The 1,153,433-nt window shown below is 38.8% G+C and overlaps 1 protein-coding gene and 1 long non-coding RNA gene across 6 annotated transcripts; one reads left to right on the forward strand and one right to left on the reverse strand.

Annotated features, from left to right (window-relative positions):
- Positions 1-54,886: 54,886 nt before the first annotated feature.
- Positions 54,887-69,651, reverse strand: LOC148216524 (uncharacterized). The gene is made up of 3 exons (XR_015795226.1): positions 69,542-69,651; positions 68,267-69,358; positions 54,887-58,467 (listed from the first exon to the last, which is right to left on the reverse strand). It is a non-coding gene; the product is annotated as an uncharacterized LOC148216524 (long non-coding RNA).
- Positions 69,652-69,773: 122 nt separating this feature from the next.
- On the forward strand, positions 69,774-974,023 carry ERBB4 (erb-b2 receptor tyrosine kinase 4). Of its 5 annotated transcripts, XR_015795175.1 has the most exons (30): positions 69,774-70,493; positions 441,755-441,906; positions 582,871-583,057; positions 668,409-668,543; positions 712,350-712,415; positions 725,200-725,318; positions 729,008-729,149; positions 737,301-737,414; positions 742,006-742,132; positions 746,792-746,865; positions 748,954-749,044; positions 755,352-755,551; positions 765,825-765,957; positions 770,853-770,946; positions 771,562-771,716; positions 778,976-779,020; positions 779,145-779,219; positions 795,573-795,705; positions 801,346-801,468; positions 801,867-801,965; positions 831,737-831,922; positions 916,560-916,715; positions 918,817-918,892; positions 926,198-926,344; positions 929,572-929,669; positions 931,800-931,970; positions 954,505-954,552; positions 957,695-957,992; positions 960,467-962,325; positions 963,242-974,023. XR_015795175.1 is itself a non-coding variant. In XM_088135586.1 (29 exons), the coding sequence occupies exons 1-29, from the start codon at positions 70,412-70,414 to the stop codon at positions 960,910-960,912; spliced, it is 3,972 nt and encodes a 1,323-aa protein (XP_087991712.1). In that variant the 5' UTR covers positions 69,774-70,411; the 3' UTR covers positions 960,913-974,023. The 5 variants fall into 5 exon arrangements, 4 of the variants coding, with proteins under 4 accessions (XP_087991712.1, XP_087991714.1, XP_087991713.1 ...); XM_088135586.1 differs by having other exon boundaries at positions 960,467-974,023; XM_088135588.1 differs by lacking the exon at positions 954,505-954,552 and having other exon boundaries at positions 960,467-974,023.
- The last annotated feature ends 179,410 nt before the right edge of the window (positions 974,024-1,153,433 follow it).

The following is a 1,153,433-nucleotide window of genomic DNA, read 5'->3' on the forward strand; positions in this document are numbered from 1 at the left end:
TTCTACCTAAAGTTTAAAGGGCATTTCATTTTGGGTGTCATGGAGAGAAGAGTTCTGAGGGCTATGATTATGTAGAACAACCTCAGTTGAAATGGCAAAAAAGACTTCACATTTCAAGATTTTTCCAGGAACTCCCATCCATCTTCTGTTCTTTTAGCTTCTCCTGCCATGGATTTCTTCTCATCATTGCTCTGATTTTATTAGCAGGTACTGTTTTGAAGTCTAAGACACATGTTTCACTTTGTTCAGTTTTACTTTTCCTTAAAATCAAGAATCCCTGCACTATTTGGGTCACTTCCTCCAAGGTGCTGACGACTTCCATTTCCTCTTTTTTTCCGTTCCTTGTTTATTTTTCTAACTCAGTATTTCTTTTAGTTTCTATCTTGCTTTATTGTTTCTTTAACAAAAAAAATAAAGAACCATGGTTGAAGGTCGCATTATAAGATGTTTCCAATATCCAATGAGAAAATTGAAATATAAAATGTGTGCTTTATCTTTCCTGCCACACATGCTCTACTTCATATATCCCAATGGCCTTCGAAGTCAGGGTATATACTCTTTTATGTCAGCTATGGGCTGAGGATGGATGTGCCCAGGCAGACATTCAACTGATGCAGGTTCCCTAATCAGTTGATAGAGTTGTCCCCAAGGACTATAGACCTGAAGCATCTCTCCATGAGATAATGCTTCCCCAAAATTCGGGCAGAAATTCCACAGGCCAGCCATAATCTCCCCCAAGGTTATAGCCCACACTTTCCCATCTTGCCTCTTGGACTCAGGATTCCTCCTTTTTTCTCCTTTTGCTTGGCACCACATTTAGGGCATGTATATTGAGGGAGGGAGTGATGTCATGACCCACATGATGCCATTGTGGCTCCCACAAGATGCACATAATTGAATCCTACCTCACCCTTCATTCTCTTGCTTGGCACTCTTTTCTTCGGTCCTAACTCTAGGACAAGAGGTCAACTGGGCTTGGGAGAAAAGTGACAGAACAGATGGAAGTAAACAGAATGGCAAAATGTTCCCCTGAACACATTTTATTCTAAACTGTAATCCTTCCCTTTTTAAATGTTAGTGGAGTAGATGCATAAATAGATGCTACCACATCTGCTGTCAAACAAGTGTCTAAATATAGCCTTCATTCTGAGGCAGACATGTTAGGGATCTTTGACCCTGGCAGTAGCTCATCTTGGCAATGTTAACCAGTAACACTTGTAGAGTGGTTTCTTTCAAAGGATAATAGGTTTATTGAGCAGGCACACATAAATTCAACACACAAAATATTTCTTTTATGGAGAAGTAAAAAATAAGTCTAGGAAGAAACCAATCAATTCACCTATAGCATTCCCAAGTGAAGGTACCACTCCTGAGAAGGCCTGCTCACAAAGAACAAGTCAGTACTCCAGGCACACATAGGATCTTAAGTATCTGCCAGGTGTCCCAGTCCCAAGTTGTTAGATCTCACAGGTAAAACCCTGATCCTGGCTTAGTAGCCAATGAACAGCCAGTGCAGTTTCTTCAGTAATGGGATAACATGACAGCCAGTGCCCCACTCAGCAACCAGGCCACCATATTCTGCACCAGGCCCTGCTTTCAAACCAAAAAGGCAGCCTCACACAGAAAGTTTCTAGAGCATGATCCCCCTTTGATTGGCTGTCCCTGTCCAGACAAGGTCGTAATAGGAATATTAGCTAAAGCTAGTAATAGACCTTTCTAGTCAGAGGAGTCACTTTGACCTCTACAATAATCTTGAAATTACATGGTTGTTTTTAATGAATGTAACCACAGTCAGAATAAGAAAGTCTTGAATACCTCCAACAAAGTTTCTGTCTTCAGAACAATTTCAGTTTTATCAGCTTTCATCTGCTCCATCATCGCATCCAGATACAGATTTAGAATGTGCAGTTTGTTGTGATTAAGACTCTATGGAGAAGTAGTTGAGTATCATTAGCATATTGACACCTCCCAGCTCCAGAACTCCTGATGACCTCTCCCAATAGTTTTATAGAGATCTTAAATGATATTAGGGAAAAATGTATTTATTTATTCATTCATTTAATCATTCATTTATTAACTTTGTACGCACCAAATCATTCCAGCTTCTAGTGGCTTATCACAAAATAAAATACAATTTATTTATTTAATTTTATTTATTTATTTATTAAATTTCTCTCCGCCCATCTCCCCCCATTGGGGAACTCTGGGCAGCTCACACAAAGCATTAAAACAATAAATATATATAAATACATAAAACATAAGAAATTTATACAAAACATTACCAAAAAGAAGGGAAAAGTCCAAGAAGATGATGGTTCTGGAGCTGAAGACAGCAAGCCTCTATGGGGCTAGCCATCCCCACGCTTGATGTATTCCCTCCCCACCTGAGGCCAAGTGGCAGAACCAGGTCTTCAAAGCCCTCCAGAAGGCCAGGAGTGAGGGGGCCAATCTCACCTCTGGGGGCAGAATATTCCAAAGAGCAGGGGCTATAGCAGAGAAGGCCCATCTTCTGGACCCTGCTAATCAGAGTTCTTTTACTAAGGGGGTCTGAAGCATGCCCTCTCTGTGTGATCAGGTGGGATGGGTTGAAGTCATGGGGAAGAGGCGGTCCCTTATGTAACCTGGTCCCATGCCATGTAGGGCTTTAAAGGTGATAACCAACACCTTGAATTGGACCTGGAAGCAGACTGATACCCAATGCAGCTCGCGGAGCAATGGCGTTATGTGGGGCCTTCTTGGGGCTCCCAAAATAGCCCACACGGCTGTATTCTGGATCAGTTGTAGCTTCTGGATACTCTTCAAGGGTAGCCCCATGTAGAGTGCATTGCAGTAGTCTATATGGGAGATAACAAGGGCACGAGTGACTGTTCGAAGGGCATCCCGATCCAGGAAAGGGCATTTAAAACATTTAAAACATTTACCATGGGAAAACAAAAAACAAAAACATTTATTGTACTGCATAACCTCCATGATAAAATAGAAAAAAATAATAAACATTTTCTCCACAACCCACAAAACACCGAAGGAAAAGTCACCATTAGACAGTGGAGAAAGGAAGAAAGTTATTATTACCTTTATGATAATCTAGTTGTTTAAGTAATTGTGTCAAATTTGTGTTTTTGATTGGATTATTGACCCATCTCAGATCTCCATACTGATCATTTGGTGATTTCCTTTGGACATTCTTTTGATGTCATAATACAACAATTGAACATTCCACAAACATGGGTGCTAAAGATGAAGGGAATCCTGCAGTATTATATGGGTTTTCTTCTGCCATTATATTGTTTCCCTCTTATTCTAGGGAGCTAGGTCAGGGCAACATTTAACTGATCTTCAAGGAAAGAAGATAAGGATGCTGAGACAAAGCCCAGTACCAAGAGAACATATGGTAGACGTTGTTGTTGTAGCTGTGGACAACTACACACTCAGTCTACCCATCAAAATTATGGGATATACATTCATGGACAAGGACCTAACACCCACCTAAACCACTGTCCCACACAGTTCTCACCAAAGCAGGACTGCGTGGACAAATGCCATCCTTGGGAATGCTGACCTGGAATTTCCATTACACAGTTCCAGAAGACAAAGCATGAAGCCAGAAGCCCTCATGCCCTCACAGATCTTTCAAAAGGGATACCTTTCAGGGCTGCTGCTGCTGCAAAGCATCTCACCACCGATATTGGCCTTCCTTAAATGCAGCCCTCCCAGAGAGTCAGATAGTGGCTAGGTGGGCAAGTATTCCCAGGAGGGGGCCTTTAACTGGTTCATCACTGACAACTAATAAGACTTCCTCCTAATCCATTCAGGCTGCTGTCAAGGAGCAGAAAGTGATTGGTATACTTAAACTTGCAAAGAAATTGATCCCACCTGCTCCTCTGGTATCTTTGCTGGTACAGTTCCTTTTCGCTGGTGCAGGGAGCCCACATCTACCTTAAGTTCAGCCCTCTGAAAGAGTCAGCTACTGGCTGAATGGCAAATATTCCCATGCAAAGCTCAACTGTTTCAAGTTTGCTGACTTTTTCTGACCTTCAATTTTTAACCTTCCTTGGAATTGTTTGTAACTTTTTTTTTTAATATACCCTTTTTAAGGAACTCTTAGGGGCATCTACAGGGAAGAGCAAAAAGCCAAGTTGGTGGGTGTAATCAAGTCCCATTCCTCTGTACATGTACACATAGAAAGAAGTGGGGCTTCAGTTACTTGGTTACCCACCATCTCAGCCTTCCCCCCAGCAGCAAATGCCCCTCAGAATACCCACCAATCTTGACCTTCTTTTTCAACTAGCTTCATCTTCCATGGGATTTCCTTTAATCTTGCTGTGAGTTTATTAAAATCCAATTTTTAAAGTCCATTTCACTACACATTTAAGTTTTATCTTCTCTCTAAGGTTACATCATAATTTCCTTCCTTCCATTATCTGCTAGGTGACTTTCATCTGACTCAGTTTCCACCAAGGAGCCTAAAGTAGAAAACAACTTGATGCCCATCCCATCTTGTGTTATAGATGAGCTGGAATCTCATTCAACACTTGCAATGGGATAATGTCCTCTACCACACCTGATATAGCAAATTAAATTAATTTAAGGGTAAAATAAACTGTGAGCCATGCAGAACTCTGTCATCCACAAAAGGAACAGCAGGGAAATCCAGACAGAACAGCCAAAAGCTTGACGTCCCTGCTGTCTTTGGCTGCCTGACGCCAGTATTTCATTAGAGGCAAACTGGAACCTTCCTGTATGAATTTGATCTCAGATGGATATATCTATATCTGTATCTGTATCTGTATCTGTATCTACATCTAATGTTAATCTGTTATTGCAATAAACAAATGATTTATTATTGCAATAAACAAATTTTTAAATAATAATTTTTATTGAAGTTTACAAATACAAGCATAAAAAATGAATACAAACTAAGAATATAAAAAGTAAAAAAAAACAAACTGCAGAAAAAAAGAAAAAATAATAAAAAAAGAAAAAAGATATATAAAGAAATGATTTTCCCCTCCTTCAAGGCAAGTTGAACTTTAGTAACTTATCACCTTCTCTGACATTTCAACAAAAGATCTCTTCTTCCCATATCTCAGCACTTATCAATAAACACATTATAAAGCCTCATCATTCAGTCCTGATCAGCCAAAGAAATAACATACACATGTTAACCTTAATCAAATAAATCAGTTTTATATTCCTTTCCTTTCAACATAGTAACTTCTCATTTTCTCTAAAAATACAACAAAAAAATCTCTTCTTCCCATATCTTATCTCTTATTTATAAACAAATCTTTAAAGCTTCATCATTCAGTCCTAGTAAAAAAAGCCGATTAAGAGCTACCAGAAACAACATAGTCTAACCTTGATCAAATAAACCCACTTTGTATTTCTTCCATTTATGTTTAAAAATCTTAATCTTTAATCCCTTCAAATAGTGTCCCACAAGTTTTCTTATCATTTTCTCTTTGTCTCCTCTCAGAAATGCCTTCAGAAGTTTAACACTTCTCTGTAAATATAAGATAAGAAAGCTTTCCAAGTCACTCTTCTGATTTATTATTTGTATGTCCCTTTTAATTATTAAGACATCAGCCAGTTTCATTTGTAAATCCAGTGTAACATCGTTTTCCATATCATTCTCATAGCCTCACATTTTAAATCCATTTTCAGATCCACATTCAAATCAGCCTCAGTCTCTGTTTTATCCAGTAAAATCTGCTCCTCTTCCATAACTTCTTTTGAATCCATTTTTATAATAGCAAATATTCATAAGAGTAATTTCTGAGTGCATTGTTCCCAAATATTCTTGAATTCTTCAGTTTCAAAATCTTCATATGTATTTTTTATAAAATTTTAAACAACCCACAGGAAGTATTCTTGTAATTAATTTCAAAAGCTTATTTCAAGTCCATCAGGCCCTTTAATCCATTTATAACTTCCCAAAACCAAAACCAACATTCTAGCCACTCTTTTTGCTGTTTACTAAAAAAAAAAAAAAAGAAATTAAAATCCTTAAAGTTGCATAAAACTTCTTTCATCAAGGATAGAAGGAAACTCATCCGGTGTAATTAAACTTGCCCTTTTGAAGGTTCTCAGCATCCAAAAAGCCATTAACAAGCAATTTCCTATAAGGTTTAAGAAAGGAAGTGGGTGAACCCAGTGTCCTTTTGAAGGTGCCAAACTGCAGCTTAGGCAAGATGACTTTCCCCTGGCTCCCAGACCTCTAAAACCTGCCGGAGACTGCTATCTTATGATCTCCTCATGGGGAGCCTCTGTATGGAGCACTTGTGGGAGATCCTGGTCCCCTCCTTGCTCTGCAGAGGAATTCCGAGGAGCCAATCCATTCACCAGCTCCTCTTTCCACCATGGTCATCTTCAGTCCACCATTGCTTCCCTGGGATCCATTTGTGTATTTATATATATAAATACACACACACACACACACACACACAATTAACCATTAAAAAGTGTACTCTTAACATTATTTTTAAAGAACAACTCATGTAGAATTAGGAAAAAATAAAATGATAATTACTAAATGTTCCAGCAAAGTGCCATAAAGACAGATATATGAAGTAAATAGATAATGATATAATTCTTTGGGCAATATGTTTCCTTTTTAGCTCAAAACTGACTTACAAGATTAATGATGTATTTTAAAGATAGAATAGATTACTTTGAGGATTCCTGTCCTAAATGGGTCATGGCATATGTCCTGGCACATGTTCCTTTCATTTATGTGACATTTATATGGCATTTATGTGGCATTGAACAAATATTTAACTTTTAGAAAGGAATCCTATTTTGACCTAATTATTTTGACAATTTAGCAATTTTTCAGGCTGGCGGGGACCCTGAATATTCACTTAGTTTGCCACGCTCCCTAAAATGGTCTCTAGGAATGTATCTAGTATCTAACTGTTTATTGATCATGATTTCTGAAAATGGCTGAATTTTACAATAGGACAGAAATAATTATAATTACCAGCCAACTCTGAACTGCAGTCACTATTTGTGATGAAATATCCCTTGCAGGTGATATGAACCATCCTGAATATCTGAAAACCTGCTGCGTAGACCTATCCTTGATTCTAGGAGTTTTAAAATGTTGTGGGTTTTGTTTTTAAAAACGCTATTCTAGTCATGATTGCCAGTTTACTGGAATAAAATGGTCTAGCTTGTGATTGTGCTAAATGAAAATACGAAAATACCAGCCAGTTAAACTCAAGCAGGGCCAAAATCCTCCACTGTCACCCTGCCATCATTTGCAGAAACTTCTAAAGAAAGGCTGAATTAATTCCCAGACCTTGGTGGGAGGCGTGGGCTTACCTTTAAGATGGAAGTAGCCAAGCTGACCTATACTCACAAAGCCTTTCTGAGGGAAACAACAACCACAACCGCCTTTCCTATCATTAGGAACAGTGGCTCACCCACCTTTAAGAAGCTAGCAGTCTTCTCTTTAATTTGGAAAGCAAATGTTGCTAAGTTATGGTACAGCAGCAGTGAATCCCAAGGAAGTTGGTGAGGAGTCAGAGAGGAGGAAGATAATTCTCTGTAGCTGATGGATGAAATGGCAGGAAATCCTCTTTTTTTCTGATTTAAAAAAAAAAGATGCAACAAACATAAACAAAAGTTTCATTCACCTATCCATTCGAGCCAAATCCACCCAGTTGCAGTCATACCAACCTGCAGACCAAGGTAGATTTATTTTCACATATACAAATGTTTTTTTTAAAAAACTAACAAATAGTCTAGCCTGAAAAATGTCATCTGAACACGCTTCTGATATATATTCTTGATGATATAAGTCTTGTAGGGCTCTACAGGTATCTGAATCTCCCGAACAAATGAACAACAAAACTCTGAGAATTTGCCCCTATCCAATGAGTATCAGAAACAACTTGGAAGTTAGGCAAGCATAAAAAAAGGAGTTGGTAGCAGTACTTGCTAACTAGGTTAAATCTAATGCTGATCCAAACCATTCTCCTTAGTTTGTGCCATTCATTCAGGTGAAACAAAGGATTCACGAGATGGGTATTCATGGAGCTAGGAGCAAGGTAAGTCAGCGAAACTTTTTAAGATGCCAGTGGGTTTTTCCTATGGCTTCTTTATATTACTCTCTGAACACACTTGTTTGCAGTGGCATGGGGTCATTCTAATCTGCTGTATTTTCCTGAAGAAAATGATCATTTGACCATGAAACTTCACACACTCAGTTGATCCTTTGTGAAAGACACTACATAGCAGGATGGAGGACAATCATGTTGTTGCAGACTGTGTGGGGAACATGTAAGGAAAAGAAAGTAACATTCATTTGCCAGTTCAAAAGCCCATGCAATCTTTTTTTCCCCACACTTTTTTTTTTTGATATACTCTTGTTATAGGTTACAAATTCCAGTTTCTATAAATACAAAATCATGGGTGTTCCTGGTTTGAATTATATAGTAAACTAAGCCTTTGGCTTCAGAGCTGTGTGTGAAGGGGACGAGGGCAGGAGGAATCAAGTGAGCACGTGCCCATAGCCAGGTACTTTGACTTAGCATGTTATGGAAGAACAGCCAGTATGTGCAAGTTTTATATAAGGCTTTACCTACTCACGCTTAGGGCTAAAATATGGATATGTGGCTATGTTGGTAGCCCTGTCCTCACACTTCTGCACCTTCTATCTGGGAATTTAGAAAAACATATCTTCACTGAATGTTCCTTTCTGGTAGAATATCCCTTAAAGCTGTGAATCTGAATTCTTAGCTACAGGGTAACACCTGTAATAAAGCAGTTATTCTAAACAATTAAATTTCTCTGAGTGTTAACAGTGTGAACAAAATTTAATACAACAGTTTGGTTTGTATGCATGGTTTGGTAGCTCTGCTCAGAAATAACATTTGTTTCATTATGACATTCAAATCTTTAATGATATTAATCACACTCCATTTTTTAAAGTTGAAATTTAGATAGTTAGAAATTTAGACTGAAGAAAGATTTATTTCCATAGAAAGAAATGTGCTGTCTTTGTGTCAGTAGGTAATACACAGGTACCTTAAGAGAGAAAATAATAACACAATCTGCTGATAAGTGTTAGAATCCAACATTCCTCTTTTATCAGTACATTACAAGGTGTGGATATTAGACACAACATGGAAATGGAATGTTCAGATTGGATGTAACATAACAGTCTAAGAAAAACCCAAAAGTGATAATGTTTACATGTGCCAACATGTGGCTTTTAAAGGATTTTTTAAAAATTTGCTATCTGCTAGAGGAAAGTATTTCTTATCTGGATGTCTCTATCATAGCTGGAATTTTACTATTCAGAGGATCCCAAAGCACAACATCAGATCATTTGTGGGAAGCCTAATGGTTACACCTCTGGGGGTAAACTAGAGAGAAATGAGCAACTGTCTGGCTTGTAGGGGAATTGAAGTCTATGGTCTACAGAAAAGTTCAGAGATCTCAGGTTTATTCTTTCTTGTCAATAGTTAAAAAGAGTTGAGGTTGTTGGGCAAGAAGAACTTTTGCCTTAAAATATGAAAAGGATGTGGCAATAAGCAGACCAAGGGCCTTACCTAATATATGTGGATGGGAAAGGCAGAGACCCCCCCCCCCCAAAAAAAGTTTTTCTTGGATGATATCATATCTCCATTGCATTTGAAAGATACCAATTATTCTAAGAATTGAGGCTTGAAAAATGAGAATTATATAACTACTGGAAACTACCTGATCTGCTTGCTGATATGTCTTGCTTGCCAATATTTGAATTTAAGGCTTTTTTATTTGCTTTTGTTTTTTTGACAAAGGAGCAATGAAAAATACTTCCTAGGGACAAGCTCCAATTTTTGGTCTTGTTTATAACAGAATTTTTAAGGTCCCCTCCGCTTTCCACTGCCCTTCTTTTGATTATTAGCTTTGAGGGTACATTAAAAAAATAAAGATGCCCTTAAGTTAAGGTTGACTCCTTGTAGCTGCATCCATGCAATTTTCTTTGCCATTGCCTTCTTCTAAGAAATTTTTCAACTTCCTGGTTGAGCCTACAACTCTGGAATTCCTGGGCAAGCAAATACCCACCAACTTCTGAGATCAGCCAAGGTCAGCTAGATGCTGCCACCTGCTGAGGTGACGTGGGACTGCACTGCAATCCAGGTTCAAAGGGGAGAAGGTATTCAGGGTGTGAGTGGGTGAACATAGCACACTTGTCAGCCCCTCCTTCAATCAAATGTGCCAAGGAAAAGATACAGCATCTTTAAGGAATTGTTCACAGGTGCAGTGGACACACCCTTGCACACTCTGAATCAGAAATCCAGAGCACTGCACAGCCCTACATTGGATTTTATGTGTATAACTTTTCTGTTAATTAGTTAGAATATACTAAACTAAAATATATTTTTTTAAAAATTATAATCATAACTTTCTTTACAAGATAATATGCCACAATATCTCTTCACCCTATCCAACATAGATTGGTGGGATACCTTCATGTCTGTATCAGTTCTGTTGTCTAAAACAGAAATAATGACTCTGAAATTGTTTAATACTGTACTATTATCTGTTAGCATAGTCATGCTAAAAGAACTACTTTATTGTGACTGTAGTGAAAAAGCAGGAATATTTAGTATTGGTAGCAGGAGTATTTAGCTGCTGAGGTTTGCCTAAAGAATCACTTAGAGAGTATATGGTGGAAGGTTCAAGTCAGAGACTTTTTTGTGTATAAATTAGTTGTATTGTTTTGTGCACTGCCAGATATTGGGAAAATGAATGCCATGCTGGCTTCCTTTGAGACACCATACTCATAGTGTGCAGCTGTTACTTATGCACCCCAGTTCTATGAGGCGTTCTTTTTCTTCTTTGGTCTGTGACTTTGGTCATTGCCTTCTCCTGCTTTTTAAAAAAAATTTCAATCTAGGTTGTAGCCCAGGTATTCTCTGGGGGCCTCCTATCTAAGCCAATTCTACAGAGATCTGCCAGATTCTACCTCTTGCTGATACACTCATACTGTATGTATGTATACATATGCAATCCCTTTCAAACAGAGAGCGTCCAGATGTGCAAAGGCCCATCTACTCATGACATGTCTATCAGAACACATTCAGGTTTGGACTCTGTTGAGAAGCAAATGCATTTCATGTTCAATTCAACAGGCGAAGGGCAGACACTCATGCTATCCTTCTCCATCATAAACGTTCTTGCAGATGTTTTTGTTGTTAAGGCTTTCATGGATAAATGAGCAGAGATATGACATTTTGATTTAATTAATTTAGATGCAAAAAGAATTTAACATTGGACATGAATTATCAGCTAATACTTCTTAAAAAGTAGTGCTTCAAAAGGAAACCTTGAAAACCACATGTGAATAATATGACACTTGCTCCCTCTTATGGCAAAAAATATTAATGATGAAACTTGGGGAAAAAGAATATTTGCCATTTAACAACAGCATGATTTATTTCCTGTTTCCCAGCACATCAAATGTAATATGTGATCTTTTAAAATCTACATTCTCATTTGATTGGCTCTCATATTTTATGGAAGATGTCCACTTTTTAAATATTTTTTTCAGATAATGTCTCAAATAAATAAATTTAATAATTTTTTGGATAAATAAAATAAATAAAAATGTTAAATAGATAATACCTCAAAAAATTCCAAAATATTTTCAGCTCTGCTGTAGGAATGCCCTTATATCCAGTACTATTTTACTCATATAGGCTATAATAACAGAATCTTGAAAGCCTGACTTTATTAATCCTTGCCTTCCTCTTCTACCAAAGACAGTCAAAGTGGGGAATCTTGATTTTTTTTTTTCTCATGCCTTCTTGTTTTCTGGGCTAAGTTCATGTTGGCCTAATGGTTGCCTCATACCTTCTTCAAGGCCATCTCTGCATTGCTCTACTACTCTACAAGACGTTGGCATATGATGGAGCTATGCATGTGCCCATGGCTGATTTGTTCTTGCCGAAGGTGAAGTAGTTATGGGTGAGTACAAAGTCACACAACCTGGTGACAAGGCACAATGTACTGACATCACTGATGATGTTCTTGATTGCTTGAAGTTCATGAGAGATGCTGGTATAGAGTGCCTCAACACGCATGGTGGCTAAAATGGTTGTGTTAGAGAGATTGCCAATGAGGTTCTGCTTTCTTAGGAACTCTGTGGTGTCTGTTATGTAGCTGGAAATCTGGTGGCATAAGGTCTGAGTACAGAGTCCTTGAAACCTAATACTCTAGTTGTGATGCTTCTGAAGCTTAAGACAATGGGATGGCCTGAGTGGTCAGGTATGTGTATTGGGGAAGTAGGTAGAAGATGCCTTACATGGCCCCTGACACCTCTCCATCTAGATACTGTACAGTCTTGTATGTCCTTAGGAAATTTCATAGTTCTTTCTGATAAGTTACTGTGGGATCTGAGGATAGAAATTGGTAGAATGTAGTGTTAGAGAGTTGTGTCTTGGCTTCCTTGACATAATCCATCTTATTCATAATGACAACTGTTTTTATAGGGATATTATTAAATTTACCATTAGATTTAAATTACAAAATATTGATTCCCAGCTCAGCCAATCCAAACTTCACTTTTCTTCTAGCCTAATTCCAAAATCTCAGGCCACTGTCAAATAATACTTAGAACTGATTTTTCTCACCTTGGAAGAAAAAAAAAATTCTAATGTATGTCAATATTCTTTTGAGGATTGTTGCTGAATAGCTGCACACATGAACGATGTGATAATAAATATAATGATTATTGTTATTAATATTATTACTTCTTAAATTCTGATATGTCTTGACACACTGCTGAATCTGACTTTTTAATGGACAGAGTTACTCTCCAGGGCTTCAATAGTGCATCTTTAAGCAAGCCTTCACAACTGCAGGAGCACTTTGATCACCTATGGAGGTATGTTGATCAAAGTGTTGGACTAGGACCAGGGGGACTGTGTTCAAGTCTACTTTCTGCCATGAGGCTCACTAGGTGCCCATGAGCCACTTAGCTCTACCTCCCCCACAGAGTTGTGGTTCGACAGTGCTATGAATGCCATCTTGAGCTTCTGGAGGAAAGGTAGAATATTACTCAAACTTCAATCAATCAATCAATCAATGTGGCAGAATTCCAGACTAGTCTGTTTGCAAACTTTCTTTCTTTAATTAAAACTGAATCTGTTGCTTTCATTTACATTATATTTTTCCACTGGGTAAAGAAGTCTATTAATAGTTGAATAGGAAATGCAGAGTATAAACTAATGTATCTAATTTACCCAACATGTTTATTACTTTTGTCACAATGTGTTTTGCCTTCCCTGAGAAAATGTCTAGAGAGGTCTACAGAATTACTTGTGTCAGCTGAGGAAAAGGGGTAATCATTCATCAGCCACCTGGTAGCAGGACTTCTTTTTAATTAGTCAAGTTGTGCCATAAAGGGGAGGTGTGTGAATAACTGAGTGGAAAGGGAACAACACTGCACACAGGATCAGCAACGCACAATGAAATTATCAGTCTAATGAGCCATGAAATGATGATCCATTCAGTTGCATAGGAAGTTAATAGCAGCCCACATTATTAGGCTCAGACATGGCTGACTGAACTTTCTCAGAAGAGCTGAGAAAGTAACAGGGAGGAATTTGGTTTTCTTATAGCTGCCTCCATTATCCAGCGGCAGAGAAATGTTCTCCTTTTTGCCACCTCCTCATGTTTGGAAGTCTCTCTTCTTATTCCCCTCCACTTTTCCTTCTGACTCATTGTGCCTGTCTCTTTGCACACATATGTATTAGTGCCTGTATTCCTGCACTTGTGCCTCTGTATCTCTGCCCCTCTCTATGTGTCAGAGAGAGGAAATATAGAAAGAGGCAGAGAATTGGGTCACTACCCATATTTTTTGGATTGGCTGCATCATCATGGCAAACCATTTGTAAAAAGACCAGCCACTTCCCAACAAAATGGCTAGGCTCATTGTGGCAAAAGCAGAATTTGTTTGAACAGGAGGAGTTTAAATTGTTACACATTTATTTATAAATCCCACTGCAACCACCTCAGAATTTAGAGTTCATATATAAAGATTTGATCTTTTCTGTTTTCTTCCATCATATCACAAATATTGCAAGAAGAAGATTATATTATGTCTACCATATACGGAAAAAACCAATCAAACCTTTATTTAACAATAGCAGCTTATGAACAGATAGGTTATCATCTATTTCTCTTTAAAGTGGTAATCAACAAAAGTACTACTTCATGTTTATTTACAGAGTGATTCCTTAACTTGTCTCAAGGTTATCAAGATGTTGTTTGCCTTTTAAGATACATTTTGCTCCTTTCCATTCCTTTCTTTTTTACTCTAACTTTGCTTCTCTTCTCTCCTTTTCCTCTCCCACCTCTATGGTCTCTTAGTTTTCCAGCTGCTTTCCAGAGAGGGAGAGAGAGAGTTAACCCTTTGCTTGCATTTTAATCAAACAATAAAATCCCTGTTCATCATGCCCATAGACATTCCCCAGTGGGGGAAAATGTGGGAACTAGCACTCTTGAATTCATCCTGCTCCACGCAGGGAAGCCTAGCTGCCTGTTTCATCGTGCTTGGTTGTTGAAGAAAGGCTGGGGAAGAAGGAAGCGCTTTGCTTGAGACCTTGTCAGCCAGTCTGTTGAATCAGATGAGGATGAGATGGAGATTACCACCTGTGACATTCTGCAAATGCTTCTTCTTACATTCCCCTTCCAGTTAACAGTTCTATCTGTGTAATTTCATCCTCAGTGTTCTCTATCAGTGGGAAAGAATAGTTGTATTGTAAATACAATAAATTTTATTACAATCTAAATATTGTAAATACAATAGGTAATTGATAAATATATTGTAAATAACAATCTATTTAATTGTGAACAAAATATGATACTTCTGAAGAGGAGCAAGAGGGCCACAAGCCTGCCTGCATCATATGCTAAATTCTTCAGTCTTACCTGATCCACCTTCTAAAAAAACCAAAAACCAAAAACAAAACCCTTTTTAAGGTGCTATCCACATGTATGTTTGCAAAAGTACTGTTTTTACACATATGAGTATGGAACCAGAGATTTAAAATGAGCAACACAGGGTCTAAGGAATTCTTGGATACATACATAGTACACGTTTCTTTTCTCCTACCTGACTTTTCAATTCACAGCCTTGTTGGAATTTTAGAAATTCTAAACCCATCCTAAGGCTGCTATTTTATATTTTATCTCCAAGCAAATTTACTTAAAAGAGTTCAAGGACAGGTCTTCTGCAGAGTCTGAATTAGGACTCTTTGGACTACCAGTTCTCAAGGTCCACAAAAATATGACATATTTGCATAATAATTTAAACAACATTTTCAGTCCCTGGATCCAACAACCTCAGCCTGGTTGTTTTTTACTGTTCCATGTTTTCAATCATGTGTAATGCTCTTCTTCAAAAAAAAACAAAAAACCTTTATTCTTTTATAACACATAATACAAACACAGTTCCTAAGTGGCCACCTGAAGCAGCCTAGAAAACTGAAAAGCCAGGGCAAGGACGATTTTGGACAAAAACAGAGAAAGCAGTAGTATAAGTCATATTTATTGATATGCTACAGCACTATACAAATACCTCCAAATCTCAAAATAATTTTAAAAATCAGTATTTATAAAAAACAACATTTGATGTTTTGTCCTGCAGTGCCAAAACATATTTCTATTCAGAGTGGATGGTTTTTTAGTAAAATGGGAATGTTTAGCAAATATGTGTGGAAACTGTTACAAAAGGAGTCTCTAAAGTTGTATTGTAGGAAGAGGATCCCTTTCAATGCACCTACCTCAGCCTTGTAATTAAGTCTTCAGACCTTAGAAGTCAGCAAAAATATTTAGTTGCCTGACCCTTATTTATTTACTTATTCATGGTTAGATCATCATTCATCAACAAGAATTGATAAAGTTTAACGAATTCAACAGATTAATAGAATAATCTGAGAGATATTACTGTATGGATGTTTGCAAAGAATAAATTATGAAATAATATTTTATGTTGAACTAGTTGAAGATGTTCAGTTATAATTGATGCATAGTAATTAAATGTGTAGTAAGAGTTTTTAGAACACTCTCTTATCCACTCACCAGGAAAATCAAGGGTGAAATCCTCTTCTGGCTGTATTGGCATATATCTTCATAACAAATCCAATTAACAGGTCTATGTTGTGAAGTGTAGAAATGACAGCAATAGAGTTTCAACTCATACAATGAAGTCTGAAGGAGACATGCAATCCATTACTTTGCATAAAGTTCAGCATTTCCTTTGTTTTATGTCTGTTTGGCCACTTGAGTTTAATACATATTCTGGATGACTAATAACTGTAAACAAATTGCCAAGAAGTTCTTCCAGCATTCTCCTTTTGTTTGAAACACACCTCACAGCATTCATTTTCTGTTCCAGAAGTGAAGCAACAGCCTTCAGCTCTCTCAGACTTAGAACTGTTGATTTCAAAAGTTCTAATGGGATTTTACTGTGTTCCTTTATAGGGAACAGTTAATTAAATATTATGCAGCAATCTGGATTTGAAGGGCAGAATGAAAATGCTCCTTGAAAAAGCTTCATCTTTTCCTGGGCTCTGCCACTTGATTCCACAAAAAGATGTGGCTGATTTAAAGAGGTGCTGATAGGTGAGGCATGTGTACCTACACACACTCCAGATCTCCTTTTCCTTTTCATAGTGAAATCACTGCATAACCATAAGTGCCGTTAAATAGATGAGGACTGTCCTATCTCAGAGTTTACTTATAATAGCTAAAAGGCATTACAGTATAATAAAATCTGGCCCAGTGGCTCTCTGATATCTGCATCTGAGGATAGAATTGTGAGAGGCACGTCTTTAATTTCAGTTTGCACTAAAGACTCCAGTAAGGAGTGTATTTTAAGAGGTACTTGGACTGGCACTAAACGTGGATGGAGATAAGCCTCTGAAAATGGATCTGAATCTGGCCCAGAAGGCACTGACTGTCCAAGAGGCTGAGACAGACCAACATCTTTGCTGACATGAGCTGGAGGATAGTTGAAGCTTGGACTTTTCCTCTTCTTGAAGCCTCCTCAGGAGTGGATGGCTCCAGCTTTTGTAGATGCCAAGGCTTTGGCAATTTTTGATCTTCCACTTCCCTGTTTGATTTTCCCTATTCCTGTTACACTCCTGCTACTTCTTTGCCACTTGGATGATTCCTAAGAGCTTTGTGTTCCCATCTCTTTTTTTGGGTCAAGAACGTCTTGTTCTTTGGCTGTAGCTCCTCTGGTTTTACTGGTAGAGCTTTCTTCTGTCCATTTTTTTCCAGGTGTTCACAACACCCAGGTCCTAACCCAGTAAAAACTTGGGAAAATTGTGTAAGGACTCGGCCCGCCAAAATGTGCTGTTCTCTTTAATGACCCCCCCCCTTCCCCCAGGCTGCAGGAGTTTCTGCTCCATACCACACTTTCATTTGGGAGGGTGGTGGAGAAGGTGCTGCAGAGCCTGCTTGAGGAGGAACGGCAGAGATGCAATTCTCCCCAATCTGGCAGAGGGTGCGGGAGAGACAGTCCACAGGAGCAGTATTCCGCTAAGCCGGGGATGCGTTAACGGGAGGGGAGGGGAGGGGGCTTCTCCTCCTCCTCCTCCCCCCCCCTTTCGTCATGCTGCAGCTCGGCCCGGCGCGTGGCAGCGTTGTGGGATTCCGAGTTCCGCCCTCGCCCTCTGCTGCCACCGGTTCGTTTCCCGCGATTGGTTTGCGAACGCCCTTCCCTTTCTCGCACCCGACAGTGTGTCGCCACGCTCGACCCCGCCTTCTGGCGCGGAAGAGTCTCGCACCTCCCAGGTACTGGCAAGGAATGTCAATTCCAGGGCTTTCCCAGTTTTTCCTCCCTTGAGCCGCCGTCTGGAGATTGCCATGGTTACCTGCACGCTGTGTAACCATGAGATCGCCATGGAAACCAGGGAGGACGCGCATTTGCTTTGCACTGGGCGTAATTTTGCCTCGCACCCGTTGGCTCTCGAGTCACGCGGGCTTTAAGGTACCGCAAAATCGTCCGAAGCGCTCACTTTCTCGGGAGGGCCTGATAAGGACGCCCCGCCCCGGTCTCCCCTCCCGCCCTCTTCGCCAATTGCCACGCGCAGGGCAAGCTCGGTTTTTCCTCTTCGCTCTTGGTGGCGGAGCGACGGGCGGGCAGGACGCCCCGGGCAGCGTGCAGGGCTTGACTGACCTGGCTGTCTGCGGCGAGTGGGTGAAGGGGGCCTGAGCGCCCCGAAGAGTTTAGCGCTGGGACCGGGGGACGCGCCCGGATTCATCTCGAGCGATCCCCCGAAGGGCGTAGGCGCGTGGAGGCATTTCTTGGCCGCCTGCTCTCCCGCCCCGGCCAGGCACAGGGTCAGGACCGGGCTGACAAGGCGGGGACGCTCTGGGGACTTGAAAATGCGGCGGAGCCCGCCGGACTTTCCCAGGCGCCTAGGGCTTGAGCTCAGGGAAGAGGAAAGGTTTTAGTTGTTTGTTTACTTGTTTTGCTTTCCGAGCAGTGTCTCCGTTTCGTTTCGGCTATTCAGGATGTGCTAGATTTGTTTTCTTGCGAGGAGTCAGTAGGGAATTAAGCCATTGTTGAACTTTACAATCTGAATACTCCTGATGTAGGTCCAATATAACACAAAATATAACATAAAATATAATATAAATTATTGTAAATATTATGAAAATATAATACAGAATGCAGGTTCAAGCGTGACTGAAGTGTAGATTGCAGATCATCAACTGGTTTAGCCCAAATGAATAAAAGGTTCACTTCTGGTCGGACTGGAACATTTTGAATCTTCACATGGATCAAAGTGTTCCTTGACTTGCGTTAAGTTCAATACCATAAACATTAATGTTAGAAAAGTGTACAGTCTGTGCTAAATTTATATAAAGAAGGGAATGTATAGTTTCATATATTGAAATAGGGAAGAATATTTGTATTAGTTATTAATGTGTTGCTATGCTGCCAGATTCTGAGTCTTTAATAGTTTATAGTTATCCCTCTCAAAGCTAAAATTCTAGGATGCAACTGCCTGTCCATAGCACTTTCAGGAGACACATTTTTCTCCATGTTAAAGATGAGAAAAAAATGGTTTGTCAGAGATTGCTTAGAGAGAGCCTGAACTCAAGTTTTCAGAGTTCTAGCTTGTGATCTTCTTTTCTAAGTGCCACGTTACAGTAACTAAATAGTACAGGTGCTCTTTAGACAGAATGTTATTTAACAAAAGCCCATCTTGGTCATCCTGTGCATGATGCTGCTGTGTAAAATTATGTAAAGCATTTCTATACTCCTACTATAATATAGTCCAGTACTTGCAGGTCCCTCTTTCCAAACAGTAGGTATTGAGCTTAACCTGGTAAGGAGACAACACATCCTGTAAAGCAGTGTTTCTCAACGTTGGCCGCTTGAAGATGTGTGGACTTCAACTCCCAGAATTCCCCAGCCAGCATGCAAGGTTGAGAAACACTGCTGTAGAGCATAGCATCTATCCACTAGGGTGGTAACATGAAATCCCAAGGATCTAGTTCACATTCAGCATCTTATATAACTTATATGGTCCATGAGGTCATATAAAGAAAGAAGGATCTGCTTTGGAATCCTGCAGGAGTCCACCAACTCCAATTTTGCAAGACATCCCAGAAGCTGTATAAAACTTTGTTTGTTCATTTTGCTGAAGAAAGAGGAGCAGCAACTATTTTTTATAGCTTTCTCATTTTGTCTTGCTTTTTCGTTTTTGTTCTTCTGTTTCTTTTTAAGGCAGTTTAGACAGTGTGGTGATTAAAATATAAGCAAATAGAAAATAAATTTATGGGAAGTTTGAGATCAACATTCTGGCAGATGAATTAATAAACTTTGTTTTACCCACATTCAACTGTCAGAATAACATGGGTGTTGATCTTACATTCAGCCCTCTCCAAAATATTTTTACTGTTAGAAGCTTGCCAGTTACTTTCCTAGCTATTCATGTACTTTTATGATGTGTGAACTACAGATATTGTTTTTGGACCTTGTTGATATAAACATGCAATATGTATGCTAGAAAAACAAATGCTGTATTCCTTTTTAAAAAAGGAATTTTAATCAAAAGAAGTTTAATCTTTCTCAGTGTTTTATTTTTATCTTTCTGTTTGTGTGTTTCTGTTTGTGTTCTTGGAATAATACCTTCAGCTCCAGCAGAAAGGGAATTAGAAACAGGGTAGATTTCCTCAGTATGTTTTAAGGCATAAGTCAAAGACAACCAAATCTTTCCTTTGAACATTCTTCCCTGACTCATCCAACCTCTGCTGACTCAAGATCTACAGTAATGTGTTTGAAAGAAAAATAATGAATATCCAACATTTGCAACATGCCTACTATGCATCTTTTGGGGAAAGTAGACCAGAAAATTGGATTTCCTTTGATTCTTTGCCAACCTTTGCTTAACAAAATGCTGCATGATTAGTTAATTGTAACAGATTATTTTACTATATCATTACCAACTGCATTTAAAGTGCAAAGGCCCTTGACATGTTTCTCTGGTGGTCATCTTTAGCTTTAATTTAAAAAATGAGCATAGTGTATCTTTACCATTTTCTGTGCCAGCTGTGGATCTATATTCGGCTATACTTATCTTTGGAGGAGTGATATAATCATCAATGTTTCTATTACAGTTATGTTTTACAGTTTCTTTCCTCATGGTCCCTGCCATACCACTAAGTATGTTTAATTCCACTTATTTGAAAACCACCTTTCTTTTACCGTGAATGTCAGAAATTTCTAAAGTAGTGCTATCCAGGAGTGCTGGACTATAATTTCAAAACCCCTAGGCAGCAGAGAAATTTTAATCTATCACATTTGGGGGGCACCACAGTGAGGAAGACTGGTATATATAGCTTTTTAAATAAATATTTTCTTTAAACTGATCAGGCAAAATATTCCTTGTCATGAGGCCTATATTCATTGTTATTCCCTAATCACTCAGAATGATCAAGTTGAGTATTCTTTATTAGTAATGTAACAGGTTCAAAAAACAAAGAAAAGAAATGAGAATCCATCAGGAATCTAGTCCAAAATCAGTCGGGATTCATTGTTTTTGGTGAATCAGAGTTGCTGTTTAACATGTTTTCATAAATTATTGTCGTTAAACAAAAGATAACATTGAATTGAAATATATTTTAATCACATAAAGTAATCATTTCTTCCACCATAATTTCATGTAATTAAGCAGTAATTCCTCTTGATAGAAACTTTAGTGGATAAAAAATAAGTCATATAATGATTTTAAAATATTGAAAGAAGGAACTAAAATTTATTTTCTTGATACAAAAGCTAAAACAAGGAGGGTGGTATAATTATGAAAACACTTTATTAGAAAGCTTAATCATGACCTAGTGTTTATATTATTTGACAATTAAATAGATTTTGCCTTAGGTGATCTGAAATATGTAATTTTTAAAAGTCTTATTTCCTTTATAGAATTGAAAGGGCATAGACAATTATTCAACATAGCATAAGAATAGAAGCTATTAAAAGCCTTTTTAAAATTTGATAGGTGCTTCTATCTTTATATCAAAGAGTACTTTGATAATTTAAGTGATATCTGTTTTGTATGCAGCCAAATGCAGGTTTTACTCAGAATTAAGTTTCTCTGAGGTTAGTAGTATTTACTCCCTGGTAAATATGTATAGGTTTTCAACTTAAGTCTGTATGTTCATCTAATAACTCTATTAACTCATTCCATAGAGTCATGTAGACACTGACATGCAAATAGAAGAAATGAATGGAAGATGCTTAATGGATTTAGTACTTCTACCTTGAAGCAATCAGATACTTGTCAACATAGTCATTGCAAAGGATCATGAAAAAGTCCCAGATTGACTGTGTCTGCTCTGGACCAGGGACAGGTATGATGCTCCGCAACAGACAACTGGCAACCAAATGCAGGACTTTTAAAAACAGTTATGCAGAGAGTGTTCATTCAAGTGAATGTTGCTCTGATCCAGCAATACTTTTTTCTTTGCTATGTTTTTAAATTCATTTTTGTTAAAGAAGATACAGCATACGCAAGATATCATTGTACAGGCCAAACAAGTAAAACATACATTAAAACATAAAACCACATAACTGTTATTTACAACATAACATTATTCTGGTTAAGGAGATCAGTTACATTTCCCAGGCCCTCTTACATGCTTTTAATATTAACATTTTATCTTCGTGATAATTCACATATTCTGGAAACATCTTCCACCCCTTCCTGAAATGGTTTTGAATCTTCAGCATCAGATCATGGCCTGATTTTAAATGTTATTTTTCCAAGAAAAGCTACCAACCATATCAGTATACTATATATCTAAAGAAATATCCTCTAACCTCTTACAACTTTGGAAAACACTGTTCTTACTGCTGAAAATAAATATGATTCAGTGATTTATTTGTGAAAATGATAGATAAGATTTTATTATGGTCAAAGACCAAAAGGAAAAAAACAGCAGTAAAACATTCCATAACCATTAGGAGATACAGTTCACAACAGGGTGGAGTTAACACAAGGACTGTATAACAAAGCTTGGCAACATTTCAAGACACAGAATAGGCTAAATCAGTAAAATACGTCAGCCTGCTCTGGGAATTTGGAGATGAGAGGGAGATCAACGGCAAAGGGGTGTCCCTGTAGAACTGGCAGGAGAAGAAAGGCTGGGCTGTCGTTCCTATTGCATCTGCCCCACCGGGGCGCCACCGTTTAGCAAAGAGGGTTTCCTGTACCTCCCTCCCGACGCTGCTGTAGGGAGAGTCTTGGAATGAGACAAGGATTAAGCTCTTCTGAATTTCAGAAAGGTGATCTGATCCAGATAACTGGCTGATTTGAATTGGAAACTGGTCCTTAGTGAAGAGGTCACAGGGTCAAGCTGCATAATCCAGTTGCCTTCTACGTCTAGAATCCTTTGCTTCAAAATTGAGTTGCCTTGCTCTAATCCCAATTGCAAAAGACCAGCTGAAGAAAAGCCATAAAAATATAATTTCCAGGTGGAGTCAGAATTGTCTACTATAGTTATAGGGGGCAATCCAGTTGGACTATATAATAATTTCAATCAAAGATAATCAAAACTCAGCTTCAACTCTAGTGACAGAAGCACCTTATTTCAAATGCAGTGAAGGACCTGGAAAATAATTCTCAAGAATTTGGATTGGACTTTCTCTAATGTTGCCAACTTGCTATATGGCACTAATTGAGCCCCATTCAATAACTGGGCATAAGCCTTAGCTGTAAATAACTTAATAGCAGCAGGAATGAACTGCGTGCCTGGATTAAAATAGAAGGCTTGGATAGCTGAGGCTGATGTTTGTGCCCTTTGGGATACATTGTCCTGATGAGCATTTCAGGTTCCAGTGGCTTGAAAAAACATCTCTAAGTATTTAAAGGTTTTGGTGACGTATTGCCAGCTCTGTGACTTGGGATGTTTGGAAAATACAAGGATCTTGGACTTGCAGTGATTTATGACTAGGTCCTTGTTATTACAATGAAGTAAAACAACATGCAAGGCTCTTCTAAAGCTGACAAGAGTCAAGGACAAAACTACATCATCAGCATAAATTAATATGCCATTTGGCCAGGTTAGGAGAATGGAAATCTAGGCTGCTTAAGGGATTTATCCAAAAAATAGTGCTAGAGTTAACATACTATTATGTATGACTTTCACTCTTGTATCTTCATACATTTTAAATATTAGTAGGAGCAGATGTTTGTCAATTATGGAGTCTAAATTTGCGCCACAGTTTAGTTGAATGCGAACTTGAATGCAAATAAAACTCCAAATAGAGATGAATCACATCTGAAGAAATACTTTTCTGCCAGATGCTGGAGAACTATAACATGGTCTAATGTAAATCTGTCTGACCTGTCCTGTTTCTCAGGATCTATTCAGATTTAAGCCAATCTAGGAATTTAATATGTTTGGCATACATTTTACTAATTTGGCTGTACTGTAGGGCAGAATTGGCAGGTTCTTATCTTTTGCTTCTCTTATACAGTACAGTGGTACCTCAGGTTACGAATGCCTCTGCTAACGAACTTTTTGGGTTGCGACCAGCTCCGGCCACAAAAATTTACCTTGGGTTACGAACCGGATCCGCAGCCATTTTCCGCCGTGACACGTGGTCCACGGCCATTTTCCCACCCGTTCCACGTGGTCCGTGGCCGTTTTTCCGCCCTGCTGCGTGGTCCGCGGCTGTTTTTCCACCCTGCCGCGTGGTTCGCGGCCATTTTTCTGCCCTGGTGCGTGGTCCGCGGCTGTTTTTCTGCCCTGCTGCGTGGTCTGCGGCCGTTTTTCCACCCCTGACGTGTGGTCCGTGGACGCCGGAACTGATTAACGGTAATTACATTGAACCTTATGGGGAAATTTCCTTCGGGTTGTGACCAAATCAGGTTGCGTCCAGAGTCACGGAATGGATTAAGATCGTAACCCGAGGTACCACTGTAGATTGGAATTATAGTATCCTATCATAGGGTCTTGGTGGAATTGTCTATGGCTGTGAATAAGGAAACTAGAACAGATGCAGACCAGTTCGCATTGCCATTTATAATTTCATAAGTAATATAATCTGATCAGAAGTGGAGTTTTCTTTACATAGTCTGAAAAATTGGTTCAGACCTCTCCTGGCCTCTTGACAATCATAATTGAACCAGGCTTGAGACTTACAGGTAAATCTCCTGATAATATGCAGATGAGAGCCAGTTTGATGTAGTGGTTAAGGCATCAGGCTAGAAACCAGGAGCCTGTGAGTTCCAAAGCCAGCTGGGTGATCTTGGGCCAGTCACTTTCTCTGAGCCCTAGGAAGGAGGCAGTGGCAAACTATTTCTGAAAAACCTTGCCAAGAAAACTGCAGAGACTTGTCCAGGCAGTCTCCGAGAATCTGACACAATTGAACGGATTAAAAACAATGCAGATGTGAGATAGTTACTGTGGTTTGGAGGAGTTTGGTCAGTTTATTATAATTGTTCAAAACAGCATCATCAATAGTATCTCCTACACTTGCTACATGGAGTAGATTGGATGGCTCTGATAAAATAAATTTAGCAATCTTACCCTCAAGCTGAGAGGACCATTTAATGTCAGTAGGGCAAACTTCATCTCTTGCTATGGAAATATGACAAGATGGTAGAAGAAACCTATCAAAGAGACCAGTCTTTTTAGTAATGTTTTAAATTAAGGTTTTATGTGTTTATATATTTTATGTTCTAATGTTTATTGTGAATCGCCCAGAGTTCCCCCATTGGGGGGAGATGGGCGGTTGAAAAATTTAATAAATAAATAAATAAATAAATATTCATAATTCATCATCTAGAAAAGAAAAAAAAGAAAAAACAAATTTAAGTAAAGCAGTGATAGCTACTGTTGGAAGTAACAAGTCAAAATAAATATAATGTGCAATGCTTTTGAAATGGATTAAGCCATGTCACTTTTTGCCATTACATCACATAGTGTTTGTTTATGCCTTTTCTATTGTAATATTGACTGAGGTTCTGAGGAATGGAAATAGGAAGAGTTGTCCTTGTGAAGCATTTGGAGAGCAGGTGAAAGGAGAACCAAATTGAACAACCTTGGCTGCTTGATGATTCAGTTCTGAAATATATTAAGAATGCTACGTAGCCTGATTTTATAAACATTTAGTAGCAAAACAGTCCCATTAAATTTACTTTGGTTATTCTCAAGTAAGTCTGTATAAGATTGAAGCTCAGCTGTAGCAATCCATTCTTCCTTGATGCTTGAAAATGGCCAAATAGAAAATCTGTCTCTTCATTCACTGCCTGCTTGGAAAGTGAGGAGCACCTATATGGGTTTGCGGTGGTTATTTAAATTAACCATGGTTTTAATTAATCTTAATCCTAGCTGAAGATATGTGAAACTAAATTCCCATAAGGAATTGCTTGTTAACGTTTTTGAAGTCTAAACACTCTGCTTATTCTGTAGGAAATTAGTCAGTGAGGATACTGGCTATATAATAAAGTCCCTAATTTAAAATCAGGAGAAGCCATTCAAGAAACATAGGGCAGATCATAATTTGAACCATGTATGAATGTGTCCCATTGATTCATTAATATATATTGTATGTGTTTGGGGCAAAGCTTTATAAATACTACAAATTTTTATGACAATATAAGAGCATGTGAATTCCTGATAGCTCAGACAGAGTTGAAATTAGCAGCCCTGCCATTTATTTTGTACCTGTCTGAAAGTTGAAACTTTTGGTCTTATGCTTGTCTGAGTTTGAGATAGCAATGGACTTCTAGTCCCAATGGACTTTTATCACCATCAAAATATAGCTGATGCACAAGGAATAAAACTCAGTAACATGAAATATTGATATGATTTCATAATACTGTAAGAAATGAGTAACTTTTAACATTTTCCTTATATTCCAAGCTTTAAAACAAAACAAAACAGACCTTATGCATTCTATGTGAAACTCTTCTCAATATGTCTAGAGATACATATTCTTTTCATAGAGAAGATGGTCCCACTTTTCTAACAGAGTCTCAGGATATATCACAAAACTGGAAGGATACTATAGGCTGTCTGTCAAGGATAAGGAAAAACTAGATGTCAGAAGCAATCCTGGAAACCACCCAGGGAAAGAGTTTTTAAGTTCTGAAAACAGATAGAAATGGATCAGAAGTGGACATAAATGGGAAGCCTTCCTTTCTATCCAATAGGGTCTGATGACCAACCTGAGCAGGAACAGTAAAGACAGGCCAGGAATATTTCACTGCCAGGCCCACTCAAAAATTCAGGGAGGCCCAGAAAATACCTAATTTGTCCTGCTTTTAGATTTCCTATGCTTCTTTGTCCTATATAGCTGATCTGGTTATTACTTAGCTGTGGTGGCTAATTAGAGAAGAAGTATTATTAGGCCTTATCTCATTGCCATTAAATATAATATTTGCAGCATATGGATTTGTCCATTGAAGCTTGATGTTGGATTTGAATAGCTAGCTTTCTTGTGTGATGAATGCTTACTTATTTGACTGGATTTTAATATGGGAGAAACTTAATAAGAAACTTTGTTCATTTGAGATGAACATTATGACCTGAGACCAACCAAAAACAACAACAGACACCACTACCCCTGCAAGTCCAGGCAAGTGCTTAGTAGACAATTAACTATCCCATGATCACAAGTACAGAAGTAATCATTTCCCAGTTCAACCAGGAACAATTTTCTTTAAATTCTACTTGAGGTTTACTTCCTTTCTCTGCTTCTTCTTACGATAGTCTTTAATGATGGCTTTCTAGAGAAGAAAAACATTGTCCCACCGTCTTGATTACTCTCTCTGTAGCCACACTGCTATACATATGGGCCAGTTTAATCTACCTCTATCTTTTGACACTTAGTAGCAAAATCTCCTACATGTGCTAAGTTTTAGTTACCACATTCTGTAGAGCAATCACATCATATTCATCATATAATAAGCCATTTTCTAATCAGAGGTATTTATCCTGTTCTTTATCTTGAAAGAAAGAGCAATTTTCTTGACTTTGGGCCACATTTTAATTTAGGAGAAAGCCTTGCAGGATCACAGAGGATGTGACCAGTGATGCTATAATATTTGAAAAGCTAGGGAAGAGATGAAATGGGTGCCTCTAAGAGGTTTAAAGACATCTAATTTACCCCTTAAAATCCCTCCCCATCCCATGCAAAAGATATGGGCCATTATAGGTTGAAATGCCCACACTGATTCGTGGGTGCCTTTTATCATCCCTGTCTACCTTCTGTGACAGAAATAGTATTGCAACATTTATTCACTCTGATAGTCTCCTATTTGGATTATTCTGATGCAATATATACGGGGTTGCTATTGCAAATGCTTCAAGAACCAACTAATCTAAAGGGGGCTGTCAGACTTTAATTCTGGTCTATGTAGTCACATCTCAGTCCTTTTGCCATCTGAACTGACTGCCAGTCTGTTGTTCTTACTGCTGCAGGCTGTTACTTCTGTCCCACCTTGCCTATTTCTAGTAGATAAAAAAGGACACTGTAATTCAGGTAAGGATAAGTCACAAGCAGTCCAATTCAAATGGAAAATCAGTTGTGTTGTTAACATTGCATGGCACTCACAAAGCTATCTCAGTGAAGCAACAATCAGGAAGTGCACTCTTGGCTTCCCAAACAAGTTGCACATTTAAATGTATTCAGTGAATAGATGCAGCTCCCTAAAGCGCACCCATATGCTGGGGCAACCCTGTATCTGAAGTAGACCCCTTTACATTCTTAAAAATTATTGAGGACTCCAAAGAGTTTTTGTTTACTGTATTAGAAATTGAAACAGTATTTTAAAAAATATTTATTAATTCAATTAAAAATAATAATAAAGCCATTACATGCTAACAAACAACATTTTAATGACAAATAACTATGTTTAAAAAGTGAGAAGAGTGGTTTGATAGAAGACAGTTGTATCCTGAAATCTACTTCTGCATCCAGTCTATTGCAGTATGGTTTTTTGGTTGAAGTGTATGAAGAAAATCCAGCCTCACCTATAGTTGGAAAAGGGAGGAGTACTTTAACAGCCTTTTCAGACGTCTCGGGATATTCTTTGATGCTACACCAAAACTAAACAAGGGATAGTTTCTTAAAAGTTAGTTGCAATGTGGAATCTGAAACCATATCAATGAACTTTTGCTACTCTGTTACATTAAAATCCAGTGGCCATCTTGCACTTTGAATTTTACCCATCCATGATTTTGTAACATTGATCATTTAGAAAATATTGGTTCACTGACTTATGCAGCTCTTCCAAATGTTGACACATTTCATTATACAATATCAGAAAAATCACATTTGTTAATATCACCACCAATCTCGTCAGAAAAGTCTTTAAGCTCACAGTGGTGGATACAAGTATCAAATGAAAATTCTAATTTTCATTTGAAAGCTCAAATTTTACCATTGGCAACAAATACTGTGAGTTGTTTTCCTAGAAGTGACAGCCTTTTTTCATGCATTTTCGAGAAAACCTCTGCCAGATACCCTAGTTCGAATAACTGTAGTTTGTCTGCAAGGTGTTCTTTCAAATAAAAATGGTATTCTATGAAAAAAGCAGCTAGTTCAGCTCAGAACTCAAACAATCCCACCACTTTTCCTCGAGACAACCATCGTAGTTCAGTACACAGCAGAAGTGCTTTAAATGTACTCCCCATTTCATCACACAGAATATTAAAAAGACCCATACTCAAGGGTCAATACAGCCATGCTTCCTTTCACTGACTTTTCATTTAACAGGCATTCCACAATGTTAACTGTACAAGGCTCTCAGCTATTGTGTCCTTCTCCAGCCAATGCAGTATGTGGTTTTTTCATTTTTAGTTTAAAAAGCTGTAACCAGCCATTTTTGGCTTTTAAAGAGCTCATTGCATTTACATTTAAAATACAATTTTCTTTCTTTAAACTCTGAATGATTGGTCTCAAAATGATGCCACAACTTAACACAGCAGCTTAATACTATTTGAAAATGTTCTGTTGCATAAGACACAATAAGGTAAATTATTAACATCTAGAAAGCTGAGGGAAAGATAGCTTTCATCATATGTTCATTTCTTATTTAGTGTTTCACCCAGTTTCTTTAGAGTAGATTCCTCACTTCCATGAGTCAGATAACTCTCAGTTTCATCTTTTTCAGCATCTTTAGATGTAGACAATGCAGCTGTGGGTTGAGAAAAGAATCTTCCAATCTCACTTTTTTAAGCCAACACTCCATCCTTAAATATAAGAAAATATATTATAATTTTTTCTTTTAGAATAAAATATTATTAAATTCTAAAATAATAAGTTTTAGATAAAATTTTTAAAAATTAGAAAAGTTTTTTTTAAAAAATAAAATATTATTGCAAAATAAGGTAAGACAACAAAGTGTATTTGTGTTTCCACACAGGTGCAAGGAAACTTTGGAATTTCAAAATAATGATTTACTGGACAATAATAAATTTACAGAGATTATAGTAGGTATAACTGAAGATAGCTAGTAACAGCACAGTAGAAGTGCTGAGACCAAACTGAGTTAAACTCTGAAAATGCACATATTTATACTCCAAACCTAATAGCTTAGAAAAATCTTGAAAAAACAAGAATGCACAAGCACAGATTCCATTAGCTGTCAGCATGATGATGTCATCACACATGATGTAGCCTCTGGAAAACTTCACTGTACATTTGTGAGAGAATGAGAGTGAGAAAGGCAACTAATGTCTTAGTATTATCATGAAAATAATTTTGACCTCACAGATCCCCTGAAATGGTCTTAGATGGACCACACTTTGAGAACTGCTGATGTAGACAAATAATTCCATGGAGTCATCTGTCTCTGGAATCCTTAATTTCCACTAATTCTTGTTCAAGATAGTTTTTATTTCATCTATTCCATTTCCCAATTGTCAAGATACCAGCTTTGTTAGAGATGCCTTCTGGAATTACCAGTCATTACCAGTATTACCAGTCATCATCTTTCCTGATCTGCTTCTCAGAGAAGAATGTTAACAAAAACAGAAAAGAATTTTATATTAGAAATGTACAACTTTTAATGAGGAATAGATAAGAGACAACAGTGAACACAGTGTAAGAGAGATCAGCTAAGCAGTTGCATCAGAGATTATACATCTGAATAAACATCAGGGGTTGGTACACAGTGCCTAAGCACTCAAGTGTTCCTGGGTCTATGTGGCATTCATGATAAAAAAAATCATGAGGGCATAATGTGCAGGTGCAAAGTTTGATGACAATGGCTGTGACTGATCTGCATGAATTTCTCATGAATCCAGTAGCAGCTGTTCCTCAGCTTCTTGTAGAACTCTGTGTCAGACTCCTGCCCCAAATTGCTCATCAAGCTTTGGTCTATGATAACTGTGTAATTAAAGCAGATGAGTGTCAAGGGATTACAGAAATGATATCAATAATTTGAAGCTGCTTATATTTATGGGGGAAGAGTGGAGATGATAACTGATGCAAACAACCACTGTGGACTGCAAGATTCTCAAGCTTTAGATGTTTATGTTCATAAACATTAAATTGGCTTATAGATGATGATTAGTAGATGGAAAGGGTTCCTTACTCTTCATTTCCCTTCCAATTTTTATGATGATAGTCCCCAAGAATGTCACCAAAGGAATATTCTTGGAATCTGCATGGTTTTCCAAGTACCTGATTTAATATCACCTGATAAGCTGTTCCAGTCAATTATTTTGGCTGCCTTAATGGCAGATCTATAGTAAAGATAAAGTTTCCTTTGAGGTCTGACTGTACTCCTGGTGACTTAATAGATGTGTCCATACGGTGTTCTTGGCAACAATATGAAGGTGATATGCCATTGCTTCCTTCTAGGATGTTTCTACCTTCCCTCAGTAGTTTCCTATCTGGGTACTATGCAGGCCTGGCCCTGCTTTTTAGCCCAGATTCTTAGCAGAATCAGCCAGATATTGCCACTTGCTGGGACATTATGAATCCCTACAAGCCTCCAGCAACCATTAGAGGGCTGAATTTAAATGTGACAAGGGGCTGCTGTCTCTGGGATGCAATCCATGGGGTTCCGTCGCTGTGGTCTCACTTCTGAGTATTGCAAGATACATTTGAAGTAGAGGATTGTTAGATCAGTAGCATATAAGCATGTAGCTTCTTTTTGGCTAGGAGCACTGAGTTTGAACTGTTGACGTACTGAACCTGTGATCCTGTTCCAAGTTGCTAAATAAATCAGCTATATGCCTATATTGTGTTAACTTGGCAACCTTGACTCTGTTGCAAAGCAAATAGACTGTGTGATATAGTAACTAAGTGGGAAAATGAGATTCACACCTCTACTTGATCATGGAGCTTGTTGGGAGAATATATATATATATTCCAATACTTTCCTATTTACAGGCTATTTTATATGCAAGATGATATTATGCTTTCCATTTATAATTATAAATCCAGGGAGGAACAAAGTAAATATCTAGATTACCAGTCAATTATCTAGATTATCAGTCAGTTACCTTACCTTCATAGTACAAAGTACTGAAAGGATATGCATTCACTGAATCATTGCAACACTGCAAAATACAGTTATTGGAATTAAAATATGAACAGCATTTAAATATTTGTAGTCCACCCCAATCCTAATGGACTTTGGTGGGTGAACCACAGTGTGCACACATAAACACACACCTGCTTCTTCTATTGTGTTAGTGTTCAGTGGGCCTAAGAAGAAGAATTGTTTGTTCTTTTCTGAAAGTAGGTGAAAACAATAGTTGCAAAAATTTTGTAGGTAACAGACCTATAATCAGGCCAACTCTTCATCAGAGGTAGAAAAGGACATTAAGTAACTATAAACTTCCAGTGCAATAAAATCCACAATTCAAGAATGATTTTATCATTCTTTATCATTCACTTTATTTTTCCTAACTTTGTGGGTAATCTTCAAATTCATCTATAGGCTAAAATATGTATTTTGAGAAAAACGAAAATTAAATAAGAAAAACAAGCCAACCAACAAACGCTGTGATCTGGATCTGAATGGTCTTTAGATGTAGTGTTGATAGCTTCCTGGAAAAAAATAGAAAGAGAGGGCTGAATTATTTGAGCTTCAAGTTGAATTCCTTTGGGCACTTTTATTCACTCATAAAAAGAAAGGTTGTAGAATAGCTATGAATTTATGTCACTGAGAACTTTTCCTTTTTATAAACCATGTTTATAACAATGTTCTATCACAATTACTTTTGAAATGACCCTGCTGATCATTTTGTTATAGTAACATTCGATTAGAGCTGGAGGATCAATCTAGAATTGAAAGAATGAGTGATAAAGATATATATAGCTAAGAAGTGATCTGAATGTCCAAACTGAGCCATAATTGACACCACCAGTCTTTGATTCACTTACTTAATGGCAAATGCACATTCCTACTCCTAAGCATTTTTTATGCCTCTTTCGTCAGTTAATCTACTCTTGTTTATCCCATCTGCTTCTGCTTTAACATCATGTTTTCCTTTTTCTGAAGGTCTGTATCTCCTTCATTGCCTGATCCTAAACAAACAGGAATCATATGACATCTTTAAGCAGCTGAAAATGAGAGACAACTTTCTTGCCTAGTTGGATATACGGTCACAGCCAAATTATCATGCTTAGCAGAACAGTGCAAAATATCTCCACTGTCACTGTAACCATAATGAACATAGACTAAGGCCATTTATTTTAAACTCTTCCCTTGGCTTAACAAATCTCAGGTTTATTTTAAGCCAATTTCTTATCCAAGAAGGTCTGCAGTGAAAAGGGCATAGATGGAATGTGTGCAATGTGTTATTGGTCATGTGATCAGCAATGTTTGTAGAAGTTAATAATATTGATTCTGCACAAGACTCCATTAACATGCTAAGCACCACATTCTATACAGGACTTCTAGTAACAGCCAACAGGCTAACTGAGAACATTTCCTAAGCACAAAGACGTACGAGCTGAGTTTCTGGGGGAAAAATGGTGCATCCCTGCTATAAAAGCAGGGAGGACATTTGAATCATATGCAACAAAGGGATGTTGATTGTTCATCACTCCTCATGCCAACAGTTGATCATCCCAAAAGTCCAATGGCATTTGGAGGGCAGAATGAAGCTTGCTTTTGACAGATGGCTTTGTCTCCGTCTTATAAACTTTCTTCTCCGTTTGTTAAATAAATGTAATGATAATTCAGAATTCACAGAGGCACTGTAAAAAAGTCATCCTGATTTTCTCTATAACATTTAATTGTAACTGTAATTTAATCAATATAGATATGAAGATGTGCAGAAAATAAAATCCTTTAAGCTATCGTTTCAAAAGAGGATTGGTAAGCAAACTGCTAGAGAAGGAAAAAGGGGAATAAACCTGGGAGGGTATTATTAAATCAAGTCTTTGTTCTCCATTGTTCCTGTATTTCAGTGAATTGCTGCCTGATATTTTCATTGGCATTTTTTATACACACCCATGTATTTAGCAGGTAAGTCCAGGGTATTCAGTGTCTCTGTCCAGGTTTCTGTGACTGAGTCCTGTCAATATCAGTTATTGAACTGCAAACTTTTTCCACCGGTGGTTTTGCAGGTAAGTTCCATTATTTTCCTCATAAAATATATACCTACTTCATATAGCAGAGGCAAACCTTTCTATGTTGATTATGGTGTTTAGTATATAACCCACTAGAGGCCACTGGTGTATTGCATTAGAAACTGGGAAGTTTCAGCAGATTCTTCTAGATCAGCGAGGAACCAATTCATCTACCTCAATGAAACACTACAAGCAAAGCCCTTTGTTAAAAACCAAACAAAATTGCTGCTGCTGTTTTTAAAAATTGACAATATTCACCAATGATTTCACTGAAATCATCTTCTTGTTTTTTTACAGTAAGTAGACAGGGAGAACTGCTGTATCTTCTCACTAGAAAACCTTCAGTGACAGCCAGACCAAGAACTTAAGAATGAAAGTTAAAAGTTATTTTCAGGAAATTAGTGTCTGGAAGCAGTAACAAGAATTGCACCAGTAACTGTGAGGGGGGAGTATAAATTAGGTTCTTCAAGGTAGTCTTTAATCTGTCAGTCAGCTGTATGAAGACATGCCAATAGAGATGGAGAGGGCACACAACCCTTTCTTTTTTGTGTTGATTTCTTGCTTCACTGCAGAAGTGAAACAGACTGAAAGAGACAGCTAAACAGTGGGATAGATAAAGTCTTTAACTAAATGAACATACAACTGGAAAAAGAATTTGTATGTACAGTACATCATATAGTTTAATTTAAGAACAAGAGCTTCGTACAGGAGTATAGTTGGGGTTATTGCTTCTCAATATGGCCAAGAAGACTGCTGAGGACAGGGGTTCTGCAATCATCAAAGGAAAAAGACAGAAGAGAGGGGGTGGATAGGTGGAAAATGGGAGACTGTTGAAAATATAGCAGGAAAAAAGGACTTATAAAGCACCTTGCTACCAGATCTTGGGTACTAATCTTCTATTAGGGAATGTTGATGAAGCTACTGTCCACTGCATTTCACTTGTAATTACAGTGATCAGTGCAAGAATTGCATTTACTTCACAGCTGGATTGAGTCTCTAGGAGGCTGTAGAGTTAAGTTGACCATTTCAGGTTTTCTTGTTGTAGACTGGGAATGTTCTGAAGCTACCTTTGTTAATCGTGCTTTTCTTTATTGGTCTGGGCTCCTTTTGCAGTCAATCTGAGATAAAGTGTTAAAAGTTTATGAAACTGACCTGTCTCGGTGCTGTTCTGAACTGCTCTGTATCCACTGGAATCCATGCTCTTACTATAAATGATCAGTGTTCTCAGCAGCTGAAGGGAAGCATCCTCTTAAAATAAATTCTTTTACAGTCTTTTACAAATTCATGCCAAAAAAACCCAAAAAACAAAACCCAACATGCCTGTGCAAGGTGACAGTACAGCATGTACAACAATTGTATTTCAGTGTAATTTTAAAAATGAGAAAATTTAGCATGGTCAGATTACTGGTCCTTTCTGAAATATAAACATGGTGAAGCTCAGTAGTATCCAATCTTTTTGTGGTTGAGAGTCCACACTAAGAGCTACTCTCCAAAATGTAAGTACAGCCAGGATTTTAAAAAATGAGAAGAACCAGGACAAAAACTGAAGTTGATTTAAATTAATTAATTAAATACCATGAATAATTATGATGGTTCTTGTTTATCTTCTTTTAATATTAAATTCCCTCATAAGAATAATGGAATTTAACATAAAATTTAAGAAGTCTGATCTTAAAACATGGGTGAGATTTGAAGGAGCAAGCATTTGAAAGAGTAGTAATGAAAAATAAAATTAGCATACAGAAGATAGAAGATTGGAATTTGAAGAAATAAACTAAATTTAGAGAAACACGGAAGGGTTACTCTCTTTAATCACATTGTTCAGGTTATAATTTGAACTTTTACTGGAGAAGCGTATAGTTCCTTATTGTTAACTAGGATTATAAGAAGCTTCAATTTGATTATTTGAAACTGATTCATTCAAATCTCTGTATCAAACCAGAAAGTCCAATCATTGGATTGGATGCTTCCAAACCACCCTGAAGATTCAGAGGTGCTTTTGCACAGAGATTATCACAAAGAGCTGGTTTCTTAAAGTGTGCCTATAGCAGTTAATATTCCACTGTTTCAATTTTTTTTAGTCATAACTAACTTTTATTGTATTGAACTATATATGCACACAATCATACATGTATTTACAGTTGAAAGAAAATACATTTTCGTGATATGTTTTTAAAGAGAGAGAGAGAGGCCATAAGGTCCAGGCTTGACATTTACATATTTTTAAAATGATATAAATGGTTGGCTTAGACTCTAAGAGCTAATCTTTCTATCAATGCGATATCATCATCATCATCATCCCCATTCCATATCACAAACTGCTTTTTGCTTATGCGGCATAAAGGTGAGAACAGGAGCTGCTATTTGTGAAGCAAAAAAAATCCCATTTCAGCATACAAGAACTAACTGCATGGATTCTGGTTCACATCCTTGTTTGCATATGGAACACTTTATTTTTTCTTCTTCAGAATCAACAGATCCACAATAAAAAGCAAAAGCGGGAAATTCTAGAGAAAGATGAATTTCCATGATGCACACAACTTAGGTTATTTGCTTGTTCATTTTTTAGAAATGGAAGCTATAGCCTCATTAGTTATATTTCCTCAAAGTTCATAAATATTTCTGTCTCACTCAAGACAGACGGAATTTCACTTTCCATGAAAGCTCCACAATGATCCCGTTATTAAAAAGCGAGAGAAAGATTTATCGCCAAGTCAGAGCTGTTCAGGCATGTAGTAGTTTCCCCCATCTATTAAGTCAGTACATGTAAATGGCCTTTCATTCTATCTGTAGTTCAGATTAAATTGTTTATTAGAATTTTTGTGCATTATTAAAAAAGAAAGGATATTGTAGACCTTTTATTTTAAAGATTACAGCAATAAAAATTTAGATGGTTCAAATTTATCAAGTGTATTGCACAAGGCAGTCACTGCTATTTTTTTTAATACCTCTAAGAGATTCACTAGATTTTTGTACTCATCATAAATAGAGTGTTTCCAAGATGTTGCAGTGAAAGGGGAAGACAGAATGTGTGTGTGTGTGTGTGTGTGTGTGTGTGTGTGTATCAGCCAATTGCTGAAACATGTCATGGAAGTCTTTAAACAGAATTTAAGTACCAAATGAGTACTGAAATCCTCTATATCAGTGTTTCTCAACCTCAGGAATTTTAAGATGTGTGGACTTCAACTCCCAGAATTCCCCAGCCAGCCACTGCTCTATATGAATACTTACAAATTTTATTTTATGTTTTCAGTATTTGCCAAGATGAAAGAAAAGGGTAAACATGTTGACCAAGATACAGAGATATCAAAACTTTTTCTGAATGCAGTTCTACTGGAGCTGTGGGAAGGCTCACCTATAAATTCCGCTCCCTTCAGTCCCTTCATAGGTGCTAGTTTCTAGTTCCTGGATTATTCCTGTTGCCCCTTCTGAATGTGAGATTTGCCCCGTTCGACAGAGAAACTCTCGTGACACGTGTGGTTCACAAAGAAGGTTTACTCATGCGTAACGTAGTAGTCACAAGCAAAGCCAGGACTGGCTTGGTACAATTGCATCACTTGTTATATTCCCCCCTTCCCGCGCTTTTTCCCGCCTCGTGATCGCGTTGCGGCTGTGGGCTATTAGGCCCCCCAATGTCCCCCCTGATCGTTCATGATGGCAGGGTCGGTCAGAGTCCATTGTCCTTGATTGCCAGTCCCCCTCCGGCTGGGTTGGCCCCTCCCTGCTACGTGCAGACCCGCGGGTTCTGTGCTGCGTTACGATCTTGTTTCGCTGCCCTGCGGCCCCGTTCCTTGCTTGCTCGCGCCGTTATCAGTTCGTAATTAAAAGCTTCCGCTGCGGTTTTCCTGTTTAGCTGGCCGCAGGTGGCTCGTTAATTAGCGGCGCTTTCGGTTCCTCTTTTCCCCGCTAGCTACCGCCGGTGGATTCCGCGTGGTCTGGTTGCGAGCTTCCCTGCAGCCCCGTGCTTCCCTGAAACCTCGTGCTGACCGAACCTGACATGCCGCCCCCCTGACGACAACTCCCCCCCCTCGGTCCTATTTCGGCTTCCCGGGGTATTTACTGTAAAAGTCCCGCACTAGGTCCGGCGCCCTTATGTGGGTTTTACTCACCCATTCGCTGTGGGACTTGGGGAAATGTTCCCATTGCACTAGGAGCTGGGTCTGCCCCTTGTGCCTCCGGGCGTCCAGTATCCGGTTGATTTCGAAATGCTGCTCCCCCCCGACCATGATGGGTGGTGGTACTCCCTCCGCCTTGTGCCAGGCGTTCCCCGGCTGGTGCAACTTTAGCAGGCTGCAATGGAACACCGGGTGGATCTTCCTGAGGCTTTTCGGGAGCGTCAGCCTGACGGTCACCGGATTGATGATCTCCGAAATGGGGAACGGCCCCACAAACCTCGGGCTGAGTTTTTTCGATGCCTGGTGCGTCTTTAGGTTTTTGGTTGACAGATACACCTGGTCCCCCACTTTCCACTTTTCCTCGGGGAGCCTCTTGCGGTCCGCGTGCTTCTTGTAGTCGGCTTTGGCTCTTTGCAATGCCGCGTGCGCCGCTCGCCGGGTCGCGTCGATTTGGGCGAACCAGGCGTCCAGGGAGTTGATCTGGGATTCTGGCTGAGGCAGCTCCGGCATGGGGACGAATTCTCTCCCGGTGGCTACTTTGAACGGAGAGAACCCGGTGCTCTTGTGGACGGCGTTGTTGTATGCCACCTCCGCGAATGGTAGTAGCTCCGCCCAATCGTCCTGTTGGTGCCCCACGTAGCAGCGCAGGTACTGTTCGAGCCCCCCGTTCAGGCGTTCCGTGGCTCCGTCCGTCTGCGGGTGCGCCGCGGAGGATAGGGCTTGTTTCGTCCCCACCCGCTTCAGGAACTCCCGCCAGAACCGCGCGATGAAGTTGCCGCCCCTATCGCTGACGATACGTCGAGGTGCGCCGTGGAGTCGGTAGACATGTTGCACGAACAGTTTCGCCAGCCCCTCGGCCGTGGGGACTCGCCGGCACGCTACAAAGTGCGCTTGTTTGGAGAATAAGTCCGTGACCACCCAAATGGCGGTCTTCCCCTTACTCTCCGGGAGCTCCACTATGAAGTCCATGGCGACCTCTTGCCAAGGGCCGTCGGGTTCCGCTACCGGCTGGAGTAGGCCTCTAGGTTTGCCTTTGGCTCCTTTCGCTGTTGCGCACACCGGGCAACCCCCCGAGTACGCCTCCACGTCCTTCCGGAGCGTGGGCCACCAAAACTGCCGCCGGATTAAGTGGAGTGTCTTTACGAAGCCGTAATGCCCCGCGCTCCGGCTGTCGTGGGCTCTCTCCATGACCTCCCGTCGGCAACCCTCGGGCACGTACAGCTTTCCTTCGTGCCACCACAACCCCTCTTGGCCGGTTAGTGCCTCTCGGTTCTGCTTGAGCCAACCGTCCCGCTCCGCTGCCTCCGCGAACCCTTGCCTTACTTCAGACGCCACGTCCCGTCGCTCCCCCTTGGTCTGGCTTCGGGTCACCGCCTTTGCAGCCAGCCTGCTGGCGGGGATGACGGAGTCCACGATCTCCTCCCGTAGGCTGGCGTGTTGGGGCATGCGAGACAGTCCATCCGCTAAGAAGTTGCGCTTCCCGGGGATGTGTTTCAGTGTGAACCTGAACCTCCCGAAGTATTGGGACCACCGTGCCTGTTTGGGGGATAGCTTACGCGGGGTCTTCAGGGCCTCGAGGTTCTTATGGTCCGTCCACACCTCGAACGGTTCAGTTGCCCCCTCCAGTAGATGCCTCCACGTGGCCAGCGCCCACTTGACCGCGTACGCCTCTTTCTCCCACACCATCCACCTCCTCTCCGTCTCGGTGAATTTGCGGGAGGCGTAGGCGCACGGGTGGATGGCCCCTCCGGGCTGGGTTGGAGCAGGACTGCTCCCGTTGCCACGTCTGATGCATCCACTTGGATTATAAACCGCCGGTCTGGGTCGGGATGGCGCAGGATCGGCTCCGCGGTGAACCGCTGTTTTAGTTCCTCAAACGCCCCCTGGCATTCTGCAGTCCACGCGAGTGCCATGCTGGGCTTGTGTGGTTTCCCAGTGCCCTTGGTTTTTAGCAGGTCGGTTAGGGGAAGGGCGATTTGGGCGAAGTTCGGGATGAACTGACGATAGAAGTTCGCAAACCCTAGGAAGCTTTGGAGTTGCCTCCGGGTTCGCGGCGCTTCCCAGCCCAGGACATCCCTTACTTTCGCCGGGTCCATCTCAATTCCCCGGCTGGATATTCGGTAGCTGAGGTAGTCTAGTTGCTCTCGATGGAACTCGCATTTCGAGAGCTTTGCGTACAGCTGTGCCTTCAGCAGTCTCTGGAGCACCGTGCGCACCAGGCTCACGTGCTCCGCCAGGGTCTCGGTGTAGATGAGGATGTCGTCCAGGTAGACCAGGACGCCCCGGTAGAGTAGGTCGTGCAGCACCTCATTAATTAGCTGCATAAATACCCCCGGGGCCCCTTTTAATCCGAACGGCATCACGGAAAACTGGTAGCTTCCGAGCGGGGTGTTGAACGCCGTCTTCCACTCATCTTTTGCGCGGATCCTAACTCTGAAGTAGGCTTCGCGCAAGTCCAGTTTTGTGAACACCCTCCCCTTCGACAGATGCGACATCAAGTCCTTCATCAGGGGAGGGGGTATTTGTACTCCGTGCTGATTGCGTTCAGCCCCCGGTAGTCTACGCACATACGGAGCGAGCCGTCCTTCTTCTCCCGGAATAACACCGGGGCCGCTAATGGTGACTTCGCGGGTTGGATGAATCCCCGTGCTAGGTTCTTGTCTATGAACTCGCGCAGGGCTCCCATCTCCCTCCTCGACAGGGAGTACATTTTTGGCTTAGGCAGGGTCGCTCCTGGCTCTAGCTCGATGGCGCAATCACTGGGCCGGTGTGGTGGGAGCTGGTCAGACTCCTTCTCCCCGAACGCTGCCGCCAGGTCTCGATACTGCCTCAGGATTCCGCCGCCCGTCGGGGGTTCCCCGGGTCCGGCCCCTCGCTTTGCGGTTGCCTCGCCAGTCGCCGCTGCCTCCCCTCGCCTCGGGATCGTGGCGGTTCTCCGGGGTCCCGGCGCTGCTGCTGCTGCTGCTGCTGTTGCTGTTGCCGCCCGGGTCTCGGGCCCCATCTGCTCTCGCCCCGTCTCCCGGTGTCCCGGACCCTCCGCTTGTCCGCCGGTGGTTGCGGCTGCCTCCGTCTCCACGGCTCGGTCCCCTCTGCTCTCGCCCCTCGCCGGTCTGTCGACCCCGAACCGCACTGCCTCCGCCGTCCAATCGACTCGTGGGTTCCGCCGCCGCAGCCACGCCAAGCCGAGTACCACCGCGTAGTCGGCCACCGGGACCACCACGAACCTCAGTTCTTCCCGGTGACTCCCGATCGTCATCTGGACCGGCTCGGTGTAATACTGAGCTGGCCCCCCCCCTGCCAGCGTGCCATCTAACTGGCTGAATGAAATGGGCTCCCGGAGGCGCCTCAGCTGTAGCCCGAGCCCCGAGACCACCGCTGGGTGCATCAAGCAGTGGGTGCAGCCCGAGTCCAGTAGCGCCCGTAGCTGCGCCTCCCCTCCGGATCTCACACCCCGGACGTGTATCCTCACCCGGAACGGTGGGCAGTCCTCGTCTCCTATTGGGTCCGCGCGCCTCGACTCCCCTGCTCGCACTGGGACGCCGTTCAGTGCGAGCGCGCCTCGTTTCCCGCCGGCCCCGAGTCCTCTCCGGAGGATGCTGTCTCCGGGGTCGACCACCCCCCGCGTCCTTTCTCGGTCACCGCCGCCACTGCCCCCTTCCGCGGTCGGTCACCGGTCCTTTTCCCGTTCGCACGCGGGGTTTTGACTTCGGGCCGCGGTGGGGCGCCTTCCCGCTCCGTCGGGCACTGCGCCGCTCGGTGGCCTCTGCCTCCGCATCGGAAGCACAGATTCGGGGCTCTGGTCGCCTCTCGCCTCCCGGTGGACTGCCGTCGACCGCTCCGTCTCTCCTCGGGGGTCCTCTCCCTCAGCCGGTCCCTCGTCTGGTCCCGTCGTCTTGTGCTCTGTTGGATCTGCCGCCACGCCGATTCCGCCGTTCCGGCCAGCCAGATCCAATCCTTCACTGTGGCCGGGTCGTCCCGCCCCAGTGCCCGTTCCAGGATCTCTGGGTTGAGTCCCCCCTTAAAATACTTCACCTTCAGGGACTCCGGCCAGTCCGCGAGCTTCTCGGCCAACCTCCGGAACTCCAGGGCATATTCCGATACCGATTTGCCCCGCTGCCTGAATTGTAGGATGTCGTCCTCCGCCCGCTTGGCGCTCAATGTGTCCTCGAATCTGTCCCGGAGCGCCTGCATGAAGTCCGGGAAACTCCGTAGTTCCGCCGCGTTGGCATCGTACAGCCCGATCACCCAGCTGGCGGCTTGGCCATCTAGCAGCTCGGCCACGTAGGATACCCTGTCCTCGTCTCTGGCGAATAGGTGACCACCCCTCTGCATGAACCCCCTGACGTGCGTCAGAAAGTGCGGCAGCTGTTCGGGGTCCCCTGAGAACTTCCCAGTGATACCTCGAAGTCTCAGGGCGTCTGCTGCCCGTTGGTCCTCCGACCGGGGCGCCGTGGGTGGTGCCGGCGGGGGTGTCGGACCGCCCCCCCTGTCGCTCGCCTCCTCGTTCACCGCCGGTGGCCCCACTCTCTGTAGTAGGGTCTGGAGCATCGCCTCCACGGCGTCTAGGCGTCGCTCGACTCTCTCCTCTAGTCGGGCGAATTTCTCGCTCCACTCACGGTTCCGGAACCCCGAACCCCGGGTCATCGTAACGCCCGAATCGTCTGGTCCTTGATTCACGCCCATCGACCACCGCTCGGATGGAGTGCGCCCGGCCCTGGCCGCTGCCCCGTCGCTCCCGGGCGGCTCCGACCGCCCTTCCGCGAGCCTGGATCCCTCGCGCTCCAGCTGACCCACGGATTCCTCGTCGCTGGTCATGCCTGTATTGAGAAAGAAAACGCTCCTCGGTGGTACCGGGTAGCGCTGACGGTGAGTCCTGGCTTTATGTGAGATTTGCCCCGTTCGACAGAGAAACTCTCGTGACACGTGTGGTTCACAAAGAAGGTTTACTCATGCGTAACGTAGTAGTCACAAGCAAAGCCAGGACTGGCTTGGTACAATTGCATCACTTGTTATATTCCCCCTTCCCGCGCTTTTTCCCGCCTCGTGATCGCGTTGCGGCTGTGGGCTATTAGGCCCCCAATGTCCCCCCTGATCGTTCATGATGGCAGGGTCGGTCAGAGTCCATTGTCCTTGATTGCCAGTCCCCCTCCGGCTGGGTTGGCCCCTCCCTGCTACGTGCAGACCCGCGGGTTCTGTGCTGCGTTACGATCTTGTTTCGCTGCCCTGCGGCCCCGTTCCTTGCTTGCTCGCGCCGTTATCAGTTCGTAATTAAAAGCTTCCGCTGCGGTTTTCCTGTTTAGCTGGCCGCAGGTGGCTCGTTAATTAGCGGTGCTTTCGGTTCCTCTTTTCCCCGCTAGCTACCGCCGGTGGATTCCGCGTGGTCTGGTTGCGAGCTTCCCTGCAGCCCCGTGCTTCCCTGAAACCTCGTGCTGACCGAACCTGACACTGAACATGTGCTGGGTTTTCTGGCTCCTTCTTAAAATATGGTGCCCACAACTGTCTGACCAAAACAAAATAACGTGAAACCCTTCCACCCTCTGATTTGAAATCAAAGCAAGAGGCCACCTTTCTCTTTACAAGGAGTTCTCATCACAGCAGCCTTGAAGACCAACACCTCCTAATCTTGTGCATTCTTATCTCTCCTGCAGGAGCTCCTTTAACTACAGCAGCAGCCCAAAGCAATTACATCCAATAATGCCAATGGATATTTAAAATATAGCAGGGCAAAATGCTTTAGGAAGATAAAGCCTAAAGGCCCAAGTTCAGTCTCTAGTTAAAGGGATGGGCTGAGGTTTCTGCCTAATACCTTGGACAGCCTCAGCCAATGAGAGACATGGAAGATCATACTGAATTCATAGATCAAAGTATGATTTGAGGACAACTGCCTGTGTATGAAAATCAACTGTATTTCAGGAACATGTTAATATCCACAGTAGGCTTTGCCATGCCCAGCTGTGAAAAAGGAAACTAACAATCCACATGTATTTGCTAAAATCTCTACCAAACAAAGGCAATCGTCTGTAGATTTGATTGTGTTATCAGTGCACAGCATATATGAGTGTGCATGCATAAGCATTTTTAATGCTTTGTAGAACTCAGCTGCTTTTGGCAGGCCTCGAAAGAACACACACCTCCACTGCTTTGTTCCAGCTACTTTGTCTCTGTTATTGTTGACCGCTGCAGTGTTAGCATGTCTAGGAAAGTTCTCTCACCTCTTCATGGAGAATTTGGATAATATGTGCACTTGAAACGATATACTGTACATTTTGTTTTGAGCTTAGAACAAAACAGCTCAATTCAAAACATTCTATTAGAACTATTCAAGTTGGTTTTGTTTTAATGGAACAAAACTCAAAATGACTCAAGTGTTCTCAAAACTTAACATTTAATAGTTCTGGACACAGGAAGCATTAAGAACTTGAGTAAGTCTTTTTGTTCTTTACCTCAGAGCCACAAAAATAAGTGAGTAGCAGTCCATGTTAATTGCTACTGGCCAGTCAGGTTACAGAAAAATTATCCAACTCTTGATTTTTAAAACATTTTTGAGAATACAGTGGTACCTCGGGATACGAACTGAATCCGTTCCGTGACTCTGGGCGTATCCCGAGTTGATCGTAACCTGATGCAAATTTCCCCATAGGGTTCAATGTAAATCCGGTTAATCTGTTCCGCCCTCCGAATTTGGTCGCACCCCGAAGCAAATTTTCCTATAAGGTTCAATGTAATTACTGCTAATCTGTTCTGGCATCCGCGGACCACGCATCAGGGGTGGGAAAATGGCCGGGCGCCATGCAGCGGGGCAGGAAAATGGCCGCGGACTATGTGTCAGGGGCGGAAAAATGGCCACGGACCACATGTCAGGGCGGAAAAATGGCCGCGGACCACGTGTCAGGGTTGAAAAATGACCATACCCCGAGGCGGAGTTCGCACATCAAGGTAAATTTTTGCGGCCGGAGCTAGTCGTAACCCGAAAAGTTCATTAACAGAGGCGTTCGTAACCCGAGGTACCACTGTATTTAAAACAAAGGTGTTGTGAAAAGCCAGACTGCTTTGACAATACCACAGCCTCCATGCTATCCTTTCTTGCCAGACAGGCTCAGACATTCATAGATCTTGAATCCACATCTTCACGAGGAGAGAAGCTCTTTCTAGCACTTATCCTCACCCCCTCATTTCTCAGATAAAGACAAATACAGAAATTGGGAACCAAGGCTGAGGGGAGCAGTGGGCTTCATCCTGTCTGCCCAACAGCCTCAGAATTCACTGTGACTGGAATCTCCAGGGTTGTGAGGGGAAGTTGGGGGTTAATTGAGAGAAAGCAAATTTTGATTCAGGAAAAGTTATTTTTTAAAAAGATAGGTAAAAACCTTTTGTTAAAAATATTGTGTAAAATAAATTTTTGAGTATGTTTGCTATGTCTGATCTTTTGTCTCTGATATTTGTTTCCTCTGTACAAGATCAGTAATTGTATCTTTCATGTAACTTGGAACCTTTTTACAGCAGAGCTGCCTCTAAATTAGAGGCAGACCAGCATAATTTCTTTGGATTTTTTATGGGAAATCCTTTTATGTCATGTCCTCTGTTTTGAATAGCTCTATATTTTTATCTCCTTTGCCACTGAATAGCTTTGCATATGACTACATTAAGCTAAAATGGGATTTTTGCATTCTCCTTTTTGCATTTTTTTTTTTTAACTTTGATTTTATATACCTGTTATAAGATTTGTCTGTATCCCATGGGGTAGGAAGAAGAAAACTGAATTCACCTAGCCACATATCTCAATGCTACAGGGCCAGGAAGTGGCATTATAGAATTTATTTCATTTTCCCCTCATTTTTTCCTCTTGATTTGTGACAAATTAATTTACTTAATGTATGTATTGTCGAAGGCTTTCACGGCCAGCATACGATGGCTGGTGTGGGTCTTCCGGGCTGTGTGGCTGTGTTCTGGAAGTTTTGTTTCCTAACGTTTCGCCAGCACCTGTGACCGGCATCTTCAGAGTGCAGGAGCACAGACAGGAGCAGTTCTGGGCACAGAGAGAACTGCTCCTGTCTGTGTTCCTGCACTCTGAAGATGCTGGTCACAGGTGCTGGCGAAACGTTAGGAAACAAAACTTCCAGAACACGGCCACACAGCCCGGAAGACCTACACCAGCCATAATTTATTTAACTTTGTCACACAGTAAGGCTGGGAAGAGGATGCCAGGTGAGATGCCCCCATGGAAGATAGGTGATGAGAGCAGTAAGTATTGCTACACCAAAGAAGGAGGTACAGCTAGGGATTGCTGCCTCAGAAGAGTGTTGAGAGAGGAAGTTTAAGATCTCCAGCTTATGAGTTTAGTCATGCCACTACAGAAGTCCTATAGAAAATAAAGGGAGCACAACTCAGCTTTCATTCACAGTAAAAATTAAATAAGATTAGAATCATTTGAGAATTCTTACTTAAACTGTGAAGCTTTTTCAGTTCTTATCTAAACTTGGTGAGGCTGAGCAAACAAACTGACAGAACCAAAATGGTAAGTTTAAAACATTTCTTTCAATTAACATCACTCTTAAAGATACATAAATAAAGCAAGCAGGTACAGGTTAAACTTCTTTATCTATGAGAGGTTGTTTAAAAATGATAATAATACAATAATAATAAAAAATCGTCCACTTGGCCAATTTTTATGGAGGCTCTGCAACCTCACCTACTTACCAAGATCAAGTAACTTATTTGGCATGCTTTTATATGGAGTGTTCTTGTTTTTTGTTTGTTTTGACTCTTGTAGTTTGTCTTGCTGTTGGGCAAGAACATTTTATGGATCCTTGTCAGAATTTTATCAAACTAGTATGCTGAAACCAAACTTCTTACATCAGAGCCTTACTATAGGAAGAGGCTTTATAAGATCTATCTATAAAATGAAGGTATTAATACTGATTAAGATTGCTTATAAAACACTGCTTCAGCTCAGGCAACGTTGTCTGCTCCAGTTTTGCCTGTAGTACCAATTACTTTGGCTGATTGTATACCTCCATCAACATTGGTGTCAACATCCTCAGCACTGAAAACAAAGACCCAACCTTCTTTTTACACATAAGGAAGAATACCACTAACACCTGGGACTTCCACCTTGTAAGAAAAATAAGACATTTAAACATGGGATTGAAATTCTACTGGTCATTCAGTCTGCATATGTTAAAGTATTGCACTCTGTATCTTTTTCCTAAACCTCCACTTCCATTATTGGAGGTACAATCACTTCCTGTAATTTCTCCAAGCAAAGCCTAGCCTGTTAGCATGGCTTCAGAGAAGCTCACCCTACGATCACCAGATGCATATGTAGGATGCACAGGGAGTAAAGGAAGAAGAACAGAATGCTTCCCTGTAATTATGGTTCTTTGACTGGTCATCTATACATACTGTAGATTCAGCTCAACCTGTAGGTGCTGGCTGTAAGGTTTGCCCCGTTCGACAGAGAAACTCTCGTGACACGTGTGGTTCACAAAGAAGGTTTACTCATGCGTAACGTAGTAGTCACAAGCAAAGCCAGGACTGGCTTGGTACAATTGCATCACTTGTTATATTCCCCCCTTCCCGCGCTTTTTTCCCGCCCCGCGATCACGTTGCAGCTGCGGATTATTGGCCCCAATAATCCCCCTTGATTGTTCATGATGGCAGGATCGGTCAGGGTCCATTGTCCTTGATTGCCAGTCCCCCTCCGGCTGGGTTGGTTCCTCCCCATTACGTGCAAGCCCGCGGGTTCTGTGCTGCGTCGCGATCTTGTTTCGCTGCCTGCGGCCCCGTTCATTGCTGGCTCGCGCCGTTATCAGTTTATAGTTAAAAGCTTCCGCTGCGGGTTTCCTGTTTGGCTGGGCGCAGGTGGCCCGTTAATTAGCGGCGCTTTCAGTTCCTCTTTTCCCCGCTAGCTACCGCCGGTGGATTCCGCGTGGTCTGGCTGCGAGCTTCCCTGAAGCCCCGTGCTTCCCTGAAGCCCCGTGCTGACCGAACCTGACATACCGCCCCCCTGAAGACAATTCCCCCCCCCGGCTCTATTTCGGCTTCCCGGGGTATTTTTTGTAAAAGTCCCGCACTAGGTCCGGTGCCCTTATGTGGGTTTTACTCACCCATTCGCTGTGGGACTTGGGAAAATGTTTCCATTGCACTAGGAGCTGGGTCTGCCCCTTGTGCCTCCGGGCGTCCAGTATCTGGTTGATCTCGAAATGCTGCTCCCCCCCGACCATGATGGGTGGTGGCACTCCCTCTGTCTTGTGCCAGGCGTTCCCCGGCTGGTGCAGCTTTAGCAGGCTGCAATGGAACACCGGGTGGATCTTCCCGAGGCTTTTCGGGAGCGTCAGCCTGACGGTTACTGGATTGATGACCTCTGCAATGGGGAACGGCCCCACAAACCTCGGGCTGAGTTTTTTCGATGCCTGGTGCGTCTTTAGGTTTTTGGTTGACAGATACACCTGGTCCCCCACTTTCCACTGCTCCTCGGGGAGCCTCTTGCGGTCCGCGTGTTTCTTGTAGTCGGCTTTGGCTCTTTGCAATGCCGCGGGCGCCGCTCGCCGGGTCGCGTCGATTTGGGCGAACCAGGCGTCCAGGGAGTTGATCTGGGATTCCGGCTGAGGCAACTCCGGCATGGGGACGAAGTCTCTCCCGGTGGCTACTTTGAACGGAGAGAACCCGGTACTCTTGTGGACGGCGTTGTTGTATGCCACTTCCGCGAATGGTAGTAGCTCCGCTCAATCGTCCTGTTGGTGCCCCACGTAGCAGCGCAGGTACTGTTCGAGCCCCCCGTTCAGGCGTTCCGTGGTTCCGTCCGTCTGCGGATGCGCCGCGGAAGAAAGGGCTTGTTTCGTCCCCACCCGCTTCAGGAACTCCCTCCAGAACCGCGCGATGAAGTTGCCGCCCCGATCGCTGACGACCCGTCGGGGCGCGCCGTGGAGCCGGTAAACATGTTGCACGAACAGTCTCGCCAACCCCTCTGCCGTGGGGACTCGCCGGCACGCTACAAAGTGCGCTTGTTTAGAGAATAAGTCCGTAACCACCCAAATGGCGGTCTTCCCCTTACTCTCCAGGAGCTCTACTATGAAGTCCATGGCGACCTCTTGCCATGGGCCGTCGGGTTCCGCTACCGACTGGAGTAGCCCTCTAGGTTTGCCTTTGGCCCCTTTCGCCGTCGCGCACACCGGGCAACCCCCCGAGTACGCCTCCACGTCCTTACGGAGCGTGGGCCACCAAAACTGCCGCCGGATTAAGTGGAGCGTCTTTACGAAGCCGTAATGCCCCGCGCTCCGGCTGTCGTGGGCTCTTTCCATGACCTCCCGTCGGCAACCCTCGGGCACGTACAGCTTTCCTTCGTGCCACCACAACCCCTCTTGGCTGGTTAGCGCCTCTCGGTTCTGCTTGAGCCAAGCGTCCCGCTCCGCCGCCTCCGCGAACCCTTGCCTTACTTCAGGCGCCGCGTCCCGTCGCTCCCCCTTGGTCTGGCTTCGGGTCACCGCCTTTGCAGCCAGTCTGCTGGCAGGGATGATGGAGTCCACGATCTCCTCCCGTAGGCTGGCGTGCTGGGGCATGCGAGACAGTCCATCTGCTAGGAAGTTGCGCTTCCCGGGGATGTGTTTTAGTGTGAACCTGAACCTCCCGAAGTATTGGGACCACCGCGCCTGTTTGGGGGATAGCTTACGCGGGGTCTTCAGGGCCTCGAGGTTCTTATGGTCCGTCCACACCTCGAACGGTTCAGCTGCCCCCTCCAGTAGATGCCTCCACGTGGCCAGTGCCCACTTGACTGCGTACGCCTCTTTCTCCCACACCATCCACCTCCTCTCCGTCTCGGTGAATTTGCGGGAGGCGTAGGCGCATGGGTGGATGGCCCCCTCCGGGCTGGGATGGAGCAGGACTGCCCCCGTTGCCACGTCTGACGCATCTACTTGGATTATAAACCACCGATCCGGGTCGGGATGGCGCAGGATCGGCTCCGCTGTGAACCGCCGTTTTAGCTCCTCAAACGCCCCCTGGCATTCTGCAGTCCACGCAAGTGCCATGCTGGGCTTGGGGGGTTTCCCAGTGCCCTTGGTCTTTAGCAGGTCGGTTAGGGGAAGGGCGATTTGGGCGAAGTTCAGGATAAACTGTCTATAGAAGTTCGCAAACCCTAGGAAGCTTTGGAGTTGCCTCCGGGTTCGTGGCGCTTCCCAGCCTAGGACATCCTTTACTTTCGCCGGGTCCATCTCAATTCCCCGGCTGGATATTCGGTAGCCGAGGTAGTCTAGTTGCTCTCGATGGAACTCGCATTTCGATAGCTTCGCGTACAGCTGTGCCTTCAGCAGTCTCTGGAGCACCGTGCGCACCAGGCTCACGTGCTCCACCAGGGTTTCGGTGTAGATGAGGATGTCGTCCAGGTAGACCAGGACGCCCCGGTAGAGTAGGTCGTGCAGCACCTCATTTATTAGCTGCATAAATAGCCCCGGGGCCCCTTTTAATCCGAACGGCATCACGGAAAACTGGTAGCTTCCGAGCGGCGTGTTGAACGCCGTCTTCCACTCATCTTTTGCGCGGATCCTGACTCTGAAGTAAGCTTCGTGCAAGTCCAGTTTTGTGAACACCCTCCCCTTAGACAGATGCGACATCAAGTCCTTCATCAGGGGGAGGGGGTATTTGTACTCCGTGCTGATTGCGTTCAGCCCCCGGTAGTCCACGCACATTCAGAGCGAGCCATCCTTCTTCTCCCGGAATAGTACCGGGGCCGCTAATGGTGACTTCGCGGGTTGGATGAACCCCCGCGCTAGGTTCTTGTCTATGAACTCCCGCAGAGCCCCCATCTCTCTCCTTGACAGGGAGTACATTTTCGGCTTAGGCAGGGTTGCCCCTGGCTCTAACTCGATGGCGCAATCACTGGGCCGGTGTGGTGGGAGCTGGTCGGACTCCTTCTCCCCGAACGCTGCCGCCAGGTCTCGATACTGCCTCGGGATTCCGCCGCCCGTCGTGGGTTCCCCGGGCCCGGCCTCTCTCTTTGCGGTTGTCTCGCCAGTCGCCGCTGCCTCCCCACGCCTCGGGATCGTTGTGGGTCTCCGGGGTCCCGGCGCTGCTGCTGCTGCTGTTGCCAGCCGGGTCTCAGGCTCCGTCTGCTCTCGCCCCGTCTCCCGGTGTCCCGGACCCTCCACTTGCCCGTCTGTGGTTGCTGCCGCACCCGTCTCCACGGCTCGGTCCCCTCTGCTCTCGCACTTCGCCGGTCTGTCGACCCCGAACCGCACTGCCTCCGCCGTCCAGTTGACCCGTGGGTTCCGTCGCCGCAGCCACGCCAAGCCGAGTACCACCACATAGTCGGCCACCGGGACCACCACAAATCTCAGTTCTTCCCGGTGACTCCCGGTCGTCATCTGGACCGGCTCGGTGTAATACTGAGCTGGCCCCCCCTTGCCAGCGTGCCGTCTAGCTGGCTGAATGCAATGGGCTCCCGGAGGCGCCTCAGCTGTAGTCCGAGCCCCGAGACCACAGCTGGGTGCATCAAGCAGTGGGTGCAGCCTGAATCCAGTAGCGCCCGTAGCTGTGCCTCCCCTCCGGATCTCACCCCCCGGATGTGTATTCTCACCCGGAACGGAGGGCAGTCCTCATCTATTGGGTCCGCGCGCCTCGACTCCCCTGCTCGCACTGGGACGCCGTTCAGTGCGAGCGCGCCTCGTTTCCCGCCGGCTCCGAGTCCTCTCCGGAGGACGCCGTCTCCGGGGTCGACCACCCCCCGCGTCCTTTCTCGGTCACCGCCGCCACTGCCCCCTTCCGCGGTCGGTCGCCGGCCCTTTTCCCGGTCGCACGCGGGGGCTTGACTTCAGGCCGTGGTGAGGCTTCTTCCCGCTCCGTCGGGCACTGCACCGCTCGGTGGCCTCTGCCTCCGCACCGGAAGCACAGGTTCGGGGCTCTGGTCGCCTCTCGCACCCCGGTGGACTGCCGCCGACTGCTCCGCCTTTCCTCGGGGGTTCTCTCCCTCGGCTGGTCCCTCGGCTGGTCCCGTCGCCTCGCGCTCTGTTGGATCTGCCGCCATGCCGATTCCGCCGTTCCGGCCAGCCAGATCCAATCTTTCACTGTGGACGGGTCGTCCCGCCCCAGTGCCCGCTCCAGGATCTCTGGATTGAGCCTCCTCTCAAAATACTTCACCCTCAGGGACTCCGGCCAGTCCGTGAGCTTCTCTGCCAACCTCCGGAACTCCAGGGCGTACTCTGATACCGACTTGCCCCGCTGTCTGAACTGCAGGATGTCGTCCTCCGCCCGCTTGGCGCTCAATGTGTCCTCAAATCTGTCCCGGAGCGCCTGCATGAAGTCCGGGAAACTCCGTAGTTCCGCCGTGTTGGCATCGTATAGTCCGATCACCCAGCTAGCTGCTTGACCATCTAGCAGCTTGGCCACGTAGGATACTCTATCCTCGTCCCTAGCGAATAGGTGACCACCCCTCTGCATGAACCCCCTAACGTGCGTCAAAAAGTGCGGCAGCTGTTCAGGGTCCCCTGAGAACTTCCCAATGATACCTCGAAGTCTCAGGGCGTCTGCCGCCCATCGGTCCACCGACCGGGGCATCGTGGGCGGTGCCAGCTGAGGTGCCGGACCACCACCCCTGTTGCTCGCCCCCTCGCTCACCGCCGGTGGTCCCACTCTCTGTAGCAGGGTCTGGAGCATCGCCTCCATGGCGTCTAGGCGCCGCTCGACTCTCTCCTCTAGTCGGGCGAACTTCTCGTCCCACTCGCGGTTCCGGGACCCTGAACCTCGGGTCATCGTGACGCCTGAACCGTCTGGCCCTTGGTTCACGCCCATCGACCACCACTCGGCTGGAGGGCGCCCGGTCCTGGCCGCTGTCCCGTCGCTCCCGGGTGGCTCTGACCGTCCCTCCTCGAGCCTGGGTTCCTCGTGCTCCAGCTGACCCACTGATTCCTCGTCGCTGGTCATGCCTGTATTGGAAAAGGAAACGCTCCTCGGTGGTACCGGGTAGCACTAACGGTGAGTCCTGGCTTTATGTAAGGTTTGCCCCGTTCGACAGAGAAACTCTCGTGACACGTGTGGTTCACAAAGAAGGTTTACTCATGCGTAACGTAGTAGTCACAAGCAAAGCCAGGACTGGCTTGGTACAATTGCATCACTTGTTATATTCCCCCATTCCCACGCTTTTTTCCCGCCCCGCGATCACGTTGCAGCTGCGGATTATTGGCCCCAATAATCCCCCTTGATTGTTCATGATGGCAGGATCGGTCAGGGTCCATTGTCCTTGATTGCCAGTCCCCCTCCGGCTGGGTTGGTTCCTCCCCATTACGTGCAAGCCCGCGGGTTCTGTGCTGCGTCGCGATCTTGTTTCGCTGCCTGCGGCCCCGTTCATTGCTGGCTCGCGCCGTTATCAGTTTATAGTTAAAAGCTTTCGCTGCGGTTTTCCTGTTTGGCTGGGCGCAGGTGGCCCGTTAATTAGTGGCGCTTTCAGTTCCTCTTTTCCCCGCTAGCTACCGCCGGTGGATTCCGCGTGGTCTGGCTGCGAGCTTCCCTGAAGCCCCGTGCTGACCGAACCTGACACTGGCTTCAGGGAACTGAGATGAACTAAAGACAGTTCTCCTGAGCATGATTTTTTCTAGGCCCACTAAAAACACTAAAAAATGAGCTCTACAATGTTCCAAAGAAGGCTGGGCAGGAAAACTCCCTATCATACTTACAATTAAGCCATCGGCAATGGTGTTGGGGGGGCAAGGGGGGGGCAGAACAATGGAAGCAGCATCACAGTGCAAGCCCAGCCGTTTGGGTACATGCGTAACTTGCACTTATGTATGCAGTGATGTTTTCATCATTCTGACAAAACCAAGAAACTCCTGCATACACCTACAGCAACCTGTTCTTGCTTCTAGATTCTATTTTCATTGCCTTCACTTTAGTTGCTGATGTGTATTGCAAAGCGATTAAATTGCTAACTGGGATGCATTTAGCATTCATAAAATATTTCTATTTATGTCAAATGGGAGGCAAATAAAAGGTGAATGTTATAATACATGATTCAAAGTTAAGACATGTTGATTATCTCTCACACTCTGGGAAAAGCAACTGAGTTTATTTTGGGGATAGATGTTCTTTCCCCAGGGATAAGATATAGATTTCAGACTATTCATTCACAATACTTTCCCCTCCCATTTGGCTAATTTAGAAAGGAGGAGGCTGAAGGAAAACCATGTTTTTGGTAAAACTGCCATAAAAAGCATGGAACAGAGGAAATGTCAGTGATGGTGAGTGAACTGTAAAGAGGCATAGCTTGTTAGTTGTGGCAGGGCTTGTTAAAAATGAAAATGTAAGCATGATGTTTCCACCTAAAATACAGTAGTGCAAGTCCAAAATTGCCATGAAAATAATGATGCTGTTAATACTTTCCTTAGAAAAGTTCATTTATTTATTTGTTTGTTTGTTATTAAATTTGTATGCCGCCCATCTCCCCCCAATGGGTGACTCTGGAAGCTCACAGTTAAAATCAAAAACCTCATCAATAATGAAAAGACTTCTGTTTTTTAAAAAAAAGGTTACAAGTTGAAACAAATGGTGATCTCACACATGCTTCAATTTATATATTTATTATTTATATAAATAAAATAAATATATAGAAAATACAATCGTTTATGTATTTACATTTATTATATATTTATATTTAAAGAAACATAGGAAGAGATCTCATACTGCTAGTGGAATTCTATCCATGTTTAGCTCAAAAGTGAGTTCCATAAACAAGTAGCCAGAGGTGTGCAGCATGGATCAGACCATTGGGCCATCCAGCTCAATCTGTCTGCTCTAAATAAACAGCAGCTCCAAGGCTCTCCCACGGGGCCATCAGACATAGAGACCTGCACTTCTGAGAGAGGAAGATCTCACTTTCTGTTTGCATTGGCTGTTCGATGCTTACATTTCTAGAAGTCTGGGAGGGAGCAATAATGTCACTTTTTGAAGAGGAATAACCTTCCATTTTGTCATTTATACAGTTTCATAGGAAAGAAACTCGTCAAACTGCCAGGAAGCTTGTTACAACTTTGAAAGCTAATACTACCATGTTCTTGTTCTTGACAACACTTTTTAACCTCGAGAGCAGACCTACTAGAAATTGTTAACCACAAAGGTTTATCTGTTTCCATAAAACCAGTTCAAAATGACAAAATCAAAGTAAACTTTTGGATAACTCCTGTGATTGACCCACCTGTCTAGTCACATATGGAAAAATTAACTGTATCCAACACATAGCAGTAGTTAGCATGAAAGAGATATATTTTATAAATATTGAATGAGTTCACTCCTAGGACACTTGTACTGAAACATAAATAAATCAACATAATCATGACTGAGGTTTCTGTCTGGAGGGGGGAATGAATGTGAGTCCCAGGTTGCCTATTAAGGTTTGTTTGGATTTTAATTGGACGTGTTTACACTGTTCTGTATTTGTTTGTTTGTTTGTTTGTTATGCCCTGCCCAGAGTCTCAACTTTCAAGTTGGACAGCTGTATGAATTCTTTAAATAAATAAATAATCAAGTTATGTACATTTACTCCATATGTATAGCTCCAATCAATTTTTTAGGAACAGCCACTATTGAATTTTTCAGTCACATATATTACTTTTTTTTTTTTTTTTTACTGTCAGTAGAAGGAACCTTTTAAGAAAACATTGAAAAGGGCTTTTGGGTCAAATCCATTAATTCTATTAATCAATGTAATACCTTTCGTTTTACACTTTGCTGCAAAATACATATTTGTTTATAGAAACTACCTTAGAACAGCAGAACCATTCTCCCTTCTTTCCCACAGTTTATGCAAGAGGAACTTTCTATAGTATTCATGATTCATTCGTAACATTAATTAACAATAAATATTAATTTTTAAAAATTCCTTAAAAACCACAGTTAGAATTATAGAATTGTGGAGATGGAAGCAATCCCAAAGATTTCCTGGTTCAGTTATCAGCTATTTGCAGGAAAACTAAACCATCCTCGAGATGTGTTGGTCCAGACTTGTCCAAAAACTTTCAGAGATGGAGAGCTGCAGAGAGGCTATTCCATTGCTATACGGATCTTACCATCAGGAAGTTTTTCCTTATATTTACACCTTCAGCATCTCAAGGCTATCAAAACGGACAAAATGGCAGATATACAAGCATTGTGATGTGAGCCCTGCTCCTTTTGCACATGTATGCATCTCAGTGCTGCATCCACCATTTTGCCTGTTTTCACATAAGTGCGTGTGCATGCACACACACGCGCACACACACGCACACACACGCACACACACTGCAGATGCCAATGATTTAAGCAAAAGCTAGGAAACTCTAACTTATACCCATTATTTCTGGGCCTAGTTTTTGGGACAATGGAGAATAGTCCCTAGCTTTCTTCCCTATGACACTCTTTTAAGCACCTGAACACTGACATTATGTTTTCCCACAGTCTTTTTATCTCCTCACTGATTATCCCAAGTTATTTCAGCCTGTCTTCATCAGGCACATCCTCAAGTAGAGGGGAATAAAGACTTCATGTATCTTTGATATGGTGCTTCTTCTCATGCTGCCTAGAATTGCATGAGCCCTTCCAGCAGCTGTCTCAGACTGTTGGCTCATGTTCACCTAATTTCTTCTCCCAACTAGTACTTCCAAGCCATGAATCCCCAATTTAGTATGAGTGCTCTACATTTTTCCTTCCTAAGTGTAATACCTTTTCCAGAGAAAGGGGTGGGGGGCAGAAATAATGGCAGAGTATCCCTATTTATTTATTTATTTATTTATTTATTTATTTATTTATTTAAGAAGCTGTCCAGTTCCTAAAGAGTGGCTTATAATTTAAAAAGTAAGACCAATACAATAAAAGAAAAAGAATACATAAACAGCCTGAAGACGCACATAAATTAAAAACTCATCCCACAGGCTCAACTGTTAACCTGCTTTGACACCTGAGGGAGTAGCCAGATCTCCAATAACTTCCTGAAAGTCATTAAGGTGGGAGCCATCCAGATCTCTGGGGGGATATCATTCCAGAGGGCAGGCACTACAACAGAAGGCATGCTTCTTGAGTCCCACTAGATGACACTGCTTCATCTATGGGACCTGAAGCATTTGGGAGAAAACCCTATCCCATTCTTTCACAGTGAATTTCTTTGCCTCAAAGAAAAAAAAAATGAGTATTTCATGACAGTTCCATTACAAAGCATAAGCTTCCACTCCAAGATAAAAATGTTAGGCAACCAACTAATTAATCATCTTTGGATGAGAAGATCAAATTAAAGCACTTGCTACATAGTATATTGAAAAAAGACTCCAGATTTCTGTCCCATTGCTTTGGATTCTGACAATGCTTGGACAGAGGTCAGAGATTCCTGTATTTCAGAGTGCAGGCAGCCATACTATTTACTTGGAACCAACAGCATTAACCGTTTTGCCCTTGAGCCTTGAATGAGCCCAAGAAACCCTGTTTTATTTGAATTTGGAATAAGACCAGCTTTGTCTAAAGAACTTCCCTGCTATTGCTCCTTTTCCATCTTGAACTCTTTACAGTTTAGCTAAGCCTGGAGGGCAAGTACCCAAGGCTGCATAACAGTATTTTAATCTAGCATAATTAATAAATACACCTCAAAATGCAGTGATCCTATACCAATAATTAATTAGCTGGATGCATTTGCAACTACTTGAACTTAGAATCGGATAAACTGGAGTTTGTATTATTATTATTTCAACAAATAATAACAAATTATTTCAAATAATTATTATTTCAACAAATGATTACTATTAATATGAGTAAATCTATCTATGTAACTCCTACAAAAACTTCATGCACAAAACCATTATTTAAATAAATTGTTGTTGTTTTTGAAATTTCTTAGATTTTTCTGCCAAACAGGGTTCTCCAAATCTACAACAAGTATTGAAATCCAAAAAGGTCAATCTACGTGAGCCTTCTTCAAAGACTCTAGTTCTTCTGCTCATCTCCATTATGCATTCATTTTTCAGGAAATTGGAGGGTAAGTGAATGTTCCCTAATTCTTATTTGCTTCTTATGAGCTAGTAGAGAAGGGAAGGGGTGAAGAGTGAGCAATTGGCTCTCATGAGGAAGGGCAGTATAGACCTGCTACTGCATGTCTACATATTCACTGTAGTGGGTTTCCCACAAAAGTGTAGACCACAGCAGCTCTTTGACTATGGCAGCTCTTGATATCTTCCCTATTTTACCAGTTAAAAAAAGTTGGTTGATGTGATTGAATAGGATCTGAAAGTTGTTCCAGATAGGCTTGGTGATTCCATACTTGGTGATTGGCCCAGTCCAGTACAACTAGCAAAACCAAAAAAAGACAGCCATTAGTTATGTTCTATGACCCATCAGTGTTATAGTTCTTCAGGCACACATGATTACCAAGCCCCTGGGAACTGAGTTCAGCTTTAGTTTCTTTTCTAAATCTAGGTGTGCATTTGTACAAAATACAATTTAAGACCCTCTTCATATGTGTCATTTTTCCTATATGAATATAATATATATGCTTTTATGCATGAATCATTTATTATATTTTGTAACACAGCATAGTGTCATCTTTCATCATTTCATATACCATGTGCTATATACTTCTGAAACCTGCTCTTTCTAGGATATTCAGTAATTGTAAGAAAATACTATCTGTACAGATGAAGAATGAGTTTAACAAGACAGTTTCCTTGGGTGTTATACTAATAGTACTCCTGTCCACACATAGGCACCAAGAACTGAGCTCAGCTCAAGGGAGTCAGTACTTTTCCCTTCACATTTGCAGGAGGGAATTTCATATATAGGTCAAGGAACAGAATGTTGTTCCTTGAATTGCCAGTTCATTTCAGGATAAGAATCCTTTTTGTCACATATTAAAACTCTTGTGGTTGTTTTTGTTCTACAACAGACAATGAATCAACAAGGAGGCTAACAACAGATTACAATGGAACTAATGTTGATACCAGAAAAATGGGCATAAATTAATTAATTGGTGAATAGATTATTTTACAATCCACTTGTGGTCCCACTTTGTTCTGCCACTTGTGTTATGATATCATTTCAAGGCCCAACAAATGCAGCTGATGCCCATAGAGCCTTTATTGTGCATTGTAATTACAGAAAAATGACATTTGTGAACATTAAAGTCAGTAAACAGGCTTTCTCCTATGTTTTCTGAAACCCCAAAATCAGTAACACTAAACATTTTTATGTTGCCTTATATCCAAAGATTTTCCAGATGATTTACAAAAGAAGCAATGAATGAAAAAGACAGTAACTGTCTAATGAAGACACTAATTATTTAATAAAGCAAAATTAAAGTTGTTGAAAATTATCCAGAATGTTACAAAACATAACTGGCAAAGATGCTATTTCAAGCAGGACAATGGCTGCTGCAGAATTTGCTTAGTTCTTACTTAATCATCAAAACCACTGTGCAAATCCCACTGATTAGAGGAATGGCAAGCAACCCAGTGCTCTTCAGATACATTGTTTTAAAAATCTTAATCACCCCCAGAATTACTGGATTTAAAGGAGTTGCAGTCCATATCAACTATGGTCCAGAGATGTTATAGGCAACCTGAGAATGTGAGAAGGTGCAAGAGCAATGAAGAATCAAGGGTTAGGTTGTGGTTAGGGATTGCTGTGTTCCATAGACTTCTTCTAAAAACCCTTTTCTAGTGATACAGAAATTCCCCATAACCCTGAGAACCAGGAAGGCTGGAATTTTTAAAGATTATTTTCTTCCCAAATGCAACAGATTTGTGTCATCCCTAGGAGGGGAACACAATGGATATATCACTAGATGTCTAAATCCTAATAGAAAGGTAGTGAAAAATATGTGTCTGTTGCAAGAAATGAATTTTTGCTGAAAGAAGCAAAAACAACTATTTGTAAGTGTTAAATGCAAGTGAGAGCTAAGTCAGAAGAAAAATAAAAGTAAGCTGAATGGAACAGGAATGGAGTACTTAAGAAGTATGGCAACAAAATGAGAATAGATAGGGACAAGAATGAATGGATGCTGTATGAATGTGAACTGAATAAAGTTAGTGACTAGTATGAAAGATATATGTTGAGATAGTTTGATCATACTGAAAAAAGGAATGAGGACTGAATTGTAAAGCAAATACAGTACATGAAGGAAAGGTGCATTGATTGAAAAGAGGAAGAAAGAAAAAAAATGTAGTTAGACTTAATTAGATCCTGAAAAAAGAAATATAAGTTTAAAAAGTAAAAAGTTATTATAAAGCAGTGTATAGATATTGTGGAAAGAAGGATCATTTGCAAGAATAAAAAGATATAGAAGACGTGTAGTGCCTGGTGCTGGTGTAAACTTATTTTTACTATGTTTCCTTTCCTTTTTATAATGTTATGCATTTACATTCTTTGGCTTATTTCTCAGTACTTTCCTCTGCCTACAAAGTTAGGGCTACTACAGCTGGGCTGCAAAAATCAGGATAAGCACTCAGTAATAGCAAAGCAATACAGAAAACATCTACATCTTATTGCCATGTAGTAGTTATCTAGGTTTTTGCAGTCCAGATATGGTAGCTGTATATTAGGAAGCCTATAACCTGTGACTAGGGCAACGATTTCCAACATTTTGCACTGGTGAGGTCACTTGGAATATTGATAGAGATTTATGTCACAAAAAAGGCTGCCATGGTTAAGTGTGATAATCACAAAACATCTCTTTACTTAATCTCCCCCAGGATGTTCTCTAGCACTTTAGCTTATCTTTGGTTTTGGGGGAAGTGGGTAGACACACTTACAAAGAACTGGCCTGGCCTGATTCCATAGAGGCTTCCTTGTGTTTGAAAAACAGATGCAACTTTCTAATCTTCTTTCTAACTAGTCAAGAAGCAGTAGGGAGTCCAACTGTCCATGAGTCAGCCAAAATAAAAATGGAAATCCTGATACCAGCAGGGTCAGGGTAACTAGCTCTGGGTTGAAGGAGTCAGCCCTAGAGTACAAGGTAAGGTTCCAGCACCTGGTGACAAAAGCATACAAGGTGGAAATGTTCCCAGGACTAGAAGCAGGATGGGAAGAGTATTGACGTTTTTGAACTTTGGGGTTGGAGAAGACTCCGGAGAAGACCATGGATAGCCAAGAAAACAAACCCATGGATCATCAAACAAATCAACCCAGAGTTCTCATTTGAGGCAGGCTCAAATTATTCTACTGTGGACACATTCTGCGAAGACCCAGCTCTCTGGAAAAAACTCTAATGCTGGGAAAGGTGGAAGAAAAGAGAAGAAGAGCAGCAGCTCTTCCAGCAGCAAGGTGATGGACTCAGTTACAGTGGCGATGGGTGCACTGTTGGAAGACTTGAAAGACCAGATTAGGAATAGATCGTCATGGAGAAAATCTATCTATGTGGTTGCTAAGAATTGACAATAACTTGATGGCACATAGTCTATTTTCTGGTAGTGACCTTCATTTCTGAAAGTGTAAGCCTTCACATAGTTGAGTAGCATCAGTTTGGTCTAGAATATGATTCTGTTCAGGGGCACTACTTATTATTTATTAGATTTCTACTCCCAATTATTCCTAAGGCTTTTAGTTTTCTGAATGAAATTAAATATGTTATTATTTTCTTGTAGGGAAGGTGATTTAGACTCTGAGCATTTATCATTTCTGATGGCAAATGAGAATCTGCAAGTTAGACTTAGTTTCTCACTTGAGTATGCTAATTTTCTGCATGGGAAGAATGCCCCTACAACAACGAGGAAAGATTCTGATATGCAGCTTCCTCCCTTGAAGTGATACAATCAAGGCAAAACTTCAGTTCAGTCCTTCTAGGGAGTTTAAACTGTATCAGAAATAAAGCTAGAAAGGTGACAATTTGTGGGGCAGGGCAGGAAGATAGTAAAGAAGATTTTTACAGAAATAAAAGATAAATATGAAAAAATATAAAGGAAAATTAAGAAAAAGACAGAAGATAAAATAAAAAGTGTGGAAAGCAATACAGGCAGAAAAAGAAAAAAGAAAAAAAATTAAAGAAGTAACCTCCGATCTTCTTTACAGCAGTTATAAACACACTTAGTATCACTCCTCCCTCTCTAAAATTACATTACATAGTTCCCTTCTATCCTATATTCAACTCTTTTTAATCAACAAATACAAAAATCAGCATTTCATTTTTTCCATTTTCAGCAAATAGTCCATAAAAGGTTTCCAGCCTTTTAAGAAAGTACTTATTGTTTTATCCCTAATCAAACAGGTCGATTTTGCCATTTCTGTGAATTCCGCCATCTTCACAGTCCAACCCTCCACTGTGGGTGTTTCAGTATTTCTCCACCATTGTGCATATAATGGTCTTGCTGCAGTTACCTTATACAAAACTAATCTTCCATGAGTCTTTGCTAATTGACTATCCATAAGTTCCAGTAAAAAAAGTTCTGGTTTCATCTGAATATTGATCTTTAACATTCTTTGCATCATTGTATGTATTTGTATCCAATATTTTTTAGCTTTTTCACAAGTCCAGGATGCATGGTAAGAAGTCCCTTCATGTTTTTCACATTGCCAGCATTGACTGGAAATACTTTTATACATCTTGGCTAATTTCTCTGGTGTCATGTATCAATGGTACATCATTTTATAAAAATTCTCTCTTAAATTATAACACAATGTGAATTTCAATCCTTTTAACCACATTCTCTCCCATTGATTCAGGTAGGTAGTAAAATATTGAGCTTGACTTGGTGAATACATGGACATGTCCATATTGTTTTCACAACAGTACAGATTTCTGGGATTAAATAAATTTATTTTTTAATTTCCCAAGTTAGCCAACTGCCCTAGGACTTCTTGGTGGCATAGTGACTAGTACCAGTCAGGTCCAACCCTCCTTCTTTTCTTCAGCATCCACTAAGATTGCCTTAGTGGAGCAACCTGCTTTTCTTCTCTTGCCTAGGAATCTTTTCTAGGCTGCTTCTGAAAAGAAGACCATAGTGGGGATGATTAGCATTTAAATTAATTCACTCTTTTAAGAAAGTGAGGCAGCTTCAACTTTCTCTTTCCTTTCAGATCCAGTGACACCAAACACAGTTTGTCTTTGAAGACAAAAGATGAAGAACTTGCATGACACATTATGATATAAACCAGTGGCACATGCTAGTTTCTTGACTATACTTCTAAGAACAGATGACAAGGCTGCTGCTTCACACTCCTCTTGGTTGCCATAATTGTCCCCTCTTTACCACCACTGACATATGTTAGGCTGCCACGGGACGATGATAGGTAGCATGCAGCTAAGTGCAGGAATGTCTTATTCTTTACAGCTCTGTTTCTGCAAATCTGGTTAATTCTTTACAACTAAAATTGTTGTGATTTGGGGAAGGGGGAGGGTAAATGAACTGTAATTATGTTTTGTAATCTTGAAATACAGCTTTTGCATTGGGATATACAACATAAGATAGCACCAAGCTTAATTGAAAAAGAGGTAATAAAAAGACTACAAAATTGAAGATACTGGTCTGCATGAAGAAAATATCCCAACTTCTATTTGATGTCCTCTGCATGAAAAATTCTCTCTCTGTGGGTAAAGCATGTCATAGGTAATGGTATCATCATCATCATCACCACCACCACCACAGCTGGAGTAGTGGACTGGACTCAAGCAGAACTAGAAGCCCTGGATAGAAAGACCAGAAAATAATGACAATGAATCATGTCCTTCATCCACAGAGTGATGTTGACAGGCTCCACTTACCAAAGAGCATAGGTGGGCGTGGAATGTTGCAAGTACACCAGACAGTTGAAGAAGACAAAAGGACATTGGAAGAATATCTGAAGGACAGGGAAGAAGATGCGCTGAAGCTAGTATACCATGAAGGCTTACTGAATACTGAAGAGACCAAACTGCCCTACAAGAAAGACCAAATGAAGAATAGAAAAGAGACATGGCAAGGCAAAGTATTACATGGCCAGTACACACACACGCACACACGTGTGCACACACACACACACACAAACTAGCAGGCAAAGCAGATAACAACAAGACCTGGCAATGGCTAACAGCAGGAAAGTTGAAGAAAGAGACAGAGGGGCTAATTCTGGCTGCACAAGACCAAGCTTTAACAACAAATGCGTACAAAGCCAGAATTGAGAAGACAGCAGTAGAGAGAAAATGCTGCCTCTGCAAAGAAGCTGAAGAAACAGTGGAGCACCTAGTTAGCTGCTGCAAGAAGATCGCACAGACTGACTACAAACAACGGCATGACAAAGTAGCAACAATGGAACATTGGAATATCTGCAAGAAATACCATTTGCCTGCAACCAAGAACTGGTGGGACCTCAAAGCAGATAAAGTAATTGTAAATGAAGAAGCTAAGGTGCTCTGGGACTTTAGAATTCATACAGACAAGCACCTGCCACACAACACCCCAGGCTTAACAATTGTTGATAAGAAAGATAAAAAAAGTCTGGATAGTGGACACTGCAATCCCTGGAGACAGAATAGAAGAGAGAAAACTGGAGAAAATCACAAGATACGAAGACTTGCAAATAGAAATAGAACAACTGTGGCAAAAGGAAGCAAAGGTAGTACCAATAGTTATAGGCACCTTGGGTGCAATCCCAAAACATCCGCAGCACTACTTGAAGACCATCGGCATTGACAAAATCACCATCAGTCAATTGCAAAAGGCAGCTTTACTTGGAACAGCTTACACCTTGCGACGATACCTCTAACACCATCAGACAACAACATCTGCTTAACCTGGGTCCTTGGGAAGGACTTGATAGGTGGACAAAAATGCCACATCCAGTCTAAATATCTGGCTGACTGTGCAACCAACAGTAGTAATAATAATAATCTGTCCAACTCTCAATGACTCTGGGCAGCTCACAAGTAAAAACATTACATTTAAAACAAGAAAAGAATACCATAAGAGACAAAAATGAAGAATAGAAGATGGCAAGGATGAGAAAAAAGTTTTTAAAATATAATTTTGAAATGCAGACTCAGTGCTTCAAAAAGGACTTACTGCTAATAGCAAATTGTTTAAGATTAGCTGTATTAAGCTGAGGCACCGGTGAAATTGAATATTTTAACTGGTGAAGTTGTGGCACTGGGTGCTTTTTTTCCAGTGAATGAGGAAGGTTGCTGAGCTCTCAGTGGTTTGAGTCAAGGGTGGGAAAAGGTGTAAAGAGGGAAGGGCAATCTATGGTCTCAGTGCACATACAGCTCTCGTTCCCCTTTTGCCGTGTTTAATGCACTTCCTAGGGACATTTCCCAGGACATTGGAGGATGGTGACCTAGTGGTTCTCCAATCACAAGACAGTACTCTCTTTAGCTTTTGGAAAGATTTCTCATCTGCATCCCCAAAGCAATTCAGGAGGAAAATGGAGGACAAACTTTCAGACTTGAGGCTTTATATAAGACAGTTTCCACAATGTATATCTTTGCCAAATACTAATAAAGAACACGTAGAGTAACCGTATAAAATAGTTATCATGCTTGATGTTGCAGACATTACTGTCTTTCCTTGAAGCACGTCAGAGGCTCTGCGGTTTGTTGGGCAGCTGTTCTAATAAGCCGAGCTACAGAGCAGTCCTCTGCAGCAGGTCACTCGTCAAGTTTTGCTGCACTTCACCTTGCTCCATTCTGGGGAGTTGCTCAGGATACATTTCCCAGAAGACAGTCAGGTTCCTATAGCAAGTGTTTGTCCTGGCTCTTGTCTTCCTTTCTCTGAAAGTCTCTGGGTTATCAACACTGTTCCTCATGCCTCTATGCACTCATTGTAGTGTTAATTAGTTTGCAATAAAGTTGAATTCAGGGAAGGCTCTCACAGTAGCTTGCATGTGTTTGAATTCTGTTTTGGATAACTTTCAGTAGTGAACAATTACAGGCAAAAAAAGGCTTGTTCCCTAGGAAAGATGTAAAGAAACCAGACAGATTTTGATTAGTGTCACAGTGAACAGCTCAAAACAAAATTAGTGGAATGTACTGCTTTGCTCTAACAGATTTATTTCAGATCTTCACATTATGTTATCGGACATATTTAAGAGGCCTCAACGCACAAAGAGCGTGCCCTTTGTCCTTGCCACAATCTAAGTATAGTATAGAATATGTCCATAAAATTTATTATTCACATTATAAACTGAAGTCATAACTAATAGAAAGAAAATCATTAAAAATGTGAAGGAGAGTTCTTATGTGTTCATCACATTATTTTGTGATATTCTGTACAAACCCATTTTCCTATTCAGTGTTTCTAGGAGTGATCTTTCTGAGCTCCCTGTAGCTCTGTCCATTCTTCAAAATTATTTCCAGCCACGTTCTCTTTTCCATCCACCATTAATCCCTTTAACGTGCCCATACATTTTCTTCTGTTACTATACAATTTCTTGCCAATAAATTCCTAATTTTCCAGCCCATCCAGGATAAAGCATGAAAACTGAACAAGCTGGTGAAAAATAAATTGATATGCCTAATTTGTGTTCGTATGCAGAATTCATTTATATAACAGATGCAAGTAGTACTAACCTTTTATTCCTAAAGAGAAATTACCAAAAAAAAAAAAGTACTTAATTCAACTGGATTCAAATGATTTCAGGAAGGATACTGTTCAGTAAGCATGCATCAGAACTTACAACTGGATATGGATGCTGGTCTGAGCAGTCTAGCCTACAAACATTGTTTGGGAAATATCTTGTATTCATCATCTAGGCCATCACAATATCTCCTGGGGAATTAATCAATGACCCTCTGAGACTGTAAAGAGATCATGAACTGTGTAATAAAGGTCATGGTCTCCTTTCCGTCTTTCATCATGATTCATGGATCCAATTTCTATGATTTACTAAATTGCTGCAGTAGCCACTAAAAATTCTCCATTCTGTCTCAGTCCCAGCATAGGTGCAAGTTGGCTCCCGGTGTCTGCAACTGCCCGTCTTCCAAATAGTTTGAGCTTAGAAGACAGTATTGTGTGTGTGCCTGTGGGTTCATGGTATGGTATTTATAGTTCAAAACATATGGAGGGGACGAGGTTGCTTGTGTGTACTCTTGGCAGAGGGGCAGAGCAAACATGGGAACTAATCACATCATCCAGGATAATGCTCCTGTGTATTGTAACTTGTGAAAAGTGTGGAGAAATTGTTTGATGATTAATATGGGGGAAATGCTAAAGGAAAAGGCTTATTCATAGACACACAGATACATGTCAAGTGCATCACTATTATGCTGATTCCTTCCTTCCCAAAAGCAGACATAGGGATCATTTTACTTTAATTCTCATAACAATTCTGTGAGGAAAATTAAAGACATGGAAAGAGAATGAGAGGCCTAAGGTTAGCCAGTGAATATCATGGCTCAGCAATACATTTGAGTGCCTCTGACTCAACCCCATGCTACCTGTTCAACACATGAGAGCACCTTATATTTTTAAGAGTTCCTGCAGATCAGCTGCAAAAATAGAAATGAATCCTAGTCAGTCCTAATGCTTCTGTGTTACAATTTCAGGATGCATCAAGACAAATGCTTCCAATTTTTCACACCTATGTGATTGAGTTTGTTTTCTGAATCCTGCATTTCCATATAATTATTGTCTTATAGATTTACTTTTATTTAAAAATTGCCATCAAAGGGGACTATAAGGAATTTACCACCTAGGAAAAGAGACAAGGGAGATAACAAACAAAATAGAAGGAAATTGAGGAAATTACAATAATTATTTAATTACTTTACTATAGTGTGAAAGTTTGTTCTTATCATTAAGACAAGTGGGAAAACCCATTAGACTGATCAAAGATGACAGAGCTGGATGCATTTCTAGTGGACAAATGCAACCTGTTCTTTTCTTCTCTGGAATAAAAGGTGCATTAAAACAAGACGATTAGGAATGATTATGAATTTATTTCCGTCTTTTCTCCATATTTCCAAATTGCCTTGTTTACAGCAGGACCCCAACACCTGAGGAATATGTCAGCCCTCCAGTTTAATTTCAGCTGTGCACCTGCCCAATTTGCAGCAGTTTTAATTTCCTTTGTGTCCTTTTGATTCAAAGAATTTCAGTGCAAAAAGGAACCTTAGCACTCCTAAGGTTGTGCTCAGAAGCTGGTGGTGCTGCTCGTGCTAGGCTATGTTTCATCAATGATCACTTACCTTATACCCCTCAGTGAAAACAGAAGGAAAGTGCAAAGATAAGAACAGAATGGAAGTAAATAGAAGCAGTCAAATGTTCATTTGAATTGTGGAAATTATGTGAAACCAAGATATAGGTGGAGCGGAATGCAAACAGGTACTGCAAACCAGCCACCTGTTTTGGTACTATGCCGTATTCATCCATTTCAGGCACTGTGAGAACACAACCAACGTGGAACCAGTCTTAAAAGATTCACAACATCCCAGTTAACTATATCATACATGACAGGGAGATTCTATGTTCTTCTAAAGATTTAAAAGAAAGGAAAACAAGCAAATGTCAGGGTGGTTTCAAAGACCCAGTCTATGCACCACTTGTTTAATTTGTATTACTAATAAAAATAAACATCGGCATGGTTTTAGTTCTTAATAATTTCCACGGAAGCGCAAGCACGAACCTTTCCATCTTCTTTGAATCCTGCACGCTCCCCCCACCTCCCAAACGGCACATCCTACAAGGAAGACTTTTCCTATCTGGAGCCTTTAGTCTGCTTGAAGGCTGTCCGTTCACCAGGCCGAACGTTTTGGCGTGTAAAGAGAAAGTTTTTACAAGAATCGTCGCCCGGTAAATTGCAGCATCGAATCTTTGGGACTGCCAGGTTTCTAAAATCGGTCGCCGCGACAAAAGTCAGCCGCTGGCAGGGGGGCAGGAGAGACCGCTGCCACTCGCCCTTCCCCCGACTGTACTTGCGCTGCGTCCAAGGACTGACACTCTCCCATGAAAGCCTTCGCGATACTCTGTTGGCCGCGTCTGGCTTCGCTTCTCTTTCCTGCCGGCGAAACAGAACTAAGACTTGGCTTAGCGTACTTTAACTTTCACGCCTTTCGCTATTTGCCCCCACTGTTCGGGACAGATCCAAGTCATGGGAAGCTGCGCCTTCCGTAGAGAAGAAAACAGACTGCCAGATGAAGATGGAAGTCTATCTCACGCCGCTCGCTCGCTCCCTCGCTCGCGCTCTCTCTTTTCCAGTTAGCCGAACGCCGAAGATGCGATCCTATCGGCCATCTAGCGAACTTTTCTTCCCAATGAACATAGATAGGATCGGACTGCACCTAGCGTTAGGGACGGGAATGGGAAACAGATTGTTACAATAGAGGGAGCCTGCTTGGATTTGGAATCCCGGCGGAGCAAATAAATCTGCAAGAAAACGTGTTAAGCGAGAAAGAGAGCGCGCACAAGACACAAAACCGTTTTCCTCCCCTGCCTGCTCTGAAAAGGCACATTGTTGCGCTTACTGGCAGCGGCTGCCTTTGCATCGCTCCATGGTAACCTGCGGGCAGCAGCCGCGCGCCCCGACGAATGCACGCGCCCGGCTCCAGTGACAGGTGTTTCCCGGGTATTTTGGTGGCGCGGGGGAGGGGGGAGGAGGAGAACGGCTGATCCCAGCACGCCGGGCGGGGAGGCGGGCAGAGGGCGTGGCTTCCTCAGTTAAGCAGCAAAGAAGGGGCGGGGTTAGGACTGAGTTGATCCAACCTATCGTCTCCTCCTCCTCCTCCTCCCCCCTCTGTGTTGGGGGGCGGGGGGGGGCGGCTTGGTTTGTTAATCGGTGAAGCCGCCGGAGCTCCGGGAGTCAATGGAAGTGACGCTCCAGGTTTTCCTACCTCAGCAGCCGCTGCAACCGAGGGGAAGAAGCGAAGGGAAAGCGGGAGAGGGGAACGTCAACTAACGCCCCCGCACGGATTCCTCTGTCCCCCCTTCCCTTGAAACACCGGGGGGACAAGGAGGGTGAAGGAAGGGATAAAAGCCAGCCGGCTCCAAAGGGAAATTGCGGGAACGCAGACGGATTTTGCTCGGGGAACTGCGGGGCAGCAACTTTTGGGCGTCCTTGGATTGTGGCTCGGGAGAAACTTCCTCGGCGCCCCCTCAGTCCTCGGGGCCGAGCGCCGGAGCCAGACCCGCCTGTTCACACCTTGGGGGGAAAGGGAGCGGACCGCCGGCTGGGGCCGTCCCGGCGCGGGAGAGCGGAGTCGCGAGGGCCATGCGATCGCTGAGACCCCGCAGCTGAGGAGGAGACGGTCCTCATCCTTTCGGGGCTTCTCCCACGCCGCCGCCGCTGCCGCCGCACAGTAGTACTACTGATACATATATATTTACAATAAACAAGCATGAAGCCGGTACGAAGACTCCTTTCCTGCGTGAGCCTCCTTGCCGTCACCGGGACCTTCTGTCTCAGCGCTGCCCAGTCAGGTGCGGTCCAGTTCCCTCACTTACCATCTTCCTTCCTTCCTTCCTTCCTTCCTTCCTTCCTTCCTTCCTTCCTTCCTTCCTTCCTTCCTTCCTTCCTTCCTTCCTTCCTTCCTTCCTTCCTTCCTTCCTTCCTTCCTTCCTTCCTTCCTTCCTTCCTTCCTTTTCTTTTTCTTTTTCTTTTTTCCCCTCCTCTTTTCTTGGGAAGGGTGGCGGGAGGCTGCGGTTTTCCGGCGTTCCTCCACGCAGAGTGCTGGCTTCTTTATTCTGCGAGAAAGAGACCCCCGGACAAGACTGACAGTGGGGAGAGGGGCAGCTGAACGGCTTGACTTGCCCTTTATGTCCAGGGTAACCTGGCTACCTCGGGGCCGTTCGGTGCGTGGCGCGCTCAGAAGTTGTTGGCGTTATTGAACGAGGGAAAGAAAGTCCCGGGAGCTGCGGTTCTTTTGTAGGGCATCGCTGGCGTGAGTCTCGAGGTGTGCGTTTCGCGGCGGAGGCGGTCGCTGGCCTCCCGTCCTCTCGGCCCCTGTGGCCCAGACCCAAGCCGGGCGTGCCTGGCTCTTGCTGTCCTGAGTGGGAAGTGCCGAGGCGTGAGGAGAGCTTGGGATTGAGGTGACAGGTGGGAGGAACGGAAGGGAAGAGAGAGACGAGGCGCGTTAGGGCACGATCCCAGCTCCATTGATTGCGGGAGACTTGGGCATCTGCCCAAATCTTCTCCCACCGGAGCAGCGGAAATTGCAAGTGCTTAACTTTAGGGATCGCGCCCGAAGTCTCCTGCTTTGGTTGACAAACCCCGCCATTGAATACAAATGTGGAATTTTCTCGCGCGGTTGTCCCCCTCCCCCCCTTCCCACTTGTCACTGAAACAGGAGAGTCTTTCTCCTTTTGTGCTGAACGGGCGACGGCGGCGAGAAAGATCGAGAGTGGCTCGTTCTCCTCCCTTGATTCTGAATAAATCCGCCGGCTCCCCTTTGGGGTGGCTAGTTCTTGCTGGCTACTTCTCTCATAGACTCAAGGGCCAGCTGGGGAGGGTAGGTGGTGAAAGGTGTCCTGAGCGCATAATGCAAGGGCGAGTGCTCAGATGTGGTTTCGGGGGAATCCGGGTGGCTGAAGGTGGGTTCTAACTCTTAGGAATTCTCCTGCTGGGACTAGTCGGGACGTTTTCCTTCCCAGTCTGATCCTAACCAGGCTTTCATAGAAATAATAGGACCGGTTGATTTCACTGGGATCTCCTTCCCTGTAAGGAGGCAGTTTTAACCGATGGCCTCGACGGAGCCCCAAAGGAATCTAGGGCTCCGGGCATCATGGCTTCAGCGTACATGCAAAGCCATGTAAAAGCACATTTTCTCCATTCCTGGCCTGAGTGTTCTGTATGGCTTGTGGTTGAAGGCACTCCTCTGTCTTCCAGTCTTGTTGTGCTATTACTTTTGCCTCCAATTGGATATAGGATACTGTCCCCTCTCCTGTTTCCATCTTGGCTTTGTTTTTGCCTCTTTTTATTCTCTACTCCTTCTTTTGGGGGCCAGAAGCATTGCTGGCTCCCCTGCCCCTACAACTGTTGGGCTAACAGTGAATGGGCATTTCAGAAAAAGCTTATTTGATGTTGTATATTTTGGCCAAAGCAATCCTGGAATTAATTTGAACTTACTGGAGGTAGCAGGGCTTGTGTTGTCTAAATAATTTTTACTAACTATTTATGAACATTTTTGCCCAAAGTGTGTAGCCTCATGATTTTGTGGTGCTATCATAAATGTTTTGGTGATCAGTTGGCTTATGTTTTAGACAGAGAAGTAACATTTGGACTAAACACTGAAATATATGGACATCTCTGCTAAGAAAAGTTCTATATGTGTTTATGTGTGTGTGTGAGAGAGAATGCATAAGGGGTGAGAGGAGGAGAAGACTATGTGACTACGAATATGGGCATTGTACACACTTCCAGGCTGCATCAAATTCTTATTGTGCTAGATGAAACAAACAAAAACAAATTGTTGGAGTGTGTGTATATGTGCCTTGAGCAGAACAAATGAAAAACAGCATCACTTACATATTTCGTAAGTTCTCTTGTACGTGCCCCACTGAAATGAGAAGTACTCTTACATTTCCCCTACATTTCAGCTGCTCTTTTACAAAAGACTTTCATAGTGGATTGAGCCCTTCATACCCAGAACCCACATAGGGACCATAGCTGTTTCACTTGGGCTGTCTGTGAAAGACTAATCTTCTGGCAGATCTATGCAAGGAGTTTCTCTCCCCCCCCCCCCCCTTCAGCCAGTGGCAGTTCAGAAGAGTTTGTTTTGGTCCAAATGAGAAATTAAGTGTGGATAAGTAAACTGAGCTGCCAGAGGGCGACAAGATGTTGAGTGAATTGCTTTTAGATGAAACAAATTAAGGAAACGAGGGAAGACAATCTGCTTCTTGCATTATTAGACACAGCTTACAGTTGGTGGGGAGGGGAAAGTTGCATATTTTTGAAATGTTAATTTCTGAAGAAATGGGAGAATGCACCTTATTTACTGCTCTATGTGAATCTCATAGAAGAACAATCTGTTTTTTGTTCTGGTACAGTAGGAAAAACAATTAAGGAAACACTTTTTGTTCTGAGTATAGTCCTCCAAAGAAAACAGAAAACATTATCCATATAATTGTTCCTTTTATTGCTTGACTTATGTGTGGACAACCCAGACCCTTTGAGGTTTTATTGAAAAGGAAGAATCTTCTTGAGATGTTGTGTTATTGTCAGTCTGGTTCAGAAAGTATTTACATGGATTACTTAAATATGAATAGTTGTTTACATTTCTCGCTCCAGAGAATTAGAGAAGCAAATAACTGAAGAAAGAAAACATGTTATACTGGGCCAGAAATTAGTGGTGTCAAAATCTTGCCTACTTCAAAATCAGGTTCGATGAATCCCATGAAAGATATGATATTACCTTTTTGGGATTTAAATATAATTTCATCTGATTTAATGGGAGTAGCATGTTATAGCCTGATAAACATATAGCCAAATCTTACGTAATATATCTTCATAAATCCTTTTCATCTGGGTAAACTGAGCAAAAAGATAAGAGGACAGATTTTGTTTATATCTAAGATTCCCATCATTTGATTCTTCTCTGTAGCACCATCCTTTTAAATTAGCACCATCTTGACTTCCTACATACAAAAACATACAAAAACATGTAGTTGGAGGTTGGTTAGATTTGACCAGACATTCACGTCCGTGCATATTATATTGCACTCTTTAATTTGGATCTCTGTTAAGGCATTCAAGCAAGCCACTTTTCCCTTTCATTTTTAAGGTGTCACCAAACATTGTTGAGGAAACTGAGATAAAACTGGGAGTCTGACTGCATATGAGCCAGCTAATGATATTGGAACTGAGAACAAAAAATAGATTGAGTAAAAACTCTATTTACATGTAAAGCATTATGTTGGCAACAAAGTGACAAGTTGATCTGATCCCACATTTAAAAGATTTCCTATTTTATATTTACTTGTACTGTAGTTCTCAAGATCTTGGATTGTATTTGGTCCATTGTACCAAACCAACCAACCAACCAACCTATGATTTACATATCTATTATATACATATATAATATATATATAATATATAATATATATATTATATATATACATACATACATATATATATATATATATATATATATATACACATATATATTATATACATATCTATGATTTACAATCTATTACATTTGCCAAATGATCTAATAAGATTTAAACCTGATTTAGTTAAAGATAAATGTGTGAACTCTAATAAATTTTCATACACAATGATATTAAAAAGTTTGGCAAATGCAAGCTTTTTAAAATTACATACTGTATACTGTGGCTTATCGTTCTATTTGTATAGGACCAAGCTCCCTGATATATATATATATAGAGAGAGAGAGAGAGAGAAGCAGAATATTCTATCTTAAAATAATTGTTTTAGGAAAATTCTTTCAGGCTTGTACTATTTTCCTCTTTAAAATGATATTGGCTGTTTGCTTTTTATTTCTTGAATTGTATTTTGGTCCCTTGTCTATTTTTAAATTGCTGCTTCCTTTGTATTGCCTTCTGTTGCGTTTTTCTATTGGTAGTTCCAGGATATTAATAATTCTACTTATTTTTACGCAAGCTTTTCTTCTCTGTTAGCCATAGCTGAAATATCATTTCTTATTCTGTCTGTTTTTTTTATCCCCCTTTGTTCTCTTCTTGCCAGCTAGCCTCCCTTCCCCTTCCCCTTACTGACTCGATATTTCTTTGCTGTTTTATTACTTTCTTTCTCCTTAGTCTTTCCCTGCCACATCCCCCTGTTATTACTTCGGTACTTACCGTTGTTTTTACCATGGCTAGAGTTAATCACCGCAATCCATAGCCCATTAAAGCAGAGTACTTGCACTTAAATAGTGCAGCCCTGTTTATTTAGAAGTCATCCCGATGGACGTAAGAACTTCGGAGTCAGCGGGTGTGTTACTGTGCTATACATTCACAATTTGAAAAGATTCTAAGAAAACCCAAATGGGTGTGGCTCACTGGGGTCCACTGATGTCTGTCTAACCTAAAGCCTTTAGGATTCACAGCACTAGCCCCACTGACCGTATCATTTTAAGCCTAAGCCTTACAGTTTAACTTGATTGTGGATTACTGCCTGAGCCACTTTCTGTTCAACCCTGCCTGATGGAGCTGGCTGAATGGACAATCACTGTTCTACCGCCCAGATTTATTCCTGAAAGAAAAAAACATGGCACTGATCCAAGGTCAGCTGCTCTTTTCAAACACTGGCTCCCGAGGCTGAATTGGTCCTTAAAGGAATGCTTATCCATCCCTCGGGTACCATCTCTTACAGTGGAAAAGGAAGAAAGCAGCTCTCTAATGGAAGAGTAAAACAAGGATTGTTTTAATTGTTAACATCTCCTAGTCCATTGTTGACTTATTATCTCATGATGGATATATTCCCTGAAGAGTTCAGTGCATTGTGCTGCAATCCACAACATGCTTTCCTCTGTGCGGCTTCTTATGCAGCTTCATGTATTTCAGTGAGAATTTAGTAAAGTGCTCCCAGGGGGGTGGCTGAGAGCCTCAGGGCTCAATCCACCACATGGATTGAGATTGCGAATATGTGTCTCTTAACACGTTTAAGAGAAACCTGCATAGTGCATAGCCATTCATAGTGCAATAGAGTCAGTACCTGTTGAATTAGACATTTGTTTCAGATGCAGTAACCAAGGAGCTCTGAACTAAAAATCAGTAAGCCTGTTTGTGAATAAACATAATCATCATTATTAGCCACTTATGTACAGTACTCTGATGAGTGGAATCTGGCATGCATGCATGAATGAATGGATAAATGAATTCAATAATGAATTATTATTTGCCCAGGGTAAATTGATAATTACAGTGGTACCTCGGGATACGAACTTAATCCGTTCCGTGACTCTGGGCGTATCCCGAGTTGGTCGTAACCCGATGCAAATTTCCCCATAGGGTTCAATGTAAATCCGGTTAATCCGTTCCGCCCTCCGAATTTGGTCGCACCCCAAAGCAAATTTTCCCATAAGGTTCAATGTAATTACCGTTAATCCATTCTGGCGTCTGCGGACCACGCGTCAGGGGCGGGAAAACGGCCGGGCGCCGCGCAGCAGGGCAGGAAAACGGCCGGGCGCTGCGTGGCGGGAAAATGGCTGCGGACTACATGTCAGGGGTGGAAAAATGGCCGCGGACCACGTGTCAGGGGCGGAAAAACGGCCGCGGACCATGTGTCAGGGTGGAAAAATGACCGTACCCCGAGGTGGAGTTCGCACATTGAGGTAAATTTTTGCGGCCGGAGCTGGTTGTAACCTGAAAAGTTCGTTAGTAGAGGAGTTCGTATCCCGAGGTACCACTGTATAAGACTATACTGAAGGAACCATTACTCCACATTTGACCCATTGCTCACTCATGTTCTTCCTGTGAAACTACTGCAGTTTTCCATGGGCATTTGGGGCAGAGGAAAGACTTTGACTTTCTTATACAATAACTAAGAATCAAGCCTTATGCATCAATATGCCATACTCTGCATAGGACCAGACTTCATAGATATCAATAATAGTGTCAGGTAACGTATAAGCATTGCTGTACTTTGTGTATGATTCACTGGAAAGTTTTCCAGTACAATACACATTGAAATTAATAGAAGCTTTGCAAGAATATAGAGATTGTGTACATGACACAGCCATTCCCTCTTCCAATTAATTGATTCACTTGCAGCACACAATGTCAGATGGCTTGATCAGTCGTCTGGCAGCCAAGTTTTAGCCTTCCCAGCTGCTGCAAAGGAGGCTGAGAAACTATTATTTCCCATGTCATAATATCCATCTCACTTGTTCACCTTCTACTTCTTCAGTTTGGACAGGCTTGGTAGCTTGGATGGGATCCATGGGATCCATACAGGATCCAAGTATTCCTGTCCATTTCTGACCCCCCTCTCTGAGGCCATGGGAATGTGTGTGAAACCAAAAGTCTTGAGAAACTTGAGTACCTAATGATATCCCATTTGATGAGGCCTCTCTGTGGCTTCATCTTGATGTCAGATGGGATAATGAATCCTCCAGGAAGGGTTTGTACAAGATGGGTAGATTGCTAGTTGACCAGAAGGAGGTAGTTTGGACCCAGGCTTATTTGGGGTTAATTTTGAACCCCTTTGGATTAATTGTTAGGGTAACCTAACTCAGTTTTGGAGTTTGCATGACATCCTTACTCCCTTTCTGTGACCCATTTAAGTATGTCAGGCAAAAAGGCCTCTGAGTATTGGGCAGAATTGTTAAATTAATGTGGAAAAATGCCCAAGATTGCTCATATACTGTACCTCTAACTGCAGTCTGATGAAGCTTTTCAGATTGCAGTGCTAAGTAAGTTCCCTGCTAATGTTTGCACATCAAGCAGTTGCTAAGATCGGCTGCAGTGGTGATCACTTGAAAAGTTGGCAATACTAAACAAATCTCCCAAAGGATTGCAGCCTTTGTTTAGTTTTGAACAAAGCATTACAAGAATGACTAGCTTGTATGAGAAAACTCTGAACTGTTTTTGTACGTATCAAGAACAGTTAATTGCATTATTCTACCCTTGAAGCTCAGCAAGAAAAGAAACTCATGTATATGTAAGAATGATTCAGAAATTTTCCTCATCTGAATTTCTTCCCAAATTGTTAAATTCTAAACCATCTGGAGTTATTTCCACAATGGAACAAATGGATTAGTGATACGTTATTCTTTTATTTATTGCTAAATTTGAGCATAGCCATGCATCCATACAATTTTCTGCAGATCTCAATTCCTTTGTTTATATTACCCATCCATGTGATACAATGATGTAGTCATGCATAAAATTTTGATTTGTTTTATGCATGATTGCATCAAGATTCTTTTGGTGCAGTGTGATAGCAGGAAGCATTGTGAAGCAAATTTAATTTGAATGCACATGTGGTTGTATCAAGATCCTTTTTATCTGGTGTTTTACAGCAACATATAATGGTAAACAATGGTACATTTGTGCATTGATACAACCCTGAAAGAAATGAAGAATTTTGATGCAACCATGATTACATGGTTTCCCTATAGTATTTTATCAATGCACCCATCCATGCACATCTTAAATACAGAGGGAAAATCTGTACGTGAATTTAAGACTATAGCAAATTGTACATGTCCCAGATCTATAGTTCATAAAGAAATACTAGTTATTTACTTCATAATGCTAACTAAAAAATCTTGTTCGTATTTAACTACTTCTAGTTAAGCTAGAATATAGGAAGTGAAATAGAAGCCTGGGAATAGACTTGGGGAAATCTTTAGTGTGTATGTGTGGTGGCCTTTAATTGAAAGTTGTCATTATAGGCAAAATCCATTCCATTCTTGCCTGGAAGTAATTTGGCATGACACCTTTTCTTTAAATGGATGAAGGTTTAATTTATTTCATGAAAATGGTACCACTTTTTTCCACTTAATGCAATTTTCAGATGTTATAGTAAACAGAAGTTCCTGTTCCTTTCACAAAAAGACCAAGAAACATAATGAAATTTTGTCCAGTTATTAATAAAAAGCTTAATTATGCTAGGGGCAGGTTACTTGCAGCCCCTCAATAGTTTTTTCCAGCCCTTGAAACCACTCTTGACTGTGTTGCTAAAAACTGGCAGTGAACTATTGAGAATTAGTAGCATGATTTCCCACTATTTTTATGTTATTTTAATATAGATAACCTTTTAATTTGCTTCCCAAAAATCCTGTGGAAAAAACCTGAAAAATTCAGTTGTGTCACATTTGTAGTTTGGGGAAAAAAGTGGGAGGGAAAGAAGTGATTTTTCAGTTACTGATAGCTTGCTTGCCTTCCCCTAAAATATTTTAAGTGGTTTCATATCATGAAATGAACCGCTTTTGCAAGTAATAAGTAATTCCACTATGACTTACCTATTTTCATTGAATGGGCATTGCTACGGTATCAGTACAGCTTATTTTGAGTAAAGTAATTAGATGGCACTTGATCAATTATTGCTTATGCCACATTTGGTATGGTAGTAAAAGGTCAAAGACCCCTCTTCCTCTTTTCTTTAGTCCTTGTTTCAGCTGTTCTGTATTTTTATTTGAAACTGGAGCTATTTCTTCCTGGGAAATAGTGAGTATTCTGATACAACAAAGTGAATTTGGTCTTTGTTGTCACTTTGCATTGGTATATTTGTCCTTTTTTTAGCCCCCTCCTTTTTTTTTTTTTTTTTGGTAAAGAAGCCTTGTGAAAAACTGCTATTAGCAAAGATTTTTATAAAAGTTATCCTATCCCCTGCTTTGGTTGAGCCTTATCATTTTAAATACAAGCACTGTAGAACTGTTAGATAATTAAAGCAAAATCAACTCTCCTCAGTTCTGAATATCCAGCTTTTCTGTCAAACTGAATGTAGTTAAAACATATGCATTCTCTTTGCACCCATAACAATGGGTGTATTTAATCTGATATATTGTATTAGCCTGTATTTTATTTCTGTTTTTTTAAAAAATCAGGTGGGGTTTCTTATGTTGCAGTTTGAGAAACTTTTCTGGGTCAGGCTAATGTTTCTTACTTGGTACAGTTTAAAAATGGATCTCACGTGCCTTTGTGTTAATTTCATAAAAAGCTTCAGGTCAAAATCTTTATAGAACAATATTCAAAATATGACTGTTCTGAATGCTCCTTTACTAAATATAAACACTTACTTTTGAATTGTTAGAGAAGTTTGCAATAGTGAGCAATTGTATTCTGTCAAGCATTGGCATTTATTTTTAAGTCCTAAAAAAGTAAAACTTGCTGATTTTAAGAGGGAATGTTAAATGGGATAATGGTTTATGGGACACTCATTCATTTAAAAACATTTTAAATTCTTTTATATCAATCAAGCTTTTTTGTCACACAGTTGTTTGGATAAATATGAGGTAATTGAGCTATTGATATACTTAGATCTCATTGAAACAAATGGGATTTGAACACAGTGCTGTTTCATTGGGCTTTATATGGTATAACTTGGCATCAAGAGTAGATAATTTAGAATTCAGGGTTTAGGACTTCAGAGAAAAACGATACAGAAAACAAAACAATTGTGGCTTGGATATTTTTCACTTTTTTGGCTCAAGTTGCACAGAACTTTTGTAGGGCAGAAATCTGTAAGACAAAACAAAGGATGCCACTTTGTTTGCTAACAAACATTGATTGGTTTTCCAAAGTACAAATGGGTTGTGAAACAAAAAGTAAAGTATTCTGGTGTCCCAGCCTATACAGGTAGTCCTCGTTTAACGACCACTCGTTCAGTGATCATTTGAAGTTATGGCGCTGAATGAGTGGTACTTGCGACGGGTCATTGAAGTTCCAGCTGTCCCAGCACCCCTGCCATCATGTGATTGCGATCTGGGCGCTTGGCAACCAGCTTGCACTTACGATGATTGCAGCAAGCTGCAGTCACATGATTGCCATTTACCATCATCCCTGCCAGCTTCCCACAAGCAGGGAAGGTGGCAAGTCGCTGCGTTAAGTCACTTGTGCCCTCCCCGCTCAGCAGCAGCCACCCCTGGCCCTGCTGTGCTCATGCCGCACCTCATGGGCCACTCATGCACCCTTCCTTGCCTGGCAATAGCCACCCCTGCCCCGCCATGCTCGCACCATGCCTCACAAACCACTTGGGTACCCTTCCTCACCCGGCAACAACTGTTGCCAAATCCACTGCACTCGTGTCATGCCTTAACTGCCTGCCAGCCTGCGTGCAAGCCACCTGGGACTCGCTTAATGACCTGCAGTCCTCACTTAACGACAGTAATGGGGAGTGCCAGGATTGTCATCACTAAGCGATGTGGTCACATGATGTAGCACTTTATGACTGCATCACTTAGCCACAGAAATTCCAATCCCAATTACCGTTAACTGAGGACTAGTTAACATTTATTATTAGAGCAATCAACAATACAGGCAAAGAAAATGGAAATGCAATAAAAACATTCCTCCCCCGCGTAAGTCAATTCTCCGAGGCAAAAATATCGCTATCTGACGGTCATGCAGAAGTAGTTGCTGCCAAAGGCAGGTCATAGGTTGTAGATGACTACTATGCAGTCCACTAATGGCCAGTCTTTATGCCTCTGGTGTGCAAGTCATAGCATCTGAGCGAGCCATTGATGGTAAGTAACCTATAATAGGAGTCTTGTAGTACTGTTCAAGTCTCATAAGGGAAGGTAGACTAATATGGGGGTGAAGCATATTGTTTTCTTTCCTGCTCATAGTGATTTTATTGCTGCACAATATGTAAGGATTGAGTGTGGAAAGTAGGAAAAATTAAGGTTGTAATTTTCCTATTCTTTCTACCTCAAAAACAACAACACATGCATACACAAAAACAAACTAAAAACCTACAGAGCACAGGGGGGATGTTCTTTTAAAATCATATTGCACATATTTACGCTTCTCCATTTATTTGATATAGGTGTTAGTAGTGTGAGGAGGCCATACTTGTTCAATATTCAGCTTTTCAACTACAGACTCAACTCATAGACTCTTTTAAAAGACCAATTTATTTAGATATAAAATGTGATCTGAAGGCCACTTTGAACTTTTGGGTGGTGTACTTACAGCTGAATTCCAATTAATTAATTAATTAATTAATTACATTTAATATTATTTCCTGTATATTTTTTAATTTTCCCATTCTGTTGCATGTAACATTACAATTTGTGCCAACTTTTTGGCAGGGCCACATCTGGTATTTGGGTGTATCTGGGTGTATAGTACATGGCCCTGCTGGAACTCAAGTTGTAGATTTCTGCTCTAAGTCTCTTTTTGCATGCTCTCCCAGACTGGAGTGAAACCTGCCCAGAGAAGACAATGTAAAAAATTACCATTTCAGAGAAGGGGTAATTAAAGACCACTGTGCACCCCCCCCCGCCACAATAGCAACTAATTTGATAATCAGTGTGAATGCAGAATGTCTCTCAAGTCTATGAAATTATTGACAGAAGTTCTTTTGTCAGTTACCATAGAAGCTTTTTTCCTGCAAATCTGGACAATGTGTAACCTCCCACCTGTAACATAATCTTTTTGATAAACTCAAAGTAGCCTAGCAAAACTATGCAGTTTACATTTACCTTTAAAAAACTAAACATGTAATATAAGCACATAGCTGAGTCTCTCCAAAAATACATTATTTTTTTAAAAATCCAACCAAAAAATAACAGCATCTTTTCATGCATGGCTCTTAACCAGGCAAGCCGAAAACAGCCGTAATAAGAAAACCTTGCTACCATTTCAGATATGAACCTTTTATCTAATAACAGAAAAAAATACATTTTATGCAAATGCATACTTGCAGATTTTGTGCAGAATGCAGAATTCAACTTTTAAGCCTGATACTGTATGCTAATCATATAGAAATATAGGCTGCAGGAAACATTTTCTCCAGAGAGCATTTCCTGGATATTTCACTCAACAAACATTATTTCTTGCATATCCAAAATGCATAAAATACAGCAAGCTTTTTCTGTCTAGTAACTGAAGACAACTTCACTGCATCCTGATGAAGAGTTAATTGTTCAGTAAAAAGTTTGTTGTTGCCTGTGGACAAGTGCCTGCTCAGATTCATTTTATACAGACAGAATTGCCACTAGCTGTTAACTTGGATTACTGATCTGTAAGGAGTGTTATAACCGAGAGTAAGAATTCAAGAGGTAGAGAATTTTAATATGAAGGACATAAGACAGGGAGTATTTAAAATAAATCTTGGGTGTTGAAGATAAATATGTTATCAAAAGATCAACAATTACACAGTGTTTGTAGGAAACAGCAGGAACAACTTAATCTATAAAGATTAATTCCTTGAGGAGGGTGATACATTTAAATCCCTTGTGCTGAAAAGGTTGGATTGCACCTCATATGAAGTGTGACCCTTGAAAGCTGTGCGCTCCAATCCTCTGAATGCTTCCTAAGAAGTAAATCCCCTTGAAATTTGCTTTCATGTAGCTGTGATCAGGCTTGCAGCTTGAATCTGGCAAGTGGTCATAATGTCCTCCAGAACTGGAATTAAAGCCAACTGGGATGGGAAGATTTGTAATAGAGACTTGTAGTACAGAAAGGCAAACTGTACTGGATTGGAGTGCCTCACCTCAGTTGTAGATTCGGCCCAGAACATTGACATTCCATAGCCAACAGGAGGCCATCAATAAAGGGGTGAGTTTGTGTTTGTCAGGTGTGGTGAGGAGACCATGGAAGATCAAGGACTGTAAAATATTGAATTTGTTTATATCTGCACTGGAGGTGGGTGAATATCATCTTTCCTGACCTATTGTACCTTTATTTCATATCATTTTGTGAATTCCACACAAAAAAGCCTGCACTGTGATTATTTTTGAGCACATTTTTCATACTATATAGAATGTTCTATGCACTTTCCTAGAGAGCATACTTTTTGCAAGTGATTTTCCAAATAAAATGCATGTTTGTACATACTTTCTTTTAATATATACATTTTGTGTATCTTTTTCCAAAGATCCACATGTTTGTACATATTTTTGAGTTATGAACTTACCAAAACTGATTTTTTAGTGCACAAATTGTATTCTACAATTGGAAAGTTCTAACTGGATAGTTGGAATAAAAAGGGCTATAGTTAAAATAATTATTTTAAGGGAAGTCAAAATTGTGTCCATAACAGGGTCTATTCCAAAGAAAGCCTCTTGCTGGACTGGAGTATAGGGTGTATAATTTTCCTTTTCCCAACTATACATAAATACTTGGACTTGCCCCCAAAATACACCTGGCAAGGAGATTAATTTCTAGGGACTCTTGCTGCTCTATGGAACAGATAAAAGTAGAGGTGTTGATATGGCTAACCATAATGGTTTCTTTAGATTTTTTTCCTGGCTACTTTCTGTGTAAATATGTTTAAAGCTGAATAAATAGATATTAAGGTTTGAAGTAAGTAACACAGTTCAGCTAGTTACAAATCTGAAAGGATAAAACCTCTTCAGTGGAGTATACATTTTCTTATACATGGATTTAAACATGTCTAGGAGAGTTCAAACGACACATTACATGAACAGATTTTCTCTCTTTAGATAAGAAGTGTTAGCCTCTTTAGGACTTTTTTTTAAATTATAGATCTGTTCAATACACAGTATTATGCAAATTGTATGGTTGAAAAATATCTCAAAAGCTCTTTAGGTCAGCTCCCTGGTAATGTAAAAAAATCTGTTTATCATGACTCTTTTATGGCAAAATCTCCAAATAATATAGTTGGCAGGATTTTTTAGAGTCTTTGAAACTGTCAGCATGGCCTTGTTATGCTGTTTTATATATTCTGCCCATATTATTGTTTCATCCCCTGCAAAGATCGAAACATTGATTCATGGGATCATATCCTGCTGTACTGTAATTTTTACCAAAACACATGCAATGAGTTACTAACACCTCTTCTTAGCCTATTTCCAGTTTGGACAGATGAATTCTATGTGCAGTTTCTTTTGGCAGATAAAAATCCCAAGATAACTCTTGCTGTTGCAAAGTTTACATTTGTAGCCTGTAGAATTCATGTGTTGTTGATAGCAAAGTAGGCCATGCACAACTTTAGGGGTTTTTATAATGCCTTTTTACCACCTATGTCACATGGTACTTCGTGTTACACACTGGCTTTTTAAAAAATGAAATCTAGGTCAGTGACCCGTAGTAAAGTTTGACTTGATATATCATCACTGGACTAAGGAAGCCAAAGGGGTGTGTCTACAGTTAGTGCTACTTTATGCTACTACTGTGATGATGATGATGATGATGATGATGATGATGATGATGATGATGGAGAAGAAGGAGAAGAAGGGATAATTGTTGCTTTACTGTGATGGAACGTATCTACGAGGAGGAGAGTGATGTGGGAGATCAAGGCTATCAGGAGGGAGGGGGTGCATTCCAGAAGGGGAAAGGAGATAAGAGACAATGCAGTCATCAAGGGGAGTGTGGGAAGCAAAAGAGGTTCAGGATAGCCACTCCCTAGAATCTCCCAGGGTATATCCACTAGTTGCTGTAGTATAGATTTACTTTGGCAAGATTCTGTCTATAAGGTGTAAGCAAATAAAGGAACTATGCTCGACTGGACTGTTCCACCATTGTTCTTGGGCTGGGCCTGACACTTACTGTTATAAGAGTTAAAACTAATTACAGGTAATCCTTCAGTTACGATTGCAGTTGTGACTGGGATTGCCAACACTAAGTGATGTGGTTGTAAAGCATGACATCACATGACCGCATCACTTAGTGACGCCAATCCAGGCAGTCTTGGTTGTCGTAACCCAAGACACAAGGATTGTTAACCGGGAAGCAGAGGGAGTCCCAGGTAAGGAATGCGGGGATGCCGTAGGGGGGTGGGGGAAGCCCTGAGAGGCCCAGCATAGGCCACACATGACTTGGGGGAGGGGGTGTTGTGGTGTGGCATGAGCTCAGGAAAGCCAGGGAAAGAGGGCATGGGGTGCTTGCATGTGCAGAGAGGCTGGGGAAAGAGGGCATGGGGTGCATGTGTGTGTGTGTGTGCAAGTGCAGGGAGGCTGGGGAAAGAGGGTACGGGGTGCATGCCAGCAAGTGAAGGGGGGAAGAAGGGCATGGTGCATGTGAGTGAAGAAAGGCTGGGGGTGGGGGTAGGGGAGACTTACCTGAGCAACTTGTGACCTTCCTTACCGGCTTCCCCATAGACTTTGTGGGAAGCTGGCAGGGAAGGTCGCAAATGGCGATCATGTTACCACAGGATACAGCAACCAGTCATAAATGCGAGCTAGTTGCCAAGTGCCAAAATTTTGTTCACATGACAATGGGGGTGCTGCAACGGCCGGAACTTTGAGGACTGGTCATAAATCCTTTCATTCAGCACTGTTGTAACTTTGAATGGTAACTGAATGAATGGTCATAACTTGAGGAGTACCTGTAATTCTTTTTTGGTCCATTACTTTTAGCACCTTTTCAATCATCTTCCTTCCATTTCATAAAAGGAAAGTGTTTTTTAAATGTTCAGAGAAAATCTTGTAGATATTGTGCACAATTCTTTCATTTATCTTAGTAATAGGATGGCAAAGAGGTATATGTATCTTTTCTTTGACAAAAACAAAACAAAACAAAAAATTTCTGCAGACTTCACAACTTTAATTATATCCACTGTGGAATACCTATCCTTTAGCTCATGATACAAAAATCAGATCTATGTACGCAAGTCAAAAGATATCATTTTGGTGCACAATAAATTTCTGTACTTTGCCTGGAATGTTGGTTCTTTTAATTATTGTTGGATTTCATTGCCTTGATTCTAATGTGTTCATGATGTGGTTTTACTTATGAATTTACCTGAGTAATTCACATTTTTAGGATTATTCTTTATTTAGAGGATTATGCATTGTGCACTACATTTTTTTTTCTAGAAGAGGGGAAGGGGAGGAAGACAGGGAAGGCTATTATTGATAGTTCAGTTATTTTTTAATTTTTAAAAGATCTTGAAGGATTTATTTTGCATGTAACTGAGGAAGACTCAGTAGTACAAACATTGAAAAATTGCTGTTCCATGTGTTGTTGGACTACAACTCCCATAATCCATTATCATTAGCCAGTACAGGTAGTCTTTGACTTACGACCAGAATTGGGACTGGAATTTCCATTGCTAAACAATACGGTCATTAGGCAAAACATCATGTGACTGCACTGCTTAGGAATAGCAGTTCCGATAGTCCCAGTTGTAGTTGTTAGGCCAGGACAGTGTTGTTGTTAGGCTGGGACCTCACACTTCTCCTGCCCTGCCATCCTCACCTCCCCCAACCTGCCTATCTCCCCCCCATCTCTGTCCTTCTGGCTGCCCTGTACTCTGCTGCCCCCCCGCCTCCCCCTGCTGCCTGCAGCTGACCTTCATGTCTTTGTCCTCCTGCTGCTGGCCCTGGATCCAGGCGCTGGGCAAGGGTGCAGCCCTGGGATGCATGCGGTGAGCATGGCAGGGCAGTAGAGCCTTCTCTGCTGAACGGAGCTTGCCAGGCCCGAAGCTGATCAGAACCATAATCCAGCAACATCTGGAAGAATATCACTTCTTTTGTAGCATATATATTTTGCCACAGAAGCGTGTAACTCCGTATAGTAAATTGTTACAATTTAGAGAATCATATTGGGCATCTGTGATCTCTGCTGAACCTGCAGAAGGTCTCAGTCAGGCTATTACTTTGGCCCAACTTAATGGTGTAGTAAGAGTTAAAGAAAAGTAGTTTGTGGATTGCTCTCAGAGCTGGTATATCCTTTAAATGGATAGAACTCACTAAATCTTCATTGGTTCCTGGTCCTTTAGTTTTGCCTTTGAATGGGTCAAGCTATAAAAGCTTGCTTCATAAAATAAGAATATACTTTCCATGCGGGCCAGAATCCAGTTCCAAAAGGAATTTGGGACATGTTTTGATGTACACTCTCAGTTTGTACTGATCTAGAAAGTATTTAGATTTACATCCTGCTATTCCTTCAGGATTTTAAGGCAAATACATAGCATTCTGTCCTTTAGTTTTTCCCTGCAACAACACCTGCATGAGGTAGGTTGGTCTGAGAGAGAATAACTGGCCCAAGGTCATCCAGTGGGCTTCCATGACTGCAAATGGACTAGAATCTGAATTTCCTAAGTCCTAGTCCAACATCCTAACCACTATACCACACAGTTCCATCTACCTGCCTGCACCCATTTATCAAACTGATTTGATCATAGGAATCATAAAGCTGGAAAGGATCCTTTAGACCACTGAGTCCATCCCCATGCTCAGTGTAGATATCAAAATGAAAGCTTTCCAGTCAAATGGCTGTCAGGCCTCCACATGAGTACAGTATATCTAATGAAAGGGGAGTGCTGCTTCTCTGGGTGATTGGTTCCAGTGTTGACCTGCTCTTACTATCAGCAATTTCTCACGTTCCATCACAATTTGCCTCCTTGTAACTTAAATCCATTATTCCATGCTCTAAATGTAAAAAGTGAGGTCTTCTTTTATGTCACATCCTTTTAAGTATTTGAAGAGTGTTACCATATTTCCCCCCTTAGTTGTGTTTTTTCAAAGCTCAACAGACCTGCTCCTTCAGTCTCTCTTCATAAGACTTAGTTTTTATTTTTCTGATCATCCTTGTTGCTCTTCTCTGAAACTTTTCTAGTTTGTCCGAATCATTAGAGTATGCCCCCAGAACTGGACATAATACTTGAGAAGGACCTAGCCAAAGTAAAATAAAGTGGACAACTAATTCCCATGATTTGGAAATGATAGTTACAGTACATTGATGTAGCCTGACACTGTTTCTTTTACAGCCACATCACACCCTTGGTCCATATTCAGTTTACTGCTTTTCCAACATCTTTTTCACAGGTGCCAGGCATTCCCATTGGTTTCTGAATAAGAGACAGGTGAGGACTAAAGTGTATGTTTAGTATGTTTTCAGAAGTGCAGATTTTCCCTCTTGCTTCTCAAAATGTTAATTATCAGTAAATGACAACCGTCATCAAGTTTCTGACATTTACTATAATGTATTAAATTTTTAAAGTATCTCAAGAAGGTCCTAAATGGCTGATCTAATAATAGTCTCATTTGCAACAGATGAATGTATATTTAAAAATTAACTATCCAAGTAATGAAAGAAAATGGTTTAAAAAGCTGAACAAATAGTTTCACAATGAATCGTGTGAGAATTTGTACAATGATGATGATAGATTCTTATGCCAGGTGTTAATGTATTTGATGTGTTTGGATTTAATAACCAAAGGAACAATGCAGCAGTTCTTTGAGGACTTCACTGTCATGGTTCATGAGGCCTTACTAAGGGATCACTCAGCTCCCCTACAAGGATGACTGTTATGTCTGGTCTGGGTTTTTCTGTACATTTGGTGCTAGACCCATCCGCTGGCAGGATCACAGAGAAGTAATCTCAGAGACTTTCAGAAACCTCATCTCACTGCCAACATCAGTATCTGTAAAAACTTTTCACTCCAAAATAATCCTTTTGGCTCAGCCTTTTTAAAACCTATAAAAAGGATGGTAAGTCAGTAGGTAAGAGTATTCTTCCTTGACAGTTCAAATGATACATTGTTCCTATAAAGGCAAAGGAACTAGGCTGTTTTTGAACGGAAAAACTGGAGCATAACCCAAGTTATATTCCTTTATGTAGGTAAGTATTGCCAGCCTTTATATTAGGTACTATTAAGTGTTTTTACTGTTAGCTTTGTTATTGCTCCATTCCTTTTAAGTGAATAAGTCGCATTGGCTTATGGAAATTTGCAGTATCTTTATATTTGAATAAAAGATATTCCATCAGTCAAAGGTCTTCTCTTTTTATTCTAACAGTACATTGGAAATACATTAGAAAAGGAGTTGGAACTTAGTCCATATGTTTGTCTGGCAGCAGGATAACACTTGGAAAACAGAACAGAATAGGGCCACATTTGGAGTGGCAGGAGAAACCAGCAGAAGAAATACGGAAATGAACCGGATCAGACCACAGGCTGCAGAGAAAAAAATTCTGAAAATTTTACTCCAGCATCACTATGAAAGGGGCAGTTGGACAACATCTTGGAATGTTGGTGGCTTTTCCCTCCCTGCCTCCCTGCCATGTGATTCAGAACAGAGAGTATATAGCTCACTTTGTGCTTCCCTATGCACACATTCCTGCAGGCATATGGCCACTGATGGTAAAGAGTTTGGGGAGGAATTTAAGAAGTCATGCTCTGCATGCTTTATCTACCTTGCTTAAATATTGAAGTATATGTACTGTTTGTCTGTTAGGACTTAATGAACCAGCTGTTTCTTTGGTCAGGGTCTTAAATGGTTATAGTGAGCCTTTTGCTTCCAGTTGATATTTGATGCTGAGCCTTTAACTGTAAATACAGGCAGTCCTTGCTTAATGACCACAATAGGGACCAGAAAATTTGTTGTTAAGAGGTGCAGTCATTAAATGAGGCATCATGTGACTGCATGTGATTTTATGACATTTTTTGCAGTGGTCGTTAAGTGAATCACTGCAGTCATTAAGTGAATCACATGATTGTTAAGCAAATCATGTGGTCGTTAAGAGAATCATGTGGTTCCCCATTGATTTTGGTTGCTGGAAGCCAGCTGGGAATGTTGCAAATGGTGATCACATGACCCTTGGGACACTGCAACCATCATAAGTGTGAGCTGGTTGCCAAATGCCCAGATCATGATCACATGACTGTGGGGGTGCTGCAACATCTTTAAGTGCAAGGATCAGTCGTAAATAGCTCTTCAGCACCATCATAACTTCGAACAGTCACTAAATGAATGGTTGTTAAGTGAGGACTACCTGTATTAGGGACTAATGACTTCTGTACTTCCTGCACGTATTCAAATATTAATAAATTAAGCTCAAGATAGACAGTTGTTTTTTTTTAAACACATTTTCCACAAGGTAGAGCCATCATTTTTCCAACTGCTCTTCCCTTGTTTGGTATCCACCACACCCACTTGCTCTCTCTCTGTATTGCATTAGTAGCGATATAGTTGCTTCCTGGAATCTAGAATCATAGAATGTAGGGATTGGAAGGGGTTATGGAGATAACATAACCCACCTGGTAGAAGAATCCATTAGTACAGCTTCCCCAACAGACGGCCATCAGCAAAGAAGCATTCATCGCTTTCCAAAGCAGTCTACTCCATTCTTGAACAGCTTTTACTGTAAGGAATTTTTTCCTGGTGCCCAACCAAAACCTACTTCCTCGTAACCTTGTTTTTTGTCTGGCCTTCTGGAATAATTCTGTCCTGTCATCTACATGACAGCCCTTCTATCCACAGAAGGAGGCATTTACTGATATTATTGATATTACAGCCACTAATTTCTGGCCCCATTCTTAGAGGATCTTTAATATTTCAAATGTTATAGTGTTTTGTGTCATTTTGTAAATCCCAGTCTGAATCAGAACCAAAGGCAGGTGGTTTTTTTTTTTCTTTTTGCCTGGAATCTTTAGTCCCCTCTAGTGTCCAATTTAAATCGCAAGGTCTCTAATCTCTGTTATGACTTACAGTAGGCAAAATCATTTTAGTTCCCATGAAAAGCTGTTTATTTTATATAGGTAGTTCCAAAATCTAGTAAAAGTTTCAATATTCCAATTTGTCTGGACCGTTAATTTGTTTATAATTTTCTTGGTTCAAAATCTTATTTAGTTTTTTGCCATTTATTTCAAATTCTTTAAGTTCTTAAACTTATAGTTAATTTTTCTTTTATTCAGAAATAGATAGATAAAAGGTGGCTTTTCAAACTTGTCATTCTGAAGATTTCTAATAGCTTAAGATAGTTAAATAGGCAATTTCTGAAAGTTTATTAGAAGCGAGGTTAGTGAACTTAGTGTCCTTTAAAAGACTTCGCTGCAGTTGTGAGTTTGATGGTTGATCCCTTTGTCTCCTGGCAATCAAACCCACAGGAAACCACTGTCCTGTGGTCCCCTCGTGAGGAGCAACCATTTGGAGATGTGGGTGATCTCCCATCTTCTCCTTGTCCGGAGAGGTTCCGAAGAACTGGTCTACTCATCAGTTCTTCAGTCTTTGCTGTAGTTGTTGTCTCTGCTCTCCACGGAGACATGTTTAGCTTGCCATGCCTCCACTGGAAGTCTAGAACACCCTTTGGTATGCCTCTTCAACTTTCCTCCAGTTAGATCCAGAGCCGTTGAAATATACTGGTCAGATACAAAAGTTCAATTGCCTGGATCCATCTAATTTCGACATAATCCATCCCAGGACTAGATCAATTCATTCCTCCTCTCTTGCTAAGCCTGTGAACTAAGGGGCATGCTGTTTTGTAGTGGAAATAAATGAAGCAACACATACAGGTCCAAACACAACTATTTATGAACAAGTTAAGACTGCTGATAAAATTCCACCCAATAGCTACAGCTCTTTCACAAATACACGAGCTGCAGTAGGCCAAAATGTATTACTAACACACAGGTCCCTCAAAGATAAATAACAGATAGGTAGTTCTGCTGAAAGTAAATCATAAATACATACATTTTATTATATCTTTTAATGACCACATTTTCTTATTCTCATATAAATACAGAGTTTTTAAAAAAATGTCTCTCATATAGAGGTTAAAATAAAACTTTTATTTTGAATTAGAGATTTGGCAATGAGTGTGTATATCAAATTAGTAACCTTTTCTTATTGCTAATATCATTTTTCTACAACTATTATCCTTTCTAATGTACTAAGTGTGCTAACAAAATACTTGCCATTAACTCTGAAGCACAAATGGTTGGTTGGTTGAGATGGTGTTTGGTGTTATTAACAAAATATGGAGGATGTTGTTGCACATCCTGCATAGGATGACAAAATAATATATGTGACTGCTTAACTTCTTAATATATGCATTTACTTCATGGTTGTTTCCTGAATTAGCACACTATGAGCAAGATAAATTGATACCAACAGAATGATAGATGCAGATTATTTTATTTAGCAAATTGAGATCTGGTATCTTTATTTCAAGCTTTGCTAGAAGTGGACTCAGTTGTGGGTTGCAGGCAATATGCACATGAAATACCTATGGGATGAATTCTGGCAACCGTCTGCAAATCTAATTCACGAGAACTAGCAGCAATAACAGCGTTAATATTCCATGTGCAGAAATGTACTGATTTTTAGACACTCATGTAATAATGAAATAATGATGTCTTTTGAGTCCTGTAAATTCTTAGAAGGAAGCAGTCTTCTAAGTAGTTGGTGCATATTTATTTTAAAGTTTTTTGTAAGCTGCACAATTTTGATGGGGGAATGACATTCTGTGATGGAAGTCTCATAACCATCCCTGGCCAGATCAATAATACTTATTACTGTCTTTACAAATGAACTTTTTTTTTTTCTGCCGACCTTTCAGTTCTCCTGAGGTTTTGTTTGAATGAAACCCAGCTTTAGTTAAATCATCAAGGCATTTTACTTTTTCTAAAATTTTTGACCATTTTTCTCAATGCCTTAAACATTTTGCAGCCTCTTAGCACAAGAAGTTCAATTTGGGTTGGCTGTGGGGAAGGGGGGTAGGTTTGTTAATATACTCCAAAACTGAGAGAACTGGTCCATTTTGTTAACTGTGCAAGTGTTAGTTTTAACCCCAAACAGGCCTAGTCTTGCTTGGAGTTAAACTAATTTACCCCAGTTGACCAACTCCACCATCTTGTCCAAACTCCCTATCTCAGTTAATATTCCTCCTGACGTCTGCAGCTGAGTAGTCTCTTGTTAGTCAACCCTGGGGAACCCCTTTGATTACTAGGATCTCCAGGAGATGAAGTGACTGAAGAGACACCCACAGTGCCAGTTGAGAAGGATGAGGAGTGAATCTGACCAAGCATGGGTATGAGCTCATGTCTGAGCCTATACCTTGGCAATAAGGATGGCAAAGCATGTTCATTTATCTACTCTTACCGTGTCAGTGTGTTGACATCCAGTGCCTTTGTATAAGGCTGAACATTTCTTGCTAGGAAACATTGAGTAGGAAGAACTGTCATCTGGCTGCTCGACCAATTAGTGCAACATTTTGCTGATAACATTTCTCAGATTTGCTGTAATCTTGATTTTTCAAGGCAGAATCTGATGTGGTGCTTGAAGCAATGTCTTATAATGTTATCTGGGATTGTATTCAGTTCACAGACTGATGAAGTGGAGAGGATGCTCTTTTAGGATGAATTCTGCCAGCAGAAGGCTTGATTCATGTCCCCCTGGGTCCTTCAAGGAGCCAGAGGAAAGTGATAAGTTGGATCCAGGTAATAATCAATGCTTTGTTAGGAGAAGGGATGTTCTCACCAGCCTTGAAAGAGGTGGCCGTGATCTCCTCTCCTAGAAGCCATCTGTGGACCTGACAATTTTGGAAAAATATCACCCAGTCTCCAACCTTTCCTTTCCTGACATATTAGCTACAAAGTCCTTGTGCCAGCTAATGCAAAACAGAAATACTTGCAAGTTTGTAAGGTCTTATTGCTGTGTTGTTTCATGTTGAAAGTTGTTATCAACTTTCTGATAAAAGCCAGGATTTAGGTGAGTAATTAGCCAGAGAGCACTTAAACCTTAGAAAGTTCAAAGAGTCTATAACTTGCATTGTAACTTGAGCTTTAGCAATCTGCTGCCAGAAGAATGGCAGAGGCAAAAGTGTTGTCTGTAACAGTCCAGTATTTGAATGCCAGAGAATTTCCAAGCCAGTCCAAATGTCAAGCTTAGGGTCCAAATGTAGCGTAAGGAGTAAGAGCAACAGGTCTAGAGTCAGAGAGTTGTTTACAGCAGAGGGGAAGAGTCTGGAGGCTGCTTTATTTATCCTCAAGTGCTCTTATGGTTTGATTTAGGGACATTGCTACCTTCTCCTCTCAAGGAGACAAGCTGATTGCTTTTGCTTGGCCCACCATAGCTAGCTGCCAGCATGTTCTTAGTGCCCTGCCAGAATCTGGCCCCACATTATCTGAATTAGGCCCTATCTGCTCAGATGATCAACAGATGACAACTATACTGTCATCTACTGGTCATCTGGACTTTTGCAGTCTAGATATATTATGCCTACTGCAGCTGCAATATAATACAGCAAGAAGGATTATCCACAGATCCTAAAGTGACTCTCACTTACCCACCCCAGATAAACCTCTACATATTTGTAAAACTTACAGACTTCTCCTATGAGAATGGAAGTTTGGAACAGACGAGTCTTTAGTTATACCCAATTTATATTCTCAAATGTGTTAATGAGGAAATTCTGCCATTGTAGGGACAAGGATTGGGCAAGACCATAGCCAACAAGGCCCAAACAGGCTCTAACCCTCTGTTTTGCCTTCTGAAGTCCATGACCTTGGATCTTATAGGCTTAATGCAGACCTTTCCTCTAGAAACCATCAGAAAGCAAAAAGCCAAGCCCCTACTGAGAATTTCCTGTTGATCATTTGCCTAGTTTTTAATAGGACTTGGGGAGAACATAAAACTGAGCATTTTTATATGGGAGCAGAGAGTACATTCCAGGTCATATAGGGCAGGGGTGGACAACATATTTGATTCAGAAGGCTTAATGTGCTGGAGCCACACATTATATATTTGTTATATTTATATTATGCTTTTTTCTCTGCAAGATAAAGGCAGTTTATTTCAAGGTCTTGGAGGTAGGTTTGGCTGAGAGTCACTTGTTCAAAGTCACCCAGTAAACTCTGTGGTTAAGAGGAGATTTGACCCTGACTATAGATATATATGCTATTCATGCAGACCTACACACAAATATAGCATAAGGCTACTGGAAGTTGGGAAATACTGTCCCTGTTCTCTCAGCAGTTCTGCTGCTAGTGACAATGGAAAAGCAGTGATCTGCAGCAGGATCATGGTGTGGTTCCTAGTTCCCTGCTGCAGTTAGTAATAGGAAAACAGCCATATGTTACCTGCTGTTCAGCTGGGTGGTGGGGAAATGTGCATGTAGGCTGCAATTTGCCAAACTGTTATTTAGGGCTTTAAAATATGAGTCAAATGCTTTGTACCTAGATATTCACTCTACCTAGTTCATTAAATTGTTATGACCATGTATCAACCAGTACTCTCATGGGCAATGTACAAGTCAAGATAAACAAATCATTAAATGAGGAGCTAATGAAATATCTAAGGAAAATGTTGTGCTCCATGCAGTTAGTATCAGGCAAGAATCTCATCTGTATTTCCTGAGCTTCACAAAACACCTCTAGTTTATTTGAATAGCAACTTTTTTTGGTTTAAAACCTATACCACCAACAACAAAACTTTATTTCAGTCATAAACCAACATAAAATACAAACAAGGAAGATTACATCCTTTTCAATAATTCTACTGAAACTTATAAAAAATAACTAAAACCTAGGATTGGTAATATAATACTAAAAAATTAAAATACTAAGATGTATTTATTTAATTGATTGATTGATTGATTGATCGACTGATCGATCTCTGCCCATCTCCCTCTAATGGGGGACTCTGGGTGGCTCACAAAATCCGTTAAAACAATAAATATATCCAAAATTACATAAAACATGAAAACTATACAAAGTGTTACCAAAAAAGAAAAAGTCCAAGAGGCTGATGATTACCAGAGCTGCAGACGACAGGCCTCCAAGGGGATAGCCATCCCCATACTTGGTGTCTTCCCTCCCCACCCCAGGCCAAGTGTCTTCAGATCTCTCTGGAAGGCCAGAAATGAAGGGGCCAATCTCAACTCTGGGGGCAAGATATTCCAAAGGGTGGGGGCTAATATTAATACTGAGACTATAGACTAAATGTGAGAGGGGAGGGCTCTGAAGGCCATAAAAAGGATGTAAAACTCGAGAAAGATAAATAAAAATAAAAGAGGGTTCTCAGTCAGTTTACCTATGTCCAGTACCCTTAATTATCTATTTGCAGATTTTAATTGCTGCCAGGCAAAATCTATCTACATTGTATATAATAAATGGTTCTTTATCTGAGAGAAGAAAATCAAGAAGAAAACTTTCATTATGAACTTTAATATGGCTCAATAAAGGAAGAATGAAAGTTTCTCAACTACATTGGTAACAGGGGCAGTGTAATACACATGGGGACTTTGGTAAATCTCCCATTAAGACCTGTGGTCAGTAAAACTTCAAGGCTGGCTTTGAGAAAGCCTCTTGACTATGCAAGGGAAGCTAAAGGAATTAAATATCTGCCTGGTTCCCATCTGGAGTAAGTTGTATGAGCTGTACCATGGGCTAGAATGTGGCTGACCTCATTCTGGAATTCATTGTCTAGGACCCTTTCTCTAATGATTCTTTTAGCTTGTGTATATCCCAAAAGAATCAGTTGCTCAAGTCATCAGGTACATTTCCCCAGTATTACTTTTGCCATGAAGATTGAAATTGGTCTGTCAGAAAAAAACAGGATGGGAAAAAGTGCCATTTGAGCCAGTACGTGAGCATTAACAGCCCTGCTCCCACCTCCACTTTTTGTTGCCCTGCTTCCCTTCTCAGCATCACATTATACATATAGGTGCTTGAAGAAGCGTTTGCAAAAAAATCATTTGTATGGCTTGAAATAATTTATAGTGAGGAAATGGTCCCAACTGAGCACCATAGAGCATTTGGGCCAAGGGTTTTGCTGTAAAAGTTTCAGAGCTGGTTGTATGCATTCGGCCTTTGTCCGAAAAAAAAAAAAAAATCATAATAGCTACTTGTCCTCCTTTGTGCTTGTGAAGCAGCAGGAGCACTACCTCCAAGAACTTGAAGCTTTTAATCTGCTCAATTTCCTTCTCTTCAATGGTCCATTTAAATATTTTGGGTTTCTTGGCAAAAACCACCACTTTGTTTTTCTGGTCATTGATTACCAGTAAGTGCTCTCAGCAAAAATGGGTAAAAAAAAAGAAAAGGGCTCATCTAAGTTCTACTGGTGTTTGTAAAAGGATATCTGCATCATCAGCATATAAAAGAAGTGGAACATCCACCCCAGCCATCTTGGGAGGATGGAAGCTTGGGTTGGATAACCTCTACCAGACATCAGGATTGTGGTCATTTTTAATTTCATTGACAAAAGCCAGAGCAAATGCTGTTTGTAGTGGTAGTTGAATTTGGCAAGGTCAGGTTGGACATTTCACTTTATTCACAATTGCCACCCAGGGACTGATCTGACAATATCAAGAATTATAGTTACCCTCCTATTTTAAGAACATTCAAAGCACAATTTCAAACCAGTGCCAAAATAGTGTTGGGCTTTCCCCCCAAAGCAGGATCGACGAATTAACTAAAAACACACTTAGAAATTATGTTTAGTCCATCTGATGAAAAATACAGAAACCAGTGGTTTCTGTAGTGAATGAGATACTTTCAAAACTATCTACTGTTTTATTCTGTGAATATGATTTTCATCACAATTTACATTATTAACCACCAAGCACTGATCAAGTAATTATTCTTTCAAGTATTCCCATACACATAAATCTAAAAAGAGCCTGTGTCAGCAGTTCTAACTTGTGCATGTTCAAAATACTTAATTTTCAAACTCTTCAGAAGAATCCCACAATAGCACCTTATTCAAAGATTCTAATTATATGAAAACAGACACAGTTGATATTAATTCTGCAGGGGAAAATTATTTAAAAGATATTGCTAGCAGAGATTTAAATTTATATTTTCTTAACCTTTGCTTTATCCCCAACTTGGGAGGTTAAGGAATTTATTGATTTCATGATGGGAAAAAAGGCAAGATATAATTGGCAGGTACTGAACAATCAAGGAGTGTCCACACATTTATGTATTACAAACTTAACTCATTTTGAATTATATATTGTGACTACAGTGAGAAAGAGGTAAGACATACTAAGTTGGATCAATAAGAGCCACAACTTTATTAACTTACAACAAATTGATCTGCAATGTAAATATTTGTGTGGGCATCGCTGTGTTATCCAATTATTATTATCAGCTTAAATCAACCAACTGTAAAATGAATGCCTCTTCGTTGAGGGTTATGGCCCATAATCTACCACACTGGTCCAGTACCGGTTGGTAGATAGATGTCTACTAACTGCTAGAGCTGAGAGAGAGAGCCCAATGTTTTGCTATATAGGTTTCTAGGATTTTTTTTTTGAACAACAAGGTATAAATTTAATAAAAAAATAACAGAGTTGAAAATAACTCCAGTGGAAGAAATGCTTCCACAAATGTTATTGTTGCCAGTCTCTCTAAAATATGTAGATGCAGAGAAATACTGGGTGTGTTCAGGGATACATTTTCAGCTCATGTGGGAAAATAGTAATTCCTGTAGGGTTTGGCCACTCTAAGCTACTGAATGCTTTGAATCTGTTTCAGAATCTCCTCTAATACACAGGAATGGCATGCCATCATTCAGTTATAGCAACTCATGCTTGTCAGCATAGATAATGCTGATATAGATTTATATAGTAGGCACATGCTAAAGTTTCTGCACTAAAGATAGAAATAGTTCTCTAAGATAAAAAAAATTGAAAATGACTGTACCGATAGAATACCCTACTGTAGATGGTCACACAAGTCTCATGATGGTGTCCAGATGGAATAGGCTTTGCTTTTGTTTTCCTTTACACTCAAAAGTTTTGAAATTCACTACCTTTCAGTAAAGAATTGCCTTTGTTTAGCCAGTATTATATTCAGTGCCTTTTGACCTGCCCTCTATCATTAAATTCTGGACAGGAAAAAAAATATTAATGCTTGCACATAATCTGAAAATTAAATATGTCAACAAAAATCACAGCTACCTCTCTGGGCCATATTCTAAAGGACTTCTGAATATACTGCTGACTTTGATGGTAATTTACTTGCCTGAAGAATAAAGTGGTCAGATCCATGAGAGGCAAGGTATCCTTTATGCTGTCATTGTCGTCACATTCCATAGTATTTAGGGAAAAACAATATTTAATGCTTTTAATCAGTGTAACTCTGTGAATCATGTAAAGGCTTGCAATTATATATTGTAACTACAGACACACAGTGTTTGGTGTAATGGGTAAGGCATCAAGCTAGAAAGACCATGAGTTCTAGTCCTACCTTGGGCACGAAGGTGGGTGATCTTGGGCCAGTCAGTCTCTCTCAGCCCTAGGAAGCAGGAAAGGGCAAGCCACTTCCGAAAAACCTTGCTAAGAAAACTACAGGGACTTGTTAAGACTGACTCAAAGGCATGCATGCACACAGACGCACACACATAAACACACATACTACATATACGTACATATATACTGACTGTTACCCAGTTTGGGTTGGTAAACTAGCTGTGACCCTTTCTGAAGCAGGAGGCCCTGCCACGGGTTACTAATGTCCTTAAGGAGCATGAAGAATTGACCACTTTATGCTACTTTTAATTATGTTTGTCACTTTAACTGGTTGTTTTTATGGCATTTTAATGGTAGTTTTGATATTTCAAATGAGCTGCCTGGAGTCTGCGGAAATGGACAAGCATGGGATATAAGTTATATACATAAATAAATGTAAGTAAATGTATTTTAAGTAAACTTTCTTTCCAGTTGAGCTTGAGATCTCATGGATGTGTTCAAGTATTTTTCTCAGTAGCAGTACAGAGATCTGCTGTTGCTGCCTTTTGGGATGTTTTTTGACTCCCAAGTCTGGCCTATGGGCCTAAGATTTCCTGGTGGCCTCCTATACAAATACTAAGTAAGACTGACCCTGCTTACTTCTGAGCCCAGAGAAGGTTAGCTAATGTTGCCACCTGCTGAGAAAGAGGGGCTATTTCTGTATTTCTACAGAATAGGAAGGGCGTGTGATCCCTCCAGTTCTTAACTCCAAAGTTAGCAAGCTTGTTGATACCTGCCCTCCTGTATGTGAATGACAGCCTGTGACTTTATAAAGCCCACTGCTTGCCAGAAGATTGCTGTTAGTATACATCAGACTTCCTGTTGGTTGGGAATTGGGGGAGGTTTTGTTTTTTCATCTTTCTCTATTTAAAACAGAGATACATTTCCAAAAAAGATAGTATCTACAGATGGACAGATCATTACTAAATGCACAATATAACGTTAATAAGAGATACCAAGCAGACTATGTTGAGTTGTTTTCATGATGTTTTTTTTAAAAAAGAGATATGAATGATAAACATAGCAAAATCTCCACTATATTATCACTATTTATAATTATTAAAACTAGAAGAAAAAGAAAAAAAGGAGAAAAAATCTAAAAACAATATATATAAATATTTAATTCCTGACTTTTCCTTTCTTTGTTCTCCAACTGATTTACAGTGTCTATTGGTACTGTATAAACTTTAGAAACTATACTCTAAACATTTGAATTTACTTTGCTGCGTAATGTGTAATATACTGTATAGAAGCCATTCTTGCTTGAATTTAATTAAACTTCTACTACTGTATGTATATATGTATACTGTTTCTTTTGCCATTATTGCACAGTCTCCGCGTTTAAGTTCCCAATCAGATATGTCTTTTTTCCAGTGTTGTGCAAAGTTTGTCCTTGCAGCTGTAAGATTGAATTTTACATATTTTTATTGATATGTTCTGGAATTATACTTAGTATAAATTCTGGTTTCATTTCAAATCCGATCCCTAAGATTCTCTGTATAGTGCTGGGTATGTCTTTCCACATTTTGCCGGGGGTGGGGGGGCGGGGTTTACATGACCACCACATAGAGTAGAATGTTTCTTCTGTCTTTTGGCATTTCCAGCATTTATTACCACATGATTTATCTATTTTGACAATTATTGATGGACTTGTTTGTAAAACATTTTATACTAGTTCTCTCTCAAACGATAGCTTGGGTTACATTTTATAGACTTGTTCCGCAGTTCTTGGGAATTGGAGGAGTTGTGACCCCCAACACATCTGGAAGATGCCGGGTTGCAGAGGCATCCACAGGATCCTATAAAATCTATTCACCAAAATGCTTCACAATCCCATTCATACATATGTATGACATCACAAAACACATACCAAAAGGGCAGAGCAATATATCATACTGGTGCAACTGTGCTTTTGTCATTTGTCGCCCTTGTTGAAGCCACTGGTTGTCATTCTACCTGGAAATTCCGGGAGCTGTCTATTCTCTATTCCCACAATTACTTTACAGTACAGTACATCTTTCAAAGGATTTGCACAATCCAACTGTTTATGGCCCACAGCCAGCAGTGAAACCATCAAAAGAATGTAACTGCATACAGTAGTTGTTCTCTCTCTCCAAGGTCTTTTGGGCAATAATATGAGAAACCAAAATACCAAGTTTTACTACAAGGTAGGTAACAGAATAAAAGCCTTGGTTGTTTCTAGCACTTAAGAGCCATATGATTCAGGCATCTCCCTTACTGACATGGGATATTGCCAGACCCACTTGGTAGACCAGATCAGAAAATCAACTCCACGTTAACACTAGAACTACACTTTATCATCATGATTTACTTCACTAATTTATAACACTTTTCAAAGAAATATCCATGTAAATATGATGCCCAGAGGAATCCACAAATCCAGGACTTTTGTCAAAATGATGAAAGCATTGTGCCATCACAGTTCTCTGCCCCTTTGTATGGGTGCCATGAAGTACTTTCACACACAACAGTCATATTTATTTGTTTTAATCTGATTTGATGATTTTGGTGGCTAAGTTGCTGGGATAGAAATTAAATAGATAAATAATACATGGATCATTCCAATTTTGAGGAGAAATTCTAGCTAGAACTCTAGAATATCTAGTAGGACTTGGAAGCAAAACATAATGGGGAAATATCTAAAGAACCCACTGTTCTGTACCATCATAATAAATGGACATCATATGTAATGTGATAATACATACAGCATTTATGATTTGTTGTTTCTATATAGTACCACCAGTGTGCTTGTGCTTTTCAGGATATAGACGTTTATTTATTATTAAATTTATTTATTAAATTTCTCCCCTGCCCATCTCCCCACAATGGGGAACTCTGGGTGACTCACACAGAACATTAAAACCATAAATATATATAAACACATAAAACATCAATTGGAAAACATTTCTAAAAAAGGGAAAGGAGAGTCCAAGAAAATGAAAAATCTGGGGCTGAAGACAGGAGGCCTCTATGGGGTTAGCCATCCCCATGCTTGAGGTTTAACATACTGTTTAGATTTTACAGATTTGAACAGAACTTGACCAGGACTACCAGGCAACACAATGAAATAAAATGTTCTGCTCTACAGTATTCCTCTAGCCTGACATATGGAACTGTATTTAACCAACACATTCCTTTTACATTTGTCACTCTGGCTCAGCCTACTCCCATATAACAGGGGAAAAAAAGCAAACCTAGAATAATTTTGGTTGGATCTATTTTTATGCTGCATGTCTTTAAATGTACAGGTAGTCCTTCACTGAAAATTCATCATTAAGTGGTGTGGTCACGTGAGTAAGCGAGGCATCACATGACCACATCCAACTTTGCGATGTCGTTAAGCTAATCACTGTGGTCATTAAATTAATCATGTGGTCATTAAGTGAATCACATCATTAAGTGAATCAAGCGGTTCCTCATTGATTCTACTTGTCAGAAGCCGGTTGGGAAGGTCACAGATGGTGATCACATGACCCCAGGATGCTGCAACCATCGCAAATACATGCCGGTTGCCAAGCACCCAAATTTTGATCATGTGATCGTAGGGATGCTGCAACAGTCGTAAATGCAAGGACTGGTCGTAAGTCACTTTTTTCGGCTCCATCATAACTTTGAACGATTGCTAAATAAATGGTTGTAAGTGGAAGACTACCTGTGGTATATTTTGTGCAATTCTAGTTTCAAACAGTTTATTTACCTGCTAGCCATGTTATTCAATGCAGATTATGGATTAAGAAAAACAGCAAAACCTTCCAACCTAGACTTAGAAAATTTGGAATACTGTAATAACTGAATATGCTTTTCAGAGCATGTATTCATACTATCACTTACCTTCGCTGTCACCACCTTTCCCAGCAGGATTAGTTCAAACTGTCTTCTCTGTCCCTTACTGAAAGTGGCCTTTCAGATCAGTGGCGTGGACCTGTCAGATACAGGACTAGAGTTGTGGCTGTGCAACTTCTAAACCACACTTATAGATTGACTGAAGCAACAGTAGGTTTGACAGGAGCTAATTTGCTCACATGGCCACATCATAGCATTTAGAGTTGGCATAGAAGCATTGTTGTAGGAGCAGGACAAAATCTTAGTATCAAAAATATCAGGTTTTTTTCTCTCCATTTCTGTAGGTAGGGGCAAACTGGCTGCCCCCCCCTTCCCTCGTTTTGTTAGATTGTAAACTTGTGTTGTCTGCAGCTGAGATATTCTGAGTTGTCTGTTTCTGGCAGCTTTAGAAGAGGAAGAGGACATATGCCAAAATACATAGACAGTTCAGGGAGAAGCCCAAGTTGATTTTTCCCTCTCCGCCCAAAGTAAAGTGCTATGTAGGAATAGGGAAAAAGAAGAATGATAAGGATCATGCATATACTTAAAGTTATATGCATTTAAATTAAGATTCCTGAATCATGTGTCTTAAAATGCACACAGTGGAGTGAAGAGATACAAGTGTTTATTAAATTGAGTAATTGGGATAACCTACACAGAAATCATGTATATTGGTTTAATCTCACTTCTCCAGGGAGATCAGTTCTCTCCTATTAGCTAATTATATCTCATTACTGCAAAGTATGTACCTTTTATAAAATCAGGTGATTGTATTTTTTAACATATATTCGTGGGTATATTTTTCTTCTAAGTAAATCCTAAGGCCCGGATGTTTTCTGCACATTCCTCGTTCAGTTCTTAGAAGCCTGACTTGGGACTTTTGTTTACTAATAGCTAAAAATATTCCAATAATAGCTTAGCATTTGCTGCAGTATCCATTGGGTCACAGTGACTAAACTCTGTCATTGGTTTTGCCTGAGAAAGACAAATGCCAGCTGTCATATTGCTTTAGCATCGGGTTACATTTAAATGTAGCACTTAGTTTATTTTTAGTGGCTGGGTGTGTAGATTTCTCCTGGTGTATATTTTGTCTGCTTCCTAGTGTACTCTATTTTAAAACTTAAGCACAATTGCTATCATGTGCAAAATTTACTTATCTATCTTGTAAGAGTTCAGGGTGTAAGAATGTGGTTGTACTTTATACAATCTTCCATTTGGTCTGAGTTATACTGTACATGATTATTTGATTCAAGTATCTGCCTATATTTATAATATCCTTACATGAATAAGAGAGTCAGACTACTTTGCAAGCCGGTATGAAGTTTATCCTGAATAGCCATTATGTACAGCTTGCAACCCTTAAGATAAACCTGGTGATTTTTCAGTGCCTTTAACAGGACCTGGATTAGAGTCCAAATAACAGACTGACAAGTTCTCTGGTAAACTGGTTGAAAATAAGAACTGCACAATGTTATTATCCCTTACTGCTTTACCTTTTCAAACCGAAATAACCCTTTTCTTCTTATTTTTCCTTTTAAAGACAATGATCAAAAATCACTTGCAAGTTCCGACTAATATTGGGGAAAATTGTTTAGTTTGTGTCTGAATGCAAGTCTATACTGTGCACTTAGAAAATTCTCAAGTGCAGTAAATTAAATTTGACCAATTCACAAAAATGAGAAACTGAAAAAATTGCGAAAAACAATAGAATTGCAGTCATGAGAATCTGAAATAAATAACCATTGATATATTCACCAATACCTAATTTTGACATCAAAAAGTAACAACTGTGGAGTCTTTGGTGCTCTCTGAGCTTGGTTGTGTGCTTGCACATGTTTCATTACCCAACTAGATAATATCATTAGTGCAGGTTTGCTCCCTGTTTATATACAGTAGCTTGCCCTGCTAGTGTTGGTGGGGATGTGGCTTTCTCCTTTGTAGTTCCTTGATTAGGGTATTGTTTTCTGCTTGATTGTTTGTCTGGTGTTAATCCCTGCTTATCTGGGTGTAGGCTGCTGGAGAGGATGTGTTTTGGTCTTTTTGTTTCCTTCTTAGCTTTTTTGTTATTTCTTTTGAATGGTGTGTAAATGTGGTTTATCTTTGTGTGTCTATTGATGGCTGATTTGTCTGAATGCTACGTTTCCAGGAATTCCCTAGTGTTTTTGGATTTAGCTTGTTCTAGGATGTTCACAGTTTCCCAGTTGAAAGTATGGTTAAGCCTGTCATGTGTATTGAAATTAAGGAGTTTTCATCATGTCTTCTGATTGCTAGTTGGTGTTCATGGATGCACTCTGTTAGTCTTCTGCCTGTCTGTCCTACATAGTGGCTGTTACAGTCCTTACACTGTATGATGTAGATGATTCCTGTTTTTTCTTCTTGGGCTACTGGGTCTTTTGGCTTACTTAAGATGTTTTGGAGGGCTTTAGTTGGTTTGTGTGCTACAGTGATGCCATGTGGTTGTAATAATCTGTTGATTGTTTCTGAGATGTTTTTGATGTATGGTAGTCTTATCCTTTTCATAGCTTGTGTTGGCTGTGCTATAGTGGGTTAAGCAGCCAGGCACTTTTTGATAAAGTTGCGTGGGTATCTATTTTGTTGGAGGATATATAGGTGGTCTGATTTCTTTTTTTGTGTTCTGGGTTACTGCAGTGTGTTTGTGCTTATCTGAATAATGTTCTTACACAGCTCCTCTTGTAGGAGGTTGGGTTGTTATTTTGGTAATGGAGCACTTAGTTAGTGTGGGTTGTTTTTCGATAGATTTGCATTTCTAATTTGCTGTCATTTCCTCTGCCAATGAGGATATCCAAGAAGGGTAGTGTGTTGTTTTCTTCTTCCCTTGTGAATTTTATTTGTTTGAATATGTTGTTGATTGTTTCCTATGTCTTCTCTAGTTGTTCCTTTTTTAGTATGACGAAGGTGTCGTCTACATACCATATCCGTACTTTTGGTTGTATGTGTGGGAGTGCTATAGTTTCTAGATGCTGCATTACTGCATATGCATACTATACATGGATCTGGTACCAAAGACTCCACAGTTCGACCCTGAGCTACATATGTTATCTTCTATTGGAATAACAACTGTGCTTAATTTTATATAGATATTAAAAACATATTGGCGAAATCATTATCCTGATCCAACTGATGGATTCCACCACTTAGTCTTTTTCATGACACAGAACCTGCTTGTGCTTCTAGTAGATATGATTAGTATGTATCCATCCATCTTTGCATAATTTGCAATACTCCTCTCCACATTGTCCAGGACCTAATAAAGCTGAATCCCAGATTGTGTGCATAGCTATGTTTGTATTTTGGCAAACGTAAATGCATCTTCCCTTCAGATTTCCAGCAGAATGCATGGAGGACAAGGAGAGAAAGTGTTAAAGCGATGTACATGGGCCTTCCCCTACCCACTTGGAGCATTCTACATATTCAGCTGAACTCCTGAGCATGGCAAATGGTGTACAAAATGTTTCAAATTTTATCTCAGAATAGAGTTAATGGCTGAAATGGGTTGTTTTGGCCTTACCAGAAGTGTCCCAGTGGTGTCCTAACCACATTGAAAGTGTTCCAAACTGGAAACAGCCTTCTGGTATTGTTATTATTAGCAGAATTTATATGGCCACCCAACTTGGACATAACACTTGGTGATGTACAATGCATCAAAATCAAAGCAAAATTAACAACAGCAATAACAATTAATTTATTGATTAGTCATTTGACCATATCAAGAAACCACAATCAATACTAAGAAACAGGTAGAATGTATTCATATTATACTATCACCCCTGCGATCAACCTCTGTTCTAGGTGATCCATCCTATTCTGGATGGTCTTTGATATAAAAGACACAGTCCACTTAGTAATATGTGAGTTTGTTCCCTGCAAGAAGTACAGTTTATTTTGAATGTCCCAGTATGCCTTAGATTTTAAGAGAGGATCTAGGCTATCAGTTCTTGCTACAAAGTATAATTTATAATCAGACAGGATATGGGCAATGTCATAAACAGCTGGAGTACCTTGTATGTACAATCTTTCCGCAAAAAATCTCCATGAAACCTCCTGCACCTTACCATAGAATTGGGTGGTTCAAACTGTGCTCTAGAGAAAGCTCTTCTAAGGTGCTAGGGCATGTAAATTGTTAAATACTTTTCTACCTGGAAAATCAATTTATATTGTGCCTGCCTCTTCAAGGACTTAGCATATTTAAGAGATGCTGTGTTGCCTTGGGCAGCAACATCCAGGACACTTTTTTGAAACTTTTCTTGGCCTTCAGGTCTGTTTGAACAGAGAGTTGAATACATTGTGAAATGTATTTGTAATTTGAATAGCCCAAGTTCAAAAGGACTTGTAGCAAAATGAACAAATACAATTAAATCCATGTCCAAACAGTAGCAGAAAAAGTCAGGTAAGGATGGAACAGCTGTTTTGAGTTTGAAATGGGATGTTCTGAGTGTAAAAAAAATTGAATTGAAAATATTTTGCATACCATTCATTTAAAACAAAACTCTTTCTCTGCTTTGTTTATTTGGTTGAAACAGGGTTTCCAGACAGCCAGGAATTAAATAGTGAGCTTGCCATATGCTTGTCTTCTGTACCAGTCTTTAAAAAGCAAGAGCAAAACAATTTTCCATATACTGTGTCCAGCAAAGCTGAGGTCTTGTTGGGAATGGGCTATGTATTCTATCCTTGTAGAATAAAATATTTGGCATTCAGGGGGATGATTTTGTACTTATAAGACAGGTTCATTGTAATTTAGTATTACTTAACATTCACTTAAAATCTATTGTCAGATATTTTGCTGATTTATTTTGTCTAATTATTTTGTTAAAGATGATGCTATTTTGGGCTTGTTATCAAAACACTGCTTAAACCACAGAAAGTGGTTAAAATGGTTCTGAAGAATTTTTTTTTTTAATTACTAGCATACCTAGTTTGATAATAATTTTGCCTAAGTTCTCATGCACATCTGGAAAAAATGCCCCAGTGATGACACAAAGAATGCTTACAGATAGTTCTTAAGTGGCCTTCCATCCATGCAAGTCTTACAAGAATAAAAATCTAGTCAGTAGGTAGCATACAACTTTTTGCAAATGAAGAAGTTGTAAGGAAAGAAAGATGGAAAATCATAATGTCCATTTACATGCAGAATCAAGCAGTGCTTCAGATATCCCAGCAGCAAGCCTTTGAGGTCAAATCCATCACTTTGAGCTGATCACAGATATGCATGAGTGCTGTTGGTAAAGCACAAGCACAATTTAAGGTTAATATGCAGTGTAAAATATTATCTTTGGAGCTCTGTGACTACTAAAGGCACCTAAAGGTATTAATTAGGGATTATTACAGGTAGTGCACCACCCAATGGACCAGTCTTTATTGGACTGAGTTCAGTGTATTGGTCATCATTCATGAAGTTGCTGGGAGTGGGGTGGTGTACAATCATCATCATCATCATCATCATCATCATCATCATCATCATCATCAAGAATGTAGAAAGCATTGCTACTGAAGCACAAAGTGGTATTAATTGATGTCATGCTCATTATAGAGAGTTTTGTTTTGTCCATGCCCTAACTCAATGTTGTCTTCACCAATTCACTGTTGTATATTAATTAATGTTCAACTAGTGCTCAAGCAGGATGCTCAGTGGGAGGATTTCTGAAAGTGCATGAAACCAGTTATGACTAAAGCCGTTGTGATGAATACCAAACAAATTTAGAACAATGTGACACAGTCCAAATATTGTCTGAGTCATTATCCATTATAATCACACTTTTCAATATATTTGAAAGTGTATGCTATTTAACACCTAAAATGGATTTTATCCTCAAGTGTATATTTTTTGTACACTGACAATTCTACATGTGAATACAGCTTAATTGCCTGTCTCTTTCACTGTAATGAAATGTACAAGTAAGAAGCAGTCGTGAAGCTAATGTAAACAGTTTATAATCGAAATGCTGTAATTGTAGGTAGTCTTATGAAAGTGTCAAGTGATTAATAAAGGAGCTCTGATACAGTATCTGTGACATGACAAGGTAACAAAGGAAAGGGAAATTAATGAAAATATTCTTGCTTCAGAGTAATTTTAATTGTAAGTTCAAAGCATCAGTCTGTGAGGCAAAAAGATGTTAATCCAAAGCAATAAACAGTTTTAATCATTATTAGTTATTTTAAGGTGATATTTTGTGTATAGTTGACTTTAAAGGATTTAGTCCTGTGAACAATTTCTATACCCAGATAGTGCTAAAAATGGGTTACTGCTACCTAATGAATTAGTAGAATTTTTTATATGAATTTGAGGTTTTATGGCAGTAGAATAACCAGCATTATACTCTACCACTAGAACGGGCAGTCTAAAGTACCTGAATTGCATATGGGCCCCACCATCTTTTTTGTATTCTCTAGAACTACTTCTGATCCTAATTACTGAAGACTGGTACTGTAGCATTTAAAAAAAAAAATTGAGGTGGAATTCATATGAAAACCATAGTGTGAACCCTAAAATACATTGAATATAGTTAAAAGTACATTTTTGAGGCAGAATGGTTGAATTCTATGCTATATCTTCTGTGGAGGTATACTTAGCCATGTGAACTTTGTATGCAGCCTGAAATTGTAGAACCCAGAAACAGGTTTTGAGCACCTGAGTAAGAAGAAAGGTTCTTTGTAGGCTGAATGAAATCAGTGAAAAACCAGCCTTTTCTGATTGCCAGCAAATTATTCTTGGTTGCCACAGGCAGCCGGTCAGCTGTTGTACAAGCTTAATCTGAATGCAAGTATGGATAGCTTGCATTCCAGAGACTGAACTTATGAGTGCATTGTTCAGATATTATTGATTTCAAAGCAATGCATGTACAGAGTGTTTTGTGAATTTCATTCTTTTTTATATATAATGTTTATTCAGAGTTTTCATAAAGATAAAAGACAAATATGAAAGTATAGAAAGAAGAAAAAGAAAGAAAAAAAGAGGAAAGTTCAGAAAGTGGTAAAGTAAAGAAAAAAGAAAAAAAGGATAAAGAAACAATAAGAAAAAAGAAGCGACTTTTGACCTTCTTTTCAGCTGTTACAAACAAATTCATTATCCCTCCTCCCTCTTTGATATTACAAAAATCCCTTCAGCCCTTTATTCAATCCTTTTTCAACCATCAAATCCAGAAATCATCATTTCACTTTTTTTCCATTTTCAGCAAAAAGTCCATAAAAGGTTTCCAGTCTTTTATAAAAGTACTTATTGTTTTGTTCCTGACCAAACAGGTCAGTTTTGCCATTTATGCCATCTTTACAATCCAGTCCTCCATTGTGGGTGTTTTGTATTTCTCCATCATTGGCATATATAATACTCTTGCTGTGGTTACCACATACACAACCAATTTTCTGTGAGCCTTTTCTAATTGGCTATCCATATGTCTCAATAGAAAAAGTTTTGGTTTCTTCTCAATGTTAACCTTTAGCTTTCTTTGTATTATCATGTGTATTTGTATCCAATTTTTAAAAACTTTTTAGCAAGTCCACCATGCATGGTAAATTGTCCCTTCATGTTTTTCACATTTCCAACATTGACTAGAAGTACCTTCATACGTCTTAGATAATTTTTCTGGTGTCATATACCAATGGTACATCATTTTATAAAAATTCTCTTACATTATAACACAATGTGAAATTCAATCCATTTACTCACATTCTTTCCCATTGTTCCATCTGTATATTATGATCAAAATTCTTAGCCCATTTTATCGTGCAGTCCTTAACTTGTTCCTCTTCCGTTTCAAATTTCAACAAAAGTTTATACATTTTTGCAATCACATGTTCATCATCATTCATGTTCAGATTCTGTCTTATGTTTATTACCTTTTTAATCTGTATTAAATCTTTCTCTTAATTGTGTGTATGAAAACCATTGAAAACTAAATACCTCTGCAGACAGTTGTTCTCTTGACTTCATCTTAAGTTGTCCACCTTCCTGTATTAATAGATCTTGGTATGTTAACCATTTCTCTTTGCCTGCTATTTCTTTTCTATAATATGCTTCCTGTGCTGAGAACAGTAAGGGTATTTTCGGGCACAGCCTAGGTTTGTATTTATTGAATATCCTTAATATGGCACTTCTCACATAATGATTTTTAAAATGTACATTAACTCTAATTTTATTGTGCCTTAAAAATCCATGCCACCCAAATCTCAGGTTGCACTCTTATAATTCTAACATTCATTTATTTCTCAACAAAACCCACTCTTTCATCCTAACCAGACAGCAGGCTGCAAAATATAATTTGAAATCAGGCAATCCTAATCCTCTTCTTTCTTTTCCATCTTGAAGAATTTTATATTTAACCCTTGGTTTCTTACCCTGCCATATAAATTTAGATATGTCTTTTTGCCATTGTTTAAAAGGTGCATCATTTTTCAAAACAGGTATTACTTGAAATAAAAACATCGTTCTAAGTAATACATTCATTTTTACCACAGAAATTCTTCCAAACAATAATTCTAATTTTTCCCTTAACACATTTTTCTTAATTTCATTCCATACCTTGACATAATTATTTTGAAATAACATACAATTCATATTAGTGATAATAATACCCAAGTATTTTACTTTTTTCTCAATCTGAAAACCAGTTTTTACAATCAATTCTTTTTGATCTTCCATCCTCATATTTTTGTTAGCATCTTTGTATTTTTCCTTATTAATTTTAAATCCAGCTAACACACCAAATTCCTTTAACTTTTTCATTAATATATATTTTCCTTTCATAGGATTTTCCAGAATTAAAACCAAATTGTCTGCTAATGCCCTTAATTTATATACTTCTTTTTTTCACCTATAGTCCAGCTATTCTCTTATCTTGTCTTATATCTCTATTCAGAACTTCAAGAGCCAGAATGAACAACAGTGGTGAAAGTGGGCATCCTTGTCTTGTCCATTTTTGTATTTCACAGGGTTTTGTCAATTCCCCATAAACTATAATTTGTGCCGTTTGTGTGGTATGTATCAATTTTACCCATTTAATAAAATTTTCTCCAAATTCCATATTTTCCAAAATTTTAAACACCTAAGTCCAGTTCAAATTATGAAATGATTTCTCTGCATCAAGAAAGATGAACATGGCTTGTTTTTCATTATGATCTTCCAAATATTCTAATATATTAAGAATATTTCTGATACTATTAACTGACTTTTAGGCAAAACAAAAACAAAAACCCAAAAAATTGATTTTCATATATAAACTCTTACAAGATATTTTTCATCCTTCCAGCTAATACCATAGTAAATATTTTATAATCATTGTTCAGTAATGATATTGGCTGCTAATTTTTTGCTAAAGTCAGGTCTTGACCTTCTTTATGAATTAATGTTATATTTGCACCTGTCCAACGTTCTGGTATCCTCCCTTTTTCCAAAATGGAATTCATCTTTTTTTAAAGAGATTATAACAGTTCATCTTCAAAATATTTATAACAGAAGGCTGGCAATTCATCTGGACCAGGAGCTTTCCCTATTTTAGTGTTTTTTATAGCCTTACTGACTTCCCTTATAGGTCCATTCATCATCTGCTTTTGTTTATCCATTATCTTTGACAAATTTCCATATTAGGCATTTAAAATCCGTATTTATGTTGTAAGCTTAGAAAAGTCAATGCCTGTGGTGCCTAACGTTGCATTCTCTTCCCTGCTGTTTTCTCCTGCAGCTCCCAGCGCTCTACTCGTGGGTCACTTGCAGGGTCCCTCTGGATCCAGTCAGCTTCCTCTCTAGGAGCTGCCCTCCAGAGCTCAAGTGGGCTATCTGTGAATTTCATTCTTAAGTGTAGCTTGAGATGGTTTAGAAATGTTTATCAGAATCCATCTACAGATGTTGGATTTTCTAAAATCAGCTTGAACATCTGGCATTTTCCTTTCCATGTACAGTTCTAATTGATGTTGGATGATCCCTAAGCATTATTTTGCTGGCCTGTGAAATTAAGGATATTGTATGATTGTTTGCACATTCTATTAAATTTCCTTTCTTTGGTATTGGTATGTACTGTAGACTAACCTCTTCTAATCTGTTAGCAGGTACACTGAAGACTTGGGGGAAGGTTTGTAGCATTTGTCGTATTGCTGCAGTTTCCCCTCCGTTAGTGGATAGGGCAACTTCAGATTTTCCTGGGCCATTTCATTCCATCAGTCTGGTTGAAAATCTCTCCCAAGTGTATACCAAAGGTACACTTTCTGAAAGCAAATCCTCCCAAGTTTTGAAAATGTTGTGTTAAAGTAGCAAAGATAGTGCCTTTAGACTATGCTGCTAAAGGTCACACAGAACCTCATGTTTTTCACAGCATGACAGAACAAGGTATTTATTTTTGTTCCTGTCAATTCTATGAATTCCAGAATGATGAAATAATATAGAATATGCTGCTTTTTAAAAAGGATCTGCACTTATTTATTGTTATTGTTGGCATCCTATAAATATTTATTTTATTGTAGCCAAAGAACCCCCTGCAAAAACTCCACAAATGCCAAACAGTATTTTATGGTGGTATATGGTAAACAATAGGTGGCTATAATAAACTGCATTTCTCCAATCTGCGACTGGTGTGTGTGTCTCTGTAATTGAAATGCCAACACCTGGGCTATCTCAGAGCAGAGTTTGGTTCTTAGTCACATAAATGAATGTTCACTCTTGCAGAATCAGAGTTCATTATCTTGGTGAATCTGAGTTTGCTGTAGAGGCTCTGTTGTTTCTCTTTATGTACTTCACGCAAAACATGGTCTGATGCCTAACAAAAATTAATACTACTGCAGAGAATATTTTAAACTAGAAAATCTATACAGCTTTATAGAATTAATATAACTGGGTGGTAAAGAAATAATGTACAGATACAGGTAGTCCTTGCTTAACAACCATTCATTTTATGATGGTTCAAAGTTACGACAGCCTTAGCAAAAATTGCTTTACGACCTGTACTTGCACTTATGACTGTCACAAACCGTCACACTACTCCCCATGGTCACATGTTTGTGATTTGTGACCTTTTATACGATGGTCGTTAATCAAATCACATGGTCGTTAAGCAAATCATGTGGTCATTAAGTGGATTCTGGCAAAAAATGTCCATGGGGAAGCTGGATTAGCTTAATGACCATGTGATTTGCTTAACGACCATCATAAAAATGATCATAAATGGTCATATGATTGCCATTTATGACCTTCCCTGCTGGCTTCCCACAAGCAAAATCAATGGGGAAGCCAGCAAGGAAGGTTGCAAGTCACTCCTGTAAGTTGCTCACACTCCTATGGCTTTTTCTCCTAAGGAGCCCAGCTACGGAGCATGAGATCCCAGGGATCTCATGCTCAGTAGCATGTGTGCTCTGGCAGCACCCTCCTGCTTGCAGTGGCCACCTGAACACCCCCACCCTACAACACTCACCCTTGGCCCCACTGTGCTTGTGTGGCACTGCAGCAGCCACCTTGCACACCCTCCCTCACCTGGCAGCAGCCACCTCTGGCCCCGCCACGCTTCTGCCATGCCACAACAACCACTTACCTGCCTGCTGGCCTGCTTGCGAGCTGCCTGGGACTTGCAACTTCCTGCCAGCTTACCCATTGACTTTGCTTGTTGAAAGCCGGCAGGAAGTTGCAAGGAGATCCTTGCTTAATGACCCATGATCCTTGCTTAATGATGGCATTGGGGACTGCCAGGATTGCCATTGCTAAGTGAAGTGGTCACATGACATCTCACTTTATGACTGCAACTGGTCCCAATTACCATTGTTAAGTGAGGATTACCTATAAAGAAATACATGTTTGAAAGACTTCGATGGTGATAATATTAAATATAATTTTTTAAATATAATTAATTATATTAATTAACATTAATATATTTAATGGTATAAAAGAAAGAAAAATAATGATTTGGATTTTATTCTGAACTTTTTGTTTTTGATGAATCTTTGCTCTTTTTTTCCAGTCCAGTTTTTTAGTATGATTCAAGCATGCCTTCAGTGACCCATATAAAGATTTGCCCAATTCCTTTAATCCCTATCCATTTCTTTGGGGTAGATAAATCACTGAGAAACCCTAAATTCATCAGAGTTAACATAATAACTGGTTCAAATAAGGAAGTCATAAAGACATATTATTTTCTGCTTATTCTGCCCACTCTATTATTTAATGTACACATTTTTTCTTAGAATGCAAACAGTTGTGATACTGTATTACATTTCTATAGTTGATATGTTATTGAGTGTGAATAAAGATCTGAGACTTTGGTTACAACCTCAGTCACTGTCAAGATTTACCTAAAAACCTGTAGCAGGTTATAAAACAAAAGAAAACAAATAGTTTTATGGTGATCACACAGCAATCAGAACACAGTAACACATACAGTACTTGCCTTGTGCTCTTGTGAAACTTGTAAATAGCAAATATATTGGATATTTTATTTTTTACAACTGTCATTATTTTTTCTATTAGTCAAATTAGATGACTTGCTCATCCACCAGCCTAACTTTAATTTACTGTTACATATTTTTATCCATTCATTTCAATACATACTGTATCTCTTCACACTAGAAGATAACCAAGGTTTGGTTTTTTTTAAGGCTTCAAAAATTAATATTTATGACTGAATCTTGTTAATTATGAAGAAATTGATATGTTAGTAGCTCTCCCAATAGAAAGTTTCATCCTAACTGAAAATGTAAAGGGATTCTCATATGACAAGAAGTATTCAAACTTTGTTTTGAGTTGTGAACATATTCCTGAATTGCAAGGGTACAGAACTCCCTCCAGAACTGTAATCAAATTACCCATAAAAGTTCTCCTTAATACTTTAGCATTCTCATTTTCCACAGCTTTACAATCTTGGGGAGTGACTCCATGGACAGACAATAATTTCTTCTGCAGTCCATTGTTCTTCAGTCATGAAGTAATAAAAACTGCTTGTTTCTACTCCTCTCCTCACCTGAAAAGCTTCAAACTGCAGGGTGATCTTTTTTCTACTACTCTTTCAATGTATGGTAAATGTTTATCAAAAGGAAGGATTCCTGATATTCCTGTACAACTGATGGTTGTTTGCATTAGAGATCAGTGTGGTGATGCTGAGAAAGATATTCTTGTAAGCTACGGGACTTTATGGGTAGATTAATCTTTTAAGAAGTAGCTTATTTTTCCTGCTATTTTTGCTTTGTTTTCAGATTTCATACTTCCAAAAATAGTTGATTTTTGAAAGATTTAGATCCATACAGATTTTTGTTCTGCTTCTTTAGATAAGGTTCTGGCTTGAGTCTCCAACTGAACCTTGAGTTTGAATGTCTGGTTAGCAATTTTCCCCCTCCCCCTCATCACACACAGTTACTGACAAGCAATTCTTAATAATATTCTTATTAAGAAACAGTATACCAAGAGCTTAGTAGCATATAGACAAAATCAAAAAGATATCATGGGCTTTTAAATTCCCCATTTTGTTGATGTATATCACACATTTCTCTCCATTCATTTGGATATGCAATTAAAGTTATTTAAAGTTGATTAGGAGTTAGAAAGGAGTCAAAGAATAAGGGTTTCCTTGCATAACCTGCAGAAATTTGTTCACAGGCCTCAGTGCATGTTGCTTCAGTAAAGAGAAGCAGCAGTTTGGGTGTGTTGATTTCAGAAAGCAAAATTGGCTTGGATTTGGTCAGTACTTGTATGGGAGATCACTCAGAAGTACTAGGTTAGGAGGAAGAAACGGCGGACTGAAGACAGTTCCACAAAAAGTGGAGCCAATGACTGCAGCAGAATGAAGAGCCAGCAAGCAGACCAGCTCTTCGTAATTCCTCTCCAGACAAGAAGAGGACTTGAGATCACTCACAAATGTTCCAGACAATTGCTTCTCCCTGTCTCCAATAGGTTTAGAGTTCTGGGAGATGAGGGAATAGCCATCTTGCTGAAACTGCAGTCAGCACCTTCAAAAGGACACTGGGTTCACATGCTTCCTTTTCCAATCACTTTAGGAAATTGCTTGTTAACTGCTTTTCAGCTATTTGACACCTTTGAATCGACAAATTTGACAGCACCAGGTGAGTTTCCTTCAATCCTTAATGAAAGAAAATATTAATTACAAGTTTAAGAACTTTAAAAAAATTTTTTTTCTAATAAACATCAAAACGGTGATTAAAAATTTGATTTTAGAAAGTTACAAATGGTCCAGATAAATTTGAAATAAGATTTTGGAATTAATTATAAAGAATCCTTCCTGTGGGAAAATGTTTTTGTTTTGAATTTTAAAAAAAAATAATAATAAGATTTTAAAAATTGGACACTAGAGGGAACTAAAGATTACAATTAAAGGAGAAGAACACATAAACTTGACTTACAATTACAGAATGAAGCCAAATATTCTAACATTGGACATATTGAAGGATATTTTTGAACAATGGACTCAGAAATTACTTTTAATAGTGTCAACAGTTATATCTGCTTCTATGGAGAGACTGTGTCTAAAAGATGTTATGGAAGAGGAACAGGTTCTACCTAACAAGATTGAGACTAAGTTGAAAGCGGCTTTACAAATGACAGGCTACAAGAATGACATGGAAAAAAAGTGTTATACTGGACATACAAAAGAAACTGTCTGATGTCTTAATAATTAAAAGGGATATACAAACAATAACCAAGAGAGTGACCTGGATAATTTTCCTATATTGGATTTAAGTTTTGAAGAATCTTGTGAGAAAGGACAAAAAAATAAATAAATCAAGTTCTATGACATTATTTGAATGGAGTAAAGATTAAGGTGGTTAGAAGTAAAAGGAAGGAATATAAAGTTAGTTTATTTGATCAAGGTTAAAATACATATATTATCTCTGGTAACCCTTAATGGACTTTTGCTGACACCAGGAGACTAGGACTGAAATGATGAGGCTTTATGGATTTGTTTATAGATAAGAGATGAGATATGGGAAGAAGGGATCATTTGTTGTATTTTGAGAGAAGGTGATGAGCTATTAAAATTGTTTATATTTGTGATAAAGGTGGGAAGTCATTTCTTTATATATTTCTTTTCTTTTACTTTATCATATTTTCTTTCTATTTCTATTTTTCTTTTTCTTTCTTTTCTGCACCTTTTTCTTTTTTTTCTTTTTTTCAGTTTGTATTAGTTTTTACTGTTGTAATTATAATCTTTAATAAAATTACTATATAAAAAAAGAAAACATATTTGGGTGGGATTCAGGTTTGTAATGGCTGTTTATCTCATTATTGCATTTACAGTCCATCAAAGCAGTGCTCTGGGAATATCCTTTTTAGCAATGGAACTGAGAAATAGTGACTGGCACAAAACATCGCTAAGTCAGGACTTGAATTTAAGTTTTCTTGGTCTCTATCCAACATCATGAGCACTCCAACAACCATCACAAGAAGTCATAATTTGTTTATGTTAGGTATGTTAAGTATGTACGTTATGCTAGATGTTATGTAAACTCAACTTTTGAGTTTTGCATTTAACCAATTATGGTTTATCCATCAATCTATGAATAAACACAATTTATACAATGTATGAATCAAACAGCTATTTCTTCCATCCCTTTCCCCTTTCTGTTTTCTAATTTCTCCTCTTCTTTTGTTTTCCTTGTGCATTTAAATTGCTTGCCATGGTGAAAGCAAACACTATTTTTGAGGTGGAGATAGCCAGTATTACTAGCTCTGCTTATTTCTTAATTACTCATTCTGGATGCTATTTTTTATGTCTATCACATAGAAGCTCTCAGAGCTGTTGACAAAGACCACAGTAGAGATGTGGGAGCCATTTCTGGGTGGCAAACATTGGAAGACTCTTGAGTAGAAACATTCAGAAAAGTTAAGGAAGGAGTATGGTCATAGCAAGTCTACAGCTTCCTCTTTCTCAGCAGCAAACCAGCTGCATCTAGGAAGTATAAAAGATGAAAAGCAAGGTAAATATTTGTACAGAATATATCTGAATTATAATCCCTTTCACATGAATAATATGATAGTTGAATAATGGTGATCTTGAGTATGGCAAGGACAAATCAGTATGGATTTAAGGAAACTTAAATTGTTGACTGTTTTGTATTTTGTATTTTTATTGTTATTACTCTTTTCATATTGTGAGCTGCTGATAGTCTGTATGATTGTGGCAGAATATAAATGTGATATAAAAATACAAATAAACTGACTATAGCTAAGGGAAAAAAAAGGAAGTACTGGGTTAGGCTGGAAAGTCATAACAAAAGCAGCAAAATCTTAGAAGAAGGCAATGGCAAGACAGTTCTGTATCGTTGCGAAGAAAACTTTATGGCTGGGTCCAAGACGTCACCAGGTGTTGAGCTTCTCAAAGGGGATTTTACTATTTTTATAAAATGTGAGTTGCAGTTGACTCTAACACCTGTAGCAGATTTCAGTAGGGAGGCACCAGCTATGGTTGGCATAAGGTTCTGCAGTTCCAAGGCAAAACATATCCAGGCTGCTTGGCTATACAGTAGTGACTTCAGCCAAGAAAGTTAACAGCATAATTTATTCTGTAGTTTAATCTTACCCAGTTATTGCATACCGTCCCTTTAGTGGCGGTTGGCAACTCAGTGCCCTTAGTGCCACTAAACAGGGCCTGCTGATCTCCATTGTTTTAATTAATTCAAAAATATTAACAGTAGCCAACATTTGTGACATAATGTGATGGTACAGTCTCATGAAAGGTTGGCAGTTCTGTTCTGCAGCAAAACTTAGCAGTTCCCAGTGACCTGTGTTTGTCATAAAAACATTCTAGTACATATAAGCCCTGCAGTAAAATATCTAATACACTGTTTATTTTTCACTCCATAAAGCAAAAGTATATTGCTCAGTTTTAACCTCTCCCTGAACAGATCGTCACTCCCCCATCTCCAAGTGCTACTTGTGCTTTGGGTGGGGGCAAGTAACTTTTTTGTGCAGAGAGACTAACATTTTAAATCAATATTTCTCAATGGCTAAAGGTCACAGCAGTGTGTCAGTGACATATCAGTATCACTGAATGTGGAGAGGGAGACAGAACATTTTGGCCCCTTTAATCATTCATTGAGGCCTGACTTAAATAGTTTTAAACTATTTTAATCATGTATTGAGGTCTGACTTGAATAATTTAAAAAAATAAAGCTAAAAGGTTTACTTCTTTTGCCAACCCCCAACAAAAAACAAAACAAAATAAAAATCAACCACTGCCATTACTTGACAATTTACTATAATTGGTACAATTCTGAGTAGTTCTTACGATCACAAAAAAGAGGCTTGGGGCCACATGCAGCCTTTGTCCACATTTGGCGTAGAGTACTTTTATTTACTTAGGATTGCCAGATGTGAGCTGCAAAGATCCAGACAACCATTAAATGGCAGCATGGCATTGTCTGTGTCTCTTTGCTGCCATCCAGATTTCTGCAGCCTAGATCTAGTAGAGCTACTTTACTGAGAGTGACCAGAAAGGTGCTGAACTGTCCCAAACAGCCATTTTTATTAAAAAAAAATAGTTGTGGTGTCCAAAGGCATTTGTGGGAGTGAAGTTGGTGCTGGAGGCGATGCTTTGCTTTGCAACACACTGACTTGCTGGTTGACTAAAAAATAAAAAGCCAGTGGAGGATAGAGTCCGGAAGGCATTAAGGAACTGTTCATTTAAGTTGCAAATTCCATCAAAGTATGTCCGAAAACAGCTCAGTTAAATGCAACCAAGTTCTAAAGTAAGATAAAGAGAGAGTGTGTGTAATCTTTGGAACAGTGCCCCCCCGAAATAATTTGTTTTTATATTCTTTCACCGTGGATGCTTTATTGTACTTTTATTCCATTATTTTTTGATCGCAGCAGAACAAATATCAGATCAGTTGATAAAGTGGTGTAGCCAAAAAAAAATTGCACCAATTTCAGTAACATTTGGCAGAAAGAAAATAAGAAATAGTAAGCCAAAGAAATAAAAATTTGAGATAGGAAAAGAAATAGAGCTACCTGTAGTTTACAAAAACAATATTCATTTTGCTTCTCTGTACCTTTATACCTTTGCACTTTACCTTGGGTTTCACTTCTCTAGTTTCTTTTATTTATTTCCTTTTCTTCTATATCCATTCTTCCCAAGATAAACCACTAATACTAGCCAATAGTAATCTCTCCCACTTTCAAAATTTCTTATCACCTTCACTAATTCTCTGTCTCCCATCATAAGCAATTAAGTCAATCATGCATTTAGATTTATACTTACTCTTTTCAATATGATAGACTTAAGCTTAAACCACACATCTGAAAAAAGGTACCCTTTTCTAAGCAGATGTTCACAAAAGAATTACTGTTCTCATTCATGCTTATATCACAGAATAGCCTAATCACTTTGTCTCTACTCTCTTGTGTCACCATGCAATTATTACCAACCTATGAATTCCTGCTTCCATATATATCCACAACAACTTAGATGACACAATTATGTACTTTTGACTAGTTGACACAATTACATACTTGGTCAAGGCTTTTACCACTTCTCAGTAATATAGAAGTCCTACATACAGTGTTGTAGACTACGTTGCCAGCCTTAGCCATATCTTGGCCACATGCAGCATTCCCCGCTAACCACAAAAGCCAGTTTTACCCCAAGCTTGCTGACACTATTCTGTGCAAGCTAGCAATTCTGATGTAGAGACTACCATGATACTTGCATTTCACCAGTTTAGAGGAACATATGATGTACTGATACAAACTCAGGATATAGCAGACTTGATCTTTTCATGAAGTATATTTGTACATTCCATTCTATTATTCTGTAAAACTGAAAAGCTGCATTAATTTGTTCTGTTCCCATGAATGATGAAGAAAGCTTTGTTTAAGCAAATCTGGCTTGGACTGGATTAGATAATTTGTGATTTAGTTCAGAGTAAACTGGGCTGTTTTCAGAACTCCAGATCACCTCCTTCACTTTAATCCTGTAGTTTTGCAGACTCTTGCAACCCAGTAGTCCCAAAAGTTTTTCTGTCCTGATGATTGTCCAATTTTCTTACAGTAATACTTGCCTCTGCCATTTGGTGGCATTTTTTCTATATAGCAACAAATAATACATTCTTATTCATTTATATTTTGACAAATACTTGAGAACTTTTCATTAGCAAATACTTATCTCTGAAGGAATGTTATTTTCTGTAATTAGAAATCAGTATATTTGTCATTAACTACATTTTAATGTATAAAGGGAGCCTTTTGGGAGTTTCCCTTAATTTTATTTTTCATTGTGGGATAGTATTTTGTGGGATAGTAGTTCCAGAAAATGGAACTATCACAAAATCAACAAATAAAGCAAAAATCATCTGAGTCAGTAAAAGAAGCTTAAACATGCAAATACACATATTACGCACTTGCCTTTTGGTGTGAAGAATGTCTACCACCAAAGGGCATATTGGAAATAGACCCCAGTTCACAACAATCTATGCCACAACTGCTTTCCTGGCGTTTAAAGTATCTCTGATGGATTATTTTAGCTATAAACTAAAATAATAAGATGATTATGGATGGATTTATACAAATATATTTTCATTCAGAGCTTAGTTTTTAGAAGTAAGATCTTACTAAAGATTCACCTTGTTTAATTGCTGGCAAACGGAATACTTCTCAGTATAGGAAACTGCCTGAGTAAATGTATCAGACATCTGATTTTCTCAGAGTATTTGGTTTGATCTACCACTGCCTTCTTGGATTATGATGTCATTGCACATCTTTTCAGTAGTCACATACTTTAATATTTCATCCCAACTATTTAAAAGTCAGAGAACTCAACTCATTTGTGCAGATGGATGAACTTTTTCTTGGTCAAATAATTATCTATCTAGTTTTCAGTTACCAGTTTAAAAAAACCAAAACCTCAGACAGCACATGGAAGCTCATATTGAGGATATGGTGCACAAACTGGAATGCTAAAATTATGCAAGTTATGCGTTAAACACCTCAGTTGTGGGTGGAATACCAGAGAAAGGAAGCACCATGATAGAGAACAAATGCTCTTCATACCAAGGAGATCTTGCATAAATGCAGCTTTGCAGTTACAAAATATGAATATTTTTAAACATCTGTGGGCCAAGACCCATAACCCAAATAGTCCATGCACACACACATATCTGAGATCACTAACTGTCCTTTGCTTCTTAGTAAGCATGGCTAGAATAGTGCTAGATTAAAATATGTCACTGCCCACTAAAGGCTATTGAGCAGCCAAAGGAGAGAACAACTTTCTTTAGGTCCTCTATGTTTAGAACTAAGAGGGTCATTAGATGTAATGGTGGCCCATTGCAATGGGCTGGTTTGTTTTATCTTGGCATGGTCACCTTAGGAAATATATCCATTAGGAATTGATGGAATTCCTACTTGGTATTACATGTAATTTCTTTAATCTTAATTCAGCCAAATTTGCTGCAACAAAACTTCCATGCTTTGTATTATCAAAGGCTAATATTAAAAATCTTTGTGTGAATTTTTTTAGTTTACAAAAAAGTCATGATCATATTTCCTAAAGGCAAAAGAGATTTCCAAAAATTTGGAATTTTAATTTTCCTTCATTTTATTTTAAATATCAAGAGCTTTAAATCATTTGTTTTAAGCAATTATTGCATAAATGATAACCCTAACTAGTAAATAAAATGGACTGCACAAGTGTGCTTGTTTTCAGTGATCTGGCTCTAGGTTCCCCTAATTTATGACAAGACAGTTGGTAACCACAGCATAGTTCTCCTTGCTTACAATTCTCAAGGACCTGATGTCCTGTAACAAATGATTCTGGTAACTCAATTATGTCCATTGGATTGACAGGGCAATTGTCACAAATTTAAAATACACAATACCTGACTATGCTACCACTACTGTTTACTGCCCATACTGTCCCCTACCATCCCAACACCAGAGAAAGAAGGAAAACCAAAGAACTTGGAAGATGCAAAGCATCTTGCTATTCAGGAAACCCCATTGGCTTGGGTTGGCTCTTCTCACAATATTATTATTCCATATTGTCCAGGCAGTGGAAAACTATAAAAAGTAGTAAATGTTACAACCCTTTTTTTCATTTAAAATCCTGTGAACTCACAGTATTCTGATGCTTTCTGATGCATTGGAATAGCCAAGTCCATGGAAGCCCTTATATATTTTTATTTTACTAAGCAATATTCTGTTTTCTCTATGATAAACCTTGATAGACTGATAATGTAGTCTGAAACATAGCTATCACATTGAACTAATATAGATCTATAAATAATCAACAATGATGGTTGTGCATTATAATGTTGATTTAAATCTTGTTCCATAGTTTCCTTTTTTTTTTTTTTTTAGCAAACTTCACATATCTTTATGACAACATATGAAAATGTTCACAAAGGGATGAATTCTCAGTACTTAGGCAAGAGGGCTAACTCTTCATTTTGTTAGAATGTACATCCCATAAAATAAGACAATTAAAAAAAATTTTTTTTTCTGTGCTCAGTCATTACTGACTCTGCAGTGACTGCTTGGACAAGTCCTTGCAGTTTTCAAGGCAAGTGTTTCGGAAGTGGTTTGCCAGAGCCTCCTTCCCAGAGCAGAGCCCAGCTGGCGCGCGCAGGAGGCGGGGTTTCTGTTGCTTCGCGCCCTTTTCGGGTGAGCGTGGTTTCGCGTTTTACCGGCAACTGCTCCTGGCTCCTTTTTTCCAAGGTGCCGCCAGCATTTTTCCTCCCACCGGAGTGAGAGTACCCATTTATCTACTCACGTGAGTTTTCGACCTTTTGGGTTGACAGGAACTGGGGAGGAAACAGGAGCTCACCCTGTTTAACGCGAAGGTTGGACTCGAACCGCCGAAGGGTCAGCCATTTCTGGCCGGCAACTTTCAGCGTCATTAAGCCGCTGCGCCACCGCGTCCCCCAAATAAGACAATGCAAAGGAACAAAATCAAAATTTGGATATTAAACCAAACGTGGATCTTTTTCCTCTGCATTGCAATAGCTATTTGACTGCAAAGGAGCATGAACCTAGATGCCTTAGCAAAGTCTTCCAAGAGAATGAGGCAGTGAAAATTAGAGCTGTTCTATGAACGTTTCCATACCTTCCCCCCAGTACCCCCACCAAAATAATTTTTACAGGAAAAAATTATTTATTTTATTGGAACTTAGATGTTGCTCAAATCAAACAGAACTCTATATGTTGTGTACAAGACTAGTTAAGTTAACCTGCAGTGACATATCAACCAACTATGATTTTATACTGGCATTTTACAAAAATGGATTAGAAGTAATGTGACAGGATTCTATTCATTATTACCTATAAATATTTGTGTGGCAAAAACTCAATAGTACAATGTCATATCTTTAAAATATGGGAACTTTCAAGAGATAAATATCTTCAGTCTGGGACAGAAATAAAAGTGTTCTTGACTTATTCAGAGTTGAGTAAATAGAAACCTGATAGATGACTTGCACAGTCTCCCATGTTTTGCCCAACTGCATTGTTGTAGGCCATTTTCATGACTTTTTATATCTTCTTGTAAACCCTCTAAATGACAGTTAATGAAGTTACTCTATTCATGCTGTAGTGTGGAAAAATGCAGTTAATTTTCACAGTAAAAATATGTTTCTGATGATATTTAATTTATTGATATTGTGGAATTAGCAAGGCATTCATTACACTTTAAATAAACTCTTAAATCACATGTACTGAACGACACTATATATCGAAAGACATAGAGTGACATTTGCATATACATGGATACAACCTGAATTAATGAACACATGAGCCCCACCCACAACATCCTCCAGTGCCCCAGTGGACATGGATCTAGTTAGATCTTGGAATTCGTAACATGAATATAAAAAAAAAAAACCCCTGTAATTGCCTTCTTTGATTTATTTTGGTTTCCTGCAATGAGAAACTTGATGTGGTCATTTCCCATTATGGCAGCTCTATATGTTAATGTAACCAAATGCAATAATGGTATGTCTTTTAGTTCTTTGAGCTAACATACAAAGATCTAGATTGCAAGCCTAAAATCAGGGATGTTGGGGAGGGGGCAGGATGAATTTCTACCTAGGAAACTGTATCTACATGTAAATAGCAAGAAGCCTTCCTTTGTCCTAGTTGTCTAGTTCCTCAAACTAATATGTGAAAGTCGATCTCCCACTTGGTAAGCTGGTCATCATTGCCACCTTTAGGGTGTTAGTCATTGTGTTACCCTAAAGCTGGAAGATATTGTACTTATTCTGTACCATTATTCCATCCTGATCATGTTGTTTCCAGAAAATAATAATGAATCTCATGGCCTTTGCTGACAGAGGTTTATGGATTATGAGTAGACTGGGGAAGGCTGCAATATTATTTCTTTGGCATTTATCTTTTATACAGGCAGATACACATACACGTCTGCATAGACATACATGTTATTTCAAATTACTTTGCACCTGTCCTTAGAAGAAAGGGAGATTTATTCAATAAGGAAAATAACTAGTTTTAACAATTTCTAGACCCCCTGTTTTCTGTATATTTTATTACATTTGAATATATTATTTCTATAGAATGATCTGTCCATATATTGTGTTTATCTACATAGGTCTTTCTGAAGCTAAAAGATACCACCTAAAAATCCACTATTCATGGTCTGTGGAAATTATTGGCATAATGTTGTTTGGAGCATAATCATATTTATCTCTGAGTTTAAATTAATTAAGTAAAACAATTTACAGATGCCTATGTTTGTATTCAGTTGCATCCCTTTGAAACAGCTGAAGCTTCTGTGATTCAGCAGAGACTTTTCTGCCTGTGAAGAGGTCAGAGAAAGAGATCATTGTTGCAACTGTTCCCTGCCTTCTGTAGCCCACTTGCCACTTCTTATGACAGGGGTACAACCTGGGAGCTTCCAGCACCATCACTTTTGCATCCTCCACAGAGTGAGTGAGGTTTGGATCTTGGTTTTCATTTTTTAAAAATTTGCAGCGTTTTAAAGGGCAGAGGTGTAAAGCACTTGTTTGCTCCTTAAAGTTCTCAGTCCCCACATCAATAGGTCTTGGGCCCACCCATTTTTGGAATACCACCCAATGCAATTCTTTAGGCCAACAGAAGTTCCATACTACAGTCTTATGCTTTATAAAAAATCACTTCCTCCAACCTTCTGGAAGAAATTTGGGAAAAGGAGTTCACAAGTTCATAAGAAGGGGAAAATCAGCTCAAATCACTTTGTGTTTCTGTCATGGGAACCTCCACTCGATCAAAATATTTTCTGTCAACAGAAGTAATACAATTAGGTATAACCCACAGTATTTACTGGAAAAGCTAGTTAATATCATTTTGGCTGAAATTGCCTGTCTCACTGGAGGCATACCATGAATTCACCCATATTTTCCTGAACTGTTGGCACCCTTATTCTAATGGAAACCTACATCAGTTTAATGTTTAATTGGCTTGAGGCCACAGCTGTATTTGGGATTAAATGATCCCAGCACTATTTAAATGAAGGATCTGAGCTCTAAATAACATAATTTCTGTTTTAACAAAGCCTATTCCAAGTATCTTTAAATGCAAACATTTCCATAGTAAAGAAAAAACACAACAAATGTTGGAAACTGGATGCTGAATGGTTTAATTCTATATGTTTACTCAAAAATATCTTACATGATATTCACTTGGATTTACCTCCACATGCATATATAGTATTGTTTTCTTTAAAAATTGCCTCATGTTTAAAAGCTCATTATGTTTTAAAACTGAGTACCATTTCATCACGCTCATAACTGAATGAACTGGATCTTGCACTCATTTAAGCCATACTCTATATTATGAGGAAAGTAAAGAGGAATATAGGTAGTCCTTGACTTATGACCATTAGTTTAATGACCATTCGAAGTTAACGACAGTGCTGAAATGAGTGACTTACAACCGGTCCTTGTACATATGACTGTTACAGCATCCCTGTGGTCACGTGATCAAAATTCGGGCACTTGGCAACCGGCATGTATTTACAACAGTTGCAGCATCCCGGGGTCATGTGATCAGCATTTGCAGCATTCCTGGGGGGTTCTGACAAGCAAAGTCAGTGGGGGAAGCTGGATATGCTTAATAACCATAGCAAAAAAGGTTGTAAAATTGGGCATGACTCACTTGATAACCGCATCCTTAGCGACAGAAATTCTGGTCCCAATTGTGGTCGTAAGCTGAGGACTACCTGTATGTTTCCCCTCTTACTTACCCACCGCCATTGTTATTCCCATTGCTTTGTACACATGAAAAATAATTGTCAATAGATACCTCAAGCAGTGGCTAAAGGAAGGTGGGGAAAGGAAGGTGCTGGGAAGAAAGAGGGACAACTCTCATCAGAACAACAAAAATGTTCAGGATTCCAGTTCCAGGACCTTTCTGGAAAGATGCAGCCAAACTTCTGAGCCACAATATCTTTGTTTCATGCTTGAAACAAAACATGTTTTCCATGTTGTGTACTTCTACTGAGACTGTAGACTGTGAGGGACCTATGAAGGACCTATTCCAGGTTTCTAGAGGAAGGTGGTCAGGTTGGGCATTTGTGCATAGAAGGATGGGGCAGTGACATTTTTCTTCCAGATAGTCATTTTGATGGTTTCTCGATCACTGCATCTTTTGACAGTAGCCCTGATGTTTCAGAACTGATCACAACCTTTCATCAGAGTCCAGCATGACCTATTAAAGATTTCTAGTACTTCTATATACAGTAATCTAGCCACCAATTCAAAAGACTACAATTGCAGGGATCACAAGGATCACTCTGAGTCAAGAATAGATTCATTGATCACTGAATCTGCTATTCTCTCTCTTTTGTGGCTTCTTATAGCTTCCCTACAAAGAGATTTAACATAAGGAAGCACCAAATTTTAAAAATTTCCCTCTGCTTGATGCTGTTTTTTGTAAAACAGCATTGCTCTGGAAAGAAAAATCAGATACAAAATTTCACAAATATTTTTTAAAATATGACATATTAGAGCTGTCTTCCTCATCTTGAATAAATATTGCCCAGTTTATTTCAAATTCATTCCAAATCACTGCATAATCCTAAATTTTAACATTGGCAGTATTAATGGAAATGCATATGATCTACTTTGGCAACAAATTGCTGTTATGCTAATGATATATCTGTATGATCTGCTTTGTATGATGAGTGCATTTAAAAATGAAGGGGACACTTACATACAGTACTTTCCTCATGGTCTGCATCACATATAAATTAGGCTTTGACATCGCTTTTTGTGCCCAAGGAGGAGAGCACACTTTCAATAGAGTTTCTGGAATCATTCAGTAGAAAATTACTGTGGGAAGTGAGGGGTTTATATGAGGTCTCAAAGAATTACAACAAGAAAATTCTTTTTTGAAAATAAAATATATGTATCAGTTTATTAATGCTTCAGGCAGCAAAACTACAATTGTTAGAGTAGATTTCAAGACCTTTTTTATGCACATATTAAAAAAGGTGGTGTTTATACTGATGATGGAAAATGCCCATCTCAGTTGCATTAGCAACCAGCTGAGTATAAAGAGCATAAAATACAAAACCAAAATGGTCTTTTTCCATGTCCTCCCACTTGTACAGTCTCTGGCTTTACAGCTGCTAATATTTTATAAGCATCAATCCTTTCTTTAGGTAAATTCCACCATGGTGCTAAATAAGAGCAAAGCGTTTCTTTTCTATGGTATAATTTTATTTGGAAGTCAGAAATAAAGCTGAGCTGCAGTAAGCACTGGGCTAGAGCATCTTTATTTCACAGGCCAGTGAGTCAGTGCCCTTCTTCGCCCATTCTGTGTCTCCTGTTAAATGAAATAAAGCAGACCATGCAGTATTGGCCATGATAGCAAGTATCCTTTTATCTGGAGTTTTTCTTTGCTCTGTGGTTTTCATAGCAAACTTCACTAGATAGTTTCTGTTTTCCAAATAACTGGTATACATGTCATTCCATGTGTAAAGAGTTGTTGTTAGGCATTCTCTAGGGAGAATTTGTGTCCATTTTTTTTTTAAATTTAAAAAATGTTTTTCTGAGTTCTATAGCCTGGAAATGTAAAAGAGCAGCCATTTTGAATTCCCTATATGGGGAGAGAAAGTTGTAAGGTACCTTCCTGTCTTGTTATGGACTTCAAAGCAGCAGTTTTTTAAAGTTGTCCATTAATCCAGTTGGCTTTGTAGCCTGTAAAAATGAGATAGAATACAGGTAGTCCTCGCTTACTGCCTGCTCATTCAGCGACCATTCAAAGTGAGGATGGCGCTGAAAGAGGAGTTTTACAATCGGTCCTCTAATTTGCAGCCATTTCAATGTCCCTGCAATTATGTGATTGTGATTTGGGTGCTTGGCAACCAATGTGCATTTACAACAGTTGCAGCATCCCGCAGTCCCATGATTGCCATTTGCGACCTTCACAGCCAGCTTCCAACAAGCAAAGTCAATGGGGAAGCCAGCAGGAAGTCACAAGTTGTGGTCACATGACATTGCACATAAGAACCACAGTGATTCACTTAATGATTGCAGCGGGAACTGACATTGTAAGTTGGGCGCAGTCACATAATGTTTCATTTTATGATCGTATTGCTTAGCAACTGAAGTCAGTAAATGAGGACTACCTTTATGAAAATGACATTGATGTTTCTGACTCTCAGATGAAACAGAAATTTAACAGATACTAAATGATTTATGGAACAACCTAATTGGAAAACATTGACTTGGGTTTTTGTTTGTTTGTTTGGTTGGTTATTGCTGGTGTTTTATATGGTATGTTCGCCACCCAGATTTTCATCAGGTAGATGTGCAGCCTTACAAATCATAAATAAATGATAAATAAATAAAACCTGCAGTTTAGGTGCTGCTGCTTTTTTGTCCAATATACTAATGTAAAATAGAATTTTCACATTGTGTTGCAATGAAAAGCAAATACAGAAATTGATTTGGTGCTGGACCAGACGTGAGGATCCAACTAAGCCAGCATTACTTCTAATATTAAGTAGATTTGTGATCATCAGAGGTGAAAACACTAATCTCATTAAAGATGTTTTGTGAGAATAAATGGGCAATTAACACACAGTACTTCTTTAACGTAGGGGATTAAAATGCTTTTGTAAGGTAAAGTGTTTGCAAGACCATTTGAACATTATCAACTATCAGTTTTCACTGATTTGAATTTCAGCTCTCTGATAGGAGATCTCTCTTATCAAATGTATTCAGTATGAAAATCTTTTTACTTTAAACTAGTATGTATGCGTTCTGTCAATATGGTTGAAGTTTGAAGTGTTAATGGCCAAATAAGTTTGGAAAATACTGCTATACAACACAGATTCTTAAACTATGGGATGGAAGCAGCTTGGGGACAGGGGTCACTTAAAAAGAAATCTCAGGCATGATAACAGAATTTGGACTTTCGACTATTACTTTTCTTACCACAAGGAATCTTTAGCACAAGGATTCCATGAACCATCAACAATATTATATTCTTTAAATTATTATTTACATTAGGGAAATAAGTGTTCTTTTGATCCCTTTTCTTGGAAATACTGTACTAATATAAGTGGGATGGGGGGTGACTAAATTTGAAGTATAAATAAATAAAAAATAAAATCTCAGCCTGCATGGCATGTACAGTTTATCTATAATCTTTGAAATGTCTGTAGAAATGTTAGTGAAATTCATAGAAAACTGGGCATGGAGGTCGTTCTGTCTGGCTCAATGAGTCTGGTCCCCAATAACTGTAGAAACCCAAATTAAAGATCCCTGCCTAGCCTCCACTTGAACAATATTCAAGCTCAGTATTTTTATCTGTTATTTTATATTTCTAGCTTTTCAAAATGGAAATGTTTTTATTAGGTGGTAAGAAAAATACTAAACATGACTGATCTACCTGTAGTACTAATAAAAGTTTGCAGCCTGCTATTTGTGCAAGACAGGGGGTTGCTATAAAAATATGCTATAAACCTATCAATTGAAAGTAAATGTAGGATGAGAAATAAGAGTGGCTATCTCCTAAATAAAATCCAGGTTTCAGGAATTATGCAGAAGTAAGCAAATTCATCCTTGTTTCTGTTAAAAATATGGTTTCCAGTTAGATTATTTAGTTACTTCCAGTTAAACAGTTTTATTTCATAAAGTTGTAAGATGCTATCATTTTTTTTTGGTACATAGATTAAAATTTAATTAGTAGAAATGATACATATATTTCTTACCCAGTCTTAACCCTAATGAAATATTTAGCTTCATTTATGGGAGGAGTGGTTCACAAATTCATTTATTATTTTAGGGTTAGGGTTAGGGTTAGACTGTGGTATCTCAAAGTTTGAGAACCCATGCTGTAAGTAATAACATCATTGAGCAAACCTAATCTTTAAAAAAATGATAAAGCTAAATAAAGAATTTTGAATGTCATTGTGGGAAGAATAAACTTAAAACAACATCAGTAAGAACAACAGACTTGGAACTTACTTACAGAAGTAATATCCCAAAACAAGTAATTATACTTTCACTTCAGAGCTTCCTCATTAACACAGATGGACCAGAGAATGAATGTTCTCCCATTTATTTATTGAAAAGAGGGTTTCTATCCAAAGCAAAGATCTGGGGCATCTGGGAAGTCTGTAAAGGCTAGAAGGAAAGAGGAATGTGTTACATACTCAGATTCTTAAACTCCTGCAATGAGCACTTCCACGGTAATATTGCTTGCTAGTCTGGCTGATTCAGTCTTTTCATCCAGGTTGTCAAAAGGGGACATGCTAAAAGAGGAAAGGAGATACAGGTGCACTTGTGCATTATCCATGCTCAGTAAGGATTGGATCAAGCTTAACCTTACTGATAGCGGAACCATCTGAATACACAGAATGATTGCCATCTACTCAGCCCTAATTCCTTGGCTGCTAATAAATGTGAATGTACTCATCTTAATTTCACATTTATTTCTTAATTTCTTGATGACGTGTAAATGTGACTCCTACATACAAAACAAGGATTCTGCTCAACAACTTGACACCAGAAGGCTACATTGATCAGAGGGAGAATAAATAAGTGATCCAATTTTGGGAGATTCTTTATGGAGTTTAATGCTTAAAAGAAGCAGATGAACATTTTAGTGCTTGAAGTTCTTCTCCATCCCCAGTAAATGGAAAGGAAAGGAGACTTGGAATCCTCATTCTCCTGTTCTCAAATCAGAATAGCTGAGTGACAAGCAATTTGGCCTATCTATATGACCATATTGTTTTCCTACAATAATTAGCCTGGTCCTTACTGTGCTGATGAAGAAACAGATGCACTGAGCTGCAAATTACCTTCATCTCTCCTCTGAACAAAAAAGACACAGCGTTTAATTGACTCATTTGATCTCTGGCAATTCAAAGCAAGTAAAGTGGAAATATTTAAAAGTGGCACTTCACTTTGGAAAACAGGAGGGGGAAACCTAATTTTATTTACACGTGGTGGAAGTATATGTGTAACAGCAAAATATGAAGCCTCGGTTTGAACTCACGGTTCCAGTTCCCTCCATCCAATTCAATAGAGCAAAGTCATGTCTCCTCGGTGTGCCTTTGAGAAGTATTTGGAATCACTGTTGTTACTGAGTAGTTCTCTGTGAGCCATGCAACATTAACAAGGTTTTAGTCATTAAGCAGAAGCTGACAGCCTGTTGTTCAGGTACAGAAGTAGCTCTAATTCTATCTTTTTCAGCATCTCCTCAAGCTTGCTTAGTTTGACTTGTTCCCATTTGAAGTCTGTATTTGTTAACAGCAACATTATTTATTTTGATCTTTCAAAGCCAGCCTTTTTTCACTGATCATATCAAAATGAAAGAAGGTGAGGCACTGGTTGAAATGTAGTTGCTTGTTTTGCATTTCCATGTAACTTACAAAAAGGAATTTGTCTGTCTCAGCTATGGTAATTGCACTTTGCAGTTTTGCACATTGCTATTTTGTGTGTATGCTTCCGCTTTAGCGTACAGAGGAATCACAAGTGCACTTGCACCAGATTACACTTCATGAAACTGCCCATAGTTTTAGGGTCATTTCAGGCAACATAGCCTTGTGAAAACTACTAAATATAATTTTGATGCAGCAGTGAGGACTTCAGTCCTATTTTGAGCCCCCACCTCATTGCTAACCTTCCCTCACTGTGGATTAATTTGATGGCTCCTTAGAAGTAATCATTAATTTTCCAGCTGTGCTCCAGATATGATAAAACAGGTCCTAGAGATTTGTTTGTTTGTTTATTTGATTTCTACAGCCACCCATCTCAGCAAGTACTGCACTTTGAAGGGGAGTGTGGGAAGTTTTAAATGGTGGCTTGTCCCCGTTTATCTGATGCAAGTAGGAGGAGGCACAAGGAATATTTTTGCCTAAAAGAAAAAAACTTGAAAATTATGGTGACATAATGCAGTTTTGAGGTAATTAAACATTGAATGTATTTTTGAATGTGATTAAATGTTTGGCCTTATTCTTTTTTTTTTTAAACATTTTTTAATAACATACATCCAGATGATTGGCCGTTTTTCACCCATTTCATTTTTCTGTTCAGGCTCTCCTACCACCAGATATATCATGAACTATAGTATTGAAATACATTTTTGTTTTGAGCTTTGGTTTTTCCCAGCCTAACAATAACATTCCTGAGATGGTCTGGGTTCCTAGTTTTACCCCTCTTTAGATTGTTTCTGAAAGCTCAAAAAGTATAGGGTTTTAAAGTAAAATTATTTTTTACACTGAAGGAGGTTTCAGTCCTGTTTTCCAAGTGTCATTGGTAATATAGAAATTTATCTTTCAATCTACAATAAAATTTGAATTTTCAGATTATTTATTTTTGTATTTAATTTTAAATCTGTCTGTATTCCTAAGAATTCTGGATGATATCTCTTGTCCTGCACCTCTGCATTTTACCCCCTAACATCTCTGTTTGATTTAGAAGGCTCTAATCAATTATTCTATAGAGAGCCAATTTGGTGTAATGGTTAAGGCATCAGGCTACAAACTGGGAGACAGTGAGTTATAATCCTGGGATAGGTGCAAAGCCATCTGGGTGTCCTTGGGCCAATTTCTCTTTCTCTGCCCTGGGAACTGACTTGAAGGCATCCCCCCCCCCAATATAAACTATACAGCCAGTTTGGTCTAGTGGTTAAGGCACCAGGCTAGAAATCAAGAGACTGTGATTTCTAGTCCTATCTTGGGCATGAAAGCAGGCTGGGTGACTTTGGGCCAGTCGCTCAGTCTCAGGCCAACCCACCTCACAGGGTTGTCATTGTGGGGAAAATAAGAGGAGGAAGGAGCATTAGGTATGTTCACTGCCTTGAGTTATTTATAAAAATAATAAAGGTGGATAAAAAAATCTAAAAATAATAAATACAGACAATAAGCTGCTGTCTTATAGAGCACTGTTCATTTTTCCAGGCCTAGAAAATTGCTAAAATGTTGATATGGAATATAACATTTATGATAGAGAGAGAGAGAATATGTGTGTGTGTGCATAGTTCAGACAACAATTGTATACCTATTTATATCTGTTTAAGTTATCACTAGAGAAACTAATTCATAGCTTGATATGCGAACTGATGTGCAACCTCGCTGATATTTAAGACCAATAAAGTGCATCAGAAGACACATCTGAATCTGCTTGTGAGGGAAAATAATAGCAGCATCCAATTTCAGTTCTGCATCTGAATGAGCACCCCGTATAAGTCAAAGGAAAATGTCCCCTGGGAAGTACAGGCTTATATCACCTGGTTGTGTGTCATCTGACTACCTGAATTATACTTGCCATTCCTAAAATACTCAAAGATATTCATAATATTCTAGAGAGTTTCCAGGGATAAAACGGAGAAAACAAAGGCATAAGATATTCACTTCTGGATTAATGGTGATGATAGAAGAACACACAGGCGGGTACTGTGACTACATACTGTGTTCCCCATCAAGGATTACCTCAAGTGCTTTTGTAAGAACTGGTCCGTTAATCGCTTAAGCTCAAGCTCAAGCTCTTGTATGTTTGAAATTGCATGGGTACACTAAAAACCCTCGTGTTCTGGACCGTGGGCATGCATAAAAAATCAATACGAGCGTGGTGGCATCACCAAAATTGCGTTAGCTAGATTCAGTACCTGGGCAAGCTAACCAAGCTCGTTGCTCAGCCTCCATTGAAACATGCCTTCCACACAGGTCTGCGCAACAGAAGCTTCAATCACTCTACAGAAATCTGCATGGCCGGTAGGACAGCGCTGCTGTAGAATACCTTGTGCCATATTTTTGGTTTTAGGAAATGCAAGTACCCATTTTTTGTGCCTTTGGGTCAGTCTCGGTCCCTGCAGTTTTCTTGCCAAGGTTTTTAGAAAAGGTTTGCCCTTCCCAGAGCTGAGAGTGACCGGCACAAAGTCACCCAGATGGCATCACGTCTAAGGCAGGACTAGAACTCATAGCCTCCCGGTTTGACTACTAAACCAGACTGACTCTCAAGTACACTTTGCAATCCTATTTTCGAACCTATCTGAGTAGCAGCAACTGCTTCAGAATTTTCAAAACAGCCAAAGCAATTAGGGAATCATAGAACAGATGTGCTGAAAAGTACCTTATAGGTTATCAAGTCTAACTTCCTGCTCAGGGACTTACTAAACCAATACAGGCGGATATGTGTAGCTCAGAGTTGAACTGTGGAGTCAAGAACCAAGCTCAGAGAACCCCAAGGACCCCACTTACTAAACCATCTGGTGATGGTGGACATTCAGTCTCCCTCTGAAAACTTTCAGTGAGAGGGAGTTTACCATTGTTCTAGGCAGACTTTTTGAGTGCTTGAGAGCTATCACCATCCCAAAATTACTTCAAAGGTTGGATCTAGACACAACTTTTCAAATTTACTTTGTTCAGTGTTGCTGCCTTCAGAGATTTCACTTAGAAAAACTGCCCTGAATTCACAGAAAGGAATCTAAGGCACTGGTTAATTCAATATTGGTTGTAAAACTATATTTAAACTATATCTGAATAAGCACGCATATTCATGCAAGAATGCCAGGATCATGTGGGATAAAGTGAATTCTGCTCTTTTTTTTCATGAAATATTGCACAGCGGAGAAATCCTAAAGTTCTTGCCAGCTAACCACTTGTCCTGGGTCCTGAAAGTCCTGTTTCTTTAATACTTTTTACTTTTTATTTTATGTGATGGGCTGAGGAGGCAAAAGTTGGGTTGATTCTTGCTTCTGAGAAAAGCTTTCTAAGAATGAGTTCTCGCTGAGATGATGAACCTGAATCTGGGGCAGTCTACTTCACAGCAGATGGAGGCTTATGCTCATGACCTTTTTCTTTTCCTCAGAAAATAGTTAAAAATAAACTACCTCATCAGGGAAGCATTATTTATTCCAAAGCACCCCAAAGTACATTTTCCACAATCAATATGCACAAACAAAAAGAGGTTAAGTAGTTGCTTAATAATGTAACAAAGCCACGGAGGGGGAAAAACACTGTAAAAAGCGATTAGTCTGAATATAATAATTAAGCATTTCAAAACATTGCTAAGAGGATCGGATTTAAGGCACAAGAGCTGAATGGTTATTAGTTTCAGACTTCAAGGGGTTCCTGATATTACCTCATGCATACCTAATCCTTCAAGCATTGCTTCAGCTAGACTGAGGAGTCATTTCAGTATTCTGCTGCCTTAGGTGTTGATGGCGGATAGACAAGGATTTATGTGCACGCAACACCACTGGGTCAGAGCAGACTTGGAAATTAATTGTTTTTCCACAGATTAGTTTTGAATTTCAATTGCCCTTATTTTTATTCCTCCTTTTTCTCTTCCTCAATATTTAGTCAAGGTAACTGAGATTAAATTTACCCATTTCTTTGTGTTTATCATTGACAGGCCTTAATAAGTTTTCAGTTCAAAAGCATGCCACATGTGGAAATTGTAATAAGATTCCATTTTATTTATAGTATTGCATAATAAAATGTTAATTAACTTGCATTAAGGTTACAGACCTTTACCTATTTATCTGGGAGTGATAATTGTTTGAGTAAATATGAAAGAATTTCACTTGGAGATTCCATACTACGTTTATGATCACAACCAGCCAATAGATTTTGTTTTGGAAGAGTGATGATTCAAATATGGGAATGAAAATGATATATTGTTTTCCAATACTAATATTAAAATGGTTGCTCATCTTCAAGCTCCATTTCCCCTAAACTAATAAAACTAGAAGTGATAAATGCATTAACGCTTTTTATCACATTGAGTGCTTTATTGTTCTTCTCTTGATCTTTTTAAACTATCAGGCAGTTTTGTGGCTGGTTAGGGACTTGGAGAAGATTTTCCATTAATCAGTCCTTGATGCTGGAGTTCCTTGTCAAACTATCCCTTGGAACCCACAAGAATATGTCTGATAGAGGGAGGAGGATGTTTGCATGCCTATGAGGGCAATAATGACTAAACGGAACTTTTCATGTCAATACATGGCAAAGGAAACTACAGTCGTTGGTGCTTTGGCATATATAACTGCAGTAGATGTTTATCAAATTCCCATTAATTACATAGGGCTAAACCTGTACTTCACAATAAACTTGGTAAATGTATTTCTTTAGAACCCAGTATGTAGTTATTCTTGTTCTAGCACAGTAGTTGGTCTTGAGTTCCCTAGGATCTCCTAATAGGATCTCATCATCTCCTCTCCTCTCTCCTCCATGAAGAGCCTGACATTACTGCTTGCATTAAGAAGCCAATATCCTTGTAGCTATGACATGTGAATACATGCATAGGAACTTTAAAGGACAGTAGCTTTATGGAGCTTTAAGGATGGAGAACTTTGCTCAGGCTCCCTTTCTTTCACCCAATAGCAGGAAAAGGTTCCTTAAAGGGGCAGTACAATTCAGAATCACAGTATTGTACATATTCAAGCAATCCAATTCTTCCCCTCTTTTGGTAATGATACACAAAGCCACGGCCTCATGTAGCTGCTTTTCTCTCTCTCTTCTTGGTTGTTGCCTTCTTGAACCTCCTTCTTGGGGCCATAATCCTCCACAGCCACCATGAACTGGGCACTCCTTGCTAGTGAAATTTCTCTGCCTCTTATTTAGTTTGGCCAAGTCTGCCAATCAGCCCAAATCCCTTTGAATCTCCAAGCAGCCCTCTTCTCTCTTATCTACAGGGAGGCATTCTAATGAGCACAGTGCTGTCTAAATAAAAACCTGGCACTTTTCCTCTTACTCGCTTTGTGTGAGATGGGTAGCTATATAAATGTGACATATAAGTAAATAAAATAAATAATACTCATGAATAGTCTGTTTTTCTCTTACTTTAAAGCTTTAACTCTTCCTTCCTTTATCTCCTTAACTGCCTCTTATGTGTCCCTTCAAGTCAATTCTGACTCCTGGCAACTTCATGGACAAGTCATGGCAACATTTTTCAGAAATGGCTTGCCCTTGCCTGCTTCCTAGGGCTGAGAAAGAGCGACTGGTGCAAGATTACCAGATGGCTTTGTGCCTGAGGCAGAACTGAAACTCACAATCTCCTGATTTCTAGTCCAGTGCCTTTAACCTTTACACCAAACTAGTACTCTGAAGTTGTCCTTTACTGTTGCCTATTTCCTTTTCCTGGCCATGGCCCTCAGGCTAACCTCTCCTTCTCTCCTTTCTCCCTGTGTGTGTGTATCGGCCTGGATCAAAACTGTGTTACATATTATTATTATTACACATTATTTCCGAAAATGCATACATTAAGCAGTGGAGTTGCCATGGAACTGTATTCTGCACTTTGTTCATACAGTCTTCTATTCAATTTACATTTTTATAGAAATGGGTTTTCAGTTTATGGGAGAATTTGAAGGGAAGGACCCATGAAATAAACTTGGCAGTACTGCTTTAGGAATGTACATCTTTAATTTGAGGGAGGATCTGAGTTTATTTAAATACTACAGAGGGTATTTTCCCAAAGAAATGCATTTTTCTGAACCACACTATAGATCTGGGGATTCCATCAAACAAGCTGCAGAATGACATAGGATCTGGCCCTCAAAGCAGATTAGCATTCTCTAAACAGCTATAGTAGCTTCCCTCCATTAAAAAAAAAAAAAAAAGTGCTTAAAAATATAAAACTAGAACCTAATTTAAATAGTAGGATCAGGAAAGTTGCCCTGGTTTCTGGTTAGATTTTGAAACTAGCTTATATCTTTTTCATGTGGTGAACATTTTATGGCTGGCAATTGTATGATTTCATTGGCCTAGAGTCTATAGAAACTAGGGATACTGGATTTGTCTGCAAACATCTGGATGGCCATCTCTTTGCTGACATCTTATGGTTCCCTGAATTTTTGCAGTCTAGATCTAGTAGCATTAATAGAAACTTCATACCTTTGCTTTCTATGCTTTCTCAACTATTTCTTAAACAGCTAACAGTGGGTCATTGTATTTCAACAGAGGTAATGTAAGTTGCTATCCATAGTTTGGTTGCTAAATAAGAAAGACTGAGAAAATAGCATACTGTATAAACAAGTTGACTAATGAGCATGGGCATTAGATCCTCAATTGAACATATTTTGGAGTGCAAGTTGTAGGGTATTTGCTTACTAGCCTTCTCTGAGTTTGATGTCCATAGCTTAGCAAGAAAGTTTTGCATAAAAAAAGGGCTCTTTTCTCACTGTTGTTATTTGGTCCCACTAAAGTTTCTAATCGCCACAGGCTGATTTCCAGGTCAATTAACTCCTTATTTACAGTGCCATTCCCATTGGATTAAAACAACAACAAAAACTGGATATAACAGCTCAGTCAAAATTTTGCTATTCCTTGCTTCTTTCTTTCTTTCTTTCTTTTTTTTGTATATAATTTTTATTAAGAATTTTGATAATAATAGTAAAATCTAATACAAACTGAACTTAAAGAAAGAAAAGAAAATGGAGTTAAAAGTGCAAGGAAAAAGAAAGAAAAAAAGAAAGAAAAAGAGAAAAGTAAGGATATAATATAAGAATATAATAAAGAAAAGGAAAACAAATATATAAATAAATGATCTTCATCACAACCAGTATAAACAAATTTAGTTTGCTCTTCACCCTCTCTAAAGTTACAAACATTTATCTCTTCATCCCATATCTCATCTCTTATCTATAAACAAATCCATAAAACATTATATTTTCAGTCCTGGTGTCAGTTGAAAGTTTGTAAAGGATTGTCAGAAGTAACAACGTATCTTGTTTTAACCTTGATCAAATAAAGCAACTTTATATTCCTTCCTTTTACTTCTAACAGTCTTAATCTTTAGTTCATTCAAATATTTGAATTTCTCTTTGGATTTGATTTCTCTTCATTTATTCTTTTTCCCATTGCACAGAATTCTTCAAGACTTTAACAAGCCTCTTTCGTAAATCCAGTAGGAAAAAATTATCCAGGTCACTCTCTTGGTTTGTCATTTACATTTCCCTTTTAAATTTTAAAGCCTCAGCCAATTTCTTTTGTAGATCCAGTGAAAATCCCTTTTCTAAGCTATTCCTTCTTTCTTAACTAATTGTTTTCTTATTAACATTGGTATCAAATGTTGTTAATATTCATTCTCATTCAAGTGCATCAGAAGTTCTTATCAGGATAATAGAGTGAGAAATCAGAATGAATTATTTAATGTGGTGTAATATAAGTTTTAAGTAATGAGTTATTTTGTGTTTATTTAGCTGTAGCATTATGCTATCTCAGGAATCCCCAACTTTTTTGGGCTTGTTGAACACCTTTGGAACTGTAAATGTTGTAGAAATTTTCACAAAAGAACTGCTGGGGGAACTTGCCAATTAACAAGATGGCTACCAAAGGGGACAGAAATAATTGCAAAAAATTGCAAAATTGAAAATTACTTTTGTATTACTTTACCCCTGCTTTGCAGGATACTTCTTACTCTTTACTTACCTTTGTTCATCTTCTTGGCAAGAAATGGGCTGCAGCTACACTTCATATGTATATGTATATGTTAATAAACTCTATAGATCTATTTGGGGTCCAGTGGAATTTATTAAAAAAAAAAAGGTGGGATACAAGCAAAATAAATAAATAAATAAATAAATAAATATCATTAGAATTTTCTTTTGCAGCAAGCAAATGTTTTGATTAAAACAATTCTTTTTAAAATGTAAACAAATTGGGGCAGAGAACTTTACAGGCATCAAGAAAGGTGTCTTTGGCATTCCAGTATCTACATCTAGTGAAAACTACACTTTTCTGTGTGTGTCTCTCTCTCAACAGAAAAACAAATTGAGTTTATTATTTAACTGGGCTTTTGGCTTAGAAGTTTTAATTATTTTAAATAAAGATTTTTTTTAAATAAAGATTTTGAGAATATACTGTAAAACCATGCTGGATAAGGTCAAAGGCCTATCTAATCCAACCTGCTGTTCCCCTAGTGGCTGACAAGATGCCTATCCAGTATGGGAAAGCTGCAGATAGGAGATGTAAGTTGAAGCAATTTAGTTCCAGGAAATGCATCTTTCCCCCTACGACCAACTTACCATCTTGTTGGACTAGCTTTTGTTAAAATCTTGTATTTCAGAATTCAGTGGAAAGAGAAAAAAAAAGAACAGATGGTAATACTTTGCAACAGTGCTTTCTGGAATCATGGGTTGTTGAATCCAGTAGTGTTATACAAAACACTTGGCTTTTTTACAGAAATCCTATTTCCATCCATGTGCAAATTTTGATTCTGCTTGCATAAAAGCTTCTACTTTTTCCATTGCACAAAGAGGAATGAAAAAGAATTATTTCCGTCTAAATGCTTTCCAATAGGAAAACACAGAAAAGCACTTGCCTGGTACTATCTACAGCATTTGCCAATTTAAAGAAGACTTTTTTGGGTTTATTTACATAAACTGCTCTGGGAGATATGTTAAAGTTTAGGCTATATATCCTTTAATAAAGAAATGAATGTATAGTATAGATTACATAGCCCCTGTAAGATCATGGATGGACAACCTTTTCAATCCATAATTATATAGGCTATTAGAAGGAAGGGTTTATAGAAACATATCCCCATGCATTTCACACACATGTACAGTACATCTTTTCCCTCTTCCTGATGCCAAATAACACAGTGCTGATTTTTTGCTTTCCTTTGGCAGCAATAAGCCAGCAGTTTGATCCCTACCAGTAAGCTTGTCAATTTTCTTTGATTATTATTAATGGCATCACAGAATCACCAATTTATTTCATGTAAGCAAAAGTGGGCAGAGATCTTTGTGATTCCAGGGGCCACACTTTTTGTGGCCCATGGATTTTAGGTTACCTTCGTATAGCTAGTGGTGGATCACTGTTCTTGAATCAGGATAAGACAGCTTCATACCCTTTCTTGGATGGATTGTGACACATTTGTCTTCTTAACAGCTCGATCCTTGATTATATATATATATATATATATATATATATATATATATATATTCAGCTTCATATATATTTATGTGCCTCATGTGTTTGCATTGTATGCTTGAAACGAAAAAGTGCTTTAAATTTAAATTTAGAGAGAGTGTACATACTTCAAGATCTTTCAAAGATTCAGTACTCTAAAAACTGAAGACCTGCATTAATGTCTTTGTTCTGATCTTCTTAGGTTCAGATTTGACCTCATTTTTTGTGAAAATTATCGGTGCCTTTCTCCCAAATAAGTGCAATAGGTTTATAAAGCACAGTGGTATTTATATATAAGTCAGTAGTTGTCTTTGCTCCATAATATATCTAGAGAACAATAATCAAGCAAGGGCATAATTCCGTGCTAATTAATGCTGGATATCCTTCTCATATTACTCTGTGTCACTAATTCAGCTGAGCTATTTTTCTCTTATGCATATCTTTGACAGTTTTGTCTATTTTTTTATCCAGGGATAGCATAACCAGTTTTCAAGTAGCTAGCTTTGAATCCTGCCCTTCCAACAGGTCTCCTTAGTTTTAGCAGGCAGGGGAAAAAAACCCAACCTTTTAAAAAATCTTAGTCTTTTCTTTTTCTCTCCCCGACCCCCAAGACCAAATATCTAGTCCTTATGGGTGTGGAGAAATATTTGCACCTTTCAACTTAAGGTTAAATTAAAGATGTAAATTTCCATCCTTTGGAGGGATCGGTTCGATTTAAATTTAAACTTCGATATACTGATTCTTCTAATCTTTACAGGATCTTAGTCTACCTTTCAAGTAATGTTATATTCAGCAAAACATAAATGAGTTTGCAGAATAATTAGTTAGGAATGGTGCAGCAATTGTACAGCTATTCCTAATTACCAGAAACAGATACTTCTCCAAACTAAAATGTCTACTTTCCATCCTCCTTCCCATAACACTACATCCAAATCATAAACTGGCTAATAAGTTAGTTGCAGACGTATTTTAATAAAGATTATTAACTATATTGTGAGTTCCAAAACTTCATCCTAACCAAAGAGTTGGGTAGACAAAGAACTAAGATTTGGCATAACAACAAATGGAAACTTGAACACAGTTACATATGGGAAATATTGCAGTGTCTCTTAGGATTCAGAGGCCAAGTTGTTCTCAGGTAGGTCTCGAGTTGTCTTCCCTTGTTTCCATTTGCACCCAACCATGGTACAAAGTTGCCCTTTATTCTGCCATGTCTACCTGATGCTGTTTTATCTCATCCTTGTCCCATGAGTAAGGTAGTGTTTTTCCCTGTAAGCCAGCAGTAACATCTGGCAATTGCAAGGATGTGTAAAAACTGATATACTTTGCTGATTAGAGTCCCATCAGCATGGTCAGGTGACGTGTGTGGCTGGTAGGAAGAAGCTAGCACTACTGGCTACTTCAAACTGGTGCAGGCATAACCCTTTCCTGTTTTAATAGCGGTGAGTGCTATACGTTCCTTGGCAGCAAGCCAGCAGTCACAAGATAAGCAGCAATAATCAACTATATGCAGACGGAAAGCTTCAAATGCCTAGTCATTTATAATTTGGAGTCTTCTGGTAATGATTGAGACTAAGGGACAAGCAAGACAAAGTGGTCATAGGACAGCTCAAATGTCCAGTGCACAGTTCACAAGACACAAAGCAGGCACAGAGCGGAAATCACAAAGGACACTAGGAATGGGCAAGGAGCTCACTTTTATTGGTTAGGCTGGCTCTGTCCCCCAGACATTGGCAGATTAAAACACTAGCTACAGCATAAACTGAAAAAGTCTGAAAAGCCCTTGATTATTTTGAAGGCAGCAGAAATGTTTTTGGGAATAGGGAATTTGTTTACCAAAAATATTTATAAACTTTCAAAGCTTAGTCTAGAGCTCCTGAGTTGGAATGTGGATAATTTGATGGCTCATGGTCAAAAACTAAAATATTTTGTGGATGATTTGGAGCTGTTAATTTGATTTGTGTTCAAAAGACATTCATTGTGTTGACACACAGCAGATCATATTGTTCAGCTGGAAACTGAAATTCAGAAAACTTTGCATGGTAAAGATTTTATGGTAGCTATGTTTTGGGATATTGAAAAAGCATATGATATATTATGGAAGTTTGGTTTGGTTTGTCAGTCAATCCAGCTGGATTTGCAGGTAGAATATTATGGTGGCTTCAGGATTTCTTAATTAGGAGATCACCACTAGTTTGAATGAGCAGTACATTAACTGAACCACAATCAGCAGTGAAAGGAATCTCCCTGGGATTGTCCATCCTTTTTAATATTATGATAAATTATTAGCTTTTGATTCTTCCACAGAAATAGAAGTAAGTCTATATGCAGCTGATTGTGCTCTATGGGTTAGGAGTAGAAAAATGAACAAAGCTGTGGGATAACTGAGAAAAAAGCTTTAATTAAATTGGAAGAATGGGGAGACTCATTGACTTTCTGGTTTCTTTGACTAAGACAATGAGTGTATTTTGCTTATATAGAGGAAATGCCCAGGGGGGTTAAATTTGAATTTTTATAATGAGTGGGTCAAATTGGCATTCAGCTTTATGTTTTGGGGTATGGGTTTTTTGGTTCAAAACTGACCTGGAAGCATATATTTGGTTAATAGGTATAAGCCTGATGTGAAGCTGTTCCTTCTTATCTCAAGTAATACTTGGGAGTCTGATAGGGAACCATTTAAGCTTTTAATAGGCCTGTGGTAGAATATCAAGGAATTTTAAAAAGGGAAAAATATTTGAAGTGTCAGTGAAAATATTTATTTTCATGTCATTCTCAATCAACTCAACCTAATTCATGTCACTGCTGTTAAGGGAGAAAAATGAAAACACATATCTATGTAAACCTCACTGAACTCTTGGAGAAAGATACAATATATATTTTGCAAATCAAATCAGAGTCTGACTGATTTCTGATAAAATCCTTATGTTTTCAAAAAAATAATAAAATTTAAACATAAAACTCTCCAAATGGAAGACAAAATGAAATGAACACTGTATTGTTCATTCTACAACAAATTAAAAGTAAATATATTTTTAAAAGATACTAACTTATGGTACTTATATTTTTCTTTAAAATACTGAAATAAAAGCTAATGTCCTAGAAGTAATTCAAATACCATTTGCACTAATGAGAAATATCTACTTGAGAAGAACAATTAAATAAAATCCTTATTTAAAAACAAATTGGTAGCTCATATTCTTGGGTTACTTTTTTTTACTTTATGCACATTAATGTTTTCATAGTTTTGTAGCTAATCCCTCATAAACAGGCAGAGTTTTTTTTTTAATTACTGAAAGCAGAGATTTAGGTGATACTAATACTGATAATGGATATGTTCATGTGGATCCAGAACAGGAATTAGAAGAACAATTAAGGAATATTAACAATTTTAGATAAGGATCTCTATAAATTTCATTATGAACAAAAATAATTCAAACATAAGAAAATTGTATAAGATTAAATTACAATAACCACAAATTATATCCATAGTTAACCTGAAAACAAACAACATGTTTCTATTTTCACAAGTTTTTACACTAACTTGGCTACCACAAAATGTGCATTTACAGTAGATAATATCAGTGATAATGATGGCACAGACTTAAATAAATCAAATACTGTGCCTTTTTTTGTATAAACTAAAGGATGTTCACAAATACACTCTTCATTCAAAAGGATGTGTATATCCAACAAAGGGAAGAATATATTGAGGATATCAAAAGGAGAAAATTTAGTAGTCAGTTTGTCAATAAAATTTTGTCAGTACATCTAAACTTCAGATATTAAGATGCAAATCTTCCCTGTTAAAGGATGAATACAGACTTGCCTTGGTCAGGGTGAGCAACTGAACAGAAAATCCACAAGACAAAGAAAATGCAAAAGAGATGTTCCAGACACAACATAAGATGGCACTGGTCTGCTACAGATTTGTTCTTTAAACTTGCTTTAAAGAGATTGAGGTGGAATTTAACTTGTTACTTCAGAATATAAGGTTCTACAGAAATATTATAACTTCATGAATATACAGTTCTCTCCCTGGTACAGAGATATAAAAGATGGAAAGCTTAAGCACAACACAATAAAACAAGGATTCCTAGCTGTCTGAATTATTCCTGGGTTTTCCATTTCCTGGAGATTTCAGTAATCCTGAGGCTGCTGGGTTGACAAATAGAATTCCAATCCTTTTCCCAGCCTTATATCCAACTTATCCTTCCAACTTCTCCTCCAGTTCTGCCTTCTGAGTTCTCCCTTGGTTTTAAAAAGAACTCACACTTCTATTTCCAAGAGGGAGGGTCTAGAATAACTCTCTGTGTCTATGGGACAAACAGCCTCTCTCTCTTGCTCTCTCTTTTTGTGATGCTGATTCTATGATTCTTTGTGCCTGTCTAGCAAGTAAATTGGCTACCTGGGCATATCAGCTTGTAGCCTGGCATTTACAACACCTTCATTTTGATATACAATCCATATGTAACAGAATATTGCAAGGTAAGGCTATAGAAGTGATATCTCATACCTTGAACAAACAAGAACATAAACACACACCCAAACTTCTCCCATTCTTTTTTATTGGGGGGAGGGGTGTCATCCTTGGGTGAAGTTATATTGTTGAACAATTATTTTAGTTTTCAAAATAAACACTACTGGCAAATCAGCAGGGTAGCGATTGTACCAGGGTTCTGAAAGCAGCTTAGTGGTGGAACTATATGGATGGGGAGGGCCAATTGAGCAGGGGGCAGCCACTGCTAGAGGGTCTTTGCACGTGCACGGGTCCATCTTGTGTGCCAGTTGTGCTCACTTTTGGATTGGATGGTCCTCCTCATGGTAACTCACAGCTTAGTCACCTGCCATTCAGGAAGGTTCTGTTTAGGCCTTGGGTACATGGCATGTTAATTGTTATAATTTCTTTTTAATTGTTTTGTGTGCTTTGTTGGTTTTTGGTTTTAACTATCAGTTGTCTAGAGTTGCCCTAGTGAGATGGGCAGCCATATCAATTGTTTAATTAATAATAAATTTGTCATTTGGTAAGGCAATTATGAAAAATTTACAGAGGTTTCATACATGACTGAGCACATGGACATCAATATGCTAATTGATATATGGTATGGATGAGAATCAATTTTTTTTTTTTGATTTAACATTAAGGTTAATAACTACTTAAAGAAAATTTTATATAGAAAGCCTTCAGATAGAAACTCTATAATCAAATATAATTCTCATGAAAGGCAGGTTAGAAATGATGAACCATTAGGACAGTTTTTAAACACTTAACAAAACCTTGTAAGATACAGAAAGGGACTTGACAAGGATGCCCCTTGTCACCATTGCTATTTATTTCAGCTTTGGAAGTATTGAATAGAGGTAATAAGGCAAGATGAGAGGGTTGCTGGAGTGAAGATTAAAAGAGAAACTTATAAATTATGGGTGTTTGCTGATGACCTGGTAATAATTTTGGAAGAATAGAAATATTAATGAAAAAGCTAACTGACTTTGGGGAATTGATGATGATGATGATGATGATGATGTTCAATCATGTCCGATTCTTGGTGATTCTATGGACCAGTTCTCTCCACATTTTCCAATCTCGTACAGTTTCTTTTAGTTGTTTTATGCTTGGGCTGGCGTTGGCTTTGATGGTGTCTAGCCACCGTGTTTTTTGGCAGCCTCATTTCCTTTTACCCCTTTTATTTTGAGGTATTAGCTGGCTTCAAAATTAATAAAAGATGAAGATATTAACAAAGAATATGAACATCAAAAAGCAAATGGAATTGATGGGAAAAACTAGTTTTAAGATTGAGAAAAAAAGTGAAATATTTGGATATCACTATGACTAATATGAATTGTATGTTATGCCAAAATATTTATGTTAAGACATGGAATGAAATTACAAAGGACATGTTAAGAAGGGAGAAATCACAGTTGTCATTGTTGGGGAGAATTTGTGTGATGAAAATGCCTGTTTTGCCAAGGATTATGTTTTTGTTTCAAACAATATCTATTTTGACAACTGATGTACCATTTAAATAATGGCAGAAAGATATACCTAAGTTTGTATGGCAAGGGAAAAAACGAAGAGTTAAATCTAAAATACTTCAAGATGCAAAGGAATAAGGAAGATTGGGACTGCCTGATTTGAAATTGTATTTTGCAGCCTGCTGCTTAGTTTGGATGAAACAGTGGGTGTTGCTGAGAAATAAAAGAATTTTAGAATTAGAAGATCACAATCTGAGGTTCAGATGGCATGGTTTTCTATGGTATGATAAAGTTAAGGTTAATGTAGATTTTAAGAATCATTATATTAGAAGTGCCATTTTGAGAATGGAACAGATATAAAGCCAGACTGTTTCCTAAAATGCCTTTATGGGTCATTTCACAGGAAAGAAACAGTTGGTAAATAAAAATGGTTAACTTATTGAGAGTTGTTAGAACAGGAACATGCAGAATATAAAATGAAATCAAAAGAGCAATTGGCTGCACAGGGATTTAGTTTACAATGGTTTTCATATGCACAGAGAAAGATTTAAGGTAGATAATAGGAGATTTGGAATTGAGCAGCAGAAGACAGAATTTGAAATTGAATTAAGTACAGATGATGAACATGTAATTGATAAAATGTATAAACTTGTATTGAAATTTGAAACAGAAGAAGAACAAGTGAAAGAGTGTATAATAAAATGGGCTAAGAACTTTGGATACAATATACTGATGGAACAGTGGGAAAATATGTGGTTAAAGGGATTGAAATTTACATTGTTATAATCTAAAAAAGAATTTTTATAAAATTATGTACCATTGGTATATGACTCCAGAAAAATTGTCTAGAATGTATAAAGGTACTTTGAAATTATGCTGGAAATGTGGACAAAATGAAGGGACATTTTATCATGCTTAATGGACTTGTCAGAAATTTCTGGATTCAAATACATATGATACAAAGTATTTTAAAAATCAACAGTTAACTGAAACCAGAACTTTTCTTGCTGGATTAATTGGCAGTCAGTTAGAAAAGAGCTATTGAAATTCATTTTTACATATGATTACTGCTGCAAGACTATTATATATGCAAACATGATAAGACTCTGAAATACCCACAACGGAGGAATAGTTGGTGAAGATGATAGAACTAGTAGAGATGGCAAAATTAATTTCTTTGATTAGAGAAAGATCAACGACTACGTTTATCAGCGACTCAAAACCCCTTATGGACTTTTTGCTGAAAAAAGGGAAAATAAACTTGTGATTTATCGGTTTGAAGATTAGAAGGGTAGCTGATAGAAAAAAGAAAATTAAGATGTAACTTTAGAGAGAGAGTCACATGATCAAAATTCAGGCATTTGGCAACTGGCATGCATTTACGATGGTTTTAGTATCCCAGGGTCACATGATTGCCATTTGCAGCCTTCCCAGCTGGTTTCCAACAAGCAAAATCAATGTGGGAAGCTGGATTCACTTAATAACCATGTGGTTTGCTTAATAACCACATGATTCACTTAACAACCTCGGTAATTCACTTAACAATCAGGGCAAAAAAGGTCATAAAATCGGGCATGGTCACGTGATGCCGTACTTAGCAACCGCATTGTTTAGTGACCAAAGTTCCAGTCCCAACTGTGGCCCTAAGTAGAGGGCTACCTGTAAAAAAAGGACAGGTTTTAAATCCCACTGTTCTTTGGAGTCATATCTCCAATTTCAGTTGAAGATTTTAAAGCAGAAGTTATTAAGTAGAGGATATCCAATGCCATTTTTCATTAATCTTGAAAAAGGACAACAATTATCACATAAAGAACTCCTTATTAGTCAAGAACATAAAGTGAGAGATTGCATCCTTTGCATTTTGACATTTAATCACACCACAATTGCATTGAAGTCTAGTATAAAGTGATACTGAGGACTGCTTAAAAATATACCATGATACAAAACTCTCCCATATTTCTTATACAGGAAAACCAAAATTCTGAAAGATATACTATTTAGAGGCAAGTTATTTCACACTGTAGAATTGGACTATTACAGGATCCGTATTATAGGAGCCTTTGCTCAACTATGTGTTGTGCACCAGTTATGCCTTTTTCTGGATCAGGAGTCCCTTCTGTCAGTCACTCAGGCCCTAGTCATCTCCCATATAGACTATTGCAATGCGCTGTACATGGGGCTACCCTTGAAGAGTATCGGGAAGCTTCAGCTGGTTCAAAATGCAGCCACGCCGGCAATTTTAGGTGTCCCAAGGATGGCACATGTTACACCTTTGCTACGTGAGTTGCATTGGGTCCCAGTCTGCTTCTGGGTCCAATTCAAGGTGTTGGTTATCACCTTTAAAGCCCTACATGGCATGGTACCGGGTTACCTGAGGGACCGTCTCACCCCCATTATATCTACCCGTCCCACCAGGTCAGGCAGGGAGGGTATGCTGCGGATCCCGTCGAAAGAATGTCAACTGGCGGGGTCCAGAAAGAGAGCCTTCTCTGCTGTGGCCCCCGCCCTATGGAATACTCTCCCCCCAGAGGTGAGGCAGGCCCCAACTCTCTTGTCCTTCCGGAAAGCAGTCAAGACCTGGCTCTGCCAACTGGCATGGGGCACAAAAAAGGGAAACCAACCCTGGGGGTGGCTGGCACCTTGAAGATGCTCCCATATGTTAACATCTTACTGACCATCAACATCTTGGAAGATATTACTTGTGTATGTGTTTGGTTTTATTCTATTTTTTACTGTATTTTATATTGTTTTATTGTATTTTAATATTTATTGCTGTTTTATTGTGAACCGGCCAGAGTCACTTTTTGTGAGATGGGTGGTATCTAAATTTGAAATATAAATAAATAAATAAATCCTCCCATCCACTCCCAGTGTTATATATTGCAAATACACACAGAGAATAACTTCCTTTACCAGTCCTGTAGATAGATGGAGTTATTTCTTAAAAGTGTGAATGTTGCTTATGCTTTATTTATTTATTTATTTATTTATACATACATACATACATACATACATACATACACACACACCACCTCAATCACCAAAGTAACTCTAAGCAGCTACAGTGCCCTTGACCATTACAGCCCTTTAAAGTTAAAACTGGAGAAATAAATAAAACAGACCCTATAATTAAACACTTTGATTCCCAAGAGACAAAATGAAGATACCCTATACTTACCATTGATTTGATTCTCACAGGCCACCATTTCTTTTCCTTTTCCTTTCCTCCCTCCAACCCCCCCCCCTTCTTATTTCTACAAGAACATTACATTACATCAACGAAGGAGCTTAACTCATTATTTTGTTGAGACTGATACATTAAGTTCTTTTTCCTTTAAGAACAGAGCAACGCTGTGTCACAGACTAAAACTTCATTACCTTTACAAGTTAAAACAGCTGCTCTTTTTCTTAGTAAATTTGCTAGTGACTTCAGTGGGATATGGTTTAACCAGTTTAGCTGGGTAAGAGTAATATAATGTTTTCTAAATATATCTTTTTGCTTTCAGTAATTAAATATTTAAATGTTTATAAGGGATTAGTAGTTATTTCTCATTAGTGCACAAATGTTATTTGTATTGGTTCTAGGACATTAATCTTTGTTTTAATACTTTAAAGAAAAACCATAATTTAGTATCTTTTAAAATACATTTATTGTTAGTTTGTGTAGACTGAATAGTACAGTGTTCATCTCATTTTCTTTTTTATGTAAACATTTTACACTGTTTGTTTCATATTTATGTGTCCTTGATAAAGCAGTTCAGCAGAAATATCTCCTGCTTTTGTATGATAAAATATCTTCACTGGCACTTGGAATAGTTTTCTTTCTGTCATTCCTTCATTTTCAGTGTTAAACCAATTGTGGTGGAATGTGGATGTTAAGCAGATATATTGGCTTCATTGGTTATCTAGACTGGATATTATCACAATGAAGGTTCTTACAATGGCTTGTGACCCCTTTATTACCATCCCATGCAGTGTTAGGCAGGGAGTTAAAGGAGAATGCCCTGCACCGAGAGGGAAACTTGTTTGATTTGTCTTTCCAGGGCAAAATGAGGTATAGTGTAATCAGGAAAGTTAGCAATAGATGTACATGCAGATTGTTGGGAATGTAATGTCTCTGAAAGAAGCCTTGCTACATGTGGTTCCCATTCAGGAAGGATCCCTTCTTGATTTAGTGTAACTAGGAGAGGCATGCAGCTTCCTTATAGAAAGGCAGCTTTCTTTCCTGCATGGATATGGATACCAGTGTTGCTTAGGAATTGTATGGAAGACAAGAAGGCATCTCTGGCTTTTACAATCTAAAATTGAAGCTCTTGAATATTTATCTGACTACTGGATAAATACTGGAAGTATACTGTTTATTGTATACTGATGATGTAAGGGATGCTGTGTTTGGGAAGGTGAGTGCAGTTGACATAATTAATGTAAGGTTTGTTAGCTTTGGAATGTATTAGGGTTTCCTAGTTACCCTAGAAACTTTCTTTCTACACTTTCTGGCAGACCTCCTATTGCATCTCTGACTTGAGTGCTCAAATTTCTTTAAGAATGGTGCTCAGTGACAGTGTGATTTGAAAGATTACTTTGAGCTCTTGTGGATATTTACATCAGGCTCTGGGATTTGCAATTTATTGTGATGAGCTGAATTTATAGGTTATTTCATTAAGTGGCAATAATAGGACCTATATTAACCTTGCTTTGCCATTATCCCTGAAAAGAAGATAGTTTTGGAATTAGCTAGTGTTTTACTTCTGGACTTTGTAGGGTTTGAATTAGTAGTTCAGGCTTTGCCCAAAGCCTAATGTGGGTTGTCTTTGTTTTTTAAGCTTTCAGAAGATGAGCTTGTTGTTCCCTGCATGAGATGACCCCTGAGCTGCTTCTTGGCATTGCCTGTGTTTCCTGGCATGACGGAGCCCCCAATGCAGGATGTTAGCGTATATTCAGAATACACTGATAGCACTACATGAACAAATTGATCTATTAGTATTATTGTCTTACAATCTCCAATGCGGTGATTTTAACTCTTCGTTGTTTATGGTGGTACAATAAGTTACAGAGACCATCAGAATACAGCAATAAGATGGTAATCCAATATTTAGACATTTATTTTTCCTCAGTCTTGTCTTTGCAACTTTTTAGTATCTGCTTAATTTGGAAGGAGTTAGGTAAAATTCTCAAATATCTCCCTCCCTATTAAAGATTTCCATTCAATGCTAGACATGATTCTGTATTCAGAAGAACTTCAATTATTCCTGGGTAATGAGGGAAAGAGAACACCAGACAGTGATTGGCATAAGTCAGGGTGAACAGATAGTATTATTACAGCAAAGCCAAGAAAGTTTTGTGGCATTTGTTACTGAGCAAATGTACAAGTGTTGAAACTCATTTAATCAGTTGTATGTACCATGCCTAAATTTTGGAATGGGCTTTCTTTAGAGAATCTGTAAGCAACTTTTTCATGACAGGGGACAACGCTTTTTGGGATGACCAGAAGCCATAGGATTTGGGGTGATGGTGGTAAGTGAAGGGGCCCTGGTTTAGCTGAGAATTTTTCTTGGATGTTGTGGTGTTTCTGTGTTTTTTAAACTCTGAGGTTAAGCCTATTTTGGGGCCTGTGCTATGTTTTTTAGTGTTTCTGTTCTCAAAATGGTAGGAAACTATGCCACTAATTTTCAACTGTTAAGGTCAGACTTGTCTCTAGAGCAGTGTTTCTCAACCTTGGCAACTTTAAGATGTGTGGACTTCAACTCCCAGAATTCCCAGCCAGTGTTGCATGCTGGCTGGGGAATTCTGGGAGTTGAAGTCCACACATCTTAAAGTTGCCAAGGTTGAGAAACACTGCTCTAGATGATGGCAAAAAGGGTTCAGAGACCATATGCAACCCTGCTGCTTCCACTTCTCCACCCCTGCTTTAGAGCTATGATTGGATCACATTTTCTTGGCCCTTAGATCTGGTAATTAAAATACCAATCACTTCAAATGATAGTTAATGTTTTTCTTTCTGTAGTTCATAATCTCTTTAATAGTTTTATTATTTTGGTTTAGATTTCATGACCACTGCCTTGGTAGCTTTTAATTAATTATTGTAATACATAATTAATTTAATTAATAATGGTGGTAGCACCTAGCCAACTCGGCTGAGCTTGAAAAGTTAACCAAGTTGATAAGCATCTGTATTGGACTCCCATATCTTCAAATTTGGCAGAAATGTCACAGACATACGACATGGCGTAGTTTGATAAAAATCTATTGCATCTACTTTAAACAATTGATTGCTCTCTATCAACATGAAATACAGATCTTCTTATACCCATAGTGATTAATTACAGTGGTTCTTTTACCCCATTTCCAACAGTTTAATGGGTATAGGTAGTCCTCAGTTTCAACTGCAATTGGGACCAGCAACTCTGTCGCTAAGTTTGCTAAGTGCGACATCACATGACTGCACTGACTTATGACATCAGTTCTGGCTATGGTCATTAAGCAAATCACTGCAGGTTGTTAAGCACGATGTCATGTGACCATGACTTGCGACTTCCTGCTGGCTTCCCTCTTGACTTTGCTTGTCAGAAGCCAATTGTGAGCAAATGTGAGCAATCACATGACTGTGGGACACTGCAACCATTGTAAGTGTGTGCCGATTGCCAAGTGTCCAAATTGTAATCTTGTGACTACAGGGACACTGTGACTGTTGTAAATGCATGCCAGTTGCCAAGCACCTGAATTGTGATCGTGACTGGGGGACACTGCGGCGGCTGCAACTTTGAGGACCAGTCATCTTGTTTTTCAGCGCTGTTGTAAGTTTGAACAGTCACTGAATGCGCAGTCAATAAGTGAGGACTACCTGTATTTAATCTGGTATTTCAGCCTTGGAGCTAGACTTCTGGTTGTTACTATAACTAGCACTTCTGTCCTGAAAAGCTCTTAGCATAACTCTCGCAACCTGTATGCAAGACTGCCAGGAAATTCCAAGGCTCTATGCATCCCAGAAGGTGGCAGTGGCAAACTTAATTGTTGCTAAAAAAAATAATGTGGATATGTCACTTCAGCTAAACACAGAGTAGAGGAAAGTAAACCCTGGGAAAGAATAAGAAATACAGATAGTCCTTGGTTAACTACAGTAATTGGGACTGGGAACTTCATTGCTAAGCGATGTGGTCATAAAGCGCATCACCATGTGACTGCGCCGACTTATGATGGCAGTTCCAGTTGTGGTCATTAGCTGAATCCCGCACAGTTGTTAGGCATGACATCATGTGATCACCATTTGTGACCTCCTGCCGGTTTCCCCATTGACTTTGCTTGTCAGAAGCTGGCAGTGAAGATCACAAAGGTAAATTATGTGACTGTGGGATGCTGCAACAGTCATAATTGCGAGCCAGTTGCCAAGTGCCCAAATCACAATCACATGACTATTGGGACACTGTGATGGCTGCAACTTTGAGGACTGGCTATAAGTCTCCTTCAGTGCCGTCATAACTTTGAATGGACACTGTACAAATGGTCATTAACTGAGGATTATCAATTGTCAATTCATATTTTTATGCAATATTATATCCATATGCAGGACATTTTTCCTTAAGTGAGCATTCAGATTGTGAATGCCTCCACCAAGAGATTTGTGGAGAACTCTGGGAAATTGAGTCAAATCACCATTGTTTGCCCCAGTCATCTTGGGGAGGGCGAAGAAATCTTTGGGATACTCTTAGATTTTTCATTTATTCAACATCACTGTTACCCAGTCCCCCATCCTAAGCAAATGTATTCTAATGTTTTGTAAACTGTTTCAGTTAGCTGACCAACTTATTTTATGGAAAAGGCTATTGGGTTAATTTCTTATATTCCTGTCTCATACCTGACAGTCAGGACCACCACATTCAGGAAGGAGCATCATTGTTTTGTTTATTTATTTAGATTTAGAGGCTGCCTGACTCTAGATGACTTTGGGTAGCTAAGAATTAAAATGGAAAGAAGCATAAAACTAAGGAAAAAAGGAATCATGCACGCCAGGAAATATGTGATATAACAAAAGCAGCTGACAAGGATGTAACACCCACTCTAGTCCCAGGCCTGGGAAAACAGCCAGGCTTCAGAGACTTTCGGAATGTCATCAGAGTGGAAGTGGTATGGATCTCTGGGGGGACGGTGTTCCAGAGGACAGGTGTGCCCTTTGCACAAAATCACTCAACCTGTTTGTCTGAAAATTTGCCCCAGATATTCTTCACTAGAGAGGCCCTCTTCACTGCTGTCCCAAAACAAAAATGGCAGATACTTTAAAAAAAATTGTATTAAGAAAACATACCTTGCAAACCTCTGCTCAGTTTTTTATGTCAACAGCATGTATTATTTGTTTTTCTTTAATCTTTGCTGTTAGTATTTTGGCTTCCATCACTTCAATTAGCTGTTAATTTTATACTGTTTTATATCATGTGAACACTGTTGCTTCTCTCAGATGAAACTTCAGCTTTTCTGTCATTTGGATCCCATTGTTTTAAAAACTCCACTGTTTTTTTCTAAATGCAAAATTGTTACAGATAGTTCTTGAGTTTCAACCACTCATTCAGTGACCGTTCAAAATTATGACAGTGGTGAATGAGGGGGACCTATGACCAGTCCACAAAGTTGCCGCTGTCACAGTGAGCCGCGGTCACATGATTGCCATTTGCGACCTTCAAGCAAAGTCAGTGGGGAAGCTGGCAGAGAAGGTTGCAATTCACTCCCGTAAGTCTCTCCCACCGCTTTTTCTCCTAAGGAGCCCCACTATGGAGTATGAGATCCCAGGGATCTCGTACACCATAGCATCCCCCCACTGGCGCTTTGTAGCATAAGCCCACCTGCAGCCCTTGCTGGCCTACCTGTGCCCCTCGCCAGCCCGCCTGTGGTCCCCAGTATCTGCCTGAGGCCCTTACTGGCCCGTGCTCCCCAGGTAAGGAGCATGGGTGCAGGCAGCCCTCATGCACCCATGCTCCTGACCTGGGACTCCCACCTCTTCCCACTTAAGGACCCATGTGGTCTCTGTTACAATAGCAACCAAGACTACTGAAATTGGTATTGCAAAGTGATGTGGTCATGTGATGTTGCACTTTATGACCGCATTCCAGTCCCAACTGCTGTTGTAACCTGAGGACTACTGGTAGATGGACAAAAATGTTGATTCAACATACGCCTCAAGTTTTCTGTAGTAAATCTTTTTTTTAATTGGTCTTGACACTTTATAAAAGAAGTGTGGCACATAACCCAGCTTCAAACATTGTCTGCTTTTATTGCACACAACAGCTCTTGTAGCCACAGAATTAATTTTTCAAGACTTATTCTGTTATCTAGTTGCTGCTTAGATTTGCCATTTGGTGGAAAATGGGCATATGTTGAAATGGTGAGGGCAGTTCTTTTCCTGGTCCATTCTTTCTTTTCATAGAGTTTAGCCCTTTATTTGTATTTGAAATGGGATTTTAATATTTTGCCTGATGTGCGTTGTTGGGTGTTCAAAGAAGCCTAACTTAAATTCCATTTATTTTAATAGGACTACTCTGAGTACGAGCAAATATTATGATTTTTAATATGCTGTGTATGTTAAATGTTAATATATATATACACTATTATAAGCCTGATATAAGGATTTTTTCCTTAAGGGATTATTCAACAATAACATATTAGACTAACATAATAAGTATGCTCCCTTTTTCTTCTTCTTCCTCCTCCTCCTCCTCCTTTTTTTCCCTCAAAGTTTGGATGAGCTGTTGCATACACTGTAGATGTATCATATTCACAAATGAATTATGTTTACTTGTAGTCTTGCCCTCTCATCAACAAAAGAAAAAGTGTTCTGAAAACAAATTAAAATTTCAAATATTTTTAATGGCAAGATTCTGTAATAATCCAGCAAGAAGATGGATTAGACTAATAATTATCATATTTAATGGATTAAAGATCACAGTAGGATACTGGCTGCCTTGGGAGTTCATTTACAGTTCTGATCTGCCAAAGACAATAAACTCATGTCACAATGCTTGCTGTAAAATGCCTGCTAAACTTGACATATCACAGTGAAGTTCAGAGAAATGTATTTGTTCTGTGTTATTTCTCAATAAAATTTTGTAAAACTTTCCTGTCTTTTCTTTTCTTGGTGGCACTATTCAAATCGTGCAAGGTCCATGGGGAAAAATTACTTTTAAATTTGATCATTTCAGCATCTATTTCTTCTCTATAAGCTGAAATTTAGCACTGTGATTAGAATGACCTTTGTCATTTCCCTGTGTTATATACTACAATGCTGGAGTAAGACATTCTGAAGGGGAAGATGTGTTATATTAAAGTGGATTCCTTTAATATAAATTAATATGACTACATTGTCTTCAAGACAAAAGGAGAAAATAAGATGGTTCTTAGCTAGATTAAATAAGTGTTGGCATTGTATTTTGAAATGTTTAAAAATGTCAATTTATGCTGCTTGACTGATGGAGAGAACTGGGAATATGGCATCTGCAACATGTACATGTCAATCATGCAATGGGCTTTTGTTAGCAGGCCTGAGAGACTATTCTGCTGGCAGCTGACCTGCCTATATGACATCAGGACTATTGGAGCATCTGATTAGAATGGTAATGGAGCATGTCTTAATAATAGCCCCACCTCTGCTTCTGTGCACCTGCTGTTAACATGGGTGCATTCAGTAGATGTGGGATCAAGGCAGGAAGGAGAAGGATTAGCAGGAGCAGTGGAATAAGCAATTTAGAAAGGAAACTGTGTCAACGCTTGAAAGGAGGAAAGCTAATATTCTTGGGCTTGGCAGTTCTCGCTCTCGCTCAGATCTTTGTAAACTCAACAACAGTTATCCCACACCTAAGGGCTTATTCCCATTCCCTAGTTGCCTCACCACCAGAAGAGGCAGCCATCTGTTTCTGGAGGGCAGAAATGGACCTTACCCTCTATTAGTCACCTTCTAAGTGACCTCAGTGAATTTCTCTGCTGTACCTCCAAAGTATACGTTTCCCAATTAGGTCACCTGGAGTGTTTCTGCCTGTTTGGGCTAGTGTGCTTTAGCACTTTATAAACTTTGTTTATTCATCTTCATATGGCTGCCCATCTCGCAAAACGTGATTCTGGACAACATACAGTAAAAAACTATAAAACAGTAATATAAAAAAAACGGTCTACAATTAAAATTGTTGGCTACTTGTAGAGGAAGGAAGGAGACTGCCCCTTTAGCTAAGTCAATTCTTATCATGCATCCTAATGTTTCCCCCCTCCCTCCCTGTAGCAACAGAATAATTCACAACTCAGTTACTCAGAGTAAGTCTGTAACAATCATATCCAGTATGAATTCCAAAATTCAAAGATCAGTATCTGGAGGAATTTTAAAAGATTGATGCGATCCATTGCATTAGTATAATGACAGAATATTCTGGAACTACTCTGGAGAAAAGACCCATAAGTGCCCCTTGTGATTTACAAACTTTTTCCTAGCTTTGAAGATCCTATCAACTTTGGCATACAGATCCATTCAAACTTGGCATGCAGTTCTGCCCAAGTTATGACTTTTGCATCAGCATGAGATATATGAACTGGCCTCTGCCTTGAGTGAACGGAGTGGAGGAGAGTTGCAGAGGACAGGAGCGTTCACAAATCCTTGGAAAGGGCATAGGAGGTGGTCGGAATAATGCTAGCCTTGTTCTGTAAAGATTATGTTTGGCTGCATTCAACCCATTTGCCATCAAATATATTGCGATTCAGATAGCATTTACTTCGTGGCCTCTAGATAGAAATGAATAGAAAGCAAGTCTGGAATAGCTTTATTCTGCTATATGCTAAGTCTGGCAAGCATAGGCCTAAACTAGACTATTAGGCAGCTATTTCTGGATGTCCCAGACTAAGGAAAGCGATAATAATTAATAGAGATTGGTGATAAGCTTGCATTTTTCTTATTGAATCACCAGATGAGTGTTTAACTTCATCTTTTTATTTAAATGTAATTAAATATTTCTAAACTATGCACCCATTCCATAACATCCCAGAATTTGCTGCATTTTAAATGTAGCTTTGGTACAGATACTGTACTTGACAATAGAAAAAAAACCCCATTTTTAGCTAAAAATGCAAATAGGCTTTAAGGAAATACTTTTTTTGTCCTAAGTTTTTTTGCTATTAGTTATGTTTCATTCATACTATTTTGAGGCAGAACTGAAAAATATAATGGATTAATTTCTAAAATCTTAGTTGCAGTGGGATTCCCAATGAATTACCATGGATGACAAACAAGAAAAACTGTGATTTGGGATCCTTGGGTAACATTGCACTGACTTTGGGTTACACAGCCAGTTGGAACCTCTTTGACTACAGAAGAGGTTATTATTTGCAGAATATGTATGGAATAATAGGAGTAATAGTAAATGTAGTTGGTGCTACTTATATAATTTTATTTATTTGATTTTTTCCCATGCCACAATCAAGCATTACAATCTTAATAAAATGTGTACAATATAAATATTTTTTACAACAATAAATCATTGAAGCATAGATAAAATAATAAAACAACTAATCAAAAAACAATAAAAATTAAAAGCAACATCTGCAACTCAAATTTCCTCTTAAATAGTTCTGTTTTATTATTTGCTATAAATACTTATGTAAGAGCTCATTAATTCTACATACTTATTAATTATCAGCAATTTGATGGATGTGAATGGCATATATATCCATCAGTGGCAGCATTCCATTAAGAAAAATAAAAATTGTTGATAACATTACTCTTATTAGCCTGGTATATTAAGTATATTTCCTGGATGTAAAGGATGCTATTCCTAAACTATCTGTTATATTGATTTAAAATGCACTCTTGTACATACGGAATTTAAACATATAAGCCTTGCTGAAAATTGGAATCTTTTCCCAAAATTTCTACTTATCACTGAAATTGGAAACACTACAGTTGTAGACTATTAAATGGGCCTAAATACTAGGCAGGCTTTAATTTTAAATTTTGTTACCATTATACCAGAAATCAAGTATAAATGTTTATAAAACCTTTAAAAATGTTTAGCAGTCTTCTATATAAGCAAAATTACCAGTGGTTGCAGATGATCTTTCTGTCCTGTGATGGTGACTTCCTTACGGAGTATTGTTGTTAAGTAGCAACATTTTGCCAAGGAATAAGTGACTTTAGGATTTCTGTCAACTAAAAGATAATTTACTTCTAATAATAATAATAATAAAGATAATAATAATGTAATTATTTATAATTTTTATAATTATTTTTATTTATTATTTTTATTATTATATTTATAATTATAAAGATGATGATGATAATAATAATAATAATCCTTCAATGCAGTCAGGGAAATACTTTAATAATAGTTGAAGCAGCCATCATAAGCTGCTAGGAATGCTTATTATTTATACGGAGGTTGGCACTATTAGTGTACTCTCCCTTCTCTAATTTCTTGGGCTCAAAGACAGTGACTGGTGAGCTTCCATGACCAAGGGCAGCCTTGATCCTCAGTCCTAGTCCAAATGTTATATCACACTTGTGTAGTAGCACACAAAAAATATTCCTGACATCCAACCACATTGTTATACAAGACAAGATGCTAAACAAGTTAAATCAAAAGTTTCCTTTGATTGATTGGCTAGAAAACTGACCCAGTCAATTCACCCATGCCCTTTACCAACAACATATCTAAGGCAACAAATTTGTTTAGATCCTTGTGGTGTGCAGATACTGGAGCATTTGACTCTAAGAAGCTCTGATGTGTGCATTTTATATTTATCACAGGCAGGTGAAAATCGTAACAGGCAAAATTATTTTCATGCAGTGTGGCAAGAGGGCTGGAGTCTTTTTAAATCTGTGAATAGTCGTTCAATTCTTGGCATTCTGGGCTTTCCCTGCTCGTTATTTTGGCTCCCCAGCTTCTCCTAGGATGCAGCACAGAATGTAATGCTGACTGTTTTTGTACAAACACAGGCTGCTCCTGGGGTGGGTGGGGGAAGGAGAGGATGAAAGCTAGAAAGTTAATATCTTTTTATGCATTACAAAGCACAGCCAAGGTTTGCATTCTGTTCTCCAGCTTGGTGCATCAGGCAGGCTGAGTGGAGATTATGCTGAGTACTTGATAGTCTGTGCTAATTTCTTCGAGTGTTTGGCTGCATATTCTCTGTGTATTTGCAGCCTCCTGCACTTTAGTTGGCTCCATACCACCTGAGTGCTCTTTGCAGGGAGGGAGGAAGCAGAGCAGAATCCCCAAAAGCCTTGCTTAATTTAGCTTTCTGCTTTCCTTCCAGCTAGAATTATTTCTTCCTGTTGCTCCTGCTACTTGCAGGTGATCCTGTTCAATCATTTTTGTCACTGTCTTCAACAGTTATTAACTGATGCTTTCACAGACAAATTTAAATTAAATTTGAAAACAACACTAACAGTGAGAACTCTTAACTGGAAAATAGGCTGGTAGTGTGGAGACTACATAGTTAATGGGTATGAACAGATTTTACAATTTCATAGAGTCTTTGTGGAATCAGAAAAATTGTCAATAATTCTTGGCAATTTATCCAGCATTTTATAAACAGTCTTCAAAAGAAAGAAGAAGGCAGGCGGTAGGCTGAGAAGAAAATCTGAATAATTTATCAGAGGTTGACTTGCAGTATGAGGAATTTCCTGCTCTACATATTGGATTATTTGCAGTTGATCTATAATGATGTCACTGAGGACAAATAAAGCTAACTCAGAGTGAAGATAAGTCAGGCATAGCTATTTAAAAGTTTCCATATCTGAATTAGTTTATATACCAATTCCTGATTGGAATCAGTGCATTCAAATGTAATTCTTTCTTCTCAGCATTTGGATTTTAGATTTTATAGTTTAATTTGAGGTTTTTTTCACATTCACAAAGATAGCATTTTTCTTCATTCTGTATATTTTGGCTGTGTTGATTGCTGTGTGATTGGCTCTATTTATTATATTGCTGGTTTTATTCTTCTGTTATGTCCAAATATATTAATATAATGCTGAATCAAAATGGAATTATTGTAGTTTCACAAATATGTTTTTGCTTTTTAAAGCTTGCCTTGTCCTCCCCTCTCCCCAACCAAGGACAACTTTAAAAGCCAAGGAAAGAATTATCAAACATTTCTGGGCTTTTACAAAACCTAAGTGATTGGACACGGTTTTTGACAGTTTATGTAGCCGTTTATGTAACAAATGCCTAAAACTATCTAGAACAGGGAAATTGCACAGTGATGCCTTATTTATTGACTGCAACATCTGTATTTAGCTATATGGTAGATTGAGATCACCATATTCACTAAGCTTTTGGCATATTGTTTTTTTTTTTTTTTTAACTTTCAGGTTAAAAGGCGATATAATAATTGTGAAAAATGCCTTTCTACAGTTTATCATTTCCCTAGTTTTAAGGATAGGGAAAGAGTTATACATATGTTATAGTATAACTATGTGTTATACTTATCTTAGATATACAGAGAGGAAAAGTGTGAGAATTTTCTGACTCCCTCATTTACCTTGGGGCTTGGGGGATAGATACATTTAGCTATTCAGCTAGCAAGAGCTGAACTATAGTCAACGTGGACAGCAGAGAGCAGGACAATGATCACTATTTCTTTGCTCCTGGGAAGAAGCTCCACACAAAACAACGGTGATTAGACTCCAGCACTAGGGATCAGTTACTGTAGCTCTGCAATCAAATAACAATACCTTATGTGAATTGATTTGATTATGTGCCGTCAAGTTAGTGTTGACTCTTAGTGACCACGTAGATAGATTTTCTCCAGGGGGATCTGTCCCCAGCCTGGTTTTCCAACTCTGTACCCATTGCCACTGTAACTGAGTCTGTTCACCTTGCTGCTGGTTGTCCTCTTCTTCTCTTTCCTTCTACTTTTCCCAGCATTATAAACTTCTCCAGAGAGCTAGAATTTTGTATAATGTATCCAAAATATGATAAATTCAGCCTGGTCATTTCTACCTCAAGTGAGAATTCTGGGTTGATTTTTTTTGATGATTCATTTGTTTTCTTGGCTATCCATGGTATTCTCAGGAATCTTCACCAACACCAAAGATCAAAAGTGTAAAGCAGTGTTTCTCAACCTTGGCAACTTTAAGATAGGTGGACTTCAACTCCCAGAATTCCCCAGCCAGCCATGCTGGCTGGGGAATTCTGGGAGTTGAAGTCCACCTATCTTAAAGTTGCTAAGGTTGAGAAACACTGGTGTAAAGTATAGTGTATTTCTTGATTGTTGGTTCCTTTTTTGCTGATGGTTGATCCTAGAAGGCATAAGCTATCCACCATTTCAATATCTTCGTTGCCAATTCTAAGGCTGGCTGCTGTATCTGTCATGTGAGGTTGGTCTTTATATTTAAGGTTAATCTCATTTTTTTTTCACTAACTTCGATTACTTGAGTTTGCAGATCATTTGCATTTTCAGCTGTCAGAGTGGTGTCATCAGGATGGCACAGTTTGTTGATATTTCCTCCTTCAGTTTTAAAACCAGATTAATTTTTCAGTCCAGCTTTCTTCAATATACAGTATATTCTGCATTTAGGTTGAATAAATAAGGGGAGGATATACAACCTTGTCTCATTCTTTTGCCAGTTTGGAGCCAGTCTGTTTCACCATGTTTTTTCTGTATTGTGGTTTCCTGAACTGTGTATGGATTTTACACGAAGGCAATCCCAATGTTCTGAGATTCTCATTTTTCTGATGACATTCTACAGTTTGACATGGTTGATACAATCAAAGGCCTTTCTATGATCAGTGAAGCACATACACTATTTAATTCTTTCTCAGTTATGATGTGTACATTAGTAATAATGTCTTGTGTTCCTTGGCCTTTTCTAAAGCCAGCTTGAACATCTGGCATCTCCTTTCCATGTAGGCCCTAAACTGTGTTGGATGATCCTAGGCATTATTTTGTAAGTATGTGAAATTAAGGATATTATATGATCGTTTGCACAGTCTGCTAGTCTCCTTTGTTTGGTATTGGTATGTAGATTGACCTCATCCAATCTGTTGGCCACTGTTTATTCTCCAGGTTTGCTGTCATAGCTTGTTTAGAATCTTTACTGATTCTTTTACTGCTTGCCATGTTTACGTAGATATTCTAACTTGGTAATGACTGGTGTGCTGATCTCTAATGTTAGAGTTTCTTGTAAGTAGCATATATCTTCTAAAGTATCTTGGATTTTAACATCTCTGCTGTACAGCATTTCAGTGTACACCTATCTTTGTTTGTCCTTCTTTAAAACAGTTATCATTTATCCATTGATGTCTTTTAGCATGCCAATTCAAGATTAGAACTCCTTCCTAGTTCAGAGATCTTTTGGAAGACTTTCTTTGTTTTTCTGTATCTGTTTCCATCTTTGATGTCTTTACAGATGTTGTTGTAATCCTGCTTCTTGTCTCTTCTAACAGCTCTTGAAATTCTTTGTTGAGCTCCTTTCTAAGATCTTTGTCCTTTTTGGATTCTCTTCTTTTCTTGGCAATTTCCACTGACATCCAGTTTGCTTTCTTCTGTTTCTTGATCTTTGGCAGTCTATTTCCACATTCATTATCAACAATTTCTTTGATTTTATTCCACAGTTTCTCCAGTTCCCTATTAATGAGGTTCTTTATTAGGACTTTAAATCAATTCATGATGTTCTCCTTGAAAATGGTGGGTATATGCTTAAGATCATACCATAGAAACTGCATGACTTTCTCCTCCCGCTTTAGCTTAACTTAGAAATTGTACATGAGCAGTTTATTATCTGTTCCACATTCAGCCTCTGACCATGTCTTTGATGTTATAACTGAACTCTTCTACCTCCTTGCACCAATAATATAGTCAATTTGTTTTATGTATACTCCATCTAGTATACAGGCATCATTTTGATTGTTTGACGACACTATTAGCTATGAAGAAATCATTGGAGTGGCAAAAATTGATAAGTGGTCCTCCTGCTTTATTTTGGTTTCCTATGCTATCCAATCCAACTACGTTTTCTTCCTTAATATTTCCAACTTTGGTATTTCAGTCTTGGATATCACAAGCAGTACATCTTGCTTGCATGTTCTGTCAGTTTTAAATTGAACTTGATCATAAACCTCATCAACTTCCTCTTCTTCCAGATTGGTGGTTGAAGCATAAACTTGGATAATCATCATATTAAAGAGTTGTCCATGAAGTTTGATTGATATTATTTGGTCAATGATTGCATTGTAGCTAAGTATTGTTCCTGCTATACCCTTCCTAACTATGAAAGCAACAGTGTTCCTTCTTTGTTTTTGATATGCTAAGTCATAAACTCTGTGATCTTCTTACTGAAAGGGTCCATTTTTAGGCCATCATAATTCCCCGATGCCTAAGATGTTAATCAGTCAATTCATTATATCTTTCACTGTGTTGCACTTTCCCATATTAATGCTTCTTGTATTCCATATTCCAACTGTAATTCTTTCTTTGCCGCTTCAGATTTGAGTGCTGTCTGACTTGATTGCACCCATCAACCAGCACTCCCCTCTCAGTCATTTTATATTTTCTGTCCATGTGGTTTTCTTGGTAAAATACAGGAGTGATTTACCATTGGCTTTTCCAATGTAGTATGAATTGATGCCTTTGCCACCTTCCTTTATCACTGCTGCCCAGTATAGGTGCCTGCTTGCTGTAGCTGGGCATCTGGGATGACCTTCCTGCCTTGGGTTGCTTAGGTTTTTGCCCAACTACCACCTTGCCCAACTTTTTGATGCTGGGGAGATACTGGAAATACTTTTGCTAATTGAACCCAACTCACTTTTTAAAAAATTCTCTCCAGAAACTTAACTTCAGAAGAATTTTAAAGATAAGCTGTGTAACCCCAATGCCAGTGACACAAGGGTTTATATGTAATTTTTTTTTTTTTTTTTGTCTGCGCTCAGTCATTGCTGACCCTGCAGTGACTGCTTGGAGGAGTCCTTGCAGTTTTCAAGGCAATTGTTTCAGAAGTGGTTTGCCAGAGCCTCCTTCCTAGAGCAGAGCCCAGCTGGCAAGCGCAGGAGGCGGGGTTTCCGTTGCTTCGTGCCCTTTTCGGGCGCGCACAGTTTTTCACGCTTACTGGCAACTGCTCCCAAATCCTTTTTGCAAGGCGCCGCCAGCATTTTTCCTCCCACCGGAGTGAGAGTCCCCATTTATCTACTCACGTAAGTTTTCGAACTGTTGGGTTGACAGGAACTAGGGAGGAAACAGGAGCTCACCCTGTTTAACGCGAAGGCTGGACTCGAACTGCTGAAGCGTCGACCATTTCTGGCCGGCAACTTTCAGCGTCATTAAGCCGCTGCGCCACCGCGTCCCCCTTATATGTAATATATAATCCAATATTTTCTTTATACAAAAATGTGTAACATGTAAAGACAAGACTGTTTCATTAGTTTCTCAGAGTCTCCCAGGAGTTAATAACAGTTGTCCTTGCACTGTAGATGGTGAATTACTTCCACAGTAATGAGGGGAAGCTAAAATGAACGATCCCTTGGTGAGCATGACACATACAATCTAAAAGTGGTTCTCTTGGAGGTCTTTCAAGAAAAAAAAAATGTATTGACCACTTCTGCTTTCATTGATGTTTAATGAACTCAGATGCACAGCATGAAAATAGAATTCAATAATGTATAATGATGGCTTCTTTTAAGGGGGAAAAAACTTAATTGGATTCTTATCAGGTAATCTCTCAATGAGACAGCATAGCTGCTAATTATGGTTATTGATGACATTTGGATTTATTGAAGTCACCGCCTCCTTTCAGTAAATATGTATGTGCTCTCTCTCTCTCACACACACACAGCACTCAAATGAAATGAAGTGGGGGGAATGTAAGTTATTTAACACTCAACAGAGTGCTGTCAGAACAAAAGTGTACCTACTAAAATATTAGAGTTATATTATAGGTCACACTCAGAGCATAGGACCAGTAAATTCCAAGAAGTAAATTCTGATTAATCCAGAGCTAAAAATGCAAATAAAAGAGTTGTGCTTGCAGTTTATTACGTTTTGCAGTGTGTGTGTGTTGGGGGGGAGGGGCGGGAGGATAGCAGTAGATCAGGTTCATTATACATACTTTTAGTTGGGGTTCTCTGGCTTAGTGGGCTCAATGCCAAAGTAGAGATCAGTAGTTTCACCTTGTGTTCCAGTGAGAATTCCTCAGTGTAGTGGTTCTGAAGCGGAGATTGCCTTGCAGTAGTTATACTCTGTGTGGATCATCCACTCAAGCTATAAATACTGCAAGGCAATCTTCCCTTTTGCAAAAATCATTATCTCTACTTTAGTAAAGATCTCACTAAGCCTGGAGAACTCCAACTAAATGTATGTATAACTTATTAACTGTTAAAGAGGTATTAGGCAAAGTATTTCATTAATATGTCTGTTTATACTTCTTTACTCTGTGGATCACTACTGTTACCTTCACTCTCTCCCACTCATTCGCACCCCAGTGTTGAATATAATTCTAGAGGGAAGGGGGCTATGTGAAAAAGCTTTTGCTATCACCAAATTACCCCATGTCTGCTTTTCCTAATGCTGTTGCTTAATTTTTATATGCATTAACATAAGTATGATTTAAATTTAAAATTTAAAATCAGGTCAATATATTTGGGGGTTATCTATGAACTCACTTTCAATTTAAAATAGGACCCAGGGCAACGCAAAGCATTTGTACAAGGCGTTTTACAACATATGGGAATATAAACAAAGCCCCTCTCTTTGAATCATTAAAGCAACTACATCTTTTTTTCAAAGCTTGTGTAGCTGCTTCAGAAACTTCTGACTGAATTGCTTCACTTCTGTATGCTATGGGCATATAGAACAATTTTATTTTGTTTATATTGGAAAAAATGGACAGTGCAGACTCACCATCCTCAGGCTGGTTTTTCTTAAGCTGGGCTGAAAATTTATGTCAAGTTTTATTCAAACAGGTAGGCAGATGGGAAACTGCAAACTGAACTTTTTCCCAAAACATGAGTGATTGATAAAAGTTGGAGAACTATTTAGCTAGAGATGGAAGCACTGTGTTTGCTTAAACTAATGAAGTGGCTTAGATTGTATCTCTGTGTGTATGTGAATGCTTAGCAGTGTATATAAATGGGGAAAGCCTAGGATCTTCAGCCCTAGGATCATGGAATACAGTGGTACCTCTAGTTATGAACTTAATCCGTTCCGTGACTCTGGTTGCAACTCGAGTTAGTCTCAAGTCGAGGTAAAGTTTCCCATAAGGTTCAATGTAAATCCGGTTAATCCGTTCCGCCCTCCGAATTTGGTCGCACCATGAGGCAAATTTCCCCATAAGGTTCAATGTAAATATGGCTAATCCGCCCTCCAAATTTGGTCGTACCCCGAGGTAAATTTCCCCCATAAGGTTCAATGTAAATATGGCTAAACGGTTCTGAAAGATATACATTTTATTTTTAAACCTCAAAAACCTTCCAAACGCCACAAAACACACCACAAGCCTCACCGAACGTCTCCTTGCTACCGCAATCTCGCCCACAGGAAGCTGTGACCGCGTGGCAGCAGGGAAAATGGCCACGGATCCGGTTCGTAAGAGGCGAGTTTGTAAGTAGAGGTAAATTTTTGGGGCCGGAGCTGGTCGTATCTCGAAAATTTCGTAAGTAGGGGCGTTCGTAAGTGGAGGTACCACTGTATATGAGTTGAAAGGGATTTTGCAGTCAACTAGCCCAATCACTTACTCAGTGCAAAACTTTACTAAATCATCCCCAACAGGTGCCCATCTAGCCCCCATTCAAAAACCTGCAAGAGGGGGAGCCTACCATTGTTCTAAGCAGACTGTTCTGCTGCTTAAAAATTCTCACTATCAAGAATTTTCTTCCCACATTCAGTCTGATCTCCTTGGTTTTGATTTTAATTTGTTGGCCCTCATCTTGCTCTTGGTTTCAGGAAGAAATACTGCCTCTTGCATGTGAAAGCTTTTTAGATATTCTAGATCTCTATCACACCTCCCCTTAGTCCTTCCTTTTAAAGCTAAACATGCCTAGTTCTAACTATACCTCATACAGCGTGATTTCCAAATCCTGTATCAGCCTGGTAATTCTTCACTGAACCCACTCTAGCTTCTCTATGTCTCTTCTAAAACGTATTGTCCTGAACTGGTCACTGTACTCTAAGTATAGGCTAACCAGTATATAGTGCAGTCAGACTTCTACCTCCTGTGATCTGTTAATGCAGCCTAGGATTGCACTGAATATTGTGGCTGCCATATCGTGCTGCTTGCTCATGTTTAGTTAGTGGCTCACTAGTACTCCTTGAATCTTTTCACATGCTCTGGTACCAAACCAATTCTCCCTTATTTTAATCCTCCCTCCCTCCCTCCCTCCTTCCCTCCCTCCTTCCTTCTTCCTGGCTGCCCATCTCACTACTGTGACTCTGGGTAGTTAACAGTACATAAAATCAAAAAACAGCAACCCAACTAATTAGAACCAATTTCTTATACAAATGCAGGATCTTATACTTGTCACAGCTGAATATCATCCTGTGGAAATGGCTAAATGTTCAAGGCTGTCAGGGTCATTTTGAACTATGCTGTGATCTCTAAAGTATTAGCTATTCCCTCCAGCTTTTTGTTAGTGTTAATTTGATAAGCATTCCTTCTGTTACATCTTCTGGGTCATTAAAAAAGCTGTTGCATGATACTAGCCTGAAGTTGGAGACCAGGGAAACCTCATTCAATACTTCCCTCCAGGCTGATACAGATCCATTTACAAACATCCTTTGAGTGGGACTGTTCAAGCAGTTGCAAATCCTTTGGATCATGCAGAATCTCACCCATCTAAAGGAGTCCTTAGGAGATGGTAGCAATATAGAAATCTAATAAGTAAATAAATTAGGATATTATAAAAGAGTTTGTCAAATGCTTTGTTAAAATCAAAGTATGCTATATAGTCAGCATTCCATTGGTCTAAAAAACTAGTGACCCTGTCATCATAATTGATAAGCGTACCCTGACATGACTTGTTGTTGACAAACCTATGCTGGGTCCTGGCAATTATGGCATTCTTTTCTATGTGCCTACAGATAAGTTACTTAATAATCTGTTTTAATACATTGCCCAGTATAGATTTATAGCGAATATGTATGTAGTCCTGGGTTCTTCCTTCACCTCTGTTTGAAAATAAGGACTGTGTTTGTTGTTGTACATTCTTTCAACACCTCACCATTTCTTTAGGGCTCATTAAAGATAACAGTTACCTATTCTGAGACTTTCTGCACCCTGGAAAATATTTTTTCTCAAATTCACTTAAGGTAATAGGATGGGTTTTGCTATATCAATCCAGCCCTTTATCTCAAATGTTAGGAGAGACTTTTCCCCTCTTCTGGGAGAAAATAGAGACAATGAAGTTGTTAGGAAACTCCAATTTCACTGTATTTTCCCAGCTTCACAAGAAATCAAAGGCCTTTTTTCTGAAACATATTCCCTCCCTCCAAAAAAAACCCCTCTTATAATTTGGATTCCTTGAAGGCTCATCCATTCTGCGCTTTGACCTTCTTGACTGTATCCTTATAGGCCTAAGCTACTACTTTGTGCTCCTTAATTATTAGTCTTCATTTCTTATCCATCTTGTTTTTACTCCTCTGTTTGTCAGCAACCCCTTCATGGATCACTGCCTTGTCGTGGCGAAGGGGCTTGCGTAACTCAGTGAAGCCATGAGCTATACCGTGCAGGGCCACCCAAGACGGACAGGTCATGACAGAGAGTTCTGACAAAATGTGGTCCACTGGAGAAGGAAATGGCAACCCACTCCAGTATCCTTGCCAAGAAAACCCCATGGACAATGTTAAAAGGCTAAAAGATATGACGCCGGAAGATGAGCCCCTCAGGTCGGAAGGTGTCCAATATGCTACTGGGGAAGAGCGGAGGGCAATTCCAAGTAGCTCCAGAAAGAGTGAAGCGGCTGGGCCAAAGCCGAAAGGACGTTCAGCTGTGGATGTATCTGGAAGCGAAAAGAAGGTCCGATGCTGCAAAGAACAATATTGTATAGGTACCTGGAATGTAAGATCTATGAACCAAGGCAAGCTGGATGTGGTCAAGCATGAGATGACAAGACTGAACATCGACATCTTGGGAATCAGCGAACTGAAATGGACGGGAATGGGTGAATTTAATTCGGGTGACCATTATATCTACTACTGTGGGCAAGAAACCCTTAGAAGAAATGGAGTTGCAATCATAGTCAATAAGAGAGTGGGAAAGGCAGTAATGGGGTACAACCTCAAAAACGACAGAATGATCTCAGTGCGTATCCAAGGCAAACCATTCAATATCACAGTCATCCAAGTCTATGCCCCAACCACTGATGCTGAAGAAGCTGAGGTTGACCGCTTCTATGAAGACCTACAACATCTTCTAGAACTAGCACCAAAAAGATGTCCTTTTCATCATAGGGGATTGGAATGCTAAAGTAGGAAGTCAAGGAGTAATCGGAATAACAGGCAAGTTTGGCCTTGGAGTACAAAATGAAGCAGGGCAAAGGCTAATAGAGTTCTGTCAAGAGAACAAGCTAGTCATAGCAAACACTCTTTTCCAACAACACAAGAGACGACTCTACACATGGACATCACCAGATGGTCAATACCGAAACCAGATTGATTACATACTTTGCAGCCAAAGATGGAGAAGCTCTATACAGACAGCAAAAACAAGACCAGGAGCTGACTGTGGCTCAGATCATGAGCTTCTTACTGCAAAATTTAGGCTTAAATTGAAGAATGTAGGGAAAACCACTAGACCACTCAGGTATGACTTAGATCATATTCCTTGTGAGTACACAGTGAAGGTGATGAATAGATTTAGAGGATTAGATTTGGTAGACAGAGTGCCTGAAGAACTATGGACGGAGGTCCGTAACATTGTACAGGAGGCAGCAACTAAAACCATCCCAAAGAAAAAGAAATGCAAGAAAGCAAAATGGCTGTCTGATGAGGCTTTACAAATAGCTGTGGAAAGAAGGAATGCGAAAAGCAAGGGTGAAAGGGAAAGATATAAGCAACTGAATGCAGATTTCCAGAGAATAGCAAGGAGAGATAAGAAAGCCTTCTTAAATGAACAATGCAAAGAAATTGAGGAAAACAATAGAATGGGGAAGACTAGAGATCTCTTCAAGAAAATTGGAGATATGAAAGGAACGTTTAGTGCAAAGATGGGCATGATAAAGGACAAAAAAGGCAGGGACCTAACAGAAGCAGAAGAGATTAAGAAGAGGTGGCAAGAATACACAGAAGAACTATACAAGAAAGATCTTAATGTCCCTGATGTCCACGCTGGTGTGATCGCTGACCTTGAGCCAGACATCCTAGAGAGTGAAGTCAAGTGGGCCTTAGGAAGCATTGCTAACAACAAAGCTAGTGGAGATGACAGTATTCCAGCTGAGTTATTTAAAATACTAAAAGACGATGGTGTTAAAGTGCTGCACTCAATATGCCAGCAAGTTTGGAAAACGCAACAGTGGCCACGGGATTGGAAAAGGTCAGTTTACGTTCCAATTCCAAAGAAGGGCAATGCCAAAGAATGCTCAAACTATCGCACAATTGCACTCATTTCACATGCTAGCAAGGTTATGCTCAAAATCCTACAAGCTAGGCTTCAGCAATACATGAACCGAGAACTACCGGATGTACAAGCTGGGTTTCGAAGAGGCAGAGGAACTAGAGATCAAATCGCCAACATTCGCTGGATCATGGAGAAAGCACGAGAGTTCCAGAAAAATATCTACTTCTGCTTCATTGACTATGCAAAAGCCTTTGATTGTGTGGATCACAACAAACTGTGGCAAATTCTTAAAGAGATGGGAGTACCAGACCACCTTACCTGTCTCCTGAGAAATCTGTATGCAGGCCAAGAAGCAACAGTTAGAACCAGTCACGGAACAACCGATTGGTTCAAAATAGGGAAAGGTGTACGACAAGGCTGTATACTGTCACCCTGCTTATTTAACCTATATGCAGAGTACATCATGAGAAATGCCAGGCTGGAAGAATCACAAGCCGGAATTAAGATTGCAGGGAGAATCATCAACAACCTCAGATATGCAGACGATACCACCCTAATGGCAGAAAGTGAAGAAGAACTAAAGAGCCTCTTGATGAGGGTGAAAGAGGAGAGTGCGAAAGCTGGTTTGAAACTCAACATTAAAAAAACTAAGATCATGGCATCTGGACCCATCAATTCCTGGCAAATAGAAGGGGTAGAAATGGAAGCAGTAACAGACTTCATTTATTTGGGCTCCAAGATCACCGCAGATGGAGACTGCAGCCATGAAATTAAAAGACGCTTGCTCCTTGGGAGGAAAGCTATGGCAAGCCTAGATAGCATATTAAAAAGCAGAGACGTCACCTTGCCGACAAAGATCCGCATAGTCAAAGCTATGGTTTTTCCAGTAGTAATGTATGGCTGTGAGAGCTGGACCATAAAGAAGGCGGAGCGCCGAAGAATTGATGCCTTTGAACTGTGGTGCTGGAGAAGACTCTTGAGAGTCCCCTGGACTGCTAGGAGGTCAAACCAGTCAATCTTAAAGGAAATCAACCATGATTGCTCATTGGAAGGATCGATAATGAAGCTCAAGCTCAGATACTTTGGTCACCTAATGCGAAGAGAGGACTCTTTGGAAAAGACCCTGATGCTGGGAAAGATTGAAGGCAAAAGGAGAAGAGGACGGCAGAGGATGAGATGGTTAGATAGCATCACTGAAGCAATGAGCATGAAACTGAGCAAACTCAGGGAGGCAGTGAAGGACCGGAAGGCCTGGCGCAGTATGGTTCATGGGGTCACGGAGAGTCGGACACGACTTAACGACTAAACAACAACAACAAATTGTCAGCAAGGTCACTATCCTATATGATAGCCTCAAAATGTTTTTTTCCATTTTTCCTTTGAGCCTGTGTGTTCAGTATTTTCTTTTTCAGGATCTCCCATCCTGCTTTGACTTACTTTATTTTATTTATTTTTTTCAATTTAGAGGCTGCCCAACTCCATAAGAGTTTGTGTGGTTTATAGTGTTAAAAACAGTAAACAATAACAAAAAGTAATGGGCTCTCCACATCTGGAAAAAACAAATACTTAATTTAGTAGGCTTGGCACCTACCCTAACCCAAGGCCTGGGGGGAACAGCCATGTTTTTGAGGGCTCCTTGAACATCATCAGTGTGAGAGCCATATGAATATCTGGGAGGATGCTGTTCCAGAGGCAACGGCCGCAACAGGGAAGGCACACTTCCTAGGTCCCAATAGGTGACATTGTTTGATCATAGGGACTTTGAGTGCACCACTCTGCCTGATGCACAGGGCCAGCAGAAACTATCGGAGAGAGGTGATCCCTCAAACAGCCAGGTTCTATGCCATGCAGGGCTTTCTAAGTGGTAGCCAGTGCCTTGAATTCCACCTGGAAGCAACTAGTGCAGCTGTCAGAAGGCAAGCCAAGGCATGCCTATTAATAGTCCACATCACCATATTCTGGACCACGTATAGGTTTTAAGTGGTCTTCAAGGGCTGCCCTATGTAGAGTGCATTGCAATAGTCCACTTGTGAGGTGACTAAGGTATGAGTGACCATCAAGATGTGTTTATGCTACCTACCTTTCACCTGAGTTCATTAAAATTCTGCCTTCCTAAATCCAAGCTATGTGATTGACTTCTCCCTATTTTTCCTCCCCCATCTATCTTGAACTCTAATGTGACATTGCTTTTCCCTGACCAATTCCTCTCTGTTGGTCAAGATTAGGTCCATGATAACTGACACACCATGTTTCTTTTTCTACCTTCTGAAAAATGAAATTGTCAGCCGCAGAGATAAAAAAAATCTCTTGGATGTTCCACTCCTACCTGAGTTAATTTTCCAGTAGATATCAGAGTAGTTGAAGTCTCCCATTATCAGTATAGTATGCCCTTTTGAGAATCTGATGAGTTGATTTAAAAAGGAATTGTCTATATCTTCTATCTGGATAGGCAGTTCCAATAAATTTTCATAATGGTATCACTTTTGTCTTTATTCCTTTTAATTTTATCCAGGACATTTACATTTGGGGCATGATTTTCTTCACAAGCATATGGCTACTCTACAAAGTTATTCTGTCTCCCTTTTGGTTGGGTCTGTGTGAGAAATAACTTCACGTTTTGTGCTCCAGCCAAGGCTCTTAATGCCCAGCTCTTTTCTGCTGATCTGTACCTGAGTCCACAACTTCCTTCCTCTCCCCGCTTTGTTTTAGTTTTTAACACCCCTGCTCTTGTGAGGTACATGTAGTGCTGATGTCGACCAGAGGCTAACGTTCCAAATCTTTCTTGAAGACAACATCTTTTTAGCCAATTGCCCATCTTACTGCCACCCTTCCTTTTGGATATTAGTTTGGGATTTCCCAGCTTCAAAAAGTGCTGGCCTTGGCATACAGCAAGCTGGAGTGGAATTCATTGTCATATTTTTTTCTTCAAAAGTCCTTGCAGAAGTTAAAGGATTTGTACATGTTCTCTGCCACACTTTCTCATTCTGGGGACTCTAGATAAATTGGATGACAGTTCTCATAATTCCCATCTAATGTTAAAATGTTATGAACTGGGAAGTCTTTAACTTGTAAATGAGCTTCCAAATCACTTGCAGTTCCGTGGGATCCAAACTTTCCATCCATGTAGTTCAATGAGGAGGAGAGGAAGGGGAAACAGGAAGGAGTGTCCCTTGCTAGGTTTTACAATAACTTTGTAGTCTCATGGATCCCTGACATGCGCTTCTGTATACAGCTTATTCAGCATTATCTCTGGAAGACTTATGAATGTAAAAGAAAAAGGCACCTCCGTGAACTTCCTTTCATAGAGTTTTCTTGGCAGCTGTATAGAAGCCATTTGCCACTGCTTTCTTTGGGATTTTTCCCCCCAATATAGCCTACAGCCATGAGATGTCCTGGCAGCCTTCCACTGAAGGATTAACAAGGTCCAATCCTACTTAGCTTTCTGGGTGCTATGACCTAACTGAGTACTTATGAATACAAATTCCCTTAATTTAAAATATATGAGATTGTAAAATGGGAAGATTATTTTGTGTGCAAAATAAAACAGGAAGGTTTCTGTAACTCTTGATACCTCTGTATGTGAGGGTGAGATCACAAGTATTGTATTCTATTGGCAATAATTTCTATTTCTCTAGCATAGCCTTCTTCAGCTCAGGGCCCTGTGTATGTACTGCACTTCACCTCCCATTATTCCCATGTGGCTGGAGATGATGAGACTTGAAATCCCACAAATCTGGAGGGAGCTAAAATGAGGAAGGCAGCTTTAGCAAACAGAGTTATCATTAAGCTAGTAGGTGTGTTTTATTCTCATAGAGCTGGCCTCTAGCTACTTTTCCAAACCAGTCCAGCTGAGATGCTTCTCATCAGATCAATCTATTTTTACATCTATTTGATTGTATAATTCTTCTGGGGGGGGGGGAAGAGTGAAGCTGGGAAACAGATGATCTAAATCACAAATACACATTTCCAATCACATCTAGAAGCTTTTGTGTCTCAGTCTGTGTCCCCTTTGACACTATCTGGTGAGAATTACACAACTTTCTTAATTTGCTTGGAACTACAAACAATGCTGCATTTTTCTTCCTATAGGCTTATTTTCCGTATATGGGGAAAAATTCTGATAAAATCTTATCAATGCTACCACAAGCAATATTTGAAGCAAAAGACACTGCAGTAAATCCTGCTTATTGTTGGAAGTCCACGTTCAGTGAAGCTAGAAATGCCAATCCATATGTGGATCTTTATCTTCTGTTTTTGCAGAAACTTGCAGATGCTGGAAGAAATCTCTCTCTCTCTCTCTTTTTTATAATAATCACTTAATGTTTGCATTTTTTTAATGGAATATCACTAAAGAGTAACCTGAGATGATATTCTTATCAATCCAAGAGAATAGGTGAAGAAAGGGAAAGTCTTGTTTAGTGCATCTGAAGACAAAAGTACCATTTCAGCTCAGGTAGTCTAGCTTGCTAGAGCATCTTTTAGTAAAGTCAAGGAAACTTGCCAAGAAGTCTCAGGATCTCTTGCAACAATTTGCTTCCCACCCCCAGAGTGAAGAGGTATATCTTCCCAGAAGGGGACTGGTTGGATCCTTTCTGGCAAAGAACTGAAGGGATGGCTGAGAAAACAGTGCACCATTGTGCAGCCCCTTTAAAGGCAGGATGCTGGGAGATCTCGACATGAGCCTTAATCCTCCATTCAGCTGGGCCCATCTTGCTATCCCTCCAGCAGCTCCTTCATTTCAACATGACAGATAAATAGGTGTGAGTAGGAGAAGGGGGCCCCACATGGGAAGGTAGAGGGTATAAAAGTTGAAGGGCTGTTTCAGCATTCACTGATGGTCTTGCATTCATGTCAGCATGACAAATGCAGGTTCCATTGTAGTGTCTTTGCAGTCGTTGCATTGGGCTAATGCAGCAGAGAGTAGATGGCAAGAAACACAAAGAAAAGTATTATACAAGTTTAAGTTTGTGGAATGGCCTTTTTGTCTTCATGCAGAATTGGAAATAAAAGCACTTTGAAGCATAAATAGGTTCTTTGTAGCACTTAGGCTTCATATATAGATGTGCTCAGAATATTACGCTAGGGATTCCAAGGATTTTTTGTAATGCTTAAATGGTGGGGAGGGAGTCTTGTACATCTAAGGAATGACTGAAAGGGGGCACGCCTCTGTAGATGAAGCCAGAAGGCCTGAGCTGCAGGAAGGAGATGCTTAACATCCCTTTCTATTTCAAAAACCAGCCCATAGAATTATGCTATGTGACTCAGTACTAAAGATCATAAAATGTGTTTCTGTTGATGTGTTTTTAGTGGTAGCAAGTTTAAATGGGACCATCAACTATGGAAGAAATTGGAGAGAGGGAAAGCATTCATGCTACCAAGCTTATTTTTGAGGAAATGGAAAGGGAGATCATCTCAATTTATTATCTAAAATATTTTGAGTATTAGAGTCTCCCTCAGGAGTGCTTCATGTATTTCAAATGGAAGTCCATTTTAATCCCTCTGAAACAACTTAATCATCGCTCCCTGAAGAAAAGCTTGTATTATTTGAAATGCTTGTTTAAAAATTGGCTTCAGTACACTTCTGTGGTTTTTCCCCCTTTTGTTCCCACATGTGCCCTTCTTTCCAAAGGATGATACTTGTAGAGAATCAGGGAGATGACCTCGAGGGAAACAGGCAAGAACTGTTATGTAAGTAAAGAGGACTGAAACATTCTTCGAGTCCTGGGCAGCAAGATAATATTCAGAAGCAACTCAGAGAAAAGCCTGATATAAGAGGGAGAGTAGGTAAAGCATATGGGCTTGCAAGATTCTGCTATTATAGCCTATCTCAGTAAAGTTTAGTTCTAATCTTCCTGTGGAGTCTGTTTCCTGGTCTGGTCTATCCTGAAGGAGTGACAGTTACCACCTCTTCTCCTCATCTTCTTGTGAAACAGGCAGAATTCAGAGTTCCACTACAGTTCTATTCCAAGACATAATGGTATTATAATCTACTCCAAGACTGAAGTATCTATGCCACTATGCAGGGTCATGTAATGCTACGCTGGTCTATCTGCCCATTGGAAGAAACTTTCCTTCCCATGTCTCCTGTCTCAGACCACATTATAGTCATTGTTTTGGCCAACTTGTATCCATTCAGCAGCCCCATTCATGAGATTATTTCAGCCAAAAATGCCAAGCAGGGTAAAACTTTAGAGTCAGCATTGAACTATGTTTAAGCAGATAGATATATACTCATATTTCCTTTGGAAACACTTGCTTTTTATTGTGCTCAAGAGTATCTTGAAACTCTTTTCTTCTCACTTACTGTAATTTTGCAACAGAAGATAAACTGAAGTTGCAGATTTTTTTTCCAAGTACCTTCAGTGGATCATTACAATCTTTCTGAAAATAAAGTAGGCAGTTATGATGCAAGGATATCTCACATTCCTACTTTCTTTATATTTATGTGTGTTCTGATAAACTCTTTCACATTTTTCTGATTGCAGAAAATATCCATATGCGTTGGGGGACTGAATTGTTTTGATTTTAAAAGTGAAAGCAGAGGCACTGATTTTCTGCCTGAGGAGAATTTCATTCTCTAAGGGGGATCAGTATAGAACACAGTTACTAGTTCATACTATATTATTCTGACAAATATCTTTTGGACAAACTTTGCAGCATGTTAATAATGCTGCAAGTCTTCTTGATACACTCCATCTCAAAATAAATCTTCAGAGCTAAATTTGTCAAAAGAAAATACTCTGTAAATTTCTGGAATCAGTGTGATTTTTGGGGTTGTTGTTTCAAAATATTTCTATTGTTTCTAGATAATAAACTCATCAAGCAGCCAATATTTGGCAGGATCATAAAAGTCTTCCTCCTCCAGTCCAGATTCTGAAATGGAATAAGATTCTGAGCAAAGCAGATTTTTTTTGTTTTTAAATTCACCAATGCACTAGTTGGGACTGGCTGAACTTTAGAGCTGGATCTGCAAAACATTCCCAGTATACATTAACTCAAATAGCTTTTCTCTGGAGTTGCTGTTACCATCTTCTCATCCAAAATGTGTTCTTTGTGGTGTTGTCTATGCACATGCAAATCTGGAGCTGGCTGATGGAGTCTTCAGAAAATAGCAGGGCACAGAGAGTAGGAGTCACTCACTAAGTTTACCATTCTTACTGCCCCCCCCCTCCCCGCCCTGGTTTGAGTGTTCTATGAAGGTACTTTTACAGTAAGAAAAAGCAAAGAAATGTCCAGTGTTCTCTATACAAATGCACACATGGACCATGAAATGTTCCACTTTTTTTGTCTGCGTTTACCATCTTCCCGATAGACTGGCATGTAAATGCTTTCAGAGGAAGACTGGTTTTTGCAACAATTTAGCAAAGCTACAGAGAAGCCTAAGATGCTTTCTTTTCTCTATTGTACCAGATCAACGTTGTTGATGGGTTATTGTACTGAGCTAGATTTTTATACCCTAGAAAAGCCAAAAAAGACCTCTCTTCTGCATGATGTGGATATCAACTTTCCTTGTACAGTGTGTTTCCAGTAGCAGAAGGCCAATAAACATGTTGGTAAAACAGGCATTCCTCAGCTTCTCTGATCATAACACAGCTGGGGGGCAATGTGTTTGTATGCCTGTGTATGAGACAGAATGAGAGAGAGAGCGCGCTTGTGGTAAGCAGTCCTTCCAATTGAAACTTATCTGCCCATAAAAATGTGATGGTCCCCTAAGCATATATGTTGTTTGTTGCTGGGATGCAAGGAAGAAAATAAATATTTCATTTTCCATAGTTTTGGACTTTGCAACAGATTAACAATTGGCTGCAGCTTGCATTGCACAATAAGTGGGCTACATCTCTTTAATAGGCATAGGATATTCTGTGTGACTGTAGGGCTCTATGTTTTAAAATTTATGTTTGTGTATTCAGGTATTGAAGCAGTTGAAGTTTTATATTGAAACAATACAACTATTGCATCAGCTTCAAAGTCAGATGTTAAGTTCCACAAGGCCTGCCTAACTTCCAGCAACCAGCATATTTCTTGAAATACACCCATAGAAATAAGGGGAAAAACAAGAAATGGTGCCATGCATTTGGACAACACAGAAATAATCAGTATCCAGAACTAATCTGACGGATTGCAAGAAGAGGGCAAATAAAGTATTTGGAGCAATAATGCTTTCTTTAAGCACCATTGTTTTAGATATGGTGTGGATTAGATTGAAAAATAAAATAAAGCATTAGCAACAGTTCCAGGAGTCAGAAGGGACTTATGTACACTTGATAGATAGATTGTTGGTTCAGAAAGAATTTATACTTATCCTAAAGTGCAAAAGCAAGTTTGCAACTATCTATATAAATGAGTCTATCCATCTTGGTTTTTCTTTTTCAGCACTTGTTCCAGGCCTGTCCCATATAAAGTTGTTATTTTTAAAGTGTGCACAATAGGCATTTGTTTTGTTTTGTTTTGTTTTATTTCTTTAATTTCTGGGCCATCCACTCTGCTAAGCAGCTCTGGAAGGCTTACAAAGGGTTAAAAATATCAAAACAAAAAAATAACACATCAGTAAAAATGCCGCGCTAGAGCCAGACAAAATCCAGTTGCACACACTTAGACTGGTTCACACAACATGCTGGCCCAGCACCTGTGGGAAGGAGCAAATGTTCCAGGCCTTCCTTTTAAAGGCTGGCAGGGTTGGGGCCATCCAGATCTCGGGGGTGAGGTGGGGTGGGGATGCTGTTCTACAAGGCAGATGTGGCAGCAGGCAAGGTACATGTATCAATGTGCACATTTTTGTATATACAGTACATTATATAATGCATACCTTTTTGCAGCTCATTTTCCTTAGTCTTATTGTAAAATGGGTATTTTTATGCACATTTTCCCATAAATACGCTTTTAATATGCATGTTTTGATCGGCCTTGCCATGTTCAGAAGGTGTGAGTATCAACTGTGGTTCAGTGTTTATGTTAATCTAGGAAGTATAAATAAGTACATTTACATTAAAGTGAAATCCAAACAGATTTTTCACCCCTCCTTAGCTATGTATTTAGATTACGTCTCTTCTTAGGGAGAAGCCAGAATATCAGGGCTCAGCAGCTTGCAGTTATCAGGAGCAGAGCGGCTGCTTTTCAGTGGAGTCTGAAAGGTGCCCAATGTTTGTTTGTTTGTTTGATAAAGTTGTTATTTGCATGTTATATTATTTACAGGCATTATTGAGATAAAATACACATTCTCCTTTTTCACTGATTAAACACAATAACGAAGTGCTTAGATGAGCTGAATTATAGCGTATTCCAAAGATACACAGCATCCAGTGGGATCAGCTTCTATGACCCTGAACTGAAATTTTAAAAAGTACTTCCATGACAAAGATAACGAGTTAATTATTCATATTAGTTTATCCGTTACATTATTTCTGTAGGTTGGAATGCTTAGGCATATTATAGTTTCAGTTTTAAGATAGGTGGGAATCCCCATCTAGTTTATGAACTTTACATTTTACCATTCATATTTTATGGAAGAATGGTGCAACATTGCTTCCTGTTATACACAGCATGTTGCATACAGTTTGAGTTTGTTTTCCTTGTTCCCTTTGTGAGAAGCAGAATTTAGAATTATCTCATTAATTTGGCAATTCTGTTCTGAAATTTTCTTCGTATGAAAGTCAGAATCAATAAGGAATTACAAGTGGACACATCACCAGCAGGATAACAAGTCTGCTGCAGATGAAGTTCTGCTACTTGTAATTCCTTATTGGTTAGATATTACCACTATGGCAAACCAAGTTCTTTGAAGGCAGGCAGGGGTCAAAGATACTAATGTTTTATTAAACTGTATCCCAAAATCCTGGAATCTTTTAATCTATGGATAATTTAGGATATGATAAGCTTGGAGTGTTAAGAAAATAATGATTATATACTCCTGGAAGAATGCTTTATCCCAGACTCTGAAAGTTATCCTAATAAAATTTGCAGACTCTCAGACTTTGAATTAGTTTCATTTTGAATGAGGGGCAAGACTGGACAATACGATTCTCTATTGACTAGTTTAAATTCATGGTTCAGAAATTGAATTATAACAATGATGTTGCATAAAATTACAATTTCAGTAGTGTACTCCCCCATATATGAATATACATGCACATACATGTGCATGATATATATTATTATCAGCACAAATCAAGCCACTACAGGATGAAGATCTTTTCATTGAAGGTTATAGACTGTAATCTACCACACTAGCCTAGTGCAGGTTAATAGACAGATATTTTCCAACTTCCCAGTCTAGGGCCAAGGGAGATTGCCTGGCCCAAAGTCATCCAACTGGTTTCTGTGCCTTCTTTACATGGTCTTTTCTATAGAATTAGGTATAATTTAAGTGCAGGGGGTTGAGCATTCACTTTTTAAAATTGTTTGTTTTTTTACTGATTTTTGTCTTTTTTCCCCTAGCTGGTTTAGTATAGGGTTCCCCCCCCACCTTTTCTTTTTTCTTTTATCACTTTATATCTCTTTTTATTTAAAAGGTTATGTTTCTTTTAAAAGTAGATAGTTTTTTACAGAATAGTAACCAAGTTATGTTGGTACTTAGTTTATATATAATATTACTAAATTGTAATGTTCTTAAAGTTTAATGCAATTATGTTTTTTTAAAAAAGAAACCTGCTGGGGTATTGGAAAGGGGGAAATCTTTCCTGGTTCCCTTCCCCTGTGCTGCTCCCAGGATTTCCCTCCCCACCTGCCCTGGAGGATTGGTGAAGCCTTTGGGACAGGGAAGGAGGTGGTTCTGCAGGCTGCAGAAGGGAAGCGGGGGGGGGGTCAATGAAGATGGACTCCTCATCTCTCAGAGAAGGCAGCCACTGGTGCAAAAGAAATCGATTCAGGACATACACTGGAAGCCTACAAAAAACTGTGTATATTTCATTCTGGACATTCGGAAATGGCTTTATTCATATTTCAGAGTTGCAAGGGGCAATGGGCCATCAAGTCCAACCCCAGTTCAGGAATTCAAATTCTAGCAGTCCCGGGAGATGGCTGTCTAGCCTCTCTTTGACCACATACAAAGGAGGGGAGCCGCACACCCCGTTTTTTGACTAACTCTTTTTGCTGTGTGGTGGAAAAACTCATCTGTTGGAGAATATCCACAGTTATTTTGTTAAAGCTAGGAAGTTACAGTGAGTCACTGGGGCCCTGCTGTCAAGAGTGAAGAGCCTGATCATCAGAGTTTTATAGAGGGACACAGAGATGGACAAGAACTGTTTTATGACTATTAAGGGTTATAGACGGGGGTACACAGCAATTTGAGCTCCTTTGTGTCTGGGAAGAGAATACTTTGTAATGCAGTGTACTTAGCCTCTGAAAAAAGTGACTGACAGTCACGCTGATGATTATTCTAACAGTTCGGCCTTGCATCCCACCAGGTGGGAACAATTGTAAACACACCCATTGTCAGTATCCTTGAGAATGCTGCACATGAAGACATATAGTTTATGAATCAAAGACCAGTCACTGATGTAACAAAGATTACAATTCCAGAAGGATATATGTCATGAGGGAGTGGTCATGGTATACATATGAAGAGATTGTTAGCAATTAAGTTTATTATGGTTGGATACATTGACCATATGTTAAACAGAGACGGGGTATTCAGGGTTAGGTTTAGGGATCATTAGGGGTATAGGTATAGGAGCACATGAAGGCATATGGAACAATAAAAATTCCTTGCACAACTGATAGGAAGTTTTTTCTAACATTTAATCTAAATCTGCATTCCTGTAACTTAAATCCATTATTCCATGTCCTGTAGCCTAGAAGAAGAGTTTACAGGCTTTGACCATGTGATATCCATTTAGGGGTTTGAGGGGTTGCTATCATATTCCCCTCTCCATTGTCTTGCCTCAAGGCTAGATATACTCATTCATTCCATCTTTCTTCACAGATCTGAATTTCTAGTCTGCCGATCACCTTAACTGCCTTTCCCTGGCCCTTAAAGTCCTGTGTCTAGAAGTAGACATTCTATCACAGTAGTGAAGATGGAGTTTAACCAAAGATTAGTATCTGTCATTTGTAATTATACTTCTGCTGAGGCAGCCAAAATTGTATTTGTCTTTCTTGCAGCCAAATCACTCTGCTGGCTCATATCAAGTTTTCAGTCAACTACAAGATCTTTTTCACAAGCGCCATTACAAGCCAGGTGGTCCCCTCCCTATATGTATGCATTTGATATTTGTTTCCTAAGTGAAGAACTTTGAGTGACTATTTTAAATTTCATTCTGTTACTTTCAGAATGTTTCTTTAACTCAGGACTGCAAACCAATCTGGGGGGTTGCACTTGTTCCCAGTCTACCTGGTTGCTGGCAATTTTCACCAAACTGCTAGCACTGAACTGTGCAGGGTTGTGCATGTGATCTAGGTGCTGGAGCACTCCTTTGTACTTGGAGCAACAGCGCTTGCAAGAGACCCAACCCACTCCAGTCTGTTAGTTATGCTGGGTCCAGTGCTTGTGAGAGTTGGTTCTCAGGCTGCTAAGGAGTTTAGTAGCCATTTCCATAACACCAGATGCAATCAGCTGCCCACCAAAGAGACCAGACATCTTTTATATCAAAAGGGTGCAAGAAAAAGAACCAAAACGTTCCTACTCAAATTTGACTATACATAAGTTTTTCATTTGAAATAAAATACTTGATTTTTTTTATGTTGTTACCTTATTTTTCTTATTAATACATCTTACAAATCAGAGTGCTGAGAAATTTGTTCTTGGGATGAACCACTTCCAGTCCAGGCTGTTATCAGAGAAGCCTGACAGCACTGTATTTGCTCCAGGCAGCTTGGACCCTGCACCTCTTCTACTTCTTGCAGGAGGATTACACATTGCAATGGGAGGCAAGCACTCTCAGGTTGCCTGGAGCAGGGATATGCATTCAGAGCCCAGGACCCAGTGTGGTATCTCCTAGAAAGAAGCCCAGGAAGAGCTACCCATAGAAGAAACTCTGCAAATTAGGTGATACGCAGGGGTAGGTTGGGGCTGAGAGCATAAAGGCCCTTGAAGGAGATCCTCTGACCCCAGAAGTGAATTCTAACAGTGATCTGACTTTGGATTTGTAAGCCTAACTGCCAGTTTATTGCTGCCAGAGTCTCAGCCCTGTTTGAGCACAGTCTGATTCAGGGAGTGGGGTGAGCTGTCATATAAATTAATTACTTTAAGAGTCATGGCACCAGAAAGTTTGAAACCCCTGCTCTAATCTACTGTATCAAAATCATTTTGAATATTAATTCTATTTTCAATGGCATTAGTTATCTCACCCAGTTTTGTGCCACCTGTGAAATTGATAAGCAATTTCTTCATCTCTTCATTGAAATCCATTATGAAAATATTGAAGTATAGAAGTATATTCCTTGTTGCATCCTCACTGATATTCCTCTCCAATTTGATGAAGAATCCTTGATAAAGCATCAAGACCTCATCTATTTTCCCAGGATTCTCTTCCTTGTGTGCTGGTGATACAGTATTGCCACTTGGAAATTTTGTTCAATTTCACCTGTTCTGGGACCATTGTTTACATTAGCAAACACCGTCTGAATGCACATGATGCAGTCCCGATGAAGCTAAGAAGTTCTGTTAGTGCCCAAAGGGGAAACAATGTGATAACCTCTCACAATTTGCTTGGAGATTATGTATGTAATGAAATCAGTGTTGAAACTGCACTTGCAGATTGGTTGATCCCTCTATTCTGAAGGGAGCACACTAAGAACACTAATAAGTCTAAAAGGGCTTTTGCAGAAAACAAAGAGAACCAAGCCAAGCAAAGATAAGGAATGAAAGTTTGTTTGGTTGAGTGGTCTGGTTATATGGCTGATAAGCAATCAGCTGGAGTTTCATCAAAGGCAAGTTGCTTTGGGCACATGGTCTGCTGAGCAGTGGCTTAAACCTTGTTTAACAGTCCAGGTGAGAAAATATTAGATGAGAATGGCTCTTGGTTTCTGTACTGCCATACCTTATGAAAGTTTTAGATATACAACCATTATGATATGAATCTTCCTCAAAGACTTTCCTGACAGATTTTTGAATCTTCAGACTTAACTAAGATTTTTTCTACTTCTTTGGAAAAATCAAAGTGTTGGTTCTATATAATGTTAAATTAATTGATTAGATTAGCATTCTGTCTTTATTTCTGAAAAGACTGTTTATTACGTATCATAAAAATGAAATGCAGAACAGGTTAATAAAGGCACAATTTAAAGCATAGGTAAAATGCAAAAAATGTGAAAAACTATAACAATACCTGTTTCATTTTCTGTAGCGTGTGTATATAAAAGCTGATTGCAGCTACCCTTCCTTTAATGATTGCTACCCTTCTCTTTCTTAGTTTGTTGTTGGTTGTCTTAGCTACATGGACATGAAATGGGCATGCCATGTATCCATAATTACATACCCCACATTCAGTATGCCATTAGCTCCAGTGACTGATATTGTCAGATTTCCTGATGCTTCAGTCCTGAAACTCATGAGATCATCCTGGAAGGAAGAGATTGAATGAGACCTATTGGGCCAAGTCTTATTTTATCCCTGTTTCATGACGCTGTGGAAAGCAGAAACAAGTGAATTGGGACTTGCATCCGGGCTTTGTTATTCAAGGAGCCCAATATTGTCTTTCACTTACAAGGACTATAGTCTCATTCCATATATACAATCTCATGGGACAAACAAGGGTATTTTAATTCTGAAATATACACATTGTAGCATTCTGAAATTATATCGTGATCCTTAAGTATCTCTTGCTATTTTGACTGATGTATAATCTAGCCTCAAGGAAACTTCTTTAAAACTTCCAGATTATTTTGCAATTTGTTAATTGTAACAGGTTGATATTTTGTATTATTGTTGATATTTTGATATGATAGTAATGATGGATCAAGATAGACATGTTTATATAGATTAAACAATTCACTTTAAGTTTTATTTTTTTTCTGGCTTTTCTATTGCAAATAATAAATGATCTTTCTAAAGGTAATTTCTTTTTCATGATCACACAACAGAATAAGTCAAAATCATAGCTAGGCCTTTTTAATAAATTAATTGTGTTTCTTAGTCATCCATAACTCGAGATCTCTCAGTGACAATGAAAACAGTTTAAAAATATATAATCACAGAGTATACAATTAATTTAAGAGAGTTTGAACATGTTTTTTTGTGTGTGTGTGTGTGTGCATGTGCACATGCATGTGTGTTATGTAATTTGGAATTAATATCTGGTGGAAACAAGACCTACAATACTTGCCTCTTTAGATACATTCTCAAACTGTAGGGAAAACATCACTAGAGAAATTTCAAAGAATGTATGCTTTCCTGAAAGTGATCTGATGTAACCAAATTCATTTCTGTCCATTTGCGCCATGAATTCTGTTCACTTAATCATATTCCTCTAGCAGAAGAAAGCAACTAGAAGGGATAAAAATTTGAAAGGTGGAGTATACTTTCCAGAGCTGACTTGTCATTCCATGAACTCTTTGCAGAGATATAGTAGCCAATACTTTTCAGTTCACGTTCGTTATTAGTTCTGAACCCAAAAGTCATCACACCATTTTAACTGCTAAGCCTGGAAAATAATCCGATTGCTTGTTGTGTAGCCAAACGTCTGAGAGGCAAGAGCAATGCGTTTGCACTCTGGGACCATTGATGTTTCTTTTTCAGTTATAATCAACTAGGTACATTTTATATATTATTAGAAAATTAGCCTTAGCAATCCTTATTTTATGTAAAAAAGGAGGCAATTGAAGAGTGCAGTGATACTACATCACTAGAAATGAGAGTATATTTATTTATCTGTATGTACAGTAAAACCTTGATTTGCGAATATTCGTTCCAGAAACATGCTTGTAATCCAAAGCACTTGTATATCAAAGTGAATTTCCCCATAAGAAATAATGGAAAGTCAGATGATTCGTTCCACAACCCAAAAATATTAATATAAAAATGATTACAATACTGTAATATAATACAAAATAATAAAGAAAATACAAAATATAAAGAAAAATAAAACAAATTAACCTGCACTTACCTTTGAAAACCTTCGTGGCTGGTGTGAGGGAGACAAGAGAGAGGAGCGTTATTGTGTAGGATGACTTCCACTATCACTAGCATGGGAGATGATCACCCACAATCCCGCAGCGAGAGAGAGAAGAACCATTGGCTCAGTTGTGATCATGTGACATTTGGCATCACGTTCTACTCGTATTGCAAGACATCGCTCGATTATCAAGTTAAAATTTATTAGAAATGTTTGCTCGTCTTGCAGAACACTCGCAGGTTAAGTTATTCGCAATCCAAGGTTTTACTGTATGTATGTATGTATGTATGTATGTATGTCACATTTATATAGCCACCCACCTCACGCAAGCAAACTTTATATTGGTAGGTCATGTATTTTGTATGTGTAAAGAAGAGACTTAGGGACTGAAGTCTCTAACATTCAGCCCAACATTAGACTATCACTTGTTTTTCAGCTGCAATGAAACTGGAAACTACACTTAAACTAGAGGGCATTCAGAGTATTTTCTCAAGAATTAGCACATTGTATGGTAAGGCGGGTCACCTAACTTTGGGCTGAACATACAAAATAATAAGAAGAAATGTGAGAATAGGCCCCACTGTACAATGTTGTTCATGAGAAAGAGTGAGGAACCAGCTGGCTGCTCGTTAAGGCAAAAAACCTGTCCCCAAATCTTTCTTCATAAATTTGAGGGGGAAAGCACTGATACAAATTAAAAACAAAGATGTTTATTTAAACTCTGATTTTGATTTGTGCCCTTACTTTTTCACAACAACAAGGGTGCAGATTGTAAACTGGGAAGAATAATACTGTATTTGAACGCTTTCATTCCCATTCCTCCCGTGGCATATAAAATTTCTGTTTCAAAGTTATATAAGCATACAGTAATTATGATTATTAGGGTTGACTCTAAGCAACTCAAACAATAAAATGCATTAGCTGCAGTGTTTGAATCAATATTGGAACCTGTGGTTGTTTCTCTCAACAGACGCAGCAACGTCTAATTAAGGCGGCGGCTATCACTGGAAAGGAGATTTGCTCTGTTCTACTCCTCTCTCTCCGGGGGGCTTTGGCTAGTGTACCAGGTCTGAGTAAAATTGTGCTTACAGGCAATAATTTGTATTATTTTAGGGAAATCAGGATGTAAAAAAGTATAAAACCCTTAATATCAGTATAAATGTCAAGACTGGACATTACTCAATTCTTGTGATGACTTATTAAAAGTGGAATGCTATTCTACCTCTTGTGATCTAGAAACTTGCTTTAACTACAGCTTTCAACATGGGTCATACTTTTAATATAACCTATTACTTGCTCTTTTTTTAAAGGCAGCTAGATGTAAAAAAGGGATTTTTAATAGCAGGGTTAGTCCTACTCTGGGGTATTTGCATCATAGTTAGATGCAGAAAGGGATGTCTGAATATGCACTGAGCTTTCTTAAGATATTGACCCTAGCTCTCAGGAGCCTGGAGAAAGGCTGTTCTGTTACAGCAGGAAAATATTTGCAATCAGTGTTGTTTATTTGAAATATAGAAAAAGAATTTGATGAACACACATTGCCAGATGATGCCCTGTTAAAAGTATGGGATAATTTAGTGCTGGGCAGAGAAATTCTCTTACAATTTTTTCTCTACAGTTCTCCTTTGAGATGTTAAGATTCAAGCAGTCTCAGTTCAAATCTCATTGCTTCCATGGACTTAACTGGTAACTGTAGCGAAATTGCAGTCTTGATTTCAAATGTTAATTTATCAAATGGGGTGATGATACCAGCCTACTTCACAGGTCTTCTGAAAGGATCACTAGGATGAGGTTTATGGACCATTCTAATTATTTATATCCATATTTACATCAGGTCAATTTCCTTCCCTATGAAAAACACCCATGGTACTCCTTTGCAATCAGCTGGTACAGTAGCTAACTGCAGAAGCCAACTCTGACTATTAATATTGTATGCTCTTCTACATTTCATGACACATTCATGTTACATTTCTTTTCAGGAAAGAGGTAGCACCTTGTAGTTAAAGGATTTGATAGAATGCCATTCACTATCCAGACCCTACAAATGCTACTTAATTAATTCAAATTAAAATGACCCTACATACAGTAGGGAGGGTCCTATTGGATTGGTCCACCCCAGGTGCCTAATGAATCTTGATGGTTTTCATAGGGTGCTAAGGAGTTTCCCAAGGATCTGGTGGAGAATTTGGCCCAGAGCCTGGTTGCCTACTGGAATCAGTGGGCAATCATGGCATTGGATTGAATGGCACTGCAGCAACCTCTCTCCTCTGGCAGATCCACTGTGTCTCCTTGCTAATCTGAAGAACTCAGGGAGATGAAGTGGCAGAGAAGATGTGTAGAGTGTCATTGGAGGAAGACCTATCTTGAATGTGACTGGACATTGGGAAGAAATAATGTTTTAACCTATACAATCTTGCTACAGGCAGCAAAAAGGAAAAACTTTGCTGCTCTTATTAAGTCTGATGAATGCTGCCTTTTTAAGGTGATTTGTTTCCTCCTAAGGAAGGAGGATCACCAAGAACACTTGAAGGGCTATTGGGAAGAATTCTTGTGGCATTCAGCAGGTGACACCTCCCAGATCTGAGCTGAGTTGGACTCTAACTGGTTTGAGTCTCTGAGTCCTGAGGAAGCTGATAAGGCTCTCTATAGTGTCAGCTCTGACACTTCTCAACTGGATCCCTATCCCTTGTGGCTGGCTAAGCTCTCCCACAATGTGACAGGTGGCTGAATCCAAGGAGTGGCCAGTGCTTCTTTGGATGGGTGGATATTTCCATCTCCTCTGAAAGAGGCCATGGTGTGCCCCCTGCTCAGGAAGCTATTCCTTGATCCAACTATTTTGGACAACTTTAGACCAGTTTCTGACCTCCCCTTCTAGAGGAAGGTGATAGAGAAAGTGGTGGTACTGCAACTTTAAAGGATCCTAGAAGCAGTAGTTATGGCGCCATGGCAGTCAGATTTCAGACCAGGATTCAGCAAGGAAATTGCATTGGTTGTACTTGTTGGTGACCTTTGGAAAGACTGGGACCAGGGGAGTGCAACCCTCCCAGTCCTTCTTAGTGGCTTTTCATACCATTCACTATGATGTTCTTCTGGACCCATTCTGAGGGATTGGATTAGGTGGCACCGTTCTTCAGTGTTTCTCCTCTTTCTTAAGGGATCAATTTCAGTTGGGGGAGATGATGATGATTACCCAGTTATATATCTCAGCCCAGTACCAAATAAGTGATGAAATAGAAATGGTAACCTAGTGTCTTGAAGCTTTCAGAGTCTGGATGGGGAAGAACAGACTCAGATTAAATCTCTCAGAGTGGTTTTGGGTCAGTGGGCCAAATGATTCCAGGGTAGTTGTATTCCTCCCTCAGAGGTAGTCAATGTAGAGGTCTTCCTGGATTCACATCTCCTGCTCAAGCAGTAATTGATAGCTGTGGCCAAGAAGGCTTTTGCACATGTACATATTGTCAGGTTCGGTCAGCACGGGGCTTCAGGGAAGGTCGCAGCCAGACCACGCGGAATCCACCGGCGGTAGCTAGCGGGGAAAAGAGGAACTGAAAGCGCCACTAATTAACGGGCCACCTGCGCCCAGCCAAACAGGAAAACCACAGCGGCAGCTTTTAACTATAAACTGATAACGGCGCGAGCCAGCAATGAACGGGGCCTCAGGCAGCGAAACAAGATCGCAACGCAGCACAGAACCCGCGGGCTTGCACGTAACGGGGAGGAACCAACCCAGCCGGAGGGGGACTGGCAATCAAGGACAATAGACCCTGACCGATCCTGCCATCATGAACAATCAAGGGGGATTATTGGGGGCCCATAATCCGCAGCTGCAACGTGATCGCGGGGCGGGAAAAAAGCGCGGGAAGGGGGGAATATAACAAGTGATGCAATTGTACCAAGCCAGTCCTGGCTTTGCTTGTGACTACTACGTTACGCATGAGTAAACCTTCTTTGTGAACCACACGTGTCACGAGAGTTTCTCTGTCGAACGGGGCAAACCTCACACATATTGTCCACTAGTTATGGCCATTTCTGGATCAGAAGGCTTCATTCACAGCTGCTCATACCCTAATCACCTCCCATTTGGATTTCTGTATTATGCACTACATAGGACTGCCTTTGGAAAGCATTTGGAAACTACCAACTGGTACAAAATATAATGGCCTGGGCGTTTAGTGGGTGTTTTTGTTCTACTGAGGTAACCTCAATTCTTCAAGAGCTTCATTGACTGCCAGTTGTAATTCAAGGTGCTGATTGTCACCTTTAAGGCCATACATGGTTCTGGATCTGCTTATCTGTTGAACCGCCTTCTCTCATACTTGTTAGATTGAATGGGTTCAGCTCTCTCTAGATCCCGTATCTCTGGGAATTCCTTCTAGCACCTAGGAAATAGGCATTTCCTGTTGGTGCTCCCATGCTTTGGAACTCTCTCTGGAGATCTGGTCTAGCTTTTCTCTCCTGGGTTTCAAGGGGGCAATTAAGTCCTGATTTTTCCACTTAGCCCAGAAAGCTAATGCTTTGAATGTTGGGACGCATTAGTGGACACATGGCTTTGTTTGTTTTTTTAATCCCTTATGAAACTGTTGAGATGATGATGATTTCAGTGGGTTTATCTATTTTTATTGAGGTTCCCCCCCCCCCCCAATGATGTTAGTCACTCAGAGCTTTTGGGAATGAGTGGCATTACTAATAAAGAAAATAAATATATAAATGAAAATAAAATGAAATTTGATAATGTTGTAAGAAGCATTATTCCCTGTCTGGTAAATCTGTTGCTTTTTCCAAAATATTTACCGAAGAAAGATCAATGAGGCCCTAATGGAATCATAAACAATATTTTGTATTGATGGTCTCCAAAGAATATCATACTTCTTTAGAGAACCTTCTGTTTAACAGACCACCTCTGTGGGAAACAGTAACATGCCATGGAAATCCTTTTAAAGGTCACCATGTTTCCACAAAGAACTCTTACATTTTTGTTCAGAATCATTCTGCTTCCCACGCAGCTTTCCTACACGCTCTAGTGAACTGGCTCGTAAGAGATGCCTGAGCAAACCGCTGCTCTTCCCCCACACATTTGCTTTCTCCATCTCTGCCTCCTGTGGCATGGCTGTTGCTCCTCAATAGTCTCTTGTGCTGATCTAACCCATCTTCTACCTGTAAGAGGAGGAAAAGAGAAATATATAGGCCCAAGAGGGAGGAGGGAGGTAAGGGGAGTTAATACATATATATTGTGGTTACACCAACAAACTCATACATTCTTTCTGGATGTTTTGGACAAGCATATATTTTTTATTAGGGGATAGATTTGTGTTCAGATCTGTCATCTGATAATCTAAAAATAAAATTAGAATAACAATTAAAATTGTTATTGATAGCTTTAATGGTATTCTGAAAGAACATATGCAACTTCTAGCTTTCTGTAGCTTCTGACACTGTTGACCATAGGATTATTTTGAAGCACTTAAGAGAGTTGGGGATGGAAGGACTTGTGGTGCTTTCACACCTATCTTTCTAGATGCTGTCAGAAGGTGGTATTGGGAGAGTTCTGCTTCTCCCTTTGGAATTGTGCGTGGAAGTCCCTCAAAGTTCTACCTTATCTCTCATGTTACTTAACATTTATATGATGCTGCTAGGAAGGAACAGGTGTGGGTTCAGAACAAATTCACAACACTGATACTGTATGTTGATAATATCTAGCTGCATTTCTTTTCTCTGAGCTCAGAGTGGATGTTTTGAGAGCCTCTACATGTGTCCAGGTTGCAAGGTATTGGATGTGTGTAGAGAGTAAGGAGCATAACCCTGATAGAGATACACAGGAACCATTGCCTTGGCAGAAAGGGCTGAATCATTTTTAAAGTCCAGAACTAGATAGCATTTGGAAGTGGCTAGTGAAGACACCTCCCTAATTCACTGAACTATAAGGAGGAGGAGGAGGTTCAGCACAATCAAATTTGTAAGATTCTATTATTATAGCCAATCTCAATAAAAGTAATTTTAGCCTTTCTGTGGAATTGATTTCCTAGTCTGGTCTACCTAGTGGGGCTGACAACGTGGAAGAACAAACTTAACCTAAATCTGAACAAGGCAATGCTGTGGCTGACTTCATGGAACTGGACTTCAGGGTTTAGGAAATAGGATCTGGGTGGAATTATACTTCTGTTTAAGAATCCAATTTGCAGTATGATGGTTCTCTTGCATCTGGTATTGCTGATGGATTGTCACTTTACACTATAGTGGTGGGGTAAAGTTGCTTTTACAGTATTAGCTTGACTGATAAATCTACGGAGCCCATTACTGGCACCTGGTAGTAGTAACACATGTGGAGTTCAAAGTTGGATTACTATAATGTATTCTTTGTGGGATGATGCTTGAAGGGAGTCTGTAAACTGCAATTGGCAAGAGGTGTCATATCAACACTATTGAAATAGCTGCACTATGTAGTAATTGATTTCTAGGTTCAATTCATAGTGTTACCTATATTATATAAAGCCTTCCACCCCTTGTGTTCAGATTATTTGTAGGTTCACTTACACCCATACAATCTGTGCTGCCCTTATAGGTCTTCCATAGTGTACATTTGCAGATCCTACCAGAAACATACGTCACTCGAACAGCCATTTTTACTTTTCTCTGGGCTTGCCTAGATTATGGAACTTTTTGCCACAGGAGCTGAGGCAGACATCCTTCTTGTTTCAATTTAAGATGATGCTTAAACCAGGCAAAGATATGTTACCCTTTGAATATAAGTGATTAGGAAATTTTGACTATAAATTGCTTCAAGAAAACTCTGTGGAAGTTAAACGATTATGTAGGATTAAGAATATTGATGAACTTTCAGAAGTGTATTCAGGCTTGTGTTCCATTAATAGCAATAAATAGCACATTAAATTTGGACTAATATTTGGACATGCATTTTGATGTATCTTCAATATGTGTTCAGGATTCCTAAAAATAAGGACATTTAAGGTTCCTGCAGTTTCTGGAGAACTCTGCAAGTCCATGGGACAGAAGAATGGAAAATTCTGCAGAAATAAAATGGCTAGCTTTTTACTCGTCACTTTAGCAATATATCTGTGAGATGGAGAGAAAGAAAAATCAGAGTAATAGCTAGAAAAGAACTGAGCTGGCATGAGAACTTCTGTGATTTTTACTGTCTAGAGAACTATTTATGCTTGTTATGTGCTGATGATAACTTATTTTAAATGCAAAACTTATGTTATGTCTGCTTGGCATTTGCAAGTCTATGCTAATTTCCCTCTTCCTCTCTTCACTGTTGAAACAAAATCACCTTGCTGGGAAGATAATAATATTTTGTAAATTGTGTTTCAATAAGTTAATAGAAATGCTTTGGAGATATATAAATCTACTCACATACAGAGAGTCTAAACATCCTAAAATACTTTCTCAAATTAGGTCTGAGATGAGTTTGACTTTAATTATGTCAGATATAGGAATTGCTTTTAGAGCAGAAATCCAAATACATATCCTACATACCTCACCGCTAAGGGTTTGGGGGGGGGGGGGCGGAAGCTTAGAAGAGAGTTTCCAAATGTGTGAAGCTACTCCCATCACTAAGGAGGTATCGTTGCCAGATGTCTGTCTGAGGGTTCTGTATAGAAGAACACAGAGCCGTTGAAATTCCCTCTTGACAAATTACATGGGACAGGCATCTCCTCTCAACTGTCATGATGATGCTGGGAATTAGCATCATGGGAATTATAGCCCCGGCCTCATCTAAAATGATAGCCTTGGTGCTCAGAGATAATCCTGTTAAAATGAGTGAGTGGAATTCTTTGGTTCATAAAATTCTGTTCTATTCAATTGGCTGAAACTTGGTAGAGATCCAAAGAAGATGCTGACATTGGCCATATATGGCCTTTTAGAATAAGAAACTACCCTTCTTGCTCCATTTCTCCACTCATGCTTTTTCTTGTAGCTGCTGGAAAGTTAGCAAGACAATGCACAGTTCAGCTCACTGCAATGTTGGGCTCAAAAAAGCAGCAGAACTCATGGGAATTATTTAAGGGAGGAACTTTCAGTCACCTTCTCCAGGTCTCCACATGTACAAGAGAGTTAATAAGCTATAAAATAATTGCATAGCTAAGGTCTTTGTATATCATAACACACTTTAATAGCTTTTTATATTAATAGCATTGACATTTAAGCATAATATAAACATCTACTCCCACATTCTTCCTCAAAGCAAAGGGGAAATGGATATAGTAGTTTGAATCTCCTAGGTAGTTTGGCTGTCCTGGGACATTTTCTTTGGAAGTACCTTCTGATTAGGCCTTAACATAAATACTTAAAGGCTTACATTTCAAATGTTGACTTTCATATAACCTTTATGAATATAAATATGTACTCATAAATTCAATACAGAGGGGGCACATCGAAAGTGAAAGGTCTGTTGTATACTTAATGAGAAGGGGAAAATGTGAGGTGAATAAATGACCTTGTTTTCCTTCTGTTTGATGCTTTGTAATTTCCATGTCCCAGTGCCAGATATATCATGAAACCCTATGGTAAATTTCATTATTTAATGAAGGACTGCTAGGTGTCAGGGCTAGCTTGATTTTTAAGTTCCTTAATGAGATACATACTGCCACAGAATCTTTACTGGATTTTTTTAATTGAATAAAAACAACCCTGAGTGAAATCCAACACAAATATAAGTGGAGTTGCCTTGTGTTTGCCCACAGGAAAATATTCTAGAGATTTCCTCAATTTTCAGAGAGTATTTTGAAGGTACAGAGTCACAGCAAAGGATGCAGGAAGTATTTATCTTTAATCTGCTGACAGAAGCAGCTCCATCAGCAGGAAAAAGTAACTATACAGAGCAGGTCTGATCTGGCTCCATTGGCACACTACTTTGGAATGATTAGTAACATTGGTAACAACTACAATTTCACCTTTTTAATATATGTTACACCAAACTGTGAGATTGATCACTATTATTATCTACAAAAAAGTAGTTTCTAAGGCTAGCGAATGAATGTTCTGCCTAGTCTTAGGTAAATAACTCCTTACTGTATTCCAATAAAAATAGATATTGCTGCAGGAGCTAATTAAGCAAAAGTTTCCTTGTTACTGCTACCTTCATCACTTTAGGGAATACAGTGAGTAGCAACTATGATGTCCATTTTAGTCTTGCAACTGTTTAGTTGGTTTCACTTCTTAATAAGAAAAGGAAACGGCCCTATACCACTTCAGATTCAGAATATTGGCAGTAGGTCTATATAGAGATGCCAGAGGTTTTAACCAGGAATGAGACTGTATTGCATATTAATAACATATGGCTGTATTTGGTCTATTGAAGAAAATGTGACAACTTATTAATGAATAAATTAAATTTTCCATAGCTTTTCCATTGTCGGTAGGACTGCAGCAGTTGAACAATCAAATAGTTTGGTCTCAAACCAATGATAACAGTAAAAGGGTTTGGAGTCAGATTTAGCAGTTGGAAAGGAAGCCACTTTACCTTGGACTGACCATGATTCATTTTAAAATCTCAGTCAAAATTTCAGAAGATCTGAGTCTCCATATGTCCCATTGATGATCACTAGAAGCAAAAAAAAAAAAAAAGTTATAACTTTCTCTGTTTGACTAAAACTGAATGCAAAATTTAGAAGTGGTAATACCTTATGATGCATATTAGATTCCAGATAAATAGATTTAAGGAGTTTAGGCTGGGTCCCCTTTAAAATTAAATTTGTTAACATATATTTTTAAGGGAAAAATCTTCTTTTGTTTTAAAGAAATAATTGTTATGACTATTGTGTACAGTCTAGAAATGTTTTAGCTTAAAATCTAACAAAAATTCAGATATGTAGATGTAATAGTTTTTGTAGGATGGGCGTCTTCACATTGGAGAAATGTATGAAAATGTTTTGTGTGATAGATCTGTAAGCTAGGATCCTGCAACCTTTCAAAGTCTGGATGCAGAGAGTAAAGAATAGAGCTGTGGAACACTTTAGATTCAATCTTCAAAAATGCTTAAATTCAAAAAATAGAACAGAGATAAATTATTGATTAGAAAAAAGAAATGGATTAGCAGAAGCAAAACACCTAACATTTTCTAAGTACTCATTCAGTGCTACATCTTCTCAAGCCCTGCAGATGCCACAAAGCTTAGTAAAGACTCCTTTTCCTAGATAAAGTACCCAGCAAAGGGAGCTGAACACTGGAATGCTCTTTTGAAACATTTCAATATCCTTTTCCAATCACCATGATTAAGGAACCCTGGTAAAGCTACTCCCTGTGATTAGGAACTAAATATGTCAGTCACAAAATTATACTTCCTCTACTACCTACATTATTTCCCCATTCTTGGAGAACGTGGTGAAATGTTTTTGTTTATAGACACACTAACTATATTTCAGTTTTTAACTACTAAGGATTTTTTACTTGGGTTGTTTCAGAGGATCTCTGTCTCAGTTTGGACAGCTCACAGATCTGTCTACATCAACCCTGATTTAGTTCTGGATTTGAGACTTATTTGAATAAACAACACACCTCTACTTACTAAATCATAAGGTTCACCTTAATACTTTTTCTACAATATCTTCCAACCAGGAATTTCCAGAATCGTAAAGTAGATGACAAAGTATTACAGAAAGTGTATTTGGGTACAATCAATTAGAGTTGAGCCACATAATCAGGGATAAATAGTATACGGTGGTTGATTTTGAGCAGTCGTCATGCTGGGGAAGACAAAAAACTCCATGTGTGATTGTCCTCATATTTATTTGTAAAGATGGCAGTGATTTTTACAGCTACAGTCAATAACATAATATACCATTAGCTGCATTTAGAATGAAAGTATTTAAGCATGCATGTGTGCTCAGCAGAAAAGGTGTAAAGAGAGTTGTATATTTATTATCAAAGTTGAATTGATACTTCCTCATGTTGGATTCGAAACACTTCACTAATTTGTATTTTTATGTGAAACCTTGAAGTGCTTGGCTTTGATTTCAACTTTGAAGAAATGCACTTTAATACAGCTCTGTGAGGTGAGATAAAGCAACTTGCTCTTCTGAGTCGAGGCACTACCTTGGAAGTGGATCACTCCAGCAATGGGAATTGAGGTGGCTTCCTTAAGTGGAATGGCAAATTGCTTTGCATGGTCTAGAAATTTGGACATTCTTTCTCAATACATATTTAAGTTTGCTGATAATGATGTCTCTTGAACTACTTTATGTAACTCAACATTTTAAATATTTTATTTGCCAGAGTCATGATCTTCAAGACTATGAAATTTACAGATTTTATATCATTCCTAGCAGGAATAGCAGTTCCTATTTATAAGGCAATTTTCTGCTCCATATCAATCAGAATGACACCCAGTCAGCAAATTGGTATGAATTTAAGTTTAATGATCCACAAATAGCTGTTAATTTTAGTTATTACTTCCAAATTTATTTAGCTAATAGCTCATTTTTTTAAAAAAAAGTAAGGCATTAGATTCCTGTTCATATAGGTGAGTGCTTAACTGACAATGAAACCCTTTATATGTTAAAAGTATTCGGCATCTACTCTCAAGTAAATGGATACAAGATTATAGCCTCAAATTACATAAATAAGACAATTCAGATTTAGAATCAAAGAAGTATAGAATTGGGAGGAGCCATTTAGGCCATTGAATCCAAACTCTGCTCCTTGTAGAAATCCAAATTAAAAGTGTCTCTATCTGCATGAACTTTCAAAGGAGGGCTTCACTTTGAGGAAGTTTCAGGCAAATTACTCTCTTTATGCTTCTTGGCAAATCAATAGTGGTTCCCTCTAATTCTAAAGCAAGCCTGCACAATGTATGAGCCACCACATATGACCCATGGGTCATACAACAGCAATGTTGTTGCTGCTATTTGGGTTTTCACAGTCACTTCTGCCCTGAAAGACATGCTGCTGAGGGCCTCAAACGCCTTCAAGCCTCACGGATGCTGCCAGCTGTGTCACTGCTATAATGCTGCCAGCTGTGGAATGGTTGATCAGTTTGCCAGTTCTGCCTTTGTGGCCTGCAATTGTTTTTAAGGTATTGATCTTGCCCCTCTACGAGATGTGCAGGCCTGATCTAAAGCAAAGTGATATGGTTGCTTTGTTGCAGTCTGCTTTGGAGCTCCCTCAGTCTTTTCCCACTGACCTTGTACTACAAAAAGAAAGTGACTGCAAGGCATCATCTTTGGTGATTGATGCGGAAGAAGCTTGACAGGAGCCTTCTCCAGGAGTGCTGGCCGAGAGGTCTCCCAGGCTGAATTATTCTGTTGCAGAAGGATCTTGAAGTATGCACTAGAACTGTCAGCCTGAAGCCTCTTTGGTGCTCCAAGACGATACATGTGAATTGTAATGTGTGTTTTGAAACTGTTCATGATCTTGAATTGCAACAGGCTGATATTGCCCCAAATCATTTAAATTTAAAATATAAAATCAGCATTTTAGATTAAATTGGAAATGTATTAGTAACCACTGAAGTATGGGTGTCATATGCATTAAATTAACAATCATGAGATAAGGGATTGATTTTTTTTAATTCAATGAATAGTTAATTAGTTAAGGAGAGGAAAGCAGAGAATAACTAGACAGCCCTTGCAGGAGATATGTAAGAACCAGAGTTTCTCAAATATCTATGCTTTTTAGTAATGATCTGGAATTCTGCAGGAGGCACCTGCAGAATTATTCATTGTTCTAGAAACAATTAAGAATTCCCTAATAATTGCAGTGAGCCAGAATGGGCCAAAAACTATAAAATTAGAACAAAATACTTCTAATTTTAGATATTCACTGATGAACTGTATCATTTTCAGTAATAAAATTACTGGTGCAAGGTATAAATTGGTAACCTAAACAAAAAATATCTGGTGGATTAAAAATTTGGAGATGGTTTCAGGGACTAAACTAAAAATATCTAAGGAGTTAATGCAATTGAGTTCAGCAAGGAAGAGTAGTAAAAGCTTCTTTAGGCCACGCTTAGTTCCTGATGCCATCATGGCCATGTAGTTTTCTTGGCAGCATTTTATTTTATTTTATTTTATTTTTTTACTTCCCAGTCTGGGTTACAGTTTTGAAGTCTTCCATTCCGAATACAAATTTAAACACAGATGTTATTTTAGTCATTGACAATATATACAAAACGAAAGTAAATCAATATACAGTGGTACCTCGGTTCACGAACTTAATTCGTTCCACGATTCTGGTCGTGAACTGAATTGGTCGTGAACCGAATCAAATTTCCCCATAAGGTTCAGTGTAAATAAGGTTAATCCGTTCTGACCCCTACGAATGTGGTTGCCAACCGATTTTGGTTGCCAACCGAATCAAATTTCCCCATAAGGTTCAATGTAAATACGGTTAATCCGTTCTGAACCATATGTATTTTTTTTTAAACCACAAAAATATGAAACAAAGTACAGTACAGTATGAAGAGAGAGAACACTAACCTTGCTTGAGGCGACTTCTGGCGTGGAGGACAGGAAGGCGGCTGGGGAGGTGGTTATTGTTTGGAGGAAGAGTCCCCCTCCAAAAGGACATCGGGGATATCTCCTTCAGGGGTGTCCTCTCTTCTTTGTCTCTTAGCTGCAGGCTCAGTTTTGGCGAAAAATCTGTCTAATGTCACTTGTTTTTTCCTGCGCTGCATAACCCTCCAGAAATGAGAGACCACGTTATCGTTCATCAGATTCAACACTCTGTTCGTTACAGTTATGTTGGGGTGGTGCTTCTCAAAGAAATCCTGGCACTCATTCCATTTTTCCAGAATGGATTTTATCACATCACTGCTAACCTCCTCCCTGTCTTCCTCTTCCTCAGTGGAATGCTCCTCAACAAGCGCTTTCTGCTGCTCACTCTGGAGTTCAGCAAGTTCTTCCATGGTCAGCTCCTCCTTATGGTCCTCAACAAGCTGCTCTATGTCTGCACCATCGACATCCAGACCCATACTCTTGCACATGGACACAATCTCCTCCACTACCTCTGCATCAGACCCTTCAAAGTCACATTCAGTGACACATTCTGGCCACAGTTTTCTCCAGGCTGAGTTTAAGGTCCGGTATGTGATATCTTCCCAGGCTTTGTCAATGAGGTTGATGCAGTGGAGGACATTGAAATGTTTCTTCCAGAATTCTTTCAGAGTCAAGGACGTCTCTTCAGTGACATTAAAACACCTGGTGAAGAGCGTCTTTGTGTACAGCTTCTTGAAGTTGCAGATCAAGCTGAAGAAGAGATGTCATGTTGGGGGGGAGGAACTTGACCTTTATGAAGTCATATTCAGTGTCCATATCATCCACCAAGGCTGGAGGGTGTGCCGGGACATTGTCCATCAGAAGAAGGCACCTTTCAAGCAGCTGGTTGTCAGAAAGATATTTTTTAACGGTGGGTGCGAACACCTTGTGCAGCCATTCCATGAACAATTGCCTTGTGACTCAAGCTTTCACATTGGCCCTCCACTTGACAGGCAGTCTGGCCTTGTTCACATTGTGTTCCTTGAATGCATGAGGGGTCTGGGAATGGTACACCAGTAGTGGCTTAATCTTCAGCTCGCCGCTTGAGTTCGCAGACAGCAAAAGGGTCAATCTTTCCTTCATGGGCTTGTGCCCCGGCAGTGCCTTTTCCTCCTGCGTGATGTAGGTTCTGTTCAGCATCTTCTTCCAGAAGAGCCCTGTTTCATCGCAGTTGAACAGTTGTTGAGCAACATATCCTTCCGCCTTCATGAATTCCGCGAATTCTTTCTTGTAGGCTTCTGCAGCAGCCTTGTCAGAACTGGAAGCCTCACCATGTCTTGTCACACTGTGGATGCCACTTCTCTTGCGGAATTCATCAAACCAGCCTCTATTGGCTTTAAATTCTTCACTTGTTGCGCTTATAGAGGGGTTTTTTTGCAGTAAATCACTGTGCAATTTCCTGGCTTTTTCACAGATCATACCTTCACTAACGCACCTGCCAGCTGTTTCTCATTCAACCACACTAACAAAAGTTTTTCCACCTCTTCCAGCACTTGTGTCCTCTGCTTGGTTAACATCGTTACTCCTTTTGCCACATCAGCTCCTTTGATGGCATCTTTATTCTTCAAAATAGTCAAGATTGTCGACTTCGCCATCTTGTACTCCGAGGCCAGATCAGTCACACGAATACCATGCTCATGCTTTTCTACGATTTCCTTCTTCAATTCAATGGTTATTTTCTTCAAAACCTTATGCTTACCATTCTTGCTCTGCACTTTCTTTGGAGCCATGCTAAAAAGCACACCAAAAAGCTCCACAGCCAGTGTCTGTCTGCGACCGCGATCTCACCTACAGGAAGCCACAACCACGTGTCAGAGCAGGGAAGATGGCCATGTCACCCGATGCGGAATTTGCGAATGGAAGCAAAATTTTGCAAACGCTGCTGTTCGTGAACCGAATTGTTCGTGAACAGAAGCGTTCATGAACCGAGGTATTACTGTACTAGACATCAATAGCAATGGAATATATGAGCTAACTTCAAATTATACTGTTAGCGACCAATACCCCTTGAGTGTGGCATGAATTCCAGAGAAAGGTAGCAATATTCAAGGTGATTTCATCATGTTGGTCAGACAAAAATAAGCTACATAAAATGTGTCAGGCCAACCTGGATATCTCATTAGAGAGGGGGACATATACTCTAGGTCATATCCTTATAGTAGTTGCAGTACAGTAGAATATGGGCCATTGTTTCCCTTGCCTGAGAGCCGCAGGGACATGGTGTCTATGAAAACAGTATTTTCCTTGGGGACTGCCGAATAGAGGTTGTTGAAATGTCACTTCGTCGTGTAACATTTTGGCACAGTGAATTGATTTAAATACTAGTTTGCCTTTGGCTGTAAATCTGTGTGCCTAAACAGTGTGATCTTGTTATCCTGCTCCAATTAGATTGATGATCTCTGTTGAAGATCCTCCATCTAAGGTCCTGGTTAGCAGAATTGCAAATCACTATGGCTACAGCATCTGCAGAGAAATCATACTGGAGCAGTTTCTTCTCTGGCGTGAACCTCCAAAATGAGGATAATTTATATTCCAAAACCAGGTGGGCTAAACCCTGAAAAATAAAAATGAATTTTAGGGAAAGGTAAAAAAATTATTACCCATTGACTGAGCTTAACATTATTTAGTCCTGATTCAATGCATTTGTGACAAAACTGATTCCAGATAGGTTTTTTCATACATATGGAGCCAACTATGCTGTATATACCAATTGGCCACAAGGTTTGGTCAACCTTAACTGCTACAGGCATAAATTGAGGACCTCTTTCCATTCATAAAATTAAAAGAATTTTCAAAGATGCCCTTTGGTTGCTTTTCAACTAATTAATTCACATTACTAGGAACTCCTAATATTTAATAAGTACAAATTGACTTAGCATTGGGTTGTTTATAGATTAAAGTACAGTAGTGTCCTGCTTTGCTGGTCTGATAAATGGAGAGTTAATACTCTCTGTAGGATTTTGGAGAAAATGGGGGAGGGGCACATTTGCCCCCTAACTAATTTCCTCCCATTCCATTATCATTTACATTTCAATCATTATGATAAAATTGTTTAGTACGAATTGAAAACCAGAGGATTTTATAAAGATAGTGATTTAATTGTACAATAGTTGGCAAAAATAGAATCATTGAATCATTATTGGAAAGGGCTTGGAAATCATCTGATCCAACCACCTGTTCCATGCGGGAATCCACTATACTACTGTGTCTCGTTCCCAATAGATGGTTATCCAGCCTCAGTTTAAACACCCCTAGTGAGAAACTAGTGCTTCCAAAGAAAGTTTATTCCATCTCTGAACAGTTCCTACAATTAGGAAATGTTGCATGATGTCCAAATGAGATCTTCTTCCAAGTAATCCATTGTTTCTTGTCCTGTCTTCTGAAACAACTCTGCCTCATCTTCTACATGATAGCTCTTCAGATATTTGAAGAAGACAGCTATTATATTTGTCTATAGTCATGTCCTCTCTGGGCTAACCATACCCAATGGCTCCAAGCATTCCTCATTATTGTTTTCTTCCAGGTTTCTTATAATTTTTGTTGCTGTCCTCTGCGCATGCACCAGTTTGTCATCCTTCCTAAAATGCAGTGTCCAGAACTGGATTTTTTTGGATGTAGTATTTTAAGTGTGGTATGACCAATGCAGAATAGAGAGAAATCTTAATCTTGAAGCTGTTACTTCTATTGGTACAGCCTTTGGTTGGATTTGCTTTTTTTGCAACTGCGTCATACTGTTGGCTCATGTTCAACATGATCCACCAAGATACCCAGATCCTGTTAACTGCTGACCATACAAACAGCCTCAGAATGAATTTTAGGGCTCCATTTCTCATCCCAGCTCCAGATGCTATGTGTGGGCAATGTAGTGTGCGTTGATAGGAGAAGTGGCCTGAAATGACACATTCCATTGGAACGTATGGTTCCAATTGGTTCCGCCAGTTTCCTGTGGGATCACTGGCTTCCATCGCTGGTCCTGGAGTTGTATTCCCATCCTAAAATCCACTTTTGGTTGTGAGAGTGGCAGAACCCTGGCTACTTTTTTATTTAAGTGTTGGCCTACCAGTTTACCTAGAGAATGCAAAGCTCTGAAATTGGCAGGCATATCCCTGGCTTAATACATGTAACTGGAAGTATAAGGAGTTGTGTAGCCTACCTGACAGGGGATTCCCTTCCCAGTGGCCACTGGCTCTTCACTACCTTTCCTCACATTATGTTTGGGTAATTTACGGCTCTCACAATGATCCCCACAGCTAAAATTTTCCTTCAACTCCAGCTCTTCAGCAACACTTATTCAGTGATGGTATCATGGCTACACAAATCTGAATGACCACTAGATGGCAGCAAAGAGATATAAAAACTAGGGATCAACAGCTCAGACCATCTATTGGTGGACACACAATTGCAAGTTAGATTTAGTGACATTCTGGAACGGCCTTCCCAAATTTATTTATTTATTTATTTATTTATTTATTTATTATACGCGCACACACATACACATACACACACATACATACACATACACACACATACACACACACACACACATACATATTATAATATTTAAAATTTACACAAGAGCTCTATGGACTGTCATTGCCCTAGTATATCAGGAGGGGCGCAGTTGAAGAAGGCAGCCCTAGAGGGACAAAAAATCCTCCTTCACCATCCTTGTTAGTTATCCTGAAAATCTTTTTTTAATTAATTTTTATTGAATACTTTTTTACAGGATAAAAACAATACAAACTTAAAAAAAAGAAAGTAGAGAAAAGTGATAAGTAAATAAGAAAAATAAAATAAAAGAGAGAAAAGAAAGAGAAAGAAAAAAAAAGATATAAAGGAAGGGCTTCCAATCTTCTTTACAGCAGTTATAAATGCATTTATATTTTATCCTCTTTTTCTAAGGTTACTTTGTGTTTCCCTACTTTCCGCAGTCTACCCTTTCTAATCATCAAACCCATAAATCCCAAGTTCAGTTTTGCCCATTTTCAGCAAAAAGTCCATAAAGGGTTTCCAGTCACTCACAAATGTAGTTATTGCCTTTTCCCTAATCGAACAAGTCAATTTTACCATCTCTGCAAATTCTGTCATCTTCACCAGCCATTCCTCCATTGTGGGTATTTCAGAGTCTTTCCATCTTTGTGCATATAATAATCTCACAGCAGCTGCCATGTACAAAAACAGTCACCCATAAGTCTTTTCTAGTTGTCTGTCCATTAATCCCAGCAGTTCTTGAGAATCCATTAGATTTCCCTCATAATTTGTAAGGCATATGTCTAATAAGAGCTTACACATTTGCTTAGGATTTTCTACATGGGAGATTATTTATTTAATCAGTTTATATAGCCACTCATCTCTCATGTGACTCTAGGAGGTTTACAGTAAAAATAGATAAAATACATACAATATAAAAAATAAAAAACATAGCAGCCAAGCATCATAAAATAGCCATTAATATACCCAGGAGATGGGCTTTGTCCCACACCCAGGGCCCCAGGCTTGGGAACAAAACGAAGTTTTTAGGGCCTTGTGGAAGGCCAGGGGATAAATATAATCATAACTAGGTTTTTTTTCTTTTAATAAAGTTGAATTAATATTGTTAACTTTCTTGCTATATTAGTAATTAGTGCTTTGGTTATTCTAAATATTTCTTTATATTTTCTTTTATATGAAATTAAGAACAGTTATCCTAATTATTAAAATGATACAAAAATTAAAAACTTTGCGTATTCCAATATGAACTGGCTGCACACACTGATAGTGTCTTGACTTTTGAACCCTAACCTTTATGTAAAGTTTCAATTCTCTTTTTGATTGATGCTGTCCAGATGTTTCATATCAAGCTCATACATATTTCCATTATGTACTTAAAATTAAATGCAGATGGAAATGAGAATTTTAATTACAATTATGTCTGCAGAACTGATTGTTACTTTACCTTTAAATACCTTTTTGAAGTGTCCCCCCCCCCCCCGAAACAGACACTATACAAGTTTATGCAGCAGTGCTGTAATGCAATTGGAAAGTGGGAGGGGTAATGCCAGGAAGAGAAAATTGAATGAAAGATTTCTTTGACCATTGCATGTTTAGCTCCAGTAGTTAAATGTCACTATAGAATTTGAACTCAGAGAAATGCTAGCAATTCATTTGGAAGTAGGAGACATCAGAGCAAACTACTCCAACCTTTTTGTCACTTTGCAATCAAATTGTGGAGTTATTCTTCCCTGGAACAATCCTATTACCACACTACCTTCAGAGAGAGAGAGAGGGTTGAAATAAAGAATAACTTGGAGCCTTTGGTGTAAACCCTTAGAAAGATTCCACAGCATTTTCAGGACAGTCAACTTGTCTAATGTCTTTGCTGGGAATGTGAACACTGGAGAAGCATTTTGAGGTATTACAATAACATTGTAACTCACCCTGTCAGCAAATCATGTGCCTAACTCCTTTTTTTTTTTTTTTTTTGTGAAGTTGTGCTTTAGGAAAAGGATTGGCAGCTTCTGTGATCATTATGGAGATTGTGGCTTCTGAAACGTGCTGCAGATTATTAGTTTTATAAAGAGTCTATATCTAAGCTTGATATGAGACTACAAGAAGAAAAACAAAAGAAAAAAGAGATGAAAGCTAGCTTCTTATCCAAAAAGGAAAAAAAAGGCTAAACATCCAAATAGGTTCAGTATGAAATCTTGCCTAGAGTGCTCAAAGTTCTCTTTAAGGATCATGAAACAAATACATTTCTTGTAGTATCTAAGATCTAATTTTTGCAGTTCATAAGGTTATCCATGAGAAACCCTAGAACCAAAACTAGAGTGTAAGAAGGGACAGCGGAAAGTGTTTGCCAAATCAAGCTATGATAATATTAAGACCTGAATGGCTTTCTTGTTTTGCTTGATGGGCATGAGGGATCAACCATCCTTCTGGATGGGTTGACCAAATGAACTGGAATTTAGAATCACTTTGCCTCTCTCTTTCAAGCATCAGAGCATTTCTGAAAGGTATGGGAAGTCCTTTGGTTAATTGCTAAATGATGTGATCCAATTTCGATTTCCTTTTTGGTCAGTGCGACTTATTTGTAGTCAGATCTCATAATCTGTTTTGCATAATGGTTCAGCTGTACTGTACTGGGAATTTTCTGGCCAGATTTAAGTCCATCTCCATTTTGAAATTAATTATGAGCTGTAGCTGTCTCATGCCTGAAAATTCAACACTTGAAACAGTTTTTCATGAGACAGGTTGATAATAGGACAACCTGGTGCAAACTCATAGAGTTCATAATAAGTATATCAAGAAAGCTGACAGTTTGAAAAGAGCACCTTTGCAGTATAAAGTCAATTTGATGCTGCAGTATCTGACATTAGTATAATGTGAGGGTGGTAGTAGTGCAGATCTCAGGCTGTCACTTTTCTCTGTGTTGTTTCTCCCTTAGCAGCAATCATAGTCTGTGAATGTCTTAAGCATGTGACTCTTGAAAAGTAGGCAGCAACATCTTGAAGGATCAAGGCCAGGGGAGGCTTTGAGTTTGTTGTAATCTTAGTTTTAAAACATTGCAAACAAGTAGAGTCAACTATATTCTCCCAGAAATGGTCTTACTGGTATTAGACTTCGTACCACTTTTGAAATGAGGAAATCCAGCAGGCAGCTTTGATCAGTGATGAATGTCAGCTAGGATTAATCTTTTTTCAGCAGTGAAGTTCACATAGATTAACCTATTCATTTGAAAAGATGAATTGCAACTGAGTGTGGGCCTTGCATGTAGGCAGTATTTATAATAAAAAATTAAAGCAGAGGTTGAAAATATTTTAAAAGATGATACAACATATGAGATGGAAGGTAAAAATAAAAGTGTGGTACCATTATTAATGAACTCTATACATATTCTAAAGATCAGTGTAAAATGTCTGCATTGGACACCTTTTTTAAAATAGTTTTTTCCCATACAAACTATGACATTACATGTACCCACACTTTAATTTTTTATAGGCTGATATTAATTAATAATGGTGAGTCAGGTGCATGAAGGAATTAATGTTTTAATCTGACTATTCTGGTCATGTATGATTTGCTTCTTTTGTTTGCTTCACATCCAGGTACAACAGAAAACAGTTGGATATGCCAGGGCATCTTGCTCTGGTCAATGCAGGGCTCTCTTCTATGGACATTCAAGGCCCAGCAAGATACCAGTGTCTGTTAGCTCATTTGGGTTCAGGATAGGTAGGCTCTATGAAGCATTTGTTTTATGTAGGGTAAAGTTTCCTTCAAGTTAAGCTTGACTTCTGCAACTTCTTAGCAGTCATAGGAATGCAGTTTGTGGTTGCCTTCTTTCAGAATCTTTTTCTGACTCCCCGAGCTAGCCTATAGCTTTATAACCTTCCTGGCATTTCATTTAAGTAGTAACCAGGCCCAACTCTGTGGAATGTCTAAGCCTGGGCAAAGTCAGCCAGGTGCTTCCACCTGCTGTGACTGTCCATTATATAGCCAAGAGTAATAACAATAACTCAACACCACATGTTTAGGCCAGTTTGAATCCAGGATTGAAGCCTATGTTCCAGAGCATGGTGTTTCCTTCAGCCTTCTCCCCTACAAAGTCTTCTGCTTCTAGTCCTAGGAGATGAAAATTGATCCTTCATCTTGGGTAGGACAAAAGATATCTGACAGTAAAAGGGTCAAATGTTTTAGGTAAGATTGGTTCTCCTGTTGATTTTCTACCTGGATTACCTGAATAATGAATGTGGACTTTGTATAGGCAGTTAGTTTCAGCTTTCTGGTCCTTCAGTTCATTTTTGTCTTCCTCCGTGCTCTAGATTATTGATATCCAAGTGATATAACTGGAAAAAACAAGACTACCTTGATAGAAATTAATTTGTTGGTTTTTATCCTTGGTATGCAAGGGTGAACATGCATGATGGTATAAGCAATACAGGAGAGCATCTAGATTTATACAGCCATGTGATTATTGCTTGTTTGCAATCTCCTGATTATAGAAATGTATAGGTGAAGAAAAGAATAAAAAAACAGACCACTCTGTCAACCTTTTCTGTGTGATTCCAGAGCTTCCTTATTTTTTGGCTTTGTGCAAGTTGATGTAAGGTTGCCTTACCTATACTGAATCTCAGTTAATACATGGGTCAGCTCTCTGTAACAACTGACATCCAGTTAATTATTCTGCCATAAAAATCATTATTGCAAAGTATTTGCATATATTGAAAAGACAGATGGCAGTTTTCTAGTGGCCGAGTTAGGAGTTTGATGTTTAGAATAATTAATCTGTATGGAAAGCGGTCAGACGCTCCATAATCAGATGGTGGAATTAAAGCCAAAAGCAAAAGTATGATTAATTTGAATGGAGCTTGATTACAATCTACGTTTCTTGATATTAAAAATCAATTGACATCCGTTTATATAGCACTAAACATAGTTATTTATCTAAATATTTTAGTCAATTTTTTTTGCCTCAAGAAATCTGCATAAATACTTTTATGGATGTGTACTAGCATTTATGTATAGATGTTTAATCTGCATCTTCTCGAGCTTTTCAAAAACAGTGGCAATGTTTAAATTGATAATTTGGATTGATGGCATATCTCTACACATACTAGCTATTCCCTGTAGCTAGCTCAGAAATTAGCCAATGGAAAGAGCACATCTGTTCTCTTGTAATGCCTGCAAATACCTACTTTGGAACAATTGTGTTCATAGCATAACAATTAACTGGCCCCTGTCAGTCACTTTATATTGCCACCTATTTATCTAAGAAATTGATTTTTAAAACATTCTTTTTGAAAATAAGAACTTTAGTCCTTGGATTTTTCTTTCATATTGACTTCTTGTAATTTCTTAAATCATCAGTAAATATTTGTTATTCTTGATTTAATAACAATTTAAGAAACAGTAACCAATGGGTGAAAAAAAATCCATGGAGTTATTATGAGCAATAGAGAGTCAAAATTAGAAGATTTTGATATTCCAGTTTATTTATGAGTTGGATTATTTTTCCAATTCCCCCTCCTCCTTATTATTATTATTATTATTATTATTATTATTATTATATTAACTATATGCACATAGACTAATTAAAAGGACAGTCAACTTAGTGGATTTTAAAAATCTGATTGGCTAATTAATTGTTTCACAATAAGCATTACAGTTTCTCATGTAGAGCAATACATTTAACTCTGAATAACAGACAAATCCGAAGTCTTAAATAATGTGCTACTTTTTAATGCAAACTATGTCCACAAATGTAAGGGTTAGGGTTTCTTAAACTGATCATATGTGCAAATCTAGTCAGTGATGGCTTATTCTTAGAATTTCCAGCCTTTTTACAATCTTGGAAAAAATATCAAAGGAATTATTTTTAAATTTTGATGAAAGCTTTATTATTAATATTAAATTTATTATGGCTGCCCACTCAAATAAATTCTAGGTGGCTTACAAAATCCAAATACACAGTTAAAACCATTAAATACATAAAACAAAACATGACAGCCCACACTAAAAACAACCGTAATAATAAAAACATGACAGGGCCCGCATAAACACATTAACCCCAGGCCTGGGAACAGAGCCAGGTTTTAAGGGCCTTCTGGAACCCCAGGAGAGTGGACGCTATACATATCTCTGGGGGGATGCTGCTCCAGAGGACAAGGACAGCAACAGAGAAGGCTTCTTTGGTCCCGCAATATGACAACTTTTAATGGAGGGGACTTGGTTTTCTCCAGTCAACCATTCTCTTCCAGTCAGGTCTAACAAAACTCATTCTAATCACTTTTAAATTTTCATTATGTCATGACCATGACTAATGTATATATATTTGTACTGCACTACAGAAATGTATTGTACTACCATCTAAATGAATCTCTCATCAAATTCTAGCATGACTTCAGCAATTTCCACCCCACCATCCCTTTCAGCCTAGACCTATCGACAGAACAATCTACTGCCTTTATGTCACCCTAAAACTATACAAAGGACACATAAACATATAGGAAACCTACTAATTGCTGTGTATACTTACATGCTTTCAACTTCCACCCACAACCCCCCTTCCCCAAACCTGTCACCTATAGTGAGGCTCTAGAATACAACCACATTTGTTCTGACCTTTTTTTCCCCATTGTTTTTATTGAACTGTGATTAACAAATAATATCAGGTAACTACATTAACATAAATCCAAGATGCATAGAGGAAAAAAAAGATATAGAAAATACAAAAAAAAGTCATCTACAATGTAAATAAAGAGACAGGTACTATATACTAACCATATATGTATATAAATTCACCATATATGAAAAGTATACCAATAGACGTAAACCATAAAATCTATCCACATTTGATTAAATTGTGGACCTGCCTCTGATGTCTCATTATTTAAACCTTGTCTCTGATTTTTTCTAATGTGGCAATTGAAGAGGCCTTGTTAATCCACATCTCAATCGTTATGTTATCTAGAGTTTTCCAATGTTGGGCAATTATTATTTTGGCTGCTAAAATTAAATAGATAATAAGTTCTTTATTTTTAAGCATGAAGTTTGGTCCTGTAAATAAAAGCAGTAAGCCTAACTTTGGAGAGCATTCAATTCTTTGTTTAGTGACAGGACTTATCTCTCCAAAAATTCTACACCCAAAGGGTGTATCGCATGACCACCACAAATGAAAAAATGACCTTTTTTGGGGACAACCTCTCCAACATTTGGAAGAATAATTTCGATATATATGTGCTAATCTAACTGGAGTCAAGTACCAGTGATGTATAATCTTCCACTGCAGTTCTTGCACTGAAGCTGAGGTGAATCCACCCATTTCCATAATTACTGCCAATTTGTTTCCTATATGGAATTACCAAGATCAATATCTCAAACTTCCTTTAAGGGGTGGATCCATAGGGGTGGATCTCCTGTTTCTAATTGCAGTAATAACCTATAAATTTTTGAGATTGTTCCTTTTGGTTGTTCTAAACAGTGAAATATAAAATTCTCGAAATTGGTATAATGTCGTGTTGCAACATAGCCTTGTTCTGACCTCTGCTTGATAGAGATGCTCAACTGATGGGATTAAACCAGGCATTCAGGAGACTCCCCATCCAACCAGATCCATAGACAAATCAATAGAGAGAAATCAATTCCCAGGGAAGACCTATTAAAAGACAGACCATAGAAACACAACAACAGAACACCTATGGTTGTTCTCCTCACAGCTCAAACTAGTCAAATGCATTATTAATAAGCTACAGCCCATACTGGGCAATAACATGGTATCTTCTCAGGCACTGAGTAGCAGGCCCATACTTACATATAGACAACAACCCAACCTGAAGCAGTTTCTCACAAACAACAAGAAACAACAGGACAATGAGCCAGTATGAGAATTGGACCCTGCAACAAGCCCACATGTCTACTTTACCCCCAGATCTAGATCAACAGCACCGTCACAGGCCCCAACAAGTACACATCCAAGATTAGATGTGCCTTCACATGCTGTTCCTGTAATGTGATACAGGCAGTCCCCGGGTTAGGAACGAGTTCCATTCTTTAGCCTGTCTTTAATTCGAATTTGTAGGTAAGTCAGAACTCATATTTACGAATGGGCTGCCTATTACTAAAAATGGCAGACAGCATTCTCCTTCCTCGAGCCAACGAACCATTGAAGCCGTGCAATGTTTTCATGAACTGCTGAAAACAGGCTGTATATTAAAAATGCACGGCTTCAGTGGTTTGTTGACTCAAGGAAGGAGAACGGCATCTGCCATTTTTAGTAATAGACAGTCCATTCGTAAGTATGAATTGTCCGTAAGTCAGAGATTCTTAACCCAGGAACTGTCTGTATATGCTATCCTCTGTCAGCAATGCCTCTACATAACAAATAGAATAAACTTTGTGCCAAAGAATTAATGGACATAAATTTGATATCAGGATTCAAAACAAGGACAAAGTAATATCAAAACATTTCAACCTTCAGAACACTCTACAGCAGACCTCAAAGGACTGTTTTGGAAAAACTGGGCTTTAACAACACCATTGAGCAAGAGATTGTTGAACTCACATACATCAAAAAGTTTCAGAAATCTCAGCAAGTCTCAACAAACAATGGTTTTTAAACATATTACAATGATTAATTGATAAGGTATTTGTAATCTGTCTCACATGTTACCTGCATTTGGATAATCAACCTGTCATCTCCTCCCGTCTCTCCTCCAACTCTCCCTAATTTAAATCTTACAACAGTCTAGCCATTTTGTGTATCTGATGAAGTGAACTCCAGCTCAAAAAGATTATGACTTTTAATAACGTGTTGATCAGAAAACCAGATTCCTTCTGATATTTTGCCACCATAAAGTAACACAGCACTCCTACAATGAATACAGTACTACATATCATAGTTTGCATTCTAAAGCAGTATAAATTACATCCCATAGGACCACCATCAACATCTTCGTATTAGATCTTTCAGTCTACTCTGGCATGGCTTATTTGCTCTTGGAATAAGTATATTAATTTTCCATGGTTACATATAGCTGTCTTTTCTGCCATTTCTGCAATAAGTTCTTTAAAAATACCATAACAGAAAGAGGGGAAGAGATGTACTGAGAAGTTGAAATCTTAATCTTAATTTTGTCTTAACCTTTAAAAAAATTAAATTACTTGGAAAAGAAATGTCACCAATCATGTACCTGTGCACATTGTCTCTAGTAAATGCACATATAAGCAGAATGAATGTCTGTGTTATAATGTTCATTAAAGCATGAAAATATATTTTAAAAAAACCAAAATAATTCTTTGCACCAAATGAGAACATTTTTGAAATTTTCTTTTAAGCAGGGTGCATTACTAGAAGTTAAAACAAATGATTTATCTATTTTAGATAAATTCTATTAATCTAAAATGTGTATTAATTTTTTTGAACTACACAGCTATATTTTGGGGTTTCACTATTATGACGTACATATAGAACCTGATCTTACAGAAGAATCCAGCATATGAGCAGACAGGTCAAGTTGCTGATGGCAGCTTGTGAAGCAATTCAGTCAGGATCTCCAATAAATTGCTTCGATAATCAGTGGGTAAGGAAGTAGATACAAGTTAGAGTGCTCTATCAAGTATGGTTACCTGATCCTAATTCCTATTTCAAAGCAGGCCAGGCTGTGTTTGTTAAAATTTTCATTTTAGAAGACTGGGATTCCTCAGAAATCCTCCTGTCCTCCAACTACTGTCAGTGCCTTCTGTAAAAAGTTGTCTTTTCCTAGGTTCTCATGGTTGCTGTATGACACCCCCCCACACACCAAAACCCATGTTTGAGATAAGGTGCTGACAGCATGTCCATTCCCACTTCAAGCCATCTTGTTGCACTGTGCTGGTGCCTTCTTACCTCACACTTGTATTTTCCTGTGATCGCTACCATGAGAAACCAGGAAAAGAAGTAGATTTCTTTAAGGTTGTGCCAACAGTGTAGCATTTGTCTCACAGCCGATCTGAATAGTCTTTTCTGCTTTGGATCCGAAGTGCTGCACATCTCAGTATTATAGACAAAGGGGATTATGCGATTGCTTAATCCAAATTTGGTATCCATAACATCTGTTATGAAAACTGTGCTATGAAGGAAATAGCTCTATTTTAAGAAGGTATCATGAATTTAAAAGTAATTTAAATACTCATTCTTGTGATAATCTTCAATAAATATTGGATAAGTAACATGAACAAAGAGAGCCAGTTTGGTGTAGTGGTTAAGGCACCAGGCTAGAAACCAGGAGACTCTGAGTTCCAGTCCTGTCTGAGGCATAAAGCCATATAATATAATAACCAATTTAATGAAAATTATGTCAAAAGAAAAGTCAGCTATTAATAACAATTTGGTGTAGCGATTAAGGCACCAGGCTAGCAACCGGGAGACGGTGAGTTCTAGTCCCACCTCAGGCACAAAGCCAGCTGGGTGACCTTGGGCCAGTCACTCTCTCTCAGCTCTAGGAAGCAGGCAAGGGCAAAGACTTCTGAAAATGTTGCCAAGAAAACTGCAGGGACTTGTCCAGGCAGTTGCCAAGAATCAAAAACTGACTTTAAGGCACACATGTACATACATATAACATGAACAAGCTATTCTTATTAAATACAGAAGAATATACTATACTTAAGAAGGGATGAATTTGTCAATTTAGGCTGTTTCTAACTATAATTTCCAAATCATAGCAGCAGGGCCACCCATGGGAAGGGAGGGTGACAACAGCATCAAAATGGCGAGTGTTACGGGGGTGATAGAAGCCCCATCCCTTTTCACATGTGTGTTGCATGTGTTGCATGTTTGATCAGCTGGTCATGCTCACCATATTGACATTGTTGACTCTACCCCTCCAAGATGACCCTGACTAGAAACAATTATTCCACCTTACTCTGTTTTGTCAGATTACACCTCATACTTTGTCGAGTCCTGGGTATCACACCTTAAGAAAGATTCAGACATATTGAAACAAGTTCCAGGAAGGGCAGCAAAGATGATCAGATTAAAAACAGCCCTATGAAAAAAGATTGAAGAGACTGAGTTTGTTTAGCCTTGTGAAAAGCTGACTGAGTAGGAATATGATCACACTCTTTCAATATCTTATCATACTGGATGTCATATAGAAGGTCAGTGCCCTTTCCAACTATGTTTCGCATTCTCCCTACTTTATATTGATTTTATCTCATTTCTATATCAGTTTGTGATTATTTTAACTCTACTTGTAAATTCACCTATATGTCCCAATATATGAAGTTTAGCATATAATTATGGCTAATATGCACTTATTTGTAACACGTTTTGTATGTTATTTTAATAAATACAAATTTTGTGCTCACTTTAATGGATGTATTTTATTTTGAAAACTGTGTTGCAAAATTCAAAAAAGTATGGCTATTGAAATTTAAGAACAGTTCTTTTTGGTGAGTGAAGCTTTGGTGCATTACAATGAGATCTTGGGAAAACTGTAAAGTGCTGTATTTATATCAGTTAAGTGAGAGAATACATTGATAGATATGGTAGATAGCTTTTTTTAAAAAACAACTTTAAAAAAATGCATTAAATAATACTTATATCACTCTTTACTAGGACAGCTTGACTTCATTACATTATATCCAATTAAGTCATTGCTATTAATAATTTTTAAGAAAGACAAGGAAAAAATTAAGAATGCATATGATTTTCTCTTGAAACTATACATCTATAAATGTATTATATATCAGTGTTTCCTAAGCTGGGTAATATCCAGATGTGTGCACTTCAACCCCCAGAATAGCCAGGAATTGCCATGCTGGCGTGGGAGTTGCCCAGGTTGGAAAATACTGCTATATATTGTTGCTGTGTTATCAAACACTCTTATCTAACCCAACATTTCAAATTGGGTTTAATTTAAATGTTTTTATGGAATTCAAATCTTTGTACTAGTTTTTTTTTTTTACTTATGAAATTTTAGTCGTTATAAATTATTGAGGAAAGTTCTTTTCTGTAGATAAAATCTTACAGAGTGAGCAAATTGTGGCATATATCAAACTGAAAACAATGCACTTATATGGAGGGGGAAAGGCCCAGCTTCATTAAAGTCAAAGATATTCTTAGTAATGTCTGATTTTTTTACAATCAGCTTCTTTACTTAGAACCATTAGGCTATTTTACAGTTGCTTTCATAATTTCTATGCTATGAAAAAAAATTAATAAGGTTTTTTTTCATGCACATATTTTCAAAATGTTGTAATGCACAGAGAATTGCATTATCTTAATGTCAACCCTGGTATTTTGCCTTATATACCAGCAAGGAAGAAGTGTAAGTTGCAATCCCTGAGCAAGTTTAAATAGTAGTTTTGTTTGAATAAGACATTAGCAAATAGGTAAATGTCCCCAGTAATACTGACTTTAATCTGAATATCAGTTTAAAGTTCATCTTTGAGGCTTGATAACCCTTGCAGCACTGGCTGAGTTCTTTCAGCAACAGTATATGAAGAACCAATGTATGCCTGAGCCCTGCTATTTAAGAGTCTGTCTTTCTTGTCTTCTGTTTGAGAAAGTGATGGTGAATGGAAAGTTTGTTGGCGTGCCCGAAATGTGAAGCAGACATGAAAGGTAGAGCAGTGTGCAAGCTGTGGCAGGGAGGTCTATTGAGAGTCTGCTCACAGCTCAGTGCTGGCGGCCCTGGCCTTCCTCTCTTGGAGGAAGCTGCTTGGCATTCTTTGCCCTTGGTTTAAAAAAAGAAAGCTAAACATTTAATTTCCTGTAATAAACTGAAATGATGTGCTATGATGTTAGCTGCCTTATTTATAATATTTTAAGGCAAATAAATATGATAGTTGGAAATTAATGTATTGGAAGGAAATCTGCCTTTCTTTATGTAATATCCTCCCCTTCCTTGGTTTCTTTTGCTTTGAAAAAGCTGTCCTTTCTGAAATAGCTTCAGGTTTTCATTCAGTAGATGTGATTTATCTGTTTATTTGCTTATTAGAATCAGATATTGACTTCTCAAACATCCTCAACGGCTGGGTTAAAATACGTTTCCCCATCTGCTGGTCCACGTGTTGTAGGTATTGGAATGTAAGGCTATGTGTGCCTTACAGAGCCTGAGCAGGTCTGGTTTGAATTCTACCTTTGAAAGTGAGAATGGGGTAGATGCTGTAGGCCCACAGAAGGTAGAAGGAGAATCAGCAAGTGATAGTGAGATATCTTGTCAACAAGGACATTTGGACTTTCCTCAAGGAGCAGTGCCACTACTCATAAGGAAAAGCAAACAAGCTGATGATTCATGAGCAAAGGACAGGAAGAAAGAGCCCCTACTAACTGTTTCTGTTCATGGAAAGGAAAAGCTGTGAAGAGAAGAACAAAAAGAACTTATCCACACCGTCCTCTCTTCTATTCCAACTGAGGTTTCAGCAGCTCCCAATGGGATTCATATACAGGTAGTTCCCGGGTTAAGAATGCCCAGTTTAAAGATGACCCATAGTTAAGAATGAACAGCCTTTTGTTCATTCGAACAAAATTCGAATGAAATACACAATGATTCGAGTTAAACACACACTGGTTTGAGTTAATTACATAATACTACTTATACAGTATTATATGATAATACTGTTCTGGCTTACATACAAATTCAACTTAAGGACAGACCTTGGGAACGGAACTCGTTCTTAAACTGGGGACTACTTGTACTCATGTACTCATATACAAATACTCATAGTAGCTAGCTCTACCACTCCTCCCTCTTGCCTTGTAGAAAGAACAGAATGTAATAGTACATCCTGTTCATACATGATGATCTTCATATAGCAACTGGGACTTACTGTGGCTATGGTGAACGTAACTTGTAATTTCTTCATAGATTCTTCATAATATTACTTGCAACTCAACAATTCTCCTTATTTCTCTCCAAATATATGCTATTAATATATCTTCCCCAGATGGTCTAACTTGACTTCCACTCATATAAATTCCAAATGTGTACATTGGGCAGTTGGAATAGGGAGACAGAATTCATGTGGCTCTGCCACAATATGAGCAGGCAGTTTTTTTCCCACTACTTGTAAATAATTTTCTACTTTCAGGAAATCATGAGACCTATGAACATTTGCTCTACTTAAGATGGGCTTTCTCTCTCTCACCCTCCTTCCCTCACTTCCGGGGATGAATTCCATGTCATTTCATCTTGAAGAAGTGGTCACTGTGTAAGGGTTGAAATTATGTATAGATACTGACTGTAGCTGCCTCTTACTCATTTTCAGCAACTGCTTCCATGGAGTCTAGTTTCACCTTGGCTTGATTCTGTCCTGTGCTCAGTTTGAAGAGTCAAGATTTGAAAGCAGTCAAGATTTGTCCTATATTTATAGTTTTCATAAAAAGAAAATGTAAATGGCTTGTGACATGCTGCACATCAAACTGAGAATATATAAATCACACCTACCTCACCCCATCACCACCTTCTCAACTTTTATCGATCTGCTCTGTGTGTGGTATTTTGAGAGTAGTTAAAACAAGTAGTTATAGTATATACTAATTTTAACACTTTTATGTAATACCCCTTCTTGGAAATTGCTTAGTGAGTTGCTAGTTCTGCCACACAAATGATTAATGATGATAATTTAGTTCTGAATGAGTTTATGTATCTATGTAAACATTTTGCTCAGTGGTTAGAAGGCAGAGAAGTTCTATTCTCTTTTTGATCTCTACATGATTTTTTATTATTCTGATGCTACTTGACTTAATTCAGTCTTCATGGAATCATTTCTGTGAATACAGGCTATCTAGAATAAAGTGCTACTTGTGTTTTGAATGATAGTTAGATCTTTCTAAGATAAACATATGTTAAGAAAGAGATTTTTGTGTTGTGTGTGCTTTGAGTCAGTTTTTGACTACTGGCAAATGCCTGGACTGGTCCCTGCAGTTTTCTTGGCAAGGTTTTTCAAAAGTGGTTTGCCCTTGGCTCCTTCCTAGGGCTGAGAGAGAATGACTGGCCTGAGCCCATATCTTGTCAATGAAGCAACAGTATGTACAGTATATACGACTGTGCTAATAATTGGTGTGTGGCTCTGAAGTCTTTCTTAGCTGCTGCACAGACATATACAGAAAAGCAGCAGGTTCCTTATCAGCTATGAAGGTAATGTGAACAACAGCTAGCATTCTTAAACCTCTTTTCTCAAAGACAAAAGGGAATAATTAAGCCAAACATTTTCAATTCTGTGTACATTTCTATGTCATTCCTAGTAATGGGAATTACTTAGGAGTTCTTAGTTCAGCAGTTCTTAGGAGACTGCTCTTGCAAGTGATGATGGGAGCTATAGTCAAACAGCATCCAAAGTTGGGAGTAACATCAGTTATTGATGTGCACCATTTCATTCCTGTGCTTCTGATTAAAGAAACTAAGTGTGCTTTCCTAACTAGGATGCTGGACTTATAATGTAGACCTGGGTTACAATTCCTGCTTGGTCCCTAGGGCCAGCTTTCAGACTACCCTATATCATAAGGTTGTTTTGAGGGTGATAAAAGGAAGTGTTAGGGAAGAAATCAAGTATGTTTTATGGAGCTCCTTCATTGAAGAATAATCTGTGGGCCGTAATTTTAGCTTTTTTCAAACATTCCGTTCTCACAATTGTAATATGTAGTCTGAAGTGGATCTCCTGCCATATAATTGTATTGTATGTATAAACCATCATATTGTATGTATGAGGTATTGAGGGAAGTGAAAAGAACCTGGAAAAACCTATTAAGGGTCAAAGAAGAAACCTTATTAATCTCTTCTTTGAATCCTGTGCTTAGGATTTCCTTTTATATTAAAAAGCTATTTGATTAAGAATAAATTGGCAGGTGTGTTTTGTAAAAAAAATAAATTTATTTCACTGAAAGAATCCCTGAAGATACAAATAGCTTCTTTAGTGATTTTAAATTTCCAATTTTTAAATTTGGAAATACCATAGACTAAATATTACCATATACCATGCTACAATTCTAATTTGCACTGAAGATCAATTATTTAATATTATTTTAATAAAACAGGAAGAACATCACAAAATTCAGAGGTGATTTAATATCATATCTAGTTTGATTCCAAGTATTACATATTCACTAATAAGAAGAAGACAGTGAATACATTCAGTAGGAACAAGAGCTGATGTGTTGGCTAGACTAAAAGACCCTTTAACATATGAAGTAAAAATTACCTAGCCATTTTATATGGGGTAGTAATTGTCACTATAATTTTCAGAATTTTATGTTAACTGTTCCTGAAAGCATTTGCCCTTAAAGTAGTTTATCAACATGTTAATCATGGAAAATATCTCTTAAAAGACCTTTTAGTAAAATTCATAGAATACAGGGCAAACAGTATTCTGCTGATAAAACATTTTGCATTTTATATTATTTCCCATTTGTTTTCTTGCACTACAGCATAGGCCAAGAAAGGGTAAACTGCAGCCAATGGACTGCCCTCGATATATCGTTCCCAGAGTAGGCAAGCGAAAGCTTTCATTTTGGGGATTTTAAGGGCAAAGTGGATTACATGCTTTAGAAGCTTAACCTTTGGGGGATCTTTAAGGGGCAGACTGGAGACTCTGAAACACTTGAAACATTAATTTTGCCTCTTCATAACTCCAAACTTCCCCAAATGCAAAGAGTAATCATACAGCAAATAAATAAATTTCCAAAGATTTCAGAATTTCCTTGAGGTCTTCAGGGAGAGCAGAAAATCATACTGCAGTCCCCATAGTGCCCTGTGTTGAAAAGTGTTGCCAGCTGTTGGTACCTGCAGATGAAGTCTCATTTTAAGTAGAAGGCTGGAGCACTTTGTGTTTGGTGGGAAGGGGGAGTGAGTCCAGCCTCACACATAAATCACTCCATTATTTTTAGGGGGGAAACTTAAATGGTCCTAGCAATTTCATTTTTTGTTAGGTGGAAGGAAATTTGAAAGAAATTTGTGCATGCTAAATAGTGCCAGATTTCATAGAAACTTGTACAGGGCTTCTGAAGCGACGTACCTTGAAATTTTTTCCCTAAGTGCCTGTATTTGCTGGGACAACTGTATCCCTGTGAACTATGAAGCGTGCCAAATGTTAGAGAAATAATTGAAAGGGATTTAAACTATATTCCCATAATTACCCATACGTTTTTAGATTTGAGAGGGGATCTAATTTCATTTCAGGCAGATTGGCTGATAGATTTTTATATAAAAGGAAGGGGTTGTGGAAAGGAATAATGTGCCCCCTTTCAAAATGTAGTTGACTTGATAGTCAGAGGCTGAGAAGAATTTTAAGATATCTATTTGTTCACTTTTTTTTTAATAAAATAAAAACAAATCCTCCACAAGGCAGGTAAGGAAGATAGGTAATATAACTAGAAATGTACTAATAACTAGAAATATAACTAGAAATGTTTTAAGGATGAAGTAACGTTTTTCCCCCATTCAAGATATGTGATAGGACATCCAATAGTAACCTGATTGCAAGGATCACTCTGACTGGAGGGTAGCTCTGTCAGTCATTGAATCCAAGACCAGGCTCATTTAATTGTAACATTAAATGGGATATTTACACAAAAAAGTGATTTATTGCATGAAAATTATGTGTAAGTTATGGAACCTCGTCTCAAGGAAAGTATGGTTCTTTGAAACAACAATTGAAGACAAACCTGTTTACCTTGAATGATAACTACTCCAAGGTTAGACTTTCTTTTAGATTTTTTTATGAATATTGTTTTAAAATGTAGATTAGTGTTTTTATCATTAATGGTCTTATTGTCTTATTGAAGACTGTTTTATTTTCCTTTTATATACTGCTCTGGGTGCCTCTGGGAAGAAGTATGGCATAAAATAAAATTATTAAAAAGAAAACAAGGAACAAGATATTCTGAATCTTAATTATGCTTTGGGCAATTTTGTTAAAACAAAAGTAATCTGTAGGGATGCATGCTTATTGTCACTCTAACATCAGACATTTGTTTTCTTGCGCTTGAAAACAATCCATTTCTACGTTATCTAACAGCTTCAAAATCACATCTGAATGCGATTATTTCCGCATAAGTGTTTACACATTCTAATGGAAGTCCCAAATATCTTGAAGTACAATTGGGCTTCAGCATGGGTGCAGATGACCTCAGATCTCTTCCCAGAGAAGCTGTGCATAACTTGCTCCTGTTTTTGGCTTTTGTAGGAAAGGAAATCAGCAAATGACACTTGGAGAAACGGAGCCAAATCTATCACCATAGGGATGGCGACTAGCTTTCCCTTCCAAGAAGCATAAACGGGATGCTTGCACATCTGCTCTGCCTTTTCTTTAATTGGTTGCTCAACTTGCATAGAACATGTAGTTTGTGTGTAGCCATGATATGTGACAGGCCAATCAGATTCTGACTCCTTATATGTAATTCCACAATCATTCTAATATGCTAAATTCATACAGTAATCCATAAATATATATAATTAAACTCTGTAGTATATTATTTTTATTTCTTTTTAATATAATAATTTATGTGTTGCAAGCACACTGAGCAGAAGTGAAGAACAGGCAAAGGAAGACAATATTAAAACAATAGTGGATGAAGTTTTACTGCCTCATTTTAAAAGGAGCTTAGATCTGTTTGGATGTGTTAGTTACTGACATATTGTATCAAGAACAAAAGACTTAAACAGCCGTTTTATGTAGAGTTTATTTGCACTTAGTAAATTATTTATACTAATGTGGGTTTAGACATTCTCAAAAGAGTACTTATGTTTTTTTCCCCTTGTTCTCTCTTAATTGTTTGCAAATAAAGTGAATCATGATGGTACTGCACTATATAGAATATCACCCCAGTTTTTCCTGAGAGCAGTAGAGTATTTTGATGAGGTGTTCTGCTTAATAGAAGCTAGTTAAGTCAGAACTCTAGTAAGTAATAAGGATGAATAAGTTTGTCAGTTTTGGATTTCTCATGTTTACAATTTTTTTTACATATATCTCATCCTCTTTCTATATCAGATTGCAATTCTTCTAAAATTCTTTCAAAAATTCCAAATGAAAAATAATATAAAATTTACATGCATATTCCCTAATTTATGTTTTCTATATATATACTTTGGCTATTATATGCACCAGTAGTTTTCTTTAATGTAATGCAAATGTTCTACTAATAAATGCATATGTTTGCATATTTCTCCAATATAGGCATTCTAATAATTTTTTAAAACAGCTGTGTATCATATCTGTTTTGTATGAAATTGTAAGCCAAAGACTAGAGTAGCTGGAACTTACCATTTCTTTACCAGCTAAAATGTATTCATTGTAGCTGAGGGGGCAGGGAACAGATGAAGTTTTGAGACAGAGATCGATGGTGCACACCAAGGTTTGTAATGATGCAAATTGCAGCTTGTGGCTACCAGCAGTGAACACTAACTGGGGGCTCTTACTTTCCCCCTTCCTGCCCTGCCACTATGGCATAGCAGTGGTCACAGAGGACGGAATAACTTGGTTGGGAAAAACAGATGCTGCTCTCTGTATATCTTGAGACCTGATGCGACTTGTACAGGCCCTATGACCACATGCACTGTGGCAGCATCTGAACAACTCAGAATGCAATTTCATACCTTCCAGTTAAGGCATTCATAGGCTCAGACTGGTCAGTGCAGAGCTAATATTCTGGTTCTCTTGTTACAACACAAAAAGGAGGCTTGATGAATTTGGGACTTGACTTCCTATATAAAATTATGTTGTCTACAACTTTTAAGATTATCTGCAGGTCAGAACTGATCTCTCAGTCAAATTTCACACATTTCAGAATGTTACAACTCAGTTTTCAATGATACAAAACACAATTAGATACTATTTTGAGGCAGAATACACATGTATGCATTTTGAGAGCATATTTTTTTTAAAAAAATACAGATTAATATAGAAACGTAGCAGAATGATCACTACAGAAATGTGAAAGATATAGATTAGGAAGTAATATACCCTTTCTTCCAACACTATATGTCTTCTATAGGCTTATGTGTGTATTTCATAGATTCATATGGTTGAAAGGGACTTTTTACACCATTATATCCAACCCCCTACTCAGTGCAAGAATCCAAATTAAAGCATCTCTAGCTCTCTAGCTCCACTTCACATCCAGTGAAATTGTTGAACGGTTCTTACTCTTATGAAGTTTGTTCACTATATAATTGGAATCTGCCTTTCTGTAGATTAAATCCATTATTACATACCTTTCCCTCTAGAATGAAAGGAGAAAGCTAAAACCTGTTCTCTATGTGACATTATTTTAGGTATTTGAAGAGTGCATATCTATCCCCTTTAGTCTTCTCAAGGGTAAGCGATCTTGGTTATTTCAGTCACTCTTCACTGGATTTAGTTTCTATCCCCTTGTTCTTTTTCTTGCTTTGCTCTAAATTTATTCCAGTTACTATGAATTCGTCTTGTGTCCCAGAACTGGATCTAGTATTTGGGCTGGGTCTGAATCATGCAGAATACAGTACAAAATTTATTCCCCATGATTTTGAAGTGATATTTCTGTTAATTCAGTAAAAATTTACACTTACCATTTTCTGCAACTACATTGCAATCCTATTCAGTTAAAAAAAAATCCAGTATTTCCAAGCCAGGTAGTCTCCATTTTGTACCCATGTGTTTGGTTCCCCCTGACATAATTTTCATATTCCTCTATTGTATTTCATTCTGTTACTCTCAGTCCATTTTTTAAATTTTTGTCCCAGTCATTTAAACACATTCTTAGTTAAGTATTTCCTGACCCTACTTCTGTCATCTCAAAATTCAATCCTGTCCCTTCATCTTAATCCACACAGTTACCAGGAAAACTACATACCTTCTTTTCAAACAAGACTGAGCCAAAATAAGAGTAGAGTTGTTTCATCTTTTCTTTGATGCTTGTTACTTGTTGTTTTCATTGAACACCTGATATTGTGATTCTTTTTTGTTACTTTTATTTTGAAAATATCTGAAGAATATTTGTGGTTTTTTTGTGGTTCCTTCACTAACCTCAACTCATTCTGAGCTCTAGCTTTTCTGATGTCATCTCTATGAATGTTATATTCATGAGTAACATCCCACTAAATCTCCAATATATCTATTAAATTATATTTGCCTTCCAGTATTAATTTTCAAGCTCATTTTGTTTATCTTTAGATATTCTGAGCATTTGCATATAGACAATGAGTACAGACTTTATGAGCCAATATTCTTCCTGATTTTGAATGATTTAATAGGAACCATTAAAACAACACTCCCAAATCCTACTGCAGGGCACAGATTTTTATCTCAGGTTTGTACTTCAAGGTTTTTGGCTGTACCCACCATATGATTCAGTCCTCCAGATAAAGTTCAGCATGATTTTTCCAAACACATTTTACCAATCCTTCTGAGGTGCAACTCATTTCTTACTCATTGTCTATAGCTACAAACATCAGAATTGTGCAGGTAGTGGTTTTCTCTGTGATGCTTTGTGGATATGAAAGTTGTACTTTGAATAAGGAGGATAGAAAGAGTATTGATGATTTTGAATTTTGGTATTGGGGAAGACTCCTGAGAATACTATGGAAAACAAACAAATGGATCTTGAACAAATCAACCCAGAGTTCTCACTTGAGGCACAAATGACCAGACTCAAATTTTCATTCTTCAGACACATTATGCAGAGAGTAGTCAATAATGCTGGAAAAGGTGAAGGGAAAGAGAAAGTGAAAAAGAAGATGACCAGCTGTAAGATGGATGGACTCAATTATAGCAGCAATGGCTGTATTGTTGGAAGGCTTGAAAGACCAGGTTGGGGACAGACCCTCCTGGAGAAAATCTCGTTTGGTCACACTGATTCAGTGGCACATAATCAGTCAAAAGGGGCAGAAAAACTGGGCAGTGACAGCAGCAGTGATGGTAAAAAAAAGGTCAATGACATCTTTATCAATGAGTCTATGGGAAGGAAGCTTGCAGAATACTAGAGGTATGATGGTAGAAGGACAGTTATATGTACCCTATGACAGCAACATATCAATATTTGCACAAATGCACATTCCATCCATGGACACTTCTCTAAAATTCTCTTTTCCATGAGAAAAAAAACCATTCTAAAGCAAATTCTCAAACTGAATGAGAACCAATAGGAGAAAATACAAGGCTGTTTCTTTGGCTGGCATTAGTAGATGCAGCCCTGGGAAATATAAGTATGAAACCATTTAACAATTCAGCTCATGGATATTAGCAAACTGATAATCAAAGGGACAAAATAAGGTTATATTACAGCTGAGAGTGTACTGAGAGTGCAGTATATTACTGCACGTGTTGAGTTACTATATTATGATGTGTACTTTTATATTTAAAACTGCTTTTTCATAGGCAAAACTTCCTATGATGTATTAATTTATAGCAGCCCCTGCATGGCAAAATCATTATATCATATTTCATTGTCTTCTGTTATTTTGCACACTTGGGAATATCATCTCAATATATTTATAATTACGTTGAACTGCATCTACGAGGAATCAATCTTCAAATTATCACATACACCTGATCATGTGAGGAATGATGTATGATGTGAAGAAATAATGTTAGTCTGGTGCTAATTTCTTCTCCTTTTCAGATGTAATAGTGTATTGGCAGGCACCCCAGAGTTAATTAATCTTCAGCTGTACACAGAGTGTATAATGCCAGCACTGGTCTGGAGAGCCAAAGACATGATTTCTTCTAATTATAGTAATTTTTAATAGCCAAGTTGTGAAATCTCACCCGTTTTATGAAAAGCTGAAATATCAGTAGAATGTTTTTGTGTGCAAGGCATTTTTAGATTTGAATTCTAATGATCTTATCTAGTTCCTACCGATATTCTTCCAGAGTAATCATGCAAGTGATTATCCTGGTTGGAAAGAAGTCAGAGCTCAGTGGTGCATTCACATTTGCATGCATGTGCTTTCACGTTCACATTCTGTTCCTTGAATCTCTACTTAAAAGTTGCTTGGATAGAAAGACTGGAAAAGGTATTTATCTGAAAACCTGGAAAGCTGATGCCGCACGGAGTCATTGATATTGGACTGGGTGGATCAGTGCCTGATAAGATAAAAGGCAAAGTCTTATATAATACTTCACTGAAACTTTTCTGAGCTCAGCTGAAAAATAGAAGCAAGAAAGTCTTCAAATTTGATTATGATTGTTCCATTTTATCTTTCACTGGACAGAGAACTGATTCTACAAAGAGGTTCATGGCCTTGTATGGCAACAAACATATCTTAGAATTTCCATTCTGCTCACAGAATGGGAGAGCCTCATCAAGGCCAACCTCCTGCTCAGTGGAGGAGTCCAAATGAACACATTCCAGACAGATGGCTGTCTAGCTTCCAAAGGAGTTTTCATCATGTCTTCTGACTGCTAGTTGGTGCTCGTGGATGAGCTCTGCTAGTCTTCTGCCTGTCTGTCCTATGTAGTTTGTGCTCACTTGAATAATGTTCTTACACAGCTCCTCTTGTGGGAGGTTGGGTTGTTGCTTTGGTAATGGAGTACTTGATTGGTGTGGGTTGTCTTCCGATGAACTTGGATTTCTAATTTCCTGTTCTTTCCTCTGCTGATGAGGATATCCAGGAAGAGAACGTTATTCAAGCGAGCACAAACGCATTGCAGCAACCCAGAACAGCAGAAAAAAGAAACAGACCACCTATACAACATCTTCCAACAAAATGGATACCCATGCAACTTTATCAAAAAGTGCCCGACCACTCAACCTACTACAACATAACCTACACAAGCTGTGAAAAGGATCACACTGCCATACATCAGAAACGTCTCAGACACCACCAACAGACTATTACAACCATATGGCATCTCTGTAGCACATAAACCAACAAAATCACTCCAAAATACCCTAAGTAAACCAAAAGACCCAGTAGCCCAGGAAGAAAAAGCAGGAGTCATCTACAACATACAATGTAAGGACTGTAACAAGCACTACGTAGGACAGACAGGCAGAAGGCTTGCAGAACGCATCCAGGAGCACCAACTAGAAGTCAGAAGACATGATGAAAACTCCTTAATCTCACCACACATGGACAGACTCAACTGGGAAACTGTCAGCATTTTAGACCAAACTAAATCCAAATATGCAAGAGAATTCTTGGAAGCCTGGTATTCAGACAAGGCACCAATTAACAGACACATAGAGATTAACAGCATCTACATACTATTCAAAAGAGACAAAAGACCAGAAGATCACCTCACCAGCAATCAATCACAGCAATCATCACCAGCAATCATCACCCAGATAAGCAAAGGTTACCACCAGGCACACAATCAAGCAGCAAACACATGCCAATCAACCAGAGGAGCAAAACAAAACCCCCACCCTTACCAGCACTGGCAAGGCAGGCCACAGCACATAATAGAGAGCAAACCCCATCCCATTCTACCACTGAAGATGTTACCTAGCCGGGTAATGAAACGTTTACAAGAAAAGAACCAAGCTCAGAGAACCCCAAGGACTCCACAAACCACTTTTATATTGTTGTCATGAAAACTTCATGGATATGTCCATGGCATCACTAGGAGTCAAACTTGAAGGAGATTGGAGGAGTCAGAATAAAACAGACGGATTTTATAGATATTTGTCCCTGTATATTTAGAATCAGGGATGTGCAAATCAGTGGGTATTCAGTCAGTGTCAGCGCCATATGTATTCATTTGGCATTCTTTTTATTCTAATTTCTGAACATTTCATTAAAAATGCCTAAAATCCACAGTTACTATCATACAAATATTTTTCCAATGTGTATGTATTTTTCTATGCAACATACATGCTTACCCCTTAATACATTTGTCTACTTAATTACCCTATTATAAACCTTATATGCATTTTTATAATATATTTTTCTATGTAGCTTTCTTCATATATTCTTTCTTAATTTAGCCCTAGCATAACATTTTAATGCAATTTTGCCACATATATGCTGATTTTAAAGTAATTTCCCAAGTATATGCTAATTTTTGCACATATTTACAGCCAAGAATTGTGGTTTCATTGTGCTCATTGCTGCCTTCAGTGCTTCAGCAGAATCCACATTAGCAGTTCATAATATCTTGAGTTCAGATTGTGATAGATATGTTTTCATTTATATCCATATTAAAGAACAAACCCCATTGAGTTAAGTTGGCTTACTTTTGAATAGAAATGTACAGGATTTCTCTACTGACATTTTACTTACTGCCTTCAGACTGTGCTTAATTCTGTTTCTTCTGCCTCACCTATGGCATTTGGTAACTCATTTCAATTCAGGTTGATTATGTACTGTCAATGTAGGAAGAGACCCATGTTTGTCTATGGTGGCAAAGAATCAGAAGGAATCTGATAGCATCTTTTCTGACTAGCAAATTTTATTAAAAGGCATAAGCTTTCATTCATCTGATGAAGTGAGCTGGAGCCATCTAGTCAGTGCTGACTCTTGGCAACCACATAGATAGACTTTCTTCAGGATGATCTGTTCCCCAACTTGGCTCTTCGCCAGTCTCTCAACAGTGTACCCAATATTGTGGTAATTAAGCCCATTCAGCTTATTGCTGCTCATACTGTTCTCTTTTCTTTCATGTTTTCCAGCATTATGGACTTCTCAAGGGAGGTGAGTTTTTGCATAATGTGTCCAAAATATGATAGTTTGAGCTTGGTCATTTGTGCCTCAAGTGAGAGCTCTGGATTGATTTGTTCAATGATCTATTTGTTTTCTTGGCTATCCATGGTCTTCTCCAGCCCCAGCATTTAAAAACATCAAGACACCATATTTATCATGTCAGCATCCTCCTCTGAATGAAGTTTTGTTTCAGGATATTGTCTAACCTGAACCCAAGTTGCGTTCCCTATTGCCCTCAACCTCCTGCCATTTTTGGCCCCTGAAAGTCTGTCTGAATCACTGTGCTCTCCTGAACAATGGCATGGAGAAGTTGTATGATAATAAGAATTTTTCTTTTTGAAGTTCTGTAAATTATTTTAGAATCCAAATGATTATCTTGACATTGCAAGGCAATGTTTTGCCATATGTATAGAGATAATATTTTCACCAATCTTATCTGTGTAAAGTAAAATAAGATATTTGTTATATGACATTATGAAATTGCATATGCAATTTATCCTGCACAGGGATTATCTTTGCATTAAAAAGCTATAACTAAGTCTTTAGTGAAAATATCATTTGCACCTATGAAAATAGAGTTTGTTTATTTATTTATTTATTTAATTTATGTGCCACCCATCTTCCCCAAATACTGTACTTTCCCCTGGATATGTGTCAGATCATGCATGGGTATCAATTTCTATTCTTCCAAAAACTCAACCTTGTGTTCAGGAAGTAGCTAACAGCAGAAATGTCAAAAACTTAATAATGCTAGATACGTTTACACAATACCTTTCTCTGCTCTGAACAGTACTGGCTTGCATCTCGCCACCTTAACCCTTACATCATGAAAGCAGTACTCTGTGAAACATTGTAAAATCTACCAAGAAGGATATAATGAATCTTTTATTAGAGGAGAGATTGTATACTGGTAGACCATCCTATAAAGGTTAGTTATTTTTCCACCATTCTTAATTGTTAAGTCCTTAACATGTGCTTGCTATAGGAATCAGACTAAGAAAATTGGGAGGCCCAATTCAAAAAACAAAATGGCACTGTAACTAAAGGATGCCCTTTTATTCTAAAGAAAGCTTGTTGTATTAGTTTCTTGCCATTAGGCCTTTTTTATCTCGCTGAAGTCAATTTTGCCCAGAATCAAAGGTTTATGTTTGTATCCTTCAATTTTTTACAACTAGAAATCATGTAATTTTGAGATGAAATAACAGAGGCAATTTTCTTTGGGAGCTAAAAAAAGCAGGTAGGGAAATTTGGGATTATTGCCTTAAAAATCTCTGGTCTATCCTTTACCAATATATTAGATATATTCTTGCCATTTAAAAGTAGTCATTCCTTTATGGCTATGGTTTTCTGGAAATAATAGTAAATTAGCACTTTTTCTTTTGATTGAAAGAAAGGTACTATCATTGCCTTTATAAAGTAGAAAAACGGTTTGCATTTGTTTAATGTTTTCAGTTTCACCATTGGCTTACTTGTTCACCTTTTCTGCTACTGAATGGTTAATTTTTTTCATTGTTGCATTATGCCCAAATAATACATCTCTCACAAGGCCATTTGTTTACAATGAAAAGGCAACTTTGGGTAGTTTGCAGAAATATTTTCAGTTTTATCAAGCTGGGCACCATATCATTCGTAAGATGCAGTAGAATCTCTTTGTTGGACTGATACCCTCCCAGGTGGCATACATAGCACTCCCTCTTCCAGTTTTCACCACCACAGCCCTGTGAGGTTGAGCTGAGAGTTAGGGACTGGCATCCAGTCACCCAGAGAGCTTCTGTGGCAGAGGGTAGACTAGAACACAAACCTTCCCCAGTCATACTCCAAAATGTTAGCTACTGTACTAAACTGATGCTCTTATATATGTATGCTAGTGTGTGTGTGTGTGTGTGTGTTACTAAAGCTTTGCTGTTTTTTTTAGCAAAGCTTTGCAGCAAATCAAATTATGGGGTGAAGATGAATGAGAAATTACAGTAAATGAAATACAAAATGAAATAGAAACTTAATGGGACACCAGTATATAGCTTTTGTATTTGGGAAACTGCACTGTTGATCTGTCATGTTTTTTGTCTCACTTAGTGAATCTTAGTACCATCTAAAGCTGTAGAATGGAAATGAGTAGGTTGCTTTTCAGTATTTTACTGCAGTTTAGCTGCCAACAATAAACATGAAAACAGTGGGTTGCTCCTAATGTGGGTGACAACCTATTAGCGTTAAATGCAGAAAAATGTGAAAAAAGAAGAGTCTGGCCTGAAATATTTGACCATAACTGAAAAGTCAAAGAATCAGCCACTCACGTTTTAAGAAAGTATTTGGCTTCTTCCTTGAGCCATGTTTTTAGGCACCAAAACTGAGCTGCAGCAGAATAAATGCATTCAGTCTTAGAAAAAATAAAAATAGAATAATGATTTTTGTATATTTATAAGTGTTTGTGTTAAAACATCTCTTTACTGTTAAAATATTTTTAAAAGAGAGCAACATTATTAGAAGAAAAATGAAAGTACAGATTGTATTTGGAGAAGTGTATGGGAAAGCATACCTAAAGTCTATTCAATTCAGTTTAGCAAAAAACTTCAGATGGGTGTAAGAGGAAAGGAATACAGATAACAGAGAATCTAAGAGTAGATATAGTTTATAAAATGGAGGAAACTCTTAAGATGAACAAAATTCTGAAAGAAAGTAAGGACTTGTTTAGAGATGTAAATTATACATACTGTACCTCTCAAGACATTCCGTTTCAAAGGTAGAATCAGTACTGTATAGCTTTTCTGGTTTTGGGGGAAAGAGTGGTCTCCAGGCCTGTTTCCAAATGTAGTTAGGGTTACATGCCTGAAATCTCACAGGAAAGGTTTGCTTCTGATCCACCCAGCAGGTAAAAATGATAAGGTCTATTAATCATACAGATTGGCTATAGAACCTGAAAGAAATTAAAGTTGGCAGAAAGAGTCCTATTCACAGTCAAGCCCAAACCCAGAAGTACAGAGTTCAAATTTCTATTGCTAGAAAATAAATATTGGTAGATTGGTAAAATTTATACTGTATAGGACTGTAGGAATTAGCCAGTATTTAAATTAGAAGACAAAAGCCTATTGTTATGTTATTCTTATTCAAGAGTGAGAAAATGGTATTTTCGGCATCTGATGGGAGATAAATCATAAGGTTTTCATTCCTGTTTGAACCATCCTAGCCATTACAACTTTAAAAAGTGCATATACCAAATGTACATTCTGCTTCAGCCAGAATAAATGCCATGTGTGCAAAATTATACATTAAAAATCAATTTGAATTTTATTTGTACAAAAATCTTCAGGGTACAGATTTACTTGAAATTATTTCTCACCTGCTGCAGAAATGAGGTGGAATTATTTTATGCTTTAAAAACTTATAAATGTTACACAAAATAAAGCAGACCTCTTTCAGTCTCTACTATTCACATTTCAGATCTTATAAGCAATTCACCCAATTCACTTTTAAAAAACAAGAATATTTGCTTGACAATCCTTCTTGCCTGGCTTTTCTTACTTTATTTATAAAATTTGTTATACCACCAACTACTGAAGTCTCTCAGTAGTTTACAATATAAACGTAAGTATTTTGAAATGAAATTAAAGTTAATATATTTTAGGAGATTATAATGAGTATTTTATTATATATAAAAATATATAAACCTGAACATACAATGTAATAAAAAACTAATGGATACTCCATTTGAAAAGTGCAGAGTCATACGAAGCTTAGCACTTTCCTAAAACTACTTTTGATATTTGTTGCAAATAACATAGTCAAAACACGTAGTGCTAAGATGGAATCATTCTTTAAAGCATACACTTCATGTAATGTAATGTAGTTGAACCCTTGGGCAAAGGGAAGGCAACAGAATTGTGTGGAATGTTACAAAAGGGGTGTAATGAGTTTGTAGCAGCAGTAGCAACAAGATGGCTACAAAGATGATTGTATTCACCTTTTTACAAGCTGGCAAGAATCATTCAGTGAAATGGCATTCAAATATGATGGAACCAAGGAAGGAAGATTAATGGTTTTCATGTCTCTTGTTCCAACGTTTTCCTACTCTGCCTGATCATTTTGACTTATGAACTTGACTTAGAGGATGTCTACTAATGCTAGAATGAGCAGAGCTGCAGTTTGCACATCCCCCCCAACACATGCACATACATACATTCATACATGCATTAGTAGACATCCTTTCATTAGTGGTACCCAGTGAGAACTTTTGCAGAGTAGGTATGTCCCAGTTCTACAGGTAGAGATCTGCAGCCAACATCAACTTAGTTGCACAGGACCCTGTTCCTCTTCTGAATCTGCTTGCCTGTTGTCATATACATCCTTTCCTTTGGTGACTGGCTGGGGGAGGGAGGGGAATCTACTTCAGGTATTATGTCTAGAAAACCCATTCCATTTTTCATTCTATTCCATTCCAGGTTTCAATAGAGGTGAATATGTGTAGCTCAGGGTTGAACTGTGAAGTCCTTGGGGTTCTCTGAGCTTGGTTCTTTTCTTGCAAACGTTTCATTACCCAGCTAGGTAACATCTTCAGTGCTAAAATAGGATGGAGTTTGCTCTCTATTTATGTGCTGTGGCCTGCCTTGCCAGTGCTGGTAAGGGTGGGGGTTTTGTTTTGCTCCTCTGGTAGTTCTTTGATTGGCATGTGTTTGCTGCTTGATTGTGTGCCTGGTGGTAACCTTTGCTTATCTGGGTGATGATTGCTGGTGATTGCTTGCTGGTGAGGCTGTTAATTGCTGCCTTGTCTGAATACCAGGCTTCCAAGAATTCTCTTGCATATTTGGATTTAGCTTGGTTTAAAATGCTGACAGTTTCCCAGTTAAATCTATGGTTGAGTCTGTCCATGTGTGGTGAGATTAAGGAGTTTTCATCATGTCTTCTGACTGCTAGTTGGTGCTCCTGGATGTGTTCTGCAAGCCTTCTGCCTGTCTGTCCTACGTAGTGCTTGTTACAGTCCTTACATTGTATGTTGTAGATGACTCCTGCTTTTTCTTCCTGGGCTACTGGGTCTTTTGGTTTACTTAGGGTATTTTGGAGTGATTTTGTTGGTTTATGTGCTACAGAGATGCCATATGGTTGTAATAGTCCGTTGGTGGTGTCTGAGACGTTTCTGATGTATGGCAGTGTGATCCTTTTCACAGCTTGTGTAGGTTGTGTTGTAGTAGGTTGAGTGGTCAGGCACTTTTTGATAAAATTTGTTATTATAAAAAAGAAACAACTAGAGAAGATACATGAAACCATTAACAGCATCTTCAAAGGAATACAATTCACCAGAGAGAAAGAAAACAACATGCTACCCTTCCTGGATATCCTCAGCAGCAGAGGAAAGAACAGGAAATTAGAAACCCAAGTTCATCAGAAGACAACCCACACCAATCAAGTACTCCACTACCAAAGTAACAACCCAAACTCCCACAAGAGGAGCTGTGTAAGAACATTATTCAAGTGAGCACAAACACATTGCAGCAACCCAGAAGAGCAGAAAAAGGAAAAAGACCACCTATACAACATCTTCCAACAAAATGGATACCTACGTAATTTTATTAAAAAGTGCCCGACCACTCAACCTACTACAACACAACCTACACAAGCTGTGAAAAGGATCACACTGCCATACATCAGAAACGTCTCAGACACCACCAACAGACTATTACAACCACATGGCATCTCTGTAGCACATAAACCAACAAAATCACTCCAAAATACCCTAAGTAAACCAAAAGACCCAGAAGCCCAAGAAGAAAAAGCAGGAGTCATCTACAACATACAGTGTAAGGACTGTAACAAACACTACGTAGGACAGACAGGCAGAAGACTAGCAGAGTGTATCCATGAGCACCAACTAGCAGTCAGAAGACATGATGAAAACTCCTTAATCTCACCACACATGGACAGACTCAACCATAGTTTTAACTGGGAAACTCTCAGCATTTTAGACCAAGCTAAACCCAAAAATGCAAGAGAATTCTTGGAAGCTTGGTATTCAGACAAGGCACCAATTAACAGACACATAGAGATTAACAGCATCTACATACTATTCAAAAGAGACAAAAGACCAGAAGATCACCTCACCAGCAATCAATCACAGCAATCATCACCAGCAGTCATCACCCAGATAAACAAAGGTTACCACCAGGCACACAATCAAGCAGCAAACACATGCCAATCAACCAGAGGAGCAAAACAAAACCCCCACCCTTACCAGCACTGGCAAGGCAGGCCACAGCACATAATAGAGAGCAAACCCCATCCCATTCTACCACTGAAGATGTTATCTAGCCGGGTAATGGAACGTTTGCAAGAAAAGAACCAAGCTCAGAGAACCCCAAGAGAACATTCCAGGTTTGCTGTGTTTTGCTGTGTGGGTGGAAATATCCATTATCTTACTTTTAACTTCAAATATAGGGGCTCTGCAGAATGTTGCAGAATTGGTCCCCCCCCCCTTTTTTTTAATCTCCTCACCCTACACAATATAATCAGGGGCAGCACACAGAGGAACACTAGAGACTGGGGGAATAGCAGCAGGTAGCAAGGGGTGCATCTGTTTGCTCTTTGTACCATAACATGAAGGAGGGAAAGGAAAATAGACCCATATTTCACTATTTCCCCCACATACTCAGATGTCCTTCATTTTTAAAGTCCCAGTACTTTCTGTGTAATTCTGTGCCCTGTCCTTATGACCTTGGGGTTGCTTGCTTCAGCTTGTCTTTCTGATGCAGAACTAAAGCATAAACTTTAAAATGCATGTGTTTTAACCCTTGTATGGCTGGAGCAGAAGTCTCCAACTCAGATTGTCAGGAGTGTAGTTCGTTAGTCTGAGGGTGGAACCCTGAAGCCTGTTTTGTACATTGATACAAAGGTTTCTGATGAGTCAAAGACGAAGACAGTTAAATGCCATTAAATATAGTTTTATTAAATAAATAAACCCAACACATCCTCTGCCTGAAATCCAGATCTAACTAGATTGGCATGCCTCCCAAGTTCCATTTAAATGTCATCTCCTGACAAATGCTTACATGTAGAAACGGGATACAGGTAAGTCCCCAGTTTAAGAACGAGTTCCGTTCCCAAGGTCTGTCCTTAAGTCAAATTTATTGTATAATACTGTATAAGTAGTATTGTGTAATTAACTCGAACCATTGTGTATTTTACTCGAATCACTGGGTACTTAACTCCAATTTTGCTACTGTAGGCTCCGTTCTTAACTATGGGTTGTCTTTAAACTGGGTGTTCTTAATCTGGGGGACTACCTGTATTTACAATGTACTAAACAATGTGCACTTTCTCACTGGTGTACCAGCAAAAATGAGATCAAGGACGTTACATACTTCTTCTAAACATGAATAAATTTTGTTGTACTGTATGGCAATTCCACCTTGTTTTTTCATTATCTTATTGTTCATCACCAATTTTAAGGAAGGTGGTTTGCAAGGGGGGACATTATTTCCTAGGGATTTTTAACTTTTTTTCTGGGGAGAAACATCCTATTCCCAAATGAGGTCTTTTGTGGGCACTGACACCCACACATCCACATGTTCACCTCTTCTTCCTGAAATATAGCTAGTTTGTCTGGATTCCAAGGAAGAAAAATGTCTTTTCTGAGTCCAGTTGCACCACTGTAACATTTCCGCTACCAACAGAAATGGCATCTCAGGTGAGTGAGATTGCAAGTGTTTAGGCACATCTAAGGGCTTGGATTGTTTATGCTCACTTTGTTCAAGGGCTGCTTTGTGCTGCACAGTGATAACAATAGGCTGATTAAGTTGCCCCACACTGATGCTGCAGGAGCAGCAAAAGATGACAACCAGATGTTCTTTGTGCTTTTAAAACTGAGAAAGAAGAAGATCAGTTGTCTTAGGGGCCAGGGAATGCTGATAAATAGGAAAACAATTATATTGGTTTGGATGCATGACAGTAAAAGAGAGAACTAGTTTTCATTTCATTCCAAACCAAATTTAACAATCAGTTCATACCAATTGGACCAAAAAGGTGAGATGACACCTCAGCTATTGCTGACTAAGTGTTGTTCTGGGCTGGCTGTAAAAATTGAGCCATGAGTTTAATATGCCTGGTTTAAAATAACATCAGGCCACATCAAGGTCCCAGTGTTCACAGAAGTCATTACTCCCCATTAAAGAATCAGGGAAGGTTTTTCTCTGTGTTGTTTGCAAGAAAATTGCAACCTGGATTGTAATTTGTGAGGAAAAAGTAGAAGTAGATGTTGTTTATCTCCTTTCCTTTTGCCCCAGTATATATTTACAATTAGGGCAATGCCTCTTCCATTCCTCTCCACTTTCTGTGTTCTTAAACATTCACGCTGGATTCAGAAAGGCACTGCATGACTTCTAAGTGAGTATTGAAGCAGTTGGAAAGACAGGGGAGGGGTGTCTTTACCTGTGTCCTTCTTTCCTTTAAAACACATCTTACACACACTTGCAAATGGTGCAGTCCCTCTTCCACTACTTTCTATTTTCTGTGTTTATAAATACAGAGGATGGATAAGTTTCTCAGCAAGAGTGACTCTATTTAAAGGAGGAAAAAAAAGGTAAAGTCTGTGGACTCTTCCTTAATTCTAAGCAGAATTTGGCCCTCCCCATTTTCCATTTGAAAGCTTCCCTTCTCTTCACAAGTGGGAGGGGAGAGGAATTCTAACAAGAATAGTTAAAGTAAACATGATGTATTAGAACCTAAAATTTCTGCCCACAATCCAATTCAACAGATGCTTGTAGATTCTTGCTTCTGATGGAGTATGCTGTTGCTCAGCACAATTCATGACTCAATTAACTAATTTTATTTTACAGTTTTTATCATTTATTATTGAAAATATTTGATGGCTTGGGACGGCAATGGCTCTCCCAAGGCGGCTTGTGCGTATGTATGAATGTTAATAAAACTAACCTAAAAACAAGCACACTTTACAAGTTAAACACCCATCTAAAATACTAAAATCCCAGGGAAAACCAGGCATTCAGGTGATGGCTTGGATAAATAAGCTTGCCTGAGATTGTGCATCTTAAAAATTAAGCATGAATCGTATGTAGTTTTAAAATCTGATGCCCTAGTTGTTCCAGAGATTAGTATATTGCGTTAGGATAGGACTGTTTTTGCACAATGTGTTGTAAATATTGCTTAGTCCTAATACAATTTTGGCTGGTCTATCCCTGTGGATTTTATTTAATTGTTTTGTATGCCTTGTTAGGGTAAAACATACAGTACGTACAGTTGGTAGATATTTTCTAAAAGCTACCTACTTTTTTTTCAAACTGTTGTTTACTGAGTCCATAAAACCTCAAATGCAACTAATGACCTTCATCAGGTTTCAAATGATTTTGCAAATTAGCTAGTAGCAGTGAGTGTGAATTTCTATGAGAGGTGTTTTGGCACATTGACTTCACACATCATAACAATAAAGTGATGCTTGTATTTGACTTTCTAATCACACCATTTCAGGTTAATTAATAAAATGCATAGCTCTGGGGGTTGCCCTCAGTAGTATATAATTGACTAACAGCTAAGCCATATTTCAAAAGGCTTTGAAAAGTTCAGTGCTTTTGCAGAAGTTTTTGTCTTGTTTTGGTATGTCATTTCCTCTAACTTTTATGCCACTGTTTGAGTGACCAAAGCTTGATATTCTCTCTCTCACTTGCGCTTTAAATTGTTCTGAAACTAGTGTGCTGTTTTATGCTGTTTTATAGATTTCCTCCTGTTACACATAGATTAGGTCATTATATTCCACATTGGGGGCGGCTGGGTGAAGAACTTCTACGTGACATTTAGGTTTCAGGGGAAAAACTGTTTCTGTAGTTGTAAGACTCTGAATGTGCACTGAGGTATGGAAGATTTTTTGGAGAGTCAAAATGCCTCAACCAGGTTGCATACTGGGGGATGTAAAGACAGATTTTTAACATGAATTATCTGATATTTGTAGTTTAGAAAGGTAAAGAGGAAGCTAACTTTTAGCAGTATCATTCGGCATTTAGCAGGTGACGTTTTCATTCTGTTTTACCTTTTACTTTGGAAATTCTCACATTTATAGCCAAGCTAGACAATGTGAAAAATACTGTAGTATTTAGAGTTGTCTTCAAGTTCACTCTGTCACAGAAAGGAGCCATACTCTTTCAGCCTCACCTACGGAATACGGCATCAACAAGGTACTATTCTACTCTCAGAAAGGTCAGTGGTAGAGCACGGACGTGGATGCATAGATTCCCATGTTCCATCCTTGAGGATTCTAATGAAAGGACCTTGGGAAAATAGGCTGGGGAAGATGGAAAAATCCCGCTAGTGAGAATAGACAGTCATGGATTACTTTAGAAGAATTGACCCTTGAATTCTAAATAAGTTATATTAAATGTTCTGTAATGTACAATATGTTTCAACATGTGACATTAGCTGACTGTTTCTGCATTTGCTGAACTAGTCTGACAGAAATAGGCATCTGGGTAATAGGCTCATGCCCTCACGTGCCTTCGGTTTAGTATCTCTTGTGTGGTCCATTTTAAACAAATACCACAGCTTTAGAAAGTTCAAGAGCTGATACAGTGTCAAAAATATTCGACATACTTTGACATTTACCCTGTGGAAGGACTACTGCACAAATGAGCATTTATGCTAATCATATTGACAGTGGGTCCGAACTGACAATTGATGAATGCTCCAAATTTAGCTGTTACAATATATTTGTGCTCTTTACCTTGTATTTGTAGCATAATCTGGGTACAGGACATGATTGATTCCAGATAGCACAAGACAGGAAAAGGCTGTTAAAAAGAACCACATTTTGAAACCTAGACTATGTCACATCTTTCAACTGTATTTCTATATTTTGATTAGTACTCCAGATTCAAAGTTTATTTTGAAAGTAGTAGTTTTGAGGGAAGGAAGGAATCATGTCTTCACCTTCAAATGGTTGTTTTAAACTATGTATTTTTGTTATAAATGTTTTAAGGCACCTTAAATGATATATTTGTTGTAAGCCGCCCAGAGTCCCCCGTTGTGGGGAGATGGGCGGGGACAAGTCAAATAAATAAATAAATAAATAAATAAAATATGCATCGAAAAGCAGGATAGAAATCCAGTAAGTAGGTAGGCAGGTATCTCACCTCTTCTGCTGTAGCTTCATTAGACTTTTTCTTTTTGAGTAAACTTTAAGCCCAATCAACCGACAATCACATACTGAAAGTGATGGCTCTAAGAAATAAATATTATATGCTTGTGTGCCTTTTTTCCTAACAAGGACAAAATCAATTAATTAATTAATTAATTTAATAGACTTGTCCCCGCCCATCTCCCCACAACAGGGGACTCTGGGCGGCTTACAACAAACTAAAATCAGAAATACATAATTAAAAGTTATAAAAACCAGACATTACAAAGATAAAAAGGCTAACAAATCCAAGAGGCCAATAGGGGCCACACCAGGCTGCTAAGGGGCCAGCCAACCCCATTTCTGATATCCTCCCTCCCCGCCCCAAGCCAGATGGCAGAGCCAGGTCTTCAAATCCCTCTGAAAGGCCTGGAGTGAGGGGGCCTGTCTCACCTCCGGGGGCAAGATGTTCCAAAGGGCGGGGGGCTATAGCAGAGAAGGCCAGCCTTCTGGACCCCGCTAATTGAAGTTCTTTTACCACGGGGATCTGGAGCATGCCTTCTCTGTGAGATCGGGTGGGACGGGTTGAACTCGTGGGGGCGAGGCGATCCTTCAGGTAACCTGGCCCATGCTATGTAGGGCTTTAAAGGTGATAACTAACACCTTGAATTGGACCCAGAAGCAAACCAGTACCCAATGCAGCTCATGGAGCAGAGGTGTTATATGGGTCCTTCTTTGCGCCCCAAAAATTGCTCGCACAGCCGCATTCTGGACCAGCTGAAGCTTCCGGATACTCTTCAAGGGTAGCCCCACGTAGAGTGCATTGCAGTAGTCTATCTGGGAGACAACAAGGGCATGAGTGACTATTCGTAGGGCATCCCGATCCAGGAAAGGGCGTAACTGGTGCACAACCCGAAGCTGTGCAAAAGCCCTCCTGGCCACGGCTGCCACCTGCTCTTTGAGCAGGAGCCGTGAGTCCAGGAGGACCCCTAAATTACGCACTGGGTCTGTCTGGGGCAGTGCTACCCCATCCAGGACCAACGATGACAACGTCCCGGATACAGAGGAGCCATTAACCCACAGCCACTCCGTCTTGTCAGGGTTCAGCTGGAGCCTGTTGTTCCCTATCCAGGCCCTCACAGCCTCCAGGCACCGTGAGAGGGCAGTCCCGGCATCACTTACCTCACCAGGGATGGAGATATATAGTTGAGTATCATCAGCATACTGAGGATACCTCATCCCATGATGACGGATGATCTCACCCAGCAGTTTCATATAGATGTTGAAAAGGAGCAGAGAGAGAACCGAACCCTGCGGCACCCCACAAAGGAAGGGCCGAGGATGGGACCTCTCGCTCCCTATCACCACCGATTGGGATTGGCCCCGGAGAAAGGTGAACCAGCACAAAACTCTGCCGCCCACCCCCATATCCTTGAGCCATCCCAATAGGATACTGTAGTTGACGGTATCGAACGCCGCTGAGAGATCAAGGAGAGCAAGGATGGTCGCACTACCACCATCCCGCTCCCGCCAGAGATCATCCATAAGTGCGACCAATGCCATTTCTGTTCCATAGCCGGTCCTGAAACCTGACTGATAAGGGTCCAGATAATCCGTTTCCTCCAGGACCCTTTGGAACTGTGAAGCCACCACTTTCTCAACCACCTTCCCCAAGAAGGGGAGGTGGGAGACTGGACGAAAGTTGTCCAGTACAGTAGGATCCAGGGAGGGCTTCTTGAGGAGGGGGTGCACCAACACCTCTTTAAAGGGCGCTGGGAACACTCCCTCCTGCAAGGATGCATTAACCATCACCTGGATCCAACCACATGTCACCTCCCGAGCTGCTTTCACCAGCCAGGAGGGGCATGGGTCCAGATGACAAGCGGTGGCCCTCACGGTCCGGAGGATCCTGTCCACTTCCTCAGGAACCACAGGATCAAACTGTTCCCAGATAACTAGGTAAGAACGATCCCCTGGTATCTCCTCAGACCCTGCACCACGCTTGGAGTCCAACTTGGAATGAATCCGATTTTATCCTGCAGGTGCTCTGCAAATTCCTCTGTGCGGCCCTGCAAATGAACCACCACATCCCCCTTACCAAGGAGGGACTTGGTGATCCCAAACAGGACCGCCGGGCGGCACTCTGCAGACACAGTAAGGGCGGAGAAGTATTGATGCTTCGCCGCCCTTATCACCACAATGTAGGCCTTAATAGTGGCTCTAACATGTGTTCGGTCGGATTCAGTCCGTGTCTTCCTCCAGCGACGTTCTAGACGTCTCTTAACCCTCTTTAGCACCCTCAACTCCTCCGTAAACCACGGGGAGTGTCGGGGCCAATGTGGCAAGAGAGGTTGCAAAAGCGCGATCCTGTCCAAGGCCCCGGCAGCTTCTCTATTCCAGGCAGCAGCCAGGGCCTCCGCTGGACCGTGCAGCAGGTCCACGGGAATATCCCGCAGCTCCCTCTGAAACCCTGACGGGTCCATCAGGGGGCGGACCAATCGCATTGGTCCTGCCTCCCTGCGGAGGGGGATGGCATAGGAGAAACTCAGGGTCACCAGGACGTGATCTGACCATGACAGCGGGGAAAGCTGTACATCTCCCCTCAGATCACTTTGCCATTGCTCAGACAAGAAAACTAAATCCGGCATGTGGCCACTATCTTGGGTTGGGTCCCACACAATTTGAGACAGGCCCATGGCTGCCATGGTAGCCATGAACTCCCGAGCTGCCTCTGAGGACCGTCCCAGGGATGGCAGGTTGAAGTCCCCCAGAACCATAAGCCTGGGGAACTCCACCGCCAGCCCCGAGATGGCCTCCAGCAGCTCAGGCAGGGAGGCTGCCACGCAGCAGGGAGGCTGGTACAGCAGCAGCACTCCCAACTGTTCGCGGGTGCCCAACCTAAGAAACAGTGTCTCACAGCCAGAAACTTGTGGAGCAATGCCCCTGAAGGCCACTAGAGACTCTCGGATGACAACAGCCACCCCTCCTCCCCTGCCCTGGTATCTCGGCTGGTGCCACACTGTAAACCCAGCTGGGCACATTTCTGAGAGGGGCACCCCCCCTCGGGCCCCAGCCAGGTCTCAGTGATACATGCCAGGTCTGCCCTCTCCTCAGTGATCAAATCACCTATGATGGGGGCCTTGTTTTTAACAGACCTGGCATTAAGCAGCAGCAGCCGGAGGCCAGGGCCCCTATAAACCTGCTGGCCAGGACCTGGGAGTGAGCAAGGAGGGCCGGAACATGCCACCGGTAGCACACACCGGGAGCGTCTTCCCCGAAGATGGCCCGCCCCCCTGCTCCCACCATAACGTCCCCTACCCATCACCACCTCGATAATGTAGCCCCCCCATCATCCCCAGGGGTGCCAGGCCCAAGTACCTCCAATCCCAGGCCCTTGGAGTCCCCAATCTGGGGCAAAGATCCCTCCATCCAATCAAAGATCTACATTCAAAACCAAACACTCCCAGGAGAGGGGAGATCTCGCCCATGCACCAGCTCATGCTCTTGGCGCAGTCTGAGACCCACCCCCCACCCACCTCACACCACAATCACACTCTGCCCCCATGCATGACCTCTCTCACTAGTCGGCAGGGCGGGCATCCCATACACACACTCACACCTCCTGGCTCTCACCCAGCAGGTGGAGCCTCACATCCCCATACGCTCCTAGACTCCCCCCCAGCCTCTCACTACCAGGAGGGAGTCCCAAATACCCACTGGAGGGACCCCACGGCTCTGCACTGGCACTGGGCGGGATTGAATAGGGGTGGCTAGATCCTGGAGCCCCAGTTCACCCCTCTTGAAACAAGAGTCAATTGGGATGCCATCTGGCACCCCCCTTGCTGCCCCACTGTTCCTCCAAACTGAGGGATCTTCCTCCACAGTTGGGCAGCCGCCTTGCATCAGGGCCTGCTGGAATTCACCGCACCGTCCGAGGCTCGTTGGGGCCTGCTGATCCTACTAGGCCTGGAGTCCGTTGGGTCTCCTGGCGTTTGCTGGCGGTCGCCATCTTGGATCCACATATCCAAATGGTCCTTGTCATCTTTCTCTTCCTCTGTGAGTTTCTTCCATAATATTTCTGGATGAGAATTAAACCCAGAAGAATCCCCGTGACCTGCACTAACAGGTACTCTGACTAGAGGAAAGTTCTTCATGGTTGTTCCATGATGGAACAGATTCACTCATGACTAACTATCATTCGCAGACACATACAGTATTTGTCTAACCCACTTTTCAAGAAATCCATGTTGATGGCCATCGGTTCCATAGGCTAATTATATATTCTTTGAAGAAGTATTTTCTTGTATGTGTCCTGAATCTCCCACCATTTAACTTCATGTTAGAAGGAGAAGATGCTTTTTGTATCCATTTTCTCCCCAAAAGATTTATGTTACATATTATTTAATAAGATTAGCTGCTCCCATACTGCCATTATGCCACAGAGGACTGTAGCTTATGTGTAAAAGCATTTGCATACGGTGCCTCTCACCAGGTGTCACAAGATCACCCAACAAATTGTATCTCTCTCTTCTATGGGAAATGGCCTGAGACCCAATCTGCCTCTCAGTAAAATTGCCTGGCTACTATCATTCTAGCTGTACAGCTTAGTAGTGTGGGAGGCCAAGGATATCATCGACCTAAGACAATAGCTTCTGTTCTAGGCAGCAGTGGGAAAGGGCAGCATTTTGGCTATGTAGACCTCAGCAGCAGAGAAGCAAAAAGTCAGTTCAATTTGATGAAAAGCTCTTCTGTTTTAAAGAAAAGTTAACAAGCTCACAGAGTGGATTTGTTCCCACATCAGGAGGGCCATTAACTTAAAGACAATTTTGCTTGGAAAACAAGAGACACATTCATTATTTTGAAGTAATTTACTGGCAGATCTGGGGGTACTGAAAGTAGATAAACAAGGAATGAAATGAAAAAGTGATATTTCATCATGATATTATTTATGTTATTTTACAAATATATACCTCTTTGCACAGAGATTATTCTAATACTATTATTACTGTGAGGGTTTTTTTTAATTAAATTAAAGAATATTGGAATAATGAATATTTTCATGGGATCCCACAGTGCATTATAAAAAATTGTCATTGCAATACAGATTTAATTCTGGTATTTAGAACAGGTTCAGACAGAAACTAAATTATTACAACTGCAGAATAAAATATTGAGGCACCCTATAAAGTCTAATATCAGTTCAGTCCTTCAAGGAAAAAAATAGAGTTCTCCAAATGCTTTCTTTTTCTAAAGAACAATGCAAGGCAGTGAGGGCCAGATAAAGAAATAGGATGGTTTAGGCATGATAAGATTTCTGTGAAAATTGGGATATATGCTTACTCTGGAGAGGTAGTGAGTACAGTGGTTAATTTGTTGGACTTGGATTAGAGGTTCATCTTCCCATCTATCCACTGACTTGACTTTAGGCCAGACAATCTGTCTCAGCTGAATTTATACATAGGATTATTGTGTGGATAAAATGAACAGAGAATCTGTTTAAATTGTCTTCAGAAAGAAAAGGCAATAAATAAACTTTTAAAAGGCAAATTGTTTTACATAGCAATAGATAATCTGTTTCAGTGGGAGGAAAGAAACGCAATAGCTTATTTTCTGTATGCTTGAAGTTAGTATCACAATTTATATGCTTTAATAGTGTGCCATTAATTGGAAAATATTGTAGCTTATTTTCTATATTCTAAATGAATGAATGTTTTTTATACTATTCATTGATTTCTATGCCGTATCATTGTCTCTTCAAATAAAAAAGCTAATCATGAACAAATGTAATAGTGTTTCATTGTTGGTACTTACATTATTTTCACTGTAGCTTTTTATATTAGATTGTTCTGATCAATAAATTCTTAATTTGATACTGAAGAAAATGGCTTCTTTTAAAGGACAGTATCAATACTAGACTATTGTTTAAACTGGGATGTTAAACAAATTTGGATAATAGTCTTTCCTAGGTCTTATCTGCACTGCTAGGTTGCCTCATCATTAGCTGGAGCCAGTTTGGATGGTGGGAATAGAGACCACTACTCTGTGCTCACCCCTCATCCACTATGAAAGTAAACTCCAGGCACATTTTTTGGCTCCATTTTCCTGCTTCTGTCTCCTCAAGCACTGCTTGGCCTCTCACATGGTGGCTGCCATTGTCTTGAATGACTAGTGCTTCCTTTACCTGCAGTTTTCCAATTGCACAGTGGTTATAATCCTTGCCTAGTATATAGAATGTTGTTGATCTGAAACCTGGCAGCAACTTTTTTTTTTAATTACTATGTTTCCTTCCCCAAATTCTTTATTTTCTGTGTTTTTTTAAAAAAATAAGTCAAGTGGCACAACTGTCTCATCACTCCTCCAGTCACTTGAGAGGTAAGTGTTGGGGAAATGAAAAAACAGTGTACTACTTGACTTATTTTTTAAAAAAGTACCCCATGGAAAATAACTTGGAGAAAGAAAAATAGTAATTAAAAAAAATTCTGCTGGATTTCAAACCAGCAAATTATGTATGCTAAGGAAGTGTGATAAACTCTGCACTATTGCAGAACTCCTGTTAAAAGTAGCTCTAGAAGATACTAAGAGACAAACAAGGCATCAGGACAAGAAGTTTTATTTTAAAGTTGGTTGTTGTGCCTGCATATAAGTGCATTTTGATGCTATAACTTTGTATATATGAAGTAATTTAAATTTGTGTGTCATATGTGTGTACCCTTGTGTGTGTACCCTTCTCTCTTTACACACACAAACATAAGTATATGTCTCCAGTAAGACTTGACCACTGGAAGGAAAGCAATCAGCTATTGTGTTTCTGGAATGGAAAGTTGGGAGGCCACAGCAGCAAAAGAACTGCCTGGTGGGAGGACAAGGTAATCTGCAGCACGGGTATCTGCTTTCATCACTGCGTGCAATCTCATGACGCACATACAAAAGGAGTGGGGTGCGTGTAATCATACTGCCTCCCCCCCAGTCCTGCAGATGTTGGTAGCCTATGATCTGGTCTGAAAAATTTACACTGCCAAAGTGTCTCAGTCTGGACAGGGTTTTTTAAAAACTGGTTTAGAGTCAAGCCAGCATGAAACAGAACAAAAGTAGCACAGATATACCCAAAAACACATTTCAGCAGATTTTGCATTCATATATTTATTTCTCCTCTCCTTTCTGCCATTTGAATCACAATCAAATGTGATTGCTAGCAGCAGGAATGGGGAATCTCTCATTGCAAATAAAGTGCTATAGGGGAATTTTCATTGATATGATGGAGTTGGGAAAGATTACAATCTCACTTGTCACTTTTTATCCCCCGTGCTAATCTTGATTACCTACTTATTCCAATAGTGCATAAAATATACATTTAGTATCATATGTGGAATGGGTAGAAAATTTTGTTTGATGTGGTTTCTTTTTCTTTTTGGATAGGAATTTACCAAAATTTTCAGGTGAAGTTGGAATAATTAAACAAATTCAAATGTTCTACCAAAAGGTGAAATAATTGAAGAATTCCTTTAAAAATGTCCATATTTGCTACCAATCTTAAACTGAAACTTGAAACCTGAATGTTCTGTTCTTTTAAAAAATAAAATGGAATAGTAAGTCCCTCTTCAAATGTATCTAGAACATTCTTATTAATTATAGCCAGACAAGGTTAAAATGTGCAGGATAAATTGTAAGCAATTTAATTAAGGATACTTTTTAAATTGCAGCTTTCAGCAAGCCCAACTCATTAACTACAGTTTAATTTTGTATCCCCAAAGTAAATTCTAGAGAATAATTTTTAAATACACAAATAATTCTGTGACAGGTGTTCAAGTAAATGCTATTTTTTTTTACATTTAACATTCCTACAACTGGAAAAAGAGGTTCTAGATATTTTCTTAGAAGGTTGGTAGATACCATACAGGTGAAACTCGAAAAATTAGAATATCGTGCAAATGTTCATTTATGTCAGTAAGGCAACTCAAAAGGTGAAACCAATATATGAGATAGACGCATTACATGCAAAGCGAGATATGTCAAGCCTTACTTTGGTATAAAGTAATCATCGCCATAATCATCACAATTATACCAAAGTAAGGCTTGACATATCTCGCTTTGCATGTAATGCGTCTATCTCATATATTGGTTTCACCTTTTGAGTTGCCTTACTGACATAAATGAACATTTGCACGATATTCTAATTTTTCGAGTTTCACCTGTATGTAGCTGGAAGATCCTGCTGGAGTCAGAAATCACATTGTACGTTGATACAATGATGTGTAGGAAAATGCTGCTATAACACCCTGTAAATCAAATTGAGGTAGGTGTAGAGGAGGCTGAAAACTAGGACTTCTAAAGTTGCTTTCCTTAAAATGTGACCTGTCTGTCATATGCACAAAGCCATAGAGGGAGTTGAGGTGTTTGAAAGTAACTGCTATAAGTGGTGATATCCATCTCCATTCTTCCTTTTTCTTTTCTTATTTTTTTTTAGCAAATAACAGAATTAAAAAATAGACTGTCCCTTCCAATGTTTATTGGCAAAAACACCCACAATTTTTACCATTCAGCCCAGAAAAGTTGGAGACCCCTTATTGGAGAAGCAGTATTTATACCCGCAAAAGGAAAGGTGTGCTATTGTGACTAATTCTTTGTACTCATCTTGCCAGTGGTGAACTCACTGCTGGAAACGGGTGGAGTTAGGGGTCTCCATACAGGTGGCAGGAGCAGTGGTCTCTACTACAGCCTACTTGGAGTACCAATTCTACTTGTCTCTGCTTGGGAGCTAAGCAGAGACTATCAGCACGTCCTCAAACAGTAATTGCTCCTCATTTTATGCTTATGGTACAGTGGCAGTGGCAGGCTAAAAGTGAGATTTTGCTTGATCAAACAGCATCCCTCTTATGTCCCTCCTGTAAAAATTCTAGACATATTAGAGATTTTTAAATGACTGTTTTTACTAAGATTCATAAATATTCATATTGTAGAACTCATGTACATAAAAGTGAAATTACAATTTAACAATTCCCTGAATTTGCTGTTTTACGATGAGTGTAGAAGTACAAAGTCTTTCTTATTTAGAAGCTTTATTATCTAAGACTGACCTTAAACATCAGAAGCAGTTTTCTGTGTTGTTCTAGTTGCTTGTATTGTCATTATACACAAGATACATGATGCCTACAGTGATCCTGAATATTTCTGCAGTGCAGTAAAAATGCGGTCTTAAACATGGAACAAGACAGTATGAATTAAAGCCACTGAGTTGAGCTTGACTTCTGGTAATGTCATCAGTGCAGGTTGTTTTGCAGCATTATAGAAATGGTTTGCGTTGCCTTCTTTTGAATGTATGGCTTGTTCGCTTTTTTAATTTCCTAGTCTAGCCAGCAGCCCTGGAGTTCCCAGGCAGTCTCCCATCTGCCAGGGCCAACTCTTCTTGGCTGCCAAGATCAGCTAAGTTCTGTTTTTGTACTCATTGTGAATTGGACAGCAGAGAAGCAGAGAAGCAAATGGTCAGTTCTGTAAATACTTTTGCAGTCTGCAATGTGATTTCTAAGAAGGTACCCTATCTTTAAAGTACTGCTAACACTTTAGCTGCCCCTTTTGTAAAGGCAGTGTTTGTAAATGCAGACTTTATACTTTTGGAAAAGGAATGATAATTGGGAAGATGGTAGAGGATAAGAGGAGCAGCCAAAAATGCTAGCTTTGCAGTGGTTACTGGGACAAAGCTGAGATAGTGATGTCCTGCATGTTATGTCACTAATTCTCACCTGCCACTAATAATATCATTTTACCCCACAGGATCTTGCTGCTTTCATTACAATGCTGTCACAGTGCAAGCTCTGCTCCTTTTGGGTGTGCATGTGACATCATGATGGCCATAGAAAAGAAATGGGGATTACACTGTAATGCTGCTTGCATCGTGTGACCCCAGTTGCCCTTCCTGTGGCTGCTGCTGTTCTATCCATTCCCTTCGTTTTCTGTCCCCTTCAAGCTGTCTCCCCCTTCCCCTAGCATATAACAAAGCCTATTGTTTTTGTGCCTTAAGCACCTCTTAGCCCCAAAACAGAAAGAGTCCAAAATCTTGGCTCAACCCAAGATGCCCTGGAGTTTCTGAGGGCCACAAATGGAGCAATGAAACATGCCAAATTATGAAACACTAAGTGGCATTGCTTCGTTCATTTGACACAGAATTAAATTTAATCTCCTGGAAATGTCATTGTTTAAGCAAGTATTTGAGGTTAAATCCAAATGTTCATAAAATAGCTAACGTTCATGAAGAATCAGAGAATCTTAGGGCTGGAAAGAGGCCTTTAGATTGTTGTGTCAAATCAGTGCAAAAATCCAAATTGAAGCAAATAAAATAATTAGGAACAGAGAGCCTCCGCTCATACACCTCCTGTGAATGGGTATCCACTGCCTCTCCAACCAGTGGCTCTTTCCTTGATCTGCCCTTATGGTTAGGAATCTTTTCCTAACACTGAACCAGTATTTAATTCCTGTGCTTCAAATCCATTATTCTGTGTCCTCCCATGATTTAGAAACTGCATTTCTGATGATGCAGCCTAAAAGTCAGTTTGTGGTTCTTGTTTCCATGTCATACTTGTGTCTCAATATGTAATCAAACATACTCAGTTTGTAATGAACTGCCATTCTAAGATGCTTTTCATAAGTACTGTTGCCCACTTAACAGGCTTCAGGGTCCAATTCAAAGTGCTGGTTATCATCTGTAAAGCCTTTTATGGCACGACACTGGGGTATATAGGGGACCTCCTTGACTAACATGATCCTGCCTGTCTGGTTTAAACACTGGGAGAGGGCTGCTAAGGATCTCATCCTCATGGGAAATAAAGGAGAAGGACTACAAGGCAATCCTTCTCAGCAAGTCTTTGGACCCCACGATAATTGTAGAATGTCCTTTTTTTTGTTTATTTTCTGTTATCTCAAGTTTTATACTGTTTTTCATACTTGAAGTATGCTAACTTTTGGTTTGCTCATGTATACCACTTAGGGTTGGTCAGATTGGTATTCTATAAATGCAATAAAATGAATGAATACAAACATATACAGTGGTACCTTGGGTTACGAATTTAATCCGTTCTGTGACTCTGGTCGCAACCCGATTTGTTCGCAACCCGAAGCAAATTTTCCCATAAGGTTCAATGTAATTACCGTTAATCCATTCTGGCGTCCGCGGACCACGTGTCAAGGGTGGAAAAACGGCCACGGACCACGCGGCAGGGCGGAAAAACGGCCGCGGACCGCACGGCAGGGTGGAAAAACGGCCGCGGACTGCGTGGCACGGGCGGAAAATGGCCGCGGACCACATGGCATGGGTGGAAAGATGGCCGCGGACCACGTGGCACGGGCGGAAAATGGCCGCGGACCATGTGGCACGGCGGAAAATGGCCGCGGACCATGTGGCACGGCAGAAAATGGCCGCGGATCCGGTTCGTACCCCGAGGCGGAGTTCGCAAACCGAGGTAAATTTTTGCGGCCGGAGCTGGTCACAACCCGAAAAGTTCGTAAGCAGAGGCGTTCGTAACCCGAGGTACCACTGTATATAAACATACACTGTCTTCAATCTGGCAACATGTGTCTTCTTGGAGAAAATTGGAAAGTTGTGCTGCTCTCCATTTGCCATCTTTCACTGAGCAGCTGATACATTGATTATTTTCTCTGGACATCCCTTTTGCTTTGTTGTTCTTAACCATCTCTTTAGCCTTTTTGACTTTTTTTCAGTTCAGTGAATCTATATGTTTTTTTCCTTGGTATATTTTTTTATTTTCTGATTTTCAGTAAATTGCTTATGCAACCACAAGTATCTATGGCAAGTATTTTGATCTCAAGGTGATTCCTAAAATCTTCCAATTATTTCTTAAAGCCTTGTAGAATGAACACTGTCTTAAAAGGTATAGTCAGAAGCTTCCCTTTGCATTTGAGTATAACTGGCCTCAGTCAAAAGACAATGTAATCCTTACAGTATGTCTTACTGTATATTCTAGTTGGATTATGATAAGAGGCTGATGATGCTATCAGTTGTATTCCTACCAGGTATATACCTGACCTATAGTGTCGCTGCCAGATTTTGTTGTGAACTGCAGCAGTTTTCCAGGGGTTCTGAGGTTTCTGCTAAAGCTTTGACAGTTACAAGCTATTAAAGGTAACAGGAATCAAATAAGTACTTGTTTATAACCATGAAAAGAAAAATCTCACAATTTGAGTAGCAACTTGTCTAAATGGCTCACATATTACATAGGCTGACACCTCACTGATCATAATAAAAGCAGTTCCAGAACTCTGTGTCCAAGTGTCTGCTTCCGCACGACAATAATAACCCACTAGTCACAATTAGACATAGTTCTGATTTCACAAATGCTTGAGCGATCATTTTCTTTGATAATTGAGTTCCCTGTAGAATTCCTCTATTCTGATCACCCACTCAGAAAACTAAGCACATTGATTTGAAAAACTGTAGAAGCATGTTCCATATAATGGCAATAGAATAATTGCTAGAAAATATTTTACAACAGATTTATTTTCATCTAATAAAGATTCCCTGATGGTGTACAAGATCTGAATGTTTTCATGTGCCCAATATGTTAAATCTAAAAATAATAATTTAACTTTCCACATGTCTTTATTAATAATTTTGCTTAATGATAATTTGTATCAAATGCAGAATTTTAATTTGCAGACAATATTACAGAGTATTTCCTAGGGCTGTTCATTCAGCTTGGATTAAAAACTGAATTCCAGGGTGAACTGGGATAATTTGGGACAAATGTTCATTACAGATTATAAAGTGAAAAGTGGATAGCTCTAACTCACCCTGTTCCAATTCAGAATTCTCTGCTCTAGATTTCTTAATGCTGTGACCCCTGGGCCAAAAAGTTAAAAAAAAAAAAAAAAAAGTCCCTTGGAGGACGGAGTTCAGTGATCAATAGATTGGTCCTGTCAATAACACCAAACTGTGTCCAGATAGTTTATATTCTCAGCTTAACTCAGTTACTGACTCACATCATCCCTGCTGGAGGTGGATAGGTCACATGGTCAATGTTTGCATTTTACCATTTCTGATAGAAAGTGGCTCACATGATCAAAGAATGCTCTTTGTATAGAAAACTAGATGCCGAAGAGAACACTTCTAACTTTGTCTAAGCTAGTTTGTTATATAGAGGAGCATTCTATCACAAGTTGTTATCTACAATCTCAGGTTTAGGTTTATGATCTTAGTGAATAATGAATAGTGGTGATGGGCATATCTTCTTCCTCTCAGCTGAATCTTTATGGATCTTGGTCTAATCAAGGAGAAAGTTCTGACTCCTAATAATCATATAGTAACTGCCTATGAAGAATACTCTAGTATGGAGCTTAATACATGTCTAGTAATCATAAACTCAGATACAGTGGATTTGCATTTGAATTATTTTCTTGCTGATGTGTGTACTGAGGGTATTGAAGCACCAATGTACAGTGCACTGATATTCTGTGTAAGCCAATGATTCTCAGGCCAAACACAACCATTAAATAAATATGAAACAGATGTCTCCAATTCTCAAGGCTAGGAAAGGACAGCCAAAAGTTCATTGACTTGAAAGGACAGGCGGAAGAGGTTTAGGATTAAACCTTGGGGCTGACACATACATACATACAAACATATGCACTGGGGGTTGGGAAGGTTAATCCTTCAGTAGGCAGATCTTCTGTATACATATGACTTGGTTCTTGTCTGCAGTACAGTAAAACAATTTATCTAGCTGTGTTGAGCCTGTGAAGCTTCCACAGTTATTGAATCCAGGGTTAAATTTTTGGAGAGTTGACATTTATTGCCATGCCAGGGGTGAAAGCTGACAGCCTGTGATTGTTGGAGAAATCATTTAATCAATGTTATATGGGGTATTTTCCCTGTATCAAATTTAGAGCATTGTTTATTCAAGGTTACCCCTGATTGCATATATACTGCTGTTGAATATTTCATATTAACTTTCTATCTCTGAGTTGTTTTGTTCAGGCTGAATTGATACTTGCCAAGCTGATTTAACAAGATTATCTGGACCCTTTGCAGTCAGGATTCAGACCGGGCTATAATACCAAGACACCATTGGTTGCATTAGTGGATGACTTCTGGAGGCTCGAGGTGGGGGTGGTGTGTCTATCCTGGCCCTCCTGTATCTCTCAGTGGCTTTTGATACCATCATGGTTTCCTGCTGGACCAGCTTTGGGGATTGGGAGTGGGGGGCATTGTAACAGAATTTTGCAAGTCTGAAAGTACATCTCTCCTCCCTCACCTTTATAGTCCAAGAAACTAGGGAAGGTCCCTTCTGAGATGTTTGCCATGCTCCCATTGTTTCTGGGAGCTATGCTGCCTTTTATCTGACACTTGTGTAGTCTGCTGCTGTCTCTCCTCCTGTCTCTTAAGGATATTCTCACAGACCATTACACCTCCCAATTGGATTACTGCAGTGTGTTCTACATGGGGATGCCCTTGAAGACCATCTGGGAGCTGCAACTGATCTAGAATGCAGTAGTGTGCACAGTTCTTGGTGCCCTGCAGTTTGCCAAAGTTACACTGCTGTTGTGGGAGCTGTGCTGACTCCCAGTTGCTTTCTGAGTGCAATTCAAGGTGCTGGTTATTACTTTTAAAGCCATAAAGTCGAGTTATTTGGAGGCACACCTTCTCTGTAGCTGCCCCAGCACTTTGGAATAGCTCCCACCTGAGATTCGAGGGGCCCCTATCCCTTTAGCTTTCTGGAAGGCCATGAAGACTTGGCTTTCCCCCCAAACATTGGGCTAGGATGGAGGCTGAGCCCAGGAGGTTGATGGTTGGTTGATCTGGCGCCTGGTGGGAAGGGTTGTTTTGTTTTTATTCTGTTTTATTGGTGGTTATGAGCTGCCTAGGATCATTATGAGAGAGACGAACATATAAGTTCTTTAAGTAAAGTAAATAAATAAATAAAATAAATAATGATCAAATTGAGTACAATGAAAAAGAGCAAGAAGGTACTTGGTATCCAAATTTTAGTGCTCCAAAGAAATATAAGAGGAAGAGGCCTATTTGGTGCTGATAAGTCAGGCACAAGTCAGCTTCTTAGTACAGATAGTCCTTGCTTAGCAACCGCAATTGGGACTGACAACTCTGTCACTAAGTGCTGTGGTCACTAAGTGGAAAAACATGTGACCGCAATGGACTTACAGTGTCCCATTTGGTTATTAAGTGTATCACTGTGATCATTAAGCAAAACGTCACATGACCGCAACTTACAATTTTATTTCTGTGTTCTCCATTAACTCTGCTTGTTGCAAGCTGGTTGGGAAGCACACGAATGGTGTTCATGTGACTACAGGATGCTGCAACAGTTATAATGTGTACTAATTGTGGGGAAAAAACACAACTTTTTGACCAATCCTCGCATTTATGGCTGTCACTGTGGGACATGGCAACAGTCATAAATGCAGAGATTGGTCACAAAGCTGATTTTTTTTTTTTTATAACATAACTTTGAACCTAAACAAGGCAGTTGGTAAGCTAGGACTACCTGTATAACCCAGCCTTCCCCGATGTGGTGTCCTCCAGAGATGTTGGACTGCAAATCTCATTATGTGTACATGGACAATAATTTCGCTGTTTGGGAATGGTATGTATTGTAATACTATACTTTGGAAGGTGGGCATTCTTAAAAACCCACTTCTCCACAAGAGACTAGTTGTCCCTATGACTAATTCAGTCAGTGAAAAGTAAGGAAATGGAGAGAATAACCTGCTAGATATAAATGACTACATTTGATTTGATTAGTTTAGATATTTTATTATTCATTAGAGTGGTTATTGTGGAGCCTATAATACATTTTGGTTGGACTGTGACATACACTACTTGAAGATGCAGAGAAGCCAGAGGAATAAATAGAATAAATACATTTTTGGCACCTAGACTGAACCTGGCTGTTATATTTCCAGACAATGGGTTGGCATAATGCCATCTTATACCAAAACATTAAAATTTTGAAGTCCCCCTTCTCTCTGTTACTCTCTGTATTAGTTTTAATGGTTTGCAGCTCCGGTTGTGCAGCTTGGCCTGACTGTGTCTGTGTCTGTTAAACTTGTATTGTCTTCTCTGCCTCTAAACCTGACCTTATTTGTTTTTACATGAAAGAGAAGGGATAAAACACTTGTGCTCTTTCCATTTCTAATTAAGTGACCTTAGGTACTCCCTCAATTCATCACAATTTAAAAACCCAACAGAATATTATGTTTCCATAGTTTTGTTCATCTTGTGATTTGTGGAAGCAAACCAGGGGCCAGCTTGACAAAGGGACAGGCCTTTTCCTTGGAGGGGGTGGGGATGGGAATGAGGCTCTGGAGGGGCTCTGATTTGGCATTGGTTTATATAGTAGCAAGATCTGGGACTGCAGGGTAAGAAAATACAGTCTGGTCTGTAAATCATATATTTGATCATGCAAAATAGAAAGCAAAGTTGTCCAAGCCACAAGTGTTTATATGTAACTGCTCTCTGTTTTGGGTGGAATATTTTGCATACTGAGGGTTGCTTGTTATTAGGAAAAAGAAAGTGTTAAAATAAATAGCAGAAAAAAAATCATGCAAGTTAAGGTTCAAAAATTAATCTTTTGAATCTGAAGATCAGACCAAGAAATGGCTGCTTTTCTCTCCTCCTCTAGAGCACGGTATCTAGTTATGTCAACTGTCATGTCCATAAAACTGCATTTTCACTTGTGTTTGTGGGTGCCAAAGAAGGCTGTAGCTTTCAGGTTTGAAGGATGTTAAAAGAATATGCCACAGAGGAATCCAGGCTGCCCTCCAAATCCGCTGTGCATTGTCACCTTGCAGATTGCTCTAAATGGGATGTGGGAGATATTGTACGTGGCATATTCCCAATATTTTCATCTGTTTGTTTTAATGAAACCAAGTGAAGTAGAGCAGCTCTGAACCTAATGCAGGAAACAATTAAAACTTTTTAACTATGAGCTGTCCTCTTGAACAAAATTGCCCTCTTAAGCTGTTTTCCCCACTGGGAAAAATATATAAGACTACACATCTTTTCATCTATGGAGAGCAAAACAGCTGGGGAAGGCAGCTTTAGTGGCAAATGATTGGCAGTGAAACCATTAAGCATTATTAAAGGAAAAACAAAACTGTCAGGCAAACAATGTGTCTCCTCCATCTCACTCTTAAGTTCCAATGATTACTACCTCTGAGGATGAGGTATTCAATTAACACATTGTCTACCAGTATTGTGTCACATAAATTCATCCCTGGGCCTTATGGGCTTCAAATGAAGAGAACGCTGTATGCCTCAGCATGCTGCATAGGCTCTCTCTTCTTCCATTTTTACTTTGATTGTTTCTCTCTCTAACCTCCAAGCCTCTTTTTTTTAAATGGAATGTTAGTGAATTTTTAGCATTTTTAATGAAATAACGGAACCTTCTACCGGTGTCTAATTTGCAGACTGAGAGGACCATTTTGGCTGTGGTAGGTTTCTTCCATAGTGACACTTACGAATATATGTCATTAGACACTGAGTTGACCATACATCTGTTACTAGCTGCACTGTCTTCTCTGCCTCCAGACCCGGAGACTGATTTCTACTCGTCCACATTTGTCCAAGGGATGTAACCTCTGATGAGATTGTTAGGAAGTAAACCTTGAGTGCTGCTTGTCATGTAAAGGGTGCTCAGTCTCTGTGTTAATGGGCATCTACTTGAGTTTAGAGTCCTAACCTGGCTTTATACCTTTTTAAAACAAGCAAAGCTGGCATGATAAGAAAGAAAGCTGGCAAACCTGTAAGAATTGTATGTATCCCATGCTTGACATATACGTCTGCTTTGTTTCTGCAGGTTGTGCACACACAGAATTTACAAAATGTCTTATTTTAATACAAGCTTGCACGGCACATTTGAAATTCTGGTGGATCTGACGACTCTAAATTAGTGATGAAAGAATTTTTTCACTGAATAAATAGCCCTTGCTAATCATGAACTTGCTTTTAATGTCCACTACGTCAAATAAGCCTTTTGTTCTCTATGAATCTGCTCAACCACCTTAGTATGCCCTTGTGGGCTTGGTGCTGATTGTATATTCGTTGTTCAGGGTACTGGATTTCTTTGCAAACAGTGCATGTTATTAATATTCCCAAAGAACCTGGGTCAGAAGTTGAATGTCTATTTTCCACTCCAATGAAATTCAAGGAGAAATGTCAAGACATGTGAGAGGCAGGCCTGATTTCCAGCATGTGTCATTAAATGGATATTATATGTGTTGACACAAAGGTTAATCTAAGGATGACTTTATTATTTTTCATGGAAAAAGACACAGGTTTGAAAATCAGAAAATTGTCTTTTCTTTGAAGCTTAGTAGTTTGCAAGTCAGAGTGACAAGTCATATTCTTTTAGAAGCTTGTAGCTGATTAAAAAGAAACTACAACTAGTCACCAGGAGCTTTAAAAAATCTCAGTCCAATTTGTTTGATGTGGGAAAAGGTAATTCATTAAACTTCAGAGGAAGAAGAAACCTGTTCTGGATTAGGAGTGCTGCTGCTTATTATTTGCAAGAAAGGAAGTAATGTTAGAAATTCAGTCATTGTGAAATTATTTATAGGACAAAATTTATAAGATCACTCCACCCACAGTTTGTGACTCTGGGCGGAGTATATTAATTTAATCATAATCATAATCATAATACACCATCAGCATTGACAAAATCACCAGTCAACTGCAAAAGGCAGCTTTACTTGGAACAGCTTATATCCTGCAACAATACCTTTAACACCATCAAGCAACAACATCTGCCTATCCCAGGTCCTTTGGAAGGACTCGATAGGGGGATAAAAATGCCAAATCCTGTCTAAACATCTGGCTGACTGTGTGACCAACAACAATATACAAACCTAATATAACAAAACATGCCCCAAACACACCTGCATATTTCAAACCAATGTCAGGATGAGAATGCAATTGTCTTCCAGGCTTCTAGTGGAATGTAGCTCTTGGTTGGAATTTCGGAACTGGTAACATCCAATTCACATTACTGATTCCATTGATCAGTAGGTTGTCCACTCCATCAAGTTTTTAGAACGGATTAAAAAAATCCAGTACAAATCTATCTGTCTTTTTATTGACTGCTTATTATATGTATATAGTTTTCCCCAATGGGTATAGCTGTTAACATAAATTCCCCTTAAATGTTTTTTAATGCAATATTCCTGATGTCCTTAATGCAGGCTTTTAAGCATAAATTTCCTCCATGTAACTATTACCTTTTGTATTGAATCATAGAAGGTAACAGTTGGAAGAGATCTTAGAAATCATTTAGCCCCACTCTTTCCCCACTACATCCTCCTCAACAGATGATCATCCAGCCTCTGTTTAAATATCATCAGAGAAGGAGAGATACCATCTTTTTGCTTTAGATTTTTTAATCTCACCTTTATTATTTTTATAAATAACTCAAAGCAGTGAACATACTTAAATACTCCTTCCTCCTCCTATTTTCCCCACAACAACTACTCTGTGAGGTGAGTTGGGCTGAGAGAGAGTGATTGGCCCAAAGTCACCCAGCTGGCTTTCCTACTTAAGGCAGGACTAGAACTTACCATTTCCTAGGTTCTAGCCTAGTGCCTTAACCACTAGACGAAACTGGATTTTGGGGCATTCTCTTCCATTGTAGCACAGCTGTTATCAGTAGGAAATGTTCCTGATGTCCAATCAAAATCTACTCCATACTAATTTAAATGCATTGTTTCTGGAACAACTCTGAACAATTGTACCCCATCATCTACATGACAGTTCCTCATATACTTAAAGATGGTATTGTGTCTCTCCGTAGACTTTTCCTCTCGAGGCAGAACATACCTACAAGTTTCAATCATTCTCATAAGCTTTTAATTTCAGGCCTCTTATATTGGTTGTTCTGCTCTGGACATGTTCCAGTTTGTCAGTGACTTTCCTAAAGTGTGATACGCAGAACTGGACTCAATGTACTAGGTGGGCCTGGCCAGTGGAAAATAAAGAATTATTTCTCTTGATTTTGACACTTTACTCCTGTTGACCCAGCCCTACAATTGCATTTGGATTTTTTGCCGCTGCATCTCACTGTTGGCTCATGTTGGCTCATGAGTTTGGGATCCACCAAAATACTCAGATCTTTTTACTTACCTTGGTTTTACACTCCTTTCTTTTGTTACTTGTTCTTATTAGATCAATTTGAACACATTTTCCCTTTGGGAAGACTGAAAGAAAGTAGAAACTGAGCTCTGTCATCTTCCCATTACATCTTACTGTCCACTATCTTCTCCAGTAGCCCACCCTTTCCTTTTTTTCCCTCTTTTACTACTGACATAACCCCAAGACTTTTTTTGTTTAGCTTCCCTGGCAATTTTAAGATTTATTTATTTGTTTATTTTAGTTATACCTGCCCACTCTAGTAGACTCTTTTGTGCTTTAATCTTTTAAACTTAATTTCTGAAGATATTAGCTACTTGCCTATTATGTACATTTTCTGTTTCCTATATTTCTTCCTTTAAATTTATAGCTCAAACACAATCTCCCTTTGCATTTAGAACCCTAAAAACCCAATTTTTTTTCTCATTGGAATGTTGTGTGACTGTACTTCCAGTATCTCAGTTTGCCTAAGCTCTCAAGTCTTTTTCACACCCTTTGACCTGAGGTTTTCTGCTCACGGGATCCCGCATAGTATTTCTGTAAGCTTATTGAAATTTGCGCTGAGGAAATGCTATGTGCGTGTACAACAATGTTCCAGTTTTTCTTTCTGTGTTATCTTGAACCCTTTTACCTCTTCAACCCAGCTTTTACCTACTGGTTAGAATCAGATGTAAGGGAATTGACCCCCATGTTACTTCTTCAACCTTTTGGAAAGTGAAACGGTGAGCAAGATCCTGAAGAGTTTAGGGGCCTTATAGTCATGTCAGAGTTGGTTTTCCAATGTGTGTCTGGGTAGTTGAAATTTCCTATTGTTCTTATGTCTCTGTTCCCTGCATGTTCTGTGATCAGGTCCAGGAGGACATTATCTACATCTTTTGTTTATCTTGGCAGTAATAACACACTCAGAATAATATCTTTGTTTTTGTTTTGTATTTTTTGCATTTGTTCATAAAACATTGATTGAATCTTCCTGCTCAGATTCCTGGATCTCAATACCCATGTGCACTTCCATGAATAAGCTATACCTGCAAGCCGTGCATTCCACTTATGAGTTTTATCTCACCAGGTTTTACAGTTAAATCATATTCGCCTTTCTGCATTAGGACTTTTACTTGTTCTACTTTGTTCCTCATACTCTGTGCATTTGTATAACAACGCTGGGATTCTTTGGTCAGAAATTCTGATCTCCTCCTTCCTGTATTTACATGCTTATTATTGGGTGACTCTACATCCAGCAGATCTCTCCCATTCCTGTTCTCATTACTTGCTGTCATACTATTTTCAGGGTTCCTTTCTCTCTCCCGCAAAGGATTCCCTTCAGTTCAGAGCATAGCAGATACTATTTGCCAGTGTTTTTGCCTACACATGGCAGCAGAAAGGAAATTTAGGCTCCACAAATATGAAGGATACATTTTTGTATATGTCTCATAGACTTTCCCCTGTCTCATAGACTGAGAGCAGCTTACAATTCCTCCAGCAAGTGTAGTACTGGAGCTGCTTGATATAGTTGGCATTAGATTTGTACAGCTCAACTTGGTGCTGTATAGCTCTCATTTTCCATACTGGAAGCATGGCTAGTGATTGGTGCCACATGCTCACTTCTTGGTCGACCTGCAAGCTTCCCTGATCTGACTTCCAGCTTCACGCTCACAATTCATTTCACACAATGCCCTTGAGACTCAGACAGCCTTGATAATTTTTTATGGCCCCTGAACATTTTCTCATTTGCAACTCTTCTAATGTCTTGAGTTATGGAAATCTTTATTTGGAATACAGTAAATCATGCAGAATTAAGGTTTCCATGGTATGAAAAAATTACATTCTATCTTTAATGTATCTTTAAAATTACTTCCTTGTTCTGAAATTTTCCAATGTCTGTGGTTCCAATTTTTTACTTGGCAGAAACCTCCAAGCAATGTATACATTAAGTTTTATTGCTGTTGATTATATACTTTTATTGGTTGCAAGCCTCCCAGAGTTGTTTTAAGATGGGTGGCTATACAAATGCTTTAAATAAATAAAATAATAATTTGTTAAAAATTAGAATGACTTCACAACAAAACAAAACATTTTGTCAGACAACTCAAAACAACACTAAGAATGAATGGACTCTTTGCTGCCTATCTAAAACTCCAAAGGAAAGGACCCAAATTTGCCCTCACATGCGAGTTCCCCAGATGAATGGCTGTGATAGAACCGCCCCATCTTGTGCACCCCCTTATCTAGTCTTGCTAGGGAGACACGTCTTCTGTCCTCTAATGACAAATGTAAATTTAGGGGCAGTCTCATGGGAGGATAAACACTGAGGAGTACTGTACTCAGACTCATAAACCAAGGACTACTAGTAGTCTTTTGTAAATGCTACCCCTGAAGAAGAAATCTTGTTTTTTATTTGCAGCAAAGCTGAGAAATACCAGCATGTGACTAAATCTGGTAAATACTATATTCCCCAGGGAATAACTGGTTGGTTTGGAATTGTAGCAGATTGACCATTATCATATTACTAAAAGTGGTTGCTTTATTATATTGCCACTGGGGAAAGATTGCATGTCTTTGCCATGCTACAAGATGTTCTTATCAAACAGAACCCTGGATACACTGCTGGACTAATTTTCCTAATTGAGAATCCTTAATCATTTTTCTCGTATTTTAAACCTACAGTACTATGTTTCCTACTTATTTTCATGGCTGACTCAAATAACCATAAACAACCTCAAAACTTTTTTTAATGGAGAAAATAAATTACTTTAGATTTTCAACTATCTCGGATTCATTAATTAATATATCCCAAAGTGCCATACTATTGATGTCCCTGTGCATAGTTCTTTACAGCTGTTGGAACGAAAAGGAACAAAAGAATTAATGTTGATGATAATTTAAACTGGCATGCTGAAAAAGAGGGGCAAGAGCAGAAAGATCCCTGGATAAAAAAGATGCAGCCAGAGATTGTAACTAAGTACTTAGAATAAAACATTGACACAGATTTTTTTTCTCCTTTGTCCTTTCTTAAATTTCTGCTGTGACTCTCATTTAATTAGCAATTTGTAGTTTTGCATTGTGTTTTCTGCACAGTATAGCTAAGTAACAGAGATTTTCAAATGTCTGTCAAACTTTACAGACAGATGAAGTGATTAACTTTGTCCATTTATATATTCTAAGTAGAAATATTAACCATTCCCAATAAATAGCTACAGCTTTTGTTCAGGGATATCATTAATGAATGATATAATGAGGATAGCAGGCTGAAAATGGTTTTTGATACATTTGGGTGCAGCATAGTTTCAAAGTCAATAATTTGTTAAAAAGTCTGATAGCTGCACTTCAGGTGAATGCATGTATATTTTGAGAAATATGTTAAAAATATTAATTTAAAATCATTCATGTTGCCTTGCAGGTATTTCTCAAGGTGGTTTATAGCACTGCAAAACTGCATTTAAAAGAAAAATAAAAAACTGGTTTAAATATATCACATATAAATAATAAAAGCACAGAGTTACAGAAACAGATTTGTTGAAAACCTTGAGTAGAAAAGTAAGTTAGCAATATAATAATATATTAAAAGTCCTAGGACAATTAAAATATTTTCCCTGGTAGCAGGAGGATTATCTAGTACAGGGTTTTTCGAGCTGGATTCTATGGAACCAGAAGGTTTTATAAGAATTTGACGGGGTTCCATGAGAGACTAATTGTCCCCCCCCCCGAAATAAAGTTCACTTGAATGCAGCCAATTTTCTATCACTAGAACTTTCCCTCCTGATCATGAGTTCTGGGATTTTTGTTTTTAACTAACAGCCTGAAAAAAGTTTGAAAACCTCTGATCTAATAGATACAAAGTGTGCCTCAGATGAGAAGCCATTCCAGTCATGGAGCTTCCTATGAAATTATTGTATGTGTTATGAAGTACATATGCTTGTACATACAGTCTACTGTATTATGTAAAATATGCCAGATCCAGGGTCAGCATGTCTCTGAACACAGCCACTGAGAAAAGCAGCAGAAGAGGCGTTTGCCCTCCTATCCAGTCTGTGAGCAACAGATAGTAATCTGGCCACTGTCAGGACAGACTGCTAGACAGGAGGGGACCTTGCTCTGATCCACCGACAGGACTCTTCTTGCCTTCCAATAACTGGATATAGGAAGCTGTACATGCTATCCTAGCCGCCCAGAGTCATTGGGAGTCGGGGTGGCATACAAGTTTAATTGATGATGATGATGATGATGAAGATGATGATTACAAGCCTGTACTTTTCAATTTCTGGATTCCTTCTCCTGCCTCAACAACTCTCCATTTTGCTCATTTACGGTTTCTTTCACATGGGGGGTTCTTTTTGGGGAGAAAGGATCCAGCTTTGTTTCAACCCTTGGTGCAAAGCCTTTTGAGGCAGGCGACTTTAGGAAACAGGAATCACTAGGTTTTTTGGAAATATTTTTATTACTAGTTCGGTATTGAAGCAGAATCTTGAAAGCCTATCAAAAGCATTATCCCACTCAACTTTTCTCTAGAGTAATTAAGGCAGAGTTACTGTGTCTTTTTCAAGCTTCCATCCTGCCCTGCCCTGAGGTATCTTTCTGGCAATGGCTGTGTTTCATGTCCTCTGTTCTGAAGGCCTCCATCACGCTTGGTGAAAGTGGCACCATCTAGAAGATTTTGAAGCTACCCTGAGTTCCCCTGCAGGCAGTTAAGGAACTTCTATTTTAACTATTTGGCCTGTGAAAAGATTACTCAGTTCTTCCCATATTATCCAGACCCAAGTCTATATATACCACACTGACTTTTATAAATTACTCCAAATGTGGAAGAACTATTCCACAGTTCACTTTTTTGTAATTTAGCTCTTGAATTAAATTCTCCCTTCCCTAACTGATTTCTGCTCCCTTTGACTGACTTTGACAGAATTAATTCTGATTTGGAAGATTAAATCATCACTGCTGTATTTGTATTAGCAAAACTTAATTTTTAAAATGGTTCTGTCAATTTGTGGAAGCACTTGGAGGGAACATGGCGTGCATGGAGTGCTTTACTGCTAACTTGCATGCTTTTCTATATTTTTGTTTCTGTCATTCTTATTGTTAATATATATATAAATCTTTCACTCTCTTTCTTTCAAATTGTAACTTATCTTTGAGAAAAGAATATGAAGTGAAGTGGAACAGTTTTTCCTGTTCTACATGTCAGTGATTGTGTGTCCATTAAATGCTTAGCTACCAAGTAAGAGAAAATCTTTTCCAGCTTTTGATAACTTGAGAGCTCACATAAATCCTGAAAATAAAAGCCCATTTCCTTCTCATTCAAAAAGCATTGCTTTAAAAATTAAGTTTGTCAATAAACATATGTTCTTAAGTTCACTTTCAAGGAAATGATAAAGTCCAATTGTCTGATTTATACTTATCAATGGACCTGACTCACACAGTTAATTTTGATTTACAGGTATTCTTTCATCCCATGTGAACGCAGAGGTGATGAGAGAACTGTCTGAGCCTCTTTATAAGTCAGTAATCTAATTTTGGCTTCAAATATGGTTACTTCAAAAAGGTGGTATATGTTGGTTGGTTCAGTAAAGCAGGACCTAGGTCCATAGTAAAGTACTTGAATAATGTGTGGCTGACAAAAGTGATTACCAGAAATGGAAAATAATCTTGATACATGGTTGAATTAGTACTTGCTTGGAACAGGAGATCACATGCAAGCTACTTTAGCATGCTGCTAATTCAAATCCTAAAAAGAACTTCATTTGAAATGTATTGTGTGTGTGTGTGTATTTGTGTCAGTACACTGCACCTACCTCCTAGTTGGTAAGGTGTGGGAAACATTATGGCTTGCAGAGTGGTCTCTAGATTAGAGATCCTAGCTTGCTTAGAATAGTGAGAATATGCTAGGTATTGCGGATACCTGGGTATTGTGTGCACTTCTGGTGTACTGGCCAAAATACGTAGAACTGGTATTTAGCCCAAGCCAAGGGATCTAAGAAACTGGTATCCATAACCATGGAGCACGTCAGCTGGGTGTGAAGAGAAAATTGGCACCAAATTGCCAATTCCTTTTGCTCTGGAATATGCCTCATGAAAAATTGGAGGGATGAATTGATCGGGAAAGTTGGATGAAATTGATGAGATCATCAAAAAGAAAAAAGTGAAAAATATTGCCATCCTATTCATACTTCCAGGAAATGAATTTCAGTGAGCTCAGCAGGGCTGATTCCTGAGTGCACAGGACCAGGCTGCTTATCTCTTAGAGATTGTGTATGGAAGGGTGATGATAAAACCATTATTAAAGAAAAATTCCCTTGATTTGCACAAAGTTGGGATCAAGAAAGTGGAGTCTTCTCAACTTTGGCTGCATCTGGAAGATACTGATTATCAAAAGCATTTAAAGTCTTTTGACTTACATGCTAAAGCGATTTTGGATTACAAACTATTAAATTTGCAGCCTCCTTTGTCCGTTGCAGATTCTGTGTTAAGAAATTAGTCTTTATATCAGATGTTCCTTCATGGGATAATCTGTTGACAAAGTGTTTAATGTTTCTGAAATAGTTTGCTGTACCAGTGTTAAAGTATTGGACTAAGACCAGAGAGACCAAGGTTTAAACCCATCCTCGGCCACAGAAACTCACCGAGACTTAGCCCAACTTTCTTCACAGATCTTTATGTCCTAATTTGGAGGAGGGCAACCACTAACCCACTTATGATTCTCAAATTAATTTTTTGTAGCCTCCAGAATCCCTTTGAGCACCAGAATTCAGCAGTCTCTCTCAGAAATTAGTAATACGGGTTTTAGCTATTCTTAGGTTTAGAATAGGGTTGTAACATTTCTTTTTAAAATACTACTTTCCTCTACCCAAAAAAGGTGGGGAGAAAATCCTCTGGAAAAAAATATTTTGTCTGGCATTTTTTCTAATTTAAAACTTTCCCTTTATATCACTGCCCCCCTTGCTGTGACTTCTGCACCCTGAAAAAAATCTCAAGGTTTATGAAAAATTGCCTGCTCCTGGTGTAAGGACTCTGGATTTGATCAAATATAGATCTATTAGCATTGTTACTTAGCTTTTCCATTATTGTTTCAGGAAAGTAAGTACTAGTAATAGTATTCCAGACTATTGTAATCAGGCAAAAATAGATAAATTATTTAACAGAGTTCAATCATACAGGACAATTTCCTAATTAAATTCAAACTACAAAGTAATGGCTGGAGTTTCAGCAGTGAGGTTGAACAATATGATTGATTGCCACTGATATACCTCTCTGTAAAACAGGTTTTATTAAGCAAGAGAATGTGAACATCAGGAAAGCTGTGTTATAAATAATACAAAAATTAGTACAGTATTGCTGCTGTTATTGCTTATTGATCTCACATTTGCTAATAAGGAATCACCATATTCAATTCAAGTTGTACGCCATATTAGTATTTTTGCTACCTAGATAAATGAAAAATATTCCTCACTAGCCACTTATATTTTAGTAACCAGAAAGCAAACTAGTAATCTGTGCAGCCTGGTTATCATTTATCGTCTTAACTATTGCTTTTAAGTACAGGTAGTGTTCGTTTAACAACCACAATAGGGACTGGAAAATTCATCGTTAAGCGAGGTGGTCATTAAGCAAGGCATCATGTGACTGCATCCATAAGTGCGAGCTGGTTGCCAAGCACCTGGATCGCAAGCACATGGCTGCGGGGTCGCTGTGATAGACGTAAGTGCGAGGACCGGTTGTAAGTAGCTCTTTTCAGCGCCATTGTAACTTTGAATGGCTGATAAATGAATGGTTGTTAAGTGAGGACTATCTGTATTGAGTTTCTTTGATACACATTCATTTTTTTATTAAAACTTTTATTAAGATATATAAAAAGTACAGTTAAAATACAAATCAGAAAGTATAGAAAAGAAAGAAAATAGAACTAAAAGAAAAAGACAAACACTGAAATAGTGAAAACTGGTAGAAAAATGAAACAGAAAGTGAATTCCAACTATCTCCAATACAGATATGAGTATAAATTAAAAAAAAGTTAATCTCTTACCACTAATTAATCCAAATTCACATTATTTCTATCAACACAAACCATCTAATCATTAAATCTCACAATCAAAGCTTCATTTTTTCCCAACCCAAGCACATAATCTAGGAAGGGTTGCCATGAGGAGACAAATTTAGAAACAGTATTATCTCTTATTAAAGCTGTTAACTTCACCATTTGAGCCAAGTCATTTGATAACCCATTCTTCCACTGTAGGTATTTGTGAGTCCTTCCATCTTGCGCGTATAAAAGTCTTGCAGCTGTGGTCATATATAGATGCAAAGTTCCATGTTGTTTCTCCAGTCCTTTCTCCATCAAACGCAGTAGGAACAATTCTGGGGTTTTTTTAATGCTCACTTTAAGAATCTTTTGAATAGCAATACATATCTGATCCCAATTTTTTTTGGCCTTTTCACAGATCCACCAAAGATGATAAAAGATTCCTTCACTCTGTGAACATTTCCAACAAACATTTGTTATACATTTTTGATAACATATCAGGAGTTAAATACCAACAATACATCATTGTATAAAAATTTTATTTTAAATTATAATTCAACGTAAATTTCAAACCTTTGTTCCACATATTCTCCCATTGTTCCAACATGATATTGTATCCAAAGTTTTTAACACATTTAATCATACATTCCTTGACTTGTTTATATTCTAGGTTCATCTGTAACAACATCTTATACATTTTAGCAATAACATGTTCATCATTTATACAAAGTTGAATCTCAAAGTAAGATGTTTCATTAACAAATCTATAGTTCTTTTTATCCAACTTAAAACGTTCAAACAATTGCGTATGAGTAAACCAATGACATATAAAACCTTCTGATTCTAACTGTTCTCTTGTTTTAAAACTTGGTTCACCCTCCTCAAAATTTAATAAATCTTTATATTTTAACCACTTCATTTCTCCCGTATTTTCTCTTCTAGTAAATGCTTCCTGAAGTGACAACCACAAAGGTACATTAGGAGACAGTCTTACCTTATATTTGTTCCAAATCCTCAGTAAGGCATTCCTAATATAATGGCTTTTGAAATCCTTATTAACTTTAACTTTATCATACCACAAGTAGGCATGCCACCCGAATCTTAATTCATGACCTTCAAGTTGTAATAATTCTTTATTCTCCAAGGTTATCCACTCCTTCATCCAGAGCAAACAACAAGCATCAAAATACAGTCTTAAATTAGGCAAACCCAAACCTCCTTGTTCCTTGGCATCTTGTAACAATTTATATTTAATTCTTGGTTTTTTGCCTTGCCAAATGAACTTAGATATATCTCTCTGCCACTGTTTAAATGGTAAATCTGTAGTCAAAATCGGTATAGTCTGGAAAAGAAACAACATTCTAGGCAAAACAATAATTTTAATCACTGAGATTCTCCCCATGAGAGACAGTTGTAGTTTTTCTCATCTTACCAAATCTTTTTTCACTTCATTCCAAATTTTGCCATAGTTTTTCTGGAACAACACACTATTTTTAGTTGACAGAATCACCCCCAAATATCTCATCTTTTTTTCAGTCCTGAAACCTGTCTTGCTCATCAGCAGATCTTGATCAGGCAGGGTCATGTTTTTAACTAACATTTTGTTTTTTGTTTATTCACTTTAAAACCCACCAGTGAGGCAAATTCCTTCAACTTCTTCATCAAGTATTCAGATTCCAGAGGGTCTTGTAATATCAAAACTAAATAATCAGCAAAAGCCCTCAATTTAAAAACCTCTTGTTTAATCTTTAAGCCCTTTATTTTTTCATTCCTTCTAATATCTTTGTTAAAAACTTCAAGAACCAAAATAAAGAGCAAATGTGATAATGAGCAACCTTGTTCCTTTTTGTATATGACAAGATTAATTCTTCATTCACAATGATACTAGCCTTCTGAGGCATATAAATTGACTTTATAATATTTTTATATTTTATAAAATATAAAATAAATAATTTATAATATTTTATAATAAAATATTTTATAAAGTACAAAATATTCTTCAAAGTCCATACTTTCCAAAACTTTAAACATAAACATCCAGTTTAAATTGTCAAAGGCTTTCTCTTCATCCAAAAAAATAAGAGCCGTCTGACATTCATTAAGATATTGTAAATATTCTATAATATCCAGCATGACCCTAACATTGTCTCTTAGTTGTCTTTTAGGCAGAAATCCACATTGATCATGATGAATAAATTCCTGCAAGATTTTCTTAACCTTTCTGCCAACATTGAAGCAAATATTTTATAATCATTGTTCAACAATAAAATTGGTCTATAATTCTTAATTAAATGAGGGTCCTGTCCTTTAGGTAAAAGCGCAATGTTGGCTTCCTTCCATGAATCAGGCATTGCCACACCCAACAAAATAGAATTCATCAATCTTTTAAAAGGTAAAAGAATCTCATCTTCAAAACATTTATGATATATTGCAGGTAGTCCATCAGGTCCTGGTGCTTTTCCCAATTTGATTCTCTTTATAGCTTCAGCTATTTCAAAGGTAGTTATAGGACCTTTGAAGTTCAATATTAGCTTCTGTGACTGTGAAAGTTTTGGTAAATTTTGCTTATTCAAATATTCATCAACCTTTTCCAAAGAGATTTCTTGTTTGTTATATAAATTAGAAAAGAAGTTATGAAATGCTTTTTTGATCTTTTCATTGTCTAGTAGTTCCACATTTCCTTCTTGAATTTTAGAAATCATTTTCTTCTCTCTCTCTTTCCTTTATTTGTATGCAAACCATCTTCCTGGTTTATTAGCAAATTCAAAGTGTCTCTGCTTAGCATATCTTAATTTCATTTCAATTTCTTTCACAGTCAACACTGAAATTTGTTGGTGTAGTAACTTAAGTTGATAAACAATATTATTATCAGACGGTTTTTTCTGCAGTTCCTTCTCCTTCAGCTTAATCTGATCTAGGATCATTTGTAATTTTTGTTGAGACTTTTTCTTGAGAATGCAGTTATGATAAATGAAATTTCCCCTCATAACCGCTTTACTGGTATCCCACACTGTTTTTAAATCTACACCTTTATCTAGATTAATCTCAAAAAAATCCTTTAATTTTCTCTTACAGTCCTCCACAACATTTTCTTTTTGCAAAATAGATTCATTCAATCTCCTCCTAAAAGACCTAGTAAATTTCCTAATTATCATGCTTACAGGATTATGATCCAAAAAAGTCTTTGGTAAAATATCCACTGTAGAAATTTTATTTGCCAATCCATTGAGACCTATATCATATCATTTCTTGAAAAAGATTTGTCTCTCTGAATAAAAAGTAAAATCTTTTGCCAGTCCATTTTTATATCTCCATGAATCCACGAATGCCAAATTATCCATTAAATTGAAAAAAGACTTTGATAGTTTTCCTTGCTTAATTTTTATTTGCTTTTCAGATGTTCTATCAATCAATGGTGAAGCAACTCCATTCCAGTCTCCCATCAGACACCAACTTTGGTAGGAGAAAGCTGACAGTTCATTCAAAAGCTGCATAAAAAATTTACTCTTGTCATCATATGAGCATATATGATATATTCCCACAACAATCATTTTAAGTCCATGAATCTCCACTTCAACAACTACATATCTACCATGGTCATCTGTTAACAAGCATGGTTTCAGGTAATTTTTAACATATAATACAATTCTGTTTAATTTCTTCAAATTAGCAGAAACAAATTCTTGTCCCAAATTCTTACTTATCAAATATTTTGTATCTTTCTTCTTTATATGTGTTTCTTGTAAAAAAAATTACATCATATTTCAATTTATTCAGATAGTGAAAAACCTTTTTTCTTTTCTCTGGAGGGTTTGCCCCATTTATATTCCATGTAAGACATTTCAAAGCCATCTTTATGCAGATGATTCACCAGAGTCTTTAGGAATGACAGCTGTCTCTTCCCCATGTGTAACAACATCCATTTGCTTAATTCCAGATGTATCCTGTTCCAAGTTGGTTCAAAATCTACCTAAGAAGTCCTTAGCCTTAGAAATCGAAGTTAATTTAAATCTTTGTTGGCAATAGGAAAAACTTATCCCTTCCAGTTTTTCCCAACAAAAGGGAATTTTATTCTTTTTCAAAACATTTGTCAGAAATGCAAATTCTTTTCTCTTCCTTAAAATCCTTATTGGTATTTCTTTAAGGACCGCTATATCCACATTCTCAATATTAAGTTTAGAGTCAAAATGCGCTTGCAAAATCAAATCCCTTGTTTTCCTCCTAGAAAACTGTACCAACACATCTCTTGGCTTACCATGTACAATTGCATATCTGGAATTTATACGAAAAACTTCTTCTATCTCATCTGACGTTTTATCTTCTTCCCACTCAATTAGTTCCACCAAGGCACATGTAATCATATTTGTTAAGTTTTCTTTTTTAACTTCAGGGATTCCCCTAAACCTTAGACAAAACTCTTTATCTCTCAATTCCAATAATGCAATTTTATCCAGCTTTTTTTCCCTTTCAGTTTCCAACAGATCAACTCTATCATTAAGATTTTTGATCCCTCCTTCCAATTTCTTCTCCATTTTTTCAATTTTTTGGTCAATTTTTTGATCAAGCCTTTTTTCAAGTTCAAGAAACTTCAAGTCAAGTGCTTGAGTAACACTCTGGGTAATCATTTGTGTAGTTTTTAGAGTATATTCTTCACATACCTTTTATCCAGTCAAATTCACCAGAGCCACGCCTTGTTAACTTTCTGGTAGCCATTATCTTTATTTCTATCTCCTCCTCCTCCTCCTCCTCCCCCCTTGCTTAGAAGAAGAGAGAAAAAAGCTTTTTCTTCCTTTCAGTAATCCAATAATCCAAATATAGTACTTTAGCTCCCTCCTGTGGCCCAAAATAATATTCCCCAAAGTCAAATGTAACCAGATATCCACAACTAAGGAGAAAGCAAGGAGGGAGTCTGCAGCCAAACACAGCTTAAGGAAATCTCCAGACCAAAACTTTCCCACAGAGTCTAAAACAGATCACTCTCAATTCCACAAGGAAACACTTATATAAAAATCTTCCTTTTTACAAGCAAGAATAAGATATAAATAAAAAATAGTCTCCTAAAAGTATAAAAAACTTTCTACAGCACTTTAAAACTTCCGGGTTGCATGCTCGTATTTCAATCCTTCAAATCCAGTACAATGCACTTTAGAAGTCCCAAAAAATAATGAAGAGCCAACCAAGAGAAGAAATATTTCTATAGTAGGGATAGCCTCTTTAAATTCTTTGAATAATAAACAACAAAGGTGATTTTAGAAGTGGGGTGGCAGGAAGTAATGTCTCTTTAAGGAGGCTTTAAATGCGGCTCTGGCAAGCTATTCCACCTGCTTCCCAGCTGGTTACTCACCATTCACTCACATCCGATGATCATTTGATAAGCTATAGCCGTCCGGAAGACAAAATTTTGGCTTCAGCAGAGCTTCAGCCGGAATTAACCTTCCGCCATTATTCCTCCACCGGAAATCCTCTTTGATACACTTTCATGATAGTGTAGCACTCCCCCCTCCCAATTATATTATATAGTTAGGATAAAATGATCTTACTGACATGCCTTTATGTTTCTTTAGCTGATTTGTTTCAGATTATTGAAAATGTAACTCTGTTATGAGCTATAATGTTTTTTTTTCAAAATGAAATCTATTAATATAAATTGGTTAAATCAGGAAAAACAAATATCCATTTAGAGAATTTTTAAAGCTGATCAACTGGACTGGAATTTAGGAATTATAGTTTCTGATGATGTTGATTAGTTAGCAGAATGACAAGGCATTTGCCCCAGAGATTCAGCAGAAATTGGTAGATGGGAGGAAAAAACCCTCAGACTGTTGTGGTTAGCCTGGTAAGCAGCATACCTACAGAATGGCTGTGTTTGTACAATATACTGAACCACAAACTACCTGTCTGCTGTTCAGTACATCTCACAGTCTGTTGTGCTGCCCACAAAAAAGATTAATTAAAAACCCTTATGCAGTTTACCATGAATCAATGTTTCATACAAACCCATCCTATTTGAAAATGGAAGCATATTAAAAGATAGTCATTAATTTCATAATTCTGTGTGTTGACATAACCACCACAAATTATAATGGTAAATTTGAGGAGTATTACATTTCCTACATGCAAACATATTAAATCAGTAATTCAGTTTAATCAGGCTGGGGTTAAATAGTATCAAAATACTAATTTATACTGCAATTCACTTAAGTTAATGATTAAGCCTTAATTAAATGAAATATAATCAGCCATTTCTGTTAAGTGATAGTTATCCCAAATCTTTTCCCCCAAACCTCCATTTATGTTTATTTTTGTTAAGTTTCTCTTATATTATCTTACATTAATGACTAAATTACATTGTAGTCAGTTCCAAATGCTGTAGTTGGCCCCAATCTTTGTTTAAAAATATTGGAAGCAGGTAGGGTTAATTATTTACAAATTGTAAATGCAGCAGGTAAACTGTCCAAGTTCATTATTAATCAGAACAATGTGGAGGCATGTACAATTGGATTTGTTTTTGAGTCAAATGTTAAATTTTAAAGTAATAAGCATTAAAAATTGAGCAAAGGTGGAGGAAGAAGCTTATTTGTCTTCACTAATAATTATTCAAAGTTCATCAATATTTTATAGTTGAAGGATTGCCAAGTTATAGCCCAGTGATCAATTTTGTACTTATCTCCTTTGAATGGAAAGACAAGCCATCAATGACTTGTCCTACATTTTCTCCCTTGTTTCTATCATATAATCTCTGATCACAATAACCACTGGAAGAGGGGGAGGATGACTGGAATCATGAAAAGAGCAGGAAAGCCAAGGGCTACCTTTTTCCCCCATGGTTTGAACTTTTCAAGGTACATTGCAACCTGGTAATTCTAAGCATCTAGCCATGGTGGCTTCTGAATAAGGAGGGAGCATTCATCAAGAAATGATGTCAAGGTAAATCTCCCCTTATTTGCATTACCAAAAAATGTCAGCCTGCATAGCTGGCACCTGTAAAAAAGGGGCTAGGCTTTGTGTCGTCTCATATGCCAGCTTCACTTTTTTGATTCCTTGCCCTGGGCATCCCTGAAAGCTGAAAGCAGAAGCATTGTCTTAATCTGAAGTAAGTGCAGCTAGAAAACAGAAACAGTGCAGGAGGTTGGTCTCTTATGATGAAGTTAAATCATGGGCTATTTATTTATTTATTAAATTTGTATACTGCCCATCTCCCTCGGAGGGTGACTCTGGGCGGCTCACAATGAAAGTAAAACCCGAAAACAGTTAAAAATATAAATACCTACATTAATTACTTAAAAAGTCAGACTGTATAAAAAGATCCTATACATAAAAAGTCAAATTTACTACTTCATCTTCATCTTGAAATAAAATATTTGTTTCACAAGTTGTGAAATGCATCCATATCTTGCTTATTTTATTCTGTGCCTTTCCCTGTATCTCAGCGATATCATCGGCTGTTACTGGCCAAGGACAGAGAATGCATTGTAGCCTCAGGATGTGGGCAGAGTTTGCGGCTCATTCCTTATACTGGAGAAGACAGAAATGGGGAAGGGGTGCTGTAGTGCTGGAAGATGAAATGGCCAGTGAAGAAATAATTGAGACTGAAACATTTCAACAACCATTTCATTTGCTGTTCAGTAGTTCAGGGTGAAAGATGGGAGAAAAGTGCTGTATAGAGTCTTCTGTCTTCAAATATTGTTTCATGCTTACAGTCCAGGTGGCTGAGCACAAAAAAGACGACTCTGGGAGAATTGCCTGCACAATCAACCTTGATAGTTTTCATTGCTTAGTCGTTTTCATTTTTTTCTAGGAAGAAAGCCGCTGTGGCTAACTTCCATGATGTACACCATTTGAGTGAGAGGTGTGAAAAACAAGCCAGGAGGAGTATACAACTCAAAACAAACCTATTTACGTAACTCCAAGGCTTTATTTCCCCACAAGAAGACTTTTCATACTGTAACATTAGAGTGTTACTTACACTTGCTTGTTTTCACTTGCTTGCTTTCTTGGCAGAAGCACAAATCTGTATGAACCACCACCCATATTGGGTTCCTTAAGTTACTTATATCACAGAATGCTACTTTGAAATGTCTTTTTAATACATTTCTCTGTATTTTACAAATTGTTTAAATTTGTGCATTAAAATTCATTGCTATGCTTTTACTAATGCACAGTATATTTTATGGATTGGGGATGTCACAGCTGAAATGGACCAGACTCTCATTTCTGCAGTGTATAACAACTGACAAGCTCTGATTATATGATAAACTGTTGTTGAATATTGGTATCCATTGATGCCACTGATAGTTGGGTTCAGCTTCTCTTGAAGTGTCCTTGTGTTTCTAGCATCTCCTCCAGCACTGTCTGTAGATACTTGTGTGTTAGTGAAGTTCAGTACTTTTATTTATAACTGTAATTTCTAGCTTTTCAGAATGAAAGAACTTTTGTTGGGTACTAAGTGAAAAGCTAAGGATGATCGATCTACTATTAGTGCTAATAAATGTAAGCCTAAGTTAAGAAGGTATGATGATTTTTGGTTTCACAGGTGTTTTTATTCTTGGAGAAGAATGGCTTCATTGTGTTACTTGTCAGAAGACACTGTCTGCTGAGAATAGGAAGCCAAAAAATATCTAAAAGTTATGTTAAAAAAAGGTGAGATTCAGTAATTGTTTTATCTGGCATGTAGATTAAACATTAATTATTAAAAGTAAGTGGTTCTTTCTTTCTTTCTTTCTTTCTTTCTTTCTTTCTTTCTTTCTTTCTTTCTTTCTTTCTTTCTTTCTTTTCTTTGAGTCAGTCTTGACTCCTGGCAAATCCAGGCAATTTTCTAAAAATCATTTTTGGAAGTGGTTTACCCTTGCCTTCTTCCTAGGGCTGAGGGGGGAGTGACCCACGGCATGACTAGAACTCACATTTTTCCCAGCATCTTAACCATTAGACCAACTTACTCTCCTTTATTTCCTACCCAACCCTAATTCCAATGAAACACTTTGTTTTATTCATGTGGTTTATACAAATTCATCATTTTAGGGATGATTGTTTCAACATCAATCAGGTTTTCCTCCCTTTTCTAATCCTAATTTGATTAAGAGATATGTAGAAGTCAAAATTCACTATATTGTGGTCTTGAAGGTGGTTTAATAAAGGTTATACTAATTTATATTTGGCTTTTTTCCTAGGAGCAAGGTGTTGTTTTTGTGGTATAGTAAAACTTATTAGATTTACTATTGTTCTTGGATTGGAGGAAATAAAGACAGAAGTTTAACTCTCATTGCATCTTCCCTGTATCACTTGTAGAGCTCATACGTTTGAATACTGTGGCATAACAAAACAATCCAACTTACAAAAATAAATAGCTTAGCACATAAAGATATTAGTCTAGAATTCTGCAGGATTAAATGGAAAAAAAGAATTTCATAAAGAGTATGGGAGCCTTAGAATAAGATTTGGTTGGAAGAATTACAAGAATCTGCAATGGAAGATGGGTGGGTGGGTGGGAGGGTGGAAATGGCAAAAGAAGCAGTGCAATATGGCAATGCAAGTATTGCCCCTTTTCTATATGTGCTGTGTCTCACAGAGTCTTTTATTCAGCGCTGAATACAGCGATCATTACATACTGTCGTATCACGAGCACTTAACTAAGTGTACACCACAACATTGTGATGCTTATTTCATCATTCTGATAAAACTCTTGAATTCTGCAGAAACCTCAGGGATAAATGATGGTTTCAAAGGATTAGAAATGTGGAGGATATACAGCTCATGAACCACATCTCTCTTTTATTGACTCCACCAACACTCTTCAAAGATTCTTACTCAGAGATAAAACTAATAGAAGAGAACAGAATACACCACACTATGATATCAAATCCAGTATCTCTCCCTCCAAAACACTGATTAAAATGCACTTGTACAGATAGTCCTTGACTTATGACCACAATTGGGACTGGAACTTCCATTGATAAGTGAGTCATGTCCAATTTTACAACCTTTTTTGCCATAGTCAGTAAGTGAATCACTGCAGTTGTTAAGCAAATCACATGTTTGTTAAGTGAATCTGGCTTCCCCATTGACTTTGCTTGTCAGAAGCCCCCTGGGAAGGTCAGAAATGATGATCACGTGACCCTGAGATGCTGCAACTGTTGTAAATACATGCCAGTTGCCGAGCACCCAAATTTGGTTCACATGAACACGGGGACACTGCAATGGTCTTAAGTGTAAGGACTGGTCATAAATAACTTTTTTCAGCACTGTTGTAACTTTGAATGGTTGTTAAATGGCCATAAGTCAAGGACTACCTATAATTCACTTGCACAGATCAGAAGGTAGATTACCAGCCTTTCAACTCATTTGCCTCCCCATCTCTTCTTACTCTGGTGTTTTTTTATGTTTGGAAAAATAAAAGCAAAGTTGTGATTCCTTTGCAAGTGGATGGTTTATCTTTCTAAACTTCTCAAAACCACCAGTTATTTAAAGAACCTCAGGATTTGGTCTCATTTCTTTAGAGCAGGGATTCCTAAACTTTTTGCCATCACATCTCCCTTTAGTGTAATCTTAATGTATAGGCCTCCCCTAAAAATCCAAACACCAAAATGGACACAAGTGAGCAATGAAAACAATACAATGAAACTTTGGGAAAGGTAGATTTATTTTAACAATGTACTAAAGGTTCTTCACACCTTCCCAAGGGAGGTATAGCTCACAGTTTGGGAAATCCTGCTTTAGAAGGGACCATTTCAACCTTGGAAAGCCACAAAATCTCTCTAAGATTGCCAATTATATGTGCAATTTAGTCAAATCTGCTGCAGTCCTTTTACTTGTCTCATGGTAAGATTACAGTGAAGAGAACCTTTTAAAATTAGTAAGTCTGAAATGATGTTCTGAAGGATATACATGTATCTACTAGTCTGTCCATTAAGGAAATTAATCAATATTTTGCTCCTGTGAAGCCAAAGCACCCAGCCACAAAGAGTCTGCTATATCTCTACAATTCACTGTCCTGGTTTTGCCTCCTCCTGCTTCCACTGAGAATGGCTAATTCTGCCTCCTCTCACACTTATAGAAGTTTGTCCCGATGTCTTTCTGCCTCCTAGATTTGCTTCCTATCTGTTAAGAAGCATATCTGGTATTGATTTATTTAAGCTGCTATCGTTTCCTCTTCCTCCCTATTAGCTACTGCACTGTAAGCCAGGATTAGGTGATAATTGAGGAAGATTTTTTTAAAATTACATACATATATACATACTGTACATACATACTTGTTTCACATTGTAATATTCAAATATATACAGAAGTGGGGTGCACTGTAATGTGGCGACAGTGGTATGAATGTCATCAGCTAGGTCCCCCTAGATTTTATATTGAATTGAAATATTTATATTCCACTTCTTATTTTAAAAAAATGAAATCAATTTACAGTAGTTCTGTCACACAGGATAAAATAGTCGGAAAACAAAGCAACAGCCGAATAAAATCTCTCTGTTAAAACACTGAACCCATATTAGGTGGAATTAACAGCTGGGGAAGGCCAACATAACATTGCAGACTTTTTAGATGATGTATAAAACACTTCAGCATGAGAGTTGGTAAGCCACAGAAGGGAAGTCATTGTCCAGGACAGGAGTCCTAGCAGATAAAGCTTGACTTCATTACCACCAACTGGCTGTGATATGGAGAACAGGATTGCTCCCAAAGGCTGTTAGTTTCTGGAAGGCTAGTGTAATTGAAGGTGCTCTTTTAGATAACTTGGACCTGAATTGTAAAAGTAAAAATAGTATAAAGTGTGTTTTTGGTGGGTGGGGGAGGTTCCAGATGGATATTTCTTTGCATTTTCTAATAAATGGTCTCTTGCAGTAAACTGTAAGAGTATCTGTAGCAGAGGAACCAATGTTGTGGGTATATGGATCTGAACTTTGCAAAATAAGCAAAATTTAAATTCCAGAAAAATAACAAGTATGCATTTGCTGTTAAAATGTAATTTTGTTGAGCTTCAGGATGTTTGTACTATTCTTGCTAGTCCTGACACAGGTGTTTAATAAATATTGAATACAAAAAGGAGAAATGTGAATTTGATGAAGTTTGCTAGCAATTAGAGCAATTTATTTCACTATTACCATGACAGGCTCTAAGTGGAAATCAGCTATGGATGAAAATGCAGTTTTATTGCCCTGTATTCATGCTGTGTAATTAAATAATGAAATAGAGAGGCATCCTTCTAGCAAGGCAACCATCCATCACATCATCGTCTGTTGAGTGTTTGTGTGTATCTGTGTAGAGAAGGAGAGTGTTTATTACGCCAGAACTCTTCTGCCTTCCTATGTATGCATTTGTATGTGGCATTGGAGTTTGCTGCTCTCTTCCCTGTGCTTCTTACTAGAATTTTATTGAAATTATATTTTTCAACACAAAGTACATTTCTGGGTAATATACATTTCTTCAAAGGAGCCTGTAATATCACGTGTATTCCTGCCTATTCTGCCTTTGAACTGATCACTGCTATACAGAGAGAAAAAGAACCTGGGCCCTGAATTGCCAAATCACTGTTATCTCTTAACCATGGAATAAGCAGAGGTCATGTAAGAAATAGATGGTGTGCACATACAAGGAGCAAATCATAACTAGGAATGTTTATACCCTAGCTGCAATATCTGGTTGGCTCTGTTTTTTTCCTGACAGGCTGCTTTGCTTATTCCATCACACCCGTACCCTCTGCCCCATTAACCATCTGGATGCTTTCTAGTTAAGGCACCAGGTTGCCACCAGCCATTTGTATTTTCTAAACATTATTATATAGAATCAGAAAAAGAATTTTGAAATTCAGCACATAAACAAAGATATGAATAGCTTGTTCAAATTTAGAAAGAAAGGTGACTTCTTCAGACCATTGTTTAATTGATGGAAAATGGATGTTTTACTGTCCAGCCTTCTAGTATTTTTTTCTTTTTCTTTTTCTTTGCAATCATAAAAATGCACTCTCTCCGTTTCTATTGAACTCTTATTTGTTTCCAAACCGATGGAACATAAACATCTATAAAAATTCCAGAACAAAATTAACATTTGAAATAACTTCTAGTTCATAAGGGAGCCAATGTTAAAACATCTACATCACATGAACCAATGTTGTATTTGAATATTCCATGGGCTCCATTCTTGAAGATGCAATACCGGTGGCTTATATCTGAATGTCAGCAAGTATTTTAACTGAAGATATTGCCACTCTGCAGTCTTTGGCAAATTACACTGCAACTAATCAAAGAAACCCCTTCATGGATCACTGCCTTGTCGAGGCGAAGGGGCTTGCGTAACTCAGTGAAGCCATGAGCTATACCGTGCAGGGCCACCCAAGACGGACAGGTCATGACAGAGAGTTCTGACAAAATGTCCACTGGAGAAGGAAATGGCAACCCACTCCAGTATCCTTGCCAAGAAAACCCCATGGACAATGTCAAAAGGCTAAAAGATATGATGCCGGAAGATGAGCCCCTCAGGTCGGAAGGTGTCCAATATGCTACTGGGGAAGAGCGGAGGGCATTTCCAAGTAGCTCCAGAAAGAGTGAAGCGGCTGGGCCAAAGCCGAAAGGACGTTCAGCTGTGGATGTATCTGGAAGCGAAAAGAAGGTCCGATGCTGTAAAGAACAATATTGTATAGGTACCTGGAATGTAAGATCTATGAACCAAGGCAAGCTGGATGTGGTCAAACATGAGATGACAAGATTGAACGTTGACATCTTGGGAATCAGCGAACTGAAATGGACGGGAATGGGTGAATTTAATTCGGGTGACCATTATATCTACTACTGTGGGCAAGAAACCCTTAGAAGAAATGGAGTTGCACTCATAGTGAATAAGAGAGTGGGAAAGGCAGTAATGGGGTACAACCTCAAAAACGACAGAATGATCTCAGTGCGTATCCAAGGCAAACCATTCAATATCACAATCATCCAAGTCTATGCCCCAACCACTGATGCTGAAGAAGCTGAAGTTGTCCGCTTCTATGAAGAACTACAACACCTTCTAGAACTAGCACCAAAAAAAGATGTCCTTTTCATCATAGGGGATTGGAATGCTAAAGTAGGAAATCAAGGAGTAATCGGAATAACAGGCAAATTTGGCCTTGGAATACAAAATGAAGCAGGGCAAAGGCTAATAGAGTTCTGTCAAGAGAACAAGCTAGTCATAGCAAACACTCTTTTCCAACAACTCAAGAGATGACTCTACACATGGACATCACCAGATGGTCAATACCGAAACCAGATTGATTATATACTTTGCAGCCAAAGATGGAGAAGCTCTATACAGACAGCAAAAACAAGACCAGGAGCTGACTGTGGCTCAGATCATGAGCTTCTTACTGCAAAATTTAGGCTTAAATTGAAGAATGTAGGGAAAACCACTAGACCACTCAGGTATGACTTAGATCATATTCCTTGTGAGTACACAGTGAAGATGATGAATAGATTTAGAGGATTAGATTTGGTAGACAGAGTGCCTGAAGAACTATGGACGGAGGTCCGTAACATTATACAGGAGGCAGCAACTAAAACCATCCCAAAGAAAAAGAAATGCAAGAAAGCAAAATGGCTGTCTGATGAGGCTTTACAAATAGCTGTGGAAAGAAGGAATGCGAAAAGCAAGGGTGAAAGGGAAAGATATAAGCAACTGAATGCAGATTTCCAGAGAATAGCAAGGAGAGATAAGAAGGCCTTCTTAAATGAACAATGCAAAGAAATTGAGGAAAACAATAGAATGGGGAAGACTAGAGATCTCTACAAGAAAATTGGAGATATGAAAGGAACGTTTAGTGCAAAGATGGGCATGATAAAGGACAAAAAAGGCAGGGACCTAACAGAAGCAGAAGAGATTAAGAAGAGGTGGCAAGAATACACAGAAGAACTATACAAGAAAGATCTTAATGTCCCTGATGTCCACGCTGGTGTGATCACTGACCTTGAGCCAGACATCCTAGAGAGTGAAGTCAAGTGGGTCTTAGGAAGCATTGCTAACAACAAAGCTAGTGGAGATGACAGTATTCCAGCTGAGTTATTTAAAATACTAAAAGATGATGGTGTTAAAGTGCTGCACTCAATATGCCAGCAAGTTTGGAAAACGCAACAGTGGCCATGGGATTGGAAAAGGTCAGTTTACGTTCCAATTCCAAAGAAGGGCAACACCAAAGAATGCTCAAACTATCGCACAATTGCACTCATTTCACATGCTAGCAAGGTTATGCTCAAAATCCTACAAGCTAGGCTTCAGCAATACATGAACCGAGAACTACCGGATGTACAAGCTGGGTTTCGAAGAGGCAGAGGAACTAGAGATCAAATCGCCAACATTCGCTGGATCATGGAGAAAGCACGAGAGTTCCAGAAAAATATCTACTTCTGCTTCATTGACTATGCAAAAGCCTTTGATTGTGTGGATCACAACAAACTGTGGCAAATTCTTAAAGAGATGGGAATACCAGACCACCTTACCTATCTCCTGAGAAATCTGTATGCGGGCCAAGAAGCAACAGTTAGAACCGGTCATGGAACAACCGATTGGTTCAAAATAGGGAAAGGTGTACGACAAGGCTGTATACTGTCACCCTGCTTATTTAACCTATATGCAGAGTACATCATGAGAAATGCCAGGCTGGAAGAATCACAAGCCGGAATTAAGATTGCAGGGAGAATCATCAACAACCTCAGATATGCGGACGATACCACCCTAATGGCAGAAAGTGAAGAAGAACTAAAGAGCCTCTTGATGAGGGTGAAAGAGGAGAGTGCAAAAGCTGGCTTGAAACTCAACATTAAAAAAACTAAGATCATGGCATCTGGACCCATCAATTCCTGGCAAATAGAAGGGGTAGAAATGGAAGCAGTAACAGACTTCATTTATTTGGGCTCCAAGATCACCGCAGACGGAGACTGCAGCCATGAAATTAAAAGATGCTTGCTCCTTGGGAGGAAAGCTATGGCAAGCCTAGATAGCATATTAAAAAGCAGAGACGTCACCTTGCCGACAAAGATCCGCATAGTCAAAGCTATGGTTTTTCCAGTAGTAATGTATGGCTGCGAGAGCTGGACCATAAAAAAGGCCGAGCGCTGAAGAATTGATGCCTTTGAACTGTGGTGCTGGAGAAGACTCTTGAGAGTCCCCTGGACTGCTAGGAGGTCAAACCAGTCAATCTTAAAGGAAATCAACCCTGATTGCTCATTGGAAGGATCGATAATGAAGCTCAAGCTCAGATACTTTGGCCACCTAATGCGAAGAGAGATCTCTTTGGAGAAGACCCTGATGCTGGGAAAGATTGAAGGCAAAAGGAGAAGAGGACGGCAGAGGATGAGATGGTTAGATAGCATCACTGAAGCAATGAGCATGAAACTGAGCAAACTCAGGGAGGCAGTGAAGGACAGGAAGGCCTGGCGCAATATGGTTCATGGGGTCACGAAGAGTCGGACACGACTTAACGACTAAACAACAACAACAATCAAAGAAAATTGGAGTGGCTGGTCTGACTTTGGAAGGTAGAATATTTTGTTTGTTCTTTTCCAAACATTAGAATTCCCTTCACCTGTTATTAAATCACAGTTACACATTACACACTTTCTTAATTCACATACAATTTTCAAAGTCTAGGTACTATTCTAACAATAGTTAGGGTAGTCAGTTAATCTATATATTTTCTCTGTGGGGTAAAATGATCTATATGTAGTTGCTAAGTGTACACTGCTTAGAGCCCAAACTGAAGTGATGTATAAATTAAATGAATAAATAAATATGCTACTCTAAACTCTGGCATCTGCAGCAAACCTTGATGACCCCAAAACAATGACATGAACTCAATGACTTTATCACACAAATTCTGTCATTCTGTACATGCATCCTGACATAAATCATAGAATTTGAGTGATAACGGCATGCATATTTTGATGGTTGATAATAAATACCATGGTAGTAAACACTAATAATAAATGATGGTAATAAACACTAATACAAGGATCAAAAGTCATTCAGTGAAACTGATTCTTGGTGGTGGTTATTTAAACAAAATATACAAAATTCTTTCTTGCAAACAACATAAGAAATTTGGAATAAAGCAATCTAAAGAAATGCAAGAAAATAAAACAAGGAAAGTAACAGAAATGTGTATACATGCACACCCACACTCACAAAAACACACACCCCTACAAAAAATTAATACTTTAGGTATTGTCCAGTGATCTGAAGGATCTACTTTTTTAGCTTGAAACCAGAGATCCAATTGGCAGATCATTTAGAAATTTGGACTGCATGTGCTAGTTTATATTTCTACTTTTTAAATAAATGTGTAAGTCTTTGATTAATGGTGAAACATTGGAGGTATGAAGTGGGCCAAGTTCTTTTTTACAACATGGACTAGCAATATTGCCCAAGCAGTGGTGAAAACAGAAATCTAAGAAATTTCTAATTTCAAGCACATCTTCCTTTTTAACTCCCTTCCCCAGATTCAGGCAGCATTCTCATGATAGATCTGAGCGACCACAGGGAAGTCTGATTAAGATATACAGACTCTTTTAAATGTGGCAATCTTTTCTACATGGGGTCTGCATAGGAGTTTGGCCTTTTCTGCTGTCACCCATGCCCTGTGGAACATTGTGCCCCCTGAGGTGAGGTTGGCCCCCACGCTTCTGGCCTTCTGGAAGAGCATTAAGACCTGGCTCTGCTGACGAGCTTGGGGATCCAGTGGGGGCTTCCAGCATTGGGGTGGTTGGCACCTTGAGGATGCTCTATCTGCCTTTTAACTATGTAGTCTTTTAATGTGTTTTGTAGTTTTTAAATGTTTTTATCTTTCTTATTTGTGAGCCCTATAGAGTCACTGATAGTGAGATGGGCGGGTGTATAAATTTGATTTATAAACAAACAAATAAATATAAATGATGAATATTCAAAGAGAAACATTAGATGCCATTTAGAGGTCCTTGAATTCCAACAGGTCTAAAAGTCAGGAGGGTGTAGCCAGTTTTCAGCAATGACACATAATTTGTGGCTACACTGCTTACCCCTAGTTCAGCTTTTAATTGTGTCAACTCTTCTTTTTCCATCCCCAAATGCTTTACAGTTTTGTCCATCAAATCTCATTGCACATGGTTGCCTCATGGAATAGCAATGCCAGGGTGGGGAGGGAAATTAGAACTGATGCTGTGTACCAGAAAATTCCTGGGTTTGCAACTGGATCTATATTTTAGTGTATTGATTAATACCCTGATTCATGTGTACATTAGGGCTAGAGTCAAGCTCTTTTTTAAATTTAAAGCAGGGAATTTTAGGATTATTTATGTCAGCTCTTCAAAGGCTAGGCCAGGAAACAGACACCCCAAGAATTACTGGATTCTATTTTATTGTTGTAGGGTATAATAATAGAATGTTGAAAGCCTGCCAGAGTTTCTCTCTCCCCTACTCTTACATCAAAGAGAATCAAGGTGAGGTTATCTTGAGCTCCTTTCTCAAGCCCTCCTCTGTTTCAGGGCAAAGGTGATTTTTTTGTAACCACTCTTGCATCCCTTTTTCAAGGTTATCTCTGTACTCTTCTATATATTGCTTATCAAAAATAGGGGTCACCTTTGGGCGACAATGCTTAGCACACAGATTGGGTGATATTAGTGGGATTACGTTTCAAGTACTTGAGTCCCAAGCCATTATAGCTTTACAGACTGATGTCAACTCCTAGATTTAGATCTGGTAGTTCACGGGCAGCCAATAGAGTACTTTAAGATCAGTGATCCTATGTAGCTACCTCACTTCACAATCCATCAACTGCGCTTTGCATCAACTGGAGCTTTTGGACATCTCCAAGATTAGTCTCTCAATAATTGTGAAGATATTAGTGTATCGATCACTGAAACTATGTGACTGTGGTTGAAGTTTTTTGGCTGGCAGTAAATGATGGGAGATTCAGGACAGATTGTAGAATGTGCTTCTTCACATTAGTAACTGGAGTTGTCTGCAATAAAGATACTTGACTTGGCTTCACATTATTGTATAAAGTATAGTTAAAGTATGGCAGAGATTAGCAACATTCTCCAGATGTTAATGATCTCATGTCTATTTTAACAAATTTTCTGAACTGCCACATTTTTCAAAATGTGGTTCCACCAAAAAACCCTGGCCTGGAAGACTCCTGGACCCAAATGGATGAAAGCAATAAACTTTGAACAGCTTCAGGTTGCTCCCCACTTATTTTTGCTTTTCAGTTTTTCTGGAAAGCTCCTTCCAGGCTTTCCTGGATGTTTTGATTCCCATTTTATTTATAGAGGATTTATAAATCTGTTGTTTCTGTTGCTAGTTACCCTGATAATGCTAACATTGATAAATTAACAATCCTTGCCAGTTGCCTTGTATCTACAATTCTGGTTAACTATTCTCTTTCCGTCCAGAAAGTCAAGAATGTATTATGTGCCTGAGAAATGGCTCAGGAACGGAGCAGAGAGATTTCTGAGTTTGCCTAGCTATCTTTCACTTGCATGCAACTTCAGGCACAAATTATAAACATGCTTTTCCTGATGGTATTTTGTTTCTGTGTTGTAAGGAATGATCACATGTAGTAGGAGGTGGAAGTGGAGAATAAAAGAGCAGTTCTCTTTTTCCAGAATCTGTAGCAAAGCTTATTTATCCCTCCCTCCCTCCCTCCCTCCCTCCATCCATCTTATGTGGCCGCCCATCTCATGAAAAAGTGACTCTGGGTGGCATACAATAAAACTAAAAAGGGGTTAACTTATAAAAAAAACATTCAGAAAAAATTAAGTTGCAAATGCAGTCAGTGCTGTTGGAGTCTGCTGTTTAGTTTTGTTTAGGTAGGCTGAAATCCTGTTACCTTCTTTCCTGGGGTTGTGCAAACAACAATTTATTCCAACATTCGTTAAGGAAAACATGCTTCTTTAGCTATCCAGGAAAAAATAAAAAAAAACAGTGCTGCTCTGTTCTTTGTGGCCAAAATCATCTATATGCTTATCTGATAATCTACTGAGACTCCCTTCTGTGAGTCTCCAGCCCCACCCTTGCTTACCTTTTTCAAGTAATGCTTGGAGAGTTTTATGTAACTGATGTCCTTGCTTATTTTTGGTGTTTATTCTTCTCCTCCCCTCCTCCCAATCCAGTTTAATTTTGGTCCCATCAAAATTGGAATGTAGCCCTTGAAGTCCTGTCCCAAACTGAGCTGTAAGAGCATCTCTGTTCCCTGGTGTAAACTTGTAATGACATACATATAAATAAATAATTATTTTGTTTCCTTGTTAGGTTGGACCTATATGAAGGTGGCCTATTTAGAGCAGAGATGAAAAATGTTGGAGGGACTTGGGACTGGTGATTGCAAATCAACCTCTCAACCCTCTGAAGGGCCAGAGAAGGCTATCTGGTAATGCTGTGACATCACTAGAAGGGGCCTGCCTGAAATGTTTTGGGTCCCTTTTCATTTTTCCAAGATTGGAATGAAAACACTGGCAATTCTCTAGCATCAGATTTTGGCTCAAAAGGGCAAGTGGTGATTAGCTACATTCTCATATAGGCCTGGTATCAGCAAGAATCTGGAAACAGTCAAAACAATCTTAAACTTGATTCAGAAGGTTTGGGAGATGGAAAAGTGGGCTGTCTGGAAATGCCCTATGAGTAGTCTTGTCATTTATGCTTGAAGAATTACTGATTTCTTTTAAAATGAATTGTATGAATTTTGACTGGAGGAAAAAATATGAAAGTACTTGTAAAGCTATATGATTTCATGTTTATTCATCAGCAGTTATTGTTACATTTTATCACTGCAGTGATTATAGCAGTGTTTACTAGATATCAAAATAGCTACTTCATGTTCTTTCTTCATTCATATTCAGATATGTTTTTCATTACAAATCTTAATTATCATATACAGCAGATTCAGAATTCTTATCATGCAAAGAGTAGCAAGTTTAAGATCTTGTGGCTGATGCTTGACTCATTACTTTTGTAAATGAAAACTCAGAATAATATTCAGAATATAGAAAAATGTATTTGCCACATTACAAATACTATTTAAATATCTTTCATTTCTAATTTTTAATAAAAATAAACAGGTATAAGAGATTGATGCTTTATCTCCCTTCTATATGTCATGGTGAGCTGATGTAATAATTCCTTTCTTATGCCACTTTCACGCCAGCTCAGAAGAGGAGAACACTCTCCTCTTAGCTGACAAGTCACTGGCTACCTCTAGAAAGATCACTGTGTTCACTGTTATTGCCATTACTATCAGATGTCATCAAATCTTTATTACAGCCATAAGACCAGCAGTCAGAAATAAAATAAGGAAAAATAGGACCAAACAAAAGAAAATTAATACAGATTTTCCAAACCTGAGGAAAAGTGGATAGTACACAGAATTGGGCAACTGAGAATGATAGATCCAAACCATGGTCAGGCAGGAAAAGGGACACACAAAAGTTATACGCTTAGACAGGAAATTTCTTCAAGATAGGATACATAAATCAGAAGTTCTACAACTGCTATACTTTTTATGTATGCATTTGACTGTATCTTTACAGTGGATTTTTCTGGGGTTTTTTGGTCATGTTTTGTCTGGACTTTGGCTGTAACATTAAATAAGTAAGTAAATAAGTACATGAATGCTTGATTGCTAGCCATTTCTATCTGATACTTAAGTGAGTATTCATGCGCTACTCCTGGCAAGGAGCAAAAATGACACTTGGTTCATGTGGGTGGCAGCCTATATATATTCTGCTCATTGTGGAGCATAACTTGCAACTTGCTCTCAACTCCTGCTGCCAGAGGTATTGCATGAGATTAACAAGGAATGCTTATAAAAGAAAGCACTCTTGTCTTATTCCGTTAGGTCTGAGTAGATGAGGCCGTCACTGGTGAATATGCAGTGGGGAGGGCTTGCTTCATCTGAACTTCAGGCCTTTATTATCACCAACTTGACACTCCCTTTTCCCCCCACAATTCACAAAATCACAGAACTTGCTTGCAGGAACAAGGAAGGCAATAGAGCAGTGGTTCTTAAATTGTTTGACCCAATTACCCCTTTTCCTGGTCTCGGATAATATTAACCCCACCCCACTCCCCAAACCCTCCAGACTCTGTTGTTTTACATAAGCATCTTGGCAGCGGCAGTCCCAGACTATCTTTAAGTCAAAAACAAGCAATTACAAATTGCTCCATTACTCCAGGATATGCCCAAATTACCCCCAGTTTAAGAACCAATGTCGTAGAGACTCTCTAGAAAGGCTCTTGAAGCACATGAAACTTTCTAGGGTCAGATTCTTAAAAATCTTTCTTCAGTCAGATTCTTAAAAATACCTATGATTATTGCTATTGTGCATCACCAATGATATAAAGGGGAGGGGGACCTATTCTGTATTCACACTTCATTTAAAAAGGAAAATGTGGTTAAACAAGTGCTGTTTAGAACAGTATTTTAATGTCTGTTTGCTTCAATTTAAATTGCAAAGGCTTTTTTGAAGCTTAATTTTAATATTTTCAGCTAAATTTCTCTCTCCATTCCCCTTTATTTATGCTGTTATTCTTGGGTGTCTTAGATGCTATACATTTTATTTCCTTTGGATCAAGTGCTGTTTTTTAGTTTTTTTATACCTGGATGACCACATAGAGGTGCTGAGTGCTGTCAGCCAGCTCTTCTGAACCATGACGAACACCTTGTCCCTTGACCGCTGCCTTCATCCAGTTCACAACTCTCCCACCCTGCATCTCTGCCAATACTTTTTCCTATTTGAAGAGATTTCACACTTTGAGGAAAACTTGTTTTGGATTCTGCAAGTTGTCAGGTTTGGGCCACAGTACACACAGAACAGGAAAAGCTCAGGAATCCTGTTCCCTTGGTAGAATTGCCAGCTCTAATTCATCTTGCAGATCAATAGCAGAAACCTCAACACATCTGTTTTTACATTGTGCCTTGCCTATGGAATGGAAGACATCATTTGTTAAAAGGTGCCACCCTTTATAGTTTTACAAATGAAGGTGCCCCTGAAATTCTGATAGTTTTCTCACTGCTGATTGGTTTTATTTCATGGGAGGTTAAAAATAGCTCCAAGGCAAACTGTGTAGAGTATTTGGTACTATATTTGGAGACTTTGTTATTTCAATCACTTTTATTTGTTTTATTTGTTTGTTTTAGATAGTTATTACTCTGAAAAATATTTTGCAGATGAGTTATTGAATGATCACATATTTAAATAATTAGATAGCCATGTACTGTATAAATGCAATTGAATTATTAGAAAATAGAGACCCCACTTGAGCACTGAGGACTTTTGGATCCACAATTTTCTTCAGATAGGAAGATGACAGCAGATGGATTTCATCTGGAAAAAGTCAGCAACCCTCAGCAAAATAGTGATTAAAAAAGCATTACTAGCAGAGCAGCAGTAACAGAAGTATATAGATATTTTTAAAAGTCAACTTCAAATCATTTAAGTATAAATCAGACAAAACAAAATAAAATTTATTAAAATATTTATCAACTGCTGTTTCTAATGTTATTTGCCATTCAAAGTCTTTATGGAGTTGGGCAGCCTTCTGTATTTGATAAATAAATGAGATTTATTTATTGGCTGGTTACATTTGTAAGGCGACCCAACTACATTGTGACTCTGGGCAGCATACAATATTAAAACAATTTAAAAGGGCCACCAAAAGAACAAACAAGTGCGGTAGCACCTTTTCTGACTAATGACTCTTATTAAAAAGCATAGGCGGCTTTTGTGAGCTGTGAGCTTCTAACCAGCTATATTAATAATTTTATATTTTTACATGTTATTGAGATTTGGGGCATTTCTGCCCTCTTTGACATGGATTGCCTTCAAAATAAATGGCCGGGAACCGTTCTGAATCTCTCACATTCAGAATATTTAACTTTTGGCTTAAGACACTCTCTTTCTCACTTGGTCATTTAGAAGCTGCCGAAGGATCTAGTTAATTAACTCCACTATTTGGGCTTTTCACTGCAGTTTGTCTTTTTAAACCATTCCTCAGCAAAACAAAGAATTTAGTTGTGGGGTCTAATGACAAGATTACCCCTGATATGCTATAAGGAAAAATAAAACTGTGTGTGAATATTACCTGAAATGTATCTCTTCCCTTTGCCCTTAAGATTCTTTAATAGGAATGTGCAGGTCTTTGGTGCTTTGATGAAAAATCATGCACAGCAATCCCTCAAAGCTCCCTTGCAAAGCAATCCAGCCCTCCTTGTTTCATGCTGCTCCAAGGTTTCCTCTGTGGCCTCTTCCAGCAATTGCAAGTGCTAAAAAAGCCTGTGATGCTAGGTAGAGCAGCTCATTGAAACAAATTGTGTTATCTCTTCACCTTGATGAGCTCCTGTTTGTGTTTGCAGTGACATCTTCAGTACAACTAAAATGCAGTAGATGCCTTCATCAGTTCTCAATGATAATTTCAGGAAATGTTCATATCAACCCTTATACGGTGACTCAGCCATTATGGCAAAGGCTTTGTAGAAGTATTCCTCATTAACTTGCCATATTTCTTTAACAACCTTTTTTTATTTACCTTTCAGTTAGGAAGAGTAAGGTTATTGGTTGTATCTTCAGAAAAAAAAAATCTGCTTGTCTTTACCAGTTGGATGATGTTTACAGTTAGGATAGCCTTTGGTTGAGTAGCTGTTATAAGCTTTACTTTGTGTCTAATGTTGTTTGGAAAAATGTATGTTTTGTATTTGTTATGGTTAATTGATACGAAATACAGTGATTTTTATCTTTGTTATTTTAGAATAGCAAAAATAGAAACAGAGTTCCTGTTTCATGCAGGAATCCATACTGAAGCATCCTTGATTGTCCAGCTCCTGTTCAACACTACTAGTGAAGAGGAATCCATCAAGTTACTTAATAACTGAGCAACTTAAATCATACAACTATTCTTCTTGCTAGGAATTTTTTCCTTAAATTCAACAAGAATCTTAAATCTGTTTTTCCACATTCCACTCTCTGGAATGATAGAGAACAGGACTTGACCTTCTCTATGAATTCCTTTCAGGTACTTGAAGAGTGCTATCATATCACCCCTCAATCTTCTCTTCTGAAAACTAAAGATTCCCAGATCCTTCAGTCTTTCTTCATAATGCTTTCTAGTCCCCGGTCATCCTTACTGCTCTTCTATGGTTTCAGTTTCTCTGAATTATTTTTGAGGTATGGTGTCTAGAACTGGACATAACACTTGAGGTGGAATCTGACTAATTCAGAATAAATTGAAACATTTATTTCCATTATTCAGAAACTACACTTCTGATGATGCAGCCTAAAATTGAATTTGTTGTTCTTTTGTCCACATTGTACTGCTGGTATATTCAATTTGCAATAAACTACTGTTCTACTATTCTTTTCACAAGTCCTAAGTACTGCCCTCATTTTATACATTTCATTTCTGTTTTCTAAGTTTATAATTTTGTATTGGTCTCTGTTACATCTCAATCTCTTAACTAGTGATCTATGTGTCTGTGTCTGTGTGTGCATGTGCGCACAACATTTCTTGAGGAACAGAAAAAAATAGCACCTTCTTTCTTCTTTTTTAAGTGACATAGTTTTGGATTTGTTTCCCAAAAAAGAATAGATAATCAAAAATGCAGTGATGTGAATTAGTGTGCACATGGGTGTGTGTATATTTAATTGCCATGCAATTCTCCAGCAATTTTGGAGGTAAACTAGTTTAAATGGGAAACATACAAAGAAACTAACTCTTGAGAAAACATATATATTTATTTGCTGGTGCAAAGAATAACCAGTAAGATATAGTCACAAGAGGGCTGTTGAGCACAAGGTCAGAATGTTAGATGAAATTTGTTTATCGACAAACTATCCAGAGATCATGTAGCAGCCCAGCAAACTTGACAAAAGTAATTTTTCTTTTCCTCTTCAAAATGATTATATTTGAACAGAGTTAACAAATTAATCTGTGTTTTGAGCTTACTGGTTGGGAGAACTAATTTGAGGATGTAATAACTACTCTCAACTTGGCGGTAATGAGAAGAATCATATTCTACAGCTGCATTAGTCCAAATGAAACTAAGTGGACCTGCTCTAATGGGTGGTAGATTTGAAAAAAAAATGACATGCATAATATGGTGAAAACTAAAATGTAATCCTTATCTTTGAATTTTCAAATCAGATTGTTAAAGTGGATTATGTAGATTCAATTCAGGTTTCTGAATCAATTCAGAAAAAGTTTGTGCATGAAAAATAGGAGGTATCTTGTTCATTTTAACATTTTGATTACATTTTTAAATTCAGTTTGGAGAATGTATTTAATTGGAAGATACAGTCTTTGAATTGAATCTCAGATTGAATATTTGGACAGCCTTGCTTCTGTGTGCCAAGATATGAGGCATACAATCTCAGTGTTGCCTATTTATGACATTATCATTTCGTATTATTAATATTAAAAACAGTGAGCAAGAGAAAACACATATCCACCTGTAGCACATTTGTAAAGAAGTCCTTATTAATATTCTCTGAGGTATTCAGTATATATGAAGCATTTTTGTTGTATTTTAATAAAGACAAATAAATAAATAAAATAAAATTTATTTTACGAACATTCAAAATTAATTTCATGTTATTCAAAGCAATCCTGTATTTATTCATTAGAACAGAACATTCAAGTTCATTATTCCAAAGGTTGTGTAAATAACTAATACCAATTTCATCAACTTCCTTAAATTTTCTATAAAGGAAGAGTACTGGCTTTGGAGTCACAGGTAATTCATCCAGAATTTGGAGTGCTTCAGAAGCAACAATTAAATCTGGACCAAATAAACAAGTGATAGTCTTTAACAGTCAACTTAGAAGATCTACCAGTTAAAATAGGGACCTCTTACACATTTAGAATTGCTGTTAAACATCAACTCTTCTCACCCAAGCTTTTTGTAAAAGCTGTTTCCCCTTAGGAAGAAAATAAGTCTCCTGAAAAAAAGCAATTTCATTTCCCATATTTTTAAATTCAGCTAAACCTCCTCTAAACTTAATAGGGTTTAATGTTTTATGTTACAAAAGACATTATCATTTGGTATTATTAATATTAAAAACAGTGAGCAAGAAAAAACCACATATCCATGTATGGATTATATCCTAAAAACCAGCCTTCCCCCACAAAAATTAGACACAGTAATAAAAAATAATATTAGAGTGATAAAATAATAAAAATAAAATCTTTAAGTGCCAATTAGTTGTAGTTAAACATTATCTAGCATCATTGCTATCCCATACACAAATTAATAATTTAACTGGATATTTATTATTCTTAATATTATTAAAGTTATATGAACCAGTAGGATAGAAAAAAGGTCAGTTTAACAAAAGCCATCAGTGTTAATAAAGGACAGTTCAAAGAAGAGGGGGAAAAGTGGGGAGAAGAAAGAGTGAGAAAAAAGAGATGATAGTCTGTACATATTTCTTGGAACCAAAGTCATAGAGAAGAAAATATGAATATATAATTAAGAGCCAGAGATAAAGACTCTAGTAGCCTGAATACAAGTAAATATAACAGCAAAACATTAGAAAGAAGGAATATATCCTCTTTGTTCAAGAGGAGCTTAAAAAAGTAACATATTTTTCAGTTCTATAAGTCCATGAAATAATTTGATAACTTCAGAACACTGGTTTGTCAGATCTTGATGAAGTAGTGAAGATTCCCTTCTCAAGTTATATTTCTCATGCTATTAAACATTTATTTGTGTTTATAGTGTTCCTTTATAAGATCAGGGAAAAACATAATAGACTTCATCTCCCCACTTGATTACACATGCAAAATGAGCTATGTTTAAAATTTCATTCCTCATGGAAGCTCACAATTATTAGCCAGGACTTATCAAATGGCACACAGTAAGCCCTCTCAGTATCTATCTGATAATTTTCCAATGAAATCAGTACTTCCCAAATCTTAGCTTTGATAAAGGATCTGGCTGGCTTTTCTCAGCTTCTCTGGAATTCCAGTGACATGTAGATTAGCCTGGTAAGCGTGAGATTCCAAATATATTATTTTATCTTGAGGAGCTTTAACCACCTTTGGGAAGATAGTGATAGATCCACTAACTTTCCATGATAACCCAACTGAGATACTTCATTCTCAGCTACATTTGTTCTATAATATTGTCAGAATCTTTAATAATTTTTATATCTTCTGACATCTTGAGAACAACTATCCCATCTTTCTAAGTAGATGCTGTACTATTGCTTTAACTGAGGGAAGACAGTATCTACTATCATCTTATTAGCATCTTTTTTGAGTGCCTTCATTTTTTTTCCATGGATCAAGATCTTCTGCAGTGGCTCTTGCCTTTGTATTACATGTGCAAAATATTTAACCTTTAGCTTCATTATTAGTGCCTCCAGTGAGCAGCCTGACATAATACATTCTAGTATTGAATTATTTGCTCTTCTTGTGGTCAGTGTATTCTGAACAACTTTTTCTGGCACCACAAAGGCATCAATTTTTCTTTCTTCATCTTTCTGATAGTCCAATCATGTTACAACTGGGAAAATCATAGCCTTGACAATATATATCTTTGTTGTCAGTATGTTTTTGCACTTTAATTTTTTTCTAGATTTATCATAGTCTTTCTCCCAAATAGTGGAATCTCTTTGTTTCATGGCTACAGTCACCTTTCCCATGAATTTTTGAACCTAAGAAGATTGTTACTACAGGTAGTTCTTGTTTAATGACCACTCATTCAGTGACTGTTCGAAGTTTCAGTGGTGCTGAACGAGTAGTATTTATGACCAGTTCTTGAGGTTCCAGCAGTCCCAGCACCCTAGCAGTCACATGATCACGATCTAGGCTCTTGGCAACCGGCTCACATGACAGTTGCAGTGTCCCGCAGTCACATCATCACCATTTGTGACCTTCCTTGTTAGCAAAGCAAAAGGAATGGGGAAGCTGGCAGGGAAGTTTGCAGGCCACTCCAGTAAGTCACTCTGTCACCTGCCTTGTAGTAGCCACTCCTAGCCCTGCCTTGGTCATGCACGCCTCACAAACCACCCATGCACCCTCCTCCACCCAGCAGCAGCCACCCCTGGCCTCGCTACGCTTGCGGTGTGCCTTGCGGGCCACGCGTACGCCTTCCTCCACCCAGCAGCAGCCACTTATCTGTCTGCTGGCCTGCTTGCAAACTGCCTGCAACTTGCTTAATGACCCACGATTCTCACTTAACGATGAATGTTCTTCTTGGAAAAAGTGGTCTTTTTGTTTTATCATGGTGGAACCCAGTTCTTTGACAGTGTAATTGATGAGATCTGAGATAGGAGACCTTGAGAGTACTAATACAGTCAGAGTAAATACAAAGGCAATATTTTTATCTGAGTTGTGAATGTAATGCAAATTAATATGTACATTTATTTGTAAACTGAAATCCAGTGCTTGATGGAAAGTAATAGTTGAAATAAGAGTTTTGATTTTTCATTTTTGTTTTAATAAAGATTGTAAGCCACCTTTTAAAATAGCATGGAAGGAAGGAAACTGCTTGTTAAACCTATGGTTTTGTCAGCTCCAGTTAGTTATTTCTTTTTATAGGTTAGGAGGAAATTACAGAACAAAATGCTCAGAAGTACTGTATGAACACATTTCTCATCGATCTCTAGTGTTTTGATGTTAACGCTAATTTCCTGTTCTTCTGTTCTTCTAAATCCAAGCCTCCTAACTTTTTGGGGGCAAAAGATCCCTAAATGTGCAATTGTAGCTTTTTTCCCTAAGCTGGCCCACTTCTGCTGTTCATCTGAATTTATGAGGGCTACTATATATAGGGAAATATGATTGTGCCAGCTGGTTCCACCCACTGGCTCAGTTTCATACCTTGCCCTGGGAAGTCTACTCCCAATGTCCTTATGGTGCTTTAGGGTATAAGAGGGAGGGGAGGAAAAGCACAATCAAACTTGCAAGATGCTATTACAATAACCTACCTCAATAAAGTATAGTTCAAGTCTTCCTGTCGAATCAGTTTCTGATCTGGTCTAACTCATAGGTTTGTCAAATATAGTGCCATATAGCCTTAAGCAAGTTGTAACTAAAGATAGAATATATGCATGCATGCACACACAAACACACCTGTACAAGCTTGCTTGCTTATTTATTTATTTAATTTGTATGCTGCTCATCTCCCCCAGAGGGTGACTCTGGGCAGCTCACAATTAGAGTAAAACCCACAAACAGTTAAATAAATACCTGCTTTAATTAATTAAAAATGAGGCTATATAAAACAAACCCTATACATAAAAAACTAAAAACATTCAGGATGACAGGGGGTAAAATCAGTTACCCCATGAGCCACTTCCACTGGTGCGAGCCCCCATCCAGCCCCCAGGCTATCTGGCATAACCAAGATTTCATGCTCTTCTTGAAGGCCGTGAGAGTGGGGGCACACCATACCTTGAGTGGTAAGTTGTTCCACAGAATGGGGGCCAGGGCAGAAAAGGCCCTCTTTCTAGATCCCGCCAGTCGAAATTCCTTGACTGCCGGGGTCTGCAACATGCCCCTTCTGCTGGACTGAGCAGGGCAGGCAGATATAACGGGGGTGAGATGGCTCCTCAGATAACCTGGTCCTGTGCCAGAAGGGCTTTAAAGGTGATAACTAACACCTTGAATTGGACCTGGAAGCAAACCAGCAACCAGTGCAGCTTGCATAAGAGTGGTGTTATATGGCCCCCCTGGGGGCATTCAGAACTGTCCATGCCGCTGCATTCTGCACCAGCTGCAGCTTCCAGATACTCTTCAAGGGTAGCCCCATGTACTGCGCATTGCAGTATTCCAACTGGGAGGTGACCAGGGCATGAGTGACTGTGTGGAGGGCCACCCGATCCAGGAAGGGGCATAACTGACGCACAACATGAAGTTGCACAAAGGCCCTCCTAGCCAAAACTGCCACCTGCGCTTTGAACAGGAGTCATGAGTCCAGGAGAACCCCCAGATTATGTACCAAGTCTGTCATCAAGAACCAAAGATTATAAACTGCTAGACCTTGAGTCTCCCCATACCCACAGCCACTCCATCTTACCAGGTTTCAGTTGAAATCTGTTGTCCCCCATCCAGGCCTCTACAGCCTCCAGGCACTGTGAAAGGGTAGCCACAGCATCACTTAGGTCACCCGGGATGGAGATATATAATTTAAGTATCATCAGCATACTGATGATACCTCATCCCATGGTGCCGGTTGATCTCACCCAACGGTTTCATGTAGATGTTAAATAGGAGTGGCAAAAGCACCGAACCCTGAGGCACCCCAGAGAGTAGGGGCCGTGGGTTGGACCTCTCGCTCCCTACCAACACTGATTGGGTTCGGCCTTGGAGAAAGGAGCTGAACCAGCACAGATCTGTGCCACCCAGCCCCAGCTCCTGCAGCCGACCCAAAAGGATATCAAGGTCAATGGTTTTGAAAGCCGCCGAGAGGTCAAGAAGAGCAAGGCTGGATGCACTACCCCCATCCTGCTCTCACCAGAGATCATCTAAAAGTGCAACCAATGCTGTTTCTGTCCCATAACCGGGCCTGAAACCTGACCAATAGGGGTTCAAATAATAATATATTATTGTGGGGAAGGTTAAAAACACAGACTGCCCAAACTAGTTACTCCCCTAGCTAAAATTTCACTGATAACAAGAGGCATAGAAGACAACAGATATTAAACAAGAAGATGGAAAAATCTAAGCTCTAACTGGTTACTGATTTCACAGAGCCCTCATATTTAAACAAATAAAAATTCACTTCTCTGGTCCACCATCCTAAATAAGCAGCATTCTGATTGTCCCTTAGCATCCAGACTCACCAGCATTCCTAGCAACCCCATTTAAATCATTGAATAATGTGGAAGTTCCCAAGAGGAGAAAGCTTCCTTGGATCTTCTGCCATGTGACTCATAGTACAACAAGATCCTTGGCCATTAAGGATTGAGACATATTTTTAATCTGGTAATTAACACACAAAGCATTGAAATTCTTCTTCAAAAGAATAACTGGTAATAAAAATGAAAAGCATGTACAATTAACTCCATTATTCTCATATCATCTATCAGTGCAGTTGCCCAGTGGGGTAGTTTTTCAATTCCATTGTCTTCTTAATGGCTTTTATAGATGCTCTTAGGTTATTTACATATGCTATGACTTCTGTGATGCTTAATAGTACTAATAGATAACCTCTAAGATGATAATATAACCTCGTACTAACCAACCTCACCCTCAAGGGGCTTGAAATCAAGTAGGCATACAGGACATTTAATGTATCAGAGTTTTAATTGGCAATCCACAAGACCTGTTTGTGATTTATAGCTTGATTAGGGGACACATGTTCATGCTCTGCCAACAAAGCTGGCTGAATCTTCAATCCACAGATGGTACATTAGCCTGGACAGATGGCTGCTTCTATCCTGCTGCATTCCCAAACCATCCACTTGACACTAGCGATGACCCAATTCATTGGGTAATAAAGAAAAAAATGCAGTGCTAGTTTGGTCTAACTAAACCTCAAGGCATGTGAAAATAGGAAGGAACCATAACCCTTTTCAAGAGATGACAACATACAATGTTTTTACTTTTTTCAAATGTTACAATACTTTGTCTGAGCTTCAGATGCCTGTCTAGGCTCCCTTGTGAAAAATGCATTGCAACACAGTCTCACACACAATGTGTTGTTATTAATGTTGTTGTTATTCTCCAATTCTCAAACAATATGTTCATGGTGATATCCGTTGTGGCCGTCTGAAAGAAGAAAACAGGCAATAAGAAGATCTCTTTTAATGTATGGGATTATAGTCCTTGCAGGAAAAGTTCAGAGCAACTTCTCTTCAGTGTGAAAACTATACAGCACTCTTAGAAGATCAATTGTGACATTAATTCTGTGAGTAAAGTTTTCACTCCAGGATGTTTTCACTGATGATAATGGCTGCTTCTTAGCTACTAAAAGGATAACCTGAGGGAAATGACTATCACAGAATGTGATTTTTTATTCTTTCCAACACAGTAGAATATTGGAAAGGAATATTGGATTGGAATATGTAAAGGATTCTCTCTGTCCATCTGTCTATCAACAGGCTAATGCTAAAAACAAAATGGAATGGAATCAAATCTGAAGTGGGAGGAGGCGACATTAAGAAAGATTGTAGTGGGGAGTAGCTGGCCCTTCAAATCACAAACCAGCCTTATGTGTCCAGAGGGAGTCACCAGGTGCCTGAGAGCAAATAAAAGAAAAGAAGGGAGGGTTGTCAGGTTTGGGGAAGGGGAGTTTTTTTGGGAGGGAAAAACTTGGCTGAAGTCCTGGATGAGGGGGTTATCTCAGGCAAGTTTGGAAATTGTGTTGTTTGGCTGTAGTTCGAAGTGCATTAGGACTTTTTTTGGGTATTTTCTCTCTTTTTAATAATGGGCTGTGTGTGTGGAGACTTATCTTCTTTTGGTACCCTTTAATAAACTGCAGAGTCCTCGATGCTCTCAGAGCTTGGTTGTTTGCTTGTAGACATTTCATTACCCAACTAGGTAACATCATCAGTGCTCAGTGTTCAACCCTGAGCTACATATATTCTCTTCTGTTGGAACCCTTTAATATAATTGATTCTTGTTTAAATTCTGGAGTTGACCAGTTGCCTTCTGGTACCTGCCTCAGCTTGGCTGAGCTATTGATTCCCCAGACTTTTGTTTGATTTCCTTTCCCTTAGTTTAGCCAAACCTGGGGTGGGGTGAGGATTTTTCCTTCAGTCCTCTCCTGGTTCCTCAGAGGGCTGGTGTGGAAGGGAGAAACTTGTAACGAAGGGGTGGCAGCAGCAAAGGGACCTACTTTTCCAGTCGCTGTTCATCTCCAGGCTCAGGTTACCTCAGAACTGAAGTACCTCAGAGGGAGGGGCTGGTTTGACCCTGAGGGTACCTTCCTTATTACAAAGATCCAGCTTGAAAATGTGCTGGATTCAGGCAGAGATGGCAGAGAAATAAACATCTAGAAAAAAATTCCCAGAGACTTCCTTATGGGAAAGGCAGCTGGACAGTGGCTTGGAATGCTGGTGACACTTTCATTCTAACCCCCTCCCCTCCCTAGGTGCTTTGATTAAGGGATTGGAAATAATTCAGTTGTTGTTGTTGTTATTATAATTGATAACAAAGTTCATAACTATTGTGTAATACAAAGATAAACCAATCCAGGCAAGCTCACCCATCAGTCCTTCTTCCATTTGCCTGGAACTAGGATGAATGTCCTAAGAAAGAAATGGGAAGACACAATTTTAAAATAAAGAGCGGTATGAGTTCCTATTAATCTAAGAGTCATGGGATTACAATAAATAGTGAAGAGTTGCATGGCAGACCTCTGCTGCAAATAAATGTCATTTTACAATTGGTGCTTACAACTGAAACACTTTAGAGCATATACATCACCTAAGGTGAAAAAAAACTAAACTTCATTTTCCAATTCATATTTTTCATGTCTTAAATAGAGAAGTCTAAAGGATGAGCCTAATTAAAATTAAATAGCTGTTCTGTATTACTCAGATGTCTGCAAGGCTATAATTTTATCTTTCTTTTGCCAGATCTCTGATTTAATTTCTAAGAAATCAATAGAAAAGAAAATTTGAAACATATGTTTTATGCTTGGCAATGTTAAAATCATAGTCTTTAGGAGTTGAGAGGACACATGACTTGGTTTTTATCATTATCACAAAGCAATACCACATACAGTATTCATATTTCTCTCAAGTTATCATTTTTACTTGGCAACTATAATTTAACTAGGTGAGCATTTTGCAAATTGTTGGCTGTGAGATGTTCTAGGTTAAAAGCGGTGTGGTGAAATAGGACTTCTCTTAAAAAATGCATATGGTTTTAAGACTGAATTGGCAAGGATTAATGCCCAGGAAAGCTAACAATAAGCACATAGTTTCGAGGCACCTTGAGTACCCATATCTACAAACATGTATGCTAAGAAAGCCAGCCTCCTGTATATCCCTGAAGATTTTTTGGTAACTGAATGTTTAAAGGGAACAATGGAGCATCCCATCTTTAAACGAATTGTGTAAAACAGCTGATATTATGCAGGAATAGATATTTAGAGCAGAAGAAATAATATTTATGCCACTTCTCAATCTAAAAAAGGCCACATTCCAGAAACTTCAGGCTCATTCACAGATCATCCATCTCTGATGTAGATACATGAGAAAAGGGCATGATGCAAAATGAACATAAAGATCCACGTATCCTATTGTCATTATTAGGATGGGCTCAAACTTCCCAGCTTTCAGTTGTTAAAGTTGTAGGAAGCTATTCTGCTTGTTAGCTGCACAGTAAGGGTTGGACTGACAGCCCCATCCATAATTTTTTAAAACAATATCTTCATCTAGCACTACCAAGGCAAAGTATAATGTAGGGGTTTTTTTTTACTAATGTGACCATATCTGTATACAAACAAATGCGTGTATGCACGCGCGCGCGCACACACACACACACACACTGTACCTTCCTTAAGTGAAATCTGGTTCAGTTATATGCCGCAATGCCTAAAGCTGTTTTATTATTAAATTATTATTAAAATAATTATTAAATAATTATTAAAAGCATTAAAGATGTGCTTTTTACCATAGTCCGGTATAGGTGGCTCTTCATATGTTCTCCTATACTGAAAGGTTTTTAACCTTAAAAAAAGGTGAGAGATTGGAAGTGGATCATATGGGTTGAACTTATTTTGGAAGAATCTCATTTATGTTTCATAGGAGGGCCATTCAGAAATTTTACATGTTAAAACTGAATGTGGATGCAGGTCTAAGATATTTTCTTCCTCCAACATTTAATGCCCACCTTTTCCTGAACCTATGTTTGCTGTTTCACAATTGACGCTGCATTTGCCATTTCTGACGCCTTGGTGTGCAGTCTACCAGTGATGATCCTTGCCAGTCAGGGAGTGCCAAGCAAATGGGTTCCCCCCGTTTTGTCTAAATAATAGTGGTTGTCTATCCTAAGCTAACAATAGCTGATGTGCTGCGGACACTTAGAAAAGCCTTTGAAGACTTGGTTTTTTCCCCAGGCACTAGGCCAGGATATTATGTAAGCCCATTTTTAATACTTTGAATGTGACTTGTTTCTGGTGCAATGTGTTTTTTATGATTTCTGTTTGCATTTTGTTTTACACCATTGTGAGAGCCAGTTAGGTCTAGTGGTTAAGGTGCTAGACGAGGAATGGGGAAGAATGAATTGTAGTCTTGCCTTGGCATGAAAGCCAACTGGTTGACTTTGGGCCAAGTCATTTTTTTCTTAGCCATAGAAAGAAGGCAGTGGCAAACCAATTAAAAAAATGTCACCCAGAGTTATATGGCAAGTGGGTGGCCCTACAAATTGAAATAGTAATAATAAGTTACTAAAGCCAACTTTTTAAAAATTGGGACATAAGTACAGAACTATTTGCTATAAATAACTATAGTATGACAAGGCACTCTCTCTGGAACTATGCATTAATACAAATGTATGAAACAACATACAGTATATGCTATTTGGAAAGCTTAGTAGACTTGAACAGCTCATTCTCTTTTGAAATTATTCTATATTTTGCACCAAACTTCAAACTGCATTGTTCCAGGTAGTTGTTATGAACTGGGCCTTATGCTAACTTCTGTAAATAAAGAGGGGTTTGTGTTTATGTGCCACCATCTAGTAGGTACATAGTGCCTGTTTAATGAGATTTACATTCACTCAAACAAAATTAGCTTGGTAAAAGACAATGGAACATGCTCTAATGTAAATGGGATTGACGGCAGAATTAAATGTTTGTGGAAACAGGGCAGCAGATCTATCAAGAGCTAATTAGACTGAGGGTTCAGAGACAGGCTTGGGAGTTAAGTGGGGAAAAATAGCAAGAAAGAGAAGAAGGGTGTCTTCCTGGAAAGAAACCATGAGGATAGATATTTAAATTAGAAGGTGTGACAGGCCTATCCCATGAGAGAATCTTCTAATCTTATCTGAACCTGTTGATTAAAATAAGTTGAGTAGCAACTTTGAATCCTTTCTTCTAAATGCAAATAGCAATTTGCTGGTCAGGAGCATTTTCCCTCCTAAACTTTCTTTGCAGAGTGATTTCGTTTAAAGGGAACTTTACAGAGGTTGGGAAGCTTCTTAGCATATAACAAAGTATATTATCTCAGAATCTGGATTTGGAGGGGGCACTAAAGCCAGATTTTCATATCTAAGTAGTCAGAACAATCAGATTTTTGCAAACCTGAGAATTATGATTCAGCTGCTGAAATGTAGTCCATGAGATGCAGGCAGGAATTGATGGGGTAATGTCATCTTTAGAAGGGAGTCAAACCAAATGCAGCTTCTGGTAGCAGGACGTATTGGAATGGCACTATTTGTGTGCTTGCAACCTTCTCATCTTGCAACTTATTTCTAGAGAACACTTATATGTCAGGCCAGTGCACTGCCATCTTCTTTGCAGGATTTCCAGACTCCTGGACAGATGCAGATTTGTAATGCTTTCGGACTACATTTTTTCCTTACAGGTTATCTGTTCATAGCAACTTACATGTGAATTGATTCAATATCATTACAGAGATGTAATGTAACAAACTGTAACAAATCTTCTATGTTGGCACATGGTTATCTCCCAACTGATTCAGTTGCCTTCGGATGGCTAGGAAGTTTGGTCAGTCAATATCTTAAAAATTTGTTGTTGTTTAGTCGTTAAGTCGTGTCCGACTCTTCGTGACCCCATGAACCATATTGCGCCAGGCCTTCCTGTCCTTCACTGCCTCCCTGAGTTTGCTCAGTTTCATGCTCATTGCTTCAGTGATGCTATCTAACCATCTCATCCTCTGCCGTCCTCTTCTCCTTTTGCCTTCAATCTTTCCCAGCATCAGGGTCTTCTCCAAAGAGATCTCTCTTCGCATTAGGTGACCAAAATATCTGAGCTTGAGCTTCATTATCGATCCTTCCAATGAGCAATCAGGGTTGATTTCCTTTAAGATTGACTGGTTTGACCTCCTAGCAGTCCAGGGGACTCTCAAGAGTCTTCTCCAGCACCACAGTTCAAAGGCATCAATTCTTCGGCGCTCGGCCTTTTTTATGGTCCAGCTCTCACAGCCATACATTACTACTGGAATCTTAAAAATAGTTGTTCCCAGATCAGTACGCAAACAAAAAAATATTGTTATCCTTCAATGTGCCCTTCCCAGAATGTTCTGCTGCAATTCTTTGAACATCATCAACAATAACAATAAAGCAAACACAACAAGAAAAGGTGGCACAAAGCTGCATATATTAGTGGAAGAAAATGTACTTGCAAAATGTGTACATTAAATTAAAATGTATAAAACATCAGGTTTAGAAAACATGCACAAGAAGATATCTACAAATATTCACATATATACTTTGAAAAAGTTATAGCATCAATGTTGAAATGGGACACACTGTATTTAAGATTGAGTCCATGCCTACATGTTGTCCTGCCCTGTCTTTTACCTTATATTGTCATTGTCAGATCTTTGATTTAGTTTCTGCAACTTTTATTTTCTAATCTTATATAGAGTCTATCAGAAAGCAGTAAGAATCTACTTATTTCTTAGTTCGTTCAAGATACTCTTTTTTAAGGCTGAGCCTGATGTGAAAAGCATTTTTTTCTAGGCCCATTGACTTCTTCTCCTGAACAGCCAGTGCAGATGAGGGCAACATAGTGATCCAAATATGTTAATTCTTGATGTATACATAAGGCTGTTTATTTGCTATATAATAAATACACATAAATACTCAGATAATTTAGTATCATATGCTGAATTTTGACCACTATTTAGGCCCCCCAGATTTCAGCAAGAAAAATAAACACCTTTACCCTTTATTTAGTTTAAATTAATTTAAAACCAGACTGCTCACTGGAAGTACTAATAATGAAAGCAAAGCTTAAATATTTTGGATAAGATGCAAAGAAAAGTGTCTCTGGAGAAGACCATGATGCTTGAAAAAGTTAATTCAAAAAGAGGTTGACAAGGTGGTTAGATACTGTCACTGATGATACAAGGAGGAACTGCTGACAAACAATACTGGAGAAATTATGCCCATTGGGTCACTGAGTTAGAAGCAATTGAACAACAATTTAAAAATCCTGGCCTTTTGTTTTCAGCTGTCAACAGTTAGGAAGTACTTTTTACTGCAGAGTACTTTGTAATTAGTAAGATAATCATGATATGCTAAAATGTTTATAAGCTATTCAGGTTCTAAAAATTCTTAATAGAATAATGGGGATTATAATTTATTAGTATTACTATAATGTACGGAGGCTACTAACAGTGGCAATCCATTATGAAACAATCAGTATTTATTATGTGCATCAATTAAGCATTAGTAAAAGTTACTAGGAACATGCTGACACATCATTTGTTGAATCCATAAAATGACTGTTTCCTGGGGGGGGGGGTTGTTGAAAATTAAGTTCAGTTTTGATTTCATCTCAATCTTAGTAAAGTTTTTGCTCTATTGTCTCAGCTTTTAGAATGCAAATACATTATTCTGTTTCAAGAAGATTTAGAAGTAAAAGTTGCATATTTCAAGACGGCTTAATGGAAAAGCATTCCAAATGTCAGAGCTAGTCTTGACTTTAATCAGGAAAACTGAAACGATATGCATGCTTAAGAGTACTTGGAAGCAGAAAGTGAACAACTCCGTTATGGGGATTTTGAAGTTGTCACTGCTTGCTTCCTAATTTTATGGGAAAATCTCAGTTTTCACAATGCTGACTGAACAAAGTTATACAGTTCAACCAAACTTTCAGTTCTAGAATTTGATTCATGGCATATGAATGAATGGAAGATGTAGTAAGCATATCCATGAAATAAATAAACTAAAAATCTTGCAAAATAATAAGAAACTTTATCAGAACATACCAGTAGATCAAGCTACTTAGATCAGTGTGAAAACTTCAGAGGCAGGCTCAGAAAGGAGTTCATAGGGCACTTCAGAAGAACATTCTGAAAAAATAAGTTCCTGCATTATCCACTAATAATATTGTGCATTAGACAGTGTAACAGAGTCTTCTGGGTGGGTAAAAATGGGGGACTGATGTGTCTCCGAACAGTGGAGATGATGTTAAGGTAGAGACCGGTGACTGGGTGGCAAGCCTGGGACAGCAGAGTCTCTCCAGACAATGAGAAGCCAGGAGATTGGCCACATGTGCTCCCAAAGACAGTTCCTCATGAGGACACCTGCAGAACTCTGCAGGCGACTTGTGAGTAAAAGCGCTGGGAGCCGCAGAAGAAATACCGCACTTCCAGCCTCAGTGGAGCCGGTTCACTCAGGACACTGGGTTCACCCAAGTCTCCGCTTTCTAAAGCACATTTGGAATATAACAACTCTAAAAGGTACAGAGGTCTTCTGAGCAGCAGAGCAACTATATCACCTGGTGAGTGATCCTTCAAGCAGGATTAAAGAATAAACCTAAAAGCAAAGAAAGTAATATAAGGTCTTAAAAATAATTAAAAGCAAAAAGCTTGCTAAGAGTATGAACTAAGAAAGTTTAAAATTAATTAAGTGGACAGTTGAATTTTGGAATTATTTACTTTAAAGTACTTTTGAAATAATTAAATAAATAATACATACCTCCATGGGAAAGAGGACTGTTTAGATTTGCCAAAGAAAATGACTCTGTCGAACAAAGAGATAAGGGAAAGTTGCAAAAGATCATCTAACCATAGAACTACAGAATGCTGAATGGGATGCAGAGAAAGGGGAGGAAAAAGCCTCTCTTTTATTTTTACTTCTCCTTTCTGGATTATAAATTAAAGAAAAGAAATGGCTACTATGAGGAAAGTGGTGAAACTTGCTGAAGGGAGGAGAGGATCTTTGACAGAGCAAATGACAGAAAAAGGGATTACGTCAGAGATATTGCAAAGGATATTCAAGGACTTGGGGAAAAATGTGACTGAATCTGTCAAGAGAGATTTGGCTTCGCTGGAAAGGAGGATGGAGGAAAAATGTGCAAACATGGAAGAAAAGATGAAGAAAAAAATTGAAGAACCTGTATTGCAGATGAGTGGGGAGGTTAAACAAACTAAAGGTAAAATGGAAAATTTATCTATTAGGAGAGATTTCATTACAATTGAAGGGAGAATGGAAGAAAGATTTTCAAATATGGAAGAGAAGATGAATAAAAAATTTAAAAATATGCAATACAACTGAGTGAGACAGAAACGTTAAGCCAAGAGATGAAAAAAGATTTAGACAATGTGACACTATTGGATTTAAAAGAGAAAGAATTTTGCTTGAGATTGAGAGTAGCTACAGAACAACCTGGCAAAGATAGTAAGGAGAAGGTTAAAGTCTTGAATGGAAGTAAGAAGACTTGGATGCAGAAGTGGACAAGGTGTACAGAATCAATACAAGAAAAGAACAGTTAAAGAAATGTACCAAGAAATATATTTGTGTACCTTGTTAGGAAGAAGACAAGAGCCCAGGCCCTACGACAATATCTTAACACCAAGTTAAGGATTAATAATGCCAGAATACTGCATAAGAGAAAAGAATATAAAATTGACTTGTTTGATCAGGGATAAGACAATAAGTTCTTTTATAAAATACTGGAAACCCTTTATGGACTTTTTGCTCAAAATGGACAGAAATAAGTTGATGATTTTTGGACTTGTTGATTGAAAAGGGTTGGACATGAGAAGAAGTGAACTATATAATGTAATTTTAAAGGGGAGGAGTGATACTACAGCAGTTTGTAGCTGCTGTAAAGAACTCTTAAAGATATTTCTTTCAATATCTTTTTTCTTCTTTTTATTTTCTGCACTTCGTATATTTCTTTTCTTTCTCAATTTCATTTTCTATATTTTCTTATGTTTATCTTTTACTCATTTAAAAATCTTTAATAAAAATCATATTTTAAAAAACAGTGTAACAGAAAGCTACATTATACAAGATGTAAATTATCAGAGCCTGTTCAGTTGCAACAAGATGGTCCAGATTTGCTGGGCAAGTAGAGCTTAATTTGGTAACACTATATAAAAGTCCTTTTTAGGTATTGTGGAAAAATATGTTTTATTTCAACTTTCCAAGTTGTACTTCCTGAGTCTATACTGTTGTAATTCAAACAAACTCTAGAGAGATAAAAGCAAGATCATTTCCTGTATCAACTCTTAAAAAATGTGTGGGGATGGGTGGATTGGAAATGATATGGAAAATCTTTGAAAGTACTCAACATGGCCACCTTGTACGTTAAGCAAAGTAGGTAGAACCCTATTTGGTCTAGATAACATTTTGTAAAAAAAAATTTTTTAAATCCTCCTTAATACGTGCCAAACCTGAAAAATGTCCCCCCAGATTGGGTGGTAAAAAACATTTGTTAGAATTTGTACATTTATACCTTCAACTCCCATTATATAGCTACCTTCCATTCAGAAAAGAACTTTAGTATTTCTTTTGACCATCCCTGCCCTTTGTAAAACATCCCCCATATGAAAATGCCACAAATATTGCTCATGATAGGAGCCATTTTTTCTGCAAATTTAATCACACTTGTCTCAAAAATTGTGATCAAATATCTTAATGGAATGAAGCTCAAAAATCTCATACTGATTTATTTAAAATGTACTGCATTTCATCTCTGCATTGAGTTTTTTTATATATTTCAACCTGTTTCCAGTGAAAAGCAAAAAATTCATGGGCTTTGTATGAAGCCAAATCGTAATGGAAAATAGCTTGAAAATCACTGCACCAATTTCTGTGCAATTTGGTGTTTCATCTTGCTTCATCCATTCATAACGTTCTGAGGTTTTTGGGGTTTTTTGCAAACATTCTCCCATTCTGATGAACAATGTACACTATTACATTGTAATAGTATTAGCAGAGTGCCTGCCTAAGAAAACTAAATCCAGTGAGTGAAGACTTTTGCAGAGTATACTTTTTTCAGATATAAAATGAGCCCAGGAGAGTTAAAGGAATAGGAAACCCTTTTTGTTTTGTTTTTTTAATCCAACTGTTGAAATAATATATGAAGGTTTGGCCATGATAATTATTAATATTTGAGACAAGTTGAATCTCCCAAGTAATGTACGTTTTTGAGGCTACAGTTATTATTTAAGTCCCATATAGTGTTTCTGTTTGTTGAATAAAAATGGAAGAGGTATCTCTAGTGAATGTCATGTCAGCTAAACAATAATTTTGTACTGGTTAAAACTAAAAAAAAAAAAGAGGACAAGGGATACCTCCATCTCAGGCCTTGGGTAGAAAGAAATCACAGGATTTCCTCAGTATAATTCTTGGGACACTTTGATATAAAACATATGAGGTTGTGAGGGTTCTTTGCTTTCCAAGGACTGGACCCCCCACAGTGTAGCAAATCTCTACACAATGCTTTATTGCAGCGCACACCTTCTCCAACAACAGGCTATTGCTCTGGGTCAACTCCACCCATCTAGGACTTGCAAGTTGCTGTTGCCATGTAAATACATATTTAATACTCAGTCCTTTATACTCAGTCTTTTAAAACTCAGTTCAAACAAGAGGCTCAAAATCTATAAGGTCGCATACAACCTTTGCCTTTTCCCAGAAGTTCTTGCACTAGTTGGGCTGAGGGGCTGCTTCAGTGTGGTTGCTCTTTTTCTGGTTGCTGCCAAGCTCCAGAGCCAGCTCCAAGCTCTGCTCTTAAGCTGTGTGGCTTTTGAGCACTCCAGGTGAGCTCCCAAGCCAAGCTCCGGGCAGGAAACCCACCAGGATATGCTGCTTATCATAGCTGTGGTCCTGGCAGTTGACTGGTAGACCTCTTGCCTGCCTGTAATAACTGTCAATCTCCAGACGTCGCCTCCTGCTTTCCCGCCTGCTCACCATTTTCCTATCTCCTTTTCTCCTACATACCCACCCACACTCTGTCTTAGTGTTTGCTTTTGTAAGCTATGAGCCTGGATGGTGTAAGGCTGCCTCTGGACGTTGGCACGTCCTTGGAAATGCCAGGGTATGGCTCAATTAGACAGGCAGCTGGAATGCCGGCGTAGATGCTTGTGAGTAAATGAATGCATGCAGGAGCCCATCTCTCAGGTTTCTGGGGCTGTAAACTTTTACAACCCTTTGAGAAGAACCATGAGCTGTGCTGAGCCTTGGGTAAGTGGGGTGGGAAGTATTTCTGTAGCTGCTTTTGCCAAGCTCAGACAACAATCCCAGCTTCACTTCCTCACAGGGGTGAGCTCTTTACCCTCCCCCCCCCCCCACACACAAATGACTTGTAATGACCAGAGAAATAGTTATCTATCTGAGAAAGTCTTCTAGCTGGCAGTTTCAGACTTTTATGAATTTGTATAACCCAAGCAGACTTTTTCATTTGCTTCAGTGATAACTTGAAGATACATCCTGCTGTACCATTTACCAGCAGATGTTGCTGTTAAAACATTTAAGGATTGGGCATATCAAGCTCAGAATGTACACTTTTTGTAAAATATTTTTTGAAAACATTTAGAATTGTGTCAGAAAGATCTGGGCATCCACAGGAGGATGTACCAGCTTTATTTACTTGAATATAGAGAATTTTTTCCACCTTGTTTTTGATTGTAATGATTTTTTTTTAAAATAATGAGATTACTATATTTGCTTATGATGCTCATAAGGAGGTGAAGAGATTTTACTTTCATTTTTCTTAATATTAAATTTATACTAAAGACATGAAAATTGTATCACTTAATCTCTTCTAGGTTTAGAACAAGTTTGGATTATTGTGGAATTTAAAATCAAAAGAAAAGCAGCCATTTTCTTTAACTTTTTAAAATTATAAACTTTTTTTTGTACTTTACCTCCTCAATTCAACTTTAGTGGCCAAGGGCACACTTAATACATTTGGAAAGTAGATACCACGGTTTACATGTGGATTGCAGTAGATTTGGAAGGGAAACTGAAACTTTTATTTTCATTTTTTAAAATATTAATGCCTATTTTAGGCTTCTGTTATACTTTTCAATTATTCCCTATCTCAAGGTGGCAGAAAACTGCTATGAGTTTTCAACAGTCATGGCCAGAGGACTTTATAGGGGCACAAAAAAGGGAGATTGAAGGGCCATATGAAGCCCTAGCCCAATGTTTCTCAACCTCAGCAACTTTAATGTGTGTGGACTTCAACTTTCAGAATTGCTCAGCCAGCTGCTGGCTGAGAAATTGTGGGAGTTGAAGTCCACACATCTTAAAGTTGCTAAGGATAAGAAACACTGCCCTGGCCAGTAGGTTGCCATTCCTGATTTAGAACATTGATAATAGCAAGTTCAGTTAGGTAATGGAAAGTCACCTTGAAAAAAAAATATTAATTTTGTTTAAAATATCCCACTGTCTGACAACAGTCCCCAAAGCGCCTTGGAACATTCATCAAATATAATAGAGTCATTAATAACCTGATACTTTAAAATTCAAAACAAGAAGAAAAACACATACAGTTAAAGGAGGAGAAAGTATCTGAAGCGACCCAGAAGAGAACGGGAATGGCTTGAGAACAACAGATACCTTTTATTTATATGTAGAAGTAGCCCAACACAGATTTGCATAGTTTCATCTAGTTGCAGAGTAACCTGGAAGCCAAGTTCACAGTTAATAGCACAGTGCAAATCATTTGACAAATTACAGCATGGAATTCCTTATATTTTTAATTGTTTAGCAAAGCGTCATGTGCAGTTTATAACTCTACCTCTTCATCTCCAACTCTTCAGGTTTCTCATCTCTGAGTATCTTGTTGCAACATCTGGATTTATTTCTACAGAAGCCAGTACAGGATAGAATTCTGGAAACACAACTACAATATATAAAGTTGCTTTGGACTTTGCATGAATATTAGTCAGTTTAGTCCATTTCTGTCCACTCTGGCTTTCCAGGCTCTCAAGCAATGAGGTGGTAGCTCTTTATTACTTATCTACTCCCTTTTTTATTTTATTTTATTTTATTTTATTGTATTGTATTGTATTGTATTGTATTGTATTGTATTGTATTGTATTGTATTGTATTGTATTTATTCATCTTATTTATATAGCCACCTGTCTTACAGAAAAGTGACTCTAGGTGGCCCTTTTAATTGGATACACTGGTTATTGAGTCCTGGGCCATTAATATGTAATATAATGTATTCTTCTAGGGAACAATTTTTAACAAAGTAACAGGAGATGTTAGGAAATATCGTAAAAAACATCATACTGTACCCTGAATGAGTGCCCAGGAAATGACTCCTGTATAGAGTAATATGGATGAGAAATTTGGGGTGGCAACTTTGACATAGCCCGTGAAAGAGCTCTGTGTATCTCTGATCTTGTAAGCAAAACTCTTGGTCTTGTGGCCCCTCAGCCACGTCAAGGACAACTTTTCCTCTGTCCCCCCTTTGGATAGCACTCCCGCCACCCCTTCCCCCTCCAGTGATGGATAACCCTGTCTTATCAAGGTCAGTCAGAAAGGGTCTTTTTACATATCTCATAAATTTGAGCCAGGTGCCACTGATGTGAGATTAATGTAATGGCAGTTCAGCAAGCGCTCAGGCTTGTCTTAATTATGCTAAGGTTGCCGGTTCACTGTTTCTCTTCATCTGTCTTTTGCTTTAGGGAACACTAAACACTCTGTCATTAGATTGTCGGTTCCACAACACTGGCCATTTGCATTTACAAAGTCATCAGCTAGCTTATGATCTAGCTTTTCTAAGAAATTAAATAAATAGAAAAAAACCAAAATGAAATAGGGGCTGGTGAAAAGGAGAGACATGCAGCAATTCATGGGATTTTGAATTTTGCTTGATCCAGAACGAAAACACCTAAAGGTACAATAGTTTTTTTGTTTGTTTGTTTGTTTGTTTTTTCAGCAAATCTCTCTGTATGGCTTCCAGGTTTTTCTGAAGAGTTATAAAATAATGATTACAAATCAGTTTTAGCTTCTTTCCATTGAGAATTGACTGACCATCTTCAATCCTTCTTGTGATATCTCTCTACCAAATTAAGAAGTCGTACATAGAGTGAAGATACTGTAGATGCAACATTTATAAGGAGGTTAGGTCAACCTGGAACACAAGATGAAGTTTCAGAAAAAGATTCTTCAAGTTTACAAGAATGCACTTAGGCAGTTCTATACCTATGAATGCAGTGATACTGATGAACCTGAAATGGATAAATATGCAGATAATATTCTTAAAAATCTAGACATACTGCTAGAAAAAGCGGGATGGATGGGATTTCTTTGGTTGTCTTTGTTTTATTTTGTTTTGGATGAGCACTTTCATGACACTGCAGACTGGAAGGCTAGAAGGAAATTAAAACTACCCTTCTAAATATTCTGTGGCTTCTTTTTTAAGTGTCTGTCATTGAGCATGCATCTGAATATGGATTTCTCAAGCTTGAAACCCTGATTTACAGGTACAGGCTATCAAAATCGGTCCACAATGTTCCATACTTCACTATAATTAAAGGTTACTCTTCTACTCACACTATGGCTAACTGTAGTTAGAACAATTTTGTTTTGAACCACGTTTTGAAATAATTCTTCATGTTGCTAGGTATTTATGAACCGGCAGATTTGCATATATATCCCATTCATCTCACACATGGATCACAATCACTACTCCCTTGTGTGCAGGGCATGTCACACTGCTATGCTTTACTTTATACTTGTAAGAAGGTATCACTGATACAGCTGCAAATACCACACCTCAACAATGTCTGGCTATGCCAGACTCCCATGGGATAATTGCAGTCTAGCTGCAATCCAATACATTATTACTAAGAGATAGGGGAAGAACAGAAACCATTTTTTATTCGGGGGGGGGGGGTAGCATACAATATATGCAAAGACCTTTGAAAAGTAAATCGATCTTTCCACTGGCTTTACCTTGGACTGAATGAGAAGAGCCAGTGATATAACTCCTGTTATCATTCTGTCTTTCTCAGCCCTTCAGTCTGTCTAGAGTTGCTTCATGAAGGATGGCAGAACGGCAGCCACTGTCTGCCAGACAGCCTTGCTCCTGAAAAATGCAACAGGTTTCAGTCTTTTCCAAGTTTGCTAACAAAGACAAATGGTCTGATGAAGAGGTAACTAGAGTAATTGAATTTTCGGTAGTATTCTACAGATAGCTGCTGATTTGTTACAAGATCCTTATACTTAAGATCCCTAGTGAAATTCATCTATTCAGCTCTGTTAAATGGGAAAAGGGGAGAAAACAACAACACATTAATGGTGTAATTTCAGAACAAATTTTCAAAACAGATCTTCATACAGGAAAAAAAAATGCCCTTTATTGCAGTAGTTTAGCACTAGGGAACTTATTTAAAAATGTTCCATTTGCATCAAATTGAATCATTGCCCATATGACTAGTTTTATCTTTTCCCCATCAGGGGCAACTATAGAGATTCTGGGAGAAAATTAGGAGACCTCGCCTCTTTTAGTACTTCCTAACCCCAGTGCTTGTCATCAGATGTGTGGACTTCAGCACATTGACCAATGTTATGGCTTTCTCAGTACTCAGTTGGACCTGCTCCCTGGAGGAAGTATGGCTGCCCTTTCCCCCCACTGTCTAATGTCAGATGGCATCTTAACAGCTGATCCCAGAACAAAACTGCTTTCAAATTAATTACACTAATTTGTGTTAATTATGTTAGCACACACACAACCTACACACACATAGTTATGCAGTATAATACTATATTTAAAAAGAAATGTTTTATTTCTTATACTATATCATTGTGTGCGTAGCTCTGGGCTCCTCAGAAAGGAAGAGCTATGTACAAATACAGTCAGTAGTAGTGCCATAGTAGTAACAACACTACACATTTTCCTCCACAGATGAAGGAGCTGAAAGAGCTGCATAGCAAGGTCTTCCTGCAACCTAGTCACCCTGTGAGCTGTTTTCAACTATGCAACTTAAATCAAGTTTAAAATTCAAATAAAATGAAATGGGAGTCTTTCAAATTTTGTAGAAGGCTGCTCTATATTTTCTCTAATTTGTACAGCTTTCCTCAGAGTGGGCAGCTATTCCACAACTATTTTTTTAAAGCATAAAAGAATCCTGTTTTGGTGTTGCGTGGTGAACTAAGTATTGTTTAGTTGTTGTCTACTCTCTCAGAAGCCCCACTCCAGTTTACAGGGTGGTTTTCAAAAGAGGAGGAGTTACTTTTTCAATTTTTGAAAAAGCCAGTTGTGCTTAGCAGATGCCATGTCCAGATAAGCTCTGGCAAAAATTCAGTGGTTGTTTCCCAAAGAGCCTTTTAAAAGTGCATACACTACGTTTGTTTTTAGGGAAAGCTTTCCATCCCAGTAATGCTTAGTGGGATGAGGTAGAACACCTGTCAAAGTCATGATAATGTACTGAATTGGGAAATGGCTATGATTTGGCTATGCAGTGGACAGTTGTAGAAACTGAATAAACTGCTCGGGGAACAGGTTATTTTGGGATTGTCAAAAATCCAGGGAAACTTAGTGTAGCCTCTTTCGCAGAATGGAAGGAAAAGGTTTTCGGTATACTTGACATTTCTTCATGTTGCTTCATAGTTAAATCTTTAAACAGGGCTTGGTTATGGGCTTACTAGTCCGGTGCGAACAGGATCAAACTGGTCCCAGATAACTCGGCAAAGACGGTCCCCGGGCATCTCCCCAGACCAAGCCTCATGCTTGGCGCCCAAATTAGAACGGATCCGAGCGACTTTATCCTGCGGATGCTCAGAAAATTCCTCAGCACGGCCCTGTAGATGGTTTTCTGAACCCCCTCTCCCCAACAGGGATTGGGTGATTTTAAACAGGGCCGCTAGGCGGCATTCTGCAGATGCAATAAGAGCGGAGAGATACTGATGTTTCGCCGCTCTTACCTCCACAAGGTAGGCCTTAACCGCACCTCTAGGTTGTGTTTGGTTGTGTTTGGTCCTTGTCTTCTTCCAGTGGCGCTCCAGGCATCTCTTAACCCTCTTCAGAACCCTCAGCTCCTCTGTAAACCATGGGGAGCGACGGGCTCGAATGGACAAGAGAGGCTGCACAGGCATGATCCTGTCCAAGACCCCAGCTGCTGCCCTGTTCCAGGCAGCAGCCAGAGCCTCCACCAGACCATGCAGCAAGACCTCGGGGATAACTCCAAGCTCCTTCTGAAACCCTAACGGGTCCATCAGTTGCGGGGGGCAGACCAATCAAATAGGTCCTGCCTCCCTGTGGAGGGGGGCAGCATGCGAGAACCTCAAGGCCACCAGGGCGTGATCTGACCATGACAATGGGGAAGGATGTAACTCTCTCCTCAGGTCCCATTGCCACTGCTCTGACAAGAAAAGTCAGGCCTTTTCAGTTTGAGTTTATTTATGATAAATAACTGTTTTTATGATATTTCAGTGTTATATTTTATTATTACCTGCCTTGAGTGCCCTATGGGCAGTAGAGTGGAATGTAAATAATAAAAAATAATGGATACCATTGACAAAATCTCAATATGTATTCCCCATTGATAATGCCATTTTAAAAATGTATTTATCATTTCTTATTATAATAGCACAGATCAAGGGTATTTGAATTTTTAAACAGCATTAAAGTAATTTAAGTTTAGCAGCTGGAACTCAAAGAGCTATCTTTCTGAAAATTTGGTACTGTGGGTGATTATATGCTTGCTAAATGCACCATTGTGAACTGTTAGATTGCATCAGAGAACTTTTTTTCTTTTCCTACTGCTATTTTTATAAGATGTTTTTACTGTAGCCAGTAGTATGCAAAGCAATTTGCCTGAAGGATTCGATTCTCTGCAAGAGCTCCTTCCATGGGAAATTAAGTAGAGGGCTCTAATGACAAAACTCTCCATACAAAGCCCCCGGGGTTATTGAATGTCCTTCCCTAATATGACACCTGCTTTGCTGTCTCTTAGGTTGCAGGTGAAATACAACTTGTTCTCCCTAACTTTTGATAGAATTGGTCATATATGTGTACTTACAGAGTTGATGTAGTGTCTGGATTTTAGTTTTGATTGTGATGTATTAACTGTTGGAAAAACCATTAGCTTGTAAATCAATCTATCAATCTGTTTAAAGTATATCAGGAGATGGAGTGGCATTGGATGGGCCAAGAATTGAAGTCTGAACAGTGGAAGTCCAGTTCATATACATGAGCAGTAGGGCTGAACATATAAGCCCTTGAGGTTTACCTCATATGGGAAGGCATCTATGCACTGTACAATGGCTTGCTGCTGCAATCTTTTTGCAGCCCCAGATGAATTCTATCAAATCTCCTTGGTGACCAACTGTGTATGGTTCCAGTTGTACTTTTAAAGCAGTCCCTTGCTGCTGTTAAATTTTGGAACCAGGCCAAGGAAGTAGGTAGGGTGAGGTTGGAATAGTTGCAGCATTATAAGTTAAGGGATTTGTAATGCTTAGAAATGTAATGTGCTCACATGCATTGCAGACAGACATACTAAATTAGCTTGCAAATTTGTTTTCATCAGTATATTATCTCATGCGATTCTAAGACCTTCGAGGTAGACCAGACTAGGAAACCAAAGTCATGCAGGCTAATACTACTTTTATTATAAGGTTATAGTAACAACCTTGCAAGTCTGAGTGCGCTTCCCCTCTCCCTCCCTTTATCTTCTTGAGAACTAGGGAGGGTCTTGTCTGAGATGCTTTCTCAGGTTATAGTTCTGTCCTAGACTCAAATTTCTTTTATCTGACCATTGTCTTCGTGGCAGCCGTTATTCCTGTTCCTCAAGGTCATTCCTTCTACCCATTATAGTAATACTTTTCTACATAATACTATGATTAAGAATGGGGATGAATTAGCTTCTGTTTAAACTGAAGTTTTTTTATGAATTTTGGAATGCCAACTAAACAAACCGGTGATATGGCTCTATTGATGCTTAGTCATATATTTATTTCCATGTCTAGATTTTCATTTTTTAAAAGAAAATAAATGTTTATTTCTCCAACCAGTGCCTCTCTTCTACAACTCAGCAGTACCTAATATAACGTTAACCTCTTTGGCTTCCACTGCATATTTTGCCACTTCTAGTTGTGAAAGGAAAGTTGCAGAAGAATTAAAGCTGCCCCTCTTATTAAAGCTTGTGCCTCTGTGTCTTTTTTCTTTCAAAATGAAAGGAATGCGAAGCCTAGGAGTTAAAAGGCAAATCACGGGAAATTGGGGAGAAAAAACCAGTGGCTGAGTCTTCAGAAGGAGATTACTGTTTGTAAAGAAGGTGAAGATTGTATTTAAAAATGAAAATTGCTATGGCAGCAAAAACACACTAGAAGTCTGCTACAACTGATTAGCTTCATAACTTTCTATGTTCCAGTGATTTGTTACTTTAAGATAGAAGCAAAAGGAAATGTTAGTTCAGTTGATGCTGCCACACTTTTGCATTTAATTGCAGAACTGCCATTATTCAATTAGATGTATTAATGTAATTAGTTCTGTGATATAGTCCAATAATGCCTACAAATTAATTAATTACTTAATTAATTAGTATTTATATTACTGTGTACAAACAATACTGTCTCACATACATTATGTAATTGTATTCATTACAACAGTCCTGTAAGGTAGGTCGGTATAAATTTCCACATATACGTTGAAAGAGTTTGGCTGGAGTAAAGTTACCCATTGGCTTGATGTCAGATGCAAAATTCAAAAGACTTCTGTTCTGGTAGTTCCCTCTCTTAGCCAAAAGCATATGTTAGCAAAATGAGAATTGGGTGTGCATCTCTTCCCATGTCTCTAAGGTTTCTCTAGTCTCTTGCTATAGGTTGCACAAATGAAAACCCTGAAACTGGACTATGTATATCTGTTCTTAGTGTTTTTGCAATGTAAGCAAAGTAGGGGGAGGTTGAATTAAATTAAATGGTTCTTTCCAGCTCTATAATTCTGTAATTGTTCTGTAATTGGCAGCCTGTTCTTCCCACTGGATATAGAGCATCCATATACAAGAAGTTTGCACCTGAATCAGCTCCAGACCTGTCCTCATGTTGTACAATATCAGTTTGGGAAACTGAATTAGTTGATTTCTGGCTCTGTTCAGTATATATGAAACCAGAGAAAAGCTGTTGTTTTTATTTTTTTTCTTTGAACTGTTGTGATTGTGCAAAGCTTCCTCAGTGAAGGCACTCTTGCTTCATCCCACTTCCTGGACTCAAGAAAACAATTTCTTCCACTCTGTATCCTCACGGAGCCTCAGCATTCTGTCCCTGGTACCAATTTCTAGAGAGCCCAGTTGTAAACATCATGGCTTGTATCATTCACTATTTCAACCTTCAGGATCTATTTAAATACATTAAGGAGTGGTACATCTATCTTTGTAGCCAAGAAGGTCCCTCACAGCAGATTCTCAGGGCTGGCTGGCTGGTTGGTTTGTTTTGCAAATGACCAAACACATACTGAAAGCAATAGGAGATGATAACAATATATGGTATCTCCCTTTTGTGTGACTTGATGGTGAGGCAGTTTTTGCTGCTATAGGATCAGTGATAACTCAGGATGCGACCCTGATGGAATGCCATTCGTTGATTCTCTGGAAGGAGCATTGATTGGTTCATGTTCTCAGAGTTTCAAGGTCTTTATAAGTAAGGACAGTCATAGCTACTCTTTAAAGTGCTACGTGAAGGATTGGGGATGGAAACAAGGTAGTGTTTAAGGGCTCCTAAATACACAGAGTAAGTAAATTTGAATATTCCCCAGGAAAATAAGCAGCTTCTATTCATTTGGGTATGATGGCTGCAAATGTGCTTTCAATTTTATATGTATTATATCAAGAAATGATAGCTTTATTTTTGAGAATTGCTTGCTCAAGCACTATGTGTGATCACAGTTCTCTTTGACCTCATCTTTGACCATAGACTAAAACAGCTCTAACTAAACCATCTATGTTTTAATTCCTTATTCTATAATGGCTAAATCAGCTGAGTTCTTTTTTTCTCTTTCATGCTAAATTGCTATGTAGTTAGTTTGTCTGTGGCTTAGTGAGTTGAGTGATTCCTGCCACTGTGGTTTGTAAATGGTGGTTTGTAAATACAGTAAAATAAATACAGTACTTTGTGAACCTAATCAATTTTGGTTTAATCAATTTATTTTAGTTAAATGAACTTAATGCAGTGTGTGAACCCAGCTATGGTTTGAGAAAAAAGATTTGCACTTATAATCCAAGCAGTGAAAATTGCACCAACTCATGTTTTAGCTAGTTTCTTTTAAACAAACAAACATCAGGTTCCTAGCTATGACAGCTGTAAATCCTCATTCAATAGCAGGAATATCTGCTGAAGGATGGGAAACACTGGTTTCTAACAATGAAGTAGGAGTGAGAACATTGTGTATTAATTAAATTTTGAGGATCATGAAATCAGACTCAAGTATTTATTAGACACAGGACAGACTAAGCTCCACTCTATTTTTATCTAGAATTAGATTCCATGAATACTGTGTGAACATGTGAACATATGGAGCATAAGTATCAGCTAGCAGGTTATACTTTTTGCACAGTTTCAAACAATAATAAGTTATATACCAGCCAAGATGTATGATAATAAAATGAACTGCTTTCTTCTTCATGAAGTTATTTTAATATAGGCTTTAAAACATAGGCTAGATTTTTAGATGAGTGTGTTTGAGTGTGACTCATAGCATAACACCTTCAATTACAGCAGGAGAGAGAGATCCATCTAACATGTCCTGGGATTAATCAATTCCTGTGTTTCCAACTGAATTGGAAACTAATGCAACCTTAATAGTTTATAAATATATTCATATTTTGTAGGGATCTATCAATCACAGAATAAGCACTTTATTACTTTTCAGGTTAAACTGTGGACAATCCTAATCTCACTCTCTTAGATTTAAGACAAAATTGGAAAGCAAAGCTGTGTTATTGTTTAACCTTTAAAATTATATTGTGGCTAAGCAAACAGCTTTGTACACATAGTACAACACAGTAGTGCACCATCCAATAATTAATCAGATTGGGATACCTTAAAGAGTTGAATATGTTTTTTCGTAGTTCTCTTTAATTTTGTTTCATTTTAAATCTGCAGTGAAAAGTTTATTTCTGCTATTCACTAGGAGATAGAAAAACAAAAGCTAAAATAAACTTCTTGTTATTGAATCTCACCCAAGGAAGAAGCAATGGCTTCTGGTGTGATTATTCAGACATCTGGCTTTCATCCTACGTTGCCCAATCAAACTGAACGGAGTATAATACTTGCCTATTAGGAGCGATCCATTTCTACTCTATGCCAGCATGACCTCTAATGACCTATACATATCTCTGCTTTTCCTAGTAGGCTGAAACTATTTTAAGGATTTTTAAAAAGAAATAATTTAATTACACATTTAAAATGTTTTTTCTCTCTCAAACCACACTTTTCTAAATATATTTTGTTTCAAAATATACTTTAAAAATTGGGGTATCTTTTTTGACCTGAAATCTGCACTGAAGTATTTAGGAAGTGGGACAACAAAGATATGGTCCATACAACAATCTATCCTGCTCAGATCAGGATAGTTGTACCAGAATTAAAAGTATCAAATCCCAGATTTTTTTCCAATGTCCTTGTCTCAGATATCCACAGAAACTCTATCTCAGATATCTTTTTTTAGAACCTGAAAGTGTATGTTGGCTATAGACTGAATATGCTGCCTAGTGCAAGTAGTATCTATTACTTTCATAAATGTATCTCTAAATGCAGAACTGTACATTCAAAACTGCAAGCAAACATTTTAAAAAACCCAATATATTTCCATTTACCATGTTAGCTTTAGCATTTAATGTATTTCTTCCTGTAAGTAATAGATAATGATGCCTGAAGAAATGCAAAATTCTGAGTGATCTGCCTGTACCCAATATAACCTACATTTCTACCTATTATTTTGAGTAGTCTCAGCAAGTAAATCAGATAAGCATAGATGTTCTTGTATTGATGTAAAAACATATATTTTGTGTAGCTAAATTAAACTAAGACAGTAGAAAAATTTTTACTGGTTCTGCAGTTTAGTGGGATTGTGTCAGAGATTTTCCCCCTAAAATCATTCATTCAAGTTTGGTTAGAAATCATAATGTTAATGGCTGCAGCTTCATGCCACAAATAAACACTTTTATCTCTGTGGATGGAAAAGCAGCTTGAGTCATTGGAGGGCCTTTCTGAGTGGGAAAAGACTGTAAATAAATAAAAATAAATAAATAAAATGGTCCTTAATTTCTTTCCACTCTACTAGTCTCCTGTGTGTACTTTTCATTAAGAAATAAATGTAAAACACAAGTATCTGTTTGGTATGTAATTTCAATTACAATTCATTTTAATGGGAATGTTCTCATTTCATACCAGTACGAGGTATAGGATGTCTGAGATCCAGAACCAATGTCATGGGGGCAGTGGAATAGAGCTCACCCACCCCCATTCTTATGCCAGGAGGGAGATATTGGGCCCTTTGTACTAGCTGTTTTTTAAAATGTGGACTATAGGACTAACAGCACAAATCTCCCATTTGCTATAGTCCTCCTTGGCCATTGATTTGTCCCTGTTCTGTCGCTTGTGTTTAGGAACTTTTGCAGGTGGGAGGGGTGGGAGGGGGGAAGCCATTGGAAGAGTTGGAGCTTCTATGAAATCAGTGTGGAACAGCTGCAGTTCTCAGCTTTATTTAATAGAGGAAAGTTTCTAAAATAAAAACAAAAGTGGTGCTGTTTTTTGCAACACAAATAAAATGACCACTGTGTGAAGGACAGGCTAGGCTTTGAATTTAAAGGCAATGTATAGCTCCAATGACTTCTAAGATAAAATAGAACACTAAGTCTGTTTCAGTCCTATTATGCCTAAGAATGGGTGAATAAGGACAGAATCCATTCAACCTGTCTTAAATCTTATTCAAAATTCTAACTTCAACTTGATTTGGAAAAAGTTAAAGGACTTTTAGTTGGAAGTTACAGAGAGGAATCTGATGCTGCTCGTGCAGAAATGGGCTAATCCCTTGCCTGTCCCAACCAGAAGAAAGAAACCTCCTCTGTATAAACCTCATTGTAATGATTACAGACATGGTCTTTTGGGGGTCTCAGGACTGAGGGGACAATCATGGATTGAGCAGACCCCCTCCATACCTATTTTCCTATCATTGTATCATATGTGAGCATCCATTATTTTTGTCCCTTGAGGTCAGTGGTCCAGCAAACAAGACTATAGAGGAAATCCAAGCTATTGAAACATCTCAGTGGGATTTTACTTGAACTGATTAAGGTTATAGCTATGAAGGAAAAGTATTGACCCTTCCAAGTATTTGAAATGATGAGCTATACTTTGAGGCCCAGGATAATTGCCCCTCATTCCTGGAACTATAGTTAGCTTTTTCTTTCTTTTTTTTTTTCTTTCTGTTTTGAGAAGCTTGAAGATGGTGGGGCAGTAGTACCAAATGGGTAGAACTAGATCACAGTTGGAGGGGGGCAGGAGATTCTTTTTTTCCCTCAATTTTTTAAAAAACTAAGTCTATTTCAGGGCCTATATTGTTATTGTTGTTGGTTGCACAGTCAGCCAGATGTTTAGACTGGATTTGGCATTTTTGTCCACCTATCAAGTCCTTCCCAAGGACCCTGGTTAGGCAGATGTTGTTGTCTGATGGTGTTAGAGGTACTGTCGCAGGGTATAAGCTGTTCCAAGTAAAGCTGCCTTTTGCAATTGACTGAGTGTGATTTTATCAATGCCGATGGTGTTCAAATGATACTCCAGAAGTTTTGGGATTGCACCCAAGGTGCCTATTACTATTGGTACTATCTTTGCTTTCTTTTGCCACAGTCATTCTACTTCTATTTGCAGGTCTTTGTATCTTGTGATTTTCTCCAGTTCTTTCTCTTCTATTCTGCTGTCTCCAGATATTGCAATCCAGACTTTCTGTCTTTCTTATCAACAGTTGTTAAATCTTGGGTGTTTTGTGGCAGGTGCTTGTCTGTCTGAATTCTAAAGTCCCAGAGCACTTGAGCTTCTATGACTTTATCTGTTTTGTGGTCCCACCAGTTCTTGCTTGCAGGCAAATGGTATTTCTTGCAGATATTCCAATGCACCATTGCTGCTACTTTGTCATCCCGTTGTTTGTAGTCAGTCTGCGCAATCTTCTTGTAGCAGCTAACTACTACTACTACTACTATTAGTAGTAGTAGTATTAGTATTATATCCCACCTTTTTTATATATATATAACTCAAGGTGGCAAACATACCTAATTCTCCTGCCTCCTATTTTCCCCACAACAACAACCCTGCGAGGTGGGTTGGGCTGAAAACAAGTGACTGGCCCAAGGTCACCCAGCTGGCTTTCCTGCCTAAGGGAGGCCTAGAACTCACTGTCTTCTGGTTTCTAGGCCAGCACCTTCACCATGACACCAAAATTGCAGTTTTTATCACAAAGCATTGTTTAGTCCAATAACAATTAACATGCCTATGGTGATGAAGGGGAGTGTCATTCAGGACAACCTATGTGATAAAAGTTGTCTTTAAAACATCCTAAGGCCTTTGGTTCCATTTACTGCAAAAGACGGAGGGTTTATCTCTGTTTCCATTTTGACAATGACAGGAACTGGGCCACCACAGTTGTCCATGGGGGGAAATCCAAAAAATCAAGATGACTGTCCTTGCATAATAGAAGTCATGCCCCTTTGTATGTGTGTTGCATGTAAAAAAGGGATAAAACTTCAACCACCTTGATTTTTTTCACAGCCCCTCCCCTCCTTCTACAGCCCACCCCCTTTCCATAATTGCTGGAAAGAGGTGGCATGTACAGGCATCTAGAGGGAGCTCATGCCTATCCCCTTCCCTCCCTCTAGATGCCTCTGTATGCCACCTCTTTGCAGCAGTTATGGTTGGAGAGGCTGAGGTCATCTCATGCAATCCTGGGTTGCCCACTCCTGCCTTGGGACTGTGCCATTTCAGACTGCAGGGAGGGAATGGAATGACTGAATGCTCCCTTGTGTTTGAAAAAGTGTAATCATCCGGCACATAGCAAACTACAGTAGTCCTCATTTAGCGACTGCCTCAGACAGTGACCGTTTGCAGTTACGACGGTGATGAAAAAGTAACTTTGTGACCAATCTTCACATTTACAACCATCACAGGTCTGTAAAGCAAAGAAAAACTGAAGTACAATTGTAAGCACAGTCGCTGTTTCACTTAGCGACCACTTCACTTAATGCCTGAGTTGCCAGCCCCAATTGTGGTTGCTAAATGAGGGCTACCTGTAGTATATCCAAAAATAGCCTAGTTATAAGCTTTTTGAAAAATTGGCAAAATATATTTAAATCAAGGAACTGAGATTTCAAGGTAGGGATAGATGTGTTAGCAAAAAAAAATAAAATAAAAATTGTGTCCTTTCCATAATTATTTTTAACTGCAAATTTCCTTGAGCCTTTCACTCTGGTTATATTTTACTTACTTAGATAACCTCAGGATATATCAGCTGAGGAGCTATATCAGGTTGGACTAATATTGTAACAGTTTAGTGGAAATATGCTGTTTTGGCATACTGTAATATGCAACTGCTCAGCTGACACATATTCTCATTCAGGCTAATGATGATTCCTTTGAAGATGTAAGTATGAGTCCTCCAAAAGAACCAGGCTGGTGTAATGGTTAAGGTATTGGACGGGCCCTGGGGAGGCCCAGGTTCTAGGCATTGTTACACCTAGTTCAAATTGACCAAATTGCCAAGAGATTGGCGGGTTACTATATATATTCATCTTCTCCAGCTGCCCGTATCTTCACTTACTCTCTGCCAAATTCTTTTGGGAGAAATGGCAACTGCATATTAGGTACATTATAATAAAGAAAATTGTGACTTTATGAAGAATCAGCATCACAAGACATTCTGAGAAACTACTGTTTACTCTAGAACGTTGCTACCCTGAGGGGTTTAGCTCAAATTGTTGATTCCTCAGAAGAACAGATTGAGCCAGCAAAATTGGTCAGAGAAGAACAGGTGGGAGAAAGTAAACAGCACAGCAAGAAAGAATAAAGTGTTTATTGCCATTTAAGAAATTGCATTAGACATACATACGCTGAGAGCCGAGGAGATTCTCTTTATGCTGTGTTCTGTGCAGGCACAGTTTGTGTTGCAGTGTGCTTTGTGCATTAATCTGTACAGTGTTCATCTAGTTTATTTTAGGAGTGGATCGGTGTGAATTCTAGCCTCCAGGCTCCCAAGCAGCCGCTCAGTAAATACAATAAATAGCAGTTCTTTTAGCCTAGAAGGGTATTTATGAATTTTTTATTGCTGATTTTCTAACATGCCAGCCCAGAAGGGCTTTTCTTTTTTGCTTTGTTCTTTAAATACTTGTAAACAACCGATAGTCATTTCAACAGGTTTGCTAGGGTAGCACAACAATATTGTTTATATGGGCAAGCCTTTCCCTTCAGGACGCACTGTTACACAATTGAGCAAGACCCATTCCATCATGAAGAAGGCCAGCTGGCATTGACTGTGACATACAGACCTGCACATTTATTATAGGTGATCAGCTGACATCATATCCATTTCTATGATCAGGCCAGGAAGAGCAGGGCAGAGGGACAGTGGGGAAAGTCTGAAACAGGAACACACTTGTGTATGTCACTGTAAAATTACAGGGTGGCTCCCTCAATCAATTCCTGTGTCTGGAAATAAAAAGCTGAATAGTGGGCATTAGAGATGCATCCAGTTCTGAGGCCGTATTAAAACTGTAGACATTCTTACGGGTTATAGTAAAATGTGACATGAGCTCCATGTCATGGTATAGCATACACAGCTAAAAATATGCAGCTTTGATGTTTGAAAAGCAAATGGTATTTTTAACTAGAGATGCTGATGAACTTCTCCCACAATTTGAATTTCTTCAGTGTTCAGTGTTTTCTTCAGTGTTCAACTAATTTTCTTCAGTGTTCAACTAATTTTAACTTTGATATCTGAAGTTGGTTCATAGTAATAATAGCACAGTAATAATAATAATAATAATAATAATTATTATTATTATTATTATATAATTTATTCCTGATTCCTAACAATCTGGGAATCTATCATTTGAAAGAGATCACATCTGCCTTTCCTTTTTCAAGATAGTTGGTCCAATGATACACAGTGGCAAACATAAAATGAGTAACAGTCAACTACTCTCTTTTGTTGTTGTTGTTATTAATTATGTTTGTACACTGCTGTAATCTACTTGGACTCCCAGTTTTTAACAGTGAGGGTATATATCAGTTAAATCATTCACAGTAAGAAAATAAATTAGTAAATAATTAAATTACTCAATGAAAAATCAACTAAATGGGAACCTAGGCAATAGCAATATCACAATAATCAGTGCTCAGACACAGATAGGAAAGAGTCTCTGGCAGAGGCCAGTTTTCAGCAGCTTCCAAAAGAATTCAGATTCCTAGGGGAGGCTGTTTCAGGAAAAAGGTGCCACAGTTGAGATCTGGCTGAAGAAGTCAGTCCTGTGTGCCAAACCACACAGGGCATTATAGGTTAAAGCCAGCACACTGAATTGCGTTGGAAATCTCTTGGAAGTCAGTGTAGCAGATTGATGCAGCAAAGATATAGTGTTCCTGGCGTCATGTGCCAGCCAGTAAATAGACCGCTTATACTGCACGAGCTGTAGCTTCCAGATGGACTCAGTAGTCCAACCAAGTAGGGATAAGGGCATGAGTCACTGTGTCAAGCTTCTCCCATTCCATCTAGGGCTGCAACTGATATACCATATAACACTGGGAAGTGGCCCCCTGTCCACAGCCTCTACCTGTCCAACTAGCAATAGCTGTAACTCTAGAAGGACCTTCAAATTGTGGACCTGCTCTTTCATCGGTAGTGCTTCCGTGTCAGGAGACAACACTGGGGCCAACAGAATATGTAGATACAGAAACAGAAATTCAATTTTGCTTGGGTTCAGTTTTATGTATTTCATACCATCTCCAACATTGGAGATTTCTATCATCATATTGATGATAATGTGCCTGAACCTATGGATGATCTCTCCCATCAGCTTCATGTAAATGTTAAAATAGAATCTGTCAGAGTCCATCAAATACTTGGAGAGAGCTATTGGAATGTGTTCCCTCTCCCTACAGAGGTCTCATCTAGTTGGGAAAATGGTCTGACTATAGTAAAATATAATGCCCTCCATGTGTAGTTGACAAAAGAACTGCTTTGAGGCAAAGATGAGATCCAAATTCTGACTGCCTGAGTGTGTCAGGCCAGAAATTACTTGGTACAGGCCCATTGTCACCATGGAGGCCATGAATTGAATTTAGTAAGACCTGGCCCTCATGGCATGGGGATTAAAGTCTCTGAACACTTAACAGACAAGGGGATTCAGCATCAGTTCAGAGACCAAGTCTAGAAGCTCAGTATGGGCTCTGCTGGGCAGCAGTGCAACCAGTACACCAACAGATTCTTAGCTTATCCACATAGCTCAATTTAATATACAGGTATTTCAGGAAAAGAGTCCTGGTCACAGACAAGGTGTCCTTTAAGGTCAACACCACCCCACTTCCTTAGTCTTGGTATTAGACTCTTGAATGACTTAAATGATCCACCACAAGATCATAAATGCCTAAGGCCTTTTTATAGCTTGAGTCTAAGGGCATGAGATATCTGGCCACCTGGTCTGTAAGTTGAGATTATTGGGCCACAATTGGGGATCATAAGCAAATTTGTGATCTCCCTTCTGGAATGAGCAGCTCAGTGTACCTTGGGATATCTCCCTCAACCCATCACCTCTGAGACCTGACAGGTTCTTTCATGCTTATTCTGTGAATCAACTGTGCCTTGCATTCCTTTCTGCCTTCTGATTTAGCCTGGAGAAGTTCTCACATTTGGAGTCTGTGTATCTGCAGTTTGACACAGTCTTCCATTTGTGATGTTTTTCGTATAGATTATCAATTGGCAGAGCATATATACATTTTGACTGAAAAGCAGCACTCAAAATAAACTCCTCATTTGATAATGTACATTGTTTTTGAGCAGTATTAATCAATGTATATGTGTAATCTTTATTTCTTAACAGCTAGGCAAATATCCACAAATGGAAAACTCTATCAGAATGTGTATGTGCAAATTCCTGAGTTAACTTTAGAGATTCTCTCAATTGGAGCTGGAATGCAGACAGAATGGAATGCAAGGAGAAGTCAGCCTAAAGACCCACACAATACACAGCTGCTCATTCCTAGTGCCTGCCATCCTCACAACAAGAAAAGATCCAACCTTCATGTTATTAATTAGAAAAAGGCTGAAGTAAACACAATCTCACTATTAAAAAGAGGCTTCCAATGAGCAAGGATCTTACTTTTTTGTTTTTTTCTTCTTTTTAAAAAATTTTCAGAGTGTCTCTTTTCCTTCAATTATGGTTAAATCTGTCCCTTTTATGCTCACATTTGCATTAAAGGGAGCCAGGTAATGTAGTGTTTCAGGTGTTTGATTGGTGCTAAGGCAGGGGAGAGCCAAGTGCAATTTGCCATACAACAGAACTTTCTGGATATGGCAGTTTCTCACTCTCAGCCAAATCTACCTCACAGAATTATTGTTCTGGAGATAAAAATTAGAGGAGCTCTCCGTGTAGACCATCTTGATCAGATGCGATATAAATACAATAAATAAATAAATAGCAGAAAGGTTAAAAGTTCAACTTGGAAATGTGAAAAGTTCAAGTTGGAAATTTGAAAAGTTCAAATCAGAAAGGTAAAAACCACAATGCGGAGGCAAGGAAGACAGCAATATCCAAGCACCACCAAAGGATAAGACAGGTCCTGAAGAGCCAGTTGACTGGGAAGAACAAGATCCACGCCATAAACACATATGCCCTGCCAGTTATCAGGTACCCTGCCTGTATAGTGAGCTGGCCAAAGGAGGACATAGAGGCTGCTGAAGTGAAGACCCGGAAGCTCCTCACAATGTATGGAGGTTTCCACCCCATGTGCAACACCCAGAGATTGTAAATCAGCTGGAAAGAGGGCGAGTAGGGTCTGGTGAGTGTCAAAGCCCCTGTCCTGGATGAAACCCAGAACATCCAGGAGTACATCAGTAAGATGGCACCCAAAGATAAGCTGCTGAGAGAATGCCTGAGGCAGCAGCAGACATGGGAGGAAGTTCAAGCAGAGGAAGTGTCATGGCAAGACAAGGCCCTGCATGGGATGTACCATCGACAGATAGCTGAGGGAAATCCTAGCAGTGGCTGGAAAGGGCTGGAGTAAAAGACAGCACTGAGACAGTGATCACAGCAGCACAAGAACAGGCACCAAGTACCAAATCCACAGAAGTAGTGATCTACCACACTAGACAGAGCCCAAGGTGCAGAGAGGTCTCAGAGACAGTCCAGCACATAGTGGCAGGGTGTAAGATGCAGGTAGGAACAGCATACACTGAATGGCACAAGTAGCTGGCATTGTGCACAGGAACATCTGCACAGCGTATGGGCAAGACCCCCCCCCCCCAAGTCCAGATGGGAGATTCCACAGAAGGTTGTGGAGAATAGCAGGGCTAAGATCTTGCAGGACTTCCAGATCCAGACCAACAGGCAGGTACTGGCCAATCAACCAGACATCGTGGTAGCAGACAAGGACCAGAAGACAGTGGTGGTGATAGATGTAGCAGTGCCAAGTAACAGCAACATCAGGAAGAAGTATGAGAAGCTGGAGAAGTACCAGGGCCTGAAGGAGGAACTAGGGAGGATGTGGAAAGTAAAGGCCAAAGTGGTGCCAGTGGTGGTAGGAGCACTTGGGGCTGTGACTCCCAAGCTGGGAGAGGGGCTCCAAGAACACCATGAGAGCTCTCTGTGCAGAAGAGTGCAGTGCTAGGAACAGCTAAGATACTGCGCAGAACCCTTAAACTCCCAGGCCTCTGGTAGAGGACCCAAGATTGAGGAAGATACATACCACCCATAGGGGTGAGAGGGTTTTTTTAAAAAAAAATTAAAGCAATATTGGCTTTAATATACAGTTTTTGCATGTGAGTCCCCCCCCCCAATGTATGTATTTTGTGCCTTTTTTGTAGGATGACTGCACCATCAAATGTACAGGAGTGCAAACCTGGAAAGAAAACTGTATTCAGATTTGTTTATTAGTTGAGGAAATGTGTATTAGATCAGTCCTTATTAAAATGGGAACAATATGAATTTCTCCTGCTGTCCTATTATCCTTACAATTTGCTTGCTCTTTCAGTGCACAAAAATAAAAAGAAACGAAGAAGAAAGAAGCCATTTGTCAACAAATGACAATAATATGACTCACAGGCAATATAGTATTCTACTTTTAAACTGTAAATAATGATATCCAGTCTGCCGCTTAATGGTAAAAGTCAGTCTGGTGTTGGTTGTATAATTACAAGTAGTTTAAATGAACATCTCTGAACAATACCAGACTGAGCATGGGAGAGATTACTGCCTGTAGAACCTGCTTCCTGCAGAGAGGTGAGCCATTCTCCATTCTCTGTTTCTCTTTGCACCATAACAATAATCTACTGCCATAAACAAGCAAAACTACATACCAGGCACTGGCCACTATTAAAATTGGGTAACAGACCATAACATCCATAAATGAGGTCTTGCAATATTAACAGTCAACAAGGCATTTGAGCAAATGCTCTTAATTCTGTCAGGGGTGTAAAATCTGCAAAATGAGCACATGTGGTTTTATTCAGAAGTCATAAAAATTTAATTGAAAGTTTATGTTTATTAGCTCATATGTTATGTGAAGAAATGCCCACACACCACAATGGGCAGGAGCTTCATACAAATGGCCAGCCCCAGAGTGGCTTCATGCAGTCTGATGAAATAGGATGGGAAGCAGAATTACAAGTGAACTGTCCTTCCTCTCCTTGCATTTCTGGCATATCATCAAGAAAACTCAACAGAATTTAAATGCACGTATTGTATCTGGTGCTTGTACATTTAAAGTAGACTAAATAGCTTTTCATATTTATTTGTGATCTAGCATATTGATACACTAGAACTAAGTGCTAAGACAACACTCACAACATGTTGAACATTCATTATGTTGGTGTTATTCACCTACTTTTTGTTATTTTGGCTGTTGCCTCTGCTTGTCTTACTTGCATGTTGAATGCAATAGCCTTATGATCCATCTGATCAAAACATTCATATCCTGGCAAGATCCTGGGCACTATTTAGTATTGCATCCATGGTTACAGTCTGCCCTTAGGTAGATGCTCTAAGGGGCAAAATATTTAGTGTAGCTGGAAATAGGGTCTTTTTGTTATATTCAGAACATGCATTTTCTCAATTTATGTGAGATGGATTGAATTCAACCAATATTACTACTGTTTCTTTTCCAGATGCCTCTTTGGTTTCATCAGATCAGTTGAAGTTCTTGACTGTGTTGGAAGGGAAAGGGTTGGGATAGTATATCCTCAGCACTAAATTACACTGGCATAGACACCCACAGTGATTTTGTGGAAAAGTTTGCTTCGGTGTTGAGTTCTAATTTGAGAGATTATGCCCTCTTTGATATCCAGAGCAAACCACTTCTGTTATGGCCTTCTCTGTCCTTCCTACAGAACCTGGATTCCAGAGTAACTATATCTCAGTGGGTTGTCACCATTCCTCCAGCTTTCAGCAGTGCTTGCTAAATCTAGGATCAAGCGTTCCAACTCTGATTTTGGCTGGAGGTGCCTGATACTTGAATTTAACCATTTAGCTCTCCTCCTTGATTTTTTTTAGCCTGGTATATACCTTTGCTCTTGTGACTCTGCAGTTTTCTTGAACAACTATACTTATGTTCTAATTCTACGCCATCCCATTTTGAATAGTCAGAATAATTTTCAGTCTCATCCACTGCGGATGATTTTTCCTGAAGTGGATGCTCCTCACATCCTGTGGCCTTTCCCCCCTAATCAGTTTTAAAATTCCTCTGCAACCTTTTTCTTATTAAGTGCCAGCTTCTGATACCCTCTGGTTAAGATGAAACCCATCACTTTGTGTGTAAATTGTCATGAGATGCATATGAAGTAGGCCAGAGAAAATATCTAAGTTCCTCAGGTTATGCTAGACAATTATAAAGAGGCCCATTTAAATTATTTCAGTCTTTCAAGTATAATGGGAAAGAACAGAATCATAGAATCCCTGAGTTGGAAGACGCTATTTAGGCTACTGAGTCGAACCCCTTGCTCAGTGCAGGAATCCAAATTATCCCAGAAAGATGACTATAAAGCCATGGCTTGAATACATTTAATGAAGGGGGATCCACCAGTTTTCTGGGTGATATGTTCTTACTGTTAAAAAAACAAAAACACCTCCTGACATTCAGCCAGAATCAGGTTGTATGACATCATTTCAGTTAATCGAAGAGTGCTATCATATCTACCCTCAGTCCTCTAAATATGCCAGCTCCTTCAATCTCTCTTCGTAGGACTTATTGTCTAGTCCAGTGTTTCTCAACCGTGGCAACTGTAATATGTGGACTTCAGTTTCAATTTCTCTGAATCCTTCTTAAACTATGGTGCCCAGAACTATGGCAGGGTTTGATCAAAACAGAATGAAGTGAATTATTGCTACTTGTGATTAGAAAATATACGTCTCTTGATGCAGCTCAAAACTGCATTTGACATTTTTGGAGCCATATCACAGTGCTGGTTCATATTCACCTTGCAGACAGCAACTGTTCCAAGATCATTTTCACAAATACCATTACTAAACCAATCCCCCATTCCATACATGTACAGTTGATTTTTATTCCTAAGTAAAAACTTTGCCCTTGCTTCTGTTAAGTTTCATTATGTTGCTTTTAGACCATACCTCTAATGTACTGAGATTGTTTTGTATTTTATTTCTTTCCTCTAGAATATTAGCCATCCCACCCAATTTTGTGCTACTGACATTACCTCCACCATTTCATCCATATCTTCACTAAAAATATTGAAGAGTAAAAGAACTAAGACTATTACTACTACTAAGTTTAATTCTTGTATAATCCTATTCAAAACTGCTTTCCAATTTGATGAACACTCTTTGAGTAACATTTTCAGGCCACCTGTATTCACTTAATTGTCATGCCATCCAGCCAGCATTTAACTAGCTTGCTAATTAGTATGCCATGCCCATTGTCAAATGTTGTGTTGAAGTCAAGACAGAATATGCATACAGCAGTCTTGAAATATACCATGTAAGAAAGCTACATGAGCTAAAAATGAGTTAAGGATAGTGTAGCAAGAATTGTTCTTAATAACTTCAAGCTGACTCCTGGTAATTATCTCATTGTTCTCAAGGTGTTTAAAATTCGATGTTTTTGTATAGCACCTTCAGCTGCTACGTTTCCTTTTATGGAAGTAATACCACCACGTCTTTACTGTACTTATTAAATTACGTTTGCCTTCCAGTAATGAGTTCATGCTCATCTTGTTTATTTTCCATACTGTAAGCCAGGGTTCCTAAAATTTTTGCCATCACACTTCCCTTTAGTGTAATCTTAATGTATAGACTTCCCCTAAAAATCCGAACACCAAAATGAACACAAATGAACGATGAAAACAATACAATGAAACTTTGGAAAATTATTGTAACAATGTAAATAAAAGGTTCTTCCCACCTCCCCTGGACTCTGTCTCCACCTCCCAAAGGGAGGTGCACCTCACAGTTTGGGAAACCCTGCTCTAACCATTAAGGTATAGACAGCGAAGGGATGAACTTGATAAGTCAATGCTCTTTTTGATTTTTCATGAACTAGTTTAAGAAGCCCTATTTAGCAGTACTCCCACTTTCTACAGGAAAACCCATTTTCTGGATCTTCATTTCTGTCCTCTCCAGGATTCAGTTTACAGCTTCCTAATCAAACTTATGGTTTGACCAAATTTTTACCAGTCCTTGTGAGGTATTACTTATCTCGTGCCAATAGCCCATTATTATGTTACTCAGACTCTTCTGTAAGCACCATTTGGGTAGCCAGTTGTTGACTTTCAGGAGTTTCATTTTGCTTTATGGTCCTCTCTCATAGACTAGAAGGATGGATGAGAATACTACCTTGAGCCCCCGGGTCCTGTGTTTTTCAAAGTTCACACTGGTACAGTTCTTTGCAGTATCATTTGTCCCCACGTGTATAGCAGGAAAAGATAATTGTCGCTGGACTTCCTAAGTCTTGGACATTTTCTGATCCTTGGTCCTGGTAGCCAGTATATTTACAGACTGATGGGTCCAGTCACCAGCTACCCTGACATTTCTCTTTATCTTTTTATAGGGCAAAGGGGCATCTTCTGCCTTTCAGGGAACCCCCCATTCTGCAGTGCCTCTTCTCCTTCCCCTGAACACTTAGAGCCTGTTTCATCTTCAGACAGTTTCTGAGGAATAGCAGCATAATGTCTCTTGCTTCCAGTTACTCCTTTCCTCCATGGGGCTTCCCCTTCTATTAGACTGTCTTCCTTAAGAGAGTTCCTTCCACTGTCAATTTTTCTCAAAGAACTTTCTTCCTTTTTGCTGAGAGAGAGAAAGAAAGAGGGCGAGCATACATTACAGACAAGAATAAACTACGGCCCTTTCCCTTGACATGTAATTTTCTATGTGGAAAAAATAATTACTTTAGTATTGAAAAACATCTCATCATGGATGTCTTAATTTGCAGTCCGACGCTGAGAAGTCCTATGGAAAGATGCATTAGTGCATGTTGCATAAATTGATTGGGCAGGGCAATCATTCACAAATGTGATGGAACTTTTTAAGCAACAGTTCTCTTGTTGCTCATTGTCATGATTGTTGTAATTAGGCATGTATGAGAAATTTGTATCTGCGTAAGTAAATTGCATACAACATATAGGTTGGAACTTGAACCCAAACACCTGCATACCATAATGTCTATCTCTGCAAATGTTGCCATATAGTGTGGGACACAATAAATTGTTCATGAAAATGTATGCATTGGGCAAAATATTGACAACAATGACTATAATGGAGCACTGTAATAGAAAAGAAAGTACGAACTAAAGGAAAAGTACATACAAAAAGCTTATAAAACTATATAGAAAAGGCATAGAAATATTTGCACATTTGTTCACATTATCCAGAAAAAGTGTTCCCAAAGTTCGCATGTGTTGAAAACAGAAAATGGGAGCGGGGGGGGGGGGGAACCACCTATTCCTGTGCCAATCTAACGTGTCATCCATGACACAGTTCTGAATAACTTTGGTGATAAGCAGTGTGATAGTATAGAGCTAGCAGTTCACCATATTCATGAAATTGCAATGATTCAAAGCAAGGTTCCAATGCAAAATCCCATTCTTGTAAAAATAACATAATACACAGCACAACCTGTACTTTTTCTTGTCAGAATAGCAAGAGACATGGGGTGAAAAAAAAGTGAGACTCTTCCTGTTCTTTCTCTGCCTTGTATCAAGAGAAGGAACAATTTTATCCTTTGCAAAAGACCGGGTCAGTCATTATAGCTGTGCACAAGCTGTTTTTAAATGAGGAATTAATCCAATTAATTGGACCTCTTATAAAAAAAGCAATTTCCGACTCTGTTCTTTGCCACTGTGATCTTATTAACATAAATTACTCCTTTACTTTGATGTTAACTTCTTTTTCAGTAAAGCTATTCTGTGCCTATATGCAGCTGCATTTCAATTGATTCATTCTATCTGTGTTTATATCATAGATTGATTAGAAAATAAATGGCTCTCATAAATAAAGAAGCTGCCACTTTCCTAAATAAGTAAATAAGCTCAGAACTGAATCCGTTATGTCACTAAGTGCATGATCCAATAGGGCCCTTCAGCAGCAGAGGACTTTTTCTTATCCGTCTTGGAATTGACAAAAAGAGACCATGTTTAGTAGCAGAATTTGCCCTTTTCATACAGCACAGTAATTTATGTAGAGCCTTCACAGCAGTTATAAAATAGGGGAAGATGAACTCCAGAGGCCCACCAAGCAAATAATCATAACAGAATCATGGAATCAGTACAATAAAAATATTACTCCTTTCTCTCCTTAAATGGCACTACCTCAGGACTACATGTGCACTTATTGTGCAGGTGACAGGTTTCTTTGTGGATCTTTCCTGAATTCTTCTATCATGCCCACCAATCTGTTCTTTCCAGGCTCAAGGCTCAAAGAAAATAGACTGCAGGAGAGGTGCTTATTCATTAGGCCTCAGTCACGTTATATTAAGCAGAACCATTTCAGGTAAAGCCCCCTTGAGAGAGGCTGTCAGAACTTAAATAAAGAAATGACAGAAGATTGGAGCTTGCTCTGACAAAGATAGCTGTTGTCTCACCAGCATGCCCAGATATTTGCAGTGTGCTTGGTCTGGGGCTGCTGTTAGTCCTGTCTTTCCTGGGGAACTAGATTCTGGAAGAGCTGTTATTCATTCTATAGCTTCTAAGCCAGGGGTAATCAGCATTCCTGGGTTGACAGGGAATATGGCTGGAGATGTCTTGATGTCACTGGAGTGGGGCAGTTCAGTCCAGCAACAAAATGATTTGAGGTGAAGCTTATGGGGCAAAGTTGTCAATAACTCAGTCTACTGAGACCAGAATCCATGAAATAACTAGCAAACCAAAGCATAATGTAGAATAAGCATATCCATAGTTCTTTCATCTGTTTTTGTCTGAAGCACTGTCAGAAACTGAGAGAGAACTCCTATGGTTTATCTATGAGTAGAACAAGTACAGTATCCACATCCGAAGCCCCTGTTTCATTGACCTTAGTACAGGTAGTCCTTGCTTAACAACCATTCAGTTAGTGACTGTTCAAAGTTACAACAGTGCTGAAAAAAAGTGACTTACAACCGGTCCTCACATGACCACCTGCAGTCATGTGATCACAATTCGGGCAGTTGGCAACGGTAGCACATTTACGACAGTTGCAGTGTCCCACGATCACGTAATCACCATTTGCAACCTTCCCAGCCAGCTTCCAACAAGCAAAGTCAATGGGGAAGCTGGCAGGAGGTTGCAAGTTGTGGTCATATGATGTTTCACTTAATGACCGTGCGTGATTTGCTTAACAACCACAATTGGGGCTGCCCATTGCTAAGTGGGGCAGTCATGTGATATTCCCTTTAATGACTGCTTTTAGTGATGGAGTTGCCGACCCCAATTAGGGTTGTTAAGTGAGGACTACCTGTACTGTTTATCTTGCCTGGCATTACTCACTAGAGTTAACCCCTCTCTGCCCCACCTGAGTTGTCAAGTTCCTTTAGCAGAAATGCTGAGACTGAACATATAGAATGTATATGCTGTAACTTGATTGTTTCCAAGCTGGAATCCAAAATTAGTGATGTTACAGCTTGTGTGCTTTGATAACAGTATAACTTTTCAAAGAATACTGGCTCATTTTCTGTTCTTCCAACATGGTTTGAGAATTCCAGGTCCTCAACCCAAATTCTTCTTTGATGTGATCAAGTGATTCTGTTACTTTTATGTTATGCTGAACCCAGTGCTTCCCAGGTTCCTATTTTCTCCATAAGTAATAATTTCAGGGGCCAACTCCCATCCCCTCAAAGCGCTTTAACCATAAAATAATTCATTTCACAGCCATTTTTTTTAAAATCTGTTTTTGTTTTTTGCTGCAATTGCTTCAGTTACTATAACTAAGCCAACAATGATTGAAAAAAGTCTATTCTGGAAACTACCAAGGATGTTCTTTCTCAAGCTTCCGCCAATCCTTAGAGTACAGTCAGTGAGATGTTCACTCCTAATTTAACCTATGAATGTCATAGAGAATTGGGGCTCAGCTGTGGATAATAGTTTATTTTCAATATTTTAATAATTCATCCTCTGGAATGAATTAAAATATAATTGCATTCAATTAAGAATTTGCCATTTTGTTAACAAACTTTCATGAAAATTAGTAAACAGATACTGTACGATCTGAAGAGAAACCAGAGTATAGTAAAGGAGCTGATTGTGACCATGTTTTCAAGTATTTAAGGTCCCGGGGTAAAGTGAAAAGCCAGGTTTGAGTCGCCACTCAACTTTGGGCCTGTCACTTTGGGGTTCTCCAGTTGCCTGGCCTTATCACTAGAATGGACCAACTACCATTTTTGGAGGGCAGGAACAGATGGTATCACTCTGTACTCATATTCCGCCTGTAGCAAATACACCCTCTGGGCACATTTTCCTGCTGCAGTTTTAAATACTCTTTTTTAAAATATTGTCTTGAGTGCTCCTGACCATTTTGGCTGTGCACTTTACTTACTTACAGACCAACTTCAGAAATTCATTAGCTACTTCATAGAGACAAGAATGCCTCCCTAACTAAGTCAGTGGCTACCACGGTCTCTAATATCTTCTAGAGTTACTTTTACTAGGAATGCTGTAATAGTACAGCGCCTTACAACTAGAAGGTTGCTAGTTCAAATCTTGCCAGAAATGTGAGCTTTTTAAAAATTACTATCTTTCTTTTCTTGAACTACTTATTTTCCCCTGGGCTTTTTATTTAAAAAATAAGACCAATGGTAAACCTTGTCATCTTTCTCCAATGGCTTGAGGGTGATGGGCTTAAAAATAATCTTTTTTTAGAGCTACAATTTCTAAGTAGCTCTAGAAGACATTAGAGATCAACAAGGGAATATGAATATAATGTTTATTTTAAAGCTGGTTGCTGTGCCTGCATTTTGATGTTTTAACTTGGTATATATAAATTCAATTTAAATTTGTACATACAGACATAAAAGTGTATATGTCCATTAAAACCTACCCACTGCTTTCCTGGGACAGGACAGTGGGGAGGGCGCAGCAGCAGGGAACTGACCAATGGGTGAACATGGTAGCCGGCTGTCCAGACTAATACCTTGGAAGCTGTTGTCAAAGTGTCTCAGACTAGACAGGATTTTCTTAAGCTAGTTTAGAGTTGAGTTGGTATGAATACAGGACAGGAACAGCTTAAGAGTGCAACTACCCTCACAGGGGGGAGAGTATTAGAAGGATGGAATGATGGGAGCCCTGCCTGTCCGTCTTGCTATCTTCAGCTCCTAGAGAAAAGAGACAGCAAGGCAACAGATAAATAAAATAACTGTCTCAGAATGACTCTTATTAGTTAAAAGAGAGGTGGCATGGTTTCAATCAAACATATTTGATTGATTGAACCAGATGAGTAGTAGCCAACCTTTTGTACATAGGAAAGCACTTTGGGAGCATTTGTTGAACCAGCATCAATATTCTAGATGGTTTTGATTTATATAATTCTGAATTTAAGCTGGATGGAGGTAAGTTGCGGGGCTGGCTCTAGGCTAAGGCCAAGTAGGTACTGGCCTAGGGGTGCCATTACTTGGGGAGTGCCAAAATTGAAAAGACTTCTGACAAGGCAATAAAAAAGTGAAAAGCAGTAATGGCGCACTCCATGAGTCAGCACACATGCTCTAGGGTTAAATATAATTAAGAAACAACTTAATTGAAAGCACCTTTTTGAAATTCCTAACAAAATCAGAAGATGAGCCAAACCATAGGGGGCACCAGAGTGTGACTTTGCCTAGGGTGCCTAAATGTCTAGAGTCAGCCCTGGTAAGTTGGGTACAGTTACCTATATTTGGAAATATGTTGTTTAGATTATTACATTATGTTGTAGATGGAGTTTTAATCAAGACATCTTTCTTTTGGTTCCAAATCAGTTCTGGTGTCTATGAAATCAGTAAATAATATATGAATAAGTCTTTATTTCATAATATGTGAAAAAAGAAGAATCACACCCTTTCTTACAAGATATATTACTGTAAGTGTAAGAAGACCTAAGCAGGCTTATGTTTTAAGTTCCTTAATTACTGTTAGACTGCTGTAACTAAGCTCTAATTTAGTAGTGCATGTAAGTGTTCAATAATAAATATTTGAGCGAAAGAGAGCAAGATAGACTCATTGGCACTGTTGAACGAAACAGAGGAGGGAAACATAAAATACTGTGGCAGATTAGGTGAAGGGTCTAAGCTTCCAAGGAACATATGAGAGAAGGCTCCATTCTTAAGACACCATGGGGCAGGGGTGGGTGGGTGGATGGGTGGTGAGTTTCATATGAGAAGAAAGACGAGGAGGAGGGTATTCAGTTGTCAGTTATCAGAACTGACAGTTTGATGTGTTCAAGTGTCATTTTCCTTGTCTTAATATTTGCTACCCTCAGCCTAATGCAATCTGATTGTAGTACGGAATGTTGCCATATCTTTCCAAGTCTAGATTTATCCCACGACAGCAAACTGTAGAACCTCAGTAGGCTTATCTTGCATGTAGTAAGGGATGTGTGAGCACAGGCTTTGGTTACTACAAGTGTTTGCAACTTGCTCAGGGTCACCAGGGAAATAGATGACATGCTAAAATGCTGCTGCTAGCTAATTTGGATATTTTAATTGCATTTGATTAACATCATTTGCATATCATTTGCTTGGATATGGTAAATATTAAACTAGAGTTGGCAGATGTGGTCCAGTTTTAAAATAAGTGTCCTGAAAACTGGAAATTATTTAGAGAGGTCATACAAGATCTTGCTAGATTTACTTGGAAATCATGAGAAGCTATAGATTACATACATTTTGACTTTAATTTTGTAACACTTCATAGCATATTTAATCTAATTTCTGTCACCTTGATTTTGGAATTTTAAGGAAAACAATTCTGTTACATTGTGCATATGATTGTGACAGTGCAGACTTTTTTCAGTTTGGTAGTGATTTTCAGCCATTGAGCTGGGATCTCTTAGTGAATTTCTTTATACCTTTAGGAAATATGGACAATGGCATTCAGTGACATCACAGAACACTTGGAATTATATTCTGTGTTCTCCTCAGATCAAATAATTCTCTCTTTCATCTGCATTTGTGGACAAGGTACTAACATTCTCCAATGCATCCCTGACAATCATAAAATTGATCAGTATGCCTGATAAATTTACTTTTATTCAAATTAACTGATATGATAACTATACAAGTGGCTGGTGAAAATGTCCTATTTATATTTGCCTAAAACCTTTCTTCTAAATAAACTCATAAAATGCATTCAAAATGATGATGTCATAATAAGTTGCAGCAGACATTCACGTCCTCACAAACATGCAGGTATAAGTAAAAGTCTGCAAACATAACAACTATTTATTTTGCATGTAGAATATATTGGCTTCCCAGCTACCTAAGACAAGGAGTGTTTCATATTACATGTAGATGATTTCTGGTTCAAATCCATTTCTCCAGAGGGGAAAGACCATCGTGAGAAAACCCAAGTAACCAACTTCAGTGCGTTAGATTGAATTGATGGGGTGGTTCATGTACGGCAGCTCCTGTGCATTTTCTTTGTAAAGAAAGTTTGTCTGAAAAGCTGCATTAACAAGAAACTAAAAGATGAAATTCTAAGAATTTTCCATGTTTAGAATCACAGTACAATGTGCACAGTTGAAACTATGACAAATGCAGATTATATGTGCTCATATAATATGCATTGCTTTGCAAATTCATGTAGTGTTAGAGCAATCATCTGCTTCTGGTGAGGTACGGGATTATCATTCAACAATTTCTGCACTTGTACCTGCAAAACAACTGCTTTGCAATGCTTGATTGGCGGAAGACTGATTGCACCAAAATTTACTGAATCTTGTTTTTAATTTCTGAGCTGGAAGGAAATTTCTGGGGAAAACAACACTCAATATGTAGTATGCCTGATGATAGGCAGATTTGTATATCTTAGTAGGTAATTATCAGTATTGACTGCAGTATTCCTTCAGGCAGTTAGGCAACAGTGCTAACGCCTTGGATCATACCAAGCCTTTGTAACTCAGTCTGAAGGCATGCTAGAGGGAGCTCTCCCGAATGAAACCGCTCTTCAGTGCTAGGGTTACAATGGGAGCCTTTCAAGTTTCTCTTACCTGCTTGCTTCTCTCTGCCAGTAGTTTTGGGCTTCCCCCCCCCCCCCACCATTCCACTGATCTTTCTTGTTATTTACTATTATTCTACAGCTAGAATCCATCCTGTTGTACATTTAGCTGGATGTTTGGCCACTCTGCCACTCTGCAAATAAATATTTTGGCTAGGTAAAGGCAACGTTGTGCTGGAGGGAGCTTGCAAGCGTAGCCATAGGACAGGTCTGTTTTTCTTTTCTGTAGCAATTTAACTTGTTGCATCGTGTGTGTGTGTGTGTGTGTGTGTGTGTTGATGGGTAGCCTCTGTTTGTGTGTGCATGCGTGTTTCTGCTCTCCCCTCATGTGTGTCTGTATATGAGCACTAAGAAGGACCTGGTGGGCTGAATACATTGTGTATTCATATATATGTATGTATATATATGTATAAGGCCAGGAGGAAGGAGGACTTAGAAGTCACTGGCATTCTGAGCTGCTGCCCAACCACATCTCACATAGGAATGCACTGGAGGGGTTTTTTCCCCCCAAATGCTTTTCTTTGCAGTCCCCAGTCTGATCTGACCCTTTCTTAACTCGATATTTTCTTTGGGGGCTTCTGCTCCCATAAAAATTGGTCCCTTTCTGTTCTCTTTTTGAAGAACTAGTCTGCATCTTAAACCCCTTTCTGCAATGTATTTCCAAAGTCCATGGGGTTGGAAATGTCAGAAAACGACAGACACGGGTTCGGTTATCCAGTAGACAGAAGTTTTTATTGGGCACGTTTGCAAAGGTGGGTCCCTCCCGCAGCAATGGAGGAACCCCGAAGCAAGGTCTGACAGGTTTTTATACCCCCTATCTGTCCTCCCCCTCCTGCGAGGGCTTGGCTCACAATCTCACCTTTTTTACTGCCCCGGAGCGCCGCTAATTAACCGCAAAACCGCAGACATTCCACTTTCCGAATCCAATCAGCGCAATACACATTCCAATCCCCACTTGACCCGACAGCCGCCCCCTGCCGTTTCTCTTCACTCTGGTGCGAACGTGCCTCTTGCCTGCAGTCTTTCCTCCCTCCTGCCGTCCCTCTCCACTCTGGTGCGAACGTGCCTTCTGCCCATCCTCCCTCCTGCCGTCCCCCCAAGGCTGCCCCATGGTGCACAGCGCTCTCCCCTAGCAAACATGGTTCGTTTGAGGCCCTCACTTCTCCCTGCCTTCTCACAGAAAGAATAACAAAATGAGGAAGAGGAGATTTAGAACACACGGGATGCAGCACCAGCCCTGCTCTCCAACCAGGTTCCACGTGGAGCCCAAACTGAGCCGTGAGTCAAAGGCCTGAGCAGAGCCCAGACGGTGAGCCGAGGATCCACATGAAAGTGGAGCTCTGGAGGTAGCATGAAAATGCACCCCCCCCCTTCAGTTGAAGTGAGCAAGGCCCTTGTAAACAAATTGGAGCATACAGCTCGATAAGCATGAGAATTGGCCCAGCATCTGCCAAAGTCTGAATTGTATAAATTGCACATCTGACCTTGTTCTCAGGAGTGAGCTATTAATCCTCTTTTGTATCCAGTTTGAATGTAATGTTTCTTCCCACACAGTTTACTGCTTCTGAGATTACCTTCCCAGCACAAGCTGGAACCCTCCTGCAGCAGCTCCTGTGCTGTGAAGATAAAGGAAAAAAAGACCCATGGAGTAATGGGTGCTAGTACACTGGAGTACAAAGTTATACTGTTGCACAAGGGATGTGAAATTCTTCCACACTGCCTTATTTTATTTTGTTTTATTTTGCTCAAGGTAGATTTGACCTGTGCTAAAGAAGCTCTTGTATTTTATGTCTTCCCAGTTTAAAAGTTTTTTTGGGTTGAAGCAAAAATAATAAACTATTATAATGTAATTATATTATACATTATTATAATGTAATAATAATGCATAATGCAATTATAATATAATTTAATAATGTATAATATGATAATAGAGTAAACAGAGTTATGGTGTCCATCTGGTATATTTGATAGTTTAGGTGTGACTGCTGTCTTACTATTATGTAATTTCAAAAGGAAAACTTCCTAGCTCTGTTACTTAAATGAAGCTTCCTTTTGGATGAAGAAATAATTTGGCTTTATACTGAAATATCTGAAAAGTTCTTATACAGGTCCTGACAGTAGCATACTTCTCACTGGGATCAGAATATTAATTTTTAGATTATGCAAGAAGGCAAGCGAAGAAGTGATTTTTACATCAGTTGTGCCAACCTGGTAGATGTGTTGAACTACAAATACCATCATTCTTTAAGCAGCAGAGTGACAACTACTTATGGGACTTTGAAACCCCAATGGCTGTGCTGAATGGGGAATGATAATTCTGGAAGACATCAAGTTGGGGGCAGTTGATATATAGCTCCCTGTCAACTTCGCTGGTGTGGTCTTCACTTGTTATTTCAGTATTGTTTCTAATGGGAAAATAGGGGACCAAATTCTGGGATATTTGTTTGAGATTAATGAAATTAAAGCCTGCCGTTCCAACAAGCAAGTACTGTACTTAGCATAGTAAATATATACCTGTAATAATACTGAAATTATTCACTAGTGTGAATAATTCTCCTTTCCAGCAATAGTCTACTTCAGCACATAGACCCTCCCTCACCTTAAAATGTAGTCCATGCTTTGTTCATAAGAAGGTTAATATATACATACATACACATACACATACACGCATACACATACATACATACATATATATCCATTGAGTCAATCTTGACTGCCAATGATTTCATGCATGTCACATCCATTCTGTTTTCTTGGCAACACTATGAAGTAGTTTGCAATTGCCTTCTTCCAGGATGTTTTTCACTATCCTGTCTCGCTTACCGCCTGGTAGTCCTGGTAGCCTCCCATCCAAATACTAACCAGGCTCAACACTGCTTAGCTTCCAGATCCAGACGAGGTCAACATCATAGAACCTGGAAGGGACCTTGGAGATTATCTAGTCCAACTTCCTGCTCAGTGCAGAAATCTGTTATTACAACACCTGGACCAATAGCCAACCAGTCTCTCCTTAAGTGAAGGAAGTCCACCAGTGATGGAGAGTCTACCATCTCCTGAGGAAGTCTGTTTCATGGTTCAATAGCTCTTACTGTTAGGATTTTTTTTCCTGAGGTCTAACTGAAACCCTTGTAATGTAAACCCATTGTTTCTCATCCTGTCCTGTGGAGCACTTCAGCCGAGTCTTTTACATGAGAGCTCTTCAGGTACTTCATGATGATAGCTGTTTCCCCACAGCCATTATGTGGTTCTACAAATGTTCAGGATGAATGCCATTTCTCAGAAATCAGTAAAATGGTAGATGCTGTACAGATTACCTGTTTCTTTATTACCTATAGTGAAGAATATTTCTATCCTGTGACCAAAAGCTAAAAAACTCTCGCTTAGTGAGGTAACTATGCATGCTTTTTCTGATTGCTCTTTAAATGGTCTTTGCGGGGAAAAGATATATTTTACTTGAATGAGCTACCTGAAATACATTGAAGGAATGTGTTTCAAGCTGTTTGGGATGTTAATTTTGAGAGTATTCATTCAGACACAAACACAAAGGCAACCTTAACATGGAACCTAATGATGTATAATAACTTGTAGATTCAAACCACAGAATAGTTATTTCATTAAAAACACAATTCAGTTCATCCAGATTATGAGTTTTTTTCTTAATTAATAACAGTGCAATTCTACAAATATTAACTTATGAATAAATGTCATAAAACATAATGGCTTTTCTTTCTGAGTAAACATGCTTAGGATTTTCAATTTAGGTAATCCTGCCTTCCCAAAGGTTCAGGGCAAATAATAATCCATAAATTAAATGAAATGTCCGCCTATGTATATCTTGATTAAAAGTCTAGTTGTCCGTTCTGAGTGACGCTGTCACTCTCTGCCTGCTGTTTCAGCCTTTCAAAAATCCATTGGCAAATCCATGGCTTTTATCTTGGTTGCATATTGTTCCTCATTTCCATCACTGGCGTTTATAGCTGCTGAGTTTCATTAGTTGGTTTCTTCTTTCCATTTTGTCCTAGCATGCCTGGTTCTGCATAGCACATAAAAATGTCATTGCTTATAGTCTGCTTTAAATGGACAACGGGGGAAAGTTCAGTGTTCTGCATTAATTGAGAAGTGGGCGAACCAGAAAGGAAAAGCAATATGGAAGTAGTGGTGCATGTAGAAAGAAGCAAGGATAGTCTTCTGATACCATATTAGGAAAATAAAGTCCTCTTGAACCAAGTGGGGTTACTAATTTCTTCTTATAAGTAGTAGTAATAATAGTATTATTAATTTTATTGTTTTATTGTTTTATTTATATTCCCAGTTCTGTTGTTCAAGGAAGCTAAAGATAAAAATTAAATGAAAAACACAATGAAAGCATAATTAGCTATACAATAAACATATTACAGTATAGCAGTAATGCACTACTTTTACCCACATCTAGTTAACTCCATTTGCTGCAAAAAAATATGTTGGAATTTTGTGCAGAGTTTTGAACAAAGAAAGACAGATGCTTAGCAGATGCCATTCAGTGTTCCTATATCATAGCAGAGTCTGTTTTCATGACTCTCAAGAATTTGCTCCTATGGAAATCAGTGTTGAATTTTTTGTTCGTTTAAGTATTTCTCTACTGGCTACCTTTCATGTAAAGCTCAGCAAGTTGGTATGGTTGTCACTTCACCTGATTAAAAAAAGTCATATTTCTATTTTAAGGATTAATAAAATTAGAAAATCACCAATTGGATAAAGCAGAATTTTTACTTCATGTATGTACAGGGATCACTTTTCATCCTTTTTGTATTGTCCAATCATTGGATTTCTGTACTTTGAGTTTTGTTGGCCTGAAGAATTTCTTGAGAGATCAAATTGTCAATGACAACATCATCATGCAAATGCTGCAACTTGTATACTTGTGTTAGACAATGGGATGCAAATATGGAATGGTGGCATTAGTGAGATTATATCATATAACTGGTACATTTTGGTATCATCATATATTGTTGTAGATGCTGCTAAAGCATATGTTTTTCTTTGAGGAATAATTGACAAAGGAAAAAGGGAAAAAGAATAAAGTAAAATAAAACACAAAACTTACAAATAGAGAATTTACAAGCATCATAGAATTAGATTAAATTTTTCAACATTTCATCAGTTGATTATATATTTTGAAGACTACTAGTCATTGTTAAAATCAAAGCAACATATAAACATCAGCAGTAAATCTTAAGATTAAAAGTTACAGTAAATTATATCTAAGCTACTGAAAATCTATTCTGATTAGATCAGATCAAAACTAATCAGATTTAACAGAACTAGAATGTTAGAAGAACCCCAAATTTCAGGTGTGATCCAAGCCCATATTTTGATTATAGTTCAAAAATAATTTTCAAGTTGAGTTAAATTCTGTGCCAGATTTATTTTTCAGATATGAAGTTACTTCAGAGATTGAGGCATACTCCCATAACTGAATTAGCCATTCTTCCACAGAGAGAATTGTACATCCTTTTCAGTAGGAAGTAGAGATTATCCTTGCAGCAGCTACCATGTATGATGTTAGTTCAGTATACTATGCAGAAAAATAATCTTTAAATAAGAAAATAGGTTTGAAAGAAAATTAAACTTTTAGAATTTGTTTCATTCTGGTATATATAAATCATTTTCCAAAATTGTTGAGTTTCACATTACCACCAAATATGAAAAATTGATCCAACCAAGTCATAATGTTTCTAACAAGTTTTAGAGAATGAATTGTTCATTTTAGCAATCAGTACTGGCATTATGAACCACCTGTAAAGCATCTTATACCAGTTTTCTTTTTGTATAATACTCAGAGGAAATTATTCAAGATCTTTTTGATGAATATTGCCATCAGGCAAAGGAGGAAATAAATGCCTCTTTTCTGCCCTACTGTAGTATAGAAAAGAGGACTATTTGGAATGAAAAGAGTGTGGAGTAGGAACATTTGCAAAATGGCTGCTATGGAAGACTTTGTCAGTTCACTAAAAGAGGCCATGGTGAGCATGACTGGTCATAAAAATGTTAATTTATCAGAAGGCAAATTAGTACCTCTAAGAAGCTCTGTAGTGTTACAACGTCCATCTAGATTTTTGCAACACAGGTCTGATAGCCCTACCCAAGAACCTTCACTTATCAATTGTATTTGAAAATAGCAAATTCAGTATAGGCTGCTAGAGATGTCTTGAAAGCAATGACAGCCATATGAAAAGGTATACTGGATCAGAACTCCTTAAAGCAAGGAGCAATGCCAGCCTCTTCAAAAGAAGTGGTGATCAGCCATGCTTCTAAAGAAATGTAATCTACATGCTGGTTCTTAACATTTTTTTCCTGGGCAAGTTGTTTGAGTTCCTGGCACACTGGGATTACATTTCTATTTCAGTTTGGTTTCAGATCTGGTTTTGGAGCATACACTGCCTTAGTTGTTCTGTAAGTACCCTGTGCCAGTAGAGGGACAAGGAGAGTACAGTCTGGTTGGTTTTCTTGGACTTTTGTTTGAGATCATTGACCATGGTACCTTTCTGAGTAGGCTTTCTGAGTTGGGATTTGGGGGGATTTTTACTAGCTCCACCTCTACCAGCGTAGATGATTTAAGAAGCTAGTGTTGTGGCATAGTCCTGTGTCCTTCAAGCTCTTTGTTAGTCCACCCTTGCTATTGTTATCCCCTCCCCCCATGCTATTTTATACCCCTGTGCTATGTAACATACACGAAGCAGAACACCCATACTACACTAACTGTCAGGTATACAGAATTGATAGCTTTCCTCCCTATTTAAATTATTTGTATGTTTATTAATTTTTATTGACTCTCTAATAATTCTGGGAAAGTATCTGTTCATCTTACCATTTGTATTTTTGTTTGCAGCTGTGCATTATGCACAAATAACTTTTACAAACTGCTCTGTAACTGTACTTTAGTTTCTAGAATATATATGTATCTTTGTCAGCATTTCCAATACAAATACTCAAGGACTATACTGCAAATTCAAAGGAGAGGGCATATTGAAAGAAAAACAATTTTCAGTTCCTGTGAGTGGCTCAAAAACACGAAGTTACACATGTGTGCATTGAAATATGAACTAATTTCTCCCTATGTCAGGGATTATTTCTTTGGCTTCAGGATGTGTGGACGCCCACAACAGGCATCTAGGGTTTGTTTTAGAGGGTTGTGAAAAAGGCAGGGCTTGTTTCAGTCTCCACCCCATTCTGAATACAGTTCTCTTCACTATCAAATATCCTGTTGTTTTACCATGTCCACATGTACATACTTAGAAGTAGATTCAACCCTAGATAGATGATTGGCAAAAATAAAATGCACTTATCCCCTTTGTCATTCATTTGAATAACGGGTTTGTGCCTCTAGTTTCATTGTTCCTCTGAGTGGTGTTACTTTGATTTTTTTGAAAGTTTGCATTTTGGACTCTTAATATAAACTCTGGTAGTTCCCCCCCCCTTTTCTTTTCTGAGTGAGACAAAATAATGTGTAATATCCACCAAGAATACATGAGAAACTGTAATGCCTCACAGAATGTCTGGTTTAGTAGCATACAGGTATAGCTGTCAGACAGAAAGTATTAAAGCTGAAGCATGTCCCAAAGGATTATTTTTTCTTACTCATTACAAAAAATTATCTCCATTTAAAAATTAGTAACTAACATACCACAAATGACCACACGTTCATTTGGACACAAAATAATTAAGTTTTTCATGAATACCTAAGATTTCTCAGTTACATTATAATCCAATCAACAGCACATGTTCCATTTTAAATGCAAGGGAGTCTGGAGATTTCAATAGCATACATACTGTCTGTTGCTATTTTTCAGAGAGGCAGATCAGATGAACGTTAGAAAGCTTAATCTTTTGGAGCCCTACAATACCTGATAGTGCTTCAGCTTGACAATTGAGCAGAAATTATCTGTTGTTGGGATTAAAATTGCTTCTGTTCACCTGGAAAAGCAGATATATGAGGGAACTGGTGCTATAGCATGAATTGTATAAATGCAGCACCTACAAGAAATATTGTGTGGGACAGAGGAATGTGACAAAGAGATGGATGATCCTTCGTTTGTTTGCCTTGGATCATCTAGGAATGGTTGGGGATTTCTCACTTCCCTCCCTGAAAAAAGCTCAGGATCCTTTTTCAGAATTAAACAGAGGCCTCTTGGGAAAATTACCTGTATGTCGTCTTGTGGGTAGCCTCCTAACTATGCAGGTTAGTAAAGTAAAAGTAACCTCACTAGCTTGCACAGGAAGACAGAACAACCAAATATTGTATACAAAAGCATCAAAGAAAAAACCCAGAAAGCTACATTTTGCAGGATTCCAGTTCAAGAAGAGGAGTTTCCTAGCCAGCAGGTAGTCTCTTCTCCCAACCTTCAGCCTGGTCCTCTGAAATCTGTCACCATTTGTTTACAGGTAGTCCTTACTTAATGGCCACAATAGAGACCAGGAAATTTGTTGTTAAGCTGGGCAGTTGTTAAATGAGTTGTGCCCAATTTTATGACCTTTTTTGCAGCAGTCATTAAGCAAATCACTGTGGCTGTTAAGCGAATCATGCAGTTGTTAAGCAAATCACACAATTCCCCATTAATTTTGCCTGCTGGAAGCAGGCTGGGAAGGTCGCAAATGGCGATCATGTGACCCTGGGACACTGCAACTGTCGTAAGTGCAAGCTGGTTGCCAAGCACCCAGATCCTGATTACATGACTGCGGGGGTGCTGTGACGGTTGTAAGTGTGAGGACCCGTTGTAAGTCCCTTTGTTTAGCACCATTGCAACTTTGGTCACTAAACGAATGGTTTAGTGAGGACTACCTGTATGTAATTTAACCAAGTTATGCACAGTAGAGTAGCCAGCAGTAATGTTCCTGTGCTCTGATTTCAGCCCGAAGTAGCAAATAATCTGAGATAAAGTTCAAGTGTGCTCTGAGTCAGTCCACAAGAGAGTTTTCTGGGCAATGATTCTGGAGAATCTTGCCACTATTTCTAGTTCTTCAAGATCCATTGTAGGATCAAAGTTCTGCCTATTCTACCACAGCTTAGCTTGAAAAACTACAAGGGTGCATTTTCAGGAGCTGTGTGGATGATATCTTTGGCATTTAATTATTTCATTCAGCAATCACACTGGGATGTGATACTTGGAATTACTGCACCATTTGTATTTTCCCCCAGTTCAGCTATTTTTCTACAAATATTTAACTGAGGAAAAAGAGTAATCCCAAATAGCAAATGGGATCCTTGCTTGATACAGTCAACAGTCTTCCTATCCCACAAGCACCATCTTCGGGTTGTGTGGAAGGGAAAGGTTATGTGTTTCTATCTCACTGAAGCAATCAGCAGCTCAGCAATTCATTAATGCCACTGTTCATTGCCCTTCTTTAACAGCAGCTTTCCTTCCACAGAGACTGCTTTTCACTCCCTACACCACTGGGGTTTAATTTTTTCCCGTACAATCAATTGCTAATACCCAAGCAGTGCATCAAGATTTAATAGCATGTGTATACACACACACACACACACGTACATTTTTCAATCTCTTTTCCCCATCCCTCCTTCTGTCGCTTTGTGCAGTCTGAACAATGTATGCTAATTTTTATTTTTATTATTTGCAACCTTAGGTTTATTGCTTTTACTGCTAGTAACGTATGCCAGTTATTGAGAGTCAGGCAGTCTCTTGACCCTTATAAGATTTAGATTTAAGTTATCCAGTGCTGGATTATACTTTTCTGCTTCTGTCACCAATAAATGATAGCCAAAGGAGACATTAATGGTTGGGAAACCTGAAAGCTCTCAGAGTCACCATTTTATAGCCCTGATTAATCTGAATCAGACTGCCACAAAATTTATATGGATATTTTAAAAGTACTTTTCTGTCAAGAGTGACATTTCTCTTCCCAATCTTTCTAGATATTACATCAGCATTACTAGGTGACATAAGAGATAAATTGAAGAAGATAAACAGAGAAATGACCCAGCCTTTATTTTTAGCACAGGATATTTTTAGTTGTTTACACTGTTATTCTTTAGAGTAAACCAAACAACATGTGTTGGTTTAAGAAACCTCCAAAATACCTGTGATGTCTTTAAAAGGAATAGTAAGAGATTTTCAGTTGCTATCTTTGATATTTCCATTAGCCTGGCTGTTTGTTTTGTAGGATCAGCAGAAGAATTTTAGCATTTCTATATCCCCATTTCATCTGTGAAATGACTATAACCAATGTAGATTAGTATATTCTCATATAGTGACATTTAGAAGCTCATAAATATGAGCAGCAAGCTGCTAGCCTCTTCCACTGTTACTCTCCAGCAGCTGTTATTTGAGTCAGGCTGCTTTTGAGTCGAGAGAGAACAGAGCCTCCAAAACTGGCAGTCAGAGGTAGCCTTATCTTTTATGAATTGGTCTAAATTGGTAGCAGCACAACAGTGAATTCCACAGTTTAATTTGGTGTCACATGGAGAAGAGGAAAATAATTTTTCTACCCATATTGTCTATCCCATGCACATTTTACACATCTCTATCATGTCCCCTCTTAACCACCTTCTTTCTGACGTGAAAGGCCCTGACCGCTGTAATTTATCCCCATTGGGAGCTGGTTTTGCTTCCCTAATCATATTAGGTAATCCTCATTTAGCAACCACAATTGGGACCAGCAACTGGGTTATTAAGCAAAGCCGTTTCTAAGTGAAACCGGGACTGTACTTATGATCTTACTTTGGCTTTCCTTTGCTTTACAGATCAGTGAAGGTTATAAATGCAGAGATTGGTCACAAAGTTACTTTTTCATCACCATTGTAACTATGAATTGTCACTGTACAAGGCAGTTGCTAAATGAGAACTACTTGTAATTATTATTTTCTCATCTTTTCCATATCTAACTATCCTTTTTGAGATTCAGTGGCAAGAACTCTACGTTCCATTTAAAGTGTGATTGCATCAGCAGTGTGTAAGCAATAAATCAAGATAGTGGGCATGTCAGCACCATCAAAGCTCCCCTCTTGACTTTTTTGACACACAGAGATGCCCCTTGGCCATATGCAGGATTGACAGTATGGTTGCAAAATCACTTTCTAACTAGTTATTGTTAGACCTCATTAATATATGTATGGATCTTTTTTAGTGTGTACTGCTTTACCTTTTCTTATACTGGACTGCATTTGCCATTCTGAAGCCTAACCTTGTGAAACCTTGGTATACTCCCTTTGTGATTTTAGGATCTTGAATAATGTGATATCAACCATCTTGGCCACATCACTACTCACTGCTAATTCCAGATTTTAAAAACAGTGTGATAAACTATTTTGTTCAGGACCCGTCATAAGAGTCTTACTCTTATTATTACTTCTTATTACTATTACTATTATTATTATCACTCTTAATATTAAAGAGTGTTTAATAATTTATTAAACACGTATGCCACCTGACTCTCAACAAGTCTGGGCAGCTCACAACAATCAAAGAAATTACAATCAAATCAATAAAAGATAAAGATAAAAGTTGGCAAGCACAATGAAGCACGGGATCTCACTCTTCCTTGCCAAAGGCCTGGGTGAAGAGCTAGGTCTTCACCGCTCTTCTAAATATGCATATCCTCAAAAAATTCTAGAAACTTTGGGAAACATAATTTATATTAGCAGAGGCTACATTTTTAGCCTGTTGAGCACATTGGGAACTTTGGAAGTATTTATTCTTGGAAATAAAGTTTAAGCTTGATTTTGGGGGGTCGGGTGATGTTGGGGCAATGTATCAGTGGGTGTCTCTCACACACACGTGTACATACACAGCGCCTACATGATTTACTTTTGTTGTATAAGTTTCATGATTTTCTTGTTAGAAACTGCTTTTCAGTTTACCCAGAACAGTCTTCCTGGATCCCTTTTAAAAACTGGATATACATTGGCTATTTTCTAATCCTAGGATGGATGCTGATTTTGTAGAAGATCAGCCATTTCATTTGATTTTTTTTAAGTACTCTTGGGTGGATACCATCTGACCTCAGTAATTTGTTCATTTTAGTCATCATCGTCATGTGTGAGTGTGAGTGTGTATATGACTATTTGCCTCAGTTTTTCAGATTTCCCTCTGAGAGATGGTGCTCCATGTGCACCTGCTCTACTTCCTCAGTACTAAAGAGAGATGCAAATTGTTCATTGAGGTTCTCTGAGATTTATCCTCCTGTTCTTGTAGCCTCCTCCTTCCTCCCTGTTCCTGCTTTGACTCTATTTAAAGAGTTTCTACAAATGAGTAGGATTTAATTTGATGGAAAGGATACAATGGAGATATGCCTAAAATATAGCTTATAATACACAGTGGTGTCCACAGCAAACTGCAATAACACCAAAATGGCAATATATGAGCAGTATAAAATATTTTTATTCCTGCTTCTTTTAAAAATAAAAAAAAGCTTATTTCAGTAACAGAAGAATATTATTTTGGTATGAGAGCAAAATAGGTACCTTCAATGGGTACCTTCAATTATTTCAATTTTCCATTTTAAATATGCTTGTAAGATTATGTGTACATTCTGAAATCAGTACTTTCTCCCCATGTGCTACTAAAAATTTTTTTTAAAATGTGGTGACACGTATCTCTTTATAGCTCAAAATAAAACGAAAAGAAACATTTCTCTGCAGATTCAAAATATGCTAGTTTTGTGTTTACAGTCTTCTTCTGATTGTATTAGCAATTGAAAATACTTCTAATATATGGGAAATAAAGAAAAATGAGTCCAATTTTAGAGGTGTAATCCTTATCCTGAAATCAGAGGCATTTATAGAAACTACACATTAAGATGTGCCTTTTTCCTGTTTTGACTTACTGTATGTATTTGTCCTATGCAAGTTCTCTGACCAAAGACAGGGACCAAGTAACCCCAAAATGTTACGAAGCTATAATCCTTAAAATCCCTGCTAAGCAAGTGTCATTTAACACAGTGAGATTTTCTTCTGATTGAGTAATAAGATGCTGGCCTCTCTGCTCCATGACATACTGCGTGCTTGCTTGCTTGCCTGCCTGCCTGCCTGCCTGCCTGCCTTCAGCACAAATAATTATATTTTGTGGAAACTGTTCATATTTTTAGTCCTCCCTCCCACATATACACACAGAGTGGAAGAACCGTAAGAACGAAGGAAATACTTCTGGTTGGTTTGTTTGTTTTTTAATTGAAAAGCACAAGTAATTATATCTCACGGAAACAATTTCTTTGTATCACTTTCACTTTGTCCAATTTTGAATTTAGAAAAAGTCACTCCTGTCAATATTTAAACTGGGATCTGTGGATATGCATTTTTTCTTTACTGTACATTTTTTTTTAGTCTGCAGAAATAGGAAGAGGGAGAGATAAATAGGAAAAGGAAGAGATAAAGCGGTTAAGATGGATCCTGATAGATGTTAATCTTGTCCATGAGACAAGCATTACAACAAGCAATTGAAAGAGGGGGGAATTTGGTTACACATTTCTTCCAGGAACCAGAAGCAGGGAATTTTGAGCTACGTCAAAGGCAAGTCCAAGGGCAAGAATCTTTTAGAGAGCCAAAATCATGGCCTAGCATGGGCGAGGCTACATTTTGAATACTTTATTATTCTGCTATTACATGGACCGATTTTTAAAATAAATATTGATCACAGTATTTCTGGTTCTAATTGCCATCTACATGTATTTTACTCTGCTTGGATCTCTTTTATATATATAATTTTTTATTTTATAATTTATATTTATAATTTTTATTAAAGATTTTTTTTTAAAAGGAGCATAACAACTAATACAAACTAATATAAAGTAAGAAAAAGAAAGGAGAAAGAAATCAAAGGGAAAGCTAAAAGTTCAAGAAAGAAAAAAAAAAGAAAAGAAAAATAGGAAAGAAAGAAAAAAGATACAAAGAAGTATCCAATCTTTGTATCTTCTTCAATCTTCTTTGCAGTTATAAGCACAATTATAAATTTACCTCCTACTCTATGGTTACAACATAACTCTCTTCTTTCTATAACCTATTCTGTCTAATCATCAAAACTATAAATCATAAGTTCATTTTTTTCTGTTTCATGCAAAAAGTTTATAAGGGGTTTCCAGTCAGCAATAAACGTGGATATTGTGTTTTCTCTGACCAAAGAAGTCAATTTAGCCATCCATGACATACTGCTTTTGAAACGAAAGGCAGTTTCTAACATGGCTTGGCATAATCTCCTCCACAAAATAATAAGTTAAACGTTCTACTGTATTAGTCACAAGATTTTGAATAAGCCAAAAATAGTCTTTGGATCTCAGCCCATATGTAGATTAGCACAACTGAAGCTGCAGTCCTGGGTCTGTGATGCATTTTTAAATTACATGCTTAGCTTTTGCTAAGTCTTAGTCTTAGCAACTAGCAAATATCAATTATGGTATGGGAATTTGTGTTACTAGGAACAATTCAGGCATAATCGTGGGACAAGTTGTACATGTGGGTCAGAAATGTTCTGTCACATTATCTTCTGATAACTGTCTCTGGTTAGTCTACAAGGCATACAATCCTCAGCCAGAAGTGCTGCTTTTGCATCAAGTGCAGCCAAGGGCCTTCTCCAAAGCATCAGATGGAAAATATCACAGCCCTTCTTACCAAAAATGCTGTGGCGCATAGTTGAGCCCCATAATTCCCCAAGGCTGTGAGCCAAGTGGCTTAGAAACTGACATTCATAGAGACTTCAGAATAATTTATAATAAATAATGATAGCTGCATATAAAATTTTCTTTTTTTGATAGCATTCAAGAAAATCCATACAGAGAAAGCTAATTAAAAAGACATGTACGGCTGCCTTTCATGGAAAAGATACTGATGCTTTTTCACTGAAGGCAGATTATCTAGGAAAATACAACTTTTGGAATGACTATAACTTTAGACTCTTTAGTTTATGTTTTGGTAAAAGTTTCTTTAAAATTTGTTTTAATTTTGATCTCAAAATCAGAGTGTTTATTGAGTCACTCTCTGCAGATATCAGTTTGGTTGTCAGATCAGAGACACTTTCATATTGGTAAATGTGACAGAAACAATCAGTGCAAAATAGTTCAAACATCTACTTCTGTAAGAGTTCCCATGCTCTCTGTAACTAATATATACTGCCTATAGTATGCACAGTATTCCATTCCATGGAATGTATTCCAGGTACAGGTCCTCCATTCAGGATGTAAAGGCTGAAGGCTGATGAAGCAGGAGCCCCTGATTCTTACTCCAGAGACAGCTGTTTTGTAAACAAGGAATTGATGGCAGAGACCTTCAAGGATGGGAGAAGAGCAGCTAAAAATCCATTAACTCAGACAGGTGAAAGGAAGATGCTCAAGATTTGATCCTTGGGCCTGACATATATACAGACCAGGTTTCTGTGCGCTGCTGGATGCAGAACTTTTGTATATGTATCTGGGTGTGTATGTATGACCTTATCTAATCCGCTTGGGACAGAGCACTTATAGCTGTGCCAGGTATTATTATTACATTTTTATCCTGCCTTTTAAAATATATTTTGGTCAACTCAAGGCAGTGAACATACCTAATACTCCTGCCTCCCATTTTCGCCCAACAACAATCCTGCAAGGTGGGTTGGACTGAGAGAGAGTGACTGGCCCAAAGCCACCCAGCTGGTTTTCCTGCCTAAGGGAGGCCTAGAGCTCACTCTCTCCTGGTTTCTAGGCCAGAACCTTCACCACTACACCAAAGTGGCTCTCTGTATGAAGCATTGACACAGGTGACAGTAGGCACCTTAGCTCTAATCCTACCAAGACTACATGGCTATCAGTATTTGGGCCACATGGTCCCAAAGAATCTCCTTTTAGTCCTGGATGGAAAGCACTTTTCCATTTGGGACTGGTGTGCAACCTATTTTTTGTTTGCTTGTTTTTTGTTTTCCTGAACTCACAGCTCCTGCTCAAAAAGCAGGTAACAGCTGTGGCTAGAAAGCTTCCACACAGGTTTAATTTGTGTGCCAGTTGCATCCATTCCTGGACCGGAAAGCCCCACAGCAGTCACTCATCCCCTGGTCACCTTGCATATGGATGATTGCAATGTGTTCTACATGGGACTGCCTTTAAAGACCGCTCAGAAGCTTCAGCTGGTCTAAAATACAGTGGCATGGATTGGCGTGGTCTGGGTCCTGTTGATCAAACAATGTCATCTGATGGGATCCAGGAAGTGGGCCTTCTCTGTTGCTGCGCCTGCCCCCTGGAGCAGCATTCCACCAGAGATCTTTAGGGCTTCTACCTGGGCTTCCTTTAAGAGGTCATTAAGAGCAAGGCTTTTCCCCCAGGCCTTGGATTAGGGTGAGTGATGAGCTTCCTTTGTGGTTTCTATTTTTTTTAATTGTTGTTGTAAGTTGCCCAGAATTGTCATGGAGTCAAGTGGCCTTATAAATAAAAGTAACATAAAATAATCAAGTGCTATAAAAAAGGAGAGTAGCTGGAGAAGTACATTCCAGGCCTGCCTTCCACCCTACCCTCAACCTTTCTGTGTTGATGAGAAAGGGCTGTTGGAGGACTGTAAGTACGTTCATTTGAATGCAGTTACAATCTCTGCCTTACCAACCATCCTACATGAGTGAGTTGAGCAAGCATGCAGAAGGCTATGGTTGCATGTGTATTCAAAAAATAAACACATACACATCTGTCACTGAAAAAGAAACACTCTCCCATGTGAAAATCATAGAATATGGTTTGCTTGGCTTTTTAAAATAAGAATTCACGCATGTTATTTATAAACAAGTCAACAGAATGCACAGCTGTCCTTCCAGTCTGGAATCAGCTGAGCTCCAAAATGCTGCAGGCCTTCAGGTAGAAGAAAGTGTTTTGACAGCTGGGGATCCCTTTAAGTGCTGAGGAATTCAGCTGGGAGGTTTTGTTGGCAGTGTGTGTAGTCTACCATTGAACAACATTCTCCTGTCATGCACTTGCATCCTGAAAGCCAGTGGGATTTGAGAGGGAGGCAGCACTGTGACAGCAGTGACTTCTTGCAGATGTTGAAAAACATGGAGGAATGCAGTAGGATTCCTTGGACCCCCATACTCCAGACTAATTGGCAAAGTAACAATCTTCCAAATAGTTTTTCAATGGAATCAGCCATTTAAATAGGAATAGTACTCCTGTCTTGGAGTCTGCTGTTAAACTGCTGCAAGATGCAGGATTCCAGTCCCTCTCTTGGTATAGATCATTTCTCAATTCCAAGGGAAAAAAATCCCAAATTGACATGATCAAGAGACTGAAATGGATCCAGAAAAACAGTTTCAACCAAGACTGTCTGGAAGTGGTTGGCCAACATTCTCCAGAGAAACAAGTGCAACCCCCTTTATCTCTCCAGCAACAAACCTCCCATTTTTCTCTGCCACTTTTCTGCCTCATCCAGCTCTCTCTTCTGCATTATATAGTTTTCTCTGTGCATGTCTGTGTAATTATTTTTTAAAAGTTTTTACTCACATATTTCTTTATTTTTAATCTGATATGCAACTGAAACATGTGGCAGTTTGTGGTATATTAAAATTAAGAGTGAAATAATTAAAAATAATTAAAATAATGACTGTTCTTTCAATAACTGATCTTCACTCCACTTTTAAAATATTTTGAAGTGGACCTACCAGTTTTTGCAATGCAGACCCAATATGTTGCTCAAAGGTGGGCCTGACAAAAGTTGTGCGCTCTTCTTCTACAACTTGTCTAGAAATGATGTGGAGCTACAGGTACTTTCATCGTCCGGCTTCGGCTTGTGTTTTTGTTAAGAAGGCCTGATCTCCACCTCTTTTAAAGAGCTTTTGGATTAGATTAGAGAATATTCAACAGTAGATCTTTACTAGGTATTTTGGTGGTGCTATGCAGATGGCAAATAAATTTTGCCCTGCTTCTCTCAGTGCCACAGAAGAGGCTTCATAATGGGGTGTGAGCTGTTTTATACTGTATTAGTAGTGTACTTGCATTGTACTTAGTGATTCATTTGTGTTGTCTGATATATATCAAGAGACTGACTCTTCTGCGAGGGAAGCATAAGCAAATATCTTTATTCTACAAAATAAGCAGGGTATTGAAAGAGGGAAATATCCTAGAGCCTTTTGGAATCCACCAAAATTCATTTTCTTCTAGGTGTACATATTTCAAATAGCAACTTCCACCCTGCTAAAAATCTAAACTTTGGCAAGAAATAATCTAAAGACATAAATAGCAGATTAAAAACCTACTTCTATAAATTAGCATCTGCATGACCAATTAAGAAAAACATATTTGGAATATGTCTAGCCACTGTGATGACATGATAGGATAGCTGTACGGGTTTCATTGTGGCCATGAAGCTACTCCTTAGCCTCCCTAGACTATGATCATCCTTAGCATTAGTTCTAGAACTATTTCCATAAGGGAGACTGAAGAGCAGAAGAAGGAGTAAAACATCAGCAGAATCCCTGATGTGTCCCAAGTATCCAATGGAAGGGATGTCCACTCAAGATTGGTATTTGTAGGCTGTACTTGCATGAGATGCCTACCCAGGGTTAACTGTAAGAAGGAGTGCTGCTCAACAGACTGACACTTTTCCTAAGGAGAATTATTACTCTACCAGAATAGAAAGTCAGTCATATAAATCTATTGTTGCCAAGCTCAGTGATAATAAAGATTGACCAAGACACAGAGACCAAGGAAAAGATGTATGATATAATGAGGATTCACCAAGAACGTATATTGAAAAATGTAGCTCTAAATCCATATACAATATTATTATAACAGCCTTTCTCCCGAAAAGGTGACATGAAAACTTCACAACACACAATACTAGAGCAAGCCTTTTTATTAACTGAGTTGAACTTTAAAAATTATGTTATGACCAAAAATCAATAAAGAGAAACTGATTTAAGTTCATCCAAGTGTGAAGGGGGTTTATTACTAGTGCTACATCACCCTAATGATGTACTCTTAAAAATTTGTTTTTGTGATATATTACATCCATTATTGCTAAAAGGATAAAACCGCAAAGCAATACTGGACATTAATAAATCAATTTAAAGAAGGGGAGGGGAGACAGGGGTAGATTGCCAAGGGATAACAAATTCCATTTGTGGATTTTAACTGTTGTGCAATTCTATAATGTAATGTAAGCTAAACCTTCCTCTAGCTTTTAATGGCTAATGCGTTTTCATTCAGTCACATGTTTGTGGCAACTGTGACGTACTATAATAAATACAGCAAGAACAAATCTTATTTGGAAGACGAGAATAGAGAGTTGGGAAAGAAAGAACACACATTGAATAAAAAGAGCCAAAATAAAAACAAACATTATAGGATGTTCTCTTAATAGATGTTATGCATTTTGGTTGCAGAAGGTCCTATTATGTTGGACCCTTATTAATTTGGTGTGGGTCCCCCATGTTGCTAAGGGATAGGTTAGTTTTAGAGAATAGTAACCTGATTTGTACATGTCATTATACCATGGATTCTTTAACTACTGTTTGTGGAATAAATCACAATAGGCTGGTTTTGAACAATACTCTAAACCAGAAACCTAACGGATCACATAAGGGTTTGGCGTAACGGTTGATAATGAGTTATCCAAGGCCATCTATCGAACACAACACTCTGGCCATTATTTTTGACCCAAACAACATGATTGAACTATGGCTCAGAACAAATCTGGGTATATAAAAGCCTGTTCTGGGTTTCTCCAGACAAACTTTAGAATTGTTCTTTTTGAAAGATCTTCTCAAAGAACTAAAGAGCTATAACTGCTCTTTATGTATATTTGCTACATAGAGAAACAGACTCATCAACTGGAACTATGAAGTCAAAACCAATGATTGTGTATTTTTATTTTAAATCTTCAGTATCTAATAAACAATTAGACCCTGTTGGCCTTCTGTAAGGCCTTGAAAACCTGGTCTGTTTCCCCAAGCTCATCTTATATCCGTTTGTGGATCTTGAATGTGTTTGCAGTTTGGCCTTGGTTGTGTTATACTGAGTTGGCTGGTTCTTTTTTGCTTATTGCTTATTTTATTTTATGCTTTTAATCCTATGTTAACCACTCAGAATCACCTTGTGAGTTGGCTGGCCATATAAATTGTATAAATACATAAATAGTAATTTTTCTCTGCAGATTTGTCATTTAAATGGTAGGACTGTATTTAATTGTTATAATTAAGATCCTCTGCAGATTCACAAGATTCAGTGTCCCAAGATTCATTGGTCCATTGTCATTTTTTGTTGTTCTGTTCTGTTCTGTTCTGTTCTGTTCTGTTCTGTTCTGTTATTTCACTGCATTTCCAGGGATGTATGTGTTAGATCCTTAGGGAGTGATTCAAAGGGGTGTCAAATTAATTTGAATATTTATTGGGTTCATTTCCACAGGTACATATAGCAATCCATGTGCATCACTTTCAGGGTAAGACATATTAATTATCTGCAATCTGGAAATGTACACATTTCTCCATGGTGAAGTTTGTGACCCCCCCCTTTTTTTTTTTCTTCGCTTGTATCACTGAATAGTGAAAAAATAAATTAGTCATCTTGATCAAGAATTTTGTCTCTGGTAATAATTGTTCAGCCTTACATTTATTTTTGAATTCACTGAACAAGTTAGCTATCTGGAATGTTTAGCAGGACTGTCAGAAACCTTGAGGAAACATGCATGAAAAAGTGGCCTTTTCTAGGTGCACTGACTGAGGAGGAAGGCAAAAAAAGAAGGGAATGGGAGATGAACCTTTTTGTTGTTAGAATGTTACTCAGCTGTCTCATGAAAACGCCTTAAGTCTGAGAGATTCTCGCGGCATTAATTGTCAGTTTAACCCTTTAACCTCAATTGTGAGGGTTTTTATCTATAGATGTTGCTAAATGATCTGAAGACAGTGAGGCACTGAAGTACAACTCTGCATTTTAAAGGTTTTAGTGTGTGTTTTTGTTACTTCTATCTGTTAACTAGAACAATAAAAGCTAAAGATCTGGGTTTTGATTTTTAGCAAGATTCCTTTATACAGGGTATATGTCTCTTATAAAAGCTCATTAAACTGAACTTTGCTACATTCCAATTCATTTTAATGGAAGTTACTGTCAACAAGCTCCTCCTGTTGCAATGTTCTCCCATTTGTTCCTTTAAATTAATTAAAATTCAGGAGTTAGCATAAGATAAATGGACCATAATGCACAAAGATATATGCACACAGTCTAAAAACAAGGATTATAGTGCTCTTACTGTTTTGCAATGTGATTGAAGTGCTGTAAAGTCTATGTTCTGTAGATCATTTTCAAATGTAAACATCTTGATTTTTACACACACACACACACACACACACACACACACCAAAAAACCATTTTGGAAGAAATTGCCTTTCAGTGGGATTATTTGTGAGTGACTGAAATTAAATCAGTTTTATTCTGGAGTTTAATACCAGATTTTTTAATAGTGATGCAGAGTGATTTATGAAAAAAACAAAACAAAAAACACCCCGCTGGGCTGTACATTAGTGAATACAGGAGTAACAACCAATGATAAAATATAAACTTTCAGTTAAAAAAAATGGAGCAGAATAAAATATAGATAGAAAGAAGGTCAGATGAGATCTGCCGTTCAAAGTTAGCTGCCAACTAAACATATAGTTCAGATGTATTAGCTGTTATTGTTAGTTTACACCTGGCAGTCAGGAACAGATAACGTAATTACTCCCTCCAGCTTTGAAAACACAAAGGCCATGAGTTCACAAATTCTTTCTTGCCTATAAGGATGCATGAGAAATCTTTGGATTTTGGATTTCCCTTCTCCCCCACAGACCAATATGCACTGTTTTTTTTAAGTACATTGGGAAATACCATGTTAATTCCACAGTAGAATAGGATTGTTTTACAAGCTGATGATAGACAGTACATTTTCAGGAGTCAGTTCCCTCCCATCCATAGGTCTTACTGTACTGCTTGGCTTAATCTACTTGATATGTAGTCCACGAATGAAACCTAGTTTCTAGCTTTGTTGCTCTAAAGGCTGCCATGTTTCTTTATTTTTGCTCTCTAGCAGGCCAAGGAGGCTGTGCGTATTGCCCATGGCAGGAGAGAGGTGGAGGACTAATGGTTTTGTGCTTCCAGGCTGCATATGGAAGCTACCACTCTTGAATGGTCTCTGCATGAAAAAAAACAAATAACTGCGCAAGTAAGAAAATAAGCACATCAAGAAAATTGTTTTCTCCTTGGAGGAATATTTGTTTTTTTGTTTTGTATTGAGCATTACAAAATTTTGATGCAGGATTGCTACTTGACAAACTTCTCCCCTAAGGGCCCGACTGCCTAATTTCCATCTCATTTTTCTATATTTGTAGATTGGACCTGAATAGTAATTAGATAACTTTGGCTGGATTGTATCGTCAGTATGCAAATTAGTGAAAAGTAGCTGGTGGTTCTGAGGTTTCTCAAATTGATTATGAAGCATTTGGAAATTGGAGGAATACATAAAAACAATACTGGTACACCAATTAATTTCTTGGATGTATTTTATAAAAATATTTTAATATTCTACTGAGGGAAATCTTAATGTATTTCAAATACTGAAAAAATACACCCCATTGATTTTTATAAATTTTAAGGTAATATGAGACAAGCTGCATTTTCATTAACGTCTTCCTTTATTCAACAGATTTGTCATAATTAAACATTATGACAAATTAAGACAGATTTATAAGGTAACTTTCCTCTTTGTAACTGTATTATTCTTTCAGTAAGAGTAATACTATTATTTCAGTTCTGCTGCATCTATGAAATAAAATCATGAATTTAATAATCATTATACTTTGGGGGGAGTACTGTTATAGAAATTGAGACTGCCTATTGCTGAGAGTGATTAGCTTATCCACATAGGAAGCTTAACAATTATTTATAGTAATTATTAATAATAATTATGCATTCATGATTGATATGAAAATCATGAATCCCCTTGGCCAATTCCTTAATAGTCATAACATCATACTGAAAATTCTGCTCAAATACTTTAGATTTGATTTTTCTTTTTAAAATGGATTGATTGCAAAAATTACTCATATCATAACATTGTCTTGTAACTAGAACTTTATTATTGCTTAAGCTTTCGTGGATAACAATCCACAGCATCTGATGTATACATTGCACTATTTTTGATGAAACTAGTATTAGCATTCAACTTGTGCGATGAGTTTTTCTTTTCTATCTGCAGGCTTTTGGGCGCTTCCAGGTACCAAGCTGTGGTCTTAATTACATTAATTTGTTTTTCATCTATAGAAGCAGAGAAAAAGATAAGTGTTCATTACAAAATGGACCTAGAATAACTATTCGACCTGGCGATGAGAGACAGTCCCAGCAAACAGTTATATTGACTTTGTTAGATACCTGTTAAAATTGAGGTACAAATGTTTACTACTGTGGTTAGGGTTATATACTGTGGTATATCATATATCATATCATATCATATCATATCATATCATATCATATCATATCCATTCTAATTTTTCTTCCAGTCTATTTTAATTTGGTTTTCTAAGGAAAAGCTCAAAGATACATCTAGCTGGAAAAATACATACTGTCCTAAGATATTTATCCAAGCTAGAAACAGAGGTCAAGCCCATAGCTGTAAGCAGATGTTAAAAAAAATAGCAGGTAATTAATTTAAATTAAAATAATAACAATAAAGGGGGAAAAGGGAATATTTGGAGACTCAAGTGCAATTTCATTCATGTATAGGTTCCTAAGTGCAAATGGAGTGATGCTTTATAACTGAGACTGCCTGCAGTTCTCTGTTGCCCTTTGTTCTTCTCCCTGGCAGGCTGACATTGGTGGGGGTTGAGACCCAGCCTTCTGGATGTATTAGTATTCCAGTTGTGGAAGTTTAAATTGACATTCTTGACCCACTGGTAAAAGCTATACTGTTTCTCCAGATTTTTAGATATTCATGCACTTCTTTCACTTTAGACAGTCCCTGTTTTCATGGAATGTAGGTCATTTATTAGTTTTGTTTCGGTAAGTTGTTAAGATGTATGTAAACTGCCTGAAGCACTCAATAACTGAACACATGATTTAAAATTAGAACAAAAAATGTTTAAAAATGTTTTCTTCTAATTCATTTTAAAAAATGCTATTATAGTGATTCATAAGCTATGCTATGCTTAAAAAGAGGTAAGCAAATGAATACATTTATTAATTTAATGCCTTAGATAAATATGTTGTTAATCTTTATGAATTAGGGTGTGTAAAAGAATTTTAGGAAAGTTGTACCACTTGACTTCTCTGCTTAGTGCAAAGGACACCAGCAATTCTAAGTGTATGGTGAAAGCAAAGACTCTAAACAGATTTCAAAAGTATTTGCTTCGTAATAAGGCAAATATTCATACACTGCCTAAAGCCTGTAATAGATACACACAGAATGTTTCAAATTATTTTTTAGGAATTACCTTTATTTAAATAGACGAAAAGAAATTATGCAGGATATCTACACCAATAAAACTGGATCCATACTTCCATAACAAAAAGATTGACATGCAAATAATAATAAAACAAAATTTAAAACTCTTGTTGGGGAAAAGCGTGCAGAACTAAAAATGTGCCATAAAATCAAACATCTGACATTATAACAGGTGAATATATGTATAGTGAATGTCATAACTTTTATTGATAAGCTGTAGGCAAAGCCTGGACAACTTTTAATATGGTGAAAATTAAACTATAAATAAGCAAGTAAGGAACAAAGCAATCCTAGACTAAACTGAAGTGTTCCCACAAGCCTAAACACAGGTAGTCACAGATTGGCACGATGTATGAGCAAACAGGGAGAGGTAATAGAAGTTTCTTAGTAGAGATTGCTGGAAGAGTTAAAGTGGGAGTCTAACAATTTTTCTCCAAGTCAAGATTTCTACTTGGCTAACTTGAGAAAAGGTCAAATCTGGAAGGTGTCCTAAAGAAGCAAAAATGAAGACAGGAGTCTGTAGTTATGACTTGTAATGTTTTGTAGCAAGTTAGTGTTCCTGCTCAAAAACCACTTAGCATATATTTGCAACAAATGCAAGTTCATAATAGTTGTTATAGAATAACAAAAAATATTTTGCTTTGAACTTATGGTCTGAGTTATCTAGATGATGACTGTTGGCACAGGATTTATTTATTCATATTTATTTATAAGGCTGCTAACTCAGAATGACTCTTGGGGGTAGTCCTTGACTTATGATGGCAATTGGGACTGGAATTTCTGTCACTAAGCCATGCGATCATAAAGTGCGATTGCATTGCTTAGCGATGGCAATCCCTGCAGTCCTGGTTGCCGTTGTTAACTGAATCCCATGGTTGTCAGGCAAGGCAACTTCCTGCTGGCTTCCCACAGTGGGGGAAAGTCCACTGAAGTGGGGAAGCCAGCAGGAAGTTGCAAGTCCAAGGCTGGCAGGCAGGTAAGTGGCGAGTGGGGGAGGGAGTGAGGGGGTACATGGGGGTGCACAAGGGGTGCCGCACAGGTTGGGGAGGGTGTGCAGGGGTGTGAGGTGCGCATGGGTTGGTGAGGGTGTGCAGGGGTGCATGAGAGGTTCCATGTGGGTTGAGGAGGGTGTGTGTGAGATGTGCATGGGCGGTCATGTGCTTGAGGGTGTGTGTGAGATGTGCATGGGGCGCTTGGCAACCAGTTGTAAGTGTGAATGGGTTTCCAAGCACCCAGATTGCAATCACGTGACTGGGGGGGGTGCTGGAATGGCCACAGATTCGAGGACCAGTTGTAAGTCTCCTTTTTCAGCACTGTCATAACATCGAGCAATCGCTGGATGAATGGTTTTAAGTCAAGGACTACCTGTAAGTGAAAAACGCACCCAATTACTATAAAAGTAGAAGAAAGCAATAACCTGGAGGCTAATATACCCAACACATTAATACAATTCCCACAGAAAACGCAGACTCCCCTACCTCACTGCCTGGGGAAAGAGTCAGGTCTTCAAGACCCACTTAAAGGACAGCAGGGTAGGGGCAGATCAAATCTCCAGGGGCACACTAACAGAGACTTGGTGGGATGAATCCCAGGACTGGAATATAATAAGTGAAGTATATCTCTTATTTAAAGAGAAAAGGTAGAAAGAGTCAAAGAATTGTACTGTATGATAAAAATATTCATTCTTACTTAGAAAGCCAAATGAATGAACTAGAAAGCATTGGGCTAAAATAAATAGAAGAACAAATAACAGGAAGATTATTGTTGGTGTCTAATATTATGTGGATAATGCCTTCCAAAATTCAACTGCAGACCTCTTAAAGAAGCATGAACTCATTGTGAGGGGGAGTTTTCATTTCCCCAGCAACTGCTGGAAGACAAAGTCTGCCAAGAGTGTCCAAGAGGGTGGAGGAAGACACAGGGAAACCAGTTACCCTGGACTTGATGCCAATGGATGGGGAAAACATACTAAGGAAATGGAAGTACAGGTAGTCCTCACTTAGCGACCACTCATTCAGTGACTGTTCGAAGTTACAACAGTGCTGAAAAACAAGATGACCAGTCCTCAAAGTTTCAGTCATTACAGCATCCCCGTGGTCACATGATACCAATTCAGGTGCTTGGCAGCCAGTGCTCATATACTGTATGGTGGTTGCAGCATCCTGAGTCACATGATCACCATTTGTGAACTTCACAGCTGGCTTCTGACCAGTAAAGTCAATGGGGAAGCCAGAAAGAATGTTGCAAGTCATGTTCATGTGACATCATGCTTAATGACCCACAATGATTCGTTTAAGCACCACAGCTGGAACTGACATCATAAGTCAGCACAGTCATGTGATGTCATGCTTAATCACCACACCACTTAGTGCCTGAGTTGCCAGTCCCAACTGAGGTCAGTAAGTGAGGACTACCTGTAGCAAGATCATACTGATCATGTATTACAGGAGTTCTTGGTTTTAAGGGAAAGTAAAACTGACTGTTGGACTTCGAGGAAGCAGATTTTAATCAACTCAAAGCAAGGATAACTAGGATTCTGTGACTGGATGGGTAAATGGGAAAAGAAGCTCAAGTTGAGTGGAAATTCTAAAGAAAAAACTCTAAAAGCACAATAGCAAAGACTTCCAGTGAGAAAAAATAATGGAGGACAACAGAAGAATCAGTATGCAGGTAGTCCTTGCTTAATGACCATTCGTTTGGCCACCATTTGAAGTTATGACGGTGCTAAAAAAAATAACTTACGACTGGTCCTCACACTTATGACCATTGCAGTGCCCCCACAGTCACATGATCATGATCCAAGCGTTTGGTAACCAACTCGCACATACAATGGTTGTAGCGTCTCGGGGTCATGTGATCACCATTTGCAACCTTCCCAGCCGGTTTCCAGTAAGCAAAATCAATGGGGAACTGCACAATTTGCTTAATGACTGTGTGATTCGCTTAATGACCTCTGCAAAAAATGTTATAAATATCAGGTGTGGTCATGTGATGTTTCACTTAATGACTGCCCTGCTTAACGATGATAATTTTGATTATTGTGGTCGTTAAGCGAGGACTACCTGTATAATTCTTTTTTTTTACCTAGTGAAAGTCAGTTGAAAAATTAGAGCAACAAATACACATATATATATATTACACTGATGGCCTTTTATTCTCTAAATTGTCATTAAAAAAAACTATTACAAATCTTGATCACTTGGTAAGGCTATAAAAAGTTAATAGCAATTTTATAATTTTATTAGCATTTATGCTGCAAATTCAAGAGTCATTCCAGATCCAGATTTAATGCACCGAAGTACATTTTCTATAACGTATGAATGTAAAAATCAGGGCTTCTTTTCCTCTATTACAGTCTTTTCTATCTCTGTGCAAAAATTGTCTTTCATTTCTCATTTCCTGTATGCTGTATTAATGAACAGAAAAAATAGTTCTGGCAACACAGCTAAATATGTAATAACCTACAGTTCCCAGCAATCTTTAATCTGAAGTACAGATCGGTAAATATCAAATCACTGCTAGAGCTTTTGTCTGACAAAATTGGCATCAGAACACTTATATGTTAGCGATTCAACAATCAGTTTAACCCTGAACAATTACACTTCTTTTCTGAATTTGTTCTTTTCTTTTTTAAAAATAATTGGCAGAGCTCTAGTGGCTTCCAGGAAGTTAAGCCAGGACTTCAGTTTGTATGCTGTTCGTTATTTCTGTCCAATATAAGGAACGGCAGAGCTACACTGTCTAAGAAGATGTCCCCTGGCTTTTGCATACTGTACTGCCGTCGCTTTTCTTACCCTACTTTCCCTTGCCTGCTGGCTCTTGTACCCCCAGGGTTTGCTTTGCCCAGCCCTTGGTTGTCCGGGAGCCAGCTTTTAGACTACTTTATCAGTACAGAAATGTCACTGAGGAGCCAGAATTCCTCCTCTGGACCTTAAAATCTCAGTTGGGAGTTGCATTTAGGAGTATGCAAGTCAGGAGGTTAAAGGCAGTGACATTTAGTGAAGCATGCAGAATGACCGAGTTTGGTCTAATGCATAGAGAGATTTCCAGTGCTACCTGCAGCAGGAAGGTCCTTGCCATTCCTCAGTTAATTCATTGAAAGTATTGAGGGTATTTGCAGGTATTGAGGAAATATCCCCCCCCCAAAAGATAGAACTTTCTAAAATTGCATATTGTATGAAGATTATGGCTAAAGTGGGGTTTCTTTCAATCTCAGAACTTGTAGGTTCCAATGAACTGTCAGGCTAGACAGAAGATGCACAATGCATAATTAACTTACAGTTCAGTTAGAGACGAATTTTAACAGGAATTATCCAAATCCACAAGGGAATGGGACTATAACTTAGATTAGTTTAACAAAACCCATATTTTGAGGGACAGACTGGAAGAAGAGTTTAAAAAATGATGCCTGTGTTTTTAGAACAGAGATTTGTAACTTGTCCTGTCCCCAGTTAAAAACTTTTCTCAAACCTCTCTTCCTTTCAGTGTACCAGGAAGTAGCTAGTACCTCTCCAAAGGGGAGACGTTAAGTTAGGGGAACAATGGCACTTCCTTGAGGAAAAACACCTTGATGGGAAGGAAAAGGAGGGAGACCATTGCATTTAGAGATCAGTAGATTCAACTTCAAATGAGAATGAACCGTGGAATCAATTGCTCCCATCACGGCCTTGGGGATGGGTATCAAGATTGTTTGTGTGTAGCAGGGGGTAAAATATAAGGATATGCATATGTACTGATCTACTGATGTACTGATGTACTGTCACTGCAATCGTGTTGTTGCTTCCTAGTTTTTTTAAAACAGTTCTGTGGGTGACAGTACTTCCTCTGGTGAACAACTTTGTCACCTAACTCATTCTTAGTTCATCCTCCTGTTACTTTATCCTGTTTTTATTCTTCTCCTTTCCCATTCCTCACTTTCACATTATGTACATTATATTACAACTTACCCCTTTATTTAAAGACAACTTTTCATATTGTACTAGTTTTTTTGTAGTTCTCTTCCCTAGTTCACTTATTCTTCCTGCAAATAACTCCTGAGTGAACTTTTTTCCTCTATGTAAAACAAAAAAATGTGTGTGTATGTCTTCTTTCTGTCTTTTGTCTTTGTTTTTATTATTTACCCTACTGCTGCCACCACCCATCCTATTTTGGCATGATACCCACTACTGATACTAATACACTATGTGTTAGCATGTTACTGTAGGTGGTGTCACTGGAAAGACTGAAGATGGAAGGGGGGGGGTGTCAAATGTTGATGGCAACAGATAATTGGGAGTGTTGAGAAGAGCATGGAAGTAGTCTGAGCAAATGGGTGCTATGGTCAAAATACTGTGTAATTCAAGCCCCCTGTATCTGTTTCAACACAGCATGTCACACTATCTCCTGATAAGGTTCTGAAATGTAATCCTATTCTGTTTTTTTAAAAATGCTCATATTAAGTAATGGAAGGCAGAGTGCTATTGCCTGGTTCTTGCATAGCTTTCCTTAGACCTCAGAAGCTCACCAGGTGACCCAGGGTCAATCATTATTTTTCAGTCTCATCTGTTCCATAGGAGTGCTGCGAGGTTACAATGGAGAGGAAATAACTATATACACTGGGGTCTATTGTAAAATAAGCTTCATGGCAAAATGGTGGAATACAATAAAGATTTGATTTGATTATGTGCCGTCAACTCTTACTGACCACATAAATTTTCTTCAAGAGGATCTGTCCCCAACCTGGTCCTTCAGATCTTCCAGTGCTTCCCATTGCTGCTCTAATTGAGTCCATCCACCTTGCTGCTGGTTGTTCTCTTCACTTTCCACCTTTCCCAGCATTATAGAGTTCTCTAGAGACCTAGCTCTTTACATAATGTGTCCGAAGTACAATAACTTGAGCCTGGTCATTTGTGCCTTGAGTGAAAACTCTGGGTTGATTTGTTTGATTAACCATTTATTGTTTTCTTGGCTATCCATGGTATTCTCAGGAGACTTCTCCAGCATCAGAGTTCCAAAGTGTCAATACTCTTTCTCTCCTGCTTCTTCAGAGTCCAACTTCCATTTCCATAGGGAAAACCATTGCCTGTGTAATTCTGATCATCCTGGCATCTGAATTTCCAAAGTCTTCATTACTTCTATCCCAAGTGCTAGTCTGTGGTTTATTTTCTCACTGCTGGCTCCTTTACTGTTGATAGTCAATCCTAAAAGACAGAAGCTGTCCATCAGTTCAATGCTTTGATTGTTAGTTCTAAGGCTGGTTGCTGCACCTTTTGTCATTAAATTTTTCTTCTTTTTATTCAGTCTTACTCCCTTTTCCCCCACTGTGCTCCTTGATTTTTATTACTAGAGCTTGCAGATAATTTGCATTTTCAGCTACCAGAGTACCTGTGTCATCAGCATAGTGTAGGTTGTTGATGTTTCTGCCTCCAGTTTTAAAACTACGCTCATCTTCTTTCAATCTAGTCTCTCTCAATATATATGCATCTAGCTTGAATAAATCAGGGAGAGTATACAGCCTTGTCTTACTCCTTTGCCAGTCTGGAGACAGTCTGTTTCACCATGTTTTATCCATACGTGTGATGGAATGGAATTATGAAGGCCAGACTCAGGGAGAAAAACATTTTCTTTCATCTCCTGAGGCACGTGGGAAAGATAACAGGAAGATTCTTGCTAGAGGTTGTAGCTAATAAACATTGCTGGACTGAATTTACATGGTCTCTTGGAGTTCCTTGGGCTAGGCCTGACATCAATCTTCCCAGACTGAAACCCCAGCTCCCAAGTAATGCCAGCCACAACATTGTGAATTCCTCAGGGAGGTGCCAGTCTCATCCTCACTGGGAAGATTGATGTCAGGCCTAGCACAAGGAACTCCAAGAGACCATGTAAATTCAGTCCAGCAATGTTTATTACCTATAACCTCTAGCAAGAATCTTCCTCTTATCTTTCCCACGTGCCTCAGGAGATGAAAGAAAATGTTTTTCTCCCCGAGTCCGGCCTTCATAATTCCATTCCATCACAATACTGTGGCTTCCTGATCTGGGGACAGCAATGTTACTGTGAGGTCCCAGCCTTCATTCCCTGCTTGTGAGTTTCTTTTTTCATTGGATTTATACCATATTCATATTCTAGGTATTTTTCCCATGTTTTTATTTATCCCATGACCTTTAAGAAGGTGAGTTTCTCCATTACCTCCAGTTGGTCATCACTAGAAGCACCAAGCTGAACATTGTCTGAGCCAAGGTTATCTTGGAAATATTTATGTCCGGAAGACTCAGGAGATTGGTAAGCAATTTCAGTCTTTGCCATAGGAATTTTGTAATGTTAAGGAGCACTGTATGGCATCTGAGAGCATTTCACTCTTCATCAGCCTGTTAAACGATATGTGCTTAGGCTGATCAGCCATGACCATTGTGGTAGTAAATGCAGCTTGAATATCCTTTGATACCTGTGGATAGTAAACACATCCTTAATATATTTGTCAGGATTCAAAAAGCATTGTGACAGCTCTGATGTTTGTTCATAGTGTTAAAAGGGTGTCTCAGATACCATCTTAGAAGAAGTAATCTAAACATTGATTACTATCATGTTGTCTGACCTCCAGGTAGCCTATAGACTTGCCCTCTCATTTGAGAATTACTGAGGTTGAACTCTTACTGAAGGAAAGATTAAGCTCAAATTGTCTCAGGGAAGCAGAATGATAAAGGTTAGGTAAATCTAACAATACTTGAGAAGTGAAAGGAACAAAGAATTATGATTAGTATTTAATTAACATGATGTCTGATATAGCCTTACCTTACATCCCCAGTGCATGACTTTATCAGTGTGTTAAGAATTGTGAACTCTTTGCACGTGGAGGGGTAAGATTGGCTAAAAGAATTATTACATAACTTTGGGAGCATAAATCTATACCTGGTTTGCAGCAGTGGACTGCTGGTACATGTTGTTTATCCACATTTAAATTAGTCCCTAATCTGGACAAATATTCTAAAGTTCTTCTGAATATGATATAAATTTCCAGGTTATTTTTCATTTTAGTTTTACTATCATATTGTCATTATCACTGTTATATATACATTCCATTTCAACAAAGTATAGAAACATACTAACAATAGACAATGCAGTTGTATACATGACCCATTCGAGAAGCAGGGCCAAATAGTGAAGAGTCGGATGCCACCATGAGCTTTTAGGCTTTCCCCGGATGTTCCTCCTTCCTCTTTCATACCTGCATGTCTGATATTGGCAGAGGGGTTGGCACTCTAGTTACAGTAATCCAAAACAAATACAGACTTGTACCTGTAATTGCATTCTCTCTTCAGATGATCACTATGGAGTTATATATAGTTTCCTCTTGAACTCATTGAATCATATAGTTGGAAGGGACCATTTAGGTTGCTTAAGTCCTACTCAAAGTGCAAAAATCCAAAGAGAAGCCTCAGCTTGAACACGCCCAGGCAAGGGGAGAATATTACCTATTACTGCTGGATAATGGGCTCTATCATCTAACTGTCATTTCTGTTAGAAACGCTTCCTAATCTGATTTGTTACCATGTTAAATTTTTATTATGGTCATTGACTGAAAATCAAGTATAATAAATAAAACCCAATAAAACACTCAACCATTTTCATGTTAAGAAAGGTTATTGCTGCAAATGATCATTTTTGTCCTGGGATAGTCACCTGCTCATGGCATATCCATTTTTGCTAAGTAGTAAAAATTTTGACATAGAATAGGTGGCTTTAAGATTTCCATCAGATATAAGGTAGGTTACCTAAAATTCTTCAGCATGCCTAGCAAGGATTTTTAAAATAATGTCTGGAGTAGCCATTGTCTCAAATTGGAATAAAAGATGCAGCTTGAGAAAACCATGCTCCATGGATTCATAGGCATTGCTTTTGCTATACTTTTGCTATAGTGGAAGTTTTGGCAATCTGCTCTCCAGGATGGCTGAAGGGAGAACATTAAAGGGAGCCATGGAAAAGGCCCATCTATAATTGGAGTAAGAGAATAAAAATATTTTGCAGGCATGAGTCTCTAGGATTCCCCTCAGCCATCAGGAGATCTATATCTCCAATCTGTTGCCTAAGTATTTCCTTGGTTTTATCCAAACTCAAAATTAACTGGAACTCTGGAGACCAACCAATTAGATGCATTTTACTTATTATGTGCATCTATCAACAAGATCTAAAATAGTCCTTTGTAATTAGAGAAATCATCCCATTTGAAACCTGGTTAATCTTTTAGCGGTGTAAATAGAATCAGTTGCCAGATCCTGGCCTCCATCCTGGGGAGTCTTACCTCTACTCTTAACACTGCATTGGGCACTCATCTGGGTATCAGAATTTCAAACCCCATGCAGCTGGACAAGACCAAAGAAACAAGAACTACACAGATTTCAGGAAGGTGGGTTCAATGCTAGCATAGGGCAAGTGCAGAATTTTGGAAGGTAATAGGAGTTTCCAAGCCTCATTTATTGTGAGTTCATCAACTGTGAATACTTTGAAATGCTTCTCCCCAGATATGGGATAAGCTGTCAACTGACTCACCTGCTGGTATCTCTTGATTGTTTATATCTGTATTCTTTTCCATTCCTTTTCCAGCACACCCACCTACCCCACTGCAAAACTCTTAAACAGAGATCTGAGACTGCAGTTCTGGGATATTTTTTAATGCAGAATACAACTTCTCCTTCAATTGCAGTATTTCAGCCATGGGAGTCAGCCCTTTACCAGGTCTTTCCCAGCTTCCCATACTCTGGGCATTAATGTACAGTCTAGGCAACAAAGGCCATGAACAGGAACATAGAGAAATACAGAAATTGTCATTCCTCCAGGGATACTGTTGAAAACAAGGTATTTGGGGAGAAATTACAGGAAAAAAATATTTTGAAGAATTTACTCCTGTTTTATTTGACATAAAAGTGTCATTTAATTAGGATATCGTCTACTGTATCCGCAGGGCTTGCAAAAACTGTTCATAGACCCAGCTGCTAGAGTGGCTCCATTTATATTCCCAGCAGGTTCACCTGCTTTCTGCAAATTTTGCACAGTTACACTGCAGGCAGTTCAATACTAGGATTTACTGTCAACAAAAGAAGGGAAGACCTCCTGGTACTTCCTGTCTTTAAACAACTAAAGCTGTCTTGTATTTCTTAAATGATATTGATTCATAAGGCTAATGATAGGCTGGATAAACGTGTTCTTTGTGCTTTCTTGTGGACCGAACGCCCTGGAAAATTACAATTATCTGTATCTAAAATGCTTGAAATCTATTGTATTGCACAAACCTGCTGCTAAGCTCCTGCTACGTGCAAAATAAAGCAACAGAAACACTTGGCTGCCCTCCTGGGTAGAGGATGGGAGGTACTAATAGAAGGCAATGAAGGTGACTAGTGAGCCTGCATAGGAGGTTGTCTGTGGGGTGCTGCACCCCCTGCTCAAGCCATTTGTTGAACGACCTTGTCTGTTACCCGAATGGGCTTTGTGAGGTTTCTCTCCATATTCTTCTTGCGCAGACAAATTAAACATCCAGAGAGCAAGAGGAAAAAAAAGTATCTGAGTGTTGCCATTCAGTTACTTAGGACCGAACTGAGGACTCTATACTAAAAATAATTCCCTATACATATATTAAGTAATGGATGTGATGCGTATCACTTTGTGGGGTCACTTCAGTATTCACAAACAGGCATAACTCCACTTTCCTTTGTGAACAGGCACAGTGCACCCTTGTTCTTTCTATCTCAGTCATTTACTAAATAAATATTGAGAATGGGACTTAGTTGTTTATTGGCGAAACGTCAGGGCTTAAGGAGTGAAAATAAGGATCCATTTCGTGTGTGTGCATGTGTGAGTGCATGTGTGAGTTCAAGGACAGGCTTAAAATCCCTATTTTGTCTCCCTTTGGCAGATCAAATGCTTTTCACTGGCATTTCTAATGATCAAGGTGTATTCTCCTGCCTTCTTCCCTTTAGACTTATCATAGGGAGGAGTCTGTTTGCTAACAGACAGCTCGTTAGGCCAATGTCAAACCTATCATTTTCAGACAATTTTGCTATCACGTACTTCTGAAGTTGGGAATTAGGTAGGGGCATCAGAACTGGGCTGTTCAAAATCTTATGGATGTTATAATTTCAGTTAAATAACTCGATATTTCATGTTTTAAAGCATCTGAACAGTGCAATACAGTTTAGAAATTTGGAGCTAACTGAATTCTTGAATCTTTCAAATTTCTGGTATTTCATATTTCTGGTAGGAAGGTTACTTTTCTATCAGTGTGAGATTCCATAAACCTAAAATTCAGGAATGCCAACATTTTTTGGATTACTTTTTGTGCTACTAATGATTATTTCATTTTTTTTCTGTATGTAAACAAATTCTGTGTACACTGTTGTGAGTGGAAAAGAGCAGATTTGGAAAGAGCTGTTTGACTACACAGTGCATTGCAGTTGTTTTCCAATGATCATATAATTGATTTCCAATGAACATAGCCCTGTGAGATAGACACTTGCATGCTTTTCATACATCATGATGTTAAGAAAGTCCCTCCTCCCCCCAAAAAACCCTCTGTGAGGTGAAAACATATACATTACTTATAGGAAGGATATCAACACAGATCTGGTTCACTCAACTTCACACTAGCCATTTTAAGTCAGGTAGGTAATTCTTATTTCTATTTGGCAATATGGTAATCAGCTAAAATGTTGGATTTTCCTTCACCTTTCTTTGAACACCGTAACCAGACCAATGGGTATAGGGAGCTGTCATGCCCAATGCACAGTTTACCCAAGCTGATCATACCGTATTCTATTCTTGAATATAAGTTGAATAATTGACAATTGATGTCAGGGGGGCTTATAACCCATGTTGTGGCTTTTATTTCGACATGAAGCATTTAGAGGGAGCCTGATCTAATTACCTCATAAAGTAGGAAGACACAGTTGAAAATGAACATAGCAGTAGGTTGCTTAGCGGAGAATACTTTTTTAGACATCTGGGACTTGCTCCCTAAATTGACTTACATTAGTTACAGCTGAAATAGCTCTTTTATGCGACTTACCTCTTGGTCTTTGGAGACAAATGGTTTGCATCTTCTGTTCCCTCTGGATCTACAAAATTCTCACAGCTGCATTATTCCTCACAACAGCAAAAATAAATAAAGTTTAGGAGCAAAATCTTGCTATTTTTGTTGCACACATTTACAAACACTCCCATTTATGAGGTATAAGCTGTGGACTCATCCTCCCACATTTTTATGGACACCCAAAAATACACAAACCAGACACTATATCCAATTGTGTCATTACCAGGGACCCCAACATAAAACTTAACCAAAGAATTCACCAAAAATCTTGAACAACTCATAGATAGAAATGAACATGCTATAAATTCACTATTACAATGCCTTGAGAAAATCAAAGAGTTTAACAAATGAGGAAGATGAAATTATGATCCTATTTTATGTCACAGTACTCCTCACATCCATAGATCCAAAACTTGCAAAAGAATCTATTGAAGCATTATGATACAAGCCATCAAACCTACTCAAGCATACAAAAATTGTAATATCATGGAACTTATAGACCTTTGCCTCACCACTTATTTTCAGTTTGATGGATAGAATACAAACAAATCAAAGGAATCCCTATTGGATCACCCATCTCAGTACTTCTAGAAGGGACAGTCATGCAACATTTGAAGCATTAGCCCTCCCACACATACAACCCAAAATATGGATCTGTTATATGAATAAGACTGTTGTCATAACAGAAAAGGGCAATTAGAGAACACACACAACACAATTACATCTTTAACAGAATCAAATTCACAAGAAAAGAAGAAAATAACAGACTACCCTTCCTACATATTCTCATCAGCAGAGGAAAAAGTGACACATTTCAAGCTCAGGTATATTTAAAAACAATGCAGACAAACCAAATGTTGCACTACCAGAGCAACAATCCATCGGTCCATGAGAAAAGCTGAATAAGAACACTATGCAGATGTGCAAAAACACACTGCGGCACCCCAGAATTCCAAAGGGGGGGAAAAATACCTTCATGGCATCTTTCAATGCAATTGGTAACCATGCAATTTCATTAAAAAGCGCCTTTCCATACAGCCAATCAGAACACAGCCACCACAACCTGTGAAAATAATAATTCTCCCATCATCAAAATGGCTCAGAAACTATCAGCAGATTACTCCAACTGTTCATCACCACATTAGCCTACAAACCAACAAAATCCTTTCACCGTGAGCAAACCGGAAGTTCCAACAAGTAGAGAAGACAGAACAGGACGTATTTACAATATACAAAGACTGGGAAAATCACTATGTAGGAAAAACAGGGAAAAGAACATGAAAATTCTTTAAATTTCACAGCAAATTGACAAATTTAACCACAAATTCAACTGGGAAACCAATCAAACCAAAGCCAAGAATGCAAGAGAATTTTAAAAGCCTGGCATTTCGACAGATCAACCCTTATCTAAAGATATAAACCTGGTCTGCAAACCATTCAAAAAGTGAAGGCCCAAGGAAGAAGCAAACAGCCGGGCACATCCTCTCTAATCACACATCCAGCAATCAGCCCAAAGATAAGGGAGAACCAACACAATACAGTAGACAGAAACAATTTACAATAAAACAGTGCAGCCAACCAAACCAGGCAGACAGATCAGGAGTAGGCACACAAACTACAACAGCCCTGATCTAGAGAGGTAGGAGAAGCTGCCAGACATAAAAAGCTATCAAAGTTCACTGCTTTGTGGTAAAGCAATGACGATGTTGCTTAGTCTGGTAACGAAACGTTTGCAAAAGGAAAACCTAGTTTAGCAAACACCAAGACCTCAGCATTGGCTAGAAGTGGCTACCGTTACAGTAGAGGTATCTTGGCATTTTTTCTCCTCGTTTAAAAGTTTAGCACTTGGAGTTGTACTACATAGTCAGAAACAATATCATCATAATCATATCATAAAACTATTCCATGTGGTGCTTATGTCATAAACAATATATATTTTCATGGACATTTTCTCTTTTCAGAACACTCCATTGTATTTTCAGGATGCCTCTCTCTAAAACTGGATGTGCAGTTTTCCCACTGATTTAATATCAGTGATGCTGTGACTGTGTGTCAATGATGCAGATTCCATGCATAACTGACTCTGTTGCAAACTGGTTTCCTGTTGAAAGTTAAATAGTAATAATGTGTTACAGGTTTTTTGCATCATGTGCATTCAGATACTGTCTTTTTAAAATGGCTCTGCGTAACCCAGTGAAGTATCTGTCACTTGTTAAGAATGCTTATTCGCTATCGAGAATATGTAGATATGCTGTGAGTTAAATTTTACTGATCTCCAACAATAGATGTGGCAGAAATGAAACATAACTTCATGTTTTCAATTTTAATTTTAGACTTCAATTGACATTTGTCCACCAGTTCATTTGTACATTAGAAGAGCTTTCTGAACTGTTTCCTGAGGTAACAGGTTATATCGCAATTACATTTGTATGAAACTGACCCAAGAAATAGATCCACTTCATGGCCACTGCCTGGGAAATGTTGTAGCTTTATACAGACACATTTGCCTTCCCTTGAAGTATCAAAGACAAAATTGTGAACTTGTTCCAAGTTTTGTAATAAATGCATTTCTTTTTGAGGATTCGACTTTGTACCATAAATGCATGTCTTGCTGAGGGAAAGTTTTCAAAGATATAATTTCTTTTGCAGTTTTCATGGGAAAATCCCTTTTAATAAATAGGATTTGCATCTAAAGTAGGATCTGGTGACTCACACTAGTTCTTTACTACTGACACAGCAAATATTCTCTAAAATGTTTTCCATATGCAGTATGTTGCTTCTTTAGACATTAGTTATTTTTCTGTCTCTTAGCTCTAAAAGTGGCTGTCACATCATTCAGAATATATAATTGCAGATGCCTCCCAATTTCATGGTTTCAGTTAAATAATAATTATATAATAATAGAGGAAAGGTTGTATTGGGAAAAAGTTGTTATTTTGTTGTTATTAATGGCAGGACTTTATCTGCTAATCACGTTGATTATATGCTTACCCTAGAAATACCATTGCATTTAATAGGAATGTAGTAAAGATGATGCCACTTTCTTCATTTAGCCCATCAGTGACTACTTTTTCCAGCTGAACTAGAAATAAGGCTATGATTTGGTACACGTCAGTTCCATATACTTTTGGAATATAATGTGTAGGGACTTCATTGCTCTGTTCTGTCAATAGCAAAATATTCTGTGCAGGGATGGTCAGATCTCTTTCCACACCAGAATGATCACAGTCATACAGGGGAATTAATCTTTGGCTCCATGTCCCTATACTGGATCAAATAGAGAGATTCATTTGTGATGCTTTCCTCCATGAAATGAAATCTGTTGAAATTCCAGGATAGATGGAACTTGATCAAGTAATCTTACTCCCTTTTTATTTTTTATTATTTTTTTGTAGCAGTAGCTTTGCTCAATCTAGCTCTAGGCAGATTCAGTGTTTCATTTGAAAATAAGAAATGATTACTGTTTTTGACAGGAAGACCGATGCTTGTTTCATGGTTGGATATTTAAATTTGATTGTGGGAAGGTGTTTTTTTTTTTTTTTTAATCAAGGAGAATAATCTGAAAGCATTTTATTTAGTCAGGGTTTTTTTGAGAACATTTGTATCAAGGCCAGCTCCGACTCTGAGGAGGTCGCTTCAGATGATCCTTTGGAAGAGCAGCCGGCCTCAGAGAGCAATCAGGAGACACCTGGGGGCCGTTTTGGCTGAAGAGGAGGAGGGTCTGATCTAGAACCTCCTCCCAGCCCTCAGGCATGTAGGGCTGTGCAAAGGGCAGAACAGAGGAGGTCTGCGTGGGTCTTTGGGAGGGAGGCAAGGGCATTCCCATAGGTGATAGCTTGCACCTGGTGGGGACTCGCTAGCAAGCCGTGCCTTGCTGGGAACAACCACTGCGGTATCTGGAACTGTCTCTGTTTGCACCCTGGACTCCTGCCTTAGGGAACTCTGTACCTTTGAACCTGGACTGTCTGACACCTACCCATGACATGGAGACCTTTGGACCATGCCCGGATGACACTTCTACCTGCTGCTCTGGACTTTGGCTACTGGAAATTTCTTACAGGCGGTTTCCAAGGGACTGGGGACTGCTCATAACTGTCCATGTGATTACTTGATGGATGGATGGATGGATGGATGGATGGATAGATAGATAGATAGATAGATAGATAGATAGATAGATAGATAGAATATATGCATAGATAGTATGTGTGTCCTTCAATATATAAAAGAAGCAGAGTTTCTGTATATGCAGGAACATTGCCCTGGCTTGCTTCTGCACCTGGAAATGGATTCTAGCTGGTATTTTATTTCTAACTAAAAGATACTGGAGTCCTCGGGAGAAGTCTTTAACTGGATCATTAAATTGGAAGAGGCTATTTTAGTCCATCAAGTCCAATACTCTGTTCAGCGTAGGAATCCAAATTGAAGCACCCCAGTCAGTGGGCTGTTCTGGCCTCTATTTCACACATACGGTACAGGGGAGCCCTCTTCTCTGGATAATAGGATGATCCACTTTTGAACTACTTCTACTATTAGGGGATTTTCCCTTACATTGGAAAAATAGGAATCTGCCTTTTTGTAACTGAAATCCATTATCTTGTGTCCCATACTCTAGAATGATGGAAAGAAAATCTTGGACTTAGTCTGTTTGGCATCCTTTCGGTTACGTAAAGTTTGTGGTCACATTCCCCTTTTCTTCTCTAAGCTAAACATTCCCAGTCCTTAAATATCACTTCATAGGATGGTTTCTGTTCACCAAATTATTATGTTATTATAATTATATCAATTACATAATCAATTAATAAATAATTATATAATGAAAATATAATAATTATAATAATTATGTTTTGGGAATCTATTTTAGTTTGTCTGAGTTCAAGTATGGTGGCCAGGCTAGATAAAATAACCCTAGGTGGTAACCAAATGGTGCAAAACAAGAGAAAGAGATCCTATGATTTCAAATCTCTTGATGTAGTGTAAAATTGCACATATTCATTTTTCAATGAACTACTGTTTCTTAATTTTCTTACATTCTATATCTTTACATTGTCAGAGGAGAGCCATGCTGGTCTATGAAGGCAAAGAATCAGAACTCTGTATGCTGGACTATATAGCTTTTCATCTGAACCCCCATGACTCTTTATATTCTTAAAACATGTTCTGGCCAGCAATCCATTGCCTCAGAAGGTGATCAAGGGTTCCATAATTATATCTATAATAGTGGAGCAACTTACTTAAAAAGAAACTTGCTACCCATATTTATTCCCTGTCCCTTTCCCTGTAATCTTTAACTACTGGGTAATATTGGCTATTATTCAGGATATACTCTCAGCTCAGTTGTGCTGATAATGAGGTCCAACCATTAGGACCAACCAATGTTCCACTGAAGTACCCATGAATACTAAAATATGCTCTGAATTTTTTTTCAGCTCAGGTAAGATTTCTGAGCAAGTAGCCTAGCCTTCTAATGTTTTTCTAGGATTCTTCACCTTTCTGGGAGAGCATCCATCTTGTATATCTCCAGCTGAAGGCTGAAGTGGTACAACCTAGCCCCAGACTGAGCTCTTCCATCTCCATGAAAATTAGACCTTAAGGAAAAGGACCATTTATTGCTTTGTAAATATAAGGAAAGAGAGCTTTTAAAAATGATCCCAGGTTTGGAGCCTCAAACAAGATTTAATAATGATTTTAAGTTTCAATTAGAAATTGAATCCCTTTGCTCTTAAAAATTATGTATTTTCCACAACACTCTTCCCTAGTTCATTAAATCATTAAATGAATTTAGCAGGTATTAGTTTTGAGCTTTATTAATTGTGACTTGTTTTTCATTATGAGATAATTGTCAGTCATAAAACATAAATGTTGCGTATCTGACTGGTGGCAAAAGTTTCCAAGAAGAAGGCAGAGAAAAGGGGCAGAAAGGTCAGTTCCATCAGAAACTTCTCTTATACAGTTCGGTTATACATATTTAAACATTTCAAAAGGGTAACCTTTTTTTTTTTTTTTTTTGCCCACAGTTATTTGTTTAAAACCCTGGATGGAAAAAAGGGCAGGAAATGACAGAAAAACACATCGTATTCCTTCTTTGCTATCCTATGCTGTTGACCTGAAATAACATGGTTTGGACTGTGACAGATGGGATGATGGAAAAAGCTCCTTTGTTCTGGAGTTCATTTCTAACGTGTTTCAGAATCAATCAATTTTAGTAATCCAGTGCTAAAATAACTCCTAAGGCTTGCAAGTGGCACATTGCCAGGAGACTGTGATCCAATGGACAGAGTTTTTGAAAGAGAAATGGGGGCTTAGTTTTGGGTGTGACAGTCAAATTATCATTCTTTGCCTCATCAAGGCATGTTGCAGAACTGTAGAAGGAATGAAGTGTGAACATCCTTGCTCTTCTTGATCTCTCAGCGGCTTTCGATACCGTCAACCACGGTATCCTGTTGGGACAGCTCAGGGAATTGGGGGTGGGCGGCACAGTCTTGTGCTGGTTCGCCTCCTTTCTCCGGGGCCGATCCCAATCAGTGGTGATAGGGAGGGAGAGGTCCCATCCTCGGCCCCTCCTTTGTGGGGTGCCGCAGGGTTCGGTTCTCTCTCCGCTCCTTTTCAACATCTACATGAAACCGCTGGGTGAGATCATCCATCATCATGGGGTGAGTTATCATCAGTATGCTGATGATACGCAGCTATACATCTCCATCCCTGGTGAAGTAAGTGATGCTGTGGCCACCCTTTCGTGGTGCCTGGAGGCTGTAAGGGTCTGGATGGGGAGCAACAGGCTTCGACTGAACCCTGGTAAGACGGAGTGGCTGTGGGTTAATGGTTCCTCTGTATCCAGGATTTTGTCATCTTTGGTGCTGGATGGGGTGGCACTGCCCCAGACAGACCCAGTGCGTAATCTGGGGGTCCTCCTAGACTCACGGCTCCTGCTCGAAGAGCAGGTGGCAGCCGTGGCAAGGAGGGCCTTTGCACAACTTCGGGTTGTGCATCAGTTATGCCCTTTCCTGGATCGGGATGCCCTTCGAACAGTCACTCATGCCCTTGTTATCTCCCAGATAGACTACTGCAATGCGCTGTACATGGGGCTACCCTTGAAGACCCTTGAAGAGTATCCAGAAGCTACAGCTGGTCCAGAATGGAGCCACGTGGGCTATTGTTGGTGCCCCAAGGAGGGCCCATATAATGCCTCTGCTCCGTGAGCTGCATTGGGTGCCAGTTTGCTTCCGGGTCCAATTCAAGGTGTTGGTTATCACCTTTAAAGCCCTACATGGCATGGGACCAGGTTATCTAAGGGACCGCCTCTCCCCTATGACTTCAACCCATCCCACCCGATCACACAGAGAGGGCATGCTTCGGACCCCCTCAGTGAAAGTACTTCATCTGGCGGGGTCCAGAAGGCGGGCCTTCTCTGCAGCAGCCCCTGCTCTTTGGAACATCCTGCCCCTGGAGGTGTGATTAGCCCCCACACTCCTGGCCTTCCATAAGGCTTTGAAGACCTGGTTCTGCTACCTGGCCTGGGGTGGGGTGAGAATACCTCAAGCATGGGGATGGCTAGCCCCAAAGAGGCCTCGGCCTTCAGCCTCAGGTTTTCATCCCCTTGGTCTCTCCTTCTTTTTAGTTATATTTTAATGTATGGTTTTATGTGTTTATATATTTTATGTTCTAATGTTTATTGTGAATTGCCCAGAGTTCCCCCATTGGGGGGACATGGGCGGTTGAAAAATTTAATAAATAAATAAATAAAATAAAATGAGACTAAAAATATACAGAATATGTGGGCATGGAGATACTTAGGAAGGAGAGAGAGAAATAAGGGGGGATGGAAAGATCCTGGTTAACTCATTTTCCTTTCTTCTGTTCAAAATCACCTCTATACTGTTATTATCACTAGCATGATTTTCACTTCTTTGGTCCTTTTCCTGTTGTTTATTGGACTAAAGGACTAAAATAGCACATTGCAGTGATTCTCGACTGTGGTGCTTTTTATTGCCGCTCATGAAGACAAGCTTCAATTTCACCATGAAGAAGTTTCTCATATAAATGGGCAATAGATCAGGCAATCAGATGGAGCTGCAAATGAAGGGTTCAGGTGGGGCATATTGGGTGGAGAAACTTATACCGAAAACTGAGCGCCTGCAGTCATCTGGGATGGGCAAAAATGAAGTCTGCACAAATGGCTAAATCTAGCATGGTGAACTGTAGCTTTCTGCCACAGCCTTTTTAGAATTCAGCTCAGGTCAGTTGTCTTGCCTTCAAATACAATTTCTATTCATTTTGACCTTGCAAATTGAAGTTACATAACTGAAGCAATGCATCAGATTCAAGCACTCACATGGAGCTGAGGGAGCTTCCTATATAGAAAACATACACACCAGCTTAGATTTGGAACCTGGGCAGCATACTGTACTTCACTGTTTCTCTGTATGGGTACTAGTAATGCATGCTACCAATCACATTAAAAATTCCTAAGATATATAAATATCACAAAGCAATCTAAAAATAACTTCTGGAAGGCAGCAACAGCATAACATCTTTTTAAGGTTACTACAAATGCTTGTTGGCATAAAAATGCCTATCACCGTCTTAGACACAGTTATTTGTGACGTGAGCTATAGTAAATCCTTTAATGGACTATTTGAGGGGGAGAGGAGTGTCTGAATGTATGACATTTGTATAATTGTTGTTTTAGCATATTGTTTCATTATATAATGTCAATAATGTAATTAAACAAATGATGTAAAATTGATGCAAATGCCATACATTATGTCAGTTGTTCAGAAAGAATACAGTTCGTAGTTTGGAGATGAATTAAAATTTCACCTGTTGCCTCTGAAGTCCACTGAATGGAGGTATGGAGAATCAAGTGTTTCTATAAAGAATTGCCCTTGAAAACATTTCAACAGGCTCACATTCAGTTGCCAAACATCTGATTGAAGTTGGTTGACTGTATTATCACTTACTAGTGTATTTCTGACCTTCTATTCTGTAATAAAGGTCCATCCATTCATTTTTAAAACATTTTCTTTAGGTAAAAAAAAAAAAAAAAAATCACACATTTCTGACAACTATTCCTTGACATCTGGAATAATATCACATTTTCAATTTCTCAGTATGAGTCTTTTAGCCACCCTCCATGCTTGTATGCAAATATGGACCTGCCACTCAGTGCCTAAGGAAGTACAGTGTCATTGTCCAGTATGGACTCTAGCTTGTTAATCATGTGTTTGAGTGTTTGAGCTGTGAGTGGTTTGAGTTGTGCTATGCAGTATAGCTAAGTCAAAGAATAATGATGAAGATGGCTATAAGAAACGCAGAGGGTGGGAATGTTAATTTACCTTCATTTGCTGTTTGCTGCTTCCATTCCATTCATCTCATGTCCAAAGTTGCTCTGAAAAAAAAAATAGTAAAACACTGTTTATAATGATCATTAAAGATCCAGTTGATAGCAACTGATTTTTTTTTTACTGAAAACCCAATTCCACACTTACTGAAATAAACCAAACATTTAAATAATGATCAAGAAACCAAAATATTGATTAAAAATTCAAATTTTATTTTTTGTTCAGATGCTTACATAATTGAGGATGTTATTTTAGAATTCTTTCTTATCTTAATAAGTAGTACTGATTAAAATATTTTTAGGATTCAGTTTTTTGTTTTCAATAGAAAGAATAGAAAGGGAGCAAAAATTATATAAATGTCTTGCTTGGGCTTTGCCCACATTTGATTTCCTTACGTAATGAAAGCTATATATGGTGGTGCTTGAAAGTTTGGGAACCCTTTTGAATGTTCAATATTTCTGCATAAATATGACCTAAAATGTGATCTGTTTTCATAGTCCTAAAACTATGTCACTTAACGCTATGTCACTTAAATAGTCCCTATAGGAAGCCAATATAAAAGATACTGTGAAATCCTATCTAGACCTTTTCTCATCTTACTCTTTGTTTCCCTCTCTCTCTATAAGCTGTGACTGTACTTCCTTCTGAATTGATATGTTAACATAAATTTTTTTAAAATCCTCATAGAAGAAATATTCCTATTGGAAACTGCAATTTCTTTGGTCCTAGTAATGTAAAAAGTCTCAAAATAGACATAAAAGAGTGAATGGTGAGCAGGAAAGAGAACTTGACAACCAAGTTCCTTTTACTATGATGCTCAGTAAGTCAAGCAGAGGCAAAAACTGAACACAGACAGGTTATAGCAATGGTGTGCTGGTAAATACTTAAGCACTGCCAGCTCCATTGCTGCCACAACCCTGCTCTTGCAAGCCGATATGAGCTGGCTCTGGCATACCATTGGGCTATATTAGAGTAAGTTTTAGGATAGGCATTTACACCCTGAAGCCTGAAGAGCACATAGGGTTCTCAAATACTATGGGTTCAGTCTCCAAAAAGTTGTTAACAAATTGCAATTTTCAGTGTGACAGAAGGATAAAATTTGTGTTTGTGTGTGTGTAAAAATCATATTAGCTGTTTAATTTAAATCTAAATGGGATTAAAATTAAATCAAGTCTACTTTTGATTTGATCCCACCTGCTTTTTGAAGGGCATGCCACTCAGTGTTCAAGTGTGCTCAGACTGAAATGTGTGCATTTCGCCCTAGTATTAGACACACTTCCATCTTTTTTGTAGTTGAAGGAGGGAAGCAGAGTGTGTTAATAAACAAAGAACATATAGTGAATTAAGAAGTTGGTAATATTCACTTACTTAGGAACTGAACTGAAGGAATAGGGGGTAAAAATCCTACCAATGTCCTTGGCAGAACAGGAAAGGTTGAGAAGAGCATATAGTAGCAATCTGCAGAGAGCACAGAATATGAAAGGCCTTTCCTTGGTTTTATCAGTTCCTAAGCAACATATAACCAGAGCTTCTAATAAGGTCTACACCCTGAGTGACCATTGTTATTATACTGAATGGAAATTGACCCCTAGTTTATTCTGTGATGAATTCTCTGACATTGCTATCTCAATAGAAATGTGAAACTTCCATTTGAGATTTATAACAAATGTGAATCTTTTCTTTCATATCCCAAGAAAGTGACACGGAAATTCCACCTATTTGTTATAAAGCAGGCAGAGCAACACCAGGGAGTATAAGACTAGCTTCTACAATCCCAGGTGCAAGCAAGGGAAGGAGAAGAAAGTCCATCCCCTGATGCATTCTGTCACAATGGCATTTGGCAGGTAAAGGGGAAGTTTTGAGAACCAAACATATTCCACTTCAGATGACTCCTAAGAGCCATTTTGTTCTTTTCAACAGAGGGCACCAAAAAAAGACAGAACAAATTGCATTGATCAGAAACCTTCCATCCATTCCATAAAGTGAATTGCTTCTGTGTCCTTGAGGAAACACAGCCCATAAAGTATCACAGATATTTTATATATATATATATATATATATATATATATATATATATATATATCGCCTTCAAGTCAGTGATGACTCCTGGTGACCGCCTGACCGTTTTCTTGGCAAGGTTTTTGGAGAGTGATTTGCCCTTGCCTCCCTCCCAGGGCTTGGAGTGAGGGATTGGCCTAAGGTCACCCAGCTGGCTTTGTGCCTAAGACAGGTCTAGAACACAAAGTCTCCCAGTTTCTAGCCTCCCAGTTTTGGTGCTTTAACCACTACACCAAACCGGCTCTCTTTCTGCAAATTTACCTTGCTGTAAAACTAACTGTGGTTTATAATCCTAACAATATGAGGTTCTTGGAAGAAACAGCTGATAATGATTTAGTCATTTTAGAAACCAGGTGGTGCATTTTGGGCTCATTCCTTGCATTTTTTTTTCTATCAGTACAAAATTATAATTCATGTATACATGGAAATAAAGTAAATTAACATGTCAGTACAGTGGTACCTCGGGATACGAACACTTCTACTAATGAACTTTTTGGGTTACGAACAGCTCCGGCCGCAAAAATTTACCTCAATGTGCGAACTCCACCTCGGGGTACGGTCATTTTTCCGCCCTGACACGTGGTCTGCGGCCATTTTTCCGCCCCTGACACGTGGTCCGCAGCCGTTCTCCCGCCACGCCACGCCGCGCCTGGGCATTCTCCCACTGCGCTGCGCCACGCCGCACCTGGCCTTTCTCCCGCCGCGCCCGGCTGTTCTCCCGCCACGCGGCGCGGCGCCCGGCTGTTCTCCCGCTGCGCTGCGCCACGCTGCACCGCGCCCGGCTGTTCTCCCGCCGCGCCACGCAGCGCCTGGCCTTTTTCCCACCGCGCCGCATGGCGCCCGGCCGTTCTCCCGCCCCTGACGCGTGGTCCATGGACGCCAGAACGGATTAACGGTAATTACATTGAACCTTACCGGTTGCTTCGGGGTGCGACCAACTCGGGATACGCCCAGAGTCACGGAACGCATTAAGTTCGTATCCTGAGGTACCACTGTACATGCAAAGGAATCCCAGAAATTCAAGAAAAAAGGATTGCCTTGCAATTCCTGTAAAAGGCAAACATTTTTTACTTCAATGGATTTGCCTTTTCCTTGTCTTCATTTCTATGCTTTAATTATGATTTACTAATTATGCTGTAGGTGCATTAATGTTTTTAAAGTAAATTTCTCTCTCTGTTGATGGCATGCTAGGCCCACCATCTGAGCCTGTGGTAAAAGACTGTTCACATACTACATGTGGTACCAGGACATTAAGGATTATCTAGAAATAAGCTTCACACAACCAAATCACTTATACATTTTAACATGGAATTTGAAGTAACATGCAACTTGAAAAGAACAACCCCTTGCCTCCTTGCAATTGTTAACTCACCAGTTTCTTTTATGGCCAAACCAGAATATGATCAAAACCTGGAAATATATGTTGTTGCTTGCACTGTTCGTTCAAGGGTCAATATTAATTATTGAAAAGGATGCCAAACATTGAGAGAGAATATCATTTATTGGATAATCTTTGGATGTGAAGAATGCAATCCTAGATGGACTGTAGAATAAGTAGTTTATGGGGCACACTCTAAAGACTTGGTAAAACAAAATTTCAATTTTTATTTCTCCTAGTTTCATCTTTTTCTTAGTTTAAGTTCACTTTATCCAATTATATAACTTTAAAAACAGAAAAAATACTGTATACCTCTCAATGCAACTCTTCTAAGAATTGTATGCAACTTGTATATATTTCTACAAGCATTTTTTCTTTAATGTAATGCATGTTGATGTGATTTTCAGTCACATAATGATTTTTCTATGTACTTTCCCCTAAAAATCCCCTGTCCAGCTGGATTAGTCTGTGAACTGGTTGATAATTTTTTCCTCATCGTCCAAGGTAGCAACAAAGGCCTAATAGACTATGGTTGAGCAAATAGGTCAGAGAGGGTGCTCACCTCTATGTTCTTGTTGTATATGCCTGCACCATACTTCTCCTCTACAATCATGGTCCCTGTTGGCACGTGCATCATGCCACAGCCTGAGAATAATCCAGTTCTCCACAAGGAGAGTTCAGTGGGTTGGCCAAGGTGGGAGGCAGAGGACTTGAGATGGGTTGAGACTGTCTACCTGGAGTCAAATAGGAAGTAGAAAGGGAGGATGGGGTGGGCATTGAGGTGCAGGCCCAGCACGGATGGCTAAGAAAGTGGGGTGTGTTTGTGTGTGCAAGAAAGGATCAATCCTATGCCACTGGGATTTATGTAGAGAGAAGTTACTGGATTCCAGTTCACAAAAATGGACCATGGTATTTCTGTGAACCCAACCAAATGCAATTTATCCAATGTCATTAAAACGTTTGTTGGTATATCCCAATTATTAACAACTTCAATATTTCTCATTTGAAAAGCTAAAGTGATAAATTATCATCAGAACTAGTTAGTGCCTAATTTAGATAATACCCCTTCCTAAAATACACTTTTTGTATGCTTTTTGTCTGCGTTACAAAATTTGGAGAAATATGAAATTCAAAGAATAACTGCATTTTAATTCACATACTGATTCAAATGTTCCACATTAGATGAGGCTAGCATTCAGACATGAAGTGAATGAATTTTCCATGCTCATAGGCTGTCTTTCTTTAGAATTTGAAAGTAGCAAGCTCTTGCCTGGCTGCTGGTATTGACTCAAATAACCTCAACTCCAGTTCTCCCCCTTAGCGAACTAGATGTCAGGAAAAAAAAAAATACTAGTCTGAAGATCTTCCTGACAACCATTTTTATAATACTACAGCAGTATTATCAACATTATTTTGTGTAGAGAATACCATCATGTTATTATCATTAGTGTTATATTGTATGAAGAGTCATCTTGAGTATTAAGAGGTAATATTAGATGCAGACTGAATTTCTGACAGGGAATAAGCTTTAAAGAAGTACAGGGAAGAAAACAGAGCTATGATTTGGGTGAGAGACAGCCTATAATTCCTTTTCTTGAACCTCACTGTTGCTGTCAGTGGCCCCCAGTACTATGCCTCTCATTTCCTTCATGAAGCATCTTTTCAATGATGGTTTTAAAGATTATCAGCTAGTCCAGGTTTTCCAGCTCATCACCCTCCAGGTTCACTTGGCTACAACTTCCAGAAGTCCTAACACACCCAGAAGATACCAAATTGGAGAAGGCTGAGTTAATTTTAATTCTGTATATTTAAACATGTTTATGTGGCATTTTGGCATTGTGAATTGTTCTTATAAGTGGATTATATTTTGAATGTTTTCAGTGACGATTTCATGGGAGCGTAGCCATTTTCACTGATATATAACTCACTGTAATCTGTTTTGTAAGTAGATGGAATTCTGTAAGTACTTCTTTTAGTGAAGTTTGTTTATCTCCACAGTTGTCTAGGAATACATAAAGCTGTCTTATGGTCCTCAAGAGGATACATTCAATCATTGGTACATAATTTCAGTTGCAGATGTTGCCTTTCTTCTTCTAGGAGAGGAGGATCTCTGAACAGTACACCCATGTTTTATTTTACTGTGTAATTATCACTCTCTCTTCATTTCAAAGGCATCTGTTTAACATTTCCTAAGTGCAAAATATCTTTGTATTTAGCATACCTTAAAGTTTCAACATAGTACTGAATCTTTTGATTATGGCCATATTGTTTTACATTTACTTTGTCTGTTGCTTGCCAGCTGGAATGTTCCAGAGATATGCTGTGTTCAGGAATTTTTAAAAATTTCTAGGATTTTGACATAGTATGTAAATTTATGGATTTAAAATGAGCTGTTCTTCAATAATAAAATAAACTATCACTGATAGGTACCAGCCATTTAGAAAATGCAAACTGAACACTGAGATAAAAAGTTCTAAACAGAAATGCCTACATTATTACAAATGTAATAAAAAAGCATCAGATGTGGAAGAAACTATAGTTGCTATATTTCACTATCCTTTCTGAATAATAGCCAGCTTCTCTATTCCTCAGGAAAACACAACTGTGTTTCTGTATATAGAAAGTTCAGGGACTCCTCACTTGTTAGTGCTAATATGGTGGAAAAACCATTCTCCCAAAATGTATCCTATGGAACAATTTAATTATGTGTTTAGTTGTATAAACTGTTTAAGATGTATTTTAATTTACTTGTTAGTTGTCTTGGGCTCCTGTGAGGCAGATAACTGGTTAAAAACGCATTCCTTTATTTAAGGTCAGCCTTGCGTTTCCCACATATGTACAATGTCCATGTATGTAGAAATATGTGATAAATCTTAGTGCTTGTATGTGCAATGAAAAAGACTGATATATAGATTAATAGTAGCTCATAGGAGAAATAGATTTAATTTTTTCAGATGTCTAATACTTTTTACAAGCAACTAGACAGGAAGAAATTTAATAGGTGAAGCTTTATGTGGAAGAAAGAAGAAGAAATTGCTTGCAGTTGGATATACTGCTTTAAAAAAGGAGCAGCTATATAGAATCGAAACGGATATGCCTTTTGGAGAAGTAGGTTTGTTAGAAAATGGGTGTGACCCATGGTAAGGTGAAAGTCTACAAGAGAAACATAAAAACGTGGGTAGCCTTGCTATCTTTCACCTGCAGAAGTAATCTTATTTCAGGATTGTTTGTAAAGTTGAAAAAATAGAAATTATGTAAACAAGAAAAACAAATACAACTGATGCACATATGACCCATGTATTGAAGCCAAGAAGTCCGAATTGCATTTCAGTTAGACTATGCTGCGCTAAGAATGTTGCCAACATTTGCATGAAGCTTGTGCATCAGGCCCAGCATTACTAATCACATTTTTCCTCTGGAAGAAGTAACAGTTCTATTGTAGCCACTCCACATACTTACTGCTACACCAGAGCAGGATATCTATGCAAGCAATTGTATAAACACCAATTGTATAACTATACAAACTTTGCCGCATTCCTTAGATCTGTAACATACCTATGGTATACAGGGTTGAAAAGTCCTTTGGTCAGAGCAAATGCTAATCGTTTATGTTGACACTTTTCAGAAAAAGATAATTGCGTGAAAGGATTGGCTGGCTCTCTTGGGTGAGATGAACGTGAATGCCCAAATTAGGAGTTACTGCAGAAAAGGGACAGCAAGGAGTTCTATGGTACCTGAAGTTGCATGCATTTATTTAGAAGTTATCACAAAGTATGTAGATATATATATGCATCAAGTAACTTTTTTTAAAAAAACTATTTTTTTTACAAAGGGAGGCCAAATGGTCATATTATTTGATCATTATTTGATTCCAGTAAAGTGAAGAGTGCAAATAAATATACTGTAGAAGCCAAGAGAACCCAGTCACTTTAGATGTGAACCGTTGCTGACTGAATTGTTTGACCTAAGGGATTTGTTTCATAGGCACATTTTCTTTTGCTCTCAGTTATATATGTGAGTGTTGCATGGTTTGAGGTCAGAGTGTTGAACCCAGCTATAGTGGTTTGTAAATCATTGTTTCTGTTATGGCTTGGCATGATATCATTGTGACCTGTTTAACACTTTGCAGTTAAAATAATCTCTGGTTTAGCATCCTGTGTGATACAATGTGCCATGTTATATTGACACATATTAGATGACCATTCATCCATTTGCTCTCTCTACCATGATTTGTTGATCATCATGAAGCCTAACCGGGTGTTCTTTTGTTGTTTGATAAAACAGCTGAAATGGATTTTTAGAGGTCTTTAAAGAACTAGTCTTGAGCAACCGAGATCAAACTGGCCTGGGAAAAGTGACATTGCATATCATCACAGGAGTCACATGCCTTTTGCACTGTGTTCTGGCTGATTTAATAGTTGTTTAGCATGATGGCTAAAGAACAAGGAGTGAATGGCTTTCTTATATGTTACTATAATAGGCATACTTCAGTGTTGGGGAGATTTGTATTTTTTTTAAATGATTACAAATGAATAAATATTAGACGACAAAAATAAAAGGCCTGTTGAGTCCATTATGACCCTCTAAAAATAGACAGTTCTGTAATTTCAGACGATTGGATATCTTTGCCTTTCAAAGCATGCCTTAGCAATGTGCCCAAAGTGCTTCAAAGCTGCCACCTTGTTCAGGCTGCAAGGAATCTGTCCAAGTAGTTTCTCTTGCTTGCAAAAATGTATGATGGCTTTTCATTCTCTTTGCTGTCATGTTTTTACCTCTGGGAGATTTTGCAGGGGGTCAGCTGCTGCTTTTCAGAAGTAAAATGCTTCCTCAGAATTGATGTATATTATGTTGACCTCTGTGGGTTCAACCTGAAGCAGGCAGACAGATATTCCTGCACATTTCAGTGTAATACACGTATCTAGGAATCTCATATGACCCTTGTGTCTACCTGAACAAAGGAAGTGACAGAATCGTTTAGCAGTGCAGTTGCTGACATTCACTATGGGACACGCGATCCGCTATAACCTTATGTGGTTCTAAACAAAATTGCTGTCTCCTTCCACAAAATCTCTCCGGAGCAGACTTTCCAGACATGTTTCAGTTTAATTCTTTGCCCTACCTGCAGTGTTCAATCAGTATGAGTACAGCAGGAGTCTATCTAATAGCAGGACTTTACTGAGACAGGCAGTTAATGGGAACAGTAGCAAGCCCTGAGGTATGTTTATACAGTCAGTCTCGCTTCCTCTACTCTGGTGATATATTAACTACTTCAGAAGTTTCCCAGCTGTTTCAGAGGATAAATAATGGCAATGGGAGCCCATATTTAACCTTCACTGTACAGACTGCAGACTTTTTAGTTGTCCCCTTTTATCTCTTTGGCTGACCTGGGAAGGGACTTGAGCCAGGTCTGTGCCTTACCGTTTTCCTTTCTTGAATGGTTCAGGAAGGTCTTTGATGGCAGTGCACGACAATAATTTGCACTTACATGTGCTATATGAACCTCACCTTCTAACAGTTTTAACACACCCAGCCCACAATACAGTTTTCCTATAACTTATTTAAAGTGAATTTGTTAACACACAATTCCAACCCAGAGAGGAAAACAGGGTGTCAAAGCCCATAATTAACTATTGCTGGTAGAAGCAAACAAATAATAGTTTTCATAAGGAAAAATAAAACCCTTCACACAGCAAATAGCAGAATGATAGCCAGTATTGTTAGGCAGTTTAGCTCTAACAATTTTCCTACAGAACGGAAAGCCTATTGTCCTTGGCATCATGTACGTAGTTTTAACAGTTGCAATGTATACTGTGTTCTATAGAAATGTTTGATGCTGCTTGAAGTCCTCTATTGAATTGAACAAAGAATAACATCCATAGGGCCGCAGCTTCTTCATTATGAACTAAGATGCTGGGTGCAGTGCCCTATAGTGACCTTCTTTCTTCCACCCCTCCCTCCACATCCAAACTCTAGAACCTTTAATTGCATTTGAACCCCTGTGCCACAGACTACAGCTTACAACAGTATAAGAGGAAACTCATATATTTCTGAAATACACTGGAAGGAGGTTGGATATTTCAGGGCAGCCACAGTTCAAAACTTACCAGCAAATCAAGCATGAAAAACTTACTGGAATGAAAAAGTTTTGGAATGGCCTTCCTAGTCCCCAGTCCTGAGTATTATTGAAAATCTGGGAGGAGGTACCAAACACACAGTGCATGCGGGGAGGCCTAGGGATTCTCTGAGCTGGAAAGACTTAGCTGGTTACAGGAAATGTTTGGAAGCTGTTGTTTTTGTCAAAGGTGATGTTACAAAGTACTGACTGTTTGGAAGAGTGTCCAGACTTCTGTACCTGCCATATTCATTGTCTATTTATTTTGAATTTGTGAACAATTGCACATAAATAGTATATGTGTAATTTTTAATGTATCATGTGAACTTCTGTTTACTTAGGGATTCGCTGAAACATACAAGTTGACCGGGGTGCCTAAATGTTTGCATGCAACCAGAGATTAAAGCCTTTTTGTTGTGTTATGCTCCTTATGTATTTGAAAAATACCATTATAGTATCCCTCAGTAGTCTGTCAATCTCTCTTTGTAAGTCATTGTTTTTGGTCCTCTGATCATACTTGTTTCCCTTCTTTTCACCAGTTCTAGTTTCTCTGTACTTTTTCTAAATGTGGTGCCTAGAACTGAAACCCGAACTCAAGGTGGGGCTGACTGATGCAGAACAGAATGAAATTGTATTTCCCATAATTTAGAAACAATAGTTTCATTGCTAAAGCTTAAAATTACATTTATCTTTTGAGAAACCACAGCATACCTCTGTGGGGTCAAGTATAGTTCCAAGTTCCTTTTCTCATTTACTCTTGCCCTGTCAGATATTCCCCTGCCTAGCCTACTGATTTACATTGTGTCTATTGTAATTTCATTCAGATATTTTCATTCTACTTCTCTGATCAAGATAATTGTGAATGCTATTACTGTCTTCTAGGGTATTAGCTTTCCAATCCAATATTGTGTCATCTGCAAATCTGATCAGCATTCCATACCCCTCTTTATCTAAGTAGGTAATGACAGTGTTGAAGAATACTGGGCCCAGAACCAAATCCTGTGGAGCTCCATTTGATACCTCAATCATTTTATGAGCGACTGTTAATGTACACTTGAATACAAGTTTCAAGCCAGCTGTAGATCCACTTAATTGTCACCATCTAGCCCATGCTAGGATCCAATTGGTCTTAGTTCCCCGCATCCTTCTTTCTCCCTTTTTTGAACTGCTGTCCTCCAGTCATCTGATATGGCACCCCTTCTGCGGGATTTGGCCAGACCATCAGACAGCTCCTGCAATACCCTAGGATGTAACCCATTTTAGCTTATTCAAGATTCAGCTATTTTTGTACCAGCTATATTTCTGCCAAGCTTCTGCTTGGGAGAAAGCTTGTTTATCCATCTGATTCTTCACAACTGCAGGTGAAAAACATATTTTCTTATCAATAAACACTGAGCTAAAATAAGAGTACAGTGCTTCTGTATTTTCCTTGTTATATGTTACCTGGTTGCCATTGTCACCAAACCATCTGATACTGTTTCTTTTATTTTTGTTTTGAACATACCTAAAGACGCCTTTCTATTGTTCTTTGACACAAACTGTGACTTAGTGAGCAATCCATTGTTATAATAAACTATGGCTTTCATCTTGTTTAATTTTAATTTGATTCATTCTTCTGGAGGCTCCTTGTTTAGTCCTCTTCACCCCATTTTTTTCTATGAAAAATGCTCTCTCCCTTTTTTAAACTTCCGTTCCTTTCTCTAACTACATTCTTTGGAACTTTTTCTCTATATATACGTTATACGCTATCTTTTTCATTTTTGCAGCAATCATTCTTACGTGTATTTTTTCTCATTCACAGCCTCTTTAATTTCATTGTTCCACCAAGCATCTTTTTCCCATTAGCATAACTCCACATACGTCTGTGGCACTTTGTTACTTAATTCTTTTCATTCAGTTCCAATCAGCTTCCACATTTTTTTCCCTAATCCCCACTTTTCATTCATTATGTTGGGAGGTTAGTCTCTGAATACTTTTGTACACAGGATGTGTACTTTCTCTCCTTGCAGTTTTTCTACTTTTACTCTGCATCTCTGCTGAAATGTTCATTCGGATTTCTTTCAACCATTTGAACATTCAGCACCCATCCTCTTCTGAAACAACCAATACTGCTGGAGGCTCCAAAGTTAATATCTCACACAACTTTTGCTAGTTTATGACCTTTTGCAATGAGGACTGCTTGCAACTCCATTCTGCTCTTTCTTTTTTAAATTCAAGCTGCTTACTCTTGAGTTCACATTTTCCAAACTGCAATCTGTTGATGCAACAGAAACTACATTTTTTTTGTAGAAATCAGCAATACTTTAAGCAGCACAGTGGAGCTAATTTTGGTGAGATATTATGATAGTTCTTTTCAAAACAGAAAATAGATTGCTATGGAGTCCTGAACAAATGCAGGAAGCGTCATATTACTTTACTAGTAATTCCATGTATGAAGGGGAGTGAACAAATTGAGACAGAATGTATATGTGTATCAGAATTAACTTCCAAAAGTAACAAACTCACAACTTATCACAGGATGCACTGGCAATTTCATGAAATAATTTTTGACAGTATAATGCAATGAGGGTCTCCCCTGTGGCTCTTCATTGGCCAGTTTTCTTGGGTAGAAAATCTAATCTATTTAGAATTACATTTTGCTGGAAAGTTTCTTAAATGCCAGTGTATTTATATGCCAGAACACACAGGATAGGGTCAGAAGAAAGATTAATCACATACACACACAAACACACGTACACACACTTCTGGGCAGGCTCATGACAAATTAAAATAAAGTAATATAAGCCAATTAAAATGTGTTGCCTGTAAAATAAAGTACTCCATTTATAATATGTACCACCTGCATGTACCAACCACTCTCTCTCAGATAAAAGCTACGTGCAGGAACACATAATCACGTAGATACAAATATTCCCCTTTTAGAGCAAAGGAGAAATAAATGGAATGGAGATTAGTTGAGGGGAAGATGTAAGTGATCAGGGTTGGAAAGAAAGAGGTAAGCCCTATAATCTAAAATGACTCTCCAGCCCCTTTTACAGGTTATTATTGGGAGTGTGGAAAGCCTAACTTTACCATTGGTAAATATGGTGCTTTAAATGTAATATCATGGCATCCTCCCTCCCCCTTTCAGCAGCCCAGGACTGCTTTTCTAGCTGAAGAGAAGTCTGTCTCCTTTCGGCTTATAAGATCTAAACAGAAGGGAAAATTGGGCTCAAAAAAAAAAAAAGGTATCTTATGGTGTACACTGGCCCATGCAAGAATCCTTTCCAAGTGACCAAAATTATTGCCACTAAAAGGATCTTACGCTGGGGAACTGCTGCTTCTGGGCACAGTAGGCACAGAAGACCCTTCAACCAAGGCATTTGGCAAATTGGGTTGTTGCAGAGATCGATGGTGAGATAATACTGCTATGCACATCCCCACTAGTAAAGTTCACAGGTGAGGTTCAAATTCAATCTAGGATCTCCCTAATCTCAGTCTGGCATTCCAGTTACCATAACGTATTGTCTTATGCTGCATTTCTTTGGAATTAGGAAAGGTAACCAAGCAAGGAAAGTAAGAGCAAATGAGGAACAAGTTACAAGGCCAATGCTCATTTTGTTGTTGTTGTTGTTTGTTAGCCTGGATGGGCATGTAGTTTACACCAGATTTTGATTTTTGCAAACATTGCTGGTTTTGCCAGGGATTGGAAAGGAGGCATGTGGTATTCTCACATAAGAGTTTCTCTCTGGCTGTTTATTCCATAGGGCTGTGAGTCTTCTCTTTCAGTTTAGCCTTTCAGTTACATTAGCATTCCAGGCACGCAGTGTGTAACAGATAACTAGTGATTAGCTATCATTTTACATGCCATGTGATTTATTGATTTATTGCTACTAGATTATGTGCTCAGTTGGACCATCAATATTGCTACCAGGATATGATGTATGAATACTGTCTCAATAAATTACAGAGTTTATACTTGGTTCAATTTTATTTTTCAAAATTTGTATAAAAATTTCAGAGAAATATAGCTAAACAAAAATAGAGGAATAAAAGGAATTCTCTCTACCAACTTGTTCCAGCCTCTAAAAACATCCAGCCTCTGCAGTTAGAGCTGAAACAGGCATCAACTCCTTCCACAGCTCTACAAAAATTAGAGCTTTTACCTATTGGTGGAAGATACTTTCAGTGCCCCAGAATAGATTACCAAAAACATACACAACATACAGTGTTCCAACATATGATTGAATTGGACCCTTTAGCTGAGATTTCTAATTCAGACCAAACAGAGACCATGAAATGGGCTTTCTTAGTGGCGCCTAAGCTTTAGCATTTTAGTGTGGTTTGTTGTAGTGGGGTGTCTTTGAATCAAGCGCATAGCTGCCCATAATATCTTTCTTGTGCAATAGGATTCTGGATCAAACCAGTTAGATCTGTGAGCTGATGATTTCTGGAGGGCAATTTATCTGTTCGAAAGTTTTTTTAGCATGGAACACAGATTAGCGTAGCCAACCAGAACAGTGTTAGAACCTTTAGTAGGTGAGAAAATCATCTTTGCCCATGTCTGAGCATGCTCTGAATTCAGAAAAGTAGATAAGATGCTGGTGTTCACTTTAACCCATTTGAGGTGCCTATCTTGCCTCACTTTGAGTTTGGGTAACAGTTTTTTGTCACAGGATGTGCCTAAGCACAAGTTGGAACTGCTGAAGGAATTACCTGCAATTGGTTGGTGGTTACTATCTTCCCTCATATAGACCTGGACATCCAAGAAGAACTCAGTTTTGTTGTTTGAGACACATATGTAATCCAGGGCACTACTGGATTTCCCAGAGTGAAAGGTATATGGGTACAGGAAGTGAGCTCATTTCCTTCTTAAAATAGGAAGGAAGAGGGAGAGCAGTTGGAGGCCTGCAGCATTCCCTTTAGTATCTCCGGAGTGCTAGAGGGTGGTAGATGGTAAGGTAGTCTTCTGGGATAACACCTCGCAGTTGTAGAATCAATGCAGTACCTCCAATTTCCACTTTGTGATGGCTGAGAGATCAAGCAAGAGTGAAGAGGTCACATTCCTGTCTCTTTCCCAAATAAAATAGTCTAACAAAGTTAATTTTGTTCCCAAACCAGAACTAGGTCTGAAACCAGACTAAAATGAATTGTAGAAATTAGTTTCATATATAGTTGAACTACTACCACACTGTTTCAAGATCTCATCACCAAAAGGTTGCTGCAGTGCTGAATATCCCCATAGGTAGATTTGGTAAAATCCACCCTTACCATTTTACTTGCCCAGCTCCTGACGATTCCTATCAAGTTACTACTTCATCCACCCCCAATTCAAGGACACTGCTGAAGGTTCCCATCTATCATGATATGGGACGGGAGGAGTAATAGATGTGGACGTTCTTTGTGGAACAGCTTCATAAGGCTCCCATTCTCTGGCCTTATGAAAGCTTGAAAAGACCTGACTGTTTCAGAAGGCCTTTAGAGACTAACGAAGTCACGGATGGCAAACTTAAGTAATTGCTTTTAACTCATGCTAATGCTTATAACTATAATGTTTTATCATTCATTTATACTGCATTGGTACTATGACTATTGCTCATGTACATTTCTTACAGTCTTTTTTTTACTAAAGTCTTATGTAAATGTTATAAATATAAGTCAATCTGTCACTCCATCAAATCATAGATAAGGAAGCGATACTAACCTGGGCCCAGCAGTGAGGCATGAGATCCAAACAGAATAGGAGTAGGACCAATAGAATAGATAGTTTGTGGTCACCTTTGTCTCTACCCACTCTTCCTCCTCTAATTGGACCATCCTATCAGTGATCATCTATACAGGACTATCCCTATCTCTGTCACTTACTCCTCAGATGCACCTTTAACACGCTTCTTCCAATTATAAAACTCTAATTCATGCAGTTGTAGCAGCCAACTGACCATAAAAAAATCATGCACTGTAATAGTCCCCACCACAGGAACTGCATCTATACCTAGATGCAGCATTAATGCTCACTTCATACTTACTCCTCCCTTACACTCCATAATTCATTATGCAGCCCTGTTGGATTCATACTTCCTCCCTCCAATCAATCATGCCTTTCTGTCAGAAACAATCCCAGTCAATCCCCAAATGTAAGGTGAATGATCCACCACTTTGCTGTAGTCCCTTGGGGCTCCTGTCCTTTGCATCAGCCTGCCCTGAATCCAGATGTCTTGGAAAAAACAGCTAATGACTGGATGCTTAAAATATCAAAAGTAATTGTCTAATAATTATTTAGTTCTATATATTGTTTTGCCCATTCTGTCCTAACATCACGAGAGGATCTGTTAAAAGTTCCAGAAAGAAAGAGAGGCGTATGGGCCAGAAGTTAGGTCTTCTCAGAAATAGCCCTTATACTGCAGAATATGTATTCTCCAGATGGATACTTAATCCCTACCTTCCTCTCATTCCAGATGCCTGAGAATCTTCTTTTTTAATGGCCTTTGGTAGGTTATTGTGAGTGTCAACCTAGTTATTTTCCTTTAATGTGGGTATTATTATTATGTTGTTATTGTTGTGTACCACCCAGAGATTTTGACTGGGATGGTATGCAAGTATTACAAAATACAATAAACAAAGAAGTAAATAAATAATTCACAGGTCCTTGTCCTAGTGCAATTTGCTTGGGTCTCCTGAAAAATAAAAGGAGTCTCATTTATTATCCCCTGGAAAAAAAACAAACCACAAAATAAAATGTTGTATCTGCTTTTTTTTTTTTTTTCCCTCCAGTGGAGAAAGTAGGCCCAAATCTTTTGGACTGTTTACCCTGCCCTTCAACAGGCCCTCAGTGTGGTTTATAAGACACATATGTTTTGGGAAGTCTCTTCGTAAGATGGTGTTTTCCAGATTTACAATACATCTCCCCATTGCCATTCATCCTAGATGGACAGTCCAGGTGGCTTTTGCTGTTGCTTCTTCTTACTACTTGCTCACCCAAATAAATGAATAAGTGATGGAATAAGAAACAGTGGTATCACTTTTCTGCTTGCCTGTTCAGCTGGGAAAAGTTACTATATTTGTATTAACCTGTCCTCCCTAACCTGCATAATTTTGATAAACTGATTTCAGTCACTGCTTGCTTGTCCACCTATTTAGTCAGGAGATCAACATAAATAAAGCAGGAAGATGCCAGCATAGGGGACAGAACAGCTGGGACAGTTCTGAGGGAGCATCATCCCCTAGAAAGCCTAAGAATAGAATGAATCTGTGATGGATTCTCTTTGGGTAGCCTTCTTCTTATTTAAAATAGAACATTCCAATGATATATTGGCCTTCACATTCATCTTAATGAAGTGTTTGGAACAATTTGAATAAACTGTATCTGTTCTGAACAGGCTCCAAGCCATGACCCAAACTGGCCCTATTGTCACTATATTCATATCAGATTATTCTATTCTCCCCCTACCTTCTGACTATTACATCTCAGAACGAAATAATGTAATAAGATATTTTAAGGGCTGTCATGCTTTTATGGCCAGGAAGTATAAGGATTTGACATTCTTACCAGCTTATCCATTTTCTAAGCCTTTATAGTGCATGTTTAAATGAAATCAGAATACTTTCAGATACTTTTGGATAGTCTCCAGCTTTTTCAGAATTATGCCAACATTCAGAGTGCTATAATGATGACCGTGACTATATTTTTGAATGTCTAGAGCAGTGTTTCTCAAACTTGACAACTTTCAGATGTGTGGACTTCAACTCCCAGAATTCCCCAGTCCTGCCTGCCTGCCTATAGTCTTGTCACCCTTCTGTAGGTCTATCAAACATCTCTCCAGAGAAGGAAAACAAAATGCTAGCTCCCCTCCCTCCCATATATTTATTTGCATTTGTCTGGTGTTGAAGCAAACAACAAACAAGCAAAAAGATCCTGGATGTAACAGCTCAATGATGATAGAGCCACATTCAAAAGCCTTTTCAAATGGCTGCAACTATGATAAGCCTGGTACTAAACTTGGAACAGAAGATCTGAGTGATGATGGGGAGAGAATGAGGAACAGCTGTAAAAGTTCATATACAAACACCAAGACATGGTAATTACATAAACAAGATGCAAGATAACTTGGAGGGGGAGTCAGCTGATTGCAGTTGCAGATAGTGTATGTATTAATTTTAGATTGAAACAAAATGCTGAAGCTGAGCAGAGGAGCAGGGAGCAAAATTTGGTAAGAAATTTTTCCCATAGAGAACAAATGGTCTCACAGGCTATAAAAATGCAGCCATGTTATAACAATGTTGGTAGTGTTGTGGACTTCAAAGGAAAAAAAAACAAAAAACAGCTAAGAAAAATGATGAGAGAGGGAGGCCAAACATTAGTATAGGAATGGGAAGGGTTTTGCATTATGAAGACCAACTAAGTTCTAAATTGTTTCTGAGTTGACCCCTTATTTGTCCCCCATCCCTGGTACTGTATCCTGAATGGTTGCCTGAAACAAAACTACATGAGCTAACTACTGAGTAATCCTGTAATCATATAAACTATATCGGTAAGGAAGTAATGGACTTTACCACTGTTACTTCTCTTACAAAAATCCGAAGGAATTCTTACTGTGACTTGCTAGAGGTTCCATTATGCAGTGTTCTACATGCAACAAATTAGTTTCAGTGTTTGGTTGTACTCAGGAGATAGAAGGGGTGCAGGTTTTCAGTTCAGTTTTCCTCCAGGCAGTTAAAGCTGAAAATTAAACCATCTAACATAGGTTATTAGGAAAGCACAGTAGTCACAGTGAAGGGCATGTGGAACCCCAAGTGTTTCCAGAGTTCCCCACCCTTTTCCTGTAGTTTGTGAACTTTTATTCCTTGAATGACTGCTGAAACCTCTGAATGGAGGCAGTGAGGAGAACATTCTGCTGATTATGCAGTGCCCTAGAATCATGCAACCCAACCCTGATAAAGGCTCATTTAGAGGAGGTCTCCGTGAGTTTGCATGAATAGGAGTACGACCTAAATGTTGGAGTGGGACCTATGGATCATTTGGGGTTTGTCTGAGGCAGTGGTTTTCAAACAATCCATCCTATTTGACCTCCTTCTCCTTTTCAAAATGCTACTTACATTTACTGTCATATGTAGGATTGTGTATAATTACAAGGTTGTGCAAATTCAGCCTTTAAGAAGAAAGATGTAACATTTTGCCTACAGATTTGGAAGGAAATATTCCTGCAAGGGAAACAAGCATCATGAGTCCTTGAGAGGTAAAATTTATTAAAAGCTACAGCATTTTATTTTTCCTCTTCCTTGTAGTCAAAAAGCCTGAGTATCCTTGTTGGTACTTTATTTGTGAAGTGTCAGTGGCACTGTTAGTATGTCTGCTACCTATATTTTAAAAAGACAAATTGCATTTGACTGCAATGACACTAATTATGGTAGAGAGGTTCATGCTGAGACCCCCTGCTGGCAGCTTCAGCCAATAAACCATTTGTGATTGACGGGATTTTCTACCATTTTAGACAATTGAAATTTCATGTAACTCTTTTACCCTTCTTCCTGTCCCGACCAAACATTGAGAAGAGAAAATGACACAACTGTGTTAAATCCAAATTACCAATGACAATCAGAACATCGCTTTGCAAAGATCAGCAGGGATTTGGACTATATATCCTAGATATGGGTTACCCAGCCCTGATCAGCCAGTGTATTGTTTCAGGGGAACAATCTTTGCATCTCCTTCCCACCTCCAGGCGTGGCCTCTCTCTCTTTCTCTGCCTATCATAAACACCTACACACACACATTCATGCACGGAGATATACATACATTTGCTATCATATAATGAGGAAAGGAAAGAGCTATTTGTAAGATATATATGCTTTCAGGAGATTTGACCAATATTATTCACTCATAGAAGTAGTTCCAAGTGCATTCCTGTGATATTGGCATCATTTCAATAATTTTATAGTACATTTGAATCATGATGGCACTCATCCGCTCATTTTCCATTAACTTTGCCTAGAAAATTTCTTGCATTTGCACATGGAAGTGAAATGTCAAGCTTCTCCTTCATGCTTGGGGACACTGCCTGAATCATGATGATGGTTTGGATAATTGTTATTAATTAAACCCTTTCTATTAGCCCTGTTTTGGCTATAACGAAGTGCACGTGAATGCACTCAGGCGCTGTGTCTTTTTCATTATGATGAAGGGCAAAACCAGCGAGCCCACTTCCTTGGAAGTTTATTGGGGCCTCATGAGATTTTCATTCCATCATTTCATTGAGTAGCCAGTCTCTTATGACCTGAATATATATAAGTGTGGGGGTGGGGGGGAGCAGAGGTCAGTGGGACAGACATTGCTGCATAGGCTCATTATTGCCAAATTAGATTCACTGACCTTCACCATCATTTACCAGGAACAGCTGACTAGCTTCAAGGACCCTTTGGAATGAGTAAATTCATGTATCGCAGCCCTTGCCACCAATCAGTTTGCACATGCTTTGACATCTCTTTAATATATGCAGGAATGTTTAGTCACAAGTTTTGCTTTAACATAGCAGTGCTCTAAATGGGTCACATTCAGTATGGTGTGTGCATGCGTGCAGTAAGGACTCTTCTAACCCCTGTACTCACATAAAGGCTTTCCAAGTTAAATCATAAGGACCTTTGCACATCTCAGTATATGAAAGCAGCAATGTTTATTGAAAAGGGAGAGGAGAGAATTTGTGCACTTTTGACTTGCTAGAGCAAAATACTCTATAACCCATATATAGTGTAGATAGTTGACAGAAACGCTTTGCCAGGAATAAGTGGAAACTGCATAGCAGGGAACCAAAACTTAGATTCAGCAAACTTGACTAATAGGATACATCATACTAAGCCCTAGTTGCTTAATATAATTTGTTGAATAAGCCATAATTGGCTGGGTTCACACATGTGCTAAACCAAAAGCATATGAACCAACTTATAGCTTACTGTCCTGTGTGAACCTGTATAATCTAGGAACTAGACTGTTAAAGGACATTTGGATCCAGGCTTCTGCTAGCTATACAGTGACACTTGCTGAACAAGGGTTACTCACTTTTCTCACTTTCTGCCTGGTTCACAAGGTTAAAAATAGGAACAAAAGGGTATACCTTAGTAAGACTCCTTAAGCAATTATCAATAACTTTATTACATTTTAAAAGGGAAAGATAAAATCTAAAGAACTAATAATCAAGAAAAAGAATAGAAAAAAGAAAAAACAGAAAAAAAACAGTGCAGAAAGAAAAAGAAGAAAGAAACAGAAATACAAAAAAAAAAGAAATGACTTCTAACTTCTTTTACAGCAGATGTAAGTAAAACTTACATTAAACACTCTAAGATTACAATGTAAGATCCATTTTTTCTATTGTCTAGGACTATTACTAATCATTAAATCCATATATCATGATTTCATTTTTTTCTGTTTCATGCAAAAACTCCAAAAGGGGCTTCCAATTAGCATTAAAATTAGTCAATGTTGTTTCTCTAATCAAACCTGTCAATTTTGCCATCTCAGCCAGCTCCATCAACGTTACCATCCATTCTTCCATTGTAGGTAATGCTGAGTCTTTCCACCTTTGGGCATATAAAAGTCTTGCTGCAGTTATCATATATAAAAGCAAAGTTCCATGAGATTTTTCCAATTATTTATCCATCAACCCCTAAAAGAAATGTCTCTGGTTTCGATTGTATATTGGTCTTTAAAATCTTCTGAATTAATATATGTATTTGAGTCCAACATTTTTTAGCTTTTTTATATGTCCACCAAAGATTATAAAAAGTCCCCTCTTGTTGTTCACATTCCCAACATATATTTGAAGACCCTTTATATATTTTTGACAATTTTTCTGGTGACAAATACCATCGATACATCATTTTATAAAAATTCTCTTTAAGATTATAACATAATGTAAATTTCAACCTTTTCATCCACATATTTTCCCATTGTTCCATTTGTATATTATGTCCCACATTTTAGCCCATTTTATCATACAGTCTTTAACTTGTTCATCTTCTGTTTCAAATCTCAACAAAAGTTTATTCATTTTAGCAATGAGATGTTCATCATTAGTACATAACTCAATTTCAAATTCAGTTTTATCAAGTTCAAAACTAAAAATCCTTTTATCCACCTTAAATCTTTCTACTAATTGTACATGTGAAAACCATTGACACATATATCCTTCTGATATAAAATCTTCTCTTGATTTTATTTTAAATTCTCCCTGGGAGAAATCTAGTACGTCACCATAAGTTAGCCATTTCTGTTCAGTTACCATTTCTCTTCTGTAAAATGCTTCCTGTGGTGATAGCCATAAAGTATTTTTGGACACAATCTGGATTTGTATCTATTCCAAATTCTCAAAATGGCATATCTAATAAAATGATTTCTGAAATCTACATTAACCTTAACTTTGCCATACCATAAATAGCCATGCCACCCAAATCTCCAATCATGCTCTTCTGAGTCCAATAGCCTTCTATTTCTCAGTGTCCCCCACTCTTTCATAGCAATTATCAGGATAAAATAAACCTAACGATATCCTCTAGGTGTCTCAAAATATAAGTATACAAGTATGTACAAATTGCATTCTCAAACATGCTCAGCAGAGAACTCCCAGTGAAATTTGTGAGAGTAAAATATGGAGACAAAAAAAGAGAAGCGATTTATAGACTGATCCTGTCTATGTTTATTTCAAAACTGTATTATTTATTAAAAGTCCCAAAGTGGCTTGCAGATCTAATAAAAATCAGGATAAAAACCTGCACACTGAAAACATTAAAGGGAACTAATGGCTATGGAAGGGCAATCTTAAGAGGTGGATTTTTAAGACATCTACTGTAAAACATATCCGTGATGAGGCCTAAGGTATTGCAAAGGGGAGGTCATTTCACAGGATAGATACCACCATGGAAAAGGTTCTCCACTATGTAGTTATTAAGTAGTAGTTTGCAACACACACACACACACACACACCCCGAAGAGGCTGAGAAAACAGGTGTTCTTGACATAACCTGTTCTAGAATTGTTCCCACTGGGTGTAATAAATGTGTTTCAGCTTACAGTCTTCTCTGAGTCCAAACAAGAGAGATATTGATATAAATATAAAAATATAACAGTCGATATTTACATTGATATAAATATAAATATATAAATAGCAGGGTAAACGTGGCATAGGGCCTGGTTACTCGAGGGATTGTCTGTCTCCCCATAACGCTAGTCCTCCCAGGTAGTACAGACAAGCACAACTATGAATCCCAACTCTATCTTTATTGTAAGGTTACATTGACAGAATCTTGCAAGACTGAAAATATTTTTCCTCTCCTCTCCATTTACTCTTCGGAAAACTAGGGAGGGTCCCTTCTGAGATGCTTCCCATGCCCCCCCGCCCTTCTGTGGACTAAGATATCTTTTACATGATGGTTGTCCAGTCTGCGGCTCTCCCTCCTATCTCCCAAGTTCATTCCCACCTATCATTATGTCATCTCTCAGGACCCTGGAAGTGTGCCTTTTCTGTAGCAGCATGTGCTCCCTGGAACAGGATTCCCCCCAATATCTAGATTGTCTCCGCTCTGCTGCTGTTTAGAAGAGCTGTGAAGACCTGGCTTTTCACCCAGGTCTTCAGTGAGGGAGAGAGAGAGCCCTTGCGTTATCACACTTGGCATCTTTTATCTTTATCTTTTATCTTTTATCGATTTGATTGTAATTTGTTTGACTGTTGTGAGCCATCCAGAGTCATTGAGAGTTGGATGGCATACAAGTTTAATACATTATTATTATGGTTGGTTGCACAGTCAGCCAGATGTTTAAACTGGATTTGGCATTTTTATCCACCTATCATGTCCTTCCCAAGGACCTGGGATAGGCAGATGTTGTTGTTTGATGGTGTTAAAGGTATTGTCACAGAATGTAAACTTTTCCAAGTAAATCTGCCTTTTGCAATTGACTGATGGTGATTTTGTCAATGCCGATGGTCTTCAAATGGTGCTCCAGACGTTTTGAGATTGCACTTAAGGTACCTATAACTATTGGTACTATCTTTGCTTTCTTTTGCCATAGTTGTTCTACTTCTATTTGCAGGACTTTGTATTTTGTGATTTTCTCTAGTTCTTTCTCTTCTAATCTGCTTTCTCCAGGTATTGCAATGTCCACTATCCAGACTTTTTTGTCTTTCTTATCAACAGTTGTTAAGTCTGGGGTGTTGTGTGGCAGGTGCTTGTCTGTTTGAATTCTAAAGTCACAGAGCACTTCTTCTTTTTCTATTACTTTGTCTGTTTTGTGGTCCCACCAATTCTTGCAAATGGTATTTCTTGCAGATATTCCAATGCACCATTGTTGCTACTTTGTCTTGCCATTGTTTGTAGTCAGTCTGTATGACCTTCTTGCAGCAGCTAACTAGGTCATCCACTGTTTCTTCAGCTTCCTTGCAGATGTGGCATTTGCCGTCTGTTGCTGTCTTCTCAATTCTAGCTTTATATGCATTTGTTCTTAAGGCTTGATTTTGTGCAGTCAGAATTAGCCCCTCTGTCTCTTTCTTCAACTTTCCAGCTCAGCCATTGCCAGGTCTTCTTGTTATCTGCTTTGCCTGTTAAGTTTTTGTGTGTGTGTGTGTATTGGCCATGTAATACTTTACCTTGCCATGTCTCTTTTCTATTCTTCATTTGGTCTTTCTTGTAGGGCAGTTTGGTTTCTTTGGTATTCAGTAAACCTTCATAATATACTAGCTTCAGTGCATCTTCTTCCCTGCCTTTCAGATATTCTTCCAATGCCCTTTTTTCTTCTTCAACTGTCTGATGTACTTGTTTTCATGCCCACCTATGCTCCTTGGTAAGTAGAGTCTGTCAACGTTGCTGCGTGGATGAAGGGCATGATTCATTGTCATTATTTTTCTGGTCTTCCTATCCAGGGCTTTTAGTTCAGCTTGAGTCCAGTCCACTATTCTGGCTGTATATCTAATGTCTGGAATTGCCCAGGTGTTAATCACTTTCATGGTATTTCCTCCACTGAGTTTGGACTTTAAGATCTTTTTCACTTTTCTGATGTATTCACTACTAACCTTCTTCTTGACTTCAGTGTGCTTGATGTTGTCAGCTCGAAGGATGCCCTTCATAGGTATTTGTAGTGATCTTCTTCATCCAGACTCTTGATGTTATTTCCATAGGGCATCTTGATTCCTTCAGTTTTCACTATTTTTCCCCTGTTGATGGTCAGGGTGGCACGTTTGTCCAATCCAAACTCCACTGCAATATATTGGCTGTATATCTGGGCAGTGTTGAGCAGTGATTCCAGTTCAGATGGTGTTTTTCCATACAGCTTCAGATCATTCGTGTAAAGGAGGTGGGATAGCCTGGCAGATGTTTTTGATGTTTGATAGTCATGGCCTTTCTTGTTCAGTATTGTTGATAGAGGAATCAATGCAATGACAAACATTCATGGTAATAGTCAGTCTCCTTGAAAGATTCCTCTCTTGATGTTAACCTCCCCCAGTCTATCATCATTGACCAGTGACTGTGTCTTCCACTGAGCCATTGATCTTTGCACAAAGCTTCTGATGTTTCTACTGACTCCTGTTATGTCTAAGCATTTGATTATCCGGTCATGTGGCAGGGAGTCAAATGCCTTCTTGTAATAAATCCAAGCTACATTCAGGTTGTACTTCCTTCTCTTACAGTTTTCCAAAATCATCTTGTCAATAAGGAGCTGATCTTTTGTCCCTCTGCTTCAAGTAGTTTCCTTTCTGCTCAGATGGAAGGAGCTCGTTTTCAACTAGATGCTGTTGGACTGCATCAGCTACCACGCCAGTTAGCAATTTGAAAGTTATTGGCAAGCAGGTAATTGGCCTGTAGTTGTCTGGTGTTGCCCCTTTTGCTACATCTTTCATTATCAGGTAAGTTTTGCCAGATGTTAACCAATCTTCAGTTTCACCTCCTTGCAGTATGCTGTTAAACTGCTTGGCAATGAGTGGGTGCAGACCAGTCAGATGTTTCAACCAAAAACTATGCAGTTCATCTTCACCTGCTGCTGACCAATTCTTGATCTTCCTTGCCCTTTTCTCCACCATTTCTGCTGTTATTACAAGTTCTTTCATTTCAGCTTTTTCTTTTTTTCATTCTTATCCACCTCCTTGGATAAGAATAAAACAGATTGCATTCTTGTTGTATTTCTTTGGGTTGTCCCATAGCTGTACCCAAAACTGCACTGTTTCTTCTTTGTCAGGTGTTGACTGGTTCATTGCAGTCTCTCCATTGATGGACTGGTAGAAACATTTCTGATTTGACTGAAATTGGAGATACTGCCTGTAGTGTGCAGTTTGAGCTTCGTATCTGTTGTTCTTCTTGGCTATGTCTGTTACTTGCTGCTTTATTATTTCCAGTGCTTCCTTGACCTTCCCTGTTTCTAAGTAATATTTCTTGATCAGGCATTCTTTGGTCTTTTTTTCTTTTTCTTTCATCTGTTCTAGCTGGCTTGCATCTGATCTTAGCATGCTGATCTTATTTTCCAACTTGATCTTCCATTTTGGTGGTGCACTGCTTGGCTTTCTTTCTTGTTTGTAGATTTTGCATCCAAGGTATTCCGTTATAACTGCAGCTGTGCTGTACATTAGTTGGTTTATTTCCTGCAGTGAACTGGTGCTTATATTTGATATTACAGCATTGGCATCTTTTAATACTTGTGCTAGCTGTTTCTTTGTAACAAGCTTCAGTGCAGGCAACCTTATTCTGTTATTTTTCTGCTGTTCTAGATGCTCATTTATTCTTCGTTTCAATTTCTCTTGTTTTTTAGTTAGAGGGCTTTTTTCTTTCTGAGGAGAAGGAACAAAACCTATTATTATTATTATTATTGTTGTTATTATTATTATTATTAAGTGTAGTGTAGTGATTTTCAATTATTTCTTAAGAGAATGAGTCTAATTTTATATATTCAATTATTTAATCAATGAAATGATGAATTTTAAATTTTATGATAACTGTAGATTTTCCGTTTATTCACTGATATTTAATTTTCCCTCCACTATGTATTTTTTAATATTTTTTTCTTTTATAAAGTCATTTGTGTAAGGTTTACCCCGTTCATCTCAGAGAAACTCTCGTGACACGTGTGTTCAGCAAAGAAGTTTACTCAAGTGTAACGTAAGTAAGTACAGACAAAGCCAGGGTTGGCTTGGCATAGCTTACATGGTATTTTATAGCTTCCCCATTCCCGCGCTTTACCCGTTGCTTAGTTACAGATGACCCGCAGTAATCCCCCCTCGCCCAAATGGCAGATTCAGTCCGGTGCTTTTGTCTTTCTGATTGCAGTCTATGGGTTGTGCTGTTGTTGCCTTTGTTGGGTTTGCCTGTTTGCACCAAAGCTGGGAATTCTCGATGGTTCCTTGATTGCTTCGCTTCTGAGCCTCTGCGCTTTCCTTTGTCTGCAGTGCTCGAGGGCAGCCGGTGCTGGTGCTGATACAAAGTATCCGCTTGCGGTTTTGAGTTAAGCGTCGTAATCAGTTCGCAGTTTTCACTTCCCCTTTTCCTCAGCTAGCGCCTGGGCAGTGAAATTGACTAGGCGCGGCTGAGCAGCGCTGCGCTGTGTTGTGCCATGCCGGCTGAATCTGACAATTTGTTTGTTCCTTATATGTTTTAAAATAAATAGCAATGTTAAAAAATTCAAACATTAATTAATTTTTTAAAAATTAATTCCAAAAAATCCAGATGTTCAATATGGAGGTTAGTTTTTAGAGTGTTCAAAATGAACATTATCTTTCATTTTAATTAGTAATATGTGGTTAAAATTTACGGGATTGTCTTTAAAACAGATCAAAACTGGTTTGTAGCAATGTTGTCAGTCCAGGTTGACTCTATTCTCTGCTTCTAACTGTATTAACTGTATTATTCTGTTGCCTTTGACTAATTATTTTGCATATTTTAGTCACCTCCATAATACCTTGTCATTTTTTTTAGGGAAGAGAGTGACAGAATAATGTATTGTTCTGGAAGGGAAAGTGGTATCACCATCATCTTCATCATCCTCATCATTTTTGTTGAGCCTGAGGTTTATTGGAGTATAGTCTCTCACCACACTGTGTAATAAACCAATTTGTATAAGAAATGATTGGTTGAAGAATCGACATACTATCAATGATGTTACATGGAAGAGGTTGATGGGACTGGTTGAGAAGTGGGGAAAAATGTAGGCAGAGCTTGAGCTGTATTGATTCTCAGCATTCAGGCTTGGAAGAAGTAGTCAAGTCAAATCAAATCAAATCAAATCAAATCAAAATTCTTTATTGTCAATGACTAGATGTAGAAAGAAGCAGTTATTTTCACTACTATAAGCCAAATACCAGTTTGTTCTCCATGATGTTACTTCATAAAGAACATAGGTATGTAGAGCAGGGGTGTGCAAACTAAGTTTATGGATTAGATGTGAATCTGAAATCTCTTTTGTGAGCCCCAGACTCCTTCAAGATCACATTGCTTGAATTTGGCAGGAAACCACTGAACAATGTTGATATTGATTTCCATTTATTTATTTATTTTTACTCCACTTCAAAAATCAGCTTCCTGTGCAAATTGCAATCTTTGATAATGTAAACTCAATAGATTGCATAAAAACTTGATGGCATTAGTAGTGTAGAAGTTTCCCTTTTTACTACCATGCCATTATCAGTATTTCCCTTTATGCTCAGGGACTAAAGATTTTCCTCTTAGTATGGACATGGAACCTGCATTTCATTTAACTACTTAAATTATAATTGTGCATTTTAAAAATAGAAATGTGCCTTCAAGCTTCTTTCTTTTTCAACATTTAGTTTGAATGTTTAATAAAGGCTTAGAAATTACGAATTCCAGTGGTTAGCACACCTCTTAATTTTTTTTCTGGGCCATAATATTTATTATTTTGTTGCTGTTCTATTACTTTAAAGTTAAGCCCTAAGATTAAACTTCATGCTTTTAATAAAGGGACAGGCAATTTTTGGAGGCTGGTATACACATCTAACTGTATGTATGTATGTAAATGTGTATTTGTTAGATTAGATGCTGCCTGACTCCAAACAACTCTGAGTAGCTCACAATACACCAAACAATATAAAAATAATATAACAGAAACATCAGATTGCAAAACCAGGCTTGGACAAGAAGAGCAAGATGGCAAACACAGTAAACCCCAAAATGTCCCATCAACAACTAATATCCATTGAAGGAAGCACCAGTCATCCTAGTCCAAGGCCTAGGAGAACAGCCAAATCTTTATAGTCCTTCAGAACGCCATCTGGATCTCTGAACTGTATGGGGTTGGCCATAACAAGTAGAACAACCTTGATAAAGGAGGTTCAGCTATAATACATATGTGGGCAAGACCAGGTAATCCAGCATAGTTAGAGTTCTTTCCAACCAGCACTTTTTAAAAATAGACAAAACTATTTAAGCATCACCTCCTCTGTGTTTCCTACCTCAAGTAGTGGGAAGTTGAACCATGGTTTTGGTAATGGCCCTATTGAAATCATTACTATGACTACAAAGATTACCAGAGGGTACAAAAGGATGCATGCAGTTCTGGAGTTGTGCATTGCTACTCCTGTTCTAACAGGATACAGTAGAGAAATCAGAATCCTTCACAGAGTTGTCAGCATACCATTTGGCCTGCATGGTAACCAGATCTTCTGTTTTACCTTTTTGTCTTTTAAATTATGTGAACTCAAAGGCCTAGTTTAGTCTGTTAGTTAGTCGTAGTAGTAGGAGCTTTTTTTTTTTTTAGTAGTAGTAGTAGGAGCTTTCTTTTTTCCTCCAGTGCTTTTCTTTTAGCTTGTTACTCTGTTGATCTTCCTTGAATTCATTAACACTTATATAATCATATAAGACTTCATGTTTTATGACACTATTTTAGGTGAAGAACTTCTGCAATAAATCATGCAAAACAAGATATATGAGCAGGAACATGCAGGGAAATGTCAGAAGGAACAGCATTGGGTTTGATACCTTGTTTCAATCAAATAAAAAACCCAACTTTTATTAATAGCCTAATTAGAACTGTAACTTGTCTATTTTTAATAACATTTGGAACAAAATAACAAGTGTTGGGCTTCCCATAGACTGAGCTTCCTATCTGGTTGACTACAGTAGGAAGAGAAAAGAATGCTAGGCTAGATAGGTTTTGGCCTATCATACCAGTCATCTTGCACAATACGTGAAGCAGAATATCTATTAAAAACCTCAACTAATTTAGTTACCTTGGATTAGGAGACGAGAACTTCCAAGCTGAAATAGAAAGCTTCCCACCAGCCCCTGAAATTCTGATCCGCAGAATTCTTGTTTAGAAGCACCTTCTCACCCTTCCTTTCCTAGCATCTCATTGTTAGGATCAGCGATTGGGGGTGTTAGATTTGTTTTATCATCTCATCGATTCAGCTGAGAACTTTTGTTTAGGATGTTGTAATTTACTTCAGTTGTGAGTAGATGGTGTTTATCAGTATGTGTACACTGTATAGCATACAGTGTTCATCAGTATGTGTATACTGTATAGCAGTTTAATTTAATCTTAGTTAAATCTATGGGGATTGGAAAGAGTATCATCTTCAGCAGTCTCTCCCAGTACACTGGAGGAGTTTTGGAGAAACATTAATGTCAGTCAATTTTAATTTACTTTTTGCTAAGTTAAAACAGAACATTCTCAAGCCTTAAAGGGTTAGGGACTCTTACGCTTAAGCACTTGGTTCATTTGATCCATGGTAGGGACTAGCTATGCCTTTTCTGGTTTTAAGGGTTTCTCTTTCTCCCCCCCCCCCACTTAAATCCTTTTCAGTTCTGCAGTGCAACGTGGGTAGAATATTGGGGCGTGGTACTCTTTAATTAGGGTATTACTCAACCTAATTACCCACAACAGATATTTGTACCTTTTCATTATGTGACCTATGGATTATGTGGCAATTACTAATTGACTCTGGAAGAGGATTATTATGTAATTTGTGGATCTCAGGGTAACACTTTAATTTTATAGCACAACTAACCATACAGAGTTACCCTGTAACTACATAGTAATTGTAGTGCAATCAAATGGTGAATAATTACACGTAATTATATTGATCTGTGCTTGGTGAAATTAAACACTTGATCACTACCATCTCATACTACCACCACCAAAATCATCTGTTTTGCACCAGCTAAAATGGTAATATTATTATTTTTTTCTGTAATTATCAGTGCAATTTTAAAATCCCTGTTGGAGGGAAGGACTGTTCTTGTGACCTACTGAGATTCATATCAGGAGTGCCACTGGTTAGAATTATGGTAAGGCACATATTGACTGGATGGACAATAGTTTCAATATATTTGTGTGCTCTTAATTAAATCACAGTTAAGCCAAATAAATGATTGCAGCATTCAAGCAACTCACTGGACAATGACCACTCCTTCCAATCTCCAGTTCAAAGCCTGTCCCTAAAGAGCTTTGTATTGTTGGGGTTGCTATGGTATTTTTACTCATCTACCAAAGTAATGTGTTTTGCAAGTCCCACAGAAACTTGATCCTCTTCGAGAGTGACAGTTTCACACAGGAACAAAGGTAGAAAAATCCTTCATATTTTGAAACTAGGAAGCATAAGTCAGCAAGGGCTGGAAGTGATTTGGTCCTAGCATCACAACAAATATTATCTAAGTTCCTTTGTGAATTAAATTTACCTTCTATGCACATATATAAATGTAAAATGATCCATTCTCTTTGTTATTATTCATATAGCAGTTTTCTGTACCTAATCTCTGCTTCCCTTCCATCTCACACACTTTTCCTTCTCCCTTTAGAACCCCAAGTTTTATGACAGGTCAAGTAAAAGGTTTTCTACACCAAAGCCAGCTTTATCAATAAATAAAAAGGCAGGGGAAGGAAGAAAGCATTGGCCAGAGTTGAATAATAAACACAAAGGAAAATGATATTCAAAGGAGAATAAAGCTTCGATAAAACAGTAAAAGTGGGCTGGTGCAATTTATCACAAAGGAATAAGGGAATTTGAAGTTTCCAAAAGTGTAATGCATACACAACAGTTGAAAGCGTACAGGACCTCTCCTTCTGTATCTGACAATCCAGTGATGGCATCTTTTGATCAACCTCATGCCTCAGCCATTGATGATTATTGCTTTTTGGATACCATGACTAGACATTGTGCAGGTTTCTGAGAGCAGAAGAAAGGATGAACCTTGCAAAAAGGTTCCCAGCAATATCAGTATTGATTTAGAAATAGTTGTAAAACCCTTTCTGTAATTGTGTAGCCCTCAGAAAGCATGTTTGTTGTTTCCAGATCACAAAGAACTGTGTTTTGGTGCATCTCTACAAGTGAAAAATGTCAGTGATGCTTCAGTTCTATACAGTAACCTCCTTGTAAATTAAAATGCAAATGAATACATTACATTAGAGAACTCCTTGCTCAGAAAAGGTGAGAGCATCTCCCAATGGAACATTTCGGGATCTAGTTGGTAAGATGTTGGCAATGGGCTAAGACTAAGTTTAAATGCACCCTCAGTGATGCTTATTCAGGTGACCAAGAAAAAGGAAGGCAGGTTCCTGCACCTTCAATACAGGCACAACATTTTGTTATGTGTATACCATCACAGAAGCACGAGAAAATTTGCATCCTGAAATGCCATCTCTGGCACACAGGTTCAGATGTGCATGATTGTTCTTGGGTCTAGTTATACTAATTGCTCCATGGTCACCCTAGGAGCAGAGTCCAACCATTTCTTTTGGCAGCTTTAGAAGAGGAGCTCAGCAATTTGGAGCAACTATAGAGGCAGAAACTGATCTGAAAGCTGAGTTGTCTCACTTTAACAAAAATAGTTGAAAGAAGGGAATTTTGCCTTCCCTTTGCTTTTCTGAAAAGCAATCCATGTATCAATGAACAAGCTAAAACAGGCTGTTTTTCCCCTGGCTTTTTGGCACTTCTGAACACAAGCAGCTGATCCCATTCTCATCTAGACTGAACAGAATGGTAGGCGGAATTGCACTGTATGTTAAAAATATCCAAATCCAAATGAAAGAACTTGGCAGTGATTTAGAGAGTTAAAAATAAGCTGAGGAACACTAAAGGAGCACTCTTGTTTTGTCTATTATTACCTGGCCCACCAAAGAGGGGTATGTGAGCCTCCTGAAGTAGACCTTTCAAAGAGAAGGGAAATTGTAGTGACAGGAAATTTTAATTACATTGGTATTTGGGAGGAAAACTCTGCCAAGATGATCTTTCCAGGAAATTCATGACTTGCCTTGTGGAAAACTTTCTCCTTTAGCAGATAGAGGAAGGAGTAAGATAGTGGAAGCAGCAGGAACATTAGGGGAAACTGACTGTGGAATGTTGGAGTTGTTGACCTTCAGGATCAGATAAATTGTGTCCTGGTGTTCCAGCTGATGGCCTGGCAGAATCCTTATGTATGTTCTCTGAGAAAATCTGGAGAAAGTTGTGAAGTACCAAATCACAGAACCAGAGCAGAGCAAATATTATCCCTACCTTCTAAAAGGGAAAAAAGAAAGATCCAGGAAGCTATAGACCAAGCAACAATACCTTGGAAGATTGTAGAACAAATAATAAAACTGATTGATTTGTATGCACCTTGAATACAGTATGGTAATTACCAGAAATCAGTGTCAAGAACAAATCTTGCCCAACTAATCTTACTGCACTATTCGTCCAGTGTAATTTTCTTCACTAATTGTGAGAATGATGTCATGTATAAGACTTTAAGAGGACATTCAAGAAAGTCCGTCACAACATGCTGAGCAGGGAGTGATTTAAATATAGTCTGGATGCAATTAAGAGGATACAGAACTAGTGCAAAAATGGTACTCAAAGAATGCTCATCAATGGTTCTTCATCGAATTGGAGAGAGCATCTATTGGGGTATGCCAAGGTTCAGTCCCAGTTCATATATTCTTTAATATTGTTATTAATAACTTTAATTAGAGGTGGTGGGACAGTTTATCAAATCTGCAGATGACACAAAAATGAAAGTTTAGGGCAGAGGCTGAAACACAATAAAATTTAATAGGCATAAATGCAAAGTTTTTCACAAAGGAAACAAAAATCTGTAGTAAACCAGGTTTTTGGAAAGTAGTTAAGGTTTAAAGGTATTAATGTTTTGTTCAACTGTATCCCTAGAATCTGGAATCTTTCAGTCTAAGAAGAGCTGTGGATATATTGAGCTTGGACTGTTGTAAAAAGTTAATTATATCCTCACAGAAGAATGCTTGTGTCCCAAATTCTAAAAATTAGCTTAATGAAATTTGCCAACTTTAAGCATTCAAAGTAGTTTGTAGCAAAAAAGAGGCAAGATTAGATCATATGATTCTGTATGGTTGAGATTTAATTCATTTTTTAAAAAATTAAACATAACGATAAAATTTAAGAAAGTTCCATACTGTTAATAACTTAATGGGTTTTTTCCTTCTTTAAATTAATTATCTACCTACCTACCTACCTACTGAATTAAATATGATTTAGGACAGTTTTGGGGGAAGTATTGGTTAGTAATTTCAGTTTTTTTTATTGTTGTTTTAAAGATTTCTTTTTGTTTTTGTTTTCTAGAGGCTTTTGTCCTTTCCTCCTTTTCTTCCTTAGGGTAGATTAGTATAGATTTTTGTTTTATTTTTTCACTGAGTAGTTTTTATATAATAGGTTAGAATTAGATTTCTTTTTTAAGCCATAGAAGCTTTTACGTAATAGTAATATAGTTACGTGGCTATTTTTTTTTTAATCCGTTCAGTCGTGTCTGATTCTCGGAGACTGCCTGGAATAGTCTCTGCAGTTTTCTTGGCAAGGCTTTTAGGAAGTGGTTTTCCCTTGCTTCCTTCCTAGAGCTGAGAGAGGGGACTCGCCCAAGATCACCCAGCTGGCTTTGTGCCCAAGATGGGGCTAGAACTCACGGCCTCCCGGTTTCTAGCCTGTGCCTTAACCATTGCACCAAAGTGGTTCTCATGTGGCTATTTAGTATAATACATAATATTACAAACAAATATCTTTTTAAAATAACTGTTGATTGTAATGTTTTTAAAACTTCCTAAGATTAAGAACACTTTGAGAACAGAACTAATGACCCAGGGAGGTGGTGGCCTCCTCCTCAAGGGAGAGGTTTAAGCAGAGGCTACACAGGCCTCTGGAAAGCTTTTGTTTGGATTCCTGCCCTAAGCAAAGGGTTGGATTACATGCCCCCCCTTCCAACTCCATGATTCCATAGGGATCTCGTCTCAAACAACTTGGTGCGTTTGCAATATATTAACTGTATTTTACATTTTACATTGTCGTTTTACAATGATTTTTGTACCTTTTTAGGACGGGGAAGGTAACATTTTTAACTGCATTTCATTTTAAATAAAAGAAAAAGCATACAATATTGGGTTTTCAGAAAGTTTAAAATTGCATTGGCTGGATTGTGAAGTGCTCCAAAACAATTAAGAGTTATGTTGGGAGAAACTCATCTCTGATTTTAATTCAAGCAAAATGGCATGTCAGCAGAAATAGATGTATAATTTTTAAAAAGTAGTTTTTGTCATGAAAATATTGGAAAGTTGTATTCAAAAATATATATTTAGGAGATAGTCACATAGGACAACAAATGCAGAAATAGTTTTATGTTGTTAAAATGTGGAGAATTAGAAGGAATACACTAACTATTGAATACATGTCAATACACTATGAGTGACTAAATTAGTGTACTAAAAGGCAAGTGTGGTGAATCCAAGCAGTGCCTGTCGCGGGACTTGTGAGCACCCGGCCGCAGTGGGATTTCTAGATATAGCTAAGGCGAATGAAAAATACGTTCAATTTCTGTTATGATACAAATGACAAAATCCTGGAATATCTCTCTTTAGACTACAAATACACTTTTTCAGGGGGTGTAGGAATGGCTACATCTTAAAAATACAAAATACATAACTGTAATTCTCAAGCAGAAAAAATGTATAAAAGACTTTTGTTTAAATTTTAGTTGCTGTGCAGTGATAGCTTCCAACATTGGATCATATCCTCAGGTAGTTTGATTCTCAAGTTACAACTTGGTTCTCATTTAAATAATACATGATTAAATTCTGAAAGACCAGGTCACAAAAAAAGGCTGCTGATTATATATTGGAAAATTGGGTGTTATTCTGTATTTGAACTAATACTTGTGCCTATGTTCTAAGCCTAAGTTGCTTTACTCTAAAACCACTCTTCTACCTTTCCACTAAATGGCATTTCAGGCAGATTAGAAAAATGAATGTCGTCGTATTAAGGTTCCATAAACAGACCAGTATAACTTGGTAACAATTCTCCTAAAGCTACAGTCCGGAAGCAGCACACCAAGCAGTATTCAGAATTCAAAGGCCAGGATTCAGAAACACAGTGAGCTTTCACGGTGGAAAGACCACGATACATAACACATATAATCTGAATGGAGGCTGTTTTGAAAGGGGGAAAAAAAGACAAACATGCATGTTAAAATCCTTTTTTCCATTCCTTGTTTGGGAAAACAATGTAGCGTGTTTAGGAATTTTCATTTGCAGTCAGCATGACCAACCTGATAAATCTATGTAGCCAAAGGCCGGGGGGGGGGGGACCCAAACAGGCTGAAACTCTTGAATGTATGTGACTTGTTTAATTAGGAGTCTGATATTCACTTTGGTTACAAGAAGTTTCTGGGACAAATATCACATTTGCCTTAACTAGTTTGTATCCATTTGGAGTGAGATCATGTTGTAGCTCATTGCAGTCAGTTGAGATGAAGTCCCTTAGAGCATGTTGGCACCTACAGTTAAGAAAGCAGCAAAGCCACCATGCCCTGGGGTTTCTTGACAAAACAGCTCTCCATATTACCTGGACAGTAAAGGGATACAAATAAAACTCAAGCCAAGATCATAAATAGAAATCCAGACAAATACCCTTCACATCAGCATTCTTCAATGTGTCATTTTTAACCAACAGCATGGTGGGGTGTTCCCTTCCTTTGCTCCTATGCAAGTGGATCCGGATACACAGCGAGGCCTCAAGGAGAGCCAGATGATAGCACAGATGGCAAATGACAAATCTGGCAAGGTTTGACGGGTGGAAATTGCTTGCTCTAATTGCTTGTCAAGTCCAGTACCTATGTCAGAGTTAAGGACTTAAGCTCAGGGCGAAACAACATTAGAACAAAACAAAGAGAAGGCTGGTGGAGGTTGAGGAGGAGGAGGGAAATAGCTAATTTATCTCCAGCCTAGAGTAGAAAGATGGTTTCAGGAAAGCCTAAAGCAGTTGTAGCTACTTACGTGCATGATGTAGGCCCTGCGGTATAATTTCACAGGGATGCAAAATTTGAACAAAGCAGGATGCTTGAGAGGGTTGATAATTCAGAAAAGGATTTGGTGGCTGAGAAAGAAACCTACTGCAAGATGGTGGAATTATACAAGTCTACTCTAATTCTAATCACAGGATAACACACGCCATATACCATAAATAATGTACTGAACAAAATATTCAAAACCTGAATATTCCTATAATGTTTACTAAGATAAAATTGCTCCCAAAGCTTAAGTGTATAACTCTTGCAAAGCAGGCATAGGAAGAAATATTGTATTATAAGGCATTCATGGCCATCAGGTTTTTTCTTTTCTTTTCTTTTCTTTTCTTTTTCTTTTTCTTTTTCTTTTCTTTTCTTTTTCTTTTTCTTTTTCTTTTTCTTTTTCTTTTTCTTTTTCTTTTTCTTTTTCTTTTTCTTTTCTGTCCAGTTTTTTATTTTCAGTATCATGGCCACAGGCAATTCTTCCTCTCTGAATTGATGAGATGTGTGCCATGTTGGTCTATGATACTTTTTACGGATAGGATACTTTTCCTCTGACTAGTCCAGAACAGTCTGTTTCGACTCTCGATGGCTATTAAAGCTGCCAAGGTAAATGAAATAGCAATCTTTTACCAAAGTCCCCTAATGGTGCCCCAAATTAACCCATATGATTGTGAACTCCCCCCTACCTGATTATTTTTCTTGCTAGTTTACAGGCTGGTGTTAATTCTTATTCTTGCTTTTTGGGGGACTATTGTAAGTCATCTGACAATGCACTTCAGAACTGAGCAACAAATCCCAAAATACCCGTAGTTTTGGCTGGAAGTTGACTGATCGCTTTTCAGGACAAATTTACCATTTGTTGAACGGCCAGGCCACCTTAGGACCAGTGGCCATGAGGTTGATACCCTTCCTCTTAGGTTGCTTCAGCCTAAGAAATACTTTTCTTCACTGTTAAAATGGTTACATCAAGTTTAGACATTTTGTATAAAAGCCCAGGGGCATCAAAAAAAGGCAAGATAATGATTATGACCATGTAAGTATGGTCAGGCTACGACTACCATCTTGACTTTTTTGACTCTCAGCCCTGCAAAAACCCATGGCGACTTTTGTAAAATATCATTTCTGAGACTGTCTCTTCAAAGTAGTTTTTATTTACAGGACAAAAGTCCATCATTAAAGAAAGTTTGTTTGAAAGAGGGTTTTGCATTGTTTAGCTGCTACAGGAAGGGGAGTTTTCAGGGCTTGGGGAGTTATAAATAGATTCCTGAAATCAGTGGGCCTGATTTTGTGAGCAGTGCCTTGGGTATGCACTGTTTGACTGGCAAATCAGTTCCTCAACTAAAAGTCCTGCTATACAAGATCATGCAGAGAAACGCAAATATATTATTTTCTGGAGCCCTATTATCTAGGGCTTCTTTTTTAATTTTTATTTTAAATAGGCTTACAGTCTCACACACAGAGATACCCAGAACACAGCTCCAGGGATTGAAAAAGAAAATTGCAGTTTTAATGTGTTCAGGATAATTCCACAAAGTATGTGGAATTGGAAAGCTATCTTGACTTGGTCAAACTGTGTTCCGGAAAACCCTTTGCAATTACTTATGAAACTCGGTGAGGGATAACTGCACATTAATTGGGTTTGTATAAAGATTGCCTGAGGGTGTTAGTCTATTAAAGCAAAAACAACAAGGCGTGTCAAAGACTAACAAATTTATTAAAGCATAAGCACTTGTGAACAATAGTGAACTGTAGTCCACAAAGGCTTAAAATAAAATAAAGTAGGCAGTCTTTATGGTACCTCAGTTCAAAATTCAAAATGTTTTACGACATACACTTGAAGTTTATTTTATTTAATTTGCTTGTATGCCACCTACATCCAGAGGCTCTGGGCAACTAACAAGGTCAGCATAACATAAAATAATAACCCCCAAACCCCAAGTACCTATAAAAATAACAAGATTAAAAATATTAAAAAGCAGAAAATAGAAATGTCCTGCATCTACAAACTCCGCCTTCAGTTGTAACATACCTTCCTCCTGTGCAAAACAGATCAGGAAGGTCTTCACCATTAACTTAAAGCCCAAGAGTGACAAAGCTGATTGTACCTCTGCCAGGATGGAGTTTGAAAGACTGGAGATGTCTACTCAAAATGCTGGCTTTTGAAGCCCTGTCCCGTGGCAATCCCATAGAGATGAGACGTGGAGTGAGTTGACTCTATGAGATCTGGTTGGATGTGGAGGTGAATACAGGAGAAGGTGGTAAACAAATAAACAGATCTGGAGCCTTTATAAGGCCTTAAAAGTGACAACCAACACCTTGAATTGCACCTAGAAGCTTACTGGCAACCAATGCAACTCCCAAAGTATATGGGGACACATCCATCACTCTGTAGGCTCCCACATTCTGTACCAGCTGTAGCTTCCAAATACTCTTCAAGGGCAGCCCCCTGTAAAGTGCATTACAGTCCTCCACATGGGAGGTGACTAGAGTATGAGCGATGAGGAGCAGGGCCTTCTGGTCCAGAAATGGTTGTGAATGATCCACAAGATGCAGCTGTGCGAAACCAATGACCCACCGTGGATTGAGCAGGGAGACCCTGCTCCAGTGCAATCCAGCTCAGCACACTGAATACTCTTTATTCTGAGTTGTCATGGTGGCCATGGACTCCTGGCCTCTCCAGACCCCTTGCTGAGGGAAGGCAGTTGAAGTCCACCAACACTAAGTGTGGGAACTCTACCGATACCCCAGCAGTTGGGTCATATAGCCCTGGGAGCAAATGGTACATTACAAGCAGCAAGGCCAAGTGACCCCTCAGGCCCAGCTGCACACATAAAGTCTCTTATCTGTTTACCTGCCAGCCATGCTCTGCACCCTTCAACACATTCTAACAGCCATGTTACTGCCAGGCTTCCTCCAAATGCTCCAGTCATCGTGCCATAATGAAAAATAAATAAATTGCCATATTCAGTGGTGCTAGCAAAAAAAGCAGAGAGATCATAGGGAGAAACGGCAAATCAACAGTCTTCTGATATTTTAAAGACTACCAGACTGATTACTGTAGAAATATAGAAGGGCTACAATCCAGTATAATCCCCAAATATTTATGTTCCCTCATAGGGATACTCAACATTTTCCCAGACTAAAAGCCGTCTGGGGTGCATTTGGGACTGCTCTCCAAAAACTAGTGTTTGGGGCCAGGACAAAAATTAGATTTGATTTGACATTTCAATCAATTTAAATTCACAGAGTTAATATGAAAATTCTTCAGTCATATATGAACTACCTTCCCATGTTTGACGCACCTTGGAAACAACTTTTGAAGGTCTTTTCATCTGAAATTTTAGGGGGCCAAATATACCTCTGCTTTATGAAATACTGTAACAAAAAGGAACATGAAGTAATCTGTGATTTAAGCAGATGGACTGTTTGTTAAACATAATCCAGTTAATTTTATGAAGGTAGGAGATCTTCAGCAGAATACCTGATTTCTTATGCAACAGAGGAAGCCTTATAGAGGTTAATATGGTATGGCTAGAATTCCCATTCATTTAGCAGAAAAACTCCTGAAAAGCAAAGAAACAAGGAAGCAAACAAAGTGAATGAGAGGGGTTCTCTCCAGCCATTTTCTGCTGTAAATTTTCTATGGTCAAGAAGCTGTTTATGATATTTACTAATTATATCATTAATATTTACCATTTTACCATTTCAGTACTTTCTAGAATACAAGTAAGTGTGAAGCACACATTATGGCAAGCCATGATCTGGTTTGCTTGGTTTTAGTTTAGTGTATTGTGTAAATTATTGTATAAACACAGCTATTGTGTGCAGTATAGCAACCAACTCTTACAAATTTCCCAGACTGGCCATATTTTTCAAAGTCCCACAGCAGAGGTCTACCCCAGAAAAATCTGAGACTTCAGTTAGCTGAATTTCATAAATATACTTTGAACAGCTTGATTCCTGACTCCTTCTGGGCATGCTCATGTAATGCCCATTTTATCTATTAAAGATTAACCCTTGTTGCTAGAAGCATGATCATATTGCCACCAAAGAAGGGCACAGGCAATGAAATGGCAGTCATACGATATAGCAACAATATACTATGCAACACCTTTACTATTTAGGATCTCAGGAATTTGCTTGTGCAATGATGCAAGAGCTAGAGAAAGAGATTTCTGAGCATACCTAGCTGCCTTGGATAGAGATTTATTCATGCTGTCGTATGAGGCAGAAACTATAAATGTGTTTTTCTTGCAGTGGCAGCTGCTGGCCAACCTTGCCCAGAATTGAGCTGTAAAAGATTTAACACCCAGTGTAAGCATAATTATATCAACATAAGGACATTATTGTTTGGATGTCTTTTTTGATTGCGCCTATATGAAGACCATTCATTTAGAGCTGCATAGATGTTGAAGAGCAGGAAGAAGCTACAAAATGTTGTTGCAGGTTATGTTATGTGATTATCCCTTTTTTGAAATGTGTCTTTAACTTGCTTTCAACTACTGTGTCAGTTCATGGCTATCATGAAGTGTCAATTCCAATTCCCTGCTTAGCTGTTATTCCAGCATTCCCCAAACCGGTGTCTCCTCCATAATATTATGGTGGTTTCTTCTTTATTTCCTTCATCTGCTGCATTTATAAGCAGTCTACACATACTCTCTCTCTGCAGCGTTACTTAACCCAACAACCCTTTTAGATATGTTGAGCTAAGAGGTTGTGCCTGACCTCAAAGTTACCCAGTGACCCTTTCCAGTGGGGACTGATGACGCACGAGATCGCTGCTTTGGTAGAGCGGACATTTCCTTATAATGACAGGGTGGCAAGAGGCTGAGAGGACAGGGAAGTAGGTGTGTGAGAAGAGGGGACAGAGGAAGTGAACACTAGACAACCTGTGACCCATGGGTCATCATTTCAGAGATATTTCCTTACCTAAACAGAGAAACAGAATGACCAAGGGCAAAAAAGCAGTGGGAGTGCGAGCGACTTACAACTTGCTGCCAACTTCCCCATTGACTTTGGTTGTGAGAAGCTGACAGGGAAATCCATCCTTCCTCCCTCCCTCCCTCCCTCCCTCCCCACATATTATATAGGCTTGTGCCATTTGTCTTCCCCTCATGACCCTCAGCAAAGCCCCAGTGAAGCTTCTTCCTTGTCCTCCTCCTCCTCCTCCTCCTCCTCCTCCTCCTCCTCCTCCTCCACCACCACCACCACCACCACCACCACCACCACAGAACTGCCTGTCACTTTGCTGGGGGGAAGTGGAACAAAGGGAGCCATGGACCATGAGGAAAACTGCACCCCTGCTACCCATTCTGGCATGTCCCCAAGGGCCCCCTCCCTTGAGGGAGGAAGAAGGCTCACGCGTTGACCACCAGCACCCCCCCTAGCCAGCCCTACCTCACCAGCAGGCATCTAAGTCACTCCCTCATCCTTCCTTCAACACCACAGCCGTTAAGAGATTTCAGATTTCTGCCTTGTTTCCAAAGCAGCCAATCGCCGCTCACCTGTCGGGCCTTGCTGCCAGCCAATTGGGCGCACGGGACAGAGGGAGGTGGGGAAAAGGTCATGGATAAACCCATGATGATCATGTGACCTGGGCTGACTGTGGCAGTATGGCTGTGCCGCAGTGCTGAAGCAGTCACAAATTTCCCAAATTTCAATCCCATGTAATAATAGGTCCTGGATTTTGGATGCATTCTGTAAGTTAGCCCATTTGAGGTACCTTTGTTCAAAAATTGTTGGTCTATAATGCACTGTTTTGTCCAGTTGAAGGTTACAGACACAATAGTTTTAGTAGTATATAGATGGACAAAGTGAAAAGAGGGAGAAGAAAGGGGTCATTATGGGTATGCATGAACTTGCAATGTATTTTGTATTTTGTGCACAATACAAACATGCTGTGGCTGTAAGTTCTTCTGGACCATTCTAGGCTAGTCACAGTCTGCCCAAATGAACCCTAGAACATTTCGGTGGTTCCAGGATTTGTCTGTGTCAGCTTTCAAGGTAGGCCAGGTCAGAAAGCAGAGTAAAGAAGGGTATAATAACAGAAAACCTGACCAAGATTTTCTCTCCCTCCTCTTAGACCAAGAGAATCAAGGTGGGGCAGTTTTGAGTTTCTTCCTCACTTCCTCCTCCTTTTTAGGGCTAAGCAGGTGTTTAGCTAACAGCAGTGGAATACCTTTTTCAAGGCCACTTCCAGAGGGGGTCTAACAGGTGAGCAGGGTGAGTAAGGAAAAGCTACTGTACCTCACCCCTCTCTCCTCTTCCCTCCTCCAGTGGATGGGCTGTGCAGCATCCTGCCTTCCTTACCACTCAGCCACTGCATATCCAATTCTTCACCCACCCCTCTTTCCAGTACCTTCTCCACAGATGCCTCTGACTTACCTGGCTGGCCCCCCTGCTTCTCCCTTCAGCCACTTCCTTCTGCTTACCTCTCTGCCACCGCACTTGAAAATGGGACATATCTATCTGCCCTGCCCACCATTTCCCTCATATTTCCAGCACCATCCTTTCCCTAACATCAGCTTAACTCCCATTGCTGCCACATACCTTCATTGATGGCTTTGCATTTTCCTTGCTGTCTCCCTCTCACACCTGACCATAGCAGAGTGTTCTGGGTCCATCCTGAACAAAAGATGCTCCCTTTGGTCTGGACACTGACACAATAACACAGACACACAGACACACACACACACACACACTGGTATTGCATGTTCTGTGTACAAGATAGCATGTGCACAGTAATTACTACAGTATATACAAAATAAAAAAGAGACAAAGTTAACTATTTTTCTGGAAATAAGTGTACAGTAGAACAATTAGATGGCATTTCTTAAGCAATGAGAGATATCATAATTTTGACAGACAACTCTTGTGGCATAGCTGCAAATAATTTCTATATTTTAAGATATCCAAGCATTATTCCGGAAGTGATTTTTAAAAAAATCTCTTGCAGTCTTGTGTGATCACCAAATCTCATGATACTTTGTTCATCACATCCCTGAGATAATGTGAGAAATACATAGGTTTGAGACTTTGCAATAATATAAAAAATATTTTAAATGCCTTGTTTGTTTGCTTGCTTTTAGCATTCAGAAGTGATGCTTGTAATTAGCAAGCCAGTTATATTTCAGTCAAAACAGCTTTACTATCAAAAATATTTTGAGTAGAATTCTAATTAATATGGAAGCTTACAGCTTATCATTGGACCTGTTGATTTTGTATTGTGTTGCATCATTGTTTTTAATATTTATTCTAGCAAGGATAGACTTATTATTGAATAGGGTAAGGAGAGTAACTGCTGGTAGCTGATTTAGTAAAATACCCAAATTCCACATTTTTCTGCCCCCTTTTTTTGGAGGGGAGGAGGAGCAGAGGATTGTGATTTCATCCTACCTCCCCCCCAATGTAACTGATTTCAAAATCCATTTTTCCTACCTTCTGCAACTATTCTTAATTCTTTATACAGTATTAGAAAAAATATATTTAGCCAAGCTCAGAAATCTTCTACTGGGAGCAGAAGTGTTTCTGTATTCTTAGATCTATTCTCTGAGGAGGCGATTATTGGATGTATTCTAAGGAAATCTGGTTTGAATTATTTGGAAGTAGGCAATTTACTGGTGATATGGAAAATTTGTATTTCTATATCCTTTACATGGTTACATTTTGTTATACTTTATTCTTGCTACTGTAGCTTTAAAAAGAAAAGCCCCTTCTCAGTTTCCTTTGCTTTACTCATGGCCATGTTGGTTTAGAAAAGGACAAGTCTACTTCCCTATTTTCATCCTTTTTCTTCCCCAACCCTTGAATTTTCCTCCCTGTCTTTCCATTGGTTATTCCAATGCTTCTCCACCACCAAAGAGATTAAGTCTCTCAGATGGAGCTCAGCTAAGATTGACCTTTACTTGACCACAAGCATACGTGTAGACCTCACTTAACAACCATGTGTTCGGTGACCGTTTGAATTTACAACAGTGCTGAACGAAGGGACTTACGACCCGTGCCTGAAGTTACGGCCGTTGCAGTGCCCCTATGGTCACATGATCACAATCTGGGCCCTTGGCAATCGGTTTGCACTTACAACCAATTGCCATGTGCCCCACAACCATGTGATTGCCATTTGCAATCTTCCCCGCTGGCTTCCCCAGAAAGTCAATGGGGAAGCCAGCAGGGAGGGTCGCAAGCCACTGCCGCCTGCCGAGAGGACTCCCTTTTGTTTCTGGAGGCTTTCTTTTGAGGAAATTATAATTATAATTAAATATGGTAAAAAAATTAGAGTGAGAAAACCGCTGTGGACATGAAACATTTTGTATGTGCCTAAATGAATTGGCTGAAATATCTTTTATATACAGTAGGTACCAATTGCCATTTAACTTCAGACAAATTACATGAATTTTGGGACCCACATTTATATTAGGTCTGATTCATCATTCCCATTCTCCCCCCCCCACCTTTTTTTTTACAGTTTGTGCCGGCACTGAGAACAAATTGAGCTCTCTGTCTGACCTTGAGCAACAGTATCGTACATTGCGAAAATACTATGAGAACTGTGAGGTGGTAATGGGCAATCTAGAAATCACCAGCATTGAACATAACCGAGATCTCTCCTTTTTACGGGTAAGTGATGTCTCCATTCCTTTGAAGCACATGTAAGCAGACATTGCTGTTGCACTCATGGTCTGAGTCTTTGGGGAGATTATGGCTTTGGAGAGATTTGTGGATGGTGTGATAGAGTGCTCTTACCAATGGTGCTCTGGTGTTCTGCCATGGTCTCTGCTTAGACTGATCTTGCGTTTTCTATTTTTAATGTAGGCCTCCCGGTTGCTTTAGAGTTGGCTAGCCACTAAATGTTGTAAATAAATAAATATGCCTTGTGGAATTAGCATGGGTAATTTCATCACCAACCGCAAGGATCTGTGGTTAGGAAGCAGAATAAATAGACTTTCCCTATCAAGTGAAGCGCCAGACTGTTTTCCTTTGTTTTCTTAGCAATACTTCAGGGGCTAGATGAAAAAGAATGCCATGGCATGGTAAAAAAAGAAGCTGTTTTATGTATAGAAATTATTGTTGGCTTCCTCAATGTTATATTCTGTTGCTGGTAGTCAGGGCATCTTGGCAGAAAATAAAGAAATGACCAAGTGTCACATGAAAGAGAACTGAAGGCTTATGGTTTTGTTTGCTATACAAAATTAGGGCATCTTAAAGTTTAAAAGTATGTACCATTTTAAAGAATATAAATGTATTTTACTGTACAATTAATTTGGTAGAAGATTATGCTAATTATACATGTCACTGGTGCTTTATCAGTTCAAAACTACTTTATTTAAACTCCAAAGGTTGTTTGTTTTGACATAGTGAATGGATCTGGAGCATGGTTTGGTGGAAGAAAAGAGCTTTGTTCTCCTATAATCTTGCAAAGGGAAAATGGTTGTGACTTTTGTTTCAGCAGAACAAGATGAAACTTTTAGGCAAGCCAGAACTTTATGTGCAGCATTGTAGAGAAACTAGTGCAAGAACTGCTACAAGTGATACTCCTCGTAGATTTGGTATGATTCTGTTATTTTGGATCACAATATGATGAACATATTGTGAAGATAACATCTTCTTTGTGGAACTGTTTTGCCAAATTTCAGTTACGTTGCAGAGATGGGAATGTGCTCAGGGAAAGGTATTCATAAAAAATAATGATGCCTTTTTTAAAAAAAAATGTGATGAAATTTCTTTTATATAGGTACCAATTGCCAGTATTGCTGGCAATTGGTACACAAGGCTGAACTAACTCACTGGCCTTTTCCATGAAAGAGTTTCTGCTAGGCCAGACTAGCTAGTGTGGAAAATTTTAAACTCTTAACCTTTAGCTGAACTCTAGCCAAAGCTGATGTGTAGCCTAGTACTATGCATGCTCAGGAATTTAGGGAATTCCAAGATTACTAATGTGCATGTTTGGTCTAAGCAGTTAAGGAATGAGAGAATAAGTAAGCTGCTAACAATATATGCTAAGGTTCTTGTACTAACCAGTCAGTGTGAAACATATACCTTTACTGTGTACTGTAATGTCTTAATATAAAAGGTTGGCGTCTTGCCTCAAAGAAACATTGTTTGATGAGTTTTCGTGTACTTGACCAGACTCTTCAGACTCTTAATAAAGATTTTTGGAGACTTTTAAGACTGTTCTGACTGAATAGAGGAACGGTCCCAAACCTCATCCCTTAGGTGTCTGAGAAGGCTGCTGAGGTTGCTTCAGGTTTTTTTTTCCTCAACAATTGTGGTGACTCCACTGGGATGACACACTACTTGCTTCCAAGGGGCACCACCTCAGACCAAGACCCTGCCAGCATCAAGGTGAATTCACCTATCTGGGTCTCTTGGTCAGGGAGGTGATTCTGGTGCAGCAGTTAAAGTAGTTGGGGTATTTGTCCATAAGTGTCCAGTGTAGGTAAGTCTGTAAAACTGCATGCAGAGGTTAGCCCATTGAGTGAGAGTGTGAATGCTTTCCCTTTGTGTTTTCCTGCCCTAAACCAGAGCTGAGTTTGGATTGTTCCTCAGCCATCCCCTCTTCTTTGCCTAGGCAAAAGCTGTTGACACATTGAGATAGGAAAGCAAGGGAGGAATACCAGAGTGGCATGTTCATAGGGATTGTGTGAAGGAGCTGTGCATGTGGAAACATGGGCAGGGAATGGATGGTTGAAGATCAGGAAAAATGGGTGGAAGAGCCAGTAAGCCACCCAGAGGATCTCTGTTAGAACAGTTTTTAGAGGCCTGGAGGCAAGGATGGGTGCCAGTTCAGCTGGGGATGAGTAAAAAGTGTACATATATTCTTTGCCATCAAGTTGCAGATAATGAATACTGATTGGAATGGGGAACTTACCAAATTTGTTGGACAAGGAAGCAATTATGGCCCCGTTGAGGACTCAACACATTCCTTATGTGGATGGACAAGGATGTCTCCAGACCCATCAAGTCTGCATCCACCCCCTTTCACTGCAGGGAATAGTGTCCTTTGGCAACAGTCTACCCCTCCTTTCCGCCAAGATGCAGCTGGAGTCATTAGAAAAGTCCGAACCATGATTAGAACTCACAAACCAACCTAGGCAGACATAGGTGAACTCCTGGATGCCTTACTAATTGTCGACGAGAGAGCTAAAGGGTTTGATGCTACTGCCAAGGTAGCATAAGAACAGAAGCGACAGCCATGCCCAAAGAAGACCACCTGTGGAATTATGATGCCCAAGGGGATTATGCACACCATGAACGAAGTATAGAAGGAAAGGCTGCCCCCAAACCAATCAACTGGTCACAATTCCATGCAATTCAGCAGCAGACATGAAAGTTTAGATAAGTTTTATATTAGGCTCCCTAAAGGAGCAAAACAATTCGGTCAACTGGATCCAGAAAATGAGAAATACCTGAGAGTTATAGCGGCTGCCTTTGTTAATCAATCTGCTATAGACATCCGTAATTATTTCCAGCAGTATTGTCCAATTTGGAACAGAAAAAGCATGCCTGAATTGAGAGGGATTGCAGTGTAAGAATGCTGAGGTTGCTCAGGAAGGTTTCTCCAACCCTAGCTCCGTCAGTGCAGAAAACACCTACGATGAGAAACAGGGTAATGGTCAGGTGGCACTGTGGACCAATTTGTACAAGTAATGTTTTTATGCCTTCCCACTATGGTTCTACTATCTAAGATATTACAATTCGGAGACTCAATTGTGGTCTGATCACAGCCCAAATGACAATTCAGAGTAATCATAGAATCATAGAACTTCACTCCCTAGTCACTGATCCACATCATAGGGATTTTTTTTTGTTTGTTTGTTAACAACAGTATAGCTGCCAGGAAACCATTATTTGTAACACAGTGGAACTCCAGAAGAATGTGGTGGATTCAGAATTTTTTCCACAGGTCCAGAGGTACTCTACCTCAGCCACATGACAATATATTCCAAATTGCCTCACTTTACTTTATAATCTGGGCTTGGGTCAAATTTGATTTATACACATAATACACAGGCATACACACACACACATGAGTACTTGGAATTTTCCAGTTGTCCTGACTCAGGCAACATAAAGACAAAGGATAAGAGAAGATGGTGCCAGTGGTAAAAGAATAGGGGTTGATACACAGGTTTATCACTTCTCACTTGTCAAAAGTCATAATGGACCTCCAGAAAAATTAGCAGATGACTAACTTGTACATATATGCTTCTGCATATAGAATGGCTCCCAGACTTGTTTCCAATCAATATAAGGCCTTGAGAGAATTTATTTTTAAAACAGAGTCCTGTGCTGTTCCTTGTAGTTTTAGTAGTCTGAAACAACAAAATACAAAATGCTGAGTATATTTTGAGGTTGTTGAAACTTAAAGAAACAAGAGCAGCAGGTGGCAAATCTACAGATTGTCACTATGTTCTTTTTTAGTAGCAATGGTTCCTAAAGAATTCATCTTTTTGTTTATTTTTACCTGAGATTGCCCCCTCACAGATGTCTCAGCAAAAATTGCATCTCCAGTTAATGTGATAAATTGTATCTATTAGCATATAAAGAAAAACAACCAAAGAAAACACATTCTTGAAGGGAGGGGAAAAATAAGGAAAAGGGAGCACATTTATGGTAATTATTTGATACTCATTAGCTTAAGGATGTCATTGTTTTAAAAAATGCTGCAGTGACCCAATTAAAAAAAAAAAAGATCAAACCAATTGTTACTTTGAACTTGGAAAATTAATCTTATTCTTTCTAGGCTCATGTTCTCCTGGTATGAAATGGGCTCCAGTAACAACTATAGTAAAGTAAAGTCATAAGTATGTACAATGCTTTAGAGCAGTGTTTCTGAAACCCTTTCTCCCAGGACCCCTTCCCACTTTTAAAAATTATGGAGGACCCCAAAAGACCTTTTGTTTATATACTGTATGTTATATTTATTGATACTTACCATATTAAAAATTAAAATGGACACATTTGTAGAATATTTGTTTATTGAATCATGTAAAAATAACAATATTAAAACCATTAGATATTAACATAAAATATTTTTCGTGAAAAAAACCTATATTTTTAACAAATAAAAAATAATAATGAGAAGAGTTACATTATTTTAAATTTTTGTAAATTTACAATATCTTCAGTATCATAAATCTTCAATATCTGGCAAATAATTTTAATTTCATGGACCCCAGAGGTCCTCGGATCACACTTTAAGAAACACTGCTTTAGAGAATGCAACACTGGTTTGCATTCATTTGCTCTGAGGAACTGAATATTAAGTTTGGTGAAGCAACTCAGAGTAATTTCTCTGTGGAAGTGATGTAATCTGCTACACAAAGGGAAGAGGTGACCTGATTCACTTCACTGAAGCAATTTGATTAGCCTCGAGCCTCTTTGGCCCATACTATGAGAGAAGTCTTTTCTCAGCCTTCTCCCAGGCGTCCACTGAGGGCGGCTCCTTTCAGCCTTGTCATGTAGCACAGAAAGGGGTCTAAAGCAGAGCAAGTGAAAGCAACTTGGTTGTTTTAGAAGCAGGAAGACCACAGTGCTTCACAAAATAAGTCCAAGGGGGTACTTTGTTCCTTTGTCAAAGGGAAGTATCCCTTCAAAGCTTTCCAAAGCCTCATTAGATGTAAAAAGGCAAAAGGATAGAAGGAAGATGACAGCAAGGGAAAGATTTTTCATTCAGTTTAGCAATTCAGTAGAGGATGCAACTTAATCAAAGACTCTGTCAGAGGCTTTATAGAAAAAGCAAGTTTTGAACGGAGAAAGTGAGTGTCATCTAGTGTTCCAGGTGGAGCTGTAGGGGTTACAACATGTATTGGCCACCAACATGTTGCCAAATCAATCATATTTTTATTTGCACTCCAAATTTGTCCCTAGGCAAGAATTTCTGTGGGAACAGCCCTTACCTAGTTTGAGCTTCCTTTGGAAGAAGGTTCCTGGAGTCTTGTGATATTGTACAGTATCTTAATTTGTTGACAATTACAGGCCAAGCATTGCAGATACACAGTGTAAAGGACTGTGATTGACAGTGATACCCAACGCCTTTCATCAGATTTCCAAAAAGATGCAGGCCACCCAAAGTGCAAGCTGACTCCCCAAATCTTCTCTGCGCTAATTTTGTATTTGTAGTTGCATTGAGGAGGATTAAGAGTAAGTCAGCTCCTCCAACTGCTTCCTAGTTTTGTGGACTGTTTATCAGTGATTTTCCCAAAATAACATTGCTCTGACTTCTTTGCCACAGACCATTTTCAGTCATTTCCAGTCATTTTCATCAAATTCACTTTTTCCCATTTCATCCCTCCAGTTTTTATGTTATTATAAACATGAACCCTATGCACATCCTTCAAGAGCACAACTTTGTTGGTGGGGAAGAGGAGCATAGCTAACATATATCCCATGGAACCATTTCCCAAAGCAACTTTGGGAAACAGTATATTTGAACTAAAATATAAGAAAATAGAGTGGTACCCTTGGAAAATACTAATTAGAAGGAAAAAGAGGCAAAATTAGTGTGTTTTTCCCCAAAAATAAGAGTCTGACAACCTTATGACAAAGAATAATCAAATGATATTCAGCTGTATAGGTCATGTAATTAATGCCTTTGTTAAGATTTTGTAACTTCATTGATTACCTGCTGTAATGTTCGTTCTCATGAGATGTCATCATGGAATCTTCAGCTGGTACAAAGTATTTTCTTGAAGCCGAGAGGAGCACATTTAACCTTGTTGCAACTGAGGATTTAGTCCAAAAGCTCATTATTTGTCATTTTTCTATGTTCTTTCTGCAATAGAGATACAGTATATGCATTAATTTTCTCAAATGTTAGGCCACACAGTCTTATTCCATGTTAATTGACATAGAGCTGTTAGCATTTTAACTGCCTCTTCTGCAGCTTTAAACAGTTCTGAGACTGTTTCATTTACACCTTTCCTGTTTGATAACTGTTCTGTTGCCTGTCATACCTCATTTTCTAGTGGAGTTGGTTTCTGAATATATTGTCCTTGTACAGTTGTTTGTTATCATATAATCTGATTTTAAAGGATTTCAGTATAGTCTTTCCAACTTTCTTTAACTTAATTTGCCTCTAACAGATATTTTCCATGATTCCTGTGTAAGCTGTACATGTTCTGTGATGTCTTTGACTGTATTCAAAATATCTCTCATTTCCCTTTTCTTGTTACATTCCTTTATTGGTGGACTTCCTTGAATGTGCTCTTTCTCTGTTCTTTCTTGGCTGACCTTGGTTGTCTGCACTCACTTCTCATATATCCTTCTTATTGCTCAAGGCTTTCATCCTCTGTCTTTTCCTGGTTATCATAACAGTTTGTTTTGAAAGCCACTTGCATAATATTCTCTTTACATTTGGGGGAATATTTTTCTGCTTTGAGTTTCACTATCTTTTCCCCCATAGCATTTCAGGTTCATTTTTGCATAATTTGAACATATTAAATCTGTTCCTAACATTCATCTTGTGTTCTTATATGTTTTTTGGTTCATATGGTGCTGTCACAAGCTATTCTCTTTAATTTTTGAAATTTAGCCCAGATATTTGACACCAATATTAATGGTCTGTTCCTCAGTCTATACCTGGAATTGTATTTGCTCACTGGATTAAGTTCCTCCATCTTCTGTTTCCCCTTTTTGTACCCTATTTTGTTGTTGATGTTGTCCATCCAGTGATGTCCATGTGTAGAGCCTGATTGTATGTTGCTTGAAGCAAGTATTGGCATAAAACAGAAAATGCTTTTTGCAAAGCTCTGTTAATCTGTGTTTTGCATTAATATAATAAAATATTGTCCATCCAATATTTGCATTCCAATCACCAATCAATTGTCCTTTCTTGATATTATATATAGCACCTCTTGTAATGTCTTCCACCACTGAGCCTGTAGTAGATTCAAGGGAACACCCTTGACTGTTTTTCTCAGGCTTTTACAATGGAGGGGGCTAGAAAATGGGGAGGAGGTACAGCAGACTGGGTCTTGCTTTTGGACCTTTTGGGAATGTAGAACAGACTGTGTCTGCTAATCATCTGGATAATTTCTAATTTTTTTTTATCATTCTAAGAATGAATTCTAACATTACTTTTCCCTCCAATATCTCCCCCTTGCCTCTCTCAACTTGTTCCCCCTCAACATCCCTTGCTACAGAGTCAGGAGAGAAAGGAAATACATCTACCCGAGAACAGGGTTTTCTGGCAGTCCAATTCCTGGGCTAAGCAGTTCATCCAAATCAGGGCATCCCTCCCAAAAATTCAGAGGTGGTGGTGTGGGATGGGACATGGGAGAGAGTCCACATTGGCTGTATAGGAAAGATAGAAAATGAATGTGTATTTCAGGTTCACAGTCAGGGACTCCCTCTCCCCTCCCCACCCCCCTGGTCCAGAAATCTATTAAGAGGAAGTAGTCGAATTACTGTTCTGGTCTACTCTCAGTAAAAGACTGAATCTGACTGCCTGATCTGAGTAGATCAGGGAGACAGGATCAGGTGAGGACAGACTCAGATAAGGAGGGTCCAGATCCTAGCAAAGCACCTAGTCCCAGAATGCATTGGCAGCTTTGAAGGAGTGAGCAAAGATGATCAGCACAACTAATTCAGAAGCAAGGACCACCCCAATAAATGAGCTGAACCTAGAATAGCCCCCAGGCCCTTGCTCTCCATCAGAAACAATGCTTCAACTCTGGGCCTGTATTCCTGTCATTGTGGCTCTTAGCTCTGCTCTCAGATTTTCGGCTTGACAACTTGGGTTGGCTGTGGAATTTTCTGATCTTTGGATTCTATCTTAACGGACATCTCTTGTTTCTCTGCTGCTGCCTTGCTCCATTTTTCCCAGACCACTGGCTCTCTCCCTTGCAGCTGTACCTCTTGTCTCTTTTGGCTATGAGCCTGGAGTGGACCTCTGTAGACCTCTGGCTATGGATCCCTGAACTGTGCTTCAACCTGAATTGATACCACTGGTGCTGACTACAAGGCAAGATCTCACCCTTACTGTATTCTTCCAGGGACTTGTGCGTGACTGCTCAGTCAAGCATTCTGCCTGTCTTCTTAAATGTTTGGGATACAACTCTATCATTAAGCCAGTTGCAAACTTGCTACTGTGTAATAGCTCAATCTAAAACAGGACAGTTATGTAAAGAATACCCACAATTTATGTTTACTTTGGCACAATCTTTGAATCTCATGAATAACTGTTGCTATTCTAGCAGAGTATTCAATGGCAATCTCATTTTCTGCATCACATTGTCATAGTTGTACAGAGCAGGGTTATTCTCTAAAACTGGAATTATGGATTTGGCAGCTTCATCTGTCAAGAGTTCATGTATAAACCCAACATGAGAATGATCCATAAGAAAGACAGTGTCAAGGATTTCTGTCTTTCTGTCTGTCTTACATTGATTGATGAAAACCTTGAATGTTTTTGGAATTCTACCATGTTTATTAGCCAAGGAGGCAGGAGATCGAAGTAGTGCATTCACTGAAAGCTGGTATTCTAGCAGCAGTGGCAAAGTATCTGTTGTGATTGCATGAGTGAGTTGGTTAATCTGGGCATCCATATATTGCCTATGTGGACAAACCTGATCTTGATCTTTTCAACTGAGTGGATCTGAAGTTACCTGCCTGCTAGATTTTGCCCTTTTCTGAATGTTACAGTACAGTTTGATTGTAGCTGGAGAAGCAACTAATAATCAGGACCTGTGACATTTAATACTGGGGCAAAATGCTTATTATACTATGTATTACAGTAGTTAGTAGTTAGCCACTGTATTTTGTACCACTTGAAGCTTCTGGACATTTTATAAGGATAGGTCTCAGTAGAGTATGTAATAAAAGTTTAAACATTTAAAATTTATAGTTTAAGGCATACACATATTTTGTATCACATGAGAAAACAAAACAGAATAGTGTTATGGGAGAGCATAGGCCAGCAGTAAATTAATTCATTGGTCCAGCCCTTATTGAAAGAAGAAACTTTTTCCTCATGTTCTTATTCATTGCACTTCAGCACTCTTTGCATGTACTGGATATTAATAAGTACTGTTTAAAACTGTTGGGCCTCCTGCACAGCACTGAAAATTTTGGTGCTCTCTCAAGAATCACTCCCCAGGGATTGTCCTTAGTCCGGCAGAATAAGAAATGTCAGGAAGCTGTTTTAGAATTAAATTTTTGCAAAGCAGGTGCTATAGCACTAAAGGTAAAGAAACACAAAAATTGTAGCACCCTTGTTAACATCTGAATGTATATCTTAATGCTTTTTCCTAAAAAATGATAAGCCTTATTTTACTATAAACAGTCTAGTTTATAAAGCACCCAAAGCTTTAGCAGCAAATGCACTTAAATTGAAAATGGATTTATTAGGTTGTAGAGCCAAGTGTATAGCTCCCTTGGAGGCTTGATGGTGAGATATTAAGATTTGGCTTCAGTGATGAGTGTAATGAATTTTAAAAGCTGGTCACAACCTTAATTAGGAATCCAAAAAATAACATTTCATGGTATATATTGATAGAGTTTGCTCAGGGGAATCATAGGGGTCATTAAGCCTTGTTTCTGCATATCCTTCTTCCTGTCTGCTTTTTCAATCCAGGGATTAAATCTTATATCTTTAAGAGTAAAAGAAACAGAATCATAGAGAAAAGCAGATCCATGGGGGTGGCAACCATAATTGAATAGAATAATGTTTTATTCTGCCTTGGATAATTTCTGTCCCTGTCATGTGCGTAGTCTTAAAAAATCAAATTTGCCCCTCTGGATGGCTACTATTCAAAGAGCAGAATCATGTTGCATTGTAATTTATTGATTTTGTGTCTTGGAACAATACCGAAAGAAATAGAAGATAAAGCTTTCAACTGTAAAGGCATCAGGAAAGCACCAGAGGTGGTTGAGAGTAGAAGACTCAGTGAACCGGTTTTTGCTCAACCAGATCAATTTTAAAGCTTTCTGTTGGGGATACCTGCAGGAAAGCTTTGAAAATTTAGAATTTCCAACATAAATGTTAGTATTTTTTTTAAGAATGTCTATCGCAAAAACTTTGTTATACTGCAGTAAAAGTCTCTACAAATATGTAGATACATTTAAACTATGTCTAATCACCACTTTAATTGATTACGAACATTGAACAGCTTAAAGGTTGATGTATTGTTTTGCTATACAATTATTAAAATGGGTAATTTGGGAGTAATGTAAGCATGTGTATAAATGAATTTTTGTGTTGATTTATTAAAAATACATTGCAGAGTAATGTGAATACAGGGCAAAATGGAATTATGGGTGATTTATATCCAGCTAAAGTGAATTACTATTAAATTCAATTGATTTTGATTGGATGAATTTAAGCAACTGTTAACTCTCAGTCCATAGCATTTAAAATGACAAAGATCATGTGAAGCATAGTCCTACTTGAGTTTATTCAGAAACAATATACAGAGATGGGTGGGGGTTATTTATTTATTCGTCAAATTAATATGGCTGCCCATCTGACAAACAAGTGACTCTGGGCAGTGTACAACAAGACTAAAAACAATTAATAATAAAAGACTGTTGTTGTTATTATTATAAACTTTAAAAAACTTTTTAAAAAACCACAAGGCTAAGAGAGAACAGATATTAGGCTAAGAGCAGATGTTAATAACAATGGAGCCACCTCAGTATCTCACCGGTCCCCTGGGGTCCCCAGGCCCAATGGCACAACCAGGTCTTGAGGGACCTCTGGAAAATAAACAGGGATGGAGCCAGCCTCACTTCAGTGGGAAGAATGTTTCATAAAGCAGGCACTATGGCAGAGAAGGCCCACTGCCTAGGACCCGCCAAATGTGGCTCTCTAGCTGACAGGACCTGTAGCATGACCTTTCTGCTGGATCGGCTGGGATGGGCAGATGTAGTCAGGGAGAGGCAGTCCCTCAAATAACCCAGCCCCATGCCATGTAGGGATTTAAAGGTCAAAAACAGCACCTTGAATTGGACCCAGAAACAGACCCGTGACCAGTGCAGCTCACGAAGCAGAGGTGTAACTTGTGTTGTTCACACATACTGCCTGCGCAGCTGAAGTTTCCAGATACTCTTCAAGGGCAGCCCCAGGTAGAGCACATTGCAGTAGTCCAAATGGGAGGTGACCAGGGCACGAGTGACCGTGAGCAGAGCCCCTCAATCTAGGAGCAGGCGCAACTGGTGCCCAATAAAGACCCTCCTAGACACAACTGCCACCTGCTCTTTGAGGACCCCCAGATTGTGCACGGGCCTGTTTGGGGCAGTGCAACCCCATCCAGCACCAGTTCCTAAACGGGATATTAAAAACACAATTGGAAGTAATTCCAGTGAGGAGAAAAAAATTGACTGGGGGAAAAGCCAGGGTGGCCATGCAAACTTTTAACTGAAGATATGAAAACCAGAAAGGACAAGGAAATAGGGCAGGTCACAAAGAATAAGTACAGCGGCTGCTGGATGAAGGAGGCCAAATAGGAACAGGTTAAAAAAAAAGGAAAAAAGGTTGCTACTCAGTTCCAGTTTTGATTTACTCTTTTCCAACAAGAAGATAAATGTGTTTCACCAAGAAATTGTGAAGAGCTGGATGAAGGGATAAGTTAGAAGCTTAAGACTGACAGAAATACGGTCAGGGAATACCTCTTTTAATCTCCAAGGCAGGCGAATTGAATCTTAGAGACTGAAGGAACTAGCTGATCTAAGGCCAAACTCTTACATATTATTTCTGAGAAATCATGGAGAACTGCTGAAATGTCAGATGGGTGGAGGAGAGGAATGTGCAAAAAAGGAAAGAAAGAAGAAGCAGCAAACTACTAGGCCTGGGATTAATGAGTTTGTAGGGGCCCTGATCTGCTTTGTTATGGTTATGATTGTTTTAGTCCAGGCTGCCCGTGGTGTTGTATGTTTTTAACTGTTTTTATTTTTTTGTATTTGTAAGCCACCCAGAGTCTACTGGAGTTGGCAGCTATAAATAATAACAACAACAACAACAACAACAACAACAACAATAATAATAATAGCAGCAGCAGCAGCAGCAATCAGGTTGATATCAATACCTGGGGAAATTCTAGAGCAAATCATAAAGAGATCTATAAGTACCTTGAAAACAATGTGTTAGGTGGAATTGTGGGGGGAAAAAAGCCTGACAAACCTCTCTCATTTTTTTACCTAGACATGTTGATTAGGAAGCTAGTAAAAAGTACGAGCTGAAAGGCATGACAATTAAGTAGTATATAGCTGGCATGAAAATCATAATCAGAGAATGTTCATCAGTGATTTCCAATCAAATTGTAGAGAAATATCAAATGGGATGCCAGTCCTGATTTATCTACTATTCAGTATTTTCATAATTATTTGTATGAAGTGGTGGTGGGAATGCTTATCAGACCTGCAGGTAACACAAAATGGTTTGGGATAATTAATACCCTATTATTCAATTGGGCTGCAGCAAACAAAGTACAGCTGATTTTCAATGCCAAAGACAAGGGATCGTTCCATTCGGCAGCATGGAAATGTGAAACTAATCCAGATTTATGCTTTGCTACAGAAGGCCCAAATTCGCAGCCAGTCCCCATAACTAGGATAGTTATGAACAAATTTCCGCATAGTCAGCACCACCCTATCTTGCCCGGAATTGGAATCCAAATTCCTTTAATCTGTTCCATCCCTAGACCAAGATGGAATTTCCAAAAAGCAAATTGGCCTAAATTTGCTGAAAACCTTGATAAAACTTTACAGGGGATTCCACCAATAAGCCAGAATTATCATAGATACGTGAAGGCAAGAGTCGCCTAGGCGAAAAGATATATCCCTCGAGGATTTAGAACAGAGTATATCCCAGGATGGAATAAAGAGACCAAAGGACTCTATCAGATTTTCCTACAGGGTGGCGACGTGGAGATCGCTGATGATCTCTTATACAGCTTGGACGCAACTTGACGCAAAAAGTGGGCACAATCCACAGAATCATTAAATTTCAGCAAGTCTAGCAGGAAAGCATGGAGCTTATTAAGGAAACTGGGTAGTGCTAGACAACCTGCACAACAAGCATCCAATGTAACTCCAGACCAAATAGCCTCTCGAGTCGTATCTCTCTCCGAAGCTCCAAGGGCGAAAGAACACTCCATCTATATCAAGAAAGCACTCCCAGCTTTTTGGTGGTCAGGAAGAATTTCCCCCGAGTTTTCCTGCCCTTTCTCCACAGAGGAAATCGATACTGCCATTTGCAGTCTGAAATGTGGTAAAGCACCAGGTTTCAATGGTATCCATCCAGAATTCCTGGTAAATTCTGGGAGGCGTACATGAATCTGGATTGGTAAATTCCTCTTGGACATTGTTTCCACCGGATGCCTCCCATTGGAATTCAAAAAAGCTAAAGTAATATCACTTTTAAAACCTGGTAAACTGCAAGATAGAGCAGACAGCTACTGTCCAGTTGCCCTTCTGAGTTCTTTCTACAAACTTTTGGAGAGATTAATTATAAATAGAATAGGCCCTATACTAGACTAACATGTGCCTGTGGAACAAGCTGGCTTCTGAAATAACCGAAGCTGTGTAGACCAGGTGCTAAGTTTAATAGGCTATATTGAAGCGGGATTTCAATGAGGCTTACAAACCACAGCCGTGTTTGTAAATTTGATGGTGACATACGATACAGTTTGGAAGGACAGACTCTTATATAAATTGTACCACATTATCCCCTGTAAAAGTATTCTTCAACTAATTAATATGTTGAGTGACAGATCCTTTCAGATTATAATGGGGGACAACATAAGTAGGGTAAGAAGATTAAATAATGGCCTCCCACAAGGTTCTGTAATGGCAGCTACATTATTTAATTTATACATATCAGATATGCCAGTGACAAGGGGACGCAAATTTGGATACACTGATGATTTGGCCATAGCAGTGTAAGAAAAACACTTGGAGGTGGCAGGCAGCCTCCTCTCAAAAGATCTTAACATCCTGGGAAAAATTTTTACTGATTGGAGGCTTACTCCTAGTGTTAGTAAAACGGTGACTGCGTGTTTCCACCTTAATAATAAACTAGCAGACTTACTTCCCTACAGTCCTTATCCTAAATACCTTGGGGTAACACTGGATCAGACTCTTTCTTATAAGATACCTCTAGAGAACATGGCCGCAAAAATTAATACTAGGAACAATATACTCCAGAAATTAGGTGGAACAAAAAGGGGAGCTTCAGCTGCCACCCTTATGACATCAGCACTAGGGTTGGTCTACTCCACAGCAAAATTCTGTGCCCCTGTAGGGCTTAACAGCTGCCATACTAGCAAGATAGATGCCAGACTTAATGACACCATGAGGATTATAACCGGATGCATTAAAACCACTCCCATCTGTTGGCTTCCTGTTCTGAACCATATAGCACCGCCAGTTTTGCAAAGGTGAGACAATATAGAAAAATCATGAACAACTCACTTCTTCCAGTACATGCTGATCTTCCCTACTTATCACTTGAAAGGCTTAAATCTAGGAAGCCCCCACTGATACTTGCACAACATCTGCATAACAATTTCAACATTGACTCCCAGTGGAAAGTTAAATGGGTCATTGAATGCCCAGATACAGGAAGACATATAGATGACCCTACACAAAAGGTGCCAGGTTTTGATCTGTCTCGCCAGCAATGGGCGACCTTGAACAGGATTCACACCTTACATGGCATCTGCCAGGATTCACTTCATAAATGGGGTATGGCATCATCACCTCAGTGTGACTGTGGGGCTGCATGTCAAACTATAGATCACATTGTGACCAGCTGTAAGCTGAGGGCATATAATGGCCCAATATCTGATTTTTTTAATATATAAATGATGCTGCGCTTCAATGGTTAGATGGCCTAGACATTGGTATTTCAATTTAGATCTTTTTAATATTCATATTTTCAAGTGTTTTTAACTTAGGCTAAATGTTAGTATTTAATGTAAGTCCATGTATGAGATGCCATATGCTAAATAAATAAATAAATAAATAAATACATACATACATACATACATACATACATACATATATACCCTAGAAAGCAGAAATAAAACCCAAATTGAGCTTGTTAGAATGGATACATGATCTCAGAGTAACTGAATGAAATTTAACAGAGACGAATGCAAATGTATTCACTTAGGAAACCAAAATCAGACAGGCAGCTACAGGATGGAGAATGTTCACTGGATGTGTACACGCAGAGACTAAAGAGCTGCCTGCCTGGAATGCTTAATTTAGATTCTTGCTCTGAACAGGGACTTGGTGGCCTAAAGAACCCCTTTCTATTCTATAATTCTATGAGATAATGACACTCCTTCATAAGAGAGTTTAGGATTACAGATTTCCTACTAATATATCAGTGTGAAAAGAAGCCCGATTGAATCCAGTAGGTCTTGCTTTTAAAAAGAGAAGCATAAGACTGTCACGTTGCATTCTTATTCCTACTTATCTGAGAATAAACCTCAAGATGTGGCTTTCTTCTGAAGAAACTTATAGAGAGTATCCTTACGACATATCTTGTTTAAAACAAGCACAGAACACTGCTGAATAACTGAAAGGTTTAGAGTTTGAATCTCTGCTTTCTTAGAAGTTTTGATATGACATCAAATCATCAGCAGCAGCATTCCTATTTTATTTTGCTGTTAGCCATATCTGGTTTTCTGAAAATGCTAGTATCTGTAATTGAGGCCAGGCTGAACTCCATCCATCTTAACAAACCATTAGCTGAAAAGAGCCATCCCGTCAATTAGATCTATTGCTGAATGTCACTTTAGCCTGAGGTTACCACAACTGTGCTCTAGCACTAGATAATGACTCTGTTGATACATATTCCCTTGTTAACTATTCAGTTCAACCCAGAAATAATAGTCAAATCTCAACAGGGCAGCTGCTTTTATACTGAAAATTATCACCTCTTTGTTTCATTAGACTATTTTTAATAGGTCTGGATAAAATTATATCCTGTTCCAATGAGATACCAGTGGAATTATCAGTAGAAAAAAAGATTGATGTATATCAATTTTCAATTTTTTGAAAACCAAAGACTGAAATTCACTGGTAATACAAACTGAGAATTTACTTATGGAAAAGAAATAGAAAATGAATTGAACCTGCATTTTTGTCCCCCTGAGTGACACATTCCAATGGGTAATCTGTGAGTTGCTCCTGCTCTTCCCCCAGTCTCTCCATTTCCCTTTTATCCTACTCATAGAGCTTTGATTTTACTCATCTGCATGAAGTCAGGCTGAGTTTAGGCTCTAGTTTATATGCATAAAACCTGCAGCTTGGTTTATTACTTTCCAAGGTCACCATTATTAATATTGTTAAGTGGAAGCTGCCACAGACATCAAGATATTGGCCAACCCACTAAATCTTTTTGCGGAGTATTCATTTCTATTCCTCTATACTCCTGGTTTTGCATTCTTTCCCCCCTATAAATTAAGATCCAAACTGGATTATGGATACTTCCAATACTCTGGAAATTTGCACTTCTACAAAACTTGAAGCTCTTTCAAGCTTCCAGATTGTTCCCTCTTGTGAATGGATATTTTGACCACATAAAACAAATGTACTCATTATCTTCTAATTGTTTTAAAATAATGTGCTGGAATAAAGATGGCAAGACTCCTCAACATATAAATCAGCCTTGAAATTACATTCAACTTAATCATATTTATTTTAGCCCAGATACGCAAGGGAATTCTAAGCATTCTGTCTAGAACGTCTTTCATCTGTGTCACAACAAGATAAGTTCACATTTACCAGATGAGAAAGGTTCCTGAAAATTCTTATCACAAAATAAATGAAGGAATTTGAATACAGTCTAAAACCTAAATCTTTATACTTTTCTAAATTGTTACAGTGAGCTGGTGGTATCATGTCTGATTACTCCAGTTTATAGAGTTAAGCAGACAGGAACCCAAACTTCCCCATTAATGACATAAAATTAAGAACAGACATTTCTGATCTATTTATAAAACATAAAATTTCAGTGTATAGTAAAATCTCATGCTCTGCCCTCCAACTTTAATTCCATTGGTATTTTGGATTTTTTAATTATACAATAAAGGTTTATTAATGCCAAATTAAAAAGAAAAGGAGAAAGAAACATGAACAAATTGAAAATGCTTTGCTATAAAACTCTAGTGAAATAGGAGACAATAGACATTTCATTCCAACTAGAAAACCATCTTGACCAGGAGTCTTCCGCAACTTCATTGTAATGATAATTTATTGAAGCAATACAGGTAAAGTAAGATTACTGACCTGATCCTGTGACAAATGTGGTAAGCTCATTTTCTACAAAAAGAAATCTATCTTATCTTTGGTTGCTGAAGAATTAGTATTATAAACACTAGAATAAAAAATTTAGAATAAAAGTTAAAAACATTAATTATTAATGAGGCTGGAATCTGGATATATATTCCCATTTATATCTTAATTAATGGTACAACATTATATAGCTTAAGTTGGAAAGCCAATAGCAAGCTTAGATTTATCTCCCTTTTCCCAATATTGTTGCCTTGTAATATAATAAAATGTGTTTTAGAAGCATAAATTTGTTAGTCCTCTTTTATCAACCATGGTTGGGACCGGCAACTCAGTCATTACCCTAAGTGAAACTGTGACTATGCTTATGATTTTACTTTGCTTTACAGACCTGTGAGGTCATAAATGTGAGGATTGGTCATAAAGTTATTTTTTCATCACCATCATAATTGCAAACAGTTGCTAAATAAGGCAGCGGCCAAACAAGGACTACCTGTAGTTTCTATTTCATAGAGAGAAAAGGTCTATCAATCCAGGATGGATGGTATATGTGAAGTGAAAATGCCTATTTACTTTCTCTTCAGACAATGTAACTTTAACTAATTTTGCTTGTTTTTGTAAGAAGTGTATGTAGTAATGTGACCTTGGATAAATGCTTTAGCAATATTCCATACTAAAGACAGTGATGCAACTGAGTCCTGATTAATTCAGAAAAACTGAAAATTTTCTGTTCCATTTTGCTTAACAAAACATTTCAGCATTAATGTTTAAAGACCATTTTGAAAAGCATGCAAAGGTCTTGCCTCACAAGAACTTCTTTCCATATTAACCAGTATGTACTTGATCTCTCAGTGGGCTCATATCCTATTCACAAGGTTTGAAGACACACCCCTATTTTTAGATTATGTGACCTCATAATATATCCTTAGAAGTAGTCTATGTTTGTCCTTAGCTGTTCCAGTTTTAAAGTAGTGTTTTCAGTTTTCTCCCAGCACAAGCTTTGGCATACAATTTATGACATCTCGTTCATCTTGATGAATTCCTGGAAGCTTGGCATTCAGACAAATCAGCCATCAATAGACACATAGTTATAAAACACATTTACACACCGTTCAAAAGAGACAATAGAAAAGCTGCAAAGGAAACAAAAAGACCAGAACGCATCCTCTCCAGCAGCCTACACCCAGATTAACACCAGACAAACAATCCAGCAGCAAACAATACCCTAAGCGAGGAACTACCAAGGAGAAAACCGCACCCCCACCAACACTGGCAGGGCAAGCTACTGTATATAAACAGGCAGCAAATCCCACGTTCACTAGCACTGACAATGTTATCTAGCTGCGTAATGAAAGATCTGCAAGCAAACAACCAAGCTCAGAGAGCACCAGGGACTTCACAGAAATATATCTAATGAATACCTATTGATCTTGAATGAATTCAAATCTTTAGAGCAGTCAGATTGCAACCTAGGGTACTGATGGAACTTGCTGATGGTCTACCGAACCTCTGTTATCTCTGAGATCTTGGTGAATGGGTGAAGTATCAGATGAGTGGAAGAAATCAAATACTATCCCTATTTTTAAAAGGGGGAAAAAGAAATCCCACAACTGGGAAGATTTGTAGAAAAGATAATTAAGCTATTAATCTGTAAACTCTTTAAAATAAATACATTGCAATATTATTAGAAGTCAGCATGGATTTATAAAGAACAAGTCCTGTTATACTGTACTTACTGTACCTCAGTTTTTGATCAGGTACGCTGCCAGATCCTTAGAAAATTGGTTCTGAATATATCTGGATTTTTCAAAAGCATTTGACAATGAAATCCCTCATATTCTGATTAGCAAGCCAGTTAAGTATTAGCTAGATGGCTTGCGTATTATGTTGATCCCACAAAGGCTTAAAAATTATTACTCTAAGAATGCTCATCAACATTAAACATTAAAATAAACAGCTGCTTATCAAACTGGAGTGAGGTATTTATGTGAGTTGTCTTAGAGTTAGTCTTCTCATATAGTGCCTCACTTCCCAAGTTTTGTTATGCGGCAATAGTACTTGATAAAAGATCTTGGAAGAGTACGTTTGGTATAATATTATTGTGAAATATGAGTCAACAGTGTCATAAAGCAGCCAAAAAGGCAAATGCAATTTTAGGTAGCATAAATAAAAGTATAGGTTCCAAATCACAGGAGACAATATTTTCACTCTATTCTATATTCACTGTGTTCCATATCCTCACCTTAAGTATTGTGACTAGGTCTGAGCTCCACAATTTAGGGATTTAGGCAAATTGGAAAAGATGCAAAGAACAGTGAAGATGGTTCAGGAAACAGTCCCCTATATAACTGAGGAAAATGTTAGCAAAACTAACAGGTGTTAGTAAGGGTTTCATAGCCTTCTATGGTTATTTGAAAGGATGTCACACAGATAGTAGAGAACTGATTTTTTTATTACTGAAAGAGAGTGTGTATGATTTTTCCCCTTTATTAAATTGTCAGGTGCATGGTTCTATTTTAGTGTTAACTTTTGGGTGTGTGACTGTACAGTAGATAAACTATAAGAAGGCAGGATCTAGTTGAATGGCAATAATGTTACCTAATTCTGATTCAGATGTGGAACCTATCAGTTTGGGAGGTCATGAGTTCCTTTTTACTGAATGTTTTGAAGCATAAGTAGTTGTTGGATAGCTATCAGTTGGAGATGCTTTAATTAAGATTCCTGCACTGAGCAGATGACTAGACCCAGTGGCCCGAATGGCTCTTCAAATTCAGTGGTTCTAGATGCAAAGAGCTCCTATATTTTTAATAGTACTGCAGGTGGGGCATTTTTGAAGAAGCAGCTTGCAGTACAGAGTCAATAAAGAATGCATCTCCAGATGTCTTCTAGAATGATATGAAAGCTTAGGAAAGATCCCTGTCTTCTGCTGTGCCTGGTCTCCCTAGAAGGCCCCTAGGGCTTCAGATTGGAGAATCAGTTCTGAAATTTATCTAGAATGAGCTTCCTTTGAAAGATGATGTCTAAGCCTTCACAGTTTGTTCCATTTCATGGTAATAGCTTGCTTGCTTAACTATTCATGCTCAAGAGCCCTGCTTTCTAAATTAAAGGCTGATAATGACACAAGATGCGGCCAGCGCGTTCTTCATCAATATATCAATATATCAATGCCTTTTGGTCAAGATGTGGCTGACCTTGGAAACATTGTTGCCCTAATAATGCTGCCCTTCTTACTTACTTTCTGTTCCACAAAGACAATGAGCTGCTTCATCTGGTTTGGCGAGAAGGAGGGTGGAACAGTGGCTCATTTGGGCATATGGAAACCATGGTTTTGATACTAAATCCCTATTCAGCCTATGATCTCTGATGCCATACTCAGAGGTCTACTTTATTCCACTTTATTGCTGGAATGTTGTAAAACAGCTTTGCTATTCCTGTGGTAGCATGTAGCAAAAGCGTTCTCTATAGAATTAATTTAACCAACATTATACTACTGACAAAAGAAAATTATCAGGCATAGTTTTTTTTTTTGTACAATAAAAGTGTTTATCCTGCTTTCATTGATTAACAGCCCTATGGTGAGCTATTTATTTATTACAAGGAGGGTATCCCACATGGGTAGCCTCTGCAACCTCCATTGCAATTTCCAAGGCCTCCCCGAGCTGGGGCTTTTTTTGGAGGTTTTTTTTTTAGGGGGGGAAGGGGGAAGGATTATGGAGTGCCATTTGTTGCCCACAAGAAGGACATATAAGTAAGATATGGCTCTTGTTTGGAGAAAGATGTCCCATCTAGTTTATTACAAGAGATGATAATTTCATTTTGCATATATTTGTATTTCATACTTGGAATTTTCAAAGTGATTGAGCTACTAAATGTTAGTCATTTTTCTTGAGTGTGTGTTTTCTTTCTTTCCCTTTCAAACCATTTCCTAGCCAGAGTGAAAGGAGAAATAAAATAAATTTTAAATGTTAACAGATTCACCAGCTCCCCTCCGTTTTTTAACAGTAGAAAACGTTTCAGTGTCTGTCGATTTCTGTAGGCATGAAATTTTCAGCAAATTACTGTGCCTGTTAAGAGTTCTTTCATGCTGTGGAGGTTTGAAGAATATTCTAAACTCTTGGGCTTGAAAGCATAGTTTAGCCTTAACAAATACATTGTGCAGTCTTAACTGCTTAGAATATAATAGTGTTAAATTATATTTGGAAGGCATTAATTAATCATTTATTGCAATTTCTTGGAAATCAGTGAAATTGTTCCAATAAAATGAATGAGTCCTATCCTTTCTCTCCCTCCTCCTTGAATTTAAACATTTACATTTAAAAGTATAGTTGCCTTCTGATGATCTACAGGGAAATAATGATTTTTTTTTGGAGAGAAGAGCAGATGACAAATCTAAAGCAAGCAGAAGGCATTCTACTTAATTTTAAAATTGTTTACTGATGCCTTTACCCCAGCCAGTGATCAAGGCTAGAGCAGATGTTCCACATGCAGACCATTCCTAATTCTGTCCCTGACATCTCCCATTGAGAAGATCAATCAGGTGATATGAAGAGCTGTTGCTTTTCAGAGAAGGCAATGCTGGGCTAGATGAACAAATGATCTGAAAGGCAGCATCCTATGTTCTCACCCTGCATTGCTAATGATGAAGATCTTGAAGATGTGGGGAAACAATCACTTATCCTGAGGTTCAGTCCATGGACATTACAGATTATGGAGTCTGACTGGATTACCTTTCATTCTGGTATTCAGTCCAAAATTGTCTCATTGCTAATAGCATTGTTTACACATATGATACAACTTCCTTCCCTTAAAGAGGGAAGGAAGCTCCTCCTTCAGATTTTAATGCAGTCCAGCTGCAGTTCTCTGGTATTGCTATTTCTCTGATAAAGAGACTGGGCCAGACCAGTCTCTTTTTTGCATGGAAAAGCTGGATTTATGTGGTTCTTGTTCCTATAACCAGAAAGGAAAAGGATAGATGGGAAGTAGTAATATTTAACAGTAAAATATTAGATCAGTGGCATTTTGCATTTTTCTCTTAGGCTGGCAAAATTGACAGACAAATGTTTATCTAATGTGTGATTTCATGTCAAGAATACTGGGAAAATTTGTATCTGAGCCTTCTTTAAATCTTTAGGTATTTAATGTTTAGCAATTATTTAAAACTTCCTCAAAAGTTCCTCCAGGTGATCAAGGAACATCCTTCATTCCTATTTGCTGTTGGCTTCTTTTAATGCATCACCCTACTTATAAACAACCAAGAACAGGATGGGAAGGAGAGAAATGTACTTGCCTATTTCTTTATGATAGCTGATGAAGACATTGGGTTCAGATGTTACTGAAACTAAGGCTGTCATTATTTGATTCAAAGAATCAGTCCCTAAATCAACTGGCATCCTCAAGCTTTCTAATTATTGGCCTTTTTGTATTTAAGGTGATACTTGTTTATCAAATAGTTAAATATGGGGCACTTTCACATAGTACCTTTGGATTTCTCCAGAATCAGCTCTGGACCTCTGTATTCTCATACAATTATCTATGTTAATTGATTTATTTCTGGCTTACTTGCTGTGTATCTAAAATAATAATATAAAAAAATCTTTCCATTTGCAGTGCTAAAGCCATGCATAGTTTGTAGTGGAAACTCTTGCCTTCCCAGCTATTAGGCCTCCATTGACAGAGCATCTTGTTTATGGTTCCTTAAAAGGGAAAGATGATGTGACACTTCCACTCACAGCAACCACTTATGTTATGCCATGCATACTAGCAGATGAGTTTCCAAATCACAGGAAACAATAACAGAGATGCTCATTCCACTTCAAAACACAGTTGGAATTCATCTCAGCTGTTTGGAATATATGCAAATCCTTACAATTAATTGGCAAGGGTTTAGTCTTCTCTTTGGCAGGGGATGAAGTAATGTGCAGGGCACCATGCTGTTCCGTGGGTGTGTGTATGGTTGACATATTTACAATCTAGATTCTATTTTAAATATCTGGGCCATAAATGATGCTGAATAGAAAATTTCAACTGGGTTTACAGGTCTTACTGTGCTTCAGTCTCAGACCAGTGAACTGTGAAATACCGATCAGTGCAATGGACTAATTTCAAATTAAAAAATATCTGGTTTCGTACACAAGTAGTAAAATATGGTTCATGAAGTCTCTTTCAGGTTTCCATTCAAAACAAGATAAGTATTTTTTTTTTAAAGATAGCTTCACATTAAAGATGGCTTTATACTGAAGAGTGTGCCTTCTATGACACTTCCCTAATCTTTCAATTAGAGTGCTTCTTTCTCTTATTCCTATCCTTGGTTTTTGTATCCTCAGGTAAACTATGCACCCTGCTTGAAGAATGGGAGAGATGAAAAGTTGATAGGACTATAAAATGTGATTAAGTCTGCTTCTGTTTTTAGTAGATAAGCGTGTGAAGAACTCCAATGATCTGATTCTTTCTGAATGAATAGCAACTGCCATTTTTGTACAATACCACAATTCAGTTCTACCTCTTGCAAGTGGTTTACCAAAAAAAAAAAAAAAGGAAGTGTAAATCTTTTCCCATCTAAAATAATACCATAGTCACAATGGAATCAGACTGCAGTTCATGTTCTGCTGGCAATTGTTGACTTTGTAATGAAAGATTCTTTGTTCTCCTCTTGCCCTATTTCTAATGTATGCTACTCCTTTGCAGAAAACTTTGCACAGTTTAGTGACATTGTTTTGCCATTAAACCCAATGAAAATCATTCTGTTTCATGGTGTGAGAATTAAGAGTGTGCTCTTAGTTGAAGCCTGAATTCCAAAGCAGATCAGGGTAATTCAAAATAGATTTTGACTTAAAGCCATCCTCAAATCTCTGAACTTGATTGTTGCTCTGGAATTCTGATATATTGCAAATGGAGGTGCCAGAGCAACTATGCCAAAAGAGATAATGAATAAACATATTTTAGTGCTTGCAGAAAAAAAGAAAAAAACATCATGAGGAGAGGGTGGAGTCAGTAATCAATAAATTTGTCCTCAAATCAGAATGAGCCTTGGGTCACCTATCTAGTTCTTGGATGGCTAACAAAAGTCTGGGGACAGAACTTCTCAGCTATTCATTGAGCATAGGGTCAGCTGGAGAAATGGGGGAAGAGTAAGGCAGAAATGAGTCTCAATGAAACTACAACTCCAAAAGATTATTGGAAGATGGAGGAATGTTACATATATGATCTGAGCAAGTGCTTTGTAGTGATTACAAGGAGTACTCTTTCTGGGTAGTTGTAAGTAATATATACTAAAAATAGAGTAAAGAGATATTACATTTAGTAAAACTATTGGTTCCTTAAAAATCCATTTGTATCATCACCTATTTCCACGTATAAAAAAAATAATTGTAGAATGTTAGAAAATGTAATATTTGCTTAGCTATTGTATAATATCCATTTGACTTATTTCCTCAGTATGTTTGTTTGCATTTATTTATAATCTATGTAAATTGTTTCATGCTGTCACTCTGCATCTTCTTAATGATGTAGTCAACAAATCCTTATATGGTGGTCATAGTGTAAGTTGCTCCACTGAATTTCATTAGCGTATGCCAGGATGGAGAGCTTGTGGTTCTCCAGGTATTGTTGATAATACAGATTCCAGCATCCCCCATCATTGCCCATGCTGGTTGATGTTGCTAAGAGGAGTTGTGGTTCAGAAATATCTTGAGAACTACATTATCTGTTTTCTATTTTCTGCCTTTTCCCACATTTGTTTAAATTAGTAGTAGAACTTCAATCTGTTGTAGGATATAAGCAACATCATCTTCTACATAAATTCTCTGAGATCTATCTGGAGGAAAAACATGACTGTCAGAAGCATTTTATGTCTTGGGGGAGTTTTTAGTATTGCTGAAAATTAAAAGAGGAGGAAAGGTAGTTGAAAAGTGGAACAACAGAATTTAACCTTAGTATGTTTATGAAGACAAGCTTGGCTTGAAGAAGTTTTGTAGTGGCTGATGATTTCAAACCTGTCCAGAAAAGGGCAAGATACCTATAACGCTACACTTCCAAAATAATATTACGATTAAGCTTAATAGCGTCAATAGGCAGTTCAGTTTAAAATGATAGGATTTCATTGGTGCAGTTCTCTCTCCCACCCCTCATAGAGGAGTAATTGACGGATGATGCCTGACAATACTTCAAAACACAAATCAACAGTGCTTTCTCTTTCTCTAAATGAGAGCCAGTCTTAATTTTCATTTGGTAGGGTTTAAGAAATTTAATCTGTTTGCTGGAATGTGTCAGCAACATAGTTGCTTGAAACTCCTATTACGAACAATTAACCAGCAAGGCTCTTGGATCCAGGGGCAGCTTCCATGAGCAAGCAGCAAAGAGCAAGGTCATTTTTGCAGGTTCCCCCCTTTCTCCCTGGCTCTTTCGCAAAGCGACCTTGCAGGGATGGTGGCACAAGGGCTGGCGGCAGGAGAGCAGAGCGGGTGGACTGTCAAGCATTACTTTCCTCTCGCTTTCTGCTGACAGAAACCTTCCATCTGTGCAACCATACAACTGGATGCACTTCAATAAAATCATACTAAAACCAGGGAGGAGTGTGGAAAAGAGAAAATTCATAATAAGGTGTATAGGAAAGGCTGGAGTTATAAATAATTCAGCAGGATCCATTTTGACCCTGACACATTTTTGTCAAAAGATGATACACAACAAAACAAATTGTTTTACTTCTTGAGGGACATTTATTCCATTATACTTTCAAACAATGCCACGATCATATTTGGATTACAGATAATTTGGCTGTGTCTAATGCATTGATTTCCAAGTTGTTGATGGAATAGCAATTGTTTTTTTATTATTTTTATGGAAAAAAACTTCTATGAAGTACTGAGATGTGGGTTTTTTTCTTATATATTACTTATTAAGGGGCTAATTAATGTGTTGCTTTAGATCAAACGTACAATAAACACAACAGTACAGGAAGCTAGAAAACTATCAGACAATATTTGAAAGAACATGAAAGCAGGCTGAGAATCAGGGAAAGAAAAATGTTGAGAAACTGGGACATTTTTTTGGCACATTCAAGCCTTACAGTAATCTGGGAGGTACATATTAAATGATTCCTTTTCAAATTCACACTTCCCAAATCCCCAGGTTTTCCTTGAGACAAAGAAGGGCCACACAGCTTCCGTATTTTCATTACTTGCTCCCCAGCTCTCTTAGCAGCTCTTTGTTCTTTTCCCCAATCCTTTCCATAATGCTAAACACCTTCATTTGTAAAACTGTGCTACAAACTTGAGAACATCTGGGAATATTTCACGTTGAAGAAATTCAAATATTAAAAGGTAAAATTTGAATATCGTGGAAGTCATTGTTTAATGCTGCTGTTTCACTGTATAATTACATGCAATTAGTATTGATAGTGTTATGTTCCCTGCTGAAGTCTTATCTCCTAAATTTACAAGAAGATATAGCAGAATATTTTTCTCATTACTGTCATAATGTGCCAATTGAACTGATTCCTCACACAGACTTGCTCATGCTAGAGAAGAATAATTTATTTAAGTACAAATTGTTTCTTTGTTGCCATATTTAAATGAAGCCTGGAGCAGGCATAATGGATGTGGGAAATATATAGTCCATTAAAGCTCTTTCTGTGACATATGATCAATGAAAACAGTTTTGGACATAGAAAGTAAGATTAACATAAGTCATGCTGTTGTAACAATTGAAATACTTTTCCTGGTCTATTGTCAAACAGACGAGGTATGGGCACTTTAGGAAAGTTTGAATGAAATGAAGTAAAATAACTAAGATTTTTCTGTGAGCAAATGCAATTTCTAAATTTCTGTAGATAGGTGAGTCTAGTGATCCCAGGTTTCTGGTTTCTTATGCCTTTGCTTCTCTAATTTATTGTATTTTCTTTCATGGAGGACACAGATAATATATTTAGAATTAGATTACTTTAGTCCACAATAATCCTGTTACATAAATTAGAGAGACAAGACTGGCTCAACATGACCCTATGAGTTTCATGGACTAATCATATAGTGTTATGGAATAAATTTATTTGGTTCACATTTAGATGCAGTTACCTGATTTTCTGGGTTCATACCAATACTTGAACTGAAACTCAGTAGTCCTTGAAATTCACACTTCTCAATATTCTGTATTACATTCACTACTTTAAAATGCATTTGTAAGGGGAAAATACACAAAAGTACATTAGTGAAACTGCATTGTATTAGGGAAATTTGCTTGCAAAAAAGTACATTAGAGAAACTGGAAACAATGTATATTAAAGGAGATGTGCACAAAAACACATACTGCACAGAGTTTAATGAGAACTTAAAAGACTAATATCAAAGTAATGCAGATGTGGGATGAAGTGGATTTGACAGATTAATAAAAGAGAAAAACTGAGAAAAATCAAATTGACAGATTTGCCCAGGCCCGTTCTAATTTCCAAAAATGCAATGTTACCTGATCACCACATGAGCTCTCCCCTGTTAAATGGACACACCTTCTGTGTGAGTATCTGTTATCCTCTTCCCTCTCCCGAGAAACCCTCTTTGACTTCCTTCCAGATCCAGCTTCACTTGCCACAAGAACCATCAATTTCTCTTGTTCATGCTGAGATGAAATATAGCAATAAATAAAATCTTATGGAACAGTATTGGAGGAATTCATAGAGGCCAGTGCCAAGAATGGTTAGATGAACCAATAACCTAAATACTGCTAAGGTAGATTTGTATGTTCGTGAGAAGTTGCCTCTTTCCCTAACTACCAAGTGGATTATCATAGAAGTGGTCATCGCAACATGTTTTGGGCAATAAGAGGATAAAGTAGATGATTCTTTTTTTCTGTCATAAAGCACAAGCACGCAGCCCAACAACGACCTGATGACACCAGGAATGTGGTGATCCTTGAATTCATAGCTTAAAAGGTCATCACAGAATGTGGCAGCATAGTTTCTAGTGTAAAATCTCTGGTTCTAATCTATAGCAGGGCAAATTCACTGCCTGCTGTGGAATTCTTTGTCCTCAGCCCTTCTTCTAAGACATAAGCAGGGAGAAATGACCAAATCACAGTCAAGTGCATTTGCAACCAAGGCACAATAAATGACTTTCACTCTGCCCTAGACTACATAGAATGATTCCTTTCAAGCCTTTTTCTATTAGTAATTATTGGGCTAGTAGATACTAACAAATTTTTTTCTGTCCTGGCTGATCTGATTTATAAAACAACAACCATGAGCGACTGTAAATCTGGATTAGCTGTAAATCTGGATTAGCTGTCTTTCTGTGCTGTTTTGCTGCTTTCCATGCTCAAGAACTTTGTAATGATAAATTCTAGATTGTTGGTGTATAATTTAAAAGTACATTCCAATAGAGGCGAATATGTGTAGCTCAGGGTTAAACTGTGGAGTCCTTGGGGTTCTCTGAGCTTGGTTCTTTTCTTGCAAATGTTTCATTACCCGGTTAGGTAGCATCTTCAGTGTAAAATGGGTTGGGGTTTGCTCTCTATTTATATACTGGGGCATGCCTTGCTGGTGGTGGGGGGGGGTGGGGGGGTTTTTTTTGCTCCTCTGGCAGTTCCTTGATTAGCATATGTTTACTGCTTGATTGTGTGCCTGGTGGGTAACCTTTGCTTATCTGGGTGATGATTGCCGGTGGGGCGATCTTCTGGTCTTTTGTCTCTTTTGAATAGTATGTAGATGCTGTTAATCTCTATGTGTCTGTTAATTGGTGCCTTGTCTGAATACCAAGCTTCCAAGAATTCTCTTGCATTTTTGGGTTTAGCTTGGTCTAAAATGCTGAGAGTTTCCCAGTTAAAACTATGGTTGAGTCTGTCCATGTGTGGTGAGATTAAGGAGTTTTCATCATGTCTTCTGACTGCTAGTTGGTGCTCATGGATACACTCTGCTAGTCTTCTGCCTGTCTGTCCTACGTAGTGTTTGTTACAGTCCTTACACTGTATGTTGTAGATGACTCCTGTTTTTTCTTCTTGGGATACTGGGTCTTTTGGTTTACTTAAGATGTTTTGGAGTGATTTTGTTGGTTTATGTGCTACAGAGATGCCATGTGGTTGTGAGTTTCCTGTTCTTTCCTCTGCTGATGAGGATATCCAGGAAGGGTAGCGTATTGTTGTTTTCTTCCTCTCTGGTGAATTTTATTCCTTTGAAGATGTTGTTGATGGTTTCATGTGCCTTCTTTAGTTGTTCCTTTTTTATTATAACAAATGTTATAATAACCGGATCCATACTTTAAGTTGTATGTGAGGAAGTGCTATAGCTTCTACGCGTTGCATTACAATCTCTGCTATGAGTCCTGACAGTGGTGATCCCATGGGTGTGCCTCTGATTTGTTGATATATTTGTCCATCAAACTGAAAATAGGTGGTGAGGCAGAGGTTGATGAGGTCCATGATTCTGGGTATTTCGATCTGGGTGTATTTGGTTAGATCAGATGTGTTGTGTAGTATTGCTGATATGGATTCTTTCACTAGTTCTGGGTTTATGGATGTAAAGAGTGCTGTGAGATCAAATGAGACCATAATCTCATCTTCATCTATGTGTACATCTTTGATTTTCTGGAGGCACTGTAGTGAGGAGCTGATAGAATATTCACTGTTCTCTGTGAGGTGACCAAGCTTTTTTGTCAGTTCTTTCATATGTTGTATGTTGGAGTCCCCGGTAAAGATACAATTGGTTGGAGTGATATGTCAGGCTTCTGTAAATTAGAAATGCAAGTTTATCGGAAGACAACCCACACCAATCAACTATTCCATTACCAAGTAACCACCCAAACTCCCACAAGAGGAGCTGTGTAAGAACATTATTCAAGCAAGCACAAACTCATTGCAGCAACCCAGAACAGCAGAAAAAGGAAAAAGACCACCTATACAACATTTTCCAACAAAATGGATATCCATGCAACTTTATCAAAAAGTGCCTGACCACTCAACCTACTACAACACAACCTACACAAGCTGTGAAAAGGATCACACTGCCATACATCAGAAATGTCTCAGAAACCACCAACAGACTATTACAACCACATGGCATCTCTGTAGCACACAAACCAACAAAATCACTCCAAAACATCTTAAGTAAACCAAAAGACCCAGTAGTCCAGGAAGAAAAAAACAGGAGTCATCTACAACATACAGTGTAAGGACTGTAACAAACACTACGTAGGACAGACAGTCAGAAGACTAGCAGAGTGTATCCATGAGCACCAACTAGCAGTCAGAAGACATGATGAAAACTCCTTAATCTCACCACACATGGACAGACTTACCACACACAATCAAGCAGTAAACATATGCTAATCAAGGAACTGCCAGAGGAGCAAAACAAAACCCCCACCAGCACCAGCAGGGCATGCCCCAGTATATAAATAGAGAGCAAACCCCAACCCATTTTACACTGAAGTTGTTACCTAGCCAGGTAATGAAACGTTTCCAAGAAAAGAACCAAGCTCAGAGAACCCCAAGGACCCCACAAAAGTACACTCACATCTTTAAACTGGTCTTTGCAACACTATATTAACAAATCTATGGATATCGAACTAAAATGGAAGAAGAATAAGACCATATCATGAGTAACTGTCCACTTACTTCCAACATACCAGTAGCCAGCTCTTTTTAAATGCTGTTTGGATATACAGCAAATATGAAAACTACTATCTTGGGATCTGTCTAGAGCATAGTATTTTCTTTTGATTTTCTTCTTTAACTAATATTGAGCTGTTGTATCTCATGATCTTGGCAGCTCTGGACCTTCTTTAACAAATAATGTTTGCAGTTTAGCTTCTAATATTAAAGGGGGAGGGCATCTCTCTCTTTTTTTTAAACAAACTTTGATTCTCTCTCTCTGTCTCTCTCTCTCTCTCAAAAGGAAAAAAAGGGCCAAATTCTTTAGACATCACACTTTTTGTTACATTGTCAGGAGATGCCACTATTGACCTTTTAATTGCCAACTTCGTACTAACCAGAAAAACAGCACAGGTGTGAGAGACATTTCCCCAAAGCAGGTGTGACCAACAAGCTCCTGGGAAAGGAGATTTGCTCCCTCCTGGCATCTACTATTCAAGCTTTTGCCAAAATACTTTGCAATTTTAGGTAGTCCAGATTCCTCTTGCTATAATTCAAATGGTTTTAACACTTGATTGGCACTAAATTGATCTATAGTATTAATATCCCTAATTGTACATTTCTTTCCCTTAAAATATTTGCCTACTGTTTTCAGAGTGGGTTTATCTCAAAGTGTAAGTTTGTCATGTGAATAAAGGTCAATGTTATACTTCCATCTGAATATCCTCAAGTGTTCCTTGTTGCATTTCTTCGACCCAGGCCCCTGTCATGACATCAAAGGGGTCCCATTTCTAAATGTGTCACTAGGGCTGAGTTCATTCCTATTGAATATCTTAACATCTGCACAGGGTATTCTTGTGTTGAAATAGCCATGGGTCTCCTTTTCTAACTTCACCAGCAGTGTCATGTGCTTGGGCTGACTAATAGTTGCATATGTGGCATGGATGTCTAGCAAAGAACCTCAGCAGCTTGCTCATGGAATTTCTCTTCCAGTTTCCATATCCTATGAACAGATGGGGCCAAGCATGGGCAGGGCCCACAGCATGTTCCAGTTCAATGTACATATTTCCCAAAAGAACTGGTAGAGGATGTTTCTTTTAAACTTTTGGCTGAGAACTCTGTTGCTTAGGGTGAATAGCCCTTCTTTTTCCCCAGCCTCAGCTATTTTGGAAAGCAAGGTTAGGAAGACATGAAAGTGACACTTTGGAATGGCCTAATCTTTCTTAGAGTCATCTATAAAAGGATATGAAGGGATCACAACAAACTTGCTCTTTTTGAACCAATATGAGGGAGTAGACAGAAGGAAGGAACTAATTGAAGGGAAGGCCCCCATTTTAAAACATCAGATGGAAATAACATAATCAGAGCTTCTAATAAGGCCAAACCAAGATGCTCTTTCCCAATGAGAGGAAGAGATGAGTGAGGGTGTGGAGAAATTCACAGAGAAGGAGAATGGAGAGGGCGGAGAAGGCACATCCTCTTCTGACTTGCATTGCATTGCCATCTCTGCTATGTGAAATATTATCTCTTATATTAATTAGCCTTCTATTTTCCCACTGCTTGCTGTGTCCAAGGTACGCTGTTCTCACTGCTAATGAGATAAAACTTTCATGGCAATTCTCTCCAGGTGACCCAGTCATTCTACAAAGTGCCGAGGGCCACTGAACAAAAATGTAAAATGTATAATTAATGCAATAATTGTATAATTTTATTCTCCTTTTCATCAAAATTGCTGCATGCAGTACATGTATTAAATTATCACTATACTACCATATCCCAATACAGCAGATGAATATGAGCAAGGAAGACCTCAAAAGGCTATCCCCAGTTAAACATTTATTATTTTTTTTGCAAAATAAATACAACCTGTTATATGAATTAGAATGAGAATAACTAAAGGCATTAATTAGGATGACTTTTAAAAGGGAAAATGATTCACTATGTGTTACATCTTACCATATAACATATTTATGTTCTGTACTGTCAAGTAATTTTCATTTTTGTTTACTCTTTACTGTTTTGTCAGTTAAGAAACATACCCTTCGTGTCTCTGCTGATTTTATGTTTCTTGCACTGTTAAATGTGAATTGAACTTCTCTCTCTCTTTCTCCTTCATACACACATAAACCTTTTTGAGATGAGGTATTAACTGACAACATTCCATTGCCTCATTGGGCTCAGCCTCAGTCCAAGAACTCCATTTGGGATGACTGAGTTCTATGTTCACCAGAGGTGGGGAGCTTGGAGCCAGCTGGATGTGGCCAAGCTACAATTCCCAATAGTGTCAGCCAGCATGTCCAATGTTGAGGATAGCTGTTAGTTACCAGTCAGCAACTTTTTGAGGGCTACAAGTTTCCCATCCCTACTGTGTCATCTGCAAATTTGGATCTGTTTATTAAATGTAAGTAAATCATCATGACAAACTGGGCAAGGAAGAAAATCCTACAATAGTGTCAAGATACTGTATTTACTTGAAAGAGAAGATGACCCTGAATCTAACATGATTCTCCCCCAACCTCCAAAGGAAGAGAGAGAGAGAGAGAGAAAGAACTCAATGCCTATCTTCCTTCCTTGTTGATCTAGGTTTGCCAACCAATTCCAGCTGAAATTCATCCTGGAAATTTCCTCCTCCCCAATAAATATATGTATGTGTTCTAGTTACATATGCATGTATATACTTGCCAAAAACAAGACTTCATAAATGGACAGAACCAGGATAAAAAAAATTAATGGTAATTGAATTAATGATTATTTATTAAAAGTAATTGCCTGTAAAATAAGGTACCCTATTTATAAAATTGAATCAACTGTATATGCCAGCTGTTCTCTCTGACATACAAACCATTCTCACACAGTGAAATATATCAGTATACTTTCCCATTCCGCTCCTCCAGAAGAAATAGCCAAAAAAAAAAAAGGGGGTGGGTGGGGATATTATGGGAATGGAATGAGAGGAAGGAGTAACTGCGATGAGAAAGAAAGTAAAAGGGAAAATTAAAGCTGGAAGGAGAGGAGGGAAGACCTGTTTGGTCATTACAAATAAATAAAAAAATCTCTAGATAAACTACCTCTCATAAAGAAAGGCTAATCTTCAAGCTAATCTTTAGAGGCCTCCATAGTTTTCAACAGCAGATGTCTACAGTCATTCACACATTTGGCTTCCTTCTTTTCATAATTTCTTATCTCCAAATATAAGATGACCCCCACAATTCGGATACAGTAGGTAATCTAATTCAACCCCTTGTGCAGTGTAAGAATCCCCTAAACCAGTGTTTCTCAACCTTAGCAAATTTAAGACATATGGACTTCAACTCCCAGAATTCCCCAGCCAGCCATGTCTTCAAGTTGCCAAGGTTGAGAAACCCTGCTCTAAACCATCCTGTCAAGGTAGCTATTGAGCTCCCATTTGAAAACCTTCAGCGAGGGTGAGTCCATCATTGTTGTAGGCAGACTGATTCATTCCTTAACAGCTCTCACCACTAAAAAAAATCCTCCTTTTGTTCAGCTGGTATCTTCTTTCTTTTAATTTCAACCCATTGACTCCTGTCCTGCCCTCAGTTTCAAGAAAGAACACTCCATCCTGTTTTCCACATTATAGCCTTTTAGATATTTATAAGGAGAGATATTTAGGTATTTACTGTCATATCTCTCCTTAGTCTTTCCTTTTGCAGGACAAATGTGCCCAGCTGCTTCTTCACAGGGCATGGTTTCCAGAGCTCTTGGTTTTCTTCCTGGTAGTTCTCCTCCAAACCTGTTCCAGCTTTCCTATTTTTCCTTCAAAATGCAGTCTAAACCAGTATAGAATTCAGTGAAATTATTATCTACTGTGATCTGGCCACAATGTTCCTGTCGATGGAGCCTAACGTTGTGCTTACTTTCTGGCTGCTGTATCATAGGCTTGTCCAACTGCTTGGCCCATTAGTACTCCTAGGTCCTTTTTACATGTACTGCTGCTAAGCCAGGTCTCCTTAAATGTACACCTTTCATTTTTCCTAACTGGATGTTCAAGCTTGTTAAGGTCATTTTAAATTGTGATGCAGTGGTACCTCTAGTTACGAACTTAATCCGTTCCGTGACTCTGGTTGCAGCTCGAGTTGGTCTCAAGTCGAGGTAAAGTTTCCCATAAGTTTCAATGTAAATACGGTTAATCCGTTCCTCTGAATTTGGTCGCACCACGAGGCAAATTTCCCCATAAGGTTCAGTGTAAATATGGCTAATCTGCCCTCCGAATTTGGTTGCACCCCAAGGTAAATTCCCCCCATAAGGTTCAATGTAAATATGGCTAAACAGTTCTGAAACATATGCATTTTATTTTTAAACCTCAAAAACCTTCCAAACGCCACAAAACACACCACAAGCCTCACCGAATGTCTCCTTGCTACCGCGATCTCGCCCACAGGAAGCCGCGACCGCGTGGCAGCAGGGAAAATGGCCGCGGATCCAGTTCGTAAGTAGAGGCAGAGTTCGCAAGTAGAGGTAAATTTTTGGGGCCGGAGCTGGTCGTATCTTGAAAAATTCATAAGGAGGGGCGTTTGTAACTAGAGGTACCACTGTACTTCTAAAGTATCCCCCTGGTGTGGTGTAATTTACAAACCTGATCAGAATCACATTTAATCCATCCTCTACATCATTTTTAAAGATGCTGGATAGCGATGGGCTGACACTTCTTTCCTTGACAGTGCAGAACCATTTGTAAGCACTTGTTACTAGTTATTGAAAGTGTTCTTTGTAGCAAAAATAAAAAGTTCTTTCATGCAACACAATGTTTATTTTGGCTGCAGCCCAAATTCATTGGATGAATGTGCAAGAAAGGTGAGTTTGGGGTGTGTATATGATCTCTTTATCTATTAATCTGTTGTATCAACTTTCCAAGGTGAGCATCAACACAGCAGCAAGTATGACCCAGTCAGCTGAAGTTGAAAACTGGCTGTATTTGTCCATAGCTATACAATATACCAAGTATCATATGATGACGAACAACTAATTTCTGAAGCTAGAGAACAATTGTACTTCTTTATTATTATACTTTTATGGCCACCATGCTACATTTCCTAAATTGATTGTAATCCACAATAATTTATTTCATAATACATCTATTAAACTTAGAAGTGTCAGAACATTTTTTGTTTTATTATGCCAAAACAATTATTAGAAAGTAGGCATGTGGTCATTGTTTAGATGCATGCTGGCTGGGGAATTCTGGGAGCTGAAGTCCACACACCTTAAAAGTTGATAAGGTTGAGAAACCCTGTTTTAGATGAAGTGACATAGGCTGAAGGCAAGAGTACAATAAAATGAGAGTGCGGGTTGCACCACATAGCTGACCTTGGCTGATCTTGAAAAAGCTGAGCTGGGTGGAACTTGGTTAACACATGGTTGGGAGATCACCATGAAATGCCAAGGTTGTGAACTGGAAGCTGAGGAAAACATGCTGGAAGAAGGCAATATTGAAACCTCTTATGTACTGATACCAAGATAACAACATGAAGGTGTTCATCTAGTAACAAGGAGTTGAGCTTGACTTGAAAGAGATTTTACCTTTTTCTTAGTTTAATTATTTTGCTATTCTGGGATTTTAGTATGTTTGTCAATTACGACTAAAACATTTTCACATAAATAAATTCATCTTTTTGCCACACTAGTTAAACTGGCCTCTAACACTTAAATCAGATGTTTAGTTTATCAGTCTGTTACTTAAAGCCTGAAATTATATTACTACAAAACGTTTGAGGTATAGCCAAAGTGGGATTTATCTTTTTGAAAACTGGAAGAAAAAATATTCTACATCAACATCTGTTGTAGTATGCTTGCCTGTAGTTTCAGTATAATTATATGTTGTTGTAGGGCCAGATTATCACTGGATTACAATCCAAATTGCTTGCATATGTGGAGATGGGTCAAAGAATTAAACTGAGTTGAAAACACTATGAGGAATGCAACTTAGAAATAGATAATAGATTCAATTTAGCACTTTTCCCCCTAAACTTTGAACTAATTTGCTTAAACTTCAGTTTTAATATTTATTTCCTTTATTTTTGTTTTAGCATCTTAATTTCCTTTCCTTGTTCTGATGGTGCCTACTAATCCTTCATGCTTTTGCAAAGCTGATTTTTCTCTCTTTCAAATGAATATCATACAAATTAACTGCTGTTTGATTAGCATGCAATTATGATGTGACTCATGACAGTTTAGACAAAGCACCATATCTGCATCTTAAGAGCAAGATAAATGTTTGACTGATAACTTTACAACACTGTAAATATATCATAGCTTATTGGCACTTCTAGATTTGCTAATCTTTTATTAATTTGCCTTCTGTAGTGTTTCAGTAGAGGGATGATGTTTCTACACCTCTGCTTCTCCTTGAGTGAATCAATGTGAAGTAAATGATGTTATGAGTACCACTGTCTTATTAGCTTTGGCATCTCCACTAACTATGGATGCTAATTAATGTATAATGTGACCTGTAGCAAATCATTTGGCTATTTAAAAGGTTGGCTCACTTCCTTCCAAAAGGTAAAAGGAGAAGTTGTGAAACTTCCTGTGGGAAGGCACAGAATGATGAATTTGGAACTGCTTCACAGTGTGACTCAGTAATGGATAAAAAGGCAACTATCTGGAAATTAATGAAATTCTGTTCTCATTTTTGAAAGATGTGTCTGGCAATCTCTTCATACACATTATTATTACTGCATACTCCTAATATCAGCTAAACATTATTTCTTAATAGACAGATTCTCACAAAACACACAAGAATTAAGAGTCTTCTTCTTGTTTGAATAAATAGACAGATAGCCACATTCCTACAGATGAATTGCTTTTGTACATATCTGTTTCTATAATATACTAATACAATGACACTACTGATTTAGGAGTTTGTTGAGGCAGGAGTCTATGTTCTTCAATTTCATAATTTTCCCTCTAGTAAAGAGGGGATTTGAGCGTAGAATTCAGCTTTGTGGGAACCACAGGTTTGGATTATTATATATATATATTTTAATGCCAACATTAGATTCTGACCATAAACAAGAACCATAGAGTAATGACAGATGCCTGTGAAGGCTTATTCTATACATTGAAAAATAGTAGATACCATATACAGCCCTGGATAAGAGCCTTTCAGAATGGCTGGCATACAAGTAAATTAAATAAATATCTCCAAGTCAGCTTCTTACAACCCTATTGGCAGTTTAGCTGAAGTCTTTGGGACCAGGGAGATATTGCAGTGGAGTTTGAACTAGACAAACGTGCCACCCTGACCATCAACAGGGGAAAAATAGTGACAACTGAAGGAATCAAGATGCCCTATGGAAATAACATCAAGAGTCTGGATGAAGAAATCCACTACAAATACCTATGAAGGGCATCCTTCAGGCTGACAACATCAAGCACACTGAAGTCAAGAAGAAGGTTAGTAGTGAATACATCAGAAAAGTGAAAAAGATCTTAAAGTCCAAACTCAGTGGAGGAAATACCATCAAGGCAATTAACACCTGGGCAATTCTAGTCATTAGAATCACAGCCAGAATAGTGGACTGGACTCAAGCAGAATTAGAAGTCCTGGATAGGAAGACCAGAAAAATAATGACAATGAATCATGCCCTTCATCCACGCAGTGATGTTGACAGACTCTACTTACAAGGAGCATTGGTGGGCATGGAATATTGCAGGTACACCAGACAGTTGAAGAAAAGAGCATTGGAAGAATATCTGAAGGACAGGGAAGAAGATGCACTGAAGCTAATATACCATGAAGGTTTACTGAATACTGAAGAGACCAAACTGCCCTACAAGAAAGACCAAATGAAGAATAGAAAAGAGACATGGCAAGGCAAAGTATTACATGGACAGTACACACACACACACACACACACAAACTAGCAGGCAAAGCAAATAACAACAAGACCTGGCAATGGCTAAGAGCAGGAAAGCTGAAGAAAGAGACAGAGGGGCTAATTCTGTTTGCATAAGACCAAGCCTTAAGAACAAAGGCATACAAACCAGAATTGAGAAGACAAATGCCAGCTCTGGAAAGAAGCTGAAAAAACAGTGGACCACCTAGCCAGCTGCTGCAAGAAGATCATACAGACTGACTACAAACAACGGCAAGACAAAGTAGCAACAATGGTGCATTGGAATATCTGAAAAAAATGCCATTTGCCTGCAAGAAAGAACTGGTGAGACCACAAAACCGACAAAGTCATAGAAAATGAAGATGCTAAAGTGCTCTGGGACTTCAGAATTCAGACAGACAAGCACCTGCCACACAACACCCCAGACTTAACAACTGTTTATAAGAAAAAAAAGTCTGGATAGTGGACATTGCAATACCTGGAGACAGCAGAATAGAACAGAAAGAACAGGAGAAAATCAGAAGATACAAAGACCTGCAAATAGAAATAGAATGACTGTGGCAAAAGAAAGCAAAGATAGTACCAATAGTAATTGGTACCTTGGGTGCAATCCCAAGACATCTGGAGCATCACTTGAATACCATGGGCATTGACAAAATCACCATCAGTCAATTGCAAAAGGCAGCTTTACTTGAAACAGTTTATATCTTGCGACAATACCTTTATCACCATCAAACAACAACATCTGCCTATCCCAGGTCCTTGGGAAGGACATGATAGGTGGATAAAAATGCCAAATCCAGTCTAAACATCTGGCTGACTGTGCAACCAACCATAATAATTCAAATATGAGAGAGAGAGAGAGAGAGAGAAGGGGAGATTTGGACCTTTCAGGGTTTCTGTGTCTTGGATAGTCTTTATCAGCTTCTGTTAACCAGCCAAATGAGAACAACATTATGTGACTGCACACATTAACTTATACTGCTGAATGATTTTTCATTTGTGAGATTGCAATATTTTGTTATCACAGCATTTGTTTTACCTTAACAAAAAATATAATTCATTGTTTCCACTCTTAAGCCCACCGTAATATTACAGTACTGTTTTGTGTAGTGCACAGGGTAAAAACATTTTAATTTCAAACTACCCAAAACTGGCTACTTATTGGCTTGCTTGGTCAAGCTATGATTAATGAGCATTGACATTACTGAAACTTAACACTATCTTTTACTGTGTGCAACCATTTCCATCTCCTTTCTCTCTAAACATTTAGCCAAATGTGCCCAATTAGGCTTCAAGCACATGCTGCAAGTCTACAGGGAGGCATTCCTGAGGAATTAAAACAACCAGTGTGCCTGAAGACCACTGCTTTCATTTGGATTCTTACCAGTTTGCCATTGAAAGTCTGCTTGGATCAATAGTTGCTCACTGTAGGGAGTGCTGATACTGGGCCAGAAGAATATACAGAGACAAATGAAAATCAGAGCTAAATATCTGAGTTTTGTAATCTGTATTTCTTTTACTAACTTCTGACTTGTTTCTATAATCAAACAATAAATTGAAGGCAAAAGGAGCTTCCAAAGATGGAAAAAAAAAGAAAACCCTGCAAATATAAAAGGTTCTTTTCTTGCTTCAGTATACCTTTTGATACGTGACCCAAGATTAATGGATCACAATACAGTTATTATTTCATATCCAGTAAGAAGAATTTGGAAATTGTCATGGAAATCCAAAGTTCCTAAAAGGATGGGGGGAGCCAAGATGAAACAGTCTGTCATCACAGTGTTAGAATCAGTGAAGAATTAAAAGCAAATGTCTTCTGTTCAAATAGCATGCAAATAATTGAACAGTAATAAGTGAGACAATAAAATAAGAGTGAAGTAAAACAAGTATTGTTAAGTAAAACAATAACATAAATGAAAAATTTCCAGCTCAGTCTTTGTTTCAGTTACTTCCCCATGGAGGGTAGGAAAGTGCGGTGCTCCAGAAGACAACTGAGCAGATAAATCAGATGCATACTTTGTACAATGTCTAGTAAATTGCTGTGCTGATCAAGGTATGCCAGCAAAGGATGCAGAAGAGGTAGGGAAGAGAGGGATTGAGGTACATCTAAATCCTATCTAGTCCAAAGCTATACCCCAAATACAGCTACAAAGTTAGGCCTGGCTGGCTGCAGTCCTATCTGATTTGCTAACACTTTCAATCCATATGCTCTTGAGCAATGCCAATCCTAAAATTACACTGAGTTGCAGTTCTGCTTCAACTATCCCAATAGCAGTTGAGCTGGCTTTTGGCTATTTTCAAAAGGGGACTGCCCTGTGGTAGATTTAACAAGATTTAGGGAATTTCCTTGTTAAAGTTTTGTATTCCCTCCATTCTTCTAAGGCATAAATCTAGCCCAAGTGTAGGAAGTTGAAATTGGCTTAATTTCATTGGAAATTAAGATTTTAGCAGGTGCTTACTCTCCCACTGAAATAATGGGATTCAGAAACACTTTATGCTTTAAGTCATGTTCTTACACAATTTCAGTCTATGCCTAAAATCAACAGAGCATATGGATACCTTTTTTCTGCTTGTTCTTGGTGAAATGTTGCAAATGTTGTTCTCATTATGCTTTTTGAGAATGCCTTTTAGTGTTTAGTTCATTGTTGTACAAACACATATGCATTACAGTTCAGTTCCATGTCCTAAGGCTCTAGGCATTAAATATCAGTGTCTCTGCTTGGCTACATAGAGGCAAAATGCTTCTATCACTTTTTTCCCTTCCATAAACTCTGCAGAATGTGATGGTGAATATGCTGGCATTACAACTGTAGTATAACTATAATCAGAACTATCACAACATGAAGATTTTATTAGAAAATATGTTTTAGAAAGAAGGAAACTATTGTCATTGATTTTCTTAGAACTTTAAAAGAAGCCCTCCCACAATGGCCAAGATGATGTCAATAGAAAGCCCAGAAGCAGGAGAAGATGATTACATAAAATTACTACTGTGCTGCAGAAGGGATTTCTGGTAGTAAAAATGGGGGATTTTTCAATCTGAAACTACCCAAGACACACATCTTGAACTGATGTGGAAACCAAAACATAGATACCTTTTATATTTGAACTTCCATGAATTTTCCAATTTTTTTTTTATTTTATTTTACATGCAAACATTTGTAGACTACAGGTAGTTCTCAGCTGACAACCGCAATAGGGACTGGAAAATTTGTTGCTAAGCAGTGCGGTCATTAAGCAAGGCATCACGTGACTGCACCCGATTTTACAACATTGTTTGCAGCAGTTTTTAAGTGAATCACCATGGTCATTAAGTAAATCACACACACACGGTTGTTAAGTGAATCATGCTGTTCCCCATTGATTTTGCTTGTTGGAAGCTGGCTGGGGCAACTAATGATAATGTCACCACAAGGATCACTCCAAGGCAGACTTGCCAGTCGCTGTACTCCCTTCCCTAACCAAGTTATTTTATAAGATAAAACACCACGGCTTTTTTTTTTTTTTTTAATGGCTCACAAACAGCTCCTGAGCAACACATTGAAGATGGAATCTCATGGAGAATTCTGTATCAGGCAGAGGGCGAAGTAGAGCCATTCTGCTTGCCTGAAGTGAATTAAAAACTATCCCAAATTATCTGGACCAGCTCTGGGTTTGGGATTAATGGCAAATTGAGATACAGCCCTATCTGACAAATATTATGTTGCTCAGATCATTGTATTCCATGGAATTAAAAAAAAATAGAGAAAAATCAATCTTTAAAAAAAGATTCATTCCAACAGAAATTTTAGTTAAAGAAAGATTGCTCACACCAGTGTTTGCAATCGGTTAGAGAAAAATATATGCATTTTTGCTGTGGCTCTTTATATTTCTGATTACAAATTGATTGTTACCACTTAGAAGGGTCAGGGCCTATAAATTGATGTACTGCTCTTTGGAGGATGAGCCACTTCCTGACCTTTGTGTTTCATCATTATAAACATAGACACAAGCCAAAAAGTGCCAATCTGTATTGCCTGATGCAGCATGCAAAGAACAATTAGATGGCAGCCGATTTCACTAGGAAATTGCCAACCACTACTCTGTTTGCAGAAATCATTAAATAGGGCAGCTGTTTTTTTAAAAAATACTGCTGCTAAAGTGTATATTTAATGCATATAGTGTTTAAAAAAATCTTAAGTATCATCATATTAGAGTTGGGAGGAGAGAAAAAAAGAGATGGATGGAAGGAATTGTGAACAAAACGTTTTACTCTTCATGTTAGGGTAGGGAACCTGCATCCCTTGAGACTCCAAAGCAGGTGAGCCCCAGCCGGAATAAGGCATGAGTGAAAATGACAGGAGTTAGTGAACACCAATTATTTTTGGTCTCTGACCCTAAATCAGTAAAGTAAGCAAGCATATAGCAATACAGAAAGGCACCAATTGCCCATCCCTCTGGTGGATCTGAAGACATTCATAGAGTTGATATCACAGATCTTCAAGATTACAGAAATCATGTCTATAAAAGTTTACTTTTTTCTTTGTGGAAGTGAATACAAGTGATAACCAACATGCATGTTACATGTAACTTCAAGAAGAGATTTTTTTTTTTTTTAAAAGCATCTCCTAAAAAGATGATGTTTTATTCATGAAGGGTAAATATTACTATTTAATATTTTGGTTCTCAATAGAGGCCCTAATCCAGCTGAGCTTCTTTAGAGAAGAAAGTAAAATATTTTTATTTTAAAATATTTTATTTTATTTCTGCATGATATTGGTGCAGTGAAAAGAAGATACTTCTACAAATCTTATGCTATACAATCAGTGCAGTTCCACTGAATATCACAGAAACATCTAAGAACATATATTTAAATTGCATTTCAGAAGTATTTTGGAATTGACATATCCTGGTTCTATGTATCTCCAGATATGAAAATCAGTAGCAAAAGTGGCATGAGAAATAAATGGTGTTGCTCATGCTTCTAACGTTATTGTAATATTCTAAAATATTAGTTTTTTTTTCCCCACCTCAGTTTATCCAGGCTTCTCTCTGCTAACCGAATAGAAAATACTGGCAAGTATGGATTTCCACTGCTAATATTCCCACATTTCTCCAAAACTGCTTCAGAATTGAGAGACTTCCTGAAACAGATTATGTGTGCATAGGGGAGGAGAAAAGGGGAAACCCTCAGTGCATTAGTGCAAATCAAATCACATAATGTTAGATGTAACCCTTTGGCTGGGTCAGAACTAGATAATGTGTAGCTTTTATTCCATCTAATAAAAGGGAATTATTTTTTAAAAATAGAAATCTTTTCCATTTTTCTACTAAAGAGAGAACACAACTGATTGGAACTAATGAGAACAAAATAGGATATTTCTTGTGATGTGGCTTTGGGTATGCAAAATAAAGTTCCTGGGGTTTCTCCCCTACTTTTTTGGAGTGGGACTTGTTTTGTCTGTCCAATGGGGGCAGGAGGGTAAAAATTCAAGTTAAAAATCCCTCAAATGATCATCACCTTTTTCTGTAACCAGTTCCATTATTAAATGAAATGGCTGTTTTTGAAATGAAAATACTAATACTTGAATAAAATTAGAGGCTGTTAAAAACCTATGCACAGAAAAAGCCTTTAAAGTAAATCAGAGAGGAAGGAGAGATAATGGAGCTTAGAAACCAACCTCTTGGCTAAGAGGAACAAGAGCAGTGGAATAATTTAATTGCTCATCAGCTAATTATATGGTATTATAATGTTAATGTGTCTTCATCATGACAATGTAATAGGTATAGATTGAGGCATATGAAAAAGAAAGTGTGGATGCCATAATTATAAGTAAGAGCAGAGCTGTTAGAGTAATTATAATGCTTCATCAGGTAATTAACATATTGTTCAACTTGAGATGAGGAACAAAGAGTGAGAAAGTTAAACATTGAAGGACATGCCTTTGACACTCTAGTGATACCTAAAATTGTTGCAAGGAACGGTGTTTTGCATTGACACTTATTTTTTATTTCTGTTTGATATGGTAGCTTTAAATGAGTGAGGTAATTTTGGAAGTATGTTGTGAAATACGCATATTTCAGACTGTTAGACGTATTGTGAAGGTTGAACAAAAATGTAAGACTCTGTCTTCTGCTGGAGAAGGATGTCCATAATGATTGTAGACAACTTGTGATGATCTCTCGTGCTGTGCTCAGTTTAGGAAAAAACAGAAGTTGAGAGAGTTTCCCTTCCAAAATCTCTGGCAGGCACAGGGAACTTTGGGGAAAAGAGAAGTCAGGGAGTACCACAAACAAATGTGTGTCTAGAGCTCAGCCAAAATGTGCAGATTCCTGAAATTAAGCTAGATTTGTGGAGTAAATTTTGCTGGCTTGAACAAAATAAAATAAATGTATGCACAGAATTATTCCAGAGATATGGAAGACTGCTCCATATTTTCAGAGTTAAAATAATCTGTTAAAATGTATTTGCAAATAGTCAGAAGTTAACATGTGATTAAATTAACTGAAAACATGTGGGAATCAGTCATTCCTAGGTTATACTAGGGCCATTATGTAACCATATCTCAAACAATTCCCAAGATCACTAATTTGGAAAGGTGGGAGGAAGATATCTCCAGTTTAAAACCTTAGACTTCTCACACTGATAAGAAGTCTAACAGCAGTTACCAAACCAAGGGTAAGGATCAGAATCTGAAAAAGAAAAATAAGGTTTTTGAAACATGGTAAACAAGGACATTTCAGTCGTACGATATCTCTTAAGTGTAGTTCCATCTCATATTGTCTAGAGTAGTGCTTCTCAACCTTGGCTGCTAAGATGTGTGGACTTTTAACTCCCAGAATTCCCTAACCAGCCATGCTGGGTGGGGAATTCTGGGAATCAAAGTCTACACATCTTAAACTCTCTAAGGTTGAGAAACCCTGGTCTAGAGTTTCTCACTTGAAAGAAAAGTAATTGCTGGAATTCTTGTGTTGTAACCTAAACCTTAATTCTAAGAAATATTACTAATCAGGGCCCTAAGTTGGGGCATTCTCTCTCTCTCCCTTTTCTTAAAAGATATACTAATATACCAAAGCAAATAATAGATTTCTGTTTTCTTTTTCTTTTTTATTAATCAATGAATAAATATAATATCAGTAAGGGGACAAAGGAATTACTGAAATTGTACAGTTAGTGCTCAGTATATCTTTGATGAGAAGCTAACCATGAAAAGCATTATTTTAACAATATGAGAGCAGATTTGAATCTCTTAAGTGCCAAGATCTCCAATATTTCTTATTTAAAAATACAAATATACAAAAAAGAAAGACAAACTACTAAAAAGATTGTAAATAAACATTAGTTTCTAACTTCCCCCTTGTTGTGTTCTGATTGATATACTGTACAATATTTATAAAAAATTTGTGTATTTCAGTTCCTTAGTTTTTTTCCCCTTAAGAACTAAACTCTAAATACTTACATTTGCTTTGCTGCATAACATATAGTATGTATAGAAGCCATTCTTGCTTAAATTTGGTTAAATTTCTGTTGTCAATATATGCTGTTAATTTGGACATGACTACATATTCTCCAAATTTAAACTCCCAATCTGATACAATTGGTAACATTTTATTTTCCAATGTTTATCCTTTGCAGCCGTGAACATGTATCTTAGTAAATGCTGATATTTTTATTGACATCTCTTGGAATTATGCCTAGTAAAAGTAATTTGCGGTTTCATTTCAGATTTGATTCCTAAAATTCTCTGAATAGTGCTATGTATTTTGTTTTTTGAGTCTACCAGATATGGTAACATGTTCCTTCTGTCTCATGGTGTTTCCAGCCTTTTTTACTCTATGATTTGTCTATCTTGGCAATTATTGACAGGTTTGTATATCATCAATAAAACATTTCATACCAGTTTTCTCTTAAGTTATAACTTGGGGTAGATTTATAGATTTTTTCCACAGTTCATCCCATTGTTGTATTGGAACTGGGTTTTTTCGAAGTTTTGCATCGAGTTTATCATACTTGTTTTTACTTGTTCTGTCTCCGTATCATATCTAAGTAGAAGTTTATATAGGGAGCCTAATAGGTGGTTTTAATTCTGTATGAGCATTTCAAATTCTGTCACTTTTCTTACAAGCCTTCCCTCATTTTTGGGGCTGGTTTTTATTCCTCCTGCAATTTGTAGGTACATCAACCATGGTATATTCCAAACTTTGCCAAGTAGTTCTTGCTGTGAATGGATAAAGAAACAGCTACAGTATAGCAGTGGGAAGAATTATGGACTAAATCTGTAAAATTCACACCAAATTATAACTTAAGAGATAATTAATGCAAAATGTTTTATAGATAGTACACAATTCCATCAATAATATTTAAGATAGACAAATCATATAACAACAAATGTTGGAAATATCATGAAACAGAAGGAATGTTTTATCACATGTGGTGGACATGTAAAAAAAAAAACCCCAAAAGTACTGGAAAGACATACATAGTATAATGCAGAGAATCTTGGAATTTAAATTTGAAATGAAACCACAACTTTTCCTGCTAGGAAAAAATTATCAGAATAATTAGATACATGCTTATAGCAGCGAGAACAAATTTTGCTCAACACTGGAAGAAATACATAATTCCAACAATATGATTGGGAATTTAAACTTGGAGAATACACAGCAATGGCAAAACTAAGCAGTATATGTACACAATAAAAGTTTAACCAAATTTCAGTAAGAACGGTTCCCATACATACAACACAGCATGCAGCATGGCAAATATAATCGGTTGCAGTCTGGCTTCTAAGGGAGCCTAAATGTCTACAAATATTACAAATTAGCAGATGTATAAAAAGGGGGAAGTCAGAAACCCAATAGTTTTTTTAAAAATCCTTTTTCTTTTTTCTTTATTTCTTTTTTGTTAATTAATTCTTGTTAAAATTGCTCTGTTGATCTATTTTTCCTTTTATTAACGTGTGTGTATGTGTGTGTGTGTGTGTATATATATATACGTACACACACACACACACATACATATTAAGTAACAATACAAGGGAGACTTTAATATTAAGTAAACAGCTTGAGTTCAAAACCTCTAGTATATAAATACAGTATATAACAAATATTTTGGTGTGAGTTGTAGTGGTTCTTTTTCAATGTTATACTCAGCTTTGGATGAAAAAGCCAAACAATTTTACGCTTGTAATATTGACACCCTAAATTGTAATTAATGTTGATAGAATATTTTTTCTTTTTGTTCTCTCTTCTCAATATTCTAAGCTATCTAAATCAAAGAATGTTAATAATCTTCAACCATATTACACAAACATCAATATACTGAAACAACTAATAACAATGTATTAATTAAGAGTAATAGCAACATAATAAAAAGAAAAAAAAATTCTCCAGCAGAAAATAAAAAGTAAAACAACAACAACTTGGTATATTCCGACCTTTGCCAAGTAGTTCTTGCTGTATCTTTAGTCTGTCTGAATGGACCATAGCTGCATATGTAATTGCACTTTTCTTACTATAGCTATCTTTGACATGAAAAGCATTTAAAGGAGAGGCTAACAGTGAAATTGTTGGACTTAAACTATTTTTCTTGTCAGGTTTCATACTTTTATCAAGCTTTGTCTTACAATGCATCCTTTAAAATGCATTGTCGTCTTTTGTATCCCTGTACCCTAAGTATCTATGAAGCCGATTAGTTAGACCAGCCCCTTCCAATATTGACATTCCACTCTTTGGGGATTTTATCCATTCTGTCAGCCATGACAAACAGCTTGCTCCATAATATAGTTGGAAGTTTGGAAGAGCGAGACCACATCTGTCTTTTGAGTCTTGTAAAATATTGAGGTTTCCCCCCCTGCTACATATACATTTACTAACAGTTTCTTGCCATTCTCTTAATTTTTTTTCCTGGAATTGTAATTGGTGCCATTTGAAACAAGTAGTTTATCTTTGGTGATACATTCATCTTAATAATCACAATTGATCCTAACCAAGAAAGCTGTATTTTTTCCACTCTTCAAGGTCTCTTTCAATTTCTTTCCATAGTTTGACATAATTGTTTTGATATATGTCTTGATTATTGCCTGTCAAATGCCAACCCAAATATTTCACTGAATCTGATATCTGGCAGCTAGATTCATTCCACAGGAAATCTTCATCGTCTTATAGGAAATTGCATCGTCTTGCAATTATTTTTGTTTTTTGAACATTGATTTTATATCTGGAGAATTCTCTAAAGCACTGGATTATTTTCACTGACTGTTTTTCTTTTTGTACTTTGTGGGTCTGTGATGGTTAATACTGCAAGATCTGTATAACATTTAAGCTTGTACTCCTCTCCATGGATTTTGAAGCCAGAAATTTGTTTGTCACCTCAAACCCTTTCTGCAAATAACTCTAAGGCGATGATAGGTAATAGGAGAGAGAGTGGGCATCCTTACCTAATGTCTTTATTTATTTGAAAATCTGTGGAAACTGCTCCATTGGCCATGATCTTTGCTGTTTGCCATTGATATATAATTTTAACCCAGGCTTTGAACTCTTCTCCAGGATTTGCAGTATTTTGTTCAACACTGCAAGTAAAAATGGCCACTGCAGGTTATCAGAGGCCTTTTCCAGGTCTAGGAAGATTAGGGCTACTTTTTTTTTTTTTGCTGAAGTATTCTGTTGTGTTGATTATAAACCTGTTGTTGTCCTTTATGTTCTTCTTTGGAATATATCCTGTTGCATGATATGTATTAAGAGCTAGGGCATTCTCGAGGGGCAGGGGTGGTCAAAAAAGTCATGATGGTGACAACTGTGAGATCAAAGCCTTGCCCCTTTTGTTTTATGCAGCACCTAAACAACACATGTAAAGGAGGACCTGGGCTTCAATTGAGCAGTTGCAATCGCCATCTTGACTTTTTTGACTCCACTAACCACTTCCATCATGATTATTAGGAGAGAAGTCTGACATTTTATTCTTTGCATTGCATTGGGCAAACAACGTTTGTGTTTGAGGATTCATTCAATGTCTGCAGTAAGAATTCCTGAGTGATAGCTGGAATTGCTTGCCGACTTTAGCTGAGAACTGAAAGAAAATTCAAGGAAACAAAGAAACACAAGTTCTGGGGACTTGTGAGCATGGGTGCAAACCCTGACAAGAAGAGTAGAGCAGGAATGGAGAAAAATGGAGTAGGAATTGAGGCAAGAACCAAGTTGATAATGTAAGGTTTACCCCGTTCGTCTCAGAGAAACCCTCGTGACTGACACGTGTGTTCAGCAAAGAAGTTTACTCAAGCGTAACGTAAGTAAGTACAGACAAAGCCAGGGTTGGCTTGGCATAGCTTACATGGTATTTTATAGCTTCCCCGTTCCTGCGCTTTATCCGTTGCTTAGTTACAGATGACCCGCAGTAATCCCCCCTCGCCCAAATGGCAGATTCAGTCCGGTGCTTTTGTTTTTCTGATTGCAGTCTATGGGTTGTGCTGTTGTTGCCTTTGTTGCGTTTGCCTGTTTGCGTGCAAAGCCGGGAGTTCTCTATTGCTCGTTGATTGCTTCGCTTCCGAGCTTCTGCGCTTTCCTTTGTTTGCAGCGCCCGAGGGAAGCCGCGCTGATACAGAGTATCCGCTTGCGGTTTTGAGTTACCTGTCAGCAATCAGTTCTCAGTTTCACTTCCCCTTTTTCTGTGCTCGCGCCTGGGCGGTGAAATTGACTAGGCGAAGCTGAGCAGCGCGTTCGCCCTGCCCTTCCATGCCGGCTGAATCTGACAGATAATACTTGCTAAGGGACTGGGAGTGTTCTCGCTTTCTCTCTTTCTCTCTCTTTCTCATACCAGGTAATTTTAAATTTCAGAAAAAAATGTGGTTGGGTATTATGGAGAATTTGTAATTTTTTTGTTATATGCACTGAGGCCAGAAGTTTGTTATTGATAGACTCTCTGTTGTTGATGGCTGGGGTGTGTTGGTGAGGGCTTGTGGATAGTTGAGAGAAGGGGTGACAAACTTTCAGATTTGTTTTTTGTTGTGTGTCTGTGTGCTGTGGAGGCTGGCATGGAACAGGGCCTGGGAGTGGCTTCATGGACAGTGGGCTGTCTTGTGGCTTACAGCTCAGGGCAGTGCAGAGAGCAGACTAGGATCTGTGCTCAGACCTGAGTTCAGAGCTAGCGATGCTGCTTCTGCTGCAATGCCCCAGCCGGCCATTTGACAGCACATGGCCTGAGGCTGCAGACAGCGCAGTTCAGAGGCTGAGGAGGTGCCAGTGTGACTTGAATGGCACCTGATGGGAGTGGCAGTGATAGTGGTGTGGCATCTGCTCTGGATGGGCCAGACAGCAGTAGTGGCAGTAATCTGAGGCTGCCCATCTTCAGTATGCCAAATGGTTTGGGCTCCCTGATGGGCTTGTGTGACAGCAGGAGCGGAAGTAGGGCTCAGCTACTGTGTAACCTGCCACACTGTATAGTGGCCATTTGGGTCACTGTCTTTGCTTGGCTCAGCAGCCGTAAGACTTGGGGGAGATTGAAGTCTGCCTTAATTGTGTTGGCTGGTGGCAGCTTTGTGGAGTTTGTGTCAATACCCCTGAAGACTGGAGGGGTAAATGGATTGGAAGCTTGATTATCAATTTGGCCAGTTTGGTGGGGTTGGGCAGATGGGTGGGGTAGGTGGGCACTGTGTTTTTGCCCTACTTGTGAGGTAGAGTGTGTTTTTCTTTCCCTGCTGATAATCTGAAAGAGAGCAAAGAGGCTGGTGGTGGTAGAGTGTGGTTGGTGGGTATATGCTGGGGGAGGCATTGGGCAGGCTGGTTGGCAGGATCTAACATGCTGAGTGCTACACAGAAGCATATGGAGAATTAGGCCTCCTTGCCACTTTAAAGAGTATGTTGCTAGGTTGTTTGAATGAGGCCCTTTAACCTGGGTGATGCAAGGTATGGGTCAGAAGGATGTTATATTGTGGAATAGGGAAAGGGCAGGCAATACATCAGGATTGTGACAGGTGTGGGGAGATATGGTTGGAGACAGAGACAGACCGCTCTCAGGGAAGGACACTATCAGTGTTTCTCGCCAATACCACATTCCACTCTCCTGTGCTCGGCCCCAATGCCTGGTCCTTGGAGTTTTGGCATCCTCGGTTTCTGGCTATTGCTGCTTAATGCAAGGTCACTTTGTAGTAAAGCAGGTAACTAGATGCAAGACCCTGTTTCTGAAGTTGGGTTCTAGGGATCAGATGGGTTTCCTGCTATTGTACCAGGCTCCCTACTACACTGACACTCATTCCTTACCTGAGCTGCTTGATGCTGTGGTTGAGTTGGTGGTAGAGTTCCCCAGACCTAAGGTGCTGGGGACTTAAATCTGCATTTTCTGAGCCTGATAGAAGATCCACGTTAATGGCTTGACTCGCTATAGAGGTCACACACCAGGCTGGTTCTTCAGTGATGACATGATTTGGAGTTGGGGGATGTTACCATCAGTCCCTTGTCATAAACTGATCGCTCCCTGTTAGCCTTGCCAGCTCCTCATTGTAATGAGGAAGAATTTATTGAATCAGTGTGCCCCAGGCACCTGATGGACCCAACAGGGTTTCCAAGGAAACTTAGTTATTCCTGAAGCTCTTTGTAATATGGTTTTACCAAGGCCTAGGTTGTTTCTTAGTATGAACAGACAACAGGGGCCTTGGATCAGATCACATCTGTGCAGGCTCTCTGAGTGCATGGATCTTGGAAGGCCCCCATGTTGTTGGAGAGATAATGACATAAGAGATGCCTAGAGTGCCACTGGAGGAAGACAGAGTGCAAGTCCCACTGAGCACGGGTATGATCTTTTATTAAGGACTACCTTGTAGTGATAAGAGTGGCAACATGTGCCTATTTTCCCGCTCTTATTGCATTCTTGGATAGCCAGCTGGCAGCCCTGCTTAAGGTGACTTGTCCCTATGTGGGTGGGGTGGACTTCAAGGAGCTGTTGCAGGACTTTTGTGAAGAGTTTTTGAGCAATCTGTCAGAAAAAGTTGCTCAGATTTGCATCTGAGTTGGACTCTGACTGTACAGATCCCATGGAGGTGACTGAGGCACAATCTTGCTTGGTTATCTAGGAAGAGTGTGAGCCTCTTAGTCTTGAGGTAATGGACAGGATCTCTGGGGCTATTGATTGCAGCTGGTAATTCATCAGGAACTTGTTTTGGATCCTACTTTATGAATAGTAAATAGAATATTTAAGTGGAATGCCAAGTGGTGTTATAGTATGAACCATTTTGAGCTCGAAACAGTTTCAAATATTCCATGCTTAGAACAAAACACAAGTGTTTCAAATATGGGGCAGAAGCTCACTGTCCTAGTTCCAATACAGAACCAAACACAGCTGTTTACACTGTTCCATGCTGTTCGGTGCTGGTTTTTGTTCTTGCTTTTAGATTCAGTATTAAAGCAATTTAGAAGGGAGAGGAAGAGGAGAAAGGATTCTTAGCTCCCATTTTCTCCCTGTTCTGATTAGGATATTGTTCCCCTCTCATCATAAAGGTGCAGTGAATGAATTCTTCCAGTTAGGTGTGTGGTGTGTTACTGGGTGTGTTGAGCATATTCATTCTCAATGCACACATATACTAAATAAGACATTTTTTTTCTTAATAAAAGTCTTTAAGTCTCTCCCCTCCTTATCTGAGTGCTTAGTTATATATATTTATCCTATTTCCCCAAATCAAAGCACCACTGGAGAGATGGACCAATTAGAGATAGTGGGATAGCCAGAGGGAGAGAAAGATCAGAGACAAAGTCTTTTGGTTAGAGGAGGTGGAGGGTAGTTGCTGCAAGGAAGCTTGGTTTTAGTAATGTGCCTACTCCTCCCATAGCAGCAGTGATGAGAGAAGGCTGCAGTGTTGGAGAGGATGCTCTTTTTGAGCATCAGGAAGCTAGGCATGGCATGGCAAGGCAACCTTACTGTGTGTTTCCTCAACCCCTCAGAGCCTCAAGGCTTGTCATCTGTGGCCCCTGGAACCCCCTCTGAACATACTTACCAAAAATTGATTGCATAGTTTCCCACCAATTTGTGGTGGAAAATACATGAAAACTGTGGCTCTATAAGCCCCAAATATGCTTATCACTGTTGAAAAAACAAGACCACTTACATTCCCTGTAAAACCTGCCCACATGCCACATATGTAATGACCCAACCCCATTTGCAGCCCTTTATCCTACTCTCCCAAAAATGTGCAGTGTAGCCTTTGGCTCATCCCATAGCAAATACAACCAAACATTACTCCAAGTACACAAATATACTTTTCCTATGACTGTGGTGGCAATGAAAAGGACATGCAAGGCTGCTTAAGGCCCATCCTGGGCTGACTCAGTTGACCTCTCCAAAACCTCCTGTGATAGGTTTGCAAAGAATTTGGAGATAAAGTTGTTCATATCACTCCAAATAAGATGCAACAATTCTGGATATATTGTGGAGTTTGTACTGGTCCCATCTAGTCAGAATCATTGGATTAGTTCAATGATTGCAGCCTAAGAAATTGGAGAGTGGGGCCAACTATCTGCTCTGAACTCTTGCTTATGGTGGCTGATAAGTTGCAGCAAGGAGGCTCTAACTAAGTGGTCAGAGATACCACGTTTCATGCCAGAAAGAGAATGAAACAGTAATAGATGTAATAAATGCTGATAGGCCAGAGGTAGACCATCTAGCACCAGTTCCCACCATCCTAACAAATGCCAGATACTAAACATCTGGAATGCACAAGGGTACTTACTCTTGTAATATGTTACCAGTAACAATAATAAATCCATCTGAGATAACATGGATCAGAGAGTTAATGACAGAATAAAAACTAAAGACAGAGGAATGAATTATGTTTGGTAGGCCCAAGAGAAGGAGTTTTGATCTAGGGGCAGCATGCAGGTAATGTAAAATGCTAACTCATATATGAACACCAAGAGCTTTCTAATTATGTGCAAGTCCATCTAAGAGGATCATTCAAATATTTGGGGATTTGATGGGCCATCCAAAAGTGTTGCATTTTGCACAGAGATAGTTTTAACAATTTGTTATTTAGGGAACTACACTGAATATGTTTTGTCTGAAGTGGAGAAGTGAGCAGATGAGCACTGATCAGTCTTTGTGTTATAGTTCCTCTGTTTTAAGGTTCTTTTTTTATCAGGGCTGAACCCAAATTCAGCAGTGAATCAACAATTTGTCAGCTAGTTAGCACATAAATACATGCAGCCATAATTATATACTACCCTTACTGAAGCTTAAAATTGAATGGAAACCCTCTATATTTCACATTTCATCTGCAAAAAAAATTATCTGCAAGGAATGTTGGGTGAATGTGAACATGCACAAATCCTGCGATAACTTCTATTTTATACATATGTTTGCAACAATAAACAAAGTCATATGTTCTGCAGTAGGGAATAAGGGACTTGGGGAGGAAGCTTACTAGTGCCATTCCATTCACGGTCATTGTTTCTCCTGTTCTGAGAGGCAGCTACTGCAGTGGGGCATCTTCCAGCAGATGGCTGAATCAGACGGGGAAAGAGATGCTAAGCAGATACGAAAGAGTTCCTGCTGAAGTTTACTCTAAACACATGGAAGGCAAAAAAGATAGTGACAGCAGGAAGGTGGAACTGGAGGATGATTGTCTTTTATTGATCCACACCTCACCCCAGCATCTCTTCCTTATCCCTTGAAGCAGATTTTTTTTAAATTCAACTTGGGCACTGCCTGACTCCAACCAACTCTGGAAGGTTCACAACATAAAAACAAACAACAAATATACAAAAAGTATATAACAATAGCAATAACAAAATGGCAGAACTGGTCAACATGACAAACATGTCATGCACTCGTAAGGGTTTCCAACTACATTAGCCCAACATCTGGGAGAAGAGCAAGGTCTTTAATGACCTCATTCCAGAGGGCAGGTGCCACAACAGAGAAGGCATGCTTCCAGAGGCCCGATAGATGGTGCTGCTTGGTCGAAGGAACCCGGAGTGCACCAACCTTGTTGGATTGAACTGGCCTGGCTAATATCAGAAATAGGAGATAGGTGGTCACTTTAATATCCAAGGCCCTATGTCATATAGGTCATAACCAGGACATTGAATTGCACCTGGAAGCAAATGGGCAACCAGTGCAGCTAATGAAGTAGGGGTGTCACATGGGCTTACCAAGGCATGCCCATCACTGCCTGTGTTGCTGCATTCTGGAACAGATGAAGCTTCTGGATGGTCTACAAGGGCAGCCAAATGTAGAATGTGTTGCAGTAGTTGAGCTGTGCAATGATTATGGCATGAATACTTGTCTGAATGGCCTTCTGATCTAGGAGAGAGCGCAACCAATGCACATGAAGCTGTGCAAAGGTCTTCTTGGCCACAGCTGCCACATGTGCTTTGAGCAAGAGCTGTGAGTCCAGGAAGATCCACAGAGTGCACATCACTCTTGAATGGGGAAATGCAAGGTTAAAAATGGAATATCCCCAGAATGCTGGAGCAGGGCTAATATTTTTAATTTATGCATGGATTACTGTGGCATGGGTTATTACTGTGAAGATCATGATTAGTCTACGTTTTGAAATACTTCCTGTACTAATGCGTGGATTAGAATGCAGTTATTCTTTGAGTGTTGCCATTCTCTGAAGCTTGTGATGCATTTCGTAACTCCAAACAAAAAAATAAACCCAAGTATCAAAATGCACATGAAATGTTATATCTGATAGACATGCATGAGCATCTTGGGATAAATTATGTCCTCAGTGTGTACTTTAGGATAAAATGCATTTTTAAAACATTCATGCAGTTGGAGTAGATTTTAAACATGCTAAAATTGAAATACACGAATCTGTCCTTTTTTAATCGAACTATTGTCAAACAAAGTGTTAGAGTTGGGGGTCCAGGGTCCTTTATTAGACATTTGTGTATGGTGTGTAAGTGTCTGCAGAAGCGGACATCATTTGAGTGACACTGGCAGGCAGTGGGGCATATCCAAAGCTTGCATATTGTCTGTGCTCTAGATTTAAGAGCACTGGAGTAGGGCAACAGTATGCACAAAATTTAATCTGGCATGTCAGTGTATTGTTTTATATATTTTCTTCCTGTGCTAACAAGACAGAAATGTAGAAGAACAATTTGCTTTGCCTGCGGTTAGTCAAGACTGCATATATCCAGCAGCTTGCTTTTCTCTGCGTATTCCTGTCAGTTGATGTGGGTGTGATAGGACAATTTCAATTTCTAAACTGATTCAGAGCTCTCACACAGGGTTTTAGGTTGCATGATTTTTTGTGCAACTCTCTAGTTCCTGAAGGTGAACTTCTCTGGTAAGAACTATGATCTAATGATACCGTCAGAATCTTTCCCACGCTTTTTTTTTTTTTTAAATGCACCTGGTCAGAATTGCTGGTGGAGTAAAACACTGTGTCTTGAGTGAAAAGGAGAAATGTTGTCACTAGAAGTGTGATATGGAGAAATTTCTTGAGGCAAGCTAACATGAAACTGCTTGTCACTAAAAAGCCAGTCTTAGCAATTTTCATCATGCAGCATGGAAATTAATTAGTCCAATTTTATGGAAATTACTTCATTATAAGTAACTTCAGCTGGTCCATTCATGAAGCAAGTGCTTTAAAAAAATTAAGAGCTATGTAAATTGGTGCCAATTCCCCTTCCACCCCACACATTTTTTTTTTTCTGTCTAAAAAATGGAAGAGCAACAGATGTGCTGTTTGAAAGGGCCAGCACTCTCTGGCTAGGATGGGTGGATAGCTTGGACTCCATTTTGCATTCAGACTTAAATAGCAAAATGAATCATTTTAAGCTGGGTGTTTTTATGATGCTTTCTATTGTGTGTGGTTGATTCATTATCCATTTTGCATCCAATTATCTGGGTTCCCATTGATTTCATTTGGCTGTTGATGACTGGAAAAAGGAAAACCACCATTTGTTGACTAGCCAGTCCGAAAGTTATGGACTTACTAGAGGTGGATAAAACTTCCACTAGAGGCGGATAAAACAAGGCTTTTTGTACCACAGTGGTGCACAGACTCTATATACAGCAGGGATGAGGAATTACACTCAGAAGCTCCTTTAACTCCATGTTGATTGTACAGGTAGTCCTTGCTTAATTACCATAATTGGGACTGGCAATTTCATTGCTAAGCGACACAGTAGTTAAGCAAGACATCACATGACAGCAACTTGTGATTTTAGTGCCAGCTTCTCCATTGATCTGCTTGTTAGAAGCTGGCTGTGAAGTATGCAAATAGTGATCACGTGACTGTGGGACATTGCGATGATCGTAAACATCTGCCAGTTGCAAAGCACCCGAATCATGTTCAAATGACCATGGGGATGCTGCAACGGTCATAAGCTCAAGGTTCAGTCGTAAAGTTACTTTTTTAGCGCTGTTGTAACTTTGAATGGTCACTAAACAGGGCAGTTGTTAAGCAAGGACTACCTGTAATGTTGAAATAGCCTATGTCTATAGGTTCTGCTGCATGTTCAGCATGTGAAGGTTATGGTCATGACACCCACTCCCCTCCCCCATGCATTAATGTTATATAGAATAGTTGTTTGAAAAGCATTAGGAGTACCATGTTGATTTGTCAGAGAACTTTATGGCCATCTCAACACTCCCTTCTTGAAAAAAATTCTAAATGGTACCCAATATGTTAACATATGCCTGTCAATAACAAAGCTGTTGTTTGTATTAACACTCTTACAGTGGCAGCACCTTTATTCAGATGCTTATGGAACCTGAAAAAGGGTGGGCTGCTTTATTGAACAGTAGAGAGGAACAAAGCACCCTTTTCTGAATTATGTCGAAAGCTTCCATAGCCATAGTTTGGGTATCGGTTAACCAGGTATGGGGGAAGAAACTATCAACCTACAAAATATCTTATTCATAATAAACTTGAGTTATATATTAACTGCACAAATATATAAGCAAGGAGGAGTTTTCTGATAGTATATGGATATGGGATCATTTGAGTACAGGTAGTCCTCAAGTTACGAAAGCAGTTGGGACCTGGATTGCTGTTGCTAAGTGACGCAGTTGTAAAGTGCAATGTCACATGATTACATCACTTAGTGACAGCAATCCACGCAGTCCCGGTTGTCATTGTAACCCCAAGATGTGTGGGCTGTTAAATGGGAAGCGGAAGGAGTCCCAGGAAAGATGCGCAGGGGTGCCACAGGTGGTGGGGGAGGCCTGACGCAGGCCGCACATAAGTTGAGAGGGTGCTGCAGTGTGGTGCAAGTGCAGTGAGGCTGGGAAAAGTGTGTGGGTGAGTGTGTGAGAGCTCAGGGAGACTGGGGAAAGAGGGCGCAAGGTGCATGTGTGTGTGTGAGTGCTGGGAGACCCAGAGAAGAAGGTCCATGTGTGAGAGTGCAGGGAAGCCTAGGAAAGGAGGGTGCTGGTGGCTGCATACATGTGTGCAAGTACAGGGAGGCTGGGGAAAGAGAATATGGTGTGTGCTAGCAAGTGAAGGAGGGAAGGAGGGCACAGTGTGTGCAAGCAAAGAAAGGTCGGGGGGGGGAACTTACCTGATTGACTTGTGACCTTCCCTGCCAGCTTCCTCATTGACTTTGCTTGTGGGAAGCTGGCAGAGAAGGTTGGCAATGGTGATCACGTGACTGCAGGATGCTGAAACCAGTCGTAAGTGCCAGCTGATTGCCAAGTGCCTGAATTTTGTTCACATGATCATGGGGGCGCTTCAGTGGCCAGAACTTTGAGGACCAATCATAAGTCCCTTCATGCATTATCATCATAACATTGGACAGTTGCTGAACGAATAGTCGTATCTCGAGGACTATCTGTAAGACCGTCAACAGAAAACGAGAACAGTGTTGTGTCTTCCCCTCTATTAATCTCTTCTTACATATTTTCATAAGTTTTAGATAAGCTCCTCATAGTGGAGTATTCCATGCTCTTCCAGGATGGCTTTTCAGGAATATAGGATTACATTAGGAAGGATAGCTTCACAAGTACTGATGCATGTAGTAATGTTCTTTATATTTTCCCTTGATATTTTGCTTTTATATTTCCATATATTTCCAACTATGAATCTAAGGTTTCAAAACGTGTACCTCTTCAACTGATCTGCAGTAGAGTAAAATTTACTGTTAACTATTTTGAATTTGGGCCTGTAGGTATGTAGATCTATTTACATTGCAATTATGTAAACCAAAGTTGAAGGTTGGAGGGTATGTACATTCAATTGATGAGTATAAGAAATACCTCTATGTTTGCCTTCTTTACGGGTATTGACTGACTTCTAAATGATGCTTTAAACATTGCAGAATCTCACGCTGGGTAACTTGTATCTATCTCCATGGGCACATTACACACATAATCGATTCATAAGCAGAAGGGTGAGAAGAACTTGGATTTGAAGTTATAAATTGGGGATGAGCACACGCATTAAAGTAAACACATCGTTCTCTTGCAAAGGCATTGTTCCCCTAGTACAAATCAGATTGTGCTGTTATTTAGATTTCTGAATTGGTGGCTTCTTTAAAACCAATGCACAGCACTGTGAGATACATTTCTACTAGAATAGGGTATGAACAAATTTTTCCAAAATTTGATCCTATTTTTAGACATTCTACCATTGAAGCATATCATTTAATGTATTCTTACCCGTACAGATTATGAATGTGATTTAATTTATTTGTGCATTTATTGAAAGTAGAATGAAAAGGCTATCTGGATATAATTTGGTACAGCAATCACAACAGGATACCTGTTTGTGCATGTGAATTGTGATTGGAAAAAAGTGGTGAAATAAAAAGTATTGCCAACTGCAGAGTTACTAGTTTATAAATAATTTTATAATTTTCAGTAATTTTCAAATTATTTGGATACTTTAAGGCAAAAATAAAACCAGAATGCAGATCAAATTTACAGATATATAGAATTGGAAATCTGCTCATTTTTAATTTCTATAGAAATGCTAAGATCACCAAAGAGTGATCTCTTGTGCAGGGGGTGCCTGAGAGGTGCTGCATGGGTTGGGGAGGGTTGAAGGTGCATGTGGATGTGCGAGGTTGCGTGGGGTGCATGAGAAGTGCTGTGAGGGTTGGGGAGGGTTGAGGAGAGTGGTGGGGATGCACAAGAGATGCCATGAGGATGCACAAGAAGTGCTATGTGGGTTAGGGAGGGAGCATGAGAGGTGCCACAAGGGCTGGGGAGGGTGCACGGGAGTGCATAAGTGGACAGCGCAGTGAGAGTGCAGAGGGGCTGGGAAAGGGTGCGCAAGTGGGGGAAACTTACCCTAGTGACTTGCAATCTTCCCTGCCAGCTTCCCCTTTGACTTTCTGGGGAAGCTGTCATGGAAAGTTGCAAAAGTGATTTTACCCTTACAGATTATGAATGTGAATGAAAAATGAGCAGATTTTCAGTTCTATAAATCTGTAAATTTGATCTGCATTCTGGTTTTATTTTTGCAAAATGATCACAGGACACTTGGCAACTGGTCATAAGTGTAAATGGATTGCCAAACACCCAGATCGTGATCATGTTACCATGGGGGTGCTGGGGTGGTTGTAACTCTGAGGACTGGTGGCAACTGCCATTCATTCAGTGCCATTGTAACTTTGAACGGTCGCTGAACAAATAGTCATAAGTCAAGGATTACCTGTACAATACTTCTTGCAGCTCCTAGAATCCTGCAAGTTCACGTTACTAAAATTAAATTTTCTCCCTTTACCTGTAAGATCTGTTTTCAAATCACTGGATCTAAAATAATCTCCTAGAGTATGCAAATTTATTGTCACAACTTTTTGTCACTAACTAGGCATATTATATGCTTAACGGTATAAAAGTACATGAGGAAACAAGAAAAAAAAGAGTTTAGAATATTTAGTTCTAGTAGATACTGTAATATAAATATAAATACATTGACTTACTAAATTTGACAACACAATTTTTAAAGATAGTTTATGGAGAAAAATGTCAGAAGAACAATGGATTTTATGATTACAAGGACTACTTTTAAACATTTCGCTGGTTATATAACACAGGGAGTCGATGCCCTGGGGGGTGGTCATAGTTGTTGGGGTTTTTTTCAGGCCAGACTTTTGAGTATTACCAAGTCTACAAACTGCTTTTCCACTTGCTTCCTTTTCTTGGGAGGTGCAACACATCTAAGCTACCAGCAATATTATATTTCATAAATTATTATTTATGTCAAATAATGTTATTTTGAAATGAAGTTTTTATACCCCCATATCTATTGATTTTACAAAATGTTCAAATTTATCTGTTACAATCCATTGTGTCAAAAATGTTGATAAAGTTTTGTAATTTGGGTTTATTAAATCATATTGTATTTTATGGTCTGAGTTTTTAATGCAGTTGAAACAGACAAAACTCTCATTTCTGCACAATTATTGATCATGTATGTACAAACTGTAATTGGATTTTGGCAATCTACTGACAATGATCATCCGAAGTTGGATTTGGCTTTTCTTGGAACTACAGGTAGTCCTTGTTTAGCAACCACAACTGGGACTGGCAACTTGGTTCTTAAGCGAAGCGGTTGCTAAGTGAAACCGCAACTGTACTTATGATCTTATTTCATCTTTCCTTTGCTTTACAGACCTGTGAAGGTCATAAATGTGAGGTTTGGTTGCAAAGTTACTTTCTCATCACTGTCTTAACTGCAAACAGTCGCTGTACGAGGCAGTCGCTAAATGAGGACTACCTGTATGTGTCTGTCTCTGGTGTTTCCACCAGTGTGGTGACTAGTAGCCTATTTGTAAGTAGATGTGTATGTGTTAGTGAAGTTCGGTGTGTTTTTCTCTGTTATTTTGCATTTCTAGCCTTTTAAAATGGGAGCTCTTTTTAGATGGCAAGAAAAAAGCTAAAGATGATCAAACTACAAGTATTGCTGATACAAGTAAGTCTGAAACAAGAAAGCACGATGAAAATGTCATTAGAAGTGTAACTTCAGCGGCACTGAGTCTTTGGCACCTCCCAACCCGCTGACCACAAGGGGCAGTAGGGAGCAGGGAGAAGAAATGGGTTACTCCGTTTCCCTTTTTGGCCTGTGATTCTGGCTGCTCTTTGTCAGGGTCACTTCCTTCTGCCTTTGCTCCCAGGCATGCTCCCTGATTATCCTCCTGGGAGGATGTGGTGTGTATTTCCTTCAGGAATGCGCATGCACATGCAAAAAAGTTGAGAGTAGGAAGCCAAGCAAACTAAAATGAAATCTGGAAACAAGTCATGCAAAACAGTTGTAATTTTTTGGTCATTGTTTAGGTTAACATTTTATTAATGAACGTGTTATATTTCTAGCTCAACCATAATCCCAATGAAATCTTTAGGAAAATCACAGAAATTCTTTTTTTTTTTTTCCATTTTAGCAGGTTGCAGTATCAGTGTTTGAGAACTCTTGACCTCACACAATTTACCCTCGACTCAAATGATATAGTATCGTTTAGTTGTATCGAGCTAGCTTTAGCTTTTGCACTTTGTATTCTTATACTATGTTTTGATTGTGCTTTGAGATTTTGCTATTTTAAGACATTGTGATGTTAATAAATTGCTTGTTAAAAATATTTAAAGCATAACTAAAATTAGAAAAAAATAGAAAATAAAAAAATTCCACTGTTTGCATAGCAATTAGGTTGAGGTTATTATCTTAATATTGAAAAAGCAGTGGCTTTTCCCAAGTCATTAAATGGAAGCAGTGGCTCTTGGCACATAAAATTAAAATAATTTAACAATATTTGATATGTGTCCTTGCACTTAAGTGAGAAATTGATGTTGAATTAAATAGTATTGCTTACTTCCTTCTCTGCAGTGATAAGGCTGTGATCATATGCATCTTTCAAAAACAGGTTAGCTCCAGAGTTTATGTGTTTATTTATTAGAATCCAACCTGAATAACAGCATGAGAATTTTCCCACCCCCACCCAAATCAGCACATTACTCATCAACAGAAGGCAGACAGAGAGAACAGCGTCTTCAGGATAATACCAATGGAGCAATGCCTAAGAATCTCACAAACCAACAACCATGAACAAATATTCCCCAGTGTTATCTACTAGTTGTGACTCTGTAATGACTGAAACAAAAATATTGGAATGGTTATAAGCTATGTTACCTGCAAACTGAAATATACATTGGTTACAACCATTTAAAATGGTTCATGTGCTAATAGTAGCACCAGTAATAGCGCTGGTGAGAATAAATCCTCTTTTTAACTGGGGCCTAATCCTGCACTGATAGGATAAGGGCTTAAGAGCTGGGAGATCTGAGTTCAAAATTTAGCTCATCCTTGGAACCAGTAGGAGACCCTTCATTCATTCAGTCTCCAGTTTTCAGCCCAAACAACTTGCAAACATCAATTTTAAAACAACAAAAGGATCGATAGAAAAATCAATAAAAAACAATAAAAAGCACTATATCCTAGGAAACAGAAATGAAACCTACTCACAAGCACTGAGAATCAAAAATGAAAGTCTTGATAATACTCAGAAATAGATAGAAAGGTGATAGAAAGGTGGAAGAAGCCAATCAGTTTTCATGGGTATGTGCTAATGTTCCACAGGTTGAACTTAGCAATTGTGGAAGCCCCATTCCACCTCACCTCTCCATGTCTATATGTGAATTTGCTGCTGACCTCAGTGAGCAGGCAGGCTCATGGGGGGACATGTCCCTTTTAGACCTATATACCATTCATGAGGGAAAGGATAACAAACGTACTTAAGACAGATCTAGCCTCAGTTTTTAACATTTTAACAAAGATAATTTAGCACTTTCTATTTTTAGGATGCTATGACTGATATGACTGGTTTAGAGAGTAAAGGCAATTGATTATAACCCACAGAATGGTCATACAGATACCATCTTTAGCGGTGAATATGTGTAGCTCAGGGTTGAACTGTGGAGTCCTTGGGGTTCTCTGAGCTTGGTTCTTTTCTTGCAAACGTTTCATTACCCAGCTAGGTAACATCTTCCGTGCTAAAATGGGATGGGGTTTGCTCTCTGTTTCTGTGCTGTGGCCTGCCTTGCCAGTGCTAGTAAGAGTGGGGTTTTGTTTTGCTCCTCTGGTAGTTCTTCAATCAGCATATGTTTGCTGCTTGATTGTGTGCCTGGTGGTAACCTTTGCTTATCTGGGTGATGATTGCTGGTGAGGCAATCTTCTGGTCCTTTGTCTCTTTTGAATAGTATGTAGATGCTGTTAATCTCTATGTGTCTGTTAATTGCTGCCTTGTCTGTGTACCAGGCTTCCAAGAATTCTCTTGCATATTTGGATTTAGCTTGGTTTCCCAGTTAAAACTATGGTTGAGTCTGTCCATGTGTGGTGAGATTAAGGAATTTTCATCATGTCTTCTGACTGCTAGTTGGTGCTCATGGATGCGCTCTGCTAGTCTTCTGCCTGTCTGTCCTACGTAGTGTTTGTTACAGTCCTTACACTGTATGTTGTAGATGACTCCTGCTTTTTCTTCTTGGGCTTCTGGGTCTTTTGGTTTACTTAGGGTATTTTGGAGTGATTTTGTTGGTTTATGTGCTACAGAGATACCATATAGAGATTAACAGCATCTATATACTATTCAAAAGAGACAAAGGACCAGAAGATCGCCTCACCAGCAATCAATCACCAGCAATCAATCACCAGCAATCATCACCCAGATAAGCAAAGGTTACCACCATGCACACAATCAAGCAGCAAACACATGCCAATCAAAGAACTACCAGAGGAGCAAAACAAAACCCCCACCCCCACCAGCACTGGCAGGGCATGCAACAGTATATAAACAGAGAGCAAACCCCATCCCATTTTAGCACTGAAGATGTTACCTAGCCGGGTAATGAAATGTTTGCAAGAAAAGAACCAAGCTCAGAGAACCCCAAGGACTCCACAGATACCATCTTTGAGTTATGATGGCAATTGGGACTGGGATTGCCATTGCTAAGAAATGCAGTTGTAAAGCAAGACATCACATGACCACGCTGCTTAGAGACGGCAATCCTGGTTGCTGTTGTAACCCCGGGACTGTACAGGCTGTTAAGTGGGAGTCCCAGGCAAGGAGAACAGGGGGGTGCACAGGTGCCCTGGGGGGGGAGCGCCTCAGGCAGGTGCTAGGGAGTGTGGGCAGGCTGGCAGGGGCCATGGGTGGGCATTAGAGAGAGTAGACATGTGCTACAGAGTGGGCAGGGGGGTGCTATGGAGTGTATTCCACTGTGGGGCTCCTCGGGAGAAAAAGCAGGAGCTACTTACAGGAATGACTTACAGGAGCAACTTGCAACCTTCCCTGCCATCTTCCCCATTCACTTTGCTTGTGGGAAGCTGGCAGGGAAGGACACAAATGACGATCACATGACCTTGTATTGTAAGTGCAAGCTGGTTGCCAAGCACCCAAATCACGATTGTGTGACTGCGGAGGTACTGCAATGGCCAGAACTTTGAGGACCGATCGTAAGTACCACTTGTTCAGTGCTGTCATAACTTTGAATAATTGCTGTATGAGTATAAACAGAGAAATTGGAACTGGCATTTTAATTTCTCTCTCCCTCTTCTGCCCGCTTCAGGGCTATCTGCAGGCAGGGCAGATTCCCCCCTGATCAACAGTACCAGAATGATAGGCATAAAAGGGTGATAGAAGGCCTGCCCCTTTTAACAGGCGTCACACATATTAGACACATAAAAAAGGGCAGGGCTTTGATCATCCCATGCCATTGCAGTGCTGTTGACCCCCATCCTCACTCCCACAAACGCTCATGCCCTATTTCATTGCATTTTATTTAACAGTGCCATTTTGGTGGTAGGAACAGCTATGAGTGGGATGGATTTTTCTCCCTGCAATACCTAAATCTGCTCCAGTGATTTGGGGGATTTCGAATAAGCATAGATATTTGGAAGGGGAGAATCATGAAGAGAAATCTTACTGCAAAAGAGGAAGACTTTCTGCCTAAAGTTAGATGTAGCCCATTAGTTCCAGCTTGTGTGATCAGGATAATTTGGTTTTGGGAGAAAAGGGAAAACATTCAGTCTGGAATGTCCCCTTAGCCATCTGTGCTTGTTTAGATTATTTTCACCTGCTGTGTCCTGAGGAGGATACAAGCAAGGTATTGTATTTTTTATTATTATCTTTATGGTCTAAGACCAAACAAGTACTCTTCTTCATTATCATCTTCAAACATCTTTTTTGAGACGTTTAAATTGTGTCAGGTTTTTAATTTGTTTCATAACATTTCAAACCACTTTAGAGACCACCACTGATGGAAATATGGAACATCAAAGATTACATTTAATTCATTAATTGTTTGATTATATCCCATCAAGTCAGTGTTGTCTCTTAGTCATCTTTCTCCAGGATGATCGGTCCCCAAGCTGGTCCTTCAGGTCTCCCGCAGGTACAACCATCATTATTGTAATTGAGTCAATTCATTTTATTGCTGATCATCTTCTAATTTTCTTCCACCTTTCCCAACATTATGGACTTCTCAAGGGAGCTGCTCTTTCCATAATGTCCCCAGAATATGATAATTTGCATCAGATCATTTGTGCTTCAAATGAGAATTTAGGGTTGATTTCTTCTTTGTTTTCTTGGCTATCCATGGTATTCTCAGGAGTCTTCTCCATCACCAAAGTTCAAAAGCATCAATACTCTTTCTGTCCTGCTTCTTCAGAGTCCAACTTTGACTCAGTAGAATGTCACAGACAAAAGCACAGCCAGAATACTTCCGATCTTTGTAGGTATAGGCATAGATATTTACTATTCTTAAGTGGCATTGTTGTTGTTGTTTAGTCGTTAAGTCGTGTCCGACTCTCCGTGACCCCATGAACCATACTGCGCCAGGCCTTCCGGTCCTTCACTGCCTCCCTGAGTTTGCTCAGTTTCATGCTCATTGCTTCAGTGATGCTATCTAACCATCTCATCCTCTGCCGTCCTCTTCTCCTTTTGCCTTCAATCTTTCCCAGCATCAGGGTCTTTTCCAAAGAGTCCTCTCTTCGCATTAGGTGACCAAAGTATCTGAGCTTGAGCTTCATTATCGATCCTTCCAATGAGCAATCAGGGTTGATTTCCTTTAAGATTGACTGGTTTGACCTCCTAGCAGTCCAGGGGACTCTCAAGAGTCTTCTCCAGCACCACAGTTCAAAGGCATCAATTCTTCGGCGCTCCGCCTTCTTTATGGTCCAGCTCTCACAGCCATACATTACTACTGGAAAAACCATAGCTTTGACTATGCGGATCTTTGTCGGCAAGGTGACGTCTCTGCTTTTTAATATGCTATCTAGGCTTGCCATAGCTTTCCTCCCAAGGAGCAAGCGTCTTTTAATTTCATGGCTGCAGTCTCCATCTGCGGTGATCTTGGAGCCCAAATAAATGAAGTCTGTTACTGCTTCCATTTCTACCCCTTCTATTTGCCAGGAATTGATGGGTCCAGATGCCATGATCTTAGTTTTTTTAATGTTGAGTTTCAAACCAGCTTTCGCACTCTCCTCTTTCACCCTCATCAAGAGGCTCTTTAGTTCTTCTTCACTTTCTGCCATTAGGGTGGTATCGTCTGCATATCTGAGGTTGTTGATGATTCTCCCTGCAATCTTAATTCCGGCTTGTGATTCTTCCAGCCTGGCATTTCTCATGATGTACTCTGCATATAGGTTAAATAAGCAGGGTGACAGTATACAGCCTTGTCGTACACCTTTCCCTATTTTGAACCAATCGGTTGTTCCGTGACTGGTTCTAACTGTTGCTTCTTGGCCTGCATACAGATTTCTCAGGAGACAGGTAAGGTGGTCTGGTACTCCCATCTCTTTAAGAATTTGCCACAGTTTGTTGTGATCCACACAATCAAAGGCTTTTGCATAGTCAATGAAGCAGAAGTAGATATTTTTCTGGAACTCTCGTGCTTTCTCCATGATCCAGCGAATGTTGGCGATTTGATCTCTAGTTCCTCTGCCTCTTCGAAACCCAGCTTGTACATCCGGTAGTTCTCGGTTCATGTATTGCTGAAGCCTAGCTTGTAGGATTTTGAGCATAACCTTGCTAGCATGTGAAATGAGTGCAATTGTGCGATAGTTTGAGCATTCTTTGGCATTGCCCTTCTTTGGAATTGGAACATAAACTGACCTTTTCCAATCCCGTGGCCACTGTTGCGTTTTCCAAACTTGCTGGCATATTGAGTGCAGCACTTTAACACCATCGTCTTTTAGTATTTTAAATAACTCAGCTGGAATACTGTCATCTCCACTAGCTTTGTTGTTAGCAATGCTTCCTAAGGCCCACTTGACTTCACTCTCTAGGATGTCTGGCTCAAGGTCAGCGATCACACCAGCGTGGACATCAGGGACATTAAGATCTTTCTTGTATAGTTCTTCTGTGTATTCTTGCCACCTCTTCTTAATCTCTTCTGCTTCTGTTAGCTCCCTGCCTTTTTTGTCCTTTATCATGCCCATCTTTGCACTAAACGTTCCTTTCATATCTCCAATTTTCTTGAAGAGATCTCTAGTCTTCCCCATTCTATTGTTTTCCTCAATTTCTTTGCATTGTTCATTTAAGAAGGCCTTCTTATCTCTCCTGGCTATTCTCTGGAAATCTGCATTCAGTTGCTTATATCTTTCCCTTTCACCCTTGCTTTTCGCATTCCTTCTTTCCACAGCTATTTGTAAAGCCTCATCAGACAGCCATTTTGCTTTCTTGCATTTCTTTTCTTTGGGATGGTTTTAGTTGCTGCCTCCTGTACAATGTTACGGACCTCCGTCCATAGTTCTTCAGGCACTCTGTCTACCAAATCTAATCCTCTAAATCTATTCATCACCTTCACTGTGTACTCACAAGGAATATGATCTAAGTCATACCTGAGTGGTCTAGTGGTTTTCCCTACATTCTTCAATTTAAGCCTAAATTTTGCAGTAAGAAGCTCATGATCTGAGCCACAGTCAGCTCCTGGTCTTGTTTTTGCTGTCTGTATAGAGCTTCTCCATCTTTGGCTGCAAAGTATGTAATCAATCTGGTTTCGGTATTGACCATCTGGTGATGTCCATGTGTAGAGTCGTCTCTTGTGTTGTTGGAAAAGAGTGTTTGCTATGACTAGCTTGTTCTCTTGACAGAACTCTATTAGCCTTTGCCCTGCTTCATTTTGTACTCCAAGGCCAAACTTGCCTGTTATTCCGATTACTCCTTGACTTCCTACTTTAGCATTCCAATCCCCTATGATGAAAAGGACATCTTTTTTTGGTGCTAGTTCTAGAAGATGTTGTAGGTCTTCATAGAAGCGGTCAACCTCAGCTTCTTCAGCATCAGTGGTTGGGGCATAGACTTGGATGACTGTGATATTGAATGGTTTGCCTTGGATACGCACTGAGATCATTCTGTCGTTTTTGAGGTTGTACCCCATTACTGCCTTTCCGACTCTCTTATTGACTATGATTGCAACTCCATTTCTTCTAAGGGTTTCTTGCCCACAGTAGTAGATATAATGGTCACCCGAATTAAATTCACCCATTCCCGTCCATTTCAGTTCGCTGATTCCCAAGATGTCGATGTTCAGTCTTGTCATCTCATGCTTGACCACATCCAGCTTGCCTTGGTTCATAGATCTTACATTCCAGGTACCTATACAATATTGTTCTTTGCAGCATCGGACCTTCTTTTCGCTTCCAGATACATCCACAGCTGAACGTCCTTTCGGCTTTGGCCCAGCCGCTTCACTCTTTCTGGAGCTACTTGGAATTGCCCTCCGCTCTTCCCCAGTAGCATATTGGACACCTTCCGACCTGAGGGGCTCATCTTCCGGCGTCATATCTTTTAGCCTTTTAACATTGTCCATGGGGTTTTCTTGGCAAGGATACTGGAGTGGGTTGCCATTTCCTTCTCCAGTGGACCACATTTTGTCAGAACTCTCTGTCATGACCTGTCCGTCTTGGGTGGCCCTGCACGGTATAGCTCATGGCTTCACTGAGTTACGCAAGCCCCTTCGCCACGACAAGGCAGTGATCCTCATCTTAATTCTCTTAACTCTTTTAGAGTAGCTTTAGTTTTTTAAATAAATTTTGGACTAACGTTTAATTTTATATATTACTAGACAACCCATGACCCATTGGGTCATCATTTCAGAGATGTTTCCTTACCTAAATAGAGAAACAGAATGACCAAGGGCAAAAAAGCAGTGGGAGTGGGAGTGACTTGCAACTTGCTGCTGGCTTCCCCATTGACTTTGCTTGTGGGAAGCTGACAGGGAGCATCAGAAATCTTCCTCCCTCCCTTCCTCTCTTTCCACATGTAATATAGGCTTGCACCATTTGCCTCTCCCCTCATGACCCTCTGGAGAGCTCCTGTGAAGCCTCCACTTCAACTGACCTGTGGAATTGCCTGCGACTTTGCTGGGGTGGTAGTGGAACAAAGGGAGCCATGGACCATGAGAAAAAGTGCACTCCTGCTCCCCATTCTGGCATGTCCCCAAGGGCCCCCTCCCTCAAGGGAGGAAGAGGGCTCACCCATTGACCACCGGCATCCCCCAGCCAGCCCTATCTTGCCAATAGGCATCCAGGTCACTCCCTCATCGTTCCCTCAACGTCTACAGCCATTAAGAAATTTCAAATTTCTGCCTCATTTCCAAAGCAGTCAATCACCACTCACCTATCAGTTCTTGCCGCCAGCTGATTGAACACAGTGGACAGAGGGAGATGGGAAAGAGGTTGGAGATACACCCATGACGATCACGTGACCTGGGCTGACCACAGCAGCACAGCAGTGCTGAAAAAGCCACAAATTTCCTAAATTTCAATTCCATGGGTCCCAGATTTTGGACACATTCTGTAAGTTAGCCCATTTGAGGTAACTTGGTTCAAAAATTGTTGCTCTATGACACACCATTTCACCCAGTTGAAGGGTACAGACACGAGAGTTTTAGTAGTATATAGATATGCTACCTACAGTCAGGTCCAGAAATATTGGGACATCGACACAATTCTAACATCTTTGGCTCTATACACCACCACGATGGATTTGGAATGAAACAAACACAATGTGCGTTAACTGCAGACTGTCCGCTTTAATTTGAGGGTATGTACATCCAACTCAGGTGAACGGTGTAGGAATTACAACAGTTTGCATATGTGCCTCCCACTTGGTAAGGGACCAAAAGTAATGGGACAATTGGCTTCTCAGCTGTTCCATGGCCAGGTGTGTGATATCCCCTCAGTACCCCAATTACAATGTGCAGAGAAAAGGCCCAGAGTTCATTTCAAGTGTGCTATTTGCATGTGGAATCTGTTGCTGTCAACTCTCAAGATGAGATCCAAAGAGTGTCACTATCAGTGAAGCAAGCCATCATTAGGCCGAAGAAACAAAACAAACCCATCAGAGAGATAGCAAGAACATTAGGCGTGGCCAAAACAACTGTTTGGAACATTCTCAAAAAGAAGGAACACACTGGCGAGCTCAGCAACACCAAAAGACCCGGGAGACAACGGAAAACAACTGTGGTGGATGATCGAAGAATTCGTTCCCTGGTGAAGAAAACACCCTTCACAACAGTTGGCCAGATCAAGAACACTCTCCAGGAGGTAGGTGTATGTGTGTCAAAGTCAACAATCAAAAGAAGACTTCACCAGAGTGAATACAGAGGGTTCACCACAAGATGTAAACCATTGGTGAGCCTCAAAAACAGGAAGGCCAGATTAGAGTTTGCCAAACAACATCTAAAAAAGCCTTCACAGTTCTGGAACAACATCCTATGGACAGATGAGACCAAGATCAACTTGTACCAGAGTGATGGGAAGAGAAGAGTATGGAGAAGGAAAGGAACTGCTCATGATCCTAAGCATACCACCTCATCAGTGAAGCATGGTGGTGGTAGTGTCATGGCGTGGGCATGTATGGCTGCCAATGGAACTGGTTCTCTTGTATTTATTGATGATGTGACTGCTGACAAAAGCAGCAGGATGAATTCTGCAGTGTTTCGGGCAATATTATCTGCTCACATTCAGCCAAATGCTGCAGAACTCATTGGACGGCGCTTCACAGTACGGATGGACAATGACCCAAAGCATACTGCAAAAGCAACCAAAGAGTTTTTGAAGGGACAGAAGTGGAATGTTATGCAATGTCCAAGTCAATCACCTGACCTGAATCCCATTGAGCATGCATTTCACTTGCTGAAGACAAAACTGAAGGGAAAATGCCCCAAGAACAAGCAGGAACTGAAGACAGTTGCAGTAGAGGCCTGGCAGAGCATCACCAGGGATGAAACCCAGCGTCTGGTGATGTCTATGCGTTCCAGACTTCAGGCTGTGATTGACTGCAATGGATTTGCAACCAAGTATTAAAAAGGGAAAGTTTGATTTATGATTATTATTCTGTCCCATTACTTTTGGTCCCTTACCAAGTGGGAGGCACATATGCAAACTGTTGTAATTCCTACACCGTTCACCTGAGTTGGATGTACATACCCTCAAATTAAAGCGGACAGTCTGCAGTTAAGGCACATTGTGTTTGTTTCATTCCAAATCCATTGTGGTGGTGTATAGAGCCAAAGATGTTAGAATTGTGTCGATGTCCCAATATTTCTGGACCTGACTGTATGTAGGTTCTAGTGTTATATAACATTGCATGATATTCATGTATTGTACTGGTAAATGACTGAAATAAATATTTTATTATTGTCATAGCAGCAAGTATAGGCATATTACAGAATCTTAGTATCTTTTCCAAGGCCTTCATGGCTATCCTATCAAGTGCTAGTCTGCAGCATATTTCTTGACTTTTGGTTCCTTTATTGTTGATAGTTGAGCCTAAAAGGCAGAAGCTGTCCATCATGTCAGTATCTTCATTATTAATTCTAAGGCTGCTTGCTGCACCTGTTGTCATTTGATTTTAATTTAACTTATTCAATTTAGGTGCTGCCCAATTCCAGACAACTCTGGGTGGTTTACAGTATAAGAAACAATAAAATACAACATGAATAATAAAAATAAAGAGCAAGGAAAATAAAGAAGAAAAAGAAGTTGGTAGTCCAGCCAACAACACACACACACACACACACACACACATATACATGCACATACCACAAGGGGCTCTATCCACTCTACTCCAATGCCTGGGAGAACAGCAAGGTCTTTAAAGCCATTCAGAACAGCATCAGGATGGGAGCCACATGGATTTCAAGAGGAACCTCAATGCAGACTGCAGGTGCCACAGCAGAGAAAGCATGCTTCCTGGGTCCCGAAAGTTGACCCTATCGAATTGAAAGGACCCAGAGCACAGCAAGCCTGTCAACTCGTACCAGCCAGGTAGACCATACGGGAAATAGGTGGGTGCCCAAATAACCAGGTCCTATGCCATGAAGGACTTTATAGGTCATAACCAGCACCATGAATCACACCTGGAAGCAAACTGGCAACCAGTGCAGCTCACGGAGGAAAGTGTCACATGGTCATACTGTCGTCTTTATTTTTAATCTTAGCCCCATTTTTTTTCACTGTGGTCCTTGACTTACATTACTAGTGCTTCCAGATCATTTTCATTTTTAGGTATCAGAGTAGTATCAGCAGCATAGTGCAGGTTATTGATGTTTCTTCTTTCAGCATTAAAATCATGCTCATCTTCTCCCAGTCCAGTCTTCCTTAATATAAATTCAACATATCCAGCCTTGTCTCAATTCTTTGCCAGCCTGGAGCCAGTCTGTTTTACCATGACTATCCAGACTATCGCTTCCTGTCCTGTGTATAGTTTTTGCATGAGGACAATGAGATGTTCTGGGATTCCCATTTTCCTAAGGACATTCCACAATTTGACTGTCAACAGAATTGAAGGTCTTTATATAATAAATGAAGCATATATTGATTTATTTTTGGTATTCTTTGGCTTTCTCAATTATCCAGTAATGTATTTTGTTCTTTGGCCTTTTCTAAACCCAGATTAAAGATCTGATATTTCCCTATCCATGTAGGGCATTGGATGATCCTAAGCATTATTTTGCTAGCATCACTTCAAACTGATTTCTGATGTTCTCCTTGAAAATGGTGGGTATTTGCTCAAGATTATATTGTGGAAACTGGTTTGGCTTTGTTCTACTTTAGTTTGATTGGGAACTTGCATTTGAGGAGTTTGTGATCTCTTCCACAATCAGCTCCTGCCCATTCCTCTGATCTGATAACTGAGTCTTCCACTTCCTTGTACCAATAATATAGTCAATTTGATTTCTGTGTGCTCCATCTGGTGACATCCATGTATATAGGCATCAGTTTGGTTGTTTGAAGACTGGGTTACCAATGAAGAAATAATTGAATTGGAGGAAACTAATAAGTTGTTCTCCTGCTTCATTTCTTTTTTCTAGGCCATAACATCCAACTACATTTTCCTTCATACTATTTCCAACTTTGATATTTCAGTCTCCAACCACAAGCAGCAGATCTTGACCATTAAACGTTTTACTGTAATCTCTTCTTCCTCTGCATCAGTGGTTGAAACATAAACTTGGATAACCATTATATTAAAGGATTACCTGCTCATTCCAATTGATATTTTTTTCTGGTCATTGACTGCATTGTACCAAACTCTTCCTAATAACAGAAACTTTAATACATACATAGAAAGTTATAGGGATAGTGTTTTAAATAAGCTATTGAGTTTGGAAAGCGTTAATAAGAATGACTAATTTTAGGAAATACGTAATTAGGATTCTAGAACACTCTTGTTTTTCTAAAGTTGTGAGTTTATTTTATTTTATTTTTTTTGCTTTGGGGTGAAATTTTCTATGGTAGAAAATGTTAGGCCCAATCAAATTATTTTGCTTTCAGTTATAGTCAACAAACCATTTCCTTTTATTTGTAGTTAGTTTTCATTGGTTATTGCACTTCCTTTCCTACAAGTTTTCCTGTGTCAAATATCTTCGCATCTGTTTATCTGAAGGGTACCCCTTGCGTGATTCTGATGAAAAATAGGCAGGGGGCGTATAAACTGAAAAATGAAAATACTTAAATACATTTGTGCATTTAACCTGCAAAAAGCACTTTTGACAATGGGCATGTGTTTATCCTTAATTTCCTTCATAACATTAGCATCAGAAAGCATGTGTCACAGAAAAGGCTGAGACCTGTTTCCTGTCTTCCCAGAGGGCAGGATAAAGAAATAATGGAGTTAAATTACAGGAAGGCAGATTCTGGTGGAATATTAAGAAAATCTTCCCAACAGTAAAAACAGCTCAATGATAGAACCAATTACCTGAAGAGATGTAGGCTCCCTTTCACTAGCTTTGTTCAAGCAGAAGGTGGAAAATAATTTTTTGTCCATGCTTTAATATGAATTCCTATACTGAGCTGGGCTTGGGCTTGGTGGCCTAAATGGCTCCATCCCACTCTATGATTCTATGATTCTGTGATAAAACATGGACATTTAATTAAAGGAAAATATTATTACAATGTTGTTAGGGGGGAAAGCATATTTAGATCCTAGCAACATTAATCATTACAGGCCAGTTTTGCAATTTTATTTTTGAAAAAGATACCAGAGAAAGAGGTGGCCAATTAACTCTAGGCTTTAGTTGTGATCAGTTTAAGGCATGGTCTGCAATGGTGATGCACCTGATTTTGATCCCCTAATATTCATCCACTGCATCTGAACTGGGATTGGAATCACAGGTTTTTTTAACATAGTACCAGATCGATGCAACTATGTGCTCCCAGGAGCCCACATTTTCACACAATGACACAAATGAGACATTTGCCATTTGTGTAATGCTATCCTGATGCATATGACCTCAGTGCCCCCTTTACTCCCCTGCCGATGCCTGTGCATAGGATCAATATTTGCATGGGAGAAATATCTGAGATTTGGATATTGGTGCTTTTTGTATTGTAAAACGTTTTAGGAGATTGTTTTAAACTGAAAAATTGAATAAAAAGCGTTTCCTAAATACACTACTAGATTGGCACATTTTACTCTGGTCTACTTTATTTTCAAGCCATGAGAATGTGGCTGATGGAAATATTTAAAATCCATGAGACCAAAGTCAAGATTGGTTATTGCTCCAGATGTTAGGGTGATTAGCTTGTTCTGAAATATACTTTTTGTTGTTGTTTAGTCATTAAGTCGTGTCCGACTCTTCGTGACCCCATGAACCATATTGTGCCAGGCCTTCCTGTCCTGAAATATACTTTTAATTAACATAATATTGTTCTCTTTTTCTTCTGTATCTTGTCATTCTGCTAAATTTATTTATTTATTTATTAAATTTATATGCCACCCATCTCCCCCAGAGGGCGACTCATAAATCTGAGTGTCAAAGATTCCATTTGAGATCAGAATGCTATGAATGCTGTAACTGCTTGCTGAGTGGCTTATTCTGATCTCTGGAGACCAGCATAATGCATTTGGGATTATTTGTTTTAGTTTAGTTTATTCAGCTGTAGAGAATGTTGCCATAATAGATCTATCACAGCTAACGTATCACAGATATGCCCTTCTCTTAAATATAGCTCATTAGGCATTGAAATTATCAGCTACTAATTAAAAACTATTGAGGCTTTCGTAGGACACATAATGTAGTTTTTTCTGACAAATATGGTACCGGTTAAAGGGAAGGGAGAAATTTTGTTTGGTTTCCATTTATTGGAACATTTAAGTGTTAGTAGCCTAATGCTTCTTATTCAGATTAATATGTATGCCAATTGAAACATGGTTATCTTCTGGTTTGTGTACTTTCTGAGGTTTGCAATGCAGTTTCAGCTCAAAAATTTATAGAAAATGAGTAGGAATTGTTTTATACAAAACTGAGTATATTAGAGAAAGGAGAATATAAAAATGACTATGTGAGAGGAATTATGTACAAAAATAGAATATGACTTATTGTGTTATTTTTAAAACTTGCAAACAGATGCATATATTGGACAAAACAGATGCCAAATCGATATAGAAAAAGACTCATTTGTCCATCCTCAGCACTGATGGAATGGCAGAATAGAAAACCCGCATTTGTTTACTTTAAACACTGAAATTGTCCTTTTGGGCTTGATTAGAAATAGCCAAGAAATCAGAAAATTTGATTGCTCTATTCAGTGTGCTATAGAAGATTAAAAACAGTTGCCACTCTCGTTATTGCGGGATATGGAATTTGCTGGGCTCGATCCAGAGAATGCAGAGAAGAGATCCACATTTTAAGCAACGGTAGTTTTCCACCCCCTGCTCAAATCGCAGAGCAGCCCAAGACCAATCACCAATAGCAGTGTACCTGTAAATTTAAAGGGGCTTCAGAAGCAGATTGGCGTGTAGCTCAGAGGCAGTGTCGGGGAAGCAGAAGCCTGTGGCCTCGATGGATCATAGATTTCAAACTGGATTGCATGCAATTACTCTAATGAGCATTCTTTCCACCTATCGTTTACAGTTGAATTTAGAATTCCCCAAATAATGAGACTGTTAATTAGAAGAGAGACCTGTTGTTTCATCCCACCTCATATTGTGTCCTATTTTTTGAAACCAAGCTGTCTTTCATTAACAGAAATGGAGAGACAATGGCAATATCTATTTTGGAGGGCGGAGGGAGGAATTCTCTGTAAGAAAGGGCTTTTGGTCTCTAACGGGAGTTCCGGTCAGGACAAACCTCATCAAGTTAGCTCAGGCCAAGTCAGATGTCGGAGCAGGCACAGATGATGCCCTTGGAGGAAACAGCAGCAGCTGCTGATTGATGTGGCTGGATTGTTTGGCTACCCAGACATTCCCCCGAGACCAATGTAGCCGTGCATGCTCTTGGTGCTTTTGCAGAAATGTGGAGACAAAGTTTGTATTGCTGCTCCAGAGAAACTTGGAAGCTGCTTTTCATTTCAAAACTTTTCAAATATTCCATGCAGTAGAGCAGTAGTTGCCCAGGCTTTACCAGTCATTTTTGTGCAGTGTAATTTTATAGACATCTTATAGCCCCCTTCCTCAGCCCGGGGCCCTCTGAAGGTGTTGCACCTGAATTCTCAAAACACCCAGCCAGGATCGTCAGATAGGGAGAGGAGCAGTCCTGATAAGGAAAAAAATGGATCTTTTGAAAGGCTGCAAAACCATCCCAAACAGTCCACGTCCTCAGGTCTGGATCAGCAACAGCTGCGAAAGGGAGAGAATGGGGTGTTATCTGTTTGTTTATGTCATTTTATTGAAACTTTTAGACAAGAAGATAAAAACTGACACAAACGAAATAAAAGTAGGGAAAAGAAAGAAAAAAAAATCAGAGAAAAAGCAGAGTGCAAGAAAAGAAAAAAAAAGTTGAAGAAAAATAGAAAAGAAAGAAAAAAAGATATAAAGAAGTGGCTTCCGATATTCTTCACAGCAGTTATAAGTACAAATATATTTTAACCTCTCTCTCTAAAGTTACATCATATTATTCTTCTTTCTATAATTATCCTATCTAATCATCAAACCCGTAAATCATGCTCATTTTTAAAATTTTTATGCAAAAAAAGGTGTTATCTATTTGTTGAATATAGTTTTCAATTCAAAGTTACTTGATAGAAAATAAGAGGAAATAAGCACAATTAAGGCTACAACCATATTCTCACTTATCTAGGAAAATGTCCCATTGAATTAAATGAGGATTGTATCTGAGCAGTTAGATTCAGCATTGTTCTGTAAAAATAACCATATTTTAAATATCTTTCTGACAATATGAGCATGTTACATAAACTTTTTTGCTCAGAATTCCCTAACCACTGGTTATAGTTTTCCCATATTACCAAACATTGCCATCTTAAATTACATATTGAAATGCACATTTAAATCAAAGAGGATAAGTACTTCACTTTTCTCCTGTTTTTACAGATGACTTTTTAAATACACTTTTGTCTTACTTAAGATACCTGTGTTGAGCTCCATCAGTTAAACACTCATTCATTCATTCATTCATTCATTCATTCATTCATTCACTCACTCACTCACTCACTCATTCATTCATTCATTCATTCATTCATTCATTCATTCATTCATTCATATACTGTCTCTCTTCCATTATAGAACTTTATGAAATCTATGATCTTCAGTAGAAAGTTTTGATTTGTTTTTGCAGCTGGGTCAATTTGTCAAAAACAGGTTGGTTGGTTGGTTGGTTGGTTGGTTGGTTGGTTGGTTGGCTGGACAATCTGTTAACTGAACTGTTAGTTTAGACCACAGAAAGGTCTCTTATGACTGAATGCTCCTGCTTATATAGAAAAAAAAAAAGTCCTGTATATAAATAGAAAACATTTTGGTGAGAAAGATTTGACACTAATAATTACACTGACATTCCAGTTTTCTGCATGCGGGTAATTTTAATATGGAGGAGGCCTCAGTGGCAATATAAAGTGGCATTGGGAAGTCGTCAGTCGATCTCCTCATTTAAAAAGACCAACAAAAAACACTGAAATGTATAAGTATGCCAGTGTGACTTTCCCTTAATGTAAATTGAGAGTTTTAGTGGACAACTACCCTTTACTATATTAGACATTAGCCCTTTCAGCCTTCCTGACTTTGCCAAAATCCGTGCAGCAGCTATGAATTTGCTGAGGTCAGAACCAAGAAGCTGTTCTGTTCTGTTTCTGCATGACTCTTTGTGGACCTCTGGTTTCCGTTATTTGACGTGTTTGAGAATATGTTTCCATAATTGAAACAAGTGGAGCTGTAAAATGTTCTCTTCTGAGACTAGTATGGACATGATTTTCTATTTTTCAAGGCGAGAGGAATTTTACACTTGAGTGGCTACACTGTTGTTTTGAACCTGCAGTCAAATTATGGGTTCATGGAGGTCAGATATAGGTTTTCTTTCTGCATCTTTACCTAATGGAGCTGCTATGAGAGATCTAGCTCCAAAAGCTTTCAACAGATGTGGATGGAGTAATATTTATATTCTATAACAGATATGAAAAAAAGTGTTAAAAATCCAATTATGCTTCACTTATCAGCACATCCAGGGCTGAATGCAGGCATGCTTATCACACCAGAATTAAGAAGTTACTGGCTAGGTTCCAAAGAAACTGTGACACTAGTGTTGTGTACTAGGAGTGGCTTTAGGTCAGTTTTCTTGAACTGCATCCTGCTCGGCCAAATGGCACACTGCTCTGGAAACTGAGGAGCTTCAAAGGCAAAGTTTGACCCAAATGGATAATCAATTCAGCTGTTGAAAGGGGGAGAACAGTCAACCTTGTGCCTGCGCAACCTGGATTCTGATGATAGTCGATAACTACCAAATGAAAAGCACTGTACCAACCATACTTTTAATGCCTGGAAGGAAAGGTAATCTCAATTAGAAAAGTGACTTTCTGTTTCCAGCCATGGTCCCCCAAACCATTCAACAAAGCATAATTCAAAGTAGGCATTTACCATTGATTTAATTATTTATTCATATTTCATCTTCTCAGAATATTATTTATACCAAGGCAACTAGGAATTAAAAGAAAAATTATCAAAGAATGAACTTCACACTATACTGGCTTAAAAACAACAATAACTTGAAATCAGTTTGTTAAAGCCAGCCCCTCTTTCTCCTGTTCCTGCCAGATATGTGTCTGACAGTGAAAGGATCCAGGAAAGCTGGATGCAGAGTGGCAGTGGAACAAGTATTCTTTCTGATCCTTTAGCCCTAAACCATTATACAGCTTTGAAGGGCCAATCCAACTTCTGGACCTTGACATTAATGCCAATTACTGAATGCATGTGAAGGCTTTTGAAGGTGCAGGTGTTCAGCTGTTTGAACTTAGTCCCATATCAGCTCATGAAGCCAATAACTGCCAGAGCACCCATCATGCCTATTTAGTACTCAGCGACACATAATGCATCTGTATGTTGAATATGTGTAATCTGCACACACCCCCACACGTTCTTAGGAGGCTCTGCTTTATCTGCTTTGTGATATGTTCATTTACTCTGAAATGTCCTGTTTTCTTCACTGATTCAGAAGACAAACAGAACAATTGTTCTTTGGGTGAGGGGTATATTTTATATGTATGTATGTATGTATGTATGTATGTATGTATGTATGTTACCAGTGGTTAAAACCAACAGCTCTCTGTGGCTGCAGTGTATAAAGCAGTAATCTGGTGGCACTGCAAAATGTCATGCATTTACATGGATATGCAGGAAAAAAACAGATGCACCCCTCTTTGGGTTAGAAATTTCATTGTTAAGGACAAATTGGTCCTCCCACTTTAAATTCAGAATAATTCTGGCAGTTCAGACTAACAACATTTTAATAAGGATTTCCAGCAGGCCAAAATAGGGACAAAATCAATGATTTTCCATGGACAGGGCCAGAAAATAGTTCCTGTTTTTAATAAAATGGACAGCCAGGATGTGTGCTACCTACTCAAATGTGACTCAGTGAAGTTCTGTTTTAAGAAAATTGTCTTTAAATAAAAGGGTCAACCCATCTAGAGCCCAGTCATGAGCATTGTTTATGTGTGTCCTTTGCCAGATGAGTCCCAAAGCCATGGGCAGGGCTAACAGGGGGCATGGTGTCACAGGAGCAGGGCAAATGTGTGTGACCTGCATGCGCTCTTCAAATGGTCTTAACCATAATAAGATCTGTGCTATTCATCTTAGGTTTGCTTCAGTTTAAACAATTGAGTTAGGGCTCTGCAAATATCTTTCTGGTAATATTTGCCTCTGCTGAATAGGAAGCTTGGTATCTGGGAGAAGCATGCATACTTATATCAAAATGTGACTTGAGTAGATATCCCTGTCTGATGAATAATAAGAATTAAAAAATCCATTAGTTTCCCCTAATCCCAGTGATGGCTTCCTAAATGCATTACTTTTGAAGGAGAAGGCAAATTGCTCTTGTACCTGGCATGAGACGCCTTAATAATTCTGGCTAGAAGCAATTTTTATTTATTTCCCTGTAGGTTTTAATAGATGTGCAGTGTTATAACTAGGAACATACTACTCCTTCATCTTGTCAAGCCCTATTTCTCCTTACATCAGCTTGTGGGTGATGGTATTCAGCTGGTTTCTGCCTGCAGAAGGCCAGCAAGACCAAAATGCTTTTCATTTTCCACACTTTTGGCTCAACAACCTAGCTGATTTCCTTATAATGTGGGATTAAGAACCTGACCAGAAGTATAACATTTCAACATTTGTTAGTTGGTACTATCGTGGTGAATATATCAAGGGTACATCAAATCTAATAGTTTGTGATCTGTGCCATTTTTACAACTTTTTTGCAGCCATTCCCTCTGATAGTGTATGTTTGTATATGTATGTCTATGTCTGTGTATTTACACAGATATATGTAATATTATTTCAATTTATATGGCCACCCATCTCAAATTCATGACTCTGGGTAGCTAACAATATTTAGAAACAGCATAAAGCATTAAAAAAAAACACCAGAAAATAATAGCACACATATAAACCACAGCCAGGGTAAAAACAAATGCATCACTAACAAATCAACGTAACCAATGTTCATGTTCAACCACACCTGCTGATCTCCAGGCCTGGTGACAAAAGCAGGTCTTCAAGGCCAGTGTAATCTCTGGGGGAAGGATATTCCAGAAGGCAGGTGCCATGACAGAAAAGGCTCTCTTCCTGGGGCCTGCCAGATGGCACTCCCTAATAGATGGGACGCTAAGCTTGCCTCTTCTGCCAGACTTAATGGAACAGGTAGACATAATTGGGAAGAAGTGGTCCCTCAAATAACCTGGCCCTGTGCTATGAAGAGCTTTACAGGTTACAACCAGCACCGTGAATTGAGCCTGGAAGCATACTGGCAACCAATGCAGCTCGCAGAGTAGAAGTGTAACATGTGCCGACTGAGGAGCATACATGACTGCCCATGCTGGTAGTTCTGTACCAGGTGTAACTTCTGGATGCTCTTCAAAGGCAGCCCTATGTAAAGTGAATTGCAGTAGTCCATTCAGGAGGTAACCAAGGCATGAGTGATTGTGAGCAGGGCCTAGGGCGCCATTGGCGTGATTGGTACACAATACCAAGCTGTGCAAAGACCCTCCTGGCCACAGCTGTCACCTGTTCCTTGAACAGGAGCCCTGAGTCCAGGAGAACCCACAAATTATGCACTGGTTCTATTTGGGGAAGTGCAGCCCCACCTAGAACTAAAGATGGAAAATCCCCAGAACCAGGGGCCCTTAATATCCAAAGCCACTCAGTCTTGCTAGGGTTGAGCTGAAGCCTGTGGTTCCCCATCCAAACCCACACAGCCTCTAGACAGTGAGACAGAACTTTCATGGCATCACTTGGGTGGCCAGGGGTAGAGATGTAAAGAAAATATGATGTATTTTCTTCCATTGCATATTTAAACATATTTGCTTCACACTGGTGAGAATTGTCATAGACAAGTGTAAAAAGGTCAGATTTGTCAGGCACTCCTAGCTGCACCTATGCATTCTAAATTAGGATACTGCTCCAGTGATTGCCATCACAGCTCCTATTATTGGAATAATTTCAGAACAATTTAAGAGTTCTTTCATGTGGGTTGTTCTAAAAATTGGGACAGATTTTCAGTTTAGGGTGGCCAGAACAATACATGTTGAAGCTTTGATATTTGACTGTGTTTTGCCAGAATGTTGCCAGAGTATTTTTGAACCTGTTCGCTTACATGTCCTACTGATTTGCCACACTAAAAACTTCAACATGTACAGTATATTCAGATTTGATCCATAGAGAGTAGCAGCATTTAAAAGTCATAAGAGCATTCCAGTTTGTCCATTCCTCCCTTCCCTTCCCTTCCCTTCCCTTCCCTTCCCTTCCCTTCCCTTCCCTTCCCTTCCCTCTGGTTTTTGGTATGGCAAAAAAAAAAAAAAAAAGTTTCATCCTTTCCTGGTTGTGTCATCTGAGTTAAAGACACTGCTTGTTATTAAACTGTGTTATCAAGCTACTCTGTTTCAATAACATTCAGAAATTGCCTCATCTTTGGAGAATGACTATTTTGAGAACAGCAGTGCATGAAGAAGATCAAGTGAGAAGAAGAGTTGAAACTGGCATGTTATAATGTGAAGGAATTAATTATAATAGAGAGTTACAATGTAGGAAGAGTCACATTAGTCTATGGTAGCCAACAATCAGGAGTACCTTTTCAGACTAAACTATGGTAAGCCAACAATCAGGTAGCACCTTTTCAGACTAACAAATGTTATTAAAGGCATATGTTTTCATAAGCTGCCTTTTAATAAAATTTGTTAGTCTGAAAAGATCTCACCAGACTCCTCCAGATTTTAGATAGATACAAGAGTCATTAGCAGATATAAGTAGTCCTAAAATGTGTGTTAACAGTTGCAGCTAGGAACTTACCAGACAGAGAAACAATCAACATGCAGTTCTTTTTAGGCTTCGCAGACAATTATTTTCCTAATTTAAATTCAGAAGTACTCACAGACTTGCATTTAAAATAAAAACAAATTTGTAAATCATCTTGGAACACAGTCGATGCTTTTATTTGTGGACTGAGGATAAATATCATATAGAAAGAAAGAAAAAGAATCTGGAAGTGTGGACTGGATCTCATATATGGTTTTTATAATCATTTATTTTCCAGTTCTTGTTACATGGTGGTGCAAAATTTGAAGGCGGTGGTGGTGCTGCAGGTGTATTGTAGGGAAGTGAAGTATGATTACTTTAAGTTATTAAATATATACTATATTCCATTATACATATTTGCAAATGCAACTTTAATTTGTACTTTCAGGTCTAATGTGCAGATCTGAAGTAGTTGTTCAGATTATGTACTTATTCATTTTCATCTTCAGTGCTGTGTAAAAAAATGAAGATATTTGAGGAAGTTGTGTACAAAATTGAAAGTAATTGTTTTAGGTTTTTGTTAATTTTCAGAATGATGCATAAAATTAACAGAGTTATGATCACCACAGAATTTATATCACAAACCACTGACCTTCATGCTTAAGGGTTATTATTTGTGAATATGAATTGACTAGAATGTAATTTTTTCTGCTTGTGCAAAGCCTCATTTTCTCATAGAAAGGCTGTTGTGTGAGATGACTCGCCATGAATGCAGAACTATTCTTCCAGTTGACCAAGCTTTAGGATGAGGCTTTATGCACATTTTTTTTCAAGAATTGTGATACTCCACTACAATTTATAAACTAGAGTACTTAACTTCCTTGCTCATCATCCTTCTTGTACCATGATGCAGCTTCTGTGGTCTTTCTGATATTGCTTGCAGCTTGCACAAGAGGTCATAGAATGACTCCTTGTTTGTTTGAAAGTATTTATAAGCTGCCCCAATCCCAAAGGATTCTGGTCGGCATGCAACATAAACACCCACCCCTCCCCAACACATAATAATAAATAAGTAAATCAGAACAAGAGAGCCAGTTTGGTGTAGCAGTTAAGGCATTGGACTAGAAACCAGAAGTCCGTGAGTTCTAGTCCTGCCTCAGGCAAAAGCCAGCTGGGTGACCTTGGGCCAGTCCCTCTCTCCCAGTCCTAGGAAGCAGGCAAGGGCAAGCCCCTTCCGAAAAACCTTGCCAAGAAAACTACAGGGACTAGTCCATGCTGACTCGAAGGCACCAAAAGAAAAAGAAAAAAATATCAGAACAATGACAAAACCAAAAAACAATCACAAAAGGCAAAGATAAACCCCGAGTAATACCCAGGATATAAGAGTTGTAACCTTACACTGCAGCTAGGAGGGAGGTGCCTGTACTTCTGGGGAGAGCACTTCAGAAGGTGAGGGCTATTTCAGAGAAGACCTGCCATCTCACCCCATTCTGGGAACTTTGAAAGGGGAGGAAACTCAGCCGTCTCTATCGTAATGACAGGACCAGATGGCAGATTCCATTCTGGCAAGATGTTACCTGATGCATCTTGGTGGTGTGCCCTTTAAAGCATTAAAGGTTGTGGCCAGCACTTTGAATATGGCCTGGAAGAAGTTTCTGCCTTCATTTGCTTTCTATCCATTCAGTTGTTAATGGGAGACAGTCTAATTTTCTGAAGCAAAAGGAAAAGCAATACACTTGTTTTTGTAATGATCACCCCCAAGGCCAACCTCACTTCAGTGAGTAACTGTCTCCAAGGCAACAGGGCAAGCCACTGTTGTAGCCACCTTTGGGGAAGGTATTTATTTATTTTTGTATTTGAAATTGTTCTGTGTTACCTGCCATGCCATGCATCTCATTTGAAATGCAATAAACCATATAAGGCCATTAGAAAGAAATATGAAAACCTATAAACGAATGCTCCAGAAAAATGGAGCATTACCCTGAAAAGATGTCCAATGCCAAGGTGGATAAAAATGGTTTCAGTGCCTAAACTGAAATAAATTGGTCCATGCTTTATTGCTAGGGTGGGGGTGGGCAGTACATGACCCCAGGGCCACATGTGTCGCTGAGTCCTTCTTTCCAGACGAAAATCTATGACAGAGTTTCCTGCCGTTCTGAGGCAGAAAAGACATGCACATACACACAAATATGAGGATACTAATTTCTCAGGATATAATTATTAGGATTCAAGCCATTATATATCCTCTCTAAAATTCTAAAAGCTGCCTCAGATGCCCCGTCAGCCATCAGAATAGAGTATGAGTTCAGCTGTAAGAACAGTGTGGCAAAACAAAGGTGCGCTAGAATAATAATAAGAATCTCATGCTATTCGGCATCTAATGTGAAATTCAGAAGATAAAAATCACCACCATCACCACCACATTTTGGTTAATACAGAATCTTTTTCAAAATTAATATGATACCAGGTAGATGCTGTACATTTTTTTTCAGCCCTTCTTTTCTTTTTTAAAAGATGATTCATAGCATAGTTACAGGAATAGCTGGGACCTTCAGCAGCAGGATGCCGTAAGCACCAATAGCCAGCGTTGGATATTAGTGAATATTTGAAAGAAATGTTCTTCAGAGGGAATGGACACAGTGAAATCTAATACTCTCATTTATGACTGTTGATGGAACACTCAGGACATTATTAAGCTATTCAGCATAAACTGTGGGAGGTGTTGGTTTTCTGTGGACTTAATTCCACTGATTTGCTTGTTCTCCAGCATTCTATTATTGAGTAATTTGGAGATAATGTGACTTATTGGGAATCAGTGCTCTGTTTTCATGTAATAGCATTGCAGTGGTTGTCCATGAAGAGGAAAAAAAAAATACTTTGACTACTGACACTAAACATTCTCAAAAATCATGGGTTGTGGCCGTCTACCATTTTATTTTCTAAGAATGCTGGTAGCACCTATATGGGGAACAGAAACTTTGTGAGGGTAAAGATGATGTGCTGGAAGTTTGTTTTGCTGTATACCATCTTCCCTTTAAATCCAGTAGATGTCAGGAGACATGTCTGCAAGGATATTGCCATTAGGCGCCTAATTACCAACCTCTGAATCAGAGTGTAACTAATTTATAGCATATTCACTCAAGAGGACAAATCAACAGTATCTCTTTTTTTAACCAAACTGAACCTTGGTTTGTTCACCCTTCTTTGCTTCCTTACCATGCTGAAGCGCTGGTTCCAAATAGTCATAGCCTCCCTTGTATCAGATGAAAATGACAGAAGTTGAGTATCATGCATATATTGCACACATCTCACTGTTTCATGAAGTGTAGCTTTTCCTTTTCTGAGCATATTTTCACTCCCAATTCAGTGCTAGTAGAGGGCCAAACAAGCCTAGATGTTTTCTGCTGTATGGGCTACAGGTTCCCTCTCTTCTTCGTTGCTCTTTTTTGAAAAATGCTATCTCGTATCTTCCAGTATTGTTTATAAAGTGCTAAGTGGTGAAATGCAAAGATCTGCACAAGTGTGCTATACGAGTTGACATTTTGAACCATGCACCAAAGAGAACAAATGATCATTAATTACATTTATTACTTCTCTTTGAACTATAGTTTCAAAGAGAAGTAAGCAATAAGGTTGTGGCTTGTATGTGCAAATCTGCATTGGTTATTTTGTTTCAGTTGCAACTGAATGTGCCTGCTCCCACTACAGTCTTTGGGTTATTGCAATAGCAATTTAGGACCTTCCACCAGAAAGACCTATTTTATTCCAATTAAACTGCCCAGAGTCCATGAGGATTGAGGCAGTAAATAAATTGCACAAAATAAACAGAGTAGTTCAAATATAGCTTCCACTTGCAAAGTGAATAGTGTTAAATTGCAGAATTGAAAATTAAAATACTATGAATTTTAATGTATGAATGTATCCATGCCTGATTATTTTGACTATTGCAAAAGCAATAGTATATGGCATTACCTAAATGGTTTAACCAGAATCAGTTTGCTTAATTAATTTAGGTAAGCCAGCTCAGAATCAATGTCTGGCCACTCTTAAAACTATTTGCATTTAGCCTCTATTGATTCATTAAGGCCTTAAGTGTGAAAAGATCTACTGCTTGCACAATGTCATTCTTGGAGAAGTCATCGTGACTTTTAATAAACACGACCTTATGTTTTGTGGCACCAGTTCAGAAGTATACTTGTAGTCATATATTTTTGGCTGAAATAATATTGGGATATTGAATATTGCAATCTTTTGGGAGGGGGAGGTTTTTGTCCTTAGGAAATGTGAAATAAAGGGGCTTTCATAACCTGGAGGAACATTTCACTTCTTTCTTTCCAAGAGATTCTGCTTTTGTTCAATCAGGGCTTCTTTATGTGGTTGTATGTAATCCCTGGAATTTCCTTTCCATATAATTCTACCTCCAACCACCCTTTTTCCCTATAAAAACATATTTTTAAAGCATTTATGTGAGTTAATTTAAATGCATATTCTTTATCTCTACTGCTGTTGCATTTTTTAAGAAGGAAGATCCTAAGGTGTAACTCAGTATTTTTGATTATCCTGTCAATATGAGACTGAAGGGCATTGTTTTGATACACAATTTTACTCTCTCTCATAATGTGTGGGCATGCATGTGATAGTGCACTCTATCTTATTTACAAAGGATTAACTTGTTTTGTAAAGAGCACAGCGCTTCTTTCCCCCACCTTATCTCTTTGTTGAATGCCTGATTGCTTTCTAAGAGAGCACAGCATTCCCCCACCCCATTTCCTTAGAAGCAATTAGCCAGATGCCTGAAGCCATAAATTAGATCGGTACCAGGCAAAGAAGTTGCAACGAGAGAGGCCCTACATTCCAAAGAAGTTAGGTATTTCCTTGATAACCAGAAGGAAAAAAGTTAAACTTAGATTCACCTCTTTAGGCCCACCTTTACTTTTCCCTGGGTCATCCTAAAATTCCCTTGTATGGATATGAGGGGATGTACTATCTGAAATATCTGAATATGCCTATAAAATCTTTGTTGCTTGCTTTGCAAGGTGTAGTTCTGGGCAACACTCCTTGAGCCATCCAGAAGTTTCCTTGGCCAATAAAACCTCTGTTAATTAAAAGCCTCATCTCAAGTCTTCTTATTTGGCTTTACTGAAACTTGGGAAATAAAAGGTGCCATACAAGACCTTAGTAGTCCACAGGGTATGTTCATGTGGGTTCCATCCACTAGAGAGTGTCACCTGGTAGGACCCAGGACTTTTCTGCTGCTGCAACCACCCTGTGGAACGTCATTCCCCCCAACTTTGCTGGCCCCAACCCTGCTGCCCTTCCAGGAAGGCCTGAGGACCTGGCTTTGCCATCTGGCCTGGGGATCAGAGAGTGGTATGGAGCCCATAAAATGGCTGCATAGTTCTTGAATGGCTGTGTCTCCTGGGGATTGTACTGTATGGCTTTTAATTGTTTTTAACGTTTATATTGTTTGTATGGCTGTTTTATTTTTTTTATTTTTTGGTACAATTTATGTTTTAATTGTAAGCTGCCCAGAGTCATGAATGTGAGATGGGCAGCTATATAAACTGAATGCATGAATGAATAAATAAAACAAATTTAAATATGGGTCATATTAAAATTTTTACATTTTAATAATATATATGAATCACCCTGTATAAAACAGCTTTAAGGTTATAAACAAGTTACATCATTGTCTCTTATTTATTTATGTGTGCTACTGTTTCAGTCATCACAAACCACCACTAGATGATTTACGAATATTAAAATAGCAATAAAATAAAGTTACAATTTAAAACTTCAATGACAAAATTATAACAATAAGAAACATGTACAGATATACATAAGGCCCCTGTGGACCTACAATCAGTCCACAAAAGCCTTCTGGAAAAGCCAGGTTTTTTAACCAGATTCCAGAAGGCCATGTTTTTGCATCTTCCTTAGAGCAGTTTATATTTTGGATATTGCTTCAGTTAAATAAGATTCAGCCAAACATGAGTGAATCAAGATGATTCCCAAAGGAAAAAAAATGGAATTGTATTTTTTTAATTTGGGAGTGGGGGATGATGTTCCATTGATTCCATTATATCAAAAATATTTTGAGTTTATTAAGGAGAACTTAGGCAAGTGAACAGTGAAAGCTGGCAAGACGTGAAAGTACTCAGAGCAGAGTACTTACCAGAATACTAAGGCATGTAAAATGCACACAGTTCAGCATGGGAAAAAGAAACTAGCTCCATGTATATCTGGCCAAAGGATGGTTTGCTGTTTCACATCTTTTGCCTATGGGCACCTATTAAAAGGCAGCAAATGACAGCAGGAGGTAAAAATCCCTGATGCTAAGAGCACTAATTATTGATTGCTATTAATTGTTAATTTAAAATGTATAACCAGTCATTTTAATTTATGAAAATCAATAAAAGGCATTAATTTAGGGCTGTAGCAAAAAAAAAAGCAATGAAATTTAACTTCTCAGTCATATTAGCTATTTTACATAATAGAGCAAGGAGAGTCAAGATAACCCAATTTAGCATATTGTTTTTAAAAGGGAGTTTAAGCTTGAAAATAAATGTGAAAATTATAGCTGGTTAGTTGAACTTCAGGAGATGTTTAATTGATCCAACTCCAGTACGTGTAGTAAGACATTCCTTGGTCAGCCTCTTTCTTCCTGCTTTGTGTCTGGGTCCTGGATTGAGAAATTGGATTTAGTTTTCTGATCTCCAGGTATCTTTGTCTCTTCTTAGGGGTTAGCAGTGCATTTTTAGCATTTTTATAGTTAATCATACATTGTGCAAATAAATGTTTTCTTTTGTCTGACCAGGATTGGCCAGGGAGAAGGGGGTGGGAAAATCTTGTTGTTGTTGTTGTTGTTGAAAGGCAAAGGTTGAATGCTGCATTCAGCCAAGAGTAAGTTGGTTGTTTACTTGGTTTTTCAAGAAAGCCTTTGGGACCTTACATATAGCCACAAGTGCATGTGTTTATGTATGTCTGTATATTTTTCTTAGTATTTGATATTAACTGTTACAATTTTGTTACTGGAGTTTTAAAATATGATTTTATTTTCTTGTTATTTTAATATCTATAAGTCCCATTAGCATCTATAACAATTGAACTAGTAGATAAAGGAAAGGAAAGGAAAGGAAAGGAAAGGAAAGGAAAGGAAAGGAAAGGAAAGGAAAGGAAAGGAAAGGAAAGGAAAGGAAAGGAAAGGAAAGGAAAGGAAAGGAAAAATTCAGAATGTCATGGACTATACAATACATAGTTATTTGCAAAATTGGTCACCTAACTATTTCTGAAAACAAATTCAACATTTCAAACAATATCATTTTAAACACTTCAGTATCTCATAATATCGGAAGGCATTCTTATACTATCTGTTTACCACCAGTACACACCAGCCATGGTTTTAGAGTGTTCCTGGGAGGGCAGAACAAAGAATGATGGGTGTGTATGACAAGAGCATACAGTCCCAGCAGGATCACTCAAGGCATGAAGGTCATCCCAGCTGCCCAGCTAAGGCAAGCAGACACCTCTATTGGACACCCACAGTACTGGAATGTGCTGGAGGTGGTCAGTCACTTTAGTGACAGTGGCAAGGGCATTAATTCACACTGTGCGGGAGAAGGCAATGGAAACCATATGGATAGAAAATGTAAAATGATTGATAATATAGTGCCGGATGATGGGCCCTTCAGGTAGGATGGCATTCAACATGCTACTGAGGAAATGCTGAGGATTTTTCGGAGTACAAATGGTGTTTATGACATGGATAGATTAAAGCCTTTGGGAAGTCTTGTTGCTGATGTTGCTGTACAAAAAAAGAAAAATAGAAGCTGCAAAGACAGAATTACATTAGGAACATGGAACCTAAGAAGCATGAACAGTGGTGATGGGTGCACTGTTAGAAGACCTGAAAGACCAGATTGACCAATCATGGAGAAAATTTATCTGTGTGGTTGCTGAGAGTCGACACTGACTTGATGGCACAGAATCATTTGTTGCATTACCTATTTTATAAAAATGCAGGTCTATGTTTTATATCCACCCCTTAATTAAATTTCCAGATCATTTGGATTTATTTTACATACTGTTCTGTTAGCTGACCAATATGATATTGTTTCTTTGTGGCCAAATTTTGGTTTGCTGTTCATAAAATGCTGAAACCAATCATATTGATTATTTAGTTATTTTGTTCATTTTATCTTATTCTATTTGCCACAGCCAGCCAGCCAGCCAGCTAGTTAATCAGTCAGTCAGTCCATCTATCTGTCCTTTTCATGGTTGGTTATCAGAATTCCACTTAAAGAAGGTAGGACAGTGGATGGACTGATTGACTAGATGTCTGTCTGTCTGTCTAAGGGAATAGGGCTTCAGCCCCACATTTTCTTTTAATCTCAGTTCTGCTTAAAATCTGACTCAGCTATTTAATGGAATGATAGAACTCTAGGATCTTGCATAAGAATTGGGGCTTTAGCAGTGAAAAGACTGCTTAGCTGCAGAGATGGCCAAAGCCTTCAGAATCTCTTGCAGCAAACTTCTGGTTCAGGTTTTGCAAAATATTAGCCTAATTACATGATACTGAGGATTAAAGTCACCATGCATGTACAGTAAGAGTATTTGGAGGAGATCTTTGCAAGTTCAGTTGTGCCTGCTGATGTCCTTTGTTATTAGCTGGAAAATGATTTACCAGTACTTTTTTTAAAAAACAGAGAGAAAATATATATTTAAACAAAAATAAAAGGAGGGTGGAGATTCATTCCATGACAGCTTGGTACCATTTATTAAAACTAATGATGCATTTTCAATCATTATTTCATAGGTGCACAGCTTGTAGTCTAGCCCTGCATGTGACCCTAGATCCTTTTGCCCACCAGCATCAAACAAGCATGTCGCCATCCCTCTCTCTATCTGACCTCTTTGTTTTTGAGACTTGTGTAGATCTGTATATCTTGATGTATGGGAGGGTAAGTGCAGGAGAGATTTTTTTTTAAAAAAATGTTGCTTACACACTTCTTCTTTAGTAAAGCTGGGAATCAACTGAGACAGGAATCACGGTAAGAGTGTGAACATTTCATAGTTTAATAATTAAATACATGAAAAAGAAATACCAATAGTAATAATATTTAATGTAGGTTTCATCCCCACCTACTTCAAAAACCTTTTATGTGGCCTTGATTCCTTTTGCTGTACAGCTCCTGCCCTACTTCAGAGGCTCTCACCCACTGAAACTGTGTATCTTAGCATTACTGTAAGTTACTACTATTATTAACAATAATACATTTCTTTATCCACCCCTTCCCCCTTTCCTCCCATAGTTACAAAGTAACTCAAGGCACAATAAACATGGCTTTACTGCAAGGGAATTAAAACCTCCTTTCTCATTGTATATCTGGGCCCCTTGAATAAGTACATCAGTATTTCAGGGAAATTCAGCCGAGCAGGGATTGGAACCCACACTTGAATCGCCTGGTTGCAGTTGCTTACTGAGTACAGCTAGCTGTAGAAGCTGGAGTTGACTGTGTGTGGTTTTTTTTTTATGGTCTCTGGAGTGCTGTGCCTGGCCTTTCTCTTGCTTGGTCAGGGATGAGGCTTCACTTTCTTTTTCTCCTTCTTTCTTCCTAGTGGTTTGCCAATTCCCTTTCCACCTTTTTCATCTAAGTCAATTTGGATTGGATTTGCCTCTGCTGCAGTTGTATCCACAGTGGGCTTGAGCCAGCCATTCTCTTTAAACCAGTTTTTCTTAGGATTTGTTTTCAAAGTGTCAGATGTATTTTTATTTTATTTTATTGGATTCTGTTGTTAACACTGTCATGCCCTACCATGTCAAAAGCAAAATACAGGAGAAATGAGAACAGCAGATGATGACTAATGGGGAAGTTCAAGTTGAGAAGTGTTTATATTTCATGTCTAATGGCCTCCAGATGGAAATCAGTGCATTCACTGTCCTAGTTAGCCCCAAGATAAGTTATCCACAATCAACAGAGGCATTGGGAATCAATGGCTGTGGGGAAGAAGAGTGGTCCAGAAACATCATTTTTTATAGTCTCTCATCTAACTGATTTCATGATTTTCTCCCTCATTTTTTCTCCTATAGTGTCACTACTGAGGCTTCAGCCAAGTGCAATAATAAGCTGTTCTTGTTAGCATTGCTGCTATCTCCTAATTCTTAATTTTTGAGTCCCACCATCCTAAATGTTGCAATTCACAGTCCAGGTTTATTCACTGCTGAATAAATACCAGTTGTAAGGATCGCTGCATTCAACGCTGAATAAAAACCTCATGAGACACAGGCTCGGACGAAAGTTACTTTACTTGGGTGTAATGCGTAATGGTTACAGACAAAGCCAGGATTGGCTTGGCACATTCCTTACAGTGTTTATATGGGATTTCCCCCCTTGACCCCGCAGTACCCTGGCTTCCGCCCCTGCCCATACTTTGATCGCCCTTCCATCGTCGAGCTCCCCCTCCCTTCTCCTAATGGCAGATTCAGCCTGCTTCCTTTGTCTCGTAATCGCTGTGGTTGTGGAGCTTTTCTTCTGCGGGTAAAACTGGAGGTTTTTAATTGCTTGTTGATCATTGCTGGATTGCCGAGTTCCTTGAATATTGTGGTTGCCGTTGCCTGGGGCATTTGGGGAAGCAGGCTGTGTTACAAGATATCTGTTTCCCCTTTGTTCTCGCCCCAGGTGAATTACCGCCACCCGCCGGCAATTGACTTGCGGTTGCCTGTTTACCTTTTCCAGCCGCTTATGCCTGAGGCGGTGAAACTGACTAGTGGCGGTGAAACTGAAACAACGCTGCTGCTTGGCTGTGCTGGGCTGAATTTGATGCCAGTGAGAACATGGAGGCTCTACTTATTTTTCCTCGTCCCCAAGGGGAGAATCTTTTTTAGACCAAGGATTGTATTTGTTTCCACATATTCTCCATCCCATAAGCCAAAAGCCGAGGTGGCCAAAACCAATGTTTACTCTTTCTTATCTCCTCTTGTCTCTTGTTCTTGCTCTCCCCTTTTTCCCTCCCTTTTTCCCTCTTGTTCTGTCTCCCCTTTACTCCTGCCTAGACACCTTAGGCTTAGACAGTTGACAGACACCTTAGCCCCCACACCCCATCCCCAATATTTTAAAGTCTTCTGTAATCTCCCCACTTTCTCTTTTCTTCTGGGCACAGAGCTTACTAGTCTGCTGGGTAAAAGGGACTTGGGAGAGGGGTGGGTTCTGTGGAAATGATATGAGACCTGATGGGGAAATCTCATGCCTGGATTTAGTTTGTGTGCTAGAGGTTCCTCATCACCATCCTAGGCTGGAGTTTTTCTGTCATAAAACTGATGCAGATGTCTTTTCCAGCATTATTGCAGCCTAAATGTTTAATATCCAATGCCCAAATTCTCCTATCCCAAAGGTCTACTAGTGCTACCAATTCTTCCTGTAACTAAAGAGCAAAAAAAAAAAAAAAGCCTACAGATGTTGCCATATGCATCCCAGTTCTTATTTTGAAAACTTGATGTTAAAGACAGGATTGGATAATCTGGATATAAAAGAAGAGTCCCCATGGTTTGCCTATTGAACAAACAAATATACAGGATCACAAGAGAAAAACATCTAATAATTCTTTATGAGTGCATTTGAACATAAAATTGTAATTTACTAGGTGGGTTTCAGCTCTGTCATCTTCTTCTTTCTTCTCTTTATGCTAGTAGGTGGCAGATGCCATGCCAGGAGTCCTCCTAATTCAGCGATCCAAAGGGCTGAGCAAGGTGTGAGAACTTTGCTGCTTCCATACAAGGCCTCTTTTGTCTGGAACTCAGAATGTGACTGACAGGGAGCTCTGCTGCCTTCTGTATCAGCCCAGCCAGCATTGCCCTGTGGATGGTCCACTCTTGGCACTGGATTATAAAGAATATTCTTCAATATGTCTTCTGAAGTACCTGTAGTTTGTTGGATTGTTTTTCCCTTCCAGCAGTTGCCCAGGAATAATTTCGAAACTCTCTCCCTCATTTGGTAATTACTTAAAGATGGTCATCTTCAGAGAGAGAATTCATAATGAGAGAGGGGAAGAATTTAAACCTAATTATTTCCTATGTGGAAAAAAAGCATGATTTGTAATGACCACTTTGTGAAAATGATCATTTAGCATCTGGCATGCTGGGAGAGTTGTACCATATGCAAGAAATGGTATAGCCTGCATAGCTCCAAGCAATTTCCTTAGAAAGCTTTTGTTCAAGGCAGTGATTTTGCTGATTTCCAACATTGATTTTCTATATTTAGACCATTATAGCTTCTATTTTGGTATCTTAGTTTGGTGTTTTGAAGACATAATCAGCCTCTATTTTTCTCATGGATTGTCCTTGCATCTGTATGAGAAGTTGGACAGCAAGCCTGGGATGAAAAAGACTGTGGATTAAAACTAATTTTAGCAAAGCTTCAGTGCTTATCTTCACTTCATTAATTCTATGAAGTATTCATTTATCTAACAAGTATCTTCACTTGGCCATTAGCTGAGCATCTTAGAGTCTTTGGTAGCAGCATGCACTGAATATAAGATTCAGTCCTGGCCTGATTTGATGCTTCAGAAAGTACCTGGCTGTGACTTAGACTAAATTGAAGGTTGCCGTTTTAACTCAGGCCAAGTCCCAACTGAGAGCTATATCAGTCAGCCAGTCAGAAGACTTATTACCACCTCCTTCCAGAATCTAGGTGGGATACAAATAAGATCAAAGTCCGATACAATAACTATACAATAAAATACAAAATAAGTCCCAAGACAATAATAATGTCATCAGCAATGTAGATCTTACTGTGGCTGTTTAAAAGCCTTCCAGAAGAGCAGGGTTTAACTATTCTCCAGAAGGCTGTAAAACTAGGGCCCATTCTTGCCTTGTGAGGTAAGCTGTCTTACAGGAGGAGAACAGACTTCAAGAACACTGGCTTCCATTTCCCCTCCAGACATACTTTCTGATAGCAGGAAACCTTTAAGAGGGACCCTCTCTTCATCCTTTTCAGATTAGCAGAATTCACCTGGATTGATGGTTTCTAAGACACCCAGTTCCAAGCCACTACATCACCCATTTGTCTCAGGGCAAAGATGAATAACTGAGTATCGTTAGCATATTGATGATACCTCAGCCCATACCAATGGATCACCTCTCCAAGCAACTTCATGTAGATGTTAAATATCTTCTCAATAATCTTTCCCCCAGAGGTTGGATAGAGGATGATAATTGTTCAAAATGATTGGATTTGGGGCATGACTTTTGAAGAAGAGCAGACCACACTTCTTTCAAGGCTGTTGGAAAATTCCACTCCTAAAAGGAGGCATTAATATAGCCCATATTGAACTATCAGTTACTTCCTTGGCCATTTAACTAGTTCAAAAGGGGTGGAGCTCACATCATAGTGCTCTATGTCTAATTTGTAGAGATCCCTAGGTTGAAATCCCTCTGGATAACATTGCTGCTCTGTCACCTCATTGGATTCCACCAATCCAGCATCCAACTAGGAGTGAATATGAACAATCAGAGTCATAAAATGACTAGCCAGATGATTACCCACAGTAAATGGGTCTGCTAGCTCATACTTCCTCAACAGGGCCTGGGCTGTTCTAAATAGTGCAGCTGGCTGGCATTCTGCAAATGCCATAAGGACTGATATTAATTTTGCTTCATTGTCCTTATTGCCACAGAGAAGCTCAAACTTAAATATGTTATTTGTGTCCAGTCCTATCTGTTTCTTGTTTTCTGCCAGAGTCATTCCATATGTCTCTTTATCTGCTTCATTTCCTGAGGCATCTTGGTAAACCATGGATCACTCCACAATCAGCTCAGGAACAATCCTGTCAATCAGCTGGGTCATCTCCATTTTCCAGATTCTAACCAGACCCCCAGCAGAACTGCTGTCCAGGTTTTTGGGAAATTTCCCACACATGGTTTGGAACCTTTGGATCCATCAGGCAGCTACAGTGAGCCACTTTAATAGACCCTATGGTAGCCCCATGGTCATGAAGAAATGATCTGTCAAGGACTGATGAAAATGTTCCCCAAACCATTTCATCTCTTATCAGTTCTGAGGTAAAGGACAGATTTTATCTGTGATAATGTGGGTCAGACCATTGTTGACCTGGGACAATCCCCAGTTGAGGCCATGAATTTCTGTGCCATTTCAGATTCCAGAGAGGAGAACTAAAAAACCATCCAAGATTAATATCTTGCTGAATCTGTAACCACTCCAACCTCTCTCCTCAGGAAGCCATCGCTAGACCCAACTGTTCTGGGCAATTTTTGTCCAGTCTCCAATCTTCCCTTTTTAGGGAAGGTTGTTGAGAAGGTGATGGTATAGCAGCTTTACAGGAACCTGGAGGAAGAGGATTATATGGACCTCTTTTAGTCTGGATTCAGGCCTGGGTATGGGACCAAAAGGGCATTGGTTGCACTTTTGGATGACCTGTGGTGGGAGCAAGATGGGGGTACTGCATCCATCCTTGCTGTTGTTGACCTCTCAATGGCTTTCAGTATCATCAACCATGGTATCCTTATGGATTGGCTCCAGGGATTGAGTGGCACTATACTGTACTAGTTCTGTTCCTTCCCCCAGGGCCTGTTCTAGTCAGTGTTGATCAGGGGGGAAAGGTCCCACCCTCAGCCCCTACTTTGAAGGGTGCCACAGGGTTCGGTACTTTCTTTACTCCTATTTAGCATCTACATGAAGCTGATCGGTGAGGTCATTCATAGCTATGGGATGAGGTACCATCAGTATGCTGATGATACACAGTTTTATATCTCCACCCCAGCCCAACTAAGTGTCAAGTCCACAATGTCCAACTCTCAGTTCTGAAGCATTCTCACACAACCAGTCTTCCTCCCTTGGCGCTGCTCCTTCAGGGCTGCGGCCCCCAGCTCCCCTCGTTGGTTGGGCTCCACCTTTGCAATCCCACGCCCGCCATCCAGAAAGGTCAGAGTCTTTTCCCACCAGCTGATGTGGGGGTCCCACCGTTCCAGCCAGGACATTCCCAGAATGAGTGGGTAACTACCCAGCAGTGCGATCAGGCACTTTAAAGCCTCCCGGTGCGTTCCGACTTTTAACTCAAAAGCCTCGGTATAGTAGCGGACCGCACCTCCCCCCACCGCTGTTCCATCCACTTGCCTGAAGATTATGGGTGTTTTCAGCCGGTGCACTTTCAAATTTAATCCGGTGACAAGCACGGGGCTGATCAAACTCCGGGAGCAACCTGAATCGAGCAATGCTGTGAGCCGGGCCCGACGAGTTAATCGCGGAGCCCGGATCACTACCTCATACGTCATCGGACTCATCCAGATGTCCTCGATCGATTTGCTCTGGATCGGCTGGTCGTGCCTTGGGCTCTCCTCCCTCTTGCCGGTGCTCTCCCCTTCATCCTCGCTGTCTGAGAGGTGCTTTTCCGTGGGGCTTTTTTCAGCCTCTCTTCTTCGCCTCTCTTCTTCACCTCTCGCCGCCGTGCTTTTCCGTGGGGCTTTTATTGGCTTTGCAGGTTTTTCGGCTTTTTTCCCTTTCTTCACCCCAGGGTTGTAGCCTGGGGTTCTGGGGGCAGGCCGCCACGAAGTGCCCCTTCTCGCCGCACGTGAAGCAGGCTTTCCCTGCGGCCTGTGACCTTGCCGAGGGGGTTAACTCCTTCCTTGCCGTTTTCCGCCCTGTTTGCCGTGCGGTGCTAGGGGGCCGCCATCTCGCCTCCGCGCTGTGTGGTTTGGCTCTGGCCAGTTGCGCCTCCAACACGGAGACGTGGGTGATCCAGCCCGCCAAGGTCTCCGGGCACCCTCGCACCACGGCCCTCTTGAAGAGCCGTGGGTCCAACCCCTCCTGGAACAGCTGCACGAGGAACGCTTCTGGCCAGTCGGGCAGCTTTGCCATCAAGCATTTGAACTCCAGTGTGTACTCAGTCACTGAGCGCGGCCCCTGCTTCAGCTCCCGGATTGCCTCCGCTGCGTGCGAGCGGGCACATTGGTCCTCGAATCGGTCCCATAGTGCAGTGATGAAGTGGTCAAAGTCCCCCAGTTCTGGGGCTTCTGCTTCATTCAAGTCGTTCATCCATTCAGCTGTCACGCCTACCAGGAAGCGGGACACATACAGCACCCTCCAGGCATCGCTGGCAAACAGGCACCCGCACATGCCCATGCAGATTCTCACCTGGTTCAGGAAGGCAGGCAGTTGGGCAGGGTCTCCGTCGTACTTTTCTACCAGCCCCCATCTTCGCAACAGGTCCCCTTCCGCCTTTTGAGGTTGTTGGGCGGCTTGCTCCTGGTCCGCTCCCCCGCCGCGTCCTGCAGGGGTTTGGGCCGGGGCCTGATGAGGGAGAAGGGTCAGTGGTTCCAGCGGAGCCATTGGGGAGGGCTGATCGAGCGGCGCCGGCCCCTATAGGGGGTTGGGAGGTTGCACGGAAGGTTGCGCCAGAATCCTCAGCTTATCCAATTCCTTCCTCAGTGCGCGCACTTCGCCTTCCAGCTTCCTCACCCATTGTTCCTCATCCCATGGCATTACCACTTTGGTCGCGGTCCCCATGGCCCTCAACCATTGAGGGCAGGCTGGCACCTCAGGGGGGAAACCCTCCAGCGTCTTCCCAGATGCTCAGGTCTCTCGGTGGGTCCCAGCAGTGGGCCAGTTGTCTCATTGGGGTCTTCGGTCTGGCGCCCGCTAGAGCTTCAGTGTGGGGGATTTGCCATTCCTCCTCTTCTGCTGGTGCCTCTGGTGAACTTTTCTGCAGTTCCTCAGAGGCCATGCTAAGTTGCTGGAAATTCCTCGCAGAGTTTCCTCTCGCGTGAAATCCAGTATCAGGGAGTTTTAGCAAAATGTCAAGTCCACGATGTCCAACTCTCAGTTCTGAAGCATTCTCACACAACCAGTCTTGGTTCAGACAAATACTTCTTTATTAAGGTGTACATGTAGCTTGTAAACAGAACATTGCTAAAACTAACGCCTTGGGTAAACCACCCTCTATTTATCCCCCCTCCCCTTATTGCCTGGCGTCGTGACTCCTCTTCACCTGTTGTTGACCTCTCTCCTTCCTCCCCGAGCTTCTTCCTGGTTCTTTGGGCCCCAGCTGCCTGGCCTGCGATCAAGCCAGTCTAAATTGCCCATATATGGTTAAGCTGCTTCCCAACTCCCCTTACAACCATTAACAGCACCCCCCCCCCTTAGTTACAAGTGGCAGAAAGAAATCAATCCAACTCCCAACTAATGCAATACAATGGAAAACAACAACAGTTGGGTGATGCAGGTTCTGACACTAAGTGATGCCATGGAGGTCCTGTCTTGGTGCCTAGAGGCTGTGGGGTTTGGGATGGGGAACAACAGGCTTCAATTCAACCCTAGCAAGAGTGGCTTTGGGTGTTGGGCCTCCCTGGTTCTGGGGACTTTCCATTTCTTGTTCTGGATGGGGTTGTAGTACCCCAAACAGAACCTGTGGGCAATTTGGGGTTCCTTCTGGACTCATGGCTCCTGTTCAAAAAACAGGTGGCAGCCGTGGCCAGGAGGGCCTTTGTACAACTATGTGCTGTGCACCAGTTGCACCTGTTCCTGGACTGGGAGACTCTGCTCACAGTCACTCATGCTTTTAGTCACCTCTTCCACTATGCTCTACATGTAGCTGCCTTTGAAGAGCATTCAGAAGCAAAATGCGGCCACATGGGCAGTTAGTTATGTGCACCCCACAATTAGTACATGTTACCTGTGCTTTGCAAGCTGCGTTGGTTGCCAGTTTGCTTCCAGGTTTAATTCACAATGCTGGTAATGACCTATAAAGCAATTGCCTCTCCCCAATTATGTCTACCCATCTATCAGGTCCAGCGGGGGGGGGGGAGCGGGCATCCTGCAGGTCCCATCAGCCAAGGAGTGTCGCCTGGTAGGGCCCAGGAAGAGAGCCTTTTCTGCCATGGCACCCACTCTGTGGAGCATCATACCCCCAGAGATCAGATTGGCCCTGACCCTGCTGGTCTTTTGCAAGGCCCTGAAAACATGATTTTGACAATGGATGTGGGGACCCAGGAGCAGGGCAGAGCCAGTGCAGTGGCTTTACTGAGTGCTTGAATGGATGTGATTACCTTGGTTGTGAGTTTTATGTAGTTTATAATTTTTTAATACACTTTTTATATTGTTTTTTCTTGTTTTTAAATTGTTGTATTGTTTGTTTTTTTGTTGTTTTTATATTCATCTCTGTAAGCCACCCAGAGTCATTCATATATACATGTATATCTCATATATATATATATATATATATATATATATATATATATAAATAAATACACACACACGTGTGTGTGTGTGTGTATACTGTATATACACACACATACGCATGCACATACACACATATGAGAGGGGCAGCTATATAAATTGAACAATAAATAAATAACTAAATTCCAGGAGCTTGGGAGTTTGCAGGGAGAGTGGGGGGCTGCCATGTAGCTGACAGGATGGTTCCAATAGCAGCACCCCCAGCTTGTCCCTTGGTCTCAGCCTTGATTAAATCAGTGAAACTGCCATTGCATCCTTCCCAAGAGATCAGAGATAAAACCAAGAACCTTATTTTAATACTAGTGATCACATTACAAGCTCTTTCTCTCCCACTCTTATACATTGCTGAAGTTGTTGCAACCTGCAGAATGCTATATTCATGGACTCCCAACAGTCTGTTCTTCACTATTCAAATGAGAGAGAATTACTGTTTTTCTGATAAAAACGATTCAAAATAATTCTCAGCAGCTGCAGTGTTTAAAATACTGAAAGAGCCATATGTACACTGAAGACTGCATGAAACTCAGCTCGTAGAAATTGAAGAATCTGTGGCCCTCCAAATGTTGCTGGACGACTGATCCCATCATCTCTGACTACTAAGCACACTGTCAGGTGAAGGAGGACTAGGTGTCCAACAATGTTTTGTTGGTCCAGATTGTTCACTGCTGACTTTGAAGTAATGAAATGACAATACTGCAAACAATAATATTACAAGATCTTCCTAAAAGGAAACAGAGGAACAAGAATCTCTCAGAGATGTGGATGTTAGGATAGTGTTGCTAGTTCATAAAGATAATGAGAAAATAGTTTGACCTTAACCAATTGCTGTTGGACATAGAGGAAATAATTGTGAGAAGTACAAAAACCGAGTAGGAACTTTGTTTATTAGGCTGAATTATAGTTTTTTTTTTTTTAATGTTGTCATTTTCAGTTTGCTGGGGCTCAGAACTTACTTTGATCCTGGAAATGAATTGCAGCAAATGTTCTACTTACTCTAATTTTAATTTCCAAATAAAATGTAAATGCCTGAGAAAATTACACTTTGAGAAGTGGCATTTGCCAATTAACAGCATTTCACAAAGATTTTACTTTGCATTTTTAATACACAAAATGTGTGTCCCAAATGATATGATTTGCATTACAAATCAAAGCAACTCCTATGGTGCTTTCGAAGACCAGCAATAGGATAACAAAGCTTTTCATTTCATACAGAATATGTATTTATTTACTCAACAGCCGCCCATTCTGGCTGTTTTTATTTCAATCTTTGGTTTTTCTTTTTTAAAAAATCATTTTTTAAAAACATTTAAAACATTCATTTTTGGAAAAGTAGCTAAATTTTGCAGTTAAACATAATTTATACTATGAGAAGGTAATCTTTTTATATATAATATAAAATAAACAATCTTGGTTTTCTTATACAGTGGACTTCATTATGCAATCAAGGCTTCATTTCTTTGGCAAATTGTAATTAGACTGCAGTTGGAACTTCCTATTAGTAGTAGTAGCAGCAGTAGCAGCATTAACTGAAGGTAAATACTCACCTTCATTAAGTATCAACAGGTTAGTTTCGGATGAAAATAGAAGGCAATGCAGTACATCTGTAGCTACTTCAGAAAGCACAGAAAAAGTGTGAGAAGTAGTGGGGAAAAGAAATTAGAATGCAGAGGATAAATCTAAATATACTTCATAAAACCACCACCATTCATCATACTCTCCATGTCTTTCTATCCTTGCAAGCCATCCTTGCTTCCATTTCTGTGCACCAGTTCAGTCTTGGCCTTTATTCTTTAAACTGCTGGCCTTTTTCCCTTTAAGGATATCATCAGCTCCCTCCAAAACCCACTTTGTCTTGAATCATTCACTCTTTCCATAAATATTTGCTTTGCATTTTGATCTTCACTGATTCTTTTTACATGACAAAATCACCTCAGTGTATCTTTTTGTACTGGGCACTCATGCAGCATTCCCTGCTAACAATAGGGAAGGTTGGGACAACCTTCCCAACAACACCTACCAGTCACTCTTTGGCACATTTTGGCCAGCCTGCCCAAATGCAACAAAACTTCCTCATGAGATGGGCAGTGACCAAATTTGAAAAATAAATAAATAAATAGCCCATTTTCATCTCAAAGATGCTCATGTTAATTTATGCAAGCTAATGTTATGAACAAATTGGTATCACATGGCTTAGGGGCACTACTGAGCACTCTGTATTGTATTGACTATTGCTCTGCCTTAAGAACAAACGTGAAGAATTTGAACATTGGTTCAGGCTTCAGGCAAGACAAGAAAGCTTACATGTCTTTGTTATATAACATGTTCATTTGTATTTAGCTCAGTAAAGGTGACACTGCAATTATCCAAATGTGGGAACTGGGATTATAAACAACATGTGTTTCATAAGTTAGCAGAGAGACCAGAAGGGATGAAATGGGCTGTTTGAGAGAAGCTCTTGGATCTTCTGACAGCATGGACCAAGAAGTAAAGGTAGAACAGAGTCTTATTAGATGCACCAGATGAACTCACGAGCACTGACTAATGCAAGCATAATGGACAATGCGCCTTAAGTTTCTTGACCACATGTGAAGTAGGCAGTGTCAGGTTCGGTCAGCACGGGGCTTCGGGGAAGCTCGTAGCCAGCGAACTCCACCGGCGGTAGCTAGCGAGGAAAAGAGGAACTGAAAGCGCTGCTAATTAACGGGCCACCTGCGCCCAGCCAAACAGGAAAACCGCAGCGGAAGCGTTTAACTATAAACTGATAACGGCGCGAGCCAACAATGAACGGGGCCGCAGGCAGCGAAACAAGATCGCGCGCAGCACAGAACCCTCGGGCTTGCACGTAACGGGGAGGGACCAACCCAAGCCGGGGGGGGACTGCCCATCAAGGACAATGGACCCTGACCGAACCTGCCATCATGGACAATCAAGGGGGATTATTGGGGGGCCAATAATCCGCAGCAGCAACGTGATCGCGGGGCGGAAAAACGCGCGGGAAGGGGGGAATATAACAAGTGATGCAATTGTACCAAGCCAGTCCTGGCTTTGCTTGTGACTACTACGTTACGCATGAGTAAACCTTCTTTGTGAACCACACGTGTCACGAGAGTTTCTCTGTCGAACGGGGCAAATCTCACATAAAGCCAGGACTCACATTGAGTGCTACCCGGTACACACCGAGGAGCGCTCACCTTTCTTTCCCTGCAGCCAAGACCGGAGAGGAATTGATTAACGGCACCAGGAGATGGCAAGCGATGGGGAAACCGCGTGCCAGCTGGGCTACCAGGAGCCCAGATCCGAAGGCGTGATGGCGGGACCAGTCCGGGGCGAATGGCGCACGGACACAGCCAAGAGGGCGCCAGAGGACGGGTGGTCGTTCGGCGGGGGCAGGAGCCCCAACGGGTCGCCAGCATGGGGGGTCGCGACGAGGCCCGAGAGCTTGAGGAACGATTCACCCGACTGGAGGCCAAGATCGAGCAGCGGATGGATGCTGTCCAAGTGATGTTGCAGACCATCTTCCGGCGGGGCAAGGCCCCAGGGGCAGAGTCGCAGGCGAAGAAGGAATCGGGCGATAACGGCAGCAGTGAGGATATGACCTCAAGAAACTGCACGGAGCCTAGACCAGAGGTTGCGCAGATGACTCCAGTCCCTAGCGTGAGGAAGAGGGGACCCACAACCACGGCCAGTTCGCGGGGCGCCAAGCAGGCGCTCAGCAGCGGGACGGAGCCAGAGGGCTTGACGGGACGTGCGGTTCCCGGGAGCAGCGGCGCAGGGTCCGGGAGCCAGGAGCCGGAGGAGAGGCTGGACGGGCTGGAGGGCGACCTCCAGCAGCAGACGACAGCTGTACCGGGCATGCGGGAGGCATGGAGTGGCGGACCCAGGGCCCCGGCTGGGGCAGCCGCAGAGGGCGGCGCGGAGACCAGGCTAGCAGAAGTGGACAGGCTCCACTCAGAGATCCAGGGGGGAGCACCCAGTAGGGACGACCTGGAGGCTCTAGTGAAGTGGAGCTGGCTGGTGGAGACGGCGGGGGATGCCGGAGACCCAGGGAAGCGAGAGGCGCGAGCCCCGATACCAGCCACAGCGGACCAAAGTGAGGCGGCACCGGAGGCGAGGCGCAGGAACCGAAGGCAGAGGATCGAGGTTGGAAACGCCCGGCAGACTGCAGGGACCTGCTACCGGTGTGGAGGCAAGGGGCATCGGATGGTGCAGTGCCCCTCGAGGCAGGGGGTCTTGGCGAGCTGCACAAAGGACGGGGGCCGGCGATTCCCGGCTATAAGGGGCCCCGACCGATCCTGGGAGGAGACAGCAGCTAGTGGAGCGGTGTGCAGCGGAGCCGGCTGGCTCACGAGGAAGCCCGGCTCTGCGAGGAGGGGAGAGCGAGCCAGTGGGAGGCGATGGCCGGCGACGCTGAGGCGCACCCCAGAGCAGCCAACGGAGTGGCAGCATGAGGAAGGGCGGGACAGAAGAAGCTACTCGCCCATGAGGATCAGGGTCCACTTCAAGGGGGTGAGATCAGAAGCAGAGGCGAAAGTCGATGCCTTGCTGGATTCGGGATGCACCCACTGCCTGATCCACCCGGTACTGGCATCCGCGCTGGGGCTCAGCGTGAGGAGACTCAGGAAGCCCCTCGCACTCAGCCAGTTGGATGGATCGACGGCAGGGGGGGAACCGGCGCAGTATCGCACTGAGCCGGTCGGTTTGACAGTGGGGACAAGCCGGGAGGAGCTAGGCTTAGTAGTTGCCCCGGGGGCCGGCCATGCACTAGTGCTGGGGCTGGCATGGCTTACGCGCCAGAACCCGCACATCGATTGGGTGGCCAAGACGGTGCGGTTCGGCGGCACCACCGAGCAGACGGGGTCGAGCTGCGGATGTGGCACGAGAACAGGGGGCCCCACAGAACCCGGCGAGGTGGCGGCTGGGCGACGGCGAGCCGAGGGCCGGCGAGCTGCGGCAGCGGCGGCAATAGAGCCCGGGAAACCAACTGCACACGCGGAGAGGGCGGCGCCGAGGGAGACCGGCAGAGGAGCCGAGGCGGCAAGCGCACGAGAGAGCGTGGCAGCAGAGGCGGTGCGATTCGACGGCACCACCGGGGAAGCCAGGTCGAGCCGCGGAGGCGGCGCGGGAGCTGAGGACTCCACGAAGCTAGGCGAGGTGGTGACTGCGCGACGGAGAGCCGAGGGCCGGCAAGCCGCAGCAGCGACAGCAGCGGGGCCCGGGCGACCAACCGCCCGTCAGGCGAATACGAGGACGGCGCCGAGGGCGACCAACAACCGAGAGGGGTCAGAGACCGCCGAGGTGGCGGTGGCATCGACGACGAAGGGCCCCGCAGCAACGCAGGGGTCGGCTACAGCAGAGACGGTGGCAGCGGGACCCGAGGGCCCCGTGGCAAAGCAGGCGGCGATCACACTGGCATCAAGAGCGGGGGCAGGAGCGGCGCCGGGAGCCGACTGGTCCGCGCCAAGCGTGAGTGAAGCAACCGGCGATAGACCGGGACCTGGCCGCGGCCAGGGCAACCTGGAAGGTTGTAGGACACTGAGGGAGCCGCCGCTCGAATCCAGGGACCCAACGAGGACGACCCAGCTGGAGGCGAAAGGCGGAGCCCAACCCCCAAGGGAGAAGCAGGGGAAGGGAGCCGAGCCGGAGCTGAGGCGGCGCTGTGCAGAGGCGAGCGAGGGAGACCCCTGGTTAGTAAACAACAAGGACTCCCTGACAAAACAAGGGACCTGCTGGGAGCACAAGGGGAAGCTCTACGTTCCAGAAGCTTGCCGGGTGGATGTGCTCCGGAGAGGGCACACCGAGGACACTACGGGACACTGTGGGTTTGTTAGGACTTTCCACCTCCTGCGTGAACAGTTCTGGTGGCCGTCTCTCCGGAGGGATACGAGGGAGTACGTGGCCAGCTGCTCGACGCGCAGCGGCGAAGGAAGGGAAGGAGGGGAAGGAGAACCTTCGGGGACCCATCCTATAAGTGACTTAGCCAAGGAAAGGCACACCGTTATGGCAGATGGGGGGGCAACACCCTAGTAGCCCAATTAAGAGGGGGACTTGTCTTCAGGGGGGCGGTATGTCAGGTTCGGTCAGCACGGGGCTTCGGGGAAGCTCGTAGCCAGCGAACTCCACCGGCGGTAGCTAGCGAGGAAAAGAGGAACTGAAAGCGCCGCTAATTAACGGGCCACCTGCGCCCAGCCAAACAGGAAAACCGCAGCGGAAGCGTTTAACTATAAACTGATAACGGCGCGAGCCAACAATGAACGGGGCCGCAGGCAGCGAAACAAGATCGCGCGCAGCACAGAACCCTCGGGCTTGCACGTAACGGGGAGGGACCAACCCAAGCCGGGGGGGGACTGCCCATCAAGGACAATGGACCCTGACCGAACCTGCCATCATGGACAATCAAGGGGGATTATTGGGGGGGCCAATAATCCGCAGCAGCAACGTGATCGCGGGGCGGAAAAAAGCGCGGGAAGGGGGGAATATAACAAGTGATACCAAGCCAGTCCTGGCTTTGCTTGTGACTACTACGTTACGCATGAGTAAACCTTCTTTGTGAACCACACGTGTCACGAGAGTTTCTCTGTCGAACGGGGCAAATCTCACAGGCAGGACCCCCCAGAATTCTGGAAAGGTAAAAATGGACTATCTGAGGGATATTTAGTTTTTCACTATTGTTGAACTGCTGAATTCAGATTCCTCCCCTCTTATTACCTGATCTGCTTCTGTCATCTTCTGGTTAGATCAGCCCTCTGATTAAAACCTACAAAAAAGTAAAGATTTTACTTTTAGAAATATAAGATCAATTTAGAAATATAAGATCAATTTCTATGCCCAGGAAATGAAACATTTGAATAAGATTTGTGCTATCAAGATGACTAGTTCTCTACTTTTGGGAAAGGGGTTAATTCTCAGAGGTTCTTCAATGCTTTGGATATGGTTCATTTCTGGCCTCTAGATGTCATGCATTGGCATGACTGGCCTTGGCTAGTGGGGTGAAACTTGCTTGAAGAGGAATTCACTGACAAGTTATCAAACCCAGGAATTTGTGACTAAAAGTGATCCATATGAAAAACAGTATCTTCAGTTTGTCAGGCCTCTCTTTTAGAGAACACAGTGCAGAAAGTCAGGCTAAAAGAATCTCCCTTCAGTGCATAAAACTAGAATTTCTACTCTTGAGATGACCTTGCCAGCCAATGTACTGTTGACTGTATTTTATGAGCTAGAAGGTACATGGAGTGTACTGACAAACTCAGAATAATTTTGCATCTCTTATGTATCAAAAAAGGGGAAAAAAGATTTTTCTTCTCATGAGAAATTGACGTTGTGGAATAATGCTTATTTGAAAGTGGCTGGTAATAAATTTTTCAGAATTTTTTTCAGAAAACATGGGCTCATAACAGAATCATTATCCTCAATCAACTATTAAGTAGTGATAGTTTTAGAACTTTTGAAACTCTAGAAAAGGAATATAAGTTATCTTGGAATGCTGAATGACAATACATACAATTAAAAGATTATGTAAACATCAGAGGTTGTAATGTTAGACTTAGGCTTTATGAAAATTAAGCCAGCAATTTTTTATTATCAGAAAGTAAAAAATTTAAAAATAAATTTGGATAATATCCAAGCATTTAGGAATAGGAATATCCTATACATTTTATCCACATTTTAAGGAATAGTAGATACGTTTTTTAGGATTTAAAAATTCAGCTGGTTCAGGAAAATATACTCTAGTATATTTAGTATAGTATAGACCCCTACAAGGAATGTTTAAAGAAGGTTGGCTCTCACTGTTTTTATGTTGGAGGTGTAATAAGTTTGAAGGAACGTTGATACATATGTTATGGACATGTCCATTTCTAATTCCATATCGGTCAGATACGCATGCACATATCAGATTCTTCAAAATCAGTTCAGTGTTAAAGTTGTCAATATTTTGTTAAATTATAATCCCCCAAATCTGGAATCTTTCAAATGATGAAGTTTCAATATATGGTGCGTAGACTGTGGCAAAGGAGGTGATTATGTACTCATGGAAGATTGCCTATATCCCCAACTTTAAATGTTGGCTTAATGACTGTCAACTGTCAACCTTTGAATTAATTTTGTATTGACTGAGAGACAAGACCAGTCCATAAATGTAGGTTAAATTCATTGTTTAAAAATTGAATCACTACTTGGAAAAAAAATAAAGAAAATCATGTGATTTTAGTAGTTGATACCTATCTATGTATGTGTATACCTATCTATCTATTTTTAAATGGGCTTTTATGTATATACATGTGCATATATTTAGGAAAAGAGATTTTAGACATTTAGGTATTTTGCTCTTAGTTTGATTTTTAGTTCAGTGTAGGTTTTTTTTTAACTTTTTGTTTTTTGTTTTCTTTTTGTAGGTCAGTAGAGCATTTCACTTTTTCACTTTTTTCTTTTTTTCACCTATTTTTCATCATTATCTAATTTTATTATAAAATTATTAATTTTACTATAAAATCATTAATTTTATTATACAATATTTTATTAAATTTATTTTTATTAATTTTGTTATAAAATTATTAAAACTAGATGTGATCATGAAACATTCTAGTCAAGCCTATTCCCTGTATGGAGGGTGAATGTCATGTATGATGACTTGTACATGGCATAAATATAAGGGAAAGCATAGTTATAAGAAAAAGCAGGCAAACTGAAACCGTTTGATGACCCTGGAGGGAAGGAGACTTGAGCTGACATAAATAAAATATACATTAAAAGGAGGGAATAACAACAACAACAACAAAATATAAAGACCTGCAAATAGAAGTAGAACGACTATGGCAAAAGAAAGCAAAGATAGTATCAATAGTAATAGGTTCCTTAGGTGCAATCCCAAAACATCTGGAGCATCACTTGAAGACCATTGGCATCTGGGATAGGCAGATCCATTTAAAAATAGATAGGTATACACATACATAGATAGGTATCAACTACTAAAATCACATATTTTCTTTATTTTTTTTCCAAGTAGTGATTCAATTGCAAAAGGAAGCTTTACTTGGAACAACTTACATCCTGCGATGATACCTTTAACACCATCAAACAACAACATCTGCCTATCCCAGGTCCTTGGGAAGGACTTGGTAGGTGGATAAAAATGCCACATCCAGTCTAAACAACTGGCTGACTATGCAACCAACAATAATAACAATATCTGCCTATCCCAGGTCCTTGGGAAGGACTTGATAGGTAGATAAAAATGCCAAATTCAATCTAAACATCTGGCTGACTGCGCGACCAACAATAATAATGGAAATCAAACAGGAGCCTGGAGCAAGAGCCATGAGTCCAGAAGGACCCCCAGATTGCACACCAGCTCTGCCTGAGGCAGTCCGCCCCATCCAGGACCAAAGATGGAAGCTCTTTGGAACCAGGAGGTCCCAAAACCTAAAGCTTCTCAATCTTGCTTGGGTTGAGCTGAAGCTTGTTGCGCCCCATCCAGGCCCCCATAGTCTTCAGGTGCTGAGACATTCTTTTGGCTGGGAGCCCAGTAATGACTCTAGTTGTGCGTGCCAATAAAAGGTACTTTGTTGCATCTATCTCCAAATGCTTTTGTTCCTTATTTAAATGAGCATTTTCTCCACAACACCTGGAGAAACTTGGAAGTTACAACAGTTACAAGCATGTGCATCCAGGAATCATCACGTCCTGAGGCTCCTGACTGCTTCCTTCTCATCCCCATTGTAGAGAAAATGCATAGCCAGCATGCTTTTGGGAACAGCGAAACCGATCTTTTTCTGTAAACTCTGAATCAAAGTAACAAGAGTGCTAGCAAAGAGACCAGGATAGTAGTTTGAAGAGACAAATGGTTACAGACACACACGAGGGGGAAAGAGAGAGAGAGTGGAGAATACAAAATCCTGTAAGTGACTAAGAGCAATCCTGCTTCTACAGAAGAGATTCTTTATTCCAGGGACAGAAAAATAAATGTACAAATCCCCCCCCCCTCCGATCTAGGCACTAAAAGCATTTTGTTCCAGAACAAAATGACATATTGGTGTGTTTTTCAGATGCTGGTGTAAAAATTATGCCTCCATGATAGAAATGATGCCCCTGTAATGTCAGAAGTGTCGCATCATTTAGTCCATCAAGTCCAACACACACACCTGTCCCTGTTCATGTTTGAACATCCCCAGCAGCTGGCCACTGTGTCATTTGCTTTCTGATATTTCTGGTATTTAACCATACTCTTTTCTAAACAACAGTGTATTACAATAGCACACACTTGCAGTGGCAAGGGTTTGATTATAAAAATCATTTTATTTTTGCATATTAGGAAATGAAATGGCCAATCTTGGAGGGAAGGCAAATGAAAATCCCTTTTTTTAGGGATGGTGGAATTTCCTGGTTGAAGCCATTCCTGCTAACACATTGGTAGCAAGGCAAAAAAAGCAGTGGAGGGTATTGCCATTTATCCCCTGCTAGAGAACACTATCACCCATTTCCATCTCCGTCAGCACAGCCTGCCACGAGAGTCATAATTCAACACACCAGGCATTGAAGGATATTGGATCCCAAGCTGCTGCAGTTCAGACACTTTGTCATCATGAGCTTTCAAGAGGGTAAATAAGTTGATTAAAGGAGGAGATTTGTCATGTCAGTGCGTGTTTGTGCGCTCGCACTGCTCTCCTGGAAAGCTCTTTGCTTTCTTTCTTGATTCTTTTTTTTGGTAAAATCATGCTTTAGGGTCTGTTTTCTCAAAACAGTGTTGCACTGCCACATCTGTGGGCCGCAGGGAGATTCTAACAGGCAGGACTTTTAATTTGATCTTTTTAAAATGCAATTTGTAATTGCAGTTTAAAATAGTAGGAAAAATCAACAACGCAAATAGTACAGTAACCCATTATTTGAAATTGATCAGAAATATGCTTAAATGTAATTCTTCTGGCACAGTATTTTTAAACTACCGATCAAAGGTAAAGTCTCATGTGATGAATGTCTTTGTTGTATGTGGTGGTGGTTGTTTTAATTAAAAAAAAAAAGCTTCTGGAAGAGACTGTACAGGCTCAGCAAAAGAGGAGAGAAGATTAAGGTGTGAACATGTCATCTGCCCAGGTCATTTCCATATTCAGCTGATCCAGTTTCGGCAGAGGGTATTCATTCTATGAGTCACAAATGTTATCAGAGCCCTTGGGAATCCACTGGAATCTATGAACTCCCAGGATGGGCCGCTCTGATAAGCCCAAAGAGGAATTGTTTCTGCAAGTTTAAATCTCAGCAGAAAGTGGCCTGAGCATGGCAAGAATATGTGTAAATTCCCCCTCATCTTCAGCTGTAGCTATTTCTACAACTTTAGGCAACATTTGACCCTAAATATTAACATTTAAATTTGGTCTCTGAAATACATCTCTGATAAAGTTGACATTCATATACTTCAGCATTTCAACATTCTTTCTCCAGCTCATTTTCTCAAAAGCCCAAATTCTCAAAAGTGAACTGGGATACATCCACTCAGTTATTTTAATTATGTATATTTTCAATTTATGGGATTTCCTTCTCATATTTTATAGAGGATGCCTTATCCAGTGAGATGCCAATATTTTGCAATCTTTAGGCCAGTCCAATATTTCTTTAAAAAAATAAAGTGGAACAAATTTGTTGTTGCAAAGGTTTTTGAGAACCGTAAACTTCTTTATAAAATGGATGGAATGGGCAGAAGATAATTCTGGCTGTATTTGTGCAAATACACACAGCACACAGGAGGCAGGGGGAATCATTCTGTAAAATGAGATTAAAGCACCTTTGAAGATAGTGATACTATGCATGGCAGAACTGATTCTACCACTTCAGCTCAGTATATTGATGAAAATAATGGTTATCCAACGATTGCCTGTGATAGTGTGCATTGATACCATGTCAAGATTATTCAAAATATTGATTCATTCCTCTGAAGCAGTTTCAAGCACGAATCTCTAAACACACTGACAGAAAGCCATGATCTGACCCAAAGGTATCTTCTCTGACTTGAAGAGTTCTTGAATGTCTCAGGCAATGTCAGCAAAGCATTTTTTTCAACATTGGTATTCAGGAATTGAACATGAACCCTTCTGCATGCAAATCATGTGCTGTACTCAGAAAGCTATGCATAAACGCACATGTAAAGCAATCCTCACCCTGCTTTGTCAGGCTTCATTGAAATAAACCAAACAGTGTGTTTCCTACTGTTGAACCACAACATTATTAATGCCAAAACACATCCAATATACAGTCTGTATAGATGTAATTAATTCCAGATTCATTTTCCTAAAATGAAAGTTTCTGAAGTGAGGAATAAGACTCTTTTTTAAAGATATCCTGCAGTGTAAAAACTGATGGCTTGCCAGCTATGATGAAAAATGTGAACCATTTTCAATTCCATGAACAAATGTGGCAAGAAGCTAATTAATTAAAACTATCGGGAGTTCCTTTGAAACAGCCTGTGATTAAACACAAGGATTTATTATGGAACAATTAGGTAAATTTGGCCTCAGGTATCTTCCTGCTACTCCCCGGGGAGTCAATGATGCAATTCAGGCTTAGAATTATACTTTTATTATAGATTTATCTATTTTAATTGATTCAGCATTAGTCATAAGTCTCATCCAGAACAGCAGAGGCAGAGGACATATTATGTTAATTTGTAGACTTCCCAGGAGTTAACTTTCTCTTCAATAGTTTGCCTCTTCTTCTTAGAATGAAAATGAAATAGGATAACTGAGAGGAGAAGTAATAACTTCCATTTCTTCAATGATCTTAATGTCCAGCTTGAATCTTAAATACAGTCTTAAATATAGCATCCTTAAACTTTAAGGGAAAATACAAAAGAGATTCCTAGAAGTACTACTGTTTCTCATTGGATAGACAATCTGTCCAGTTGCTAGCACAGGAAATGGAAGAATCTGCATGTTGGTTTCTGATGGTTGGAGGTTGAAGCGTTCTGTATGTGAGCATTCCTAAGAATGGGAGTCTACCCTGAACAATGATTGATGAAGCAGGTTTTATAATTATAAAATTTAATTTTAAAAAAGGTTTTATAACTATAATAGAAAGAAGGTTTATTTACAGGAAATATACAGTATCATAAGGGTAGGCAAACCTAGCACTTAGCCAACAACCTCTTACCGGAAGAAGAGTCCAAGAATATGTGTTCTGTGTGTGTATGGCTGGGAAGGAAGGCAGAAGGAAGTATCCCCAGTTAGCAGTTTCTTAGACAAAAAGTGGGCAGAAAAAGGGAACCCAGAGTAAATCCTTAGCTCTCTAGTTATACCCTTCTGATCTCTTGTGGTCACCAGGTGATAAGATCCTGAAGAATCAGTGCCACTGAATTCACACCTCCAAGCAGCCTCAATGCCTAAGAATTTGGAATCTGATGCCATCAACTTGATACGTCTTTCAGGCTCAGCACAAACTGCCAGATTAGGTGTCTTCACTTCTCTTTGGTAGAATCATTAAACTCTACTGAATCTCTACTTTATAATATAAAGGTTCTTAACATTACCTCTGTGCTAGCTGTTTTTCCTTTCAGTAAGACCAATGGAGCTTTGTCTTCTTGGTGAACACTGCAGCAAGGGGTAGCATTTGACATTATTAGAATAATTCCGTAGAGGGACAATAAAATAATGCCTTTATTAGGTCTTAGAGAAGAACAAAATATAAATCAGAGAAATAACTCAATAAATACCTTTCTAAGAAATTCCCAGCATGCTGTCCTGTAATTGGAAATCTTTGCAGTAGGTAATTTGAAGACAGTTGCAGATTGCAGATTTGTTAAATGTGAATTTAAATGTAATAGTTAAACAAAGATATTTGTTTTTCTTTTCTCTCAACCACACATGCCAGTGTGGGATTAAGATTTTGTACTAGAACCAGGGAGATTCAAGCCTGTCCTCAGCCATAGGGGCCTACTGGATGACTTGGGGTGAGCCTAACTTAGTTTACAAAGTCATTGTTACTGGGGAAAACTAGAGGTGGGAGTGCTATGTACCCTACTCTTGAATTCCTGGGAGAAAGGCAGACTATAATTAACAAATACTTTTTTTTTTCCTCTGCTGTACTCTTAATTTTTGTTTTGTTTTGGCTTTTACTGCATATCCAGCTTGACAAAGAGTTCTTGTGATTCAAAAATGTAAAAACTCCTTTTGGGATTCTGATGGATCCACTCAAATGTTTACATGATAAGCTTCTAGTAGATCAACATAGCTGGTTTGGTTGTAGAAATACAGAAAGCTCCCCTGTAATGAATCAGACCACTAGGCATCAGTCTGACTGGCAGCACACCAAGTCTTTCCCTGTTCTCTCTGGAGTCCACTGAATTATGGTCTTTAGATAATGTCTACTGTTTCTTTGATACTCTGGTACTCTGTTTTAGACTACCAGAACACACCATAAATGACAAACAATTATTATACCAGATGTAACGTTTTGTGATGCTATGAAGTTTCACATTAGTATCTGTATCATCACATCACCCAGTGTTCTGCCACAGTATTTAGCTGAGACTATTGTTAGTGTTGAAGGGCATTTCAAATTCTGAAACAGAGTGAGCTGACTGCATTTGACTGAAAATAGTTTTGGTCTATCTTTAAAGATTTTTTATGGGACTTCCAGGGAAGAAATGACCAACTGAAGATGGCTCTGCTAAATCTGGAGCCAACAACCACGGTGGAATGAAGAGCCAGCAAGTAGACCGGCTCTTCATAATTCCTCTCCAGACAAGGAGAGGACTTGAGATCACTCACAAGTGCTCCAAACAGTTGCTCCTCACAAGGAGACCACAAGTCAGCAGTCTCCGGCAGGTTTATTGCTCTGAGAGAGGACAAAATAGCCATCTTGCTGAAACCACAGTCGGCACCTTCAAAAGGACACTGGGTTTTCATACTTCCTTTTCTAATCACTTTCAGAAATTGCTTGTTAACTGCTTTTCACCAATTATGAACCTTTGGATCGACAAGTTTTACAGCACCAGGTGAGTTTCCTTCAATCCTTAGTGAAAGAAGTTTTAAATATAAGTTTAAGGACTTTAAAAAAATCTTTTGGAACAAACAGCAAAAGGGTGATTAGAACTTTGATTTTGGAAAGTTACAAATGAATTAAAGGTCCAGATGGATTTGAAATAAGATTTTGGAATTAATCATAAGAATCCTTCCCATGGGAAAATGCTTTTGTCTTGAATTCTGTTAAAAAAAGAAAAGAAAAGATGAGTCTTTGAAGGTTGGACACAAGAGGAAACCAGAAAGAACTAAAGATTGCAATTAAAGGAGAAGAACACTTAAATTTGACTCACTAATACAGAATGAAGCAAAATATTTTAATATTGGACATATTGAAGGATGTTTTTGAACAATGGACTCAGAAGTTAATTTTAAGGCTCTATAGATAGACTGTGTTTAAAAGATGTTATGAAAGAGGAACACGTTTTACCTGACAAGATTGAGACTGATCTGAAAGTGGATTTAAAAATGACGGGCTACAAGAATGACATGGAAAAAAAATGTTATACTGGATATACAAAAGAAACTGGCTGATGTCTTAATAATAAAAAGGGTTATACAAATAATAAACCATGAGAGTGACCTGAATAATTTTCCTAAATTGGATATACAAAAGAGGCTTGTTAAAGCTTTGAAGAGTTTTGTGAGAAGGGACAAAGAAAAAATGAAATCATTTTTCACCACAAGAAATCACCCAAGATGGCTGCTAAGTGGGGAAGCTTAGGGTGGATGTGATCCTTCATAAGACTTAAGTAGTTTCACACAAACAGTTTATTAAGTGGTAACTTCAAGTATTATAAGGTTTAAACTCTCATCCCACGTTCTTCCTTAAAGCAAATTATTGAAAAGAAGAACTTATAGCATTTTACATAGTGAATTTATCCATCTATCATATTTAAAACCTGAACACTCCTGGGAAACCTATCTGATAGTGGTTTTCAATACAAATCAAGAAACATCAACAATAAAATGCCAACAGTTGCAAAATATAACAGAGCATTAGAATGTGGGATAAAATCTATAAATAACAGCAAGAACCAAATATTTCCAGCATAAAAGTATCAAAATAAGATTGATAAAAACAGATTTTTAGGAGAAGCAGTTTTGAGCATAAAAGCAAATTTGGAGCCTCTTAAAACAAACCAGTCTAAAGTTCTACTGGGAGAGATTTCCATAAAGTTGGTGCTGCCACAGAGAAGGCCTTTACCCTAATCAGTTACAACTAGGCCTCCCTCTACATTTGTCCTTGCGATACATCCTTTAAGGATGATCAGAGCCTCTGGTTTGTAACAAATGGGGGAAGCCTGTTCTTCAGTCATGGATTTATATGATAAATAGGATAGTCATGGATTTATATGATAAATAAGTAACTTGGATTTAATCCTGAAATCTGTGGATATCACCTGCTCCTGCTGGTCAGTGTCTGACAGAAGCCTAGCTGCTGCCTTCTGAAGATGCTGTAATTTCTGAGATTTCTTCCTGTATAGAATGTATTACAATAGTCAAATCAGAAGATAACCAGAACAACAGCTGAGTTAGACCTTACTAGGATGGGATGTAACTGGTAAATTATTCACCACCGGGGTGGGGGTGGGGGACTTCTTCTGCACTGACTTGAGCATTCAAGGGCAGCACAGGAACAAACACCAGAGTCTAAATGTTTTCTTCAAAGGAAAAAAAGTTTAATGCAGGTAAAGTCCCATCCGTACAAATACTGTCTTTCCCAACCACCAACACCTCTGTCTTGTCTGGATTCAGCTTTAGCCCATTATGCCTCATCCATTCCACAATCTGGCCCAAGTAGGAACTCACTAGAACCCGTAATATTCTCTTCCTCTTTCTCTCTCCCCCCCAAAAAAAAAACACTGGGGAGAGAACAGAGCCATGCAGCATCTACTAGCAAAACTACCATCCTAAAGCTAAGAGTGGGACCACAATGAAACTGTGTTCCCAACCCCAATTTTCTAAGGCAAAAGGGGGGGGGATTAAAATTCATCCTAGAAAGTATGTCAAGCCCATTGCTACCTTTCCCTCAACATGGTAGCTGCTCAGTGGAAGAGTAAGTATCTGGCACGTTCTTTTGAGGTGGTGGCTGTGGCTTAGGTGGTGATATCCTCTCAAGAACCGCATGCCATCTGGCCTGTTAAATCTTGGTTGCCAGTACACCATATTTTCTGAGGCTCTTTCCCAGGCAACAGTGCTTAGCCGTGGAGCCAGAACAATTATTGCCCAGCTTATCCACTCATGCTCCAATCCTGGGATCGAGAGAGTTGTTTGGTTTACCTCTACCAGCAGCCACATTTCCTGAAGGAGGCTTTTCTCCCTGTGCTTTTTCCAGCCTGGATACTGCTGCCTCAATATGCATGGAAAAACTGGAGGGTAATGGAGGGAATTTGGCCTTCTTGCATGCCTTCTCTGCTCCTCCTGCATAGCCAGCTGGGAATGAGACACTTTCATTTCCATTTTTGCTTAATAACAATTCTGGACTTTGCCACACTGGAGCAAAGGGGAGGTAATACATGTGAATACAAGGGGTGTTGCATTCATTCCATCTTCAGAACACAATAAAGTATGGGCTGCTGTGTGAAAACAGCTATAATGCTCGGTAAAGATGTATTGAAAAACAAACCAACAAAAAACAAATCTAGGTTTTATAACTATGGTAATTGATTTTATGTAAGGATTTGAACAAAAAAGCGCTGATTTTCCTATTCTGTGTTTTGAGACTATTGCACTCCTGGTCAACGTGGAGAGGGGTATCCAGCTGTTTCTCTGTCCATCTGTCTATCGTCTATGTCTTGTTGCTGTGCGATGATACCATTCCAGACATAGACGTTTCTGGCTTCATACTTCCGTTCATTGGAGAAACCCCTGCAGTAAAAAGTCTCAGTTAATAGTGCAATTACTTTGAAATTGTAACATCAAACTTATCAGTTAGATTTTTACTCTACTAAATTGTCTCAGTGTTGTCAAGGCAGCCATAAATTTTATTAATCACCTTAGAAATAAAAGATTAAATAAGTGAACCATGGTGAAAGACAACTTGCTCTCAAGAAGTGTAAGGACATGGAACATGATGTATGCTCCGATATACATGGCACCATTATTCAAGCCAGTTTCCTTTTATGGGTATCTTCAACAATTTAACTGTGGCTCCCACTAATTTCAAAAGAACAAGATCTGTTAGTCAAGATTCTGCCAGTTATTACTGTGCATGCATTGTGTCAGAAGTTAAAAGGTAGAAACAGTTATGTCTGCTGGATGCAAGTATGTTAAATTTTAAAATTTTAAAAAGAGATGCTAGGTTTTAATGTGTTTAGGATTAACTTTTCCAGCTGAAATTTTCACCCATTTTCAGTTGCGGAAAGATATATATATATATATATATATATATATATATATATATAGAGAGAGAGAGAGAGAGAGAGAGAGAGAGAGAGAGAGAGAGAGAGAGAGAGAGACTTATTCCCTGTTACTATATTTGTGATGTTAAACTCAGTGTATTGACCTTATAAAGCTGTCCAAGTTCATGGGATAGAAAAGAGGAATTCCCTGCCCGTTATGAACAATTAGCAAAAGATGGCCTCAAGGCTTCTCAGAATTATGAGAATCTGAATTATGCACGTGTCATTCTCATAAAATCCAGTGGAAGTTGTGACTTTGCATCCAGATGAATAAATTGTTCCATACTGTGCAGTGGTTTAATTTCGTATTAAATATTCATGGATTGCAAGCCAAAGGAAGAAGAGAAAATATTGTAGTACTGGCAATGTGGGAGGTAAAGCTGTTCTATAAAAAGGGCAACTATCCACCCATAAAAATTCCATCAGTTTAAGAGGTGTAGTTTCTCATGTTCATGCTTTGTCTTGCATTACAAGATCTAGACTGCAAAACCTCAGATGACTGGTAGATGGCAGCAAAGGGTTTTCTGTCAAGGGGTCATCCAGATTTTCTGCTGCCCAGATCTCAATTCCTTATTTTATCATTAGCAAGAATTCTATATCTGCAGTCAAAATATGCAAGGACAGCTGTCACTGACAAGTTGAGGATACTGAAGTAATTTTTTTCAAATGCCTGTCCTTGAAGAGCTCTCCTGTGGGACTGCTGCACAACATATACTGCTAAATCTTCATGCATTATAGATGTGGTATCTAGATACTTAGGACAGGGCATGGCCAATTTCATGAGTTACCATATCCAGAGTTATCTGCAACAAGCCACAATTTCTTCAAAATGAAGATATTTCCTTCATAAGCTGTACCTCTTATGTACTTGCATGTGACATTGAGATGCAAGTACAAAAGGGGTGAAATTTGCATAACACATTTCTCATTTGTTCCTCCTTGCCCTACTCTGCAGATGCCCATGATCATGTCCCAACATGTTATCATGCCTTAGATCAAATGCCCACAACTTGTTACTTGCACAACTCCCATAATTCATAGCTAGTTTGATCAATCTCAGGGTAAGTGTGCATCATTTTAAATCTAGGTCATGTCACTGCCAATGGTTTTCACATAACATGCCATTCCATCAATATTTGTGTTAGCCGTATCATCCTTTTTACTTTTCTTTTCTTTTCTTTTATTTGCCTGAAGCTTTTTAAATTATATGTTACTTTTGGGATGCATCTTTCCAATTACATGCTCTTCTGTATGAATTTTGCACCTACTGAAATCCATGGTGAATATCTTTTACATTCCAGCTCTTCGAAAAATATTGTGTCAGATTCACAGGAACAAAGGAAATTCACATAAAGAATGCTTGCTCATATTATTATCAATTTTAATCATTTAATGAGTTGAGATGCTAATCTGACATCCAATTTAATTGGGGAAAGGGGTAGATAAAGCCAGTCCTTCCCTCTGCACATCATTTTATCTCTGTTTTCAAGCCAAAAGACTAAACTTTATATCCCCAGCAATCTCCTGCATCTAGATTTGCTCTGTTTATTAGGTTATGATGATATTTATAAGTCATCCTTCTTCAAAGGAGATCTGGATAGCTCATACAGTTCCTCATCCTCTGTTTTACTGATGCAACACTTCTGGAAGATAGATTAAGTGTAAGTGTAATAACTAGCCCAAAGTGACCTTCATGACTGAGTGGGGTTTGAAACTGCATCCTCTAAGGTTGCTTCCACTCTCTGACCTCCCCCCACCCGCATTTCACCAGGGATGGAGCTTTTTGAGGTTCTTCATGAGCAGGAAGGGTGGAGTGACTGGGAATGGAAAATTAAGGTGAATGTGTTTCCTTTATGTTCGTGCCACCTCCTCCAACTTGAACCTCTATCAAGACTGAGTACTTCTTAAGAATTGCTAATCCTAAAACTAGACAATTTTAATCCTCTTCCAAATAAGGGAAGGATGCAGAGGAGGATATCAAATGATGAAGGTAGCCCTGCACTGATGCAATGCAAGTTCCACCCCTTTTGTACATGCATTATGATGTCACATGCAGATATGAAAGAGGCGGAACTTGTGTTATGACAGAGCAAGGCTGGTTTCATCATTCTGAAGAGCACAGGATCCTGTGATATTGCTGGAAGATGAAACAGAAGAATGGGGAAAAAAACAACTGTTAACTTTTAGAAGCTGGGGATCAAAATGTTTGCCGTACAAATTTTGGCCTCATCTGAAAATTGACTATTTGGTATACCTCCTGTTGGGTTTTCCACTCATTGCTTGAAGAATTTGCCTTGAATAGATTCCTCCATAAATGATAGGGATATCCTATACTGTAATGTAAGGAGATTACTTCTTTTTTCCCTGGCTGTTATACAGAAATACAGCAAGTTATTCTTCTTTTTAACTTCAATTGAATATTGCCAAAAAGGGAATTTCTGTTTCTTCTGGAGCTACTGGAAGCATAGAATAAATGACAGCTTTATTTTTTATTTCAGCTCCCTAATGATGGAATGGCATAACTGTAGTTGATATGCCAAATTTATCCTGTCCTAGGAACAGAAAAATCTAGCAGCATGATCTGAGTTGTGGTAACTTCCAGATTAGATTACTGCACTGCCTTTCATGTGGTGTTGCCCTTGAAAGCTTTGGGAAATTATAGCTGATTCAGAATGTCTTGGCAGGTTGTTTGTTAGAACATGCTGTCTCTAAACATATTATACTCTGTTCCTTATCCTATCTGGGTGCAGTTCAGAATTTTAACTCAGAAAGCCCTAAATGGTTTGGGACTTTAGTATATTGTTTTGTGTACAAAGAAAGAGAAAGAGAGAGAGAGGGACTGATTTATACCCATTTTAGTTTCAACTTCTGTTGACAGAATGATATATTTCACTGCTTCTAAGGTCTCTATTTAGGATTGCACTTGTTTACATATATTAGAGGACCAGGTGAATCTCCCTTACTAATAACTTGTAGAGAAGGGAGAAGATACACATTTATTTATTATTTGTTGCATTTATATTCTGTCTTTTTTTTTTGAGAGCTCAGGGCAGTCTATATGAGACTGTCCTCATTTAGTCCCCACAATATCAATCCTATGAAGGTAAAAAGAAAATAAATGCTGCAGTTGTGAAATTAATTTTAGAAAGACTCCTAGTTAAAGTAGAATGAAGGAAAAATGGAATAGAGCAGAGTGAATCTGAGAACAACGAGGGAACCAAAACAGAGTTGGGTTTGTCCCTAAGGTAACCAAGAGTTTGTGTACCACGTGTTGTATCTTCAGTTATGTTTAGTTCTATTGAACTTTTTAAAAATAGACCTGATATAAAATTTCAGTGTTTCACATTATCATAAATATTACATTTTACTGAGCAAATGAAACATTTTGTGTTCAGTGTAGGCAAAAACATCCAGGAAATACATGTTTGATTACACTAGAGAGAGAGTGTGTGTACAGCACAATTACTAATCCTCTTGCCAAGAAAATTGATGCAAGTTGCATTTCCTGGACTACTCTGTAGATTGGAATATAGTTATCTTTGAAGTTCTGAACTTCTCTAGATTTTGCCATGCAAGTTTCAACTCAAGAATGGCATGCAAAATATATTAGGGAGACTGCGTATGAAAATAAATATGTTTTTCTCACATTTTTGAATTCATAGAGTAATGTGGAACTGAAACAGAATTGAGGTAGGCTTGAAGTATATGCAGAATGGAACTGGATATGATGTAGAGTTTACTGTGCCCACAGGAGCCCATTCCATAGTTAAGCATGACTAGGGCACACTGGTTTGAGCAGAGAAAACTGCCCCCCAAGTGCCTTGTTTGTTTGTTTTTTTTTTAATGAAAAGCTGTCTTAGAAGCTTACAGTCTGATTGGGACTGGTGACAGGATAACATTTTCCCCCAAAGGCCTTTTCTGCCTTCCCTTCCCAACAATACTATTGAACTGAGTTAAATGGGCAGTTGCTTTTCGGGACAAAAGCTGTTGCTTAGTGTAATGTGTAGGCTGGTCTAAATCAATACTTACACAGCTGAATGAAATTGTGGCATGTACTAGAGGTATTGTAGAGCCAGAAATTGATCTCACTTCCCATTTGGCATCTTAACCAAAAGTCTATCTTTCTTTGATTTATTTTTGTAGGCTCCTGTGGATTTCATGAGAAACTTCGCTTTTATAATTGTCCATTGATCTGTTATTTTAAACAGAAGGCAAAGTCTTCTGTTGTTTGTTACTATTTCATTTGGTTGTTGACAACAAATAGTGAAACAACAAAAACATGATACCTTCATTTGTACCTTGTTGACATTGTTTTATTAATAATCAAATAACATTGATTATAGTTTAGAGCTTTTAAACTTTTCACTATTAGAACTGCTGTGGATGTGGAAATAAAAACAAAATCAGTTTTAACTGACACTTAACAACATGTCAGTTTGTTGTATTTGGGGGTATCCTATTGAAAGGATCTCTAAATATGGTTTAAAACTGCAGCTGAAAGTGGACTGAGCAAGGCAACATATTCTTTAGACAAGTGGTTTAAAGAAAGCTATTTCAACCATGTTTAATTTTCTGGGTTGCTTGCAAATCATGATTTGCCAATAAGCCAAAAGAATCCTCTTTTGATGAAGATCAAATGTTTCCAGTGCTCATGTGTATCAGTGTAAGCATGATGAACATTAAGACCCTGTGTAGTACTGCTGTACACCAGGCAAAAGCAGAGCCATTTATGGGACCTCATGAACTATTTGCTACAAACCAGAAAACGAGGCCAGGCATGCAAACAGGGAGCAGGAAACCACAAGGGGAAGCAAGCCATGCTGAAAGTTTATGATAACCACAGCAAAGCACAAGAGGAAATCATTAATTTATCCAGCACCTAAGCATATTTAATAAATAACAAGTGTCTGAATTTGCCCAGCAACAAGTTTCTGTATAAAACTGAGTGAAGCAAGTAAAGGAATTGAGTTGCTTCTGTGTCTATACCACGCTCCTCCCATTGCCCCTAGCCAGTGTTTTGGCCAAGCCTGTTTTGAGTGGGTTCAGATGAGAAAGTGCATGTGTGAATGTGTATGGAGCTAGCTTTGTTTGACCATATCAGTAAAACTTTATTGATTCAAAGAACCTTCAGCTTATTTTATGGATCTCTGTACCCACAGACAGTGTGAACGCATGTCTTCTCTTGTAACTTTTCATCTGTATACCAGAATTGCCTCCTTCCTCCTCTAGCCACACCCAGATCAAGGGCTAGGAGATATTCAGTGGTCCCTTAAAACTGGAAAGCAAGGAAGAGAGGCTGGGGTACTTGTTTCCTACAGAGCAGTAAGTGAAATGTGTCTGACTATAAACAGGACAGATTCTATAAGGATTCAGATTTCTCTAACATCACATAATCTGATACCTTTGCACATTGTAATTACTCAATTGTAGGGCAATTATCATGGCCCCAATATACCCAAGATGGAGCCACCCTTCCACAAGTGTCATCAGCCTCAGAGGAATCCTGGGGTTTGTAGAACTAAAATATTTCGAGGGAAAATGCAAGACTAGGATGAGTGGGAATATGCCAAATTGTGGAGTCCTTGGGGTTCTCTGAGCTTGGTTGTTTTCTTGCAAACATTTCATTACCTGGCTAGGTAACATTTTCAGTGCTAGAATGGAGTGGGGTTTGCTCTCTGTTTATAGAAAGAATAATTGTTCCATGGTGAAGGTTTGCCTGCATGCAAATTTCTCTCATCTGCATGCTTTCTGAAGCATTTGATGCCCATATGTGGTCAAGGATTCCTCTGAGGCTGATGACACTTGTGGATGGGTGGCTTCATCTTGGGTATATTGGGGCCATGATAATTGCCCTACAGTTGAGTAATTACAATGTGCAACTGAACCCTGATAAGACAGAGTGGCTGTGGATACAGGGAGCCTCAAGATCTAGGAGTTTATTATCTTTGGTTCTTGACGGGGTTGCACTACCCCTGACAGACCTGGTGCGTAATCTGGGGATCCCCTAGACTCATGACCCCTGTTCAAAGAGCAGGTGGCATTCATGGTTAGGAGGGCCTTTGTACAACTTCGTGTTGCGCGTCAGTTATGCCCCTTCCTGGATTGGGAGGCTTTCCACACAGTCACTCATGCCCTGGTCACCTCCCGGTTGGATTATTGCAATACATTCTACATGGGGCTACCCTTGAAGAGTATCCGGAAGCTACAGCTGGTGCAAAATGCAGCAGCTCAGACAGTTCTGAATGCCTCCAGGGGGGCCCATATAACACCTCTGTTACGTGAGCTGCATTGGTTGCCGGTTTGCTTCCGGGTCCAATTCAAGGTGTTGGTTATCATCTTTAAAGCCCTTCATGGCACAGGACCAGGTTATCTGAGGAGCCGTCTTGCCCCCATTATATCAGCCTGCCCCACTCGGTCCGGCAGAAGGGGCATTTTGCAGACCCCACCAGCCAAGGAATTTCAGCTGGCAGGCTCTAGGAAGAGGGCCTTTTCTGCCGTGGCCCCCGCTCTGTGGAACAACTTACCACAGGAGGTATGATGCACCCCCACTGTCATGGCCTTCAGGAAAAGTGTGAAATCTTGGCTATGCCAGATGGCCTGGCTCACACCAGTGGAACTGGTTCATGGGGTAATTGATTCTACCCCCCCACCGTCATCTTGAATGTTTTAGTCTTTTTATGTATATAGTTTTTTATATAGTTTGATTTTTTAACTAAATTAATGTGGATATTTATATTTTTAACTGTTTTTGAAGTTTGATTTTAACTGTGAGCTGCCCAGAGTCACCCTCTGGGGGAGATGGGCGGCATATAAATTTAATATAGATTAAATTAATAAATATGTAGTACCAATAGAAGACTGTCCTCCCCCCACATATATACACACATACACACATACACATACACATACACATATATAAACAACCAAACTCAGAGAAACCCAAGTTCAACCCTGAGCTACATATATTCTCTTCTATTGATATGCCAAATTTTGATGAAGGTAGAGCCACCAGAGTTGTGCTCTAAGATGGGTGGCTATATAAATCTTTTAAATAAATAAAAATAAATAAAATAAATAAATGCTTGGTGGCCACAGAATCCTGATTGTTTTTATGTTAAAAACCAGGGTTTTGATTTGATTTTACTATGTGCCATCAAGCCGTTTTCAACCCCTAGCAACCACATAGATAGATTTTCTTCATGAAAAAAACAAGGAAAATGAGTGGAATTGATTAGCAGGAACAGATCAAAAGGTATTATTTGTATTTATTATTTATACATTTTAATCCAAAAAATATATGCACTCTCTTTGTAACTGAAATGATTGGAAGCATTGAACACCTTCTCCACATGAAAAGACTGGAATGTTTGGGGCTCTTTAATCTGGAGAAAAGGTGACCAGGGAGGACATGATTGAAGTGTATAAAATTGTGCATGGCATGGAGAAAGTGGACAGGGAGAAGGTTGTTTCTTTCCCTCAAAATATTGGGGCCAGGAATCATCTAATGAAGATCATTAGAAGAATATTTAAAACAGACAAAAGGAAACATGTTTTCACATGGTGCATAATTATCTATTACTATTAGATGTGATGATGCTACTAACTTGGGTAGCCTTAAAAGAGGATTGGATACATTCATGGAGACAGGTCTATCAAAGTTGAAATCTCATTGTTACCACTGGCTTGGAGACAGCATGTCCCGAAAAACCAGCAGCAAGGGAACAATAGCAGGAGGGGCTGTGTCTCCAACTCCCTCTTGTGAGGTGCTGTGAGAAGTGAAATGTGGGACTCCAAATACCAGTTGCAGGGGAATAACAGTGGGAGAATGGCAGATCTTGTCTCCTGCTTGCCGCACCTTGGAGGTGTCTGATTGGCCATAGTAGACAAGATCTGTCTTGGCCTGATTCGGCAGGGCTGTCCTTGGGTTGTCATTCAGGCAATTGAAGGAAAAGCTATTGAAGAATGGAAGCAAATGAAGCAGAGTTCTTAGCAAGGTGAAATGGCAAAGAGGAGGCACTGAGTTGGCCATCTTTGGTAGGAGGTTAAGGTAAGATATGGTGTGGCAGTAATGTGTGGAGGAACGTGAAATAATAAATGAAGGGAAATAAAGTAGCATTTTCTTCTTTCCATTAGAGAAACCCCGTAAGAAAAGGTATTATCAGGCATGGTGGTCATTTGTAGTGAGAACTTGTACTGTGTTGTCAGTATACAGAAGAAAGGAGGCAGGAAGAAGGTGGTGGCAAACTCAGTGCAGAGGTTACGCCAAAAATGGCCAGAGGATATGAATTTTCCTTCTAAGAGGGATAAGTTCTGTGTATATCTGCAACGCCTTGCCCTTGCCACACTTCTCCTTCAAGGTGTGGACGCATCACTTTCCCTCTCTAATCTTAAGCCTAACTTGTCACAAAATATTAGCTAATCAAAGTTAATTTGTGGAATGCAGAAGGCTGGATATTGGGATAAGTGAAGTTCATATATAAAATATTCAATTAAATGTCAAGATAGCTAGATATCATGTCTTTTTTTCCCATCTGTTCCTTTGTTTTGTTTTGTTTTGTTTGTGGTTTAAAATAAATAAATCTAACAAGAAAAGTAGCTACCTCTGACTTTGGTTTCTTCAGAGACATCCTCCATCTGTTTTCTGCCTAGTGGCACCTGCTGCCATGCTTTTCTGAATGTCCTATTTCCTTTTGGGAGTGAATTGACATCTTTTCATTGTGGAGTATTTCAACATGTAGCAGCAGTCTTTGTAGTCTTTCTTTTGTAGCCACAGATGCAAGTTGATTTCTGTTCAACACACATAATGCTGGTCATGACTGATGATGATGTAATGCTTGACTTTGAACCTCCATTCCACCATACAAACACCCCCATTAGAAAGCTAAGTCTTGAATAGTTCCCAGTTCTGGAATTTTGTTAAGAGTTATACTGAAATATGATGGATATTGACTATGTTTCCCTTGTTAGGGCACATGAATCACTAAATGATCACTTTTCTTGCTGATTCATGCTGAATTTATGAATTTCCTAAGTTGCTTCCATTAAATAAAATATGAAAGTTATAATTTCACTTTTGGCATATTATAATTTGTGATTGAAGGTTCCAATTTTCAGATTCTAGAATATATTTGAAAAACAAGATAAAGATTAAACATTAATAAATAAACATATTTCTGCTCACTGTCACCTTTACATGCCATACATTGAAAAGTCCATGGAAAACTATTTCTGAATTAATCTGTGATACTTAATTTATATATATATTCCTATCAAAATATGCATTTCAAAGGGTATTTTCCTCTAAACATAAGTAGTTTTGAAACACACTTTAATAACTTTTTAAAGCTGTGAACTGAACAAGAAAACAACAGCTAAATTCTGATCCATATTTTTGCCTCAAAAGTAAGCATGGATATTTAAACCAATAAAGCAGAGTTGGAAATGTGCCACCCCCAGTGGCATCTAAGGAACTCTCCAATTATATCTATTAGCAAAAAAATCACAAGATTGGATGTTCTCATTTGAAATCTCATGAGTACGTGACATTTCACAGTAAAACTGCTAAAACCATGTAAGATTTAGCAATCTCATGATATCTTTGATTATTTTTTATGTTCAATTTCATTTTTAGTTTTAGTGCTGTTGCACAAAGATCACACAATGCTGCCTTGTGTCTGAAAAAGTGTGAAATGGATAGATTTCAATTGATCAGTACTTTCCCACTTGATGGTGTAGGTGAATGTGCAGTTTTGAATCTGGAATACATCAGGCTCCTGGGGCTATTAACTGGTATATTCTAAATATTTCTTGTCCTTCCTGTCCCTTTCCCTGTTTTATCTCAATAAAACAGGGAAAGGGATCCAAGTTAGATGGTGTATAGCAGGGAAAGCTTTGGATAGGATTTTAAAATAGTAGTATTAGGTTAATTAATTGAAATCAATATATGAAACTTAGCATCATTACCTACTGCTTCTTGCTTCCAGAACATAATTCTGCTGTGACAGTCTAAGCCATGACTACCAGAATTTCCCTTTCAGGGTCTAGATTCTAAACTTTCCAACTCTCTGTCCCTTCTACTCATACCTGCTTATTCCCTTCTTTCTCCAGGCTCCATGTGTAATTTTTGCAAATTCTCCTTCTTCCTTCCTTTAGTTCTGTGTCTCTAAGTTATTGTTTCCTACACCTGTGGCCATTTTTAGGCAATTATCCCTGACATCTTACTTTCCTAAGATTGGATGATTCTTCCTAGCATTCTTCCAGATCCTCCAGTAGCATCCTCTCATCATCATAATTTTTAGAGCCCTCTCTCTGAATAGCCTCGACTTCTTAACTCATTCAAATATTGTCTCAGTTGCATCCTATGGGCATCATATCTCTTCATGTCTTCATTTCTGAGGTGCTTTGATCCTTTATCTTTTTAAAAAAGGAATTTAAAAAAATGAGTTGAGAAAACCGATAAAGCATATAAGGTTAAGAATTCAGTCTTGGTCAGTTTTGATGTAAACTGACTGATCTGTACTTCCAGGATTAATGCACAGATTGGAAAGTAATTATCTTATGCATTTCACACTTCTCTGATTTTGGAATGTATTTCTTGGCTCAAGAAAATTAAAAAAAAACATTTAAAAATATTTTTAGGGTAAAATGGATGCAAGCAAACATGATTAAAATGTGTATTTTGTGAAAAAAATAATTAAAATAATTTTAAAAATATATGTAGAGTCTTTAAAAATGTGCATATTAATATATATAGAATGGAAGAGGTTTAATAAATTAAAAAATACAAAATTTACATGAAAGGGAAATAAATTGATCTATTAATAGATGGGTTTCTATTAAGAGTTCCTATTTATTTATAAATATTAGTATTTCTCAGTTGTCTTTCAGCCCAGAAAGGGGGAGGGACAGAGAAACCACATTGCGAAAGAGTAATTTAAAAACTGGAAACAGAACATGGAACAACAAGAACAGCAATAACAACAACAGCAAAAAGACAGAAGCCCCAAAAGGTGATGATCCAATCTCACTGGGGAGAATGGCCACAATCAAGGTACTGTCATGAGGAAGGCCCTATTGTGTGTTCCCAGAAATCCAGGCTACCCTGGCAATAGGTTATACAAGAAAGCCTCCAAAATAAATCTTATACCATGGGCCGCTTTGAATTATACCAAATTAATGAATGCTGTGCTTTTCTGTGTCCGTATTTATTTTACTTTTTTATGGTCAAAACCTAAGGCATACAGGCCAAAAGCAAAACAGCCGATATAAGTTGAATTGGAATAAATAGTTCTGTTCATCAAAAGCATATAAACTCATCTGAAGTGAAAATTGACCTTAGAATGGCAATTAAGAGGGTTTTTTGGATCAGAATCTGGTAATTGCCTCTCTCCTGTCAGGCAATAGAGACATACTGTGTAATGGGCATCCTCAGCAATGGGCTTGGGGGGGGGGGGTTGTCAAAATACCTCAAGATGATGAACATGGCCACATATTTGAAACCCTGCCTCCCTGACCTGTGCCGTGCCCCATACACCCTTCCTGACCCATGCAGCATCTCTCACACACCCCTGCATACCATTCCCAACCTGCACCACACCCCTGCTCGCCCTCCCTAACCCATGCTGCACCCCCATGTGCCCTCTCTGACCTGCACTGCACCTCTTGTGCATGCCCGTGCACCCTTCCTGACCCATGCAGCACCTCTCACACACACCCTTGCGCACCCTCCCCGCACCCCATGCACCCCCTCACTCCCTCCCCCACCTGGCAGCAGCCGTTTACCTGCCTGCTGGCCTGGGACTTGCAATTCCCTCTGGCTTCCTCACTGACTTTGGCTGTGGGAAGCTGGCAGGAAGTTGCCTCACTTAATGACCCACGATCTTTGTTTAACTATGGCAACTGGGACTGCAGGGATTGCCGTTGCTAAGCAATGCGGTTGCACTTTACAACCGCATTGCTTAGTGATGGAAATTCCGGTCCCAATCGTTGTCGTTAAGTCGAGGACTACCTGTATTATGCATTCTCTGGAATGTTCCATTCTCAGGTTTCTATGATTGCAACATTGGCTCCTTTGATTAAAATTTAAATATATTTTTTTCCGTTTCATTATTCTGTCTCTTGCGTATCTTCAGACATGCGCATGTGAGACTAGGCTGAAGCTGCCATAACTAAAGACAAAACAGGCATGCAAGCAGAGAGGACAAAAAGCCAGGAATCTTGCCTAAGAGATCCCTTCCAGGGAGGTAGATAACAAGGAAGCAAATTGTTACGGAAACAAAAGGAAAAAATGTCACCTGAACCAGACAAAGGAACTTGGGCCTGAACACATAGAAAAAACCCCAATCCCAGCTAATCAACAAAGCAAAAGCTTTTGGGGATAAAAAGAGGTCCTAAAGCCCGCCCACTCTTTGAGTTGTCCTGAATCCAGACTTGGCAGCTTCCATCCCTCTAGCTAGTGCCTGGCAGCCTAGTTGAGAAGGACGTGGGTAAGTGTGGATGAGTGTGCGTGTGCGTGTGAGAAAGAGAAAATGTACATTGTAACCGGTAAAGTTTTGCTGTTACTTTAAATTCACTGGGTCTCCATGTATTCCAAAGAACCTGTTGTGTCTCAGTGTTCGGTTGAAAGCCATTTGTGTGGGTCCCTAATTATTTCCCGGCTGCCGCCCAGGGCTGGGTGTCTCGTCTGCTCTAGCCGCACCTATCTGGAAAACCCAAGTAGAAAGCAAGGGGGGCTTATAACATCCGTGTGCCTCCACAGGCTGTGAGCGTGTGAGTGAATGACCATAAGCTGAACCTGGGGGTGCATGTAACACACACAGCTGCATATGCCAGTAAATGTAGGTTTGACTTTATTTTGACATATTAATTGGGAAGATAGCCGTGCATGTGTGTGTGTGTGTGTGAGAGAGAGAGAGAGAGAGAGAACACACAGATTTGTTACATTAGGAAGAATAGATCCAGGTTTTACTGTTTATCGTTTGTTGAGACACAGGGATTTTAGCATAAGTCTAGCATTCTTTCAGACATAATTCAGTGAATAAATTCCACTTTGATCTGCTAACTAACTTTGATGTTCATATACATTAAGTGAATGCTTACAAGATTTCAACAATCCTCCCAAGAATTTAGTGCAGTTTTTAGGATCTATTATGCTCCAGGATTAGTGTGCACAAAGCTTATTAATACTGAGACATGTCTGGCAGTTCCACTTTCTTGAGAGTATTGATACTCATTTGTAGCAGTGGTTTGCATGGCAAGAATCGTTTTGTCATTCCTCTGGCTTAATCTTTCTATTGATTTTTTGCAAGTTTGTAAATAGTCCCTCATGGACTTGCTTGTGGCAGTTAAGCAATACCTGAAAAGGAACAGATAGGGATGGTCTTGTTTGAAGCTGACCAGCAAACCAGAAAACTCCTTGTTCCAAAATCCCGTCTGCCAAGAATTTATGGGGTGATCTCTAGCATCTATTTTTCTTTCACATGTTCCTAGGCATGGCTTCCACAGATTGATAATAAATGAAAGTAAAAAGGTACACTATATTGGGCCCAGAGAGTCAAGGGGCCCAGAGAACCAGGGGGCCTAGTTCAGACAGCGACCCTATTTTCAAGAAATAAAAATAATAAGATTAATTGTAAGTTTGCTGGAAGACTTACATGGAAAGTTCTGTCCTACGTACTAGGGTGTCCATTATGAGATGGTCTGGAATCAGAATCGGAAGCAACACTGTGAAACTTGAGAGGCTGGCCAGCCCTTCCTTAGGCAGAATGAATCTGTGGAGTTAATTCTAAAATCTGTTATTTGAGGGGTAAAGATTTAGGCTTCCCTACGTGACGTGTTCTCTCTAGAACTAAAGGTTCCATAGTCCCTTTTTGTGCATATGGAGAGAGAAGAAGGATAAAGAACCACATTATGAAGGACATTGATCTCAAAGACTGTGGGAAGCTATCCACACAGAGCTTTTCTTCTCTTTCACTCTCAATGTTTGGTCATAAATAAAAACAAATCAGGCAGTGGGAAATACAAGGGGGGCAAAACCAAAGGTACTCAAAGAAGCTAAAGGAAACAGGCAACCAATGCTCCAGTTTCTCACATCAGACAAGGCCTTTCTGTGGTCTGGCTTAGGCAATAGTAGATAGGAAAAAAGCAAGATGGAAATGTGTTTCATATAGAAATGACATTTCTGGCAATCGCAAATGATTTTGAAAAAAATGCTTCTAGACATACGACAAAAAACCCAAAAAAATCAAATAATATCACTGTTACTACCCCCAACCTATTCAAAGGAAGGTTTACAAAAACCAGGAAAGTATAACTTGATACTGATCCATACTTTTTCAAAGACCCAAGATAGAAACTGGTACCAGATTCTGACCCCAAAAATGTTCTGTTTTGCATTCTGTCAATTGAAGAAAAGCAGAAGCTAGAAAAATCTGATCAAATATGATGGGAATAAATTTCCAAAGTTTCTACTCAGATTAAGGCTTCCAATGAAGACTGGTAAGAAATGGGCTTTTTCGGAGCCCTAGCAATAAACTCTGTATTGTTTTCCATGTTGGGAGACACAATCTGCAGCAAAAAGTGCAGGGTAGAGAGAACATGAACATGAAAAGATCACAGAACATAACACGTGCTATGCTGGTACACATGGAGTGAAACAGGAGGTTTGAAGACAAAGATCAACAGAGGAGAGCATGTGTCATTTGCAAGTTCTGGAACTGCATCTGGAGCCTTGGATCTGCCTGCCTGGCCATGCCTCCTTTGCAAGGGCGATGGGTGCATGAGTTGTTGGGAGTCATGGAACTACTGACTGTCAGAAGCTGTGCAATTTCCCTGGTAGTGGGACAGTGCTGACAACTGTGGTGGGTTGGGAGGGATGCATTGCAAGTTTGTGCTTTACCCAAAGAAATTATGCCCATTACAATAGCTTCTTTTAGCTGTTGTATAATCACCGACATCATTCAAAGGGTTTCTGGAAGAAAGCTTTTGTGTATATAGTTGTATGCATACTGGATTACACGTGAGCCAGGATCCTGATAATTCATGTGGTGAATCCTCCAGTGAGGCTCTAATGTCACATCAGATTTGAAGTCTCATATATTATACTAGAAAGGAAGTGACAGTACGGGGCGAAGATACAATGTTCTGTTCTTTTCTTATTATCTTAGTTTCTACTGCTTTTAATGTTGTATGCTGCCCAGAGTCTTATGGAGTTGGGCAGCTCTCTAAATTCAATACATACATACATACATACATACATACATACATACATACACTTGGCATAGTGATTATTTGATGTTTTCTTTGTTTCCTACTGCACTTGTGTCATGTATTCTCCTCCCCCTGAGCTTCTAATATGATTGGCAGTTCTTCTTTAATGATTGATGGGGAGGAACAGGCTCTGCCTGGAATTTTCATTCAAGTATTACATGACTGTTACTGTAAGTATATTTCTTTCTGGGTATCTGGGGAAAGGGCTAGATTTTTGTAGGTGTAATGGTATGTGGGGATGACTTTGGGAACAGGGCCCAGAGACACTGCCTAGGGAGCAGTCAGATAAGAGACAGCGTAGTCCACAACTGGGTATTGGGCAGGTAATAAGCTCAGAAGAGATTCTCCCTAACGGGTGCTGTTCCTCCATGGCTGTTTTGGTGTCTGCTTATTCACTGGCTTCTACAGGCATTTTCTCACACATATCTGAGATCTTATGCAGCCTTTTTACTAATACATGTTTCACCACTAGTGTGAAACAATGTTGGACCAGTCTAAAAAAATGGAGGAATGGAGGAGCAGCAGCAGGAGGACTGTTTTGTAGATCAACAGCAGGCAATCTAATAAGAGCATTTATTTTGTTTTCAGTACGGTTGTTAAACTTGCAACGTGGCTGTAATAGCTTCTGATGAAGGAAGAGTGCCAACTCTCTGATTCTTAGGCTCCCGCTGATCAATAGTTGCTTTTCTCACCCAGCAGGGGGAATGGGAACTCTGTAGGGAAGGAAAATGCAGCCACCAATAGTTGCCCTTAGCTCTGCCCTTAGCAGAGTCTAGCGTGCATCTCACTCATTCATACAAGAACACTTTGGCTGGGCAGGACCTCGTCCCTCAGTGCAACAAAGCACCAACTATGTTCCTAATGTAGTTCCTTGTTCATACAACAACATTTTGGCCGGGAGATGTGGAAAAACTCTCTTTTTAACCTGAAACAGTTACTTTCAGTGTATGCTGCCTTTGCGATAGACTGGGGATGAGATGAAGGTGATATTATGAAGATATAACACGCAGAAACAATTAATGAGACATCTTCATGCTGTGATTAGCAGTACGTGAGGAAGAACCATTAGAGCAAAACAGGTTTTTGGTAGCTAATCAGGGTTTGCTTATCTTTGATATTTAACTGTGTATCTCCAGTCCCAGGGTGGACACTAGCATTCAAAATCAGCAAAAGATAATAAGTTGATCCCAGTTCATGCACTGGTATTAATCACACGTTTACTGATAACACCACCCTCAGCTCTGTTAATCTTACCAGGAGGTCAGTGAAGTCATCTCTCTTCCACCAGGTGTTTACTCATTACTTAGTGTCAGAAATGATTTCCTGTTTATGATTATTTTGTTTACTATTGCATTATTAATTTAATGGCAGTGAATTTTAGTATGTTGTCAAAGAATTGTAGTGCATTTGTGAGATACTATAAAGCTGATCAATGGTTATAAAAGAAGCGTACATAGACTCTATGTAATATGAAGGTAGCGGCAATAAAGTAAGTTGGCCAAACACAATGGGATGGGTTATCTGATGGCAGGCAGATTTTGGGAATCTTCATTTTACTGATAATCTAATTGGCTTGTATACCTGTCTTAGAGCCAGATATTTGCTGCTGCCGGTCAATACAGAGTAAGTTTTGCTCTACTTGCCTTGCTCACGGAACTCTGTACCTTGTGTCAGGATCAATCACTCTGTCCAGCACAAGTATACTGTGTGTAAGGTAGTAACCCAGAGTGTAAAAAGAAAATGAGAGATTGTAAGTGATATGATCAAAAGAACATTTTAAAAAATCCCCAGAGAGCAAATCCAATACATATTTACTCAGAAATAAGTTTCCTCATGTCCAATTATATTTATTCCCCAGAAAGTATTTCAGAATTGTATTCCCTTAAAGAGGGAATGGTATAATACATAAAATAATAACAAGATCTCTGTTGCTCTAACTGCATGTCTAGTTCATGAAGTTCTCAAGCAGGATGGAAGAGTAATACCGTTCTTCTAATGATGTTTGATAGCAACTAGTATTTAAAATATGATTTAACCAATCAAATCATTGAAAGCCCTATTCTCTATGAGTGGGGTTCTCGAACTATGGGTTGCAAACTCCTGGGTTATTGTAAGCAAATTTAAGGGGAGAGTCACACTCATTCCCACTCTACCTGGACAAGCTGCTGTTGGTTTGTCCAGGCAGTGGAAGTGTAGACTGGCAACAGTCCAATCATGCATCTGCAAGTTAGGCTTGTACACCCAAAGCTGGATCATTGTTGGAACTTGCATTACTAAGGGTGACCACAGCATTTATTGTCTCTACCTTCCCAACTCCAGAGGCACCTTCGACTCTTTGCTGCCCACCTGCCAGCAGCACTTGTAAGCAGTCCAGCCTACAGCCCATCTTTTCTCACTCTGCACCCACCAACAGCTGTGGAGGGGAGGACAGCAGAGTGGGCATGGTGAAGTCTATATCTTTTGGGTCTTCCTTGTGGAGCAGGCAGGGGCATGAAGCAGCAGGAGCAGCATCTCCGGCATATTTGGCCAGCAGGAGAATGTGTCTCTCGTTGCAACTGAGAGTAGTATGCCACTCTGCCAAGGCAGTAGGAAGAAGGGTGTTCTCCTGGTGCAGCCTCTACCAGTTGCACATTGCTGTTGGAGCCCTGGGCTCCAAGACAATGAAGTTGAAGGTTTTCTTCTGGGAAAGCTCTTTCTTGCTCCTTTCCCAGGAGTTAAGGCCCTTTGTTAGCATCCCAGTTGTTTTCCCCTAGTCGCTTTCCTATCTGCAACAGTTCTGTGAGGTGAATGAGTGTACTACTGGGTGCCCCAAGGACCCTTGGGACTGTACTGGAATTTGCCAGTCTCCCATCACTGCCACTGGTTGAAAGAACCTAGGGATGCCCACAGCTCTTATTGCCTGGGCTCTGAGCCAGATGTTGCCAGAGAGAGCTCTACTCTATGTCTTCTAGCCTACTAATGCACCTGCACCAGATTCACCAAGCCTTCTGTCTTGGGGTCTGGTTCTGATGTGAGTAGGTTCACTTGCTTGAGGGTGACTGCCAGACAGCAGAGAAGGTTGTCCTGCTGTTCTTGACTCCCACAAAGGGCTTCTGGATACAGGTAGGCCTCCAAAAGCTACCTCTGGGAACAGAAGGAAACTAGCCTATCTTGGCTGCTTCATACCAAATAATGAATGAATTTGTGTGAGATTTCTCCACCTTCCCACCCCAAGAAAAAAATATGTCAGATCACACTATGACAGGGCTCTGTCAGAGTATGATCTAACAATTTCATTCATGGGGAGGGGGGTTCACAACATTTATTTTATAGCCCCTGCTCTATGACATTGTCTAGCATCTTTAAAAGCAAATTTGGGTGCATATTTGATAGTGGAGAATTGAGCAATTTAACTGTGCTTTGAGTAAAAAATTCTTACCTTTTCATTTTGGAATAAAGTTATCTAAATCTGGTTGCACATGAGTGCTTTGTGCATTATTCATGCACATTATATCTGTACTTGAAATTATTCTGCAGATGTTCCCTTGAAGTGGTACCAAAGTGCAAAGTAATGCCACCTATAATTATGTGAGCAATACAAAATGATTTATTAAAAACATACTTCTACCTTTGATTTGGAGCCCTGCTTTGTGTCCTCCCATCATCTGAAGTATATGGGTGACAACATGAGTCACAGCCTTCTCTGAAATGACATTTCTTCCTTGCTTTTAAGTATGAAGTGAATACCACCTTCCACAGTTGACTTTATGAGTAGTTAGCTATTGCTGGACTTTCATACATTTCATCTACTTTTAAATAATGAATAAATAAATGATTTTGGTATGTGGTATAAGACCCCTTGGAAATTGGAAATTGGTGAGTTGGAAATACTTTAGTATACAATCAAATTTGTGTTTATCTTTTGCAGTCTATCAGAGAAGTCACAGGCTATGTCTTGGTAGCTCTGAATCAATTTGAATACCTTCCTCTGGAGAATCTGCGGATCATTCGTGGAACAAAACTGTATGAGGATCGTTCTGCGTTGGCTATCTTCCTCAATTACAAAAAAGACGGGGGCTTTGGACTCAGGCGGCTTGGGCTGAAGAACTTGACTGGTAAGGGAAAGACACAAAGATTCTGAGAGAATTGCTTGATCCTGTTGGCTGGTAGTTTGCAGATCTTAGAAATAATATCAAAGTATTACAATACTTTGATCTACAAATCAAAACAGAAGAGAATAGAACAAACAAACAAGCAAAAACATCAGTTGCTCTCCTTTTGTGCCAAAGCATCTGTTTCTTCAGTAACAGTACCGACAGATTGTAATTTGAGTGGTGTCAGTCAACTGTCTTATATGTATTTATCAGTAGTGAGGAATCTGTGCCACTCTAGAAACTGTCAAACTATGTCTCTAAGCATCTGGGATCATGGACTGTGAATCAGGACTCCTGGAAATGGTAGTTTAATAACATCTGGAGGTTATCAGTTTCCCTTCCCCACATTTGTTACCTTATTTGTTATTACTGATATTGGAAGAAACAACACAGCTGTGAGCAGCTGCAATATCAGCCATGTGCCACATGCTTGGCTTACCTATATTGACACAGCAGTGCCATGGAGCCTCTTATCTAGATCTGTTCTAGATAAATGGTCAATATTTTGGCTCAGTTGGAAATAGATGCCATTAAAGGCATGGAACTTAAACGGAAGTGATTGTGTGTTGGACCAGATTGTCAGACGTCTTAAGTAATCAGTTACCATACACATATACTTCTATGTGGTATCCAGTTTAGTACTTGTGCACAGCTGCTGTGTTCTGCTTATTTGACAGATGGTCTTTAAGACAAATGACAACTTTCAAAGGATAAATATCTTGTATGAGTAATAGGTATCAATGTTAGCTTTCCAACTACAATGAGATTATCATTATCACTCTTTTTGTAATATTGGAATACTTTATGAAAGCTACCACCCAGTTTGGTTTGGAAGACACAAACTAGCAGGGTTGCTTTCTCCTCCTCACTTAGGAACAGTAGCAGGTAATTCAGTGCTGGGGAGGAAGAAGGCACATAGAATAGGGCATTAGATTATCTGAAGAAACATTCTGTACTTTGGACCCCTTGGTGAACTCATCTTTGCAAATTACACTTGTAGGAAGCACTGTAACTCTGTGTCAGACAGTGCAGGTTAAATTGAAAGGCATGGAACCATTTTTAAAATGCAACCCCAAAAGCCATAATTTGATATGACTAGAGATGGACGCACCCACCTACATCTGACCAATGTGCCTTTCTGTTACACCTTGAGGTTCTTAGGCTTTAAATGGCACTCCAGGGAGCTACTAATTAGCTGGGTGACCCAGCTTTACCATTGAAACTAAAATTATCCTAAAAAACTCAGCTAATTGTAAGTGCAATCACATGCTGATTCAGCAGAGCAGAAGAACTGTTAAATATATGAAGGTGGGTGAGGGGTATGGAACATTTGACTTAGCTAGAAAAGGTGCAAAAAGAGGAACTACAAGGATTAGAATGCTAAAGCAGCCTTCTCTATAAGAAAGGACTTTAGCAGTTAGGGTTCTTTAGCGGGGTACAAAGGAGAATAAAGGGGAAATGATAGAAGAGTGCAAAATCATACTAGGCATGGATAAATGAATAGGGGAAAGCTTTCCTCCCTCTTTCATAGTGCTGGAACTCAGGGTCCTCCACTGAATTAACTGTAGGAAGATCCAGGACCAATGGAAGGAAATACTTTTCACACAGTGCATATCAGCAGTTATGGTAATGGCATCCAACTTGGATGCTTTTAAAAGAGAATAGGACAGGTTCATGGACAATCTAGCTACTAATATTAATTGTTGTTTTACTACCTCCTGAATTACAGCCTGCCTGCTTTAGACACTGGTTGCTGGGAAGCAATATTATGCTCCAGTCTAGGCTTGTGAGCAGCCCAAATGGATCCAATTGGCCACTGTGTAACCCAGAATGTTGATCTGAATGGACCTATGGTCTGATACAGAAGGGGTCTTTTTATGTCCTTGTGACTTGAATCACTGGTCACCAGGTCCATAGTTTTGGAGGAAGTAATTATGGCTATAAATTAGGAACTCACCCTGCATCAATCACTATTAGAAGAAAGAAAACAAAACATGGTATCATATGGAATTCATCACATTCTTGACAGCCTATTTAAACTAATCAATAGCATGATAACATGATGTCATTGTGCAGTGAGACCATTCTGATTGCTGAAATTTCCTTTTGATAGTTTTTAACAATATTGGGACTACCTGGATCTAACTGTTGAATGATGTGAGAGGGATTTTGCTTGGCTGATGTCACTTTGGTTAAATTGTCTTATACTTAAATTGTCATTCTCTCTGTTCAATTCCATGTATTTCTAGGGTAGGATTGACTGCAGCTGAGTGAATAAACAGGGAAAAGTTAATAGGAGTTTGGCAGTACAGCTCAACAAAAGCAAGAGATAAGGAAAAGGAGAATGACTAGCAAAGCTGTGTGTTTTAAAGGATTGTGAGGTGTAATGGTCACTTCCTGAATAGTTGCTAATTGCAAGGTGTGTGTCTGAAGAGCTGCTGATTGCACATTATGGGAGACAGAGTCACTGTTTCCTGCTGAGTAAGCAGAGGCTGCTGCAAGCCTATAAGGAACAATATAAATTGCTAGTTTCCAAGAAGCACAGCTGATTAAGCAAACAAACAGAGGGAGCTAATAAGAGATTGGAAAGTTCCCTTTCAACTCGCGAGTTGAGAAGGTAGATTAACTTGAGAGCCTAAAAGAACAGGAAAAAGGATAACTTTCCTATTTGTGATACCATAAAAATTACAGTAGAAGTGAAGATGAATGGATAGGACTCTGAGTTGTGATCTGCAATGCTTGGACATATTTCTATTCCTGCTTTAAGAATCTGGCATATATTTGCAGTAAATGCATATTTGTCCTGGCACTTGAATAAAAAGTCAGAGAAGTAGAGCATTGAATATCCCATGAGATAAGATGGAACTTACTCAGTTTGAGTGAAGGAGATACAACAGCAGGAGCTACAATGAGCAACTCTTCATGAGGAAGAGAACTAAACAAAGTAACAAGTCCACTGAACAAAAGGGAACATCAGAAATAAGAAACATAAAATATAGTTTATACTACTCAAGCTTAGAAACAACTTTAAGGCCTTCACAGGACAAATAATCAGTCTCTAAACCTTCAGAAGAAGGAAAACAGACATTGCTAAACAAGATACAAGAAGATGAACCCTGGAGGGCAGAGGGGATGCAGTTGCTCCCCGCAAGAAGACAGAAGAGTAGAGGCAATTGGTGATTCAGTACCCACATAGCACAGAAACAAATGGGTTCCTACTTGACCCAACAATTTGTGAAGTGTCCTGTATGCTAGGAGCATAGACAGGATTGTGATCAAATTCTTATTCATTCTTGCTAATCCATGTTGGGATAATGATACCATGAAGTGTAGCTACAACCATACCACTTTGAGAAGAAGCCCAAGTACTGAGGATGCAAATGGTCTTCCCATCCATCTCTGTAATTTAGAGAAGTGGAATGGAAAAAGAAAGAAAATACTGAAGGTGAATGACTGGCCATACAAATGGTATCAATAGGAGAAATTGCTTTCTGGGAACATGATCTGAATTATCTGGACAAAGGACTGCTAGAACTTCATCCAGATAGGATGAAGGACTGCATTTCACAAGGAGCAGCAAAAATGAATCTGGCTGAATTTTAATTGGAGCTTAGACAAAACACCTGAAGTAAGGACCTCAGATAAAGAATAGTATAGTATAAAAAGAAGTGAGAATGTTGATATACTTGAGTCTTTTAGATGAATCACTGAAAAATTCAAAAGAACATTGGCTCTTAAAATTCATGACCTTCATTTTCTATATTCTGAAGGTTAGAAGTAAACCACATGAATTTCAATAGGAAGGTAAATATGATTTAATAGGTATAATGGAGATCTGGTGGTATGACTCCCATGACTGGAATATAGCAACTGAAGAATACAGTTTATTCAAAAGGAACAGAAGCAAATAGAAAAGTAAGAGGATTCGCACATATGCTAAAAGTGAATGAACTTGGTGATATAGTAGATAGCATTTGGGTTAAGTGGAAAAAACAATAAAAATAATACTGCTGTCAGAGGCTGTTATCCCCAGCCAAGGAGAAGATGTGGTCATTCTTTCCAAAAGCAAATTGCAGAATAGATAGAATGAGCTGAGGTTCGCAAAGGACAAGAACAACAAAAAGTTCTTTAGATGTGTTCAGAATAAAGGGATTGATTAACAGAGTAAAAGCACAGCTACTTACTTAACTCTTGTTTGGGTTCAGTCTTGAAAAGAGGGCATGTAGTCCAACAGATAACTGTGAACAGCAGGAAGAGACAAGACTGCATCTTGAGACTGATAGAAAACATAGTCAGAGAATATTGTTTTTAATAAGTTAAATCATTAGGGCCCGATAAATTGCCTCTTCAGGGCCAGATAAATTGCCTCTCCAGGGACAGATAGATTGCTTATGGTTTGGCTGAATCTTTACATCTTGGAAAACAGATGAAGATGACTGGAGAAGGATAAATGTCCCGATTAACACAAGGGGGGAAAGGGGGATCCAGAGATACAGGTTGGTCAGAAAGATTATGGAAGAATTGATAAATTTGTAAGTATTGTAAAAACAATATGGTTATAATCAAAATGCAGCATAGACTACTAAAGAACAAATATTGCCAGAAAAACCTTATCCCATGATCTGATTGGATAACTTCCTTAGCAAATTACAGGAATATTGTACACATCCTCATTTTAGCAAAGTATTTAATAAGATATCCGATGCCAACCTGATTAGCAAGCTAATTAGGTGTGGACTACATGGCCTAACAATTAAACGGACTGATAACTTATTTGAAAATCATATTCAAGAATTCTTATCAGTGGTTCTTCATCAAAGTTATGTGTCCTGTATTCTTCCGCATTTACATTAATGATTTGGATAAAGAGGATTAGGAATTCTTATCAGAGTTGCAGATGTCTGAAAACTGGCCAGGTAGCTAGTATCCTACAAGATAGAACTAAAATTCAAAGCAGTCTTGATAGGCTAGAGGAATGGTCTGAAAAGGACATAAGGAAATTTTAAAAAGATAAATGCAAATTCTTCACTTAGGAAACAAAAATCAAATGTATAAGTTGTATAAAATAAATAGAATATATAAATAAAATAGAATATAAAATGTGTAAGTTGGGGAATACTTGACTTGATAATAATCTTTGTGAAAAAGATATTGGAGTAGTCATTGATTGTAAACTGTATGTAAGTCAGTAATGTAAGTGTGATCTGGCTATAAAAAAGGCACCATTTTAGGTTGCATCAGCAGAAGCAAGGTTTCCAAATCAGAGGAAGTAATTATTCCACTCAAGCACTGTGCCCTCTTTCTGGCACCATAATTTAAAAAGAATTCACAGAAAGTAGGAGAGGTTAAGAGAAGGGCAACAAAGATAAAAGGGGACTAGAAACAAATTCCTACAAAGACACACTGAAGGAACAGAAAACGTTAGCCTTGAGAAGAAAAGACTGAGGGACAATATGGTGGCATATCTGAAAGGATGCTGTCACATGGAAGAAAGTGGCAACCTGGTCAGCCTAGACAGCCATCTGTCTGGAATGCTTTTTGCCCTTTCGTTTTTGATCTTTTTAATTTAATTTGTTTGTACTTTGATGGTCTTTATGTACTTGAACTGTTTTATTATGTCCGCTGCCCAGAGTCACTATGTGAGGCAAGTGGCTATACAAAAGTGATAAATAAATTAAATAAAATAGTTTAATTGGGATGCCTGCACTGAGCACATGACAGGACTTAATGGCCAAATAGTGCTATCCTCTTGTATGATTCTGAAAAGCGTCCCTATTTATGAATAGATAAAGAGGTCATTACTGGAAATAATGCGACTGGGCCTTGATTTTTGGATACATTTCTGGTTCCCAAATCATGATAATTCTGAGTTATCTAATAATACAATACTGTTACATTCTTTAAGAATGTTATGTTTATTTTATTTATAAAATTTACAGTCATGGAATAAAATGTCATAAGAAATTAGATAAAACAGATAAAAGAATTGTGGGAATTGTGGACTCAACTAGTCAGACCCAGCATCTTCCAACCCCATTGCTATGGTGCAGAATTCTGCAACTTTCATGGATATTTCTCTAGACTAGTTGCTTATTAGGAAAACCACAATTTCTGATGGGGACCAGCCTGAGCATATACTAATAATTGGGGATGTTATCGCTAGGAACCAGATGTGGTACGGGAGGATCTCTCTCTGACACATACTCGGCATACACAGAGGCATTCTTGTTGTTGTCACCTTTAAGGGTAGGGTGTCAAACTTTGCCAAAGTAAATCCCCTTCCATAGGGGACTGAGAAAATGTTCTAAAGAAATTTGGGAGTAACATATGGGGCCTTGATAAGGGCATTATTGAGCTGAAATGATGTTCTAATTCTATTGCTTTGTAAATTTAAACTAAATCTCTCTGTTTAATTTTGGCAATGCCTTTCTCTAAACCCAGAATGTACATCATGGATTAAGATTGCAGAAGGCCAAATCTGCAGCTACTTAAGTATTTAAGATATTTTCCTTATTAGAATAATGAAATACAAAGGAAAAGGTTCTACAGTAGATAGTGATGTAGAATAAAACAACAACAACTACGGAGCATAAGTAAAAACATTACTGGAAAATTTTCTAGTGACACATTCTCCCCTTCTCTTCCATTTGTTTCCCTGACTGCTCACAACAACCTAGATATTTATACTTTATACTGAACATTAAAGATTATTGCTGTATCTATTTAAGTCCTTTCATCTATTATTTTTTATCCGTCTCAAAACTTTTTTCCTAAAAAACATATTAAAAATATCTTAATTTGCCTTGTTTTGTAAGGTGTAATATAAGGAAGCCATTCCTGCTTAAATTTGGTTAGCCTTCTATTATGGGTAACAAATGAATGGATCATTGAACAAATCAACCCAGAGTTCTCACCCAAGGCACAAATGACCGGGCTCAGATTATCCTCCTTTGGACACATTAGGCAAAGACCTAGCCTCTGGAAAAGGCCCTAATGCTAGGAAATGTGGAAGCAAAGAAAAAGTAGTTGGAGCCAGTTACAGTGGTGATGTGTATAATTTTGGAAGACCTGAAAGACCAGGATAGAGACAGATTGTCATAAGAAAATCTATGTGGTCACTAAGAGTCGAAAACAACTTGATGGCACATAATCAGTCATATATATTATGTATATATATTGTCAATTTTACCATTGCTGCATATTCTACAATTTCGCCTTTCAATGTAATATTGTTGGCAAGGTTCCTCTTTCCAACATTGTGCCAAAGCAACTTTCAGTATATATCATATAAATTATGATATTTTTCATGTATGTTTTCTGGAGCTATGTGTTTCTTCCAAGATGAGAAGAATTTATCAGCCAGGGTGAGCTAAGGTAGGAACTTGCCCTTAAACACCTGTTTTGGCCAAAATTTCAGGCGTCAGTCATGTTTGGACCTCTAGCAAGGCACAGCAAAACTCCAACCAGAGGAAAGAGTTTGCCACTGGCCAAGGTGCAGGACATTGTGGGTGGGAGATCACACAACATGGATCTCAGAAATTTGGACTGGATTGCTTGTAATGCAGATATGCCCTTAGTGCAAAATAGTGTTTATCACCTTGCCTTTGAAGAGCTTGCTGCTGCAATTATTACCCTTATAATAATTCCAGAGCTTGCTGCTGGAATTATTGTCCCTACCAAATTTGATCGTAGCTTTAGTGGCCTTTTGTGCCCATAATAAGAGGTCATAAAATGGATGTTTCCAGGTTGAGGAAGATTAGAAATGAATGCCTAGATGTTTGAAGACACCTGCTCAATTTGGATATCACTGATTTTCCTGGTATGCAAAACATTATTATGGCACTTCCCAAATATACTAACTTAATTTGGAAGTAGTTAATTTTCAGCTTCTCAACCTTTTGGCTAAAATCAAGTGTAGCAATTTTATATAGTCTCATATACTTTCTGAAACTTTTAATAGACAACTTTCTTAGATGTACACTATTCCTACGCAGCTTTACAATTCATTATAAAGTATATAACCTGTGTTCTGATTGATAGATTAATCCAGAAAATATGAACTAGGCCATTTAGTTTAAAAATGCAGGCTACAGTAAATTCTTCAGCATCCTTATAGTTGAATGTGCCTAAAAGAAATATTGCAAGATGGTGTCCCATCTGTACTGCATGTCAGGCAATAAATCATTGATTCCCAAGCACTTAACCCTTATTTCAACTTTTCAGCTTAACTTGGCAGAAGACTCATGGACTTGATTTAGTTAGATTTGAATTTTTAAGGAAGAGGAGAATGAAGCCTTATGTACAATGGTTGATTGCATACTGCAGTGATGTCAGGGACTTTATATATTTTCTCAAAAATGTGAACTCTAGGCAGCTTCTTCCTCCCACCCTTCCAGTTAATGGATACTTGGCATGTTACTTGGTGGCCTTGAGCAGCTGTGATATTATAACTCTAGCTGGGAACTGCTAGTTCTCTCCTGACCAGCTTACACATATATTCCTTTTTTGCAAGCATGCCATTTTGCTGGGGAAAAAATATCTCTGATGGATTTCTTTCATCCTTAATTATTTCTGACTCCTCATACACAGAGGTTTTACATATGTTTTAATATATGATGCCAGCATTTACAATTGTATCACACAAAACAGACGATTCTCTGATTTGTTTAAAATTTCCACTTGAATGTGTGGGATTTATGTGCTGTGACTAAGGTCTCTAATAATTGGGGAAAAATTCCATTGCTCTATTGCTAAGGCAGTAGAAAGTTCTGGACCATCAGCATAAAACCTCTACCAACAGTAAGCCCAAGGATGGGATATGCTGGGGGAGGATGTGGTTCTAGTGCATTAATGCAAATTCAGATTGCAAGTTCCAAAGGTCCTCAGTCCTCCCAGTGGAACCCCAGGATCAACCATTCTGGAACAGGTTTAAGTCATTGTTCCCCATTTGTTTCATTTGGCAAAGGAAGAGCAAGTTCTGCTGGGCAAATAGGCCTTCCCCACTTGCTGTCCCAGCTGTGGGCAAACAGGCCTTTGGAAGGAGCAGGGAATTGGTTACAATTTAGGGTGGCCTTTAAAGACAGCCTTGTATTTTGAATCCATATTACTTGCATGAAATCTGATTGATGGAGGATTTTAAAAATAACATCATTGCATAGGTATCCTGTACAATTTAGTATAAACTCATGGAAGGTCTGTAACTTTTGCTTGGTCACTGAAATACCAGTTAGAAATGTTCTGATTGAGAAAAAGTCTCACATATTAAGTGTTTTTAATATACATATTTATTAAAATGCAAATGGTTAGATGTCCTATCTGTTGCAACAAGGATTTCTGATTTAGGGAGCCCAAAATAATTTTCTAGATTTACAGCCTCTCTTGACCCCAACATGGCTCCCTTTCTGTCTATTTGTCTGTCTTTATAACCATGATGTTGGAACACGTGGAGTGCTGAGCTTTCAGCAGTACATTGGGGTGGGGGTGATATTTGAAATTGGATCTTCTTGTCTTTCTCTCTCCACCGTATGAGACTGAGACCGTAGGATTGCAGCCTTGGTCTGTTGATTAGAATTCATAGGATTATTTGATTAAATAAATATTAACCAGATGATATTCTTACGCTACAGACACAGCAAAAACTCAGTGAAAGTGCAATAAATTAGGCTGCGGCTTTTCTTAGTTGAGTCAGTGTTAGGAGTCTCTAGTGGCATTGCTCAGTGTGTCTTGAAAGCAGTATTTTCAGAATGTGGAAGAGCCTCCTCTGAGTAAAACACTTCCTGAGTCTGATTCCCCTGCTTCCTCATTATAAATGACCTTGTAGAAAACAGAACTGGAGCTGTCTTGGAATAAGGGTGACAGCACAGGACAACATCTCCCCTGCCCTGCTTATGTGGTCTGGTTCTTATTCAAATGATGGAAGATCTCCATTATAATATAACTCACTAATGCCATATTCACTTAGGAGGTGTCCCATATTTTCTTACAAGTAAAGAATATTAAAGCAGAGACCAGTTCCTATAAATTATGCATATGAGAATAAGTAATGCCGCTCAGTTATTGCTAAATCTTATGGGCTTCAAGTTGTAATATCTTTGATTACGCTTCTGTAGAACCATAAATCCTAGCAAAGAGTTTCCTGTTCTAAATAAAGCTGGGCCAAGCCTTGGAGGAACTTCCTCCACACCCTAAATTCTATTAATAGAGACTTGAACTCTCTCTTCTAATTTCCTTAAGGTTGTTTTTCTGGCCTAACAGATTCCCCGCTCCCCTGCCACTTCTCAGGATATTTTAGAATTTTTGTCAGTGACATTTTTCAGTTTAACTTATTGTTCTGAGTTGCCTGAAATACTTTTTCTCCCCTTTCTGTTAGATTCCTCACCATCTGTCTGCAGTGTTCTTACTGTCCAAGCTTCCTGATTTGAGGAAGCTCCAATGGAAAAGTTATCCTGTGACAATTTCAGTTTAATTTCAACTTCAGTTGGAATGCTGGAAGCCAAAGTGACTTCCACAGAGATTAGGGCTACCATACCTGGACTGAATCAATCCAGATGACCAGAAACCTCTGACTCTTTGCTGCCATCTATTGGATATCTGGATTTTTGTAGTCCAAATATGGTAGAGAGACAAGAGACAAATTTATACATGAAAGACCATCTCACATTCAGAAACCTTGATCATTTAAGGAATAATTAGATGCAAACACTCTGCATCCCACCTGAGATTTTAACTGCAATGGCCGCCTTTTATCTTTTAAAATACTTCTGTCAAATTGAACGAAATTAGTGAAAACTTTGGATACATTCTTAATATATACATGCAGTTAAATTAGGGCTGTGCCATGACTAGAACCTGGGAAGAGGGTGCTGTGGAGAACATAGGTGAGATCATGTAGCACCCATTAATAGTTTCTTAAAACTAGTGATCTGAGAATGTGCCACTATCCTTCACAGTTTCAGCATGATCCTGGGAAAATGTGTACAGGTGGTCCTTGCTTCATGACCACAATTGGGACTGGCAACTCTGTCACTAAGTGACACTGTCATTAAGTAAGACATCATGTGCCTATGATGGACTCACGACCTCATTTCCGCCACAGTTATTAAGCAGGATATCACAGGACTGCGACTTGTGATTTCACTGCTGACTGTCAGGTTTAGCCCAAGGAACTCCAAGAGACAATGCAAAATCAGTTCAGCTATGTTTATTAGCTACAACCTTTAGCAAGAATCTTCCCAGACTGAAACTCCAGCTCCCAAACCAGCCAGCCACAACACTGTGAATTCCTCAGGGAGGTGCCAGCCTCATCCTCTTGTAGTTCCCACACTCTTTCGGTGAACTAAGGAAACGCTTATCTCCCTGAGCCTGGCCTTCATAATTCCATTCCATCACACTGACTTCTCCATTGACTCTGTTTGTCAGAAGCTGGCTATGAAGTACACAAATGGCAATCACGTGACTATGGAATGCTGTGACTACGTCCACCAGTTGCAAAGTGTCTGAATCTCAAACATGTGACTGTGGAGACACAACGGTTGTAAGTGCAAGGACCAGTCATAAAGTTACTTTTTCAGTGCCATCGTAACTTCAGACATGATTGCTAAACAGGGCAGTTGTTAAGCGAGGACTACCTGTATTTGGGTAATGTTCTCATTACAAAGGGCAATGCAGAGGTTCAGTTTCTAGCTTCAAGGATGCATCTGTGGCAACCAGACATGCTTGAAGAATATTAGGGTGAGGGAAGCCACGAGTTAGGAATCCAAAGCATTGTTAGACAATCAGGATGGAAGAGCTAACCAAGAGGCAGTAAGAAATGAAGCAGCAGTGAAGAAATGGTACATTCTAGGAAGCTGCTTATGACAATTCAGTTGCCTCATCCCATATGCGTATCCTGCAACCATTAAAGCGTTCTGCACCTTGGAATAAAAGAACTGATTCCATACATCCAAGCATGCCTGAAAAGGCTGTGGCCCCCTGAATTTTTACCAGTGAGGCAAAATAATGAGCTAAAGTTTTGAAAGCAACTGTTGTATCTTAGTGTTCAAACAACCCACACCCATGACCAGGATACACAAAACTTGACTATCTGCCTGGGCTCCATACAGCCGGGCATGACTCTGAAAGTGTGAAAGAGCTGGGAGGGACAGAGAGATATGCGTTTATATGCTTCTAATAAAGGAGATTAGAAATTTAGAGACAGTGGGTTTGGTTTGAATCATTTCCAGAGCAAGGCACACCACCCTTCATTTCTAATTATGGTAGCTGTGTTGTCCAGGAAGGTTTAAAACTGTGCTACTCATTATCAGAGGAGTGGATTTAATAATATGAGCTATGTGCTGTTGGCTCTGGCATCCTATTAATCAGGGTGTTCAGCTTAAGTCTAGGACCTGTCCTCGGCTCAGTCTGTTGTCCAAAGCTTGCAAAAGTGAGATTGTGCCAACAATAATAGAAAGTTCCAAGTGTTTTCTGCTTCAGCCTCTGAAAGATTACAGAACTGCACAGGCGACATATACCTCCAATGTTCAGCAAACAACCCCAGCTCTCCTTAAAAACCTTGATCTCGAGACAGTGTATTTCATGATTAGCATGGGGGGATTATGTTGGTCTTTCTCTCCATCCACCACTTCATCCAATCACTCCAGGACTTCTGTACGACTCTGTTAGTACGTGGGACTTGCTTCTAAGTCAGCATGCCTAGGGAAGCCCTGTTGTCAGATGCACAGAGTGCCTCAGGAATGGATTCATTCTGGCTGTGGGAGAGTAGGAGTTATACTTCAACACATCTGCAGGACATGGATTAGAAAAGCCTAGAATACAGCAGTCGTTTGACTAATGTCAATACATCACATTTCTAAATATGTACATACATATGTGGCTGCAAGTATAATTTTTAGCCAATTTGTGATGCTCCCTTGTTGTCTGTGAAATCATCTCATAAGAAATTGTGTTTGCTGTAGGACTGGGGTTTTGTTTTTGTTTTGCTTTGTGTTTTTGCTAAAATGCCTTTGTTTCACTTCTTGACTACCAGGTGGTCAAATGATTTGTTTTGCCTCCCTGTAGTCATGTGCAACTACTCAGAAGAAAGCTTGACTGGGTAGAGTGGGATTTACTTTTAGGGAATTGGGGAAAGATTGCAATCTCAATATCTTATTAATAAATTAAAGAAGAATATATAACCCTGCTCAGTGATACATTGGGGCTACCAGATCTGGGCTGCAAAAAGCTAGATGAGTAAGAGAGAATTTTCTCAGGGTTCTGTTTGCTTGTCTGTCCATCGAGAAACAGAACAGAACTGGGGTGGAGGGAAAAGCCTTCAAAAAAAAGATTGACTTCAAAACTGGTGTGCAGTGGGGGGGGGGAGTACACAGGAGAACGATTCCCCAGTGCAGCAGATTGGAATGTTGCCCATAGCCCCACTCCCACTTTCTCAGTGGGTGACAACGTAGCATACGCAGCCCACCTTCAATATCCAGATGCACACAAACACACAGAAATGCTTGCCCACACACACACACACAGGCAGCACATATACACCAACCTGACTAGATTCTCACACAAAAGCAGCACAAATACACTCACCCTGATTTGACACCCCACCCCACCCCACATACACACATAAACTCAGTCAGCACATATGCACATAACCTGATTAGATCCTGGGGAGAAAACGTGCACACATCCATGCACAAATATAGACACAACAGTTTTACCGAAGGAAATCCAGGTGCCTCCTATGGCTACCGCTGGAGAGCATTTCTGAAGCCAGGCTCTGCATATTTTTCCTGTGTTGTTAATTAAAGCATTAGGACCATTTGCATGAGGTTGTCATTCAGTGGGAGCTTCATCTTTCCTCAGATGACAACTTCTGTATTAGAAGCCAAACCATATGGAAACCTGGCACAGACTGATGTGTGAAATGGGCCCTCTTCGGGATGCCGTATCACTTCACAGCTTTGAATAATAACGAAAGCATCAAAAGTCAAACTGGAAAGCTCAAAGCTTTTATTGCGCTGGCTCAATGTGTTTTGACAATGGAATTTTTTCTTTCCTAATATTTGCATTCTAGGAAACTAAATAGCAAACCTCTATAATCTTCTATTTAAATAAATAGCCCAGGAATGGGTAGTACTTCAAAACTGGAGTTCAGTTGGCTTAACAATAGTACTTGTGAAAAACATCTTGGAATAATAACTGATTATAGGCTGAATTTGAATGAACAGTGTGATGAGATCGCTCAATTTTAGACAGCATAAAAACTAGTATAGTTTTTAAATCATGGGACATCACCATTCCCCTTTATTTTGCTTTGGTCAGATTCTAGTAGGGATCAGTTCTGAACGCCACACGTTAAGAAGGATTCAGACAAACAGGAAGAATGTTAAGAGAAGGGCAAAAAGGATGAGAAAAAGGGACAAAAAATGAACTTTGTGAAGAGAAATGGAGGAGCTGAGTATCTTTAGCCTTGTGAAGAGGTAACTGGGGACAAGGTTAAGCACTCCGCAAATCCTTCATGGGATATCCCCTAGAAGACAGCCAGACCTGTTCTCTCTTGTTCCAAGTGCAGGACCTAGAATAATGGATTTAAGTTAAGGGAGGCAGATTTTGACTGACGGTCAGAAAAAAAATTCCTAACAGTATGTACAAGATTGAGAGTGGAAAGAGGAGGCTGCTCCCCTTTGTTGGATGCTAGGAATGCTTTAATCTGGACTAGAGCACTAAATAAGGGGTAAATCCAATTCCTAAATGTTCCCCTTTAGTTCTATGAATTCAAGATGTTAACATTTCCTTCTAAACAAATAAAATGTTTATGTTTTGAACTTGCCCTATGCTGCTTGTAAGAAACTTGGATTTTATTTTGTTGCTATTATCCTGAACAATACTTTATGGAGAGAAACTCTAGCAGCGTTGTACCTTTTTGAATGGAGAAAATTATAAACATACTGATATTTAACCGCATTGCTATTTTTCTCTTTTATATAGAAATTTAAAATGCTGCATATAGGAGTTGGTAGCTTAACAACCACTTTGAAGTAGCCTGCATCTTTTCTCCTTGTTGTAAGCCAACAACAAATCATGGTTTAAAATTAGGTTATTATTCTGGCTTATTTGGATGTACTTTATTATAACTTTGGGTTCAGCCATCCCTTGAATAATTACCATGACTAACATGCACATTCAGACAAATATAATTGGTGCACCTGATATTTGCATTAAAATATTATATTTTAATGCAAATATCATATTGATATTTCATTAAAGCATGAACACTTTTCTGACCATAGAAAGTAAGCCTGTTTGGCAAACAAGATTTCAGCATAGTCTTCTCTCTGATGTGCATGACATTCTCCCTATTCTCCCTATTCTCCCAATCTTTAAAGACTGACCCCCCTAATTATTAAACTCTTTATTGTTTTTTATGTGTAACAAGTATTACTTTGAAATTACCTTGTATTGAGGTGCTCTCATTCATGCCAATCATGACGATAAGTAGTAGTATTGTCTCTAAGCTTTGAGCTGAAACTGCCCTTGTGAATTACAGCACTCTTTATTCTTTTTTTATGAATTCAGACTAAGATGTCATCTTGCCGTAAGGTGAAAACAGAAAGGCTGATTGTTTGCCTCCCCCTTGAAATAAAATTATTCAGATAAAAAATCTATCCTTAAAACTTTACAGGTACAGAAAACATGGGATTAGCTTGTGTGTGTGTGTATGCGTTTGGTGGTGGGGAGTTCTAGAAACATCTTTGCATCTGTGGTAGAAATTCGTTTGGGAACAACTGTTGGGTGGTAAGCTTTTAATGAATACAATCAAACATTAGAAAAAAATAGCAAAATATTCCTGTGTCATATAATTTGTAATGTGAAAAGTGATCTTAATAAAGCATAGCAAATTCTTCTAAATTAGAAGGGCATAAAAGAACAACTTGTAGTAAATTACCAAAAAAACTAAAGTGCTAGTGTTTGCACAACACAACAGTAGGTTACATAAATGGCAAACTAATGGGACCCCAACAGAGCAGGTTCATACTTTTAAATATCTTGGGGTGCAGTTCCAGGCTTCCTTATCTTAGAGCATGCATTTCTCTTATCGGGCAAGTGTGGCCCAACATAGCTCCACAGCTGTCTTAAGATTCTTCTGTTCAAAGGGGGCACCTTTTATTCCTGCAGCTTGCAAGGTTTTTCTTGCTAAGGTCATCTTTCAGCTTCTTTATGATGTTCCAGTTTGCACTTTTACAAAGTTTAATATCTTGGAAGCTGTCCAGTCCAAATTTATAAGAGCAATACCTGCAGTTCCAAGATGCAGCAAGAATGCTGTTTTATGGTTAGAGACAGGGTTGGGTTCTGTGGGTGCCAGGGCCTGATTCTATCTCCTTAATTTCTGGTTGAGATTGATTTTTCTTCTGTGAGTCTGGCTCCACTGGTTCTCAAAGACCATTTTAAATCAACCTGGCTAACAAAAGCTAATAGCAAACTCCAGTCCTTAGGACTGTCTTTGGAAAGTCTTTGTCCATTAGGGCTTGAAAATGCCAGGAGTCATCTTAAACAACATATCTGGAATACTGATTTTCAAACCAGTTTAAGCCTAGTATCCAATCCTACAATGTATGGATTCTTGTCAAATGGGCATGTGCCAACCTCTTATCTTTCTAATTCTGAGATTTCGGTGGGCTTTCATCTTGGCCAGGTTGGATGCACTACCCTCTGCAGTTCTGTGGCGACAGTATAAAAACATCCCTTTTCAGCAGAGTTTATGTCCATGTGGAGATGGCTCTGTGGAATCCCTAAGCCAGATGCTCCTTTGCTGCTCTCTCTCTAGGGAATCGCGGAAGATATATATTAATCCCATTTTAAAGAACTACCCTGGTAGAGAGCACAATGTCTATCTGTCACTGCTTCTATCTGACTAGGTTGCCCGATTTTTTGCTATCATTTCTTGTATCTGTCCTACCTACAGTTGACATTTAGCACAAATGGTCATGATTGCCACTGCTATCTGTACAACAATTACTATAATAATGTATTTTATGTAATTTTATTGCATTTTATGTCTTTTTTAAAAAGTTTTATTAATAATAATTACAGGTTTATGCATTTTATTGTTGTGCTCTCTGGCCTAAAGGCTGTAATAAAGGTTTGATTGACTGAGAAGTGTATTGCTTCCATTTAGTGGGCCTGGGTCCCTCTGAATTTGTGCTAAAACACAGAATTTGCATGGGGATATTACTTTAGAGGGAGAAAAGGTATGCAGAGCCTGGAAATGTACTTCAGAGAGAAACTCGAAGACAAGAAATATAAAGCAGATGTCCAAAGTTAAGAATAAATTGAAAGATTTTAAAGATTTATTGCAAGGCAAATATATTTTCCTATGAACGTGAACAGAAAACAGCAGCAATCACTCCTGGGATGCTCAACCAATTAGTGACTAATGTTTCCTCTGTCTCATTTGTATATAAATATTTCTGGGACCAACAACAGCTTTTCCACAGTAAATTAACTTATTGCTTAAGAATATTAGGATGAAGGTGGACGGGGGCGGGGGCGGGGGAGATCAGCAATTCTTTTCTGTTTACCTCTTTGTGATATGAGGAGCGTTCACTGTGTCATGGGGGAGTGTGCCTGGAGGCAGGGGCTGAACGAGCAAAGCAGAACAAGCTGGAGGCCGTTTTATCTGATGTTCTGAAACTGCTCTAGGGGGTGACTTCGCTGAAACTCTTTTCCCCTCTCCAATATGCTAAAACACAAATGCATTCATTTTCTTTTCAATAAAAAGTAAGATAAGCATCTGTCCAGCTAACTAGTATGAAAACCTTTGATTTTCTTTTCATGCTTCTCTGGGGAATGGCTGTTTCTGTCAGTATTATTTATATATTTATTTATTGGGGTAATTTGTATGCCGCCTGCTTGTCAGACTCTACTTGTCAGTTGGAGTTTGTATGTTTAAATATGTATACTCTGACACATAAACACATACAGAGAAAGAGAGAGAGAGTGTGAAAATATTCCTGGCCAGGGGATTTGCTTAAGTAGACTAAACTCAGTACTGAAGTACACTTTTCAAAATAAGTCCAATATTTAGGATCTAGACATACCTGAGTATAGAAGTAATGTTGCCAAGGGCTGTTCAGATCATTGAACGCATCCTGAATCGGAATCTAAACAGGGGATGGATATTTATGAAGGCCAGGACATGAGTTGCTCCACTGCGAGGATGGTGGCATCAGAGGACTGCGGGATATAGTTCATTCTTCTGTTTTGTAGGATATGGCAGGGATGAAAAACTTGGGGAGGAGAAAGAAAAATATATTGGGTGAGGTCCAGTATTGAAGAGAAAGGGCTGCCAGGCCTGCCTAGGAGGAACTAACTAGGACATGGCCAAGTGCCTAGGAGCTGAGCCAGGGAGGAGAATGTTTGTAGCTGGACCTTCCTGAATCCACATCATTCAAAGCAGGTATCAGAGCAAGGTGGCTTCCTCCTACACCTCTGATTTAATATGTATAGCCCTCTGATTTTAATACAAACAGGCTTTTTTAGAAGAGACTGGAGAAATTTTGTTTTGTTTCCTCCGATTTACCTGTTTCTTATTTCACTTGGCACAGTCTTTTTCTCCACTTTCAAACCCTGCCTCCTGATGTTTATGTTCCAACCTGCTTGTTAGTCTTGTCCTGTGAGAATCTTCTCAGGGAAAAAGCTCTGCATGGAGGTATTCGGTTCCTCCTACTGCAGATATGCTGCACAGTTGTGCAGGTTTTCAGGCATTGCTAGAGCAAATCTATTTAGGGACATTTCCCATCTGCTCCCTTTTTTTGTAGTTTTGTGGCTGTGTACAGAAATGTCTGTGGTTTTCTTTGAAAATTCTTACATTACGAAGGTGAGTGTAGTAAAATTAAATTACTTCTGTAAAAAAAATAATGTGATATGCATCAATAATTCTGGAAGTTTCATCATCCTTTGTGTTGACACATAGATAGTAAATGAAGAGAGTCAGATGGGTTAAGAGAATGAATCATAAAATACACCAGAGACATGAGATATAAAAATTATGATGTCATATGTGGGGATTTATTTAAAAAATTTATAAGGCCACCCATCTCCCAAAATCAACTCTGGGAGGCATACAAGCATTAAAAACAACAGTAGCAGTTTAACAGAAACCAAACATCTGAGGCCATAAATACAATCCAACTCATAAAGAATAATATTAACCAACATTAACCAGCAGAGCTCGTCTAACCACACAGCCCAAATGCCTCGGGTGTTGTAAAAATCCAGCATAGATTTCATTAGAGCAATCAAGAGGTGATCCACCAGCACAGATTCCACTGAAGTTTAGCCTGACAGCAGTGACCTGAATGTAATACAGGTAGTCCTCAGGTTACGACAGCAATTGGGATCGGAATTTCCATTGCTAAGCAATGTTGTAAAATGCAATGTCATGTGACCGCATCACTTAGTGACAGCAATCCCAGCACTCCCGGTTGCCATCGTAACCCGGGGACAGTGTGGGTTGTTAAGAGAGCAGGCCGGCAGGCAAGAGCTGTGGGAGGGCCAGCAGGGGCTGTGGTCAGTCGCTACTGAGTGCAGGCGGGTGGGCAGCAGGTGCTGTGGAGTGCGGGTAGGTGGGAAGGGGCTGTGGGCAGGTGCTACAGAGCATGGGCGGGCCAGAGGGAGCTGTGGGTGGGTGCTACTGAGGGTGGGCAGGCTGGTGGGGGCTGTGGATGGGCAGGCACTATGGAGTGTGGGCAGGCTGGCAGAAGTTGCAAGCAGGTGCTACTGAACTTATTATTACATTATTAGCATACCTTCTCAAAGTACAAAAGAATAAAATTAGAAGGGAATTTATAGGTCATATAGTGCAGAATTCACTAAACTACCCCCAATAGGTATCCAATCAACCCTTGTTTGAAAACTTCACTATGAGAAGAGTCTATCACTGTTCCTGGGCAGATTGTTTCATTGCTTTACAGCTCTTATCATCAGGAAATCCTTGTGAAATTGAGTTTGAATATCTTTGCTTTTAATTTTAATGCACTGGTCCTTGAACCGATCTTAATTTCAACAAAGAACAGGTCTACCTCCCCTACCCTGTACATGACAAATACATGTAGACCAATATCTTATTTCCAGATTTCCCTTCTGTTAAGGCAGCTCAAGACTGCATTGGCCTTTTTAGTTTTTGCGTCACATTGTTCACGTTCAGCTGATGGTCACAAGTACTCCTGGATTCTTCTCTCATGTGCTGCTGTCAAGTTAGGTAAACTGAAATTGTACTCACAGACATACTGTTGTCTGTGTTCTGCAAGCTCCTTCACTGGATTCTCCTTGGATTCTCTTCTAGCTGTGTTGTTTGTACACAAAGCAGTCAGTCAGTTTGGTGAGCCTTTGTAATCTTTCCAGCATGCTCTGGATATATGCACAAGGAAAACAGCACTTGTTGGAGTAACTGGTCTGGCTCACAGCTGACAGCTGCTTTTGTCCCTCACAACAGTAAATCTCCCAGGTAGATCACCATTCCTCTTTTCATTCTCAGTGGAGAGCTTGGGTGTATTGATTCCTGTAGAGTAGAAAGTCATTTCTGTCCCTCTGAAGAGATTGGGAGGTGCTTAAAGCTTATGTTCCATGTTCAGATTGGTTGTTCAGGTTCAGTGGCCTGGAACTCTGAGTTCCTTCACTCTTTCTTGATACATATGTTCAAGTACTCACTGCTCCCAGTAGGGTATCTTCTTCCTCTCTAGGGCAATCCTTTTGTTTCCTTTGCTCCTGGACAACTTTCTGGCCCTATCCTTTTCAGCATCCTCATTCTGTTAGCCTTTATGGAAAGCTTTCCATGGAATACCTGTGTGCTCTTTACCATCCCTGATGAGTCTTAAAAGAAGAAAGGCTGGCCCCAATTCTTTCATCTTCTCCTGCAGCAAGGAGTAGGTAGCATACTCTTCTGGGAAGAAAGCAAATATAATACATACCTGGCAGGTCATCACTGGTAACTCCTTCAGCGTCTATCCTTTTGGCAGGAATTGATGCCTGCTTGTTCCTCCCCTACCTCTAGGACCAGATGTAGACATAAGCTAAGCAAGCTACAGCTTAGGGCCTCACAGTCTGCCAGGGGCTCTCAAAATTTAATTTTTTAAATTTGTTACAGTTTTATTATAATTTTACATATGAAAGTCTCCATAAAGTAAGCCTTCCTATATGACTCACATGACCCTCATTGATTGATTAAGGTATGCTTTGTTTCCCATGTATTCACACCTTCTGTTCAAAGAGAGTCCTTCTCCATCCCATCACAGGTATGTTATACATCTTGGTGGCATTCTTGCCAAGTTCAGTTATTATACAGCCTGATTCTCTGTTACCACTTGTGAAATAGAGCTCTATACCTTCCTATAGCTTAGGGCCTTACCATGTCCAAAGCTGGTCCTGCCCACCTTGCTAACCTCCCTGACAAAATTCCGCTGTTTCGGTTTGCTGTTCTGGTTGCTTGCTCTGGTTGCAAGCTCCCAGATGCCTACCCTTTTTCTAAAGAGTGCTGACTGAGACTCTGTTTGAGAAAAAAATGTACAAAAAATACGTATTAGGCAAGTTATGAAAAAAAGTACAGTATGTTAAAACATATGCTAAAACAGTTTATATTAGGGCAAGTTACATACAATAGAATTAAATATTAACATTGAACATGGTCCAGATTGATCCCCATGTCTTTTAGGCCAATTGCAGCAATAGGTTGGATATTTTTTCAGATTTTCCTTATTTAGGAAAATGATGCTGGGGAACATCTTAAAGCTTGAGTTTCTAGAAGAACTTTAGGAATGTATAAAAGCCAACTCATGTAATGTGAGCTCTAAAAATACTCCACATTCTTTCCCATCACAAATTTCAGTCATTTCCTTGGCAAGAAATGCTAGAAATAATGTTTGCAAATACATTTTAAAAAGAATCAAAGGAAAAAATGCATGAAAGTTATTTTTTTCAAACTTACCACACAACCTGCCCTACCTAAAGCCTTTGCCCTTGTTTTTGAAGCACATCTACACACACAAATTTATTCAACAATAGAAGTGTTGAGTTACAGAAAAAGATGCATTTGAATAATGCCCAAGTAGGCCAATCCATAGCTTATGATACTAGTTTTGTGATTTAAGGGAATGTTTTTTGTTGCCCTGATTCTTAGGACAATTATTTGAATATTTAGAATAAGCAGAAATAATATTAAATAATATTGAATATTTAGCCAATTCTCAGCTTAAGATAAAAATTATTTGAAGATTTTGAATTCTGCAAATAAAAAACAACAACAGTTCCTTGAAAACTTTACTGAACTGTACAAAACATTAGAAAAGGTGTTCACAAAATGTATTAATGTGAACAAAACACCTCTGTCTGGATCATTAAAACAGCCATACCCTTTGCAGGCTCACATGACTGCTCTGAAAACTATTCCAGTGGTCTATGGTTGTGTGTAGATGCACAGACACCTTTAATATTTTACCACAAGTAAAGCAAAGTGGCTGTGCAGCACACATCCATGGAGGCAGCGATACAGACCTTGCAAATGACATAGGTGCTTCAAAGAGAGGTGTTTCCTCTTCAGGACACTAGTGTGTTTTGCAAAGCACCTCTTTCAATTATTTTCAGTCCTAAAACTTTTTATTCTGTTGAAACAAAATCGATTCTCAAGAAATTCTCTGAGTAGATAATATCCAAGCAGCTGCACCATTGTTCTAGTGCATAAATAGATTACTTATAATTAGATATATAGTGGTAGAATACAATAGATAACTAATAGAACTATACTGGGAAAAAGTAGTGATCATCACTGTATGCATGCATGTATGTTAACAGATATTATATTATTTATTTAAACTCTTCCAACTTTACTTGGGAGTGATTAGGAAAAAGTCAGTGTCCCCATTCCATTTAACTATTCTTCCATTAAGTATTTATGGTCCATTTTCTGTTCTGCTGGCTTTTGTTTAAAAGTATAAAATAATGCAAATTTAAGTTAGTATTCTTTTATTCATTCAGATTGCTAATGCACACTTGCTCATTGAACGTATTATCATGCTGAAATAAATTCCAATAAATATACTACATCAATGACCTATAAGGTAAACAACAACACAATATACATGAAATGAACGCTGCAGTCATTAGTCCATTGTTGGTCTGAACAAATTTGTAATTAAATAAATTAGTAAATTGAGGCTTCACACACTTTTCTGCCATTTCTCAGATACAATCAGTTCATTTGGAACCACAAAATCGGAGAAAGAAATCAAAGTGGGAATTTGTAAAGATTCTTAATAATAATGTCTATCAAGAAAATATCAGGGGAGAATTAAAAAAAAAATTCCAAAGTTTCAATAGATTATAATAATGGCTTTCCCTGAGCTAGAAGGGTGGGCACCCTGCAACCACTAGGTCATATGTGGCTTCAAGGTGTTTTATTTGTGACGCCTGAGAACCTCTATAATCACAGTTGCCAAAATCATGGGAAATTGCTTCGTACCATTTTGGGGAAGGAAAGCTATAGAGTAAGCCTTAGCCTAATTTTAAAGCCAATCACAGAAAAGTTCCCCTCCCACCCCAAAAGGGAAATGGAATATCCTAATCCTACCTGTGTGGATGATGTGGCCACACACGCTTTGTACTGCCGCTCTGTGAATTTCAGTGTTTGGCTACCCGGAAGCATGGAACACTATCCTGGCCACCAAAAGATCACCCACCTCTAAGCTAAAAAGATTCGGAATGGAAATTCGCTATTTGGCTCCACCAGTATTGAAGCTGGCTTCAAAGTCTTCAAAATTTTGTCTTAGGCACTCATAGGATTTCATTATTGATGCAGTATTTCTGTTAACATTATAAACAGTGCTGTTAAAGCGTGATTCTCATTTTTGCCAGCAGAACTATGTTAATTTGCCCCGATAAATGTCATATTAACACATTATTCCTGCTGGGTGCTGCTCTGGGTGTTGCTAGCTTTTCACTGGGCTGCTGTAACAGCTGTCTCCATAGAAGCCTTGAGCAAGAAATGGCAAAGAGTCAAGCTCTGCATAAACATTTGCCTTTTCTAAGGGTGGGGAGCTAACAGCAAAACATCTGCCAGATATGGCATATTCTTACTCTGCTACTCTGTCCCTAGCTCCTAGACTGTGTATCCTTGGATGATCAATAGGATATTCTAAGTTGCCTGAAAGGAAGATAACCTCTATGAAGATTAGAATGAAAAACCTCATCTGAATCCATTTACTGTATTTTCAACAAAACTAAAACAACCCTTCTATGTTAAGGATGTTATCTGAGAAAAAAAAATCTAATATTCATTTCACCAAATACTGTATAATCTTAATAAATGATTAATTTGTTGATATCCCAATAAAGCCATTGATCTCTTTCTTTCTTTTCTTTTTTAAGTTATGGGATTGTGGTTCACATTATCAGAAATGGTCCATTCTCAATGTGAGCTCTCTGCTTGTAGAATAACTTGGTTATTCATCAGTCATCTTGTAAATTAGCAAGAAATTTACATATCATATCACACATGTAGGTGGAAGGTTTATTGATACCTATCTAATGCCACCTTCAATAAGATATATTGAACTAAGGCCCTTTCTCTCTGGTGATTCCTAGCAACTTTCACAATCATCCAACTGTATTGCACTGTTATGAATACAAATAAATAGCTTTATATTGTCTCAATAAGCAGAATCTGTAACACACTATGATGGCATTACAATGATGATGCAAGCATTACACAAATTATGTACTTGTAAATTATACCATTTGCAAAATGACGTCATGATGCACATTGCATTCTTTGCTCCCTTGGTCCCCCTTGGCCCAACTGAGACCCATGACAATATGACTATGCCAATAAACTTCAAAATATTGAACTGAACCACAATTAGTTTTAAATAGTGATTCATAAATTTGAGCCTATTATGATGTGGAATTGGACAGGCTTAGCATAAAAACCTTGATGGAAGCTTTTCTGTATCTCAAACTTCAAAATATGTTCCATTTTTTACTATACATATGTCAGTGTAGCACGTTTAGTAAGAGATTATTTTTCCATCTCTGGGCCTCACAGTATTGTCCTGATTAGCTACTATGCAAACTAATAGCCTAGATTCAAATTATTGTGTCCAATTATTGTATGGCTTTGGATTCAGGTTTCTGAAGTAATTGGTTTATTTGGCAAATAGTTAAAATAATTGTGAGCGTGGGTGAATGGTAGATGTTTACAGGTCCTTGAGTAACCAGTGGATTAAATTAAGCAACATTTGAGCATGCACAAAGATAGCAGAACTGGCTTACTCATTCTGTGCAGGGACAGAAAAGAAAAACTTAGAACTTAGAAGAACCTGCACATATGGGAATTACAAATATTCTGGATTCCTAGTGTGGACTGATTAATTGCAAGTTTTGTCATAACACCTAATTAACTTTTATAGCACTCTAATCTCTTTCTGCTTCTGGGTAACTTTTGTTTATCAAAGTGCTTTCATAGCAGAATCATTTACAGAGTCTCCCATTGTTTATCCTGTTCCTTTTTTTTAACCTTCAAAAAATTGTTCTGAGTAAAATGATGAGTAGGGTTTTACAGTTGCACATCATCCAACAATTATCCCAGGTCAATTATGCAAGCAAATACAGCATGGCCTCAAAATAACAGAAGGACAAACAAAAGAGAGATCATTTGTGAGTATGGAAAAATGTCTTTGTGTGAAAGTCCTTCTCAGCATTGTTCTTACTTGCCTTCAATAACTTCAGTTTTAGGATTTATTTTAAGTCATATGGAGACACCACTCAGAATTTGTTAAGAAAAGTGATAATGGATCAAGGACATTGGGGAGTTTTGTATGTGACAAATCAATGGCGTTCACTTATTTAACTTTGCAAAGATGGAGAATCTGCCAGACCACCTTTCCATATCTTTCAGAAGCAGCTATACTGTCACCTCTCATATGATTTATAATTAATATACCACAATCTGATGAACACAAGAATCCAGTCTAAAAGTTATATCTCTAGAGGAGGACAGGCCCCTTTTCCACAGCTTCTCCTTAAGAACCAAGAAAGAATGTACACCCTGACTAACCTATGATAAGATAATTTTCAATACAGGGTGAAAAGGTTAAATCACCTCCAATTTTTCAGTTCAGTACATTTATTAATACAGTGTCAAAAAAGATGAAAGATCAGTTGCTTGAAAAGATCAGTTGCTATATATAATAGAAGAAAAACATAGATTTTGCTAATTAAAACTTATCAAAGTTAGCTACCCAAGGAATGGTAGGTAACCTCTGAAGATACTTACAGGTAGTTCCTTGGGGCTCCCAAGCAACATTTGGCCTGCTCATTTTATAAGCTGGTTGAAGGCAAAGCAAGGTTACTCAAGAGGGAGTTTTATAAGGGGATAGAATGGGGAGTACCTTCCAAAGATGGAGAGTGAAGCTGACTGATCAAAATCTTGGATGCCCTGCCCAGGTGTCTTCCAGGTGATACCAACACTACTTGTTCAGCATAAGGCTGTATCATCGGAAAATCACTTTGAAACATAGAAGTTTTGATCTGACTATGCCTGGGTATCTCTTTGTTTAGTGAATGATCTTGCAAGGGGAAGAGAAGAGAAATTATCAGTCTCTGTTGTCAGGCTGGAAGTAATTTTTGTGTCAACTTCTTTTTTCCATCTTTTTTGGGTACTTACTTGCCACTCACCTTTGAAAATCATGTAGATAGCAGCTGGGTGTCATCTGATATTTGAACCCTTTCTTTTTTTACACTTTGCCAATCATGACAAATCTCCCGGTGACTCCTGATACTTCTAAATGGCATTCACCCAGATAAGGCAGACTTTCCAATCATAGGAAGCACGTTCAGCATATCCACATTTTGGATATTGGTGGTGAAAGTGCAAAGACTTAGAAGGCAGCCTGGCAGGTGAGAATATCTCTCCCCATTTTAACTCTGACCTGCCCATTTGAAAACTGCCAGTCTGAAGGGGAATAAGGACTGAGCCTCCACTTGGCATTTTACCCAAATAACTCCCTATCCAAAGTACAAGTTTCAGAAGTGGGGAGGTAGACTGGACATGATTCCCTTTGGCACCTTAAGGTGTGGGCACTGAAAGTGTTGGGTGTTAGCTTTGATGCAGGAAGGTGCTTTTCCAGCATTTAATGGGGCACCTTACACTTCAGGGAGGACTCTGATATATTTTGCCACTTACGAATCCCATTTAATTTTTGTTAAAGTAGTACTCTAAACCCAAAGAGTTTATGTCTCATCTCTTTATTTATTTTGGAAGCAGATACAGTACAAAGCCTTTTGTTGCACTGAAAAGCTTCATGTCGAAAACTAACTGCAGCTTATAAAAAGATGGCTGAACAGCATATGGATCTTTTTTAAAAAAAACCTAATCAACCATCTATGATCTATTGAAAGAGGAAGTCTGGACTAGTCCCAGTGCTTCCTGTTCATTGCCCAGCCTATTGTATATTTCAGCAGTGTCAGAGTTCTTCATGCAGGTGTGCAACTTAATTTGCAATTCTCATCTGTTCTCTCCTCTCTCCCCATTTTTGGTTTACTCCCACCTTGCTTGGATCTCTTCCTGGAAAACAAAACTATAAGCTTATGCGGCAAGAAATGTCATCCTGACATTTTAATTAATGCTACTATCCAAGGGAGTACATGCAGACTACAGGAAAAGATTGTATCCTAGAGTATAGAATTTATGTTCCTTAGCAATTGGGGAAAGCAAGAACCTGTACTGATATTATTTCAAAACTTGATGTTGGATCAGAAATAAGATTTCTCATCTCTTCTATTGCCAATTTCCATTGCATCTTTCCCCAGAACTGCCAACCTGTATCCAAAATCCACCATGTATCCAAGATGTTCACAGGCGTTGTTTATATTAACATCATTAGAAGTCATATTTATAAGAGTTTGCATGCTAAGGAAGACTGATTCACTCTAGGGGGCCAGTTCTCCCCAAAGAAGCTCCTCCTCTGTTAAGAGCTTACAGCTCTCAGCTAAAACCACTCAAACATATTATCAATAAGCTACAGTCTTTCCCTTTCAGTGGCCTTTGGAGGTAGACCCTGACTTGATTATAGACAGCATGCTATCTAAAAGCTGAACTATTACCAGCAATGTCCTGGGGCGAGGGAGAGGGCAACAATGGGGTCCAAATGACAAAAGCAACATTGTGACACAAGCCCAGCCCTGTTTGTATGCCCATTGTGAGGTTGCAAGTTTGTATAATAGAGGTGGAGGTTGCCATGCAATGCCATGTCGTGGCTTTCACCAAAGCAGCAAAGTCCTGCATAGCCCATGCACATAGTCCATAACCTTGGACTATGCTAAACGCACAAACTCAGGAACCAAACCTTGTGATAAATCCAGGATGTTAACTCCATATTGACTCTGGTGGCACTATTTCCAGATCTAATAACATCACTCCCCAAACCAGAGGAAGCTACATTTGCTCACCCTCCAGTGTGGCATGTGCCATCAAGTATCTTTACATGGGTCAGATTGACAAATCTCTAGCCAACAGAAAAATGGACATAAATGGCAATATCCAACAACTGGTGGGGAGCAATTAAGTTCCTCTGGACAGTCTGTATCTGACCTCAGGGTAGTACTTTGAGAAAAGAATATAAAGGCTGATTTGTGTTCACATATAGTTGAAACCAAATTAATTAGAAGATCCCAGAGCCAGCATTCAAGGATTAAATACAGATCAATATTTCTTATCATACTACATGTGTTAACTACTTATTCCGTGTAGTTCCTTGTTTACCTATTCTATGCCACATCTGAAAAATGTCTTTTGCAATTCAGTCCCTCGCCTTTCTTTTCACCATTTTCCTCTCTCCTTTTCTCTGTTCTCTTCTCCAACAACATGAATCTATTTCTTTCTCAGAATGATAAGCTCATGTAATAAAAGATTTATTTATTTTTGAGGTGCCATATGACTTTAGGTTGTTTTTGCTGCAGTAGATGGATACAGTTATTTTGCTGGTAACAAAAATATGTGTAGCTTTTTTAAGAACACCCTCTAAATAATTCTACCTCCCAACTCTAAAATAATTCTATTTCTTTGTTCCTGACCTCTTTCCTTACCACTTCACCTTTTCTTTTCTTTTCTTTACTTTTCTCTTCCCGTCTCATCTCATAGAAGCTTATGTGGTTAGTAGTTAAGAAGTCTTAGTCTTTCCTGTTGCAGTAGTATGTTGCAAATAATTCCTTTTTCTCTTTAAGGGTTTGTTTTCATGGAAATATCTTCCACCCGTGCATATACAGTAAGAAAAAAAAACAGTCCTGGGATTAAGGCTATCTTTCAGTGCCCTGGAACCTCTTCATCTCCTTTTGATACATAAAAGATAAAGGTCACTTCCCCTTTGAGGAAGAGTCTTATTTAAAATCTATATATTAAATCTTAATTTGTGTTAAGCATATTTTAGACAATAAACTCTATCTTTTTTAAATGTACAAGTGCTAATTTTCTTTGCTTGCCTGTATCCTCACCCTTGACCCCAATATATTCGACATTCTGCAGTCCAAAGACACAGTACAGGTAGTCCCTGGGTTAAGAATGCCCAGTTTACAGATGACCCATAGTTGAGAATGGAGCCTATTGTAGCAAAATTCAAGTTAAATACACAGTGATTTGAGTTAAATACACAATGGTTTGAGTTAATTACACAATACTACTTATACAATATTATACAATAATACTGTTCCAGCTTACATACAAATTCAACTTAAGGACAGACCTTGGGAATGGAGCTTGTTCTTAAACTGGGGACTGCCTGCATTATGAAAAAGTGGGGCGGTGGCTATAATCATCAGTTCTGACATCATACAAAAATGCATAATAAACTTGCCTTTCTAATTCTTATTTGTCTACCAATCTCATAATATAGTTTGTCATTCTACCATAAGCTTTATCTCCCTTAATTGTGATTTGGTATGATATTTGAATGGAGGCCAAGAATTTCTTTCTACCATTAAGGGAGGCTTATGTATATAAAATAAATATTTGCTCAGGAAAAAAAAAAAGAATTGAGGATCAAAATGAGATGAACACTGGTGTAGCTTTTCTAAGATGGAATAGAATCAAAGTATCTGTAACCTTGGAATGGCTGCCTAACACTGTTACCACAGACAGATTCATATTCATTTGAAGAGCAAACTGGGATGGGGGTCAATGGCTTGAGGCCTTCATGCCTTACTCAACCCAGATAAGACATCTAGAACCCTGAACAACTGGGAGGGGATGAAGATGCACTTCAGCATTTTGCTGCAGGGTAGACTTCTTATCTATCTTGTAGTGAGAGATGGATGTGGGTATCTTCTAATTTTATGCCAGTGGTAATCATTATTTCTAGGGATTGATCAATTTCTGATTTCTGCTTCTTGCTATTTCAGTGAAAATATATTTAATAATATAATCAGAGAAATGGCGTATTCAAAGAACATCAAGAGCAGTGATTCTCAAACTGTAGTCCATGGACCATTTGGTATTCACAGAAAACCACCAGGGGATCCACCAAAGCCTCTCTGCATTCACCACTGTCAACTGGCCAAGCAAGAATCTGCTTGCTGCCTCAGCTCCCTCCCCATGTTCACCATCACCCAGCTGGTTCATGCAAACCAAGTGGTGGAAGGTTGCATTAGAGCGTACAGGTGACACTACCCATAGTAAAGGGAATACTAAAATCCAGGAAATCAGCAATTAGAGAATAGGACTTGAGTGCAGTTCCTAATTGTGAGTTCATGTGTACTTACAAAGTGCAACTGTGGTCTTGCATAAATAATCCTCAAATATCAGTGCAAGTAGGAAGTATGGGGATGAATATTTATAAAATGCACTGAAGATCCACTTGCCTCATCCCCTTAGTAAACTCAGACTGAAGAACATTGATGACCACCAGTTTTGGGATAAGACTTATTGTTATGTCAAAGGGTACATAAAATAATTCAAGTAGTAAATAAAAACTTAATTTTGGATTTTTCTCAATAAAGATGCCATTTCGATTATTTTCAGTTATCTCTTTTTTAGCTTGCGTGTGTGTTTGTTTTCTGTACAGAGCTTAGCTTAGCTTAGCTTAGTTTAGCAGGGACAGTGTTTTGGGTACAGATATTTATATTTCCCACTTGCTATGTCCTATTATGTGAATGTCTTCAGGGATATATACCACAATTGCCCTTGTAGTTTTAACAGTGATTAGTGAGAACAATTTACCACAAAACAGTAATAGGCAAGCAAGTAATAAAATTTCATCATGGCTGAAAAAGAAATCAGCTTCATAAAACATAGGTGAACTGAAAATCACCCGAGTCCCTTACACTCCAGTTTCATAACCCAATGAAAACATAGCATACGCTTGTAACAGCAAATTTTCATTAATTTTGTATTCTATGTTTTAAAATAATGATAATAATGCTTTGGAATATTAACATAGTACATTTGTTTATTATTAACATTTTGTTTGAAGAGACAACATAAATCCTGGACTGAAGCAAAAGTAAAGCTATTTGAGATAATAAGTTAAATCTGACCAGGAAGAGGTAATTTTGTAATGAATTATGTTGCTTTTTCTGCACATGGAATGTTCTGATTAACAATGCTACATGCCAAATTTTAAGGTGCAACAGTCTTCTCCCTCCCCTCCCCTCCCCTCCCCTCCCCTCCCCTCCCCTTCCCAGCTGTTCATTTTGTATTAAGAAATAGTGTGGTAAAAGACCAGTATACGTTATTTCCATGTATAAAATTAATACTGCACATTGGAAGATGCGCTTCATTCAGAAACTTAGGAAAAAAAGTGTGGAAAATTCTTCAAGCGTGCATAGTCTAAAGCAGGAGTAGAAAGCTTGATATTTTAGATATACAGTCATTTTGTTACCGAAATGGGACTCAAAAATATTTAGTTATCATTATAGCTACCAATAAATCTGAAAGTACTTCTGACTACTTGTGTTTCACTTTAGTAGTTTCTCTTTTAAACTTTATTTTCTCTGGTGGGTTATTAACACTGCCTCTCCTCCCCCTTTGAATCTAGCTGATATGGTGGAGCAGAGTGCACTGTTCCTGAATAATCAGTTACATCATTTCTGAACGTTATGTCTGTGTTGTTTCCCTCTTCTAATCTAGACCCGTGCTGCATGTCTGAGCAACTGTCGTCACATTTCTAAGTAGGAGACGTGGAGACAGCAGGTCCAACATCACTTAAAGAATATCGCTAGTGTTGGGGTGGGAGCAGTAGTGTTCTTTGCTCAGTATTCCTTCCAGAGTGAGAAGCACCTTGCAGTTCTCAGAGGAGAAGGAATGCTGAATTATGATATACATAATGATTCAGTTAAAGCTTATCACAAGCTTTGGATATTATTAGAGGTTGCTGAATTCCTCTTTTTTGCCTCTGAATCATCCATTATAATTTTCTTGATTTGAGAAAATCAGTGACACGGTGGTGCATTGCTAAAAATATTTAGCAGGAAATTGACAACTAAAAGTTGAGCCTTGTTCTGAAAATACTGATCTAAATGGAATTGACGACCAATATTAAAGTAATTCAAGGGAATTTGTAACCTTCCTACATATCATATTGATTACTTTTAAAAGAAAACCTTTTTGGGGAGGTGTTTAACAGAGAACCACAAGTTTTCCTGTGAAATTCATGACCTTATTACACCTAGATGCTGAACTTATAGTGTATTTTAAAACTAAATTAAATAAAAACAAATTGTGGATCATCATCATCATCATCATCATCATTTGTATGCCACCTGACTCTGGGCAGTTTACAAATTGTTATTTATTTAATATGTAACTTAATATGTGATATTAATATGTAACTGATATCAACAACGTGTCAATAATTATTTCTTTTGCAACCAAATTCAGTGAAATGGAATTTGATTTCACCTAATCTGGCAATGATTGTCTTCAATTTGTGCAATTTAAATAGTCTTCTTTCAGCAAAACACATATCTTTTATTTATTTATTCATTTATTTATTTATTTATTTATCATATTTATGCAGCCGCCCATCTCACACAAAGTGACTCTGGGCAGCGTACAACAATTAAAAATGTTGTCTCAGAAATGTATTGTTGAAGGCTTGTCTCAGAAATGTTTGGTAAAGTGAAAGGGCCTTTCTCACTCACTCCATTGTTCCAGTAGAGCATAGCTGTTACTGGTCCTACCATATGGGATGGGCTGCAGAGAATTAGCAGAGGGAAGCAAAGAGGCATAGAATAGTCTGACTCTGTGCTGTCACCTAATTAGAATCTGGATTGTGCAGCACAGATCTAGCAGCCACAGATACTATTTAAGATCAGCCCATCCCATTTGTTTTTCTTGACTTCAATCTGAGCAAGTAATAACTGTTTGTTTGTCTGTCTGTCTGTCTGTCTGTCTGTCTGTCTGTCTGTCTATCTATCTATCTATCTATCTATCTATCTATCTATCTATCTATCTATCTATCTATCTAATTACAAGAATTAGCATCCTGATCTTTATCCCCAAACTTCGAAAGCACCTTGCACGTTACAAGAAGAATAAACAACCTTATTTCTGTTTTTCAGATAATCATGAAACAATTACTGCTCTCAAGCTTTAAAAAAAAGGCACTTAAGGAATAGGAAGTAGAAGGAATGGTGATCTGTTTTCTGGGGCTAAAAAGAAGTTGTGAGCAATATTGGCCTTTGTCTGCCCTTTAGGCTGGTTTTCCCTTCTTGGAGCTCAGACCTGAATAACTGTTTGTGGCTTCCATTTCTTTGGCTAATGGATGAGGCCACATCCTGTGGCTCTGCAGTGTTAAGGCAATTATTGGTAGGACTTAAAAGGGAAGGGAAGGGTTACATTTGTTACCAAGTATTTTATTTTGTATTTAAGTATACTATCATGAAAGTCTTGGTTATAGGATGACTCACAAAAGCTGAAAGAATCAATACATGCAATTATCTAGGAAAGATATTTGGTTTTAGTTTATGCTATGAGGAAGGGTGAAATCTTTCTGTTGACAGCCACTGCCTACCCTCTAAGTAGCTGCAGTCGGGATATTGAAGCACTTCTTTCCAGAAATTACAGGTTCACTTGACCTACTGTACTTACAAATGGTATTTGGTGCTGTCTGAGCTTGGCTGTTTGCTTGCAGACATTTCATTACCCAACTAGGTAACATCAACAGTGCTAGTGAGTGTGGGGTTTGCTCCCTGTTTATATACGGTAGCTTGCCCTGCCAGTGTTGGTGGGGGTGTAGTTTTCTCCTTGGTAGTTCCTTGATTAGGGTATTGTTTTCTACTTGACTGTTTGCCTGGTGTTAATCCCTGCTTATCTAGGTGTTGGCTGCAGGAGAGGATGTGTTCTGGTCTTTTTGTTTCCTTCTTAGCTTTTTTATTGTCTGTTTTGAATGTTGTGTAAGTATTATCTCTATGTGTTTTTTGATGACTTATTTGTCTGAATGCCAAGCTTCCAGGAATTCCCTAGCGTTTTTGGATTTGGCTTGGTCTAGGATGCTCAGTTTCCCAGTTGAAACTGTGATTGAGTCAGTGCCACAACTGAAAAGGTCTTAGACTAGTTATAATTTGCTTCAGTGACCAAAGCTGGAGATCCTCCCTGACTCTCTGAAGTATAAGAGGAAGGAAGGAAAAACAAAATCAAACTTGCAAGATTGTGTTATTATAGCCCACCAATAAAGTATATTTCTGGTCTTCCTGTGGAGTTCATTTTCAGATCTGGTCTTCTTCCTCATGGGACTGACATCTTCCTGGGTCCCACCAGATAGCAGTGCTTAGCAGACAGGACCTGAAGCATATCCACCCTGCTAGCTCTAGAGGTCAAGGCAGAAACAACTGGAGAGAGTCGGTTCACAAATGACTTGTCTCCATGCCATGAAGAGCTTTATAGATAGTAACCAGTGCCTTGAATTGCATCCAAAAGCCTACTGGGAGCCAGTGCAGTTCATGGAGCAGTGATATAACACAAGCATACCAAGGTGTGCCCATAACTGTTGGGGCCACTACATTCTGGACCAGCTGCAGCTCCCGAGTGGTCAGTCTTCAAAGACAGCCCCCTGTAATCCATGCAGGAAGTGACCAAGGCAGGAATGACTGTCTGAACGGCCTCCTGATCCAGGAAAGGGTGCAATTGGCATACAAGGTGAATCTGTGCAAAAGCCCTCCTGGGCTTTGACTGTCACCTGTTCCTCATAGAGGAACCATGGGTCCAGGAGGGCCCCCAAATTGGGTACCAGTTCTGTCTTGGGCAGTGCAGCCCCACTGAAAATTAATGAAGGAAAATCTCCTGATCCAGGAGTCTTTAAAACCCCAAACCACTTGGTTATGCTAGGGTTGAGTTGAAGCCTGTTCTTCCCCATTCAGACCCCCACTGCCTTCAGGCAATAATTACAAGATCAGCATATTGAGAAAAATCAAAGGCCCTTTTATTGGGTGGCAACTGCAATTCATATGTTTAATGCAGAAGAAAGTCTCATTATTTCCATATAATGTTATGCCCAGGCAAATTGACAGCATGATAGTGCAATCCTGGACATGTAATGGTTTTAAAAAATTAAAGCCATAGGTTTTAGGAACAGATCAATATTCATACCCCAGGTTCAAGCCTCTGCACTGTACTAAACAATGGGGATGGAGGGGTGTCATGCAAGCCTACTGGAACTTTTTAAGGGGTAAACATTTTTTGAAGTTTATTTAGGAACAGGAATATCAATCTCCTGGAAGACCCACGTTCGGTTTTCGATGAACGATATTCCCATGCCAAAACCTTCCAAAAAGAAGGAGAAATACACTGCAGGTACCTATTGTCTCACAGCCAGAGTCAACATGTCTGTGGAGGAGCAGAACCAGTGACCTGCCGGTAGGGAGCAGGATAAATGGAGCTGAGCACATCACCTATTCTGAAGTGTCCTCTGAAGGCTTCTCCCCTGGGTTCCTAGAGTGTCTGCACAGGAGGTTTTGTGTTAGGATATGAGGGGAAAAAACATTGTCATGCTAGAACACCTTAATCTGACTTCAGGCTGGCAGTGAGATGGGAGTGATGTTGTAAGGACATATCTTGTAGAAATGGCTGGATGTCTTCATGCTGTGGCAATTGGGACATGTGGATGAGCCCAGAAGAAGAGCACCTGATATTGAGCTTAATGTTTTGGTATATTCCAATAAGATGCAGGAGATCCCATTCACTTTGACTATCTGACTAGAGAAAAGGGAGGGCAGTGAAATGTAACCTCCAAACTCTCCTAAGTGAAAGAGCTGGGTCAGCCAAAGTGACCCAATACTGACTGAGCCTCCTTGCTCTAGCTGTGTAAATTAATGAGGAGATGATGGGAAGTTTTAACATTCTACTGTTGTTTGAGGTGGATTAACATCATGGAAGTCAGAGAATGAAGAAAATAATTAAACAGAACTTTTTTTCCCCTGTTATTTGATGGGGTTCCTATTACGTATTAACAATCCAATTCCCTAATAAATGGGGAATTATGCTACATGGCATTCTTGTATGTACACATGTACACACAATCCTAATGAGCTCCTGTATTTCAAATGGTGTGTATTCATCACCAGGGCTACCATTTGGAGATCACCTGGAATTGTCTCTTTATGTTCACAGCTCTGTTCTGTGAATACCAGAGGGCAACGTGGAATAGTTCCTTCTGCCTAGCATTTTTTGATGTTGCCTCAAGTGGCCACCAGGATTGTTTGGCAGTATTGTGGAGAGAAGCCACCGGGTGCCATTCAGTTTGACTGACATTAGTTCATATTATGCAGAACAGCACCCACATAGAGATTTCAATGACTGCTGTATTATTTCTGAAATATCTGGCAATCTGTATCACACTTTTTATTCTGTTGATTTAGTAGAAGCCAAGAAAATGCCACCCTCCTCTTGCCTAAGAGGAAAGACATATGTCAGCTCAACCAAGTTTCCCAATACAGAATTGCATGTGCGTAAAATTTAACACCCTCTCCTGAGAATTCTGTTGAACCTGGGGTCTTCACTACTGCAGAGAGATGCAAGATGTTAACAATAACTAATGAGCGCAGTACTAATGAATGTTTTGAGAGCAGACTGAGTGTGATGTCTCTGAAGGCATCTTTGGGTGTTCAGGTCTTTGTACTTATTCTTCTAAATGAAGATAAATTCTAATTAAAACTAAGTCATTAATTTAATTTTAGCATTGAGCAGCTACCCATTGTCCTGGATTACTGAAATAGGATGTGTACTTCACACTTGTATTTGTAAACTTATGAGTAAGTTGTTTTGTAAACTTAAGCATATGCTCAAGCTAAGATTAGTTAGTATGCACAGACAACATATTTGCCTTTTTTATATGAATAGCAAGCTTTTATGTTCCTTTTCAGCCTTAAACTATTAAAGCTAATTGAATGGTCAAGAGTACCAAAAGAATAAAAACAAAAATACAAAGCAAAATAATCTCTCTCCCCCTGCCCCCACCCCCCAGACAAAGAGAAAACCCCTTTAAGAATGCATTTTTGTTAGGTCTAGTTCTTACTAGAAGGAATAAATCTGGGCCTGGAAATAATATTAAATTTGACCGTACGCCTTCACTGAAAAATACTCCCAAGAAGACTTTTCCCTGAAATGCTACTTTTCTAATGAAGTTGTTTTCTTGTAAGGATCAGCATTCAAATCAAGGCAACCTGAACTTATATCTCTTTTTGTGAGAAACAAAGCTGCACAAATAATCCTTCTTGGATTTGGAAAGGCAAAGTTTATTTCCAAGCGTTTGCAAAGGCTGATGCTTCTCAGCTAGCAGGCTGCAAGAAGCGCGCCATTAGAGATTTCAGCAAGGTTTTTATGCATCCCTTCCTTTTTGTAAACATTCAGATTCCAAGCCTAATCCCTTTAACCATTAAGTATCAGAAAGCCTTGTTACTAGGAAGTTTTGTTAAAAGGTAATCTTACACTCTTCAATATATGGTAGTAGCTATAACAGAATTTATCAATTCCGTAAGAGGAAGAATTTGGTTATTTAGGAAAGTGCATAGGGCCTATTTTTTAATGTCAAACCAATTACCTTGGTTAAGCTCTGCTGAAAGAGAAAAGAAGGGTCAGATTCTAGCCTGCTAACATAGGACCCCTGGCATTTATGAGAGCTGGGCTGTGAGCCAACCAGGCTTCTTCATAGAACTGTAGAATGCATGTGTTGGAGAAGAGCTTGCAAGTCACCTACTCCACCCAGCTGTTTAATGCAAGAATCTATTCCAGCATCCTGAGAGGGGGCCACTGAAAACCCCCAGCAAGATAGAGCCTGCCACCGTCCTAGTAACATGGGGTGGGAACAACAGATGTCTCTTGGTGGTGGGAGGGATGAGGCTTGCATTGGGCCCTGGGAAATCCTGTAACTGCTGCCAGCAAGAAAAGGGCTAGCTCAGAATGATTGCTATATCTGTAATATGAATCCTGCATGGTCTTACAGTAATTAAATATGGCCTGCTTTTTGAAAAAGAAGTGTTATTTCTGTATTCTTCGCCTGGACTGTACCAAGATGGGAGCAGATTTTTGACTTACCCTTACTTTGCCACATAACTCTTATGTGACCATAGGAATGTGTAGGAATGACTGAGGTTGATTTAGAACACAGTGCATATATGATACATGGATAAAAACAAAAAGTAAATAAACCGTTTATATGTTTTTTCCATTACCTCAGCAAATACATGAGTCGATTAAATCACAAGGCAAAAAGAATCTTTATGAGATATCTTCAAGATTCCTTGAGGGAGAGCAACTTGATTTAATTAGCTGCTGTAAATCCATAACTTGCAGGGAAGGGAGAGAGAGAATTCAAAACTATGCCAAAATCCATATGTACCATTTCTGAAATGAATTTTAGGAACCATTTGAATTAAATAAGAAGAAGACAGCATAGAATATGGGGCAAAATATCAGTCCAAACTATAATAAAAGAATGGTGGAGGACTGTTTCTCCCTAAGGTAGAGCGATCACCGTAGATGTTGAACAGGGAAAGACTGCACTGCAGTTGTGGGCAATTGGAAAATATGATACCAGTTGTTACCGTTGGCTTGGAACATGTCCCCCAAATGGTTGAAAAGTCATGAGTTCTTCTCTCCTAGAGTTCTGCTTATGCCAGAACCCGAGCACTTGTGGAGATAATTTCAGCTGGTAGACTTTTCCTACGGTTTATTTTGAGATTCCAGCGGTTCTTAACTATGTGAGCAGAATACGTGCAGAAACACAGTTAAGTGTTGTGGGCCAATCTAAATGACGGAAGAAAGGATACCCACAGATTGAGAAGATTTGTTAGTATCACATACAGTGAATGTGAGGATTTTTTTCTTCCTTACAGATCTTCTAGCTTTGCTGTCTTTAAAGTGACAACCCCATCCAGAAATAACCACAACAAGAAACCACATAATTCTTGCCAGGATTTCAAATGACAGTAATTTACTCTCTATTACCCACTAGGGCACTCACTTCATCTCCAAAACGAAAAAATGTTTACTATCACAATAAAGTTTTTAAGCAAAAAGAAGCCTGAGAATTTAAGCTCAGAAATTTATACATACAACTGGTTATTGGAATATATATAAAAACAGGTCATTCGGAATTCAAATATAAAAAAAGATATAACAGTTCTAGGAATATAGTAAATAGAGCCCATCCTTTTTTTTTTAACTGTGTGTTCTCAGAGTAAAAATCCGTTTTCATATTGGGGAAGAACATCAAACTGGAGAAGGATAACCTAATGATTTGAGAGCTCAGACGCACCAAAATTCACAGTACTCCTTGGAAGAATTCCCCCCTCTTTTTTCCACTTGTCTCTCAGGGGAGAGGTACTGAGGTATCTGGCACGTCTTAAAAATAATACAAAGGCAAAATGGCAGTAAATCATTGCTTTGCTTTGAACATATCTAAAAAATTATCACAAATGTGTTACATTTGATTAAACATTAAGATGGAGCAATTAAGTTCTTTCAGTCAGATTTGTCACAATGGAATCCTAAAATATTTTTCACCCACAATAATTTCCTAGCCTTCTGAAATTCTGCAAGATATTCCCCTCATGTCTGTTCTCTATGTCATTTAAATTACTTATTTTAAAAAACCATCAAGTATATGTGCATCATTTTTAGAAAGCCCTAACGGTAGAGCAAACCACCCTTCTCATTTGTCAGTGAAGCAGTAAATACATTTTTTAAAAAGTTCATTCAATTCAAAATGAAGCTCTGATTCTGATTCAGAATTGATCATGGAACCTCCCTGCAGACTGTCACTGCTGCTGTTGTTCATTAACAGATTTTGGAAAGATATGTAAGTAACAATTATTTTGTCTTGTTTAAAAGACAGATCAATAAGAAAAAGCAAGTATTTTTGTTTCACTTGATTGTAACATGTGGAATGATACACTTTACTGTAACATACTGTAAATAACAAGAGAGTGAATGAGAGGCAGATGGAGACAGAGAGGCTGACAGTACAGATGCATGCTTACCATTTAAGCTGCTCCTGTCCTGTGCTTGTACTAGCTTGATTCTAAGACAGCTTAAGAAAATCCTGGACAGAGATATTTTATGGATCTTACAAGGCGTTCAGGGCAGGCCACAAGCTACCATGTTCCCCCTTTGGACAATTTACCTGCTGTGCATGCTCCCATCTTTCTCTTGCAGGAAAGTGATGCCTGTCATTTTCATTTCTGTGGATGGTTCATCCTGGACATATATACGTGTGTGTGGGTGTGTGTCTATCTATATCCATCCATCCATCCATCCATCCATCCATCCATCCATCCATCCATCCATCCATCCATCCATCCCACACACAAACGCTTCTGAAATCTTGCTGAGAAAACTGCAGGGATTTGTCCAGGCAGTTGCCAGGAGTTAATCCTGACTTGAAAGCACTGTCTCTCTCTCTCACACACACAGATATACCCCCTCCCTCCTCCATAGAAAGAAAGTAAGAGACGCATCAAAATCCAAAGACAGGCACAAGAGCAAGGAAAAAAAATTCTTCCTTTCCAGCATGTTTCTTATCTTCCTTTGCTATCACTGGTGAAATAACATTTCAGTGAGCATTTTAAAAATTGACAATTCAAAACCTTGCAGACTTTATTTTTTATTTTTTCTTTCCCAACTTCCTCCTTCTCCCTGGCTATTTTTAAAAAATAAGTCTAGGAGTTTCCAGTCAGGTGAAGTAAAAGGTATTACCCCAGCACCCAAAGAGCAAAAATAACCTATGGGCTATCTAAAAGCTGGAGGCGAAACCCATCTATCTCAGGAAAAATGGAAAATTCCTGAACAACAACTACTACTACATATTATTATTTTTTTTAAAAAGGGCAGGATGAAGTAGAAAGCTGGATAAGAAAAATAATCATTTAAAACCAACCAACCAACTATGTTTCAGCTGGGTCTCAAACCACCAATCACTGCATAAAGGAAGACAGAGAACTTAGTGGAGTGCATGATGGGGATTGGGCCAGTTGAGGGGGCGGTCCTTCATGGGCAAAGGAGCCAATGAACTGCAGCGCTGCAGCCTAAATGGACAGGAGCTCTCCACCAGATACAACAGGGAGCAGCATACTTCGGAAGTGGGCAGAGAAACGCGCCCTGGGGTTACTTTGAAGGTCAGTGGGGGATTAATAGAAGGTGACATCATCCATTTCTGCACTCCAGAAATAGTTACCTGCCTGTTCTGGAGCTGGGGCAACTAGGCAGGGTGACTAAGCCCAGAGAGAGGAAAAGGAAGAGAAACTAATTGATTACAGTACATATAGCTGTTCTGGGAATGGGCCTGCAAATTAAATTGTACACTGTATTTTGGATTATGGATAGAAAATCGGCGTTGATTTTTGTAAGTTTCAAAACATTATTTCCAAAGTTGCATGTATATCTAGATTAATATTCATTTGCCCAAGCATGCGAACTTGCATTTACTGTACATACTGTATATATATGTATGAGAAGGTGGGTATACATATGGTAGAGTGTATATCGCACTGGATTAATGGACATAAATTCATTCAATAACATTAACAAAGATTGTATTTGGAAGTTTTATTTTACTTGAAATGTTGGCCGAAGAAAAATGATTGTACCACGCCTGGAGGGATGTTCCTAATAACTGTGATTGAGCCAGCAGAAGGGATGTTTTGCCAAATAAAAAATGAGATTATGAAGCAGATTTTGGAGGTTAAGTGCACGGGCCAAGTTTCAGAGTATGCAGAATAGCTAGATTAAGATCAGTACTACTGCAAAAGGAAGAGGAATAGGCTATGTATCAGAGGAAGGGGAAAGTAAAAGGCCTCCTCTTCCTAGTTTGCTCATAATCATTTCTAGGATTCATTTCCAAAACAACATTCAGAAGGGAATAGCAGTGAAACAGGGCCTCTCCAAACAGCCTGCCACCCCAAGGAAATTAACTAATATGGAGAAGAGACAGTGAAACTGGAAACAGGAATTGAGAAGGTTCGAATGTTAGAAAATGCTTAGTTTGGGGTCCCATGAGGAATGTAGCAAAACACTCCTAGCTTAAAAGCGGCACCCTACAGTGTTTTATCACTCTGCAAAACTCCCTGAACTGCTGAATGGCCAGCAGGGGCAAGATTACATTCATATACATGGTATGGTGTTCCACTAGGTTCCAGTGTTTTGATTCGACAGCCCAAATTCTGCTTTTGTCAGAATGATGCCCTGATTTATAAAGATATTGGTCATGAATGGAATCTTCATTTTAAGTTTTAGCAGAATCAGGGGCAATTAAAAAATACTGTAACACTAATGTGTTTTTCTAACAAGTCTGTACTTGAATTTTATTATTCTGACATTTTTCATCGGAGGGAAAGATTTAAATCTCAGTTGCCAAAATGTATTCAATGGAAATACAAGCAGCTGTGACTGACATTCTGTTTAAAAGCAATTACAAATTACATATCTGTTAGAATGGCAGAAGATTAATTCTTTCTTTCACAAAGTCTATTTTATAATATGATGAAGCCTGGCCAGAAGCACCTGCAGTGTGGATTTAAGGGGAGGGCTGTAGTACCCTCTCTCTGTCTCTGTACTGTGTGTGTGTACAGGATAATTTTAAGAGACTTTCTCTCATTTTTTGCATTAAGGAATGCCTCTTATAAAGGATGGCTTGCGGTAGATTGATAGATGGATAAATAGATAGGCTTGGTATGCATTTATTGTATTTAACTCTTCTTAAGTGCATCATAGTGCAGCCAGACATTTATAGGAATTGGAGAGAAGGGTCACCCAGAAGAAACAAACCTACGGACTCACAAGTGAGGACTTGGAGGAAATCAGAGAGAAAGGAATTTTATAGGGAAACAGTTGTTATTATCACCAAAAAAAGAAATCATAAACTGCATAAAACTACTCCTAATACCTTTACCATTGTTCAATGTACCAACCAGGGAGAAGAAAACCTGTTTGGCCATTGCAACTGAAACAAGTGATAAATTTTGAAAATATATCAGCTGGAGGCACCTCTTCGAAATGCTGAAGCAAATTGTTTTTGTCAGATGTAAAATAACAGCTTACATACCTACTTACAATGTGTAGACATTTTGAAATAATTTAGTGCATCTCTGGTGGGATAGATCAAGCTCTGATCCTTGGGTGAGGGAGATCCCCTAATTTGTGAGTGCTTCAAGCACCAACAAGAAATGAAATGAGTGGATTAAACATGTCAGCCCATTGGAAATCATTATATATTCTCTTTATACAAGAAAGTTTAGCAATTGGCAAAATTGCTTTAGATGGGATGTATAGGGGAGGGGTGAAATCATTCTCCAAGGCCTGCTTGCTTTCATAGGTTTCAGAATATTTCTACTTTTTTCAACAAGTCTCTCCAAAGAAACAAACAAATAAGAATGTGGAAGATGAAAGAAGACAACATGAAATATCTACTGAGTTAAACACAGGCTACAGGCTCCCATGTAGCTTGCACATACATGGATACATCTGTAGTCTCAAGCAGTTAATCTTGGCTGGATGCCACATGTTTTGGAAGTGAGTTTTTTTAGTATATTATGATGAATGGAGAGTTGTATAGAAGCTTCTTGCAGGGCCACCTCCTGGTTTAATGGGGTACTTTCTGTGATGGAACAGAAATAGTGACAGGCTGAACAAAAATGAGGGAAACTTCAGAATGAATTAGACAGAACATAGAGGAAAGCCCCTTCGGAGTACTATTCCATGGTGGCAGAGAAGCAAAATATGCTTACTCTCTTACTACCATTGTATTTGTATCCACTGGACCACACTGTTGTTCTGTACTTTTCAGGTTGCTCGGAAGGAGATGCTGGAGCAGTTGGCAAGAGTTTGCATTGTTCTTTGCAGTTACTTTCATTAGAAGTACTTTGATTCTGACACTGGTGTAGGGCAGGTTAAAATAATATAATTGAGACAACTTGACCCTTTGCTTTGGTTTCTTTTCAGCTTGTGAATTTCAGGGATGTAGAGAGGTGAGGGTTACCACCTGTTTTCTTGATCTTTGTAGCTAATTAAAAGACTGGCTCCATGGTTAAATTATGTAATTAATGCTTTTTATGGAAGGTCTATTTAAAGAAACAGTGATAAGTTGGTTATTAAAACAAACCATCTTTGATTCAGAGATGAGAAATCATCGGTTGACTTCAGATGGACTATTTATGACCAAAATGGTAGAGGAGGTCATGGCCTTACCATTGATGACACATATGCAGGACATTTTTGATTATGAGGACCTACTGGCTCCAGATTGGCTTTTAGATTGAGATTGCACTGATCAACTTGGTGGACAGCAGGAACTGGCAGTGGGGTGTGCTGCACTGCTAGTTTTCTTGGTCTTCTTGGGAGCTGCTGATATCTATCATATGATCCTTCTGGACCACCTGGGAAATAGGGTCTTGGGAGCATTGTTATGTCACAATTCCTTCTATTGGGCTATTTCCAAAAAGTGGTGATATTATTACTTATTATTGTCTATTATTTGATGCCTAGTCTGTCATTTCCCCTAAGATTTCATTTTGTACTCTGTTCTGTTTGATAGTTACATCAAATAACTGGAAGGAGTAATTCAGATCTTTGGAATGAAATGCCACCAGTAAGCTGATGACTTCCTATTTTACAGCTCCTTGCCATATACATAGCTCCAGGGAAACTAGTTTGGTGGGCTGGATAAAGGTGAAAAAATAAAATTAAATTCAGACAAGATAGTAGGCAGAAATTAAGTTTCAACTGTAAAGTTCAGTCTGTAGTAAACAGGATTGTGTTATCTTTGAAAGAGCAGATCCACAGTTTCAAAGGGTTCCTGTTTCTGAATCTTCAGTGGCAAGGAATACATTTGTCCAACTGCATCTACTGTGCCGGCTGTGGAAATTCCTGAGCTGATGGGGCCTAAAAATGATCAGTCGTTCCTTTATATTAGACTGCTGCAATGCGCTCTACATTGGACAACCTTAGAAGAGTGTTCTGAAGTTTCAGCTGATGCAAAATGTAGCACTAGGCTGCTAACCGGTGCATGATACCAGGATCATATTAAGCTCATGTTGTAAGATCTGCAGAGCTTGCCAGTTGCTTATCAATCACAGCTTAAAGTATTGATTTTAACTTTAAATTCCTAATTAAGACCTGATTCATCTGTACTGTTACACATTTATCTGGAAATTAAGAATTGTAGAGGAGGCTCTTCTTAAAAATACCTACACTTTTAGAGGGCTCTTTATCAGCTGAGAGAAGGCATTGCTTCTCAGCTATGGAATGTACATAGCTTCAAGAATTGCTTTTAATCTCTTTCAGTTGCCAAAAAAGGATTTAAGCCTTTCCTCTTCAACCAGGTATTCTGGAATACAGTTTGAGACATTTTAGCAACTTTTATTGTGTTTTAGGAAGTGATTATTGATGAATTGTGAACTGTTTAGTTAATCCCTGAACAAACTCCATAGAAGCAGGAGTGGTTTAGAATAATGGAAATTATATCAACATAGATAAGACAGGAACTGTGGTTTCTAAACCCATTATACCATACTAGCTTCAAGACATTTTATAGGTTATGATGTGCAGATATTAAGCACTGAATTTCCATTTTATTAAAGCACACAAATTCATCTACTTGCTCTAGTTTTTTACTGTGTATGTATAACTTTAATTAAATCACTCCATTTTCACTGTGAAACACAGCTAACTATGTTTTTGATCCATTAATTTTCAGATCCATATTCCTTATTTCATCATACATTCTTTCAAACAGTTACTACAAATAATTTAGGTTCTCAGTCAACAAGACATCATCATCTGCGTACAAATGTACTTGTACAGTCACAGCTCTAACAAACACACCTCTAACATTATTCCAAGCATTCTTTATACATACAAATGTAGTAGAAATGCAGTAAGCAACCACACAGACACCTTAACTTTGTACAGGTAGTCCTCGGGTTATGACCATTCATTCAGTGATCGTTGCAAACTTGTCTGACTTTTACATGGGATCTCTCCCAAACAATCCAATCAAATATAATGCCAGTTATATCTTGGGATTCTTCAGAGCTGAGATACTGGAATGCTTTGAAAATGGTTTGTGATAACTTCAGATAGACTAAAACAGAGCTGCAAGTTTGTTGACTGGGATTGTCCAAGCTAGCTGCTCTATGATGCCAGTCTAGTTTGTCAGCTGTATTGGCTGTCAATCTGTTTCCAGGCTGCTTATTAAAGACCTTAATGGCTTGGGGCCAGTATATCTCAGATGCCTCCTCCTCCTCCTCCTCCTCCTCCTCCTCCTCCTCCTCCTCCTCATACATTTGACTGGGCTTTTTGGTTACCTTGACAAACTTGTCTGTTCTTACAGCACTCTGGCAAACTGGAGGACAGGAAGACTTTTCATGTGTCTAGAGATCCCAGTTTTTTTCTTCTTATTTGAGAGCAACAGCTGGTGAACTTTAATTGCAAAAAGGCAGGTACCTAATCTGTGGTCGTTAGAATTCTTTTGCTCCTAACTGCGGTGAAGCTTATTGCATATGCATTTTTTTCCAGAACAAGAGCAAAACGCCAACCAAAATACATATACCAATAATATATTCCTATGAAAGTCATAAGCATGGAATGAAAGCCACATAAACCAGAGCCACCTCCCCATTCAACAGACAACACATGGTTGAAGAATCATGTTCCACTTCCATGAGAAATTTCCTTTCCTTTCAAGTTTCCTTTCAAGAGCTGGAGTGTACATGGTATTCTGTCCCATGTATTACAGTTTGTTCAAAAAGGTCTTGTTTCTCAGGTAATGTTTCTCTCTATCAGTTCTCTATTCTTTGCAATTTGACAGCAGTGATACAGCTCTGGGCAGGCATTCAGTTGGGGGGAGATGCAAGCTGGGAGGAGAGTTTGCACACTCCTCCGTGTCCCCCAGTCATACATATCTGCTTATGAAAAGTTTTGAGCAGGGAACAGAAGGAATGATTCCATGGAATCACATCATTGAAACATTAATAAATTATTCATGAATAATAATTAAAATATCTTATTAAAATGTACATCTCAGCTGAAAAAGAAATGATCCATAAAGTTTTCTGTGTTTGTATTGTTCATTTCCTCCCAGCAGTGCTCCCCCTCAGCACTGTTCCTCTGATTAACCACACTGGAACAACCAAGGCTGATCCAACTCTACTTTGCTTGATTGCCCAAAACATGGTGCTTTTTTTTTCAGCCTCACTTCCTATCCAGTCAGCTTTACAAAGTTCTCAGGGAGACCTGCAAAACTGTAAAATGTTAACATAAACATCATAATTATTTTCATAAAATCAATATTTATGTTATTACTTACCTAAGCTTCCCACTGACATGCAAAATCCCTGGTTTTTATTGGTAAAAAGGATCAGGCAATAACAGTTTAAACCAAGAAGCAATTGGAGAAATGATTGCTCAGATGTTCTTGGTTGGGATAGCGTTCTTCCTGGTGTCAGGTATTGTATATTGTAGCCCAGCCTTGTCCAACTGGATGGCCTCCAGATGTGCACCATTCATACTTCCAGCTGACATGGCATGCTATATTGGCAAGGGATGATGAAAGTTACATTCCAACACATCTAGGAGATCAGATAGAAGAAGGCTGTGACAATATACGTTCATTTTTATATATAGCTGTTGTAATTAAATGGCAATGTAATGCTTTCAATTTTATTACAGGAACCATTGTATTAAAATGTCTCATTAAAATAAAAATGTTAACAGAACAAAAAAAATTGAGCATTGCAAAATTCATAGGTCACATAAAATATCTATTTAACCATGTGAATCCCTGTTGAAATTCAAAAAGTCTAGATAATATCAGAAGTTGAGGAAACCCTGGGGCAGAGTTATGAAGAGGAAATATTAGTAGTCACCACTACATTGACTCCAGTCAAATATAATAAAAGAAAAAACAATGAAGCAAAATGTAGCTCCCAAGCCCCTTCTTGGAGGCCCCCAATTTTGGTGATGCAACTGCTTAAAACCAGTGTTATTTCTTACCATTTTGAGGCTGGAAATAATTTGAACACAGAACATCTCTGCTGGCTGTATCCAGTAGCCCCACCCACTTTGCACTGTTGCAGTATCGTTTGCACATCTCCAAAGCCAAATTCCCAGTCACTAAAAGGTTTGAACCACCCTTATCTTTGGGCTTTATTTGTGTAAGCAAGCTACTAAGGTAGGAGGTATCACTCTAGTTATCTTTTTTAAAAATAATTTTATTAAAGATTATACAAACTAAAAGAAAGAAATGAGTACAAAGTAAGAGTAAAAAGTGCAAAAGAAAAGAAAAAAAAAGAATAGAAAGAAAGAAAGAAAAAAGAAAGAAAGAAAAGTAAGAATATAATACAGAAGAAGAAATATATTCCAACCATCACAAGTATTTTAGTAACTTTTCACTTCCTCTTAATTTACAACCAATGATCTCTTCATCCCATATCCCATCTCTTATCTATAAACAAATCCATAAAGCATCATCATTTCAGTCTTGGTGTCAGCAAAAGTCCATTAACAGTTGCCAGAAATAACAACATATCTATTTTAACCTTGATCAAATAAACCAACTTTATATTCCTTCCTTTTACTTCTAAAAATCTTAATCTTTAGTCCATTCAAGTAATGTCATAGAACTTGATTTCTTTTCTTTTCTTCCCCTTCTTACAAGATTCATCTAAGGTTTGAGCACCATGGCTATTCCCTTGTCTTCCAGTGCTCAAAACCCACCAGAGACCTCTGTCTTGTGGTCTCCTATAGTCCATTCAAGTAATGTCACAGAACTTGATCTCTTCTCTTCTCTTCTCTTCTCTTCTCTTCTCTTCTCTTCTCTTCTCTTCTCTTCTCTTCTCTTCTCTTCTCTTCTCTTCTCTTCTCTTCTCTTCTCTTCTCTTCTCTTTTGAGGAGCAACTGTCTGGAGCACCTGTGGGCAATCTCCCCTCCTCTTCTTATCCACAGAGGTTTGTAGAGCCAATCTACTCACCGGGTCTTCATTCTTCACTGTGGTTGTTAGCTCCACTTTTCACAGAACCATCTTCAGTCCACCATATCTGTCTCCAGAAGTCCTCCAGTTATCTAAGCCAAACCATTTAGGGCATCAAGAGGAAACCCTGCAGTTTGATAATTGTTTTCACAACAGACTGGAAATATAGCTTCAGTATTAAAACATTAGTCACTGCTCCCAAAATCAACTCTCTGAACCTTAGAGAAATTTAGTGATTTAGTTCCTACTACATAGGCATAAACATTCACACTATCAGTAGTACCAAGCTTACAAGATTAACAAATATTAAGGGAATAATGGAATAAAGAATTGCACATTAGCTTGAAGGAAGAGAATGCTTATTTTACAGTTTTTATATTAAATATGTGATGTATAATATCTATTAAGCTCTCAGTAAGTTTTCTCTCAGAAGAAATTTTCCTAACCTTCAAGTCCAGTTGGTCACTCTTAATCAACAAAATATTTTGAAAGATTACTTGGAAATTCCTTTTCTTTTGAAGTCTTCTTGTGGTGAACTATGTTGCCTGGCTGAAATATTGCCTCTCAAAGTTTGGAGGTTCAGTCTCTTCAGCCTTTTGAGAACAGAGGTTCTCCAAATGGCTTAAGTCAGTAATCAGTAGCTCAGACTTTGACTTACTTGTTTATATTATAAATTCACACAGAGATTATTTTTTTAAAAAAACCTAACAAACAGAAATACATAAAAGAAATGTTTCTTCACAGAAATTCAGTGGAAAGCTATGTACTGAGCTAGCGACTGCCTCATTTAGCAACCATTCACAGTTATAATGGTGATGAAAAAGTAATTTTATGATCGATCCTTGCATTTACGATATTTGCAGGTCTGTAAAGCAAAGGAAAGCTGAAGTAAGGTTGTAAGCAGAGTTGCGGTTTCACTTAACGATAGCTTTGCTTAATGACCAAGTTGCCGGTTCCAATTGTGGTTGCTGAACAAGGACTACCTATAATTTCTGGAGATTCTTCAGATAGCTCTCATAGACAACATTTGTCTGACTTGGAAATAGCTAGGTTATCTTTTTCTAAATGTGGCCATACTTTGGAGTGAGAGTAAAAAGTGCACACTTTTTTTTTTTTTTTTTTTTGGTGCCTTAGAGATCATTTGATTGGTTTTGGCCATGCCTGCCGGTCATAAGAATCACAGCTGCTATCTTGACGTCACTAGAGTGAGTGGAGTTGAAATTTTCAGACTAATTTTGAGGCTTTTAAGGAGCAAAATGAATAAAATAAACAGAATAATCAAGCATACAAAACACAAAGGGCCATCTTAGTCTCTCATGGAAAATAATTTTGTTATGGTTGTTTCTCAGCAACCATGGGATGTTATTTTAGGTTTTGGGGGGTTTATTCATTGAATACAAAAACAAAAAGTAAACAATATAAATTTTAAAGAAAAAAACTTTAAAAAGGAATAAAAATTTACACTACATATAATCACAGATATATATATATATATATATATACTGTATATATATACACACATACATATGTAAAAGTTCTACGTAAGCATTTCAACGAATAGCTGATATATTTCACTATAATAATTCATAGCTAGGAAAAAGAGGAGGAACCCCTGAGTGAAAAGAATGGAACTATAATGTGTGTGTGGGTGTGTAAATAAATAAATAAAACCCGGTTCTAGTTACAGGACTGAAAAAAGTCAATCTCAGTATTACATTGGATTTGAATCATTTATTTAATGTGTTACATAATATTTTGGTTAGATTTCCTTTGACAATGGGTGAAATCCAACATTTTGCAACTGGATGTCAGCTCACACAAGGGTTCTTTCCCAATGACTCTTCCAGGTCTCAATCCCCACAGCCCATATGTTTCCCAGAGAGTTCTACCAACTCTCTAGAGCAGATGAGGCTGTAGTGGAGGGGGTCTATAGAGGGAAAGCAGTTGCCCCTCCCCTTTCCAATGTTGGAAGCTACTGTGGATTTAATCGATGTCATCCATTTATTTATTTATTTAATTTAGTTATCAAATTTATATGGATGCCCATCTCACAAGAAGTGACTCTGGACGCTGTACAGCAAAAAATATAAAAGCAATAAACATGTCAAAAGCAGTCATATTAAAAAGTTTTAAAAAGCATAGAACACACAAGAGATTAGGTCAGCAAGGGAGCCACCTCAAGGTTTCACCAGTCCCCTGAGATCCCCAGACCAGATGACATAGCCAGGTTTTGATGGACTTCCAGAAAATAAGTAGGGATGGAGATGACCTCATACATATGAAACAATTGCTCCTAAAAGACTAAAAATTGGAACCATGTTTTATTCTTAGCTTTTCTTAGCTTTACTCCATAGGGCTGTGTAGTGACAAATCATTGGATTTGGATATGCAAATATATTACACTGTTTCTGAAAACAATTGCCAGAGGAGATCATGCTCGATTCAAAAAGTATTGTAGGCTGAAAAACTAGAATTGGTCCATTTAGGTCTGAAAATATCTAAGGGCTATGTATGGAATGAATGGGAAAATCAGGTTTGTAAGCCAAACTACATATTATGGTGATTAGCCTATGTAGTATAAGGGTTACAGTTCCTCATCAGGAATGGGGAGACCCAAGTTCAATCCCATCTCAACCATGAAGCCTACTAGATGACTATAGGTCATTTAGTATTCTTGGATTTCAGACAAGAATCTTTCCCAACTTTAATTGAAAGTACTAGGGTTTGAACCTGAGGTCTTTGGTATGCAAAATCTATGTGCTATCATTAAACTACAAATGTATGGCATCCAATTATTCTGGATGACACTTTACACTCTTGCCATATTTTGGAATCCATTGAAGAATATTCCAAATGTTTCTATTACAATTGCTCTGTTATCTATAGTCTCCCTAATTTACATTATATACTAAGTTACTTTATATTAAACTCCATTCATATTGTACTTCACTTTTTAGTGGTCAATTTGGGATCAGAATCTTGGCATCCTATTCATATTAGCATTCTCATTAATCTGGTTGTTAATATTCAGTAGTAAGTAATTACTAACCATTTCCAGAAGAGCTACAACTTTAGCAAAATCCAGGACATCAAGAAATTGCTCCTAGGGAAATAAATATGATATGCCTTGCCAAGAGACTTTAATTGTGCCAGCAAGGGCAGCAAAGCCAAAAATTGAAGTTTTAACATGTATCCAGAAACATCTTGCATGTGAGTCATATCTGCTAGACAGATAATATACTATAACTTGACATACAGTGATTACTGTTCTGACTTTTTCCCTCTACTAATATATTTAAAGAGGTAATTTATTTAGTTTATCCATGTCAGATTTTAGATTATAAACATCAAGATGATTTTCAAACAAACTGATCAAAGTAGTAACTTAAACTTCTACAGCACAGACACTCTTTTAGTTCCCAAAAATATGTTTTGAAAAGACTTGAATCAGTTTTAAATTAGTCTGACTTTCAAAATAAGCAGTTGTAAATGAATGAAACCTGGAAAAAATCAGTTGTGCCACAGTAATAAGGTTATATGAATACTTAAAATTACTCATTTTGAGTATAGAGTAAGTAAACACAAATCTTGTTCAGTATTTATTTTATAGCACAAAAGCATTCTTCAGAAATAAAACAGTAAATATATTCAGCAAATTTGAATTCAATGGTTTGTGGGATTGTATAATTCATTCTGCATATATTGATTAATCTACATTAAAACTTCTTCAAAGAATATACTGCCAAGTATTTATTTCCTATCTTCTGATCTCAATCCCGGACAGTCGAATTCAGAATTTTAGTCTTAGACCTTCTCTTGTACCTAAATGTATCTAGTACCAAAACTGGGCTGTTTAGGCCAAAATGGTAGTTTGATTGATTTGTGGCTCTGTTTGTATATTTGGATATCCAGCAACACCTATGTTTTTTACAAGAGCGCAGCAATAACAAATTAATCCATGAGAGTCAAATGGCTATTGTATAAAATCCCTAAGAGCATTGCTGGGCTTTTCTGGAATACCTAAAAAAACTATGTTTAAGAACCACCTAAGAACCCTGAGTTTGAATACTGTTAAAGGCCACTGTTAAAGAATATTTCCTTAAATTGGCCAAATTTCTTACACTGTTGAGTTTTTTTTTTTTTTACCCTGATATGGAGTTGTCTTCTACACCCAGTAGAATCAGTAACCATCTATTTTTGTCAAAATAAATAATCATTTATTTTTGTGAAACAAACTGTTCTTAAGTTGAAGGACTTAAGCACTATAACAAAACTGTACATTAGTGAGAGGCCCAGCAGCTGGGCTTGAGGCTTTGATTTCTAAGAAGCAGGTCTATCCTCCATGATATATAAATGGCATTTGAGAATTTGCAGTTACAAGCAGTTATTCTGCATGAAAGAGAGAATGTAGCAGATCCCAAAGGCAGATCCTCTTACTCTACATATCTACAGTAATAGAATTATTCTTTAAATAATCCCACATTTATGAATGCTATAGTTAAGGAGTCGAGCAAGCTTTAGTGTATGTTCTACATATTGACCTTCATTTTCAAACTGTTGATCAGCTTTTCATCTATGAGTAATCTCTTATATCATAGTGAATTCTGGTATAATCTTGGGGATTTCTATCCCATGGAATTTGCCCATGATCTCTTATCTTTATTTGTGATTTGAGTCTTGCTGTATAAAGACCAGGGGTGTACACTGAGTGGCTAGGAGATGTTGATAAGTAGAGAAAGACAAAAGAAATTGATGGAGGTGAGTTAAGGTGCAATGAATTATGCTTTATTAATGGTTCTAATTCTAGTGATAGCACATGGCACCACTATTTTTACAAATTGCACAACAAAATATATCTAAATTACTTACATCACATGCTAACATCAGTTAATTCAAAAGGGACAGTAATTTATATTTTTTGTGTAAATATTTTCTTAGTATTTATAGTGTTGTTCTCAATCTTGCTTAATATATGCATTTTTGTAGGCATGTTTTAAGACAAGAACTACATAGCAAAATCCAGAGAAATGGGCAATCTGGAAGAAAACCATACTGTAGTCTGGGAAGTGAAAATTGGTTCAGACCTCAAATGTTAAGAATGTTTTGTTTGTTCCGCATCTCTGTTTCTCCTATTTCAAACTGATAGGTTATGTGAACAAATTGACATGACAATTGGCTGGGACCAATTCTGGCTCTTTCCTATTAAAGGAAAGATAATACCCAAACAGTTAGAGGATGATACAGATACAAATACAGTGAAGAGTACATGAAGATATGAACGCACCAATCTCCAAAATGCTATTCAGTGAATAGCTGGCATAGCAATAATGAAAGCAGCAATTTGCTTATAGGACTAACCACTACATAGGTTCACCTGTCTCTGCACTAGAAGACAGAAAACTCTGGAAACAGGGAAAGGGCGGAGGGAATGCAGAACATTGGGGAAGGAAGGGAGGTTGACTCCCATTGTTTGAATGCAGGAGGCAAACAGGCAAAGTAGCTAGGGGTGGAGGAAGCCCTAATGGGTCACTTGAAATAGTGACTTGGTTGCACTTGGCAGGCTGAACACTTTAAATGTGGCTGGCCTATCCAACAAGCACGGTGCTCTCAGATAAGAGTTACCAGATTCCCAGAGACATTCATCAGGAAGAGATGGCTGTTTCCAGGGATTTTGCTTCTCAATTCATTCGTTTTATTTTGGTCTCTGACCAGCTTTACTTTAATAGTTATATGACTGCTCTCACCCAAGATTTTCAGTACATTCCATGACCTCATCCTAAATGTGGTGAAAAGAAATGAACATTCATTTATTTACAAAATCAAGAGATGTTTATAGTTATAGTGAATTCTGTGTTAGGAATTTTATATGAACTATGAAGGGCAGATATTTAAAAAAAACTTCATTTTGTGTAGCAAATGACTTAAAACATGTATTTCTACTGATTACCAGTTTGGATCAATTAATCAGTTTCCATAATTTCCAAACTAGTTTGAAAATCTTGTATTTGTGTAAAACTGTTGTCTGCAGATCAGAAATAAGCTACAGTCTTCCCATGAAGTATTCTTTGTGGCATGAAGGCGTTTTTAGATGTAAGGTTGAAAATGGTGCATATAACATTAGCTTCTTCAAAACAGTTCTAAGTCTGCCAGCCTCAGTCCTTCTTTAATTTGACAAACAAGCATTTTGGACATTTGGATCAGTTTGAAGCTGCTTAGAATGGGCTATGCATGATTCTTCCCCTCAGTTTTTCTTTGCAAAATTCTATTTAAAGATTCAGAATAAAATGTGCAGTTTGTAACTTTTCCAAGTAAAGTTTCATACATCATTTTCTCTGATATATAGCATTTTCTCCCTTTTGGTGTGGCTATTGTTAACTGTTTCAGTGATTTCATACAGGACAGGATAGAAACATGGTAATAAATAGTTAAGTAAGCAAAACACATTTTAAAATAATCCAACATTCAGCTCATAAAAATACTTTTAAAACCTGAAACAAACCACAATGAGGTTGCAAAGCTTACAAAGTAAGCAGTTCTAAATCTTGGCATTGAGATTGTAAGGTTCCCGGCTACCCAGAAAACTTGAAATCAATCAGCAGCACAGAATAAAAGACTTCAAGCAGGGACTTCTCTAAGCAGCGTTTTATTTGGCCAAGCAAAAGTCTGGGTGCTCACACCATGCACCAAGAGAGAGCAGGGTGGCACACCCTTGGAGGCAAAACCACAGCCTTTTATAGTATTTTTAAAAAGGCAGAACTTATTACCATTATAATGAAGATGAGTTTTACAGCCAGTCAAAGAAACTTAAACAGAATACATTCTTTCCTGCCCTTGTTTGCTTACATTAACTCTATTCCCCGCCCTTGTTTGCTTACATTAATTTAAAGGAGTTGCCCCTAACTCTTATACCTTGTCAGTCCCTGCAGACCCTTGTTCTGTGTCCTCCCTCCTTATCAGGCCGCAGACTTAGTCTCTTCAGGAGGAGTTTTCCCTATTATCTGAGCTAGCTTGTCTGTGGTTTAGTTGCTTCCTCTTGCAATTTCACTAAATGCTGTTAGTATTGAAGCTTGGCTATAGAGAACTCTGCGCACACTCTAAAACTATGAAGTTAACATTGCCAATTTAAATATTGCCAATTTAGTTTTTGATCCCTTCAAGATGAAGTCAGTGATGGTGTTGGCCAAACTTTGTATCTTAGGGGTTGCAGACTCAAGAAGGATCCCCTCTTCCTGCAGCATCATTTGTACAGCTCCCAGCATTAGGACGCAGCAAAGCACCCTCCCTCATGCCTTCAGCAAAGCAGGCATTTGCCATACTTCAGCTGTAGAAGAGGCTTTCCACTAAATACTGAAACCCCAAATTTATTTAACTACTGACAATGTGAAATCAGGCTAAACTGATACAGCGCCTAAGAACCATCTAGATAATTATGTTATTTCAATTTTTTTTATTATAGTTGGTTATTGTTGTTTGTAAAATAGTGGTTAATGAGAAAATGGTCTTTGATTGCTGAGCGGCTTCCAATAGTTTTCCGGTGAGTTTTATCTAGAGAGAAATCAGTATGGGTTGATTTTCAGGTCTCTCCAAATGAAGTACCCCTCCTGCTTTGTAGATAGCGTTGGAGTTCCCTTGTTTTTGCTATTTAAAGCAATTACTACAGGATCAGAGGCATGTGAGTTATCCATCCCCCACTTCAGTGAAAGATTTGAAGCATAAACTTATATGAACATTCCTTGCACTCCTTATGAACCACTCTGCTATAGGAGTGCCTATACAGCTTATTTATAATAGCTTCTTTTTTAATATTTGGGCAAGGAGGACATTAGCCTAGGGATCAGATGGTTTACAGAGTGGAAAAATATTGCTTTATAATAAAAGGAGGATATTGAATAAAGCTCAGATTTAATACCCAGCCGCACAGAACACCCTGATGAATGTAATTGCATTTTAAGCATTCTGATTAAATTTTTTTCATCCGTATTGCGTTTGTTTTGCTTGTGAATCTTTTATGGGCAAAAATGTGTCTGGAGATTAAAGGATTAACGAGTTCTTAAGAAGCCCGGGCAGCTTTTAAACTATCTGAATATTCTTACTTAAATTGGGTGGGAACGCTGTGCTAATCTCTTCTGTTATCTAGAGTGTGATACAACTAAAACCAAAATTGTGGGGCGGAGAGAAAGCAGCCTGGAGACAATAGCTGCTACAGGTGGCCAAGGTAAAGAGTTCTCTTTAGATGCAGCCAAGGAAGCCTTGTCAAAAACTGTATTTTTGTGATTTGCTGTATACACGTTTGCGCCTACATACATACAAAACGGCCTCTGAGATTAATGGATAAACCCATAAACCTAGGGAGACAAAGGGCTGGATTTGCATATGCTTAACTGACCTTAAAAGTCTCCAGCAGTCTCTGTTACGTGGATATTACAAGGGAGAAAACTGTACGTTAATATGCTGACCTTTGCAGAAGATCATCAGAATGTTGTCATCATATTGATGTCAATGCTGTGAAATGTATTTATTTGCAAAATAGGATAATGTAGTACTGTGTGATGCTAAAAGGACTGGAACAAAAGTCTTAGTTTATATACACCATCCTGAATGCAACTGAGGCGTTTGTTTCAGATACCTGAGGAAAACTGAGTTAGTGCTCGACCTGCATATAGCAATAAGTGGTGATTTCACCTCACTGTCTGCATATTTCTTTGCAAATCTGCACTGTATCTGTGTTTGCAAAGCAACATTTTTCCAGTGAAGGCTCACTGATTCCCATGAAAAGTCAGTTGAGGTTACAAACAATAGAGCGCCTCAATCTTGTTAATGGCCTGCCTTCAAGTGGGAAAAATTTAAAAAAGGGATGAGAGTTCAGCATTGCAGGACTGCAGAATTCATTCCATATTGCTCGGCCTCCTATCTTTCTATGCTGCCCTCGTCTTTCTGTATCCCATCTAGCATAAAATTAGACTGGCAGCTGCATGGAGTGGACTACAGGTTTGCCAGTATGAAAGTAAACAAATCTTAATTCTTACGATCTTTGGTACAGGTTACCTATAGCTGGATTGTTGTTTTCATTTTCTTGTGAAACTACAGATTACAAATAATTTTCTAGCTATATTGTGAGTTGGGTCCTCAGTAGAGATTAAAATGAATTCTATTTGATGTTCTGGTAGGGGTCAATTTGGGTATTTTTCTTTCAGAAGATCTATAGCAGGACAGATTTAACCCAGAACAAACTCTGTCTTTCATGTGTACTATTTTCACTGAGATTTTTAAAAGTTAAAAATAATAAGAGACCCTCAGCCAACAAACAAAGTTTATAAATTAAATACAGATATGTGCAATATAGGTAGTCCCAGGTTAAGGAAGCCTGCTTTAAGGACAACCCATAGTTAAGAATGGTGCCCATTGTAGAAAATTTTAGTTAAATACACAATGATTTGAGTTAAGTACACAATAGTTCAAGTTCATTACAAAATACCACTCATACAATATTATATGTTACAATAATACTGTTCTGGCTTACCTACAAATTCAAATTAAGGACAGAGTTTGGGAACAGAACTCGTTCTTAAACTGGGGACTACCTGTACCTACCATTCCTTTTCTCCTCCAGTCTAGGCATGTGGAAGGAGTAAGGAAGATGACCCTGTCAGAGATAAGCAGAATCCATTGTCTAGGCGAAGGGGGCTGAAGCATTTCTTAAGTCCACAATGAGGTAACATTCAGAAATGGCTTAGGCAGACACCTCCCTGATTCATGAATTATAACGAGGAGGACGTACAGCACAATCAGACTTGCAAGATTAATGTCAGACCCCCTAAATGAGCTCCACAGGTAGGCTAAAACTACTTTTACTGAGATTGGCTACAATAAGAGAATCTTGCAAACCTGATTGTGAAAAAATGTTTCAGCCTCCTTTGTTCTTGCATATTTCTGTCAAAGTCATATCCTTTATTCTCTACAGATATGGTAGTTGCACCTGTTCCTACCTGGGACACCCTCCAGATAATGCCTTAGTCACCTCACAAGTGGACTATTGCAGTGCACTCTACATGGGGCTGCCCTTGAAGTCCACTCAGAACTTACAGGTAGTCCAAAACATGGTGGTATGGACTGTAATGGGCATGCCTTGGTATGCCTTCTACAAGCTGCAGTAGTTGCTTCCAGGTGGAATTCAAGGCACTGGGTACCACTTAGAAAGCCCCGCATGGCACAGGGCCTGGCTATTTGAGGGACCACCTCTCTCCATTAGTTTCTGCTGGGCCTGTGCAGTCAGGCAGAGTGGTGCACTCAAAGTCCCTATGATCAAACAATGTCATCTATTGGGACCCAGGAAGTGTGCCTTCCCTGTTGCAGCCATTGCCTCTGGAACAGCATCCCCCCAGATATTCATATGGCTCTCACACTGATAATGTTCAAGGAGCCCTCAAAAACATGGCTGTTCCCCCCAGGCCTTGGATTAGGGTAGGTGCCAAGCCCCAGTAGAACTTCATTTGATTAAGTATTTGTTTTTTCCAGACATGAACAATCTATTTTTATTGTTTACAGTTGACTGCTTTTAACATTGTAAACCACGCAGAGTCTTATGGAGTTGGGCAGCCTCTCAACTGCAAAAATAAATAAAATTTTAAAAAAGAAAGGAATTTCATTGCAATAGAATTATTTTTGCTGCTTAAAGTTTCTCACTGCATCTCTCTGTCCTACTGCCCACGTTGTTTAAGAAGGTTAAGGTCTTAGATTATATTGCAATTCTGAGAAGAAAGAACTTGTAAAAACTGACTGCCAGTTTCACTATTATGGCATTGCATGGATTGAGTACCACTCAGATAAATCCTAGTATCAGTGGCTAATTATGATTATTCCATGTTTCATAAAATAATTGGAGGAAGGAGAGCTATGTATGCTACCTTGATTTCCTGAACTAAGAGTGAGATATAGAACTACTGAATATTGATAAAGAATCTTGTAGTCTGTGTATATGTGTGTGTGTGTGTGTGTGTGTATACATATGTATATGCATATGTGTATAAACAAACTATTATGACATAAGCTTTCAAAGACTAGAGTTCTCTTCATTAGATGCCTAAAGTGTCCTCAGTAGCCAAGGATAAAAGAAAGCAAGCTATGAACAGTGAGATCAAATGATGATGAAATTCAGAAAACACTGTCTGTAATTAAAGATTCAGTCAAAGCTTAGATTAATGCAAAATAAGCACCATAACAGCAATAATTTGTGATAATACAGTCATCTTGCCATTGCTAAGGAAATCAACATCTTTAGTGGGATAAGGACCCATTGTTTCCATTCAGGTCCAGACAAATAAAATCAGACTTCATTACTATGTCTAATACTCTAGGCTCACTATAATTTGAACTCCATGAACACAAGTCCTGCTGATAAGTTCAAAGGCACAGGTATTGTATTGGTATGAATGTTTGTTTTTGCCTTCTTGAAGGAAGGGGGTTAGGTTACTTATGCAGTTTTACACAAATGGTAGAAATGAAGATGGGCAAAAACAGCATTACATAACTTAAACTTACAACTGAACAGCCATGATTGCTGCTCAGCTGGATTTATTGAGAAGAAATGTGTGAGATACAGATTTCCTCTTTAACACAATTCATGATCTGCAGAATGGGATGAAGTATAAATATTCCGCTAACATATATAGTGAATAAAATGGGGGCATGCCTGTTTTAATGGACATTCCCGAGAGCTTTATAATAATATAACAGATTTTCTAGCTTGCTAATAAAAATGATCAGGTTATAGTTTCCAGTAGCCATACTCAAATTATGACAATTTTTAAAAAATTTTCTGTACTATAAGTGTAATAATTCCATGGCCACAGAAAATTTGGTTTTAATGTCTCTGTCTTTAGTCTTCCATAAATTGTGTTTTCATTTTTTTATGAATTGATGCATACTTATATTCCAAGAGCTCAGAAATGCAATAGCTCATAAGTAACACAACATTTAAGCTTCTGTTCCAGGCAAACCTTTGTAAACTACTAACCTACAACATAATTTCTGTTCCTGGCAAACCTTTATAAACTACCAAAAATTGAGAACAAAATTAATGTATGCTGAACAACAAATCAGAAATATTGAGAGAATGCCTAGGGAAACAGCTTTTAATTTATTTTACTTCCATCCAGTTCCTTTGATTAGTGTCATGTGTTCATTTTCAGCAGTTTCCTCCATTTTTATATTAGGTAAAAGATGCTTCGTGTTTTTTTAATAAGGTTCAGCTTTTCTTAATGCACAGACAGTAGATGTTTTTTACTTTTAAGTTTTTAAATAGTTTGTGACATGACACAGTTGAAATAAATTAGGTAAAAAGAACTAAATGCAAGTAATAAGTATTTTTAGGAATGAGGTGGGGAAAATAAACAGTAGCCTGCTTTCAGAACTAGACAAGAACATTATAGTTCAGTAAGGACCATCCATCTGAGGTCTAAGAGTAGTCTGTTCCATGTGATTTTAGGTTTAAGTCTGCAAAACTCAAGAACTGTTTATTAAAAGTTATCTTTACTAATAATTGTCCATTGGAGTGATGCAACTGATACAACTGTTTTGGTTGATTTGTTAAGCTTTAGTCTCTCTGTGTACTATATCCATGCTTTTATATTCTATCTGTACTGACCTTCAAGATGTAATTGAAAGTTAAAAAGGTTATTGCTTTGGGCTGATTTGTTGAGCTTAGATATGTGCCTTGTTAAGGCAATAAAAACTTTGACATATAAATCATTTCCAGCAAAGTTTAGATGATGATCGGGGGGAATATTGCTATATTTACCACACCTTGTAGTACCTCTTCTTCTCTGCCTACTCTCTATGGCCAGTTTCTTAGTTTCCATGAGTCTTAGGAAATTGTCAATGAAGAATTTTTAAATTTCAATTTCCTGTTCCATGTACATACTTCTAATTCAAATCTGAGAGAGAGAGAGAGAGAGAGAGAGAGAGAGAGAGAGAGAGAGAGAAAGAAAGAAAGAAAGAAAGAAAGAAAGAAAGAAAGAAAGAAAGAAAGAAAGAAAGAAAGAAAGAAAGAAAGAAAGAATTCTTGCATAGTAAAATATGTGTGACTTGTAACTATTATCTTTAGGTTATTATTCCCTACTAATTCTGTGCAGTAAATGTGAATCACTATGTGTACTGGATAATTGACATCTTTCAAAGATTGTTTCTTCCGTCTTAGTCCCTCTGAAATGTAGTGAAAATTGTGTAGTAACAAATAAATATTTAATTATGCAATATATATGCAGTGAAGGTGGCTTTTTATATCATTTATATTCATTTAGTTATTTATACTGATGTTTTCTAGAGCCAGCATCAAGATAGAAACAAAATGAGTATGTCACCTTGCCATGCTGTTACATTTATATAATTTTCATTTCAGATAATGTAATAAGTGCATTTTGAACTGACAGCATGCATTGTGGAGTTGATTGCTTTAAAGTGTGAAATGTTTCTGTTCAACTTGAGATTATTCACCGTGAAACATCAAAATACTTCCACTTTTTCTTTCATATCTAAAGGAAGGTACTGAGCGATTGCTTTTTCTATAGCATTTATTAGCCTTCCTGTTGGAAAAATGGAAATATAAGTTATAGATTTTATATATAAACCAGAAGAAATATTCAGGGCTGGCTAGACTCACAGTTCAATAGTCTTACTTGTCGTAGGAGTTGGCAAGGTTGTGGTTTCATACTGGAGAGCCTGCGTTCTAACATTTTAGACAGCTTTCATTCTCCCGGCCTTGAAATCAGTGAATTCTGCATAGCAGCATAAATGCAATTAAGGAATGATTTGCTTTCACAAATTATGGACTAACTATCGAGTCCCTTTGATTTTAGCTGGAGGAAAGGGGATTACTGATTTCAAATTTCTTTATCTCATGGCTCTTCTCCATCTTCGTGGAATCCAGAGCTACTTCTGCCTGATCTACCATTTGCTTTATTTTTATAACTCTCAGGTCAGTTTCCTAGCCCCTTCTTTGATCACAAAATACCCCTTTTCACAATCAAGCCACTGATCACACTGTTGTCCCAGACCAAGTGTGGGTCTGGTCCCGGTGTGCTAAATGCCAAAGAAACACGCCGAGGTGGAGATTGAAGTGAAACTTTATTCTGCACAGAAAAAAGGACACAAGGAGATCTCTCTCAAAGCTTGTTTAACCACCTTGTTGTTTGGTGGTCTTTTATAGTTCTTCTACCACAAACCTAACTCACTGTGGTCACAGTTGGACCTTTCCCTTAGATGATGATCTCTAACTGCTGTTTCTGCTACTTCTTATGCAATAGTTAATAATGATCAGCAATATTTGGCATATTTAAGATTACATGAATATTTCTAACACCTCTACTAATCTATATTTACCATATTGCAACAGCAGCTGCTGTTTACTAGCACTGATTCCAACCACAGCTTCCCATTTCATGTTTCCCGCCTACTACCCTTTTGCCTTGTCCCATGACACATTTGGGGTTATCTTCAGCAGGCTTAACTTTTGCACTGCTTTTCTAACTTTTGCCCTCAAGCTTCCAATTCTATCATTGTATTATTTCTATAAGCATCCTTATGAATGTTAGCAATTTGTGGGGTACCTCATTCTTGTTCATCAACACTGAAGCCTTGTTCTAGGCCTGGATAATTATTTCAGGAAATGTACACTGCTCCTTTGATCGTGAGATGCATGTAAAATTGCTGATCACCCACAAGCAGATTTATGATGGTCCTTGTGTTCAAATCCTTCTAAAGCAGGCAGGAATTCTCCCTGACTCCTGAAAATGCAGCTGTTTACTTTCTGATTGTTTGCTGCTCTGCTGCACTAAACGGTAGGTGTGATTTTGAAGTGATGGGATGGTATTTTGTAGTTTTTCAGCATGAGCTGTTCTAATTCTTTAACAACCCCTCATTTTCTGAGAGTTTTAATGCAAGCATGCCTGAAATTAAAATAACTTAAACATTACAAGGAAATGAATTAGAGATTGACAATTACTTCCACTGTCTAACAAAGGCAATGAGTAGGCTCTGCTGCTTTTATTTTATGATGGGCAGTGCTCCATTTCCATCACAGTTGGGCTCTGCCTCTGATCCACTAGGGAATGCTGTCTTCCAGCTGCATGTTCTTCCACGTCAGCTGCATGGCCCCACTGCCACTCCTGAGTCTCCAGCTCTGAGCTTCAGAAAAGCTTGCAACCCTACAGATAATAATCATACCTATAATGTTATTGTCTGGGAATATGCTTTGGTCCCTGAAATTATTCAGTGAAATGAAGGTTTCATCTCACTTTAAAACTTACATTTTCATAGAAAAATATATGCCCCATTACATATAAAAATGTAAAAATAAAATATAAAATATTTTTAAAAATAATTTTCCCTTGACTTTAATCCACAAATATGAAAAATATCCATTGAAAGCCTATCCATTTCCATGTTTTTTTAAAACATATTGGCCACTATGAGATCTTGCATCCCTTTTTTGCAAAGGAAATATTATTTCTAATAGTGTTCATTTGTAACTGCCCTGACAATATCCAATGTTCTCATCATTAATTTTATTGCAGGTTCCTGTACAGTAGGTTTTACTCATTTTCTATATTCAGTAATGTCCTGATGATCATTTCATTTTCTCTTCAAAATACTTGTTATAGAACTAAAGGAATTGTGCTATATTCTAAAAATATTTTTAGAATTGCTTCTTTTCTTGCATAACAATGAAAAACTCCCATTGCCTTTGACAGACATTTTACATAACTATTAACTGAGAATTCACTTCCTTGCAGTGTTTAAGTTACTTTAATTTCATGCATACTTACGTGTTACTACATAGAAAATAATTTTTCTTAAATTGTAGTGGGCTCCATCCACTTCCATCTCTTCCATCACACATTATGCACACACAAGTATAGTACTACACAAATTACTAATTTGCTTTTGATTATATTGAGGGTAAGATTTATTCTAAAATCCACTTGTATTCAATTAGAAGCAACGTTATACAATTTAGTATTCTTGAGATGCCTGGAAATGCATATAACTTTCCAAATAGTGTTTGGAATTTTTTGTTATTCAAGGCAATGTTTTATTTCATCACATTGACAAAGGACCACCAAAAATGAGAACAGAAATTTTTATATTACACACACACACACATTTGCACGTGAGACAGGTGTTTGTGCCTGCACCACCTACTCTCCAAATACTAAATGGGACAGGCAGTTTTTCCCTTCTCATGATTTTTAATCTTTCAACTAGACTTATTTATTTGTTTGTTTATTTATTTATAAAGTTTGTATGCCACTGAATCTTCTAGGCTCATGTCAGCTTTCAACAACAAATTTAAATGCACAACAAATAAGAGTAGACCGCAAGAGGAAACCAATAATATAATAGCTAATAATACAGAAATAATGTCAAAGTAAAGATGGCAAAAAGTGATTCTCTAGAAATCCTCTTGAAAAGTTTGTTTTTTAACACCTTTGGAAGGTTGTTATAGAAGGGGCAGTCTGACTTCAGAGGGAGGCTGTTCCATAATATAGACCTCATGATGCTATGGCCCTGCTGGATTCATCTTCTGATGAGAAGGAGAAAGAAGTGGAGTCAGGGGCTTCTAGGGATAACAGTCCTGGAGGGTTGATTCCAGCACTGTTGGAGCCTGGCTAGGCAGATCCAGCAAGCCCCCAGGACTGCCAGCCTGCACCTCCTGACAGCCTCTCCATCTCTGGGTTCACCCACCCAGCCGCAAGCAGAGCCGTGCCTTAAAGATCCAACAGCAGAGGGCTGAGCTCTGCAGGTCAGAAAGACTGGCCAAGAAGCTGGAAGCAGGAGAGCCTCCAAGGAGTACGGTCCCTCAGCTGTGCATCTGGGAGGTGGATCAGCGTGGCTTATTTATTGGCCTCCCTCCCTGAGAGAAAACCCTGAGAACAACTTTTCCAGCCTGCCCTGTTTTCCTTACTATGCCATGCTTTGAACGCTGGATTCCACCTCACCGTGCCTCTCGTCTTTTCCCTTGGATTTGTTGTTTGTCTGTCAGATTCCTAGTCTTGACGTGTGCCAAGCCTTGACTGTGCTATGTTTGCTGTCTTTAGCTATAGGTAAAAAGGACTCTTTGCTTCTAAAAGTTCTGCCTGAGTTTGCCTATCTCTGGACTGTGGCAGGCAGCCAGCAGTGCCGGCACAGAAAATATGATGGAGAGCCAACACTTTCTGGCCTTGGTCCCCGCCCCCCCACTGAAGTGGGGTACAAACAGTTGTGTGCTAATAAATGTATAACAATTGACTCTGCTGGCTCCATTGCCACCACTGCACCATGAGCCACAGCTGATTGACGTGTTAAGCATCATAGTTCAACTCTGCTCTCAACTGGCTCACAAAATTCCTGAAAATTTAACCATAGACTCTCACAAGCTGGTATGAGCCAGCTCTGGCACATTCCTGGGTACAAACAGCTTCTCCCAGGAGGTCTTCCTCACACAAGTAGAATTTGGTTGGAGTAGGCTGTCCTGGAGGTACCTTGGTACCAAGCCATATAGGACTTCATAAATCCAAATTAGCATTTTATATTACAGTACATTAAGAAACCAACTGGTAGCCAATTCAGGGCCTTCAGATTTTGTGTAATGTGATCATAGCAACTAGCACTAGTCAACAAGTGGGCAACTGTATTTTGGACCAGTTACAATTTTTAAGTGGTTTTCAAAGTCAGCCCTGGGTTGTAGAGGGCCCCTTTATACAGTATCAAGGACAGCCATCTATAAATGTTAAGTAGGGTATGTGGCTACTCTCATTTGGTCTACTACATGCCCACTCTAGTCCTTCCCAGTTGAAGGATCTTCTAGGGAAGCATGAAGTCATTTTCTGGATCTGGTCTATCTCATAGAGCTGACAGGTCTCAGAGAGGGTGTGCACAGGCCACAGGATACAATTTGCACCTGGATTTGGCCATTTGGAAAACTCTAATTCTCTTCAGACCGATTTTGAAGTTGCCTGGTTCAACTCAAGGCCTGAATCTGAATCCCAGGTCAGAAATCCAAATATCTATATCTCCCACTGATTAACAACAGACATAAACGGTTATAATATTTCCCATGTGATAGCCCTGGATAAAACGATCAGAAATAGTGAAATATTATATAACATCAGTGGTTTAGAGGGGAGATGCAAAGGCATTACATTCAAATCTAGGCCATGTCCATGCGGAGAAGGAGCTATTGAAACCCCCAAACATGACTTACTATATTTCTTTTCTTTTTTTTTTATGCTGATACTCATCAGGAGTTGTTAACCCCACATTTAACTAAATTCTGTGGTCATTCTGATCAGTTTTATTTAAAACTCTTACCTACAAATTCCAGTGACTCTTTCTTTAAGCATGACTATTTTTTTTCCTTTATTATATAAGATATGAAGCAGTTTCATGATACGCTTACCTAAGTGAGTAAATAATTGATATTGTTTTTATGTATGCAGTGTGTTTTATGGACTGGTCATTGACTGCAATAAAGAATCTCTCTCTTCCTCTCCAATTAAGGAAGGGAAAAAACAGATGAATCACAAGCCACAGAACAACAACAAAATGCTGTTGGAATGTTATAAACTAAAAAGGATCTTATATGCCATGTCAGAGCAGAACCCCCTCCAAAACAGTCAAGAACATGATCATTTTAAAACTATTTTGTTACAACATACTTTAGAAGCATGCACAAATATCCATTCACATGCACACAGCATGCACACCACAAATGAAGAGTACCGAGAGAGAGAGAGTACCATTCTCTTCCACTGGCCAAGTAGATGAAAGGATGTTGAGATTACAACATGAAATGTTACAATCTCTCAACATGCTTTAATCTTTTATACTATATCCAGGCTGTGGTACCTGTACTGATTCTCACAACAAGTTTTCACACTTCGCTTTAACCTCATTCATTCTTCTTTTGATACGTCAATTCTGTTCTCGAAGAAATAAAGGCTAGTTTATTAGTAGTGGCCATGCAGTTGTGATAGATGTTTTCCTCTAGCTTGTTTCTGCTTATCAGCTCTAAATGTGTCAGTCGATGGTTTTGTCTTTATTCTTCAGCTCTGTTATCTTGTTGTTCCTTTGCTCCCTTTTTCTGGTACTAGAAGGATGCATACTGTATAAGGCATAATTGGACACAGAATATAATGGAAGGATATTGACTGAGGATAGAATAAAGAGGGAAGATATACCTTTCATATCAGGAGCATTCAAGAAAATGCTTTCCAAAGTAGCCAAGTTTTGCCTTGTGCTCAGAAATAACCTCAACAAAATTCATAAAGCATGTGTACTTTGTTTCATACTCAGAACATTGAAACTGGCTGTTTTGAATTCAGGAAGTTTTAGGCTTAATGCACTTTGCACCTCCCTGTTGCATTAACATCTGAGCACAGCTTACTATACAGGCACTGAAGAGTGGATCACATTGAAGTTCCTGCAAATCCTATGAAAACATATCAAACTGCTTCCCCCCCCCCCCCGCAAAATGGCACATGTACAGCTCTTATATGCACAAATAAGACCAAGGGCAGCTTAGTTGGGAGGCTGTCACTCCTTCAACGGTTTGTCAGTGACTCAAATTGACAAGAAGGAAGGAATGAAAAAAAATGACAACAGCCTTCTTTCATTTTTATTTACGGCTATATTTCCCCACAGAGAATTCAATTATAGAACAAATGCAATGTTTCTTGGGGAAACTTAATATCTCACGATTCTCAGAGGAACCAATTTTGAAATAAGGGTATCAAAAGAGGAAAATGAGAATGTAATATCAGATCTTCCAAGTGGCAAATCACAGGACAAATGGTTTCAGTCTAGAAGTTTTACAAGTATTTTTGGAGAGCGCTTGGTTCTTCCAGTGTCTGAGTTCTATTTCCCAGGGCGCAGCATTTTCTTCAGGGTTGCATTAGTAATGTTAATAAAAAAAGAAAATAAGATCATATATAGCTGTGGCTTTAACTGTTAACAAAGAAAAGAAACATAGTTTTTCCAAGTGTGCCTTATTTAATATACTTGCTACTGCAGAGTGACAGTGTAATCACAGCTGCTAGAACATCAGAAATAATTTGCTAAAGCACTGAGGTACAAATGGACTTGCCATTAAAGTATAAATGACAGAGATTCTACAAACTATTCAAATGCATTTGGGATTATTAATCAAATGGGAGATAGCCATTAGCAAATCCCCCCTCCTCCCAAAAAAGAAAAAAGACTGGAGAATATGGCAGGTGAGAAATGAGATAACCTGTGCCAAGATTGCATAAGCACAATTAAGCCAGTGTTGACTGCGTATATTTAAATTAAAAGGATTTTAAAGCAACCCCATTGCTCCTACAAGTATCTGCCAATTCTAGTTGCATTGGGTGTTTGAACTTTGCATCAAGCAAAGCAGGGTGATGGTGAATGTAAAGGCATAATACAGGGTGTTAGGGAATGCACATCTGCCTGCATTCCCCATGTATTGGCATATTTGCCATCCATGCCCTCAGCAGCCCAGCAAGATCATAAATGTCATATCTCAAGGTAGGTATCCAAGAAGATATCCTGAGTGACTTGCTAGAACAATTATTCCTAAATGCATTTGTACAGCTACAGGATGACAACAGACATAATAAACCTTATAATGCATTTGAATTTTAATTGTATTTTTATTTTTCATTTTATTCTGAGCAGCAGAAAGTGAATGAATATGTATGAGAGTTTGAAGATGGCTGAATGAGAGAAAGCTGGTTTCTGGATAGTTTCACTGTTTACTATGGTTATTATAGTACTCGTTACTATGATTAATATAGATTATTTTTAAATAAAGGGTTTCTCTATCGATGGAATGATATATTTTGTTGATTAAAGAAGGGCTTTGCTGGGAACAGGCAGCAGGGAAAGTGTGGTTAGTTGTTCCAGATGTCCCAGGAGAAGAAAAGTGTGCTATTGTGTGGGATGGTCATAGCCCAATATCTGCACACCTGGGATATGTAAGAAAAGGAATACTTGCATTTTTATTGCCTGCACTCTTGTTGATGTGCATGTGTTGTTTTTAGTGGAGATGTTTTGTGAATAATAATTTGATATGTCCTCTGAAAAGGAATTTTTAGTACCTGTGCACCCAGCCAGCATTTTGTGTATCCTCCCAGTGCACATCTCAAGATCCTGTGTGTGGGTTTCCTCATTTACATAGCAACATGCCCAGGTCTGCACTGAGGCATCACTGGGTACCCAGCCCTATGATCTGTCCAACACTAGGATATCTGCTGGTGTTCCAGTTGATTTGGGAGTCACAGCCAACATTTTTAGGTTTCAGATCAGTCCAATTGTGGAGAAGAGAAATGGGGGTTCAAATAATAATTCTTCCCCTTCTCTCCTTTTCCCCCATTGTCAGCCTTACCAGGTAGACTAGACAGGAAACACAACCAGATGAGCTAATTCTACTTTATTGTAAGGCTACATTAACAGAATCTTGCAAGTCTGAAAGTACAATTCTCCCGCTGTCTTCTTTACACAGCAAAAACTTAGGAAGGGTCTCTTCTGAGCCTCTTGCCCCACCCACTATCCAGCTGCAGGCTATGCTGCCTCTTATGTGACCATTCCCTAGGCAGCGTCTCTGGGCCCTGTCTCCCAAGGTCATTCCCACATACCATTATATCCACTGACATTAGGTTCTATGGTGATTGTCTTGTATTAGCCTTTCTCAGATCCCTGACTAGCAATGGGTTGCTGTCAAGTTCAAAAACCTCCTTTCTTGTATCTCTGTCCCAAACGTATCCAAACTTGAATATTGCAGACATGATTTTAAAATGAGTCTTTTTTAGCACACAATCTTTCTGAATGGAAATGGACATTAGCTGTATAAATCTTCCTCTTGTAATATATATATATTATCTGAAAAGACTCATTCTGGAACAATTTATTTCATAACTTTGTTACTTTTTATTCACAACAGTAATGTTGCTTCTATACAGGTAGTCCTTGCTTAATGACCCTAATTTTCATCACTAAGCAAAGTAATCGTTAGGCAACACATCACTTGACTGTGCCACTTAGCAGCAGCAGTTCCAGTAGTCTTGGTTGCGATTCTCCTGCCCTGACATGCTTGTCTTCGCTTCAACTCCCACACTCACCTATCTCCCCCCCATCTCTGCCCTTTTGGCTGCCCTGCACTTCACTGCCACCTACCCCTGCTGCCCCCCCACCGCCTCAGCTGACCTTCGCCATTTTCTTCCTCCTGCCGCTGGTCCAGGATCCAGGCACTGGGTGAGGGCACAATGCTGGGACGTGCGCGACGGAGCCTTGTCTGCCAAAGGGAGCTCGCCAGGCCCAGCTGGGAAGGAGGCAGCAGGACAAAGCCGGCAGAGAATGCAGAGTGGCAGTGCAGATGGCATCCCTGGGTGAAGGTGGTGGCTGTGCAAGACCTCACTGTGCCAGGCCTGGGGACAGCAGGGGTAGGTGGCAGAATATAGGGTGGCCAAAAGGGCAGAGATGGGGGGGTGATAGACAGATGGGGGAAGTTGAAGTGCACACTGTGGTTGCAAATATGGCCAGTTGCCAAGCGCCCAAATTTTGATCATGTGACTGTGGGGAGGCTGCAACAGTCATATCTTCGAGGACCGGTCATAACTACCATTCGTTTAGCACTGTCGTAACTTCAAACAGTCACTGAACGAATGGTCGCTAAGTGAAGACTACATGTAGATAGTTCTAGTGACCATTGACAGTTTGCCTTATATTTTGTTAGATTCTCCTCCTCCTTTTTCTTCTTTTGTAGCATAGTTGAACATATTCACATAAGAAAGGAAAGCTTCTGCATTTTGGCTTTGAATACATTTTGTTTAAGGAGGGTTTTGTTTTTGTTTTTTGCCCTATAGGCATTGTTTACTTTGGAACTATGCATTTGGAGAACTTCCAAAATTCTACTAATTCATACTTCTCTCTAGAGCTTGGAAGTCTAAATTATACTGTATTGTTTCTGAAGTGGAACCAACGCAATGAGAATTCTTCTCTATTCTTCTTGCATTTTAATTTCCAAATTCTTAGAAATCACTGTATATGCATAGCTTGTAACAGCTCTCATTTGCATAGTTTACAACTACCTCTCAGGCCCTTCAAAACATTTGCATCTTTTTCTTATTCTGTATTACACTGCACTGACAAAAATCAGTACACTGGTAAGATAAAGCACCGTATTATTGATGTAATATACCAATACAATACAATACAATACAATACAATACAATACAATACAATACAATACAATACAATACAATACAATACAGTGCCACACAACAGAATAATATTACCTATGCAAAATAACACAAAGAGCCATGAGAAAACAGCATTGCAAAGAAGCAGTCTAGTTGTAATCATTCATACACACAAACACACACACGCTGATAACTAGGAAAGGAGAAAAAATGGAGGAGAAATTTGAATTTGAGAAGCTAGAAGAAAAAATGTGTCTTAGAGCATCCCTTAAAGTATGGAAGACATAGAATCAAGAATATTTGGAGAAAATTAGGTCTAGTTTTAAAAAGCAACTGTAGCCATATAGTATCTCACCTCCGTATGCTGGTCTATGACCATAATAAAGATTTGACTTGATGGGATTTGAAGCCATGTGACCCATTTTTTAAAAAAATCCATGGTCCCACAATACACTGCCTGTGTTTTTATAACATCAAGGCTGAGGAAGAATTCCCGGGAAACTGAAAGCTCACATACACTTTTGTGTACAATTTAAATGGATAGAAGTATAAAATAAAATAGCATATGCTTTTGATATATAGCTGAGCAATAGAGTCCTTTTGACTTCTCGAGGAAAAAAAGAAATTAAAGAAGAATGAGAGCAGTAAAGTACTGTTATATTAATGAAATTAGAATCCCAGAAGATGTAATCTTTTGGACAAGCAAACCTTTGGAACTACGAAGGAGCAAAATTGGAGTAATCATCTCACCCTAACATGCATAGCTATTTCCCATCAAATATCTGATAATCAAAGGCAATTCTGAAAGCAATGAAAGTGGTCCCTGCAACCGTGTGTATGTGTGTGTGTGTGCGCGCGCGCACACGTGCACACACACACACACACACACGGCTGCTTTTAAATCATTTTAATTATTTCTAAAGTGCTGTTCATAAACATCTGCTGGCTTCTAGTGGAGAAATGGGAATCAGTGTGGACTTCAAAATAGCCCAATGTTTTGTAAGGCCACATGAGAAAGGACCAACATAATATGCTAAAGTGAATGCTAGGGAGGAAACTGAAATATTCTTCTCTTGATTGAACTTGTTCCTGATGTGAGCTTCTATAAAATGCTCCAAAGCTCTCTCATCTGTTTCCAGCCTTTTTAGAGTTAAAATCAAAACTATGGTGTAAATGTGTCCATAGTGAGCTAGGCACTGTATGTTCTATACCAAGAAGTCTTTATGAAATCATTCAAGAGATTTGTTCCTTTATCATGGTGCTTCTGAACGTTCTACTGTATCTGTCCCTTGGCTTAATGTCTTACCTTTTGTTCAGTTGCTCTGTAGTATAATAGGATGTTTCTGTGTGCTGCTTGTTTTACCATGATGCTATGGATTGACTGTTCATGCAGCCTATTACCCAGTCTTAGTTTAAATGCAAGATTGTCTTCAGTGATTCTTTTCTAATTAGGGTATCCTATATTTTCTTTTGGGTGGAGGTAAGAAAAGTCAGAGCTATTACTAAGTGTTTGCTACTTGGAAATGACTGCTTAAAATTAGTCTGTCAAAGCCATAATACCAATCTTGTACTTATCTTTCATTCTAACTTATATAGAAGCTTACCTGTTGGGAAACAGATGTCCATTTTCCCGGATGCATGGTTAACTTTAATTGGCATTGATTAAAAAAAAAAATCCCTTCTCACCCCTATGGGTGGTATGTGTCTTCCTCAATCTTGGGTCCTCTACCAGAGGCCTGGGAGTTTGAGGGTTCTATGCAGTATCTTAGCTGTTCCCAGCACTGCACTCTTCTGGACAGAGTGCTCTGATGTTGCTCCTGGGATCTGTTGGAGCCATTCTCCCAGCTTTGGAGTCACAGCCCCGAGTGCTCCTACCACCACTGGGACCACTTTGGCCTTTACTTTCCACATCCTCTCTATTTCCTCCTTCAGGCCTTGGTACTTCTCCAGCTTCTCATACTTCTTCCTGATGTTGCTGTCACTTGGCACTGCTACATCTATCACTACTGCTGTCTTCTGGTCTTTGTCTACTACCACGATGTCTGGTTGACTGGCCAGTACCTGCCTGCCTGTCTGGATCTGGAAGTCCCACAGGACCTTATTGTTAGGATTTTCTCATGGGAAAGGATTCAGCTCGTTATCTCCACCGAAATGTTGTGTCTAGAGAGAGATCATATGACTTGTGTGTTAGCACGTATACTGCTATTTACTGCCACCTATTGGCATGTGTATGCTAGTTACCCAGTGGGGGGGCACATAGTGGCAATATAATGGGAGGCTCATATGCCAAGCCTCTCAGTAGAGTTTCAGTATAGTTTCATCCACCATGTAGTCATTTTTATGGGTTATGTAGTTGTAACTAATAACCAAGTAGTGTACCTCTTCTCTGAGAGTTTTTAGCTAGAGACTTTGTTAAGTTTGTGTTGTTAATAAGTCTTGGATGCTAAAGTACATGAGAAGATGTGTTTTTCCTATATTTTGTATGATATTTGCATTTTATGGAGTTTTGCATTTTCATCAATAAACACCAGTTAGTATATATTTTCTGACTGGATTTCTTTGGGGAACAAGAAATGGACATTGCATTTTGGAAATCCCTCGTGTATTTTTCCTGGGCACACACTTTCCTGGAAGTATTGCTGCACTCTGCACAACAGGAGTACTGCTGCACTCTGCTCAACACTTATCTCTGTTATTCTCCACGATCTTCTGTGGAATCTCCCATCTGGACTTGGGGTCTAGCCCATACACTGTGCAGATGTTCCTGTACACAAGGCTAGCTACTTGGTTGTGCCGTTCAGTGTGTGCCATTCCTGCCTGCATCTTACACCCTGCCACTATGTGTTGGACTGTCTCTGAGGCCTCTTTGCACAATCTGCACCTTGAGTCCTGTCTAGTGTGGTAGACCCCTGCTTCTATGGATCTGCTGCTTAGTGCCTGTTCTTGTGTGTGTGTGTGTGTGTGTGTGTGTGTATACACACACACACACACAGAGTGATATTATAGCAAAAGAAGGAAGAGATGTCACATGCCAACAAAATATAATACTTCCTTACAATTTTATGACAATTTTACCACTTTGAGCATTTGTTTATTAATTTAAATTTAAATTGAATAGTTGCCATTTAAGGTCTAACCCTGTAGTGTTTGTTCAGTGTAGCTTCTCTTTAAACTAGGGATTGGAAACTATGAGCCTTCAGATACTGCTGAATCTGGCACACCTAACCAGCATGGTCAGTGGGGAGAAATCCTGGTAACCTAGTTCAACAAAATCTAGAGGTTCCTCAGTCCATAATAGCATACTAGATAAGGAACTTTCTGTACAATTATTACATGAAAATAATTTCATTTAGACTCAAAAGAGAAAACTGGACTGATTAAGCACCATTTTTGTGATGTTGTAAGTCAGAGAGTTTTTAGAAGAAACATCCGAAGTATTTTTTCTAAAGTTACTATTTCTTCATTGTTTTTTAATGTCAGGTCCTGGCACTTGGATAGATTTATTTCCTTTCTTTCAAGAGAACATTCATCCCACTTGAGATGTTGGCAAGGCAGGAAAGGCAATAGTGGAGAAAGGTGCTGGAGCAAAGAACATATTATCTCAATCAAGGTTACTTCCATAACGTGAATCCAAATAGATCATTTGTATGGAGTTGCAAAATTGGGGTTTCAAAGCCTTGCCTAACGAAGGCATCTGCATTTTTACATCCAGAGGAGCTTTTACAGTCCTATGAGCCTATCTGTCTTTATTAGAAATGGCTTACATTTTCACCAACAATGAAATTTTATTGTCTTTAACAGATGGCTAGAAGTGGACATTTGGAGGGCAATGCCTCTATGAATGGCATTTATGCTTTTTGCCTGGTATTATATTTTCTATTAACATTAGCCTTATACTTTCAAAAATTGGCAGTAGACCAATCAGATGGTGTTCTCCTGATCAGAACTGGAGTTAACTGATGCAATATTCTGATTCACATGTTGAATTTATGTGCCTTATGTTGCAGAGTTATTGCTTCATGTTCTAGTGCATAAGGGAAAAAAAAGATGTATCTACAATAAGATATTAGTGATCAGTTGTGGGCATCTTTCATTTTGGTTATATACTTACCTCAACTTATTTTTAGGGTTGTACAGTGCTTTGGATTGGAAGGGAAAAAGATGCATTTGAGTACAGGAGGGCACATGGGCAGCACCTGTTGGCAGCTCTTTAAATCAAACACACCTTTTCTTGGGATCCTGCAGCAGCTGTGGAGCACAGCCATGCAATCCCAAGGAAAGGTGCAGCTGCTTTAAGAGTTGCTAACCAGATGGTTCAGGTCTGATATTGATTGATCCCAGTTTGGTATGAGCAGTGCAGAGCAGCACAATGCAGCAGCGCAGAGCAGGCAATGGAATTATTGGCAGGAGTTTTTTTCCCTGAGTTCCTGGGAGATCTGTTTTTTGGAGGGGAGGGGAACATCCTCCAGTTGGAACCACTGTCTGTATGAAAGTTTAGGCCTCTCAGTCCAAGTTCTGCAAAAGGCCTCGATGCTGACAGAAAATATGAGGATCCAGCAAGGTTTTTCTTGGATTGAATGCACCTGCCAAAATGAAACAAGGAGGGATTCATTCTGTCAATTTGTATGACAGGACCTGCAGTATTTGTGATAAAATTATAGCTATCACAAGAGTGCATATTGAAGTTATGATTGCGCTTTCACAGTCATTCATCATTTTTCCATGTTAGATCAGTTCATTGCACCTAAGTGATGTTCAGGGAAAGTTGATTAATCATAGCTAAGGCATGAGAATAGTTACAGGGACATGATAACTGCATGTTTATCACTTATAGATGTATAAATCCTTTAAGTAAACTGGTTTTCAACTTTCATGAAGAGATGAATCAGTCAATTGGAAGGCAATTAGTAAAAATTCTAATTTTGTAAACAAAATGAACGCTAGTCTACTTTAATTATTTGTATAAGATTGTATCTCATTAGCTTTTCCTAGGGTTATTTGTGTTTAAATAATAATTATCTGGCTGATGTGTTCATTTTTTTTGACATCATAGACAGAAAGTAGCCCATTTTCTAACCATCATTCTGGAACAGTTAATCACAATAATAGTTTGAGTAAAGTAAGAAACCTAAATACCTTGATTGTTCTGAAGCCCACTGGAATATTTTGGCAAGGGGAAGAATACATTTATGGGGACTAACAGCTATCAAAACTTATGCTGTTTTGTTTTGTTTTTAATCCAAAATGTCCATTATGTTGTAACATTATTCTGACAAAATGGGACTGTGGAGTTTGCCAGAGTAACATGTCTACATCACTATTGAATGTTTGAGAATGAAGAATAGCTTTTTTATGTAAACTACAATCTATGAAGGCAACAGAGATTCCAGAATGCACCGATAGGTACAGCATGCATCCCTCTCCTTTTGGATCCCCTTTTGGATCTGTACTGCTGTTTTTTGATACACTACAATTTCTGATTTGGTCAATTTCATTTTTGCTGTATTATTCATTTTACCATCAATGGTCAGTCCACTGGGCACTCATCAGAAGGAGGAGTGGATGAAACCAATGATCACATTACACCTCCATTTCCAGAAGTATCTTCATCTTCATTTTAGGAAGGGTTCTGTTTCCAGTTTGATTCTGTTTATTATGGCTGGTGTGGGTCTTCCGGGCTGTGTGGCCGTGTTCTGGAAGTTTTGTTTCCTAACGTTTCGCCAGCATCTGTGACCGGCATCTTCAGAGAGCAGGAGCACAGACAGGAGCGGTTCTCTCTGTGCTCCTGCTCTCTGAAGATGCTGGTCACAGATGCTGGCGAAATGTTAGGAAACAAAACTTCCAGAACACGGCCACACAGCCCAGAAGACCCACACCAGCCATCGTATTCCGGCCGTGAAAGCCTTCTGTTTATTATGTTTAGCATAAACATTACTGAAATCATCATCATCATCACCATCACCATCACCATCACCATCACCATCATCCATACACATGAGCCAGAAAACAACATAAAATGGAAACTAGTAAATTTGAATTTCCATTGCAAGGAGAGTGGGGTGTTAAGATACTCTGTGGATCTGTCTGATTTCCATTTAAGGAAGCAACAAGAAATAAAGATAGAATAAACAACAGAACATCACTGTTGGACTTTAACATTCCCCCAGGGAGTTATCTCAGTGGGTTTGCAGACAGGTTATATAATTCTTCATTCAGGCTCCTATGTCTTTTCCTTTACTGAAGAAAGAAAGTTCATAGAAATGTTGGGTTGAAAAAATGGTAAAAATACTTGTAAATACTGTAATTGAAAGAATTACAGTAGATGATAGAGGGATTTTTGGACACGCTTTCCTTTTTTGATAGATGGCTGCATGATTTCCCTAATTTTTTAACAATTATTTTATTCTAGTTCCAGCTTGTCAGTTTGGGGATACCTCAGCTGCCATTACTGTTAGTTCCAAACTTCAGTTCTATGCGTACCTATCTGGGAGTATATCAATAGCTTTTCAAGCCTAATTATAATATTTTTGATGCAGAATATAATGGGTGATTTGGCTCAGCAAATTAGCCATTCTATTATTAGTATTCTGGAGCAAGCTGTCAGCTAATTAGGTTCTCAAAATGTAGAACTGCAGAAGTTGGAGAATAAGTAAGAAAACTGCATAAACATCAGATTTCCTGAAGTTTAATCTGTGAAGGACTTATCTAGCAAATATGCTGGGCTTTTAATTTCTTTTTAAAAAAATATTTTAGTATGTTATAATTTTGGTAACCGCTATGCACAGAAACTCTCTGAACCGTATATGTGTTAAATGCTGTTTAGTGTCAAGAGTTTTCCTGAATGTACTCTGCTAACAATTTTTTTACAATGTTGCCTTTCTCAAAGTTCAATTTTATCTGTCTGACCCCTATTGTTGTGTTAAAACAAGCACATTTTATAGTTAGTTAATTAATTATCCTAATCAACAAGCAGATGTTCTCTCTACTTAGAAGGCAATAGAGATAGGGATGTTATTATTTCATATTTAATTTAAATTCCTGTTCAGTGTAGGGTGCAACTGTTGCAACTCAAGACAATAAAAGAGTATTAATCTTTCTATGGAAGGATGAGCCAAAGGTAGATTTTAGTGCTGTTACCCAGTTCTCCCGAAATGCTTTTCTCCAAAGTGTCAATCTGTAGGTGTACTTTAAGTGTTGTGCTGTGCTTCATCAAAACACTATTTCAAGAGAAGTTAGACAATATGAAGCCTTAAGCAAGAACTGGCCATTCCCATGAATTCCACACTAACTTGGCAACGTCAGTACATACCGATGTATGGATATAGAAAGATTATTATTATCTGAAGCATCACAGATTTCACTTGGTTTACTAAATGTAAGAATTTAAGAACCCTGCTAGATTAGACCAAGAGTTCATTTAATACACCATTTTATTTTTAATTATGGATAGTCAATGTTTCTTGCAAAGCACATAAATCTTCCGCCCCCAGTGTTGCATTGGATCATTGTTGTCCTCTTGCTTTACAGGAAGTGAGAAGGTCATAACAATTTTATTTCCCTTAATATGGAAAGACAGAATAGTAACATAATTTATGCAGCACTGTGTCTGTGTATTGCTTTTAAAAAAAAAGGAACTAACTGTTAAGATACTTTGAAAACAATTGCTTCTGCTAGCATGCCATCTCATATCACAAACATAGGAAGGTCTGCAAACAGGGAAGACAAAATATGTTGAGCTGTGACATAAAGAATGGATTAGAAAGAAAATAAGCAGTAGTGTGAAAACTGTCATGCAGCATTTGCCATAACAAAACGTGGTAATCAGTGATCAGTGACATCTACAGAGCACCCTGTAGATTCAAACTCGCATATCTTTGAAGAGATGAGATGAATTGAGGTCTGCCACAGCAGATGGGAAACACTCCAGGTTAAGATCACAATATTACCTACCAAACAGTATGACAGGGGGTAGGCAATTAAATAACAGTTTTGGTTGTGCTGAGGGAAACTGGAATAGAGGAAGTCATCAAGGAAAATATTATAGGAAATTCAAGGATTTCAATGATTTTGGAAGTAACAAATAGCCAAGTCTTATTAATATAGCTTTAATTCCTTCAAAATCTTCTATGCTCTTGTGATCACAGAGATTCTTTCCCAGACATAGATTTTCTATGCAAATAAGTGGGAGTCTTCCTGTATCTTTAACCAAGTTGTCATCTGGTGGGTCTGAGATCAAAAGAGTATTTTGAATGCAAAGTTTTCAGGCAAATAATCAAATAAAGCATTTATTCCAATGTATTTATCTCTTTCTCTATTTAAACTACATAACACTTGTTAGAATAGATACTGCAAAACTGCACATTTAATGGCTACTTTTTTTTTTTTTTTTAATCCGCACTCAATCATTACCGATTCTGCGGCGACTGCCTGGATGAGTCCCTGCAGTTTTCAAGGCAAGGTGTTTCGGAAGTGGTTTGACATTGCCTCCTTCCTAGAGCAGAGCCCAGATGGCGAGCGCAGGAGGCGGGGTTTCCATTGCTTCCCGCCTTTTTCGGGTGTGCGCGGCTTCTGCGTTACCGGCAACTTGGTCCCATCTCCCATGCAAGCGCTGCCAGCCTTTTTCCTCCCACCGGGGTGAGAGTACCCATTTATCTACTCACGTAAGTTTTTGAGCTGCTGGGTTGGCAGGAGCTGGGGAGGAAGCAGGAGCTCGCTCTGCTGCATAGAGCTGGGCTCGAACCGCTGAAGTGTCAACTATTTCTGGCCGGCAACTTTCAGCGCCATTAAGCCGCTGCGCCACTGCGTCTCCAATGGCTACATTAGAGATTGTTAAAAACACATCAGTTAAAATAAATATAAACTTGGCTACATAATCTTGTGGCAGGAACATAGGCATGTTCTGAAACTTATCTGCTGCTGGAAGTCTAGAAAAAGATATCAGGTAATCTGAATTAAAGGGTGCTTCCAGACTGAGGACTGTTATAGCAATAATCAAAAAGTAGGCAGCAGCTGCTCTATTTTTTCTGTAACCTTTTTTTTCTTATTTGGTGTGTGCCTGTAAAAATCAAGGCTTCATGCTTTAGGAACTTGAGTTTATTGGCTTAAAGGTGCACTGGCAGCAGCAAACTATCATCTGTTTCTGTGTATATGCCATATCTCCCCAACCATTCATAGATACTGTAGTGATCCTGCTGATTTCAGCTGCAGGCCACAAATTGACTCAGGCACTCTCCTACTAGCACAATGCTACATGCTCTGGCCATCTATCAAAGTGTCCTAAATAGAAATAGAACATGCTAACAACTTGCAAATAGAACACACTCTTTTCTACATAAACTGGGCCAACTTTTAACAGAGGAGCCTGTCCTATCTCCAAAAGGCGACTGACCATCTTCACATTGACTTAATTTGTTAGTCCTAAAATTCCAGTGTTGCAGTGGTAGATGTTGTCCCTCTCAGTGGGTGCTATATCACTTCTTGATATGTGCATCTATTTGGAACTTTGTGTAGAGTTCCATCAATGTGAATGAAGAAACAGCCTAGTTTGTAGTTCCTGTTCTCATGGTGCCATTGATACAGGTTGACAATAATTATTTGGGGATTTACACAATTGGATTCAGGCATAGCTTGTTATAAACACAGTATAGTCAATCAGGACTAAAGAAATCAGTGAATTAATGGACAATTACATCTAGGGTGTAGGAATATCTGTCTGCAACAGGACCAAACCTATGCCAACTACTCTGGTAGTCAGTGTGATATGTGATAACCTTTTTTTTGTTTTTTCCTTCCACCTTAGTCTTTTTGGGCCCTACCCTTGCTTACCTTCTTACCTTTGCTTTTTCTGCTAAACACAGGTTCCTGAAATAAAAGAGAATGTGTTGGTTTATTTCTTCATACTTGGTGGGGAGGGGAAGCCAGCAGCAGATGGCTACCAAAGGGCACGGACACCTCACTATTTGGTAATATAAGGCTGTGTTATCTGCTAACTGCTGTGCAGATGCTGTACCTGCCCACAGGTAGACAGGCTTTACGGTGCTAGAAGGCTTCATTAAGTCTGCTAGAAAGAGCTACCACAGCTACATTTTTTAAAATTTGAAGATGTAGGAATTACTGATGGCATCAGAGAGTGCTAAAGGGCAGCAAATGGGAATGTGAATTTCACTATTAAATTTCCTACACTTAATTCCAGTGGTAGGCCAGTGTTTTCAGAACTGTTTTCTTTAATAAGTAGTCCTGCCGAAATTCCCTGTGGCCGTTTGCTGGCAAGAGATGCTTCTTGCTGCGTAGTATCCTCAGAGCCGCTTCTCACGATACAGCTCTAATATCAAAGCAAGTGATGGGTGAATTCCTCTTTGCTCGAGTTGGAACAGGCTTGGAAATAATTAGCTTCCTTGGAAATGAATTGTTAGCAGCAGGTTTCTTTTTGAAAGATCTCTCCTAGATCAAAGCGCCACCCATATGAGTGTTTATGTGCCTTTCATATGCGCATCATAGGGTTCTCTTCCATTATTGCTTGGGGGGTTTTTTTGCTCTGGGCTGCATTCAAGGTGTTGAACTGAAATCCATTTGCCATTTTGGCTTTCTGAAAAGGCTACTTAAATAACATTTCAGTCTGTACTTTATTGAAGGATCTGATTTAGATTATTCAATGAGTGAAAAAGTTACTTTTCTAATGCAGAGGGACAAAGTATTGCTTCAAATTAGGGATGAACATCTGACTCAAAATTACAGGCATTTAGATATTAACCTGCCCCATCACATTATCTGTAAATTACAGTTTTCTTTTTTTAAAAAAAATCTTTTGTCTCTAGAAAGTTAAAATCTTGAAGGAGTACAGCACAACTTCCTAACCAGTATAGAAAAAAAAGTGTGCATATTTCTGCTCCTTTGCAGTTGAACAATAAAAGCCTGTTTTGAAAATATTTTGGAAGAAAGACTCCAGATCAAGTGCTAGAACCTGCCGCTTCCGCTGTACATTAAAAATAAAAAAGAAAAGAAGCTGCTACTTTAAGCAGCAGCACTGTCTTCCTCCCCCCTCAAAGCAAAGTTGAGCTGTTTTAATGGGTAGCACAGAGGAGCTGCACTCATGCAAAGTCCAAAACAGTTCTTTCCAATCATTTATGAAGGTTGCAGGCGCCTGCCATCTAGCCTTTTCCCCCATCTATCACCAGCCATTTTAAAAATGGAGATGTCAAGGCTTGAACCTGAGAGAGTTCTGTGCTATGTGCTATTCACAGTGGCGACTGGGATCCCCTGGAGCTGATGCAGCCCAGGATGATTAAGGATAGGCAAAGCCAAGAGGCTGCAATAGATGGGATCAACAAACTGCAGCTCTAGCTACAGTCCTACTTCCTTCTCAAAAGACTGTAGAACCACTGAAGCAAAATATAATTCTATTACATGTAACCCGACAGAAACTGTGTCTTATTAATAGTAATTCTATCGTGTAGGAGCCAACTTTAGTTAGATATAGCGATGGGTAAATAACACTGGTTTGTGGGGAATTGGATTAATAATTAAGAGCTTTTTCAGTAAGCATTCAAAAATGATTTTTAAAAAAATTCTTAATATTCCTGGTTTATAATTATAATGTTTGGGCACATCATTTTGTTTATGCATAGCAAAATTGAGTTTGTTTTCATGTATTCATCCCTATAGTCTCAGACCGGTTGAGAAGCCATCTAGAAAGTAAATCCCTCTTGAAGAAACACTTGGGAGAAAGGGAACATGTAGTTGCTTTGTGTATTTATGGGGTAGGCATTTGCTTCCAGTTCGTCAGCTTAGAAATGTGCATTTTTGCTTCATTACTATTTGATATATGCAGCACAACTGTAGGTATGCTCATTTAAAAATAAGTCCCTCCAAGCTTGATGGGGCCTTCTTGTCTGTTTAGGTTTTAGCTTTGTCACACTTTCCTTGGAGGAATTTTGTGACTTTAACAGAAGTCCTCCAATTCTAATCCAACAGTTTATAAAAGGGATTTTTACTGGTTAATTCAAGATAATGCGTGTTGTCTGATGATGCAATCCTTAACTGAGATATTTACCTTTTGCTCTTAAGCCTCAGGTATAGTTGAAGGAGATGTGGTATTCCACATATAAATCTGGCACTCTCACAGTAGGTGAGAGATGAAACCACTGAATGCACTGTTGTCACATTCCATTCCACTGATTCTGTGCTTAAGAGGTGGCTTTCTTCCACATCACACCACCTGTGTTCTATACTGCTTGGTTAGATCAAATTATTGTCCAAAATGTGTCTTCTTGTTTGACATCATCTCAAGCTTTGATGCTTCTCCATAAGGACCCCAGGTTCAGTTCTTGGAGGTGGATCTGGTCTTCTAATAACTGTATAGTGGGGAATTGAACCAGGTAATGCTGCCTTAATCAGAGTACTGGAAAAAGAAGGAGGAGGAGGAGGAGGAGGAAAAAGCCGTTGGAGCATGTTTAGTTCTATGAAGACTTGATTCCTTAGGTGAATTACTTCTTGTAAATTGTTAAGGACTTTTCCGTGCTTTCTGCTGATTTTTTACAAAATCATGTCATTTTACTTTTCTTTCACCAAAAGGCTTTAATATATGTTTTCCTTCCCTCCTTCTTTTTGATACAGAAATCTTAAATGGAGGAGTATATGTTGGCCAGAACAGATTTCTGTGCTATGCAGATACTATTCAGTGGGAAGATATTGTCCGTAACCCTTTGGCTTCCAATTTCTCTGTGGTTCCAAAAAACAGTAGTACAGACTGTAAGTATGGGCTTTGTGATCAGTACTATGATTTCGTTAACGTACTAATCTTGGTTTATATCTGTAATGAATTTCTTCTTCTTCTAACAATTCTACTTTAGTTATTTTTATGTGTTTGTATAGCATTTATGTGTTAATTTTCATTGTGACAAGGGCCTTTCCCTGTTTTCACCTAACCATGACATAAACATGCCCTGTGACAATTTTCTGCCATTTTCCTTCATCGTGTCCCCAGCCCATGAGTGCAACAGCCTTAGCCAGCCTTAGCTGTACCACTGTTAAACTGGTATTTCCCCTGTGATTCTGACCATCTCCAGGGGCAGCTTCAAAGAGTATAAAATTTGTTAGGTGCCATTACCTTGGAGGAATGTCAGGTAACTTGAGCACAGAGGCAAGAGAGACAAAATACTATATGTAAGGTTTACCCTGTTAGTCTCAGAGAAACTCTTGTGACACGTGTGTTCAACAAGAGGTTTACTCAAGCATAACGTAAGTAAGTACAGACAAAGCCAGGGTTGGCTTGGCACATCTTACCACGTATTTTATAGCTACCCCATCCCCGCACTTTGCCACGTTGCTTGGTTACTGATTACCCGCAGTAATCCCCCCCCCTTGCCCAAATGGCAGATTCAGTCTGGTGCTTTTGTTTTTCTGATTGCAGTCTATGGGTTGTGCTGTTGTTGCCTTTGTTGCATTTGCCTGTTTGTGTGCAAAGCCAGGAGTTCTCTATTGTTCGTTGACAATATTGTTCGCTTCGCTTCCGAGCTTCTGCGCTTTCCTTTGTTTGCAGCGCCCGAGGGAAACCGCGCTGATACAGAGTATCCGCTTGCGGTTTTGAGTTAAGCGCCGCCACCTGTTGCCAATCAGCAAAGCGTCCGCTTGCGGTTTCACTTCCCCTTTTTCTCTGCTCGCGCCTGGGCGGTGAAATCGACTTAGGCGAAGCTGAGCGGTGCCTTCGCTGTGCCGTGCCGGCTGAATCTGACACTATACAGATTGGCCATGGGGTCAGCCAATTTCATGCCAGTTTAATTCTCTGTCAACTCAAGAATGGGTGGACAGCACTGTAAATCAGGAGTAGGGAGAGACTGTTAGCTGATCCAAATACTTCCATCTGCTTTTGTTTTTAAGATCTTACTTCATTTACATATTAATATCCTTTATCTCTAACAAAAAGCCAAGGGGGTTTTCCATGTAAGATTTAAAGTCCACTTCAAAGTTCCCACTCTTTCAAACTGATAGTAGTAACTGTGGTTAAAATTAGTGCCCGTTAATTGCTTAATAGTAGTCAAGAAAGGAAGAGGAATTTCCTCTAGATATTTCTAGATAAAAATGTACTTCCTTGGACTATTTGTTAAAAAGATGGCTTACATAAATTAAATAAAGGAAGCAATAATAATAATAATAATAATAATAATAATAATGATGTTCTTGATAGGAATATCATTTTCAAAGAGCAGTTCACACATGTATCTTTAATATTTTTTCTTCACTAATCTCTTAAAAACAATAAATGTAGTACAAAGATTAATTTCAATACATTTCAGATACTACAAGAACATGTTCTAAATTAACAGAGAAATTTCCAGGAACACATATGTAGATAAGATACAAAATCATAAGGAAAAAAAATTGGAATTTCTTGAAATTCCTCTTCATTGCTTCTTATAAAAAATGAACTGAAATGAATATTCAAACATTAGAATTTTTTTTTAAACGCACTGCTACAGATCAGTTGTAGATTTATCTTCCAGTCTGTAATAATTATCTTAACTATCTCCACATGTAAAGTGTCCATAATTCTTGGTAAGTTGATAAATTCCATTTAATGAGGATATAGCCTTAAAAAAGATATGCAGAAAAACTAGGCAGTAATAGTTGGGGAATTGTATCAAGGCCAAAAAAAAAAAGCAGGCTCCAACTATATGAATTAATGTTTCCTCAAGAAGGATTGTAACAATTTGTTATTAAATAAGAATATATATAACTTATATGCAAGTGACAGTGGCATAACAGTCTGTTTCTGGTCTTTGACAATTTTATACAAATATTTATTCATAAGACCATTATCTCCAGATTATGCATTATGCTTATTTTTTAAGATGAGAACCACATCAGAAAAAGAGGAGAAATATAACATCTAAATGATCATTTTATTATCATCTATGTATTAGCCAGGTCAATTTGTATGGAATGCACACATTTAAGAAGGCCTCAGTTAACCCTAAATGTCAGAAATAATTGCAACAAAATTCATTGAGAATTTTCTAACTAAATTATATTTTTAAGTATAAATTTTTCAAAGCATTCTATTTTACTGTCCCCCAGAATCTAGACAAATGAATCATGTAAGAATCTGCAAGCCCCCATTTGAAGCAGACCTCTGTAGAATTGCTCTGAAGGATTCATTTATGTATCCAGACCTTTCTTGCTGTTCCCTGTCCTTGTGTAAGTAAGTTCTTGTCTGGACTGACTTGCCTTGATTATATAAACATACAGCACTGAGCAAAAATAAATTTAAAAAAAAAAGCTGCATAATCCATACAGCAAGAATTGCATCTGATAGAGAAAGATGAGAATAGTTCTGACTTTAAGAATTAACATTTCATTTAGTCTGACATGCCTTAGTGGAGCATTGCTATGAGGACAGCAAAGGTTGGTGTGTTATTTTTTGGTGCCTGTGAGTGCAGCTTTCATTATATGGAACTCTAATCTTTTTCTCTTGCTGACAACAGGAGCCAATCTTGTCTTGGGGTTTTCATGATTACAGAAATCATGAAAATCATGCCTACAAACCCCTGCCGAAATGCAAGGTTCTTCTCCAGTCATCAGACTTATATATTCACGAAATGGAAGGATTCACTCAAGGTTTCATCTCCAAACCCCTGTTCTATGCAGAATTTAATTGATTGATTGATTGATTACTCAGGCTGATATGTCACTTTAATCACAATCAATTCCAAGCAGTATATACTCCACTTTGGTAAACAGATTAAAATAATACAATAACAAATACTGTAATAACATAAAGTCATACTATGCTGAGGAATAGCATATCGAAATTATCATGTGATCAATCACTTACTGCAGAGAAGATGTAACAACTCAAATCAATCCCCCAAAACTTCCTGAAATAGCCAGGTCTTGATGCTTCCCTAAACATCATCAGGATTGGTGCTGATCTAATCTGGGGGGCGGGGGTGGGGGGTGGAGAAATGCTACTCCAAAGAAGGGAAGAACAACGGAAACATGACCCTGATGGCAACTCTGACCATCTAAGCCTCTAACCCTTTTAGAGTAGGGAACCAAACTTTAGAATCAGCAGAGATCATTGGATGGGCAGAAATTATTGAGAGTAGGAGTACACCAGGTCCTGAGCCTTGTAGATCTTTAAATGTCGCAACTCATACCTTGAATTTCATTTAAAAGCCAGCTGATGGTGTTATCCAGGCAAAATAAAATGTTCCAGTATGTGCTTGGGCTGCTACATTTCAAACTAAATATACCGTATTTTTCCAACTATAAGACGATACTTTTTTCTAAAATCCTTACCCTAAAAACTGAAGGGCGTCTTATTCAAGGAAGTCAGCCGAGAATCGCGGTTGCAAAACTGCCAAACTTTGTTTCTTCAGAGAGGCTTCTTCCTATTGCTAGCCTCCAATCACAAGTGAAATAGCTTGTCTCCCAAACAGACTTCCTCCAATCACGAGCCTGATGTAACTGACGTCAGCTGATGCTGAAGAAACCAATTAGAGGAAGGCTGTTTGCAGAGACAAGCTATCTGCAGTTTCACTCATGCTTGAATGTAATCAGTTATGCAAAAGAGTCTGGAAATAGAGCTGCAGAGAGATGGTTTGGACCTCCTCCCACCGAGTGTATCAGGTAAATGTTAACTAATTACTAAATAAAAATGTGTTCTGCACTATCTTTAAAATATTGATTTTTTAATTTTGGGTTAGAAAAGTGGGGGTTGTCTTGTACATGGGGGCGTCTTATTGTCGGAAAAATATGGTAACTTCCAGATGGTCTTCAAGGACAGCTCCATGTAGAACATATTGCCATACAGTAGTTCAATCAAGAGGTTACCAATTCAGTTTAATTGAAGCATTTTTGATAAAATGTTTGTCTAGTCTCTCCTGAAGCACATATAGTAAAGAGGAACCTATGACCTTTATAAGTAATTGATAATTCAATATTATCACAAGGAATCTGCCTTTTTGTAACTTAAACTCATTTACATTATAGGAATGTTAAAATAAATACAAAGAAGTGTAAATTAAATTCTCAGCCAGTAATGATTAAGGGCTAGTCATATGCAAATAATTGCAAGATCTAATAAAATAGAAAAAAATAGCTAATTTTTTTTTTAAAAAGTACCAGAGAGCACTAATAATAATGTAAAAGTAAAAGATGGCTTTTACTTTGCCATCTTTCTCCTCCTTTGTTAATAGAAAAGAGATCTTGGCATACTTCTGTGTGATATTCTTGCGGGTCACTCGTTGAAGAATCCTATCATATCTTTCTCAGGGTTAAAATTCCCAACTCCTTCAATAGGATTTAGTCCCTTGATCATTCTCACGGCCTTACTCTCAATCTGTTCCAGTTCACCTGACTCCTTTTTATGATAGGGTTGTGTTGTTCTCAGTCACACAAAATAAAGGGGAATGATTGGTTTCCTTGATTTGGAAATTATACTGCTGTTGATGTAGTCTAAAATTGCACTTCCTTTTTTGCAGCCGCATCATCCTGTTAACTTCTAAAGTTTGTAATCAAATATGGTTCCAAGATCTTTCTCACGAGTATTAGCTAAGCTACATATCTGTGTGAGCAATTTCTGTTTCCTAAATGAAGAACTTTACATGTGCCATTACAATGCATGGATAAAATTTTTAAAATATGACTGAATCATATCTTCCAATCATGGAAGAATTGACATTTCAGAGAATACAGTATATATATAAAAAACTTTTTAAAAAGACTTTATCAAAACATCTGTTCATACTTGAGAAGGTTTTCAAATGTCTGGATCATTTTTAAAAAAGCATTAAAAGCATTCTTCATTACTCAAAGAAACAGAAGTTTCTTGCTGTTACCTGACAGGGATTCAAGGTTTCAGATACATTTTTACTGCTGTTATATTGTGAGGATTTGAGATGGCAAGAGAAAACAATTTAGTGTCCTAAATGATTTTTAGAACACTAAAACTGCAGAACTATTATGGAGTCCCACCATTTAGAGGAGCCTTATGCATATAGGCAGCCTCCATAAAATGAGGTGCCTGCTCCAAATTTTGTACAGAATAAAACATAATTTTAAATAAATGTGCTAATTCACTGACTATGAGCAAATGTAGCTGTATCCTTTGGAGAACTGAAGTCCCCAGCTGAAATCTTGCCTCTGTTTTAAACTTGCAAGGCAATTCTATCTCAGGAGTCTCATTTGAATAACAACACAATGCCATCCAATTTAAGTGGTTGTTATCTGAATTACAGAAATGTAACTGAAGTATTCTGACCACTCTGAATAAGTAGTTATATGATGTTTTTCTTGTTTCTAGTAATGGACAATATGCAGGCTTGGAAGCATGGGCATCCGTAGTATTTGGGAGGATAGGGGAGGCAGAGATGCAGTGTAGAATGTGACTGTAATTTGCATGTGTAGCACAGGCCACTACAGCAAACCTGCCCATTTACATGACTTGTACATGTCTTGGTGACACCATCTTTTCCGTATGCAGCTTCACCTGATTTGTTAGAAAATGAATGCCATGTTGTAGAATGGGAGCACAGGAAAGTGACTTTGTGGTGTCAAAGCCTCTGCCCGTCTGGCGCAATACTCCCTACTCTTCAGGAGTCCATGCAGGAGGTTTAATCTAGAGAGGCCAGGGCCTTTGGAGAGGCCAGAGATTTGTGTGGTCCAGAACCTTACAATGTTCTGGAAATAGTTCTCCCAGGCCTTGGGAGAGGGTGGTTGTGGACCCTTTTTTGGTTTAGCCGAATTGTTTGTTCTGGTTGGCCAGATTCTCTTTTATATGTATTATTTCTTTTCTTTTGCTTCTTTTAAGTCACCCAGAGTTGCCAAGGAATCAGGCAGCCTTGAAATTAGAATGAGTAAACAAACAAACTTAGAACCTTCTGCATGCAAAGCAGAGGCTCTTCCCATGTGTTACAGACCTTCCTTTCATCTTGGAAACTTTGGTGACAGTTGTGTTGCTACTACAATCTACTTGAGTCTTGCTCTCATATTTCCTTAAAATGCCCAAGGAGATAACCAATGCTGGACTACTCTGCATAATTATCATGAACCACTCAGATTTTTTGTCTTGTTTTTGCAACATACATACATATTAGTAATAGGTGTTCTATGCATACATTTGCAGAATAACTTTTTACAATTTTTAAACACTTTTAAACATGTCTGAATTACATATGTTACATACTCTGATGTCACCTCTGCCTTTTGATATTGTTTAGACCCACTATTGTATTATCACAACTCAGCAAAAGTCTGGATTTTTGAGCTGCTTTTTAATAAACTTCAATCACTTCCCTCCAGGGATTTTTTTTTTTTAAAAGCCTCCTTCTCTATATTGTGTTGGTGATCATCAAATCAAAACCTTTACTACAGCCTTTAGACCAGAGAGCACTACAATAAAAATACATAAACCTATAATTAATAAAACTAAAAAGTAGACAAAATACATTAAAAGTACATAAAATAAATTAATAAAGTAACATAAGTACCTACCTGCTCTATTGGGGTGCCATTAATTTGCCATTTATGCATGCTACTGTTGTGTCATGCAAAGACTACCACATTAGATTTTTGATAACTTACTACAAGTTGTTCTTTTAGACAATAGGAAGCCAGTGACCTCAATGCCCTTCTCATTCCCAGAGAATGGAAGAGAGACAAAATTACTACATCATCTGCATATAGCAAGCTGGAATTGGATGATCTGCTAACATTGGAGAGTGATGATTAGAAGATGAGAGAGCCTGAATTATTGAATTAAAGGAAGGAGTCTAGAATGCACCCTTGCCTTATCCCTCTTTTGGTGGAAACAACTCCAGAAAGATTCCCCCAAGGGGAGCATCTGACTCTCAGTGAGGTGTAAGAATAAGGATTCTGGATAAGGAGCAATCTTTTATCTGTTGAGGATCCCTGCAGTTTTTCCCACACCCTCTCCTTTGGAATCAGATCAAAAGCTGATTTGAAATCCACAAAGGCCGCAAAAAGGGTGCCTTTGGGTGGTAAGGTGTATTTTTCAGGTAAGTGGTGCAGGACCAGACAGTGGTCTAAGGTTGAATGGTCCCCTCTAAGTCCTGCCTGTCCCTCAGCAAGAATATTTTCACTTTGGATCCAAACCAATAGTTTTAAGTAAAGATATTTTCCATATAGTTTGCTTATTGTATTAAGCAAACTAATAGATCTGCAATTAGCAGAGTTAAGTCTGTTTCCAGTATTCTTATAAAGAGGGATAACTATGGCCTCATTTCATTCAGATGGAAAATGTGCTGTACTGTTAATATAGGTAAAGGGAGCAGCCAGCACTGGGGCCCACCAATTTTTATTTTCTTTTAGCAACTCTGGGGGAATAAAATCACCTCCAGGAGATTTCCCAGATTTCAATTGTGTGATGAGATCCATAGCCTTGGCTATAAACACAGGAGGCCATTCAGGAGGAGTCACCACTGGATTAGTTCTCGGTTGAAAATGTTCTCAAAGTAATTCTCCAAAATATCTGCAGGTATGTGGCAGATGTAACTCATAGGAGAGCAGGTAACTAGGTGCTAGAACCAAGCAGAGTTCTTAAGCTTAGCTGCTGCAGTTAATCTCCCCAATCCTCTTTCCATACTTGTTCTCTCTTAGACTTTATAAGTGCTTTATGAAACTTCTTATGCTCTCTAAGTGATTGAAAGGAATCTAATGAGTAGTCAGATTGAAAAGTATATACTGTAGTAAGTAGGGCCTTTTTTGCTTTGTAACAATCTGCATCAAACCAAGATTTGGATCTCATATGAAAGGGGCTGGAGCAAATAGATGGTACTCCAGATAGTGGGGCCTGAATAGTGTGGATAATAGATTGATAATGTGATAATACCTATTCAGTGGAGTCTGCTAAACAAATCTGAGAGCAGAATTGAAGGAGGGGTTCTGAATTCAACAGAGGAGACAGTTTTTTGTTTTTGCCAATCTGAAAGATCATTTATTCCAAATATGTCTTGTTATTGTGGCCTCGGAGGGACAGTGAATTACACCTAGGAACTAGTAGCTACTTTAGGATTCAGCTGGAAGATTAATGGGAAATAGTCACTATCTGGGTGTTTTCCAACATAGAGATAGGCTATTAAATGAGCATAAGTACATGGAATCATAATATAATTGACTACACTTGTTCCTATGGAGCCCCAGAAGGTTAGTTCCCCATTTAAGTCTCCCCTAGCAGCGCCATTTAGTATGATCAAATTCAGACTATCTATAAAGTGAGTCAGTTGATTTTCTGGATTGATTTGAAAAATTGATTAGAATTGGATTGATTTTTCAGAACCGAATGAACTATTCAAATTTGACCAGGGCTGGTTTCTATACTTCTACAAAGGACTAGCTTGTTTTTCTAAATGGAGAGGAACTGTACTCTTGTACCATATTTACAGAAGGACAGCATTACATCACTGGTGTATCAGAAGGTATATGCAAAATTGTATGTTTAGTGAGAGAACAATAGAAGATGGGGAAAGTGCAAGAGGGAATGACACATGATACAGAAGAATTATTACCTTCACCTAATAGACTTATTGGATTTCCAAAACCAATTAAGTGGTTTAGTAGCACGTACCCCATTGCAAATCAATGAAATGTGTGATCTTAACTTACTTTCAGTATTTTGATGATCTTGCTCTCAGAGCTTGACTTCCCAATTTCAGCTCCTTCTGGTTTCCCAATCAATAGCTAATGTTGAGACAACTCTATCAAAATTAGTAAGGTAGAATCTCTAGGAGAGTAAATAAGAGTAGATTCTCTGGATCCTGACTATTTGCACTGAAAAGCTAGATGACTGCATATACATATTGCATCTCTATGCTTGGAATTCCAATTAGACTAAATAAAGTCTACTCAAAGAGAACTACAAAGTACCCATTTTATTTATATTATGAGTGTGAAGAGTTTATTCAGAAGCAGATATGGAATACTAGAAATTATCTGACCTGCTCTGAGTCACTCAAGAATAATCTGAACTACTTCAGTCTTTGCATCAAGAAAAGGATATGAGACAGCTATAACATATGTGTGTGTGTGCGCATGTGTGCCTAGATTACTATGAGCAGATGAGACACTCCAAATTTCATAGAAATTATACTATTTTAAAAGAAAACTTTTAAAAATAAATCACTGCTTTGCTTGGGGACAGTAGCCTCTGTTAAGATGAGCATCCTTGGACATTTTCAGAGAGCTTGAGTAGTCTTGTGCAAAGGAGAAGAGTAGTTACAAGGAATAAAAATGTCAGTCCCTGAAAACACCAGAGCTGGTTGTTAAGGGTTAAGTCCAGAAGTTTAAAATACAAGTTTGTTGGCCTTTGAGATAAAACAACTCAGATAAACAAGGCAGGTCACACAGTTCTGCAGATGAGAGACTAGGCAATCATGAGGTGGGCTAAAAGGTAAAACCAAGGATTTTTCTCAACCCTCAATAAGTCCTCACTCCTAAGGTGCTGTGGCTGGGCTGGACTCAGTTCTGCTCTGATCTCCTGGAGCTGCAGAGGGCTGCTGCACCCTTCTGTAGAAAACTGGCAGAACAGGTGAAAGGCTGGATGCTGACATATAGTCTGTTCTATTTGGGAGAATGGTTTGTGATCCCTGTCAGTCAGCTGGAATATAACAGCAATATCTTTCTTCAGACTGGGTGCAGAAAATGAACAGTGATTAATTCCATTTCTTAAAGTTGGTTTCTACCTAGTGTATCATTTCTAATGCAACTCTAAGTGGCAAAAGTACTTAACGAGAAAGTGACTGGTGGAACAGTAGATTGTGAACAGATTTTTATTGCAGTTAGGTTAAATTATATTCTTTTATAAACTGCATTCAATTAACATTTTAATGTGTGCTTTTCTTGGGAATAGAGAGAAGTGTTTCTGTAGGCAGGTGGTCCCTCCATTGACCCAACCAGGTGCCAGCATTCACTGCCAATCAGAGAAACTGTTTTTTCATGAGACAAAGGCATAAAGTATCTTACAACACAGTATTTTATAGGGAAAATTCCTCCATAATATTTTAGGAACTGTGTTTTCTTGGCTGAAAGTGTATCAAGTGAGGGCTGAGTAGAGTTGAATGACTATGCCCCCTCAAGTTGTTAACAACTTTAAAATAGCCACTTATTTGTGTTTCCTGCAATTAAGGAAAAAGAATTGGAACTGTAATTTACTTTAGAGAAATAGCAGTTGAAAGTGGGGAAGAAAGAAAATAATGATGTCAATATTTGCTGTAGTGTCTTTTTAAAAAAAAAAATAAAACATTTATTTTTTCCCTAAGTGCTAAAGATGTGGGGAAAATAAGAGGGAGAAAGTAGATATTTGCAGTATTCAGGGGGTTTAAACATGAAATTTTCTGGTTCTAAGAAAACACTGTAGGCAAGGAACAGCAGGAAAAGGTGAACATAATTCCCACTTCTTTAAAGTGCCATTTAATAATAATAATTATTTATTAAATGTATATGCTGCCCAACTCCCAGTGACTTGGCAGTTTACAATAACACACACACAAAAAAGCACAAGACAGAACAACAATGGCAAAAAACAAACAAACAAACAAACCCAGAAGGGAACAAAAAAGAAGAAAGGGGTGTTAGTCATCTTCAGCAAAGGCTGGACTTGGGTGAAGAGCCAGGTCTTGAAGCCTTTTTATAAATAGCAGTAGGGTGGGAGCCATTTGAATTTTGGGGGGAACCTCATTCCAGAGGGCAGCTGCTGCTACAGAGAAGGTGAATTTCTGGGGTTTCAACATAGAAAATGCTGCCTAAAGAAAGAGTTCAGCATCTGAAACATAGCCTATGATTTCAAGTTTGCCAGTGCAAAAACTCTTCAAGGATTTTCTGAAATCTAACTTATAAGACTAGCAGATTCACCTCTAATTTATTCAGGCTGAGATATGGATTACAAATCAGTTCTTAAGCTGAATAGCTGATGCACATGATCAGCACTGGCCCTGCTGGCTGGACTTGAAGGGAGGCATAGTTTATTAACATCTGGAGGACCACAGGTTCCCAATCCTTGTTGTAATCTCTTATTACAAAGTACACATAACTACCAGTAAAGCAGCACATTTTGTTCCTCATCTCTTTGGTATACATTACAATAAAACCTATGCTTTGACAGCATCCCAGCTGGTGTTTCTTGGCCCTTTAAAGGCAGCAGCCAATGAAATAGAGCAAAGATAGAGAAATTGACTGCTTGTCAGAAGCTGGTTGTGAAGTGTGCAAATGGTGATCACATGACTGTGGGGACACGACGACAGTTGTAAGCCCAAGGATTGGTCATAAAGTTACTTTTTCAGTGCCGTCGTAACTTTGAACGGTCGCTAAACAGAGCAGTTGTTAAGCAAGGGTTATCTGTAGTACTTCTTAAGAGGAAAAACGTCAGGACTGTTTCCTTTCCTACAACACAGTGAAAGAAGTAAAAGGGTAGACAAATAACTTCTCTATGTTTCCATGAATGGATTGCTTTGCTAAAGCAGATCTTCAGAGAGCTATCTTGTCTGAAATTTATTAAGAGAAATAAAAAAAAAACATGGAAAGACCATACCCCCAGAGAAACTATGACTAACTATGCTGATACATTTCTTAAATAAATGAAGATTAAAATCCCCTTCTGCCATTCACTTAACAAATGTCCTTATCATCCCACATGGATTATTGTAGAAGCAACCCATTCATATTCCAGAGAGAAAAATAGGAGAAAGAAAAGTTAAGCCATTGTTTTTATTCTGGGTATTTATTGCCGAGTAAAGTCCCTGATTGGAAAGAAGCAAGTGAAAGTTTCATTTGCAAGTGAAGAGGCAAGTGAAAGTTTCAACTAGCTAACTGATCTACTCCAACTCCAAAAGTTGCTGTGGGAGTTTCCCTCAGCTGCAAAGCCACTGGTTGGGAGAATTCCCTGCCTCTGATAGAGAGGGTTTGATCAGTAGGCCTATAGGAGAGACCTCTCATGAACAACTCTGCTGGCAGAAAAGATTTCCTCATCTGAGATTAGTGATCTTGAAATTAATATCTGTGAAAAACTGATGTTTGGCCTTTTAAAGTATCATGCTGCTGCAACTATATCTGGATTTCATGTGTGATTTCCTGCAAATGACACTTTGCATGTTTTCCCAGGATGTGTCGGGCCTAGCCCAAGGAACTCCAGGAGACCATGCAGAATCAATCCAGCAAGGTTTATTAGCTACAACCCCTTAACAAGAATCTCCCCAGAATGAAACCAGTTCCCAGGCTCAGACAGTTCACACCGATGGAATTTCTTAGGGAGGTGCCAGTCTCCTCCGCTTATCTCTTCCTCGCTCCTCTGGAGATGAGAGTACATTCTTTACTCCCCTCCCACCATTCCAGTCCATCACAGGATGCTTCCTTAGAGAACAATATGAATGTTCCCTAGACTACAGGAGTTGGACCATCAATCTGAAGACAGAGTGAGATGACTCCTCATGCAGCGGTTTTACGTCGGGGTAGTTGAAGGGAAAACGAACTCTCTGCACACACCACATCCTTCAGAATAAAGCTTTCCTTAGGGCATTGGATAGTGTTTTACTTCTCACTGGGCAACCAGAGGTACTAAACAAGGTGCTTGGAACATTGTTATTCTCATTGCAATGACTGTAATGGATCAGTATGATATTGTCAGTTTCCTGGGAGAATAATGAAACTTGGATGATAGAAAAAAGTGAAAATGTATTGTATCTTCTCCAAGAATCACATTTTTGCCAAGTGTGAGAATAACGATGATCACATAGTTAAAAGATATGGTATCATTTTGACACTTTTATTGTTACAGGCAGAGCAATTCAGCCTCATGCAGAAATATAATATAATGAAAACCACTGTCAGTATAACAATTTTAGCATCTTTCTCTCCTGCCCACCAAATCTTTTATTTTAATGCGTCAAACTATGTTTCCCACTCTTCATTTTTCATGAAGTATAAGCTGTGTGCCAAACACAGCTAAATGAAACCTTGATTTACTGTAGAATAATTCAGTTATGCCCATTATTCTTCTTCAGTGTACAATTAGAACAGGAATGTCAAGTCTCATCATTTCCTCATCAATGTACTTTTGATTTTACCTGGCTACTCCTCTGAAACATTTCTTATGATGACTTTCAGGTCCCTTCATATCATTATACACCGTGACAAAGAAAATTCATAGGGCTATAGCCTGGTATTCTCATGCATAATTATCCTCTTGGCAAGGCAACCTTAAGTTTTGATGCATTCATAGGAAAGCACCTGTTCTTTTATTTTGCATTCAGTTCTTGCTGTACATCAATACAAAAAGTTCCATGAGTAAATTTTTTCCCTCAAAAAAAAAAAAAAAATCCTCTGGCCGAAGCTCCCAAATGTACAGCAGCTCTCATTTTGGCTGGAACTCTCCCCCGCCTCTGCCCCCACCCCCGCCCCCCACACCCACCAAATTCAATTTCAGTGACGGGTTTGGGCAAAAGCTGCTGTCAGGAAGTTGCCCAGGGATCATTAACTAATGATATTAGTTAATAAAGGGGAAGTACTCTTAGGAATTGGGAGCAGTGACTGCAGGACCAAGCATCTCAGTAGGACCTCTGCCATTTCTAAAAACTCTCAGATTTATATATTTCCTGTATATATATTCCACATACTTAAAGGTGTTCTAAGGCCACACTCTCCCCCCAAAAGTGCAGTAAATGAAATAAGAATACATTAGGAAGAGCATATAAATGTATAGGGCATATAGCAAACAGACACATAAAAAATTGTTTTAGGTCATACAACTTTTTAAAAGTTCTCTGAAATGACTATACTGAAGAGACCAAGCAAATCTTAATTGGAAGAGAAGTATGGAGTCATCCTCTAGAACCTTCTGGTACAAAATGTTTTATGAGAATTGAAAGCCAAACCATCAAATGCATTAATAATTTGTAGTCCATTTATCTAACCATTTCAGAGCTGAAATATTTTTTTTACAATTTTCCTGAAGGTCGCACATTTCCTATGGCTGGGAAGACTTTTCATGAATATTACAATAACTGTACTTCCTCCACCCCAAACCCACCCTAACTTGCATTAAGGCAAAAATGATTCTGTTTTTGTCAGTAAGACAAAGGCAGAAAGGATTCCTCCTCTTCCAGTGTTTGGACAAAGACTTGTAATGTAATGGGCTGCTTCTTCACTCAGGCAGCAAGATTAAATTATTAGTTATTCTGTTGCTGAAGTTTTCAGCTTGCTGAGGCTTTTCCCTTAACTATTTTTGATAGATACGTTGTTTCTAAAAGATGATCAGTTCTTTTCCTTGGTGGGAGTACAAATCTTTGTTTCTGTCTCTTCTAGTCCTGAAGAAATGACCTTGAACTGCCTAATAAAGAATAGATGCTGAATACTTTTTTTATGTGTATGTAAGCAGATGGGTTTGCATGTGCCTTTTCTTTCTCATCAGGGAAGTGCTGCCTTTTATCAGATGTTGCTAAGCTTCATCAGGAATTCCTCAGATCTAGTCACTGTGATCATATGATCATGTCTCGATGCCCTATTCATGTGTTATAAGTTTACAGCATTGATATATGTTGCCAGCATTGATATTCTTGGCATCAAGTCTTCTCTTGCCAGGTATTCCCCAGTTTATGTAACATGTTTGGCTGTATCAAATAACTCTTTAAAAAACGAACACATTTAAGTCAGATTATTAATTACGTTGCAGTTATGAAGCGTATAAGAATGTGTTTTGTATAGCTCCCCTGAAGTAGGGCTCCTAGGTGTAATTTAAGCTCCTCCTCTCCATGGCAAAAGTGCAAGGGAGATTAACTTTTAACTGACCTACTAGGAGACTGGTCAAGCTGGGCACAGAGAGAACCGCTCCTGTCTGTGCTCCTGCACTCTGAAGATGCCGGTCACAGGTGCTGGCGAAACGTTAGGAAACAAAACTTCCAGAACACGGCCACACAGCCCGGAAGACCCACACCAGCCATCGTATTCCGGCCGTGAAAGCCTTCGACAATACATTGTCTCAGAAGCTTGATCTTAATCCTCAGGTTGCCAGTTGCCTTTTTCTTTTTAATGAAAGTGTTTGAATTCCTTGACTGGATTATTTAATTCTTTGCTTAAAGAAAAACTGGCACTAATCAGAAGTAGTTTTTACTGTAAATGGAAGAGGTTATATCTGTTACAGATAACTTATTTATTATACCAGGTTAGTTTTGGACAGCGTATCGGTTCATGTTTAATTTAGGCAGATCTTAGTACTATTTGATTTGTTCCCGATTTAGAAATGCAGAGATCCTGAGCAATAATGAAAATGGGGCTACCCACCCAACATATTGCTCATGTCGCCTCTTCTAAACAAGGAGTTCCCTGTATCCATCCCACCCGACTATTACTCATCATCTGTACTTCTTACTATTTGTGTAAGTTAGCCTAATTCTTATAACTACCAAACTTACATGTATGTTGTAAAGTAGGGTTGTGCTTCACAAATGTTAAGATGATGATTTGGGGCGGTTTGACCTGTCTCCAGCTCAAAATTCTCTGCAACTTGTCACTGCCGATACATAATTTGGGATCTCAGCCAGCCAGAAAGATAAAGAATTTGCACCACGTACCAGAAGAAAAGTTGCCTTTGGACATTTTTTCATCTTATACCTTATAGTGGAGAGAAAGGGACAGGTTCAGACATTTATTTATTTATTCAATTTGTACGGCCGCCCATCTCACTCAAGCAACTCTGGGTGGTTCACAACAGGTACAAACAACAATCCAATAAAAAAGAGTTAAAAGTCAATATACAGATATATAAAAACATCAATAATCACTTTAAAACAAAAATTAATCGTTTCCTCTTCAAATCAGACTGACCTTCAGTGTTTTGGATAGGTAGCACTATTGGGAGGGATGGAAAAAAAGATAAACATATTATCAGTCCCACTTTATTGTTGCCCAAGTTGGTCATTGTGATGATATCCTCTTTTATGAGCATGCGTTTTACATGTTTTTAAATTCGTCATTCTCATTCCCATTTTCACCTGGCCTGTTTTCACTTTCGTCCTTCAAATTGTTTATTCATTCCATTCCTCTTCTATCTCACCCCTTCTCTTCCTCCCATAACACATTTCAATCTCTTCTTTTTAAAACAAATCATTTGATTTTTCAATTGTTAATCCTCTTCCCTTGTTCAAATTCACATTACATTTGTATGTGTTAGGATAATAATATTACCGCCATGCCTTTCAGGCCCAACTTAGTGGCCTCACATGTGGTATCTTTCTCACATCACTCCCAATATATGCTGGTGCCCTTCAGGAGAGAGGAGATAGAGATACTGGGGGAAAGGCATGCTTTCCTGCTCCTAAAATGAACCGCAGTGATTCCACATGTTGTCACTTGGCTGCGTTATGGCATAGGGGTAAGGTAGAAGGAACGGATGACTTATTCCCATAGTCCTTTAGAGGGAGCAGTGAGTAAAGAGGCAAGAATATCCAAATCACTAGTGCCTTCCTGAATTTTTGCCAAGTCCATCTCAGTATCAAGCATCCCACGTTCAACAGGAGACAGCATTCCTGCAAGCCTGTCAGGCAATGGAGGCAGGGGCATTGTCTGGGAATATTTTGAACAGCAGCAGATCCCAGTTATGCAATCTGTATGCGGTGCACTGCAAAAACAAAGAAGAAAATCAATCACATCAGCCACAGGATGTAGGCAGGTTGTTAACAGTAGCAGCAGTCTGCTCATGAATCTGAACAGCTGATATTGGGCTGCTTTGCTGGGCTACTGCTGCAAGCAATCTGGCAGAGAACAGGATGGGTCCATAAGATGGTGGTCTTCTATACCAGCACAAATTACCACCCTCATTTTTGAATATAAAATATCATAGATATTAGATGATGGTGACACAGTGACTGACACTTTCTAGAGAAAGTATACAGGCACTTTAAAGAGTAATGCTTTAGGAGTGGGAAAAAACTACCTTGCAGCAACATTTCTCCTCTCTTAGATAGTGTCACTCAATTCTACATTTCCAGGGAGCTGTTCTATAGGTCCAGTTGGGGATGATGACAGGCTCCCCTAGGAGATGAGACAGTTCAATAATCATGGCTTTTTATTACAAAAATTACACAAAATCAAGATTTTTCCCTTAAGGCTTTCTTTGCCTAATTTACTTATTACCTGGCTCATACCACTTTGTCTTATTTCCTATAGACTTTTGTGTTATTTTGTTTCTTCATCTTACCACCTTGCACTATGTCTATCCAATAGCTGTCGCCTATCATTTCTACTATACTCTAGGCTCTACCTATAGCTTTTTTTTCCCCCAGCCAACCTGGAGTCAAAACCACTTGCACACCTAGGCAGTTGAATGTGCAGTCCAATGCTTGAGCCAGCAGTTGGCTTGAATGTGGGGGATTCTAGCAGTCTCATTTATGCTGTTCTGTGTCCTAGAGCTCTCTTTCCGAAGCTGCCATTTCTCCGGGTCTTGAGGTCTAGCACTCTTGCCTGTTCTTCCAGCATATTCTGAGTTGACGGTGTCCTGGGTGTCTCTCTTGATTGCCAGCTCTTGGGGTTGTTTTGCAAGGGCTTGGCCAACATCCTCTAGGATGCTTTGCTACTATGGGTGCCCCATCCTCGCCCCCATGTTAGTCTTCACTCTTCCTTCTTTCTTGTCTCCCAGAGTTATCCAGTGCTTCATACTGGCACAGAATTTCTTCAAAGGTAGGGACTGCAAAGGTAAAAGAGGGGAAGGAGGGATGTGGGTGCTGTCCTTTTCCTTCCACAGGCTGCATCAATAATTGTTGCTGCTTCTCTTTCATCTGCTTCACAACAGGGAGTATAATGGTTAAATTGAAAAAAGGAGCCTGCACACAATCACTCTGGAGAATTGCAGTAGGAAGCCGTCCCATGATGGATGATAGATCTTCAGGATCTTTAGCTTTCTCCATAATCTTTCTAGGACTTCTGAGAGGTGATCCACTAATTGAGCAATAGAGGATCAGTGGATCTCATTCAGACTGTGCATTATTAGAAACTTTAGGAATGTTGCACAAATGGTCTGAGTGAGAAATTGATGGGTGAAAAGACAGGGAAGGAAATACAGGAAAAAATGTTGTAGATATGTCATGCCACACTAACGCTCAATATATATAGTTGGTTTATACATTAGATTTATATCTGTTTGCATACAGTATATGCAGCACCCTCTTTTCCAGTTATTGCCAAAACAAGAACCATGGCACACAGATGCCTCATACGCTCCCATGATGTCTCACCTTCTACTCATCTGTAGCCCAAGACACAGGCAGCATCCATTCACATTTAGCCATTCCCACTTTAGAAGTGATGGCCTGTATCTTCTCCCAACCCACATCATGCCATACAAATAATCTACAATAATTCCTCTGTGATACTGGCACTGTAGTCAGGGGTGGGATATGCCTAACTCCTATTGGCCATATTAAGCTGCTGGGGGTGTGCCCCCTCCCCTCTGATTGCTGAGATCCTTCCTTTGTGGCTATTTTGTCTTTGGCTGCAGGAGAAGTTGGTTACTGGGGGGATCCTTTGTTCCTCTAATTTAGGGTGGCCCTAGGCAGGAAAAGGGGTTATTACAGGTTGTCTGGTTGGTGTGCCTTTGCTTTCTGCTAGGAAATTAATGACCAAGCCAAGTTCGCTCCTTAGGCTGCTTTGCACTTTTCAGCTGCAGGATCATAAGTGGGTGAGAGTAGGCAGGCAGGTGAATTGTGGTAAATAGCCTGAGGCCGTAAGACATTGTTCCACTCCAGCCTTTTCAATGTGATGCAACCAATATCTTTTTCTCTTAACAATCCATTTCATACTCTATTTATGAACTCTTTTCAATTTGTCACTGTCGGTTTTAAACTGTGGTGTCCAGAACTGAACATAGATTCCAGGTGGGTTCTGATCAGGGCACAGTAAATTGGAACAATTACTACTATCTGGATTCTAAACTGCTGTTAATGTGCCCCAAGATAACATTAGGATTTTGGCAGCTGTTGATTCCTGTTTAACTTGTGGTTGACAGGGACTTCCAGATCTTTTCCTCAGTATACTACTGCCAAACCAGGTCTTCCCCCATCCTTAGAATATTCCTATCTAGATCCAGAACTTCACAGTTCTCCCTGTTAAATTCCATCCAGTATTAGCCAACTCTCCTAGCTTTGTCATCTGCAAACTCTGTAAGTGTCTCCCAACTCCCTCATCCCAGTCATTAAATTAAAAGGTTGAGCAGTACAGGGCCCAGCTCAGAGTCATGTGGCATTCTACTCAATGCTTCCCTCTAAGCTGAAGAAGAGCCATTAATGAGCACTCTTGGGGTACGGTCATTCAGCCAAGTGTTAGTCCATCTGATAGTAGTATCATTTGGCCCATATCTTAGTATTTTATTAAGGACAGCATCATGAGACACTTGAAGGCATTACTGAAGTCCAGGTATGCTATGTCTAAGGCTGTCCCTGATCTGATAAGCTCCTAACTCTATCAAAGAGGAAGATAAGGCTAGTCTAGCATAATTTCTTTGTGATAAACCCATGCTATTCCCTGTTAATTGTAGCAAACCTATCCAAGTGCTTATAAACATGCTGCTTGATAATCATTTCAAATACATTGCTTGATATAGACATCAAGCTGACAGGTGTGTAGTTTCCCAGGTCCTCCTCTTTTCCCTTTTTGAAAATAGGGACATTTCCTCTCCTCCGGTCTTGTGGGACTTTGCCAGTCCTCCAAGATTACTAAGAAAGGTTTTAATGATCATCTTCACTAGTTCCTTCATTTGGCTCTGGAGACCTGAATTCATTTAAATTAGCAAAGTTCTCTCTCACCTCTTGTTGCCTATCCTGAGTTTCAGGCTCCTTGTTCTTCCAGTTACATCATAATAATCAGCTTGAGCTCCATTTCCCTTCTGAGAGAAGACAGGCACAAAATAGGAGTTAAAAATATCTGCCTTTTCATCATCACCCATTACCAATGCACCACTTTCTCCTCACAATGGACCTATATTCTCTTTGTTTTTCATTTTGTTTCTAATGTACCCAAATAATTATTTTTTGTTGTTTTTGGTATCTCTTGCAAGCCACAAATCATTTCTGAGCTTTAGTCTAGGATTCTTTGGTTACGTGTTTCTCCTCTGATCTCCTGTACATTTCTTATTCATATTCCCTTTTCTCTTCAGCATTTTAGAGAGTTCTGTTTGTATCCACACTGGTCTTGGAATCTAAAAGAATTCCATTCTTGTGGCAACTGTTTGCAATGTATCAAGATATCTTCAGTATCTGATTTTGTAGTATTTCTCTTCCTTCCTGGATACTTTCCTCCTTCGGGATTTCAAGCCATTAGATCTATTTTCCCTCAGAGTTCATCAGATTCTACTCTTCTGAAGTCAAGTATGCAGGTCTGGCTTTTTAAATTTCCTCTTCCTCTGGATACCACAGATTCAAGGATAATGTGATCATTTTCCCACAAGGTACCAGCAACTTTCACTTCCTCCCTGTTGGAGAGGATTAGCTCAAGGATAGTAGATTCCCTTGTTCTTTTTTCCATCTTCTCAAAAATGAAGTTGTCAGTAAGACAGGAAAAGAATTTGTTGGATCTCTTATTCTTGGCAGAGTTAGATTCTCACCGGATGTTAGGATAATTGAAATCATCTGTTATTACTATCCCATACTCTTTGAAAAACTGGTTGACTGACACAAAAGGATCTCATCTGTGTCTTCTGTTTGCCCAGGCAGTCTATAATAAACTCCTGCTATGGTATCACTTTTGTTCTCTCTCCTTTTTTCTTACCCAAAAACTTGAAACAGGATTTCCAGGCTCTGATACATAGGTTCCTAGTTATTCATCCTCGTTATATCTTATTTTGATTGTTATACTCTATTATGGATTAGTGCTGCTTTTCAGGGCTGCTTAGAAACACAGTGGGCATAGAACAAAACATCATTTTCTAGAGCCAAGAGATAGAATCACATATTAACAATTCTAAAATAGGGCACAAGGATACTTAATCATAAGAACCAGTATGGTGTAGTGGTGAAGGTGCTGCCCTAGAAACCAGGAGATGGTGAGTTCTAGGCCTCCCTTAACCATGAAAGCCAGCTGGGTGACTTTGGGCCAGTCACTGGCTCTCAGCCCAACCCACCTCACAGGGTTTTTGTTGTGGGGAAATAGGAAGCAGGAGTATTAGGTATGTTTGCCACCTTGAGCTGATCAAAATATATAAAAGGTGGGATAAAAATATAGTAGTAGTAGTTGTAGTAATAATAATAATAATAATAATAATAATAATAATAATAATAATACTTTTAACACCATCAAACAACATCTGCCTATCCCAGGTCCTTGAGAAGGACTCAGTAGGTGGATAAAAATGCCAAATCCAGTCTAAACATCTGGCTGACTGTGCGACCAACAATAATAGCTATCCTTTAAAGTTTGAAAACAGTGGGATGTGAAGGATCAGATTTCCTTGAACATTCCTGAAAATCATAATAATTTTTCTTGGTATCAGAGAAGTAAAACCAGGGAATTTAAGGCTCTTCATATGTAATATCTACCTGGACTATGCAGTGCTTGAATTTGAAGGACTGCTTTAAGAAGTGCAAGCAGATGGGTTCATGTTCCCATATGCAATGAAGCATCTTTTTTCTTTGAACAACCATAATCCACAACCATAATGTCTACCTTTAAAATTTCCTCTGCGAGAGGGTTGTTGAAGTGATACCCCACTACAGAGCTAAGTGAAGAATGAATCTCTCTCTTTCTCCTTTTTCCTTTATTACTTTTAATGCTGGAATTTTATCTGTTCTCCTGCTTCCTGCAGTATAGCTATTGTCACTAATTGAGTGTGTGTTTATTTATATTCTCTTACATGAGTGAGGATTACTAAAAGGAGAGCACATGTTATAAGCAAGTGAAGGTAGCCAGGTTGGATGGATAGAGGTGAAGAAGAAGAAGAAGAGGGGGAGAGGAGAACGGGGGGAAACAGTAAATACAGAAAAGGGTGAAGAGGAACACAGCAGTTGGAGACCAGTTGTCCCTCTGAGGGTAAAAGGATAAGAAAATATAGACAGGAATTAAAGGTAAAACATTTTCTTTTCTGTCCTTGGTTAACAGGACTAGGAAGGAAAAGAAAAAGCAAGTGACTTTTCAAAGGCTTGCCTGTGATTACAGAATGGGCCCCAGCAGAGAAGAGAAGAAGCCTTGGGCTTAAAAACTAGGTTTCTCTCCTGCATCACCTCACCCATCCCCTCTGCCCAGGAAATTGAACCTTTTAACATCTGCTTAGTTTCTTTTGTTTTAGGCATTCAGACATTGATTTGTTTTAGGAACTCAATTATTTTAGGTCATGTTCCTGTTTACAATGTGTTTATAAGTACAGTGCATTTTGAGTTCTCCTCCTCCTCTTATAGAAGGTAAGAAAAAACCTAGGAGCTCTATTATGGGAGATGTATCCTTCATAAGGGCTTCATAAATAACTAAATAAATAGAGTGTGGAGTGAAGAGCTTTGTTCTTATAAAATAAATTCATTTATTACCTCAATGTGGCCTTTCAGATAAGGCTTTGGCCCTATCTCATGGATTGGATGTGAGGCCTGGTGGCTTGGGCCCTAGCTGATTCCCAGAAGGGGCCTCCAGTCCCTCCCTTCTCAAGTTTGTTGCATTCTTCCCACCAGCAACCACTTTACTCTAGAGCAGTGTTTCTGAACCTTGGCAACTTTAAGATGTGTAGACTTCAACTCCCAGAATACCCTAGCCATGCTGGCTGGGGAATTCTGGGAATTGAAGTCCACACATCTTAAAGTTGCCAAGGTTCAGAAACACTGCTCTAGAGAATTCCCCTCTGCTCCTGATTCACCAGGGAAGAGACAAGTGGCAACTCTCTTCCTTTGGAAGCCCAGCCTCAGTCAGAAAGTGTGTGCTAAAAGCTAGCATGAGCATCAGTGGTCCACTAAGAATGTTAAATCTTTAATGAGTAAAGCAAGGGCAGAGATGGCATGAGTTTATCTTGGCCGCACAGATACACATTTGGAGCTGGGTGGGGACGTCTCCTCTTACCTATTTTCAGCCAGCTTCAGAGAAAAAAACCCAAATAATAAATGCAAAATGGATGGTGGCCACCCCTCTTTTAAAAGCACAACTGAGAGAGGAGACACAACCTTCCAATTAGCTCCACAGACTTTGATTTTCCCTGGTTTCAGTTGTCTCTACCCATTATCTGTATTGACAGGTTGGCTAATTTTCCTTTAAACCTTTCAGTACCTGGACCTGGAATTTCCCTACACAGACTACAGGCACAATTCTTGGATTGGTGCAATGCCCAGCATTCACACATCCTCCTCTTCCTGGGTCAGCTTAGCTGAGGTTCTTCCAGCTCAGTCCTAATGCAGTTCAAATGGCCAAAGCTGGGTTTTGCAATCTTGAGATGGTAGACTTTTCCAAGGCTTCAAAGCTTTTTGCAAGCAGATGGGCTTTTGTTTTTCCTCGTGGCAAAAACACCCACAGTGAGGCCAGGAGAGGTTGGAGTGGTGGCAGACTGCCAATTTCAGTGCTTTCCCCAGTGGTTAGCTGGAGAGACCACTGATGGCCCCAGTGCTTGGTGTTGCAAGGAAGGCTACAGTGAGAATATTTGCATGGCAGTGAAAGTCCTTTTAAAGATTTGGGGAGTGAATCCAGTGGTGATGTAAAAGTCTCCTTCTGGGCATATTTTTATACTTAGAACCTGTTATAAGACAGAAAAGAAACACAGCATATTCCTCAGGTTGTTAGCAGGTCTTCAAGATGTAATCTAAATCACCCAAATAAAACATCTGCATTTGTATAAAAGGAGTTGTTAAAAAATAAAATACATGGTGTTCATTCATCACTTTTTTCCCCTTTGGTCAGAGCATGTTTTCTAAGAATTTAACCTGCTTATTTATTCTAGATTAAATGGAGATGAAGAAGAAATTAAGAAATATAGAACATTCTCCCAGTAGGTAATTAATTTTCAAATCAATAGAAGAGATCTAAAGATTAACATAGGGCTGACAGAAAATGTAAAATGATTTTCACATAACAAAAGAATGTGAAGAGTAAAAGCATGACAATAGGAATTCTTAGACAAGGACACGAAAGGTATAACTGGCTGATAAAGACAGAACAATTCTCCCAGCAATAGAATCTTTAACTTCTACTAATGCCATGCTGGGCTGAATGAATTATATTTTGATTTGGCTATCAAATGTATCATTTTATACATGTACAAGGCTGGAATTTCTTAAGCTACTCATAAAGTAATACAGTGCAAGTTTATTTAAACAAACTCATGCTTAAACATTGAAAAGAAGGTGTCTTAATGTGGAATTGCCAAGCACTGGCTTTGAAGTCTTGTGACCTTGGGTACAAATGGGAGTTTTTTCCCCCCTAAGGTTGAATATATGCTTTTTTCTGTATCCTCAGTATTTCCCAAACAAAGAAAGGTATTGAGAAATTACTTCATTTATTCCTTCAATTCTCAGTTATTTGGCTTTTTCACCTTTAATGCAACATTTTCATCTAATTGGCCATTCCTAGGAAATCCAGGAATTATCCTAAAGGCATCTAGCTCTTTGTTTCATATTTCACAAATCATATAAGATCTTGTATTCTTTCTTACAGACTGTTTGCTTTGTATGCAGGCACACACTTGTACAGAGGATGCTGCTAATAGCTTTCAGTTCACTTGCTTTCTTCTGGTGTCCCTAGTTATTAAAACCTGCAATCTGATACCACCTCCCTCCTTTCACCACTTCGGTTGTCTTACACACAGAAGAGGGATAATTTAACTGTCTGCTTTAGGCGTTAGCTACACTCTTTTAAAAATTAAGCTTCTTTCCCCTCCCCTTCAAATCATTTCAGCATAGAATGGAAATGGGGGGGGGGTTGCCTCTATCAAATGCTAAGATAACTGTCACCTTTGGCAGCAAAATGGAGGCTCTGAGTTTTTCTCTTTCACCTACCAACAACATTTAACATTTAACAAAACCAGAGCATTCTCTGTTTGTAGGGTGTATCTGTAAATAAGTGTGTTTGTCTCCTGCCTTGGGGTAGCAAGCCCCCCAAAGCTGAAAGAGCTTTAAAACTGTACTTCTGAATCAGCAGTTGCACAAGGTCAGCTCTGAGTTTCTTGTTCTAGTTCACAGTGAGAGAAGCCAGAGCCAGCAAATCTCTGAAAAAGAAAGAGAAATTGTCCAAATATAATCACGTTAACTTATCCAATTAAACAATGTTTATACCAATAATCATAGTTGAAATAATTTCCTATGCAGATTTTTATCAACACAACAGGCTGGATGGTGGTGGTAGGATCTAATAAATAAATGAACAGGGCCTGTAGGTCAAGACCTTGTTCATTTATTCCATGGCAATATCACGATCAATGAGAATCTTAAGCTTGGTCATTATCAGCAACTGATCTCTGGTGTCCAGAAATTGTTTCTTGAAAAGCTAGTCTTTTTCTTTAGTGATTCTGGGCTCAAGGCAAACATGTTTAGAATCATATTTGATCTAGAAGATCATTTTTCCAGTCCTTCAGCAGGGAGAGACAAGTTGGCATTTGTTCCAGAGTCTGAGTAGCAGTCAGGGTTGTGCTGATCCTGGTGGGATCAAGTCTTTCTGTGCATGCTCAAACCCCCCCCCCCCGCTTCCCTTTTAATATTACTTTACCTTATCATCTGTAAACCTAATTACAAACTCAAAACCCTGATCAGCATGCATAGGTACTCGTAAATAACACCCACTGAGTTCAGATTGCAACTGGAAATATAAAACTTCTTTCAGTGTCCCACTCTCTGAAGACTCAGTCTCATGGCTGTAATTCAATCAAGAGAGAAAGAATGGTTTCTAAGGATATCTAAATTGTTACATTCAGTAATAAAAGCCTTCACTGTATCTTCCCAGATAATATGTGGATATGTGTGTGTGTGTGTGTGTGTGTGTGTATAAATATATTATATATATTTATATTTATTTATTTATTTTTTTATTTATTTATATATATATATATATATATATATATATATATATATATATAAATAAATAAAATAAAAATAAAAATCTATATGCAAAAGAAAAGGATTCTTGCCTAGATGTGTCCGGGCATCCCTTTTTCTCTATTCTGAGGCGTTCTAATTTTTAGTAGAGAATATTCTGTCCTGGGGTCAGATGCTTTACCATTGAGTTACAGGTCCCTGTTCTAGCATTCCACCTCCCCTCCCCATGTAATATTTTGGAATGGCAGGGTCCAGGTTATGGAACAAGAACTGAGTCAGAACCTGGGACAATCCTACCCTTTTCTTGATGTTTGATATCAAGCAGTGTGCATTGCTTTTGGTACCATACTGCCAATGTAGCTAAATAATTGGTTATTAACAGTTCACAGAGAATGTTGGAAGAATTTATATTTATCTTCCAGAAAAAAAAACAAAAAGAAAAAAACTGGCATTCTCTAAAGTGTTGTAGTAATTTCAATAATAACCAAGAAGAATCTATTGTAGATAAATCCATCATGAAGTAGACATGTAGATCCAGACATATTAGAGTTTAGTTTACTTGCAGGTAGCTTACAGGCATTTCTGAGTTTCAAAGGCAGAATACAGTATGACTTTTGTAGCACATTCTTGTGTTCTTAGAAGTGAGCCCCAGTGAATGCTAAGAAGTAGTTTACATAGGATTATAGTCTTTGTCAGTCCTCATTTTAAAAGTTTTACACTAATTGACAATTCACATGACGAAGAATGATAAAGTGATAACTAAAAAAGCAACCTATGATTCGGAGGTAAATGAACATTTGTGAACATAGTGAATGTTGTAACATAACTCCTTCAGACTCTGGGAACAAAGAAGAAAAAGCGAATTTATTTTCCTGGATGCTGATTCCTCACATGCTGAGACAAAGAGCATATAGATCAACTATCACATTTTCTTTTTTCTTCTTCTCCCCACCCCCAGTGTATTCTTCATTCACTAATGATTAACAGTTGAAGAAATACTTCTTTAAAAAGAAAATTGCTTTGGAGGTTCTGACTGTTATCACATATTGTATGGATGGCCAGGCTCCACTTAATTGCTGGGAGTCAACGTTTGTCTACCCTAATATCAGATGTGATGAATTGTTTGATTTGAGCTTTTTCTCTGTCGTGTGGTTTCCAGTCTTATAGAGAACCAGGTACTACTTATATCAGAGTGACCTTGCAAGTTTCAAAAGGACTTCATCTTAAGAAGTAAAGGAAATGCATAGAGTTTGCTGAAAGGAACTAGATATGGCCATAATTTAATGGACTGTAGCACTGGGGATGGAGAAGGATTGTATATTGTTACCCTTCTGAACGAAGAGATGTTTCATGCATGCAGCACTTAGAAGAAAGCACAGGATGCTGTGATTAAAATTTTATAGAGGATTTATTTATACATATATGTAGGCTAAGTACTGTGATAGAAGTTCTATTCCAACCTATAGTGGTAAGTTACTTATCTACCTCCTTTTAGATTCAGTTTCCAATGCAGGAAGTCACTTGCCTCTTTTTAATTTTCACCCTGTAAAAGGAAAAGGAGCTTATTACTTCCTATATTTTGGGGGACCATCTTAGCTCTACTTGAAAAATAACGCCATGTGGGCTTCTGCCACATCCACATGATACCCCACTGGTATCTACTGAAATCATAGAATCAAGAATTACAACATTGGAAGAAATCATGTTGGCTCCTCATTTTGTAATATGAGGAATCCAAACATAATGAGGTAAAACACAACACAGAAACCCATGGCTTCTTTAGAACAAAGGACATAATCAAATGGGAGCCTTTGAAAGTCTTGAATGCAACTCCCAATACTTACTATATATTTAGATATTTAATATGATGGATGGATTTTTGTTCACATGATGAACAAAAAATTAATCTATGTTTACTATTCTTAATTTTTCAATTAATCTTTAAATTACCTTAATTGTTGTTCCAGTTCATAGTTTTTCATCCAAAAGTCAAGTGTGGCCTTCAGCCTGAAAAAAGATGTACTGTATATGCCTGGTTTACATCATGGTTTTTTGAACAAACCATAATGATCTAGTTCATACACATATCTAAATCATGGATCTTAGTTTAAAAATCAGAACTGCTGGATTCACATACCATAGTAAGCCAAAAGCAAACAAATCACGTTTTGGTTTAGCATATTGTGTGATTGCAAAGAATGTACTTTCTCCCTTCTGGATCTCAGAAGCCAATGACTTGGAAAGATTGACTTTATTTATTTAATTTGATTTCAGTGTTGCCTGACTCCTCAATGACTCTGGGCAACTTACAATGTTTGAGCATAATACGTTAACAATGACTGAAAGGCAGGCTACAAGTAGATTTACCTGATGACCTTGATCAGAAGTGACAGTACGCCTGCCAGTCATAGAAGTTGTATTATGCCGTCTGAAACCTTACTGTGCTTAAAGGCCCAAGCCTTGGTGTTGTCCTGCATTTTGATAAGGCCAATTGACTAATCAGTTACAGTGAATGAATGCATACATATTCTCAAAGTGCTCAAAAGATTATTTGTCTTTACAGGTAAGGTGTATATTCCTCATTCCTCCAGGGTATCGTGGGTGGTATACAAAACTCTACTAATGTAGTTGTGCATCCTCGTATCCAGCAAACCTGGATATTGATCTTGCACAGCTAGTTGAGCGTTGCTAACCTCTACCATAAGAACAGATCAAAGGACTATATAATCCAGAATTCTGATTTTCATAATGATCAACCAAATGCCTTATTGGCAGCCCTCAAATAGGACATAATGATGGATGGATGGATGGATGGATGGATGGATGGATGGATGGATGGATTGATGTGCAATCACATTTTTGACTCATAGCAACCACATAATTTTTTCCATGAAGGACATAATGAGGGCAGTGATATTTTTCAGCAATTTACATTCAAAGGCATTCAGTATCTAATCTGGAAAGTAGAGAGTAGTTGTTGAAAGCATTATTCTCTAGAAATCCTCTTTTTAAAGCCACTTGAATTAGTGGTAATCCATATATCTTCAAATGCAATGGTTTCATGATGTGCTACATGAAGGACTCCTTTTCCTTGGTCTTGAGTGACCATTGTTCTGCTGTATAGGATGACCTGGGTTTACTGTATAGAGGAAGGAACAACTTCTATACTTTCTACACAGCACTGACCACATTCAGTGGTGGTTGAATTCTTTCAGTGTCCTGTGAAGCAAAGCCTAAAATCGCTTGAGGCTGCTTTGCTTCAGATATGGTTAGAAAGTAATCATTTCTGCCTTTTAATGCACTGTTTTGATACACGAATTGAAATAGGTGAAATTACAGTGGAATGATAGTAAATTTTCTACTGTACTCAATAAGTTAGGTCTATATATTAATCAATTTTGGCTTTTTGTAATATTAATATTCAGTTATTTGTTCAATTAATTACATTAATCATTTATTTATTACACTACATAAATGATCACACTAATAATTTATAATTTTATGAAATGCAAACTGCTTCTAAGCAATAGCCCTTGGATTGTTCTGAGAACAAACAAAACATTTGCCATCACTCACACTGCCCAGCGCATACATATGCTGCCGTTCACTTCCATTTGTCTGTTGCTGGTGATGGTTCTATTTGTATTTCAATTTTATTAGTTACTCATTTTTATTTTTGTTTCATCTTTTTTTATTTCTGTATTACCCTCCCTCAGGGCAGTTTATATTAAAAATATATAATTTTAATCCATTAAACTGAAATAACACAGCAAAATGAATTACTTAAAACTACTAAATGTTATACAGTTTCTTCTTGTGTGTCAGTTGTGGCCAATTTGGGAACGGGAGGTTTTGCTGTCATTCTCCCACACCCTTGTCACCTCACAGATTATTGCAGCTCATTCCACATGAGGTTGCCCTTTAAGACCATTTGGAAACTTCAGTTGGTCCAGTATGCAGTGGCCCAAGTAGTTAAGGACATATGTAGGTTTCCCCACGTAACACCATTACTGTGAGAGCTGCATTGGCTGCCAGTTAGCTTCAGGGTGCTGATTATCACAGTTAAAGCCCTGCATGGCTCAGGCTTGGATACCTCCACATTGAATCTATGCATCCGAGGTTTGCTAGGAGTCCTATATCTGAGGGAATGTCATTAGCAGGGACCCCACGCTCAAGCCTTCTCAGGAGCAGTGTTTGGAGCAACCTACCCCCAGATATGTAGACCCCACCCTTCCTACTGTGGCTTTTCAGAAAGATATTTGGGGATGTTTGAAGATCCTGCTATCCCTGAATTGTGAGACATCAAGTTTTTGTTTGTCATTATGTTACTGATTTACTATATTTTTAATTCTTTGTGTTGCTTGTAAGGGTTAGAGACGCTTTGGAAATGGAGCAGCGTGTAAGCTAAACAAACAAAATTATTAATAACCAGGAAAAAATATGGGTCTTTAAGGTTCTTTGAAAAACTTTGAAAGAAAGTATGTCTACAGAGAGTCTGTTCCAGGGGTGACTAAGAAGGCCTGATCTGTACTTGCCACCACATAAACTTATGGCACTCAGACTTGGCCATCTCCTCATTATCTTAATGAGCAGTGTGAACAATAAGGTGTTTGGGCGCAAAAGTAGTGTTTTCCATCTTATGTCAGCAGAAGACATCTCATGACGACATTCTAGGATGCATAAAAGAAGATGTTGGTGATCTGCTTTAATTGATCTGCTTTAATTGACTTGCTGCAAGACTGCCCCTCTTGTCCAAGTGCTACACTCTGCATCCACATGGCCATTTTCACTGTGGCTGTCAGAGGGAGTTGGCAAATTAACTTACTTTAAAAAAAAAAAAAGTTCTGTCCGTAGGTCCCTGGATGATTTCCAGTTCACAGCTCAAGATTAAAGGCTGCACCTTGGGATATTGATGGCTAGCACTATGTGAAATACAAAGCTCACCACAAAGATCTTCCAGATACATTTTCTGGGGCTCCTCCAGCAAAGTACTGAGGCCAGCTAGAGCAAATCTTTGGGGGCAGAATTGGGCCCTGCCAGTTTCATAACAGATAGCAGTCAGATGACAAGGCCAGATGGATTAGTATTGGCTCATAGATGGGAATCCATTTGGAGGCTACTAGGTTGGTGAAGAAGGAATTGGGGGATATCAGGATGAGTGATAGCAGTGGTGGGAGTGAAGCCAGGGCAAGCCAGCCAGTGGCTGCCGAAACATAGAAGGAGTGGTGAAGCCATAGATGGCTTGGCGGGTGCTTCAGTGCAGCACCTCTGAAAAATAAATACTATTTTTGCCATGGGAATATTATCTTCCCAATCATCTAGGAGACACAGATATAAATATTCCTACAGCAGTGGGTAAAGTATTTATTTATTTATTCATTCTTTTTATTTATTTATGTGTGCCACAATCAAGGAGACTCTCAACAATTTATAATATAGCCATAAACGATACAGTAAATCATCCATGGTATAATACATAAAAATAAAAATGACAATGCAAGTAACAAAATAAAACTTCAATAATACAAAATGAAGATAAGTAGTCAGCAGTTAACATATAAACTGTTACAAAATCAATAAAATTGATGGGTAGATTTTATATCCTAAATGTTTTCCAGAATAATTATGTTTTTAATAACTTCCAGAAAACCAACAACATGAAAGTTGATTGAATTCCCGGGGAAGGCTATACCAGAGCAGAGTCACTGTGACAGAAAAGCAACCCCCTGGGTCTCCAAACCCCCAACTTCACAGAAGTGGGTAACCAGTGGAAGTTTCTCTCAGGACATGAGTCAGGATATTTGAAATTAGTCACAGAAGACAGTCCTGCAAGGACTTTGGTGCCAAGCCATGTTAAGCTTTAAAAGTTAAACCAAGCAGTTTAAATAGCACTAGGATACATATGAGGAAGAGTGCAGGCCCCAGAGAACAGGAGAACATGAACTCATGTCTAGCCATACCAGCCAACAACTCGGCTGCTGCATTTTGGATCAATTGAAGCTTCAGGGTGGTCTTTGGGGAAGGGTGGTCTTCAGGGAAGCCCTAGATGAGTGGTGATAAGGGTGCAAGTTACTGTAGTGAGGACTTTGTGCTTCAAGTAAAGCCACAAGTGACATACCAACTGGACCTGAGTGAAACCACCCCCCTCCTCCCCAGGCAGTGATTTCAATCTGCCTATCAAGAAGTGGCCATGAGTTCAGATGGCCATATACCTACTTTTTTAGGGGCAATGCCATCACATCAGGATACAACAATGAAGACATCAAAGAACCTTGATGAAGAAACAGCAAGTCTGTCTTAGGTTCAATTTCAGTTTGTTTCATTCCATCCAGAATCTCTTAATGTCCGGTCTCTTGGTCAAAGCATTGACAGCATTTTCTATGTAACTGGAAAGCATACAAACAATCTGCTTCCTCTGTAGCTTTACTATGATCACAAGTGTTAGAGGGGAGATTAGAGATGATAGTTGATAGTTATCCCATTCAGATGAATCCAAGGAGGAGAAGGCATAGTGCAATCTCCTTCAAGACTGACAGCATCAGGCCCTCCTGAAGAGAGAGATTAACCACCTCCCAGATTCAATCTGTCACACACATAACCTGGACACCTTGAGGAGCCAGGAGTGCCATGGTTCAAGCCCACAAGTGGTTGAAGATAGTAAAAAAACACTTCATCTACTTCTTCAGATTTCTGAGGCCAGAAAGAGTCCCAGATAACATAGCAAGCTGCTGCCATGATCACCTCAGTGGACCCATAAGCAGTCAAATCCTTGGTGAGTCTTGGCAACTTCATCAGCAAGGTGCTACGCTAACCTGCTTCTGCAGCCAGGTAGATCTACTTGTGGCTCCCTCCCCAAGAGAGAGTCAGCTACCCTGAACAAGTTTGCTGGACAACAGCCCACTGCCACAATATGGGAGGAGAAGTAATAACACTTTGCCTTTCTGATCACTGTGGACTTGAGCTTGTGTCCATGCTTTTTGTCTTCATAGAAAGATTTACTTTTCATCTTCCTCTGACAGTGCTCTAAGCATGTCTTTTGTAGCTTCATCTCCCAGGGGTCTTTGGTAAACCAGGGAATCATCTAGGGGGCAGTTGCATCAACACCTTGAGTTGCCTTTTGTTGACTGATGGTTGTCCTGCACAAAAGCTAAAAAATTCCCAAGTGCTGCCAGAAACCATCTGGATCCATAAGATACAGACTAGCTTAATCAGTCCATTTACCTTATGGAGGTCTCAGGTGACATTCAGTCTCACCTGGACTAGGAAATGATCTGACTATGGTAACAAGCAAGTGGAAATGCCCTCCATACCAATCTGAGGGGCCCACCTCAAACTACTTCATCTCCCACACAATATGCCCATCCCATCCCAGCTCTGCCACAAATCCTGCTGGAATCACAGCATCCCTTTGGAGGCAATATATAGATGAAATCACTGAGAGTTTTCCATCTAGACTGGCATGGTTCCAGACCTTCAAATACTAGGCTTCTGAAGGCAATTCTGGGTTCGGACAGGACATTCCAACTGGGCACTGCGGCTCTTGCTTCTCCTAAAATATGCAGACATAATCCCACAGGAGTCATCTAGGTGACAGTTATGCTGACCACCTCCATTTCTGGCTCCATTCCTGACTTCAGCCTGATACTAGAAAAAAATATAAACTAAGAAGTTGGTGGATTAGTTGTTCTTTGTTCCCTCACAATGCTAATGATACACTCCAGAAAGTCCAAATTTGAATTCACCTCCAGTATCTTCAGGTGTCATGGCCACCAGGAGTCTTGAAAATGTCATCTAAGGTATTATTTCTCTAGAGGCTTCCATTCTGACCTTCTGTCCCAGACTTAGCACCACCAGCTGCAGTGCTAAAAATGGTGGCTGCCACATGATCTGGAAGGCTTCCACCATCCAGGTTTGTAGTTTATCTGACCAGTATGTTATTGTCAGCTGCTGCTCACTCTCTTGCCACTTTGGCCTCCAGAAAAACACACTCTGCAAATTAAATGTAAGCAGCCCCCCTCCCAAAATACTAGTTTACTGTAAATGAGGGAGCAGGACAGGGAGTCCCCAAATCCCCCAACATCCCCCCCCCCCCCATTCAGGAGAACGATTGTGGATTGTTTTGCTGCCTGTAGATGACACTAAGCGGGAAGGGGAAGAATGGCAGGAATTCCACCCATAGCTGCCATGAGATTCTCCTGCTTTATAGTCTATGCAGGCAGCATCACAGATAAGATCTGTTGTCAAAGCATGGTAAATGCAGACTGTAGAGGCAGTGCTGTTCATACCAACATATTTTCCTCCTGATTGAAGGATTGGAGGAAAATACGTTACAGTAAACATGAGGAAGAGCCTTGAATAACCCCAGAAACCAAAGAGGCCACTGCAGTTTGAATTAACTGAAGTTTCCAAACCATGTATAAAGACTTTCTTATATAGAGTTCATTGCAGTATCCAGTGCTGGGTTACTAGATAGCTGCTATGAAGACTTTTGACTCCAACCCTGACATGCTGCCTGGGAGTGATGAACATATCGTATTGGATTTACGAAGTCTCTGAAAGAGGAAAAGGGGAAAGTTGCTTCCCTTCCCTTCTCATTGCTTTCTGTTTGATAAGGATTTATATACACTGAGATAATTTCAGATTTATTGCTGTAATTTTCAAAAGGCCATTTTTCAAACAGTAGCTTACAGCTATTTCAGAAGTATTAGAAGAAAGTCAACTGATATATCGAGAGGAAAGCAATAATAGACTGGAATGAAAGTATGTATTCATCTCTTCAAAAATATTCAAATAACTTTATTACAGCCATACAGCCAGAAAACAACAATATAAAAAGTAAGTGAATATTAATACACATATATATCAATTGACAAGTATGTATAAATATAAGATATATAACAAGGAATAAGAATGAAATATAGAATATAAAAGTGAAGGGATAAAAGTACAATAATAATAGAATAAAATAATATAAAATACAAGTAAGTAAATGAATCAGAATCTTCAGCTACAAGTAAGATGAATAGTACATATAAAAACGCAAAACCGGGCATCCTGGGGGGATATACTTGGGTTCTTATCAGATAAGAGGAGTGACAAGAAAAGTAGTGCACTTTGCCCAGAAATGGCCTCAGGATGGGGTGGATGAGAGTCATCTTGGAATCCCTGTAAAGGGAACAACAGAGGAGCATCTGGCTCAAAGATGCTGTTCAGCCATCTCCACACAGGCATAGGCGCTGGTACACTGGAGTATTTTTAATAGCATCTAAAGAGAACTGCTGAGGGCAGTGCATCTAGCCTGGCTAAAGTAAAAGCCCCATGAAATATCAATACTGTAATAGATGATAAATAGGAGAGTGGCACAAATCCTTTTGGAAGAATCCCCCCCAATTATAAGACTAGACACTAGGCTTAGATTAGATTGAAGGTGTGTATCCTAGGTCTGTTGCTTGAAAGTGTGTCTGGCATTTTCAAAGCCATCTCTTCCAACTGTACGTATAGCTTGGCCAGCTCCCAGACGAAAGAAGCCATTGGGTAAGGTTGAACAAATCTGACAGTGTTGTTTTCTTCCATATTTTTATGAAAGCAATGAACTGAATAAAACCCTAACCCTGAATAAAACACCTTGCCTTGTCTTGGATTGGTCCATTACAAATAAATCTAATTAGCTTTCACCCAATGATCTGGATTGCTGACTTTTCTACTTGCTATAAACTGATGATCTTAATGAAGTATTTCTCTCTCAACTCTCCATCTGTAAGAAGTTATGTACTGTAAACCTTATGACCTTATGATTTAAATATACTGAATTAGTTTATTAAAATACTTCAACATTGGATGTATCGAAGGATATTTGTGAACAATGGACCCAGAAGTTAACTTTAAGAGGGTCTGCCATTATAGATAGACTGTGTTTAAAAGATGCTATAGAAGAGGAACAAGTTTTACTGGACAAGATTGAGACTGATTTGAAAGTGGATTTAAAAATGACGGGCCACAAGAATGACATGGAAAAAGATGCTACATTGGATATACAAATGAAACTGGCTGATGTCTTAATAATTAAGAGAGATATACACATACAAATACCTGACAAGATAGTGACTGATTTGAAAGTGGATTTAAAAATGAAAGGCTACAAGAATGACTTGGAAAAAGATGTTACGCTGGACATACAAAAGAAACTGGCTGATGTCTTAATAATTAAAATGGATATACAAATAACAAACCAAGAGAGTGACCTGGATAACTTTCCTATATTGGAATTACAAAAGAAACTTATTAAAGTTTTGGAGGATTTTTTGAGAAGGGACAAAGAAAAAATGAAATAAAAAGAAATCAACTTCTAGGACATTATTTGAAGGGACTAAAGATCAAGATTGGTAAAAGTAAAAGGAAGGAATATAAAATTGGTTAAACAATTTATATTTATGTTAATTTATATTTGTTAATTTATATAATTAACATATCATGGTTAAAATAGATATGTTGTTATCTCTGGTAACCCTTAATGGACTTTTGCTGATGTGGACTGAACAACGAGGCTTTAAGGATTTCTTTGTAGATAAGAGATGAGATATAGGAAGAAAAGATCATTTGTTGTATTTTATGATAAGGTGATAAGTTACTAAAATTGTTGATACTTGTAATGAAGGGGGAAGTCACCTACTTATATATGAGGGGGGACCCAAAAAAACCCAGAATTATCTTTTGGAGGGGGGCTCCTTGTAGTACAAGCTTCCCCCGCTAGGTGAGTGTCCTAGGACCCACCCGCATCAGGGTACCAGCTGGGTTGTTGTGAGAGGCTTCAGAGACTCTTTCAACGCGTTTGCCTATTTCGTGATGGGTGATTCGTGCCTCGCTTGCTCACGCCTGAACAAAGAGACAGTCGCTTGACTGCGTGCCGTGCTTTGAAGGAGCGCTTGGAGGCTGACCCTGATTTTTTTTCGAAAGTCATAATCGGAGATGAATCTTGGTGCCACGCCTACGACTCCGAAACGAAACAGCAATCCAGCCAATGGAAAACTGCCACATCCCCACGACCCAAAAAAGCACAAGTGAAGTCGAACATGAAAACCATGATCATCTGTTTCTTTGAAGTGAGAGGGATTGCGCACTCAGAATTTGTTCCTCCGGGTGAAACGGTCAACCAAAGTTTTTATCGGGAAGTTTTGAGAAGGCTGCATCACGATTTGCGGAAGAAACGTCCTGAGTTGTGGCAAACAGGTGTCTGGTTCTTCCACCATGACAACCCACCTGCACACACCGCGCTGAGTGTTCAGCAGTTTTTGACCAAAAACACCATGACCCTTGTGCCCACCCTCCCTATTCACCCGATCTCGCCCCGTGCAACTTTTTCTTGTTTCCCCGGATGAAAAAAGTCCTCAAAGGGAAACGTTTTGTCGATGTGGAGGAGGTGAAACAGAAAATGGCAGAAGCACTAAAAGACATCAGAATTGATGAGTTCAAAACCTGTTCTGAGCAGTGGAAAAAATGTCTCGATAGGTGTATTGCATCAAACGGAGAGTACTTTGAAGGTGACTGAAGTTTGAACATGTAAAAATAAATACACGATTTTTTAATAAATAAATTCCGGGTTTTTTGGGGGGTCCCCCCTTGTATTTCTTTCCCTTTTCTATACTACATTCTTATTTTTTCTTTCTTTTCTATTTTTCTTTCTTTTCTGCACTTTCTATTTTTTCTTTTTTTCTTTTTTAGTTTGTATTAGTTTTTATCTTTTTAATTGTAATGCTTAATAACATTATTATAAAAACTAGTTTATTTCTTTCCATGCAGTGAAGTGCATCAGTAAAATAAATCACAGGATTGGAATCTGGTCCAATATCTGTGGGATACCTTATTACTAGCAAATAAAGCAAGGCATGTTTTTTTCCAATTTATTTGATATATGACCTTCAAAAAGACTTGTGATAATTTATTTCAAAGTTCCACTGTCTACATTTTCAGCACCTCATTTTGCCTGTGTAACAGTGAAAGGAGAAAACAATGAAGCCGACACTTTCAAGTTCCCAATAAGAAGAAAAGACAGTTGGCAGGCTTCCTCTTGCTCTACAGTTAAATATCTCTATTTAAATGCAAATTATCATCTGACACTATAAAAAAATAACATAACAGGAAGCAGGTAGACATGTCAAAGTCTGTTAAAAATAACTTGTGTTTATTTTCAGGAGGGGAGGATCAATGTGGTGGAATGTTTATTAAGCATAATATCAGCACCAGGCTTTTATCTGGATATGGCAGTTCCATGATGTATTGATTAGCGTATCATTTATGGGCTTTCTGAAATACTATCCATCTCTGTCACTTGGGAACAGAGTGGCAGTATAGGTTGGCTTTCCCAAACCTGGATGTTCCCCAGATACGTGGACTCAGTTTCCCTGAATTCTCAGCAATGGCTTTGCTATCTGGAGCATCTTAGAACTTGATGGCTGACTTGAATGTCTGCAGATCTCTATTTGAGAAAATAAAGAATTCTTTGGAATATTTTCCATATACAGTTCTTTGACAGTTATTGTATCACCAGTTTTCCTTAACAGTCATATAAATCCTGAGGGTTGCGTGAAATTGAAAGCTTGGCTATTTGCTCTTATACTGAAGAACTGAAAACAGGGAGATTTAGTGCCATAGAGAAGATTAACAATTAATAAAATGGCTGGTTTGAATGGAGGGAAATGGGCAATCACAAAGCATCCAGCATGGAGAGAGAAAGTGATAAAAGAAATGTATGAAATTAAGTTTGGGGCATCTGAGCACTAAATGCTGAATCATCTATTTGCACCTGTAAAGCATGCCCAGACAGATTCAGAGAAGTCCTTAAACTGCAGTCATATATGCACACCAGACAAAATATACAGACCACATATAAACACAAAACTCCTCACATCAAAATAAACCACACAAAACAACACACACACACACATACACACACACACAGCCTTAAAAATGCAAGAAAATTCTCTCAAAAACACCAAAGCAAATAAATCTGCTGTCACTCTTCAGGACACCTGATTTGACTGCAATTGTTATTAAATTCTGGGAAGGATTATCTATCATCTATTCTGTCTGTCTGTCTGTCTGTCTATCTCCTTTGGACCACATAAGTCTGGTTTCAGTAAGATATTCTTGAAAACTACATCCAGTTCTGTTGAATAACAACATACAGAGAAAAAGAGAGTAATTTGATTGCTATTGATAGTCAGAGTGGAAATAAGAAGAGTCTGTGCTGAATTCGATTTGATCCCCAAGTCACATTGGCCTCCTGAATCAGTATAAGCAGGAAGTGCTTTCTGAATCACCAGACTGAGATCTGAGCACATCTTTTGGATTAATGAATTGAAAAGATTAATTAGAGCACAGCCCTATCCTAAAATCAGTAGGATTTAATTTTGCCAGAAGCGTGAGACTGTTCAGGTAGTCCTTGATTTATGACCATCCGTTCAGCAACAGTTTGAAATTATGACGGTGGTGAAAAAATGGACTTACATTTGGTCCCCAAAGTTATGGCCATTGCAGTGTCCCCGTGGTCACATGATCAAAATTTGGGTGCTTGACAGCCTGCCCACACTTATGACTGCAGGGGCACTGCAATTCCCCCACCTGCCTATCTACACCCCCCCACACACTTCTTTCCTTTTGATCACCCTGCCTTGCAGGGTGGCAAGCAGCCCCAGAACTGCACAGCTCTGGGGCTGCTTGCTATGTTGTGGCTCAAGGGCTTCTTGGCTGCAAGAAGCCCCAAACCACAGCGCAGCGTGAAGACGCAGCAGATCCTGGAAGCCTCAGCAAGTGCCAGCAAGCATTCATTTGCCCAGCTGTCTTCTCTCCCAGTTTCCTGCACCAAACCTTTGCGCTCAGCCACCGCAGCTGAAGCAGAAGCACCTCGCTGTCTTTGCTGTCTCCTTTTCGGACCCATGGCTGTCACGCTACCCCGGGCACTCCAGCTTCTCCAGTGAAAGCTTCCTACAGGCTACTGAGCCTTTGGAAAGTTGCTCTGCCTTCCGAAAGCTTTGGAAAGCTGCGCTGCCTTTGGAAAGCTTTAGGAAAGCTGCAAAGCTTTCCAAAGGCAGCACAGCTTTCCAAAGGCTCAGGGAGCCACATGTAGGAAGCATTTGCTGGAGAAGCTGGAGTGCCCGGGGTAGCATGGCAGCTGTGGGTCTGAAAAGGAGACAGCAAAGGCAGTGAGGCGCTTCTGCTTCAGCCATGGCAGCTGGGTGCAAAAGGTGAAAGGTCGGTGTGGGGAATGGGAGAAGGCAGCTGGGCGAACGAATGCTTGCTGGCGCTTGCTGGGGCTTTCCGGGTGCCATGCTGCTGGGTGGGCTGGGGTGACTGGGGTTTCCAGGGGCAGCTGTGGCTTTGTGCTGTGCTGTGGCTGTGGGGCTTCTTGGACCCCCAGAATCACAGCATGCCAAGAAGCCCCTGAGCTGCAGCATGGCAAGCAGCCCCAGAGCCATGCAGTTTTGAGGCTGCTTGCTGCCCCTCAATTCAAGCTGCAGGGTGGCAAAAGGGCAGAGATGGGGGGGAGATAGGTTGTGGGGTGAGTTGGAGGCAGACCTTTACCTTACTGAGGCTTGGGGCTGGGAGGGACCAAGCCTGGAATGACTTAGTTTGGGGTGGGTCCTCGGCTAATGACCAATAAAATTCACTTAACAACTTGAACGGGGTGTGCTGGGATTGCAGTTGCTAAGTGATACAGTCACATGACATCCTACATCGCTTAGCAACAGAAATTCTGGCCCCAATTGTGGTCATAAGTTGAGGACTATCTCTGCTTCAGTGGGTAGTACAGTGGTACCTTGGTTCACGAACTTAATTCGTTCCACGACTCTGGTCGCAAACCGAATTGGTCGTGAACCGAATCAAATTTTCCCATAAGGTTCAATGTAAATACGGTTAATCCATTCTGACCCCTACGAATGTGGTCGCCAACCGATTTTGGTTGCCAGCCGAATCAAATTTTCCCATAACGTTCAATGTAAATACGGTTAATCTGTTCTGAACCATATGTATTTTTTTTTTAAACCACAAAAATATGAAACAAAGTACAGTACAGTACAGTATGAAGAGAGAGGACGCTGACCTTGGTCGAGGTGACTTCTGGCATGGAGGACAGGAAGGCGGGTGGGGAGGCAGTTATTGTTTGGAGGGAGAGTCCTCCTCCCTACAGGAAGCCACGACCACGTGTCACAGCAGGGAAAATGGCCATGGATCCTGTTCGTCACCCAATGCGGAGTTCGCAAACGGAAGCAAAATTTTGCGAACGGTGCTGTTCGTGAACCGAATTGTTCGTGAACAGAAGCGTTCGTGAACCGAGGTATTACTGTATTCCCAATGACATTATGTTTCTTTGTTTTTTTAACTGAATATATATATTTGGATCAGGCAAAACTACTTTACCTTGTATATGAGAGAGAATAGTTCCAAACAGAATTTCAAGTCTTTGCAAGTCTTCAGTTACATTTATGCATTTATTCCCAGTGTTTCTTACAAAATGTCTGTATAAGTCTTCACTATCTATTTCCTTACCCTCCCTCATTCCTAATAACATCTTTTCTAAGGCAGTTTGGTGTATCTAGTTTTCTACAGAGATGTTGAATAACAATAGTCATTGTTACAGGTTAAAGTTCTACTACTTGTGCCAGACGATACTCCTTTCCTCTCAACTGGAATGAGCTTGCATGTCAGAACTATAATGGAAGTCCTGATCCCAATAAACAGAAGCCAGGCAATGGCAGAGAACTACATGCTGATATAAGAAAGTGTTCATAATTGCCTTAAATGAACTTTGGAATTGATGTTTTTAATGAGGTGGTTAGCATACATGTGCAACTGTTGTATAACATAATTAGTAAATTCTATCAGTATTATGTAGTTGTCAGAAAGTGATGAAATTTGGTTGAGTATATATTCTCCATGACCTGTTGGCCTCATGGGTATTTAATAAAACATCTTCCTCTACACAGCAGAAATATTTGGTGCTTAGTTGCAGCATTAAGGAGGCTAATTCATAACAAAACACCATTTGAAACATTTAAGCTATCTGACATGTTAAATATTACCATCCTGTGATTCTGCCAAGGAAAGGAAAGGAAGCCAAAGTTTAAAATTCATCTCTGGAAAGCTGGGTCACTTTTTCATTTTATCCCAGAATTCTTGTTTGATCTCCTGGCGAAAAGTTAATGTAATCTTACATCTTGGTGTTTCTTCCTAGAAAATTTGCTTTCTTCATCATTTATGGAACATGAGGTCGCTCAAAAGGAGAGTAGGAAGGAAGTTTATATTCTCTCATTTCTGGAATTCTGTAGAACTGCAGAAGCAAGCCAGTGCAGAGAATTTCTCATGGGGAAGATCAAGTGAAGTTAAACTTAGACAAGTTTAATAAGCAAACATAATTTTTAAGGAGGTAAACAAGTCTGTATAATTTTGCATAGAAATATAGGAATATAATGTTCTCCTCAAATGATAGGCCTTGGACAGGACCAGTTACTTGGTATAACTGCATGAAAAAAAGGAGGACAGAGAATATCAGTCCTTAACAGGAGCTGTAAGAAAGTAGCATTGCCGACAAGATGTCATAGTCTGACCATACAAGCATCCTCCTGTATGGATCAAGCTGTGGTTGGTCTTGTTATCAAACCTTTGATCAGTTCTGTCACAGATGTCTCTCCCCAAGGTTTCTGGCAAAGAGATTCAGATTACATATTAGAATAAGCATCCATTAAGGATGAACAGTTTGACAGTGGAACCAGTCATCCGAAGAGATGGTAGGCTCCTCTTCACTGACTGTATTCAAGCATGGCCCCAACTGCCTAGGATGCTTTAATTTGGGCTCCTGTCCTGAGCAGGTAGTTGGATTCAGTGGCCTGAATGGCCTCTTCCAACACTATGATTCTGCAGTTCCAAGCAACAGAGTAGGCTATACCCTTCCACCAGTTTTATTTCTGAAAAATGACTCTGGAGCTGAGGACTCCAGATGCACTATTGGAAATAAATATCTTGCTTTGGATTGGTGTTTTTTTCCCAGCAATCTGGTCTCCCATTAACATGGTTGTAATTTAAAGAAACCAAACTAAATAAAATAAAATCAGAGAGACATGGTCCCAGGGAGGTGCCAAGGCAGGTGTCTCTAGGCATACTGATGTCCATCATGAAATTTGGATTACCAGGTTTTAGGCTTTTACTTTTTTTTCCTACCTGTTAATGCTTTCTCTCCACATTACCTCCTTTCTTATTGCTTGGCAACCTCACACAAAGATAGAGTTGGGAGAAGAAAATAGTTAGGTATTTAAATTTCTATAGTAGCCATCTAAGACAAAATGGTGCAATCAGGATCCATAGTTTGATCATAAATTACCTTTAATTCATATATATGAAACATGGCAGATTTTCTAAGGAACCCCTTTTCTTGTCTGTCTTAGTAGTGGTAAAACTTAATGATCTCATAAAAATGCCACAGTAGATTACCTTAAAGAGTTGTTTTGGGATGAAGCCTTAAAGGCACTGAAGAAAATAGACTGTGAATCATGTCTTAATTTTGTTTCTACTCTTTCTAAAGGTGGACAGTGTCACAAGTCCTGTGGAAACCGATGCTGGGGACCTTCAGCAGATCAGTGCCAGAGTTGTAAGTATATTTGAATAAGAAAATATTTTAAAGTGAGAAGGAAAAATTAATGCAAACCATCATTCATGCTGTTGACCTATTATCAACATTTTTTTTATCAAATAATTATGTGATGAAAGCTTTTTTTTCCCCACTGACATAACCTTACTATGATATGGAAGTAAGCAGTTCAGTCCTGAAGTAGTAAAACAGACTGTGCCATACATTCACACTTGAACTTTTTTTTTTAATGAAAAAACAATAGAAATAAAAACTATCCCACAGTCTTTCTACCTGATTTTCAAGGAGATTTTTATTTAGGTAAGTATCCATAATGGAATTTCCACCCACCACCTGAAGTCAAACAGCCTACTCAGGAATCATCAGAAATTGTCCACAACTAGAAACTTCAGAGAAAGCAGCAACGTGTCAATGTAATGTATGACGTTTGTGTTGCCCCTAGATATAATCACATTGGCTTTGAAGTCTGCATCATGAAAGCTTCTACACGATGATTGCTCACATATAGGAGTCCATCTTGCTGGAATCACTGTAAAACTCAAATCCTTAGTAACATGAACAACTTGGCATCATTGAGATCTTCATGGTTACAAATACAAATGCTGGAAAATGAAAGGATAAAAGGAGAGATATGGTTGACGTGCATACTAAATGTTTAAAGATTTGGATCCAATATATATGCTGAATGAATGTTGAGCTGAAGAATGTGAAGAAGGAAAGGGGATAAATCTTGGCAGCATAGGCAAAAACTTTGACCCCAACTTTGAATTTTCAGGACAAAAAGAAAAGAGCTTGGCTGGTGAGCCACTGGAATAGTGGCCACAACAACTTGTGACATGCTTAGTAGACATTGATATAATGTAGTTCAATTCATAAGGTGACCCCTGTTTACTATGTTTTCTAGAAAGATTTTGTTTGTGATAATGCAGTTCAGTGCTGAAGAATGAAATTAAATTGTAGTTGTGACAAAATAATGAGTGAAAAAATAATTAACCCAGAGATCTGAATAAAGTGATTGATTTACTCAGTGACCTCTATCAGTCAGGACCTTGAAAAAGATCCTTAAATAAATCACTAGAAATTAATTTTCTGAATTAGTTTATTTTTCAAGCCATCTTGCCACATTCACAAACTTCAAAGAAGACTTTAACTGAAAAAGTCCCAAAATTAATTGACAAATAGTAACAGAAATCAAGAATGATAGAATCCAAGTATTGGAGAATAAACAAACATAATTTTGCTGAAATCAAAACAGCAAGAAAATATTATACAATATTTAATTTATGAAGGATTTACTAAACATATTGATGCAAAGAATTTATAACTTGATTTGCCTTTTAAAAAGGCACAGCTTATAAAATCAGACAAGATATTCCACACTGAAAAGATCCTGTCCCTGGTGGTCATCAAGTTGTCCTCAGAAAGTGGCAGATCAAACAGCCAACCTCACATGATGGGCCAATCAGGTTTATATATGATCAGATATTATTATGGGCCTGGATTATTCAGGCTTTGAAAGTAAAAACAGCACCTTGAATTCTGGCTGAAAGCCAACTGAGGTCCAATGAAATTAACAGGAAAGGTATTATATGTGGCAGAAACATAAATATATCTCAGACCAACTAAAAATAATTTCTAAAGGAATTCCCATCCATGCAAAATGCATGGCCTTTATCTAAATTGGAGATGGTAGTAAAACAAATATTTCTTAAGGGTGGCATATGCCTGCTTGTTATCATAGCCTTCATACAGCTGTTTCATTTGAACACAGTTGTCAGAATGTGTTTCTAGCATCCTGTAATAGTATGTGGGAATGACCTTGGGACAGGAGGAAGAGCTGCAGACTAGACAACTGTCAGATGAGAAGCAGCTAAGCCTGCAGAAGGAAGGGAGGCATGGCAAACATCTCAGAAGGGACCCTCCCTAATTTCATGGATTGTAAAGGCGAGGGGGGAGAGATGTACTTTCAGACTTGCAAGATTCTGTTAGTATAGCCTTACAATAAAGATAGAGCTAATACTTCTGAGTGTGCTTCTTGTCTGAACTACCTCACAAGGCTGACACATCCCTGGTTAGCAGAGGATCTGATGATTTCATTTTCTGTGCTTCTATGCTTCATTGCCCATTAGCATCTTTGGGAAAGCTATATAAATGGTTAGTAAGATGTGGAAAATGGGTTTTTTCCCTCAGGATACCATATGATTTGTTTTTATTTTCTCTGAAATTGTTTGGATTTTGTTTAGTGAAGAAGTATCTGAAATGGAAGCCAATAGTAGCTTTGATCAGTGTGCTCTAAAACAATAAAAATGACCCCCCCCATATATAGTACAATGAATGCTGTTTGACCCACTCTTCATTAATCCATTATTGCCCCCCTGCCATTTAAAGCAACAAATTAGAAATTATATTGGCCCCTTCCTTGTTGGCCTTTCATAGAGCCTTGAAAGCTTGGATTTGTGCCATGAGCCTGGGACCCTGGGGGTGGGATGGAGCCTGTCTCCTTGCTGTGTAGATGATTGGTTAGATTATGCCCTGCTGCTATGTGTTCTGTTTTTATATTGTGTATTTTATGTATTTTATTCCTAGAGTCACGTAAAAGTGAGATGGGCAACTATCTAAATCGAATAAACAAACAAATACATGTCCAGGTGTATATATGAAAGCAACTATGATGCAGAACCAAATCACATGCTTAATGCCTGAAACATTAAGCTATTTTTTAAAAGTTACATCTGCATGTTAATACATTTTCTTTTTTTTAATATAATTTTTATTGAAGATTTTTACATGAATAAAACATAAGAACATATATAAAGGAGAGTTAAGAAAAAGATAAAAAGAAAAGTGTACAAATAAAGAAAGAAGAGAAGAAAAAGATAATTAAAGAAGCAACTTCCAATCTATACACTGCAGTTCCAAACCAGATTATTATCCCTCCTCCCTCTCTAAGATTATCACATAGTTCCTCTCTATCCCATATTCAACCCTTTTAATCCACAAATCCAGAAATCACAATTTCATTTTTTTTCCATTTTCAGCAAAAAATACATAAAAGGTTTCCAATCCTTTACAAAAGTACTTTATCCCTGATCAAACACGTCAATTTTGCCATTTCTGCAAATTCTTCCATCTTCACAATCCATTCCTTCATTGTGGGTATATCAGTATTTCTCCAACATTGTGCATATAATTGTCTTGCTGAAGTTACTGTATATAAAACCAATCTTCCATGAGTCTTTTTTTGGCAGATTTTGTTGCTTTAAATGTTCATCCACTTTTACCAGGGAGATTTCTTGTCCTTTATGAAGTTTTGCATACTGTAGTACTGATGAAATATTCTTTGCATATTTGCATTATCTGTTACCATAGTTTTCCCATTTTGTAATTTTGATATCACTTTCTTCTCCCTTTCTTTTCTTGGTTTATATGCTAGTCATTTCCCTGACTTGTTTGCTAACTCAGAATTCTTCTGTTTTGTGAAGTTCATTTTTATCTCCATTTCTTTAGTTGTTAACATAGAAAGTTGGCATTATAAAAGCTTGATTTGCTGTGAGACATCTTTCCTTCCTGGAGATCTCTTTAACTCCTCCTCTTTCTTTTTTATCTCAATTAAAATCTTTTGCTTCTTCTCATCTTTGTCTTTTCAGCTTCTTTTGGTATATAAGTTGTCCCCTCATAAAGGCTGTACTGGCATCCTATATTGTCCTTATATCAGTGCCTTTATTAAGGTTAATTTCAAAAAATTATTTCAATTTATTTTTTGCAGTCCTCCATTATTGACTCTTTCTGTAACAAAGTTTCATTTAGCCTCCATCTATAAGTTAACTTTTCTCTTGTATATTAAAGTCACTGGGTTATGATCTGAAATAGTCTTTGTCAATATCTCCACTTTAAAAATACATGTAGCAAAACTTTTAGAAATGCAAAACATATCTAGTCTTGAAAATGACATGTGTCTTCCAGAAAAGTATGTAAATTCCCCCAGGAGTTCCCATTTTTATGTTGTGATATATCTATAAGCTCAAAGTTATCCATCATTTCAAAAAATATTTTCAATAATATACCTTGTGTTGATTTAATTCCTTTCTCAGAGGTTCTGTCTTTTTGGGGGCATAGTAATCCATTCCAATCTTCCGAAAAACACCAATTTTCATCTGGTAAGTTTTTCCATAAGTCCCTTGAAAAATATAATTTTATTTTCATTTGGGGCATAGATTCCCAACATCACAGTCTTAGTTTCATTCAAATTGATTTCAGCCCTGACATATCGGCCATCATCATCAGTCATTATCAGTTTTGGTTGTAATTTTGGGTTTATATACAAAATAACTAGTATAATTTTGTATGCATTTTTCTTAGTTAATGCTGTCAAAATCCTGTCCCAAATTTTTACAAAACAGTTTTTTAAAATTTTTGTTCCTTACATGTGTTTCCTGTAAACAAAGTATGTCTTGTTTTAATTTTTTGAAATAATGAAATATGTTCTTTTCTTCTTCTTTTTTGCAGGCATTTGCCCCATTTATATTCCACATTAGGCATTTAAAATCCATAATTATGCTGTAAACTTTAAAAAGTCTATACCTATAGCTTTCAATGTGGTAGTCTCTTCCTCAGTCTCTTGTATTTGTTGTGCCGATCCTTCCTTCTGATGCCCTTGCATATCCTCCAATTCTGCTTTAAACCTTTCAAAGAAGTTTCTCACCTTTTGGACTGAATTAAGTCAGAATCTCTGCTGTTTGAAAGTTAAAATCACTCCTCCCAGTTTATCCCAGCAGAATGGTAACCTCTTCTGTTTCAATTTGTCAGTCAGGAAGGTATATTCCTTTCTCTTATGCAGTATTCTAATAGGTATTTCTTTGAGCAGAATTACTTCTGAATTGTTCTGTACTTAGTATTAAAATATTGTTTTAGAACCTGGCCTCTTGTCTTCTTTGTAGCAAAGTGCACAACTATATCTCTTGATACATTCTTAGTTTTGCATATCTTGTATTCAGTCTATACACTTTATCCACTTCTGCATCCATATCTTCATCCCATTCCAAACATTTTGTTAAAGATTAACAACCCTCTTTCTAATATCTTCACCAGGTTCCTCTGGAACCATTCTCAATCTTAAACAAAACTCTTTCTCTCTTAATTCCAGTAGTGCCAAATTGTCCAAATCTTTTTCTATTTCTGTCTTGTTTTCCATTTTTTCCATTTTTTCTTTAAATTGTTTAATCTCTCCACTCATCTGTATTATAGATTCCTAAAGTTATTTTTTCATCTTTTTTTCTATATTTGCAAGTCTTTCCTCCATTCTCCCTTCTAGTGAAGGTGGATATCTTTTGACTGGTGCAGTTATAGCTGCAGTCACAGACTCAGTCACTGATGCTGTCACTGATGCTGTGACATTCTTCCCCATTTCTTCAAACATCTTTTGTAAAATCTGTAGTGTGATTCCTTTTATTTGTTCTGTAAATGATCCTCTCTTCTCTTTTGTGATTTTTGCTGCTTTTCAAGTAGTAGCCATTTTCTCTTTTAATTTATAATCCAGAAAGAAGTAGAAAATAAAGAGAGGCTTTTTTTTCCTAAGTCCTGAACTCTTTGGTCCCTTTCAGCACTCTGTAGCTCTGTAGTCACATGATCTTTCACAACTTCCAGTTTCCCTTGCTTTGTTTAACAAAGTCAACGAATCATTTTGTTAGCAAGTTTAAACAATCCTCTTTCCCACCAGAGGTATGATTGATTGATTGATTGATTGATTGATTGATTGATTGATTAAATTTGTATGCCACCCATTTCCCCAGAGGGCGACTTATTTATTATTTATTTAATTAATTCAAAAGTACTTTAGGAAACAATATTCCAAATTCAGCTGCCCTCTTAACCCATTTTAAACTTTCTTAGTTCCACTCTTGGCAAACCTTTTGCTTTTAATTCTTTTTAAATCCATATAATTATTTCTTTACTTGTTACTTTAATCCTTCGGATTGGAGGTACACTCACTGGGTGGTTTAGGTGTTCTGCTGGTCTGAAGAACTCTATAACTTTCAAAATTTTTCCCACTCTAACATGCTCTAGAAAGGGGAGTGGGCAAACTCAGTGTCTTTTAAACAGGCTCTGCTTGAGGCTGTGAGCTTGGTCTTTCTTCCTCGGCTTCCGGTGCTCTACCCACAAGTCACCCACAGGGTCCCTCCAGATCCTGTGAGTTTATTTGTGAAGAGCTGCCTTCCAGAGCACATGTGGGTGATCTCATGGCTTCTCCTTTTTTGGAGAAGCTTTGCAGGTCTGGGCTCGCTGCCTGGCTGCCAATCTCCATCTTAGTATCATCCCCACAATGTGAAGGCATGTTAGTCCACCATTTCTCTACCCAGAAGCCCCATGTTAATACATTTTCTAATATCCACATTATTTGGTAGGGAAGGAATAAAGCTGAAGATCTTAATTCCCACATTTCATTTCAAATTACATAGGAAAAATAACAGTTGGATATTGTCCAATTCAGCCTGCTTTCTATACTCTTTTGTGCTGGCTGTTTCTATCACTCTTTCCAAAGCAATCAATTGCATCTTATTTTCTCTCCGATGGTCTACATAAATTTAACATGTAAATTTGTACACTTAAGAAAGCACTTAATAAAGAATTATATGTAGTGTGCATTAGAAAGAAAACATTACTTCTGAATAAAGTGATAAATATTTAACCATCCATTATAAATTAAACTGCTAAAAAAATAAGTAATTAGCATTTTTCTGCAAAGAACTATTTTACATTCAATTCAGCTTATATATCCTTTCTTCCATAAAACTCCATTGTCTTTCTTTTAGAGGGACTAGTAAAAAGACAAAGAGCAATAAATCTAAACTGAAATCAATTGGACTGAGTGAAATTCCAGTGAGAGAAATGAGAAAACATTAAGCACGTATATAACTCTTCCCATTGTGCTGTGTCATATATATGTTTATACCAGCTTTTACCACTCTCATAATGCCTTCCAAAGCAGTTTGTACAAATACATGTACACACACTTTAAAATATCTAATTATGTCTATATGACCTTGAAATAAAAGTCTTCTATCACCAAGATTTTCATGTTGGATAAAGGAAGGACTTCAGAAGTTTTAACAAAATTGCCACCATGAGGTGGGTGTTTTGCGGGGGGGCGGTCCCCCTATAGATCCAGAGAGAATTCATTCTCAAGAGAACATCTTGGGCTCTGCTCCCCATTTCCTTCTTCAATGAGCTCCATCAGTGGTCCAAAAGGGAATGTCCACTCAGGAACTCAAATTAAATCTCCACTATATGGCATTAATTGAATTTACATTTATTTTTTTTCTCCCTAGAGTAATTAAATATGATTTTTCTCATCCAAAGTGACTTCCACTGTAAATATTCTGTTTCTGTATATTGGTAGATTGTAAATTTGAACAAGGATCCTACTGGTCTTAATTTCGTTCCAAAATTCAACTGGAATTTTAGCTTTCATATTGATCACTCAACAGTTTCAAAGGGATCAGTAATGTCTGATGCAAACATCTGAACATTCAAACTTATGGTAGCTGTGGTGTGTCTCAGTCCAACACAAACTATCACAGATCTCATGGAGCTTCCTCTCAACATGAGTGAAACGTCTCAAAGACTTTCCTTACATATGAATATGTTTTGCCAGGGATCAAGGGATTTGTGATAAGTATCATCCTATTCTGCCATGAAAATATGATATGCATGACATTTGTAGACAATAGGTACTCCTATTTAGCCACAAATGAGGCACAATATTTTGCTCAAATACAATACTTTTTGCTGGAAAAAATGACCTACTTATCATTTGAGATGATATTGTGGAAGGATTTGTGAAATTTTTGGAGAAAATTTGGGGATTGAATTCAGTAATAAATTAGGAATACTTCCCAGGCTTAGATTTTAAATTGGAAAATGTTTCAGTACATTTTTAATATTCACCCTTCTCTTTGAGGTGAGTATTATAGATCCCTGAAGTTGGGAACTAACTTGGTGATATCCTTAAGGCTTTGGGGTGCCTTGGGTCTTGGAAATACATAGAATATTTAGTATCCTATCAGTTTCTTTAAAGAAAAGATCATGTGGTTCTGAAGACCCCGAGATAGTTGAAAATTTCTAATCAAACGGATGGATGGATAAATAATATGTGATATGAGAAAATAAAAAGGTTATCCAAGGAAAAAAAATAGTTACATATATTTCCATAAGATAAAGACAGGTACTGGTGAGAAAAAATAAGAAGAAAAGAAAACAGAACCAACATGCCTAGATCAATTATCTGAACCTAGCATTTTAACTAAAGTTCGACATCTTTAATTAAAATCCTTGTATTGCACTAATAACTTTACATGTTCATCTTATTGATTTCAGCTATTTCCCATTTCTCTCCCACTTGATAGATTTATAATTCCATGTAATGGAGAACTAAAGAAAACATTTACAGTGATTAATTACATGCAACTGTGTAACCAAACTAAGTAATCCAACCATTTTCATAAATTTACCTGGAAACCTTAGAAGGCAAACTAAGAGGTATCAATTTCTATTTTCTGTCATTCTCATGGCATTGGAGAACAGACAGATTTAAATACCAAGTAAGTTACTTCAAATAGTTATGACCTGGCCCATCCTGTGCATCAGCAGGGCACATGTGATTGTTGTATGATCATTAATACATAGGGACAGCACATCTAACTTGTAACAGAAAGGTTTCAGGTATGCGCATACATGTCTATGTCTGTGCCTGTGTACATATACATAGAGAGAGAAAGCAATTCTGAGTAATGTGTTATTATGGAGTTGTTGTTGTTATTCTATTATTTCTATTTAGGCACCACCTGGCTTACAACATAACCGATAGAATGAAATATAGTATGAATAAGGAAAAAAAGAAGACGATAAATAAAGAACAAGTAAAAATAGAGAACAAAATGGGGAAACCATCCAAAAATGCAGAAAACCTCTGCAAACACTTTATTTTTGCACTTTAGGCACAGAGTAAACATAAATAGGACCCAGGTAGCAGGAGCAGATCTGAGTGAGCAGTAAGATGTCAAAATACAGAAAGTAGATTTAGCTATCTAAGGAAAAGAAGGATTACTGGAATAGCAGATACTCATTCTATCAAAAACTGGTTGCCCAGGTGCTCCCAGAGAGATGAGAGAAAGCAGGATGTTGAAACGGGCTCACTATGTTTAGCATTACTGTTGCCATTGCTGTCACGGTTCTTAGAGATTAATGAAATAGCTGGGGGAATAGAGATGGACATACATGCCAGCCTTTTTTTATTTGTTCTAGCCAGAAGTAAGTCAACATGTGTAAATCACAGTAGTTAGCCATGCTAATTATCTATCTTAATGTTCTCAAGCACTTCTACAGTGAAAAGAACTCTGCCAATGGATGCCAAGCAGCAAACATTAAATAGGTGGAAGTCTTACAAAGAAGATGAGTGGGAAAAAAAATGATTCTTAGGTGTAGTAATTTTTATCTCAATTTCAAGACACGGGAGAACTTTCTACGGATGTTGTCAGGAAGTGCTAACCAAGTCAAGATGGCGGCCACAATGATGCGATTGAAGCTCTGCCTGGTTTTATGTGCTACGTGTGGCCGCCATTTTGACTGCAGATCCCTCTGGGACTTCCTGTCCTAACCCAATTGTAAATGAACCCCATTGGAACAGAATCCTATTTCTTAATGCAAACCCTTACAGAACAAAAAGGAATGATTCATGTTAGTCCATAAGTACGAACATTAATGTGACGGTTCTAATAAGGATACTCTTTGTTCTCTAATTTTGTAAATCTGACTTCTAAGGATAGCAATGAATAGATTATGCAAAGTATGAAGTTTGACTCTGGTTTTTATTCAAAAGATGCATTTCTGTGAGATGAGTTATTTAAAAGGCCTTGTTGCAGTTAAATGTTATTATGTGTTGTTGTGTATGTCTCTGTCTTCCATTTTTAATATTTAAAATTGTATCAGTGTGAATTTAGCTTTCATGTTTACTTCCCTAATGATATTTGCTCACTGTACCAGTATCTGTACTCCGTACCCCTATATGTCATAAGAGCCAGTTACATCTTTTGAATGTCATAAAACATGTACCCGAAATCTGCTTTTTGGGGATTTTATCTGATGTGAATCAATATCTGGTGTAATGTATTAAACTCTAGTAGCAAGAATGCTGATTTGGTCACAGAAGAGATACAGGGTCTGCCCAGAGGATTTACAGCCTCCTTCCAGCCTTAAACTCGCTGGTCAGAAAGTAAGTTCCACTAAAATCCGTGGGTCATGCTTCCAAACAAATGGGCTTAAAAATGAACACTGATTTTCATATGTCTTGCAACTGAGAGGCAGCAGTGAATAATCCCAAAGAATCTGACCACAGAGAGCTGAACTAAATGGCCTAGCCTTACACCCTGGTTATACCAAATAAAACTCAGAAGCAAGGGGAAGAGGCTAACTAAAACTTTAAACTGAAGTACGGTCAAAATGTGTAAATGATTAGTTGCTTTTTATTTGAGGTTTTTAGGATCATACAGTTCAGGACAAAACTCTAAATGCAGGATAGGGGTCAGAATAAAGAAGCCGCAAGCTTGAATGAGAGAGCACCAAACTACTTGAATGAGATAGCTGACTGATCATCTGAGCCCAGTTCAGGTGTGACTTTTAAAGCCATAAACACTTGAAAGTCCTTATCCTAATCAGTGTTCCATCTACTATCTAATCTAAGATTTGCAGATGGCCCTCTGGAAAGATGGCATACCAAATGGCATACCAATTAAATAAGCCGACTTTTGGAAGCGGGTGAAAGTATTCTTATTACATCAGGTTTTGATAATTTGATCCCCCATCCCGAAGCTGTCTTTATTTCTTTTATTGTGTAAACCAGTTTTAAATTATTTTTTTTTCCTAAACTGGTAAACACTTTGGCAGAGATTCCCTTGAACAAGGTATTCTTGGTAAACAACAGGTGTGTCATTGGGAAGCTATGAGGATGAACCTGATCAGAATTGCTAAGGACATTATTCATCCTAAAAGTGTCTCTAACTTTGCTAGACAAGTGTTTCTGCTAGCAAAAAAAAAAAAAAAAAAATGTAATCCTCAGTAAACTTAAAATTTCTTATTACACATGTTAGAATATTTCTTTGGCAGGTTTTAAAAATGTAATTAATAATTGAAGAATAGATCATTTTGAAACTCACTGCCCCTGAGTTTGCTCAGTTTCATGCTCATTGCTTCAGTGATGCTATCTAACCATCTCATCCTCTGCCATCCCCTTCTCCTTTTGCCTTCAATCTTTCCCAGCATCAGGGTCTTTTCCAAAGAGTCCTCTCTTCGCATTAGGTGACCAAAGTATCTGAGCTTGAGCTTCAGTATCAATCCTTCCAATGAGCAATCAGGGTTGATTTCCTTTAAGATTGACTGGTTTGACCTCCTAGCAGTCCAGGGGACTCTTAAGAACTGTAATTACATATGCAAATATGGTGCATTGAGATTTCAGATATAGATTAAAGACACAGTAAGAATTATCCAAATGAGGGGAGGAATATTGAGATTTTACTATAAGCTACATGGCTGATGTATTTACAAATTGCTGGAAGAATAAAAAGTGATCTTGGGAAAGATGGGCTTTAAGAAAGATGGCAGAATTTGAAACCCTTTTACAGAATGAAGACCATCTATTATGATGTATACATATAAACTGTTATTAGAATATGACACAGAGACATAACAAGCCAAAACTTGTATGATAAAGTGGGTGCAAAATTTTAAAGAAACAATAACAGTACAACAATGGGAAGTATAATGGAAAAAATCAGCAAAATTTACTGCAAGTTATAACCTAAGGAAAAAATGGTATAAAGTGTTTTACAGATGGTACATAACTCTATCAATAACTACAAAAGCAGATAAATCATAAAACAGAACATGTTGGAAATGCCATAAGGAAGGAACATTTTATCATATGTAGTGGTTATGTACAAAAAGTTAAAAGTACTAGAAAGAAGTACATAGCATTATATAAAAATATTCTAAAAATAAAATTTGAACTAAAACCTCAAATGTTTCTACTATGAGTTGTGCCAGAAGATATAAACAAGAAATACCACATTTTTAAAAGATACATGTAGATGACGGCAAGGACAAATCTGGCACAACATTGGAAAAGGGACAATTTACTGCTGGTACCAGGTTGGAAAACCAAATTTGGAGAACGTGCAGCAATAGCAAAACTGATGTTACATATATTCACAACAGAAGCTTAATTAAATTCAAGCAAGAATGGCTCCTGTATATATCATATCTCATACAACAAGGCAAGACATTTAGAGTAGGACTTCTAAGGAGGGGGGAAAAAAGATGAAAGGATCCAAACAAGATGAAGTCAGAAATACTCCCGATATATGTATTCCAATTAATAGTCAGGGTACAATGGGAGATAGATTAGAAGGTATCTAATATCTTCATTACATTATCACAGTATAAACGTAAAGTAAATAAATGCATTTCAATATCATGTTAATGAACTCCCCCATGAACTCCAGTGTTAATGATAAGCAGTTTGGTATGTCTACATTTTCTCCCACTTGAGTTGAAAAGATGTTTGCTTTAGCGCTCACCATTTTTCTGCCAGGTCATCAACTAATTGGTACCTGCAGAAAAGCCCCTCATCAGTTCTTGCTGCCCTGTGTTTCTCAGCCTGAGTTCCACTTGCAGCCTATGCCATGTTTACTGTTTTCCTGTTCTGATCTGTGTGTGCTTCTTTTGCCCTCTCTAGTAACGAAGGTGGTGTGCGCGGAGCAGTGTGATGGCCGATGCTACGGGCGTTCTGTCAGCGAATGCTGTCATCGAGAATGTGCGGGAGGCTGTTCCGGACCCAAAGACACAGACTGCTTTGTAGGTTTCAGATGTCTTTCTTTCATCCTATGTTGCTCATTCTGGTATTTTATTCCAAGACATTTGTAAACATGGTTTGGACTTTAATTATACTGCACTGCATATCTGGTGAAAGATATCCACCAGACAAGTTAGCATTCATATTTTCCCATTACATTCCTGTTACTTATCAACTTATTTCGTCCATTAAAACATTTATGAGATTTGCAACTAGAGATTTGGAGCCATTTATATGCTAATTGGTGAGAATTTCATCTTAAGTGAAAATGCATTATTTACTTGCCTAAAGTTAACAGTTACAGATGTGAGGAATTCATTCAGACCTTTGATTTTAAACAAAACAAAACATACACATAATGCACACATCAGAAAATAACTTCCATCAAGTCTCCATAAGAATAACCCATAACTTCCATTTCTTATTTGGTGGACTGTCTTCTGTCTGAGACAGCTGCTGATTGCAGCCCAAAGATACCAAGAGTGAAGCTCTGCTGTACTTGCATCCATGCTTCAGACCCTTGGGCTCATTAGGGCAAACATTATGTGGTGGGGACAGCAACCCTTTTCTCAAGCTATGAAAAGGATCACACTGCCATACATCAGAAACGTCTCAGAAACCACCAACAGACTATTACAACCACATGGCATCTCTGTAGCACACAAACCAACAAGATCACTCCAAAATATCTTAAGTAAACCAAAAGACCCAGTAGCACAAGAAGAAAAAACAAGTCATCTACAACATACAGTATAAGGACTGTAACAAACACTACGTAGGACACACAGGCAGAAGACTAGCAGAGTGTATCCATGAGCACCAACTAGCAGTCAGAAGACATGAAACTCCTTAATCTCACCACACATGGACAGACTTAACCATAGTTCTAACTGGGAAACTGTCAGCATTTTAGACCAAGCTAAACCCAAAAATGCAAGAGAATTCTTGGAAGCTTGGTATTCAGACAAGGCAGCAAGTAACAGACACATAGAGATAAACAGCATCCACATACTATTCAAAAGAGACAAAAGATCAGAAGATCGCCCCACCACCAATCATCACCCAGATAAGCAAAGGTTACCACCAGGCACACAATCAAGCAGTAAACATATGCTAATCAAGGAACTACCAGAGGAGCAAAACAAAACCCCCACCACCACTGGCAGGGCATGCCCCAGTATATAAATAGAGAGCAAAGCCCAACCCATTTTACACTGAAGATGTTACCTAACCGGGTAATGAAACGTTTCCAAGAAAAGAACCAAGCTCAGAGAACCCCAAGGACTCCACACCTTTTCTCATTTCCCTGGTGGTCATTTAAGAAGACATTTCCTTTTTCAGTCTTCACAAGGAAGTCCTCTGCTGTGAAATGGGGTGTTAGGTATTGAGAGGAAATAAGATGTATGAAATATATGAGAATCCTGCCATTTTATGTTATTGTTGGCCATGTCTTCCTAAAATACATTTTATGTGTGAATTTTTGAGTGAAAAAGGTCATATCCACTTTAGCATTATATTATTTTACTCCTCCTATGGTCAATTTCTTTTGTAGCCCTTAATAAATGCAGCTGCTTTAATTCTATTACAGTTTCATTAAAGAGTATGTTTATGTTTCATTGCAAGAGAGGAGCATTTTACCTGCATAAAATATTCACCACCACCACCACCACTATTTTTGGCAACATTTGGAATTGGAGAACCAATTGAGTACACATTTGAGAAACTGGAATTAGGAACCTCTTAGAGGAGGAAAATAATAGTGTTCCAGAACTAAGTTAAAGTCAAAAATCAAATTCAAATATGGATTTGCAGAAGTATATTTCCGAGCACAGAAGAGCTGGGGCTTGAATTGCAGAGCATAAATTTGGGGATTGTTTTAGCAGATAGCATTCAGGGCAGAATCAAACACTGAAAAACATCAATATTTTTAACTAAGAGCTGCCATTCATTGGCATCACTTTATCCCACAGCTTGAACTTTCTTGTTTCACTCTCCCAACAAATACTTGATTGAAATCAGGACTGAGAAAACATGGAAGAATGAGTAATATGTCACTTTGGTTAGTGTAAGGTTTGTGGCTGGGGTGGTGGTGGTGGTGGTGGAATTTACCATCCCATCCATATACAAAAGGGGTGCATGGATGGGCACACCTTGATTTCAGCCTCAGAAAGACGACTGCCTGAGTGAAGGGAAAGAAACACTGTCTGCCCCAGCCTTGCAGCCTTCACTTTTTTGCTCCAAAGGAATCGAGCTGAACCTGAACGAAAGCACCTAAAATGATGAACCAGAGAAAGTTGAGCTTTTGCCAGCATGTACTTATTTAACATTTTAAAGAAATGTTAAAGCTGTCCTTAAAGGTAAAAACCTTGGCGAAAACCTGAAAGTTAAATGGGATGAGATGGTAGGGGCAAAATGGAAGTTCATCAAGTGGGTGTTGTAAAGTGTTAAAAGTATGCATGTTTTCCCCAAGACAAAGAGTTTCAGGAACTATATAAATTGAATAAATAAAATAAAAATAAACTGATTCAGCATTGTTAGGTCTGTAAAACTATTTGGAGGAAACCCTGAATCCTAATCTTCTCCCAGTGATAGTTCCCTGATCCTGGTTCCGCAGTGCCTTTGCATCTGTATCTATTTTTTCAGGCCAGGAGAGATCCATTTACAGGCATTCTGCTTCCCGCTGGGTTTGACCCAAATAGCCCACCCTTGTGCCTGAACCATTCAGGGATCTGAATCAACAAGTGGAGTTTCTTCTTGAACCCAGAGCAGGCAGATCAATCTACAAAGACCTCAGATGCCACCCTGTTCAGTGTGGTTTTCCTTGTCTCTTGAGCCTGGAAAAGGCAGCAAAGCCACACTTGACAACAGGCAAGAGATAGGTCCTGGGCTGTTGCTAGTTCCTTTGGCCCCAGCTCAGAAGCTGAAGGGGCTCGCAAATATAGGCTCAACTTGCAGACAAGGCTTTGTAGCCATAAACTTAAAAAATACTTAGTTTTTCATTATGCAGTTATTGTGCAATTTGTTGTAATGACACATTTATCTATTATTGTCTCGAAAGACAATAATAGATAAAAATAATGGAATTGCTAGAAAGAAATAGGTGAATTATGTTATGTATTAATTAACAATATTTCAAGAATGAATTAAGAGATGTTCTAACATGGGCTGCTTTCTTTAACTTATAATACACTGCTGTGAAAATTGCTAGATAAGGCACTCATCTGTCTTTCCCTGTGTGCTGGCGGGTATTTGTTTATGTGAGCACTCTTGAAAGCAAAGAAGTGTCTATCTCGGCAGTTTGCTGTTTCAACAGATTTACTCACAAAGAGAATTCTCACAAAGAACAGTGAGAATCAAAATTAAACTGGATCTAAATAGGTTTCCAACTTTTTTTGTGGCTTCATCACAGTTTGACATTTAGTCTTGCTAACTTGTCTCCCATCATAACATTTTTGCTTTTGCCAGATGTTCATCCATCGTCCATCTAAACAGCTTTGACATTTACCTTTTGCATATTAAGTTGATAGAGGTGTTGCTGTCTTCCTTGCCTTCCTTAGAGTTCTTTCTACCTAGAGTTGCTGATAGCCAAACAAGCTTTTCCTACGGTTGTGGTCAGATTTTACTTAGCATGATGTCAGTTCATTAAATGCCAATGAAAACTCTGAGAACAGTGCTATTTCTTCACTTCTAGGCATGTATGAATTTTAATGACAGCGGGGCCTGTGTCACCCAGTGCCCACAGACTTCAGTCTACAATCCTGCCACATTCCAGATGGAAACCAACCGAGATGGCAAATATACTTATGGTGCTTTTTGTGTCAAAAAGTGCCCACGTAAGTTATAGCAGGGATGTTTTTCTCTCAATGAAGCACCATTCTTTTAAAGTTCCATTATCCATACTTAAGAAGACAGCCAGTTTGGTCTAGTGGTTAAGGCTCCAGGCTAGAACCCAGGAGATGGTGAGTTCAGGTCCCGCCTTAGGCATGAAAGCCAGCTGGGTGGTTTTGGGCCAGTCGTTCTCTCTAAGCCCCCGACGTCAGGCTCGGGTGACAAGCCGGTCAGTCAGTTCCTGTCGCAACCAATGGATCAACATTTGGTTGATCCAGAGGGGGGAAAAAAAGCGGACCCTGTACATGCGGGAAAAATGTTCCAATAAAAAAAAAAATCCATACTTAAGAAATCACTGCAACCAAGTTAAATATGAAATTGTAGTATTAGTTCAACCGGTGGTTTTATTTTGAATGTTTAACTTACTCCAATAATAGCATTGTTGGGGGCTGACATTTTAATAAGACCTTTTGCATGAGAACTAGAAATCTGTGTTAAATATTATGGGTTTTATAGTCAAAATTTCAGGTTACTTCCATCCAATAGCTTACAATAACTGCATGACAAAGGTCAAATTTGGAGCAAATTCTAGCATTTTCTTTTCTTTAAAAGGTCTCATTTTTGTTTTCTGTTAAATATAAGTGAAAATTATATTTATGTTTGCCCTTTTCTTGGAATTCAGGAGTGTGATCTGGTAATGTCAGTCATCACAATCTTAACACTGTTCAAGAGCACTCACAATTTCAATGTTAGAATTGTCTACCCCATTCTATATATTGGATATATTCTGGGATTGGGGTGCTCTGAATATGCTGGGAATTGTCCATGGAGAACCTGCAGTTGCACCATAACAGGGATGGATCCCAGATCCTTTGTTTGTGTTCAATTAAGGCTTTGTCTGGGCCAGGAGACAATATTTCTGGAAGTGAGATGCTACAATATGCTAGATTGGAATCAATTTGCCTCCTCAGGGATGAGGAAAACCAATCCAGTAGGGTGAGATAAACCAGAGACTACCCCAAAGGATTTGTTTCAGCCAGAACCTGAAATAGCAAAATCCCAGGCAGGCCCCAAGAGAAATGCAGCCAAGCATTAGCCGAGCAAGGGCATTTGAAGTTGAATGTGAGACACAGAGCATAGTTTTCAGAAACTTGGATTGAATGGCTCCTAAATTAGGGGCATCTGTAACATCCTGAATATCTCACTTTTTACCTTGGCTTGAATTGATGCATTACCTATTATGGAGACTATAGGCAAATATACTAGTCTCCCACACAACAATCGTATGTGCTTCTGTTCAGATACAGAGGTAAAGTCAGTAACCCATGTATTGCTTCATTGCCCATGTAGCATTCCTAAACCCAATTATCAGAAACTTTAGTTTTCTTTCTGATCAAGAAATTACAATCTTCCTTCTGCAAGACCTAACTTGGACAACCGCTTCAAAGGTTCTTGCAGTAGCTATGGCTTGCAGTACCTGGGCGATATCCTCTTCTCGTTATTAATTGTTTCAGAGCTTTTGTTGTTGTTGTTGTTGTTCTGTATTTTAAATTTTATATTTGGGTTTTATTGTTGTTTCTGTATTTTAAATTCTGTATTTTGTTTTATTGGTCTGAGACTTTAAATAAATTCTGAAGAGTATACTCTCAAAAATTCTGAGTATGGTGAGAAGCCCCCCCTTCCTCTTTGATTTTATACATCTTGCTACCTTCTTTTACTGAAAGAACTCAACTGGGATCTAAACATCCTTGTATACTAGATGCAGCCATAGGTAGAAATGTTAACATGTTGGGAAGATCTACTCCAACCAAGGATGAGGCAATCTTTAAATTCCTCTGACCCACAAATTGCTTCTTACCATTCCAAGGTGTCTCTTAACACCATGATTACATTTCAGTTTCTGGAATGTCATATTAAAGAGTGGTAAAAATCAGGAAGTACTTTTGAACGTGAATGGAGTGTATTTCAGTCACCATCACAATACCACTATAGCCTTCTTGGCTAGTATTTAAATTCTGAATGTATAAAAAAGTACTATTTTCAGGCAAAAATGGACTCTGTGGTGAGGAATATCTGGGGCCAATTATAGAAACCTAGGTCAAGGAGTTTTGTACAAAGACTGTTGGCAAAAAACATTGATGTCCTTTGATGAATAAATTGGAGCTGAGGGAGATGAATGAAGGAGAGAGGGAATGAAAAGATGTGTAACAGTTTCAATCACTCACCTTGTCCATGAAAGAAATTCAGCCCTTAAGCCAGTCAGGTTGACAAGATAATCTCAACATTGGTTCTTAGAACTTCTAAGGATGGAAGTTGGAAATTATCTCTCTACAGGTAGTCCTCAAGTTATGACAGCAATTGGGACTGGAATTTCCACTAAGCAATGTGGTCATAAAGTGTGATGTCATGTGACTGCATTGCTTAGTGATGGCAATCCTAGTACTCTCCATTGCTGTCGTTAACCAAATCCCATTGGTCGTTAGCCAAGGACCCACCCTGATCCAAGCCACTCCTGGCTTGGTCCCTCCCAGCCCCAAGTCTCAGTAAGGTAAGGCTGCCTCCTCTGCCTCCTCTTCAACTCTCCCCACCTGCCTATCTCCCCCCCATCTCTGCCCTTTTGGCTGCCTTGCACTCCGCCGCCTCTGTGGGCCTTGCCGCCCTGCGCTTGCTGGCCTTGCCGGCCTTGCCACCCCTGCTAACCTTTGTCATCTTCTTCCTGCCACTGTTGACAAGGCACGCCCGGCCTGGCGTTTCATGAGGTAGCTGCTGGCCATGCCAGGCCTTCTTCCTGAGGCCGCACTCACCCCTCATCCAAATCACGTGCAGCCTTCTCATGAGGTTTTGGAAGACAGGTGCATAAAAGAAGGCCCTAGCTGCGCCTGCACAAAAGAAGGATCCTTCTAGTGGGTTCTTTTGTACTGGTGCAGCTAGGGTCTTTTCTCATATGCCTGCCTTCCAAAACGTTGTGAGAAGGCCACATGCAATTTAGACAAGGGGCAGGTGCAGCCCCGGGAAGAAGGCCTGGGCAGATGCACCTCATCAGCAGCAGGAGGAAGAAGATGGCAAAGGTCAGCTGGGGGTGGCAGGGGCGGCAGGGCCAGTGAGTGCAGAGTGGCAGGGGTGGTGGCAGGCCGGTAAGGGTGGCAGGCTGGCAGGGCCAGTGGAGCACAGGGCAGCCAAAAGGGCAGAGATGGGGGAGGAGATAAGTGGATGGGGGGAATTGAAGCACCCCTGCAGTTGTAAGTGCAGGCAGGCTACCAAGTACCCAAATTTTGATCACATGGGGGTGTTGCAACAGCCATAACTTGGGGACTGGGTGTAACTATCATTTATTCAGCCCTGCTGTAACTTCGAATGGTCTCTGAACGAATGGACGTAACTCAAGGACTACCAGTATTCTGTTTCAAATCTGCTATACTGCCCACCCAAGATGAGGAGCAACTGAGAGCAGCCTAACTTCAAGGGCCACTCTGATGCCAGACACTGACTCTAATACTCTCCTCTCTCATCCAGTGCATGTTAGCCAACTGGCAAGTTCCCAAAGGTAGATAGGCAGGCAGGTAGGTATGTAGGAAGGGGTGTTTGTGTGTGTATCATTCACCATTTTAAGTGTGATGCCTTCATCTCCATCCAGAACATTAAGCCTCTAAGCTACATAGGTATTGTAAGTGAAGCTCTGTGGATAATTTTGAATGACAGCTCAAGTTAGAGACTAAATCCTACCTTAAAGGAATTAAAAGCCACCCCAATTTACCCCATTCAGCTCTGGTTTTGGGGGTGGGGGGTGCCAAGTGGAGCATAGCCTGACTAAATGAGATCAGGCATTGAATTAGAGAGGCTTTCCTGTTTGAAGCTGAGCTTTCTGCCCCTTTAACCAGAAGTGCAGAATTATCCCAGGACGAAGGTCTGTCTGTTGAGTGCTTGTCTGTCATGCAGCAGATACAGTAACAAAGCCTTCTTAAGGGACGGGTAGGTGATGTTGGTTACTCTCTTAGAGAAAGTTGGCAGTAAGAATTGGTGCGGGCTGCAGAATGAGGGGGCAACTTGATCAACCTATTCCTTCTTGCAAATCTCTGAAATGCACACATTCCTGGGCTTTGCTACCAAGCATAACACATTTAAACGACTGAAGTTTTTACTCTGGCTTTCAGCCAAAAGCTATTACTTGCTTCTGTCACAAGCTAAGTATTTTTTTTTAATCTGCTCTGAGGCAATTTCCCAAAGTGTGAATAGCCAGGTGATAATGGCCAGCCTAGACTTGATAAAATGTGTCAGTGAAACTGAACGCTTTGATTAGGCTCAGGCCTCAAAGCTAAAAAAAATGAAAATTTAGGGCAACCTTTCTCAACATTTTCCAACCAAAACATACGTGGGGGAAAAAAGTAGATGTTCTGCACTGTAGGAAGTCACTAGAATTGTACAATATGTGAACTGAGGAAAAGATCCAGCTGCTTTAAGGGTGGCAGGCAGTTGCTACGTTTGCGCTCCTGCACATTCTGAAACATCTTTTGGGCATCAAAACATTGCATAGTCCTAATATATAACGCAATAATAAATGCTTTATTCAGTTGTGGGGAGGAATAATTGGTTCACGTTTGTGGCTAATTTGCAGCAGTTTGATTTTTCACTGTTTTTGAAGAAGTTCAGTAAGCCTTCTAGTAGGCCAAACATTTCAGCCCTACTCATTATATGGCTTCCCCATTGAGGACAAGTGGATCCTAAGAAATTCTGCTTGCCAGAGTAGTTGTTATGTCCAGTGCATTTTAAAAATGACTTTAAAGAAGAAAAAATATTCATGACATTGGATGAAATTACTTCATACAGTCACACTGAGTATAAAGCAAAGTAGATAGAATACCCTGGATGCCTTCTGTGAATGTGGGTGGGAAATTTGAACATTAGCTAGTCTTCACTTACTGCTCATGCTTGTTCTAATGCAATTTCCTGTTGGGCAAATAGTGATCTTCTATTCCAGGGGAAGATCCAGAATGAATTCTTTTTACACTTTAAATAGCCATGTTGCCATCACAATCTTTGGGATTGTTTTTTGCTTCTGCTACTTTCCTTGCTTACTGCGATAAGCATTTTCTCTTTGTTTGCCTTGGATGTATTCATTTAAACTACATTTTTGTTCAACTGTCTCTTTTACCTGCTGTAACAGCCTCCAATTATTCATGCTAAGCGTAATTGATTAACATCATTTCATGGATACAATGCATATCCATTATCATCAGTTTTGGGGTTTTCTGATCTAATTTGTCCAATTCAAGCTGTGTCCAGTTTACTGTACCAGCAGTATATCTGATTACTGGTTCTGTCCATGTATTTATGGCTTTGATTGTGTTTCAGCCATTTAACTTTGAATTTAGAATTTTTATACCTTTAAACTAGTTTTCTTTTAAACTTTATCACGCAAGATGTTATCTCATTCAAGTACTCTAAGATAGTTGTAGCTTTCCTCTATGGACAAAGATTTCATGAAATTCCCATTTTCAAATTGTATCATTTTGTCCAAATGTTCCTTTGTTTTTGCTGAGCGTCACATATTTGTCAAATCCAATTTCCATTTTGAATAGCATCACTGCAGTTCCTTACAGTACTAACTAAGCGTTCAATTTCAGTTTTTGATTTTCTGTATCAAATTATCCATGTATAACAGGTGGGATATTTTTAAACTTTGTTTTGATAGCTCATATCAAAGTTTTGTTTTATTCAGTATATAAGTCAGTTGTGTCATTGAAATGGTATAAACCTATGGAGACAGTAAATTCCCCTTGAAAATTTTGTTTCCTGATGTTTACATTTGCAGTTTATTAACCATTTACCATCACTTGTTTTCTACTGTTTCAAATATTCTAGATGTTTGATCTAATGCCAAATATTTCCAAACTTTTCTGTATCCAACCATGTGGAAGAGAATCAAACAGCTTTTTGTAATTAATCAAAACCATTTATAAGTTGGTTTGTTTTTGGAATATTTTAATATCATTTTATCAAGCAGCAATTGATCTTTTGTTGCTTGTGAATTTTAGCAGTTACCTTTGTTCAGGATGGATACAATGATTTTTCAAAAATATATAACTTGAAATTGCAGTTACTAATATACCAATTAGCAGCTTGAACATTGTTGGCAAGCAAGTGATTGGTTTGTGGTTGCTTCCAACTATACCATTGTCTCTGTCTTTTATTAATAAAATGTTCTACCAGTTGTCATCCATTCTTCAGTGTTTCCAATTTGTAATATTTCATTAAATCAAGTAGTCAGTCTTTCATGGAAAGTCATCAGAAGCTTCAGCCAAAATCAACGTATTTCTTCTTTCTTATACAGTCCAGTTTTTAACCTTCTTTGCTTGCTTTTTAATCATTTCTGATGTGATGGCCATATCATTAATTTTGATTGAGCCAACATTGTTCATAATCTCTTTTATTCATTTTGCATTTTTATTATGATCTTATGGGTTATTCTAGATGGCACTCCAAAATGTTAATATTTCATCTTTATCAGGCCAAGCATCTATGTCTGTAGTATTTCCCAGTAATGCTTTATAAAACAAATGCTTGTTTGTTTGAAGCTGCTGATTTTGTTGAAATTGATTTATTCTATCTTCATATCAATTGTCTTTGAAATAATTATTACTCATTTTAATTCTTCTGAGACAACTTTAATCATCTTAATGCCAAGATTATATCTTTTCTATAAATGCTTCTTGATCTTATTTCAATATTGTTTCCTTCAAATTCTTCAGATTGTTGATGTCAGTTCATAATTTTTTGAACTTTCTTTCCAAATGAATTTTCGGTTTTGGGGATTGATTTTGATGTTTGTTTTTTAAAGCATTGTATCCTAACTCTGAAGTTATCACTGTGGCTGCTGTGCTATAAATTCGTTAATTAGTTTCAGCCACTGTGCTTGTTTCACTATGTTCTGCTACTAAATTTGTGTCTTTCAGCATTTTGATAATTCTTTTCTACTCATCTTTTTCAATGGTAGAAGTTTTTCCTATAGCTCGAGTTATGAAAAGCTATAGTGAAAAGCTTCCACCATGAAAATAGAAAATTATGTCCATGTTTTTTCCTTTCAGTTCAGAGAGCTAATGTTCAACATTCTTTTACTCAATATTTTCATTCATCAGCATTGTTATCTGTCTTGGACATTAATAAAATTTGATAGCATTTGATTTGATTCATTTGATGATCTGCAGTTTCATCTATGTTGTTACCAAAATTATTAGCATTCTCAGATAGTTTTTCCAGTTTTTGCAGTTCAGTATCTGTAAAAGCTTTTGTTCTAAGGATAAATCTTGTTAATTGCTGTTCACAGATTTCTTAATTTGGGTAGATATGGTTCCAAATGTTGAACATCCGCTCTTGTAATCCCCTAGTTCTAGGGTTTGATTAGAAATAGCATTTAATGATTGCTCAATTTTCAAGTAACAATTTCCTTCACTTTGCTGGGTATTCCAGTTGCTTTACAGCATTATTATTATTATTAGTAGTAGTAGTAGTAGTAGTAGTAGTAGTAGTAGCACCACCACCACCACCACCACCACCCATAGGTGCAAAAGATTGCGCACCTCTGAAGCAGTGTGAGTTTATACTTCTGTAGTTGAAAATTAAGCAGTTGGATGGTTGTTAAAATTAGACCAGGTATAACAGCCAGTTTTATGTTTATATTATAGGGGCATTTTGCTTACTAACTGAATAAAATTGTTTCTTTGGATAAATTTTATTTTGATGGTTTCATTTTAAAATTGATTGCCAATATCTTCACTATGGAATATCCTGCTATAGCTTTTATTTTATGTGGTGGTAGCAATTAATAGCTTCTGATGGATATATAACATTTCAGATATATTACAAAATATTAATCTCATTTAGATGGAGTTACAATGTCAATATGTCATGGGAATTGAAAGTTTTAAAGAATGTTAAATTAGCAATAAAGCAGTGGGAATGCAAGAGAATGTGAACTTACATAACATTTCAAAAAAATAAAATAGAGCATCACAGGAAAGAAAGAACATGTCGAATACTAACAAAAATGTAAGTCCTGCCTTTTAGCCCACCCTGTCTCTTTTGAAATGGATGTTGTGGGGCATTCATTATTTGCAACTTTAGACTGATTTCTTTTCATTGTCCACTCCCCCTTTTTTTAGACAACTTTGTGGTTGATATCAGCTCCTGTGTACGTGCCTGTCCAAGTCCCAAGATGGAAGTAGAGGAAAATGGTATTAAGACATGCAAACCATGCACTGACATTTGCCCTAAAGGTAGGCTGCCTTTGATTAAAGATCCTTTGATTAAAGATTCAATATATGGTAGTCTTGCCATTGGAGACCAATCCCAAATCTGAATCAGTTTGATCATCTAAGGGTAACTGGAAATTCTGTGGAAATGTGGTTTCTCTTAGTCCACTGGTCATAGTCTTCAGTAGTTGGGGGTCTTCTGGAACCCTAGCTTCTAAGATGGAGTTGGTGGGGTACAATCTCTGGGTTAAGCCCCCAAGAAGTTGCTGCTTCATACTCCCTTCTCCTTCTGGGGTTTGCAGTGTTCTTTCCCACTTCTCCTTTTCCTCAAGGCCAAGAAAAGGGAATGAAAGCAGCACTGTGTATGCAATATGAAAGTTAGAAGATAGGGAGAGACTTTTTTTAATCAGAAAACAAAGGGCAAGTATGTGACCTAGCTAAACATGGTTTATATCCCATTGTCTGTGAGCCTCATTGTGCACCTGGCAATCAGAAAATTATTTCTGCATAGAGCAGGAGAGATGATGAATGATGATAGCAGAAGTAGTAGTGGGAAGACAATTTAAAGTGTAGAAGGGGAGATGAACTTCTTCTTGCATTCTTGCAGCTCAGAAATTTCTTTTTAAAGCTGACTCCCATATTCTCACACATATTGCAAAGTATATGTGGGAAAAGTTTTTACCGCTTTCCCAAGTTGTGCCTTTCCCCAAAGGGTTCAGCCCTTTTTCCAGGTTATAAATTCCCTTCACCCTTCCAATGGTGCACTTTCAAGGGATTTGGCATCAGGGCCCTATCTGCACACAAGTCTGCCACCATCATCTCTAGTTTAGACATAAAACACTCTGGAATTCCCCTTATAGTTACGGTGACCATATTTTCTTGGAAAAAATAAGGACAAACCTGAAAAAGGGGCAAATCTGAAAGAGGTTCATAAGGATAAAAAAAATTAATTGTTTATGTTTATAACTGCTTTACCAAGGAAAATTCAAGAGCAAAACCAAGGAAAACTTTACAAAAACACATATTCTAATAAAAATATTCAAAATCAAACAGTATATATAAATTTATTTCAAAAAGATGATTCAATTTTCATGAATGTGAAAGAGTTCATTAAATGGTACCATTTGTACAGTAAAAGTTAAATGGCCAAAATAAAGGGCAAAAGTGAGTTTTGAAAAGTAAATAAATCTAAAAGACAGCTTTCTGAAATAAAGGACTGTCCTTTGTAGTAAAGGATGTGTGGCCACTGTAGTTACAGTTCACAATCTCAAGATTCAGAAGCCCCCCCCCCCGCCCCATCACCCAGAATGAAAGTAATTTCTTCAGTAATTCTCTTGCATACGTGTGGGCTTCAAACTGGGTAGTTTCCCGCTTTCAACAAGGAAATTTGAGGAGAATGTGTGGCTAACTCTCCATGGAATCCAAAACACTGCCTAGTTTCAGTCCCAGGCTGGATGAAGAGCTGTACCCCCTTTTAAGGCCATGCAAGTACATTTCCCTTTCACATCTTCCAGTTTTCCCCAGTATGAAGGTTAAGGGGGAAAGGGAGCAGGGCCTGCATATGAGCCCCGTTCTCTGCTAAGTTTGAAGACCTCATGTGTTTAGGCAAGCACAATGAGAGTATTAAGGGAATTTTTAAGCATTTAATCTGAGCTTTAGTTTTCAGAGGCAAGGGAAATATTCTACCATCAACATGCACTCAAATATTTAGTAAAGCTTACTGGAATGGATGATTTCTAATATGTTGCTTGAGAAACATTAACACTTGTTTACTATTTCATCCGGTTTCTACTGAGCTGTGCATCCTAAATCTGTTCAAAGAGAACTATCAACTTTAGTAGAAAGCTACACATGAAAACATTTGATTTATTTAGCTCAGAATTATGGGGATTGAATTTGTTCCTTTGTGTGAGCTGGGTATGTTCTCTGTCCATTATGAGCTTTCCCCTTGGTTAAGATACTTGTTTCAGACCATTTCTATGAGGAGCTATGGTTGCATACAAAACTATAGGTACACCTTGTTAGATTGTATGCTGGCATAATTTGTTCATGGTACAAAATTAAACATGACATTTTCCTACAAATTTGAATGCACAGTTACTGCTGAGATGCTGTTGTTTTCAGATTCAAGAATGCAGTAAATATGGCAGGTGCTGAAATTTGGACTCCCAGTTGATTCATTTGTGAAGTTATTAATAAGACCCCAGAAAGTGATTGATTCATTAGGGCTACAATTAGCCAGACGAAGAAAAATTCACAGGGGAATAAATGTTCTGATCCTTCCAACCTTTCAGATTGTGATTGTTGTTCTGTTTACTTTCAACAACCATTGGCTCCTCTAAGCCTTTGGCTCATCATTTGGAAATAAAGATAATTCACCTTTACAAAACAGGGGAAGGCCTTAAAACATTCTCTAAATGTTTCCACCTAGTAGTTTCAACTATAAGAAATATGGTTAAGAAATGGAAGTTACATGGAAGTCAGGGCAAGATTCAGAAAACTAAAAGAAATCTCTGCTAGAACTCCCTGAAAACTGATCAGATATGCAATGACAGAATCCACAGATCGCCACAAATGACTTGCTGGGAAGTTTAGCTGACAGTGGAGTAAATGACCACGGGTCCGCAGTGCAGTGTTCCTTTTACAAAAATGATTTGCATTGAAGAATTGTCAGAAGGAAACCTTTTCTCTGACCTCATCACAGAACTCCAGAACAAAAATAGAAAGACCCTCAGCTGGCCACAGGAAATTCTTATTTCTGTCCAAATGGGGTATTACAAAAACCTGACAGAAGGGATGCTCAACTTTTGCTCCTGCCATATTACCCCCCCCAACCCACACCCCCTCCCTCCCTTTTCTTTTTGAACCTGTAAATAACTGCACATAAATACTCATGTTAAGTATGCATTCAAATTTGCAGAAATATATTTAACTTTGTACTTTAATTTTGTAAATATATTTAATTTTGCTTAGCTACCATAATTGGGACCGGCAACACTGTTGCTAAGCACTGTGATCGTTAAACGAGATATCACATGACTGCAACTTGCAATTTCACTTCCACGTTCTCCATTAATTCTGCTTTTTGGAAGCTAGTTGTGAAGCTTGCAAATGGTGATCACGTGACCATGGGATGCTGTGACAGTTGTAAATGCACACCAGTTGCGAAGTGTCCAAATGGCAATCATGTGATTGTGGGATACTGTGACGGTTGCACATGCGAGGATTGGTTGCAAAGCTGGTGTTTTTCAACTGTCGTAACTTTGAATGGTCGCTAAATGAGGCAGTTGGTAAGCAAGGACTACCTGTATCATGTACGGTTTGCTTTGCTTTTGTTTACTTTGGGATTCACAGAAACACACAGTGTGACCAAGAGTGCCTAAACTTTATATGCAACTGTACTTCTGTAAGAGGAACAATCAATTTTATGAGCCCTACCTGAAGATATGAAGGATTTGGGCCCTATCACATTCTTTTTAGAGCTATTGGGTCAAAACTTTTTTTTCCCTCTCTCTATGGGGCTAACAGTTGTTCTGAGGAGCAAATCCTTTTTATTGTACAGGGTCACATAATTCATTTGATAAACTTTAAAAAAAGGAATAGGGAGGAAGGTCCCAAGATTTTTAAAATGATTCTAGGTTTTTAGTAAAGAGGTTTGAAGAACTTTAAAGTTTCACCCATGTTAGTTTGTTTGTTTGTTTGTTTTGATTGCATTAATAAAGATATCACCCAGCTTTTTTTTTTTTACAGGATTTTGAACATTAGTACTGTATTGCTCCATTGTGATTCTGAAAAGAGTTGTAGCTAGAAGGGTTCTGTAGTGTATCTCTTTGCTTCATCTTGCATGGTTTGAATCTTTGCATAACATTTCTAGCACTATTACTATAAAAGAGCTCTTTTATAGCAATGCACAGTCATGTGTGCAAGTCAAGGCACTCTGTAGATTGCCTTATAAAGTATTTCCTAACATAATTTGGGTTTATGTTATGCTTATAAGAGCTCAAGGCAAAGTATGGATGAAGTATAGAAGTTTTTTTTTAGATTATTTTTTTAAATGAAAGAAGTAAGAACAAAAGGTGGAGATTTATGTCAGAAGCCACTGAAATATATGACTTTAAAAACCAGTGTGCAATTTTTAAGCTAAGCACATCAGCTTAGAAAAATTAAACATAGCCATTTTCTTGACTTCCAGTACACAGAATAACTTCTTCTCTGATTCCTTTCTCACTATCATCAGCACTTACTACTTCCCAGTTCATAATGTACTTGTACAGCAACTGTCCCAGCTCACTTCTGTAATGTTACCAAATTGCCTTGATCACTCCAGTCAGTAGTGATATAGGTGTCATAAGCTCCTACCTTTGGAACTTTGGTAAGATTTTCTCTCCATTTAAGTGACCTTCTACTAGAAATATAGCTGCACTCATTCTGTGACTGATCCTTATTCTACAATGTGGCTCCATGTTCTCAGTCTTACCTGTAGTAATTACCATATCACCTCTCCCCCTCCACTAATTGCAGTTCAGCCTAGGCTGTTATCCATCTGTGTACTCACTTATATAAAAGAATCCATATATATGATTGCATATTTTTACAAAATTGTTTATTTTTACAGCATGTGATGGCATAGGCACGGGAAGTTTGATGTATGCTCAAACTGTAGATTCCAGTAACATTGATAAATTTATCAACTGCACCAAGATCAATGGGAACCTGATCTTCCTTGTCACTGGAATTCGTGGGTGAGTGCAAAATATGACATGTAACACCAAAGTTAAAACAAAAAACTATGCAGCATTTCTGCCATTCAATGCTGAGATGAAATATTAGGCTAACTTTGTTTCTCCTGGATTCTGGTGAAGTTCCATATCTAGGAGGAGCCATGTAGTGGGTTCATCCCAGCATATCCCAAATTTTAACCATAGAAGTTGATAAGGTATCATCAAAAGGAAACTTTTGACTACCACACCTTGGCATTAAAATAAAGATGCCTCACACGACTGTCATTATTCTGGGTTCTACTGTGGATTTTAAGAGAAGATTGATCAAAACTCTTTCAAAGATTTTGAGCTCAGTTTGAATGAGTCAGTGCTGCTGGAAGAAATGTGCTGACCAGTTTCAAGGAAAGCAGAGAGCCAATCAGAGGCATAGGGAAATGACTACATTTTGAAAACTGAACTGATACCCATTAGAATAAAAGTAAGCTTTAGAATGGGGGCACTGCCTTATGCCAGGCCAGGCAGTTTATCCATTAAATTAAAGATTGTTTGCTAAGATTAGCAAAAAGGTCTTTTACATCAGTCATATACAAGAATTGAAATCGGAACCACCATCCATCCATCTGCCTGTCTGTATGTCTGTCTACTTACCTACCTACCTACTATACCTACCTACCTACCTACAGTATCTACCTAATCTATACGTGGCACAGTCACCCAGACTCTCAGTGGCTCGCAGTAACTAAGACCATAAACAAGCCATTCCAATTAAAACATCCATGACAAAGAAACCCCACGAAACCATGAAAACCTTAACAACCATAGGTTATGGCATGTATTTTCTTGTAATACTATTTAAAGCAAAATTTACTGAGTTTACGGAGTTCACCTCAAGGCTGCAGGAACATGAGTATTATCCAAAAGAAAAGTGCACATTTACTGTACATCATCAGCATAAAAATTGGGCTACATCATGCTTGAGTTTTTGAAGATACTAATTTTAAGGATAATTTTGATGGCAAACAGGCCTTGATATTTCTATATTTGGAGAAAGAATGTGTGAATATTGGATGACTTATATAAATTTATATAAACTTATATAAACTTATATAAATCTCCTCGCTTAAAAAGTGGTATTTCATGTTGAAAACATTTATCCGAAAAAAGTGAATACTGCATGTTAACATGTATGCTGGATTTCCTCAGTTAATACTTTCTGCATATCATCCTGCATCAGGGACCAAGAATCTTTTCAGGAGCTGAAAATAAATAACTTTATTTTAATTAGCTGAAATATCATGAGATCACATTTTAAAAGGCTTCAGTGGTTTGATTGTAGGATTAGAAATGATAATGTTGTGCCATGAGATTTTCGTTATTGTAATTTATATCTGGGGAAATTATAAGTACTTTGGTACTCACTGGCTAAAATGTTGATGACCATTACTTTAGTCAACGTCCCAGAGACTAAGCATCTTAGGACTGGCATGAATGGCACGAGGATACTGTAAGTTGTCTTTATTCAGTTTAATTCATTGCAGTAATTTTGTACATCATTTTTCTCTTCCTCTCTTTCTGGATCAGTAATGCACTTTACTGAAATTTAGCATCCTATGTTGCTATACATAGGATGCTAAATTTAGAAACAAAAGGTGCAGATTTTGCCCTTTAAAATACGGTAATTTTGTTCTACCCATAAAGTAGAAGAACTTTGTTTCAGCTCATATCAGTAATCACAACTCATTTGTTATCTATTTTCCAACAAAGTCCTAAGATGACTGTAGCTATTCTCAGGGATTTCTAATGTTACCTATGCCATGGGCTTAGGTAACCCTAAGCAAAATCACATAATGTTTGCTGTTTTAATCATATTTAATTAGTATGGACACTGGATTAGTATAGCTCAGGCCCAGAAATTCACAAGACAGGAAAAGACATGAAAAAGTAAGACTGCAGCAAAACATTTTTGCATGGTGCCTTACATTATATTTGGAAATTAAAACAATTGAATAGGTTTTCAAATGAATCAGTTCCATTTCAGTCATGCAGTTTGCTGGGTGACTGAAAATCAGAGTCTGTCTATTGACAAACCATAATTTGAGTTCCTAATACATGGAGTGTCTTTATTAAGAAATACAAACTTTGAACTTTACATGCTTGCTTTAAAGCATGTTTTCCTTCCAGATGGCAGTCCTTTCTCAGCAAACTTACACTGAACAAAAACAACATTAAAAATGCAATCTGGATGAAACTGGTTCCATGAAACAGATTCTAAATTGTGAGTGGGAAACCTAAATAATTTTCATTGTGTAATATTTGATTTTAAACACTTGATTTTATTATGAATATTCTATTGCACTCCTTTCAACCTCAGAATAAAACCTGGAAATGATCCCATTTCTCAACTGTGTTCCTGAATTCTTAATGTTAGTTTCTAAGTCATTTTTCCCAGTCTGTCTCCTACACTTATTTTAGGTATTTATAGAGATACACAATTAAATGCATCTCAAATTTTCTTATATATGTTATTTTTCTGTGAATGAAGAATGGCAAAGGTCTCCTTCCAAATGCCAGGGTAGAATGGGGATATTTATTTCAATGCTTTTCTTGTTGAGATACTTATTGTAGTGAAATGTTAAAAAAATAATCTAGTCACCTTTTTTTGAGCAGCTTTCTACAGCTGTCATATCTGGGCTACAAGCTGAAGATGACCACCAGATACAGAATATAATAACCGACAGAGTTTTATAGCTATATATATAACTGGAGATTTGTAGTGTAGATGTTGGTAGCTCTATTTTAGCCATTCATTCATTCATTCATTCATTCATTCATTCATTCATTCATTCATTCCATTAATCTATATTGTCTTCTCATCAGACTTTTATCTCAAGGGCTGCTGAAAGAAATTTGAATTCCTGAAGTATTCAAAACATTACCTGTGCATAATGGTTACGTGAAAGATATTCAGATCCAAATAAGTGGACTGCTTTCAACATTAAGATACTTACTTCAATTCTTTGTCTCCAAATTCTTCCTTGGGTTTGAATTCTAGATTACCTGATATACTTCCTGGATTAATTCTGCTCTACTGTTTCCCAAGTGTATTTTCACCCTCTCTTTCTTACCTTGCACCTCTCCTTGAATCTCAACCTTCAGCCCTCTCCACCACCACCACCCACCCACCCACCCACCCACTTTCTAGTATTTGATGCCAGCAGCACTGAGAGGACTACATTTCCCCTCTTCTAGTACCAGCAGCAAACAAGACCCAGGTGACTTGCTGAATTTAGAGATTAATTCCCCTCTTTTTTCCCTCCTGTCACCTTCATCCATGAAGCTGCAGAGGAGGCTGGTTAGAAGTGGAGATAGGGGTTGATCTCTTGCTTGGAAATCAGGGGTGATAGCATTACAATCCAAACCTAGTAGCAACTCAGTTTTAAAAATGTTAAACATGAAAGTTCACAGATTTTAAGGAAAAGAAAAGCAAGCTTGGTGTCATTTCTATTTTGTTTAGACACGTACAACTGGCATGTATATACTTCCAAAAATGTCAGTTTATATGTCTATTCTTTACTGGCCATCAAGACAGGGTAGCACATAAACACATTGTTGAAATTATGAAGTCTATGCATGCCTGCACATAAGAATCTTGATGTAATTTTATTAAGATTTTAGCCCTGACTGAATCAATGTACCCAGCTGCTAGGGGACACTTATTGGTTTCAGCAGGTATTTAAGAGCAAATTAATTAAATATATCTTTACATGCATTCATTTAAATAAAAATTATTAAAACCACTTGCAGTTTTCAGCATGCTGCAAAAATAGGTTGACTTTTTTTCTAATCAGAAATATTTAACAAATAAGAATTAAACTTTGTGGAACAATACTAAGAGAAACATAAGATTGATTTAAGCTATTCAAAATGTAAATAAAATATAATAACCATGAACATAAATTCTGGCTTCTCAAATAAGCTGTGGTATTTTATGTTCTTTATTAACTCTAATAGATGGAAACATGAGCAGCAAATCCAGTGCTGGCAAGAACAGCATTCATTCTGCCAAGACTCTATAATACACCATTTAGAAACGTAAGATGAACATGATGCCCATATAACCAATTTTAATCTGAGTTGGAAAACAATTCTCATGCTTTTCTGCTCTCCTTCATTCTCTTTCCTCCCACAAAGACAGTTTAAGTCAGCTACTTTTACCACATCATCCACTTATATAAATGCTACCATTCTGATAGGAGAGGACAAAGAAGAAAGGAAGATTTATTCTCTCCCCTGTTCACTAGAATCAAGTATGCATGGAAAACATAATTGTGTGAAGGATTACTGACCCCTGCTATATCCTTTTGGAAGACTGCATTTCCCAGCTATATCTATAACTGGAATATTGGGAGGGCAACTTCTTTTTGCTGCCAGTGGAGCCAGGGACCTCAGTGGATTGGAGGCTTGTGAGCTGCTGAAAGATCTTGGAGACTCACGCAGATTCAGACAGCATTTGGCACCTGCAATTTAAGGTGTGATGGGATTCATAGTAGTTTAAATTGGCAGAGCACTTTCTTCCTGATTAGGAGAGGTAAAGATAAAGATGCCACACAAAATTTGGTGTGAAGCCATCGGCATAATTCCATACTCAAATTACCACAATGTGTCATTCCTATCTTCCAGGGACCCATATCACACAATTGAAGCGATTGACCCGCAGAATTTACATGTCTTCCAAACAGTGAGAGAGATAACAGGTAACCTACATAATTTGAGCAGTCTATGCAGTTGTTTGCTCCCCTTTGTAATGCATGCTTTAAAAAGCTAATATAGCACCATGATGAGAGCATGAAGAAATTCTTGACATATTTTCATTCTTGGCCATGAATTCACAAGATGGCCCTGATAAACGACTGAGCTTTTGGTTCAGTTCTTTCCTCAATTTTTCAATACAGAGATAATACTGTATGCTAATCATTATGTATTGCTAAGTGAAGTGATATATTTGCTTTAGCATTTTAAATCACTATATAAATACAAAATATTAGTATTAATATGACTACTGTCTTCCTTAAATGCAAGGAACCTTCTGAATTTTTAGGATACTGACTATGAACACTTAAGTTTATCACTGTGAAAGATTAATCTGTACCAGTTTATCAGGCTTCAGTAGTTACACCGTTTACCTTACTTAAGATAATTATTTCAACTTAAGATGTGGTCTTTAATATGCATATAAAATTATGTGGCAACTCCTGGCATCATTTTTTAGTTATACTGGTCCATGAGAAGGAAAAAAAATCTAAAGTTATTAAAGAGCTCACACAGAATGGTCAGTCCCCAACTGAATGTTCAGGAAATTGCTCTGGCTTCTATTTGGCACAATAGAAAGGGAAAAAGGCTGAACTATGTTTTTGTGTGTGTGTTAGTGTTATATATATGGAAATTGTGCAGTTAATCCTGTGGACAATGGCTAGTTGTTGAAGGACCTGTGGGTATTTTCCAGGCCTTTTTCTGATACCTCTTTTATTTGTATATATTTATTTAACTGACCATTGAACTATATTTCAAATCTGCCCTGCCATATCAATTCTGAAGTGATTTGAAAGTCAGATTCCTTACCATAGCAATGTGGATTTATCTTGATTTTTGTGACTTGCAGTCAAGATAGCCTCTATAGCCATTATGGCAGTTTCAATTTTATTAATAGAGGTGAGATAAGATTTTTCATACTAGTTTAGCTGGGTTAGCATATCTAGTCTGCAAAACTCTGGGTAATCACTAGGTGTTTGAAATGGTGCCATTAGACGATCCTAGTTTTAGCATTTAATCTGGTGCTGCAAAAATAGCCTTATGACAAGTTGCAAAGTATTAAGTGATGTTTGGAAATTACATCACTTAATACTTTGCAACATGTCATAAAACTATTTTTATTTTATAGCACTTAGTTTTATACTAGCTGAAAATGTTCAAGGTTTTTAGAAATATTTATTGAACAAAATGGCTAATAACCCAGAAGGATAAAAAGGCTTGGGGGGAGGGGGGGAGAAATGGTTGGACTTGAAGTTATATTTGTTACAGTTCATGTTCTTAGATGAACTAAGAGAGCATCTTCAGACATGAGAACTGGGATTTATGAGGTACAGGGTATGGCTGCACTTTGGGGATGTATTATGAAAAACAAGCAATGCTGGGCAGAAGAATTCTAAGGGTGGTTGAAGCGCCGGTTGTGTGATTTCCAGGGCCATAGGTGTGCACACATGCACGTGGTTGGGAATTGGGATTACGTTTAAAACATCAGCTCCAGGCTGGTATAATCCAAGGGTCCAACTCTTGAGTTTCTCCAGAGAATGAGAGGACTAAGGCTGTCTGTACCCCATCACCATTCCAGACCAGATCTAGAATATCCTGTTTTGGGAATTATCTCCCAACTCCAGAGGTGAGGGGTGGGAATTCTTCTGAATTATCCTATTCCATCTCAAGCTCTGGAGTTCATCCAAATCTGATGCTCAGTCCTATCTTCACACTTCAGTTACTACTTCATGTTTCAATTAAAAATTCTTATTTATTTATTAAAGCTTAAGCCATAATACTTATATTAGTCTTTATAAGGTTCAGGACCTTTATTGTTATTTTGTTTTGTTTGATGTTTTTTGGAATAGTTATTTTTCAAACGACTGTTTCCACCATGGGGAACATTTCAGAGAATAACACTGCTCTAAATGTACAGGTTGGGCAGCCCCAATGTTCTCTGCTCTTAATAACACAGATAGTTTTCAAGTATGAAATACTGCCGTAATTGCAGCAAGCACATTTTCTAAAATGTCTGATTTCATCTTCCCTAGGATTCCTGAATATACAATCCTGGCCTGAAAATATGACAGATTTTAGTGTGTTTTCAAATCTGGTAACTATTGGTGGAAGAGCATTATACAGGTAATATATATATATGTGTGTGTGTGTGTATTTCCATTCTTTAGTACTCTCATTTTTAAAAAGTGTTTACAAATTATAATTTACTAGAATAGTATTGAGTTTTCTGATTTAAACTTTTGGTTACATAACTGATCCTTTGATATTAGGCTACCCTAAACAGGGGCCTGGATTTTTCCTCAATTGTAACATAGGGAAAAACTACACTTGAATGTATTTCTATCCTTGACTCCTTCTATTCCATTTATACTCCTTTTTGGTACCTTTCATTGCTTGTCATGTTAATCACATTTAGTGATTACTTGATTATGGGTTTTATAACTGAGGTATCATTTATTTATTTATTTGTAGCAATTTCAGAAATGGCAGCTTTGAGCAGTTGTATGCATACTCCCTAAATAATTGATTAATCATGGTGTTGCTAAAGACTGAAAGGGGAGGCATGTAATGGCGAACTCCATTCCCCAAACCAATTTCTATTGGTTCCCATAATTCCTGGTTCTTCCCAAAACTGCAATTCAGGTCTAACCTCTCTTCCTCCTTCTTTCCCCATCACATCTTTCCCAAATGAGCTGATCTTCTTCTGGTGAAGGAGGGAAAATGAACCATACCAAAGGCTTTGTATGTTTATCTTTATCCAAAAGGGAGTATTCAGAAAGCAGTTTGGAATATGATCTGTAATTGCTAATTCATCACAATAACTACAAAATATTCATGTTCCCAAGTGTATTTTGAACCCATTTTATTTTGGGTTATGCAAAGACAACTGTTTTAATGGTTTGAATTTAAATAAGTAAATTTTACTCAAGTTCCTAATATTAATGTCTGTACAGAAGATCTTCAAAAGAACAATGCAATATAATATTTATCATGAAGTTCAGTATAAACTGATAGATTCTCTCTTAATCTTGAAAACAAAGAAATCTGGACAATCATCCTGGAAATTGCCAGTTTAGGATAAGTGTTTTTCAAGAGAGATGGTGTAAGATGTAAAACTTGGGCTTATATTAGAATTAGAATTGGAGAAGATGGAATTTGCAGAACGCACTTCCGTAATATATTATACAGTGTGGATTTCAATATGCTTTCATTACCAACATTTTTATGGAAGAATGAAAAGTGTCCTTCTACTAGCAAGAGAGACGTAGGGTAAAGATAAACATTAGAATGGTGTCAAAGTAGTCAAAATATGTACTTCAATTTCATCATGTTATAAGATATTTCAGTTTGCTGCTCTACTGTTATTAGTTGTTGCCATTGGTTGCTGTGTAAGTTGACAGTTTTTTGTGTTTTGGAAAATAGGAGAATATTTTGATAGATGATTGAGATGTTTGTACCACATTATAGAGTATGAAACTTATAATAGCTTACATGTTTCATTTTTTCAAAACATGTGCGGATATGAAATCTGACATGGAAAAAGCATTGCTTTAGGGGAAAGAAAATCCCACCAAAACAGAAGGAGCTTGAACCAATGTATCAATATGATGTATATTGTGACCCTATTGGACAAAATATAACTAATCACGTGTAGTAATGTGAACAACAGTGATTACAAGTAGTACTGAACATTTAGACATTTCAATTATAATCTAAAGTTGGGTTTTGATTTTTATCTAGAAGAGCTGGAAAATACTTATTTTTTTATTTTATTTTTTAAAAAGAATCTAGCAAAATGAAAGCCAGAATTTAGATTCACTAATGTTCTACTTGGAAAAATTGCATAGTTATCTCCATTTTACACAGCTTGATGGTTTCCTTGACGTTAAGAAAATGACTGCCCAGAAGGGTAAAACTCATAAGCAAAAAAGAAGGCTATCTACACAGAAATAATAAATTTGCTTCCATTTTTACACAAATAATATGAATGTGGCCTCCGTTGGATAAGGCCCTCTTACATTAAGCAAGACGTTATCATTTCCTCCCTTGATCATGTTAATATCACTTATGCTTTTCATGATGTTTCTTTTCCTTTCCTTATTATTGAAAACAATGGTACAGGAATAATACTATATAATTTGCATGACAATTGCTCAGAATATGGTATAATTCAGTTCTCCCTTCACAATTGTTCTTAGGTTGGTCAGTCACCCTCCTGGCCATCTTCTTATGCATGGTGAGGGTTCCCTATTATTTTTTTCCAAACTACACATTGGTACATGATATGTGAACATGGCCATAACTTAAATTGGGCAAACATGTATATAAAATTCCAATGTGAGTAGTTGGAAATGGAGTATGTACATCCAACATGGATGCCCCTAACCCTAAGTCAAACATGCAACAAATATGCAACAACGGGACAGGAAAGCTGACTTAATTGTCCCTCTGTGCACTGCAAACCCAGTCAGTGTTTCAGATTTCTAACCTATGTTTTCAAACATAAGGTTTGTTATTTAGTTTTGTTAGAACAAGCGTAATACAGTTCAGAGACAGTTTGGTGCAGCGGTTAAAAATGCTGGATTAGAAGCCAGTAGACTATGAGTTCTAGTCCTGACTTAGGCATGAAAGTCAGCTGAGTAACTTGGGCCAGACACTCTCTCAGCCCTAGAGAGAAGGTACTGGCAAGCCACTTCCAAAAATGTTGCCATGAAAATTGCATGGACCTGTTCCTGTAATCACTAAGTCAGAGTTTACTTGATGGACCATAACAATAGCAACAACAGCAATGCAGTTTAGCTTGTTCCCTCTGAGAAATGGCAGAATGAAGATGGCTTCATGAAAAGCAGAGCTGACAACCGTGGCAGAATGAACAGCTGGTGAGTAGAGCGGCTCTTCGATAATTCCTCTCCAGACAAGGAGAGAGCTTGAGATCACCCACAAGTGCTCCAGAAATCTGCTCCTCATGAGGAGACCACAAGACAGCAGTTTCCAGCAAGTTTAGAGCTCTGGGAGATGAGGGAAGAGCCATCTTATTCAAACCGCAGTCGGGGCCTTTGAAAGGACACTAAGTTCACATAGAGTACATCCTTTTCTAATCACTTTTGGAAATTGTTTGTTAACTGCTTTTCATCTATTAGGAACCTTTGGATTGACAGGTTTTATAGCACCAAGTGAGTTTCCTTTAATCCTTGCGAAAGAAGTTTTAAATACAAGTTTAAGGACTTAAAAAACTTTGTTTTGGAATAAACAGCCAAACGTTGATTTTAGAAAGTTACAGATGGACTAAGGGTCCAGATAAATTTGAAATAAGATTTTGGAATTAATTATAAAGAATGTGTCTGTTTTGAATTCTTTAAAAAAAAAAAAAAGATAAGACTTTAAAAATTGGTCACTAGAGGGAACTAGAAGGAACTAAAGATTACAATTAAATGAGAAGAACACTCAAACTCAACTTACAGAATGAAGCAAACTATTTTAACATTGGGCAAATAGAAGACTATTTTTGAACAATTGACCCAGAAGTTAATTTTAAGAATGTCTGCCTCTGTAGATAGACTGTGTTTAAAAGATGTTAACAAGAACAAGTTTTACCTGACAAGATTGAGACTGATTTGAAAGTAGATTTAAAAATGACAGGCTACAAGAGACATGGAAAAAGATGTTACACTGGACATACAAAAGAAACTAGCTGATGTTTTAATAATTAAAAGGGATATAGAAATAACAAACCAAGAGAGTGACTTGGATAATCTTTCTATATTGGGTTTACGAAAGAAGCTTGTTAAAGTTTCAAAGAATTTTGTGAGAAGGGACAAATTAAAAATGAAATTAAAATGAAAAGAAATCAAGTTCTAGGACATTATTTGAAGGGACTAAAAATCAAGATTGTTAGAAGTAAAAGGAAGGAATATAAAGTTGGTTTATTTGATCAAGGTTAAAATAGATACGTTGTTATCTCTGGTAATCCTTAATGGACTTTTGTTGACATCAGGACTGAAATGATGAGGCTTTATGGATTTGTTTATAGATAAGAGATGGGATATGGGAAGAAGAGATCATTTGTTATATTTTAAGAGAAAGTGATAAGTTACTAAAATTGTTTATACTTGTGATGAAGGGGGAAGTCACTTTATATATTTCTTTTTCTTTTTCTTTACTATATTCTTATTTCTCTTTCTTCTTTTCTTGCCTGCACCTTCTATTTTTTTTCTTTTTCTTTTTCTTTTCTTTTTCTTTTTTTAGTCTGTATTAATGGTTATTTTTGTAATTGCAGTCTTTAATAAAATTAGTATTAAAAAAAAAGAATGATCTTAGAAAATTAACAGGGACAAGCTGAATCCGGGGGCGGGGGGGATGTAAAGGCACCTTATAAATCTGAAGTCCAGATTGAGAAACGTCCTGCTTATCGCAGAGCGAGTGGAATTATTTTTAAGGGTAGAAATGGTAGTATTTTGCCTCCTTGTTGTTTAGTCGTTAAGTCGTGTCCGATTCTTCGTGACCCCATGAACCATATTGCGCCAGGCCTTCCTGTCCTTCACTGCCTCCCTGAGTTTGCTCAGTTTCATGCTCATTGCTTCAGTGATGCTATCTAACCATCTCATCCTCTGCCGTCCTCTTCTCCTTTTGCCTTCAATCTTTCCCAGCATCAGGGTCTTCTCCAAAGAGATCTCTCTTCGCATTAGGTGACCAAAATATCTGAGCTTGAGCTTCATTATCGATCCTTCCAATGAGCAATCAGGGTTGATTTCCTTTAAGATTGACTGGTTTGACCTCCTAGCAGTCCAGGGGACTCTCAAGAGACTTCTCCAGCACCACAGTTCAAAGGCATCAATTCTTCGGCGCTCGGCCTTTTTTATGGTCCAGCTCTCACAGCCATACATTACTACTGGAAAAACCATAGCTTTGACTATGCGGATCTTTGTCGGCAAGGTGACGTCTCTGCTTTTTAATATGCTATCTAGGCTTGCCATAGCTTTCCTCCCAAGGAGCAAGCGTCTTTTAATTTCATGGCTGCAGTCTCCGTCTGCGGTGATCTTGGAGCCCAAATAAATGAAGTCTGTTACTGCTTCCATTTCTACCCCTTCTATTTGCCAGGAATTGATGGGTCCAGATGCCATGATCTTAGTTTTTTTAATGTTGAGTTTCAAGCCAGCTTTTGCACTCTCCTCTTTCACCCTCATCAAGAGGCTCTCCTAGGGTCTCCTTTTTGCCATTTTGCCTCCTAGGGTCTTCTTATTCCTCTTGTCACCTAAAAAACCAGTATCAGGACTTTTTAGGCTTTCAAAAATTAGATCCATCCTCTTCTTGTGAACCTGCAACCTCCATTTATGTCACTTGTGGTCCTCCAGCTAGTCAGGAAGGCAAGTTGTGGCTACTAATCCTGGAAAGGTCTACAGCTATGGAAATGATTAGATAACGGAAGAAACTCCATTCTGGTCTTTAAATTGTGCTAAAACTGAAACACTAACCCTTTTGATTTTTAGATGATGTGCTAAAATGTATGTAGGTTGGATGTCTAAATTTTCCATAGTGGGAAACAAAGTATTTTTTGTAACACATTTCACTTTTATTCATTTTTTCATCTTGGAGCACATCTTGGTACAGCCAACCACACTCACAGAGAACCTAAAGACTGTAAGGTTAGCAGTTGCAGGCTTCCTTACCGCACTGTCTTGAGATGCAGTGATAAAATGAAAAGGGCCATTCAAGTCAGAGTAGTAAAGGAGAAACAAAACCAAAAAAGCATTATTGGTTCAGGTCCTATTGGAGATGCTCATCTGTAACACTGGTAACATTGTTGACTACCAGAGAAGCACTCATAATGGTAGAAGTAGTTTACAATCAATTTCATATGGAATCATACGGAAAAGCAATGCATTCTGGTCACCAATAGGTACCCACTGCAGTAATTTAATGATAGTACAGTAATGGCTCTTTTTGGCTCTTCCTCATGATTGTGGCAAAAACTGCAGATTTCACTTCATGTTCTGCATGAACAAGCAGCATGATTCTGAACTTAGTTGTGTTCCTGCACATGCTAGTCCAGGGACAACTCTGTAATTTGAAAAAGCTGTAGCTAATGCTTGCATTAATTAGCTTGCTATATTTTTTAACATTTGAATAAATCAGTCATGCTTGATAATGATGATATTTTTTCAATTATGGTTCAGGGGAAGCATATTTGATTTAGCTCAGACCTCTGGATGGTTGCTTTTTATAAAGCTGCTTCTTGAGCACCTTGAGTATCTGTGACTTTGGGTAGTATTTCCTGCTAGGACTGAAGGGGGTAAAAAATGGAGAGCAGGGACCTAAATTAAACTGCTTTTCCATTCTTTTAGCTCCAGGTTCTTAAAATAACAGGACAAGTTTCCAGTGCACATATGTGCAATGCATTGATTTGCTGTTTCCTTCTTGTTCCTTTTTCCAGTGGTCTTTCTTTGCTTATTCTCAAGCAGCAAGGAATTAGATCTCTCCAGTTCCAGTCCCTGAAGCACATCAGTGCTGGGAACGTCTACATAACCGACAACAGTAACTTGTGCTACTATCATACCATCAACTGGACCAGCCTCTTCAGCTCTCCCAACCAGAAGACCGTCATCCACAGAAATAAGGGGGCTGAGAACTGCAGTAAGTATTGTGGTCATGGTTGATGAACTAAATTTCTCTCTGTGTGTGTGTGGTGTTTAAAATTAGAAAACAGAGATTTGCTACCTTGTGAAACAAGAAATCATCTAGAACACTTGCACAGATGTTCAATATTATATTTGTGGGATGTATTGGAAGTTCCTTAATAAACTTCCTTTTTTAAAAATATTCATGGGGATGAGGACAGTGAAGCCTGGTTTGCTGAATAAATGTTCAATGCTTTGTAAGAGCACTTCCTAAGAACAGGGATTTATATTCCGATCAGCCTTGATTAATAGCTTTCCTGTCCCCTTTGAAAACAGACTTTACCTGAATGCAGAGCAGAGATCTTCCTCTGCCTGGTGGCCACCCGAACTGCTACAGCGCATGTGAAGGAGGATGCTGCATGTATTATGTGGCTCTGAAATCTTTGCCGTCACTTTCACACCGTCACAAAACCTGTTTTGCTCTGTTTTAAATGGGGAGAAGTAAAGAAGGAGGCCTTTTCTCCTAACTCTCTGCCCAGTGCAAATATAATTTCCATTTCCCTAAAAAGTGCCCTGAAAGTATTAAGCATTTTTTCAGGTCCACTCCAAAGACTAAGAAAGTTCTTCCCCGTCTTCACCCATTTGCTCTTACTTCATTTATTTTGGAAGCAGCTGCTCAAAATGATTTACAAAATGCAAAAGAAATAAGTACAATAAAATCTATGAACAGCTAAAGGCAGCAATTAAACACACACTTATACACACAAGGCTAGCCCTTCCTAATAGAGTCAAATCCTCATTTCCAAACAGGACAGATGACAAGTAACGGTGCATAAGCTCTGTGGGGCCACTGACATCTGCAGAGCTACCATGGGGTGAGCCCCTTCCAGTCTTAAAACGCCAGAGGAACACAGCAGCTGATCTCCCCAGAGATCCAGGGGAAGGGTCACAAAGAAAGCAGGTAGGGCTTTCAGAGTGACAATCAGGCCCCTGAACTGTACTCGGAAATGAACTGGTAGCCAGTGTAGCCAATTTTATAAGATTCTGGCCACTCCAAGAAAATGGCTGTGCCCTTAGTGAATAATGCCAGCAATACTACTGCTTGCCAGTTAAGGCTTAAGATTGTCAGTCACTCTGAGCCTGGACTGGGCGGCACAAGAAGCAGTGAGTGACCCGCTACAGGCCTTCTGATGCCAGCCGTGTATATGCATAAGTCCCAGGGAACCCTGCTAGGGCACCTTCAGCCAAGCAGCTGCCTCCACATTCTAGGTGTTAGCACCTGCTATAATTATAGTCTTTGCCACTGAAGGATTAGAAGGGTTATTCATTGTAGCCTCGATGGGATCTACACTGGGGATTCACAGATCCTTTTCTTAAATTAGCTGCCTACTGCTTTGCTGGAAACAGTTGTTCAAAGGGCACAGTATAGGGGTGAATGCTTCAGAGATTTTCACCAGAAATAGAGAGACAACATTTTATTTGCCAGCACATAGATACAATAAGGCCTTATTCTTTTTTTTGATGATATGATCCTCCTCACTGTCCTTTGACCTGCCTCAGATCTGCAATTTCCTCTCTGATTTCTGTGCAGATTCTCTGCCTCTAAGATAATGGCCTGGACAGTTTGGGAGTGGGGATGGGTTAGAAATTTGGAATGTTAATTTCAAGGTACAAGAGAGCAACTTTTTATACACTAAGGATTCTCATCTATGGCAGTTTCCCATTAACATTGCAATAGCATCTTTTGGGCTTAGGGGTGGAGAAAGGGGTTAGTTTCAGGGTCTACAGTTTCCCAACTGTTTGAAACCTTTCATCCCATTTCTGCTTGAGTTTGAAAATCTTTTATTGAAAAGTCAGCATATTTTTGTATTACTGGTTTTGTAGTATACATAACACTGCCCTCCAGTGTTATTTTCGCACCAATCCTGTAAGGCAGATTAGGCAGGGAAATAGTGACCTAGTGACCTCCAGCTTTGGCTGATCTGATCTCCTGAACACTATTTCATCATCAGCGCCATTCCTTACTATGGCCAAGGGCCAGAGATGTTAAACATTGGTAAAGATAGTAAAATAAAATAGAATAAAACATTAGATGACATTGAGGTGGTCAACAAATAAACTGAGTTATAACTATGGGAGACCTTGCATTAGTTAGTGCCTTATTTTCACTGCTGCTGTACAGTATTTTGCTACAATCTGGGTTATAGGGGATTTGAAGTCTTATAAAAGTAAACTCATTTAAAAGTTATCTGTTCTTCTTATTTACATCTGAAGAAGTGGACAGGGTTATCCGTGGAGTAGGCTTTGCCATCTGTGGGCTTGGCCAGTGCTCCTTCTGGCTAGTAAGTGCTACCAGAGAAATGATGAAGAACTGGGAGATGGTGAGTGTGTGGTTGAGAGAGGGGTTGATGAATTTACCTTGAAAGATGATATGGTATGCCTCCTCCTCAAGAAGCCCTCACTCAAGTTATCCATTTTAGATAACTGTTGTCCCTCATCCAACCTCCCCCCTTTTAAGTATGTTTTAGAGGAGGTGGAGGATAGCAACCACAGAAATCATGGATGAAATGGATTATCTGGATCTCTTCTAGTCAGGGTTCAGGTCTGGGCATGGGACATAAACTGTATTGGTTGCACCCAATTCAAGATGTTAGTTATCATGTGCATGTTCCTTTATCTCTTGAGTTTCTTTATATTCGGGAGCATCTATTCCAGGTGGAGTCTGCCCACCCAATACATTTTTGCCAAGAGGGAGCACTGGAGGTTTTTGCCCCCTTGGGGGAGGGGCCTGGATAATGACCTTTTTGGTTACAGCCCCTCACTTTGGGACAGCTTGCCTTCTGAGGTTAGAATGGTCCCTGCTCTGGGTTCACAACCCAGAAGAAACTTCTTTGTTTGTTTTTATTTTTTTTCTTCCGTTGAGCTAGCTATTTTCCCCTGAGCTAGCTATTTTTCCCTGTGGGAGGACATACAGCAGGAGAATTGTCCAATGAGAGGACATGCTATCCTCTGTCTGGACTGAGTATCTTGCAAGCTATTGCAAAACTATCTCAATCCAGAGGGGATTTGTAAATATTATATTACTTACTTCTCCATGAACTGGATGGAAAATTTTATGACACTATCTTCATTCAACTCTAGTTTGATTGAAAATTCCAAGTACTGAATGTGGGAACTGATGTATGCTAAGTGTTTGACCTACCTCTGAACATGCAGTTTTTCCTTGTTACGAATTGTGCAATTCAGTGATCTGAAAAGAAATAACTTGAATTTGTGGAGAAAAAAAAATCCATCAATACTTTTTGCTTCCTTGTTTTAATTAAACTTCAAAGTGCAAAGTTTCCACAGGTGGGCCATTTGGATGTAAATTAATTTTGCAAATCCATACCTTGACCCTATTCTTTTAAAGGAAGAAAATCTGGATAGGGGAATTTCATCATGAATACTCTTTAGCATTTCTTTGGTGTCAACAATATTGTGCATGGGAGACAATACAAAATAAGCTCAGTACTCAGTAGGAAGATTTCTCAATTGGAGGACTCATTAGATGAGTCTAAAGTTAGCTTCCATCAAAGCTTTTCCCAGGTAGTACAAGAAAACTCACAATTACTTGCTGTGTCTAGCTAATAATCTTTTCATGAATTCTCTCTTGATTTATAAATTTGTGTACATATGCTTCATTTTTATGTACTGAAAGAGATGGTCCCAACTCTAAGCAAAATAAACTATGATTCAGAAAAATATGTAGCTTTCTCCTCAACTATTGGGAAAAATATATTAGTGTTAATAGGGACGAATTAAACAGGACCTAAGTGCTTTGTAGTGCTTCATCATTTCTGTTTTGGAGAACCTCAGCATTTTCATAAACACCTTCAGTCAGTTAAATTTATAAATCTTTGCAGCCTAATTGACTGTATTCCTGCTTGTTTAATTAACTGAGTAATATTGTTGTGGAACTTCCTTTAATAAAAGAGACTGACAAGCTAAGCTAAGATTTTTAATGAAATATTATTCACAGGTTTATGTAGGGGTTTTTTGTGTGTGTGTGGTCTTACTTGGGGAAAAAAGTTTCCCTAGTTTAATTTTCAGATGTATTTAAAGAACTTCATAGAAACATTGTAAAAAAGTATATAAGATATTGCTATATGTACAAAACATTTTATAATTTAGGCTATTAAACGATTCTGTGGCAGTAACAACACAATCCAATCAGAGGAAACTGATTTCACTAGGGCTTACTCCTGAGTCTCCAAATAAGAACTTGGATCCTTGAAGTCTACTTGAAATTATTTAGATTGTTGTGGGTATTATCTCACCATTTTTACAAACAATATGTGGCACAATGTTCTCCTAATGTAAGCTAGCTAACAGTGAATGTAAATGGCCTAAGGTTATTTATCTGTGTGGGTGGGGAGTTGCATTTCTGCTTTCCCAAGATACCTAATACAGTCTTCTAAATGTGACAATTTGCTAAATTAGGAGAGAGTTTTTTTCTTAAGCTATACAACCCAAGCCTTATCCACTCTCCTGTTAGGCATTTTCTGCTGTTTTGTGCTTCACTCCCTTGGCTGGAACAGAATTCATTGTGGTGCCCACTTTGAATACAGCAAAGTTTCTGCCCACATCCATTAGAGTAGATGAGAAACATATACTGTATGAAGTATTTAATATTTGTAATGATCCGATCCATATGTGACTCTTTTATGTATGCATGTATGTCTGTGCATATTGCCTCATCTAGCAATCATAGGTGGCTTCATCATAAAACTAGTACACATTATGCAAAGTCATAAACACATCACAAATAAAGACATCAACCAAAAAGTTTCCAATTCCCTAGGTGAGCAATTACATCTTCCACTTCACAGACTCTCTGAAAAAGTACTATCTTCCTAAATGATTGATAGGGAAGAAAGCAGTGAGGCTATTCTAGAGAAAGGGACCTATGGTGAAGAATGCCACCCTGTGCTTCTGCACCCTTAACATCTCACGGGAAATCCACAGCATAACATCTCAGCACATGCATATGGGGTAAGCAAATTCTATCTGGTTCAGATAATGCTGAAGGTACCAAGGATCCAAGCCATAGAAGGCTTTATAGGTAATCACCAGCACCTAGAATTGGACTCCAAATTCTACTGGTAGCAAATTGAGTACCTACAGAATTAATGTTTCTTTGCTATATTAACTTTCACTGGTATACAAGAAGTCAGATGCATTTTGTACTAGTTGTATCTTCCAGGTCACAACTCCATGTAAAGCATATTTCAATTATTAAGTTAATAAGCTGTGTTACAGTTGCCAGAACTTCCTGGCTCAGGAAAGGACTCAACTGGTGTACCACCCAAAGCTAGGGAAAGACCCTTCTGGGCAGGGTCACTACTGTTATTTCCACAGGAGTCATGAATCCAGGAAGACCTCCAGATTGTGGATCTGCTCTCTCTGGAATAGCTCCACTCTATCCCAAGCTAAACATGGAGCCAGACTGTAGCTCTATCTTGCTGGGATTCATCCTAAGCCTATTCTATCTAATCCAATCCCAATAGGCACCAGTTCAAGACTTTCACACATTCCCTATTAGCCCAGGATAGAAATGTATAGCTAGGCATCATCAGTGTACTGATAATCTCTCAACCTCCCCCAGTGATTTTATGTAGATGTTGATCAAAATGAGGGAGAGGGCCCAAGCCCTGAGGTACCCCACATTGGAGTGCCAGGAGCTCCCTCAAATGTTCAGACACAGCCAAGTTTGGAAAAAAAGAAAATCAAAATGCAGAGAGAGAGAGAAAGTGCCTATTTTTAAAATTTACTGATTTTGCACATCCTTGTGCAAATGAGGAAGATCTCAATAAACCAGAAATACTAGCTGGTTTGTTGATTCATCTACAGTATATCTATCAAAAGGAGGAAATAGCTTGTGGTTTTCTATAAGAAATCTGGCCCAGTGGGGATAGTATGGTGACTTGAAATAGATACCTTGCATATAGGAGATAGTTAAGCAGGCACTGTTAAGTGGCTCACCATTAAGATGCTGCTTAGTCAAATGCCAATTCCGCCAAGATAAAGAGGCAAGAAGTGTAGTCCAACCCATCTGGAGGGCTCAGACTAGGGGAAGCTGACGTGCAGAATAAAATGATGAACAAAGTCATAATTAGTAGTAGCCAATGATTTATATGCTAGCCACTTCCCTGGTTTATTTACAAGCTGAATTTTTTTTTGCTTTACATACTTCATTTTTATTTCTATTTGTCTTACTGTTAACATAGATCATCGTCATTGTAAAAGCTTGATTTGTTGAGAAATACTTATCTTCTCTGGAAATTTCTTTAATTCTTCTCTTCTCTTTATTTCATATAAAATGGCTTGTGTTTTCTCTTGACTTTTCTTTTTAAGTTCACTATTATGTTGTATAAAATAAGTTCTAATAAAAGCTTTACTTGCATCCCAAACCATTCTTAAATCAATGCCTTTACCTAAATTAGTAAAAAAAAATCTTTTAATTTCTTTTTACAATCCTCCACTATTGCTTCTTTCTGTAGCAGCATTTTGTTTAGTCTCCATCTAAAAGAATTAGATTTTCTTTTATAAACCAAACTCAGAGGATATAATCAGAAAAAGTATTTGGTTATATCTCTACTTTAGAAACTTTAGTAGCTAAGTTCTTTCAAATCCAAATCATGTCTATTCTTGAAAAGGATCTATGTCTTTCAGAAAAACAAGGCATACTCTCTTGAATTGACATTATTCTGTCTCCATATATCAACTAGCCCTAAATTGTTCATCAAATCAAAGAAAACATTTGGCAATCTGCCTTGAGTGATTTTAATATTTTTCTCAGAAGTTCTGTCCAATTGTGGGGAGATCCCTCCATTGCAATCCCCCATCAAACACCAATTTTCATAAGAGAAACCTATTAATCTCCCCAGAAATAATTTATAAAACAATACTCTGTCTCATTTGGGGCATAAATTCCCCAGTATCAAAGTCAGTGAGTTCACTGATTTGAGGAATGCAATAGCGCATTTTCACTATTTTCTTTAAAATGAGCACATTCAGTTTTTTACTGATTGAGAAGTTACCACATTGCTTCACTGCCCATCTTGCAAGAGGGTGACAGCAGCCGCTTCTGCAAGACGTTTGCTGGGGCAAAGGCAGGCCCTCCTGGGCTTTTGGCCCTCTGGGGAACTGCCTGACTTGCCTTTACGGTATGTTCAATGGATACATTAAATACATTTACCTTAGTCTGAGCCAGCTCTACCATTAGGCAAAGTGAGATGATTGCCTGAGACAGCACACTTTTGATACAATGACTGGACAGCCAGCTGATTTATTCTGTTAATGCTAGATAATAGAGGAGGTGCTAGGAGGATTTTTTGTTACATCTGCCAAAATTGGGTGGATAATATGCACCCAGAGTTAAATGGGGCAGTATTTGCTGCTTTGCCTCAGGCAACAAAATAATCTTAAGCCAGTCCTGACATAAAGTATCAGTGGTTTTGTGACTGATGTTCATCTGATATTATTCTGCCCGCTTACCTCCTTGCCTGATTAGTTCAGCTGATATTATTCTACCCACTTACCTCCTTGCCTGATTAGTTCTCCATTTGACAAGTGGTTGCCAAGCAAATAATCAAGTTTAATTTTGCAAAAGCTTGTCTTAAATCCATGTGCTTCATCTGAAGTGGCTTGTGGAGTAGGGGAGAGGCTGTGAGAATGGATTCTGAAAGCACATTACATTAGTGTAGTATTGCATTCTCAACCTGTAGTTTGCTTTTGTTATGGAGACTAATCAGGAAAAGACAACCTTTTCCCCCAGCAAGTCTTAGAAAACAGTGGGGACTTGTAGGGTGAAGATGATCCTTTTATGCCACTCAACGAGAACCACAAGTTCTTTAGAGACAGCAGGAATAACCTGAGAATTCAAGGAGAAGTCCTGTTTGGAGGCAAGGGACAGAATTTTTTTTTGTTTGTATTGGGGTTTGTTTTTCTTTTTAAAAACCTCAACTCTCCTAGTTCATCTTCAGTGTAAAAACACTACTCTTTGCTCCGTTTGTAGATTTTAAATTCTTTCCAGTGAAATACAGAAAAGCATACCAAGAAGAGTAGATATTGTAAGAGGAGAGCCATGTTAGCCATTAAGTTTATTAAAAAGTCATAATCTTTCATGAGCTATACTGTCGGTATAGCTCACAAAAGCTTGTGTGTTTTAATAAAATGTATTAGTCTGGAAAGGTGCTTACGGGCTTTTTCTGATTTATGAGAAGAGAAGAATATCCTCAGAAAATTGTGGTGATTGTGATCCTGTTTTTCACTTTGAAGATGGGGGAGAATGCTGGGGAGGATCTGGAGCTTGATTGCCTGCAGGACCATGATGCATGAAGTTCTAAGATCAAAGGAGAGGTGTTCCATTCTTTCCTTTGGATACATACTATTTTCTCCGGGATATTGTAAGGACATTGTAGCCTTGGAACTGTGGGAGAAACACTAAGACCTCCTAACCTCCAGATGCAATGTTATTCTCTGGGAAAGAGTAGGCATGCTTGAAAAATGCTCTTCAGCCATAGATGAGGCATGCTCATGGGATCAAAAGAGGCATTTGATGCTGTGCCAGCATCAGAGATCACAGCACAGTGATGAAAGAGCACGTTGAACTCAAGTAGGGCAAGAACAGCTATGTGAAAGTAATAATATGCTCAGGTGCACAATATGCTTGCATGACAGATGCTCAGTATCTTTGTTAATGAAGCACAGTCGGCCATTCCTTCTGGTGGCAGGAATATAGAGTTAAGGCTTCTCAACCAAGAGACATTTTAAACATGCAAAATGGTGTGATGGTCTGTGTTGAATAAGTAGCAACTTGCTACTGAATATTTCATCTTTTTCGAATGTTACTGAAGCATCTGAGTAGAGGAAAGGAATGTGAATGAGGATTTCTTTTCCAGACTAAATTGTAATCTGAATCTGAAAAAAATTGAATCTCACCCCCAATGAGTACTCATATCTCAGCCTGGGAAGTACCCCCCCCCCCCAATCACTTCTTCCTTTGCTTTCTAATTTTGAAGAATGGAAACTTTCTTTCTATATAGATTATTATTACTGTATACCAATAAATAAAATAATCAACAATTATTACCTCAGTGGCGATAAGAGAAGAGGAAGAATTTTGGACACCTTTATAATAATTTAATTCTCTTTTATGACTTTTAGTCTACCAGATTCCATCTGTTTCTTTAGTATTTCCACCTAAAAATTCTTCAGCAATATTTCTGAAACAGCATATGATGCCACTAATACATTCTTATTATCCAGGATGTTACAGTATGTTAATTCCAAGCCTTCTGCTCTCTAGAAATAAATGCTTTAGTTAAAGAAATTAGGAAATAACATTTCAATTAGTAGATCATTTCATGCCATATCAAATTTTAAACCATTTAAAATAATCACAGATTACATATCCCATTAAAAGTAAAACCTACACTGTCTCAGTTTTATAAGTTATCGGTATTAATAAGTAATAATCCTCTGAAGAGGTAGTTTCACATAATCTTTTTCTTGAAACTACTGCTGGTAATACCTACTGCTGAAGAATGGATATTGAAATTAATGGAATTGACCGAGATGGCGAAACTCACCGCTTTGCTCAAAGACAGGGCACTCTCTCACTTTGTCTCTAATTGGAAACCACTCTTAGACTTTTTGCTTGACACACAAAAAAATGCAACTTTGATTTTGAGATTTGCTGATTGATGTTATACTGTACTTATAGAAATATCTTGTACAAAACATATGCATTATCTAAACAGATTAATTTTTAGGAATCTTTCTGAATATTAGATTAAAAACTATTTTTATTACATAAATTTTTAGATATTAGAGTAAGAGGCGAATATATTCTCTATCTATTCCTGTACCAAGGAAAGTAGGAAGCTACTCTTTCTTTCTTATGACCCTCTTCTTCCTCCCCCTCTTTTTTTCTTTTTCCTTTTTTTCCCCCTTTCCTTTTTTCTTGATTTTTCTGTATTTTAACTTTTTTGGGAAACATAATAACATTTATATTAAGAGAAGCTACAACTGATAATAATCCAGTCACCATAAGGAGCACACTTCAGTGCACTGGCCCAAGAGCAACCTTTGTTAAAGCAGGAAGGAATTTCTCCTGTCAGTTCCTCCCATTTTTAATGTATGGATTTAAGTGATGGCGATAGAACTAAGCATTCTAAATTTGGATTTATATCTGCCATTTAGCACACAGTTTATTATAAATGATTGTGCCTGCTTTTATTTTGCAGCTGCAGAAGGGATGATATGCAGCCATTTGTGCTCAAAAAATGGATGCTGGGGGCCAGGGCCAGATCAGTGTTTATCATGTAAACACTTCATCAGAGGAAAAACCTGTGTAAAGTCTTGTCACCTTTATGAAGGGTAAGCCATTTTTCCCTGTAGGTTTTGTGTGTGCCTCTGTATCTGTGTGTGTTCATATAAATATGTTCATACTTTTGAAATTATTAATTTTAATGTTTTAGCAATAGATGTCTAGAAGAAGCCATCTGTCATGCAACAACTGGTAATCATGATTTGTGCTAGTCCAAAGTGTCTTTTATGGAAGAACGATGCAAAATAACCTAGCTAAGACAATTCAATAGCCAAGTCTGTGATTTGAAGAGTTACATATATGATTGTATGTAACTGGACTGGAGCATTGACTGGAGGGGATGGTAAGCTTGGCCACAAGGCAAAACAACTGGTCATTCTTTTGAAAGGGCAATAGTGACAGCAAGCTGGAACAAGGAAAAGGCTTGTCCAGTTGGCTGTGGAAGATTGAAAAGTAGCAACACTGTGTAAAAGGGCTGACTGATAGTTTAGATAAGAAATGTTGTGCAACAGGAGCAGAAGTTTGATATCTGCCAAAAGATATCCCAAACAAAGCCCCATAGAAATGTAAGGAACCAGAGAGGCCATCTAGTTCAGTCTCCTGTTCAGTGCATGTTTCCTTGTTTGTGGGGGGCGGGGGTGAAACATTTCAATCCAGCTTTAAGCCTAATTTGGGCCCACAACAATTTTGTTCACGTTAGTAAACTAGGCTGGGAACTAGGCAGTGGGGATACAGTTCTGCAGGATCTTTAAGGAGCTTTTGGTACCATTGGCTATAATATCCTTCTGGGTAGATTTATAGGAACAGAAGTTTTTTGACCTCTTGTCTATTGTCCTGTGGAATTCTACTGGGTTGAATTCTGTCTCCCTGCCCTGCCCCAAACATACACCAAGGAGTTTACTTACAAAGATTTACTTTGGACGCAGTTACAAGCAAAGGCAGGCAGGACGTGTGTGCAGGTGCATGCATGGAGCAACAAAGACCCAGTCCCTAGAGAGCTGGCTTGGAAAGAGTTCCAAACATCCAGAGTCCAAGGGGGGAAGCAGAAGCATACTCAGACCATGGTCCTCTTGAAAATGTAGTTTTGCAGATTCTTCTTATTCCTTTTGTCCTTGAATTTTTAGCTATTGTTGGTGGCCATGGGCATTTTTACCTAGCTGAGGGCAATTAACCAATGATGTCTAATTCTTGGGAATATAGGTCTGGCTTGTTTTATTCCAGATGGATCATTGCAATGCACTCTACACAGGGCTGCCTTTGAAGAAAATGTGGAAGCTAAAACTGGACCAGAATGCTGCAGCTCATTTATCATATACATTTGTCATATAGATGTCATATACAACTACATATACATATTTCAATTTCTTTCTAGTAGAAATCCAACTGCTGTTAGTGATCTCTGAGTTTAGGGTTAGGTTATGTGAAGACTTCTTCATGCTATTCAAGCCTGTTGATCTACTCAGGTCAACTTCAGAGCCCTCATGTGTGTTCCATTTGTATGGGATTAGAAAGAAGACCTTTTCAATATCTGCATTTAGGCACTGAAATACTCTTTTCTTCTACCTATCTCACTTCCTCACTGACAGTCTTATAGATATTGATAAGATCCTGCCTTTCTAGGACAGTCTTACTGTTTTTATCAGTTTCCGATTTTACCATTTCTTATTCTTCCTGATACGCATGTATGTGTGTGCATTTTTATTTTTTTTTAGGATGTGAAAATGCTGTACTTAACTACTATTTTGGTGTAAGGGCTGGAAGAGAGAGTCTCTACCCAAAAGATATATAAAAGAAATCCAAATTAGTATCTGGTAATCAAAACCAATTTCTTTGAAAGAGCTTTCTTTTCAGAATCTGTAGGAAAAAAAACCTTTTTACAAAATTTTACTAGCTATAATTTTAGCTGGCGTTCCTTCAGATATACAAGAACAGCTCCGCAAACAATAAAAGCCAATTATTGCAGAATAGAATTCCAAACAATCTTAATTTTATACTTCATGATTGTCCTACTTGGTTTTTCCTTTCTACCTCTGGTTCTCCATAAGCCAGGCACTCGCAGTTGCACCGTGGTGGCCACTCTCTTGCTGGTGGGGAGACAGGATGGATGAATGACAAACCATACATTCTTATCATAGTTCTTAAAAACTCTGAAGTGGCATTCCTTTCTGTCGTTCCCCACCTGGAGGATATGGAGTGCTTACCTTTAATAACGCGATAATATCTGTACATTGCAAAAGCCTGAGTAGAGATATTACTGTGTGGTGCCAGTCAGCTGATAGGAATTCTCAGTGGTTGTTTGGAGTGAGGACAAAGCTGGACATCTCTCCCTGACAGTACAAAGCAAAGGGACTGCAGATGGGGACAATGTATAGGTGACAAACCATGTGAAATCAGAAAGACCTGCCATATAGGCAAGCTCTGTAGTGCTGTGGTTCCTGGGAGGAACCAGAAAGTAAAGAAGGGTAGAACCCACTTTCCCTGTTCGGAGGGCAGAAGGGCCACAGACCAAGAGTTATGTGTAAAACCTTTATGTAACCTGAAGCTGAGAGAAACAGTAACTCTGCCAATTTGGAAACAAGTCAGATGTACTCCAAGAAAGCCATGCTGACAAAATGCCAGGTTGAAGTTAAATTACAGCATGGCATTTTGTGAAACCATTGCATGTGAACAAATTATACTTCTGTTAAGAATTTTTCTTTTCCAATAAAATAATGTCATCAGTAGTCAACATCATAACTAATGAAGTTCACAATAGTACCACACAAACAACCACTGCATATACCTTTCCATTTCTGCAGAATAATTGGAAGCAGGGATTTTGGTGATGCCATTATTAAATAACTGAGCATTGGAAATCCTTGCCAATCTACATCAAACTTCGCAGAGAATTATCCATACCTACCAGATACTGCTCAGAGACAAGGTGGCTAAAGTCCATTGATACTCAGGGACGAAAGTAGATAGCTTCCGATTATATACCAACTGCCCTACAGCTTTTAAAGCCAAGGCTGTCTGTCAAATGTTGCTGTCAGACCTGTATCTAGAAAGATTTCAGAGCATTGGAAATAGTTCAGTCAAATGTTTTAAGAACTGCATTTCATGTCCCTGAAATCAGCTATGGCTTCCTTTGCGTGTGAGCTTCTCGTCTTTATTTTTGACTTCAGCAAATCCTTTTGACTGTGCCCCTGCTATTCTTGGAATATTTTCCTCCACCTTCATCCTGAAGGAAACATATTGGAAATGATATTCAAAACTGAGGATTCTCAGAGCAATCTGAGACTAGCCTTGGGTTTTCAAAGGGCTATAGCTAAAGTGGGGCAGCAGGTATTGGATACAGACCACCAAAAAGACTTTAGTATAATCCTGACTGTCTTCTTGAAAGGATCTAGCAGAGGGATCTGACAGCCCTTTATTTAATGATGCCTCTGGATGGCATCAAAGATCATTCTCCTTAGTCATGGGAAATTCAGCAATATACCCAGATCAGAATAGATTTGTCCATGTAAAGTTGAGGAAATAGAGATATCTGGGTCTTGATTATTATGCTGCTCCTTTTATATGGACTTCCTCTTTGACCTAATAATACCCTTTCTAATCAGATATAATAGTAAAATAGAGAATCATTAGGATGTCCTTCTATTATCAGATCAATCCTCAATTAATACACTGAAGTTTGCTAAATCTTCTTCTATCACCATCTCCATATGTGGTCAAATGTCAAATACGTTAGTAATAATTTTAATAATGTAATCTTGATTTCTTTGCCAATACTAGGATATTAATGTAGGATACTGTTTTTAAACCCTGTTGTGCTGAACTTTAATCTTATCTAAATTGGTCTATGGCTCTTTATAAAAACTAATCTATACTAGATGTTCTCCCCACAGTAACAAATTACTTCAATTGCGAAGGCACCAGACCTGAAAGTTGTTATACTTCTTGATCTTTCCATAATGTTGGATTTCTGAGGTCAAGAAAATGTTGGGCTATGTTAGATTCCCTGCCTAGAATTGATTATAGTTCCCATTTTACCAGCAGACTCAGTGGGACAAGTAGTAGGAACTCTAGCATCTCAACTATATGATTCTTTTCATCAGATTGTCTTTAACAACTAGATAGCTAATAGACCACAACAGCTCTGAATGCTGAGTCAGTAGGTTATATGCACGCCTGGTGTTCTGCACAACCTCTGCAATTATTCCCAGGATGAAAGAACAGGAAATGATCATCCAAATGCTGTTCCCACTAATAACACCACTTTAACAGTGATAACTGTTTTAGCTTCCAAATATATGATTTATATGGCTTCAGCTTCCTCATTATTTCTGTGCAAGCAGCATTTTAAGATGTTTTCTTTCTTTCTTTCTTTCTTTCTTTCTTTCTTTCTTTCTTTCTTTCTTTCTTTCTTTCTTTCTTTCTTTCTTTCTTTCTTTCTTTCTTTCTTTCTCAAAGGAATAATTTGTTAGAGGTCTTTCAACTGTACCAAGAAAGTCATCACAGATGTAGTTCCATGAAATAGAAGAAACTGTAGTGGTTAAAATTAGTTCAGAGATGTATAAAATATGTCCCCTTATTTCAAAAGATGTGTTTTTCCATCTCCAGAATATTGCATGTTTGTATAAACAGTATCAAGTATTTTAGTATCCTTGTTTGTAGAAACAGCAAGTAAAACTCAGCAGTGCATTCACATGCAGATTGTATACACTGTTTTCTATAAAATATATAACTCCATTCTGAAATTCTTGGCTAACTTGTGTAAGCATTTGCATGTTCATCCAGGATTTGGGGATGGGGATGGGGAAGCCATTTGAAAATGATCAAAGAGAAGGCATAGTTGGTGGGTTAAGCACCTTTGCTAGCAGAATAACAATAATGTCAGAAACTGAAGTTGCTCCATGATTCTGTCAACCTTCTACTATTTCTAAATTGCTTATTATTTCCCCAGGGAATACAGGGAGTTTGCAAATGGTTCAGTTTGTGTGGAATGTGATCCGCAGTGTGAGAAGATGGATGGAAACAGAGTTACATGTATGGGGCCTGTAAGTACAATTCAGATGTAGCAAGATTATGGCATAGAAATAACTAGTACACACATTCTTTGGAATTCCATAGTCCATGTTGCTACTTCCAAATTGCTAGTTGCAAATTCCAAAATATAAGCTTTTTTTTCCCTTTTATCCTTTCTTCCTTTATAAATTTTATTTATTTGTTAGGTTTATATCACTTTCTTCCCTGATCTCAAGGCAATGTACAATGCACTCTTTCCTCTTAATTTTCCCTGCAATTACAAACTTGTGAGTTCGGTTAGGCTGAGAGAAGATGACTGTCCCAAAGTCACTGTGTAAACTTATTTGGCTCACTGTGCATCTGAGCCTAAGTGTCTCTGGTCCTGGTTCTAACCTTAGTGGCTACACTGTGCTGGAGCTACGCATGTTCCCATGAAGGTTTTGCTGGCCTGCAAAGAAATACAAATATAATCTAATAAAGTATAACCATTATCTCCCTTTGCAAAAGCCCCAACATAAATCTTAAGGCAATGTGAATAGTGCAGCCTGTGTCAAATATTACACCTATCTGAAGTTGCTTCGTAACTCTTGGGGATCTCCAAACTGAGATAGAGATGTGGACATTCTATGGTTCTTCTTTCTGTGTAGGGACCAGATCATTGTACCAAATGCTTCCATTTTAAAGATGGCCCCAACTGTGTTGAAAAATGCCCTGATGGTGTACAAGGGACAAACAGCTTCATATTCAAGTATGCTGATGAGGATCGTGAATGTCATTCTTGTCACCCAAACTGTACCCAAGGGTAAGTTTATACTTACAAATGTTAAAAAAAAATCATTGCTATATGTGATATTTTAAATACATTTTGCTGCACCACTTAATCCCTGATGAATAAAGTGATTTGTCCAGAACCCTGTTTACAGATTGTATTTTTAGCCCCACGTCTTTTAGTATCTCTCTATGGATGGCACAAGCTAAGATGATAATGGACCAATAACTTTATTGCAATACTCTCTCAGGATCTGAGTTACCATGCTCTTAACAGTCTCTTTTCTCTCTTTTGCCCGAATCGGGAAAATGGGCAAAAAACAAAAACAAAGAGTACCTGTGCTAAAAGAAAAAAAAGTAAAATTATGTCTGTATATATAATACTGCATGTAGAGAACATGAGAGGCTACATGTGAGCAGGCATGCTTATAAGTATGTTTGTGTGTGTTTGCCTCAGCATTTGAGAATGCTGCCCTCCCCTTACCGTTCTCATCCTTTTTGTGTTCAGCTGGGAGATATGAAGGTGAGGTAGTCTTGCCTTCACTAGAATGATAGTGCCCCTTTCCATGTGACTCTAATGAAGAAAACTCTTAGATTGCATTAATGGTTGAATTCATGTTTGCTACCTTCAGACCTCTGGCTGAATGCATGGAGTATAGGTAGGGTAAGGTGTGCTGCCTTGCTCTTTACATCAACTTTAAGTGTCTCACATGTGAAGGTGAGGGTTGCAGTTGATCTTTTATCTCTCTGTATCTGTGTAATGTATGTACAAATGATGATAATTTTCTAATAGAATAGAGCAGTGTTTCTCAATCTTGGCAACTTTAAGACATGTGGACTTCAACTCCCAGAATTCTACAGCCAGCATGCTGGCTGGAGAATTCTGGGAGTTGAAGTCCACATGTCTTAAAGTTGCCAAGATTGAGAAACACTGGAATAGAGGATTTTAAAGAGGTAAATGGACTGAATTTCTGTTTTTGCTTATGTTAGCATAAAATGCAATGCAAACCAGGCCTAATTCAGTGTGGCACCAAAGGAAGTCAGCTGGCACAGGGATACCTTCTCTTCCATCCTATTGTATTGTCAAACCTCAAGATTTGGAGGCTGAGGTTAGTGTTAAGAGGGAGAGAAAATTACCCCCCTCTTTTTGCTAATACTAGCAAAACCTCTTAATTGGATTCCACACATCAACTATGATATATAAATAGTAAGTAGAAATTAATCCATAAAAAATAGAAGCTCCAATTTGGAAGGAACCGTTAAACGCATTTCTAGTACTCCAGTCAACTTCCTCTGAATTGGTTTAAAAAGGATTTCTATGAATCTTTCTGACACCTGGATATAAGGTGAGGTCTGATCAAAGCAGAATAGAGTGGAATGATTTCCCATGAATTGGAAATTATATTTCTGTTAATGTAGCCTAAAATAAATGTGTGTGCTTTGGAGCCAGTTCATAGTTTTGGCTCCTATTAAATTTGCAATCAAGTGCTATTCCAAGAACTTTTTAACATGTACTGTTACCAAGTATTCCCAATCCAATAGCTGTGCATTTGATTTTTGTTTCATAAGTGAAAAACTTTGTACTTATCCCTGTTAAATTTAATTCTGTTACCATCAGCCCAGTTTTCCAATATATCATCCACCAGTTTTGTATTACCTACAAATTTGATGAGCATTCCCTCCACCTATTCATCCAAATCATTAATGAAAATGTTGAAGAGTAGATGAACCAGGACTGCTCATTGAAGCACCCCATTCAGTCACTCTTTCCAATTTGAAGAGGAATTATCAATGAATGTTCCATGAGCATAATTTTCAAGCCAGTTTTTAATCCACATAGTTGTGATGCCATCCAATCCACAGTGGATAATAAACATGTCATGGAGTACTTTGTCAAATATTTTGCTGAAGTCCTGAGCAGCCCCAGTCTCAGTGCTGCCCCAGTGGCAAGTTAAAATCCCCAAGGACTGTAAGCTTTGGAACAGCAGTGGCAGCAGCAGCTTCGCTTGCTCCCTTGACAAATTGACAAAATTCATGCAGACCTCTGGTAATTACTACACTGTGTTCAAGGTGCTTCCATATTAGTCTTTTTATTATCCACTCCAGAATCTTCCTAAGTCTGGATGCCAGACTGACGGAGTCTGTAGTTTGCTGAATCTTTATCACTTTTTGAAGATAAGGACAACATTTGCTCTCCTCCAGTCATTTGGCAATTTGTCAGTTCTCCAGAATTATTTGGGGAAAATATATAAGGGTGTAGCCACACCATCAGCCAGTTCTTTCAGTATTTTAGGATGCAATCCATCTGGTCTTAAACTAATTCAAAGTAAAGATAGGGTACATGAACATGGTTAAAAGTCTCAAGGTTCAATGTTTCCCTGTCATCCTGCTCTTCACAGTTTCCTAACAGAACACCTAGGTTTGTTAGACCAGACTGAAAGAAGAAGAGTTTTGATTGTTAGACCAGATTAAAAGAAGAAGAGAAGAGTAAATATTGAGTATCTCTGCCTTTCCTGTGATATTTGCTGTATTAGCATTTTGCTGTTTTCGTTGAGCAGCCAATATATTGATCCTTTTCTTTTCCTTTCCTTCTGAATATATCCCCAAAGCCCTTTTTGCCAATGGTTTCCTGACACCAGCGCTACAGTGTCAGGTGATCTGTCTATGGTCTTCCATCACAACCTGGCACTTCTTCCTTTTCCTGTATGTGGTTTTCAGATCTTCACTAAGCTTTTTATTTAGCCACACTGGTTTTGCTTTCCTTCATTTTTCTGTTCACTAGAATTATTTTCAATTCTGCTTTTAATATCTCCTTTTTAAGAGGTATATTTTCCAAAAAGCTTGAACTTTCTTTATGATTCTCATCAATCCTCTTCTCTAACTTCTCCTACCATGCATTATATTGCTGTGTTTTTTAATTCTCACCCTTTTTTAAAGTCCAAGATACATGTTTGAATATCTTCAGTTTTAGTTTCTCTTAACATCAAGAACTCCAGTGTTACATCGTTACCTTCCCCCAGTTTTCCTACTACTTCTACATGATCAGCTAATTCTAATTCCTACAGTTAGGAAAGTCTAATTAGTGCTGGTTAGAATGTCTTTATAAAGACAATGAAATATCTATACCTGTATTATTTTTTCCTTCAGCTACAGCACCATATTAATTGAATAAAGTGTCACCAAAATAGAAAACCATTATATCTGGCAACCAACATAATCTGCAAAGGTTTTGCTTTTAGGCATCTGTGATTACATTTCCGCTTCAGTTCTTATGATACATGACTTGTGTTTAACACTTTTCTCCTAAATCTATTAAAATGGCTCTTGTTTTCTGTGAATGCCCCTTGTGCGGAAGCATTCCCAATGCTCCTTATGATGAAAGTTGGCACAGATACAGGATCTCATTCATATTTATTTAAGATCCTTCTCCTTGGTTCTGATTACCATGTTTTGGCATTAATGTTCACAGAGCAGATGTCATGAGACACTATTTAAAACAAAGTACCCTTTTCCAGAAGACTTCAATGGAATACATTTCAAAGGATAATGATGATGCTTGAAGAACCAAGCCCTTTTGTAAGAGTACTTTCTGAATGAATCATTTTTTAAAAAACACTACTAGACTTGCTGAATTTGATCCGGGTATCAGCCAAATGTGTTGATTAGAAAATGCCACACAAATAATTCAGTCAGTGTTAGTGTAATGCTTAGAAGTGTGCTTTGATTTCACTGGAAGTCAGAACCTTTCTAAAACAGTCCTGAAAATGACCTGCAAGTTCTGACTATTGTGAATTCTTTTTCAAAGTACAGGTCAAGAAAGCTAGAGGAGTTGTAGTCTCTTGTATTCTCTGGAAGCTTTTCTTCTTTGTAAACACTCTTGTCCATTGTAAACATTTTTTTTAGTTGGGAATCTTCCTTTCTTTAGGGAACCTTAAGCACAAAGCAAAAATAAAAAGTTATCAGAGAAAGAAAACTAGTAACTTGATTTTTACCTCACCACACCTCCTACAAAGTTCTCAACCATCAGAACCTGTTCTGCCATGGTGCACTTGGTATATAAAAATGTCTTCTTCAATTCAAGCTTGACTCCTGGTGATTTCACGGACGTGCCCATGCTGTTATCTTGGCAACAGTACAGAACATAGAGCCAGGTTCTGGAGAAGAGCATTTTCAAATGCAGAGAAGAGTTTTTCTCATTACAATAAGTGAAGCTTAGCATTGCAGCAGCTTAAGTCAGGTGACTTTGAACATTTAATATGGGCCACTTGAGTTACTTTGCAATGAGACTGTTGGGCAATCTCTAACCAAAACCAAGAGACAAACAACAAATTAATTCTGTAAAATAATAATTCATAAGAGGCCTTTATTGTTTTGCTGCTAAAATTAAAGCAGTAAATAATTCAATGAAATGTTGATGTCAACAGCTGTTGCCATTCAAAATGAGACCTTTTGCTGGTTTTGCAGATCTAATTACAACAGAGCTTTTAGGGAAATGAAACTAAGATTGCAAAGACATCCCAGAATTTGTGGTAGAGGTATCTTCTATTTGGCCCTTTAAAATCTGGGTTATATAGTAAAAAAAAAAAAAAAAAAGGATTACTATTGGGAAGAAGAAAAGACATTTCAGAGGGGCTTAATAATGGAAGATAGTTTGTATAGCTCAGATTAAATACTACATTCAACAGAGTCTCATGAAAACTTTACTTATACAGTTTGAAATATAAGGTCCTGAAATGATATTAGTTCTCTTTTTGAACCTTTAAAAATAGCTGAAAATATAGAAATGTAACAATTGGAATTTTTTGCACCCTTCTGTCATTGTAATAGGAGGGGGAAATTCTTTACTTAGTATATGTCTATGTATTGATTGTTAAAGATAGGGGCAATAAAAATACTGGCTTAAACCCATTGGTGAGTTTGAATACAGCTTATACGGTTCAGATAGACAAGGAAGAAAATTGTTCCAGGCAAATATCTTATTCATCAGTACATTGTCCTGTGGCGTCTTTCTGCTGAAATTTCTGGAAGCCGTGGTGAATGAAATGAATGCACCTGGGCAGTGATACATATATACTGTGTGGAACCAAGCCTCTGATGTTTCTCTTACAGACATTTTATTCCGATAGCCCTTCCTAAAAAAATTACACACACATTTTGGAAGGTTGCCAAGCTACCAAGCTATGAAAAAATGAATTTTGTCAATTGTCTCTGCTAAGCACCTACTGTAAAACACCAGCAAAATTGTCTCCTGAAGCAAACAGTTTGGGTTTGGATAAACCAAATGTGATTCCTAATAACTTTCTGATCTTTATATTAGTAAACATGAAACAAACATATTATTTTGCCATTGTTCAAAACAGGCTGGAAGCGTAATTAAAAATTACCTACCTGTATTAATAACAGTAGCTACGCAAAATAAAAGTGTGACTACTCTTTTTTCAGCTATTCTTACAAACACACACACGCTCCTTTAAAATGTGTCAGTCTGTCATTTGGTGATGATGGGGGGACTTTAAGTAGTCATAATGAGTATCTGAGATGTTGGGATTTTTTGTCTTATTCCTCTCCCTGCCAAGACTGTCAGGGATTTAGTGATCTATGACCTGAATAAATTAATTTACTTCCTTTTTATTTTCTAATTTATAATGCTCCTTCATGTTTTTTTAAGAAAAAATGGAAGCAGTGACTGACATGGGGTGTCTGGCTTGATTCAGAATAGGAATGGTGGTAAAAAATCAAAATGCTTCTCTATATAATCTTTAATTCTCTGTAATAGCTTGACTACTGGAATGAAATTGTATTTAAAAAAAAAAACTGTTCAGAAAATGCAGAGTGCCACTACCACATCATTCCCTGCCAGCCCTGCAAAGAGATCTCCAAGTAGATATTTGACCTATAAAAACGGACTGGCAGGCTTGGCACCCGTGCCTTGAATACTCAAGGCAAATGTTTGTTAGGATGCTAGGATTCCCTGAAAACTTAACTGAGAACACTTGCTTTCATCAGGGCATTTTAGATTTCAAGAGAGGGGAAGGAATTCCTGATGACGTTTTTGTGCTGAATGTGATGATGAAGAGGAGTCTGTGTTTCATTCATGCCTTAGTCGCTTCATGTTTGGACTGTTGCAATGTGTCGTACATGGGGCTACCCTTGAAGATCTCTTGGAAGCTACAGCTGGTCCAGCATGCAGCAATGCGGGCAGCGATGGCTGTGGCATGGTATGCATGCGTAACACTGTGGCTCTGTGAACTGCACTGGTTACCAGTTAGCTTCCAGATGCAATTCAAGTTCCTGGTTACTGCAAATAAAGCCCTTCATGGCACAGAACCTGGATCTCTGGTGACTACCTATCTCTGATCATTTCTGCCTGTCCTGTACAATCCAACAGAGTTGGCATGCTCTGCATCCCACTGATTAAACAATGCCAGCTGACGAGGCCCAGGAAATGGGCCTTCTCTGTTTCAGCATCTGCCCTCTGGAACAGCATCCCCTATAGATTCATATGGGCCTTACCTGGACCATGTTGAAAAAGTGTTTAAAAACCTGGCCTTGGGTTAGGGTGAGTGGTGAGCCTCTGATATGGTTTTACATGTTAGTCTGATGGTTTTATTCTTCCTGACACACAGTTTTTCTTTGTTATATTGTTTCTTGCTATTTGTTAATGTTGTATGCTGCACAGAGTACCTAATGCAGTTGGGTAGCCTTCTAAATTTGATCAGTTAATCATTTGGTCAATTAATAAATACACACACTGGATGAACATAATTACTTTTCATCCAGCCCTGACAGAAGCAGAATATTTGAATGGTAGTTATGCCCCTTGAAAGAGAGAAAATGTTAATTGTTGTCTTTTAACCCACAACCCTACTATAGTCACTTATGATTGAATTTATCAGTCTGTTGCATTAAGGAACCATGTAGGTCCTCGCCTTGGCAGGTAAAACTTGTCTCTAGTCATTTTTACGCATATCTGCTATTATCTGTCCTGAGGTAAGTAGCTCAAGAATCACAATACATATCCAGAGTGATTCAGCCTTGCAATTTTACAAACAGCAGAGAATAACACAATGTATTTTGAACTGAAAAACATTTGCAGCAGTGGGTTCATGATGACTGAGTGATGGAATATTGTAATCAACTATTTTGGAGCAAGAGAAAATGGAGGGATGATGACGACGGTGATGATGGTGATGATGATGATGATGATGATGATGATTCTACCTATAAAATGCCTAATGCATGTTTTCTCTGTCTCTCTTCTCCCTTCCCCACCTTCATCTGGATTGGCTGCAGGTGCATAGGCCCACGCCTTGAGGACTGCATTGGTTTCATGGATAGGTACTTGCTGAGCACTTGCTCCTCTTGCCACACCTCACATGTTCCATGTGTGCGCAAAGGTGCTTGTGTGTGCATGGCCCCTGTGAATGGTGAATGATCTTTTCTGTTCTGTAATTGCCTGCAGGTGTAGAGGCCCCACTAGTCATGACTGCATTTACTATCCGTGGACACGCCAGTCCACATTACTACAGCACGCTAGGTAACATCAACCATCCCAACTTTTGGTTCTTTTTTGTTCTTTGTTTGTAAGGAGCAGGAAAATCACATTACCCAGTTTGATGAGTGGGACCCTAGATTTGTATGCGTGAACTCAAGTCCTTTTAGGCTACTTTCTATACAATTCACGCTTACTGAATTAAATGAAATTAAGCATGCATCCTCGAACATAAGATTGCAGTTGCCACATACTTTCGTGATTCTTTTCATATTTGAATATTGAGAATGTACTTTCACTGGAGACTTAAATGGAGGTTGTGTAAGGCAGCCTAGAGTGCTTTAGAGATTCTATAGCCTGTGTAACAAACTACACTACCCTGTATGGGAGGAGGGTGGAACAAATCGTGTTGCAACAGCACCAATATAAATTTACTTATAAGTATTCCTCATGAGAGCCAGTTTGGTGTAGTGGTTAAGGCACCAGGCTAGAAACTGGGAGACGGTGAGTTCTAGTCCTGCCTTAGGCACAAAGCCAACTGGGAGATCTTGGGCCAGTCACTCTCTCTCAGCCCTGGGAAGGAGGCAATGGTAAACCACTTCCAAAAAACCTTGTCAAGAAAACTGCAGGGACTTGTCCAGGTAGTTGCCAGGAGTCAACACTGAGTTGAAGGCACCAAAAAAAAAAAAAAAAAAATATTCCTCACTTCAGGCAAGTCAGTTAATATTATTCTAAAGTAGCAAGTTAAACTGAAAAATGTAATGGATCCTTTCTTGTTATATGTCCCAAACTAATCAAACTGGTTAATATGATTTTCTGCCTCAAATATTCTGCACTAACCTTAAGTCTGTTAAGTTTCCTTTTCTTTAGATCAATAGCACCTTGTAAAATGTAGTACCTAGTTTTTTATCACTTGTATTTAGATATAGTTGTCTCTTACAGAAATAGTTGTTTCTGAAATATTGAAGAATTCAGTTTATTTATCTGATGATTCTTGTAGAGGTGTTTGTTGACTCATACTACAGTGTACAATTTTGAGTAAAAACACAAATGCGCATTCTATAACACATTTTAATCCTGAGGCTAGATTATACATTAACCAAACTATTGTGTATCAGCAGAAAGCCATATATAGTCAGGCATTGTTATAATATATTTATTTCAGCCCAATAACTAACTATTCCTGTGCCTACCCAGAAACTTTGTTCAGCAATACATACATTATAGAAGACTGGGTACAAGATTATTCGATCCAGGAACAGAAACAAACGCATTTCAGCTCTAGGACATTGTTCCATTCAATAGTTTCCCCCGGCACAAATACATAATTATAGCAATTGCTTAGGCTTGCAGATCTCTGCAAAGGAGTACATCCTACCGAACACGTTATGGCTTACTTCTGAGCATAGAATCAGGCTAGGAGCTTACTAAATTGACCAAAAAGTTGATATTTCTGACTGAGAATTAGATTGATGATTTTAGTATCCATATTTAAAAGGAGGATCCCACAAAGTCCTACCCCTATGTTGTCCATAGATAGATAGATAGATAGATAGATAGATAGATAGATAGATAGATAGATAGATAGATAGATAGATATCGCTTGTAAACTCAGAAGAATTGTACACTGATCCATGCTAACATATAGACTTGGAACAGAAGAAGGAGAACATGTAGAGGAATAATCTCCTAATTATCTATCAATACTAAGGAGCCAGATGTGCCCCAGGTTTTGCCAGTAAAGAATTCCCTCTCACAGAACAACTGTCAGAGAATGGGCTCATCAGCTCTAAAACCAGCATGGGAAGCACATGCCAAGAGAAAAGAAGAGAGGAATGGAGGCTGTGCCAGAATTAGTTGGCAATAATTTGGTAGGTTGGCAGATGGCTTCTAGCTTGCTCATTGTTGTGTTCCCCACGTACCTAGCTGTTCCAAGCTTTTGCCATGCACTTATTATGGTCATTTCATGAATGATCATTTTTAACTGTGCTGGGAATGAGCTTTATTATCACTCATTGTTTGAAAAACATGAAAAACTGAGTTGAATGAATACTGTAGCAATGAAGGCTGGGATTTTCAAACAGAATGCCAGCACACAAAAGCATCACATATCTATCCTTCACACTGCACACTATTCTGAATTTTGCAGTCCATGTCTTAGCTCAAAAATGCATACCCAGTCTCTTCTATAGCCCATGCTTGATTTCAAACACATATTCAGCATTTCTTTATCTTATCTGAATTTAATGAAAAGGAGAAATGTAATAGAAGTCACTTCATTTTAGATTACTTTACCTAGAATTCTTTTTGGTAGATGTTAAAGTGGCTCAAAATATAAGTGTAAATGTCATAAGGCAAAGACATTGTTTGCAGAACTACCATCTACAAGTGATAATACAACACTCCCAATCCCAGCTGTAGGTAACTGGTCCTAAATGACATTGTGTTCAGTGATACCGGAAGCAGCTCAAAGATTTGGGATAATTGCCAGGTTCATTCCACCTGTCCTTCTCCCAGTATATATTACCAGTTGGGGCAACCAGAAGACAAACTGAGACAATAAAACTGAACAAAATGGATAGTAATAGTGATTAGGGCTGTGCAGTAATCTGGATTTGAAGGAGAAAAGTAATTTGGAATATGTATGGGTATATACGTACCGGCATCTCCTTGAATCAAATTCATCATTTTCTGGAATTGTGCAGCTCCAGGAAGAATGCTGTTTCCTTAAAGAATTTTAAAGAGGTCTACATGAGCAGCCCTTTTCACTTTTCCCTCTTTTTAATCCAAATCACTCCACAGGTCTAATAATGATTGCTTCCTTAATGTCCAGAAATGAATCAACTCAATATTTCACTCTTAACTCATCAGCCCACTAGCCCCTTGTACAGTGCTGTAAGACAAGGAGAGCAAGAGATGTGGAAACAAGCAGCTTACTAATCTTGATAATGCCAAATATTGGAACCTTTTGCCATAATGGAAGAGCGAGCATGTTGCACCCTACCATAAACCGCCCAAACCAATTAAGTGATGGCAAGCCTAATGATGCCTCATGATTAAAGCCAGAAATTCAGGCAATCTATTTTATACTTTCCACTCTTTCACCTGAGGGAACCAAGGCTTGGTTCTGAAGGGGGAAATATAGTGGAAGAAAGAGAAAAGGAGAAGAGGGGGATACTTCTACTATGTAAGGTTCTCCAATGCAAACCCATAATTTCTCTTCCACCCTCCTCCATGAATGAGGGATGAATATTTAAAGTAAATATACAGTCTCACTTAGTAGTGACTTCATGGGCTGTTTCCTTGGCAACAGGATGGGAGAGGTTGGCCCTTGCCATCTTCCAGAATGATTTTCAACTTCCCAGAATAGCCTTCAGCGCTGGGATTCCCTGGAGACTTCCTAATTTGAGGGCTAATCTGGCTGGTCCTGCTTAGCTTCCATGCCAGCCAGCCCAGGGCGGTCATTGCTGATGCAATGAATATATAAAATGGCTGCCCTATGAGACCATTAGACACTATTCTATCCAGCAGGCACACTCCAAAGTCTATCCCCATTCTGCCACCTGAGATCTTTTGTCACAGTACTCCTTTTGCAACATTTATCTTCTGCTACCTAGGCATGGCTCAGTCCTGTGAAATTTATAGAGGTCATACGTCACCAGTTGCCTTCCTGGTATGTTATAGTAAGCACCTGGAACTTCATTTGTGTACCAGATGAAATATCTTGAGCCAGAAGGTGGTACAGTATTCAAAGCCAAGCAGTCCATCTGAAGAGCTCATTCATGACTGTATTTTGAAAAGAATTGCCAACATTTCAGCTTTCACAGCAAGCATTCAAGGTATAATTAAGAGCAAAAGAATCCATAAAACAAAGGGAACCATTTCTCTTTTTCTGGTAGATAAGCAATCATAATGTGGCAGATGTAATCAGCATAAGGAAACAATGTTTTAATATTTCCTTGTCTAATCAGATGTATGTATTGATTTATACCCTAAATAATGGTCCCCCTTATTTTCACATTTCCCCTTTTAACTAGCAGGAACTAATTAGCCAAGTCTTTCCCACAGAGAAATGGTTGGGTAAAACTGTCTGCAGATATTAATGCTCTTCATCTTTTCTTCCAGTTGAACAAAAGCACATTTCTTCTTTCGCATCACCTTTTACAAATACCAAGCTTTCTTTTTCTGTTGACGGTGTATGTATACAAAAGCTAATTAACAGCAAATCCTTTGTAAAGCAGTGAAACCTTTTCCTCCTTGTGTTTGATAACCCCTTCACAGCAGGATTTCATTATAATTTCACAGTACCTCAGCAACACAGAATACATGATAGGAAAGGGAAACTTGCCGTTAATAAGTTCTGAATGTTTGTAGATGACTTAATTTTTATAGCACTATGCTCTTCTGTGTCGATTACAGTTTTCCATATGTTCAAGTTATTTATAGGATAATTGTACACTATATAATTAAGTGAAAACTACTTAAATAAGGTTTTTTTAAAAATCCGGCACAGAAATAGTTACAGAGGAAAATGTTTCTAAGCTGAAATGAAAAAATTGACTTTTGAGTGGCATAGACACACACTGCAAAACCAGACAAAGTATTTTCCAGTTACTGTACCATAAGATTCTGGCCAAAACAGCCAAGACATCAAGGATTATGGGAACTAATAATTATAGCCCCAATGCAGCCAATCCCAGAAAAACATAATTGAGGAATTAAAATATTTATCATTGAATAGTCCAACCCAACAAAACTGAAACTGTTTTCATCAACTTTGCAGATCCCTCTCTCAGTTTAGATGCCAAATTAATCCTATTGCTCTGAAAAGGTTAAGTATAAATCTTATTGCTACATTTAGGATTTGTTTCATTTTTTTTAAAAAAAATCCCTATGATTTTGAACATTCATTAAACTATTACTTTCAAATTAATATTAGAAAACTGAACTTTTAGAAGTGAATGATAGCAGTACTGACATTATAAAAATAATGTAGGTGTTGCTGTTGAAAAAAATGCTTTATTATTTCCCCGAATATCAGTATCTTTCTTCACAGAGGGATCCATCCCCTGCAAAAGAGAAAAAGAAATAATCTGGGTATTTGGTAGGGGACAGAGTAACTTATTTACTCCATAGACTAGTAGTAGGAACTTTGGTTATTAGATGCTTTGGACTATATTTGTGCTCTAGGCAATACATCCAATTGTCATGGATTATACACATTATAGTCCAAAATATCCAGAGGGCACCAGGTTATCTGCCTCTGGCGCACTGCATACTTCTGTTATGGTACCAAATTTGATTTAAATCTCTGTATCTGTAAGAGTGGATCCTTTTCAAGTTACAAGTTAGCTCTTCTTTTTTCTTTCTTTCTGGTTGTCATAACTATTTTGATGTGGTGGCGGTGGGGAATTTATTTGGAACACTGAGATCTTGTTTATTCTGAGCTTAACTTTTTACAGCTTCATTTAGCTGTAATTACAAACAACACCTGAAAGGAGTGCATCATTAAGAAGAAAGAAACACAAAATCTGCTACTTGGGAATATTCCAAGATTCTCTAGTGCCTCATTAATAACAAAGACCCGAGAACCTCAGTAGATGAACTTACACGCTAAGCCTAAATTTCTGCCACTGTTTGCAGTTTCAACCCAAGGAAGACCACCTGTTCCGAAGAGCCCTACTGTTTATTAAGTTGAGAAACAGAACCTATTTTCTAACATAAATATTAGCTTGCACAAAGTATCTCTTTTACTGTGGGGATAGCTGTCAGTGAACTCTGGATCAGATAGAGTGGCAGATCTAATATACCCAAACCACAGCATGTTTATCTCTGTACAAGAGGTAAACAGATTGTGTGGTTACTTACTTGAGTTCCTTTTAAAGTCAGCAGGGACCACATGTGGTAATGTGATGAAGGCATGCTTCATCTAGCCTGATATTTATGGTCCCAATTTTGAGATCAGAGCATAGTGGAAAAGTTTACATGAGGAGAATTACAGGATAGAAATTTTATCTGCTGTAAGTACAGGTGTATTAGGGTAATACGTAATCATATTAACTGTCATGTAGTTTATTATTATGCAGACACCCATTTCATGCTTATCCCTTCTTTTTCATAGGAAGAATGACTTAAATTGGGTCTATAGGGAACAACTGCATTATGTCTCATGCGGTTGCTCTGGGCATTACTGGATCAGTGCTTTTTTCTTTTCATCAGTTGCAGAGAGAGAGAGAGATTTGGATTGATTAGGTAGGATCCAATAAACTACAGGAAAAGCTCTATCTCTGTTCTTGCCTTCTTTTTCTCGGCTGTCAATTGTCGTCGTGAAAGCTCCAGAAAGTCAGAATGGGAGTTAGGGATCTTAGTAAAGTATGCAGTGAGGCCTGGAGGCTAGAGGAATATGGAACAGCAGCAACAATTAAAAACCACAACAAGAGTAACAAAAAGACAATGGAAAGCTTAAAAAAGAAAAGAAAAGGAAGAGCAGAAAGGATTAGAAGTAATGGCATTGGTACAGGCAGTAGTTTTCTGATAACAAGCTTGATTTACCATTTGTTTTTCCATTTAATCAGAGCAGGAGCATAAAATTTTTTTGGTGGCCAAGAGGCCAGTTACATTTCTGGGTGGCTGAAAGCTAAGAGCGGGTAGGATGCTGAATATGGATTTCCTGAGAGTCTCTTAGCTCGCTCCTCCCTCCCTCCCTTCCATTTTCCCATTAGGTGCTGTCGACAAGAGTGTGACTCATAGTGCTGCCAAATTTTCTTTCCCCTCTGTTATGCAGAAGGGTGTGTGTGGGGGGGGGGTCACCTATCCCTTAATAGATTTACCTTATTCTAAACCTAATACTCCTGAAGCTGACATACATTCTTATCAACATATCACCTTTGGGAGGAATTAGATGTCAAATTCTTAAATTATCTTGCTTGAAGTTCAGTGGAGAATATCCTTTGAATATTTTCTGGTTGTGTGACTCTTCTCCCAATGCTGGTGAATGTTATGTTCAATATCAGCATTTGACATGAAAGGATATTACAGTAGCAGTCAACTTTTGATGATAATGGAGAGCAGGCATACAACTGCATTGAGAATGTTATAGAATCAGACATGAAGCATTATTTGTCTGCATTTGACAAGTGATATTCAACTATAGGCTATGTGAGAAATCTATAATTGGATTTCTTCTTTTACTTTCTTCACTTACAAGAAAGTGTGTCTAGTGTACCTCTGCTGCAAAGGAAAAGGGGTTCTAATTTTTTTGCTTCCCATGGCATCCTAATAGCATCCACTCATAAAAAGAAATATAAACATAGTCTCTTCCTGGACTAGTTCTGAAGGTTGGGAGAGGAGACCACCATTATATAGTGGCTCTCCTTTTTGAGGGGTCAGTTTTAGTGTTGGGGAAAAGAGGTTGAATCTGTAGGAGCTCCATTATGGAGTGCTTCAGGGGTCAGCCCTTTCCCCCTGTTGTTTATGAAACTTAATGAAACTGATGGGAGAGATTTATGCAGCATAGGGTATAGTATCATCAGAATGTAGATGGTACATCAGTTATACATCTCTACCTCTGGCTGAACAGGCAGCATAGTGGAAATCCTGATCTGGTGCCTGGAGGCTGTCAGAGTCTGAATGGGGAAAAACAGACATAGGTTTGGTCTGGAAATGAATAAAATAGAAGACACCAAAGCTTAGTTTTAGCTCAATTCTGGTAAATCCTAGAAAGACGGAGTGACTGTGCATTGAAAGGCCTACCAAATCCAGAAATATTCCATCTTTAACTCTAGATGAGGTTGTGCTCCCTCATATAGAGTTGGCTCTCAATTTGAGGGTTCTCCTGGACTCTTAGTCCCTGCTGGAATATAGATGGAGGCCAAGGCCAGGAGAACCTTTGCACAATTGCATCTTCTGTGGCAATTGTGGCCATTTCTGGATCAGGAACCATTGTGCATGGTCACTCATGCCCTCATCCCCTTGTGGCTGAACTACTGCAGTTGGCTCTACCTGAGGCTTCTGTTGAAAACCATTTGGAAACTTCAGCTGATCCAGCATGCAGCTTCCGGCATAGTAAGGAGCAAATAGAAATTTACCTATGTGACACCACTACTTTAGCTGCCAGTTAGCCTTTGGGTGCAATTCAAGGTGGTGTCATCATTAAAGCCTGTCATGGCTCAGGACCTGGTACCTATATGACTGTCTTCTCCAGGCTCAATTTGCCCAGCCAGTGAGATCAGAAAAAGAGGGATTGCTCACTCCCAGATATCCAGTCCTTCTCCTCCTTATTGGGCTTCTGAAGGGCTGCAAAGACCTGGCTCTTTAGGAGGGCATTTGGGATATGGAGGTTTGCTCTAAGCCTGTGAGATGGCAATGTCATTGTTTTGGGGGTATTTATGTGTTGGGTTTTTAAATTATTATTTTTAACCTTTGTTGTGGCATTTTCTTAAAGCTGCTTACAACCTGTGGGAATTTAGCAGTGCAGGTGGCCATCTTTTAGTGACAGTTCTCAGTTACGACAGTGATGAAAGAGTAACATTGATACTAATCCTTGCATTTACAACCTTCACAGGTCTGTAAAACAAAGGAAAGCTGAAGTAAGATCAAAAGCACAGCTGTGGTTTCACTTAGTGATCGCTTTGCTTAAAGACCAAGTTGCCGGTCCTAATTGTGGTCACTAAACAAAGACTACCTGTATAGAAACCTTAATAAATAAATAGATAACTAGCAGGCATATTATACTGTGGGGAAGAATTAGATCATCCCTACATCATGACTCTGATTCCAAATCTCTTATACTATCCAATTTGTTCTAAGTACAGTCAGAATTTTCTATCATCCAACCAGCTTACAAAATGTTGAAATTACAATTATTACCAAATAAACAATAATGTAAAAACACCATAGTACAAAGCATATTATGAAAGAGCTAAGGAAAACTGCAACAAATGTCAAGGTTGGCCACTATGGACATACAACTCCTGAGATACCAGAAATGTTTGGCAGCTGCTATACAGAAGATATGCAGTACTCAGCATTCAGCAATATCTGACATAAGATATGTAGCAGGATAGGTCAGCTGTTCTCCGACACCTATTGAACATAATAGATCAATTCATTTACAGCAGAACTGTATACTATTTGCATTTACTTAGCTATCCAGAAAGGGTGTTTTGCAAATGTTGATTTGAATTTTAATTCTAAGTACAAGATGGTGAGTTTTGAAATATTGCAAAGAAAATTAGGAGGATCAGAACTATTTTGTCCAAGTATAATTTATGAGTAGAAGATCCTTGTATGAAAACACTCTAATTCCTTGCTTATGCCACTACATTTCAATAAATTGTCCAATCTTCATCTTATTTATGCTTATAAGGGAATTAATTCAGTTGGAAACATTAATTTTTGCATAGGTTTGGTCTGAAAATGAATATAATGGAAGGTGCCAAAGCCTAGTTTCATCCCAATTCTGGTAAATTATTAATGTCTTTTTCTGGAACACAGTTCCAGGAGACATAGTTAGCAAATATTTCTGCTGTAAAATGTTATTTATGTAAAATATTTATCTACTTCCTGTCATGGATTATATGTCCTGGTAATATACAATAATAAACCATATAATAAATATTCATTATAAAACAAACATGGCTTAAACAACCTTATAAATAATCAAGAGTCAATGTTTTCATAAACATAATCAATATATGCTAAAACTAGAACATTTGTATTCAGTGACAAGCAGGTTCTAAAAGGTGGGAGTCACAATGAAAAACACTATAAGGATACAAGAAGATATCTTTACAAATCACAGTATTCTGATCATAAATGCCCACTTTGGAAGTCATTTTGCTGGCACAATATTGGGCAGCCTGTAAGCCTTGTCTAATTTATACCAGACTTTTATTTTATTTCTTCTTCAACAGTCATCTGAGATGTTATAATCCTGCTATTACTTGGGTAGTATTTACACAGATAGAGTACTGTACTTGTACTATACTTGTAATGGTAGCAACTCCCAAAGTCACATCAAAGGATATCAGATATTATAGATTGTTTTTGTGTTTTTGTGTTTGTTTTGCTGCTACCTTGAATTCTTGAACTTTATGAGCCCAGGAATTTATTCTCTCACATACTTAGAAAGTTAGAGGGGCAGCTTGTGTGCAAGTGTAAATACTGGTTCATTCTGGGGGAATTTATTAGAATTCTAACCAACAGTATGCTGGATAGAATTTCCAGAGACTCTGGGGCAGACATAATTTAGGGCTGCTTGAGTGGCCTGTTACATTCTATATTCAAGTAAAATTCAGTATTTGACCGAAACCAAGACAAATATCACAGGTTTAAACATGCATTCACCACCTTAAAACAAAATACAGGTAATGTGTTCAAACTATTTTATCACATTGCAAGTGCTATACTGATCTGCATTCTAGGTGTATCCTGCTACTATCAGATATCAGATCTGCATTAGATGTACAGGGATTTGTTGCTTTTCATTCCTAAATAGAAAAAAAAGTATGACCAACTTATAGTTGATGATTAATTTGACGCTGCTACAGAAAAGTTTTACAAACACAGACCCTTGCATTATAGATTAAATATGCATTTGCTGAATGTACTTTTCTACAAAGGTGAATCAGAGGTGGATTTTCTTGCATATTTTATGTGCATATTGCAATACTGAGGGTTTTTTTTCCCCCTGTAATACCCACTGAAGTTTCTGATTCCCCTCAACTGGCTTAATATAAATCAGATCCAGGCTTAGTCTTACTGAAATAAAATTTAAAGAAGGAGAACTATAGGAACAACTCTGATAGCTCATGTTTTATTTGTAGAATTTTTAGAATGCCTCATTCTAGAGGGTTTTTGTTTTTAATAAAGCAAAGCACAACTGGATTAGAAGAAGAATCCAGAAGATCACAATAGTCCCAGAGTATGAACATGTCTTATCCTAATTTATAACGTTGAGTGGAAAAACAGTATTGACAGGCAACAGAAGAAGACAGTGATCACTTAATATGAGCCTTTGTCTCATATTCAGTACTCCATATTGAATTCCACGAACAGAATACACGCATCCCATAAAAGATAAGAAAATAGGAAGCTGACTATTGCCACATTAGTCCTACCTAATCTGGCTATCAGCAGCCCTCTAAAGCTCTGAGGACTTGCTTACTTCCTGTTGCCTGAAGGCAGGGATTAAAGCCAAACAGTTTTGGTATGAAAAGTGTATAGCCAAGGAGTTATTGCAGTAGCTGGTGAGGGACAGGAACTTCTTTTTCTTTTGCAGGGTAAACTAACTAAGACAGGAAGACCTGCCCTTGTTAGTAACTATTGGGGTATATCTAAGCTGCTATTTATACTGAAGGCACCAGTTTGGCTGCAGCTGACTATATAAATGTAAGAGGGGGCTTCTGTCCAGGCAAAAACAAAAAGCCGAGTGCTTCCACAATGCTGGCTGGGATTCCTCCTGGCCTCAACGTTGCTATCTGATTGGTTCTAACAGAGGTAGGCCATAACCTCAGCCAGATCCTGAATCTAGTTGAACTGCTTTGGACTAAAACCATGCCTGATGGGATGAAAAGGAATCCCTGTAGAGTAATCTCTGCCAAACTGAGTAAAAATCTTCAAACAATGGCCAAAAGAAAAAAGAAAAAATGCCAATATGGGGGGGGAGGGGGGAGGGAGAGGGTCACATCTACCTTCTAATCATAGGGTCTCTCCAGTCATAGTGTGTTTGAGCAAATGGTCATCTGCTTGCAGTAGAGGTGATAATTCCAAAATAAAGAATACTGAATGGCCATTGTAATACATCAGTTAATTACAAATGGTCATAAGAAAGCATTGAAAAATATTTGCTTAAACAGTGTACTTTAGAGTAAATGCTATGTAACTCCATCCAAAAACAAAAAATCCCTTCATTCCCCAAGCAGTTGTCTTGTCTAGTTTTCATTAACTTTGCACACTAATTTCTGTGTTTATTACCCCAAATTTGTAAATGCTCTTTTTACACAACACCTTGCATCTATCTGCCTGATACTTGGTAGGATTATCCTCACAAAAGGAAAGTGTTTACAAATGTCATCTCATTCTATCCAGAAGCAACATAATTACAGCCAGCCTTCCTTCCTTCTCAGTAGGATTTAAAGGAATCTGATTCCCTCAAAAGTGTTTACTGTATTTGCAGACTGTGTCCTATCTTGTTGAAAAAATTCAAAAGCTTTAAAAATTTTTGTTTCACTTGGTTAAATTCCCACAGCATGACATGGTCATTTCTTTTCCATCAATATTGCAGTGCATAATGCATACTTGATTCAGTTCCCCAATTAAATAATACTGGAAGAAAACATCAGATTAATTTTACTCGGCTATTCCTGCTACCTGCTAAATGCCAACCACATCGGAGCTACTGCTGAACAACTAGAATGGATGTCACCATAGCAAACTGACCTCTTGGCATATAGTGTGTTTCTGCACAGTGTGCTACGTGCTTACATTTGCAGAAAGCACATTTTTGTTTAATATACCAAAATAAACAGAGTGAACTACATGCAATATGATTGAAGCATGCCTGGTGCACCCTAACCCAATTTGCAGGGTTTAACAGAGAAGTTTCAGGCAAGAAAAACAATCTGGGGAAAAGTTACAGGTTCAGTCTGCAAATCATCTTTTTTGGGCAGGCAGTCACTAGACTCTTTCTGTCTGGAAAGCAGGTTTTTGTTCATTTTTCTGTCTTTGCCTTTTTTTCTCTAAAAAAAATAAATATAAACAAGATATAAAAAGAATGGCTCTTTCCATTAGACCAGACTTGTTTCACCTGAAAGGCCAGTGTAGAGGATTTAGCTCTTTTTTTTGGACATGGTTAAATCAAGCTAAATTAGACAACCTGATATTTTAAATTAACCACTGTTTCTTTTAACAACATCAGACAAATGTGATAGAAGTCTGTGAAGCTTCATCTGTTAATTTTCCCTATTTTCAGCGCTACTAAATAAAATACTGTACGATTGCATCTACAATTTTTCCTATATAATCTCACCACATTTTAATTATTTCCCTGAAATCTGCATAATGTAAATCAATGATATGCTTGTGTCTGTCACTGATGCCATATGATTCTCCAGTGCAGTTGTTTATCCCAAGGTGTAACAACGTCATCAACTTCTGTCATTCCTGCATTCTATACAGCTGTGGCAGGATGATGTATGCTGATGCTTTTAGGAGGTGAACTAAGATACAACAGTTTTGGGTGGCTGTTTGGTATGCTTCTGGGAAATTCAAATATGAATGAAGCCCCCCCTCCCCCCCAAATTTAAAAGTAACTGCACAGAACATGAGTGCTAGGTGGAGCATCAGATCACAGATTCTTTAGATCCAGTACTTTCCCTCCTACCTGTCAGACTTCATCCAGAGCAATGCTTGAACTAGAAGGTTAACAGAAGAGATTCAGGAACACAGCTCTTGATAAGAGGTTTACTGCAGACATTAGAAAAGCCATTCACTTAAGCCAATAATAGCACATCTGACTGTTCAATTCTCCTATCTCTGTCTCTTACCTGCAGGATGAGAGCCAAACTTTTTTGGTTTGGTGGGAGGAGGGTGACACCTCTGTGTTAGGACAGTAGCAGCAAATCTGGCCTCAGCCTCTGCATTTTTGACTTGCCTAATCTAACCCTTGCACTGTCCTTCTAATTTTTGCCATGGAATTAGGCATGGCATCCTGAGGTTGGGATTTCAGTTCTCAGAAATAGTCTGGCTCTGAGCTGGTGGAAAGGTGAGAGGCAACTGCAACATCAGGTTTCTCCCTCTCTTTGACGGGCAATCTAACTAGCCTATAGCCTTCTGTATGTGAAAGTGTGCATGTGTGTGCATATATGTGCACTCATCCATGTACCATATATAGGAACATTGCTATCATGAACATTCTTAATCTATTCTAGATTAAACCTAATTTTCATTACTATTTAAGAAGTCAACGCTTTTTTCTAATGTATCTTTATAAAGTATTCGCTTTGCAACTCACCTGTACCAAAAGTTTAGAAATAGTATTCTTAATTACTTTTATCCTCCAGTCTTTCTCCAAAGAACTCATCTAATGTTTAGACAGTTTCACATTCTGGCAGCATATTGGGCCAAAACATCTTTGTTTTGGCTATAGGGATCCATCACATACTGGCTTGATTAACATACCAGGTCACACCACAATGTGGTTTGTTTGGTTTTGGGTAGCATGTTCTGCACATTTAGCCATTGTGTTTGTAAATCATGTTTTATAGCACAGTATGATCTGTGAACCCAATCAATTTAGAGTACAGTTTGATCTGTTCAGTGTCAGAAGAAATGCTTAGGATGGACATAGAACCGGATAGGAGAAATCAAATTACTCCATTTTGCCTTAAGGACAAAGAAAGAGCAAGGAAAATATTTGCATTTAACTTTTATAGTCTTCCTTTCATAGTCATAGATTACCTTTGTAGTCTCCGATGATAATGAGAGTGCCATTCTGTTTTAAATATGATAATGTCAGTGTCTTTTGGTGGATATATGTGAACCAAGGTCAGTCACAGCTATTACAATACTGTAGTATATCAGGCAAGGAATGTGTTCATTAACTCATCTTCTGCAGATGGTGTTCAGCATCCAAAGTCATTAAACAGTCTTCATGACACTGGAAAGAATAAATGTTATGGGTCAAGTGTTAGCATCTAGCCCTTGTACAGATAAAGAGCAATCAAGTTAAAATCTTTGCTTTGGCAGCAACTTTTCTTAGTGTTTATGTGTTCAGTTTGTGTGGGCAGATGAAGGACCAAGAATGTTAATGGAGTTAAGTGCAGAAACTGTGAACTATATGGAGACTGTGTTAATATTCACACAGCAGTCAAACTCCTCAAACCTGGCAGTCCAAGTAAGGCTTGAAAAGACAGATCTGATGGGATCCATCCAGAAGAGAGCAGGCTGGCCCAACTTCAGCTCTTTCCTCACCAATCAATAGTACAGTAAGCCTTGAAGAATTTCCTTCCAGAGAAATGGCCCTCGATACAAGAAATGGTTGATGAAGCTAATTAAATTCACTGGCCCTGCTTTCTTCTGTTGCTTCCTTTCACAGGGCTGTGCTGCATTTTTATCTGGCACTTTTTCGGGTTGGGATTTTATAAAGAAAAAATGGTGGCAGGCGTAAAACAGGAGAGTTGGATGGGGCTAGCAGTTTTTTTTTTTTTTAACAAAAGCGTACAAAGTAGATAGTTCAAGGTTTTAAAAAGTCTGGGGTGCTGCTAACAATGAGCCAGCCTGTGGTGGTTTTTCTGTCTTCTTTTTTTCTATGATGCTTGCTGGAATGATCATGAGGTCGTACTGGAAAGGGGCAACATACCTTAATGCACAAACGTGGATTCATTTATTTATTACAAATATTTGCATGCTGCCTACTCAAATGACAGCAGTTACACTGCAACACCCATAAAAACCTATAAACATAAAAATGAAAGCCTCTAAAAAATATCTTTTAAATTCTGTCTTTCATTAAAACTCACTCTCCAAAGGCCCTGTGGAAGAGGGTGTTTTTTCACCTGTTTCCTGAAGGATAAAAGGATGGGGACTGGCCTGACCACAAAGGGCTGACTGAGAGGGCAGCCACTGAGAATGCCACACCCCACCCCGATCTTTCTAGGTGTAGGTATCTGCAGCATCCTTTCCTGGCCAGATTGTGTAAGGTACTGTAGAGAGCACAGAAGATGACCTTAATGGAGATATGCAGGCTCCCTTGCCAAGGCCACAATGGCTAACACATTTTTATAACCCAGAATGTCCCAATGATGTTTGGAAGTGGCTCAGACAGACACCCCTTCCCTGCCCCCAATTCACTGAACTATGAGGAGGAGAAGGAGGTCCAGCACAGACTTGCAAGATTCTGTTTTTATGGCCAGTCTCAATAAGAGTAAGGTTAGCCTTCCTGTGGAGTTGATTTCCTGGTCTGGTCCACCTAGTGGGGCTTACAGGAGGGAAGATTCTGTCTGGAGAAGACGGTCCCCTAGGGAAGAAGGACCCAACCGATATTGGGCTTTGTAGGATTTCTCCATTAAGCATTTTCATGTAAGCCTTTGTTTTTTCATTAAGTTTTTTTTTTTTAAACCATATGTTGGACTGCCTTTTCATCCATCTAGTCCCCTCTTTCTCCCCAAAGCTTGCATGATGGCTGTTGGTTTGTTTGTGTTTCTAAAAACAAACAATCCCGGAACAAATATGGTAAAGAAATCCTTTGTCATACCCTTACTCTGTTTTTGTTTTAGAATGTAGCAAAACTAACAGCACAATTCCATAAATGTCCATGTGTTTCTAAAGTTTAATTTGAACGTATGCACACAATCTTATTCCTGTGATTCAGAGTTATTCTTGGGTCCTGATTTGCAGAACCCCCCTGATTGCTGCCGGAGTGATTGGAGGACTCTTCATCATTGTCATTTTGGGCCTTACATTTGCAGTTTATGTGAGACGTAAGAGCATTAAAAAAAAGAGGGCTTTACGAAGGTTCCTAGAGACTGAGGTAAAGGTTTATTCTTTTTCCTGCAAATATATACCAGATGCCTAAAAAGCACTGCTGTCTTTCTCTGCCTTGATTATTTCATTCTTGTATGTATGCATGCATGTGTTTGTTTGTATATATATGCTACTAAAACTCTCATTGTGTTTAACTGTTTGTCTGTTTGTACCCTTAATTTAGCCCAAACGGTGCATTATACCGCAACAATTTTTAAATCAAGGTACCTAAAATCTGCTATCTTAAAGAATACGTAAAAAATCCAGGACCCATTACTTCTGTGGAGTTGAAATTTCCATGATCTTCAGACCAGTTTTATTTGCAAAGTTGTGGCCATTGTGATAATGATTTCCAGTGCTCCCTGCCAGCTTCCCACAAGCAAAGTCAATGGGGAAGCTGGCAGGAAGTCAGAAATCACTCCCGCTCCTACTGCTTTTTTGCCCGCCCATGGTCATTCTTTTTACCTGTTAGGTAAATAAATATTGACTTATTATTGAAGTTTGTTTGCCACTATAACTATTTTTCTACTTACGATATATACTCTTCTTAGATGATCACAGGACCATCCAGCATTGGGGTAAAAAAAATATGGTCAGCCTAAAATTTAATGTTCATTCTGGTCACATTAGACTGCACTACCTTTCTCTCAAAGGAGGACCCAACAGGTCACAGGGTTGTCAAGTGTGTGTGTGTGTGAAAATCCTTTTGTTCCAAATATCTGTGAAGAAACTAAAGTCTTTACTGCAAAGCAGTAGCAGCACGTTAAGGAATCCATCATTCTTCTGCTTTTGATGCCCAGATGTTACATAAACAGCATGACAATAAGCCATTTGTTGCAGCTTTCAGTTTCTTTGGTCCACTTGCAACTTCAAAAGGCTCAGGGAGAGGCATTCATAGAAAAGTTTAAAACAATATTTAATTGTAACAAGACTTGCGTGTTTTAGGCTGAAGGTACACCTGTATCAGGAGCAAATTTAAAAATTTGCAGAATGTGAACACAATAGAATACATGTCCTGTACATTTTGCCAAAAAGAGCCTGTACGTTGTAAACATATGCATGTTTAAGCATTGCTAAAATAATGTGTGAAAAGGAAGTTTGATGTGATCATACATATGAGTGCCACACATGGGGCTATTTTATTATACAAATAGCACTTCTAACCATCATTAATATGCAGAAGAAAATTCATATAAACTATTTTCAGAATTAATTTTAGATCATATCAAAATGTATCCAGAAAGTGAAAACTAGTATGGAACACACACACAAATTGATTCATTGCTAATACATTTATCATTACACGTTTTCTATTTATTTATTCATTTAGATTTAGATTTATCTATCACAAAGATCAATGGATTCTAGATGGTGTACAAAATTAAAACAGCATTAAAAATGCAACATAAAACCACATACACAAATATAGTTTCGCAATTCTTTTAAAGTGAAAAATTTTGAGCCACTCATCCTTGCAGCTGGACTGAAGGCAAAACTTAAGGCCAAAAATGTCAGTTGTCAAGATCAGAACCTTGGAGGGGAGGGAGGAGTCCCTCACTGCTGAATCTGATCTCATATAGAGCAGTGGGAAGAAATATCATTTGCCTTAATCTTCCCCAAACCTTAAGGCTTGATCTGGAATAAATAAGACATGAGCTGAAATGCAGTACTTAACTCTAGTTTTTGACCTCAAGAGCAGAATGCTGAATCCCACTTTTACAATAGCTACTCCTTGGAAGCCAAGATGGAAAAATGTGAGTTCTGCATCTTGGAAGAGAATGGCCTCGGGAACACATTTGCCGTGTGTTCGGCTACTGCAAAAGGTGTGGCCAGCAAGGTGTGGTAGTTTATGGATGTAAACCATAAATTGGCCGCTATCACTACTTCTAAAATAAATATAGAAAAGATTTAGACTGTGAAAACAGTATTTCAGATTGTGTATATCATCTGTATACAATTTTGCTCCTCCTCACGTTTGTATTTAAAGTTTGACACAGTCATTCTACTACTTGAAAGTTAATTAAGGGAAGTGGTGTGTAAAAATTATTGTGTCAGGTTTACATCCATAGCTTTTTCTCTTTGTTATTTGTTTTTGTTCTCAACTAATAATGTAATTCCCTGCTCCCCATAATTTTGCCTGCACAGCGTAGTCTCCGCTCAACTAATTAAGTTGTCTACAATGTTCATAGAGGCGTGATAATGATGCTCAAAAGGCAGCGCATGGGGCAGTTAGCCCTGCAAACAGACTCTTTGAAACATTGCAGTGGTTTTTTAACCCAATTTGAGTAGGAGTAGTCCTTAATTATTTTCCTTATCCTGAGAAAAGACAGGCTATTTGTCAGTGTTTAGAGGCTAGTCTTTTTCCATTTACTTTTAGAGAAAAATATATTTCCAGTCAAAAGCTGAGTAGAGTTCTAATCAAATGATGTTTTCTGACTCAGTTCCATTTCCATGGGTTGTTGGATAAGGGTGCTACATATCAGAGCCTCATTTATGCCGGAACTCTTGCTCACTGCTACTTGCATAATCCCAGAAACCTCATTTCATATTGAACTCCCTTCCTGCTACCACAAAAAAGAAATCTTTCCTTTCCTTATTACTGTTATTATTATTATAGTATAAAACAATTTTCAAAATAGAATACCTGGTTGAATTTCATTTTAATATGCTGTTTGTTTTTATGGCATTGTTTTATTGTCTTATTTATTAAATTGTAATTATAATGGTAAGCCTTATGGGATAGATATCAATGCTTTTATAAACAGCTATCTATGGAATAAAATATTTCTGTAATACATAAAATGGCATAATAGCAACTAATGTACTTTATCTATTCATGTTTGGCATTTGTATGAGTATAACCAAAGATTTCAAGATGACTTAATGTGCAAGCTACATACTTTTACCAGGTAATATGCCTCAATGAACTCAGTAAACAGACTGAACAGACCAATGCAAGATTCAGACATTTATTATAAAAGACCAAAGAAAGTCGAGATGTTGTATGGGTTCATCTCCAAGCTTGTGCGATAAATGATCTTGGGAAGTTTTCCATGCAAACTCCGAAAATTGTTTCATTTGATGCAGTTTCAGTCAAATCACCCGGATGAAGCAGATTTACAAACAGCACAATGTACAGCAAGCTGGATTGATGCCAAAATGACATGTTAGGCATGCAATGACATAATCATGCAAGTTTTGCCATTAAGTATAGAGTCCTGATGCAAATATGTCACTTACAGCATTTGTGTTATGACATCATCAGGCATGTATCATTATTTCTATCGGCCCCCACCACTTACTTCCTGTGCAGACACCCATGTTTGTAAATCAAAATGAAGATCCACCTCCTTGTAGTGAATGGAAATGAAGTCCTTTCACAAAGCTGTGTTTCAAATTGGATGGTTTTCCTGCTGTGTCTGGGGATGTTATGAAGGATGAACTATTTTGAATCCCCACTTCCATATATGGAGAATGCAGGTGTGGGATGGGGGGTGTAGTTTGCGGTGCTTGTTACTGTTTCCCACTTCAGAAATTATTATATAAATCGGCCTTTGGTAACTTTATTTGAGAGAGCAATGGCCAGATGCAAAACGAAAAACCAAACACAACAATACATCAATAAATGATGGAACACAGATGATGCATATGACAGAATTAATTCCAGAAATAAAAGTTCATATGCCCCACATCAAGCAATAAAAGCAAAAGAGTTTCTATGATCACCCCATGGATACCCCATGGGCAACCGAGAATATTTTTACAGCACTGTTGGTTGATGCATCAGGACATACAGTAACTGATCTGAACCTTCTAGGAGCTCAATAGCCACAATTGAGTGACAACTCCTTCAAAGAAAACAACAAAACTGAGCACAAAAGATCTAAATGAATGAGATGAATTGGTGAGCACGTTCTGAGTGAACATTCAAGTATGTTGATCGTTGTCAGGGTCAGATCTCATCTGAACAGTGATTCATGGAAGTGGTCTTAATAAACATAAGTTAACTTGTCAGCACTGCAGAATTAGTGTTAGCTTAGGAGGAATAGAAGCCTCAGTCAAAATTAAGGAAACTGACATATTTTAAAACAGTGTACATGTTGCAAGAACAGAATAATTCCTACAGTAAAAGAGAAGTGGTGCCTGAAATAGTTTTACCAGTTGCGAAGTCAGTTTTGTTCTGCACAAACATGCTTGTTTCTGTTTGTTCTTTATAAACTGGCAAGCTAACTTAGTTTATTTATAAACTGCTTATCGACCTTCCACTAATTTTTTTAGAGGAAGGGCTAGTCACCCAGCTGACTTCGGCTTGGGGTTATTCTAGGTTCTTCCTAGCCTGATGGGGCATTTGTTCTCTTGTTTCCTATTCAGTTATTAGGATCACATTTCATTAGTTTCTTGGATGAGAAATCTCCAAGTATTTGTATTAAATTCCTTTCTGAGATATCTTGGATTGTTAATATGAGTGAATTACAAGCGTTAGTTTACGCAGAGCCCATTTTTCATATTAATTTATATATTTTTTGCAATGCCAGGTATATTAAGAATGTACTGAGACCCAGTTTGGTCCTAGTTAAGGCACCAGGCTAGAACCTCAGAGTCTGGGAGTTCTAGTCCCACCTCAGGCACGAAGCCAGCTGGGAGACCCTGGGCCAGTCCCTCTCTCTCAGCCCTGGGAAGGAGGCAAGGGCAAGCCCCTTCCGAAAAACCTTGCCAAGAAAATTGCAAGGACTCACCCAGGCAATTGCCAGGAGACAATACGGACTTGAAAACACACACAAACAAACAAAAAACAAAACATGTAAACTATAAAAGGTTTCCTATTAAATGAATACGGTCTCTGTTGACTGTGGGAATTTTAATTTTAAAAATATAAAAAGAAAATACTGCCCAGGTGATTAAATCATGGGACTCAGAATGATACCTTTAAATGTGAGAAAGAAAATCCATTCTCATTCTTAAAATTGACATTCCGTGGAGTGGCTTCATGTGGACAAGGAGTACATCACTGTCAAACATTTTGAAGTCAAATGCCAAAAGTTCACTCAGAGCTATCGTAGTGCAGTGGTTAAGGTTAAGACTAGCATTCAGCCACAGAAGCTCCCTGGGCAACTTTGGATAAATGGCTCTCTCTCAACCAGCCCACCTCACAAGGTAGTTGTTGTGAGGAAAAATTGGAGGAGGGAGTGCTGGGTAAGCTGTCTTGACCTCTGATCAAAGTCGGGTTATAACAAGCAAAGAAACAAATTATCTCACTTTAAATCTTCCTTCTTTATTGTTATTTCTACAGGGCACATATAATCAGAATTAAGCATGTACCAAATCCACTAATTTCTTTGGAAACTTAAAATGATTTGTTTCTTGTTTTGCAGTTAAGACAGTGCAATCCTGTGCCTTCCTCTTTAACAGTAAGTCCGACTGAGTTCAGTGGGGCTTACTTCCTAGTAATTGTATATGGGATGACAGCTTCCATTATCTTAAATTTTGCTGGGTAAATAAGTAAATAATAAAAAAAAGTAAATAAAAGCACAAAGCAACTCAAGTTCAGGGAGCTGTATGAAAGAAAGACAAAATAAAAACAGTGTCTACTCTATAAAAATCCAGCTATGGATAGTACTTTTCATAGCTTCTTGCTCTTCTGTTGTAGCTGGTAGAACCTTTGACGCCCAGCGGCACAGCACCAAATCAGGCACAGCTTCGCATTTTGAAGGAAACTGAGCTAAAGCGTGTCAAGGTTCTTGGATCGGGGGCCTTTGGAACTGTGTATAAGGTATGTTTCCTTGACAGCATTATTTCACTCGTTGTTGCTAGGGACTTCTGGTTATCAGTAGGCCCCTTGAATAGAAGGATATCAACCTTCTTCTTTTCTAAGAAATGTTCAGCTTAGAACCTCCTTCTTTTCTTAGAAATGTTCAACTTACCATAAACCCTCTTGTTTCTTCTCGTAATCAACTGAGCGGCCACTAAGAAGCTAGGAATGGTTGGCAAGAGTTGGAGGACTGAGCGTTGTGCAACCGGCCCTACTGGTGCCTAAACTAGGTTGTACCTTCAAGACTGCTGTCCCACTGCCAGTCTGAAAATGTGCTGGTATGGTCAGATTGTGGTCAAAGAGGTCTATTTTATTATTTCTTGAGACATGCTCTTGTTCACTTTTTCATCACTTTTCAGGGCGTTTGGGTTCCTGAGGGAGAGAGTGTGAAGATTCCTGTAGCAATTAAAATATTGAATGAAACAACTGGTCCAAAGGCTAATGTGGAGTTCATGGATGTAAGTAATAGATGTCCCATTTCAGTGATATGTGTGTATGTTATTGATAATTTAAAGGAGGGGAGGGGAATTATTTGTCTGCTTCTTGCAATTTACAAGCTCTAAACTTCTATATGATGATAAAAGCAACGTTTCCACACCAAAAAACAAAACAAAACCCTGAATAAATTATACATAGACAGCTAGCCAAATACTATGGCATTCTGGATCCAGATTCTGTTGTTTTCTTCTTCTTTTCTTTTTTCTTCATGAAAATATCAATTTCATCTGAATCTGAATCTGAATTTGATGCTGAACTCAGGCCTACCTTTTCAGCATCCTTAAATCACCTGAGGCTCCCACCGCATCTTGCCAACCATTTGTCCAACAGAGGCGCAGCAGAGACATTCCCTGCAGCTGATTGCTTCTTCATTTGAGGATCTGTGCAGTGGAATATTAATTCTAGGGATGCCTGCAGGATGTGTTCAGTCAAGTGAGTAGCTGTGATGGTGCAGCTGAACTTCCACCCATTTTTTAATGTATAAAGCTCTACTTGTTTTTTTTACATGCATCAGCCACAGTTGCACTGTTGTGGCTGCCATCTTGATTTTTTCACCACAGCCCGTGGACACCTCTGATTGCAACAGTACACAAAGAAACACCATCAGAACAAAGCAGGAGCTCTTTGAAATCACACTGCCTTGAGAATGCAATATCCCCTATACATACAAACCACACATTTACAGCCCCTTTATATTTTGTATTTATCAATAAGTATCATTTGTCTTTTGGGAGAAGGTTCACCCCAGCCAGTTGCTAACTCTTCTAGATTGTTTTAAGCACCAATTCAGACTCGGAAACAATTTCCTTCATCGTTATCAGGTTTTCTGTTCTAAAACATTGTGCACCAAACATAATAAAAAGTGGTATACGGTGACACATTTGTCATATTAGTTTATTTTTATTTATTTTATTTATATCCTGTTTTCTCAAAAATATGCTGAAGAAGGGTAAATGTAAGATACAACTAAAATAGCTGTAAGAATAAAAATGTATTTGCCTGCTAGCAGAAAAGAAAAAAAAATGCAGGGAATGATTGATTGATATATTTTCCAATAAACATTGCTGGAAAAAAAGTCACTGTTCCTTCAAAACAATTGGTAAATTTAAAATGTGGCTGTTTTTCTCAGATAGAAAGAACCATGTATTAATGGATGGAAACTTTGAATGCCTTAGAAATGGTAATAACAATCAACATTTATTAGATAGTAAGGATAGTTGGATTGGCTCTGATGAGATTTAACAATTCAGATTGATTTGACTCAAATTTCTGAATCATTGTTTAAAGGCTTTTGAACATGCACAATTGATTTGAAGACATTCAGTTTAATTCAACTTGAATCACTGATCTGATTCAGAAAGTTGATTTGATTCAGAGGTTCAACTGAATCACCTTTCAGACGAATCTCCAAATCACATCTTTGCACAACCCTGTTAGATATTTCCCCAAACATGAGATTATCAAGAACCATTATTAAACCTGATTATTTATCTTTTAAAAAACAATGTATGTGTGGGTTTCCAGTTTACAAACTGAACTATGAAAGTGACTTATAAATGAAACAGTTGAAAATAAGCACACCCAACACAATCAAAATTAATTCTAAGCAACACTACAGGAAAAGAAAAGGATGGGGGGGGGGAAGGGAAAGGAAACCCCAAAAAAGGTAAGCAGTAAATAGGCTTGCTGGAATAAGTATAACCAGCATGTTGCTTTAGGCTTGGATTGGGAGTTTTACTTTGTGTAACAATGGAGTTCACATGTTTCAGAAAATAGATATCCCTGTGATATTCTGCCAGTAATGGGCAGATCTTTTGGACTTTAGTAAGGTAGACTTACTAAATGTATGCTTAAGAATGTTAACTTAGTGGCATTTGCCTGTTTCTGCAACAGAATAAGATTCCATACTGCTGCCACTCATTCTGTGCTCCAGCAGTTCTCCTTTCCTCCTGGACAGAGTAGCCCAGCCACTCTTTTCTGTCTTCTGATAACTTCTAGTTTTGATTACCATGACAAGCTGTAAGTATGGTCTCCATGGGAAGACCTTTTGGAAACATGTTGCTAATTGAGAGTGAATGATGGAAACAGACTTCAAGTAACCCACTTCTGAATGCAGTTCAACATACTGATGCTTGCCTTAAAATTTTAAATAACTTGGAGCCTGATTTCTTGAAGGATTGTCTTCTTGAAAAAGAATCTGCTTACTTTGATGAGAGCTGTGGGGGCCAGGGGGTCATGGGAATGGGGTATCCCTATGCTATAGCTCTTCTGTGATAAAGTTTGCATATTCAATCAGGGCTGTTCCAGTAGCCACTTGACAATCTGTTTGATACAACCTTTTCTTTAAAGATGGACATAGGCATGTATTGGATTGCTTATAATCACAAAAAGAGAGCTCTGCCACAAACAGGCAAAATGAAGCCTGTACTACTGTCATGTTGTCCCTTGGGCAAAAAGCTAGCTTTTGGGGTAAGAATGGCTCTTGACTGCTTTTAAAAATTCTATCTTTGGCCTGTGTGTTTCAGGTAGTTACTAGTCTCGAATTTAAGGAGTGTGTGGCTGCATATTCTTTTTGCCACAAAGATAGATTATTTTGAACTCAGCTGTTGTCTTTTGAAGGTATATGGAATGAGTAAAATGCCATGTGATATGGTGAGTGTTTTATTCTGACTCATGCATAAATGTCTATTTTAGCGTAACCCATTAGAGTGATAGTACAAAAGATATGCAAGTGGAATGCCTGCTTTCTGTGGAAGACCAAGAGATTAGCAGTAGGAGCCTTGGCTTTCTCTTCACTCTCTGAATGATGGCAAAAAGAAAAGGGAAGTGAAGAGTGCTTTTTGTGATCAGTTGTGCCCTTAAATGTTGCACTGCTAGAGGAGAATAGGCCACAGCAATTTGGCAACTCAGCTGTCATTTCAGAGCCCTTGAACACTTTCTAATGTACTCGTAATGACTATAATGACATAATGCACCTTGTAAGTAGATGATGTGGGCAGCCCCTACCTATATTGATCACAACAGGAAACAGGGAAGTGAATAGCGAAGAAAATCCCTATGCTTGAATGGTGACTTTTTCCCCTATTGCAGCAAATTGTCTTTCTCATTTGTCTTTCTCAGAGGTTCTTTTCCTCTCCTTCATCTTTGCTTTGCTTTGCTGATATGATAGAAATCTTATAAGGATTTTATGGAACTGAAATCCATAAAGTCACAAAGTCCCCTGAACCAGACTTATCATTACTCTCAGTTACATGGCCTCCGCTTTGTATGTGTCATGAAAGTGGGTAGGAAACTTGGATAATTTAATTTGCTCCTACTGTAAGTCTACTGCCAGGAAGAAGGCCTGTGTGGATTTTATTTTATTTTATTTTATTTTATTTATTTTATTTATTTTATTTTATTTTATTTTTTTCTCTTTTCTCTTTTCTCTTTTTCCTTCCTTCCTTCCTTCCTTCCTCCCTCCCTCCCTCCCTCCCTCCCTCTCTCTCTCTCCCCCCCCCCATGTCCAAATAACTTGAATAGCCTTGGGTACAATGCATCTTGCCTTGAAGGCATCATTTGTTACTCTTCTTTAGAGGAGAAAAATATCTTGGCCATACCTTGAACACGGAATATCACAGAGCTCAGCTATCTAGCAACTTTTTATCTTAACTGTTCTTCATGGAGAGACTTTGCAAAAAACTCAGCTGAGATTTGAAGCTTGGGCCCTGCAAAAATTGTTAACGTGGTATGTCTTGATGATTAGATTGCAAGAACAAAACAAACCTTTTACAAGCACATTTCTGCTGCTCTGAAATGTAATCAGTTTTATGAAGAACCTGAGTTGTTCGGCAAAATGTGGGTTTAGAAAGAGCTGAGATTTCTTAGTCTTAAAGCTACTTGCAGCTTGCTTTAATTGTTTTAATTGTTTAGGGAAATGATCAAAATGTAGTTAATAGCAAGAGATTACATGTCTAACTTAGGAGAAGGAGAACAGCCCTAAGAACAGTTTTCTCAAACTGAGAGAATCTGCAGTTTTGTCTGTTCAGTTATTTGCATGGTTTTGTTTCTGCAATCTAATCGACAGTGGCAGTGTGGTAAATTGAAGTGCAGGTATTTATAATCCCATCTCCATAGTCACCTCTTCTCCTGTTTATAAGTGTATGTATGTCTATGCGTGTATGTGGGTATTAGATAGTTATCTGTGTGCATATATACACACTGTAACTGTTAGGATTGCCTATACATTAAAGGCTAGTTTATGGACATTTAGTTGGAATACTCCTTGATCAACTGTTATATTTGCTGAATCACATTGGGGCCTAACCTTATCTACAGTACCTCGGGGACTATTATAACGATAAAATATGGGTGCATGCATGGGAAGTATTAATTAGATTTGTACGTTCAGTAGAGGAAGGATGTGATGAAACATTAAAGCAACATGTGGTTCAAAGCCTACCATTCATTACGTTGGGGAGGTACATTTTAATCATTCCTTTAAAAAAAGGTGATGGTATAACAGTAATGCTAAAATGCTATTGTCTAACATACAGACACTTGTATGTGTTAAAAGTCTCTTGTTAGATTAATGCATGGATCTATATCTAGAAAATCCATTTGAGTGCTAGGTAACTCAAATAGCAACACAAATGCCTCTTTATTGTTTCCTTACTTAAATTCTGAATAAATAAAGAGAAAAATAACAATTTCAGTACAATGAATGTAGTGCAAAACCACAGGATCCATGTTAACAAGATAATAGCCTACCAGATAATAAACAATATATATAAAAAGAAAATAAAAAGATTACTTAGACATACCATTGGTCCTCTTTAATCCAGCATTCCCCCAGAAATTCAAAGGGTCTTAGGAAAGCCATGAACACTTGGCTGTTCCAGCAGAACTTGGGAGGCTGAGATGCTGTAATGTTCCCTCTGGTATGGAGTATTTTTTAATGTAGTTAATGTCCCCAGTGTGTATGTGTATGTGTTCCAGGTTTTCACTGTTATATTTTTGTTATTTTTCTTTTTCATCTAATTTACAGATGCCAGATATGTATGCCACTCAAAGTAATTAGCAATTGAAGTGGCATATAAATGCAGTAAATAAAAATAGAGAAAAATAAACATCAGACAATATAGCACACGTGCACAAAGCGTACAGATGTACACAGCAACACTCTTGTATCCCTATCCAAAAATATTCTCATATTCACACACGACAGGAAGGTGACACAGAAAGGCCAACTCAGAAGGGCAAGAAAGGCAGACTGACACGTTAAAGTCAGTGCAGGGAGATTGCTTGAAGAAGTGAAAGAGAAAGGCACCAGGAGCAGGTCTTCTGTACAAGCAAAGGAGTTGTAGTTACTCATCAAGAATAAGGAATCCCCAAACCCTTTGGACTGCAAGAGCTCTTGCTAAGAAAATCTACTGCCCTTCCCTCCCCCCTCCCCCTCCAAAACTACTATAAGAATTGCAGCAAAGACTAGAAGAAACCAGGGAAGTTTGTGCTGAGTTTACACAAAACGTTTGAATTTCTCAGTCAGGACTGCAGAGAACATAAGTAGACAACTGCCCCTAGAGCTGTGTGAGCAATGTAAGGTGAGTTTATTGTTTAACATTTGTGCTATGCTCAATCCTCATTTAATTTGAAAGTAGTTAAGAAAACATTGTCTATGATTTATCATCAAACTAGAGAGTCAACTATACATAGTGGAGAACATTCATGATTAAAATGTAAAATAAATTATTTAGAATATTAGTAAAACAGGGAAATGAAGAGTGACATTTCTCATCAGCCTGCCCCCCATTTCCATCGCAAAATAGCTGGGTAAGTGATCCTGCAGTAGGTAAAGATAACATCTCCTTGGAGTCAAGCTGGACTGCTGGTTACTTCATGGACACATCCATGCTGTTTCCTTGGCAGTGTTGTAGAAATGATCTGTCATTACCTTCTTCCTGGACAGTTATGAATTCCCAGTCTAGCCTACAGCCCTGGTATTCCCTGGTGATTTTATTCCTCTGTACACTTAAATGTTTCATTACCTCTCGAAAATAATTAGGGGCTGCAAGCCTAACTCTGCATACATAGACTTCTTTGGGAGTCCCCAAGCTCATTGATATGAAGACAGTTTGACTGATCTGGTTAGCCAATATTGGGCCAGAAGCTAATAATAGAAGACATTGCTGCTAAGTTTGCTAGGGAAAACTGAAGGTTTGGAGATTGGATTTGAAATAATTCTCCTATACTCACTTGTTTCCTGATAAGAGAGCCTGCAAATTCAGTTGATTTTATAAGTAAAATCCAGGGGCTTCTTGGCTTCTTCCAGGTGTATTGTGGCTCTCTAATATCTCTGGAAAGAGATCTTCCTAACTGGAGAGAATGTTTTGTTTAGTAATATATGAATAAAGAGAGAGAGAAAGAGAGATGTCTGTTGATCTGTCTGTCTGTCTATCTATCTATTTGTACACATACAAACACAAACACATACCCAATCTTGAAATTGATGGAGGAAAAGGTATCATGTACTAACTCCTTGGAGCAATCAATCTCTAAGAACCAAAAACTGGATTATCCATGACATATTCCTACTTTTAGATGGGGTTGGTGATGAGGGTCAAGCCTGTGAGATTTGCCCCGTTCGACAGAGAAACTCTCGTGACACGTGTGGTTCACAAAGAAGGTTTACTCATGCGTAACGTAGTAGTCACAAGCAAAGCCAGGACTGGCTTGGTACAATTGCATCACTTGTTATATTCCCCCCTTCCCGCGCTTTTTTCCCGCCCCGCGATCACGTTGCTGCTGCGGATTATCGGCCCCCCAATAATCCCCCTTGATTGTCCATGATGGCAGGTTCGGTCAGGGTCCATTGTCCTTGATGGGCAGTCCCCCCCCGGCTTGGGTTGGTCCCTCCCCATTACGTGCAAGCCCGCGGGTTCTGTGCTGCGCGCGATCTTGTTTCGCTGCCTGCGGCCCCGTTCATTGTTGGCTCGCGCCGTTATCAGTCTATAGTTAAAGCTTCCGCTGCGGTTTTCCTGTTTGGCTGGGCGCAGGTGGCCCGTTAATTAGCGGCGCTTTCAGTTCCTCTTTCCCTCGCTAGCTGCCGCCGGTGGAGTTCGCTGGCTACGAGCTTCCCCGAAGCCCCGTGCTGACCGAACCTGACAAAGCCCACGATCTAAATTATAGACTTTTCTCAGTACTAAGTCCCAGTCAGCAGATAAGCAGACATATTTTGAACAAATTTCTATTTTAAAACTGTCTCCAAAATGCTTTTCCCAAAGGAAAAAATAACATTGGACTTTGTTCCTAGTCTTAGCAGACCTTGAGACTGTATGGAGTTTGCTAATGCTGAAGCAATGTCTACAGAGGAATAGACCATGCTTTCATTTGGCATGAAAGTGCAAAAATTGAACTATGGGATCTTTAATCCCTCCCCTCAAAAGATCCTATACTTTTTTTTCTATATAGAAACCCATTTTCTTTCCAGATTTATGGAAGGTTGTTGTTTGCTTTACCTGAAAGAATCAGATCTATTCAAAGGTACAGGTGGGGGTGGGGAGGGGGTACCTCGTGAGTATTACTGATATGTGTAAAGTCTCTCAAGCAAGTAAGAGTCACCATTTTTGCTCTTACACCATAGCTTCTGAGGTAGTAGTTTTCTCCTTCCAAAAGGAAATGCTAACTGCAGGTTTTGCTTATATTTTTCACTAATTCTGATTCTTAAAACTACTCTGTAGGTTGAAGCTAAATTTTTCTTGCTTATTCCCTGCAAACTCAGAGTTTGTCTTTTTTTAAAGGTTGCCAAAATATTAAAATACTAATATTAATAAAATGAGAGACATAATTATCAAACAACAGGGTTCCCCTTTTGTAAATAATGAAAGAAGGAAAGAGAAAGGGAAGAAGAGAAAAAAAAGCATTGAGGTTTAAAGCAATATTTGTTATCCAGAACTGTGCAATTAGTACTAATACTTTTTAATAAGAAATTAAAAGTCTGTATCAAAGAACCTCCTATTATTCAGGAATTTTCTCTTCATGCTTCTAGCTTTATTGGCAATTCAAAATAGACATTTTGGCATTTCAACTTCTAAATGGTAATATATATGCCACGCTGTTGTTAATAAATAAGTGTTATGGGATCTGTGTTAATAATACAAGGCATTTCAGTGTGTAGGTAATGTCTTCCAGTAAGAGTTTTGTATGAGTCAAGGTTAGGGGTCAATCAGCACATGTCTGACTGAAGCAGAGCTGGCTAGATATTGAAGCCAATGAAAGAGATGTTGAAGAAGTAGAGCCACATTTGTCCATGGTGGCAAAGAAATCAAAAAGAATCTGGTAACACCTTTTCTAACTAACAAATTTTATTAAAAGGCATAAGCTTTCATAAGCTGCACCTCACTTCATCATATGCGTTGAAGGCTAGACTGATGTAGGATTTAAAGTGGGATGAGAGCAGGGGGGAAGGGACAGTAGGTTGGTTAGGCAGATGCAAATTACATGAGAGGCTAGGAGTACCTTATCAATTAACAATTGTAATGTATGTTACATACATTACTTAATGTATGTAATTATGTTTGTTGAAACCTTCTGAGATTGCCTTTTGATGTATGAGAGTTCAGCAATCTTTCACTCAATGTTGCTGTTAAAGTCTCATTTTTCCAAAACAGTCACTTCAAAATCTGCCATAGAATATCCTAGGAAACTGAAATATTGTTTTGCCCTTGTTTTGACTCTTGATGTCAGATTCATGTATGTCCATTAATTCTTTTGTGTAAATGAGTGTGTCTGTGTTTCCAGCTAAGTAATTTTCTGGGGGGGGGGAACACTTCCCCCCCTAAAAACACTTGAAATATTAGGTTTCTCATATCTGATTGACCACAGTAGCATGATAATATATCTCAGTTCAGTGACTTGGAAGTCAGGAGCCAAACATAGAAGCCATAAAAAAAAAAAAAAAAAGTGTGCCATTAATCATCCCAGTTTCAATGTGCTGAAGAGCCAAGAGTTTAGAAAAGGGGACAGATTAGGTTAAGGACATCAGACAGATTTTTGCTGTTGTAAATTAGATCAAGTGCTAATGCACAGACAGGAGAAAGGTCTTAGGAGATCTGATTCCTCATTCCTTATCATTATGTAAAAACAGACTGAACTTTGAACATTTGTCAGTTCTCATGCTGGACAAATGAACAAACAGAATCACCAGCAGAAGCAGAATCCCCTCACATCCTATTTAATGTACTATGTACTACTGTATTTACAGGCCCTAAACAATGATAACTGAAAATAAAATAGATGAAAAATTCCCAAAGCACTGATTTAGTTAAATGTAAGCCAAAATTGAATCCTTTATTTTCAAGAATATTTAACAATGCTTTTTCTATTCATTTTTTTAAAACCTCTCCTTGCAAAAATATTAACCATAAAAGCCATCTTCAGGCATCCTGATATTCAGAGAGGAAATTCCTTATCTCTCCATGTTTTTGGAAAAGATCTTCAGTGAAGCTCCCTATGACATAGTGTCAGCCCTTCAAGGTAGTCCAGACAAGAAGCAACAACCATGAGTACTAACACTACCTTTATTGATAGGTTACAGTAAGAGAATCTTGCAAATCTGAAAGTACATCTCTCCCCCACTCACCTTTATAGTCCAAGAAACTAGGGAGGGTCCCTTTTGAGACTTTGCCATGCTCCCATTGCTTCTGTGGGCTAAGCTACCTCTTATCTGACCATTGCCTAGTCTAGTCTGTGGCCCCTCCTCCTCCTGTCTCTCAAGGACATTCTCACAGACTGTTATACATAGGAAACACTACTTGCATAATTTGGTTGAGATTATTAGTGACTTACAAAATAGAAAATCTGCATTAAAAATATACTGTATATAATTTGGTCACAGGCCAGTCAGTCAAAAAAGCCTGGGGAAGAAGAGGAAGACAACTACTGTGACAGAAACTATCTTCCCCTACCTCTGATGCTAGTATCCAGGGACATTATTATCAGTAGTGCTCAGAGCCAGGAAAGGCCATACAGTGAGTCATAAATTCCTTCTCTGATTCAACCCAGAAAGTTGTTAAAGAAGATAGAAAAAAATTTAAAGAAAATATTTCAGATGCTTACAGCTGCATTTTAGCTATGTATATCTCAGAAAAACATAGTGATTATATTTACAATTTGGGAAGCAAGAGGTTATCATAAGTTATACTGTATGCTATTAATAGGTATCAGACATGAGGCATGAACCATGAAATAAGTATTAGATTAGGAGTATAAAAGGAAAACTCATGAGGAAGCCATTTCAGCTAATGAAGGGCATCACAGTTGATACTTATGCTAGACCTTCTCAGCAAATACTTCACACGCCAGAGTTGTATGAATACTATGCCATGTAACTCTGATACAATTTTTTGGTCACTTTTAACATGTCATGGAATTGGGTTGCAGTTAAAAAAAAAATTACCTCAGAGAAGATTTGAAAAATAAAAATCTGCTTTTAAGACCCCAGAGACAATTAGGTACAAACTTGCATGTGATGGGGAGCATTGTGCAAGCAGGATTCCAGATGCTATGACAACTGCAATGACATCCAGCAGAAAATAGAATTCCATAGCACAAATAGAATTTACTTTGGGAATAATTCAGAAAAAAGTGCTTCAGAGTGTATGGGAGCATGAAAGCAGCACATATCTGCAACTCTTTCAGTCAGTCAGGGCTTCTTCCAGGTTCATAAGGCAGGCACATGATTCTGGGACATGCCACATGATGGGGAAAAATTCAGCTGCTTTAAAGGGTTGCAGACAAGTGCTGTGTTCAAGCCCCACTGCACTTCAAAGCATCTTTCCTGAATTATTATCCAAAGTGCTATACCGCCTTAATATTGGTTGATTGTATGGTTGACCGATTGGAAGGGCAGATATGCCCTAATCAAAAATTAGGTAACCACATAGAAAGTCACTGCCAGATCATGGATCAAGCAAATAACAAGGACTGAGATTAAAAAGACAGACAAATCAAACTGCCTGAATAAGGGAACTGATCAGGGTCGGGAACCTGCAGTCCATGTCTATGTTAAATTTTTAAATATGCAGTGTAGAGTAGAGCAGTACTACAAATCCTAGGGGACGTTGCAGCAGACAGAAAGGAGAAAGACTGAGAAAAGTTGGGAGAGAGAGATTAAATAGAGAAGTGTGAGAGTCCTATCTTAAAACTTACATCATTAAGGATTCTAAGTTCCAACTTAACTCTGGAGTCTGTGTCAAGAACTCTCTAAGAAAGAATAAAACAACTAATGATGAAGGTGGGATCCTGGAAGATCACATGAACATGCATCATGTCAATTTTGCTGCTCTTCCAGCTGCTGAATATTAATGCAGATGATCTGTTTACGGAGTACAAGGTCTGGCTGGATGCTTTCATATTCTATTAAATTGCTATCAAACTGGACAAGGAAGAAGATACTTTTGAAGGCTGCACTGCTGTATTGCTTAAAGCTCTGGTACAATGGATTCTTTTCCACTTACAAGGATTAAAAGGCAGCTTTTCACAGGTGAAAGCTGCTTTTGTTAAATATTCATTCCACACAGAAATGTTGTAATGGAAGGGTTTAAATATGGACATAGAATATAAGCAAGTAATGAATCTATAACTGCACTTAGGAAATTAGCTAAATCATGTGAGTATGAAGACTTAGAAGCAGAGGAGATCTAGTGGAGAGAAAATGCATTCACAAAACATTGCATGATAAATAACTGCAATAGGAAGATGTGACATTGGATGAAGCATTTACTGTAGCTAGACTATGTGAAAGTGATCAGTAAGAAAGCTGGCTCAAGGCAATATCTCTTTAAATATTTCCATTAATTGTGGAAGTATCAGCAAAAAGTGGTAAAAAGTCCAGCAAAATGTGATCAGAAGGTCTCTGGGGACACTGTTCCAGGATTCAAGTCAGTCACAGTGGAAATTTCTCATTATCACTGTGGATTATTGCACCATTTCAGAGAACAATGTATAAATACTACTGCAAAAAAAAAAAAAATGTTTCTACTGCAAAGAAACTGAATGATCAGCCTGAGTTTGTTCTAAGAAAGCCAGGGATGCATCTTGTTACCAGGACCTAAAACTAACATATCCAAGGAGCAAATGCGTAAGGGTTGTTAGGACAATTGACAAAGAAGATGGTAAAGAAGAAGAATTGTTTCTGTAGATTCTGAAGAAATTGTTGGCCACAAAAAAATAGCTGACACACTGATCAGTTGTTCAGCAGCTAGTGGTGTGGTGGCAATGATGAAGCTGGCAGTGTTGGTGAGACCTGGAGGCATTGGAGGCACTTGGCAGCATGTCCTTTGGGTGAAGGTGGCTGCAAAAAACTAGACATTGGATTTCCTGAATTTTCAAAAAACACCAGCAGGTCACACAAGGCTGCTTGGCAGACCACATGTGGCCACAAGTCTTACGTAGTGCAGGCCTGGAGTATGTTATCAAAGGAGTCACTACTTGGCTGAAAAACTAGCTTTGCCCTCTATATTCTTCAGAAAGAAAGCTCTGTGGATGATATCACGTGCTGATGCTGATGGTCAGAGTCAACTGGGTTAGTTGGAACAGTACAACTTCTTGTTTAAAGGGCTTGGACAAAATACTGAATATTCTCACAGAGTCACAGTGGATGAGCCCATTGCACCTGTTGCATGGCACCTAATACATATATGCCATGGTAGAAGCTGTGAATGCTGCACTAGAGAAAATGTGGGAGAATAGTATTTTAAAATACATGAAGATATTCAACATATAGAGTACCAAAGAAAGATACTAATGAAATCTATCTTTGTACTGATCAGAGGGCATAACAAGGTGTAGTGCAGGACTACCATCCTTTACGAACAACAGGCAACATTTTGATGCAATGCAAGGTGCATGGAGTTTTGCTGACTTAGCTGCTGCCAAGGATTTTTGGCAATTAGAATTGGGTCCAAAATCTCACCATTTGACAACCTTTATGACCGCTGTATTTCTTACAGTTCCCTGTAAATTTTCATTTGGACTCTTACAGTAAGTACCCCTGAGGCTTATCAAAAGGTGATGGACTCTCTCCTGCAGGATCTCCTGGCATTGTGGGGTATATGGATGATGTTGTTATCTACACAGCAACTGTTGAGGAGCTCTATGACTAATGTTACTTTGATCTTGAAGAGATTATTATCTCTTTTATCAGCTGACGAAATTAAACTTGCAAGCCCCAATTTCTGAAAAACTGGATTTGTTTTATCCTTTTTTAGCTACCTTTGGCTGTCTCAATATATTTATTCTTAATTATGCAGAAATTTCAGAACCATTGCACCTGGTGACTTGAAAAGGAGCCACTTGGCACTGGTCTGCACAGCTGAGTCTGCAATTCAACAGCTGAAAGATGGATTAACTAAGAAACTTTCTGTCTTATTTAAAATCTGAGCACATCAACTTTTGTCGTGATTGATGCCAGTCCTGTAGAACTAGGTGCCATCTTGCTACAGATCAGGAAGACAGATCAAAGAAGCCTGTTGCATATGCTAACGATTAACTTTCTTTCTGGAATGGAGGAAATCACAAATTGAGCATGAAACTTTGGGAAGATTGTGGGCTATAGAACATTTTAAGCTTTATCTGTGGTGGACATCTATTTGTGTTGTTGGCAGATCATAAATTACTCATACAAACCCTTCAACAATATAAAAGCTGTACATCTCCATCCTGTCAAATTAAGCAATGTTGTTGATGTCCTATCTCGGTGCCTGGAGGCTGTGGGGGTTTGGATGGGGAACAACAGGCTCTGCTCAACTCCGGCAAGATTGAGTGGCTCTAGGTTTTGGGACCTCCAGGACCCAGAAACCTACCATCTTTGGTGCTGGATGGGGTGACACTGTCCCAAAGAAACTCTGTGCACAATCTGGGAGTCCTTCTGGACTCACGTCTCCTGCTCAATGGGCAGATAGCAGTCGTGGCTAGGAGGGCCTTTGTGTAAGTTAGGGTTGTGCGCCAGTTGCGCCCGTTCCTGGATCTGTAGGCTCTGTTGTCAGTCACTCATGCCCTGGTCATCACCCCTATGGATTAGTGTAATGTGCTCTACATGGGGCTGCCCTTGAAGACCATCTGGAAGCTTCAGGTGGTACAGAATGCTCCGCAAGCTGCATTGGTTGCCAGTTTGCTTCCAGGTTCAATTCATTAGGTATTAGGTAATGACCTATAAAGCTCTACATGGCATGGGACTGGGTTATTTGCAGGACCACGTCTCCCTGGTTACATCTACCCATCCCGTCAGATCTGGCAGAAGGGGCTTGTTATGGGTCCCATCATCTAAGGAGTGTCATCTGATGGGATGCAGGAGGAGAACCGGGGCTGTCAGCGTGACCACCTGTGGTTTAGATCCTTGTCCCTCCTGGTTAATTAAAGCTACCAAGGAGGTGACTTTAGGGTGGGTTTTGGCGGTGGTTAATTCATCCTTGCAGGAGGGGGTGTTTCCGAAGCCTTTTAAGGAGGCTTTGGTCCGCCCCCTCCTCAAGAAACCTTCACTAGATCCCACCCTCCTGGACAATTTTCGTCCAGTCTCCCACCTTCCCTTTTTAGGAAACGTGGTGGAAAAGGTGGTCACGCAGCAGCTTCAGAGGATATTGGAGGAAACGGATTATCTGGACCCCTATCAGTCAGGATTCAGGCCCGGTTATGGGACAGAAACAGCACTGGTCGCACTTTTAGATGATCTCTGGCGAGAGCGGGATGGGGATAGTGCATCCATCCTTGCTCTTCTTGACCTCTCGGCAGCTTTCAATACCATCGACCATGGTATCCTTTTGGGTCGGCTGCAGGAGTTGGGGCTGGGTGGCACAATGTTGCGCTGGTTCAGCTCCTTTCTCCAAGGCCAAATCCAATCGGTGTTGATAGGGAGCGAGAGGTCTAGCCCCCGGCCCTACTTTGTGGGGTGCCACAGGGGTCAGTACTTTCACCGCTCCTATTTAATATCTACATGAAACCCCTGGGTGAGATCATCCGGCACCATGGGGTGAGGTATCATCAGTATGCGGATGATACCCAAATATACATCTCCATCCCAGGTGCCTTAAGTGATGCTGTGATTGCCCTCTCGTGGTGCCTGGAGGCTGTGGGGGCCTGGATGGGGGACAACAGGTTTCAGCTGAACCCTGGTAAGATGGAGTGGCTGTGGATACGGGAAGCCTCAGGATCTAGGAGCTTGTCATCTTTGGTTCTTGATGGGGTTGCACTACCCCAGACAGACCCGGTGGGTAATCTGGGGGTTCTCCTGGACTCACGACTCCTGCTCAAAGAGCAGGTGGCAGTCGTGGCTAGGGGGGCCTTTGCACGACTTCGTGTTGTACGGCAATTACTCCCCTTCCTGGATCAGGAGGGCCTCCGCATGGTCACTCATGCCCTGGTCACCTCCGGGTTGGACTACTGTAATGCGCTCTACATGGGGCTACCCTTAAAGAGTATCCGGAAGCTACAGCTGGTACAGAATGCAGCGGTGCAGACAGTTCTTAATGCCCCTAGGAGGGCACGTATAACACCCCTGTTGCGTGAGCTGCATTGGTTGCCAGTTTGTTTCCGGGTCCAATTCAAGGTGTTGGTAATCACCTTTAAAGCCCTTCATGGCATGGGACCAGGTTATCTGAGGAACTGCCTCGCCCCGGTCATCTCAGCCCACCCCACTCGGTCCAGCAGAAGGGGCAGGTTGCAGACCCCACCCGTCAAGGAATTTCGATTGGTGGGGTCTAGGCAGAGAGCCTTTTCTGCTGTAGCGCCCGCCCTATGGAACATCTTGTCACCTGAGGTGTGGTGTGCCCCCTCCCTCATGGCCTTCAGGAAAGAGATCAAATCCTGGCTCTGCCAGAAGGCCTGGGGGCCAGAGGGGGGCCCGCACCTGTGGAGATGGCTGGTGGGGTGAGGGGTTGTCCCCCCCCCAGCATCTTACAGGTTTTTTAGGGCCAAATTATAGGAGATTTTTAGGTCATTTTTATATATGTTTTTTAACTATTTATATATTATGTCCATGTTTGGAGAATCCTGTGTTTTTTCTTTTTTATTATTGTGAGCCGCCCAGAGTCACCCATTGGGGGAGATGGGCGGCATACAAATTTGAAAATAAATAAAAAAAAAAATAAAACCTGTGGCACCTGCCCTTTGGGACATCATCCCCCTGAGGTTAGACTGGCCCTGACTCTATTGACTCTCCAGAAGGGCCTGAAGACATGGCTTTGCCATCGTGCCTCAGGGTCCAGTGGTGGGATGGAGCCAGAAAAAGGGTTACACTGTTTGTAAGATGGATTGCACTCTCCTGCAGATTTTTAAAAGGGTTTTAATGTGTTTTAATGGTTTTTGTTGTTATTGTTTTGATTATTTGTTTGTATTTGTTTTTTGTGTTTTTACTTTGTGAGCCACCCAGTGTCACTTATGTGAAATGGGCAGCTATACAAATTGAATAAATAAATAAATCAGCCAGCCAGCCAGCGCGGACTAGGTTCTATTCCACCCTAAGCCACAGAAGCTCACAGGTTAACTTTGAGTTATAGTCATTCTGTCTCAAACAAACCTACCTCATAGGGATGCTGTTGTGAGGAAAATAAGAGGATGGAGCACTACATATATCATTTTGAGCTCTTATAAAAAAGGCAGGATGGATGGATGGATGGATGGATGGATGGATGGATGGATGAATGAATGAATGAATGAATGAATGAATGAATGAATGAATGAATGAATGAAGGCACCATTTTGCCATCCAGCCTCTCAGTTGGAAATTGCAACTTTAAGGTTTTTTGTTCAAGCCACTTCTGGAACAAATGGATTGAGCCAATTTCTTATTGTATCTTCCGTGATTCAGGATCAAACTCATTGGTAGAGGAATAAATTGGTTGTTTATGTGTTCTGGATTTTGAGACAATATCAGTAAAAGAATTCTGCCTTGCTTCTCAGCAAAATGCTTTGCTTACAAGATTTTGACATTCAATCCAAGAAATTATTATAGGCAACTCTTGCTCCATTCTAAACATTTAAGGGTGTTGCTGTTGAAATTTCTATACATAATGATTTGAGTGGAGTGCTATACCTGAATCTAAAGCATGAAACGGATTAAAATCAGTTCATGAGATGACACGGTAACTGCTGGATGGAATATTGCTGTAACCAGAGAAAGCAACTCAGTGGGAAAGTCCTGTGGTGGACTTCACCCAGGGGATGACAACTAGAAGCTATGTTTATGTAGTTTGGGGTGGGCTCTTCTGTATATTGTTTATCAGTTTGTTTTGTCTTTGGCCAAAGAGTTGAAGAACCGCTTTATCTAATGTTAGAAGAGTTGGTTTATCATTATTTGTTTCTATGTAACAAAGGAAAGGATGTGGTATAGTACTGTAAGTCAGTCCTAGGAGACACTTCAGTACACAGAAAGAAAGACTCTGACATGGAATGCAATTTAACTTAGAAGCCATTTATGGATTATAACTCTGCACATGGACTGGTACTTCATCCAAAATTTGAGTTTCTCTTAACATAAGGAATCGTGTTATAATAAGGAAGCTTTCAAAAAATATATAGAAACTTTTATTAAGGGTTTATTTAAACTGATGATTCTTATTATACTGGCTACCTTTGCTAATTACTGATGCCAGATTTTAATGATGTTTCAGAGTATTTTACTCAGTATGTAAATCCCCTTTATTTTAATTTTTTTCCTGGGTCTCTTTTCTTTCTTCATGGTTGTGTTATTAAATACTTGTTAAAATGGAAACAAAAAACAAAAAACAAAAAACAAAGAAGAAATACTTAGAGGAAGAGTGGAGAGAAACAAAGTAAGAGTGCTGTATCTAAAAGTGTTGTGTAATTAACAGTTTTTAAGTTATCGCCTATTCCAAAATCTGCATTAAGAACCCTCTACAATACAATATTGTTTGAAAAAAGACATAGCACTCTGATTAATCTTGGGTAGCCATTTTTATCATAAATCAAGCTTCCTCCCCCCCCTTATAATAAAATATAAAGCTGCAATTCAAAATAAAACAAGTGATTCCAGGCCATCGAAAAATAATAGTGGTCCCTTTACCTGAGATTTTGTCTTCACAAAGATAGAAACTAGCTACCAAGGATTTTTGCTTTGTTTCAAAATGCTAGGTATAAAATGGAGAAAGAACGCATTTCTTTCCTAGAAAAAAATGAATCAATGACTCGATAACCTCGGTCTCAGTGTTATCTTACCTGCTTCTTTTATCTTCTTGAGGAAAATGCTGGGATTACTGGGAGATATAATACCAATTTGCTTGTGATAAGAGTGATATTAGCAGTCAATACCACTTTACAACTGGTTCATTAATCAGGTTGCAAAGGCACACCACGTGATGGGGAAATATTGACTGTTTTTTCCGTGGAGAAAACAGAACAGCTGCCTTTGTGCTCAAAGCATGAATTCTCACCAATGATTTTCCTTTAAACTTAAATGAGAATATCCTTTGTGTTTTTATATTGAGTGATTGGAAGACTAAGAACGTTTCAGAAAACTAACTTGCAAAATGTCTAGGTGTTATTCCTGATGAGCTTCACGGTTGTGTGTCTTCCATCACTGAAAGAATATTGTGCATGTAAAAAAGTCTAGTTGATCTTCTTCCTCATCCTCTTCCTCCTTCCTGCTTTACATTTGCAGAACCTATTTTTCTTGTCATTATTCCAAGATAAGCACTTGAAGTCTCCTATTCGTTTTTTCTGTGAGCAAGATCCTGTATACTGATTCCACCTGGTTGGTAAAAACTTAAATGATACATCGTTATGATGTGGAATTATCAGAAGGAGCTAGAAAAGACAAGTGTAAAATACTACTAGTTACTACAAGTAATAACCCTGATGAATTTTGTCTGAAAGATTTACAACTAAACTGATGCAAACTACAAGGTAAAATAAAGAGAGAAGGCAGAGAAAAAAACCCAGTTTTCACAGAATATACTTCCTGAAAAGTTATCCCCAACCAATTTTTTTGTTTATCTTTCATTTAAGAGAATGAAGAATCTATGCAGTCTCAGCGGTCCTTAGAACAGCCCTGTTAGGTGCTTTATGTTTTGTGGCTGAAGCTGAAACAGAATTGCTTATCTAAGATGCCTGAATGTATCTGTGAGCTTAAGAGTCATACTAGAGGTCCTTTTTTCAGGTTCAGCTAGGTGGCTATGAGGCAAAGGGTCCCAACACACTTATCAGCTCTATAAAGAAGGAAGTGCGATTGATCTTTACATTGAAAGGAGTGACAGGAACTCTTCCCTTCTCCCCCTTGTATCCCTATCCCTAGGTTCCGTTGTCCCAAAAACCTTTCTCCACCAGCCTTGGACTAGGGTGAGTCCTTTCCTGAATCACAGAGCTCTGAGAGCAAAGTGGGGAAACTGGTTACGCAGGTTCCCTGATTGAGGTTTTGTATCTTCTATGAAATGGCAGGAGTCAGGATATTTGTGTTACAGGAAGGCAAAGCCCGGTAAGAGCAAACAGTGGAGCCAATTACACCAAAAGGTGTAATTCACCTTTTCACTAGGTAGCTTCAAGCAGTAGCTTCAAGTAGCTTCAAGCATCCACCTCTCTGGGACACGTTGGGATTCCTTCACTGAGCAGGAAGTCCCTTCCAGCTCTTGGATTCTATCTATTTATTCATTGACTTAATACATTTATATGCCACCCCCCCATCTCGACTCTGCGCGACTCACAATGAAAAAAGAAATAAAGGTGAAATAAAAACAACCAATTTTTTTTTTAAAAAAAACAACGTAAATAGCATAACATAGCCACCAAGAACATCCATAACATCCCACATTCAAATTAACTATAAAACAGGCTCACCCACACTGCCAGAGCCCCAGGCTAGATGGCAAAGCCGGGCTTTTCATGCCTTGTGAAAGGCCAGCAGGGTCAGGGCAAGTCTGATCAAAGGGGGGGCGGGGGGGTGTAATCCAGAGGGCAAGCACCAGGACAGATGCTGCATATAGAGGAAGGACGATCTGTCAACAGCAAGCCCGGCTGCCTGATCACTTCCAGTCTGACCCTGAGCCATACTTCAAAAACCAAGGCAATTGATTCTCTCACATCTAGCCTGACCCTATGTTGAATTAGAGTTTGTGTTAGAGCTTTCAGTTCAAAAATGGCACTTTTGAATCTAAAAATAACCTGCAGATAACTAAACACATTTTAACATGTATTTCGCATATGGCTACATCAGCTATAACAGTCAGGTCTAGAGGGATGAGTTCTGCAGGAAGTTTCTCAAACTTAATATGCAAGCAAAAATATGTTGGAGACACATCAATTTGTAACTGCTTCTTCCCAAAGGCACCTCAGATATGCACTATAGACATATTTCTTCGCTGAAGCAATTACAGGTACCATAAAATTAATGAAAAATAATTCTGCCCACTGTAATATCTTTCTCCTAACACACAACCTACAGTTTGGGTTTTCAGAGAATTCCCAGTTTGGTACCGTAAACTTCTTACAGTAAATATTAAAAAAAAAATGTAGTTGGTAGATACAAAGCCAAAGCAGAAAAATACACATTTGAAGAGGTATAAGCTGTTTTCTTTAAATATCAAAAGATTTTAGAATGTACCTTTTCCCTTGACAGTTTATCCGGCGTTCATAGGAAAACCTGAACTAAGTTTGTATGTTTCCCTGACTTAATACAGTGGCTGTGCTGAGTATTTCAGTAAGGCAAGAAGTTCCAACTTGTTTGAACCTGCCCTACCTAAAGGCCCCAGCAGGTGGCACCACCTGGCTGACCCTGGCTGATCTTGAGAAAAATTAAGCAAGGTTAGTAATTTAATTTAATTTAATTTAATTTAATTTAATTTAATTTAATTTAATTTAATTTCTCAATTTTGAGGCTGCCCAACACCACAATAACTCTTACAATTAAAAGAGAATTAAAAAGAAACAACAAATACTAAAAAAAGAGAATGCAACCAACCCCATAACACAGACCACCACCACCCCATACCCAAACCAAAGGGGCTCGACCACCATCCTAACCCAAGGCTTGGAGAACAACCAGTTTTTTTTAATAAATTGTGAAAAATCAGGATGGAACAGTACAGATCTCTGGCAGGATATCATTCCAGAGGGCAGGAATCATTCATTACCAACAAGGCATATTTCTTGAATGCTGCAAGGTGACATTACTTAATCAACAGGACCCAGAGTGTGCCCATTCTAACTGACCCCATCGGATATGCAGAAATATGGAGACAGATGATCCTTAAGTAGCCATGAAAGGCTTTGTAGGTGTAACCAGCACCTTGAATTGCACCTGGAAGCCAACTGGTAGCCAGCACTGCTTGCGAAGCAACGGGGTCATTGCACATACGGAATACATCTATCACTGCCTGTGCTGCTGCTTTCTGACTATCTGAAGAGCCTCCTGTGATGGAGTGTGAGAATGACCTTGGAAGACGGGAAGAGATGCCGCCCAGGGAACAATTAGATAAAAGAGAAAGGAGTCCACAACAGAGTAACAACCAGAGAAAGAAATTTGGAAGGACCCACCCTAACTACTCAGGCTGTAAATAGGGAGGTTGGGAGATTTGTATTTTCAGACTTGCAAGATTCTGTTAACATAGCTTTACAGTAAAGTAGAATTAGCTCATCTTGTCTTGTTTCCTGTCTGGTTTATCTGGGAGGGATGACACCTCCCAATCCAGGAATGGGCATAACTGGTGCACCAGGTGAACCTGTGCAAAGGCCCTCTTGGTGACAGCTACCACCTGCTCTTCAAGCAGGAGCTGTGAGTTCAAGAGGACCCCAGATTGTGCAACAGTCTGATATGGGGAAGTGGAATCCCATTAAAACTAAAGGTGGGATGTCCTCAGAACTGGGCTGGGGGGGGGGGAGGCAAACAAACAAAGCCACTCAATCTTGTTAGGATTGAATGTGTGTCTGTTCCTCCCCATCCAGGCCCACACAGGCTTCAGGCACCGGGTCAGGACTTTGAAAGCATCTCTTGGTTGGCCTGGGGTCAAGATGCATAACTGGGTATCATCAACCTATTGATTATACCTGACCCCAAACTGACAGATGACCTCACCCGATGGCTTCATGTAGATGTTAAAAAAAGAGGGGGGAGAGAGTCATGTTCTGCATCACATCACAAGGGAAGGGCTGCACGTGTGACACCTCAAGATCAAGAAGCATCAAAATGGACGTACCTCTCCCACCCTGGCTCCACCACAGGTCATCAGTCCCTAGAAAGGGAAGGTTGGAGACTGGAAGGATGGTTGGGCCCACTGATGGCCTCTTAAGTAGAGGGCGTACTACAGCCTCCTTCCCTTCCCTTCACCTCCCAAGCAGCCTTAAGCATCCAGGATGGGCCTGGATGTAACAGACTGGCAGTCAGGCTCACAGGTTGGAGGACCCTGTCTACTTCCTCAGGAGCACAGACTTGCTTTAGATAACTCTATAAGGCCATACCTCATGCACCTCATCTAGTGTACAGTCAGAGCCCAACTCTGAGTGGATCTGAATGACTATCTGCTAAATAGCAAGAATATTCCTCATAGTGGCCCTGAAAGTAGTCCTGTGACTCATCTTTCCTCAGCAGATAGGGCCACCTTGAACAGGGCCATCAGGTAGGTATTGGCAGGCCCAATAAGGACAGAAAAATGATGTCATTTTGCCACCCTTATTACAGTGACATAATCCCTAATATTTATTCTTACTCATGTTTGGTTGAATTCACTCTTTGTCTTCCTCCTATGGCGCTCTAGGCATCTCTTCTTGTGTTTCATCTCCTGGAGCTGCTCAGAAAACTAAGGGGCACCCTGAGATTGGCACAAGGGGAGAAGCCACATAGGGGCAATACTTCAGTCACCTGCATAGACCAGGCTGCAATTAGGGCCTCAGCTAAACTGCTTACCAAGTCCTCAGAGAAAACCCGAAGCTCCCTCTGGAACCCAACTGGCTCTATTAGGTGCCTGAGGTGGGCCGATCAAACAGACTGTCTTTCCCTGTGAGTACTTGGATGGGAGAACCTGAGGAAATCCAAAGCTAAAGACTAGACTTTAAAGTTTGGGGAGAGGAAAAACCTCAAAAACATTGAAGAAGGCAGTAACAAACCATTACTGCTTGCCAAGTTAACTTAACCAAGTTAATTATATGGTTGTCCAGGAGTTTACTAACATTCTAATAGAAATAGAAGAATTATGCAGCAATTCTTTAGAAGTCTTATAGAAGTTTCATTAGAAGTATCATCATCATCATCATCATCATCATCATCATCATCATCATCATGTTGAACACACCATAGGGTAGTAATATATATAGAAACACACTCCAAAAGCAGAACAACAGTTTTGTGTGGGGACAAATGCTACCATTAAGTCCCTTTTCCCGTACTGCGCTGCCTTTACGTATCCTCCCTTTTCTTTAGGTCCTGCTTTGCCTATTTTACTGCCCTTACTTCATTTGCTTCCTGGTGTTTGTCGCCTCCGTTTGTTTCTTCAGCTCCCTTACGCTTCTATTCCTTTGTTTGCCTCCTGCTTCTCCTCGTCTGGCTAGGATTCCCAGCAGATCTGTTTCATCACATCTATTTGGCCTATACCTTTCTTAAACTTTCCTCAAGATTGGCAGAAGAATTGGCAGGTCCTTGCGTGTTGCTAAATGAGCAGTTAGCTCAAAAACCACATATAGCAATGCAACATTTTCTTTATATGTTTGGTTGAGAAATGAAGATAGCAATTTTGTGCATGCAAGATTAGCTGATATTTTCTTCTCCAATAAAAGCAAGCTGCTACTGAGAGTTTAATATATTCTCTTTCCTTCATTTCCATAGGAACATGAAAAAAATAGTGAAGTCTTTTAGATTCTGGGATAACAGCTACTGCTGTTGATTTTGGACTATGCCTGCTGCTGCTCCCAATATTCTTTCCCATTGTATGTCTATAGTTGAAGTGATTTGCATGAGGATAAGCAGAATTGAAATCTGAGTGGTGTGGTGGCATATTAAATCAGTATGGTGTTGGCAGTCATTTATTAAAACACACACACACACACACACACACACACACACACACACACCAGAATGAAAAGAGAAAGGCAATCTGATGTAACAGTATCTGCCCAATGTTAGACAATAGCTAAAAGGATATGTAAAGGTATACTTGTTTTTTTTCCAGATCCAATCATGTCATGCATTTCTAGGAACTATTCTAACAGTGTTCTGTGGAGTCCTTGGGGTTCTCTGAGCTTGGTTCTTTTCTTGCAAACGTTTCGTTACCTGACTAGGTAACATCTTCAGTGCACCTAGCCAGGTAATGAAACGTTTGCAAGAAAAGAACCAAGCTCAGAGAACCCCAAGGACTCCACAGTTCAACCCTGAGCTTTGCATATTCGCCTCAATTCAGTGTTCTTACGGAACGCCATATTTACTTTGGTTAAAAAAATAGTAAAATTCTTCAGCAACACCTCATTAATCAAACCCTGAAAGTGGCATCCCCTGATGCTTTGGGCCTGGAATGCTGTCAAGGGGATCTGCAGCATCCCAGACGCAAGGACTGGGATGTTTCAGGGCAACAGCCATTCATATCAAACTCTCAAGACTCCCTGGAAAACTGCGTTAGGAATGCCCAGGGCCGTTTTCCTCTCCATTGTAGAGGCACAAGGGGAAAAAGGCAACCTCAAAAATAGCCCTCCCGGAAGAGCTGTTACTTAACCTTTGGCTGAAAGTTAGAGAATGACAAGGTTCAGGGCTCATGGATGGAAGGTTGTAGGAGTATTCTCCCTCAAAGAAAGAAACCATATTCCAGTTGGTCTACAGGTAGTATACTGGCAATTTAAAACAGAAATGCTCATTCCATTATTGAGGTGCGGTGGGGTGGAAAAAAGAAAAGAGAGAGAGTACCAATCACAAGGTTGTTTTATTTCTATAAAAGGGATAGTACAGGCATGCATTTTTTTCTGGTGGTCTATAATAGTTTTCTAATACTATCATCAAAAAGATGCTAATATTTCTTTTCTCATGTAGGGTTGACCACAGAATGGAATATTAATTTTAACACAGAACAAATGGTTTAAATGGATCTATTATTTGTGCCTCTACTCCTCATCACCCCATTCATTCTTTGCCATTAGTTACACTTAGATCGTAATCTAGCCCTCCAAAACCATGAAAAAAAGCTTTACATAATCTCAAAAAGATTTTAAAAAATAAAAGGTTAAGCCATCTGTTATATCTCCCTCCCTATAATTAGTGTCTTGTTCATCTACTTTTTTATATAAAGCAACTATTATGCAAATATTCAGCAATTTTGTTTCAAATCCTCTTTGTACTTAGATGAGCAATTTTGTTTAATTCAAATTCAACCTGCTGTACCACCTCACCCCATAATTTTTTTCCTGTTTCCTTCCATCTTTCCATCTTGTATTTATGATGGTGGTGATGATGATTATAATTTTGCAGAAAGGGTGGTTATTATGAAATATGTTTGTGCTTAGTGAATCAAGTTTTGAGGTGTTCATATGAAATGAAGTCACAGCACAGTTCCTCTCTTACAGAGGAATCCTCATTTCTACCTCTTTATAGTACAAACATTAGAAATAGTAATTAGTAGACCTGTGTGAATCAAGTCTGATCCTATTCTAATTACTCATTCAATTTGGTTAATCAAGTTGATTTGATTTAGTTTTAACTATGTTTTCTTTTGCTTTTCTTCTTTCACATCTTTAATTTCATTGACTTACTATTTATTGCTACCCTCTCTGGATAATTGGTTTCACTGTCAAACTGTTCTAACTCTTATGATTTTTTTTAACTATCTATTTTAAAATAGATTCAATTGGAATCTATTTTCTTGTAACTTAAATCCACTATGCCATGTCCACTGGAATGAGAGAACAGGTCTCAACTTTTTGTGTGACATCCTTTGAGATGTATAAATAACGTTATCAATCTTTCTTCATAGATCTTAGTTTCTAACCCCCTGTTCATCTTTTTTGCTATTTGCTGGAGCTATTCCAATTTCTCTGAATTCTTTTTAAATTATAATGCCCATAGTAGGATAAAATTCTTTTTTTTATAATAACTTTATTAAATTTTAAAACAGAAAGATAAAACAAGAATAATCAAGAAAAAGAATAGAAGAAAAGAAAGAATAAAGAAAAAGAAGAACAGAAGCGCAGAAAGATAAAGAAACAGAAATACAAAAAAAAAGAGACTTCCGACTTCTTTTACAGCAGTTATAAGTAAAACTTGTACTAAACTCTTACTCTAGCATTATAACTTAACATCCATTTCTTCTATAGTTTGTTAATTTTACTAATCATCAAATCTATATATTATAATTTATAATTTTCTGTTTCCCACAAAAAGTCCAAAAGGGGCTTCCAGTTAGTATTAAAATTAGTGTCTTTCCTACAATCAAAGCTGTCAGTTTCACCATCTCAGCTAGTTCCATCAACTTTACCATCCATTCTTCCACTGTAGGTAGTATCGAGTCTTTCCACCTTTGAGCATATAAAAGTCTTGCTGCAATTATCATATATAAAAACAAAAATCAATGAGATTTTTCCAATTGTTTATCCATCAGCCTCAAAAGAAATGTGTCTGGTGTCTGTTTTATATTAATCTTCAAAATCTTCTGAATTAATATATGTATTTTGTAACGTTCACTGCATTCAGCGCTGAACAGAAACCTCGTGAGGCATAGGCTCGAACGAAAGCTAGTTTATTCAGGCGTAGTGCATAGCAGTTACAGACAAAGCCAGGATTGGCTTGGCACGGTTTCTTACAGCAGTTTTATAGGGTTCCGCCCTTGACCCGTAGTTACCCCTCAGTTCCGCCCCTTGCCCTTGCCCTGGGCTACCCATCTGTCCGTTGCGATCTTCCTTCCCCTCGCCTTGATGGCAGATTCAGCCAGTTTCTATTGTGTTATGATCTTCGTCCTTTGTCTGTCTTGCCCTCGCATTCCTTGAGCCTTTCTCATGTTGAGTTGGTGTGGCTGTTTTAATCTGGTTTTGAATTACCCGCCGATTGCCTCTGGATTGCTGCGCTCCCGGTGTATTGCAAGCCGGAGTTGCCCGGGGCGCCTGGGGAGCCGGCTGTGCTCCAGTGTTGCCACTTCTGATTGGCTCCCTGCTGCGAGTTAACTGCCCACCCCCTGACGGCAGTTAACTTGCAGTTACATTGTTTCCTTGCCCTATTGCCTGAGGCGGTGAAACTGACCAATGGCTCTGCGCTGCAGTATGTGCTTCCTAGGCTGAAGCTGACATATTTGAGTTCAAATTTTTTAGCTTTTTTACATCTCCACCAAAGAGGATAAAAAGTCCCTTCTTGTTGTTCAAATTTACAACATATATTTGAAGTCCCTTTGTACATTTTTGACAATCTTTCTGGTGACAGATACCATTGATGCATAATTTTATAAAATTTCTCTTTTTTATAAAATGTTGTTTTATAAATTTTACATTATAATACAATGTAAATTTCAACCCTTTCATCACAGTAGGATAACATTCTTGAGGTAGGGTCTGACCAGGTAAAATGACAATAAATGATTACTTCCTGTAATTTGAAAATTATACTTTGGCTGATGTAACCTAGAATTAAATTTGCCTTTTTTGTAGTAATATCAGACTGGATACTGGATTCATAATCAACCACTATTCCAATAATTTTTCTTCTTTTTCAAGCCAGGTATTTCCCATCCTACACCTGTGTATTGATTTTTTTTTTCCTAACTGAATATTATATCACATACAGCTTTGGTGAGCATTTCTTCTACCACTTCTTCCCAATCATTAATGAAAATATTGAAAAACAGATGGCCCAGGACTGAGTCTTGTGGCACCCACTTGATCTCTTTCTCAATCTGATAAGCACTCTTTCAGTACAAATTTCAACCTGGCTATATATTTATTTAATTATTATGCCATCTAGCACACACTAGCTAAGCAGCATGCTGTAGAGTACCTTGTCAAATGCTTTGTTGAAATCAAGATATATTAAGTAAGGAGGAAGTTTAAAAGTCTCAAAATAGGAAGTCCTGCTCTCCCATTCTGCTCTTCACACTTTTCTCTTAACCCATGGTTTTTGTTAGAAAAGACTGAACTAAAGTAAGAGTTGGGTAGCTCTGACTTTTATTTGATATCTACTACCATTTTGCCATCTTCATTAGCAGCTTGTATAATTGTTTTCTCCTTTTATTTTGAACACACCTAAAGATGCCCTTTTTGTTACTTTTACTATCCTTTGCTGATCTCAGCTAATTGTAAGCATTTACTTTCCTGACATCATCTGTACAGTCCTGGGCTATCTATCTGTATTTTTGTCCATTTCCTGTATGTGTCCTTTTAAAATCTTCACTAAGCTTTTTGTGCAGCCAGATTGGTTTCGTTTTGATACAGATACAGATATTAACCCTTTGAATCAAATCTTAAAACTGAATATTCACACAACCTGTTAATCAGTGGATCCTAGTGCCAATTTGTAACATTTCCATGCTGCTATACCCGTACCGCAAGATAGTGGCCTGCAGTTCATGAGACATGAGGAACCAGAGTTGTTATCAAGAGCTAGATGCCAAAATGCAGAATATCATGCTAGACAATATCTGTGCCTTGGAGGTGAAGGAACAATAATAGATGAGAAAATTTCTATAAATTCAGTAAAGTTGAATTAAGATGTTATGGGAAACCAATTAATATTGCACATAGTCCTTTCTCCTGCAAGCAGGAAGAAAAATTCCCATAGAGGTAGTTCTTTAAAAGAAGATTAGGTGACTTACCAAAATACTAAAGCATCTGAATTGTGCTTTTAAACTGGGTTGTATCTAGGAGTTTGTACATTTTGATTTCTTGTCAAATGTGTTTTTTGCAAGCGAATAAAAACATGAATAGTACTGAAAGCTGCTTCTTCTGGGACCTTGGAGAGATTACTTTTCTGTGGCCATTCTTGCCCTCTCAGATAGCCCACCTCCACCCACTCCCAAATCATTTAGGAAAGTCCTTAAAATGTAGTTGTTTCAGCAAGCACTGGGGCAGGGTGATTTGTGACCTTGTACTAATATTGGGATTTTGTTCCTTATTCTTGATGGTTCCTTCCCCAATATAGTAATATATTGTTGTTTATTACTTGCTTTATTGTGTTAATATGCTATACACTGCTTAGAGTTGGTTGGAGGATTGAGGCGATTTATACATTCAACAAATAAACAAGGAATAGTTTTGCTGAAATCTGCTTTCTCTGAGAAAGTTCCATTAAAACAGTGTCTATTCAGCAAGGTTTTCTACAAGTACACATGAAGATTTTCTTCTAAAAAATTCTAAGAAAATTGATGGAAGAAATGATATGCAACAGTGGTAGTTTTGGATTTAAACTAATTCACATATCCTTAAATAATGTGAAAAGAATAAACTATTAAAAATCACATTACAAAAACATTAGCAATATAACTCAAAGAAATAGAAATAAAATTAATCATCCATGAAATGATTAAGAGAATAAAAGCTACTAAAATAAGGGCAGCCAAGTATTTCTGGGAACAATATTCCATAATCAGGTTAGCATCAGCAGAATGGATCCTATTATCAGATAGTAAACTGAGCAGTGCTGTATGATGAAGATCTTAAAAGACTCCTGGCTCACAGGAGAGGAAATGGACTTTCCTGAATTTCTTATTTAGCAATTCTGTACTGTACTTAACTGGAAGCACAGAATGTCCTTTGTATGTGAACACTGAGCTTTAATTTTAATTTTTACTTTTTCTTGTAGGAAGCACTTATAATGGCAAGTATGGACCATCCGCATCTGGTTCGATTACTAGGAGTCTGTTTGAGCCCCACAATCCAGCTAGTTACTCAGCTGATGCCCCATGGTTGCTTACTAGACTACGTGCATGAACATAAGGATAACATTGGTTCCCAGGTTTTGCTTAACTGGTGTGTTCAGATAGCCAAGGTAAGTTATTACAGGTGTTACTTATGGGCTGGAACCTGTCAATGATTTTCATTTTATATTTCAAACTTTTTGAGAACTGGGAGTTTTGTTTTGTTTTTTGTTTTTTTCATCATCTCTGTGTAGCATTATATTAATGTATGGATTGCATGACTGGAACTGTAAAGGACAAAGGGAATTTTGCATTCTTTTGCTAAATTTTAATAATTATTTTTTCCTGTGTTGAGTATGATGTCCTGCATTTTTAGTACTGATATTATTTTTCTAAAGCAAAATTTAGAAAAAAGTTATGACTTTTTGAAATTGTCTAACAGATTATAACTTTAAAAAGGAGATAATCTAGATTGTTGGATTATAGAGATGTTTGTGTATGAAAGAGATGGTCGAGTTTTGACAAATTTGACCACACATACTTGAAACTGGTTTAACAATTCGACAGAGGGATCCAGAGGAAATATTATTTTCTATCATAATTTTAAGTGACATACTGCACTTCATGGACTAAAGTGAACGATCATCTTTATCTGATCACATTTTAATTTGCAACTTAACTAATTTATACTAATATGTGAACTGAAATGGTGTTATATTTTAATACTAGTACTTTTCAATGTGCACAGAAATGTTTATGTTAGTAAAAAATTGGAGAAAATTGCTCATATATATTAGGCTGTTTGATTACTGTATATGTGCTATACGTGTTCATGATAAGTTTTCTACTTTTTGCTTTTCTGGATATGAAAATATCTGGCTTGCAAAGGAAATGGTTTATTGCATGTAGGGAAGATTGTAAATTTCAAATGGTCTACAATCAACCAAATTGCTCCTCCCAGACTAATAATTGCAGTTCCCAGTGCAGTTATCCTTGGGCCAAACAATTTAGCTCAAAAAAGTTGCATTTATGGATTTTGTACCAAAATGCCTAAAACAATGCATATTTTCTGGGGAATACATTGTAATATTCAGTCCCCAAATTCTAAAATCAAGTCTGCTTGATGCAAATAGCAAATTAAATAGTAAAACATCTGACTTAGTGCCTCTCAGTGGTGCCCAGAGGATCTTGCCACTTCTGTACATTCCACGTTTCAAGGCATGGTGAAAAGGGGTGTGGCTTGCACTGTAATACTGCGACGCTGCTTTTCTCAGTGGACCCGCTCCCCCTGCCCTTGCATTCTGCTGGTGCCATTGCAGAATATGAGAAGAGTTGTCTAGAATGTCTTCTGGACTAATCGTGTAAGATGGTGCTGAAACCTCAGAAAGTGAGATGTGAATGCCTGTTTATAGGATGTTAATAGCAGTAGCCTTAGAAGTGAATTTCTGCATCCCTTCCTCAGAAATGCTCCCTAGACTCTTCAGTTTGGACATTTTCTGCCAAAAGACTAATACTCTCTTTTGGGTGAAGTGATCAAACAGATGGTAACCAATCAACTTCAATAGTGCTTGGATGAAAGGGATTTTCTGCACTCATTTCCATCTGGCTTCATCCTTGATTGACTTTGTATCTGACCTGTACTGGAAACAAGAAAGGGGAGCATGGCCCTGATGACTTACCTGAATCTCTTGGTTGTTTTGGGTAACATCAATCATCACATTTTCTTACAACAGCCCTGTTAAATGGGATTTTGGCATGTTGTAATACAGTAGTTCCCCTCCTTTATTTTTAATCTACTGTAGGAATTTGTAATTATTATCTACTGTGGGGATTTGTAATTATTATCTTTCAGTTCGATAAGGCTATGATCATAAGGATCACCCACAAGGATCACTCAGAGTTGAAGACAGACCTATTGATCATTGGATCTAATATTTCCCTTCCCTCCTTTCAAAGCTATTTTGCACAAATACTTATAGGTTTTTAAACTGTGTATCTACCATGGCACCATAATCTGGAATGAAGCTCCAGAATAACAAAGTAGGATAGACCTTTAAGAAGGGTTTTGAATTTGTGAGCAAAAATTATCCCAATTTTCTGGTAACATCTCCAGGTAGTTCTTGAGCCAGTCACATAAGCTGTGGTGGAGTGACGGAGTGTGTCAAGACTGTGCATACCATGCAGCTCAATTGAGCCCCTTGGCTTCCCTGGACTTGGTCAGATAAACGCACTGACTGAGCTGGGTATAGTCCCCTTGGCAACTCTAACTCTCTTGGAGAGCTTTTCTGGCTATACTTTCTGGAATTACCCAATGGCTGTGTAGCTTGGCTTGTCACAGTCAACCTTTGCAGCTTTCACATAGTCTACATTTTAACTCTCATCAGTAGCTAGAACCTGGTCATAAAATAGATACCACTAATTTTCATACCATTTAATTGTATAACCAGTTTGAAGTGAAAGTAAAAACTGATGAAAAATGTAGTAAGCCTTGTGGGAATCCAGCTTTTCTGAATTTATCAAGAATATTATTATTTCTATGTATGGAAGCAAAGAAAACGATGCACTTTTGGAGTATGTGACCAAAGTTCCTTTGCCATACTGCACTGGATTTACTCTCAAGTTTAGATTTCCTAAAGCAGTTTGGCAAGATTTATTGCGTCTGTCTAGAAAGCTACTCAGAGCACAATCAAAAATATCCACTGACCCTTTCAGACAGTTATTTGTGTGGCCTGAAGTTGTTTTGGATGTTTGCCTTTTATTAACTGTATCTTTGTCTGCATCAGTTTCTGGTGACAGTTTTCTGTACTGAGGCTGAAGAGAAAGGAACAAAGGGTTCTTTAGTTTTATTGTGAATTTTGTTTTGTGAATGGTTTAAAATGAGGTTACCTCTGCCGTAGCAAGCATCAGCCCTACTGTGTCTGTCGTTGTCTGCTTTTGTGCAGTGTTATTTATTAAAGCTCCTGGTTCAGAGGAAATCATTTGGCATGAAAGTTCCTTTCCAGCCGTCTCAAATTGTGTATGAAAAGCTGCAAATACTGCAAAGGATCTCACTCAGTTTGCCAGGAGTAATCTGCTTGTGACAATATCACTTGGAATGGGGTAGTTGGTTAATATTATTGAAGATTATCCATTTAGGATTCAGATCTTTGCTGTCTTTTTGTACATCAATGGTGTATATGTTTTAAAATCAAAAGAGGAATTGTAATACATTTGCCCTTTCCAGAAGAGTTTTCCTTTCTCAGGAAAGTTTACAAAAAATGCATGTGTTTTTATATGCTGGCAGACTCATAGAGCAACCTATTTTTACCTGTTCTGAAACAAATACCACTGAGTTCTTTGGGCTTACTCTCCAAAGCCAAGATACAGTGGCTTTGATATTTCTGAATGTGTCCTCCACGCTAATTAATCATTAAGCTAGGTACTTCTTTAAAGTACAAGCATTCTACATTTTCTTTAAAATAATTGTTAAGTTTAGGATAGATGCTTATGAGAAAGTCTCCAAATTCTTGGCTTGAAGCATATAACATTACAAAGTTTGCCAAATCCCACAGACATGGACTCTCTCATTGCAGCGAGAAGTTAGATTTCATGCATACCATGTCCTCTGCAGAGTGCTTCATATTCTCAAAAAGGCTGAATTTCATGTGAATGAGATGAAATGATGAAATAAGTTTTTCCTATGCTTCATCATGGCCTACATTGTGATAATTGGAATCTGTTTTTGGAAATTCTGTCTTATCCCAATGATTTATTAGGGCATGGGCAACTGCTTTAAGTATATCTATACTGTATTGAAATAATATTTTGATTCTTTTCTTTCCCAGGAGACTGTCAAGCCACCTCTCATATTTTATAGTCTAATAATTCTGTAACTGTATTATTCTTAATAGTGATAATAATAGCAACAAGAACAAGAAGTCAGAGTGATAAGAAATTTTGCGTATTGGAATGTCAGTCAGATCCTACGGGATATCCTTTTAACATCTTTTGGATCAAAAAGAATTCCAAAATTACATTAACCTTGGCAAAGTGTCACTTGGGAGAGAAAGTACAATACTAGCTTAAAAACATGTGGAATCAATTTTTTCTCAGAAAAAAAATCAGACCATTATTGTTCTGCCTCCAGTGGCACTCACTCCCCCTTAGTTTAAGAGAGAACCACATTTTTTTTTCATTTGCAACTCAAAATGGAGTTGCATCTTTCATGCATCTACTATATAAATCCACTAGTTCATACATTCATGAACTAATTGTGCATGTGCCTTTTTCTCTTGGAGAATGTGGTCCCCCTCATCACCAAATCGACATGAAATGTCAGAATTCTTAAAGAAATCATCTATCTGTAGGACTGACCCAAGGACTATAGGATTATCCCAAGTTACTTGAGTGTTGTGTAGTAGGAGTCAAATATGTGCTTTTCTCCTACTAGATCTCAGCATAGCAATTTGTAGATGATGAGTTGTTCCCAATTTCACTCTACATATTGAAGGTAGTTTTGAGGTGTGAGACATTAAGGACTTGTCATTTTTGCTCGTTCTGGAAGTGGATGAAAACTCAGTGTCATGTTGTTAACTGACTATTGAATGGCTGCTGCTGTACCACATCCATCAAGGGTGAGGATAGCACAAATGTGTGGGATTGATGCTCCTAAAGGATAATCCCAATGGGAAAATAGTTAGCCTTGCATAAATAAATCAACTTTTCGGTTACTATTAGATTACCATATCTCTATGCATGTTAATACTGAGATCAAGATTCTCACCTAGTAGAACTCTTGGGATTCAAGAGGATTTCCATGGTTACACTAGCTTAAAAATCAAGTTCAAGGAACATTATAGCATTTCCCACACCTCTCCTGCGTGAATCAGCAGCCACAGTGATTAGCACAGAGAGAACAAGCCTTCCTAGTTAAAATAGTTTTCTAAGATTAGGGCCATTTGGCTGTATTGTTAGAGAAGTGCCTTTTCCTTTTATTCTCTTTGGCAGAATTTGATTGATAAGCATGCTAGGTAAAAGCAGCTTTCGTTATTTTGAAGCAGCCAGGAGTGAAGGATGGGCAGACTGTGTGTGCAGTAGGAAGAAGCAAGGGTGAGCAGAAAGGTTGAAAGGAGGTGAAGGGATGTAGCTGTGGTTGAAGTTCTTTCTTTATTAAGCAGCCCTGGCTCACAGCTTATGAAAAGCCTGCTGGGGAGTGAACAAAGGATGAGGTTAATGATGGTCATCTATCAGCTGCCCATATTTTAAATTTCAAGATGTCTCTATTCCCAAACTCCATGCCATGACAAGGCTAATTGTATAATTATTATGCTGCACGAACAACATACTTACACTAGCAAAGACCAGGACTAAAAGCTGTTTTGACTGCCACTCCGACAGAGTCCATTTACACAAAGCAGAGTTTACTAATGGGGGTGCTTTCTAAGAAGTATAGCCTATAGCACATGAAACCAAGAACCTGTCAAGCTCTGCAGTTATTTCAAAGTTTGAATTATTGTTTTACTCATGTGTGTGTGTGTGTGTGTTGTGTGTCAAAGTTAAACGACTAAATCCCTGACTCTTCAGAGAACAGATAACGTACCTTACGTACATGTGCATTTGTCTCTGTGCAAATATGCTCCCATAAAAATAATAGAACTGTAAAATGAATGCAATCAAATGAAATGTTCATGTTGTAATATTAGATAAAGAGGAAAGCTCAAGGACTCCTGAAGTTGCTTAGAGTCTGGGTCTGATTAGCCTCTTCAGAAACTAAGATGGAGATCAGATCACGGAGAAACATGGCTCCTATTTGCTTTACCTTATTCTGGAGGCACTGCTCATAAGAAAATGATTCTGTCCAATGTTAAAACTTGGATGGATGGATGCATGCAAGAAATAATTTTCTAGATCCTAGATGATTTAATTATTACGTGAAATCTGTCAAGCTGTCACTGCTATGCTGTGTTTCAGTTTTTTATCACTGGAAACAGTGGCAACAAAACTCCGTGAAGCCCTTAGTTAGAGCTCAATTCATCATCACAGAAGAGCAAGACACATATGAAAAATGACACTTCCCATTTTTCTCCGGAGCATTTTGGTTGTGGGGTGTGGATCAGTCTCACCATTTCTCCCTTTCTCCGAAGTCCTGAGGCTTCCTGCTTGCACTTTTGTGCCCTCCCTCTGCCTCCTTTGCATTAGGCAGGCAACCCACCACCCAGTTCCATCCCAGTCAAACTAGTTGTGGCAAAAAATTCTTATAGACTTATTTATCTTATATTATGTATTTATATTTTAAGGATAAAAATGATAAAACCAATACAATACAAAGAAACAAAAAAGAGAGGTGATGAAGCAGGGGAGCATAAAATAAAAAGAGAATCCCTTTCCCAGCCAAATATCCCTTAAATTTATCTATCTATCTATCTATCTATCTATCTATCTATCTATCTATCTATCTATCTATCTATCTATCTATCTATCTATCTTTCTATCTATCTATCTACCTACCTACCTACCTACCTACCTACCTACCTACCTACCTACCTATGTATTTGATTTATATAGCCACTCATCTCACAGAAGTGACTCTGCATCATTCAGTTAGTATGCTGAGATAAATAATTTCTTGCCTGTTTATGGAAAACAAGAAAGGAAAAGACAGTAGAAGCTTTTCTTCCAAAGGAGTTCAGTAATGGCGAGGCTGCAGCCCGAAATGCTGTGTTCCTGGTGTTCTCCAGCTGCCTGTCAGAGTGGTGGGAAAGAAGGACAAGCCAGATGGGAGAGCCGAAAGAGATCAAGCTCAGTAGGCTTTGGGGAGGAATCTGGCTTCATTTGAGACCTCCCTCCCTGCCCTGCAACTGGAAGAAGGCTTATACCAAAGAGGAGTCAGTGCCCCAGACTATCAGGCCCAATCCATTGCAGAGCTGAGGGACAGCACCTGAACAGGCCAAGCGATTCGAGGACACTAGAAGTTCATCCTTCCTTGTCTCCAAGCAAAAGCATTGCCATAAGGGGGACTAACTTGGTCCCCTGAATCAGTCAGGAAGGAAGCAGCTAACAGATAGGCAGCTATTGTATTGTGCATCTTTTGAAGCCTGCTAGCTTACTTTTTTTTTTTTTTTTTTATCTGCGCTCAGTCATTGCTGACCCTGCAGTGACTGCTTGGACGAGTCCTTGCAGTTTTCAAGGCAACTGTTTTTCGGAAGTGGTTTGCCAGAGCCTCCTTCCTAGGGCAGAGCCCAGCTGGCGAGCGCAGGAGGCGGGGTTTCTGTTGCTTCGCACCCTTTTCGGGCGTGCACAGTTTTTCGCGCTTACCGGCAACTGCTCCCAACTCCTTTTTTGCAAGGCGCCGCCAGCATTTTTCCTCCCACCGGAGTGAGAGTCCCCATTTATCTACTCACGTGAGTTTTCGAACTGTTGGGTTGACAGGAACTGGGGAGGAAACAGGAGCTCACCCTGTTTAACGCGAAGGCTGGACTCGAACCGCTGAAGCGTCGACCATTTCTGGCCAGCAACTTTCAGCGTCATTAAGCCGCTGCGCCACCGCGTCCCCCTTAGCTTACTTTGGACAGTTACATTTGCCAAAGGGCTATATGTATACCTTCGTTTCCATTTTCAAGGTTTCCATTTACATAGCCGCCTTTTGTATTTGCTAAGATGCTTAATAATGCAATATGTGGCAATGTATGGACATTTATAGCACCTCCATAGCATCACTCAGCTATTACTGAAGTGATATAATGCCTGTCCTTATTGCTGTTATTTTGGCATAGTGATGGATAGATAATTCTAGAAGATGCTATAGGTTGCTAGTGGTGAAGTAACTTAAGTAGGATAATGTCTACTATAATTCAATACATTTACTCTATTGTACATTCCTAAATCTAGTACCATGTGTAGCCCTTTATTCTGGCAATCTTGTCACCTCAAGGGGAAAAAATGGGGAAAAGAGAACAAAAATCTTGTTAGATATAATACACAGCCTGTTTTTGCATCAGATGACATCATCCAATTTGTTTACATATTCTCTTCACCCATACAGATGGTCTAGTAGAAATTTAATGTAATATTCTTATCCATTTAATATGTTTAATTTTATATGAGGCAATCATACCATAGGTGTACTTCTAAAGTAGACTGTTTCTTTTTTTTTTTTTAATATTTTTTTTTTTTTACAACAAACACAAAACATACATGAACAAACAAAAACATAAAAAGGCATAAAAAAAGCATCTTCCATTTTATACCGTGTGTCAACCAGTTACCAACTCGTTGGTGCCCCTTTCATAATCTTAAATTCTCATATCATCTATTCAAAATATACTTGTATACTTATCAATTAACAATTATTAATCATTCATAGCTAATCTATAGAATCATTTACTACAAGAAATTTTAACTTTCAATAGGATTAGTAATACATTTTCATCTATCGATTATATGTGTATATATATAATAATTAATATCAAATTTCTATTATAAAATTTCCTAATCCATTACATTACTATATTTTCTCAGTGTCATATAAAATTACTTATCTTCTTACTCTAATTTCAAATCTCAATTTAACTCATCTCTGCACATTCCATAATTTTCAATAACTTCCTCCTGCATAAGTACTTTTTAATTTTTCCAATTCTTAAAAGTTACAGTTCTAACCAGTATCAGTTACAATATCAGTTACAGTTCTAACCGGGTTACAGTTCTAACCAGATTCTTCACTACATGTTTCAACAAAAATGTCTCTAGTTTAAAATCTATATGTTACTATATTCAACCATGCATAAATTTTAGTCTAATCTCTTGAAACATTTACAATCAAATACAATTTTTAACTATATATCTCGGATTTATACTTTATTCCAGCGCTTGCATAATTTTGAGTTCACCCTTTTCATTCAATATCCCAAAATATCTAGCTGTTTATTCCTTTTTCTATATTATTGAATAAAAGAAAGCAATAATAAATGTCCTTTCAAACATTCTGCTTTTTGAAGCTTCTGTCAGTTCCATCATTGTTGTATTCCCCTCGTTTTTTCTTTAAACATCTGAAGTAGTTTCTTTCAATATTGTTTTACTTCTTCTTTTTATGCATTCTCTTAGTACGATTTTCCATTATAATCTTGTATAATCTTTTTCTCACCCTCAGTGCCAAGAACAAGTCTGTCCCTCTTCATTTATCAGTTAATTAACCCTTTTAATTCTCAGTTTATAGGCCTCACAATAATTCTGTTTAATGTTTCTGATTTCTTGTACTATTTCTTCCTTTTCCATTGATCCCGTTTTATGTTTAATTAAGTCCATTTTAGCTTTAATATCTTTTTTCTTTTTTTTTTTTGCGGGAATTTCTGCAGCTCTTCTTCCAGTTTTTTATAGTCATCCTCAATAGTTTAAAGATCTTTTTCTGCATTGTGTTTCTCGTATAGTTTATTATCTTGATAAACCTTCATTGAGTCAAAGGATTCTTTATCTTTGTTCTTGCAAAAATAAGAAGAAGAAAAAAAAAAGCAAGAGGAGAAAAAAAAAAAGAAGAGGAGGGAAAAGACTAAGTCTCTTTAAAAAAAATCCAACTGAGGGGGGAATGGAGAGCAAAGCAGAGCTTCTAGCAGAAAGAAGAGCTACTGCCACTAATCAAGGCTCTTGTGACTAGCTCAAACTTTCCATCTTGATATTTTCAAAATTGCTTTCAACTCCACTTTCTTGTTTATAGTTACAGATGGCACCTGTATACACATGCACATCCCACTATCTTTTTAGAAAGCACAGAGTCCTTGAGCATGCGTCACAATGAAAGGAAAAAAGCACTAAGTCGCGCCTCTAGATGGCAGTGCAACTTTCTTTCATTTACTTTCTCTTAACTCCACTTTCCCCATTTCAAAATCAAAAAGTATAAATTTCTTATAACAATAAAGAAATCTTAGTAAAAAAAAAAGGCTTAGAATAAAGAGTTATTAAGTATTAAAAAAAAAAAAGAGCCAATCCAGTTAAAAATATATTTTTTTAAGAAAAAAACATCTTGCCAATTCCACTAAAAAGGGAAAGTTGAAAAGAAAAAAAAAATTTTTCCCTCCTTTTTTTATAAGGCTCAATCTCACCGCTTAATCCACTTTTCTTCACTTTTAAAAATTTCTTTAAGTTACTTAAGGTGTTCTCTAAGAATAGTTGAATAGTAAAAGTCCATCTCACCCAGTTGACACCCCTCTCTTCCTTCTTCCTTTGGAGCTGTCCCGGCTTTCGCAGCCATTTTGGCTGGCTCTCCTCCGCCGGCTTCAAGAGCTTCTCCCGGGATCAATCTGGGACTTGCGGTATCCCTGAGATCCACGGGACGCGCCCTTTGCGATCGCCATCTCTACGGGACGGCTTAGGTCCATCGGGACCGTCCGGGGAAGGAGATATCGGCTGCGATCCTGGGAGCCCAGGATCGCCCGCCGTATCGCCGCGACGCCAGCTCCGCCCTCCTAAAGTAGACTGTTTCTAAGGTGACATATCTGACAATGATCATGAACCTATTTCACAGGAAGAATAAGTAAATGTATAAAAGAAGATAGGGTCAAGAGAGAATGCCCAAAAGAGCAGGGAATTAACAGATTTTGAAGCCAGTAAAATGTTGAAGACCAGGTTCTCATTCACACTAGGCCACTGTGTCTTTAAGTATGGTTTACTAAATAAACCACAGTTAGTTGGATTCACACACATGATACTAAACCAGGCTTATAAATCAAAATGGCTAGGTTGAAACAACTGAACCCAAACTAAACAAATCACATTATGGTTTAGTGCAATGTGTGCCCAGGGCACTGAGAGAGAGAGAAAAAAGCAGTAACAAGAAAACACAAAGATTAGGGAAGCAGAAAGAATTGCTTCATCAAAAGATGGCAATGACTTTGGACTAATCACAACAGAAATATTAGATTCATACAACATACAAAGGTATCAATGTGACTTGCTTGTTTGTGACTTGGTGAGTTTGTAATTGTGGTTTGTATGCCTCCAGAAAATTTTGACATTCAATAAACCATACTTAAGCAAACCATGGTTTTTGTTTCGGGTGAGCACAGCAATATTTTCAGCATGCTTGGGATTTGGTTGTAAAATAGGACACTTTTGAAGTTAGGAATATAGTGATCAGGTATAGGAGTGCATCTCTTTGGGATTCTGAAAGTTAGAGCTTTCATTCTGTGTATGTGGTGAATGTGCTCTCTTGCTAGGAAATATATTACAAGATGTGAGTGCACTTCTGTTATGTGTCTGTCTTTTCCATCTTTAATAAAAACATGGGGTAATGGGGGTTTGTTTCGCACAATTGTAATGTGTCATTTCATTTGATACATCCCTCTCTGTACAGTCAAATTGAATGATTAAACCACAATGCCACATTGGGATGGGCAACCTGAAGCCTTCTAGATCCTGCTGAGCTACAACTTCCAAAAGCTCTAACTGGCAGAAGCAATGGGAAGGGATGCTGAAAGATCTGCAGGACTAAAAGGTTCTCCATATGCCTGGTCTATGGAGGAATAATAGGACTCTGTTCAAATTCTGAACCTTGGAAGCTAAGTAACCACAGTCTCTTGCAGGATAGTAGTACCCTGTTGCATTTGCTGCCGGAAGTCTGACATGAAGGAAAAGGACTGGAGGAATTCTAGTTCCCATCTCAGGACATTCACTGAAAAGAGAAGTCAGCAATGGTCACTTGCTTTGTAAAAATAAAAGAATGCTACCTAAAACTTTACCTACTTAAACTTATCAGGGACCATAATGTTTAAGGATATTGATGGTAGGGTTCCCTTTATTTTCACTGAATGCTGGAAAATGAATGGGTTTCAGCGGATTGCTGAGTCTTAGGGGAAATCACCCTGGGGTGTAGATTTTGATCTGCCAATGTCTGGCCATATGCTTGTTCAGACAAGTAGCTTAGCAAAATGAATTGGTGTGGGGGGGGGGAGTGGATTTATCATACATGTATGTTAGATTCAAATGATATTTCAAAAGAAAATACAGTTATCCAGTTTTCATCATCACTAAGTAATAGAGAACACTGACTTGATAAATATGCATGTAAAATTGTAACTTAGTGGATTGAATACTGTCATTTCCAATAGAAGCCAAGTGCCTAGTCCCCCTGAGTCTTTTTGAAAGCTACAGCACTCATCAGACTATGTTCCTCTAATTACTACAGCATTATTAATTATGGCTAACACATTGCAAAGAAGGGCAGCCATTATGCCCTTGGAGAGCTGCCACTGAAGCATGGCATCCCATTCATTAAGAACTGTAGGGTGGGATATTTTCCTGTTCACTCTTCTCCATTTTCAAATTTATTTTTCCTCTTGTATGATCTTTGGCTCATTTCACTCAGCCTTTTTGACTTTTTATCTTTCCTTCTGTTTCTTCTACTACATTTCTGCTAGCTAGGCTTGTAGTTTCTTCCCAGATAAGTGCAATTTTCCTTTTTCCTTTGCCATCACCCTTTGCGCTTCTTCTCCTCTCTTCAGTTAGGATGTTTGTTTACTAGGGGTGTGAATTGGATCACCCAGATCAGATTCAAATTCAAGATTTGAGGGTGGCAAGATTCTAGAACTGATTAAATAAAAGATTTAACGATAAGGTATACAGTCAACTGCAACTGCTTCACTATTTTTGGGAGAATGGGATGAAACTAGAGGTCTGGGTAATCCTTAAGAACATGGCTGGACAACCTTTTGAGGACCAGGAATATACTTGACATTTAGTGGCTATCTAATGGCTGCAGTGAGTGGAGTAATGATGCAAAGTAGGTGGAACCAGATCCTTAATTTCTTTTGGGGGATGGTTTGGGGAAGAGTTGGGGTTTTGTATTATAAAGAACAGATGGGGATCCATTCCAGCCAAATAGCTGCAGATGTTGAGTATGAAAAAGCCTGTCTAGCATTTTACACATGTATAAAATCCACAAAAAGCATTGCATAAAATCCTGGGGGGAAAATCCTAAACCATGGATTTCCTGTGGACAATGAGATCTGCTCTATAGTTTCCAACCACACATATGGGAAGGTGTGAATGATGAGAGTAACCTATATATTATGCCTATTTTCGGCCCTATGTCATTTTTTTGCTGCATTTTGCACCTTGAAACGGCAGTAAACCAGGACACCAGTTCTGACATTTGTGGTTTGGGGAATGCAAGAAAGAGGTTTGGGGGACAGGGGCCACATTCTCTGCTTTAGAGGACATTCAACCTGCAAGTTTCAGCCAGAATTTGTGGAGTGGGGAGAATGAAGTTGGAGGGGGAGGGTCTGAAAGTTCTGAAAGACTACAGATAAACAGGACAGAGAGATCAATAGGGACTATACTATACTTTAGGTCAGAAAATAGTTCAAAATCAAGGAAATACAAGAAAGAAAGGAATTTGGAAAGAGGTGGAAGATCACTTACAAAAGAGAAACATCTGAGGGTTTTCCCCCTCTGTCCCTTCTGTCTAAACAAATTCTGGCAGAAGAATGAGAGGCTCAACCCTCTAAGTGCTGTGATGCTATCAGGGAACTTATCACACAAAGTAAAGCCCCCTGCTTTGTTCACATATGGTTGCAACAGTATTTGAGACTCTGTTGAACCCCAAACGTCCATTGAAATGCCACATTACTTGTTTGGCCAAATCTTCTTTAAATCAAATTGTAAATTTCCCACAGCCATATTATATACCAAACTTAATTTTCAATTTCTGCTTAATGCCTTATTTTATAAGAGTTAACACCTAAGATTGCCTTAGTAGAATGAACTGTTTTATTGCTCCTCAGTATGAATCAAAATATTATGCATGTTCAAAGGAACTTTTATTTTTCTGACATTGGTGTTTAAATAAGAATGGAATAAAATTAGGAAACCATAGCAAATGACAAAATCCATTTAAAGGAAACCTAAATTAAAACCTTGCTTGTTCTCAAGACAGATTGGAACTGAATTGATCTTGATTATAGTCAAAGACCAAAGTGCCTTATAAATAAAAGCATCCACGCCATATGACATCTAATGACTAATCAAACTTCAATATGTAATTTTTTTTTTTTTTTGCTTCAGTCAATGGCATTAGAAGATATTATACTATCTTATTAGGTATTAGGTAAAATACCTTATTAGATTATCTTATTAGATATTAAGTAAAAGAAATTTGTGACCATATAAGTCACCTTCTTTTTTGTCAGGCAGCAAAAGACATAATTGTTTATAATAAATACATTTCCCCCCATTGAATGCATAATCAAATGTTTTGTAGTCCATTTTTTAAAAAATTCATTATTAGGAGCTCAAGGAAGCATAGCACTCCCTCCTCCCATCTTTTATCACAACAACCCTGTCAGGTAGGTTGGGCTGTGTGAGAGTGGCCCAGAGTCACAAAGTGGGCTTCCAGGGCTGAAGGTGGATTTGACCCTGGATCTCCCTTCTCCTAGTCCAACACCTTAACCATCATACCACACTGCCTCTTAATGAATCACACTTTTGTATGCCATGTATTGAGACCAAATGAGATTATTCAAATGTTACAGAATTTTCCTTCCACCTACTTTCAATGAGTAACATCACAATGAATTGGCTCCAAGCTGAGTCTCTCTTAACACAGATTACTAAAAGTAATCTGTTCCACTGATCTCTATCCCTAAACATGTTGTTTTTTTTTAAAGTCTGGTTCTAATTTATTAAATTGAACTAACATTCATTTCACACCCCTGATAAAAATAAAACTAGTATCCATTCAGTACAGAACAGACCCAAAGCAATGTTACTGCTGGATATTCAAGTCTCATATATTTGTCTTCATCTTAAGCTCCAAAAACAGTTTAATAGGTAAAAAGCAAAAATTGCCTGGTATAATTTATAGGTGATATTAAACTGATAGAACATTCCCTAATTTCTGATACATTTTCCATAATACTGGGAATTATCCAAGAGTTAGTCCATACTTGTAGAAGTACCTATTAGAATAAGCCTTTTCTCATATTTGTTAATCTACATTGGTAGGAATATCTGGAATATTAACACAAATTGTTATTCTTTTAGTGCTGTAATGCCAAGCCAAGCATACCTCATGAAACCAGTGTGAGGCCAGACAGCATATATGGGAGCTAAAGGTACCAAAATAATATTCAATAAAACACTTTGACTATCATCAAATATACTGAGGCAGTTGGAAAAAAGAAACCCATTAAGTTTTTCTTAGCAGTTCCCAATAGACTGTCTTGGAAAAGTATTATTGAAAACCTCTCCTAAATCAGATTCAAGATATTATAGCAGCTTCTGTGAAGGTCTGTCAGGAATTCCATTATAAACCCATATTTTTCATGTTTATAAGGTAGCTACTCTTTTTTTCTAGACAGTGACTTGGTATAAGAAGTCTTGGTTTGAGGCAATTTTATTTATTATTCAAGACATTTATATGTGAGGGCATTCTGTATTGCTTAACATTAAACTATTATTCTGAATGCCATTGTTTATTGCAGTAATTAAAAAAAATTACAAATATTTTAACATGTTCAAAGCCATATATTTATAATACAATTCCATACCAATAAATATTAAAGCAGAAATGCTTTATATATAAAGCACATATATATTGTACATCTTAAATGTATGATAGTACATATCTAATAATACTTGTATGATAGTACAAGTTGTTATTATTATCAACATCATCATCTTTTGGTTAATAAGTATATACCATTATTTAGACTATTCATAATATTGTGACTGGATACAGAGTGTGTCATTTCTTGATCTGCAAAACTAAAGTTTGTAATATAGGTACAGGACATCAACAGAATTCATTTCAAATGGGTGAAATGATCACTTCCAAGTTTATTTCTGTTTTTTTGTTTTTGCTATATGTGAAAAATTCTGCAATTTTAAATACATGTTGGAAATGGAGGAAAATTATATAATTGATACACTTGATCCCTCACAGGAATATTATTAATATTAACTTATTAACTGTGATAAGTATCTATGGAAAGGGATGGAATTCTATTCTAGCAACTATAAAGCATGAAGGTGACTGGCCTAACTCACTATTTTTCCCACCCATCATAGTTTCAGTGTTTTGCCCGTAGCTAAGACAGATAGGTTTATTGCTTAAAAAGTCAGAAATTCTCTGCTTCCACAGAGTCTGCTGGATTCTGTGTTAGATGTTTAACCTCTAACAGCAAAATCACAGCCATATCTATGCTAAAATGCCTTGAATGCTCTGAAGCAACCAATATCTGTGAAGCTTTGGAAAAGGCAGTTAAATGTTCAGTGTTTCATACAGCTCATGGTCCTATCCATTGTTTTGTTTCCTTCCATTAGTATGGCCTGCTATGTAAACAGGAGCCTTCCTCCAAATGCAGCTTGCTTCTAGATCCCACATTTATAGATTCTTAAAGTTCATTAATTCAATAATAGCCCAAGCATAATAGCTATTGCAATCTTAAACAACAACTGAAAATAGTTTTTCCATAATAATATTTCTTCCAAAGTTCACACTAATCCACTGTTGTTTCCACATACATATCAACGCAACACATACTTAAAGCCCAGATCAAGGTTACCTGTTTAATAATAATAATAATAAGAGGAGAAGAAAGGAGAAGATAAAGTCAGAACCACATGGATCTTGGCACACCTTTGATGTCAAGCCAGCATTTCAGCCCATGGGGTCAGCTGGCAGTCAGGTATCATTAGTCAACACCATCTCCCTCGTTCCCTCTCTGCCATCTGTTTCCATCTACTCTATTTGTGTAAATTAACTCTCAGCATGGAGTCATTCTCACTCTTGTCATGATTCTTCTTCCTGTGTCCTACAGTTTTTCTCCTGGGCCAGGCACAGTGACCTATATTTAAGACAGTTGCCTGAATTCCTCAATGCATTTGTTTTGCCCCTTAGGTATCCTACAGCATCAGCTGCGTTGCACAAGCAACGTGACTGGCTGGAACTGTAAGACAGCAGCAAAGACTTCATTGCTTCTTTATTTTGCTAGTCCAAGTCGGTGTTTTTCCAGCCTGTGGCTGTGTGGCAGCCTCTGACATTTCCTTCCTTCTATTCTCTATGATTCATCCTTCAAAAATACATTGTGTCCTTCTCCGCTCTGAGCCATTCATTCTTCAAAAGTCAATTCAGGAGTGGAGATGCAGCAAGGCACAGGCGGAGCTAGGCTGAAGGGCTCTCCAGCATCCAGACACCTACAGCAAAGCCTGCGCTCACAAGGCAGCTGTGGTTTCTCCAGGGGGACCCAGGCAGTTCTTGGTTATCTGAGTGCGGGAGACTGCTACTTCTGATGTAGCGCCTACTCAGTCCTGAAACGGAGAACTGGTTTTTCCGGAAGGGGCCTCTCAGGGGTAGTTTCCCTCTCTGCTGGGCGTTCAGTAAGAAAAAAGAATCTCCCGCTCTTCACTGTGAATTTTTTTACAGCTTTTAATTACTCATATTGTTGAGAAACAGCAGATGATTAGTATAGCAAAACAAGTACAAGAGGAACTTTAAACACTAAGCTACAATTTTAACTTTTATCAATTTTAGCTTTGCATCAACTTTCCTGCAAACTACTGGGTTGCACACCAGGGACTAGTGATTATTTTCTCTTTAAAAATAAAACCAGAGAGAGTTTAAGTCTCTTTCCTGCCTGCACATTATGATCCTGATTTGAACTGAATCACTGTGCACTTACTCTGGAGAAAACAAAAACAGGAAGTAGAACAGCATGGTAAGCAATGTATATTTTCTAAATTACTTTAACACATATTAATGCTATTTCATGTTCCTGAAGCTATTTTTTTGACTCCTCTTTGCCTGTCTTGCTGTAGTACAAGAATAGGCAGCCTGGTGTCCTCCAGTTGAGATATTTTCAACTACATTATAGCTTTCAGAAACGCTAGCCAAGCTGGAAATATAATCCAAAATGTCTAGAGGGCACAGAGTTCCTAGGTCTGATTTTGCACAACACTATTGCAATATGAGAAGTGAAATGTTTTGAACTACCTATTAAAAAATATAGTCTTGCCTCAGGTGTCAGGACTTTTTCTCTATATTTACATATTAAGTTACATTTCCATAGCTGTTAGAAAGCCCCAGATCTACCCCAGATACATATTCTATGCCTATCATCTTGTACTGGGAAATCATCCTTGCCTGAATATACACCCTAGAAAAGTTGTTTAGTATTTGAATTTTAGAAGGCTGGGGTCAGGCCATAATACAATGATAAACAACATGTTTGCTGTGTAAGAAGTTCACACAAGATTATTCATTTTTTGCCACAAAAATATTGCAGACAGTGCTTAGTTTGTTAACTACTGTGGGCAGTAGATATCTGAACCCTTTCCAAATAGCTTAGCCTATCAATTTCTACCTTCCTGAACTGAGTTCTTTCCAGACATGTCTTATTCTACCACTCTTGCAGTTTGTATCTTACATTCTTAATTAGCATTCCATGATTTAGGCTCTTGGTGTTTTGCTGGAAAAAAAGAGAAATAGAAATGAGAAAGAATAATTCTGAAAAGCATCTTCTTATTTATCACGGTTTGTGCTGACATGCATTACATGGTTCTGCCAGATACATTTGGTTTTGCAGGTAGCTTGGATACACTTCTGGTGTTAACCAAATCATCTTAGAATTATATTCAGAATACAATTTTGTGTCAGGGAGTGTGTACTGAATTTACTCCAGACCAAACTGGGGTGATTTGGAAAAAATGAGTTGTCCAAACACAAATGAAGCTTCTCTAAAAAGGTAAAATTCTAAACTGAACTCTTCGGAAGTCTTGTTAGCAGTTTTAGAGGGATTCAGAGGTAGACCATACGGTATGTCTGCAAAAATGAATACATTTCTCCCCAAGCAATTTATATACTGAAAATACCAAAGAGAAGAGAGTGGGGAGGGAATGGGCTTTTTTTTTGACATAACTTTGGCTTCAAAGACTTTTACTAAAGCTGTTCAATGCCAGAGCTCAGATAACCCATATTCATATGCAAAGGAACTGCAATATTCACAAGTGAGTTTTTCTTTTACCAACTTGGTAATGGCTATAATAATTTATGATGGCAAGAGAAGCTTCTTGGATATGTTATATATCCATGACATTAAGCAGTAACCCAAAGAGCTTCAGTTTCAGTGGATACTGAACAAATGATATATAAAAAAATCTCATTTGTTAGAATAGGGCAACTCTTCTAAAAGGCAGTTTAAGCATCTGTCATTAGGCTCAGTCTAACTTTATTCATCCAGCTTATAGTACCAGAGGACTTATTAGTGAACGTACAGCTTTTTAAGAGCCCATGGGGAATAATATGTCTTTTATAAAAGATTTAAATCTGTACTGTAACTGAAGTTTGATGTGACTTTTTAAATTTATTTTCTATTATTGAGAAGAAGGGGAAAAAACACATAGTACTTTAACAAAAAAGTGAAAGAAATACAACAAAGGGGGAAAAAAACATGTTAATATGTCATTATAACAGTAAACAATTACAATTCTATATATACTTATCTAATGCAAATATTCAAGTACATATATATTTCTAATACATTTATATGACTAACATTTTTTAACCTATTGTATTTTGTATAAATGAATCCCATATTTCATTATACTTGTCCATACAAAGACTACCTCTATAAGCAATCTGCTTGTAAGTAGCAAGCACAATCAGGTCTTCCATCCATTGAATAAATGGGGCCGTACATTTATCTTTCCAATGCTGCAATATCTGTCTTTTGGCCATAGTAAGGGCACAGAGAATCCATTTACATTGTCCGGCTGTTAAGTTCCATGTCTATATACCACTAGGTATATAGTTCAAAAGAATATTATCCTCTGAAAATTTTAGCTTTTGTTGCACAATCATATTTATATAGTCCACTACTTTTTCCCAAAACTTGGTAAGTATAGGACATTGTAGAAATATATGCTTTAAAGAAGCATTATCCTTATTACATCTCCAACAAAATGCAGTTTTTGACAATTCTTTTCTATACAAACGTAATGGAGTCCAATATGTAAATATTATTTTTTGTTTTGTAAGTTGTAATTTGAGGTCCATTGACACTCTTGCTATAGAAGTTTAAACACGCTCACATTGTCTAGACAATATAGGAACCTCTAATTCTTTATTCCACTCATTTCTTAACATCTGAATATTAAATTGATTTATTGATACCAAATATCTATAAAAATTAATAGTAGGGTTGTTTTTTTGTTTTTGTTTTTTTAGTTTTAAAGGATTTAACAAGTTGTTCTAATATCTCAGGTATCTCAGAAGCTGAAAATGTTGCTGGTACAAACAATGTTGTTAACAAACGTTGTAACTGTAAATATTGCCACTGGGTCACATCTGATAGATGATATTTATTTCTTAACACAGAATATGTTAGAAATTCATCTTCAACATCTATTAGTTGGTCCAAAGTCAATATTCCTGCTTCCATCCAATTTTTCCATATCACTATCTTTTCCCCAATTTTTAAAGTTGGGTTTCCCCATAAAGTCAATTTGGCATGGGAAAAAGGATCAAATCTTTTTTTATTAGACATTACATTCCATAGCTTTCTAATTGACGAAATTGTTTCCAGAGATATTAGAATTTTAGTATATTTAGGTCCTAATGCTGTCCATCCAACCAAAGGTGCTATATATGTATATTCCAAAGTTGCCCCAATCAGAAAATTAACACCAATTGTTGGCTTCCAGTATTTAATACTTGACAATAGGTAATATAGCTCCAGATTCAAAAAACCGAGTCTTCCCTCATTAACTGGTAATTGCATTTTCTGTAAAGATATTCTCAGAATTGAAGAACCCCATAGAAATTTTCTGAACAAAGAATTTATTTTCTGAAAATATTTTCCAGATATAAAAACTGGAATTCCTCTCAGGATATAAATTAATCTGGGAATAATATTCATTTTGAGAGTGTTCACTTTTCCCTGAAGGGTTAAGTTTAATTACTCCCATCTATCAATATCTGAAGAAACTTCTCTGTATATTTTATTTATATTACATGTTACTGAGTTATATCCTTTGGTATACACATACTGAGCTATTTAATGGTTTGGTACCAATACAGAATTGATATCCCTATATGAATGGGTAACCAAATTTTCACCTATTGGCATCAATTCCGATTTGGACAGTGAATAGAGTATCCTGCTATTTTACTAAAAGCATCTATCTTTTGCATCAACATTGGAATAGTAGTATGAGATTTAGAAATAAACAAAAGAATATTGTCTGCAAATAAAACCAGTTTGTGTTCAACTGAGTTGTGTACTACTCCGTAGATCTCCCTGTGTTGACTAATAGCACAAGCCAAGGGCAGATATTAAAAAGCAAGGGTGAAAGCAGACATCTTTGTCTAGTTCCTCTAAATACTGGAAAAGTAGGAGAAAACATGCCATTAACCTTTTCTTTAGATGTGGGCAACTCATATAATATCTTAATCCATTTTATGAATTCCAAAGGAAATCCAAATCTATTTAGTATGGCAAACATATACTGTTTATGTATTTTGTCAAAGGCTTTTGCAGCATCTAATGATAAAATTACAAATTGATCTTTATTTTTATTCAAGTCTGTTAGATCTACAATTCACCTAATGTTGTCTGCTGCTTCCTAGTTTTTATAAACCCTGCTTGATCATTCTTAATAACGAATGGTATCAGTTGCTGTAATCTATTTGCTAACACTGCTGTTAAATCATTATGTCGACATTAATCAATGAGATTGGACGATAATTAGCACACTGAGTGTGATCTTTACCTGCTTTTGGTATAACTGTAATATAAGCCTGATTAACTGCCAGTGATAAAAATCCCTTATCAAATATCTTCATACACTAGACAAAGTTTTGGCGCAAAAAGATCTATAAATGTTTTATACCACTTGATAGGGAATCCATCTAATCCTGGTATTTTACCACTTGCCGTTTTTAAAATTATTTGTTTAATCTCTAGCTCAGATAGTGGAGCAAATAAGAGTGGTTTTTGTGTATCATCTAAGTTAATTTTATTTTAAAAGGTCTCTATATCTTCATTCGATACATTCTCTGGTTTACTATATAATTCTATTTATATAGAATATTTTTTTTTAATTGACAGTTTATATCCATTGAAGTTTTATACATTTCATCTCTTTCACCTCTAATAATTGGAATCATTGTCCTATCTTTCTTTTGCTTTAAGCGATTAGCCAAGATCTGACTGGGTCTTTCACCATTCTCCCTGTATCTCTGTCAAACATGTTAGCATAAATTCCGTCTGCTGTGATATTATAGTAGTTAATTCATATTTCTTTTTCTGTATTTCTCTGTACAAAACTGTAGAAGGCCATCTAACCATCTGTGCCCATAAATGTTTCGATTCATCTCTCAAATTATTTTCCCTTTTATTTTTAATCTTATTTTTATATGATGCATAAGCAATAATTCTACCTCAAATGTATACTCAGGTTCCAATATTTCATTGAAATCTCCTATTATCAGTTTATCATAAATACATTCATTCAAGTGTTGAAAACATTCATAAAACATAATAGGAGAATCTATATTTGATCCCTAAACATTAACCATAGTTATTGCAGTCTCTGCTATTTTGGCACACAAAATTAAATAACACCCATTTACATCAGTAATAACTTGTTGTACATCAATGGGGAATCCTTTTCAAACCAGAATGGCCGCACCTTTAGCTGTCGTCAAAGTATCTGTGAGGTAAACCTGTCCCACCCAATCCTTCATCAATAAAGATTTATCCTATTTCATTACATGAGTCTCCTATAGATAAGCAATATCTGCCCTTAATGATTTTAAATATGCTAACATCACATTTTGTTTCTTAGGTTCTTGTAATGCTTTTACTTTAAGACTAACTAACCTTATCCATAAATTTTATTTTGGCCCAGTTATCAGTATTCTTCCAATACCAATTCGTTTTATGACCCGTACCGTTTAACAAATATCTAATAATAAACTTTTCTGTATTTAAATATTTAACATAATTTGTAATATTGCTCACAGACATAGAACCTCCATAAAGCTTCAATTTAGCATTCAAATACCATTCTTTTACATGTATATAGAATCTATACTTGAAAGAGAAAAAAAAGATTATGTGCATAAAAATAAAAGAACAAGCAAGTGACATTATTAAAGAGATTAAAAACAATCCTAAAGAATGAATGTATACTTGACAACTTCCCAAAGGGGATCACATGGAGGTTTCATCTCTCTTCTTACACTGAAGATTACAGAACAGTTTCAAACTTCAAACATTACTAGTTGAAAAAAATGTACTTTGTGTTAAAAATAAGCAGTAGAGTTGGCAGCATGCCCAGACTCTCTATCTTGAAATAACCAAAACATAAACAAAAAGGAGTACAGAAAAAAAAATGCCAGCATGTAGACTTTTAAATTGAGGCTGTTACAGCAGAGTGGTAGGCAAACTCAGTCTTCTCCTGCGACAGATTCCATAGAATGAAACACAGCCAAGCTTGTCCATCTGCAGATTTTAAAGATAGGATAAAAGCCTCACTTGATCAATCTCAACTGGAAAGTCTCTTCCCAAAGAAAGAGGGTTTCTGAAAAAAATTTCCATAAATTCAGCCAGGTTTGATTGATTTGGAGGGCTTTAATACCAATCACACATAGACTTTTCCTACGCAGTTGTGACTCCAAATAAGTAATTTGTTTATCCAAAATATTATGACTGGCTAGAGTTATGGTCTCATGGGCGTTTAAATGATGCTCATAGCGAACCATTTTTTCTTGCATTGATTTTAAATCACATTTAAGCTCTGCCAGATCTTGTTGGATCGGCTTCAAGACTTGTACCTGAGCCAGGATCTCTTTTAATAAAGTAGCAAAAGAATCTTCTTCCACCATCTTGCCTGGTTCAGCAGAGAGTGGTGTAGTTGAAATTGAATCAGCTGTTGAACACTTCGGTCCAGTTGCCATTCCAATAGCTCATTAGAAACAAAATAGTATGTAATAAAAAGTTTTCTTTACCCAATGATTCAAGTCCTTATCCACACAGTCCGATAATACAGAAATTTGAAAGACTTTTATTCAGGAGAGAGACAAAAGATAGGCACTCACCATGGCATCCCAGGCAGGAAGAAGTTTGGTGTGACTTGAATATATGAAGGACATTCAGTTGGGTAGTGGTAGTGGGTATTTGAATCTAGTTATTCCTCGAAGGTTCAGAAAATAACTACTTCCAAACTTGGAGGGGGTTACTATTGCTGAAAGATTACTGGCTAATTAAAGACAAGAAAGTATGCTATTACTGTTTATTTAACATATTTGTATGCTGCCACAATCAAAACCACTCTAGCGGCTCACATAAAAAATACAATACAAAACAAATCCCATTGTTACAGGTGCTCCCAGGTTCGGCTTATGGTCACTCACTCACCCACTCAGCCTGTTGAGGCACACAGATCTTGTAAGCCCCCCTTGCTTCCTGTCTGGGTTTTCCAGATAGGTGCGGCTAGAGCAGACAGACACCCAGCCCTGGACAACAGCCGGGAAATAGTTAGGGACCCACAGAAAGCACTTTCAGCTGAACACTGAGGCTCCACAGATTCCTTGGAATACATGGAGACCCGGTGAGTTTAAAGTAACAGCAAAACTTTACCGGTTACAATGTACATTTTCTCTTTCTCACACGCACACACACACTCATCCACACTTACCCACGTCCTTCTCAACTAGGCTGCCAGGCACTAGCTAGAGGGATGGAACCTGCCAAGTCTGGATCCAAAGACGACTCAAGGAGTGGGCGGGCTTCAGGAACCCTTTTATCCCCAAAAGTCCTTGCCTTGTTGACTCACAGGACTGGCAGCTATTCTTGCCTTGTTAATTTACAAGTATGGTAGCTGTTGATGGGATTGCGGGGGGGGGGGGGTTCCATGTGCTCAGGCCCAACTTCCTATGTTTGGTTCAGGTGACATTTTTTCCTTTGTTTCCTTAATAACTTGTTTCCTTCTTATCTACCACCCAGAAAGGATCTTTTAGACAAGATTTCTGGCTCTTGTCCTCTCTGTCCTCTCTTACATGCCTGTTTCATCTTTAATTATGGCAGCTTCAGTCTAGTTTCAAACCATATTAAAATTAAAAAATACAACACCGGTACAAAAACAGAAAGAGAATAAAAGATGGCAACAACAACTCCAATCAGAGGAAGTCTCTCCGAAAAAGCGCAGCCTTTAGAAACTTCTGGAAAATCAACAAAGAGGGAGCCACTCTGATCTCCACAGGGAAGCTATTCCACAATATCAGTGCTGCAACAGAAAAGTAGCAGCTCCTTGCTTCAGCCCCCTGAACCTCCTGAAAGTGTGGGACTTGCAGCAGTTTCTCCCAGCTAGATCTAGTTGGATGGGTCAAAGTTTGGCCAGAGTAGGTAGTACTGAATGTAGCCAGGTGCCAAGCCATGAACAGTTTCATAGGTCAAAACCAGCTTCTTAAATTGTACCCAGAAACCAGTTTTCAGGGCCTGCAAAATTGATGTTATATGCTCCCAAAGTTGGGAGACCCAAAGTATGCTAGTTGTTGCATTTTGAACCAACCGCATTTTTCTAATATTCTTTAAGGGCAATCCCAATTTAGTGTCGTACAGTAGTCTAGAAGGGTGGCAATAAGGGAATGAGTTATTGTTGTCATGTTCTCCTGCCCCAGGTAAGGTTGTAATTGGCATACCAACCAGATTTGGGCATAAGCCCCTCTGGCCATGGTTTCTATCTGCTGATCCAGCAGGAGCTGTGAGTCCAGAAGGACCTCCAAGTCATGAAACTGCTCCCTGATGGAGAACAGTCAGTAGTTGTCTAATGCCACTGGATCCACAGATAGCTTCTTCAGGAGGGTCAAACTACAGCCTTCTTCAGGGCTGCCAGGAACCACATCCAACAATGAGGCATTGACAATTTCCTAGACCCAAGTGGTGATCATCTCCTCTGTTTCCTGTACAGAAGGGGCAGGAATCCAACTGGTAAGTGGCAGAGAACAACCGAGACAACATCTTATCTACTTCCTTGGAGGTCACAGATCAGGAGTCCCAAATAACAGGGCAACAGGATGTCCCAGTTACCACTAAAGATTATGAATATATGCACACTTTTCTGCAACTCACCTTCACAATCTCTGAAATTTGTTTTTAATTAAACATGGATAAAAGATGTGTTCATAAAAATATTGGTGCCAATTGGAGTTTTTGCCTCATTCTAATGTGATATGAGAGATAGCATTTCTTGTTGAAACAGAAATGAGGCAAGCAAAGATTAAATCTCTCCTTGTTGATCTTTGAGATTGTTTCCAATTTATCTTTTAAATGAGGTAACTTTGATGTCAGAAAAGTTTCTTAATAAGAAATCCAAGATTGATTGCAAATCCTCATGAGAAGTCCATTCAGTCATATATGTTGATTTACTAAGCTAACTCTTGTGGAATGGGTCCAATTGCTTCTTTAGGTGAGCTTAACTGGATTTCAAATGATAAGGCATTCACAGAGTTGTTAATAGACATCTTTAGAGGCCAATTAAGCAATAATATTTTGCAGCTGCACAAAACAAAACCAGCTATTTTGGCCATGAGGATAGCAATCCAAAGCCATATTAGGACAGTATCTTAATTAGGCTAGTGCATATAGCATTCAAGCTGTTAAATTCTTTAAAATTCTTCATCAGGCAAGATGGGAAACAAAGCAAAAAAGAAAGCAGATGAAAAAAGGGTTGTGAGAATTGAAGCCATACATTCTGTGTTTAGTCACAATGTTCAAATGATGTGTGAGACATTCCATGTATTTTCTGAGGATGTACCCTCAGAAAGTGAAATCACAGTTTCAGGTGGTTATATCTCCTTCTCCAGCACAGGACTAAAGAACTAAATGCTGCATTCTTCAAATCAGGCTTGCATTGCACACAGAGAGAACTGGGTTGGCTATGAAAAAAATCCCCAGTGCAGACCCAAGACATTTAGGTGATATTTGTGTTGGTGAGTCAGCATCCTTTAAGGCCTAGCATTCTGGACCTTAGAGATTCATGAGATTGTTTAGGGATAAGTTGTGTGGATTCATACTCTCAAAAGATTAGTAAGTGAATTTAAATCTTTTAGCATTCAGTAAAGGTTTGGGCCAGAAGAAAATGAAAGATAATATTTATCCATCAATATCACGCCTAGGCACAAAGCCATCTGGGTGACCTTGGGCCAGTCACTTTCTCTCAGCCCTAGGAAGGAGGCAGTGGCAAACCACTTCTGAAAATCCTTGCCAAGATAACTGCAGGGACTTGTCTAGGCAGTCTCCAAGAATCGGACACGATTGAACAGATGAAAAAAAATAATAACTTGCACAATTGTGACTTTGTCTTCATATGTAGTTCTCAGGAATGTTTCATATCGCTTTTCTCTTAAAGCTGATAAAGTGCATTTATCTTTATTTAGGTTTATTTATACATATCTAAACTCATAAATACTATGTAAACTGATTATTACAAATGACTCATAAAAACAGATAGAAGTTTTATAAATAAAAATTTCAAGGATACCCGAAAGATAAAATGGAGTCAAAGTTGTATTTCACAGATCTATCCAGAATATAGCAATGTTCTTTTTAAAATTTAATTAATGAAAATTAATTGAAAGTAAGTAGTGGGATTATTAAGCAACAGCACAATATTTGACAATAAGAATTGCATAGAACATAAGGGTATCCAGTGGCCCTCAAAATCTTAAAAATATCACCAAAGCCTCTGGATGTTCAACTTCCTTCATGCATGCTCTGAAACTGATGAAAAATGTAGGTCTACTACCCATCGAAGTAAAAGCAGAGCTTTTTGAAGAGAAGAAAAAACAAATGAGATTAGAGTGCTAATCTGTATTATTACATATTCTTTTTAAAAGAATCCTGTCTTGTCTTGTGATTATATATTGAATCCCCAATTTTTAGGCTAAATGCTGTATAATAATACTAGCTCCAATTTTATTTTTTGCTTGTGTGCAATTATCTTATTCATCAGATAACAAAATTGGAAAATTGTAGTTATCAACTATCCTTTCAAGGTACACAGTATTGGGTTAAAACCTGCATAGTAATTATTATAAATATGAGTGATACTGTAATATGAGAGATAAAGATAAATTCCATCACTATCACATAAACATTTAGATGGAGATCAAAGGAACTACTTTAAGCGTAGAATTTTTGTTTTAAGTGTCACACCAGTTTCATATCCTAAATTGATTTGAGTGTTTCCTTAGTTTCAGAAAGGTTTGACTAATTTTATGGAATTCTTTGCATTGGACCTATAGTCCTTTAATTATTGGGTCAATTTCTGGCAACTCCGACAAAATTATCTTAATTTTGGTTGGATCCAAATTAAATTTATGACATGTGCATAAAACCCATTAGTATTGCTGGGCCTTACATGCAGGCTTTTAAGTCTAAAACTGTAGCCTTCATTTTCGCTGAAATCAGTGAGATTTGAGCTAAGTCATAACTAACATTTCATACTTATTTCAGTGAGATCCGAGCAATACCAGCTTAGCCAAAATCCGTTTCTTCATCTCTAGTAAATTTTGAGAAGAGGTTCTGATGGTGGGTCCCCAATGAGAAAATGTCTGTTTATGTCCTTATCTCAGATGTCAACTGTGAATCGGTAAGGAAGTCCAGTTATAACTGCTTCTCCTTAAACCATTACTACCTTGATTCCAATTTCTTCCTAATATCTCCATATAGAATGCAGAGAGGTGAAAAGACAAATAACACCTGTCACCTAGTGCCAAATTCAGCAGCCAAAAGTATAAGACACTTGGCTATAATATACATTGTGATTCAGGACTGAGGCAGAACATTATTAATTTTTTCCCCCAGAATTTGCAATCTTATTCTGTTGTATTAGGAGGGGGTTTCCCCCAATTTTTATAACATTGCAATTTTCCACTTTTCTATACATGGTTTCCATTATACAAATGTGCTTTCCTTACTATCATTCCAGGATGGGAAACTAAGAAATAAATACAACCTTTTAAACATATTATCCTAAGCTATTATGTTCTCATTCTTGCTAAAATTCCAGTTCAGTTGAATTATTTGGATTCAGTCTCATTTGGCCTCAAGCAAATTGGTTCCTGCATATTACTAACAAATTTGAGGGTTGCTTTTTACTTTTCTGTATGGATATCTTTTTTTTTTTTTTGCATTTCCTTTTTAACATTTAAACATTTGTTTTTAACTGAAATAGTTTCACATTTTATAAGGGAATAGTATGAGTAGCAAATCATGTCAACAATGTTTTCTCACTCAGTGTGGTACTTTCCTTTCTTTCTTTGTAGTTGCCCAGAAATAGCAGATATATATCTTATAACTAACAATTCATTTCTGCCACAAGTGCTACTGATCTTGAACTCTTGACACCTGAACAATGTTTTGCATATAACTTAAGATATTTAAATAAAAGTGTATGATAAGCACACTGATCATAATCTAACATTGGCATAGAGCCTAAGTATTAATTTTGTACTGATTCAAGAAACAAAATACCTCAAATCTTTTCCTAGAAGAAAAGCAAATTTGGGAATGGGTGATTGAGAATGGATAAGACCATGATGTGCTGAACTCTTCCCCGCCACAGCTTCTTCATTCTGTACCATCTACAGCCAAAGCACTCCCAAGTTCCAACAAATATGCATTTGGAAACCTGGTGGTGGAGAGCGGAGGAAAGAAAGCAGTAGCTGGAAATGAGTAGACACTCACTCCTCTCACATACATACAGTAGTTTCTCTGCTCCTGTATTGCATTAGCGCCAAATGTAGCCACTGACTGAATGTAGAAATATGGGGGCTAGTGAATCAGTACTGAACACCTTGATAATCTCTCTGCAGCTCTTCTGACATGCCGTGCTTCACACTGCTGTATATCATCTCACTCTGAAGTATTGACTGGATGACACAGCTCCCTGTTCATTTCATCATTCTACTTAGGAGGCACAATCAGTCTTTGAACAGGGTGCTTAGGCATCAGTGCTTAGATCTTCTTAGATCTGGTCTTCATGGTCCAGTTGCTTTAATCACTTTGTAGCTTCTTTCAGATACAAAACTAAGATGCCACTAAGAAATTAGTTCAGGAACCAAGAATGATAGATTGAGCCAAACTGAGCCATAGCCAGATCATTTAGAAAGTCTGTGATGCATTCTTAGAACTTAACTTTACAAGATAGTATAAAAAGTCAGCTGTCACAGCAAATCTAATTTTAAGATATTAAATACGATGTGACAGTAGGCTATTAGGATAAAAGGTACAGCAGATATAACATTTTTTCCTGATGCATTTTAGCTATGATTGTTTCGGATAGCCAAGGACTAATAAAATCATGGCTGAAGTAATTTGAGGAGACTGCATCCATTACAGCAATTGTGTCTTCAAAATTCATCATTTTTGAGGCAGATTCTTAAAAGATTAGCTAATCATTCCAATAATGCAGTGCATATTCTTTAGAAATTAGGATAAAATAACCTAACATATTGTGGTACACACAGGTTGTAATATATCAGAGGTTTTCTCACTCACATCTTAAAGTAAGCCTTTGCCATAGTTTGTTCATACTTCCTTCTTCAACCTCCCCCCTTATTTCACTTTACCCATAATCCTTGCCTCTGCTCATTCAGGAATGCAGAAGGTCATTAAATTAATATGCTGCGGATGAAATAGGAAGAAAGCAAGCAAGGAGGGAGTTAGTTAAAAAATGGCCAAAGAAAACAAAGAAAGAAGAATGCTCTCACGCACATATAAGAACAATATAAGAATTAGAAACAGATCGTACCTAGCAATTGTGATGCATTCCATTTGTTTTTCACTAGATTTTGATATATATCATTTGTTGCTCAAAGATACATCTGAATTGTCGGGGTGACTATACACTATGATTCCCCGTAGCCTTTATTTCTCACAGTCACTTTTGTGTAAAATGCCAGAAAGTCGGTTCTTTCCCTGCATTAAACAAAGGATTGAAGAAACAAGGTAGACACATAGTCTTGTCTCCATTGTAAATTAGCCGTGGTTTTTTGCACTGAGATTATAAAACACATCAACTAATTAAGAATATGAAGCTGAATATGCATCCAGCAAGTATTCATTATCTATTCTAATTCTGCATTTCTGCATTCATTTGCAGATTTTCAAAAAAAACTGGTGCAAAATGTATTTAAATACAAATTTAAAGGCATTTCTTTGAATATATTTCAAAGTGACAATGAAGTTAAAGTTAAGTGACAATAACAAAGTTTAATGACAATAAACATTTTTTAAAAAACCCTAAAATACCATCTTATTTTTTAATACTAGGGCTATGCAGCTCAGAACTGCTCTGCTTTCCTGATGAATTGAATTGGGGTTGATCCAGCTTGGTCAGACAATCAATCTCAATGACATGCACAGAAGTTGCATTACCAAGCAAAGTAAAATGAAGGAGATGCTCCACTACTTTGCTTTCAGGACTCACGTGGTGGAGCACTTTACTCATATTTCAAGCCCCGTTGAATACATTTTGATATTTTGAACTAATAGTTGTATAGCAAATTGAAATAGCAAATCATTCTGTGTAGTTCAAAATAAATTAAGTTTTAATCAATAAGGTATAGATAAGGTTAGAAGGTATCTAAATGGGCAGAAATGGATAAAAATTATTCAGACATTCCTAAACCTTGGCACATCTACAACATTTAATGCTTAGTATATATTCTGGTAGCTATATTGTAAGCATGTGAGAATGTAAGAAAAGCCAAGCTCTGTTAGGTTATAATTGACCGTGGTAGTTTTGTTGAATGCAGAACAAATCTTTGATATTCAGTTATATGTAGTACAGTACAGAGCAAAAATAAGGTTCACTTCTAGATTTTCTTTTTTATTAATCAGTTTATAATGTAGTATTCTAATTCTCAAAATAATTTATTACAAATTGAACTATTTCTTCATCTATCAAGATGTGTTATGGTTGGCATTGATCAAGATGTGTTATGGTTGGCATTGATTTCTTCTGTATTTAACTTGATATTGAGACCACTGGTCTCTTTAATCAGGGAATCGAAGGACATTCTGGACATAAAGGTGTCTGGAGCTGGACACATTGGCAATTATATAATTTATTGACAATTATGTAACTTTTATACCTACGTCTATTGACACAGCAAACAGTTTGGCAAATTGTCAGGTTATTCAATTAATTGAAGTCTTATATAGTCTTTAATATATTTATGGAAATCTGTGAAAACTGAAGGTTTACTTGGCATTTGAATTCCTTTAAATATCTTGGAATAATTATCCCAGGAAAAATTCTTTATTTATAGATATAAATATTTCAAATTGTTTGGTTAATGTTGATATTCATAGTTAGTTAAAAGTCTGATTGAGTTTACAAGGGAAGGTAAAAATGAATATTTCTTCAACATTGATATATGTACTCAGAGGGGCTCTAAGCACATACCCTGTAAGGTATTTCAAGAAAACTAATAATTCATTAAGAAATTCTTTATAGGTAAATCAAATAACTAAATTGTCTTTATCTAAATCACAGGTATCATATGTTGATGGGGGTTTTAACTTTCCTGACTTTCAGTTTTATCACTACATATACATTTTGACTTCTATTTCTCAGTAAAATCCAGGGGATCAAGTCTAAAAACTATTATGGCCACAGTTAGAAAGGTGCTTGGTTCCTCTTTTAATCACCATTCTACATTATTTCCAACACTAAAGGGTGAAAAGCATATTTGGAACATGTGGGTCAGAAGTATAGTTTTGGTCCTTAGCTGCATGTTAAATTTACCCTTTGGGATAATCCCAGCCTGAAAATGGCAGGTAAATTATAAATTAGGGGTTAGACTAAACTTTTTGGAAAATCAGTGCTCTTATTACATTGGGAATTCAATTATCATATTATGCTCACAGTTTCATGTATAGAAATATTTGGCCTCTGATATAATTGTCAAAAGCACAACAAGAATTAGAGAAATGTGTCATAAACATGGTTGTTTATTTAAGAATGTTTTCCCTATACAAGTATTTATTTGGCCATTATCTAGCTGTTCATTCTACGAACATGTCCTCTATTACTCAGCAGCGCAGCTGATACTTCTAAGAAGCATCAGAAACTTTTGGAAATAGTTTGATACATATTTTTCTATCCAATATGATATTGAAGTAGCTTTGTCATTTAGTACCAATTAATCTCTGTTTATATAATTAAAATAATTTGATGGCCTTAGCATTTTCATTAAGCTTCCCACTTAAAAACTTGCTTGGGGTTACGACGACAACTGGGACTGCATGGATTGCCATCGCTAAGCAATGTGGTCATGTGACATTATGCTTTACAACTACCTCACTTAGCGATGGCAATCCCAGTCCCAATTGCTGCTGTTAACTTGAGGACTACCTGTAATCCTCTTTAATATGACTTTCCCTCTCCTCTTACATAAATGTACATGGTCTCGCTTTCTTGCCTTTCACAGTACAGAACTATGCAGTAGCTTTTCAAGGACATTCAACATAGGAATCACATCCAGAGGGGTATTTGTTCTGTTGTGATGTGTCCTGTAATGTGGGTCTTCTGTACCAGCAAACTACTGCTAAAACTAACTAGAAGGAACCTTGATTTTGATTATTTATTTCTTTATGAAATTTATATTCCACTTATACCTAGATATAAAAGGTCTCATCACTATAGCAGCATTAAAAAGCCATGGACAAGAAATATGTTTGATATTATCTTGCCCCTGTGTCATACACTGTGTTTTTGTGCACAAAACATTTGTAATGTCTGGAGAACAAAGGTAGCATCTGTTTTGCTTTTATTTAGGCAAATTTGCCAATAAACTCATTATAGTAACTGATTTGTTCTCAGCAAAATATCATGTTTACTGGAACTCTGTACATTTAAAACTTAATATGAATACCTTAAATATCCAAAAATATTATATTTACTTACTAAAATGCTTATCTATTTTTATATCTGTGTAAATTCTAAAGCATTTTAATACAGTGCTCTAAAACTATACTGTACATCGATAAAAATCCCAAAATGTTAGTGGCTGAGAAACCTAACTTTAAAAATGGCAGGGCTTAGGAATGACTAACTCACATGGATACTGGAGGCTGCTGTCCAAGCTAAGCTGGTAATAATAGGTACTTCCAGCCATTAGTGATCAACTGAGTGACCAGTGAGAGTGATGGATTCAGGAGTAGTTCAAAGTGAAGAGACCACTGGAGACCACAGAATATTGACTCCCTTCTTGGGCCCAGGAATCACTGGGATTCAGTTCAGCTTGATGGTTTTTATTCACTCCACCTTTGTATTCAAGCAGAAGTCTGTTTTGATTTTGCACTGTGCCTCCTGATTCAAATGTCATAGAGAAAGAGAGCTGGTGTTGTCAGCCTATTGACCACAGATCTCCTAATGGCCACATTCAGCAACTTCACCTAACATTAAATGGCCCTGGGGGCAGGTATTTTGAAACATGTTGAAGCAAGTGGCCCTTGGTGTTATTTTATTAAACTGCCTTCTAGAAAGGAGCAGAATCACTGTAAAGTGCCACCTCTCGATCCATGGAGCCTACCCAGTGGAATAAAAATCCACTGAGAACTCAAGAGTAGCAAAGTTACTGACCTTTTTATATTTTCATGATGTAATTTACTGGGTCAGCTAGTGCTAATTCCATCCTATTTCCAGATCTGAATGTGGAATGAAATGGATCTAGATAAATTGGTATCCTCTAACAACACTGGTATTGGATTGCCACCTCCCTTTCAAGAACTGTTTTCTAAAAGGAGATGCTTACCTCATGCAGTACTTATTGTAGTCTTCTAGTTACAAGAGAGTTCTATAGAAGTGTTCTTGTCACTACTTCTTTAAAGGCAATAGGCACCATCTATGCAGAGAAGGATACATTCACTACATTGATCCATTCAGACAATATTCCTTGGCTAGCTGAAATTACAATGTTCTCTGTGAAAATAGTATTCCGTCACTGAATGTTGAGGACAAGCTAAATTTAAGAACTTAGAAGGTGGGAAAAATATTTTTTTTAAATATTGGATGGCTAAGCCTATTTCTGTTTTTCTTTTACAAGGAAAAAAAGTTTGCTAATCTTTCAATGTTTGCGGGAATCACCTTCAAACTAATAGCTACATTATGACTACTGCTAAAATTATTTTTCTGATTACTATTATGGCAAAAAGCAGCTGCTGATTTGCCCCATTCCAAAGATGAATTATTAATTTTCTGGAGAGTAGGATTCCTCTCCTGATCACCAGAATGAATAACAATTGGCTGGCTTCCAAATACTGGTGAGTCCATAGCTGTGTTATATGCAAAGGGAAGGCTTTCTATTTCTTCATATACTCTCTCGGTCACCACTGTACATTACCATTCATGGTTTTGGTAAATGGTAAGCTGGAAGAATAGAGGGATCACATTTTCCTCCAAAGGAAGCCATGTTAAAGATTGAAAGAGGATAATCTTTGTTATGTATTCGGAGCAGTGCTTTCAAACTCTTTGAACTTTTCCCTCTGAACACAGTCTGAGAACTTCTGGCCTCACTATGAAACAGAATAAAATGTAGTTTGAAAAAAAAAATTGATACATGTTTTTTACATAGAATCTTGCTACGTTCTTTCTCTTTTTGATTACTCCAGCTCTCTATCCTTATAGACTGAGAACACAGCTATAAAAACATACTTTAAAACATAATTTGCACAATATCTTTCTTCACTACTGAAAATATTGTCAGTTGTCTGGGATATGAATTCTATTATTTTAACTCTTGAATAATTTTACTCATTCATACTTTACCTTTTATTCTTCTTTTATTACTTTTCTGAAGTTAAAAACTTTAGATTTTTTACATGATTTCTTCCATAAAATACTTCATCTCAAAATAGTCTGAACTAGTTATAAGCCCCATCAGGTTTCCTTAAATTTCTATGATACTCTGTGCCTCAAAATATAGTAACAATTTCAGATCCAAACTTTCTGCTTGCCCCACTGCAAGTATGGGCTATCCACTTTTTCTTGAGTGTAGGTCAGAGTTGTTCTCCACCCATTTCCAACCCCTCACAAATGTACCCCCTACCTGTGTTTTGAAACTCTGTTTCAAAAGTACTGTTTTCCATCCTGAGCCACCTTAAACTCTTCCCGGTGGATGGTCTGTCATGCTTCATTCCAATCTAGTGACATGCCTAGCTCCAACCAGCTAGCATGCCTGGCACAGCCAGTTTCCTCCAGTAGTTGGTTACTGCCCTGCATAGCCAATTCATCTTGGGCTGCTATGTTTTCAGCTGGTCAGTGGCTTCCTTTTTTTCCCCTTCTAGTTTCCTTCTTCAAGCAGAGATGGTAGACACAAGGTTGAATAAACTGTCTTTACCCATTGTATGGCCCTTGTTCAAACTCTACAACTCTATGGATTAAACATACTATTCATATTAATGTTCAGTCCAAAGGCTGGTTTGACTGGGATTGTGTTGTAACCAAGTGTGAATTGCTGGCACGTTTCTCTTTACATCAAAAAGACTGTCTTCAAGTGTTTCTTGCTAAATTAGTGAGAATGAAGAAACAATATAAAGCACTTCTGAGATCTAAAAATGGGTTGCTTTAAAAGCATTCTGGAGGCAGTTTGTTCTGCAGCCAAGGATAAAAACTACACTGCCTTCTGGCAAATCATAGCAGGCTATCAGAGAATGTTTCCCCCCCTCTATTAGTAAAGTTCTCACAGAGGTGTGGGAAACAGATTTTAAAGTCTTTTACAGCTCTTGTGAGAGAACAGAAATGGGCAAATTGAGAAATTGAAATAAATCATAGAACTTTTCACAAATGGCCCCTGGTATTGGTAACCAGAACAAAAAATCTTACTGATTCCTTGAAGTTAGGTGAGGCTCCTGGTGGTGATTCCATCCCACCTGAGATGCTGAAGGAAAATGCCAACTGGTATGCATCTGTTTTGGCATCTCTTTTTCCCTATATTTATCACAGGGGTTATATTTCCCAGGACTGGGGTACTGCCATTATTGTACCAATATTTGAAAAGTGGGACAGGGGGATCCAGCTAATTTCCACCCTGTAGATTAGCCAAGTATGATTAGCACGCTGTAGATCTACCACTTGAATAGCAAATTACAAGACTGAATCAATACTGGGCAATGAGCAGGTCAGTTTTCATCCCAACTGTTCTACATTAGATCATGTTCTGGTTCTATGGCATCTTATTAAAAATGTAGCTACAAGAACATATTTGCACTTTATATAGCCTTTACAGATCTTAAATCAGCTTTTGTCTCAATTTGAAGAGCAATTATATGGGAGAAATTGAGTAATACAAATATAGAGAAGCATCTCCTGTTTTTAATTCAACAACTCTATAACAACACCATGGTTAGAATTAGGTATAATCCTTTGTTAGACAAGACTATATTTTAGCTCCCACCTTATTTAATGACTAAGTTCCTAGCAGGTAGACTGTTCAAGATTAAACACCCACACACCAAGATTGCAGGAGTGGATATTTTATATATTGTTGATGCAACTATTCTTTTATTAACATCTCTAGAACTTTATTAAGCTCTCAAAGCTTTTACTCATTACTGCTGAGAACACCTTCTAGTAGTCAATGACCAGAAAAGTGGTGTTTTTTGCCAGAAAACCCAAAGATTTAAATGGGCTATTCAGGGGAAGAAACTACAGCACGTTAAGAGTTTCAAATATTTGGAGTCGTGTTCCAGGCCCCAAGTGCCTGGAAGATGCTTATTGATCACATTGCTTAACAAGCACAAAGGAGGGTAGTAGCTCTAAAGACATTTTCTCAGACAAAGGGTAGGAACTGCATTCAAGCAGCACTGAAACTCTTCATCGCAAAACCTATGGCCCAAATACTCTTTGATGCCCAGTTGGGACCATTTACCCAGTCTAAATTAGCTGAGACCATACAAACTAAGCTTTTGCAAACACTTTTCCAAGTACCTAGATACATATCTAACATGACTCTTAGAAAGGAAATAGGGCAACCAAAAGTGGAGGTGAGGATATAGTTGTCAGTTGTCACCTGTTGGCTCAAATACCACTTTTCCCTCTCAGGATTGATTCCATTGCTCCTGGCAAACTAATTTCCATCTTCATGGTAACAAGCAATTTGGGGAAAATGTACTCATTATGGTTTACCACTTGAACAACTGCTTCTCCTGGAATACACTCAACTAAAAAAAATAAAGGCTGCTAGATATCAAACTTCATAAAGAGGTTAGTCATATTCCAGCTCACATTAGATGAGAACCGGGCAAATGCTTAACTACCTTAATCTCTTCTGCCCCCAAAAAGCCTTTTTCAGAATGAAGCGTGATGTTTTACCCTCTTCAGTTCTTAATGGGAGTTTTACCGAAGTCCCCATGTGTGAAAGAACTTGTCCTCGCAGCACAGATCCCAGCAAGACTATCTCGCAGGTGCTTTGCTACTATCCCTATAACCAGGGCAGTTGAGAAATTTTTATTCTTCCTTTATTAACACGCCTCATTTTCTTTTTCATTTATCACATATAACTAGGTTATGGCTAGATTATGTGTTGTAACAATTAACATTCATAAATAGATAATTATGGGGAGAGGGTATCAGCAAACACACTTAAGGTCCTTTTCTTTTAGCCACTATCACAGCTACTGAGACATAGTGTTTTAAGTCAAGGTCAATCCTCTCACCTTTTTGTACTGGCACTGCTGGTGGCCAGCCAACAAGATAGCACGCTACCTACCTGCCACAGTTCAGAGATAGGCAAACTCGGGCAGAACTTTTTGAAGCAAAGAGTCCTTTTTACCTATAGCAAAAGCAGCAAATGTAGCACAGTCAAGGCTTGGCACAAGTCAAGACTAGGAATCTGATAGACAAACAACAGATCCAAGGGAAAAGACGAGAGGCACGGTGAGGTGGAATCCGGAGTTCAAAGCATGGCACAGCAAGGAAAACAGGGCAGAGCTGAGGCTGGAAAACTTGTTCTCAGGATTTTCCCTCAGGGAGGGAGGCAATAAATAAGCCATGCTGATCCACCTCCCAGATGTACAGCTGAGGGACTGTACTCCTTGGATGCTCTCCTGCTTCCAGCTTCTTGGCCAGTCTATCTGACCTGTGGAGCTATTAATATTAAATATTAATATTAATATTAGATAAGTTACTAAAGTTGTTTATACTTGTTATATTTGAAGTTGCTTATACTTTTTTCTTTTTCTCTACACCTTTTACTTTTTTTCTTTATTTTTTACATTCTTCTTAGTTTATATTAGTCTTTTATCTTTGCATTTGTAAACTTTAATAAAAATTATTATTAAAAAAGTATTGATCACTGTCAATGACTGTAATAAATAAATTATTTATTTATTTATTCATTCATTCATTCAAGTTAAGCTAATTATGGCCCGTAATCTTGGCCACATTTCTGCCAGTGCACTTCAACTTCACCAGTGGGCACCTTTTCTTTTATGCCTAGGCTGGGTAAACATGCTCTCCTTTCTTTCCCATCCTGAGTTCAATTTTTCTTTTTCCCATTCCTGTTTTTTTAAAAAGACTTTAAATCACATTGTAGGCACTGTGAAAGGAAACTGTAAACTTCCAATGAATGCTCCTCTTTTGCTACCATGAATCCGAACCATCAGTTCTTCCTTGCTACAAAGCTTCTGTAGACCTAGTGGAAAGTAGTAACCATATGGTCCCTGCACTTTGATCACTGCAGCATTAAAGCACTGATGGTACAGTAAAGAAAAAAGAAAAAAGGGGGCCTGTATTAATGTCACGGGAGGGAACACGAGAAAAGGGTGTGAAGGCATCCATGTGTGCAAACATCTGGAAAAGCAAAGCAAAGGGAACCAGGACTAGTGAGTAAGAAACAGACCCTAAAAGGAGAAGGCAGGCACTGGTAGACCAACCACATAGACACCAGCTAGTGAGGCTTCCCTTCCCTGCATGGATGGGAAGAGCAGGAAGCAGTGGAACAACCAATCAGATCTTGTGGTGGCCATTGTTTGGACTAAGCATCAAACCAGCCCTTTTGCCAAACCACTACAAACCAGACTGGAATTTGTTCAGAACAATTAGGAACAGCACAGGAGATGAGCAACTTAGGCTACACTGTGGAACTGCTCTCAGCGTGATTGTGTATGTAAGTGTGAGAGCTTTAGTTATTGGGATTTTTTTCCACTTATTTTTGATTCAGCAGTGTTAGAATAAGAGGGAAAATAGTATTAGAACACTTGTACAGCTAAGGACATCCTAAGCTTGTCTCACTCATGGGCTAAGGACAAGATGTAGCCAACATCATAGGGAGATTATAATAATAACAATAACAATAATAATAAATTACCAGGACATATTTGTGCCATGTTGATTAGGTACTTGTAAACATCGAAGATGACACCATTCCATAAAAGATGTCATCTTGGATGTTTGGCCTGTGGTCAGTACTACAGTATACAGTGGTACCTCGAGTTACGAATTTAATCCGTTCCGTGACTCTGGTTGCAACTCGAATTGGTCACAACACGAGGCAAATTTTCCCATAAGGTTCAATGTAATTACCGTTAATCCGTTCTGGCGTGGAGGACAGGGAGGCGGCTATTGCTTGGAGGGAGAGTCAGGGGTGGAAAAATGGCCACGGACCACGTGTCAGGGGCGGAAAAATGGCCGCGGACCACGTGTCAGGGGCGGAAAAATGGCCGCGGACCACGTGTCAGGGGCGGAAAATGGCCGCGGACCACGTGTCAGGGGCGGAAAAATGGCCGCGGACCACGTGTCAGGGGCGGAAAATGGCCGCGGACCATGTGTCACGGGAGGGAAAATGGCTGCGGATCCGGTTCGTAACTCGAGGTGGTTCGCAACATGAGGTAAATTTTTGGGGGTGGAGCTGGTCGTAACATGAAAAATTCGTAAGCAGAGGCATTTGTAACTCGAGGTACCACTGTACTATGTACTATTTTAGTTGCTATTTTGTAGGGTTGTATTATCCTTTTCTGTTGGTCATGTAAGGTAAGCAGAACTCTGGATACCATATATCCATTCCTGTTTTATTCTTTTAGGCACACCACAGGGCATAATACAATTTGCATCATTTGAATCATCCAACTATGACATTACCATGACTTTTAACAGATGCCTAGGAGCTGACCTACTCGTAACGTATGTCTCAAGCTAAATTTCTGGGCATTATGCCAGGAACTTGTTCCATTTACAGTACCTGCAGAAGCTTCTTCTTTATTATGAGATAGAGATTCCTTGCAGATACCCACCCCAGTTCATGCCAAGAGTACTGATGAACTCCTACAGAAAGTAGGAGAAGTTTAGAAAAATACAACAAAATTGTTGTTGCAGCCAAGGCCAATCTGTTCTGATAGAAGAGTAAATTCTCAACTCATTTGATAACCTATCATATAGAAAACTAACAATGGCTCTTTTGGCAAATCAGAATAATACAAAAGTCTTGCCTTTTTTCTTTTTCTGATCCAAGTCCATTTCCCCTCAAGAATGGAATTACCAGAAACATGATATTCATAAAATATTTGGCTCTTACTTCTGTTTACAACTCTTCAGCAAAATTTTCTCTGGGTGATAAAATGTCAGCATCTGCCATTCCTACTTGACTAAGAACATCTAGAGCATCAGCTTATTAGGCTCAAGGCAAAGGGCCTCCAGAGGGCATAATGCTTAATGCCCTCAGAGGATCATTGGCATCAGCTGCTTTAAAGGATAATTTGTGATAGAGGATATTTGCAAAGCAGCCACATGGGTTTCACTATGTGCCCTTTTAAAATACTCAAATTCAGGCCTAGATTTATAGTTTAGTAACTGCAAAAAGTAGTTGATCATAACATGAGAAGGACTGAGGGATGTTCTACTTCTTCCTGCTCTTCCAGACTACACAGCATTTCTCCGTAGAGAGAAAAATTGAGGTGCATTCTGCCTTCTCGGCCAAAGATGACGAACCTTCTCCATGTGGTTCAGTTAAAAGAAATCCATAGTAAACACACACACACACACACACACACACACACACTTTCCAAAATGTTGTTTGATGGTTTTTACGCTGAAGAAAAATTTCTCCAATAAATAAAGTCACTTCTAAGGGTGGTGTTTCAGAGGGTTTGGCATCATGCTAAGTACAGTTCCTGAGAAAATCTTACTAAATCTTCGTAAACAAGAAGGCGTGTCCTAAGAGAATCATGACATTACCTTTCTCCTTGACTGATTTTGTCCATAGGATTAGAAAAGCAGCTCCATTTGTGCCCTCTTGAAAGTGAGGAGACAAAAGACAGAATCAGTGAAACTGCACTGCCAGCCCCTTCCAAAGTACGATAGCTAACAGTGATGTGATAATGTTGGTTTCCTTTCATTTGTTAGGAGAGCTGTCAGCACTCTATAAGCGATCACTCAGGATAGGATGGGGGAGTACAAACAGTCCACGCTATTAAAAATGGCCCAGCCCATGTATTATTACTGCGTGTGGTGGGCAGTTGGTTACTTAAGAACGTATACAGTACGTTGTCAATTTCAGTATAAACTGAACTAATGTGCAGTACAGAGAATTATCCTGCCATTTTTGCATGTCTTCAAATTTTGCAATGCAGTTATCAGCTCAAAGAACATACCAAAAATAGTTACAAACAAACATTAGAATAGTACATCCTTACAAATATACACTTTGAGGTAAACTGTAAGGAAAAAACATGCTTGGGGGATTCACTTGTTGGATTGCATCCTACAGCCAAAGTTTAAGTTCCATTAAAATTAAAAAAAAAAAAAAAGACTTCACTTCTGAGTAAGCATCCATAGGATTGCACTACTAGGAATTAATGCTTTGTGACAAAACATTCAAAATGTATATTTACATACCCATTTTGAAGCAGTTTTTGTCCATCACCCACCACCTCAGAAAAATTGAGGAGTAGTACTCGTGGCATCAGTATAGAACAAGCGGCATCAGTCAGTTGAGTGGTGAACTGATGAAAGCCCTGTTGAAAGACAATGTCCCTTAGCTTCACCAAGTAACACACATTTCATCAGACCAAAGCTGAGGGTGATAAGATGGGGAATCAGTCATATCAGCTGCCACCTCTTCCTGAAACCTATCCAGCTGATTTTATTCAAGAACTGTAATTTTATTGGTACCTGAACTAGCTCCCCTCCTCCCTTTTTTGGGGGGTGTTCTTTTTATATTATTTGACGGCTTTTTACTCTTCAGCAACCCATTGAGTGATGTATGAGTGTGATACAGTTTATTACATGTTCTGTTGATTTAGGGAAACATAAGATAAAATAAATAGTGGTACATTTTGTGTGAATACAGATTGATGGTTGCTGAATGCCATTAGAGTGGTACATGTTAGAAATAAAGCATGCATGAGAATAAATGGAATGTTGATTCAGCATTAACAATGGAATAAGACAAGGATGTCTAATCTCCCTCTGGTTAATACATTAATTAATAAATGTATAAGGAAGAGTGAATTGTCAGGTATATGAATGTACCTTTGAATGCAGATGATGCCATGTTATTGACTAAGAATCAAATGATTTACAGCAAATGTTGGATAGATTGTATGATGCAACAAGGAATATGCATCTGAAAATTAATGAATAAAAAAGCAAAATATTTCATTTGACAGGGAAAATGGGTTGCAAAATTGTAGACTGGCAACAAGCTTCAGCAAGTAGCTGAATTTGCATATCTTGATAGAACGTTTGTTAAAGATGGGGAAAGAATAAAAAGAAACATTTTAAGATGTGATGGAAATGCAATTTATGGTCTTTTGTAAGGGAAATGTCATTTGTTGAAAGAAGTGAAAAAGTTGAATGCAGTGGGGTTGGGCAAATAATAAGTGAGCGTAATAAAACAGGAAGAGATGGGGTGAAAAACATGTGGATGCTGAATGAGCAAGGTCTGATTACAGAAGTGAGAGAGAGTCTGAAAAAAGTACATTTACTGTAAGTGGTTTTGTCTTATGGAGAGAATGAATGATGGTTGAGTTGATGAAAAGTGTATGAAACGAGTGAATAGGTTGAGAGGAAGAGGAGAAAGTTGTGGTTTGATAGTGATGATAAAAAGAAGATATATTTTCAGATCCTTATAGCAATATTCAAGGAAAATTAGCTATCTATTTCTTTTGACTGCCACTTAAACTGAATTGCTGAGCCCAGAAATGGTAGCCTTAACAAAGCAAGGTAGTGGGAAAGGAATCCCCCTGTGTGTCCAAGAAGTAAACACAGTGCCTCCTGGGAAAGTCTGCCTGAATCAGGGGGAGTTGGTACAACTGACCTGAATGAAAGAAGCTTGATTTTTCCCCTATCTCTTAACTAAAATTAATTTTTAATATTAGTTAGCTTTTGACCCTCAAAATCAATTTAATTTTGTCAGTTGAGGAAAATCAAAAAACAATTTAAGTGTGAAAGAAACACTGAAACAAAATCTGGATCTGATTCAGGAATGTATTTGAGCTTCAACAATGTTTTCTCAGTGAAATCATTACATTTTTTAATTATAAGTAGCCATACATAAAGATTATTGAATGTCCAGCATGAAGGCCCAATATTCTGAAATCTGGAAGAATGAATATTGACATTATAAAATTCCTTTGTTATATGCTCCTTCCTTCCTTCCTTCCAACCCCCTCCCCCCCCCCAATTATTTGTACTGAAGATTGCCAGCTTGATGCCTCAACTCAGACACTATCCTCTCTTCCTAAATTGATGCTACAAAGCCTTTGTATAGCCTGCATTGCCTTCTGAGAGAGGAGGATGCAAAGGACCTCTTCTTTAAGTACACATTGATGTATTTTCTTTACAGATCCAAGTTTACTCTGATGGGATTAATCAAGAGTTCAAAGTAAGGAATGAGGATCTTAATTAAGAAGGGGCTCTTAATAAGAGATACTGTACAAACCTAGACTTTAACTGTTTTTATAATGCTCTATTTAATTGTGAGGTAGTATGTAACTTTTGTACGCCACTGACCTCTGTGCTCCATTTGTTTAGTTTGCTGTGATCAGCCCAGAGATTTCATGTTGAACAGTTCTGTATTATGGTGAATTTTCAAATATGGGGCTTGCTATCATAACTCAGTGATATTTTTTTTAAAAAAAGAATTGATTATAATATTCATTTCAACTCTGGTTTATGTTTTTTATTATAAACTGTCAAGAGACAGTCAGCATCTTTCAATAACAACATGATTTTCAGAACTATAATTCAAAATATAAATGATAAAAGATGCTACACTTATCAACAAGATGCAACACTAAAATAAATATAAAACAAGGAAGCTGTATAATACCTCAGGAAGTGACAAGGTGGCCAGTCCAGTGCCAGGAACTGCTGCTGTTGGTATTAAGAGAGGAGTTTCTTGCTTCACAAGAGTGCATATAGCGGGATTGTGGAATGTGAGATCTATAAACTGAGGAAAACATGAAATTGCCAAAGTGAAAATTAAGCATACAAATTGCATATCTTAGGAACAAGCAAACATAAATGGTCCAGAATGGGATGAGATGATTACATGAGAATATACAGAGGAATGGGCTGGCACTGATGCATAGTTCAATGAAGTGAAAGGTTTGTTTTCTTCAGCTGAATAATAGATAAAAATGGATATAGTTTAAAATGTTTGATACTGAGTTTAAATACTAATCACTGTTCTAACTATGTGTATTTTGCTCAAAAGGAAATTTGAATATAATTTAAATCTAAATTAGTTATTTTAAGTAAGATAGCTTGAAAAATATTCCAAAGCCCTGAGGTTGTTTGTAAAATGGTAGTTTATCTAGGAATGTAGTGCTGAAAATGAAGAAAGTTAAGGTTACTTCTGGATATACATGGCATAGGTACCTGTTTTGCACATTGTAATTATCCAGCTGCTGAGAATGTTTCCAATTATTGTCAGCCTGTGATGGTATTGGGATGAGATATAGTGAAGTTGGCCTGAAGCTTGTGCAGATATGCTTGCCTGATTGCATTCTTCTTAACAAAACAGAATAGAAATACCTCGTTCAAAATTTGCATTCTAAGAACACTATAGATGAAGATCTTTTTTCAGGTCACTGATACGAGATTTTACTGAGCGTAGATCTCCAGGGGTGTCTGGCAGAGGAAAGGTAACACAACTATCTCCTATCATTTCTTTCTTCTTTTGAAAGGGCATGAAGACTTACAGATGCATCTGAGTTAAAAGGTGGCCTCTCCAGGGTCTAAGGAATCATTGTATGTGCATTAAGATATGCTTGAATCACATCTAGTTTGGGTGAAACTGTTGACAGACTCTACTGCTTGGATCCCAGAGAGAGAACCACCCATTGGTAATCAGCCATAGCATAACCAGTAAAAGTTCTGCAGCACTTAAAAACTGAAATATAAATTGTGGCATCAGCTAAAACAGCAGCATCTAGATAGTACACTGATACAAGCCATTTGGTGACCAACCTATAGTGTAAAAATATTGTGGCTGTATTTAAATTGTACAGGCTGATGCTTTGCACCATGCCAAATTCTTGTTTAATTAAAAATCCTATTGACAACCAAAGTCAGATGGGGCAGGAAGTTTAATAGAAACAAGGGAAATTTATAAAGGCACAATGTTGCCTATCCTTGATGTAAATTTTCATTTTTAATTTTTTTCTAAATGTTATATGAGAAAATGTAAAATAGTCTTGTATACACTGAAATACCAAGGATTAAATTGATACTCATAGATACTCATGATTCAATATTTTTGGGGATGGCAGTAGTGGCAAAATGGTTTTCAGGGGAAGCTTCTTTATCTTTGCAGCCAGCGATTACTTATGGCAAGCGCTCAAGCCAAAAAATCAGTGGAGAGAAGGAGCAGGACTATAGGGACTGAGGCCAGAAGCTTCTAACCCTTGAAAACAGCCCTAATTAATTTCAATTAATTTCAAATCATGGTAGCAATCTACAATTTTATAGTGAAGCCACATGGCAAATTTAAGAAATTGTGCCCTTGGCTTGGCTTCTCCGACTTACAAATCTATTGTGAAATATGCATAGAAATTAAATAATAAATATCTTATTAAACAGCGTGTTATTACTTCATCCCTAAAGAGTTAGAAAACCATCTTCCATGCTCAAAGTGACCTAGTTTCATGACATAACCAAACCTTGAGTCTACTTTATTCTATCTTATTCTATCTTTGAACACCTAAGCTTGACTGAACAGTGATGTTACTGTCACACATGATAGTGAAAGGTCTTTCATTTTTATTAACTCTCTGTCATAGAAATGATCAGAGAAATGAAGGTAAAAGTGGCATATGGTAACAATTTGAAGGGTAAAAAGAAGGAAGCATGTAAGTTGACAGAGGGATGGGAGCAGAAGCTTCCAAATACAGTGTTAAATAAAAAATCAATTGCATTTATTTTTCTCTTGGATATCTCAAAGAAATGAAATGCACTCATTTAGAAAATAGGAGCACAATACTAGGCGCTTATAATAATTGAGTGGGGCTTTACTTTATATTTTGTATATACAAAGACCCACTGTACCTGAATAAAAGTAAAATGTGCTCAGGATTAAAATAAGAATGTTTCTTAATATATCATCCACCCCACCCCACCCCACCCAAACACTTATGTTGTGAAACATAGATGTTCTAAACACAGTGTGTGAGTGGCAAGGCCACATCTCATTCAAAAGGTTAATGAAAACGCTCACCACATTAGACAGGGCAATATTATTCTGCCCTCTTGTGCTCAAGTAAAAACAGTGTTATTTCAGAAGCAATGCCCACATATAGAAACAAAGTCCTGTGAGTACTTCAACCTTCCTATTCTCTGGGGAAGGAGTTTCCCACATTCTATAGCTCAGACTGTGAGCACTCTCTATACAGCATTCCTCTGCAGTTTCACTGCACCAATTTCTGTGGCAGCAGGTGACACTTAAGACAGCATCATGATGCCAACCTGACAAAACCAGAGATCAGTGAAAAAGTTTATCTCCTGAGAATGTATCCTGAGAGCTGCTGATTGCCACTGTGGGTGACTGAATGACTTCTTCAAGCTGAGCAAGCAGAGACTGAAGGAGGAATATAAGGAAACCAAGTACCAGGGAGTCAGTTACTAAGTGAACAAACAGGAATTTACCAGGTGAATTTGGTGAGAGAGTTTGAATTCCTACCAATTTTTTTCATAAGCCAACAGTGTGCAGTTGGCTAACTTGTAATCCTGAGAAAGGAGCAAAAAGAAACCAAAGTGACGATTAATAGGCAGGAGTCTTTAGTCATGACTTGTAATGTTTCTGGCTTGACTTTGTTTCTGCCTGATACATGACTGAAAACAACCTGCTGCATATTTCTTGTCCAAGAACAATCCGAATAATATTTGGAGCAAATGTAAGGTTGCAGTGCTCCTTGTAGAAAAAGGCAAGAGACCTGTGGGCTCACAAGGTTCTTATCCAATCTTCCAATCCATGAAAGAGGACCAGGAAAAAAACTAAAAGCAAATGCTTGCCCAACAAATGGTAAAGGTGGGAGAGCTTTTATTTCTAGGGACATTGTCTGAATTTTCTGGATGATGGACTGTTGATGAGTTGTATATCTTTTAAGACGTGCACTATAGAAGAAAGTTGGAGTGTGGCTATAATGGGTCTCTTAAACCATTCAGTGAAAACTCAGAACATAGCTCATAAATTTCACCACCTTCATTGTCTGTACAGTAATACTAAAAAGTACAGGAAATAAATAAGTTTCAACTTTTATTACAGGAAAGCAAAGGTTATTTAATGGGCATAATGGGGACTAGCTGGGGTGATTCTCATGATTGGAATACAGCGACTGAAGAATACAGCTTGTTCAAAAGGATTTACACAGCAAATTAAAAGTGCCCACACCTCAGAAATTCAAGTGAATGAACTTGGTAATATTGGAGAAAGCATCTGGGGTAAAACAGTGCAAGAATGAATAAAAAGCAGTCTACTGTTACTCACCCAAACAGGAACAAGATGCAGATAATTATTTCCAAAAGCAAATTATAGGCATTTCAAAGAGACGTGGAGTAGTAGCAATAGGAGTAGTAGGGATATCCTGATCTCTACTGGGGAAAAATCTGCCAATCATGATCTTTCCAGGAAATGTTTGACATGTCTTGATGACTGCTTTCTCCTTCAAAAGGTATAAAAGGCACAAGAGGCTCAAATGTCTTCTATTTGATGCTAATCAATAAAGAAAACTTAGCTGAAGAAAGAGAAGAAGCAGAAACATTTAAAAGTGATAACATAATTAGTTTTTGATTTTAACAGAAACTAAACTTTGAACATTTTTTTTTAATCCATTCGGTCGTGTCTGATTTTCAGAGACTGCCTAGGCAAGTCCATGCAGTTTTCTTGGCAAGGTTTTTCAGAAGTGGTTTGCCATTGCCTCCTTCCTAGGGCTGAGAGAAAATGACTGGCCTAAGGTCCCCCAGCTGGCTTTGTGCCTAGGTGGGACTAGAACTCCCAGTCTCCCAGTTTTATAGTTAAACACAAATCTTGGACATTTAAAAAGTAGATTGTATTTAAACTGAGAACAGTTCTAAGTAAGTTTTATGGCAGGAAAAGCTAATGGGAAAAGGAAATAAGGATGGGTGACAATTCCATATATATCATAAAATGTAAATAATTAAATTGAAGAATGAAAAAAAAGGAGAGGAGAAGCTAATGTGGCCATACAAAATGCTGGCTGAAGCAGAAATGGACACACAGGAAATCAAAAAGAAGGTTTGGTCATGAAAGAACACCACATAAATGTAACCAGAAATTATAGAAGTGGTACCAAGACAGCTGAAGCTCAGCATGCAGTGATATTAGTGAATGTTGCTAAAAACAATAAAAATGTTTATTTAGATATGTCCAAAATAAATGGGGAAAGACAGCAGAATGCTAAGGAGTGTGAAAGAAACGACAGCTGCACAATTCCTATTTTGGCTCACCCTTCCATAAGGGTGTATCTGTTCGACCAGGTAAGTGTGAAAAGCACAATGACAAAGTGAACTGAAACCAGAGATAGACTAAAACATGATCAGGGAACATTTATTTACTTTAAATGAGTTTAAATCTCTAGAGCCAGATGAATTGCAAACAAGGATACTGAAGGAATTTGCTAATGGCCTGGCCAAACCTTTATGTATTATCTTGGAGAAATTCTGGAGCGTAGGTGAAGTGCCAGATGACCAGAGGAGAGCAAATGTATCTTGAAAAGGGGGGAAAGGACGAACAGCAATCTACAGGCCAGTCAGCCTGACGTCAGAACCTGGGAAAATCTAAAGGAGGGCATGAAGATTAATCTTTAAGAAAATAATGCAGTTTACTGTCAGAAGCAAGGCTTGTCAAATTAATGTTATTACATTTTTTTGATCAGTAGTGAAGAAAGTACTGCAAAGGTTCCAATCTCTAATCTTTGATAAATAACATTTATCACTGTAATAACATTACAATGATGAAGTGGAATGAACTATCAATTGCCAAAAGAACAGTCTTAGATCTTGAACTGTTTAGCACTTTTATTGATTATTTGAATTAAGATATGGAGGAAGTCTTACTAAATTTGTAGATGACACAAAATCAGGTGGGATATCCCATTTCCAAAGTTTAGCTTTAAGAAAAGAAGATAGCAGTCTTGAATGCTCGGTAAGATAGAAGACAGACCTCTTCTTCACCGTTTGAAATTGCAGGACATGAAGTAATAAGTTTAAGTTGCAGGAAGGTTGATTTCAAGTTAATATTAACAGTAAGAGCAGTTTGATAGTGGAACTAATTACACAGAGAGGATGTGGGCTCTCCTTCAGTGGATGCTTTCAGTGCAGGTTAGACCCCAGGTTAGCCTCAGGGGCTTAAATGGCCCATTCCAGTTCTTTTCTGTCGGATTCTCAGGAGGAATTTGCTTGGCTAAGATTTTTAACCTTCTCCATTCTCCTTTTACTCCTTTCTCAGTTTATACAGAGGCTAAGCATAGTTCCACGTGTTCAGGAAAAGAAACCATTGTTTCCGTAAAGCTCTTACTATAAAACTGTAAGGCCTGCAATCAGTAATCAGCAAGGAGCAGCAGTGTTACCTTAAGCCTGTGGGAATGACAAACCAATAACTGGGGATTTCAAATCTGGGTCTAACATGAAAACTCTTACTTTAAGACAATATGCAATATTTGGTGTGAAGGCAGCACCGAATCTTGTAGTTTCAAGTTATTCCACAATGATGAAGCTAGAAGCAGACAATCGTTTCTTAAACAGTAGTTTGATTACCATAAACACCAGATGATTTGCTCCTAGTTAAGAAGACAGATGTATTATCTTTCAACTGATATGAGAATGTCACAGTTTCAAATAGCCATGTATGTCTAGATCTGCTGATCCTTTCATACTTCTGATTTTTTAAAATAGTCCCAGCTATAAAATACCAAACTGCAAATCCACCTCTGATCTCCCACATGATTGTCAGTCGGTGATTGTCCTGGTGTAGTTCCTTGCTAAATGCAAACAGTCAGTTACATGGATAGTAATTACAGAGAAATTAGAAAGACAGGATGTCATATCAGAGTGGCAATATTTGTTCCTGTTGTAATTTAATGAGAGCTAATATTCACAGCAATGCTCACATACCAAACTTGTAGCTGCAGCTGTCAGCAACTAATGAGTCATTTCCAGGGTGTTTATCCAGCTTTTGCTATTCACTTGTATAATATATACATTGTGTATTCAAGGCTAGTATTCAAAACTACAAAAAATGGGTTTAGGAAGAAACACAGATTTAGAAGATTCACTTTCTGAACAGAAGTATAGTACAAAAGGAGATATGATATGGCCATGTAGCATTCTGGGCCTGTTTTTTTCTCCACCCAAAATTGACCCATACACCTTCCATAAACTAAATGATATGACACAGTTAAATCTTACTAGTATGTTACAGGGTTTTAAAGAACCGGTGCAATAAAAGAAACTGCAAGCATCAGAATGAGTAAGTCACATGTTCAGGAGAACAAAGGAGAAAAAAATAAGTGGTAGGCTGCTGTAGTGATAGAGAATTTTCTGTAGATGAGAAATATTTTCTTATGTGAAAAAAATAAAACAAAGGTTCTCTCACTCTTGATTTTATGGAGTGAAATTTTACTATGTTTGATTGGAATTCGTCTTGGAATTCACTTTTGTGGATGAAAGACAGTACAAAAATATTTCCAAAACACATTAAAATAACCAACAAGTATATGAACGAAGTTTTTAAGTTTGATGGTTCCATGTTATATTCACTGAAGGCAAATCCAGGTTTAAGAAACAGCAAAATATTTCATTTGCATTTTAAAGTGACACAATCCATTTTCTCATCTTAGCATTTCAGTGTCTCATTTCCTAAAATGTACACAAGAACTCAGTTCTATAAATCACTGAGGCATATTCTCTTCCCCCTCCCAACTCATCTTGCATTTAACTTTGAAAATTTATGTTTTTTATTCATTCATATGTTTTTTCATCAGAACACATTTCAATTTTTCATCATTTAAATTCCGCATATATGCTAAAAATGATTTGTCTATAAGTCCAAGCAGGATATAATAATGGATGTTTTATTAAGGACCTGGGAAGAAGCAGTGCATTAGCTGGCAAACAATTTTGTAATTTAATTGACCACCAATAGAATATTTAGGGCCAAAAATGCTGGTAGGACTCAGGAGCAAAAGGTAACATATTTAGAACACTCTCTTTCACTTTTTCCCCCAGAACAACAACCTTGTCAGGTAGGTTGAGCTGAGAGATTGTGACTGGCCCAAAGTCACCTATTGAATTTCCATGGCTGAGGGTGGACTTCAATTTGGATCTCCTTGATCCTGGTTGGGACCATCAGAAATTAATATAAGGATTAAAATAATTAATATACAGCATGGAAATTGGGATTGAGGAATAAAGAGTCCTGACAATGGTGTTAGAAAAACAGGATGATTTATTTTTGGAGATGCCTTGAAGGCTTGTTTCCTACTGATTGGCAGCTTGAAAACAGAAGTCAAAATTGCAGGAAGGAGGGAGAAAAATTTGAGACAGAGTCCAGATACTTTTGGTGTAAAATTGCTAGCCTAAAGAGAATCTTAGCAAGGTTCTGGACCTTATGGGTTTTCAGTATGACATGGCCGGAATAAAATGAAAGAACAAAAGAAAAAATGATGGAAAAATAGAAGTTTTAGCCATTTATCTCAGATGCTATTTTACTAGGGCAAGGAATTTATACATCTCCCAGGACTATAGATTAGTGCCACTGTATTTATTGAAAAGAAGTCTAGGGTTGACCTAGCCTAAGAACAGCTTAGTGATCTGATTAGGCAGGAGAGAATCTTTACGAAGAACGTTTCATGGTTTCTGGGATCTAATTGGTGGTTACTCAGCTTCTGCTGACCTTTGTCAGCCCTTTCCAATACTAGAAGGGAGTGAACAATACATTTTTAAATACAACTCTCAGACTAAAATAAGAGCCTACAGAGAGAAGTCATATCAAGGGGATTCTTTGCAACTTTTGCATTTCTCAGAATACTGTACAGATCAGAACTAAGCTATTCACTAAATTCTCTTAATGTTGAGACACACTTCTATTCAATACTTCTGTTGTAAAACATGCATCTCAAAGATTTTTTTAAAAATATCAGGTTAATGCTCATGTACAACAAAATAGCATCATGGGTGAAATTATGAGAAAGCAATACAACTTTCAGTGGTTAATGCTACCAAAGGTTTATTGTACATCTACCCCAAGATTTATAAAAACTATTTCAATATAATAATTTAATTCAGTTTTAACTGCCCAATTTACTATTGCAAAACATTGGAAAGCTGAAGTACAACTTTAGTTTTGCATCAGTAAATTTTTAGTGTGTGAAATTGCAATGGCTGAAAAGTTAGAACAATAGAAAATGGTCTAGGAGAACCCTTCAGTTAAGGATTGTTTTATGCAAATGTCTCTTGTTTTAGATATTCCCTAATAGATTACTTTTGTCTATACACATTTCTTTGGGGTAGAACTATTGAATATAGTTTAGAATATCCCTATTTCTCTTTAAGATAACTTCTATATCTATGTATCAGTGCCTCCAAATGCATGTTTCCTTTCATTTTTCTTTCTCATCTTTTTTATGTATGTTTTCCATGAAAAAATAAAAAGGATGAAGAAAATCTTGAGATTTTTTCTCTACACAGTGTTTTTGTGTAGCCAGCCACAGAATTGCAAGGTGACATTGTTAAAAGGCACAGGGAGGAATGGATTTCTTAAAACATGGGCCATCCAGGAAACAGTATCTCAGGACCCTGGACATTAGCTGTTCTCTTTTCTTTCTCACTAAGAGAAAACCTCTTGCAGAGTGGGTCTCCTGGGAAAACTGCCTGCAGAAAGAGCATTTGATGACAGATACCCAGGCTGGCTGCTTTTGCCGAGTCTCCTTTCTGTTCCCCCTGCCATTATTTATGCATTTATGGTAGTGATGGAAGAGAAGCAGTGAGTTGGGAAAGGACATTTCCCCTCCAGCTACATTGGGTCTCATTACATGCAGGATCAGGTCTGGGCTCTTCCAGAGTTCTGCACAGTAGTTTCAGCTGAGGATCTCTTGAGAGCTGTCAGCTTTCTCATCTCTGTCAGTCTGGTTGACAGTGCAATACAGGAAGTTAAAAAGCACAGAGATATGCTATTATGCTATATTTTAAGGGGATTTTTACACACACACTCTTCTTTGTACAAGAGAATATTTTCAAGAGAAGAAGAAAGTGCCTTCTTTTCCTCATATGTCTGCAGGATCCAAATTATCCAATGCTTCAGAACAAGAACCATCTCTGTAATAAATCCCCAGCTGGTTATCTCTTGTTCACTAGATACCCTGTATAGAGCCATCCATCTAATATTTTTCCTATCAGTCAATCAATACCCCTGCCCTTATTTTCTATCATACAGCAATTGATATCTTATTACAGGTACATTTGTAACTGCAGATCTATCTGACAGAAAGAGTCAGAATCTATATGAGTTGCTAAGATATTTTTTTCCACCTTCCTTTTCTCTAGCCAAGTAGAAATTCGCCTTTCACAGCAATGAGATGGATTTTCTTGGCAATGGCTTTGCGCACAGGTCGTCCACCAGAACTCTGCTCTGTTTTGTCAAATAAGCTTCACGCTTCAGTTCTCTCTGCCATCCACATCACAGCTGGAACTTATGTACATCCTGGCAACCTTCACTCACATATCGTGGGTTTCTTCTGCTTATAGAGGCAGGCGTTTGATCTTAGCTTCATGAGTACAGATTTCAGTTTCTTTTTCTTTTCTTCCCCCTCCCCCTTCCCCATTTTGTTTATGTTCAAGAGACTTGGCATTTGCAATCCTCTACCAATATTGGCTTCTATCATATTCATGTTGTGTTAATCAGAGGAGGGATTGTTTAAACATTACAATCTGGCTCAACCAGCTTGAGAAGCCTGTAGTAAGAGAAAACTGGCTCCATTTGGCAAGAGAAGGAACAACAGTTCTAGCTAAAGTGCTGGGTATTTTCACTCATAACATGAACAGCCTTTGCAGTGTGGCATTTAGTGTTTGGGTGAACTTTGGCAATAAGCATCAGTGGCAGAAGACAGACTTTATAAAATTGAATGTTTATCTGTGCCCACTTTAGTTTCCTCGACTGCTCTGACCATCTTCAGGGATCTCCGTTCATTTGAAGTAGACCCGGGGGCAACAGGAGCAGGAACTTCTCCCTAATTGTATCCCATTTTGCAATGCTGTCCCCGGTTCACTTAGTGTTGCAGACCTTTAAATCCCCCCCCCCAAGCTTTTAAATATCTGAGTTGTCGTCATCATCATCATCATCATCATCATCACCACCACCACCACCACCACCTTCTCTTTTGGTTTGGTTTATTAATAGTTTTGAAGATTTATCCCTGGGTTCTTTCAGAAGCACTTGAGGACCCAGGAAGTGGAAGGTGCTTCTCTTGGAGAGAGGGAAATCATTCCAGTTAGGCACATGTGAATTTTGGAGCACAGAGCAGTGATAGAGAATGCTCAGTATTTAAACTGCTATCAGGATTGCTGAAACAATCCCACTTTCGCATGTATGTGTGGGCACTGTCTGTTTGTGATTATCACATTAGATTAACTTTCTCTGATGTTGACACCTTTCCTACATGAAAGCACTTTTATTTTAAACAACCTTTTGATGTGTTTGAGTAGAAGAAAAAAAGTGCCTGTCCACAGATCTGAAAAAAGGGATTTTAAATTCTACTTAGATTAACAAGAAATGTACAGCTTGCAGTTCAATCTTAATATTAAACATCTTCTCCTGACAAAGGAAAGCATATTATGTATCACTGCAAAACGGGGCATTATTTTTCTTGGTAACAAAATACTCTTATGTATTTGTGCCCATTATAGACCATCTTTTAATATTTCACAAAAAAGCCCTGGCCCAAAACTTTCCAGAGGGAAGCTATTTTGTTGATCAACAGTAACAACTTATGAGCAAAACCAAAATTGTACGTGAAGGATTGTGCACAAGTTGTTTTAAAGGGCTTTAACATTACTCTCTTCTGTTCTTGTTCTTCTTTGTGGAATAAGCTTAATAACATCAACAGTAATAATGAAAGGAAACAAAACAAATGGCTTAAACATTTTGACCTTTGGTGAATTATGTTACCATTTTCTCATATTACAAGCTTATGTCTGACATAAGGTATCTGAGACGCAACCCTCTCTCCACTGCCTTTTTTCGTTTTCTGTTAAACTATGTTTGAGAGGAAAGAGAAAGAAATTTGCCAAGATGTAGGCACTACAGATGTTGGCATCAATTTACTAGTAGGTAATTTTATAGGGGCCATCGAAGATCATGTTGGTGAGCACAGATGCGTTCCCTGCCTCTCCCCTTCTTTCCTTTGTGCTACCATAGTGAGTAGCAGGGAAGGAGAGGGACCGTAGCAGCAGCAGCACCACCACCGGCCACTGATGCACTCTCCGTTGGCTGCCTTCAAGTTACTCCAGAAGAAATGTAGTAAGAATAGCAGGGTGTTGAGCCTCCTTGTGACTGTGTACTCTCCAGTCTATGGTCTTTGAAAATGTGTGAAGGGAAAGAGTGTTTGGATAGACTCTAAGAAGACTACCACTTTCCAAAGACACCAGTGGCTCATTTCTGCAGTAAAAGCATGGCCTGTCTTTGGATGCACTCAAGGTTTCTTTTAACTCAAGCGATACTGCCCAGAAAACAGAACTATTTCCTGTTTTATGCATATGCATTGCCATGAGTGTCTGCAAGAAGGAACAATGGGACCCTCCACGTGAGCCATTATCTCCAGATTACCAGCTTCCATTTTTTTAAAGAGAGAGAGAGAGTCAAGATGCAGAGCTATAAAGAAAAATGTGTAGCCGCTCTTTTGCCTGTTTTAGCAGAAAATCCTGCTCCTTTTTTCATCTGAATTTTTTTGTTACAGGAATATCAATAAAACACCCTTATAGAGCAATGCTAGGTAGATCTTCAAATGAGTATACTTTTTTCTTTTTCTGCAAAAAAGAAAGATTAAGAAGAACAAAAAAAGAAAATGTAAACTATATCAGTCAAAATGTTAAATTATTACACCTTGCCCAAACAGAATAATATCCATCAGGGTTTTTTTCCCACTGAACTGTGTCCGTTCTTTCTTGCTTTGCCATGTGTTTAGCCAATAAATGAAAAGCTAATAATATTTGATACATATACCATCTAGAAAAAAATTTTTTTTAAAAGAATTCTCTGTTGGGAAGTGACTGTTTCCTTTAAAAACAGTTCAGAAATCCAGGCTTCTGGTGTAGCTGAGATAAGACATTAGTGTGACTACCAATATCAAAAGGTAGGAATAAATATAGGGATTTTAACATTTCTAACTTGGATCCTGTTTTAATAATTGGTGATTTTTATCTGTGTTTAAACATTTAAAGAGCTTTCCTGATAAGGTACCCATATTGCAAATGTATATGCAAGCAAACTTACTAAGGTCTAGAGCAAGTTTTTCTTTCTCTGAATTCCCGTTCAGAAATTAGTTAAGAGTCTGTCGTGAGGGTAGCCAATTTTTCCAGTATTGCCAAGGAATCTTAGGAATGGACTGCAGATCAGTTAGGTGGTATTACTTAACTGAAGAAAACCTGTGTAGGTATTTGTTTATTTATTAGATGTAAATCCTACTTTTCCTTGCAAAACAGCACTCAAGGCAGTTGGCAATTCCTTGCTCTCCCTTTTGACCAACAAGGACAGTTTCTGTCTTATCTACATTAAGTATTAACTTGTTTTCCTTGATCCAGTCCATGATGAAGAAAGCTTGAGCAGCTTTCTTGAATTTCAGCCCTTGAGGATTTTAAACATAAATGGAAAGATCTTATCTGGATCCCAGGTTTACCCACTGGAAAAGGAAGGGACCTCTGTGAACTTCTGTACAGACTGCTAGGCCACCAGAGCTAGCAGAAATGGTAGGCCTGTTCTTAGAGTCTATCAGGTGGTGGTTGTTACTGTTGTTGTTTCAAAATAATAATGAAAAAAGTGGCTCATTAACAATGGGAAAACAAAGTGAGCTTCAACTTCTCGCTAAATGCTTCCCTTGCTTCTGATCCCCAAACCTCCACAACTCCACTTCTGTTCTCTACAGAATAATTATAGGAAGGGCTGTAGCTCAGGGATAGATTCTCTACTTTACTGTATATGCAGAGGGTTCCCGTTTTAATCCCTGGCCTTTCCAGATTAAGCCACAAAAGATTCTAGCATGGAATCCTGAGGAACAGTTGTGAGCTAGATGGACCAGAGGCCGATATGCTAGAAAGTCGTTTTTCATGTTCCTATGTTCTGATAAACTAAGTGAAATTATCAAAGATATGAAAAGGTTGGTTGTCAAAAAATACCCAATAATATGAAACAAATAGACAGATGTATTATTGCACACACTACAGGTACAAATTACAGTCACATTCTACACTGCAGCTTCACCCTGGTCCCAGAAAAGTTCCTCTGGATATTTCTCTCTCTCTCTCTCTCACACACACACACACACAGAGAGAGAGAGAGAGAGAGAGAGAGTGCAGCTAGGGTTATCTTAATAGTCTGCAGGTGGCCTGGTGATAAGATATTGGCAATTGTGAACAGGGTTTTATTTTTCTGCTCCCGAAGAAAAAAAAAGCAATTTTCCTTGTAAGCTTAAGTTTAGCTTGTCAGAGAGTTCTGTGTTGATTTAAGTGCCCTTCCTTGGTGACCTTTATGTCTCTGTGCCTGCAAGATGTGAGACACACTATTGACACAAGCGAAGGCCCCAGCTCCCTGAACTCATATGATATCCCAGATGCTGCCAAGTTTGGCATGTTTGATATTGCATAGAGCCATCCCCCAGACAGAGCAATAGCAGCAAAAAATATTGTGTTGATCTGGAAAGGATTGCTAAGCAGAATGAAAGTCCTAGTTTCAAAGTGCGTGTTGAAGAGGAGGGGAGAAACCCTTGGCTTCCTCCTTTTCCTTCCCTACTGCTGTTGAAGACACATGAATGCAAAAGGTGAAACCAGCGGGCTGATTGTTTTAAGATACATCTTAGGAGAATTCTTCATTTGTAAAAGGTACTCCCGACCTTTACTGAAATAATACAGTCCTTTCGAATTGAGCAGATTCTGTATTAACATTTTGGTGCTCTTCTTGCTTTTGCTTTTGTGTTTTGTGTTTAACTTGAATAGGGAGAGCAGACAGAGAGGCAAGCTTCACAGAAGAATAATTGAAACAGGAGGAAACAGTGAGGAGAAGCCAGCAATAGAAAAAAGCAGAAGTTTCAGATGCTAAATTAGAAACCGATATCTAGTAACCTTGCAAAAGTCATTATATATAGTAAAATCTAATACAAACTAAACTTAAAGAAAAGAGAATAGAGAAAAGGAGTAAAATGTGCAAGGAAAAAGAAAGAAAAAAGTAAGCATATAATAAAGAAAGAGAAAAGAAATATATGAAGTGATTTCCAACCTTCATCACAAGTTTAAACAAATTTAGTAACTCTTCACCCTCTCTAAAGTTACAAACATTTATCTCTTCATCCCATATCCCATCTCTTCTCTATAAACAAATCCATAAAACATGATCTTTTCAGTCCTGGTGTCAGCAGAAAGTCTGAAAAGGATTGCCAGAGGTAACAACATATCTTGTTTTAACCTTGATCAAATAAACCAACTTTATATTCCTTCCTTTTACTTCTAACAGTCTTAATCTTTAGTTCATTCAAATATTGTCTTAGGATTTGATTTCTCTTCATTTCTTCTTTGTCCCATTGCACAGAGTTCTTCAAGGTTTAACAACCCTCTTTTATAAATCCAGTAGGAAAAAAATTATCTAGGTCACTCTCTTGGTTTGTCATTTGTATTTCCTTTTTAAATTTTAAAGCCTCAGCCAATTTCTTTTGTAAATCCAGTGAAACATCCTTTTCTAAGTAATTCTCTTGACCTGTGAGTTGCAAATCCACTTTTGATACCATCTCTATCTTGTCAGCTACATCTTCATTTCTTCAATAACATATTTTGGACATAGTCTATCCATAGAAGCAGACATCATTACTGACATTGTTGATATTGTGGCTACTATTTTCTGATTCCATTCTTCAGAAGACTGCTTCAGTATTTTCAGTCGTATTTTGAATAAACTGGTGTTGATCATTCCAGAAAGTACTCAAAGAAGCAGCATTCCAGTAATGCTGAATTGGGAGGACATTTTTTTTTTATGAAAACAAAAAGCCAAGAACCCCAGCCAATTTACACATATGTTTTCAGAAATGAGTGCAATGTCTCTGTGCCCTAAGTAGACAAAGGAATGTCTACATTACTCAAAATCTAGACACATATCTGCCCTGCAATGTTGGCAATTCAAAAGTTCCCCATATTTTACTAAGTACTCTTCATTCCCCAGGGATTTGAAACCTTTTAAAATATTTCTTTAAATAGGAAGCAATAGAGAAAAATTTAAATAAATAACGTGGTCAAGGATGAAAATAGAGAGCCAGCCTACACACTAATCATTTGTGCAAGTTTTTGTGTGTATTTAGCCTATAATTTTATTCCTATAGTTAATAGTCGTTAAATGAAAGCAGGCTAAATTATAATTTGTCTGAAGGGGATAGCTGAATGAAATCTATAGAAAATGGCTTTTTTTTCCCCAAATGTCAACCTACAAATTTTATTTTTATTTATTTATTTTTAAATCAAATTTATATCACCACCCAACTCCCCCACAAGGAGGGACTCTGGGCGGTTCACAACCAGACAGTTAAAACCAATAAAAACATAAATAGTACAACATAAAATACAATTATTAAATATGATAAAATCCAAGCGATGGTGGTATTGTTGCAGCCTGGGACCAGATAATATTGGTCAGGTAGGACTAGGGAACCAGCCATCCCCAAAACTGACCATTCCCATCCCACCCCATGCATAATAACAAAACCAGGTCTTTAGTTTTTTTCTGAACTCTAAAAGGGAGGGGGCCAACCTCACTTCTGGGGGAAGGGTGTTCCAAAGGGCAGGGGCTGCTGCAGAGAAGGTTCACCTCCTAGACCCCGTCAGATGAAATTCTCTTGCAAACAGGGTCTGTAGCATGCCCTCTCAGCATAACCGGGTGGGACGGGTTGATGTAACGGGGATGAGACGGTCCTTCAGGTACCCTGGACCCATGCCATGTAGGGCTTTAAAGGCAATAACCAACACCTTGAATTGGACCCGGAAGCAAACTGGCATCCAGTGCAGCTCACAGAGCAAAGGTGTTATATGTGATGATCTTGATGCACCTAAAATTGTCCGTGCCACCGCATTCTGGACCAGTTGAAGCTTCCAGATACTCTTCAAGGGTAGCCCCATGTAGAGCGTGTTACAATCGTCTATATGGGAGATGAACAGGGCATGAGTGACTGTTCGAAGGGCCTCTTGGTCCAGGAAGGGCGTAATTGGCGGATAACACCAAGTTGTGCAAAGGCCCTCCTGGCCACGACTGCCACCTGCTCTTCGAGCAGGAGTCGTGAGTCCAGGAGGACCCCCAGGTTATGCACCGGGTCTGTCTGGGGCAGTGCCACCCAATCCAGAACCAAAGATGGCAAATTCCTAGGGAAAGAGGGGCCATTAACCCACAGCCACTCCGTCTTGCCAGGGTTCAGCTGAAGCCTGTTTTTCCCCATCCAGACCTCCACAGCCTCCAGGCACCTGGAAAGGGCAGCCACAGCATCACTTACTTCCCCCGGGATGGAGATGTATAACCGAGTATTATCGGCATGTTGATGATATCTCTTATATAAGTGTAAGGGTTAATTGTGAGAGGAGAGGGGTGATTAAAACTTGATGCTACTTTAATGCCAGATAGATTAAAGTATTTAAAATAAATAATTAAGTATGCTGAATAATGGAATTGAACCTTTCAAGAGTTTATTATTTCTTTCTTTGCTTTAACAATAACAGCATTTGTATATGCAATGGACAGTGTCAATGAGGGTTACATAAAGAAGCTGCTTTCATTCCCTGGATAGCTGAGACTTGCACGATGGCTAAAACACAGTATGATGATTATGTGCCATCATAATTTGGTCTAATATTACTGTCCAGTACAAGCTCAGTGTTTATACCATGGGTTATTCGTGCACATATATGCATGCATGAGAGCCAGTTTGGTGTAGTGGTTAAGGCCCCAGGCTAGAAACCAGGAGGCTGTGAATTCTAGTCCCACCTTATGCACAAAGCCAGCTGGGAGACCTTGGGCCGGTCCCTCTGTTTCAGCCCTAGGAAGCAGGCAAGGGCAAGCCACTTCTGAAAAACCTTGCCAAGAAAACTGCAGGGACCTGTCCAGGCAGTCGCTACGTGTCAGAACTGACTCGAAGGCACCACCACCACCAACAAAAAAATCCATACATACTTCAGTGTCAAATTATGCCTTGCATGTATGGCGGCACAGCAAAATACTGCAGACGTGCAAAAGCTCTCAGTCATCTCAGCAACTAAATATGAACAAATACATGATCTGAGAGTGCCTGCCTTTCTGGGATTCAGCAGGCTTGAATTAGCCTAGATGGGAGGTTTCCTGGGGTGAACATTACTTTGAGTTTCATGATGGATGAAAGGTGACATGTACATGTTTTATATAAGCAAATTAATAACTTTTAAGGAAGCTAAATATGATTTAGACAGTTATCTGAATTATATACCTTTTGGCTGATTATGTGCCATCAAGTCATTTTCAAGTCCTAGCAATCACTTAGATATGCATGTGTATCTCCTTTGGTCTAATTGTTTTATCTCATATTGAAATACTATATTTCATTGTACTGGAAACAGATTTATAATTAAAGTATAAGCCCCATCTATTTGGCATTAGCCAAATTCATGGACATTATGCTTGCTAATAGGCATTAACTAACACAGAAAAATTGAATGACCAAGTTCTGAGGCAATATAAGCCACATCTAGTGAAAGAGGAGAAGTCTTCATGGTGTGTTTGCAAACTTCAGAGAAATATCTGAATGGCCACAGCTGGAAACAAATATTTAACCTGAAGTAGAAAGGACCTTCAACATTTAGGCGTAAAATTGTGTCAATGAGATGTTCAGTCTGTATCCACAGTAATAAACTACCCTTGGGAAGGGGGAGAAATAGCAACTCCCCACACAGATGCATTCATTCATTTGCTCCAGTATGACAGACATCTGTCATGGTTCTTTCTTTTGCTTATCTACAACAATAATTACAAACATGGAAATGAATCCTGGCTTTGGAATAGATTTGTTCCTGGAACTACAGACACAATGAGAATTATTGCTTGTATGAAGAAAGCTTACATCTTCCTTTACAGTTTCTCCTTGCAAATGTGTAATAATACAGCTAAACATAAAAAGCCCAAGCTAGAATTCTCTTCATAATGTTTTTATTGTAATTCTGTTCATTATGTTTTTGACAAGCAGTGCTTATCCTTAGTTCAAAGGTGAGAGGCAAAGCTACCTCATTTGTCCTTTGCTGTGCTGCGTCACACAACATTAGCTTGCTTAAGTCCCCCTTCCCTTTGTTGGCAGCTACTGCTTGCTGCCTGCACCACTCTGGATTTGGATTAGCAAGATCAGGCGAGCCAAGGGCCATGTCCCAGATTTGCAGGATCTTTTCATTCTTCTCACACCCACCCTCTCTGCTGCTCTACCACAAAGAGGTGGTAGAATGTATGGGTGGCACAGGTTTAAGAATCATTTTAAAAAATAAATAGAAGCCTTGCATACAATCTCCTTGAAATGGACAAAGGAAAATGCAGCAAGCATGTAGGCATGGTGCCTGCTTTCTTACTGTGCTAGGCTGTGTGCTTTATCTGCAAAGGTTCTGATACTGAGAAATCAGGATGGCATTGCCTGAAGGCAGCTGAGAGGGGAGGGGAGGACGTGCTCCGTCACCTCAGGAGGTGACGTCTTCTCCTCACTCTTCTCCTTATGGAGAGGAAGCCACTTTAAGCCAGCCACACCGTTTTTAACCAAGTAAGCCAAGGAAGGCTTTCCCATCTACAGCACGGAGCTATGACCCCAAGAGTCTACTATCAGTGGAGTTAAATTAGCTTTCCAAGTTCACATCCAGTACAGACTGTCTGGTATGGCATTCTCTCCTGTTAGTCCTAGGGGAGGAGCATTCATTGTACCTGGTGGCTGATGGATTCTAGCCGGACTCCAGTCTCAATACATTTTGTAAGAGGTTCAGTCATTCGTTTGAGTAACTGATATTGAGTAGCAGCCTCTTGGGCCTGATGCTCTGCTGTAAAGAATAAGTGTGAAGATTTAATTTTATTTCTGGAATGCTAAAGAGATAATGTCTAAAAGCAGGTAGAATTAATTAGCTAGTGGAGAAATTAGATAATGTGTTTACTTTTAATCTTTAATAATTTCAGTAAGTGGCTTTGATGTTTGGAAAATTTAACTAGTCCTGAAATTCTATAACTAAAATTTCAAATAACAACAACAACAACAAAAAGCAACTCAGATCATTTTGAAACTATTGCTTACTTAATTGTATATTGTTCTGTAATGCTGAATTAATACAACCAGGCTTAATAGCAAATGGTTAAGGTGCCAGGAAGTTTGTGTAATCATGGAGATGGTGGGCATGAGAGAGAAATTTGGAAACTTCTTCTAGGTTCCTTAAGCTTTTGTCCTGTGATCTCCATTTCCGCTCTTTCCCCCCAAATCATGGATACTCTGAGTAGGTTTTTTATTAATACGAAATGTTCATTTTTGAAAGCTTTCACAGCAATTAATAAATGCATTTGAACTTTAAGCCATATTTTGACACATAATTATATCTCTTTCCATGATGCCAGCAATGAGCAGCTGTTTCCCATTCTGTTATTTTATTATTTTGTGCATTTACTATACCTCTTCAATTCAACTAGATTTTTTTCCCCTAAATTTGTTTTGGAATTAGCCATACAGTTTGCCACAGCTTTTAGTAGCTTTATTTCATTTGTATTTTTCCCCCTCTGTGTTGCAGATTTGAATGCATCTGCATTAGAAATATGTGGGAGGAAAAATTATTTTGATACAATTATATGTATTATTGTCTTTGGGGAAACAGTGACAGTATGTGCTTTTTCTACTTATCCTATGCTTTAAGACAGGAATGGGTGTAAAGCAAAGGGCAGATTATGATGTACTAGATTTCTGGGCATCTTCTTTTGTGGAGAAAGACTGTGAGCTCATTCTTGGTATTGAAACACAGCCCAGCATAGAACAAGAGAGCCTCCTTACATAATCCTGAATGTCTCTTTTCCAGGTCACTATTTATTTCAGTATTATTTAGATTCTTACTCATTTCATTGTAGTTTGCAGTATAAATATACGGGTCAATCTCTTGCTTTTCATTATAAAATCATCTCTCTGTTGGTCAGGGGACCTCCTGGCTTCCCATGAAGTCAATTAAACACCAAGGAAAATAACATGCATCTCTTCTCCCATTGGGCTCTTTTTGGTTAGAGATGCTACTGTGACATTGCTAAGGGGAAATCCTGTCCTTGAGAAATTGTTGGAGAATTTCTTCTTCCCCTGCAAAAATGCAGAAAAGCCACATATCCAATATACTCTGCCCACACATTTGGTGGCCAATTTTGAAAGGTCATTTGTACCCTGCTCTAATTTTATGCATTCAAGAGAGCCTTCTGCTGTTATAGCTGAATACTGTTTTAGCTATAGTAATAGATTTGGGTGCAAGTTCAAGGAACAAAGGGGCAAGGAACAATATTTCCCTGTGTGAACCTCACCAGAAAGTGTAAGCTCCTATTTTAAAATGTATTAGAATTCTTGGGAGTTGTTACTAGTTTTATATTCTGATTCAGAAGCTAAAGTATGACTAACTATGCCAACAAAAGAGCATTACACAGCTTTGTTTATTCACTTATAAGCCATGAGCCAAATTTCTGTTATCTAAATGAGTGGCATGATTTTCCAGTGTGGCTGCTTTCCACATTCTTTGTTGATTAGAGTGATGAAAATCAAGCTCTATTTAAATACTTACTTCAGCTTGTAAAGACTGCCCTTTATATTCTTTGTATTGGGGTTCTACAAAACACTGAAGTGTGCATTATTAAATCTAATTATTCTTCACCAAAAGCACGAATTACTGGAAAATCTTTTGGACTGAAGTGCCTCATTTATATTATATTGTTTTACTAGACCACCTATTACAGTTACTGGGAAGCATCTCACTGAAGACTACTTTGCAAACACTTGCAAATCAGCGATGAATCACTTGCAAAGCCTGAAAACTCATTGTTTACTCTCGCACCTTCTTTCCTTTATAGCAACACATGATGTGTAGGGAGCTCTCTGGAGCACTGAAAATGTACTTGTGATATAATAGATAAAATGGCCGGGTATGTTACGATGTGTAATGTGAAGTACTTCATGGAGTCAGAAATAAACAGGTGTGAAGGAGTTATATTACGGTCACAGTTTAAGATGAGATCAGAAATGGCTTAAGTGTCTGTCTGGTAAACTCTGTTCATCCATGATGAATTTCCTTGTTGGATATCTGCCCTTTGGTGAGGGTGGGGGGTGGGGATGGCTGGCCACCCAGTGGCCCTGCTTATAGTTGTCAACTCTTCTGTTACGGAAAGAGCAGCCTGGCCTCTGCGACTTGTTGGTAAAATATTTTGTTGATTAAGTTGCTCACATTTGCCATTGTCTTGTCTGAAGTGGTACTTGGAAGTGGTCTTGTCTGAAGTGGTACTTGGACAATGTCTTCCAGTGTTATCTATAACTCCTTTTGGCCTGTGGACTGGGATGAAGTAGATAGGGAGTTCTGTAACATAACCTCTGCTACCTGAGCTTTGGATCCACATTCTCCTGGCTCCTTTAAATGACCAGGTGGGAGAGCATGACAAACTGGGTCTAGGAGGTAGTCAACCCTTCTTTGAGTTAAGAGGTAATGCCAGCTGCATTAAAGGAGATGTGGTATGCTCTTTTCCCAAGATGCTTTTCCAGGTCTCAGATACTGCCCAGGCTCCAGTCTTCCCTTTTTTGGAAGAGTAGCTGAGAGTCAATTATACAGTGTTCTTGAGGAAGCAGATTATTTTAGTCTTAATTCAGACCAGACAGGGAAAAGAAACAGCATTGATATCCTTAGTGGATGAGCTTTGTCATGTCTTGTATACAGGGTGTGTACCTTTTCTGGTCTTATCACACCACTAAGTGATATTCAGTACTGTAACCACTGTACCCTTCTGTACCATCTGTAAGAATTAGGAGTTGGTTTTGCTCTTTCCTGAACAGGCAGTTCCAATCAGGGAGGAGAGGTCAACCCACTGGGCACTTACTGGTGGATGCTCAAGACTCAATTTTCTACCCCTTGCTGAACCAGCTAGGAGAGATCATTGCTCTGTTTGGGATGAGGCAGAACTTCACATCACCACCCCAGGTCACCAAGAGATGCCAAGGAAATGTGGACTTGATGGCTGAAAACTGTTAGGGTCTGATAGGGGCAAACAGGCTAAAACAGAACCCAAGAAAATGAAGAGTTCTCTGCCAGCTCTGATTAGGATGACATTCCCTCTGAAGGACCAATTCTGCAACTCGGGGTTCTGCTTGGACTCATAGCCACTGCTAGAGAAGCAGTTAGAAGTTGGGCGAGGGGACTTTGTCCAGATTCAGCTGCTGTGCCAGTTTCAGCTTTACCTGGAATAGGAGGTCCTGGCAACAGCGACCTATGCATTTATCACCACACAATTGGACTACTACAATGTACATGGACCTCCCTTTGAGGATCACCCAGAAGCTGCAGTTGATGCAAATTGCAGCAATCCACTTGCTGGTTAACGAAAGTCACCCTAACCATGGAATCCCTATGCTGCAGGCCCTCCATTGGTTGCCCATAGGTTTTCAAGTGCAATTTTAACCTATGTAGCTTGGCTCCTACAGGCACTTTCAGGATTGCCTTTTTTGTGTGAAATCAAATTATTAGAAATATATTCTGAGACAAAATCTGTTAATGATCCCCCCTTACCAAGGTTTAAGGGGGCAGGGGTTCCTAGAACATTTTTCCTTTGCCTCCCTTTTTTTTTAATGGACTTGCCTCCCCCAACTTAGGTCAGATCAGCACCATATTCAAATAGCCCAACAAACCACATCATCCTGACAAGAACGGCACAACCCATTTATCTCAGTTGCCTCCTGTAACTTCATTGCTGCCCTGACAATATGGTCTGGGCAGAATTTCTTTACTACCGAAGTTGTTGCAGAGATAAAATCTTGTTGCTTGAGAGGATAAGATAAACAAGATATTCATGCTTGAAATCAGTCGCAGTTTCTAGGTGCTACATTTTCCATCCACTGCTTCTTCTTTGATCATTAATTTTATCAATTGTGTCTGCATTTCTTGGTTTATAATTCTATTTGTTCATATGAGCATGTGCATAACTGGTCAGTATTACTTGTATATGCAGAAAAGAAGAAGAGTAAATATGAACTGGCTTCAAAAGAGGCATAAATAAGCACATCAAATCTGCTTTCAAAAATAGAATTAATTCTAATTTGTGTATTTATTAATTGCATCATAGGTTTTATTATCCACAAAATATTTCAAGGGATATTTTTATTCCTTATAATTAAAACCGTGGGAATGAATGACAAACTAGGGAAGCTCGCTCATCTCCCCCCCCCCATATTATTGTTTTGGATGTGTAAAACTATTAATACTTTATTTCATGGTGAGATTTTATTTCAGAATAAAATATAGAAGTATTATAAAAGCTATGAGGATATGAAATAGGTATGAGCACATAAAATAGACAGTAAAATTCTGCAATATTCAGACAGTATGTCAGCTTTAATAAAACTGCGTAGCTAATGAACATGAAAAGAAAACGCTATCTATCCTTTCAAACAAATGCCTGCTGGCTATAAAATAAGTTTTTAAAAAGCCCTACTAATTTTGACATCTTTAAAGCTCATAGTGTCAGTGACAACCTAAAATAGTGCTGTTGTCTCTTTTGTGATGGCCGCTTGTTGAATTAACAATGTTAAACATTTCAAAGATTCTTTTGCTTCTGACATGGTTGAATCATCCTTATGGTGTGAAATCAAATAGTGTGAAGAACAAATATGGTAAGATAAAATGGATCAGTAGACATTCTCCAATTATATCATAGCGATTCATACCCTGGCCTAGCAGTGCAGATATACCTCATCAGCTTGGACTGCGCTTGGCAGAGGTTCATTCCATATCATTTTTCTTACCGCCATATTCTGATCTAAATCAGCCTATCATAGCTTTTCCCAAAAATGCAAGGTAAGGTCATTTGGGAGAGAGATAAATTGACTGTATTGTAGAATGATAAACAAAGAAAAACAGAAAAATATGGCTACCTAATGAGAATCAGGGATTATTTTTTTTAAATGCACATCTACAACTGAAATAGTTTCAAGATGGTGCCTAAACATATTCTCAGAGTAATCTGCCCAGTCTTCTGGTAGGACCAAGTTCTTCAGCGTGAGGAGAAAGTTGTGTCATGGGTCTTTTACCAGGCAGAAAAACAGAGATCAAAGGTTGGCATGCTGGGCTTATTAAGATGCTCAGGGAGAGTCAATGCATGAACAAGTGTCCTGCGATTGACCCACATTTTTTAATTAACACTCAAAAGCACAAAAGAGGAAATTGTCTTATGAAGGGTTTCCTACCTTGCTTAGGGCTTTGGGGACTTCTGTTCCCTGCAAATAGCAGAGCAAGAGCCAAGAAGGAAATTTTTCAATCTGGCAAGCTTGGAGGAGTAGGGAGAAGTTTTCTTTTACTTTAGTGTAAAAGGTGATTACAGTAAAAGGAGCTGGACTTTAAGCCCTTTCCTCAGGATAAAAATCTGAATTTCACATGTTAGGTGCAGATTTCCTTTCCTACAACTGCTACGGTTAGGAAAAGGTGGTTGCTCCTCTTGAGGTTTGAAACCTAGGCTGTCTCAGAAAAGCAGTACTTCAGAGGAGGTGGGGGAGGCACACTTTCTGCTTTCCACAAGCACCATTTTGCCTCGCCTTGTTGTTTATCTGCTCCCAAGAGTGTTCTAGTTGTCACCCCATTTCACAACAAGCTCACTGGCTCTGTCTGGCCCTTGAAGGGAGGTGGTGGTGGAGGTGGTGGCTTCATAATACATGTTGCAGCTTTTGAACCCTAAGAGGATATGAGGAGTAACTTATGACTTTCTTCTTTGTGACCTATGATGACATAAAAGGACAATACTTGACATAAAATATTTAGGACAATACTTGATAGAGCCTCCATGGACTAGTATGGTCTATCTGATGTCTGTCTGTCTGTCTGTCTGTCTGTCTGTCTGTCTGTCTGTCTGTCTGTCTATCTATCTATCTATCAACAACAACTTTTGGCTCTGGAAGCAATCTGGGCACTGAATAAAGTCCTATGTCAGTGTATAGATTTCCTCTTCCCAGCTTTGCAAGTACTAATAAATTATTAGGAATTAAAAGATACTAAATTCTGTTGCAACTGAAGTATATAATGTTGCATCAATTTGCCTTTACCTAGGCAGGAATGCAATGGACAGTCCAAATTTTGCCTCAGGATTATTTGCACTCACCCCTACCCAGTCATGGTATGGTAGCCTGCAGTCTGGGAGAAAGCCCTCCACCTGGGGGGCATACATTTGCTAACCCCTCTCATCATTTGTCTTCCCAATGATAGGGATTTGTCCTTCCTTAACTTCGTTTCCTACCTGGAAAATTGTCAAAGGGAGGGAGCTGATCTGATGGTTTTCAGTTTGTTTACTACTACAGAGATATTTTATCAGTATGCTGAATTGCCTCTTATTCCTGATAACGTATATCCAAATAGCTAACAAACAATAAGAAGTCCACTCATGTAACATTTGATATAATCCACATATTGGGAATGATTGCAAGGAGCTCCTTCTTAGTTCATGTTAGTGAAATTAGAGTCATTAGAGCAGTCTGAATGAGTATCCCTAGAGCATTTTCCCTCAATTTCATGTTATTCCTCCCAATGCCTTCCAGTTAACTGCTGCTACTACCACTGTACCTAGATATAAATAGACAGTTGAAATAGATTTTTGCAGCCTTCAGACAGGTCAGTTGTTCTCAAATGTTATCTAGTTTTAATAACTTTTTGTTCAGATGGAGATTCAAACAGCCAAACTGCACGTTTTGCATGGCTGCATGTACCCTTGCATTAATTTTTTGGATAAAGGTGTTGCAGGTGAGCTTTGAGAAGATTTATGTTTTAAACACAGTGCAGTGAGATTGTTTTATCTCTTCACTTTCCAGTCGTATCCTGACCAAAATCATCCCAGCTTCATAGCTTGGAGCTTCCAGAGAAACAATATTTTCTTTTAGTAGGAAGGAAAATGGAGAGAAAGAAAACAGCCTCTGTGAAGTGCATGCTGTGTTCATGCTAAGTATATCCAAATGTGGATCTATGATAATATACAAGAATGTATAGTAAAATGAACAGAATGTTAAAAATCTGGAAAGATTAACCACACAAATATTTAAACCACACACACACAAAAAAAGGCGGGGGGGCTGCCAACTTCTGGAAGACAGCCTTGGATTACTATTAGTAATTATCTCACATTTCCATGATAAAAAGAAAATAGGTTTGTTGGGAATGGGTCTTTAAATGTATATGTCTATAGAAACATTATCCTTGACTTCATTGTATATCAAAAAACAAAACATTGATTTTTTGCACAACTGTATATATAGATGCAACAAAAGGGGGGGCTTAAACCCTCAAAATGGTGCTCAAAAATGAAAAACGTACTTGTCCATTATATTTTGCATATAATCATCTTCAGGAGAAAGAAGACATCCTTCCATTCGAAATTTGAGCATGTGGTTTCAATTTCCAGGATGCTGAACTTGTATACTGTGGAAACCTTAGCAGCGTTCCAACTGGTAGAAGGCGAAGGAAATAAAAATTTCCCCTCCTCCTCTCTATATTGCTGCCCCCAAATCATCTAAACAGGAAGTTGTGGAAGACAGGCAGGTGTTGGTGGGCTTGAAGGAGAATTCAGGACAGTGTCTGAACCCACGGATGCCACAGCTGGCCTGAAACTGAATTAAAGTAATCAAAGCTTTTTTTTTTTTTTTACTGTTTTTCCTACTTGGCTCAGCTTGCCAACCCCAGATCCAAAGGGAAGCAAGGGGAATGTGCCCAGTCTAATGTTTAACTAATTAGGAAAGAAGAAGGTAGTCTGCTAGTCAGAGGGAAGGTACCAAAAAACACTAGTAACTAGGAGAAAAAGTGACATTGAACAGAATTTTTAAAGAAGCTAATATTAATCTAAAAGTTTTAGAATATATAGTCTAAATATGATGGAAATAAATTTCTACTGCAGTGAATTTTCCTACCTGAAAATTAACCAAGAAATATTCAGCTTCTTTAATGTAAATACTTATAATACGTTAAAGAATTACATACACACACCCCTTTGAAGAATAACAGTCAGAATCCCAAGAACAATCTGAGTCCTTTGCCTTCCATTATCTCTAGTACCAATATGCCTTAATTGCATTTGTACTACTTCACCACAGTTGAGGAAGGCTGGGCTAGGATCTGTTAATCGGGAGGTTGACTTATTAATGGGCTGCACACTCCATTGATTTTTAATTAATTTGTAAAGAGACACAGAGGATAACCAGTACAGCCTACAGACATCTCAACACTTAACTGTAATCCACATCTCTATTGATCGACTACCTAAGAAGCAGAAGTCATACATTTTAAATACACATCTTGGAGAAAGTGCATGTGCTATACAATGTAGTCCCCCAGTTGTAATTGTATTGGCAAAAAGTCAATGATGAAGCACAGAGGGGAAAGGCAGAGAAGGATGTTAATATTCTGTAGGCTAGTAAGAAGAGCCATTCACATGCGGTTAATATTTTGGGAAAGCCATGTTGTCTCACTTCTCTATAGACTGTAAGCCTGAATCTTTAAAGCAATGCTCCTCCTCTTGTATCTTTTCTTAAAACAAAACAAAAACATAAACACCCCCCCCCCAACTCTAGGATGTTACAGCAGTGTAAAAGTAGCAAAATTATCAGAAAAAATACAGAAATATAAAGAATTCCATAACAGAGAAGAGGCTTGCCATTTTTGTGAATGCATGCTGATCTGCACTTGTTCATTGTTTTGATAACTGCTATTCATTGTATTAGTAGAAGAAATACTCTCACACTAGCTTGCATAGAACAGTGTGAGTATACAGGTAGTCCTCATTTAATGACCATTCACCATTCAGCAAGCATTCAAAATTATGACAGTGCTGAAAAAATGGACTTATGACCTATACCCAAAGTTATGGCTGTTGCAATGCCCCCGTGGTCATGCGATCAAACTTCAGGCAATTGGCAGCCTGCCTGCACTTACAACTGCAGGGGGACTGCAACTCCCCCACCTGCCTATCACCTCTCCATCTATGCCCTTTTGGCTGCCCTGCACAGCAGCACTCATCGGGGGCAGCTCCAGGGCTGGGGCTGAAGTAGAGGCCCGGGGCCTTCAGCAGTCTCAGCCAGCTGCCACTGCTCCCCAGTCCTCTACTTCAACCCCAGCACCACCTCTGCCACTGAGAAATGCTACCTCAAGCCTCACACCATGGTCAGCCATGCCAGCACCATTGCACAAAGCCCCAGTTGTCCCTGCTGCCCTGCACTCCACAGCCTCTGCCGCACCCAGCTGATCTTCACCATTTTCCTCCCACTGCTGACAAGGCATGCCCAGCCTGACCCTACTATATGTGAGGCAGCTGCTGGCCATGCCAGGTCTTCTCCCCGAGGCCAGTCGCACCATTCTCCAAGCCACTCACACTATTCCTTCTCCAAATTATGCGCCCCATTCTCATCCTTTAGAAACCTTCTGGTCTTCCCCAGGTCTTGCAAAAACAGGTGCAGAATTTGGAGAACAGCAGGAGCCCTGTTCTTGCAGTGATTTGGAAGACCTCATTCTCCAAATCACGCACCCCATTCCTTTTCCAAATAACACAATTCTTGGTTAACTATGGCAACCGGGAGTGCCAGGATTGTGGTTGCTAAGCAAACCGGTCACATGATGTCTCACTTTATGACTGAAATTAGCAACAGAAATTCTGGTCCCAATTGTGGTCATAAAGTGAAGAGTAGGCTTCTGTTGGCCTTATGGCATACAGGCCAAAATGTGTCCAAACTGACCTATATTGTCCTTACCAATGCAAGTCTTTTATATGCCCATTTCTCTAGCCTTGTAAGATAATTTTGAATTTTATTTCTGTCTTTTTGGGTATTACCTATCTCACCCAATTTTGTTATATTGGCAAATTTCATAAGCTCTTCATCTAAGTTGTTAATAAAAATACTGAAGAATAGAGAATTCATGCCTGAATCTTGTGATATTCCATTATCTCTCTCCAGTTTGATTAGGAACCATTGATGAGCACATTTGAGTATGATTTTAACGTTTGCCATATATCAACTTAATTGTCACACCATCTAGGCCACACTTAACTAGCTTGCTATTCAGGGTATTATGGAGTACTTTGTCAAAACCTTTGCTTAAATCAAGTTATATTATATCTGCAGCTTTCCTGCAATCTATTAAATAAATTACCCAACAAAAAATGAGATAAGGGTAGTCTGACAAGATTTGCTCTTAACAAATGCATGCTTACTTTTGGTAATTGCTATGTTGTCTTTAAGTTATTTATAAATTGCTCTCATTATGACCTTTCTAGAATCTACCAGTGTATTAGTATGTGATTGATTTGTCTGTAGGTTGCTGGATTGTCTTCTCCCATCCCCACCTTGAAAAGAGAACATTTTCTCTCCTCTAGTCATCCAGCACTTCACCAGTTCTTTTAGCATTTCAAGGTACAATTCATCTGGCCCTAGAGGTTTAAACTCATATTTCTATTAGTTTCAGGCTTCGTTTCTGTCCCTTCATCCTGTTCTTTACAATTTCTAATGAAATATATATTTTTGTTGGACAAGACAAAACAAAAAAATAGGACATAAGTAGTTCTTTCTTTTCTTTATTATCTTCATCAAGCAAATGGTATATTGATTTTTTTTCCTTTTATTTTGAACATATCAAAGAAGCCATTTTTGTTATTCTTAGTACCCTTTGTTAACCTCAGTCAGTCCAAGCTTTTCTTTCCTAACCCAGTTCTACCATTCAGGGCTATTTATCTTACTTTTTCTTTGTGACATGGCCCATTTCCATTTCCTGTATGTGTCCTTTTCAGTTTTCAGATCTTCCGTAAGCCTATTTGTGGCCAAATTGGCTTTTTCTGATTACCTCCATTCTTTTTCCTTGTTGGAGTTCTCCTTTAGGAATTTACACCCAACTTGAGCTTTTCCCATTAATTTTTTCCTGCCATGGAATCCTATTTATTATTGCTGTTGTCAAAATCTACTTTTTTTAAAGTCCAGTACATTTTTGACTATGCACAATTTTAGCTTCTATTAAAATTTTAAAAAAAAATTCCAACATTTCATAGACATTTCCCCTCAATATTCCTTCCTTTTCCAACTAAGTCTTCCCTATTGATTAGCATCAGGTCAAAGATAGCCTCTTATGCCTTCCTCTACTCTCTGAAGAAGAAAGTTGTCAGAAAGACAGATTGGGAATTACCTAGAAGGTCCATGCTTGGCAGAGTTGGTCTCCCAACAGATGTCAGGCTGATTAAAGTCTCCCATCATTATGACTTCATGCCTTTTTGAAAGAGCTGCAGTTGACCTCTGGAAGACATACTATGTGTAAGAGTTACCACATTCAGCGCAGAATGAAACTCTTGCGGAACACAGGTTCAGCCAAAGAAGTTTACCCGGGTGTAATGCAGGTAGACAAAGCCAGGGTTGGTTTGGCGCGGTTACATAGAGCGGTTTTATAGAGTTACCTCCTTGACCCAGAGTTACCCCCTCTTTCCCACCCTTCTCCCCATTGCCTAGGTTACTGGTTTGCCTGGGGTATTTCCCCCTCACCCAAATGGCAGATTCAGCTGTGTTTCTTTGTCTCCCTGATTGCTGTCCTTTGTCTGTGGGGTGGTTGAGTTCGCTGGGCTTTTCTTCTGCAAGCTAAGCCAGGGATCCTTAATTACTCGCCGATTGCTGTGCTTCCGAGCCACTGCGGTTTGCATTGCCTGGGGCGCTTGAGGAAAGCCAGCTTTGTTACAAAGTATCTGCTTCTGCCCTGAGTTAATTGCTGCCACCTGCCGGCAATTAACTTGCAGTTGCCCGACTTCCCCTTTTCCGCTGCCTGCGCCTGAGGTGGTGAAATTGACTAGGAGCAGTGAAACTGAGCAGCGGCGTTCGCTGTGCTGTGCCAGCTGAATCTGACACTATGGCTATTGCAATTGAACACTGGGCTTTTAAAAGAGTATCAGTTTGCTGGTTATCTTACATAAAATTATGATAAAGAAAAATATACTTGGATAATCCCATTTTTGAATGTATATACAGATAGTCCTTGCTTAACAATAGGGACTGGAAAATTTGTTGTTAAGTTGTTAAGCAAGCCATGCCTGATTTTACAACTTTTGCAGCTGTCACTAAGCAAATCACTGCAGCCATTAAGCAAAACATGGGGTCATTAAGTAAATCATGTGGTTCCACATTGATTTTGCTTGCCAAAAGCTGGCTGGGAAGGTTGCAAATGATGATCATGTGACCCTGGGACACTGCAACTGTCATAAGTGCAAGCTGGTTGCCAAGCACCTGGATTGCGATCACATGACCACGGAGGTGCTGTGATGGTTGTAAGTGCAAGGACTGGTGGTAAATCCCTTTGTTCAGCACCATTGTAACTATGAATGGTCACTAAATGAATGGTTGTTAAGTGAGGACTATCTGTAAGTCATTATTAATGTCAGAGTCTGCACACTCAGTCCCAAAGTTCAGTAAATCCTCTGGAGTCCAAAAAGTTCCATTACAGATTTCTTTATTTTAGGAGAAGCGCACAGCATCATAGTTTGTTGAGTCTGCCCCAACATAGCAAAGCCTTGTCTTTTTAAGCCCAACTTCCCCCCCTTCTAGGTTTCTATTCCCACTTGCAGCTCTTCGCGCCTTCCTCCAGTTCTCACACGTCCTGGCCTTGGATGTCTGGCTCAAGATAGAGATAACGGCACCTGGCCTCCTCCTTTCCCCCCTTATGGCAGGTCAAGCAAATGGTTAGAATAACATTCCCAGCATTACACTATTGATCTATGTTTAGCAATTAAAGCAAAAGTATAATTAGTAATTAAAGCATATTAAAACAACTGAAGAATCTGGTTTGCGTAGATCCTGACAATTAAGGATAGAGGAGACCTTCTTAAGTGAATTTAAGAGCTCGTTGAAATGGAAAGAGAATCATTGTTCCCTCAGTTTTGAAACTACAAAACTCATTAAAACTTAGTTGGCCACTAAAACAAATCTTCAATCTTGCTTTGCACTATGTGAGAGTTAGTTCTCATACTGATAAAACAAATATCAGTTACCAAAACAAAAGAGTTTACAAATGAGACAAGCCTCCTCCCCTTTTGCACTAAACAGGTATGAGAAAACAGACATTTTATAGCCTTAACTTGCCTATATATGTTTCTCATTTGAAAGTAAAGGACTCACTAGAATTCTTGTGTTGTAACTTTAAACCTTTCTTATAATAAATATTATCCATCAGAGCTCTTAGATACTTATTCCCGGGTTTAACTGTTTCCAGCCCAGACTGCAAAGAGGGAAGTCTGACATATCAGGATGAGGATGAATGAATACATGGAAGGTAGTAGGCACAAACCAGTTTTGTATTTGCAAATTATTTTTGTTTACTCATAAATGGTATTTAATCCAGGATTAGTCAGAAATAGCTCAAGCTATGGGAGAAGGGAGCATAAAAACATACCTCTTCTCATAAAGACAAAGATGTAGTAATACAATAAAATAATTAACAATCTTACTAATTCCTTTACAAATGTTGCCTTTTGATCATGCCTTGTTTAAATTTTCTTTGTTTGAGTTCCTAGAATTGTCACTCTTATGCTTCCAGGAAGTTCAGGATGCTTCCCAAATGCTAAAAGGGGTAGTTTTTTTCTCTGTAAGTTTGGGCTACAAGGTCTGTGTTGCAAAATCTAGATGAGTACTGCATGGCAGCAAAGAAAAGCCCATCTTCTTGTCTGCTAGCATCAAATAATCATCTGGATTTCTGCAGTTCAGATCTGTTGATGGTCTGTAAGCTACAAATGGAATTTAAGAAACTGTTCACATTTCTGTGTTGCATCCACACAATGGATAGGATATAGCTGACTCAGCTGTCTCACCGCCCCCTTTTTCCTCCTCCTCTTGCCTTTTCCATCTTGGAGCAACCAACTTTCATTCCTTCTTTTCTCCATTCCTTCTTCTCTGGATTATTATTATGTCTATCTGCTTGCTAGATCAACACAAGACAACATTCATCTTTTTTACTTGTGTACTCCCAATAAAAATGCACAGAACTATATTTTAGTGATTACTAATGCTGATTTGTGGGTCTACTGTTCTGAAATTATTTTTATAAATTATTTGTTTAAGGCCTGTAGCACATTGCAGCTAAATTACTTTGGGGTAAACCTGGATGCAAACTGGGCTGAAAATTCCATTAATTTCCCCTGTGAATATGTGTTTCACAGTTTCAACTTAGGCAATTTTTTCCAGGGGAATAGGATGTTCATCAGCATAATTTTTGCTGCTTATGAATAGGCTCATTCTCCTGTGATCATTGCTTACCTTCAGGTAATCATATGGATTCCTGAACAGAATTGGATTACTACATGGTTACTTGGGTTAATAACTGGGTTCACAAACCTATATTATGTAGCCACTTTGGGACTGGGATTTTGCCTTTCATTAAATAAAAGAAGAAAAAGAACCTCCATCAGCATTCAATGTTTCTTTTAACAAAAGAGATACAGGATACAGTCTTCTATTCTAGGGGAAAGCCTCATTACCTCCTCCAAAGTATTGTCCTTCCAAGATTTATTTTACCATTTTAGAAATAATGCCATAGTGTTTATTAATTGTGTGTATTATTTAAAAAGGGGGAAAGGAAAAAGAAGGAAAGAGAAGTACACGAAAAGACTCCCACAGGTTATCAACTGTGCATTTTCATTTCCTAGCTTGCAAAAAGCCATATTACTCTTCCGATTTAGCTCTCCTTCTGAAGAAGGGAAATGATGGCAATTCCTGGGAGGATTAAAAACAGTAAATGGGAGAAAAGAGTCCTTTTCTTTCTTGTCTGCTTCTTGATTCCCCGGCTATTGCAGTGTTTCATTTTTCTCCAAGATCCTGGCAATCCATGTGTGAAGGATGTTATGAGAAGGGAGCATGGAGCAACTTTGTGCTCCTTTTCCACATCAGATGTAGGCTGGGATTTCAACAGGAGTATTTTGATTCTGTTGCTTATGTCAGTGTAAACAGATCAAAATAAAAGAGAAGCTGTGGATTTATCTCCTTAATAGAAGGGTAATGTGAGATGGCGATATATTGGCTGTCCTTGCTATTTAATAGGTTATTTTTTCGTGTGAAGATTCCAATGATACTGCACTACCTCGACATGACTTTTATTACAACTAGTGGTAATGTCTGCTTGACTTTTTAATGTCTTTAGGCTCTGTTTCAAGGAATGATTCGATATTAGAGGATTTCAGCAGCAATTGTCCTTGTAATGATATGCTCAGCAAGGAAAACTTGATAATGATGAGCAATATTATAGTTTGAGCTCATTCTTGTGTGTCAGCTACAAGGCAAGTGGTGAAAAATAGATATATGCTTTTAACTTATATTTTGACCAAAAGGACTCATGATAAATGACAGCACTTAATAGATTGATTGTTGCTACTGCAAGGGAGGAAAGGAAGATAAAGAGATATCAAGAAAAGAACTACCTGCATTAGGCACTACTGTCAATGTGTCTCTGTTGGCAGATAATTCTGGCAAACCCCTACTTTAGCCCCTAGCCATAGTTGAAGATGAATTGGAAGAGGCTATGGGTCATGCCGTGGTTTGCTTTCTCTAGGGATCTTGATGTGAAAGAAAACTTTATCTTTCAAGTAATTTATTCCTCATGGCACATTAGCAGTTTTCCTGGCCTAACACATCTTTTAGGAATTATGTACTCCCCTACTTGTTGCCCTATGAAAAGAGATATAGTGTAAGTTGGAAAATTCATACATTCAAATATAAGCTCTATTAAAGTCCAATATATTTTTATAGCAGCAAGTTAAGTTTGTGCTTTGTCCATCTGTTGAAGTCACTTGTTACCGAACTTATGATTGTTACCAAATCTAAAAATAAACTAATAGGGTAAGTCTTCCACTCTTGAATTCTGCTTAGCAAACAATTTTTTTAGACATTGCAGTCTTGAGAGTGAAAAGGTGACAGTGTTACCATTGCTGAGGTTCTCTTTAGTTTCCCAGTTTACAGATGAACCCTTATTCAAACAGGTTTAAACTAGGATCCACAATGATTGCTCCCTCATGTCATTGCATGTCAGGATGGATGAAGACTTGAACTGGCCCTGCTTTCCACTGTGATTATTTTTTGTTACTGTAGGAATATGGCTTGGAGTTCTTAAGTATTTGTGGGGGTGTATGTATGTAAATTCATTCCATAAAATTCATTGATTGCTTAAGTGGTTATGCTTCTTGTATAGGGAGATGTAATGCCATGTCTATCATACTTGAAATGTCAAATTAAATACCCAAGGCACTTAACCGCAGCATCTTCAGTGAGCAACAGTAGATACTGTAGTTTAACCTTCCTTTTCTGGCTTCTCTTTATTTTGACCAATTTTGTTTGAGTTTTAGTATAAACAGTACTTTTTGTTTATATATTGTGTGTGCTCAGCCACTCTCAAACTTCCTTAATAGGATGCTGAGAAAAATCAATATGTAGTTTACTGTGATGGTTTTTGAGAGGAGATACAATAGTAAAGTGTTTACTATTTGCCATTATCTTGGAAGCGAAGCTAAACTAAACATCTTTAGAGCAAAGAGCTGCAATGTTATATGATGACAGCCCCCAATGAGCTAAGGGGAGCTTCTTGCCTCCAGTAGTGAGTTGGGAGGAATGGTAGACTGCAATATGCTGTTCATCTGACACTGCCAAATTGGAAGGTTACCTGTGAGCTCATGTGCTCCTTTGCCCCCCACCATCAACCCATCCACCCCTACTGTTCAGCCTATCTGTCCTGTTTGTTGATATGCACACCCCTTCTCAATCCCACCCATCTGCATTTGGCTGTAGGCCCATCAGAAAAAGATGCAATGCCTTCTTAAGGCAAAGAAATGGAGAAGTTAATAGGGGCAAAAAATAATGCTGAGTTAGTATTATGCATATTAAACAACAAGAATGGGAGGTGGAAAAGCCCAGTTAAATATTGGTATTCTATTTTGCATGCTCCTGCAATGTCCTTTACTCCAAGACTTTCATTACTAATTCAGCACTTGTTAATTTCCACTGGACTACTTCTGGGTGGATTGTGGCCTAATTAGACTGCAGAGTCTTGACTTATTTGCAGTTCTATCAAGTTAATATTTGGCCCCAGGGGCTATCTAAACCAATCTACTGTTTTATAGCACGTGAGGTGCATATGGATCCCCATCATTTCATCCTCTGTGCGTGTGTGTGTTTTAGAGATTTAGGTTTGATATCAGAAACAGCTAATCCTTCAATTTTCCATATCTCTGCCATTGAACAGCCAGCAGCATTGATTAACAGTTGGCAAGAGAGAATGTGCTTGTTTGTCCAGTTAAAGCCACTTGAAAATAATATTGTGTATTTTTTGTTCAAAGTATTTTTTAACTCTCTTCATGTCAATTAATGTAAAATTCATAGTAATAAATGCAGAAGAGGAGCAGGTTGTGATGATTATTCTGTATTTATTTCAAGAACTTTCATGTAAATTTCTTCTCTAGAACTCCTGGTAAAAAGTTTCTATAGCCATTGTACTTTTTTCCCCTGCAACACAGTTATCTTTTTCTATAGTTTTGCTTCTAGAAATGTTTTTTTTTTTTTAGAAGTAATTTGTGTGAATGTATTACCTTGGTACTTTTATTTTTAAATAGCTTAGTGTAACAGAAATGCTTTATTATGTATTGAGGCATAGCATAAAATAATGTGCTCAAGGTCACAAGGGCAGCAGATGTAGAGTTTTTAAGTATTTACATATATAGGCTCCCATTAAAGCCACAACTTGGCTAAAAACTAAAATGAAAAAAAGACAGACATATTTGGAGGCCTTTTGTGTTAAATATTTGAAGAGTACATTTCTTACAAATGAATTTATTGCCTACATTTACTCCTTTTTTTCCCCCATGGCAGCCTTCCAATGGGGGAGATTGGACTAAGAGATATTCACTGATTCAAGAAGAACTTGGTCCTAATCCATCCCCTTCATCATTGCTCTACGTGGCATCTCTGACTATCACATTGCTGCACTGCTATGATTACTATTCTGAAACTCTAAGACCGAGCCATTATATGCTTTGTTTAGGGTAGCTTTTGTTGTGTGATTGAGTGTGCCTTTTGTTCTGAATACCTTGCCTGTGAGGAATTAGCTTCTTTTAAAAGTAAGTATTTTTTAGTTTTAACTAAAGAGGACATCAGAGCAGTTTAACATTGGAACCAATTATCCTTTCACTGGATTTGCTTAAGTGGGGAGGCTAGCCATCTGTTGGGATGCTTTAATTTGGATTCCTACTTGATGGTCTAGAGGACCCCTTCCAACTCCCCTTGAATTCTGTGCTTCAATAACTCTAAGTAACTTATCAAGAGTGTTTGGATTAGACCAATTGAACATTAAGAATTGGGGAGCTATTTTATGGTGAAGATATCATTCCAAAATTCCATATAGATGTGGATGTACGAGAAGGGGCTCTTCACTGAATTAAGAGAAAAAAGGATCCTATAATCAATAAAAACAGTCTTGTTAGACTACACTAATGGATTGCTAGGTAGCAAATGTTAATTTTTCTGGATAGAGGAAGTTTCTAAACCTACTAGCATTGTGGCTAATTTTGATGATACAAATTAAAGGTTTCTGGTGACGGTCCTCTACCTCCTCCTTTGCTCCCTCTAAAATTAGAAGAATGATTTCCTCTTCTATCCTGTAAGTACCCTGGAAGGCTAATTAGCTCTAAACCTTTGGTGAATCATCCAGAACAAATTGATATGGGCAGAGGGAGGGGGGAAATGATCTGCCCAGTGGCCTTTAGTACTGCAGTATTCTATTTTCTTTTACATACTATGTAATATCTATGTGAAACCACTAAGGAAAGCTGTTTTGAAGCTTGGGCTGCAGTATCAGCAATTCCAGGAAGATTATGGATCTCATAAATAGGTGTTTAGAGGCAGTATTGGGATATTGAGAGTAAAAAAGCTGAAGCTTGGATATGGAAAATGGCTGTTATAACTAGAGGAATTAAATTGGTATTGAATAGGGCTTCATTTTTCCTGAAACACTTTTTCTGAAGGACCAGATTGTAACTTGGAGTCCTTCCGGACTTGTCCTATTTGGATAAACACTGCTGCCAGAAGTTATTTCTATCTGCCTTAGTTGATTCATCAGCTCTGATCTTATCTAGGTCAAATAGATGTGATCTCAATTTTGCATGTTCTAATTACATCTGGAATTGACTATTATAATCTGTACATGGGGCTGCCTTTCAAGATGACTCAGAAATTGCAGAAAATGTAGCTCCTTGTATTTGTGGAGGCAGGTGGGGGGGGGGGGATAATCAGATCATGCTATACTTGTTCTGTATAAAGTGTACTGCTTGTAAGTTTTCTTTTCAGGTGCAATGGTTTATTATTAAAAATGAGTTTAAACAGTTTTTCATCAAGTTTATTTGAAGAATTTCCTACACCCATGTGAATTTGCACATGTTCTAAGACTGTTTCAAGCCCCTGTTCAATAGCACAACACCATAATCAACTGACTTTTCATAATCTAGTGGCTAGACATTAGAAATAGGGCTTTCTTATTGGCAATCTCTGTCTTATTCCCTCCTGAGATATAATGATGATCTAATCTATGGCTGTGTTTAAGAAGGCTTTAAAAGCCTATCTGATCACCGAGACTATATTTTATTATTTCATTAGTTAAGTATGTTAAATAAATAAATAAACAAACTTGAAAAGCGGTGGAAATGAGTTAAGTAAACAAATGGCTGTTTATAAGATAGATATAATACTGCAGAGATAACCATTAGCCGAACATGTTTATACCAAATATATCCTTTTTCATGTTTTTGCTTGTTAGGGAATGATGTACCTGGAAGAGAGGAGACTGGTTCACCGAGATTTGGCAGCACGGAATGTCCTGGTGAAATCTCCAAATCATGTGAAGATCACAGACTTTGGCCTGGCTAGGCTACTGGAAGGTGATGAGAAGGAATATAGTGCTGATGGTGGAAAGGTAGGTTTCTTTAAACTCATAAGTTAGACCAGGGAGTTATATATATTATCCAACATAAAATGGGAAAGGGATCATGTACAGAAAATTTTTTTTTTTAATTTAAGCAGTACATATTTATTGTTTCCATGAACCAGGTTTTCGTGGTTCCCTACATTTATCAAAATTAAAATGCAATTGATCATTGGTGCTAATGTCTATCCACTTTCTTTTACCTGATAATCTATAGAGTTTAATTTATAATTTGTACACACTAGAACTTACCTTAAAAATGTGACTTAAGTAAAGAGTCAGTTTTGTTTCAAAACTCATATACCTCAGTTCCACTAGCAGTTGTGATGGAACGGTTGGTGAAGGCCGCACTCGGGGAGATAAGCATTTCCTTAGCCCCCAGAAAGAGCATGGGAAGGTGAAGAGGATGAGACTGGCACCACCCTAAGGAATTCGCAGTGTTTGCTTGCTGGCTTGGGGAGTTTAGATTCAGTCTGGCGAGATTTCTGTCTTGTAGGTGAAAGCTAATAAATGCTATAGAACTATATCTGTACTGTCTCGTGGAGTTCTTTGGGCTGAACCTGACAGCAGTACTTTTTAGAGAGATAAAAGATTTGTTCCCGCTCCAGGGATGTAATTCCAACTAAGAAGGAGAATGCTGTTTGTATTTCACCATGGTTGTCTTAAAAATCAGGATTCCTAAGATTTGGCATCCACAGTCAATCAAACAGTTCCTCTCTGGCTGGTCGCATTTGATAAACTGAAACAATGCAAAATATCCGGAAGACTTATTTATCCAGGTGTTTGTTAGGAATGAGTGAATGTTCCATCTTACTTTCTCCATTCGGTTCTCTGTTTTATAAATCTGGCAAGTTCATGCCATCATTTTCTTATTTTCTTTTCCTCCCTTTCTTTTTCTCTCTCTCCCTTAAAAGGGCCTCACTTGGCACACATTTATCCCAGGATCTCCTCATATATATTCTTTTAAAATGTACTGTTTTTTCAAAAAGCAAAATATTGATAGCTAAACATATTGATGGCTAAACATATTCTTTAATCAGTAAATTAGCGTGGAGATGTTATTGACTATAGCTATAAACAGAAATCATTATACAAGTTAGCAGTACCTCCTACATACATAAACCTTGCACAAACTAATTTGGAGTTTGAAACACTGTGAAATGAGCATCAGAATGCACATTGAACACATATCTAAATTATGTTCACTTTGCATTCTCATTCTTTCCAGGGCACATTCTGATACATATATGGCCACAGTTCTTGAAAACAAAGATATTTTTCATGTAATTTCCACATCCAAAGTTGGAGCAAAAACCCTGCAACATAAGTAAAGGGCTGGGTTTTGTACATGCTGTTCTCATGATTGCCATCTCCTGCTGTCTGCCAGGGTTTGAAGGTTATTTTTCTGCAACACATACCTCTGTTAGTTTTCTGTGTATATAAAATAAACATATACAAATTGCTCAATAATATAAACCACAGATGTGTGCTTTCTGTTGAAACTTAGAATGCCTTGTCCGTATTAATATTGTCCAAACTCATTTTGTTGGAAGGGTAGCCAAAGTAAGTAGAGATTCCTCAGAATTGCAAAATATATAATTCACATAACTACTCCAAATAATTCCAGTGCTAACCCTGACAAATGCTAGTTTTGATCATTTTTTTAACTTCAGGTTATGCAAACAATATAAAGTTTTTAGCTATATCCATTCACCAAATTTACGGTATTAAGTACACTTGTTCTGTTGTTTTGTACAAATTTGGATTTGAGAACAATGGCTATTAAGTGGATTCTTTGTATTGTCATTTGTGCCACAGGAAATTCAAGGATTCAAAATCCGGCAGAACCTAGGATTCAAATTGAGACGAATCTTTTTTGCAGTTTACAAAATAGCATTTTAAATGTTCCTAGCTCCAGTACATTGAATTCACATGCTCTGAGATGAATCTAATCATAAGTTTTGCAAACTCAAGCAATGCTTTTGAAATGTGAAACTGAAAATCTTGTTTTTCACTTGGATTTGGGAGACATTTAATAAGTAAATATTATGCTTGCTAATTGATTTTATTTTTCCCTCTTTTTTCATTCTAGATGCCAATAAAGTGGATGGCTCTTGAGTGTATACATTACAGGAAATTCACGCATCAGACAGATGTTTGGAGCTATGGTAAAATAAAAACTATATTTAATTATATTCTGAAAATAATAACATTGTATTTATTTATTAATACCCTTTCATCACCCATTCTTTAATAATCGTGTAAAAAAAGAGGTACTCCATTGACTCAACTTGTGAGTTCCAACTTTTCCCATTAAGCATGTCTTAGAGCAGCAGTTCTCCAACATTTTGGTCTCTTTTACATTCTTAAAAATGATTGAGGGCTCCAAAGAGCCTTGGTTTATGTCGGTTGTATCTATCAATATTTAGAAATTAAAACTGAGAAATTTTAAAATATTTATTTGACTTTGTGGACCCTATGAAAGGGTCTTGGGGATCCCCAGGAGTTGCCAGACCACACTTGAAGAACCACTGTCTTGGAGGATGCAGTGAAAGATGTTTTCCTGGGATCTGGATGTGCAGAGAATTGACTTTGAATCTGATTGGCCTGTGCTAGTTTAACACTTTGTTAACCAGACCCATATAACTTTGTTTCCACATAGTGGATGAAGTTTTTAAAATTTTAATTTGTATAGTATTTGTTTTATATGTTAAAATAAATTACATTTCCATGAAGCATCTCTGTTGGCTTGTTGAAAACACTCTTGGGCAGTGTTTTGCCTGATTGTTTTGACAATGAATGTTTTTCTTAATGAGTTCAGAGTATATAGAGATGGCCGTGTATCATAACTTTTAACATTCCTTATATTCAACATTCATATGTTCAAAATATATGAACATTGGGATGATGATGATGATGATGATGATCATACCATCTTACAGGAATAGGGGAATTTTATCCCATAATCAGATAAATAATTTATCATATCATAGAACAAACACAGGGCTGGAGGATTAAGCTGGAAAAACTGACTAACATGGGAATTTCACAAGCAACCTTGCCCTTTGCAAAAAAGGCCAGATGCATCTGAAAACCCCGCGCCTATGGAATTTTGTTAGCGGTATTAATTAGAATATCAAGCTAATTTTATTGGCACCACGCTGGCACCTGGCTGGCTACTTGAGTTGTTTCTAGTGTGATTTATCTGCCCCTTTTGTTAAATAGAATTGAATTTGAAGGAAGCTGTATTGCTCCTGATGCACTGATGCAAAAAGGCTTTATAATATATTTGGCTGTACTCGCTGAAGTCTCATCAGAGAGTTTTATCCAATGTGTTTTTAATCCAATGTGTTTTTATCTAATATTTTATCCAACTGTTTTCCAAAGTAGTTAATTTCATATTCTCTTTAGCTAAGAAAGCTAAACATTGTGGTTTAAATTGCTCATCTACAAAAAACATGCTCTGACCCATATATTACTGCTTCATTTTGCAACATAGCTATGTTCAGTGGTGATGTTTAATTATATTCTGGAAAACTGTCCAACATGAACTTATAATGTGATACAGAAAGTCTGGATTTGTAGCCTCTTCCTATTTATCTTTGCTCAGAAGTAAGTCCCGGTAAGTTCATTAGGACTTACTGTTAGGATGCCTTTATTAAAATGCAGCCTTATTCCTAGTGCCTCCTAAATGAGAAACAGCAAATCTGTTTATTGTTATAACACTGAATGGCTTAATACTACATGGCTGCCACTGTCCTACTTTTAGTATATTGACTGTTAAGTTTATTTCCTCTGTGGGTTTTCAGTGTACATAGAGGGTGTTTTTTTTTTCCTATTTGCTGTAAGGCTTTTTCCTTCTTAATTAAGATAGTAGCTCTTTATCAAATGTTCTTTCTCTGTGTGTATGTGCATGTGCATGTAATTTGTTATGGTAACAGCAAGAGCAAATCAGTCAGTCAATAAAGACATGTAGTCTGATTGTCTTCCATACCACCAGCCGATCCACAGGCCTCCACTGAGGGAGGGGATCAAAACAGTTAAGGTGGGATAATGCAGGTAAAAAAGGGGTGGGGCTTTGATCGTGACTACCATCCTGACCCTCTCCCCCTCCCCATGGACACCCTGAGCTTATTCATTACCTGTTCTTCTAAACCCAGTTTAAAACTCACTTGAGATTCATCTAGGTTGTCTTCATCATTTTCAGCTATATTCCAACATTAAATGCTATTGATATGATCATATTATATGTAGAACTTGCACCTTTCAGCTAATGAATGCTAGTCCTTTCTACCTCATTGCTGGCTGACAGTGAAATTCAGAGAACTACGGTATCACTCAATCAGCACACTTGAAGAGAACCAGTAACACTGGTCAAAAGTCATCTCAGTATCTACGTTCCTGTTTAGTGCCATTGATTTTAATGAAACTTGGAATCTGTAAAATGCTGAACTAGCCAAACCCATAGATGCATTGCTCCACCCAGGGGTTTGTATGTCAAGGAGGTACTATCTTGCTGTGAGAGAAGATTAGGGCAGGTGTGTTGTGTGTGAAGGGGAAATGGTATTTTAAAGCAAGAAAACAGGTAGGCTGATACCACCATGGCTCATATCTACAAGAGTCACTATGAAATGCTTAGTGATGCTGTGCTGGCATGCCAAAGTGTTTCTGATGGGCATTGCACAGGGGGAATGTTGAGGCTTAATGTTGGAAAGATTGCCTAAAACTACTCAACTGGCCTGTAAGTAGACATGGGTCTGGAATAGAAATGTGACTCAGTTGCATGCAGTGGTTAAGGTACTGTGTAATTAAAAAGAAAAAGGAGGCCTTTATCTGGAAGAGCTCTTTGTATCATACTTCCCTACATCAAGAAAGGACATGGGGGATTCTACCATGGAAAAATAGCTCCCCTGATAGTGTGTAAAGAATATCAGCAGCTTAAGTTTGGCTTGTGGATGTATGGGTGTGAAGAAGCAATATATACACATAACACATTTACTTCTTTATTTTATTTTTGAGAATGAAAAAAGGTCTTAATTTTCTTCTTTTGCAAAAATAGATTCTGAATTTAATTTAATTTAATTTAATTTAATTTAGGATCATTTCTATTTCAGTTCTACTCCTGCTTCTTACTGCAAGTTTCTTTATTCGTTTCTGGTTGCTCTTTCTGTGAATCTGATAATGGGAAGGCTCAGGGACTCAGCATAGAATTCCTAAGACTGTTGGCTCAGCAATGTTTATTCCTGCCAAGATATCCAAAGGACTGCCAGTCCAGGACAGGAAGTCAGGAAGCCCCAGGAAAAGGTTTTCACAGAATTAGAAAGGGAAGAAGCAAATCAGCGTTGAGCTTGGATAACAGTGACTCCAGACAGGACAATCACACCCATTTGTCAAAGTGCAATATGTTAAATATGTACTAGCATATGCATTCAAGGGTCCAATCTGGATTGACATCTCAGCAGTAAGAAGGTGAACCTTTACATTTTTCCCCTGCCACGGACTTCATAACATTCCCTGCCCAGAGGACTTTTGAGAAGGGAAAAGGCCAGTGAGATGCTGACCCGTGCACCCAGGAGGATTTGCAGAGTAGGTGCTCCCTTCATACAGCTGTTTCAACAAAATGGACTGTGAGAGGTACTGCAAGTCACCTCCAGCAGAGAGGAAATAGTCTCTCCAAACCTAACCTATTTCTTTTTTTTTTAATATAAATTTTATTATGTTTTCAAAAAAGTTAAAATACAGAAAAATCAAGAAAAAGGAAAAAATAAAAAAAATAGAAAAGAAAGAGTAGCTTCCGACTTTCTGGTACAGATAGAGATGTAGAATATATTCAGCTCGTACTCTAATATCTAAAAGTTTACATAATAAAAAATAGTTTTTAATTTAATATTCAAGAAAATTCCTAAAATCAATCTATTTCAATAATACATATGATTTGTATAAGATATTTCTATAAGAATAACATCAATCATCAAATCCCAGAATCAAAATTGCATTGTTTTGAGTGTCAAGCAAAAATTCTAAGAGTGTTTCCAATTATAAATAAAGCTAGACAGCGCCCTCTCTTTGAGCAAAGCAGTGAGTTTCACCATCTCCACCAGTTCCGTTAATTTCAATATCCATTCTTCAGCTGTAGGTATTTGTAAATCCTTCCATTTGTGTGTGTGTAAAAAGTCTTGCCACAGTTATCATATAAAGAAATAAATTTCCATGTTGTCTTTCCATTTGTTTATCCATCATACCTAAAAGGAAAGTCTCTGGTTTCAATTGCAGGTTTATTTTCAAAATCTTTTGAATCAAAATACATATATTCCAACCTAACTTATTTCTGAGTTATTTTGGCACAATGGAATTAGTGTGTGGTAACTTCACTACCTTCTTCCATTATTAGAAAATACAGGAGCCAGGAGGCTCATGGGTGGGGAGCTAATTGCTAGGTTGTTTTGAAAGCCTTTAATTCTTGTATGAGCCAGTTTGGTGTAGAGGTTAAGGCATCAGGCTAGCAACCTGGAGACCATGATTCTAGTCCCGCCTTGGGCACAAAGCCAGCTGGGTGACCTTGGGCCAGTCACTCTCTCTTAGCCCTAGGAAGGAGGCAAGAGCAAGCCACTTCCAAAAAACCTTGCTAAGAAAACTGCAGGGACTTGTCCAGGCAGTCACCAGGAGTCAAGACTGACTCAGAGGCACACAAACAAACAGATTCTTGTTTAATTATTTTTCCAAATGATGGGTGTTGAGATGCACATTTGGGAACACTTTTAGGAAGGCACTGGAACTCATCCCAGTTCCAATTCTTTCTTAGAAATTCAGAGAGCCTTCAAAGGAGCCAAGCTTACTACTGAAGGCCAGATACAGGTGGCCTGTAACTTTGCCTCATGTTGCAATATTCATCCCTTGAGTGATGTGACTGAACAGGAGGTGGCATTGCCTGGAGCAATACAGAATCAAAGACCCATCAGAAAGGAAAGGAGTTTGGCAAGAGCAGAGAGGAATAAATTTAAAAAAATGATTGCTTTCTCTCCCTAATGTCTTCTCATTAAAAGCTGGCAATGTTTTATCAATATGCAAACTGTCAAAACTTTTTTTTTACTGAAGAGGTAATCCCAAATGGGAAAACCTGAAAAACAAAAATCCATTGTAGTCAATTATGCAGGTATGTGTGCCTTCATACTAAATTCCCAGTGTCTTGTGGGTGGCCCTGTGTCTGTTTCTGTTAAGAATGGAAAGCATGCAAGAAGAAACATGGCATCCTCTCCTTTTTCTCAGTAGGCTCTTCAGTATCCTTTTCCTGCCTGACCTCAGAAAAGGCAGGATGTTCGCTATCCCAGGTCAGCTCCTCCTCACCTCTGTGATTCCTCTGGTTGTGAGAAAGTAGCCTTTTTCCCCTGCCTTTTCCTCTTCTTGACTCTTGCAGTATTCAATATCTCCTGTTCCACCTTCCACACTTCCTACTCGCAGGAAAAGTTCTCTCCCAAAGAGACCTTGGCCTTTTCTTCTTAATAGGCTATCCTTTTCATGCCAGGGATCCATCATGGGAAGCTTTTTCCACCCTCACTCCGCCCAGACTGTTTCCTGATGCTTTTCCTGATGCTTGAGGCTTTTCTTCTCCCCATAGTTCTAGCCTCAGCTCAGCCTGCCTTTGACCTCTTCTCCTAGCTTGCATCTTGTACCTGTATCTTGGGGATGGTATACGGTGGTCCTCAAAGCAAAATGTTGTTAGTAGTTCTAGGGAGAGATGAATAACAAATGTATTACATGCATTTGAACAAATCCTAGTGTGTGTGTGTGTGTGTGTGTGTGTGTGTGTGTGTGTATGTTTATGTATATGTGGTTGTATTGCCTATCCTCCGGAAGCTAGATGTGACAGCTTGCTAGATGTGACAATTTGCAAGATGTGCTTCCTTGCTTGCTGTCGTATTTTAAATTATCTTTAAAAGAAAGCAAAAAAAAAAAAAATGCAGTCTCATTTGTTCTGAATAAATGGGAATGTGGTTAATAACATCTGATGCTCTGAATTAGAGAAGCAATAATTTCAGGTCAACTTTGTTTGCTTATTTACTTATGAAGAGACCAAAAATAGCAGCTATTCCCCCCTCCCTCCCTTTGGCATTTTTAATCACTTTCTCAGCATTCATTCACTTCAAATTATATTTTTCTTGCCTCTGATGATACAGATAGTCCCCAGTTTAAGAACGAGTTCCATTCCCAAGGTCTGTCCTTAAGTCAAATGTGTATGTAAGCCAGAACAGTATTATTGTATAATACTGGATAAGTAATATTGTGTAATGAACTTGAACCATTATGTATTTAACTCAAATCATTGTGTATTTAACTTGAATTTTGCTATAGTAGGCTCTGTCCTTAACTGTGGGTCGTCTGTAACACGGGGACTACCCGTACTTGTACTACCTCCTTCTACATGTCTCAATATATGTTCATAGATTTACAGAGTTTTGTGATGGGAAAATCTGAGTATCCAATTTCTAAGCCTTTGGATTAAATTAGCTGACACTGCATAGATTTTTCCAGCCTTGAACAGGGCAATCCTATCCTACATTATGGAGCATCCTGGTGATGGACCAGTGATAATTCCAAAGCCTGGTGAAAAGATTGATGAAGGGGAAGGGAAGAGCCTCACTTTTCTTTCCCTACTCAACTCTTTCCTGTCTCCCCCCCCCCACTCTGCCCCCCTCCATCTAATACTCCCATAGCACAGACAAATGGGAGAATCTTCTTTTTGAATTAGCTCTGGGGCTGGCATTGCTCATTTGCACATTTACAGGGATAATGGGTGATGGGAGGTTGGGATTACTTGCATCCAGAGCATCCATAGCTTTTCACATGCTTCCCTGTGGCCTTTTTCAACATGAAAGTTCCAGTGTTGGAAAGAAAGAGCCTCAGAAGATTTCCAGGAACCAGAAAGTGTTATCCAAAATTAGTTTTTCCTCCCTGAGATCAAAGCTTTCTCTCAGACCTAGGAAGGAAAGGTCCTTCCAAGGGATCTTAAGATAGCAGCCTTAGATATGTTTCACATATTTTTTTATAGCTTGGTTTTGAAAAGGGCCTTACATTTTCAGGTTAGGATAGATTAAGAACAGATTTTAAAATGTATGGCCTCAGTCCACCATGCAGTTCTGCAATGCTAAAATGCAAACAGGAAGTGCTCAGGAGATTTAAAATATGTGAAATCTCAGTCATTCATATCAGAGAGGGTTGTTCAATAGAAAGGGATGCCAAAGAAAATACTAAGGATGGGTGTAAGAAGTAGGGATACATGAGTGAGGTGGATGCCATGCCATGCATATATGGACACCTATTTTCCATTTTATCTCTTGACCCCATAGAAAAAGTCTGGCTCACATATTTTCAGTAAGAATTGGCACAAATTCCACTACAACATTATAGTCACAGTTAAATGGTTATGTGTTTCAGGTATGCATAAACTACAATGAGAATTCTCCCTTTTGCTTTAGGTGTCACTATTTGGGAGCTTATGACCTTTGGTGGAAAGCCTTATGATGGGATCCCAACAAGAGAAATTCCTGACTTGTTAGAGAAAGGAGAGCGTTTGCCACAGCCTCCTATCTGCACCATTGATGTTTACATGGTAATGGTGAAATGTGAGTAGCTTTAGTTTGATTCTAGCTTTTTGGATGGGTGAGTTTTACTGAAAGGATATTCCCTTGCAGTTGGCTGTCACAAGTCCTCTGTAGTATTGCCTGCCATTTTGAAGCATCATTCAGGCAGTTATGTAAATTATATGCAAATAGCATACATGAACACCTTGAACTGTGTAAAAGAGATGAATCTGACTGAGGGGGCCTTGCGTTAGCTGGATTCTTATTGTTACCAGATAATATACAGTATTGCCATGAAACCTGAAGCACACAAATGACTGTCATTTCTATGACAACTGTTTTATTAGGTGATACTTCATATTTTTCTAGAACACAGGTAATCATATATGAAATGTTGTAAAGAGATTAACATTTTTCCAAATTACAAAATGAAAAAGAAATAAATCCAAGATTTTATTTTTAAAAAGAGAGAGAGATAAATTAATAGAATGAAACAAAATGAGTTTAGGGGAGTAGTTTTCCTATGTAGAACCAGCCATTTATAGATATTGATATTTCACGCTAACTAGAGTGCATTTTTATGAGAACATTAGAATCAAGAAGAATCCAGAGACAAATTATTTTGTTTATGTTTGCATCTGGATTCTCACCCGACACATCCTGCCCCCCCCCAACTGTTAAGTGCTAGAAGATGTAAATCCTGGAGCTCCAGTTTTAATTTTAAAAGAATTAAGAAATACTCTGTGGTCTTTCTGGTTTAATTTAAATGGGATTAACAAACAGCCATTTCTTCCATGTGGCTTGTTGCTGACATGTACAGGTGAAAACATTATCATAAGGTACAAAAAAGATGATCCTACTAATGTTTGAGTTGAGTGGTAGCAGCAGAGCACAGCAATTTGATGGGGAGCATCAATTTCATACTGGTTAAGTGGAAGAAGGAGAAGGAGAAGAAAAAGAATTCCTGATTCTGGTGTTATATACCAGATGATAATCAAACCTTTAGCATGTGAAAGTAAAACAAAGCAAAACCATAACTGAGATTAACCAAAATGACAAAAAATAACATAGTGCAGGGGATGAGGAAGAAGTAAAAAAGTCCAAAATTAATGTCAGATATTTTGGCCATGAGTCAGTCAAAATCATGTTCAATGTAGAAATGGTAAACTGGATCCATTAACTGTGATACCTGATGTTTAATCAACTGTTAGTTTGGGTACTCTTAGAAGCAATATCTCATCTTTTATTCTTGTATCTACTTTGCTCAGAGTAGACTTAAAAACAAGGAATTTAAATGCATGTTTTCAGAAGAGCATCACTTTTTTAGAACTCTAATGTAGGTATGACAATCATAGATTCTTCTTTCCTTTGCACAGCAATTCAGTTGTCATTTAAATGAAGAATTGTAGTGTGGCCTGCCACACTTCAGGCTGCAGCTGGAACTACACATGATTGAAAATTCCTCCACAAAAATTACTATTTGTCCATAGAAAACTTTTATTTAATATACTGGTTTGATAAAATTTCAATAGGCAAGGAAATGTTTTGTACTGAGAATCAGTGATACCTCCTACCTGAACTTTGAAAGTTGAAGGTGATTTAGATCAAGCATGGATTATTCCCGTCAGAACTAGGCCAGAATTCCAAACCATGCACTGGAAATTAAACATTTATTTGAACCTAAGATTTTTATTGTAAGCTGCTTTAGAAATGTGCAATTAAATATATTGATTTATTGATAATAAATAACAAAAATACTAATTCTGAAAATAAATTATCAGGATTTGCCATCATCATTGTTGCATTATTCTTTTGCCTCAGTTTTCTTAATAAAGTTACCTTAATAATTTTTCCTTTATTTAACACAAGAGAGGCACATCCATGTATTAATGAGCAACAGGAAAAATGATCACTTGCTCATTTGATTTGTCCATCTCCCTTCTGGTGGAGTTAATTGCATGATCATGGTTTGGGACCTATGCATCTATTAATCCTGTGTGGAGTCGATCCATATTTCTTCCTATGAACTTTTATACTGGATTGAGTGATCCTATAATATCTGAGAACTTGGATATGATAGTATATTAGAGACAATTCCACAAGTTGTCATCAGTATGAATCAAGCATTCCAACTAAGTCCTAGAGAGTATCTAAACAGAGATGAGGGAGGTTTCAGATAAGCAGATAAGACCCATCGTATTTGGACTTCCTGTTGGATAATGACAGATTCCTAGGAATGTCAATGCTATCTTCATTTAGGCTTGCTGTAAGATAGGCTAGTGCCTGTTGATGAGCAGAATCTACCTATTAGTAATACTTTGTGCCCTTTGGCTTGCAGAGAGAAGTAGGGCAAAGTAGCCATTTCTTATAAGCTTCATAAGAGACAGGAAGAAGAAACTTTCTTTGCATGGCAAATGCTTCCGTAGCAGCCATAGACAACAACCAGGCTGTATATGCACAGATATATTCAGCATTAACAGATACACTGAAATAATGGGGACAGCAGGAAGGGGATCCAGTAAAAAGCCACTCATTGATATTCATGTTGTTATGTTTAACAGCCATCTTTATGGTTGTGAAAAAAAGGGTTATTTTTAAAGATATTTGCTTCTTGAAATATAAAGAAGGTTCTAAAAGATGCACCTGGTTGGGAATATTAGAGAGAACCAAAATCTACACAGCAGCAGGAACTGAACATCCAATTGTAGTGACTCAGACTGGGATACAGAAGTTGGGAGATGGGCATTACAGCTCTCAACCACAAGCAGAGAGAGAAATAAATAAAATGCTTTACAGAACAGATAATTCAGGCAATCACAAATTTCAGGGGCATGCTGATAATGTGTAAAGCACAGTGAACAGTAAAAATGAAAAGAAAAAAAGAATATATGCAAAAAAAAGCACACATTAATTGTAACTCATGCAGTTGTTTATTGCAAGTCAGAATATGTTTAGTTCAGATGGTAGACTTGCAGAGTGTGGTAAAGAATAATAATGTTTAAAAAATTATGGAAGCAGGAAGCCAGTTGAGTGAGCTGAAGTATAAAAATCATGGGAGGATCTAATAGAATCCAAAATTATGTATTGTAAATTTCCACTTATTTCAGTTTCAATAGAAATTTGAGCACATGATCAAACTGGGGGATTTAAAAAAAAACTGTTTAACTTCCAGTGGTCTCCTCATAATTGTTATTTCAATTAACTATTTATGAAAAAAAGACAGTCCTCCAACAAAAACACTTTTTCCCTCTTTCTGCGTATGGCCATAGGCTGGATGATTGATGCTGATAGTCGGCCCAAGTTCAAGGAGCTGGCTGCTGAATTTTCTAGAATGGCTCGAGATCCTCAAAGATATTTGGTCATTCAGGTGAGTGGCCAGAATGCTGCCTCCATCTCCTTCTGTTATTCCTCCTCCTTCCTAACTGATCATGGCTACTTACATACAACCATCTTCTCAGCAGTGAACCTTGACAGGAGTTTTGGGGTAGTTTTGGGGTTTGTTTGTTTGTTTTTTGTTTGTTTTTTAACCTTGAATTTTTGAAATGCCTATGCATCTTCAAAACAATCTCCACAGCTGTTTTGGGTTGCTCATGAGAGTAGCTGGTGTTCCTGAGTCACTGAAAATAGATAAATAGATAAAATAGATAAATTCATATGTTGCTTCTATTCTACTCAGTACAGAATAAAATATACCATTTTGTCTTAAAAGCCCATTGCAAAAAAAATTACCTCAGTAATTCTGCTAATCGTCGATGCTTTCAGAATGTCCTCTATGTACTGTAGGAGACAGCTCAGATCATGGCCTCTGAATGTGCTCATAGCTTTGTGAAGATGGTCCAGATAAGAGGTTGGTCAGTGCAAATGTTACATGTTTATTTGCCTCACCAAGGTTAGCTACAAATAATTATTATATTAGCGAACCTCTGTTTCCCTGCCTCCACTGAAGAGTGGGTTATTTTTCTCCTGTGCTATTTTCATGTTTATGTTATCATTAGGCAGAACAAAGATAGCCCCAAGTTGCAGTAAGATGAAATATTTTAATTCTCACCCAGTCCCTCTTTGTACTTTCATTAGTAGTTCTGAGTGTCAAACAGAGCTGTTTCAAGCTTGGAATACTTTGAGGATCTTTGGATCAGCCTCAGAATACTTCTAGCAAAATGAGACCACTTGTTTCTATCTCAAGATATTTTGAATGTGCAATATTTGTACTCTTCTCATCATTAGCATATGCACTCAAAATGATTTTTTAAATATATCAGACTCTCCTGTAAACATGAACAGCAACAATACAATGAATACTTTCTCCTTTTCCTCAATAGCAAGCTAGCCATTAAAATATAAGTATAAATATAGTTCTGTTCACAAAAGCTTTTTAAATATTCTGGTAATAATGTAGATAAAAGTATATTCTGTTTCCTCCTTTAGAGGCTTTTCTGGTTGATGCTAGTACAGATTGGCTTAAATGAAAACCCTGAATGTCAGTACACTAAATTGTTAAAAATATATCAAGAATAGTTGGTAACTTGAATACCTTCAATTTTGGCCTAGAGTAGCATATACTGCGTGTTTCCCAAAGTTAGCATTTCTGTTCCAGTACCTGAAAAGATAAAGAGGGAGGGCTGGGAACAAGATGATATCAGTGTGACAGATAAAAACAGTTTCAACAATCCTTGAGTTCCCCAAGGAACCACAGAAAAGAAAGTTCAGACAGTCAAAAGCCCACTGCTGGAATAATAGATTTCCAACTTTGCAAACAAAAAAAAAGTGTTCTTTTATTCAAAATTCAGGTGAGAAATCAGATAACTTTTACCTGTTAGCATTATATCCCTTTAAACCAAGAAGCTATGATGAAAGGTTCTAAGGGGAAGAGGAAGCTGCCCTAAATCAGATCAAATTATTTGCCATCTAGCCCAGAGTAGTAAACTGTGAATGGACACTTCCCTCAAAGATTTCAGACAAAGGTTCTCTCCGACATCACTCAGGAGTTTTAACTGGAGATACTAGAGACTGAATCTACAAGGCAGGTTGCCACTACAGAGCAAAGGCGTTTACTTTTCTCTTCCCTTAGGTGGACTTGTACAAGCTACTTAACCTTAGTTCTCTTGATATAGAAAACAAATCCTCATTATGAGGCTGTTATAAGAATTTTGTGGAGTGCAAACAAGCTTTGTTTCTCTATAGCTAGATGTAATATTAACATTAACAATAGTAGTATTTTATGAAAGCAGTAACATCTCAGTAGCTCCTGTGCTGGGATAACCCCTATTACTATTATTGCTAAAAAGTTTCAGAACAAGGCTCTGATTTGGCACTAACATATTCCTAGTATCTAGGGAAGAATATTGTCCAAAAATTGTTTAAAAAAATTTGTGGAAAGAACAAGGAGAAGTATGAAAAAAATATAGCTAATAACACTGATTTCTGTGGCCAAGCAGATAAATTATTGATGTGAACAGAGTAATCATTTTTCATTTTCTATCAATGTGCCATGGTGCAGGGTGATGATCGCATGAAGCTCCCAAGCCCAAATGACAGCAAATTTTTCCAGAATCTGCTGGATGAGGGAGACCTGGAAGACATGATGGATGCTGAAGAATATCTTGTCCCTCAGGCATTTAATATTCCTCCACCCATCTATACATCAAGGACAAGAATTGACTCCAACAGGGTAAGAAAGAGTGGCTTGGCTGAACAAGAAACAAAGGGGCACATGCACATGCATACACACGCACACACGCACACACCCAGATGATTGGCAAAGCAATCTACAGATTAACTATTATATTCTGGCCTTTTCCTGGGCTAAGGAGCTGGGGGTGATGGAAAATGTCAGGTTAAGGAAACAGTTTCATTCAGTCATTCAGGTCTGCATTTGTTTAAAACATGAAGGACAAAAGAATACTCAGCAGTGTATCCAAAATAGATTATGTCATTCAGGCTCCTAAACAGAATTAGCCAGTCTACACGGATCCTGAACTGATGTTGTTGCTTTTCAGGAGGGAAGGGAAGGATCATCATCAAGTGTACCCATATTCTCATTCAGTATACGTGTTAGCAGAATAAATGTTATGCCTGTCTCCTCAGAAGTTCCTGTGATGTTTATTACAAGGGCACTTCAAGCAATTCACATGTATGGGGAGGTACCTTATAGGATTGGTAGTGGATGCAGCTCACATATTTGTGGGGGTACCTTTTACCACCAGATACTGTATACCAGGCAGAATAGTCTGGTGTGAGTGTGGAATGATTCTCTTCTTCATTGGTGAAAGAGAAGTCCTCTCAGCAAAGCAGTTGAATGCTGTATGGAAGAAAGGAAGTTTAAACAGTTAATTTCAAGCCATTAAAAAACAGGATTCTTTATTATGTTCTATTTTCATCAGGAGAAGCAGGAGGATGTAATTATTTATGTCCAAGCTTCAACCCCTTTGCCATTCATTCCTGTGCTTCATCTAAATATATTTCTACTTCTTTCTAGAGTCCATTGTTGACCTTGCAGTTTTTTCTTCTTTCCTTTGTCTGAAGTGACATGTAGAATATAGATTAAAATATATCTATACTCCTTGCTGCTGCTGGGGCCCAAACTAAAACTTAGGAGCAAGATAATGCTTTGGATACATAATCCCCCTTATTTGGATCCCTGGCATTCAAAGTGAAAAAGCTAGCAGGGTTTGAAGAGCCTCCCACCTGAGAACCTTGAGAGACCCCACCAGGCACAACAGAGCACTACTGGAGTAGTGAGAGTTTGGCTCTGGCTAAGTATAAAGCAGCTTCCCATATTCAGAGATGTTCCTTTGCAGAGGAAAACATGTATTAAAACATATTAAACATGAATTAGTTGTTCATTACAGGGCTGAAATAGAACAAGTGAAATGCACTCCAAGCTCAGTCCCTACAATCACTATTCTCTGACATACTGTTTCCTTGGGCTAACTTGAATTTAGACTTGTTTGCTCTAATGAATATGAATATTAAATGGACCTGCTGTAATTGATGGGATTACCATGAATGGGGAATAAATTGAAGCAGCTTAAGCTGTTTGTGTTCATTGTTACTGGGAAATTAAATTTTATAGTAAAGTTTCCATGCTCTTCTATAGAATCTATAGTTGTGAAATCTTTTCTTGGAGATTAATGAAAAAAAGTGGCTTGTCTCATTAAATTGTACATTTATTTGAATGTTTGTACAATAAATTAAAGAAGATAATTCCTTCTTAGTACTAATTTCAGGTTTTTCGAGCCCCTCACATAGGATATTTCAGTGGAGAATTTTCTCATGGAGATTTTAGCTTTCTTGCAAAGTTAGAATATTGCTACTCATGGAGTATAAGTTCCTTGTCCTTAGACATGATATGTTTCTTGTCCTTTGCAGTTATCCCTGTACAATATTCATTGCACGCACACACACACACACACAAATCCTACTCTTTGGTAATAAAGTAAAAAATGGGTTAGGAGGATTTGCTATGAACTATTGTGTTGTTTTCTGTTGCTCAGAAATCGTTTATCATTGTTCTTCATTTTGATTGAACCCATGACACTGTCTATGAAACATCCCAAGTTTAAGCTCCATTTTCTATTTAAAGGGATCTGAGGTAGTTCTAAGCAGGACTGAAGTTTTGGAGACAGTATATATGCTGTAACAGACTGTGCACTTACACATGCACACAGAGGATTGTGGTGTGCTGGCCTCCCTGGCTTTCTCAAATGGAGATCTCTAAGCCCTTCCCCTACAACCTCTGTTATTTCACCTTTACACTAGGGAAAGCCTATTCAGTAGCTGCTCCCATCCACTCTTTTACAGAGAAATTTTCTTCCCCATCTTGACTTGGGAAGAAAAGTGAAGACGACCTCTTGATCTTGGCTTTCTTGGCTTTTCTGTAGACTATCAGAGTGGCCAGGATGTGTGAGAAGTTAAATATCCTGTCAGAATCCAGGTACTAATTTGAGAAGAAGCTACAGGTTGTTTATTAGATAGATTAAGGTTAAGGAATCAATTGAGAGTTGGAGGAAATAGGAAAAAGTGGAAAGAAAAATATGACTCCTTTTTTTTTCAAATATAATTTTTATTAAGAATTTTAATTACAATAGTAAAAACTAATGCAAACTAAGAGAAAGAAGAGAATGGAAAGAAAGAATAAAAAGGATAAGAAAAGAAAAAGAAGGAAAAAAAGAGAATATAATAAAGGAAAATAAAAGATATAAAGAGATGACTTCCAACCTCATCACAAACAAATATAAACAAATTTAATAACTTTTCACCCCCTATAAGGTTAAACAGATACCTCTTTATCTCATATTCCATCCCTTATCTATAAGCAAATCCATAAATCATCAACTTTTCAATACTGGTGTCAGCAAAAAGTTCATAAAGGGTTGCCAGAACATTGCAACAAAATGTCTTATTTTAACCTTGATCAAAGAAACCAATTTTATATTCCTTCCTTTTACTTCTAACAGTCTTAATGTTTAATTCAATCAAATATTGTTGTAGGATTTGATTTCTCTTCAATTCTTCCTTAACCCATCACACAGATTTCTTCAAGGCTTTAACAAGCCTCTTTTGTAGATACAATAAGAAAACATTTTCCAGGTCATTCTCTTGGATTATCATTTGTATTTCTTTTTTAATTTTAAAAACTTCAGCCAGTTTCTTTTGTATATCCAGTAAAGTGTCCTTTTCCAAATCATTCTCTTGGCCTGTCATTTGTAGTTCCACATTCTGTACTTTCTCTATCTCATCAGATAAAATTTGTACCACATCTGTCGTTCCTTCATTAACATCTTTTAGACGTAGTCTATCCATAGAAGCAGACATCATTACTGACGGTGTTGATATTGTAGTTATAACTTCTGGCTCCATTCTTCAAAGATCTCCTTTAATATTTCTGATGTTATAACATTTTGTGTCACTTTGTAAGTCCCAGAACTGACATCAGGCTTTGTATTTTTTTTTCCTTCTCCTTAAAATCTTTAGTCCCCTCTAGTGTCCAGTTTCTAGAATCATTACTTATCTTTTGTTGTGACTTGCAATTTCCAGGATAACCAAAATAAGTCTATTTCCCATAAGAAGTTGTTTATTTTTATAGTTAATTCTAAAATCTTATAGTAAAACTCAATATTCCAAATTTATCTGGCCCCTTAATCTATTTATTACTTTCTTAGATCAAAATCTTAGTTAGCTTTTTGCTGTTTATTTCAAATTCTTTAAATACTTAAGCTTGTAATTAATTTTTCTTTTGTTCAGAGTTGAAGATAAAATCACCTGATGACGACTTTTCAAACCTGTCATTCCGAAGGTCTCTAATAGCTTTAGAATAGTTAATAGGCAATTTCTGAAAGTGTTTAGAAAATGAGGTTTGCGAACGTAGTATCTTTTAATTGTCTCCACTGCGGTTATGAGCAAGATGACTGATCCTGTCGTCTCCCAGCACTCAAACCCATGAAAAACCACTGTCCTGCAGTCTCCTCATAAGGAGCGGCCATCCAGAATACATGTGGGTGTTCCCCCATCCTCTTCTTATCCAGAGAGGTTCCAAGGAACCAGCCTACTCACTGGTTCGTTGGTCTTTGCCACGGTCGTCGGCTCTGCTTTTGCAGAGCTGTCCTCAGTTTGCCATACCTCCACCGTAAATCCCACTGAATCTTAAATACTTTTCTCAGAAGCTGCTCTGGAATACACATCTACAATGCACACACACTGTACAGATAGGGAAAAAAATCAGATTCAGGGTAGAAAGGCATAGCTCAGATAAATCCATAAAATAACCCAAGAAAAGGATCCTAATCCACATCTAGCTGCACTATTCCCTACAATTTACTTCTGATTTTCCAACCATTCTCTAGGTTGGGCAGGTTTCTTATGTGGCTGAAAGATATAGGTAAGGAGGTGCTATTTCCACTTGGGATTGAAATGGCAGAACAATGACACAGTGAAGTTTCCCTCATCCCCTTTTCAAAACCCACCTGAGACAATAATTTTCCTGTTCCTTACTAGTTTTTTTAAAAGATTTATTTTCCTGAGATCTGATAGTCTCCAAGTTGGCAGGTCCAGGTTGAATTTCCTTTAACTTTTGTTTTGTCTGAATTTTTTAGGATTGGATTTGTCCCATCTACTACACAGGTAAATAAGTCACATGGGCAAACAGATGAGGAAATAATCTGACTTGACATAAGGCAGTTTTCTATCATGGTGTTCCTTCTTTTTTTCCCCCATCTCTCCCAGCCCTCCCTTCCTCCCTTCCTCCTTTCTGGCTGGGTAGAATGAGTTTCTACCTAGACAGAAGGAGCATTAGGTCTGAACATAAGTCAAAGACTATGGCTAGCAGTGGTTTGACAAGTTGTCCTCAGTGAAGAAGTTGCATCTGCATTCTTTTTGCAGGTTCTTTATTCAAACAACATGATTTAAAAGAAGCAAAAGAAGTTAGGTTTTGAATATTCATGTAATTATATTCCATGGTTTCCTTGCTAATATTTAGATCTGATCTATATATACAGCAGAAAGAAGGAAGAATGATATGGTAGAATCCAGACAACAGGTGCATATCATATCTGCCCATGTTAACTTTATGCCAATCATCGTATATTTTGAAAGGAATCCTTTTAAAGCAATAAAACTGATGCTGTTTTTAAAGTGTCAGATTCAATCCTGGACAATTTAAAACAGGGTTAGAAAATACTCCTGTCTGAACAAAGGTGAGGTTTTTTGTTATAAAACTAGATGGACTAGTGGTATGACTTGGTATGTGAACACTGTGAACCTAAACAGTTGACTGCAGAAGAATAGAAGACTTTTTTTGTTACTATTTGTATAGTGTGTGTGTGCGCGCGCATGCATGCACCTTCAAGTCAATGTTGATTCCTGGAGACTGCCTTGACAAGTCCCTACAGTTTTCTTGGCAAAGTTTTTCAAAAATGATTTGACATTGCCTCCTTACTAGGGCTAAGAGAGCGTGACTGGCCCAAGGTTACCCAGCTGGCTTTGTGCCTAAGGCAGGACTACAACTCACAGTCTCCTGGTTGCTAGCCTGGTGCCTTAACCACTACATCAAACTGACTGTCTACTATTAGAGTTACTCTACTCTAGTATTACTACCCTACTCTAGTAGCAGTAGTACTATTTGCAGTAGTAATAGATTAAATAATTCCATATACAAGTAATATTCCTGTGTGAACATTGTATTGCACAAGTCATAAACATACACAGTACTGTAGTATTCCTTTCTGGAAAAAATTTGCACAGTCTTAGCAATCAGGTGAGGGAAGAACTATTTAGGTGAACTCTGTGTGTTGTTACTGTTGTTGGTTATAATGATAATCTGTACATAGCTCCAGGAGGGAAAATGCATTTTGCTAAGAGAAGAAGGAGGCTGCCTTCTTCATTCTTTATTATTATTCTTAATGAATAAACAGAAATAACAATTAGAGTTATAAAAGGAAACCAAAGGAATAAGGTTTAGACTTAAAATGGTAATTATTATTTTCTCTCCAAATATTTTTTAATGTATTATTGTAGTAGATTTCCAGATCTACGTTAACTCATCTGAAACAGAAAATTTCATCAAGGCAGCTATTATTTCCTTTCTCAGGCCAAGAATACCCAATTATGGGTTTCTTTACCCCTCACATAATGAAATTGGGAATATTATCATCAACTTTGTATTCAGATGTTTAGGCTGGCTCCTCTTCCCCACTCATTCAAATCTGTCTCCCTCTCTCTTTCTTCCTAAGAACTTCCATCTTGCTTCTGCAATGATTGCTGCTGTAAAAGCTTTGAGAAGATGTGCTCCATTACATTCTCAATGAGGGATGATGGCTTTTGAGAAGCTCAGAATATCCTTTGATTACTGGATAAAGTAGAAGGGGGGGAGCAATGAGAGAAAGGGTGATAGGGAGGGGGCAAGTGAAGCATGTTCATCACATCTTTTTTGTGATTCCCCTTCTCTCTGCTGCTGCTGAGCATGTGGCCTTTTGATTCATTCCCGCTTAAGAAGTATTCCCACTTCAAAGTTCAGAGTGCCAGGCCTCCTGTAATACCATATATTGTTTGGTTTCTTTTTAAATCTCCTGGGCATTTAAAAATGTATATAACAGCCGGACAAGATTGAGACTTTGAAACACTAAACGCTTTTGTTATTTATTTTGTCACCTCAGACCAAAATAAACAGTGTGGCATGGAGAGAGGGGTCAAAAAATGTATGAGATCATGCATACAAAGGAAAACTAGTATTGAGGAAGGAAAGAGGGATTGGAATTGGACAAGGTAAAAGATTGTAGAGGCAACTAGGAATCTACAGTCCTCTCTCTTGATTTTGTCTCATCTACTCAGCCTGCTTGATATGCAAATGCATTACTATAAAGAAAGAATGCTCTAGATACCAGTGGAAAGATATATGAGCTGTTTCATTCTAAGTACCCCACAATCAATTAGAAACAGCATACCCTCTCCAACATGTCACTCTTGAAAGTCAGGCCACCCTTATTTCCTCCATATATTTTGAAGCCAAGGGTCACTGAGCACCTCCACTGCAGTTACTATACAGCGCTAAAGGCATTTTGTTTCCTAGCTTATGATATGCTATCATTCATTTGCTTTGCAGCTGTCCTGGCTACTGAAGGAAGGTGTATCGTTAGAGATTTTAACAATATTGTTTGACAAACAAGAAACTTCAGAAACTTAAGTTTCTATCCTATAAATGAATCGTGATACTGGAAGAGTAGAGGGAGCCAGGGCAGCCCCACATTGGCATAATGTGGTGCAATCCAATGTAGTTTAATAGCAATAACAGCATTGTAAACAAGGCATAATGTAACAGCACTTTCAGTATTACTCATGGCAGATCACTAGCCATCCCATTGAGGCAAGCCAAGGATATCCCTCAGAGTAGTAAAACACAGTCACAGCCTTGACTTTCTAATTACATTTCTCATTCACTCACTGTGCAAGGATTTATGGCAGGATGTGTGATTCTTCATTCCCCATTTTATCTTCCTAAAAGCTAAGAGGCAGTGGCTGTCCAGTGTCACCCAGTAGGCTGTGTGGGGATTTGGACCTTCTTCTTCTTAGTTCTAATTCTGGCACACTGTCTTTCAGTCCATGCACAGCAGTTGCAAAATGTCTCCCTGACCTTGTTCTATTCCTCATACATCCAAAAGCAGCAGCAGAGGAACCCATACCAGCCTCTGTAGTACACAGCCACAACTATAGGAATATTCAGCCAATCAGACTTCCAACAGACAGAGACCCAAATCTTCTCACATCATGGTCTGTAAACAACCATATGCATTTAGTGGAGGAATAACAGACAGCCCCTGTCACCGGTCTCTGGGAAGAAAGCAGTTATGGAAAAGCCCTGCTCAGGAGATAAGAGCTTTCTGCCAAAGGACTAGGTAAAGAGATCACTTGCTCAATAAGAGAAGTCACATTAGCAATCTGATTGGGTGGGGAGAGGTCGAGGCCTGTGATGAAGAAACTTTGATTTAGCCAGTACTAATACCCTGGCTGAGACTGAAAAGGGAGAGGAGATGAAAAAGGAGACAGGAGTGACAAGATATACCTTACGCACCTCACGGTAACTTTGAAATCCTGCATAGGCTTAACCCATACATTGAGTCACAAGAGCCCATACAGCATCTCAAAGGTGACTCACAGATTTAATGCTGGAAGGGATCCCTCTGAAGAACAGATTAAAGAAGAGCTACAGCTACTCAGAGCCTCATTTTGCCATTTTCAGTTAGAGAGTTTAATGCATCAAACAACAGCTCTTTTTGCTACTTGCCTTACTGAGTCATCTCTTAAGATGCCTGTCATCATTGATCTGGAAACATCTGTTATTGAATAGCTTGTTGGGATAATACTTTGTTTGTGCAACTATAATGTTCTGCCAGCATAAATGTAGGCTCCAGTAGTACAAGTATACTCGAGAGTGACCTTACTTTACCTTGGGTCAAATCCACCAAGGGATAGGGTTGCACCCAAAGCTCATCATTGATCTGGATGCATCCATTAAAAAAACAAAACAGGAAGAGAGATACAGGATCAGAGAAGGAAAGAAACTATAATATAAGGAAAGCTTCAGTGTAGTATTCCCCACTGTGATCAGGGTATGACTGTTTCTTTGATAGGAAATATATTTAACGTAATGCATTGCCACCCTGTTGACAGCCAGCAAGAGTGATAAAAGGCTGCTTACAACAGGCCCCTTTGAGCTCCTGTTGCAACTCCCTGAACACTTGCTACTCTAGTCCTACCTCTAGCTAGCATCATCCCTGACATAAAGTTTCTAAAAATGGTGAAAACGTGAAAGTGAGGTCAGCTGAAGATTCACTGCTGATACTTCCCTATGTAAACTAAAGTTCCTTATGTGTAACAAGAGCAGAATGAGGGCTCAAATTGAGGATGAAGACTCTGATGGTCCATTTTCCTGGCACATTCTGCAGTTAATGCTCAGGGAATGGTTGGCTGTGAAGTGTTCCCATTCCTCTATTCCATCTTACTGCTGTCAAGGTAGATTGCTAAGACCCTGCTAGCTGGCTCTCTATTTTTTTTTCCTAGAAAGAATGAAAAACATGCAGGAAAGGTCCTATCCCTTTGCCATATCCATATGCTCTAGTCTAGTTTGCTATGTCTCTCTGAAAATGTCCCTGCCTACTTTGGATGCAAATTGAAATATTCTTGTAGATTCTCCTATGCAAGGCAGCGCCTGTTTTCCCCTTGGTGCCCTTTGGGAAGAGGCTTGTCTTCCCCTGGGGAGTGTCCTTCAATTTGATTTCATTTTGGTTTAGATCTGTTGTAAATACCATCCTGTTCTTTTGAAATATTTGCTCTGAGCTGATGGGACAGCTCTATATTATATTTTCTAGCTGTAACACCACTAGGGTATCTGCAGCATATTATAAAGATCCACTTGCATAAACCAGCTGTCTGTATTCCACACAGACTTTTCCTGAATTTCTTTCAACTTAGGGCAGCAGCTGTGCCATTTTGCAGTGCAGGTAGATGTGGTTTAGGAGGTTTTCCCAAATACTAACACATCCCCTACTGTGTAATTGGTATCTTTGGGTTAGAGCTTAAGTAAAAAGCCTAGCTTGAAAATTCTGAAATGGTTTAGCAGACTCTGTGAGAGCTACTGAGGATCTTTATCATTTGGTACCTAAAGCAATGTAGAGCTTAGAAATCCAACTCCAGATTATGCAGCATTCTGGATAAAACTAATAAAGCTGGGATTTACAAGAAATCAGATTGTGCTTTCAGGAGCCAGTAGGATTTGAACTCTGAAAAGCTTAGGTTTTCTTTCAGAAAGCTTCACATTTTCTCTGATTACTGAAATATGATTTAAAAAAAAAAAACCAGGGATGTTAAACAAACAAACAGATTCCATTAACTTGCAATGTACTTATAAAAAAATCCCACAAGTAAAGTCTGGAGCATTCTGGAAGACAAACGCATGGAGAGATAAGTACAATGGCCAAGAGTCCCTCAGACATTTTTCCATCTCCATTTTTTCAATGTTTATTTTGTTTTTGATAGCTTTTTAGCTGTTTCAATATGTTGATTTACAGGTTGTGTGCCTGATTTATTTCTGCAATATAAAATGCCTTTCTTTGTTAAGTGTCAGTATTTATGGTTTTCACTGTGTGGCTTGATTACTTGTTCTGTTCCTCTTACAGTGACCATCTCAACTTCTTTGATAGTTCTTGGCATCTTTCACCAAACTTTGCTCATTTTAAGCTTTTGCTTTCCTGACACCATCTCCTCAGTTCCAGGCTACCTTTATGTGTGGTTCCTTGGTGATCCTTATATTCAAAATGTGGGGTTTTTTGTTTGTTTTCACATTTTTTTGTAATCACATGGGCTTCTCCATTATTTTCGTGTTTGCAATTGTTTATTTATTTGTTTTTTAAGGAAATCCCATTGATACTGACCTCCATTTCAGCTTATCTTCTCCTGCCATGGGACCTTATTTATCATAGTTCTGAGTTTATTAAATTTTGCTTTTTGAAATACAAGATATGTGTTTGACTATACTCAGTTTAACTGCTCTTAAAATCAAGTACTCCAGCATTAAATGGGAAGTATCCCTCAGTATTGCTAGTAGTCCCATTTCTTCAACTAAGTCGTAAAGCTTTACTCCACTCTCTAAAGAAAATATTGTCAAACAGGCCAGTCAAGAATTTCCTGGAAGGATCATGCTTCACCCAGTTTATTTCTCAACAGACATTAGGGCAATTGAAGGATGATGGTGGTGATGATGATGACGATGATGTCTGAGTGGGCCAAGTGAGTTGGCGTGTACAACCATGTTAGGGATCCTGCTATTTGACAGGGTCTCTGCTTGGGCTTCTGAAATTGGTCTGTGGGCTGACATTGAAGTCTCTTCACCTGGTTGTGTTAGGGACTTCAACCTTCATGCCCTTGGAGCTGGGTCCAGGAAGGCTTAGAAATTTATGGCCTCCTTGGTGACCGTGGATTTTTCCCAAGCATTCTCTGAACTGAGTCACTCAGGCAAACACACATTAAACTTCATCTTTGCCTCAGAGCTCTTGTTTTGTGATCAGGAGATAAAGGACATAATGCTCATCCTTTTGCCATGGTCAGATTTTTTTTCTGATTCAGATTAATTGCCACCTGGGACCTCTGTAGGGAGAATGGTGAAGAAAGATGAAAAGTGAATCTGACCAAGTACAGGTATGAGTTTATGTTCAGGCTTAGAGTGTGGTGTTAAGGAAGGTGAAGTGTATTTTCCCTCCCTTACTGCCCTTGTCCACACGGGGAGAGGCCAAAATGAAGATCTCCTATTTGGCCGCTGTGACCAATCTACATAGCACTTTACCAGTAAAGGTACTTTTGCCAAAGTGTCTAGGGCCACATTATTTGGAGTCCTTATAGCTTGAGAACGCTAAGGAAGTGTTCCCTTAGTCCCTCTAGAATGATATCTACCACCTGTGGGCTAGACGTATTCCCTTCTTGGCTTCTTCAAGAGGGGGTATATTAGTAGCCTGAAAGGAGCTGTGGTGCTCCCCATCCTAAAGAGGCCCTCCCTGGATCCAGTATCTGGGACAACTATTACCTGGTCTCCAACCTTCCCTGTCTAAGAAAGGTTGTTGAGACAGTGGTAGGGGAACAACAACTGAGCGCCTTAGAGGAAGTGGATTATCTGGACTGTTTTTCACTCAGTGTTCAGGCCTGGGCATTCATTGGTCACTCAAGTGGATGATCTCTGTCAAGACTTGGATGGGAGGATTACATCCCTCCTAGTTCTTCTGGGCCCCTTGACCTTTGATAATATTAATCATAGTAGTATAGTGGTAGTATTGTAGTATTTTTATTTGGTGTGCACTTTTATTGAAGCACAGTAGATCAGTTTTCCTCTGACAACATTCCTCCCACAACATGAGATAGGATGGTCTGACAGAGAATGACTGGCCTAAAATCACCAAGTGAGTTTCTGTGGCTGAGGGTGGACCAGAATCTGGGTCTCCATTCTCCTAGTCCAATGCCTTAACCACATAGTTACCACATTGACTCAAAACACTGTACCTAAAACAAAACAAAACACTATAGTGCCCTTATTAGGAGACTTCCCAGTTTGTATGACCTACTTCAATAAATATGTGAATCAATTACCCTGAAGTCCAAAAGTGTAGTACCTGTCAAATATTGGCACTGTACACCTTGGATCCTAAGTTCACCAAACATTTCTTGCCCTTACTCATCTCTGCAGCTATCTCTTTTCTGATGACAGCCAGGAGTCTCTTCTGAACTATACAGGAAAAGGAATAGAAGGAGTAGACCTCTCTGATGAAGGACTGAATAGGAAATAGGAACTCTTAAATTCACTTATTCTAAGATCCAAACAAAGCTGCTTTCATTTTTTTCACAATTTGCCTCCTCTAGCTCCTCCTTGTCACCTTCATCAGGTTTTTCAAAAGGAACATGGCTTGCTTCGCTTAAAGTTACTTTGAATCCAGAATGAAATCTTTACTGCTACTGTTGCTGGATTTTGACACCAGGGTCCATTATTAAAAATTCCAGCAAATACGATAACCAAATGATAATGCTAAATGTTACTCTTACAGATTACACAGCAAGGCCAGGCTGGCTAGGCCTTGCTGTACTTGAAGTTCTGTAATAAAATCAAACCATGGAAACATCTCCTGTGCAAGGGAATCCATTCTTAATGTTAAGAATTCTACCTAATTCATTGTAATTTATTTCCTGCCATTCAAGAAAATCCAGATTTAAAACTCAACTCTTGAATGATTTTGGGTTATTCCCTCTCTCAATCTAAATTCTTCACAGGATTGTCTCAGGAAAGAAGGGGGGAACAACCTGGACCAACATGTGTCAGCTTGACATTATTGGATACCCAGTGTGATTAATAATAAATATATTGATAGCAATCCAGAGGCAGAGACCTGAGAAAATAGGATTTGGTTAGAATACTAGGTAAGTGATGATAGGCCACCAAATGCAGCAATTACACTTGGACTAGGCAGTGTATGAGGATAATAATCCTGGTGCTGTGTCTTCCCCATTTAAATTGCATTCTCACTAATCTGCTGAATAACTGTTATGAGTATGATTTAAATTGGGAAGAATGCATATAACGAGGGTCACTCTCCAACCCTGAACCATGTAATGTTCCCCATTTATATTGTATGTTCCTGTCTCTGCTTAGTAGGTTGCCCTGCTGGGGCCCTTACAAAGTAGTCACAGCATGCCAGGAAAGAAGACAGAAACTTCTTCTACAGTGGACCATAATAGGAGGAATCAAGGGAGATAACACTATCTCTGGGTGGATAAATCCAATAAATAGCATGAGTGTTACCAACCTTTATTAAAATGTCATTAACAGAGAACATACTCCAAAAATGTCTGCCCTTTGCCTTGATTATTTAAAGCAGAGGTACACAATCTCAGGGCAAAGGTCTAGGGCCACTCCAACAAATTTTAATTTTGAGTATGATAGAAGGGGAAGATTATTAACTATATGGCGAGTAATTATATTAACTGTATACAATGTAATTTAAAATCAAGTTAAATCAACCTTAGCCCTGGCAGACTCCCCAAAGGTCAAGGGTGACTTTCAGCCTTTAAAAAGTTGTACAGAAGGTTGATCAGCATGTCCAATAATGAATGCATGTAAAGATGTATGGGATAGAGAATTGCAAAGGCCAACAATGCCTGTAGAATTCTGGTTTAGTAGGAAAGGATGTTACAGACTGAGTGAATTCTTCAGCCATCATTTGTGAGAATAACACATTTCAGTAACTTAGTGCTTTGTCTTTGCTCATTTCAGTACTGCATTTCCTCACATAGTCCCACTGAACTAGTAAAACTTTAACCTTTGCTGAGAAAAAGATACCCCACTCATCTAGTAAGAAATGAGAAAGCAATTGGACAAAGTTTCTAATGAAAAGTGGCACCAATTACACTGAATTCCTTTTCAGATGTGACTGTGTCTCCTGACAGCTCCACAGCAGCTGAACAACAAATGTTTGTACAAAAGTATAAAGCTTGGATTACAAAATTTGCAGGAAGGATGAATAAGAGCTGTGAACATGTGTGTCCTGGAGATTCTCTTGGATCTTATACAAAATGTGTCAAAGGCACTGATCTCCAGCTACCTCAAATAGAGAGGAAAGAACTTTGAAGCTGTATCCTTTGCCTTAGTATCATAGGAAGTTTGTGTAATGATTATGGAGGGGAAACCACCAAGAGAAGTGAGCCCTGAATGATATGAGCAAAATGATACCAGCCAATTCCAAAGTAAAATGGGAAGGCAATGCAGAGAAACAATTCAAGTGGTTCATCAGATACATACTAAAGCACCAAGGTAGATATAGCAATATGTGTGTTAGTTTCCTGTCACTCCACTCTTAGGTTTTCTTCTGCTTAATTTCTGCTACCTCAGCAGCAGCAGCAGCAGCAGCAGCAGCAGCAGCAGCAGCAGCAGCAGCAGCAGCAGCAGCAGCAGCTGCTGCTGCTGCTGCTGCTGCTGCTCCTGGTCCAATTAACATTTCCTTTAATGTTGTAACACATTAATATTATTACTGAATGCAACAAAAGGCAGTTCTTCAGTGTAACTGAGATTCAGGTTGTAGGCATACACTTACATGCTGGTAAGAAGGAAGACTCACAGACATTTATCAATACTGCATAGTGAATAACACCATGAAGCAATTGTATATGACCACTTTAATCATTTTATCCTTGAACTGCATACATCATGTTAACTATGTATGACCTCCAAGATCAAGGGCAATAAAGCTCAGAATATCCATTGGTGAGAAACAGGAGTGAGAAAGGAACTATTACTTTCTTTTAATAACTTTGTTGATTTTTTAAAAAAAAAGAACAGTAAAAACTAACAAGAACTAATATTAAGAAAAAGAAGAAAAGAGAAATTAGAAAAAAAGGATAGTAAAGATCAAGAGTGTAGAAACGAAGAGACAAAAGAAAAAAAATTGACTTCCAACCCTCCTTGCAACAGATATTAAGTAACAATATATATCAAACTCTTGCTCTAAATGTACAACATAGTGTACAACCCATATTATTTCTAATCATCAAATCCGTGCAACATAATTTCATTTTTTTCTGTATCCTGCAAAAAGTCCAAAAAAGGTTTCCAGTTAACATTAAAATTATATAATGTATAATTTCAAATCAAAGCCATAAATTTCACCATCTCAACCAACTCCATCAGCTTCACCATCCATTCTTCCATTGTAGGTAGTATCTTATCTTTCTACCTCTGTGCACATAAAAACATTGCTATTGTTATCATTTATAAGATTCCATAGGTTTTTTCCAACTGTTTATCCATCAAGCCGAAAAGGAAAGTCTCTGGTTTTGATTGAATATTAATCTTTAAAATCTTCTGTATAAAAATATGTATCTCATTCCAATTTTTTTTTCTTTTTAACAAGTCTACCAGAGATGATAAAATGTCCCTTCTTGTTGTTCACATTTCCAATATACATTTGAAGTACCATTGTACATTTTAGAATTTTTCTGGTGACAAGTACCAATGATACATCATTTTATAAAAATTCTGTTTACGGTTATAGCACAATGTGAATTTCAATCCTTTCTGCCACATATTTTCCCATTGTTCCATCTGTATATTATAGCCAATGTTTTTAGCCCATTTTATCATACAGTCCTTGTTTATCTTCTGTCTCTAGTTTCAGTGAAAGTTTATACATCTTTGCAAAAACATGTTCATCATTAGTACATAATTCTGTTTCAAATTCAGTCTTACCGTATTCAAAACCATAAGTCAGAACTATTACCATGTCCTTCCTTCTTGTGTGCTTCTTTTGTTAGTATGTTAGTAGTAGTTAGTATGTCACATCAGTGGACTCTTCATCTTTCTCAAAAAGAGTAGCACCATTTCTGAGAGAAAAAGGCCGAACACACTGTAGTATCTTAAAGACTAGTAAGAGTATTATTACTTTGACTTTTGTAGGCTAGGATCCACTTGATTAGATGCCTTAGCAAGCTGTCTGTTGAAGAACTGCCTTTGTTTTTGAGTGAGTGGTACATTAAAACAGATTGCAGCATTAGAGCTAAATGAATATTCATTTATGTTTGAAGCTTAACAAATTATTGATTTAAATTTGGTCCTTCTTATGTTTACTTATATAGTAGCAGGACTTGGCATGTAAGGTGAAAGGTTAGAGGTCTCAAACATCTTCTCCCCAAATCCGTTTGAGTTAACATACTGTACCTCTACTTTCTGCCTACAGGGCCTGGTATTTTTCACTACTACCACCTATTTTTTAGAGAAAGCCTTGCCTGTTGTCCTGCCCACTAACCAGGTGTGTGAGAGGAATAGGTTCCTACATACTTTGTTACTATTTGGCAAAATAAAAGGGGAAAATAAGAAAAAAATGTTACAGTGATACCTCCTGGCCCGATAGCACTGAGCTGTGTGACTAGGGAAATCAGCCCCTCCTTCTCCTCCTTTGTGGGAGATAACCAATTCTCACAAGAGACAAATAAAATTAAACTTTTCTTTAAAATAGAACAAAGGGAATGTAAAAAAATTCTGTTAAACTTTAAACAATCACATCCAAAACCATCAGTGATAAAGGAAATAAAAATATGGAACTGCTGAAATCAAAGGCAGCATCATTAAAGAAGAACCTTCAGTAGAAAAGTATGAAGGACAAAATAAGACTGCCCAGACCCTAATATGGTGTTGCTTTATTACGCAAACATACCATCACTGAGCTTACATAGAAAAAATAAACACTAGAACCAATAAAGTAGACTTTAAAATACAGGAAAAGAAATTAGTGCCATCCCTAGCTGTTTCTTATTCTTCTAGGGATTAGAAGACCCTGGTACAGATGTTACCTCTTTGCCAAATTGTAACCTGGAAAATCCTTCTTCTTCCAAATTTCAACTTTAATCAGAGTTTGGAGGAGAATCTTAGCTCTCTCTTCCCCAAGCCCAGCTTCAGCATAGACCTCCTTGCTCCCTTGCTCCTCATGTTCTTTTGCAGTTTTTCAAAGATAAAACCTTTTCTTCTCTAGCAGAAGCAGTCTGAGTAAACTGACTTTGTGCGCCACTGTCCTTCAGATGATGTAGATTCCACATCTGAGATGAATGAATGTGGACTGGGTATGCCGGAACCTGACTGGCAAGAAGGGTGTGGTCTTGTGAAAATAGACTGGCTATTCATTAAACCCTGAAATTGGTAGGACTCATACCATTCAAATCAGCAAAGGATCTCAATCAGCAGTGCAAAAATATGGCAACTTAGTGAGCAAGAAATACCTTTGAAAGCTAGAACGTTACCCTTTGTTTTTTACCAATATGCATATTTTATAGTGGGACTTCAGTGTGGCGGTCTGTATTAGGCAAAAGTTGTACATCTATACACATATAACCCAGTTCTGTTTGTCTGTTTTGTTCTGGACCCTTTTGTCCCAGGGAATTTTTTACCTGAGCTCAAAAGATTGACCTTTTATGCGAAACAGAGACACAAAATGTTTTCTTAGTCTGTTTAGTGTGGCAATTGAATAGACTAGTCCAGTGTTTCTTAAAGTGTCTTCCTGGGACCACTGGGCAGCCCCCAAAATTGTCTCAGGGGTCCTTGAAATCAAATTATTTGCCAGCTTATGTTGAAAAATAATACAATATTAAAATCCTATCAAACAATTGTGAGAAGTGGTAGCAGCAGCGAATGCATCAACTTTCATTTTTAACACGGTAAATATCAGTAAATATAACCCATGCAAACAAAAGCTCTTTTGGGGTCCTCCATAATTTTAAAAGTGAGAAAAAATTTTAAGAAACACTGGACTAGAGAAAGAAGTCAACAAATGGAAGCAAAAGCAGAGCACCTAACAGTCATCAAGTCTGTGGTCCTCGTAGGGTCTAGTTGATTTCTCAGCTGAAGAGGAAGAACATTTATGCTACTATTTCATCATCTCTTTGGTTCTAAATCAAGAAATAGAGTTATGGAAATTTCTGGTTTCCTGGTTGCCCATGCCTTTGACTATCCTAGACATTATTACTTACAGAATAAAATAATGATTGATGCAAGCAATGGTAGCTCAATATTAATTCCAGAAAATCAAAAAGAAAGAAGTTTCAGATTATTGGTCAAATGACTGTTGATTGAATAATGTGTATTTCAAGTTGCACTTAAAATCTGATTTAGTAGAGTGGAGAGGAAATAAATATGTTAATAGAATTATAATTTCATATAATGGAAATCTGTAGTTGTGTCAGATCTGCCCCCAGAATTGCTGCTGATTAAATATTAAGGCTGTGCATAAAGACAATGCTGTTTTGTGAACTTTGTAAAGCACAGATAAATTGGAGTACTTTATAATATAACAACATGGACAAGGATTATGGAAATAATTGCTTTGGTGATTATAATAGGAGAATGAGGAAAGCAAACTAAATCTAGTCCCTATATCTAGTCACTAAACTAAGCAAAACTGAGTGGATAGTAAAGCACTTTTAGTAGTGATTTGATAGATCTTTTGCTTTGCTCCTTAAAAAAAAATCCTTTATCACCAGCTGTGCCAAACAATGAAATAACTGTTTTCAGTAATTTGTGAACTCATATACTGCTTCACATGCCCATAGGAATGGATGCATGCACATTTCTTAGTTTTTAGTCCTTCCAAAACATAGATATAATAATAATTCAAGACCCAAGAATTTCTTTCAAACTATTGCCTCAGTCTGGAGCTTCAATGTTCTCCTATTTATATAAAAATAACATTTGATGGATTTTTTCTGTGTTGCTTTCTGCCAGCATATCATTTTCCAACCAATGAAAAACGCACACGTCATCAATAAAGTGAGGGCAGATGGTTTGCATCTTAAACACAAAAAGGTATTTTTGAAGCTTCCAAAATTACAACATTGCTATGTAATTAGAAAGCAATTTAAAGACATTTAAAAAACAATTATATTGCATTTGCATTTCAGCTAATCGGCAGTTCAGCTGTTCCTAGCTTCCTTTTTCTCTTTTTTTCGGGGGTGTGTGTGTAGAGATTGTGACTATTTAATCAATTTAGAGGGCACCCAACTCTGGGAGATTTACAGTTTAAAAAGTAAGAGCAATACCACAAAAGAAAACAATTCATGAGTGGTCCAAAGAAAGACATATTAACAGAAACCCCATCCAACAGGGGCTCAACCATCACCTATCCCCAAGGCCTGAAAAAAAAGACATGTCTTCAGTAGCTTCCTGAATGTCATCATGGTGTCACCATGGTGGGAGCCATGCAGATCTTGGGGGAGGGGGGATATATTATTCTAGAGGTTAGGCACTGCAGCAGAGAAGACATGTTTCTTGGATCCCACTAGATGACACTGCTTAATTGATGGGACTCAAAGTGTGCCTACTCTGTCCGATCTCACCAGATGGACAGAAACAATTGGTGACTGGTCATCTTTCAAATAACCAAGCCCTATGCCATGAAGGGCTTTCTAGGTAATAACCAGCACCTGGAAGCCAGTTGGTAACCATCACATAGACATAATAAAGAATGCCACCGCATTCTCACTATGGTACTTATTATATGACTACTCTGTGCCAAAAAATAAGCATAAAACTAGTTGTGCCCCCCCCCCCAACTGAGAGTCTTGCTTAGTATTTTGTTTTTGATAGTATTTGAGGTTATGTGGATCTTTTTGAAACATTAAATAGCATGTCTGTCAAAGGCTGAAAATCTAGCCATCTCTCTTATTTAGCAGCTCTCCATGCAGAGGCCCGTTTTTGACATGGGAGTGTATTCATATTGCCTGAGATATTATATTTCTATGAGCTTTCCTCTTGCAAGGCTGAAATGGTACCCCATTATTATTACATTAAATGCATCAATGAATGCAGAGTTTCATATACTCCTGAAAGTTTTTCAATCAAGTCCATTGCTTTACTAGTATCATATTCTCTAGGACAGTTAACAACCACAGACTTGCTGATGAATGTATGAAATTAAATGTCCCTGAAGCATCTCTATACTTTATAGGTCTGTCAAAAATTTCAGTATGTGGGTAACTTTGATGTATTGTGCAGATTGTTTATTAATGGATTGGAAAAGATATTGAGATGCATCCTTTATACTTCTTATAAGTCCTTGCAAAAACAATGGCTTAATTCTGTATTTTCTTAGTATATTTCTATATTAATTCCAGTAATACAGTGGTGTCCTAGGAGTTCTCTGAGCTTGGTTGTTTTCTTGCAGACGTTTTATTACCCGTCTAGGTAACATCTCCAGTGCTAGAAGGGAGTGGGGTTTGGTCTCTGCTTATATACAGTAGCTTGCCCCGTCAGTGTTGGTAGGGGAGTTGTTGTTCCCCCAGCCCCTTGATAGTTCCTAGATTAGGCTGTTGTTTATTGCTTGATTGTTCGTCTGATGTTAATCCTGGTGTTAATCCCTGCTTACCTGGGTGTTGATTGCTGGCAAGGAGGTGTTCTGGTCTTTTTGTTTCCTTTTTATTGTCTCTTTTGAATAGTGTGTAAATGTAGTTCATCTCTATGTGCCTGTTGATGACTGACTTGTCTGAATACCAAGCTTCCAGGAATTCCCTTACATTTTTTATTTTTGATTGGTCTAAGATGCTGACAATTTCCCAGCTGAAATTGTGGTTAAGTCTGTCCATGTGTTGTGAGCTTAAGGAGTTTTCATTATGTCTTCTGACTGCTAGTTGTGGTTCATGGATGTGCTCTACTAGTCTTCTGCCTGTCTGTCCTACATAGTGGCTGTTACAGTCCTTACACTGTATGTTGTAGATGACTCCTGTTTTTTCTTCTTGGGCTACTGGGTTTTTTGGTTTACTTAAGATGTTTTGGAGGGCTTTAGTTGGTTTGTGTGCTACAGTGATGTCATGCAGTAATATAATCTAGTAATATAATTCATAAAAATACATAGACCATATTGCAGTACATCCTCAACAATACTATTGGTAGGTATAGAATATTCCTGTTATTCATTTTATACATATATGTTATCAAGAAGGGAAGCTGTGAGACTAACACATCACCTAGTGAGTTGCCATCCAGACATGTCATGATCTAAGAGATGAACTAATGATGGTGACAGTTCTGTATACTTTAACATTGAACTGCCTCAATCATCTATAAAAAAATTATCATTAGGGGTGTGATAGAGTTTTCATTTTGTACATCATTAGTTTTTATCCTGTTTTAAAATGAATGCACAAATGAAGAGTACCGTTCTGGTATACAAGCTCAGCCAAGAAGAAAGGAGTGTGGGAGAGAATCTCCAAAGCTAAACTGGTGACCAAATAGAGGTGCTTCACTGCTGGGCAAACTGAGTTCATCCTGATCAGACATTTTCTCTCCATGATAGCATCTGGCATTTAAGTTCAGGCAAAATTTCTCCACAATGAGACCTTGAATAATAATGTATTTAAACTCACCATAAACTGAGGTAATCAAAGGTTTTTTATAGTCTTCCCTTCCCTTCTCTTAACTTTTCTAAAGAAACAAGCTTCATCAGACTGCATCACAACCAAACGTCCCAAGCTGTTGACTCCTTAATCTACCTCTGACATAATTCAAGAATTATGAATAGGCTAGACTTGACACACAGTTTCAAGTTTTAGTGGCATCATATTTCTTACTCATACATTCCGTTGTTTTTAAAATGCTACCTCTTCTTTTCTATATGATGTAAGTAGTTCTATATTTAAGCACACAGAACTACCATGGTCACATTTATTTGTAGCATTATAGGAAAAACATGCAAGCAGTAGCAAGGAAGAGAGAAAAATGCCCAAGAGAAAAATGAAAATTGCTAAATGATGAGTGCAAACCAAGTGGTCATTTTATTGTGTCTAAATAGGTGTTGACAGATATTAATGTTAGAGCTCTCTTTAATCCTCTGAGCTACTTGCAGCTAAATCCCAATTCTAAATAGAGTCTGCAGCAAAACAAAACTCCATGCCAGAAAGAGAGCTGGAAAAGCCAAAATGGACTCGTGCCATGTTGTGTTTATGCAAATCATACTGCTTTCCAAACTCCTCTTACAAAGAAGCATGCATACAATGCCTCATTCAAGATACTGATATTGTGGGGATATCAGAGAAACAAAAATCTGCATCTATTGCTAGATTTCCTGAAGAAAAACCTAGAAAGAGAAGCAGCATCAGTCAATGGAGACTTACCTTCTGTATTGTTGGGCTATGAGCACATTAATTTTTCAGTCATTGAAAACCTGTCATAGAGTCAGGTATCTGTTTTTATCTGCTGTCTGTTAGCCAGACTACAGAAAATTATCATTGTATAATTATGGTATTATCCAGGTGAAACCTCTGTGTTTTCTTCATTGTTAAGCAATATATCCTTTCCCTTCCTTTTAGACCAGGTGAGTAATACTAGTGCATTCCATTTGAATCTTGATTTTAGAGGGACAGCTGACCTGCTGCATGCTTATCTTTCTCTTGTGCAAAAAAAAAAAATCCTACACCTCTTTTCAGACTTTTCCTAATCATTCTGCAGTCAAATCCTCCACACCTTGAGCTCACACAAAACTGCCTTTGGAAATGTGCTGAGCAAGGAGGGGTGAATTTGGCTGGTGTTTGAATAAATCTCTCTAATTTGTGCATGGTTCTTCCATCAATTCACAGAATTCATATGACTTATTTTCATCCATGTAACTTCTTACTATATTGGTCATTCCATTTTTCTTTCCTATTAGAGTGAAATTGGACACAGCCCTCCTCCTGCCTACACCCCTATGTCAGGAGTAAGTATTTCACAATCAACCTTCATCCTTTAGGATTTGTTTGTCTTTTCAAATGTATCCTACCTTCTTCTTTCTCTTCTCTTCATGAATTCCACCATCCCATCTACTCTCTCATTCCCCAAGGGTAGGTGAGAGCTGATCATATTTTGCTGCTGAGTCCAGCTGAATAATACAAGTTTTGGTAACTCTAACAGAAAATCCTAAGACCTTAAACATGACAGAATCAGAGGTTACTGGTGATTAGTATCTGCCTTAGAATAAGTTCTTACTTTATTTTGCTGGATGGTGTTCTCTGGACAATGTTCAGTTACAACTTAAAGGTAAGGGAGCACTAAAAGTCTATAAGGTCGCTCTTGATTCTAAAAGAAATTGAGAGATTCAAGTGTTATCTTTGGCCTGCATATTTTATGAAGCTAGGATGGATGTGCCTGTTCCAGTTCAGGTTGATTTTATGATGCTGGAATAGCTTTATGTATTAAAGGCACCTTCATAAGTTTAAATCTTCCCTGAAAAGAAGGAACTAGATAATAGAACTGGAGGGACAATTAGCTGTTGTGATACCTGGTAAACCTAGGAAAACAAAAATCTAATAAACAACAACCAAAAATGGTCACAATTAAATTCAGAAGAACTGTGGAGTTGATATAGGTTGTAGGCAAATATAAAAATCAAACCTGAAGGGAAATAATAATTTTAATATGTTTATATGTTTTCAAAGAACAATACACGCATACACACACACACACATCCACATCAAGTGCAGTGTAAGGTTACTGAATGGAAATTAATTATATCTATGGTAATTTCTTTAGAAGATTAGCTCTGAAAGGTTCTACTGCCAGAACATTCTCCTTTCCTCTTATTTTATGAAAAATACTAACCAAGTCAATAAAGTTCATTCCTGGAACAATATAGGAAAATACTTGTTCAATTGTATATTTTTAAATAACTATGTTAAATTCTGTACTCTAAACAATCATCTTATGGTGATATGGAATATATCTTGGGGTCCATTGGATAGTTCAGATCTCCTCTTCAAGAAGAGAGGAAGAGGTCTGCTCTCACAGGTGACCATCTAATCCCAAATCTCCCCCTCCCTCTCCCAGTTCCTACAGGAATCTCTGCAGTTCTTGCCTGCTGACATCAGAACTCCAATGTCATGTGGTACAGAGGAGGACTGGGAGAGATTTGATAGTCTTCAAAGGTTTCAAAACCCCCTCACTCTTTAGTCCTGCTCCTGAAATACGGAGAAATGCATATCAGCTCAAGAACTGGCATACATAATTTCATTATATTATTATTATTACTACTACTACTACTACTACTACTATTATTCTGTTCTGTTCAAGGGTTTTCTCCTTCCAGGAGACTGATGACCATGAGTCTCCACTATGTCTGTCTCTGTGCCATTCTTGCACGTTCTTCATAATTTAGACCAGTCCAGTTAAGTACAAGTAGTCCTCGACTTACAACCATTCATTTAACAACTGTTTGAAGTTATGACAGTGTGAAAAAAGTGACTTACAACCAGTCCTTGCACTTATAACTATCGCAGCATCCCTGTGATCACGTGATCAAAATTTGGGTGCTTGGCAACCAGCATGTATTTACGATGATTGCAGCATCCCGGAGTCATGTGATTGCCATCTGTGACCTTCCCAGGGGGCTTCCGACAAGCAAAGTCATTGAGGAAGCCAGATTCACTTAATAACCATGGTGATTTGCTTAATGATTGCGGCAAAAAAGTCATAAAATTGGCCGCAACTCACTTAATGACTGCATAACTTAGTGATGGAAATTCTGGTCCCAATTGTGGTCATAAGTCGAGTACTATCTGTAGTAACATACATAACTGGATCAGCATACTATTATACAACTATGTTATTGTTGTTAAAACTAATGAAATAATTCAAAGAGGGGGAAAGGACTAGAGTGTTTTTGCCCCAGTTTTTGTCCCAGAGTTTTGTTTGAAGCAAAATTTGGATGCACATATAAAAATGTTTTTGCATATGAAGGATCTGATAATTTAATAGGAAATAAAATGATTCTCAGTGGCTAATATTTACAACAGGTTTATTTGTACCCAGGTAACTGTCCAGTAAGTGGTGGATGAACTTCCAGATACAAAATTATACAAACTTGATACAGTATTGTTATACCAGTTCAGATTGAAAGGCAGAAGGTGTGGGCATCTGGGTGATATATGAGTATCCCTTGCTCTAAAGTCACTTGTACTCTGCTTCCGAATCCCTTCTGCCCACAGTAGTTTCCCCTCTCTCCCCAGATCCCCTACAGAGGATCAGTAGGGTGGGCAAAGCCCTTATCTCTCTGCTGCAGAGGTGACTGAAGGAATCTTTCTGCAGACCAGCTATTCTCCAGAATGAGGACATTTTTTACATAACACTTTGTGTTATGTGAAATTTTGAGGTTTAGCTTGGCAGAAACATCTGAGAAATTCTAGAAATTGCAAAATGAATTGGCTACTACTACTGAAAGTAGCACAATTTCTCAGGCTAGGTTTTGGAGGATGGGAGGTGACTTGCATGCTGCTGACCCTGGAAGTGTGTTGTGCACAGAAGGCAATATATTGAAATGCTAAGGTTAAGAAAAAAGATACAGAAATCACATTGAGATCAGCAGATTTTGGAAAGATGTTAAATCAAATCTGATCCTGATTTATTTATATTTAATGAAGACTTCAGATTTGGCAGTTGTAGATAAAATATTGATGGATTAGGGATGAGCTCTTCTTTGGGTTGGCAGATTATTTGTACCTAATTTGAAATCCAGGCAAAATGCACCAAATTTCAGTTCTTGAACTGTAATATTTGAAAAGTATAAACTAAGCATCTTAAATTACTTTAAGCCAATGTAATTTAAGTTGAATCCAGCAATAAAGCAAGCCTATGCATGTGGAATCCACTCAGTTTCTTTAGCCAATGCTTGTGGAATCAAACAACAAAACAAAAAATCTGTGTAATGTTGACTGGAACAGTTACTGCAAACAACATACTAAAAACAAAAATCCTGCATAGAAAAGTGATATGTTGAGCAAATAACTGAAAACCTTATATGCATGAAACTAAGCTCTAATGTTAATTATGCAGTTTTTCACATTAAAAACCTTCTGTGTTTCTTATAGAATCAGTTTATCTACAGAGATGGAAGTTTGTCTACGGAACGAGGAGTTCCTTTGCCATACCGAACTGCCATACCAGGCATAGCTCCAGAAGCTCCCGTCAGGCAAGGAGCTGCTGAGATCTGTGATGACACTTGCTGCAATGGCACTTTACGGAAACCAGTGGCAAGTCTTTCACAAGATGACAGTCTCACTCAGAGGTATAGCGCTGACCCAACGGTTTTTATCCCAGAGCGAGGGCCAAGAACTGAGCTGGATGAAGAGGGATATATGACTCCAATGCCAGAAAAGTGCAAAACAGGTATATCTCTCACATAGTAATAACCATTTTCCCCCCAGTTTGGAAAAGACTCTGTGATCACTGTTCAAAATCTATTCTGGTTGGAGCTGTATACAGATAAAATGAATCCTAGAAAAGAATGGCTTAGATCAGCTGGCTTTCCTACCTTTATCCCATGCCTTCCTCCAAGCTGATCTGCTAAGTGGCACCATTACAGCTCCATAAGATTTACTAGGATGAAAGACCATTGCAAGGCAGGGAGATGTCATCCTTTCTGTCCAAAGAGCCATTGGTTGCCAGGCTGAGGATTGGACTACACGTGCCTTCATGTGCCAGTTCACCCATTCATACATATAGGCAAGCAAGCAAGCATACAGCAACAATAACAACAACAAACCATCAAGATGCTGTTTGTCACCTTTGAAGCCCTACGGGGCATTGTGCCTGGTTCCTTCTGCAACTACTTATCCCCAGTGGTTTATGTCCCTCCTACCAGAACTTACAGGGTGGGCAGACTCTAGGTCCCCTTGGTGCAGCAGTGCCACCTGGGAGGACTTAGGAAGTGGAAAAAGACCACTCTCTTTGTGACCTATATTCACATGGTTCTTGTTCAGTACTGGGTTGTTTGCATTATTTTCAGTATCAGTCAGACCAATTCAACCTCTAAAGCTAAAGGGTACACCTACTGTACATGCCTGGCTCGTGCAACTAGCATAACAAAAAAGAATCTTGTTTCTCTACATAGGCTTTTAAAGTTAGATGGAAAAGTTTGTAGCACGTCACCCTTTTGGCAGATTATTTGTGGCATTGAGAGGAGGCTGAACCTATCAATTACACTGCAAGCTTAGCTAAAGAAGAGAGGTTACTTTCAGTAAAGGGTTTTTGCTTTTCCCATGATCCAAGTGAACAACATGATCATTGGCTAGGAGGAAACGCATCACTAGCTTCCTGCTGCCATTAATGTACCCAACCATATAATATGGAGAAGAAAACATATCCCTGTTATAGTCATTGTCTCTTCCCAGGAAGAGGTGATCCTGTTTGGCACTGTAAGTAATTAAAACCAATATCATTCATCCTGCAGTCCACGGGCTTTTATGAAACGCACTGGTTCATAGAGAACAACAGCGAATCCTGAAAAATTGATCAGCTCAGGTGACCAGAGCTAAAATACCACACCACTGTTTCCCCACTCTCCACTTTTATGGAATTCCACAAGAATGACTTGACTTCCTTGCATATCTTCTGTTGTTTTTAGTTTAATCTATATGTTTATTGTTAAATGTTGAAGTACAAAGAAAGTTTTAAAAAGCAAGATGGTTTTGGTATTTTGATCTTTTCCATGTTGTTAAAATCAACATTGATGTCCAAGAATGAATCAATTAAGCATTGGTTCAAAACTATTATTTTCTCTCAATCTTGAATATTTTAAAAAATCCTTTCTGTCATCCTCATAGTGTGCTAGACAACATTTTGGATACAATTGCTTTGTTTCCTTAAGAGTTAGTAAGGCAGTGTAAACAAACATTTTTGGCATTATTGATTCTAGTGTATTGGGGCATGTGTGGAAAGCTGTCAGGAGACTGAACTCAGCTCACTTGAAAATGAACATGCAGTCTTACAATCTAGCATCCATAGGGTGCCATTTTTGAGCTACCCTATGGGTAAGGTTGGGTGAAGCTTATTTTAAAAACAGTATCACAGAATAAGAAAGTAATAATTAAAATACTTCTTAGCCTTTTTTTCCAGCAGAAATATTCCATGATTCTGCAAAAGAAATTGAGAAGTTGCCCAATCTTACTTTCCTTTTGATTTAAAGTTGGTAAAATATATAGATTTTCTTGAAGCCAAATTGCATGTTTCTGCAGACCAAGTAATAACAACCCAACTCCTTGATTCCATATTCGCCTATTCCTGTTGAGCAGCTTGTTTTCACTCACATGAAATGTGACAGTTTATCTCAGCTGAAAGTCATGTTAGCAAGAAAGTACCTTATGGTTGTGAAGATGTGGTACACTAAATATAAATATAAAAAACATAGAGGCATACAGTAATGCAACACTGCTGAGAAAACCAGCATTAGATAAAACATGTGCCAAAAATGCTAGGTGCTAGAAGGAGTAGAATATTCCATAGCTGCAGTGCTTGATCAGAGAAGTTTTTAACCTCATGAGAAAAGGTCTCAGAGAAATGCCTCCATTAAGTATGGACAGGCTGACAGGGATGGGCAATTTTGTCCATTTCATTTGGGCTCAGTTCCTACCCTTAAGTTCATTTTAGTCATTTCCATAATCACTTCCAAATTTGTGTTTCAGATGTATGGAGTTTTGTGTGTCTTTCCACTCAGATACACGTTTGTACACATTTTTCCTAGTATATATATTCTTATAAGCCATTTCCCAACTCTATATACTAATGTTATGTTTCCTTAATGTACAGACAGTAGTAGAAATTGTTATTTTAATTTCAGTTAAGATCTCTTTCCTCTTTTCTAGATCACCTGATTCCAGTGGAGGAGAACCCATTTGTTTCTCGGTGGAAGAATGGTGATCTTCAAGCATTGGACAACCCGGATTATCACAACCACCAAACCGGGCAGTCCAAAGCCGAGGATGAATATGTAAATGACCCCTTGTACCTCAACACCTTTGCAAGCACCTTTGAGAATGCAGAGTATCTGAAGAAAAATGGGCTTCCATTGCCAGAAAAGCCCAAGAAGGCATTTGATAACCCAGGTTATTGGAATCACAGCCTGCCTCCACGAAGTACCCTACAGCATCCGGACTACCTGCAGGAATACAGCACAAAATATTTTTACAAACAAAATGGAAGGATCCGGCCCATTGTGGCTGAGAATCCCGAATACCTCTCAGAGTTCTCCCTGAAGCCTGGCATGATGCTGCCCCCGCCACCCTACAGACACCGAAACACCGTAGTGTAATGCCAGGGAGAAATGGGGAATCCATACCAGCACTCTCCTCCTCTCCTTCCTCCTCCCCTCTTTTTTCCTCCCCTCTTTTCTTACTTTATCTTGCCAAATCTTCCCTCCGTTTGATGTCCGCAAAGAGAAGGGACTCATTTAAGTCAGTGGTTCCAGGAATTTAGGAAGAAGCAAAGTCTGGCTTTTCTCCCTTTCCAAGAAGCCCAAGGAAGAAAAGGTCAGACCAGCCAAGGCCTGCTAGGAAGAGCCTGTGGCATGGTTGCCTGCCGTCAGGCTGGTGTTCTGTGTAGCGATCCAGTTCTGGAGCTGCCAAGAAAGTCACCCTGTGTCAGTTTCGGTCAGCAGGAAGGGCCAGAGCCGCTGAAGCATTCCTGCAGAAGCAGGGCGGTTTCAAGAGGGAGGGTAGAAAAAGACAATTTTTATACCATAGGTGATGACCTAATGACTGAGTCTGAAAGGCCAATTTCTTTAACCTTTTTTTTATTCTGCCCCCGAATCAAAATGGCTAATCCAGCTTGCTTCTGGCTAGTTCCTCTCTCTACTTCTGCAGTTGTGAGCTCTTTTCCAAGGCAGAGACCTCATTCCTTCATGTTCTGGTGCACGAAGTTACAGGTGGCTACAAGTCAAAAATGGTATCAGGACACAGATTTAAAATATATATAGGGAAATAAAATAGCTTGGTTTTTTTGAGGGCACAGTGCCAATGAAAATTTATATAAACAGAGCCTCCTGTTCATGTTTTATACACATTGAATGCAACATGTAATAATTCTCCCTTCCATTTCTTTGTCAGCTAAAGCTGAGAGCATTATATAACACTAGAAGGAAGAGTAACACTGGATTTTTAAACACTTTTTTTTAAGGCAGGGTCAGGAGGGAAAATGGAAAAAGAAAAAGTAATGGACAGGTAAAACACACTTGGGAAATCACTGGAAAATTAGTTTGCACTTAAACTTTTCTTTTTCATTCTCTTTTATTTTCTCCTCCGAACTGTATTCTGGAATCTGAATGAAGCAATACGGAAGTGACCAGCAAAATAAAATAATTTAAAATGTAAAATGAATAATAATATAAATATATATATACTATATCCATATATGAAAGATGACTCTGGAATTGCCAAAACAAAGTGAAAATCAACCTTTGGAACTTCATTCACCAGTGCAACAATTATTCACAGGAATAATATTGAAGTACCAACCTTGGATGTTGGCTCTTACAGGAAAAGGAGCACAATATGAAGGGAACCACGGAGGTGAAGGGGGAAGGCACAGAGGACTGACTTGAGCTCACCAGTAAAGACTAATGTGAGACTGTAATTGAGAATTTTTGCTCTAGCACAAAGAAGAAACACTAAACAAGAGTTTAAACAAATTAAGGGTGCTTATGGCTGTTATATTCTCAGCCGAATCTGTAAGTAAACTCCCAGCATTTACCCATTTATTTTTTACCTTTGGCTTCTACATGCTGATTTAAAGAAAAATAGTTGGTTCCTTTCATTGCTGTAATTATTATTATTTAGAATGAAATTGTAGCAGTGAAAGGCACAAGAATAGGGGGGGAAAAAGTCTTCATTGTCCTATCTTAATATATTTGGAATGCAGTTTTAGGAGAAATCAATTATCTTAGTGTATGCAATCTGCTATTTATTAATTTCAAACCAGAGAATAAAGGTAGAAGAACACAGAATCAATATAGAAATAAACTTTGTACAGGTAATTCTCAACTTACAACCATTTGTTTAGTGACTGTTTGAAGTTATGACAGCACTGAAAAAAGTAACTTATGATTGGTCCTCACATTTACGACCATCACAGCATCCCCGCAGTCACATGATCAAAATTTGTGTGCTTGGCAACTGCCATGTATGTATGACAGTTGCAGCGTCCCATGGTCACGTGATCACCATTCGCAACCTTCCCAGCTGGTTTCTGACAAGCAAAATCAATGGGGAACCATGTGATTCACTTAAGGACTGCATGATTCGCTTAACGACTGCTGCAAAAAATGTCGTAAAATCTGATGCGGTCATATAATGCCTCACTTAATGACTGCACCACTTAACAATGAATGTTCTGTTCCCTATTGCAGTCGTAAGTTGAGGACTACCTGTACTTAACTTTTTGAATCGACACAGTTTAAGGAGTGGAACAAGACAAGGATCGTTTTCAGAAATGTAAAGAAGCATGTTAAGAAACACTTGCAAGAGGTAGCCTTTGGGCTTTCTTACTTAACAGCTGATGGAGGTAAAAGCTGATATTTTTAAATAGGAGATCACTTTATTCATTCATTCGATATGCTCTATAATACCATGTCCTCCTGCTTTCAGTATTCAACAAAGAACATAACACATATCTCGTGTGAGTATCAGCAACAACCGAATGATTTTACTGAGGATCAAGGTAGGACGCTGCATGGCACACACCACAAGTATCCAGGGCAGATGTTACAGAGCCAACTGTTATGACACCTATAGCTGTGAGCACAAAGAACCTAAGCAACTAGCAAAGAACCAAACCATGAAATCTTGCAACCCAAAATCCTTTGTCCAATGCAAATCTGGAAAACACATAATATAAAATCTAATTGTTCTTCCCATGATCAACCTAGAATAGTTGCTTGCTGGTATTCTCAAATTAGCAATCTCAGATATTGATGACATTTACAGAAGTATTTGAACTTCTGCTCCCAAAATAAGCTTTCTAACTTTATAAGGAAATTTATTTTTCTTCAGATAAGCAATTTACTTTTCTTCAGATAACAAGGTGCAGCTTGTTGGATACCCTTAGCCCCAAAATTCTCAAACTGAGCTCCACATACTTTTCAGGTATGCATAGAAAAATTATGAAATAGTCAACAATTTCTCTACTTAAGTGAGCACTTGATTGTTCCCCTTTTTTTCCTTCTTCCTATTTAATATGAAAAGAGATTGAGTCTCTTTTGAAGAGAGCCAGATTTTCAGTTAGGCAAACAAAATCATAGCTCTAAAGGCCTGCATTCCTAACTATGATGATACCAAAATGACAAAAAAAAGCATTATGATAACATGATACAACCTCCATTTTTTCCCACATGCGTTGCAGTGTTGTACACAACAACATTGGAGTGGAGTTACATCAGAATGTCACAATACACACTCCATCACATGCCCTATCCCTTGCAGACATCCATGGCTAGCTTCAAACCTTGATTTTAAAAATGTAACACTCCTGCAGCCTTCTAATTCTTCCTTAAAACTTTAATAGTTAACATGATCCTTCCAGGACAATGAGTTTGCTTTTGCAAGTGCTGAAGAAGGAAAGATTGTTAAAATGTAAGTTTTAGATATGGTTTCATTTTAAAAGAGAAAAGAGTACAAGTAGTCTTAAAAATCAGAAATAGTTTGAAAATAATTGCTTTATCTTCTGTAGCTACCTTGTGTCTTCTAGTTGCCTGACTTACGTGTATTATAATCTGCCATAGCCTCATAGCCAATATGTGTATTATTTATTGGCTGAAAGGCACAGTATGGGATCTAGTGTGTAATCTATATATGTTGTAGTCCAGATGCCTAAATCACTGATTCTTCCAGGTTCTTAGGCTGTTAAATCCTACAATCAGCAGCAGCTCCCATTCTTCTCAATAGTTATCACTCCCTCCTACCTATGTACAGAACTTGCCAGCAGGAGCCATGAAACTCTGACCCAAAGATGGCACATTTGTGTCTCCCGCCTACAACTCCTTAAGAGTTGCCTGTGTAAATTCCATCTCTTGATTGTAGAGGAGGGCCTGACAGGTCAGACTCCTCATTCTACTGCAACACTCTTTGGCTGGCTCCAGTGAAGTTCACAAGATCTGGATTTGATTGTAGGCATTATAGTAATGGAGTCGCAGAGCCAGACCCTAGAACCAACTTGTCTTCCATTGCAATACAGGACCTATGTTATTTAGACAAGTTTTTATGAATGGTAGCTTTTTGAATGGAAAGTTTCCTGCTACATTTCATGCAAATGCAGCTCATTATCTATGTGGTTTCTTTTAAACAATGTCACACTTAGTAGTCATGAGGTGGAAATTTTAAAAACTCAGTAATTAAGTAAATAAATCAAACCAATTACGTTGCAAATTACTCCATGCTATAATCAGAACATCATTGGGCCAGTGTTAAGGCATGTTTCTCTCTATGCTTCATCATAAAGACTAGGCAGACTGAGCCTCAACTTCATCATATTAGCTTTATTTCCTCATGTAAAATATTGGACTGCATAATAATAGAACTTCAGTTTTAGACTTATTTTTTCCCCTTAGGATTTCAAAATGAAATTACTTGGATCAGAAAGGCAACATAAAAATTAGTTATTCCAACAAATGGTTAATTCAAAGTCTCATATTTACTGTAGCTGTGAAGCTGTTTGTGGTTATAATGGTCCTTTAAAGTATTGTCCAAGCTATAAAAATTAATATTCCAAATGACAGTGGGAAAAGAATCAATTGAACAATGAACTAAATGTACTACTGGCCAGGGATAATATCCACAAATGTCTCAGTGAAAGATAGTCATGTAATTTACATAATTCTCATTTGTCATATGAGGCATGCAATTAGTGCATAATGCTAATAAGGAAGTCCACTGTACCACAACTTCCTGCTTGTTCAAGATTGGTGTCTAACTTGTTTGACCTCATAACCTCACGTTGCTTGAGACTTGAGACAGTATTTTGATAGCTCAGGCACCTGAAACTTCACTGAAGCTGGTTTTAATTGCTGTTCTGGGAATCCTGTTTTCTCATTGGAAGGAACTGCTGTTTCATCCCACTTCCTCCTAGCTCCTGTTAACAACATAAACATGCAGCACCCACCACCAGCAGCCACATTTCACCTTCCATTGCATTACCAGTAAAGATCTCTGGAAGGAAGAAGGGCTGGTGTGAAGGTCAACCACACTGTGAGGAATCTTACCTTGCTTTGGCAGCAGCAACCCCCAAATTCATCCTTCAGGCTCCAGGAATGAGACCCTGAGCTTCTGTGAAGGAAGCCCGCAGTTGAAACCCTTCTGTCAGAGTGTTACGTCTACCTTGCAGCAGTCAATGGGAACTGACTGAATGAAACAAGGCAGCTTCACAGCCAGGACATTTTTCCTTGTGCCAAAAGTTTGTATATTTTCACAAATGACTGCACATGTGCACACCAGATGCACTGCAGACAAGGTTAGTGGGCTGGGAACTAGCACTATCATTTATCCTTTCTGCACTGAGCAGAAGTGAGAGGATTTTTGTTCCTCTAGGATCTGCATTAGTTCAGGAAGCAGGCCACTTGTGGGATGGCATTTTCTGTGCTCTGCTGTTGATCAGTTAGGGGTGACATGATCGGCTTATGGTTACCTTAGCAAGTTCCCTGCATGTTGGTGCTGAGAGCAAGAAAGGCAATGGCAAATTGCTTTTAGTTGAATAATTGGAAATGGTAGTCATGCAGAAATACCCCAAAATAAAGGCTGCAGTGATTCTCAGCTACAATTCAGCTGCTTGTTGACTTGAGGGGTTTAGCTTACTTATCACTGTAGGTGGCCAAGAATGATTTAAAGGTGATCAGACAAATTCAGCATCTGCCCAGCCATTCTTGCAACAGGACAGTAAATCAAGGGGGCCTTTGGTCTAATCCAGCTCCTCTGATGTATTTTTTGTATTCTGTGAGGAAACTCTAACGAAAGCAATACTTAAATCCTCCCCTTCTTTTTCATGCCATCCATCTGTCAGTGTGTATTATTTGGTGCTTGCAATGCTGCTAGTGCTTCAGAAAGATTTTCTACCATTGGTGGAGGGAGAAATCCCACAGGTATAATTGTATACCCATAGATTATAGAGGCAAATATATGAATACCATTCCATGAATCAAACAGAGACTGACCTAAACCTGGATGATGACTAGAACATTTCACAAGAAAAGGTACCTAGGGGAGCACTAACCCTACTCCTGATACTTGTGCTTTTATATTCAATACCCTGGATTAAATGTTTTAGATCTGCTGGTATAGGCAGTTGGAGAGAAAAGTGTTTCCTCAGACAGAAAGTTAGAGTAATAACTTTTGAGTACCGAAAGTCCTATGGGACTGAATTGAGCCGACGTGCATCAGAGCTCTTCTACAGCCAATAAAAGCAAGCAAAAGCTTTCATTCACAGACAACATGGACTCTCAGCCAGCATGAGACACACCATTGTGAATCAAATGCAATTGATGGGAATATCATTTTTGATCCCAAAAGCCGTCTGCGTGGAATCCTGTGCATACTACCTAGTGTTTGAAACTGAATACTTCCTTTGCAACTAGAACAGATTTTAAAGATCCCTTAGAGTACTGGAGCATCCTGTTGCAAATTAAAAATGGAAGCCTAGTTATATGCTGCGATTTTCTGCATTTAAAAAACCCACAAAGACTCACATTAAAAGAAGATACAAATCATTATTTTCTACCACAGCAGGACTTTCCCCCCTGCATCATTCAATGAATATATATATATATTCATTTCAAGTTCTGGATAACACAGCAATTAAAAGGAAATCAAGTTTCTTCTAAAGTTTAAATTCAAGCTACATCTTAAGATCTTAAGATCCAACTACATAGTATGCCAGAGTTGTGAATTAATCTTCATCCTGTCAGGCTTTTTGTAGAGAACAGCCAGAGCTGTGAAGGGCACTTTATACCATTGTGCTCAATAGTGGAGGGGAAAAAAAAAATCCAAGCAAAGACTATACTGGAAAGTGGCACAGAAGGCAAAATTTGCATTCTGCTAGGAGATGGTATCAGTTCTCATTCCATCCTTCCCCTTCCCCACCCTAAGCCCTATTTGCAAACTTGTCACATACTGTTCCTTTTTCTTTCTGCAAAAGGACCATCCACTTTTGAGTGATGGGAACTTGTCTACTACAAAGTGCAATCTTTTTCTTGGTAGTAACAGTTGTCGTCTTTTGTATATGTACTGTAAATTCCTCTGTAGGAGTAAATCCAAACTTATCCTCTGCTTAGAAAAAGCACTACCAACATGTACTTATGATTGGAAAGAGTCAACTTCAGTCAACCTCCCCCACCCCGCCCAACTTGCAGCATGCTTTGGCTAGGATCGTTGCCAGCCACTGCAATCTGATCTAGAAAATTAATACATATTCTTAGTGCAGCTTAATCTCCATCTCATTTAAAAACATTCCTTGTTTTAATATCCAGCCTATTGTTCATTTAAATACCAAGATATTGAATAGGATTAATTTGCTGGGGCCATGCTGCTTCAAAAGAGTACAAGGGTAAAGGAATCTGTTGGCTTCTGAATCACTGAAGTGAGTTTATCTTCAGAAATGAGGTCCTTTTGTTAGTCACTTCTGCCAGCTGCTTTACAGCACATATTCTGCAATTATAGAAGTTATAGGGACCAATCTTGATCAATTTATCAAAAAGTTATGGTGCCTAGCAATACCTTATCATAATCTTCCGTAATTAATATTTTTGCAGAACCTTCCAAAAGTATTAAATAATTGATGTTTGCTTCAGGCAGCCAAAACATGCAACAATTATTATTTGAAGACAGGGATTTGAATACTGGTACTGTGGCAAATGTTCCAACTCTTGAAAGTCATATGCTCCAGGGAAGAAAGTGTTATCATTATAATAATCTAATTATAACATTTCTCTTTGTTGATAGATTTGCCTATCAAAATTGTAAAGCCAAAGATCTAGCCTATTGCGGTATTTCAGTTTAATCTTTGATCATGCTGGGTCTTGAGAAAGCTTCAGTAGAGGCCAATACAGTTTGGACCAATAGAGAGACAGACTGAAGGCCTCAAAACCATTACAGTGGAGACCCATTGCATATAATCTTCTCTCTGTCTAATTCTTATTTTTTTCATATTGCATTTGATCTTCATGAGAGAATTGCATCCCAACAAGATTTAACATTTTTCTTTCTGAGGTGTTGGAGGGAATATATAATACTATTCCATTCCTGGAATGTTTTATGTACGTGTTTGGATGAAAATTTTGAAACAGTTGCTCCGGTGTTGCTGCTTTGTCTTTTTAATGCTGGCACTCCAAAAGTAATAAACCATTTCCCCTTTGAGAACAAGGTGAATGTTTTATTAGCAGATCTGACCACTGATGTTTCCATACAAGAAGCTAAAGTGCTCAGTTGCAATTGCTATTAGGAACAGTTGGGCTTGAATTTGGTCTTAGGGTTTCTTTTCTTCATCTTTTCATTTTTATGAGTTTTTGCTCATTATATCTATCACCTGGTTAATGTACCTGACTTTCTTCATTTGGCACATGACTATAACTGTGATTATAACATTCCTTATATTGTACAAGGCTGTCTTGAAAACCATGACAGACACTGTCATGAATTAAAGTGAAACACCCCACATGACAGCAACAGCTGACTTGTTTGCACAACGTATTTTTTCATTTGTAAAGTTCTCACACTGCAGAGCTTGAGAGTTCTGATAAGGCAGAATAATTTGGGAATGAAGATATTATCATACTGGCTTAAGTTTTCATTTAGATCTAATTTTCCTTATGCCTTAATTATATACATATTTCTTTATTCTGTGCTATACTGTTAAATTCTATTTTCATATGATACTCTTTCTACCTGAGCAGTAAATTTGTTATGTAAGCAGAAAAATAAGTGGGCTTAGAGTTAGTGGCAGTGTCCTTCAAACAAAGGCATCTTCCAAGGAAATATTTGGATTTTAAAGATTTCCTTGAGGTATGTGATGTCTTTTTTTTTTCCAGCCCACACTTTTATCTTTGTAACATTTGTAATTATCCTTGTAATATTTGTAATATTTGAATTTCCTGGGTTATTTTCAATAACTTAGGTTATAATTTCATATTCTGATTTTTTTAAATTTCAAAATCAGTCTTCTTTAATTTAGCCTCTTCCGTTAAACTTTTACCACATAATATTATTGGTATCAAGCATTACTGTAACAATATGCCTGCCTGCCATGTTTCTATAATAGGTATTAATTTAATTAGGTGGAGTTATTGTTGGAAACAGTTGGTGTTTAATAAGCCTGGGCAGTTGGTATGTTGTAACTGCATTTGAGCTTGCTGTATTTGAGAGCAAGTAAAGGTATTACAGGGTGAATAAAGACAATGTAAATCTTGTCCCTACTCTGTAAACCTTTCAATCAGACAGTGTTACTTAACTGAATCAAACCATTTAGTTGATTGAGAGCATCATTGCTCTGGTGATACCATTTAGAGTTTAAAGGCTATTTTTCTCAATTGTTTTGCTAAACCTTTTATAGAGATGCTGTAAACAAAGTTGCGACATATCCACTTATAAAAATGTAAACTGCAATCCTCCATGGCCAGAGGCAAGAATCCCCCAAGCAAGCTGGCAGAGGTGGTGCATGTAAAAAAGGAGCGAGGTTTCTGCATACAGTCACAGCTGCCACCTGCTCTTTTGTGACACACAACACAAACCCCACAGACCTGTCTGCAAGATGGTGTCTTTTATTTTCCTTCAACCTGCTTGAAGGAAGTTTGTATTTAACTTAAAAAGAAGTGATAGATTTCCATACATTTATTACCTTGTGGAATAATCCTCTAATACTGCACAGAGCAATTGTGTATTTAGTGCTAATTATTACTGACCTTTGTGGAAGCAGTAGGGAGTAGCTGAGTAAGGTTGTTGAAATCATTGTGCACAACCACATCCACCCTTTGAAAAAATGCACTTACACAGGCAATGAACTTGAATCACCGGGGCCTGAGCATGCAAAATGGCTGAGATGCTTAAAGCAGTTCACTTTATATTAAAAGAGAGACATTTTTTCCCCAAATCTGTCCATGAAGGATGACTTTCTTTAACTACAGAAGGCAAGAGCTGTTTACATTCTCATCCAAAGTCTCTGCCAAGAAAACTGATTGAGAATGCATAATATTTATGCAAACTTTGGAGGGGGGGGTCAGTTTCCATTACACTAAAACAGCTGTGAAAAGTTTTGTTTCTTGGTTGGTTGGTTTGTTGCAGGAGTACTGTGTTAGCAGGAATATTGTGGGAGACATTATTAATTAGAGTCAGTAAGAAAAGTTTTAGAAAATTTGAACAGAATCATTAGGTAGGAAGAGCATGAGATAGGAACAAGTAGTCGTACAGCTCTCAGAAGCCATGGGTACTGGACACAACCATCAGTTTGCAGACACTCACGAATTCTTTTCAAATTAATTTGGGGGATAAAACTCTGAAGTTGTCTTTCTTTACTTTATACTTAATAATCATCCTAGGATGTATTCCTAGACTCCCTGTGAGGTATACCTGCAGCCAAAGGCTTTTTCAGATTTTCAGGGATCTCCAACTTTAGAGACAGAAATTGAGTCTCTAATTCTACCCTCCTGCAAAAGTCCTCCCCGATCGCAGACCTCTGAAAACAGAAGAAAGAAAGAAAAAAAAACCAGTTCCCTTCCCCATTATCACAAATATGCTTCCAGTCTTTCAGTGCAGAATTTATGCTAACCCTGTACTGGGTGTTCAAGATTTCCTGCCCGCTGCAAATCATTAAGTCTCTGCTCCTTCACAATCTTTATATGCCTCACTTCAGCCTGGAAGGCTACGGGCATGTCCGAAGCTCCAATGTCAAAGTGCTCTAGATAGGCAGGTAGTTCCCAGTCAGATTCTTAAAACTCCTTAAAAGTCCTGCATCAGATAAAATTCCATGGCTGTGGATTCACAAATAGAAAATGCTGCTTGTAGCAGATCATAATGAAAACAGAAGGAAAGAAACCTAGGGCAACAGATCAGATTCTGGGGCTTTAGCTTATGAAGAGGCTAACTGTACAAAAGGACATGATAGGCACTCACTATTCAGGATAATTGAATGCACTGCAAGATAGACCAGTTGAAATGCACCTTTGGCATATTTGCAAGGAAAAGCACTTTCATTGGGATGAATTTAATAAACTTCATTGAAAAGCAATTCCACTCCACTGACATAAAAGTCAGCTTGGGTTGTGACCTATAAGCACTCCAGAGACTAAAGTATTTTTGGGGGAATACCCACAGTAGTAAACTGTGAATGCTATTTTATAAATGTAGATATGTAATCTGTATTTTGAAGTGAGGTACTATGAAATATGTAGCATAAATTGGTACTGCTGTTAAATGGGTCGATAATAAAACAAGCAGCTGTGCAAAGGACAAGCTAACTTTGAATGCAGGGAAACAAATGGATACCGGGGAGGTAGAAAATTCATAATCCAGTTCACAGATGACTTGGATTTATTTTGATTGCTTTCTGTTGAAATCATTGGCCATGTGGATATGGAGATCTTTTTCTTATGTGGACATGTTCATCTGAAAGTCACTTGGATTGTGCAAAAATTAAAGGAGGCGCAACCTAGATTTTCACAACAGCTTTCTACACATCTTGCAAGTTCTGAAGATTTCTACTGTAGTCATTACAGCTGTCAGTGGAACTAAGTTTGCTTAAATCTAAGTATTATACCATGATTGAATTATGGATCAAGCTCAAAGCCTCTATAATTACTTCTTGATTCATATGCAAAAATACTGATTTATAGATAGACAGATAGGCATAGATATTCTGAACATTTTATTTTTTTAAATTATAATTTCTTTCTGTGCATAGATATGTAAACAAAAATATCTAGGATTCCATTCTTTTCCTCTCCAAGCCTGGATATCTGGCTGCCATTCTAGAAACGGGTTCTAGATCTATGTATTTATTTAAATATGTCAGTGCTATAGCTCTGTAATGACTATCTTGCTACTTTTAGGATGGTAATTGCACTCAGGTTAAAAAGTAGCTTCAAGTACATCACTGCAATTGCTGAAGTGGAAACAAATCTTTGAAAATGCAGTGCATATAGTGTCAAATCAGAGAACCCCTCTGCAGTTCTAATCAAATTCCCCCCTTTTTTGAAATCCTATTTTTGATTTTTTTAAAAAAAAGTATGTGCATATTTTCCTTGTTAAATTATTAAAATTATTAATGCAGCAGACATGAAAACACTCAAATATTTTTATTTGGGGTATTATTTTGGAAGTATGGTTGTGAAAAATACTGGATTATGGCTTTCTTTGTAATGAGTGATACTCTTGGGAGGTGTATGGAGAGGAATAGTGGTATGTTTATGAATTTCTAAACTTCCCATTCATGAATTTCCAAAACTTGCAATTTTGTACTCCTTGCAAACTTAAATGTAGCAATTTCCCCATATTCTGGGTACTGTCATTTAACATGCCAATAAAAAGACCATAATCTTGTGAATCCCTTCCAGGAAAGGCTGATGAAACTGTATTGTGGGTTTTGCATCTTCATTTCATGTGGCACAATGCATTCAAAGTTAGCTGACTTTTTGAAACAAAAATGAAAAAAAAACTACTGTATGTTAATTTGAAAATGTGAATAGTATTTTTATAGCTTGTTAAAGATATGGCTAGTTGCATATGTAAATAAGGTTAATGTAGCTTTTATTTCCCTTTGTGGGCAACATTGCTTGGAACATGATTGTCTAAGGTTGATTTGTATATAAGTGAATGGTCTGTGATTCCCGCCTCTCGCCTTCCCCCTCCCATTTCTCCCCTATTGGTTTATCTCTTTGCAGATCCTGACCGCATTTTGACATTCTGTGTGATTCTGTGTTAGCACTATTGTGGTTTGTTCAACTTCCTGCACTTGCTTACACAGTAGGATATGACAAATTGTGCGTGGTGTACTGTTACTTTAACTTTTAGTTTTTTCATCTTTCAGCTTTGAAGGAATATGCACTGTTAAAAATACACAACTGATTTTTGTTAATATTACTAGGCATCTAAATATGTTAGTATGATTTCTCTTTCATATTGGGTTTTTTGTTTCTTTTTTGGGAAGCTGGGGGAGAAACCAGTGTCTTCTTTTTCTTGATGTGATTACTTCCCTCTCAAGTTCCTTATCAAGGTCCTTTAGGGTAGAGCTTTACCTGTTTGTTAAGGCAAATGTAGACTACAGCCTGCTTTCGCTTCATCTTACACTGATCATCCCAGCTGAACAATTTGAAAACTGTTCTGCTTTTTTGTTACATGAATCTGTCAGAAATATATTTTTAATTTAATATAAATGAAATTCAATAAAATAGAAAACAAAAGGTACATCGCGTGAAGCTTTCCATTTGTCACTAGTACCGGTTGGCTTTCTTAACAACGCTGACTTGAACGCTGTTCCAAATCAAAAGTGAAGAGGGTGGCGATGATTGCTGTCTTGAGGCCATCTCGGAATTTCCCTCAAAGCAAAGGCATGAAAGTGAAGCAATCTGGAGCCTGGGCTGATGCGTATTGCTTGAACTCAAGGCCACTCTGAAATATGAGACCAGGATGTGAGAGCAAGCAGACTGTTATGACCCACACGTCTCCATATTGAAAGAATGACTGGAAACATTTATACAGAATTACAGAAAATGTTGGTGCTAGAAAGCATTTTGATATTAGCTTGGTCAACAACAAAATTCCAAGTACAATCCACATATGTATGATTGATTCCATGGAAATATTCCCAGATAATTTGGTGCAGCTTGCTACAGTCATGTCTCACATGTCTTGTCTTAGTGTATGAATGTAACAAATGACATACATGTTGGGGCACACCGAGCATCGATTTAGGGAAGCGACTGAATTGTACTCTAACTATACTCTACAGAGGAACCCTGAATATTGATTGAGTGGGCATATTTAGAAGAGGATACAAATCAGTAGATTTGGACAGATTATAAACACACCCATATGTAATACAGCTAGCATACAGTAAAAACATTACATTTTGCCTGGACTTGGGGTACAAGATACACCTTCCTAGAGCAAGCATCTCTCTTGCCTTCATGGGTTACAATTCAGGCATGCAGAACACAAGAATACATCTGGACTATGCTGAGTTCCTGCCAGTCATGAGCAGTGAACTGGGCATGCCTAAATAGACCCATAGGGCTTCTTGACACCCGCCTGCATTAGACTGTAGCATGAATTGTGCCATGCATTTAGAAGAGCAAAATAGACACTATCTCCTTTCTGTCACTCAGGACTATTTGGCTCCACTTACTCTGGATATGGTAGAAATCAAAACAGGATTAAGTCCTGTTAATTTTGTGACTAGATAAGATGTAAGATTATATCCATCATGTTCAAAATAACATTTGGATTAATTTCAAATTTCTCATCCAATTCTATTGCTCCTTACATAAACATCTCACATATTTTATGCACACCCCATCTAATTTTTTGTGGTCTGATATGAAATGTTCATTGTTTACAATTAAGTTTATATATAGGCACAACTGCAGGGCTGCCTCTTCCTTTTCTAATAATGTAGGAAGAGCAAGGACACAGCAACGTCCACGGGCATCCACAGGGGGTGTCAAAATCTACAAGTTGGCAATCAAAGCTCCACATCTGCCGTTTTGTCCGTTTGGACACATATTGTGCAGATACTGCTGGCAATTCCACACCCTTGAAGGGCTAGTTTTCAAACCTGGAATTGTTGGGAACTAATCCAGGGAACTAATCCAATTTTATGTTTTACCAATTCTTCTTTTACGATCTACCGGTAGGAAAAGAATGGACTAGAAACAAACAGGGGAAAATTTATTTTTAAGAATAAGAATAATTAAGCTTGTACTTTCCAAATCAACATGAAAACTGGAATGCAGATATACTTTATGGTTCATGCTATATAAGAAAAATCAGGAGGAAAATCTGCTTTCAGACTGAGTATGTAAGATAAAACTTGACAGTGTGCTATAATGGTTACAACGTTGGCCTAGCAGCAGGGAGGCCCAGGTTCTAGTTCACTCTCAGCCATGGAATTTGCCTGGGTGATTTTGGGCCAGTCACTCACTCTCAGCCCAGCCTGCCTCACAGGGTGGTTGTTGTGGGGAAATATATACTATATTGTATATGATTTGTATATTATATATATTTTATGTACCTGGGGTTTTTTCTCTCTCTCTCTCCCCCTAACTATTTAATCTACTACATAATGCATAAAATACTCCTATAGGCTTTATTGGATGGACCAACTAGAAGATCAAAAACCAGGCTGCTACTTGAAAATGAACTATATTTAAGGGAGAGATTGCATTAAAAAATCATGGCCCTGGGCAGTGCATACTTAGCTGAAACAAGCAGTAAATGCAAATAGTAATCTAATCCCAAATCTATCAAAAAACAACCCACACTAACCAAGTGCTCCGTTACCAAAGTAACAACTCAACCTCCCCCAAGAGGAGCTGTGTAAGAACATTATTCAGATGAATACAAACACACTGCAGCAACTCAGAACACCCAAAAAAGGAAACAGATCGCCTATACAACATTTTCCAACAAAATGGATATCCACACAACTATATCAAAAAGTGCCTGATCACTCAATTCACTACAGCACAACCAACACAAGCTATGAAAAGCACTCCATTCACTATAGCATAACACTGCCATACATCAAAAACATCTCAGAAACAACCAACAGACTATTACAACTACATGATATCACCATAGCACACAAACCAACTACAGCCCTCCAAAACATCTTAAGTAAACCAAAAGACCCAGTAGCCCAAGAAGAAAAAACAGCATTCTTCTACAATATACAGTGTAAGGACTGCAACAGCCACTAGGTAGGACAGAAACACAGAAGACTAGCAGAGCGCATCCATGAACCACAACTAGCAGTCAGAAGACACAACGAAAACTCCTTAATCTCACAACACATGGACAGACTCAATTATAGTTTCAACGGAGAAACTGAGCAACCTAGACCAAGCTAAATCCAAAAATGTTAGGGAATTCCTGGAGGCTTGGCATTCAGACAAATCAGCCACCAATAAACACATAAAGATAAATCACATTTACGCACCATTCAAAAGCAACAATAAAAAAGCTAAGAAGGAAACAAAAAGAGCAGAACACATCCTCTCCAGCAGCCAACACCAAGATTAGCAGGGATTAGCACCCGACAAACAATCAAGTAGAAAACAATATCCTAATGAAGGAACTACCAAGGAGAAAACCACATCCCCACCATCACTGGCAGGGCAAGCTACTGTATATAAACAGGGCACAAACCCCACACTCACTCACACTGATATTACCTAGCTGGGTAATGAAACATCTCAACCAAACTCAGAGAGTACCAGGGACTCCACAACTCAGTTGCTTCCAGCTACAGTGGCATAATTTACAATACTATGCAATTCAAATAGCATAAGTCCATTGTTTTCTAGCCCAATTGTTTCCAGGCTACAAATTACATTATTAGCAAATTGGCAATATACGTATATCTTAGTGGCATAAATAGTATATCACAATGCATATCAGTTTGAACTGCTATGCTAATCTGAAGAATGAAAAAAATAAAATCTTCCTATAATATGCACACATCAGATTCTGAATTAAACACATACCTTTTTATTGCCTCTTCCCACTTGATCATATTTCTCTTGGATGGTCTCCTAAATAATCAGTTACTTGCCTGTAACATGTTCACAAATCCAGGAGGGTGGTGCATCCACATTGCTTCAGCAGGATAAAATAGCATCTGCTTCTCTAAAAACCTTGAGAAAGAACCTGGGAAGAAGTTAAAACAGACTGAATCATGTCTAGTTTGACAAGTGATCTACCATAGTTGTTAGATTAGCAGGTCAGTGAGCTCTGACCTTTTTAAAAGGATTACTATAATTCAGCAGCTACAGACAGGTTTCCATTCATGTTTCTTTACACAATCTTACATTTGGAACCCAAACAATGTCATTGGGAGTATATTATAATCCAGTAGTGAACTCTCATCCTATCTGCTAGCCTTCCCTCTTCAAATTTTAAACTGTCTCTTAATACATGTTCACTAAGAGATCTTTAAACGATGGTCCAAAGTGTGTTTAGTTCATTGAACCAAATTGCTACACATAGAATTCTCCTTTCCTATTAAAGGAGTTTTTACTGACATGCATAAAGCACATTAAATCAAAGTATTCAAGTAATTTCTTTGGGCTGGAAAAATACAGCTAATTTGAATAATTTTAGCTGAGGAAAATTAGTCAATTTAAAATAACAAGTAAATGGAAAGAGAAAAATAGGAAACAAAAAGACAAATGTGCATATACAGTACATACACACACACACACTCATACACACACATACAGGGATTGAAATGAAAGTGTGGGGAGGCTCCTAGAGTTGAGAAATCCTCCTGAAGTCAGAAGGAAGGTTTCAGGACATGGAAAGGGAGGTAGATTGGTGGATCTAGCCAAGAAAACACTACAGTGGATTCAGGCTAGATGATTCTGTCTTTCCTTGGATGGACCATGCAGTTATAACTGCCTTTGTACTATAGACCTTGAGAAACCTCCATTCAAATCAATTTTAATGACCGTACTGACTTCCTCATCCAAGAAGCATGGTAGCTTAGCCTTTTGGAGCTGGAAACAACAATGGATACAATTGAGAAAAACCAGGAACCCTTGACTCAGATCTATGGGGGCCTTATCTCAATTAGGCTACCAAGATTTCTACACAAGCAGCAATCCAGGACATCTCTCTTTCCCTCTCTCTCTCTTTAGACGTACCTCTCTCTGGGTTTCTTTGAAAAGACTAGGTAAAAAGTCCAGAGATTTCAGGCTCTGTTCCATTCACTTCTCCTTGGCTAGGAAAGTAGATTTATCCTAAATAAGTGGGGAGGAATGCCAAATTGCTAGTCTTGGGAACTAGCCATAAAGGAAACACAAATCTTGATTGGCTTTAGCCCACCAAAATCAAGAGTCATCCTGGAAGGAGTAATAACATTGTAGGAGAAGCAGAAAGACTATTCTTCAAAAGTACTTGACTTCAGCATGAGTGACTCTTCACCTGGGAAACACACTCTGGACTGGATTAGCATATGACCAGCAGAACTGATAAGGCTGATCTAATCAGTTTCCCTGGAGCTATACTTGTCACACAGATGCCTTTAGCAACGCACACAAGTTTGCTTTTCCCCACTGCCCAAAGGGAATGGCCCTGAAAATCTTTGGCCAGGGACCACACGTGCGTGACCGTGGAATAGCCTCAAGTCACCAACAGCCACCGCACAGGCCCCTGCCCCAAAACCTACTTTGAGACAATTCCTCACAGACTGACCACTCAGCAGGGCTCTGAAGTGGAGCAAGAGAAAGGGGGTAGAGGCTGCCATTGTGAGGCAGAGGAGGATCCAGGGTGACATGGTGCACTCATGTCTTCAAGAAACTGCTAGTGGGGAGCCTTCATACCAGGGCGAGCAGGACCAGGACACGGGGATGAGCCCTTGTTGAGGCAGTAGAAATATTGGGAACATTCTAATGCAGCAATCCATATTTTAAGGCTAACTAAACAAACTTAAAAGAAAATATTTTTAGTAAATCAGTACATTGTTTGTTAGATTTACACACCACTTTTTTCTCTAGAAGCTCAAGGCAGCTTATATGAGGATTTTCCATCATTTTATATCCCCACCCCCGTGATAGAGGCAGGACCAAAATAGAATCCGTGGCCTGAAGTCACCCTGTGAGTTTCCGTGGCTCAGGGTGGGTTTGAACCTGGGTCTCCCCAGTCCCCAACTGAAGATGTGTTATAAGAAAGAAGAATAGTGATATATAGGACCCCATGATAGGAGACACTTATGGGAAAAAAGAGCTCAAGATGGGAGTTCCTTGTTTAGAGAAGGAATGTTTTAAGCACAATTTCAAACAATTCCAGTGAAGTGAAAAATTGTGGCAGTCATTTTTCCTTCTTCAACTAATTGTTGGTAAGGCCCTCCTCATGAGATTCATGTGGCACCTGCCAAACATGTTGCCTTCCGGGTATTTGTGTACCCCATCTCTTGCTAAGAGTCCTTCCTGCTCAAGGATCCCAAACCTTTCTCAGGAGCACCATCTCCCTACCCAGTTGTTTACTTCCGGGATCCTGTTCTGTTCATTTACACTGTGACCCTCAACTGTAAGGATGAATGAAAACACATCTTGAACTATTTGTTCCTTTACCTTTCACAATAGAGCCTCAAAGTCTCTGGAGAGCTATTCAAAGTCAATTCCAACAGTCTCCGCATGACTCCACATATAGCATTAGGCTGGGGTAGGTCTGGGCGAGTTGAAGAGTCTCAGCATCCTATCTGACACCTCCTGGATATTGGCACTGGGAAGACAACATATCTCCCCCAACACATCAAGTCTGCACATTGTAGCATCAGTTCCTCTTAACAGGGAATCATCCACCAACACAACAAGCCTCTTTTTTCTCAAAGTTGTTTTTGGGTTTCTTTGACCTGTGAGAGTCCAAGTGCCTCCCACTCTGTTGAATGAAGCCAGGGTTAGTTCGGTTTGCTGAGGAAATTGTGGATTGTTTTCTAGAGGGAGAGTCCATTGCTGATTGGTCAGTTCCATTGACACTGACTGCCCCGATCCTCTTGCTTTCTCTTGGCTTCCTTTTCAATCTGCCTTTTCTGCTCCTCCCAAGGAACTTTTCCTGCCCAGGAACTTCTCACTTTTTCTAGTGTTTTACAGTACAGAAACTCTCTTCTCAAGCCCCTTTACGTTCTCCTCCATTAAGAACACAAGCTTGCATTTCCAAGCAAGTGTAGTTTGGGTTCTCTTCAGGTCAGAAGGACAAACACTGCAGATTCTTTGCAGACAGCCATGAAGTTCCCTCCACCCTCCATGCTGCTTGGAATCTTCCCTTGCCAAACTCTCATGAAGAACTCCCTGTATTCTCCTCCTGTTTGCTTGCTCAGTGAGAAGTTCAAGATTTATTCTCTCTCACTCCAGGGCGCAGGACACAGAATAATGGTTGGAAAATGCAGAAAGACAGATTTTGATTTTATATTAGAAAAGCTTTTCTAACAGAGAGGTGGTGGGCTCTCTTCATTGGGTATATTCAAGCAGAAACTAGAGAGCCATGTATCTGGCATGCTTTAATTTGGATTCCTCCCCTGAGCAGGTAGGAACTGGGCTCTTCCAATTCTGTAATTCTATAAATCTATGATTCTTTGATTCTGTGAAATATGTACATTGATTTAGGGCATTGAAAACTGAGGGTCAAATACTGACCACCACTACCACTGCACATACACTTCTGTCCAGATATCTCTTATGATTTGTCACAAATTATTTATTGAAATTGCTTTGCATCAAGCCTGGAAAGACATACCAATTAATTCAAATTACTGGAATTGGTCCTGTTGTTTGTAGTGGTTGCTTTTCTCACTACCTGGCAATAAAACATGTAGTGGGAAGGGAAGCGTCTTATTTTGCAAATTTCCAAAGCAGCTTATCTCTGGGTTGACTTTCATTAAGTGGTCCAACTTGAAGCAAAGTCCTAATGAGGTGCAGTAAGTATAACTGGGGATCAATTTTTTGCTTATGTCAGCGAGGGTGGATGGCTTTATCCCAACTCTGATTCAAAACTTTTCTCAAATTTCTGGTCCTGATTTGTCATTTTAGATATGTGATGCTCTCTAAATGGAGGTGCTATAGTAGCCTCACAAAGAGGAGGAAAAAAAAAAATAAAACAATGCATCTACTTGCATAAAAGTTCTTTTTTGACGATGGGAGAAGCAGCGTTCACACTTGTGGAAACCAGCAGCCACTTTTAAGAATAAAAATTGAGGGATTTTACAGTAAAAAATTTGGACATGATATTTTGGGTGCAGTGAGGCAAAAATGGAAAAAGTATACTACAATATAGATTAAAAACATATGATTGCTGGTGCTTGCAATGAGGGTGCCTTTTTAGTATCATTCATTATAACTAACTGTTATAATGTAGTATAAGTAAATTGATTGTAAGGAAGTTGAGGAATATCAGCACAAAAGCTGAATGGGTTGCTTGCTTTAATTCGCAGCATTTTATTTGCATGAATTTTAGCTCTGCAGTTTAATTATCAACATAACTGAAAGTTAAACTACTCATATTCCATACTTCAACATTTAGAATCTGATGTTTAACATCAATTCATCACTTAAACTGTGGAAGAAAAGAGTTTTGTGACATTAATGGGCAAATATGGTGTGAATTATAGACAAAATACAGGTTTTTAAATTCTACATTAGAAAAAGAAAGAACTATACAAAACTTAATTCAAATCAGAGTATTGGAAGGGTCATAATTCACCAGGAAAGTCAGTGTTTCATGCCTTTGTTTGCAGAAGACGCTTAGCACACCCTAGCTAGAAAAGGCTACAGTCCACAATCACAGTATAAAGCAGCTTTATGAACCTCAGGAGACTGTATAAAAGTTACAAGCAGTAGATAAAATAGGATGCACTAAAGTACATCCTATTTTATGGTACGGGACTTAAGGTGATACACTAGATGTTCTGTTAGGTAAGATTTGGGTGCTCATTGGCTTCTCAGTTTTTCGCAAGCAAGCAGCATCTTCATTTAATTTTAACTATTTTTAAAAAATAAAGTAGCATTTTGAATCAGTGAGAAAATCCCCAGCCCTTTGTAATGGGAACAGGGTGATTTGTTCGACATGCTGTAAGATGCTGAGGACATCAGAAGGTCTAATACTCTCTAGCTTATGCATATGAAGCATTCAGTCTGGTTGGGAGGGGGGTGGAGTGTGTACTTCCACAATAGTGTGGTGTAGTGGTTAAGGTGTTGCACTGGCAATGGACTTGGCTCTAATGGAGACACAACTGTAGACCTGCCAGCTCTCACTGCTTTTGCCTGTCAATGAAGTAAAGTGCTGAAACATAATCTCTGTGTGAGCACTTGGCCTGGAACCCGGCACTCATAGAACGAGCCTAGCAAGACATGGTTATAAGTTTGCCCAAAGCAACTCCATTTTAACCTTTCCTGCACTTTGGGAGACAGCAAGCAGGTGGAATAGGAAAACAACTTTATTGCTACTTGGGAATGGATGAATGGGGTCTGCAGCTGCATACATGCTAAGGCTTATATGCTGATGTATGGAAACCAGGAGTAATTAATCAAGATCAGAGACTGGAGGACAGCAACCCAAGATAAAAATGTAGGTCACTTTTGACTCAGCAACCTAACAGGTCAACCAAAGACTGAGATAATGTACAGGTCTGTGTTGGAAATTTCCATTGTCTGGACCCTTCATCTGTGCTACACAGCTGTCTTCCTCAACAACTCAGGTTGAGCTTGGCCAACTAAACCCTGGGCAGACTGTTGGATATATCATCCCCATCCACCAAACACTTTCCTTCATGGTACAGAAGAGAGGAGGGATCACCTGGTGTCCTATTTTCCATCTGTATTCTGCTGCTGTTCTTATATACATGAACGAGTTAAATCTGGAATAAACAGTGGCCACTTCCTTTGGGACTATGCATAATAATTACCCATATTATTGTTTCTGGTGGCTCTGGAAAGTTCTGTGCCTTTTGATATAGATAGATAATGCAAAACCTTGCTATTGTGGATGCTTTTCTATCTCCCAGTTTTTGCCTTTTATGATGTTTTTGCTGGTTAACTCTTTTTTAGGTTGACTGATGTTTAATAAATAAACATCAAGCTATACTTTTTTCTAGCTGAACTGACTTGAATCTGAATACAAGGACTGAATGGGAGCGTGCTAAACTGGGAATTACCCACAGTAATTTTCCAACCCAGAAGGCATGTAAGTGTCAAGTCCACAATGTCCAAAACCCAGTTCAGAAGCATTCTCACGCAACCAGGCTTGGTTCAGAAAAATACTTCTTTATTATGTGGTACATGTAGCTTGCAAACAGAACATTGCTAAAACTAAAGCCTTGGGTAAACTTCCCTCTATTTATCCCCCCTCCCCTTATTGCCTGGCGTCTAGATTCCTCTTTACCTGGTGTTGACCTCTTTCCTTCCTCCCCCTCCTACCAGAGCCCCTTCCTGGCTCTTTGGGCCCCAGCTGCCTTGCCAGCAATCAGGCCAGTCTAAATTGCCCATATATGGTTAAGCACTGTCTCACACCCGTTACTACTCCTATTAAAACCTTTAACTGCAACCCCCCCCACCTTAGTTACAATTGGCAGAACCAAATCAATCCAACTCCCATCGAATGCAATACAATGTAAAACAACAATAGTTGGGTGATGCAGGTTCTGACAGTAAGTTAGTATGAGTAAATGTGTGTTTGGTTTTCTTTTTCTTTTTTACAAATTTTGAAATCAAGAAAACTATATTTCTGCTGAACCTCAGTGTCTTGTGTTGCTCGCTGCATCAGGTTAGGCCGCTTCTCTAAAAACTGGCATCTGCTCCCTACCATCGGTGAGGTGCCAGCTGTTAACCTGAACATATGAGAAAGCCAGGGCCATCTCCTTGGAGCTAAATTCCTGTGGAAGAGGCATCGTGGAGACTCTGACGCTGTGCCCTGCAAGAGGATTGCTATAGCAATCACTTGTTATTTTGATGTTGAAGGTATTGGCCTGAATAAATGCTTCCCTTCCTTTCTTCCTTTGAATTATGTCAAAATAATCTGCAAAGAGCATTCTTAAGAGCCAATGACATTTATAAAGATTTTTTTTTTACTTTGCTTTATGATTGCAATATTCTCATAAGCCTTACCAATGAAGTTCAAAGAGGAAATTCTAATTTTAAATGCACAAATGCTAATCTAAACAGTTTGGCCATCCACATCTCTTAGCGTATTAATTTCCAGCTCTAGTGGTTATGACTGTGTCTAGGGAAACGTAAATTGTCCACTTTGTGCTTCAGTAGGACATTGTAGGGCAATTGTCTATGCTGTTCTAAACGGCACACTAAGAAGAGAGTAAATTAGAATATATTCAGATGATACTAACATCTATTTTTTTTTCATCTTTCAAACTCTTTTCTGTAGGAACTTAAATATTAAATTTGAAAGATCAAAAGCAAGCATCTTTATACTCCATATTCCCCAGCAGCCCTGATTATAACAACATCATACAACCAAATATATAACATTTTGCAGTGGTATTACCTTAGAATGTGAAGAATAATGTTCGGTGTGTTCTTATAGCATCTCTGCCATACTTTTTATGGGACCCTCTTCCATAAGAGCTTCAGGGAGTAGACATCACCCAAGGAAGAAAGGTATAGAATGTTTATGCATACCTACTTCCTATCCTTTTGACATATTTAAAACATAATTTTCCTATTTCTTATATGAGATGCTTCTGGTTCTTTATTCATTTCTATCACAGCTGGGAGAAGAAGAAGGAAGAGGAAGTGTTTTTACTTTGTTGAAAAGTATGGGTGAAAGCCAGAATGTGGCTTTAAATCAATTATTATGTAATGATTGCTTTATGGATTTTTCTTGGCTTCAAACTGAATTTGGTCTCCCTAATTCACAACAGTGGCAATGCTTTTACTTTAAGCATGTTTTGGTGACTCAGTATAGGCCAGACACCTTGGCCACTTCAAAGGTACCTGAGGTGCTTTCTCAGCTGATGGAATCTATGATGGAACTGAAACTCATAATACATCTTTACCAAAAGTTAAATAACATTTTTAAAGTGGATATTATTAGGATTTATCAATCATAGACTAAAGAATTGGAATCTCCAATAATGCCACATCAATGGCTGCAAGTTCTTAAAAACATTAAAGTGGTATTGACGGATTTGAAAGTAAAATTGATTCATCCAAAAATTGTATTTTGAGTCTACTGGACTCCTTCAATAATGTATTTGAAAGGAGAGACATCAATTTTGCTTTATTACAGATGTAACATTTTGAGGTATTGTTGACCCATATGATCTGGTCTTGTCAACTGTTGCTATCTTTTTGGAATAATATTTCAATGTATATAAATATATAAACCTATGGGGAAATTCCTTAATGTTAAAGGTGTTAATGTGATGTTGAATTATATCCCAAAACTTTGGAATCTTTGAGGAACTATGGTGGTATTGGGCATGAGCAGTTGCTAAGAGAATTATTCTAGGAAAAGTGATATTATTCCAAATATCAAGGGCTGGCTTTTGGAAATAATTTATTTATATTGGAAAAGGCACTATTTTCAGTTGATCAGATAATGAAGAAATATGTTATTTGGTACAGTTATTATGATATTTTACAACAATAAAGTAGTATTCTTAGGTATTTTTTTATTCTTTCTGGTAACAATATACTATTATATTTTTTGTAAACCAGTGATAGATGATAGATTGATCGATAGATAGACATAGATACAGATAGGTAAATATAGATAAGATGTTTCATATTTATGCTTTTCAGTTTGGGTTTTTTTTAATTTAGGGGGTTCTCTTCTATTTTTTGGTTCTGATTAGGGTTTTGTAGTTGTTGTTTATTAATTGCCTTTAGTATTTAGTTGTTTCCTTCATTTTTTTTTTGCATTGTTGTATTCTTTATTTTTTGTATTCTTGCTATAAAAATAATACAATTGGAAGAAAAAATGTGTTTTTATATTTTTCCCTGTGGCATAAGATCAAGTTGATTCACCTGAAAAGACACATATTTATAAATTTATGTTCTGCTCTGCACACTCCATCAAACAATTTGTTTAACTATAGGAATCTCTATAGTCAAAATTTATTCATTTTGTAAAAACCTACGGGAAGATCAAAAAACATTTATCAATCTGTGACATCTCTGAAACAATTATGCAACAACCTCAATAGAATGGGACCATCAGTACTACATCCCTCATTGTGCAGCACATGAAAAACAGACTCAGCAACTGCAATGTGTGCATGACATATTTCAGAAATGGATTGTAGGAAATTGGCTATTAAAATAGCCAACTGGAAGACAAAGGGGAGAAGGTCAAATAAACTGAACAGAAAGAATTGCAACTAGAACAAACAGGAACGAGTTCTGCTAGATCCTATGACATCTACTCAGCCTATTTTTAAGGTCTTCCTAAAAGAATAACCAGCGTCCCAGCTAGCGCTGGGCCAAGTTTCTCCCTCAAACTGAGTGATTAGCTGAGCAATTCAGTGCCTCAGGTTACTTGACAGACTGGGCCGCTGGGCAGTCTTCACTGGCCGGTGGCTCACTTGAACATTTCAGGTGATGGAGGCGGATGTAGAAAGAAGGTTAATGGTTATGGTGGACATGAACAGGTATAAGATGAAATTTTCATCTGATTACTCTCCAAGTTCCAAATTTTGCAAGCTTGTAAACTCTCTTAGCTAGGACAGCTCAGTATAAGAGAGATGTAGAAAACGCAATTTAAATGTGATCAGCTGGGAAGGAAAAAATCAGGCACGGACACTTTGAGCACATACTTTAGTGTCCCTAATTACCATGGCCTCTCCTCAAGTTAATTAACGGAACTTCTTTCATTCCAGTCTGATTCGGGGGTGGGGGGGCAAAGTATGACATCATTTTAACTTGGCAATTACTGAAGGGTTTATTGTTGTGGTAACATTTTAATGATTGTTTTATTGTTGTGTTTTACTTACATGTGCAGGTGTGTTTTAATAGTTGGACAACATTTTGGTGGCATTTTAGCAGGAGGATAGTATGGAATTAATTAATTAATTAACTGAATTAATTGGAATAAAACAGCACCCCTCACTCCGATTGTGGGATTGGTTAAACAAACATGAAAGGACAAATATGACTGAACTTCAAAGCATGAAATAGTATCCACAATAGGTACAGAAATTAAGCTATATGACATTTAAAATTAAGGAAAATGTTAGAAAGAAATTATTGTGAGCTTTCTCATATCTGACTAAAGACAGGACAGGATAAAAATATTTATGGATCAATATCTATTCAACCCATGACAGTACTCATGTATTCAGTGGTTAATCCTCTTTGTCAAAATTCCACATCAAATTTAAAAAGCATAAAAATAAAATTCCATTTGTCTTTCTACACAAGCTTCCCTAACAGATATATTTTGTATTATCATTATATCGTTAGGCCCAAACAGCAAGTTACAAATATAAGCTAAAATTTGGCATTGAATAAAACAGTTTAACAAATAAAATATTTAATAAATATTACATAAAATGCTTAAAACCCCAACTTATTGCTGTGCTACTAATGACCTTGCTTTTATAGCCATAGTTAAAAATCTCGCTATTGCCTCTGTAACAGGAGCTTTTTTTTAGGATTTTTATCAACATATGTTGAATGCATCTTGTTGGCAATTTTCTATAATGCACCCATTTTTAAAAATATCTAGGCTATACAACTATACACGCAAATTTTTATTTATTTATTTATTTCATTGGATTTCTCCGCCACCCATCTCCCCCACAATAGGGGACTCTGGGCGACTTACAAAAAATGCATGCAACTTCTCCAAATTATTTATATATACATCATGAGCAGAGAAGTATTTCAAAACAAATGCTAGCTGACTTTCCATAAACTATGTGTCCATTTGTCTTGTGACAGTCCAGGTGGATCATATCGTTTCTCTCAGGGAAAAAAAAAATAACAGGATATGATTAAGATTGCTAATTTTGCTCACAGAATAATAGTTCAAAATTTTGGATGGTTTATGCTTCCTGTACCTCTTCTTTGTCTGAAATTCCAATTGTGTTTGATTTTTCTCTGTGATTACTATGGGGGGTGGTTGGGTTATGTTTTGGGATTCAATAGCGAGTGAAAGGGATGTGATTTTTAATAGTCCATTGTTTTGTAAAAGAGAATGTGCAGCTATTTTCTTTTCTTTCTTTCAGTTTTATATATAAGTTTATAGGAAAATGAACTAGTTAAAAACTTCCTCTGAAGGGTAAAATACAGATGCCTGAAAGACTTGCCTTTCAGGAATCAATCTGAAACTCAAACATTTCTTTTATGATACAGAGCATAACAGAGGTTTCCAGACTCTACACAATTCTCCATTACAGAAATATTCTTGTCACTGAAAGAGCTCCAAAATAAGAAACATGTTATAAGACCTTAATTAAATGCCTAGAAGTGCATGTCTGTCAGAACATCAGGGTAGGACTGAGGCCAACTGATGGCCTAAGCACAGCACAGCAATGGTGCCCCTCAGCCCTTCCACTGCTTCACTGACAAGACATTAAGACTCAGTAAGTGCTGAAGACTAAAGTTGAGTGTGGCAGGGAAAGAGTTAAAGGCATGATAACTAGGGGAAAAAAACTCTGTGGTGCCCCCTGTCCTTGATGCTTTAAGCATGCACTTATTTTGCTTCATGGTTAATCCAAGGCTCCAGAACACAGACAATAGTGTGTTAGTACAGGTAGTCCTCATTTAGCGACTGTCTCATTTAGTGATCATTTGCAGTTACAACAGGGATGAAAAAGTAACATTGTGACCAATCCTCACTTTTATGACCTTTGCAGATCTGTAAAGCAAAGGAACGCTGAAATAAGATCATAAGCACCGCTGCAGTTTCACTTAGTTGTTCCCAATTGTGGTTGCTAAAGGAGGAGTATCTGTAGTGTAATGTGTTAATTAATATTTATGTACTGCTTCTTAAAGCAAATTATTCTAGAATTCATGGGTAGCCTTCAGACTAAGTTAGCTATACATTTCATTGAAATTAATGGTTATTAAGGTACTAAAGATAATTCTCAGTCATTTCAGTAGCACTTCTTGTCAGTAATTTTGTTTTGAGTACTACTCCAAGATAAACAACAGCTGTATCAATATCAACCCATTTAAAAAGACAGCAGGTTAAACTGAAGTTGCTTTGTGTGCTTAGAGCACCTCTCTTCTTTTCCATGTGTATTTTTGGTTTCTTCTTGGAGCAGTGAGAAGAGATTTGTCATTCCTGATCATCAGAGGGAAGTCAGCACATGAGAGATCAAAATTCATACAAGCAGTTTTTTCTTTATTAGTTCTACAGAACACCAACTGCAGCCTTATTCCATTTGTTCTGATATGGAAAGATGTGCATTCAACATAACCAGCTGATGCAGAGATGCACAGTAAAATGAGAGCACAGGTAGCAGATTAGGAAGAACATCAGAGGCTTGAAATAGACTACACCAAAGCCGTGCTTTCCAATTTCAGATCCTGGCTTTTAATTTGTCAATAATTGCTCTGAGTACTCTACTGTAATCTCATCATGTAGGACGTCTATATCCATCTGTAACTGACTTGGAAATTTTCTCTCAGCCATTGCAGCTTCTGGTGAAAGAAGGTCTTTTATTTTTGCACATATAAGATATCCATAGAATGCATCCTTTTGTCTTTGGGCCAGACCGTGGAATGAGGCTTTGTGCATAACCATTTCCATGCAGAAAATGAGGATTTTGTTTATGTAGGTTCCTGGATACAAACTGATGGATCACATAGTTTGCACTGTCTGCTCTAAAAGGTGACATGAATTCAACAACAATCATAGGCCTCTCAGTGAACATATGCTATTCCATAAACTATTTTATCAGGCTTTCTCGAAAATCTAGCATTGTATTTGTTAAACCTTCTTCATCAGAAAACTACTGGATGGCAACGGGAAACATTTTTCTTTTTTAAAAAAACATTATTACTGTTCATAGTGTAATTCAAAGAGAAAAAGAAAGAAAATAAGATAAAATGAAAGAATAACTACTGAATATAGATTAAAGGCATTATGAAAAGACTTTCTAGTAACATATTCACCCCTTCACTTCCATTTGTGTCACCAACTGGTGACCTCAATTTAGATATCTGTACTTTATATTGAATGTTAATGATTGTTGCTAATTTCTGTTTGAGTTCTAGAAACCATATTCCAAATATCTAATTTTGCCTTGCTATGTACTGTAAGAGGGCCATTCCTGCTTGAATTCAGTTAAATGCGGGAAAAAAGGGGGGCGGGGGCGGGGAGGGACCCAACGCAGTCCCTTTGCTAGGCTGGCTCAGCTCCACCCAAGAGCTTTTTGCAAAGGAACTGCTTTGGGTTTTTTATGTGTTCGCTTTTTTCCTTTTTCCGCAGCCAAAACCAGCTCCAGCCCTGCCCAGGAGAGCGGCGAAAAGGGGCGTTTTAGGATGCTGCCGTGGAGGGCCCTTTCGCGCTTTTTCCCTTGTTCCACAGCCGAAGACGGCCCAGCCTGGCCCAGCAGCCAAGCCGGGCACGCCTCGTCAGCAGCGGGAGCAAGAAGACGGCAAGGTCAGCTGGAGCCACGGAGCGCAGGGAGGCCGGGGCCAGAAAGGCATAGATGGAGGGGCACATAGGAGGCGGGACCGGGCTGGGGCGGCTGCGGCTTCCCAGGGCATGGCAAGCAGTGGCAGAGCCGTGCGGTTCTGGGGCTGGTCGCTGCCCCACAAGGCAGGGTGCAGGGCGGCCAGAAGGGCAGAGACGTGGGGTGGAGGGAGATGGGCAGGTGGGGAGAGTTGGAGGCAGTCCCTTACCTTACTGAGGCTTGAGGCTGGGAGGGGCCAAGCCTGGAATGGCTTGGATTGGGCTGGGTCCTCAGCTAACAACCGGTAAAATTTGCTTAACGACAGCAAGGGGAATTGCCAGGATTGCCATCGCTAAGCGATGTGGTCACATGACGTCCTACCTTAAGGCTGCATCGCTTAGCAATGGAAATTCCGGCCCCAACTGTGGTTGTTACGCAAGGACTACCGGTATTGTCATTCTGTTGAACAACTTTAAATTTTGAAAAGTGTCTCCCAAGCAAAATGCTGATACGGTAGCTCTTCTGTGATAGAGCAACAGGTCCATGTGTTTTACTTCCAATCAGGACATCAACGTAATAGTACTCATTCATTTATTCATTCTTGTTGTGAGAGTGGCATATATAAATACAAAATCCAGTTAAATATTTTTTTTAAAAAAAGTGAAAGCAGTCAGAAAGATTTTGAAATAATAAAAACCATACAGAGTTATATCTCAAAGAGGAGGAAGTGATGCAGAGTAGGCCTGTAGTAGATGCAGCTAACCAAGCAGCCTTATGCAGTCCACCAGCATTTTTTAAACAGTCAGTAAATTCAAGGTGGCTGCTCCACTAGCCTCTGAACAGCTGATTTCTTTGTGGCCTGCAAGGATTTCTTATTTATCAATGTGGCCCTTTCCCCTCTACAAGTTGTGCAGGCCTGGTGTAGAGTTTGTCACTGCAGGAAAAGAGATGGATAAATTAAGAAATAGACATCACTCTGTTTGAAGGCACAAGTAGGATGTAATTGCAGAACTAATTAGTAATGATCACTAGCCAGTAAACGATAGCTTATTATTTGTAGACAAGTACCACAGTAAACTTTATAACTGTTTCCTTAGGTAGCTTCAGAAATTTTAGAGACTTCGTTTAACACAATTTTGTAGGCCATTTTCACTGCTGCCACATTTCCTCTTACTCCTTTGTTTAAAGGAGAATAACATACTAAACTGGAGTTATTACATCCCTCTCATGGCCAAAGCACATGCGTTGGGATGCCCTGATGCAACTTCACTCTTTCATACTGGCATTGTAATGTTGCACACAAGTACTAAGGGGTGGCATTTGCATCATGGCACATATTTTAGCACCTGGCCCCTTTTGCAGATACCCACAATCCCTATAGCATGACACCTAAACTAATCAAGATTTGTAGGCAGCAGTTATATGCATCATGGTAGTGGCCTTCTGAATGCCTATGTCTGTTGACTACATAAACTGAGATTGATGGGAGTTGGGGTCCAAAAATATCTGAAAGTCTATTGCAGTAAATACGCATCTTCTCTAATCCGTAACAGTTATGGAATGCATGATCTTGGAAGAATTATATTGAACACACCTAAATGGGTCAATAAGGGACTAGTGCAACACAAAAAACGGGTCAGCTGACCTCTTAATTAAACCCCCGGGGGACAGGTCTAAATGCACAGGATTTCAATAACTCTGTTCAGTCAGGCATGTTCTAAGAACATTGAAATACGTTCCTTTTTTTTAGTTTTGCTTAGCAAGACCACCAAGAAAAGGAGCTGGAAAGACTGTCAGAAAAAAGGAAGCCTGGCAGTACAGAGTACACCTCCCAAAGAGGGATTAGCTGTAGTAGCCAAGCTATGCCTACTGCTGCTGGCCTGGCCAGTTGGAAAGAGGCTAGTGAGGTTGTAAAGCCTTGCCCGTAATAGCCTACAGAAAGAGGGTGTGCCTCTGTATTGTCCAAATAATGGGATTTGGACCCCACTAGGGTGATTGACTGGTTTAGTGGCTGACAGGGTGAAGTGTGTTGTAGGTCCTGAGCCGTAGACCCAAAGCCTCTTCCATGAAACTCACTCAAATGTCATTTACCTACTCACATGAATTTGTACTGGCTAAGACGTGAACCACCTTGTTTCCGAATGTTTTGGGGAAATGACTCTGTTTATCTCCAAGCCAGTGTTACCCAAGCTGTCAGCTGTTCCAGGCCATTAAGGCAGGTGAACCAGCTGGATGAGCGCTGAACCAGCTGGATCTGTTTCCTTGCCAAGAGCAATGCATGAGGTAAAGTGATGTTCCTTATTCTTTCTCTCTCTCTCTCTTGGTGTCCTTTGGTGGATGCTGCTGATAGAAAACATTGAAAGCGTGCTTCTTTTTACCATTTGAAAGAGGACCACTGTTTGATTGCTTTCCGCTGAAAAATCCCTAACCCTTATTCAAAAGTTTCTTAACTAAATTTAGCAAGTAAACACAATTTATTCTCCCTCTCCTTTGTTTTTACATTTTGATCAGTTTGCAAATATATACTAGGATATATGTAGTGAAGGTTCTATCCTGCCATGCCCATGAGCTGAAGTTAGTGATGTCTCTCCAAATATTAGCTCTAGGGCGAGTAACTTAGGCTATTATTATATTATGTGAAAGTCTGGATTGACAGAAGCCATGATGGAGGCAGATATAAATATCTGAGTCCATCTGATGACTATGGAAATTTGCAATGGAATGGAAATTTGCAACTTGGGATGTAAAAGGAGTAAATGATAAAAAGATGAATTAACAAATGCAAGGAAAAGAAGAAGGGAGGGAGGGAGGGAGGGAGACACATACGTTGTAGGAGTCAAACTAACACAAAGGGAAGGATGCAATACTTTTAATTGAAGGTGGTCTGATTTCTGGAAAGAGGCTGATGGGAATGTACAGGGAACTGGAGGCGTAGGATTCAATACTTCCAGCAACCCTAATGACTAATATGGCCAATGCTGAGGAATGATGGGAACTCCAGTTTGGCAAATTAGGGAAGGCCACAGCCCTTCCATTTGTGTTCAAGGAACACAAAGCAAAAAGGAATCTTCATCACAGGTGGTTGCTTTCCAGAAGGCTTGACAATTGTATGTAAAATTTAATTGGAAGAGTAATATTTCCCTCAGTATGCCACATGTACAGTAAATAGTTGCCCACCAATACAGAAGTTAATTTTAGTATTTAGTTAATTGGATCTTACAGGTTGCTAATAGTGTCAAAACCTGAGAAACTCATACTGAACAATATGACATTTGGTGGCTGACCTGGGTGTAAAAGTGCCAGCCCTGCCTTTATGGTAGTTCACCTTACAAGCAGAATGTATCAGGGCTCACGAGAGTCATTTAAATTTAGTGTGAAACAGTAAAGGTCATTTTGCTCTTCAAGGCACATTTTCAAATGCTCCAATCTTCCTTGGACTGCCACTGTTTTCATGAATGACCTCAACATTTTATACTTAGTAGCCTGGAAAGGTCACTTCATAGATACATACCACCATAATGTTCATAGACGTCAATGTTTGGAAACTATTTGTTACTCTCAATATTACATGTCAGTTCAGTGACAGGAGGCACAAAAGAATCTTTGCAGAAAATGTCCTCTCTGCTCACTTCTACTGTTGAACTTAATCCACTTTATTATGAAGGGCATTTAAAAATGATGTAACCTCCACAAGTCTGTGAAACAGGCTAGGTTGCAATGGAAAACATCTCCTGCAGTACATTGTCATACAGGTTTTCCAAATAAAAAATTACAATGCAGTTTATCTGTCAAATTGGCCATATTTTCAGACCTGTGCCTCTGATAGAAGAAGCTACAAGGCTAGATGTACCATGAAGTAGGTGAAGCAACTTTTCTCAGCTGTATTATTCAAGGGCAGTAAATTCCCTATTGTTTTAGCCCAAACTCAGTGTGGCTTAGATAATTGCTATATTTTGACTACCTTGGGCTGAGAGAGGACCAATTTGATTTTCTGTCTGAGCAAAGAATGTTTTCTATATAAGGCAACAAGCACAACCACAGAGACAGAGAGAGAGAAAAAGTATGTATGATGATTTGCTGTTTAAAGTGTGAAGTAATCCCAGCCCAACTTATTTGTTTCATTTATTTATTTATTTGTCGGATTTGTCACCGCCCATCTCATTAACGCTCTGGGCGGTTTACAAAACAATTAAAATCAATTAAACTTACAAAATTACACTAATAAATAAAAAATAAAAATTGGTGATGACTCAGGGAGCGTCATCAAGACGCTAGCCACCCCCAGGATTGCGTAGAGTTGTTATCTTTCCACGCAAGCTGGCAGAGCCAGGTCTTCAATTTTTTCTGGAAGGCCGGGACAGTAGGGGCCTGCCACACCTCTGGGGGGAGAATGTTCCAAAGGGTGGGGGCAATGGCAGGGAAGGCTCTCCTGGGCCCTGCCAGTTGACATTCTCTCAGTGACAGGACCCGCAACATGCCCTCTCTGCCTTACCAGGTGGGATGGGTTGATGTGACGGGGGTGAGACAGTCCCTCAGGTAACCTGGACCCATGCCATGTAAGGCTTTAAAGGTGAAAAACAACACTTTGAATTGGACCTGGAAGCAGACTGGGACCCAATGCAGCTCATGTAGTCAAGGCGTTATAAGCGCCATTCTTGGGGCACTCAAAATTATCCATGTGGCCATATTTTGGACCAGCTGTAGCTTCCGGATATTCTTCAAAGGTAGCCCCATGTAGAGTGTAACTTGCATTCAGGATCCCGAAGTGGCTTGCCTCTGGTTTTGTTTCTCTGGAATGGTGCTCTCAGTTGCTGAATCACAAAAAGGGCATCTAATGTACTGTACTGTACTGTAATGTAATGTAATGTAATGTAATGTAATGTAATGTAATGAATTACCCAAAATCCTGCCTTATCTGTACAATGAGGGACAGCTGCTATGGAGTCAAAAGGCTTTTGTGTGTGCTGCTGAGTGGACTTTTCTGCCTGCCCCCCTCCCTCAACTATTCCCAGCACCTTTCCAAATCAGAAGAGTCTCTCAAAGGAGTTTCTAATATCAGTGGAAAGATAGCCTCCAACCTCAGGATTAGGGAACTACAGAGCATGGCAGATGCAGAAAAAGGGATTGAGGAAAGAAAATAGGGAGGTGGGGATGACTTGTTTTACTTGCAAGTTTTATTTCAAAAATCTTAATAAGTAGTGCTAGTACTGTATATGTTTAGTGACAGGTTAGAGGACCACATTTGTTTGCATTCTAGTGATTTATCAAGATGGGTATAACATTATATAAAGTTGGCTTTCCCTTGTGATCCCTTCTCTCTTCTGGCTGTTGCTGCTAGGACCATACAAAACATTGAAGGCTGTTTCTCTTTGATGAAGATTCCTGACTGTGATGTGAAGTCTTCAGAACTTCCCATTCAGCACCCTTGCCTGCTTAGGATCCAAACTGTGCACACTGCTATTCGTAAGAAGCATCTTCACAATGCAACACCCGCCTTCTAAAAGTGAAGCTGCCCTGTTGCTTTGCTTCCCTTCCATTTGAATTTCGCATACAGCACATCCAAAAGGCATCTGTGCATACGTGGTTTGTGTGTAGAAATCTCTTCCAACTCTTCCAATCAGCTACTAGAATCTCTGGATGAGAAGTTCAGAATGACATGAAGAGCCACATTAAGGAGAATTGCGTCATCGCCATGGGGCAAAAAGCCTCATCAAAGCGAAGCATACTCACTTAGCACAAGCTAGAAGCTGCCTTTTGTTCCATCAGCCTGAATGGGCACAAAAAACCCTAAATCCAAGTGATGCTGCAAATGGAAGTTAACCATTTCATCTGAAATAATTGCAGGACATGGTATAACACTCTTAAGTTACAAAAGACGGATTCCAGATGAATTTTAGGAAAATCTTCCTAATTGTAAGAACAAGTTGACAATAGAAGCTATTTCCAAGGGAAATGTGAGTTCCTCTTTTTCTGAATCTGTTCAAGCAAATGATAGACAGTCCTCTATCAGGAATGCTTTAAACTGAATTTCTGCATTAAGCAGACCAGGGCAGGACTCCTGGCCTTCCAGCTCAATGATTCTGCAATTCCATTGTGTTGGGTTTGCGTTAAAATCTAATGCAATAGAAGAAGAGTTGCTGCAAGTCAAAGGAATCATTGCAATATGATTACAGACATGGAGAGAAACTTGCACTTACAGTATGTAGCTGAAAATTATCAACCTGGGACACATTTCAGAAAAATACCTAAGTTATCCTGTAGAAGTGTGTTCACTCCCAGCGATGTATTGTACAATCTACCCTAACATGATTCTATAAGCTGAACAAGACAGAATGAGAGGATAGGAGATATAATAGCACTCCTTTGTGTAGTATATTGCAGTAACCTCAACAGGAGTTTCCCGGAGTCAAGCTGTATTAGGCTGTATCTCTATGTTATAACTAGCACTCCATGTCACAGGCCATACCTGGGCCTCTGCTGACAGAAATAGGTGAAGCCATAAACGCTCCAAAGCTACAGCACCCGAGAGTATAGACAGCTTGTTCAGGTCAAATAGCAGACCATATTCCAAAAGCGAGTAAGGTCAGGATAAAAATTAAATTGTAATATATTGATTAAATGAATTACAATGTATTAAAATCAAGAGTCACTTGTTTGAAATGGGTCTCCATATAAATCAAATCAAATATGAATAAGTAAAAATTGCCTTTAAGCTACTCCCTTCTGTAAAATTGATGCATCGCCTATGGTGTGTGCGTGCATACACACACACACACACACACTTCTTCCTCTCTGTCTCTTTCACACACTTATAGCACTCATGCACACACTCATACACACACATACGCAAGTGACTTTCCCCCATCCCCAAAGCAAACAGTATGGAATTCAACTGTGAGGAAATAGTAGTTAGAATAGAAAAAGCAGATCTCAGTCAAATGGTACAGTGAGGAGGTGAACTGGGTAGGTAGAAGAAGAAGAAGATGCCATTTGGGTGTGAAGATAAAGCATATTAGCTGGGGAGAGAACCAAGGGGATGGAGTATCAGATATGGGGAGAGGCTGAAAGGAAAACAAAAATGTTACAATGAGGAAGTCAAGTGAGCTGGTAGAAGAGAGAAGATGCTAGTGAATGGAATATGGTAGCCGAAGAAAGGGAAGAAAACATTTAAAAATCAGAAAGAAGCCACTGCGGTAGGAAGAGGCAATGTTGGTAGCAGTGATAAAGAAGTGAGCCAGAAAAGTGGCTCACTGAGGGGGACTGCTTCTGCCAACCCTGCCCAGCTGCCCAACCAGACATCTGTCTGGTGAAAAGAGGGGGTTTTCCCCTGCCCACTGCCCACCCAGGTGCAACTGCTCCCTTGACTGATACCTGGCCAAGGATCTCTCTCTCTCTACACAATCCACAAAGGCTCAAGAGGCTCGGTACAAGAGGTTGAGGCCCTCCCTCAACCATTGCCACAGCAATCTTGACATTGCTGCACCCGGGAAAATGAAAGCCACAAGGGAGAGAGAGGCTCCAAGGGCAGCAGCAATATCCTTGTGAAGCTGCCTGGGGCATTTGGGCGAAGGGTCAAGCAGCTCTCTCTTATGGGAAGTGCAATCCTTTCTAAAAAGTTAAACCACTGACTTCAATACTTCTTGCCCCCATCCAGTCCATCACTGTGGTGAAGCACTTATTATGTATTTTTATCTAGACAGGATGAAAAAAGAGTGGTGTGTTATTTAAATCTCTGAGATACTTTACTCAGCCATTTCTTTAAATGGGATGGTGGATAAGATGGTATCCTCTGGGACTCTAAAGCATAAATGCTTGGGGACAGCTTCAGAAGGATAACCTGATTGTTGGAGTAACAACTCTAGAGAGATCCAGGTGTCCTTATTTACCAAAAGATGCTCTCACTGCCATCATTAATGGCAAATTGTGGCATTCAAATGCAGCAGGCTAAGTGCTTTAAATACTGAGGTATCACCTTCCACTTGTCCTCCACATGGAGTCAACAAATCTGTGAAGTTTCATCTCATGCACAGAAGGCCACAAATGAGATAATTAGATAGGGAAGTCCTAAAGGTAACAATTTTATTCCTGCGGCAGTTAAACTATTCAGAGCCAAGGTGATTCCTCTTTTGCTCTACGGTGCACCATTCTGCCTTTAGAAAAACCACAAAGCCTTTAGAAGCCGGGCAGTCCAAATTTATGAGAATTGCTCTCCCTGCCCCTCAATTTATCCACAATGCCCTACTGAGACTTGAATTGTTGCATGGCATGAGTTCTCCTATGCAGGCATGGTAAAGAATAGAAATTAGTGGACAGTCTTGTGATTCCTACTTCTAACTGATCTAAGCTCTACTTTTTGTCTTCATTTCTCTCCTCTTCTTTCTTCCTCCCTTCTTGAGCCAATTTCCCCTCTTAAAGAATTATGCCATCTTCATATAAACAAAATGTACTTTACTTTTTGTTGTTGTTTAGTCGTTAAGTCGTGTCCGACTCTTCGTGACCCCATGAACCATATTGCGCCAGGCCTTCCTGTCCTTCACTGCCTCCCTGAGTTTGCTCAGTTTCATGCTCATTGCTTCAGTGATGCTATCTAACCATCTCATCCTCTGCCGTCCTCTTCTCCTTTTGCCTTCAATCTTTCCCAGCATCAGGGTCTTCTCCAAAGAGATCTCTCTTCGCATTAGGTGGCCAAAATATCTGAGCTTGAGCTTCATTATCGATCCTTCCAATGAGCAATCAGGGTTGATTTCCTTTAAGACTGACCAGTTTGACCTCCTAGCAGTCCAAGGGACTCCTAAGAGTCTTCTCCAGCACCACAGTTCAAAGGCATCAATTCTTCGGCGCTCGGCCTTCTTTATGGTCCAGCTCTCACAGCCATACATTACTACTGGAAAAACCATAGCTTTGACTATGCGGATCTTTGTCGGCAAGGTGACGTCTCTGCTTTTTAATATGCTATCTAGGCTTGCCATAGCTTTCCTCCCAAGGAGCAAGCGTCTTTTAATTTCATGGCTGCAGTCTCCGTCTGCGGTGATCTTGGAGCCCAAATAAATGAAGTCTGTTACTGCTTCCATTTCTAGCCCTTCTATTTGCCAGGAATTGATGGGTCCAGATGCCATGATCTTAGTTTTTTTAATGTTGAGTTTCAAGCCAGCTTTTGCACTCTCCTCTTTCACCCTCATCAAGAGGCTCTTTAGTTCTTCTTCACTTTCTGCCATTAGGGTGGTATCGTCCGCATATCTGAGGTTGTTGATGATTCTCCCTGCAATCTTAATTCCGGCTTGTGATTCTTCCAGCCTGGCATTTCTCATGATGTACTCTGCATATAGGTTAAATAAGCAGGGTGACAGTATACAGCCTTGTCGTACACCTTTCCCTATTTTGAACCAATCGGTTGTTCCATGACCGGTTCTAACTGTTGCTTCTTGGCCCGCATACAGATTTCTCAGGAGACAGGTAAGGTGGTCTGGTATTCCCATCTTTTTAAGAATTTGCCACAGTTTGTTGTGATCCACACAATCAAAGGCTTTTGCATAGTCAATGAAGCAGAAGTAGATATTTTTCTGGAACTCTCGTGCTTTCTCCATGATCCAGCGAATGTTGGCGATTTGATCTCTAGTTCCTCTGCCTCTTCGAAACCCAGCTTGTACATCCGGTAGTTCTCGGTTCATGTATTGCTGAAGCCTAGCTTGTAGGATTTTGAGCATAACCTTGCTAGCATGTGAAATGAGTGCAATTGTGCGATAGTTTGAGCATTCTTTGGCGTTGCCCTTCTTTGGAATTGGAACGTAAACTGACCTTTTCCAATCCCGTGGCCACTGTTGCGTTTTCCAAACTTGCTGGCATATTGAGTGCAGCACTTTAACACCATCATCTTTTAGTATTTTAAATAACTCAGCTGGAATACTGTCATCTCCACTAGCTTTGTTGTTAGCAATGCTTCCTAAGGCCCACTTGACTTCACTCTCTAGGATGTCTGGCTCAAGGTCAGTGATCACACCAGCGTGGACATCAGGGACATTAAGATCTTTCTTGTATAGTTCTTCTGTGTATTCTTGCCACCTCTTCTTAATCTCTTCTGCTTCTGTTAGGTCCCTGCCTTTTTTGTCCTTTATCATGCCCATCTTTGCACTAAACGTTCCTTTCATATCTCCAATTTTCTTGTAGAGATCTCTAGTCTTCCCCATTCTATTGTTTTCCTCAATTTCTTTGCATTGTTCATTTAAGAAGGCCTTCTTATCTCTCCTTGCTATTCTCTGGAAATCTGCATTCAGTTGCTTATATCTTTCCCTTTCACCCTTGCTTTTCGCATTCCTTCTTTCCACAGCTATTTGTAAAGCCTCATCAGACAGCCATTTTGCTTTCTTGCATTTCTTTTTCTTTGGGATGGTTTTAGTTGCTGCCTCCTGTACAATGTTACGGACCTCCGTCCATAGTTCTTCAGGCACTCTGTCTACCAAATCTAATCCTCTAAATCTATTCATCACCTTCACTGTGTACTCACAAGGAATATGATCTAAGTCATACCTGAGTGGTCTAGTGGTTTTCCCTACATTCTTCAATTTAAGCCTAAATTTTGCAGTAAGAAGCTCATGATCTGAGCCACAGTCAGCTCCTGGTCTTGTTTTTGCTGTCTGTATAGAGCTTCTCCATCTTTGGCTGCAAAGTATATAATCAATCTGGTTTCGGTATTGACCATCTGGTGATGTCCATGTGTAGAGTCGTCTCTTGTGTTGTTGGAAAAGAGTGTTTGCTATGACTAGCTTGTTCTCTTGACAGAACTCTATTAGCCTTTGCCCTGCTTCATTTTGTACTCCAAGGCCAAATTTGCCTGTTATTCCGATTACTCCTTGACTTCCTACTTTAGCATTCCAATCCCCTATGATGAAAAGGACATCTTTTTTTGGTGCTAGTTCTAGAAGGTGTTGTAGGTCTTCATAGAAGCAATCAACTTCAGCTTCTTCAGCATCAGTGGTTGGGGCATAGACTTGGATGACTGTGATATTGAATGGTTTGCCTTGGATACGCACTGAGATCATTCTGTCGTTTTTGAGGTTGTACCCCATTACTGCCTTTCCCACTCTCTTATTCACTATGAGTGCAACTCCATTTCTTCTAAGGGTTTCTTGCCCACAGTAGTAGATATAATGGTCACCCGAATTAAATTCACCCATTCCCGTCCATTTCAGTTCGCTGATTCCCAAGATGTCGACGTTCAATCTTGTCATCTCATGTTTGACCACATCCAGCTTGCCTTGGTTCATAGTTCTTACATTCCAGGTACCTATACAATATTGTTCTTTACAGCATCTGACCTTCTTTTCGCTTCCAGATACTTCCACAGCTGAACGTCCTTTCGGCTTTGGCCCAGCCGCTTCACTCTTTCTGGAGCTACTTGGAAATGCCCTCCGCTCTTCCCCAGTAGCATATTGGACACCTTCCGACCTGAGGGGCTCATCTTCCGGCGTCATATCTTTTAGCCTTTTAACATTGTCCATGGGGTTTTCTTGGCAAGGATACTGGAGTGGGTTGCCATTTCCTTCTCCAGTGGACCACATTTTGTCAGAACTCTCTGTCATGACCTGTCCGTCTTGGGTGGCCCTGCATGGTATAGCTCATGGCTTCACTGAGTTACGCAAGCCCCTTCGCCACGACAAGGCAGTGATCCATGAAGGGGTACTTTACTTACAGTTCAGAAAATACCAATGTTCATAAAGAAACAGGAGAAAAAGACATTATTCTGTGTGATCATACCATGAGAGAAAAGGAAGGAACAATAACAGAGGCAACAACAACAGAAAAAAGGCCACGGTTAAAGGAATCTTCTAGAAGCTCACAACTACCAAGGGACTACCTAACTTACACATATTAACAAGGTGCCGGCTGCTACAATTAACCCTTCCCTGTGGTATGTTAGGATTAGGATCTAATTAGGATCTCCTTCCTTAGAATTAAGATCTCCTTCCTTAGCCACCTAGATAAGAATATGCTGTGTAAAATACAGCTGATGCTGAACTATGGAAGTGATTCTTTCTTTGTTCCTACAGATAAATTTTCTTTCTCACGGAAAGGGAAAAAAAAAAGCCAGTCTGTGGCCTTCCAGTTCAATTGCTAACAATGATAGTTCTGGAGAACACTATCTGAGTCCAAACAACATGACCTTGATCTTGACTGATGGCTCATGGATCTCAAATACCAAATTACACTTAGGAAACTTTTATTGCATCCCCTTTGCTGTTCCAAACTATCTTTTAAAGATATTTTCTCACTCAAACCAAAGAGCATTTAGATTAGCTTAGGTTCAGTGCCCTACCTTCAAACCTGGTAGAGGGATGGGTCAATAACATTCCCTATCTGGATGGCTATTACAGGTGCTCAGCTGCAGCTACCCAACAAGAGCTCATGTTCTGCTGCACTGCCCACTGTTTCAGGACTGGCCACTGGCATTACTGTGCCCACTCCTTGCTAGAGAAAGGAGCAGAATGGAGTCCAGGGATGTACAGTTCCTTCTAGCAGACTTTTCCTGAGCAACTTCAAAGAAAGTTGGTAGTTTCTGCTCCACTGCAGTCACCATCAAAAATCCATGGGCTTGAATGCACCCGAGCCTGGATCAACTGGCTGCCATTTTGGGGACTAAAATGGTATTTTCCGATGTTACTTACTGCCTTATTGCTTACTATTATTTTATCATTTCCCTGTTTGGGATTTATGCATATAGCTGGTTTGATTTCATGTGTTTTTACTCTTGCTTGCTCTGTATGCAATATTTTAATTTGGTCTCTGACTTCAAGTAAATAGATAAATAGTAGAGAGAATCAGGAGAATCAGCTGCACTCCCCATTCTTTCTTCTAGCAAAGGTAATCCCACAGAAACACCAAGGAAATATCAGTACCAAAACTAATCCTAATCCTGAACTAAATATCTGCTTAATATAAAACAGGATTTTTGTTTGTTTGTATCCAAGAACCTTGAGATTAATAAGCACTAGCTTAAAAATATTCAGACTCCAGCATTTCCCTCTCCCCACCATCAAATTTATTTATTTATTTATTTATTTATTTATTTATTTGTTCATTTATTTATTTTATCAGATTTGTATGGCTGCCCATCTCACAGCAAAGTGACTCTGGGCTGCACACAACTCTTAATTAAAAAACAATAAATATACAAAAACAGTTATTGTTAAAAACTATTAAAAATGCAAGGCACAAGAGAGAATGAAACATAATGCAGCTACCTCAAGATCTCACAGATTCCCTGGGACCCCCAGGTCTGATGACATAACCAGGACTTGAGGGACTTCTGGAACATTAACAAGGATGGAACAAGCCTCACTTCAGGGGGAAGAATGTTCCATAAGGCAGATGCCACGGCAGAGAAGGCCCACTTCCTGGGACCTGTCAAGTGTAGTTCCTTGACAGACAGGACCCACAGCATGCCCCCTCTGCCAGATCTGATGGGATGGGCAGATGTAATCAGGAAGAGGCGTTACTTCAGATAACCTGCTCCCAAGCCATGAAGGGCTTTAAAGGTCAAAACCAGCACCTTTTTTTTTTAGATTTTTTTTTATCCCTCCTTTATTATTTTTATAAATAATTCAAGGCAGCAAACATACCTAATCCTCCTTCCTCCTCCTATTTTCCCCACAACAAGAACCCTGTGAGATGAGTTGGGCTGAGAGAGAGGGACTGGCCCAAAGTCACCCTTTTATGCCTCAGGTGGGACTAGAATTCACTGTCTCCTGCTTTCTAGCCTGGTGCCTTAGCCACTAGACAAAACTGTCTCTCCTTGAATTGGACCCAACAGCACACTGGCAACCAATGCAGCTCATGAAGCAGAGGTGTAATTTGTGCCGTTCTAGGGACACACGTGGCTGCCTGCACCATTGCCACCTGAAGCTTCCAGATACTCTTTAAGGGAAACCCCGTGTAGAAGTCCAAATGGGAGGTAACTAGGGCATGAGTGACTGTGAGTCTCTGAATTACCACTTTTAAAGAAATTAGTAGTCTCCCTAGTTAAGAGAAATGTATAACTTGCTACATCCAACCAACTAGATTCTCCCTAATAAATAAGTCTGTAACCTACACAGATAAAAATGGCCACTCCCAGTCTACATTTTATTGAGTAGTGTCTGACATGTCAAAGAAATAGATGCCCCAGTATCTTGCTTTCTCCATCTATGCTCTGGAAGGTCTATCAACCCTCTGCAGCCAATTATGGGAACTTACCATGCATTTCAGAGACCTGTAATCTGTGACCTCCCCTGAATTTTACACTGGGTCTTCTGTAGCATTGGAATTTACTGTCATGGGTACTTAGAACCGACAGTGTCAATTTGTATTTGAAGGTCTCATTTATTACAGACCCATTGCAAAAGTAAGCAGGTTGGTTTGGAATTTAGATTGCTATGTTCAATAGACTTACTGTCAGGTAAGTATGCCAAACGTAACTACTGTCTCTTCCAGCAGTTCCCAGTGAACAAATGTATTGGTCTGATGCAAACAGAATTCACTGAAAACAATTTGTTTAACAGAACTTGATACACAGACATCCAACCTTTATTTTGAGCATAGAATGTAAATTCTCATGTTTCCTTTGAGTTCCAAGATGGTTCTTATGACCAGACCTGGTACAGACCTATATTTAGCAGATTCATTCCTATCTATCTTGATTTTTATGTTGTGTTTATGAACAGCTGTGAAGTTAAATGCTGTGAGTTATATAGGCTTAATTAATACTTCAGTTTGGAGAGGAATAAAGATCTGCTCTGACAAGAGGACTGGGATTGGCTTAGAAACTATTGATATGATTGCTGCAGGAGTTTGGCAACCCATCAGAAATACATGTATTCTAGGCACCTGCAGAAAATATGCAAGAGACCAGATTATTGCTAAATGTCTTTATCATTACCTAATGTTATTTAGCTAGCAAAACGAGATTAATCAAGTAGCATTTTACTAGAGAAAATAACATTAATTTGAAGCCCAAGGCTGCTCATTTAGAAAGACATCACACAAGCTGCTGAAAGCAGCTTCTGCCCAATGAACCGATGGTGCACAATTGACAAAGTTGTCTGTGTGCCAGCTTGGTAGATAACTTGCTATCTAAAGCTCTACACCTTAAACAGAATGAATGGGCCAGCAGCACTCCTTGTGACTGACTGGCTGTGGTTTTTGGTCGGCTGTCCTATCCATTGGAGAAGCCAGGGCTGTGCTGAAAGGAAAGCATAAGGCTCCAGTCGAGAGAGCCCTTGCTAGACTCTGTAGGGTAAGCTTAATGTGGTCAAATAATTTCACATGAACAGAGCAGCAACAGCAAAGCAAATGACTCTCCCCCACAACCCATCTCTCCAAATCAGGGAAAGGGCATTAAAATGGCAAAGGTAGATCCCAGAAAACAAGTAAAAAGTGATGCATATAATGGGAGTAAAAATTCTTACTTGAAATATAGATTGATGGTGTTTGCAGGGACTGACCATGATATTGGTGATAAGCAGCTGAGTGAAAATGTCATCCCCGAGTGTGGCTGCTGTGAAAAAGCAAAATTCATGTTGAGCATAATTAGGAAAGGAATCAATAATAAAATGGCCAATACCATAACCTCTTTATACAAAAATATAATGCAACTTTATTTGGAATAGTGTTCTGGTTGCTTAACTGCAAAAGAGATATTGAAGATCTGGAAAGAAGGTAAAAAAGGTCAACCACAACAATTGATATTCAGGGCTTTTAGGTTTTTATGTGTGTGTGTGTGTGTGTCTTCAAGTCAGTTTTTGACTCCTGGTGACTGCCTGGACAAGTCCCTGCAGTTTTCTTGGCAAGGTTTTTCAGAAGTGGTTTGCCATTATCTGATTTATAAACCATCAAAACACATAAATAAATTTAGTTGTTTTAACTGCCAGATTTACTATTGCAAAATATTGAAAAACTCAAATACAGTGTTCTTTGGATCAGTGGTATCTGAAGGTGTGCAAAATTGCATTGACGGAAACATGAAAACAACACAAGAAGCCTTGAAGAATTCTGCAAAGACTTCTATACTCAGACTTGGGTTCCATTTTTAGTCATATTCATGTATTTCCACATAGGTTATTTCCATCTATACAAATATCTTTGTGTGTAGAATTACAGGTAGTCCTTACTTACAAGTGCCTTGTTCAGCGATTGTTCGAAGTTATGATAGTGCTGAAAAAATAACTTTATGACCAATGCCTGCATTTACAACCTTCACAGGGTCACTCAGTCACATGATCCCCATTACAGTCAGTACGCATTGTTCTGTGCCTGACCTGTCGTTTTTCTTTTTTCCCGGCTTGCAGAGCACAGAGACTGGAGAGGAAGGGATTGCAAGAGAATAAGCAGGCGCACAATGGGAAATACACATCAAAGCAGTGCACTGGCACTGACAGCCATGACTGCAATATGAAAACAGCCCAGTCTATTCCCCATTGTGTGCCTGTTTACTCTTTTGTAGTCCCTTCCTCTCCAATGAATGTAAATACAAACATTAATTCCCTTCAACATCCAAGAAGCTCTGTCCCCATGAACTTTTTGCCCCCAGGCAAAAAGTTGTGAATGGGGTGGCTGATGGTCGCCTGATTGCAATCACTCAATTAAGGAAAGACCCGCAGACACTGAATCCAACACCAGGATTCAAGACAAAAGCTAGATGCCTGCCACAGTCCAGAGGTATGCATACTCAGGCAGAACTTTTACAAGCAAAGAGTCCTTGGCGTGGAGATTAGGAATCCGATAGACAAACAACAGATCCAAGGGAAAAGACAAGAGGCACGGTGAGGTGGAATCCGGAGTTCAAAGCACGGCACAGGAAGGAAAACAGGGCAGAGCTGAGGCTGGAAAAGTTGTTCTCAGGGAGGGAGGCCAATAAATAAGCCACGCTGATCTACCTCCCAGATGCACAGCTGAGGGACCGTACTCCTTGGATGCTCTCCTGCTTCCAGCTTCTTGGCCAGTCTATCGGACCTGCGGAGCTCAGCCCTCTGCTGTTGGATCTTTAAAGCACGCCTCTGCTTGCAATGGGTGGATGAACCTCAGAGCCGGAGAGGCTGTCAGGAGGTGCAGGCTGGCAGTCCTGGGGGCTTGCTGGATCTGCCTAGCCAGGCTCCAACAGTGCTGAAATCACCCCTCCAGGGCTGTTATCCCTAGAAGCCCCTGACTTTACTTCTTCCTCCTCCTTATCAGAAGATGAGTCCAGCAGGGCCATAACAGTGACACTTAGAGCATGGTTTTCTCTCCCACTCTAGCTGTCAAATTAACACAGAAGAAACAAAAGGATTATTTCATCATTATTATGAATGATCAGTGATTTTATATATATAGATATAGATATAGATATAGATATAGATATTTGAGCTTTGTGAATGTTGTTGATCAGCTGTATTTTGTGATATTACATGCTTGTGTTCTGAGTCAATAACTATTTTCAGGGTCTATGGAATGTTGAAAATCAGGAGGAGTTTAGTAGCACTTTTTCCAACTAACAAATTTTATTAAAAGGCATAAGCTTTCATGAGCTATATCTCACTTCATCAGTTGGATGGGTAGTTCAGTCTCCTGAATGCCTGGTTGAATTCCATCAGTTGAGCATCTCTGTCAAGAGAGTCAAGCATATGGCCAGGTATTCAGGAGTCTGAATTATCCACCCAATGAGATCAATAAACAAATTCATACAGCCTGATCACTTCCCAAGAAGGATCTATGAAAAGGCAGGCCACACACACACACAAACAGAACACCATTGGTTGCCACCTGCAACTCATAGCTCGAACACTCAAGTACATTATTAACAAGCTACAGCCCATACTGGACAATGACACTGCACTTTCTCAGGCACTGGTGGCTGGCCAGAACTTGCATACAATCACCGAACCTGAAGCAGATTCTCACAAGCAACAGATGCCAACATGGCAACCAGACCCTGCAACAAACCCAGATGTCTACTTTGCCCCACATTTACACCATTACAGGGCCCAGTAAGTACAGATGCTTTCACATGCTCCTTCCTCTGATATGATTTATGCCAAAATCTGCAAGCAATGCCCCTCTGCATTCCACATAGGACAAATGGGACAGACTTTGCACAAAATAATTAATGCATACAAGCTTGACATCAGGACACAAAACAAGGACAAAATAATATAACAGCATTTCAATTGCTCAGAACAGTCAATTGCAGATCTCAAAATGGAAAACAAGACTTAACAGCACAACTGAGTGAGAGGTTGCTGAAATCACATACATAAAAAAAAAAGCAATCTCAAAAGGCCTCAAAAAACACAATGGGTTTTTAATACATTACAATTGTTAATTGATAAGTTACTTGTAATCTATCTCACATGTAACCTGCATCTTGCATATCCAATCTATCTTCCCCTCCCTGTCCCTCATTCCAATTTATGTCATATTTCAGTCTAGCTATTTTATGCGTCTGATGAAATGAGCTGCTGCTCATGAAACCAGATGCCTTTTAATGAAATGTGTTAGTTGGAAAAGATGCTACTGGACTTCTGATTTTTTTTTCTTTCCCTACCATAGACTAACATGGATCTCCTCCTCCAAGGTCATGGAATGTTGAGCATCCATTCAGACAGAAAACCTCAAAAGTGGAAGCAGGGGATGGGAGAAAGGAGACTCTGGGACAGGATAGCTGTAGGAACAGATCACATTTATATATCTTCTGTTGTCATGTTCTGGATTAGAAATGCTGTGATATATTGTTATAAAATATCTGGATCGAAGGTCTTTGATCCTTTTTGCATTTTATTCCTGGTATCTCTGGGAAGACTTAGGAAAGAATCTTTTATAAAACCTCAGAAAATCATGGCCAAACAGAATTGACAACACTGGGTTCATCGAACCAATTCTCTGGGTCAAAATAAGCAGTTTCCTACGTTCCAATATTTTCCTGTTTCATCAAATTGTAGCTCATAATTTTATTAGAGGTGAAATAAAAACTTCCAATGATTAAAGAGCCAAGCAAAATAGCAGGTCAGGGCAAGGTGCTTGTGTACACAAGTTTACAAGTAATTTATAATGTGAGGTAATTTCTGTCAATATGCATATATAAAATGACCCCTTCAGATGTGATGCTGTTGCACAATATTAGAGAGATATAATAAATAAATACCATCTGCAGCATTTACCATTGTGTATGAATGAATTATTCTATCCACAGCCTAGAAATTGCAGTCTGGAACCAATTCCATCTCCTTAATAACACATAAACTCCAACTGTTTAGCCTTTGTTTGTTTTGATCATGCTATACCTCATAAAAATCTTCCTGCAATCAGTTTGCCAAAGCTATGGAATGCCAATGAACTTCTCTTGTCATCCAGATGGGAAAAAATGGATCCATTTTTGCTGCAGTGGCCATGATGAAACATGTGTTTTAACTTTGCCCAATACAAGAAATCCATAAACTCACAGATGCAACACCACAGGCAATATGAAATGCTATCAAGTGGAACTGTTGGTAATATTCCCACCCAGTGATGCTGCCACTGAAGCCAAAGTTTCAGGGTGTGCTATCCTGGGCTTATAAGGCAACAAAGCTTGACACTGACCATTTCTAAGACAACAGACCCTGAGGCTCCCATAAAGCAGGCAGTAAAGCTTTATCCTACAAAACACCAGCCAAGTCCAAGTGTTTAAGAATTCCCTGCAAGACAGCACATTTCTGTTTAAGAACTTTTATGTAATTCTTAATTAAAGAAAGAGCTGCAGAACTCAATGGGAAAAAATTGCACATGTAGAGGTAGGGTAGAGAGAGCTGGTGTCACTCTTTGAAATTCCAAAGGATGATGACTCCTCCTATTCCAGAGCAGTGCTTCTTAACCAATGTTCTGTAGAAAACAGTGTTTCCTGAGCAACTAGAAGGTATTCTGCAAAATGATCCCATGATCCAAGAAAATACTATATTTGTGGCTTTTGGATCCATGTAATTTCATTAGCCAAGTAAGTACCCAAACAATTGAGAAGACTTTTAGATCAAAGTTCATAGAAAATATTTGGCATTAAAAGTCTGAGCCTTTAGCTTCAACATCACTTTGTGAAAATGGATTTTCAGCACTCTGCACTGCCAAGACCAAATACGGAAATATGCCAACTCTACAGGCCTTTCTGCACTGCTGCAATGGAATAATGCTCTTTGCTTCAGCCTCCACTGAGTTGGCAGAAAACTATACTAGTATAACCTTTGCTGCCCTAATGCCAGTCTGTTTTCTGCCTCTCTTCCCAGTCTCCTGACTGCCCTCCAAGGTAATGGAGGTCAAATATCTTATAACCCTTGAAAGTGGCCTAAGACAGTGTCAAAATAAAAGGGGAAATATTATTTTAACACCAATTCGACTAGGGATGGTTTCAGCTTGTCTTACTCACAGGCCAGGGATGAATTGAAGGACAGCAAAAAAGAGATTTACTAGGGTATGTTTCTGCTGTGGTTTGGTGGCAGTGGGGGAAGGCCCTTTGTCTTTAAACCAATCTCACTCCAGACATTGAAGATCTATACCATCATCTGCAAGCTCACACATCCTATTAAAATGTCTAATTAATTATTAAATGTAAAGGGTGGAATAATATTAAAATATGTTTTAATTGAATAGGGGTTTTTTGTTTTAAAATTTCTTCAATGTATTCCTTATCTTTCTGCTCAAATGAGCACTCAAGCCTCAGTTAAAGAAACATTTATAGATTCTCTGAGTTTGGTTATTTTCTTGCAAACGTTTCGTTACCCGGCTAGGTAGCGTCTTCAGTGCTAGAATGGAGTAGAGTTTGCTCTCTGTTTATATAGAGTGGCCGCGTAGTTCCTTGATTAGAGTATTGTTTACTGCTTGATTGTATGTTAATCTCTGCTTATCTGGGTGATGATTGCTGGTGAGGAAGATGTTCTGGTCTTTTCCTTTCCTTTCTATTGTCTCTTTTGAATAGTGTGTAGATGTTGTTTATCTCTGTGTGTCTGTTGATGGCTGCCTTGTCTGAATACCGAGCTTCCCAGAATTCCCTCGCATTTTTGGATTTAGCTTACTCTAAGATGCTGACAGTTTCCCAGTTGAAACTATGGTTATGTCTGTCCATGTGTCCATAGTGACCAGACATACTATCAAGCAGTAAACAATACCCTAATCAAGGAACTACCAGAAAAACAAAACAAAACAAAACACCAACACAGGTAGGGCAGGCTACTGTATATAAATAAAGAGCAAACCCCATCCCATTCCAGCACTGAAGATGTTACCTAGCTGGGTAACGAAAGGTTTGCAAGAAAAGAATCAAGCACGGAGAACCCCAAGGACTCCACAGTTCAACCCTGAGCTACGCATATTCTCTTCTATTGGAAACATTTATAGGTGCTCCTTGTTTAAAAAGAACGCTTGGTGTCCTGCAGCCTTGAACTGTTAAGGAATGCTGGTTTGAAAGATCCTTCATCCTGGAGCCTAAAGAGGCCAGAGCAGAAGAATGAGCGTTTCTGAAATTTCCTCTCCATTTTTTATTTCTTCAAGATACTTAGACTCCTACAAATACACTCAGTGCTTATTCTCTAGCAAGGGATCCTGATCCCTTAAGTACTACAACCAAAGAAAATGAATGGGCAAATTTTTCTGATTTGCACATCGATGCTGAAGGAGGCCTTACAGTAGTTGCCCACTTCACCTGAAAAAGAATTTCCTTGGCAGGTTCTGATTCCTGTAAAAGATGGTTGTTTTCTGTGACTTCTCAGGTAATTTTTATAAGCTGGGGATTTCTGAATCTCTGGGATACATACATAGATTTGTTTTGAAGTTAAAGCACCCTTTTCTTGATGCTGATGCTGTCAATATATTCAGGTATTCAGCTCATTCTAAATTGGACATCCTAAACTGCATAGATAACTGAAAATGCTTCACCTCAGTCCCAAATCTGTGTAAAAGATAGGCTTCAATGAAAGTAAGTGCATTTGATTCATTTTAAATTTTGGTGTCTGAGCATAGTAAAGCTTTGACATATGACACAGCAAGACTGTGACAGCCTACCCTCAGGCAAGCAGAAAATAAATATGGAGGAGATCACTCTGAACTTGCTGGAAGCCATCAGTGCATCCAGGGTAGCTGACAAATATTGAAGTTGAGAAAAGCTGTTCTGTTGGCTTGCTTATTTTATCTTGTACCACATAGCACTGGGAGTACCTTTCCCATGCCAAAAAAGGGATAAAGGCTGTCCTCCTAAGGAAGAGGGAAACAAGGATGGAATTTTCCTGATAACCTTGGAACACTTTGACACTACCTTGAAGACACACATTTTGGCTGACTTAAGATGCTACACCACCTTAAGAAGAAATCAAAAGGCAGTATTGATCAGCTGCCATGAAAACCAATATGGGGCTGCACTGAAAAAAAAAATGTCTAAAATGACTCCATGGCTCTGATTTTGTTCTATTGCTTTGTGGCCCCTGATGTAGCAAATACAGCTTGTATCAGCAGAAATGTGTGGAACTCAGTATCTGATGCTACTATGACTTAGTGAGTCCTTGAAGTTCATTTATTTGTTTACTTATTTGATTTATAAGCCACCACAAGGCTCTAGACTAGTGCTTCTCAATCTTGGCAACTTTAAGATGTCTGGACTTCAACTCCCAGAATTGCCTGGCTGGCTGGGGAATTCTGGGAGTTGAAGTCCAGACATCTTAAAGTTGCCAAGGTCGAGAAACACTGCTCAAGTAGGAAAAATTAAATGTTATATTCTTTATTAAACTAAAATGTAAGAGATGAACACAAAATAGACTTCCAGTAAAATTACAGCAGTTTCTTGAACCTGGTGCCTCCCAGCTGTGTTAAATGACAGATAATTGGCCACCTTGGCAAAGATGATGGAAGTTTTAGGCAAACACCTCCAAAAGGTGCCAGGTTGGAGAAGGCTGCAATTGGGGTTGGAAAGAGAACTTTGTAGCCAGTCTCTTTAAGATTTGCCTCTATTCATATAAGTCTTTCCTCTTATACTTCTGTATCGTTCAATTTAAAAAGGGTGGGGAGAGGAAATCCAAATTTACTTTCATACCCAGTGTTTCATAATATCTGTATTTTGTAAACAGCTTTTGAACCAAGAACTTCATTGCAAAGAATAACAATCATCTGAATAGATAATCCAAAACATACAAATTAGGTGCATTTGGTTAAAAATGCAGATCGAGCAAGTACTCAGCATTCCTAGCTGCAACAGAGGAAGGGACAGAATGGGAAATTTATCCCACTGCTGTAATTTCTCCCTAAAATTAATGAGAAGTATGATTTTTTTTCAGCTTTAGAATAGGATTTTAAATAATGTCGGTATCACTTTGGGATCAAATTGTTCTGTTTAGATTTCCATCAGATTGGCACAAACAGCAATTATTAATACTGGAGTTTTTGTACATGTGTTCCTCTTCATGTAGATTGTAATTCCAGATATACACATGAGACACACACCTGGGAGTAAGTGCTATTGAATTCTATGCTGTTTATATTTAAATTAGCATGTAAAGGATTGATGCAATAAACTATTTCAAGCTGGAATAATGTGTGCCTGCTCCTCCTCAATGGAAAGAAAATGCAGTTGGGGTTTACATTTTGTTTAATATCTTTTTTTCAAATCTGCTCTTGTGTGAACAAATTATATATTAAATATCCAGAAATAGCATACTGTATAAGCTGACCAACTTTTCATCATCTACTTCACAAAACTGTATACCTAAGTTCTGAGGTCAGTACTTGACACTTCCTCATTGTGAATATCACCAGTGATAAATACTAATTTTCTGATTAGTTCCAGAAGAATGAACATTTCCAGTATCATTCATTCCTTGGAAGGCAATAGAGTTGTGCCAGTCTGAGACTCAGACAGTCAGTATTTAGTTACAATCATTGAAGGGTGTGAAAAAAACATATTCACAGAAATGTTGCACTTATCTGGGTAGTGATCCAATAAAAGAAAATGTAAATAAAAGTCTTCAGTCCTACACAGAGCTGTGAAAGGGACCCCATGAGTTCCAGTTGGGAATTCTTGTAATAAGAACAATAAAGCAGCATGTGGGCTACTCTAATTCTCCCAAGCTACATGGAAAGACATGTTCCAAATATCAAATTTGCCAGACTATACCTTCAAGGGCCTATAGAAGAACATTAAAGTGGGCCACAATCAAGGCCTTCCTCTGTTTAGGGACAGTGAGAGTAAAAAGGCAATCTGCTGCTGGGTAAGTTTTTCTTATGAAATCTGGGGCATGATAGCTAGAAAATAGATAAAACCCTTTGTAGGGCCATGTCCCTGACCTACTGCTAATCATTTTTTTGATTTTTTGAAATCTCATGGTTACCTTTACCCAAATGAATAAAACTCTCTCTGGGGTCCTCTTTTGGGCACACTGAAAACCTGAAAGAAATAACATTATTTTTAACCAAATGAAAAAAAAAAAATGCTATGCTTGCACCTCAGGTGTTCTTGATCCTGATCCAGGTAGAATAGTGCATTTAAAATCATGAGATCAATAAAATAGTTGTCAAGAATTTAGACTGGCTTTTTTAATGGACTATAGTCCATAGAGATGTGTAATTAGAAACTGTAAAGTAGCTAAACCACAGCCTGGGTGCCAGTATTAGGAGGAACCCAAGTCACTGGTAAGTGTCTTAGGAAATCTACATTAAAAAAAAAAAAACACCTCTCTTCCTCTAATATAAAACCCACCTTTGGAGATTCCCAGGTTAAGAACAAAAGATTCCAAACACAGCTCCACTCCCCAAAAAATCAAGGGTCTTTTAGGCAAAGCAGATAATAAACCAAGCCTGGCATATTCCCAGTCTGTATCAAGGATTCAATGATACCTGAAGGTAAATGTTACACAAGAAATAGGCCACACATCAACAAAAGATGCTGATCCCTGTCTGATGTCACCCTTGAGTCAAGCAGAGCTCCTGGTGACAATATAGACATGTCTGTGCAGATTTCTTAATAACAATATAGAAGTGGTTTGCCATTACCTTCTTCTAACATTTTTTGCCACTTTGTCTAGCCTCCAGCCCTTGGATTTTCTGATAGCCGTTCATCTGGAGGTGTGCACAGAATAACAACCACAACTTCCCCACAGGGACCTTAATAAAAACAGCACTAAGTTACCTTCCAGTCAGTCAGGCAATAGCATGATGAGTTGTAAAAAGTCCTCTTTTTCTTCTCTCTGGGTTGCGTGTGGTTTATTGCTGGCTGGAGCATCACTTTCATAAGACCTGTTGATGTGCTATGACTGCATGAAGCCTCATAGCCAGGAAATCAGGGAATGAGCCCCAGGACCATCATTGGCCCCAGCAATGCAGTCAAGAGGGCACAACTGAATCCTGCTACAACTCAGGTGGTGCACAGACTATTTCTAGCCACGTGGAGCCCTTTCCAATGTGGATCTCACTCAGTGGTGAGGCACAAGGATTGGAAGGGACAGCCAGGTAAGCCATAAGGATATCACCTAACGTGCATGTCTCCAGTTATATGAGCCAGGGACTCATTCCAGCATGTCTAGCTCCAGTGAGTGAATGAGTGTGACCCAAGTGAATTGGTATGCTAGAGAAAGTACTCAGCCATACCTAGGTGATGGGCAATGTACTGCCAGCAGTCTGGAGGGTGAGCAGGAGGCTGGCCTCATTCCCCCTCAGTAACAGGTCAGGGAAGTGCAGCAAAGGGAGGTTCATTTTAAGCAAGAGGAGCTTCTCCATCAAATCGGTCTCCAGCCATGAGCAATGGGTGTTGCCAAGTGACCTGTCCTGGAGAACTCTGTCTCCTGGTACTGCCAGGCAACCACTGCCAAGACTGACCAGGTCTGAGCACTCCTTCAGGGCGTGCTGTAGGGCTCCAGCAGTCTACCTACACAACCCCACCTCCAACCCAAGCCAACAGTAGGACGGACATGAGCGGTGTCTCCTGCTGTACTGAACCAGACAAGTGATTGCAAAAGATAGTCCAGCTTAGCATTCAGGTTGCAAGGGGCAAGGCAAACTCCAGTCCAAGGAACTGTACTTTCTTTTTTTCCACCCAGAACCTTGTTTTCCAGATTCTGTCTCAAGCAGGCCATCCCCATTTCTGATTCAGGATTAGGGAAGGCAGACAGAGAATGCAGCCTTCTCTCCATGTGCAGATCATCCCAAAACAGCTACTCTGTGCATAGAATGTTTTGTACATCCCTGCTTTTATCCAAGTACTAACCAGCATCAGTCCTACTTAGCTTCTCAGCCCAGGAAGATAAGCTAGGAGCTGCTACTTGCTGAGGCTGTGTAACCCTTGTGCCTGTTTCCACTTCTCCTTCCTTCCCCTTTGCTATTAGCAGGATCAACACGGAACTCAGGCTTGCGAAAAGGTGTAGCACACACTAGGGTTTGCTAGCTGACCCGCAGATACGTCTTTTGGGAATTGAAGAGTCAGGGCATAGGCTGAACTTTAAGCAACTCTGGCATCAGTCTGCTGTATGAGCTTAGGCAAGGGATCTGAGCCCTAGGACAGCCTGTTTTCTCCTGTCTCTTTCAAGCAGAACAGCCCTTACCTGTGTCATAGCACAGCTTTCAGGATTAATTAGTTAATGTTTGTAGAGAGCTCTCAAAATGCAAAGCTCTGTGTAAATGTCAGCTCTTATTATGAGTAAGCAGCTTTTCAGAGGCAAGCCTCTCAGTGCAGTGACATGGAAGCTAAGAGGAATCACAATTTTTGTTACCTATAAGGATCTGTTCAGAATTATCTGGGCTTAAGTAAAGCCCATTCTCTTGATTTACACTGAAATGGTGCCCTTTGCCTCACTTGAGTGCAATCTAATAAAAGACAAATCCTGTTTGAAAAGCTTTGGCACTGTACCAGGACATGGGGGAGACCAAATAGCCAGCTAAGGTATGAGTCACTCAAGGTAGTATGGGGAAAATGCTAGCTAGTCTCTGGTGTGGCATTTCAAACATTCTCTCTTGAAGTCCTCTTTGTCTCCAGGACACACTTTTGATTCAGTGGCACAGGAAGAGTTCTTCAGCAGCAGGCACCACAGCTGGGAAGCCAAATGAATGTTCTTCCATTCTTTCCCTTGAGGGCAGCAATGTTTTTGCAAGACTGAGCTAAGGCAGGAGGCATTTTATAGAAATGAGATGGAAGGATCTGCTTGTCTTATTGCTCATATCAATGAGAAAAAGCGTCCCCCAGCATTTCACCAGGCACATCTGCAGATCCTAAAGAATAGGGAACAGCTTGTTCCTACTTCCAGGCCTTGGCCCCACAAGTGTTTTTCAACATATTGCCTTCTTTAACACGTTGCTCAGTGTCACAAGAATACCCAGAAAGAAGAAAACACAGTAACTAATAACAGAATGCATTCTATTATAATGCATTCTCACTCTTTGTGAGCATGTGGGCTTATGCTTCGTATGAACAGAATTTTTCCATTTATGTTAATGGTTTTGGAAGTGGGTCCACATGCTACACATCCCAAGGAAAAGTTTCCAATTTATCCAGGTGCCAGGGATTATTATTTCTTATAAGTGGTTCAAAATGGGTTAGTTCATATCTTTTATGGTGTAGCAGCATGTTAGCTTCCATGCTTCCCAAAACGACAGAAGGGAAAAGCATAAAGAGGGCAGAGATTCTTAGCATTAACTGACAGTTAATACATTGACTAACTTAAATAACATACAGCCGCTGCCAAACTTATTGTATAACAGAGCTGTCACAAAGCACATGTGAAAAAAGTTGGAGAACCTCTACAAATAAAATGTGCAAAAGAATTCTAGGATAAGTTGATACAATCTAGATGTTTTCATGCATTGCTTTGTTTAGAACACAATGAACAGATTGCAGTACGAAGTGCAGTTTTGGATTCACAAAGCTAAATGCTTCCCAGTTACTGGCTTGATCAGTGTCTTAGGGTTGGAAGGTGATCATGACAAGCATCTGGCAGGCCACAGCCAGACATGGCTGCAACAAGGTTGCATCGTCATCACTATGGTAATCCAGAGAGAGCCGCTGCTGCTGCCGCCGCCGCCGCCTCCTCCTCCTCCTCTCAAGAAGGAGACCAACAAGTTGGTTAGTCATCTTCAAATGCATTGAAAGAAATAGAAAGTGTTATGCATGTGGAATATACTTTTTAAGATAAGTATATATGAATAATAAAAACCGTCGCAATCAACTTTACAAATGTAGTAAGACAAACATTCTTTCATAAAAACATGTAAGGCATGTATTACCAAGACCTGGCTGGATCCAGAAGTGGGGTAGCCCTTTCAGAGATATGCCCAGCTGGGCTTTGGGTGTGGCATCAGCCAAGACCATGGGGCAGGGGTGGAGGTGGAGGGTGGAGGTGTGGTGATCATCATTGGGGAATCTCTTACAGCTTTCAGGGGCGCTGCACCACAGGTTACTGGATGTGAGACCCTGTTCATTAAGTTGGGCTCTAGGGATCACTTGGGATTGTTGCTGTTGTACCAGCCTTCCTGATGTATAGCAACTTCCCTGCCTGAGCTCCTTGACTCCATTTCTGGGATGGCAGTGGAGTTCCCTAGACTTATGGTCTTGGGGGACTTCAATCTGCTTTTTTGGGGGGAGTGGGGTCTGAGACGACTCAGGAGTTCATGGCCACCATGATGGCCATGGGCCAATCCCAGGTCATCCAGAGCCTGACATGGGGCAGTGGTCACACACTGGATCTGGTGTTCCTGTTGGAGCAGTGGCTATGCGATCTGAAATTGGGGGAGCTTTGATGTCTCCCTTGTCATGATCAGATCATGCCCTGATTACCATGGGGTTCTCTAGCACCACTATCCACTACAGGGAGGCTGGACCCATTAGATCAGTCTGCCCATGGAGACTGATGGACCCGGATGGTGTCATGTGAATGGGTTCTAGCAGCGGTGAATTCTTCTTTGAGTGAGGGGGTTGTTACTTTACCTCTTAAGGAGGCCTTGGTTTGCCCCCTCGTTAAGAAGCCATCACTAGACCCCACTATACTGGACAATTTTCATCCAGTATCTAACTTCCCCTTTTGGGGGAAGGTGGTTGAGAAGCTGGTTGTGCAACAACTTCAGAGGACCTTGGATAAAGGAGATTATCTGGATCCCTTTCAATCAGATTCAAAACAGGTATGGGACGGAAACAGCATTGATCACACTTTTGGATGATCTCTGGCGAGGGTGGGATGCGGGTTGTGCATTCATCCTTGCCCTACTTGACCTCTCTGCAGCTGTCGATACCATCGACCATGGTATCCTTCTGGATTGGCTCAGAGGATTGGGGGTGGGCGGCACTGTGTTGTGCTGGTTCACCTCCTTCCTCCAGAGTTGATTCCAGTCAGTAGTGATTGGAGAGGGGGATCTCATCCTTGGCCCCTACTGCGTGGGGTGCCTCAGGGTTTGGCACTCTCTCCACTCCTATTCAACGCCTACATGAGGATGTTGGGTGAGCTCATCTGTTGCCCTGGGGTAAGGTATCATCATTACACTGATGATACCCAATTATATATCTTTGCCCCAGCAAATTAAACGCTGCCATGGATGTCTTATCTTGGTGCTGGGTGGCTGTGAGGGTACGGATGGGGGAAAATGGGCTTCAGCTGAATCCTGGCAAGACTGAATGGCTTTGGGTTTTGAAGCATGCCGGTTCTAGGACTATGCCTTCTTTTGTGCTGGATGGGATTGCATGGCCCCAAACAGACCTGGTGCGCAACTTGGGGCCATCACAACTCCTGCTCAAAAGGCAGGTGGCAGTCATGGCTAGGAGGGCCTTTACACAGCTTCATATTGTGCACCAATTGTACCCATTCATAGACTGGGGGGGGGGCTCTGCTCACAGCCACTTATGTCCTATTCACTTCCCAATTGGACTACTGTAATGTGCTCTACATGTAGAAGAGTATACAGAAGCTTCAGCTGGTGCAAAATGCAGTGGTGTGGGCAGTTATGCATGCCTCTAGAACAGCACGTTACACCTCTGCTCTGCGAGCTGTATTGATTGCCAGTCTGCTTCCAGGTCCAATTCAAGGTGCTGGTTTTGAGCTTTAAAGCCCTCTATGGCATGGGGCTGGATTATGTGAGGGACTGTATCTCTCCAATTACAGTGGTACCTCAGGTTACGAACTTAATTCATTCCGTGACTCTGGTCGCAGCCCGAATTGGTCGTAACCCGAAGCAAATTTCCCCATAAGGTTCAATGTAATTACTGTTAATCCGTTCTGGCATGGAGGACAGGGAGGCGGCTATTGCTTGGAGGGAGAGTCCCCCTCCCTACGACCACGTCAGGGGCAGAAAATGGCCGCGGACCACGTGTCAGGGGTGGAAAAATGGCTGCGGACCACGTGTCAGGGGCGGAAAAATGGCCGCAGACCACGTGTCAGGGGTGGAAAATGGCCGTGGACCATGTGTCAGGGGCAGAAAAATGGCTGCAGACCACGTGTCAGGGGCGGAAAATGGCCACGGACCACGTGCCCGGGCAGAAAAATGGCCGCGTATCCTGTTCATACCCCGAAGCGGAGTTCGCAAACCGAGGCAAAATTTTGTGGCCGGAGCTGGTCGTAACCCGAAAAGTTCGTTAACAGAAGCGTTCGTAACCTGAGGTTCCACTGTACATCTGCCTGTCCCTTCAGATCTGGCAGAAGAGGCATGCTATGGGTTCTGTCTGCTGAGTAGCTACACTTGGCGGGTCCCAGGAAGCAGGCCTTCTCTGCTGTGGTGCCCACCTTATGAAACATCCTCTCCCACAAAATGAGGCTGGCTCCATCCCTGTTGATTTTCCAGAAGTCCCTCAAAACCTGGTTATGCCATCGGGTCTGGGGGCTCAGGGGACTGGCGAGGTACTGAGGTGGCTTCATTGTTGTTAACATCTGCTGTCCTCTCTTAGCCTTTGTGATTTTTAATTTTTTTGAATAATTGTTTGTTATAAGTTAACTGTTTTATAGTTTTATTGCACACCACCCAGAGTCACTTTTTCGTGACATGGGCAGCCATATAAACTGGGCATTGAAGTCCACACATCTTGAAGTTGCCAAGGCTGAGAAACACTGCTTTAGACAGAGCGTTGTACTTCACAGAGCTAAACCAATTTCTGTCTATTCTGTGGCTGTTAAAAAAACAGGACACTCTTCGAGGGGCAGTGCAAGTATCCTTTTCCAGGCAACTTATTTTCATTCATCTTTTTTATTGAAAAATAACTCTAACAAAAAGGGGAGTCTGCAGCCCTGGCTACACCTGATAGGATGTAGCTGATCCCACCTGAAGGAGCGACGGAGGGCATTTGCGCCAGATGCTGGTGGCAATAAGAGGCTAGAGGTTTGCTGATGAAGAGATTTATGCACACAAATTCCAGTCATGCATTTCTGCATCTGGCCTTGGGAATAATGATTATAACATTCCACATCATTTCTTCTCAGCAGTGGAAAGTAGACTGGGTGCATTTTTGAGTGATGCATTATTCCTTGATTGCAGGGAAAACATCAAATATTTTACAGCAGTGCTCATACTGTAGTCCACAATGAATCCTCTCCCATATTATAAGATAGTTCCTATAATGGAGGAATTATGTAAAACATTACTAAAATGTTTATTTAGAGACATTCATTTGAATCTATGATAATTAGCTTAACCTATAATGCTGGGGGTTAAGCAAAATGTTTTACAAAATGAAATACACTGGTAATAAACTTGAAACATTACTTCAAAACAATTAGAAACATATACACTACATATATTTTTCTTTCTAAAAAACAGCTCAAATGTAATACCATTTGCTGAATTGTTTCCCAAGACTTTAAATATCTTCATTGTGATTTCTGGGAGCAGAGTAGCCTTCATGGATCCACATAATACAGTATTGTCTTTTTTTGAAAAAAGACTTCTACATAATGCAAGAGAAAATCTGTATGATTTGATCCTGGAGGCCCCTGACAAATAAACAAGATCTGTTATTACAGCAGAATGAGAAAGGCTTTCTTTTCAGCCATTCCTGTGTAGCCATCTGCTTTTGTCCTGGTTACAGAAGGCATATGCTGCTGAGTCCTCATGTGAGACCCAATGGAGCATCAGTAAGAAAGAAAGCTGCTTTTTTTTTTTTAAATTCCTCCAGAGTAAAAATGGTTCTGATTCCTCAGACGTTGAATCAACAGGTCTTTTTCTCATAAAAAAGCTAGATAACCAAGAGCATGGCGGACTGAATAGACAAATTGATCTTGTGGTCAACAGAGTTGAATAAAATTTGGCAATGGCCACTTGCCTTTCATTTTGTCTTTCTGTTCTAGCTTTTTGGTTGACTTGGAGTTGGAAGCTCTGGACTTTCCCCAGCCTTGTTTTGTAGCTGTGCTCTTTTTGCGAGCATCACAAGCTGTGGCATAGTGAACCGATGGGAAAGGTAGCCTGAAATGCAAACATGGACACGACTCAGAATAGAGAGGATTTCTTGAAGCTGTTGATTGTAACCATGCTATTCAAACATCATTTAGATCAGCACTGAACCACTGCATGTGCCAGTTGACATAAGCACTGAACCATTTGCATGGGTACCATCTGCTGTGATTAATGTGAAGCCTGCATCTGGAAATACAACAAACCGAATCATTGCCTCTCTGTCATGCACCCGCACAACCACCAAGCAAATTAAAAAATATGATATTTTCCATGCCTTCATCATATCCCATTGTATACTGCATGCAGCATTGATGCCACATGTAGATCTGAACAGGTTGGGCGTGACCCTTGGATATTTTGATCCAGACAGAAACATGGATGTCTTTTCAAGATTAAGGTAAACTTCATCATCAAAATAACTGACATCAGACTTTAATTCTCTTGATCTCCTGAGAACACTCTCAGTATGTTCCTATCTTTTGTTCTTGATAATTTTGCATTTTCTTAAGGAAACTCTGGCCACATGCTGAGAATTTACTTTGACTTCCCCACCTGTTGTTGCTGACATTATTTTGGGGTGATATTCTATATCTACCAATAAAGATGACTAGATATCATCTTGCCTCTCTGTCATGCACCCGCACAACCACCAAGCAAATTAAAAAATATGATATTTTCCATGCCTTCATCATATCCCATTGTATACTGCATGCAGCATTGATGCCACATGTAGATCTGAACATATTATACTTTTATGATATTGAGACATAAGCACCTCATTGTGTCCCTAACTGTCTAGATGTTCTTCTCCTGCTAACTCTAATTTATTTATTCAATAGTTATTTCCCAACATTTATAGACAACCTCAGTCTGGCTGACTATATTGAAAGCTAGGACTTGCTCTGTTTGAGAAGTATAATCCAGCCATCCTGCCTCATTCCCTAAGATGAGGCTTAACTTCACATCCTTTGTTGTTCTTTCTTATCTATCCACGTTCTATTTCTCTTTTTTCATACTAGAAAACATACTTGCAAGGTGTGTTTTTCTAATTCCCATGCGGCTTATAATACAGTAACCTAACATTTCTATTACAGCTACAAGCTAAAATAAAGCCCCTTTTTTCATTCAGCTCTAAAAACAACCACAACTCACCATTGTCCTCCTTTCTTTAATCATGTTCTCCTGTCTTAGGCTACTTTAATGGCTATTCCATCTCTGGACCTTCTGAATGGCTGCAGGAAGCCATGATGGCATCATAAGAAGGGCCCTGGTTAATTTTGAGTAAAGTTCCCTTTTTTGGCCTCTGGGGGGCAGACAGCTTCCATTCTCACAATTAAAATCTTGGAGGAGAGGAAGAAGGAAGAGGAGAAGCCACAGCCCAAAATAGCCAAATTGTAGCAGTGCAATTTTGGCCTTTTTTTTTTCCAAGGGAGGAGTTAAGTATGACAATGGAGCTGATTTGCCTTTCATTGCCCTACTTCCATTCCCATCATTATTTTTTGCATTGCTAAGTATCTATCATACAGGGTTCTGGGGTAGGCATTTGTTCTCTACTTTAGCCAATAATGATCCAAAGAAATGATGTCCTGTTTATGAACATAGATATGTAAAGTAACAAGATTTGGAATGTTTAAATGCACGTGCAATTACATTAAAATACTGCTATGTATTGATCTGTAAACTAAATTTCATATCCTGAGGATACCAGTGCATAACTTGAGGAATGTTTTTCCCTTTCCCAGCTTTAACTTCTTACAAGATGTATCAAGTCTGACTGTAGTATTGTTGTATTGATTGCTAAATTTGCAATGACTATCAGACAAATAGGGAGAAGAGACTAAGTAACTGCAGAGGATCTGGTAAAGAAAATATTAGATGTCTTGCTACCGCATTCACTTTGTTCTCTCCAGAACCAGATGCTTTTTGACACAAAGAAGAAATAAGAATACAGTAGGATAATGTTCATCCTGTATCTCTTTTATGTTATACGTAGAAATACAATCCATCTTCCTCCACTGCAAGTATTTAGGCATATTTCTACAATCAGGGTTGCTTTGGGTCAAAAAACAGTTCCCCTCTTTCATCTTAAAAAAGGGAAGGAGAAAAGATTGTTTTTAGGGCAACAGAGCTCTGCTGTTAACCCAGCATAGCAAAACAGCTTTCTGAACTTCAGACCTGAACACCATAATTTAGCAATGGCATCCTCCACCAGACCAATATGGCCTTGCCTAGAAAATTTGAGACTGTGCAAGTTGGGTCATTCGTTATCAGCAGCTGGAAGCTTTTTGAACTCCTCTCCGCTGGGCATTAGGTACAATCCACCCCTTGATTGCATCAAACTAGGATTGCATGGCTAGATCAGTCACCAAGTCAGTAGATGATTGGATTAAATGGCCTTGGTTTCCTTTATTTTGTGCTTGCATGATTCTGTGTAGTATCCTAAATATCTGGTGTTCCCCTTAATTTAAAGGAAATTGAACTTGGAAAGGTTTCTATGAACTTCCATTGCTCTGAGATGGAGAAGCAAAACCATCTCTTCATATAGATATGAGTAATGATTTTACTGACAATAGGCATCAAGAGACCAACTATTTAGTATTTTTAAAAGTGGACAAAAAGCTTCAGGATCAGTCAGACCCTCTAAACAGCATTTCCTTATCTGGACAAATAAACAACAGTAATTGTTAACATGCTTTTACATTGTTGCACTTTATGACAACAATGACAACAACAATAATGTTACTGAATAAAAAGCAGACTTGAATCGCTATATTCACCAAAAAAAAAAAAAAAAAAGGAGAAAAAGCATCTTTTGTCACTGAATTCTCATTTGGATCCTTGAACCTGTATTTCTGATGATTTTCCTCTTGTCCCATTCAGCTCCGATGTTCCATGCTTCTTATTCTTTACAACCCAATGGAATATTGGAAAGAAGCTATATAAAAGGTGTAGGGACTCATCTGAAAACAGAATGAATCACACTTGGTGTAGGGGAGAAGCCAGCAAAAGAAAGACTGAGTTTGAAAATGGGCTAGATGAGCTGCAGAGGACCCCCCCCCCCCTTGGCCACCACGATCCCTCAGAGTAGATGCAGTTGGGCAGTGGCTCAGGATGTTGATGACAACTCAGTTCTGAGCTCACCTCCATCCTCCCTTTTGGCCATGTAATTCAGAGCGGAGGATATGCAACCTATACACATATATGCAATATATACACATGCAAACACAGAGATGCAACATGAGAGAGGAGCAAAAACACACACATACACACAGTACATTATTTCTTACACAGAAGAAAGTACAGATACCACTTATGGCTACTGCTGGTAAAGGGGTTGGAAGAATTGCAGAAGTCACACTACCTAACTTATTACTTATGGTAACAGAAGAGCAATCTAGAATGTAAGGAAACATGACTGAAGGCAGGGGATGGAAGAAAATATTCCAGCATGTTTTAAGCAAACTATCTTTACTTGTCTCCAGTTACAGTATATAATCCATAACCAGGGGTAGTAAAACAAAAATCCATGAGTTGAAGTAAAATAGATTTTACTGTTTCTGCAGACTTGACACTTTCAAAGATGTTTTTTCTGCTCTCTTGGTTATGAAGATAGCATTCATAATGTAAATTGATCCACCCTCTGGCTGTATTTGCTGTTGCTAGACCATCAAATGTGTGTGAAAATTCCCAGCTGTATATGAACAGGGCTTTCACATCAAGCCTCAATTTATGGACATTTAGAGGATTATAATATAAACCTGTCTGTTCCATGGAGGCTCCCTCCTGTTTTATATTATCTGCTTTTTGGTCCCCAAACAGTAGTTTGTGATATCGATACAGTAGTCTAAATCTGAAATTGTGTTAAGATAGATATACTAGGACATGCAATAGGTTGTAGTTTTCTAATCTGAGGTTGAATCCAGATTTCTTTCCATTCACATGCAGCAGAGGAGAAGAAGCAATTGTCCCTGCCCACCCCACCCACCACTTAAAAACCTGTTTTGCTGGAGTAGCCTGTATGGAATTCAACTCAAGGAGTGCTTTCATTAGCAGAAGAACATACTAGATGCAAGCCAGTAGAGATCTTTCTTCAATCTTCCCTTTATAAACCACAATTTAGTACACAAGGCACAACAACCTTCCATCAGCTTCCTAGGTCACAGTAAACTGGCCTTCAGATTGAGTCTAATACTCAAACTCCTTTTGTAGCCTTCCTCAATAACCAGTATCTGGAGCTCCAGTAGGAATAACTATACCCTATATGTCCTGCTAATTAAACTTTTCTCCTGCCTTTGATATTGCAAGTATGAAATACTAACCCAATTACAGACGCTGGCTTAGTAAGCAGTCAGATGTTTTCTATTTGAATGGGTTGTGTTAAGAGGGTTTTTTAAAAAAAAACAAAACATTAATCATACTATTTTATTTGACTCATTTTAATTTGGTTATGTTATCTTTGCTTCAAAGATTATTACTTGCCTAATGCTCCTGGGATTGGATAGGATGAAGAAAATCCATTCTAAAGAAATTGAGGTGGACCTGAGTATCATAAAATTGAACGGTGAGGTTGTAGATTCATTACAACATCTGTAGTCTACCTACTGTGGTGAGATAGGCTTAATGCATAGAGAATGTTATAAACATCACCTTTACTCCTTCAACAAGAAGTGTGACTGATTTAAACAAAATATATTTTCCTTTTCTCTATTTCTCTATGTCCTCCAGCATAGCAATGGCTATATTCCTTATAAGCATCACAAACATATCCTACAAGTCCCTTATTCCTGAAGCTCCTAAATACCTGTGACATAGAAAAACACCACAGCTCAGCATCTCATTTCAATGATAAATTTTGGGAAAAGTATAGATGGCCCAGTGGATGATATGATTGACAGATAAGAGCTTAATAGTTCACCTATAGCTAGTTTCCCATTTGGCATTCAGTAATAGTGTAAGAACTTGATCCATGGAGGTTCAGTTTACATTAGAGCTTCTTTACCCCAGCTATCTGGCATTATAATAAGACATGATTTCCATCTGTATGGAATTTCCATGCAAGCATAAAGCTGGAAGCACGTGCAGCATTCTTTCAGGCAGCGATAATGCGCAGGAAGCATTGCATTCAGGGTGTAATGTATTTTTAATTACATCTTTTGAATGCCCTTGATAGAGATTTTCCAGTCCATCACCTCCTCCCTTTGTCAGTGTTAATGGATTGCATTGATTATGTGATTTGTAAATTTTGCTACTGGTACACATAGCATGGTGAAATTTAATCTTCTAATTGATTTAATTGATTACATTTTGAAATGTATTAGGCTGTAGCAGATATTCCAGGGGTATGGCCTAGTGCTACATGAGAACTTCAAACTACAGGGGGTCCTTGAGTTACGACCTTTTGTTCAGTGACTGTTCAGAGTTAACAATGGTGCTGAAAAAATGGACTTACAACTGGTCCCTGAAGTTACAGCCATTGCAGCGCCCCCACGGTCACGTGATCGCAATCTGGGCACTTGGCAACCTATTTGCACTTACGACTGGTTGCCAAGCACCCTGCAATCACATGATTGCTAGTTGCAACCTTCCCTGCTGGTTTCCCACAAGCAAAATCAATGGGGAAGCTGGCAGGGGAGGTCATAAGTTGCTCTGGTAAGTCTCCCCTACCCACCCCGGCCTTTCTCCGCTCACATGCACCGCATCCTCCTTCGTCCTTTGCTTGCATGGATGCACTGCACCCTCCGTCCCTCCTTCACTCGCTAGCACTGCACCCTTTTTCCCCCTTTGCTTGCTTGCATGCACGCATCGCGCCCTCCGTCCCTCCTCCGCTTGCTCGCATGCACAGTGCCCCCCTTGTGCTGCACTGCGGTTCTGGGGCTTTGCAGGAGGAAGGAGAAAGCCTCGCAAATGGCCAGCAGCTTCCAATGCGAGCTGCAGTGTGCCGGAAGCTTCCCTGGGGGGTCTTCAAGTGAGCAAAGGAGGGAAGGAAGGTGTGGTGTGTGAGTGGGTGAAGGGAGAAGGAGGGTGCTGGTGTGTGTGAGCAAGTGAAGGGGAAGGAGGGCCAAGAAGCCCCTGAGCCACAGCATGGCAAGCAGCCCCAGAGCCGCGCGGTTCTGGGGCTGCTTGCCACCCTGCAAGGCAGGGTGCAGGACGGCCAAAAGGGCAGAGATGGGAGGGAGATAGGAGGGTGGCGGGAGTTGGGGGCAGTCCCTTACCTTACCGAGGCTCAAGGCTGGGAGGGGCCAAGCCTGCAATGGCTTGGATTGGGGTGGGTCCTTGGCTAATGACACTTAATGACGGCAAGGGGATTTGTTGGGATTGCCGTCGCTAAACAATGTGGTCACGTGATGTCTGCCTTATGACCACATCACCAAGTGATGGAAATTCTAGTCCCAATTTTGGTCTTAAGTTGAGGACAACTGTAACTTGCACATAAAGTTCTGAAAAATACTATCTTGATTAACCCATGGGACTTTTTCGCACTACAGCAGTTTACTCCTACAGCGACTTCAGCGGTTAAAGTTCTTTCATCTCTTCCATTTGTACTGTCACTCCAGCATAGCTTTCACAATTATTTTTCCTCTCTACTCTGTTCCCAGATGACATTAAAGGAAGCACGGAGGTGTTGTGCTCTAGCAAAGGTCACCAATAATAATGATATACCCTTGATGCTTTTGCACTCTGAGCCAAGAAGTTTGTTATGGGTTGCTCTAAATATGTGTCCATAAATGCCCTGGGAAGATTTTCCAAGAGAGTATTCCTATGCAAATCCTCCTCCAGCTATTTTATAGTTACAGTTTGACAATTTCTGATCTTGGAGCAGAGCTGAGAGAGAACAGTAAAATAATCAACTATGCAAGGGAGGCTCAGCAAGTCCCGGAAACATTAAACATCCACTTCTGCCCCACCTACACTTTGCCCCCACAAAGGGGGCATTAGCATTATAAAGGAAGCTGGGCCTCTGAGACCCCATGTTTCTCTCAAAATAGGTAGTTCAGCCTTCTCCTCTTTAAGGAACCTAGTGGATATTTGGGAGTTGCTCCCATCAGTAGGATCATCCAGCAGTATGGACAAATGAGGTTGAGGACGCTGAAGGCAAAGAAAGAAAATGTCACTTAAAAAAAAAAGCAGCCAGGATCACAGTACTGAAACAAGGCAAATGGTTGGAAAGCAATTTTCCCAGTAATTTGTACAACTGTGTTGAATTTGCTAATATCAAAGTGAACATCAAATATGTTTCCTAGCATGAGATATAAAAGGGCATGTTAACAAAATAAAAAAGCTCTAGGCCACAGTTCAGCCACTATGAGATGGGGAATGCTGAGTGAACTATAATCTTGATTTGTATCTTATGCTTTATTCTCACCTTATGCAGGGTGTTGACAGCTTTTCAAATGTACCAGAGCCTTGGGAGACTTCGCTTACGACACCTCCTCTCTGCATCGAGGGAACTATTGGAAACATAATAGTAAAAATCATCTTTTCATTTCGCTTCATCTCAACACAAGACAGGATTGTTCCAAGGATACGGACCTCTGAGTCCACTACTGTTCCAATTCTGCTGGGGGCTTCTCTTCAAATGCCAAAAAATATATTTCTTAAAAGGTCAATGAGGTGTGAAATATTTATATTAACTAACTCCTGGACCAACTCAGTTCAAAGGACCTTCTCAACTCCAAGAGCCTCTGGGCTGAATTGGCATAAAATAATTCAACTCCTAGCACAGAAAGAAAGGCAGCTCTTCAGCCTAGCTGAGCAGGGCGCTCGCTGCAGGAGAGGAAGGGCTGGACAGTGCAAGAAGCTAAAAGCAGTTGCCAGCTTTTGGATCTGTGCCTGCTCATCCTCTCTTGTCCTTCTCACCATGTGTCCAGCTAGCAAATGCAGGGCAAGCTCTCCTGCTAATTAACAGACTCCACAGGGAAAGGGGGAAGCTGAATTAGGTATGACCCAAGAGTTATCGTGGTCTCATTGTCCTTTGTATTAGGAGAGATAAGCAGTCACTGTGGGGGAGCTAAAAAGCTAGTCACCATTGTTTCACAAAGCTGGCCTTCTGAACAAATTGTGACCATGGGCAAACAAAATGCAGGCCGTAAGCTATACCAGGTGAGCCACTATAAATTAATAAGCATATCATCATCATCATCATCATCATCATCATCATCATCATCATCATCATCATCTCTCCTCCTTATTCTTTGATATTCTCCTTTTCCAGGGACTCCAGATGACTTACCTGGTGATCTCCCTCATGTCTGCATTCCTGTGTGAGAGTGAACTAAAAGTAGCAATTCTTCAACTTCTGGTAGCTGGGGTGTGTCCTATCTTTTGTTCAGAATTGTTTTAAGAAAAATTTTCAAGAATCCTACCTGAAGCTGCTCTTCCAATGCAAAGGATAACATGGTCCTTAGAAAAAATGCAAAATAGCTGATGGAGACAAGCTTAAATTTGGTTCATGGTCTCCAAATACTGTAGGGCTAGTTTTGCTAAGTCAAGGAAGTCTAGGTTGATAGTAGAGATGTCCTTGGGTTTTTAAATAGTCTAAATGCAGTAGGAGTACCATTTTATCTGGTTGGAAGGCATTTTCTGCCAGGGGCTAAACATTTATAATAGGAAGTTATAATAAAAATGGAATCTTGGGAAAATGTATTTGTAAGATTAAATACCAGGGTTTGCATGGACAATAATTATTTCCACTCCTTGATCTGGATGGTTATGAGTTATCGTAACTGTACAGGAACATTCATTCAGAGAGTGACAGAACTGGACGGTCTAAATGTATATTCATCAAGATCATTCTCCCAGCTTAAGAGACTCTTTTTGTTTTAATCATATGCCCTGATATCATTCCACAGCTGGCTCTGGAAATGCCAATCACAAGGTGAACATCATGTCCAGCTGGTGGAATTAAGCAGTAAAAAGTTTTGCTTTTTATACGTCATTTTTTTCCAAGTACAAGTTTATTCTATCCCACTGATTTAAAAATCAACATATACATTTATATGCCTTTTTTAAAAAACTTTTTTGGGGGGTATAAAAACTTATACAGTATTCAACTTTCCAGTTTTATGTATATTTTTCTTAATCTACATGTTTTGGAGAGCCATGTTCAGGAATATGGACATTTTGGTGGTAAGCAATTTCTTTTCATATATGCTTTGGGGGCAGGGGAACCACATCTCCAAATTTGGAAATAGTCAATAAACAAAGGATAATTGCATTCCAATTCATGTACTGGTTTGGAAAGAAAGAGTTAGGCTAAATGAAGCTGCTACATATTAAAATGCACACCTTGAGGGATCATTAAAGGATAAAGCTGGAGAAGACCAAAGATTATACAGTAATCAATTATTTAAGGAAGTCAGAAGAAAGGGAGTTTTTTGAGCATGAAAGCTGTATTTCTTGGCATAAATCATGTCAGCAAGGAAAGACAAAAGTGACTTTGGCTTGGTTCTCACTCAGTACTAAAACTGTTTTAGGCGGTTTTATATCTGACTGCAGGTGGGAGGCTTGGCACAGAGGGGTGGTATTGGTTTGATTTCTTCCATCAGGTGGGGAGGTATGTTTTGTCATTCAGTCTTTCACCTGCAGGCTGTTACAGTATCAGCTAAACAAAGGAGAATTTGAACTTTCACAGACTCTACAATGAGCAGGTGTTGGTTGGGAAAAGAAAGACTGGTAGATCATTTTCCAAGATAGTTTGCCATTCCACAGGATACGGAGTTCTTCTTACCATCCTTTCTAGCCTAAACTATGCCTTACATTGGGTTTGGTTTCATACAATAAATCAATTTATTTAAATTCAGTTGGAGGGCATGAAATCCTCTTGTTTTTAGCAATGCTATGTTCTCTTCCCTGCATTTCTGGTTCCTGAGTAAAATCTGCTGAAAATAAGAAGCAGCATATTAGAAAAGAAGCTTTTTCTGCCTCAGGAGAGTAACAGCAAAGCCCACTGACATTTTCAGGAGCAAGTGATTTTCTTGTTTCTTGTCTCTTTTTTGCTCCTTCTCTGCCCTTAGACAAAGAATGAAAAAAAATCTTTTAAGTGGAATTAACAATGCATTATCTCAGGAAGGTGGGTGGATTGACAGAAGCTAGACAAAAGAGCCTGCAAGAAAACTAGCTTGCTTGTAACACTGTACTTGGAAAACAAGTCCTGGATATCTCCCTCTTGACACAGCCTCAGTTGTCTGTGAGGGCATTCATATCCAACTGTAATTGTCTAACAATTGTTCCACACTGGGAAAATAGTTCTGATTATAGACATTAACACATTGAGGCATTAAGTTTCTCCGTGGTAATTACCCTTGAGCTTAGTCTCACAAATGAATTAATATGCTGATCGCCTGGGCTAATAGAACTAGCAGAAGAGTGATGAATTGCTTCCAAATCAGATAAAATCAAGCATGACATCATTTAATTAATTTCTTCTTTGGGGGACATATCTAAGGAGGGAAGAAACATTGGAAAAGAGACAAATGGTCTCTTTGTGTGGGATTCCTTCCCTCACATCTAGCCCCTAAAAAAATGACCAGTCCAAAGAGGACAGATGAACTCTCTTTATGATAAACATCTTGTGGGAGAAGATATATAGATACACTGAATCAGGGTTTGTTTTCTTTTCCTCCATAGATTCCAGGCCTTTTAAAACGGCCTACTGAAAACTCGGCTGCCACTTTTGTGACTTTTCTAAATAACAGCTAGGCTGAATTATGGTAATGAAAAGACAAAGCCATCACTCTTGCATTGCTCCATCCCATGCTGGTGACAAAAAGCCTGACTATGTGACGGCTGTAAATTGGGGAGGAGCTGGGATTACATCTAGCTCCACCGCTTAATCTCCCTGACCTCCACCACTTCAGCTCCACCAGTTCTGAAGGAGAGGTGGTTTTGTGGGAACTTGAATGTATCATCCTTTCAGACCTCCCAGCTGAACATGTTAGGTTGGGAAGGTGAGGTGTGGGGTCAGCAACCATGCCCCTTTTCTTGATGTAGTTGAAAACTCTCCCTATTTTCAGGCAAATGATGAAGTAGGCTTGAGTAATGTGCAAAAACCAAGGGGAAGAAAGCTGGGGTAGTAAAGCAGGGCTTCCAAAATTGGGTAAAAGTGGTTTTAACTCCTTTTTCTTCGAGTAACGACACACGAACCCATTCACAACAGGGAGATTTAAATTGACTTAAAGACTGCCATGTGTACTAAAATATATTAGAAAATCTCTCAAAGTATTCCTATTAAGACAAAAATCAATGAAATTACCAATGTAATTTGTTGAAATGACATAACGGTCATTCAATGATATTGTTTTTATAATACACATAGTCCTTGAGTTATGACCATTCGTTTAGCTCTTGTTTGAAGTTACGACAGTGCTGAAGGAAGGGACTTATGAACGGTCCTTGAAGTTCCGGCCATTGTAGCACCCCTGCGATCACGTGAACAAAATTTGGGCATTTGGCAACCGGTTTGCACTTATGACCAGTTGCAGCATCCTGCAGTCATGTGATCCCCATCTGAAACCTTCTTTGCCAGCTTCCCAGAAGCAAAGTCAGTGGGGAAGGTGGCAGAGGAGGCCGCAAATTGCTTGGGTAAGTCTCTCCCACCCACCCAGGCCTTTCTTCACTCGCTTACTAGCACACACCACACCCTCCTTCTCCCCTTTCACTCACATGCATGCACTGTGCCCTCCTTCCCCCCTTCGCTTGCACACATGCACCCACCAGAACCCTCCTTTGCTCCTGATTTTTGGATGATGAAGAAAAAAGCTTGGGAAGCACTGCCTTAAAACAACCACATTGCACCTTCCAGAGGACCCAGTCGCCTCAGCTGCTTGAGCAGAGCACTTCATCTCAGCACACTTTGCAAACACCTGGCATATAAATGTTTTAAATAAGTAACATTTGATATAGGGGAAGCAACAATGAGTGGAGGCAAGAGTATCTACAGCTAAACTGAGACACAAGAAAAGAAAGCCATGGTTTATGGTGTCTCATTATGACAAGTGCCTCAGTGTGTTAGAAAAAAATAACAATGGATATAATTTCAGCGATCTCACCTGCAGTTACCAACTGCTACATATGCATTACTTCTTTTTTTGAAGTTATGCTGTGTAAGCATAGAAAAGTTTTTAAAAGAGTCAAAGGAATTAAAGCATGAGATAAGAAAAAGAAACATGCCCAAAACTACTTCACACCAACACCATTCACTATATCTTTCCATACCTTTCTATCCTGGCAAACCTTCCTTGTTTCTACTACATCTCTAGAGCTTCATAAATTTCCTCTTGTTCTTTATCCTTTTTACCTCAGTCTTTAGAGGAGCTCATAAGTTCTGAGCAACCACAGCTTTCTCAGTCTTCCCCTTCTTCTCGACCCATTCCCTCTTCCTTCGTATATTTATTTTTTGATGTGATTCTCATCCATTCCCTTATAGCCGAACTATCTCAAAGCACTTGTTTTATAATCAGTTATGTATTCAACCCAGGATTCATTCAGCATCCATTCTTGTTTTACCACACATGCACACAACTTAAGTAGCCACATCTTAAGAAGCCTACAGCATTCCGCCTGCCTTCATGTTTCTCCTAACACACTCACTTCTCACTTCCACATAAAAACATGGTGCAAAGCACATTCTTGCATACAGACATTTTCATTTCTTTTGACAAATATTTATTCCTCACCACACATCACATACTGCCCACACCCTTCTAATAGCACTTGTATATCTTAATTTTTTTCTATCCATTTTACCATCTTTGGTAAACATTCTGTCTGAGTAACACATATTTATCTCCTTGCTCTAATTATGTATAACTTGAAATTGTTCACTCAGTTTTCCCTATCAAACACAACTACCCTTGCCTTTGATTTTCAGATTCGTACTCCTTGTTGCATTGTAAAATCAATTTTTTTAATTATACCCCACCCGGTTACAGAGAGAGCGAGTGGCCCACATCTAAATAACAAAGCAGTCCAATAATATAAACCTAACATCAAAAGCAAAACTAACTAAATACACGAAAAGCATTACAACCAATCATGCCACAGCTTCCAAGTGCTCTGCTAAAGAGTCTCTTTGTCAAAGGAGTGTGGGGGCCATGGCAATTTCAGGGGCAGTAGCTTCCATAGAGATGATGCAGCTACGGAAAAGGCTCGTTTGCAGTCTACCACCCAATCTGCTGAGGAGGGAGAACCCAGAGCATCTCCTTGTAAGTTGATTGAACAGGATGGCCCCGTAGGTAGCCTGGACTCAAGTCATGTAAGACTTTATAGGCAGTAACAAACATCTTGAATTATACCCAGAAACAAGCTAGTAAGCAATGCAGTTCCTGCAATATTGGTATTACATTTTTAAAGACTTTCACCCACCAGCATATAGGTCACTACATTTTGCACTGATTGAAGTCTCCTAAAGTCTTTAAAGGCAACCCCAAGTAGAGTGAATTGCATTATTCCAGTTCTGAAGTAATAAGGGCATAGATAACTGTTGCTAAGGCCTCCAGTTATAAAAGGGACACAGCTGACACACCAGCTGAAGCTAGAAAACGTCTCCTCCCCCCCCCCCATGCCATGGTTTTTAGCAAGAACCATGAGTCCATTAAAGACAGCCAGTTTGATGTAGTGGTTAAGGCACTAGGCTAGAAACGGGGAGATTGTGAGTTCTAGTCCCGTCTTAGGCACAAAGCCAGCTGGGTGACCTTGGGCCAGTCACTCTCTCTCAGCCCTGGGAAGGAGGCAATGGTAAACCACTTCTGAAATTTTGCCAAGGAAGCTGCAGGGACTTGTCCAGTCAGGAGTCAACACTGACCCAAAGGCATCTCCCTCCCCCACCCCATGAGTCCCCCACTATTAATAAATAGTGACTAAACCACCAACTTAAGAAGGAGCAGTACCTTCATAAAGGAGTGCCCTCAACCTCAAACCCTTGCAGGAAGTCCAGAAGGGTACCAAATTCAATGGTATCGATGTTGCTGAGAGATCTAAAAGAACCAGGAGAGTCACACTTCCCCCTTATAGGTCCTGTTGGAAATCATCCATCCACAGGAGTAGCCCATGTGGTGTCTATTTTATCTTAGGGATCTAAAAGGGATCTAGATTATTTGCTTTCTCCAGAATCCTCTGCAACTGTAGTCAACCACTTTCTTCAAAACCTTCCTGGACCCTGGGTGAAAGTTGACCAACATGGTTGAATTGAGAGATGACCTCTTCATGTAGGGATGCGAGGAAGCAGGAACAACTCCCTTTCTCAAAGAAACACTGATCAGTTCCCAAATGTAACCACTCACCATACCCCTAGCTACTCAAAGGAGCCAGGTGAGGCAAGGATCCAGCCTATAGGTAGATGAAGTGAAGCTGCAGAGGACTCTATTTGTATTTTTTTTTCCCAGCTTTTTGTTCCCCATTAGAGATAGACTCTCCTCAACAGAGCCACTTGATGACTTTCTGCTGATGCAATAAGAGAGGAGAAATATTGGTGCTTTGCCACCCTTATCACCACAGTGTAGAACTGCACATACATGAGGGTGCTACTACATCTAAATGCTTATATATTATCTCAGTTATTATGTATGAAGATATGAATGATCTAGTCCTCAGTCAGGCCCACTGGTTCAAGGATTCAACTGCACTTGCTTTCTCTGAGAAATCAAGACATGGCTAAGGATTCAATTCTTTGGTTAGCAGATTAGTGGCTAAATCAGACAACCAAGCATCACTGATAGAAAAGCACTCCTAGCAGAGTCAGATTACTCCATCCTTTTCCCATCCTGTTTCACCCTCTGGCCAATCTGAATGGCACTTTCTTGTCCTTGCTAGGAGGCTGCATCGTTTCTGCATAGTCTCCCACAAGAGGAGAAAACTCGTTTTCCTCTTTCCCAAAGCCTTGAGACCTCTGGAAAGGAAATAGCCTGCAAGAAAAGCTGTCTGCACTGTGTTAAGTTCATAGAGAAAGCTTATCTTCTGACAATGTCATCCATGCCATTGCTCTTTTAAGATCAGGAAATGTTTTAAATTTCAAGTGATGTGCAATGAAAGCCAACAGTTTACACTGCTGCTTCCATTTACTGTAAGCTGATGTATGTAATGATCCTTTATGTTAAAAATCTTCAATTGCATACTTGCTAAATGTTTTCATTTAAAGATGCATGGTCAAAAATGCATGTAAGATTATTGCAAGATATATTTTGTTCAGTATAATGAATAATTTTTCATTGCAAACTATATGCTACTTCTAAATTCTGGTCTTCATAATTGCTCTTGTGTTTCTATGAAATAATTTTTTTCAGTTTCATTATACACTAATTAAAAAATAATACTGTTTGATAATGTAAACAACACTTTTTGTAAGATGTGATTTATTTACTATTTTTCATTGCACATTCTTGTGCCTATATGCAAATCTAATGGATTATCATTTTTTTTAAATTATCCTTTCTGTTACAATATGCATACTACAACACACCTGCCTGTGTTTCTTATATGTTGTTTTGGTGCTCCTTGTCATACTCTTTGATAGAAAAGTAGCACATCACTTTTCAAAATACGCCAGATATTTTTTGGCAAGGCCAGTCTTTCCATAACTTCACAGGGTTTATCAAGAAAAGATTCCATTATACAGTGGTACCTTGGTTCACGAACTTAATTCGTTCCGTGACTCTGGTTGCGACCCAAATTGGTCGCGACCTGAATCAAATTTTCCCATAAGGTTCAATGTAATTACGGTTAATCTGTTCTGAACCATTTTTTTTTTTTTTAAACCGCAAAAATATGACACAAAGTACAGTACGAAGAGAGAGAACGCTAACCTCGATGTGACTTCTGGCATGGAGGACAGGAAGGCGGGTGGGGAGGCAGTTATTGCTTGGAGGGAGAGTCCCCCTCCCTACAGGAAGCCACGACCACATGTCACAGCGGGGAAAATGGCCGGGGATCCTGTTCGTCACCCGATGCGGCATTCGCGAACGGAAGCAAAATTTTGTGAACGGAGCTGTTTGCGAACCAAATTGTTCGTGAACAGAAGCATTCGTGACCCGAGGTACCACTGTACCTTCTATTTTCTACTCCCAGTATCTCAGCTGCCTTATCCTGATACAGATCTTATCCTGAGTCAGACCTTGGAACTCAGTATTATGACTGGGAGCTGCTCTAGAGAGTTTCTAACAGGAATTTTCCTCTGAGAGGTTAGAGAGGTTCAGGTTGGGACCTTCTGCAGACAAACAGGAATTGACCAAGGTACAGCATTTCCTCTCATCTTGGAAATAACAAGAGGTATTATGTTGAGGATAGCACTGAAGCCTGTGAGGAATATTTCTTGGGAGAAATTGATACACTGGCCAGAAATTGGATTTCACTTTATTTTCACACTGCTGATAGCCAGTTTTTTTGTTTTTTTTACTGAACTTTGCATTGCTTGTCTTCCAATGGGTAAACCTGGAATCCAGGCAACATTTGAAATCTAAAGAAGCTATTCAAGTCCTAAAACAGTGTCTAATACCAATCCTTGGACAGGATGAACAAAAACAAAATGGTGCATATTCTGGAGGAAAAGCAGATCAAGGAATTGCTAGGTGCTATTTTGGAGGAAAAGATAGAATATAAATGTCCTCAATGAATAAATATTTTCCCTAGTTTTCCTCAGACTTTCAAAGCCATTTGGATCTAGTGTGCAGGTCACTCCTAAGGTCTGCTCTCTAGATAAAACATAAAAGACTGAGGTAAGTTCATAGCCGAGTCCCTCAGAATATATGAGAAGACATGAATTTCTGAACAGTGTTGGAGAGAAAACCAGTGAGCAGCTCAGCTCCCTCTCCCTGCTCAGCTGTTTTTACAGCAAGGTTCATGCCTGTTCGTTCGCCTACTCAAGTCAAGTCTGTGAACCCATTACTTGGTCTCCAAATAGTTTATTTGTAAGGGTCTGCAGAGCCTGGTTAGCCACACAAAGGACATGTTACTAACACTCTCAAGCTGAAAGACCCCCTTCTGCCACAAAATATAGGCTACATCTATTTTACAGGGACAAAGAAACTCAAATTACAAACAAATTATCAGTTACAAGTTAGGTGTCAAGCAACTCCGTAGCTGGATACAGATGAAGTCATAATAAGATAAGCATGCATATGAGAAAAATATGCACTAAGCAGTTTCTTATCTCTGCTGTGCTATGTGCTAGGAGGTTCCAACTGCACAGGACAGAACTCTGTTCTTACAACAGCACTGAGATTGCTATAAGAAAGAGGGAGAGGCTCCATCCACGAGAAAACAGAACAGAAAATCTGCAGCCTGACTTAGGTGCTATACATAGTAGGCCTATCATAGGTCTGCAAAAATCTAGATAGCCACTATATTCCAGCAAAGAGACATAGAAAACTCAAACACTGCTGCCATCCAGTGGTGATCCATAGTTTTGCAGACCAGATGTAGTTGGCCTAGTATATAGATATCAAAGATGCCTGCAGCCCTTAACAAAGTGCATTGTTGTTTCACTCCACATCCACCGTTATATTCTTACACTGAGCTACTCCACACAATTGCTGTACCTTACTCTTTTCCACCCCCACAATGGAAATAATTATTGTAGGTGACCTGACAGGGCTGGCATAATTCAGGTTGTTGAAACACAGCAATATACCCAGGTGGACCAGCATTTAATAGTCTGATTCTTTAAAAGTTTGTAATGCTAGAAATATTATGAACCCCAGGCTTTTCTCCTATCTGCTGGTTTTGGGTAGATGCACTAGTATCCAGTCTCAGCTGTACCAGCTCCCTCGACTTCTGAAGCATTGCTCAGGAAGTAGCAATCAATCAGGGAAGATTTAAAAACAAAGAATTGGGAACTTCCTTTCCCAGACGGTGGGGAGCTCAGACATTGCTAGGATTGTTTGTTCATTCAACTGAACAAAATAACAGTAGAGGCTTTTAATGAAGACTTGGCTCTCTCAGTTTCTAGAAGGACCTCAGGCTCTTTTTTCAAATGAAAGGCTGCCTTTGAATTTGAATCTGGGGATTATGGACTACCCGGGGAGGACAGGGCCCTCTTGGCCCCTCCTGTGGATGCCCATAGCAAATCCAGAGTGAAACAAGGAGCAGTCATGTACCAGATTTAATTTGGTTCATATACAATTAGTAGCCAAACCCATCCAAAGTGTGTCATTTTCACTATCTGCTTGAAAATAAGTGGATGTGATACAATATGATGCTCTACCTGAATTGGTTCTAGGAGGTTGTTGTCCTTTCTGAGTCACTTCTTCATTTACAAATAAGTAGTTGTTCATCTTCCACTCTAGGTCCCGCAATCTTTTTTCTTCCTGTACATAAAGATTACCAGTTAGGTCCTTTCCTCACTTGAATCAAACCACAGCACTGATATGCCTGACAACATTTATTTTCTTAACTGACTCACGAGAATGTTTTCATCTTGTTCCCAGCCCATGAACAAAACTGAAGCAATAATAAAGCAGTATTTTCCCCCTTATTCTGACACCATCCAAGAGCAGCCTCAAGGGTATACAATCTTTTAGTCCCCATTACCTTAAAAGGACGTTGGGTCACTACAGTGACTTAAAACAGAAGCAAGAGAGGCAGGATAGGATTGGTCAGCAAATTTCAGGTTGCTTCAAAAAAAGGGTTAGGATTAGGGTTAGGGTTAGAGTATATGGCATTTGAAAGGATTAGATAAAATTCATGAAGGCTTAAAAAAGGAACTTCCATGCCCAGAGACACTAAATTTTCTAGACCCATTTCAGTTGGGCTTCAGATTGGGATTTAGTACTGAGACAGCCTTGATCATGCTTGGCAGAGCTGGGATGGTGGTGGTACATCCATGCTTGTGCTCCTTGATCTCTCAGTGGCTTTTGATACCATTGACCATGGTATCTTCTGAGCTGGCTCTGTGGGTTGGGGATTGTGGGCACCATTTTAGGGTGGTTCTCTTCCTTTCTCTGGGGCCAGTTCCAGTTGGTGTTGGTTGGCAGGGAGAGATCGTCCCCTAGGCCCCTCCTTTGTGAGGTGCCACAGAGTTCCACTCTCTCTCCCCTCCTGTTCAACATCAACATGAAACCGCTGCATGAGATCATCTGCCAGTTTGGGGTTTGGTATCATCAGTATGCTGACCTTGGAGCACTTCCCCCCTCAAGGTTGGTACACAATCTGGGGGTCTTCCTGGACTCACAGCTCCTGCTTGAAGAGCAGGCGTCAGCTGTGACCAGGAGGGCCTTTGCACAACTCCATCTGGTGAACCAGTTGTACCCTTTCATAGATTGGGGGGCCCTTCAGATAGTCACTCATGCCCTGGTCACCTCACAGCTTGATTACTGCAATGTGGTTTACATAGGGCTGCCCTTGAAAACCACCCAGAAGTTTCAACTAGTCCAGAATGCAGCAGCATGAGCAGCGATGGGCATGCCTCAATATGCCCATGTACCATTCTCTGCTTTGCAAGCTCTACTGGTTGCCAGTTTGTTTGAAGGTGTGATTCAAGGTCCTGTTTGTTAGTTATAAAGTGGGACCACTTATCTCCCATAACATCTGCCTGGCCAATTTGATCTTCCAGGGTTGGCACATCTTAGGTTCCTTTGATTAAACAATGCCATCTGTTGGGACTCCAGAAGTGTAGCAGCTCCTGTCCTCTGGAAGAAGGTCTCCCCCAAGATCCAAATGGCTCCAACTCTGCTGTGGTTTAGAAGAGCCATGAAGACCTAGCTCTTCACCCAGGCCTTTGGGTGAATTTCTTTGTTTGATTGTTGTGAGCCATTGAGAGTCAGGTAGCCTAACAAGTTTAATAAGTTCTTCTTCTTCTTGTTATTACTATTACCCAAACTAGACAGCTCATAAATATGGCCTAAAGCAATTTCTCTGATTCTGTGAGGATTTGCACTTATTTAATATTTTAGCTCTGTGATCTAGGTGAGGTGATAATGACTGGCAAAACAATATCTAGTAAGCTGTATGCAGCTGGAGTGAAATAAAGTATATTCTTGTTCAGATAGATTTAAAAATTGCCATATATCCACCATACTGAACTCCAAATATGTAAGCTTGTAACACTTTATACATACAGGAATTAAATTTAGTTGGACTACTTTTATAATTTAATAAAGTATCTAAAACTTTATTAAAATTTCCAAAAATAATTATCTGATCTAGTGCTAGAGTAAAAAAAAAACTCAGTGCATATATTTAAAACATCTAGATGGCACTTAGTAGGACCATAATAATTAATAAATGCAATATGATTATCAGAACATTTAATCACCAATATTAAAAATATCCTACTGGATCAATTATTTTTTATTCTACTACACATGTTCAAGACCTGTTAATCAAACTTACTACACCCTTGATGTGTTTTGAATCACCGCTAATAGTCTAGCTTCTGGACAAAAGATTTCTCTCATATGGAAGAATGAGGGTTTTTTTTAGAAAAAAAAAACTTCACATTTTAAATTATACAGTTCAGCAAAATCTGTCTCCTCTTGGAAAGACATCTAAGGCCTTTTACATTCAAGGAAATAACTAAAGACAACACTAGGATAAAAAAGGTAATTTAAAAAAAAATGTATTTCCATAGGTCAAAAAAAAGAAAGGGGGGACAAACTTGTTAAACCTATCAAGGAACTAAGAGGAAAAGAGAGAGAGAGAAAACACTATTACTGCTGACACAGAGACTTCTGCAAGGTCTGTAACTGCTACCATACTGCATGCCAAGCCCTGGGCATGTTCAGATGCATGGGCTTCCCACACCCAACTTCAATTCCTTTTGAAATGGGGCAGAAGATGAGAAGAGCCATTTTTGTTCAGTTGCTACCACTCTCACAGGTCAGAGAGTATTCGATGTGGGATGAAGTGTGTACATAGCTTGGTTGACTTGTTCTAGTGTTCTGCAGTTCATTCCAGCTGGAATTCTTACTCTGGAGCATTATGGCTTTTTCTGGAATCTTCTCTCTTTTTAGACATGCAGTAGCTATGCTGAAATGGGTTTAATCATTATTGTTAAATAATTAGCAATTTTACTGTGGCTATCTATGTACAACTTCTTGACTCCTTTGAAGGGAAGCCCTGGCAATGAATATGAAATAATATGACAGTGAAAGTAGACTGAAGAATTATGTTTATATTATATAAATACCCTATCCCCCAACATTTCATAATGAAATAATAGACACTTGACAATGGTAAAACTACCACAATTGAGATTTTAGTGTAATGTACTTAGAAAACCACTGAAGCAAGCTTCTTATTACATGGCAAATGAAATAATGTAATATAGATAAGTATGTTATTTTTCATTTCTATAATTTAAAATTATAATTTTAGGTAAAGAATATCAAAGTATAACATCAAATCACTAGCGCAAATATTAGTGAATCAAATACAAAGTGTCTGAATATTGCAAACCGTTTTCTCCTCATCATGGAATCACTCTGGCTTCTTCTTCATACATTTGACACTAAAATATGGGGCTTGTAAAATTACATCATGCTACCTACACACTTTCATGCCCTAGCCCTCTTTTTATTTTTTAAGCAGTGAAAAATCAACCTCAATTCAATTACAAGCAAAGCACGCTTAAAGAAGACATGTATCTGCTTTCCTTAACAGGACAGCTGACTCTTCATTGTCTCTCCCTCAGTAGCTCTTCAGGTATACATGAAATCATCCTTTTCCAGATGATATTTTCCCTTTCTTTGAACTAATTTGCACCAAGCTTTTGCCCCTGAAACCCTGAATGGAAACAAATGCCCTGCAGAAATGTCCTCACTACAGTTTCAAGAGCAGAAGCATATGCTGAGACAGGCTTTCATCTGGGTCACAACTCTTATGCTACCACTGCAAAATCAAATCCTGATCTTCCTTCCATCTTTGTTCAAGCAATCAAATTGTATAATTTTTAGAATTTGCCAATAATGGAAGCATGTGCTTGTTTTCTATGTTTATCTGCATTTTGTAGAAAGGGAAAATGGCTCAAATGATGCTGTTATCCAAAAATCTGTTCTTCACCCCTTCCTTTTCAAATTTTTGTTGTAGTTTTCAATGCTAAACTACAAAAAAATTGAATTTGCACAATACAAAGCTTTCAGGAAAGCAATTTAGGGAAGATGGAAAGTAGGACATGCATTTTAAAAGAATGTAATTTGCTATTTCCATTGTCTTGGGTGATAGTAATAAAAGTTATAAGACTATTATATTTTTACCATCCTTATGGGTGTCTTCAAAACTAGTTGAGTATATATAACTAATGATTTATACTGCTTTGATGTTTGGTTTGAGCCAGACATGAATTCACATATTTGTGCATAGGTTGTGAGAAGAGAAGGGCAGGGAATACTACCTTTCCTGAAAGCTGGAATCTTTAGAAGGTGGAATTTTCCAAAGAGGTCCAAAAAGAATGTGGTAAAGTCTTTAAGCTTGATTCCTGGTGACTTCATGGACACATTTATTGTATTTTCTTGGCAGTAAGATGGAAGCGGTTTCATAAAATATTATAAAAAAAAAAGATGGAAGCAGTTTGCTGTTATGCTACTGTTTTTCCCCCCAATTTTCTCCTCTAGTTCATATACCTGAAATTTCTTGATATCTCCCATCCAAGCCAACTCTGCTTGGCTTTTTGAAATTAACCAAGGTTGGTGATGTGCTGTCACCCAGCTGGATGAAAAACATGATCCTGTACTCTTTACTGAAACAAGACAGCTGGAATTGTAGCCTGAGATCATGGAAACCTAGAATAGTTCTGAAGAGACATTATTTTCAGAAGTGGCTCACTCACACCTGACCTAAGTTCCTAAGGAAGGACAGTGAAGCAGTGTAGCACAGGAGGCCCAGTTCAAATCCTGGCATCTCCAGTTAGAAGGACTGGGCAAGAACTTATATGTGAGTGTATTGGCCTGGGCTGTGAAAGAGCTATTCCTGGTCAGAACAGACAAAGCTTAGTTAGAGGAACAAGCCATCTGATCAGGTAGATGTGATTGCAGGTGGTCTGATAATTCCTCCAGAATAAATTGAGATGCACAGTGATGTTAAGCATCTGCTCTAGTGTTGTTAAGGTTCATGCATGTGTGTCTGCATGTTTTTGTATGCAGTATGTTAATAATCAAATATTTGTATGCATGCAGTCAGCCTTTGGAGCAAGTAAATGTCCTCTAACTGTAATTTTAGCCTGGTCAAGGTAATAGACCTTTCTCATTAAGTGCCTCCAAATTTCCAATCTATCCATGAACGTGAAAAATCTGTACTAATTAAGGCGTGTTGTGTAGGCCAACAGTGCAGAGAGAAGGTAAAAGGTTTTCAGAGATTTTTTTAAAGGCACAGAGTCAGCATTAATATGGTTTTTCCCCCACGTCAGCTAAAAGAATTTAGGTATAAACTAAGTTGAAGAAGGTGTTGGTCCCAGTAATTTCCAAAAGAGATACCTCTTGATACTAGTGGTTTTCTCAGAAAGTGGGGACTGAGAGTGTTCTTATACACAGAGTTATTCATAATGGCTTATCTTAGCTGTTGCTATCCTCTGAAAAGGCAGACGTTTGTGCTTTTACTCAAGGCTTGGATCTGCACTGGGATTCAGTAGCACAGCTCAGAACCAAAAGACCCTGTGGTAATCAACAGCTGTAATATGTATTGGGTATGAGGTGAGGATGGAGAGAAACACACATAATTTGAAGAAAGAAGAGGAGCCATAGATAGGAAGAAAATCCTTAAAGCTTCTTTATGTTCTATCACTGCCTTTTCTCTTCAGGAAGTGAAGGGGGGGAGGAGGTGGAGAGAGAGAGTAAGGGACAGAACACGTTAAGTATTCCCCTACTGATACTTTGACATTTCTCTGACTTCTGCTATATACTCCTTACTTTTCAAGTACTGTCTGGTGACTGGGTTTGGAGTCATAAGACAAATCTTTGGTCTAGCCCTTGGTCAGGTACATCCTTGAGAACATATGTAAGATCATACACAGAAAGATGCATTCAAATGTTCTTGTGTACTCTTATACACACTGATAAAGCTTATGGGAAAGAAAAATAGCATGAGATAAAATTGTGCATGATATGTTATTTGTTGCTTAGCTGTAGCTAAGGTCACATGTGAGACTGATCCACCTTCGTTAATAAAGTAGATTTTGATACATACAAAAATACTTTAGTCTATTTGAATAACTGGAGCCTGGAAGTAGAGTGCAGTTGAGCAGTTTTACAAACAAAGGACCATCAATTTTTATTTTCTAAGGACATGTGTGGAGCATCGGTAGAATCCAAGTGCACTTTGAGAAGTGAATGATTTAAGAAGCAGAGAAGAAACTTTAGAAGTACCAGTAGATTCATAGGCACACTGATTCCCATAAGTGCCATTTTTGGGTCTAGGTATAGCTTAATCTATTGTCAAAATGTTGTTAAAGTCATGCCAGATAAGTGACAGCCTATGATCATATGAGTCATTCCCTTTTCTTCTGGATGGACAGGAGATACTGGTGGTGGTTCAGCCTTGTATTTTTGATGGCTGTATTAGCAATTAATTTTATAGGCACTATTACCAAAATTAAGTTAATGATGGCCACTTTTCACAACCAAGAATGAAGAAACAAAGGTTTTAAATTTCTTTTGTTGGAGCTACCAGTAGAAGTCAATATAAGTAGACCCAAAATTAACTATGCAGTAGCAAAACATGCAGCAGTAATGCTCTTTGGTTTGTATATATAGCTTTTAGGTGCAATCCTATATATAAATTCTTAGAAGAAAGATCCAGCAAAATCCAAAGGACTTGCTCCCAAATAAGAGTAAAAAACCTGCTGTTTTAATGTAGCAAGAAATATTTAAAAACACACTCTAAACTGCACAATTATGTTTCATTATTTTCTGCTTCATGCCTGAAAATAAAGATTAATTCCAAAGTGGCCCTCATAGAATGTTGTGCAGAGCAAATACATTGAGACATCTCAAAACTCCGTTTTGGACAGATAGGACTTAGACCCCTCTGGAATATGTAGCGCATTTAAAATGAATGGTTCTTGAAAAGGCACACGACTCAGTGGCCCTCGGAACCCAACATTCCTCACTGAATGGCCTGGTCCAGTGAAGCACAGGGAGTGAGGGCAGGTCACATTGGCTTTCCCTCCTACTCTGGCACTTTCTTTCTCCTGAGTGCTGTTCCCTGCAACCAAGGGGATTTAAGCAGTTCCTTCAGGAGGAAGGTTTCAGACCTCAGGCTGCAGAGTCAGGCAGTCTTAGATTGGGTCTATCTATCAGCTTTATCTGTTGCTGAATATCTGGTAATCTTGATACATACTGTAATAATATCTTGAATGACTTCAGTTCAATATGTGTAAGTACTCTTTAAAAAAAAACACATGTTATTTATCATGAAGATATATATAATCTTTTAAATGATTTGAACTAGTTATTATAGGTCCTTTTTAATAAAACACAGAGAGTCTCCGGCTGACCTTTTTCATTTTTTAAATATATTTGGCATTATGTAAATAGTCTACATCAGTCTGAAGTAGAATGTAAAGCAGTTTATCATCGCTAACAAGGGAATGGACCATAAAAGCTGGAACCTCAAGTGAGCTATGAAGGTCATTTCCTTGCATCCTGAAAGGAAATGTAATATAACAAAGTTCAGAGCTTTCAGTTTTGAAAAGGTGAGATAATATTTTTATGCTTATAAATGTTTATCTTAACAAATCATAGACCAGGGAGAGGAGGCTTTGATTTTCCTTAGTGAAGCAAAGAGGCTGCACGATTGGCTTTGTGGAGGTGCTTCGTGTTCCTTTGCAGCCTTGACCAGGGCTCGCAAGAGCTAAAGAAAGCTTCTGGGCATTTGGTGTGCACCTGTATAAGCCAATCAAGGCTGCAAAGGCAGCTTTTGGAAAGGAGGGGCCTATGCTATGCCTTACTGATCCTCAAGTATTAAACTGAAGAAGAGCACACTAAGACTCCTATGGCTGTAATGGATATGTGGAAATAATTCTTGATTCCACCTTCTCCAAACAAATTAATGCCTGCTAGGAGATTACATTTCAATGACCTTAATTAAAGATGCTCTTTCATACAGGGAAATTTATTTGACAAGCAGATCCTTACAAATAATAATCTTGTAATATTTATCAATGTGATCAAAAACCAGGAAGTGAGACCCATTAAATTTACCAAAACATGCTTCCAATGGAATATTTAAAGGCTAGATTGTTATTTGTTTATTCCTCAATGCTGAAATTCCAAAGCAAAATTTCAGCACTTTTATGTTAAAACTGTAATATTGAAATTATGGCTTTGTTTTGTTTTTGTTGTTTCAGTCTGATGATACAAAATCAAGGCTGGCCAGAACGGAGAGCAATTCTCCTGGTGGCAGCTGCCCTAAAAATAGTAACTCCCTTGGAAGCGACGCAGGTATGAAGACCATGCCCCAAATGGGGTTGTGTCTGGGTGTCTGGGTGACAAAAACATTGGGGTTTTTCCTGGTGAAACAGAGGGGCAACTTGGGAATTGGCCACCTGGCTTCTTATGAGAGATGGAGGGGGGTGAAGTGGTGGCTGGGTGGAGGAGCTGGTTGTCCTTTAGAGGATACAGCCCATCTGCTTACTGGATGCTCCTGACAGCCCTCCTACTGTGATTCTGGATTAAGGGATTTCCTATATATTTTGAAAGAAATTATTTTTTAAGGACTTGATTTGCCTATTTGTGTTAGGTTGTGTCTGTTCAGCACAGGGAGAGCAGAGTCTTTGTCTCTCAAACTGGGCAGTGGTTTAGTTTTGATAGCAGAAGACCTGGAGTTGGCAGGCCAGCAAACAGTTATGGAAGACAGGTGATTAGAATGTATTTCCCCCTGTGTATGTATGTATGTATGTATGTATGTATGTATGTATGTATGTATGTATGTATTCAATTTATACAGCTGCCCATCTCACATACATGGCTCTGGACAGCCGTATAAAGTTTTCTCAGCTCTCAGCTCTTGGGAGTGGTTCTAGTCCATCACTCCCAAACAATCTAGCCTTGTTTCTTTTGTAATGCTAGGGCAGTGTAAAAATGCAGAGATCATTCACAATTTAATTGCAAATAAGGAAGCTGAGGGTTTTTTTTTTTTAACAGGGAGTGGTTGGGTTGGCTTGAATGGGCCCTGTTTCTGTGTCAGAGAGAGGAGTCAATGTGGAGTTGATGTGGCTGTCACCCACGAGAATCTCTTTACATTCCATCTTGAGAGTAGGGAGAGATTGAGGATTCTGTTAGTGGCCACCTAACTGACTGAGCTGGTGGAGCTGCTCTCAGTGAAAGGGTCCCTCAAATTCATGGTACTGGGTGATTGCAGGATCCACTTTAGACCAGGTTTGCCTAAGCAGCTCAAGACTTCACAGCTATCACAAGTGTGGACAAATGCATAGTTGCAGGTCACATGCTTGATTTGACCTTTTGTTCTAGTCATGGAGATATTCCATTGATTGGGTTTCCTTAAAACATCCTGTTGTTGTAGAAGGACCACCAACTGGAGACAGTTGGATTAGTGGACACATCTCATAACATAAAAAGATCCACATTTCATTTCAGGGGGACTATTAGGATAAATAGTGGTTGGGATAATATCAATGCTCTGGAATATGGAACCTGCTAGAGCAATCAGCCCCATTACTCCTAAGCCCCCTTCTACACCTATTTCAAAGATGGTGTAGAAAGGAATCACTGGAGCTGAAGTGGCAATGTAGAAAGTTAGAACACAGGTGAAGAAAGACTCAACCTGAATCTGACCAGGTGTAGCATAAAGTCCATCTAAAGACCAATGCTATGGTGATATGTGCCACAAAACCCTCACAATTTCTCCCATGTGTATTGCATCTGTAAGTTCATGGCTGGCTGAATTGCTTCAGACAGAGGAGGCTGACTTGGACTTGTGCCACTGCTTTCTCCTCCCAGAGTTCAATTTTAAAATCTTCAGAGACTTGTGATATTTTAATGAGGTTTTTGCAGATAATATTTCTCACATCTGGTCCAGTCTGAAAGATGCCACTTATATGGAGTCCATCATGAACATGTTGGTAACATTTCTTCTAGTGTTAGACTGGATTAATTTCAACTTGTTATATCCAAAGACATGGAATCACATTGTCCCAGAAGGATCCAGTACACAGTTTGTGGGTGCTTCTGGATTAAAATCTCTGTTTTTCCAGAATTAATCGATGGCTAGGAATGATTTCCATCAACTTCACTTGATATGCCAAATACATCTCTTCCAGGAAGAAAGTGATTCTAAAGTTGTGGAAAACACAGTGGTGACCTTCAGACCTGACTACTGTAATACACTGGACCTAGGAATGTCTATGTGTCTATTCCAGAAACTTCAGCTGATGCAGAATTTAGCAACTAAGTTGGTATCTGTAAGAACTAACATGGACCACATTACACACACATTATTCGGTTTGAAGTAACTGCTAATTTGTTTTTGGGTAAAATAGAAGCCTCTGGTTATTATCTTTAAAACCTACAGAATATGGCTTAAGACTGGGCCACTTGAGAGAGCCAATTTGGTGTAGTAGTTAAGCTGCTGGACTAGAAATTAGGAGATGGTGAGTTCTAGTCCTTCCTTAGGCATGAAAGTTAGCTGGGTGACCTTGGGCCAGTCACTCTCTCTCAGGCTGACCCACCTCACAGGGTTGTTTCATGTTGTTGTGGGAAAATAGGAGGAATAAGCATTATGTGCACCACACTGAGTTGTACAAAATAAAGGCAGGATATAAATCTAATAAATAAATTATCCTTACCCTCCATCCCTATTTCTCTGGAACCACTGTAATTCTTTGGAATATATATATATGCTGAGGTTAGGAGCCCATCTTCTTCAATGACTTTTTAAAAGACCATAAAAGCCAACTTTCAAAATAGGCCTTGCAGTGCTGGTTTAATTGTTTGTAATATCTGGGCTTTAAATTTTTTATTTCATGTCTTATTGTATTGGGAGATTTCAATAGTCAATGGCATAGCAAGTTTACTAAAATGAAGAAATAATAAATGACGTTTTAATAAATATATTTCAAATTTTGTTTTTTTTAATGTAGTTTTTACAACTACTTTTCTTTATATTGTTCCATACTTTTTTGTTTGTTTCTTTTGGTTTTTTTGTAGTTGTAGTTGTAGAGTGTAAGTGCCCAATCTGCTAGTACTTTGTGAAATTCCAGTTTTTGAATGCATACCTTACCTAAGCTGCTACTTTCAGCAGATTTTACATAAACCAATATTAACTAAAGTATGTTTAACAAGTCTGCCAAATGCCATACAATTTTCATCCCTCCCCAGCTTCAAATGTCACTATTTTACAGATCACTAGGTGCCTTTAAAGACTGCAAAGATTGATATTTAATGATGCAAAGAAAAGGTTGGAGTTTATTAATCCCAATCTTTCATTTTGATTTTTGCCCCTCACCAAGAGCACACACAGCATAAATGCTGATTGTATTCATCATTCAGCTAATTGTACAGAAATAACCCTTTCTCCTCTTTTATTTATTAGGAGATACATTTTATGCTTCTTAGCACAAAGCTGATATAACTGCTACAACTTATTGAAAAAATAATATTTTTTTTAGAGTAATAATGCCCTATATTCATTATTCAAGCATGTTGTCAAAATAGCTTGGTGAGCCATAACACAGGACTATTCAGAGATCAAACTAAGACATGTCAAGGCGTTCTTTAAGGCTCTAAAATAAACCTTCCAGATAATCAAAAACAGTTGAATAAAGCCAACAGTTTAACAGAGGAATTAAAGAATTGGCTAAATGTTTTTGGGCGGGGGGGGGGGCGTCAGTTGACTACATCTCTCTTCTCTGATTAACCTTTCCTGACTATTCAGTTCAGTTTAAGAATGTATTCTGGCAATAGTTTCACTAAATATTATCATCTCTCAAATTATCAGCATTGGGGTTTTAGTGATTCTGGATTGGAACTGGCTAAAGGTCATTCACTTTACTACATTGTGTTCTAGTCTTTCATCTTTAGCAGTTGCAGTATAATGTTTTGCAAGCTATTTTCACCAGCTGAATTACTTAACAGCTCTTTTCTGTTTTGGAAAAGGCCAATTAATTAATTTTTTAGACCTCCTCCTGACTTCAGTCCCATAGCATCAGCTGTACCATATTTTAGAAGGGGCATCATTATATTTTGTCCCCATTCCCTCCTTTGCTCCAAACCATTCAACAGATCTGTCTAAAACTTGCTGTTGGAATTTCACAGGACAAATGACATCATTCTGGTTAAAAAATACAAAAACAAACAAAGACTGACCCATGAAAATTTCCTAGACAAATTTGTGTGAGTGTGTTTGCAAGGGGTATTGGGGGAGGGTTGGTTTGATTTAGTATAGGCTGGCCTTTAGCACCAATATATAGCACCTCAGTAGCTTAGTGTTTATAGTTCCTCTTGAACCTATTTTGTTGTGCTAATCATCTGCTGTTTCTTAACAATATGAGTAATTAAAAGCTGTAAAAATTCACAGTGAGAGGAGGTAGGGAAATAGCCCCTTAGAGCCCCCCTGTTGGTGGAAGGTATGGCACCAAACCTGATGAGGATAAATTCTATGGGAAGTGCCAGGGATTCTCCTTCCATGAAGAGCTGGAGGAGTCAGCTGTCAGACTCAGGACCAGGACCAGCTCCTGTGTTTCAGCAGAGCTACATTTTCCTTACAGAGCTACGCTGGGTTACTATGATTATAGGTAATAAAATTGAATTAAAAAGCATTTGGGGAACCACTTTGAATTGCAGTCTCTGTCTTGGTTTTTGCTGTATGGCATATTCAGGAAAATCAAATGAGTGCATTATTTTGCAGCAAATAAAAAGTTACATCAGTAGCATAGGAATGGCCTTCTGTTAAACCTTTCCTAAACATAATCAATTTCAACCTGAATTAGTCTTACAGCACTTGAGGAGCTCAAAATGCTGAGCTAAAATGAAACTCAGAAATCTTCATTCCTATAGGTAGTAATACAAAATGAGTAGAGAACCTAATTGTGATTATATGCTCCCTTGCGCCAAATATGTCTCGTTAGACTCAGTGTGGCTTACTTCTGAGTAGATATGCATAGGACTGCACTATTATTCTGGTAAAAAGGTTTACTATGTACTAAATTTTAACATGATTACTTTGTTAAAATTTAGTTGAAAGAGTGGAATAGTCCATTAAAAAGGATTGGAATTTGTGTAGAAATAATTTTTCATTCCACAGAATGACCAAAGATCCTGTATGGTGAGTACTTTTGATGTTAACTTTTAGCCAAGAGCATTGCCAAGCCTTATGTTTCATGCAGATTCCTGGATTTTCATGTAGTTACACACAATATCAGAGCCAACTCACCGAAGTTTGCGTTTGGAAGTGAATGTCTGTTTTGTGCATCTCCACAGCTTTCAGATCGTCCTCAGTGACAATTGGAGTATATGTCCTTTGGGGATTACAGGGACATCTAAGCTAAAAATTGGGAACAAAATGGAAATAATTATTGCTCTCAATCGCCTGAAGGCAGCTTTGAAGCCAATGCTGAACTCATATGTGTGGACCTCCACTGGGTTTTAGGATCTAAAAGATTAGCAAATAACTTAGATTCAACTGAGCTGATGCCCAGTTAAATTTTAGGGTGTCTTTCTCCCTCAAGCTGTTGTCATGTACATCTACAGGGCTCCAGCAAAAGGCCAGATGATGGAACTGTAAAGAAGAAAAAGTACAGAAGCCCTCTTTCTCTTCATCAACAAGATATTACCCTCCTTCTCAGCAAACCATCATAGCTCTATCCTGGATTAATCCATGGCAAATGTTGGGTTCCAGAATTTCAGCTATTGCCTACACCTTGTATTAGGCTCCATTCCTAAGCCACCTGTCAAACTGAAAATACTTCTCAAAGCCCAGGCTCAGAGACAAATGTTAGTTGCTCACAACAACCCACATCAAAGGAGAACAAAATTTCAAACTCACCAGCTTAATCAACCTCAAATTACATTCTCCACCCCCTCTCCCAAAGCTCTCATACTAGGTCCCAGAGTCCCCTCTCTTTCTTTGGCAGGAAGAATTGACTCTTGATACCATCCCTACATTTTGTAGCTCTAGTACACGGATTAAAAGCAAGCACCACTGTACAAAATGGGAGGAACTCAGATCTTGTCTTTGTTAATTTGTGGTGAGTTTGGGAGAGTCCAGCTGTCTCCACTCCCAGTCAGGCTCTGTTCCTGAAGGCATCTGCTGGAGCTGTGCATTTCCAAGCTCTTGGGTCTACGCTTCAAGTGACATGGCAGATGGCAAAGCTACAGTCAAGAAGCACCAAAACCAATGCTTTCTTCCACTTAAGGTCATTCAACCAAATATGGTCTTTCTTTTGATAAAGCTGAAGCAATGAGAATAGAAAGAGAAATGCCAACATACTTTGTAGTTCCTTCTACATTCTCCCATGGGGTATACTTGGTTTGATAAATGGAAAACAATTGTTTTGCTATAGTATGTTATTTTAAAAAATCCATAATCCTCTCTATTAAATTTAAAAATGAAGAAAGACTTTAGGATGTGATTTTTAAAGGTTAAAGTTCAATCTCTGAATGCATTTAAAAGAATGAGTAACTGTAGACAACTGATATAATTTACTGGGAAATACTGTGTTATTTCTGAGTAAAAAGATTATTATTTTTGGAAGAGCTGAGGTAGGGAATGTAATGAATGGGAGGTCTGATTGTTGACAGCTTGAAGGAGCATGGCAAGGACCTTGGACATTTTCCTTTCCCTACAGCTCTGGATTACAAAATAAAAATTCCCTCCCTTCCTCCCTTGTAATATTATAAGGATTTAAGCTTCAATAAATAATCTACCTGTATAGTCTTATATAACTGTGAATATCTTGCTATAAAGTTGTAAATCTAACTTTATTTACCTATTTGAGACACTTAGTTGAATGCCAACAATTGTAACAGCCTACATTAATCAGATTAATAGAGACGCGTAGTCAATAAAACATCCCCAGCTACAAACCACCAGTACATTATGGGGAAAAAACTCAGATTTAATCTGCTGATAAATTATTCAGTGTAAGCATGAGCCACACATACTCTTAAATGTTTTTCTGGAGGTCAAATTAGTACCAGTAATTTTTTCTTACATTATCACATTTGCTAATATATTAGAAACTCTTCTTTCAATAATGGCCTCTGTTAACTCATTTTGTTGAATTAGCCAATAACACAAGCATTATCATACACAAGGCCAACAAGCCAATCTATTCAGCAATCTTTCAATCATTTAAAAGTTGATATGATGACATTTTTCAATATACAGTATATAGGGGGGGAAAAAAGAACTACCAAACTCTAATTAAAAATATGTAAAGAAAAAGTGAAGAGCCAGTGTGGTGTAGTGGGGAAGGCATCAGGCTAGAAACTGGGAGACTGTGAGTTCTAGTCCTGCCTTAGGCATGAAGCCAGCTGGGTGACCTTGGGCCAGTCATTCTCTCTCAGCCCTAGGAAGAAGCAGGCAAGGGCAAACCACTTCTGAAAAACCTTGCCAAGAAAACTGCAGGGACTTGTCCAGGCAGTCACCAGGAGTTGACATGGATCCAAAGGCACCAAAAAAAAGGAAAGGGGGGCATATGGGCCTAATTATCCCTACAAGTGCAAAAAATGTCATTTTAAGTTTAGGTTGCTAAGGGGAAAGATTAAGGAAGATTGATAGTCATGTACATATCTTTTTCAAAGAGAAGAATCCTACTTTGAGAAGAAGTTTGTGTGTGTATGTACTCTTTGTCATTAAAACTGATAAATATATATCTGAATCTAGAGGATGTGCTTATGAAGAGGTTCTTCAAGTCTTCCAGCACTGCTGACTGCCTCCTGGTTTCTGCAGAAAACTGACCTTAGAGGTGGATTCTTCAGTAGAAGGTGGGATATACAGTATCTGTGACTTGCCTTCTACTCACAAAGTGTAATCTTTGGGATTTTAATAAAGGCAGTAAAAATCAATGTTCACCCTAGGAATAAAGTGCAGAGGACAGATATCTTCAGTGATAAATGTTTTATCTCAAGCTTCCTAATATGTTCATTCAAGAGATACAAGTGCAAGAAGATACCCTCAAGTAAGGCTTGACTACATGGAAATATCCATGTAGGTTTCTTGGCACCAGTGCAGAAGTAGTTTGCCATGGTTTCTTTTAGGATGTTGTTGAACTTCCCTGACTAGCCTAAAGCATTGGCATATTCTAGTGATCTCCCAGACGAATACTAATCACATCCCATTATGCTTAGCTTTTCAGAGATCATCAAGGTCAGTTAAATGCTACCACCTATTGTGAATTTGAAGGCAATACTCAAAATAAATAGCTAACTGAGGCAGCTGGAGGTTGAGATTTTAATTATTCTTGAAAGTGTAATATGATTTAGATGATGATAGGTAAGGGGAGAATTGAAAGAGGGGGAAGGCAGATAACCCAGTTATACTTCATGTTACCCATTTGACTTCTGAATATTCACCATTCAGAAAAAAAAACTTTGATAAGATGTCAAGTGTAAACAGCATCCTACAATAATAGTTTGGTCTTGAGAAATCCACTAGATTAGCTCTTATCTAGCTATAGTATATAGGATCAGACAAAGAGTCAGAGAGAGCAAAGACAGGAAAAAGCACCCTGAGATTTATTTTATTTTTATTTATTTATTAATTGAATCTATATGGCCACCCATCTCACCAAAGGTGACTCTGGTGGTGTACAGATTGGCAACATCTCACAGGCAGACCAGGTGAGTGAGAACAAACTGGGGATACAAAGGAAATTCCCAACTCTCTATCCATACCTCTTTGTGATCAGGAGGTTGTGAGGTATTGAACAGTCACTGCAACTGAATTCACCAGTGAGCATCAGGCAAGTTTTGCATGCTTGAAATCTTACTTTAAGAACTTTAAATATTGATCTGCATCCCTCAAAGCAGACTAAGCCTAAAGTATTTGTGGGCCCATGCAAATTGCTAAAATATGACTTAGTCCTTTAACCTTTGAACTATAAATATTTCTTCATAGATAGCAGTTTATTTGCAAGGCTACCAAAAATAAAATAACTCCAAGGCCTAGACATTCATTTTCTTTTCTTTTCTTTTTAGCAGTTCAAACACCATTTAAAGAAAGGAAAAGAAAATCCTTTTGTTAAGACTGCGGAAATTTCCAGTAAAATGAAAACAAATTGCTCTAAGTAAACCATTTGTCACAGTCTGATTACTTTGCTGCCACACTGGGGATGCCAATTTGTCATGTTAGAGCGGGGCAGCAGCCAGCTGACTGTAAAAATGGCAGGCCGCCTTCTGGCTTTTTGCTTTGAACCAGGAAAAAGAGTCTTGTCTCCTACACCTTCTGTATATGGCTTGTAGACTATTCTCATGATAACTGAGAGGGAGGGGCAAGATAGGCCAAGGTAATTTTTTTTGTATTATGGTGATGGTACAATGGTAACTAGCAGACTGAATGTTCTGATAACTCATGGACTTGTCTCAAGATTGAGGTCTTGTTCTCACTTATGTGATAAATCTCACTTGAAAGGACACTTCACAATTCCGTTCTAGCCTTTTCCTTGAACATGGTTGTTTTCTACATGCTGGAACTTGATCACTTCTCTGAATGGAGAAGCAGTTGCGCATGCAAGCTCGTCTATTTGAAGTCAGACAGAGTTCTCTTCAGTTTGATTCCATTCTATCTTCATTGCTATAGCCCAACTCATAACCATCACTACATTTCTTTTTGGCGTAATATGGCTAACTGTAGACACATCTATGATATCATACAATTCATTTAGTTTGATTTATATCTCCTATTCCTGTGTCATGTGCTAGTCATTATGTTTGATTAAGATCAGAGGGACCTAAGCTCAAATCAACTAAACATTTAGTTTATTTTAAGCCAGGTTGCATATAACTAAATTGGATGTATGCTGGTAATGCAAGAGAATCTGAGTGTATTCATCCAGAATCCAATGGGAAGAAAGTCTGCAGTGTTGGTGAACAGTGCAGTTTTCTGCATTTCATGCCTCAAGTTGGCCATTCTCAGCAGGATTCTGAATGTTTTGATTGGCTGTGTTACAGGCAAATATATAATAAATGAAGTACTCAACATCAATTCTCTAGTTGTATCAACATATTTGAATCTGGTATTCATTTAAGCCCCAATACAGTATACTTATTTCTGAGTAGCCGTGATATCTGAAAACTCCCATGTGGTGGCTTCCTTCTCATAGCAGAGTTATAGGATTACATCCAGCCTACAATATTATATGTTCTTCCCATTAAAAGAAATGCCTTTTAAATCATGGTTAACTTGTTCCCTTTATTTCAGTGGAACCAACTTCAGTCTGCTTTTTCTTACTGAGACAAAGAATGTATTTTTGTCCTTCTCCATCCATCAGCTAGAAGCCATAACCTTGCCCAGAACTGTCAATCCAAGTTATTTGTAATGTTTTTTAGCAAGTGGCTGGCTGCTGTTGGCAAAAGAATGGCAAAACAGAGGAGCCAATAAACAGTTTCATAGTGGTCTTTCTTTCTGGAAGGGAAAGAACTAGTTATTTTCTGTCTTCCATACACAAAAGCTTTCTGGCTGAGTGTTTCAGGGCTAGTAGGCCAGAAGTCAGTGCTTCTTCACTAGCTAGAACAAAAATTAATTTTTCACTCTCCTATCATATAACAGGATAATAACATATAACTTTGCACAGGGCTCAACACCACTGGACTCCTTTAGAATCAGCATACAAATAAGATGAATCTGCCAGGTTGATCTAAGTCTTTCAAACATCAGCATTAAGCTACAAAGAGAAGGATGCAGCATAACCATTTAAGTTTTAACTAAACAATGCAACTAAGGATTTGAACTCTACATTCAGCTTTTTAAAAAAGTACCCTTCACTTTCTAGCTTTGCAGAGATATTGAACAAATCACAGAATTACAGTGGAAAATGCCAAGAACCAAGTATTTCACCCTCTCTCCCTCTCTTTAATGAATGTACTCCAGGCCAATATCATCCATCAGGAAGGGGAAAGGAGGCAAAACAAGAAGGAAAACAGAACATGAAACATCCAATACATTTAAAAATGTGCTGAATTATGGCCCTGACTTTGTTATGTTGCTAAGCCAGCAATCTAGTGACACTATAGAGCAAAACATTGATGGAGTGTGAACTAAACATTCACCCTTGTGTATTTCAGAATTGCTTCAGCTTTACAACAAACATGATAAAAACAAACCATCTTGGATCTAATGCAAGATTGAATTTAAAACTCAACAATGATCCATTTAAATAAATAATGAAGATTTAATTTTCATCCTGTTTCCAGGCACTTCAAAAATATGTGACCTTCTTAGTATCAGGTGCAAGGCCAAAATGCTGCCCTGAAGAGCTTGTACTATCTCTTGTTTATAACTACTGTCCAGACCAAGCACAAGGAAAGTACTGTATGGGGAATTTTGAAACTACTTTTTTGCAACATGTTTTTAATCTAAAACTGAGATGAAAACTTACTTATCATAAACTTATTTATTTATCATAAAAAATCTTTTTTCCGCATACACTGGGTGCTCCCTTGAAATGTCTGAATTTCATTCTAACCTTGTACCCAAGGGAGACCCTTCCTAGTTTTCATAAAGATAAAAGGGGGGGGGGCACATTCAGACTCGCAAGATTTTGTCACTATATATTTACAATAAAAGTAGCATTGTTCTACATGACTTTGGTTTCCTAATCTGGTCTACCTTAAAGTGCTGACACTCAAGCAAATGCCTCCCTAATTCACTGGGGTATAAGAAGGAGGGAAGACTTGCAAGATTCTGTTATTATAGCCTATATCAATAAAGTATAGTTCTAGTCTTCCTGTGGAGTTGATTTTCTGGTCTGGTCTATCTAGTGGGGTTGATATCAGTCTTGCAAGTCTAATTGTGCTATCTCCCCTCCACTTCTTGCATACTTCTGTCCAGGTCATCACCCTTACTCTCTACATGTTCAGACCTGAGTATAGCCCTGAGATGGCACTTCAATGCCAGTAACTATATCCTTCTAAACTGACAGGGAGTTGAAAATGGAAAGGTCAGTATTGCAATAATTCTTCTCTCAGATCTTTCCAGTTGGGGTTGATAGGAGGGGAGAGGTCTAGGCCCAAACCTCTACTTTGTGGTATACCTTGGAGCTCTATTCTCTCTCCACTCTTATTTAATATCTATAATGTGGCTGCTGGGTGATGTCATATGAAAGCACAGGATCGGGTAATTAGCACTATAGTAATAATACCTAATTATATATCTGTACTGTGGGCCAACCAAGTGATGCCATCAATGTACCTTTACAGTGTCTGGAGGTTATAAGGGCCTGGATGGGGAAGAACAGACACAGGCTCAACCCTAGCAAGACTGAGTGACTCTGGCTTTTGGAACTTCCTGGATCTGGGGACTTAGCATCTTTGATTCTAGATAGGGTAGCACTTCTTCAAATATGACTGGTACACATCTTGGGGTCCTCCTAGACTCTTGGCTCCTGTTTGAACAGGTGGCAGCTATAGTTAGGAGGGCATAAATCCATCTTGTGCACCAAGAACCCCTGTTCCTAGACTGTGAGGTCTTATTCACTGTCATTCATGCTTTGGCCAACTCCCATTTGGATAATTACAATGTGCTTTACATGGGGCTGCCCTTGAAGACTATTCAGAAGCTACAGATGGTCCAGAGTGGAGTGGCACAGGTACTTTGGGTAGTGAGGGTTTATGCTGGGCCAGGTATAAGCAGATGGGTTTTTGTTCTCCAACAGGATATTGAGCAATATATAAATGTGAGAAAGTTTACTGTATGTTTGTTGATTTAGAGAAAGTGGTGATAAAGAGAATAGACTTGAATTATGGAGTGTTTTGCACAAATATGGTGTTGAAGGTTGGTTACTGAACGTGATAAGAGCTGTACATGATGGAAGTGAAGCGTGCGTGAGAATAAACGGAATGCTTAGTAAATGGTTCAGGACTGGGCAAGACAACAAGTGATGGCCCTTTAGCTGTTTAATTGTTTAGAGATAAATAAATATATGAAGAGGTGGTTGGGGACAGGAATATGCATGAGAACCCAAATAATTTGCAGTGAATATTAGGTAGATTGTATGGGCCTGGAAAAGACTGTATCAAAGATCAAACTTGTGTCTGGCCGGTGAAATGAAGTGAATGATTGAAATTTACACCTAATGACAACAACATAAAGCAAATATATGAATTTGTGAAAAATAGCAGAATGTTTACTAAAGCTGAGGAAATGAATGGGAAAAATAAGTCATGCAAATGCTGGTAGAAAAGTAGGGGGTAGTACAAGGTTCATTGTGAGGAATGAATATTTTTGAAAGAAACAAAAATAGCTGTGTGTAAGAAAATTCTTTTCCTCACTTTCTTACTGTATATGAAAATAAAAGCTGGGAAAAATGTCAGGAGAAACATAAAAGCAAGTTGAATGTAGTTAGAATAGGTTATTTAAGAAATATATGTGTGATAAAACAAGAGACAGACTTAATCTCTTGTAAAGAGTCAATAGAAATATTTTTCCTGTTTGCTAAAATGTATAAAACCTTTCATTTTTCATCTTTCTAATCATCATTTAGTGTGGGTCATTTAGCAGATCAACAGAGTTTGTGTTGAGTTAGGTGGCCTTATAAATCTAAATAAATAAATAAACAGGGAGGGGGGTAGTAATACCTCAGTGTTTTACAAATTTCCATGGGAAAATTGGTTTGTGGGAAAGGAGAAAATCAGGTGACTTTGCCAGCCCTATGAAAAGCTATTAACTAAGAAAAAACCCTAACTTTGCCTGCTTTAATTTCTGCTTTAGCTACAGAAATTAATAGGTAAAGAGGTAATGCTAATAATTGATTAAATTTGTATGCCACCTGACTCTCAATGACTTTGGGCAACTCATAACAATCAAATAAAATACAGTCTAATCAATAAAAGATAAAAGATAAAGATAAAAGATGGCAAGTGCGATGAAGTGAATGACCTCACTTTCCCTCTCCAAAGGCCTGGGTGAACAGCCAAGTCTTCACGGCTCCTCTGAACGAAAGCAGAGTGGGGGCCATCTGGATCTCGGGGGGAACCTTGTTCCAGAGGGCAGGCACTATAATAAATTCATGTTTGCAAATCAATCTATTATACTGTTAAAGGTACAGGACTATATTAATCTATGCTTCACTATGCCAGAGGAAAAGCATTACAGGTAATCCTTGCTTAACAACCACAACTGGGACTGGAATCTTGGTCGTTGAGTGAAGTGGTCATTAAATGAGATGCCCACGTGACTGCTTCGCTCAATGACTACAATCTGGGCACTCCCTGTTGCAGTCATTAAGTGATCTTGTGGGTAGTTAAGCCTGGGTGGAGCTGAAATCCTTCAGCAGACAAACTCTTTCGCTCTGTCCTCTTTCCCCTCCCCTCTCTCAGCAGTGAATGGAGCACCTGAAGATTTGAGATCTGTAACTGCCCAGTGCTGAAAGAGGAGGGGAAACCCTGCAGCAGTGTGAAGGCAGGGTTCTCAAATCCCAAAGATTTGAGGTCTGTAACTGCCCACTGCCACCTCCCCTCTGATTGCAACCTTCCCTACTGGCTTCCAAAGGGGAAGCCGACAGAGAAGATTGCAAATGGTGATCACATGATTGCAGGGCGCTTGGCAACAGGTAGTAAATGCAAGTTGGTTGCCAAGTGCCCGAAATGTGGCCACGTGACCATGGGGGGGGGGGTGTGGTGCAATGTTTTACAACAGCCAGAAGTGCTTTATGGCCATAAAGCACCCTTTCCAAGCCCGTTGCAATTTCGAACTGTCGTTAAACAAATGGTCATTAAGCAAGGACTACCTGTATCCCTTAGCTCTGTTCACATTGATACCTCAGAACCAAAAGATACATATAGGGCAGAATCAGTTCCACAAAAAGTTTTAATTAACAATGAGCAAAAGCTGATTACCACTGCTAACATATAGCAACGCATCCCAAACAAATACAAAGGGGATACCTATAGCAAACCAATCTCTCTTGTGGATATGAAAGATACTGTAATTCCCAAGTGGCTAAATAATTAATCTATTAGCAGTTTTTAATATATTCACAACCTTACGCCTCATGGACATTGGGGAGTTTCATTTAATGAACATAATAGCTATATTATTGAGGTGGGACATTTTAGAGATATTATGCTATTTCTTTCGGCACAGAACATCTCACGGGATGTATCTGTTTTGATAGTCTGGCCTTATCTTCTGCTGTCATCCTTTCCTTCAGCTGAGACATTGGCGTTCAAACTTTTCTTGGCATAAACAACAGCTATTGGCATTAGGTCATCTGCAAGAATTCCTTATTACAAAATGCAATTTCTTTTTGCTCCACCAAGGCTAAGCCACCCTTCCTTGGCTTAGTTTTCCTTGATCTTAAAAGCTGTTTTCAAAAAAAGTTCAGAACTATACTACACTGAATAATCTTACGGATTTCTTAGAAAGGAACAGGTCAGAGATGACTTTATGTCTCCACTGATGCACATAAACTTCCATAGAAGGACTTGGTTATCCTACCAAATAACCCAATCCAGACCATGGTTCTCCAAGAGGGTTTGCAGACCAGGGGAGAAGCTGAACAGATGGCCAACAAAGCAAAAAACCATATAAAGGGAACAGAACAAAATGCAGTTAGAAACATTCTAGAGCATACATGTCCACTATGCCTGGATTTCACACAAATATCCTGAATCCTCCTTCTGGAATAGGAGCTGTAGAAAGGGGAGGACAAAGAATACTTGAGGAAGAATTTTGGATACCAGAAAACTTTGTTAAGCTATAAATGTAAATGGCTGCAGGGAGGCCTGTGGACCCAGAAGTAAACTGGCACCCAGTGCAGCTTGTGAAGTAGAGATGTAATATGTGCTCTTCTAGGGGCACACATAACTGCCCATGCCACCGCATTCTGCACCAGTTGAAGTTTCCAGATACTCTTCAAGGGCTGCCCCATGTAGAGCACATTACAGTAGTCCAAGTTGGAGGTGACTAGGGCACGAATGAGTGTCAGCAGAGCCTTCCGATTCAGGAAGGGTGCAATTGGTGCACAACATGAAGTTGTGCGAAGGCCCTGCTAGCCACAACTGCCACCTGCTCTTCAAGCAAGAGTCATGAGTCTAGGAGGACCCCCAAATTGCACACTAGGTCTGTCTGTGGCAGTGCCACCCCATCCAGCACCAAAGATGGTATAGTCCCAGAAGACACTCAGTCTTGCCAGGTTTCAGCTGAAGCCTGATGTTCCCCATCCAGACCCACACAGCCTCCAGACATCGGGATAAGGCATCCATAGCATCACTTAATTTCCCAGGGGCAGAGATGTACAGCTGGGTATCATTAGCATACTGATGATAACTCACCCCATGGCGACAGATGAGCTCACCCAGCTGTCTCATGTAGATATGAAATAGGAGAGGGGAGAGCACCGAACCCTGTGGCACCCCACATAGTAGGAGCCAAGGGCAGGACCTCTCCTCCCCAATCATCACTGACTGGAATGCAAAGCAGCACACCACTGTGCCTCCCACCCCCAGTCCCCTTAGCCGATCTAGAAGGATACCATGGTTGATGGTATCGAAAGCTGCCGAGAGGTCAAGTAGGGCAAGGATGCTCCATCCTGCCCATGCCAGAGATCATCTAAAAGTGCGACCAATGCTGTTTCTGACTTATACAGTTCTGAATCATGACTGAAAAGGATCCAGATAATCCACTTCATCTAAGGGTTAGCTCTGAAGCTGTTGTGTAACCACCTTCTTAACCACCTTACCCCCAAAAAGGGAGGTTATATGTTAAATATATGTAGCTCAGGTTGAACTGTGGAGTCCTTGGTGCCCTCTGAATTTGCAGACGTTTCATTACCTGACTAGATAACATCATCAAGGTTAGTGAGTGTGGGGTTTGCTCCATGTTTATATACAGTAGCTTGCCCTGCCACTGTTGGTGGAGGTGTGGTTTTCTCCTTGGTAGTTCCTTGATTAGGGTATTATTTTCTGCTTGATTGTTTGTCTGGTGTTAATCCCTGCTTATCCAGGGGTAGGCTCTGGAGGGGATGTGTTCTGGTCCATCAAACTGAAAGTCCACATCTCAGTGTTCCTTTAGCCCTTAGAGTGATAAGTAGTAGCTGGCTTCCCTTCCCTATCCTTTCTATCAATTCCAGAAGAGGAAAGAGTGAGGAAAATACAATTTAGACCCCAGCAAAGCCTATACAGTAGTGCCAATTGTACTAGTGGGGGATTGGCATAGAAAAGCAGCCATTTTCTTCAGCTGAACCCATTAGTAAGACCATGTTAGACTTTGGGATTTCTCAATACATTCTTCTGCTTCAGCACAGAGGTTGGTGGTATAAGTCAACAATACAGCAAAGCTTTTCTTTGAGCTGAAAATGTATTGGGAGATTAGGGAAACATATAGTATATAATGCCATGATGCATAAGGCCATCAGATCTATGCTGGAAAAATGCAAATGGCAGCAGAGACACAGAAAAACAGTCTCTTTGTTCTCATCTAGTGGTCATGCAGTTTTTTGTGGCCCAGATCTGCTATCTGGATCATGCAGTAGGGAAATTAAACCTATGGTCATCTTTCACAGGGAAGGAGAGGAACGGAATGGAAACAAGTCAGCATATACATTTCTTGGGGAAAAAAACAGGCATCATCTTCTTCATTCAGTCTTGCATGTTTAAATCCAGCAGAAATTACTTTTGCTCAAACATAGTCTTGTTTATGAAAGACAGACCTGATCCTGGGAAGACCATAGAGGTAAAGAAAACCAGTAACTATCAGAGTGATTAAAACTGAAGTCCCAATATTTAGACTTATTACATGCCAATTTACACATTTCCCATGACTAGTTAAACAATGGTTTCATTGCACTCTTGAATTTAGGGAACTTTGAGAAATTATTTGTGAATTCAAATATGAAATTACATAGCTTGTCTATAAATCCCAGATTAATATCTAATTTTCATACTTCTCTGAATATTGTAATGCAATTCTCGTTCAAAAATATATCAAAATGCATTTTAAAATCATCCTTTGAGGGAGAATATTTTGGAAATATATATTTTATACAGTTTTTTCTTGCAGACCTCAGATAGAACAGACATTAGTGAATAGACATAAAGTTGTCACAGACTGAATTATTCATGCATTTCTATTTTAAAATTGTACATAGTCAGGGGTGCCCATTAATATATACTTTCTTATCACATGTCTCCTTTTAATAAGAGCTCAAATGTCATATATATTAGAAAGTAATGAGAAAATAATGTTGATGAAATTTAAATTCACCTGTCACTTGTCTAGAGATAAAGGGCAAAGCTCATGTGACCTCTGGTGGATCAGAGGATGTTGGCATAACATCCATTTACTGAAGAGCCATTGGCTAACATGAAACGCCAGGCATATGTAGAATCCATCAGTAAAGGTAGTCAGAAACAAGAAGTGCTTTGTAATCATCTGTCCTTAGGTGGTGGCCATCCACTGCTAACTGGCACTTCTGTGCTCACTGCTCACTTACATGTGGTACAGGTGTTACCATGGTCCAATTTTCAGATTTTACAGGACTTATCCCAAGAGCGCTTTCTGGAAGGTGAGAAAAAGAAAAAGCGTCATTAACTGTGAGAGCTTCGTTTAAGCAAAACTATCATGCAAAACTATCTGAAAGAAATTATTCACATGCCCCGCTTTAAGAAAATGGGCAAGCTGTACACTGAAATGACAACTAAATTATTAATGGATCTGAAGACTCATACGAGCACGTGCTTTCCTCTCCAAAAGAGAGGAGCATGGGAGCAAGAGAAGAATGACATTTCTAGAGATTGCAAAAGAGCCAAGAGTTGCCAATGAGAAACTTTGCTTATCTTCTTACTATTATCCTTATAACAACATAAAAAGATGGATTGGAATGTTTTGGTTGGAGGAAGGTTGAGGCAGGTGTATTTAATGCTATATACAATATTTAAACAATGGTGAAATTCAAAGCAAGGATTTTTTATTTATTTCATTCTTTTCATCACAATATCACATTAACTTACTGTAGTAGGTTCTCTGTCCATAAGGGGGAAAATCTAAAGACAACCCAGGCAATAAATGATAGTAGATGTAATGGTTAAAAGTATAAAATCATTTTCTTGGTTCTCCATCTGAGTAATTCTTAAATGCTTCTCATGACAAAGAATCTGCTTCTTTTATTTTGGCTACAGTTCTAGGGACATTCCTCTGGGAGAAAGCCCCATTGAGTTCAATGTGACTTACTCCCAGAGAGTTCTATTGCCTTTATTTTAAGAAGCTGAAGGTGGTGGGGGAAGAAGAAGAGTTACTCTATAGAGTAAAAATGCTGAAAATATATTGGAAGCCTCTAGAAGGTTGTGAAGGAGGAGGAACAGGATGAAGAACTACAGACATGAAAATGAATGCAATACTGATATTGAAAGACCGTTGGAAGTAAATGGTTATTGGATACTACAGAAATCAGCTGGTCTATACCGTACCTCTGGTACAAGAAAGAAAGCATCAAGGTGCGCCTTCTTGCTTTAGATCAGTGTTTCTTAAACTTTTTTCTTCCAGGACCCCTTCTCACTTTTAAAAATTACAGAGGACTCCAAAAGAGCTTTTGTTTGTATGTGTTATATTTATCAATATTTACCATATTAAAAGTTAAAATTGATTCATTCACTGCCACTACTGCTTCTCATGATTGTTTGATGGGATTTTAATACTATATTATTTTTCAGTGTAGGCTAGCAAATCATTTTGATTGTGCAGACCCCTTGGAGGATCCTGGGGGACCCTCACAGGTCCTTGAGAAACACTGCTTTAGGACCGCTACACTAGCTGAGCTGAGCTGATGCGACGTGATGTGATGACATAATATGCAATGCTCTTGTAGGGACATCAGGAAGAAGATCAAAAGATTCTTCAACTACTCAGGCTAGGGATAGAATTTTGGAGATAGGTTCTATTCCCAGTAATAATTGCAGAAGAGATGCCACCTGATACCTTCATATCACATGGCTTCAATGCCAGGAGTAATATCAATTGCATTTGTTTATGGCAAATGCCAGCACCAGATTTCTGTGGCTGCCAAACCTGCTACAGTACTCAGTTCCTCTGAGCAGGTGCAGAAAAAGGAAGATTGAAAGATGATCTATTGTAACATTAAATATTTCTAATAGGTTAGCTACCACAGCAAATACCCTGACAGAATTTAGAAATATAAGATTTGTTTCCAATAAGGATTCAGGCAATTTAGAACAGTTTAGAAACTGCAAAGAGGCAACACAAAATGACTACAGATAATTTGCCAGCTCCCAATATATTCAGAATCAGACTTGACATTGCCCAGCAGGAATGATTTATGGCTAATTAAATTACTCCTGGCATGGGAATGGACTGCCTGAGTCAATACAGGAACTAGCCCTTTGTCTCAAATAATGCTTCTTGAATTATAATCTGATGTGTGTCTTTTTACAAGGATGGACTCTTCCTACTCTCCCAGCAGGATGCTGTTCATATTTTAATCCAGGAGGAAAAACATTCTGCAAAGATCAAGAGCTAGGTTCTGTGCAAAGCAAGAATAAATAGTTATGGTGAGACTTATGTTTGTTGTATGAGTTCTTTAAATAAGCCAAAGTAGTTTGGTTCAGAACACATTAATGAATTTTAGAGTAAGCAAACTGATTTCCCAAGGTATGCTGTGGCATGGTCATTAGACAGTTACTGAACATGAAGAAGTATAGTTGGATTTCTAATGGGGAAACTCCATTGAGGCAATCAGTAAAGGATTTGGAAGATTTGTAGAGAATGACTCTTCTGCTTTTACTGCCTAACAGATTTAACCCCATGAGAACAAAGATTGCTCTTTGGGATGCAGCAAAGCATTAGTAAAAATATGGTTAAAGACTGGTCTAGGAATCAAAACATACAGGTAGTACTTGAGTTACAACCATTCATTCAGAGACTGTTCGAAGTTGATGAACAGCTGATGGTGCTGAACGAATGGTACTTATGTCCAGTCCTCGGAGTTACAGCCATTGCACAACCCCCACAGTCATGTAATCAAAATTTGGGTACTTGGCAGCCTGCCTGCACTTACAACCGCAGGGGACTTCAACTCTCCCCCCACTTAACTCCTCACCATCTCTTTTGGCCTCTGTGCTCTGAGGCCCCTGCCACCCTGCATTCCATCCTTCCCAGCTTGACTTCTGCTGTCTTGCTCCTGCTGCTGACAAAGCACACCCGGCCTGGCCCTTCATGAGGCAGCTGTTGGCTGCACAAGACCTTCTTCCTGTGGTCGCGCATGGCAGTTTCCTCATGAGACCCCAGGAAGAAGGTCTCATGTGGCCAGCAGCTGCCTTGTGAAGAGCCAGGCTGGGCATACCTCATCAGCAGTGGGAGTAAGAAAACAGTGAAGGTCAGCTGGGGTGGTGAGTGCAGGGCAGCGAGGGTCACTGAGCTGGGCTAGTGTGGCTTGGGCTTCCTGTGGTGGCTGTAGCTTTGCGCTGTGGTGCTGGGCTGGGGCAGCTGGGGCTTCCTAGGGTGGCTGCGGCTTTGCACCACGGTGCTAGGCTGGGATGCCTGCAGTTTTCTGGGGAGGCTTGGGCTTCATGCTGTGGTGCTGCACTGGGGCAGCTGGGGCTTCCTGGGGCAGCTGTGGCTTTGTGCCATGATGCTGGGCTAGGGTGACTGCAGCTTTGCACTGTGGCTCAGGTGCTTCTCACAGCCCCAGAGCTGCAGTGTGCCAAAAAGCCCCTGAGCTGCAGCGGGGCAAGGAGCCCCAGAGCCATGAGATTCTGGGGCTGCTTGCCGCCCTGCAAGGCAGGGTGCAGGGTGGCCAAAAGGGCAGAGATAGGAGAGGAATAGGCAGTTAGGGGAGCTGAAGGAGTGGCAGTGCCTTATCTTGGAAGAACTGAGGCTTGAGGCTGGGAGGGACCAAGATGGGAATGGGTTGGATTGGGATGTGTCCTTGGCTAACAAATGATGGGATTCAGTTAATGACAGCAGTGGGGAGTTCTGGGATTGCTGTCAGTAAGCAATGTGGTCATGTGACATTGTGCTTTACAACCGCATCACTTAGCGATGGAAATTCCAGTCCCAATTGCCTTCATAACTTGAGGACCACCCGTATATAGAAAGATTAAGGTTTGACTTCTGGACCAATCCTTTCCTTCTAGCTCAGGAAAGTAATGTGTTGTCTCAAGTCAAAATACTTTATCAAAGCAAAATCCAGGGCACAAAGCAAACTATCACAGAGGTTGTTTTAACATTTGAATGAACTTAGGCCAAGTCTCCTAGTCTTAAAACTCATGGTCTCCACCCAAGTTGTAATTGTTATAGTTGTTGGTTCCCTTAGGAACAACAGCCCACTGTTGTACCATGCAAAGCATTCTGCTCATCTCCCTGTTCTCTGGTGCTCAACCTGGAGACCGAGATGCTCTCACAGCCTTGGCAACCATGGTGTCTAAGTCCAAGGCTGCATGATTGCCCTCAGAGCTAGCTTTGGCTCCTCAAAGAGGGTCTCATCAAACTCTTCCTTCTCATTGAAGTCTATTCCTCCTTGAGAGAGGATATATCTAAACGGCTATAAATGGCTGGGCTAGAATAATTCCCCACTCTATTTTATCTATAGATATGTAAGTTTTCTATGGAGGAACATTCAAAATGTGAGCTTCAGTTGTATGAAGCTTGAAAATGATTGGAAGATGTGCTTGGATCTTGAAGAAGCACAGCGGCTCTTTTTCAGGCTTTTCTAACTGAGAAAGGATGCAACTACTTTAAGGGTCACAATAAAAATGTGCTGCCTGAGTGATTAAATTCATTAAAGCAACAACATTTTTTTCAGGTTCAGATATTCATGTTCAGTTAACAGAAGAGAGTTGCTGTCCTTGTGTGAGATCCAAAACGTGTGCTCTGAATCATTTTTAAAGTGTGCACAACTGTAGTGTTCAATACAGACCAGATATAAGCTTACTAATATCAATGAAAACTAGTCTTATTTTGCCAGTTATAATTTCTAGGGCATGCTTCAGTCAGATAATCTGTATCTTCTGAGGGACAAACAGAGCACAAAGTAAGGAAAGTTTTAAGCACAATTATGACATTTAGATGAGCAGAGGAAATGTTCCTCCCTTGTCACAGCAACAATATTCAGCAATATACCACCAATTTAGTTATTTATTTTTTTACATACTAGGTCTTCGACGAACTGGTTTTGACTTCCTGAAAGGTATTGTCTGCAAATGAAAACAAAACACTTATATGGCAAGCCATTACATCTGATTTTTTTTTTTTTAAACACTCTCTTTTGGTGCTCTGCTTAAAAATAAAATTAACTTGGTTATAATAATTGGATTTCCCCTTGCTGGCATACAGCTGAATACAATTAATATTAACTTTTGTGAATGCTTACAAAATGAAAGTATTTAATTATTAAATACAAAAAGATGTACTACTTATGAGAACTTAATAAACAGTGAAATATTTCAGAAAGATTTTTAGTAGTAATCCTGAAGGCTGACAGACTCTGGGTTTTCTGCTACGAAGTCATCATTAAGAACACTCCTAGGCAATTTCTGGTTACACTATGCTGCCTTTCCGGTATTGCATCATGCTGTTTCTGATTGTTCTCACCTACCTACCATTTTATGTTCCCAGCAGACTTTCATACCCATTTGTTGTGGCATTTTCCCAGTTTTTCCCAGGCAGTCAATATGAACTGAGAGGAAATGGAAGTAACATGGAAATTCACTCTCAGGCCATCACAGCAACCTAATTAATTGGTGGTCATTTCCCTTTCACGCCCTGTATTTATTCCCTCTCATTTCTCAAAATCTACCAGATGAGCTGTAGCACGGTTTTCTGTTCTATAGCCAACAATATCTCCTTCCCAGGCAATTCTGGCACTGCTGCTTCCATTGCTGTGATCTCTTTGTCCTACAAAACACTGCTTCCCCTTAGATAGACATATGTTCAAAGCAGGAGAGACCAAAGGGTCCAGAGTCCCTCACTTGGCAAATCTGCAGGCTTTTAGATTGTATAATGGAAGGTTTGGTGGAGCCTTTAACCAACCAGAGTTGATTGGTTAAATACTCCGCCAAATCTTCCATTATACAAAAATGATGCTGATGTTCTTAGTTCAGCTGTCCCCTGAGAGCTGCTATGTTTATCCAAGCAGCACCAACCAACAGGACTTCATCCTGGGCATTGAGGTGGTGGGAAGTGGTTACAGATCTTTAATTTTCTCTTAAATATCATATATAACTTCCACCTGTTTAAGTGACTAACAACATATGCCAGCTAATCCTTGTTGAGAAGAAAGCTGCCATTACTCTTTAGTGGTTGTCAACAACATTCAGGTCCCTCAAAATTGCCATCAGATTGGTGTTGGAAGCAATATGCTCCACAAAAGAGCAACTTCAGCTCAAGATTGTTTCCTTGGGAGATTTCCAGATGGTGAGTTTCCTATGTGCAACATGTGGGTCTGAAATGGCAGGATGGCATTGGGCAACTCATAACTTCCTTCCCTTTTCTGATGCGACATTGGAACAGAACAGAGACCTATTTCTGGGCTGCTATGGGATCATGGTCTGTCTTTCGAACAGCAGATGAAGTAATGCTGTTACTGTGAATTCCCACAATCCCCCATTTTCCCACTTGTAGTACCAAGCAAGAATCTGTGGTAGAAAGTCATGTGATGTCTTTTTTACTTTCTCCTTCCCTTACTCATTTGGCTTTTTGAATTATGAAGTTGTTTGCTGATCATCTAGACAGATGGAAAATGAACCACAACTAGATTTTAATAACTACGGATATGTGGTAGAAACCCCCTTTCTGACAATAAATGCCCATTGGAGTTGCTTGATAATACAATTGCCAGTTGCTGAAGAACAATAATAAGTGCTTGTGCAATATTATACAACATTTGTGAGACAAGAGGGCTTGTATTATGAATTCATCTTCCAATGCAACAATATTTTCTCATTCATTGAGAGGAATATGTGTCTAAGTCAAAGCATGACAGCCATGGGGCAGAGGGGAATTGTAGTGTAATTGCTGATTTTCTATTAAGCAGTCCAAGATATCTTTTGTATTCTTTGCTTCTCACTTTGGTCTGCTGTACAGAAACAGCTTCTCTTCCTGACTTTAAAATCCACTATTATCAAAGTCCCGCAAGAGACAATGAACATTCATTTGAAGCCCTGTCTCATTTTATTTATGCATATGCAATTATAGATTAATTGTGGTAGTTGACAAGGGTAGCTGAACACAAAAAGAGTTTTCATCTGCTGCATTACTGTTTGTGCAGGGAATCATTTCTGAAACTCAACATTGAAATTAGCACTTCTAATGTCTGCATGTGTTATATGGTCATCTAGAGTATATTCCATTGATCTTACATTTGAGACATTTGAAAGCAAGTTTGGTAAGGAGAACTCATGTCAGTTTTGGTTTATTAGCTGAGCAGATTAACAATGGTGTATAGTTCATCCTTCACCTGCCCACTCCCTCCTCTCATTTCCTCTCCTTAATATTGGGCATACTTATAAATGAGTTACTTAAAATGACCCTTATATTCCAAATACGACATGACTTCATTATTAATCTGGTGCTGGGGGGGAATGTGGATTACAAGTTTGGAATACCGTGTTTAGACAGTTCTTGTTATAAATGAAATGCTGGAAAGTTATCACAGGATCAGTTCAGTCATCCAGAAGTTAGGCTTAAAGACATGCCAAAACAGTTGACTGGGGATGATTTTCATGGTAATCTTGCAAATCGATTGTGATGGGTATTGATTTCTCCCCATTCTCCCAGAATTTTCTCCACTACCATCTCTCCCCCCCCCACCCCGCTTTTATTTTGCTGTTCTTTCTGGCTGAAGGTTGGGGAGAGCAGCATAACAACCAAGTTGGCTTGGTCCACTGTGTCCTCCCTCTCCCTCTCTCGGTTCTGCAATCAGGTGGTGACAGTGGCCAGTACCAGTGTGTGCTGTTAGAGCACTAGAATTAGAATGCATGGGTTGGAAGAGATCATCTAGGCCAGCTACTCCATCTCCTCTTAGGGTGGATATCCACTAAGCCATTCCTGACAGGAGGACCTCAGGCCCCACTTTCCAGTGAGGAGTCTAGCACTGTTGTAACTCTACTGTTTAACAGCTCTCATAGTCAAGAAATTCCTCCTAATATTCTGCCAGAATCTCCTTCATTTTAAATTCAACCTGTTGATCTTTATCCTGCTCTCAAACAGAGAACAAATCTGCCTGTTCTTGCAGGGACATCCTTTTTAGATATCTGAGGACCTATATTATGATTCCTTTTAGCTCCCCTTTTGCAGGCTAAACACGTCTAAGTCCTTTAACTGTTCTTAACAAAAGTTGGTTTCCAGATCCTTGATCATCCTCTCTCCTGAATCTGTTCCAGTTTCTCCACATCCTTTTAAAGTGTGGTACTCAGAACTGGATACAATACTCCAAATGTAATCTAACCAACAGAAGCTACAACAGAATTATTATCTCCAGTGACCTGGATCCAATACTTACGTTAAATGCAGTCCAAGACTGCAGTGGCCTTTTAGGTGCCATATCACACTGCTTGCTCATGTTCAACTGGTGGTCCACTAGTACTCTTAGATCTTTTCACATGCAGTGCCACCAAACTAGCCTTCCCCGATACTATATCTCTCCATTATTTAATCTCTGCATTTGACTTTTCCCACCCTGCTACAGGACCTTATGCTTGTCACGGCTGAATACATCCTGTTGGAACTGGCACTGTGTTCAACCCTGTTAAGGCTGTTTTGAATTGTGATCTTGTCTGGTAATGTTTTAGCTAATCCCTCTAGTATGGTGTCCTAAAAAAATGGATAAACAGGTCTTCCATTCTGTCCTGTAGGTCCTATATAAAGTTGTTAAATACAGTAGCACTGACCTGAAAATGGAGGATTTCATTTGATACTTTTCTCCAGGATGATGTAAAACCATTTACAAGCACTCTGGATGCAGATGTTTACCAAGCTGCAAACCACTAGACCATAGTACCATCTAGCCTCTAGCCACACTTTGCATCTTGACACAATGATATAATTAATTATCAGAGTATACCTCATCCATAGCATCTCTGATTTATCCTTTAGGATTTCAAGTCTTTTGCCTAAGTTTATTAAAATCTGCCTTCTTGTGGTCTGAGGTGTATGGCTAACCTCTATCAGCTTTTCTTCTATTGAGTATCTTGAATTTCAACATGACATGGCCATTTTCTCCCAAGGGTATAGCACCTATAGTCCATTGTCCAGTTCCTCTCTGTTGGTCAGGATTAAGTCCAAATAGTTGATTTCCTTATTTTTCCTTCCAACTTTCCTTTCCAACAAGGAAAACAAGATTTTTTTTTTTTGATCAACTGGTCCTGAGTTCGATTTCCAGATATTAGGATATCTGAGATCTCTCATTACCAGTATAGTCTGCCCTGAGTTGATTTAGAAAGACATGGTCTGCATCCTCTGCTTGTGTAGACAGCTTGTAGGAAACTCTCACCAGGATGTTATTTTCTTTCTCCTTTTAATATCATCCAGGATTTCTGTATTCAGGGATATGATTTTCTTCACAGGCATATGGATTCTTTATATACAAAGCCACTCCACTCCACCTTCCTTTCTATTGAGTCTAGTTCTACATTCTAATTATGACTCTGAACCCATCAGTTTTCTGTATTATTTGGTCATATTTGCTTTCCATGTTGGGATTTCTAGTTAAGTGCAATCCCCTACTGGGAGTATTGAAATGGAGAGTGTGTTGCAAAGAGTATTTCACATGAAGAGAATGACAGAATGGAGGAGCTTTCTAGGAGAATATAAAAATTGGGAGCTGAATTGAACTGAGTGAGAGATGAGTCAATAGGGAAAAACACTAACATAGGAGAAACCAAGAAAAGGCAGTCAGAGAGAAATGAGGACAAGAAGTGCATGAGACAGTGAAGAACAGAGAGAGGTTTGGAAACTGGGAAATGAAAAAGAATGGCAACAAGGAGAGGAGTGCTGAGTGATGGAGGTGTAAAGAGAGAAGGATCAGAGAGACAAATGGCAGTGAGAAGTGAGCAGAAACAATGATGAGAGATGAGGGAGGGAGGGATTGAGGGCTAGCAAGAGTTTGGAATATGGAAATCAAGCAGAGAGAATGAGACAGAGATGTGCAGAGGCCATTGCAAAAGCCAGAATTCTATTAGAGATCAAACTAAAGATACCACGCTGGGAGAATATAACCCAGGAGGTAAAAATGTATGTGCCTCGGAGCAAACTGGCTGATATCAGTTGACACAGACAAGACCACATGATAGCTGACAAGGAATGAAATGACCACCAAGCAACAAGCCTTGCTTAACCCAGTTACTGCAACAGCCAATGAGCATGAAGGAAAGAATACCTGGGGTGACATGTGATTGAGGTTTGCACAAGTATTGAACTGGTGGGAAGGGTTCAGAAGAGTTGCTTGATGTTAATTTCAGTTAATTTCAAAAAAAGATGTTGATGGGACTTTCTAAAGGGCTTCTTTACTTCAATTGTTTAATGCCTGAAACATCATTACAGAATAATTAGTAGTAAAATGAATTGTTGTTTTATTTTATTAAATTCAGTTACCTATGTAGGTGATCTATCATCCCTCTATTCAAAGCTCTAAAGGTAGGCCAAGGCATCCCCAGTGTAGAAGTGATAGGAGCTGGGGAGAGAGCAATAAACCAGCTCCCAAACCAGGAAACTAGATAGACTACTGCAATGCACTCTACATGGGGCTACCCTTGAAGAGTATCTGGAAGCTTCAGCTGGTCCAGAATGTAGCTGCGCGAGCAATTTTTGGGGCCTGAAGGACCCATGTAACATCTTTGCTCCATGAGCTGCATTGGGTACTGGTTTGCTTCTGGGTCCAATTCAAGGTGTTGGTTATCACCTTTAAAGCCTTACTTGGCATGGGGCCAGGCTACCTGAGGGACCACCTCGCCCTCACGATTTCAACCTGTCCCACCCGATCTCACAGAGAGGGCATGCTCCACACCCCCTCAGTAAAAGAACTCCGATTAGTGGAGTCCAGAAGGCGGGCCTTCTCTGCTGTAACCCCCGCCCTTTGGAACATCTTGCCCCCGGAGGTGAGACAGGCCCCCTCACTCCAGGCCTTTCGGAGGGATTTGAAGACTTGGCTCTGCCATCTGGCCTGGGGCGGGGAGGGAGGATGTCAGAAATGGGGTTGGCTAGCCCCTTAGCGGCCTGGTGTGGCCTCTATTGGCCTCTTGGATCTTTTGATCTTTTTTCTATCTCTGTAAGTATGATTCTCTTTTTATAACTTTTAATTATGTATTTATGATTTTAATTTGATGTAAACCGCCCAGAGTCCCCCATTGTGGAGAGATGGGCAGGGACAAGTCCACTAAATAAATAAATAAATAAAAAACTGCCAAATCAGAAGGGGGTTACAAAATTTTCAGTGGCACAACTGGATTTGGTTTGTGTTTTGTTTCGGCCAGTGAATAGCCAGGGGGAATTGACTCTATCAAATTCTAACATTTTGGGTTTCTTTTTCACTCTGGTTGTGATCAGGTTTATTAAGAAAACAATGTTAAAATGGATATAAGTAACCTTAAAAGTTGGTGCAGAGTAGAGCATGCCAGTTCAAACTACATCTTCATGATGAAGAGGACTCCTGAAGACATGGAAACTCATGCCATTGAAGAGGAATTGGATAAAGTAGAGATTTGGGGAAACGGCAGAATAAAAGGGAAGATTTATAATGTGAGAGAGAAATATGTAAAGGTTTATTGTTCCAGTTCTACAGGATTGGAACATTTACCATTGTGTAACAATACAACAATAGATGATAACAGGACCTTTACCTTGGTCATAAAGAGAGAGAGAAAGAGGCGCTTTTGGAACTCAATTTACTTTTGAAGGTGGGAGTTCTGGGGAAAAGTAGGGAAGACTTTGCATGTTTTCCCCATGGAAGTAATTTCAGAATATGCTATCTGTTTGGAGAAAGCTCTATAGAGAGCCGTCAGGAAGAAACCAGGGGCTGGCAAGGATACAGACAAACCCAGTAAAACACTCAGGGGAATCCTGTACACAGGCACAGGCATCATCAGGCTGGAATTGCCAAAGAGGGAAAGGGCTCTTTCTCTTTTCTCTGGAGTAGTATAATGGAAATTAGAGAGGATTTTGAAAAACCTATCCCGGTACCTCTTGAACAGAGTCTACCCTGGGCTGGAGAGCAGACGTTGCAAAGAATGCGGGGGTCCCCCAGTCATGTGAAATTCTGCATCACATACCTATGTATTCCTTTCAGAGGAAAAGTGGAAGACAGACATGGCAATATCTTTCTGAATGGAGGGGAAGCCCTTAAGGCTAGCGTTCAGGATTTAGAGGTACAACAAGTCCCTTCTCAACATGTGGATTTTCCTCAGAGGGTTTCTGCTCCTCCAAAGGAATGGTGACGAGAGGAACCCTTTTTTCCACCTACATAAGCCATGTGTATTGCAAACAAATGGAGCAAGGAGTCTGGTGTTAATTATCAATGTGGGAGAACATAACAGCATGCTGGAGAATGCAGGTATCCTACAAATCCCCACAATGGGTGTGACATTCAGAACACAGTTTAGGGCTGAAGGAGGGGAGAGACAGAAGACCCCTATCCCCCTCAACTTCTAAATTAAATTATATACATCTTAGGCCTGTGATTTATACTGTACGTGTTGGGCATCTAATTCTAGCAGGATTAGTGCAACCTCAGACACTGGTTTCCATCAGAGATGGTGGGGTAAAGATGCAAGCCATTTTAGACAACATGGGGTATTCTCCCTTGTCTACAACTTTTTATGCCTCCATATAGCCATTGCAAGTATTAGATCTATGTGGAATTAACACAGACTTTATGAGAGTGTGTGGTGGTTCAGGTAGAATTTCCACAATAATTCACTGAACTGATGCAAAAATGGAAGTATTCATGTTGCTAATCCTACTCAGTAGGATGGAAAAAGAGGTACTGGTATTGTAGGGATAAGTCCCAGAATGTTTGGCTGTTATCCCAGCTTTCCCAAGAGGAAATGGACAACGGTGGCATTCTTAATCTACTACAGAGAATAATATTGTAAAGGAGGAAGATGACTGAAAAGGATCAGACATTCTGGGGAAAATATGCCAATGCAGTTAGACCCCAACTGTAATAACCCCCGAAGGTATTGAAAAATGTATCACTGTACTAGATATTCCTGATGTACTTAAGAATACTGTAGCATTGTAGATGCCCCTGAGGACTCCATATGGCCTCCACAGCTGTTGGTACAAAACAGCATGGCAACTGTGACAAAGAGTGTTTCTGAAGCTACAGAATGATTCTGAGTTTCCAAGTCAGTGGCAACAATGAGGAAGAGTGGAACCCAGATCAAGACCTAGGCTGAAGGTCAACAATTGGTCACTTCTATGTCATATCCTGACCTAACATTGTTTGCATTTGTGCCATGGCAAACACAGAAGTGAAAAAATAGAGGGAAGGGAAGGAAAAGAGAAAGAGTAAGGGTGTGACTAATACAAATGAATATTTGTCCTGTACAGGATGAGCACTCATGGTTTTCCAGTTCAGAGCAAATTGTAGGAATTTTAGTTAATTCCCAATCATTTCTGGTTACCATGGAGAGAAGGAATAATAGGGAAAGACAAGGAAGCTTAATAAAGAACAAAAGAGAAAGAAACAAGTAAAGGAGAGGTGGTGAAAAAAACAGCTTATACCATGAGCCAAAAAAATGGTTTTTAAGTAAAAAAAAAAAAAAGATAGATCTCAACTCTTCTACAAAAATAGATTGTGCCAAGGTGTCTTATTCATACATTGAATTGCCTCTGTTCATAGCAGCAAACTGACCAAAACATTTGCTATAATCCTCAACGTTATGCCATGCTTCTGTGTAAAGTTTGCATGTGTCCTTATGCTTGTATATTAAGCCTTTCTGCCCCTCAAAATATATGCTTACACTGGTTGAACTTTTCTGTTCAATTACCTTGTTAATCCTGTATTATACAGCTTGTTCATTATTCTAATGTGGGGCTTGCAAGAAATAATGAAGTCCACATTTAATAAGCAAACAAAGAAATCAACTGTACAAGCTCAGGTCAATACAGTAAATAAATTGTAGAGCTCATATGGAAAAGTAGAATTGAATAGCTGCATTATGGTTTAAGCTACTATTGTAAGTACAGCATAAAATAGTATGTATCTGTTAATAACTAGATATCCTTATAAAAATAGTAATATTGGTAATAAACCATGGAAAGTTTTTCAAAACAATAACCATGCTCAGGTGTTGTATCAGATTGGGTTTTATAACTCTCAAGGGCTGAGATTTGATGCCAACAGCTTACCATATCAATTGCTTCTAATGAGGTTCACTATGAATTTCACATAGTGTAGTTGTCATAATTTGGAAAGTCTTACATTCAGAAATGTGGAGTGGCAAATTCAGGCATTCTCTCAGAAGCCCAGTGAACTACTGAATGCAGGTTACAGACATTTGACCTTCAGTAGCAGCAGTCTCACCATTGCAACACAGAGCCCTTTATCAGACAATGGAGTGGTTTAAAGGAAATTTGCACTGAATGCATATTCAAAAAAAAATGTTTATAAATTTAAAACAATGGTAATTTGGCTCTCATGACAGGAAAAAGAGCTCCAGAATGCTGGCAGTTCTTGAAGAAGGAGATCCTAAAAGCAGAATTGCAAACAGTTTCAAGGAGGAAAAAAATAGAGGGCAGCAGAGGAAGTCAGTATGATTACAGAAAAAAGCTTACTGAAGATCTGATAAGAAAAAAGAACCCATAAAATAAATGGAAAGAGGACCAGATCACCAAGAAAGAGTAGTCCTGAAATATACAGCTAGTTTCAGGAAAACAAAACCCAGAATAAGCTATGTTTAATGAAAGATGCTAAGAATATTAGGACAGTCTTCTTTAGATATGTTCAAAATAAACAACAACAAAAAATCAGAATACCTGAATCAGGCAAATTTTAACATGCAACAAAGAAATGACAGAGCTATTTAACTTTTATTTGAGTTTTCTCTAACAAAAACAACATTTTTCATAGGGAAATTTTGAAGAGTAGGTTAAAGGAGCAGGATCAATGCTTACGACTTATGGAAACGTGGTCAAAGAATACTCCCTTATGTTGATTGAGTCTAAAACTACCCAGGCAGATGAATTGCATCCTATGACACCAAAGTAACTAGGTAATGGTCTGGGTGAACAAGAACCAGTGAAGTGCCAAATAACTGGAGAACAAATGTTGCCTCCCCCTTCAGGAAAAGGAAAAATGAAGCCTGTCTGTCTGTCTGTCTGTCTGTCTGTCTGTCTGTCTATCTATCTATCTATCTATCTATCTATCTATCTATCTATCTATCTATCTATCTATCTATCTACCTACCTACCTGATATCCATCCCACCTTTCATTCAGGAGCTCAAAAAGGCCTACATTCTACATGCCTCCTAATTTTCCCCACAATGACAGCCCAGTGAGATAGGCTGGGCTAAGGAGGAGTGATAATGAGTTTCTGTCACTGAGGGTGGACTACAACTTGTCGAACAGATCATAAACAGAGTGTTTTCAAAGTGCTTGCAGATCATTGTGGTAATTGCCAAAAGTCAACATGGATGTGTAATGGACTAATGAACTAAATTGACTGATGGACTAAAAGTCAACATGGATAAAAGGCAGGCTAATCTTATCTCATTCTTGGATTGGGTAAATTCCACAGAGGATTGTGGGAGTGCTGCAGACATAATATAGCTTAACTTCAGCAAAGGATTTGGCAAAGTCCCCCATGACATGCTAATTAGCAAGATAGTTAAGTGTTGGCAGAATGACTGATAAGTAAGTGTGTGTGTGTGTGTGTGTGTGTGTGTATCTGGCTCAAAAATTGTACTGAAAATATAGTCATCTACAATTTATTTTCAAAGCGGAGAGAGATATCAAATAAAATGCCAGAAAGATCAGTCCGAGCTGTTCTACTCGTCAATATTTTTGTTATTCAGATGAAGAGGTAGAATTAATGTTTATCAAATGTGCAGATGAAAAAATATTGGGTGGGATAGCTAATTCTTTAGAAAATTATTCTAAACTACCCTAAAAATTAGAGAAAGAGAAAATTAGGCTGCATTAACAGAAGTATAATTTCCAAATTACAGGAAGCAATCAAATCATTCTATTCTGTATTGGTTTGACTTAGCAGTGTGTCCAGTTCTGGGCACTGCACTGTAGGGAGAATTCAGAGAAATTGTGACAGGTTCTGCGAAGGGCAACCAAGATGATCTGGGGACTAGAAGAGGAGACTGAAAAGGCTGTGTTTGTTTAGCCTTGAGAAAAAAAATGAGTGTGAGGAGTTTGATACATTCTTCAAATACCTAGGATATTGTTACACACAGGATGTCAAGATCTGTTTTCTCTAGTTCCAGAATGAAAGACTTGGAATAATGGATTTAAGTTATATGACTATTGTACTGATTCTGATGGAATATTAAGAAAAAAACTTCCAAGCAGTAAAAGCAGTTCGACACCAGGAAGCCCCCCTGTCCTTGGATGTAGGCTAAACAGCCATCTGTCTGGGATGTTTTAATTTGTATTTCTGAACTGACCAAGCGGCTTGAACTCAATGACCCCTTCTAACTCTATTATTCTGTGATAGCTCTCTGCCTTTAATGTCTCTGGTGCTATGAACGTTAACTTTCCATACCTCTTGGCTAAAGGATTCTCCATTACTTCTGGCAATGCTCACAGATGGTTTCTGTTCTCTCACTGCGCAGAATAGGCTTTGGAAATAACCCAGGTTTTTCTTCTCTTGAATAAACCCTGAGTTTTCTTTGCCAGTTCCCCAAGAAAGCTCTGAAAAGCCAAGCCAATTATGAAGTGAGTTACTCATCACTAGCTACAGTAGATGCCAGCATGGCTTTGCTGTTTTATTTCTGATTATGATTCTCTAATGTGTCTGCATTGCTTCACAGTTGGAATGTCTGAATATCTCACAATTCTACATTATCAGTAGAACAGGATTCAGTTTGTGAGATGGGGAAAATCTAGAACTTACTAAAGGTACCATAAGCATCATTAAGACTTGCTCCCACATGTACTGATAGTACGTATGCACATACGTAGGCATGATCAATAATGATAATTGCACTGAAATGTTCATTAAAATATATATGTTTTTTAGCTATTTAAATTCTGTAGACTAATGAAATACCAAGTTATATAAGCTACATGTTGTCAAACTACTACGTGACATTTATTGATAGATACCATTAAAATACTGAATAACGTGCCATCCATCAAATTCAGTTAATACCACTGCACATCAGCTATCAAAAAATGTTTTAAAAATCCAGCCACGTCAATTATTAAATAAATATCACACTGAAATAATAGAGGAAATCAATTATTCAGTAATTAATTTTATTTGCAAGGAAACATTTAGAAAATATTCAGGGTCAGAATTCACAATGAAAACATAGAATAATTTTGAAGAACATTCTTCTTACTCTTTTTATCAGCATGTCTTCCTATATAGCATTGCTTTTCCTTCCAGCTAATAATACTGAAGTGTCAATATTGCCATCCCTCATGATTACAGTGACCATAAATCCTTTATTATAAAGGACAGTCCTTTATTTCAGAAAGCTGGCCTTTAGATTTATTTATTTTTCAAAAACTCATTTTTGTCCTTTATTTTGGTCATTTAACTTTTACTGTACAAATGGTACCACTTCATGCACAGTCACATTCATGTGAAAAATATGTAAATTGATTGTCTTTTTAAATAAATTTACATATACTATTTAATTTTAGATATTTTTATTAGAATATGTGTTTTTGTAAAGTTTTTCTTGGTTTTGCTCTTGAATTTTCCATGGTAAAGCAAAATAATTTGTTTGTTTGTTTGTTTATCCTTATGAACCTTTTTCAGATTTGCCCCTTTTTCAAGTTTGCCCTTTATTTTTTCTAAGAAAATATGGTCACCGTATTCATGATGGTGGTGCAGAAATTACTACAATTACATCATACAATCCCCATATACATCCTTGTCTAAAAGACCAAGGAAGATTTGTTGCTTGGCTCTGTCCTCTCAGCATTAAAGGGCTAACAACAGGCTCCATACTGTCATGGTATCACTCTGAAAAATGCCACTGCTTGCTAAACCATGATAATTAAGTTTTGAATGAGTTTGCATCCACCCTTTTCCCCAGTGTAATGGTAAGCTTCTGCGGCAACAGTTTTGTTCGGTTTTACTCTTTCATTCCATAATTGCTCATCTAGTTTTTTGTCTTATTCTTGTTGTCATTTACACTATGCTTCCTTTCCTTATCACCTGTGGGACCTGCTACCACATGCTGCCTTTTATACATCAAAGAATGTGACAGCTTCTTCCTTGGATGGGTTTTGCAATGGAAAACTAGAAGCCCAGTGAAATGTCGCAGGAATTATTCAGAATGTCAGTCCAATCTTCAAAGCTCCTCCCCCTGGGATGCCTGCAACTACTCTTGAGTTTTCTAATGATAATTAAATCAGAGTTAAGTACCATATACAACAACAGAGATGTGGATGCTGGGGGGACAACTAGTAGTATTTCCTGCAGCAAATCAGTGGAATAATCCATTGTAGTACCTTTTTTTTTATTTCTGGTGGTTTCCTTGTTGGCAGATGGAGACTCCAAACTTTGCATGCAACACTTTAGAATGTTGCTGTTTTGTTAAGGGAACTACTAAAATATATTCTATTCACATTTGTGTGTGTGTGTGTGTTTGAAAAGGAGATGCTTTATTATTTGTATTGTATTATTGTATTTATGCATTATTATTATGGTTGGTCGCACAGTCAGCCAGATGTTTAGACTGGATTTGGCATTTTTATCCCCCTATCAAGTCCTTCCCAAAGACCTAGGATAGGCAGATGTTGTTGGATGGCATTAAAGGTATCATCGCAGAATGTAAGCTGTTCCAAGTAAAGCTGCCTTTTGCAGTTGACTGATGGTGATTTTGTCAATGCCCATGGTCTCCAAGTAGTGCTCCAAATGTTTTCGGAGTGCACCCAAGGCACCTATTACTATTGGTACTATCTTTGCTTTCTTTTGCCACAGTCATTCTATCTGCAGGTCTTTATATTTTGTGATTTTCTCCAGTTCTTTCTCTTCTATTTGGCTGTCTCCAGGTATTGCAATGTCTGCTGCTGCTGCTGCTTCCTCCTCCTCCTCCTCCTCCTCCTCCTCCTCCTCCTCCTCCTCACAGATAATGGGATAAAGATGAGTTAAGAATAACCCTGTTAGTGAAGATAAATCTTTTAGAGATAAATCTCACTAGATAGCTTGCTGAAAAATGTTTCAGTTATAGGATATGCGGTACTATGATGGGAAATTTAAAAGACTTGACTTTTATTTTAAGAAATCAAACTAGAGGGTTTGATTTCTAGAGCACTGATTGATTTCTTAATGAAACATGAAAGCTTAATGGAGATTTGCTGGTGACAAAGTCAGCACTGAAACACAAACTGAGGGCTGCCTTAATCCTCAAGAAGGAACAGAGTCAGGAACCAAAGAATTGAGAGATACACCTTTCTCTGTTTTTCTCTTCTTCCCATTACATTCCTCTGAGCTTACTTTGTAGCATTTACTCTGATGAAGACAGAGGAAATGCTTTTTCTCCTAAATAATAAATCTAAGGGAACATTGATAATGGATGCTATTTTAAAGTGTGAAATCTTGAGGCATTTAAGGATTCCCTGAATAGCAGCAACAGGACCAGGCCTGGGTTGCCACAGTGTGAAAGCATAGTGTGAGTTATTTCATTGTAGAAGCCCAAAGAGTGCACTGAAAAGGCACATCTGTGACAGCAGCAGAGGTGTGTGCAAAATAGTGCAAATTCAAACTATTTCAAGCTCAAAGTGGGCTACAGTATTTTGATCCCACAATGTCGTTGCATTGTTGGGACATTTAAATCAGCCTCATTTTCAGGTCTGAATGAGGGCATTCTTCTGATCAGTAAGGTCACAAAAACACTTCCAGTGAGATCTGTACAGCTTGTTTTAAGAATGAAAAAGGGGTATTTCATTTTAAATGGGTTAAATTGAAAGTTTTGCAGTTACAAGGAATCAGATAATTTCTTCCTCTCCACACAGTATTCTAACCAGCCTAAAGAAACTACTAGATACTTAATGACCTGTTCTGTTTTTAAAAATCCAGTTCCATATTGAGATGTTTTACTAATAGCAGTTTACACTGTAGTTTTGCTGCTCTCTAAAAGATGACTCGGACAAACATGTTCTGCAGGAATATCAGAGCAGTTATATGCCAGTTATAAGCTCAGTACCTTACCTATAAACTTTCCTATAAACTGGCACAGATAATTTAAGAACAGTACATTAAAGCTGTAAAAATCTATCCATATTTTGGAGGATATCTGTATTATTTTCTGAATAATACTGAAAGATTACTTGTGTGTGTGTCGGAAGTCCCCATAATTAAGATTTTGGTCAATATGTTCAAAGGTGCTGAGAGAATTTTATCAGAAGATTAAAAATTGTATGTTTCTAGTGTTGGTTATATTGAAAATATTCCATTTTGAAATGCTTTTTGTATCAGAATATGATGGGAAAGTAGGCAAAATTTAGAAAGTGCTTTGTTTGAAGAACTTTAGACTAAAAAGTACCTTGCATAACTAGCTTCATTAGTCACATGTAAACAAATTGCTGAAATGTTTATGTTCTCTTCTTAAATAATTAATTTGTGTAATTTTTTCAATTATTTCAGGGATGGGCAGTGCTTAGCCCATTCACTATCTGCAGCTCCCTAGCCCCATTTTCTAATCCAGCACAGCCAGCAGTTGTCAGTGGAACATTTTTTCAACTATTTCTTGAAAAAAAAAAAAAAGCAAAATCTGTGCATTCAAGCTCTTTTGCAACCTCCCCTGTACATAACAGCATTCTGAAAATCAGGCCATTTGGCCTGAGTTTCTCAGTATCATCACCATGCCTACATGAACCTTTGCAGGAAAGGAAAGGAAAACTGCACAACAGTTGTGCAATGCTGGTTGCAGCTGATGCAGCCTAGGCTAGAATGTAAGGGTTGAATTGGAGGACAAATGCTCTTTTGTCAAATTTGGGAATCGATTATTTCTTGCAATCATTATTCAAGATCACAACTGTTTATTCTGATTAATAGATCTATTAGAAATCTCATCCTGCAGCATGCATTACAGTGACTGTGGCACAGATAAGCACATATAGAAAATATATCTTTAATTTGAATAGGAGCCTGCCATTTCTGGGAATAAGAATAAAAATGATTTTTAAAAGTCACTTTTATCTTATATTATTTACCAAGGTAGATCCAAATAAAGAGATTGTCCCAAAGAAAAAGAAACAAACCAAAATCCTAACATGTATTTTTTTAAAAATAAATCAGATATACAAGGTCACATTTTGAAGGACACTGTTAATTAAAATAACAGGCCCAGTACTAGAGGTGAGATTTTTGCACTCCTAGATATATGACTGAATATTTCACCTAATAAAATGATACATTAATTAACTCTTCCCCTGCAGCATTCACTAAACCATTAGTAAGAAGAGCAGATGGGAGGAGGGAGGACAAGTCCATGAGTAATCTGCCAGAACACAGAAAACAAGCATTGCTCTATAACCAATACTTCAGTCTGTTTAACTGATATGTTGGGGCCTTTCTAGCAATGTTTTAGTTCCACATTGATTAAAAAAAATATTTGTTTAGGAAAATGGGTAAGAAAATAACATGCAGAGTATCTTCAGATAATAAATGTATAAAGTATTTATGTTAATGAATACTAAAATAAATAGTGATAGCAAATCACTTATTTGCTAAATTAGTAATTATTTTATTTTTAATTAGTAAATTGTTATATAGTAATCTATACTGCATGATTACTGCTTCAGATGTTCATTTAATTTTGCTTTTCCTAAAAGTTCAGATGTACTTTCCAGTTCAAAAACGTATCTACATACATTTAAAAAATAACTGTTTTGAGAGAAACTTAGAAACGTGAATTTTGACAGAAGGGATAGTTATAGTGGATATGAATATTGCAGAGAAAAGAATGTACAGATGCACAGATATACAGATATACTCCAACACCTTGGCTTTTCCAGGAAGGTGTTCTTAATGATGGGTTATGAGAATGCACTTAGTACATTTAAACAACAAATAAAAGACCTAGAAGCCCAATGGGAACAGTCTGCTCTATCCAATAAAGCTTTTGTAGTCAAGATTACTTTTTCAAACCAGTGAGATATTTACATCATATAACCATTTCCAAATTTTGAAGACTACTAACTTTAGCCCACTTCAACGCTTTCCCCACAACAGTTTTCCTTGAACATAGCCAAATTCTGTTCTATTGCTATAAAATTAAACACACCTTGACTGCCTACCAATGAACACACTACCAATTGTAACATTTTTTATCCTGTTTTGTGTTCTTATTTTTAATGTGTTTTCTTTTTAACTCTCATCTGTGACTGTAATAAACTCTATGCTACATACTTAAATGTGAATTTCTGAGCTAATGTTCTGTGCCATGAAGGTATAGAAAAAAAAAGTGTAATAAATCTTGGCTTTAGTTACAAAATGTTAACATTTCATTGGATAAAAAATGGGCCTCACTGTACATATGAATATATGAGCCCATTAGAATTTACATACTGATCAAATAGTTACAAATGAAAATTCAGCACCAGTCCAATAGTTACTGAGTACAAATGAAAATATGGGGAAACAAACACCTTCAGTCACCAATGTATAATTAGAAAAGTAAACAATTTCCCCTTCTTTAACCCAGATGCATTTGCTATGCTAAGCAGTCTCTCTATGTCCTATTGCAAGTCATTTTATTCTATATTCTTAGGTGGCTAGTACATTTGTTTGTTAAATTAATTAGATTATGCTGGATGAAGCAATTTTCTTCCCAACAACCTTCTTGGGTTTGCATATGGAGATTCTGCAGTAACTACAATGTAAATTTGCTGAAAGGCCTGAAAATGTTTTTTTCCTCAGATAATCACTTGTCAGGAGATTGTGTATATTTAAAAAGGCCTGCAATGTAATAATTTTCAGATTGCTTTCTGTAAATTGTCTAAAAGAGATATCAATCGGGAAAGAAAAGACAGAAATCCTCTTTGAAGTCTTTCATTGTCTGTCTCATCCTGCACACCCACAACTTTTAAAATATATCTTTATAGGTCTTGGCTTAATGATAGTAGCCATCAAGACAACCCCCTGCTCAGTGCACAAATCTAATTTAAAGCATCACCAACACATGGCTATCCAGTGCCTGCTTCAGCACATTTAACAAAAGGGAGCTCTTGCCACCTCCCTTAGTAAGTGGTTCCATTCTCAGACTACACCTACTGTTAGGAAAGTTTTCCTACAATTCACCAGGAATCTGCATCCTGAAATCTGAGACAAGAGAAAATAAATCTTGACCTTCCTCTCTGTCCCCCTTTTAGCTATCTCAAACATGTAACATTTAATAACATCTTTTAATCTGTCCTCTTAAGACTTAGTTTATGATCCCTTCATCATCCTTGCTGCCCTTCTGAGTTCTCAGTTACCTGGACCCTTCAAAAATTAGGGTGTCCAGAACCAAATACAATATTCCAGGTGGGATCTGTCCACTGCAAAATAGAGTAGAATTATTAATTTCTTGATTTTGAAAGTATTTCTACTGATGCAGCCTAGAATATCACATTGCTGATTCATATTCAGTGTGTGTTCAGTTACAATTCCAACATCTTTTAATAAACATTTCTTCCTCTTCTTTGTCCAAGTCATTAATAAAAATGAAAAAGAACCTGAACTAAAAGCTAAAACAGAAATTACACGTATTTATTGCAAAATATTAAATACAATCTGCCCACCATGTCCTCAGTCTTCTTTTCTGTGGCTTTATATTGTCAAGGGGCTGCTAAGTAACACACTAGCTTACTCTCCCCTATGTCTGTAGTGTGGATGGACAGATTAATATGTCCTGGCTGCTACAAACAGCTCAGCATGCTTCTGGCATAACTGCCTGGCACTCTCCATTCACTGAGGGGTCAAAGTAGAAGCCCATGGGATTTCTTGCATTCTTCCCCTATGGTGAATTCCCAAACAGGTATCATTTTGAACTTCCATGCTATCAGATACCTGTGATGTTAAACAGCAGGAGGTAAATATAATCATATACTCATTTGCAAAGTACCTAGCAAACATGTCATAGCAGCCTGCAGGAAGACAGAATGTGGGCAACCACGAATAAAGCCATTGGATGAGTTTCTGCAGACACAATAAAAGTAGAGAAGTACACGCTCTTTGTGACTCTTATCAGCACTGTAGGCCCAAATACAAGCATGTAATTGTGTTCAGTACTATTCACTCCTCATCTTCTATCATTGCCACTCTAGGCACCATTTCTGCAGCTTTATATCCTGGTGCTCCTCATTAAACCAATAAGCCCTGCAAGAATGGTGCAGGAGGAGACACTGCCCAGGAGCAATCCCACCCAGAGCTCTCACTGCCTCTGAATCCCAGAGCTCAACAAGGCGTGTAAACTGAATTGCCTGCCAAATCACTGGCACTATCCTCTGAAAACTAACATGATCTGGTTGGACCTTTCCAACCCATCTTCAACCAGGATTATTCTGACAACAGTTGGGTTTGACAAACCCATGCTGACTTCTAGTAATCTCTGCATCTTTTCAAGGTGCTTACAGACCAATTACATTATTATCCTTATACTTTCCCCAGATATCAAAATCAGATCCTTTGTTCTGAAGATGGGGCATTTGCCTTCCTCTAGTCATCTGGCATTTCACATCCAGGATTTCTCAAAAGTTTGGCCAGACCATCATCAATTTCCTTCAATATTATAGTTTGCATGCTATTAGGCCTTGGAGATTTGAACTCATTCAGGATCAGTAGGTATTCCCTGATTAGGTTTCTATCAATCTTGTGCTGTAATCTTGCTCACACTGCTCGTGGTCAGAATGCATGTTTTCTTCTCAAAGAAGACTGAGCTAAAATAGGAATTTAATCATTCTGCCTTTGCTTTGTTATTGGTTATATTTCTGTCCTATTTATTGTTTATATTATTTTAAGAACATCTGAGGAAGCTCTATTGTTGACCTTAGCATCTTTCACTAACCTTGGCTCATTCTGGGATTAGATTTCTTGACACAGTCTTCACAAATCTGGGGGGGGGGGCAGTGTTCATATAGTCTTCCTTAGTGATCTATCCCATTTTCTACTTCCATATATGTCCATTTAATCCAATTTCCACTAAGCCTTTTATGCAGCCACATTGGTGCCATGCTTCTCCTGGAGGATTCCTCCTTTGTAGGAAAAGAAATAGAGAGCTGGGCACAGGAGGCATCTAAAGATTTATAGCTCCATTGGAACAGGATATCAGGCCAGGCAGTACTGCAAAGAATATAACAGGTCCCTTGATAGGCAGGATGAACCCATGTCCTATAGAAAGAAGGATCCTGGGAGCTGAGAGAAGCAATGACAATTTTAAACATAGCTTTCATGGACAGGCTTATGCAGATTGATAAACTGTTAATAGAGTAACAATGTGAGAGGAGCTTTAAGGCTCAGCCTTCCAGTTTACTGATGTAGACAACATACATCTTGCTTCAGTCTCCCTTCTCAACTGTGAACCCAGATTTCAGGACTTTTTGAACTTCATTCTGCTCTGACTTTGGAGCTCTTTGGATATCCGCAAAACTTCTCTATGGTGGTCTGGATGATGATGATGATGATGATGATGATGATGATGATGATGATGATGATGATTTTGCTTCTCAGGCTGTCAATCCCTGACTCTGGAAATGGCATTTTTTTTCATGTTTATAAGTCCTTGAATTTTGTACAACTCTATGGTAAATATTGTATTGCTGCTTTTAAGCTTTAGAACATAATCATTTATTCTACTATTTTCTCTCCCCCTCCCCTTCGTGGATTTATTTGTGACTGTGCTTTTAGTATCATGTCTTTAAGAAATTCCTATCTATGTTAGGCTCCTCTTCCCGTTCCCATTCTTGTCCTATTTATTCATCTAAGACCATTAAAATCTGTTGTCTTGAAATCAAAGATAATGCATTTGACTACACTCAGTTTTACTTTCCCTTAAAATCAAGATCTCCAGGACTATCTAGTCACTCTTTCTCAAATATCCTGCTACTTTTACTTTGTTTATTAATTCTTTCCTATAGGTTAGAATCAAGAAAAAAACCCCATGATCAACTGATCCTCTTGTGCTTTCTGAAGGAAGCAGGGCATGAGCTTTTTGGAAGGACCATGCTTAACATTATATTAGCAGCATATGCCAGGATAATTAAAGTCTTCCATTATTATTGTATAATGATCCTTTGAAAGATCTGCAACTTGTCTTTGGAAAACATATCTACATCTTCTTGGTTGGGTATGGTCATTACTCTTTCTTCTACTTATTTTAACCAGATGCTCTCAACAGTGCCAGTAAGTTCTATCCCTTAGATTACTGTGCCAGTGCAGACATTTTAACATACAGTGCAGTTCCTCCCTTTGTTTTGCTTCTGTGCCTTTTGAACAAGTTGTATCCTCTAATTGCTGCATTAGAGTTGAATTATCCAGCCAGGCCTTGTTGCAAACTTTTAAATCAAATTTCAGTTGTTGAACTAAGAGTTCAAATTCACCATATTTATTTCTTGTACTCCAAGCATTAATGTATAGACAATGAAGACCACAAACTTCATGAATTAATATTCTTGATGTTTCATGCAGTAGATTAATAGATTCCTGTAGCTATTTCCTCATTTACTCCTACACAACTTATCTCAAATTCTTGCTTCTGTATTTACTTCTCCAATCCCTGGTTCTTAGCATTCAATTTAAAGCCCTGCTGATTGAGTATGCAATTTCAAACACATTCTTTTCACTTCTTATGAGATACAACCAGGACAGCAACCCATCCTCCAAAATAAGGAGACAAAGCTTCTAGTCTTTGGTCTTCCAACAACACCAATCTATATTCAGTTGTTCACTTGCAGTATTCTTATTTCTCTTTTTAGTCCTTTTCCATGGACTGGATAAATGAGAACAGCCATTATGGGTGATAGTTTTTCCAAAGCCACCAGGTCTCCTTCATGTCATACATTTCTACATAATAGAATGTATTCAACTGCTGTATAAAGATGTATTGCTGAAATAATTTTCCTAGATTAAAATTGCCTTTCCATGCATAGTTTGGTAATTCCATCTTCCCATTTTTTAAAAACCCATCAGATTTCAAAATCTAGCTGATGCTATACAGTCTTAAAATGACTACTTTGACAAACTCCAAACTACAGAGAGCATTACAGCTGGGAAGCATGCTCAACGGAGATTCCATTTTTGTCATTTGTATTGTTTTCGTGAGTATAAATAACAGATGAATTTACCTTGAGATGATATTGTCCAGCACTATAATGTCTGCACAAATGGCAAATTGAGGTTCAGAGCGCATTTTCAGTGAAGGCTGTAATCTGAAATATATTTACTTTGAAGTAAACCACGTTTAACTCAATCCAGTTTATTTCTGAACAGGTTGTACAACACTTGAATTCATGCCAGGTTGCCTAATCAGCAGCACACCTTGTTTCAAGGGCAGTGTCTTATCACCAAAAGGAAAAAGTAATGTACTATTTGGGGTTTGGTTTACAACTCTCATCATCCCTGAGCAGTGGCTGATAGATGCTGTTAATCAATACATCTAGAGGTCACAGGATGGGAAAGCTTGCTTGGAGTTACTATTAGTTACTTAGGTTCCCTGACTAGATATTTCCTTGTGGATTGTACCTTGTACCTTACTAGATAGCAGAACTATTTCTTTTTCTCCACAGTTGACTTTTCTTAGAGAAATTGGACAAATAGTGCTGACACAGTTTGTATAATATTTGGTTCTAATATCAGTGCTTTTCTCATCATAATTGCCTAAATTATCTTCTCCCCTATACTTGTTGCTTTTTCTCTCATCACAAAAAGCAATTGGTATCATCTGCAGAGCTAATTTCATACACACATTTCCTTCATTTGCACAACAGTCTTTTTTGGCTCTGTGATGCTTTTCGAAATTCAGCAATATCTGCACACTGATGGACAATGCATTGTCTTCTAAACTCTCATAGCCTTAAACAAATGGGCATGAGAAAAATGAACCTATAATTCTATTGCCATGGGTATTATACATACATACATGCATGCATGCATGCATACATACATACATCATCTTCTGCACATACTGTTCTCCAAAGTGACCACCAGGAACATTACTGAAGTCATAAACAGCATGTATCTGTCGTAGAAATTCTCCCAAGCCTAATTCAGCTACTTTCTATTTCTAGAATAAGTAGGTCCTTCCATATAATATGCATTTGCTATATTCTTTTTCTTTTCCTCCCATTATAGTCAGGCTGGAATACTTAAGAAGTCTCTAATGGGCATATAATTGAAAATGTAAAAGTAATTGGAGTAGAATATTATCCTTTTTCCAAGTAATTTTGTTAAAGATTATAATTACAATAGTAAAAACTAATACAAACTAAAAGAAGGGTAAAAAAGCTCCCCAGTCAGCGGAAAGCATTCTCTTTAGCGCATTGCCATGTTCTTCCTTCAGCGGTGCTGGACGGCAAATACAAAAAAATTCAATTAGCTGCAAGACTTTGCCCTTGTGATGCCAAGGAAGTAGAAGACATGGGCCATGTTCTCCTCTGCTGTATCTTTTACCAAGTCCCACAGAGTAAATTGCTCGCACCCCTGATCAGCAAGCAGCCTGGCTGTCAAGAATCAGATTATCTTCAAATGCTTCTCATGGATGACTGGCCTTATGTTACAGCGCAGGTAGCCAGGTTCTGTGCGGCGGCAATAAAGATCCGTCAACATCGGATAGGAAGCTGCTAAAAGGTTTTGCAGTAATGGATTATAGCCAACTAGTATTTTAGTTTGCATTAACAGTTCCCAAAGAGACCTGAAAATACTACTTTGAGAGTCAGGGGGCCTTGCTAAGTGGAATCGATTTTGGTAGGGGTGGACTAAGTAGGTGACCATGAAAAAACAGACAGAAATATCACCAACACACTTCAGTTTTAGATATTATCATTTTATCATCACCTTATTTTAGCTAACGATCAATAATTGTAGGATATCATAATTTAAGGAGTAATAATTACACTATAGAATAGGCCGTTTGACTTCATGTATAAATGACATTTAGGTGGCCAAATTATAATTATGATATAGATTTTACTTGATATTATTATATCTAAGATTTATAAGTAGATATGTTATGTGCATTTTTAGTTGTACTGGTCTATGACTGTAATAAACTGATTGATTGATTGAGCTCCGCTTTTCATAGAGCCATCTTCAGTCCGCTATTCTTCCTCTGGAAGTCCAAATATTATCAAATGCAGTTGAAAAAGTTCAACTCCAAATAACTTAATCTCAATGTGCAGGTTCAAAGAAACCTCTGCCTGTATGAGGCAGTGTAAGTGAGGTGGGGCTGAACATCACCAGTTTCCTCCCTCAGCTGCACTACTTCACACAACATACATGCCACTTAGGAGCATCTGGAATAACTTTTCAGGGAACAAGAGAAGGGGTGGGGGGAAGGGAGAACCCCCCCTTATGAATGAACTGTGTGTGAAGCCATTTAGATCTCACATTGTATATCTTTTTAAAAAATTAGAAGTTGAAGAATTGGATGTAGAAGTGCTTTCAATGGAGGATTCACTCAATTTCATTTGCATACTGAATGAGGAATTAACAAGAATTCTATTCTGCATGCTAGTTTAAAGGCCTCTGAAGAAATCAAAACAAGGGAGTTTATGTTTTGCTATAAGTAATTCATGGCATTCAAATATGCTAGCAACTATGAAAAGTATATTTAATAATTGGCATGTTTTATTGCTAGGAATTTTCCCCCCTGGAATGAGGACCTGGAGACCTTTAGAGAACTAACAGTCTTCAACATCAATTAACATTTTTCAGAAATTTTGTCTTTGCGGCATTATTGTTCTTGTTCTAATTTCTAATCTTCATTTTTTCTAGGTCTGGACAGAACACAACACAGATTTATTGACAAAGTTGTACTGGTACAAAAATTGCATTCTGTATGAGCGACATTTACAAAGCAATGCAATGTTGATCCTAGTGTAGAAATACATCATTAGCAGAAAATACATTCCATTTCACTTAACTTTGCAACACCAGGACTTGTGTGCAATTTTTAACTCCCATGCCTCTCTCATATGACACCTTTGCACTTCTGATGTGCAAGAGCTTGAATCAAAGAGACTACTGCAATGCGCTGTACATGGGGCTACCCTTGAAGAGTATCCAGAAGCTACAGCTGGTCCAGAATGCAGCCGCGCGGGCTATTTTTGGAGCCCCAAGAAGGGCCCATGTAACACCATTGCTCCGCGAGCTGCATTGGGTACCAGTTTGCTTCCGGGTCCAATTCAAGGTGTTGGTTATTACTTTTAAAGCCCTACATGGCATGGGGCCAGGTTACCTAAGGGACCACCTCTCCCCTATGACTTCAACCTGTCCCACCCATTCACACAGAGAGGGCATGCTTCGGACTATTCAGTAAAAGAACTCCATCTAGCGGCGTCCAGAAGGCGGGCCTTCTCTGCTGTAGCCCCCGCTCTTTGGAACATTCTGCCCCCAGAGGTGCGATTGGCCCCCTCACTCCTGGCCTTCCAAAAGACCTTGAAGACCTGGCTCTGTCACTTGGCCTGGGGCAGGGAGGGAATATCTCAAGCAGGGAGATGGCTAGCCCCATAGTGGCCAGCTGTCCCCGGCCTGATTTTCCATCTTCTTGGATTGTCCTTTTTTAGTATTGTATTAATTCTATATATATTATGTATTTTATATATATTTATAGTTTTAATGTCTTTGTAAGCTGCCCAGAGTCCCCTATTGTGGGGGAGAAGGACGGTGGAGAAATCCAATAAATAAAATAAAATAAATAATAAATAAATAAAGAGGCAATGCCATTGAGATGTATGGGAAGGAGTCTTTGAATAGCAAATCTTTGTATGTTCTTGACTGGAGGCTCAGTTTTAACCAAGTGGGAAAAAAGAATGAGTTTTGGTAAGAATGGACAAGCAGATTGATGCTTGCCCCCTACATTCATTCTTTCAAATGTTAATACTGAATGCCTGTAAACTTTGAGGGGGCTTTTTGAAGATCCCAGAGGGCTCAAAGAATGCAGGAACAGCCATCTGCTATGTCTCTTCCTATTCATGAGAAGAAATATGAGTGGCTTATTCCCTTCTCACATTTCTTTCCTTTCACTGTAGTCGATGTTTTGCTTTATCAAAGATCTACTGTATGGTTTAACTTTAAGATGCATATGTTTGTGGAGGGGGTCTTGTTGTTACAGGACCAATGCACTCACTGTATAGCCCTGGGAACATATGTAATTGAAACATAAAATCCTAGAACTGGAAGGGGCTCTTTAGGCTGTTCGTCTAATCCACTCCTTCATACAAGACAGCCTCCTAGACAGATGGCTATCCAGCCTCTGCTTGATAGAGAAGGGATGCTCAACACCTATCTGAGTAATGGATTCTTGTTCTGAGCTGCATCCTGGGAATCAATTGTTATCTGCCTGTCTGTGATTTAAATTCATTATTTCAAATCCTGCACATACCATAGAGACCATGAAGAGACCTTGATCTTCTGTGTGACATGTTTTTCTGGTATTTGAAGAGTGCTATCATATCTTTTCTCAAGGCTGTTCTAATCTCCCTTCACAGGACTTAGCTTCTAGTCAACTAATCGTCTGCTTTGCTCTTCCTTGAACCTCTTCCAGTTTTTCTGATTGGCTGTTCAAATGTAGTGCCCAGAACAGGGCACAGTATCAAGGTCGGAGGTCTGTCCAAAGCCAAATAAATTACTTCCTGTGATTTGGAGTCTATATTTTGATGAGACGTAGCCTAAAATAGTACTTGCCTTTTCTGCAGCCTCTGCTGATTCATTTTATCAATTACGTTTCCATGAGTATTGTCACAAATACTGTTGCTAAGCAAAGTCTCTCCCTGCTACTTTATTTTCTTTTTCTTAAGTGTGGAACTTTGCAGATTTCTCTTCAATGTTGTTATTTTCAACCCATTTATCTAATCTTTCAGGATTGTTCTGAACTTTTTTTCTGTCTTCTACAAAACCCAATTTTATGTCACATCTTAGTTCATTGACTTCATCTGATCTGAATAATTGTAATCCATGTATTGTGGCTTCAATTGAGTTGTGCAATAGACATTAATTAAAACATAATGAGAGGGGCTGGGGAAAACCAAATTTGCATATGGAAAGCAAAGTACAGTAATACCAATATATTTGTAAAATTCCAGAATATCAAAAGGAACATTATTTTATCATATATTAAATAGAATTCAAAGAGATAATTATTCTCATTAACAAAGAAATATTCTTAAATGTAGGAAAAATTAGTTATATCAATGCAGTTACAGTATCAGTTAAGCCTCAAAGTCTTAAGTAATATAATGTCCATATAAAGTAGAAATATAAGATTATGGTAGCTATTTCAACTAAAATGTTATTTTAATTTTCAGTACAGATTGTTGGGAAAAAATGTTGGTCTTTTAAAGGAAAAAACATTGTCTGCTATTTTTTTAATAAAAAAAACTAGATAAAATCTGCCAATAAAATATAAAGATATTTCATCTGAAAATGTAAAGCAATTTTTCATATGTTCCTAAAAGAAAACTAAGATTTTTAAAAACAAAGGGTTAATTTTAATAACAAACATTGTTTAATATTAAACGAGAATGGATAACCAATCTGTTTTTCTGTTGCACCAGCCAAGAAAACGTAATATATATGAAAAACAAGCCAGGGAAGGGCTAGTCCTAAATAAATTCTTTGTAATCCTCTCATACTGCATTTCCTAAGCTAACCATGGGATGAATTTCTTTTCTGTGTGGAGATGCTTTTTGGAATTCAGAGAAGCATCTGGTTATTTTTCCTATCAAAATGCTGCCTTGGACCTGGCTGTCTGTGTTTAGATTCTCTGTTCCTGTTTCCTAAAGTAATTGTGTTATGGTTCTTCCAATCATGCTTGTTTCTTCTCAAGATTGTTCAAACCTAATCTAGATTCAATAGCACTAGGCAATACCCCATAGGTAGCAAAAATAGGACTATCTATAGAACTGGGCTGCAAAATGCCAGATGACCACTAGATGGTAGCAAGAATTAGTGGGGTTTGAACCTCTTTGCTGCCATCTAGTGAGTGCCTGGATTTTTGCAGCCCAGAATTTGTGGCCTAGCTTGCAATGAAATTCTGTCTCCAGTGTTCTCAAACAGCAGTTACAAAACCCTTGAGGCTAGCGTGCCCCATATATCAAATTCTAATGCCATTCTTGACATCAGTTATACTGCATATAATTACTCTCTTATAAGGAGGGCTTTAAAAATATTTATGTGCTACTTTGAATAGAGGGAATATGAATAGAGAGGAGATTGCCTTGAGTCCATAGATTTTCTGATTCCTTGTTCAGAAAGGCAGGATCATATAATTTACAAATATGATGCCTCTCCCCTCCTCTCCTCCCCGTTTTCAGCAAAAACAAAACCCACAGCAAAACTACATTATCTGAAGGAATATCCTGTTCCAGGATATTTTTTTCACACGGTCAATATCATTTCATCCTCCATTCCGAGACCTAGTTCATTATCTTTGTTTACCATTTACCACATCTCACAGGGCACAAAGCAGAGAAAAGAGCTGAATGAACATCTTAAGAATTAAACCCCATGATTATATAAAAGGAAAACAGTTAAAATCCAGTTTAGAAGCAGCAGCTGTCATAAAGGAACGAAGAACTCTCCTGTGTAAAGTCACTGACTGATGCGTATTCTGACCAGGTCATCCCCTTTCAGAGCCTTGTGATTGGCCATATAACATGGGGGTAATTACCTCCCATTTAAAGATGTTGAATGGTTACTTTTTAATTGTGCATTTTAAGGGCTTTTTGTGGTTTAAAAAGTAATAGCCAATCTGTTGGAAGAGGTTTGTATTCAATTAAATATGTATGCATTAAATATGTATGCATCAATAAAAGGATACTTTAACAAACACTAGAGATGTGCACAAAAAATATCCTGCATTTAATATACTATATATTAAGACAAATCAGCCATCGATAGAAACGTAGAGATAAACCACATTTACACACCCTTCAAAAGAGACAATAAAAAGACCTAGGAAGGAAACAAAAAGACTAGAACACATCCCGTGCAGCAGTCAACACTCAGATAAGGAGGGATTGACACCAGACAAACAATCAGGCAGAAAACAATACTCTAATCAAGGAAACACCAAGGAGGAAAACAACCCCTCACCAAAGCTGGCAGGCAGGCTACTATATATAAACAGGCAGCAAACCCCATACTCACTCACACTGAAGATGTTACCTAGTTGGGTAATGAAATGTCTGCAAGCAAACAACCAAGCTCAGAGAGCACCAAGAACTCCATATACAGTGGAACCTCGGGTTATGAACACCTCTGTTAACGAACTTTTCGGGTCATGACCAGCTCCGGCCGCAAAAATTTACCTCAGTGTGCGAACTCCGCCTCGGGGTACAAACAGGATACGCGGCCATTTTCCCTCCCATGACATGGTCCGTGGCCATTTTTCTGCCCCTGACCCGTGGTCCACGGCCATTTTTCTGCCCCTGACACGTGGTCCGCGGCCATTTTCTGCCCCTGACACGTGGTCAGTGGCCATTTTTCCGCCCCTGACACATGGTCTGCGGCCATTTTTCCACCCCTGACACGTGGTCCGTGGCCATTTTTCCGCCCCTGACACGTGGTCCGTGGCCATTTTTCCACCCCTGACACGTGGCCCGTGGCCATTTTTCTGCCCCTGACACGTGGTCCGCGACCATTTTTCCACCCCTGACATATGGTCGTAGGGAGGGGGACTCTCCCTCCAAACAATAGCCGCCTCCCTGTCCTCCACGCCAGAACGGATTAACGGTAATTACATTGAACCTTATGGGGAAATTTCCTTCGGGTTGCGACCAATTCGGGTTGCGACCAGTGTCACGGAACGAATTAAATTCGTAATCTGAGGTTCCACTGTAGATCCATTTAATTCATTTCTTCTGGAAAGTAGGTAGTTTAAAATGAGGAAAAGACAAAGTTGTGTTTCAAAAGTGCAAATATTCTAGGAACCAGGACAGACAGCTTTGTCAACCCTTCTTAATATGCAGGCATTGAAATATCTGCTTGATCTTGATGGACATGTTTTGATAACATGGTCTCTACTGTGACTGATATTTGAAAGATGAAAACTAAGAGATAACAGTTTTTTTTTTTAAAAAATGCTCCGTATTAAAAATTATAGACATTTTGGCCAATTATTATTTACTCCTCATACAGTATATAGTTTCTGCCAAAAATGTTGAACAGTATCCTATGAAAATTAATTAAAATCCTACTAAAACCATGGATTCTGGAGATGCTACCATTCCAAGGATTGATATTTTGCTACAATTTTATCTTTTTATAAAAATAATTTTGGTAAAAGAAAAAAGAAATAGTAGGAAAACAGAAGAAAACATAATTTGGACCCCACCAAAATTCCATGAATGAGATTCTAAGTTTATAAAATAAAATATTTTATAAAACACCAAGTTAATGGAATTCCAAGATGCATTTAATTGTTAAAGTAAGATTTAATTATTACATAAGAGACAGATTACATTGATCCATTAAAAATTTAATCAAGAATTACTGCACTGCATATATCTATTTGAATTCCCTTTCTTTTTTTGCACTGATGTTGTAGAGTGGGGACATGAAATGTTAATCTTTTAAAATTTTGCTTTCCATGTAAACAATTCATACATTATAGGAGATTGTTTCTCTTTATCACTATTCTAGTCATTGTCAGAAGCATGAAATGAAATGAAAGAGACTTTTAGTTTTTCTGACATCACGGATTCCATGCATTTCCCAGTACATCTATTTATTCACATTGGCTCAAAAGCTCAAGCTATGCATAAACGAACAAGGAAAACAGCCTACGTGTCTCTAAAACAGAGGTCAGAAGCATCTGAAGAGCTGTGCACAATATCCTAAGATATGATACCCATGATTGAAAAAAAATGCAAGAAGTCCTGTTTTATAACATATTTTCTTCACCATTTGAGAAATGTCTTAAATGTTTTTTGGTTTCAGACTGAAACCAAATGATGGTAGAATGACTGTCTACCAGCAAATTAATAATGAATTTCAACAAGACTAGTGTTCTTAATCTTTTGATAAGTGTAGTAATAATTCATTTTTAAAATAAAAGTTATTAACAAATGCATTTTTAATGTCAGGGACATTTTAGCCTGGGAGAAAATGAAACTAATGGACTTGTCCATTCCTAGGCATGTGTTAATTGTGTCCTTTATGCAGAGGACACAATGGAATGTTTTCCTGCTGAGTATCCAGGCTGAATACCCTTAGCTGTGGCCTTAATTAATTATATTTCAACCCACACTGAAACAGTTTTCCAGAAAAATACGTATTATGCACAGATCTTGACTTAGATAACGATTGTATGATTAATTAATATGCTGGGACCATTTCTTAACAGCAAATACTCATCCATGCCAGAGAGAGAGAGAGAGAGAGAGAGAGAGAGAGAGAGAGAGAGAGAGAGAGAGAGAGAGATTACCTGCAAAGAGTAATCTGAGTAACATGTTTAAACAACCATTTTCTATATTTTGAGCTCAAAACAATATGTTCAATCTTGGAACAAAATTTGGCTCTTTTGAGTGACATGAAAGATTGCTGGGAAGGAGTCCAGAACTTATTGGAAAGGTAAAGAATCACAAACATAGATGTTTTGGGCCTCCATTAGAGACCAATTCTCAAGATTTTCTTATCACCAATTGCTTTGTGTCCAAGTGCCCATATTTTCCTTCTATGCCTTTTTATCTTCGTCAGCAGTAACTGAAACTTCTGATATTCAGATGCTTCTCAAACTTAGGCTGAGATAAATTTAAATCTTAGAATTGGTCAGCCATCCCCAAACATACGACATCAGTTTAAGTTTCACCTTTCCGTTTGTGCCGTTAACTGAAGATAAAGACAAGAAGAGAACTAGATGATGACGATGATGACGACGGTGGCAGTGGCAGCAATGACTAGAAATCCCTGCCCATGAAACTGGTGGTATATTAAACATGGTCTTAACCAAATTAATGGATGTAATTGTATATATTTCCATGAGATGTGTAAACAAATCCTTAATACTTCCATGGAAATCAATGTGACATCATTATCCCTAAAATTAACAGGATTGTGCTGATAGTTTCATCAACTAATAGTGCAATAAGAAATTATGTTGGGCTTGTTTAGATGTATACTGATCTTACTTTTGCAACACAAACATGCATTTTTAATGTTTATTGTGCCATCACTTTCTTAAATATTCATTAACCATTAAGTGTTAATGTTTTTTTACTATTTCTGTATTTCCTGGTGCCTTCTGCTGGGTTATGATAATAGACAGATGGAAATTGTGTCAAAAGGCAGAGAGGCATTTGGGACTGTATTTGTTTTCCTTGAGGAACTATACTTGGCCATGGCTGGGGAGCTAGAAGGAAGAACTTTTTTGATTCTTCTGCCCCAATAGCCCAACTGGATTGTCCTATGTTATTTTCTCCTCAGTTGGATCATTAAAAACCATCCTTATTAATTGCTCCACTTAGCTCATGATTGCCTACATCAACTGACTGAAGCTTTCCAGGTTTCCAGAGAGCGGTGTCTTTCACCAGCTTTGCCTCTGGAGGTGCCTTCGATTGAACCGGGGACTTTCTGTATCCCAAATATGCTTTCTGATTCAGTTACAGCCTTTCACTTTGTGTTAAACACAGTCAGATGCAATAGGCATTAGAAAATGCTCTCCAGTCATGCTTCCAACCTGATTCACTACAATATTACTGCCTGCATGGATTCCAGGCCCAATGACATGGTTGTCATATCACTTCAGATGAAATGCATTTCAATAGAAGGCAGTTCATGAAGGTACCTACAAGTCATTGACAGTTGAATAACTGACTTAACAAAACACGTTATGTGTGAATCAGCCTTAGGTGAGTAGAAGTGTGTTTGTGTGTGTGTGTGTGTGTGTGAGTGTGTCATCCTGATTACGAAGTAAACCCAAACTGGAAAAAACAGGATTAATAGTCTTTCAGACCTTTTGTATTATTATTTCTTATATAGCTTGGCCCAATCCCGAGTCTGGAATCACTGCATTAAAAAACAAACAAACAAACATACATTTGAGGGAAAGGTATGGACTAAGTATTATCTTTGATAAAGTAATTATGTGCTCACTATTTTAATAACTGCCATCATGAAGGCAATACAGGAGAGGCTAGAACAGCTCACAGCTCCTAGAGACAGAGTAGGGAAAATTAGCATTACAGGCTCAGAGAACGTACAGAGAAAACTACTAAAGCTCCAGGCTCCAGAAAGAAGCATAAAGATGAGCATAACAATTACCTGATTTGAAGAGAAGAAATAAATGTATAATGTAGAGAACTGCAGTTACCTGCTGTAAAAGAGAGAGATAATGAAGAGGGTTTCTGTTAGCTAGCTCTCATAGAGTTGTAATGACAATAATTAGTTACCCCAATAAGAAAGACAGGTAATGAGTAATATTATTGCTAAGAGAGAGAGGGGTGGGTGTGGAGAGGGCTGGAAACTGGTAGCATTGTTAAACTACTGCTTTGATTTTTAACCTGTAGACGTTTTAATTTAAAGTTTATGTTTAAATCAGCTAGATAAGCAGCTTTAGGGCTTCTAATAATAAATGTTAGTTATTTTACCATCTATTTCTTGTCTTGATTTAATTCCCAGTTTCGACTGAATGGAATATGTGCTATTCATATTTCACATTTTTAGTTTTTTCCTGTTTCTCCCTGACCTCCAGCTCCTGCCCTTATTATCTGAAGAACTGGCAATAGATCTGACCAACATGTAGTTAACAAATGAATGCACAGCATTTGATTTTTCATGTTTAATTCTCAACACAGTTGAAATGTGTAAACTGACCAAGTCTTAGAAGTGCCAAGTCTTAGAAGTGACAACTTCGATTTACAGTACAACTACTATAGATCTGCTGATGCGCACAGTTCTCCCAAACATAATTTCCTATGTGGGTCTAGAAGTGCAAACAGGACACTTAAGAATGGGGGGGGGGTGTATTTCAGTGTGCATACAAATGTGCATTTAATTGAAAAAAGTGCAGCAGCAACAATTTTCAGATGCGCATCCCACTAAATGCAATGGACATGCCGAGGTGTATTCAAATGAATATGCAATTCACAGATGCAGTTCATATGAGTAAGTAAAGATACTTCATAATATTTCTGTAGACATCCAAGATTATGTGAGGAAAAAATCCGTGGATTTTACACCTTCTGCCATTGCTACTGAGACGTTCCATTAGAGATGATCTGAGGCAATAGGAAGGTTCCGCGCGATGTTTGATTTGCAATAACTGCATGTTTCATGTGCAGATGTAGTTACCAAATTATGAAACCAACATGTGTGAACAATCCCTTGAAATAAAATGGCCACGCGATGGATAACATATGCTGACTGCTCAGACTTGCAGACTAGACTGGCATGACATCAATGTCATATAGCTATGTTACATTTTCATTATTAAACATACGACTCTGATAGAGCCTATTCATTCCCGTGCTTTGAAAGGGGCCTAGAAAGCAGGAGACACTGCGTGCTAGGCCTCCCTTAGCCATGAAAGCCAGCTGGGTGACTGTGCAACCAGCAATAATATATTACTCACTCTCAGCCCAACCCACCTCTAAACATCTGGCTGACTGTGCAACCAACAATAATATATAATAATAATATCGTGGATCCTCAGCAAGCTCACAAAGTTTGGTTTCTTCATTCCAGTTCTCCCTAGAAACATATAACATACCTAGGCTGCTCTGCAATGTAAATTCAGCATCAGTGTCCCTAGCACTGTCAAGCAGAATATACTGTGCAAAAACAGCTGTTTAATTCTGGACCAATTCAGATTTTAAAAGGGGGGAAAAAGAGAAGAGAAAAGAAAAGAAAAGAAAAGAAAAGGACCAGTGCAAAACTAAGCCCTGCAAGACAATGAATTTCCACCAGAGTTCTCACTTTTTCCCAGATATACCCGGACGAATGCTTCCCTCTCGCTTTGTCTATCAAACTAGCTATCAGGATGCCAATCCAATGAAAGCCTGGGACCAAAACGTGGACAGTTTAGTGATCCTCAAAGGATTATATGTCACTATCTCCTTTAAAAGCCTTTCTCTGCTACTGAGTCATACTGCTCTCTACCCATCCTTGAGTCAGCAGAAAACTAGACCCACAGGAAATTTGCTGTCCTCCCTGGCAATCTCTTTTCTACCTCTGTTGCTTGTTTCAGGTGACTGCAGTTACCTGTCCTCTGTTCAAGGTAATATGTAACAAAGCCTAACAGCCTTGAGGCTATCCTTGGGTAGTTGGAATAAGGGGGAAATATTAATGAAACATGAGTATAGCTAAGAATGACATAAGCTTGTGTCACTCAAACTAAAATAAGATGAAGGCAATGTCATGGGGACACAGCAGAAAAAAGATGTTGCCAAAGGATGTTTGTGCCATGATTAGGTGCAAGTGGGAACACAGCCTCTATCTTGATGATTGTTTATCTGCACAAGTGCTTTGAGGAAATTGGTGTTTTCAACTCCCCTCATATTATTATACTGTTCAGTGCTTTACTCTATATGAATGATCTAAAATTGTATCACAGTCTATTCTCAGAGACCCTAGATTTTACAGTATCTTACATCAAGGTCAAAGAGAGTTTGTTCTTCTCCCTCCCTCTCCCTCTTTCTCTCAAGAGTGAAAAGGAAAGCGGAACAGCAGTTCTTTAAGCCTTCTGGCTCACCCTCCGTCTGCCTGCTGCTCCCCAGAGGGCTTGCTGATTATCAGCCTTTGAACAAAGCAGTTTCACAGGGAAATGGGGAATATTGCACATAGGCACCTCATTTGAGAAGTGATGATGGGCATCCATTTTTTTACCTTTGTGGCTTGTTTAGTTCAGTTACAAATAAGTCCCTGTAATGTATAATATTTTGGTCTCTAGTCTTAGCAGCACTTATTTGCCAAGAAGTGAGGAAAGCTCGCTGGCTCAGTTGGCAGTGACTATAGAAGGGAAATCATACTACTTTGTCTCTAAATCCTACAATGGCTTATATTCTGAGATTCACTCAGAACCACATTAATTATTTACTGTAGTGTTTGATTAGGCCAGCACTGCTTTTCTGTACTGCATGGCATTTCCTCCATAAAGATGCTCAGGGAGGGTAGTCAAAAGATCAGAAACTCCTTATGATCAATTTTCATCTTTCTTGGCAAGCAAAGATGCCAAATCTGATTGATTCACCTATGGTATTCCACAGGGTTCTATCTTCTCTTCTCTTTAATGTCTACATGGAGACTTCTGGGAGAGATCATTCAGTGGAAGCCATGTATCAAGGTGGCCAAAGCAGTCTCACTATCATATCTTGGAGAAAAACCCAACTGGAAGGGGTCCAAAAGAATCAGTCTAATCCAGATACACCCAGACCTGTCCCCAGAAAGAGTAGGCTCCCAGTTTGGGAGTCCTCCTTGACTCCCAACCGTCACTGGCTTTGAAAGTGGGATGTATGGCAAGAAATATGTTTACCCAATTATGGTCAATATGCCAGCTGCAATCCTGCCAGAGCTGGTTGGAATTAGCAACAGTTATCCATGCCTTGGTTGCAAACTACTTTACATCCAAAAATGGCAGTTTCTACAAGAATAGAAAATTTGATTCTACAAGTGAGTAGTTTTTATTCTGATATAGTTATAATTTTACTGTACAGATGAGGCAAGAATCTAGGAATTGGGACAGGGAATGATCAAAACATATAGTTAAGGATATGACTTTCAATGTGGCTTCCAAATATTTTGCAGTATATTGTGTCAAATTGTATAATTTGGGATTATAGATTTAAAAATATATCTCCCGATTTTATTCAGATTTAGTTCTCCTCCACTTATTCATCATGTATGGTTCGAGCTCGCTCTTGGGTTGTTATATTGCTTTCTTCTTCAAACCTGCATTGATTATATCGATGAGATATTTTTATAACCTATGCAATACTACTGCTTCAATAATCCATTGCAGCAATCAGCAGCAGAAAAATAAGAAATAAACAGGAAGCAGAAATAAACAGAAAATGAAAGCAAATTAGTCCTGCTGGAGCTTTGCTAACTGGTCAAGAGAAACTGAGGGAATCCTTTGGGTGTGTAAGACCCGCATAGTTCTGAATTTAACAAACCATTGGATGGATTCAAATGAAAAACTGCCATATTATTAGTGAGCATTTGCCTGCCAAAATATAGAATACTGTTTTATTGAAAATTAGGCATAAGGAAAAGCAGGTAAGTCCTGCATAAATCTCACAGGGATCATGAGCCTCAACATGGTGGGTGGCAATCATGTGCATGTTAAATGGAGGAAAAAATTAAAATGTTGGGATAATATGGCCAGAATGGTGTTTATAAAATGTGTGGCTTTGCTTCAGTTATCAGAGGAGCATATTACCTAATTTACCAATCCCATTAATCTAAATTCAGATGATGCTGGACAAGTGTAAATAAAATTTGGCAAAAAAACCAACAATCCACCTTTCTAAAAATTAGAGGGCTGATTTATATTTGGTTATGTATAGATTGCCTAATCCTAAATAACCAAACTGGCTGACAAAACCTATACTGAATCCAGAAATGGGGAAGAAAATAGTTATTTAGAGCCCTCATCGGTTTCCTAGGACTTTACTTAGTCCTGGTGTTGTGGGATTTTGTCCAGCCTAACTTAGCTTGGGTGTGGTGCAACCGAGCTCTTCCCTTTGGCCTCCTTCTTTTGGCCCCACTGCTAATGTGTCTCACTGTCCTGCTAATAAATCTTTCCGGCAGCATCAGCAAGCCCAAAGGATGTTCAGCTACTGCCAGACTTGATTCAGGGCCCAATATTAACAGGGTTACTCAATTTGAATGATGCCCTTATGAAGCCTAATAAATAACTTTGCAAGGAATTAAAGGGGACAGGGTATCATCTAATTCTTTTAAAAAAAACAAGGGACCATCCCTTACCTTTCCTCAGAATTCTGTTCTCCCCCACATGTGATTTGCCCTGTTTCAAAGTCACCTCGTTTATGAAGGTTGGAGGACAATTTTAAAGTAGGGTGAATATCTGGCACAGCATTATTTTTAACCCCACCACCACCACCAAAATTACCCTCCGTTAGCAAAAAGGATTTTAGCTGGCAGTAGTTATTTGTTCCTCATCTTAATCCGCTCCAGCCACACTGTTCTTTATTTAAAGAGTGTGCCAAATAAGAGCTAGGCTAAGCAACCCAACACCTACCCCTACTGGTTTTAGCTTTCTAGGCTACTTCTTTGCTTGTTTGTATTCCAGACCTGCCAATATTTCAGTGACAAATCTGCTGTGCTTTGAAGATTGGGCTTTGGATCATTCTCAGCATGCTCTGCCACACCTTCATGCATGAAGCTCATTATTAGGCCTGAGCATGTCAGCATTTTGGCACCTGAACTATGTAAACAGATTGCTCTGTAAAGTGAGCAGAGATTCCAGTGATGTCTCCTGTCATATCTTTAATAAAATTCAGAGTTTCTATTTGATTGGGGCAGCAGTGGGATATGGGTTTAGCCCTCTTCTAGCAAACGTTCTCAGTACTGAAATTCTGCCTCCAGAAATTTACTTTCTTATCCATAAGAAACATAACATCCCCCTGCCCCCCCCCCCACACATACACTGAGTGAACTCGCTATTGCTCTGTTAGACTAAATCCACAACAAACTAAAAAGTCATTCATTGGAAACACTGCATCTCTTTCATGTCATGTCTAGTTTGGCTTGAAGATTCGAATAAAAACAACAAAGCAAAAAGAGCCTTTTTACTTACCAGGTCATCCCAAGAAGATGAAGTTGCAGGTCCTGTCTGTTCTTCCCTGAGGTCTGGATACAAACTGAACCTGAGATATTTTGCTAGGTCCTTATGAGGAGTTTTCAGCAAAGGTCTCAATTTGTCCTGCAAGATTTTAAGGGTTTGGAACATTATAAATGTACCATTTGTTTTTGACAATGTTTATATCAAAAGACAAAACAGATGACATTGGAATTATTATTTTGAAAGTTTTCATCGTTCTGACAGTAAGCTTTAACAAGGTTGTGAATTTCAGTGCCCATTTTAATAGGGATCACATGCAAAAGTATATATATAGATATGAAAACAAAAGGCCAAATGTCTTTGGAAATACTGTATATTATACAGAGAAGTATCATGCTGCTGCTGCTGCTGCTACTATGGGAATATGCTATCATTCCCAGGACATTCAGACAATAAAGAGAGAAGAGGATACCTAAAGATACTCAAGGCTCAATGTCTTTAGAGAAGAGATTTGTTTTTCCAGAGGCAATCAGTGTAGTTGTATATTATATGTAGTGACAGGCTTTACTCCACAGACAGGAATAAGCCACTTAGTAAACTCACAAGAAATCCAAGAACTTCAAATAAGTAGCATTTATTGAAGAAAGTTAGAAGCCATACCAAAGAACTTCACCAGCTGTGGTGATTCAAGTACAAGCCTCATATATAGGAACAATGTTCAAACCCTCTATTTTGATTTCTGCTCCACCCTCTGTAATAGAGTATCTATTTGCAATGGCTGCCCTGTATCCATCTATCATTTGTTGTTGTAACTGTCAGATTTGCTATCATGTTGTTTCCCACTATGTGAGAACGATGGAGATCCTTCAGAATTGTAGAAGGGTATCAGATGTGATAAACAAATAGTTTCTCATGTAACTTAATACATAATTGTTTGCTTACTTTCTCAAAAGTATGTATATGATTGAGGAATTTTGATCCTTCCTTTCTCACTTGTGGTTTCTAAGGCTCCTTCCCCACCCAACTACTCCTGCCAGGGTTAGAAATAGCTTAACAAGTCCCATTGTTCTGGGAGGTGTTTTGGGAGGTGGGGTGCAGCTGGGGACAAAAAAATTATATCTCTGATAGCATTAATACTTGAGCCCCTGCACTTCTGTGAGAAAGAAGCAAATGTGAACTTTCAGTAGTAGAGAATGTATGTAGCTCAGGGTGGAACTGTTGTGTTCTTGGTGCTCTCTGAGGTTGGGTGCTTTCTTGCAGACATTTCATTACCCAGCTAGATAATATCATCAATGCAAGCTAGAGTGGGGCCTCCTGGCTATTTATATATAGTAGCTTGCCCTGCCAGCCTTGGTGGGAGTGTGATTACCTCCTTGATGGTTCCTTGATTAGGGTAGTGTTTCTTCCCTAATAGTTTATCTGCTGCTGTTTCCTGCTGATCTAGGTGTGGGCTACTGGAGGGGGATGTGTTCTAGGCTATTTGTTTCCTTTCTTGGTTTTTGATTGTCTCTTTTGAATGGTGGGTTAATGGGGTTTATCTTTAAGTGTCTATGGGTGGCTGATTGGTCTTGGCACTCAGACACTTTAACACCTTTGAAAGTTGCTTTTACCTTTGCATCACCCAATTTTTCTCCTAGCATGAGAAAGCCTTGAAGCGTATTAATTCCTTTTATCTCTGAAATTCAGAAGAATGGGGCAGCTGTATCCTTTTATAGTTAAGTAGCAGTATCCATCAGGGATGTGAGGATCGATGGGAATCCAATCCATATCAGGCTCCATGTACAGATATACTATTTATTGTATCTATTTATTCAGTAAACTTTAAAAAAATGTCTGGAAAATCCACAGTAGCTGCCATATAGATTTTAGTATATGCTTAGACAATGTATTTTTCTATGCAACTTAGATGATTACCAGTATTTTCCAACAGGGTTATGCCTAACAGATGGTTTTACTCATGTCTTAAGTCGCACATTATTTATTTATTTATTGAGACTGTCATAAGAAACAGTACATACATCTATTAAATAAACCTTAAATAAAAAATAATAATTCTAGCCTGTGCTGAAATATAATTCCAAAATGTATTTGTAATTCTAAAATTTGTTCAAATAAGGATGTGGATCCTAGTGGATTCCATTCATTGTTCTATTCATTGCTATGAAATCCATCACACCCACCCACACAAATATCAGAACAACAGAAGGATATTTAGGGGCAGAAATGTGGAGAACCACACCAACAAGCCAATGTGAATTAGGTGGACTATGCTGTGTGAGGGTGGGAGAAGTGGAGACAGTGAGTGTGTAGAATAGAGAATCCTGCAGAAGGTGTGGTTGGCTGACTGGAACCCAAGCACTCTCCTTCTGGTAATTTGCTGCAAGTTACACTATGACTGAAATTTATAAGTTAGCATAAAAGGGTACCACTGGGAATGATATCCTGGCTAAGAAGCTGGTCTTAGCAAGATAGTTCCCATAATTCAAAAAATATATATTTTGAAATTTCAAGAGATAAGCTAACATTACATCTTGGTCCTTTGGCTCCATCTACAGGTAGTTCTTGCTTAACAACCTTAATTGGGACTGGCAATTCCATCACTAAGCAAAGTGGTCATTAAGCGAAACACCATGTGACCGCTCCGCTTAGTGATGGCAGTTCTGGCAGTCCTGGTTGCAGTTGTTAAGTGAATCACCCACAGTCGTTAAGCATGACATCATGTGACTGCGACTTGCAACCTCCTGCTGGCTTCCCCATTGACTTTGCTGGTTGGAAGCCAGCTGGGAAGGTCACAAACGGCAATCATGTGAGTGTGGGACACTGCGACCATTGTAAATGTGTGACAGTTGCCAAGCACCTGAATTTTTATCACGCGACTACAGGGACACTGCCACAGTCATAAGTGCAAGGATTGGTTGCAAGTCACTTTTTTCAGCACCATTGTAACTTCGAACAGTGGCTAAACGAATGGTCATTAAGTGAGGAGTACCTGTAATGTATTTATTTACAAACTTTTTAGAAGCTCCAGGCAATGTACACAGGAATCTCTCTTTATTTTGTTTTATGAATTCTGTAGGGTATGTTGGACTGAGAGTAATGTCTGACCCCAAACCACCCAGTCAGTTCTATGCTTGAGTACAAACTTGAACCTGGGTCCCACTCTAGTACCTTAGCCACTCCAGCACATTGATCCTCTAGTCTCTATAAAGTTTTAGTTTCCTCTGGAGCTATAATCCTTTCACTTATTTTCTCTCATTTACACACACATACATAAGCACAAGTACATGCTTCCCAAAGATTATATTAATAGCAAACTGTAAATGATAATTACTTGACACTTGCAAGGTCAGAAGGAATACAGTATTTCAATTCAGCAGCTGCAATTAGATCTGTCAGTTGTATAGTCTGCCATGGCCAGCTATGTCCTGTATATGTCTTTGGTTTTATGCAACATAAGCATCAATGTATAACATGTTAGTTGTCATTTTTGGCTTGGGTAGTGCTCCTGTCATGCATATATGCAAGACACTGCAGACAATATGCAAATATTTAAAAGACACTAAAGGAGTGCGTTATTCTTGTGACATATTCACTGCTGTCTGTCATGAAACATCTTTCAGTTTATGGAAAACGATAGTGAATTACTGGAGCATGCTGCTTTGGAAGTACCTTCCAGTGAAATCAGTGGGAAGAATTTATTTATGTACAGTAGATATATTGCCTTTCACAACCATGAAGGGAAAGAATGCTTATCTCACTATGCAAATGGAGATCTCTGAGGGATTAACTGCTTATTGCTCATTTTTTCTCTTTTCTGTTCTCTTATATCTTGAGGGAGATTCATCCAACTCTGCAAAGCCCAATACAACCAGGAATTAATAAGTCATTATACTGCTTGTTTTACTATCTACTTGCTTCGGACTATGAAAGAGAAGAAAATGCCTTAAAGCACATGGCAATCCACAAGGTAAGAGTGGTTAGAATAGAATAGAATAGTGATAAGTTATGCAGGCCTGACTCACAAGTCATCTCTCACTACCAATCTCTCTTATTCCTCACTAATTCCCATCTTGTTTTAACTGCATGAAGGGAGCTCAGCTTGATTAAAGAGAAGGGTGCTATGTACACCCAACTTCATATGCTTTTGTTGGACCGATCCATATATATCAAGCTTCTAGTGATAATAACCTACACATATTATGCACAACAATCTCTATATATGTAGGATTTCAACCAGTGGTATCCACAAGGTCAGGGCAAAATCTGCAAAGGTGGTGGAGCATCATGTTTCAAGCTCCACTCCTTTTGTACGTGCTTGACAACACACACATACACAAAAGAGATGGGGCTTGGTTTGGAATGCTGCATCAACCATCATGCAGATTTTTACACATCATATTTCTACTCCCAGGGATCAGGGATGTCGCTGATTCCAACACAGCTTGAAATCAGCTGATTTCAACAGAGTTAGAAGTACAGAATTATAGAGTAAAGAAAGCTTGCACAGAAACATGGGCTTTTCCTCTGAAGATGCCCATGTTCAGTGCATGGATTTGTGGGTAAAAGGATGGCTGTTTTCAGCAAGCCATTGATTAGTCACATGCCTATATTCATTTGTGCCAAGGCAGGGAGAATTCCTATACGTTCCAACATTACTCTTCTAAAATTTCTTACTGTCCAAGTAAAAAAAAATGATAGTGTCACAGCCCATATTAGCTACACTGGTTCATTTCCCACATCTCTTTTGGAAGAAACATTTGTTCACTAGAATAAAATGATGGAAGTAGCTCAAAATATTTCTACTTTGCCACCTTTTTGCAGGGCTGAGGACCATGCATTGCCTTTGAGAGGCATGTCAGGAATCACATTCCAAAGTGAGCATGGCTCTTCTTGTTTCCTGCTTATGTTAATTTTTGTCATAACTCTTGCAAGTTGAACAAATAAGACCATAGCAAAGGTTTTTGCATTTTGAGACTTGCAGACAAATGTAGGACCAAATTTGAAGTGTTTGCCTAGGACTTGTACATCTTCAATCTATGAATCATAGATTGTTTACAAATTTCCATCTGGCAACAAATTATGGCCAGTCCAAATTGTCTGTAGAATTCAGACTCTGAGTCTATTCAATCAATAGGAAAAACAAGCCTCTTCTTCACCTCTCTGTAGCCAGTCTTTGAAGCACACAGTATGCATCCTCTGACAGAATATGTTTCACAGGATCATAGGGTTGGAAGGGGCTCTATTGCCAGTTTTATCATTGGATATGAATAAAAAGTTGCTAATCAAAATAAAATAGGGAAAAATAGAAGCAAGGAAAATGTAAAATAAGTGTGTAAGGGCAATTTCAGAGAGAGATGACTTGGCAAGAATATGAATATATAAGACTGCTGGATAAAGTAGTGGTTAGAGCACTGCCCTTTGACATGGGAGACTGGGGTTTGAATGCCAGCTGGTACCTACCTTGCCAGTAGAGGTCCTTGGGCAAAGACCCCTTAATATCTCACCTGCCTACCTCAGATATGAGAATGACACGAACTAAGAGAGTCATGCCAGCTTGGATGTCACCCAGATTAACAAGGTGTACACCAGATGTTGGGGAACCAAGACAATCTGATGATAAGTGGGCTACTAAAACAAACTGTACATGGATAAGACAAGAGAGCCTGGAACTGATGGAATGCCACTACAACGGTAGACCTAATGAGAGGGAATATATGAACTGTATGAGGGAACTATGGATGGACAGAAGACCTGCACTCACACTAACTGAGAAACAGCTAGTTACCCAATGCTTCAACATAGTGAAGAGGAAGCTGCTCTCACAACTTGAGATAGACCAACTACACATTACATCCTGGACTCAAGAAGACCCAGAAGAACAACTGGATGTGAAGCTAACACCTGAAGCTGGAATGTCACTGCCACCCCCTCCATTACAAGGCACAGCAGCTGATATGAGGCATAAGATCATGGATAAAATAGCTAAATCAACCCTCAAGATTGATTACCAAGGTTCATTGGAGAAGTACCATCAGATAGTATGTTAAAAGATGTCAAGACAGCCCTCACAACAATCCCTACTACCACCATAACTCAAATCAATCAACTGGTATACTCTACAGCCACTGTAACCTTGGAGATGCTTGGCTACACAATAAAGAACAACAGCAGTACATACCCCCACCCCCTGGAAAATGAGGTTGGAGGCTAAAATCAAGGCAACTCAGAGATAAGTTAATCAGCTGGTGGAATTATAGAAAGGTATGAAAATTAAGGATAAGACTCAGCTACTGAAAAAATACATGGGCCTGACTCCATCTGAAACCCTAAAGACTGATAAACAAAGGCTCACAGCACTGGCTACCATACTAAGGAGATATACTAGAGAAGCAGAGGCCAAGAAGATAAATGCCCTGTTCTCCAAAGAACTATCCAAGGTGTATTCCCAACTGCAGTGCAACAACACAGTAACAGCACAGCCACCAACAGCAGAAACTGAACAGTCCTGGAAGAACATATGGGAGAAAGAGAAGACATGTAACACCAGTGCAAAGTGACTGCAGGACCTGATAGCAGACCACAACAATCTCCCAGAACAGGAACCAGTCACCATCACAGTAGCAGACATCCAACAGTGGGCCAAGAACATGAAGAGCTGGACAGCACCTGGCCTGGACATGATCCATACCTACTGGCTAAAGAAACTAACAGCAGTGCATGAATGCCTAGCAGCACAGATGAACCAGCTGCTAGCAGCAGGCTCCCACCCAGACTGGCTAACACAAGGAAGGACAGTGCTGATCATGAAAGACCCTCACAAGGGAACAGCACTGTCCAATTACCAGCCAATAACCTGCCTCCCCACAACATGGAAAGTCCTATCAGGCATCATAGCTGCCAAGCTACAGAACCATATGGGCCAGTACATAAGCACAGCTCAGAAAGGCATTAGGAACAACACCAGAGGCTCAAAACACCAGTTGCTCATAGACAGAGCAGTCACCCAAGACTCAAGGTCTAGACAGACCAATCTGAGCACAGCCTGGATTGACTACAGGAAAGCCTATGACTCAGTGCCACCCACATGGATCTGTGAATACCTGGCACTATACAAAGTCAACAGGACACTAAGGACCTTCCTTAGGAACTCAATGGGACTGTGGAAGACAAAACTGGAAGTCAACTCAAGGCAGCTCACACAAGTGGCCATCAAGTGCAGCATATACCAAGGTTATACACTATCCCCACTGCTGTTCTGCATAGGCTTGAACCCCCTCAGCCAGATAATCACAAGGACTAGATATGGGTACAAGTTCAAGAGTGGAATTACCATCAGCCATCCCCTCTACATGGATGACATCAAAGCTAAGAGTGAATGAGACATTGACTCACTGATCCACCTGACAGGGATCTACAGTGAGGACATTGAGATGTTATTTGGACTGGAGAAGTGTGGCCAGATGGTAGTAAAGAGAGGGAAGGTGGTTAAGACTGATGGCATGGAACTAGCAGAAGGCCACATAGCAGAGATACAGACCAGCTACAAGTACCTTGGTATCCCACAGTCACATGGGAACCACGACGGGGAGGCAAGGAAGACAGCAACATCCAAGTACCACCAAAGGATGAGGCAGGTCCTGAAAAGCCAGCTTAATGGGAAGAACAAGATCCATGCCATCAACACATATTCCCTGCCAGTCATCAGATACCCTGCATGTATACTGAGCTGGCCAAAGGAGGACATGGAGGCTGCTGATGTGAAGATCCAGAAGCTCCTCATAATGTACGGAGGTTTCCACCCCAAGTCCAACACCCAGAGACTGTACACCAGCCGGAAAGAGGACAGGTAGGGTCTGGTGAGTGTCAAAGCCACTGTCCTGGATGAAACCCAGAGCATCCAGGAGTATATCAATAAGATGGCACCTAAAGATAAGCTGCTGAGAGAATGCCTGAGGCAGTAGCAGACATGGCAGGAATTTCAAGCAGAGGAAGTGCCATGGCAAATCAAGACCCTGCATGGAATGTATCATCGATAGACAGCTGAGGTGGCTGACACTGGGAAATCCTACCAGTGGCTGGAAAGGGCTGGACTAAGACAACACTGAAGCACTGATCATAGCAGCACAAGAACAGGCACTAAGCACCAGATCCATAGAAGCAGAGTCTACCACACTAGGCAGGACTCAAAGTGCAGATTGTGCAAAGAGACCTCAGAGACAGTCCAACATATAGTGGCAGGGTATAAGAGCAGGCAGGAACAGCATACACTGAATGGCACAACCAAGTATCTGGCACTGTGTACAGGAACATTTGCACAGTGCAGGGGCTAGACCCTCCCAAGTCCAGATGGGAGATTCCACAAAAAGTCATGGAGAATAACAGGGCTAAGATCCTGAAGTTTCATTTTTACTTGGTTAAGCTCAACCCTTTATGAGATGCATCACATATACAGGCTAGGTATATTAATTTAATTGTTCACTTGTATGATACCCAACTCCCTGGAGTACTCAGGAAATGAATATACAGCAAAGATTTATAGAGATCACTCCATCTGATTAGTGGAGATCTGTTTTGGAGCTCAGAAAACAATAAGTCCAAATTGAGGTCTACATGGGGATGAAGTGCTGGAAAAGCTCTGTTCTCCCACAGTTTAGGATTGAACCTTTACTCCCCACAATCACCTTGGAGTGAGATGAAATTTGCAAGCTAGCTTGAGACTGATGAGGAAGGTTTCAGCCACACCCCTTCAAAACCTGAAATTTAAAAGCAATGACAGAAGACAGCCTTTTGTATCTTATATAAAAAATAATATTTACTATAATACGGGTGAATGATTAGTAAGGGATTTACTATAATACGGGTGAATGATGAGATTACAAACTGGTTAATTTAAGTAGCAATTGTTAGGACTGATTTGTTGTTGTTCACTTCTGAAGTGGACTTGCTTGTGGGCTAATATCAATGACAGGCAGATGTCTAGTTAAATCTTAACAGAGAGAGATCCGCTTATGTACTTGAACATGGAGAAAGAACCAATGAAAAAAGTCTGTCTTGACTTCTGTCTGAATGATTGGCAGTTGAATACATATCCATCCATCATGGCAATATATGGAAACAGGATCTTTCTCCTCCCTGTTTAGGTACTGCATGATCAGCATTTGGTGGCACTGACTCTTTGAAAGTGAACTCAAGTAGAAATGATATTCCATTGATTTATCTGTCAAAATTACTTATTGATTCTGGGGAATATTATGGCTAATATCCAATTATTATCTACCAACTCTGTCAAGCACCTCAGTGTGCTTGACACCTCAGTGTAACAGTCAATTTGAACAACCAAGAGGAATATATTAAAGCCACACTTCTAAGGCTGCGGGGTTTTTTCCATCTCAGAATATTACCTGCCTGAGACTTCATACTTTTGTTATGGCTGCAATTGATTACTATAATTCTCTTCTGGCTGAACTCCCAGATCAGGTTCTACATCATTTTTGGCTTAGATATAATTCTGTTGCTAGGATTTTATTTATTTATTTTATAAGTACTAAGATTTGTCCTTGCCTTATTCGTCTCAATCATCTTTAGCAACTTTTTTTTTTAAACAACCTTCTGGGACTGTTTTGGTCACAACCATCTTTCTGAGCTGGTTGCTTTGATATCAGAAGGATCTTACAGCACATGCAGGTGTCTCTCAGAGCCCAATGCAAAAATTGCTATCCTAATTTAAATTCCCTTGTCACTCAGTTTCAACTGAAATTTAATTTGAACAAATGTGGAAGTTCTTCCTCTGGCAAACTACCTGTAGAGATTTGAGGAAAGATAATATATGGTTTCACAGAACTGTCTTTGATAACCATGGATTATTAGAATAATTTTCCTCCATTTGAAAGCCACCAGATGTGATGTCTGTGGAGAAACCATCCCACTTACTGTATGTTATTTTAGGTGAAAATTTGCTGGAAAACTTGTGTAGCAGAGAGGTGAGCAATCCAGTGACAGGACTGAATGTTTTCTACTATACCATGGAGGAGAGCTAATTTTTCCCCTGTATCTGGAGTTTCTGGATACTTCCTTTTTCCTATAAATGTATGAGTGTCCTTGGCCAATGAGGAGGAGATCAGGAAAAAATGGAGAATGAAACAAACCTATAGAGTACCCCACAAGGTATTGCTAGGACAAGGATAAAGTATCTCACTGCTGTAATTTCCCAACAGTCACATGAGTAAGGTTTGATGTGATAGGATAAAGGCTTGAGTAAGTTTGACACCAGCTGAAAAAGCCTGTGGAGGAAGAAGGCTTTCATTTCCTTTTCAAGTAAGCTGTGCAGGTAATCCCTGGGTGAAGAACACCCGGGTTACAGATGACCTATAGTTAAGAATGGAGCCTATTATAGCAAAATTCAAGTTAAATACACAATGATTCAAGTTAAATACACAATGGTTCGAGTTCATTACCCAATACTATTTATACAGTATTATACAATAATACTGTTCCGGCTTACATACAAATTCAATTTAAGGACAAACATTGGGAACAGAACTTGTTCTTAAACTGGGGACTACCTGTATACCAAAAGGCACCTGAAATCTATTCTCCTTCCTCCTCTTCAAGTGAGAATGACAATTTGTCTTTGGACATTTTATATTTAAGCAGGTTTCACCCATTATATTTTTTACTGTTTCTCAGTGTGCATGCATATATGTGCATTCATACACATATATACTATCAATTCATGTACTATATCATTCAATGAAAGAACAATATGTGCATGTGTGAGATATATTGGATCAATTATAACTGTTTTTCAAATGTTCAATTGTTTCCCAATCATTTTATAAAATGGAAATGAAATGTTGGGAGCAATTGACTTTCACATTCTGAAAATGATCATTCCAGCTATATGCCTACAGTGAAGATATGTGAAAATGCAATTCCTTCATAAATTCTGCAACAATAGATGCATTGCAAGCTTCTGGTTTCAAGTCTTTAACTATTGTGAATGTAATGTGTAAAAAATAACATCACTTTTTGTTTAATTGTCCAAATGTGATGCACTAATGTAGGGCTTTACCCTTTCCTGTATTCTAAAATTGTTTAGACAGCTACTAGAGTTTTATACTGAGACAGAGAGGCACATGGGCATGTGATGAAATTTGTGCAAAGAAAAGACCCCCTACACATCTAGTTGCATGTACACATCTAGGTATCTCATGAATCTCAATGTTTGTTTAAGTGTCTAGCTTTGAGATGGAATAAGTTTGCCATAACCTAAGAAGAAGATAAAGCATAAAGGAAATTTAGAGACCAGTAAATAATGTGAGTGCACCACACCTTGCTCAGTTATAAATTATTATTCATGCTGCCTAAGTAGCAGATTTTAAAAATAACAGGATCTGGGGGTGGGGAGGTTGGGTGGTGGCGGCTCTGTAAGGGCAATTAACTCCCCATTACTTAGAAAATAGTAAATGAAAACCCTAACTTCTGAAGTACTTCTAGTCCAGAACTCAAAAGACAAGTGCTGTAGTTTTATATAGCCAAAGCATTTCTAGATTTTTGCTTGTCAAACAATAGCTCCTTAAATGGTATGGTGACCTTTTGAACCTGAGGAGCTGCGTTACATAAACAAAGAGATAAAGAAATTTGGCTGGAGGTCCAATTTTTTGGATTCTAGTCTTAGTAAAGAGATAGCTTTGATCTCACTACTGCTACAATGATTGAGCACCAATTATTCCTTTTGTAGGAGTAACTAAATCTTTTAACTCTTATGTTTCAGTTTTATAACCCTCATACAGAATGCTGTGCCTTTATTACACCAAAGCAATGATCTTCACCATATTTTCTTCCCACTTAACAGTGAGACTCAACTGATAAACCTGCTTTGTTGTCATTCCATCACTAAAGCCTTTCTCATTTCTCTATTTTGTTTTGTTTTTTAATTTGATTTCCTTTTGATCTCTCCTGGGATTTTTCTGCTGCTGATTGTATATTTCTTTTAAACTGTTTTATTGTATTCGTATTGTATTTTATTACTTTTACAAACTATCTTGGGAAATCATTTGAAGGTTGAGGTAAAAATATCTGTAATAAATAACTCAAAAGTTTCTAAATTTTTCTCATTCCCCATGTTCCTTCTATCTTCAGTGATAAGATCATAAGGAATCTGAGACACAGGAAACAAGACTATGGGTGCTTATTGGTAGTGGCAAGGAGACTCCTTTGATTAACTCTACTCCCAAGACTCACAGAAGTTATTTTAAAGAAGAAAAGATATGTAAAAATCTCTAGCACTTGTAAAATACAGAGATATGGTGGACGGCTCTATTTTGCTCATCAATTTGTAAGAAATTTGTGTATTCTCACCTTTCAGTGTTCTCAGCCACAGCATAAAATCAAAAATCATTACATGAAGAAGAAAGGTTCTTATTCATCTATTTTGCATCATTACTATTTCTATATCAAAATGGGTAAGAGTCTGGCTTAGGGAATGTAATGCCAAATAAGTTGGCAAAGCAATATAGTAGTTTGAAGAACAGATTAGAAGGGGTAAGACTTAAGTGTGAGATGGATAGAAATATGGCCACGAAACATCTATTTTCCTTATACAAAATCTTCAGGGACAAATAAACTGCATTCTAGGGTGCTGAAATAAGTTGCTGATGGCTTAATTTTATGCATTAGCACTGAGAAATCCTGGAGAACACTGTAAAGTATCTGATGAATGGAGGAGTCCAAATATAGTCCCTGTTTGTGAAAAGGAGTACCACTCTCAAATGTATTCAGGAACATTCTAGAGTAGACTATAAAGGGATCAATCTGAAACTACCTTGAAGAAATCGCAGTGATTACCATAAGTTAGCATAAATATTTCAAAAACATTGTCATATGTTATATGGCAATTGTCATACTAATGTTAGTAAGTTATCCTTAGTGTACAGGTAGTTCCCATTTAGCGACTGCCTTGTTTAGCAACCATTCACAGTTATGACAGTAATGAAAACGTAACTTTACAACCAAACTTTGCATTTACGACCTTCACAGGTCTATAAAGCAAAGGAAAGCTGAAATAAGATCATAAGCAGAGTTGCAGTTTCACTTAACGACCCCTTTGCTTAACAAGTGAATTGCTGGTCCCAGCTGTCATCACTAAACGAGGACTACCTGTAGTGGTTTAAAGCACCAACTAGAAACCAGAAGACCATGGCTTCTACTCTTGCCTTAGGCACAAAGCCAGCTAGATGAATTTAGGCCAGTCACTCTCTCACAGCTCTAGGAAGAAGACAATGGCAAACCATTTCTAAAATTCTTGCCAAGAAAACTGCATGGATTTGTCCAGGCAGTTGTCAGAAGTCAAGAATGATTCGAAGGTGCAAAAAATCATTCATTTTATCTCCCCTTCACTATATAAGTTCTGGCAGAGGCTGGACTGCTATCTGGCAAGGATGCTTTAATTTAAATTCCTCCATAGAGCAAGTGATTGGAGTTGATGAACTAAATTATCTATTTCAGCTCCACAGTTCTACTATAAAAGAAAGTACAGGTAGTCCTTGAGTTACGATGGTAATTAGGACCAGAATTTCTGTCACTAAGTGATGTGGTTGTAAAGCACGACATCACATGACTGCATTGCTTAGTGACAGCAATCCCAGCACTACCTTGCTGGTCCTGCCTCCCTGTGCTTGCTGGCTCTGCTCCCCTGCTGCTCCCAGCTGACCATCACTATCTTCCTCCCATTGCTGACAAGGCCTGCCCGGCCTGGCCCTATGCAAGGCAACTGCTGGTCACGCCAGGCCTTGTTCCAGAGGCCACTCATGCTGTTCTCCAAATAGTGTGTGCCATTCTTGCAGTGCTTCGGAAGAAAGCATTGTGAGAAAGGCATGTGTGATTTGGAGGATGGCAGGTGTGGCCTTTTTGCAAGGTTTTAGAAGGCCTCAGAGCGGAGTGCAGGGCGGCAAGGCTGGCAGGCTGTCAGGGTGGCAGGGCAAGTGGAACGCAGGGCAGCAAGGCCAGCAGGGCCAGTGGAGCACAGAGTGATAGGGTTGTCAGGGGGCAGGGCAAGCAGAGCTCTTAACACGCAATCAGGAACTCAGGAATTATTTTATTTATTTATTTATATTTCAAATTTAGTCTCTGCCCATCTCCCTCAAGGAGTGACTCTTGGCGGTTTACAATAAAACAAGAATAAATACTAATTAAAATACAATAAAAACAATGTACATAAATAAATACTATATTCCAAGGAATTGATGGTAAATGAAAATTATTAACCTACAGGAGTGTCTTCAGGGTGCCAGCCGCCCCCAGGGTTGGTTACTCCTCCTCATGTCCCACGCGAGTTGGCACAGCCAGGTCTTCACCCTTTATTTCCTTCCTTCCTTCCTTCCTTCCTTCCTTCCTTCCTTCCTTCCTTCCTTCCTTCCTTCCTTCCTTCCTTCCTTCCTTCCTTCCTTCCTTCCTTCCTTCCTGTGTCAAGCCTAGCTCCAGTGTTTGAAGAAAAAGCCAGTAGTGCCTTTCTGAAGGCTAAAGGATTGGGGCCAAGTGTATATTGTGGGGAGGGGAGATTGTTTAAAACAGCAGGCACTACAATGGAAAAGACTTTGTTTATGCTTTTACATTCTTCCATTAGCCCTTTGGAAAGGAAAATTCTGACATATTCTGTCCAAATAGTTTTGTTGAGATAAAATCCTTGCACTCTTGCACTGTTCTTAATGTAGAGATTTGCAATTACACACCATTGTACCTTTTTAAAGATAAGTTTCCAAGAAGCATTGCAAAACATTATGTACACTTAATGTTATGGAAAGACAAAAAAAAAGTAATGAAATTCTGTGCTAGAGCCAGCTTAATTCATTATGTAGTTGTATATGTGGTGTAGTGGTGAAGATGCTGACCTAGAAACCAGAAGAAACTGAGTTCTAGTCCTGCCTTAGGCAGGAAAGCCGGCTGGGTGATTTTGGGCCAGTCATTCACTCTCAGCCCAACCCACCTCACAGGGTTGTTGTTATGGGGAAAATAGGAGGCAAAACAGTAAGGAAAATAGTATTAGGTACATTCACCACCTTGAGTTGACCAAAATATATAAAAAGGCTGGATAAAAATCTAATAGTAATATGTACTGTTGCATTTTATTTTGGAGAAAATTGTGGTGCTTTTTTAATGATCAGTGACCATAAACAAAAATGTTGAAACAGCCATGTTTGGTCTTAAGCTTGATTAAAACCAGTGGCTTTGCCCCAGCACTGGCACAACATTCTTGGAATGTACACTTCAGCTTGGAATGTTCTGAGTTCAGGATGATTTGCACACTCCCTGCTATATACTGCCCCTGAATTACAAGCTCAAATACAGCTGCTAGGAATTAACGGTGGAAGAAGGATATCTCCTTCTAAACAAGTTTTCTGAGCTTCCTGAATGTGTGTTTGGTCTCTCAGTGTCATAGAACAACACAGGAGCCCTGGTCTTGATTTTTATGTTATCCTTCTTAATCCCTTTTTTCTTCCATTATGCTAACTAATATGCTATCAGTTCAGGCATTTAACTGATAAACTTGGATACAATATACAAATTCACAGAATTGTACCCTTTATTTGGCACAGAGAATTAGTGTTTTCTGACATGAAGTCAGATACAGAAAGTAGATGTGGACAATGAAATGGAAATGTTTCTAGGTTTACATCAGAATAGACTGTCAGACTTGATTTGTAAAGACTGCATTGAAAATCAAGCGTCCAAGACTATCTTTGTATAAGTGTTGTGTCCCTTTCAACACATCCCTTTTTGTTATAGCACTTTTTGTTATGTATCCCGCTATCATGTTAGAATTAAGCCATTCTGGTGTCTCGGCTGTGTTGATTTCATTTTGGTAGCAGGAAGATATAAAGAGGTGAAATGAGATGAATGGATTTCTAAACTGACATCTTGAATTTCATTTTGCATATTGTACTTGAATATTAAGTTGCATATGAAAAATGTTTAAAGTCTAAAGGGCTGATGAGACTAGATCACTTGAATTATCCATTGTGAAATTAGAAATAGTGAGTGCTTAATTAGCATCTTTCTCCAAGAACAGTTTAAATCTTCTATCACAGTTGTTTCGACTACAAAACTTTGGCTAATCTTTTTAAAGTGGCTTGATTTGGGGGGAACCTTCTAGGTGAGAATTCAAGAGTTAAACTTTTTTTTTCTTTTTAGCTGGCATTTCCATCTTGATCCACAGTATAAGCAAGATTAAATAGCTGCACTGAAATCAGTTTTTCATCTTGATCCAAATATATATAGCAAGAGCAAATGAAAACTTAATATTAAGTTTTACAAATGGTTTGCTTCTATGCAGGGAAGGCAGCCAGCTCTCAAGACTCTTCTGCTGTTTTCCAATCTGCAAACAGAAGCCATGATTTAGGCTAAGGTTATGATTCACATTATTCAGATGAGTAAGGCCTCTTCCTTCAAATGGGTCTTTAGAGCATTGTCAGAATCAGTTATAACTGACCATTTTCCCAATGTAATATTACCAAGCAGGATACTGTGCTGACTTACAGATAACACCGTATTAATGCAGGAAAATTTTGTCTAGATTCAAATATTTCACCTTGCAATCTGGGGGTTCATGCTGACTTCAACATAAAAGTAGAATATGCTGGAAGTTTAAAATATTGCAAGTATTCTGCCTAAATTTCTGGATAAAACAGTTTAGTCTCTTAGTTTCAGTCATCTCTTGAAATCCTTTCAACAATTCTCTCTCTTTTCTGTCCCTATTCTCTTTCTTTCCCACCTACCGTATCAAGAAACTGTACTGTCACAAACTTTTTCCAGTGCAATGCAGTCATAGACTTGATTTTATCAATCTCTTATATAGAGATGTAAATAAAAAAGCACAGGTTTATTTTATCTTAAAACATTTTGATCTACAAAAGTGGCTTTGTTGTGGCATCAGCAGTAGCAATTAATGGAATCTGTCATCCATCTTTCTTGGTTAGGAAATGTTATAAAAATCAGAGTGCAGTTTTTTAAAAAAACTATTTACATAAGAGATAAATTGTATAAAAGATGTATAGAAAAATAGATTGAAACATTTATGTAAGTTAACTTTTTAAACCTTTTATTGTTAAAATAGTGAAATACAAAAGAAAAAATCTATATTGTATAACAATAATATAATTAAAAACCAGATATATTATAATGGTTAAATGAATTAAGCATAACAAAAACTCCAATTAACAAAAAATCCATATGATAAGTATAAATACCTATATGGAATTAATTCACTCATTAAGCTTATCATTACATCTGGACCACATAGCAATATAATGTGTCATCTTCATATTTTTAAACCACAAAGGTATTTCAGAAGTAAATAACTCATATCTTGAATCCATTCTTTAAAATCAGGGGAGTTACTTTCTTTCTAGTTACATAGGATGATCCTCTTTTCTGTACCTCAAGCCTGATAAAGCCAAATTGTAGGAATACAATTCAACATCACATTGAGATCCTTAAATATAATATTTCTTCCCAAAATTATATTAACGTACATCAGAAGGAGTCTGGTAGCATCTGTTCCAACTAGCAAATTTTATGAAAAGGCATAAGCTTTTGTAAATTGAGAGGAAGTGAGCTGCAGCTCACAAAACGTATATCTTTTAATAAAATATGTTAGTCAGAAAAGGTATTACCAAATGCCTTCTGATTTTTGGTTACCATAAAGTAAGCTGGCTCTCTTCCTACAATGTTAACATACATGTTAACCTGAAGACAGAATAAAGCTGTAACAGAACAAAACCAAATAACGTGAGTTAAAGAATCTTCAAATTTCTTACATCACCGTTAATTCCTTTATAAACATTCTTTGAGGGGTCCAATAGAAGTAATATTTTCTGGTGTATTAATCTAATTTTTAAATTATAAGAACTGTATTTCATTTTTTTAAATACCTGGACTCATTGATTTTCCAAAATTGGATATTCCAATTCTTCCTTCCATAGGGTCATGTATAACTAATACTAATGTTCATTTCACTTTTTAATATTTTATAAAATTGAATTGTTGGTTTCCACTCAAGCACAACATCTCTTAAAGAAGCTAAAATTACAGGTAACATATGTTATAATTAGATAGATTGTCATGTGCATACTGAAGGAAATCAAACTTAAAAGACAATATCTCAGACTCTTTAAAACAGCATTAAAAATAAACTGATTTAAGGTATTGATCTCTTGTTTAGTCCAAGCATTCTAGTAAAAATCTTCCCCACTATTTTCAGATTTGAGTTATATCACAATGTCAACTTCTCATGTAATTTGGGATTAAATCACAACTGCATACTTACCAATAAATAAATATGCCTAGCAGTTAATATATTTAGTCCCTAACACCTGCCAAGATTACAAGGGTTGTGGGATTGTTCTCAGGCTTTAATATTACTGTGAACTTGACTTCACAATGAAGGAAACATAGGAAGATTAAGTTATTGATTACAGAGCTCCAACAACATAGGTGCCAGTAAGTCTATAAAAGTTTATTTATTTATATCCCACCTTTATTTTGCACAACTTAAGGCAGCATACATAATGCTGTTGATGCCAGCCCCACTATGTAGACCAAACCAAGAAATCAACTCCACACAAAGGCTAAAACTAGTGTTATTAATATTGGCTACAGTAACAGAATCTTTGAAGTCTGACTGTGCTGTATTTCCCTCCACCTGCCTTTATACTCATGTGAATTAGGGAGGTGTCTGCCTGAGTCTTTTGCACATGCCTTTTTGTTTTGTACTTAAGCCTTTTTTCCCCTTGTCACTTTGGTAATAGATCTGGCCTATCTCTGACAAGGTTATCTTCTCTACTCTCTACACTTATTTCCTCCTATTTTTCCCACAACAGCAATCCTGTGAGGTGGGTTGGGCTGAGAAAGAATGACTGGTCCAAAGTCACCCAGCTGCCTTCCATGCTTACAAGACAACTAGACTTCACAGTTTCTTAATTTCTAGTCCAGCAGCTTAACCTCTACACCAGGCTGTCTCTCTATACCTTTCAACAGGGAATCCATCTGAGTCAGAGACTTTGCCAGTTTCATAGATTGCAATATCCCCATAATCTCAGTGTTAGTGGTTATACCAGTATATGGTTTATGTACGTGGGAAATTTCTTCCATTTCAATATATCCCATCAAAATAATAATTTGCTATTCAGTTACAGAAGTCTCTGATCTAATTGAGTATAAAAATTATTAAAAGGTTAATTAACAGATTCTGTTTCAGTAAATGACCATTAATGGTCTGAATTCCAGTTATAAAATTTCATTGTTTCTGTTGTTTCAAATGATAGGTGTGGTTATGTAAGTTGTAAAGAAAAATATGATTTGTGGAGAAACACATATAAAATCTTTATGACAGCAACTGTAGATTTTAAGGTGTTTAAAAATAACTGACTGAGAAATTAGATGGCTTATGAGTATACAATCGTTTACTGCATTACGATTGATCCAATACCACCTTAGATATATGCCTACCAATACCTTAAGGAGAAAAATTGTTAAGATGATTTGCTAAAACAAATTATTAATTTACTTACTATCAAGTCCTGATTGTAACTTGTTATTCCAGCCTTCTTTAATGTATCTGAGATGCTACTTCTTGATTCAAAACTACAAGAGACCAATATAATAATAACAAAAACTCCAAGCATGTATATTTTTTTCAAAATCTTAGTTATATCACTAAATACATTCAATAGTCATTTTTTAACTAATGTTGAATTGATCTAATATAAATGCCAAAACATAAGATGAAACACTGATGTAAGGTTGCCATTTATAAAGCACCAGTGCATTGTATGAGACTTAATCTTCTAGTCTACTTTTTCCGTGAGTTTTGATTCAAATAACAACCTTCCATAATACTATCTGGAAATTGTGAGGATCCCTGCTATGATATGTGTACCTGAAACATGATTAAGAAATATTTTGGACATCATTTAAACACAGCACTTCTCTGTTATTCATTAAAGCAGCTCATGTTTTTACAGGCTTTATGTAAGCCTGATAGAAAGATATACTGCTTTAAAAGTTGCAGTAACCTTAATGAATTGACTTCTTAAAGCAGCCACATTTTGTTTCAAGTTCACACAAAAACAGAGGTGTTGTGCTTTCATGAGATCCAAAGCACCTTTCTTCTTCCCTGTAAAGAGAGAGAGAGAGAAGCAGAGAGATCATCACAGATCCAATATTTGACATGCTAGGAAGTAACTGGATATTCAGTACATGGACTCTGTAAACAAACAAACAAACAAGGGTTGAGTTTGTCAAAGAGATGCTGTATATGGGATGAAGAAACATTCAAGTGGAAAAAAGAGTGAAGGAAAAATTATTAGGAGAAAAATAAAGTTATTTCACATGGAAACTGGAAATCACCTAGGGAAGAAATTCAGACACAGCCCAGGTTTGTCTCAATGCATGCATAAGTACAACTGAACAATTTTTAATATACAGAGTTTGCTAGCATGACAGGCTGAAATAATTACAATGAAAAATGCAACCTCACTGTACAAATTACCAAATTTTAATTAAGCATTATCGGTAAGTTTCAAACTGGAGTTGGTGCCAGGCTGAGAAAGATTGTTTGCAAGTTTGGAGCCAGTTGTTATCAAAATATTGATGATATGCAAGCAGTTTGTATGAGCTTGGAATTGGATATCTCCAAAACCTCTGAATGTCTCCAAGTTATTTGGGTCAAGATATGGGGGAATAAATTAAAACCCCATATGGAGAAGGCAAAGATATTACTGATTTATGCTATTTCAGCATGACAATAGACAAATTTCAGGTTAAATTCCTATTGTGGTTCAGCTGAACTCCTCCTTAAGGATTAGGAAGGTCTCCAGTTTGGGTTTTTTCCTAGATCTGGCACTGATTCTGGGTAGTGACATATCAGTGGTAAGGAAGCCTTTACAGTAATCAGCTTTGGCTGATCAACCAGATCTATCCCTAAGTGGAAAAAAGAAGCTTGGCTTCAGTGAATCATGCACTGGTAACTTCTAGTCTGGTTTATTGTAATGCATTCTTTATGGGGTAGCATTTGAAGACAGTATGGAAATTGCAGCTAGCCTAGGCAGTAAGCTGGACTTCCTGAAGGTTCCCAACACTGAAGCAACTACACAGGTTGTCAGTTGTGTTCCAAGCCCAATTCCTGGCATCCACAATGAACTTACTTAGGCTAGGTTAGGAACAAGTTACTTGCAGAACAATGTATTCCCATATAGTCCACCATACATTCTTGAATCACCAACAGGGTACCTTTTACAGGCCCCACCCACAGATACATTTGACAGCCACATGAATTCTTCATTTTCATGGCAGGGTCCATGTTGTGGAACAAACTACCATTGGGGTTCAACCAGATCCCCTTATTACAGTTTAGAAACTGACTCAACATTTTTTTCACCCAGACTATTTTTTTAGGTTTTAATTGTTTAAAACTTTAAAAATATTTATTATCTCATAATTAATTTTTACTGATGTTTTAGGATTTCATAAAGTTGTACTCCTGTCCACTCTTCAGGCCTCTGGGTTGGGAACTGAAATAGCTGGGATGATCTGCAACTAGCACGGGAAGCAAAAATATAGACAGCAAAGGTCTTTTCTACCTGTGTTCATCACTGCACTGGATCACATTGCAGTGAATTTGATCTCCATTGTGCCCAGTCACTGAAACCTCTGAAACAAGTCATGATTAGGATCAAGTCTATATTTATGGGTTTGGTTGAAAGAACAAGCTAGAATATTGATATGTTGTAAAGGACCACTGGGAAGATCTGGAAACAGTTACCCCTGCCTCAAGGGACAGTCATATTATGGAGTAAACTTGGGAAGTATATTCCACTCTGCCTAATGATGCAAGACATTGTAGTCATGTTGTCTGTACATGGAAGAATCTGTACCAGTTTAAATACTAGAACTTTAATTATTGGTTGTTGTTGCTTTATTTCAAGACCAAAACCTTGGACTACATACAGAAGGTATTCAGCACACAGTTTCACACCCCCTATACTGAGATTTAATCAGCCGCTGTTGCATCTTAAGAAGATATGCACAGAGCAGATGTTTTGGAATCTGAGTCTGATTGCCTTTCATATGACACATTGCTGGAAATAAAAGTTAGCTCCAGCTGGTGGGGAATTATCTGCTGGAGATGAAAGCATATACAGTAAGTAAGATGGCATGAAGTGCAGTGGTAAATGCAACACAGAGACTTGGAAAGATTAAGAAGAAAATAATAACAATAAAAGAGAAACAATAGAAGCAATTTGCTTAGAATCACAAAATTCACTGAACTAAGCTGTTGATGTGATAAACTTTAAATATTTCATCTCTAAAGCTTTCTAGATAGACTTAAGTAGAAGGACCAAAAATCCATATGTGTGGTATATAGAGAACACAAAGCAAACAACATTCTTTACACATTATATGAAGATAAAAATTATGCATCCTATATGATAAAATAACTGTCCTTTTCCATCCAGCATCAAAGATATACAACTGGATAGTACAGAACATGATGTTTTTTGTGATTCTGGGTAATGCATTATAAGGAAAGACCTTTTTTGATGGAGGAGCCTTTTTTCAACATTTCTATGATTAGAATAAGATGTTTTTCATGGGGTATCCTATTTAACATCAATTGCATACATACATATCTTTATTACTGTCACTGACTAAAATACAACGATCAATAGCAAGTGGAATAAAATAAAACAGTCCCTGACTAGATCACATTCAATATTAACTGGATTTATACAAAGGGAACTATTATCAGCTCCCTAGTTGATAACAGAAACAAAACCTAGAAACAAGGTTTCCCCAAGATAAATCCCTGGAGTAAATAGTATAAGTCAGTGCAAATAACTTCTTATAAGCATTATTTTATTTTATTTTATTTTATTTTATTTTATATAGCCGCCCATCTCAACCAAGTGACTCTGGGCAGTGAGTAAGCAGTTTTCATATTGCTGAAGAGCAGATGGCTACTTGGAATCTTGTTAATGTCTCCCTGTGGAAATGTTGGCTTTCTTTGTATAGAATTGATTCCTATCTTGTGTTATAATCAGAAATAATGCAGACATGGTAGGTGCAGGGGAGGATAGTAAAGTACCACTGATAATGTTCTTTTTAGTACCACTGATAACGTTCATACTGACACTGTGGGAAAAATCAGGTGCATCCTTAGGTGTCAGGACTGTAGTTTGGGTAACTAAACTTGAAATTAAAAAAAAAATTGAATAAAAATATTTCCAGGCTTGGAACCAAGAACATCTTGCAGAAGAGGAATAGACTTTCATTTGCACAAAAAGAGAATCTAATGCTTTCTATCCTCTAGACTAGACTAGACTAGACTAGACTAGACTAGACTAGACTAGACTGGAGCATTTATTATTCTAGGAACATGGAGTTCATTTCACAAACCTTAGAAGTGACTTTTGGAGTGCTCATTTTAATACTTCATTTTGAAGTTTGTGGCTGAGTAAGAATAGTGTAAAATGCGTACATGGAAATCTTGGCAAAAATTAATGAACAGATTGTCAAAGCTATGTTTCTCTTTCTATATCACTCATACATTTGTAAGCAAGTTTATTCCACCCATTATTTATTTCCTACTTTAAGTCAGAGACATTTGTACTAGACTCACCTCACCATTACTGTATAAATACCGAGGGTGCACAGGAGAATTCTACACCTCCCTGCTGCTTTCAGATACCAACCCTGCTACAACATATAATGTTGCCAGATTCTGTGCAGCAGCAATTAAAATTCATCAGATGATGACCTGTGCCATAAACTAATTTAAATGAGCATCTAGTTCATCATACCAGTGCGCTCTGTAATTTGATAAAGTCTCTCACACACTAACCTGTATGCCCCCCTACACCCATCTAATGCTCCTATCCCCCTTTTAGACTCTTTTAGACTCTTGTTTTTATGTATACTTTATGTTTTAATACATATTTTTATATCTTCTAGCTTTTCATAATTTTTCCTTTAGATCCCTTTTAGATATATACTTTCTATTTTATATCCTCTAGCTTTTTATTATTATTTTTCTGATGTGTTTTCTATGCTTTTTAAATTGACTGCACCCCACTCTCCTTATGCTGGCCTTTGACTGTAATAAAGATTTGGTTGATTGACTACTTTAAGTTAATATCTGCCTTTTCTCTATATCATAACTGCTCTACGTAATCAATATATTAAACTATTGTGGGGTCTTTTACATACAGTATTTAAGGTTTAATGTAGAGGAAAAGGTAGATGCTGTCCATCTAAATATACATTTGGATATATTTACTTATTTATTTTAAAAAACCACAACTCTGGGAAGCTCACAAAACAATAAAAACAGCCAAACCTCCCCAAACAATCACAATAAAAACTCAACACTGTAAAAACTCTCCCACACAGCTCGCTCGGCTCCATCTCCATCCTACCCCAATGCTTGTGGGAAGAGCCAGCCCTTCAACAGCTGAAAGGGATATACATTTGTTTGCTTTGAATAAGATGGACATTCAGGATACATAGTCTTAGAATTTCTGACTGAAAAAATGAGAGAGAATATGGGAAGACTCCAGTTACGATATTGAGGCACTTGGTAATGAAAGAAGAATGAAGAAGGGTTTCACCAGAGGATTTTAAGAAAGGAAAGTGGTGCTTGTCTCTTCATAATGCCTTGTCTTTTGATAAGGAATTATATGTGGCTCAGTTTGGAAAAAGAAATCAAGGAAGCCACTGGTACAAGGGTAGAAAAGCAGGAGTGCCTAGAAGATCCTATGCAGATTCTTTTCAAGTCTGGAGTAACAGTCTTTGCTGGTTTTAATAGTGAATTTGCTTCGCCTAAAATATAAAACAGCATGATTGATATCACTGAGTTGGATAGATGAGGATAATCACGGGATGCTGGCCATGTATCAAGTTATCTTCTCAACATTCAAAATATACTGGCATTAACAAAGTGGAAAAACTATTATTAAAGTTGATTATGAAGTTTGATGTACATATTGCAACTGGAACCACCTTTCAATATAGTCAGGCATTTTTGTCTGTGTCTGTGTGCCTCAAGTCAGTGTGCCTCAAGTCACTACTGTCTGGACTATTCCCTGCAGTTTTCTTGGCAAGATTTTCACAAGTGATTTGTCATTTCTGCTTTCTTCCAAGGGGGGGGAGGGAGAGGAGAGGGAGAGGGAGAGGGAGAGAGAGAGAGAGAGGGAGAGGAGAGGGAGAGGGAGAGACTGGCCCAAAGGCACCCAGAACTCTGCCTTAGGCACGGCCTCTCTATTTCTAGCCTGGTGCTTCAACCACCATGCCAGACTGGTTCTCAGTATAGTCAGTAAATTCACTTATATTTACTTGTTGGATATGGAACTGTAATAAATTACTGTTTGAATCTACAGAAGTTTGGTCTTGTCTCTACAGTTTCCAAAATTTGCCAAGATGGAAAATGATAAATTGTTCTTTTTTCAGTCCAGGTTGATTAACTAGTTTCACCCATTTAGCCCTCCAGCCAAAGAGATGGATGGAACATGCACAAGATAAAGTGGCAAGACTTCCGATGCTACCTGACCTGATGAAATTATGATCACACTTCTCCACAGTGCAATAGATCCATTCATTGACCAACTGTCCAGAAATCTGTCTCAATATATGACTATCTCACTCTGTGAAATTCCCAGGTATCCCAGACATAGCTGTTATGATAGAAACTGTCAACAGCAGCAGCAGCAGCAGAAAAGGTATCTCATTTAGGCAGTGTAGGAACACATCATTGGGTGAAAAGGTAGACTCAGCCTTACACATGCTAAAACTGAATACAAAGCTTAAGGAATAAGACTTGGCGAGCCTGAGGCTAAGAATGGCACTGTTTGGGGACCAATTTTGCAACAAAATTGGAAGCCAGGATATCACTGGAAATCAGAAGCCTCTGCAGGGGGACAAGAGGGGGCAAATGACGAAAGGAGCACTGTGCTGTCACAGTCCATGTTTTGACCCTTTGGTACAAGTGTTGTAATGCTGTCCACAAGTATATAAGTGTTGGAGCTTGTGTTACAACATCATTACTCTTGTTTTGTTGTTTTGACAAGAGTCAGATTCTGTGAGTGTCTCTGCAGAAAATGCAATGAAAGTAACAAAATTGGAATGGAAAAAAAATATTTCTATAAAATGTTTAATCCTCATGATCCAGTAACTAATCTGGTTATGTTTGGCTGAAGGATCAAGAACTATACTTGATCTTAGCCAGAGGGCCTGGAAGTAGGAAATCATGGCCACCAGTTTAGGAAGATGATTTAATTGATATGCAGACAAAACAGAATAAACGTCTGCTTCCTATTTTATGATGATTTGGAACAGTAGAGACGTGTTTTGTAGAGGGTTCAACCCCCCCTTTCTTGTGTTAATGACACTGGCCATTTTCCTAGTCTTAGAATATTCATATACATAGCTCCATTTACATAAAATAAAGGTTTCTAACTATCACTACATATACCTCTGCTTTCTTGCCAATCTATACTCCAAGTTTCTCTCAAAAATAAACTGGCCAAGTGGCTTAAACACTTCAATCACCTCTGAGCACACATATCTTTTTTAAATGAAAAAGTGGATGTCAGTGAGTGACTGCTTATATTTATTAAGCCCTTCATCAGATTATTAGTTGAAAAAAATGTGTATCCCGACTTGAATTACAGTGTGTTGAACTGGATGTATGTATGTGCCTATCTTGGCATATAGATATAGATATAGATCTATCTTGACATATATGCACACACACACACACACACACGCACACACACACACACATGCACCCTAGATTGTAACACTAAGAGAAATCGGCTGGGCTGCTTTAAGCCATTCAGAGTGGAAGGATGAGCATTTAGGCCTATGTAGATGATCTCATCCTGTTAACTAGGACTGAAGTGGGCTTGAATAACTGGCTCACTGTGACAGTGCATAGTGGCCAAAGGGATGTGTTAAGTATTACTTGGGACAAAACCAGGACTGGGTGCTTTGCTATGTTACATAAAGTATTTCCTTGGAGGTGTCACTGAACCAGTTAAATTCTTGCATTTCATAGTAACTACATTCCTGATAACTGTGCTGGCACATCCATGTTGTTTTCTTAAACACCAACAGAACAGGTTTGTTATTGTCTTCCCAGTCTAGCCTATACCTCTGGGATCTCCTGGTGGTCTCCCATCCAATTATTAAGCAAGTTCAAACTTAGCTTTTTCAAGATTAGCTAAGATTGCCTAGGTTTACGTTCAATGTAATTCAGTCCTAGCAACACAGCGTTACATGTTTTTAAAAATTTGGCCATGGCAATTACAAAACTTAAGCCAGTTCTGAGGAGATTAGAATTATGAATCAGATCCTGCATGGTGTCTTGTTAAGGGCATACAAACAAGAAAGGCTGGATTTGGCAGAATATTCCTGTTTGCAGCAGATTTTTGGCCGCCCGAGAAATATGCTGTGGACAGAGCAGAAACAAGAATGGGGTCCATTATATGTCATGTCCAAAAGACAATAATAAAATAGGATATTTAATGTCTCCATCATGGAAAGAAGTGCTAATATTTATTTGAGCATAGAAAATTATGCCTTTCCTCTTTCTTCAGACATATATTGTTGTTTAGATTATGATTTTGAAAAGGTTAATCAGGTAGACCTATTTTTATTTATTTATTTGTTTGTTTGTTTGTTTGTTTATGATGCTCCAAAAGTGTTGTTAATATTGTGCAATGATCTAGGCATACATTGCAACATCAATATTAATTAACCATTCCTGCTTTTTACAATACAGAAAACTAGAATTTGTATCAAATACAGAAAACTAGAATTTGTACTGAAGATATGTGGAGGTTGAGTCATGGCAACTGGACATCTTTTCTTCAGTTTCGCTTGGACAAGCAGCGAAATGTATCAAAGCAAAAGAAGAGGAGTCCAGTTGCCATGACTCAACCTCCAGATAATTCCACCTGGATGACTGAGAATCTTCATCAACATACTGAAGATACGCAAATTGTTCACTTTACAAGTCTCCCTGAGCACTTCTCCCCCTGGGTTTATGGTTGGGCATATCTTTACATCTTGAGAGCATCTCCCCACCGCTGGGTTCCAATGCTAGCTACACATCCCTGACTCAGCGGAAAAGTACCCAAGCATGAGACAGGAAGGCAAAACAAAAGGAATCTTTTGTGCTTTGCTCATACATAATCAGGATGGTGCTATTTGCAGCGAATCAGAACAGAGAGGCAGGATTCACTGCAAATAGCACAGTCTTAATTATGCATGTGCAATGCACAAAAGATAAGGCGATTCCTTTTGCTTTGCTGTCCTCCCTCTCCAGCTAGACACCCAAATGCAAGAAAAACACCTTTTGGTCAGGGCACTGGGGCAAAAATAGGGTGGGGCAGGACTGAAAGCTTTCTCTGTTACCTCGGGGTCCCTTCCTGTGCTGAATTCCAGTTCCTCCATGTTCTGTTCAGGAGGCAATGGGGTTGTTAGACTCATCATTTCAGGCTGTTTCAGCCTGTTAATGCTATTCTGCAGTTATGCCCTTGCAAAGCTCAGCAAGTGGGTTTCCTAACATTTCCCAAACTGTTTCCAAACGTTTCCCATCCAGCTCTTTAGGGAAACAACAGCAACTGAAGGACAGCAGGCAAAGCTTCTGCTCCTCCCCCTTACATTGGCCAACATCTGAAATGGCAGCATCACCAAGCCAGCAGGGGAGCATTTCATCCTGACTGGACACTCTGATCCCAAGGGGAGTCTCCTGGAGAAAAGGAATTACAAAGACTTATTTCATTTGGTTTTTTTAAAAAAGCAAATGAACAAGCAGCTGAGCAAGCTTGTTCAGAAGATTTGCCTCCACTCCTCATTAGTTAAAGAGAGCTCAAGGGCATTTCTGCACCACCCAGTCCCTCACAGAGCACATATTCCATCCCTCTCCTCTCCCCTCCCCTGCCCTGCCCTCTCCACATCTGTCTCCTGATGTGAATTCTGGTTTATGAAAGCTCATCCAATAATACATGGTTGAATCTTAGTATGTAAAACATTTGCTTGTTTTCCTTTTGAATTCATTAAATATATATCGCCTTTAGTTGGAGGACCTTAGATGAACAGCCTCGTACCCAAGATTTAAAATGGTTTATTATCATTGTAGTTCCATCCATTTGTGCCACTAATTCCTAGGCCTGGGGGTAGCGCCACTGCTTGCCCACCCTTCTGTTTCATGGGACTACAGGAGGCAAATCTGTTAACGCAGGCAAGGTCCTTCCTGCATCCCATCTTCCTTGCTCATGGCCAGCCAGTAGAAAGAGGCTCCTTTAGGGACCACTTTGCTCTACCATTGCACACATTTCTGCAATCATGAGAAGTAGAGCAATGCTCTAGGAAGCTGAAGGACAGAGAAGAAAGATAATAATAGTAAAGAAAACAGATTTGCAGCAAAACTATATTTCAATGGGACATGTCCTAATTAAGTAGCCCTAGAGGCTGCATACATTAAAAATTCCACAGTGCTTCTTCCATATAGTCTCTGAACTGTCTCCCTATAGTCACAATCCCATCAGGAGATAAGTGTGTCCTAATCTTATGATAATTGGATTGTCTGAACAGTTTGAGAACTACTTTAGCAAACTGTCAGCTATTGTCAGCAGACTGCCCTTTCTAAGGTTTCCTCCTTCACCCTCTCTCCTTCTCCTAAGTTTTCAAGTGCAGCTTTTCCCTTCATTGTTATTCAGACTGCTAGATTTCTTTCTACCCATAATCTGTTCATTAGCTCTGCCTAACAGAATGACCCCTGCATCCTCTTTTTGGTCTTATATTACAGTATGTTTATTCTGAGCATATTTAGGTCTCTTAAGAAGCAGTTGTGCGAATGGAATCTTGTGGAATTAAACCAGTGGAGGAAGGCCTAGCTCTTCCTCCAGGTTTATGAGACACAGCTGCCCAGACCGAAGCAGAGGTTTTTGTTATTTTTGTTTTTTTAAATCAGTAGGGTTAGAATAATGATTGGATATGTGAGACATTGAGAGAAGAAATGAAGACGCTGCTGGGTTATACCAATTTCTGTTCATTCTATTCTATATATGTATAATCCTCTTGATCTTTGTTCTGTGTTATTTCTTCCCCCTTGATTTAACAATCCTTCTTACATTTTACAGCTTAATTTTAGAAAGAAAGGAGAGGGTGCTGCCCCTGAAGAAAATGAAATACTATTCTTAAAAAAAAATCTTCTGCTATGTCTTTTTACACTATTTAGATGTTTAGCTATCAAAGAGTACTAAATTGAAGTGATGAGTCCCATCTTAAACTCCAGCTGCAATGGTGGCATTCTTTAATACCGTCGCATTCTGATCTGAACTCACCCTCCACACATGTACATTGCTAGATATGTAGGCCTTTATTGTCCACAGTGTGTTTTTTCCCCCCCTACTCTTTGAAAAAAACTTTCCTGCAGCATGGATTGGACAAGTCCTTCTAGAACGGTCTCTCAGCCTTATGGCAGAGGAATTTCCTTCTCTCCCTAGATGTGACCTGCAAAAATAAATGATTGCACAGTCTGTTGCAGAGTAGAAAGACTCATCTCCATTTCCATTGCAATTAGTAGTTTGGAGACACTCATGAGAAAAACAGAAGAATAGACTTTCTATAATTAGGCCTGGGCTAATGTCACGTTTGGGCCCAAGCCTTGGGTGTGCAAACATTTCCTATTCTTTATATGAAAGGAATGCAATTCTGTGATAGGATTCCAGTTCCCTAAGATACTTTGCTTTACCACTGGGTACAGAACCTCTGCCCAAGTAGACTTCCTTCAAAACCACTAGAGCATGATTATTGAAGGTAATCATTAAAATATTTTCATTATTATGAAATCTGAACAAAATGGAAAAACTTACATAACTAGCAGCTCTAGGAACTTATAGTCCCATGTCTTCTGCAATTGATCTTTGATGCTTGATTCTGTGCACCATGCTAGCTTCGTTGAATTGTGCCACATCTGTTACAAAATATGCACATCTATATGTCAATTTTGAATCAACAACTGATTTTTTTTTTTGTATGCTCACATTGGTTCAGATGGTTTGTTAAAACAGCATTTAAGAAGCAGAAGGGTTGAGGGAGAGCGAGACCCCTTGCTTCATTTCATCTGGTCTGTTGTTCTTGGCATCTTTTATCTTTTTTTCCCTTCCTTTTAATTGGTTTTATTGGAACTTCTTTGTTTTGATTGTTGTAGGCCACCCAGGGTTGTTGGGAATCAGGCGACGTACAAGTTTAGTAATAAATAATAATAATTATACATACATACATACATACATAAACTGTGAGATCAGTTGATTTGTGAACATTTAGCCAAATTTGTTATTATTAGCGACTCTTATTTCTAGACCAAGTTAAAATGAAGTCATGAGTATCCTTGAATTCCTACTCAGTATCCTAATGTAGAATTTTCTGAAGTTTTCAGGGGGTCATTTGAACCAGGGCTAAGAATGACCGCATATAATGATGAACAAAATGCTTATATATGAGTAAGGAACTGTAGGAAGACATGCAGTTACTGTATATAAGGTTGTTATCTTCACTGTGGGTAATATTACATCTAATTTACAATTAACAATCAGTCACCTCTGGGGGAGATGGGTGGCATATAAATTTAATAAATAAATAAATAAAAAATAAAAATACTATTATTTGTGAAAAAATAACATTAACATCCTATTCAGAGTATTTGGCTATGGTCTATATTTAAACTTAATAAGTGATAATAGCAACAATACTTATATTATTGTTTTGTATGTTTCTGGCAAAGTCCAATGTGTTGCTTTTCTTAGAAAAAATCTTATATTTTCAATTTTAAGAATACAGAAACTTAGATTTGTAAATAACTCAAATAACAGGAGATTCAATGTCAGAAACAAATTTGATCTCAACAATTGACATTAGACTATCTTTATTTTCTGTGATTTTGAGAGAAACACAAAACTCCATATAGAATGGGACAACTGGAATGGGACACTTTAATCTGATTTTAGTTTGCTATAAATTGGGAAACAAATGGAGATAGTGTGCATCATCTTGTCCATTACACTCCTCTACAATCTACAATTCAGACGACTGAGATTGAATTGATAAGGATACTTTATTATGAGGAACAAGACAGGCAGTTTGAGAGAATACTTTTCATTTCAGCTTTGCCTTCTCAATGGAGAACAGATGAGGGAAGGACATGAAGTCATAAACTCTTTAATGCTGGAGCATTAAATCCAAGTGTCCAGAAAGTTCAAGGAGGATTGGTCCTACAAAATCTCTGCCTCTCCCCAATATTTCCCTAGGGTATTTGAGACACACATTGGGCAAGACAGAGAAGGTAACTGAAGAAACTCAGGATGGGCAGCCTTATTCACAGTGCATTTGCAAAGATCAATAGGGAAATTTGAGAATGTCTAGCATGTGGTTGCTAAAGTCAAATGATAAACCACAAAGATAAAAAAAATACAACTTGAGATGCCTATGATGGCAACAATATACTCCGAGTAACAGTTGTGATTCAACTTGGGAGACACAAGGGTCACTGAAAAGGTAGCCAACATAGTAGCTAGACAGGGCTTTGGGAAAAGTATCTCTGTCTTTCTACCACAAACATACAGCCAATTCTGTCTCTCTAGAAAATTGGTCAAAGTAGGCCCATATTGCCTTGCAATGAAAGAGGTTTACACTGGCAGGCAAAACTGTCTGTAGGGAAGTCTTCTAAAGAAATCTGGGGGGGAGCGGGGGAATCCATTAATCAGTGTGGTAACTCCCTAATTTGATATCACACAGTAGTGCCCCCAAAAACACCCAATAAATGGCCCCAACACTGAGAAGCCTGAATAGATTAAATTCAACTTTTGTTTCCCCAAAAGCCTCTCCTTTGTAATCTTATTATTCAAAGGAGAACTAGACAGTACCATTATACTCCTTCAAAGTTGATGGGAAGATGGGTTTGACCTCTAGATAATTTCTGATTTGCTGGTTTGAGCTGGAGGATTGTCCTTGATTGGGCAAAGCAACCATCATTCTCCCCAAAGAAGCTGGTTTTATTATCTCTCTCTCTCTCTCTTCTATAAAACTGAGATTAAGTGTTCAGAAAGAATGACGTGTGAGGAGCAGCAGCAGGAGATCAAACATGAATGTCCATGTACAAGGCCCAGAAGATCTCTCTCCAGTGATATGCATGGACACATTCTGAAACCTATGACCTTATTCAAACAGGCAATTTTAAACTATTAAACTATTTTAATCAAGCTAAACTGTATTGATTTCTTTGGAATTTCGTGTGTGCGATTGTTACCTTCCTTTGCTTTCCCCCTAGTTTCATTTTCCTAGTAAACTCTTTTTTATATCTATAGATTTGGCTTCACTGGTTTTAGAAGGGAATTTTTCATTAAACTCCTCTCCTTGCACAAGACTGCATGGTTACCTGGCAATCCTTTGTGTTTCAGAACTGGCACAAGTTTTGTGAAGTTCTGTATTTTTGGACTTTGGGCAGGAAGATCCAAAGTATCCTCCTTTTTATATTTCCTAGGGCTCACCTGAAGAGAAGTCTTGGCTAAAAGGTCTTGGAACTCTTCAGTGGGACAGACTAAGAGGCGTCAGAAAGTTTAGCCAGACTGGTGGCAGCTATCAGAATGACCTTTAAATGAGGAATCCTTGGAAGAAGGGATGTGCCAGGAAGGTTTTTAAATGACCCCTGTCCCAGATGTCACCCAGTGAAATGTCTGAGTGTTTTTTGCTCTGTTTGTTTCGTGCTGGAGGTGAGGCTCTAGTTTTCTTGATTCACATTCCTGACCTGGAAGAAATCACCCCAAGGCCAATGCAAGGCTGACCAAGCCGTTCCCAGTTACAGTGCATTGGGACTCCTTTTTGCATCCTTATTATGTACCTGTTGCATAGATTTTTGGTTGTCATGATATATGTACCGTATATTACTGTATATAAAACATCAAACGTAGTACAAACATTAAAATAAGCTGTAGGGAAGGGGGCGAAATCCTGTCTCAAAAAGGTTAAGGCATGAAAACATGAAAAGAAAACTTGGATCTGACCTGTTAATTCACATAGTGGGTACAGCCCTTAAAGAATGAACTCTAAAGAATCGATCAGGAGCAGGACAACTCCCCTCTTAGACGGCCTTTAAGAAGAGGAGAGATAAACTCCATTTTGTCTTCCATCTCAAAAGAAAAGGGCATCTCTTCTCATATTCATTCCCACCAGGTAAGAAAAGCACTCCAACCAAGAAGAAGATTGGAGAATCAAAAGAAAATGGCCATCTAGGGAAATGCTAATTAGGATCCTTCTTCTTTGACATACATTATGGCTTGATCTGTTCTTATTATGTAGTACCTGTACTGTGTGTGCACGTCTGGATGAGTATTCTTGCCTGGAAGATTAGCTGCAAGTTAAAGCCTGCAGGATTCATGACATTGAATCCTTTTCTCTTTCTCGCATTGTCTTCAACTCACAGTGTGCTCCTTAATGTTAATCTACATAATAATGTACTTGTATCTTCTCTGAAATAAATAGGAATTTCTGGCCACTCAGCTAGTTACAGAAAGGGCAAGAAAGCAAGAGCGGGAGGTCTTCTCCACTTTTCCTCCTAAGCCAAGGTGCAGAGAATTTTCCTGTAAAAAAGTGCATGGGGGCAGCTTCCAAACAGATTCTCCCTAGGACTGTGTAGTAAGGATTGTGAGGGAATAGCTTAGCAACGCACCATATCCCTCTGTGTGTGTGCGTGCACACGTGCACACGTGCAAATATATGTTGCATTATGTATACATATCCATCAAATTGTATTTCTAATTAAACCTTTGCACACAAGAAGATTTGATCTAAATTAATGCAGGACAATCTCTCTAGTTTCTCAGGGAGACAGGATGGTTACAACAACTCTAATTAAATTTCATCAGTGTCATATCACTAAAACCACGATCGGCACTACTATTCACATCTTTCTGCATCATTCTGGAAATCTTAGGCTGGATGGGCGAAACAGAAGTGTTCCTACTGGAATACAAAATGATTTGGCTCAGTAAAAGAGGGTTAATGCCTTTGGAAAAGTTGTTACATGGGCACCATGAAAGTGGGGAGGAACTCCCGGGAGGCTGTGCTGGCAGGAAAGAATGCTGGAATGTCTTCTCCTCAGTTCTGTACTCTGAGCTCACAAGAAGACTGTGGAAGAAAGACGCAAGAATGGACAAGTCAGATAAAAGACACCTCCATTTGTTCCTCCACTTTGTTGCAAATAGTATAGCCTGTCTGTGAAGACATCTGTCCCCTCACCTTTCAGAACAGCTGGAGGAGTTCCTCTCTCATGGGCAGACAATTTTGGCAACACAATTACAGAACTAGTGATACACGTGGTCATAAGAGTGTGTGTGCCTTCTGCTGACAGTAGCTGAATAGGGGTGTCATGAAACTCACTGCAACACACTGTGAATTACTTAATTGGTGATTTTATTTTTCCTGTCAAAGATGGTTTTTGTGGGATTTCCTGTCTCAGGTGCTGAAATGGTATGGTACTGAGCCACTAGGCTGGAGGCACATTTAGGACTCTATCTCAGGCAGCTGAATGTCTTGCACCAGTCTTGGTAAGGCTCCTCTTTTCATTCCTTTATTTCCCAGCTGGTAATTGTGGAGGTGTGTCTGTATGAAGGAGCGCTCAGGTGTAGCAGCTCCAGCCTGCTGTCCGGCACGGTACAAGTGAAACTGAGCACTAGCATTAGGGGACATCCATCCGTTAGGCCAAAATGTAGGGAGAGCCATGAAACCTGGAAAGCTTAGCAGATAGATAACGCCGGGTAGGCAGAGAGCCAAAAGAAGACTTCAGAAGAATACCCCCCATTAACAGAGTTGTTAAAAAATTACACAGCTAAATTTATCCCACTGAGACACACAAGTAGCAGCTGTAGAAGCTGCCTGAATACCCAGTCACATTCACAATCCACATGTGCCAAGCTTGGCATAAATGAGTAGTTTCAGCAATTATGATTTGCCAAGAAATGGCTTCAGAGCTTTCTCATTAAATGACAGATGTGTTGTCCCCATATTTAGGCGCTCATTTATTCAGGCAGCAGCAGAAGGGAAGCATGTTGTCCATTTACAATATCAATTCACAGACTTTAAAAAAAAATCTTTTCCAACTTCACCCTCAAGGTGCACCTCGATGGCTTTAATTGGGGAACACTACTTTAAGTGAAAGTGCTATAAGGTGATTTTCTTTTTTAAAGCAACTATACTGAGGATCCCCAGGGGCAGGGTGGCATTGTGACAATGCAGACTCACCTATTTGTATGCAATGTCACAATGCAAGCACAAAAAGGGTGGAGCATGCTGTAAATAATTTTATTTACTCCAGAATGTTCATACAAGAGCTGATTACAGCCATGTATGTACATATGAAAGGAAGCTTCATATGTATGTACATATGAAAGGAAGCTTTAGCAGTTCCCAGTGTAGCCCATGATATCCTTAACTTGTTTCCCCCATCTTCTGACTACATATCCTTAATGTAAATAGAAGATTCAAATTATTTCCAACCAATCCCCATTCTGCGTTGAGGTAGAAAGGGATGAAAAACACAATATCCAAAAGAAAGAACATTTCATCTTGCTGCTATATTAATAGTGTTCGGATGAAGGACGAAACTGTTGATAGATACTCTTAAACGTATTGATTCATTATTTTACATACTGTGATGCATCCTGCCTGTCTGCCCACAAAACAAAAAGATCCAGTTCAATGAAATCTGGTACCATCATATCAAATGCACTTCAGTTAAAGCTGCAATAATATGACCTCTGGGCTGGTTGACGTCTTCCGTCCAAAGAGGTAGGGGTTGCCTTTGATCCTAGTGGAAGGAATTCAAAATTAGACCACCACCCCTCTCTAGTCTTCATATCAGGGGGCAAACGACTCCAATTAGGAGCATGGAGGGACTGGGCTGGGAGCAGGGTATGAGAAGTGCATTGGAATTAAAATCTCAACTAATTAAATAGGTCCAAATAAAACCCTTCTCATTACTTAGAACTGGAACGTTGTTTTGTTTTTTGTTTTGCCTCTCATCCACATCAGAAAGGTCAGCAAACAGAGCTGTTTCTTCCTACTGCCCTGCCAGCCTGTTGCTGACACAACTTGGGTACATTCAGAGAGTTCCATCCTAGGGCCATATAGATTTCCCATTAACCCACCTGAGCATTCAGTTGAGCAGAAACATGGGGTATACACTTAATAAATAATAGAGTTGCCTGGGCAAATAAGGAAGAAAACATCTCATTTATCACAAATCAACAGTCTATCTAATACTTGAAGAATACTGGCTGTTAGTCTACCAGAGAATTCAAGATTGATTGTGTTGGGCTACAAAAATACAGGTTTGGGAGTTAGGTAGTTTTCATCAAACTACATTAAAGTAACAAACCACCACCACAAATAAACAGTAACTACCACAAAGACCAATTAGCAATATTGATGTCCAAAAAGTTATGAGGGTACTTCCCCAAGGCAGCAGATGGTAAATGACCCCATGGATACAGGAAAGAATCCAGTTGGAATTCTTCTAATGTTCTGTACCACTTAGAATGTCGGTGGAGATTTCTCTGAGATGTTGCTTACATCTCTGAATAGCTCTCCAAGAACATTTATTTTAAAAGACAGAGACAAAAAGAGAGAGAGAATCCTCATTTACCAAAGCACGTTGAGAACATTTATTTTCAAAACTATCTAGATTAGTCTAATTTTTCTTCCCAGGTTAAATATATTCCTTTTGAAAAAAAATCAGAAGTACAATTAAATAATGACAGTATATTTCTTCTTCCAGTTTGCGCTGTGTATTTGTTGAACTTTTTACATGTGACTACACTTAGAAATGGCAGGGTTATGATGTTCAGCTTTGAGGGTTGAGGAAGGATTGGGTTAGGTCACTCATGACTATGAAGAGTTGCACATTAGCATGAAAAGGAAAGTGTGTGTAAGTACATTCTTGCAGTGCTGAGATTGTTGGATTTCAGCCTACATTTTTATCACTATGAATTATCTCATTTTACAGGGGTTAAACATATACAGATCCTGTGATAAAATCAAAACAACCCAGAGTTGTATGGCATCTTAACTGATAAATTTAATTAATTAAATTAATTAATGAAATACATTCCTCTTTAGCAACTGCAGTAGAATAATTCATGCCATATAGTATATTTATTTTGCTTAATTTGGACCTTGGAAATATTTTGATTGATTCAATGAATGAATGAAATACTTGCAGAATTTATTAATTTCTATTGCATGCCAGCTGACAGGTACTATCAAGTGTTAATTGCTGAATGCCACATCTTTCAAAAAGGAATCTAATACATTTCATCTGGCAAATATACCTGCTGCTGCTACTAATTGCTACTGTGGTTAGCTATCATGACATGTGAGCTGATATCATGTATAATATGGCAAATTTTTATTTTTATTTATTTATATATATATATTTATCAGAGCAGTGACTCTGAGTGGCACACAGAGGTTTAAAATGAACAAAGCATAATGCAACAGATAGAAACCAATAACAACAACAGACAGTTGAAGAAGACAAAAGGGCATTGGAAGAATATCTGAAAGAAAGTGAAGAAGATGCACTAAAGCTAGTACACCATGAAGGCTTACTGAATACTGAAGAGGCCAAACTGGCCTACAAGAAAGACCAAATGAAGAACAGAAAAGAGACACGGCAAGGCAAAGTATTACATGGACAGTACACACACACACACGCACGCACACACACACACACACACACACACAAACTAGCAGGCAAAGCAGATAACAAGAAGACCTGGCAGTGGCTAAGATCAGGAAAGTTGAAGAAAGAGACAGAGGGGCTAATTCTGGCTGCACAAGACCAAGCCTTAACAACAAATGCATACAAAGCCAGAATTGAGAAGATAGCAACAATAGAAGAGAATATGTGTAGCTCAGGGTTGAACTGTTGGGTCCTTGGGGTTCTCTGAGCTTGGTTGTTTTCTTGTAAACATTTCATTACCCAGCTAGGTAACATCTTCAACATTTGGAAGAAAACAACCAAGCTCAGAAAACTCAAGATAGCAACAGACAACAAATGCTGCCTCTGCAAAGAAGCTGAAGAAATAGTGGACCACCTACTTAACTGCTGCAAGAAAATCGCACAGATTGACTACAAACAAGGGCATGACAAAGTAGCAACAATGGTGCACTGGAATATCTGCAAGAAGTACCATTTGCCTGCAAGCAAGAACTGGTGGGACCACAAAACAGACAAAGTCATAGAAAATGAAGAAGCTAAAGTGCTCTGGCACTTTAAAATTCAAACAGGCAAGCACCTGCCACACAACACCCCAGACTTAACAATTGTTGCTAAGACAAAAAAGTCTGGATAGTGGATACTGCAATACCTGGAGTCAACAGAATAGAAGTGAAGGAACTGGAGAAAAACACAAAATATAAAGACCTGCAAATAGAAGTAGAACTGTGGCAAAAGAAAGCAAAGAGTATCAATAGTTATAGGTGTCTTAGGGCAATCCCAAAACATCTGAAGCACCACTTGAACACCATGGGCATTGACAAAATCACCATCAGCCAATTGCAAAAGGCAGCTTTACTTGGAACAGCTTATATCCTGTGATAATACCTTTAACACCATCAAACAACATCTGCCTATCTCAGGTCCTTGGGAAGGACTTGATGGATAAAAATGTCAAATCCAGTGTAAACATCTGGCTGACTGTATGGCCGATTGTACGGCCAATCATAATAATACATATGCCAGATCTAACAACAAATCCACCAATAGGTCTGGTTTAACCTCCCAGACCCAGCATCTGGGGGAAATCTTAAATGCCTTGCAAAAGGCCAGTAGGATGAGGGCCATCCTGATTTATTGGGGGACGCTACTGTATTCCATAAGGCAGGCACTGCAACAGAGAAGGCACAACTCTTAGGTCCCACTAGATGACATTTCCAAATGGAAGGGATCTGGAACATGCCAACCCTGCTGATTTTGGTAAAGTGAGACAGATGGCCTGGCCTCATGCCATGCTGGGCTTTACAGGTAACAATCAGTATATCTTGCCAAATATTGCTAAACATGGGTCTGATACTATCAAAGACCAACTTGTCAGTTCTAGTTGTTGCTGTAGCATCTTGGGCTAGAGTATTTCAAAATTCAGTGGTCCTTTAAATCACTCAGTATTCATCCAGTAAAGACAAATTTCTTCATGTAGAAAATAAGCATGTCAAGAAAAATAAATGCAGTCTAGATTTCTCCTTGACTTCTAACCTCAAAAATATTTTTGGGAAGGACATAATATTAAGTGAACTAATTCTGAAGTAGTACAGTCAAGACACTGGTTCACCACCCTAGTGAGAATTAAGTATCTTTTGCTGACAAAGCTTGTCAGGTATAGACAGCTGCATGTCTGAAATAGTTAACCTGCTACTGTAAGCCAAAGGCTCTTGTTTATGTCTAAAATGGTTGATTTCCAAATGCTTTTATCCAATCAGTAATATTCACCAAACACTGGAAGTATAGATGTATGCCCAGAAAACATTAACCATCAAAATTCATTTTTATTTTAGCAGCAAATTCCTCAAGCATGCTAGCTGAGAGCTCACATTAATTTTATTAAATGGATGACTAAGAACTATGTTTTTGCACTTTCACAAAAATTGCTGATGGAATCAATCAAAAAAAGAGCATCAATTAAGCCCTGAGCTGAATAAAAACCTAAAGCTATGTTTCTCAGTGTAGAATAGACTATTTTGTCCCCTCGTTGTATTTCCATTCAGGCAGCTGATGTCTTACAGACAGTTCTTTGCAACATCTTGACACATAAAACTGTCCACAGTATGGTACCTTCCAGATGTGTTGGACAAGGATTCTCATAATTTTCAGACATTGATCAGGAGGGCATCAGGTTTGGAAAAAGTCTGGGAGCATGACTGAATCAGGAATGCCATGCATATGTTGATTCAATAAGATTTTTAAGGAATGCAATTGTTGACTGGTTTGAATTGTATTGTAAAGAAGGATATCAAATTTTCTAAGTTAGATAATTAATTGTCTGCCTGTAGCAGCATCAAATCAACACTTGAATTATGTTGCAACACTGGATAAATATACTTGTACATCATGGAGGACAGGACTGGATTAGGCACAAGAAGCTTAATTCTGGCTGCCACTTTGTGCTACTAATAACTAGAGTTACCAGGTCTGGGCTCCAAAAATCTAGGTGCCCTCTAGATGGCAGCAAAGATGAACATAAAATGATAGCTCTTTGCTACTGTCTAGTGTTCATCTAGATTTTTGCAGGTCAGATCCCATAGCCCTACTCATAACATGTAGTTTTGCCCCTCTCCCTGCTGAGGATGACATTTTATAACAAGGTTTCCTCAGTGATATAACATCTTTTAGCATATTTTTTCTTAAAAGCAGCCAAAGTTTGCATAAAGCTGGTCAATCTAGGTAACAAGTTCTTTGTGAATCATTGGAATAAAATTTCTCCCCACATGGGGGGTTTCTAAACCACCATTGGACCATTGTTGTGGACTTTGTCTCTGGAGAACAACATGAGCATTGCATTAGCATGGATCATTGCTTATTACCAGCTCATATTAATATATAGCTTTTCCCCATACCTTTTTACTGCATGAGGCATTGGAACTCCAATACCCAGTAGCACACAGAAAGACAGCTTGAAGCTTATTTTTGGAAGAGCTTTTGGCCTGCCTGCCTGCCTTCCCCTTCCCCTTCCAAATTTTGTACTTTTGATGTCCTGTCAATTCCAAAGCAGAGAAATACTTGTAATGGTATATGATAAGCAGAAGGAACTGAGGATAAGGACTGGATCCTGGATTCAAGTTACTGATGTAAGCAAAAACAGCTGAACTTTAGTGTAGCCCCATTTAATATGATTTATGCTTTTAATTTCCTCAGCGTCTCTAAATTGTAAATTAATAGG

The sequence above is a fragment of the Python bivittatus genome, unplaced genomic scaffold, assembly GCF_059951505.1.
Source record: "Python bivittatus isolate LINGU-HERP-01145 unplaced genomic scaffold, Pbiv_v1 ctg000200_np1212, whole genome shotgun sequence".
NCBI classification, from domain to species: domain Eukaryota; kingdom Metazoa; phylum Chordata; class Lepidosauria; order Squamata; family Pythonidae; genus Python; species Python bivittatus.

Bases quoted from the DNA above. Each gene is read 5' to 3' on its own strand.
- ERBB4 (XM_088135586.1), top strand. From the start codon at position 70,412: ATGAAGCCGGTACGAAGACTCCTTTCCTGCGTGAGCCTCCTTGCCGTC. The intron at 729,150-737,300 runs GTAAGTTATAGC...CCCTTTTTTTAG, and splicing joins TTGTGTCAAAAAGTGCCCAC to ACAACTTTGTGGTTGATATC. The intron at 749,045-755,351 runs GTAATATATATA...TCCTTTTTCCAG, and splicing joins GGTGGAAGAGCATTATACAG to TGGTCTTTCTTTGCTTATTC.